At 53.2% G+C, this 1,069,774-nt stretch overlaps 349 protein-coding genes across 349 annotated transcripts in view; 168 read left to right on the plus strand and 181 right to left on the minus strand.

Moving 5' to 3' along the window:
* Window positions 1-8,006: 8,006 nt before the first annotated feature.
* On the minus strand, window positions 8,007-8,396 carry CTAM01_01269 (uncharacterized protein; the record flags this gene model as incomplete). Its single annotated transcript, XM_060517311.1, has 1 exon — window positions 8,007-8,396. A coding segment is annotated over one exon (390 nt), but the record flags the coding sequence as incomplete, so codon positions are not given.
* A 2,482-nt stretch (window positions 8,397-10,878) lies between these two features.
* On the minus strand, window positions 10,879-11,103 carry CTAM01_01270 (uncharacterized protein; the record flags this gene model as incomplete). Its single annotated transcript, XM_060517312.1, has 1 exon — window positions 10,879-11,103. One exon carries the CDS (start codon window positions 11,101-11,103, stop codon window positions 10,879-10,881), a length of 225 nt encoding a protein of 74 aa, XP_060387773.1.
* Window positions 11,104-11,383: 280 nt separating this feature from the next.
* Window positions 11,384-12,853, plus strand: CTAM01_01271 (uncharacterized protein; the record flags this gene model as incomplete). Its single annotated transcript, XM_060517313.1, has 1 exon — window positions 11,384-12,853. The coding sequence occupies one exon, from the start codon at window positions 11,384-11,386 to the stop codon at window positions 12,851-12,853; it is 1,470 nt and encodes a 489-aa protein (XP_060387774.1).
* A 2,042-nt stretch (window positions 12,854-14,895) lies between these two features.
* Window positions 14,896-15,174, plus strand: CTAM01_01272 (uncharacterized protein; the record flags this gene model as incomplete). Its single annotated transcript, XM_060517314.1, has 1 exon — window positions 14,896-15,174. The coding sequence occupies one exon, from the start codon at window positions 14,896-14,898 to the stop codon at window positions 15,172-15,174; it is 279 nt and encodes a 92-aa protein (XP_060387775.1).
* A 669-nt stretch (window positions 15,175-15,843) lies between these two features.
* CTAM01_01273 (amidase) lies at window positions 15,844-17,953 on the plus strand (the record flags this gene model as incomplete). The annotated part of the gene is made up of 5 exons (XM_060517315.1): window positions 15,844-15,974; window positions 16,030-16,132; window positions 16,224-16,740; window positions 16,801-16,817; window positions 16,895-17,953. 5 exons carry the CDS (start codon window positions 15,844-15,846, stop codon window positions 17,951-17,953), a joined length of 1,827 nt encoding a protein of 608 aa, XP_060387776.1.
* Window positions 17,954-18,204: 251 nt separating this feature from the next.
* CTAM01_01274 (uncharacterized protein) lies at window positions 18,205-19,559 on the minus strand (the record flags this gene model as incomplete). Its single annotated transcript, XM_060517316.1, has 4 exons — window positions 18,205-18,363; window positions 18,537-18,718; window positions 18,907-19,101; window positions 19,478-19,559. The coding sequence occupies 4 exons, from the start codon at window positions 19,557-19,559 to the stop codon at window positions 18,205-18,207; spliced, it is 618 nt and encodes a 205-aa protein (XP_060387777.1).
* Window positions 19,560-21,229: 1,670 nt separating this feature from the next.
* Window positions 21,230-22,690, minus strand: CTAM01_01275 (GATA zinc finger; the record flags this gene model as incomplete). The annotated part of the gene is made up of 2 exons (XM_060517317.1): window positions 21,230-21,390; window positions 21,478-22,690. The coding sequence occupies 2 exons, from the start codon at window positions 22,688-22,690 to the stop codon at window positions 21,230-21,232; spliced, it is 1,374 nt and encodes a 457-aa protein (XP_060387778.1).
* A 1,646-nt stretch (window positions 22,691-24,336) lies between these two features.
* CTAM01_01276 (uncharacterized protein) lies at window positions 24,337-25,493 on the plus strand (the record flags this gene model as incomplete). The annotated part of the gene is made up of 3 exons (XM_060517318.1): window positions 24,337-24,386; window positions 24,624-25,026; window positions 25,119-25,493. 3 exons carry the CDS (start codon window positions 24,337-24,339, stop codon window positions 25,491-25,493), a joined length of 828 nt encoding a protein of 275 aa, XP_060387779.1.
* A 1,520-nt stretch (window positions 25,494-27,013) lies between these two features.
* CTAM01_01277 (uncharacterized protein) lies at window positions 27,014-30,990 on the plus strand (the record flags this gene model as incomplete). Its single annotated transcript, XM_060517319.1, has 2 exons — window positions 27,014-27,217; window positions 27,271-30,990. The coding sequence occupies 2 exons, from the start codon at window positions 27,014-27,016 to the stop codon at window positions 30,988-30,990; spliced, it is 3,924 nt and encodes a 1,307-aa protein (XP_060387780.1).
* A 439-nt stretch (window positions 30,991-31,429) lies between these two features.
* On the minus strand, window positions 31,430-33,283 carry CTAM01_01278 (uncharacterized protein; the record flags this gene model as incomplete). Its single annotated transcript, XM_060517320.1, has 3 exons — window positions 31,430-32,995; window positions 33,109-33,157; window positions 33,222-33,283. 3 exons carry the CDS (start codon window positions 33,281-33,283, stop codon window positions 31,430-31,432), a joined length of 1,677 nt encoding a protein of 558 aa, XP_060387781.1.
* An 815-nt stretch (window positions 33,284-34,098) lies between these two features.
* CTAM01_01279 (ribosomal recycling factor) lies at window positions 34,099-35,033 on the plus strand (the record flags this gene model as incomplete). The annotated part of the gene is made up of 2 exons (XM_060517321.1): window positions 34,099-34,166; window positions 34,217-35,033. The coding sequence occupies 2 exons, from the start codon at window positions 34,099-34,101 to the stop codon at window positions 35,031-35,033; spliced, it is 885 nt and encodes a 294-aa protein (XP_060387782.1).
* Window positions 35,034-35,373: 340 nt separating this feature from the next.
* Window positions 35,374-36,729, minus strand: CTAM01_01280 (uncharacterized protein; the record flags this gene model as incomplete). Its single annotated transcript, XM_060517322.1, has 1 exon — window positions 35,374-36,729. One exon carries the CDS (start codon window positions 36,727-36,729, stop codon window positions 35,374-35,376), a length of 1,356 nt encoding a protein of 451 aa, XP_060387783.1.
* Window positions 36,730-37,481: 752 nt separating this feature from the next.
* Window positions 37,482-42,124, minus strand: CTAM01_01281 (hsp90-like protein; the record flags this gene model as incomplete). Its single annotated transcript, XM_060517323.1, has 2 exons — window positions 37,482-37,592; window positions 37,646-42,124. The coding sequence occupies 2 exons, from the start codon at window positions 42,122-42,124 to the stop codon at window positions 37,482-37,484; spliced, it is 4,590 nt and encodes a 1,529-aa protein (XP_060387784.1).
* Window positions 42,125-43,053: 929 nt separating this feature from the next.
* CTAM01_01282 (uncharacterized protein) lies at window positions 43,054-43,206 on the minus strand (the record flags this gene model as incomplete). The annotated part of the gene is made up of 1 exon (XM_060517324.1): window positions 43,054-43,206. The coding sequence occupies one exon, from the start codon at window positions 43,204-43,206 to the stop codon at window positions 43,054-43,056; it is 153 nt and encodes a 50-aa protein (XP_060387785.1).
* A 242-nt stretch (window positions 43,207-43,448) lies between these two features.
* Window positions 43,449-44,097, minus strand: CTAM01_01283 (uncharacterized protein; the record flags this gene model as incomplete). Its single annotated transcript, XM_060517325.1, has 2 exons — window positions 43,449-43,761; window positions 44,081-44,097. The coding sequence occupies 2 exons, from the start codon at window positions 44,095-44,097 to the stop codon at window positions 43,449-43,451; spliced, it is 330 nt and encodes a 109-aa protein (XP_060387786.1).
* Window positions 44,098-44,113: 16 nt separating this feature from the next.
* CTAM01_01284 (uncharacterized protein) lies at window positions 44,114-44,440 on the minus strand (the record flags this gene model as incomplete). Its single annotated transcript, XM_060517326.1, has 1 exon — window positions 44,114-44,440. One exon carries the CDS (start codon window positions 44,438-44,440, stop codon window positions 44,114-44,116), a length of 327 nt encoding a protein of 108 aa, XP_060387787.1.
* Window positions 44,441-44,660: 220 nt separating this feature from the next.
* Window positions 44,661-45,023, minus strand: CTAM01_01285 (uncharacterized protein; the record flags this gene model as incomplete). Its single annotated transcript, XM_060517327.1, has 1 exon — window positions 44,661-45,023. One exon carries the CDS (start codon window positions 45,021-45,023, stop codon window positions 44,661-44,663), a length of 363 nt encoding a protein of 120 aa, XP_060387788.1.
* A 5,343-nt stretch (window positions 45,024-50,366) lies between these two features.
* CTAM01_01286 (uncharacterized protein) lies at window positions 50,367-51,257 on the plus strand (the record flags this gene model as incomplete). The annotated part of the gene is made up of 2 exons (XM_060517328.1): window positions 50,367-50,611; window positions 50,684-51,257. 2 exons carry the CDS (start codon window positions 50,367-50,369, stop codon window positions 51,255-51,257), a joined length of 819 nt encoding a protein of 272 aa, XP_060387789.1.
* A 731-nt stretch (window positions 51,258-51,988) lies between these two features.
* CTAM01_01287 (DEAD/DEAH box helicase) lies at window positions 51,989-54,127 on the minus strand (the record flags this gene model as incomplete). The annotated part of the gene is made up of 1 exon (XM_060517329.1): window positions 51,989-54,127. One exon carries the CDS (start codon window positions 54,125-54,127, stop codon window positions 51,989-51,991), a length of 2,139 nt encoding a protein of 712 aa, XP_060387790.1.
* A 1,600-nt stretch (window positions 54,128-55,727) lies between these two features.
* On the plus strand, window positions 55,728-56,115 carry CTAM01_01288 (uncharacterized protein; the record flags this gene model as incomplete). Its single annotated transcript, XM_060517330.1, has 2 exons — window positions 55,728-55,966; window positions 56,088-56,115. 2 exons carry the CDS (start codon window positions 55,728-55,730, stop codon window positions 56,113-56,115), a joined length of 267 nt encoding a protein of 88 aa, XP_060387791.1.
* A 3,060-nt stretch (window positions 56,116-59,175) lies between these two features.
* CTAM01_01289 (immunogenic protein) lies at window positions 59,176-60,998 on the minus strand (the record flags this gene model as incomplete). Its single annotated transcript, XM_060517331.1, has 3 exons — window positions 59,176-60,411; window positions 60,468-60,657; window positions 60,715-60,998. 3 exons carry the CDS (start codon window positions 60,996-60,998, stop codon window positions 59,176-59,178), a joined length of 1,710 nt encoding a protein of 569 aa, XP_060387792.1.
* A 1,073-nt stretch (window positions 60,999-62,071) lies between these two features.
* On the plus strand, window positions 62,072-62,371 carry CTAM01_01290 (uncharacterized protein; the record flags this gene model as incomplete). Its single annotated transcript, XM_060517332.1, has 1 exon — window positions 62,072-62,371. One exon carries the CDS (start codon window positions 62,072-62,074, stop codon window positions 62,369-62,371), a length of 300 nt encoding a protein of 99 aa, XP_060387793.1.
* A 1,823-nt stretch (window positions 62,372-64,194) lies between these two features.
* On the minus strand, window positions 64,195-64,668 carry CTAM01_01291 (uncharacterized protein; the record flags this gene model as incomplete). The annotated part of the gene is made up of 1 exon (XM_060517333.1): window positions 64,195-64,668. One exon carries the CDS (start codon window positions 64,666-64,668, stop codon window positions 64,195-64,197), a length of 474 nt encoding a protein of 157 aa, XP_060387794.1.
* Window positions 64,669-67,747: 3,079 nt separating this feature from the next.
* CTAM01_01292 (uncharacterized protein) lies at window positions 67,748-68,193 on the minus strand (the record flags this gene model as incomplete). Its single annotated transcript, XM_060517334.1, has 2 exons — window positions 67,748-67,831; window positions 67,897-68,193. The coding sequence occupies 2 exons, from the start codon at window positions 68,191-68,193 to the stop codon at window positions 67,748-67,750; spliced, it is 381 nt and encodes a 126-aa protein (XP_060387795.1).
* A 5,276-nt stretch (window positions 68,194-73,469) lies between these two features.
* Window positions 73,470-75,724, plus strand: CTAM01_01293 (uncharacterized protein; the record flags this gene model as incomplete). The annotated part of the gene is made up of 3 exons (XM_060517335.1): window positions 73,470-73,919; window positions 73,972-74,395; window positions 74,448-75,724. 3 exons carry the CDS (start codon window positions 73,470-73,472, stop codon window positions 75,722-75,724), a joined length of 2,151 nt encoding a protein of 716 aa, XP_060387796.1.
* A 913-nt stretch (window positions 75,725-76,637) lies between these two features.
* Window positions 76,638-79,057, minus strand: CTAM01_01294 (lysyl-tRNA synthetase; the record flags this gene model as incomplete). Its single annotated transcript, XM_060517336.1, has 4 exons — window positions 76,638-77,950; window positions 78,042-78,218; window positions 78,332-78,710; window positions 78,941-79,057. Coding segments are annotated over 4 exons (1,986 nt in total), but the record flags the coding sequence as incomplete, so codon positions are not given.
* Window positions 79,058-79,310: 253 nt separating this feature from the next.
* On the plus strand, window positions 79,311-79,848 carry CTAM01_01295 (Tim10/DDP family zinc finger; the record flags this gene model as incomplete). Its single annotated transcript, XM_060517337.1, has 2 exons — window positions 79,311-79,507; window positions 79,662-79,848. Coding segments are annotated over 2 exons (384 nt in total), but the record flags the coding sequence as incomplete, so codon positions are not given.
* A 3,468-nt stretch (window positions 79,849-83,316) lies between these two features.
* Window positions 83,317-83,757, minus strand: CTAM01_01296 (uncharacterized protein; the record flags this gene model as incomplete). Its single annotated transcript, XM_060517338.1, has 2 exons — window positions 83,317-83,637; window positions 83,713-83,757. Coding segments are annotated over 2 exons (366 nt in total), but the record flags the coding sequence as incomplete, so codon positions are not given.
* A 4,225-nt stretch (window positions 83,758-87,982) lies between these two features.
* On the plus strand, window positions 87,983-89,361 carry CTAM01_01297 (uncharacterized protein; the record flags this gene model as incomplete). Its single annotated transcript, XM_060517339.1, has 3 exons — window positions 87,983-88,281; window positions 88,338-88,812; window positions 88,870-89,361. Coding segments are annotated over 3 exons (1,266 nt in total), but the record flags the coding sequence as incomplete, so codon positions are not given.
* A 1,018-nt stretch (window positions 89,362-90,379) lies between these two features.
* On the minus strand, window positions 90,380-91,736 carry CTAM01_01298 (uncharacterized protein; the record flags this gene model as incomplete). Its single annotated transcript, XM_060517340.1, has 3 exons — window positions 90,380-91,342; window positions 91,406-91,533; window positions 91,601-91,736. The coding sequence occupies 3 exons, from the start codon at window positions 91,734-91,736 to the stop codon at window positions 90,380-90,382; spliced, it is 1,227 nt and encodes a 408-aa protein (XP_060387801.1).
* Window positions 91,737-92,249: 513 nt separating this feature from the next.
* On the plus strand, window positions 92,250-95,440 carry CTAM01_01299 (uncharacterized protein; the record flags this gene model as incomplete). Its single annotated transcript, XM_060517341.1, has 3 exons — window positions 92,250-92,412; window positions 92,638-92,926; window positions 92,983-95,440. 3 exons carry the CDS (start codon window positions 92,250-92,252, stop codon window positions 95,438-95,440), a joined length of 2,910 nt encoding a protein of 969 aa, XP_060387802.1.
* Window positions 95,441-97,463: 2,023 nt separating this feature from the next.
* On the minus strand, window positions 97,464-101,155 carry CTAM01_01300 (WD domain-containing protein; the record flags this gene model as incomplete). The annotated part of the gene is made up of 2 exons (XM_060517342.1): window positions 97,464-101,021; window positions 101,138-101,155. The coding sequence occupies 2 exons, from the start codon at window positions 101,153-101,155 to the stop codon at window positions 97,464-97,466; spliced, it is 3,576 nt and encodes a 1,191-aa protein (XP_060387803.1).
* Window positions 101,156-101,993: 838 nt separating this feature from the next.
* CTAM01_01301 (SUR7 protein) lies at window positions 101,994-103,022 on the minus strand (the record flags this gene model as incomplete). Its single annotated transcript, XM_060517343.1, has 1 exon — window positions 101,994-103,022. The coding sequence occupies one exon, from the start codon at window positions 103,020-103,022 to the stop codon at window positions 101,994-101,996; it is 1,029 nt and encodes a 342-aa protein (XP_060387804.1).
* A 1,012-nt stretch (window positions 103,023-104,034) lies between these two features.
* Window positions 104,035-104,628, plus strand: CTAM01_01302 (uncharacterized protein; the record flags this gene model as incomplete). Its single annotated transcript, XM_060517344.1, has 2 exons — window positions 104,035-104,287; window positions 104,366-104,628. The coding sequence occupies 2 exons, from the start codon at window positions 104,035-104,037 to the stop codon at window positions 104,626-104,628; spliced, it is 516 nt and encodes a 171-aa protein (XP_060387805.1).
* Window positions 104,629-109,315: 4,687 nt separating this feature from the next.
* Window positions 109,316-109,714, plus strand: CTAM01_01303 (uncharacterized protein; the record flags this gene model as incomplete). The annotated part of the gene is made up of 1 exon (XM_060517345.1): window positions 109,316-109,714. The coding sequence occupies one exon, from the start codon at window positions 109,316-109,318 to the stop codon at window positions 109,712-109,714; it is 399 nt and encodes a 132-aa protein (XP_060387806.1).
* Window positions 109,715-111,440: 1,726 nt separating this feature from the next.
* Window positions 111,441-113,139, plus strand: CTAM01_01304 (calcineurin-like phosphoesterase; the record flags this gene model as incomplete). The annotated part of the gene is made up of 3 exons (XM_060517346.1): window positions 111,441-112,844; window positions 112,896-113,048; window positions 113,110-113,139. 3 exons carry the CDS (start codon window positions 111,441-111,443, stop codon window positions 113,137-113,139), a joined length of 1,587 nt encoding a protein of 528 aa, XP_060387807.1.
* Window positions 113,140-114,386: 1,247 nt separating this feature from the next.
* CTAM01_01305 (dihydrouridine synthase) lies at window positions 114,387-116,832 on the plus strand (the record flags this gene model as incomplete). The annotated part of the gene is made up of 3 exons (XM_060517347.1): window positions 114,387-114,697; window positions 114,751-116,664; window positions 116,751-116,832. The coding sequence occupies 3 exons, from the start codon at window positions 114,387-114,389 to the stop codon at window positions 116,830-116,832; spliced, it is 2,307 nt and encodes a 768-aa protein (XP_060387808.1).
* A 703-nt stretch (window positions 116,833-117,535) lies between these two features.
* CTAM01_01306 (uncharacterized protein) lies at window positions 117,536-118,083 on the minus strand (the record flags this gene model as incomplete). Its single annotated transcript, XM_060517348.1, has 2 exons — window positions 117,536-117,902; window positions 118,019-118,083. 2 exons carry the CDS (start codon window positions 118,081-118,083, stop codon window positions 117,536-117,538), a joined length of 432 nt encoding a protein of 143 aa, XP_060387809.1.
* Window positions 118,084-119,836: 1,753 nt separating this feature from the next.
* On the plus strand, window positions 119,837-120,302 carry CTAM01_01307 (uncharacterized protein; the record flags this gene model as incomplete). The annotated part of the gene is made up of 2 exons (XM_060517349.1): window positions 119,837-119,930; window positions 119,995-120,302. The coding sequence occupies 2 exons, from the start codon at window positions 119,837-119,839 to the stop codon at window positions 120,300-120,302; spliced, it is 402 nt and encodes a 133-aa protein (XP_060387810.1).
* A 375-nt stretch (window positions 120,303-120,677) lies between these two features.
* CTAM01_01308 (uncharacterized protein) lies at window positions 120,678-121,161 on the minus strand (the record flags this gene model as incomplete). Its single annotated transcript, XM_060517350.1, has 3 exons — window positions 120,678-120,800; window positions 120,901-121,036; window positions 121,121-121,161. 3 exons carry the CDS (start codon window positions 121,159-121,161, stop codon window positions 120,678-120,680), a joined length of 300 nt encoding a protein of 99 aa, XP_060387811.1.
* Window positions 121,162-122,560: 1,399 nt separating this feature from the next.
* On the plus strand, window positions 122,561-123,058 carry CTAM01_01309 (uncharacterized protein; the record flags this gene model as incomplete). The annotated part of the gene is made up of 3 exons (XM_060517351.1): window positions 122,561-122,765; window positions 122,860-122,925; window positions 122,982-123,058. 3 exons carry the CDS (start codon window positions 122,561-122,563, stop codon window positions 123,056-123,058), a joined length of 348 nt encoding a protein of 115 aa, XP_060387812.1.
* Window positions 123,059-123,936: 878 nt separating this feature from the next.
* On the minus strand, window positions 123,937-124,880 carry CTAM01_01310 (uncharacterized protein; the record flags this gene model as incomplete). Its single annotated transcript, XM_060517352.1, has 4 exons — window positions 123,937-124,312; window positions 124,428-124,577; window positions 124,666-124,751; window positions 124,860-124,880. 4 exons carry the CDS (start codon window positions 124,878-124,880, stop codon window positions 123,937-123,939), a joined length of 633 nt encoding a protein of 210 aa, XP_060387813.1.
* A 1,301-nt stretch (window positions 124,881-126,181) lies between these two features.
* CTAM01_01311 (Pex13 protein) lies at window positions 126,182-129,813 on the minus strand (the record flags this gene model as incomplete). The annotated part of the gene is made up of 8 exons (XM_060517353.1): window positions 126,182-126,918; window positions 126,970-127,470; window positions 127,540-127,635; window positions 127,810-128,109; window positions 128,274-128,314; window positions 128,675-129,257; window positions 129,353-129,542; window positions 129,637-129,813. The coding sequence occupies 8 exons, from the start codon at window positions 129,811-129,813 to the stop codon at window positions 126,182-126,184; spliced, it is 2,625 nt and encodes an 874-aa protein (XP_060387814.1).
* Window positions 129,814-131,926: 2,113 nt separating this feature from the next.
* On the minus strand, window positions 131,927-133,499 carry CTAM01_01312 (uncharacterized protein; the record flags this gene model as incomplete). The annotated part of the gene is made up of 4 exons (XM_060517354.1): window positions 131,927-132,390; window positions 132,444-132,616; window positions 132,677-133,194; window positions 133,260-133,499. The coding sequence occupies 4 exons, from the start codon at window positions 133,497-133,499 to the stop codon at window positions 131,927-131,929; spliced, it is 1,395 nt and encodes a 464-aa protein (XP_060387815.1).
* A 4,057-nt stretch (window positions 133,500-137,556) lies between these two features.
* On the minus strand, window positions 137,557-141,381 carry CTAM01_01313 (DNA excision repair protein; the record flags this gene model as incomplete). The annotated part of the gene is made up of 1 exon (XM_060517355.1): window positions 137,557-141,381. The coding sequence occupies one exon, from the start codon at window positions 141,379-141,381 to the stop codon at window positions 137,557-137,559; it is 3,825 nt and encodes a 1,274-aa protein (XP_060387816.1).
* A 476-nt stretch (window positions 141,382-141,857) lies between these two features.
* On the plus strand, window positions 141,858-142,293 carry CTAM01_01314 (LSM domain-containing protein; the record flags this gene model as incomplete). Its single annotated transcript, XM_060517356.1, has 2 exons — window positions 141,858-141,968; window positions 142,063-142,293. 2 exons carry the CDS (start codon window positions 141,858-141,860, stop codon window positions 142,291-142,293), a joined length of 342 nt encoding a protein of 113 aa, XP_060387817.1.
* Window positions 142,294-142,677: 384 nt separating this feature from the next.
* On the minus strand, window positions 142,678-144,018 carry CTAM01_01315 (sphingolipid long chain base-responsive protein LSP1; the record flags this gene model as incomplete). The annotated part of the gene is made up of 5 exons (XM_060517357.1): window positions 142,678-143,312; window positions 143,373-143,556; window positions 143,614-143,747; window positions 143,844-143,901; window positions 143,962-144,018. 5 exons carry the CDS (start codon window positions 144,016-144,018, stop codon window positions 142,678-142,680), a joined length of 1,068 nt encoding a protein of 355 aa, XP_060387818.1.
* A 495-nt stretch (window positions 144,019-144,513) lies between these two features.
* Window positions 144,514-144,642, minus strand: CTAM01_01316 (uncharacterized protein; the record flags this gene model as incomplete). The annotated part of the gene is made up of 1 exon (XM_060517358.1): window positions 144,514-144,642. The coding sequence occupies one exon, from the start codon at window positions 144,640-144,642 to the stop codon at window positions 144,514-144,516; it is 129 nt and encodes a 42-aa protein (XP_060387819.1).
* Window positions 144,643-147,396: 2,754 nt separating this feature from the next.
* CTAM01_01317 (SET domain-containing protein) lies at window positions 147,397-151,396 on the plus strand (the record flags this gene model as incomplete). Its single annotated transcript, XM_060517359.1, has 2 exons — window positions 147,397-148,185; window positions 148,265-151,396. 2 exons carry the CDS (start codon window positions 147,397-147,399, stop codon window positions 151,394-151,396), a joined length of 3,921 nt encoding a protein of 1,306 aa, XP_060387820.1.
* Window positions 151,397-153,377: 1,981 nt separating this feature from the next.
* CTAM01_01318 (NCS1 nucleoside transporter) lies at window positions 153,378-155,048 on the minus strand (the record flags this gene model as incomplete). Its single annotated transcript, XM_060517360.1, has 3 exons — window positions 153,378-154,474; window positions 154,526-154,742; window positions 154,803-155,048. 3 exons carry the CDS (start codon window positions 155,046-155,048, stop codon window positions 153,378-153,380), a joined length of 1,560 nt encoding a protein of 519 aa, XP_060387821.1.
* Window positions 155,049-157,071: 2,023 nt separating this feature from the next.
* Window positions 157,072-157,869, minus strand: CTAM01_01319 (uncharacterized protein; the record flags this gene model as incomplete). Its single annotated transcript, XM_060517361.1, has 1 exon — window positions 157,072-157,869. One exon carries the CDS (start codon window positions 157,867-157,869, stop codon window positions 157,072-157,074), a length of 798 nt encoding a protein of 265 aa, XP_060387822.1.
* A 1,528-nt stretch (window positions 157,870-159,397) lies between these two features.
* CTAM01_01320 (uncharacterized protein) lies at window positions 159,398-159,662 on the plus strand (the record flags this gene model as incomplete). The annotated part of the gene is made up of 2 exons (XM_060517362.1): window positions 159,398-159,484; window positions 159,567-159,662. The coding sequence occupies 2 exons, from the start codon at window positions 159,398-159,400 to the stop codon at window positions 159,660-159,662; spliced, it is 183 nt and encodes a 60-aa protein (XP_060387823.1).
* A 1,324-nt stretch (window positions 159,663-160,986) lies between these two features.
* Window positions 160,987-162,247, minus strand: CTAM01_01321 (isochorismatase; the record flags this gene model as incomplete). The annotated part of the gene is made up of 3 exons (XM_060517363.1): window positions 160,987-161,043; window positions 161,184-161,723; window positions 161,963-162,247. The coding sequence occupies 3 exons, from the start codon at window positions 162,245-162,247 to the stop codon at window positions 160,987-160,989; spliced, it is 882 nt and encodes a 293-aa protein (XP_060387824.1).
* Window positions 162,248-163,834: 1,587 nt separating this feature from the next.
* On the plus strand, window positions 163,835-165,032 carry CTAM01_01322 (alcohol dehydrogenase GroES-like domain-containing protein; the record flags this gene model as incomplete). Its single annotated transcript, XM_060517364.1, has 2 exons — window positions 163,835-164,031; window positions 164,102-165,032. The coding sequence occupies 2 exons, from the start codon at window positions 163,835-163,837 to the stop codon at window positions 165,030-165,032; spliced, it is 1,128 nt and encodes a 375-aa protein (XP_060387825.1).
* Window positions 165,033-165,952: 920 nt separating this feature from the next.
* CTAM01_01323 (uncharacterized protein) lies at window positions 165,953-166,744 on the plus strand (the record flags this gene model as incomplete). Its single annotated transcript, XM_060517365.1, has 3 exons — window positions 165,953-166,217; window positions 166,321-166,405; window positions 166,468-166,744. 3 exons carry the CDS (start codon window positions 165,953-165,955, stop codon window positions 166,742-166,744), a joined length of 627 nt encoding a protein of 208 aa, XP_060387826.1.
* A 283-nt stretch (window positions 166,745-167,027) lies between these two features.
* Window positions 167,028-167,264, plus strand: CTAM01_01324 (uncharacterized protein; the record flags this gene model as incomplete). The annotated part of the gene is made up of 1 exon (XM_060517366.1): window positions 167,028-167,264. One exon carries the CDS (start codon window positions 167,028-167,030, stop codon window positions 167,262-167,264), a length of 237 nt encoding a protein of 78 aa, XP_060387827.1.
* Window positions 167,265-173,998: 6,734 nt separating this feature from the next.
* On the minus strand, window positions 173,999-175,145 carry CTAM01_01325 (methyltransferase domain-containing protein; the record flags this gene model as incomplete). The annotated part of the gene is made up of 5 exons (XM_060517367.1): window positions 173,999-174,560; window positions 174,619-174,690; window positions 174,758-174,897; window positions 174,958-175,051; window positions 175,132-175,145. 5 exons carry the CDS (start codon window positions 175,143-175,145, stop codon window positions 173,999-174,001), a joined length of 882 nt encoding a protein of 293 aa, XP_060387828.1.
* Window positions 175,146-191,453: 16,308 nt separating this feature from the next.
* CTAM01_01326 (transcription factor IIA) lies at window positions 191,454-192,584 on the minus strand (the record flags this gene model as incomplete). The annotated part of the gene is made up of 1 exon (XM_060517368.1): window positions 191,454-192,584. The coding sequence occupies one exon, from the start codon at window positions 192,582-192,584 to the stop codon at window positions 191,454-191,456; it is 1,131 nt and encodes a 376-aa protein (XP_060387829.1).
* A 1,147-nt stretch (window positions 192,585-193,731) lies between these two features.
* On the minus strand, window positions 193,732-195,593 carry CTAM01_01327 (WD repeat domain-containing protein; the record flags this gene model as incomplete). The annotated part of the gene is made up of 2 exons (XM_060517369.1): window positions 193,732-193,853; window positions 193,910-195,593. 2 exons carry the CDS (start codon window positions 195,591-195,593, stop codon window positions 193,732-193,734), a joined length of 1,806 nt encoding a protein of 601 aa, XP_060387830.1.
* A 1,030-nt stretch (window positions 195,594-196,623) lies between these two features.
* Window positions 196,624-199,024, plus strand: CTAM01_01328 (kelch domain-containing protein; the record flags this gene model as incomplete). Its single annotated transcript, XM_060517370.1, has 3 exons — window positions 196,624-197,056; window positions 197,117-198,050; window positions 198,106-199,024. The coding sequence occupies 3 exons, from the start codon at window positions 196,624-196,626 to the stop codon at window positions 199,022-199,024; spliced, it is 2,286 nt and encodes a 761-aa protein (XP_060387831.1).
* A 1,261-nt stretch (window positions 199,025-200,285) lies between these two features.
* CTAM01_01329 (uncharacterized protein) lies at window positions 200,286-202,622 on the minus strand (the record flags this gene model as incomplete). The annotated part of the gene is made up of 4 exons (XM_060517371.1): window positions 200,286-200,423; window positions 200,482-200,662; window positions 200,724-201,803; window positions 201,934-202,622. 4 exons carry the CDS (start codon window positions 202,620-202,622, stop codon window positions 200,286-200,288), a joined length of 2,088 nt encoding a protein of 695 aa, XP_060387832.1.
* Window positions 202,623-203,585: 963 nt separating this feature from the next.
* On the minus strand, window positions 203,586-203,861 carry CTAM01_01330 (uncharacterized protein; the record flags this gene model as incomplete). Its single annotated transcript, XM_060517372.1, has 1 exon — window positions 203,586-203,861. The coding sequence occupies one exon, from the start codon at window positions 203,859-203,861 to the stop codon at window positions 203,586-203,588; it is 276 nt and encodes a 91-aa protein (XP_060387833.1).
* A 3,762-nt stretch (window positions 203,862-207,623) lies between these two features.
* CTAM01_01331 (uncharacterized protein) lies at window positions 207,624-208,524 on the plus strand (the record flags this gene model as incomplete). The annotated part of the gene is made up of 2 exons (XM_060517373.1): window positions 207,624-207,795; window positions 207,884-208,524. The coding sequence occupies 2 exons, from the start codon at window positions 207,624-207,626 to the stop codon at window positions 208,522-208,524; spliced, it is 813 nt and encodes a 270-aa protein (XP_060387834.1).
* A 4,055-nt stretch (window positions 208,525-212,579) lies between these two features.
* CTAM01_01332 (uncharacterized protein) lies at window positions 212,580-213,371 on the plus strand (the record flags this gene model as incomplete). The annotated part of the gene is made up of 2 exons (XM_060517374.1): window positions 212,580-213,216; window positions 213,313-213,371. The coding sequence occupies 2 exons, from the start codon at window positions 212,580-212,582 to the stop codon at window positions 213,369-213,371; spliced, it is 696 nt and encodes a 231-aa protein (XP_060387835.1).
* Window positions 213,372-214,245: 874 nt separating this feature from the next.
* Window positions 214,246-214,452, plus strand: CTAM01_01333 (uncharacterized protein; the record flags this gene model as incomplete). The annotated part of the gene is made up of 1 exon (XM_060517375.1): window positions 214,246-214,452. The coding sequence occupies one exon, from the start codon at window positions 214,246-214,248 to the stop codon at window positions 214,450-214,452; it is 207 nt and encodes a 68-aa protein (XP_060387836.1).
* Window positions 214,453-214,911: 459 nt separating this feature from the next.
* On the minus strand, window positions 214,912-216,546 carry CTAM01_01334 (kelch domain-containing protein; the record flags this gene model as incomplete). Its single annotated transcript, XM_060517376.1, has 1 exon — window positions 214,912-216,546. One exon carries the CDS (start codon window positions 216,544-216,546, stop codon window positions 214,912-214,914), a length of 1,635 nt encoding a protein of 544 aa, XP_060387837.1.
* A 5,374-nt stretch (window positions 216,547-221,920) lies between these two features.
* Window positions 221,921-227,890, minus strand: CTAM01_01335 (uncharacterized protein; the record flags this gene model as incomplete). The annotated part of the gene is made up of 3 exons (XM_060517377.1): window positions 221,921-223,289; window positions 223,340-224,155; window positions 227,172-227,890. The coding sequence occupies 3 exons, from the start codon at window positions 227,888-227,890 to the stop codon at window positions 221,921-221,923; spliced, it is 2,904 nt and encodes a 967-aa protein (XP_060387838.1).
* Window positions 227,891-227,986: 96 nt separating this feature from the next.
* Window positions 227,987-228,478, minus strand: CTAM01_01336 (uncharacterized protein; the record flags this gene model as incomplete). Its single annotated transcript, XM_060517378.1, has 1 exon — window positions 227,987-228,478. The coding sequence occupies one exon, from the start codon at window positions 228,476-228,478 to the stop codon at window positions 227,987-227,989; it is 492 nt and encodes a 163-aa protein (XP_060387839.1).
* A 1,445-nt stretch (window positions 228,479-229,923) lies between these two features.
* On the minus strand, window positions 229,924-231,513 carry CTAM01_01337 (uncharacterized protein; the record flags this gene model as incomplete). Its single annotated transcript, XM_060517379.1, has 1 exon — window positions 229,924-231,513. The coding sequence occupies one exon, from the start codon at window positions 231,511-231,513 to the stop codon at window positions 229,924-229,926; it is 1,590 nt and encodes a 529-aa protein (XP_060387840.1).
* A 550-nt stretch (window positions 231,514-232,063) lies between these two features.
* CTAM01_01338 (uncharacterized protein) lies at window positions 232,064-233,121 on the minus strand (the record flags this gene model as incomplete). Its single annotated transcript, XM_060517380.1, has 3 exons — window positions 232,064-232,610; window positions 232,797-232,929; window positions 233,007-233,121. 3 exons carry the CDS (start codon window positions 233,119-233,121, stop codon window positions 232,064-232,066), a joined length of 795 nt encoding a protein of 264 aa, XP_060387841.1.
* Window positions 233,122-233,951: 830 nt separating this feature from the next.
* On the plus strand, window positions 233,952-234,439 carry CTAM01_01339 (uncharacterized protein; the record flags this gene model as incomplete). The annotated part of the gene is made up of 4 exons (XM_060517381.1): window positions 233,952-233,960; window positions 234,071-234,142; window positions 234,210-234,280; window positions 234,367-234,439. The coding sequence occupies 4 exons, from the start codon at window positions 233,952-233,954 to the stop codon at window positions 234,437-234,439; spliced, it is 225 nt and encodes a 74-aa protein (XP_060387842.1).
* A 430-nt stretch (window positions 234,440-234,869) lies between these two features.
* Window positions 234,870-236,134, minus strand: CTAM01_01340 (2OG-Fe(II)oxygenase superfamily protein; the record flags this gene model as incomplete). Its single annotated transcript, XM_060517382.1, has 2 exons — window positions 234,870-235,854; window positions 235,935-236,134. The coding sequence occupies 2 exons, from the start codon at window positions 236,132-236,134 to the stop codon at window positions 234,870-234,872; spliced, it is 1,185 nt and encodes a 394-aa protein (XP_060387843.1).
* Window positions 236,135-237,199: 1,065 nt separating this feature from the next.
* On the minus strand, window positions 237,200-240,186 carry CTAM01_01341 (WD domain-containing protein; the record flags this gene model as incomplete). Its single annotated transcript, XM_060517383.1, has 3 exons — window positions 237,200-238,962; window positions 239,019-239,788; window positions 239,852-240,186. The coding sequence occupies 3 exons, from the start codon at window positions 240,184-240,186 to the stop codon at window positions 237,200-237,202; spliced, it is 2,868 nt and encodes a 955-aa protein (XP_060387844.1).
* A 364-nt stretch (window positions 240,187-240,550) lies between these two features.
* CTAM01_01342 (RNA polymerase N/8 kDa subunit) lies at window positions 240,551-241,134 on the plus strand (the record flags this gene model as incomplete). The annotated part of the gene is made up of 3 exons (XM_060517384.1): window positions 240,551-240,873; window positions 240,936-241,022; window positions 241,086-241,134. Coding segments are annotated over 3 exons (459 nt in total), but the record flags the coding sequence as incomplete, so codon positions are not given.
* Window positions 241,135-247,308: 6,174 nt separating this feature from the next.
* CTAM01_01343 (uncharacterized protein) lies at window positions 247,309-249,885 on the plus strand (the record flags this gene model as incomplete). Its single annotated transcript, XM_060517385.1, has 7 exons — window positions 247,309-247,529; window positions 247,588-247,804; window positions 247,859-247,957; window positions 248,013-248,114; window positions 248,169-248,325; window positions 248,379-248,781; window positions 248,847-249,885. Coding segments are annotated over 7 exons (2,238 nt in total), but the record flags the coding sequence as incomplete, so codon positions are not given.
* Window positions 249,886-250,597: 712 nt separating this feature from the next.
* On the minus strand, window positions 250,598-252,287 carry CTAM01_01344 (uncharacterized protein; the record flags this gene model as incomplete). Its single annotated transcript, XM_060517386.1, has 3 exons — window positions 250,598-251,858; window positions 251,918-251,989; window positions 252,109-252,287. 3 exons carry the CDS (start codon window positions 252,285-252,287, stop codon window positions 250,598-250,600), a joined length of 1,512 nt encoding a protein of 503 aa, XP_060387847.1.
* A 553-nt stretch (window positions 252,288-252,840) lies between these two features.
* Window positions 252,841-253,990, minus strand: CTAM01_01345 (uncharacterized protein; the record flags this gene model as incomplete). Its single annotated transcript, XM_060517387.1, has 3 exons — window positions 252,841-253,137; window positions 253,189-253,640; window positions 253,702-253,990. The coding sequence occupies 3 exons, from the start codon at window positions 253,988-253,990 to the stop codon at window positions 252,841-252,843; spliced, it is 1,038 nt and encodes a 345-aa protein (XP_060387848.1).
* Window positions 253,991-255,176: 1,186 nt separating this feature from the next.
* On the minus strand, window positions 255,177-256,091 carry CTAM01_01346 (uncharacterized protein; the record flags this gene model as incomplete). Its single annotated transcript, XM_060517388.1, has 1 exon — window positions 255,177-256,091. The coding sequence occupies one exon, from the start codon at window positions 256,089-256,091 to the stop codon at window positions 255,177-255,179; it is 915 nt and encodes a 304-aa protein (XP_060387849.1).
* A 2,906-nt stretch (window positions 256,092-258,997) lies between these two features.
* CTAM01_01347 (uncharacterized protein) lies at window positions 258,998-261,403 on the minus strand (the record flags this gene model as incomplete). Its single annotated transcript, XM_060517389.1, has 3 exons — window positions 258,998-260,663; window positions 260,720-260,994; window positions 261,227-261,403. The coding sequence occupies 3 exons, from the start codon at window positions 261,401-261,403 to the stop codon at window positions 258,998-259,000; spliced, it is 2,118 nt and encodes a 705-aa protein (XP_060387850.1).
* Window positions 261,404-268,071: 6,668 nt separating this feature from the next.
* Window positions 268,072-268,337, plus strand: CTAM01_01348 (uncharacterized protein; the record flags this gene model as incomplete). Its single annotated transcript, XM_060517390.1, has 2 exons — window positions 268,072-268,106; window positions 268,169-268,337. The coding sequence occupies 2 exons, from the start codon at window positions 268,072-268,074 to the stop codon at window positions 268,335-268,337; spliced, it is 204 nt and encodes a 67-aa protein (XP_060387851.1).
* Window positions 268,338-274,735: 6,398 nt separating this feature from the next.
* On the minus strand, window positions 274,736-275,483 carry CTAM01_01349 (dynein light chain; the record flags this gene model as incomplete). The annotated part of the gene is made up of 7 exons (XM_060517391.1): window positions 274,736-274,800; window positions 274,904-274,973; window positions 275,041-275,067; window positions 275,134-275,168; window positions 275,237-275,270; window positions 275,326-275,348; window positions 275,435-275,483. The coding sequence occupies 7 exons, from the start codon at window positions 275,481-275,483 to the stop codon at window positions 274,736-274,738; spliced, it is 303 nt and encodes a 100-aa protein (XP_060387852.1).
* A 673-nt stretch (window positions 275,484-276,156) lies between these two features.
* On the plus strand, window positions 276,157-278,986 carry CTAM01_01350 (RNA recognition domain-containing protein; the record flags this gene model as incomplete). Its single annotated transcript, XM_060517392.1, has 3 exons — window positions 276,157-276,417; window positions 276,480-277,271; window positions 277,484-278,986. 3 exons carry the CDS (start codon window positions 276,157-276,159, stop codon window positions 278,984-278,986), a joined length of 2,556 nt encoding a protein of 851 aa, XP_060387853.1.
* A 2,856-nt stretch (window positions 278,987-281,842) lies between these two features.
* CTAM01_01351 (uncharacterized protein) lies at window positions 281,843-284,748 on the plus strand (the record flags this gene model as incomplete). The annotated part of the gene is made up of 3 exons (XM_060517393.1): window positions 281,843-282,278; window positions 282,332-282,535; window positions 282,587-284,748. 3 exons carry the CDS (start codon window positions 281,843-281,845, stop codon window positions 284,746-284,748), a joined length of 2,802 nt encoding a protein of 933 aa, XP_060387854.1.
* A 4,644-nt stretch (window positions 284,749-289,392) lies between these two features.
* Window positions 289,393-290,658, plus strand: CTAM01_01352 (uncharacterized protein; the record flags this gene model as incomplete). The annotated part of the gene is made up of 1 exon (XM_060517394.1): window positions 289,393-290,658. The coding sequence occupies one exon, from the start codon at window positions 289,393-289,395 to the stop codon at window positions 290,656-290,658; it is 1,266 nt and encodes a 421-aa protein (XP_060387855.1).
* A 2,597-nt stretch (window positions 290,659-293,255) lies between these two features.
* Window positions 293,256-294,941, minus strand: CTAM01_01353 (cyclophilin type peptidyl-prolyl cis-trans isomerase/CLD; the record flags this gene model as incomplete). The annotated part of the gene is made up of 5 exons (XM_060517395.1): window positions 293,256-293,456; window positions 293,555-293,692; window positions 293,818-293,963; window positions 294,118-294,182; window positions 294,904-294,941. The coding sequence occupies 5 exons, from the start codon at window positions 294,939-294,941 to the stop codon at window positions 293,256-293,258; spliced, it is 588 nt and encodes a 195-aa protein (XP_060387856.1).
* A 3,715-nt stretch (window positions 294,942-298,656) lies between these two features.
* On the plus strand, window positions 298,657-299,485 carry CTAM01_01354 (uncharacterized protein; the record flags this gene model as incomplete). The annotated part of the gene is made up of 2 exons (XM_060517396.1): window positions 298,657-298,962; window positions 299,360-299,485. The coding sequence occupies 2 exons, from the start codon at window positions 298,657-298,659 to the stop codon at window positions 299,483-299,485; spliced, it is 432 nt and encodes a 143-aa protein (XP_060387857.1).
* Window positions 299,486-300,489: 1,004 nt separating this feature from the next.
* Window positions 300,490-300,708, minus strand: CTAM01_01355 (uncharacterized protein; the record flags this gene model as incomplete). Its single annotated transcript, XM_060517397.1, has 1 exon — window positions 300,490-300,708. The coding sequence occupies one exon, from the start codon at window positions 300,706-300,708 to the stop codon at window positions 300,490-300,492; it is 219 nt and encodes a 72-aa protein (XP_060387858.1).
* Window positions 300,709-301,694: 986 nt separating this feature from the next.
* CTAM01_01356 (uncharacterized protein) lies at window positions 301,695-302,376 on the plus strand (the record flags this gene model as incomplete). The annotated part of the gene is made up of 2 exons (XM_060517398.1): window positions 301,695-301,871; window positions 302,212-302,376. 2 exons carry the CDS (start codon window positions 301,695-301,697, stop codon window positions 302,374-302,376), a joined length of 342 nt encoding a protein of 113 aa, XP_060387859.1.
* Window positions 302,377-304,514: 2,138 nt separating this feature from the next.
* On the plus strand, window positions 304,515-306,000 carry CTAM01_01357 (uncharacterized protein; the record flags this gene model as incomplete). Its single annotated transcript, XM_060517399.1, has 2 exons — window positions 304,515-304,798; window positions 304,857-306,000. 2 exons carry the CDS (start codon window positions 304,515-304,517, stop codon window positions 305,998-306,000), a joined length of 1,428 nt encoding a protein of 475 aa, XP_060387860.1.
* Window positions 306,001-306,641: 641 nt separating this feature from the next.
* CTAM01_01358 (uncharacterized protein) lies at window positions 306,642-307,721 on the minus strand (the record flags this gene model as incomplete). Its single annotated transcript, XM_060517400.1, has 1 exon — window positions 306,642-307,721. The coding sequence occupies one exon, from the start codon at window positions 307,719-307,721 to the stop codon at window positions 306,642-306,644; it is 1,080 nt and encodes a 359-aa protein (XP_060387861.1).
* Window positions 307,722-308,344: 623 nt separating this feature from the next.
* CTAM01_01359 (vacuolar assembly/sorting protein VPS8) lies at window positions 308,345-313,270 on the plus strand (the record flags this gene model as incomplete). Its single annotated transcript, XM_060517401.1, has 1 exon — window positions 308,345-313,270. The coding sequence occupies one exon, from the start codon at window positions 308,345-308,347 to the stop codon at window positions 313,268-313,270; it is 4,926 nt and encodes a 1,641-aa protein (XP_060387862.1).
* A 2,603-nt stretch (window positions 313,271-315,873) lies between these two features.
* Window positions 315,874-317,935, plus strand: CTAM01_01360 (rhamnogalacturonan lyase; the record flags this gene model as incomplete). The annotated part of the gene is made up of 8 exons (XM_060517402.1): window positions 315,874-316,087; window positions 316,147-316,214; window positions 316,295-316,435; window positions 316,495-316,598; window positions 316,651-316,661; window positions 316,715-316,992; window positions 317,053-317,365; window positions 317,430-317,935. The coding sequence occupies 8 exons, from the start codon at window positions 315,874-315,876 to the stop codon at window positions 317,933-317,935; spliced, it is 1,635 nt and encodes a 544-aa protein (XP_060387863.1).
* A 1,654-nt stretch (window positions 317,936-319,589) lies between these two features.
* On the minus strand, window positions 319,590-320,757 carry CTAM01_01361 (uracil-DNA glycosylase; the record flags this gene model as incomplete). Its single annotated transcript, XM_060517403.1, has 2 exons — window positions 319,590-320,316; window positions 320,393-320,757. 2 exons carry the CDS (start codon window positions 320,755-320,757, stop codon window positions 319,590-319,592), a joined length of 1,092 nt encoding a protein of 363 aa, XP_060387864.1.
* A 914-nt stretch (window positions 320,758-321,671) lies between these two features.
* Window positions 321,672-323,117, minus strand: CTAM01_01362 (uncharacterized protein; the record flags this gene model as incomplete). The annotated part of the gene is made up of 2 exons (XM_060517404.1): window positions 321,672-322,816; window positions 322,877-323,117. The coding sequence occupies 2 exons, from the start codon at window positions 323,115-323,117 to the stop codon at window positions 321,672-321,674; spliced, it is 1,386 nt and encodes a 461-aa protein (XP_060387865.1).
* Window positions 323,118-323,780: 663 nt separating this feature from the next.
* CTAM01_01363 (F-box domain-containing protein) lies at window positions 323,781-325,387 on the plus strand (the record flags this gene model as incomplete). Its single annotated transcript, XM_060517405.1, has 2 exons — window positions 323,781-324,173; window positions 324,239-325,387. 2 exons carry the CDS (start codon window positions 323,781-323,783, stop codon window positions 325,385-325,387), a joined length of 1,542 nt encoding a protein of 513 aa, XP_060387866.1.
* Window positions 325,388-325,513: 126 nt separating this feature from the next.
* CTAM01_01364 (uncharacterized protein) lies at window positions 325,514-326,737 on the minus strand (the record flags this gene model as incomplete). The annotated part of the gene is made up of 3 exons (XM_060517406.1): window positions 325,514-325,923; window positions 326,105-326,291; window positions 326,525-326,737. The coding sequence occupies 3 exons, from the start codon at window positions 326,735-326,737 to the stop codon at window positions 325,514-325,516; spliced, it is 810 nt and encodes a 269-aa protein (XP_060387867.1).
* Window positions 326,738-327,675: 938 nt separating this feature from the next.
* On the minus strand, window positions 327,676-330,039 carry CTAM01_01365 (uncharacterized protein; the record flags this gene model as incomplete). The annotated part of the gene is made up of 2 exons (XM_060517407.1): window positions 327,676-328,974; window positions 329,026-330,039. 2 exons carry the CDS (start codon window positions 330,037-330,039, stop codon window positions 327,676-327,678), a joined length of 2,313 nt encoding a protein of 770 aa, XP_060387868.1.
* A 2,762-nt stretch (window positions 330,040-332,801) lies between these two features.
* CTAM01_01366 (uncharacterized protein) lies at window positions 332,802-333,029 on the plus strand (the record flags this gene model as incomplete). The annotated part of the gene is made up of 1 exon (XM_060517408.1): window positions 332,802-333,029. The coding sequence occupies one exon, from the start codon at window positions 332,802-332,804 to the stop codon at window positions 333,027-333,029; it is 228 nt and encodes a 75-aa protein (XP_060387869.1).
* Window positions 333,030-337,399: 4,370 nt separating this feature from the next.
* Window positions 337,400-338,468, plus strand: CTAM01_01367 (uncharacterized protein; the record flags this gene model as incomplete). Its single annotated transcript, XM_060517409.1, has 3 exons — window positions 337,400-337,507; window positions 337,670-337,771; window positions 337,851-338,468. 3 exons carry the CDS (start codon window positions 337,400-337,402, stop codon window positions 338,466-338,468), a joined length of 828 nt encoding a protein of 275 aa, XP_060387870.1.
* A 406-nt stretch (window positions 338,469-338,874) lies between these two features.
* On the minus strand, window positions 338,875-340,997 carry CTAM01_01368 (MBOAT family protein; the record flags this gene model as incomplete). Its single annotated transcript, XM_060517410.1, has 4 exons — window positions 338,875-338,981; window positions 339,041-340,535; window positions 340,606-340,673; window positions 340,739-340,997. 4 exons carry the CDS (start codon window positions 340,995-340,997, stop codon window positions 338,875-338,877), a joined length of 1,929 nt encoding a protein of 642 aa, XP_060387871.1.
* Window positions 340,998-342,094: 1,097 nt separating this feature from the next.
* On the minus strand, window positions 342,095-344,493 carry CTAM01_01369 (asparagine synthase; the record flags this gene model as incomplete). The annotated part of the gene is made up of 5 exons (XM_060517411.1): window positions 342,095-343,221; window positions 343,281-343,421; window positions 343,475-343,592; window positions 343,656-344,221; window positions 344,283-344,493. The coding sequence occupies 5 exons, from the start codon at window positions 344,491-344,493 to the stop codon at window positions 342,095-342,097; spliced, it is 2,163 nt and encodes a 720-aa protein (XP_060387872.1).
* Window positions 344,494-348,656: 4,163 nt separating this feature from the next.
* On the minus strand, window positions 348,657-348,839 carry CTAM01_01370 (uncharacterized protein; the record flags this gene model as incomplete). The annotated part of the gene is made up of 1 exon (XM_060517412.1): window positions 348,657-348,839. The coding sequence occupies one exon, from the start codon at window positions 348,837-348,839 to the stop codon at window positions 348,657-348,659; it is 183 nt and encodes a 60-aa protein (XP_060387873.1).
* A 3,937-nt stretch (window positions 348,840-352,776) lies between these two features.
* Window positions 352,777-356,205, plus strand: CTAM01_01371 (uncharacterized protein; the record flags this gene model as incomplete). Its single annotated transcript, XM_060517413.1, has 6 exons — window positions 352,777-352,966; window positions 353,062-353,207; window positions 353,260-353,353; window positions 353,426-353,654; window positions 353,701-356,033; window positions 356,090-356,205. 6 exons carry the CDS (start codon window positions 352,777-352,779, stop codon window positions 356,203-356,205), a joined length of 3,108 nt encoding a protein of 1,035 aa, XP_060387874.1.
* A 543-nt stretch (window positions 356,206-356,748) lies between these two features.
* On the minus strand, window positions 356,749-357,027 carry CTAM01_01372 (uncharacterized protein; the record flags this gene model as incomplete). Its single annotated transcript, XM_060517414.1, has 1 exon — window positions 356,749-357,027. One exon carries the CDS (start codon window positions 357,025-357,027, stop codon window positions 356,749-356,751), a length of 279 nt encoding a protein of 92 aa, XP_060387875.1.
* A 1,108-nt stretch (window positions 357,028-358,135) lies between these two features.
* Window positions 358,136-359,777, plus strand: CTAM01_01373 (uncharacterized protein; the record flags this gene model as incomplete). Its single annotated transcript, XM_060517415.1, has 9 exons — window positions 358,136-358,204; window positions 358,302-358,334; window positions 358,406-358,496; window positions 358,569-358,610; window positions 358,673-358,827; window positions 358,911-358,948; window positions 359,017-359,154; window positions 359,233-359,652; window positions 359,717-359,777. 9 exons carry the CDS (start codon window positions 358,136-358,138, stop codon window positions 359,775-359,777), a joined length of 1,047 nt encoding a protein of 348 aa, XP_060387876.1.
* Window positions 359,778-360,578: 801 nt separating this feature from the next.
* CTAM01_01374 (flavocytochrome c) lies at window positions 360,579-362,704 on the minus strand (the record flags this gene model as incomplete). Its single annotated transcript, XM_060517416.1, has 4 exons — window positions 360,579-362,118; window positions 362,178-362,415; window positions 362,486-362,554; window positions 362,671-362,704. 4 exons carry the CDS (start codon window positions 362,702-362,704, stop codon window positions 360,579-360,581), a joined length of 1,881 nt encoding a protein of 626 aa, XP_060387877.1.
* A 3,246-nt stretch (window positions 362,705-365,950) lies between these two features.
* On the plus strand, window positions 365,951-366,801 carry CTAM01_01375 (uncharacterized protein; the record flags this gene model as incomplete). Its single annotated transcript, XM_060517417.1, has 3 exons — window positions 365,951-366,547; window positions 366,634-366,693; window positions 366,769-366,801. The coding sequence occupies 3 exons, from the start codon at window positions 365,951-365,953 to the stop codon at window positions 366,799-366,801; spliced, it is 690 nt and encodes a 229-aa protein (XP_060387878.1).
* A 1,286-nt stretch (window positions 366,802-368,087) lies between these two features.
* Window positions 368,088-373,174, plus strand: CTAM01_01376 (histone deacetylase interacting; the record flags this gene model as incomplete). Its single annotated transcript, XM_060517418.1, has 6 exons — window positions 368,088-368,726; window positions 369,127-369,227; window positions 369,274-369,889; window positions 369,967-370,818; window positions 370,870-372,570; window positions 372,629-373,174. The coding sequence occupies 6 exons, from the start codon at window positions 368,088-368,090 to the stop codon at window positions 373,172-373,174; spliced, it is 4,455 nt and encodes a 1,484-aa protein (XP_060387879.1).
* Window positions 373,175-374,486: 1,312 nt separating this feature from the next.
* Window positions 374,487-375,893, minus strand: CTAM01_01377 (acetyl-CoA acetyltransferase; the record flags this gene model as incomplete). The annotated part of the gene is made up of 4 exons (XM_060517419.1): window positions 374,487-375,498; window positions 375,569-375,644; window positions 375,707-375,756; window positions 375,829-375,893. 4 exons carry the CDS (start codon window positions 375,891-375,893, stop codon window positions 374,487-374,489), a joined length of 1,203 nt encoding a protein of 400 aa, XP_060387880.1.
* A 512-nt stretch (window positions 375,894-376,405) lies between these two features.
* Window positions 376,406-379,933, plus strand: CTAM01_01378 (elongation factor Tu GTP binding domain-containing protein; the record flags this gene model as incomplete). Its single annotated transcript, XM_060517420.1, has 5 exons — window positions 376,406-376,425; window positions 376,487-376,596; window positions 376,674-378,817; window positions 378,884-378,971; window positions 379,371-379,933. 5 exons carry the CDS (start codon window positions 376,406-376,408, stop codon window positions 379,931-379,933), a joined length of 2,925 nt encoding a protein of 974 aa, XP_060387881.1.
* A 6,005-nt stretch (window positions 379,934-385,938) lies between these two features.
* CTAM01_01379 (uncharacterized protein) lies at window positions 385,939-386,133 on the plus strand (the record flags this gene model as incomplete). Its single annotated transcript, XM_060517421.1, has 1 exon — window positions 385,939-386,133. One exon carries the CDS (start codon window positions 385,939-385,941, stop codon window positions 386,131-386,133), a length of 195 nt encoding a protein of 64 aa, XP_060387882.1.
* A 3,108-nt stretch (window positions 386,134-389,241) lies between these two features.
* On the minus strand, window positions 389,242-390,246 carry CTAM01_01380 (uncharacterized protein; the record flags this gene model as incomplete). Its single annotated transcript, XM_060517422.1, has 2 exons — window positions 389,242-389,618; window positions 390,009-390,246. The coding sequence occupies 2 exons, from the start codon at window positions 390,244-390,246 to the stop codon at window positions 389,242-389,244; spliced, it is 615 nt and encodes a 204-aa protein (XP_060387883.1).
* Window positions 390,247-396,209: 5,963 nt separating this feature from the next.
* CTAM01_01381 (uncharacterized protein) lies at window positions 396,210-396,725 on the minus strand (the record flags this gene model as incomplete). Its single annotated transcript, XM_060517423.1, has 2 exons — window positions 396,210-396,240; window positions 396,409-396,725. The coding sequence occupies 2 exons, from the start codon at window positions 396,723-396,725 to the stop codon at window positions 396,210-396,212; spliced, it is 348 nt and encodes a 115-aa protein (XP_060387884.1).
* Window positions 396,726-399,840: 3,115 nt separating this feature from the next.
* Window positions 399,841-399,981, plus strand: CTAM01_01382 (uncharacterized protein; the record flags this gene model as incomplete). Its single annotated transcript, XM_060517424.1, has 1 exon — window positions 399,841-399,981. The coding sequence occupies one exon, from the start codon at window positions 399,841-399,843 to the stop codon at window positions 399,979-399,981; it is 141 nt and encodes a 46-aa protein (XP_060387885.1).
* Window positions 399,982-400,826: 845 nt separating this feature from the next.
* On the plus strand, window positions 400,827-401,078 carry CTAM01_01383 (uncharacterized protein; the record flags this gene model as incomplete). Its single annotated transcript, XM_060517425.1, has 1 exon — window positions 400,827-401,078. The coding sequence occupies one exon, from the start codon at window positions 400,827-400,829 to the stop codon at window positions 401,076-401,078; it is 252 nt and encodes an 83-aa protein (XP_060387886.1).
* A 1,218-nt stretch (window positions 401,079-402,296) lies between these two features.
* On the plus strand, window positions 402,297-405,400 carry CTAM01_01384 (uncharacterized protein; the record flags this gene model as incomplete). Its single annotated transcript, XM_060517426.1, has 8 exons — window positions 402,297-402,438; window positions 402,483-402,527; window positions 402,593-403,141; window positions 403,198-403,542; window positions 403,593-403,874; window positions 403,927-404,486; window positions 404,543-405,030; window positions 405,091-405,400. The coding sequence occupies 8 exons, from the start codon at window positions 402,297-402,299 to the stop codon at window positions 405,398-405,400; spliced, it is 2,721 nt and encodes a 906-aa protein (XP_060387887.1).
* Window positions 405,401-407,724: 2,324 nt separating this feature from the next.
* Window positions 407,725-408,647, minus strand: CTAM01_01385 (uncharacterized protein; the record flags this gene model as incomplete). The annotated part of the gene is made up of 3 exons (XM_060517427.1): window positions 407,725-407,946; window positions 408,293-408,461; window positions 408,583-408,647. 3 exons carry the CDS (start codon window positions 408,645-408,647, stop codon window positions 407,725-407,727), a joined length of 456 nt encoding a protein of 151 aa, XP_060387888.1.
* Window positions 408,648-410,096: 1,449 nt separating this feature from the next.
* Window positions 410,097-411,222, minus strand: CTAM01_01386 (uncharacterized protein; the record flags this gene model as incomplete). The annotated part of the gene is made up of 3 exons (XM_060517428.1): window positions 410,097-410,569; window positions 410,743-410,904; window positions 410,973-411,222. The coding sequence occupies 3 exons, from the start codon at window positions 411,220-411,222 to the stop codon at window positions 410,097-410,099; spliced, it is 885 nt and encodes a 294-aa protein (XP_060387889.1).
* Window positions 411,223-411,691: 469 nt separating this feature from the next.
* CTAM01_01387 (uncharacterized protein) lies at window positions 411,692-412,348 on the minus strand (the record flags this gene model as incomplete). The annotated part of the gene is made up of 1 exon (XM_060517429.1): window positions 411,692-412,348. The coding sequence occupies one exon, from the start codon at window positions 412,346-412,348 to the stop codon at window positions 411,692-411,694; it is 657 nt and encodes a 218-aa protein (XP_060387890.1).
* A 763-nt stretch (window positions 412,349-413,111) lies between these two features.
* CTAM01_01388 (uncharacterized protein) lies at window positions 413,112-414,433 on the minus strand (the record flags this gene model as incomplete). The annotated part of the gene is made up of 5 exons (XM_060517430.1): window positions 413,112-413,535; window positions 413,588-413,611; window positions 413,662-414,109; window positions 414,161-414,313; window positions 414,382-414,433. The coding sequence occupies 5 exons, from the start codon at window positions 414,431-414,433 to the stop codon at window positions 413,112-413,114; spliced, it is 1,101 nt and encodes a 366-aa protein (XP_060387891.1).
* Window positions 414,434-414,786: 353 nt separating this feature from the next.
* Window positions 414,787-415,663, plus strand: CTAM01_01389 (uncharacterized protein; the record flags this gene model as incomplete). Its single annotated transcript, XM_060517431.1, has 2 exons — window positions 414,787-415,175; window positions 415,231-415,663. The coding sequence occupies 2 exons, from the start codon at window positions 414,787-414,789 to the stop codon at window positions 415,661-415,663; spliced, it is 822 nt and encodes a 273-aa protein (XP_060387892.1).
* Window positions 415,664-415,807: 144 nt separating this feature from the next.
* Window positions 415,808-416,980, minus strand: CTAM01_01390 (WD domain-containing protein; the record flags this gene model as incomplete). Its single annotated transcript, XM_060517432.1, has 4 exons — window positions 415,808-416,000; window positions 416,060-416,464; window positions 416,533-416,632; window positions 416,686-416,980. The coding sequence occupies 4 exons, from the start codon at window positions 416,978-416,980 to the stop codon at window positions 415,808-415,810; spliced, it is 993 nt and encodes a 330-aa protein (XP_060387893.1).
* A 584-nt stretch (window positions 416,981-417,564) lies between these two features.
* CTAM01_01391 (uncharacterized protein) lies at window positions 417,565-420,261 on the plus strand (the record flags this gene model as incomplete). The annotated part of the gene is made up of 4 exons (XM_060517433.1): window positions 417,565-417,592; window positions 417,649-417,798; window positions 417,859-419,829; window positions 419,885-420,261. The coding sequence occupies 4 exons, from the start codon at window positions 417,565-417,567 to the stop codon at window positions 420,259-420,261; spliced, it is 2,526 nt and encodes an 841-aa protein (XP_060387894.1).
* Window positions 420,262-427,838: 7,577 nt separating this feature from the next.
* On the plus strand, window positions 427,839-429,787 carry CTAM01_01392 (glucose transporter rco-3; the record flags this gene model as incomplete). The annotated part of the gene is made up of 3 exons (XM_060517434.1): window positions 427,839-427,954; window positions 428,123-428,392; window positions 428,455-429,787. 3 exons carry the CDS (start codon window positions 427,839-427,841, stop codon window positions 429,785-429,787), a joined length of 1,719 nt encoding a protein of 572 aa, XP_060387895.1.
* Window positions 429,788-431,048: 1,261 nt separating this feature from the next.
* CTAM01_01393 (IBR domain-containing protein) lies at window positions 431,049-431,634 on the plus strand (the record flags this gene model as incomplete). Its single annotated transcript, XM_060517435.1, has 2 exons — window positions 431,049-431,322; window positions 431,387-431,634. The coding sequence occupies 2 exons, from the start codon at window positions 431,049-431,051 to the stop codon at window positions 431,632-431,634; spliced, it is 522 nt and encodes a 173-aa protein (XP_060387896.1).
* A 988-nt stretch (window positions 431,635-432,622) lies between these two features.
* Window positions 432,623-433,297, plus strand: CTAM01_01394 (uncharacterized protein; the record flags this gene model as incomplete). The annotated part of the gene is made up of 3 exons (XM_060517436.1): window positions 432,623-432,703; window positions 432,792-433,194; window positions 433,266-433,297. 3 exons carry the CDS (start codon window positions 432,623-432,625, stop codon window positions 433,295-433,297), a joined length of 516 nt encoding a protein of 171 aa, XP_060387897.1.
* Window positions 433,298-433,936: 639 nt separating this feature from the next.
* CTAM01_01395 (uncharacterized protein) lies at window positions 433,937-434,686 on the plus strand (the record flags this gene model as incomplete). Its single annotated transcript, XM_060517437.1, has 1 exon — window positions 433,937-434,686. The coding sequence occupies one exon, from the start codon at window positions 433,937-433,939 to the stop codon at window positions 434,684-434,686; it is 750 nt and encodes a 249-aa protein (XP_060387898.1).
* Window positions 434,687-435,117: 431 nt separating this feature from the next.
* CTAM01_01396 (actin-like protein 4) lies at window positions 435,118-436,603 on the plus strand (the record flags this gene model as incomplete). Its single annotated transcript, XM_060517438.1, has 2 exons — window positions 435,118-435,172; window positions 435,231-436,603. The coding sequence occupies 2 exons, from the start codon at window positions 435,118-435,120 to the stop codon at window positions 436,601-436,603; spliced, it is 1,428 nt and encodes a 475-aa protein (XP_060387899.1).
* A 1,620-nt stretch (window positions 436,604-438,223) lies between these two features.
* Window positions 438,224-441,946, plus strand: CTAM01_01397 (transcription initiation factor TFIID subunit 1; the record flags this gene model as incomplete). Its single annotated transcript, XM_060517439.1, has 1 exon — window positions 438,224-441,946. The coding sequence occupies one exon, from the start codon at window positions 438,224-438,226 to the stop codon at window positions 441,944-441,946; it is 3,723 nt and encodes a 1,240-aa protein (XP_060387900.1).
* Window positions 441,947-445,738: 3,792 nt separating this feature from the next.
* Window positions 445,739-446,230, minus strand: CTAM01_01398 (uncharacterized protein; the record flags this gene model as incomplete). The annotated part of the gene is made up of 1 exon (XM_060517440.1): window positions 445,739-446,230. One exon carries the CDS (start codon window positions 446,228-446,230, stop codon window positions 445,739-445,741), a length of 492 nt encoding a protein of 163 aa, XP_060387901.1.
* A 4,413-nt stretch (window positions 446,231-450,643) lies between these two features.
* Window positions 450,644-452,759, plus strand: CTAM01_01399 (MADS-box MEF2 type transcription factor; the record flags this gene model as incomplete). Its single annotated transcript, XM_060517441.1, has 3 exons — window positions 450,644-450,699; window positions 450,769-450,925; window positions 450,981-452,759. 3 exons carry the CDS (start codon window positions 450,644-450,646, stop codon window positions 452,757-452,759), a joined length of 1,992 nt encoding a protein of 663 aa, XP_060387902.1.
* Window positions 452,760-453,757: 998 nt separating this feature from the next.
* Window positions 453,758-454,838, plus strand: CTAM01_01400 (DNA repair protein Dds20/Mei5; the record flags this gene model as incomplete). The annotated part of the gene is made up of 2 exons (XM_060517442.1): window positions 453,758-454,678; window positions 454,746-454,838. The coding sequence occupies 2 exons, from the start codon at window positions 453,758-453,760 to the stop codon at window positions 454,836-454,838; spliced, it is 1,014 nt and encodes a 337-aa protein (XP_060387903.1).
* A 1,812-nt stretch (window positions 454,839-456,650) lies between these two features.
* CTAM01_01401 (uncharacterized protein) lies at window positions 456,651-457,544 on the plus strand (the record flags this gene model as incomplete). The annotated part of the gene is made up of 1 exon (XM_060517443.1): window positions 456,651-457,544. A coding segment is annotated over one exon (894 nt), but the record flags the coding sequence as incomplete, so codon positions are not given.
* A 172-nt stretch (window positions 457,545-457,716) lies between these two features.
* Window positions 457,717-458,322, plus strand: CTAM01_01402 (uncharacterized protein; the record flags this gene model as incomplete). The annotated part of the gene is made up of 2 exons (XM_060517444.1): window positions 457,717-457,824; window positions 457,891-458,322. 2 exons carry the CDS (start codon window positions 457,717-457,719, stop codon window positions 458,320-458,322), a joined length of 540 nt encoding a protein of 179 aa, XP_060387905.1.
* A 457-nt stretch (window positions 458,323-458,779) lies between these two features.
* Window positions 458,780-459,607, minus strand: CTAM01_01403 (uncharacterized protein; the record flags this gene model as incomplete). The annotated part of the gene is made up of 2 exons (XM_060517445.1): window positions 458,780-459,372; window positions 459,448-459,607. The coding sequence occupies 2 exons, from the start codon at window positions 459,605-459,607 to the stop codon at window positions 458,780-458,782; spliced, it is 753 nt and encodes a 250-aa protein (XP_060387906.1).
* Window positions 459,608-460,030: 423 nt separating this feature from the next.
* On the plus strand, window positions 460,031-464,008 carry CTAM01_01404 (tRNA synthetase class II; the record flags this gene model as incomplete). Its single annotated transcript, XM_060517446.1, has 5 exons — window positions 460,031-460,039; window positions 460,488-460,759; window positions 460,905-461,020; window positions 461,164-463,778; window positions 463,832-464,008. The coding sequence occupies 5 exons, from the start codon at window positions 460,031-460,033 to the stop codon at window positions 464,006-464,008; spliced, it is 3,189 nt and encodes a 1,062-aa protein (XP_060387907.1).
* A 228-nt stretch (window positions 464,009-464,236) lies between these two features.
* On the minus strand, window positions 464,237-465,974 carry CTAM01_01405 (uncharacterized protein; the record flags this gene model as incomplete). The annotated part of the gene is made up of 3 exons (XM_060517447.1): window positions 464,237-464,271; window positions 464,332-464,521; window positions 464,583-465,974. 3 exons carry the CDS (start codon window positions 465,972-465,974, stop codon window positions 464,237-464,239), a joined length of 1,617 nt encoding a protein of 538 aa, XP_060387908.1.
* A 531-nt stretch (window positions 465,975-466,505) lies between these two features.
* CTAM01_01406 (pyridoxal-phosphate dependent enzyme) lies at window positions 466,506-467,897 on the plus strand (the record flags this gene model as incomplete). The annotated part of the gene is made up of 1 exon (XM_060517448.1): window positions 466,506-467,897. One exon carries the CDS (start codon window positions 466,506-466,508, stop codon window positions 467,895-467,897), a length of 1,392 nt encoding a protein of 463 aa, XP_060387909.1.
* Window positions 467,898-468,562: 665 nt separating this feature from the next.
* On the minus strand, window positions 468,563-469,636 carry CTAM01_01407 (transcription elongation factor S-II; the record flags this gene model as incomplete). The annotated part of the gene is made up of 3 exons (XM_060517449.1): window positions 468,563-468,571; window positions 468,625-469,377; window positions 469,490-469,636. The coding sequence occupies 3 exons, from the start codon at window positions 469,634-469,636 to the stop codon at window positions 468,563-468,565; spliced, it is 909 nt and encodes a 302-aa protein (XP_060387910.1).
* A 928-nt stretch (window positions 469,637-470,564) lies between these two features.
* Window positions 470,565-472,334, plus strand: CTAM01_01408 (uncharacterized protein; the record flags this gene model as incomplete). The annotated part of the gene is made up of 1 exon (XM_060517450.1): window positions 470,565-472,334. One exon carries the CDS (start codon window positions 470,565-470,567, stop codon window positions 472,332-472,334), a length of 1,770 nt encoding a protein of 589 aa, XP_060387911.1.
* An 857-nt stretch (window positions 472,335-473,191) lies between these two features.
* CTAM01_01409 (uncharacterized protein) lies at window positions 473,192-475,539 on the minus strand (the record flags this gene model as incomplete). Its single annotated transcript, XM_060517451.1, has 5 exons — window positions 473,192-473,232; window positions 473,285-474,971; window positions 475,028-475,106; window positions 475,366-475,388; window positions 475,516-475,539. The coding sequence occupies 5 exons, from the start codon at window positions 475,537-475,539 to the stop codon at window positions 473,192-473,194; spliced, it is 1,854 nt and encodes a 617-aa protein (XP_060387912.1).
* A 3,589-nt stretch (window positions 475,540-479,128) lies between these two features.
* CTAM01_01410 (uncharacterized protein) lies at window positions 479,129-480,036 on the plus strand (the record flags this gene model as incomplete). The annotated part of the gene is made up of 2 exons (XM_060517452.1): window positions 479,129-479,422; window positions 479,869-480,036. The coding sequence occupies 2 exons, from the start codon at window positions 479,129-479,131 to the stop codon at window positions 480,034-480,036; spliced, it is 462 nt and encodes a 153-aa protein (XP_060387913.1).
* Window positions 480,037-480,868: 832 nt separating this feature from the next.
* CTAM01_01411 (glycosyl hydrolase family 45) lies at window positions 480,869-481,881 on the minus strand (the record flags this gene model as incomplete). Its single annotated transcript, XM_060517453.1, has 2 exons — window positions 480,869-481,117; window positions 481,423-481,881. 2 exons carry the CDS (start codon window positions 481,879-481,881, stop codon window positions 480,869-480,871), a joined length of 708 nt encoding a protein of 235 aa, XP_060387914.1.
* Window positions 481,882-483,203: 1,322 nt separating this feature from the next.
* On the minus strand, window positions 483,204-486,289 carry CTAM01_01412 (heterokaryon incompatibility protein Het-C; the record flags this gene model as incomplete). The annotated part of the gene is made up of 5 exons (XM_060517454.1): window positions 483,204-484,646; window positions 484,698-485,242; window positions 485,292-485,471; window positions 485,537-486,094; window positions 486,166-486,289. 5 exons carry the CDS (start codon window positions 486,287-486,289, stop codon window positions 483,204-483,206), a joined length of 2,850 nt encoding a protein of 949 aa, XP_060387915.1.
* A 3,409-nt stretch (window positions 486,290-489,698) lies between these two features.
* Window positions 489,699-491,541, minus strand: CTAM01_01413 (uncharacterized protein; the record flags this gene model as incomplete). The annotated part of the gene is made up of 3 exons (XM_060517455.1): window positions 489,699-490,623; window positions 490,783-491,049; window positions 491,339-491,541. 3 exons carry the CDS (start codon window positions 491,539-491,541, stop codon window positions 489,699-489,701), a joined length of 1,395 nt encoding a protein of 464 aa, XP_060387916.1.
* A 2,033-nt stretch (window positions 491,542-493,574) lies between these two features.
* Window positions 493,575-495,117, plus strand: CTAM01_01414 (HMG box protein; the record flags this gene model as incomplete). The annotated part of the gene is made up of 2 exons (XM_060517456.1): window positions 493,575-493,721; window positions 494,266-495,117. The coding sequence occupies 2 exons, from the start codon at window positions 493,575-493,577 to the stop codon at window positions 495,115-495,117; spliced, it is 999 nt and encodes a 332-aa protein (XP_060387917.1).
* Window positions 495,118-496,493: 1,376 nt separating this feature from the next.
* On the minus strand, window positions 496,494-499,337 carry CTAM01_01415 (urease; the record flags this gene model as incomplete). The annotated part of the gene is made up of 5 exons (XM_060517457.1): window positions 496,494-496,814; window positions 496,907-497,798; window positions 497,862-499,048; window positions 499,121-499,207; window positions 499,317-499,337. 5 exons carry the CDS (start codon window positions 499,335-499,337, stop codon window positions 496,494-496,496), a joined length of 2,508 nt encoding a protein of 835 aa, XP_060387918.1.
* Window positions 499,338-499,990: 653 nt separating this feature from the next.
* CTAM01_01416 (uncharacterized protein) lies at window positions 499,991-500,437 on the minus strand (the record flags this gene model as incomplete). Its single annotated transcript, XM_060517458.1, has 2 exons — window positions 499,991-500,029; window positions 500,093-500,437. 2 exons carry the CDS (start codon window positions 500,435-500,437, stop codon window positions 499,991-499,993), a joined length of 384 nt encoding a protein of 127 aa, XP_060387919.1.
* A 574-nt stretch (window positions 500,438-501,011) lies between these two features.
* On the minus strand, window positions 501,012-503,411 carry CTAM01_01417 (histone acetyltransferase subunit 3; the record flags this gene model as incomplete). Its single annotated transcript, XM_060517459.1, has 2 exons — window positions 501,012-502,516; window positions 502,685-503,411. Coding segments are annotated over 2 exons (2,232 nt in total), but the record flags the coding sequence as incomplete, so codon positions are not given.
* A 2,812-nt stretch (window positions 503,412-506,223) lies between these two features.
* CTAM01_01418 (uncharacterized protein) lies at window positions 506,224-508,855 on the plus strand (the record flags this gene model as incomplete). Its single annotated transcript, XM_060517460.1, has 3 exons — window positions 506,224-506,604; window positions 506,661-506,978; window positions 507,035-508,855. 3 exons carry the CDS (start codon window positions 506,224-506,226, stop codon window positions 508,853-508,855), a joined length of 2,520 nt encoding a protein of 839 aa, XP_060387921.1.
* An 800-nt stretch (window positions 508,856-509,655) lies between these two features.
* Window positions 509,656-510,319, minus strand: CTAM01_01419 (CybS protein; the record flags this gene model as incomplete). Its single annotated transcript, XM_060517461.1, has 3 exons — window positions 509,656-510,008; window positions 510,079-510,096; window positions 510,163-510,319. 3 exons carry the CDS (start codon window positions 510,317-510,319, stop codon window positions 509,656-509,658), a joined length of 528 nt encoding a protein of 175 aa, XP_060387922.1.
* Window positions 510,320-510,821: 502 nt separating this feature from the next.
* Window positions 510,822-512,862, plus strand: CTAM01_01420 (tRNA synthetase class I; the record flags this gene model as incomplete). The annotated part of the gene is made up of 3 exons (XM_060517462.1): window positions 510,822-511,063; window positions 511,132-511,572; window positions 511,638-512,862. 3 exons carry the CDS (start codon window positions 510,822-510,824, stop codon window positions 512,860-512,862), a joined length of 1,908 nt encoding a protein of 635 aa, XP_060387923.1.
* A 156-nt stretch (window positions 512,863-513,018) lies between these two features.
* Window positions 513,019-514,511, minus strand: CTAM01_01421 (nitrogen permease regulator 2; the record flags this gene model as incomplete). The annotated part of the gene is made up of 3 exons (XM_060517463.1): window positions 513,019-513,788; window positions 513,878-514,351; window positions 514,469-514,511. The coding sequence occupies 3 exons, from the start codon at window positions 514,509-514,511 to the stop codon at window positions 513,019-513,021; spliced, it is 1,287 nt and encodes a 428-aa protein (XP_060387924.1).
* A 566-nt stretch (window positions 514,512-515,077) lies between these two features.
* On the minus strand, window positions 515,078-516,509 carry CTAM01_01422 (ubiquitin family protein; the record flags this gene model as incomplete). Its single annotated transcript, XM_060517464.1, has 2 exons — window positions 515,078-516,013; window positions 516,075-516,509. 2 exons carry the CDS (start codon window positions 516,507-516,509, stop codon window positions 515,078-515,080), a joined length of 1,371 nt encoding a protein of 456 aa, XP_060387925.1.
* Window positions 516,510-518,367: 1,858 nt separating this feature from the next.
* CTAM01_01423 (zinc-binding dehydrogenase) lies at window positions 518,368-519,520 on the plus strand (the record flags this gene model as incomplete). Its single annotated transcript, XM_060517465.1, has 3 exons — window positions 518,368-518,400; window positions 518,466-518,604; window positions 518,685-519,520. The coding sequence occupies 3 exons, from the start codon at window positions 518,368-518,370 to the stop codon at window positions 519,518-519,520; spliced, it is 1,008 nt and encodes a 335-aa protein (XP_060387926.1).
* A 326-nt stretch (window positions 519,521-519,846) lies between these two features.
* On the minus strand, window positions 519,847-523,031 carry CTAM01_01424 (importin-beta domain-containing protein; the record flags this gene model as incomplete). The annotated part of the gene is made up of 2 exons (XM_060517466.1): window positions 519,847-522,804; window positions 522,867-523,031. 2 exons carry the CDS (start codon window positions 523,029-523,031, stop codon window positions 519,847-519,849), a joined length of 3,123 nt encoding a protein of 1,040 aa, XP_060387927.1.
* Window positions 523,032-523,730: 699 nt separating this feature from the next.
* On the minus strand, window positions 523,731-525,642 carry CTAM01_01425 (uncharacterized protein; the record flags this gene model as incomplete). The annotated part of the gene is made up of 3 exons (XM_060517467.1): window positions 523,731-524,316; window positions 524,375-524,658; window positions 524,707-525,642. 3 exons carry the CDS (start codon window positions 525,640-525,642, stop codon window positions 523,731-523,733), a joined length of 1,806 nt encoding a protein of 601 aa, XP_060387928.1.
* A 2,088-nt stretch (window positions 525,643-527,730) lies between these two features.
* CTAM01_01426 (Pex2/Pex12 amino terminal region) lies at window positions 527,731-529,146 on the plus strand (the record flags this gene model as incomplete). The annotated part of the gene is made up of 1 exon (XM_060517468.1): window positions 527,731-529,146. One exon carries the CDS (start codon window positions 527,731-527,733, stop codon window positions 529,144-529,146), a length of 1,416 nt encoding a protein of 471 aa, XP_060387929.1.
* A 981-nt stretch (window positions 529,147-530,127) lies between these two features.
* On the plus strand, window positions 530,128-532,178 carry CTAM01_01427 (uncharacterized protein; the record flags this gene model as incomplete). Its single annotated transcript, XM_060517469.1, has 4 exons — window positions 530,128-530,517; window positions 530,603-530,826; window positions 530,889-531,542; window positions 531,602-532,178. 4 exons carry the CDS (start codon window positions 530,128-530,130, stop codon window positions 532,176-532,178), a joined length of 1,845 nt encoding a protein of 614 aa, XP_060387930.1.
* A 2,129-nt stretch (window positions 532,179-534,307) lies between these two features.
* CTAM01_01428 (uncharacterized protein) lies at window positions 534,308-534,822 on the minus strand (the record flags this gene model as incomplete). The annotated part of the gene is made up of 2 exons (XM_060517470.1): window positions 534,308-534,358; window positions 534,415-534,822. 2 exons carry the CDS (start codon window positions 534,820-534,822, stop codon window positions 534,308-534,310), a joined length of 459 nt encoding a protein of 152 aa, XP_060387931.1.
* Window positions 534,823-538,388: 3,566 nt separating this feature from the next.
* On the plus strand, window positions 538,389-539,137 carry CTAM01_01429 (adenine phosphoribosyltransferase; the record flags this gene model as incomplete). Its single annotated transcript, XM_060517471.1, has 2 exons — window positions 538,389-538,914; window positions 538,992-539,137. The coding sequence occupies 2 exons, from the start codon at window positions 538,389-538,391 to the stop codon at window positions 539,135-539,137; spliced, it is 672 nt and encodes a 223-aa protein (XP_060387932.1).
* A 1,709-nt stretch (window positions 539,138-540,846) lies between these two features.
* Window positions 540,847-542,051, plus strand: CTAM01_01430 (uncharacterized protein; the record flags this gene model as incomplete). Its single annotated transcript, XM_060517472.1, has 3 exons — window positions 540,847-541,036; window positions 541,147-541,271; window positions 541,347-542,051. Coding segments are annotated over 3 exons (1,020 nt in total), but the record flags the coding sequence as incomplete, so codon positions are not given.
* A 151-nt stretch (window positions 542,052-542,202) lies between these two features.
* On the minus strand, window positions 542,203-545,264 carry CTAM01_01431 (raffinose synthase Sip1; the record flags this gene model as incomplete). Its single annotated transcript, XM_060517473.1, has 6 exons — window positions 542,203-542,435; window positions 542,504-543,637; window positions 543,688-543,960; window positions 544,030-544,243; window positions 544,297-544,495; window positions 544,606-545,264. 6 exons carry the CDS (start codon window positions 545,262-545,264, stop codon window positions 542,203-542,205), a joined length of 2,712 nt encoding a protein of 903 aa, XP_060387934.1.
* A 242-nt stretch (window positions 545,265-545,506) lies between these two features.
* Window positions 545,507-547,710, plus strand: CTAM01_01432 (mitochondrial-processing peptidase subunit beta; the record flags this gene model as incomplete). Its single annotated transcript, XM_060517474.1, has 6 exons — window positions 545,507-545,681; window positions 545,984-546,183; window positions 546,272-546,397; window positions 546,455-546,532; window positions 546,588-547,273; window positions 547,323-547,710. Coding segments are annotated over 6 exons (1,653 nt in total), but the record flags the coding sequence as incomplete, so codon positions are not given.
* A 1,105-nt stretch (window positions 547,711-548,815) lies between these two features.
* CTAM01_01433 (histidine biosynthesis trifunctional protein) lies at window positions 548,816-551,473 on the minus strand (the record flags this gene model as incomplete). The annotated part of the gene is made up of 2 exons (XM_060517475.1): window positions 548,816-549,009; window positions 549,067-551,473. The coding sequence occupies 2 exons, from the start codon at window positions 551,471-551,473 to the stop codon at window positions 548,816-548,818; spliced, it is 2,601 nt and encodes an 866-aa protein (XP_060387936.1).
* An 896-nt stretch (window positions 551,474-552,369) lies between these two features.
* On the plus strand, window positions 552,370-553,299 carry CTAM01_01434 (transcription initiation factor TFIID subunit 9; the record flags this gene model as incomplete). Its single annotated transcript, XM_060517476.1, has 1 exon — window positions 552,370-553,299. The coding sequence occupies one exon, from the start codon at window positions 552,370-552,372 to the stop codon at window positions 553,297-553,299; it is 930 nt and encodes a 309-aa protein (XP_060387937.1).
* Window positions 553,300-553,997: 698 nt separating this feature from the next.
* CTAM01_01435 (uncharacterized protein) lies at window positions 553,998-556,384 on the minus strand (the record flags this gene model as incomplete). Its single annotated transcript, XM_060517477.1, has 2 exons — window positions 553,998-555,859; window positions 555,925-556,384. The coding sequence occupies 2 exons, from the start codon at window positions 556,382-556,384 to the stop codon at window positions 553,998-554,000; spliced, it is 2,322 nt and encodes a 773-aa protein (XP_060387938.1).
* Window positions 556,385-559,494: 3,110 nt separating this feature from the next.
* On the minus strand, window positions 559,495-561,069 carry CTAM01_01436 (UTP-glucose-1-phosphate uridylyltransferase; the record flags this gene model as incomplete). The annotated part of the gene is made up of 2 exons (XM_060517478.1): window positions 559,495-559,563; window positions 559,621-561,069. The coding sequence occupies 2 exons, from the start codon at window positions 561,067-561,069 to the stop codon at window positions 559,495-559,497; spliced, it is 1,518 nt and encodes a 505-aa protein (XP_060387939.1).
* A 1,496-nt stretch (window positions 561,070-562,565) lies between these two features.
* CTAM01_01437 (fibronectin type III domain-containing protein) lies at window positions 562,566-566,680 on the plus strand (the record flags this gene model as incomplete). Its single annotated transcript, XM_060517479.1, has 3 exons — window positions 562,566-563,320; window positions 563,431-563,624; window positions 563,685-566,680. 3 exons carry the CDS (start codon window positions 562,566-562,568, stop codon window positions 566,678-566,680), a joined length of 3,945 nt encoding a protein of 1,314 aa, XP_060387940.1.
* A 265-nt stretch (window positions 566,681-566,945) lies between these two features.
* Window positions 566,946-567,143, plus strand: CTAM01_01438 (uncharacterized protein; the record flags this gene model as incomplete). The annotated part of the gene is made up of 1 exon (XM_060517480.1): window positions 566,946-567,143. A coding segment is annotated over one exon (198 nt), but the record flags the coding sequence as incomplete, so codon positions are not given.
* A 274-nt stretch (window positions 567,144-567,417) lies between these two features.
* On the plus strand, window positions 567,418-568,114 carry CTAM01_01439 (uncharacterized protein; the record flags this gene model as incomplete). The annotated part of the gene is made up of 2 exons (XM_060517481.1): window positions 567,418-567,565; window positions 567,774-568,114. The coding sequence occupies 2 exons, from the start codon at window positions 567,418-567,420 to the stop codon at window positions 568,112-568,114; spliced, it is 489 nt and encodes a 162-aa protein (XP_060387942.1).
* A 446-nt stretch (window positions 568,115-568,560) lies between these two features.
* On the minus strand, window positions 568,561-570,248 carry CTAM01_01440 (alanine dehydrogenase/PNT domain-containing protein; the record flags this gene model as incomplete). The annotated part of the gene is made up of 9 exons (XM_060517482.1): window positions 568,561-568,704; window positions 568,763-568,884; window positions 568,945-569,037; window positions 569,189-569,202; window positions 569,262-569,341; window positions 569,393-569,764; window positions 569,822-569,989; window positions 570,056-570,142; window positions 570,210-570,248. The coding sequence occupies 9 exons, from the start codon at window positions 570,246-570,248 to the stop codon at window positions 568,561-568,563; spliced, it is 1,119 nt and encodes a 372-aa protein (XP_060387943.1).
* Window positions 570,249-570,894: 646 nt separating this feature from the next.
* On the minus strand, window positions 570,895-572,060 carry CTAM01_01441 (uncharacterized protein; the record flags this gene model as incomplete). Its single annotated transcript, XM_060517483.1, has 3 exons — window positions 570,895-571,316; window positions 571,375-571,982; window positions 572,038-572,060. The coding sequence occupies 3 exons, from the start codon at window positions 572,058-572,060 to the stop codon at window positions 570,895-570,897; spliced, it is 1,053 nt and encodes a 350-aa protein (XP_060387944.1).
* Window positions 572,061-573,474: 1,414 nt separating this feature from the next.
* Window positions 573,475-575,349, plus strand: CTAM01_01442 (uncharacterized protein; the record flags this gene model as incomplete). Its single annotated transcript, XM_060517484.1, has 1 exon — window positions 573,475-575,349. The coding sequence occupies one exon, from the start codon at window positions 573,475-573,477 to the stop codon at window positions 575,347-575,349; it is 1,875 nt and encodes a 624-aa protein (XP_060387945.1).
* Window positions 575,350-575,761: 412 nt separating this feature from the next.
* On the minus strand, window positions 575,762-576,666 carry CTAM01_01443 (uncharacterized protein; the record flags this gene model as incomplete). The annotated part of the gene is made up of 2 exons (XM_060517485.1): window positions 575,762-576,496; window positions 576,571-576,666. 2 exons carry the CDS (start codon window positions 576,664-576,666, stop codon window positions 575,762-575,764), a joined length of 831 nt encoding a protein of 276 aa, XP_060387946.1.
* Window positions 576,667-577,858: 1,192 nt separating this feature from the next.
* Window positions 577,859-579,637, plus strand: CTAM01_01444 (glycosyl hydrolase family 47; the record flags this gene model as incomplete). Its single annotated transcript, XM_060517486.1, has 1 exon — window positions 577,859-579,637. One exon carries the CDS (start codon window positions 577,859-577,861, stop codon window positions 579,635-579,637), a length of 1,779 nt encoding a protein of 592 aa, XP_060387947.1.
* Window positions 579,638-581,615: 1,978 nt separating this feature from the next.
* Window positions 581,616-582,458, minus strand: CTAM01_01445 (uncharacterized protein; the record flags this gene model as incomplete). Its single annotated transcript, XM_060517487.1, has 1 exon — window positions 581,616-582,458. The coding sequence occupies one exon, from the start codon at window positions 582,456-582,458 to the stop codon at window positions 581,616-581,618; it is 843 nt and encodes a 280-aa protein (XP_060387948.1).
* An 818-nt stretch (window positions 582,459-583,276) lies between these two features.
* Window positions 583,277-583,828, plus strand: CTAM01_01446 (helix-loop-helix DNA-binding domain-containing protein; the record flags this gene model as incomplete). The annotated part of the gene is made up of 3 exons (XM_060517488.1): window positions 583,277-583,388; window positions 583,527-583,725; window positions 583,780-583,828. 3 exons carry the CDS (start codon window positions 583,277-583,279, stop codon window positions 583,826-583,828), a joined length of 360 nt encoding a protein of 119 aa, XP_060387949.1.
* A 282-nt stretch (window positions 583,829-584,110) lies between these two features.
* Window positions 584,111-585,724, minus strand: CTAM01_01447 (threonyl-tRNA synthetase; the record flags this gene model as incomplete). Its single annotated transcript, XM_060517489.1, has 1 exon — window positions 584,111-585,724. The coding sequence occupies one exon, from the start codon at window positions 585,722-585,724 to the stop codon at window positions 584,111-584,113; it is 1,614 nt and encodes a 537-aa protein (XP_060387950.1).
* A 1,202-nt stretch (window positions 585,725-586,926) lies between these two features.
* On the minus strand, window positions 586,927-588,433 carry CTAM01_01448 (aldehyde dehydrogenase; the record flags this gene model as incomplete). Its single annotated transcript, XM_060517490.1, has 2 exons — window positions 586,927-587,905; window positions 587,958-588,433. 2 exons carry the CDS (start codon window positions 588,431-588,433, stop codon window positions 586,927-586,929), a joined length of 1,455 nt encoding a protein of 484 aa, XP_060387951.1.
* A 1,178-nt stretch (window positions 588,434-589,611) lies between these two features.
* CTAM01_01449 (uncharacterized protein) lies at window positions 589,612-589,916 on the minus strand (the record flags this gene model as incomplete). The annotated part of the gene is made up of 2 exons (XM_060517491.1): window positions 589,612-589,697; window positions 589,763-589,916. The coding sequence occupies 2 exons, from the start codon at window positions 589,914-589,916 to the stop codon at window positions 589,612-589,614; spliced, it is 240 nt and encodes a 79-aa protein (XP_060387952.1).
* Window positions 589,917-590,839: 923 nt separating this feature from the next.
* Window positions 590,840-593,523, plus strand: CTAM01_01450 (uncharacterized protein; the record flags this gene model as incomplete). The annotated part of the gene is made up of 3 exons (XM_060517492.1): window positions 590,840-591,379; window positions 591,448-593,119; window positions 593,225-593,523. Coding segments are annotated over 3 exons (2,511 nt in total), but the record flags the coding sequence as incomplete, so codon positions are not given.
* Window positions 593,524-594,786: 1,263 nt separating this feature from the next.
* On the plus strand, window positions 594,787-595,223 carry CTAM01_01451 (uncharacterized protein; the record flags this gene model as incomplete). Its single annotated transcript, XM_060517493.1, has 2 exons — window positions 594,787-594,911; window positions 595,007-595,223. 2 exons carry the CDS (start codon window positions 594,787-594,789, stop codon window positions 595,221-595,223), a joined length of 342 nt encoding a protein of 113 aa, XP_060387954.1.
* Window positions 595,224-597,076: 1,853 nt separating this feature from the next.
* Window positions 597,077-597,682, minus strand: CTAM01_01452 (uncharacterized protein; the record flags this gene model as incomplete). The annotated part of the gene is made up of 1 exon (XM_060517494.1): window positions 597,077-597,682. A coding segment is annotated over one exon (606 nt), but the record flags the coding sequence as incomplete, so codon positions are not given.
* An 864-nt stretch (window positions 597,683-598,546) lies between these two features.
* CTAM01_01453 (uncharacterized protein) lies at window positions 598,547-599,485 on the minus strand (the record flags this gene model as incomplete). The annotated part of the gene is made up of 3 exons (XM_060517495.1): window positions 598,547-598,885; window positions 599,068-599,092; window positions 599,364-599,485. Coding segments are annotated over 3 exons (486 nt in total), but the record flags the coding sequence as incomplete, so codon positions are not given.
* A 4,564-nt stretch (window positions 599,486-604,049) lies between these two features.
* On the plus strand, window positions 604,050-604,394 carry CTAM01_01454 (uncharacterized protein; the record flags this gene model as incomplete). Its single annotated transcript, XM_060517496.1, has 1 exon — window positions 604,050-604,394. One exon carries the CDS (start codon window positions 604,050-604,052, stop codon window positions 604,392-604,394), a length of 345 nt encoding a protein of 114 aa, XP_060387957.1.
* A 110-nt stretch (window positions 604,395-604,504) lies between these two features.
* CTAM01_01455 (uncharacterized protein) lies at window positions 604,505-605,207 on the plus strand (the record flags this gene model as incomplete). The annotated part of the gene is made up of 2 exons (XM_060517497.1): window positions 604,505-604,784; window positions 604,825-605,207. Coding segments are annotated over 2 exons (663 nt in total), but the record flags the coding sequence as incomplete, so codon positions are not given.
* Window positions 605,208-605,379: 172 nt separating this feature from the next.
* On the plus strand, window positions 605,380-607,178 carry CTAM01_01456 (uncharacterized protein; the record flags this gene model as incomplete). Its single annotated transcript, XM_060517498.1, has 3 exons — window positions 605,380-605,514; window positions 605,571-606,563; window positions 606,624-607,178. The coding sequence occupies 3 exons, from the start codon at window positions 605,380-605,382 to the stop codon at window positions 607,176-607,178; spliced, it is 1,683 nt and encodes a 560-aa protein (XP_060387959.1).
* A 1,088-nt stretch (window positions 607,179-608,266) lies between these two features.
* On the plus strand, window positions 608,267-608,695 carry CTAM01_01457 (uncharacterized protein; the record flags this gene model as incomplete). Its single annotated transcript, XM_060517499.1, has 2 exons — window positions 608,267-608,356; window positions 608,390-608,695. 2 exons carry the CDS (start codon window positions 608,267-608,269, stop codon window positions 608,693-608,695), a joined length of 396 nt encoding a protein of 131 aa, XP_060387960.1.
* A 2,742-nt stretch (window positions 608,696-611,437) lies between these two features.
* CTAM01_01458 (uncharacterized protein) lies at window positions 611,438-611,572 on the plus strand (the record flags this gene model as incomplete). The annotated part of the gene is made up of 1 exon (XM_060517500.1): window positions 611,438-611,572. The coding sequence occupies one exon, from the start codon at window positions 611,438-611,440 to the stop codon at window positions 611,570-611,572; it is 135 nt and encodes a 44-aa protein (XP_060387961.1).
* A 2,787-nt stretch (window positions 611,573-614,359) lies between these two features.
* Window positions 614,360-617,616, plus strand: CTAM01_01459 (glycosyl hydrolase family 47; the record flags this gene model as incomplete). Its single annotated transcript, XM_060517501.1, has 2 exons — window positions 614,360-614,521; window positions 614,578-617,616. The coding sequence occupies 2 exons, from the start codon at window positions 614,360-614,362 to the stop codon at window positions 617,614-617,616; spliced, it is 3,201 nt and encodes a 1,066-aa protein (XP_060387962.1).
* A 1,173-nt stretch (window positions 617,617-618,789) lies between these two features.
* On the plus strand, window positions 618,790-619,881 carry CTAM01_01460 (mismatch-specific thymine-DNA glycosylate; the record flags this gene model as incomplete). Its single annotated transcript, XM_060517502.1, has 1 exon — window positions 618,790-619,881. One exon carries the CDS (start codon window positions 618,790-618,792, stop codon window positions 619,879-619,881), a length of 1,092 nt encoding a protein of 363 aa, XP_060387963.1.
* A 395-nt stretch (window positions 619,882-620,276) lies between these two features.
* CTAM01_01461 (uncharacterized protein) lies at window positions 620,277-621,281 on the minus strand (the record flags this gene model as incomplete). The annotated part of the gene is made up of 1 exon (XM_060517503.1): window positions 620,277-621,281. One exon carries the CDS (start codon window positions 621,279-621,281, stop codon window positions 620,277-620,279), a length of 1,005 nt encoding a protein of 334 aa, XP_060387964.1.
* Window positions 621,282-623,527: 2,246 nt separating this feature from the next.
* CTAM01_01462 (uncharacterized protein) lies at window positions 623,528-624,896 on the plus strand (the record flags this gene model as incomplete). The annotated part of the gene is made up of 2 exons (XM_060517504.1): window positions 623,528-623,613; window positions 623,681-624,896. 2 exons carry the CDS (start codon window positions 623,528-623,530, stop codon window positions 624,894-624,896), a joined length of 1,302 nt encoding a protein of 433 aa, XP_060387965.1.
* A 230-nt stretch (window positions 624,897-625,126) lies between these two features.
* CTAM01_01463 (LMBR1 domain containing 1) lies at window positions 625,127-626,908 on the minus strand (the record flags this gene model as incomplete). Its single annotated transcript, XM_060517505.1, has 1 exon — window positions 625,127-626,908. The coding sequence occupies one exon, from the start codon at window positions 626,906-626,908 to the stop codon at window positions 625,127-625,129; it is 1,782 nt and encodes a 593-aa protein (XP_060387966.1).
* A 681-nt stretch (window positions 626,909-627,589) lies between these two features.
* CTAM01_01464 (CPSF A subunit region) lies at window positions 627,590-632,137 on the plus strand (the record flags this gene model as incomplete). The annotated part of the gene is made up of 5 exons (XM_060517506.1): window positions 627,590-629,684; window positions 629,741-630,057; window positions 630,110-630,283; window positions 630,341-631,586; window positions 631,650-632,137. 5 exons carry the CDS (start codon window positions 627,590-627,592, stop codon window positions 632,135-632,137), a joined length of 4,320 nt encoding a protein of 1,439 aa, XP_060387967.1.
* Window positions 632,138-632,821: 684 nt separating this feature from the next.
* Window positions 632,822-633,638, minus strand: CTAM01_01465 (uncharacterized protein; the record flags this gene model as incomplete). Its single annotated transcript, XM_060517507.1, has 2 exons — window positions 632,822-633,166; window positions 633,225-633,638. The coding sequence occupies 2 exons, from the start codon at window positions 633,636-633,638 to the stop codon at window positions 632,822-632,824; spliced, it is 759 nt and encodes a 252-aa protein (XP_060387968.1).
* Window positions 633,639-635,160: 1,522 nt separating this feature from the next.
* Window positions 635,161-635,820, minus strand: CTAM01_01466 (uncharacterized protein; the record flags this gene model as incomplete). Its single annotated transcript, XM_060517508.1, has 1 exon — window positions 635,161-635,820. A coding segment is annotated over one exon (660 nt), but the record flags the coding sequence as incomplete, so codon positions are not given.
* A 1,857-nt stretch (window positions 635,821-637,677) lies between these two features.
* Window positions 637,678-638,760, plus strand: CTAM01_01467 (uncharacterized protein; the record flags this gene model as incomplete). Its single annotated transcript, XM_060517509.1, has 2 exons — window positions 637,678-638,020; window positions 638,093-638,760. The coding sequence occupies 2 exons, from the start codon at window positions 637,678-637,680 to the stop codon at window positions 638,758-638,760; spliced, it is 1,011 nt and encodes a 336-aa protein (XP_060387970.1).
* A 241-nt stretch (window positions 638,761-639,001) lies between these two features.
* On the minus strand, window positions 639,002-640,883 carry CTAM01_01468 (endoplasmic oxidoreductin-1; the record flags this gene model as incomplete). The annotated part of the gene is made up of 2 exons (XM_060517510.1): window positions 639,002-639,110; window positions 639,178-640,883. The coding sequence occupies 2 exons, from the start codon at window positions 640,881-640,883 to the stop codon at window positions 639,002-639,004; spliced, it is 1,815 nt and encodes a 604-aa protein (XP_060387971.1).
* Window positions 640,884-643,107: 2,224 nt separating this feature from the next.
* On the minus strand, window positions 643,108-643,647 carry CTAM01_01469 (cyclin-dependent kinase regulatory subunit; the record flags this gene model as incomplete). Its single annotated transcript, XM_060517511.1, has 3 exons — window positions 643,108-643,254; window positions 643,322-643,466; window positions 643,544-643,647. 3 exons carry the CDS (start codon window positions 643,645-643,647, stop codon window positions 643,108-643,110), a joined length of 396 nt encoding a protein of 131 aa, XP_060387972.1.
* Window positions 643,648-645,253: 1,606 nt separating this feature from the next.
* Window positions 645,254-649,125, plus strand: CTAM01_01470 (uncharacterized protein; the record flags this gene model as incomplete). Its single annotated transcript, XM_060517512.1, has 7 exons — window positions 645,254-645,337; window positions 645,628-645,719; window positions 645,865-646,578; window positions 646,631-646,892; window positions 646,942-647,479; window positions 647,534-647,919; window positions 647,962-649,125. 7 exons carry the CDS (start codon window positions 645,254-645,256, stop codon window positions 649,123-649,125), a joined length of 3,240 nt encoding a protein of 1,079 aa, XP_060387973.1.
* A 1,349-nt stretch (window positions 649,126-650,474) lies between these two features.
* On the plus strand, window positions 650,475-650,675 carry CTAM01_01471 (uncharacterized protein; the record flags this gene model as incomplete). The annotated part of the gene is made up of 1 exon (XM_060517513.1): window positions 650,475-650,675. The coding sequence occupies one exon, from the start codon at window positions 650,475-650,477 to the stop codon at window positions 650,673-650,675; it is 201 nt and encodes a 66-aa protein (XP_060387974.1).
* Window positions 650,676-651,234: 559 nt separating this feature from the next.
* Window positions 651,235-653,111, plus strand: CTAM01_01472 (homocitrate synthase; the record flags this gene model as incomplete). The annotated part of the gene is made up of 8 exons (XM_060517514.1): window positions 651,235-651,334; window positions 651,400-651,425; window positions 651,501-651,573; window positions 651,631-651,839; window positions 651,895-652,245; window positions 652,304-652,370; window positions 652,427-652,684; window positions 652,738-653,111. 8 exons carry the CDS (start codon window positions 651,235-651,237, stop codon window positions 653,109-653,111), a joined length of 1,458 nt encoding a protein of 485 aa, XP_060387975.1.
* A 749-nt stretch (window positions 653,112-653,860) lies between these two features.
* On the plus strand, window positions 653,861-654,523 carry CTAM01_01473 (uncharacterized protein; the record flags this gene model as incomplete). The annotated part of the gene is made up of 1 exon (XM_060517515.1): window positions 653,861-654,523. One exon carries the CDS (start codon window positions 653,861-653,863, stop codon window positions 654,521-654,523), a length of 663 nt encoding a protein of 220 aa, XP_060387976.1.
* A 585-nt stretch (window positions 654,524-655,108) lies between these two features.
* Window positions 655,109-656,363, minus strand: CTAM01_01474 (tRNAHis guanylyltransferase; the record flags this gene model as incomplete). The annotated part of the gene is made up of 7 exons (XM_060517516.1): window positions 655,109-655,327; window positions 655,405-655,509; window positions 655,567-655,655; window positions 655,712-655,884; window positions 655,964-656,140; window positions 656,200-656,289; window positions 656,350-656,363. The coding sequence occupies 7 exons, from the start codon at window positions 656,361-656,363 to the stop codon at window positions 655,109-655,111; spliced, it is 867 nt and encodes a 288-aa protein (XP_060387977.1).
* Window positions 656,364-657,147: 784 nt separating this feature from the next.
* Window positions 657,148-658,632, plus strand: CTAM01_01475 (WD domain-containing protein; the record flags this gene model as incomplete). The annotated part of the gene is made up of 2 exons (XM_060517517.1): window positions 657,148-657,524; window positions 657,579-658,632. The coding sequence occupies 2 exons, from the start codon at window positions 657,148-657,150 to the stop codon at window positions 658,630-658,632; spliced, it is 1,431 nt and encodes a 476-aa protein (XP_060387978.1).
* A 1,111-nt stretch (window positions 658,633-659,743) lies between these two features.
* On the plus strand, window positions 659,744-665,116 carry CTAM01_01476 (DNA-directed RNA polymerase II subunit RPB1; the record flags this gene model as incomplete). The annotated part of the gene is made up of 3 exons (XM_060517518.1): window positions 659,744-660,100; window positions 660,164-665,011; window positions 665,066-665,116. The coding sequence occupies 3 exons, from the start codon at window positions 659,744-659,746 to the stop codon at window positions 665,114-665,116; spliced, it is 5,256 nt and encodes a 1,751-aa protein (XP_060387979.1).
* Window positions 665,117-673,493: 8,377 nt separating this feature from the next.
* On the minus strand, window positions 673,494-673,649 carry CTAM01_01477 (uncharacterized protein; the record flags this gene model as incomplete). The annotated part of the gene is made up of 1 exon (XM_060517519.1): window positions 673,494-673,649. The coding sequence occupies one exon, from the start codon at window positions 673,647-673,649 to the stop codon at window positions 673,494-673,496; it is 156 nt and encodes a 51-aa protein (XP_060387980.1).
* Window positions 673,650-677,598: 3,949 nt separating this feature from the next.
* CTAM01_01478 (uncharacterized protein) lies at window positions 677,599-679,028 on the plus strand (the record flags this gene model as incomplete). Its single annotated transcript, XM_060517520.1, has 5 exons — window positions 677,599-677,745; window positions 677,890-677,964; window positions 678,099-678,194; window positions 678,566-678,676; window positions 678,810-679,028. 5 exons carry the CDS (start codon window positions 677,599-677,601, stop codon window positions 679,026-679,028), a joined length of 648 nt encoding a protein of 215 aa, XP_060387981.1.
* Window positions 679,029-680,433: 1,405 nt separating this feature from the next.
* CTAM01_01479 (uncharacterized protein) lies at window positions 680,434-681,195 on the plus strand (the record flags this gene model as incomplete). Its single annotated transcript, XM_060517521.1, has 2 exons — window positions 680,434-680,688; window positions 680,779-681,195. 2 exons carry the CDS (start codon window positions 680,434-680,436, stop codon window positions 681,193-681,195), a joined length of 672 nt encoding a protein of 223 aa, XP_060387982.1.
* Window positions 681,196-684,542: 3,347 nt separating this feature from the next.
* CTAM01_01480 (uncharacterized protein) lies at window positions 684,543-684,800 on the plus strand (the record flags this gene model as incomplete). The annotated part of the gene is made up of 1 exon (XM_060517522.1): window positions 684,543-684,800. One exon carries the CDS (start codon window positions 684,543-684,545, stop codon window positions 684,798-684,800), a length of 258 nt encoding a protein of 85 aa, XP_060387983.1.
* Window positions 684,801-687,215: 2,415 nt separating this feature from the next.
* CTAM01_01481 (uncharacterized protein) lies at window positions 687,216-687,509 on the plus strand (the record flags this gene model as incomplete). Its single annotated transcript, XM_060517523.1, has 1 exon — window positions 687,216-687,509. One exon carries the CDS (start codon window positions 687,216-687,218, stop codon window positions 687,507-687,509), a length of 294 nt encoding a protein of 97 aa, XP_060387984.1.
* A 1,054-nt stretch (window positions 687,510-688,563) lies between these two features.
* On the plus strand, window positions 688,564-688,812 carry CTAM01_01482 (uncharacterized protein; the record flags this gene model as incomplete). The annotated part of the gene is made up of 1 exon (XM_060517524.1): window positions 688,564-688,812. The coding sequence occupies one exon, from the start codon at window positions 688,564-688,566 to the stop codon at window positions 688,810-688,812; it is 249 nt and encodes an 82-aa protein (XP_060387985.1).
* Window positions 688,813-690,442: 1,630 nt separating this feature from the next.
* On the minus strand, window positions 690,443-691,192 carry CTAM01_01483 (uncharacterized protein; the record flags this gene model as incomplete). Its single annotated transcript, XM_060517525.1, has 1 exon — window positions 690,443-691,192. The coding sequence occupies one exon, from the start codon at window positions 691,190-691,192 to the stop codon at window positions 690,443-690,445; it is 750 nt and encodes a 249-aa protein (XP_060387986.1).
* Window positions 691,193-694,104: 2,912 nt separating this feature from the next.
* CTAM01_01484 (hsp70-like protein) lies at window positions 694,105-696,744 on the minus strand (the record flags this gene model as incomplete). Its single annotated transcript, XM_060517526.1, has 6 exons — window positions 694,105-694,373; window positions 694,426-694,711; window positions 694,970-695,854; window positions 695,946-696,111; window positions 696,278-696,455; window positions 696,702-696,744. The coding sequence occupies 6 exons, from the start codon at window positions 696,742-696,744 to the stop codon at window positions 694,105-694,107; spliced, it is 1,827 nt and encodes a 608-aa protein (XP_060387987.1).
* Window positions 696,745-697,916: 1,172 nt separating this feature from the next.
* CTAM01_01485 (uncharacterized protein) lies at window positions 697,917-698,240 on the plus strand (the record flags this gene model as incomplete). Its single annotated transcript, XM_060517527.1, has 1 exon — window positions 697,917-698,240. One exon carries the CDS (start codon window positions 697,917-697,919, stop codon window positions 698,238-698,240), a length of 324 nt encoding a protein of 107 aa, XP_060387988.1.
* Window positions 698,241-698,763: 523 nt separating this feature from the next.
* CTAM01_01486 (uncharacterized protein) lies at window positions 698,764-700,207 on the minus strand (the record flags this gene model as incomplete). The annotated part of the gene is made up of 2 exons (XM_060517528.1): window positions 698,764-699,584; window positions 699,658-700,207. The coding sequence occupies 2 exons, from the start codon at window positions 700,205-700,207 to the stop codon at window positions 698,764-698,766; spliced, it is 1,371 nt and encodes a 456-aa protein (XP_060387989.1).
* A 129-nt stretch (window positions 700,208-700,336) lies between these two features.
* CTAM01_01487 (uncharacterized protein) lies at window positions 700,337-700,597 on the plus strand (the record flags this gene model as incomplete). The annotated part of the gene is made up of 1 exon (XM_060517529.1): window positions 700,337-700,597. One exon carries the CDS (start codon window positions 700,337-700,339, stop codon window positions 700,595-700,597), a length of 261 nt encoding a protein of 86 aa, XP_060387990.1.
* Window positions 700,598-702,671: 2,074 nt separating this feature from the next.
* On the plus strand, window positions 702,672-703,554 carry CTAM01_01488 (eukaryotic initiation factor 4E; the record flags this gene model as incomplete). The annotated part of the gene is made up of 3 exons (XM_060517530.1): window positions 702,672-702,884; window positions 702,938-703,009; window positions 703,066-703,554. 3 exons carry the CDS (start codon window positions 702,672-702,674, stop codon window positions 703,552-703,554), a joined length of 774 nt encoding a protein of 257 aa, XP_060387991.1.
* A 677-nt stretch (window positions 703,555-704,231) lies between these two features.
* On the minus strand, window positions 704,232-706,883 carry CTAM01_01489 (AMP-binding enzyme; the record flags this gene model as incomplete). The annotated part of the gene is made up of 4 exons (XM_060517531.1): window positions 704,232-705,485; window positions 705,551-705,846; window positions 705,945-706,283; window positions 706,835-706,883. 4 exons carry the CDS (start codon window positions 706,881-706,883, stop codon window positions 704,232-704,234), a joined length of 1,938 nt encoding a protein of 645 aa, XP_060387992.1.
* A 2,257-nt stretch (window positions 706,884-709,140) lies between these two features.
* Window positions 709,141-709,676, plus strand: CTAM01_01490 (BolA-like protein; the record flags this gene model as incomplete). Its single annotated transcript, XM_060517532.1, has 3 exons — window positions 709,141-709,236; window positions 709,305-709,411; window positions 709,478-709,676. The coding sequence occupies 3 exons, from the start codon at window positions 709,141-709,143 to the stop codon at window positions 709,674-709,676; spliced, it is 402 nt and encodes a 133-aa protein (XP_060387993.1).
* Window positions 709,677-710,485: 809 nt separating this feature from the next.
* On the minus strand, window positions 710,486-713,560 carry CTAM01_01491 (uncharacterized protein; the record flags this gene model as incomplete). Its single annotated transcript, XM_060517533.1, has 1 exon — window positions 710,486-713,560. The coding sequence occupies one exon, from the start codon at window positions 713,558-713,560 to the stop codon at window positions 710,486-710,488; it is 3,075 nt and encodes a 1,024-aa protein (XP_060387994.1).
* A 1,504-nt stretch (window positions 713,561-715,064) lies between these two features.
* On the plus strand, window positions 715,065-722,690 carry CTAM01_01492 (phosphatidylinositol-4-phosphate 5-Kinase; the record flags this gene model as incomplete). Its single annotated transcript, XM_060517534.1, has 3 exons — window positions 715,065-721,847; window positions 721,910-722,272; window positions 722,322-722,690. 3 exons carry the CDS (start codon window positions 715,065-715,067, stop codon window positions 722,688-722,690), a joined length of 7,515 nt encoding a protein of 2,504 aa, XP_060387995.1.
* A 684-nt stretch (window positions 722,691-723,374) lies between these two features.
* Window positions 723,375-724,649, plus strand: CTAM01_01493 (uncharacterized protein; the record flags this gene model as incomplete). Its single annotated transcript, XM_060517535.1, has 1 exon — window positions 723,375-724,649. The coding sequence occupies one exon, from the start codon at window positions 723,375-723,377 to the stop codon at window positions 724,647-724,649; it is 1,275 nt and encodes a 424-aa protein (XP_060387996.1).
* Window positions 724,650-724,871: 222 nt separating this feature from the next.
* CTAM01_01494 (VPS28 protein) lies at window positions 724,872-725,756 on the minus strand (the record flags this gene model as incomplete). The annotated part of the gene is made up of 3 exons (XM_060517536.1): window positions 724,872-725,261; window positions 725,335-725,558; window positions 725,669-725,756. The coding sequence occupies 3 exons, from the start codon at window positions 725,754-725,756 to the stop codon at window positions 724,872-724,874; spliced, it is 702 nt and encodes a 233-aa protein (XP_060387997.1).
* A 382-nt stretch (window positions 725,757-726,138) lies between these two features.
* Window positions 726,139-728,529, plus strand: CTAM01_01495 (Noc2p family protein; the record flags this gene model as incomplete). Its single annotated transcript, XM_060517537.1, has 1 exon — window positions 726,139-728,529. One exon carries the CDS (start codon window positions 726,139-726,141, stop codon window positions 728,527-728,529), a length of 2,391 nt encoding a protein of 796 aa, XP_060387998.1.
* A 689-nt stretch (window positions 728,530-729,218) lies between these two features.
* CTAM01_01496 (YSIRK family gram-positive signal peptide) lies at window positions 729,219-731,840 on the plus strand (the record flags this gene model as incomplete). Its single annotated transcript, XM_060517538.1, has 1 exon — window positions 729,219-731,840. The coding sequence occupies one exon, from the start codon at window positions 729,219-729,221 to the stop codon at window positions 731,838-731,840; it is 2,622 nt and encodes an 873-aa protein (XP_060387999.1).
* A 252-nt stretch (window positions 731,841-732,092) lies between these two features.
* On the minus strand, window positions 732,093-732,455 carry CTAM01_01497 (uncharacterized protein; the record flags this gene model as incomplete). The annotated part of the gene is made up of 1 exon (XM_060517539.1): window positions 732,093-732,455. One exon carries the CDS (start codon window positions 732,453-732,455, stop codon window positions 732,093-732,095), a length of 363 nt encoding a protein of 120 aa, XP_060388000.1.
* Window positions 732,456-734,626: 2,171 nt separating this feature from the next.
* Window positions 734,627-735,378, minus strand: CTAM01_01498 (uncharacterized protein; the record flags this gene model as incomplete). The annotated part of the gene is made up of 2 exons (XM_060517540.1): window positions 734,627-734,858; window positions 734,918-735,378. 2 exons carry the CDS (start codon window positions 735,376-735,378, stop codon window positions 734,627-734,629), a joined length of 693 nt encoding a protein of 230 aa, XP_060388001.1.
* Window positions 735,379-737,017: 1,639 nt separating this feature from the next.
* On the plus strand, window positions 737,018-738,037 carry CTAM01_01499 (uncharacterized protein; the record flags this gene model as incomplete). Its single annotated transcript, XM_060517541.1, has 1 exon — window positions 737,018-738,037. The coding sequence occupies one exon, from the start codon at window positions 737,018-737,020 to the stop codon at window positions 738,035-738,037; it is 1,020 nt and encodes a 339-aa protein (XP_060388002.1).
* Window positions 738,038-739,163: 1,126 nt separating this feature from the next.
* Window positions 739,164-740,611, minus strand: CTAM01_01500 (uncharacterized protein; the record flags this gene model as incomplete). The annotated part of the gene is made up of 3 exons (XM_060517542.1): window positions 739,164-740,210; window positions 740,325-740,446; window positions 740,509-740,611. 3 exons carry the CDS (start codon window positions 740,609-740,611, stop codon window positions 739,164-739,166), a joined length of 1,272 nt encoding a protein of 423 aa, XP_060388003.1.
* Window positions 740,612-740,927: 316 nt separating this feature from the next.
* CTAM01_01501 (repair protein Rad1/Rec1/Rad17) lies at window positions 740,928-742,432 on the plus strand (the record flags this gene model as incomplete). The annotated part of the gene is made up of 5 exons (XM_060517543.1): window positions 740,928-741,066; window positions 741,123-741,177; window positions 741,234-741,261; window positions 741,437-741,524; window positions 741,642-742,432. The coding sequence occupies 5 exons, from the start codon at window positions 740,928-740,930 to the stop codon at window positions 742,430-742,432; spliced, it is 1,101 nt and encodes a 366-aa protein (XP_060388004.1).
* Window positions 742,433-742,538: 106 nt separating this feature from the next.
* CTAM01_01502 (uncharacterized protein) lies at window positions 742,539-743,099 on the minus strand (the record flags this gene model as incomplete). Its single annotated transcript, XM_060517544.1, has 1 exon — window positions 742,539-743,099. One exon carries the CDS (start codon window positions 743,097-743,099, stop codon window positions 742,539-742,541), a length of 561 nt encoding a protein of 186 aa, XP_060388005.1.
* Window positions 743,100-743,664: 565 nt separating this feature from the next.
* On the plus strand, window positions 743,665-744,030 carry CTAM01_01503 (uncharacterized protein; the record flags this gene model as incomplete). Its single annotated transcript, XM_060517545.1, has 1 exon — window positions 743,665-744,030. One exon carries the CDS (start codon window positions 743,665-743,667, stop codon window positions 744,028-744,030), a length of 366 nt encoding a protein of 121 aa, XP_060388006.1.
* A 2,965-nt stretch (window positions 744,031-746,995) lies between these two features.
* On the minus strand, window positions 746,996-748,105 carry CTAM01_01504 (uncharacterized protein; the record flags this gene model as incomplete). Its single annotated transcript, XM_060517546.1, has 1 exon — window positions 746,996-748,105. One exon carries the CDS (start codon window positions 748,103-748,105, stop codon window positions 746,996-746,998), a length of 1,110 nt encoding a protein of 369 aa, XP_060388007.1.
* A 963-nt stretch (window positions 748,106-749,068) lies between these two features.
* Window positions 749,069-750,676, plus strand: CTAM01_01505 (uncharacterized protein; the record flags this gene model as incomplete). Its single annotated transcript, XM_060517547.1, has 1 exon — window positions 749,069-750,676. One exon carries the CDS (start codon window positions 749,069-749,071, stop codon window positions 750,674-750,676), a length of 1,608 nt encoding a protein of 535 aa, XP_060388008.1.
* A 1,479-nt stretch (window positions 750,677-752,155) lies between these two features.
* Window positions 752,156-752,599, minus strand: CTAM01_01506 (uncharacterized protein; the record flags this gene model as incomplete). Its single annotated transcript, XM_060517548.1, has 1 exon — window positions 752,156-752,599. One exon carries the CDS (start codon window positions 752,597-752,599, stop codon window positions 752,156-752,158), a length of 444 nt encoding a protein of 147 aa, XP_060388009.1.
* A 668-nt stretch (window positions 752,600-753,267) lies between these two features.
* CTAM01_01507 (uncharacterized protein) lies at window positions 753,268-755,071 on the minus strand (the record flags this gene model as incomplete). Its single annotated transcript, XM_060517549.1, has 3 exons — window positions 753,268-753,369; window positions 753,424-754,323; window positions 754,376-755,071. The coding sequence occupies 3 exons, from the start codon at window positions 755,069-755,071 to the stop codon at window positions 753,268-753,270; spliced, it is 1,698 nt and encodes a 565-aa protein (XP_060388010.1).
* A 4,544-nt stretch (window positions 755,072-759,615) lies between these two features.
* CTAM01_01508 (major facilitator superfamily transporter) lies at window positions 759,616-761,378 on the plus strand (the record flags this gene model as incomplete). The annotated part of the gene is made up of 2 exons (XM_060517550.1): window positions 759,616-760,570; window positions 760,642-761,378. The coding sequence occupies 2 exons, from the start codon at window positions 759,616-759,618 to the stop codon at window positions 761,376-761,378; spliced, it is 1,692 nt and encodes a 563-aa protein (XP_060388011.1).
* Window positions 761,379-762,296: 918 nt separating this feature from the next.
* Window positions 762,297-763,505, plus strand: CTAM01_01509 (uncharacterized protein; the record flags this gene model as incomplete). The annotated part of the gene is made up of 1 exon (XM_060517551.1): window positions 762,297-763,505. The coding sequence occupies one exon, from the start codon at window positions 762,297-762,299 to the stop codon at window positions 763,503-763,505; it is 1,209 nt and encodes a 402-aa protein (XP_060388012.1).
* A 377-nt stretch (window positions 763,506-763,882) lies between these two features.
* CTAM01_01510 (uncharacterized protein) lies at window positions 763,883-766,647 on the minus strand (the record flags this gene model as incomplete). The annotated part of the gene is made up of 4 exons (XM_060517552.1): window positions 763,883-765,498; window positions 765,557-765,644; window positions 765,730-765,949; window positions 766,562-766,647. The coding sequence occupies 4 exons, from the start codon at window positions 766,645-766,647 to the stop codon at window positions 763,883-763,885; spliced, it is 2,010 nt and encodes a 669-aa protein (XP_060388013.1).
* Window positions 766,648-768,075: 1,428 nt separating this feature from the next.
* Window positions 768,076-768,387, minus strand: CTAM01_01511 (uncharacterized protein; the record flags this gene model as incomplete). Its single annotated transcript, XM_060517553.1, has 1 exon — window positions 768,076-768,387. One exon carries the CDS (start codon window positions 768,385-768,387, stop codon window positions 768,076-768,078), a length of 312 nt encoding a protein of 103 aa, XP_060388014.1.
* A 321-nt stretch (window positions 768,388-768,708) lies between these two features.
* On the minus strand, window positions 768,709-769,295 carry CTAM01_01512 (uncharacterized protein; the record flags this gene model as incomplete). Its single annotated transcript, XM_060517554.1, has 2 exons — window positions 768,709-769,127; window positions 769,226-769,295. 2 exons carry the CDS (start codon window positions 769,293-769,295, stop codon window positions 768,709-768,711), a joined length of 489 nt encoding a protein of 162 aa, XP_060388015.1.
* A 651-nt stretch (window positions 769,296-769,946) lies between these two features.
* CTAM01_01513 (acetyltransferase) lies at window positions 769,947-770,702 on the minus strand (the record flags this gene model as incomplete). Its single annotated transcript, XM_060517555.1, has 1 exon — window positions 769,947-770,702. One exon carries the CDS (start codon window positions 770,700-770,702, stop codon window positions 769,947-769,949), a length of 756 nt encoding a protein of 251 aa, XP_060388016.1.
* Window positions 770,703-772,017: 1,315 nt separating this feature from the next.
* On the plus strand, window positions 772,018-774,817 carry CTAM01_01514 (fungal specific transcription factor domain-containing protein; the record flags this gene model as incomplete). The annotated part of the gene is made up of 2 exons (XM_060517556.1): window positions 772,018-773,115; window positions 773,174-774,817. The coding sequence occupies 2 exons, from the start codon at window positions 772,018-772,020 to the stop codon at window positions 774,815-774,817; spliced, it is 2,742 nt and encodes a 913-aa protein (XP_060388017.1).
* Window positions 774,818-775,770: 953 nt separating this feature from the next.
* On the minus strand, window positions 775,771-776,349 carry CTAM01_01515 (60S ribosomal protein L20; the record flags this gene model as incomplete). Its single annotated transcript, XM_060517557.1, has 3 exons — window positions 775,771-775,929; window positions 775,997-776,173; window positions 776,239-776,349. 3 exons carry the CDS (start codon window positions 776,347-776,349, stop codon window positions 775,771-775,773), a joined length of 447 nt encoding a protein of 148 aa, XP_060388018.1.
* Window positions 776,350-777,514: 1,165 nt separating this feature from the next.
* On the plus strand, window positions 777,515-779,305 carry CTAM01_01516 (PCI domain-containing protein; the record flags this gene model as incomplete). Its single annotated transcript, XM_060517558.1, has 6 exons — window positions 777,515-777,820; window positions 777,886-778,175; window positions 778,224-778,449; window positions 778,503-778,564; window positions 778,622-779,033; window positions 779,222-779,305. 6 exons carry the CDS (start codon window positions 777,515-777,517, stop codon window positions 779,303-779,305), a joined length of 1,380 nt encoding a protein of 459 aa, XP_060388019.1.
* Window positions 779,306-781,865: 2,560 nt separating this feature from the next.
* On the minus strand, window positions 781,866-783,034 carry CTAM01_01517 (uncharacterized protein; the record flags this gene model as incomplete). Its single annotated transcript, XM_060517559.1, has 4 exons — window positions 781,866-781,902; window positions 781,963-782,191; window positions 782,262-782,731; window positions 782,838-783,034. The coding sequence occupies 4 exons, from the start codon at window positions 783,032-783,034 to the stop codon at window positions 781,866-781,868; spliced, it is 933 nt and encodes a 310-aa protein (XP_060388020.1).
* Window positions 783,035-784,656: 1,622 nt separating this feature from the next.
* On the minus strand, window positions 784,657-785,938 carry CTAM01_01518 (uncharacterized protein; the record flags this gene model as incomplete). Its single annotated transcript, XM_060517560.1, has 2 exons — window positions 784,657-785,357; window positions 785,455-785,938. The coding sequence occupies 2 exons, from the start codon at window positions 785,936-785,938 to the stop codon at window positions 784,657-784,659; spliced, it is 1,185 nt and encodes a 394-aa protein (XP_060388021.1).
* Window positions 785,939-787,657: 1,719 nt separating this feature from the next.
* Window positions 787,658-788,981, plus strand: CTAM01_01519 (protein phosphatase 1 regulatory subunit SDS22; the record flags this gene model as incomplete). The annotated part of the gene is made up of 3 exons (XM_060517561.1): window positions 787,658-787,826; window positions 788,020-788,898; window positions 788,962-788,981. 3 exons carry the CDS (start codon window positions 787,658-787,660, stop codon window positions 788,979-788,981), a joined length of 1,068 nt encoding a protein of 355 aa, XP_060388022.1.
* A 526-nt stretch (window positions 788,982-789,507) lies between these two features.
* On the minus strand, window positions 789,508-791,118 carry CTAM01_01520 (aldo/keto reductase; the record flags this gene model as incomplete). The annotated part of the gene is made up of 3 exons (XM_060517562.1): window positions 789,508-789,543; window positions 789,605-790,395; window positions 790,974-791,118. 3 exons carry the CDS (start codon window positions 791,116-791,118, stop codon window positions 789,508-789,510), a joined length of 972 nt encoding a protein of 323 aa, XP_060388023.1.
* A 2,378-nt stretch (window positions 791,119-793,496) lies between these two features.
* On the plus strand, window positions 793,497-796,564 carry CTAM01_01521 (uncharacterized protein; the record flags this gene model as incomplete). Its single annotated transcript, XM_060517563.1, has 9 exons — window positions 793,497-794,007; window positions 794,064-794,069; window positions 794,159-794,368; window positions 794,432-794,590; window positions 794,643-794,692; window positions 794,745-794,806; window positions 794,872-794,926; window positions 794,986-795,129; window positions 795,191-796,564. 9 exons carry the CDS (start codon window positions 793,497-793,499, stop codon window positions 796,562-796,564), a joined length of 2,571 nt encoding a protein of 856 aa, XP_060388024.1.
* A 2,269-nt stretch (window positions 796,565-798,833) lies between these two features.
* On the minus strand, window positions 798,834-800,100 carry CTAM01_01522 (tat pathway signal sequence; the record flags this gene model as incomplete). Its single annotated transcript, XM_060517564.1, has 2 exons — window positions 798,834-799,506; window positions 799,562-800,100. 2 exons carry the CDS (start codon window positions 800,098-800,100, stop codon window positions 798,834-798,836), a joined length of 1,212 nt encoding a protein of 403 aa, XP_060388025.1.
* A 1,943-nt stretch (window positions 800,101-802,043) lies between these two features.
* On the minus strand, window positions 802,044-804,698 carry CTAM01_01523 (ABC transporter transmembrane region 2; the record flags this gene model as incomplete). Its single annotated transcript, XM_060517565.1, has 4 exons — window positions 802,044-802,393; window positions 802,444-802,897; window positions 802,951-804,006; window positions 804,069-804,698. The coding sequence occupies 4 exons, from the start codon at window positions 804,696-804,698 to the stop codon at window positions 802,044-802,046; spliced, it is 2,490 nt and encodes an 829-aa protein (XP_060388026.1).
* Window positions 804,699-806,040: 1,342 nt separating this feature from the next.
* Window positions 806,041-807,325, plus strand: CTAM01_01524 (uncharacterized protein; the record flags this gene model as incomplete). Its single annotated transcript, XM_060517566.1, has 3 exons — window positions 806,041-806,261; window positions 806,359-807,075; window positions 807,133-807,325. 3 exons carry the CDS (start codon window positions 806,041-806,043, stop codon window positions 807,323-807,325), a joined length of 1,131 nt encoding a protein of 376 aa, XP_060388027.1.
* Window positions 807,326-813,914: 6,589 nt separating this feature from the next.
* CTAM01_01525 (NLI interacting factor-like phosphatase) lies at window positions 813,915-815,703 on the plus strand (the record flags this gene model as incomplete). Its single annotated transcript, XM_060517567.1, has 4 exons — window positions 813,915-813,989; window positions 814,058-815,128; window positions 815,187-815,336; window positions 815,392-815,703. The coding sequence occupies 4 exons, from the start codon at window positions 813,915-813,917 to the stop codon at window positions 815,701-815,703; spliced, it is 1,608 nt and encodes a 535-aa protein (XP_060388028.1).
* A 1,325-nt stretch (window positions 815,704-817,028) lies between these two features.
* Window positions 817,029-817,831, plus strand: CTAM01_01526 (protein transporter SEC61 subunit beta; the record flags this gene model as incomplete). The annotated part of the gene is made up of 4 exons (XM_060517568.1): window positions 817,029-817,031; window positions 817,277-817,487; window positions 817,635-817,730; window positions 817,797-817,831. 4 exons carry the CDS (start codon window positions 817,029-817,031, stop codon window positions 817,829-817,831), a joined length of 345 nt encoding a protein of 114 aa, XP_060388029.1.
* Window positions 817,832-819,253: 1,422 nt separating this feature from the next.
* CTAM01_01527 (uncharacterized protein) lies at window positions 819,254-819,424 on the minus strand (the record flags this gene model as incomplete). The annotated part of the gene is made up of 1 exon (XM_060517569.1): window positions 819,254-819,424. The coding sequence occupies one exon, from the start codon at window positions 819,422-819,424 to the stop codon at window positions 819,254-819,256; it is 171 nt and encodes a 56-aa protein (XP_060388030.1).
* Window positions 819,425-820,763: 1,339 nt separating this feature from the next.
* CTAM01_01528 (glycosyltransferase family 28 domain-containing protein) lies at window positions 820,764-824,924 on the plus strand (the record flags this gene model as incomplete). Its single annotated transcript, XM_060517570.1, has 4 exons — window positions 820,764-821,007; window positions 821,072-822,746; window positions 822,804-823,678; window positions 823,753-824,924. The coding sequence occupies 4 exons, from the start codon at window positions 820,764-820,766 to the stop codon at window positions 824,922-824,924; spliced, it is 3,966 nt and encodes a 1,321-aa protein (XP_060388031.1).
* Window positions 824,925-825,526: 602 nt separating this feature from the next.
* CTAM01_01529 (uncharacterized protein) lies at window positions 825,527-828,728 on the minus strand (the record flags this gene model as incomplete). The annotated part of the gene is made up of 2 exons (XM_060517571.1): window positions 825,527-828,532; window positions 828,633-828,728. 2 exons carry the CDS (start codon window positions 828,726-828,728, stop codon window positions 825,527-825,529), a joined length of 3,102 nt encoding a protein of 1,033 aa, XP_060388032.1.
* A 3,375-nt stretch (window positions 828,729-832,103) lies between these two features.
* CTAM01_01530 (platelet-activating factor acetylhydrolase) lies at window positions 832,104-833,984 on the minus strand (the record flags this gene model as incomplete). Its single annotated transcript, XM_060517572.1, has 1 exon — window positions 832,104-833,984. One exon carries the CDS (start codon window positions 833,982-833,984, stop codon window positions 832,104-832,106), a length of 1,881 nt encoding a protein of 626 aa, XP_060388033.1.
* Window positions 833,985-835,424: 1,440 nt separating this feature from the next.
* CTAM01_01531 (fungal specific transcription factor) lies at window positions 835,425-838,427 on the minus strand (the record flags this gene model as incomplete). Its single annotated transcript, XM_060517573.1, has 7 exons — window positions 835,425-836,025; window positions 836,082-836,800; window positions 836,860-837,128; window positions 837,229-837,417; window positions 837,495-837,823; window positions 838,004-838,143; window positions 838,311-838,427. 7 exons carry the CDS (start codon window positions 838,425-838,427, stop codon window positions 835,425-835,427), a joined length of 2,364 nt encoding a protein of 787 aa, XP_060388034.1.
* A 5,418-nt stretch (window positions 838,428-843,845) lies between these two features.
* Window positions 843,846-844,406, plus strand: CTAM01_01532 (uncharacterized protein; the record flags this gene model as incomplete). Its single annotated transcript, XM_060517574.1, has 2 exons — window positions 843,846-844,058; window positions 844,191-844,406. 2 exons carry the CDS (start codon window positions 843,846-843,848, stop codon window positions 844,404-844,406), a joined length of 429 nt encoding a protein of 142 aa, XP_060388035.1.
* A 733-nt stretch (window positions 844,407-845,139) lies between these two features.
* CTAM01_01533 (fumonisin esterase) lies at window positions 845,140-846,795 on the plus strand (the record flags this gene model as incomplete). Its single annotated transcript, XM_060517575.1, has 1 exon — window positions 845,140-846,795. One exon carries the CDS (start codon window positions 845,140-845,142, stop codon window positions 846,793-846,795), a length of 1,656 nt encoding a protein of 551 aa, XP_060388036.1.
* Window positions 846,796-847,127: 332 nt separating this feature from the next.
* On the minus strand, window positions 847,128-849,092 carry CTAM01_01534 (major facilitator superfamily transporter; the record flags this gene model as incomplete). The annotated part of the gene is made up of 2 exons (XM_060517576.1): window positions 847,128-848,262; window positions 848,320-849,092. 2 exons carry the CDS (start codon window positions 849,090-849,092, stop codon window positions 847,128-847,130), a joined length of 1,908 nt encoding a protein of 635 aa, XP_060388037.1.
* A 1,565-nt stretch (window positions 849,093-850,657) lies between these two features.
* On the plus strand, window positions 850,658-851,143 carry CTAM01_01535 (uncharacterized protein; the record flags this gene model as incomplete). The annotated part of the gene is made up of 1 exon (XM_060517577.1): window positions 850,658-851,143. The coding sequence occupies one exon, from the start codon at window positions 850,658-850,660 to the stop codon at window positions 851,141-851,143; it is 486 nt and encodes a 161-aa protein (XP_060388038.1).
* Window positions 851,144-852,322: 1,179 nt separating this feature from the next.
* Window positions 852,323-853,561, minus strand: CTAM01_01536 (uncharacterized protein; the record flags this gene model as incomplete). The annotated part of the gene is made up of 1 exon (XM_060517578.1): window positions 852,323-853,561. The coding sequence occupies one exon, from the start codon at window positions 853,559-853,561 to the stop codon at window positions 852,323-852,325; it is 1,239 nt and encodes a 412-aa protein (XP_060388039.1).
* A 1,282-nt stretch (window positions 853,562-854,843) lies between these two features.
* On the minus strand, window positions 854,844-855,242 carry CTAM01_01537 (uncharacterized protein; the record flags this gene model as incomplete). Its single annotated transcript, XM_060517579.1, has 1 exon — window positions 854,844-855,242. The coding sequence occupies one exon, from the start codon at window positions 855,240-855,242 to the stop codon at window positions 854,844-854,846; it is 399 nt and encodes a 132-aa protein (XP_060388040.1).
* Window positions 855,243-855,341: 99 nt separating this feature from the next.
* CTAM01_01538 (uncharacterized protein) lies at window positions 855,342-855,646 on the minus strand (the record flags this gene model as incomplete). Its single annotated transcript, XM_060517580.1, has 2 exons — window positions 855,342-855,454; window positions 855,508-855,646. Coding segments are annotated over 2 exons (252 nt in total), but the record flags the coding sequence as incomplete, so codon positions are not given.
* Window positions 855,647-856,325: 679 nt separating this feature from the next.
* CTAM01_01539 (3-hydroxymethyl-3-methylglutaryl-CoA lyase) lies at window positions 856,326-861,106 on the minus strand (the record flags this gene model as incomplete). Its single annotated transcript, XM_060517581.1, has 7 exons — window positions 856,326-856,661; window positions 856,726-857,642; window positions 857,692-858,029; window positions 858,115-858,285; window positions 858,342-858,418; window positions 859,235-860,585; window positions 860,670-861,106. 7 exons carry the CDS (start codon window positions 861,104-861,106, stop codon window positions 856,326-856,328), a joined length of 3,627 nt encoding a protein of 1,208 aa, XP_060388042.1.
* Window positions 861,107-861,667: 561 nt separating this feature from the next.
* CTAM01_01540 (carboxyl transferase) lies at window positions 861,668-863,677 on the minus strand (the record flags this gene model as incomplete). Its single annotated transcript, XM_060517582.1, has 8 exons — window positions 861,668-862,178; window positions 862,231-862,324; window positions 862,391-862,647; window positions 862,703-863,013; window positions 863,062-863,132; window positions 863,186-863,253; window positions 863,306-863,432; window positions 863,497-863,677. 8 exons carry the CDS (start codon window positions 863,675-863,677, stop codon window positions 861,668-861,670), a joined length of 1,620 nt encoding a protein of 539 aa, XP_060388043.1.
* Window positions 863,678-864,001: 324 nt separating this feature from the next.
* Window positions 864,002-865,944, plus strand: CTAM01_01541 (4-coumarate-CoA ligase; the record flags this gene model as incomplete). The annotated part of the gene is made up of 5 exons (XM_060517583.1): window positions 864,002-864,365; window positions 864,429-864,698; window positions 864,748-864,787; window positions 864,843-865,552; window positions 865,601-865,944. 5 exons carry the CDS (start codon window positions 864,002-864,004, stop codon window positions 865,942-865,944), a joined length of 1,728 nt encoding a protein of 575 aa, XP_060388044.1.
* Window positions 865,945-866,681: 737 nt separating this feature from the next.
* Window positions 866,682-869,167, plus strand: CTAM01_01542 (carbamoyl-phosphate synthase subunit L; the record flags this gene model as incomplete). Its single annotated transcript, XM_060517584.1, has 2 exons — window positions 866,682-866,884; window positions 866,959-869,167. The coding sequence occupies 2 exons, from the start codon at window positions 866,682-866,684 to the stop codon at window positions 869,165-869,167; spliced, it is 2,412 nt and encodes an 803-aa protein (XP_060388045.1).
* A 262-nt stretch (window positions 869,168-869,429) lies between these two features.
* CTAM01_01543 (uncharacterized protein) lies at window positions 869,430-869,918 on the minus strand (the record flags this gene model as incomplete). The annotated part of the gene is made up of 1 exon (XM_060517585.1): window positions 869,430-869,918. The coding sequence occupies one exon, from the start codon at window positions 869,916-869,918 to the stop codon at window positions 869,430-869,432; it is 489 nt and encodes a 162-aa protein (XP_060388046.1).
* Window positions 869,919-870,508: 590 nt separating this feature from the next.
* CTAM01_01544 (short-chain dehydrogenase) lies at window positions 870,509-874,248 on the plus strand (the record flags this gene model as incomplete). Its single annotated transcript, XM_060517586.1, has 6 exons — window positions 870,509-870,550; window positions 870,601-870,756; window positions 870,806-870,912; window positions 870,995-871,311; window positions 871,369-871,477; window positions 872,172-874,248. The coding sequence occupies 6 exons, from the start codon at window positions 870,509-870,511 to the stop codon at window positions 874,246-874,248; spliced, it is 2,808 nt and encodes a 935-aa protein (XP_060388047.1).
* Window positions 874,249-874,613: 365 nt separating this feature from the next.
* CTAM01_01545 (VerA protein) lies at window positions 874,614-876,488 on the minus strand (the record flags this gene model as incomplete). Its single annotated transcript, XM_060517587.1, has 5 exons — window positions 874,614-874,728; window positions 874,802-875,076; window positions 875,173-875,698; window positions 875,756-876,285; window positions 876,339-876,488. 5 exons carry the CDS (start codon window positions 876,486-876,488, stop codon window positions 874,614-874,616), a joined length of 1,596 nt encoding a protein of 531 aa, XP_060388048.1.
* An 845-nt stretch (window positions 876,489-877,333) lies between these two features.
* On the minus strand, window positions 877,334-878,837 carry CTAM01_01546 (uncharacterized protein; the record flags this gene model as incomplete). Its single annotated transcript, XM_060517588.1, has 3 exons — window positions 877,334-878,080; window positions 878,135-878,278; window positions 878,328-878,837. 3 exons carry the CDS (start codon window positions 878,835-878,837, stop codon window positions 877,334-877,336), a joined length of 1,401 nt encoding a protein of 466 aa, XP_060388049.1.
* A 773-nt stretch (window positions 878,838-879,610) lies between these two features.
* CTAM01_01547 (methyltransferase domain-containing protein) lies at window positions 879,611-880,576 on the plus strand (the record flags this gene model as incomplete). The annotated part of the gene is made up of 1 exon (XM_060517589.1): window positions 879,611-880,576. The coding sequence occupies one exon, from the start codon at window positions 879,611-879,613 to the stop codon at window positions 880,574-880,576; it is 966 nt and encodes a 321-aa protein (XP_060388050.1).
* A 558-nt stretch (window positions 880,577-881,134) lies between these two features.
* Window positions 881,135-882,249, plus strand: CTAM01_01548 (uncharacterized protein; the record flags this gene model as incomplete). Its single annotated transcript, XM_060517590.1, has 2 exons — window positions 881,135-881,408; window positions 881,462-882,249. 2 exons carry the CDS (start codon window positions 881,135-881,137, stop codon window positions 882,247-882,249), a joined length of 1,062 nt encoding a protein of 353 aa, XP_060388051.1.
* Window positions 882,250-882,599: 350 nt separating this feature from the next.
* CTAM01_01549 (cytochrome P450) lies at window positions 882,600-884,506 on the minus strand (the record flags this gene model as incomplete). Its single annotated transcript, XM_060517591.1, has 5 exons — window positions 882,600-882,762; window positions 882,818-882,984; window positions 883,089-883,403; window positions 883,459-884,367; window positions 884,456-884,506. The coding sequence occupies 5 exons, from the start codon at window positions 884,504-884,506 to the stop codon at window positions 882,600-882,602; spliced, it is 1,605 nt and encodes a 534-aa protein (XP_060388052.1).
* Window positions 884,507-886,034: 1,528 nt separating this feature from the next.
* Window positions 886,035-887,630, minus strand: CTAM01_01550 (uncharacterized protein; the record flags this gene model as incomplete). The annotated part of the gene is made up of 1 exon (XM_060517592.1): window positions 886,035-887,630. One exon carries the CDS (start codon window positions 887,628-887,630, stop codon window positions 886,035-886,037), a length of 1,596 nt encoding a protein of 531 aa, XP_060388053.1.
* A 969-nt stretch (window positions 887,631-888,599) lies between these two features.
* Window positions 888,600-890,776, minus strand: CTAM01_01551 (calcineurin-like phosphoesterase; the record flags this gene model as incomplete). The annotated part of the gene is made up of 2 exons (XM_060517593.1): window positions 888,600-890,345; window positions 890,402-890,776. The coding sequence occupies 2 exons, from the start codon at window positions 890,774-890,776 to the stop codon at window positions 888,600-888,602; spliced, it is 2,121 nt and encodes a 706-aa protein (XP_060388054.1).
* Window positions 890,777-893,341: 2,565 nt separating this feature from the next.
* Window positions 893,342-896,300, minus strand: CTAM01_01552 (glycosyl hydrolase family 3 N terminal domain-containing protein; the record flags this gene model as incomplete). The annotated part of the gene is made up of 7 exons (XM_060517594.1): window positions 893,342-893,390; window positions 893,443-893,933; window positions 893,983-895,285; window positions 895,344-895,563; window positions 895,613-895,871; window positions 895,923-896,048; window positions 896,103-896,300. The coding sequence occupies 7 exons, from the start codon at window positions 896,298-896,300 to the stop codon at window positions 893,342-893,344; spliced, it is 2,646 nt and encodes an 881-aa protein (XP_060388055.1).
* A 4,337-nt stretch (window positions 896,301-900,637) lies between these two features.
* CTAM01_01553 (uncharacterized protein) lies at window positions 900,638-902,045 on the plus strand (the record flags this gene model as incomplete). The annotated part of the gene is made up of 3 exons (XM_060517595.1): window positions 900,638-900,917; window positions 901,631-901,905; window positions 901,983-902,045. 3 exons carry the CDS (start codon window positions 900,638-900,640, stop codon window positions 902,043-902,045), a joined length of 618 nt encoding a protein of 205 aa, XP_060388056.1.
* A 1,210-nt stretch (window positions 902,046-903,255) lies between these two features.
* Window positions 903,256-903,675, plus strand: CTAM01_01554 (uncharacterized protein; the record flags this gene model as incomplete). Its single annotated transcript, XM_060517596.1, has 2 exons — window positions 903,256-903,382; window positions 903,452-903,675. 2 exons carry the CDS (start codon window positions 903,256-903,258, stop codon window positions 903,673-903,675), a joined length of 351 nt encoding a protein of 116 aa, XP_060388057.1.
* Window positions 903,676-904,903: 1,228 nt separating this feature from the next.
* CTAM01_01555 (uncharacterized protein) lies at window positions 904,904-905,475 on the minus strand (the record flags this gene model as incomplete). The annotated part of the gene is made up of 2 exons (XM_060517597.1): window positions 904,904-904,956; window positions 905,055-905,475. The coding sequence occupies 2 exons, from the start codon at window positions 905,473-905,475 to the stop codon at window positions 904,904-904,906; spliced, it is 474 nt and encodes a 157-aa protein (XP_060388058.1).
* Window positions 905,476-905,915: 440 nt separating this feature from the next.
* On the plus strand, window positions 905,916-906,341 carry CTAM01_01556 (uncharacterized protein; the record flags this gene model as incomplete). Its single annotated transcript, XM_060517598.1, has 3 exons — window positions 905,916-906,041; window positions 906,090-906,225; window positions 906,289-906,341. Coding segments are annotated over 3 exons (315 nt in total), but the record flags the coding sequence as incomplete, so codon positions are not given.
* Window positions 906,342-908,883: 2,542 nt separating this feature from the next.
* On the plus strand, window positions 908,884-910,740 carry CTAM01_01557 (cation diffusion facilitator; the record flags this gene model as incomplete). The annotated part of the gene is made up of 3 exons (XM_060517599.1): window positions 908,884-909,009; window positions 909,070-909,153; window positions 909,211-910,740. The coding sequence occupies 3 exons, from the start codon at window positions 908,884-908,886 to the stop codon at window positions 910,738-910,740; spliced, it is 1,740 nt and encodes a 579-aa protein (XP_060388060.1).
* A 588-nt stretch (window positions 910,741-911,328) lies between these two features.
* Window positions 911,329-911,592, minus strand: CTAM01_01558 (uncharacterized protein; the record flags this gene model as incomplete). The annotated part of the gene is made up of 1 exon (XM_060517600.1): window positions 911,329-911,592. The coding sequence occupies one exon, from the start codon at window positions 911,590-911,592 to the stop codon at window positions 911,329-911,331; it is 264 nt and encodes an 87-aa protein (XP_060388061.1).
* A 583-nt stretch (window positions 911,593-912,175) lies between these two features.
* On the minus strand, window positions 912,176-916,910 carry CTAM01_01559 (uncharacterized protein; the record flags this gene model as incomplete). The annotated part of the gene is made up of 2 exons (XM_060517601.1): window positions 912,176-913,150; window positions 913,209-916,910. 2 exons carry the CDS (start codon window positions 916,908-916,910, stop codon window positions 912,176-912,178), a joined length of 4,677 nt encoding a protein of 1,558 aa, XP_060388062.1.
* Window positions 916,911-917,862: 952 nt separating this feature from the next.
* CTAM01_01560 (uncharacterized protein) lies at window positions 917,863-919,691 on the minus strand (the record flags this gene model as incomplete). Its single annotated transcript, XM_060517602.1, has 2 exons — window positions 917,863-918,893; window positions 918,983-919,691. 2 exons carry the CDS (start codon window positions 919,689-919,691, stop codon window positions 917,863-917,865), a joined length of 1,740 nt encoding a protein of 579 aa, XP_060388063.1.
* Window positions 919,692-921,628: 1,937 nt separating this feature from the next.
* CTAM01_01561 (uncharacterized protein) lies at window positions 921,629-922,372 on the plus strand (the record flags this gene model as incomplete). Its single annotated transcript, XM_060517603.1, has 1 exon — window positions 921,629-922,372. One exon carries the CDS (start codon window positions 921,629-921,631, stop codon window positions 922,370-922,372), a length of 744 nt encoding a protein of 247 aa, XP_060388064.1.
* Window positions 922,373-924,805: 2,433 nt separating this feature from the next.
* CTAM01_01562 (CDP-alcohol phosphatidyltransferase) lies at window positions 924,806-926,465 on the minus strand (the record flags this gene model as incomplete). The annotated part of the gene is made up of 4 exons (XM_060517604.1): window positions 924,806-925,849; window positions 925,927-926,052; window positions 926,164-926,273; window positions 926,444-926,465. The coding sequence occupies 4 exons, from the start codon at window positions 926,463-926,465 to the stop codon at window positions 924,806-924,808; spliced, it is 1,302 nt and encodes a 433-aa protein (XP_060388065.1).
* Window positions 926,466-929,171: 2,706 nt separating this feature from the next.
* Window positions 929,172-929,928, minus strand: CTAM01_01563 (uncharacterized protein; the record flags this gene model as incomplete). Its single annotated transcript, XM_060517605.1, has 3 exons — window positions 929,172-929,573; window positions 929,647-929,735; window positions 929,823-929,928. The coding sequence occupies 3 exons, from the start codon at window positions 929,926-929,928 to the stop codon at window positions 929,172-929,174; spliced, it is 597 nt and encodes a 198-aa protein (XP_060388066.1).
* Window positions 929,929-930,842: 914 nt separating this feature from the next.
* On the minus strand, window positions 930,843-931,196 carry CTAM01_01564 (uncharacterized protein; the record flags this gene model as incomplete). Its single annotated transcript, XM_060517606.1, has 1 exon — window positions 930,843-931,196. One exon carries the CDS (start codon window positions 931,194-931,196, stop codon window positions 930,843-930,845), a length of 354 nt encoding a protein of 117 aa, XP_060388067.1.
* Window positions 931,197-933,202: 2,006 nt separating this feature from the next.
* On the minus strand, window positions 933,203-933,427 carry CTAM01_01565 (uncharacterized protein; the record flags this gene model as incomplete). The annotated part of the gene is made up of 1 exon (XM_060517607.1): window positions 933,203-933,427. The coding sequence occupies one exon, from the start codon at window positions 933,425-933,427 to the stop codon at window positions 933,203-933,205; it is 225 nt and encodes a 74-aa protein (XP_060388068.1).
* Window positions 933,428-935,122: 1,695 nt separating this feature from the next.
* Window positions 935,123-935,975, plus strand: CTAM01_01566 (PX domain-containing protein; the record flags this gene model as incomplete). Its single annotated transcript, XM_060517608.1, has 3 exons — window positions 935,123-935,587; window positions 935,674-935,852; window positions 935,912-935,975. The coding sequence occupies 3 exons, from the start codon at window positions 935,123-935,125 to the stop codon at window positions 935,973-935,975; spliced, it is 708 nt and encodes a 235-aa protein (XP_060388069.1).
* A 1,808-nt stretch (window positions 935,976-937,783) lies between these two features.
* CTAM01_01567 (IQ calmodulin-binding domain-containing protein) lies at window positions 937,784-940,090 on the plus strand (the record flags this gene model as incomplete). The annotated part of the gene is made up of 1 exon (XM_060517609.1): window positions 937,784-940,090. The coding sequence occupies one exon, from the start codon at window positions 937,784-937,786 to the stop codon at window positions 940,088-940,090; it is 2,307 nt and encodes a 768-aa protein (XP_060388070.1).
* A 1,802-nt stretch (window positions 940,091-941,892) lies between these two features.
* CTAM01_01568 (uncharacterized protein) lies at window positions 941,893-942,993 on the plus strand (the record flags this gene model as incomplete). The annotated part of the gene is made up of 1 exon (XM_060517610.1): window positions 941,893-942,993. The coding sequence occupies one exon, from the start codon at window positions 941,893-941,895 to the stop codon at window positions 942,991-942,993; it is 1,101 nt and encodes a 366-aa protein (XP_060388071.1).
* Window positions 942,994-943,105: 112 nt separating this feature from the next.
* On the minus strand, window positions 943,106-945,264 carry CTAM01_01569 (benzaldehyde lyase; the record flags this gene model as incomplete). Its single annotated transcript, XM_060517611.1, has 5 exons — window positions 943,106-943,267; window positions 943,328-943,746; window positions 943,798-944,155; window positions 944,229-945,100; window positions 945,159-945,264. 5 exons carry the CDS (start codon window positions 945,262-945,264, stop codon window positions 943,106-943,108), a joined length of 1,917 nt encoding a protein of 638 aa, XP_060388072.1.
* An 847-nt stretch (window positions 945,265-946,111) lies between these two features.
* On the minus strand, window positions 946,112-950,732 carry CTAM01_01570 (ABC-2 type transporter; the record flags this gene model as incomplete). Its single annotated transcript, XM_060517612.1, has 3 exons — window positions 946,112-948,475; window positions 948,532-948,691; window positions 948,739-950,732. 3 exons carry the CDS (start codon window positions 950,730-950,732, stop codon window positions 946,112-946,114), a joined length of 4,518 nt encoding a protein of 1,505 aa, XP_060388073.1.
* A 1,332-nt stretch (window positions 950,733-952,064) lies between these two features.
* CTAM01_01571 (uncharacterized protein) lies at window positions 952,065-952,199 on the plus strand (the record flags this gene model as incomplete). The annotated part of the gene is made up of 1 exon (XM_060517613.1): window positions 952,065-952,199. The coding sequence occupies one exon, from the start codon at window positions 952,065-952,067 to the stop codon at window positions 952,197-952,199; it is 135 nt and encodes a 44-aa protein (XP_060388074.1).
* A 4,699-nt stretch (window positions 952,200-956,898) lies between these two features.
* CTAM01_01572 (uncharacterized protein) lies at window positions 956,899-957,057 on the minus strand (the record flags this gene model as incomplete). Its single annotated transcript, XM_060517614.1, has 1 exon — window positions 956,899-957,057. A coding segment is annotated over one exon (159 nt), but the record flags the coding sequence as incomplete, so codon positions are not given.
* A 3,000-nt stretch (window positions 957,058-960,057) lies between these two features.
* On the minus strand, window positions 960,058-961,449 carry CTAM01_01573 (uncharacterized protein; the record flags this gene model as incomplete). Its single annotated transcript, XM_060517615.1, has 2 exons — window positions 960,058-960,078; window positions 961,372-961,449. 2 exons carry the CDS (start codon window positions 961,447-961,449, stop codon window positions 960,058-960,060), a joined length of 99 nt encoding a protein of 32 aa, XP_060388076.1.
* A 2,096-nt stretch (window positions 961,450-963,545) lies between these two features.
* Window positions 963,546-964,531, minus strand: CTAM01_01574 (necrosis inducing protein; the record flags this gene model as incomplete). Its single annotated transcript, XM_060517616.1, has 2 exons — window positions 963,546-964,200; window positions 964,269-964,531. 2 exons carry the CDS (start codon window positions 964,529-964,531, stop codon window positions 963,546-963,548), a joined length of 918 nt encoding a protein of 305 aa, XP_060388077.1.
* Window positions 964,532-965,238: 707 nt separating this feature from the next.
* Window positions 965,239-965,760, plus strand: CTAM01_01575 (uncharacterized protein; the record flags this gene model as incomplete). The annotated part of the gene is made up of 1 exon (XM_060517617.1): window positions 965,239-965,760. One exon carries the CDS (start codon window positions 965,239-965,241, stop codon window positions 965,758-965,760), a length of 522 nt encoding a protein of 173 aa, XP_060388078.1.
* Window positions 965,761-966,665: 905 nt separating this feature from the next.
* Window positions 966,666-966,965, minus strand: CTAM01_01576 (uncharacterized protein; the record flags this gene model as incomplete). Its single annotated transcript, XM_060517618.1, has 1 exon — window positions 966,666-966,965. The coding sequence occupies one exon, from the start codon at window positions 966,963-966,965 to the stop codon at window positions 966,666-966,668; it is 300 nt and encodes a 99-aa protein (XP_060388079.1).
* A 197-nt stretch (window positions 966,966-967,162) lies between these two features.
* CTAM01_01577 (uncharacterized protein) lies at window positions 967,163-967,516 on the minus strand (the record flags this gene model as incomplete). The annotated part of the gene is made up of 1 exon (XM_060517619.1): window positions 967,163-967,516. One exon carries the CDS (start codon window positions 967,514-967,516, stop codon window positions 967,163-967,165), a length of 354 nt encoding a protein of 117 aa, XP_060388080.1.
* Window positions 967,517-968,286: 770 nt separating this feature from the next.
* Window positions 968,287-968,970, minus strand: CTAM01_01578 (uncharacterized protein; the record flags this gene model as incomplete). The annotated part of the gene is made up of 1 exon (XM_060517620.1): window positions 968,287-968,970. One exon carries the CDS (start codon window positions 968,968-968,970, stop codon window positions 968,287-968,289), a length of 684 nt encoding a protein of 227 aa, XP_060388081.1.
* A 1,021-nt stretch (window positions 968,971-969,991) lies between these two features.
* CTAM01_01579 (uncharacterized protein) lies at window positions 969,992-970,505 on the plus strand (the record flags this gene model as incomplete). Its single annotated transcript, XM_060517621.1, has 2 exons — window positions 969,992-970,115; window positions 970,174-970,505. The coding sequence occupies 2 exons, from the start codon at window positions 969,992-969,994 to the stop codon at window positions 970,503-970,505; spliced, it is 456 nt and encodes a 151-aa protein (XP_060388082.1).
* A 681-nt stretch (window positions 970,506-971,186) lies between these two features.
* CTAM01_01580 (short chain dehydrogenase) lies at window positions 971,187-972,035 on the minus strand (the record flags this gene model as incomplete). The annotated part of the gene is made up of 1 exon (XM_060517622.1): window positions 971,187-972,035. One exon carries the CDS (start codon window positions 972,033-972,035, stop codon window positions 971,187-971,189), a length of 849 nt encoding a protein of 282 aa, XP_060388083.1.
* A 1,034-nt stretch (window positions 972,036-973,069) lies between these two features.
* Window positions 973,070-974,282, plus strand: CTAM01_01581 (peptidase family M28; the record flags this gene model as incomplete). The annotated part of the gene is made up of 2 exons (XM_060517623.1): window positions 973,070-973,713; window positions 973,766-974,282. The coding sequence occupies 2 exons, from the start codon at window positions 973,070-973,072 to the stop codon at window positions 974,280-974,282; spliced, it is 1,161 nt and encodes a 386-aa protein (XP_060388084.1).
* A 493-nt stretch (window positions 974,283-974,775) lies between these two features.
* Window positions 974,776-975,908, plus strand: CTAM01_01582 (uncharacterized protein; the record flags this gene model as incomplete). The annotated part of the gene is made up of 4 exons (XM_060517624.1): window positions 974,776-974,909; window positions 975,016-975,214; window positions 975,284-975,571; window positions 975,669-975,908. The coding sequence occupies 4 exons, from the start codon at window positions 974,776-974,778 to the stop codon at window positions 975,906-975,908; spliced, it is 861 nt and encodes a 286-aa protein (XP_060388085.1).
* Window positions 975,909-976,308: 400 nt separating this feature from the next.
* On the minus strand, window positions 976,309-976,896 carry CTAM01_01583 (uncharacterized protein; the record flags this gene model as incomplete). The annotated part of the gene is made up of 1 exon (XM_060517625.1): window positions 976,309-976,896. One exon carries the CDS (start codon window positions 976,894-976,896, stop codon window positions 976,309-976,311), a length of 588 nt encoding a protein of 195 aa, XP_060388086.1.
* Window positions 976,897-978,043: 1,147 nt separating this feature from the next.
* CTAM01_01584 (glycosyl hydrolase) lies at window positions 978,044-980,048 on the minus strand (the record flags this gene model as incomplete). Its single annotated transcript, XM_060517626.1, has 2 exons — window positions 978,044-979,483; window positions 979,545-980,048. 2 exons carry the CDS (start codon window positions 980,046-980,048, stop codon window positions 978,044-978,046), a joined length of 1,944 nt encoding a protein of 647 aa, XP_060388087.1.
* Window positions 980,049-980,260: 212 nt separating this feature from the next.
* On the plus strand, window positions 980,261-980,725 carry CTAM01_01585 (uncharacterized protein; the record flags this gene model as incomplete). Its single annotated transcript, XM_060517627.1, has 1 exon — window positions 980,261-980,725. A coding segment is annotated over one exon (465 nt), but the record flags the coding sequence as incomplete, so codon positions are not given.
* A 1,638-nt stretch (window positions 980,726-982,363) lies between these two features.
* CTAM01_01586 (uncharacterized protein) lies at window positions 982,364-985,729 on the plus strand (the record flags this gene model as incomplete). Its single annotated transcript, XM_060517628.1, has 2 exons — window positions 982,364-983,591; window positions 983,640-985,729. 2 exons carry the CDS (start codon window positions 982,364-982,366, stop codon window positions 985,727-985,729), a joined length of 3,318 nt encoding a protein of 1,105 aa, XP_060388089.1.
* Window positions 985,730-986,507: 778 nt separating this feature from the next.
* On the plus strand, window positions 986,508-987,428 carry CTAM01_01587 (uncharacterized protein; the record flags this gene model as incomplete). The annotated part of the gene is made up of 1 exon (XM_060517629.1): window positions 986,508-987,428. One exon carries the CDS (start codon window positions 986,508-986,510, stop codon window positions 987,426-987,428), a length of 921 nt encoding a protein of 306 aa, XP_060388090.1.
* A 67-nt stretch (window positions 987,429-987,495) lies between these two features.
* CTAM01_01588 (uncharacterized protein) lies at window positions 987,496-988,674 on the minus strand (the record flags this gene model as incomplete). The annotated part of the gene is made up of 1 exon (XM_060517630.1): window positions 987,496-988,674. The coding sequence occupies one exon, from the start codon at window positions 988,672-988,674 to the stop codon at window positions 987,496-987,498; it is 1,179 nt and encodes a 392-aa protein (XP_060388091.1).
* Window positions 988,675-988,888: 214 nt separating this feature from the next.
* Window positions 988,889-989,283, minus strand: CTAM01_01589 (uncharacterized protein; the record flags this gene model as incomplete). The annotated part of the gene is made up of 2 exons (XM_060517631.1): window positions 988,889-989,079; window positions 989,148-989,283. The coding sequence occupies 2 exons, from the start codon at window positions 989,281-989,283 to the stop codon at window positions 988,889-988,891; spliced, it is 327 nt and encodes a 108-aa protein (XP_060388092.1).
* A 2,242-nt stretch (window positions 989,284-991,525) lies between these two features.
* CTAM01_01590 (uncharacterized protein) lies at window positions 991,526-992,000 on the minus strand (the record flags this gene model as incomplete). Its single annotated transcript, XM_060517632.1, has 2 exons — window positions 991,526-991,624; window positions 991,755-992,000. The coding sequence occupies 2 exons, from the start codon at window positions 991,998-992,000 to the stop codon at window positions 991,526-991,528; spliced, it is 345 nt and encodes a 114-aa protein (XP_060388093.1).
* A 260-nt stretch (window positions 992,001-992,260) lies between these two features.
* On the plus strand, window positions 992,261-994,311 carry CTAM01_01591 (uncharacterized protein; the record flags this gene model as incomplete). The annotated part of the gene is made up of 3 exons (XM_060517633.1): window positions 992,261-993,304; window positions 993,357-994,187; window positions 994,246-994,311. 3 exons carry the CDS (start codon window positions 992,261-992,263, stop codon window positions 994,309-994,311), a joined length of 1,941 nt encoding a protein of 646 aa, XP_060388094.1.
* A 2,300-nt stretch (window positions 994,312-996,611) lies between these two features.
* CTAM01_01592 (uncharacterized protein) lies at window positions 996,612-996,839 on the minus strand (the record flags this gene model as incomplete). The annotated part of the gene is made up of 1 exon (XM_060517634.1): window positions 996,612-996,839. One exon carries the CDS (start codon window positions 996,837-996,839, stop codon window positions 996,612-996,614), a length of 228 nt encoding a protein of 75 aa, XP_060388095.1.
* Window positions 996,840-997,057: 218 nt separating this feature from the next.
* Window positions 997,058-997,725, plus strand: CTAM01_01593 (RNA recognition domain-containing protein; the record flags this gene model as incomplete). The annotated part of the gene is made up of 2 exons (XM_060517635.1): window positions 997,058-997,330; window positions 997,465-997,725. The coding sequence occupies 2 exons, from the start codon at window positions 997,058-997,060 to the stop codon at window positions 997,723-997,725; spliced, it is 534 nt and encodes a 177-aa protein (XP_060388096.1).
* A 945-nt stretch (window positions 997,726-998,670) lies between these two features.
* On the minus strand, window positions 998,671-1,004,179 carry CTAM01_01594 (uncharacterized protein; the record flags this gene model as incomplete). The annotated part of the gene is made up of 3 exons (XM_060517636.1): window positions 998,671-1,000,387; window positions 1,000,439-1,001,861; window positions 1,001,917-1,004,179. The coding sequence occupies 3 exons, from the start codon at window positions 1,004,177-1,004,179 to the stop codon at window positions 998,671-998,673; spliced, it is 5,403 nt and encodes a 1,800-aa protein (XP_060388097.1).
* Window positions 1,004,180-1,006,579: 2,400 nt separating this feature from the next.
* Window positions 1,006,580-1,009,107, minus strand: CTAM01_01595 (subtilase; the record flags this gene model as incomplete). Its single annotated transcript, XM_060517637.1, has 3 exons — window positions 1,006,580-1,007,282; window positions 1,007,340-1,007,914; window positions 1,007,971-1,009,107. The coding sequence occupies 3 exons, from the start codon at window positions 1,009,105-1,009,107 to the stop codon at window positions 1,006,580-1,006,582; spliced, it is 2,415 nt and encodes an 804-aa protein (XP_060388098.1).
* A 2,785-nt stretch (window positions 1,009,108-1,011,892) lies between these two features.
* Window positions 1,011,893-1,013,418, minus strand: CTAM01_01596 (PX domain-containing protein; the record flags this gene model as incomplete). The annotated part of the gene is made up of 2 exons (XM_060517638.1): window positions 1,011,893-1,013,074; window positions 1,013,158-1,013,418. 2 exons carry the CDS (start codon window positions 1,013,416-1,013,418, stop codon window positions 1,011,893-1,011,895), a joined length of 1,443 nt encoding a protein of 480 aa, XP_060388099.1.
* Window positions 1,013,419-1,014,257: 839 nt separating this feature from the next.
* CTAM01_01597 (uncharacterized protein) lies at window positions 1,014,258-1,016,001 on the minus strand (the record flags this gene model as incomplete). Its single annotated transcript, XM_060517639.1, has 2 exons — window positions 1,014,258-1,015,831; window positions 1,015,941-1,016,001. The coding sequence occupies 2 exons, from the start codon at window positions 1,015,999-1,016,001 to the stop codon at window positions 1,014,258-1,014,260; spliced, it is 1,635 nt and encodes a 544-aa protein (XP_060388100.1).
* A 2,304-nt stretch (window positions 1,016,002-1,018,305) lies between these two features.
* On the plus strand, window positions 1,018,306-1,019,195 carry CTAM01_01598 (adenylate kinase; the record flags this gene model as incomplete). Its single annotated transcript, XM_060517640.1, has 2 exons — window positions 1,018,306-1,018,462; window positions 1,018,543-1,019,195. 2 exons carry the CDS (start codon window positions 1,018,306-1,018,308, stop codon window positions 1,019,193-1,019,195), a joined length of 810 nt encoding a protein of 269 aa, XP_060388101.1.
* Window positions 1,019,196-1,020,496: 1,301 nt separating this feature from the next.
* Window positions 1,020,497-1,021,573, plus strand: CTAM01_01599 (uncharacterized protein; the record flags this gene model as incomplete). Its single annotated transcript, XM_060517641.1, has 1 exon — window positions 1,020,497-1,021,573. One exon carries the CDS (start codon window positions 1,020,497-1,020,499, stop codon window positions 1,021,571-1,021,573), a length of 1,077 nt encoding a protein of 358 aa, XP_060388102.1.
* Window positions 1,021,574-1,025,166: 3,593 nt separating this feature from the next.
* CTAM01_01600 (uncharacterized protein) lies at window positions 1,025,167-1,026,452 on the plus strand (the record flags this gene model as incomplete). The annotated part of the gene is made up of 2 exons (XM_060517642.1): window positions 1,025,167-1,025,720; window positions 1,025,867-1,026,452. 2 exons carry the CDS (start codon window positions 1,025,167-1,025,169, stop codon window positions 1,026,450-1,026,452), a joined length of 1,140 nt encoding a protein of 379 aa, XP_060388103.1.
* An 884-nt stretch (window positions 1,026,453-1,027,336) lies between these two features.
* On the minus strand, window positions 1,027,337-1,028,470 carry CTAM01_01601 (ER lumen protein retaining receptor; the record flags this gene model as incomplete). Its single annotated transcript, XM_060517643.1, has 3 exons — window positions 1,027,337-1,028,005; window positions 1,028,074-1,028,342; window positions 1,028,398-1,028,470. 3 exons carry the CDS (start codon window positions 1,028,468-1,028,470, stop codon window positions 1,027,337-1,027,339), a joined length of 1,011 nt encoding a protein of 336 aa, XP_060388104.1.
* Window positions 1,028,471-1,029,275: 805 nt separating this feature from the next.
* Window positions 1,029,276-1,029,827, minus strand: CTAM01_01602 (NUDIX domain-containing protein; the record flags this gene model as incomplete). Its single annotated transcript, XM_060517644.1, has 1 exon — window positions 1,029,276-1,029,827. One exon carries the CDS (start codon window positions 1,029,825-1,029,827, stop codon window positions 1,029,276-1,029,278), a length of 552 nt encoding a protein of 183 aa, XP_060388105.1.
* Window positions 1,029,828-1,032,338: 2,511 nt separating this feature from the next.
* CTAM01_01603 (uncharacterized protein) lies at window positions 1,032,339-1,033,414 on the plus strand (the record flags this gene model as incomplete). The annotated part of the gene is made up of 3 exons (XM_060517645.1): window positions 1,032,339-1,032,490; window positions 1,032,701-1,033,309; window positions 1,033,363-1,033,414. 3 exons carry the CDS (start codon window positions 1,032,339-1,032,341, stop codon window positions 1,033,412-1,033,414), a joined length of 813 nt encoding a protein of 270 aa, XP_060388106.1.
* A 232-nt stretch (window positions 1,033,415-1,033,646) lies between these two features.
* On the minus strand, window positions 1,033,647-1,035,061 carry CTAM01_01604 (uncharacterized protein; the record flags this gene model as incomplete). Its single annotated transcript, XM_060517646.1, has 4 exons — window positions 1,033,647-1,033,771; window positions 1,033,807-1,034,199; window positions 1,034,332-1,034,551; window positions 1,034,621-1,035,061. The coding sequence occupies 4 exons, from the start codon at window positions 1,035,059-1,035,061 to the stop codon at window positions 1,033,647-1,033,649; spliced, it is 1,179 nt and encodes a 392-aa protein (XP_060388107.1).
* A 656-nt stretch (window positions 1,035,062-1,035,717) lies between these two features.
* CTAM01_01605 (uncharacterized protein) lies at window positions 1,035,718-1,036,877 on the minus strand (the record flags this gene model as incomplete). The annotated part of the gene is made up of 2 exons (XM_060517647.1): window positions 1,035,718-1,036,262; window positions 1,036,316-1,036,877. The coding sequence occupies 2 exons, from the start codon at window positions 1,036,875-1,036,877 to the stop codon at window positions 1,035,718-1,035,720; spliced, it is 1,107 nt and encodes a 368-aa protein (XP_060388108.1).
* Window positions 1,036,878-1,038,160: 1,283 nt separating this feature from the next.
* CTAM01_01606 (AT hook domain-containing protein) lies at window positions 1,038,161-1,040,359 on the plus strand (the record flags this gene model as incomplete). Its single annotated transcript, XM_060517648.1, has 5 exons — window positions 1,038,161-1,038,167; window positions 1,038,218-1,038,257; window positions 1,038,310-1,039,780; window positions 1,039,848-1,040,018; window positions 1,040,120-1,040,359. The coding sequence occupies 5 exons, from the start codon at window positions 1,038,161-1,038,163 to the stop codon at window positions 1,040,357-1,040,359; spliced, it is 1,929 nt and encodes a 642-aa protein (XP_060388109.1).
* Window positions 1,040,360-1,042,232: 1,873 nt separating this feature from the next.
* Window positions 1,042,233-1,042,470, plus strand: CTAM01_01607 (uncharacterized protein; the record flags this gene model as incomplete). The annotated part of the gene is made up of 2 exons (XM_060517649.1): window positions 1,042,233-1,042,310; window positions 1,042,372-1,042,470. The coding sequence occupies 2 exons, from the start codon at window positions 1,042,233-1,042,235 to the stop codon at window positions 1,042,468-1,042,470; spliced, it is 177 nt and encodes a 58-aa protein (XP_060388110.1).
* Window positions 1,042,471-1,044,029: 1,559 nt separating this feature from the next.
* On the minus strand, window positions 1,044,030-1,045,419 carry CTAM01_01608 (uncharacterized protein; the record flags this gene model as incomplete). The annotated part of the gene is made up of 3 exons (XM_060517650.1): window positions 1,044,030-1,044,467; window positions 1,044,556-1,045,253; window positions 1,045,413-1,045,419. 3 exons carry the CDS (start codon window positions 1,045,417-1,045,419, stop codon window positions 1,044,030-1,044,032), a joined length of 1,143 nt encoding a protein of 380 aa, XP_060388111.1.
* A 510-nt stretch (window positions 1,045,420-1,045,929) lies between these two features.
* CTAM01_01609 (ribosomal protein S17) lies at window positions 1,045,930-1,046,755 on the minus strand (the record flags this gene model as incomplete). The annotated part of the gene is made up of 3 exons (XM_060517651.1): window positions 1,045,930-1,045,998; window positions 1,046,090-1,046,328; window positions 1,046,578-1,046,755. 3 exons carry the CDS (start codon window positions 1,046,753-1,046,755, stop codon window positions 1,045,930-1,045,932), a joined length of 486 nt encoding a protein of 161 aa, XP_060388112.1.
* Window positions 1,046,756-1,047,356: 601 nt separating this feature from the next.
* Window positions 1,047,357-1,051,975, plus strand: CTAM01_01610 (Spc7 kinetochore protein; the record flags this gene model as incomplete). The annotated part of the gene is made up of 2 exons (XM_060517652.1): window positions 1,047,357-1,047,569; window positions 1,047,626-1,051,975. 2 exons carry the CDS (start codon window positions 1,047,357-1,047,359, stop codon window positions 1,051,973-1,051,975), a joined length of 4,563 nt encoding a protein of 1,520 aa, XP_060388113.1.
* A 1,016-nt stretch (window positions 1,051,976-1,052,991) lies between these two features.
* CTAM01_01611 (uncharacterized protein) lies at window positions 1,052,992-1,057,310 on the plus strand (the record flags this gene model as incomplete). Its single annotated transcript, XM_060517653.1, has 2 exons — window positions 1,052,992-1,053,440; window positions 1,053,548-1,057,310. The coding sequence occupies 2 exons, from the start codon at window positions 1,052,992-1,052,994 to the stop codon at window positions 1,057,308-1,057,310; spliced, it is 4,212 nt and encodes a 1,403-aa protein (XP_060388114.1).
* Window positions 1,057,311-1,057,677: 367 nt separating this feature from the next.
* CTAM01_01612 (uncharacterized protein) lies at window positions 1,057,678-1,059,136 on the minus strand (the record flags this gene model as incomplete). Its single annotated transcript, XM_060517654.1, has 2 exons — window positions 1,057,678-1,058,495; window positions 1,058,548-1,059,136. The coding sequence occupies 2 exons, from the start codon at window positions 1,059,134-1,059,136 to the stop codon at window positions 1,057,678-1,057,680; spliced, it is 1,407 nt and encodes a 468-aa protein (XP_060388115.1).
* A 742-nt stretch (window positions 1,059,137-1,059,878) lies between these two features.
* Window positions 1,059,879-1,060,416, plus strand: CTAM01_01613 (uncharacterized protein; the record flags this gene model as incomplete). Its single annotated transcript, XM_060517655.1, has 3 exons — window positions 1,059,879-1,060,118; window positions 1,060,176-1,060,299; window positions 1,060,361-1,060,416. 3 exons carry the CDS (start codon window positions 1,059,879-1,059,881, stop codon window positions 1,060,414-1,060,416), a joined length of 420 nt encoding a protein of 139 aa, XP_060388116.1.
* Window positions 1,060,417-1,060,841: 425 nt separating this feature from the next.
* Window positions 1,060,842-1,061,383, plus strand: CTAM01_01614 (uncharacterized protein; the record flags this gene model as incomplete). Its single annotated transcript, XM_060517656.1, has 2 exons — window positions 1,060,842-1,060,874; window positions 1,060,925-1,061,383. The coding sequence occupies 2 exons, from the start codon at window positions 1,060,842-1,060,844 to the stop codon at window positions 1,061,381-1,061,383; spliced, it is 492 nt and encodes a 163-aa protein (XP_060388117.1).
* A 1,685-nt stretch (window positions 1,061,384-1,063,068) lies between these two features.
* Window positions 1,063,069-1,064,540, plus strand: CTAM01_01615 (casein kinase II subunit alpha; the record flags this gene model as incomplete). The annotated part of the gene is made up of 6 exons (XM_060517657.1): window positions 1,063,069-1,063,141; window positions 1,063,284-1,063,325; window positions 1,063,452-1,063,630; window positions 1,063,695-1,063,889; window positions 1,063,945-1,064,364; window positions 1,064,424-1,064,540. 6 exons carry the CDS (start codon window positions 1,063,069-1,063,071, stop codon window positions 1,064,538-1,064,540), a joined length of 1,026 nt encoding a protein of 341 aa, XP_060388118.1.
* A 723-nt stretch (window positions 1,064,541-1,065,263) lies between these two features.
* Window positions 1,065,264-1,068,794, minus strand: CTAM01_01616 (uncharacterized protein; the record flags this gene model as incomplete). The annotated part of the gene is made up of 1 exon (XM_060517658.1): window positions 1,065,264-1,068,794. One exon carries the CDS (start codon window positions 1,068,792-1,068,794, stop codon window positions 1,065,264-1,065,266), a length of 3,531 nt encoding a protein of 1,176 aa, XP_060388119.1.
* Window positions 1,068,795-1,069,432: 638 nt separating this feature from the next.
* Window positions 1,069,433-1,069,774, plus strand: part of CTAM01_01617 (autophagy protein Apg6) — a gene marked incomplete at both ends in the record, with an annotated part of 1,543 nt that continues 1,201 nt past the window's right edge. The window contains 2 exons of the mRNA XM_060517659.1: window positions 1,069,433-1,069,517; window positions 1,069,576-1,069,774. The exon at window positions 1,069,576-1,069,774 is cut by the window's right edge and continues 1,201 nt beyond it. Coding sequence (XP_060388120.1) covers window positions 1,069,433-1,069,517; window positions 1,069,576-1,069,774 — 284 coding nt within the window. The remainder of the gene's footprint in view (window positions 1,069,518-1,069,575) is intronic.

Consider the following 1,069,774-nt stretch of genomic DNA (forward strand, 5'->3'; position numbering starts at 1 on the left):
CCTTGTAACTTGCTGGCACTCTTCCCCCCTCGCACTTAATAATCGATCTAGAGATGGCCGAGAACACGGATCCTTTAATCTTCCTGGAATGTAGTGGTGGCCGCGACCTTCCTGTCGACCAAGAGAAGCCGTCCTTGGGTCAGCTTCTCATTCATCTTCACGTCTAACAGTATCTTCTCAGCAACTACTGTCTCATCTCGTCATCTTTGCACAGCCTTCCTGAGCCGCCGTGGCTTATGTGATTCTCTCTAACCGTTTCTCCGTCATCGTACATCAGGCCCCAGTCGCTTGGGTGCCGCAAAGGACACTCACGGTATGACCCTCATGGAAGGCTACCTAGACAGGCTTCAATTCCATATCCGGATGATCCATACACCCACGCGACCTGTGATGGATCCAGGCCCTGATGACAGCGCATGGTGGTATGGGTGGAATCGTGCGGGAAGCGCGTCCCGGGGAAGCAGGCAAGCACTTTCCGGAGGAGTCGATCTTGGATGATGCGCATCCAACCTCCCAGTTTCATGCAAACCCGTTGCTGTTTTGTCTGGATAAAATCCTATTGCAGCTCCAACCGTGCCTGGCGAGCCACACAGACGACGTATGGGCATGCATCCGCCAAGGAAGACTACTCTTCTGAGCGAGTTCCCCCATTCTATCTCCGCTCTGTCATGATAAATTCAACGATTTGCTGCGCCAGACGCACAGCGTGCATGTATGGCAGCGTAATGAGTTGTCCAATTTCTGACGCATGTCTCACAGGTTGCAAGGCCCCGGAGTTGATGCGACATCGTCAATTTGGCAGTACCCGTACTGAAGATGAGCTATCGTCTTTTCCATCCTGGACAGTTTCCAACGGCTTCTGGACACTCTCTACCTCTGGAAAGAATCAAGACAAGGTTAGAGGAATACAGAGTTCGCTCGCATAGGAAAAGTCAGTAGTGTAACACACACGACGCCTCCCATGGTGTTGTACATGCAGCCGCACGGCGGCAACCAGGGCCAAACCCTCGCACAACTCTACGAGGTTCTGCTAGTTGTGTAATTAATCAGCACAACGGCAGCAGAGAAGTCTTTGGCTGGTTCCTGGAACCCTTGGACTTCGAGTCACACGAGGGAGCATGCATAGTGACCTACGTGCCAACATGCGACATGGCTATTGAGGACAACCGCCCATAGGGCTGTGATCTCTTTCAACCCTCTTTTCTTGTGTTGAATATTTCGATATACCCTGAGATACTCGTGATGGTAAGCCACTGAGTCTCGTTGTTACGCCAGGGAGAGAGTTCTTTTCCAGACTAGTAATGATAGGAGCTGCATGAAAGGGCCCAACCATCGACTCGGACGTGTCCAGGGGCTCGCCCCTTTTGCCCCAGGTCAGTCGAGCCTCCACATTGAGGCTCTCTTTCGTCGGGAACGAGTGACTCAACATGGCTCGGGGACTTTCTTCCAGGCTGTCTTCAGCCCATCCTCTACGGTCCTGGAGGCCGACTGTCATGGGATCTATGCGATTCGTTTCCTGGAGGCACGGTAGGGCGGTCCAGCCGCTGGTAGGCTCGTTCAGGACTTGGGGATGCTTGTCAAGTGACTCTGGCGTCCTGCTCTTTCCTAACTCGACTCTTCACGCTATCTCAAGCCCTGTCCGCCTCCTGAGGTGTACTCAGGATCACCGCCAACCTTTTCCACTCTCGCCACTTGCCCCGCAGCGCAGAGTCGTTCTCACGATGATTACTGGCGAGGTCCTCGGACCATCGACCCCGATTCCTCGAAGTGCTTACCGGATTCGTCTTGTTACACAGGCAGATATGTCCTGGATTCGAGCATGAAGGATCCGGATCTGCAAGAGTAGCAGCGAAGACGGCTTCGAAGGCTACAACAGACTACCTCGGGGTACATCTCTCACCCTGGAGCTCATCCAAACCCCGACTCTCACGCGAGTAGCCCGAGTACTAAGACATGGTTGTACACTCTGTCTACACGGGGTGTCTTTGCAAGTGCGTCCTGATGCCAGACTGGGGTCCAGGGGACCACCTGTGCCCAGGGTAGGTTGTCGGTTATTAGGGTCCGAGAAAACCCCTCGTACGATGAATTTCGACTTGGTGAAGAGGCTGTTTACTTCGAGTGGCAGATAACGACGCCCCGAGCCTACACGTGGGTCCAGTGAGAATCGTTGTAAGTATGTCTTTCGAGTGAAGGTGGGCCTCGTGTGAAACGGCTTTGGCGCCCTCGCCGAGGGTCCTTGGAAGGCGAGCCATGAGGGGAAGCAATATCCCGCTTCAGTTATGGCAAATACGGGCTGTCCTTCGTCAAAGGGGATTCCACTGTGAGCACGACGTAGGATGTGTTGCTGGCGTCTGCCGAGGATGCAATACATACGTGCCCGAGATATGACAAACTTCGACAAATCGCGACGCTTGTTTGCTGCTGACGAGCTCATTTCGAAGGCAATGCAGAAGCACGAGAGATAAAATGCGGGACCTTTCATGTCGTCGACCAGCTTGGTAGACTGGCATTCCAAGGTTGCTATGCGCCTGTCGGATAGGAGGTGGCGAGGACAACAAGAAGGGCTGCGCAGAGGAGCGGCGCTCGATACTGTGAGTCGGATAGACAGACGGCAAGCTTCCTGCTTGCTTGCCTCCGGTGAGCAGAACAGCGAGTCGGTTTGAGGAGGCGTTGCCTATCTGCGGCTACTGGTGGTCAGGACGGTCGTCGGCGACGTATTGGGCGGGAGGAGAAGCGGCTCGGGGTCGGTCGGCTACGCCGTGTGCGGCTCATCGTGTACGTGATTCGGAAGGGGATTGGCGGTGTTGATGAGTATCCGGTGTGGTTATCCGTTCCCGCTGCGGAGCTTCCACACGGACCTCAGTTCAAAATGGCTCCGTAATGCTCTAGACTTCATCTGTGACCGGCCGGCTTGCAGGTTCGTGTATCCCGTTTCGAGGTGACGTCCTCCAAGATCCCGACTCTTCTGATATCCCCGCCGTGAAACTGTTCCCTGTACCGTCCGGACATCTATCACGAGACATATCGAAAAGGTATACGCGAATCGGGCGTGCTACCATAGGAAACGGCGGACATGCCAGCGAGGCACACGTCTCGGGGTCAGACTTTCGGGCATGGAGGAGATCAAAAGAGAAACACAAAAGCTGGACCATGAACGTAAAGCCGGGCACACCATAGTATTTAGAGAGAAACTCTGTCATCATTCATATATAACAAATCCGCATCCCACTCGGTCAGACGACACCGCATCCCCTTATCAAAAGCCAGCTCACCGGGATGGGGGAGGGGGAAGGGGGGCTCCCGGGGGGGCAAAAAGCTGGCTCTCACTCCATCCATCCCCCAGCGTGTAGGTACCCTTTTTTTTTTCTTGACCGGTATGCTGGAATAGGCAACATCGGTGAGGCTGTATGCCGTTGAAAACGAATGGTGCCATGACGGAAGGACGGAAAGGAGGGGAGGGGGAAAAGACAGGCGGGCAGGCAAAAGCGAGCCGCAAGCAAGCGTGGGGCTGGCTGCTCTCTCGGGCTGTCATTCTCACTCACTGCACTCTCTGGCTCTGCTTAGCCGAGCGAAACGAACAGCCCACCCACCACCCCCGCGTTATCCAACCCCTACTCACCGATGTAAGCAGCCCCCTTGAGCATCTCCCCCCCTCCATCGGTTATGGTGAGGAAAAAAACACATGACGGTTTTTGTGGTCGTCATTCCATCAGCGATGGGCTCTCACCGGTGTGGATATCGCTTGCGTTGAGGGGGGATGGAGATGGAGGAGGACGTTGTGGAGGATGAGATATGTCATTTGACGGGCTGGGAGTTGATGTGGTTATTACCAATTTGAACGCAGTGGAAGGCTTGTTTGGGTGGTTTGTGAGAAGGGAAAGTTATATCTAAGAGGTATGTCTCTGCGCCTGCGGTTGTGCCTCTTGAGGACTGGATACTCCATCTCGCCTGTTGATATGCAAACAAAGGCAGCATCTTTGAGTTTACGATACACTCGTTCTGAATGAAATTTGCCGAATGCTACATCCACAAGTCTCCCAAAATACATGAACTACACCTCCGAGTTTTGTGGCCTCTCCCCGTCTTCTAGATCAAGTGCGAGGAGTACAAAAACAGCCTGTCTCTCTGACTTGCAACGGCTCAAGAATAGGAGGTGGTAAAGAGAGCAGATCAATGTGGACCATTTGTACAAACCTATGAAGTTCATCTTCTCACTTCATATGATAGACAAGTAAAGCTGGTACCTCACGACATTCTACATGATCCTGGGGGTGTAATATCTAAGCTCATGCGTCCACAGCTAGTCAACGTGAGGCGATTGGATGCCCATGGTCAACTTTGATAAGTCTGCAGTGTAAAGCTTCGTTCAGCAATGTGGCTTTTATGAAAGAAGTAGAAGAACGGAACGAAACTTCGTGAATCGCCGGACTGTATGTTTCTCATGAATTTGAGGAAGACAACTCACATGCAGAAACAGAGACTCGGGAGATGAATTGCCCAAAGATGAATGGAGGCCCAGAGTGACGGTCTCTAGTACGGCTTCATCCGAGAGCAACGCAAACTAGATGAGATGCTGATTGAGTTTAGGAACGTACATTCATAGTCCCTCGTCACGTGTAGTACGCAAGCAGTGTTTTCGTCTGGACGGGAAAGTCAGGCGACATTCATTGGAAGAAACCTCGTGGACCTACATACGTGCTCGGGTTATTACTCTCGAAGGTTCAGACTGGGCTGGTGAATCATCTCATCTCATCTCATCTGTCACGGCCTACTTAAGAAAGGAGCACATCCAGCTGCAGTAGAAGGAGCGAGGCACGAAAACCGAAGCGAACTATCTCCCCTACTCAGTGAATCATCATCCCGCGTCATCGTGTATTCCCCCAGCCCTCACTACAATACACCACAACCGCAACCAACAAGCCCATGTATACCCCCTCAAGTCCATTCCCGTCACCAGCCAGCAGGCGCCCCTCTAGGTCGGGGGGTCAGGTCAAACTGGCTGGGTGGGGGAGTGGTTCATGGTCAACAATCAACACGCCCGCCCCTATGCCTACTCGACGACAGGCTTACCGAGTTTCCGAGTTCGAATTCCAGTATGAGCACCAAGAGATGTAGCCACACCGGTGGCGAACTCTTTTTTGTTTTTATTATTATAATTATTATTATTATTATTATTGACTTTTTTGTCGGGATTTTGATATTGTGAAAGGAAAGTGGCAATCTCTGTTCGGGTTCGCGCAGCATCTTCTGTCTCGCTGGACCAGTCCGTGAATGTCACCAGTGCCCGTCGCTGGAGAAACACATGAGATATCACAAGATGCTGTCTTCCCTAGCCAGCTTCTTTGAAACTAGGTTTGTGATACCTATGGTCACAGATACTTTCATGCTATACATCATGGCAAGACTCAATCTCAATCGCATCTGTAGGAACGCTAAAAGCACCGACGGATACTCATCGATTTTGACTCAGAGACGATCTCAAGATCTTCGATCACGAAGAGAGAGAGAGAGAGCTCTGGGCATTTGGTCTCGCAAGCCATCTTCTGCATGAAGCTACTGTTACTCTAGAACTGGACAAGAGTCCTCGCAGAATAATTGAAAGTAGACTCAAATGACACAGGCCCAATTCGTCACAAGAAAACTCCAGACCATCAAGTCGTCGTGGAAAACAAATGCCGACTTGTTACCAACGAACCACCAAACACGATACTTCAAGCATGACAACCATTGCATAAGAATGCCGTGCCATGCCATCAAAGGAACCAGACACATTCGGATGAAGCCACCGCACACCAGGGTCACTGAGCTCGCGCGAGTTCATCATGGCCTATGCGTTGCAGCTCATTCAACGTTTTAAAAATGTCGTCTAACAGTAAGTATCAAAAGCTTTGCATAAGGTACCAAAAACCCATTACTATACTGTCTTTTGGTTCGCCCTAAATTCTTCAAAGCATAAGAGTTTCTCCTGACATGTAAGTTAATAAAGGCATATGAATAAAACGGAAATGCCAACGTGTTTCAACGCAAAAAAAACGGTCAGAGAGCCATGAGTGATCTCTAAGAGGACTGTGTAAGGTTGACACGAGGCTAACAGCGCATGGCACAAATCCTGTTCCCCCGCAAATGATCTCTCGTCTAGCCAAAGTCTTTTACGCATAATAGGGATTTGTAAACTTTCCCTCCATCATCAGATCACCAGCTGAGCCCGTCCGTCGCCATAAAACCCTACGGCAATTTTGACAGACAGAAGATGATGCCTATCACTCACTGACTGGCGAAAAACTTAAGAAAAGACGGCAACTTATGCGAGGCAAACATGAGCTTTTCTTAGGACGATCTTATTGCCAAGGCGGCTTGAGACGTATAGTCTTGTCTCGTTCCGGCCCCGGGGAAACTGATCACCAGGGACCACAAGCCTAGCGGCGGCGGCAGCAGCACTAGGAAGCGATGTCGATCGTAACACCAAAACAGAAGAGCGAGGAACATCCCGTTGGGCCGAAAGGACCGATCTAGCCGAGACCGACGTCTTTCTTGGTCTCAAGAATAGCAGCATAACCAAATTAAAGAGAAAAGTATCTTCAATCTCTGACTTGTAAGTTCAATCTACCATCCGGGTAGGTGCTCGCGGGGTCAGCTGGAAATAGACACACGGCTGCTCCATTGGTCCAAGTGCCGACTTCTTCATGCCTCCCTTGGATAGACCATTCCGATGAACCGCTTTACGGACCTCGAGGCATTGGGAGAATAAAGCCGAAACAAACATATTTTAGACTGAATTCTTGCTATAGATACACACATCTAAAAAGAAAAAAAGGAAAAAGAAGGGCCAACAACGTTGCGAGAAGCTGGGAACCAACAACGCCGCCGGACGTTGAGACTCCGTCGGAACAGGAGACTTTGAGAGCGGGTGAGCAGTTGGGGCTATTTTGAGGTATACGCTCATGCTGACGTGCTGCGGGCTTGCAAATAGTCCCCGTACGTACATACGCCCGACATGCGTCGATATCAGCCACATATTGTTCATCAAGAAGAGGGGGAGAGTATCGGGGAGTCTGTAAGCAAGCCAAGAGGCTTCAATAGACAAAGAGGTCGCGCAGAAACCAAAGTCTTTACTGTTATGTCCTGCCTTGTCGGTTTGCTTGCAGCTTACAATTATTGGCTGAGGAAGCCTTGCGGGTCGTTTGTTTCTTCACACTCACTCCAACATACTCGTCTGTCCCCCTGCAGTATCATATTCACACTAGGTGCCAGAAACGTAGAATTCCGATGAAAAAAAGAGGCTGGTCGAGGCCAGGTGTCACGGTCAGAGTCTTTGACCACTCAGGATCCGGGGTTTACTTTCGAGTCCGAGCGAGGTTGGTCGCAACAATCTGTGCAGTGGTCGAAACATGGTTGGAGATGCAACTCAAGATTGAGTTCAGATGGGCATTGTCGGGGAGAGGGGCCGGGTCGGAGGAGAGTGGGGCAAGCCCAGCGCCGTATAGCCATCAAAATCGTGAGAGTTTTGCGGATTTGGCCCGCGGGTATCGCCCGCCTCGCTATTCGATTGGGCTTTATTTTCATCACTTAATTGATGCTGTTAGACACCCCGGGGCTTCATGTTTGCGCCCACGGGCGCATCTGTGGCTACCTATGCCAGCCCGAAAGAGCCACGCCAATATCGGTGACGACGTTGGATGAGAGTCCCAGAAGAATTCCAGTTTCCAAAGTCATTCTGGCAATGGTCAAGCGACTATGCACAAAGACGGGGCGGGTCTGTTTTTGGAATTCCAGGAGGATTCGACATTTATCTGCAAGACTTCTTGGTGGCGGGGTAAACATGCCACAGAGTCCGAGCAAGAAGGGTTGTGGTTGGTAGTGGTCCTGCAGTCGCTTCACCTTGCTGAGCTGGCCGAGCAACTTGATTCGTGCAACTACAGGTTGGCATTGTGCGGGGAGCAGCCTGTCAGAGAACAGAGCTGGAAGCCAGCAAAGCAGGAATTTCGTTGACGCTGGCGTTGGTGTTGCTAGAAGTAGTGGTGGTAGTGGTGGTTGCGGCGGTACCGTAGTGGCAGCACCAATGGCCCAGCCCACATATCGAGGAAAACACTACGTACGAAGGCTGCCGCATCGTCGATGTTGTTAACCGAGTCGGCTTTCTCTCTGGGTGTATCATGTCCGAACCCTAGTCCTGGGCGAAATCGTATGCTGCTGGCGATGCTGCTGCCACGAAGCGGCCCGAGGCTCGTCATCGTCATCGGATGTCTCTTGAAGTTTTGCCATGTCGAGGAAGTGCCTTTGACAATGAACAAGGCATGGCGTGCTAGATTAAATCCAAACTCGAGAAGGGAAATACTTCTGAACTTTTGACTTTGGCCTGGGCGACCTTTGACGTTGACAGCAGATATAATAAGCACACGAGAGGCATGCTTTGTCCTGCAACACACTGAGCACAATGCTCCAGACCTGTGGTGAGGCACTTGGCGATGGTGATTGGGGGAAAGCAAGCGTCATCTCTAAAGGATGCAGGATTGTGGGGGTGGTTAGGTGAGCCTAGCATTCGGGCCGGAGATTCATGTTGATTCATGAGAGTCTGGCGTTTGCAACTGGCCACTGGTGGGTGATGGAAAGTGACGGTCAAGATGATTTGCCGGAGAGAGCACTTTGCCCCGTTCCTTCTCGTCACCCATGTTCGCATGTGGAGGACATCCCGTGAAGCGCGAACCTGGCTAGGAATGGGCTGCAGACGGTGAGTGGACAAGCGCATGAGGATTATTGAGGGAGGGCCCGGAAGGGGGGCTGGGGATGGGTGCCGGGACGTGGGATTTGGAGCGTTTTCATTCGCAGAGTGTAGCCTTTTAGCTTGATGCAGCTCTGTTTCAATTCGAGAACGATGGGGTCGACTTTGTGTCCCAGACGGCCTGTGTCTCGCGGCATCTCTCTTTGAAAGGATCTTGTTTTCTGTTCGTCTTGTTCTCTCTGCGGCTGGGGCTGGCCGCTGCTGTGACTTGCACCATCCGCAAACAGATGTTCCTGGAAGCTTTCTTGTTGTTCTGGTTTCGCCACGCGCGAAAGATTTTTTATTTGGAAATTGCAGTCGGCGAATTGTGTGTTTAGATGAGACTGATCCGACGCACGACAAGGTGAGGGTGACCTGCCAACCGCCGTGTGTCTCTCACACACACTTTGCTTGGGGGTTGCTGGTGTAAGGTTGTGCCAGTCAGTGTGTCCTGTGTGCGAGAAGCCGTTTGTTGGTACCGTTACTACAGAGCAAGGCCGTCGACGGGGAGACTGGCACCTGGGACTTTCTCTCATCTTTCGCCCACGTCGTCCATCCCATCTCATCCCATCAATCTCTGACCGTTATTTGGTCCACTGTTCCATTCCTGCTTCGGCCTTGGCTGGGCGTAAGGTAACGTGGGATCGCTAGACGCAGTACTTGCGTTTGCGCGCGTGCTTGTGTGCGGCGGTGCGCCCGGAAACCGTGGGGATAGTCCTGTTCGTGTATGTAGGTCACGTTCTCTTTGCACTGCGCTCGGCGTTGAGGTGAGCAGAAAGAAGCTCAGCAGAGGCAGCCAATGTCACTACCATGACTACTGCCACTGCCTCTCTGCCAACGCGGGAGAGAAACACCACCAGCGCCAATGCCGTCCTCTCCACAATAGTCCTCGGCGCAGTGGCCGTAGATTCGCAGGCCCCCTCCACACCATCGCTTGCACGGCTTCGCTTTGCCCTGCTTCTTTGCCATCGCCGACGTCAAATCCCCGTCTGTTCCCACCCGGTCGACCCCGGGACCAGACCCAGATAATATTCATTAGTTCTGATTCTCCAGTCTCCATTCTCACTTCTCCAGGCCCTCTCATTCGATCACCTGAGGCCCACGAGCCCGCCTTTTCTCTCACCTCACCGGTAACGCCTTGTTCGGGGACAGACCCTGGGAAAAAGCCGCAACATCAACAAAACATATCCGCTTCCTTGTAAACAAACCCAACCCAGTCAGTCAGCCAGAGATATAGCGAAAAGAAACGCAAGTCGACCGCGCTCCCTGGGGCAAGACACTCCGGAAGCAACCTCTGGAACGCTGAGCCGTCTGGGCCTGTCCTGAGAGCCCGTAACCTTAAAAACCCGGCGTGCTAAAGGTTCCAAACGACGCCACACCACTGCTTCCGCTTTAGAAAGGTAACCCCTCCTTCTTCCATGTCAAAGTCTCGCGCTCCAGCTCGGTGCACTCGATCCTTCTCCGGGCGCATTTCTTGGTCTCCCCCACGTGCTCCATGCCAGTTGGGAAAGGAATGAGGCTGATTCAGGCGTAGCCAAGCGGGTTGCGGATGCTCGGCGCACTTTTTGGCGGTGGCCTGGGCTCGCTGTTTCCTGGTGCCGATGCGGACGGTCGGTGTTGGCCCTTGTGCAACTTGAACTTGCTTGGGGTGTCTTGTCACTCTTGTGTCTCGTTTCCCCATTCTCGTTTTCCCTCCCCTCATCTTGTTTCTCCGCTGGAGTAGGTAGACCGTGTAGCTGTCGTCCACTGCTATTTGCAGCAAGCACTACGGCGACGACGACGTAGCAGCAGCAACAGCAGGTGAAGAGGAGCAACGATAACGAGGACGACAACGGCTAGGTCGACGGCAACGGCAACGACAGTCGTTCTTGGCCTACTCGCACTCGGGTTGAGCCGACGAGCTCTTGGCCTTGCAGTCGCTGAATCAGTTCTGCGTGGGCAGTGTCTGCTGAAAACGACAAGGTGAGGCAGGCCGAGACGACCGCCACACACTCTTCTCCATCGCTCATCCTATCCCGTCCCATCCCATCCCATCCGCCTGGGGACTCCGCCCATTCCGCTGCGTCAGCCTGTCGCTCCCACCTTTCATCTCGCCCATTAGATAACCCCCCCGGCGCCGCTCATCTCGCTCCCCCTCCCATCTGGGTCCAAGTCTCACCGTATGTTGGATGACATGACCGCCGCTTCTTCGTCTCGGTGGATTTAAATTTGCTCACAGTCACTACCAGACACATCGCGTCGTCTTTGGCATCGAACCATAGCAGCCGTTGTCGCCGCTGCCGTCGCCTTTCGTCACCATTGCGTGTCTCCCATTGCCCGATCCATGCATCGCGTCCGGTGATCATAGTCGCTTTAAAGAGAGTCGTCTCTGAGAGACTGGGGTGCGGTCTGCGGCCCCGGTCTGCATGGTGTAGGACTCGTCCCGGTCTGGCAGTCTGGCCATCGCCATCACCAACTGGTCGAGAGAAAAGCTTGATCCGTCAAGCAAGCTGCCGCCACCGCGATCGACGTCGGCGGCACCAGCACGCGACGCTGTCACCAGTAGAGCGTAGGAAAGCACTGGGACCGAAGCTGGAAACGGTTGCAAGAGGTGCAATCTGCCTGTAAACAACAAGGTCAGCAACGATGACTTCGTACACGGATGTAACGGGCGCTGCGGTGCCGGGCAAATTGTCCAAGTCGCGAAGCAAACCAGTGGTGAAGCCGATACTGAAGAAGCTGTCGCACTCGGAAAAGAACTCGTTGGATTTGGACCGTGGTTGGGATGAGCAGCAGACGATGTTTGGAAACTATGGGAGCAGTTTGGGTGGTGGCAGCCTGGGACGAGAGAGGGAAGGATCTTTTGGGGGAAGGGACGTCAGCTTCAGCATCTCGGCCACCGAACTTCACCATAGCGGCAGCATCAACAACGGAAGGAGCAAATTCTCCCACGCCCGTTCGACCAGCGGCACCTCCCACGTCAGTGTTGCTACAAGTGGCAGTGGCCAGCGAAACGGCAGCTTCGTCCATCCTTTCCAACAAACACCGCGTACCTCAACACCACCTCTCTCGTACGCCAATTCTCTCGCCAGCATCGAACACGCCAATAGCAATAGCAACACCAATATTTCTGCCGGCATTCCTGCTCCCCGCGACTACTCCCCGACAATAACAGAAGACGACGACGATCTGCTCGATCAACATTATTTACATCATCGCAGCAATTATCACCCGCCATTACCCTCATCTTCTGCAATCCCCATCACCAGCAATCCTTCCTCCTCTTCTTACCCCAGGCGACCCTCACTGGCAAGCCGCACTTCCTCTCTATCTGATATCAACAACCATACTGGTCCTCCGTCGTTGCGCATCAACACCAGTCGTACAAATTCAAACACTACCTCATCACGACTAGTCCACGTATCTAGTCACTCGGATATCAACATCTCAGCAGGCAGGCTTTCAGAGTCAGCCGCCCCCAGTAGTACAGCACCTGTACTTTCACCTTTATCCTCAGCTTCACCCTCAACCTCCGTCACTGCCATGTCGCCTCTTCGCACCTCTATCGACGGCTTCCGTCTTCGCTCTCGTTCTGAGCTTGACTCCAATTACCACCAGGAGCGTATCCGCCAGGAGCGCCGGCGCTGGGAGGAGAAGGAGCGTCAGAAGAGTGAGAAGAAAGATAAGAAGGACATGCGCGACCGAGAGCGTGCCGATTTCAAAGAGGCACAGCGCTACGAGCGTGAGCAGCACCAGATGATGAAGAGAGAGGCAAAGGAGGCTGCCCGAAAGCAGAGCTTCTCCCACAGCACCCGCAACAGCTCCAGCGACATTATCCGCCCTTCCATCAGTCGCAAGAAGACTCCCTCGGATGCCAAGAAGGCCACTACCGATGCTGAGAAGCTGGCCATGGGTGCCCAGGGCGACGTTGGATTTGCCAGCCGCAACTACGCCAGCACCAACCAGGGTCAAGAGCCTGTTGCTGATGAGCTCATGTTCGAAGGTCCCCGTCGCTCCCAGACTGCCAAGCGCAAGACGCAGGGTGCCTGGACGAGCTTCGTTCTTTGGTTCCGGACTAGAATTCTGCGCCTCCAGACCAACATGGCCAAGAAATAAAGAGCTGTTCAGAAGAAAGCACTCTCTCGGCCAACGCCTGCCATCTTCGCCCCTTGTTCACCTCAGCGTCATCTTGGGGCTCACCGCCCAGTCCGCATTCTCCCGTCACATCGCACAACATGGTACACAACAACTCCGAGCATGAATGAGACAGATCCTTTCATCATGACAACGGGCGGGCAAGGCAGCCCTTGTCCCACTGCATTTTACCTTTCATCATATACCCTAAGCCCCAAGACAACCCATCAACAAAACCACCCTACCTCTTTTCACGACACCACCAGATGCCCTTGCAGAGGCCAGGGCTTCTTTGAACATTTTTACGCTCTCAACAACACCCACGATTATGACCAGCATTCAGACGAATTTCCGGACATGGGCTGATGAGCAAGAAGGAAAAGAAAAAAGGATTTTCACTTCCTTCGTTTTTTACGGAACTCGGATTGGCATGGCGTTTGGGATTTTTCAGTTCTTTGTATCTCATCATTTTCCCCCTCTCTTTTTCTCTCTCTGGTATGACACCCCTCAGGAAACATGGGAGAATCACTCGTTTGGCTGCCGTGGGAAACGGCATGGACATAGGGATTGGGAAGAAACCTTGGGCCCTCGTGGGCTTCTTGGAGGAAACTTCCAATCAGGGGAACGGCGTCTTGGTTCCGAGCGAGCGAGCGAGCGAAATGGGCATCTGGCCAGAAAACAGCTTATTCCTACGGGAACAGCGCGGCCGTATGTAGAAGTACAGAGTCAAAAATGGGAATGGCTCCTTTCCTCGTCACTGAGTGCTCCATGAAGTGTGAAATTATGTGACAAATGCTCTCAAAAATCTGCAATATCGTGACCAAAGCTTAGTGGAATCCGAACGAACTCGAATTGGGATGTGGAGAAAGACGCATGCACCTGCATGAGAGCCTAGTCTATGCCTCGCCAATTCGGAAATGCATGTGAAGTTCACTTTTCTGGAAACAATTCCTCGACGGCAGTCTACGGAAACTAGCTCATAGCGGGATGGCGGGGTAAGGAAGAAGAAAAAAAAAGAGTGCCAAAACAAGATGGCTTGCTGCTCCCTTCCCTCTAGCGCCCTCCCGAGGCAGTGGCGATCGTGCCATCGTGGGAATGTGCAAATCATGGGATCCCGGGGTAAAGTTTCGCGGGAGTCAGGACAGAATTGCGATGGCGCGGTTTCGATCACGTCGTATCTTTAGTTTGAGGCGTTTCCTAGACAGTCTATATGATGTGCAAATATATCTTGAACAGGACCCTACATGCAGACTGAAAAAAAGTAAGGTAGGGTACCTTACCCAACTGGCTTTTCTTTTTTTTCGTAAGTGAGAAGAGAAAAACAAGAAAAAAAAAATACTCCGCGGATGTATCCGTAGTCGGGACTCGGAAGGCGCCAAAGACCTTTTTTTTTGCGCCTTCTTCAGGTCGCGTGCGCCTCGAGGTGTCTTGACCGACGGGAGATCGGCTTGTGTGTGGGGTTGGGAAGGTGGCCCCAACGCGACTGCAACGCTGCACGCACCGAGGTTCCTTATCTCTCTGTCATATCGATAAGATAAGGCGATCCGGGATGGGATGTTGATCCCCTTCCATAGCGATAAGGCGAGGAACCCCGTACGCGGGCCCCCAGACCGCTCCTTTGCGCATCTCACACTGGCAGAAACAACAACTTTGACAGAGAAGTAACCCCCAAAATTCGGACCCTTTCTAGTGCTCGCTTTGCTTCTTCCAGACCCTTGCGAGTCGAGGAAACTTGTCTGACTTTCGATATCTATTCGATGTCTATTCGCAGAGAATCCAGCTGGATGGGCACAAGCCTTCCTTACCTTACGCAGTACGTCTTACGTAATGTGCATTCGGATTCTGGCGGGGGTCTTTGGCTGGTCTAGCGAATAAAACGAGTCAATTGGGACCTGCCCGCACATCAACTGCGCGGCCAATAGCAACACGGGCGCTCGAAGGGAATGTCATCAAAGCACGAGATAGGCAGCGCCGCCGTTCCTCTCCCCAGTCCCCACACCTTTGGCACCAGAACTCGACTAGAGATGCCGAGGCATATGAAGCTGCTCGTGACGTCTGCGAGTGTCAAACGTACCTTGCTCTTAAGTCTTAACACTGGGCAGGGAAGATCGGTCGACCGGCGATACCTTGGCAAGTTATTAGCCCCAGGAACTCTTGGGAAAATGGGGCTTTCAGCTGCTGGGAACCACCTTTACTTTGTAGAGAAGAGAGCTTGCAGGGTGCGCTGCATCGCGCTGATCCGAGCTCCCGCGCGGGTCCCGAAACCTGAAAGGCTTTCTCGCTCTAAGGAATACCTATGCTGAACAGGTTTCTACCCTCAGTACTCAGCAGCAGCATCACCACCGCAGACATCTGAGGTAAGGTAAGACGAGCTAACGCAAGGGAGCCCTCCACACCTCCCCTCCTTACCTTAGTCCGACGTGATTACGGAGTGATGGAAGGGAAGGAAAGACAGTAGTCCGAACAAAGAGTACTTCCCATTTGCTCCGCTTCGCTTATCCGTTTCGTTTCAACTTTTGCTCGCCCTCAACCTCCAAAATCGTCCGAGTGTCCGCTCCTCAGAAGCTACAGATACCTTACTCTATCCGTACTCCGTAGTCTCCAAGGCCAAAGCTCCCAGCCTAGGTAGGGTCCCTCTCTGTTGCTTCTTCACGCAACAACAACCCCCCTGAAACTCTAAATTCACTCAGCCGAGCTTGACCTTCCCCCAAAAGGGTCCCTCAACGTCCCTTTCCAACGGCTTCTGATCCTGCTATCCAGGTTTTGAGACTTTTCTTTCATCTACTTTAGCTCTGCTTCGACGTTTTCGTATAGCTCCAACTCCTCTTCCTTCATAACACGTCGGCTGGTCCAAAAGACACTCATCCTTGACCAACTGCCTCGGCGTCCGTGTCAATTGCTGTCCACGACGTCAAGACACCAAATCAGCTCCAAAAATCGGGGAGCAACTTCACAGTCCGACGAAATACACAATGGCTCCGAACCGCAAATATGCCAATTACCCCGGTGCCCGCGAGGCGCCGACGCAAGTAAAGACAGAGACCCAAAAGGAGGATCAGAACCCCGTCCTCCGCGGCTGGCCTCTTGTGGCGGGTGCAACAGCGTACGTATTGAGCCTCACTCACATGCTAGCTCATGAGCTGATCCATTCTACATAGACTCGCCAACTCCGGCGTCATCCAGCGCTTCTTCTGGCGCAACGCCAAGTTTGGCTCCATCAGAGACCTTCCCGGCCTCGTCGATTACAGATACCGCTTTCAGGTCCGTCTAGTTCTTCCCAACCTCCTGCTCACTGCTGAGCTTCAAACGACACCTGCATTCTAACCTCCACGCCGCTAACACTCATTGCCAGCCCGATGTACTCGTCCTCTCCGAGACAGGATCCCACCCGGAACCCCTTGCGCTCACCAAGGACCTGACAACCCCGGCACCGCAAGACCAACCAGGCCGCTATCTATCCAGCGCAGATTACCAAGCCCTCTACGCCTCAGGAGCCGTCACCCCGCTGGACGTGGTCCAGTCACTGTTGCCCCTGATCCGGCGCGCAGAGGGTCACCCCCCACCCGAGACGGGACCCTACGCAAACGCCTGGGTGGCGTCCCACGGCCGCGAGGACCTCGCCATCGACGCAGCCCGCGCCTCCACGGAGCGGTGGAAGCAAGGCAAAACCTTGGGACCCCTCGACGGCGTCCCCATCGGTGTCAAGGATGACTGCGACGTCAAGGGCTACGTCAGCCACAATGGAATGCAATACCGCCCCGACCTGCCGTGGTTCAAGGCCGCCGACAAGACGATATGGCCTGTACAGCAGCTTGAGGCCGCTGGCGCCATCGTCTTGGGCAAGAACGCCATGCATGAGCTGGGAGGAGGTTCGTATTGCCGCTCCCTATCAAAACTTGCAAGAACAAAGCTGACATGAGACCCTGCAGATACCAACGGTTGCAACGTGAGTAGAAGATACGGCGTTTCACGAGACGGAATCTTCGTAAACACTTGGTTCAACAGCTGACTTAATGAAAACAGCCCCGTTGGGGAACCCCCACAAACTGGCACAACAAATCGTACTACCCCGGCGGTTCCTCCTCCGGAGCCGGCTCCGCCCTCGGCGCCGGCATAGTCCCCATCGCAATCGGCACCGACGCCGGCGGCTCCATCCGCATCCCGAGTTCCTTCAACTCCGTCTACGGCCTGAAGCCCTCCCACCACCGCACAATGGCAATGAACTCGTCGGTCTGCGTAGTCGGACCCCTCGCCGCCACCGTCGCCGACCTCACAATCACCTACCGCCTCATGTCCCGCCCCAACCCAGACGACCCCATCCAAGGGCTCTACACCCCCTCCCCGGCACTCTCTCCCTTCTCCCCGAAACTCATCGGCATCGATGAGGCGTGGTGGTCCCGCGCAGACCCGTCCGTCGCCAAAGTCTGCCGCCGCGCCGTGGACCACTTCAAATCACAGGGATACACCGTCGTTCCCATCAAGATCCCCTACCTCCGCGAGATCCAGCTCATGCACTCGGCCACCTGCGTCACCGAGATGCAGGACCTCGCCCGCCACCGCCACCCGGACCCGGAACAGTGGCAGTCCATAATCAACCACGCCAACAAGATCACAATGTCCGTCGGCACGCAGACGCCCGCGGGCGACTACATGAAGTACGCCCAGCTCCGCGACCTGCTGATGAAGCACGTCGCCTGGCTCTACGAGCAGAACCCGGGCATGCTCATCGTCACGCCAACCACCCCTCTGCCCGGCTGGCCCCGCCAGCCCGGCGACGACGCGTACGGCGTCTCTGATGCCAACACCACCATTGCAAATATGAGCTACGTCTACGTCGCCAACGTGAGCGGGTGTCCCGCTGTCACGGCGCCTGTGGGCTACGTCGATCCCGTACAGGGCGACGGCAAGGTTCCCATTGGGCTCATGGCTATGGCGGAGTGGGGTTGCGAGGAGCAGCTTCTCGGCTGGGCGAAGGAGGCCGAGTCGTATTTGATCGCGGAGGGGCGGCAGAGGCCCGAGGGGTGGGTGGATGTTGTCGAGGTTGCCAAGAATGGCGGCCTCGAGGCGAAGAAGAACATCTAAGAGGGCCAAAGGAAGCGAATCCGAGAGAAAAGGATGCAGCAGATCGTCTGTTGGCTTGATGAGTATCAGAAAACCAATGTAATCGTATCTCAGTACCTCTAGCCTGCAAGAAATCTAATCATGATGATGAATCAAGCACGGAAATAATTCTAGAGGGTCTTGATATAATTCATTTCATTTTCATTGTCATGCCCTTTGTGGGTTTCCCCGTGCTTTATCCGCACCTAATCCCTAAATCATGGACAGGCACTTTATTTCATAAACTTGGACGCCAGGCCCATGATACCGCCCTGCTGCTGTCCTTGACTCTTGAAATACATCTTGAGCGCCATCTCCCCCGCCTGCTGGATGGCGGACTCCTTGCTCGTGCCGTCGGCGACTTTACCCTGGGACTGGCGCTGGTCAAAGAGCTATTGGAGAGAGTAGCGGGGGTTAGTTACATTGTACTTGTTCTACTCCTCCACCCCGACAGGAGGACGGTTTGGTCAGGGGACTTAAAGTAGACGCGTAGACGGATATGTAGGTGTAGACAAAGGTGTAGGTGTAAGTGTAGGCGTAGAGGGAAAAGGGGAGAGAAACTCACCCGACTGGCCTCGGCCATGGCGAGACCGGCGAACCCGCCCTGGGACTGCTTCTGTCCGCCCGTCTGCCCGCTCGAGAACATCTTGAGCGCCTGCATCGCGGCCGCGGCGCCGAGACCCTTGTCGTCTGCCTTTTCGTCGTCGTCGTCGTCGCCAAAGTATTTCTTGTGCTTGTTGACGGCCTCTGTTGGTACTCTAGATCAGTACTGGTATCATGGTGTAGATGAGCATTTTTTTTTCTCTCTTTCTCTCTCTCTCTCTTTAATTTTCACTCTCTCCTGTTTTCGGCACCATGGTGCTATTGCCAGTAGAAAAGAAGTGTAAAAGGGGATATAGGGTAGTGACATCCAAAAAAGACAGAAACCAACGCACCATCCTCATCAATATCCTCGTTCCTCAACTGTCCCTTCTTCTGCGTCAAGGCGCCAAGCACACTCGAAAACAGATCCGTATCGCCGTGCGATCCCGCGTGACGCGAGGCCTCGTTGGCGGCGTGGCGGTAATCGTCCTCGTCCTCGTCGTCGGCGAAGGCTCCGGCGCCGGCGGGGTAGTTGCCTCCGTGGGACTCTGTTTTTGCACATGGGGTGATTAGCTAGCTGGCTCTTGAACTCTCAATTTCTCTCTCTGCCAGTCAATCACACGCAGCTAAGCAAATCAAGCAATTTGACTGACACCCCCCAAATGTAACGGGAACTCGCTCCGATTGGAAAAATGAGATGAAAAGATTTCAGCAAGGAGAAGAAAACTAACTGTCGCCGCCGGGAAGGGGTTGACCTAGATTTCCAGCATCATGATCAGTCAAAAGCTTCTTTCCCAGTCTCTTTAACCTTTGGTGATATTCAGGGGCAGGGGCGGGGTTAAGATCCGGGACAGCGGGGTACCAAGGTATCCCAATGGAGGGGCACCAGAGCTTGTAAAGGGCGGCGAGAACGAGCACACATACCGTAGCCCTGTTGCTGGTGCTGCTTGGGCTTATCGTCGTCCTTGGCAAGGTACTCTTGCGCGGCGTTCATGAGCTTGTCCATTGTGAAGAAGCTTGTCGTAGCTTGATGATGATGATGGGTAATGATGTAATAGTGTGGGGGTTCTTGGGGTAGAGAACGCTTAGTCTTGCAAGAAGTGAAGAAAAGAGAGAAGAGATGAAGGAGAGAGGAGAGATGACGCGAACGAGAAGAATTAAAAGCGTAAGTAAGGCAGTCCCAGGTTTTGATAGCTCTTTGTAAATAGCACAGGCGAGCCACGTCTCCGCATCACCAAGCGGGCGATCAACTGTCTCAGGAGCCCTGAGCTGGCCATGCATCATTGCATGCCCCCTCCAAATCCAGAAGCAACGTCGAATCAGAATCGAACGGCATCCAATGAATCTGTGGCAGACTGTTGATTTGGTCTGATAGGCCTCCCGGTTCACAGCCACAATCACCAACCTGAGCAGCACAGGCGGTAGAATGGAACCACTGAGAACACATCCTGTAAGGTATGGAGCAAGCTAGCTGTACATGGGGAGAGGACCACAAGCCCCCGGGCCGTCCATAGACTACTCATGTCGGTAGTGCAACTCAAATGACGCAGCTCGATGCTTGCACACGCCGGAGCAGGCGATACAATGTGTGCAGTCGTTGAGAACCGGGTCAGATGTTTTCGTGAGGTGAGGTATTTGGGCTCCATGGGCGGTGCCTTGGTAAGTGCTCCTCAGTTGGACCCTGAAGTAGCCCCTCACAAGGTAGGTACCCCTCCACAGCTGATCCGCCCCGACAGCGGGGTCCTTTCTGCGAGAGGCCCCCCGCCTGGATGATCAACGGAACCTAGCACCTTTGGTTATTGCTTAGGTACCTTAGCTGCCTATGTCCCACCCACAGCAGCAAGCTCTACACACCCTGGCAAAGCAGTCGCGCAGCGTAAGGTAGTGGCTGCAATTTATTCGCGCGGGGATGACCTGAGTCGCCTCTATGCAAGGACGAAGCCTGCCCAGCTGTGTGTAGAGCCCCAGGGCGAACGACCTGTTTCAAGAAACCCCCGGGCTTTCATGTGTCAACCCCAGTCGATAGTATGGCCATGGACGCGTGAACGAGGCGAATTCGGATCTGGAACGGATGTAGTACTCTGCAATCAACTCAGATCCCGAGCGTGGCAGCCTGACATCGACGGTACGCCTCTGCCGCGGGAAGAACCTGGAGAGGCAAGCTGTGGCTGAGGTAGCCAGTCAATGCCAAATGCTGATCCGCTTCGGAACACCAGGAACGACGCGATGCCTGCCGCCCGCCGATAGCCAGGCTACACCTCCTAGCCGGTACTGGGGTCGAATCTTGACCGCCGGCCGAACTGCGATAAACAGGACCGCACGTCCGGGTAGGTCCCGCCCGAGCCGCTGCGGACATCAACTGCGTCTGACTCGCCTGACCGGATGATCACCCCGTCGGTTGAAGCAACATGGCTTGAAATAGATTCTGCTGTTGGAAACTGCTCTTGCCAAAATTACGACCTTCCTCCTTCCCATGACCTAATTGTCTTCAGGTATCTTGATTGCTGTGAAATAACAAAGCTGGAAACATGGCAAACAGCTGCATGTCCGTCAAAGTTGATATCCTGCGCCATGCCGTCTTCCAGACGCCAACTCCGGTGCATGTGGAATGACCACGCCCAGGGCAGTCCTCGTGGGCACTTGCCGACCAATGCGCCAGTGGTGACTCATTAAAACTTAACCTCCGCCATGCTCGACTTGCAACGATCCTGAGTGATGAGCGTTGTTGTTACCGTGTCGATTCTTCTTTTCCTTCTTGGCCCATCTAAGGCCACACGCGTTGCATAATGTTTTCGGTCCACTAGGGCCTTTGCGCCATTCCGGAGAATCCAGGGTACCTATTCAGATCATCATCGTTAGCCGGTGTGCTGCGTGCATCCTGCCATACCAAGCAGCCTGCAAGCCGCACCCAAGTTGGAGCTTACCACAATCCGTGCAGACATATTCCTCCGAAGTCTTGAGCTTCTTCTTCTTGTCACCTGTCCGAGGGTCCCGGTCCTGTGGAATCGCAATGCCCGCGTCTCCCTTGATCAAGGTCGGACTCGCGTTTCCTGTTGTGATGCCGCGGCTCCTCTCGCCCTCGATGTATCTCAGTCCGGTCAACATCTCAATGGTATCAGTGTGTGAGTTCCCTTCATATCTGGCCATCTTGTCCTTTAGTGAATCCGGGCGGCTCCCCGCAACACCCTCCAGTGCTTCGCGTGTAAGCGCAACGTTGAGGGCTGATGACCTGTCGCCCCCGTCACCGGCCCGAGATATGGCGCTCGGGGCGGATGTCATCGTGGTTTCCGATGGTGTTACGTCCGACCTGCCTTCCTGGCTCTGGAGCCACTGCCTCTGTGATTCTTCATTCTCCATGTCTTCCTCCTTGCGCAGCTCAGCAATGCGCCTCCTCAAACGTTCGTTCTCAATCTTGTGTTCCAGGAATGAGTCCAGTAAGCCGGCATTTTTTGTTGGATACGGACGTGACATCATGAATACGGCTTGGCAAAACGGCGTTTGATTGTGCGGGTTCGGCGCAAACTTAGACGCGGCGATGTGGGCGTGACCGACCGACTCGAAAATGGCGTATTTACCATCCTTCTTCTTTAGCCTGAAAAACAAGCGTAGCGGGTTTCCTGATGCTATAGACTCGTTTAGCTCGGCGACGTAGACGCCCTGGTCGTCAGGGTGGACGAGTTCCTTGAGGAACGTGTCGAGGATTTCGTCGGCGGTATAACCCGTAAGATTTAGAATGCTCGGGGAGACGAAACGTATGCGACCATTGGCGTCGAGTATCTGGAGAAAGTCTTTAAGCTCTTCGACGACCTTTGCTGGCCAGTTGCGCCTCTTTGTGAATTCGGTGAGGGTGCTGCCGGCCTGCTGCAAAGCCTGCGAATTGAAGCCGCTCGAAGGCATGGGGCCCCCACCAACAACGCTGGAGGTATCGTCGCCATTGTTGGAGTAATTGTTATTCATGGAAGGGGTATCGTCGGGGAGGCCGTCAGGCATTGGTGTATTGCCGACAAAGTTGAAGGTAGACATGGCGTTCTCGTCGTTGGGGTTGTCGACGCTCATGGACATGGCGTCAAAGCTTCCGTAGACTGTCGAGTCCAGGAGAGACGACATGATGTTGGGGTCGGCTTCCGCCATCTGCATTGCGTCAGCGCGTTGTTGGGAGCGGTCTGTAGCGAATTATAGTAATGGGGGTGGTTTCTCAAAACAATGCGCCGGGGGGTCTGGCGGGTCGGAGGTCGGGAAGGGTGACAGAGAGGAGAGGTAAGCGAGGCGGTCGAGGGGAAGAAAGTGAGTTATCAGATCAGGAGGAGGAGCATGGTTAGGAAAGCGGGCGGAACGAACAGCTTCAAAGGCGGAATAGGCATCTTGGGGCCCAAAGCCAAGAAAATTGGTTGGAGGCTGAGGTGGTCCGTGAGACATGGTTGCGGTACTGTTCCGATACTGGCCCTGACGGCTTCTAACAAAGGCATTTGCGATTTGAGGGGGCTGACTTGATCCCGATGCACGGGAAGTGTGCCCGGGGGGAGCAGAATGCGGTCCCGTTCACCTGGCGGCCAATATAAGGCGGTAGGCACTGCAAATCGGCTGGGTCTATTCGCAAGGTATGTACCGTCTCGTGCGTCTGTTGGCAGCTCAAACTGCGATAAGATGGTTGCTTGCGCCTGTGGCTGGAGCGAGGACCAGGTTCGAACTGGGGCCAATGCCAGGTACAACCAGCAGCAGCTTACTGGGTGTGCAACAACGGTGAGCTGTGAAAGCGCGAGAGAGTGAGCTCGTTGGTCTAAGTCGCGAGGACCGTCGTATGGGTATGAGCAGGTGCGGGGAGTAGGAACTGGTGATCCGGAGAGGCCTAGAACCTAAATAGATCAAGATAGAATGTAGGGTGCGAGCTGGTACGGGGCTTTGTGCATCGAGTAGTGGGCTTAGCCTTGCATGTCTATTTGGTCAGAACGTCTATTTTGTATTTTTTGTCGAAAAGGGTGCCAAAGAATGGGATTCGAAGACGACGTCAGAGTGCGTCCGGCGAAGGCAACAGAACGAGGGAATAGAGAGGGAGAGAGAGAGAAGAAAGCGGAGGACACCCAGATAAGGTCGACGGGGATGGTGGTGGTGGTGGTGGTATGTTTCTCTGTGAAATGTTTCCAAGCGACGGGGTCTCGTATCAATTAATAAAAAGGGCCAGATGGGTTTGCGGCTGCGAATGAGTATCGGTACAGAGGCTGACTATGCCTGTCTGGTTCGCAGAGGTGCAAAAGGAAGCGAGGGTTCGGTAGCGGCAGCAGTACCTAGTAGTACACGGGGCCAGTTGTCGAGGGAGTGAGTGAGTGAGCTGAGTGCGTGGATGAATGAGACGGGCTTTTGAGTCGAGGGCCAAGATGGAAGGCCAGATCAAGTGAGTGCAGCGGTGGGTGAGATGGACAGTACGTAGTAGAGAGAGCCCGTGGCTGCGGTCCTTGTCTTGGCTGCTGTGAGACGCTTTGCGAGGGCTGGATTGGGTTCCGTCAGGTTGGCACGCGGGTCATAAAATGAGGTCGAGTCGAGGCGCGGCCTGGCCTGGCCAGCGATGCAGGGTCGCGAGGGAAGATCAGAAGCTGCGTCGGAACGGTGGGGGAGTGAAATGGGATGAGAGGGAATGGATGAGGAGACGACGAGAATGGGGGGGGAAAAGATGAAAGGGAAAAAAAAGGTTGAGACGTGAAGGTGCGAGGCACACGAAAGTGCAGTGCAGGAAAGGAGAGAGAAAATAAGGTCAAGTCGTCACCATCCAAAAATTTGGCAGGGACAGAATGGCTACCTTGAGCTGGGATGCAGAAGGTGCAGAGCTGCGAGCCCGCACGTAAGATATTGAGCTCCGTAAAGTAAGGTAAGGTAAGGTACGGATACGGATGGAAAAAAAAAAAAAGGGAAGCGGAAGCGGCAGCGGTAGGTAAGGTAGCGGAAGCAGCAGGTGCAAGAAGCAATGGAAGAAGCAGGGACCTGAGATGAGGTGGGAAAAAAAGGATGGGAAACTGCAAAATGGAAACGGAGCACATGGCAATTCTGGCTATGGACTTTTCCCCCCCTTCACCTCAAGCATCCCGTCCTTAACTGCACCGCTGATGGTCCGCTGCACCCCTCCACCGTCGCCGGCACAGCACAGGCAAGTACTCCGTACCTACCTCGAGGAAGGCAGGTACTTCGTCATCGCACCCGACCCTGCCTTCCTTGCATTGGGTTGGGTCACTTGGCCATTCACATTGGGCGCCGGGCCTCTGTTCACTGAGACTGAGGTACTTCCCAGATTCTCTCCGCCCAATGAGTTGTCTCCAACTTCCCCCTCTTCCCCTCCACTCTGGCACATTACCTCACTCTATAGCCGTACTCCGCACCTAAGGTACCTACTGAGTGTACACTACCATAGACTCCCCCTCCCAATTCCAGACCTCTATCCTTTGAACCCCGCCGAAAACTCTCCCATGTCCCATCTGATACCTAAGGTACCTACCTACCTACTTAAGTACTAGGTAGGTATGTACGGGAGTATCTCATGGAAAGCCGCACCTCACCTTGCTCGCTAGCCAGACCTTAGTATGAAGCAGCACATGGCGGGCATGAAAAGAATGGCATCATCTACCTTACCTTGGCTCACCTTGCCTTACTGTATGCCTTGGGCACCGTAGGTCATGCGCCCGGCATGCACGGCCCATACCCAGTAGCCGGCTCCATCAAAAGTTGTTCCAAGGCTGATGCCCTGAGAACTCAGCACAGCGATAATCCCCTCACTGCTCCTAGCCCAACCCGACGGGTCGACCAGCTTGTCAACTGGGATAGCGCTGTCCGGAGCAAATGCCCCGACCTAGAGCCATTTGTGACCCCATCTTGCACTGCACTGCAATTTGAGCGGTCAAAGACTTGTCCCGACCACTCAGTGGGGCTGACTTGGAGTTGGACAGTACCTAACTAGGACTGGACGTCGTGGGCTCGTGGCTTGTTTGGTATCGAACCATAAAGTATCCGCTATCTGTCACGTCTTGCGCCTCACGCCTCGCGAGTGAACTGTGGCTGGCACTTGGCGGTTGTCTCTTGAGTAAAGCATCAGCCCAAGTCAAATGGTACCGGAAACACTATCCGTAGAGAACCTGTAAACTACAGCATGTCAGTACCTAGTCGTCATTCACCCTCCGTCCCGTTAACCAGACGAAAATCAGGACTGCTGAGGACCAAAGTCAGAGCGTCACGCCCGGAATGCTTGCCCAATACGCACAAACTTCTTCTAAACTCTTCTTCTGAAGACTTCTTGTTGAGCGGGCATGCTGCGCTTACTCCAACTTGCTGCTTGTTCGATCGCTCTAGGCCTTGACTCGAGTAATGTTCCCTGCAACCCACCAGAAAGGACTATGGATATGGCGTATTCGCATTGTAACATTACAAAACTCCATCAGATATTCGACGGAATCTGCTGAACTACCTTAGAACTGAACCCTGCTTGATAGTACCTGTCCTTTTGATGCAGGGTATTCAGTGATGTAATGGAGCAACAGCATCAGTTGCGCAAAATGCCTCGGAATCATGCCGTTTCACAAGCAGTTGAAGGAGAAACTCTTCTAATATGCCTACCAAACATGTGTCTCCATACGGATATTGCGAGCATTCATGGCTAGTACGAACATCTTCTGACAAAGGAATAAGCCCAAGTTGTCTCGATGACGTTGTGCATGCACCGTCTCTACCTGGCACCTAGGTAAGTTAGGAGCTCTCCCAAAGTAGTCCGATCTTATTAATTAGCGCCCCAGCCGAAAAAGTGCCTAAGGTAGCTCGAGCTGTGTGAAGACTCTCGGAAACCCACCCCACTTCGAATTGCTCTCCCTAGGTATCTTACCAGGGCGTGCACACACAAGAGATGGAATATTCACAAGATGGGTTTCATCTCAACTCTGAATATGCTGTATCTAGTGTTCCCGTAATATTCGGGGCGTTTCCAGGTACCCAAATCACTGTACCTATATCGAACCTCGCATATTATAGGCAGGGTACCTTATCTGAGGAGACCGACGGTGCTGAGGATCAGTCAGTAACGATATTGCCGTCGGATACCTAGAGCATTCTGTAGCGTTTATTGTTTGACTGAGTACCTTACCTCAAGTCAACAGCGGCTTACATAAACATGTATGCGAGGTCACGCTTTTTCGCACCTCCATCAACGCGTGCCTGGCTGCCGGGAAGGCGCGTCCTCCTTGGTGCACGTCCCCTACATCCTGCATCCCACTCAAGGCACCTATCCGCCTCTGTGCCGACCTCATTGGAGCCTGGACGGCGACGACGAGCCACCCCAAGGAGCAACCTCCCATACGAGAAGACAAAAAGGCCTGCCTTTCTTGCGAAATTCTCCTATTGGGCCCAACCTTCGTGTCAACGTCTTCTTGAACCGCGCCTCATTGATCAGCTCAATCCCACCTCATCGCATGGCATTGGCCCCAAGTCACCATGTCTAAAATTGACAAGCTATCCATCCAGGGCATTCGCTCTTTTGGTGGCAGCAGGGAGACGATTTCCTTCTACACTCCCTTGACCCTCATCGTCGGTTACAACGGCTCGGGTAAGACGACTATTATCGAGTGTCTCAAATATGCGACCACCGGCGAGCAACCTCCGAACAGCAAAGGCGGTGCTTTCGTCCATGACCCCAAGGTTTGTGCCTTATACTTTCGCCCAATTCACCTAGTGAGGCTAACATGTTGCAGCTCTGCGGAGAGAAGGAAGTCTTGGCCCAAGTCAAGCTTGCGTTCACATCGACTAGCAGCCACAAATGCGTTGCGACACGAAGCCTTCAGTTAACCGTCAAGAAAACCACTCGATCGCTCAAGACTCTCGAGGGATCACTAGTGTACAACAACCATGGCGAACGTACCGTCATTTCATCCCGGGTCGCCCAGATGGATGAATTTATCCCGAGAGAATTGGGCGTTTCCAGAGCAATCCTCGACTACGTCATCTTCTGCCATCAGGACGAATCTCTCTGGCCCATGAGTGAGCCTTCGGCCCTGAAGAAGCAGTTCGACCAGATCTTCGAAGCGATGCGATACACCAAAGCCATTGACAACCTAAAGGTTCTCAGAAAGAAGCAGGGCGAAGAACTTGCCAAGCTCAAAATCTTTGAGGAACAAGACCGAATCAACAAGGAGAAGGGCGACCGTGCCGAGAAGCGATCTATGGCATTGCAGAACGATATCGAGAGCTCCAGGGACAAGTGCAATGCCCTCACAGAGGAGATGGAGGAGCTTCAGGAGCAAATCCGCGAGAAGCACGAGCAGGCCAACAGCTATTTGAGCATCGTCAATGACCTCAAGTTCAAGAGAGATCAACTGAGCTACCGCGAAGGATCCATCGCGGATATCAAGATGACCCTTGAAGAGCTTCCCGAGACCGACGAATACCTGGAGAATGCACTTGCGCAGTACGAAGAGCGCATGTCTCGGTACCAAGAAGAATCAGAGCAGAACAAGGCCCAGTATTCGGAGCTGCAAAAGGATCTCTCACAGTCTCGTCGGGAACATTCAGCGAAGCTCGCCGAGCAGGGAAAACACCAATCTGACAAGGACAAGTATGAACGGCAACTTCAGTCCCGTATGCAATTGGTCCGAGATGCAGCAGAACTTCACGGTTTCCGCGGCTACGATGGCGACTTGAAGGACAGTCAGATCAAGGCGTTCAACGAGCGCATCCAGAAGCTACTAGCTGAGAAGAAGCGGGATCTCGAACGTCTACAAAAGGAGAACGCGCGTGAGCTAGACGAGGCGACCAAGGTCATTACGGAGCTGGAGGGCCGGAAGGCAACCACGACGCAAAACCGTGTCTTCGCCAAGCAACGAATGGGTGCCATTGAGAAGCGGATCAATGTCTTGCAAATGGACATTAATCGTCTGGACATCGACGAGGGCGCCAAGGCCATTTTAGACAGCCAATTCGAGGATGTCGAAGGCAGGTTGAAGAAGGCTCAGGAGTCCTTGAGTAGTGCCGACTACGATACTCAGCTCAAGTCGGAAAACGAGAAGCTGTGGCAACTCGAGAGCGAGACGGAAAAACTTGGACGCGAATTGATTGAGTGCACAAGACTTGCCTCGGAGCGGGCACAGCTGGATTTGAGAAAGAAAGAGCTGGCAGATCGCAAGCGAAAACTGGAGACCCTAGCCACCACATGGAAGCCCAAGCTAGACACGCATATCGGCACTACTTGGCAGACCGACACTCTCGAGGCCCAGTTCCACGATGCCGTGAAGCGCCAGAACAAGGTTGTTTCTGAAGCTCGTCAGAAACGGGATACTGCGCGGGACAAGCAACAGAAGGTCGACTTCAGACTCAAGAGCGCTAAAGACATTGGTTCCAAAAAGACTGATGAAGCACAACGTTGTCGGGCTGCGGTCGTTGGCGCTTTGCAGGCAGTTCGAGACGGTGCAACAATTGAGGACTATGAAGAAGAAGTCAAGATGCATGAGGAAGACGTGGAGACGTACACCACCGATATCAGTCTTCTTGATGCTTTGGCAGATTACTACCGCGGCTGCCAAAAGACCCTGCAAGACAAGAACAAATGCCGGCTTTGCGACCGCAACTTTGATGACAAGTCTAACGTCTCCAAGTCTCGCTTCTCAGACAAGTTGATCAAGTTTCTTGATCCCAACAAGAAGGAAAAGGCAGAGGAAGATCTCGCCAACTCTAACGCCCTCCTTGGCTCGCTGCGGAAGGTGAAGACGCAGTACGAAACGTACCAGAGGCTGATGTCGGAGCTGCCTCCTCTAAAAGAAGAGGTTGCTTCTTTCGAAGCGGAGTGTGAAACTTTGGGCCGGCAGCTCGAGGAGCATGACGCCGCTGTCAGCACCGAGGAAGGCAAACTGAACGACATTGAGTCTCTCAACAAGACTGTCATCAACATCACACAAGTTTTGAAGGATATCAAGGACTCCGAAGCGCAGGTTGACAGAATCATGTCTCAGCAATCATCTGGCAACGTCAGCAGGAGCGCTGATGAAATACACGAGCTTCAGGCTTCATGCAACGAACAGATTCGAACGATAAAGGGGAAGATCTCAAAGACGACAACGGATTGGCAGCGGATGAGGGACCAGGTGAACTCTCTCGAGCTGGAGAAGAGCGAGCTCCGGAATAAGTTGAGCAAGGCCTTGAACCAGCTTGAACGCAAAAAGGACTTCCTGAACCAGATCCAGACTTTAAAGGAGGATCAGGCCCACCAACGAGACTTGATCAGCACCGCCGACCAGGAGCTAGAATCTATCGAGCCGGAGATCGCCGAGGCCAGATCAGTCCGGGACGAAACTTTGCAACGCGGCCGTGGCAAGGAACAGTCTGTTGCCGAGGAGCGCGACAAGGTTGCCGACTCCGTTACTGAGTTCAAGATGGTCGAGAGTGATATTCAGGAGTACATTGACCGGGGCGGCCCTTCCAACCTGGCAGCAAACCAGCGTGCTATCGCTAGTCTCGAGAAGTCGATTGCTGGCCTGGAGAAGGAGATTTCAGACTTGACCGTGCGGACGAACAAGTTGAAGCAGGACATTGATAACGGTGATCGCAAGAAGCAAAATATCAGCAATAACCTGAAGTACCGCCAGAACCTGCAGCAACTCGACATCCTCCGCCGAGACATTGCAGAGCTGGAGTCTCGTGACGCTGACGAGGATTACAAGTCGCTGATTTCCGAAGCAAAGCACCTGGAGAACCGCCACAACCGACTGGTCGCCGACCGTGGCTCTATCATGGGGCAGATGAAGACAAAAGACGAGGAACTTGAGCGACTCCTGGAAGAGTGGCAACAAGAGTACAAGAACTCTTCCAGAAAGTATCGTGAGTCGCACATCAAGGTTGAGACAACCAAAGCTGCCATTGAGGACTTGGGCCGTTACATTTCGGCGCTGGACACGGCTATCATGCGGTACCACAGCCTCAAGATGGAGGAGATCAACCGCATCGCCGGCGAGTTGTGGCAGAGCACGTACCAGGGTACCGATATTGACACCATACTCATCCGTTCCGACAACGAGAATGCGACGACGGGCCGCCGCTCGTACAACTATCGCGTCTGCATGGTCAAGCAGGACACTGAGATGGACATGCGCGGTCGCTGTTCAGCGGGTCAAAAGGTTCTCGCCAGCATCATTATCCGCCTCGCCCTTGCTGAGAGTTTCGGCGTCAACTGCGGCCTCATCGCCCTCGACGAGCCGACGACCAATCTCGATAAGGACAACATCAAGAGTCTCGCCGAGAGCCTCCACGCCATCATCAAGGCACGCCAGGCGCAGAGCAACTTCCAGCTCATCGTCATCACGCACGACGAGGAGTTTTTGCGACACATGCGCTGCAGCGACTTCTGCGACAGCTTCTTCCGGGTCCGGCGAGACGACAAGCAGAACAGTGTCATTACGAAGGAGAGTATCACTAGAGTCTTGTAATGAAATATGTCTGTTCATAAGGCGTTTATACGGGAAAGGTATGGGATTCCGGGGCTGCTTCATTATGGACCATGAAATAGCGCATGGCGTTTGGGAGGTTTACGGTTGTCTACTACTTTGTTCTCTTCGCCCATGTAGTCAGAGAGCTACACGAATCCTACCTTGCCACTTGAGTCGGCAACGATATGGTTGAGAGTATTGTCTCACTCACTCCTGCTTTTCGTGATGTCACATCTCCTGTCTTTCTCGCCCAATTGTTCATGTCTGAGTCGATACTAACGCGCCAGGTCGACGCCAAACTCATGACGATGCTTCAAATCTCAAATCTCACGAACGATAAACGACAATGTAGGCTTTTGGTGAAGACGGTTTCTTGGTATCATATAATCATCCGCAACACAACTCACTCATTGGGCGAGAGACCCCATTCCGTCCCCTCCTAAGCGCCTCCTGCTTTGGCAGCCATCTCGGCGTCTTTCGCTTTCGCTGCCGCTGCCGCTGCTGCCTCTGCAGCAGTAGCCTCGTCCGCCGCGTCATCCTTCTTGGCCTCAGTCTCTTCATCTTTGCCCTCCCCAGCCTTAGGCTCGGCCTCCTTCACATCCTCCTCCTTGGTGTCGTCTTCCTTGGGCGAGGTAGGGATTGTAGCATCCGTTGCTTCGCCCGCAATGTCGCCTTCGTGCTCCTTGACCTTCTTGCTCGCCAGACCATCGAGCTCCTCGTCCGCATCACGCTTAGGATGCGACGTGATACTCGTGTCGGATGCCGCGTCATCGACAACCGCATCCGCCGTCGTCTCATCTTCCGTCGCGGCATCACCCTCCTTGACGTCCTCGGGAGGAGGCGTGGCGGCTTTCCTGCCCACCGCAGCCTCAACGTCAATGCCCTGCATGTCAAGACCGGGCCCACCGCCCACAAAGCTCGTCGTCTCGCTCTGCGGGCCGAGATCGCCAACACCAATCTCCTCGGGACCGCGAGCGTGCGGCGCCTCGTTCTCGTCTTCAGCAGCGGCAGCAGCACCGGCAGCGTCCTGCTGCTCATCATCCTGCTGCTGCTTCTCGGGGCTACTGGCTCTGCCGCCGTCCCCGCTTCGCAGGGCGGCGGCGTGTTGTGCTTCTTCTGCTTGTCGCACGAGTTGGTTGACTGGAACGACGCCCTGCTCCTGCTCTTGTCGCAGTAACTCACCTTGTGTTATCGCGCGGCTGCTGCTGGCGCCCATAGACGGTATGCCGTTGACACTGACGCTGACGGTCTCGATACTTCCGACGCCGTTAGGGCCATCAATGGTCTCCGTTGACTCGGTACGAATCTCGGCCGGTCCACCACCATTTGAAGAGGCTGGCGAGGATGAGCCGGGGCTTGGTCGGCGTGTGAGCCACGGGATCGGGGTTAGTAGAGCGCCGCCGAGGGCTTCGTCTGTGCCGACGGTTGAGGCGACTGAGTTGGTCGAGTTGCTCCAGGCGACCGAAGCCGCTGGGTTGTTGATCTCCTGGCCGTTTGTGCTGCCATTGGAGAGCAGTGTCATGGTAGACATGTCGGGTATGGCTGGCGGAAGAGGGTAGGTGTTTGCGCCGCTGGTTACATGAACGACGCGGTCGACGGCATGGAGGTACGATGCCAGATGGCGGTAATGGCGCCGCGGCTCGAGGACGAGCTCGGCAAGGCGCTGGATCGTGTGCGGCGGGTATTTCGGGAAGCTGGCCAAGACAGTGTTGATCTCGTTCAGCATTGCTTCAATCTGTGCGGGGAGCGATCCCGAGGCGGTGGACGGGGGTGCGTCGGCGACAGCTGCGTCGGTATCAGTAGCGCTTTCGACCGTAGCCTTGGATGGCGAGGCATCTTTAGGCTGGCTGTTCTCCTTGTCGGCGTCCTGTGATGACGGCTGGCTGCTGGCGGGATCGATGGAGGACGAGGGGAGCGGCGAGAGTAGTCGTGGTTGTTGGCCTGGCGCGTTAATGGGTTGAGGAGGGGTGGGTAGGTTCGGAATAGGGAATGCATTGTGGGCGATCTAGACATTCGCGATGCGAACTGGTGAGCGCGCCCTACCGAGGAGATTTCGTCTTTCATAGATGTACGATGGTGGGATTTTCCGGTCGAAGCCAGACCTGGGGGCGGACGTACCTTATCTAGCCTCGAGATGATTCCTTGCGACAGGGCGGGCCATAGACCGCTGATACGCCATGCAATTAGCAGCTAAGCAGGAGATGGGTAGAGTTGACAACAAGTTTACTTACTAGTCCATTTCGCCGCCTGTCGCGACCGTCCGTAAGAGATCTTCGTCGACCTCGATCTCCATTTTGGCGGGTATGGGGTGTTTGGGTGAAGTAAGTGGTGGTTGAAAGGTTGAGCCTCCCACTGACGTCGCGTGCTTGTGAAAAAGCGCGACTCTAGCTACCTACCTCAGAGGACTTTGGGGGGTCTTGGGGTATGTAACAGTGGGTGGCACAATCTACCTACCGTTAACACTTCAGCTTCTCACAATTATTTTCATCACCATCGACGCTGTCACAATTGCTTCTACCACTGTAACTACCGCTGTAACTACTATTGCCGTTACTTTCCCCGGCTACTCGTATCTCTCTCGCCATATTCTGTGTGGAATACAATTGGACCCATAGCAGTTCATTGGTAGAGGTAATGTGCGTGTATGTTGTACCTTCCTGCACAAGGTTAAGCTTCAAAGCTAGGTACCTCAAGTAAGAAGAAAGGAAAAAAGGGACGGAAGGCGCGCCTCCCTTCCTTCCTTGACCGTTGCTCCTGCCTGCGAAAGGGATTTTGCAACACCAAAACTCAACACCACGCCTAGGTATTCAGACTGGGCAAAATGCAAAAGATAAGATTCGTGATCGATGCAGGGATCGAACCTGCGATCCTCTGCGATATAGATCGTTCAGAATTGATAGATCTTGTAAAGCAGATGCCTTAACCACTGGGCCAATCGACCGTCGTTTTTTGTTAAATTTTCTGAGCAGTTTGGCGCATACATACCCCTACCAGCGGTGCTGAGCCCACCACAGTAAGCTCCGTACGTCACATCCAGCGCCTCAAAATTGCCAGAGCTTCCAACTGCCAGTCAGTAACACAACACACTCATCAACCCACAAAGACACCATGCGAGGACTCAGAGCTCCCAATACGCTCCTCAGAGGCGCCAATGGCATCCTACCAGCTTCTCAAAGGTGATCTCCCTTACCATCTCGACCAGGCGACTTCAATTGACCCGAAACAGCAGCGCAATCCAGGCACCGCTCGCAGCTCGCCTGATGGTATCCTCAACTCTCCGCCCGCAAAACACCACCACCGCCGCGACGATTCGTCCCTTCTCCCACTCAACAACCCTCCAAAAGAAGAAGAAGAGCGAGCCCAAATACCCAACAGCCGACTCCCCCGCCGTCGTCTCCCGCACCTCCCACACCGCAGACGAAGCCGACACAGACGACCTCCCGGGCTCAAAGCACCCGAAACCAGACCCGACCGACCCCCTCAACTTCGCCGACGTCGCCTCCCGCTTCGCCTCCCTCTCCTCCCACCACACCGAGATCCTCAAAAAACTCCAATCCGGCGACCGCTTCTCGCCCGACGCCATCGGCGCCCTCGCCATCCAGCCCGACCGCAAGGACCCGACGACCTACCCCCTCCGCGAGCTCGCCGAGATCGTGCCCCGCCCCGGGGGGCGCACCGTCAGCCTCCTGCTGCACGACAAGGACTACGTCAAGCCCGTCATGGCCGCCGTCCAGGCCTCCCCCGACTTCAACCAGCAGCCGCAGCGCGACCCGGACAACGAGCTCGAGCTCGTGCTCAAGGTCGAGGCGACGAACAAGGAGGTCGTTGTGCGGCGGGCAAAGGACGCCGCCCAGGCGTGGCGGGACAAGATGCGCGTCGCGACGGAGAAGAGGAAGAAGCTGCACGCAAAGTGGGAGAAGGAGAAGAGCATCGTGCCGGATCTCAAGAGGCGGGCGGACAAGGAGCTGCAAAAGGTGCAGGATAAGGAGATGAAGGTTGTCGATGCTGCTGAGCAGCAGGCTGTCAGGAAGTTGCAAGCTTAAGTTCTGGGAACAGATGGAACACTTTTCCAAGTTATTGAGCTCAAAAGTCTTCGACGGGTCACATTACAATAGGAGATGTTGCTTTCCCCATGTATAACGAGGTAGTTGCTACCATGAAAAGTCTCGGGAGAAAAGATTCAATCCGTAGTGTACAGTAGAAGAGACTTTCGGATCTAGTTGTACAATATGTATTTTTTTTTTTTTTGGCTGTACCAAACCTCCCCATCTCTATAATCATACAACGAATCGCCCATCTGCATTTTCGTCTTCACTCTTCTTCCCGTACTTGTTACCATCCTTGTTGATATTACATTCTCTTGAAAGACCCAGGCCTTCCAAATCAAGCCCTCGCAGCCTTGCCCCCCTTGGCGGCACCAGCAGCACCCTTCTTAGCAACAAGAGCCGCAATCTTGTCGTCAAACTTCTTCATATCCCCCGCCACGTACGTCTCGTTGTGCAGATGCGACTCTTTAGCCATGTTGACCGGATCCCGGCTGCCGCCCGGCACGAACTTGGGACCGACGTGCTGGCCCTTGACGGCCCGCTGAAGGATATACTCCCTCACGGCCTTGCTCGCGCCCTCCTCGAGCTTCAGATCCCGCACGGCGTGGACGTGGACATCGTCGTCGACGACACCCGCAATAGCGTCAGGCTTCTCCTCCGCCGCCGCCTTCTCGCCCGTCCTCTCCTCGCGCGCCTCGACAAACGCCTTCTTCTCCGCGCCGTCGACGAAGAAGTACACGCCCCGGTCCCGGGTATTAGCCAGCGTCTCGGCCGTGTGCCGCACGTCGCCCCACCGCTCGGGCGTGTAATCCGCCGCGCCGGCAACCTCCCGCAGCGAGCTCAGCACCGTCGCCGCCTGCACGACGGGCTGCGCCGCCGACGAGAGGGGCATGGCGGGCCTGAAGCCCAGCAGGTCGCCGACGCTGAGACTAGGCGTAAACTGCTCGGGCGCACCGTTGCGTTTCGAAATGTACGCGCGCTCCTCGGCCGTCTCGGGACGCCAGAACATCTCGATCTGGGACTTCCAACCCTCGGGGCCCTGCCCAGTAGGCTTGGGGCGGTTCTCGCCGTCTTCTTCGCCCTTGCGTCCGCCCCGGCCTCCGCCGCGACCTCCACGGCCTCCGCGACCACCGCGGCCGGTACCGCCTCGACCGGCACCACGACCCCTGAAGCCGCCGCCTCCGCGTCCTCTGAAACCACCGCCTCCCTCGCCTCCTCCACGGCCGGCGAACCCTCCACGGCCAGCGAAATCTCCACGTCCTCCACGAGCGCCGAAGCCCGCGCCGGGACCACCACGACCACGTCCGAATCCGACAGGCGCCTTGACAAATTTGACCGCACCGCCAGCTCCAGAAGGTCCATCGAGACCACCAAGCCTAGGCTTCTCATCAAGGCCCCGAGGCTGAGCAGCACCGCCGGAAGAAGCAGCAGCATTATTCACCGGCCCGCCACGCAGAAGCTGTCCAATCTCGCTAGCCGCGGCGCGGGAGCGCTCTCGTCCGGTAAGTTGAGGCCTGTTGTAGGCTCGCGAGGAGGAAGATTTGTCACCATTGTCGTTTCTGTTCGAGTTCGATGAAGAAGATTCGTCCGCCAGGCGCAATTGCGTCGTAGAAAAGGTCCGGATGCAGGTCTTGATTGCGACCACGTCAGGTTTTATGCGGCTGCTCGCCGATCGCAGCGCCGATTGATGCATTTTCGGGGGAGGCGCGAATTGTGTCGGGCTTCGCGATCAATGTCTATTGAAAGTGGTGAGCCTCGTCCCTGACCTCGAGGTTGATCTTGCCAGGAGCTCGCTCTCGCAGAAAAATCTTCGTTACGTAAGCATTTTAGGCATGGTCCGTGCTTGAACTGGTAGTGCAAGGGTCAATCACGGGCAAGTCGATGACCGTACCTGAGGTGAGTTCACGACGAACTTAAGAGAACTGCATACTAAAACTTCGCACACGCGTGGAGAATGATTTTTAACCATGTTAATATGGGTATCTTTGCATTACAATACTCCGAGTCAGGAATATCAAAAAAGATACGCTGAAGATATTCGTCAGTAGGATCTGTTGCCCACTTAGATTCCATATGCCCCGTGACTCGTCCTCGCATCATGTGCGTTCCCGCCTCAATACTCCAAGTCTCGTGCTTCCAAATGCCTTGCTCCTCTCAAATGCAAGTCTTATGCACACTGAAACAAACCAATACCTTCTCCCAAGTCTTTTTGGTCAGTTGCCCCTCCTTGAACGCCCCCGGCCTATTCTCTAGTACTACCGCACCTCTCTGGTGCAATAGCGAGTCTTGGCGGAAAAAGGAGAAAAATGAAAAATGCAAGGACCCAATTCGAAAAATGAATAAAACAGTGGTCCAACTCCAGCGGCCTCTTGCCGTCGCTTCGGACAGGACCGCATGCGGTTCAAAGGCTTTATGCGAACGCAGCCTCTATGGGCGTGTTCCTACTCAAGCCAGGGGCGTGGCCTCGGTAGTAGGTGGTGCATTGTACATCGTAACCAATTCCTTCACCTTGGGCAGCAAGTCCGGTATTCTAAAAGGCTTCGAAATCACGTCGTCCTGTGTCATCATGTTAGTGAAGTTCGATATGTGCAGTTTGGAGGTCCACTCACGATACCGGCGGCTTTCGCGCTCTCGATCTGCTCTGGCCGCGCGTATGCCGTGACAGCAATGATTGGTATGTGCCTAGTCAAAGTGCCTTCCCTCTCCAATTCACGGATACGTTTCGTACACGTGATTCCATCCATGACCGGCATCTCCAGGTCCATAAGAATGACGCTGAGATCAAAGCCCTCAGCCTCGTTGCCAGCCCAGAAACGGGACTTCTTGAGCTGTTCGAGGGCCTCGCCTCCGTGGTTAGCGACGTATGTAGTGTTGCCGCAGCTTGTGAGTTGCTTCCGCAGAACCCTCTGATTAACAATGTTGTCCTCCACAATCAAAACATCGTACAGCGGCGTCGCAGGGGCCACCGGCTTCTTGATAGAAGCCCTTCTAGGCAGGGTTGTGAGCGGAGGCGTCGATGGTGCGGAAGTTGGCTCGCTTTTGACTGGTTGCGCCAAGTTGAGCGCCGAGAGAGACGGCGACTCCAGACTAGGTGATTCCGTCTTGCGACACTTGACGTAGAATGCGAAAGTGCTGCCGATTCCCTTCTCGGAGACAACACCAATCTGGCCGCCCTGTAATTCGGCAAGCATGCGAGAGATGAAGAGACCGAGTCCCGAGCCACCATACTGCACGTGGGTGCGCGGTGATGCCTGGGAGAACCGCTGGAAGAGTAGCTTTTTCTCATCTTCGCGGAGACCAGGGCCTGTGTCTTGGACTGAGAAATGGAGGTTGATTTCCTCTCCTGTTCCCCAATCCTTCTCCTGGGTCAAAGCCCGAACGTCCTCCTTCTCTTTACGGGTCGGGAAAAATGACACTCCTTTTTGGGTAACCTCGATGATATTCTTGGATGCGCTCATCTTCATGGTGATTTCGCGTTTCTCACGGCCTTGGGTGAATTTGATGGCGTTGGTCATGAGGTTAATCAGAACCTGCCTCAGCCTAGATGGATCCAACTTGACCCAGTCGACAGCGTGAGTGCTGTAGGCTTTGTCTACCGAGAAGTCTAGCTTGATCTCATGTGTGTTTAACTCCGACTCGAACATCTTGATGACGTGTTTGACAATCGTGACCGGATGCGAGTCGACGGGTGTCACAAGCAGAAGTTGCGAGTCGAGCTTCGAAAGGGTAAGCACATCATCGACAATACGTTTCTGATGGCTGGCGCATAGGTTGATGGTGCTGGCGGCTTCGGTGCAGCTTTCCAACAGGGTGTCGAGTTGTGTCGGATCCTGCGGTTGAGCGCGGTACTCTGTGATACTGTTGACGATTTCATCAGCACACTGGAGGACCGCACTCAATGGATTCCGCATTTCGTGACTCGTGATGTCGATGAAGTTCTCTTGTTGGCGTTTGAGCTCGACTGCCTCTTCTCTGCGTTGCTTCTGGAAATCCTCGGCCCATTTTTGAGGCGAAATATCGGTGATGCAACCAAAGATACTCTTCAGGTCGCCCTCTTGAGTCTGCTCTGGGAAAGCACTCATGAGGACCCAGGTATCGATGGTGTTCATCCCGTTCTGGCGGCTGCATTTGAACCTAAACTCAATGGTGATGGCTTCCTTGTCTTCAATGAGCTTCCTCCAAGCAAGTTCGACGCCCGATCGATCTTCATCCCTCACACTTTGCATCCATGTGTTGACACTGTCTTCTGTTCTGGGATGCCTGGAAATTTGCCACCACATATCGTTGGCAAAGTTGATGAGGCCCTTGTCGTTGGCAATGAACATGCCGACCGGTGCGAATTCTGCCATTCGCGAGAACTTGTACTCGCTCTCGACTGCCTCTTGTGTTCTCAAATAGAGTTCCATTTGCAATTCTTGACGATCCATCGCGGCCAAGCGAGCAGCCCTCTGTCCTCTTCTGATCTCCTCTTCGAAAAGTACGACCGATGCCATGGACGTCGCAAGTTGTCTCGACAAGAGATGGATAAAAAGCTGATAGTCTTCGTCATAGGGTCGACGGGGGTTGGTGCCCAAGACGATGAAGCCAACGACCGACTCACCGGCTGTGGTAGGGTGGACAGGCAAGATAACGATAGTCCTACTTGGGTCACCGAAGCCTCGCCACTCCAAGCCTTCAAGTAACTTTGCTGGCAGGTTGCCAGCTTCCGACGAGAGAATGATGGGTGCACCTTGCATCGTCATAGACTGGCGCATATAGGGAGCGAAGCCATCGTCTGATGACTTTAGGTCGAGCTGGGGTAGCCCAGCTGGGTGTCCCTCTGGAACGCCCAAGCTGCCCTCGAGGTGTAATAATGGTGGGTGTGCTATGCTTCCAGAGTGCATAGAAGATACTTCACTCTCGCTATTGTCTTCCTTCACGGAGTAAATGAGGGCAAACGGTACGTCCAAGTCGTTGAACTCCAATCCATCCTTGACCCGCGGCCAGAAGCTTCTGACGTCCTTAGCAGCAGCTGTCTTCTCGCCCACCTCTCGCAAAGTCAACATCCGGCGTTCGTTGACCTTGCGGCGGGTATTTTCGAAAGCCGGGTTGTAGAGTCCGACCACCTGGCCATCAGAACCCAGTAATGGGATGATTGACCATGAAAAAAACGTCTCCTCGAGGAATCCGTGTCGAAGGATGAATAGCTGGTTGTCGTTCTTCATGATTGACTGCCCATTTGTCCAAGCATTATTGAACAAAGGCTCGATATCCGACCAGATCTCTTTCCATGCGTCCTGATACCGCATGCCCATGAGTTGAGGGTGCTTTTGTCCGGCAAGCTCAATGTAGGCCTCATTGTAGATGGCGACATTGTCCCGTCCCCAGTACATGGCCGCAGGGTGGGGACTACCCATAACCATGTTGGCCATGGCCCTCAATTCTGAACTCCAGTGCTCCAACGGACCCAATGATGTGGAGGCCCAATCGGTGTTGCGACAGAATAGGATATGTTCACTCAAATCCGGGGTTGTTTGAATGCGGGTCCAGTCAAACGATGGCCTCATCATCGCTGCTTGGAAGACCTGTTGGGTGAACTCGTCAGTGTGGTACTTCTCACCACTGTCTATCATCACACAATCGTCAACGACAATTGGTGTATCATCCAGCTCATGCGGCTCCCCTTCCACATCACCAAAGTAATCGGGTTCGTCATCCATGGGTACAATTGATGGCTGATTTGGTGTCGGCCCTCTACTCCGCTGTTCCAGCACCGCTGATTCATTGGCTAACGGAGGCGAGTCTGCTGGTGCTGATACGGCGCTAGCGTTGCCGCTCACGAAGCGAAATCGTTTGCGCAAGGTTGAGCATGTCCATGTGATGCCACCATAGCTGTGAGAAGGAAGGCAGACGTCAAGGGATTCATGGTTCAAGACGAAGCTCGTGGCCCACGTTTTGAAGTTGATATAGTCGGGGTTCTTCATGACATCGTCACCCTCCACAGAAAGCAATTCCAAGACACCCACGGAAGCCCTGAGCGCCGCATTGGCGTATAGCAAATGCAGTCCCGTTTTTTGCGCGTTGACGGGATTTGCGAGATCGATGATGAAGGTTGGACGCTCATCCTGTTCCAAAAGTTCGATCACGCCAACTACTCTCAAAATTTGCAGTCCTTGAGGAAGATGCTGGCTATTTGGGCTCTTTGAAGAGGTTAGGGTGGCGTCTGCAGAAGATAGACTACTGCTCCCCGGCGTACTCCCAGATCTTGCTGATGTTTGTGCATGAACGGTTCCGCGGGGTAGGCGAACAGTGTGAACGCGGTCTTGGTCCTCCCTCAGACGAGCTAGCAGGACGGCTGCAGCGTCGGAGGGAGGGAGAGCAGCTGGTCGAGGCGGCATCTGTCGTTTGTTGTTTGAGGAGAAGAACAGAGGGGAGACGACCCCTTGGTTGTGCCTAGCCAGAATGACTGACGCAGTTGGTTGTTTTGGCAGCTTAATGTGCCCTGGTGGCCCCAGTCGAGTTCGCGCCTTCTTCAGAGGTGACGGGTTTGGTCGTTCGTGTGCGTTTTCGTCGTCGGACAGGCGCTTCCCGTTGGACGTTGAAGGTCTCGACAGATGGGTAGATTCTGTAAACGACCTGATAGTCGGAGAGGTCGGGTCCGACCTGGGGGTCAGGAGCGTCTTAGACGCGGCGTCGAATGAGGGATCGCAAGTAGTGTCGCTATACGTCAAACCATACCGACTAATGTCGGGAGTTGTCCATGACCCTCCGGGGCTCAATGTCGTCGAGGTGGGCGAGGCGGGATGGTAACGTGGGTTACTTGACTGCGGCTGTGAACCCGATCGCTTGTGGTTGACGTTCGTGTTGGAAGAAGAAGAAGATACGGCGGCTGTAGAAGCCTCGGGTTTCGCGGCGGCGGTGGTGGAAACGGTAGCGAACGGGTCCGCCGTCGTCGGTCTGGCCGTCGTCGTCCTCGTCGTCGGGTTCGTTGCCGTGGTCGGAGTTGTGGTGATGTTTCCGGGGGCGTGGTAGGGTCGGTGTGTCGAGGGCAAAGGGGGAGCGAGGAGTCGTATTGTGGATTGGGGGAAGCGATCGTCACCCTGCGGCATGAATGCGCGGGGGGAGGGAGTGAAGATGAGGTGCGGCCGAGAGAGTCGGTCCGTTCTAGAAATTTTCGTCTCGGGCCTCCTTCTCTATGGATGTCTTCCCCTGCCGAAACTAAAATGATTCCTTTTTAGCGACGGCGGAGACGGGAGTGAAGCAAGTGCAGAAGGAAAGGCGCACGGCAAGCACAGACACAGTGGACGATGACACGGGGGGAAGCGGGAGCAGCAGTTTGCAGGACACGGGTGAGCGAGCGAGTGAGGGTAACCTAAGCCCAGGTGCCGCGGGAAGGGAAAGGCTTAGGCGGGCAACGCTACCTTAGTCAGGTAAGGTAGGTAGGTATCCGTAGGTAAGTGAAATTCGGGTATTCCCATATAAGAGAGGAGGAGGGGGGCAGTGAGCTAGCGGTAAGAAAAAGAGAAGAAAAGAAAACACCGACAGGGAGATGCCAGGCCAGACGGGCGCTGTGTGCTTTGCTACCCTAGCTGACCTTGCAACCGGGGTACAGGTGGTTGGCGAGCGAGTCGGGTATTGGGGGATCGAGATAGAGCGAGGGTTTGACGGGCCCGGGCCATGAACAGGAAGGGGAAAGGCCTGCAGCAAAAAGAGTCTGGAAGGGACGGACGCCTGGGTTGGGATTCAGGGAAGGGGAGTGACTGGGAACATGCGGGCTTGATCGGGGCGCGCCTGAATAGGGTAGGCAAGGTGAGTTAGGGTAAGGTGGGATTGAGCCTTGAGCCTGGAGGTGCAAGTACGACGGATACAGCCAGCGACTGGGGTGATGGGTGATGGGGATTTTGGGGGTTGGAGACGAAGGTTCCATAGGTAAGGTAGGGACTGACTGTACGGAGTCCTGTCAACTGGATAGGTAGGCAAGGTTTGGCCCGACGCGGTCGATACAAGATAAAAGCAAAGTAGGCAGATGGCAGCAGGGCTATACGAATAAAGGAGACAATAATGACTTGTCGGACTTGGACGGCGACAATGGGACTGCCACTATCGCAGCCACAGAGACGAGACGGCCGGAGTAGGTAGTAGCCCAAAGTTGTGGGATGGTCAACCGGAAAACACTCCGAAAGCGTGTCATCGTCAATCTGGCAGTCCGAACTTTGGGAGGGTGCCACCACTACGGCAGCCGCCGTTGAGTGTCATAAGGCATAAGGGACGGCAGAAGCAAACGATCAAGTGCCGTGACTAGAAGGGAGTAGAAGGAAAGAGATGAATTACCAGGATGAGGTCGAATGCGATCCAGGGTGTACCTGCAATCTACACCACACACGAGGTGCGGTGTGTGAGATGATGGCACGGGCGAATGTGATGGTTCTGAAGCTACTGGAACTTAAGCACAGCGAAGGGGACCTGGTGCTGCTGCTGCTGCTGCTGCTGCTGCTGCTGCAAGGCGTGGCTACGAAGGTAAACGTGCTTCGTGCAGTTCTGGTCAGATTGCGGCAAGCCGCGAGACGAGAAAGCAAGGTCAAGCCCGTAGAGGTCGGAGCGGTAAAGGTAGGCAGGCGGCCCGTTGAAGACGACTTGAGGTGTGAGTGAGGCGTAAGGCGAGCGAGCGGCTGACGATGCGATGGCTCCGAGGTGTGCTCTGCTGGTCTGGTCTGGTGGCCTGCTGCTAGGTGCTGACTGGACTGCTCTGCGATGCTGCGTTAAGGTGATTGATTGTGTTTCCGATGGTTGGAGCGGTGGATAGGTAAGAAGATGTACGTGGAGATCGAGGACGTAGGATGGAATCGAGAGATGGTACAGAAAGGCGGAATGGGAATCTCGATGTCGAAAGAGGAGTCAGTGCGAGGGCACGCCGTGTATTGGTTAATGTTTGGGGAACCGTCTGTCCTTCTTCTCTCGTGCTTTGGTCCGGTTTAGGACCTTTGGGACTTGGGCCGGATTGGAATGGTCCCGCGAAAAAAAAGCTGAGATATGGCGCCGGGGGGTGGACTACTAGTAACTATTACTGTAGGTGGGCGGGCATGATTATGCGAATGGATCTAACGTGTGAGGTGGGAGAGTCTAGAAGTCCAACAAACTGCAGAAGACCTTGCAGAAGGACGAATGTATGTACGTCGGCTCCTTTCTTGGCAGCTGGCAGTGACAGAAATGGGGATGATGTGCAACTGGGGGTCTGGTCTGGTCAGGCTGTGAGTATCCGTCAGGTAACAAACTAAGGTAATTCGAAGGCCGAGGCGGTATGGCAGATTGGGGGCTCGGGGTCTGTGGAAGGGACCAGAAAAAGAAAAGAGAGAAAAAAAGACGTGGGAGTTTGGGACGGAAGCGAATTGGACAAGAATTGGAAATGCATGACGAGAGGTGACCATGAAGTGGAATTATCAAACAAATGGGAACTGTACCCTTGATACCTGCTGCATACTTCGAGCCTTCCTTCCAACGGGGCTATCCCGCTGCGGAACTCCTTCCTTCCCGTTCATTCTTGCCAACTCGAGGTCGTCCTCTCCCGTCCTTCCTTCCCTTTGCTATCTCTCTTGATGTAGGCACGGTAGGTAGGTACGATCGGCATCGCGTATTTCCGTACCTTAGCTACATTACTACCACAAGCCACCAGAATTGATGTATCCGATAATGCCATTTGCTTCGTCTCACTACTTTACCTTTCCACTCACTTCCTTCCATCGCTCTTGACACTGGCAAATACATATATGCACACACACGCATACTCCATGTCCATCTATGCATCTCATCTTGTCTTCTTTCCTGAGTAAGTGAGTAAGGTAGCCCAGTCGTCAACAGCACTGACGGAAGCATCAGTTGACGTGAAGAATGAAGGCTCCTCGATCCCAATGGACTAGCGGGCCACCCAGCGATGACAAGACACAAGCTGTGTGCCGGTGTATATACAAGCTCGCCCGTTGCGCTCACACAGGCAGCCCTCTCTCTGCACATGTGAGGAACAACCTAAAATGGGTGTGAGGAATCAAAAAGAAAGGGCGGATGGGATGAAGGCTCTGGCGGAGACTAGGACTGGGGGCGGAGCTGTCGGCTGGTATCCGCACTCCATAGGTAGCCCGTGGACCGCACTGCAGGCACGCCGCACAGCTGGGGCCTGGGGGTGGTGGTGGTGGTGGCATTGTGGATGGACGGCAGCGTGGTATTTTGGACTCGGTCTAGAATCTCTGGACTTCTTGGGTTCTGCGCCTTGGCCAAGACATTGCTCCCACTCCAACCTTGGCTTTGCTACTTCCAGACATGGACACTCCCAGTTCCACACCAGGCATCAGACGACCTAGCCAACTTCATCTGCTTTACCTCATGCCAATCGCCAACCCAGCCGTAACTCGGTGACCTTTTCTTACTATTGGAACTTCACAACTAGGTATCACCGGCAGTGTCCGATTTTCTTCCAAGACAGGTACAAGTCAAATCGTGAGTAATCTGCTGTCTTCGTATCTCCACGGCCCTAATAAAGCCTACGCAGTTAGGTAAGGTTTCGTTGTCCACCAAAAGGCCCAAGCTTGGCCCACCTCAGTTGGTCATTCCGCGTATGGAGAATTGGAGATTTACAACACCTTTACAGATACACAAGATGTTAAAATCTTGTGCAGATCTCCAATGGCTCGGCATACACAGTAAACATGTTGCCAATGCAACTTGGAGACAAGTTGCGCCGGCCAAATGATCTTCTTCATCTCTCCACAAGGCCGGGCAACGGCTCGCGTATCTCGCTCTTTTCACCCACTCCACCTCATAGGAATGCATCCTAGCAGACAGGCGCAGCTTCTTTTGAGTCATCTGGAAACGAAACAGGAAGCGATGACAAGAAAGAAACCAACACGGCGCACATTTCAAGAGCAAACAGACCCAAAGATCCGTCCGCTTCTGTCCTCGCGGCTTCTCGCTTCGCCCCGTGGTTCTGCGGGCTGCCTGCATATCCCGCGCAACTGCCATGCTATGCCGTTATTCCCTGTCATTACCCGTCCATTACTGGATGACGAGAAAGAATGAAAGCTGAAGACGGCGACTAGCGCTTGTATCAAGATAGCTTCTCAAGCGGCAAGCCAGGTACCCGCCGAACTTTCCGTGACGCCCGGCACTTGGCAGAGGGCATACGTCAGTCCGAGTCAATCTGGTGCATGCCCAAGATAAACCGTGTGTGTGCTCAAGGTAGGATGTCTCTCGCATTCAATCAAAGAAGAGGGTTTTGAACATTCCACAAGCCTAGCCGAAAGGTTGCGCCGTCGTCAGCAACGGCGTAGATGCAGCAAAGCGAACCCGACGGATGGCTTCGAAATGTCTGGATGGGAAAGAGCCAACAACGAGCCAAGCATTGGGATTGGATCAATGGATCAATGGATCCGAGAGGGAGCTCCACTCCACACGTCGGAGGGCAGGGCAGGGTTCCGCTTAGTACTTGGGTACCTGACCATGTAATGGATCCGTACCAGAAGGGAAAGAGCCCTGGACATCCGCTCTCCCCTGTCGGTCTCGAACTGGCGCGGTCCAGACCGTGGTCGCCCCCACTCCGAGCTCGCCGATCGATGATCGTCACCTGCCATTCTCATTGGCCCCAATCCGGAAGGAAGCTCCTGTCAGTTCTGTCAGTCTCTTGTCAGGAAGCAGTCACAGCTCACTCACGAGTGTCAACTTCCACGTCGTTGGCTTGCAGACGTAGATGCAGAAGCAGGCTCCTCCACTCGTTAAGTCTTCATTTCCTTTTTGAATGCTGCGGCTCCGTGACCCCCAGCCTGACCGCCGCAACATCCCAAAAGTGTGAATCTCACATTTTGACATGTCAACATCCAACTACGGATGCCTACCTTCGAATAGGTACCAACCTATTGCCCTCTCCAACGCCAGCCCGCAGATCAACGTTTAGCAGCTTTGCGACATGGATCTTTCAATCTGTCTCAGTTGCTGTTCGCATCCGGGCGCTACTTTCGAATGTTGATATCCCTACCCCAGAGACGAGGCACCACCTGGCAAAAGAACAAGCAAAAGAACACAGCCTGGAATACTGTATCAATCTATGCGCCAACTGCCTTCGACCAAGACACCTTCCTCGTCCTCAAGCGATTCGGGAGAAAAAGGACGAGATAGTAGCGCCTCTATCCGTATTCTCCTCATGCAGATACCTCGCGCCTAGTGCATCTCCTGCGTCCATAGCAGTGACGCCGCTGTTACCCCAAAGCAGTCATCATACGATGACGCCGGCCTACTGTTGTCTGTTCCGGGCTCCGTGCGGAAGACTAGGCTGGCTGGGCTATACATTTAGCAACTGTCCCGGCACTTGGCTTCGCATTCCGTCATCGCGAAATACTTTCTCGAACCAGACAAGCAGAGATGTGGCTTACATACTCGCGACTGAACCACTGAACCCATAGTGTTGATCGCCTTGCAGGGTGGTTCAAGGGCTTTGCTATCTCCTTGGCGCCAAGAAGATCAAAAACCGTGAGGCCGTGGACCGTGATACTGTCGCACATTGTTCCCCGTACGAGGCAACGTTGGATTTCAGACTCTCCAAGTCTCACCTCGGATCCGGGCACCGCCCCGAGTCGCGACTGTCGGTGAAGGGATACAAGACTACATTCCCAGCCAGGGAGAATGCACTATGCTTTCGAACCTGCGCGGGACCCCTTCCCGTTCAATAGCTCTCGCGACCTTGTCTCGGTCAAGATGTATGGTGACAGAGGGTGTCTTTCCTCCATCCATCTCATACGCCTTATTCCCGACCTGTATCCCTGCCCCGTAAAATGTTACTGCTCTCGGTCGGCCCTCCCATTGGATGTTCCGCCAGGAAGGAATGCTTATAAACCCCCCGGACGATTTATCCCGTTATACGGTCCGCGATACTCGCTCAATGACCAACCAATCGCTCACATCCCTAAGTCACTCGCAAAACTACTAGACAGCGAGGTTCATGTCTAGTCTTTGGATTTGCGTTGTTCAAAAATAGTCGAACATCGGACTTATCGTTGTCTCCTGATCCTCAACAACGCATGCCACGAATCCAGCGGAACTTTGTGCAACCTCAGCAGGCCAGTCATTTTCGACACCGTATTTGATAGTCGCGGGTTGCAAATACCTGATCATTTGTATCATCGAACGGTTTGGTTCCGTTGGTCATGACGCAAGGAGAAATGGTCTCCCGGTCTCAATTACCTTTCAATGCCAGTCGGAGTTGCGGGGATCACAATCCCGATGTGAAATATGCAGCATTCCTCGCATCAAGAGAAGGAGATGTGCTCTGGTCCATCGCGAGGAACATTGTCTCGTTTCCAACCTCCCTCTGTACGCATGGGACTCTCATTTCCGATCCAGCGACAAGGCGCCATCGGCTCCGGCCGAATTAGTTTCACGGATAATCCGATCATCTACCTATCAGTGACGCAGCTATCCGTTAGTAGACACAATACTTGTCTTTCAGCGGTCCGACTTTGTTGCCAGGCAGCCAGATATACGGATCGCCGCAGTTCACGTTGCAAAGACCTGGCATTTGTGGCTGTTGGCGAGCGTAGTTGAGCGGGTCGCATGGTTCGTCCGACTGATCTGCGTGCACGCTTGTCAAGTCTAGTTTGACAGCTCAAACTCTACGAGAGACTCGGGTTTAAGTCAAACGACACGATCGATGTTGATAGACAGTGGCAATACACGTTCGCGGCCAAGGCTAAGGATTGAAGAACATGGCGGTCCCGAAATCGCATTTTGGTTCTCGTGGTACTTTCCCATCCCTCTCTGCCCCTCTATTAATATCTCTTTGGCAACCGCATCCTTTCACTGCCGGCAGATCAGATGGTCGCTCACATAAGCTCAAAAAAGCCCGCAAGCGTGGGATGCACCCACTTGTACGACTGCACTCCAGCCTTGTCTTACACTCCTCCGATCACCACCAGAGCCAGAATAGAGGCTTATTTTCGGTCGACCAGCACACCGGCTGAACAAGCGAATGCATGTAGTATGTAGTGCATACTGCCTGCTCGGTGTTTCGCCACACTTGCTGGCTGACATACATTGTGGATGATCATCAGAATGCGGCCTGCTCGGGTTAATGGTTAATCCAGCCGATTGCCTCCTTATGTATTTGGTCGTCAGTCGATCCTTACCTGAGCTGGGGTATTAAGGCACTCCTCAACGTGCCAGTACGGTGCCGGCTTCTCGGATCCGGGTATCGTGGGAAGATGTGCCCAACGGGCGCTTATCATCATGGACCCCATGCGCGGTTCCAGCATCATCACAATCACGTTGTTGGTTTCAACCTCCGGGATATGAAGCATCCATCGTCGTGTGTCTTCTGCAGAAAGAAGGACAAGTTTGCTGACTTTTCTTGCTGGTATCCTGCCGCATCTGCTGTTGCATCGCACCAGCATGGCACGAACAAGCTGATCTCACCTTGCTCACCCACCTACTCCGTAGTCCGTACTGCAGTAATTATGTGCAATCCAACATGGCCAACCAACCTCCCATTCACCGGCCAATCCTATTGGCATTCAATACTGCAACAGCAGTGACCCCCGAAGCCCCCCCTGCTCTCATCGAGGCGGGTATTGTGCGCAACGTCGCATCTTGCCGCCCCCATTGGCTCATCCGCACGGGGGCCGACCAATTGAACGGCCCCTCTCGAACTCGGCGCTTAGCATCCCTCATCACCTCCGCTCCTCATTGGACCTCCCCGTTGTGACGGCGCACCGTCGGTCAACCACGGCACATGCAGCTCAGCGGCCCTTTCAACCCCCATTGCCCTGAGCTTACCCGGCCACCCGCCCGCCTGGTCCCCCTCTTTGGATAGGTGAATGGCGATGAATGAATGGAGCAAATGGGCGGCGGCGAATGGTTTGACCTGCAGAAGGGAGGGAGATATGGCCCTTAAACTGTCACCCTGCCCCCATCCGACCCATTGAGAGGCTCATTCTTTACTCTTGGTCCCCTTTTCTCACTCTTCACTCTTATTGAAGATTCTACCTCTTGTCGAAACGACGAAGACGACAGCAAAGCTCGAATCCCGCAAGTCGGATCGCGAGCTTCTTCTCATTGCGTTCGAGTGCTGGGTACTTGGCCAATGTGAAACCCCATTGTTTGCTTTGGCGAACAACCGCGCCTAGGAATACAAGGAACTCACTTTAAACCCCCAAAAGTCTTGGCAAAGAGAGGCACAGAGAGGGGAGAGAGTTACAACCCAACGACTTCATTAAGAGGACAAAACCCCCCCTCAGGCGACACGGGCATTGACACACCTCTCATCAAACACGCATACACGATAAGAAACGGAGGAGAGCAGAAGGAGAGGAAGGAAAGATGACGTACAAGATCTTGCACAGGAAATGGCTGCTGCGGAAATGGATGTGGACGCTCATGCCGCTGGAGCTGGCCGGCCTCGTCCCGCTCCTCGTTCTCTTCGGCATCGCGCAGCCGGACCTCTACCGGACCAAGCTCTGGGAGGTCGGGCACGCCTACGGCTTCAACTCGAACCCAAAGATGATTCTCTACGCCTACGCGAACTATGAGCCGTACCCCAAGGTCCCCTTTGTATGGACACGAACGTGAGTCCTCGCCATTACTCTGTTGCCTCTTCTATCAAAAGACCACTACAACTAAAACTTTTGGAATCACAGACTCACAGACTTCAACGTCGCCATCTCGGTAATCACCCTCTTCCTCCTCCTCACCAAACTCGTCGCCTTCATCATGAAGTTCTGGTTCCCCCTCCTCGCCGCCGGCATCAACGTCGCCATGGTCGCCCTCTACACCGTCTCCGTCTACGGCCAAATGGGACCCGACCACGCCGACCCGCGCTACCCGTCCTCGATCGCCTGGTACATCGCAAAGTCGTGCGACTACGCCCGCCCCTTTAGCGCCTACAAGAGCTGCCAGCTCGCAAAGGGCACCTTTGCCGTCACGGTCTACATGCTCGCGCTCTACCTCGCCAACTTGGGCATCGCGCTGTACGTGCTGTGGCCGAACGCGGGCGATAAAGTCGACGGCGACGAGGACGATGATGGCAGGGGAAGCAGCGACGGCAGCTCGCCGGTGGATTATGCGAAGGAGGGGAGGGAGTGGGAGATGAGGGATTGGCATGCCAAAGGCGGGCCGGCGAGTCCGCGGGTCGGGGTCGTGCCGTACACGCCCAGGACGCAGGCTTTCCATACGCTTGATAGGAAGTTGCCGTTGAGGCAGCAGTATGGTTAAAGCCGGATGGTGCGTTGGTGGAGGGGGGAAGGAGAAGATTATGTGGAAAGACGGAGAGCTTTTAAATGTTTGGATGATGGATGATGGTGGCTGTGAAGAACATCGCTTCTTCTACATTCTCTACAGTCTTAGGAGGCGCCGGCGTGGCTTTAACTCTATTATTTCATTGTCTATTTAATTTCCATTTTAATGTTGATATACCACCCATCGGATGAAGTCATACATTCGAGAGTAAGAAGGAAAACCCAACTCTTGACTTCGAGATTACAAGACTATGGGCTAATCAGGTCAATTCCATCAAAAGCAGAAAGAGTCTGTGTCAACTTCTCATGCATTCTGTTCAATCGACGAGAAGTGTTTGTTTCCTCCTCACTTCACGTACTCTCCCAAGCAAACCAACCGCTTTTCGGAAGTGTGTGTATATTCACGGGATAGCAAAAGAACGACCTGACGCATTTCTCACGTTCACCTGAAAACGGACCGCAAGGTCTTCAACTGATGACCTCCTAGCTTGCCTTCAAACGACACTTTCGCGGCCTCACGCCTCGATTCAGATTTGTTCCACGTCAAGCGGCTGGGATCATTCTGAGATGAGATGGCCTACATAGAGCCATCCAGCTGCCAGTCCACATCAACGGCAATACACAGCAGTACGAACCAGTCGCTATCCAAATGCAAGAAGAAAAACGCTTTTATTTTCAGCGCCTTCTTGAAGACGGAAACCTCCTCCCTCAATCATCGATACCGGCCCATTCGGCGCCAGCCTCGTCATCACCCACCCTCCTTGCATTCTTAATCCGAATCTTATTCGCGGCCGTAGCCCCCTCCCTATTCGCATCCTTGCGCCTCTCCCACTTACTCTTTGACGAAATCATGGCCGCCCCGTGGCTCCGCCTCGCCTCGACGCCCTTTTCCCGAATCTTCTTCTTGTCCTCCTTGCTCACGTTCGGCAGCGCGTCGAGCAGCCACTTTTGCACGTTCGCCTCCTCGCCCTTCTTGCCCGCCTGCCTCTCGCTCGCGGCGATGACGTTGGCGACCGTCTTGACAAAGGGAATATCGTCCGTCGTGTAAAACGTAACGGCGACGCCGCCCTCGCGGCCCGCGCGGCCGGTTCGTCCCGCGCGGTGGACGTACGCGGCGCTCGAGCCGGGCACGTCGTAGTTTACGACGCCGTTGACGCCAGCAAAGTCCACGCCGCGCGCGAGCACGTCCGTCGTGATGAGGATCCAGATCTCGCCGGCGCGGAAGCGACGCATGATGTTCGCGCGAGCCTTGTCGGCGAGGCCGCTGTGCAGGGCGGCGATTCTGGTGGGACCGCCGGCGGCGAGGGGGATGTCGTATTTGAGCTCCTCTTCCAGGGCCGTGGCGCGCTCAATGGTCTGGGTGAAGACCAGGAACGGAGGCCGGAGAGGTGGCCCCGAGTCGTCTCCTGCTGTGGGGTGAAGGAGCTGGCGGAGACCCAATAGCTTTCCCTTCTCAGTTGCGGTGTAGATCAACTTGTGTGTAACGTTGGGGACGGCCGTGTCCTTCAGACCGACTACCAAACGAACCAACGGTTTGGATGCTGGTCTCGCCAACTGTGCCTCAGTCACCAGAGTCTCAATGTTTGACCCGAAAGTCGCAGACCAGAACGTAGTTCTCAGCTCCGGGTTATGACAAGCAGACCAGATCGCCATGGTCTGTTCGCGGAATAGGGGGTCCAACAACACATCCGCCTCGTCAAGAATCAATGATGTTACAGTCGGAACTTTGCGATCCTTCTTTGACGACGCCGTAAGGAAGTTGTAGAATAGTGCGGGTGTTGTGACGAGGATGTCAGCCTTTACGACAGACTTGGACTTGACCTGCTCGGTCTCGCTGTCCTCGTCCTCATCCTCATCATCTTCTGACTTCCCGCTCTCTTCCTCTTCCTCGTCCTTGTCCTCGTCCTCGTCCTCGCTCTCGGCCTTATCTTCTTCCGCAACTGCAAAGCGCATGCCCTTCTTCATGCCGGCGATCTTGATGCCAGAGTTCAAGGCCAGCTTGCGTCCCTCGTTCACAATCTGGAAAACTAGCTCCCTTGTCGGCGCAATGATGATCGCAGACAGATCATGCTTATCCTTGTCCTCGCTGGACTCTCTCTTATGCATGATGGAGTTGATCGCGGGGATCAGGAAGCTGATCGTCTTTCCACTGCCTGTCGGCGCAACGGCGAGGAAATCCACACCCTTTGAGACATCTCCAAGCTCCTCATTATTCGGCACTTCTTTCAGTGCCAGTTCTGGCTTCAGCAGCAGAGGCAAGGCGCCCAGCTGCACCTCGGTCGGCACCTTGAATCCCTGATGCGTGAGGTTGTCCGCCAGCAGCGGCGCAATGTTGTAGTTCGTCCGAAGCTCGCGGAAAGAGGTCAAGGGCTGCGGGTGCAGCTGATTCGTCTCCTTCTCAACCTCGACAGCGACCTTCTTCTTCTTGCTCTTGGTGACCTTGGAGGCCTTCTTGTGGCGCTCGGAGAGGAGCGTAAGCTTCAGTCGGTGGGAGCGAAGGATCTGTCGGCACTCGTCCTCGGGGAGCAGAGTCGCCTTTACAGAAGACGCCTTGTCGGCCTTTTTGGCTTTCGCAGCGGGCTGTTTGGCATTTTCGGATTCTTTGGGGGTTTCGGACTTGGGGGGCGCGAAGAAATCGACCTCGGGCAGTTGTTCCTCTTCCTTTTCTTCGACCTCTTCTTTGCCTCGCTTCCTCTTATTGCCCCGCGCTGAAGACACCTCGTCGTGGAAAAGTTGGGGGTTCGTTCGGTTGCCGGCGGATGGCAGGTTGGCCGCTCCTTTGTTCGCGTTCTTGGCACCCTTAGCAGGCTGTTTTATGCCGCGCGACAACACTTTGAGGATATCCATGGTTGATTTTGCAGTTTCCAAATGGAAGAGATCCCAAACTTTGTCTGCCGGCTTTCTTACAGTTGCGCCTGGCATGGAAATTTTAAAGTGGGGATGCGGACCGTTCCCGCACAGTTTTTACACTGTGCGAAAGCATCGACTTTCGGGTTGGTCAACTTCACCTCATGGACGCCTACTTTAACAGCGACTGTGGTCAGCCGTTCGTGAAGTTACATTGGAACCACTTTAGCAGTGATTCTATAGAGCGCTGTGTGCTATTGTTCTAAGATGTCTTGGTTGCTCTTGCTGCTTCTCTCGACCTTTTCTTACTTCTTTGAAATATCTCAACATAATAAAGTGAGTTAACCTTCATTTGGTATTTGTCACCACGTGATCGAGCCGCGACCCTTAGATGCAATATCAAATGAGATATGAGATTGAGTGAATGACAATGTTCTTGAATCTAACAGCCTCTTCTATGTGCCTTGAATCCTCTTGTCTTTTATGGTAGTCTTTAGTAGGCTCTAGATCATACAGCTTGACATGAGACCATGAAGGCTGCTCTAGCTTTGCTGCTGTTTCGCTGGAACATGGATCGATCGGAAGCTATGACCATTCAAGTTCCATCGCGGCTTCAAGGCTCACAAATAGAGAAGAGTGTTGCTGGATATTACTTGTTACGAAAGCCACAGAGATACAATCCCAATCAGCTTCTGGTTCGAGCAGTAAAGCCAAGTTCAGGGGGGTAAGAGGATAAATTGAGTACCAACAAGCACTTTTATAAGCCACCAGCTCTTCATTGAAATCGATTGTCACTCAAGTTCTGAGGTTCTTCAACGAGTTGAGCTCCTTGACTAAGTAAATGCCTGTTAAGAGAATCCTGCCTGTCTTGGCCAGTGAACTCATTTGAAGACGACTACGAGCGCTCTCGATTGTCCAAGGGACTCCCTCGAAGCCAGGGGCTCCAAACCCAATTGACGAGAGCGCAGAATTCAAGTTATCCTCTTCCAATCATTTATACTGCGTCGAGTGCTTCAGAAACATGCATGCCGCCCTCCGAGGATTTATCTAACTTCAAATGAAGCGAAGACTAAGGATTGGACATAAGGAAGCGCTTGATATGATAGACCATCTGACTTCCCGCTTTTCCAGTAATTTCGTATGTACGCACTTGCTTCTTGATCATTCGAGAGCCCCAGGACACAAGTACCGTCAAAGTCCATTCATTGCCTCTTTTAGCTTTATTCCTCAGAGCTACAGCTCTAAGATTGCCTTACGTATATATTTGAGCCAAGAGTCCCTTATAACAGCCTCATAGCATCTGAATTCGCAATGTTCTTCTCATAAAAGTGAAGGTTTCTATTGTATCTGGTCAAGCTTTTCTTCATGGGCTCATGTTGAACCGTAACTTACAGGAATTTCGTCTCATCTTGAACATCATTCTTTCCCCAGATTAATACAAAGGATTCAGTATTTAAGTTGTCTCAAACGGTCACAGATGTCCCTATAGCAGTAATCATCTTTGCGGCGTCGTTTCTTCTGCAGTATTCATTAGATCGGTCTATCCAACATTGTGCATGAGTCCTTCTGCGGTGCTTATTTCCTGTTGCTCTTTGTATTCATGTTCCCAAGTGAAGGTAGCCTACGGCCAGCCTCTTCGCCACCTTCGACGTATTCGTACAAGCTTAGAGACAGGCTACGACCAGTGCTGAACGAGGCGAAAGTCTCTAGTCGCCCGTCATTACCTGGTATTGTCTTATATCTTCAAGATCGAGAATTCCGGCTGTCCTTGACCAGGACTACACCAGCACCGTCTCATGCAGCACTAATGACTTGCCTGAGCTGTGGGAGGTCAGACCTATGGGCAGGCTATGAGCATCAGCAGACACGTGACACGTTTTCCATGCTGAGGCAAATAATCAGAGGATCAACTTGAGGTGCTCTCCTCCAGCTTAGGAGAGGGCCAAGATTTTACTTACAGACGGATAGGTACGTCCAAAGGAAGTTGAAACTGGAGTGAAGCAATAAGCGCCTTCTTCACCGAACACACGCAGGAAATACATCGGTGGTTCTAGAGGAAATCCCAACATCCCTTGCGAAGTTCTTAGGTGTTTAGATACAATTCTAAAATTGTTCGCTCCTGTCGTTGGCTGAGGGGAAAGTGGCGAGCCAGAATGGTCGACAGCCCTCGTTCCTGACCATGCTTAGCTTCGCTAAAGTATCGAAGGTTCCAGCATGCCTCTGCCTTGTTGCCATTTGCTGCAATTTCTGCGGCGTTGTTTCCCCTTTACACCTAATTATCGGCCTCACAGCATGGCCTAAGGCGAGTGCGCGCTTCCGAGCTCCCATGACGAGAGCAGAATAGTGCTATTCCTTTCCTAACGTTACGGATACTTGCTGTCACTTTGCTCACACTGTATATCGACCATGATCTTGATGCTTCCATTCTCAAGATCTCTCAAACACCTCAAAATCGGACCTGCTTCCGTTGTCTCCTCTGAATACATCATCACCTTCTCCACCACAGGAAAACACTTACTCGCATTATCCACACCCACAAGCAGGATTAAAGGTTCAAGATAAAGTGGGAAAGAAAACAAGCCCACAGCTCCTTCTCCACCACTATCAAGTCTTGAATAGAGTCTAGACCTGTATGTGCGGATATCGACCCACCCTAGCAATGTGGATAACAGAGATTCGCGCCGACTTTACATCCAACTTCAACCCTCGGCATCCCGGCCCGTCGTAACATTTCCTTAATCTAAGTATGCAAGTCATTATCTCACGATCCACGAGATCATTCCCAGATTTCGAAAGAGAATTCTTTAGACTGACGTTGATTGGTCAAGGCATTTGAGCCTGTCCAACATCATCCCAAGAGACAGACAGACTAGGCAGACAGGGGAAGAAAACTCGTTCTTTTGTTTAGGAAGCTTTGATAACATCTTTACTTTGGACCATGCTCATTACCGTACATACCGTACCGTTTTAGAACCCCCAAAAACGGTCTCCTGGGCTCTGGTCATAGCAAATGGCTCAAGTTAAAACATTTACGTAAACCCGTCTCGGAAAGACAAATATCGAGATGAACTTGATCACAGCACTTTCTCTCTTCTGTGAGAACTCGCAAGACACACACGATGACCATGGAGCGGCAACCAAGCCCACCGTTCATCCGCCCTATCAGGTCTCCGAGCTCGTCAATAGCCAGCCCGATATCAAAGCTCTTCCGCGCTCCCCCAAAATATCTCGTCTCGACTCCAAGGGGTTGTCCTCATACACGAGAGGAAGCAGTTCTAGGACCTCAATCTCATGAATGGACACGACGCCATGGACTCTCAACTCAGCCACCTCCAGGTACAAATCTCCGAGACCTCTCACACGGAACATTGCAAGATCCTGAGGACTAGAACGCTGTACCGAAGAAGCTTAAATCGTCCAAGCCCATAAAGTACTGATGGCCCTACGCCTTTTCCCTGTCGCAACGCTGGGTGCGCATCAGTCAAACACGTACTCCACCCGTGACCTTACACATCCACCCTCACATGAACATCACCTTCCAAAACGACAGCCCCGGTACCCCTCCTTTCGCATATACGAAGAGCGGCCAAAGTGACATACAGACCTCACCTAAACACACGCGCACACACGGAAGAGGCGAGACGAACCTGAGGCACATGCGGCTACTGCGAAAGAGATCCATCCGTCCGTCCATCCGTTCGCTTCCCCCTCAAAGGAGGAGACCTATGTTCGTGCTTCGAACACGAGGCCATACGAAGACGAAGAGAGGCACACACTTCGCCTTTGCCGTCACTTTCCGCACTGACATGAAGTTCTTCCTCCTCCTTTGCATCCGATCGCATCTCACCCCTTCCTTGCCTGGGTCTGCGTCCTGACTCCTGCGGTCTTCAAGAGCGGATGTAACCCAGCCCAAATGTGATGCCAAGCGACAGACAAACGCAAGGCACCTCTCGATTCAATCTCAATCTCAATCTGACAATCTGCCTTACCATTTCAGCTTCATCTGACGCAAATCAGAAACCTGGGGTACATGGACGACGAGTCGGCCATGAAATCGCGTAGCGTTGCATCCGTTTCACGCTTGTTGACTGACCCTTTCTGGAACACGAAGTCGACAGTCTCTCGATCCGGACGGAGCTCGCGTGGTGAAAAAGGATGGGGTACGGAGTTGAAGTAAGTGAGCTTGGACCTGTCATGCTTAGACACAATAACTGACTGACCGTTATCGAAACTAGACTTATACGTCAAAACGTCGAGGACGCGGACGGGCCTGACTGACATGACTTACGTGTACACGGCAGAGCGAACAAGACCGAGCCACAGGAAATTGACTCACATGTCACAAGTGTCACATGGCGCAAGAGATCAAGGGGGAACGCACACACGATTCTAGACAACACGCAACGAGCTTCTATTAAGTATTAAGTGAATGCGAACAAGCTGACACCGGCCCTAGTGGCCAGCACAGACGGTTCCATGCAGTCTTTTTCCACCAACAGCATCTCCAAACTCAAATCTGACGATTCCTGACCCTAGCCCGATATGAACCAACACACACAAGAGGTCCGTCCATCTTGTCGGACCAAGGCGCTTCGAATTTTTTGTCGTGGGTATTTTCTTCTCGTGTTCTTGTCTGGAGTGACGGGTATAACTGGGTATCAAAGCATCAAAGCAGGATACTTGTGGAAAACAAAATCAAAACAAGAAAACAAGGAGCAGAAATGACTTCGAAACGACTGAAAGTGGAACGGAATCACCTCCCGCCAGTTTTCGCCTTCCGATGCGTGTGCTGTGTAAAGAGGGAAATAGGAAAGGGTATCAGGTAGAACCAGTCTTGACGGGGTATCTTGAAATGCAGGTCCGATTCCAGACAAACCCATCCAAGTGAAATGAGTTGTCACGTGATGTTGCTCTTCCTCCGAATCTCGATCCGATGCTATTGCACTTTTTTTGTGGCGTTTTGTTATACGTTTTTTGCTTCATTCAGTTGATCATGACGACCGACGCTGGCTCTTGCGACGAAGAGACAGCGAACCCCATCTCGCATTCTATGCGGCGGCGGTGACGGGGGCGGGAGTGGAAGAAGCGACGTTCTCGGGCTTGTTCTCGGGCTCCTCAGTGGCCTTGGAGGTCTCGGCAGCAGGAGTCTCGGTGGCGACAGCAGGGGTCTCCTCGGGCTTCTCCTCAGTCTTCTCGAGCTTGTCGGCAGGCTTCTCAGTCTTGCCACGGCCCTTGATGGTAGCACGGAGCTTGGAGAAGGCGCTGGTCTTCTCCTGCTTCTCAGCCTCCTCATTGTCGGAGTGGGCAGGGGACTTGGCAGGGGACTTGTCACGCTTGCCGAAGCCGAAGGGAAGGGAAGACTTGCGCTTCTCCTTGAGGTCAGGGCGGGGCTCGCCGTTGGTGGCGGGGGTGACCTCCTTGTTCTCGACGGGAATGGTGCCAGGGTTGGCAACGTCAACAGCGAGGGGAGTGGTGGCCTCAACGGGAGGAATGACGGGGGCGGACTCAGCAGCGGGAGTGACCTCGGTCTCCTTGGCCGGGGCGGGAGTCTCAGCCTCAACAGCGGCGGCAGCCTTCTTCTCCTTCTTGCCGAAGACACCGAAGATGCTGTTGCGCTTGGTGGGAAGGGGCTTCTTCTCCTCCTTGGCGGCCTCGACGGGCTTGTCCTCAGCAGCGGTCTCAGTGGCAGCGGCGACAGGAGTCTCAGTAGCGGGGGTGACGGGGGCCTCGACAGCGGGGACCTCAGCGACGGGGGTCTCGGTGGCAGCAGGGACAGCGGGGGTCTCCTCCTTGGGAGTCTCGGCGACAGCGGGGACAACAGGAGTCTCCTCCTTCTCCTCCTTCTTAGACTCCTCCTTCTTGCCGAGCAGGCTGCCGAAGATGGAGGCACGCTTGCGGCTGGCAGAGCGACGCTTAGGCTCCTCCTTCTTGACCTCCTCCTCCTTGGGGGTCTCAGCAACGGCCTCCTCAGTGGCGGGGACAGCGGCGGTCTCAGCAGCAGGGGTCTCGGTGGCGGTGACGGCCTCAGTAGCGGGGGCCTCGACAGCCTTCTCCTCCTTCTTCTCCTCCTTCTTGGCGGGCTTGAAAGCCTCCAGTGCAGTCTTGTAGGCCTCAGTCTCGGTAACGGTGGAAGCGAGCTCCTTGGCCTCGGCGACCTTGAGCTTCAGCTGGGAGATCCAGTTGTCGCGGTCCTCGGCGTTGGCAGCCTTGAAGGTGTGCTTGTGGCCCTTGGCGGTGAAATGGAACTTGTTAGCGCCATCGGCAGCAGGCTCAGAGGCATCGGCCTAGAGAAAAATCGTTAGCATGATATCATTGGTGCAAGTCATAGTGTGAAACATACCAAGTTGATGACACCCTGGGGAGCGGTCTTGTCACCGAAGAAGAGGAGACCCTTGCCGGTGTGGGAAGCCCAGGCGGCGTTGTGGTGGGCAGTCTCGGTAGACTTCTCGCTCTTCAGGTAAGAGGAGAGGTTCTTGGACTCGACAGCATCGGATCCGAACCAGAAGAACTCCTTGGAGTAGATGAAGTTCCTGGGGAATAGCCGTTAGCACATGCGACTCAATGATCTTGAAGCGCGCTGTACTTACTTGGGGAAGTTAATGCCCTTGTGCTCGAGGGTGCCCTCCTCGACGGGGACAACCTCCTTCTTGGCCTCCTCAACGGGGGCAGCAGCCTCAGTGGCAGCGGCCTCAGCAGGTGTCTCGGTGGCGGTGGTGGTAGCCGGGGTCTCGGTGGCAGTCTCGGCGGCGACAGGGGCGGCGGCGGGAGTCTCCGTCTCAACGGGCTTCGTCTCGGCGGCGGGGGCCTCGGCCGTGGTGGTGGCAGGGACAGTCTCCTTGGGGACCTCGACGGGCTTCTGTTCTTCGGCCATTGTGTATGATGTGTGGTGTTGGAAAGGGGAATTGGGTATCAAAAAGCCAGGCGGTAGACTTGGGTATCACAATGAAAAGGTCTTTTAGAAAAGCACTACTAAAAGTACTGTATTGGTCGTGTCGAGGGGGTGGTGTAAGGTCTTGGGTATAAAAGAGTTCAAGAATAGAACCTCTTCTGGGGAATAATGGCAAGAAAAAAAGAAGACCTGTAAATGGTGGCAGAGGAAAGACGGGAAAGGGAGAGAAGGAAATGGGAGGTAGAGCGGGTTGCTGGGGGTACTTATTTGCGAGAGGGTGACGAGAAGAGGCTTTGCCCTTGCCAGGAGGCCCGGTTGATGGAGGCTCACACGGTCCAGTCAGTCCCTTGCGAAGGAGGAAAAAAGAGGCGTGGGCCCGTCGTGAGTGGCTACCCCCGGGTAGGATAGAGGTGAGGTACCTTGGAGTGTGTGTGTAGGTACTTTGAGGAAGGAAGGAGGGAGGCGTGGGTAGCTGGGCAGACAGACAGAGAACGACCGATGAGTGGAAGTGTGTCAGTCAGTGTCAGTCTAGGTAGACGGCGGCACTGGCGTGGGAGGTTGATGAGCGGTAGATGGCTTGGACGAGAACGGTGGGAATGCGATACGGTGTAAGACTGTGAGGTAGGTAGACCGTATGGCGGGTACGAAGTACTGTACGATCAGACCGTATGTAAAGCGATGGGGGAGAGACTCGAGAGAGGGAGAAGGGGTCGCAAAGGGCCAGTCAGAGTGGTCGTCTGAGCTTGATGAGAGAGCGCAGGCAAGTGCGACGAGGATGGGAGGTCTGCTGGTCTGCTGGAGAGCTTGGGCGCAAAGGAAAGTGAGGAGGACGAGAGAGGTCCAAGGTGTGTGAGTGGTGAGTCGCGAGTGTGGTGTGTGTGAGGTTCAACAAGCATGCGATGAAGGACAGGGGTCCGGGAAAGAAGCCGTTCCAAACGGATACTTTTTAGTGGGGGTACTTTCCCTCGCTGTCGCGGCCCTGTCACCAATGTACCTACCTTACTGGATGTACTCACATACCTGAGGCTGCTGCACCTAGCATTCAATACTGCGTGATGTGTATGGCATGGCATCACTTACCTTTCTTTTTCCGGTCTGCTTATTTCTATCTCTTCTGTTCCGTACCTTGGGTCAATCTCTGCCTCTCTCTCGACTCATTATACGCGGCTTACCTGATCTCCATGTTGAGGTGTTACTCCGTACTGGTGGTTGCGATGCGCATCTCGGGAAATGGAAATGGGATACAATCAAGCCTCCAGTTGAGGTACGAGATGCCCTGGTCTAGCAAGAAGATAAGATACTTTAGTTTCCCCTACTTTCAGCAGCACGAGCGAGTGCCTCAATGCTTGCGATGAGGTACACGTACTTGTACCTTAAAATGGGAGGTGGGGCATGGCATTTAGTAACTCATCCCCTGTCGCTATGATTTTTTGGCGTGTTTCCCGCTCTCAGTTGCGTTGCCAGAGAGTCAGAGGAGAACGAACTGAACGTCGCGTGCTGGCCCGTGCTGCGCGCAAGCGAGTGGGACGAAATTGCCAGACCCGTACGGAATACCTCAGGTACCCTGCCCTACCTTTAGCTGCATGTGCTTGGGATCGAACTGCGTGTTGCGTTCTTCTTCTGCTGCTTCGTGTCGTATCGTGTGTGCAAGGCGAGAGAGAGAGACTGGAAGAGTGAGAGAACCGTATTGGTAGTGTAAAGAGCCAAAGTAGCCAGAGACTCACATGTAGCAGTACGTGACCCAGTCGCCGCGCCTAGATACGTACTGCGGTATACAAGATACTTATTACATGGGGGCCCAGAAAGACAAGAGAGTGCAGGACGAGCAATATGCAAAAGACGGACAGGGGGTACAAGGACGAGCCTTTCCACACCTTGGACAGCGTCAGGGGTGCGGTACAGAGGTACATGAACATCCATGCCCATGCCTCGCCATTCCCTGCCTGGACCCTGCTGCTTTGCCGGGAACATGCCATGGATGACCCACTTCCGCCGCCATTCCCAGACGTTAGTGGCTGTCCTAATTCATTTGTTAATCTTTTTTTCTGAATGAATCTTTTTTTCTTTGCTTCTTCTCTCTAATACGCAGCAGAGCAACGCGCCCAGAAAGGTAGTATGTAGAGAGAAGGAGAGAAAAGTCGTTCGCCGGTTGCCCCTCCGATGCGACGACGCTATTATCCGTATAGGATAAGGTATCCGTACCTTCAACCACAGGCTCCGTTGTATCTTTTGTTGTTGGAAAGAATGGGAACAACGAGAACAAGAGAACCAAACCAACCGGTGTTGAAACATCGTAGCCGCCGCAGACTCCCGCTCCCTTCTTTACGCCGCCGCACCCCGACGGCCCAGCAACCGTTTTAGTCGTTTTTTCTTTCTAGACCTTTTCTCGTTCTGTCGTACGCGACCAACAAATTATCAAAATTCACAGTGGACCATAACGAGATGGCTGGGTGATTTCGATACGCGCTGAACCCGGGCCTGGAACCTAGCACCCGGCCGGGTCCCTTTCACAGAATCCAACAGACTGTCTCCATCCAGCCAGATAAGGTATGGATTAGAAAGGGAAACGAAGAAAAAAGGGGTGCCCGCGACGGCGGCCAGACAAGTTCGCAGACTCGCAAAGCAGACGTCGCAGTTTCGCTACTAGGAATATTATTAGTTGAACCAGCTGGCGCTGACTGCCTGACTCTGGGAGGCTTTGCTCAGCCTCCTGTCACCGGCGGGATGTGTGTGTAATAAAGTTCCCTTCTTGGTGACTCATGTCGCACTGTAATCTTCAGTCCAGGCCTCTTCTCCTGATACCGCTACTTTCTCCCTGGACCGTTTCTGGTTCACCGTCCGTATCCCTCTCTGAGAGTGCTAAAAGTATTGCAAGTATCCAAGGAGTATTGGGTACCGTTACATTCGATGGCCAGACCTCGAGGCCGTGACGATCGAAAAGTGGATGAGGGGATGTTGAAGGCTGGCATGAACGAATGAAAAGGATACGATGCTCTCGCGCCACAGGCTCGCAGTACCAAACTTCCATGGTTCCTCACCACTTCCCACACACACTGCTTAGAAACAAAACAACAAAAATGGGGTGAAAAATAGAAACGAGAGGCTTCTCAGGAAAGTAGGAAGAAAGAAAAGCAGTCCCTACGCGTATGTGGCATATCGATTCCAAAACAGATTCACTTCAAAATGGCTTCTCATCCAGCCAGAAAACTCGCGTGATGTCCTGCAGCAAGCCCATGACGGACGTCATATTGCGGCCGCCCACCCTTTCGAGGGTGATGCCGTTGAATGCGCTCCATTCTCGTGCATTGCATAGGCAAGCTTTTTGCAGGGCAAATCGCGACACCACCAAAAGTAGAGGTGTGCCCACCCTGCAACCACAACGCACCTCCCACGACCACCTCAGAGAATGAATGGATGGGTAGCAATGAGAACCAGACGAGAGCTTCAGGACTGGTTGGTTGGCTCCCCGATACTCGCCTGGTACAGTACCTAAAAGGCACAAATACTCGCCGTAGGCACATGAATCCGATCGATCGTTCTCACGCTCCGTAATCCGTCTTCCAGATGTGTTCTCGTTCGCCGTATGGGCCGGCTCCCTCTGCCCTACACGAACACATGGGAAACGTTGGAACGAGCGGCTAAGTGCCGGCATGGCTGGGCAACCTGTAGCGGTTGCCTTCCATACCGTCGCCTTTCATATTCCGCCCTCCGTTCTGAAGGGAATCTCCCGTCTTCTCAAACTGTACTGTTCATTCCCACCGTTTCCGCGCCCTCAGCCCAGCCCAGTGCCGTTCCTTTAACCTCGTCCACTAGTCCCTTCCATAGCACATCGCTAGAAACCCCCGAATGATTTGCGTGTGTCGTTGGAACTTGGCAATTTTGAGGGACCACCACGCTCGCCTACTACGGCTGCAAAACGGGACTCGAACTTCGGAGAGAGGGTCTACGCTAAATTCCTCACTATTTTGCGACACGCGCCTTTGTCCTGTTAGGTCATTTTTTCAAAGGGGAGCGAGACATGGCCGGTCCCTCGTTAAAGCAGAAAACCCTTGGGGCCAAAGATCCACATGGCCAACGAGTGTGTGGGCTTGCAGGCAAGGGGAGAAGCCTGAGAGGGGACAGGAAGAGGAAAGAATAGGAGTCAAGGTGGTCCCCTATTAAAACGACGACCACGCCATAGGGCCACGATGGAGAAAATGGGGGGCCAGTACGCTACCTCACGCTTCCTCATCCAGATGTGCCGCTAGTCCTGCTAGCTGCATCCTCTTTAAAACCATGTGACTCAGGCAAGATACCGTCTTAGCAAGATTTATCCAGAGCGGGAGTGTCGATCAGTCTGCGCACCTTATCCCAAGGCTTCATTGGACTCGTCGCACGACAACTGACTGCGCTGATGGAGGGGCATAACGGTGTGGGTGTGAGAGGTACTGCGTGTGAGTGTGTCGCGTCTTCAATGGACTCGATGGCGCACTCTCATTCAGAGTTCGCCCAGCATTCGTCAAGTTGTGAGCCGAGTGAGGTCGGGCAATGATATGCGGCGGCCAGCCTGAGGGCCTTTGCGCCTGCGCCCTGCGAGACTGTGCAGAGGCGGCGCCATGTATTTCCATGAGTGTCCGTGGATAGGCGTACTGTAACCTGCCAGTCCTGCCAGTCACCGTTAGGTTATCTCCTTTTATCCTAGGCGTGCTTCTTGTGCTTCATGGACATGACAATGCAGGGCAAGCAGCCAAATGTTTCGGACTCTGCCTCCCTCCCGTAGCGCGGTCTTGGTGTTCACTCGTCGGTTGCGCCAATCTGTATCTCGTAGTTGACTTATGTCCATGGGTATTGTATCTTGACTCTCAAGGCGTGGCGTCACTCAGTAACCGTACGGATACAGGATTCTCCTTTCTGGGGGGCGCGCCGCGTTACTGTCGTCGTAACGGTAGCAGACCTGAAAAGGAGAAGTCGTTCAAAGAAGACTCGACTGAGGCCGGCACGATGGATCCACTGTAGGAGACGACAAGAGACCATTCTCATGACAATCAGAAACAACAGCCGCCCGACACTGTGCAACTGCCAATCAATCGGAGATCCACAGGCCCTTGACTTGGACCCATTCCGCATATTTGATCCAAACAATCCTAGCTGCCGCCAGGCCCAGTCTTGGTCAACAGACAGGGACTGACGGGGATGTAGGGGGCCGTTCCCCTGCCTCTCATGATCAGAGGCCACTTACGGGAATTTTTCTTTCCTCTCGAGATTCTCAGGACCACAGCGTAAGAACAGGATACATTAAATCCCCTCCACCGTCCGGTCCTGACTGTTGGCCTGGAAATAGGCACACATTGCTGACCCGACGGCTTCCCCAATCAAGTCTTTCGGAAGTTCAGAATCCAGAGTCCAGACGCCAAACGCCAAACGACACTCCATCAACAGCTCCGTTTGGGCGCGTGTCCATCAAGACTCTAGACCTGCCAAGAGGACTTGCGGCTGACTCTAGCCCGCCGGATTCCCAGACCAGACCCCTCGAACGCAGCACAGCATGTCCCCAACGAAGCGAGGTTTGTATTCGCACAAAGTACCCGCCATCGTTTGGACATTGCTTGCTGCTTGGGTGACCATCCGTGACGGGGACCAGATGCAGATGCGCAGGGACGGCAAATTACGGCCACTGCCGAGCTAAAAATTGCTGACGGACACGGCCTTCATTTCAACAAAGAGCCTTGGGCCGTCCGAGTCGGCCACTATTGGCTCCGTGGGGTTCCAGCGCGGCGCTACCATCGCGATCCCATTTAACCACTTGGCCATTCTCGCCTGAAGCGTACCTAGCTTGTAAATTAGGTGATGAATGATTGCGCCCCAATATCTGTACCTGACATTGAGCAAGCCATGACAGACGTTCCGAGCTGGTTGACGGGCGACAGCGGACAGTCAGTCCGTCACGGACAACGAGACCGAAATCAGAAAGGCTAATATTCGGAGAGTCATGCTTGGCCACTATGCGGTGCCCCTGAACGGCGCGATCTTGTCCTAATATCTAGCTGATCGACATGCCTGATGTCGTTGGAAGGCCATCGGGAGGTCAACCGAATTCGTCTGCTCGAGGTGGCCGACCGCTCTTTTGATCGGTTTGGAATTCCATGGGATGGGTTGGCTTGGGATGAAGGGGCCACCCGTGGAATGCGATTCGATATCCAGGATGCCCATGAAGTGAAAGCCGAATGAATGTCGACTTATGCCGTCAGATGCCACCACCAAGCCCTGTCAAATGCGGGCTGCGCGTACCTCAGTCAGAACTGTCCTTCACAACCCTGTTAGCTAATCCCTGGTCTATCTCTGCTTTGATTTTACTTCCTAGGTTGGGAAGTCGCATTTGCAGCGGATTTTCATGTGGACCCACATTGCGACCAGTCATGCTGGCGGTGGCTCCAGGGAGAGGCCCGGCAGCCGGAGAACAGCTCATTGCTGTGGGACGGAGACTCGGAGCCGGGCGTTCGTTGCCCCTCGAATTCAAGATCCGCGATGGTATCGCTTCTTGTCGCCTAAGTGGGGTTTTGGGCGATGATGAGGATAGCGAGCAAGGTTCACGCGGATCCCATAACACTTCAAATTACCATTTCTAGGCTTTGTCTTGACTGAGGTAAAATAGAGTTGGCAGTTGGAATCTTCGGCAGACAGCGAATGCGTTCATCAGACCACGTAGGTACTTCGTACGGGTAGACGAATGCAGCCCTGCTTGGCTAAAAGACTTAGATGGCGAAATCGTCATCTCCCCGATCTCGCTGCAGAGCGCAGGCCACCTCGCCATCATCTCCCTGATCTGTCTCGACGAACTGCAGCATCGAGCAGCCGAACGCCCTGGTTTAAAACGGGGCCGTGGTTGCAGTCTCAGATACACATGACCGGAGGCGGAGGGGCACGGAAGGTGAAAGGTTCTGGTGGCCTGGCTGGGAACGGTGTCAATGATGACTGGTATCGTATCGGATCGCCTGGCGTGAATCCTAGCACCAGGAATCTCGCGGGTGGGTGCAGCCGAATCAGATTGCTCCGGGTCGGTAGTTTGGGAACGTATTGATGTATCTGTGCCTGTATGCTGAAGGCCCGAGACGGCAGATCTGGTTGGGTCTTTTGAGTTGTCAATTATGTTGTAGTGTCTGGTCGGTTCTCGGCCAAGAATCAGGATCGTGACTGACATCCATCTTCGCTGGCAAGAACGTTACGTAAGACAGAAGAAGTCTTGGAAAGAAAAAACATAAGGTACCTTACCTTAGGTGGTGTAGGTAAGGTACATCGAATATCGAATAGAACGGGAAGTCAGCAAGCAGGAACATCATCCCACCCTCGTTCCTTCCAGTTCCATGTTTGTAACTTCAGGCCAAGGCAAGCACCAAGCACCTCAGGTTAGGTAGATGGCGCCTTCCAAGTTCACGCTGACGGAACAGAGCAGGTTTTCCCTGGTTCCAACGTACCTACTTACCTCAGGCAAGGCTCTCAGAGATAAGTAGGTACCTTGCTTTGCAACCTTCGCTACCTAGGTAGGTAGGTAATCGATACCAACTCCGTACTGACCGAATGTTGAAGTATCACCACCATAGTAGTCGCCTACATGCCTCGAACCTGTCCAAGGCAAATCTGCCCAGCGCCACCCAACATCGTCACAGCATTCCTATTCTTGGTCTTCTTGTCATGTACCATACTCGGGGCTGCGTTGGCAGTGGCTGAGAGACCTATCAACGGCAACCGATAGATCACCCCCCCCCCCCCCCCCCCCCACCCCCCCCCCGCCTTTCCTTTTTTTTTTTTTTTTTCTTTCCCCACTCGGGGGGGGGGTGGGGGGGGGGGGGGAGCCCTCCACCGGCACCCCAAAAACCCCCCCCCCCCCCCCCCCCCGGGGCCTGTTTTGCGTATGCGCATGATCGTACTTTATTCCCTTTCCAAGCAGTGGAGATCCATTGACCGTTCGATATGCCATCCCCGGTCCGTCCATTTTACGTCATCTGCTATCTTGCAACCTGTCGTTACTGCTGCAGCCAGGTAGCACGATACAATCCGTTGTGTCTATCAGTTCGTCAAATGTACAAAGAAGGCTATGGCCATACGGACATAATGACTAGAACTAGGCATCCTCACGAGCACACGCACATGATATCTTGTACCTAGATGACATACCTATCCCGCTGGTTCGATGAGCCGCCCATGCCGTCGTCTCCCATCTGAGACAGACAGCCTGGGGGCGTCTAGCTCATAACGGCTTTGTGGAGTGAAACATTGACACAGCACGGAAAACTGCAACCACCGCGACACGGCTCCCACGGCTCGCATTCCCTGAATCTACAATAATCTCACCGTCGGTATAACGATGTAGCAGAGTACGCCAATGATTTGGACACACTTCGCCGGCTCGCCCGGCTTGCTTGCTTCGCCTTCATTGATCTTGCATTTCGCCCGTTTGGGACAAAGAATCTCGATAACCATATACATCCCCGCGATTCAACTCGTGTGACGTTGATCACCCGAGTATTAGATACAGCTTTGACAGCGCTGTCCCGGACTGCGGACCCACGGGGCCTTGCAAACGGGACCGGCCGGAGTACATCAACTCCCCTCTCGTCTCAGCCCACGCATCCCGTCGCCACGATTGCACAGTTCGTCGGAGCTCGATCAGATGGGCCAGTACTGGAGCTGTGGTGTGCGCGGTGTTACTGAGCACACCAGTTTAAACGCAAATAACCCGGCCACTCAAGCGCATTATCGGTCACCCATCAGTAGCTCAGCTGGTGCTTGCTGATCCACGAAGCCCGTAGGTGAAACAAACCCGTCTCTCGTTTGATGCAGGTGGGGGCTAGATTGAGACACACGAAGAAGTGCAGGCATTTCACCGTAGTAAAGCGATGAGGCCGCCAAGTTTAACCAGAGGAGGCATTTGAGATGAGTCCGCGCCTTTTGCTGACAAGGTAACCCAGGTCAAGCAAAGCAGCTATGTCCGAATCTCTTCGTTTCCCCAACCTGAGATGGCTTGCCGTCAGTCAGAGTTCCGGCCACAGTTGAGCGCAGCAACATCGAATAAAGGGTAATAATCCGATGTTTGCGAGACCTGAATGTTTACCATGTCAGCGATAAATGAGGCGGTAAAAAGGGAGTATCAATGCCCAGACTTTCCGCATTTCTGAGTTTGTCCCGCTGACCGACTGAGTTTACCGTTGGCCGCTTCGAGCTTGATTCTCGGCCTCCTCGCCCAGAACGAATTTGCGGTGACGGTCTCCGATACAGCTCCGCCTCGGGGTCGTGTGGCTCGTACACCACCATTCATGTGTTGATCCCTCGTTGTCTTCACACCATGGGCTGGCAAGGCCCGGCACACAAAATAAAACGTTCATGCAAGCCCCGCCGTTGGTATGCACATGATGCATTTGGCTTCTCGGCTTGTCTCCCCTCACCACGTTCTAGATCCCCGCGTACCATTGCCAATGTCTCGCACCACGACGAGTCAAGTGGCCCGCCATCAAGCAAATCGGAGGGGGGGTTGCGCAGGTCGCATTGCTCAACTTTCTCGACGTCAGCCGTACCACATTTTTTTTTTCCTCCAGTCGATGTCTCGTTTGCCGTTGTCACCGCCGGTGCCGCGAATCCCTTAGACGCCATCCATCCAACCGTGCCATCCGGCCTAGTGGCCATTTTTGGCGTCATCTATGAGATGTACTGGCTCGTTGGTTCATGCGGTACTTCCAATAAGGGATGCAGCTCTTATCACACCGCATATGAAGGAAGTGTGAAGTGTCAAGCCACTTTTTCGAGGCAGACTTGCCAAGTAAGATACTTTTGTGGCTTTTGAGGGCCCTCGTCCTGGGAGGTTTTATGTTTGCATGCTGTAGGCTTTGTGTCGGCCGAGTTTGACTTTCAAGGGAAGTTCTGCGGATTTCCTTGCAGCTCTCCCATGCTTCAAGTCTCACATCGCTTTTCAAAGTACCTAGGAAGGCCTGGGGTCTCGACCCGGCTGAAAATTGTGTTTGTTGTTGCGTCTCTTCTCAAACTTGAGTCTCGAGTTGAGACTTGATAATGCTCATTGCTCACCAATATCCCGTTTGGTCAAAGAGGCCGGGCACGTGATCGTAGTCAACGACATCTGATGCAGCTCACTGTCAATCCTCCTGCATGCCCATGAGAACGACAACCTTGTGCCTGCGTAAAGTCAGTCAGAGTTCCTCAGCGTGCCTCTTGATACAATCTGGCCCTTCCTTCGTGATGAAGTAATGAATTACAACCTGTCTGCAGATTGACAACGATGGGGATCTTGGGTGTCAGACGTTGTAGGCATGTGTCCTCTTATGCCTCTCTGCACATATGGTGTTATGGCTATACTCGAGGAGTTGATCATGCCATTGGCAACCACTGGGAAGCACTTCTCTATGCATCTATCCAGTTTGAGTTCCCATTCAAATGGACAGGGACGCAAAGAGACACCTGAAGATATCCAGCCAGTGGGATAGCAGTCGTTGATCTTGTCGGCCTCAGCCCGATATCCAGCTTGATATGCTACCTGGCGTATAACGGTGAGATCATCTCACAAAGAGTACCGGCCTCAGACCTCTTAGTATGTGGAAGTCAGTGCCTACTTTGATTTTCGGTCGTTCTTCTAGCAGCTATTGTTCACGGCGTCGGTGTCCATGGTCGTTCTTACTGCCAGTCGATTTCTCAAGGTCGCAAACTGAGGAAACACGCGCGAGTGATTCGAGCAGCCGGCTTGGGTGAAGGCCTGGGGTACCAAGCAGATGAGACACAGCTGATATGTGATGGTGTTCCTCAATCGCAGCCATGTGTGGAGCTGGAAGTCCTGGTCCTTCGGAGGCGTGTGCTCGAATGAGGCCATCGCCTGTTCTGGGGAGGGGAGTTGCTGAATGGTTCCATAAGGCTTAGATGAGACTACGGTCTTCCGTCGTAGACTGCGTTGTTTCGCTGGAACGCTATCCTCGTCAAGTCGTCAGTTGCTTGCGTGTTCGCGGGCTCGCTGTACATCACGGTAGAGCCTCAAACTATTTGGTCGAGTGTCTCTCGAGGCATCCGTTTTTACGAAGCACAGCCGCCGTACTCACTCCGGGATAGCTGCAAAGATGAAAAGGAGTAGGCAAGATACCTAGGCTCTGGGCATGATGAGGCAATCTGTATCAAACTTCGCTATATCAAACGTTGTGGCTGAAGCTGGTCTCCAGGCGAAGCCGGGTGGCTGAGTGATCTTTCTCTCGTGACAAACAAGCTCGAGAGGTACATGCATGGTGTCTTCTAATTATAGATGGAAGAGAGGCCTACTCTCTTGAGGCCTATGGGATTCGTAAAGCTTACAGACACAAAAACCGTGGATGTCAAGCCCCAAGGTTACAGAGCCATGAAAGCTGACGTAGATTCACATGGAGCTGGCTGACCGGGAAAGGGGGATGGGTAGTCCCTTCCCAGACTATTGCTATCCTGTCTCCTATACCAGACACAAACTGAACCATCGCACAAGCAGATCTCAAGTCATCTACCGTATCATATACCATCATGGCTGTCACCGTCGAGAGCAACAAATCTGACCAGGACAGCAGAGCCAGATCTATGGCATATCTAACTGTTGTACCCATAGCCTCGTCCTTCCTCCATATGACGCCTCAGCTCCTTCCTACAGGGCAAGTGATGTTGTTCTCAGCTCTCCAATCCGATAACGAGCTTGAGGAACACAGTTGAACAAAAATGGCAGACCAATAGAGCTCACAAATGACAATATTAGTCTTTGCGACTCATATCCCGCTCTAGACTCAACTAGATGGCCTCTTTGTACTTCGGAAAGCCATAACCTCTGCCACCTGCCTGCAATTTACGTACCATCTGCCATCCTCAAGGTGAATGATCTCTTATCCCATCTCCCCAGCAACTCCCACAACTTCTCCCCGATCACCTGACCGTACGACTGAAAATCAACACAGTAAGCCTGAAAGGGGTCATATTTGGGAAAGGAAGGAGCCCACTCGAGTTTCCTTTCCTGGGCTGTGCAGTCTTTGGTCTTGGTATTTTCACCTTGCAGTTCCTTTCTGGGCCACTTCCACTCACACTTCCACTTCCACTTGGATCAACTACACCTTTTGGTCACAAGCTACCTCTGTCACCCTCAACTTTACACAACCTTTCAGTCCTCAATTTTCTTCTATGAGAACACCTAGTACCACTCCCTTCTCGACTACTTCACCCCCCAACCTCTTTCTTCTTCTGCCCGACACACAGTCGAAGACAAAAGCAACTTGGACTTTGCTTCACTAGCATTGTCCCAATTGCCACTCCTCCCTACAACCCCTAAGTTATTGGTAATTGGTTTTCTTGCCCTTCAGTACTATCATTCCTCTGCTCTCGCCTTTTACGATCATTAGAGCCAACAAAGGCATACACTACTACTCAAGTATATCCTTCCTTCGGTAGCCAGAGACCGGTACCAAGCACGACAAGATGACCCTTCGCCGGCTTCCCCGTACCTACAAGATGGAGCTCACCGTTCCCGCCGACGGCAAACTTCATGAAGTCGTCGGCCGGACTTTGGAGGAGCAAACAACGCACCAACTCAAGCTCGTCACAAAGCTCCTGGTCGGCCCCAATGGTTCTTTGCCTGACTTGCCTGCTGATTCACCCCCAAACATTGCATTCTGGGACAATCTTCGACAGAAATTCGTGACTGCTGGGGTCCGTCAGGATGACTCTGGCAACTCGAATTCCAGAGCAGATTCCAGCAAGGTCAAGAACCTCAAGGCGAACCAGACCAACGTTACTCTGGAAACGCTGTTGAAGGTGGTGCCTGTTGGGCACGAGATCATCGCCCACTTGTGGCTCATCGACACTGCAGCCGTTGGTAAGTTGGCATCAGCTTCGATGGGCTGCTACGAAGCCGTTGCGATTCATGTGGTAAGTCACCATTCCAAAAGTTTATGTTAAACTGAAGCTAACACTGTCATAGTCCAAATTCGACCTCCCTGCGGGCGAGTATCGGGACTGCGACTGGCTTCCGGAGCAATTGGCTCGCATGGATGATGACTGGCGCGCCAACATTGACATCCGTGGCATCGGCCGTAATCTCTTCGTTCGCGGCAGAGCCCTCGATACTAACCCGTATGCTAAGTATCACATCAAGGATGCTCCCGCCTTTTGGTCTAGCCCCCAGAACCGCGATCACTTGCGAGCTATTTCGGAAACACTCTGTGAGGACAATTCCAGCCTCATCGAGGACTTTGCTCGCTTTCACCGCGATGAGCAAAAGCTCACTGAGATTGAGACTGCTTGGAGGCGTGGTCATGAGAAGATGGGCTTGGCTCCTATCGCCGAGGATGCGGACAAGCGCGGCAACATCTACTTGGCTGAGATGAGCTACAACATTCCCATGCGTAAGTCCTCCGAAGAATTGACATGGTATACACATAGCTAACAAAACAATAGTACGGTCTCTGTCCCAGTACGGAGGAGCACTCACCTCTCTGCAGCTGCATGAAGTCCCCATGATGGACCTCCGCATTCTTGAGCTGATCCTTTCGGCTTGCCCTGCGCTCGAGATTCTGGGAATCGACAAGTGCGAGCTTCTTCATGTCGCGGACATCAATCCAATCCTCGACATCGCCTTCCGACGCGCCAAGAAGACTGGTAAGAAGCTGAGAAAGCTTCAGTTCTACCCTCGTTCTTACACCGAGCCGGCCCACAACCGCACTGGCACCCACGTTCTCTCATGGAACCCATTGAAGACCAACGTCGAGACAAGCCTCCTCATTACAGTCTTCTGGGCCATTCTGAAGGCCGTTCCCATGGGCATTGACCTCGTGTCCAAAGGACAGCCTTTCCGCCAGTTCCTCGATCTCGTGCCGATGAGGCCCGGTCAAGTCGCGGTATTCCTTCACCACGTGTTCAAGTGGCTCGAGGCCGTGGAGACTCCTGGCGCCTATGACTGGCTCACCGAGACGCAGAGTCCCGAGGGTCAATTCCGCAACCCTGGCCTTCTTATGCTCGAGGATCAAGTTCTCCTCAGTATGCTCCAGGGAACGAAGGGGTGCAAGACGATGCTGAAGCATAAGCGAGCATCTTATTACAACGAGCAGTACGAATGCTGCCAATGTGGTTGCGAGATGCTCGCGATTCTCTTCCGTGAGGAGATGAAGTCTCGCGCAGCCGATCATCGTGTCTGCCGCATCTGCGACCTTCGGGGTGAGCTCAATGGAGAGAGCCACCATCGCCTTCATGACAAGAGAACAATGCTCAACCGATTTCTCTACTCGCCCAACGATATTGAGGACAAGACAGATCTCAGTGACGATGAGATGCAGAGCGTATCGGCCCCTCCTCGACGCAATCCCTTCATCAAAGGAGAGACGATCAATGGAACTCATCGTGAAGAGGCCGTTCTCCAGCACCGAAGCCTGCCCAAGGTTCAAGTTCTTATCGGCGAACGCAGAAACTTTGATATTCTCAATGCTGCGGGACAGGCTGCGATGTACGATGCCGAGGAGGCGGGCTGGTGGAAGGCTGGGATCTTCAATGATCACCCAACCATGACCAAACAGACTCCGTATACGGAGATGAGAGTCGCCAACCAGGGCATGCTTCGCAAGCAGTCCTGGGAATACGTCATGTGGAAGAACTACTACAGGGATTCCGGCTTGGCCGAGCAGCAGGCGGCGGCAATGACAGCTGGCCACGAACCTCCCAAGCCAGCCGGCTTTTGGTGAGAGAGAGCCCTCGAGAGCTCGACACGACAATCCTTGAGGCACCCGTAGAGTCGAGGTAGCCCTTGGATGCATACATCAACAGCATTACTATCAGATATCACATTATTGGCAGAGCTGGCACGATCAGCCTCAGCCCATCAAGAGCAACAGATGACGTTCCGACAAACCTCTTCTATCCGAAACCCTTCGACCTCTCCTCCCACTCCGGAACATGACGAGACGATATTGGATTTGGAAAGTGGAAGATACTGCACTGTGCAAGATGGATTGGAAAGAAACAAGCTTTTACGTTTCCTCGTCATACACTATTAGACGGCATTGAGCGCTGCCCATTGAAAACACAACAAGATGGACAGAGAAGAAGCTGGCGGTTTCGCATTGCTTTACGATACTGCATCAGACGGCGATGGCCGCTGTCTGTCGCAAAGTCAGGCCCATACACCTCCAGGGTAGAGGTAAAAGAACAGACGACCCTCTCCATACGCACGATTATGGCAAATGAGAGAAAGGGATAATTGTATGATAATTGGCTGGCTTGATTCTTCTCATTTGGCTCGATTGGTTTTGCTCTTTCAGATTTCCCTCATTCGGCATTGCAGCCAGATCCCATAATAAGATTCTCAAGGAATAGGCAGGGCTAGCATAATAGTCCATAGAAGCTATAGCCATTCTCACTCTGGTGTCTCTGTGGTATGCTCTGTTGCCTCTCACGTGAATAAAGCACTCGGTTCTCTGTATGATGCCGCACCAGATCTTGTTCTACAATGTGATACATCTCTGAGTCTCTGATGTTGTACAAAATGATTACACGCTGCCCATGCGTCCCAACTCCATCTAACATTACAAGGCCAATGCAAACAACGGCTTTGGCTGGGGAAAAAAAGGGGGTTCAAGATGAGATGGGGAATACCGCTCAGGAAGGAGACTCCCCCGACTGGTTAGATGTAGACTCCTCAGCCTGGGTAGAAGAACCCGCCTCAGACTGATTCTGCGGCCCCTCAGTCGACAACCCAACCACGTTCCTCAACGTGCCAAAACTCAAACAATCGCTGATCCGGCTGGCGCCAGAGAACAACATGACAAGCCTCTCCACACCACACCCCCAGCCACCCGTCGGCGGCAACCCAGCCTCGAGCGCCCGGATATAGCTCTTGTCGAGCGGCGCGTCCCTGAGCGGGTGCGGGTCGTCCGCCTCGAGCGGCGCGGCGTCCTTGCCGGTGCCGAAGAAGCGGTGCTCGGCGAGCTTGCGCGCCTGCGCGGCCGGGTCGTTCTCCTCCTCGTACATGTTGGCCAGCTCGCGGCCGTTGACGAAGAGCTCCGTCCGCGCCGACACGAGCTGCAGCGTCTTGGGGCAGACGAAGCTCTTTGCGAGCGGGGACATGCAGGTCGGGTGGTGCGTGATGAAGAGGGGGCCCTCGAAGGATTTGGGCTCGAGGTAGATGGCCGCCAGGCGGTCGAGGAGCTTGGGCATGGTGGGCGGGACGCCGCCGGGCACCTCGATCTTGCTGAGGGCCAGCACGGCGACGAGCTCCGAGTAGGCGTCTTTACCGGTCAGTTTTGGGAAGCGGAAGCCGAGGGCCTCCTCGAGGGCCGGGATGAACTCGAGCTGGCGGAAGGGGCGGGCAAACTTGGAGAGGTCGACGGGCTGGAGGGAGGTAAGTTTGGTATCGATGAGCTCCTGGCAATGTGTGGCCAGGCCGGAGAGAAGCTCCTCGGTGCGGTCGATGAGCTCGGGGAGGTTGGTGTAGGCGCTGTAGAACTCGCACATTGTGAACTCTGGGTTGTGCGTGCCGTCGATGCCTTCGTTGCGGAAGGCCGGGCCGATCTCAAAGACCTTGTGGACGCCGCCGACGACGAGGCGTTTGAGCCAGAGCTCCGGGGCGATGCGCAGGGAAAGCTCCTTGGAAGGGAACTCTGTGGCCTGGGTGGTGAAGGAGCGGGCGACGGCGCCGCCAGCGTTCTCGGCGAGGATGGGCGTCTGGAACTCGAGGAAGGATTTGTCGTGAAAGTAATCGCGCATGTACTTTGTGATGTGGGAGCGCATGCGCAAGACGTCGGCGACTTCGGGGTTGACCATCATGTCGACATGACGCTTCGCGGCCTTGGTCGCTGGGTCCGTCAGGGTCTGGGGGATCTGCTCCATCGCGGGGGACAGCAGCTCCGGAAGCACAACGGCTTGAAGCGTGAGCTCGCCGGTGCTTGTGCGCGTGGGCCGGCCGGTGATGGCTGAGGGGGTTGTAGTCTTAGCATCATGTCACCCAACTCAAAGAGAGCAGCCAGGAGCAGCAGCAGCAGCAGCAGTAAATGATGGGCTTACAGATGTGGTCGCCCTTCTCGATCAGCCGGGCAAAGAGCTTAAAGGTATCAATGTTCATGTCAGGCGAGTGGGCGCCGAGATTACGATAATTGATCATGCCCTGGATCTTCTCGAACTCATTGACAATAGTGACGAAGACGAGCTTGTTCCCGTGGAGACGAACGGATTGGACGCGGCCTGTGGCCTGTCAGCGAAGGGCCGATGGTGGTTAGGGACGCCGCCGGCCACAAGCTGCTGCGGCGACTGCTGCTGCTCTTGTGGAACGACGACTTGTATTTCATTCTGCGTACCATACAGGGTGACGACCTCGGCGTTGCCAGGGTCACTCAGCTCCTTCTTCTCCCAAACCTTCCTAAAGGCCGGGACCGACATGGGCTTCTTGCGATGGACCAGTCGCGGATGCGTCTCCTTAATCACGCCCTTTTCGCGCACTTCCTCCAGCGCCTGGAGGCGCATCTTTTTGAACTCTGATATCCTAACCGCTTCACTCTGTGCTGGCGTGTCCTGCTGACCCTGCTGCTCCGTCCCCTTTGCTACCCTATCCTTCTTCTGCCTCTTCCCTCCGGGCCCATCCTGGACGCTGGCGCCACTTGGTCGACCGACGTGGAAGGACTGGGCTAGTCTGGCAACTTGTGGTGTGCGTGTTGCCGGCCGCAAAAGCCGTAGACTCTGAATTAAAGTCATCGCGTCTGATTACTTCCTGTTAGCTTCGTGGTTCTTACAAGACCAATGGACTGCTAATAAGGTTGGAAACAGTGAAGGATGTCAGATAATAGGCGGTTTAAATCAACCACAACAAAAGAGCTGTGTAAGTCGCAGCGGTTCTGAATTGCTTGCAATCATCATATTAAAGGTAGGATAGAGGGAGAGAAAATGGAAGAGCGGAGCTCAAGACTTACCACCATAGTCGCCCAAGAAGATTCTGGCTCTTCTTGGTGTGGCCAAAAGATAGTTTTAGGATCACCTTTGGTACAGAAATTTTGCGACAGCGCGTTTTTATCGTGGCCAGAAACGGGTCTTTGACGTTATCGATAAAGCCGTACGGAATAAGCCGGCCCGGGAAGAGGGTTCCCAACCCAGCAGCGGCGATTGGACAAGGGAGCTTCAAAGCGGGGGCCGACTCTTGCGTACCTCACGCAGCAGACAGGACAAGCTGAATTGCCCCAGGCGCGCATCTGGGTAGGTAGCTGACGGACGATAAGATAAGGCAAAGGAGCTTCGTAAAATCTCGACTCTGCGACGTCAAGCAACCAAAGCTGTCCGCAAGTCAATAATCGCTTCAGTCGCATCCCACGAACCTCGCTACTGATTCATCATCACTTCGCTCTTCCCAATTTATTAGAAACTCCAGAACCACAAACCGCAAATATGTCTTTCTTCGGAATGGGCCGCCCCAAGCTGTCTTCGGACGAGAAGATCGCCATGGCTGAGCAGGAGATGCGTCTGCTGGCTGATATGCACAACCGGTACGTCGCCATCGACAACACCCTTTCCTAGGGAACTCCCTCTCGAAGCATTCAAGCCTTTTAAAACCTCGAAGCGAAGCGGATGCATAGAGGATAAAACGTGGGAGGAAGAAGGATCTCGTCGAAACAACTGTGGCTAACATGCGCGTCATAGCCTGACCAAGATCTGCCAAACCAAGTGCCTCCCCGACTACCGCGAGGGCGACCTCAACAAGGGCGAGTCCGTCTGCCTCGACCGCTGCGCCGCAAAGTTCTTTGAGGCGCACATGAAGGCCTCCGAGGTGATGCAGAACGAGAGCCAGAAGAGAGGCGGCGGCGGTATGGGTGGTGGCATGTTCTAAGTTTCTGTCAAAACGAAATGGAGTGTACACGAATGAGCGCCAGTCATGATGGGTCCTGCGACTGAAGAATCACGATAGAGGAGAGACAGAGAGAAAGAGCATCGACAGAGCAAGGGCGGCCTCGCGGAGGCTGCCTTTTTGCTCTTTGTAGCATATGCCATGACGCAACAACATCTCAGGATGAGATGGGGACGGGGACGTGGAGTGGGAACATCGCGTCACAAGCTTGGGCAAAGCTTGGGAAGACGTGACCTATTCGGATGTACTTTTGAAGCAACACCTCGCAACCGGGGGCTTCGTGTATAATACAAAGGGGGACTGGAAACAAGTCCTGTCAATGAGAAGAACTACCCTCACAACTTTCAGGCTTTATCTATGTACCCTGACAAGTGGATGATAAAATTCCCGGTTCACGTCATCGAGTGATACAGAAGCCATATGATAATGGGCTTTCTGTCCGGGTAGCTATTTAAGAGTTAGCTATCTAGTAAACTCAACACTTATTGCTCACGTCCTGTAGGCGGCATCTCGTTATCTAATCGTTAGTTAGCGTGACGCATGCTCTCCACGGTGAAGTTCTTGGTAGGCAAATTCGATGCAGCTGAGGAATTGGAGGTTATAAGAAGATTGTCATACGGATTAGGGTGTTGTGTACTCATGACCTTCAACTTGAGATCTGAGGCCGCTGCCACAACCATCAGGAAGGCATGTCTCTGATTCATAGTCCACCCAGGATCTTGTCTTTAATGACCAAAAGTCCGCAAAGTAGTAGAGATCTCTGTGTCCATCTGTTTTGAAATACTTCAGTCCGATCCAGACGTCGTTCTGTATGAGATCATTTGAGTACGAATGCAACCCAAGTTGAGTTGACAAACATAGTGTATCAACTTTGGTTCATTGCACTGGACGAAGCTGCGATCTAGCAACAAGGCTCTTGACATGATTCTCAGTTCCGGGACGTCCAGCATGTAATGGTGTTAACTTTTCACAGAGCGACATCTAGTGTAAGATACCATTGCGAAGTTATAAGAACTCGATGGCAAGAGTACCCGCACCTGGCGTCAATACTTTCATATTCTTCAAGTAACTGATGCCTGTACATCAAACTGCGCAAAGGCAAGCTATGCAGATGGCCGACCTATATTTTCATGATAAAAGATATCAGCTCACTCTCAAGTGACCAAACTTCAAAACAGTCTCCCAAATCACGAAGCCTCAAAATCAAGTGCTCTGATAGGCCAGCAACGGCAAATATGGCAAAAGAAGCCAATGCACCAGAGGACAATCAAACAAAAAGACCCGCGGGCCCCGTCCTCCCTTTTAGGCGAATCGCAGTAACATGTCACCAGGTGGTTGGGAACTCGGGAGCCCATTCTTGGAGCCATCTTAGTCAAACCTTCCCTAGCCATAACGGAGCGACAACAAATTCCCTTTTTAGTCAGGGAGCTTTCCAGAAAACGTCCAAAAACGCGTGGCCGTCGTCGTCGTCGTCGTCACCGGCAATTCGGAGCCGAATTACCATCGGGATTCGGTCTTGGCCTTCAAGGTACCCGTAGAAACCTCAACTACTCAACCTCAAGTCGATTCTCAAAAATCTGCCTTGCCTTACTAAAGCATGTGGATTCGCGACGACGGTTTTCTGAGGGAGCTCGGCGCCGAGGAGCCAAGCGTCGGTACATGCTCGGCTCTTAAGGTTCAACCTCCGAGGGCCATACGGCGTAAGGTAAACCCGGTAAGTTTCAGAATATCTTGCGTGAAGTGCTAGAGCGGTTCACTGGTATTATCCGTACGGAGTAGTTTCTGCGCGGACTATCTTTTCGCACGTGGACCGGGAGTGGATTTGGGGAAGGAAAAGAGCCCGCCAGATCTGGGATTGCCCGCCGGTTCCCACGTGATGTCGCGATGGTTCTTCGTGGACGACGGCCCAGGGTTCTGATGACGAGGGGTGGGGAACAGGATGGCCATCCGGACAGCCTCATTTGGAGGAAAATGGACAAGAGCTAGAGCCAAGAGGCAGCCGGCACGAGTCGTTGTCGGTTTGCCTCGAATAAGCCGGGAATATGTAGCTACGTGCTCTGTGTCTGTGGTTCGTCGAGCCCCAATTGATAGACTTCAATTAATCAGCGTTAGACAGATAGAGTAATATCGGTCAACTTGGTCGGCAACGATGACCTCGAGAAAGCTAAACAAATCATCCGAAGAATTTAAGAAAATTGGTGTACTTCGTACAGAGTACCCATAGAGGGCAATCGTGCTCAACCAGGGCCACGTGCTTCGCTGCAGCGAAGCAAGAGCCTTTCTCTGATACCACAGACGCCGCGGTAGCTCAGTCGTGGTTTTGTGCATTCGTACATGACTCTCTGCCACCAGGGTATCACAATGAATTTTAAGCAGTGGGCGATGGATTGCTGTGAAATGCGTGGACGTGTTGAGTTGTCGACCGCCTTTCCATGTTACCCCAGAAACCAGAGGGTGTTGAACATAACAAAATGAAGGACTCCTTTCGTAATGTATACGAAAACCGAAGAAACGGGGCTCTTTCCGGGATGTGTTAAACATAGAATCGAGAAATTGAACGAGACTCCCCCGTCCCGTAAAGGTTGGTCGGAGGAATCCAATAGGCGAGATTGTCAACTGGGCCTTTCTCGCCCCCAAGCCAATCATCAAATTCGTTCGAAAAGTCGGTCAGGTCTAGACTTTTGAAGTCTGGTTGGCACCTTGCAGAAGAAAGACGCAGAAAATAGAATGTCATTATTGGGATGCAAAGTGCTCTCCATGAGGAAGACCGCGGCTGCGTTAACGATGGTGGCCGGGGAAGCAATGCCGGTTGATCTACCGCGAGCACCACCACCAGCTGGCATGGAGGGTGATGTAAATCCTCACTCTGTCGAGTAACTCATACCCGAGAGCTTGGGGCTCTGTTGACTCGTTTAGATCTGCGACAGGGTGAGTTGACGAACAGGCGATGAACGGGCTCCGGCGGGAATGACCAAGCCAAGCATTGGCCGTGCTATGCCGCCCTTGAAAAAGTTGAGCAAACTCAGGGTTTTGAAGGGAAAGGAGGAGAGGGATGCTGTTTCAACAATTCGGACGAAGACGAGAGAGTTGGCAGGCCTGGCAGTATGTGTGTGCTGCGCGGCTCAGCCAGCATGGAGCTTGTTTCGTACGCATTGACGGGAGGACGTCAGCAAAGATAAGAGGTGCATGAGGGGTCGTAAGGCAAGGAAGGGTTGAGCGGACGAGACGTTGACAGAATTCCCGTTCTCAGTTGAGTCTGGAGAAAGTTTGTGCGTATCAGTCTAAGTGTGAGAGAATGTCTTCGCGATGGTGGTTCAGTTTGACTGAGCCTCAAACCGTGGTGTCGCGATGAAGTTGCCGGTGTGGCTTAGCGGCTTTTCTTGTGTGTCAGCCGAACCTGTCGTCACTGCATTATTATCCGTAATACTGCACAAGGCCGATCGTCATCCTCTACCTATGCGAGGGTGCGTAGGTAATCATGGCACATATCTCGGGGCGGCGCTCGCGGACGGGTTCCAGTGGGGTTCTGGGATCGGAGGCCGTGGGTCCAGAGATGAGGGCGTGGGCGTGGGCATGGGCGGCATTGAGGAGGGTGGGAGGGATGTAGCGAGTGCGGGAGTGCAACGGTGGCATGGTGGACGGGTCGTGGAGATGACGGTCTTTGAATTGGGTCGAACTGACGTAGCACGTCTTGAAGACTTGGCGGCGCCGGGAATGGGGGCAGCTGGTACGGAGTACAGGTATGGATAGAAGCGAGCCTATCCGGTCCTTCTTGGAAAGGCCTCGTTCCAATCCAAAGAGACGATTATCCGCATAGAGATTGCATGTCCATGTTGGTATGCGTATCTGTGAATAGAAAGGTAGGTACGGATACCGGTGAACTGTATTGGCATCTGTAGCGAAAGCCAAAGAGACGCGTACTCTGTCTTCGCTTATTTAGTGCTTTGCAGAGAATTATTGCTTTTTGAAACTTCGTAACGGGGAATCTATAGCGGAAGATGCCGTAAGCTTGGATGGTTGGTTCGGGATACCTACGGCCTACGGGCCAGGAATCGGAGTGAGATGAAAGCAAAGCAAAACAAAACAAAACAACGTGATGGAGGCAGCAAAATAGAAAGCCAAATCAGCCATATGCACGATCGACATGTGTGATGTTATTTTGGTCGCAAAGCTGGCATGAGCCGTCAGCCGCTTTCCCTTCAGCCCTTTGACAACGGAACGCCGGGAAATCAGCACCTACCTTGAGCTTAGAAGGTTGAGACTAAAGCAGGTAGGTGCTACCTAAGCAGGAAAGAAGCGCGCCTGGCGTCTGGGATGGTTCGCAGATGAGCCTATCACCCGCCTGAGGAAGTCACGGCGTGGTCCGGCTGGGCAGTCTCGAGGCCGGGAATGATCTAGGACGGTAGGACCAGTGGTGATCAGTCTTGCGTCTTGCGTCAAGGACTAGAAGTAGAACAAGGGGAAGAAGAAAAAAAGGTTGGCAAGAATGTGGCTGTGAGCCAGGCCTCATCTCATATTTTCGATCGGATATCCAACCAACACTGTCTCCATCATGACGACCACAGATCACACACTCCGAATCAATGTCAACAATAGTGCGTGCTACTGCTACTCAGAAGTTTTCCGGGTCCATAATTACTACGCACTCCATACTGCCCTGATAGCAGTTGTAAATGAACGGTAAGGTAGCGGAGTACGGCTATTCCGCACCCACACGAAGGCTATTCCGCACCCATACTAGGCCTACTCAAGCAAATAGTGGGCTGCACGTGACTGCACCGCCGCAGCAGCCACATTTGACCCGGAATTTCTATTATTCCGGCAGTTTCGAGAGGATTGGAAGGCGCACCTTCCACTGCTGCTCCTTCCACTGCCTGCTGCACCTTCCACTTTGCCCTCTTTTACAATGCCGCCTATGCGCGCTTTTCGGAGTTAGAACCACGACTTCAGAAGCCAGTCTTTGCTCAGGGGAAATACTTCTCTAGAGCTCATATTTTGGTGCTCAAAAAGGTACCTATCCTGCTTCAAGAGTAACTAAAAAAGGAGGTATTAGATAGAAAAGACGCGTCAAAACAGGAACAACAGGAAGGCGCGCCCTGGCCTAACGTGTGACTGCTTTTCGGCGGTGCAGTCACGTGCAGTCACGTGCAGCCCACTACTTGCTTAAATAGGCCTAGTATGGGTGCGGGATAGCCTTCATGTGGGTGCGGAATAGCCGTACTCAAGGTAGCGTGGCCGTTGCTGGCTGTCAATAAAGTCGTGCATGTTCAGGGGAGAACGGGGAAGAAGCAGCGGGGTCGCGTGTTTTTCGAGAGCGGGTTGACTTGCAGGTTTGCAGCAAGCGGCCCACCAGAGCAAAGTATCTCACGGTCCTCGCATGTTAGCACGGCCATGAGCAAGAGGCAGCCACCCGGCCCGTCATCCAATGTTGTGTGCAGTGCATCCTCGGCTGTGCACTAACAGAAGTGGACGGTCCACGATACGGTCGATACCCACTCCAAGGGCCGCTGGGCGCACCATCTCCACGAGCAGGTCCTATTCCTGGCGCAGCCCGCTGCAACCTGGAGCCCGGGTTCTCTGCACAGCCCTACTGTCCCTGGAAAGAGCCAGCCTCTCTCCTTGGTCGAGGTGGCATTGGATCGGGGGAGAGCCTGGCACCTACTGAGGTGTGGACGGGTATCCGTAGTGTGAGGTAGTGGACGGAGTACTGCGTACCTAGGTACGGTTACGGTTACTAGCAGAAAAGTCTGGAGAGATTGAATTGAGGGCACTGGCTTTCTGGCTGTGCTATGCCGGCGCTAACGCAATCCAAAGATACGGGGGCCGACACAATGGATAAATCGATAGAAGAAATGCACCGACCTGGGGTCCTGTAGGTACCTATGAAGATTGAGGCCTCTTGCTGTTATCATATTCCTCCTACCTTACTTTATGAATCCTTCACTTGCTCCCGTCGTCCTTGGTCCTCGGTTTGGATCTTCTTCTTCTTCATCTTCTACTCTTGATCGCCAAACGCTTAAAGGCCAATCGCTGAGCGACTTGGAGAAATACTGTCGACCGTTCGACCGTTCGACCGTCAGAAAGCACTAATACGAGAAAAGGAAACGGCCCAGTCCTGCAACCACGCAACATAGTACAAACTCCGTAATACCAAGGAAATCTTCCCAGGCAAACCACTCAATCCGTGTCTGATCGATCCATTATCGGCCAGACCAGACCGCAACGGCGACCCACCATCCACCCGCCTTACTTGCAGCCTGCGTACGCTGCACGCCTCTCAATTCAAGACAACACCTCACGCTCACCTTTCTCGAGTCTCACCTCACCACCTCATCATCACTGCTGCTGAAGGAGCCAGAGTTGAATCCATCCACCCATTCATTCGACCACCCTCAATCCATCAACCAGCAGTTGATCGCCCAGTCGGACGAATCGAATCCCACACAGACTTCTTGGAAAGCCCCCGACCCGGCCCTCCTACGCTAAAGGAAGAACCGTCTTACCTCACCGCGCATCTACGCTACAACGCACGCAGTAATTGGAACAGACACCCGACATCTGACTTTCGAAAAAGAGCCGCCATAGCAATCTTGGCCCCTCATTCTTCCTAGGTTTGGTGGTAGTAACACCACTTATACCAACATCCTTACCCACATCTGCAGACTACTACAACAACAACAATAACCTCCGTCAATCCACGCCTTATAACGTCGCTCTTTTGCCCTATTCACTCATTGTCAAAACTCACTCGAACCATTGACTACGCAGTACGGACACACTCTTGCGCCTTTCCCGAAAAACTTGCCAAGGTTGTCATCGCTTCCCGTCCGCCGTCGTCCACCGCCCACGACCTTCCCTGCTCAGGACCTTCCTCTCTACATACCCCCGTGGTTCCCCCCCTCCCCTTCCCTTCTGGTCCTTTTGGGTCCTTGGTCCTTGGTCCTTGCTCCACTGCTGCTTAGCGTCTCTTGGACTCCACCCCCCCTCCTCCTCCTTCCCAGCGGACCCAGCCAGCCAGCTCACGCTCCAGTGGCTCCTGCACCTGCACCTGCACCTTTCTTTTCACCTGGCACACCCCGGTTCACACAACCACTGCCCCCCCGAAAGCCCCAAGCCCCGAGCCCGTGGTGTTCCGTCCTAGGTACCTTACCTCTCACCTCATCTTAATCGAATAGGTACCTAGGCGCTGGGCTTTCTCTTGCTGCGCACAAGGTACCGTTGCCTGCTGCCTTCGCCCCCCCCCCCCCCCCCCCACCCCCCCACCCCCCCCCCCCCCGCCCCGGGTGGGTTCCCTCCCAGGTACCTTACCTCTCACCTCATCTTAATCGAATAGGTACCTAGGCGCTGGGCTTTCTCTTGCTGCGCACAAGGTACCGTTGCCTGCTGCCTTCCCCCCCCCCCCCCCCTCCCGCCAGGTCCCTACCGACTCCGTACGTTACTACGTATTCTTGCGCCTGTCAAACCCGGAGACAGCGAAGAAGGAGGAGAAGGGGAAAAAAAGACAAGAGCCCTGTCCGTCTTTGAACAGATCAAACTCCTCATCCCGTTTCAGCTTCGCACCAACAACATCTTCGCATTCTCTCCTTCTCCAACAGCTTTGCCCCTTGCTGTCAACCAAAACCCAAAAACCCAAAAAACACCCCTACTACGTACCCGTCAGGTCCTTCAGGGAAATCCAAAACTTAATCCCGTCACTTTCCTCTCCCTTTCTTTTACTTTCCTCCTTTGATCATTCGCGCCTGATTCCCTCTCGAATTTCCCGCCGACGGGGTCCTCCCTCGCTCTCCACTCGCTTTCCACACTACCGTTATCCCTTGACCACACGATTGAGACGAGACCACATTGAATCTCTTACTCCGGTTCCTCCAAAAAGAAGGACTTTCATTCGATCCGACTGTCCCTCTTACCGCCGCTGACGCCCGCCTTTGTGTGCCATCTTGCACACCATCGCCCAACCCGACACACGACGTCCAGTACCTTCCGGCACGCAAACACGCACGCACCCAGCCTCCCTTCTCATCCGACGCTTTCCCACCACTACCACTTTTAAGCATCATCTCATCTCGACTCCTTCCGGGGAGTCGCCAATACCGTCGATCTGGCTACAAGGCTAGACTCCCGCCGTTCTTTGCTCGGCGGTGACCCGAACTTTGCCGGCTTCGACCAAGAACTCGCCGCCCGCCAGTACGCTCAACAGTATCAGCAACAATACCAGCAGCAATACAACCCCCCGCAAACTTCAAACAACCAAGGCTACGCTTTTCGCGAAGGTCTCGCTCCATCCACAATGAACGGATCGCGCCCAAGCAGTGGTGCCAGTGGTCCCCTCGGCTTCGGCTTCATGGGTGCCAAATGGCCCAGAATCTTTTTCCTCATCACCCTCGTCCAGGCTCTGCTTTGCCTGGGCTTTGAGTGGTAAGCCGACAACCCTCCGTCGCATTAGGACTCGATTGGTGCTAACAGCGACGCAGTTATGTCTTCTGGAAATTCCAGACTGGTTTGACCGACCAGGACCCTCACCAAAATACAGATACTACGGATGCCACCGACTCGCCGAGAAGGACGATCCCGACGTTCCTGACGCTCTTCATCTTTGGATTCTTGTACGAATTGGTTATCGTCTGGGATGCGCTACGGGCAAAGAACACCATTCAGGTTATCGGAGTGTGCATCGCCAATCTCGCTTTACTCGTCTACACTGCCATCCAGGTCGAACAGATTGAGGAGGCTGTGCAACAGCTGAAGGACAACAATGCCCTGAGGGACCCGACCGACGACATGTGGGCCGACGTCAAGCCTTACCTGGTTGCAAGCCCCTGCGTCTTGGCTTTTGGAACCATCACCATGGCCTTGACCGCCTGGAAGCTTTACCAAGTTTTTGCTTGGGACATTCTGAAGACTATAGGAGCCGACTACAGAATGAAGAAGCGTTTCCTCCACTACCAGGTACGTCACCAGAATCACTTACCTTAGCTCCAACATGGCTAACATGACGACATCTAGATTTATATCGCACTCCTGAAGTTCGATTTCTTTTTCTTCCTCGGTTTCACGGTTCAGTTCTTGGTTATTGTTAACGCCCGCACCGACGCCGAATTTGGATTGACCATTGCTGCGATTCCGATTACCATCGCCATTTTGCTTTTGGCTGCATGGTTTACCAGAATCGAGAATAAGGTTGGCATGGCCACTGTTCTCGTCCTCTACTTTGGCGGCTTGAGCTACTTCATCTTCAAGCTCGTCCGTATCTACCAACCACACACAGCCGAGCAGTACATGCCAGTGCGCAAGTCACTCACTGCCTTCACCGTCATCACCATTCTCCTCATTATTTGCACCATTGCCAACTGCGTGGTCTGCATGCGCAACTTCGGAGCCGGCTTGAAGACCCACCTGCGGAAGCCGTCACGCGATCTCGAGAAGAGCCAGGACCTCAACTCGATCAACCTCCAGGATGTCAAGCCGCAAATTGCGAGCAGAATGACGATTGATTAAAGAAGGGGTGGAGCTGGCTTGACCCGACGAGGCAATGCACGATCAAAGAGATACCGCTCGATTGTACAAAGAAATGACTTAACGAAACAACGCCACCTTTCTTATCCCAACAAAAAACCCCTCTACGGGATCGTAGGCGGACGGAACGGTGGACACGCGGGGCCGGGCGCGTGTTGGACTGATTGAGATTCCCCAACATCGGCTGTTACTTTTTTCTTGACTTTTTTCTTGACTTTCTTGTGTGATACACACTGTATGGCGTTGACGATGCTTGATCTCTCCACCTAGCGAGGATGAAGAAGACTGGCCCTACATGGCGGAGTTATGGATCTGTTTCTACGTAAAGAGTCGCACTGGCGGCGAGATCCCGTCTGGGATATCACGATGGTTCCGGGAGCAGCCGGAAAGGCTTTGACTTCCTATACGTATCTACGTCGCCTTGGGGCCCGAGATGCAATAAAATACCTTTCCTTAGTGTTGTAACTTAGCGTTAGCATGAGGTAATTCAAATACCATGATGAAAGCCATTGTTCCACCCAAGAAGGATTGCTCGATTTCCGCTGTCCGTAAGGGCTACGTGCTCTGGATGGGGACTTGCCATGAGATGTTCGCTGCCATCCCAGATGACCCGGTATTCGTCGAGTTGTGCGAACCAAAATCAATATCACCAGAACTGATCACATGTTGACATGCGTTTGCATTTACGCTCGCTCTATCCTACTTGCTCAAAAAAGTAGCCCGAATCGCTGTACCAAACAAGATTGCATCCGAAACCTAACGCCACCCAAAATAAAAGAATGAAGTGACCTGCCCCGCCGTGATTGAGGGAAGCTGTACCCGTCGAAACGTCAACCCACAACGCCTGTCGTCCTGGTACCAGACCTACTCATCTCGCCTAACAAGCAAGTGGCAATGTAGGCCATTGCGTCTTGCACGTCTTCCGCCATGGAAAGACCAGTGCGTTGATGAGATGTTTGTAATGTTCACATCTATCCTCCAACTCGAAGCCCAATTCGTCCTACAACTTAATCTCCCGAGCATCTTTGATGTGGCCCTCGTTGGGGCAGTATGGACACTTGAAGCGGGAGCCCTTAGTCAGGCGCTGAAGTGACTCTTTGCAGATGACGTGGCCGCAGGGCAGCATCATTGGCGGGTTCTGCTCTGTTGTTTGCTCTTTGCTCACGGGGCATACGAAAATGGGGTGGTAGATCATGCTGCGAGGTAGCGGCGTTTCGAATGCGAGTTCGCTTTCCGTCGTCCATTCAGTTCGCTTGGCTTTTACGTATGTTGTGTACTTTATGAGCTGGGGCAGGGCGATGGCGCCGGCGGTGGCAGCGACGTAGAGTGGCGATTCGGCGGAGAGGCCAAGAAGAGAACAGAACTCGCGCGTGAAGGATAGGGCAACGTCGTCAAAAGCGGCAGATGTCTCGAAGATGTTGGCGTATGGCGACTGGCCGATGTTGGATGCGTAGACCATGGCGCAAGACAGCTGCTGGATCTCCTTGATATGGCGAGCCTGGAAACGGCCAAAGTGTATTTGTGCATAGGCAAGGGCACCTATCCGGCCGTTGTGCTCGTCATCCGGAAGTCCGTTGACTTCGGGACCCTTGAAGAGCCAGACGAACTGAAGCTTGCTGAGTTCGAACTCAAGGTTGGAACCGCGGGCTTCGAGCTCATCGCTATTGAGACGCGCCCAATTTATAGCTGGAACGAGGTTCCGGTTCTTGAGCTCGTTGAGGATCTTGTACATGCTCGCAAACTTATCCTGCAGCTCCTGAGACTGAAGAGAGTGTATGTCCGCATCGAGAGCTGGATTGTTGGCGGAAAGTGGCGGAGGCCGCTCGTGGGCTTCGCGGAGGAAAGTCGACGCCACGCTGAATTGGCCCTCGCGGAGCATGTGCATCGCTACGGCGCGGTTGATTAAGGAGGGATACGCAGCCATAGCATCGTAATCTGTTGAGAGCGGTCGGAGGGGGAATGACTATAGAAACGGGCGTAAGTCGAGGCTCGTTTTGTAACGAGAGATAGTTCCTTGGACGCATACCTTATCAAGGGCCTTGCCATACGTCTTCTGGGCTTTTGAGACCTCTTTCAAGTCGTTGTTGATTGCATCAAACCCCGCAGTAACGGGGTTCTGTAGCTTGGCCATCGTCAAGCCTGCCCGGTGCGGATCTGGGGTGCGGTATCACTGTAAGCACACGACCTGTGGCGGCAGCATGGAGCGGGGCAAGTGACATACCATTGGCGACTTGCTCCCTCGCCTGAATGAGGAGTTCGAGAAGCTTGTCGGTATCTTTGACGGCTGAGTTAAGTGTCGCTCTGCGGAAGCGCGAGAGCTCCGCCTGAAGGGTGACCATGGGGTTTTGTTCTGCCATGGTGGTGGCTGGATGCGGGAGGAGAGGAGGGTATATCCGTATGTCGTGATAAGTGAGCGAATGTATGGTATGTTTGCTTGCGTGTAGCTCGAGATTCGGGAGATTATGACGGGAAGATCATGGCTACAGGCTCCCCACAAAAGCTCGGCTTGGTGGTGGGAGGACTGCTTTTACTGTTTGTCGGGAGGGGGTTCACGGCGCAGGTTTGGTGGTCCGATGGTCCTGCTTTGGAGGTTGAAGGGTGAGGTTGAGGTAGGCACAGACCGACTTGGCCGTCACCGATAATGGAAGCTAAGGTTCCTCGGCTGGCGGGTTCACTGATAAAGCGTCAGGCGGGCACCCGCACCTATCTTGCGCCTTGGGGTATCTAGGAACCTCCATTCCAGTACGCTGTGCCTGCTGCAGCCGCTGTCAGTGTAACAGTGTCCCGGTCTTGTAGCACTGGATCGACCTGCCGGCGAAACAGCGGCCCGGGAATTTAAGCGATGGTTTAGCGAGGGGAGGCCTGAAAGCATGGGGAGGCAGGGGGGGTTAGCTCGGCAGATCTGGGTCATTACAGACGTGGGGACGGGGAATGTTAGCGCCTGCTGCTCGATAGGTTTCGTGCTACCCTTCTTCCAGTACTGGTCGTACAGCTCCCGGCCCAATCAACCAACGCCAAACCACGACAGCGACGGTAGGACATTGCGTCACATGCCGACCAGCCCTCCGAACATAAAGAAAGACACAACCTATCGATCGAAGCGGGAGAACATTCGAAGCACCAACGAAGCAACCCGACGAACACGCCCCCCCCCTTCCAGTCACATGCAGAGCACCCGCTGGATATTTCTTTGATTGCGCAGAAACCCCCTTTAGGCGAGCGATTACGACGACTATGACTTCTTCGTCTTGGAGATAGTCGCAGGCGCCTCCAAAAGTCTCGTCGATGCACCGAGTTTCACCGCCGCACTCCTGCAAATGGAGATGTCATTCCGCTTTCCCTTTCCCGTCAACGACCCGCGAATGCATCGCGAGGAGGAACTAACGCTGGCGAGAGTCGCTTCTCAGCGAGGCGCCAATGGGCCTTCTCCCCTGGGCACGCCCTTGCCATTTGAGGCGCGAAAGGAGGCCTCTACCGAACCCGCGACACCGTCCCCCTTGCCGACGACGAAGAGGAAATGGGTTTTCGCCGACCCTGTAGCCTTTAGGTGAGCTCTCCTATCCCCCGACTTTGAGACAAGCCCGCGTGCTGATAGTCTCCAAGATACCTAGAAAGCGATCCGGCGGTTACGGTCCTCGAGCGACGAGGAATCTTACAGGGATACGAGTTATACTTGGTCGAACAATGGGCATGTTCGCGGAAATCGCCAACGCTGGTTATTGTCACGTACACGGGTGACCCGAAGCATCAGGTCGTTGTTGGGGTGCTGGCCGTCCCTGCGGACGAGAGCGTATGGTCCGACCGCTTGCGATTCTACTTCAAGGCCATCCATCAGTACCATGCTCGGCCGAAGGAAACGCCGTTGGGCGACGTGATGGTCACGAATCTCAGCAGCTTCCCCTCAGCTCTGACAGTTATCCCCGTACCCGAGGGCGATATACGCACCCATCGGCAGGCCTTCATCGTCAACGAGAACCTCAAGCGACTAGGATGCTCTGGCCGATCTGGCATGAATCTTTCAGACCCCACACCTGCAACCCAGGCCAAATTTTACCAGCTCTACAGGACAAGCGAGAAGGTTCCCTTTACCCAGTCGGCAGTGGAGCTCGTCAAATTGTGCCAAGTCTCTCTATTCATGTTTGGGAAACTGGACATGGAATACATTGACGGTTTACTCTGCGACAAGACTGAAGAGTCTATCGGAAATTGGTGGACAGAGATTGGAGCCGAGTGTTACAATGTTGAGCCCACAGACGGTATCTTGGGTCCAACGACAACGGCAGCCCTGCTTGGACTACTGATGGGCGCCAGGAACCGACTGCACTACTATGGCGCACCTGTGTCCAAGGACGTTTTTGACATTGAAAGCACAAAAAGGGGCATTGGGTACTTCCAGAAGGCGTACAAGCTTGAGCGGACGAGACGTCTGGATCGTCCGACAATACTCAAGCTTCATTCTGTTACGGCAAAAGCTGCTGCCGGTGAGGGCTGGGGCGTGCAGAAGGCAGTCAAGTCCACCGTCGCCGAAATCGGCGGGAAAAGGGGCGAGCTCGTCATCGGCATGGTCGGCGGGAAAGACAAGGCTGGCATAGCTGATATCGAGACGGTAGACATTGACAAGTTCATTGCCCTTGCGTACGGCGAGCGCGCAAAATGGCTCTGGTACGGAAAGCCCAGGAGAGCAGTGCCGGAACTACAAGAGAAGCCGACAGACGTGGCGCAGCCACTTTTCGGAAAGGATGAGGTTGCACCGCCGTCTAGCAAACGAACACAATCATTGCCGCTGGAAGAAGAGCTTCAGAGACAAAAGGAAGAATCGCCTGGTGTTTACTCAACCCCGGCGCCTGCCTCAGCTGTTAGTGTGGTTGAAGGATCGGGAGAGAAAGACGCGCTTAGAAAGACAGTCTTTAAATCGGTTGCTGGCAGAGTCAGTGATGCCAAATCTGGTCTCGGGCGCATAAAAGACGTTGTTGGTACCGGCCTGAGAGGTCACGCGAGTCGGCCTAGTAGAGACGACTTTGGTGAGAATGGCTACAACAGCGCTCCCGGCATCTCAGCTTTGGCGCAGTCTTCGGCAACGTTGTCGTCTCCGGTCATGGTTGGTAGGGCCTTCACGTGGAAAAACAAGCCGGAGGAGTACCTGAATGCCTTTAAGAAAGAGGCAGAAGCTGCTCAGGATTTGAGGGAATCGTCACAGGAGCTTGAGAAGGTTCCCATGATTGCCAAGCCTACGCGCGAGGGGTCAGACCCAAGCTCGACACATGTCGAGGCGGAGAAATTCTCAACACCTCCTAATGGTCCAGTCAAAGACGAGCCTGATCGGATACAAACATCGGTGGCTGGATCTGTGGTTGATGAGGCCGATCTCCAAGGTCCTTTTGAAGCAGAACGAACCAGCAACACGGCCGTCAGCTTCCTCCAGCGGCGACATAGTGTCGCCGTCTCCAGACTCAGGTATAAGCATCCCTTGAACGAAGCCCGCTGGCCTCGACGGCTGTCATTTGGAGACGCCGAAGAAGCGGTTCTCAGATGGGAGGAGATCACCGAGCTCTATGACGACAAGCACTTCTCTACCGCCGATGCGCTGCAGCAGCAGGCCAGCCTGGCCGAGTTCGCTCGAAGCCTGTACGATTCCATCGCCACCATCAAGCGCGAGGTCAACCCCTGGGTCGAGTCAAAGGTCAAGGCCGTAGACGCCCTCGACGAGCACTACGGCCGCGAGCAAGAGGACTTGCAAGCCCTCTACTACCAGCTCAGCGAAGCCTACCACCGCGTCAAGCAGAGCTCGACGGAGCTCATTGCCGAAGAGCGCGCACATATCACCGAGGCCATTAAGGAGGTCGAGGTCCTCGTGGCACGACTCGAGTATGAAATCAACGGGCTCGTGAGCAAGGTGGACGACGTTGAGGATGGCGTCAGGCTATTTGAGAGACAGGTCGAGGACGTGGAGAAGCGCGCCGAGGAGCTCAAGGCGACGCTTGAGACGGAGAGCTGGGCGCACTGGTTCGTCCGAACGCTGACGGGTATCGGTACGGGGCCGAATATTACGAGGGGCTCGTAAGGTGAACGACTAGATCTTTGGCAAGAGCAAGAAGAAGAGAAAGAAAGAGAAGAGACAGAGATATGGTGGTCTTTGGGCTGCATAGCGTGGTTCGTTTTTCATTTTGGTTCGCATCGGGGAAAATACCCAGCAAGGACTTTTTTTCTGGCATCTTTATATTGCGGGATATCTATCAGATGCTGTATACTTAGGCGCAGGATGACATATAATCGCCGGTTCGAGGTTTACTGTGCTACTAGGGAAATATCAATAATGTGTCTGTCACGTGCCTTTTGTGAGGCTTGGTGTGCCTTCCTCTGGGGGGATTAAAATCGCAGTGAAAAAGGCACATGAACTTCTCCGCACAGCCAATGGAGGAGACAATCCAAAGCTAGGGTGAATTCTAGAAGGGATGATTAGTATAGCAATTCTAAGGCTACTTCTCTTGCCCATAGACAAGACTTTGGACCGGATGGCCGTCTCCTCCATCTGAACCCCGGTGCAGTAAGATGGCGTCTGCATCACTGCCTTGCTTCCGTGTCAGATAGCCTTTGAGGACGTTGAGCACCAGAGCTCATGCCTATCAGATGATCGAGCACGATGCCCATCTGATTCCTCAGCTGATGTAAGTGTCAACATACGAGGGTATGCCCAAGAGCGTTGAGACTGAAAGCCATGTGGAAATGGACCTGCGTTCGTTAGCCGCACCTATGAAGCCCGCAATAGTGAGGAAATGGGGGCAGGAGACGGAATCTCCAAGCGCTCTCCTAAAGTTTGGCTACCGAGGACACCTCTCGTGCCTTGTTAGACTCGGCCCTCTTGTCGGCAATCTGTGTGGTACTTCTGTGATCTGTGGGGTCTTTCCGTCGAGATCTTGTTGCTCTCACGCAAATTTTTGCGCTTTCTGATATCTAGTTGCCTGAAGCAACCAGACAGTCCCAATCATGGAGGTTTCCTCCTGCCACTTTTCCCGCATCATTTGACTTCATTGATGCTGACATCGTAAAGAAACACGAGGTCCGCAGATGGGAGGCGGGCCATGATGGCGTTGTGGATGTCAAGAACACAGATCTCATGCAACTAGGGATTATGGCAACTTACCAAGATAGGCTCAAAGATGAAAGAATCTATGACTATCAAAAATTGAAGATGTGAGAGATGCCCCTGAATTGAACCAAGGCCTGGTGAGGGGGTGTGGTTGTGGATATTACGGAGGCCATCCATCATGTCGAGAATGAACACCATCACTTCCAGAGCGACAAAGAGAAGAACACGTCGTCCACTTCGTCGTTCTCTTCGTCTTCTCTGACAACCCAGAGTTAATGTGCTGCAGCTCGTCATAATACTGTGTGATAATACAACCTGGCGGACATACCAGTTGCGGCTGGAATTGGCATCATGAAACGGCACTACACGACAGTAATCTTCGTCATGCACCCAAATGTGTTTGTACGAATATTCAGGATCTAGAACGAAGCAGAATAAGACAGTAAGGCATGGAAATGGGTGCCCAACCCTTGAAAGGCTTCGTGGTAACTCTGCTCGCTCAGTACGCCACAGGGGCTCTCTTTATCACACGTGCGAAACACCTCAATGACTCACTTCAGAGATGGTTTGCCACGAAATTCAAATAATTACTAACACACAGGTAGTCCTATTAGCCATCGACTGACGGCTGGCCCCGAGCCTAGGTAGAAGAGCATGTAAGCTGAGTGTGCCCGTATCTTGGATGCTCGGCGAAAGGAGGGGAAGGGAAGCTGTCGTCGTCATCGAATAGACTGAACTGGACTGGGGACGCAGGGTTTGTAGGATAAACTCTTTGCCTACTACCTTACTCAATGATAGCTGTGGCCTCTATTGTCGTCCTTGACAATATGAGTCTGTGGTGACGCAGTCAAGACTCAATACATAAGCCCCTGCGGTGAAAAAAGGCTTCAGTATAGCTTCATTATATCAGTCCCATCATCTACTTCATCTCTATTTTTTCTAGCCATGTAATGTCCCCTCGCTCAAGCCCCTCTTTTTGTTTCCATTTTCAGACCCCTCAAGACCTCCAATCCCAAACCTCCAGCCCAACACCGCCGACAGCAACCTTACCATCCCCAATAATCTCAACGTCGCCGGCGTCCGCGACGCCGCTATACTCGTCCGCCAGCAACGTGACCTCCTCCACCCCCTCGCGCCACCCGAGCCGCCACATCTTGACCCGCTGGTCATTACTGGCCGTCACAAAGTCCACCTGGCCTCCTCGTCCCCCGAGGACCATGAGACCGTTGATGGCCGCCGCGTGCGCTTTCCTAACCCCGGCTCTCGTCACGGGCTCGAAACCGCCGTCATTCTCGTTATCAGCGTCGCTGCTGCTTCGCGAAACGAGCGTGACGATGCCCAACGCGTTGTCGTCGCCGCCGGTGAGGACCACAGCCCTGTCACCGGACGTGTAATGGACATCGAGGGCCTTGATGCTACTCTGGTGAATCCGCTCCGTGTGCCGCAGGATGTACTCGGACCCCTGAGACCGCCAGACAGCAAGACACCCGTCCGTCGCGGCCGTAATGACATCAAACACGCCGTCCCGGACCCGGAGGTGCCGCGCTTGCGTCAGGCAGGCACCGGTGTACTGGCCCTTGAAGAGTAACTCGAAGCCTTGGCCGCGTGTATACCGGTACGTCTTGACAAACGAGTTGGAAAAGGCCATGGTGACGGCGACGCTGCCTTTCTCTTCCTTGTCCAGCGCCACGACGTCGAAGCTTGTGATCCGAAGGTCCCCGTCCTCGCTCTTATCCGCAAACACGGCCTCGCGCATCAACCCCAACCCCCTATCGCCGAGATCGCACGCCCGCCAGGCCATGAACTCCTCGTTTCCGCTGCAGCTGAAGAGCAGGTCCTCGCCGAGCCACTTGAGGGACTGTAACCCAGCGGTATGAACCTTGACGATCTTGACGCAGCGCAGCTCCCGTCTTTCATCAGGCGAAGCACCGCCGGCGGTGGTGTACTCCCAGATGCGAATCGAAGTGTCCTCAGAGCCGGTGGCGATGTAGCGACGAGGTCCAGAGTTGCTAGAGTGCCCCGAGTACGCGATGGCGCGGACCTCGCGGCCGTGGGACCCGCGCTTGAGGGTGCGGTGGTGGGTTGCGGCGACGGAGGGGCTGTGCTGGGTGTAGACTCCCAGGGTGGCGGCTTTGTTGAAGACGAAGCGCATGCCGTGGTCTCGGTCTCCGTCCCTGTTGCTGTTTTGGTGGCCTTGCCGGGTGTAGGCAAAGGCGCGGTGCGCGCCGCCGCAATCAACGCGGAGAATCTCCTCGTGCCGCGTCTCGTTCCACACGATGAAGTTCTTACTGCGGAAACCGCAGAGGATCAGGTCGCCGCTGTCAGACAGCCATGCGTCTTCGAGGTTCGGCACCGCTGCGGGCGCGGTCTCGTGGCGCAGATGGATGCCGGAAGCGGAGGTCTCGTAGACGCGATAGTTTCCGTCGCGGCTCGTCGTGATGATGTGAGATGCCGCCGCCGCTGCAGAGGTAGTAGATGAGGTGGGGAAGACGTTGATGGATGTGATTGCGTCGCCGGAGCGGCGATCCGGTGCCGGGAATGGGATGAGCTGCTGCTCACCCTCCGCGCGGCGAAACACGGACACGTAGCCGTGGCGCGAGCCGAGGACGAGGAGGTCGTTGACCTGGCAGGCGGCCGTGACGACGAACCTGCTGTCGAGCTCGGGGACGGGCACCATGGAAGTTACGGTCGAGGCGTCGAGGTCGAGCGTGAGGATCTGCATGGCGTCCCCGCTGCCCAGCATGGTGACGAGGAACTCGAGCTTCTTGTCCGATGCCCCCGCATCCTCTGCCGAAGATTTCAGCAGGGGGAATATATCTGCTACTTTACCGGGCACCGTGCCGACTTGCTGGATAGTCGAGTCGCGGTAGAGTAGAATCTTCTTGTTGGCCGTGCCTACCAGCGCCAGGCCCGGGGCCGGGCTCTTCAAGCTCGTGCAGGCGTTTAGGGCGCGCATCATCTCCCCATCGGTCCCGATCTGTGTCCACGTGAGTTCCGGTCCAAAGGAGCCGACGAGGAGACGGCCGGTGGTGCTCGTCGCGACGATGGTGTCCTCGTGGACGAACGCGAAACGTTGAAAGGCCTCTTTTGTTTCCAAGGGGATCGCGTGGTCGGGGTTTCGCGGGGCCAGCTTGCTGACCACGTCCCGCATCACCAAAGTCTGCAGCTCGCTCGGGAGTTCTCGCAGCTTAGATGCCGTTGTGTTGCTGCTGCTTCTGCCGCTTTCGCTGCCGCCAGCAACGCAGGAACGTTCCGAGAAGAGATTAATCTTACTGTCCGCGCCGCCCGTAGCGACCAGAACCTGCCCGTTAGCCTTCTCCGTGATGGCGGTAACCCAGATGTGTTTCCCGTCGTGGCGGGCATACGTCTCCTTATACGTGATGCTCGCAGCCACGACGGGCGCCTCGCCACCTTTGACCGCGGCGGCCGACTTTGCTCTCCGCCGCCAGGCCTCGAGGTCGACGTCCAGAGACCAGGCTTGCAGCGTAGAGTCCTCGCCAAAAGAGTACACCGTCGCGGGACGCCCCTTCGCCAGCTCGTCGAGGCCTCCCAGAGGGAACCTGACGTGCCAGATGCGCGAGATGTGGCCCATGACCATGGCCAGTGGCGCGCTGGAGGCAACTTGTGTTGTTGTGAGATCTGTGGCAGCGGCAGCAGTAGCAGGGGCGGCAGACGAAGAACCTCCGAAGCCAGTCTCCCTAGCCTCGCCAAAGGCGTCATACCGCAAACGCGGCGAGCCCGGTCTCTCCGTGATATCCCAGATGCGAATCGTCCGGTCATCACTGCAACTCGCGAGCAGCCTCGCCGTGCACCCTCCGCCGAGGTCGATCTCACGCGAGATATCGACGCCAAAGATGGAGCCCTCGTGGCCCGTGAAGACGAAGAGGACCTCGCACCAAGACTTGCTCCCGTCCTCTTCAGCGCCAGTTGCGGCTCCATCGCTGGAGAAGTGGCACTTCCAGACAATAATCTCGCCAAAGACCGTGCCGCCGGCCACGAGTACAGAGGTCTCTGACAGCCACGTCAGGTTCGCCGAGTACAGGATCGGCCGGGACGGCGACACGATGCGACCGAACGAGACCGTTTTCCCATCACTCCCCACGGAGAACTCGAGGACTTCGTTGTGCGCCGTGATGAGCACGCCGCGGTCCGGGTCCTCAGGGCAAATGACGCCGTCGTAGATCCAGTCCGGCGCCTTGGCCTCGATAATCTCTACCGGTGTCGTCGCCACCACGGCCTCACCCTCACCACCGCCACCGAGGATGAGCTCTTCGATGACGGCAGCAGAAACGACGGTGACGGCTTGGTTCCCCCAAAGCAGCACATGCCGCCGCTCACCATGCCCTGCAGCGGCAGCAGCAACATGAATACCGTGAATGGGCTGGGCGTGGAAAATCCCCAACTGGCACCGCAACCGGCCCTCGCCATCGTACACCTTCAGCTCCGTGTCCTCGCCGGCGAGCAGGTACGTCTCGCCATCCCTGGCGTTGAAGAAGCTGAGGCCGGTGACGGGGGTGAAGTAGTGATCCCTCTGCAGGGGTCCGGCTACGAATTGCTGTTTCCCATTTCGTTAGCTCAAGGTACATATTTCTCACTCCCCATCTTCCTGTATGAGAAAGAGGCAATATGTGAATGCTATTTTAAGAGGCTAGGAGGGCATGGATTACTAACTGCATGGCGACGGTTCATGAGGAGAAAGAGCGGGCAGCCGTTCGAAGACTGGCCTGCCCAAGTCGGGTAATATCTGACTCTCTGTGCGTCTTCACTTGGCTAAGGAGAAAAAAAAAAAGTCTCACTAGAGGGGTTGTCCTAGCGTTTAGAAAAAGCGAGAGGTTTGAATCCTGATGCAGTGCGTTTCTTGTGAATGGTGGTTGCCTAAGGTCTCAGGAGCATGATGCCAGTCTTTTGCGGCTGAGCTTAGCTGAGCTGGTTGCATTAAAGGTCCTTCCTCCGGTAAGCACTTGATGGTGGTTAGGATGTAATGTGGTGGATCGAGTCATCGTCCACCCCTCTGCTGATTTTGGTGGAGTTTTTTCACTTTGGTGGTTTTTTTCTGTGAGAAATGTCGAGGTGTTTCTTTAACAGTGTCAATACACCCCGAATTGCACGTTGTTTGGGATTTGCCCACCATCTCAGATGCAAGTCACGATTCAATCGTAGAATATGCTCTCTCATATGAAACCTACACATTTCACTTTGCCAGGGACAGAAAATTTTGTAAAACTCTAGTCTGTTTTTTGTAATTGCTCTTTAAGCATGTTGGAATTCTATAAACAATAAAGCCTGGATGGGGGTATCTCCAATCCCGAGCAGTCCACTAAAGCAATCAACTGTCGTCATCCCCCCTGACGATCATCTTCGTCCCAGAGCTACTAAACATTCATATCCACCTCCGTGCGTGTCCATCGTTCTCATGATAGTGAGCCGTTACCCAACGCCAACAATGCTGAAAATCAAAAGTGCTGCCAAATCAAACGGCTTCCCTCGTACAAAAGATTACCACACCGCGAACTCTCAAATGCTAAACTTAAGAGCGGTGGGAGTAAGGCTCGTAAGCAGTGTCACCACGGGCACCGCTGGCGTAGCGGGGAGCACCGTACTGGGTAGCCTGCTGCTGCTTGTAGTAGCCGTTCTCCTCGTGAATGGGCTGGTAGCTGCTGGACTGGGGAAGAAGCTTCTCGCCATCACTGTTGCGCTTGCGGTCCTTGCGGGTGTGGCTGGGAGCGCAGCAGCAGATGGTGAACATCCAGAAGAAGCCGGCGCCAAGAGCGAGAGCGGCAGAGATCCAGATGAGGGCGAGGAAGCTGTTGTTGAAGCCGGCAGAGACACCGTAGTACTTGGCAGTACCCTCAACAGCGCCAACGACAATGACAGACATGGCGGTGGAGAGGGCGGCGGAAGCGCAAACGGCGACGGAAGCGAGAGATGCGACAAGGAAGGTGATGCAGGACATGACACGAGTGCAGTTGGCGAAGATGCCGAAGACGATCTCGAGACCCAGGGCGATGAAGGCGATGATGTAGGCAACCTGAGTCCACTTGGTAGCGGTCTTGAAGGCGGAGAGGGCAGTGGTAACCTCATCAGGAAGCTCGATCTTGCGGCCGGCAGCAGTGCCAATGGTCTCGAGGGTGGAGGTGTTCAGGTAAGATGAAGCCCAGTCGAACTTGGCCTTGGTGCAGGTCTTGTCGCCGTTGGTGTCGGTGGTGCAGTAACCCCAGAGAGCGATGTCGTAGAGGTTGTCGAGGCCAAGGTCGGCAGCGGTGATGTTACTGGTCTGAGTGGTGGAGGAGTCGGTGGCAGCCTTGGTGATGGCGTTGTCACCATCGCCGGTGAGAAGAGCGCGGTCGTGGTACTTTCCAAAGTTGACTGCCTTGACGTCCCTTGAGACTATACTTGATACGGAAGCAGGGTTGATCTCGAGATCGGTGAGGTTGACGCGGAACATGTAAAGGTCCTTGTTGGAAACACCGCCGAGAGCAGCAACCAGCAGGAAGATCATGGAACCAACGCTGAGGATGAATGGCAGAGCCACGCAGATAACACGGCCGACACCCATTTTTTCTGTGTTATTGAAGATTGTTGTATAAGAGTTTAGAGTTGTAGTTATTTGCAGTAGGCCGACTTCGGTAAGTGGGTCGTCGGCTTGTCGTCAACGAGTGTAACTAGGAAAGCAACGATCGTTGGTAGGTGAGTGGTGTGTGTGTATGTAAAGAGGGAGAGGGGAAGGAAAGGGAAGATGGGAAGCCCTTTTTGAGAGTAGTGTGTATGCGAGAGAGAGGCAAGCGGATGTGAGTGTGATGAGTGTTAGAAGTAGGAGGCTGACACAGACGGACGAGCGTTGATGTTTATAAAACCGTAGGAAGAGGGAGCAGGAGCGCAGGTGCAGGCTTGGAAGTGCCGTTACGTATTTTTGCGTAAGGCACAGTACGGCAAGGAAGGCGCAGGGCGGGCAGGTTGGGGCACTTGCACTTTGCTTTGCTTTGCTTTGCTTTGCTTAGCTTTGCTTGGGGGTGTGGGCAGGCCGCAGTGGGTGGGCGGTGGGCAGTGGGCACCGTGGGAAGCGGAACATGGACAGGGACGCGGACGTGGCGCAGTACCGCGAAGTCGCGAACAGTGAACACGGCACCAGCTTTTTTTGGTGGAGATGGGACGGCTACCACCACTGTGCTCCGTACAATAGGGCAGTATGTGATTAGGTAAGGCAGCTATTCACTTTTCTTCAAGCCTCCGCAGTAGGTATTGGCACACACAGCAGCAGTAAGGCAAAGATTGCGTTGCTGACGGGCTACACAGTAGCGGGCCACGACTCAGCCCCCGGCTTTACTAGGAACACCCATGACCCTGGAGAATCCCTCGACCGAGCAACGGCGTCGACAGGACAGCCAGACCCCAGGCTGCCAGATAGCAGACGGGAGCCGAACCGTAAACCAACGAGGTGCGGGAGCGCTGCTATGCTGTGCTGTGCTAAGTATTCTGTGGCTCTCCTCTCCTCCACTCTTTTCTCCGAGCCTCTTTCTTGACGTGTGGTGGTCCTGGTGGTGGTGTTTTTTTCGTCCTCTTCCTCCCACATGCCGTGCAAAAACACTGTATCGAACGCGACTCTCGAATCATCACCCATGTCCGCACATGTCCGCAAGGCATTCACGCATGCAAACTTGCCGTCTTGGCCTTTGACGATGGAAATGACCGATGCAGCACCTTCCAAACACTGCTATGTGTCCGCTCCAGAAGCTCTGCTACTACTCTATTCTTTCTGTCAGGACACAGACATTGAAGCCAGCCGGGGAACAAGATGGGGAAGGCCTGGAATTAGGAATAAAGGTACGGATAGATGCTGACAGCCTGACAGGGATGTCCATCCGTAGGGCAGCGTGAGCAGGTACCATGGTGACGCCACAGGCAAGTACCTCTCTGGCTATGCTGCCTGCGCACGGGTACCTTCTGACACTGGCGTCAAACCTTGCTCACCTTCACCTGTCGAGCCCGGGATTCTGTTCCCTCGAGATCCTGCTGCCTCAGCTTCACCAGATTGCTTCAACAGATTCACCTTCAAAATGATCAATGACTTCTCCAAGAGATATGCGGACTTGAGATGTTTCGAACCATATGCATGCCAATCGTCATCATTGAAAGGACGGGATGCGATGCCGGCCAGTCTATGAGTTGGGCTTGGGACGACTTCCATTCGGACTAGGAAGTAACAAGTCCAATCTCACTGTACAGCAAAAGCCGCCGCAGATTGATTGAACGTAGAGCCGGGCCAAGAGCCAGGCCAAGAAACCATGGAGCTGAGCTTAGAATATGCTATTGTAGAGATACCCACCTAGGCCGAAAGAAGATAAACTACCTCAAAGACTCAAGTGAGGACGGCGTGATAAAGCCGACATATGTGTGACTGATTGTTATTCCCGAACAGCGAAAGGTCTTCGGGAAGTTGGAACGTTTCCACTTTGTGTGCTTTGCTTCTCTCATCCCGTCGTACGCGTCCATGGCCTCGTACCTCTCATTCGTCCTTGGCTTTTTGTGGCCGGTCGGACTCGTGGAAGGTCGGAAAAAGATGAGATGGAACGGCGCACCAAGCATCATCATCGCACACTGTGATCACTGTATACTGTCGTGTACAGAGCTTCACACAGAGTTTGGAGAAACATGAACCCCCGGCCAGGCCAACCTCCCAAATCCCATGGAGAAACATGGGAATGAGTGGTCCTTGTCTGATATCACCATCCTTGGGGAACAGCCGATCGCTGGTGTGTTGCTTGAAGGATAAGTAAACTAGAGGCGACTAGAGCAAGAAACAAAACAGGTCCAACAGGTTCAATGTGCTCATCAGAGTCGCATCTACATCAACGATTTGCCTTGATCGGCAGCCCGTCTCGTTGTCTGACACGTCCCAAGCTTGCTAGTTTGGGCTCCATCCGTCCACGCAATTAAAGTGGTCCGGGGGTTCGTCATCCTGCGGAGGCTCAGCTCTGTTTTCTTTTGCTCTTCCTTCTCACAAGTTCACAAGTGCGGGAGAGAGAGAATTACGGCAGCACAAAAGTGGCCTAGTGTGTTTTTGTAACACTTTGCACTGCAGCACTTGGCACCGGATTATTCAATGCCCACGTCCCGAATTCTTCTTTTTGCCATACCTAGGTCTATTCTGTACCTTACTGCGCATTTACGAATACCGCCAGCCCAGCATCATCCACATTTCGACGGCCCCCTGTACGGATATTCGTAGTCAGCTCAGCCCCACGGGACGTGCTTGGTAACAACCGGCTATCGAGTTCGAGCTAGGCTGGCTGGCTGGGCTGGGTGAGGTGGTATTAATGATGGTGGCTGGTCATCTTTTCGGGCTTCGCCAGATCGCCCACTTAGAAGTTGAGACCCGCTTCCCATTCCCCCCAATTCCCACTAGCACCAGCCGATGAGGCGGAATGGAACCCTCTTTTTCTGTGTGTGTGTCTCTCCCAGCTAATTTTAGAAACATCCTCCCGTCTCTTGTCTTCTTCCCTCCCACAATTCGTCCAACACCGCCCAACTGCCAACCAAACGGGCCACCAACGCCCGGGTCCAACAACCACATTCCGGTCGTCGGCGCCGAATCACGCATCGCGAGGCTCAGTTCCAATACGGGGCCCTCCCGAGGGCCTTGTGGCTCCATGCTCTCTCAATTTTTTAAGGTTGCCGAGCTTTTTCTCGAACAGCCTATTGAATCCATCGTCATTGGCTGGTCACGACCTCTCGACCCGTGACGAAGCCATCACCGCCACCATTGTCCAGCGCAAACTCCAGGAACAGGGCCCGAACCCATAGATTAGCTCCCGTGCCGTCCTCGCCTACCTCGGCGAGAAAGCAAAGAAACATGAATCCACTCGACCACCTTATCAATATACACTATCAACCTCTGATGCATGCTGCGCGGCGGTGACATCTAGCCTGCTTCCTAAAGAGGGGCCGCCGTTGATGGCTCTTGAACAAAACCCAATTCCCTGGCCCCGCCAGCGATGTCGAGTCTCTTTACCAGTTGTGGGCTCGCAGCACCTCTCAGCCTTTTGCTGATTTGACAGCTCCCGCAAAGTACGCAGTACGTACGACTCGACCGCGAACACCATCGTGGCTCGGCTACACCAAGCTCTACCTTTGCATCTCGGCGTGGAGCTTCTGCTCGCTAGAGGCTAGAGCTCGAATTTTGGCTCATGGGGCTTGTGGAGAGACGAACTCTGGCCGCTGCAGCTTTGCGTTGGTTCGTCGCATTATCTGAATCTCGTCATCGTTGTTACTGCACTGCTGCACTTGGCAAAGAGATATGCCCAACAGACCCATTCCTGCCCCATGTCGTGTAAGTTGTTCTTTTCTGCCATGCTTCTTTGGTGTTTTGTTTGCTTCCTTATTTGGCAGTACTTGGACTATTATTCGCATCTCAGGCCTTGGCTGCAACGCTGCCCGTCGAGGAGCTAATACCCAGATGCCCATTGCCATGCTGCACCGCGTACGGAGTACATCCCGGGAAACAGAAGTGCGATCAAACCTCGAATTTTTCTCCGTCCCCCACTCACCTCACGCCGCGACTGCAAGAGCCTCGAACGACGTTTTCGAAAAAGTTCAACTCGAGTCGAGATCCGTTCAGCGGCGAGAGCGAGATTTCGAGAGACCCTGAATCCCAGGCGGGGACAAGTCTGGCAGGGGAGGGGCCTGCAATAGCGGTCCCCCAGATATAGGACCACCAACCACGCAACCTTCTTTTGGCCGACTTCCGAGTCCATCCTGATAAATAAGACAGCCACCGAGAATCAGAGCTGGTTTGACGGTTCGGGGGTCCATGTCCGGCGGGGCCAGACACCAATGCCCCTCCCTCCCGAAGGCGGCGATGCCGGCTTGACGCGTGGTGCACGGCGGCGGCATTACAAGACATCTCACCATCCGCATGAACTCGCTCTCGCGCGGCCGGCTTGGTGGCGTATTCATACCTCGGAATGCCGACTTGGACGAACCCTACCGACTGACCGAGTTTTGCGCGCGGTTATGCCCACCTGCGGTTCGGTGAGGACTCGTGTGTCTCTGCGTCTTCGGAGGGTCAAGAAGTCACCTGGTATTTCAATTTATCCCGTCTGGCTGCATGTGTGCGCTCTGGAAACGATACTCCCGATTTCGTGAATCACACTACGTTCCTCAAACTTCTATGAGACCTACGGCGCCAACCTGCAGCTGCATAACCTATCATGGGCCACACACACAACGCGGCTTGCCGTCTCAGCTGCCTTTCCCAGATTCCTGTTTGCTGGATTTTCTGGCAACGTGGGAGCCAGAAAACCGCTTCCCCCCGCCATTTTTTGAGGCCCTCCTCAACCACCTTGGTCGCACGGCAGCCAGGTGCAGCACGTGCTCGCATGGACGCGGGGACAACGCACCGAAGGAATGTATCACACCTATTTTCTAGAATGGAATCTCAGCGTCGGGATCCTCATTTCATCCAACCTTTTCTCGATTCGCTCGTCCTTGTCCTTTTGGGCCGTTGGTCGTGTGGGGAGGAGGATGATCAGTCAGTGTCTATTACACCGCTGCACTGGAGCCGGAAGATCGGAGGTTTGAGAGACAGTTATTACTTTCCTGGATTCGAGAGCGACTGCAAGTGGTGATGCGACTCATCAAACAGACATGCACGCGGGCGTGTGGATGAATGTGAACCATCAACGAATCCTCGGCTCATGATCAAACGCAGAAACGATGTTTGAAAGCACTCGAACCGTTGAAAGGTAAAAATGGTACCATGCGGAGCACAAGTATTGACAATGTGACCCAAAAGGCTACCTAGGTAATGATCGCACGATGGTCACTTCTCAACATCTTCCCGTGTCTTCCACCCCCTTCACACGTATCTTCCCCTTCGGCTTTCCTCCCCTCTCCTCCCCTCCCCTCTCGTCTCATCTCATCTTTGTCTTGTTCCTTCCTCCCTCCCCTCTCCGCCGGACTGCCACACCCAAACTCGAACGCGCATACGTATAGCTGGGAAGTACCTAGCATTTGCTCTAAAGACGATAATGCAACACCAGAAAGTGAACACGCGTCGGATACCAGCAGCGCAAGAGAAGCGGGTAGTTTTACACGGAGTAATTGGTAGCAGAAAAGGCCTGCTAAGATACGTTGACACGTTGGACAGGAACCACTCAAGTGTCGTCACTGGGGAAAGGCGGTCGAAATCTGACCGAGCGGGAGCGGGACGGTGGAGGAGAGGGGAGGGGGAGAATGGGTGGCAAGAAACAAGAGGTAAGTATCCGTAGCTTCTCCTCATTCCTCCAGTCCAGTAGGAGAGAATATAAGCCGTTGTTGGTGCCATGATGATAGTGGTGGTGGTGGTGGTGCGGCGGAGGAGGTCCAGGCCCCCGGGCTATCTGCTGGCGGAGAACTTATTCCTCCTTGGGTGATGGTCTCATTGGCACCAAACCTTGTCCCTTTTTCTCCTCTTGCGAGCAGGACGAGCTGCAGCAGTCACCACTGCGCTTGCACGTTGGAATGGGTCATGGATAGATAGATGGTGATCCAATTCTGGGGCCTGACCACTCGGCTTGTCTTGCGCTGAGCCTCAACGCACTGTGGTCTGACTGGCTGCCAAGCTTGAAATGGGGAATAACGAGCAGCAATAAAGAGAGAGCAATGAGGGGCTCTACTCTGTACAAGGTAGGCATACCTAGGTGCCGATAGAGTGACTGCATCGTGCACAAAGTCAATGTGTGTAAATGTGGTGCGATTTCTCCTCTTCATTCTGTGCAGTGTAGGATGAAACTTGGCTCCAGTCTTGGGAATACCCCTTCTGCGTGAACGTGTGCTTACTGATCTGTCTGCCAACTTGAATGTATTCTTGCCATGTACCTAATGAAGTGTCGTGCCGGGACTCTCTCTTTTCTTCGTCTCAACCTTTTCTCTGCAACATCGACACAGGGGTTGGAGCTCGAAAAAAGGATCAATTACCCAAGCGCTTTTACACTTTGTGTGTGGCTACGGATACTTTCATCCCAGCATAAATCATCTGGCTCATCTGGCTCATCTGGCTGGGCCATGTTGGATTTTTCAACTCAATTCCGCCTGCAGAAGGCAAACCAAGGTCCGGTTTCCATCTCTCGTGAGGGTCAATCAAGGTTATCAGAGATAAGCACCCAACACACCACACCTATTGCCCAATATGTCCCACACATTTGCCCTCCTCCCTTGTCTACCCTAGATCAATTCCATTGCCCAAAAGCAGGGCAGCATAAGGGAAGCTGAACAAGCGTGACAAGGGCAGAGCAAGGTAACAGATATATTTACGAGCTGTGCAGCAGAGAGTGTCACAGACAAGCTGAAGGTCAGGCCAGCCCAGCCCAGTTTAGCCCGTGGGTTTCAGACACCAACGACAGGGAAAATAGTACAAGAAGAAAAAAAAAACGGTGACCCAACTCCATCTCTGGATCCTTGGCAGCGCATCATAGCACCACAGCACCCGGCCACTAACCAAGAACTTGGGACCTTGATCTTGGGACTCTTGGGTGCCACTGGTGCTTGGGGGCAACGAGCGACCAGGCACACAGCTGGAATTCCTGGAACTCGGTTGAACCGGGGACTGGACTGGACTTGGACTGGACTCGTCCTCTTTTTGAGTAGAGTCTGATGGATGGTACTAACTTTCTCACCACCACCCACCTCACCTAACCGGGCTCACTTCAGTTCACCATTCAAACCACCTTCACGCCACACACAAACAAGTACATCAAAGTCCATCTTCCCAGAACACCAGACCACTTACCCCTTCTTGCACAATACACCGGCTGCTGTCCCGACAACTTTGTGCATTGCGTGCGCCTCGAACAACCTTGGCCCACCCAGTAGTTGCCAATTGCTCTGTACGGATATCCTTCCAAGGTTCTCCAATTTATCTGTCCACCTGTCTTACCTGAGCAACAACAACACGCGCACGCTGCTGCACGTACACAAAGGAACCCCCCTCGCCATCTTTGCCGCTGCCAACTGCTGTTCTTCCGCCTCTTTCTATCTTCCATTGCCAATTAATTACTCAACCTTACCGACCACCCACCACTGCTGTTCTACCTTGCTCGTGCAGACTACCACTACTAGAATACTACTACTACCACTACCACTTTACGACTTTACCACCACCGCTTGGTACACACATCAACTTGCTGGCTACATCCGTCATAGCCCCCCCGCATTCCATTGAGCCTGCGACTACTTTAGCACACCTCAGGTATCTGTAGCCTTTCCACAGAAGGTGCCTCTTAGTCCCTCTGTCCATCGAGGTACAGAGCCCAATTCTAATACCCACCCGCTCTGCCCCCATGCCTGTCGCCTAAGGTAAAGCAATCCCGCCCGTCCTGCATTCATCCGTCCCTCCTTGTACCTTCTCCTCCCGTACATACTCACCAACAACACCTCGGATTCTTTCGCCTTATCTCCAGACTCCAGCCCACACGATCTGAACAAGGCTGACCAAAAACCCCTCCCACGCAGTCGTCGACAAATGCCTCCATAGCTCCAATCCATCCGCGCCTGCCGACTTCATTCGAGTCTTCTTGTCGTTTCTTTGACCCGACATAACCGCCGCCCGCGAGCCACGTATACGTCACTCGCCGCCCGTTTCCTCGCTTACATACGACCCTCCTCCTCTTCTTCCTCCTGCCCATCTCCAGCGATCGATCAAAGGCAATCGCCTTAACGCGCCCAAAACGGACAACTCAAGTGGACGCCGCTCTCCCTCCCGCATCCGCTTCCTGTCCATCCTCGATCGTCTATTCCATCCTCCCTAGGACCCCCTACTGCGACACAACATTACATTTTCCCATCTCGAGTCCCTGCCAGATTCGGGCTGTTGCGGCGAGACGTGTAGGCCAGCCATACATCAGACGAAGACGAGGCCAGCCCACGCGCACAACCCGACATACGACACCTACAACAATAGTTGTCGTTGTTCCTTCTGCATCGGCATAAGAGCTACATCATGGGAAACCAACCATCCAAGGAGGGTGGCCACGCTTCCACCAAAGGCCCTGGTGGCGACGGCACCGCTGAACCTCTCAAGTCCTACCCTTCCTTTGGCAGATCCGACACCAAGGACTCTTCCCGCTCCTTCAAGGCCCTGAGGTCCAAGATCCCCGGCTCGAGCAAGACGGACAGCCCAAGGAACTCAGTCATCACCTCCCCTACCGAAGAAAAATCCGACGCTGCTTCGGTCAAATCGGGGAAAAGCGCAAAGTCCGGTGTCCCCCGAAGCCGCAATGACTCCGCCACGTCGCCGACGTCCCCCTCGACTGACATTGAATCCCCGCTCGATGACTCTCAGCCGCCGCCATCCCCGACCCAGTCCAGTACGATCAAGAGCGGTGTTCACGACGTGAGCGCAGCGCAAGCATCAGGAGAGGTCGACCACGTCTCCGACCAACCCCCTTGTGCCGGAGGCAGTCTCAATACCCACATGCAGCAGCCGGGCAAGTCCATCCTGGCCACCAAGAACGCAGATGGCGCTGCAACCCCGGTCGCCAAAACCTCGTCGACAAACTCGGGGGATAGACATGAGGGAGGTGTTGCCATGAGCGAGATCAAGGACATCGACCTCGACGACTTCATCAAGCGTCTTCTGGACGCGGGCTACGCTGGAAAGGTCACAAAGAGCGTGTGCTTGAAGAACGCCGAAATTGTCGCAATCTGCCAACGGGCTCGCGAAGTGTTCCTCTCCCAACCCGCTCTTCTGGAGCTTGACGCCCCGGTCAAGATTGTCGGTGACGTACACGGCCAATACACGGACCTGCTTCGCATGTTCGAGATGTGTGGCTTCCCGCCCTCATCCAACTACCTCTGCCTGGGCGACTACGTCGACCGTGGCAAGCAGTCTCTCGAGACGATCCTGCTGCTTCTGTGCTACAAGCTCAAGTTCCCCGAAAATTTCTTCTTGCTGAGAGGAAACCATGAGTGCGCCAATGTTACGAGAGTATACGGTTTTTACGACGAGTGCAAGCGCCGCTGCAATGTCAAGATCTGGAAGACCTTCATTGACTGCTTCAACACCCTCCCGATTGCTGCCATCGTCGCTGGCAAAATTTTCTGTGTGCACGGAGGTCTCTCCCCCGCCCTCAGCCACATGGACGACATTCGCAACATTGCTCGACCTACCGATGTTCCCGACTACGGCCTGCTGAACGACCTGTTGTGGTCTGATCCGGCTGACATGGAGCAAGACTGGGAGGCCAACGAGAGAGGCGTGAGCTATTGTTTCGGCAAAAGAGTGATATTGGATTTCCTTGCGACCCACGACTTTGACTTGATTTGTCGAGCGCACATGGTGGTTGAGGACGGCTACGAGTTCTTCAACGATAGAGTCCTTGTAACGGTCTTCAGCGCCCCCAACGTAAGTCTCTACCAATTGTTCTGGACGAGCTCTGCTAACATGTGGTCATAGTACTGTGGCGAGTTCGACAACTGGGGTGCGGTCATGTCCGTTTCGAATGAATTGCTTTGCAGCTTCGAGCTGCTTAAGCCGCTAGACTCGAGTGCGCTGAAGAGCCACATTAAGAAGGGCAGGAACAAGAGACAGAGCATGCTCAACAGTCCGGTGAGTAGACATGAGAGAAACTTGGAACGCAAAGACTACGCAGTCACTAACATTGGCGCAGCCTGCACATGTCGAGCCGCGAAGCGTTTGATGAGGAGGTACGCCGGGGAGACGTGGGACAGCAGAGAATCTCCATTCATTGATGGATTATTATGAGTTACAATCAGTCGGGCAACCGGGCAGAACATTTCAGATCAGAACACAACAGGCGAAGCATGCGGTTCCGGCGGCATCACCAATACCCTCGGCAGGTGGAATTCCCCGAAGGACATGAGCGCCTACTCGAGACCGGTCATAACACGGACGATGCCTGCGAAAGGCGTAATAGCCGAGTCGAGTGATGGCCAGGTTGGGATACTTGGCAGGGTCAAACTCTAGCAGGTGGCCGTTCGTTATTCGATCTCTAGACACGGCTCGGGCAAGAGCAGGAAGCAGCTGGGAATCTTGCGGGTTTCCTCGATACGATAGGACGAGAGGGCATGCATCGGTTGCGGCCCTTGGGAACTGGTGGATGATGGTTGATGAGAGCTCTCGATTGCCAGCCTGTTTCGGACAGTTGCACCGCGAGCTAGAGATACAGCGTACATCCAGTCCATTTCCGAATGTTCATCGATGAAGGCATCGACTAGCGGGGTCTATCATGGTTATACAGTAAGGTAGTAAGGGTGTGGGAACCAGGATTCGATTTTGTATGCTTGGTCCTTTGATTGCTTGATGAATTCTTGCCGTGACAATCTTCTTCCAATAATGTAACGAACTATTGATGTATGCAGTATGAATAAATGAGCTTCAGCTGAACAGCGTGCGGCGAGCTGACGTTGAATGCAAGGCATCTGAGTGTAACGGAGTGCCGCGCTTGCATCGCGCGAACTGTGCCCCTCCATGAGGTTGCCCCACTTAACGTTCTGAGCTCAGCCTGTGACATCAACTTTTTCCCTTCAAGCCGTAACCTCGAGAAGGACGAACTGCAATACAGACGAACATTCTCCATTGCCAATTGCTCAGCGGAGCGATTTGAATCAGTCAGAAGCGAATCTCGCATACTGAATTGACCCTCCCGCCTCCTACTGTGGCTAGTTACGACTTCTCCAGCTCAAGTCGAAAGCGGAAAAGTAGGTAGAAAAATCTACCTCTACTGCCCTTTTTCATCCTCTCTCTCACTCTCTCTTTCTCTCACAACCTCAGTAGGGACTTCTTGACCTTTAACTGACCCACACCTTCTCCTTCCCAGCCACATCCTTGGCTCGTCCTCTATCTGACTTTCTCTTTCAGGAAGAGCCAATTCGACGCCTTCTCCATCTGTATAGCACCCAAGGAAAAGAAACTTAAGGGGCAAAAATGGAGAACCAAGCGCCCCAGATCGACGAGTCTGAGCAACGCGCAGCGAAGCGTCTTAAGGTGGACGATTCCACGCCGCAGCAGACTGAGCAGGTTGCGAAGCCTGCTGAGGCTCAGGCTGCTGAGGAACGCGTTGCTGTCGATGAGGCTACGAAGCGCGTGGAGCCTGTCCCTGCCACTGGCAACGGTGAGAAGGCTGATGTCCCGATGAGTGAGGCACCTGCTGTCGAAAAGCCGGACGAGGGGGAGTCTGCAAAGCCGAAGCAAGATGCCAGAGACGTGAGAAAGGGCCAGGCGCCAATCAAGGCTGAGTGGGTATCCCTCGGAATGTTCTACAGACTCACGAGATTGACATGTGAAATAGGTTTCTCATTCACAGGGAGGGTCAAGTGAAGGAGCAAGATGAGGTCGTCGACGATGATGCTGCCGAGGGTCGTGACCAGGGCGATGCTCGCGATAGCCGCGATGCCCGTGACAGTCGTGACGGCCGTGACAAGCGCGACAAGAAGAAGCGGGAAAAGGGCCAGAACAAGGAGCGCACCTTTGGTCACTTTGACGACAATCTCCGCCTCTGCAACACCCGCGCCTACGCCCCCGAGTTCTCCCCGCGCGAATGCAAGTTTGGAGAGCGATGCAACATGCTTCATGACCTGCGCAAGTATCTCAGGGAGGGCCGCCGCGAGGACCTCGAGACCTTTGAGGGCAAGTGCCCCGTTTACGAGCAGTTCGGAGTCTGCTCGTCCGGCTGGAAGTGTCGCTTCGTCAAGAGCCACATGAAGGAGGTTGACCACGAGGACGGCCGCAAGGAGCTTGTTCTCGTCGAGGAGCCCAAGGAGGCCACGAAGACGAGCGGCGAAGCGCCCGCCGAGACCGGTCGCGAAGATCTCCGTCCCGGCGTCTACAACAACACCGAGAACCAGCTGAAGATCGACCTCAGCCGCAAGCGCATCGACTTCACGGAGACCGATAAGTACATCTCCTGGATGAACAAGGAGGCGAAGCTGGGCGATGCGTTCCACCAGCGCCGCAAAGACCAAGTGATTAGCACCCAGGAGGACCTTCGCGCGCAGTTTGTCGACCCGCCCCTGAAGCCGTCCGAGAAGCGCAAGCTGTACTTTGGTAAGGAGACGCCCGCCCTGGCGCCCCTGACCACCCAGGGCAACCTGCCCTTCCGCCGCCTCTGCGTCGAGCTTGGCGCGCAACTCACTTACTCCGAGATGGCCCTGGGTATGCCCTTGGTTCAAGGTGTCAAGAATGACTGGGCGCTGATGAAGGCCCACGAGTCCGAGATCAGCCCGCCCCGTGTCAACCCGGACAGCAACATCGTCCAGGGCTACGATAACGCGCGCGATCTCAAGTTTGGAGCTCAGATCTCCGGCAGCCAGGCATGGCACTGTGTAAAGTCGGCCGATCTTCTTAACCGCTACGTGCCCCACCTGCGCCTCATCGACCTCAACTGCGGCTGCCCCATCGACATGGTCTTCAAGTCGGGCGGCGGCTCCGCGCTGCTCGAGGCCCACGGCAAGCTGGAGCGCATGGTCCGCGGCATGAACACCGTGTCCGGCGAGATCCCCATCACCGTCAAGCTCCGCACCGGCGTCAGGCAGAACCGTCCGACGGCGACGACCATCCTCGGCAAGCTTGCCTTTGGCTCCCGCGAGAACCGCGACCGCCTCGGCGCCCCCGGCTGCGCGGCCATCACCCTCCACGGCCGCAGCAGGGAGCAGCGGTACACCAAGAAGGCCGACTGGGGCTACATTGCCGAGTGCGCCGCCATGATCAAGGCCTACAACGAGCAAAAGGACGACATCACCGACACGGCCCGCGAGGCGGACGAGTCCACCCTCCCCAACGCCAAGGACGGCCGCATGTTCTTCCTCGGCAACGGCGACTGCTACTCCCACGTCGAGTACTTTGAGCACGTCGAAAAGGCCAAGGTCGACACCCTCATGATTGGCCGCGGCGCCCTCGTCAAGCCCTGGCTCTTTGAGGAGATTGAAAAGGGCCAGTACCTCGACAAGTCGGCGACGGAGCGCCTGGCGTACGTGGAGAAGTTTTGCCGCTACGGCATGGAGGCCTGGGGCACCGACGAGCTGGGCATCGGCTTCACGCGCCGCTTCCTGCTCGAGTGGCTCAGCTTCTCGCACCGCTACGTGCCCCTCGGCCTGCTGGAGCACCTGCCGCCCGATCTGAACGATCGCCCGCCGGCGTACCGCGGTCGCGACGACCTGGAGACGCTGCTTGCTAGTAAGAACTACAAGGATTGGATCAAGATTAGGTACGTGTTGGTTGAATTTTCTTTGCACTTTTCTGCCTGGGTGAATGCCATGTGTTCAAGAATGATTTTGCTAACTCGTATTGCAGCGAGATGTTCCTCGGTCCCGCTCACCCCAACTTTACGTTCCAGCCCAAGCACAAGTCTCACGCCTACGAGGCCGAGGGCTAGATGCTGGTCATATGGACAACATGAAAGAAGCATTAGAGTTATATCTGGACCTGGAATGAGAAGCCCGCGGGGAAAAAAATCAGAGGTGGAGGGATACCTTTCTTTCTATCTTGAGCTTCGTTCAGCGCGGAGATGCCGCGTTCAGATGTAGTTACATCCTCGACGTAACTCAAACTTTGAGGAAACATGAGATATAGGTGGAAGTGGAACAGAGAAGAAGAAGAATCAAAAGTTTTTGTTGCAATCACTTGAGAGGAAGAAATATCGTTCAGGATTCTGGTATTCGATGGCATTGTGAACCTAGTGACGTCTCTGAATCCTTGCCGTTGGATCCATTCAAACGAAGCGCGAAGCATCACCAGGAACTCAGTATCCCTTGGGTTCCCTTACAACAGCAAGTTGCCTCTTTGTTCTAATGTCCACCACAGTGAGCGCAACAGCAAGACCAGAATGCCTCTCATTCCCCCTTATTCCTGTCCTCCCGTGATCTCATTGACCAAAACTCATTGTCCTCTCCGCACCGGTATGATCCTCCGCCGTGCTACGAACTCTCCCAAAGCAAACAAACGATATGACGAAGCCCACTGCATCACCACCTCACCCGAAAGACCTCCCTGCATGCCCACCTCCTTCAAATCTGTACGATACCCCGGAAGTGGCCTCGGTCGATAGGATGGCTGGCCAGGTGTTGCCGAAAGACATTCTAAACGGAAGTAGCATTACCCTCAACGACGACCAAGGCCTGGGAGCTGTGAGTAGTAAAGATGAGCGTGGTGTTGTCATCGGCGTACGGCGTGGTGGTAGCCTTGGTGGTGACCTCGGGAAGGACGTGACCCTTCTCCTCGTCTTCGTGGGGGACCTTCTTCACAGAAGTAGGGACATGGACAGTGGCAGCGGTGACGGCGATTATAGCAGCTGTGGTAGAGTCACCGCCGGTGGTGATGGTCGAGTTGATGGCTTGGACTTCGTTGTTCACCTTGGGAGTGTGGGCGAGTGCGACCATGACGAGGGCGCCGAAGACGGCGAGGGTGGCGCACATGAGACTTAGGGTGAAGGTTTTGAAGCGGCCACTGTTTGGATTTCGTGAGTCAAAGGTTAGCTATTGTTTCTTCCCTGTTTATTGGGTCTGTAGATGTTCTTTTTTTCTGCGACGTAGTGTGATGTGATGTGATGTGATGTGACGTACGGGTGGTGAAGGCGGATGCGGCGAGGTCTGGTCTCTCTGGTCTCGGGTGCTTGGGTTTGCTCCATTGTGTGGTGTATGTAGTTGGCTTTGGAGGGGGGGAGAAGTTGTTGGTTTTGTGTAAGTTGGGATCTCTTTCTTCTCGATGTTTGGGTGCTCGGTGAAGGAAAGGTTGAGCTGGGCTTTGAAAATCGAAGGAGGCGGCTGTGTGGGCACCGGATGATTTCTTAATCCTTCGTGTGTAGTGTTTTTTCTGAAAAGGTATGGGGGTGATGAGAAGGATGAGATAAGTTAGGAAGTCGGTGGTCGAGGGTCAGGTGTAATTTTACCAGCTTGGAAGGAGACAATATCACCGTGCTCCTCCTTCTCATTACGTATCGCACCTTCCGGCGGACGACTTTTTGATCCTGCTTTCCTAGTCCGAGGGATTCAGTACTCATGGTGTCTCTACCACGAGTGCCTGCTTCGTTATTATATAAGTCCTTGCCTTTGCTACAAGGCTTCGTGGGCATATTCTACCGTGAATACATGACGATGGACTCATGCTTCAAAGGGCAATAGTGGGAGCGGCAGCCATAGAACTGATTCAAAGCTGGATAGCTGAACTACATCACTTCGACTCCAACACTTTGATTTTCCTCTTCACATTGACTGTCTGCCTACACAGATGTAGAAAGCTAAATCTATGCTGCGCCTTCTGCTTCAATGCGGGAAGACTTTCCGGACAACTTTTCTAGTTCGCAGACATCTATAAGTAAGTTGCTCCGCCTACTAACGCAGACATCTGCCGCTTCGACGCTGCGTCCAATTTCCAAGATGGCAAACGACGCGCCTCCTGGGTTACCCTGCCCCCTATGTTTAGTTCTAGGCCACTTGCAACGCCTCTTTCGAGCCACAAATATCCCCGTTGTTATCGAAGAGGCCGAAGAGAACTTACATGATGATACATACCAAGGCAGTAAGTCTCTGACAATTGAAGATGACGGCGACCCTATCCCTGATCACCTTATAGGTAGCGTCACTACCGATGAGGGGGATTTCCTGGATCCAGGAAATGGTTTAGATGAAGAAGAGACCGTTTGCAACCTTACTGGAGTGCCGGATAACCCAAAGAACTCATCTTGGCGGCTGGGTGATGCCAACACGCGCCCTTTGATTTCAGCTACATCTCGCAATCCAACTGCAAGAGATATATTGCACTCAAACAACACATCGGGTCCTTTCTGCAGATCTTGCGCAGAAAACAGGGATCACTCTAGCCAGAAGTACAGAGCGGCAGTTTCACCGTTACCTTGTTCAGGCTGCCGTCGGGACCATCCATCATCCCTCTTCTCAGTAAAGCAACGGCAAGAGGAGCCCGATACACGGATCTGCATCGGTCGAGAGGGACATCTCAGGCTCCGTGAGCACAGAACATTTGACTGGGACGAGTTCGTGCACACTTCTTCGACCACCAATGCGGACACGAGCATTACATGCAACCATCCAGATCACTTAGGAGCTTCAAAAAAGCCAGTCGGCCTCCGCGCGCGGCTTGGGATGTCACCGCACACAGCTGTGACAGGGACACCCAGTGAAGTCAAGGCAACATTCGAGCATACGAATGGCTACGCTTCCTGGGCCAGTGAAATTGGTCTCGACAAGAGGGCCCATGTAAAGATTCTCGCATACAAGCTCAGAGCACAACCGGGATCAATGTTACTTGCCAGCGATCTCTGACAACGCCTAGAGACGCAGCGGAGGCAGTCGCCCTGTCTATGGTTTCCAGAGGAGGACCCTCTTCAAATCGATGCTATGGCGTGCTTCAAGCCATTTCGTTGCATGTGCATAGTCGACGGGAACGAGAGAGAGAGAATCCAGCTGGAGGGCATCGCTGGCTCGTTCAGCTGGAATCCATCTGCAAACGAGTGTCCCCGTAAGTTTCCCCCAAAAGATTCGAGACAGAGACTTGACTGCAAGTACGAGTACTAATCGCACAGAGGCAGATTATCACAGAGAGGATCGGTGGTCTGGAGACGGCACGGCATATATACATACTGAATTCTCGCGCTGTAGTAAACACGATGGCTGCGTCATATTGTCTCACAGGCGCTCGATACGGCGGCGCATGTCTACTACCCAGGCGCTGGAGCCTTGCGACTCGCAATGGTACCAGGCTTTGGACCCTTCGTCTCACGATCTAGCCGACGACATCGAGTTCAAGAACGTGACGTGGTGCGAGGACGCGAGGTGTCGGAATTTCTACAGGTTCCGGGAGCATACCAACGTGGGCACCTCGACAAGTTGAAGGGACTTGGTCCATAGATGTTCAGGAGTATGTATGGGGTGTTCAAGTTAGTCCAACTACTGAGGAATAGTGTAGGATAAGCTCTTCTACTCGTTCCGTTAAGTTTATATAGATAGCAAAGGCAAAGTCAAAGCTGTTCCTCTCTTTAGCACTTGTCGTGTTGCCTACCCAGCAATATGATTTGGATACAAGATACGGTAAGACCGTCACTCGTTCACTCTTCTCATCGTATGAGCAAAATATCTTGATCATTGTTTAGAACTGTCTTCCTCTTAATCCATATGACAACCCTCGATCCGCGAAGAAATCCCCCCAGAGGATCAAACGTCCCCTAATCCGTCTATCACCTGAGACTAGGCACATGACACGACGGAATCAGGCCGGGCACCCGGCACCGTTGTAAGCAGTGCAAACAGCCCTGAACCTCTCGTTCGGCTGGTTAATGCCCTGGAACGTGTCCCTGCACTGCTGCTCGGTCCACTGGCTTGACGTCTTACACTGCCCATCGTAGACTGTGGTTAGCATTACATTTTCCTGACAGCCAGATATGGCAAGAGCAATGTGTATGGGAGAAAGATGGCAGACAGGCTTCACTTACGACATTGTAGTTCCCGGCGGAATTATGGCAGATGGTTCCGCCCACGGCGTCACAGAGTCTGATTGCGGCAATGACTGCGTTGCCATTGTTGAGGATTTGGCAGTGGCAGGAGAATTGGCTTGCTGCGAGCGGCACCCTGGTGGTTTTCCATTGTTAGCTTTCATCATTGTATTGTTTTGCTGTGCGGAAAGATTCTTTCCAGAGGCGGGGATGTTAATACCAAGCTGCAAGGGAAATGAGGCTGACGACGTTGAACTTCATGTTGGCTGTGAGGAAAAGTTGGATTTTAGATGATTCAAGTTAGATGCCTGATAGAAACGAGATTAACTGAGGAAGTGAGGATGATGTCTATGAGATGACTATTCTTCCAGGAACCGGGCATCGTCAGTCATCTTATACAAGTCATCAACTATCGCATCTCTTCACCACGTTCTCCTCTTTGCATCAACTTCCCACCCCTCATTCAGGCATGTTGGACCACAAACCTTCCAAGACTCCAAGATGCATGACTTCGTTGACCAAGTTCCTTGGCCTCGTAACTCCGTCCGTCCGTCAACCCAGGGCCGCAAAATGGAGCGGCCGCTTCAAGCCCTTCAACACCAGCAACATGATTCACGATACTTTTACGCGCCAAGCCGCATCCCACGCGAGCCCGAAATATACTATCCACGCAAATTCTTATCTTTCCCTACACTAGGCTCTAGAGATTGATAAAGCCAGAAGCGGACACCAGCTTTTCCCAAAATTCCCAGTATCCCCATTGATCTGCATAGACTGGGGTCCTATAAGAGGCCATGATCAACCGTGGCGCAATCAAAGTCAGCAAAAGTTACCTGTGAGCTTTCTTCTTGTTTAATTAATTATAGTATCAGACTAGTTGACAACTCCCCCCCGAAGTCTTTCTTTCGCATTTAACCGCAACTCATAACCTTAACCAGACCCAAGTTGTCAACCGTTTCTTGTGGATGGCAACTCGGCCGAGACCCCCATCGCCAAGAGCGTACCAAGGAACAACCGAACGACAACTCCAGAGTTGGACCAGGAACCTGTGTCAGTCACAGTCGACAAACAACCAATATGGAGTCGGGCTCTACGGAAAGTTTATGACCAGTCAAATGTTTCTCTAGATTGGACTACACGAGTGATTGTCGAATGAGGAAAGTTCCAGCCTCCCACGGATCTCTATAGCACGGGTTAAAGCAATATACCCGGAGTGTTTCAACTTCTTTCACCGCCGTACCGCCGTGAGAAGAGCCCATGGTGGATGTTATTTGCCAAGCAACCTGGAAAGCCTCACCTCTTCATGCTTCATCTCTTCATGCTTCCAACTCTCCCACTGGTAGCCGGCCGTCCGAACACGAGTTCGTGAGCCTGTTCGTCGGATCGCCGCCAAATTGCCAAGCCCTCATTATTGAAGTTACGCATATGATGTTCATCGGTAAAGCAGTTGAAGGAATTCAGATTTCGAACAGAAATGTAACATACCTCTGACTTTCAAGATGTATTAATACAAGAGATGTTCATCACCATATTACACAACTCTTCACCAAGATACCTCCCATCATCCAGTCCACTTCTCCAAACAAGTCCCAAGCCATCCACCCACTGCTCTACTCCTCCTTCTCTTCTTAGAAATTTCAAGAAATCTTCAATCTACACAATGCAGTTCAACATCAACACCGTGGCCCTCCTCGCCGCCCTCCTCCCCCTCGCATCCGCCGTCCCCTCGGACGCCAGCGCCGTCGAGGCCACCCTGGCAAAGAGGCAGAGGCAGTACCAGTGCGAGACCTCGAACAACCTCGGCGCCTGCAACAACGCCATTGCCAAACTGAGAGGTCACGAGGCCAGAGGCTGCGATGTCTGGTGTAAGTCTCCCTTTTCCATTCTTCCTCCCTCCACGGATACACAGACACACACCTTTAGGAAATATGACGTGGCTGACAAAAAGGGGTGGGATAGCATGCATCGGTGCCTTTGCGGCCCTGATCCCGGCTTGCGGAGCTGCTGTCGATGAGTTCTTCTTGAGTAAGTCGCTCATGTGCGGAAGTAGCGCATGGGGATTACGGCTGACTTTGATGTAGACCCCTTCGCTGATGTCGCTTGCATCGGAGCCGTGGCCAACTTCCAAGGCCCTTGCAAGGGCTGTGAGCCTTTCTAGATGGAATGAGGTTTCCAGACAGCCAAGCCTTTGAGCACGAGATACATTTTTCCCACGGTTCTTTCCCAGGGAGGGAATACGACCTCCCGGGCAGCAATAGCAAAGAGGGGCCGTCATGACTGAGATGGCGGGACTTATATAAGGACGTAGAAGAGATGCGTCATACATGCCTTTGGGTCATAGACGCATGGCTGCGAGGGTATCGAGGAACACGGGATGCGTTTGTCCCTGTTGTGAGCACGTTGTTAGTGGCCCAAATGACCAATAGCATTACTTCTTTTTTCCCATTCTGGGTGCATTTTGATGATCCGTCCAATATTACCATCCTGTAGCTTCCCGTGGCAACTGTCGTTGATACTCCTGTGAATAAATTCAGGATGACAACGGTTACGCAGTACGAGAGAGTGCTTTGGCTAATTGGGACGTGTTAGAGCAGTAAAATCGACAGATGATATCGATGCGTTAATCCTTTTTGTAGGTCTTCTTCCTGATCGGTGCATGCCTCCGAAATCGAAGTGCCAGCTGCTTGAAGCTCCGTAGAACATGGAGGGCGGGTGGCATTTTATATATCATCCAGGTCCAACAGCTGGGACAATACTGTCTTTCTGCTCGGTCAACATGACGAGGCGCCTCGGAGCAGCATCTACTTTGAGAGCATAAGTATGGAGTGGATTGTGTCAAAAGGAGAATCTTTATTAAAGCTAGAGCTTAACGCCATCCAGGCTTCCTACGTACGCCTCTATACCAGTGAAACGGGCCAATGACCCGGAGCTATTCTGTCGCTCACCCACTACCCCCTTTTATGCCGCACTCAGGCGGCGCTTTCGTTCATGTAAGAACAGTTCATTGAATCGAATATCCGTATCCATTGTGCTAAATTACTGCGCCTTCTTGTCACCCTTGGGCTGGGTGGAGGCGTACTGGTCAGAGAGCTCGTCGTAGCTCTTGTGCAGACCGGCGCTCTGCTTCTTGAGGGTCTCGAGGTCGCGGTTCTTCTCCTCAAGCTGCTTGCGGAGCTTGGCGATCTCACCGGCATCACCGGCAACGGCAAGCTTCTCGCTCTCCTTGGTGTTGCCCTTGGTGCCTTCGTAGCCGCGGACCTTGTCCTCCAGACGCATCACCTCAAGGATCATAACGTAGGTGCGGTTGAGGATGAGGGAGAGGAAGAGGGTGAAGCCGCAAAGGTACATGTTGCGCTGGGAGTAGAACTTGCGGGCTTGCACCTCAAGGCGCTCGTGACCCATGACCGCGGCGCTGTACAACATCTTTGTTAGCGTTGTGTACATCAGGGAGTTTGTAGAGTTTGATTGTAGTGCTCAATCAAGGGAGCGTCTCAGGAACGCCGGAAAGAGGGGCATAGGAGACGTACCCGCTGTTCTGGTTCTCAGTCGCAATCGCCAACTCGACTTGGACGCGGTAAACGCGGTTGACGCTGTCAATGAACAGAATCAGGATGAAGACGAATGTGATCTTCATCCAATACTGCACTTTTGCCACGATTGGACTCTCGGAGATGAAGCTGCAAAGAAGTGTACGTCAGTAATCGGTTCGGGATGATTGGTATGGGCTCGGCAGTGGAGAAGCGGTCGACGGGGGGAGGAACGTACGTGAACAACTTCCGCTTGACGGCGAAGGGAAGGGGCACCAGAAGGAGCATGAAAAGCCCCATCTCCGCCATGAGGAGCATGAACACCTGTGACGCACAAAGTCAGCACATGTAGTCAACGGCTCGGCAAGCTAGTCATTCGACCAATGGCAAAGAGGATAGATAGCAGCTTGAAGCCGGGTGCTGTAGACGTACGAGAGTGTAGTAGAGAGTCATCTTGACTGGTGCGGGGAAAGCTTCAGCTCTCGGGACAGCTAGTTAGAAAAAGGGATTGTGGTCGTGTGCTCTCCGTGGATACAGGGAGAGATGTGTCGTGCGAAGGAATACACTCGGAAGCCCAAACTGACTTCTTCGGTTGTGTTCTTGTTGGGTATCGTTCTTGGCGAGGGGAAATTTTGGTGTCTGGAGCTGTGATTTGTAGGAGTACAGTTGACGGGCTGGGCGGAGCTGGCCTTTTGTAGGATGGGCGTGAGGGTGACGATGGGGTCCGGTAATTCTGGCAAGTAAAGGTGGCAGGTACGTGAATACAAGTACCCTCTTTGACGACTGCCTGAGCACCTGAAGGTAAGGTACTGCGTAAGGTATGGAACTCAATGAGAGGAACCCTTACGTAGCCGGGACGGGAGAGGGACCTTGGCGGGAGAACAGGGCTGGGAGCAGCTAGCAAGTGCAGCTAGCAGTGTGCCAGAGCAGCCGTAAAAAAGACGTAAGTCAACAACGTCATCGGTGGCTCGTGCACACTCCCTCCCAGGGTTTGCGGAGGGAGCCACTGGGGGAGCTCAGGCACGCAGCTTTTCTATGGTCTTCTTCAGTGGTGTGCTGCGGCTTGCGGTCTTTCAGCTGAGCCCGTCGAGTGGCCTTTGTGTCCGCAAAGGTGTTCAGTGACGGCAGTGTCGTCAGCTGTCACCAGATGGGAGCACACCGGCAACTAATACCTATGAGTCTGGAGTACGACTGGCTTCTGACGCTTGTCATCCCATGTGACGTCAATCGTGGAATCGTCCAGACATGGAATGATAGCAGTGCAAAAGCGGATAGGTATTCTGACGAACTAACCCGGCCCAGAACCCGCTCATGGTCTCGCAGGTAGTATACTTTAGAGCCGTAAAGATGCCAGTTTAGTCACAAGTCTCGTCTCGTCGCGTTCACAATTCGCATTTCTTCTCTCAACGTATGCACAGCAACAGAGATGATTTGATAATTGATAGTTGATGGTCAAGAATCCTGTCGCTTACACTACCGCTACTCATGGCTTTGAACTGCGTAATCACACATCAAATTGAGGCCAAGATAACCAAGCGGCAACTCCATCCGCTCCCACTACCAAGGGACGCGATCATGAACCTGAACGCCCAGCTTTTGAGTCCTAACCGGACTTACAAACATCCCAGCCGGAACTGAATCGTACAAAACCTACAAAGAAAAATTCGTCTCTCCACTCGCCGCATCACTCGTCACACCGCTTTATCGTTCCTGCCAGATAGGTCGCCCTTCGTGACGGGTTGTTTATATATAGTTTAGTTGTAGAACACGCTCTTCTGGAAGCTCTCGGGCGAAACGTCTCCGATCTTCGTCTTGATCTCCGGTCCCTTTTCGGGAGCGGCGCCAGTGAGCGAGTTGCTTCGACTGCTGTCGCTGGGCGCACCCTTGATGGCAGCGAGAGGCTGACCAGGTCGCTTAATCACCTCGAGGTAGGTCGAGGGGAGGTAGCCGGTACGGCCATCACGCGCGCGGCACCTCCACCACTCGCTAGGGTTACCGATAGGATCGCTCTTGGAGAGAACAGCGACAAGGTCGCCCTTGCGCACTTCCATGTCAACGTCCTTGACGGCGTTGCCAGGCTGAGGAGCGTAGTCGTACAGGAGACGGCAGTAATCAAGCTTGGACGGGTCCAAGGGCTGCTGCGCGCCGGCCAGAGCCATACGGCGACGTTCCTCTTCTTCCGCAGATGCAGCCATGGTGTTGATCATTTTGCGCATCAGGTACGGGAGACCGAAGGCGGCAAGGAGGAAGAAGAAGAGCGGCTTGCGGGAAGCCTTGGGGGGTCCCAGGGGAGCACCGTCGGGGCCGATGGGCGATCGGCCTTCGAATTTGGCAAAGGCTGCTGGCGTGAGCGCGGTCGCGTCGGCTGGAGGCGGGCGGCCGGTGATCTTGGCGATGAGGGTTCGGATCCAACGCATCAAGGTGAAGATACCGAGTATCGAGCCCAAGGTATCCCTAAGGTTGCTGAATTGCTCTGCTACTGACACCATTGCTGTGATATCTGTTAGTCATACTTCGCTTTCATGTGACGCAGTTGACATACCAAAGAAGCTTGAGTGTGTGGCCATGTATGTGCTCTCCAACATCTGGGCAAAGCCTCCAAAGGCACCAACGATGCCTTCCAACATTTGGAATGTCGCCTGCGTGCTGTTGTTGAATCTGTTGGTAAGGCTGTTCGGGTCGTTGGGCCCTCCCATGCCTCCCATACCGCCCATGCCCATACCGCCGCCGTACATGCCTCCTCCATACATACCACCGCCGTAGCCACCGCCATACATGCCACCACCGTACATACCACCGCCGTAGCCGCCGTAGGAACCCATCCTTGAGTATGGGCTGCTGTAGGGAGAAGAGTAGGCACCGCCGCCGTATGAGCCGTAGGGACTGGCGGCCGCACCTAAGCCTGCTCTGCTATAAGCGGCAGCGTTTTGGTCAACCGTGGAGGCGAGAGAGGCAGGTCGTTCGGGAACGGCGGGCGGGGTACCACCGGAGAGGGATGTGGCCGGTGTCGGGGTCGCGATAGATGCGGCAGACATGGGTGTGACTAGAGTGGTCGTTAGCAAAATGTGTGAAATTGGCGACGGTCAAGGACCGTTTGTGGTGTTCAACGCACTTGAGGCAGCTGTTGTTGGAGCACCGGCCCGTTCCCAGGGCTTTGGAGGGGAAGCCATAATTACTTTTCCCGCGAGGAAGAAGTTTTCCTTGGATACTGTGTGGTGGTGGTGGTCGCTGGCTCGGCGTTATCTCGCAATCCGCCTATCGGGAGCGCAGCCGGTGGCGATTTTCTCGAGTCGTGTTGGTTTGCCGGTTGCTGCACGCTGGGGCTGCGGATATGCGCGACGGAGGCTGGCGTTAACCGGCCAAGTCGTCGGGTTGAACTGACAATCAACCTCAATGGGAGATGCAGTGAAAATGAGGATTCGAACGACGTTTTGCGACGTGTTGGAGAGAGGAGAGGGAAAGATAGGGTCGGGGATGGGCCACGGGTAAAAGAAAGCTGGAGGGTCGCTGGGATGGCGGAACGAGTTGGGCTCGCAGCGCAATGCACCTGAGTAATAATGGGGGGCCGCGGCGGACGGGGACTCAGTCACAGTGCTGGGCAAGTGACCCCGGAGGCTCGTGCTTGGCGATTGGCAGTGAAGTGAGGTGGATGAGGTGAGGAGAGGAAACTGGAGACTTTGGCCTTTGGGGGAGGCTCGGGAGAGTCAGCGGTTGGAGGCGCAGAATATCAAAAAGATGGGGTCGGGGATGGGCGGGTCCCGCTCCTCGTTTCTGCGTCCAGTGGCTTCCATTCTTGCCTCGGTATCTTTCACGTTAGTTCCGACGTGGGCGGCCCAAGCCTCGCACCCGCGCCGCAGTCACGTCCTTCTGCCGAGGCATCTTGCACCCTGGGGAAATTTGTTGTCCCTCCCGTCGCCATTTCGCATTAGCTTTACCGTTTCCAAGACTCTTGAATCTGGGGTTTCCCCGGTTGTTTGGGGACTCGACGCTTTGCTGGATTTGCTGATCGACGATTCGTGCTGCAGAGTCGTTGCATTACTTTACTAGCACTAGCATGCTATCTCGCCGCGAACCAAGTTGATCCGCCCTTCAATTATTTCACCAACATAAAATGTTCGATACTCAATCCTACTTTCAAACATAGAAGCAATCCAAAAACAAAAACCATTAACATGATTTCATCCATCAATTATTTTTTACTTATTGCAAGCTAACAAGCCGATCTAGCATAGTAGACCAGGACCTACGACAGTCCAGAAAAGGCCTTGGCATTCTTCACATGCTCCTCCCACGTCGTCAACTTATCCTCAACAATCGCGTGCGACTCGTCCAGCTTCTCCCCACCATAGTACCCAAACTCGTCGAGCAGCCTCATGTTCTGCAACATCTCCTCAGCCACGAAATCCGGCATCCCCTGGCCCTTGAGCGCGCCCTTGAACTGCTCGTGTGTGAGCTCGTTGAACCGCGCCGTCTTGCCCGCCTCCGGGTACACCTTCTTGAACGTCTCGACCGCCTCGCCCGCCGTCACGTAGCTCGTCGCCGCGTATACCCGCTTGCCGAGCACCTTTTCGCGGTGCAGCACGATGCCCTTTACAAACTTGCCCGTGTCGGTCGCTGCGTCAAACAAGGGGATGGGCGCGCTGGCCGGCACGGGGAGGCTGAGGCCCCAGGCGTTATCGGGGGGCGTCTGGCGGAACATGCCCCCGGGGAGGTTGGCCATGTAGAAGCCCGGGAGGAAGAAGGTTGCGGGGAGGGAGGTCGTACGGATGTACTCTTCGACGGCGGCCTTGCTGTCAAAGTGGTACACGTCGGGGAGGGCGCCCTTGGATACTATTGTTGCGTGACATGTTAGCGTTCCCGGATCCTCATTCGCAAACGTGACAGATGCATGTATATTCTTGGGAGTGGGCAGGCAGGTTACGTACGCTTGTTGACGTCGAGGAGGGAGCTGAAGATGAAATGCTCGACGCCAGCCTCCAGAGCCGCGTCGGCAATGTTCTTGCCCTGCTGGATCTCCAGCTCCTTGTCCATCTTGTCCCAGTAGTTGGTCACGGCGAAGACGGCCGAAGCGCCCTTGACAGCGGCAGCCAGCGAAGCCTTGTCACCGAGGTCGGCCTGTGTTTTGAAGTCGCAGCACTCGTCAGCATGCCAATTCCAAGATCATTAAACCAAAGCTATGAAGTCGCTCGAAAGCGGATTAATGACTTACAGCGACAACCTCGACGCCCTTGGCCGCGAGAGCCTTGGACGAGTCCTTGGTGGCATCGCGGGTGACGCCGCGGACCTGCCAATCCTTGCTGAGCTTGGCATCGTTGAGGAAGATGTTGACGACGCTGCCGCCCTGAGCGCCCGTGGCGCCGAACACGGTGATGATCTTCTTGGACATTTTCGTGTGTAGTGTGTGAGGTTTCTGTTGTGATGGTGATCTGTTTTACACAAGCGTCAGTTAAGTAGTGTTCGTCTTGCTGCTTCACACTCCAATGTTGGGGAGGTGTTGAACATTAAATACCTTGATCGTGCGACTGAATTGGAGTAGTAAGAGTTGAAGTGCTTTTGGAATGGGAGCTTGATGATCTTCTCCAAGAATCAACGTCAATGAAGCCAAGCGATCGTCCGGTCTTTATACACAATGGCGCTCATGAACCTCTCTGCCCACCCCTCCCCCAAGACGCATATGTCTCAGGACGTGGACGAAGTACATAGTGCTAGACACACCTCGACATAAGCTACCAGATTAGGTAAAGCTAGGGCGCGCGGGAGAACCCCTCATCATCATGCACCTTCGTCTCACCCACAGGGTCGTCTGGTAGGTATACTGAAGAGTGGTAATCTCGCAAGGCTGGGGACCTCGCGCCCGCGCGCATACCTGTTCGCGCTGAACCGTTAGGAGGATTCCTTTCCCCTCTCCACCTTACCTCACCATACTATCATGAGTATGTAAGCGGCGACTTGGTATGTACCTCATACTGTCGATTTACAATCTACAAAAGTCTATCGTACTGAAGCCCCGCGCGAAATCTGGCCTACCCAGATGGGGAAAAGCCGTATAAGCTACCTACCTTTTGGTTGGACAACTACAAATCAAAAAGCTGTACGTGTTCCCGCAAGCCGTGCATGCTTACCATGTATTGACTTTCCTACCACAGACTAAGCGTAGCTCTAATCGATCTTCTACAGGCTACAGAGTTATGTGTTCTGTACGCGTATGGACCATGGGAACTCTGTAGATGGTTGCTATGCTGGCTCTGTATCCGAAGCAAAGTAGAGAGAGACATGGTGGGGAAAAGACCCCGGACCTCTCGCGCGGGAGCTTACAAAGCCTCGCGGTTCGCCGCGCCTATGAGAATTTCACCCCATCAAGGATCCGCGAGCTTCCACCCCGTACTTGTCATCCCTCCCCCCAAACCGCGAAAGCGAAGTCGCGAGATGGGCCACATGGCATAGCGTGCGCCTACAATATTCCCAAGTTTATCATTGTAATACAAGATTTATCAGTCTGACGAGAACAAACTAGACATTTTAGAAATCCACAATCGCCAAGAACAAGTTGAAAATGGACAGCGCGAGTAGTCGCGCGGCATAGGGCAACACTCTTTCATGTACATTTGTCAGGCGCACGGAGGGTTAGCCGGTTCGGATGTCCGTTCGCTCGCCGCCCCGGGTTCCGGAGTTTCCTGCAACGACCGGGACCACACCCACGCATTTACCACTATAGGTATTCGACAACGACTCTTCGTCTTGTTCAGAACTTCAGATGTGTTTGCCTTCCCCGATCTCGCGCCACAAAGACAAGTCAGTGACATGTTCAGACACACAAACGTCCACGTCTGTTCTTGCGACTGTCATCTGCCCTGCAACGGACAACTTTGTGGCTTGTGGCGCAAGTGAGCTGTCTTCAGCGGAAAACGCCACAGAGCTCGGACTTCTTCACAAGGCGCAGCTACCTGGAACTAAAGATGTGACATGTGACTTCCTTCAAGCAAGCCTCCGTGTTCTTTTGTGTGAAGCGGCAGGTCTAGTCATCAAGGAGTATATCACGAGTCACAACGAGCATGAGCATAGGTAGTCAAGCCACGCTTGTTTGTTTGAAAAATTTGGTATCAATTGGTATCTCCTCCCTTTTGGAGAAGAAGACTCTCTGACTAAACTGTCTTGCAAGAGAAAAAACCAATCATCCTGCCTCCTTTCCATAAAATCGTAAAGAAAAAAAAAGGGCGCACTTTTCCGGGGCCGGTGGGTATCTTCGTCTTAGACGCCGTCTAATGTCGTTTCGCAATCCCCTTGCCCCCAAAGGCGAAGGTAACAGGTACCCTCGCATGTCGAAGAAAAAAAGTCTCAAGTCATTGGATGCCGAAGATCCAATGCAGAAAGAAAAGGTCTTGCTTGGGCTCAATCCAGCGAGAAGAAGAGAAAGTAATCGTCAAACCCCCAATCCCATATATGCAAATCGTGTACTTGTTGGAATACCATCCAAGTAGAAATCAAAACCGCGGAAACACTCAAGACGACAAAGCGAACAAGGAGACCCGGTTGCTCTTGCCGCCGGTGCTTGCGGTCGAGACGGAGTCGGCAGAGAGCCAGCCCTCCACCTGGGAGCGGGTGATGCCAGAGCTCAAGTTGACGCTAGAGTCCAACATCTTGACTGAGACCTGGCCAGAGTCACCATCTAGGACAACAGCGACCTTGGCGGGGGCGCCAGTAGGTCGGTCGAAGTAGTCGGATGAGCCGCCGGGGACGTTGGAGTGGATGGTTGACTTGCACTTGGTATCGCCAGTGGCGAGGACCTCGAGAACGTCGAGCTCACCACAAGCAGGCCAGCAGGAGCAAGAGCTATACTGAGCAACGCGGGGGATGCGAGCGTTAAGGAACCAAAGAGCGGACATGTCGGCGTTGAAACCAGTGGTTCCGTCGAGAGGCATGCTCAGCTCAAAGAGCCAGACTGAGTCCTCACCCTTGAAGCCGTCTAAGATGTGTAAGCAGACAGGAAGGCAGAGCAAGATTCTATGAATTACTTACGGTATGCAACGGAGCCAGGGCGAGAGTATCCACAGCCACCATCGTCGCATGACTTGTCGCTGGCGATCAGGAACTCCTGGTTGGACTTGAGGGTGATCGGCTTCAAGACCTCGGGTGAAGCGGCACCGCCAGTACCCGCGGCATTCAGGTAGGACAAAGAGTTGCCAAAGACGCTGATCCCAGTCAATACACTGTGACTCATGTATAAAGAATCATCTCAAAGTGACACTTACTTGTCGAACTTGCCAGAGAGCTGGCCACCGTAGTTGCCAAGGAACACGATGCCATCAGCAACACCCTGATCAGCGTTGTAGTAGCCGACACGCTCGTAGTCACCACTAACAGAGCCAGAGCCAGAGCTTGAAGCAGCCTTGGAGCTAGCAGGCTGAGGAACAGCAGCAGCGACGGGGGGCTGAGAAGGAGTGGGAGTAGGGCTGGGCGCAACAACAGGAGCGACAGCAGGGGTCGCAGCAGCAGCAGGAGGTGCCGCGGGGGTAGGGCCAAAGTAGTTGTTGATCCAGGATACGACCTTGCCGTCGATTTCCGCAACGACCCAGTCTTCGCCACGCTTCTCCTCCTTGGGCTCCTCTTTAGGAGACTCGACCGACTTCTTGTGGAGGTGCTGGTGACCGTGATGGCCATGGCGGCGGGCGTGGACGTGAGAAGCGGCAGGGGAGCGCTTGGCCTTGGAAGACAGGCTGTAGATAGCAACCTGCTTCAGCTGCATGGGACCACGGAAGGCGGGCATAAGCTAGGATTTTGTGAGTACTTTTGCGAACATGTAAGTGAATGATGCTGAGAGAAAACAAAGCTTACCTCCTCGTTGAAAGGGGCCAGGGGGCCTGAGAAAGCAACGTCCTCAAAGGTGCAAGAACCATCGTCACCCATGTGGTTGACAGCCTTGTAAGTGCCAGGGTGACCGACATTGGAATACAAGATCTGATCAACAGCACCGCAAAACCAGTTACCACCCTCTTCCTTGGCCGTGCCGGAGCACTGTTGAATGGCCTGGGTAACAGCGGCCGAAGCCAGCATGAGAACCGTGTAAGACTTCATGTTTGTTCTAGTGTCGTTCTCGAAAAGAATGATTGGAATGAATGTCCAGAAATTGAGCTTTGCTGGGAAATTGGAGTGAGTTCCTCTGGATATTTGACCGGCCTCGAAGAGAATTGCAAGTGGCTGGTAAAAGTAATGTAGGAATGTCCCAGTGGTGTATGGATAGGGCCTAGGTTGTTCTTTGACTCGACTTGCGAGATGTGACTGGGTTTGTTAGGAATGTTGGCGTACTCAGTGAACCCTGTTCAACGGTGTGGCGTGTCTTGTCTCTGAATCAAGGACCAAGTGAGACCAAGGATTGAGTGCGTGAATAAGGAATGACTTGAGACGAGGAGTCTCTTGGAAGGAGAGGCGATGCTATTCGATAGCCGGCAGGTCGAAGTTGTGCTTTAACACTGGATCGTGGGAGAAAAAGAGAAGAAGAGGAGATCTGGGATAAGGTGAGTGTGGGAGGGCTGAGTTAATAAATCGACCTAAGCAAACGAGGAAGTTGCAAGAAGGCACATCTTGGGGAACAAGGTTAATGGGTGGATGGAGAAGGGTAGGATCCAATCTGAGGTGGGTGGACTTTGGCCCCGGTGGATAGGTATGGAGTACGGATGTTGGTGGGCAGACGGGCAGCGCCAGCAGGTCACAGCAGACGGGCAGGCACGAACTGCAGAAAGGCAGGAGCGGACCTGCTTCTGGGCAGGAACCAACCTACAGGGGGGGTCCAGTCGCTCCTTCCCTTGGATTTTGAAGGTGAATTGGATATTTACACGCCTCACCGCGGCAAGTGCCTCCTCCCATCCTTCCTTTCCTCCTTCCTTCTCTGCAGACTGCAAGTGAGGAAGGAGGAGTCCAGGAACAGAAAAAGCCGTTGAATCATTGGACAAAAGAGGGAAACAGAACAGAATGGACCAATCCGGGCTTGATTTTTATGAAACACTGGCTTGGCTCTCCATGGGGTCGTACCTTGCAGCCATTGGCAGGGGAGAACCGAGCTAACCTCGATCTCACCTCAGGCCCAGCAACGATACTTTTCTCCCTCCGCTTCGCCCGCGGCTCCCTTCGTACCTCTGTTGGTCAACTTGCTGGTGCCGTGTTGCATTCTGACCACGACCAGCGGCTGCAGAAGCTGAGCAGACTGTTGTCCTGCGCTTACACAGTACCTTACTGTGATTCCATCCATACGCCGTCCGGAAGATGGTGATGTGGGAGCCACCGTAAACGCCAAGGGCCAAGCCAGGCCGTTTCGCTCTTCTCAATGAGGCTTGGAGAGAGACAACCAACCACCGTCCGGCACGCCCAGCTAGACTTCCTCGGCGTTCTGGGCTCTAATTTTGAGGACGAGGCAAATGCAACATTCGAGGACAACAATGCCGCCAGCTTGTGCCCGACAGGGCAACGAGACGGACGATATCAAACCAGCAAGCAATAGGGCCAGACCGGTCGCGATAGATCAGCAGAGCAATACGAAGAATACTTCATGCCCCCGGGTTTGCCACGCCTCGAGAACACTTGGATCAGGTGACGGCCTCGGCATTGCTGCTCAAGGCTGGGGGATCATTTCGGCTCCCCAGAAACCCGCCGTGCCCGCTCTGCCGTTCTTCAGAAGTTCAGGTCCGCACAAAGACGATGTTCAGAACATCTGCAGCTACTATTCACAAACAACGAGCCTACGGAGTACTTCAGGCTTGTTACTGAGCACTATCCTCGCTGGTCAGCAATTGCAACACACCAGAAGAAGCGCTTCAAAGATAGCCTGAGAGGTGCTATTGTAGCGCCGTCGAGCCCGCCTCAATTTGACTTCAGTCAGTTAATCGTCAGGGGTTGTCGCCCCCGCCAAATTTCGGGGCATTTGGGGGTGGCAGTGACAGCGCCGGCGTTGCTGCGTCTGTGTGCGCTGACCTTGACAAGGTGACAAGCAAGATCAAGCGCGATTCAAGCTTACCGTGGTGTGCGCCCGATGTCCTCCAAGGTGTGTCCCCATTTCAAGTCCGACGGGGACCCCTCGCTCGACATGGGTTCATCCCAACGGCAGTGACATCTGGAATCCTCATATCGCCCCAATCAACACGCCCGTCCGATATCACTCAATCCACAGAGCGGTCCATCTCATCCGATGTTTAATCGCGCAGACAACTCTCAACAACAGGCACCATCCCGACACCACCGTGCCGTCCAACCCATGCCGCGACACCGCGGAAGGACGGGTTGGGCCTCGCCTCCGGTGGTTCTTAGTCTTACTTTTGCGCTTCAACCCGTCCCAACCTTTGGCACCACGAGGATGAAGGCGACGATCCCTCTGCTCCTTCTCATTAAGACTGAGTGCTACCTGGCTTTGTTGATCCATTCTAGATCCGCTCTGTGACGGATGGCCTTGCTTGCTCGAGTTGCCTGACACCCTGAGTCGCAACCCTAGTCGCGATGGCCGTCCAGAAAAGCAAAAATCCTTGGACAAAACATACCGCGGGACGAAAGGAAAATTTCCGAGGCAGCAAAAAACAAAAAAGCCTAAACCTGGGAAAACCGCTCATCTGCCTACTCCACCGACCGTCCCTTGCGACCCGTCGTGCCACATGGCGGTCTCGCGACATTGGTTCTTTCCATCACCACGTTGACGTCGTTGATCCGCTGGTCCAGCCGTGGGACTCGGTGCAATCTGCTGTGACAAGGCAAAAAGAGGGACAGCCTGACCAGGCCCCTTGTGTCGGTGACGATGCGAGCGAGCTTATCAGAGGAAGAATATTGATGGCCAGGCAGATTGGCAGTAAACAACAAAGCAATCCGAAGCGAAGGCGTCTTTCATAAGCCGGAAGCCGTTGATGACTGAAAGTCAAAATCATCGCCAACCGTCCACGACTTTGGCGTTCGCTGTTCCTGCATTAGCGGAAACGCCTACCCGAACCGTTTCCATTGGCTGCCCTGGACTTTTTATCTGCATTTGCGCACTCTATTCTCGCCGTGCCGAATGCTTATTCGACGACAGCGTTGCGTAGTCACTGTTGCTGACCATCCTCTGCGCTGCTGTGCAGTCCAGGCGGCAGGCCGGGTCAGGGCGCACCACGTTGAGTATGCCGGCACATCACCAAGGTTCCATCGCTCTTCGGACGTCAACGAGTAAATTTCTTCGGACCTACAGCAGAAGCCAGAGCTCTCATCTTGCATGCGTCCACGTCTCACGAGGTTCCTGACTGGCGCCAGAGTTTGAGCCTTTGCAGTGGACCACCGGGTTCTCGAGTAGGTAGTATCCGGACCATCGCCCAGCTCCACGCACACGGCATTTCTGCGGTGTATCCGTACACCCAACCAGCACGTGAGAAACAGCAAAGTTCGTCGTCTCGAGAGATCTTCGCCTCCCGAACGTCTCAACCGTGCCTCGCCACGTGGAAACGCAAAAAAGATTCTGCCTTACCCCTCCGTTCGATTGGCATTCGGAGAACTAGTTCTTCCCACTTTTAACTCATGATATTCCACCCCAGATCTGGTCTCGGCACGTGCGTAAGAGCGAGTTAAACTACTACATCGTACCTGAAAATCACTTCTCGAAAAGCGGATTCGGGAATGGAATCCCATTCAGCCTTAAGGAAAGGTTTGGCGCTTACTCAGTAGACCCTCCTAATACATACCCGCAGAGACGTGGGAGAAGAGTATTTAAATCCAATAGTAGACTTTATCATCTTGAGCCTCATTGGACCAAGTCGCCAACGGGTCTTTTCTTCCTTCGGGCATTTGCTACTTGTGACTCACATATCCGATGCAGGTCTGTGAATTCTACCACTTGTGTCCGAAGCTGAGAGATTTTGTGCTTTACTGCGCGATTTCAATCACCAGCCTATCGCCACAGCGGAGTTGTGGCAGCGAGAGGAGGGGTGGATTTCGAGAGCCAAGGCATACCTTTTTTTTTTTTTTTTTTTGGCTCAAAGACTTTTTTTCGTCAAGAACCCTGGTGATACAACGTCTCGTTCTCTCTACTTACGGGCCATCACCTTGGTGCCTCGTTCCGTAATACTACAAGCAAGTGACGCAAAAAATGGACGGAAGTCAAGTTTGTGGTTTCTATCAACCCGAATGACTATGCAGATGCCTTGGCCTTCTTTCCGCGTCGGGCTCTACCGCTTCGACCATCCTGCCCATTCTCCTCCTCATCATCGACAAACTCATCCTCATCCTCAGCAGCCGCCGTCCTAGCCCTAGCTTTTCTCTTCCCCGTAGTTCTAGTCGGCGCCGCCGTGCCAGCAGCAGCAGAAGCTCCGCCCTCCTGCTCCACATCTCCCGGTTGCTCGCCATTGGCATTAGCCCTTAACCGACTCACGGCGTTAGCCATCCTCTTGCTCGTCGTGCCCTTCTGCCTCGGCGCAAACGCATCCCTCGCGCCCACGCCGACAGCACCCTCAAAGTACCTCGTGATGTTCGTCTGCGTGCCCTCAATGTCGCGCTTATTCATGTCCCGAATCACAGGCACCAGCACCTCGTCGGTGCGCTCCTTGCTCCACCCAATCGTCGCCATCAAGAACTGCCGCAGACCCTCGAGGTCTGGAACGCCCCACTGGAAGTGCTCCGGGCTGTCGTCGACCTCTGGCCGGATGTAGGCGTCCGTTACGGCCGGGTTGGGGAACCCCGCTGGCAGGAAAAGCTTGGTGCCCTGGGACTTGCGGAACTTGCGACGGAAAGGCGACCCCGCGTCGGCCTCCTTGGGCCGGTTGTTCAGCTGCACGTCCGCCCACCACTCCTTGAACTGGGCGAGACCGTCCTTGCCGGGGAACTCGGAGAGGATCTCCACGGCCGTGACGGGACCGACGCCAGGTAAGCCCTCGGTGTAATCGGAGCCCAAAAGCTGAGCAATGGCGATGAGCTGGTCGCGTGAGAGCGAAAGCTCCTTTTCGAGATCCGAGCCGAGGTAGCACTCAACAAATTTGTTGCTGTTGAACATGTTCTTGTAGATACGCGTGCCGCCAAAGAGGAAGCAATCCGAGTCGTCGGTGACAATGCCATCCACCAGGCCCAGACGCACCAGCTCCGCACACTGCGCTTCCGCCTCCATAGGAGCGGTGATGTAGGGGATACCAAAGAGGCGAAGGAGTGCCTGACACTCGGTGACCATGACCTGCGTGACCTCGTCGGCGTCGCGGCGGTCCTTCTTCTGCTGCGTGCGCAGCGCCTTGAGTTCCTTTTCGTATGCCTCTTTGTTCTCTTGCTCCGACTTGTTGTTCAGCTCGCTGGCAAAGCGGGCATGCTCTTCGGCTTCCTGCGCCAGGTTGGCAAAGAGCTCCTCGTCTTCCGGGTCACTGAACTCGTCGTCGCTTTCGGCAAAGACGGCTGCTTCGGCGTCTTGCACTGGATCGCCAGCGGTGTTTGGATCATCAAGCGTGGGCCCGTCCATGAGTTCTTCAAACGTAAGCTCGTGCTCTTCTTCTTCGACGGGCTTCGGCTCTTCTGCGGTGATGGTGACATCTTCCATGATTGGGTCTGGAGGGGAGTCAGGACCCTGTGGCTCGGTGACATCTTCCATCTCTGGCTCGGGGGAGTCAGGGACTGCTGTAATAGTGACCTCCATGTCGTCGTCGACTTCTTCAGGCTGAATGTCTTCAAATTCGACTTCGGGAGACTGGGATGATTCGCGTAACACATCTGCCTTTTCTGACAATGCAGCCGTCTCGTCTTCTCCTTTCTCGGGCTCGACCTCTGCGTTTGTGGCATCGTCGGCGGCATTGGTTTCGTCTAGGAAAGTAATATCTTCTTGGGAAGCAGCATGCTTCGGAGGTGGAGGCGCGTCAAGAATTTCAACGTCGTCGTCTTCGTCATCAGAGGACTGAATCTCGATGAGCTGGTTTTGTCGTTGACGCTCAAACCTCCGCTCCTCTTCCTGCGCAGCCTCTCTATCTTCCGTGTTGATTTCACTCTCCACTTGCCGCTGTTGTTTAATCGACTCTCGGATATCTGTATTGTCCACCATCCAGGGAGGTAGAGGCTTGGGACGGTCTTCTTCTGGCCCTCGTTCAAAGCCGCCTTCGTCGTCTTCGTCGCCAGCAGGCTGCTCTTCAGCACCATCAGCCAAGAAACCACCACCAAATTCGTCATCACCATCTTTACGCGCCGGTTTTTGCAAACTTTGCGCTGGCTTCTTTGGGGCTGCCACTTCAGGCTTCTTTGATTGAGCCTTCATGGAGAAGAGAGAGGGGCCCCATGCGAGTTTGGGGAACGGCAGTGGTCCATCGAAAGGGTTCTTGACGTTGGGCACTACAGGCTTGGGCAATACTCGTTTCTTCTGTCGAGAGGCTTTCAGAGCCGCCTGCAGGTCCATCTCTCCGTCACTACTGCTGGCACTGTTGGCGCGTTTCTTTGGCACTGCGGCATTAGACCTGTTGTTTACGATGTGGGCGACCATGCGACCGCTCCTCGCGGCGATCGGCTTGGGTGCCTCCACAGCCTTCTGCTTCCATTCAGGTGCCTCCAACTCCACGTCTTCAAACTGCTCATCCTCCTCAGGTTTTCGAGCAGCTTCTCCGTGCTGGTTTTGCAGTGACATGGCAATGGCCCGGTTGATGTCATCTTCTTCTTCTGGGTGCATTGGCTCATCGCCTCGTTGCCTAGCAACATTTCGGACATGGGCTTCCGGCAAATCACCATCGACAAAAAGACTTTCCTCCTCCTCTTCGAACAAGTCGTTCACTTCGCTGCTTCCCCGGTTTCCATAAAATTGTTGCCTCTGGATAGCTGCTTGCCGGGATGCTTGTGCGGCTGCGCTAGAGGACATCTTGGGCAGCCGGTTCAGACCCTCGACCGGAACATCTTCAAAGTCGTCTTCCTCTTCAGATGCCTCAGCCTTTTCTTTGGGCTGGAACTGAAAGTCCAATGCATCGACATCAATGGGCTTGTGGGCTTCGCCAAGGTCTTTCTCCTTGCTCACGACTCCTAGGGCCCAACCACCTTCTGCGCCATCGTTCTTGACCAGGATGTACTCTCTGTCCTTTTCACCGGCGATTCTGCCGCCACCGTTCAGAGTGAGATCGAGACCAGTCATGCCGGCTTCCTTCATGAGGCGCTGTGTCAAGTTGTTTCTTTCGCGGACTCTTTCAATCTGGAATCTTGAAAAATCCATGCGATTCGGGAACATCTCGTCAAGCTGCTCCTTGCTCAAGCCCATCCTCAAACGACTACGCAGTCTTGCCGCATTCAGAATGTTGTATCTATCAGCTGCTGGTAAGCTTCGAAAGAACTCGCCATCAAAGTCGATCTTGCTGAAGTCGTAGAGATTGATGTCTTCGCCGTTATGGAACTGTCGGGCATATTCCTCCAATTCTTCAATGCTCATAATTCTGGGATCATCCGCCTTGGCCATGGATGCAATATCGCCATCCATCTCGGGCAAGTGATATGCATCCTGCTTGAAAAACTTTCTTGTCTTTTGACGCTCTTGCTGCGACATGCCGACCTCGTCAACGTAAACAATCTGTTCCATATCAGGTATAGCCTCCTGAGGTTCCTCTCGCTCTCGCTGGATGCCTCGGTCCGCATCGCGCTTCCTCTTGTCCTCCTCCTCCTCGGCAATCCGCTGCATCTGCACAGCCAGCAGCTTCCCAGCCGTGCGGACGGCATCCTCCCTCCGACCCTCACGCCGCTGCTTACGACCCTGGATTGTCTGGCGCTTGAGCACGGGAGCCCCGCCATCAAAGACGAAGACGGGCTTGATGCCGAACCACAGCAGCTTGCAGATGCGGCGGAAGAAGCCGACGACGTGCGAATTGCGCAGGGCATTGCCCTCCTTGTCTCGCACCGCCTTGAGGAATTGGTATATCCAGATGGAAGCATCAACTGCGAGGCGCTTTCGATTGAGAGTCGCGAGGTTCGTCGGGCGCGCGCAGGGCTGCACGACGGTCCAAAGGCCGTTCACACCCATGGCGTCGGCGGGAGCGCAGAGCCGACACCTTTGATTCGGGGTTCACGGAGGGGTCGGCTTCGGAGGGTGTCTGATGCTGCGAGAAGCGCTCTCCTCATCTACCGAGTGTATATAGCATTGTAGAAGGTGGGCGCTAGGTCCTGATACAGTCAAAGTAGCACAGATGTAAGTGTAGCGGTTGTGAAAAGTGAATGAGATTACGAGTTCGTGAAGAATGAACACGCCCGCAGCTGCCTGTAAGCCATTTGACATGGGGGCTCGAGGTCATGACGCGCTTGCCTCCACTAGGGGCGTCTTTATCTGTGCTTATCGATTGGGTGCAGATGTAAGCGGCGGGGCAGAAACCTCATCCGCTTGCAATCACCGCCAAGGGGAACTGTTCGCAACTGCGCCGTCTATGCGCCATTCCATCCTTGACCTTCACTCTCCTCGACGCCTGGAAAAGCAATGTCCAACATTGCCGTCAACCAGTCGCCATGGACAAACAGGAGGCAAGAGATTTCCTGACTTCGCTTCTCAACAAGAACCTACGCGTCCTGGCTACTGATGGCCGTATGTTTCTTGGTCAATTCAAGTGCACCGATCCGGTAAATTACTACCCCTCCAATCCTAACCTCCTCCCCTTATGGGTTCCCTTCGTCAAGATCGTTTCGCTAATCAATGCCAACCTCAAATCTATAGGATCGCAATGTAGTACTAGCTCATACCTACGAATATCGACAGCCATCAGCGCAGCAGCGGGCTGAAGCCGCAAAGAAGGCTACAGAAGGGATCACCTCGGTCACGATGGACATGACATCCCGGTACCTGGGCTTGGTCGTGGTGCCTGGGCAGTACATTGTGAAGATTGAAGTAGAAGAATTCACGAGTCAGATCGGGAGCCGGAATCCATACGCCGACGTTGTCGTATAGGTCTCGAAGGTGACTGATCATTTGCGCGACTGTATATGGAACGAATTGTGAAGCGCTCAAGATTACTGGCGCGGAAGCATCTGAACTCCACGAAGCATTACGCGGCATAAATGGATGTAGTGTATCGTTTGGGTATGGAATACTGAGGATTAAGAGCTGAAAAAAGGCACTATTTTAAACCATAAAATTCCATCCTGTTTCACCGTAGCAAGTCGACCTCGACTAGATTACCGAGGCACCGATTCCCAAACACCTGCACCAAACGCTTTCCTTGGCTTTTGCCAAAATCCCAACATTACTGCCATTACGAGCTATGTGCTCAATGCCGTCCGTTGTCAACAGCAGGATGGGTTGACTCAGGTCCAGAGACATGCGGTCGTTGTCTTATGCGACGACGCTCTCGTGCTGACGGCCTCTCGTCTCGCCGCTCAGACCATCGTCGGTACCAACGGCAGAGTGGTGGATGTCTTCCTCCTCCTCGTCCTCGTCGCTGTACTCAGTCTCCTTGTTGTGGGCCCGCGTCCACGACGAGTCGTCGTTCAACGGAACATCTTGCCCCGAAAGGTCGTGACCTCCCTCGGCACGTGCTCTAATGTTATTTCTGCGGCGCGTTGACAAGGTGCGTGCACGAGTTGACAGCTTGGAAGACACAGCAGCTTGGGATGTGACCCAGTTGGTCAAAGCATCCTCGCAATCCTGGATGATGGCCTTGCTAGCCTCATATCCGTCATAAGCTGCACGAGTCTCTCCGGGAGTGACAGGGGTGTCGTCAATCAACTCGAGCAGGTGCTTTCCGTAACCGGCGACAATGGCAACCTTCTCGCAGTGCTCTCTCAGGGCATCAAATTGGTAGGTGTAGGCAGCCTTGATCTTCTCGCGCGTAATGTTGGACAACTGAGCCTCTGCGACCAAAGATTCAGCCTCAGCACGCACCAGCTCCTGCTCAAGGACGACAATCTTGGGGGAGTTGGGCTCCTTGTACTTGAGCTGAGCGATCTGGTCGGTGATCTTTTGCTTGCCTAAAGTTCATGTTAGTTAGGCAACGATACCGCATGTGTCGAGCATAGGGTAGAGCTCACGGTCTCGGCTGGGTTGGACAGAGGCTTCAATGTTACGAATGCTCTTGATCGTAACACGGTATTGGTCATAACGGTCGACGTATTGGTCCTCGAGTTCGCCGATTTCGTAGAGTAAAACTCCGAGCTTGTCGGTTACATCAGATACATCCTCGTCGCAAGCCTCGCCCCAAATGGAAAGTTGTTGCTAGGGGATCAAGTCAGCAGATGTATGACGGGACGATGGTATCTTCAGACGACCTACAGCAACCTCCATACGCTCTCTCGCTACCTGCTCGAGACTGCGCATGACATTCTTCTCCATCTTCACCAGCTGAGACAGCTTCTTTGCGAGGTCTGGGCCGAAGGCACCGGCTGACTTGTGGCGGAGAGCATGGCCTGGATTGACTTGTTAGCCCATCGTGCTTCCCAAGTTCAAAAGATGGGAAATGGCACGGCGCAAAGGTGGCAATCGATGGAGAAAAGACTACTTACCAAATCCTCCCTTGAACAGGCGACCAGACTTGGTGGAAGAAGGCGGCGGAGGCGGGTTCTACGAACATGATAAGTATCGTACCATACATCGAAGATTGTCATGAAGTTAGGCGCATACCTGGATCTGCGAGGCGGTGGGCGCCCTCGATTGGCGCATGGAGTATGTGCGATGCATGATGTTGGAAGTGACGTTGACTGACTGTAGTGGTGGGAGTGGGACGGCGTCGGCGGTATGAAGTCGTTGTAGACAATGGATCTGTGTATCTAGGAAAATGAAGCTTCAATGCAGTGATGCGCTGGGAAGCAGGGTATCGCGGGGTGTGACAAGGGGTATGAGTGGGAAGAGATCAAATGGAGGTCGGGTCAAAAGGCCCCTGAGGATGAAGCGAGGCCGGCTGTTTATATGTAGGCGCCGGAAAGGGTCCAGTGGTGTGGTCTACTGGGTAAGGCAAGGGGAGGTTAGGTAGTTGCGGAGGTGACGGGACTTTGAGGTGACGGGACGGACAACACAAGGTGCGCGTACTTCGTACCTACGCAGTAAAAGGTAGGTCCCCAGTGGGGGAGAGTGTGTGTGCCGTCCCCCCTTGAATGCTCCTCCCCCTCGGTGCCTCTTTCGCGCTGACGACGTCATCTGTGTCTTTAGCTCGACTTTTTGGCGTTGTTCGCAGCGTCACCCAGCTAACCTGGTGCCTGCAGGCCTACACGGGTACAAGACAAGTGCCCCACACCAAAGGTATTGACGGGGTGCTTTTCCAGCTGCAATCGGCTTGTCATCGTCGTCAAAGGCTACAATCTCCATAGCTCTGTTCAAAGTCACTCCCCTTTGCGGTCTAGCCCGGCCTACGTTAGCTGAAAAGTGCAGACGAAGACCTGCTAAGTGATCTGACACCGAGCAATCCATGCGTGCGGCCTGCCGTGGTTGGGAGAAAGAAGGACAGGCAGGGCCAAACATATTCCCCATTCGAATTACAAAAAACACAGCCATGATGATCGCCCTCCGGGATGGCGCCGTCTCTACGAACCCTTCGCCCAATGTGGGTTCATGAAACGGACGGCCGGGCTCTAGGGGACCGACTTGGGAAGTTGGGATGAGGAAGACAGCAAGCTTTCGACACAAGCTGCAAGAGAGGACCCATCAACCCATGCCTATCTGTTCCCATTACCAGGCCATCTGCAGGTCCCGACGGGGGTTGAACTATTGAACTGAGCAGCACGCAGGTGGGCTGGGATGGATTATGGGTTGGTCCGTCTTAGCTCTTTAACCTTTTGACTGCCATCTGGGCATTCGTGCGGTTAAGGTATGAGGGACCACCAACTCTCAATTCCCATCACTGCCCAAAGTCTTGCTCCAATGCCCAAGTAAGTACGCAAGTTCGCATTTGCCCACCCTCATGGCCGTCGAACTCAAGGACAAAAACTGCCTTACATCATAAGCAAAGACATTCCTCAAGATAGGACCAAGTCGCCCTCAAAACTCTCCATCTTGCCAGTGGACACATCAAATCAAATTATCGTCCAAGGTTTATGATGCTAGCGCCGCATGCCGTCCGCTTCGGCACGGCCTGCTCCAGGTATTTGGAGGCTAGGCCGACTGTGCTTGGCCATGTAATGTGCGATGATTTCATCGATTCCTCTTTGACTGCGCGAACCATTCCTTAGCGCCGCCCTCTCCCGTTGGTCCGTTCTTTCAATCTCCAAACACACCTAATCTGCTTTAGCAGCATCATGGCCGGATTAATCCTATCCGGTTGCCAGGGGTTTTTACACTACGATACCTCCATTAGGTATGGATAAGGCACTTCAGTTTTGTCCATGATTGCTGGTAGCATGACTCAGCATCAGTTGTCTCCCGTACCTTCCTCCATTGCTAAATACTATCTTATCTAAAGTAGCAAGCACGAGATCGCAATTCACTACCGACGAGATACCTATCGACATTGCACTTACCAAAAAAAAAAATTCAAAGGCTGCGTTCTTGCGTCGTCATGAAAGTAACAACCTCATTGGGTTCAGTCATGGAGCCAAAATCCCGTACTTGATCCAATAACAGCATACCATGATGTGGTTAACTTATCACAATCAGCCGTCGTGAGCTTCAACAACGGAGAGTTGCCCAATGGTACGCATAAGAAAAGAAATAGATCCATCAATTGGCGATTTCTTCATCCAAGGTTCTTATTGATTTCGCTCTTCGAATGTCAAGTTCTCCTATTTTCTTATGAGGAAGTCGAGACGACTTGAAAATTGTTATTCGAACTGTACAGTGTACTTAACCATAGATATGAATGAAGAGTTGCGTGAAGAGAAGATATCAAATTTGTCTGTCAATCGCGTGCTTGCCAGGGTTGACGTCTTTGAGTGTTGAACTCCGCAATGCAAGTCCGGGCTACTTACCCTATCAAGGTCTCAACTATGCAACTTGCACTCTCGCAATGTTTGCACTAGTTGTCTTGAATTGATTGAGTCGACCTGCGACAATTACAGGAATTAGTCTTTGTGTGCTTACTTATGTGTGAAATAAGCTGGTCAAGTGCATTGCCTTCGGTACCTCGTAGAGACATGGCTGTTGTAGAAGTGTACTTATTATCTGCGCGGTAATAACGTTTTGCCTCTCTCTACAAGACAAGGCGGAAACTGACACGCAGACGTTAGAGTCCTATGCACGGCTCCCCTCTGTGTTGAACCCGAAACTCAACAAGTTGGCTCAAGGAGTAAAGATATAACAGTTGGAACAGGTAACTGACGTACCCGATTAGTATCGTGGTAGGTAGTGTGATTAGGCAAGTTGCCGAGGTACTCAAGTATCTTTGACGGTTGAAGACTACCTATAGTCCCTTAGTTATCCAGCTTGGTAAGTACCTACCTGCCTGAGACGTGGTAACAAACATAGCATGTTCTACCGCAACGCATTAAATAGGAACTGAAACTTAGTGAGTCTCTTAGAAAAAGATTGGGGGAAAAGACAATCTCCATTGGCATCTCTTACTCGACAGTCAAAGTCTTTAGAGATTGTTGCGACAGGTCGCAACGCACGGAAAAAGAAGGAGCCAGACAATATCTGAGCCGGGATTGCGAACAGCTCGAGGCGCAATCCCTGCTCCCCGCCCCAGTTTCGGCCTAGTGCCTTGCAATCTCTCCCTCCAACTCTTTCCTTTCATGAACGCGCTTAGCCTCGCAGTTCACCAACGCGTCTCACAATATCTCATCTTCTCTCATCATCAACCTCATCTCACAAAGTCCACTTTCGTGATCTTCGTGGACCGCCACTCCCTTTTTTCATCGCCACCAACCCTCAACTTTTTTAATTTGACTTAACTTCACCAGCGGCTCACTATTGTGGCGGCCTAGCATGGTATTTCCATAGTCAATGTTTACAGGCTTTGCTTACGCTGACAACCGGGAAAGAGGGCATGGTGAGCGACCGTGTCTTTGTCTGTGTTCGCGCACGCAAGTGAGGAGGACGTAGCAGAGGCCATCAGAGACGGGGAAAGAAGGCGCCGCCACCGTCGCTTTCTTTGCGCCCCTGCCTTACTCACTTGAAGTATCCTTCGACATGTCCCCCTTCCGCGCTGGGTCCGACCGGGACCATCCTTCGCGAAAAGGTCCCTACATCGACTACGCCAGATTTCTCCCACTCAACACCGATCCCGCCTCCACCCACTACATGAACCGCGCTCAGGCTGAGCCACCGTTTCGCGATCAAGAAGAATCCCGGAAAAAGATCGATATCATCGATCTAACCCTCAACTCAAGTCCCGTATCACGATCCTCCATTCATCACCAATTGGATGCCGATCGTGCGCCACCCCTCAGAACCAAGGTTGAGAGTCAAGGCCCTCCGGGTTTTTCTCTGGGCCTTGCGCATAGCCTTTCGGACCCGAGCGGCGGCTCAACCGCCGCTTCCAGCAATGCCGCCTCAGTTCTGGATCCTTCGCCACCGCCAGTATCCGTTCAACCTTCGGTCTCGTCAATCGACCTGGAGGACGGCCTAAACGGCGAGATGCCTCGACCGCCGCGACTTGAGGCGTCGTTGAAAACGCCTCAACAGGTGACGCCGCCGTCATCTACGCGACCCTCAAGCCATCAGTCTCCCAAGCAAGCCGCCATCTCCAAGAAGCAGACCCCGAAAAAGGACATTTCTGATGTCCGGCAAATCATTACCTCGCTGCGGGGTTACTCAGCCGATATCAGCAATGTACATTCGCAACTGTGCCTCTACGCTCTCAGGTCTACTAAACCTGTCGAGACGCGCGTCAAGACCGGCATAGATTACTTTGCTGATGTCAAACTGGCCCCGGCTGATGCTGAGAAAACGGGCACCACCATGACAATCCGGGCCAAAGTGAGTCAAAATTGTTGTTTTTGGGCATCCTGAAGACTTCACTGCTTTCAAAACATGCACGTGACTAACCTCTCTAAAGCAACATTTCCGTGGGAGAAAGGTGGACACTCTTAGAGCTACGCACTACCTCCCAGTGTGCGTCAAGTCCGACAAACCTGCCGTGCCCAGGTATCGTTTCCATCATACGGAAATCATCAAGAATGTTTTGTCCCCCAATTCGATGCTAAAGTTCGTGCCCGTCATTCGAGACCTCGACCCTGACGAGGAGCGAGATTACAATCTCTGGCTTGGTGAGCTGGAGAGAATGGACAAAAGCTGTGGATTCGAGACTCTCGGCAGCCGTGACCAGCGGGTCGCCCGGACGATCAAAAAGGAAAGGACTGCGACGCTATCACTATTCTTGGACTCCTGGCTCAGAAAGATCGCTATCGACAACTGTAATCGAACTACCCTGATTCGCCACATGGCAAGTTCAAATTCCGATGATGCAATCACGCCACAGCAAAAGACGAGTCTGGTCAACCTGCACAGCGACGACAATATGGCTGCAACTACGCCCAGGGCTTTGAAAGCTGCGAGGGTGTTCACGGAGGCATTTGATCAAGTCTTTTACCATGACGCTCCTAAAGGAAAGGAAATCCTCCTTCGTGACGTTCTGAAGCTTGACAAGTCCGTCGATGAGATTGTCGAATCGAAGAAGACAGCAAAGGGTGGGCAAGATGACAGCGAAAAGGTAGACTCTTTGGAGCAATGGATCGAAACCCACACGGTTATGGGCTGTCTCATATGCTACAGCAATTCATGCGAGCATGGAGACTACAGCATTGAGAACCACAAGCGCAATTTTTCTATGGATTGCATCGGCATGTACGGGCGAATGTTCTCAGCAAATCGCACGGTATCCTCTAGTGATCCGGTAGAGCCGCTGGAGCCTCCCCCGCCGTGCGAAAGACAGTGCTTCCAGATCTATGGTACCGGCAGCGCTGAAGCGCAGGGGAAGCCATGGACCAAAGATGAGACTCTGTTACTACGCAGCTTGTTCACGATCTTGGATCATAACAAGGTCCGAGTCAAGGCTCAATGCGCAACTGCTGAGATTCTCAATAGGGATTGCCGGGACGTACATCGCCATCTGCAATCTTTGGACATCAGGCTTCCGCCCATTGAAACGATTGATCAGCCGAGGGTCAAAAGCTTTCCTTGGTACGATGGCAAGAGAAAGATGCTCTTGGGCGACTGGCAGGCAGAGACCAACTCTCATGATACCAAGGTCCGGCCATCCAACGATCCATGCCATCACGAAGGCCCTTGCTCGAAAGAAAACGACTGCCCATGTGCGCTGAACGACATTTTGTGTGAGCGCTTTTGTCGTTGCACGGAGGAGTGTTGCGCTTGGAAATTTACAGGTTGCGGCTGCCATGGCAGCGGCAAAACGTGTTTGCAAAAACAGAAGGAGGGCCGTCCTTGTATTTGCGTACAGTTAAATCGCGAGTGTGATCCCGACCTTTGCGGAAGCTGCGGTGCTGTTGAGCGAGCCGATCCTGAAAACCGGCACGACGATGCGCTCTTCCAGACCGGTTGCCAGAATACCGCCATCCAACGAGGTGTCAGCAAAGCAGTCGTCCTTGGCAAGAGTCAGTTGGAAGGCTGTGGCTACGGTCTCTTCACTGCAGAAGACATCGCACAGGACGAATTCGTGATTGAGTACACGGGCGAGCTCATCGTGGCAGATGAAGGAGTCAGAAGAGAGGCACGCCGCGGCGAGGCTTTCTCTGTAGAGAAGAGCACATCATATGTGTTCAGTCTCTTAGATTACGAAGGCATCTGGGTCGACGCTGCTATCTACGGCAATCTCAGTCGCTACATCAACCATGCCGTAGAAAATGCTAACGTCCAGCCCGGCATTCTCTACGTAAATGGCGAATACCGTATCCGATTTTCGGCAACTCGCAACATCAAGGCTGGAGAGGAGCTTTTCTTCAACTACGGCGAAAACTTCCCTAATCTTACTAAGAAGATGATCAAGGAGAAGGCTGACATTGAAGGAGACGCAGAGTCCGGACCAGAAGAAGGAGTAATACCGGTCAAACGTGGTCGAGGCGGACGCCGAAAGACAGTCAATGGCACGCAGAAATCAGCTGCCCAGAAACTCGCCACGGCGAAAATCGCGAAGAGCGTTCGTACAGGAGCTCGGAAAGAGGCGCCACAGGTGACGATAGACGATTACGAAGCTTTAGCCGACGTTGACACGGCACCGAGTGCAAGCCGGAAGCGCAAGCGCGTCGCGAAGAGCGATGATGAGGATGAGGACTTTCATCCGTCCTTAGAATCAGAAGAGAATGCTGAAGGGCGAGCCAAGGGGAAGCGGCCAGCCGTATCTCGTCGCCGAAGCGGAATACAACGCGTCAGATCAATGGGTTCTATCATACCCTCAGACTCGGAAGCAGATGGTTCCCAGCGAGCAACCCCTCGTAAGCGTGGACGGGCACGTCCCAATAGTTCTCACGGTGTTAGCAATTCTCAAACAACTGCAAAGACTTCGGCAAACCCCGAGAAATCAGCAGTTGATACGCCGCCTCCGAAAAAGAGGCGCGGACGCCCGCCGAAGAATCCTCGTCCGCCGAGCCCAGCCGTGGAAAAGCCACAAGAGGTGGAGCACGTTGAAAATGAGATTCGCGCCAGTCCGCTTCTCACCCGGAACCCTGAGGCAGAGGGTGGCACGATCTCGGTTGACTTGAGCCAGCCTTCGAGGTCTGCACGGGGCCGCAAGTTTACAACGTCTGCTCTCAGTCAGTCTGTTGAGGATCCTATGGACGTGGACGAAGCTGAGGCGGAGATCGACGCGACTCCTTCGCGGTCTAGAGGTCGAAGGAGGGCTGAGGGCAATTCGATCACAGCTCGTGGGGCATCTCGGGGTGGCCGCACATCTGTGTCAAGAGCGCGTCGCTTGCCTACCGAATCGGATGCTATCGTGGACTCGGATGAAGAACCCCTCACTCTCACTCCATCATCCCGGAGGAAGCGGATGCAAAAAAGGGTCTTTGGACCTTTGGAGGTGAACGACAGCGAGTCCAGCTTTAAGATGCCTGGCGTTGGTTCAGACTCCGATGATGATGACGACGACGACGATGACGACATTGTTGGTCTCAAACGCACTTCTAGGCAAAGGAAACTTCCAGCTCGATTCCGTTCATCCGACGAAGAGTCTTGACAATCAAAGGAAGCATGACCCATCGATTGGGGTGACTGCAGCGCGGACGAACATCAACTGAGCGCTACTCTGCGGTCACAAAGCATGCTATGATGGACGAGTTAGGATGGTGTGGAGGTAATTGAGGTCGCATTTTGCATTCAGAGAAGGCATGTAGTTGAAGGGCTCTTCAAGTCATATGGAGCTTGGTTTTGGGCGATGGCGGCATCTTCCCGGGTCTACATTTTTTCAGGCGTATTCAGGAGTAAAAAGCATACATATCTCATGCCGCGGACGGGATACATAACAACGTCTTGCTAGGGCAGATGCATTATCCACCGAATATACGTACTTGCATAGATTATTGGTCTTCTAAAGTGCTGTGCTACAATGTGCCTGAACCACGAACACATGGCGTGGAGCCAGCTTGACCTGATACCTAAAGTACTTACTTATAGATCAGAGGCTCGCTTATCTAGAGTTCTTACTGTTCACCGCCTCGTGGCTGTTAGACTTGACGTTCGGTTCTAAATCCTTCGACCTATTGCTAAAACACCAGGAGCCATCAGAGGCTTGCCCAACATTCCCAAATCGTCCCCTCTTCGGGCCAAGTGAGCATTGGATCCTACTGCCATCAATAAATGCCAATGACTTTGATTTTAACGATTTCTCAGCAAAAAGCATACAACCTCAACTTATTCCGAGCCAGCTGAGAGTATCCAAGGGACGGCTCGAACTGTGTTGATAGCTGGGCCGAAACGGATCTCGACTTTGACGCATGGTACTGGAGCTGAACGAACATTGTCAACCGGGCTGCGGCGACAAGAATGTGTCCCCCTCTCCAATCTTCGTATAGAATAACGAGCGGAATGAGCCTCAAATCCAAATTCCATGGCACTATGCCGAAGAGACGGTGCCATGGTTACACGACTCCGTCCGGCTACATGGCAGATACTCAACCTTTCGTCCTTCAAGGGCTCAACACCATCAAGGTTCATATCCAAAGCCAGTGCAATCCATGCTCAGGTCCCCACTCGGACCACACAACTCTCTGATTCTCTTAAACTTGGGGGCCTTGTGTGCAACTACATCAGCTAATCTGTATCAGTACAGCTGGCTGACTGGTTGCGCGCGAAGCTTCCCCGGAGTCATCCGCGCCTCTGGTGTCTTGGTGAGGACGAAGGGGCGGATGATATATTTTTTCTCTTTTTCTTTCCGCTTTCTTCTCTTAAATATGTTGGAAAGATGGATAACTTGAGAAATTTTCGCTCTTGCCTCTTACATGTAGCAATCTGTCCGCTCTGCGCAAGGTAGGACGAGAGAGATAGATATTCGATAAATTACCACTATCTGATATCTTCTTGTCTCTTCTAGGCTGCGAAGAAGAAGTTCGCCCAGCTGGGCTTGGGAGCCTAAAGTCTCACAACTCGGACTTCGAAGTGAGGGATCTAAACGAGCAAACCGGCCGACTGGCTTGAGAACCCATCCAGAAGAACACGGCATAGTAGCGGTACTGATGGCTATGACACGACCTGCATCCCCCTCACTCTAATTCGGTTAGTAGATACCATACTCGAGTGCGCAGTGAGAAAAATCTGATTTCTGATCAATCCAACCAACACTAGTACATGCTCGTCCAAAGTTCGGTCTCGCGTGGGTTTGCAGATGAAGTTGATCCACAATTATGTAGCTAAACTTAGAGTTCCGGGAACTAGATGAAGCAATTGCTTGGCATGCTATCCTCTTCAACGACACTTTTATTAACGTGTTTGTAGGTGGATTTATTCAAATTTGATTGCAAGCTTTTTCACTTTCAAAGACCAACAATCAAGTTGCCCTTGCAACTCCCAGGTAAAATGGGGCTATTCTTCAAACAAAATCGCAACTCAAAGTCCTTCGGACGCCTCCCAGCACCATATACGCCTACACTTCAAGTATATACAACCCACAGCTCGATATCATACACTCATTCACTCAGCCAGCTCGCTGTGCGCTCAGCTGACTATCTCTTGAAAAACTTCTTCTCGACTGTACGCAGCACCACATAGGAGACTGCTGCAAAAGAGAAGGCTAATTCAAAGCCAATATCACCGCCAAAGCTTCCGCCGGCAAGCTTGCCAATGGGACCGGTGAACCAGCTTTGTGACATGCCGAGCACGGCACCCATGACGCCCATCAAGAAAGCCACGATGGCGGCGAATCCAGGGGGTAGGCGCGAAGGCGTGTCCCAGTCGCTGATGTCGTACCCTCTGATGCCGCGACGGAAAACGACGTGATCAGTGAGACTGACGCCCTCGTAGATGGCGAGCCAGTAAGCGATGATGAGCATGAAGTTCTCGAGCCATGATTCGAAGTGATCGTAGCCCGGAATGCTGATGGCAATGTAAATGCCAGTGCCAACAAAGACCCAGATGAATCGGGGAATACGCTCGGTCTTTCTGGACAGGACCTGCAGAGAGAGCGAGACCGAGTAGATATTGGGGCAGTTGTTGGCGATGATCGAAAGGGCGAGGATGACGAGGCAGAACTGGCCAAAGCCACCCAGCTTGGTGACCAGAACGGCTGCCAAAAGACCTCCGATTCCAGAGTTGGCGTAGGCGTCGGAAAACGTGGGGTCAGTAACGCTGGCAGTCATGACGGCGGCTCCCAGCAACTCGGTGAAGCACAGGGTGAAGAAGAGGCCGCAGAAGGTGACGAGGAAGACCTTCATTCTGGAAGTGGACGCCGGGTAGTAGCACGTGTAATCGGCCGCGTAGGATGTCCAGCCCGTCGCGAAGCCGTAAACGCTGGCAGAGAAGGAAAGGACAGAGCCCGCTTCTGACGGGCCGGTGCTCATGGGCAACATGCTGTTGAACTTGCCCGAGTGCGCAAAGACGCCGAGAACGATGAGGAAGATGATGGCGCAGGGGATCCAAGAGAATCGCTCGTAAGTGTGGACAATTCGGTAACCAAAGGTGCAAATCATCAGAGTCGAGATGGCAATAACGAGGATACCAGCCCACCCAGGCATGTTGTTGTTGACCGCATGGAAGAGTTGAGCACCGACGATGGTGTTCACTGCCGACCAACCTAGACAGGCAAGGATATTGAAGACCGCAACTAGTTCAACCAGTCAGTAAGGCCAAGGCGATTTGGCAGATAGTCACATACTCAGCTTGACAGCGTAGAAGCCAAACCAGTAACGGGACAAGACCATTTGTCGCAAACCGAATGTGGGGCCGAAAGTCGAGAAGAAGCAGACCGGTAAGACTCCCAGAAAGTTGATAAAGACAATGGTCAAAGCCGTATCAACAAATCCGAGACTGAAGACTGGAATAGCCAAAACACCAATGGCAAAGGATGAGACTACCATATTGGCAGAGCACCACTGTAGAAGGGTCAGGATGGTTTCCTGGCGGAATGAGCGCAGCCATCAAGCTTGACTTACCAACGTTCCGACGTTGGCGACGGCATCGTTGATTCGTTCGTCTTCGGGGACCCTCTCGATACCTCTCTGCTCGACACCAAGCTTGCCCGCCAGCCTTTGCAGTCTTGCGTATGTGCTGGTTCCGGTTGCGAAGTCGGCCTGGTGAACGGCATGATCATCCCCCAAGAAGCCTCGCTCGACATCGGTTGCCGACTTCTTTTCCCCGCCAGTCGACGAAATGTCGCTCTTGGTCTCGAATATAGCCATCTTTGGACAGTGGTGATTCCCGTGAGGTTGGTGATGATATTGGATCTAGTTCACCAACAGCTCATTGCTTTCCCCGAAGATGGACTGAGAATGGTGGACGGGGGAAAGGTTCGTGGGCGGGAAACCGGCAGAGACGAGCAGATGCTCAAAGCACTGGTGAATTATGAGGGGATGAGACTGAGAGATCCACGAAGCAGCCAGAACATGTAGTGGCGAGCCGAGTAGTAATATTCATTGCGGAAAGTGGAGGAACCCTTATCAGGGCGCGACAGACGGCGGACCGCGGAATACCCAGATTTCTGGAGTCTAGATACAGCCTCAGTCGTGGGCTTTTGCAGAGCACACACCAAGTCCTGACGCGAAACTGGTGTAGGTGGGGGACATGGAGCGATCAAGATAAGAACCGCGGCATTGAAGAGCCTTTGATGGCCCACCGACGCGTCCTTGATGGCGGGACTGGTGTGGTCCGGAAGTAGGCCGGCACTTGACAGCCGTTTGGGATAGGTTCGGCAAGGGGAACTGGAGCTTTCGAAGTAAGCTAGAAGAAGAACTGGGAGGCAAAGTTCGGGTGTTCCGGGCTGATCTGCCCAATGGCGAATTTCGAAGGGCAATGATTCTGGATACTTGTTGGTCACTATGGAGGCAGTCAGGCGATACTTGCGGAGGCCATAGCCCGTAGGTCAGGGCTTGACGTGCTTCTCCAAGACAACTCTGAATTTTTGTCTTTTTTTCCCTCTGATTCTTTGGCAGAGGGTATCACCCCACGATGCAAAAAAGGAGGCATACTTCTTTGAGTGGACGCATTGCAAAGTACCATCCGTGCTTAGGCAAGCAGGGATTGGCCACCCAGGTATGCGACCCAGGTTTCTGTTAGTCCGTGAACCTGCAACATGGGAGGCAAAATAGGAGAGGCCCGGTGAGTAAATTCGAAGAGTCGAGGGTTGCTGAAGATGGCTTATCTTGGCCGACGAATCTGAACGATAAGATAGACCAGGATTGAGGGGATTAGAAAGACTGCAATTGGTTGTTGGAGACCAGTGTGTCCGCTATGGGGCCGAGTCTAGCTGCCGTAGAGCCGAAAGCATGAGAAGACGAGAGATTGATGATGATCTTGAATGGCTTCCATGCGGGCTAGAGTCTAGCGCAACAGATGAAGTTTGGGGTCTCCAGATGGGGGAGACACAAGTGACAGAGTTGACGAGCGCCCGGGTCCGAAGTCTGGAGATAGGAGGTGCCCGTCAGATCTTATCGTACTTGCTTTCGATCGACACTTGAGGGCAGCAGGAAGTATCCGTAGGAAGAGACCGAAACATCAATAGCCGGCATGATAGTTACCCATGCATAGTACTCCGTATGGCGTAGCGAGTCGTGACCACTGGCAGTGACAGCAAGTTATGACTTGTGAGCGGTGACTGGTGAGATGCATCGCGAAAAAGGGAAGGGCCGCCCACAACTTCCCGGCCCAGGGTTCGTGCCCACAAAGCTTGTCTTTTTGCAAAGGGAAGGCGTGGCTTGGCAATGTGACACTAGCCACATATCTTGTGGCGGTGCACAGCCAGCATCGGTCCTTCCAGAATCCAAGATGAATAACATCCCTTCCAACAACATAACATTTATGTTCTCAGTCTCAACTCCCTCATGTTCAACATTCCGACATAATGAGCCATTCGGTCCGCTTACCTCACCCGAAGAACGATGATTGCGTTCGCAGCAAAGCAGGTGCTGGCAGAGCCGTGGCCCGGCCCGTATTCATAGACATGAGAGAACGCCCGTCTGTCAACTGATCTCTTTACATTCCACCAGACCCCAGGTTTTGAACGGGCTGCTTCAGCGCCATGCTTGAGAGGCTTTGGGAATCTCGCAACATCTTGATCATTCCCCGCTCAGATTGTCTCGATGCCGGCCATGGCGTAGATTGTACCTCGATGGTCTCCAGCCCCTTTCGAGCTTGCATTGGTGCGATTACGCCGCCTTCTGGATAAGGCATTTGACGAATTCTCTACGCAACTATTCCGTATCCTGACTACCAACACGAGAATAGCTGACGCTCGGCACGCGTTTCGGCCCCAGGACAATAAACAATCGACAGCGCGAGGATTTGGGTCATGTAGCGTCGGATGAACCACTGGCACCTTGTATTCAAGTCGTTACCCCGTTGAACACATCGGTCTCGAATGTTACGCAGTACACACAACTCCCATCCTGCAAACGGTACGACGTGGGGTGACACCAACCAAGCAACCCAACCACAGACGGACATGTCTGGCTCTGGTTGGTATTCGTGCGGATACATGGAACACGGCGTGGTCACCGACCATTGACACTGGTGCAGCGGATCCCGACAGCCGTCAAGGCTCCTTGCTGGCAGCAGAAGCAACACTTCTGCGCACACAAGTTTGGAAAAGATCAAGTCGAGGCTACAGATGCCTACTACGACGGGCTGTCCTACAATTTCGTCGTCCTGAAACCATGGGGATGCAGGGGAGTGAGACTTCACTCTATCGTCCGATAACACCATTCGGGCGCTCCCTTTAGACCTCTTGTGGGATTCAGACTTTTCCAACAACGTCGTCCAAGCTTCTGCCGCTAAACCTCTTCTCACCGACACGGATAACTGCCAAGGAAAGCTGTTGGGGGCATCTTTCGTCGTCCTGACGCTCACAGCGCTGGGCCCCCACTGTTTGCGGTCGGGTCGTTCGTTGCATGGACTCGAGAATCGAACGCACGCCAAAAATCTCGACAACAACGTTTGACAAAGAAGATTCAGCGGCCTCCCGTCAGCCACTGCGTGATTTAAACGGCGGTTGGACCAAGATTGCATCGTGAACACGAGGGAGAGCCACGCTGCGTTGCTGCCCACCAAACCCCACGATCCCGCTCAGAGTTTGAATTACCAGAATGCAATCTCATCAGAGGTCTCAGCAGCAAGCCATGGCGAACCTTGTTTATCATCGTCTAATGTCCGACGCGATCAACACACCAGGAAAAAGCATGGACGACATTTTTTCAAACATTTGCTTTTTGGCTGCAGTAAGGCTGGGCACCTTCGACGGTAACGGCCGTTTGTTTGCACTCTACAATCGTACCATATGCTTGAGTCGGTCATCAACCTTTACTTGCGTCTTGGTGCCTCTCAGCCACAGTTTCTATTCTTGTCCCACATGTCGCCTCCCCGAGCTCGCCGGCTGTAACTCCCGCGCCTCAGTTTCTTCGTCAGAATCTTCGTATGCCTCAGCTCCCCACCACAACAGCGCCAAACCTCCCCTGTCCTAGTCCCGCGCCCTCAGCTCGAGCTAATGGCACAGACAATGTTTCCCAGATTCCCAGCATTCTCGGTCCCTGCCGACCACTAGCCACTTTGTAGAACTCGTTCGTGACAACATTGCCAGTAGCGTTTGCTTCCCTTCACAAGGTCTCGGCCAAAGCGATTGAATGTCGCCGGTCCAGTAGACCATCATCCGCAAGGTACAACCCCTCCTCTTTCTGTTCGCGCCCTACGTCCCCCGGCAATAGCCCTGGCCTAGTAGATCTTGATCCATCAGACTCGATTTCGTTTGTACACTTGGCAGTTCACCCCCGGTCAATTTCTCCTCTGTAGAACGGAACACCTGCCATCTCCTCCTCCGCCAGAATGAAAGGCAAAGGTTACCACGGCTGCTACAAGACCGATGACACGAGGCATCGTGTATACGACTGTCAAATTTCAAGCTGCCGTGTCTTAGTGATGCACATGAATCGCCCAGATGATGGATCGTGATTCGAGGGGAATTGCCAGGCACGTGTCGTCTGTATCTCTCCCTTCCATCTATCATTGCTTTCCAGAATCGGCCGGCCCCCGTAAAGCACCCCCCCAAAGCACCCCTGGGCTTCCAGATGACTGCGACGGGCGGGAGATGGGCATTGACTAACGGCCGGAGCAAGAAGCTGCAAGGCGTGGCGCGGACTAACGCCGTCACCCTTGGGCTTCTGATGGGAGCAGAATGCTCGTGTGCGAAAGTACGTCTTGTTTTGTTTGTCCATATTAAATAGCATTCCTCCCGCCCTGTCATCACCCAGGACTCGACCCCACTGCATTCCGTGAGATACCTGGTTTGTAACTGAGCTTCATAAAGAAGTCTCTTGGCCTCTTTTCAGCTTTCCCGCCCTCTTTACTCGTTCCTCACTTGTTTCCTCCCTGTGTCCCCTTTGCTACCTTTTCAACCTCTATCGCTGCCTTCAACAAAGCGACGATCTGGGTTCCCAATTTCATCAGATATCTTGGTCAAAGTCAAAGTCACTGACAAAACATCCACAACAAACAAACACCAACTCGGACAGCTCTTCCTGTCTATTACATTCGAACGGAAAAAATGCAGTTTCCCGCGGTATTCTCCATGGTTCTCGCCATCGCCTCTCTCGGCGCCTTCGTCCAGGCTCGCCCGTCTCCCTGTCCCGATGTTCGTCGTCTCCATCCTCCATCCAACCCCTCCGGTGCCCACCGCAATATCACTAAGAGATTCTGACTTTTTTCATATATAGTGGAAGCGAGATGACATCCTCAACGGCAAGGCCAGCCCTGAGATTTGCTGCTCATACGGCGTCTGCAAGGGCGACGTCGTCGTCATGAGCGGTTGAAGGAGCAGAGAAGAATCATTTCCCATCAGAAAGCTCGGGTGCAAAACCCAAGCTCACGCAATAACGACTACTCCGCAACACACAATAGGCGCGCCCGAAAAAAAACATCGTCAAAGCGTTCATTCAACGTTAACACGACGACGATGAAAAGGCCCTGCCTGCTCCCCCCACCACCACCCAACACAACACCCCTACCTATCATACAAAGCCAGACAGTCGACTAGAAAAAGGACGACATGCACATATCGGCATTTACATATGGGCCCCCATCCTCCCAAACAACAAGTCAGATAGATACGCGGCGTTTTTACGGGCGCAACCTAGGGTTTCCCACAAATTGGAGCCCTTGCTTTTTTTGTAGGAACCAGGGATTAGCAGACTTCCTATTCGGGATTGGACGACGGACACCGACCGCAGAAGATGCAGATGCACGCAGCACATCCACCACACTTTCCGTGTGGCCATGCCGCATCTTTCGTCGGGTATCTTGACGTGCTTGAGGATATTCCTCTTCCTCTCTTTTGGACGAATGGGAAGGGTCGGTCGGAGTTCCGCTGCCCCCTCCTCACCCTCACCCTCTCGGCTTTCGAGAAGATGTTTCTTGGGTGGTCGGGCAGCGGAGTGAGACGGCTGCACCGGGCTTACACTAGACACGACTTGATGATTCTTCTGCTAGTTATGAGGTCATCTTATCGAGAGTGAGCTGTCAAGACATGAGAAAGTCAAAGATCGACCTCGCGGGAAAAGGAAGCCCCACTTAGAGAGTATCCCAGAAATTAAAATAAAGCCTACTATGAAATCATACAGAAATTGTCATGGTCTTGATAGATCACACCATCATCAATCACATGCTCAAAGCCAAAAGTAAAGACACTATGAAATTCAGACTTATTTTCAGAAACGGGATACGGGTCCACGAGATGCAAGAAAACGCATGTTTGGTGCTGACTGGGGCGCCTCTCGGAGACATTCCCTCTTCTCTCTCTTCGCTCACGCTTCGCTCACTTTCCCCCCTCCACGTTGCGCGTCCATTGGCCACTGTCTCGTATCGCGAACATCGGTCCATCGGGTAGCTTAGCTTTCGTTTGCAAGATAAGCGTCCCGCATATTCGGTACGAGAAAAGGCCGTCTAGCGGGTGTTCCAACCTCAACCTCACGAGACAGACCGCATTCGTCGATTTTCCACGAGTTCGTTTGCCAACCTTGAAGGTTGAGCCCCATCGTACGTTTCTTTTTGCTTGACTCAGTGATCTTGATCTCACACTCAACCACATAACCTCACCTTGACATCACCAGACGTGCATGGTGAGCTGATGCCAATGCTTCAAGAGGCCGTTCCGGCGAGAAATGTCTCTGTCGAGACGACGAACCCGTATGAGCCCTACGGCAAGGCTTAGTGAGCTGTTCATTCACTTTCCGTCCCAGCCGTGCCCGCAATCACAAAGAAATCCACGACCATGACCAAAGTGGGGGAACGAGAGGGTGTAGACCAGAGAAGAAGAGGGCAGAACGAAAACTCACAGAAATATTGTAAAGGCACACCTCGGGAGCCCCAGGCGTCCCGGTCCCGCAACAGTCCTCAATCAAGATGCAATCCCACCCGGCATTATACGCATCCGTCAGCGTGCCGAGAACACACTGGTCGGTGTTGACCCCGGCGAAGAGCAGCGTTCGTATCCCTCCTGCTCCCCTTCCATCACCGGTCCCGGAGGCAGCCTCCTCACCATTTTCATCATCCTTCCGAGTCCGCTCTAGATACTTCTGAAGCGGCTGCTCCGGGCTCCACATCCCCGACATCCTATTCTTGTCGCACCGCACGTCCTCCTGCGGGCGGAGGCTGCTCCGCTTCAGCGGCTCGTAAATGTCGGCGTTCCACTCGCCAGCGACGAGGCAGCGGCCCCTGCCGCCGCCGAGATCTGCACCGAGGCCGAGGCGGGCGACGGTGCCCTTGTCGTTGGTCGCCTCCTCGCCCAGGATGAGCGATCGCGAGAAGCCACGTTGGACGCTGGCGGGCATTCGCGCCAGGTCGTCGTCGGTCAGGCCCCAATTTAGCCAAATTACCTGCAATGGCAAAAAAGTGAGCTACGATACGTCGCCTGTTTAACCGCCACCACCCTGGCAAAAGTTCCCGTCCCCCAATCCCCTTCCAGGCATCTAACCCCCGCGTGCCCCTCATCTCTTTAATGTCTAGCGACTTCTGCTCCTGTCCCTCCGGTAAGACGGGCGGTAACGTCTGCCGGATGCCCCGAACGTCCGAACAGGGCGGGGGAGAGTAGTACAGAATGGGTTCAAGGCCGTACCTGAATACCTAATTCGCGGCATTTCTCAACAGCCCTCTTGGTCTGCTCCACCGCAGCAAGCCCGGCCGGGTGGTCTCGACAGCTGGGGTGCAAGAAATAGTTTTGCATATCGACAACCACGAGCGCCGTGCTGTGGGGGTTCACCGAAACCGACGTCCCCGCTGGTCCTTGGCTGGTGCCGACCTTCCAAGCCGGCGACCGGCCCCGGGTGAGATCATAGGTTCGCGACGGTCTATCGTAGTGCCACTCGTCGCCCGGCGGGCCAAAGTTCAAGTCTGGGCGCATGACAAAGGCGCGAAAAGGGTCCGAACTTTTTCCTCGGATATTCTAGTCCCGACGGCGGCGGGTATAGCTCACTTCTTGCCCCGATTGCGGGTAATGTATGGCCTGGAGCGATTGGATGGATGCAAAAGTCACTGAGTGTGTGTGTAGGTTGAAGAAGAAAAGGTCGGATTGCTCTCATGCAGTACCAAGAAGTCGGTAGATAAGAAATCCCGCAGAGCGCGCACAAAGCAGCAATGCACTGCAGCGCTTCTATCGGATGGAGGTTTCAACAAGCCTGGTCTGTCTATCAATTCTTCGGGAAGATGTGCGTCGGCGCGGCTATCGTCCGACCCCGCGGCCAACAAGAGTTGCCCGGCCTACTGCAGGACGAGAAACAGACACAGTCTCACATGTCAACATCATGAGGTTCTGACTGCATCAGTATGCAAGGCAGCAAATTTCCAAATATCTAATTAGCTTTCGGGACCGTGTCTGGGCGTGATGAGACGATGAAACTTCGAAAGACTTCCCCATGAAGGCGCATCTCGAAAAGGGAGGTATAGGACCGAGGCACGATGCTCACTGCTACCTAAGGCGTCTGCCGCATGAGACTCCCCGGTAATTAAGGCGAAGTTCGAATGGGGGTAATTCGGGGCCGACCTCCAAAATGTTTGGAGACTAGATGAGATAGGAAAGGGAGGGGAGGGGGTTCAAGTTTCCGTGGAGCTAATAAAGGATCTTGCGTCGGCCACAGTCGCGATTCGTGGAGCGTCATGGTCCTCAGCAAGCGACAATACGACGGCAAGGGAAAGGCGATGGTCAAACATAAACCGTAAAGATGCGGAAACCCAACGAAGTCCCCTGGTTCGGATACCACGTGAACGCAAAAGAAAAAATCCCCGTGGCGCGTGTGTTGAGATGGTTGCCCCTCCCGGCGTGCCTGGACCTGGAAAAACGCGAGGCGTGCCGCTTCGTTGTATCCGTAGTGAGACTACATGAGAGAAAGCGTAGTTTGCCAGTGAGCTTGTCGCGGGGAATGGTATATGTCGGGTACGGATCGTCATTGTGATTGGAGCGGAAAGTCGCAAAGAGGGTGAATCGGTCTTACAGCGACCGAACGATTCCCACAACGCGGCAGCGCCCCACCCCTGCCAACAAGCTTCGACCCTGCGTGACGTTTCGACGTGGGGAACTGGGGTCAAACTATTCGCCTTGGGCGACGAGGGGTGATGAGGGGCTGGATTCGAATAATTGTTGACCAAAGGGCCGACGAAGCTGCTGGATTGTTGGCCGACCCAGAAAAATAAAAACAAAAAATCCACGAGTAGCTCCAAGGTATATATCCAGCCGGGCGACTGTCCGGTCGTGTGTCGTTCTGCTCCAAGCTGCTCTACTCTTCCTCCTCTCTGTCCGCTTCGTCTGTTCTGTTCGTCCATACGCTCGACTCAGGTTCTCGCCGTTGCTGTCGCTGTCAGTCGTCTCGTCAATCTTGCACCCACGTTTCATACCCCGCCGACAGATCACATTATTACCTGGCAAGAGAGACACTCTCCTGGACCATTCTTTCATACCACTCTTCGCACACCCAGAGACAACCCAGCTTTCACAATGTCCCCTTCAGCTGTTGATCCTCCCGCCTCGGTCGGCTCCGTTAAGGTGTCCAAGGCCAACATTGGTGTCTACACCAACCCCGCACACGACCTGTGGATCAACGAGGCCGAGCCCAAGTTGGAGGCCGTTCAGGCCGGCGAGGGGCTGCAGCATGGCGAAGTCACGGTAGCCATCAGAAGCACCGGCATTTGCGGGTAAGGATTTTCGTGCCAGACAAAAGTGCCCCCCTTAAGGTACAAGGACGAGACTAACGGAAAGATACAGATCCGACGTTCACTTCTGGAAGCACGGATGCATCGGACCCATGATTGTCGATGGCGACCACATTCTCGGCCACGAGTCCGCCGGTGAGATTCTCGCCGTCCACCCCAGCGTCACCCACCTCAAGGTTGGTGACAGAGTCGCCGTCGAGCCGAATGTCATCTGCAACTCCTGCGAGCCTTGTTTGACCGGTCGTTACAACGGTTGCGAGAAGGTCCAGTTCCTGTCCACCCCGCCGGTGCCTGGTCTGCTGCGACGATACGTGAACCACCCTGCCGTCTGGTGCCACAAGATCGGTAACATGTCATATGAGAACGGTGCCATGCTGGAGCCCCTAAGTGTCGCTCTTGCCGGTATGCAGCGTGCCGGTGTGCGCCTTGGCGACCCGGTCCTCGTCTGCGGTGCAGGTCCCATTGGTCTCATCACCCTTCTCTGCGCCAAGGCTGCTGGTGCCTGCCCGCTGGTTGTTACGGATATTGACGATGGACGTCTGGCTTTCGCCAAGGAGCTGGTGCCCACAGCCATCACCCATAAGGTCGGTCGTGGAACCGCCGAGGAGGAGGCCAAGCGCATCGTTGAGTCCTTTGGAGGTGTTGAGCCGGCCGTTGTCATGGAGTGCACTGGTGTGGAGAGCAGCATTGCTTCGGCTGTTTGGGCCTGCAAGTTTGGTGGAAAGGTTTTCATCATTGGTGTTGGACGCAACGAGATCAGCTTCCCTTTCATGCGCGCTAGCGTTCGCGAGGTCGACATCCAGCTGCAGTACCGCTACTGCAACACCTGGCCCAGAGCCATCCGTTTGGTGGAGAGTGGTGTTGTTGACCTCAGCAAGTTGGTGACACACAAGTTCAAGCTCGAAGATGCCCTCGGCGCCTTCGAGGCGGCTAAGGACCCCAAGTCAGGCGCTATTAAGGTCATGATCCAGAGCTTGGACTAAACCAAGCCTGATGGTTAGACGACACGATTGATTTTTTGGGCATAATATGGCGGTGCTGGCGATTTGGTGTCATGGATGGTTTTTTGACTATACTTTAGAGATATGTTCCCAATGAATTCGTATGACAATATGAAGCTTCCATTAGATTGACGATGCTTGTTTGTAGGCAGAGATGTGGACTGTTGGTGGGGGTTTTGGTGTTAGTGTTAAAAGTGAGGCGATGGGGATGACAGGATTTGAGCATTGTAAGGCAGTGACAAACTGTTGCCATACAAGGTAACTTAACCTCGATATGGGGCAGATAAGAATGCAAGAGGTATCCATAGGTTCATGGCAAGAACCCATTCTGCCCCAGCACCTGCCGGTGAACCTTTTCTCACTCAATGGATCTCACCAGTGAACTGTGCCTGCCTGCACCTGTGAACTGCCCTGCCACGCCTGCCCGCACTGAAAAGAGCCCCCACTTCCCTTCAAGAGATCAATTCTGTGATTGGTTAGATCTCAAAGCGGCATAGTCCGCTGGGCCGACGGGTGCCAGTGCCTCTTTCCCCTGGGAGCAAGGGAAAAAAGGTACCTATTCCTTGTACCTGACCTTAGCAATTGACATTTTTCATAAGCAGGAAAAGAAAAGAGCGCACGGGCCATCGCTCCTCCGGCTCGCAACAACAGCACAAGCGAAATCTTCCGAGAGGTCGGGCAGACTCTGGCAAGAGAGACAGAGAGAGCTCTTTTTTTCACTTTACGCAAAAAACATCACTCACCACCACCCCCTTCCCATCAATTGGCAGCCAACGAAGCTCCTTCTTCGACCCCGGAGCCGCCCACATCGACGCACCCCGATCCGAGATCCAGATACCCCGATTTTCAATCCGTCGACCTCCTCTCTCTCTTCCACAACCGCCCAACCCCCCCGGTCCAAGATGTCTTCCGCCCTCGCCCGCCCGCTCATGCGGACCACCGCTCGCACCCTCCCTTCCCGCGTCGCCGCTCGCTTCGAGTCAACCACCACCAAGAAGGCCACCGAGTCCGCAAAGGATGCTGCCGGCAAGGCCAGCGAGTACTCGGCCAAGGCTGCCCAGGGCCTGAGCCGCGCCGCCAGCGCCGCCGGCCCCGCTCTGTCTGGTGCTGTCAACGCCCTCGGCAAGGTCGGCGGTCGCACCGGCAAGGTCATCAACTTCATTGAGAGTACGTTTCAATCCGGTCACGAGAGGATCTCTATGAGCAGAGGCGCAATTGAGCGCGCACCCTTGACTTCAAGGGCCAATTGCTGACGGATGTCCGACTACAGAGCAGGTTCCCTGGGTTGTCTACTACTCCCGCGTCACTCTTGAGCTGTCCAAGATTGTCTTCCACGGCCAGAAGATGGCTCCTCCGTAAGTTTACAGCACCAGAGCGAAGCGTCTTGTCCGCCCAGCTTCTGACGAAAGAAATACAGCCCCGTCAGCACCTTCCAGTCCTACTTCCAGCGGGCCCTCGGCGCCGTAAAGAACCCCAACGCCCTCCTGAGCTCCGCCTCCTCAGCCGCCAGCTCCGCTGCCAACACCGCCGCCGCTGCGAAGCCCGCCACCATCGCCTCCCGCATTAACACCGCGACCGTGGCCACCGGTGCCGTTGTCGCTGCTGAGTGCCTCGGTTTCTTCACTGTCGGCGAGATGCTCGGCCGCTTCAAGCTCGTTGGATACCACGGCGAGACCCACGCCGCTGCCCACTAAACGGAGAAAGAACCTTTTTGAACTTTGCTCCCCACCGCCTCGTACCGATTCGAAACGACGACGTGAAGGAGTAGAAGTTTGTTTCCCGGGTTATTAATTCAAACTGCATCTAAAGAAAAAGAGCGCAAATGGTGGCTTCCGGTTATAGAAACTGGTAGGAAAGGGGGTGTTTTTATTTTGGAACCAAATGACATGAATGCTCGATGCCCGTGGTAGAGATTCATGTTATCCAGTGGCACAGCTCCCTACCGGTCGAGATTCCCTTGATCGTTCACGGGAGCTGATGTATTGGAAGAGCAGCAAAGAGAGAATCAGTCTCGGGGGCCTTGGATCCGGCCACCGCGTACGCGTTTTCTCAACAGGCCACCTTATTATTTCCTTATGTAGACTCTGTACATCACACACGTCAACCGCAGCCCACCCATGCTGCGAAACCTGCCTCCTGCAGGTAAATAACAGGAAACCTTTTGAACCACATGGCGCTCGGTGGAATCACGTTCGTAAGAGTGTATCAGATTGAAAGCAGAGGGTGGATCTGATACTTTGCATTGGCAGGAGCCTTGACCTTGAGACGTGACCAGCACTCTGACTGCTTTGATGAGAATGAGATTATCCCTTTGCCTGTCCTTTCTCCCTCTCTGCTGTAACTCTCTTCAGTTCGAGAGATCATATTCGACGATGAAGGTTGTTCCTTACTGGGAACGGACTGGCAAGTTCAATGTTACAGCGGACCCTGCCATCTTCTCATTCAGCCCTTTTGATGTTACTATAGATAGGCAGCCGAAGCTGTGACGTATTGAGATCAGGTATACATTTTTATGCTCAACGACCCTCGATGACAGCCCGGAGCTGCGTCACAACGTCACTATTAACCGAGCTGCTCGCCCTAGCCAAATTCAGGAGAGTTTAGCCGTTCTACTTCCCGCGTATTTGTCCTGACGGCCCGGATTTTCCATCCATCACTCCAAAAGCGTGCAAGGCTATGACGCTCGAATACTGGCGGGGGTTATGTAGCTAGGAGTGATGAGATTGTGGTCTTCATCTTCGATCAATATTCACCCTGACTAAGATTAATAACATAGAGCTCTTCCCTCCCTGTCGTCTGTTATTATTCTCTTCGTTACCGGCTCCGGTAGGACGTTGCGGTGATTCATCTCACTTCTCAGTGAAGAGGAGATGAATTCCTCTCGACATGGAAGGCACCTGCCTCCTCTCCTTCCCTAAACCGACGTACCTACCTACTTAAGGGGTCTATTCACCGTTGCCGTCACCAGCACAGCAGCGCCCGTCTAGGTCTGCGAGGTCAAGTCAAGCTGTGTGCGAGGTGGTCGACTTGGTTGACATAAAAACAAATACTCCAGTGAAGTCAGAGTCCGGGTTGACCGAGGGGCGCGCTGTTCGAATCTGGGCAGGGGCGTGAATTATAAGGTCAGTATCCCCCCTCCTTCCTTTCCTATCGTTTTTTGCCCTTACACTATGAACTTTTGCCTACATAAGGTTGTATCCCTCCTTTTGTCTTATGAATTAAGTACAGTTCACTCTGACATGGAGTTATCAAAAGTAGAAATATGGATTACGCGGCAGCCATCTACTGCGAATCCAAGCAATTATGCGATTGGAGAGATTTAATACTTAACAGGCAGATGGGCGAATCTCGTACTTCAAGAGATGTCCTCATTCTGCCTGGTAGTGATTGGCAAGGTAGATTCCCCCAGAGAAAAGCTTTCTTCCCACTATCTCATGCTACTTCCACTATTCTTAATCACTAGCAATGAGCATCCGACAGGCAGCTGAGTATCAGAGGTGTGACTTCAGGTCATGTCGTTGAACAGACACAGATAGCTCTATCAAATGCTTCGCTCATGGAAATACAGCCAGTCGTCCCAGCAGTCAAGAATCGGATCCGTCAACAGCGAGAGACCGTCAAATCATCGTCGCCGAACCTGATGCATACTATCAAAAAGTCTCACGTTACACAACCCGAAAGCCAACTTCTCTTCCATTTCCCTTACCAGTCTGCCCGAGAATCCGGTCACCGGACAAAACGCAAAGACCTTACCTCCTTCCCCAACCACCAATCATCTCGTACTCATGCTGTCTTGGCGGGGAAGGCCTTCTCGTTGCCCCTTGGCCTCTCAGACAGGTAGTCAGGTAGAATGGGGAGATCTCCTTCTCCCTTCATCGAACCCAGCCCCCTCTGCTTAGGATTGATCAGATTTCTGTCTACGATACCTGAGATGTATGGGCAGTGATTCAACATCACTTCATGCAAACTGTACGCCGCACACTTACCGAAACCCCCGTTCGAGGGCCGTACCGTTTGCCACATGATCCCGTATTCGCACTCACAAACAGACCCCGGATCCCTCTCATCGAATACATACCGCTACCACTGTTTAAACGCCTCAATCTTGCATAGTGGCGTATATTGTCATTCTTTCTGGACCGACACCCCCTTTGTGCACTCCCCCTCCCTCCCCCTATCTACTACACACTTGACACTTGGCGGCCGCGGCGGCGTAGCATAGAAGGATCAAGGTGCCAACCAACAACTATCCGGGCAAAAAGGTTCCCCAGGGTATATATTTTTACCAGGAAGAGAATCCCACGAGTTAGCCTTACGGAACCCAAATGTTTGGGGACTTTGGCCCCCCCCCCCCCATGTTTGGGCCCCTTTTACCATTCCCTCGGGTCGGGGTGGAAGAAAGGAACGAACAGACCGTTTTCATGACCCCTGAACATTGCCGAAAAAGGTGAATGGTCCTCTCTCTGGGGGAGGTGTTGATGGTGGTCAGCGAATATCTGAGAGAACCGAAGCCGGTAAGGTTTATAACATTCTTTGGGGCCTAGGAATTTCGCAAACGAATATCTGGTTTGCCAAGTCTTCCTGGCCGGTCTTCTTTCTGTTGATTGATGACCTATACATTTTTTTGTTTGGAGAGGGTCATGACAGTAGCAGGGGTTCTCGCCGGTACTTAGACCTGATGGATTATCCCGTAGTAATAGTGTGGCCTTGGTATCCGTGATGTATATGCTCTTTTTCGTAGGAATGATGTTGGATCATCATCTCTCCTCATCTTTTATATGGCCTAGTCAACTTCGCTTTTATGTAAAGATGGAGGGGAAGCTTGGAAAGAGAGAATATCAATATTGAAATTGTATCTATGCCTTCGGAACTCGTTGCAAGGATCCTCGAGTGACGACCGTACATATCTGTAGTCAACCAAGTTCTCGGTAACGAATCTCGCAAATAACAGGTCACCCTATAGCCTCATCACGATGACAGAATACCCGATATGGCCCAACTAAGTCCCGAAAACGAGAAACCAGAGGCGGCAAGCTCAAGAGTAGTCGTCTTGGTTTTACTAGTCCTCGCCGAGAGAGTCGGTCTTCACTGCAGCAAATTTCATCGAGAGTGATTCTAATCTCGCGACAGAGTCTCGGAACAAGAAACATAAAAGGTTCTATCCCGAGTGAAAATACCTTAGCTGAAGGAGCCAAGACTGAAAATTTCCAGACAAGATTCCAATACCAAAATTTCCCTAGATCCAACGCGACGGATATCCCCTATCCCTCGCAGGCGGTAAAGAACGAAGGACCAGGAACAGGAACCCAACAAAAGACACACCGCCGTATCATGCACGACCACATCATCCGAGATTATTCGGTTCCCCTCATCCTCAAAGAAACACGTATGACAGTCCCCCGGTACCGCTTCCGCCGTCTCCGAACTCAAACCACTCCCGTTGGAACCTCCCTGGCAGTCGGCCAACGCCCGCCCGCTCGATGCATAATACTCCCTCCCTCTCTATATGCACGTTGGCAGCATGGGAGATTTCGCGTCCCAGGTAATCGCATCCGCGATCCTACGAAAGGAATACCCGAGACAATAGAACCATAACACACCATAGCCTGTAGTGCCTCATCCTCTCCACCGTCACCTTTCACCTACCTCTATGATCCTGCAGAGCCAGTTGTTCCCGCATGAGACGAGAATGGTAGATCGAAGGCTCTGGGCTCCAGCGTGGCAGGGCCTCGCTGTAGGCGGCCCCTTATCACTCATCACCAACCCCCCCGGCCCGAGGCCGAGGCCGAGAATCGAGACCTAGACCGGCCTCGAGTTTGATTGGGCAATGGTGCAGCTTCTTGTAGGGAGGCAAATAGAAAACCAAAAAGAAACACAAAGGGCGGTGATGGACTGGTAGGAGTGGGAAGCTTGATACATGTTTCCACAATCTTGTAGCCTACATGTGTCTTTTTTCTCCCTCTTGTTCCTCTTCTTTACGCACCTCTTGATGTGTAGGATTGGGCAGAAAAAAACTAGCTCAATGCCCTTTTGCCTTTTCTACCCGAACCACTCATCGCGAGATCCGTGTTCCCGGGTCCGGGCATCGGGCGTTCGATGGGTGCCCAGATACATCAGAAGAGGGGGGGGGGGGGGGGAAGGGCCCAAAAAGGGGGGGGGCGGGTGGGAAAAGTGGGAAGAGGGGGGGGGGGGGGCGGGAAAAAGGGGGGGGGGGGGGGTGGGGGGGGGGGGGGGGGGGGGGGGGGGGGGGGGGGGGCAAGGTCCCAAAAAGGGAGGGGCAGTAGTGATAAGTATGAAGAAGTGTGAGTGTGTGCTCGCATGCATATGAAATATAAGTGTGTGTGTGTGTGTGGAGAGCGAGGAGGGGGCAGAGAGAGGTTTGAGGAGGGGGCGCAAGGCTGGGTGTAGAGTACATCGTACTTCGTAGCGTATCATAAGGAGATCCGCCAATCCAGCCAACATGTGGACTGCAGGCTCGGGGCGGCGGGATTTCTCTCCGTCATGCAAGTCGTACGTCGAGGGTACATGTAGTTTGCTGGCTTGATGCGGGTCGGGGCGTTGGTTGGCAGCCTTAACGGAGAGGGAACGTTTGCCCAGCTTCACCTCGGGGAAAGAGCGTGTGCTGTCTCCCGGTGCAAGCGAGATCATCCAGAAAAAAGAGCCAAGCCGGAGACAAGCAAACTAAAAAGAATCAACGATCTTGAGCTACTGTAAACGGCCCATGCAGGACATAGGATACTATCAGCAAGGGATCCGTACCTCATAAACGTATCAACGTGGTCGATCACCAGGAAGATGAAGGCACGGCTCTTAGTGCCTCGACTGCAACGTGTCGCCATGGGACAACAGCATTAGGCAGCCGAAAAGAAGGTTGGCTCGCAGCATGAGACCCATCGCACGACGCTCAGGTTCCCCATCTCATTGACCATCGGTGTGCCGTCTCCTACATACGTTGCCTTGAGAAGGGTTCATTGCTTTGCTGTTCGAATGCTGGCAGACACAGCGAAGTTCCTATCCTGGCCTTCGCACGATGCAGCTGTTGCCCAACCTGGCAGGGCTCAACGAAGGATTGTAACGTTGTCAGTGCAATATCCCATTGGCGGGACGGGGAAGCGGGAGCAAGAGCAACCAACAAACCAACAATAGATGGGGGCAATATGGGTAACCGAATGATGTGGATGGGCATGCGGGAGCCATGTAAACCAGCATGATGATGTGGAGATGGGTAAGGGAACAATATCTAGCTGTCGACCAATCTTGGCTCTATTATCGTGTCTGGTGCATTTGATTTTGTCGAGCTCTAAAGGAATGTAGAAGGGAAATGACAAACCCTCCTGGCCACATAATGTTTGCTAACGACCGTTGGCACCTTCCACTTCCACTCAATCTGTGATTCGCGACATAGACGATTCGTTCGTGGTAGGACCGGAAGCGTGACTCGACTTTTTCTTGAGTCGCCATCGAAGCTGGCCGGGTCGCCTCACCTGTAGCTGAACTCCGAAAGGGCTGCTCTTGTGGTTCTTGATTTGGTTATCATCCATCATGACCAGAATCTATTTATATATATTTACCATAGCAAGGTAGGTAGAGGGGAAAAAAATAGCGGCCGCACATATCAGCCCCTGCGCTGCGGACGTGACAGCCATCCCGATTAACATTGGTCATGCCTAAAGACATGACGTGCAATACTCCGCTGGCCGACATGCCCGTACTGGCCACCCTTCTCATCGCGCCCTCTTGCAATCCCGAGGAGCGTGCATAATAAATTTCAACGCCCCAAGCCTGAGTCTGCTTCATGCCGAAAGAGAGCAGAGTACGCACTATGCAAAAAAACACGGCCCAACTGCAATGCTGCCAAGCCCGCGCCGCCATCAACTTTTGGTTAAACCCGGCCCATTTTCTTCCCCGCCGATGAATCCGTACACAAAAAGGATACGATGTAGTGACAAGAGAGGCGTAGCGACTGTGACTATGTGCTGGTTGGCAACAATATTGTTTGCGCTCGTGTGCTACCTTGGACTTGACTTTGTAGCTCAGAGATAGAGCGTATGCTAGGGAAGGCCAAGGGGGGGTAAAAAATAAGGGGCCACTCCGCGGAGTATCGATCTCGGTCTCTGACTGCCGAGCCTGCGAAACATAAAGAAAGATAGAAGGAGACAACGCGGCAAAAAATGTCCAAGGAGACCAAAATAGCGTAAAGAGAAAAGCAGAACTTGATTGCCTGTTTTGATGCATTCTTCGTCGTGTCGATATACGCCTGGCCAGAACAAAGCGGGAGAGCTTGCCGAATCGAGTGGCAGGCGGTACTCTACAAGGGCGTCCAAAACTTCGAGCAGAGCAAGACGATGAAGCCCGTAAGACGAATTGAAGTAGCTGGCGGTCTAAAGCTCCTGATCTTGCCACGATCGATCCGCGCTTGGCCGGGCGAGGACTGGAAGCCTATCTTGGTAAGGGAGAAGAAGGAGGGAAAGCAAACATGCGGCACTCCCACCACGTACAGTAGAAAAGGACAATGGAGAAGCTATTCAACTAAACGTCGCATGAGTAGCAGCAACGACGCTTGCTTGTTGACAGGACGGCACCAGAGCGACTGAGTCGCACGTCTGACGTTCAAGTAGACGAAGAGTGATGGTACAGGAGACAAATCGCCCCGACGTTCCGCTTGAGCTGTCTTGCTTGGCGATAGGGTGTCAAATGTTACTAGCTTGCCTCGTCCCGTTCTGGATATGAGTATGCGACGGGAGGGTGACGGCAGGAAACTCGCCAGCAGTCTGTCCCCGTCCTGTAAGACGTGACGTAACCCTCGGCAGTCTGAGTGACCACTTTTGAATCATTGGGTTTGCGTTGGAATTGGCCTCCTTGCCGTCCAAACAAACCTACGTCCGGCAATCAGTACTCTGCATCTCAAAAAGCTGGGAGCTACCAGACGGTAGTCTGCAGGCGGTAACTTACATTCTGCAGTAGGCATGAACATTGAGTCGACAGATTTCCTTCTTGAGATCATCCACCAGTCTGTCCACTTCATGTTTTGGCCAGCGTTCCACCTGAATAAAGGGCGCAAGTGTGAGGCCTTCCAAGCAGTGCGTAAGGCCGAGGTTGAACCATCTACCCAGCTCTTCTTCCATCGGGTTCTGGCTCCACGGGTTCGTTGGTAGCCTAATCATCTTCTCGGTAATGTCTGTGAAGCCTGCAGCATGGAGCTCCTTTTTTGTGTCGATTATATCGATGGATTGCCCGTACCTGTGCATCGCACGCCGCAAGTTCTCACCCCAAAAGACGAGAGGCGAATTAGACTCAAGAGTGTTGTCGTCGCTACGAGGAATCCATTCGATTTCCACCTGTTCAATGTAACCTCCGGGCTTGATGTGCCTGAATGACTTCCTGTACAGGTCTGGCCAATCTCTTATGGAACCAAGCAGCATCTGAATATGAACCAGATCGAAGGTTTGTTCCGGAGCTGGCAGTGGCGCCTCCACGTCGGCTCGCTCGAACCTTACACACGTAGGGATCCTACAAAACGATGAGCTTTCGCTACGAAGAGCGGTAGAAAAGGAGATGCACAACATACAGCTTGGGCTGGATGAGAGAAAGATCGAGCCCCAAGACCTGAGCCTTTTGATCTTCGTTTCTATATAGCTTACTATGGTGTGATAGTGTCAGCAAGTCTAGGTTCTAGCAGTCGGCGCACGGAGGGTGGATAATCTTACTCGCCCACGTCGATCGCCCAAATGCCAGTGCCCGTCCCGAGGTCAAGGACATGGGATTTGGCGGGCAGAGGCACTTCCCAAAGGCCTCCTCTTGCCTTGGTTATCAGATGGTGGAAGATGTCTAGCCTGTCTTTCTCGAGCTTCGCAATGAGTTAGCATGGGGAAAGATTCATCGCGGCGAGGAATCATAGGTAATCTACCTCGTCCACAGGAAAAAGATACCGCCCGCGTCCAAATGAGCCATACTGGCGGCCATGCTCAGTGTAGTCAGGGTACTCGGTACCAACAGTCCCACTGTAGATGGCACGTTAGCGCTGTATCCTGATAGTGTCCAGAGCAGCAATGGGACCGTCGTGTTTGGCATCATGACATACCCGTTTTGTGACATTGTTACCATGCGAAAGGCAACCTGAAACGAAATTATTTGCCGACGGTGGTTGATTTCTAGTTTCTCTCCGGGACTTGCATCAACAGGTGACGGGCGATGCGCGTAAAAGCAGCAAGTAGACCTATCACCAACATCCAAAAACCAAGAGAGTGCTGCTATCTTTGAGCTTCTTGCAATACTGCCGGCGTTTCGTCTCGTCGCGGTACAGTGATGAGGTTGGCTTTTGCAAGTTAGTAAGTTTACGATGAAGCTCGCGTCCGCGTGAAGAAGAGATGGATCATGGGCTGATAGGCAAGGTGGGAAGTGAAGCTGGTGACTTTGAAACATGAAAAGGGGATTGGACCTGGAGAAGTGGAATCGAGCAGCGGGCAATTTAAAGTGTGCGTGCAGTAGTAAGTCTTGAATGGGAAACGAAACGAAATGATGGTCGCAGTGCAGGCGGCTGCAAGTCGATGGGAGCACACACTGATGGCATCCAGGGAATAACACAGTCAGTACGACTGCCTTTTATGGAGAAATGTGACCTGAGCAGAAGCCCCGTCTCATGTCATGAGGGTTGGTACCGGGAATGAGGGAAACGACAGACGGCCAAATGTAACAGACGCCAGTCGGAAAAGGGGGTAAAGGCAATGAAGGAGGCTGTGATCAAGCCAGAGTCTTCTTCCTGCATCTGAGCTGGGCGACTCCTACCAGCTTCTTGTATTTTCAAGAGAATTGCGTCGATACGTAGGTAGCCAGGCGCCTCTCTTGCTCAAGACCGACGCCATCACACACACACACGGCGTTGTTCACCACAACAATAACGCATATGAGACACTCTCTTCGACCAGGCCACGCTTGCACTTGCACTTGCGTCGACCAACAAAAACCCGCGAGCGCGCGCCTACATCGGATCGAACGCAGCCTTCTGCATTTGGGTGATTATGGTCCCTTCGGTGTACAATAACCTTGCTGGCGCGACACTCCAACTTAATGCCCAGCCAACACCACGACTGGCGATGATGGGACCAAAGAAAGAGTGGGAGAGAGAGGAAGAGCTGCGGAACAGCTTTTGCCCTCCATAGCGGTATGGATGGTGAAAATGACATGGGTCGAGGTGCAGTAGGTTAGGGCAGAGGAGAGGGCCGAATGCTGGGCCTTGACAGCGTACCAGTACATGTACCTGCATGTAAACGGTCGCAGCATCAGCCTGCTCGAAGCTGGGGGTGTAAGGGAATTGTGCAGAATGCATGTCTGCAACTGTGTCTGTTTGTGGAGAGGTAGGCTCATCTTGTCCACGTACCCAGTCCTAGGTTTCTTCTTGATATGCTGCGGAAGGGGAGGGCTAGATAGGGAATGAGGCAGAGGCATCTTCAACGACTGAAATGTCATTGAAGTCCATGACGTGGATACAAAAAAAGGCCTCCGTCACCGCGGCGGTTATCCAAAGGCAGGCAGGCAAGTTGAACAGGTGACATGTGGTCGGGTTGGGCCAGAGAACAGGTGTGACGACGAAAGGAAAGCAGACAGCGATTGACGTACATGTTTGGGACGGGGAGCGAGGCTTCTTCCACGACCGCTTAGGACGTCGAGCGAGTCAATTGATGTCGCACAACGAGTTGGAGAGGTTGTACAGACCGGGTCCAGTGCTGCGGTATTCGGCGTCTTTCTCGTCGTGTGCAGATTGGCCAGGAAATCGATAGGTTGCGAAACGACGAGAGGCGTCGCAGAAGGCGAGAAGCCGTTGGTTGGGTCGGGCTGGGTTGGGGTTGGAGTTTCAGAGCGACCTCGACTTTCTGCGTCGATATCTTGGCGATGAGATGGGCCGACCTGGAAATTATAAGGTAAACGACGTGATAAACCTAGCCAAAATGAGAAGAGGTCGAGGCGATGGCTGAAGCTGTCCAGCCAACTTGAGATGCAAGGACACTGATAATAGGGCGGTAAAATTGGCCAAGATTCGCGGTCAAGGCGCAGATCGAAGGCCGAGGGCTGAGGTTTCGAAGTGTGGTTCTGGTTGTGGTCGTGGGCGAGGACGCTACAGGGTGACGAGATGTGATGCAAGTCGACACGGGCGAGACGAGCTTCAAGCCTCTGTTGGGCAGATTGGGTCAGGTCGGGTTCGTTTTGGCGTCGGGCGGGAGCGGGAGCAGCAGCAGCGATCTGATGGGATGGGATGTATGGAGTAAAAGAAAGGGAATATGTAATCCAGCAGAAAGGCAAGGGAGGTAGGGATGCTCGCTCTTCTCTGTAGTTGTATAGAGGGCAGAACCGCTGGAGCAAGCAAGGAACTCCTGACTAGGTGACCTGACGACGAGGAAAGGTGGTAAACCACGGTGGGTGAGGTACAAATAGCCGGTCGTGTGGGCTACAATCGTACTGCGGCAGATGTGCCTTTACGTCTCTCCACGACGTTGTGAGGGGGACCCTGGACTGGACTAGATCAAGTGAACAAGCGAGAACGGAGTGATGCAGATGGAGAGAAAGACAGCTTCTCTGTTAGTGTCTCCTAGTTATGGCTAGCTGGCTCGCTGGAAGTCCCGGGTGTTGGTGCTTGTCTTTCTGTGCTTTGGCCCTAGAACATTTCTAGAGAACAAGTGGTGGCGTGTGTGTATGCGTGTGTACGTGCACCGGCAAGTGTGAGGTGTAATTGTAGTATCCGTATGCAAGGTCAACGCGGGTATCTGAAGGCTTTGAAAGTCAACGTCGACAAGTACTTGTTGGTGGGGGAGTCGCGTCAAGCAAGTCTAGCTTTAGAGTGGGTGGACCGGCGGACAAACGGTGGCGGCGCCTACGACGCTTTCTTTGAGGTCTGTGGGTGGGAGAGGTGTGAATTGCAGACAGAGCAGGGACTTTCGGATTGAAGGCTAGGCTGCCGGATGCTATTGAATATCGGCTCTTGAGAAGAGGAATGTCGCAAGGTAATCGTGGACTAGAGTTTGCTCTCCGCTTCCCGTAGCTCGGGGGATCGTCCGCTGTTAAGTAGAATTAGTGGGTTTCTTCATCGTCATCTTCTTCTTCTGTTTCTGCCTTTTCCACAGACACCTCTCTCCTTGTCCTCGCGCAAGTGTGTTCTGCCCCTCCCTGTTCCTGGCGCTGGTGCTGGCGCATGCAGTTCCCATGGTTGCTGTGGGATTTTGGGTTGATGCCACCCCTGCCTGGAAACTTGAGGACGCCCGATGTGATGGAGCTGGAGCTGGAGCTGGGACGGGACCTATAACTGGAGATGATGACTTGTAACGTGAAGGCGGGAAAACGCTGACGGACAGCGGGCTGGTGTAATTGCGCTTCCAGGGTCAGTTTCTTCTGCGGACTTCCAGAGCCTTGCCCGTGTCATTGTCGTTGGTCTGTTCGTGGTTCGTCGCCCATCGAAAGGCCTAGCTTTCCACTCGTCCCACTCCATCTGTCTCCATTTCACCATGTCACTTTTTCCCTTGAGAAAAGCACCCCAGGCTCTTCCAATCCCAGCCCGCCATGGATCATGACACTTGGATAAAAGCACGGAAAATGCGGAAAGGGGGCTTGTCTCCTACCTTGAAAGCAATCTTAACCCTGAGCAGGGCCTCCGCGTAATATAGTAGATGAAGAAGATATCGAGAAGCCAGTTCGGACCAGCTCGAAGATGGGCAAGGTATCCGTACTCCGTAGGTCAGGTGTGCGAGGAATGCAAACCGAGTCCGTGTTCCTCAGCTAGCCGGGGTGTTGCACAGATATTCAGCGCCGTGATAGGTGACTAGAGGGAGCAAAATCAAGCTGGCAGAAGACGACTTGCAGCGGGAGATGGGAATGCAAGACAAAGCGCCTGATGGACCGCAACTTTTCAGAAACGGCAAGTTCGATGTGAGGTAGTCTGTCTGTACCACGCGGTATGCAGGCTCAATTGGTTGAGAAAGCGAGGTGAGGTAAGGCGGAGGATTATGAGATGGATGTCAGGTAAGGAGGTTAGGTGAACGAAGACAAGTCAAGGAAGGCGAGGCGTTGGGGTCTGTGCTCCAACGAAGGCGATGGAAAATAAAGGGGAAAGAGGTGGCGGGTGATGGAGGAAGGTAGCACACACGATGTGGAAGCACGGAAGGTGCGAGAGGAAAACTTGGAACCCTCCTTCTGGATCATCCCGTCCTAAAGTATCTTCCATACCTTGTACTCAGCTCCAATGTTTAAGTCTCTCTTTCCTCTAAATCTTCTTGTTCACTCCGCCTCTTCATCTTGCCTAAGGTACCTAAGGTAAGGTACGGATTCCCAACCTTACAGACTTTGACTGACTAAGGTACTGACGACTGACGACTGTCAACTACCTAGTCTCTTTGTGTCCTGTCGACTTTTCTACCTCTTCTACTGCGGTCAATAACTACCAAGTTGTCAACAACCCTCGGGGTTTCATGGCTTAGTTCACTTTCAAGCGTTGCCTTGAGTTGTGTGTCTCACTGCCTCTACCCTTCTTTCGTGCTCTTCACCGACTCTGTTCTTTCTTCTGCTCTCACTCCCGGTCTCTCCTCTTCCCATCCCACGTTGCCATTACCCATCTTTCCTTCCGTTCCGTAACATGCCCCTCAAGTTTCCTGCCCTACCTATACTTAGCTTTTCGCAACCCTAGTCCAACACAAAGAAACAGTACGTATCTCAAAGTACATGTTCAATATCTGTACATGGGTGGGCAGATTCAACTTGGACCAAGTCGGCATAGCCTGCGATAGACCTGCCTTGCCAAAATGGCTCTAGCGTACGGCAATCAGCGTCACTGGAAGAGCGTCTTCAACTGCACTCTGACTCTGCGCCACACACCACTGCTTGCTGAGGTGAGTACCTACAAGTGAGAGATGCGGCGGTGGCTACTCCGCATGACCAAACGCTGTTCCAACTCTTTTCTTTTCAACATTTATTTTTGTCTTCTCTCGCTCATCTTCATTCCCGGGCTCAATGCTCCCGTGACAAAGAGCATAAGGTCGAGTCTTCGACTGATTCGACCTGAGACCAAGCCCAACTACCCCAGCCGCGTCCATTCCCCAACCCGATGCCTCGACTCTCAACCAGGCGTCTGTTTCGCCCGTCCAGCCTCCCTCTTTGTGTTTTACTACCTGGACTGCGGCGCTACTGTACGTCTACCAGTAGGGCAGGTTTGGTGGAGAGAGTCAGGGGGTCAGTATCCGCCCGCCCATTTCAGATTCCCACCCTCATGTTCCTTCACCCATTACCCATTACCCACAACGTACTCCATACACTAGTGCTGGACCTATCCGTACTGGGTATCTGTATGGGTAGCCAGGCAGACAGGATCATCAAGGCAAGCAAGCATCGTGTGCGACCTGGCAATCTGGTTTTCGATTTGCATCAAAGGCCAGACTCCATGTGTCGAAAACCTCCCCCAGTTCGGGGTACGTATCTAAAGACGGATATCTTAGGTACTTCAAGGTAGGGTCCATACCTGAGATGCTCGACCACCTCATTCCAAGCTGGTCGGGGCTTCGTCCAGTCAACCGAGATCACGTATTGGCACTTTTCCACTCGTACAGACCCAAATACCTCCTGTTCCTAAGGTACTCCGTAATGAGCAGCTCAGAGACGTAAAGTCATATCATCCTGCTCTTCTCCCCAGTGGCGTCCAACAGCGTTCCCAAGGCTTGCGGCCTCGACGACAAGCCACGGGCTGCCAGCAACAGCTTTGCACGGCGCTTGGTCTTAGTGCCCGTCCACTGTGTCTTGGTGATCCCTTGCAAAAGCCAGGTTGTGCTGGCCGGGGTTCCACGGTGTAGAAACAGTTGGGAGCCATGGAGGAAGCCTTGTTCCCGCTTCACCCCGGCCACATTTTGGAAATATACCCTGCAAGCCATCTTGAGGGGGGAAGCCCCCTTGGCCCTTGGCCCCCCACCTACGGGCCCCTTGTGTCTCTTCCCGCGCCCCCATTTTCATCGCGCCTTCCTCCGCTCGATCCTGATTCGGTGAAACAAAATGGATTCGGTTCAACGAGTTGAGCATTCTGTCATGGTCGCATGGGTCGCATGGGTCTCATGGGTCTCATGGGCAATGAATGTGCAGTAAAGCAGATGCACTCTGTGCGAAGCTATAAGCGGGCCGGCGCTGGGCACAGGACTGTTTCTGTAAGTATAGGCTCGCACCTAGGTATTGGATCCGTACTTCCACGCCTGTCAGTGTCAGTGTCAAGCGTGTCAAGCAACTTGGCGTACCTTACCGACTCTTTCGGATAAACGCTGGAAAATGGGATGGACAACCTCAAAGTCTCCTCTTTTCCAATCTGCTGCTTACTAGGGCCATCTTTATCATGTCTTCACCTGGTTCACTGTGGTTTCCCTTCTAAGAAAGCACAAGCATTGCTCGGAGCGGGCGGTCATGAACTGGGACGTTACCTGGGGTAGTAGTACTTGCCCCGTTTCTACGTGGACGTCCTCTGAGTGCCTGCTTCCTCTCCGTCATTCTTTCCTTTCTCGACCTCTACCGTTGCTGCCAATGGTAATTCGGCTTGGATACGTACTTGCTCATTTAGCAATGCTTGCATCTCTTTGCATCAGATACCTTTATCACCAAGAATTTCCCCTTTGGTTTTCATGCTTGACTTCAATTTTTGTATTCCCATGAACAACATCCCCTGGGTGACGATGCGTCTAGCATATCCATCATTCAGTCGACCAGCTCTGCCCCATTACCCGCACCCAACCCAACTTCTCACTCTGCATGCCTAGCCGCAAGAGACTCTACTGCCAACAATCCGCGGATCTAACAGCCCATTTATCAACTGATCCAGGGTACAAGGCTGTGTTGCATCCACTCTACTTGTCTTAAGGTTCGAGACATGCTCGCTGAATACTCCTTCTCGAGTTCTCCGACACAAGACGGAATGCTTCCGGAGATGCATGGTAAAAGGGTACGTATTACAGCAATATCTCGCGATGCTATATGTTTACACAGTGGCCTTGATTGATTGTCTTGGGCTGTCACCTCCATGTTCAACATCGCAGACTCTCACAGTAGGTATTTCTCCAAGAAAGTTAATGGAAGGGTGGCACAATCGTGTCCAGGTCACCTGCCCAGATCGAGCCCAAAAAATGACGCTGCGGCAAGTCAACAACCAGACCATACGCCGTCCATTCTGAGACCACGATATCCTCACGAATACCGAGCCAATAAATGACACAAGGATCCACCAGATCTCCTCTCGACAGCCACCGCCTAAATATGTTCAGAAGCCCATATGCTTAGCTCTTCGCGGAGTCCGCTCAGACATATGCTTGAGTACAGGTCGAACACCTTAAGACAAAAGACGGCGACCAGGAAATGGGCCGTACTTTTGCACAGCTTGTCGCAGGAAGCAGCCAGGAATGTCAACAACCCGGGCAAAGTCCACCTCTACCATGAGGTCTCCAACTATAGCGTCAGTATTGGCGGTGGGGAATTATTACGATAATTCTTCCCACACGGTGCGTACTGCCATCCGGAATGCGGTCCCCTTAACAAGCACGACAAGTAAGTGTCCTGAGAAACCTCAATTGCGCACACGGTGGCCAGCCTGCTTGGTACCCAGCATTACACAAGTCCCATTCGTCCTGGCTAGGGATGGCGTCCCTGACATGGTACAGATTACTGTAACGGCCCTGTCCACGGAGCTTTTAATGATATCTACCAAATCCTTACAATGTCCACGTTCCACACCGTCGTGTGCATACCGTTTCCTGGATTTGCAGGGATGACGTCGTGGCACCCAGCTTCTCGGAACTTCCACCCCCTTACCTCGCCCAAGCTGGCAACAACTTTTCCGGAACGCGGACGAATCCTGCAAGGAGTCTTACACCACCTTGTTCGCAACCTCGCATTACGTACCGCAGTAAATGGGAGGAGAACTATCTTGCGCCTTTACCGCGAAAGCATTACTTGATCCATCATGACAGCACATGCCTGGAGGCAGAACTTGACCAAAACACGACCTTCTCAAGACAGCTTCCAGTGGTCCAATTCGTCATGAGCTGTCAGAGACACACCAGCCGCAGTAATGGTTCTCTCTTGAAGATAGTTCCGGGATTCGAGCACGTATCCGAATAACTAGCTTTGGCCTGCAGCAAAGCGGTGTAAAGTGGTAGGCTGCTGATGTTAGCCAATTGAATACTAGGCTGACGACCAGTGCAGACCGGGGCACGATGCCTGCTTGTATCCCAGCCTGCAATGAGCACATGGCTTTCGGAACCAAAGGACTGGATCTTATCTGCGGCCCCCTCACTCATCGTCCACCCTTTTGTTTCACTCTGGAACGAGAGCTCCCGTCGTGCGTACCACGAGAAACGAGAGTTCTCAGACGGTTTCTACATACATGGGAAAGGGATCCGTTGACTCGAGAGACTAAGAATATGTGTATCGCCGTGGCTCTCAATGAATAGAACGACACCGCCGGACCAACGAGGCCTTGCATCAAAGGTGCCACTGGCAGCATACCACTCCTTCACGGCCACGGCCATATCACGGCCATGTATTCGCGTGGCGCTAATTGCCCTTTACCTCACAGATACGGATGCAAATCCCTGGGCATTAGAGACACCTCTTGTGCCCAACACGTCCAAGATGTGGTCCCAGGAGCCTGGGCACACCTGTACGGTACCAAGCAGCCATTAAACCCCGCCTACAGCGGCAAACGGGTCTTGATCCATTTTCAGCGCATGTTACCAACCTCCTTGAAACGGCACCACAAGAATCGTTGACAGGGGCCTTGGAATGGCCTTACTATGTAGTCTTCCTAGGCTAATCAGACGGAGTCGAGTGCGAATAAACGAATCACAGTGCACTTTTGCAGCGGCCGACGCGATCCCTGGGTGTCGAGGTCCCATGTCCAAGGGGTACGAATCATCCGAAGCCACGGTTCCAATAGCCTGGGACCGATCGGCACCAGCGGTGTTATTTCCAGGAGATGGGGGCGGTCGAGGAGCTACCCTGGCCACCTTTGTCTGTTCGCCTTTAGCACAAGTACTCTCCAGAAGGGTTCCCTGCAATCTTTGTCCCGCGAGGTCCCAGCCCGGAAAAGCGTGGAGGCGTTCGAGCCGCCTACCTGGGCTCACACCGAATGGTTACAGTCACTGGTCAATGAGAGAATCAGTGGCACGCCTGCCCAAGTCCTTAGCAGTCGAAATTGGACTCGCGATTCTTTCCAGCATGGTCGTGTTGGACCGAGACGATGGATGGGCTGTGTCTTGGTCCTAGCTGGGTGATTGGTCGTTGCTGGCTCGGTTCCACGACTTTCCCGCTTCTGTTCGGGGCTGCATACCAAAACATCCCGGGGTCCGTGGTAATGTCTGAGGCTGATGTCGGGGTTAGATGAGCTGGCAGCGGTGATGACGCTTCTCGACCCTTGACCCCTGGGACTAACGACCCGACACTCTGGTTCTGCATTTGCCCGCTACTCACCCCGGCGTCAGCCACGACTGCGGAAGCCTGTCAACTGAGTCACAACCTCACAGTCTGGGCGGGAAGAACAACGAAAGGAAGACGAGTGGGCCTGTGTGCGAAGCCGAGCCTCCGCGGACGACACGCTGCGAGAATTCCAAGCATCTCCTATCTTGTCGTGTTCCAATTTGCCGGGTTGGCGAATCCTTGCCCTGAGCCAGAGCAGGGTGCATTTGCTCACACACCATACACACACACGCGCGCGCATCACAGTAAATCTCGCTCAACCGGAACATGACGAAGACCAGCCGGTACCAGAGCAATGGAATGATCAATGTAAGAAAGCACCCTCTGCCTGGTGACTGAGGTATCAACTAGTCTCTAGACCTCAGGTGGTATGGACGGCGCCAAACCTTAATCGAACATGATCGGTGATATGGAGGGACTTTTGCAACCAACTTCTGGTCGCCTGGAGGGCCTAGCGTCTAGACACGACGGTCAAAATTTAACTCGCTCGAGCTCGAGTCACCCGAGTCTTCCCCGCACGCGGAATTCATCTGAAGTTACTCGTAGTTGTCAGCCAGAGGCCAGAGCTTGATCATGGCTCGACAATGAGGCGAATAGTTCAAAGCCAAAGGCGGTATAACGATCGCCTGGAGCTCAGGACGATAGTGCACTGTAGTGCCATGAGGCGGCCGCCATTTCTCTGCGAACAAGTTATCTGCACCGACGTCTCTGTCAAGCAAACGGGGCGAATGCTTCTGGCGGTCCTACAGAGTACCATTTGCCATGGAGGGATGCAAACAGTTGGAGTCGGAGCTACCGCATATCCGCGCTGTTGTTCTACTGTATTCGGAAAGCATTCGGATATCGTCCAGCCATACTCCGTACAGATAGACGTTGGTTACATCGTTTGACGAGCCAGGCAGGCATCGGTGTTGACGCGCAGCAGTCGAGCATCCAACGGGGTTCGGCGGGCATCCCAGTCTTTGCTAGGTCGCTGCATAACGGCAACAAGGGGTTGCTTATTGGCAATTTTTTGACCCATCCAGACAAGCAAATGGATTGATTGCCTATTTCTATGTATGTACTCAACCCCTGCCACACTACCTAGACTAACGGGCCTCGGGGACTGGTCACCCAACGCACCTGAATCTTTCCATCTTTCCCTATAGGATGGCGCAAGTCAATGTACTCCAAATCAACTTGGCATGGTTCAACCCTGATGGGCAGTCTGGGTCAGGTTTTCGGCAGTTGATGCGCCAAAAGAGAATGGTTTGTCCAGATTACCTGCGCAATCCGGCGTGCTTCAGTCTTCAACCAAGCCAGGTTTGACGTAGGTTGTCATCAACGGATAGCCGGATCTTGTCATACAAGTGGCGTGCAGGCAGCAGGGCAACATTCCTGAGGTTCTAGTGGCGACCACCGCTGCACATCTTGGAGACAGAGGACTGAAAACCAGGGTGCTGTTCACCGGAGCTTCTAGGACAGGTTCAGCGAGGTTACATCAAGTTGGCTCCCTTTCACTTGATCCCATGCTATCACAGCAGCGGTCAGGACTCGCAGGGCGGCTATGGCTGGGTACCGCCGTTGAATCTTGCCTGCCGATCACAATGCGTCAAGAGGATAGGCGATCTGCTGCGCCGCCAACGTCGGCGCAAAGGCGCAAACATCGAATTTCTGTTGGAGAACAGGCTGAGCTGATCGCCTCACAATGTGCATCCTAGATCCTTGCCTGGTCGATACTCCGTCCTCAATGCGGTGAACCACCCGTCACTTAACGACACCCAAATGGCACGTGAACACAGGTAAACTGACCTGTGGGGGGGGGGGGGGGGGTGTTAGCTGACCACCCCACATTTTCACGTGAGTGTGGCCCGTGCCACTCCGTAGGTGATCTAAAAGTAATTCAGAATCGATTCGAAATCGATTCTAAATTAGTTTTATATTAAATTAATATAATATAAGTAATTTTTAATATTAAAATTTTATTTTTAATTAAATTAGTTATAGATATATATTTTAATATTTTTAAAAAAAAAGTACTATTATAAAAACTAAAATTAAAATATAAAATTACTATTAAATATTAAAATTAATAAAAAATCATTTTAGAATTAATTCTAAACTAATTCTAAATAACTTCTAAACTAGTTCTAAATAAACTTTAAACTTATTTTAAATATATTTTTAAAAAATTAAAAACTTAAATTCGTATATTTAAATAAATTATTAAATATTTTAATTAGTATAATATATTTAAAAAAATATTTTTTTATATTAAAATAAGTATATTTTGTTATATTTAAGTTATAATTTAGAAGTAGTTCTAAATTAATTCTGAATTAGTTCTAAATTACTTTGAGATTACTTTAGAATTAGGTCAGCTGGACCCACTTATTTTCCACGGGCCAATCAGAAGAGCGCTCAGGTCACGTCCCTTTTCCTTGGTCAGGTCAGGTAACCGGGGGGGCCACAGGTCAGTTTACCTGTGTTCACAATGGCACCGAATACGATTGCAATCTGCGGCATGATGATCACGCAGACAGCGCAAGTGTGACCTGGCAAGACAATCAACAGGACCGCAGCACAGTCCAGCGGCAATCTATCACAGCCCGGCTATGGGCCGGAGTCACAGCCGCTCCCTCCAATCATACTCCTTCTCTTTCTAGTAGCAAACCGAAGCTGGTGCGAGAAACAACGAACAACAAAATTCCCGAGCGAAGCTGGCCGGCAGGGAATGCGATCCCAGACGCCATCCTGCAATAGCGGTTCCGAGCTCTCGGGTCCAGGTTCTGCGCCAGCACGCCCTGTCCTCTAGTCTTTCGAGAATAACTAGCACAAGGTGCGTTTCTCAATTGGTCGTTGACGTGACTTTGTTTGTTCACCAGTCAGCATTGTTACATCATCTCATCTCATCTCAAAAGACGTTTCCATACTCGGTGACGGTTGAGGACAATGCTTGCCAAGAGGGCTACAACGTATTTGGCAGCAGACTGTGGAAGCCTTTGATGGGGTGATATTGTATATATTGACAACGACTACCTTACGAATGTTTACTTCGGAAGGTATATCGGCCTATTGGTGGAAGCGCTGTGAAATTAATTTCGGCGTCCACGTTAACGATGCGGCTCTACACTGTTCTGCAATTAGCTAACCAACTCAACCAAACAGATCACCGACTAGTAAGCCATATCGAGACAGGATGGAGTAGCGACTGACTGGTGTGAAGCTCAATACCTGGCCAAAATTCAAAAAGCCCTCTACCGGCTCCTTTGAGGCTGGCCGAGAATCATTCGTCACGGATCCCAAAGCTGTCCAACGATGACGAGCTGTGGTATAGCTGTGGTATCAGACCACCAACCATTCGACGCGTCGGTAGGCGTCTCAAAATAGCTATGGCTATTCCCTGGTTGATGGAAGAAGGATGAGCAACAATAATCCAAAGCGAATTTTAAGCGCCCTTGGTACAACTTGGTTTCCACTTCTATAATAATCAAGCACGAAGGAATACATCACAAACAAACCAGGCGTGTCGCCCATTTGTCGAAAGTGGAACCATGCCTGTCGTGACATGTCGGAGTACGGATGCCCTGGCCGGTCTTGGTGCGCTGTATGCGCATCGAGGACCCTCAACGGGCCGTACCACGGCGTGTGTACACGTGTTTGAGGCTCGCATGCGAAGTGCACTCACCGATAGTGGCCTATACGTATCACCTAGAGCCTTCTTCATACGGAGTACATAGTCTGTCGATGCATGCTACACATTTCCGATTGAGTAATTGGGAACGGCGGGGCTCAAGAGGCCGGACGTGAAAATCGCCAGTGGACCTCGACGAGAAGAACTCGACGATCGGTGGCTCCATGGGCCATTCCACTATCCACACCTCTCCAAGGGATTTCCGTTGATGAAGCGAACCTCAAACGGTCATGCAATCTAAACGAAACCCCGCTGCACAAGATCACGGGGGTTTGCACGAATATCCATCGCAGCTTCGTTAAAGGAGGACAGCAGTGACGAGCATTTCCTCCTGTAACACAGGGCAGAGCGCTTGAGTAAACACGCGGCTACGGTGAGGGTCACATACAGGTGGATGCCTTTTGAAGGGCTGCTTGCTGACGATCCCATCAGATTATGCTCGCCGCTGCTCCATTGGCCCCATCAACCCATAGGCCGGGTTTTGGAGAGGTCATCACCTTCAAGGGTCCCATGATGGGCTCTCCGGTGATTGCTCGGTGCTCAAGCCCGAGGAGCCGTTCGTTGACGATTGACGGGCCCTAAGGTATGCGGTCTTTGCTATATTCTATCCGCAGGTGCCCGGAACTACGGATGGATACACTGCAAAGTCACAGCTCTACGGACTTGCCATTCGAGTTTTTTTCAGTCTTACGGTTTTGCCAGTACCTTTTTTTTTTTTTGGCAGAATGCAACGTCGGTACTTGGTCGGTATCCACCGAGTCGGAATAAAGCCGAGATGGGTAGACGCGATTTGCTCCCGGATTACCCCTATCCCTCTTTTGGCGCAACGTACATTGCGAGGTTGTACTGTTCGTGGTGAAGAACCAAACTTTTCCCTTTCATCGGAAAGCGGAATACCGGCCACCTTGAGCCATGGTTCACTTCACTCTCTATCCCTCGGGTTAATCTGGCCCAGGCTCTACGGATACGTAGGTTTTCCAATGTCCTGTGGCCGATGAGATCGATTGTCTGCCCATGGCAATCTGGCTGCCCCATGGGCCCCTGGGCTCGACTCCCTTGGATAGCCGAGCCGAGGGACGCGAGCTGGAGGTTTTGTGAGGTCATCACTCCCGAGGACGAACCATATCGCCATGGAGCATTGTAGGTACGAATCGAGTCGATCGTGCTCCTGTCGGGAGCGCGGCGGAAGCCGACTCCCGGGTCCCGGGGGCCCGCCTATTAAGGATAACTTGTGTGGCGTTTGCGTTTGCTATGAACCGCTGTCCCTCTGCTGGTAGTCTGTAGAGTGGGGTGTTCATGGAACGAACCGGTGGTTCGGTGTTTCGGTGTGCTTTCAACGCGGAAGGGAGGCACTTTATCTGGGTTCGATGCTTGAATCGGAGGATTCAAGCTTGGGGCTAAAAGAGATCTACTTGGGATCAGTCATCTAGACGAGAGAACACCTTCAATATCACCCCTGTAAAACACTCTACGTACCCTTTCAGATACTCAAGCACCACATCTTGGGGTCTGTTCCTTGGGTCTTTGGCTCAGATACTGTGAGCCTCAGTTTTCAGCCCTGCTCGCACCGTTAATCCATGTCTCCTACTTAATGAACAGGCACCTGGAGGCGAATGGCTCGAAGCACCCCCTCCTCCTCCTATCTTCTTTTGCTTTGAAGTCTATAATATCTAGCCATGCTGAGTTGATGTTGGTGACCAACCACACACGCATCGATGATGTGCGGCAAATCTGCCATCTGGAGACACCTCTGGATAATTTGTGCCGGAGGAGGAGGCCACCGAAGATTTCAGGCTGTGTGAAAATGAGACTGAGACCGAGGGACATGTCCAGCAGAGGATAGACCTGACCGCCCCCATCCGCAAGTGCGAGATAGAGCACGCAAGAGGCTTTAACTCCCCGCCACAAGGAATGTGAACCTCGCTCCACGGGACGGATCGAGCGGGCTAGACCGGCATCACAGACATCACCTAAAATGGCTGGCTTGCTGGCTGGCTTGCTGGCTGGCTAGCTTGGTACCCCGCCGACGTGGCTGACACCGGGGGCAGTATCGATCACACGTTTGCACTTCGATCACCTCTGTGCCTCTCTCCTGTCTCACTCACCCATGGCATCTTGTCAAAACGCCATCACAGGAGGAGGGAGTTGTTTTGGAAAGGAAGAAGCCGCCGCAAGGGCAAGTTAGAGTTTGAAACAGAGACATCAAGGCGAGTACGGAGTAGAGAGAGAGAGAAACAAATTTCATCAGGTCTGGTTTGATTTGATTCCAAAGACGGCACGGCACACTGCCGAAGTTTTTACATGCTTGTATAGATGTCACTCATGTGAGAGGGCACGAGGTGTAAGGGGTGAGTGTAGGGTGAGGGTGAATGGGGTTGAGGCCGTGGGTAATATAGTCATGGGAGTACATCGTCAGGTTAAGACAAGACGGCAAGGTACGTTTCACAAAGGATCAAGTCGACTGATATTGGGACATTTCACTTTGAACACATTAAGACCGAGTAGCGGGCCGATAGATATTTAGGGAACGAGCATATTCCGTGGTAGCAGATTCTATTCTAAAGAAATCAGAAACGACTTCATGATTGCTTGCTGTTGTACACGTTTTTTTCTTTTCTTTTTTGGGGGGTTTGAATTTCATTTTGTTGATTGTCTTTTGTCGTGCAATGAAAGAAAGGGGTCTGCTGCATTCCCACCGAGACCGACGGCGTAGAGGAGAAAACCCAATTTGCTCTGATCCGTCTTCTCTATTTGCTTGACTGGAGCGAGTCTTCCTGCTGACCTTTTCCTCCTGTAGAAACCCATCCTCGGTCAAACTTCCCCAAGCTCTCGGTCCCGTAGGCCTCCGGGAACATAGCATGGCCATCGTTTTCCAGAGCATGCCTTCGCACTTCGAGACGCATGTGCCTTTGAGACGCGATGGGCTGCAGTGTGTATGGGCAACAGGTCTGGCTCCCTGATGGTAGTGGGAGACAGAGACCATACTGCGAAGCCAATCTCATTGCATCGCAAACGGTTTCCGAGGCATTGCACTAGGAATTGAGCGTCGACAGTCATCCCGAAAGATAGAAAAAATCAAATTGAACGATGCTGAATTTCTGGGCGTGTGGCTGATCTTTAGCCTCTGCCTTCTGCTAGTCTACAAGATCGAAATTGGGTAGGCAATGAAGTGGTAGTGATAGAATTGGAAAAACTCCAATCCTCACAGGACTGAAAAGCGTCGATTCGTCGTGCAAAGCGCGTCGGGTTCTTTACCACTCGTACTCGCCAGTGGCCTTGTGGAAGACGTACTCCTTGCCGTTGACGGTGAGAACACCATCCTTGAGGACGCACTTCCACTTGTTCTTGACGCGCTGGACCTTGTCGTACATGCAGAGCATGATATGCCCAAGACCCTCATCGTCGACCTCGTCGTCATCCTTGTCTTCATCAGGGTCGTCAAGATCTGAGTTGATTGCGTCTTCGTCAACTTCGTCATCATCATAACCATCGTAACCGGCAATTCCACCATGTTCCTTGCCCTTGGATCGCGCCGTGGCAGCCGACGAATGCCTCGTGGCTTCCTTAAGAGGCAGCATCAAGCCGCCGCCCTCCATGCTCTTGGCATTGGCAGCAATCCGCGCGTGGATCATGCGATCAATATCAACACGTCCAATCTCGCGTTGAGACCCATCAGGGTTGCGTTGGAGCAGAACACCTTCAAAGTCGAAGTCGTCACCAGCACCGTCGGTCTGCGAGGGATTCACACCTGGCTGACCATTGCTAGGTGGACGCTGCTGAGGCTGACCCTGTTGAGGAACTCCTGGGCGATACTGCTGTTGCTGCTGCTGCTGAGGCTGGCCGGGCATCTGGGGCAGAGGCGGTTGGTTGGCAGGCCTGTTGGTCGCCGAGGCTTGTATGGCGTTCATGGAGGCGGCGCCTTTCTCGCCAAACTGACCGCGCACATGTTGAGCGGCTCGGTAAGCTGCAAGTCCAGCGCTATCTTGTTGAGATGGCGGCATCGGCACATTCTGCATGCCAGGCTCCGGCTTGATGTAAGGCTCCTCCTTTACAGGCATGTTACTGGCCTGTTGAGCCGGGTTTCCGCCAGGCAGAGGTAGACCAGGTACTGGGAGTTGCGGACTGAGCTGGGCCTGAGAGTATGGAGCCGCAGGCGGGGGTGCGGCCGTAGTCGGAGGTGGTGCAGGAGGAGCTGGAGCTTCCTTAACGGGGTCCCATGGAAACGCCGCGACCTCGAGTTGAGTGAGTTTTTCCTGCCATCCCTTCTTCAACTCTTCGAGCACGCTCTCATCAACACCACCCTCCTCGAAATCGACCCGAGAAGAATTTATCACCTCATCGATGATCTGTGAGTAGACGTTACCCACCGCGTTGTTAGACATGGTGGCGTTTGTTGGTCGTCGTTGTTGTCGTCAACTATGTGTTTGTCGAAGAAAGTAGTGTCAAGCTTCGGTACCGGCGAGACGGATGTGCGAATCTTGTGGTCGCGCCTTCTCCAACCTGGTCCCTCCTTCCTGACTGTTAGACTTAGTTGAGAAACGAAGTCGCAGAAATGGTCGAGAGTATCCAATCGAAGTCCGCCTTCACAAGGTAGCTCTTGGGTTGTCGATGGGGAACCGCCTGCTTAGTCCGCCACTTCTCGCTGCCCAAAATGGCATGCGCCTGTGTAAAATCGGTAACGGCAAATATGCAATCGATTGCTGAAGAGGTCTCGCTGGTTGCTATCGGGGAATTTAGATGTAGGCAGGGTGTCTGGCTGGGCCCTGTTTTTCGCTTGGTAATGTGTACGGGTCAAGATTGCCTTTGTTCGGTGGGTTTCGTTTTGAGGCTCGAAGCAGGCGCTCGCCTATTAGTAAGCTTAGGCGGCAGCCGCACGGAGGGAAGGCTGAACTCAGGCACCTGCCAACTGCAAACTGCCCGCAAACTGCCCGCGCGATGATCGCTGAAGGATCCACACTTCCCGCAGGAACTGATAAGGCCTTAATTAACCCGATAAGCCACCTGAGAAGTGGATTGAAGTCGGAATGCGGGGTGTAAGCCGCACCTCAGGTCTTCGACAAGCAACTCTGGTCAAAGAAACTTAACTTGCTGCACACCTCAGGAACAATGGAATATTGAGCAAATATGGTCGTCAACAGACGGAATCAAAGTATTGACACGAGAAGAAGTTAAAAACCAGGTTTTCTTCATTGCAAGAGCGGTCCTTGTCACTTAACCACGGCCGTCTTCTTTAATACTACAGCACGTCCCTGACGATGCATTCCTTCGCAAAAACAAGCATTACAAATCTGTCCCATGCTAAACAGCAATGAATGATATCTTCTGTCGTTACTCATGACCAAGCAATTTCGTTTCCCGTGGAGAAGCCCTTTCGTGCCACGTAGAGTCGGATGCAATAAAACCAAACTCCTCGCTGAAGATGACCCCAACCGCCAGGAATCCATGACCGACAAATGCCAGAGGAGATATACCTACATTTATTGACGTCGTTTGACCGACATTCGCCAGGCTTGGTCGATGGTGGACCGTTTACCGGATGGTCATCTGCTTGACCATGTCTGCCTTGGCCGAAGATGTGCTGCTGCCAACACCGGCACTGGCACCGGCCTTCTTCTCGAAGACCTTCCAGAACTTCAGACTCTCATCGGCAGCTAAGCGATAGTAGTTAGCAGTTGTCATTGTTAAGTTTCATAATTCCAGGACTCACCTGCGGTAGCAAGCATCTGACCGTCAGGGCTGAGGCAGCTGTGCAAGACTCTGCTCTCGTGTGCAGGGATCTCGACGTTGCGAACCAACGTGGGGTAGCTCCAGATGCTCAGGGAGTTGTCGGGGAAGCCGCTAGAGCTGACGATCTCACGGTAGTGAGGACTCCATCGCAGGCTGGTGACCTGGGAGCCAGTGTCGATGCTGTTGACGCGAGCACCAGAAGTGGAGTTCCAGAAGTGGATGTGGCGATCATAAGAGCCACCACCCGTAGCCAGAAGGTTCATGTTCCAGGGGCACCACGCAAGGGCCTTGACAGCAGCCTTGTGATTGGTCTTTGTAAACTTGGGCACAGAGAGCGAGCGGGCGTCCCAGATAGAGACGAGGTTGTCGTTGCCTCCAGTGGCCAGTTGTGCGCCATCCGAGCGCCACTCCAGACCGCAGACTTCTGAAGTATGAGAGACCAGCTCTGCAACCTTGTGCTCCGCAATGCGGACATCGTGGTTGAAGACCAGTCCGCTGCGAGCTCCAGTGGACAGAAGGTGCTTGTTCCAGCCCATAACACCGACCCGGGTATCGTGACCGAACATGCTACGGACCTTCTGGGCCTCGGCTACGTCCCAGATCTGAACCTCACCGGTGCCAAGACCAACGCCGACGTACGCACCGTCGCCAGACCACTTAACACTGCTGACGTACGTGTCGGGGCTTGTCTCGAGGAGACAGCTGACGCTTCCCTCGTCAGCGGACCAGACGTAGACGTTGCGTTCAAGGCCGATGGCAACCTGGTTACCGGAGCTCCAGTCGAGAAGGTTGAGGTAATAGTCGTCAATCAGACCAGGAGCATCGAGAACACGCTCAGGGGCAGTGGCAACGCGACGGCGGAATTGGGCTGATGTGGCGCTCGCAGGCTTGAGAGGGCGGTTGTACTGCTGGCGGAGGTCGATAGGCTTGGAAGATTCGGGGGGCGCAGGCTTGAATTGCAGGATGCGAGTGTTGAGGCTGACTCCGCAAGCGCTTGCGAGAGAATCTTGGTACGCAACGGTGTTGGGAGAAGGACGAGAGTACGTGGATGGCTCCTCGTCCTCAATGTTGAGACCCTCGAGGGCAGCAATGGCATCCTCTGTTGCGGATGAAAGCACGTTGGATGCTTCGCTCACGCTGGCCTTTGAGCGCTTGTCGGGTCGGTCGAGCTTGCTGCTGCCGGCATTGGAAATAGCAGAGCTTGCGCTACGGTTGGGGATGAAGCGGTCACCACCATAGTTGACAGTCGTCTTGCTGGTCTTTTGCCTGTGAGAGGTCTTCTTGGACTTGGCGCTGGAAGGTGTCTTGGAAGTTCCCGAGCTGGTCAAAGTGAAATCGGACAGGCCAAGCTCGAGAGCTCTGCGAGGAGTTGAAACGCCCCTGGCAATGTTGGACTTGGGAGAGTCGCGGTGAGACGACTTGGTGGTGGTGGATCTAGCCAAGTGGGCAGTGAGGTTGCCACCATAGGTTGACTTGCCTGATGCGCGGTAGGCGTCGCTGCCAGACTGCTTCTCAGGGGTGAAGGGGGAAGAGTTCAGGTTCACCGAGACGGAGGTGGAATGCTGACGGGGCGAAGGTGTGAGAGGCATGCGACCGCCGGCGGTGCGGGAAGAAAAGAGACCCTTGTGGGACTTGATGGGAGTGGATACTGATGCAGTGGCCATTTTGAGTAGTGTATGTGGGGTATCGTGATGAAACGAATTGTAAATTTCCAACGGGTGCAACCTGGCGCACCGAGGGAAGAGGTGATGAGAGCTCCAAGAGACTCTATCAAAAGATTCCTGGATGTTTGGTGTGTTCTGTTAGTATTCTGTCGTTGTGCTCGATATTCGAAGTAGTGCCGCCACAAGAAAGGCTCGAAGTCGGGTGGGCGACCAAATGGCTGTGGACAGCGATGAGATCTAGAGGACTTGATTTTTCTTGTGAAAAGGCTTTGGTTGAGAGGCTTGACCCAGCTCGAAAGCGCAGGAGAGCAGATACAAGGTAGTAGAGGATAGCGGGAGTGAAGAGGTTTGGTATAGAGAGAAGAAAGCTTGAAGCTGGACAGGAGCTCTCATCATCTTTTATTTACTTTGTGCCCCACCATCATCGCGGCCGGGCAACGACGCTTGGACCAGCGTTGCGGCGTTGCCAGATTGACATGGGTGGGGCTTTCTGACGTTGCACCGTCGAACTTCTCTGCCATGGAAACTGCCTACCTTACTTAGGTAACCGGTCACTGTTCATTGCTCGCTTGCTGACGTAAGGTAGAGGAGCGATTAGAGTCACGTGGTTTCCGTTGCGAGTCGGGCGCAACCGCCGAAAATCGGGCAAGCCAATGAACGAAGCGCAGCCTCCCGGTCCCCTGCACACAGCCCGTCTGCAGTTGCCACGACAGAGACGCAGGCTGGAGACAGGAGGGTGGCCCGTGATTCCCTAATTAAGAGGCCTGGGTTGTCAACCTATGCAGGAACATTGCGAATCTCCACCTCCAGTCTTCGGTGTGCGACGACATCCCATCCCATCCCATCTCACTGTCGCTTGCCGTCCCTCTGTTTGAACTTGCACTCGATAGAAAAGTATCGCCCGCTCCTGCCGCAACTCCTTCGTCCCCACGCTGTTCAGCCAACTACACGCCGTAGCCAGCACCATTTTCGCGACCTTGCATACGATTGAGATGATTTGTTAGCATTCACCCTACCTTCGCTGCCCATCATGGCCCAGCCTCAGCCATCACCAGCAACTCCTGGGGCCTTGGCCCAATCCCTCTTCGGTGGGCCGGCAGCTCAGGCCCTATCGACACCCAACCAGCCCTCGAACACATCCACGCAACCTTCACCTTCTCCGATGGACCAAATTCCGGGTTCAGCAGCGTCAAGCAACAACACCTACATCATGCCCAACTCTCCTATCAAGAGTAGAGGTACCCTCGATGGCTATCGTCCAAGGGTAACAAGGACCTTGGGCCAGCGACCAGCTTGCCTTGTCAACGCCTCGGTCACATATTGTGGCAACAACCATATCTACGCTTTCGGAGGCTTCGATCAGTACACCGACGAAGTCTACAACCATGTCCTCAAGCTGGATTTGGTCAGTCACCAGTGGAGTTTGGTTGACAACTACGGCGATATTCCCGGCGTAAGAATGGGTAAGTCGTCTTGATCACGGAGCGCGGCTTCATTCACCGCCATGATCTAACAAAATCAAGGTCATACTGCCACTCTATACCAAGGTGACAAACTTCTGGTCTTTGGCGGCGAAAACGAGCACCGGACCTATCTCTCCGACTTGATCATTTTTGATCTGAAAACCGCGCACTGGACACAACCTTCAGTAACTGGTCCTGTGCCTAAGGGTCGAGCAAGACACGCAGCGGTGCTGCACGAAGATAAACTTTTCATCGTTGGAGGCATAACTGGTCACGACAACTACGTGCTTGACGATATCTGCTATCTCGATCTCAAGACCTTCACTTGGTCCCGCTCCTGGCGTTTCGTAGGTCGATTCGATCACTCTGCCTACATTTATGGAGACAGAGTATGGGTTTTTGGCGGATTGTCTGAGGACATGGACAAGATTGGCGACCTCTGGTGGCTCGATCTCAAGGGTAGTCCGGCTTTTGATTCTGCACCTCACGTCGGGATTTACGATCGTCAAACTGGCACCAGCCGTGCTGTTGGATCGCCAAGACAACCTTATTCTATGGCACATCCACCACCTGCAGTAGGCTCTTCAGGGTATGCCGCCAACTCGCGGACTCAACAAGTCAACCCACCTTCTTTTCAGCTCAAGACCTTTTCACCCATGGCCCCAGGAACAATCTCTTCTCTGAAGTTCATTTCCGGACCCAACATACCCTCGCAGGGGTCTGGCATACACTTCCACGTGTACTCATCGGGCACGCTACTTGACTTTGTTACACCGGCCGCAACTATCACTTCCAAGGAGTGTTCCTTATCAGCACTGGACTTGGGAACCTTGCGATGGCAAAAGCTAGCTGAAGGTCGCGAAATTTTCAAATCGGGCTACCGATGGCACTACTGTACCATGAACGAAGACGGAACTAAGGCATGGCTGCTCGGATGTCCTACTGACCCTGTCGCTTCGGACTTGGGCCCCAACGGGTTCGAGGAATACCTGAGGTGAGTAATCCCAACTAACCATTAAACAAGGACATTTCTGACTCGTCACTCGTAGCGACATAATGGAGATCGATCTTCGTAGATACGGCTTCTTAGGAAACAACTTTTCGCCTGAGCCACGTATAGAATCAAGGCCGACAACGCGAGTAGTCGACCAACCCTCAAAAGGGCTCGGGGCTGACTTGGCAAAACTCTTTGATCATCCTCCAGAGAGCGGCAGCGGCACTGACTTCATCGTCACGGCCTTGGAAGGCGACTACGAAGACGACGACATGATGTCTCGTGTCACAGACGCGTCTGCAGGCCAAAATTGGCTCGCACCTGACGCCCCTACATCCCAACCAATCCACGTCCACAAGCTCATTCTTCAGGCTCGTTGGCCACACTTCGCCCGGTTATACAACTCCCAGATGGCGGAATTCCACACAAAGAAGATGCATATCCCTGAGCCATACTCCGTGGTCAAGGCTTTTCTTTATTACCTGTACACGGACAGCATACATGGAACGTCTGTCAACGAGAGTGGTGCCACTACTGATTTGTCTGACGTAGCTGGGCTTCTCGTCATGTCCAACATTTACGGCATTCCGCATCTGAGGCTTTTGTGCGTGAACCGACTCTCCAAAGAACTCGACGTTGACCATGCCTGCGTCATATGGCACTGTGCTGGACTTGCGAACGAAGAGTGGCTCCGCAAGCGGGCTGCACAGTTCTGTCTCACACACTGGGGTCGTATCGTACGGACCCAAGGGTTCCTTCGTCTGCCAAGGTCGGCGCTTGTTGAACTCTCTCAGGAAATCGACATGGAGGGCCGCGTCGTCGGCGGCGATGAACTGGAATATGTCGGCGGGTTGGCAGGTTCCCGGTTTGGAGATGGATGTTCTGTCGTCAGTCGAAAGGAGAGCGTGAGCAGCAACCACACGCAACTACTTGACAGTGAAGCCGACGACGAAGACGGCATGGAGATGAGCTGAATGTGTTCTTGTCATTCATCCAGGCGCGGCTTGATACACCACCTCGATTTGCTGAGGCGAATCATGTTTAGGAAGGGACTAGCAAGATGTCCTCAATAACGTGAACATGGTTATGGTGCAAACTGGCTGGCTTGCACAATCTCACCTCACCTTTTATGGTTTTCGCAAGTAACGAAGAAATGTCTTATGTGGTGGCCAATGGTTTTCGGCATGGTACGGTGTTGGTCATAGAGCGACTTGGCTCTGGTTTTTTTCGTTTCTTTACTCAAATCGTGCTGGAGTTGCTGTCTGGTAGACATTGATATCCCACAAACACAATCACACAAAGCTTCTTGTTACTTTTCTGCTCGCGAGATTTTTAGGCAAATTGTTCGGTCAATACATTCGTTCAGTCTATATTTTGGGAGATTGTCCAAGAAGCAGGCAAGAAAAATGAATAAAAATAAAAATCATGAGTAAACTTTTCCCAACCGTGCCCTACTACAACGCCTACACTCTGTAAATCAAGCGTAAATCCCTCGCATGTGGCGAGAGAAGATTCTTTTGAAAAGAGACTCGAGAAAGCGAAAAAATAAAAAGGTGACAAGAGACTATTCAATAGCCCTAAAGTCAATCCAGCCCTCACTCGTCTGCTTTTCTTCTTCCAACTCATTGCCTCCAAGCTCATACAAAGACTTTTCCAGACCATCATTGCCGCATTCCCTCTCCATCCCCCCCTAAGCATCCTAATTTCCTCTCCGGAAGTCCCGCGATCCGTGGAAAGGATTGGACCCATCCCGTGACGTGAAACCAGCTTCACCACGCTCCTGCTCCCAAAGCAGTGAAAACGAATGGTAAAGCAAACCTGAACAGGCGGCCGAGTACCAACAAAGAAAACTAAACAAGCGGAGAAACCAAAAGAAACCAAACATAGCCGGCCTGCTCTGATGGCCTCAAAGCCGTCTAACCTCGACCGAAGCTGCCGAGGCTTGTATTAATCTAGAAAGGAGTTGTATCGTGGTCGAAGAATCGCAAGCGTTACTTGTAAGTCTATGAGGGTATAAAATGGGGACCAGACTCGATCGACCTGACAATCGACCTGAAAACCGCCCGCAAAAGCATTCAAACGCCGCTCCGTATGCCGCAAACCAACCGCATAGCCGAGATATTTAGTCGTGATTCCGAGGCCGAGGTCAGGGTGCTGTACGGTTCCCAGTGACCTCAGCGATGCCTCGAAGTCATTTGAATGGGGTGTGGTGAAATCGTCGGACGGATTGACCCCTTACATCATCTGGTCTTCGCCGATTCCAGGCAGGTTGGTCATCGAATTCTCCATAAGACCCGGCAGGCTAGCGAGATTGTTGAGCCCTGCGGCTAAGAACTTGAAATCGGGATTGCAAGGTGCGGAGTGTCCCTTGTGCTGTTCATTTTGTCAGTCACCGCATTCCGTTTACTGCTAACATCAAGTATAGACTCACGTATTTGAGACCGTTGAGGTTCTTGTAGCGCTTTCCGCAGACGTCGCAGGAGAAAGGCTTCTCCTTTTCCATACCCAAAGTACCGGGGTAAGGAGTGCTAGTTTCAGGATTGACGATAGAGAAAGTGCCATCACCGTTCTCGTGTAGCTGTTGCGTCTGGTGCCCGTGTGTCTTGTGGTACCTAATTTGGACCCTGATTAGCCACCTGTCATACACACACCAGCCGGGATGTGGACACTTACTTGAGACCGTTCTGGTTCTTGTACGCCTTTTCGCAGCCGATGACGGGGCATTTGAAAGGCTTGTGTTCCTCCGGAATCATCATTGCGCCAAACTTTTGGATCAAAGCCTTGTTCGCCGCACTGTTGGGCTGGCTAGGATCGAAACCCATTCCAATGAGATGTGCCTGAATGGCCCGTTGCTGGTTGGTGAGAGCACCTCCAGGGCTGAACAGGTGTTTGCCAGGATCATTGATGCAGAACTCGGAAGCAGAGTTTCCAAAGCTCACGTCCCCAAAGTTGGATCCGTTAAGATCCATGTTGCCACCCATAGGCATGCCTGGTAAGTCGTCGTCCATATCGTCCATATCGTCCATGGGCTGCATCGGGGAGTTCTGGAAACCATTGTTGGGGCGCTGTTGCTGTGGCGTTTGCTGGGTAGTAAGCGTCGGGGTGTTCACAGATGATACTGTGGGGTTGTGCTGCAGCCCAAAGCTGGCAGCTGCAGGCGTTGGTGGCTGGGATGTCCGCAGTCCTTGAGTGAGACCCGAGGCGTTGACGTGCAACTGAGGTCGCTGTTGCTGGCCGAACATTTGCCGAGTCTGTGACATGGTTCTCTGGCTATCGTCCATCTCCATGGTTCCCAAAGCATCATCCATCTCCATGTCACCGACAGCATCCATCTCGTCGAACTGCGACATTTGTGCATGCTGCTGTCCTGCCATGTTTTGCTGACCAAGCTGCATCCCCAAACCTCCCATGCCTCCGCCAAGGTTGGAACCTGGACGGCTTGGTTGACCAAGCTGTGACATTGAAGTGGTGTTTTGTTGCTGAGTCTGTGGTCTTGCGCTGCTGGCCCTGGATGAGGGCTGTGTGGGTATCGCGGCGAATTGGGAAGAAAAGGGCGCATTGCGCGCAGTGTTTGGACTGGGTTGGGTGTGCGACTCTTCATAATGCTGTAACAAATCGTGAAGGTTCGGCAAGTTCAAACCGCAACAAGTGAAGTCCTTCATGAAACTCGCCTCAAGCTTGGGCAAATAGGAACCGGAGTGGAAGGATGGCGAGGCTTGGTGTGCGAACGGTGACGTGCCTGCCATGGCGATGCTAGTAGAACCGGTTAGCGGTAATTCTCGCACGAGCATTGCTGCGACTGATGACATGCCAATGGTCGCCACCGAAGCATGGATGTAACGCAAATAACTGTAGGAGGCTAGGAAGGAAGGCGGGAACATACTCATCGCGAATAAAGCTGCCGAATGACATTCCTCCCCAGCTCGCGCCAGCACCCATGAGGCTGCCAGCGAGACTCTCTCGTCTCTGGCGGTTGACATGGTCGCGGTTGGGGTTGGCCATAGAAATTGGCTTAGGACCAGCGCTGACAAAGGAGTCCTGGCGACTCCGACCCATGGCCGAATCCATGGCTGGGCCAGTGGTCATATCGATACTCTTGGTTGGGATGGGAGCAAAGTCGAGGAGCTCGTCGGGGAGAGCAAAGGGGTTTCTGTCGAAGCTGGACTTTGCGGGGCCTGAGGGGGAGGTGGATGAAGGGTCCCTCGTGCTTGTGGGTGTAGCAATGGTAATTGGCTTGGTGGACCAGAGGCCTGCGCGGGAATCACGAACGTCAAAGGGGTCGGTGGGTGTGAGGGGCTGCGATGAGGGAGAGTTTGGAGTGCGGGATGACGAGTTGGAAGAGCCTGGTGAAGGAGAGGCGAAGATGTTGTCGGAGGCAGAAGGTGGTGGTGTTGTAGTGGTGAAAGAGGAAGCCGACGCACGATAACTAATATTATCGGCGCTGGCGCAGTCACTTCTGCTGGGCGTGCGCCTGGGTTCGCTGTTGTGGGCGGCGGCGGCGGTGGACCGGGTCGACGGGTCCCTTGGGTCCTCGGTACTTGTTGGGTTGAACCAGCGAAGGGCGCTCCTCATGTCAGCTGGAAGTAGACGTTGTATTGGGGTTAGGCAGGGGATCCGTGGCTCCCAGAACGTTTCTCGACCCTTTTTGTGGGTACTTATTTAATCGGGCCACTGAATGCAGCCGGCGGATGCGCCCCGAAAAAGGAGATCGAGTCCGCGTCTCGACTAGCAGCGCTGCCGCTGTAATGTGTCAAGAGAAAAAAGAGGGGGGAGGGGTGTGAGGGAATGCGTGCGTATATGTGCTGCCTTTGTGTGCTGCACTTCTTTTCCCCCTGTTTCTCTTGATTTTGTCTCTGGTTTGGATTCTCTGCCAATTCTGGGGAATCGACAGAGGAATATGAGGGGATGGGGCGGACTCGGTGCAAAAGGTAGGTATTGGGTGTCTCGAATACGATTTGCTGGGGGTACTGCGGCGGTGGCAGGTCGAAGCTTAAAAAGTGATGGTCCAAGTACCTTTTCCCGGAAAGTACCTTGGGCAACGAAAGGTTGGGAGGTACCTGACGGAACAGTTCGTGGTGGCCGTAGTTTTGGTGTACCGCCTAGGGAGGCGAATAAAGGTGGGCTGGGGACCGACCGAGGATGGTGGATTGGTAGGTATTCCGGCGACGGCGACAGCGCGTGGTATTGGTAATGACCTCTAGAAGGTGCGTTCAAAGGTCGGAGGCGAAAATCGAGTGCGCAAGTCTTCCGCGTCTTAGTGGTTTCTACTGTCCAAAGATCGGAAACGAGCTAGTTCCGGAAGGCTGTGGAAGTAGTGGTGACGGCTGGATGATGTTATCTCCGAAAAGTTGTGACCGATCTATGTCCGCAGAGGCGTAATAGCGACGCTGGGTGAGGCTCTGGGCTGAAGATGAAGATGAGTGTTGATCATCGAAGAAGATAGTCAACTGTCGAGACGAATCAACGGGTATTGTACTTTGTGAACGGTTGCTTGGGTGTTGTCGATGCTGTTTATTATGATTATAAGAAATCGTCTTATAGTCTCGACAAGGGGTTGTTAGAGTGGGTATTGGTATCGATTGTTGTGTGTTGTTCTTCCGTCGGCAATGCAAGACTGTAAATGGACGGGGCCTTGAGAGCTCGAGGTGAAGAGGAGGTAAAAGGCAGTATAAATGGATGACTGATAGATTGGGGGAAGCAGATCTGGGACGAAGTCAAGAGTAGAAGCACAACAGATGTCGGGGACGAAAGCCAGGAAGGGCACGGGGTTATGAATAAGAAGACAAGCGGTATGATGGAAGAGATGGGCATGCGTTGACTCGACACAAGCACAAATCCGGGTTGTCCTGGCGCAAGAGTCAAGGTACTTGACCTGGTCAGTCCAGGCTCTAGGTTGATCGGTCCAAGGGCACCTTGGGAAGTAGGTTGGGACTTGGGGAGAAGGCGGAGGAGAAGGAGGAGGGTATCTGTAGGATAAGGTAAGGCAGAGCACGGAACTTGGAAGGCGCTTGGAAAGCGGTCCCCTCGACGAAAGCTCGGCCGATATTTGGGGGTGGGAAATGTGGGAAAGTTTTGGGGGTGTCAATGACGACGACGGGGGTTCCAGTCCATGTTAGTAGCACCTTACTGTCCGTCTGTCTGTCTTTCTGTCCCATGAAGGGGCTGTCATCTACATACATAGTGCCAACTGCTCGAACGTAAAGTACGGTCTCTGCGCAGTAGGTGAAGCAAGCTGGAGGTATGCAGGAGATGGCGAGAAAGGCAAAGCAAGAAAGCGAGAGGGGACCCAATCGTCTTGTCTCGGACTGGCAGGCACACCGATGTTGACCTACACCTTAGACTTTCAGCACTCCCAGATCCAGATGGGGAGTTTGCTGCAATAGCACACACACTCACACACCACCAACATGCTGGTTACCTGCGTGCCCGTTGTACTTTCCCATCGGGGCCGTAGATATTGGGTCTGAGCCCAAGCTCAGGCGCGGGCGAGGCAGAGAAGAACGGGGGAACACGGGCGAATGGCACCACACAGACACACACCCTAACGGCCGATGACTGTTAGTGTGACTCCTCGACGACAAACGGTGCTCTCTACAACGACCAAATCAAAAGGCAAATAAGCCCCAAGTGTCTGATCTGGTTCGATGTACCGCTCATTGATGTTTCCTGGGGTAGAGTAAGACAGACAATTGCGCCGTTTGTTAGGGGATTTGTGTGGGATAGCCTTGGCCTCGATAGATATTTCGGGGGTAGTTAGGTACCTTTACTGTGTAGGTAAGACAGAGATGTAAAGTACAAGATACTTGGTACCTGCCTCCAAAGGTAGCGTTCCTCAGCTAAATGTAAGGTACTTAACTCGGCTTACCACACTCTTCCTTCCCGTCGTTGATGATGTTAAGTTTCCAAGTGCTCCGTACCTCATCTTCCATGGCAGAACTTCCAACAAGCTGATACATAAGGTAAGGAAGGTATGAACAGGTAGGTACGCATCTCAGTGCGGTAAGCGCTCCTGCTCGACGCTCCGCATGAACGACGGAGGCGGCGACGACAGGAAGGAGGCAGGAGATGACACCGGGCAGGCAAGTACGTCCTGGGTCAGACGATCTTCTCGACGAATAACAGGTCCGGAAAAGGTAAGGTAAAGGCAAGGCAACGGTCATAGCAAGGGACTTTTCTTGAGGCAGGCGTGGCACGATCCACCGAGGAAGGAACAACAGACGAGGAAAAAGCAACAAGCCGACCAGCTGGCGCCCCAGGGGACCTGCGATCCCACTCTTTCACGACTCCATTCTTACTCTCGAGTCTCGAAGGAGGGCAAGGGAGGCACCGACGTCGAAGAAGAAGCAATAATGAACAGGCGAAGACGAGGGCTTGCCTGCAGGCCTGCCTGTAGCCCTGTAATGAATTTTAGCGCTTGCCTCGAGGCGGATACCATACGGCAAGGTACGTAATGGCGGATATCCTCTTCTCTTACCTGCGAATATTCGTACAAAGTACTCCGTAAAGTCTGGAATAACACACCTCGTTTGTGGCTGCAAATCTCTCCCCGCCGCCCGGCATTCTGGCATTAGCAGCAGTCATCATTGATCGATCAATCGAAATAAGAGACGAGTTTCGTTACATGGCTCTGTACAGACCACTCTTGGACGCGTTTCTGCCATGCTGGATACCTTCTCGCCAAAACCGCACACACCCATCACACAGCATCGAACCGTTCCTAGACCAGCTTGTTGCCACACGGCCAGCGGCGTCCGTCGACATGTGCCGGCACCATCCCGGCCGGCCCCCAATTATGTTCCATTGGTCCCTTAGCCTCCCCTTTCGACGCTACCTCCCAGGCAAAGTCTTGTCTACGTCTGTCACAGGCTATCCTAGCGCAACGACTTACACGATCCATGATCAAACGCTTCTTATCCACCGTCTATTTTCCGCTGTTCCCACCTGCGATAGCCCATCTTTGCTCTCCAAGGAAGGAAGGGAAAAGACACAAAGGGCAGGTTCCACGGGGATGAATATGAATCCCGTGTCAGAGATGAAGGCCTCAAGCACAGGGGACGGAGCAGGATCCAAACCGTTACGTGATCGACCCAGTCTCTTGGGGACGCTCTAGGAATCGAACAAGGTCATGGTCACTGTGTTAAATGGAGCCGTCGAGCCTGTCTGCCCACCATATCCACGCCAGGCCACATGAAATGCCTACCTTCGACGGATACGTACTTGGATCGATGGAACTATTTCATCACCTCTCATCTCCTATACCGACAAGTCACGCACAGGCACGATTCAGGTTGCCAAACATGGACCAGTGAGCCTGTCTACTTCGAGTAACCCGGAGCGCTGGGTCGGAGTCCTGCGAGACACGAAAGGCTGGTCAAGCTGGCTGCTGGTGCGAATATACTCTACGAATACAGGACAGGCACCATCGGCTCCAGCTGAGAGAGGCTGGTTGGCGGGTGAGTTGCGCCGGCCCTGCGCCTGATCGTCAACCTGCCTTGCCGACAAGAACGTCACCAGCCGCAGGCCAATCGCAGGCGTCATTTATGCGACCATCGATGATGCCTCCGAGCAAACGTACAGTACTCAGACATATTGGAGGCTGCTACTCCAACTCGCCCCCTCCCCCCAGGGCTTGTCCGCAGATGCGAGCCGCGAGCGATGTGCCAAAAGACCCAATATTGATTTTCGTGGAAGTTTCTCATACAAGTTGAGCTCCGCAAGAAGCACCGGCTGGCAACAACGTCAAATCAGAAAATCAACGTCAGCGAGCCACGAATTGCCCAGAATTATTCTGTAGCGGTGGATCCTACGGTACCGACGGATGGAGATGCCACGAGATGACTGGACAGGGCTGCCGCACACCCGCCTCTAAGCTGCCATGCTTGACTCATAGCCAGACATTTAGTGTCGGGGACAGGCCTGCTTGGCCACTCCATGCTCCATGTCAAGTCTATGTACTGCACTCATCGGCCGCTACCCGTCCTCGGTGATTGACCGTCTACAACAACAAAGACGAGATACAAAATTGTTGCTGAGGGAAAGGTGCACTAGGCTGAGAAGACGACCAAGAAGAAAAGCGAGGCAGAATGCTGCATGGCTTTCCGAAGCGGCCGAGTCAACAGCATATCCCAAATTTCAGACAGAAGGAAGGTAGGAGGCTACGGAAGGGGTTCCGAACTCTTGGTGTGCCAACCATCACCACTCCAGCAAACCCCTCTAGTAACTAGAATCTAGATACGATTCCTGTCTGTCACTGCACAGTGCACACAGCAGGATAGAGATGGAGGGAGAGGAGATGCGCCTCGGACGATGCCTGCTTCCTGCTTCGCTTTCTACGCATATGACGACGGTCAAGCACTCAGGGAACTCAAAGCGAGCTCAAGGTGACATCCATGGAAATTCCTAAGAAGTTTGTGGGAACGTCGGAAAAGAAAGTGGCAGAAACAGGGTCTCTCAGCTCTGTAACCTCTGGGCCCGCAGCAAGGAAGGCGGTCAGGTCCTACAATACTTGCATGTCTGCTTTCGGGGTCCTGGGCTGGGTGCCTTACCCACGACGTTTACCTCATGGTGGAGGCAATGGCACGCTGGCACGGCTGGGAATGGGAACACGGTGCAGCGAATACATGCAGAAGCGGAACAGAAGCAACACCCCACCGATGCCGGTCCACTCCGGATCCGACGAATGACAGTTTCGACAATGGCACCCCCAAGGCCAAAGACGCAGCCAAGTCCAGCGTCGGGGCGCCAGGTCTGTGTCTCGCTACGATACCCTTGCTAGCCGCAACAACTAAAACGAGCCTAACGTTCGCCGTGCACACCCTGCTGCCTTTTCCCAGAATTCGCTCCCGCTCCGGATGAATTCACCGTCGCATGGGTGGGCTGCGCGAGGCACTTGACACTTTGCTACTCAGGGACATGGCTCCTATGTATCCTTGGCTGGCTGGCGGAAGCAGAGGCTGGCAAATCCCAAAGCTGCCTACGAACACCGCTCTTTAGCGCCGCATACCTGGATCCCAATTTCGCCGACATTTCTGACCTGTCTCAGAGGGGAGGACCGTTTGTAACGAGCAACCCATCGTCACTACGGACACCTCGTTCTTGGGAGGAAAGGCGGTGTGGGACGTTTCTCACGGACACTTTACCTACCACGGCAGACGACCGCCCACGATCTACAGCAATTCCGAACAGATACACATACTCCCTGGCTCATCAAGCACAGAACATGGGCGCGTTTGAGAAGACCGAGGCTTTTCATTTCGCCTGCAGACTGATGAACGAGTTGCAGGTAGAGGAAGCCACGGACAACTTACAAGTTGGAAAAGATCGACTTTGTCCGCAGCCGCGGATAGCGAAGAACAGCAAACGCATACTCCGTACACCGAATGATATCCCAAAATCTCAACACCAAAGTACCGCCGCAAACGGCGCCCCTCAATACTCGATGCATCATTTCCTCGTCCCAAAAACTTTGGAATAACCTTTCCCCCTTGCTGGGGCTCGCCGCAACCTTCATCTCAGTGAGATACAGCTTGGATTGGCAATGCGCTGTACCAACTTTTCTGCCATGCTTTCACCCCCAGACTGTGATTTGACAGGCAACGTGGTCCAGGGCAGTGGACCAAAAGAGCCGTAGATCTCCAGGGGATTGACTCGCTTGTCATCTCTCTCCCACCAGATGAGGTGCACATGGGCTTCGAAGCGTGGCCGCAAGCTACCGGATCTCTGTGCGATCTTGGGTTTACACCTCGATCTCGAACCCATCCACTTCACTCCTACCTAGGCTGCACCCTCGATGGTATGACCCGCTGTTGACCTACGTGCTGCATGTGATGGCCGTGGCCAGAAGCATCATATTGTACGATTTCCCTCGCCGATCTTGCTCATCAAAACCGGCTTGCCACAATTGTCTCCCCGCCGACCCGGCCAACTGTTGAAGGAGCAATCCAAGATCCTGCGTGCGCTTGGCCGACGAACCACCAACACTGACACCACCACCCACACTTCACCCCGCAGGCACGGAGTCCCGAACACTCCTCATGTTACACGACCCGGCCGAGATCGCGGAGACGGCTACGGTAACGTCAGCGTTTGTCCACCGTTCGGCCGTCCACCCAGATGGCGATGTGTTAATGCCAGGAACCGTAGCGGGGTAACGCCTGAAATGCCGCAATCTCGATACTGCATGGTCGGCTGTCCATCACTCTTCACCGGCCCACCTGTGGATACACATGGTTCTGCACACGAGCCGATATTTTGTCCCTCGGGTAGGAGATTATTACAGGTTCCGTGCCTTATTGCTATTGAGCCTTGTGGCTCCTTAACTCTCTGGCTGCATATCCGTAGTCCCTCAATCATCACAAACCACAAATGTTATTTGGGAAGCCCTAGATTCTAGCGGAACGCTCCATAACCCAACAGCAATATCGGCCACCCATGAACTCCCCAATTGCGAAGGGCCTAGCATACCCTCACAGGAGCTACTCGCAGAGCCTGCTTTCGAATGCCCGAGAAGGCATCTGGCTTCAACGCTTATTACCAATCACTCTTGGTTGTTCTCGACATACAGGTATAGCGGGATGGGAAGATGCCTTGCTAAGCAACTCCAGGGCTTATACGCACTACTTGGTGCTAAAGCCGAATTATTCTGGACGGGTACGTAATGTCTTCAATGCCGTGTTCGCTTCGAGCGAATGACTCGGCGCCAGCCGATCTGAGAGCTTCGGACCGGACTCGCCCAGGATGAAGCCTAGACGCGGTGTTAGGTAGAGAGGACATTGCCGAAGTAGGCCCAATACCACAAGGGGTTGCCCTCAAACAGCCTCCGCACAACGACAGTCCATGATGCACGCATGAGGCATGATTCAGACTAAAGGAGGCCCAGAGCCAGCAGTTCGGACGACCTTACGAATGAAGTAACGCTGTGGATGAGGGACAACATTGGAAATGTAGGTGCTAAAGGGGCGCACGAAACGAATACCTACACCAACGAAGATAACCTTCAACAAGGAAGAAGCAGCCACTTGAGACCTAGTGATGATTTAGACTTAGGTCAGCTACCGTGGCTTCGAGCTTTCAAGATCCATCCTCCGTACGCCCAAAAGCTACAAGTCGCTCGGTGACTCGGGCTTTGTCGGGGGCTGAGGGCAAACGTGGCAGGCGGGAGCGCACAGAGGACCCTGACCCTAGCAAGGATCGTGGAAGGTTTCTAGAAGACGGTTCGGGCTGAAGAATGAGGCGCACGGGAATCGCCCCCGTCCCTCTCATCAATACCTAGTGAGGACTGGCCTTCACTAATTTACTACGTAGGAGACCTTGACCTGGTCTGTGATTTTGTTTGCCATCATGACACACGAATCCGTAGACTGTGTATTACGACGGAGTAATCCATCACCCAACCAGCGGTGAGAATTACGGGGCGCATCTGTACTCTGTATGCAACGCATAACAGCGAGGACCCTGAATCGGGGCGGAAGCTCTGTTGCATGTGGATATTGGTGGACTGCATGACTTGGACCCTGAGTATCTCTCGAAGCTTTGAAACAGAAGAGCACCCGAAACTCGACGAGAGTTAAGCTACGGAAATTTGGCCTCCTATATTCTCGCGCCAATGCACCAACGGCACCACCACTACCACGCTGGAAAGGATTTGGGTTTTGCCGGTTTGACGCAGTCATGAGATGAGTTTCTACTCACCGCCTCTGAATGCTCGTCCACACACCGCCAAGATGTGTTGTTGGACACTTTCTGCGCTGAACATTTACTTCAGGCCAGTCTTGCGAATCTGTGAAGCTTGCTCAGAAACATCACGCACTTTTCCCAGGCATCTCCAAGCGCCGCGCTTTGCGGGGAAGACGCCCAACACGGCGCGGGAATGGACTGACAAACCTATAGATGCGATTCCTTTTGCTGCCTAGCACCAGTATGAAGCAAGAGGCAATGCATGGCCTTGGTAGCCAGCTGACATCTTGCTAGAAGCCATTCTAGTTGTTCCGAAGCGTCGTTCAACATGGCTTGACCCTGAGCCCCCACTTGCGAGAGGAGAACAACTCATAGCCATGGCAGGGCGGTCAAGGGCTGGGAAGAAACAACAACAACCACGACAAATTATTTCTAGGGCGACCTCGGAACAACCCTTCATGCGCACTCTGGTACTACAATTACAGGATCGCCTTTGCCGCATGCGCCTGGCTAGCGCACAAATCAAATAAAGGAGAATGGCAAAATGGTATAGGCGAGTGAGAGTGGTGTCAGAAATGCAGATTACCAACATCAGGCCACTCCCATCCTTACAGAGAGCATCTGGCGAGTATTCGTACCTTGCTTATTCGTGTCCAACGGCATGTGCGTACACGGATATTATGGGGCGCCGGGCTGAGCGTTCGGGCGCGGCCGGTGAGTGAAAGGGGCCGTTCTACGGGGAGACTTCGCTGTCAAAAGGGGTCGCCCTCGGCAGGTCGGATTCGATGGACTTGGAAGGCAGCATTTCTTGCCGGGCGCTCAGGCCCGACCAACGCGGAGAGAGAGTTGACCCAACCCGAGAGCGGCGTCCCCGTCATCAGGAAAGCGGTGGACATAAGTCGGCGATCTCCAGGTCCGCAGCTGAATGATCCCCGATACGCGAGTATTTCCACTGCAGCAGTCTGCCTGAAGCCTCGGGGGGGACAAGGCGTTCGGCGTTTGAAATCCCATAATTTACTGGAGCCTCGAGCAAACGGCGAAAATAGGGAACTCTCTGGCAAAGTGGTCAGACTGACGACCGATGGGAATGTGCGGCGCCTCGTCCGGTTTTTTTGTGTCTCTGAGGAATGTGACAGCCAATCAGAAGAGATGAAATTGTTCCCTCACGGCTTACTCAGCCAGTGCGGAAATTTCTCGGTGTTTGCAGAGGTGAGTGATTCCGCGGAGGGCTCTAGACTGAGAGACAGCCCGGCCGCTGAACAGCCGCTTTGTGGTGCCGCGAGGCGTTACTGAGAGCAGGGCCAGCACTTGCGGGCCGGCAAAGACCGGACAACAAGGGTCCATTACATCATGCCGTAGCGACGACCTCATGGCACGATTCTGGGTCCCATGAGAGCTTTTTTCGCCCACGCGGCGTCCCGTCCACCAGGTTTTCAATCGCCGTCTGCATCTGTCATCAACTTTGACAATTCCATTCATTGGATATAAGGCCATTGACACCTTCTTCAGCCTCACTATTCTCAGCTGCACAGAAACATCCATCAAAAATTTCAAGACCGCGATTCACTGAGACCATTGACCTTAGCGAAAACGAGCAAAGGTAGCTTCGAATCCCGATCCGTCATCCATCCGTCACCAACCACCACGTAATTACGACACTACTATCCCCACGACCACCACCGCCGGCTCAGATCCCGACAACACCAAAACCTACAAGGCTGCGCACCTAAACAACTCTTTTTGCAGCTTCAGTTCTTTTTCCCCCATTGAGGAACAAATACCTGTTCCTCCCTCTGCGATCCGAAAGGTCCACACCATTTAACACACCACAACCACCCCGCATAAACCGCAATCATGAAGGTCCTCAGCAAAGAAGAGGAGGCAGAGCACTACAGCGTCGTTGTCAAGGCCGGCCTCATCGGCGGCACGGCCGGTCTGGCTGTCGGACTCGGCGGCGTCCTCTTCGCAAGCAAGCGCTACCCTGCCTTCCGTCAGCTCACCCTCCCCTTCCGCTCCTTCCTCGTCACCTCGTCCGCGACCTTTGGCGCCATCGTCCACGCCGACCGCGAGTCCATCCGCTTCGGCAAGGAAAAGGACCCCATGTACGGCTACAAGGACGCGACGGCGCGCGCCATCGCCGAGGCCAAGGCCAACGAGACGGAGATGCAGAAGCTCAAGGAGTGGGGCCGCGAGAACCGGTACTCCATCGTCTTTGCGTCGTGGCTCGCGTCCATGGGCGTCGCGCTCGCCATCGTCGGCAAGGACAAGTACCTCACGGGCGCGCAGAAGCTCGTTCAGGCTCGTGTCTACGCGCAGGCCCTCGCCGTCGTCATGCTTGTCGTGACCGCCGCCTTTGAGATGCAGGACGCCAAGACGGGCGCCGGCCGCTGGGAGACGGTTATGATTATCGACCCCGAGGACCCGGAGCACAAGCACCTCATTGAGAAGAAGATTCACAAGGAGGAGTACGAGGGCCAGGACCTATGGAAGGGTACGTTAACATTCCCCAGGCTTATCTCCCCGAGCGGGTGATCAGCCGATCCCCACTGTTGTTACCGGAGCTCATTACTGACATTCTATCAAACAGATATGGTTGCTGCCGAGGAGCGCCGCATCGCTGCCCGCAAGGCTTCCGAGCAGAAGTAAACATTTCTAGAGGCATCACTCGACTTATCACCCATCCATCCACCTGTTCCATGAACCCATACAGGGTTCAATGTACGAATTATTTCCTATGTCTTTCGCAGAGCAAAGTTCCCCACGGAGCAGAGAGATCAGCTTGGCGGATGATTTTCATTTTGCATTGCCGGCGTTATATTTATATAGGGAGAAAAGCGTTGATGACCGGGCCACGGCCTCGTCGTTCAACACCCATTGATGATTGTTCGAATGTCACTATGAGAGAGAGCGACATTGGCAAGCGAGAAACTAGATGTCTGATATATCAGTCCGGCGGTGTAGCAAGTCTTTGCTGAATACAATTTCTACTTAATTCACCTTCTGGTCACAGCTGCCAATGCAGTTCCCGCGTGAGTAATTGCAGAGAGGCAAGCGATAGCCCTTCTCTGCACACGTATAATCAGACCACTCAGGTGGCGTGATACGACCATACACCAGATCCATATATGCCCGCTACTTCCCCCAGCAATAATGAATCCGAAGCCACCATTCTTCTATTTTCGATGACCGTTATCGGTTTCGTTGCCATTTACCTAGAGGAATCGCAGGGGAACGGAAACACTAGCTACTTACCCAGAACACGCTAGGCTATGGTATTCGTACAGCGGAACATCGAGACGAGAGAGAGGGGGGGGCCAAGCTCCCGTGATCCTTGGCGGAGCGCAACCCACCCCTCCTTTTCCTCCTCCTTGCCTTCCTTGCCCTCCGTCTCCTCCGTCCTGGGACCTCCGACGGTAACTTTTTTCTTTGTTACTCCAAGTCCAAGAATACCTACTCCAACTCCCTCTACGTACTTGCCTCGACTCACTCAAAAAATAAAAATAAAAATAAACGACTCCAAATGATCATCGAGAACAACTCCCTTGCTGGAATGACGTACCTCCCCGCATCAAAAACCCCATCCATCCATCCATTCATCCATTCATCCATCCGCCCCCTACTCGCGCAGCAAGCGGTACGGGCCAGACCAGACACCGAAAGATTCGCGAGTCAGTCCAAAAAAAAGTACGAGTTGCGTTTGTCGATCCGGCATCCCACGATTGGGTGATGTACGGATACAAACAAGGGCAACCACCACCCGATGTTACATACTAAGTATATCCGTAGTTGAGAGAGATCTCACAATTACGGATTCGTCACGTCACGTCACACAATGATAGATAAGCGAAGAGCACAAGAGAGCAGATCCCAACACTCAGCGTCTCTATCCCTCTGAAGTGAAAGGGCCAGATATGTTCAACAGGTATATAAGATAGGTAAATAAAAACAAAAGATAACGCATGCCTGCCTGCCCACCTGCCTATCCATCGCCCACCTAGGATTTTAATAAAGCCGTTCCGTCATCAAGCATAGGTAGATAACTGTAGATAAGAGGCATTGCTGCCTTGGAAAACGACGCACGAAATTTGGGGTGAGGAGAAACAGATTAACCAAGATTACGGTATATGGCAAAGATGCTGTTGAAAAAGCAAGAACAACGGCAGGCTCCCAGCTTCTTCCTTGAATCTTAGACCTCAATAGTGAAGTGGCTAATCTGGGAATAATACGCGTGCACAGCCAGTTCCAACATCCAGACATCGCTAAACACTTCGCTGCCGTCAAATCCACCAATGATGAACAGACGGCTATCGTACAGAACGGTGCCGTGATATCCACGGCCACTAGGCGGCAATCCATAGACGCGCCGACGATCCCACGTCATGGTAACGAGGTTAAGTAGCAGGACATCGTTGGAATACTCGTTGCCATCGTGTCCACCAACAATGAATAGATAGGAGCCGACGAGGGTGGCCGTATGTGATAGGCGGCGGTAGGTCTGCGGGATGGACACGGCTTTCCAGATATGGGCGTCGACGTCGTAGACCCACACGTCGTTGAAGCACTCGCCGCCATCGGAGCCGCCAAAGATGATCAGCTTGCTTCCCACCATGTTGGCGGTGTGGTAGCCGCGGGGCTTCGGGCGAGTCTCCCGGACGCCCGGGGGCGGGGCCCGCTCCGGCCCGGAGACAAGCTTCCATGACATCTTGTTCATATCGCTAACGTCGAGGCGCCAGACATCGTTGAGAGCGCGAACCCCATCACCGCCTCCAAAGATGTAGATGCCGTTCTTGTAGAGGCAGGCTGTGTGCGCGCGACGTTTGGAGGGGACACGGTCGCCTATAATCTTTGGCCGGTGCCACCTGAAATTTGTCGTGTCTAGAACGTATATATCATTGTAATAGGCGGGCCCATCGCCACCGCCAAAAATCACCAGCTTTTTGCCGACAGCTGTGCAGGTCATTGCGCGCAGTGGCACAGGGATCTCGCCGGTAACGTGCGGTACGGACCAGTAGAAGGCATCTGCATCAAAGACGTAGAGCTCGTTGAAACAGGCGCGGGAGTCGCAGCCTCCAAACACAAATATGTTGGATCCGACAAGCGTGGTCGTGTGAGCGCGAAGTGACGTATGGGGAGCCCCTGAGACGGGCGCTCGCGACCAGTACATGCCTGATGATGGGGCCGGAGGTACATCTGGCGCAGTCTTTGGGTCCTGGAGGGGCGGAAAGGGGATATGTTGACCTTTGGGAGCGGATCTTGAGGATACTGTCGTCGAGAGCTGGCGTGTTGAGGATGACGAGAGAGGGAGCGAAGAAGGCTTTGCGGCTATGGCAGATGTGGAGCGCATGGCGATAGGGCGGCGGCCGTCACGGTCGGAGCCGTGGCCACCGGTAGACTCGGAGCCATCGTTGCTGTTCAGCGTCGTGGCATCGCTGGCAGTATTGCTCGGCCGGAAGGACGGTGGCGGAGGCCTAGGGGTATTCGCGCTCGTGGGTGTCGTACGAGACTGTTGTGAGGCCTGGGCCTGGGACGCCGACTGGGAGCGCTGGCGAATGGAGAGTTCGGAAGGTTTGCGGCGACGGTCTTGACTCTTGGAGGCAAGGTGACCGGGAGTATGGGAACGCGAGATTATGGGTCCTCCCGGAGCGGAGGGAACACGGCGGTGCTGCTCGATGTCGCGGTCGCTGAAGTCCTCGAGATCGTCGGGAACGCCTGGTGGTGGGGGCCGGGAATCGTTGGGCGGAGAGATCTTCTGAGAGCGTACAACCTTGGACTTGAGGGGGGACCGGGGGTTCTTGTCCGAGGACCTGGCCGAATCAGCCATGGTTCGGCGGGGGAATAGTCATTGCCCCCCTCTCGCGAGGATGTGGATGATTGTCCGGGGGGTCGGTCTTTGGGACAAGGCGATTGCGGTTCGAGGGAGGGAGGTGGTGTGGGAAGAGAGGGCAGAGAGAAGGTAGTATATCGGGCCAATTGGCGAGGCAAGGTCGTCGGGAGAGCGGTGATTCGGGAGCAGGCTAACGGACGTGCGTCGAGGGGGCTTCGGGGCTTGAGTCGAGGGACAAATTTGTTTACTTGGGTTGCTGAGGGTTGTGTTGCAGTTGCTGTGTCGTTGGATGACTCGGGGCTTGTGTGGTCTGCTGTGAGGTATGGTACGTGTAGTTTGGTTGCAGAACGCCAGGTAGCCGTAGTAGGGTAGAGGAGAGAATTGGAGCCTAGCCGCAGAAAAGAGATCCACTTTCGTCTTGTTCGCAAGGTCGGGTCCCAAGGAAGGCTCTAGTGCTTGTAGTAGGCGCTGGTAGTGGTATCTATGTTGCAGGAAGTAGGTCGGTACAGTTGCTGGCGCTGGCCCTGACAAGAAGGCAGAGGGGAGGGCGGGCGGACGTGGGCTGGCACTGGCAGGGGAAGGTGCGTCGCACGACCTCGGTGACGGGGCCTTGTTAGTGCGATCACTGCTAGGCCTCGGGTAGGTTAACAATAAGGTACAGACAGGCAGGTGTGCCCCCCATGTCAGCTACGGGATACTAGGTATGCCTTAAGCCTTGAGATGAGGTAATGAAAGGTACTTTGCTGGAGCAGCATCCATCGGCTCCGTCCCTTCCCTGGGCTGAGATTGGCGGGATCCGAGGGCTAGAAGGCCCAGAAGGGCTGGAAGGGCTAGCCTCTGGTCCCTGAGCAATTCCGCCCACGTATCACAACTCTCGTTAAGGCATCCCCCTCGCCAAAGCCAAGCACAGACCACTGTCGGCCCCTGCATTGGCCTGCTGTGCTCCTCGAGCCTGCCCGCTACCTGCCGCTGTCTTGCTGTCACGGTGTCACCTCAGGGCATGGTAAGGCAGTTCGCCCAGGGTGGGTGTGATTGGTCGCGTGAGGTCACAGGTGATCCTCTCCAGCTGGCAACTACCAATTACTTCACACGTGTTCTAGATGCTCAGCGACATGTCCGATCATGTGTGAAATTCCAAGTCATTGTGAAAGTCTAATACTTTGAGACAGTGTCTCTCCTCGGATTCATTCTCACAAATTCGGGTGAGCCCTGGGCTTGGCTCTGCGCATGAAAGTAGCCAGCATGTAATCATGGGGGAAAACAAGATCGCACACAGTAACACCCCGCAGTCAGGATCTTGGACATATTTCTTATAAGGATACAATGTGACATGAAAGTAATTTACGGACGCCGGGCGACCAAGATGTCTCCGGAGAAGCGAAAATATGATATGTTCAGTGAAATCGAACTCAAATTGAGAAATCACCAGGTCACAATGACCATTTTCCAAGGAAATATCATCACCCACAGGGTACATCTCACTCGTGAAGTGTCCCGTTATCCGACGTTACAGGTACTATATATATCTTCAAGTCCTACCCAGCAAATCTTGAAGGGAATATCCTAATTTCAAAACATGCCTCGCGGGATTGCACCCCGACCCTACTCATGGCACTCACTGTCTTTGAGCACCATTTCGCAGCTAATGGGCTCATCATAGATGGTGGGGAGCATCAACTCATGTTGACAATGGATCCATTCATAGTTAGCTAGTTGAACTTACTGAAGAATGCGCAATTTAACAATGACAGCCCAAGGTTGCTCGGTCTGATAGAACCGAAGAAGCGACTAATTTCGAAAGGGCCCCTAGGAAGCCATGGGATGTTCAGCTGCAGCTTCTCATCTACTGCCGGCCGGGGTTTGAACTCAGATTTGGACTAAGAGCCAAAGTGAGACCTGATGTTTTCCATGTTTTCTCTTACCTTAGTTTAGCGAAAGCTCTGACATGTCTCGGTATTCACCAGGCTCTTTTCCCAATTTAGCTCTCGAGATTTCGACTTCACGGCATAACCGAGCTAGCACCTAATTCTTCGTGCCGACGAGGAGAAGTTCTGCCCAAGTTTTGCCCGCCGCCATCACCCACTTGCTCGGGCTTTGAAGTGATAACAAATCGGGATTCCTATCGGGATATACCCATCTTTTGCCGAAATAGCATGCTTTGTATGAGTAAGTGAACCTTCACTTTAGCCGACAACAGCATTTCGGGAGTCTGGAGAAAGGTTGGCAGGCAAGCTGCGAGTGAGACTCCGCAACCAACTCCTTTGGCCGGCGGCGCGGGGCCGCGTCCATTATCCACAACGTCATCTCATAGTTGACGGGTTACACAACAAACCTTAACCATTTCGAAGCCTTTCCCAATCGGAACGGGCAGGCAAGTCGTGCCGCTCTCTTGGGTGTGAGCTTTGAGACTCCCACCAGGAGTCCGGGGGAACTAGGCAAAAAGTAAGATAAGAAGCGACTCTGCCTTATTGAGATTACAGTGACGCAATTCCCATCTGGGGGGTTTAATCAAGGAAGTTGCTACATTGTGCGTTTTTTTGGCGATTCAAGAGAGGGGTGTGAGTAGGCATGCTTGCGTGACCTGCTCACAACCGTCCAGAGACCGTCTCGACTCTTCATACGAAAACGGTGAGCATACGAGGTCAGGAGACCCGAGAAGAGCTGTGTTGCCAGCCGCTCGGATAGGACCCCTTGCCACCCAAGACAGTCCATTCCCGGGGGGGTGCTGGGAACATCGGTTTCCTGGGATGGACTTGAAGCGAAAAGGCGATGAGGAGTTCGTGAGGGGTTTAGCGGAGTTTGGAGTCAGTCCGGCAAGGGAAAGCTGGAAATTTGGAGTTCCATATCCCGTGGCTTTTGAGCTGCAATCCATATTCGTAGTCTTGTCCGATGCACGATACACGATTCAAGTCCCGGATCTTTTTCCTGCCTGCCACCCTGCCAAGACCGGGGGTTGAGGGAGAGTGAGAGAGGAAGTTCTGGCCTCCGGGCCATACACGTGTGCGGAGCGGCCTGCGTGTTGTTGAGGAGGAAATCCCCACGATATCCCAGCCCCGAAATCTGTTTGATGGGCATTTGGAGCCCCCGTTCTGATGTGATATCTGATTTGCGTCATTACATCGCCAGCTCTGACGAGTATGACGAATCGAACGACGAGAACCGGGGGCCATGTTGCACTTCCGACGAACAATTCGGATCTCTTCCTGGAAGATTATCTCCTAATCTCCTTTTCACGACTCAGGATTCACAATCGCATCAAGCTATTCCTGCGCAAGGCGTCCCACTGATATTCCTGTCTCACATACGAGAGAACGGACAATCGCAAGTTCAAGAAGATCAGATTAGGCAAGAGGAGACGGTACCCGAGCAGACAGCCAAGACCAAGATGTATCGAGTACATCGACGTGTCGCCATGCAAGATGTACCGTCTACTTCTGAGGCTATAAACGAGGCCCCCGAACGTGCCCAGGGGGTCTACCCCCGGCAGAACATCTTCCCAAGAGTCGATGAACTACAAAAGGATCGATCAACGTCATCTTTACCCACACCCTCCTCGAAACATTGGCACTACAGTACCATGCCAGGTGGGCGACACCTTCGGTTGCCGCTCTATAGGTACCCTCCCTAGCGCTTATCCTATCACTCCTATTATTCCTGTTGACCTTGTTCCTCTCCCTCTTGTTCCTGTTCCTATTCTCCCTGTTCCCATTCTTATTGTCCCTATTCCTATTCCTGTTATCACTGTTCCTCTTCTTTTCTCAAATAATTCTTAAAAGATAAAGGAACAGTAGAACTAACAGGAATAAAAAGAATAAAAACATTGTGGACAATAAGCAGGTAAGTAAGTAAGCATGGTAATCTTTTGTTGGCCATTATCCCATTTTGTCACTTGCATGCCCACCATCCCACTCCCGGTTCTCCGGGGGTTTAATGCCGGTGGGTAGCGTGGTGGCAGATCACGGTAATGGGTGGTCGTGGTGTCCGTGGTTGGTGAGAAGGGAGGGGTCACTGGTTAGATTGAGATCCCCAACACCAGGGTAATGTCTGCCCGTGGACCTGGGTGCCTGCCATTCAGTCGAGCTACTTTTTAGACCGGTGCGGCAGGCAAGAAAGACGGACTAGTCCATGGAACTAGGTGCGTTAGACGAGATTTCAAAAGCCAGAGAATCCCAAGACTGCAACGCCAAACAAATGACCGCCCAGAAAACGCGAATTCATTGGGGGCTGAGACGAACTGGTCGGGTTTCTGACATGGGATGCGAGCCGTGCCATGACTCGCTCGAGGTCGTATCTCGGAAGACGTTCGGTCGGTAGACACGCCGATGTTCGGGGGTTGTGGCCGGTGCTGTGGGTCCGCTGGGCGCTAAGCCCGCGTGGATGACGGGCTACAGGTGGAGGCCCGCAAGTGGAGAGCTGCTTGGATGAGTTTCTGTCAAGGATTTCCATGAACATCCGATATGGTGTAGTGGCCAACATGATGCCCTCTCATCTCAATATGAGAGGTTAGGCATAGCCCCGAGTTCGATTCTCGGTTTCGGAACTTTTGCCGGTTGAAGGCATTCCAGCACCCCTTTTTGACATATTCGTCTCCGGCCAGAGCAGACATTTGACGTAGTCTGATGAATACAGCCAACAAATTCTTTTGACTGTGTTCGCGACTCAATCTCAAGATCCTCTTTTTGCCCCTGACATGAAACCACTATCACCAGCCTCTAGTGACAGCTCCAACATGAGCACCCTCACCACCAAGACATAACACATGCGACCACACCCACTGGAGAACTCGGGATCCCGTCCGCTCTCCCATCGATAAACCGGTGAGGGCCGGAGTAGTAGTCGGGTCGGAGACGACCGGCGAATGCCCGGTGTTGCATGTATATACTTCTAACTCTTCTTTTTGTTTTGTAGCCTTGGTGGACGGTGAGGGATCGTGTTGCGTAGTTCCGAAGGGAATGGCGAGTTCTTCCTTGTTAACTAAGAAGGAAGTGGGTGTCCCGTCCTGTCGTCAACTGCTCAGATACCGATGATAGTTGCGGCTCGGTGCCAGGGAAAGCTAAGTCGGCTGCTGTCTGCCTTATGATATAAGACCACGGGCAAGCCTTGTCACTCTCAGGACATGCGAGAAGGTCTGGCGATACTGTGAGTATGTGCTCTCCGTCTCTGAGGATGATCTCCCTCGGCTGTATACGGTCCATGTCATCATGTAAAGAGTTCTCGGGAAGCTTTGATACATGGATTATGATTGGAAAGTAGCATAGAGTCTTGAAAGAAACGTGACTATCATAACTCCACCTTACGCCAGCCTGGATGATAACTACACGAGATATTAACCAGCTCAATTCCCACGCAATAGCACAAGTTCCCCTCAAGATCATAAGCAGTAACGCTCCAGACACTCTCGGACCTCCAAGCTCAGCTCCGACCACTTGCTCTTCCTCGTTACGCGTTCTCCCAACGAGGCATCGTACGGAACAAAATACCCACCGATTACAATATTGACAGATTCTATTGGAACCAGCTTGGACTGTCTCCGCGTTGTCTTCCCTTTGTTAGGAGGAAGGAACTTGCCTCTGAGCTCTTCTGTCATGCTTGATAGACGTGCCCAGTATTGCCGAGAAGACTCATGTGGCTGTCTCTCCCATCGTCCTGATATGATCATCTCGGCTTTCTGGGTCCCACTCCATGGCTTGTAGCCTATCGATAGGGAGGTCGACTCATGGCAAAATTGGTCGAGCTTCTTTTGGTCTGTGAACCGATCAACAAGCAACCAGCGAAGGACACGCGGCGAGGTAGCTGCGAGCTCCACTGCAGACCGAAAGTCATTGTGGCCTTGGAAGGAGATGCTCGCTCCATGGCGAACGAGATAGATGACGGATTCCAAATTTCCTGCGCTGGAAGCCGCCATCAGTGCGGAGCCTTCCGGACAGCCTTCGAAGTCTATCGGGATTCCCAGAGACAGTATATTTTTCATGACTTGAATTTGCCCTCTAGATGCAGCAAAAGACAGGGGGTTCCAAAACCCGCCAGCCTCTAGGTTCAGAAGTGTGCGGAGCTTCTCCGTCGACAGCTTTCGACGGTACATTCGAAAGGCTGTTGTCAAGCATGCTGCAGCTTCGTTGGTAGCATCTCTACCCAGAAACATAGTCGACCATGGAATAGGCCTTTCGTCCTGAATCTGGAGGTCTCCATTTAGCAAGAGGGCCACCATGGATTTGTGAAAAATACTCAGATGAAGGGCAGAGCAGCCGAATATGTCAAGTTTGTGTGGGTTGACGCCCATTCGAGTTAGTTTAATGAATAGTGCAGGCCTGGCGACGTTCGTTTCATCAGTCTCGTCGCGTGTGAAGAGACGGTGTAATACATTGCACTTTCCATAATCTTCGACAAGTACATCCGGGCCCCTATCCATCAGAGCTGAAATGACACGAGGGTTTCCCTGTGTACATGCTTCAGCTATCGGCGTAACGCCGTTGTTATCGCGATACTTTAGATCGCTTCCAGACTCGAGTAGAGCTCGGACAACAGCTGAAAGGTCAAATGTAGCTGGCGCCTTGATAGAAACGAGGAGGGGGGTCCAACCCTTGTCGTCTGTGGCCTCAAGATCGGCACCACTGTCGATTAGCAACTGAACGGTCGACACATTTTTCATAGATGCCGCCCAATGCAAGGGTGTCCTGCCCTGCCATCTTCTATTGACGGCTAATGCCAAAGCTGCCGACGAGCCTACACCAGCTTCCTTTCTGTGTAGATGTGAGCGAGCAGACTTTGCCAACCTTGGAGACTAACTTACGCGTAAAGCTTTCTATTTGCTTTAAGATGATCCAGAAGTATTCTCAACCCTCCTTCATTATTTGCCCTCACAGCTGTGGCTACTAGACATCCTGGCTCGTTCAGAACGCTACCACCGGTTGCAGTATACCTCTTGAGCATCGCTTGTAATCCTGTATTCAAGCGAGGTTGACTCATCATCAATTGAATGATAGAACCATCGTTCCCGTAGGGATAATCCGCATTCGCACCTTGTTCTAGAAGCCAAGTTATGATCTCCAACCTCCCAAAGCATACAGCGACTCCAAGAGCTGTGCACACTCCAGATGTGTGCCCAGGTAAATCGATATCGACCGTTGACAGTGGCGCAAGGAGCTGCTGACAAGAAGAAAGGTTTCCAACTTGTATAGCTTTAAACACTGTTTGAGCAAGAGCTGCAGAACGTATACCGTCTGGAACTACGTCGCACTGGCCCTTGTCGTGGTCTCTGAGGCAGTTGATGATCCTTTGGTCCTCGCGTTGATATGCCAGTAGCAGCGGCGTCATTCCATGATAGTCGGATGTCATTTCACTGCCCAGTTCTAAAAGCTTTTCGACTGCCGCAAGATTGCCTCCATCAACAGCAAGATGCAAGGCTAGTTGACCATCAACTGACCTCGCGTTGATGTTTGCACCTCGAGCGTGGACAAGCTCAATCGCACTGGTTTCCCCGCCCAAGACTGCAAAGTGAACAACAGTGTACCCATTTTCTGCCGTGGCTTCCAGGCTGATAGAAGCCACCTCCTCGAGGACGAAATGGAGACAATCAACAGATGAGATGGCCGCGTAATGCAGCGGTCTGATGCCTTTGTAAGTTTGATTCCCATGGGAAAAAACACTTTGACCTTCCCAGTCAATATTCCAACTGGGATTCCTGTGCTCAAGAAGTTCGGACAAGAACGACACGCTACCACATGCAGTTGCCGCGTGAGCCGCTGTCCACCCAGATCGGCATGGGACTGTGGGATCCGCTCCATGAAGGAGGAGAACAGCTGCCAGGTCAGAACGTTTGCCAGACAAGTGGTAAGCTAACGCTGAAGAGTATGGGTGGGTGTTGATCCGAAGATCTGCGTCAGAACCGCACATTAGAAGCATCTCAACTATTTCTCGCCTGAACCGTGGCACATCATCCTCGTTCGAGAGATGAATCAACCCCAAGCCGGACTTTGGATTTGTTTGATTCAAATACTTCGGATCTGCATGATCAAGAAGTTGCCGTACTCTGGAAGTGTCGTCTTCGTGGGTCGCTGGCAACGCACAAACATGTTCCACTGCGGAAAACCCTCCGTAACGTCGGTGGACACCAATGCCTCGGACCAAAAGCTGATCTACTGCCATGGTGTGGTTGAGAGTCGCAGACACTTTGAGAAGTTCAACAGTGTATGGTGACTTCTGGAGGCTGTTCCAGTATGTTGTAGTCTTCAGTAAGAAACACAACGTTTCGTCTGTGAGGGGGAAGTATCTGATGTGAAGCTTGTCCAACCACTTATTCGAACAGGCTTCAGCGATCGGTAGAAGCGCAGATTTCGAATGGTCTTTCTCGTAAGCGACGAAGATGCCAACTCTTGTCAGGCATCTGGCTGTTTCGTCTATATACTTGGATGCAAGGTGTAGGCCCTGAAAAGTTCTTGCGGCGTAGTGCTTCCACACTTTTGACGCCTCGGAAGGATCTAAGTGAGTCGCGAGCGGCTGAATTAGATACTCCAGCACCTCCACAGCTGGCGAGATGAAGAAAGATGGCGTTTGGAAAGGGTACTCTGGGTCTAGGGCTAATATGTTATCCATGTAAGATTCCCAAGGCAACTTTGCACAGCTTCGACTTTGCCTTGCGTCTGGGATCAGTGACTCCAATTCTTTTACCATAGCCAAAGTCGCATAGGAATTCAAACAATGTAGCGGGTTTTTCTGTTCATAGTCGGCCGGGTGAACTTCCAGACCCATACTTCGAAGTAGGGGTAAGATCCCTTCAGAGCCTGATTCAGCAACCAAAAACAGTATTGCAGTCTGGCATTCCCAGGCCGTCGGTTCATTTTCGCACCTCTTTAGGATGACTCTGGCGAAATCGATCTCTCTCTTCTCGATTGCAAGCGTCAATGGTGTATGACCATCACTGTTACGCTTGGATAGGCTGCAGCCGACGCTCAGTAGCAAGTCTAATACTTCTTCGGCCTTGACGATCCACGTGTCATCCATTCCGTCTCCCTCATAATCATGTTCTGACCGGACTAGTAAATGCAGCAACCCGTCTTCATGGTCAGGGCTCAAGATGGATGAAACATCAACTCGCTGATCATCAACCACTTCCTGCAACATACTAATATCGTAGGTCCGACAGGCCGCCAATGCCATCGTCTCGAGGCTATGTGCATCATCAGTAACTTTGGAACTGATATTATAGCCTTTAAGATCATTGGGATTCGGACTCAATTGCACGCAATATTCCCACGCCGACTGACAAAACCCAAGATGCAAGGGCGAAGTATCAATTCCAGAGCTAAGCGCTTCGCAGAACTTGCACAGTGATGGCAGACGTCTTTTGTTCCACAATTGTACGTCATTAGCAATCGTAGCGTCCATGGCCCTTTTGAAATGGTCTAAATCGCTTTGAGTGGGAATAAGACCTTTGTCGACGAGTAGCCGAGCGACCGAAAGGTTGCATGTTTTGATCCCATCACTGAGAGAAGCACGTAAAAGACCCTCTGGTGCTTGGAGACTCATACTCAAAAACAATCCAACGGTTTCAATGGTATAAGCAAATTCAAGACTGTCCGTTCCCATGTAGCGCCGAAACCACGCCGGTCTGGGCATAAAATCATCAGAATCGACTACGGGGTGCCCGAGAACCCCGTAAAGACACTTTACGGCACACTCGATTGGAGTTCCAAGTATGCATTTGGTCTCGTGCTGATCCGAAGTCTGTAGTAGGAATGAACTGATCTCTGGTAGTGACATAGTCGCCGCGAGGTGCAGTGGTCGGAAGCTGTCGTGAATGATTTCCGCTATCGAATCAACTGTCTTCATGTTGATGTTTACCGTATCGGTATGCCAAACAAGAGCTTCAGACCAGATATTCCTTACTAAAGTCACTGCCCATGACGTGAAGTGCGAGGATTTTTGCTGGTCGAATAGCCGTTTCGCCTTGGCTAGCAACTCAGGATGTGTCCATTCTTCTCTAGCGAAACATAACCAATAGTTCGCAGCATATTCGTATAGACGATATTTCTCATGCCTCTGTTCCATATAGGCGAGTTCCTCACTTGTTGCCGTCGGCAGATGATTGAAGTTGTCGAGCTGAAGATATTCCAAGCATCGCACTGCTAGGAGTTTGTTGCAATGAGATCGAGTAATGTGAAACATCCCTAAATCGGATGACTGTAAAATGTCACTCGTCAAAAATTCTTGAACCGAAGAATGAGCGAATTCAAAGTAGTTTCCTTCATTTGACTTTCGAATCAGACTACTGCAATACCTGGCTATTGCGTCATCCCTTATGATACCAGATGGGCTTAGATGCTGGCTAGTTGATGGTATTGAAAGAACCTCTCTCAATTTCTCAATGTCAAGTTTTGGTTCAGCGTAAGCGATGAAGTGCAGTGTCATCTGAACCTGTGTTTGTTTTGCTGGAGAAACTCTCCTCAAGATGCGCATGTAAGTCTCCGGGAGGTCGGGTGGGAGACTGCGCAGGGCTTCTCGACATTGCTCGTCAGAATCGCAGCCTCCAAGGTGATCCAATTGACAGGCAACCCAGCGAAACCTAGCCAAATTCGAGTCAGCCAAATCTCCATGTTATAAATTTCAAGTTTATTCGTGCTTACATTCCATGTGCACCGGCCACAAGGCTTTCTAGAATCTCTGCTTTTAGAGAGTGATCTTCGAATACCAGCTTTCTGCTGCGAATACGTCGTTCAATTTCCGACGTGAGAAACTCAGTGATGTCGTCCGTATGAGCTGCAATCTGTATATTGAGAAACTTCTTCTCGGAATCTCGGAGGTGTCGTTGGATGTTGTCCTCGTCACGACTAAGCAGCGCCATCGATAATTCGTCGGAGTTTTCTGCAATATCGCAAAGCGCCTCCACAACCTCCTCTGCGTGATCTCCGCATTCATCCAGGCCATCAACCACTATGTAGGTATGTTCAAAGACTTGACACATCCTCAAGATGGTTCGTCCTAGGTCTTCTGTGTTGGGAGAGCGAGGGAGTCCCTTGTCTGGATGAAGCTCAAAGTAATACTCTTCGAGCATCGAATACGCTTTCTCGCTCTGTATCGCCAATTGATACGCCAAGCCCCCAAGAATATTGACAGGGCTCTGCGTCGTCTCGTTCTTGTAGTCGCAGAAGAAAAAGCCTACAGCAACGGTATCTGAGCTTCTCGCAAGAGCATGGCCAATAATTGAGCCTGCGAGTACCGTTTTTCCGGCGCCGGGAATGCCGCTCAACCAGAGTCGGGACCCTTGGGTGCGAAGCCATTGCTGGAAAGACGAATGACGTTCAAGCCACATGCCAGTCCTCGGGTGTCGTAGCTTTACACTCATCTCGTAATTTGATTGCGGATTGTATCTCAGGAAGAAGTCTAGGATTCGCCGTCTTCTGGTATCCTCTTGAATCCGTACTGCAATCTCTTTGGTTTTTTAAACATCGGCTAGTATTGCAGTCGCGGTTCGTTCTCTTTCTTCCTCTTTAGCGAGACAACGCAGTAATGCCTCCAATGAAGTAGCTGATAACGCAAGATTCATGTTTTCCTTGTGTCGCGATAGGTCTGCGAGCATTTCCTTGGTCTTCGAAGAAGTGTAAGGCCAAAAGAGTTTCTTGAGTCCTCCTCCTGATTTGTCTTCGTACTTCTTCGTCTTGTTGACAATCTCGGATAGGATCGCTGCACAACCGTCAACGTGGTGCATTCGGAAGCCCTGAATGGGAGACTCGTCCTCCGCCTCCAGGGAGGTTGCCAATCGCGACAACATATTGACAGTGCCCCCAACCAAATTAACTTCTTTGCATAGATCGCTGATCTCTTTCTCGGCATTCTTGACTGACTTGATATACTTGGACAAGCGCAGAAAGACGATGTCCGCAAGAGACAGAAGCCCCGCAATGCTTGCGGCGATGCTCAAGGGGTCGGCCATAGCAGAACAGCCAAATGATTGAAATGGTTGTCCGAAAACTGCTTGTGATCCTCAAGCCGACATTGGGCACGTTGTCGAGGACGGGTTCCGAGCGGACACTCGACGTTCGACGGACGATGGGAATACTAAAAAGATTCTGTTCGGGTTCATTTCTCCTCCCCAGGCACCCATGCAAAGATATCGGGGGGCCTCGGACTTAGAAGTGCCACAAAAAGCGCAACCGCCCTCGTAAAGCTCGACATGTTGAGGCGTCTGGTCCGCCATCATGCAGGCAGGCTGTGTGTTGGTTGCTGTAGGCTGTCACACAGTTTTGATAATCATTGACAGATTTTTCGACTTCCCTACATTAGAAAACAGCCATGAAGTGTTGCTACTACGTGGCTGCATCTTCGTTGCTGCAGGCTGCATCTTCGTTGCGGCAGGCTCTACAACGCAAGGCGGTTTTGGAAGACAACCCATCCAATGAGACATCCAGCGCTGAGTGATCGTAACCCCGCCGCAACCTTAGCACATGCAGTGACGACAGGTTTGGGCGAATCTGCCTCTCGCTGAGGACGCTGGCCACGTATCCGCAGCCCATGATATGAGCGAGGCAGACTTGTCGTGGGAAGCGTTGCAAAAGTGCATATCCGACTAAGAAACCTGGTTGGTTAATAGAGTAAGGCATTCTGAACGTAAGATCCGCGATGTTTGCATATGTTTTCTGTAGTCTCACATAGCGACTGATATCGAGGTCTTCCCTGCCATGAGACGCAGGGAAGTGGCAGCGCAACGTACGGCGTGTTGTTGATTGGCCAAAAGGATGATAAGATACCCGGCCACTGCATGCTCCCTAAATGTTCACGATGTTGATGTACAGCCAGAACGGACTCTCGAGGAGAGAGCTTGGTTGTATGAAGAACATCCACCCGTTATTGTCAGGACTCAACGTGGCAGCAGGGTACCCGAAGCTCAATGGACGTCTCGCCGACTACTGGTCTACTTGAAGATGCCGTAAAGCTTATATTCGGATCTAATAATGGTCATCAAGCGATCAGTACACATAGACTTGGACTCTTCTATTGAAAGCACCTACTTTTCCTTGGAGTGAATGGAACGCCAGATAGTGCCATTTCATCAGTCAGAGTAGGGACGAGGTGTCTTTCTGAGGCCTTTAAATAGAGACGTCATGGCGGAGTCTTACAGCAGTTATGGCTCCTTTCCCGGGGTTGGTGATTTTCTGCAAAAGCGTGGCCGACAGGATCAAGGCCACCGTGAAATGGAGGCGGCACCTGGATAATACATGAGATTCGTTGTCTCAGACGCCATCTTGACAATCTAAACTATTATACTGCCAACTCTCTTTTCCCAACCCTTTTTCTTTACCGAAGTCGCTTCCCATATGCACCCAGGAATCGACCCAAACGCCATGCAAAACCCCACGCTCCATTTCTCAACAAAAATGCTCAAACCATATCATAGCTCTCTGGAAACAGAATCGCATTCGCCATCCCAACCAGCGCCTTCTCCGTCGGACTCCTGCTCTCCTGATCCTCCCAAGGCAGCAAACCCATAGCCCTCAACCCGTCCTCCCCACCCGCGTCGCTAACCTCCTGCGTGCCAGGCCGGCCCGTGTGCGTCGTCTCCCCCTTGCCGCCCCCAAAGTCGGGGCTCGGCTGGCCGAGGAGAAACGCTTTCCGCTGGCGGGCGAGGTACAGCGCGTTGGTCTGCGTCAGGGGGCAGGCCGGGATGTACATGATGGTCGCGGGCGCGGACGACGTCGGCACCCTGTCGACGCCGTATACCATGTCCGGGTGCCACACGACGTAGTCGCCCGGCCGCACGGGCGGGATGCGTACGAGGGATTTGTCTAGCTGGAGATGGGGGTGGAGCGCCGAGTTAAGCTCTTGTGTGTAGGAAGGGACGGCGCCCTGGATGATGCTCGTCTGGGCAAAGTCCAGCGCCCAATTCTCGCGTGCGAGGAAGTTGGGAGACGTTGGCGAGGGGTTGCGCGGTGAGAAGAAGGGGCGTAGGAGGAAGTAGGCAGTGGCGAGCTGGAGCATGGGGCAAAGCAGGAGGGTCCCGTCGGCCGGGTTGATGTCGGACATGGAAAGCCAGCCTTGGAACATGCGGAACATACTACATGAGCCCGCGCCGTTGTAGAGGTCTGAAGTGACTCTGAGCCGCGTACTGCTATCCCAGGGATCGTAGTCCTCCCATTTGCCGTCCCATATGCGCTGGTACGTCCCAGCGTTCCCGTAACCATCACTCTCCCACCGCTCGACACTGCCGCCGTCCACATGAGCATTCAGATGCCAGGCTTCGTCGCCTGGGGTTCGGATTCGTAATCGATCAGCGTATGCCACTGGCAGGTCAGCCACCACAGGAGCACTGGGGTCCCGAGAGCGCCAAAGCCGCATTAGAAATCGTTGAGCGGCCAAGACGTTGGGATGGGCCCGGCCCTTGATCTGTGACGGGGACCAGTAGATGCCGAACAAGTGAGGGTCGCGCGTCGGCCAGCCCTTGGTGTGCGGGTTCTCCGACAGGTAGGTCTCCGTCTCTTCGCGCCAAGCATGAGCCTCGGAGGCCGGTACGACGTTGCGGATGATGGCACCACCTCGGCGCCGGAGCTTGGCGGTGAACTCGGACACGCGGGCATGGTTCTGGAGCTCCGAGAAGTCGATGGTCGGGATGATGTCTGATTTCCTGACGCCAATGACGGCGATCTCGGCTCGAAGAGCTACTAATAAGCGTTCCCATGATTGCACTATGGCGTGCTCCTTGCCGGCGACCAGGCTCCGCTTGATCTGAGCAAATCTCGGTGGCAGCGGGATCGGTCCGCCATTCTCGGTGAAAATTTCGTCGGCGCGCATGAAGCCTCGTGGGTGATTGTCCAGAGCTATGGGAAAAGACTGTGACCAAAGCAGACTGGGGGTATCAAAGGGTGAGAGGAACTGAGAAAGTAGGTCGTCTGAGATGGATGAGAAATCCAGGTCCGGCAGTGGCGACGTGTCATCGCCTTGCCCATATTCATTTTGGAACATGTCGTCCTCCATGTTGCAGCGTGAATAGCTGCAACGTACCGGGTGGTACTTGCAGAAGCTCCGTGTTGTATTTGTTCGTGAAATGGACGAGTTGGAGCATGTTCCTAGAGCGATGGCATCGGGCCCCGCCGCCGACAAGGTTCCGGGGTCAGGATCACGCGGGGCCGGGAAAAGGTCGGGTCGCCGCGGCTCAACGGTGGGGGAAACTCCTAGTCGCTGACAACGCTACAACCGGGCCGCTGTGCCGCCACAAACCTCATTGAACCTCGTTCCTGGATACAAGACCAATGGGAGAGTTGACTGACAAGTGAAAAGTAGCCGCATGGTAAGGGTTCTAGTTCCCATTTTCCAGACCAGTCTCCGACTCTCCATTCAGCCCAGTCCCGGGACACATGATGCAACGTTTACCACACCTTCAGGCTGTGGACGCATGCATCAAGTGCCAACCTCAAGCAGATCCATCGCTGCGGATTGGACCATATCATCCGGGTTGTCGTTCCCAGCTGCCGTGTTTCGAACGGGTCCGATGTTCACCATCCGAACGCTGACCACATTAAGCTTCTTACGCAGCCTTCCCGCGTTTCGATCTTCTGACTGGCATCTTGTCCTCGACTACATCTTCGGGGCTCTTCTTTCTTTTTTCGGGTGCTGCCGCTTTTGTCTGCGGAGCGGCCGTCTTTGCAGCCTTTGAAAGACTGCGTTTGAGCGCCAGCTTGGGATCAACTCCTTCCTGGTGAAAAATGACGTAGGCTACTTTCTCCACGTCTAGGGCAGACACGTTGAGTCTTTTCGTGAGCTTTTCTACTTGGATGTTGAGAGACTCGTACTCCTTCATGTTGTACTTGAGTGATGTCTTTTGGTTATTGTTGCACATCCAGTAGTACCCCTCGTCGGAGAAGAACATGACTTTCTCAGAAAAGTGTACCGCGAGAAGAAGCGAAGCTGTCGCGGGACCGATGCCCTTCAACTTGGTTAGGATACCCAAAGCCGCTGAAAGGTCCGATGTACTTTGATAGCTCGCAATGGCGTCCTGGATAGTCTTCGCAACAGTCGAAGAATCGTTGGATGACACAAATTTCATGAGCGTTGGACGGAATGTCCCATGACGGCTGCAGCAAAAAAAATCAGATCACTCGATTCTTCCAACCATTACAGCAATTGGGGCGCACATGACTCAACAAATGCACACACTTATACGAAAATATAGAAAACGGGGACCTGCAGCGACAGCCCCGTCTGAAGCTCCGCATAGACATGTCGTCGGGGAACGCGCGACCAAAAAGGCTTGCACTTACAGCTTCCATTCCACTAGGAGTTTGACGTCGTCATGGTCCATCACACGCTTCGGCTCATACTCAGAAAACTGTGTCGGGGCCTCAACAAATCGGAAATGATCCAATTCTTTCAGGGTCTTTTGGCCAGGCTTGGCTGTGTAGAGAAGTCAGGAATCTGCTGGCAAGCTCAACGATTCTGCGGGGAAGAGCCGCGATCCAGGGCCGACATACCGCCTTTGGTGGATGAAATGGACTCGATGAGAGGTTCGTATTCCGAGAGCAAATGTTTGAACTCCTTAGCAGATAGCTTGTCCGGTGACATAACTTTGGGAGTCCAGGTCGCCATAATGCGCGACGTTCCTTAACGACGTCTGGGATCGCGAGCAACTGGGTTCTCGGAGCAAAGAGACGCTCAAGGAGTACGGCAAGGGTGTGAGTAGGGTGTAAATGAAGCTCCCAGAACACAAAGATTGACGCGCTGCTGAAAGCAGCAGAGATTTGGATCAGATCGCGAGGATAGTAACTTCTTTCGACGTTAGGTGAGCCAGACACCACACTGAGTGTGGTGCCAAAGTGCTCCGTATAAAAGATGATTAGGTAAGGCCTGGGTACAATCCCACTCGTCTGAGGCTCGTCGTTGAGGTAGGAGGTAGGGTCAGAAAGCCACAGAGGAGCTGAGTGGAAGCTGTAACTCTATTGGGAAAAATGGGTCCTTTCAAACGAAACGAACGACAAATAGAATTCGGATAATGCCAGTTATTCGGGCATGTGAAAGGATGGAAGACCAGACTAGATGAAACGGCTTCTGTAGCGACATTCCCGGACCGCTACAAACAATTTCCGGCCCGAACTCTTTCCTCAGCAAAAACAACCCCCTCATAGTGTGCCGTCGGTGAAGACCCCAGGTGGAGAGTGCGACTGGTACGCTACTGGCCCGGAAGGACCGTGCGGCGTGCCCAAAGACGGTCTGGAATGCCGATCCATGCAGAAGCGCTACGGGGTCGTCCGAGGGGCAGGTGGAAAAAAAAAAAGAAGGCCAGTCGGTCTGCGCCCGCCTGAGCCTCTTTTCCTTCCTCACTTCCCGAATTCTCACGAACTGTTCACGACTGCTATTGACTTCCTACACTCGACTTCGCTCCACCGACAGTACTTCAACCTCCGACCAATATCATCAAAATGGGTAACGTATGTACACCCAACGGACCCTTTCCCCTCACCCCACCGCTGATCAGGGTTCGGTGGAAACCATGAAAATGAGGGGCAAAGATTTGATGCTGACATTCTGGGGGAACCAGGGCGCAAAGGCTCAGCAGAAGCGTGATCGCAACGCCAAGGACGCGAAGCCCAAGGGCTCTCAGCTCAAGGTGGTACGTAACACTCATCCGCAATCAATACTCTTCCTAGATTCCAGCGACTGACACTTTTTGCGACTAGAACGCCGCCGCCAAGGATATCCAGTGCCAGATCTGCAAGTCCACCTTCTTGAAGACCACCAAGGCTCCCGCGTAAGTTAAAACCCTCGCGCCCCTCCTCTCCAATGTAGTTTTGGATGTCTGCGAACCAGCGTACTGACATCGTGTTCTTGCAACAGTCTCACCGAGCACGCCGAGAACAAGCACAGCAAGGGCCTCGCCGACTGCTTCCCCGCCTTCGTTGCCGCATAGTTAGAAAGAGAGAAGAGACACGGAGGGTACGAGGAGTCACGAACAGAACGGAGTTGTGAGGAGTTTTCCGGGACGAGCATGGCGGCACGGCCTGATGTTGAAGAAATGGTGGGCGGATTCGGTCAAGATCTGGCCCGGGGCATGCAGCGAAAAGGCGTAATTTGAAATCTTGCCCTCTTTATTTTCGGAAAATCAAGAAAAAAAACACGATTAAACGAGTACAAACATACGCTTTCACAACTTGGGGCACTCATCACGGTCGAGCTTATTTGCTCTCATGACCTGTGTGAAATTGCTGACTTCATAGTGCGAGCTGGATTCTCGGCGGGTACAACCGACGAGTTCATCCAGATATGGGTCTGTTGAGTTACTACTACCGCGAGGAGAGAGGATCCTCATGAAGCTTACATATCGCTCTCACTGCGAGTTCTCAATGCGCTGGAACAGGAACCGACGAAACCTCCGGAACACCCTTGACATCCTTCTCTCCGCCACCACCGCCAGCAGCTCTAGCCTGCTCCTCGCGAATAGCAGCCAGGATGTCCGGATACCACCTCTCTCCTACATCTGGATGACTCTTGACCCGATTCCTCAACGTCGCCTCCCCAAGCGTCTTGGCCACCCCGCCCTTCCGGAACGTAAACTCGACATCATCAAGCCTCGTCCCGCCGTTCTTCTCCAGCACAAGTCGCCTCTGCTCCCGGATATCCTCCGGCACCCGCCCGACGCCGACGGTCTCGAGGTCCTCAAAATCGGCGTCCCCTCTCACTCCCTGGAAAAACGGGATTGAGAACCGCGCGCCCTCGCCGGCAGGCGGGCTGAGCACGCGGTGCGTCGTCGACACGCAGACGCCCCGCGTCAACGCCTCTAATCCCTGCCCGATGGCCACAACCAGCGTCCCCTCGACGGGCGGCGCGTCGATCCATTCCCCGCGGACGTTCTGCACCTGCAGCCCGCGGTGGTGGCTCGCTTGCAAGAGGTAACTGCTCAGCATACTATCCTTGTGCGGACCGACTCCCTGCCCCTGGATCTTGGGATCCGTGATGCCGAGTTCTTGGAGGTCTGGGTATTTGACGATTTTGAGCTTGTGCTGCTGGTTGGCGTCAAAGTACTTGTTGAAGGCGTCGGCGGGCAGCTTGATGGCCTCGGCGATGAGGGAGGTGAAGGCGATGGAGATTTGGCCCATGCGGTCCATGTACTCTGTGAAGGTGGCGCGGAAGCCCGGGAGCGCGGACTCAGAGGGCCACTGGTTTGGGGCGAGGAGGTTGTAGTAGAGCGGGTCGTTTGGTCCCGGCAGCGGGTGTTCTGTCGAGAGGTCGATTTGTTCGCGGTGGTCTATCTTGCCTGCTGTGATTTCTGCTGAGAGCTGGGAGTAGCCGAGGAAGGATTTGGCGTTCTTCATCTCGATTTTTAGTCTAATCAAGAATGTTAGCACACTTACAAACCGATTTACACTCTGGAGCATCATCGTCTGAATCAAAGGAGGTCACTGTACTTTTCCTCAGTGGGTATATCGAAGAAGCCCTTGCCTTCTTTAATCACCCTCTTGAACAGTTCGTCGGGAATACCAACGTTCTTGAGGTACAGGAACCCGACCTCCATGAGTGCATGGCGCAGATCAATAAGAAACTGTGGTTTCGTCTCGGGATCTTGCGCTAAGGCGAGGTCGAGGATCGGAATGGATGTGAAAGACATGGCTGTGTGTCTCACTGCTGCTGTCTCATACTCTACAGGAATTCAAAACCGGTCGAGAGATCAAAAGACAAAAGGCAGGCCTAGGCTGAACTAGGAAGAACTTAGGGAAGGCAATTTAGATAGGTAGATCGTTTATTGAATCGATATCCGTGTTGAGTAATTACCCAGACATCAGTGGTATGATCCGGATAAGATGAATGCGAAGTCGCAGCATTTGGCGCGCCGCTGTTCAAGTAAGCCGTCGTTTGAGCAATTGGGCAACGGGATGGCGTAATGCGGGCGGCGGGGCACCTCGCCGATCGGCTTGCCCCGCATTTCGGCACGGCAGGGTCACCGAATAACCGGCGCATATTCACATTCCATCTGACCACTGCCCAACTCTCACAGGCGCCGATTAACGCGAAAACGCGAAAACGGTACAACATCTTCCTTGACTGGAAGTTATAGAGCCACGACCCTGAACACCACCTTGAACAACTCATTCTTCTTCCTATTTATATTCATGCGCCATGGTGACCAAGTGACTCCAATATCTACCAGTCCAAAATCACCTAGACACCAAAAAAAGAGTTCACCACCGGTGTGGCTACATCTCTTGGTGCTCATGCTGGGATTCGAACTCGGGTACTCGCTAAGCCTGTCGTCGAGTAAGGCTGGTTGGCGTTAGAAATTTTGATCGTTGACCATAAACCACTCCACCACCCAGCCAGTTTGACCTGACCCGTCGACCTAGACGGGCGCCTGCTGGCTGGTGACAGGAATGGGATTGAGGGGGTCTATATACCCTTCTGGTGACATGTATAGGAAGGTGCGATGAGCCAGGCGGTCCGGTCGTACGTGCCTGCCCTGCCTTACAGTCTATAAAGGTGTACAGACACAACGCATCCGTGATGAGGAGCACGCCAGTAGTGCGCGAAGAGCCTTGAACTAAAGGGAGTTGCCTAGTACTCGGGCCAAGTCAATCGAACATTTCCACAAGAAACCCTTGAAGATCCAAATGCTTTTACTACATTCTTCTATTATCGGGTATAATGCACATATTTTGACAACTTTTGTTTAGCCGTTTCATGATCCCAGAGGCTTCGTCGCCAATAAACCCGTAACCTTGTAGAACATGTCCTCAACCGAGGGCATGGCAAAAGCCGGCGCCGCATCAAACAGCTCGGCAAGTTTCTGCCTGTTGATGACGGCCGGTTGGGCGTCGTCATCATCCAAATCCATCTCTTCTCCGTTCGCAGCCTCCGTCTCCTGCTCATTGTCGCTGGCCATCTCCTCGTCCTCGATGGCGTCGTCGAGAACCACGTCTGCGGCAACCGGCTCACCATCCAGCTGCATGTCCTCCAACGGCCTTGAGAGCGCGACGGCTGCGGGGTCCGAGGCCTCGGCGACTGACCAGAGTTGCGCCGCGTCATCGACTGCGACGAAGCCTGATGAGCTTCCGGTGGAGACAAGACTGGTGATACGGTGGGGGATGCGCCTCACGCACAGCAGCGCAGGCTCTTCCGGCTTGAAGACTGCGAGCTGCGAAGCTTGGCCGCCAGGTACGACGACGGCGAACGTCCGTGATTTACGGTCAACAGCCAAGTGACTGAATTCCTTCACTGCCGTGGCGTTGCGGCCGCTCGGCAGCTGGAGGCCGTACTGCAGCTCGTCGGCGACCACATCAAACACTCTCAGGTCATCCGAGAGGGTGATGATGTACGGGGAGAGAACCTGAAGGCGGCGAATGTGACCCTTCCACATGTTTTCCAGTGTCGACCTAATCTCACCAGTCTTGGTATCGATCACATAGATGCCGCCGTCGTTTGAGTGGCCAAAGGCAACAAAAAGCGTCGAGCCGTCCTCGGAAAAGCACAGGCTGCCGCTACGCTCTCCCGTCGTCTCTCCAGTGGTGGTCAGCGCATCAGCTCCCACGTTGCCTCCGAGACCCACGGCCACAGTGCATGACCACGAGTGCAAGACCTCGCCGGCGTTGTCTTTGGATGCGATACCATCTTGCTGCCTTGTTTTTGACTGCCATATCCGCGCCGTACCATCGTCTCCGAGGGTGGCGAATCTGTTCGTTGTGTGATCTGCTGCGAGCGCCAGGACCGTCTCTGGCCGACTTGTGACGTGCGGGCTGTTGATTCTGGAAGACAGGGCAAAGTGCTCTTCGCCAGCAGTCGCAGACCAGAATTTGAGATAGATCTCGCGCCTCTCTCTTACAAACTGCTCGCGCGCTTCTGGTGCCACCTTCTCCAAATCACGCTTAGGAGGTTGCCAGTCATCAACGGTCGCCAACCACCTGCCGTCTTGCGAGAATGAGACATGGGTTATACGAGGCTCTGAGATGGGGTTACCCTTTGACGTGATATTAACATCTGTCGGCTGGGTTCTTGCCAGAGCTTGCTTTGAGACACTCCGGAACGATTCCATATCGAATGATTGCAACAAAGGTGCTGACTGGATCTCGCCAGCCAACATCGACTGCTGGCCAGTTCCTGTGCAGACATACAGTCTTGATGGCTCGGCAGGATTCAGTGCCGCAGGAACTGGATGCCGCACCTCGTCGGAAACAGACCAGACACGCTTAACGAGCAAGTCTTTTGGCGTCGAGGTAAACCGGGCGGCGGACTGAATACCAGAGATGTACGTCGATGGCTTCATCTCAGCCGTGGACAAGACGATGGCAGAGTTGTCATCCAAGTGGATTGCGTAAGATGCTCCAGTGGGGGACACAACGATGTTCTCGATACTTCCCGACAAGTGAGGGAGGAAATCCTTCTTGCCGGTATCCATCTGCCAGAGCACGAGGACATTTTCCGAACCACCGGAAATCATGTATTGACCTACAGCGCATGTTAGTGTTTGCAGATGATAGTCATTGGCGACTGAAAGTCCTCACCATCCTTTGACCACTTCACGCTGTGGACAGCCCTCCTGTGCCAGTGGAACTTGCGGCTCGTGAGAGCCTCTCTCTTAGATTTTGGCCCGTTGAGGTTCTGCAGTTTTCTGAGGATGTCGTCGTAAAAGTAGATAGCACCTCGGGCACCACCCGCAATCAGGTCGAGGACGAGGGAGTTGTCCTTGCTGTGTGTAACCCGGATGTCGAGGGCGCAGATAATATCGGTCGTATCGAACGTGAAGAACTCCCACTCGGACTCCGGCGTCAGTGTTCCAACGACGAGACCGTCCTTGGTAGCTCCGACAATGGTCTTACCATTGGGACTAGAGCGCAGTAAGTGAATCGCCTGATCGACCTGCTTCGTAGCAAAAAGGACCTCGGCGGTGGGCTGCTTGAAATCGGGGCCCGAGTATGCGACAACCTCGCCCTTGGCGTGCTTCTTCCCCTCCGAGACGTACAGGACCTCCGTTGTCTTCTTCTGTCCCTCGATTGATGCCACGGACAGGTCCAGCGCCGTTTGCGACTGGGTCCGGAACTCGTCATAGACACCGGTTCCCTTCTTCCAGTTCACCCGCCAGACCCTGCCGTCAGAACAGGCCACCCAGAGGAAATCGGGCTTGAGCTGCGACTGGCGCGTGGCCACGATCGTGGGTGCAGACGACTTCTCCGCGTATGTGTTTTGGACCACCGGGAGGGCGATTCTTCGGATCAGTAGTGACTCGGCCACTGAGTAGATTTGCAAGGATGTGTTGTAAGTGACGATCAGGTACCTGGTTCCCCTCATGTTAGACACCAGAAGTCGACCAAGAAACGCCTGCTGAGTTGGCACCTACTTCTCGTTCTCGGCAAAGATGGGATCGATGTCAGCCATTCGGCCGCCCATTGGCAGGGAAACCTGCCATCCCGCCTCCTGAGACTCCGTGTCGCCGAGCTTAACTAGCTCGGTCTCAATTTGATCGTCGGTAAGGTTCTTCTGGAGCTGCGAAAGTACATTCAAGGCGCCGTCGCGGAGGTCGTCGGCGTCGGTGTTTCCGTTCTTTTGGCCATTTGCTTTGCCCGCCGTCTTTGTCTTTTGCCGAAGGCGCTTCGCCTGTCCGTCCCTCTCATTCTGCTCTCTCTTACGCTTCTTTTGGTCCTCCCGACTTCTCGGGGTCGAAGGGCCAGCCATTGTGTAGGTATGAATTTGCGCGAAAGCCGAGAACGATTTTCAAGTACGGGCAATTGGAAGTCGCAAATATCTCGAGGCGAGGAGACAAGGAAGGAAAGCGGCGGCCTGGAGACTATTCTTCGTTCGGTAGTCTCTGGCTTTCAATCCTGCTCTGTTTCGCACACACGACCCTTCTTTCGTTCCTACTAAGAAAAAAAAAAAGTTCGAGAGTTCCCAAAGAAATTTTGGTCCCGCCCAGTCGCCCGGCCATGCAATTGGTGGAGCTCCCCCACAATCAACACCGATAAGATAAGCAGCGGAGGAAATCACGGACCGACAAATTTTCTGTTCTCCCGCCTGGTCGCGCGCCTTCCACTGCGACAGGAAAGTCCCGGAAGTTTTCTTTGACGACGGCGACGACGATTTCGGAAGGCAACAGTCCCAGGACCTCAAACCACGCAACACCTCGAGAAGCGACGTACCGGAACCGTTACAGTCTCTCAGTGAACAAACGTCAAACTGCCACAGCTCCATTTCCGACTTTCTCAGGCACAATGATTATCCCCGTTCGCTGCTTCTCTTGCGGCAAGGTTCGTCTGCACAGATGATTGCATGCGATGGACGCCTGGTATCTAACTTCTGTTGTCAGGTCACCGGAGACCTGTGGGAGCGCTACCTCAAGCTCATCGACGACGGCATTACGGATGGGTGAGTCACCACGATCGCGATGCTGGATTGCGACACACGATAATTAACATTCACGTCAACAGTGACGCGATGGACCAGCTTGGCCTGAAGCGTTACTGCTGCCGCCGCATGGTCATGACCCACGTCGACCTTATTGAGAAGCTTCTCAAGTATGTGTACCCTCGAGCAGCATGCGCCGAATCGTTTTCTCGAAAGCTTACAAACCCCTACAGGTACACACCGGACGGTCGCAACGAGAAGAAGATGTCCTTGAACCCGTAAAGTGCTCGGGATGGATTTCACGAATTGGAGTTTTTGGAAAACATTGGCATTGCAAGGCGTTAGGGATTCTCGAGGAAGGCAGAGCCGCTGCGCGAATAGGAGAAAAGCTGTGCTCGAGCCGTGACGGAGCGTCAGCGAACATGTCCTTCAGTACAGATGGAAAGCCCCCGTCTCCGACTCCTACAGGCAGCGAGAACCAGCCACCTCAAAGCAAGCTCAGCAAGTGGTGGCAAGAGGCGTATCGATTGGCATCGAGACAATCACAGGCCCGGATGCAACCCCGCCACATGGAAATTGACCGTGGCTGCAATTGTACGCAGGAATGCTATCTCGGAAGGTCTCAATTCTCTCAGATGACTCTACTAGTCTCCACGTCGCTCGTCATGTAATTAGACAGCATGTTGGGTCCTAGTCAATGGGCTCAGCGCCTGGTCGGTAGTACCAATTTGTTTGCTGGACGACCATCTGGTTTCCCACAGTGACAGCTCTTCGAGAGATCCCTCCAACAAAGAACGCAGCTATATCAGGCGACCTATGAAACAGGCATTCACATGTGTAGCAGTGTCACACCCCAACAATGTTTCAATGCTCTAGCAGAATGACTGGTTCTCTCCGAGTCTGAAAGCAGCGCATCACTTTGATCTAGCGGTCAAGGCAGAGGTAGCAGCCAGTAGGCAAAAGTAGCTTTCATGTCAGTCCGCCTAGCTGCTGATCGCTGACCACATGCGCCTTGCTGCAACGGCATATGGTGGGTGGTGAGACGGGGCTATATGGACGAAGAATATCAGTTCTAGCACAGCATGTACCGGCCAAAGAGCCTCCAGCATCTTTCCGGTCAGTGACGTTGTACAGCAGGCTGACCTTGGGGGCCAGAATTATACGCAAGGCGGAGTTCACCGATTGAACCTCCGCGATTGTCCTGGGCTCTGCAGAGAAACAGGCAGTCCGGGTACACGACCCGGGAGAGCCCAAGCCAATCTGCCGATTTCTGCCTGGTGCTTGTTTCGATTGTTGAATCCTGGTAGATGGTGACCCATTCTTCCTCGTTTTTTTTCCTTTTCGCGTGATGCTCCAAGCACCAACGGGGACATGGGTTCAGCAAGGCAGCGGGTGCAAAGTGCTGTGCTGGCCGTGTAGCAGTGGCTAACATGAAGACCCGAGGGTCTGGGAATGGCGCAGTGGTGGTTTTTGCCGCGAGATGCACCAACCAGATTTCCTGAATGGGGCCATATCCGCCGAAGCTTTCATTTCGCGGATGGTGGTGATTTGTCACAGGACACAGGGTAGCTCCAACAAGCCTTGGTTTGCTGCACAGCGTTCAGAGTCTGGAGATACGTCCGCCTGGCCGAACTAGACTGACGCATATGCGGAACCGGAAGACCGCTCACAGATAAGCAAAACTTAGTGACAAAGACCCACAGCTCCATGGCATCGAGTTGTATTCGCATGAGTACAAATTTACTTCGGAATCCTGAGCTCGAGGGACTGGCGCAACCGCGAAAGGATTCGACTTTAGCGCGCAACTGCTACCGCGACTGGCTCTCCGGTGTCCAAAATACAGCATAAGTCCAGCTTGCTACATGTCGTACAGAGCAAAGCCATACCGGATGGGGAGTCCTGAGCCGTAGAGAGTCCGCAGAGCTGCTTGTTGGCGCCTACGCGCGTTGAACTGCATGCGTGATGCGGTCGTGGCGTCAGGGATACCACGAAGCAAGCAGAGACCCCGGCTAGTCGCAGGCCAGCGTTCGGGAGGTGAGGGTTCACGGAGAATGGAGAGGGAAAAGATATCATACCATCCTTGGCTAGTAGTTGGTTCCCTTTCGTTCTTGATATCTGGAAAATGAGTTTGCCGCAGGCGTCGGCGATATTGACATCGTATCTGATCCTTCGAAGCGTGGAGGGGTGGTGGGTGAATAGTCCGGCCCCTCCATCGACGATCAGCAAACTGGTGCCCGGCCACGGATTCCTGGGTCCTGGAGGCTGGAGCTGCACACCCCACCGGGTCGCTGGGGTCGAGGTGGTTTGCTTTTACCAATTGTCGTGCTAGCGCTGTGATCAGTCGAAGGCACCTACATGATAGCCAGGGCTATCACTGTACTAAAACGATGGCTGGGATGCAATTCTTCAAGAAAATGACGGCCTCAATGGACGATGAAAAGTTCGTGTTGAGGACCAGCAATGTTACGCCTTCCAGGTTCTGGGCAGTTTGCGAAGCCTACCAAGCGTACTTACAACGCCGATGAATTTACGAAGCGAGCTGTTGTCAGGTGATGAGTCTGTCTGCGAGACATCAACGGGTCGCCGGGGACCCTGACAGGGGCGGGGTTTCCTTGAGCAACATAATTGTTGGGATGCTTGGCCGGATCTTGTTACCCGTTTCTATGTAGCGATTGCCCAGGATAACTGACTTGGGTTTGGCTTTTGAGATGTGTGTAGCTTACTCTGTACGCCAATCTCAAGGAAAAGTTCTCCAAGGCATGTCCGAATATGATTTGTTGTAAGCGTACCATTATTCTATGTATGCTACTTCATACAGGAACGACCATCGAGTTGCAAGAACTGAGTCACAAGTTTGGATGTCAGGCATCTCCTACTCTGTCTTCCACAAGGAAACCGACCAAATTCTCATTGCAACCATTGGATAGGCTGCTGAACAGCTGCCTGGGCAGGTGACAGAGTCTGGCTAGCAAGATTTTCGAAGAAAGACTCGAACCAACAGCCAACGCAAAACCAACGGTGAAGGAGGGATATGTACCCGCCAGTAGGATTTGAAGCCGCAACGGGCCCGGGCTTCCATCCAATCCCTACCACGGACGGTTTAAACAAACGGTAGGCTTGGGTGTGGCCTGTCACACCTGGTAGCGTGTGAATGAAGGTCGATCAGGGCCCACTCTGTGTCGAACGGTGCACCTCACTGCAGCATGGTGCCGCTACAAATCCCCCCCCCCCCCCCTTCAATATCCGTAAGGTACTGAGGAAACGCCGTTCCAGATTATCGGAATCCGTGTTGCCATGAATAGAAAAGAGAAGCGGGGATTTGAGTACAGAGTACGAATTACATCAATGTCGAAACGCGGAAGTCTGATGCGTGGCAGACACGTTGGGCTCGCGAAGAACTTGTTCTTATACCCTCCTACAACGATTAGCACTCTGTTGGTAGTACACACGATAGTGAAGTAAAGACTGGTGTATGAATAAGAGTACATCACCAACCACCTCTCTCTCGGGGTCTTACCTGATGAATGGTTAAAACCTGGCCCAATGTCTACTGACGGGGTCAGGCCGATTGTCGCGGAGCAAACAGCCCCAGTCACACGGCTCAAGTCGGTTCTGACCATATGGCAGAGGTGTGGCTTTGTTTATTTGGGCGGCCGAGCGACTGCCACCACGCTTTTCCAAATTCTCGTCAAAAGTCGAAGGTACAGGTCGAGGAAGTGTTCGATTTCGTTGCTGGAGCCGGCAAATGAGTTTGTGGCCCACCGCAGCCTGCGCTGTTGAAAGTTGAAGTGAAGAGGTGTTAGGCGTCTGCTCCCAAATCCCAACGGAGCTCCCCCACCTCGCACACATACACACACACACACACACACACACACACATTCCCACCAGGGCGGCAAACAGGGACCGAGACTGGTAACGAAGACGTCCACGACAACGGACGGGCAGAGCCGTTCACAATGGTGCACGCGCATGTCACGGCCCCCAAATGCACAGTACATAAGCAACTCCAGGTAGCGTGACTGTGTTTCCCGCGTCTTCAATGACACGGCATCGTCAGATTGGCCCGCGAATCTCTCTGATGGGGGACAAGAGGGCGTTAGAGGAGGTTGCGAGAGATATCCGCCCATCCATCTCCGATATGCGAGCAGGCACACTGCACGCAATCAGAAGAGGGACAAAAGTCCCAATTCAGACATGCAGGCCGCGGTTGATACCGTTGGGCCCAGCATACCGGCTCGGTCTAAACAACTTGTCGCCGCCGGCCTCAGTTTCGGTCAATCATGGAGGAAAGGGTCTTCTCTGTCTTGGACTCCAGATGACTCTGATACGATGGGTAGAAATTGGAATTGACGGGGAGGAATTCTCGTGAAAGTTGTCCCACGTCAGAGTCGAATTGAGGTATAAGAAAGCAAATCTTCGGTGAGGTACCTTGGCAGACAATACCTCAATGCCACCACATTCACTTCCATTTCGCCAGGTTAATTGGCAGTCTCGCTGCTCCGTACTACCCATGATCAAATACGTTCCTTCCATATATTCCTTCGTACCTACCTTACCTTACCTACTATACACCTGACGTTTAATTCCGCAAACAGCCATTGCCTGCCTCCAGGCCTGGAAGGGACGGCGGGGCGGTTGAGAACCAGCTGAGGAAGTTTCTCTCTTCCCTGCTATTTCCTTTGGAGCAGTGGTGGCTCTGGATCTTTCCTTCCCTCTTGGCCGGGCGCCCCTTGCCTTTCCATCACCCCTCCAAGGTGTAAGGCAAGCCCCTCCGTCCTAAGTGGGGCCGTCAAGTGCAGGGGTCGGTTGTGGTTCACGGGCACGACTGGACGGAAGCGAGACCCACCTTTTGCTAAGCGCCGACGCCTGTCTGCTTCATGCAGCCTACAGCTCGACGTCGCTCTTCTCATCCACCGACACCACCTTGTGCCCAACTCTGACTGGTTGAACCCGTCAGGAGGTGCGCTGCTATGCCCATGGGAGAAGACGCGCAGCTGCATCTCTGACTGGTTCATCCATCGCCTTCTATGTACATGCTGCCCGGTGCCTGCCTTAACTAAGGTTGGCTCAAGTTCGTGGAGAATGGTGTATCCTAGTATTCCTGGGAACGAAGAAGGCGCAAAAGATGGTGGTGGTACCGCGGTGGTTGTCTCCGACTGAGGTGCGGCCGACCCAGCTCGCGGATTGGATCCCACCCCGCGGACCTCTCTTCTTTCTGGCCACCTCGGCCCTCTCTACTTCAACGATTTGACTTCTTAGCCTTCTTTCCCTTCGTCCTGTCGGATCACTCTCCTCTGCTCAACTGCCAGCGAACGCTACGACGATCCATTTCTGGTCTCCCCCTTCTGATTCATTCCCATGTGAGGTGCCTGTCCATAGGGCGGATCGGAACTAGGTCAACCATTCAGACAACACACAAATTTCTACATTTCTGACTTGACTCTCCTCCACAACTCAAATCCAGCTTGTCTTGCTCCTTGAGAAGCACCGAGAACACCCATTCTTATTACTGCTGGTGGTCATCTTTCCCTGCAAATCATAACAATTTCTCGCCGTTCCGTTGGAGAGCTGGCTTCTTTCTTTACCCGTACCACCGAACCGCCCGCCTCCGTGCCACCTGCCGGGTGTCTGTACGGTGGACGTTGGACATCCACATCAACCGCGCCGTCTCGAATCAGCTGTCGCCTGCTCTTCTTCTGTCTGTCTATCCGCTTTTTCCATTGTGTCAACTTTCGCTTCTCTTGCCCAGCTGCCCGAGACCGCATAGACGACGAAGCCGTCAGTGGAGCCGTGCTAGTCACCCGTTTGGTCGAATCTTAGCCGCAGCTCTCTCTCAACCGCCCTTCCCAAGAGACGGGCATACTGCAGCATACCTACCTAAGCTTGGGTCGCAGAGACAGACGTACAGCTCTCAGCCTGATCTGGCCCTCTGAAATTCCCCAATTCTCTCCCAGCAAGGCCGTGGTCGCGTTGCCCCCAGGTCGAGCCAACTTGCCTTCCCCATATATTGTCCCTTCAATCGTCAGGATCGCTATTTGGGTACCCCTGCTGTCACAGTAGACCCGCCGCGACGCAGCGAAACCAAACCTGGCCCTGTCGATATTTCGCGTGAGCGAGGCACAGACACGGTCAGCTAGGGTCGGCCTGGAGCCACCCCGGTCTCCGTACCGTTACTCTTCCCAGCACTGAGGTAGCAGTAGGCACAGCTCCTCTTAAACTGCCCTCCCCACCCTCTCGCTCTCGAGCTTCTTCACTCTCGAGCCTCTATCGCTAGTCTGGAAGCTTGATGATCTCCGGGCCGTCGTCTACGAGACCTTCCAGCACAGCTTTATTCCTTCGCCTCGACGGCCTCTAGGATCACGACCAACACCATTTAACCAGTGCGGCCCAGGACTAGACCCAACCGACCAGAAAGCAAACTGCGTGGGGCTCCCGAGGCATTCTCGACTTTGAAAGCCGCCGAATACCAGTCTGCTGGACAGCCCGGCCGACTTCCATCACTACCTGCGTCGGTGCCGGAAGGTTATCGCATACGAACGAGTCGAGAGACTGACGATGGCACTCGAAGCCCCCCTCCGGTCGTCTATCGGAAGTCAAATATCTGCTTATTCCCATCACAACGATATGTCTGTCTCATCTCCCGACAACGGTTCTTTTCAATCCCCTTTCGCCAGCATGTAAGCAATTATGGTCGTACGGTGTCGTTGTAGTTCCCAAGCTTATATGTGGGTATAGGTCTTCGAACGCCTCAGATCACTCCGGCCGCAATTCTCTGCGCCCCAACTCCATTCAGAGAGTTCCGTCGACAAATTTGAACTTGATGAGCCCGAGCGATATTGTTGGACCTTCACCAGTCACTTCAACAGGTACTGAAACAACAGAAATCGAGGACGAAGAGGCGGAGGAGGTTCAGGCCCGGCCTAATGTTACCAATCCGGCACCACATCCTCAGGTTAGTCTTCTGGATGCCATTCCCAAGGCAGGCAGCGTGACTGACCCATCGTAGCTCATGATGCTCTCGACCAACATTCCCGATCATTTGCGGCAGAGTAGCAGTGAAGAAGCCGTATCAGTCATACATGCGCCGGAAAGCTTCCATAGCTGGGTAAGTATCTCATGGAAACTCTTTCCCAAACAGGCAGAGAGTAACCTTGGGACAGGCCTCTACGGAGCCGACAGTAAAGCCGGATCAAAGCAGCACGAGATCATCACCCAAGACCGATACAATGAGTCTTCCATCCGTCACCGATCATGCAATTAAGGTACGGCTGCCTAAAAGCTCCACCTGAAGCCATTCAAGTACTGAGCTAGAACAGTCGAGATCCCCTGGACTGCCTACACCACCTCCTCTCTCCACAGATATCCGGCCCGTTCGGTACAGTCTAGACAGCGCCACACCACGCGCGCAAGACCTCCACGACATGCTTAATGAGTCGTCCCGGCTAAGGTCTAGCAGCACAAGCAGCCTTGAAAGTTTGTATATTCCACACACTCATCCTATGACTGAATGGGCTAACGCGAAACAGAAATCGACGAGGCTAGAGAAGTAGAGACCGATACCGAAAATTACGACGAAGAGCCCTTCGCTACCCCTGCCTTGCCTCAGGAGGATTCGGAAATCAGGGCTCTACGAACCGCTCTCCAAGAGTGCTGGACATTGTGTAACACGTTAGCGAACTTGAGCTCGATTCATCGAACACGGATGTTCAATAGCTCAGGTACTCCCGATGCTCACGAAAAAGCTTGGATGGCGTGCTGGAGGCTTTGCCAGCGCCTGTATGACAACCGCGACGAAGACCACTATGATCACCACGTCCGAGAGAATCTCGATCATTGCCGAGACTTTTGCCAGTCCCTTTTCGACGTCCGGCAGAGGAAGGATGAAGTTGCTGATTCTGTTTTGAGAGTCAGTTTTGAACTGAACAACCAGTGAGTCCATTCCAGAGATCCACAAGGGTTGGACAAATCAGCTAACCATGATCCAGTCTCTATAGCGCTCAGGACATCCAGAACCTCCCAGAACCCTTCCGGGAGCGTACTTTAGATTTCTATATTACGCTTTGCCATCGATTGATGAAACAGCGAAGCGAATTGGCCGATGAGACGGACTCTTTGCTAAAGGCGTGTTGGTCACTTGCCGAGATGCTGTTCAGTCTGAGACAGAATAAGCGTGACGGAAGAGCTCCTGACGAGGAGCTCTTGTGTTCCGCGGTACAGGCATGCTGGGAGCTTTGCGACCTCTTCAGAGACGGGTGGACTCAAGTGCGGCCAGACCGAAACACCCCACGACCGAGCCAGACGAGCTTCTTCGGCCATCAGCAGCAGTATGATCAACCTGCTCGAGGTGAGAGCAGAGCGTCGAACCGATCATCGTACTCAAAGAGGGAAAGTCACAAAAGCCTGACCGAGGAACGGCCACGGAAGCCGCCACCAGTTCCTGAAACTCCCGTGACCGAATTTGAAGACACGCCGATCTCTCCAGAGAGCTCCTCACCCCGAGTGCCAAATATTCTTGTTCTAGGCACAACATCTGACAGCGGACGTGGGGGACGGTGGTCAAGCAGCGCTTCGCAATTGTCGAGCTACTCGCAAAGCAGCAACAAGACATCAAGCACGGCAACAACGACTACGGCAGGCGAGGACAGCAACAGCAACCGCATCAAAGCCCTCGTCATTAAGGCTGCCATGAACGTTGGCTTTACTCGAGACCCGACTCTTGACAGTAAAGCCGAGAAGTCAGCTCTCCAAGCCTTTGTCAAGCATATGCCCACGGGCTCCTTCGGGTCCTTGCCTGCGCACTCGACACTTTTACAGCACTACAAGAACCTTGTGCATGCCGATTCGGCTTTCAGGGGATCCTCGCTGCTTCCGGCCCATGGCAAACGTATCTCGGCGCATGACCTGGCCAAAAGCGTTCACTACATGAGCCAAAGATCTAGCCAGTATATATTCTTGCGCGACCTGTACAGGCTCGTGTTTGGCTTCCCACCAGAGGAGGGCGAGTCGAGGAAATCAACAACTATCGTGGTCTGAACGCCTACTTTCCCTCAAATCTTGTCCTATTTCTCTTGTTTTGATTTTTTTTTCCCAACTGCATTGTTCTTCGGGGTTTCCCCACGAAAACCACTATTACAGCCTATTTCACCATCCTCACAAGGCCGAGCAAAGCGGGTAGGTCGATTGCGAAGAAAAATCTGCTTGGAGAGGCCAGAGTTTCAAGCAGACGCACACATACACACAAACAACATGCAAAACAATACACAACATACCTGGGGGAGAGCGCCCGTCTGTTCGTTTCTACTGCACTAGATACCCATCGTGGACGGATTTTGGCGCTGGGAGCTTGGACAATGGGAGGCTAGAAAATCGTGCGTCTTTTTCAATGTCGTTATGAGAACAAGGCAGGCTGGGAGCGTCGTTCGTTACATTACATGTCACAATGGATATTGTGGCCAATCTGGGAGGAAATCATCTTATAGTCTATGTCGCAATGACCACCAACTACCTATCTATTTATTCGCAAGCTACCGTGCCTGCGTACCGAAGGTCCAAATATGGTGAGTTCATTGTCGAAGAGGAGTTTGTCGAAAAGGAGGAATCTGCTGAAAAGGGGAAGAAAGGGGGTATCGTATTCGAAAGTAGGCAAGGTGTTATGTGATGCTTCGTTGCGTTCTAGGCGACAAAAATTGTATGTGAACTGTAACTGAGAGATCGTATGCAAGAAGGAAAAATGCGGATCGTAGCTCTACTCGAGAGGACCAAAGAACTGCTGAGAATAGTCGGCATGGCCCTGTGGCTCTGCACTGTACATGAACAGTTCTTCCCACTCGGCATTGCTCACGTTGTTCCAGTCGACGCTGATGTCGCCAGAGAAGCTAGCGACGTTCTGGCCTTCGATTTGTTGCTGCGCAGAAATTAAGGCTCCAGAATCTTGGTATGTTCCGCTGCCGCTGGCCATCAACTCAGCATATGCATAAGGTGCAGAAGTTTGGGTATACTGTGGAACGAGCAGATCTAAGTTGAATCCCGGTGCGGTATCATAACCAGTCACGCCCTGCCAGGTGCCTGATTGAGTACCCCAGAAGTTCCTCTCTTCCTCGTTGTAGGGTGCTTCCCATGGCGCAAATTGCGTGGACTGGGAGAAGTTGAGGCTGGGGCTCGCAGATAACATCGTTGGGTCTGCCCCTGTCCACGTGGGAGCAGCTGATGGATCTGGTTCTTGGAACATAGTATTCTCGAAGTTGACGGTGCTATAGCTAGATGGGTCCATCGGGCGGTCGAGCTGTGCGAAAAACGAGCTGTCAGTTGTTGGTCCTTGAGGATACTCATTGTCGATGCTATTGAGAAGCTTTGTCAGGGGTGACAAACTGGGGTCTGCATGCACATGATCTGTGCCCATTCTCAGATTCTCGGGGGTTACAGGGACTTCGGGAAGATTGACATTGAGTAGGTTCAACGCTTCATCATCGTGTCCGGTCGTCTGGGGTGCGTTGTTGTTTGGCATCGGGGATAAATACTGAGCAGGGAGCTCCTGGGAGTATGTCTCCTGCGGCTGGGTCTTCAAACGCTTCGGGATGCTCTCTTGAGGTCCTTCAAGCACTGGAGGAGATAAGCCTGCATCCGGGGCTGTGATCGATCCATCACCCGCTTCCTCAAGCTCATCCCGCTTTCGCTTCTGCACTGTAGAAGGGAAGAGCATTTGCTCGTAGTGCTGCTGAACAGGCTGTACACCATACGGGCGGTCGGGATCCTCCTCGAACATCTGCAGAATCTTTTCGTGTGCGGCAGCATACTCCTCTGCGTCGATGCGCGCCTGCTCATCCTGCTGTACCTCGTCGGAGGACAAAGCCAGCTTCCCGGGAGCCTCTGAGGGAGAATTGTATACATAGCTTGCCAGGACCTGCAGCATGTGGTCCTCAGAGACTGAATCATCCTCATTCGTAGAAGATGTGAAGGATTGATCGTTTTGATCGTTTTCGCACTGGATGGGTGCAACCATTGCTTCCCTAAGTTGATTAGAATTAGTAACTTGGGTCACGTCTCCCGAGAAGCTGAACCGACTTACTGCCATGGAGATGGAACCGCAGTCTTTCTATTACCGCCATTGTCCGGGACCTGTCCATTGATCATTGCCGTGCTGCCAAAAAATTATCAGAAAGTGGCACTCTTCACGTTTTCCAAGCAAAGAAGGAGAGAGTAAGGGAGGCGTAGGCCAAAAGGTAGTAGTGAAAGGGCCCATCGAGGGAGGAAACTTACCCGAATTCAGGATCATGGCCATATTTGGCTCTGACGTATTTCAATTGAGCCATGGTGAGAGTCTTGCTGAATCGCTGTTCGTACTCGCGCAAGGTGTCCTTATGATCCTTGTCCTTGACGAGGCTGTGATGGAGAATGAAGATAATTTCTTCCTCAGTATAGGTGATTTGACCAACCATCCTTAAGGTTAGTCGTTTGTTTGCTGTATTTGCAGGTGTCTCAGGTGCATACCGAGAGGCCGTGTATCGTGGATAGGATAGCTTGGGTTGGATTGTTTGGGACAGTGTGTGAGAAGAGGAAGAAGATTTGTGTGAAGTTTAGAAGTTTGGAAGTAAGGAAGTTCAGAAGTGAAAAACTTCGGAAGTAAGGAAGCGACCAGAAAGAACCGTAGGAGAGTGATCCACGAGTTTTCTCAGAGGGAGGGACGAGTGATTTTTGAAGAGGCAGTGATTCAGGGCCACAGATATACATAGAAGATGGAAGGAGGTTCTCCTGGGGGAAGGAGCCTCCCGTGAGCTGGACACGCGGCACGGCAACGGGTTGGGACGGACGGTAAAGTTGGTTGCACCTGATTATTGTATGTCAAGGCATCAGAGTCATCTATCATTGAATTCTGTTTTGTCTAGATCTAATTCTAAAATGCGAGGGCTGGCCTATGCCATTATCCATCGTCTAATCTATGTCTTGAGTCGTCTTCAAACTCGATCATTTCGCCGATTGCGCCTCTAGTATTCATATTTGCTGCTTGCGTGCAAAGATTCCCCACCAACAAGTCACGTCGGTGCCCTCCTTGTCTTCACCCCAGTCATCCTGGCCATCGAGTGTTCCTTCCTCAATGCATAGTAGAGGGTTTTCCTGGCTTCCCATAGCATCTCGGAAAGCCTTGAGAAGCTTCTTGGTGGTTTCGTCTCGTAGCGGGACCATTACAACTGCGCGAGCATCGTCTGCAATTGATAGCTGCTCAGAAAAAGCACCTGCCAGAAGCCCTGGATGACAGTCGTCGTAAAGGGGGTCAGCAACGAGGACAACCTATGGGCTAGATTAGCAGTCTCTCCGTAGCAATCTTCAATAGTCACGTACCTTGAACTGGTTTCGTTTGCCAAAGAGATCCTGATCAATTTCCTCATCCCCTGAGCCACCCCAAGTAAGTGCACCAGCGTTCAATGAACCTCCCAGCTTCTCCACCGTGGCACGGTTGGCCTCGACGTTATGGCAAAGATTCGACATGATATCTGGCAAGTCGCTGAGAATTACATGAGCCTTCCACAAAGCTGCCGCCGCAAGTCCAAGTAGGCCTGTGCCAGAACCTAATTCCAAGATAGATGGTCGCGGCTCGCCCAGAGATTCGTCAAAGAGCCGGAAGAGAGCTGTCGAACCAATAGATGGCAAGTGCTTGGCGAGAACGTAAGAAGACCCCCAGGTCTTGAGACCAAGTGAGTCGCCGGTCAGGGGCGGCTCCCGGATTATGAGCTCAAAGGTCGGCGTGAGGTCCTCTTCTCTAAAGGGCCATCGCCGAGTAATCTCGCCCATGGCTACGTGCGGCATTAGAGGCTGCGCAGTTCAGGAAAGGCAGCAGTCATTGTCAACACGTACCGGTTCTTCCACATCGTTCCGTCATCCTGCGGCTAGCCTCTGACCATACTTCCTCCTTCTTGTCATCGTCCTCAATCCAGGAGAGGCCGCTCTTGATGATGGACGATAGGTACATCGTCACTTCGCGCCGGAAATACGCCGTGGCCTCTTGTTCATGAATGATATCAGATCGCCTGCGCTTGTGACTCCATACCGGAGGGCTAAGTTCCAGTTGCTTCAGCGTGCTGAGTAAGTCATCACTTGACGGCTTTTGCCACATCTGCGGGAAGTCCTTCGGTTCGAGTATCATGGTTGCGGATTAAGAATCTATGTGCAGTCGTATACTATGAACACCTGAATCCGGTAGAATCCGCATCAAAAGAGAAGAAAATTAAGCAATAACGTTGACCAGAAGAAAAGGTGCGTCGTCGATGAGAAAGTGAGAAGGGGGACATGTGTCTCAGCGTCACGGAAATTTTGTGCAGCGGTCTGGACCTGACCAAAGACCCCATCGCCAATACAAAACCAAAGGGACCTCACGCAGGAACCACAGCGGCAGGGCGATAAGGATCCTTATCGCTAAGCTTCGGGACCCACCTCATAAAACGTGGATCCAGATCTGGCAGGTGGGGGATTGCTTCGAGGGGTCTTTCCTTCCGAAGGTACCTGCCAGTCCAGCTCACTGATTGGTTAGCCTCATTTGCAAGGCTGCCGCCAAAGACCCTTGCAACCCCACGTCACAAAAAATTCATATATAAAGCGCCAATTTCCGCGCAGAGTCTGACTCCTCTTCTTTTTTCCCTTCTTCAAGCACCGTCCTCTTCAACGCTGCGTTTCTATGCTACAAACGGAGAGATGTACGCGCAAGCGGAAGTCTCTCATTCTACCAAACTGGCATATGAGAAATTCGGAGTAACTTCTTCACACCACTCACCCAATGTCGCCTGCCTAGTGCGGGATGACGGGTCTGCCCGCGAGGGTCTGGCGTGACTTCACGTCTGCAATTGGCATCAGAAAAGCAGGGCCCGGGCCGTTCTCATGTATACCCTGATTCCCTCTGGGGAGAGGGGGAAGATGAGCTCTGGACTCGGTGTCCCTATGGGAGAGCCGTTGCGAAAAGATTGTGCAGAGCACTTGAGTGCGATACGCAGCGTCTGGATCCTGGCTGGCTTCGGCTGGCCAGGGACTTGACAATTCAATTCCGATCATTCTGTTGAGGACGGTGCTTCACCTTTTTTTTCTTCTCAGGTAAGATACATATTTTTATGCGGTTGCGGCTTTATGAACCAAGGATACTACTGACGAACAAATATGCCCTCCTAACAATTATTCTATGTCTCCCTTACTTCACCTCAAACTCCAACCTTGACCGACACGTTTACCGCAGACGCCAATCGCCAACTTCCACGTCAGCCAGTACAGTACAATTCCAGCAAGAAGCGATCGACGACGCATTAGAATTTGACCATTGCCTACCGCATCACTCACGACGGGCTCTAAGATCCCGACTGTTGCCCTTCGCTACTGGCGGCCCAATATGGATCTTTGGACTTTGTGCTTCCCATGCTTCTAGCCGGCAATTTAGATAGTACGGCTCTCCAGACGTTAGAATTGGTATCGGCCAGACTCCGAGCTCTATCGAGGCGCTCCACCAGATCTTCGCAAACGAGATTCTCCTCTGGGGCCTTTGCGGCCAGATCGACGATATCCCTGACAGCGTCAACGACCACCTTGAATTGGCCCTCGGCGTCTGGTGATTTGTCGTCAAAGCCTGAAGCTGGCGGCCAGTTCTTCATCTGAGCGCCTTCAAGTGACTGCAAACACGTCTCCACCTGCGCCATTACTGCATCGAAGTTGAGCGGCGGCGGCGATCTTTCCATGTCCGCCTCCTTCTTGCCTTTCTCTGCATCCTTCGATATCATGTCGACCCATATCTGATTCTTTGTCGCTGGGCTGGACTCCTTGATTTTCTCCACCTGCCCCAGGAACTTTTGGAACGCTGCGTCGTAGACCTCGTGTGCAATTTCAAGCTGGTCATGTACTTGAACTAGCAACAGCCTGATTTGAATGAGGCGATACTGGCGGGACCGGACAGCGGCTTCACGGTCTTGTGGAGCCTGCTGAACGAGCGAGAGGCTTGCCACGGCTTTCTGAACGCGCTCAGTTTCGTCTTCGCTGCTTTCGCCTCGACGGCGACCGCGTTCCCTGGCTCCGGAATTGTCATCTCGGTGTCGACCACTCGATAAGGGGCTCATGATCGGTGAGGATGCCCGTTCGTGCGGCGGCCGCACGTAATAATACGGCGCGAGATATGCCTCAATCTCAAGCGGCGAGGGCGGCGGCGGGTATCGCGCTGGGTAGGGCCTTCGTGGGCTGTAGTGGAAAGGAGGATCGTACAGGTTACGAGACATTGCACGTTGTGGCAAACTTGTTGGTGACGTTGGTTCGCAACAGAAGCTTGAGATTGCTTCCTTTCGAAGTCCAAGAGTCTCCGGCTGGGAGCGGTGATATGGGGGGAGCTATCTGACATATTTGAATGGCTGGAAATACCCTGCCATCCTGCGAACGATCCTATTTCTTTCTTCTCAGGCTAGATGACTACAACTTGGAATTCCATCATGTGAAAGAAGTCTTTAGCTGTCGAGGAACGGGAGTCCGTACGTCGATTTTCTGCAGCTTGGCATTGTATTGGACACAAAGACAAACCGCTCTCTGCGCCTTTCTTTCATCTTGCAAGTTTCCACTCGTCTTTGTTTAGGCAATGCTGCATATTTGCTCTTCTTGTTGATAAGGCTCAGGTAACGGACCATTATCTGTCTATTTGCATTTCCACACTCGGAGTTCCTCAACTCAAGATAAGTGAGAAGACCCGCAAACTAGTTTTTCGGACATAAATCTAAAGGGGATCTGTACATCTTTCTCTTGTCAATACTTGAAAGTCAGCTTAGTCTTCAATACAAATCACATAGAATCTGAGACCTTCTTTCACAATGGACAAACCCCATCTCGCTGCAAGCTTGCAAGAGAATACGGGGCAGTCTCTCTCAACTCTTCCATATTTGCATCCTTCATGATTTTCTCTCTCGCCCTTTCAATGGACCACCCCATCTCAAACAAACCTGCCTTTTTCGCTTTTGAGCATTGCATATCAGTAGCGGCATAGCCGACCAAGGATGACGTGGGATCTCCCAAGTAAAGTTTTCGTGACATTGCAACATCAGACACCGGTAGCAATCGCCACACCTCCAAACAAAGCAAAACAGACAACCCCCGACCCCGGGAAAGGCTAAATAAAAAACCAACGGCGGGCGGGCCGGGAGCCGGCGGCGTACGTGTGGGGGGTTCTGGAGGCTGGGGCATGGTCGGTTTAGCTTGGCAAACCCGGGACTCCTCCTCCACCTCCCACGCCTTCCGGTCCCCCCGCTATTACGGAGTACACTAAGTAGAAATGTGACTTGTAGGTACGGAAAGGAAAGGTAAGTTTGTGACTTCATACCCGTCAGCCTACCAACACATAGAAGGATCGTAGAGGAACAAGCCCGCCCATTCAAGCTTTTTCTGTCTCTTCGCTGAACAAAAACCTCGGATAAAGCGTTTCATAGGGAAAGGGTCACTGATGCCTTTGGTGGCGTACATTCCGATGTTGGTTTGCTTTTTTTTCCCCCCAAAACCTTTTCACTTTCTTCATTGGGATCCTACCTGCTGCAGGACAGGATCGCAGGATGCGGGTGGGCAAAGCAAGCCACCAAGTTTGCACATAAGGTGCCTTAGAGATAATTCATTTTCTGCTAAACTCTTTATGGGGCAAAACCCAATCTGTCATCTGGCTTTGCTTGTTTGCCTGCAGGGAAGACTAGATCTGGATAGCGGGAAAGAAGAAAGAAAGAGAAGGAACAAATGACAAGATCGAGAGACATGCGTAGGTATGCGTGAGGTTCTTGGATCCCCATCTCCAACAAGATCTGGATCAAAAATTGAGGCATTGAGACTTGAGAGCCTCGCACGCAGCTAATTGAGATGCTCTCCTCCACGAAAGAAACATTCAAGTGTCCCCGTGGTTTGAAGCGACGAGGAACGAAAATGCTCACGTAAGGAAGGTCTCTACCATGTAGGAAAGCAAAGTACCAAAAGCCGGGATCCCCCCCTCCCCCAAAGCACTCATCTTCCTGTAACCCCGATTTCTAAGAACAAAAAGAAAACGAGCAAAAATACTAGAACAATCCATTTCCGCTGACACATCTTCTTCTTTTCTTGCTTTGCCCACCCAAACCCCGAGAGCAAATCTCCCAATACCCATTTTAATGAATTGCGGGGAGCTCTGGTGGAGTCGTAACCTCCCTCCTAAGCGGAAACTACCGCTGGTCCTGCGGAACAACGGGTGAGAATTTTGGGAAGCCACCTCCATGTCACGATGCAAGCAAAGGCAGGTCAGGTCAGATCAGATCAGAAAACCTCGCAAATCATCACATCGGTCATTTTCTTCCTCCACAAATGTAAGTATCTCAATCATGAAAAGCACCAGCCTGGCAATCGTCGCGTGCCAAAAAAGAAAAGAAAAAGTATCTGTACGGATATCCGGCCCCGTATTATCCAGAAAATGGAGGAGAGATGAAGGAGTAGGCGCACGGCCGTTTTCGACAGGACAAACAGCCAAGGATTTGCAGGTCTGCAGCCAGGGGGCGAGGGTCCCGTCATGACGTTGACACCCTGTATGAACAAACGCCGCCTCGTTTCTCAGCATTCGTAAGGATACACCGCATCATCACTGCTATCGACTCAAGCTGCGGGTATCACCAGGACTAGTAGTCTCAATTCAAATCAACCAGTCATAGTCAGGCAATATAATCGTTCAAATGACTTTCATTTGGATACTGTTCTGTTTTGTGTAGCTGACTACCACCTGGTATCGATCAAAATGAAGAAGACAAGAAAGTGAGTATCTCCAAAAGGGAAATATTCCTGGCCCGCATCCACGGTTTACCAGTTGGCTGGTTTTTTTTCCAGAGTCCATGCAATCCTATATGCTGGTCGCCAATGCCCGTTCCGTCCCCTGTGATGCAATCCCAGCCCAAGTGAAAAGAAAAGGAAAAAGGTGAGAAAATCATTTCGCTGTTGCTGATGCTTTCAAGTGGCCGTCCAGTCGAGGACTCTCTTGAGATGTCCCGAAAAATTATCGCTTTTTCCAAAGAAATCCCAAAACACGTTTCTGCGCCTTCGCCTTTTTGGCTGGGGCTTCTTTCGCCGTCTTCTTCGTCGATACGTTGCTCTTAGAAAGCGGCCGTTCAATCAGTTTGCAATTGTCCTTCTTGGTCCCTCCCTAAGCGACCGCGATGGGGGCGCTGCTGGGGACGCTGTTTGGAGGCGGGCATTCCTTGTAAATCTCAATCTTGAGAGTTTTCAGCCGCTGGCGCATGTCGAGGAGATCCGCCATCTTGTCCTCGGGTGGGTTGCGCATGTCTGCAATCTCCCAGTGCAGAGCCTCATACTTTTCATAGAACACCTTGAAACGCGCGGCTTTGCTGACCAGGTCGGGGCTGAGCCCGCGCTGACGCTTAGGGGCTTGCTTGGTCCGGGCGCTCTCGTTGGAGTCGGAAGATTCCATAGCCTTGCGCTTCTTGGGTGGTGCTGAGTGTTCAAGATCCGATGCGTTCGTTGGCGGTGACGAAGCCAAAGGCGATGACTTGGCCGGTGATGTATTTTTGCTCTTGAGAGAGACGCCAGATGAGTTGCGGGATGATGCATGTGAGGGTTCTGCGGGCCGTTGCTTGAGGCTGACGGGCGCCTTGATGGGCGCCTTGGGCTTAGCACGCTTGGCCAAGGGGGCGCCAGAACTTGAGCTGCTGTCGTCTGCCTCCTCTTCCCTCTGTCGCTTGGGAGGCTGTGGTTTGGCCGCCTTGGCAGTCTCTCGTGGAGGCTGAGGCGACTTTTCCTTGGGCCTCTCAATTGATCTTTCCACAGTCCGCTCTACAGGCTTCTCAACTGGTCTGGCTTTTGCCTTGGGCACAGCAATCTTCGGCTTTGGTGGGAGTGCATGTTCGATCCTTCTCTTGGGGGCAGGTGCAGCTGCAGGCGCTGGCCTGGGCTTGGAAGCCACAATGCTCGCCATCGGCTTGTCCTCTGAAGACTCTGAATCCGAGTCTGAGTTGGTCACAAACTCTGCAGAGAGAATCCGGCCGTTCTTGCCAGCTGGGGCTGCTTTCTCCTTTGCCTTCGTCGGCGCGGCCTTGGGCGTCGCGGGCTTCTTGTTCGTAGACAAGAGACGCTTAACCTGAGAGTCGGCAGCCTTCTTCGGTTTCGGCGGCAACGGATTCGATGATGATCGTGACATTGTCTCGCCGCCTTTCATCTTGAGAACGTCTTCGTCGCCATTATCGCTTGTCGCATCGCTGACTTTGATCTTGGGAGGTGGTGCGGCGGAAGCCTTGGCGATATTTGCCTGCAACTTGCTGAGGATCTTGCCCTTTCCTCGCTCTTCCCGGGGCAAAAGCTTCTGCCACTCGGTTTCCGTTGTTGCCAGCCGCATCTTATCGAATTGACGGATTGCGTTGTCGATCGCTTTCTGTCGGGTATCTTGGGTATCATATTCGTACTTCCACACGTCCAACTCTCTCCAGTAGTTCTTTCTCAATGCCCACATCTGCGTATCCGGCTCGAACTGGGCCACCTTCTCCAGGGCAGGCTTGAAGTCTTCGTCTTTGCCTTCCCATAGGCTCTCCAGGTAGTCGGCCGGCCGCTCCTGCACCGCTAGTTCATGTACAATCATAGATCTTTGCTCCTTGGACTTCTCGACGATTTGTTGCGAAGAAGCGTAGACAGGATTTATCGACGGTGAGCTGACGGCTACCAGAGCCGGTGACCCTGAGGGCGATGACTTGCCGCCACCATTGCCGTATGACGCCATGCTCGACAGCAACTTGGACTTGGCCCCCTTTGCCGTGGGCTTCTTGTTGGTGCCCGGCAGCGGCCTATCCATGACCTTTGATCTATTACCCTTGTTAGTTGTGTCATGGCCACCATGACCCAGCCACTGTCAACATACTGCTTCTTCGATGCCGTCGCCGCTGCGATGGAGTTCTGCAGATTCTCTATATCTGAGTCCATCCCGGACGACGAGGTTGAAGGTGCACCCTTGGCCTTGGCCTGCTCGCCCTTCTTGGGAGCCTCGGAGCCGGGCAGCTTCTTCCATAGTGAGGAGGTTTGTGGTAGTCGTGTAGCTCGTTTCGTCGATTCGAATGGTTTCGTGAGGAAGAGGTCGTGTGAAAATGTCGCGGAGATGGGAGAGAGGGTGTGGGAACTGGACCCGTAGAGCAATGTCTTGGTAGCGAGGCAGCATTAGTATCTGTCAACGAACAGCGCTTCCGCTAGCGGGCGGGACTCGTTTGTGTTGGCATCGGACGGCAGCAGATGTCCCAGATGAGCAGCGGTGCACTGCTTTCTTCGCCTTGCATACAGGTACAAGTGCCAGCTCTTCCCGTCGGGAGGACAAATGAATTGTTCGAAGGGGGTTCAAGGAAATGGGCAAAGAATAGCGTTGCGTGGGACTTACCGGGCTGCTCCCCAAGGACAATTGGAGGTCCTCACCACCCTGTACACACTTGATCATGTCCTCGAGTACATGGTCAGAAAGATTGATGCAGAAAGCCTGTGGTGGTACAGGGTTTCCCGAGGCGGCCGAGCTCTCAAGAATGAGGCCGGATTCCGGAACCTTGAGTGAAGAAGGCATCTTGGTTCTCTCTCTCTCTCTCGCTCTCTCGGATCACGCGAATCAGCTGTATTGACGGTCGGTTGCACCTCGCATGCTCCGGCTCAGCTTTCGCCTTGCGAGCAATATTTCGAGTAGAACTAAGAGTTGGACAAGTGTAGAGTCGAATGTCGAGTCGGGGTATCGGTGGACAAAAGGAGGTTGTTGTTGGGTTTTGGTGGTTGAGTTGCGTCTATTATTCTCGCAGGCGGATTATGGGGCGGGTCGGCAGGACGTCACATTGCCATGGCGAGGTTGAATGTGGATTCTTCCGGCTTCGCAAGAAGTGAATGGACGAGGACGGGGCGTTGGGGTTTGAGGCTCGAGGTTTGCCCTTTTCGTCTGGAGAATGGATATAAAGAATGATTCACCGCAGTAGGTAAACAAGCGAGAGAGAAGCCTTGTAGACAACAGGGTGAGGAGGAGGTGAAGATGAGAGTGAAGGGAAGGAAGTCGAGATCGGGGACAAGAGGAGAGTAGCGGAAAGGAAGCACAGGCTGCACAGCCAGTCAGCCCAGCCCAGGTCCCCAGCCAAAAGACAAATGGGCCGTGGGCGTGGGACTTGGAGTGAGCAGAGGGACTGAGGAGTGGGAGAGAGAGCCCAGGCAGGCCGGACCGCAGCAGGGCCACCCACCGGTAGTAATTAGTGCGGGTACAAGAAGCGGTACTTTCGAAACGATGGTGGGCTGAACTGGAAGCTCGCTGGAGAGACCACTAGAGACCGCTGGAGCCATCGGGGTTTACTGTAGCGACCGCTGTGGTTTTCCGCGGCGATATGTACCTGACTGTGTACCCACCCCCATGCGAGACAGGGTGTCACGCCTGGCCAATAACGGGTACTTGGTGTGTACTTTGCTGAGTTCATCGGCTCAGTCTCCAGAGCGAAGGAGGGAGGGGACGGGGGAGGGAGTGACTGAGCAGAAGAGGAAGAAGGGGACCCACAATGGGTACGATCTCAAGGGCAAGCGGATGCTCTGACTGGCTGGACCAACGACCGTGGCCGGGGGTCTGGTCACTCTGGCGGACGCCTGGTGCCTGTACTTCTTGTACCTCTGACCTTTTTGGCCGAAGCGACAGGGGTGGTGGGGGTGTGCGAAATCAACCAAGGGGACCGTCGGTGTTGCTGTACCTTGAGCCTTGAGGTCTACGCAGTATCCGTACAGAAAGTCAGAAAACCAAGGCGACCACTCCAGTCCAGTCAGTACGCATGCTGTATCGGTGCCATGATGACTGAAGACCACCATCTTAGGAAAGCAACGTATACGTAGACGTAGAGTGAGCCAGATAAGATGAAGAAAAGTACAAAGTGACGAGGTCAAGGTAAAAGACGTAACCCCAAATCATTGAGTCTGTGCTGCCCTGCTTTGTACCGTTCAGTTTCTGTTCTGTTCTGCGCATTTGCCGCCAAAGACATGGACGCTTGATGTCGGCCCAGCCCACCTCAGCCAGCTTTGGAGGGGGAAACCAGAGGGGAAACCTAGAATGGAAGACCGAGGTGAGGCCTGATGGAGTAAGACAGTCGACTGGGTAAGACGGTGCTTGGCGTTCTGCTTCGTATGAGATGTGATTGTACGTAGTACTCCGTAAGTTGGCACTGGATCAGTCAGGGCCAGTCATAGTCACGCAGCCGTGGTGCCACATGGGGGCAGAAGGAAGCCAAAGGGCGAAGACATTCGAACGGTGGCCGCAAGACAACACAGAGGTAGAAGCACCACTTGCGCGCGATAGTGCGAGGAGTCAAGACGAGGTGGGCAATGTGTAATAACCTATGGAGAATTTCGAAAAGCATTGGGCATGGGCGAGGTTTACACGACAACTTCCGGCCGGGGGCCCAGCCCGGCATAGCATCCGATAGCGGGCGGTCCCTCACCTCGTTCCATAATCCATTTAACCTTCACCGTATCCCTCTGAGCCTCTTTTTCACCTGCCTCCTCCCTCTTTACGAATAGTCTATTGTCTATCCGTATCCCTAATCATTCAATTACTAAGGTATGCTTGTTCTCCGAGTCACGGGGTCCAGGCCCACCCACTTCCACTTTGACAGGATGACATTGACGACTTGAGCAAAGGACATGAGGAAACCGTAATAGATGAAAAGAAACTGTAAAACATAATCCAATCAGCCCAAATGGTGAGACGAACGACCAGAAAACCCGCTGCGCAGCAGGCTACCGGACCATCCTCTCGTCCGCATCGTGCCGGAAAAGGATGACTTGAATTTTGTCAGTGCTGTCACCGAGTAGGGAGGTGGTATCTCTATGGATATTTTTGGCCTTGACTTTTCCCTTTCGAATCCCATAGTTCGTTCCCCTGTCATTCGGTGATTGGGCCCGCCGACTCACTCACCTCCTCGTCTTGTTCCCACTCCTACGAAAAGTCCCATATTCCCAGTCGCTACCCCTTGTTCTTCCTGTTCCTCTGTCTCCATGACTCCATCGCTTTCATTTTGCTGTTATGATAAGATTGATGAGAAGAAAACCAAGGGGCACTCGCTGGTGGCTGCTCAACAGGAAACGGAAACGGGAGCAGGCAGCATGTGGCAAACCTCGTCTGTGGTGGCCTGCCTTTGTCCCATCGTTTCCAGCAGCCCATGCCGTTCTTGTCTTGCTCGTCGATATCTTTGCTTCATGTTTCTCTTCTGGAGGGAAAAGAAACAGTGATGCAGCCGTCCGCCTGTTCGGGCCCGGAGGTGGGTACCATATCTTCCGTCGAGTTATTCTCTGCAATCATAACAGCCCGACGTATTGCTTCGGCTTCCAGTTGTTTGAACGAAGGGCAATCCGTCCAAACTTGACACACGGCCGCGAACCTTAACAAGGACTGGATTGGCGGGCAATCAAGGGCAAAACCGCTTTGTCCGGTCCAGCCCAGTCCCAGTTCAACCGTAGCTAGTGGATCTGCCACCCGAACGTAGCTCTCGCCGTCTCAACTGTAACATTGTTACATGTTCAATACCTCAACTTTCGGTCCGCCGCCATCCATCGCCCTTGCGCTGTTGCATTTGTCTGCAAGACATCTCATCCCGTTTGGAGAAGTACGGATATACCTGCGCCCGCGAACGGGTCATGCTGGATATTGCGACGAAGAGGTCCTTACCATTATGCTCATACATCACCAGCGGTGACTGGGAAATCAGAACGACGAACCTGGTGCTTTTGGTAGAGTGACTTGCTCCCACGGTTAGCAATACCGTAAATTGTTTTTGTAGGGACGAAACCGGTCCACTCCAGTGCTACCATTCGGCGCTATCCTTGGGTGAAAGATGGTCTCCTGTCTCGTCCTGTTGTGGTGGTGCTGCCCTGCAGTTCCTCCTCGGTGGGCTTAGTACCAAGCCTGTACCTCGACTGCAGAACGCGGCCTGTCCTTACTTGATGGATACACAGGTTCCATGTTGCGACAATGGTGATGGTGAGCGCACTGGGCTAGCAGCGGCTAGTGCACCCCCCTGTCGGACCTTGAGTAGAGGCCAATGTCGCTCGCTTGATGAATTCCATTGGCAACGGATACTGGTCTCGACACCCGGGGAAGAAGCCGTCGGATGGGTTTGAAGTTTTGAGTACAGAATATGCCTTTTGAGTAGTTGCCTTGCTGTTCCATGGCGGCCAGAAGTAAGAATCAACGACAGGAAATAGGCGAGTCGGGAAGACGACGCCAGACTGGCATGACTGGGTATCCAGAAGGCTTCTCTGCATCTTGTTCTGCTTCGCTGGCATGGCATAGTAAGGTAAGGCGGGCTGAAACCCCGTCCGCCAATGGTGGTGCCGCTGGCTGGCGTCGCCGGGGCGGTATTCTTCTTTACTCGACCTCTTGCGGCTGGAACGTGGCCGGCAGCTGGTGACCGATAGAATTCGTTGCACGCAACGTCGACCGCACTGCAACTGGTGCGTGTGCCTGAGTGGGAACACCCTTCCTTCTAGATGGAATGTGAAGAGGGCCATACCAGTGGCAACACCCACACCATGCCCGCATCCGTCCAAATTGGCCGGCGCGATCGCTGCTGGCTGAACGGTTCTTGAGGGTTCAACGACTGGGAGTAAGGCAGAGAAGTAAGGGTTTTCCGACCAAGCCGACCTATTCGACTTCAGCCATGTTCATCCAGATTGACCTGGGCCGTCTTCGGTGTCATGGCGGAATGCGGTTGTGTACGTAGCAGTCATTGAGATGCAGCGGCTAGGTGTGATGAGGGGAAGCCCATGTGCTGTGCAGACGTTCTACTGTGGTAGGTCGCCTCGCCATCCTTCAAATGGAGTCACGGACGGACGGCCGTACCTGACCTTCTATGCTGCAGCTGGTGCGGGTCTCATGAGGATCCCAATGGGTCAAGTAGCTTGCGCTGTCACTTGACTGTTTGCTGCAGTGTCCCATCGTCGAGGAGTGTGACTGTGACCATTGATCAGTCTACCGCTAGTCTACTTGGTGCTTCCACACATAAAGTCACCGCCGGTGTTTGTATCTCTATGCCAGGCTCTTCAAAGACTCTGACATCATTCGGACAAATTCGAGGGCGCAGAAGAGGCATCCGCATAGGTAGGCGACCGGGTGGTTAATTGGCAGACAGCATCCAAGTTCCAGTAAGTTGAGAGTTGGGTTGGCTGAAGGGAGACCAGAACGCACATCCCGGCTGGATTACTCTAGTGTTGAAGGAAACCAATGAGAGCGAAGACGCGCGTGGGAGAGGACAGAAGGTGAGGGAGGATTGGTAGAATTATTCCGCAAGGTACGGATTGATTTGAGGCGGACGACAGGATCAATGGAAGAGACGGGATAAACGGAAGGAGGTCATCGAATTGTTGGTTCCTGCCCTCACTTCAGTCTCGGCGGTACACCTCCGTCTACCACCTGCACCTGCCATTGAAGCACCAGTGAAGCAGCAGTGCCCAAGTGGATGGATTGGCACATTGGGTGATGATGCGCGAGTGTGCTGGGTTGCTGGGGGCGCGGGAGAATCATACCTAACTTTTGGTTGCAGCCACGAGGTCATGTACCGCTGCAGTATCTGTACCTACCTGTGAGTACCTCGGAGTGGATCCCGTCTAGAAATGTATGTTGTTGCAAGTGCAAGTACGGAGGCGTCGGGAAGGTACCTCGGGAACCCCAGTCGATCCTTCCACTCTTTTGATGCGGTCTTCGTACCTTCCTCTCGTACGAACACCAGTAGGTACGAATATCGGTACGTACCTCAATTGCCAATGTCTCTTTCCTCGACAACGCCTCCGAAGCCTCCAAAGCCTTGAGACCCAGCTGGTGTTTCCCCGGAATGAAGAAAAAGAAAGAAGACCCCCAAATCGTCGACGGTGAACGATGCTACAGACGACTTTTCACAGAGATCGAGAAAGAAAAGAACAAGTCAGAAAAACAAATACTATCCCGCCGTGCCCGCCCAAGACCCCTGTCGTCCATTCACCACGAGCTGCCCGCCATCGACTCTTGACGTCGTTTACAATTGCAATTTCTGCCATCGTTTCTTCATATTCCGTACCACTCACAGAGAGACACACGCAGCGAACATCGGACACGACTTTGTGGCTACCCGGGTTCCCGCGGGAAGGGAAGTCACTTTAATCGGATTCATCATCGGGCCCAGACTAACGCCGAAATAGTGTTTCCCCTAACCGCCAGAATGAGCACTCAAACGGCGTGGGATGGTTGGTGCGGGATGATGGATCATGCTTGTGTCCTCGGATCCGCTGGCTTTTCCCGTCACGTCACTTCCCAGTTTCCACTTCTTCAAGGGCAGGCAGGCCACAGTCGTCGACTTTCGCAATATGTGCCCATGTTGGCGGGCCGGCATGCAAAGCTTCGCCAACTTGCAAGCTATCGCGGGCCTTCATACGGGCGCTCGTCCGAGGTGACGCAGTACCTACTTACAGCCATCACGATCACGGGTCAGGCCAGGAGCCAACAGCGCCACGGCCTGGGTACGAGCCCGAGCCCCCAATGACACTCACCATCGTATGGCCTCCCCAAGCAAGGCTCCAGACTGGCTTGGTTGCTTTCGTGGTCAGCTTTGTCGTACCTACACTACCAAGAGCATGGCGTAAGGCGAACGAAGCTCGCGATTGGCAGGGCCGATCGCTACGCAGCAGTGTACGTACCGTATATGGGCAACTCTCTAGCTGACAGGCTTGCTACACATGCAGGTTGATTTGGATTTGATTTGCATTTTGTACTCCACGTCAGGGGAGGCGGCAGATGGCAGCTGGAGATTCGGCTTGAGCCTGAATCTCAACTGCAAGTCTCGCTTGCCTGCCAGATAGAGCCGTTCTTTGCTTGTCTCGGTCGGTGCGTCTCATTGTCTCAACCTCGACTGAAACATGTCTTTGCCGTTTTCCCTGGCGACGGACGTCAAGGTAGGGATACTTCAGCAATAGTAGGTAGCGCATCTGGGTGCATTTCGGTCTACCTGCGCGACATTTCACCTTGACTCGACAATGGCGAACGCACAGCAGGTAGGTACATAGCCAGTACGGCATGCAGCGTGGCAGCCAGCAGCCTACCGACTCCCACCCATCTCGACTGTACTGTAGTGTTTGGAGGGAGGCTAGACGGATCGGTGTCGTTTGGTGTAGCGAACATGTTGCGCTAATATTCACTCCTTTGGGTTGCGGAAGAACACAAGGCCACAGCACCTGCCACGCTTTTGTGTGACCATGGAAGACGGGCACCCAAACTGGCTTCATGCCAGGTACGGATACCTTATGCATTTGTTTCGGCGCCATCAACGAGGACCTGTACGTTCTATACCAGTGAGTACGATACTGGCGCTGGTATACAGCAATTCTCCCACCGGAACATTACTCAGTCCAAGATCGCGTCCGAGAAAGTCGGCCTGCCATCACCACGTATTGTCCCATCTACCAACTATTTGACCTCGAACGACTTTTGCAGAAAGCAGGGACCCTCTCCCGGCTTGTGAGCGAAGTATGATGCAGACGCCAGACAACTGCGACAAACTGCGATGGCCCAGTACTCGTGGCTTCAAACAGCACGGACTACTGGGCTTCGGCCGGACAATGCCATACCTGAGCATAATTCGCTGTGTGCAGCACAATCTAGCACAGAACGACGGCAACATCGACGATTGCTGGTTACACAGAATATAGAGTAAGATCTCGCCAATCACCCTGTCCCCGACGTTCGTGCCCCTGGTAGCTCATCCATAGATCCCTTCAACACGCGGAATACCGATTCCAAAGACTGCCTGACTGTATCTACTAGGTATCGGATCGTTTGCGAGAAGTTGGCACTGCAGGAAATCATCAACATCACAAGGCTGTTTACACCAAATCGACAGCCACCACAAGCAAAGTCAACCACACTATTATTATTGTGGGGCTATCCGTAGAGTCTTCTCCGTGTGACTCGGCGCCTGCTTTCGAAAACCGACCACAAAGCCCAAGGGCCATCGCAGACAACAACCCCACCTCTAAAAGCATGGGGCACCGTCAAAGTTCGGACGTTGATGGAGAACGTAAGGGAGCATCCTGAAAACAGCATAAACGTCTAATTTCTGCCTCTGTCTAGTGCTTCATCATTGGATACCGACATTGCCTCTAGCAACGCTTTAATCTATCTGCAGGTAATGCGTTTGAAGCTTTGAGTGTCAAAATCACCCTGAGCACTGATGCCGTGACCATCCATGTCCTGTAACGAGAAAACAGAAACGTGCCGAGGCCGTTGGCCACTAACGGGCTCTTGTTGCTGAAAACATGGGTCAGCGTCTTCTTCATACAAACTCAACCGCGCCGGAAAAGAGCAGGAAACCCGCTACCGGCGGCAGAGAAACGGTAGCAAGTTACACAGGGGATCAGTGAATGAGCACGCATATCAATCGAATCCGACTACGCACAGGAAAGCCTCGAATTGGGCCACTCGTGGTCAATGAGAGCCATATGTGTTTCCCCCGAAACAAGGACAGGATCAGACGCTGCCCAAGCAATCCCTCCCGGCAACGACTACGAAAGCAACATTTCTGTTGATTTTTTGCCAGGAACTGCCTGACCGTCGACAATACAACACCATGACAGCCAAGTTCAATATAAAAATGCAACGAGACGTCAGCTTACTGGATGACATAAGATACCTGTGACCGCGCAAAAGCAGGTGCCGTCCGTCTTTACCTTCAGCGGCACTTGTGTATTCTCTTACCCATCTGCCCGATCTGAGTGTCTGACACCTGGCGGATCATCTCAGCTCACATGTGGAGAGCAAGCTCCAAACCCTGCAACGGAGCTCGGATGCCCAGGCCTACCAGCCAGTACATTTGCATCAACCTCACAGTCCACAGTTGCTATATCACTGCCAACTATCACAGGCGGACTGCTGATATCGGGGGCCATCATCGTACTAGTGGCGAAGACCTCATGGGTCGACCTGCTTCATAGTATTTTCTCATCACCTTGTACCCCAGTGCTTCCAACCTGCTGGGCCCGATGCCGCGCCTGAGCTTCCTCCTCTCCTTCTTCAAGTGTGGGCCAGCCTTCTAGCTGCATCCCATTCTAAGGGCCGGACTGGCCCGGTGTACGGATACTCATCGAGACGTTGCCGAGTCGAGATGGCGGATGGCGATTAAGCCGAATGGGTGTAGGTACACACGCGATACATGCATCGTTCCCCGCCCCGTTGCCCAACTTGGGCCTTAGATGCCGTAGCTAAGTCGATAGACCCGTGCGTTGCAGGCCGATTCCAGCCCTCGATCCCTCTTCCTTTTCGTCGACGAGTTAGAGGAAACTCCCGGAACAATGGCTACAATCGATGTGGCGAAGCTGAAGGAGAGTACTACAGGCATGCTAAACGACGCAAATATTTGATCCCTCATAGAGTGAGTCCCATTCCAGCTGTTCGGGAGTTTGGAGTCCAGCCAGCCGGAGCAAGAAAAAAGTGTGAGACATGCTACACGCATGGGTAACACAAAACCACCAAAAACGGTTACTCCATCCGAAGATGATGAGAAGCCTACCGGGCCTATCTACCTACAGGACGGCTACACACAGGAACCGCTCAGGACATCGACCAACATTGTTAGATATGGTGTGTGCTGGAAGGCTGACAGACACCAATGCAGCCGAGAAACCTTCCAGCCGGTCCAGCCAGACAGATGGGTTTCTATGGTTCGGACAAAGTAGGACCGGGTGCTGTCCTGTGCGTCGCAAACCCAAGTATCCGTGACTACACAGTACAGAGGTGTTTTGTGAGGTGGGGAGGAGGAGGAGAGGCGGATGATGGACCAGCCAGCACTCCGGCCTGCTTCCGTAGCTGCTCCGTTGATCAGGGCCACTCACCCGAGAAACGACAAGAAAGAGATGCTCAGCTCTACGCCTCAAACAGGATACCTGGGGCTCTTGACGAAGACCTGTGGAACCTACATTCCTTCCGATACGAGAGGGACTCGCCTTTTGCCGACAAGCAATGCGGACTGCAAAGAAGACGATTGCCATGTCGTCACGGAGAAGGGTTGATACTTTTCGCTCGAAATACCCTTTTGACCAGGGCCCTGATCGTCCAGCAGATTGTCCCCTGCCACCAGGACCCTGAATAGGATGGTGGTGGTCTGGCTGACACCCTGGGTCTCGCCTCTCGTCTATAGTGCCTACTTGAATGGTCGTTCCGTTCCCGCCAACCATGTCGTCGCGCAACGTCCGAAACCAGTTACCGGTTGCCGGAAATCTATCACCCAGCCCCCCAAAGAATCTGCAACGACACCAAAAGGTTTGGGCGAAAAGATGAATTGCTCAAGTTTCCGCCGATGGCTTCATTCACATTGGTCTTTACCCCGCTTCTTCATCAAAGCACTTCAATGGCTTTCGGCTCATGTGCATCATGTATAGGCAACGCCAGGGCCATTCGAACGTGCGTATGGCAGGGGGAGGGAGCAGCGCGGTGAATCGCAGTACGATTCTCTTTTTCCTATCCCTCCCCCCACCATGGCAACTGCTCTCGGATCACATTGCCCACGCACTGGCGGTTCGCGCTTTGCATATCGGGAGAGCATGGTGCGGGCGCCCATATATCAGAAAATTTCCGGAAGGTGATATGATCTGTCAAGGAAGCACCCCAGCAGACTTTGTTATGTTGATTCATTTCGTTGCGGGAGAGCTCAACGGCATCGTCTATCTGTGTGGGATATTTGCCAAGTGGGAGCTGAGTCGTGTGTCGTCCCAGCGTGCTTCGTCTTCCGGTCCCATTCCCCCTTGGTTCAAATGTTTGCAGATTCAGCTCACCTCTGAATAGGTACAGATAGATTCGCAGCAGCGACGCCCATGGTCCTCTTACACGAAAGGGGACGGAAACGCACCTTTGCAGATCATTCTTTCCAGAAAAACGTGGTCTGTCGCTCTCTGTCTTTCTCTCCCCACTGCACGCGTTCAACGAAACCCCGTTGCATTTCGTCTGCCCATCCCGCAGCCCGCTCATCAATGTCGATCCGGCAGCAGCCAGCCACCGGCCGCCGAGAAATAAAGCGGGCTATCGCCCTCCGCTCTTGCCCCTCCCTTGCCCTCACCTGCGAGTCCCTCTTCTTCTTCTTCCCCTCCAAGCGCAAGACTGCGCAGTAGTGTAGTATACGTACGGAGTATCCATCCGTAGAACAACAAGTCGTTAGTTAGGTCGACGTTAGCGTGTGATCTCTTGGGCTCTAGCGCATGTCTGTGTCTTGGCTCGGCGCGGGTGCCGCAGAGCGGAGGGGACTCCTTGGGAGGAGGGACGGGACTCTGTAGGTACCTACCACAGTACCTACACACCTTGGCATCTTGGGGTGGTGGAGGAGGAGGGCCAGCCGCTTCGGGTGTCAGGTGAGAGGGCCCGCTTCCTTGGGTTACGCCTGTTGATGGTTAGATACGTACGGATACTAATTCTTTTGCTGGTTACCTATCCATAAAAGGTACGCAAGGTTGGAGGAAGGTACCAGCCAGGAACCTGGACATGAACAGAAACCCCAACCTGCTATTGCTGGGTGCCTGGCAGCGCCTCGCGAGGGAAGTGCCACTTTGAGTGTTACCCCAAGTTCCCAACTCGCCCGTTGTGGATAACTGACGGAACGAAAAAGTGCCCATGGGCCGGGGGCTGCACTGCACGTATTGTTGGAGTTCGGAAGAACGAATGACAGACACCGCCTCATTGAGAATGACTCCCGTACGAGCTGCGATTTTCCGAATTGGTCTTCCTGAAAGGAAAAAAAGGTTCGGTTGGAGATTGGTGTCTTATTGCGGTTGTTGATAATTCAGAATCAATTCAAGTCTTAACTCTGCCCAGAGACTGGTTCGTATGGCATGTAGACTTCTCGCTCGGATAACACGAGTGAGTGGATGAAAGGTGGGCACGGGAAGCCGACGTCGATCCCATCCCATAACAAAACCCCCTTACTGACATTCTGTAACAAGAGAGCGAGAGAGAGTGAGAGCAACTTCAGCAAAGTGGTTTCCCCTTTCCCCGTGAGCGTGTGTGTGTGTGTGTGTGTGTGTGTGTGTGTGTGTGTGTCGGCCGAGGAAGGGAAAAGGTCACCCACCCGGCATGCTGGGTCATACTGTTACAAGAAAAACAACCCTTTTTCAATGGAGAAAGTCTCTTTTTTTTTATTTGGTTGCGTCGATCCGTACTTAATTTATTCCACGGCAACGACGTCGAGGCTAAGGAAAACTTGAGACGAAAATGAGCATGGGCCCCGGTTTCGTTTTATGTCCCGAGACGGAGACATTTGGGTTGAACAAGATTGACATGCGCCGTGGTACCCAGCCCAGTAGCAATTCCCTTGTTTTTGTAGAATTGATTCGTAGAATGGAGGAGAGGCAGAAGCCTGTGCCTGAGCCGTTTAATTATGTCGGGAGGTGTTGCTTCCTTACTATTGTGGTGCATCCTAGATTCCGGTCTCGACTTTGGATCTCAGAGACTTGAAGGCAAAGTGGCAAGACGGATGAGGATGAGATGGCCACTCTAAACGGATTGAACATACCAATGTCCCATGAATCATCCCCACAAGATGTCGTCCTGTCGGCTTCAGATCCGGAGAGAGTTGAGGAGAGAAGGGTGGGGGAGACAGACAGCCGTCGGACGGATGAGAAATCCCCCATGGACAACGGCCTTGGAGGTGCTGATTCGCCAGAGAAAGGGGTCGTCTGAAACGAGGCTCTCGACCGCGGTTCCCTTCCTTTGCCTCTTGATCGAGAGAGAGTCTGGACCCGCGATGCTGCTCGGGCCTGACGTGCCGAAGGGAGGTAGTTAAACGGATGGTTATCTCTCCTGATGATATCTCGATGGGTACACACTTGCGGACGTGTATCGTAATGTGGTGGACGGATGCTCTGGACATTTATCAAAGAAGTTACAGTTATTCGTAGTGGCGATTATTCTAAGGCAATTATTTCCGGAGTTATTGTAACCTCTGTTCGATATTGAATTGGCTAGCAATTGGAATATTGTGAGAGTAGAGAAGTACACGCGCGTCTATCTTTTGAATAGAGGCCCATATAGATGGAATATTACACCTCTGTACTTCTCTCATTATACCATTCTCGAAGAAGGTCGTGGGCATGTTCTAGACATTCACATCTCAATGCGTTACGTCCAGTCAAGGTCCGGGAAGAGCATTATATTGGGTAACATTTGAGAGAACTGACAATTTCTCTTCCTATTGCTAAATCCAGCACATGATCACTGTCACTTTGCTCACCGTGGCCTTGGGCACAATTTTGTGAGCACGGCGCATGCCATCTTGTGTTCCGTCAATCAGTATTTCATCATACCATCCATCGCAAGGTACGGCAGAGGTCAAATTGAAGCACCTGTAGTGAATCGAGACTCTGTCCTTAAAAAGAGCCTTGCGCCCTGGGAATACGCCGATCGTAAACAGCCTCCCAGGAACCACGAAGTTCTCTATAATCGTACACTCCGCATTTCAACAGGGCTTTGGGAGGCGCCAAATGCCTGGCTGGCGCAAGGAAGCCTACAAAGCCCTGCTAACAGCAATTGTTACGAGCCATGACGTTTGAAGCATATTTGATTGACGAATGGGCTCCAGCGCCGCCTAGCAGAAGATCACGGTAAAAATCTACTCGCCCAACGCTGCATTTTGAACCCCTCGTTTTGGTTGACAGTCATCTCTCCCCCTCCAAGAAAGAAGCAGTTCCCGCACACGCCTTTTTCCACAAGTTCATATTCCCATTATCCCATATGAGGCCGGTCTAGTCGCGGGCCCTCTCCCTATTTGAAGGTATGTCCTGTACATCGTATCTGGGACGCGTCGTCCCTGGGCGGGGTCCCAAGTCTTTGGACAGTAATTTGTCGGTTAATTTTCGTTCTTCGGCTTGGTCGTTCGGCCGTCTATTGGGTCTTGAAGAGAAGGATCGCGCAGTGGCCGAGGTAGAAGTAGATGAAATGCTTAGTTTCTGTATACCGGGTTAGATATGATTAGGGTATGTCCAGTTTGATGCCCCGTATTCTCCTCCTGTTATGGCTGGAAGTCGGACGTTGGGCTGTTGGTAGACGTACCGTGGGTCACGAAGCTGCCAAAGTTGCGGCCAACAATGCAGTGCCATGTAGGTCCCTTGCGCTCATCGAACTGAAATCGCCGCAAGTATTAGCAACTGTATGCAGTCAGGCGATAAAAGGAATTACGGTAGGCTCACGGTTCGCTTGATGTGCTGGGCAATGTCCTGGAGATCATGTTTGTCAGTAAACGATGTCGTACGCTATGTTCTCTGTGAAATGGGGACGCGTACCTTCTCAATAGTGAACTTGGCCATGGCTTCCTGAGCTGTGGAGGGGTCGTCAGAACACAGCGGGGTCCTACGGAGGGGCTTTCCGAGGAATGACGTTACATACCGACTTCAATGGATTCCTGCTGCATGTCCTCGGTCTATACACTGTCAGTATCGTGGGTCGCAGTTGGGCGGTCCGTCGGCGCTCCTCACCATGTCGGCGCTCTTGACCTGGGCTGTTTTGCGGTTGCGTCAGCCTCGTCTTCAACCTTATCCTCGTCCAGTTCCTGCACAGATGACCCAGTCTATTGTCGCAACGTACCTTCCAGCTTCTCGCGCGGAGCGGGCGAAGTGCTCTTAGCGTCGGCCATTGTATAATTTCGTGGTGCTGCAAAAGAATCTGAGTCTTACGATCTCGTCGTCAGCCTCGGTTCAAATGATTCGTTCGGTTTACGCGGCACAACTCGCAAGCCCCTTTTCCAACTCATCGTCCACTGCTGCGCCTTCGTCTAGTTCGGAGAGACTCACTTATGGGGATCGAGGTTCTGACGAGAGTGTCAATTATTTGCTGCACATCGCGGAGGGTTCGACTTACATCAAAATCCTTAGACCGAGGAATTGGCTTGGTCTACGAGTTTCTTTCAAGAATGGTTGTCGCGTGTTTGGAGCAAGCCTGACAAAGTGCCCGCGACAGGGAAGGGTCCATTCGATCGAGTTGGGTTGTCATGGGCGCACGGACCATAATCTTCCTTCCGGGGTGGAAACGGCTACGGCTGTAACCTGCGCTAGCGTTGACAAGGCGGGGCGGAAGGTCACATGGTGATAGCGATAACGACGGGGCGGAAGAAAAAAAAACTTCAAGGCAAGTCCCGTTTCCGTCGTGAATATCACCAAGGCCTTCTCCCGTTTTCCTCTGTCCACTACACGACAGCATGTCTCTGCCTTTATAGCCACCACAACCCCCCGAGCAATTGAGCTCATAATATTTTCTTCTTACTACTGTTGGAGCCTTTTATTTTGTTTTCTGAGATACCCCTTCACATAATGGCTGCCACCGCCGCCGAAGCTACTCCATTGGAGACCTCTCGCATCTTCGTGAGAGGTCTTCCGCCCAAAATCACAGACGCAGACTTCCGACAGCACTTCTCAGCTGGAGGTCGTGAAGTCACAGACGTAAAAATTATTCCTCAACGGAGAATCGGCTATGTCGGTTTCAAAACTCCCGAGGTTGCTGCTAAGGCAGTCAAGTATTTCAACAGATCATACATCCGTATGTCAAGGATCAACGTTGAGCTTGCAAGACCGGTATGTTGACATCGTCACCTTGTAAACAAACGAATGTCCATATACTCATATTGTCTACCCAGATTGCAGATCTTGCCCCTGCAAAAGCAAAGGGCACTAGCGGCCAGATGTCTGTGGCAACGCCGTCAGCATCCGTTGCCCCTCTCCCTGCCAGTGACGAGAAGGATGCGAAGAAGAAGCGAAAGCGAGAGGATCTGGATGAATCGGATCCCAAGCTGCGCGAGTTCTTGCAGGTCATGGGCACTGGCCAAAGCTCTGCAAACGAAATGTCAGATGTCATGGCCTCTGCCGCTGTTAAAGAGCAGAAGAAGTTGCTTCAAGACGACGAGAGTGACGATGAGTATGAGGCCATCCCGTCTCGGCCTGAGAAACGGCAGATGAGGGAGGCACCACAGGGAGATGGTCGTACAGAGCCTTTGCCGGAAAAGGACGAGGCGATGCCTGACGCTGACCCCGTCTCTGAGCCGACGGAAGTCATGCCTCAGGACGAGACTACGCCTGCCCCAACCAATGCTGCTGCCACTGACGATGATTGGCTTCGTTCGAGGACAAATCGACTACTCGATCTAGTTGAAGATGGCGAAGTGCCCCGACCTCCAGTCCAGCAAGACAGTGGAGAGACAGTCGGAAGTGCTCCCGTGGAACAGCAAAAGCAGCCGGCGGCCGAGAAGCCAAAGGCCGAGACTGACGGTGGAGCTGCAATTCAAGACGCCCCGGTTTCCCAGGAGGTCGAGGAAGATGCCACCCTCGCCACCATCAAGCGAAACTCTAGACTCTTCGTTCGAAACCTACCGTTTAGTGCCAAAGATGAGGACTTGCGGGCACACTTTGAACAGTTTGGGGAGCTGCAAGAGGTAAGCAGAGAGCTTTTCATATCAATCTTACGCCACTCCGTGCCATACAATCATGTGATGAATCCAGATAGGGACAGCTTACATCAAATGATGGTTGATGCGAACCTTGGATCGGTATTTTAGTAGATGCTTCGACTTTCTGAAAAATGATTGCCTTCTCAGCTCTTCATATGAACATCAAGGATGTGCTCAGATTGCTAATTTCCCACCAGGTACATCTGCCAGTCACTGCTGGAGGCGCAAGCAAGGGCTTTGCAATGGTCCAATTCACGAGTGCCGAGTCAGCTGTTGCTGCATTCCAGTCGACGGATGGTCAGACTTTTCAAGGGCGTCTTTTGCACGTCTTGCCCGCTGAGGGAAAGCGCGATGCTGGGCTGGACGAGTTCGCAATCTCAAAGCTGCCCTTGAAAAAGCAGAACCTGATCCGAAAGAAAGCCGATGCCGCCTCTAGCACGTTCAACTGGAATTCTCTGTACATGAGCCAGGATGCAGTCAATGCTTCCGTGGCAAGCCGGCTGGGCGTGTCCAAATCAGAGCTGCTAGATCCCACTTCGGCAGATGCCGGTGTCAAGCAGGCCATCGCCGAGACGTCGATCATCCAAGAGACCAAGTCGTACTTTGTGTCGAACGGCGTGGATCTCGATGCCCTCAAGTCACAAAAGCGGGGCGACACGACCATTTTGGTCAAGAACTTCCCGTTCGGGACTACGATGGAGGAGCTGAGAACTATGTTTGAGGAGCACGGCACAGTCCTGAGGGTGCTGATGCCACCTAGTGGTACCATTGCCATCGTCGAATTCGCGCAGCCAACACATGCAAAGGCTGCCTTCGCCAAGCTGGCGTACAGGCGTATTAAGGACACTGTGCTGTTTCTGGAGAAGGGCCCGAAGAACCTGTTCAAGAATGATGCCTCAGTAAACATGACGCAGGGCAAGGAGGATCGGCCCACCGGTGTTCAGAAGTTGAGCGTTACAGAGCTTTTGGGACGGGACGACCAAAGCGAGGCCAGCGTTGAAACAACCTCACTGTTTGTCCGGAACCTCAACTTCTCCACCACGACGGATAAGTTGGCAGAAACGTTTAAACCGTTGGACGGCTTCGCCTCCGCCAGAGTGAAGACAAAGATGGACCCCAAGAAGCCTGGACAAGTGCTCAGTATGGGTTTCGGCTTTGTCGTCTTCAAGACAAAGGAACAAGCGCAGGCAGCCCTCAAGTCCATGGACGGGTTTGTGCTGGAAGGGCACACCCTTGCGGTCAAGGCTTCCCACAAGGGCCAAGACGCAGCAGAGGAGCGTCGCCGGGAGGACAAGGCCCGCAAGGCAGCGGGGCAGCGGACCAAAGTCGTCATCAAGAACTTGCCCTTCGAAGCGACCAAGAAGGACATCCGCACCCTGTTCAGCACCTATGGCCAGCTCAGGGCGGTGCGCCTGCCGAAGAAGTTTGGCAACTCGACCAGGGGTTTTGCCTTTGCCGAGTTTGTCACACCCCGAGAGGCGGAAAACGCTCTCAACGCATTGCGAGACACCCACTTGCTGGGCCGCAAGTTGGTTCTCGACTACGCCGAGGCCGAGGCGGTCGACGCGGAGGAGGAGATTGCCAAGATGCAGCGCAAGATCGGGGGCCAAGTCAACAAGGTCGCTCTCTCGCAGCTCATGGGCCAGAACAGGAAAAGGGTCACCATCGGAGACGACAATGCCGACGAGATGGATATGTGAGCGGTTGGAGGAACATCAACATCAACGCTCCCAAGAGGGAAAAGATAGAAGCGAATCTAAATTTTTGTCGGTGTTATGTCACCATCGTCTCACAACATTTCCCTGACCAACTGCACTATCGTCGCGTCATTCTCGTCTTCCCCCTCAAAGTGACAATCGATACTACCAACTCAGAAACAGAGAAGTTTGGTCCAGGTATCTCTACATGGTATCGCCCTTTGGTAGTTACTTTCTTTAACTTCAGTGGTAGTCCACATCTGTAATTCTGTATGCAAATCTGTCTCACTCATCCCTGGCCCCGCGATTTGGGCCCCTGCTCACCCCCTTGTCACCCTTCCGATCAATTTTTCTCCGAACAGAACACCTCCTGCAAAAAATAAACCGTCCCGCTATTGGGGCACCTTTCCCCATGTCAAGCCCACGACGGGAACCAAAGGAGTTTGTTTTGTCAAACGGTGGGGTTCTGGAGAGGGCGGAAACTGCAAGTCAACTACGGACTAATACTGTCTGTGCTATTTGGGACCTTGCCCCGTGCACCAGAACATCGAATGGCAATAGCTTCAATACGCGAGAGAACCATCTTCGTTGCAGATGGGAAGGGATGAGGGTGAGGAGGAGAGTGGGAGGAGAGTGGGAGGAGGAACCACGCGGGGAAAGGCAGAGGAAAGCGAACATCATCCTCTCACACCAAAAACCTTTCTCTCATCTGTCATTTCGCCTCCTTCTGCCTGTCCTGCCTCGAGCTGCGTACTTGTGTGTCCCTCTTCGCCTCCTTGACCCGCACAGCAGGAATGCATCTCTCTCCCCTTCACTCGGTGTTTTTGTCTCTTTCTAATCTGGCTACATGCCAGCTTCACTGTGCACTATGCCCTTTCTTCGCCTGTGTTTCTAACTCTATCCTTTTGTTTTGTCTTTCTTACTCGTTGTTATTTTGCCTCTCGTGTTGCGAAGGATGTTCTAACTTTTGACAAGAGAGCGGAACGGCGGGTAGGCCCTAAATTAGCATCCATGCCGAAATCGAAGAAAAAGTTGTCTGTCCGTCCCATCTTCTTCCAGACTTGCCTCTAGAAAGAGTAAGAGAACTCTCGATTGGACGGGTCTGAATGAGTGACGGTGGTGGTGGTGGTGGTGCTGTATGGTTTGGTGCGCGTGGTACGTGCAGATCCAGAGCCGTGGTCTCTACCTAGTTCGTCCCAAGTTGGCCCCCCCGTGAAGGCCAACGTTCCTTGGACCAACCCCCTTGCATGCCAGCGCCCTCAATGTGTCCACCACTCCAGCTTCGTTAGTTTCCCATGATTTGCCATGTGGAGATGGCCCTTGTCGAATTGACAGACGATCATATGCACACGCACATCCGCTTGGTACTGTACCGTAGTCGTAGGGCGACAGGGAAAACCTCAACGGGCCCCATATCGACAAGACTGGCTCCCCGATGTTTCCTAGCTCAGCTACGACTAAGCTCGCGATCCTCCGAGCTGTCAAGTCATGTTAGTCAAATTCGGGTCATACAACGTCGCTGGACTTGCCAATAGAATCACCCTCCTCCCTTATCCTCCTCTGACAGGCACGGCTCCAGCCCTGTGCTTCCTACTATACTGTTCACTAACGTCCTGCCTTCTCTTTCGCTCTGCTTCCCTCACCCTGGCTAGTTTCTCTCGGAGCCCTGATACGACTTAGTCTGCCGGAGCTTCCTGTCTGCACCTCTCCATATCCCCTCTGAAGCTCGTGCTCAGATTAACTTCCCTCTCTCTCTCACTGCCCCGCCATCCCTTCCTTCACCCAGACCACATTCCCGCTTCAGCAGTGCTGACCAGCGCCGTCCAAAAAGGGATCTTCCCTTCACCCCGCTCAGAGGGTCCAGTACGCAGGAGTCGGGATAATCTGGAGCCTCGAGCGGGGCTCACAGGCACATGTTCTGTATCTACTGTCCCAAGGAGGACAGGGCCCTTAGACTAGGAGGAGTCCACAGGCATACCCGGGGAATGGATGAGGAGGACGATGAAGCAGAGGGCTAAGAAGGGGGGCGTGTGTTGGCCCTCGATCTGGAACCTGGGGTGCCAAACGAAAATTCGAAAGCTCTCTCTTGCTCTGTCAGTCCCGTCTATCGCCGTCTCCTTCGCCCGGTAGACTACGGTGTTGAGGGTGTGTCTGTCGAACGATATTGAACCTTCCCTCGCCTCCTCTCTTTTCAGACTTTGGAGCGGGTGTACCTGGCTTCAGGAACTTATATTGACGTACGTCCCATGCCAGTGTCATTCCTTTCAACTTCCCCAAGCCTTCTCTCCATCTTCCAACATCCTTACTTTTCTCTTGCTTGATCCAAACACTCAAGCATAGGAAAGGCACGTGTGGCTCGCCCGCCTTTCTCAAACCAGTTTCTCGAGCTGCGGAATTCAGACACACGCTCATTTTACTTTGCTGTTTGTTTCCTAATCGGAAAACACCATCTTTTACACTCACTTCGCCATCATTCCTCTCCCGCTCTCTCAGCCCTTCTCCCGAGGACATACCACGAGGAATCTTGACCCCGGAGCATATCACACGGAGAACAAGCGCCCTTTTGCACTCCTTCACTTAGCAACAAAACCCATGCCCGCCCCGTCACGGAATTCCTGAAGAGTCATTCCTTTCACCTACGTCTTTTGCCTCTCAGCTATCTTCCATTCTTTCACTCAGGGGTTCCGTGCTTGTCAAGGAATCCTTTTACAATCCAGTTGAAGTCTCTACTCTCCTCGTGGGGTAGAGAGAAAGAACGGACCAAGGTCGACGCATCAACCAGTCCCATACCAGTCCTCCGCAAGGACTATCTCCAGAAACACAAAGGAAAGAAGATTGCTTCCAGAGGAAGCAGACCTGATGATGATGGAGCACCCGCGCCCTGTGCTTCCCTCTCAACGCTACTCCCCTTCCCCAGTCTACAGCTACGATAGCAGACGATGCACACCGACTGGGCGGCAGCCGTTGAGGGAGTCGACGGGCAATGTCCAGTCCGCCGGCTCTCACTTGGGAAGCCTCGCATCGTCGTGCCGTAATAGCCCACTTGGGCTCTTCTCACCGAGCCTGACGAGCATACCCACTCCACCTATCGTACCATCCCAGGCTGGCTCTACCTACAGGAGCAGCAATAGCCTGAGAAGGCCTGATGCTCTCCACATGGCCAGAAGGGCACGACATGACATCAACCCCATCTACTATGCCCCTGAGTTCCGGCCTTACCGGGACAAGCAAGACCAAAAGGATCCCAACGAGAAGCAGATCTGGCCTCGTGTATTGGAAGATGCCTTCCTTGACTGTAAGTCACATTCACTTGAGCAGCTTGAAGTCCCTTCTGACATGGCATCTTAGCACTGCTCATCATCCCGCATATGGGTAGAAAGAAGTACAGCATGCAGGGCAAGCAGTTTGGGCGTAACATGCTCATCAGCGAGTACCTGTGGATCGCGTACTGCTGCAGCTTGCAGCCAGGACAAAAGGCAGAGGAAAGAAAGAGAAAGCAAGTCTCCAGCCACATTCAAGTGGTTAAGAAGATGTTTGAGAAGCACCGATGCTGTAAGTTCGGGTTGTCCGTCTGCTTTAGAGACTTGAGCTAACACATTTCAGACCACTTCTTTTTCGTCAAGGACCCTGACAAAAGCGAGGCCCGTCTCAAGGACAACATGGAGATTGCCTCCTTCAAGGACAACCCAGTTCTGGTCGCCCTCGCCGAGGGTCGTCTTCCAGACGTGCGCCCCAATTACGAGTATTTTGCCCAGATTCTTGCCATGGACTCCCTTGTCGTCATGAGGCCCAAGACTGCTTGGATCTTCGTCGCTTCCTCCAACGTCAGGATGGAAGAAAACGGAGACGCCTACGACCAACACGGCAAGCCTCTCGACCCTGACTACTACCCCCACTTAGAGAAGAACATGCACAAGGAAGACGGTCTTTCCAGAGGCCTCAACGGCAGCGTTCTCCTGCACGAGTACAACCGCGAATTGGCACAGAAGGAATCCGCAGCTGTCACTGAGATGTCTCAGGAATGGGAGGCCAAGTTCCCTCCCTTGCACAAGTCACTCGAGCACGCCATCCAGGACAACAAGTGGCTTGACATCTTGGAGATGACCGTCACGCTCGAAATCCATCCCCGCAGCAACTTCCCCGCCGGATCTGAGCTCAACGGCTTCGTTGAGCTGAGCATTTCCCAGCCCGCACTCCAGAACCATCGCTGGAAGTGCGTCACCAAGCTGGCGCGGCCCGAGGAGCTCCGCCGAGCCGAGAACGAGCCCTGCATCATTGAGCAAACGAGCGAGGTCGGCGTGCAGTACACGCACCGTCCCGGATGCCAGGAGAGCAAGTTCGAGTGCGACTGCCGCAGCCGTCCCAGACAGGACGTCCGCGTGCCCTTCCCCGCGGCCGAGTGGGCTAGCATCCTGAGCACGTGCGCCGGCTACCTCGAGCCCGTCGACAACAAGAACAAAATCGAGGACGATGAAGAGAGAGCCAAGGCCGCGGAAGACGCCGCCCTCGAGGCCGAGCGTACCACGGCAGAGCTGATCCAGCAGGTCGGCATGTTCCAGGAGCTGTGGTCTGCCCCGCCCGACAACTCTGACCGCCGCAACTGGGTGCGCCGCGGTATCATTCTCTGGAAGTTCCGCACGATCCATGCCTTTGACGACAAGTGGAACCCCATCTTTGAGAAGCCTGCGCCGCAGAAGGGCAGGAAGCCCGCCGAGGAGGACGGCGAAGACCAGAGCTCATCATCCCGACGGGGAAGCCGCTCAAAGCGCGTCTTCAACCCTCCCGGCACGACCTGGCTCTTCCTCACGGCTCTGGACCCCGTCTCCTCGGCGCATCAGCAGAATGTCTGCGTCAACCCGGCATCTGGCCCGGGCCGGGAGATGCTCATGGCACCGACACCCCCCTACTCTCACCACCTCGCTGCCGTCATGAACGACAACATGAACAATGCTTGGGAGTCCGTCACCATGCCTGGCCAGCTGCCAAGCCTGGCATCCACCGGAACACTTGGGCTCATGGAACCCTACTCACATGGACTCGCAACGCCTCCACCAAGTGCCTCTCTCAACTCGTCGTACGCAAGTAGCTACGATGGCAGTCATGAGCTGGCCGGCGGGCCGCACCACCATCACCACCAGCTTGACCTCTTTACCGCCGCGGCCTGCACTAGCTCCATGGACAACCAGGCCATCGTCGCCGATATGTCATCTGCTGCTCCCGACCCGTACCTCTCGGCGACTGCAGGCATTCAAGTTTCAAGCGGTGTACCTGTCGGCGTCTACGACGAGGGCGAGGTCGAGGGCATCCACGACTGGGACACGACGACTTCGTCCTTCCATGGCCTCCACCAGTGGAACGGCTGGAGCGAGGCGGCGTCGGACCCAAAGACGCAGCAGTGGCAGAACGAGAACCACCGCAGCGCGGCCGCCAACTCCAACCTCTGGGCCGAGAGCAAGGACCACCATACATGGAACCAGCAGCCCTGGGCCCAGGCCGTCTCGGCAGTCGCTGCCGTGGCCGGCACAGACGGCAGATCCGGATGGTCACCAGTCGACCAACAGCGCAGCAGCGGACTGCCCTCGCTGGATCAACTCACCCCGCTCAAGTCGTTGACGGGCAGCAGGAAGAGGGCGCGCTCCAACAGCCTCGACATGGAGAACAGGGAGAACTACCCCGCATCATCGATCCAGAAGCTGGTGCACCATCGAGCGCCGGCAGCTGTGATGGACGAGGCTGGTGGTCACGGACACCGGAACTGGGAGTGAAACTTCACACTCGGCCGAGCTGTACAGACGGGAAAGGGAAAGGGGAATACAGCATGTTTCCGGGAGATGTGTGCCCTGCTTGCTTGCGCGTATGTTGCAAAACTGGAGAGGCGTAATCTCGCATGCAGCGGCATCTGAGCAGAGGCGAAAAAAAGGGATAGTGTACTTTTGCGCGGGAGTTTATGTTCTTGACTTTAGGGTGGGATGGAATGATTGACGGCCGACTCATGTGTGAAACGCCTATAAAGGCTCCTCTTGAATGGATTAGGGGCAGAGAAAAAAACATGTTGCAATGTGCTAGAAAGAAACAGCAACTTTTGATACCAATAATCACGTCTTGTTATTACCAGAGTTTTTAGTAAGGAGAAAGAAACGGAACTTGTTACTCTCACTTGGTCCCCTCGGCAGAATATGAAAACAGAAATTGCTTCGGTTCCCACATCACGGTTACATTGGTCCGACAAGAGACGTATTGTTTCTCCTGTCATCCTTCATGCCCGCCAAACGTTGGTGTTGGGACGAGCGAGTGGTTCAGAGAGCTTCGCTGGAGTGATGAGATGAAACGCTCAAGAAAAGTGGCAAGCCTGCCTGCTTGCTTGCCTGCCTGGTGTTCGTCGAGGGGGGGGGGGGGGGTCACCTGTGGTGGGTATTCTCTTCCTCTTCTTTTTTTTTTCTTTTTTCATCAGCGTTTGAGGTGATGGAAGCTTAAAAGATCAGATGATCCTCTGTTGCCAAGACTTATGTTTTGTGAGACGCTGCCAAATTGTGGTTCCTCCGTTTCTTCGGTTTGCCTTTTGTCGCAAACTCGACGGAGCTCTCGGTGCGGGTTCGTAGTCGTAGTCGTCGTCAACATCGTCCCTGTCCTCGTCACCAGTGCCGCCCGGACGTTACGGTAATAATAATAACTCCCCCTTCCCCGGCCTCGCCAGGAGGATTCAGTAGCGCGAGTAGAACGTGGGAGTTTGATGTTTCATTCCAAGCAAGAGAACGAGATTGCGGAGCAGGAGAAGCGAGTGGAGGTGTGCACGTGGAGACCTACCCATCGCATCGTGCGAAAAATGTGAGTGCTCAGAACCAGGAGATGGAGCGAGAGAGAGAGAGAGAGGATGAGGGCGATCAGTGAGAAAAAAGAGCGGAGGATGTTCGCAGGGGTTCTTCTTTTCTTAGGATGGGACGGACGAGGGTTTGCGGGTGCATGGTCTGAACAACGTGGACAGCAGGCGCAGGTGAAACGCTGCATGTCTGAACGTTGGTGACCGAGGTGTGTGATATCGCGAACAGTGGCAAAAGACGGGAAATAGGGGGTTGGTAAGTCTGGTGAGTTTTCAAGATAATCGCCCGTTCGAGCTGCCGTCTTGAGGAAGAGTTGAAGTCGAAAAATTCATCAATTGCGTGACAAGAATCTCGGCGGTTGAGCAAGCGCTGTCAAGTTGAGCCTCAGCATACTCAGCCACGATTGGACTGGACTGAAGCCGTTCGCCGAGATCTCGCGCCCGCCGCCCGCGGCGGGCTGCTAGCGGTGGAGCAGAAAAAGAAAGGACCGGGATGCGCACAGACGATGAGACAAGACGATTTCTGAATTCCCACCAGCGAGGAGGATCCAATTGTTGATATGCCGGGGTTTGGCTTGCAAATTGACGGCTCCGGGGCATTGAGCTCGGAGGCGTAGGTGACAATCTCTCGACAATTGAGATGGGGGTGGTCTAAGCGGATGAGAAAGCAGGACTGGGAATACCATGAACAACTCTTACTTTCCAACTTCTGTGCGGTCGCCGACTCTTGCTTGCTGTTAGTCTTCGTCTACTCTGACGGTTAACCCGAACACCGATTGCCAGAGCAAAGAAGAGACGTGGCAAACCGAGCCACGAACAGAGAAAACGGAGCAAAAGACTGGAAACGAAGGCCCAGTCAGGTATTCGTTGTTCATCGCGTGCTGCGTGCTGTGTACTCCGTAGGGGCCACTGGTCCGTGTTTCGAGTCTCGTTGCATTTTGCTCTTCTAGACGCCGTCCAGACGTCCAAGCTTATGCTTCCCTGACATCCGTAGACGGCGGTCCATTGCGCTTGCCTAGACTTCGGTCCGTCTGGAATGAAAGGTGGTGACCCGGGTCGTGGTGTCCGATGCCCATAACTGTTGGCTATTGCCACCGGTCATTAAGATCCCTGATGTGGGATTTTGGAGTAGGTCGGTGCTCCAAGGTGGGTTGGAATCTTGTATATTCGCGACTCCGTCCGCGGCAAAAGAGACCAGGGTGCTTGGCGCAAGGAGTACATTTTGCGAAGCATTTGCATTTCTGATTTGGCATCAAGTAAGCTGCCATGGAACACTGGTCAGTTTAGTTGCGTGGACAGACGGCAGTGGGAACTTGGCTTTTTTTGTTCACTTCCTTGCCTGTTCCATTCCTGGATCCATCTTCGTCGACCGTCTGGCGGCAGTCTGCGCCAACGGTGGCCAATCGAGTAGATTACCAGGCCCTTGTGTCCGGCGGCGGCGCGGCAAGGCCAAACAGGAAAGGAGAAAAGAGGCTGAGCCAATCTTACGGTGGCCAGCCATGTATTCGTGGACGACACGCGAAATAAGCAAGGAAAAAAGAGAAAATGGTCGACGGGAATGGCCTCGGCGCGTTGAAGGTGGAACAAGCAGAGAGAAGCAAGTGGTGGTCTGGGTGCCAATTTTGGTAGGCGCCGTAAGTTGCAGAGCGGCAGAGGTGCTAGCTGCCAGTCAAAGTGGTGGTGGACCCTTGCGTCTGGAGCTCGCTTACTTCGGGCAGGGGTCGCATGGGCCTGGTTGACTGGATGAGGTGCATCGCGACTCGCAGGACGGTCAGGACCTTCTGGACTCTCTGCAAGAAGAGTGCGAGCCCCTTGTTCCAGATTTTGCTGTGAAGCATGGGGTCCAAAGTCTCTCGGCCATACGTTTTGGCCTGCAGAGATACATGTTTCGTCGTTCGCTCCCCATCCCTGGCTACATGGACCGTGGCGCCTAAACCAAGATCGGTGCAACCCCACGAGCGTCGGTACCTTACAGCGGGAGAGCAGCGACGACTGGTACTTATTGCCCCAAACTTCCAAAGGTACCTGCCCGTAGGTACCTAGAGAGCCCCGCTCGCGTGCAGGTTAGTGCAGACCATCTCCCGTTAAGTGCCCACCGCCCGACCCGACGTCTCCCCGACCTTGATGCGGATGTCATACACACTACATGCCTTGTCGTGACTACCGTGACTACCTTGCCTTGCCTTCAACCTTGAGACCTGTGCGCCAAGAAGTCCACTTCAACCTCCGCCGTTCCTTGTCAAACATCAACCTTGGCTACTTTGGCGCATCGTGCTTGACTGGCGCCCAGTACCTCGCATCAGAAACATGCGCTCTTCTTCGTCCCATACCAGGCCCCATCCGACCCTATGGCCGGCCCCGGCACACGACCGGTATCGTTCGCTCTTTGGCCAGATGCCCAGAATCCCCCTGTCCGAGTGCCCATCCCGTCCTCCACCGTTATCGTTTTAGATCGCGACTCCCACGATGCGCCGCATGGGTGTTTGCCTGTCATTCGGGTACCCATCCTGCGTCGATCACGACCCTCGTCCACGGGTTGAGCAGCCAGAAGGGAAAGCATGAGTCTAGATGCGTGTAGGGATATCCAGGCCATGGAAGGCGGCAGACATGGCCCATGGGTGACAGACAGACGTGATATTAAACCAGCCCGGCCTCTCATCCCGAAATGGCCTTGTGGTCTTCACCTCACCTCACCTCCTCATCCACCAAACGCCCTTCCTCCTCGGGATTCGCAAAAGAACGTGGAAACAATCGCATTGTTTCCCTTCTTCCCTTGAGGCCCATTCTCAGACCACCCTAATTTCCGTGGATTTCATTGTACGCGCTTGAGGCAGGCAGGCACCTTCCTTTATTCGTTTTATTGTTCCTTCCTCCCGGACCGAGTCGACTGTTCGATCCTTCCTCGCCTTTTCAACAACCTCACAGCTTACAACGCCGCCCCACTTTACCCGAGATTCAATCTTTGACCTCGACCATCGCCGCATGTAGCACGACAAGGCCTTGTTATTCTTCTTTTTCTTTCGCCTTCTATTCTTGACTCAGCTGGTATCTGACTGCGCCGGACGTCTTTAATTGTGAATACAAATTTACGTGTGTAAACAAACAAACTTCTTGGTCTCGTTCAGTCCTGCCACGCCAGTCAACAACCTGATTCACCGAGAATCCAAGAATCCGCGTACATAAAAACAACCTCGAGGCGACCCAGTCATCGATCTCAAACTTTCACATCAGTCATAACATTACTACAACTTCGACTCTTCTGGAAGACTCGAAAACTCTGCGCTCCTTCCTGCCAAACGATATCTCAGCCCGCCCCACCTGGTTTGTTCTCCTCCCGTCCTTCTTCCAGCTCATACATACGCAAACCCTAACTGATCTTTTTCATCCAGACACACACTCGATCCTTCTTTGATTTCGTCAAATTCCTCACCACTATTCACTTTCCTCACTTTCCCTTTGGATTCGCTCACGAGTCCATCCAATTCTTCCCTACTTTTGCGCTCCGCGAGTATCAAAAGCTTCATCACTTGAGTATCCCATTCACAAGAATATTCACTCCTTCCTCTTCGCAATCATATCCCAAGAATTCACCATGGTTCGCGTCAACTCCTTCGCCATGGCTGTCGCCGCCATCATCGGTGTCCCTATGGTCGAGTCTCACACCTGGGTCGAGCAGCTCAACCGCGTCGCTGCCAACGGTACTCTCGTTGGTCCTGATGGCTTTTCCAATGGCTGGGCTGGTCGTCTCAACGGCTTTGACGACGAGCGGTACACAATGCGCATTCCCGGAAAGGGCTTCAATCTCTGCGAGAAGTCCATGCCCGGTAGCCAGCCTGCAGAGTTCCCGTCCTTGACTGCTGCTCCTGGCGACTTCGTTTCTCTTCGCTACCAGGAGAACGGCCATGTCACTAAGCCGACCACCCCCGAGAACAAGCCCCTCAACCGCGGTACTGTCTTCATCTACGGCACCGCCCAGCCCAAGTCTAACCCTAGCGTCTTCGACATTCACCGCCAGTGGACTGCTGACGGCAAGGGTGGCGATGGCACTGGTCGCCTCCTGGCAACTCGCAACTACGACGATGGCCAGTGTTACCAGGTCAACGATTCGCCCATCTCACAGGAGCGTCAGGGTGCCGCTGTGCATGAAGCTCTTCAACCCATGGGCGTCAACATTTGGTGCCAGACGGCCTTCCAGCTCCCTGAGGATCTGGCCCAGAACTCAGAGTACTCCATCTACTGGGTCTGGACTTGGCCTACTCTCAAGCCGGGTGTCGTCGCTGAGTCCACGAACGGCCAGTTTGCCGACTTCCCTGTCGGCTTTACGGACGACAAGCGCGCTGCTACCTCTGAGGATATCGAGACGCCTGAGCTCTATTCTAGCTGCTCTGTTATCAAGGTTCAGGGTGAGAAGCTTGTGCCCGGTGCCAAGGCTTCCTCGAACTCCAACAAGGCTACCAACGCTCTGTCTGCCTTCACGTTCCTCGAGGAGACGGATTACAACTTCAACGCTATCAAGGACCAGCTTGCCAACCCCTTCCAGGTCAGCGTCGACGGCCAGGCTGCCCCTGTCAACTCAGCCCCCAGCAATGGTACTCACAGCAGCACTCCGGCCGCTACTCGCACTCCGACTCCCACCGTTCCTTCTGGAGTCGCCCAGGGCACCAACAAGGCTCGAGTTCTCACTGTCTCTGCTCCTGCTATGACTCTGTACTCGTTCCTTACTGTCACTCTCAATGCCCAGACTCCCGCTCCGACTCCCACCAGCGGTCAACAGTCTGCTGAGGCCAGCGTCACCCCCTTCCTCCACGGCCGTCATGTCAGAGGTAGAGACTCTTGGAACTTCGGCCAGGGCAACTGAGCTGTTGGGGACCCACGTCGCGCAAGCATTCTGAGGGACACACATCGTCTACTGTGCCATGCGCAACATGATTCGACTTTTTCTAGTTCGACAATTTCTTTCTTTCTTTTCTTTCAGTGCTATTCTTCAACAATACCCAGCATTACCATACCACTCTCTTGGAGTTTGGGCTCTCTTTTCGGTATCGCCAAAGTCATACAGTAAATACATTCGGTTACAGGCATCACGTTCTCTTCAACTTTCCGGCATCAACGGCAACGGGGATTGGACAAAGGGTCATGAACAGGAGTATCACGGTCGACATTTCGAATTTCTGAGCATTACCCCAGGTGGACAGGACGGGGCAGGGTCTTTTTCTTTCTTTCTTTCTTGATGACCCAGGCATATAACCGGAACGGCATTTCCGGTCGGCGTTGGAGGATAAAGGATGATACCAACTTCTTTCTTCTTTCAGTTGCCTCAATATTCTGAGGCCATTTCTTTGTCATCAGGGAGGGTTTGTCTCCCAAGAGTTTTCAAGTCTCCCCCATGGGTATATGGGAGGAAAGGCTTCCAAACTGGTTCGCAATTTTCTCAAGGCCTCGCTTACACCTTTTCTACCCATTTCGATGTTCGGACTTCACGTCTCCCCTTCTGGTTGGGCGGCTCGATGCTGCACTTAAGAGACATGATACGGATTGGCGGAATGGGGAAGGGAGGCAAGCACACGAAAAACAAGCAGTCATGGAACGCAGAGGCTATAGTGCTCGCCTGGAGGGTGGTAGTACTATGGAAGCCAGTTCACACACTTTTTCGTTGCACTTCTCGGTGACTCGCATGTGACATGATTTCAAGGTTCGACACAGCCACCATGTGGACTTGTATGACCGACCTCTTTGACCAACCTTGATGCTGTTCAGCTCACTCACCGACGCCGTTCAGTCCACCCACCCACTCCATATAGACCAGTCGCCTTCATCGGTTGGGGCCATGTTCAAGACTAGTCATCTTTGTCAGCACATAGTATCCTCAGCTTGATATGTCCTCAACTGCTAGATATCTCTTGAATTGAACAGGAAGACTGTAGTGCCAAACATGTGTTCGATGTAAGCGTTCTGTGTCATGGGCAGCGTTCTTGCGTGGAAAGGGGCTTGATACACCCAGAATCTTCCAAGTAGCCAAGCATACCTAGACTAGTTGATATCGTAGTCATGGCTCCCATCAGAGCAAAAGCCATCATGCACAGTCTGAATCCGCTCTGGCAGTGACTGAGCTGTCCACGAGGCTGAAGTATAGGTAAGGCTGCCCAAAACCCTCACCGGCTCCCCAGGCAGCCGCCACCCACATCGCACCTTCCTGTCCACGTCCAACCACAACAACAACAAACCTTCATCCCATACCTTGACGGGACGGACACCCACTATTCTCTCTCCCTCAATCCGCCTACCAACCCACCAAGGGTCTATAGGGCACCTCAATTCCATTCTCGTCACCAGCACAGCAGGCGCCCCCCTAGGTCGGGGGGTCAGGTCAAACTGTGGCGTGGGTGGTGGAATGGTTAATGGTCACCAAATTATTCACGCCAACCAGCCTACTCGACGACAGGCTCAGCGCATACCCGAGTTCGAATCCCGGCATGAGCACTAAGAGATGTAGCCCCCAGTTCAGCACCGGGGGGGTGAACTCTTTTGACTTTTTGGATGACTTGAGTATTGGGGTATGATGAAGGATGACGGTAGGCCTGAAAGTTGATATAGGAGGCTTCTTTCAATATAGGAGCTGTCCGTCTTCATTATACACAGAAGCGTCAACGTTTCTTATAGAAACCCCAAGAGGGTCGGGCGTGAAGGGTTGTGGGAGTAAGCCACTCATATCTAAGTGCCTCATGACTTATTGCCAAAGTTCTGCGAGAATGAAATGGTGTTTATCATTCCTTGCGGTAACACGCAAGTTTAGGAAATGGTTGTCTGTAATTAGTTCGATCGACCACGCTTGTCAGCATCCCGCCCAGCCTCCAACCGCCCACTCGTCCTTCCGAGCGCGCTGGCTGGGCGCTCAAGCTTATGATGAGGTTTGCCACAACTTTTTGAGCATTCAGATACCCAGCGAGACGTCAACCAAACATAAACTCCATCAAGTGCCGACGAAGGGTCAAGAAAAAGTCGTGTTCAACTACTCCTAAGCGGCGTCACAGATGAGACAGAGCCATGGGCAGTTGTTGTCTTCTCACTCCTCGTGTTCTCCATATCAGGAGAGAGAAGATAAGGTAATGTCCAGCGTGAACCAGGAACAAGTTGAAAACGAGGAGCAGGCATGATTTCAAGTATTCATGACACGAGGCGTCTCTCATTGGCTACGGGGGTTTTGGGCCTGGACCAGATCAAGTCAACTTGCTAGGTGAACATGTGGACCCAGCGAGCGAGTCGGATATCATCCTATCCCTCTTTCGTCTCACATACGGGAGCTTCCTCGCTCCAGGCTCCATGTATCACGAGCCAGAACGTGGGTTCTGATGCTACAGCCTCATAAGGCGGGCAGTAAGACCACCCAAACTATATGTCTTCATTCACCCCACCTCGTAGCTCATCGCCTCAGGATCTTATCAACCAAAACCATCCTCACATCTCACCGCACTGCGCGATGACAACGTCCTGGTTCGGCTGGTCCTTTCCGCGGTACCCCGTCTTGGTGGCCTCCATCATCTTGACAATGTCCATACCGTCGACTACCTTGCCAAAGACGACGTGCTTGTTGTCCAGGAAGGGCGTCGGGACGGTGGTGATGAAGAACTGGGAGCCGTTTGTGTTAGGTCCGGCGTTCTGTTAAGATGGCATTGTTAGTCTAAGTATCATAATCGCCAATTTCGTCACGTTGCAGTGAGTTGGCGTCAAATTCGGAAAGCAGGTTCTTGACGTACAGCCATGGAGAGCAGACCGGGCTGGTCGTGCTTCAGGTTGAAGTTCTCATCGGCGAACTTGGAGGTGCCGTAGATGCATACCGAGCCGGTACCGTCGCCGTTCAGGAAGTCGCCGCCCTGGCACATGAAGCCTTGAATCTGTAAGACATTGTCCGTCAGCCGTTGCACCGTTGTCAACTATCTTCACATGACCTTCCCCCTTCAGTGTCCGGTCCGGAGATTGAGTAAGATGGCTGGTAGTGTTACGTAGAAAGATAACTCACGATACGATGGAACTTAGAGGCCTTGTAGCCCTGCGGACGACCCCGAGCATCCTTGGACTCGCCGGTGCAGAACTGACGAAAGTTCTCGGCTGTCTTGGGGACTACATCCTTGAAGAGCTCGAACGTGATGCGGCCGAGTGGTTCACCTAGAGACAATACCGAAGAAGCGTTAGAGAGAAATGGTGCAAGTCAAAGGATAGATAGTAAAGACATGTTCCCAGACTTTGGGGCTTTGGAAATGACGGCCGGGCAGATTCGTAGACCGAGAGATCAGGGCCACCCCGAAGAGCCGAAGCACACCAGCAGCTCGGAGCCCCGGAGCCGGGATTTCCTGAGCCGCGATGTTCAACCGCCGGTGGTAGCGTCTTTGTGGCCAAGAGGGGACAAGTTTCCAAGTCCAAGACCCTAGACTCATCTGGACAACGACAACCTAGCTCGTTCGTGGACAAGAGTGCCCAGCATGTAAGGCAGAACCTTGCGGGGATCCGTCTCTCTCGGCATATGCACACGTGCACAATGCCTGCGAATAGCTTCGTGGCCCCAAGACTTCAAGAGGCCAAGGACGACAGAACAGTCCATGAGACTCGTCCCCCAAGCACCCCGGCCAAGACATGAGGAAAAATTGAGCCCCCCCGACGGCGAATGATTTGATACATACCACCAAGTGTGATGTCGAAAAAGACCCTATTGACGCAGGCTTCTGTATTAGCTCACTTCCTTGTACAATTCAAATCAAAAAAGGGTGAAGATTAAATCACTCTCGGGGTAGTGGACTGCCACCGGCTCCCGTGTACTTGTTCACATATCAGCGCAATAGGTGCTGGCTTTCCCACCTCTACCATTGAAGCTCGAGAGGCTGTTGAGGAGGGTGTGGACACCGAGAGCTCAGCCACCGCCACCGCTTCGAGATGACTGCAGCCCCTCCCCTCTCAGAATCTCTAGGCTAGGTGTTGGTGAGAAGCGGTGAAAGGCACAGCGAGGCGTGAGTGGGATGAGAGATGGAAAGGCGGATTTGGATATCCACCGAGAATGCCGCGCGCGGTAAGGGGTTCTTGAGAGAAGAAAGAGGAATAAACTTAGACTTACAGCGGGTTGCCGGATTCCGGGAGCTTCGTGGGAGGCATGGCTGGGGGTGGTTTTGGGGGTGGTAATCTAGCCGTAGGTCGGTCGTGTGGGAACGGGGATAAGGAAACAAACGAAAGGGAAAAAAAAGTAGACTCGGCCCCAGCTGCAGCTGTTTCTCTTCCGTGGACGCCGGCGGGGTAGTGGGCTAAGGTATGTTGAAAGGCGGGGGGGAGTTGTTGAGACTTGGAAGCCAGGCGGTGGATGAATTCGATATCCAAGAACTAACGGTATGGATTACGGGAAACTTCTGTCAATCCACGCCGAGGATTCGTAGGCCCGCACCTGTCCTGCACCTATGTGGGGCCGCCCAGCCCGTCCAAAGTGCGGAGGGCAACGCACGCACCTGAGCCGAGTTGTCGGAACCCGGGCAGAATAAACCTTCCATCGGTTCTTTTGGAAGAGAACTTCGCCAACGACGACGACGACGACGACGCTACACTACCTTAGGTACTCCGTACTCCTCCAAATCTTGGCACCTCAGCTTTCCTGCCCAGCTCTCCCGGGCGACTGGATGGGGATTGTCAGCGACATGCAGACCCCAGCCCGCTGGTGCGGAGGCACCTACCCAAACGGGCCAAAAACGAGGCTTTACTTGTCCTCCGGGGTATCGGGTTGCTGGCAAAATGCCTCAAATGCAGCGAACATGCAAGCCACACTGAATCCGAACTCCGCATCAGAGGAACGTTCTTTACACGTATCGTTCGGTTCATTGTTGTGTTTGGAGATGCAGTGATCAGCTCGCAACGGCTTCCGAGTACCGTCTTGCTGGAACCTCCGAGGGTAGTGGCCGTGCCTCGACCGACTTGCAGGACAAGCTGACCGTCATATTATCAACATTGGTGCTCTACGGACGTACTCTCCTGTTGCTCTCATCCAATAGAAACAAACCGCTGGACTGTCACAAAGGTATCATCTTCCATTGACTCTGCCGATTCTATAACGATCCTGCCGCACGGGCAGTGGATAAGGTTTTATACACCGGCTTCGATGTGTAAATCACCCCAACAATCCACTGTATGAGGACCCTTCATGCGTCACAGATTTGCCCAGACCAGCAAGCCAAGGGGCTCTCCATGCAAGATCGATTTCCAGGGAAGCACAGGGACTACTGGCGATCGATGATCTTGGCTAGAGAAGGAATGACCAAGTTGGAGGCCGGGTACCTCGAGAGCCCCAAAGATGTTTTTCCCTCTGTCCCTATAGGCTAAGAAATAATTCGGGATGGTCAGAATGAGCGCTCGCGCCTTATCAACAACAGCGGTTTGACTTTGAAAGACAACATCAGATCCACTCCAGATGCCGGTGACCTTTCATCACACTGAGTTCGCAACGTTCAAAAGACAGGCTTCTGTAAAGAAGCCTAAACCATCTCTGAAAAGACCGGGAGCGATTGCTCACGGAGCAACCTATCCCCCCGTCGCGCGAGGGACTTCATCCGCCTCATGTAAGCTGCCACATCGTAAGTATTGTCCAGATCTCGAGCCGAACCCCAAAAATCAAGACAACGATCACGAAGACTAATCGTCAAGTCATGGGCAACAATGCTGAATGTATGGTCATACGAGACACCGCGAGAAAAAGGAAAATAGCACAGAGTTCCCTCGTTCGCTGCATCACGCCATAAACAGGAAACATGATGGGGGGATCATCAACCCACCCGCCCGTAGCTGTAGTACATCCTGAAAACTTTAGCTTCAACCATGGGACGAGCTGACCGCTTGGTGCATCGCAGGCTGACTTGGCTAGGTAAGTACCAGTTTGAAATAGCGAAGAAGTTCAAGCTCGATGCCTGGGTACATTTGGAACCATTCGTGTTAGTTCTCATGTAGGGAGACGTAGAAAGCAATGCAGAGCCATCACGGCAAGATGATTAGCCCACTCGTCAAGCAGACATCAAGCCTCCTTAAAATCGAGGCGTGCTTGACCAAACCTCCCCAGGACAGAGAAGCGGATATCCTCCTACATCCGAATCGCAGCCTATGCCAGTGTAAGCTCCATGTGCGCCTCATCGCCAGCAATCTTCACAACCCTCGCCATCACGCTCGACTTAGAACGTCGGCTTCATTCAGCTAGAAAAACCGAGTAACGAAATCCGGTAGGGTTCACCACCACCACCGTCGAGATTCGTCCTCCAGCCCAAAGTAACCTGTACGTCTAAAGAAACGCCGTTACTCCATGCAGCAGACTTGACGGCGGGGTCCATTGCGCCGAGGGAACGCGGCGAGATGAGCCGAGATTCTCTCTCTTCCCCTTCACCGATGCCCAGCAGAAACGAAAAGGGAGGGTTTTGGAGAGTATGCCAAACCTCACGGTTGCTTTTTCAAACCGGCCACACACACAAACACATACACCCCGGACCCGTAAAGTTCTCGGATGAGCCGTCTCCCGATCGGCCGTCGTCCGTGCCGAGGCCGGGGGTCGCCGAAGATATAGTAGCCTTCCCCGGGGTGGGCTGTCTGCTGACGGCTGTCAAAGTGTGTCAATCTGACAAGGGAAACACAATATTGGAAAAAGGAAAAGAGGGAAAAAAAGACCCGTGCAGCCCCAAATTCATGGGCGACAGGGACCCCCGGGAGGGAACTTGACTCAGGACCGCCGTGGATGAATCCGTACCTGGCAAGGGCACGCGAGACAAGACCGGTTCGGCATACAAAAATCCTCGTGAGGTCGTGCGCTAATATTGGAAAGCATATTCCGTACGCAGTAGAGGGAGAACAAGAACAGCAATATATTAAGCTTCTTCAACTAAAAAGAAATATAGGGAGAGAAAGCTTGATGTTGTCGCACTTGAAACAATAGATCAGCCACAATGGGCTACCTGGGCGCTCAGCCTTCATGCTTCCTCTGGTAATTAGAATTCCAACGGTCAGGGGGGTAGATAGAAGTTCGCGAACCAGCAAGTGGTCTACCGAAACCAGACTGTTCGACCGCTCGAGCAGCTGTTCTGATGAATCCTCAATTCGTGGATGGGCACCGCAGCTCCACGCAAACCGTCCATATGTCATTGGTCGCGTGGTTTTCTCCTTGCTCTGCTGCCCTTACCTCGCATCTTACATAACCCACCGCGGCCAGAGGTCCTCTCGAATCGGAGCGAACATCGCGCAGAGAACCCCGCGTCTTTTGGCTGCACTACAGCTGCAGCTCCAGCTGAAGCCCGGGGTTGAAAGTGAGGAGAAGCCCCCCGTACCCGTACTCCAAGGGTACCAAATGCAGAAGGCCGCGTCACGGAATTCGGGTTTAACAGAAGATAGTCTACTTTTGCCAAATGCCCAGCCTCTCTTGGCTGAGGCTTGGGGGCTACGAGAGTGGATGAGGACACCAAACTCGACGATATTGGAGAGAATCGTTGCCCCTCTCCAAGTTTCCCGCGGCGCCAGCCTTCGCGCACATATGCCGCATCGCGACGACCGCGTGGAAAGTCTGGAATGCTCGGAACGCTACCAGGCACTTGGGTTTTCGCCGTGGACGATTTGGGGGAGATTTGAATTGCTCGCCGGAAATCGAACTGATCGACGGGAGCGAACTGAAGCGTCTGACAGGCTGGCGTTAGCAACAAGCCCCATCAAGGACGGCTTTCCTCTTTGCCTTGCTGCCGTGGTGCGTCTGCCGCATCGCCGTTATCGCGAGCCAACCAACTCGTAGGCGAAAAAAGTCCAGACTCCCCCCGGATGGCGCGGCGTTGAAGATCGACAGCACCAGAGCAGGGTGGAGCGGATGAAGAGGGGGCCGGGCTCGGGCGACAAAGCAGCCTGTCGTTCCATAGAAAATGATCTCATGGAATGCTGGCGATCCAATAGTAGGCTCAGGTCTCGTTGTGATTCGCGAAAACAGGACTTTTCGACCTTCACACTCCCGAGGGCCTCACACATTAGGGGCCTGTATATTTTGTTTCGGGCGCGGTTCGTTACCACTCGATCCACGCATGGCCCGCTGACAGGTCACCCACGATACGAGTCTATCAATACGGAACCAAATCGCGTTGCTAACAAGCAGAGGACCGCAGTTGTAGCTTGTAGCCAGGTACGTCGTAGACACACCGCACATGATCACCAAATATTTTGAATGCCGATGTTCAGTAGTGGCTGGGGGGCGACTGGGAGATATTGGAGGCGTGGAATGCGATCTGGGATCGGCAAGCCTTCTTTCAACGTTCAATGGCGTGTCTGCACAGCCCTGCGCCAGCTGTTTTCCGGGGATTGAAAGTCAAATCGATGATGACCTTGATGACAAAAGAATATCCTCATTCCTGCGCGGCGAAGATAAGCATCTGGCCCCCGCGAAAATTGTGGCCTTACAATACGACCACCGAGTTACGAGACAACTCGTGCCGCCCACTCGCAACGAAAGCGGGCAGGCGAATTAGTTAGTGTTCTCGTTGGCGCCATAAAGCGCGGGAAGGAAAGGAAAACTAAGTCAGATGGCCCCCAAAGACAGACCTAGATGTGCGGCTCGGAAGGCTCCGGGGTTGAACGTCGAAATCCGCAAGACCCGGAAGCAAAAGGTTATGGCGTGGTTGTTGCCGGCGGCCAGGGCAATCCGATGAATTTCATTCCGACGGCGAGGGGCATCTACTGATCCGTCTGCAACACCCCGGGTCCGATAGAAGTTGATCGACATTATTCTGCCGCGGATGCTTTGATGGCATGATCCCAGTTGCACACACAGGCTCTGTTAACAGCCGCCCCGCGTACCAGCCTCCCAACTTTCGAGCCTCTCGAGGGTATGATAGAATTTCCCTCATAGACGTGGAGAGTAGGCTGTGAGATCTTTCTAGTGAACCATAGAAACTTGGCTTACAGCGGGCGTTCTGTTGTAATTTGGGGCGCAGACGTGTTCGAAGCGACCGCAACCATACTGCATCGTAGGCTTGAGTTTTCGATGGAAGCTTGAAAGCCCAGAATATTCGGTATACAAACACGCTGCAGACGAAGACCGGGAATGTTCTGGTTTGGCCGGGAGCCAAGCCGTTTTCGTCGCCGTCATCAATGGCGGGGATAAGTTGGTGTGTCCGGATTTGACGGCACTCACCTTCGGTCAGCGTCATTAGTCGAAGCAGCCCCCCATTGGAGCGGGCCAGTATCCCCAGACGCACTGTGAAAAGACTATTTCCTCGTACTGTTGTCCTGTTAGTCACGGATCAATCGGCTTGTCTTTGCGCGTGTTTCCCCAGTCGAGACAGCTTGATACAATTCCGAAGAAGCGAAGTTGTAGTTTGGTCGTGGTACTGATAGTAGGATTTAATCACTGATAACGCTAGGGAGCTCATTTTCACGATTTGGCGGTTCAATGGCAGTCATGTAAGGTACTAAGGGAAGCCTTCATGACATCGATTTCGTCGTCCCCAGGAACAGCAGTGGTCCCAAGGAGATCAAGCTTTCCTAGGTGCGCCTGAGCGTTTTCCAGGGGCTTTGGTTCTTGAGACGGAGCAAGACACAGCAGCGTCTAAGAGAGCCGTTCACTGACCAAAGAATCGTAAGGTTGTTCGTGTCGTGGCATCTGATAATAAGATGTGTGAGACATACATGTGTCGTGTTGCCTGAGCAGTACTCAGTTCAGATATCCTGGTAGTAGTGCTCTTGCGCTTTCGTGTCTGACATCTTGACCTGGCACCCTGGGGAATACCGACTGCCAAAGCAGCGGTCTGGTGCTCGGACTGGCTGAGGTGGCACTGACAACGATTAGACGTGGCCGAGTGAGTGCATCTTCTCGAAATGCTGGCGGTAGGGTCCGAGGAGTCAATTCGACTGTGTAAGGAGGGCGACACATTGACAAACGCTTGAATCAAGCAAGCCCACACTGCCGATAGAGTCGTCGTGGCGAAAAAGCGTCGTCTTTGTCCGTGATGCTGAAACATTGAGAAGATGGGGTGAAATCAATTGCCTGTCGGCCCTAGCGTTCCGAAGCTGGCCATCTGGTTTTTCGAGTGGTTGCAGCGTGCAGCGGTAGGCAGCCAGCATGTCGTTACTCGCCATGAACAATAGTTCGTGGCTATTATTAATTGTTCTCGCGACCTTCAGACCGTCCATTTCGTCGGAGCGCTGCGCTGAGATGCAGGTTCTATTAATGATCATGTCTGAGATGTTGAGACGTATTCCAGACGAGGGACAGTAAGGACGTCGTATTCCGTGCCAGGAGATTGAGTTATTGCTTTTCGTCGTATTGGACGGATACGTGCGTGTTGTGCTTCTTTTTTCTCTCGCTCTCTCTTTCTTCCTCGCATGTCCCTATGCGGGATGTGCCAGGGGTTAGTCGCCAATGTTGGTGTTGAAGATTTGAAGGCTTGCTTGGTAGGTATGTTGCTTCTCCCGGGCCGGGGTAGCCGTACCTCGAATTGGTGCCGCGTTCCCTACACACCAATACACAGTAGAACGTCAGAAACGAGATACACACGGATTAGTGATGGCGTGCTCGGTTGCTCCCATCTGCAAGGCACAACCCAGCGCTCAACTCCGACTTTGTACAATCCGATGGCTCGTCTGACACTGGCTTGACTCGGTGATATGGATCCATGTGCGCCATGTCCGGGGCTGGGAAAACCAAAGCACTCTAAGTTGGAAGAACCCTGTTCGTGAGGACAAGGATGAAGCAACAGAATAATGCGCAATGGCTGCAAAAAGAAAGCATAGAAAATTCAACAGGTAGACGTTGGTTGCTCCGGCCATGTTCCGTACAAGCGGCTGATAATCGTAGGTTGCAATGGCTATTGGGGATGCCCATCTAGGTACCTGCTGGTCGTATGCCTTTCCGTTTCAATGTCAGGCGTGAGCGAATATGCTGGCAGTTCAGTTCCAGGAGGTATGATCGTGAAAGAGACATCAAACCCTCAGACACGCGGCTCCAGACAGCTGGACTCGGGCGATCGTTTGGCGAGAGACGAAACAACCGAGCAGTCATATCCTACTCTGACCCTTGTCGACTTTGCTTCTGGCGTAAGCCGCTAGGTGCTTGCTTCTGCTGCTGCAATTCTCCGTTGGGTTATCGCCGCATGGTGCCGCGGTCTTTCCCTTCCACCGTCCGGCGCCGCATCCCCACAGCATCCCCTGCTTTCTTTTCGAGGCATCGCCAGAGCATCGGCCTGGGCCGCCGGAGGGCGGATGGCGTTGACGATGCGCACCGCGGGCTAAAGCTGACCGGTAGCCTAATACCCGGCCGTAGCGGTGCGGGATTTGGCTTGGTTGCAAAGACAAAGGGGAACAAAGAAGACGACATTTTGCATGGTCGGCTGTTCATTACCCATGCCTGTCGAGAACCGAGAAATGATTTGCCGAGGCTTTGGAGGAAGTTGATGTTGGAACTCAAATCATGAACGGGCAAGTGGGCGAAATGGAAGCTGAGGGCACGGATGATTTATCCGACGTGATATCAGCAAGGGAAAGAAACCCCTTCTTCTTTAGAAGCAGTGTCAGCAGGCCCGAATGGTATTGGTGTTCGTGACTTGAGGTGGTGTTGCGGTGCAGGTTGTGCGGGCGCGACAGGCAGACTCTTTGGAATTTCAGGCGCCTTGATGGCAGGTACGCACTACCTTGAGCTAAGGCAACATCAGGCAGTTCGGCAGTGGTATACGGTACCTTGCGTGTCAGATCAGCATCATGCTGGGCCCCTTGATTCGATGCGAGATTTCTCTACCTAGGATAGGGGTAGACGGAATCCGATAGGGTGCGATTTGCAGTATCAGCCTCATGACGGCAGCGGGAACAACGACAAAGAACCAACGGGTTGGCCGAGATGAAGAGGAGAATCGGATTGTCCATCACGGGAAGCGGCGCTTGAGCTTTGATTTTGTGTAAAGTACCTTAAATGCTCCGTTAGTAGGGGGTTGAAGACAAGCGACGCTAAAGCCAACCTAAGCACCATGGCGGTAGCCCAGAGTCAGACTCAAGTCACTGTATCCGTCAAAAGCAGCGGGAAGAGACAATCTACGGTAAGGTAAGTCCCCGGCCAACCTTAGTTGTAGACGCCTGCTTTTGCATTTCTTATCTTGAGAACAATACGCTTGCCTTTGAATTGTTCAAGATTTTAGAAGGCCATTTTCTCAGTTTCCCCGCCGGTTCATTGCCGGTTCCCCAGTCAAGAACGAGTTCAACCATGACATTTCAAGAGAGCAACCCACTTGCTATGTGAGCACTTGAGCGAGATATGACACTAGTCCTAAAGGAGTATAGTCGTCTGTCCGAGGGTCGAGTTCCATCACTCACATTGTCTCTGGCGTGGCGCTTTGTTTCCCAAAACAGACTAGACCGGGGCGTCCTACGAGCTGGGTGAAGGTGCAAACGAGGTGACTTGCAACAATTGACGGCCCTCAGACCCGTGAGCGTCCATCTCAGTCACCTACGAGACGCATGCCTTGGATTTCTACATACGTACATACGCAGTCTAATCCTTTCAAATGGCAGCGCTTTCATCCATGGTGGATTGTCTGTGCTGTCTCGGTATCTACGAAGCAGTCGGTACTGGGCACTATCCGTCCTCAGGTATGCTCAGTTTGGTCGCCCGTCTCCATGACACCCTTTCGTGCCCCTACCTGGCTTGAAGGTGTGTGCACCAGCACAGATTGGAAAATGCTAATCTGAGGCTTCGCAGTGGCACAGTGTGAGGGCAGCCAACATCCATTTCATCCAGGCCGGCGTGCAGCGTGCCAGGTTACCAACACCACCTCACAAAGAAGACCCGGTTTCTCAGCAACTCCACCTCCTTGCATACAACCCTGGCGCGGGCTAACTCATACCCTGCCCAATCCCATCTTGCAGGCCGCTTCTCCGTTCCATCGCTCTTCCCCAGTCTTTCCTTTCGCTCTGTGCCTCAGTGCCTCTTTCCTTCGTGTGCCGTGGTGCCTTCTTGCACCTTTTCAACTGGCCTACCTATTACTCCGTACACTGGAAGGTAAGGTAGGGATACTTGGGTACGTCTCTGCCACACTTTGCTCGGTTTGGTTTGGCGGCCCTTGGGGTGTCTGATGTGTCTTGTCTGGGCTGGGTGGTCCTTCCTCCACTCCTCTTCTTCCTTCCCCTTCGCACTTACCCGCCCATCGCCTTGTGGTTCCCACTTTTTCGCTGCGACCGGGCTGTGTTACGCTCTTACTGTCCGTCAGAGTTCCATGTCCTGTTCCATACTTATCCCACTCCACCTGCACTCTCCCTCCCTCCGCACTCTCTTGCCTGCTTTTGTCAACCTTCCCCAACCACCATCCGACATCGTGTCGTGATTCTCTTCTTGTTTCAATTCACTCTACTCACCACGCCTCCCACGGCTTGAGAGTAGATTGGAACCAAGACTCGTATACAGAAGGGAATAATATCTCTACGAGACGCAATTTCCTTCGTTACTCGATCGGATTGTATCGATTGCACGCCGCATGCGAACGGGGGTTCAGGTCGACCATTTCCGTCCGTAGTTGCTGTTTTCGGCTTTCCGGTTTCAAATCAAGGCAGTCACTCAACCTAGCCACACCCATCTCTCAACTCCATGAACTCGACTCTCTCCCGACCGTGAGTTTTCTTTCGGCATCACCTCCCAACGGTGTTCGACTTTTCAACTGCCAGGACGTGGATTTCGACTGCTAGATCGCCGTCAAAATGCCTGCCATTGATCAGGTCTTCGTCGAGGTCTCCCACCTCGTGGTGCGGCAGCTCTCTTCGACCTCGGGGGCCTTGTCCGCTACGCCATCTGCACCATTCAGCGCCGACCCTACGTCGACTCTCAACGATGCCACGAGTGTAATCCAAACGACCACCGACAACCCGACGCCTACCAGTAACTCGGGCAATGGAGGAGGAGGGGGCGGCAATGGTGGCTCCACGAGCTCCCCTCTGCTCTTCTTCGTCGCCCTGGGCTTTGGAGTAGTTTTTACGAACTTATGGTTAGCCTGCTTAAGACTTGACTATACCCGCTCAATAACCATCTAACACCGTCTCTAGGATCATCGTTGGCGTCAAGTACTGCTTCCGGTACAATGCTCGTAATCGTGCTATGCGTCTCAACGAGGATGGCGAGCCCATCAACCTTGAGAACATGCCTCGCCCGCACCGCAGGCGCCGCGAGAAGAAGTTAATGACGATGGATGAGGTCAACGACAAATTCCCTATGACAAAGTACAAGACATGGGTATCTGAGCGTGCACGAGAGGGCCTGCCTACCGCCGGCGGTGTTTCTGCGCCTCCCAGTCGGGCGAACAGTCTCCGATCTGTCGATGGAATTGTACCTGAGCTGCCCTCGAAAGAGCGCGAGTCGATTGAAGATCGCCCCGCTACCGCCGCCGGGAACAAAGCCATCGCCGAGAAACCTACCGAAGATGCTGCGAAGAAGGACGGAGACACCTCGACTACGACTGCCAATGCCGATGCTACTCAGACCACCCCGACTTCTGCCACTCATCTCCAGCGTGTTCACAGTGAGGAGGAGGACGAAGACGATGAACACATCAATGCCGCCGTTCCGCCTGAACTGATGGCTACCAGCGGTGATACTTGTGCCATTTGCATTGACACGCTTGAGGACGATGATGATATTCGCGGACTAACATGTGGCCACGCTTTCCACGCTGTCTGCGTTGATCCTTGGCTCACCAGCAGAAGGGCCTGCTGTCCTCTGTGCAAGGCCGACTACTACACCCCCAAACCCCGACCAACCCCTGGCGAAGGAGATCCCAACGCCACAGGCGACATGGCTCGCACGGCATCGCGTACCAACATGCCTAACGCCCCTCCAGCTGCGTGGTACAACTTGAGCGGTTCACGATTTGGTCTGGGGGGACGAAACAACGGCAACCGTCGTGGCAACAACCGACCGGACCGTCGTCCTCGTACTCGTCAACAGGCTCCGCCTGCCTCAAACCACAACACCTCGCAAGCCTCGCCGACTACTGCAGAGAACCAGGAATCTCGTGGTCTTCTCTCCAACATTAGGCTGCCTGCCTTCCGCAACCCCCTCCGACGCGGTGGCGATCAGCAAACTCCATCTCCGACGGCAAATGGTGCTAACGTCACACCGTCCCAACTGGAGGCTGGTACGCAGACTGCACCAAACGCAGGCACCACCACGGCCATGACTGAGGCACGGTGACTGCCTTTTTGATGACTGTATCACCTACCAAGGCGAACGCGATTTTGTTTTTTATTGTTGTGCTACTCATGTACATCATACCCCCGAGACCAATTTGCAGATCTCAGCATAGACCTGCGATGTTTATTGCATTATATATGCAACACGACGCCGCTTTTCATACCCATACTTTACATACAGACGGAGTGGGATTAGGCCACATGGGCCAACGGAGGAGGAGGGTGGTGGACCAGGCCGCGCTGCGGCAGAGGCAGGTTTGCATCGCAGGCACACGGGACCTGTTTTGGTTTGGTTTCTCTGGAATTACAAGGGGAGCGGCGGAGTTGCGGCGATTAAGGCATCACTCGTCACGGAATAATGACAATCAAAGTTAACGTACCAACTTACTTGCAGACCACTTGATTGAGAATTGTGATTATGAATGTATGTGATTTTATGATTCAAGCCCGCAGCGTATAATGGCACAATATTGAAACCATCAAGGACGACGTGGATTCTTTGATAGTGACACATGCTTCGCCCCGAAAAGGGTATTTGAGCAACGTTATGGTATTAAAGCCCCCCCTTTTGCCTGGCCAAGTAGTAAACCAGGAACTCTTGTATGGATTTTTCTGCGATTGGTGCATGCTGAAAGATCACAACTAAAGATACGATCCCTTCTGAAACCGGCCACCAAAGTCTTTTGCTTTGTTGAGCAACTCTCTCCTCTGCGCTGTCCCAATCTTGCCTCCCAGGGACATGTCCTTCTCCTTGTCGAAAGCCCTTTTGCTGGGGTCATCTTCCTCCTCCTCGTCCCTCCCAGGCTTCGCGCCGTGCTTCTTGTTTGCCTGGTGCTCCTCGTACATGCTTTTGCCCCGCGCGCTCGCAATGTTCTCGCTGATGCGTCTCTCCCGCTCCACTTCCTCCTTGGTCCGGCGCGGCTGCTGGTTTCTTTCGTTGCCCGCGGCCGTCGGATCGCCGCGGCCGAGGACCGCGTCCTCGAGGCGTTTGCGCTTCTGTTCCGGAGTCTCGGTCCATATGCTGCTGATGCCTCCTCCGCCTCCTCCCGCGGCGGCGGAGGATTTCCCGCTGGCGAATTTGCGGTTCTTGAGTTTTGTTGGGTCGCGTTCCTGGTAACCTGACTGCGTGGGCGGCGCGAGCATCCAGTCGTCGCGCTGCGGTGCCGCGGGGCCTTGGGATGCCGTCGCTGCTGCTGCTGCGTCGGCGGCTTGGGCTCGTTGAACGGCTGTTGTTGAGGAAGGGAGGGCCGGGCCGTAGTCGTCATCCGAGTCCGAGTCCGAGTCTGTGGCGGAGGGGCGGTGGTCTGGTGGTGGCATGGCGGGACCTATGGCTTGTTTCGGAGGAGGTGTTGGGCCTATTGAGGGTTTTGTCTTGAGGGCTTCTTGGGCTGGTGCCGATGCGCGAGGTGCTGTTGGGCCATAGCCGTCTTCAGAGTCTGAGTCGTCGAGGGGGATTTCGCTCGAGTTTGTTGGGTTTGATGGTGGAAGAGTTGGCCCGATGGAGGGCTTCGATGATGGGGTGGGATTCTTGGGTGCTGCTACGGCTGTTGCGCTCGGCGCGGTCGGTCCGAATGCATCGTCGTCGGAGTCGTCGGAGTCAAGGTCGATTTCGTCAGTGTTGTTGCGCGTATGCTTTGGTGGTGGTGAGTCTGCGCCTGGGTCATCCGGAGTGCGCTTTCTCTTTGTGAGATGGGGTGGCATTTGTGGACCAATTGAAGACATGATGAAGGATTTGTGTCTTCACGCTGGAAGGGCGGGAAGTGTTGAAGCTTGCGGCTTGCGACTCTTCTTTCGGATGGGTTGTGTTGATAGTAAACAAGTCGTCGCAAGGGGAGTCTGGGGAAGTGGATGCAAGGAGCAGAGCGAACTCGCGCTGTGATGTAACTTTGAAGATCCACCACGGCACGGCGAGCATGAGGTACCTCAGGTAACTACCTACTACTTACCTAGGTACCTGATAGCATAGTTTGCGGCCCGCCGGAGAAACCCCGGTCCGTATTGGAGCTCTGAGTTAGTAGGCGGCAGGAACCTAGAACCTGGAACTGTAAGGTGCCCGGTCAGTGTGGGCTGTGGTGTCCAAGCTGCGTAATGCGCCTCTTTCAGAAGACAACTAGACAACCATTGACCAACAGCTCATCTTCGTCTGATAGGAGCAGGCATAGTGGGATCGTATCGTCAGAGAACACAATTTCATTCATAAGGTTCTATCATCTTCAGTTCATAGCTTGATTGAGCCGGCTTCTTCTACGAATCCTCCCTTCCCCTAAGCACTTATCAAGCTTCCGAATCCAAAACGAACTCTCCAACCTGCGACCGCCAGCAATGCGCCTGATGAACCGCCATTGATGACCCCACCATCGAAGGAGAGAGATGATGGACCTGGAGACACAATGGCAGACCAAGACGACCGGTCCTCCGAGGACATACAAGCTTCCAGTGATGAAGAGACCGTAAAGGCCGAGAGGGAGGAAGACGGCATCGTCGGCCTTTTGGATGATGAAACCCAGACGTCCAGCAGCACACCACCGGTGACCGAGAGCGGCGCACTTCCGAATCGATACAGGGAGATTTTGCGCGAGCAAGCCGACAATGTATCCGACGAAGGCTCCGTGGATGCCGTTCCCAAGCGAGTTGGGAGCCCGATTGATTCTCTGATGTCGGTTCCTGATGATTCCCCTTCGGTTCAGGCAAGTACAGCTTCGCAGTATCCCAATGCGCTCCAACTAACCTTGTGTGTTCAGGGCTCCGTGATCTCGTCTCCGAGCAGTAGCGTCCTCCCCTCTGTGGCCTCCCGACCCGGCCTCAGCAGTCCCACCCCCTCATTCCGACCCTTCGACCGTCGCTTCCAGTCCCGCATCTCATCCGCAAGCTTCATTCACAGCCCGCGATCCTCCTCCCCCGGCTTTCTCACCGGTCACAGCCGCTCCGCTTCCCTCAGTTCAAACTTGCTAGACCGCGACGATACCGACACCCCATCTCCACCTTGGGAAGTTGTACGATGGACGAGGTTGAAGAAACTCAACGGCCAGGCCTTCTCCGAGGCTGGCAAGCGCAACTTTGGCGCCCCTACATGCATTGCTGTTTCAGCTTCGATCGTGCTGGGGACTACGAAGGGTATAATATTAATGTTTGATTACAATCAGGTCTTGAAGACCATCATCGGCCCCGGGACCAAGGCGGTAGAGTCTGGCGCCATCACCGCCATCGCAGTTTCGGCAGACCATACTACGATTGCCGGAGGCCATGCGAACGGAAACATATTCACCTGGGAGGCGAACCGAGCATCCAGGCCGTTCCTTTCCATACCACACCTTGAACAGCCGCAGCTGCAAAACCGGACTGTTGATGGACACCTACCAGGGGTTGCCGTGACCCATCTCGGCTTCCTCGGAACGAGGCACACTGCGCTCGTGTCGGCGGACGACCGCGGAATGGCTTTCTCACACCTGGCAACGAGAGGTACGGGATCCCTCGGCCGGACCGTGAAGACGACGAGGATACTAGGAAGGTATCCGAACGCTGCCCCTCCAGCCGGCAAGCCTCTCAAGCCCAGCACGGTCCTGGCATTCAGTCCTTTGCCCCTTGGCAACACGGAGCGTGCAACAGACACCATGGGCCTGACTGCAATGCTTACGCCTTATCTACTGGTCATCGTGTCCACGACACCCGTCGCGCAAACCCAGCACAAATCGGCAAGGCCGAAGGACGTTGCTCACCATAGCGCCATGACTGGCTGCCTGGCGTGGTTCCCTGCCGTGAAGCTTAAGGTTCCAGATCCTGTCACAGGAAGCGATATTTCCAAAGTCAAATTGGTGTACTGCTGGTCCAACGTCTTGACTGTCCTAGACGTTGACGAGATACCGGCCGAGAACAAGGACAAACCACCGACGCTCAAGTTCAAGGCACGGAGCAGGTGGAAGTGCGAAGAAGCCATCGTTGCAGTGCAGTGGCTTAGTCGCTCGGTACTCACTGTCCTGACGATATCACAGCGCTTGATTGTGCTCGAAGACCGAACAATGCGGCAGACAGAGGGTTTCGACTTGATCAACAAGTTTATATATCATGCCGATCTCTTCTCGAAACAACTACACACCCTAGTGGAGCAATTGGACGAGGACGATACGTCTATGCATGGTGTTGTAGCTGACGCATTTTACATGAGTTTGAAGACGTACAAGGGCAAAATCTTCTTGCTTGGGTTCAACGATGTGTCTATTGGGTCGCTATCAAACTGGGCTGATCGAATCATTGCTCTTATGGAGAACGGTGACTACGTCGGCGCGATACAGCTTGGTACATCGTACTACACCGGTGATGCAGACAAGCTCACAATTGGTTTGCCTGAAGACACCTCGCTGCGACACTCAATGGTCCGCGACAAGCTCATGGAGATCATGAAAGCGTCGCTCAAATATGCCTTCACCCAGCGGCAAAAGGACAAGTCAGCAGCCGATGACAATCATGTGCGGGAGCTTTGCGAGACATGCTTCACTGCCTGTCACAATGTGGGCGACGTTGATTTCCTCTTCGAAGAGATGTACGAGTGGTACGAGGACGCTGGTGTGGAGGGCATCTTCTTCGAAACCATGGAACCCTATATTCTCGACAAAAATATTACCATCGTACCGCCTGCTGTTGTCAAGGCTGTAGTGACATACTACGTCACCAATGGATGGGAGAGTCGACTCGAGGAGATCATCGTTCACATGGACACTATGACGCTGGACCTGGACCAGATCACACTGCTGTGCAAGCAGCACAGCCTCTACGATGCGCTGATATACGTCTGGAACCAGGCATTGAACGATTATATCACACCGCTGATCGACCTACTAACGTTGCTGGTGCCTCTCATGAGCAATGGTGACTACATGTCTTCCGGAAACATGGAGGATGAGATATACGGCGTGAACGCGTTGAAGATGTTCCCCTATCTCTCCTACACATTGACTGGCAGAGTATATCCTACCGGCGAGATTATGGACGATGCCACTGCCTCGAAAGCTAAGGCTGAGATTTACTGGTTTCTATTCTCAGGGAACAGTGTCACATGGCCCAAAGGCAGCGACCGACGCTTCCTTACACGGCCAGACCAGCATACAGAGCCGTCATTTCCCTATCTCAGACTGATACTGAAGTTTGATGCCCCGAGTTTCTTGAGTGCGGTGAACGAGGCCTTTGAGGATTCGTTTTTGAACGATTCGCCGGACAAGCAAGTTAACGGTGGCATCAGGGGCGACGTGCCTGAAGAGCAGATCTTTGGCCGTACGGTCGACCGTCAATACATCGTATCCATACTTCTGGAGATTATGAATCCGGCAGACTTCGCAGCCGAGGACACGATCTATCTCGATATGTTCATCGCTCGGAACCTGCCAAAGTTCCCTCAATACTTGCTCTTCCCGGGTTCTACACTTACGAAGGTTCTAACCGGACTGTGCAACTACCCCGGATCAGATCTTGCCGAAGATGCACAGCTCAGCGCCGAGTACCTCCTATCGATTTATCAACCGCCCGACGCGAACACGCTCATACCGATGTTCAAGAAGGCCGGTTTCTACCGGATTTTGAAGAGGCAATACAAGGTTGATAAACAGTATGGCAAGCTTGTCCAGACTTATTTCGAAGACCCCGCTGACCGGGACGCCGTCTTTGAATGTATCGGGGATTGTCTACGACCACAGAGTAGCCTGAACCGCCGCCAGGTTCAAGAAGTCCTTGACGCAATCAGGAACAACGCCAGGGCGCTTATCGAGACCAATCCTGTCGAAGCGGCGAAATCTCTATCAGGGCAGCCCGCAGACATCCACCAGCATGTTTTGGATTCTGCCGAAGATTCGTTGGGGCTGCAATTCTTCTACCTCAGAACGTTGCTCGAACCAGAAAAGCGCGACGGGGAATCCCCAGCAAACCCAGACCGAGCTCTGATTGAACGCTACGTGCAACTCATGTGCAGATTTGACCCAGCTCATGTGTCTGACTATATTGGCTTGGTTCAATCTGTTAACCTCCGACTTGATGCCCTGCTTCCAACTATGGAAGAGACTGGTGTCATCGACGCTGCCGTTGTGCTAATGGCTCGAGAGGGGCAGATCAAGGATGCTATGGACAGACTTGTCAAGCACCTTGGTACGCTCGAGTCTGCCTTGCAAGGTGTCCTGACAGGCGCTCAAAACAACGACAAAGCTGGAAACTTGCAGTCAGGGGCCGAAGAAATATTGCGGGCACTGCAGAAGTATGTACATGTGGGCATCTGGCTTTGTCAAGGTCAGACCAAGTCTTCGAGAAAGGCGAATGGCGTTCAAAAGAAGACGAAGTCATCAACTTCAGAGGTCTTATCACCTGATGAAGAGCTTTGGCTCAACCTGATCGACGCAGCTGTGCAGACAACCCGGCAGGTATCGTCCACCATTGAGACTACAGGAACCACTGAGAATGGCACTCTTTCTGATGACGCTCACGATGGATTTGATGATCTTGATAAGGATAAGCTTTTGGCTCTTTTGCGATCCCTCGTCCAACACACCTTTACGGCTCTCCTGACAACAACTTCTAGCCCAGCAGGAGGTCAAGGTGGGGGGAGACTTCTTACAAATGCCGGGAGCAATTTGTCATTCCTCCGCATCCTACGAGCTTTCCTCACTCGAGCCGCGGCCTCGTCGCCAAACCTCGCAGATTTGCGCTCTGTCCTGGCATCGATCTTCTCAGCCTATGCCTACGAAGAATCAATACTTCGGCTTTCCAACCGACTTCTTGAGCGAAGCCTGTTTGTAAATGTTAAGCAAGCTGTAGAACTTCGTCAACGAGGCTGGCGACCTAGGGGCTCGACTTGCGAAGCTTGTGGTCGCCGGATCTGGGGCCCTGGTGTTTCGGGAAATGTCTTTGAGGCTTGGGAGGAGAAGCAAGCGCGGGAAGAAGAGTGGAAAGCAGAAAAGAAAGCCTTGATTGTTGCTGGAGACAAGGGGAAGACGGGAAGTGGCAGCGACGTATCGCAGGCCGTATCAGACTCTAAAGGGAAGGGTAAGGCCGCGCCTGTGGCATCAGACTCCCATGTAGAGGTGGACGAGGCGGCGCCTGAAGAAGGCGCAGAGTTACAGAGCGAAGTTGTGGCGAAACCGAGAGAGCAGCCGCTGGGACCGTTGGTCGTTCTGGCTTGCAGGCATATTTATCACCAGAGCTGCCTAGACGCCTACCAGTCCCGGCCGGAGGTTGAGGGGAAAACGCGGGCGGAGACTCATGCGAGGGAGTACAGGTGTCCGATTGATGGATAGACTTGGGGTGTATCATTTGTGCACTAGGCATGTACAAATTTCATGAATGAATGAGACTTTCGATGGGTGAACTATACCGAGGCCTGGGTAATACTACCAACGCGTGGCCTTTATCGGTCTGACAAGACCGCAAGTGTATGGTTTCGAAAAGCTGGCGAGCTCTGCATTGTACATCGTGACGACAAGGCAGTGCCGAGACTGGTTCCAAGGTATGAGCGCTTCAAGGCCCTACATCGCTTATCAGACCTCCCGGTAGCAGCGCACCCTCGACTATGTTTCAGGCTCCCAGGAGGGGATGCCTGTCTTTCTTAACAATGTTAGTCAAGTCGTCGTTGGTAATAGTCTTTCGCGCACAGGCCAAGCCGACTGCGGTATTCCGGAAGATATTGTTGGCGGAGGTGCGGGGCCGGTGGGATCGGTACTAAAGGCGGCGGGCGGGCTTCCGGGACTGGTCGGGGCGGAAAGAGGGGCGCCGGTGCTTGAGCGAATGTCCGGGCCCTTGGCTCTCCCGTCACCTTGCTCCCATTTACTACATGCTCACTTTGCGAGTCTTCTGATTTGGAGACACTGCAGTCCACGACTTTATCTGAATAAATGTAGGGACCTAGATTGCTTGATTCCGCGCTCGCGGAGCGGGCGCTCCAGAGCGACTTTGGGGGCCGGGGGTTTGCTTTTGAAACACGGGCCTTGCCTATTCCAGCAGGTTGTGTATCGTGGTATAATTATGAGGGGTTGTCTATTGATTGGCAAGGGCAAGACTGTTATGGCGCAATTGGTTTTTCTGTGGAAGTTCATCTTCTTGGGAATTTGTGCATGACTTCGTCTTATCATTTGGTATGTTGATATCAGCATCTTGAAAATTGGAGGGACTGATTTGCATTGAGTACGTAACCCCAGACATACCAGAACAAAAGCCGTCTTCTAAATGTACCTTAGTTTGTCAAGGGCACGTCAATAGTGAGCGTACTGTTATACCGAGTTTAAAGACTGGGTAAAACGGATCTAGCGAAACCCCATATAATAGCCATGGAGGTTTTGTGGGCAGCATACAAGAATTGCCGCAATGACCTGCCCATCTCTTGGTTCTCCTTTCGGGACTTGGAAGCAGGATAGCGGAGCGGGCGCCATTTACCATGTCACCATGTGTTCCTCGTGAGTCGTTGGAGGCCCACCGAGATCCTTGCGCCGATCCGGACTTTCCTCTTACAGTATCGTACACGGAACCCTCTCGTTTTCGGTGCTCTCTTAAAGGTATTTTCTGACTTTGCATTTCTCTGACGGGCAGCTCCGGCTCTCCCAAGCAGTGTCAACTGCTTATTGATCAGACGGGTACGATATTTGGTAACCAGGTCGTCCTTTCCTTGTATTTGGTAGGGGATAGGAGCTGATGGGTTGTGGCAGCACTTCAGCAAGAGGTTGAATGCAGTATTGCGAAGCAAGCGCGTATGGCTTCCCTGTCAACCAGGTTGCTGACTGCCAATGCGATCAACAGCGTATGCCGCGAGAGGGCGCCTGTCAGCGAGGGCATGAAAGCCGGCAGCTCCATGTCAAGCCTTTGGGATCGGCATGTGAATGCAACATGCAGCCCGATGCAGTCAATGGCATGTTCCAGCTCCCATGTATGTTGTGCCCATGAGCCAACGACTATCGTAAGGCGGTGCAAAAAAGTGCGAAGCCAAAGAAGATTGCGGTGCGGGCTATGGAAAAGGCCATGCCAATAAGGCAATATCGCGAATGTCACCCGAGTCAACAAGGGTCCTGAGAGGACCGACTATTCCGAAGGCGGGGGGTTTTCTCAGCGGTACTTTCACGCGCATTTCCACCAGTGGCACCAGCCCGTGGGTCGTGGGAACTGCCCAGTGGAATCCCCCGGCCGATATTGTTCCACGATTCAGCCCCTTCGAACGAACTACCAAATTGTCAGCCCGGTGATGCAAAAAGGGCAGACGATGAGGAAGCACGCCGCACGTGGGAGGGGACTTACGTGGACGGTGGGCAGAAAAGAAGAACCTTTTTCTCTTTCCCAAGTTCCCAACCGGAGGATTCCTGTCCGGCCGGGGGGTTCAATGCCCGGATATAAGGAGTGGGACCCAAGGATCACGGACGAAGCGCCCGGTAGGGCCATGAGCGCCGAGGGGCCCATGGTCTTGGATGGATGGCATGGGAGAGGACCAGCTTGAGCACGCGCCCTCCTCCGCTTACATCGCAACCCTCAATCTATTCCCACCATAGAGGTTCCTTCAAGTGATTAAGCTTGCTGCTTGAGAGGGGGTTTAGGTTTGTCAAGGACTCAAGGGCATTTCCGCAGCACGTCTTGTCGGCCGGGACGGGAACGTCTAAGTTCCTTTTGGGCTGGTTTACCATGTGGGCTTTGGTTCTTGGGAGCGGAGCGGAAAGAAAGGAGAAGGATGGCAGGCAGGGCGGGCTTGAGGTTTGCCAATATAATATGATGAGTTCCCAGATTTTCCGCCCTCTCAGGGAAGAGGAAAGGAAGCTACGCATCTGCCGTCCTCTTCGTTTCCCTCTGTCGCTCCTTTTTTTTACTGCCAAGACTCGCACTGCTGCTGCGAGTTTTTCGTAACACCGGGTGATCAACAGCAACCATGTTGTTCCTTTCACTCCTGTGCTCGCTGTTCTTCCTGCCAGCGGTCGTCTTGGCGGCCTTTGGCTGGACGGACAATGGCTCCGAGTATGTCATTGACAGCGGATCTGACCTCGTCATCAAGGTGACCAAGTGCTGCGGTGATATCTCCTCGCTCAACTACAAGGGCGTCGAGTACAATGGCTGGGGCGGCAAGAACACCCATGTCGAATCAGGTAGGTTTGCGAAATTCGCCTTGTTCTACAGGAATTGACCAAGACTAACATGAGAGAAGGCCTCGGTACCAGCACGGTCAGCATCACGAGCTACAGTAACGTCATCAAGGTCTCGGTCGTCCACGGCGTACGTCTTCCCTCCTCATATCCCTTTCGGGCCCTTCCCACTATAACCTCGAAGCGTCATATTCTGACAAACATCTACAGACTCTCAAGCACTGGATCTTTGTCCGCTACGGAAACAACAATGTCTACCTCTTCACGAACAAGGCAGACGACTCTGTCTCGGCCATGCGCTACATTGTTCGCATCCCGGGTGGAATCTTCTCCCATGACTCTACAGAGAGCGTATGTGCTTTCCAATCGATCGATCTCTCATGATAGCCAGCTGACAAACTACGAAAAAGGACTTCTATGATGCCAGCAGCACCATCATCGAGGCCCAGGATATCAATGTCAACAGCGCCGGCTTGACCAAGAGCAAGCACTACCAAGGCTCCAACTACGGCCGGTACGTTACAAGAACATCCTTCTTCGCAAAGAACTTGACTAACAACCAGCAGAGTTATGGACTGTATGCGTCCTTCCCCTATTCGACTTCTGTGGAATAATACTGACCCCAAGTAGTCGACTACGTCGGCCGCAAGAAGACCGGCGTCGGTCTGTTCATGATCAGAAGCAACCACGAAAAGGCGAGCGGCGGTCCCTTTTTCCGTTCTCTCGTCCGTCGCGCGGACCCGACTGGCGAGGACTTGTACGACATCTACTACTATAACATGGGCCACACCGACCCCATGCGCACTGGTCTCCAAGGCCCCTCCGTCCTGGCTTTCACCGCAGGCGAGGACCCCAACAGCAACCTCTTCGCCCGCAAGGCCGACTGGTCCTGGTTCGATGACCTCGGCGTAAGCAGCAACCCCCCCATCCAACAACCGCGTAGCATACTCGATCTAACTCAAATCTAGCTCGATGGCTGGGTGCCTGCCTCCGGTCGCGGCTACGCTTCCGGTGTCGGCCTCTCCAACATGAAGTCCGGTAAGACATACGTCGTCGGGCTGTCCAACTCCGCCGCCCAGTATTGGGGCACCGCCGGCTCCGGTGGCGCCTGGTCCATCACCAAGATCATCCCCGGAACCTACACCCTGACCGTTTACAAGGACGAGCTTGAGGTCGCCACCTCCTCCGTCACCATCAAGGCTGGCGCCGGCACTGCCGTCAACACCATCACCTGTGTTGATCCTCAGGATGATGCTGTCATTTGGCGCATCGGCGAGTGGGGTTAGTAGATATCCTGTACAATCTTTGAGGACATGAAGAACACAAAAGCTGACTTGTGGCATAGATGGAACCCCCAAGGGCTTTTTGAACTTCGAGGACACCCCCATGAAGCCCACTTACATGCACCCCTCCGACACCCGCATCTCCACCTGGAACGCCGGCAACTTCATCGTCGGCACCCACAGCGCCAACCGCTTCCCCGGTTACATGTGGAAGGAGGTTAACAGCGGTTACCTCATTTACTTCAAGCTCACCACCGCCCAGCTCGCCGCCGGCCACACCGTCCGCATCGGCATCACGGAGGGCTACATCGGCGGCCGCCCAGCCATCAATGTCAATTCGTGGGCCTCGGCCCTGCCCGCGGCCACCAACCAGGCCAGCACCCGCTCGCTGACCGTCGGCACGTACCGCGGCAACAACGTCAAGCTCACTTTCGCCGTGCCGCAGTCCGCTTGGATCCAGAGCACGAGCGAGTGGCAGATCCTCACCATCAACATCATCAGCGGCAGCTCTGGCGAGAAGTACCTCAGCCCTGGTGTCAGCTTCGACGCTGTCGAGCTTCTGGCTTGAGGGGGTAGGACGGCCAATCTTTGGAGTTCGAACCCTGACGGCTGGGAGAGACCATCTAAGGCTTGACGACGCTTGGGGCTTTGGGCCACCACAGAGCTCGGTGCTTTGCTGTCACTCCTGGTCTTCTAGGACATTTTCTCTTGAACATATCTTTTTGCAATTCACTGTACATATGAATATCGTATATAAGCCACAACAAAGAGAGCCTTTGAGCTTGGATCTGAATCAGTTTCGAGTGTTCGAGTGACCTTCTTTCAGTGATGAAGAACCCGCCATTAACTGTGAATTGGTCCAAAAGGGCCATGTGCAGCATATACTTATGTCGTAGTGCTTCACTACTCGGTTTGATTTTCATTCAAGAAAAAGCTGAGAGGGATTGAGTAGTTTGTGAAGACGGAACTTGGCGGTATCAAATCAACCTTTTGACTGTTCCGCAATTGATCGTGCGGTCAAGGGTGCGTAATTTGCACCTTTTGCGTTGCTAGTATGTTTTCTTGTTGCCTTGTCGTCTTTGGACGTTTCCATGTTTCCTTGGCTGTTTTCTTGCGTGTTTCTATGTTTTCAAGGATGCTTTTCTGCTTTACTGCATGTTTTCTTCCCATGAGTCATGTTTCCGTACGAAAACACGGTTTTTGAAGTATGTTTTCATGTTTTGTTGGCTGTTTCCTTGGGTGTTTCGATATTTTTCAACATGTTCTTATGTTTTGTTGCATGTTCTCATGTTTCTTTGCTATGTTTTGGATTCTTCGAGGCATGTTTCCTCGCTGTGTTCTCACGTTTCTGTACGAAAACACATGTTTTCTTGGCGTGTTGTCATGTTTTCGTACCGAAACTCGTTTTCTTTACTTCTTTCTTGAGTATGAAAATCTTCTCTAGGGTATTCTCATGATTTCTAGCATGTTTTCATACTTTGCTCTGTGTTTCGTTGTACATTTTTGTGCTTGACTACATGTTTTCCTGACAAGTTTTCATGTTTTCGTACGAGAACATGTTTCCGTACGGAAACACGTCCTCTTGTTTTCTTGTACAGCTTCGAGGCGTCAGGCCAAACGAACCTAGATAGCTTAATGCCGGTCGTACATCTATCGTGTTCCACGTTGGACTGGAACGGGAGCAAAGTCCACATTACTTCCATGCTCGAGCTTCGGGCTACGAAAGCCTTCAATTCCAAGAGACCCAGGTCAGCACGTGGTGCCAGTAATCACATGGATTCTGGCGAAAGCTCGTCGGCAGCGTGAGAGCCTCCGAGATTCCAATTGATTTCAACGGATGCCTTTCCAAGGGACCGCTCATGTTCTCACAGCTCTAAAAGAACCGCATGCACGCTTGAGAAGGGGCTCAGATATTTTCCATCGTCTGCATTAATATCTGTTGCAGTAAGAAATCCCGAGTAGCTAATTCCATCATCTGACCCAGCATGTTCGTATCTAAAGTGTGGGTCCTTCATGTACCTGTATCAGGCTGTATCATCTAGTGCCCTGGTGTACAAAGTGTCGTCAAATCGTTCAAACCCTTTTCCTAGAAGACAGGCTCGAAAGGCAAGCGGCGCTTTTCTTGTTTTCGTCCCAAACCGCGAATTTACCAAACGCCCGCCTTGCCCGTAACGTAGCCCGTCATCCCCGTGCCGTTTCTTTTTCATCGTAATTTCTTAACATTACTCCTCTTCTTCGGTATCATCCTTGGGCGAATCCTTGGCCTTCTCATTCTCCTTCTCAGCCTCAGCCGCAGCCGCAGCCATGGCCATCTCGGCCTCTTCGTCCTCGTCAACGTCGATCGTCTTGGTGACTTTGGTCTCCGGCGGGGCAACAACCTTGGCCTCGACCTTCTTCGTCGTCCCGCTCAGGTCCCAATCAATCTCGGCGCCAGCGCCGTACCGGGTAACGAGCCACTCGTTTGCCTTTTTAAAGTGCCCGCAGTCGAAAAATCCCCTCGACGCGCTGAGCGGGCTCGGGTGCACGCTCTTGAGGACGAGGTGCTTCTGGGCGTCGACCTTGACGACGCGCTTGCCCGCGGGCGTGCCCCACGCCATGAAGACGACGCCGCGCGAGCGCTTGGCGGCGACGAGGTCGATGACCTTTTGCGTGAAGCGCTCCCAGCCGCGGTTAGCGTGGGAATTCGCCTCGTGGGCCCGCACCGTCAGGCACGTGTTGAGGAGGAGGACGCCGCGGTCAGCCCAGGGGGTCAGGAGGCCGCCCTTGTTGGGGGGCGGGGAGAAGGAAGGGTAGTCCTTCTTCAGGGCGATGTACATGTTCTTGAGTGATGGCGGGGCCGGAGTGGGCGGGCGGACGGAGAAGGCGAGGCCGTGGGCCTGGTTTACGTTGTGGTAGGGGTCTTGGCCGAGGATAACGACCTTGACTGTGTTGAAAGGGGTGTGACGGGACCTGGTAGAAGCTTACGGTCAGAAAAGGATGACTTTTGCTGAGGGTTCACGATGCTTGGATCAGAGTTGGGACATACCAAGAGTACACGTCCTCCTTTGGGGGGAACCACTTCTTCCCGGCATCCGACTCCCTGTTGAGGAAGCGCTTGAGGTCCAGAAACTCCTTGCTGGTGACCTCGTCCTTGAGAAGGGCGAGCCAGCTCTCGTGCAGCGAGCTGATTTCGAGCTGCAGCAGCTCCTTCTGCTCGGCCGTCAGTCCGGCAACCCACTTGGCCTTGTCAAACTTGACCGCAGGCGCCTCGGGAGCGGCCGCAGCACCGGCCCCCTTGTTGCCGGCCGCCGGCTTCGGGGCCCCAAAGAAGGACATGATGCTCCCATCTTGCTTGGGCTTCTTGCTGTCGGAGGCGGACAGCGTGCCGGCCTTACGCTTGAGTGTGGACATGTTGGCGTGTGGAGAGGGAAGGCTGTACGAGAGGGAGACGATGACGTGGGCAGGCCGTTGACCTGGCCGCGGACGTAGGACGGCGTAGGTTGCTAACCTGGAGAGGCGTAGAGGACTAATTGTAATGGAGAGTTGGACCTGACAAGAATTCTCAATTCGTCATTAAGCTGGTACAGAATTCAGATTTGGGTCGGTCTTGTTCACGTTAAAGAGATGTAATACAATGGGCTAAGAAAGAGGTTTGGAGTGGGGGAAGAAGAGAGACGGAGTATGGAGTGTAGTCAAGAATGAGATTTCCCTTAGCCCTCCATTGGCCTTAAAGCTCGAACACTCAGTTTGCGGAACGTCGCGTGGTGACGCGCTACCAACTGGAAAAAGTCATTAACGCGAGTTGATCGACCCGCTGTTCTGGCGCGTCCTGAAGGCTTTTAGTGGCTGGTAGGGGGCGGGGAGCTGCCTGGGAGCTGCAGCCCTGCAGCGGCCCCGGCTGCTTAGCGGTTCCAATTGCCCCTGAGAGCTCCCGTCGACTATTTGGGACGAAGTGGTGACTTCATCAAGATATCTGTCTGGCTTAGGTACCTTAAGTACCTTCCTTACCTTACCTTATCTCACCTCAGGGTTAACACTGGTCCATTATTGGGCAATGCATCCCTTCCGCACAATGGAAGGCTGGGATCAGCCATGACTGAAGTATGACATGAAGTAAAACCACTTTGTGGACGAGGTATCATTACACTTCAACTAGAATTACACGATTTTTTGCTTTCCCCAATGTCTAAACCAACCGCGACGTATGCCGCTCGGCATGCAAACTCCAGGCCTGGGGTTTTTTTCCTTCCCGTCGTCAATAGATAGCACCCCGCTGAACGCCCAATAATGCTAGGAATGGAATGAGTAGTGATGATGCTCCAATATTAGTCTGCGTCCCTCCTAGACTTCTCGTTGACGCCCCTGAAGACCCGCTTTCCGACTTCGTAACTGCTGATCATGATGGCGCACGCCGGAGCCACCTTGAGCGTTCTGGGGATCCATCCTTTCCACAGACCGCCGATACCCTCCGTCGTGAAGATATGCCAGAGCAAACGCACCATGGAGCCCTGTTCAGCCGCAGCGGCCTTGGCCGCGTTGGCTTCGCCCGCTTGACGGGGCGCTTCGCGATACACTTGCGTCCTTGTCTTGCCCACGTCGAAAGGCATGGTGACTATCGATGCGAACCCGCCCGAGACGGCACCGGCAATGAAGCTGTCCGTCATGGTTTCCGTGTGGTTTTCGTGGCTCTGAGACCTGCGCCGCGACTGAGTTCGTGATCCTCTAGTATCCAAAGTCCGGCCGCGGCGGGTCTCTCGGAAATCTGTCAATCTACCCCGGATCGTCTCGTATCCCCACCAGTACAGACCTGAGAAGGGCACATCCCTCCACAGTGTCAAGGTCAGGCCCCTCCATAGCGAAGTATATCCGCTGCTGTGGACCATATCCTTGATGTCGCGGAACGTGTTTGCGAGATGGCCGGTCGTAGAGTTGCCTGTCGAGGCTTGCATTCTTGTACGGAAGAGCTCGATCGGGCTGACGGCAGCTGCGGCCAGAACGCGAGCTGCGGAACCGGCAACCAACGGAGCGGTATCGTCGTTGAGCCTTTGCGCGATTGGGCTCTTTCTATTGTATCTCATCCAGTCGTAGCCAGTAAAGTAGATGATGTTGCCCGGGATCGTCATCAGCAATGTCGGAGACAAACCCCTCCATAGGCTGGTGAATCCTTCATTTCGCGCAATCTTCTTCAGACCGTCCATGGTAGAGCTGATTGTCTTGCGCTCAACCTCCTCGACAGAGCATGCAGCAGCAGCAGAAGCTCCCGCGCCTTCTGCCGCTCTCGGCATCGCGAGACATAGTTCGGAGTTGTTGTTCATGAAGAATACCTCACGGCAGCAAGCTGTGACTCCGAGGTTCGATGTGTTGAAAGTCTTGAGGGTGTCGGTGGTCATAGCCAGCCGTGAAAAGTCTACTGTCGGCGGGGTGACATTTTGCGACTGCCATCGGATTCGGACAACGTCGAGGGGCGTCACTGCAGATGCGTGTCAGCGTATGGAAGCTCAAATCCAGTTTCGCGCTTCAGCTAGCTTACCGAGAAGCGATGTCAAAAGACTACCCGACATGGCCGAGATCATCTTTTGCGGCGCTGTAATATCATCGTCGCTGCCTCCGCTGCCGTTGGTCGGGGGCTGAGCTATTCGCGCCATTGGAAAAGAGTCATCGGGATCAAATCTGTCGTGGTCCTGGCCTCGGGTGGCCTGGTGGATGGTGGTCATTGCGGACCAGCTTGCATCGTCGGGGAAGTCGGAGCTTGGGAGAGATGCTGCGGTCATCCGTTCGGCAGAAATGTGGTGCAGTAAGAGGTTGGCCAAAGTGGAAAATGACGGGCGGTTTGACGGATGAGGGGGTGAGGAAAAGGTACAAGCTTTCACGATGTGGGAAGAAGAGGCAGGGTGAGAATTAATTAGCCTTACCCCGTTCGCTAGACCGGGAGAGTCGCCTCGTCATGACTGCGAAATCGGGTGCGCGCTCCGACTCTGGTCCCTTCCATTTCTTCCCCCAAAAATTTGCCGGAGATAATGAAATGGGTGGCGCCGGGGCACCTTGCTGGCCGAGCCGAGCCCAAACCGTTTAAGGTGATGTCACGGACCGACCCTCTGACCCAATTGGCTGGAACTCTGGTGGATACATCGGTGCGCCACAAAATGTCACCGATAAGCACCAGGCACGGTGGACCTCATGTGGCACCGCACACGCCGTCTGACTCCAGTTCGGCGTGCTTTCCGTGCCTGCTTACAGCATCATTGTCGATGATGAGTGGTCGACTTTAACTACATCTCATGTCGCAGCTTCGGTTCTTGAAGATATACAGAATTTCAAACCCGCCAAACAACGCCATCACCCAGCTCGACTTTTAAAGAAATAATCAATGTCACCGTCATAGCACTTCCCCAGCTTCATCGGCTCGTAACTTTTGAGCATCATAGCTATCAGTCATGGCAGACCAACCTCCACAGCTCGATTCTGAGCTGGAGTCTTTCCGGCAACAATGGCAGACTGAGCTGAAGCACAAAAAGGTAGTCCCAGAAGCCCGGGCGCCTCACTCGAAAAAGGAGTCATCCTCGTCATCCAAGCATTCGGTACCTGCAGAGATTCCCAAAAGCATAGTTGCCAAGAGGTCTCAAATAGAAGAGGATGAGGAATACGCACAATCTCTCGTTTTCGATGAACCAGCACCGCCCGCGTCCGGTCCGACACTGGATGGTCAGTCTGATCCCAATAAGGCCAGAGAACTGGTATCCGCTCTGGATCACTTTGAAGAAGCTGTCGAAAAGGAGGCAATCGGTAGCTTAGGGGACAGTCTCAAATTGTACCGGAAAGCATTCAGGGTGAGCAGCCAGTGCTTTGCTAATACACCTCTTCCACCTTCATCATACTGAAGCTTTCACTGCAGATGGATAATAGAGTCGACCTGGCATACCGGAAGAAGCACTTCCCCGCCGGTGCCGCGAAAGCGCCACAACCCTCAGCATCAGGTCCTGCGACCGCCGCCACAAGCGCAGCAAAAAAGCCCGTAGAGACGCAGACAATGAGCGAGCTGATTGCCAGCTTCTCAGGTCTCGCCGTATCAGCAGCGCCCCCGCCGGTAGAAGGCGACCCGGCGCCGCCCTGCCCCATTGCCGCCGTGCCTGAAGAGATCCTCGTCCACATCTTCAAAGACGTGGCCGTCCTCGACGTCGGCGACTTTGTGCGGCTGTCCCTCATATGCAAACGCTTCGCCTACGTCATCGCCACGGAGCAGCAGATCTGGCGTCGCGTCGCTCTCGGCCCGGAATTCGGCTTCGCGGGCATGCACTACCACTGGCAACGCGGCGTCTCTTGGGAACCGCTGGAGGAAGAGGAAGACAACAGCGGCGACCTCGACTACGTGACCATGGAGGAGCTCGCGCGGCGCCGCAGGGAAGAGGGCGAGGCTACAACCCTCACCCTCCTCCCGGAACTCTACGACTCGTCCTGGCGGAAAATGTTCCGGCACAGGCCGCGGATCCGCTTCAACGGGTGCTACATCAGCACCGTGAACTACATCCGACCGGGCCAGGCCAACGCCAACCAAATCACCTGGAACAGCCCCGTCCACATCGTGACCTACTACCGCTACCTCCGCTTCTTCCGCGACGGCACCGCCATCAGCCTGCTCACCACCGACGAACCCGCCCACGTCGTGCACTACATGACAAAGGACCTGCTTGAGCTCCATCGGCGCAGTAGCGGCGGCGGCACGGCGCACCTGCCGTCCGTCGTCATGCAGCACGGCCTTCGCGGGCGGTGGCGGCTATCCTCGGCGCTCGATCACCCGGACAGGCCGCTCGGGGAGGTCGAGGGCGACGTGGCCGTCGAGACGGAGGGGGTCGGGGCGAAGTACACGTACAGGATGTATCTAGAGATGCGCAACGCCGGCAAGGGCGGCGCGCGCAACACCAAGCTCGTGTGGAAGGGCTTCTACAGCTACAACAAGCTGACGGACGACCTGGGCGAGTTTGCGTTGAAGAACGATAAGCCCTTCTTCTTTAGTAGAGTAAAGAGCTACGGCGTCGGGGAGTGACAACTGTATTTTCCCGGGGCTTGAATAGACAAGAGGAATAGAAGCCTGCAGGCTGAATCTTGGTCATCTCCTTACTTTTCGTGTGTTTTCCAAACTCTTTCTAAAAGGAGACTGCTAGTGAAACATTCACAGATCCGTACTCCTCGCAACATCCTCCCAAGCCCTCAACCCCTCCAAAACACCCACACATTTAGCCCGAATCCTCTCCCACCCATCGCTCCCCAGTGCGACCCTGAACGGCACCTCCCTACCGCCACCACCGTCCCCGTCTCCGCCCCCGTCCTTCGCCATCCCGTCGCCCCGAACCAGCTCCGCGGTCCTCGCTACAGCCTTCTCAGGGTCCCCCAGCTCCGTCCCCGGAAGCGCCTCGGCGCCCGCCCTGATCGCGGCGTTGAACTCTGCAAACTCGGGAATACGGGCTGGAACGTTGGATATCTTGTTAAAGACTTTGGTGCGGAAGAAGCCCGGCTCGATGATGATGACTTTTATGTTTGGAGCGAGGACGGATAGTTCTTTGGAGAGTGTCTCGACGGCGCCTTTGGGAGGGTTCAAAGTTGCAGGGTTATCCTTTTTCTTCCTCTTCTTCTTTCTTGTTCAGGGATGAGGGTGGATGAGAGGAGACCGTAAAAGATACCAAGCTCAAGAAAACAAGACTGATGTTCAAGGTGTGCAAGGTGGAAGCGATGGAGTTGGCAAAAAGAAACACAAAACACAAACCCTCGAACGCGAATTTAGCCGCGCTATACGCCCCAGCACCGACTTCAACATGCCACGCCGCCTGCGAACTGATATACACCAGCGTTCCCGTCCCCCTCTCCCTCATCATCGGCAGAAACGCGCGCGTAATGCTCAGCGGACCGTGAAAGTTCGTCTTGAAGCTCGCTTCCATCTCCTCTTGTCTTTCCTTGTTTCGTCCATGTCAGTAGATACTCCGGAGGGGAAGAAAAAAAAGGGTTGGGGGGGGGGGGGGACGCGGGAAAGAGGACACAAAAAGGGGACATGGAAAAGGGAGGCCCCGAAGAGAACTCACGTCAACTCCTCGACAAGTCCAGATACGATATACCCAGCATTATTCACAACAACATCAACCCCGCCCTCAAAGTACCCCCCCCCCCCCTCAGCCACCTGGGTCCGTACCTCCGCCTCAGACGCCGCTCCGACGTCAAGCTCCATGATCCGAAACCGCGCCGCTGTCGTCGAGTCTCGCAGGTGCGCAAGCCTGGCCTCCGCCCCGCCACGCCCCGTGGCAATGACATTATCCCCCTCCGCCAGCAGCTTCCGCACGAGGGCCTCGCCGAAACCGCTCGTGCAGCCCGTGATGAACCACGTCCTGTGCGCTGAGGTTGTCATGGCGGGTGGGAGATCTGCTGAACTCTTCCTCTTCTCCGTTGCTTGTAGAGGTATAAAGCGGGGAAGAGGGTGATGAATATTGTGGAAAGGTGAAATAGTAATTCAAGAGACATATAAAAAATCAGAGTTAGCATCCCCTCAAGTCTGACAGGACCTCGCGGTGGCTTCTTATATTATTCGATACAAATTATGAAGCGGATACCGACTGGTCTTGGCTGTACAGAAAACCGGCGTACAGAGTTAACGAAAACGAGCAGTCTAGGATCTGCGGATTGATCGGAGCTCTCTACACGGCAAATCGACCTAGAAAGCACTTGGCCAATCGTACAGGGATATTAGCCTTACAGCGTAGGGCGTACACAAGGGCGTAGACCGCAGCAATCGTAGGCATCACATATGTTCACTACATTGCGGGGTGATGCTTTCATTTAGAGTTGGGTTGAGGTTTGGCCCGCTATTTCGTCTTGGATCCTCGTAGAATCATATATTACTGCCCTCCATCGGGTGTATATGTATAAGATTGGCTTGTAAATGCACCAAAAAAACGGCAAGTCGCTACATTAATGACTAAAACGCCTTGACGCCTGGCAGGGCACTAATGCTGATTTTCTTCCTTCGCAAGCTTGCGAGTATCTGTTCCAAATAACATAAAATAACGAGTAGATGGTTATGTGCTCGCGGAAACCCCGTAAGCCAAAATGTACATCGCGAAGCATGTTCAACGGTTTTTGTTGAGTGGCATGATTACAGTGATGTAATATCAAGAAATGATCGTCCGAGGGGTATCAATATCGCACTTCTTCTGTCCAATACCGGGCGCAAGTCGCAAAATGGCGAATTCGAAGAGTGGTCCATACTCGGCATGATTCCCAGTTTTACAGACGACGAGCCACATGTGGGGGTTACGGCCCATGACAACCTGCTGTGACACGGCCGACTTATTGTTGTCGATAGACGCTGCCTCCTTGGCGATAGACGCTGTCTGCCGTCCGTGGCGGCGCCACCCTTTTGCCGTCTAAGAACTTGGGGCTTCTGCCGTCGTAATACATATTGGGCGTTTGCTGCTGCCTTCGTGCTTCGTATGCTCGTTGTTCCTCTTCGTCAAGCGAGAATGCCTTCTTCAGCCAGCCAAAAGCGCTGCGTTTCTTCTTCAGTCGCTTTTCTCCGCTCGCTGTCATCTGCGAGTCGTATGTCATGGTCGTGACGTTGCTCAACATGCTTGCGCCTCCTAGACGGGATGGTGCGTTCCTCTGATGAGTGGGATAGTACCCAGACTGGTGACCATAAGGAGATCTGGGCTGCGCACCAGCAGTGAGCGGCCTTTGCTGTAGTGGAGAGTGTGGACTCGCTTGCACCGGGCGGTAATATTGGTGTTCCGACCTCGGAGACGGTAGCACCGGCGGCTGCTGTACAGGTGGAGAGAGCTCGTTCGCTGCATGATAACGCTGCCGCTGGTCATAGTCAGAACCGTAGGCGGAATCTAGAGCCTGACGCTCCCGAGGAGACTCTCGCGCAGTGTGATGAAGGTCTGATGACGGGGGTGGAATTTGGATTGACTCTGGAGGGGTCGTCTTCAAAGAAACTCTCTGGCGAAGCGATGTCTTCTTCGTTGGGAGAGGCGCCTCGCGCTGGGGCTGGTATTTGCTTGATGATTCGGTCGGGGCGGGTGAAGGCATGCGTTCCTCTGGTGGCTGTGGGGTGTAGGTCCGTGGTTGGAGTATGTATAGCGGTCCGTCGTCCAGTGTCACCTCCACCTCCTCCTCAGCGCTGACTGGCTCAGTTATTGGGCCGTCGGGAGTCTCCAGAGTGAGCTTGGGCGCGATAGGCTGCGCGCTCTGGTTGGTGCGAGTAGTATGGCTTGTGCGAGCCGTCTCGTGGGAGTGGTTGGTGTTGTGAGAGTGTGTGGTTGTATGAGATTTAGTGGTCGTTTGTGAATGAATTGTGTTGTGAGAGTGAGAGGTGTGGAAAGATTGCATGGTGTTGTTTGAGTGCGATGTTCTATGGGTTTTGACCGATCGCTGATCAGGGGAAGCTACTGGCGATGGTATCTGCATTGGGATGTCAAAGTAGGCCAAATTGGAACTTGACCTTCCCCCAGTAGAGACAGAGCCGCTCATACTATTCGCGCGCAGCGTAGAGCGCCTCGGGTCTCTGGGAGGTGAAACTGGTGGTGAATTTGACGGTGCGTCATCGACTCGGGCGCCTTGTAGCGGTAAGCTGAACGGCGGAATGCTGGCCTACAGAGCGGTTAGTTCTGGGTAGACCACAGGGCGATTGGCCCGACTTACCCAAGTTCTTCGACTCACTTCGCCGGCCTTCTTGCTCATTTCAGCCACCATCTTCCCCAGCTTAACGACCAAGGTATTCAACTCCTTGCCTTGAGCTTGCAACTCTACAAATGCGTTATACCACCCCTCAGTATTGCCCTTCATTGCGGCATAGATGTCAACCACGTCTGGACGATCTTGACGCCAACTGCCTGCATTCTGGTGAGCCAGATAAACAGCAAACTCCTTTGTTGCGGCGAGGCCATGCTGCACATCTTTGTCGTACTGTTCAAGCTGGATGTTGGTGCGAGCTACGATATGCTCAATCTTTTCGTTGCCCTGAACAATCTCGAGGCGGAAATTGCGGTCCTCTAGCAGTTTCTCAAAGACTTCGAGGTTCTCCATGGGCAAGCGAAGGTAGTCGATCCTCTCCTTCAAATCGTTGGTCGCCTGCTCAAAGTCCTCCATGACCACCTCGAGAAACTCGTCCACCTCGTCGATGTGACCCTGCAGGATACTGACGACCTGGGCGGCGCTGTTGGCCATGCCGTGAAGTAGCAAGTAAACGCCAAATGATATCTGCGCCATGAGCTTCTGGAGCTCGTGCTGCTGCTGGCCGGGGCGAAATCGCCAGAGCATATCGGGTAGGTCATCTTCGCGTTCCTGGCTAATGAGCTCCTCGCGACGAATCTTTGCATCAGCAGTTTTGAGTTTCGGTTTCTGAGTAGGATTGCCATCGGCGACTTCGAGAAATGACTCGGCGAAAGCGGCCTGCATTGAGGGGATGGGATGGCGAGGGACCTTGGGGCTACCCAGTGTCGGTGACTCGTTATTTGTTCGGCGTGTGCTGCGGTCTGGATTCTGGGGCACGGTAGCCGTGGTCGGTGTTCGCTGAGCATCCTCATCGTCACTCTCATAAATGGGAGAAGGCAGGTCGTCTGACGGGGGGAAGAGAACGATTGGCAGGTCCAAGCTCAAGTCGAGGTTGTTGTTGGCCCCGAAGGACATGCGTGGGAAGCCCGTTGATGTAGCCATGGCGTACAGAAGAAGCTGTGTCTGGCGAGGCTATAGACGAGCGGCAGAGACCGTTGGCGTGCGACAACTGCCACAGCCGCTTGACAGTACGGGTCTGGTGGTTCGGTCGGAGTCGTGCGATGCGGAAGGTCGAATAGCAGAGTCGGAGATATAACGTACGACGTTGTGCGACACGGGCGCTGTGTGGGAGATCACAACTGTCACTGCTGGTCTCACAAGTGTTGGTGGTGGTTGTTGTACGGAGTGTTGGGTGTGCGAATGGCTGGCTCTGGTTGGATGAGATTGGCAAAGAGTCGAGATGTTGCAACAAGCAGCCGCGTCGAAGGGGAGAAAAAGGACGTGTTCAGCAGTCGCAGATTGACATGACAGGCAGGACAGCCCCTGGAAGGTGAGAGAGGGGGGTTGAGAAAGAGAGGAGCGAGCAAGAATAGATCCGGGGTTGTCGCAATGGTGAAAAAGGGCGAGCGGGCGAGCAAGGAGGGATGTCGGAGGCAAGGTAAGGCCAGACAGGGTAAGGTATAGATTATAGTGTGAAGTGGGATAATATTAGGATTATGAGTAAAAGGGTTAGGCTCAGGACAATGAGAAGCGAAAAAGAAGAACCGGGAAGGCCAAGCGATGACGGCGGGATCGGGACCGGGAAAAAGGCTCAAGAGTCAAGGCTCCCGTCGTACGCTCAGTCGTGTATCCGTACAAGAATGGCGAGAGGGGCAGAGGATAGCATTCCAGGGCGGAGATGGACGAGGCGAGGGCTGAGTTTGAAGTCTGAAGAGGAGGGACTGGACAGTTGAGGCGGGCCAAAGTGTACGGAGCAAGGTAGGTAGGTAGTGAGTGGTACAGACAGATAGAGAGTTGGATCTCAATTCTACCTCGTGGCCTTGGAAAAGAGTGACAAGATGGAGCGACAAGTCGAGAGGAGGGAAAAGGGCAAAGAAGCTCTGTTGGTAGCAAGGTACGTAAGGCGCCTCTCGCTGGGATGGTAAAGAAAGCCCGGAAATGCAGTTCGCGAGTGAGAGAGCGTGGTGTGTGGTATGTGTGTGTGTGTGTGAGAGGGAGTGACTTGCGCGGCGATGGACCATGAGATGGGATGGTGTGGGATGGGATGGGATGAGATGGGGGCCCGAACCTGGACCTGGACCCGGACCTGGACAGACGTACATCCATCCACCCACCCTCCACTAAATTGAATTGATTGAACGAAGGTGGAGGGATGAGTGGCTCGAATGCCGGCGACTACGCTAACGCAAGGAAAGGCAAGACCAAGCAGGCGGGCAAGGTGGGTGGTGGTCGCCCTGCTCCTTTTTTTCACCACCACTTTACACACAGTAGACACCTCTTACTTCGTACCTGAGGTACATCTGCTGCTACTTTGCGATCCATGGCCATAAGTGAGTGAGTGGTGCAAGCAAGGTAAGGTACGCGGCGCGGAGCGTGAGGTGCAGATGCAAAATGGTGCCAGTGCCTTTTTGGGTACTGAGGGAAAGGGTTGAGCCCGAGGTCTATCATCTTAAGGTAGGTAAAGCAAGTATCTCCAAGTAAGGTAGCCTCCTGGCTGTACCTCCCTAGTCGAGATTGTATTCCAGATACATGCTCCGCGGGGATGCCTGTGAGGTATTCGTACCATACAGTACGGAGTAAGGTAGGAAAAAATACTTCGGAATCCCGACCGTAAGGCTATGTACCTCGCCCAGAAACAAAATGCAGCTTGGGGCGAGTGCGAGTGCGTCTGTCTACCGCAGTATGTACATACGTGTTGTTTCTGGCAGGGCTCCAGATTGAGTGAGAAAAGAAAGCAGATACTGCTGCTGTTGGTTGAACAGCACTGACACATTGACCTTGACGCCCAGTGACAGTCACTTGACATTGACAAGGACGTGGAATCGGGCAGGCTCAACTGACACCTGCGACCGCCGCTGCCATGGGACCATTACGGAGTACCTGAACCATGGGGGCAGAGCTTCAAGAGAAGATACTTCGATCCAAGTATGTTCCTTGCCCCAAGGTAAAGTACTCTCACATGTATATTCGTATACACTCTCTCCCTTTACCTCTCTCGTTCGAGTCTCGTGTCTACAAGCGGCGGTGTTTCTTCGCCCTTGCAGTTATGACACTCGCCTTTGGTTCTTATGGAATGCCACTTTTGCTTCCTTCTCCTTTGATGAAATCTCTTCCATTACCTACTTACCTTAGGTGCTTAGGCACTCTCCGAAAAGGTCTTCGAGTACCTAGCTGGAGGCCCTCGTTCGATTCTTCATCGCCTCTTCCGAGATTCATTGTATTACTTAGTTATTCCAGGCAATCAATTGAATCGCTCTATTGCTTTGCGCCCCCCCCCCCCCTCTCCGCAGCCATCACATTGCTCCAGGTCATTAAGAGAGAAAAAAGAAGGAAAAAAAAGGGACGCCTCATGTTGGCCCCAGCAGAAGGAAGAAAGGAAGGACCCAGCACCACCCGCCCGTCCCTCCTTCCTCCCCCTTGTGAGTTGAATCGTTTCCCATGGACCCCTGCCGCCCTTGCTCTTTTCTGCCTTAGCGCTGCTTCTTTCCTCGAACCCCTGAGCAAAACGGGGAAGAACATGGCGAGCTGCAAAAGGGAAAGGGCCCAGAACCACCCGACGCTCCTCCCAAGACAGGGACTCACTTGCAGGGTCCCCTACGGAGTACGAACCCGTGGACTCCCTAAGGTAGTACTCCGTACCTTACCTTCTTACCTTACTTACTACGTGCCTACCTTACGGAACACACATCAGCCCAAACCTCGCCATGGAAGATTTCACCATCCTCACCACCTCACCATCTCAAATGCACCATGATCAGTACAAAGTACTCACCAAGACCTCGCCCTGGATCCAGGCCCAGAATCAGCACCACTTTCTCCCCCAGAGCTCGCTGCTTGAATTCGAAATCGTCTTTGCGCTGCCCGCACGGGCTCAGGGGACAGAACAGCCCCCAATCACCCCGGACCCTGTCTTCAACCTACGCAGCACCTAACCTTTCTCTCTCCACCCCTCAATCCTCCAATACTTCCAACTGCCACCCCTCTCGTCCGGCGAAAAGCGGTCTCCGGCTCTCGACCTCTGGCCCTCCAAACTCCAGTTTAACTACGGATACTCTGTACGGATGGTGATGCGCATCTGCATGATACTGAAAACCCTAGGTGTGGCCCTCGATGATGAAAAGGGAAGCGCAGTCTATCTGCTCTTCTTCCTTGTGCAGAGAGCAGGTCCATCTTGCTTGGCACCACTGGACTTACTGACTGGGTTGCCAGACTACGGGAGCTGTGACTGACTCCGTCGCTTAGACATTATTCGATGGTGTCCACCTACGCGTTGATTGTGTTAATAGGTGCCCTCCTACCGAGCACATGTCTTCACCCACTTCCCTTTCCGCCCCCTACCTTGACGTGTGGTCTAGGACCGGGACGCACTCGACACACTGATGCTAATGCTGCAGCCGATGCCGATAACATGCCCGTCGAAAGCATCTTCTGCTTGCTTCTGCAGCATCAGAGTCAAATCATCCCCTCCAGGCTGCTGACAAGATGGGCCGTCCCAGCTTTCAACCCACCGAAAGAAACAAATCAGCCGCCATCCACCGACGCAGTCATTGCGGCTAGTATATGCACGCCAAGGCAAACGGGCAGATGTTTCGTCAGCCACCAAACACGGCAGAAAGTACCAGCCAAACTTCTGCTGTCTGCGGCCTGCGGCCTGCGCTGACTGGCACCTCGCACTACCTAGTACCTACAGTACACGATGCTTTTCCAAACTATCAATCAATTCCAACTCACACCTTTCTGCCGACAACCAACGGGAGATAAGGTGCCTTGTCCTAGGGCTACGAGACTATTTTCACGATGCAGGACCGAGTCTCGATTGGGATCCAACCCCCTGCTCTTGACAGCCAGTCTGGGACGTCGTCTTACCACAGTATTGTTCAACCGCTGACACAACTTCCTTTCATGGCCGAATACGGATGCTTTGGGGAAGTTGGTCGTCGTCACCTGTAATCCAGCCCATTCCAGATGTCATCCTCCGGCCCGCCATTAATAACTCGCATTCACACGATGAAATTGATCCATAGGAGAGGGGTACCCGTACACTTTGAAGGCACAGCCTGCGAAGGCCGCACTCCCACTTTGCCCAAGTGCCGTTGCATGTTCCATTTGACGCGCCATTGAGGGCCCACATTCAATGGTTATGGCACTTCGTACTGCAACCTTGCCATCCAAAGGTGCCTCTTGGGTCTTTTGTCAACGACGACAGGGCCTGAAGAAGTCCTGGCGATGCGATTATTTGCTTCGCCTGTTTTTGGCCCAGCCCAGGCCATACCCGCCGGGCAAATACCAAACACAGCTCGACAAGTACAGTCTACTGTGGTATAGACGCCAGGAGCGCCCGCTCACATCGGCATGAGATGTGCCGTTGTGTGGAGGTTGAGATTGACTATATTCGCGGCGTAAATGACAAAAATCACTTAATTCGCATCTCATGATATATCACAGGTCTACACCCGAGAAGCATTCCAAATTCGGTGTCTAGTTATGTCCGTCAATGGGGGCACGATTCGAAAAATGGTGTGTGCAATGCCGATGCCCCAGATACTTATGGTACACTCTGCTCTCACACTCTTTATTCCTCTAACGCCTGTCGCGGGCATCATGTCCTAGTTGGTCTTTGATCGCACGGCCTTCGATGTTTGAAGCGGCGGAAGCTAGACCTGAGTCTCAAACCGCCGACCGTGTCGACAATTGACACCCACCATCTCGTGGCTTTTGCTCGAGACGAGTTTGTGTTAACGGCTCGCCTCTCCGGCCTCATTTCCATCTGTGGACATAGGCTCACTGAGCCGATCGATCGGCCTCGTCTCCCGACCATGGAGCCCGCTTATAGCCCTTGACTCTTCCCGGTAACATCTTTATCGATCGAGTGGAATATTTGACCTGATTTGCAGCGTTCATTTGGGTCCTTAACTTGAATTTCCCCAGTTGTTGACCGCCGTTCAAGATTAGTTGCGACACCCTTGACATGGCTGGAACAGGGGAAGGCGAGAAGAGACGAGAGCCAAGAAAAGACGAGATGAACCGAGGAGCCTCATCGGGTTCGGTCCAAAAGCCCCTGACGCTGACTATAGAGCTAGTCTGTGCGAGCAACCACCGCGCTTTTGATGGAATGACGACGGAGCTTGCTGGGCAGTTCATGGGGGTTTACTAGGCCGAAAGCCTCGGTCCAAAGAAGCGCGACGCTCAATGTTAATGTTGACTATCGATCCTACTCCAGCGCGTCTTGGGCCGGTTATTTTACAGACACAACCCAACGGCCGATGCCATGCGGCCCGTTGTGACCTCCTCAACTCCAATAAAAGCCCGAAACGGTCCGCTGACGATTTCTCCTGACCCAATGATACGGGACGAACCAGATTACCACATCTCGCTCGGTGGCTCATACAACTGCAATTGGTAACGGTTCAAGTCGGTTTGGCGAAGTATTGGTTTTGGCGGACATTGCCAACCCACCTCTACCTTAGCAATGGGAATACGACCGTGTGGCCATCTTGAGGGTCTACAGGGCAGACGACGGAGAGTTCGATAGATGACGGGCATGACGATGTGATGAGCCACAACCTTCCGGGGGGCTCATGTGGGACTTTGACAAGTTTCTTCCCGTATTACCGTCGCCAAGGGGTCGCTCACGTCACGATAGCCATTGTGGCTCCTGTGGGATTGGGCCATCGATCTCCTCTACATTTCGACCCCTCGCGGTGAAATTTCACCGTGGACAAATATTGGCTTCGCAGTGGCTCCGTCAAGGGTCGGAAAGTGGCGGCCGTATTTGTATCGCGCTTCTCCTTCGCAACGCAAGCGCGGAAATGACGGGCATCCACGATTCAGCGCATCTTGCACAACAAGCGCGGCTGCAAGGCATGTCCTGGTTTCGATCCCGTCATACCGCCGTTCGTGCGGTGCCACTTGTGCCACCTTCGGCCTGGAAGTCTGGGACACCTGTCGATCGACGGTCGGTTCATCTGGAGATCGATCTACAATCTGCTTACCAAAGTTGAGAATCATCTACTTCTTCTCTGCAGGAGCCTCGCCCCGCAGCATGCACCTGTGCCAGGGGAACGGCAATACAGCAACGGCGTGATGGACTACGGATACGTGGTGGCCAGAAACCAAAAGCAGTCGCGCCAGCCGAGCCACAATGGCTATGGGTTCTCTCAGCTGATTATTCGAGGATACCTTCTCACTGATTCAGCGGGAGGAGGAGTTTGCGCCCGTTCGGATATATCCTCACTATCGAAGGCTCCTGCTATCATCAATTATGGCTGACGACGAGGAGCCACTTCTCAGTCGAGCACCATCATATTGGATCAGCTAACTTGGCGTCAGCCACACAACATAGCCCAAAACACACGGTGGCATTCTTTACCTGTCTGCTCAGCAAATCCGGTTCAGCTATTCTCGGCTGACCGTCTTACTCGCTACAGTCGAACCCCAAGTTTGGGGAGGGAGACGCTTGTGAGAAGAGATGGACATGTCGCGGGCGAGATCTTCTTTTCTGACGCTCTCGGCCGAACTCGAGAAATTCAAGAAAACCCACGGTTTCCCCCCTTATGCTCCCGTTGACATCGTACCTGAACCCCCCACATCATCTCCGGCTAACTGCAGCAACGGTCAAGACCCTCTTTGGTGACCAGGTTCCTCGGCCACAAAAGCGGATAGAAGAACCAAAAAAAGAGGTGTCGGCATCGGCCATACCTATCGTGGAGCCGTCGGTACCTGTGTATAGCCTTGGTAGACCTTTATGGTCGCATTCCGCGGCCCAGCTTACACATTGGGCCTCGCGACGTTGCTTACGACTGCTGCACAGTCCATGGTTGTCGAATCAGTTCATTCTTCAATGGGGTCGCAAGCTGGCATCGACAGGAAGAGAAATAACAACAACAACAATAACAGAAGATACAGTAGATAGCACCCAACTGTTCACAGTCGCGAACATCATCAACGATCATTACTCTGTATCAATAATCGTACGGTCTCCCGCATCAACATCCGGCACGCGACATCCCGTGAGACTCGGCGCGCCCTGCCACCAAGGTCCAGGTTCCCCCAGCAGCAGAAAGTAATTGCGATTTCTCAGCCAGCGCCGAGCGGAGACCATCCCTGCGAACCAATGACCCGCGCCGAAAGCCAAGGCCCACGTTCAAAATCCTCTTGGGTCCTCGAGCAATTGCCCCGTCCTTCTAGCTCAACTCCAAAACTTCATCATCGTGAAGGAAAATTGAGAGGGTAAAGGGCTTCACCACTCCCCCTTTCCCCCCCTCAATCCTAGCCGGCATCAACCACCCCCCGGCAGATCACGATGTTCGCTGCATTCCGCTTCGGGAGGGATCTTTGGGATCCTTCTCACCGCTTCGAGACCTCATGGCTGCTTTCTCCCTATCTGTTGGCCGCGTGTCGAGCGCTAATTGTGAGTCTTGGCTTCCCCTACTCTTCTCTGTCACGCTTGAGGACCCTTCGTGCATTGTGGTGTCTAGCAATGTCGTCACCATCCTCTCAGCGCGCAAATGCCCCTTTAACCACCACCAAACAGTGAATTGCTTGTGGGAACTAACACGTCTTTTTCTCGCAGAGTCTGTACATCTTTGTCGTCCGCTTCTTCGTCATCGGTTGGACCTGTACTCACGCCGAAGATGGCGGGTGCAAGGTCGTCGGCCAGAGCTTTTCCTACTTCGTAAGTAAACCTCGAATATCATTGTGTGCCAACATGGTGAACAGGGCGCAAGACTGACTTGAGGGACCCCCCTCCGTAGACTGTTCTGACCTACTGGGGACTCGCGTTTTACTTCCTCATCTCGGCCATCCACACCTTCACGTACGCGCACTCTGGGACCCCGCTGCTCGACCGCTTCCCGCGACCCCTCCAGGCCCTGCACGCCTTCTACTATAGCACCATCGTCACCTACCCCTTCATCGTGACCATCGTCTACTGGGCCATCATCTACTCGGCCCCCTGGTACACCGAGCAATTCGAGGCCTTTAGCAACATCTCCCAGCACGGCCTCAACTCGGCTTTTGCCCTCTTTGAGATCGTCATCCCGCGCACCAGCGCCGCCCAGCTCGAGTGGGTGCACATGCTCTGGCTCATCATCGTCCTCGCCCTGTACCTCGCGCTCGCCTACGTCACCTACTACACACAGGGCTTCTACACCTACGACTTCCTCAACATCGACAAGAACGGCAGCGGCAAGGTGGCGGCGTACATTATCGGCATCGCGGTGGCCGGTATCGTCTTTTATCTCATTGCAAAGGGCCTCATCTGGTTGAGGGAGTGGATCACGGAGAAGAAGCTGGGCATGGACGGCAAGTTTGCCCAGCAGCGCTTCCGCAACTACGACACGGAGCTGGGCACCATCACCTCCAAGCACTGAGACCGGATATAAAGTCAGAAAGAGGGAGCGAAAAGGAGGAGGGTAAAAGGAGCCTAAGCGCACGCCCATTTCAATCGACAGAACACGCAAACGTGTTGACTTATATGTATATGTATATGTATAAAGAGGGAGAGACAAGGAGAAGGAGTCTGGACACGGATTTGGGAGCAGGCACTGCATTGTTATTATACCCCGGAGGGACCTCAACTTATTTTTGTCCCCTCCTTGCCATGAGTAGCATCACAACGTTGAGAGGCGCAAAAGGGGAAGAGGGAGCGAGTTGCATCAAAGTAATAGTACAGCATAATAACTGTCTAGTATCATAATACCAAACATCTAAGAATCGCTATTCAAACAGGTAATTTTGCTACAAACGTTTTGGGTGACAAATGACGGTGAACAACCGTCAACACTTTAGTGAAATGCCTCTTCGCATCTCGGCCTCTCTGATTTCAAACATGACCTGGACACCCATGTACAAAGAGGCAAAAGCACTCATAAAGAACAGCGCACCTAGAGAGATCAGGATTAGTCCATGCACTTTCAGGGGTAAGAAGGGAAGATGAACTTACCTGACCAGTCGTGCAGAATCCCAGAGAGAATGCTCTGCAAGCCGTCGAGTCCGACAGCGAAACCGACAAGGTTGGCGATCATCATCATGAGCACATTCGCAACAGCTCCCACGGCGCAGATCCGCCGGTACGTATCCGGTCTGCCCTCCCACTTGCGCGCGGGGAACAGGAGCTGCGCGAGGACCTCGGGGAGCAGGAAGAGCACAATGAGCCAGCCCCAGATGAGCAGGCGCAGACGGATATCGTGCCAGAGGGCGACGAACGTAAAGACCAGCAGGTACGTGGCGATGGAGCGGACGGTGGTGGCCCAGGAGCGGAAATTTGCGCCGCCGAGGGGGATGTAGATGTACCGGATGAGCCAGCGGTTGTAGGAGCGGTGCCAGGCCTTCCAAAAGGATTTCGGGGACCAGTTGTTGGAGACGCAGCGGAGCATGTTCTCGGGGGCGTCGACGCCGTCGATGAGGGCCCAGAGGCGGAAGAGGCGCCAGGGCAGGAGGAGCTTGAGCCAGATGATGTGGAGGTTGAAGAAGGAGAGAAGGGAGAGCTGGGCGGGCGTGTAGGTGGACCAGTCGGGCCCAGCGTGGGAGATTGCGCAGACGTAGTCGTAGTGCAGGACAACTTCCATGGCGAGGAGGCCGAGGAGAAAGCGGACGGCGTAGCGGATCGTGCGCGGGGTCTCGATCGAGGCCGGGCGGTGGCGGAGCTGGGAGATGAAGTCGTTGTAGCACATGATGGGGCCGACGAGGTAGAGGGGCGCGTAGATTGCGTAGGCGACGTAGTTGCGGAAGGAGTAGTCCTTGGGCGCGGCGGAGATGGCGAGGCGGTCTCGTTCGGAGAGGTTGGAGGGGTCGAGTTGCTTCTTCTTGGGGACGTCAGCGATGTCGAGGGGGTTGGTATGACAGAGCTTTGATCTTACCTCTAGGGGACTTCCGTTGCGTTGATCGAGGCTGAAGTAGTAGTCCAAGTTGAAGCTGATGAGCCGTAGGACGGTGATGTTGAAGAGAATCTCCCAGCGGCTCATGAGGCCGCCATGACGGTCCATCCATGTACCCCACCTCACGAGAAAGGGGTCTTCATCGAGCAAGTTCTTCGTCGCGGGCGGCGGAGTGATGTGTCGCGCAATGGCGGCGAAGCGGTACCCCTCGCAGAGCTCGTTCGCAAAAAGCATGCAGATGTTGAACGTCCACGTCGCGGCAGGGACGTAGCGGCGCGGGAGCCGGGTCGCCAGCTGGTAGTTGATGTGGAGGATCGCGAGCACCTTGAGGGCGGAGAAGCCGTGCAGGGCGACGAGGAAGACGAGGGCGAAGCGGTAGTCGAAGGAGGCGCGCTGCTCGAGGCGGGCGTCGCCCTGTTCGGAGACAGACTTTTTGTGCAGGTCCGAGGGGATCGGAAAGACTGTGTTCCAGAGCTTGCGGAGGAGGGGGTGGAAGGCCAGGAGGAGGGCCATGAACGGGAGGTTCTCGCGGAACGTGTGGTATTGTGAATCGGATACGTCCTAGAAAGAGAAGTCGGGGGTGAGCTGGAGTTTACAGATTGGGTAGGTTTGCGCATTGTGTGGAGCTTACGATCTTGCGACCCGGTATCCAGCCATCACGGAGGAAGCGTTCGTAGTTGTGGTATCGAGGGTCGGAAGCTAGAGGACGGAAGCATTGAGCATCAGCGGAAGGTTCATCTTCAGAGGAAGAGGGCCAGACGTACGCCTTGATACATCATACGCGATCCAAAACATGTATGGCACGATGAATGAAAGCAGAAAGATGTAGAGGAGGTATTCCGGTGTCCCCCATTTCGACGGTTGGGAGCGGCTTTGGACCTTGTTGGGCGGCTCCTTGCTCTGCGCGGGATCGGTTCGGGCCTCGACGATGGTCTTGTAGGGAACGGAAGAGGAGCTCGTGAAGCGGGTGTCGAGGTTATCGAGGTCGTAGATGCTCCTCAAGAACTTGAGGATGGCAGCCATGGCGGGCTGGCTCGTGGATGCAAAGCTCCTCGAGGAACTTTGCGCACGTGTACGTGTAGAAGAAGCCGAAGAGGCGGAAAGGGAGAGAGAGTTTCAGGTTTGAGAGTTTCTAAAACATCTCGTCAATGTGTGTGTAGAGAAGGAAAAGCTCTCAAGAGCTGTGCCGGGTTGTGAGTTTCGACACTTCGGTGTGTTGATTCCAGCAAACGGGAAAGGTTGGAGGTTGTGGGAAATTGGAGATGAAGTCTCGTGGTCGCAACTTCCGTCCCATGTGTCCAGACAAGACCGGGGACCTTTAGCTTGGGGGTTATTTTTGTGACGCAAAACCGCCTTTTGGAGGGATTGGAACCTGGAAGGGCTAAGCTTCAGACAGGCGGCGGCACGCGTTCCCTGCGGTGGATGCACAGGTACCTCTTTACCCCCCGCCGCGTGTAAAAAAAAGGCTAGCTGACACTGCCCGCAAAGCCGGGGCTTCGGGGCACTTTTGGACCCAACGGAGCTTCAGCTTGCGTACCCAATTGGCCGGGGAGCCGATCGACAGAACCCCTATTGTGGCACCTGGGGGGGAAGGGATGGGTGCCTCGGTTCCTTGTCAGCTTTGCTTCAGACCAGTCTGGCCAATGGTACCAGACTGTTGCAAATCTGACACCGACGACACGATGACCCAGCTCGGTTATACGCGTAGCACTCGTCAATTGCTGAAAATGCTTGTGACCTATGGATTGGGTGTAGCAAGGCGTTGAAGGAGGCCAATATTGCTGTTGGGGGCAATATTTCACGGCACCACCTAAGGGACATGGTTACTTGTCGGGTTCGGCTCCGATGCGGGGCCGCCCAACGGTCCGGATGTCCCCATATCAGAAGCCAGACAGGGACCCCAACGAAGCAAGTCTAAAGTGTACACATGCAGCCAAGATTTTCCAATGCATCAATACATTGTCCCGGATTGTTTGTCCAAAGCCGATCGTTTTCTTCAATACCTGTTGTGCATTCCTAATCCAAACTCATTCCTAGTGTACCCGGTACGGAATAAGGTCCCTGAGAGCATCTCGTACCGTAGAATTCTAAAAGTCCCAAACTCCTAAGTGAGCATCCAATCACGCACTCGCTGACCACTGTTCCACGGCCGCCTTCTTCACCCCAAACCGTTGACTAAGAACAACCCAGGAGGCGGTACAGATCAGCTTTCGGAATGCTCTGGGGCTCGCATCCTCGCCAAAGCCCTCCTCAAGCCACCTCTTTGCGTTATCCCACTCCATGAAGCCTAGATTCTCAATATTCTCCTGCGTAATCAGCCCCGCAATCATCTTATACACGGGTCCGCCGCGCGGCCACTTGACCGGCGCCGAGTACGGGTGCTTCCTCCGCTCGTAGAGCTCCTGTGTAATAAACGGCTTCCCGGCCTCCTTGAGAATCCACTTCTCGCTCAGTTTCTGACGTGCCGGGCTGAGGTCCTTCCACCACAGACTAGCTCCGGTGCCGATCGTTCCAGTCCCGGCGGCTGCCCCGGCAGCTTCTTGATATGCGACCTTGACGCTCGGCGGCAGGTTGTTAACGTACTCGACGAGGTGGTGGTCCAAGAAGGGAGGGCGAGCCTCGATGCTGTGCGCCATTTCCGTGCGGTCACCCAGGCACGTGAGGATCATGTTGGCGAGCGGGCCCTTGGTGTAGACGTAGAGGCTCGTGTGCAGCGAGTGCCACTTCTCAATCATCTTCTCGAGGACTTCTGGCGCGAGCGTCGACTCGGCCGAGCCGGGCATCTTGTACGTCTCCCGCACCCACGGCGAGAAGGCGTTCCATTCGGGCTCGAGACGCATCGAGTTGCTCGTCGGGGCGGCGCCGCCCGAGGAGGATTCATCCTCGAACATGCCGATGCGGTCAAACATGGCCTTGAGGTCGTCCGTCATCTCCTGATACATGGGGATGCGGACGCCGTCCGTCATGTCGGACTGGGGCCACGCGAGGTCGGGTTCCATGAGAAAGGCTGGCAGCACGAAAGGGTAGCCTGCAAAGTGCTCGTCGGCGCCCTCGCCGGTAAGAACGACGGGCACGCCGTGCTGTTGAGGTAGTGATGACAAGCAGAACTTTCCTACACTGTTCAGGTCAAAGTTGTGGTGCTCAGTATGGAAGACTGCGTCGGCAAAGTTGTCGGCGAGCTCTGTCTCGTTCATATCCTTCTTGAGGATCTGCACGCCGAGGAAATCGGCTGAGCGCTCAGCAATATCTTTTGTCGGGCGTCAGTATGGTATCCCTATCGTGATCCATAGGGGGCTATGCACTCACCAGCTTCGTTGAACCCCGATGACTCTGGGAACTGGATGGTGAAACACTTAATGCGCTTCGTTGCGTCTTGATTGCCCAGCTCAATGCCCTGATCCTTTACCAGCTTCGTCACAATTCCTGCAATGACTGATGAATCGATACCTGTGGCAAGGTCAGTCTTGTGCTTCGATCTTTTTGATCTGACGACTCCGTACCTCCAGACAGGTAGATTCCCACGGGAACATCGGCGCGCAGTCGAAGCTTCACCGCCTCTATCAGACGCTCCCTTACACCCTCAATCATCTCCTCCGCGCTTCGTGTCTCCACCTCACGCTGCCATAAGTTAGCAAAACTGCACCTCCCAGCAGAAGCTATCATGACCGCGGCTTCACATACCTTGTCCTTAAACTCGGGATCCCAGTACTGGCGATGCTTGATCTCGCCATCTCTAATCTCCATCCAGTTTCCGGGCTCCAGCTTGCGAACGTCCTTGAACACGGTGCAGTCGGCTTGCATCGAAGATCCACTGAGCAACCCGTAGACATTCCACTCCGGCTCCCAGCCAAAGGCTCGGAATCCCTTCATCTCCGAGGCCAAGAGCATCCGCTTACTGGTACCGTTGCCCTGGTCCTGTACAGTCCAAAACATCGGCTTGATACCGAAACGGTCCCTAGCCACGATGACCCGGTCCTTGTTCTCGTCGTAGATGACAAAGGAGAACTCGCCGCGGAGGTGCTTGAAGAAGCCGGGGGCGCCGTAGATCTTGTACAGGGCGACCAGGACCTCGCTATCGCAGTGGCCCTTGAAGCGGTAGTTGTGCTCTTTGATACATCTCTCTCTGATGGCATCGTGGTCGTAGATTTCTCCGTTCACCACGGCGTGGATCTTGCCATCGTCACTGTGTAATGGCTGCTCTCCGTCCGGAGAGAGGTCGTTGATTGCTAAGCGGCAGTGGCCAAGACCTGATACCACATGATCAGTTGGACTGTTTCCGAAATATGCCTACCAAGGGGAATTTTATACCGACTGTAGCATCATCACTGATCCAGACACCAGAGGCATCCGGGCCGCGGTGAGCGATGGCCTCAAGACTCTGTTGAAACTGTTGACGCAGGGTGCCGTGCTCCGAAATTTTATCTGCTTTGCTCTTGACTCCGTTCGTTCCATTGATGTCACCGTTCCTGCGGGCGGAATCGCTCCGCTGGAGTGTGATAGCCGCCGTAATTCCGCACATGTTTCTTTCCTCACAAGAACAAAATACTGATATGGGTATAGTAAGAGTAATTCAAAACAAGACAAGGAATTTAGTGTCCTTGGCCCTTCCCTGAATGCCAAAAGGGTCAGCTATATAGAGTTGCAGAACTAGACAAGCAAATCACAACCACTGCCACCCATCGACCTGGTCCAGATTCACGGACGACAAGACCCCGGCGCAAACGCCCTCACAAGCTTTCTCAGCCCTAAGTAGCGTTTATGGAAACGGACAAGACCGAATCGTGCAGGTTGAAAGGTTGAAGCTCACATAGTCTACGTCAGGGAGAACACACTGTACACTACGTACACGTACAAGACATACTCTGAAGAGGTGACGAAGCAGACACGGAAAGTTGAGCGTACAAGCCACACACATGGTGGAGGCTCCAACGGTAGAGGCGAACTTTCGACCACGGTGGAAACATGAGCCTTGGCCCGGTCGCAAGAGCTTCAGCCCCAGACGCGTTGCCGTTTCCCCCGGGCTTGGTCTGCGTCCTTGGCGATCGTGAGCTTTGGGTGAACGTAAGGTAGTCTGTGAGTGGGCTGACTACTTGCGCTATCCCGTCGCTTTCGGCAGGCTCATGTTGCCCTACTCCGCAATGGGATTCATGGGACTGGTAGGAACTCATGGACCTCGTCCCAAACGCCAAGCAGAGAGGGCTTTTTATTCTTGCCTGTTCGTTCCCTCTCTTAGCAGAGTTTGAGGAAACAAATCTTGCAGCTGCTGCATGTTTTGAAGATGGCAGATGCGGAGGTGGCTGAGTTGCTGGTTTCGCGGACAAAGCGCTCACGTTGGCGTGGTTTGATTGCTCCGGCGCATGGCCTGTCTTGCATTCGATGTATCCGGAGTGGCGGAATCGTACGTCCAGGTACTCGGAGACGACATGAAAGAATGAAATGTGTTACTCATGTGGTCTCATTCACTCGTATAAAATCAAGGGACTAAGTCCAAATGACTTGTACTGGTGGTTGATGCTCTTCACGATCTTATCCCGTTCGGTTTTGTAAGTTGCTACGATTACACCATAAGACCACAACGCAACGACTCAGATTCTCTCTTCTCTCTTTTTCTTATAGATGAATGATTCACACATGGAACCTGAGCTCTTATCATTGCTTCTAGCTGACTGTCTTCCAATGGGAGTTTCAGCTGCGGCTCCTTCACTGGCATACGCACGCATGCACACCTCCTCCTCCTGCGGACTCATGATACTTTTGATCCTATGAAATTCCCGCGCACGTCATCCCTTCACTTATGATGGCTTTTCAATTCTTCAGACGGAATTACCAAAAGTTATTATACATACATGTTTGCGCCTAAATATGGGTGTGCATGACGGGCTCGATCCTCCCCGGCTAGGTTCCCAGTCGGCCCCGAGCTTGGGCCGAACCGAAGAGAGAGTTCAAAGCCATCGGACTATGGGGAATACTTTGACCCCGAAGTTCTCGTGACTTTTAAACGGTTGATTTATGTACTCTAGTTTTTCAGTTGTCCTTGGTGGGCAATATTCGTGGACAGTAGTATCTTGAGACTTGACTTGAAAGAAGGCTATAGTTGTGGACATACCCTTGAAAGTTATCAAGAAAATCATTCACAAGATGGAGCTGTGAGAAGAGTCTGAATGTGACATGTGTTGTGAAAGGCATAACATGCATTGACGTTGTGAGATGGAAGGTGGTAGGAACTAGATATCTTGTTGGATATTGGAGACCTATGGACATCTGACAATGTTTCCAAGTTGTCACACTAGGGCAATAACATGAAGTTCTTTTCCTGTGCTGACACACGAACACCGTCTTTCCTTATCCTTTAATGTCCTTCTATACTATACCTCACCAAACTGCTGACTTCAAATCATACATGTAGACAACCTCAAAGCGTCCCAACAAAAGCAGCAGCGAACCGCAGCCCCTGCTTCTCTTGGCACCTCGACTTTGCCGCCGAGATGTCTCGAACCGACTTAAGTCCAAGGGTCAAAGTGGGAAGCTGTCAGATGACCTGCAGATTGGCGAGGGGACTTTTCACGTGGGACCTGTTCTGTGAGCGGCAGTGATCCACCAGTGGGCTTGCACTGGTATGTGACCTTGTGTAAGGTAGGTTTAATCGACTTGCTCTCGCTTACGGCAATCCGAGTACTTCGAGACTATGTGCGGCGTCTGTTGTTTTTGTGTGCAATTATCTCTCATCACCCCATGTTCGCCTTATAACCTTCACTGCAGTCTCTACGTCGTGCCCACCAGCTTCCGAAGCTTTCCTCCTTTTCAGGCCATCCACCTCCGAGACGAGTATCGGAATATTTACCACCAAACCCATCATGAGATCTGTCTGACCAGAGTTCTAGGATGGCTTTTCTAGGCGAGCCCCAAACACCTCACTCGGTATATGACAGCAGCTTGTGATGGGTGATAGATCTTGGTTGGAAAGACGTCCTCAGACGGCAGAATGAGTGACCAAGAATTACGCGGGTAGGTACGTCCTTACGCATACTTTCTGTGCCGCTGAATAGAGGCACATAGTCTCGAAAGGTCTATCTAGTCCATGGCCTCGTAAACACAAACTTAACACCCGTTTGAAGCTCCCTAAGAGAGGCTCAAATTCGCCCCGTGACTGGGAAACACTAATCGCCTTGAAGGTCAAGTCTCCAATATACGTCACTCACACAACTTTGGACTCGAATCTCACTACGAATCCCTTGTGCAGATAACACGCCAGAGCTTCATCGAAAAAGATGCAATAAACGTATATTCACGCCAGAAGAATGGCCGCCTTCTTGCCAAAACGTCTTGAGTTGATCCAAACACCAGGTTAAGAGAACACAGGGGGCGAATATGCCCCCTTTCAGCTACCCTACCCCGGCGCTATACGCACGAACGATGATGACGCGAGAGCAAGAACAAGTACATGCCGCCAACGCTATTGAGAACAGTATTTACGCACCGACAGATGTGGACTTTGATACTGGGTGGTGACCACTGTTGTAAGTCACCTAGATGATAATCATGCATGGCATTCTCGAATACTAGCACTCTGTTGAGGTCTTCGAGCCTAGAAGGAATGCATTTCGAAACAACCTTCTCATGTCCCGCGTCAAGTTTTCCGTAAGACGAGGTGCCTGTATCTGTCTCCTGCCTCCTGTGAGTCTAGCAGCTGTTACACGCGACTCCCCGTTGTAGGTGCAAGGCAACGGCGAGCTTGACTACGAGGCGATGCGGTCGATATCGCAAAAAACCGAACGACCGGACACTGCTTGGTGCTAAAGTAGTGAAGCAGATCTCACATTCCGGGGTGATCAAAGCGCCAAACTCTGGAATGCGGCACCCTCACGCCATCAGCGGCCCAGGCCCGAAGGCCGGGTCCCACTTCGAGGTCCTGTCGCCACCCCGAAGCCGGCCCCGGTAATGTCTCGGATTACGGTACTGACTTAAGAGCTTGCAGAGCTCAGGTGGACGATACGAGTTAAAGCGAACGGAAGCGCGGCGGAAGAATGGAATGCCGCAATTAGCACAAGCTGGCGTGAGACAACGTACACGGCTGAGCAGAGTAAGACGGCGAGCTGAACCTTTTTGCTACAGTTTCTCGAAACTGGTATAGGGCCCTCGCGGCCAAACGTTTGAGATGTACCATATTTTCCCTACCACAATGCATTCTGAACCGCGTTCCGCCGCGGCGCAATCTATGGTCACATGTTTTTTCCCCCTCAGATAGAAGTGGCTTATGTCATCGCGAGGAATTCAAGGTCCTCCCGATGTTGGAGTAAGATTAGGGTCGGCGCAGCCGCGTCGTGCTACCGGAGCTGTATGCCGGCAGATGAAAGGGAGACTTTGCGAAGCAGTAGGTATTTGATATATTTGAGTCAGCAGCTTTCACCGCATGTGAGAAATGGTGTCACCAAAAGAATCTCAAAAATGCCATCTTGGCTCCTGGCGGATCCCATCTCAATGGATGGTGGCCGCAGTTATTAACGTTTGTCAATGACGGCGTCCCTCCCTTTAATGCCCTTCAGCCTAGAGACATCGTCCGATAATTGAGTTGGCCATATTGGTGGGGTTCGAACAGACATTTCTGACGTTGATCGATCGGCAACGCACCCAATATTCATCCAGGTAGGCCCAGAGGAGAGTTTCGCATCTCAACCTGGCCACTCAGAGCCCACGGAGCAAACGTGAGGAGGCAAGCAGGTCCTTGAGCCCCTTGAAGGTGTGTTCATGCGCAGGTACCAGGCTGGCCAGGACAAATCCCCAAGGGGATGGAATGGGAAGGACGCAGTTGGAGGCTCGAGCGTCGCCGCACTCGCCGACGGGTGGTTTGAGGGAGCCCATCATCATGCCAATGAACGTAACGTGCCATGCTGGCCCGCTTCCGCTTCCGCGTGGTATTATCACAATCGTGTCATAGTGATCTGTCAAGAGCGACTGTGTCCGTACTCTGTATCCATTTCGAGGCTACTTGGCCAAACATCCGAATATGCGGCCATGGGAAGAGAATACGAATATTTGGTAGCGAGTGCCATCTGCACAGCATTTGCTGAGGTCGGAGAGATCGGTGACGCACACGATGCCCAATGCAAGTGATGAGGAGGTTGCTGTTCGTCAGGCTTTGACAGCACCCCTAGACGGATGCCAGCACACGACGATCAAGCGCACGGGTCACAGCCAATGACTTGTTCTGGCGGGGTGCTCGGCACAGTGGATGTGTGCAAGACCCGGTTCTGTATGGAGGAGGTGACGACGAGGATGTGCTGGCACCGGCCAACTCATGCGCGACCAAGTGACCAAACGTAGGATCATCCTCGACCTATTATTGGCATTGACGGCGAGCTGAGGAAAGAAGGGAGAAGCAGATTGGGCGGCCCGGAGATAGATTACTCTGAGCTGTGGGCTTTTCTGGACCACCACGGATGGTGTGGCGTCCCTTGCGGACCTTTGTGAGCGGTCGGCCGTGGGCTTTTGAGCCGGCGTGGCGGCGGGGCGGGTTTCTTGTTTGTGAATTTCTTTCTCGAATGTCAGTCGCGATTCTGTTTCTTCTGCGTCAATTGAATTCCATCAACTGAGGCACAATGGTTCCGCATCGTGTCTGGCCGGGGATCTGTGGTGGGGCGGACGGGCGGGCGCCGGAACATCAACCAAGCGAGCGGCGGGTTCGAGACGCGTCTCGCCGTCTAAGTATCTGTAGTCATACCTAGTTGCTTTCCAAGGTACCGTGAGACACGAAATGAGGAGTGCGACACATAGCCGTTGGAGAGATGAGCCGTGGCGGTGGTACCGATGCTAGGAGGCGTGGATACGGGCTGAAATCTGCCTTATGTTAGGTATGCCTCGAATGACACCAACGCTTCAACGGTTGATTGAGTGTGCTGGCGGGCACGCGGGGTACATTGGCATCGTGGATGTATATCAAGGGATGAGGTAGAAGATGCAGATGTGCTTGTGGATTTGTTTGGGCTAGGGGATGTCGGCGAAGACAAGCAATGGATGGCAGACAGAGAAGAGATGAAAACTGTATCCGTATCCGTACCTAGCTGCCTCGACGGATACAGCTTTGCAGAGGTGAAGCCTGAAGGATCTACCCGCAGCAGGCGAGGCAGATGGAAGTCGCTCCGAAACGAGACAGGGTCCCACCCCCACTGGGTTGCGGCGCCATGTGGAAGGAGCGAGGTAAACCGTAAAGCGGCCCCGGGAAAGGGAGGAGCGATGGCAGAAACCACCTCATCAAAGGGTACCTACCTCTCTACCTACCTGAAGGTGTTGAACATTGCTCGAGGCTCTTTCAATTGTGTCTTTTGCATCTCATCTCATCTTTCCCTCCCCTTCTTTCCTTTTCTTTCCACAGCAAGGTGAAGTGCTCTGTACAAGTAACACCATTGGCATGTATCCCGAAAGCCTCAATATCACCAGCAACCACTACAGTTCAAGCTAAGAATCAATCAATTAAGTACCCTGGTAAGCCTGGCTGCCAAGCTGCTTGAGAGCCAAGCAGTGAGGAAGACACAAAAAAGGTGCGTAGGGCGAACGGAGCTAATGGGTGCTAGGGGGGCTCAATTAAGGTGCGGACGACTGACGGGGTTCCCACGCTTGCCCGGACCAAGCAACAAGCAGCAAAGACAACTTGTCTCACCTCATTCATGGACTCAACCAGGCATGGCCGGTAATATCTCACGAGAAAGGGTGTATACGAGCAAGGAGGCCTTGGGTACCGACTACACATATTAGGTAGACGACTTGGATCATTGAGATCAACCCTTTGTCTGCTTGACGGGAAAAGCCTTCCGTGACACCAAAGAAGCACACTTTTGACAAGGCACGCTTCCCTTCCCTCCCTCGACTTGTTTCGTCCGGTCTATCGATGAAGAAGCCGATACCGACGCCGGATTTGCTACATTGTCTTTGGCCATCTGAGGTTTTCTTACCCTGAGCACCAGCAGCGGCAACAGGCATTGCATACTCTGCATTAGCTCTAAAAGCACTGAACCTAGTATCACACATTGCGCGTCGTCTCTGGTTTTGGTCGTCCAGTGTTCCAACTTCCGCGCATCGTCTTGCCTTCTATCCTCGTCGCCGAAGCCTTTCCATCTCCTCCACCCCAACTTATCATGGCCGGTTCTCTCGGTGCCTCTGAAAGTTGTCCGGGCGCCGCAACGCTTCTACCGTTTGCTCCGAGTGATGCTATTATCGTCGCCTGAGATCTTAGTCCTCAGCCACCAACAGCCTCTCCCCCACCGCGGTGATACGTCTGCCCCGTGGTCACCCATCTACGGTACAGACTGATTCAGGACTCGGTCGAATTGACAGGGCCTCGGCCACAGTGCCTGAGGCGAGCCCGGCGAGAGAAAGGTCGACGGCGTTGACTGTCTCCGTAGGCTTTACTACGTAGAGACTCGATTCTGCTGCTAACATCTTGTTGGTCTGTCTCATTGGCGCCGACTGTGTCCATTGGCGCTAGGACCAGGATCCTCGTTCCAGCGATTTAATTTCATTTCAGGGCCTGTCGTGCCCCTCCCGCCTCTCCCACTCTCCCAACCTAGTCCCATCGGTAAGGCAGGGGAAGAGGGAAAGCTGTGTTGCAGCGGTACGGCGGGCGGCGTGCCTGATTCTGAGGTGCCGCTAGCATCACCCAAAAGACCGCCCACGGTCGACAAATCGAGACTCAAACAACGGGCCAGCGACCTTGCGAACCTACCAGACGCCGCCAAAAGCCATCAAGGACTCTTGGGAGCCATAGAGCCTGCACAGAGTCCCACGGACTGAGGAAGAGCTACACCCCTAACGCGCTGCATGAAGAGCTATCCCCCTTTGGGTTGCCACTTCAGGGTCGTAGTCAGGTACCCGCCTGCGGTGATCGTCACACAAAAGGTACTTGTGCCCACCTTGAAATAACAAGACAGGGGGTCTGGGGGCTACAGATCAAAAACAGAAGAGCAGAAAAAAAAAGAAAGCAAGGCAAGAATAGGGCACTTGTAGAGTGTGGTGTAAAAAAAAAAAAAAAATCATCCAAAAGACAAGCACCGGCAGACAGGCCAAGGCTCCAGGGGACCCCCCAAATAATACCATTTCTCTCCTTCTCCAATTAATAGCCCGCCGATTGTTCATTCGCCCCTGAATTCTAGGAAAAAGCCAAAGAGAAAGAAGTAAGGTGAGAACGGGACCTGCCTTTAACCTGAGTGCCGGCCGGGAGACACACAGGTCACACTCACCAGAGCTGCTGCCTCTTCTCTTTTCGGTTTCCCTCGTGCCCAAAGCAAAGCTGCAACATCATCACTTATTCTCCTTTCCCGTCCATCCCTTCTTTTCTCCTAACACCATTCTTTCCCTTGCTGGAGATTTCCCTTCGTTTCGTTGAACCCCGCCGTCTTTGTTTCCCGATACCCTCGCCCTCAGCAGTTGGTTTCCCCCGCTATCGCAATTTCCTAGTGGAATCTCTTCGCGTGGTGGACCGTTCCAACGACGTATTATTGACATTGGACCAAGAGCAAACGCGCGCGCACCTCTCTCTTTCGACGACACACTCACACTTCCCGCCCCCTATCGCGGCCCTCTCGCGACTACCTACCTTACCCCCCCGGCCAATTCCTTAACCGACCGAGTCCACCCAACATCGATTTCTTGACTTTCCCTGTCTCACTTCCGATTACACGACTTGTAACCTGCCCCTCGTCAAAGAAGGCGCGCCTGCCCATTCATCCAACCGTCGCAACCTCGAATGCATCGCGCCTTTCCCCGCTCCAAACACCAATCGCCTTGATTGAGGCGAGAGTCCACCGACAAGATGCCTAGCCTCTTCTCCCGATTGAAGAGCAAGGACGGCTCCAAAAAGGCAAAAAAGGGCGCCAACTTTGACAATGCCGATCAGCTGCCCGCGAAGCCAAAATGGGACGACGCTTTCACGAGGAAGACGGTCGAGCCCGAAGAGATCCAGGACTTGATCAGGCGTTGCACTGACGAGCTGAAAGCAAGAGGTATGTCGTTTGCATCTGCCTCTGAGCTCCCGGCGTCGCCTTTCTCTGAACTTCGGCCAATTGCGCCAACGGTGTACTGACATGTCACAACCTAGCCCTCGACCACCCCTTTTTGCTGCTGCCGTTTAGACCTACTTCGGACCCTAGTGCGGTCCGGACCTTCATCCGCCACTTTTTCGATGGAAGCCAACCTTTGCGCGGCGAATTCTTGTCGCAAGAGCTTCGCATGACTGAGCCAATGGTTTGTGAATCTTGAACACAGATTTACCACTGATATACTTACATGTCACTAGGTCATTGCTGGCGTAGTTAAATGGTGCTGGAGTCGCCTTGCAGGCGGTGTTGTAGGCTGGGATGCGTACGAGCTGTTCAAAGTCGGCGAGCAAGGTATGTTGCACAAACGGACTCGGCACTTCACATGAGTATTTCATGGGCACCATGGGCTGACCCGCGCATTAGACTCAAATATGGCGAGGGACTCGTTCAAAACATTCATCCCTCTGAGTGTGGATAATGGAGCTCGTTCGTGTATCATTTTCGATTTCTTCGACTTGATGTCTGCAATTGCCGCCCACAGCAAGATGAACGGATTGGGCGGACGGAAATTGTCTCGGACGGCTGCCTGGTGGGCGTTCGAACACAAGGACACGGGCAGTGGCTTCGAAGGTGGTTACAAGGCATGGGCAAGGTGAGTAAAATTACCACGAGGGTCGAGCAACACTAACATTTTTCAGCGCCGCTGATGCTACGAGCCATCTGTTCTTCGCCTACCTGCGATCTTTGGCCCCGCAGAAGCAGACGCAGGGCTCCATCTCGCTGCTGCCAATGTCTCTTCAAAAATTGCTTCAGGAAACCGAGTATCCTCCCCAGAAGCCATCATTGATGCAGTCCTCTACATACAGGGTCGTTATGATCGTGGACACCGTTTCGCCGGGCCCCTTTGCGCTACTCCGTCGAGCCAATCACTTCCAGTACCGTGATGAGGACCAAGCTCTGCGCGAGTTTTCCGAGTACGAGGATCCTGTAAAGGCACTGACGGAAGAATGCCGTCGCGTCTTGAAATCGATCTCCTCCGCCAATCAGTCTCAAGTTTCCAGCTCAAAACACTCGACGAGTTTGCGCGACGCATCCTGGTCACGCTTCGAAGACATTGGCTTCACCAGCGCTCTCGAGGACAACGACGACGACGATGACCAAGAAGCGGCAGCTGCGGCTCGCAAACCCCAGGGCTTGAGAACCACACCTGCGGCTGGCAACATGGGCTTGGGACGGCCGACTACACCTTCCTGGGCCGATTTCCTCTCGTCTGGCTTTGTGGATGACAACCCAAATAACCCGAACATGCTACTGCCGCCCGATAAGCAGTTGCCGCCCATCGAGACAGCTCAACGCCAACGGAGCTCCCAATCTCACAACCCACGCCTGGAGTCGGATCGTCTCGAGCCTGGCGAGCTAGCAAGCATTGCCCGCTTTGACCTCGACGAGAGCTTCTGGTGGGTTTGGATGAGCAGTCTTGCACCCGAAGAGACTCCCGAGAGAAAATCTGCGTTTGGCCGCTGCGCCGTGATTGAGACGACCATTAAACGTGGTCGATGGCTCGTCATGGAGGAGATGGTTGCTGGTGCCGCCCCCGAGCCTCAGGAGGGAGCCTACATTGCCGAAAAGAAGGGATTCTTCAGCTGGACAAGGCGCAATAAGGGCGTCAACCGCCGTAAATCAACCGGCAAGCATACTCTTGAGAAGGGCAATAAAAAGACAGATCCCAATGTCAGTAAATCAAGCATCGGTCCCGATCAACAGGCTCGGATTCAAGCTGCTGCTCAACAGCTTCAGGCCCGTCAGCAGCAGGAGAAGCAACAGCAAATTTTGCAGGCTCGCCGAGGCCGGAATGATGAGTCGGCGAGAGAGAAGACCACCAGTGTATTCACCCTCCAGCCAGAAATCATGCGTCAGGCGTCTCCAGCGATGAAATGGGCAAACAAGTACGATAAGGAAGCGATTCGGGAGGCCTACCTGGCGAACAACACTGCTGGGCGCGGTATCGGTGTTTCCACCATGCAAAGGAAGGACAGTCAAGGCCATAACGAATACTCAAACGGCAACACCAACGGAGCGGAGCTTCGCCCGGAAGTCCCGGCCAAGTCGCCCTCGCTGCAACCACAGCCCTCGCCATTGACCCAGAGCTCACCAGGTTTCCCTCGTTCGCCATCCCCGCTTCCCCCCGGCGCGCAAGACGACGAACCTCGCATTCCATCCGAGAAGGAATCAGAGGCCCCGAGTGGTCTGCACCCGACCGACCGACTCGAGGAGGGCCGCAGTTCTCCGATGCCCCCGCCGAAGGACTCATATGACCAGGCACGGGAGAACATGTTCACCCCTGAACCGGACACCAGCCCGAAGGACAAAAAGTCCAAGAAGCTCCACAAGGAGAAGACCGGTGGAGGTGGACTTCGCAAGCTTTTTGGCCGTAACAAGAACCGGAACTCGAAACTGCCTGAGAATGCCGCCGCAGATTTGAACGGTATGCTCCAGCGCGAGACAGCAACTCCCGAGCCGCCAAAGCTTGCTCCTTCTCCTGTCCCCCAACCCGCTGCTTCAGAGTCCAATCTCCCCACACCAACACCTGCAGAGGCTTACATCACACCAATGGAGACTCCTCAACCCGCCCCAGTTGAGACCCAAGCTCACGAGCCGCAGTACGAGCCGTCCGTTGATGAATCCCTTTCTCGCGTCGATACCGACGATGCCAACGAGGCTCGGCACGAATTCTCGCGGTTTGACCAGGGCCCTCTGCAAGAGCAGCCCGCATTCGTCCCCGACGACGACTCCGAGGATGCTGTTCCGCCCCCTATCGCAAGACGTGCGAAGACCCCCGAACCTCCTGCGGACAACTCGTCCGCTCCGGTGTCTCCCGAGGATGGCCCTAGATCGCCGCCCGCAGTCGACCGATGGGCTCAGATCCGCAAGAACGCTGCGGATCGCGCAGCTCAACGCCAGAGCGAAGAACAGAGCCGGGGCGGATACAGCAAGACTACCGACGATGGCGACGACACAAGTGGGGAAGAGAGTAAGCCTTACCATGAAACTAGAAACCTTTGGCGCCCAAGATCTGACCATGTATAGCGATCGAATCCCGCGTAGCGCGTATTAAAGCGCGTGTTGCTGAACTGACTGGCAACATGGAGAACTCCCAAGGTCCTCCTTTGACGGGTGCCCGAACCCCTCCCGTCCGCCGTTAAAGATTGATGGACGACATTTGAACCTCCCGATTTGAAATTCGGATTCTCTGCGTATGTTTTGAATGACTGCAGCATCCAGCATCATTACGACTAAAAAAGCGCCACCTTTTTTTCCGGTCTCTAATTCTTCGAGATACAAACGTCTCCGATTTTCAGATCCCTGGCCGGATCTAAACCCCCCTTTTCTGTCATTAGTCCCTAATACCTTTCTGCCGTCCCTTTTCGTTGCGGGTTGTTACAGAATAAGATGATACCACTAGAATAGCAAGCCGATTACGCACAATATCAATGGCAGATTTGATCCTTGAGTTAAAGAACTGATGTGAACTTTAGAACCCAGTGAGAAAAGAAAGGAGTACCACCTTGTTTGTCATTGTTCTAAAGCCCAGCCAACGTTTATCTAGTTGCCTCCATATTTTCTAGAGCCTAGCACTCGAAACCCACATACGTGTTGTAGCCATCACTCGCCGTCATCTCTCTCTCTCTGTCTCTCCCCAAATCCGGGGACTACCATCCAACCGCCGTCGGTCATGATTCGACATGTTAGTCGCTCATCTCATCATCAGCATCAAACTGTTCATCCATCTCAGCCTCGTCATCCGTAAAGTCGAACGAGCCGCACTTCGTCCAGCGGGCCGCCACCGCGTCGATTGTGAGCCCTTCGCAGCCTTGAAAGGGCGTCCAGACGAAGGTGTCTTTCATCTCGATGAGGACGTGCGAATAGGGGATGTGGCCGGCATCAAGGACTGGTTTGCAGTAGGTGAGGGAGACTACTTTGGGGCGGTCGCATAGGTTGCAGATGAATTGTTGGATGTTGCACATTCCTGATGGGCGGAGGTGGTGTAGTTGTTGGGGTTCTCTCGGCGCTTTTCGTTTTAGTCTGAGTTCTTTTGAAGCTGTGTGTTGGGTGTAGTGAGATATTGAAGGTTAAGGTTGGTAGTGGGTGATATCTTGTCTTCGATCCAGTGACAGGAATGAAATGGCTTGCGCATTATATATGCTAGAGACTTTGATACCAGCTTTGTAACTATGGTGATATTGGTCATGAAGGGTCCGAATCACGCCTAACGACTATATTAACTTCTAGATATGACCGTTGTTGTCGGTGACAAGTTGCGAGACTACAGATTAGTCAACGACAAAGGGGTATGTTGAAGGCCAATGTTTCGATTTAAACTGTCTAGGGAAAATGAAAGCTGTAAGGATGGACTTCGAGACATGGCGTGTATGACTTCTTGCGACAGTCGGCCTCTTCTTCTTGTTGTCAATGGATTTCCGGCTTTGGCACTTGTACGGTGTTCCCCCTGTGTACGTCTCTGTTTTTTTTTTTTGTTTTTTTTTTTGTAGAAAAAGGTTGAGCGAGCTTTGATTGATCGATTTTCGGTTCTAGTAGAGATTCAATGTCTCTGGAGCACTTCCACAGGCGAAAGTAACTCCCAAATAGCATGAACATCGAGCAAAATTTTCAGTACGCCTGTCTATTCGAATGCAAGCCCACGCCAGTGATAAGTAGGTTCCCTTGACCCATTTCACAGAAGGAGCCAATCATCGACTATCCCGGTTGAGGATGTCTACAACTGCTACTTTACCACGCGTACCTCGGAGATGGGCTGCGTTCTGGTTTCCTAATGCGCTCGCAGACCCATGCGGTTGGAAGCACAAACATTCTCCACCAGCAGCACCTTGCCACCAACGTGCATAATTGTCTCCCAACCGAGGAAGAGAGGGGCAAACAACTTATCATCTTTCGTTTTTTCGTCTGAAAGAGACAGAGGAGGGGAAGACGAGGAGGGGTGATAAACGGGGACCGCTGCCACTCTCTCGGGTTCGTCAGCCCCTTCGTCCTTTGACGTTGTTTTCCCCCCATCGGACTCATTCAAAGAGTTGAGAGAGAGATATTCGCCAATTTTGTATTCAACCAGTCGCAGCCATGTCTACTACCGATCAAGAGCAGCAACCTGCTGCCAACAATGGCCCTGTCATTATCGCTGATGATTTTGTGAGTTGATCGCATATAGCCGGGTTCTTATTTCCGCTCTGCTTTCGTCACTCACCTCTCATGAAACCGCAAATATCCTGATAATGTGTTATTCTAGAGCGCTGATGACAGCTCATCGGACCGGGCTACTGTAAGTATCCCCGCGTAACGCGACAACGCCATAGATTCTGAATGTCTTATACTGAATCATCGGCTTCTCAGAGCGTTGCATCTTCAAGCACTAGCTTGGCAAGCTCAATCCTCAACCACCGCATCGAGAACGGCAGAACATACCACCGATACAAAGACGGTCGTGAGTATCTGATCCACCGCATGACCCGGAGGTCACTTCCTTGCGTTGACTTCGTCCGCTAACGCGGCATAGAATACAGCTACCCGAACGATGAGAAGGAAGCCGACAGGCTGGGTAAGTCGTGATAGGAAATACATCTCAACGTACTCCTGACATGGGTAACTAATGAATCACAGATCTGCAGCACAACGTCTTCCTCCTGACCCTCGACTATAGGCTCGGCCTCGCACCCATCGCCCAGCCCGAGGCCAAGGTAGGCCGCGTGCTTGACGTGGGCACTGGCACCGGACTCTGGTGCGTCGAATTCGGTGACGAACATCCCGACGCCGAGGTACATTTCCGCTCTTGCTACTTTGACTCAGTCTCTGGCTGTAAGAACGTCCGTGAGGTTTGCTGATTTGCTGCTTTGTTTAGGTTGTTGGTATCGATCTGTCTCCTGCACAAACTCAATTGTAGGAACTGTCTTTACTTTTCTTCTCAAATAGGCGGTAGTCAGTTGTACTCATGTTCTCTCTTATAGCGTCCCGCCCAACGTCAAGTTCGAGGTTGATGACCTCGAGGAACCCTGGACATACCACACCAAATTCGACTACATCCACACCCGCGCAATGACCTCGAGCATCTCCGACTGGAAAAGATTCTTCAAACAATCATACGAGTAAAGCAGCATCTCATAGTTCCCCCTTAGTTAACCCCCCGACCACGAAAAACTAATCAAAATACCCCGCCCCGACAGCTTCCTCGAACCAGGCGGCTACCTCGAGCTCCAAGAAGGCCACATGCGCCCCGAATGCGACGACGGCACCCTCAAGCCCGACAGCCCCCTCATCGAATGGGTCAACCGTCTCGAGGAGGCCTGCAACATCTTTGGCCGCCCCTTTGTCGACTGCCCCAGTCTCAAGCCCCTCCTCGAAGAAGTCGGCTTCGAGGACGTCGTCGTCACAAAGTACAAGTGGCCGCTCAACGCGTGGCCCAAGGACCCGCACTACCGCGAGCTGGGTATCTGGACGCTCGAGAATATGCTCGAGGGGCTCGAGGCGTGGAGCATGGCGCCGTTTACGCGGGCGCTCGAGTGGACAAAGGAGGAGGTGAATGTGTTTTTGATTGGGGTGAGGAATGAGTTGAAGAACAAGAACGTGCATGGATACATTCCCGTGTAAGTCCACTCTCCAAGTCCGACTTCTTGGCTTTTCTTTGAAGTGCTAATAGAAACTTGACAGGTACATCATTCACGCGAGAAAGCCGCTCAAGGAGACTGAGGAGAAAGAAGAAGCATCTTGAGAGTGATGGGGGCGGTCTGGTTCCAAAGTAGTCTTGAAGGGGGCTCTGGGGTAGGGGTTTGTTCATCTTATAGTAGTTAACTGGCGATAATCATGTTGGATGCTATAATGAGACACGAGTTCCACGTAGCACGTGAAGTAAACCCGCACCCGATGACTTTACCCCGAGGCTTGTTAGTGTAATGATCCCGGCGAGTCAAGCTGGAAGTTGCAACCTCCTTCTAAGCCCCGTCCAGCGTTCAGTCGTTGCTTTCAGAGGACGGAGGGAGGAGGAGGAATTTTCAGCCCTAGATATGGGTAGAAAGCGATGTGGCATGTGGAGAATTTCAGGAAACGTAGACAATAGCTGCGGTATGTTCTCGATTCGATGCCATGCGAAGAGGAGAGAAACAATAATAGGCGGACTATGAAAAGAGCATTCCCACTGGCTACTTCGAAACTTGCAACAATCAATGGCACCTTTGCAGCCCTTCGTCTTGTGTGGACATGTATGGACGGCTTTGAACTGATTACCGGCACTACAGCGGAAGTCATTCGGAACATACACAGCCGCCCAGACGGCGTCAAGTCAATTATGGTCATATATGTCACATGGAGAAAAGACAATCAAGTGAACAGAGAGTTTGGAGTTCCATTGAATCCAAGAGACTACAACATGTATCTATGAATACATTCCCTAGATGTGAGAAAAATGCCCAAATTCAAAAAAGCGCGCCAATGCGCACCCGTTACTCCGGTTATCACTGTTTTACCCAAAGCCAAGATTCCGTCGTGCGCTCGTCGTAGATGATCGTCTCAAAATTTACAGCTCCAAACTCGGCGTCTGGCCCTTGACGCGGCCAATCACCTGCTGTGGTGCGTACTTGGGGATAACCTCGTCGTCGTGCAGCATCTCAAACTCCTCGGTGGCGTCGCGGCCCATGAAGTTCATGATAGCCTGGGGTCCACCGGGGTGCTCCTCGAGCCAGTTTGAGAGATCCATCACAACACCCTTGACGACGACCCACAGGTCCTCCTTGGTGTTGTGCTTCGCAACCTCCTCCATGGAGAACTCCTTCTCGGGAACGGAGAACTCCTTGGGGTTGTTGGGCTTGGAAGCCTTCTGGCCGTCCGCCTTCTCGGGCGTGGGGCCGGCGGCAGATGTGGTCTGCTGGGCAGGGATACCCTGGCCGCCAGAGCCACCACCGTTGTTCCAGTCGATCGTGACGCGACCAGGCTGGGCGGGGTCCAGGTGCAGTGAGATCTGGCCGAGACGGGAGGTGGCACCTCCTACGCCGTTAAGGGCCTGCTGGAAGAGGTAGTTGCTAGCGGTGTCACCGGCAACACGGCCGTAGACGACACAGCCAAGTAGGGAAGAACCACCGAGACGGTTGGCACCGTGAACACCACCAGCAAGCTCACCGCAGGCGAACAGACCGTCGAAGGGCTTCTGCTCGCTGTTCAAGACCTGGGCCTTGTCGTTGATCTCGATACCACCCATGGTGAAGTGAAGAACAGGCTCCATCAGCGCGACGTGGAAGTCATCGTTGATGTCGACGGGCAGGTTGTGGAAGAACTTCTTGCCCCAAGGGTCCTTCTGCTTGCCGTCGGCAATGGCGTTGTAGGTGGTGAAGGTCTTCTGGAGGTGGTCGGGGGAGCAGCCAATCTCTTTGGCCAGCTCGGCACCGGTCATCTTCTTCATCAGACCACGGCCAGAGTAGTGGCGAGTGTGGAAGTCAAGGACCTTGGAGGCCTTGGAGTTGAGAATGAGTCTGATGGGGAACTTGTTCTTGTCCTTCTCCTTCCACATCATGCCGGAGACATAGTCACGGTGACCAAGCTCGTCGCAGAAACGGTCACCGTCGGCGTTGAGAAGGAGACCACCCTCACCACGAAGGGCCTCAGCAGCCAAGAACTTCCACTTGGAGCCGGGGTCCTTGGGGTCAACCAGACCGGTAGGGTGGACCTGGACCTTGTCCATGTCAATACCGTTACCGCCGATGGCCATGACCATCTTCTGACCGTCACCAGTGGCGTGGGTGCCGTTGGTGGTGGCGAGGCCGAAGGTATCGGGACGGTGCTTCTTGAGAAGGGAGGTCTCGCCAAAGTCGGCAGCGTAACCACCGGTGGCAAGAATGACGGGTCCATCAACCTTTTGCTCCTCGCCGTTGAACTCGTATGAAACACCAGTGATGGTGTTGCCGTCCTTGTTCAGGCCGGTAACGCGGGCCTTCTTGATGATCTCGACACGCTCGGGCTCGGTCTCGGCGAGCTCCTCGAGTCTCTGCATGAGGGCATATGTGATGGCCATACCAGGGAACTTGGCATCGTGACCACGGTGGGTACGGGGCTGGGAGTGACCTCTGTAGGATAGGTTAGGACCTGAGGAAATTTTGATATTGGGCCTCTGCGATTGACTTACCCTAACCGCGAAACGAGAGTAAGGTCCAGGTTGAAGACATCCTGGAGCCATTCGACGGCAGCAGCGGACTTGTAGGTAAGGACCTTGATGAGGTCGGGGCGGGCCTTGTCACGAGCAGACTTGAGGGTATCATCATAGAACTGCTTGACGCTGTCGGCAATTCCTGTGTCGACCTGTGTCCGCGTCAAGGCACCGTTGATGCCAGAGGTGGCCTTTGTGGAGTTGCCTCCGAAGAAGCCTACGTAGTAGGAGCGTAAGCTTTGCGACAATCACAAGCAGCGTAATAGTAATGGGTTTATTAGACTTACCCTGCTTGTCGAGAACGACAACGTTGCCTCCCGCGAGGTAGATGGTATGCGCGGCACTCAAGCCAGACACTGGCACGGATTAGCATGTGAGTGGGTAAGACGAGGCCGAGATTGGCCGCGGCAGAGAGAGTGGTAAGACTGAGAGGCGGAGGTGGGAGCAGGAAGAAGGGGTTGAGGTAACTTACGACCACCGCCAACGACGATAACTCTGGGTGCCATTTTGATTGATGTGATGGTATTGATGCGCTCCAGAGGACAGGATGGAGAACAAACAAAGAAGATGGGGAAGAGGAAAGATGGTGGGGGAGGAAGAGAGTTTGGATGGAGAGGTTTAAGAAGAAAACGAGAAGAGGAGCGGTGCCTTTCGTCTTGTTGCTACGCCGAGGGAAGATGGGGACAAAGGCACAAGGACGACGCGGGTCTGGGGCCGAAGGCAGGTGCAGGTGGTAGTGGTATCCGCTCCGCAAGGGACCTGGGGGGGGGGGGGGGGAAAGGGAGGGGGGGGGGGGGGGGGGCGGTGGGGGGGGGGGGGGGGGGGGGGGGGCGGGGGGGGGGGGGGGGGGGGGGGGGGTGGGGGGGGGGGGGGGGGGGGGGGGGGGGGGGGGTATACTTCGTACCGTATGGTACGGTGCAGTGGGACAGTGGTACATGCCTTACGGAGACGACTTGTTCTGGTTGCGTGAGGTGGTGCGCGCAGATGGGAGGGAGTGGCAGAAAGGTCGCTGACACGGCGATTCGTGAGCCGAGGTCGAAGCGCCGGTGGGAAAAGCAGAAACCAGGGGGGGCAACTTCGCACTGGGGACTTCCATGGCACACGAGTCCACGACTGGGCTTGCCCGCGGTGCTAGTCAGTTTTGGGCCGAGTTTGGGTCAGAGACTCAGAGTTGGGGGTCGGGGAAAGGGACGGTCTGGGGCCCTGGGGGAGGAGAATTGGCGTCACTAAACGGGGGGAGGCAGATGAACGTACCAGTAAGAATGAGCCTTTTGGTCAAGTGGTGGCAGTGGTCCGAGGAACAATGGGACACCTTTTTTTTCTTAGGTACAGGTGTGGGGAAGCCGAGAGCGACGAGAGAGATGGAATCTCAATTGAGTCTTGTCTTCCATGTGCAGTTTATTTCCCCAATTGCGCATCGTGAGAAAAGTTTCCTCCATGTTGTGTCTATCAACTACGAACAGGCAATTGCGTCCGGTCTGCGGAGGGCATTGCAACTGAACTGCTCCTCTAGCATGAAGAGACCCCAGACACTCGTTGGCTTCTCGCAGTAATTCTGGCCGAGACTGGGCCCGCGTTCGCTTTCCTCGGTGGTGGACCGCGACCTGCAAAACTGGGGGAAACTGTGGGGGATGTTCTAAAAGTCTCGAATTCCCCGTCTGGCTACTAAAGGTTCCCCGTCTATTACTGAGGTACCTCTGCGCTCCGTTTACCGAACTGACCAACGGAAGAGAGGGCATTACACAGTACCTAGACATGTTGAAGACGTTTGACCCAAAAACCTCAAAAGATGCAATTGAGGCTCTCTCGAGAAGGGATGGCAGACCGGTTCACCTGCCACGCCTGCGCCAGCCTTAGCTCCAACTGTGTAGGTAAGTACACTTTCACGAGTCAAATTGTTGGAGTAAGCTGCCGCAGAAAAGGCCATGAAGAATTTTGTGACAGTTTCAGGACTTTTCGAGCCGTCCATCGTTCGCCTCTGACATGTGAAGGCCACTCATTTACCACTTCCACCCAAGGTGCATCCAAGGTCACGGGCTTACCCTCGTGCTCGAGCTCATGCAGCTGACTGAACCTCGAACCGCCTGTCTTCCCGTCTGAGAGGCTACCAAACCTAAACGTCTGCCGTCGAATCTCTAACCAGCAATTGGCGTCCCGTCGCCTTCCCGCTCTCCCCACAACCTTGGGTGCGTACCACATGCCTCGTGTCAACAAGGTGAACGGGTAATCGACATCTTTCACGGGCATAAACCCGCCGCCTGCGATGCCCCATGCCATGGGACACGTTCCAAAACCCTTCTCCAGCCCCTTCTGCCCCTCAAGACTGTGCGGCTGCATTGAGGCTGCGGCTGGTCGAGCGCAATTCTCAAGGCGCCGTCGAATCTTCACGAGTGTAGCTACGTGCAAGAGAGGCATAGCCACCACGTACTGTGTAGGACTGTAGATACCGTTGTCTCACTAGGCCCCCTCCCACCTAATCCCCCACACAAGAGGTGCAGGTCAGATGATTGACCGGTCCGGAACTTTTAGCACCTGACCGAGGATCTACTCGCATTGCCGTCCCCTCTTTTCCCTTGCCGCTGCTGGGCGACCACTTTCGGCCTGCATTCCAGTCCAGCTTGTTCCTCCGCACTCGTACGAAGATAGTCGAATACACAGTAGTACAGTACAAATCCCCTTCCTCTCACGGGCCATTTCCGGCTCCAAGGACTTCTTTCTTGGAGTCGTGCTTGGGGGCTGGTACTGGGCTGACTGGGCTGGTCTGGGGAACCCAGGCCGTACATCTTTTTTTTTTCGCATGTGAAAGGGGGCATTCTTGGGGGAAAGCGGCAGGACGGAGCAAAAGCCTAGATGTGTCAGGTGCTCAAGCTTCGTTGACCGTAAAACCCCCCCATACAGAAACTTGCCACCTATCCCATCGACTTGGTTTCCAATTCAGCCTCTCATGATTCATGAGAAGCTTTATTGATTCCTGAGGATAATAAAAAACAAACTATTGATACAATTGGTAGTGGTGGCATTGCATCGTTTTTTGTCGCTGATTGCTGAGGCATAGGCTTCTCCCAGCCAGTCATTCTCGTTCAAATGCAGCAATAATTCCCGACTGCCCCGACTGCCGTTTCGCGCATCCTCACCTCAACTCACCTGTGGCAGAAGGAAACCCGCGGATTGAGAAAAGTGTGGGGAACGGCTGCCCGTCTCCGCAATCGCTCCCTTCTGTGAGACAAAATAGTAGAGAATACCTGGGGTTATTGGGCTGCCGTCTTCGGTGTATCTCGGCGAGTGCGCTCATCCGTCGGCAACGCAGGAACGAAAGATAGAACTCGCTTCCGCATCGTGAAGGCATCTTCGGAAAGTAAGCGTTTTGCGACTTGCCTCGTTGATCGAGCATCACGTGGTGTGAGGCGGTTGCGCTTTTGCTGCTGGTTTGGTGTGCCTTACAGCGAGCAAGGTACCTTACCACAAACGAGTCGCAGATGTTCCTGCTGGCGGAGAGCACCGCCCTGCGCAGCATCGGAGCACGGGTGATGTCATCCTATCATGCAGCCAATCGTCGCCCTTAGATTTCCAAAAATCTGGTCCCGTGGGGAAAATCCAAGGCCGCGAAGCCGCATCCGACGTGAAAGTGACGCGCGCCATCAGTGTAGTACTTTCCAAGGCAAGTGCAACTGCATTGCTGCATTCCTGAACTGCGACGACGGGAATCTTAATTCGATACACAAATTCCCCATTCCCAAAGAACAAGAAGCATAATGAGACGGCCCACCGCCATAATACTTCTCTTGACCTGCACCGTAGTGACGGCCCAGCTCAGATCCCTCCCCGTCGAACGCTCCGGCCTCAACGGATACGCACCCCGCTTCTTCCGCCAGAAACCCATCGTAGAATCCGTAGACCCCGCCCCCGGTCCAGCCATGCCACCACCGCTGCCCTCAGACCCCCCCTCCTCTTCCGGCCCGGGCCAAGACGGAGGAGGAGGAGGCGGCGTGAGGCTCTCCGACGTAATGGGCCGTGACCGGAGTATCAACGTCTTCGCCGGCTTCACGCGCGACATCGAATCCGCCTCGCGCCGCCTCGACGACCAAGGGCGCAACACCACCGTGCTGGCGCCCCTCAACTCGGCCGTCGAGAAGCTGCCGCGGAAACCGTGGGAGGATCCCCGCGACTACCAGCAGCTCGGCGCCGACGCCTACGAGGGCGACGACGGCAGGGATAAGGCGCAGAGGAACATTCAGCGGTTTGTTGAGGCGCACATGGTTGGCGTGAGCCCGTGGCCTGAGAATACAAAGGCCAAGACGATTGGTGATGATAGGGATGTGTGGTGGGAGACCAAAGACGGTGTTAAGTTCGTAAGTCGATACCATGCTGTCCCTTTCTTTCCTTTTCTGTTTTGTTATCAATTATGTCCATATTGGGAAACTGACGAATAGTTTAGATCCAGCCTGGTAATATTGAGGTAGTAAGTGTGGCGAGTACTGTTGCCAATGGCGAAGTGGTATGTGATCCCAATGCTTTCTTTAACATCCCGTACGGTTTACCTCGTCGGACTGTGAGTAACCATCGCACATAGTGGATTATCAAGGAGGTATGGAACTATGCCTAAGGTACCGTAGTCAGACTTCCCTATGAGCTATGAGCCATGAGCGAGAGTCCGCTGGAACGGCCACCCCAATACCCTCTATAGGATACAAATTTGTTTATTATCGTCACCAAGGCCCGTGGTGTGGCGGGGAATGTTAGCTCGTTCTGAATTGCCTCGCTCCCACGGGTCACGGGTTCGAGTCCCGTTTTCTACTTGTAAAAATCCTTGCATCGTTACACTTGAGGCTGGTAAGAGTCTCCTCGGATCTTTCGTAAGCTCCCTATAGGGGGCTGAGCTTTTGCTGAGTTGTTAGCTTTTGCTTTTGTTTGATGAATCGGCAATTAAAGCGTGGATGAATAGGTAGATGAATGATCAGCGAAGAATAGTAAACGAATATCCAAACGACACGATAGAATACAAGACATACAATAATGTTTATTACTTCTTCAAGGCACCCACCTACACAGTTCAGGCAAACAATCGGAATCGATTGGAAGTCATGCTACGCAGAAGAGAAAGTTCAAGATTAAAATACATCAAGAATTCACAAGGGAGCTATTTTGAAAGACCAGTCATTGTGCGAACCAAACTCAACACCCTTCTGCCTGTCCACACAGTGACCCGAAATCGTAAAGCTCGAGGTTTTAGTTAATCCATCCAGGTGAAAGCATCGTTTCATCTTATTCAAAGAAAATAAAACAATAACGTTGCCAAGAAGACATTCAACCTTACAAAACAGGAACGACCAAATCGGACTGTAAGTGACAGCAGAGGCGCGAGGAAACTCCTCACATTGTCAAGTTTGCAGCTTTAATACTAAGCTGTCGGCACAATTTGAGAGGAAGAAAGACTGCTTTTGCCATTCGGACATAAAAGTGGACCGAGCATGATAAGATCGTTATCTGCACGTGATGTGCGGAAGAAGCCGCACTTGGGGGCTTCATTCCAATCAGCCGCGAAGGGGTTTGAGCAGCAGCTTCCAAGCTTGGAGACCACTACGAATTTTCCCTACCTACGTGACGTCCTCGTAGATCTACGATACTGTAATCTGAGATAAGACGTTGGATCCCCATGTAGACATCATACCATTGGTAGCATCAGTCTGTAAGTGTCTTCAGTCTCGACACAATCCTCGGTCGCAGAGGACTGGCGGGCGAAGCAAAGCTTGCGCGGTTGCAGAGTCCAGCCACCCCCCTCAGACTCTTCGGGCGCAACTGAGGACAACCCCTCTCTACCCTACCTTCTCTCTACTCTATATGCCAACGCGTCGCTAACGTCCGGAGTGGAAGAGGACGATCGATCTCAGGATGATGAGCGGGAAATCCGCTGACGAGGTGGACGCCTACGAGCGCGAGGCCGAAAATCGTCGCCGCCTCCAAGAAGCTGAAGAAATGGAACGACGCGAACAAGAACAAGCCGAGAGACGCCGCCGAGACGGCTACCCCCCCGGCCCACCCCATCACAGCAATGCTGGCTCTATCCCCATACACCAGCCCGTCGCATCTCGCGCGATGGGCGCAATCCACAGCCCCGGCGGCCTGCTCGCAAACCACGGCTCAGGCTCATCCGGACCGCCCATGCCTCTCGGCGCCCCCTCGGGGCCTGGCGCAAACTTCGGCGGTCCCCTTCAACCCGATAACAGTAGACCTCCGCCGCACGGGGGTCCGAACAACCCCAATATCCAGCACCAGATGTTCGCGCCGATCCCGCACACGACCGTCCCCCCCAGTAACTCCCTAGGCGCTGCCAGCGGTGGTCCACCTGTTTTTGGAGGGCCGCTACAGCAGCGCGAGGGCCAACCTCCGATGCAACAAGGACCTCCTTTCGGTGGCAGTGGTGGAAATACTGGAGGCGCTGCTCCCGGTGCTGCTGGCGGTCAAAGTCAAGGGCCGCCAGGTCAGCAAGGCCAAGGCGGCATTGCCCAAGGCCAACAACCCATCTTGAATGTAAGTTGAAATAAGTCATTTGTAAACTTGCCAGATGAAGAAGGAGGCAGCCGCGAACCCTTTGCCGATGCTCTTGCCTGTGGCTGGACGCATCCAAAGTGGAAACCGATGTGGGCTGGTGCGCCGATACGGCGCATGTTGCCCAGGCAGGATGCAGTGCCGCCCCGCGTGCATATTCCGTCCTTCCATCTCGCTACGTCCATTTGCGCATCGCCTTGTCTTCATCATCTTCCCATCCACCCAGTTCCCCCCCAGAACCATGCGCATCAAATTCTCCTCTCTGTAGCCTGCAAACCCAATGCAACCGCGGTCATGGATACGCCCATCATGGTCAAAGTAAAGCTTGGTCTCGGGTTAAATATTTTGTTTGTCATCGGTCAGAGCTAACTATGAATGGTAGGATGCCTTGACGTATCTTGACCAGGTCAAGGTACAGTTCCACGACCAGCCAGACGTGTACAATCGGTTCCTCGACATTATGAAAGACTTCAAAAGCCAGGCGTATGTGATTAATCCGTTGTTCAGGTGACACAACTGACCAAAGCAGCATTGACACTCCTGGGGTCATCAATCGCGTCTCGGAGCTATTCGCTGGTCATCCGAACCTAATCCAGGGCTTCAATACCTTCCTGCCACCAGGATACCGGATTGAATGCGGCGCTGGCAACGACCCTAACACCATCAGGGTCACCACCCCTATGGGCACAACTGTTCAGTCCATTGCTGGCCGAGGAACGCAGGTTGAAGGTCATCCACACCCTAACGGAGCTTCTCAGCCGCTCTTTCCTCAGCGTGGAAACAATTGGCAACAGCAGCAGCAACAGCCTCAGCAGCAGCAACAGCAACAACAACCGCCGCCCCAGCAGCCGCAACACAGCATCGAGAGCCCTGAAGCGAACTTTAGTACGCCTGCGTTTATGAACCAGGGTCACGTCGCGCCTTTCGAGGGTCCTGGTGGAAGTCAGCAGCGTGGTCCTCCGGCGCAAGGCGCTGCCCACGCGAACAACGTGCAGCAGCCTCCTCGCAATGCGCAGACCCCTACTCCGGTAACGGGACCCGCAAATCTGAACGGCGCGACCAACCAGCAACAACATCAGGCAAACCTGGAGCGCCGTGGGCCGGTAGAGTTCAACCATGCCATCAGCTACGTGAACAAAATCAAGGTCAGTCTAACTGGACTTTTTTCTTGCTATCAATATCCCGCTTCAGTCTGAGGCCTCGCGCACTAACCACGCCGCAGAACCGCTTTCAGGATAAGCCTGAGATTTACAAACAATTCCTTGAAATTCTCCAGACTTATCAGCGCGAACAAAAGCCGATCCAGGACGTGTACGCCCAAGTCACGACTTTGTTCCACACTGCACCTGACCTACTCGAAGATTTCAAGCAGTTCTTGCCCGAATCTGCTGGACAAGGAGGAAAGGGAACACCCGGACGGCCTGGCGATGAGCTTCCGCCTGGCCCTGGCCCTAACCAAACACCTCAGCCGACTATGAGCGGCCAGAAGATGCCTCCCTTGGGAAGCTTTGCTCCCCCAAGTGCCTCCAAGGAGAACAACAAGAAGCGACCTAGAACTGACAAGCAGACGCCCGTTCCTGCGCCGCCCATCGTGGAGGCTGCTGTCTCAGCCAACCGAGCTGTTACTGGCGCTCCTCCCCCTGCGGCCGTCAACAACAAGCGAACCAAGATGTCTCACAACAAGGCGCTGGCTTCCGATGCCCCCGCGGTTGAGCCGACACTGACGCCGATATTGCCAGAGCCTTTGGGACCTCCCGCGTCGACCACCTCGAACTCTGATGAGATCGCCTTCTTCGAAAAGGTTAAGAAGTACCTCAGCAACAAGACGTCTTTCAACGAGTTTCTCAAAGTCTGCAACTTGTTCAGTCAATCCATCATCGACCGCAACACAGTGTTTCACAAGGGCAGCGTCTTCTTTGCCGCAAATCCCGAGCTGTTAGGTTTCTGGAAGGCGTTCCTCAAGTACGAGCCGCATGACGAAATCGTCGATAACAGACCCGCGCCTCCGAGCGGCAAAGTGTCATTGAGCAACTGCCGAGGCTATGGGCCTAGTTATCGTCTTCTTCCCAAAAGGGTATGTCAGCCAGACTCGTTGTCTTGTTTGCACTCGCTAACCATTAATCAGGAGCGTCTCAAGCCTTGCAGCGGCCGCGATGAACTCTGCAATTCCGTGTTGAACGACGACTGGGCGTCGCACCCAACCTGGGCCTCCGAAGATTCCGGATTCGTCGCGCATCGTAAGAACGGCTTCGAAGAGGGTTTGCATCGCATCGAGGAAGAACGCCACGACTACGACTTCAATATCGAGGCAAACCTCAAGTGCATCCAACTCTTGGAGCCTGTCGCCCAGCAAATCAGCGTCATGTCGCCTGCGGAGAGAGAGCACTTCCAGATGCCGCAGGCCTTGGCTGGACACAGTACCTCGGTCTTCAAGCGTGTCTGCAAGAAGATTTATGGTGAAAAGGGTCCCGAAGTCGTCAACGACTTGTTCAGCAACCCGCTGAATGTAGTCCCGATTGTGTTGACCAGAATGAAGCAAAAGGATGAGGAATGGCGCTTCTCACAGCGTGAATGGGAGAAGGTGTGGCATGCTCAAGTTGAGCACATGCACCTCAAGAGTCTCGACCATATGGGCATCCTCGTCAAGCAGACCGACAAGAGGAACCTCTCAGCTAAACACCTTGTCGACGTCATCAAGACGAAGGCCGAGGAGCAGAGGCGCCAGCGCAGCTTGAAGGGCAAAGCCCCGCGTCATCAGTTGGTTTGGGACTTCAACGACAAGAAGGTTGTCGTTGAGCTGCTTCGTCTGATGATGCTCTACACTGTCAGCAGTGGTCAGCATAGCGTGCCAGAGAAGGAGCGCATTGCCGACTTCTTCGAGACATTCATCCCTGCATTCTTCGATATTCCCGAGGAAGAATTGGAAGGTCGTCTACCGAGGCTGCAAGATGTATCGGAAGAGGATGAGACTGAAGAGGCCGTCCCTACCGAACTGACTAACGGCCGCAGCCGCCGTGCCGGTAGAAGGGGTGATTTACTCCGTGGCGTGCTCGATCCTGGCCGCAACGGCTCTAAGCCGCGTGCGCAAAAGGAGGGAAGCGCGGCGTCTGGCAGCAAAGAGACGACACCCGAAGTTGGGTCAGCGAACGAGGAAGAAATGCCCGATGCTCCCGAGGATGGTACTGGCCCCGACGTGTCTAACGACCGCTGGATGCCGATTGTCCCGCAGCCTATAGTCACGACTGGGGACGATGCTCTCCTCACCGCTGATGGTGAACTGAAGGCTGATGGCTTCTTCTCGCGGCCTTGGCACAACTTCTTCTGCAACCAAACCATATTCGTCTTCTTCAACGTGTTCCAGACGATTTATACCCGTCTCAGAGATGTTAAGGAGAGCAAAGAGAGCGTCGTCGAAGAGGTTAACCGCGTCAACCGACCTCGTCCCGCCAAGGATATTGGCTTGGCCGACAACACCCTCAACTACTTCGGCCCTCATGACGACCCTGAGAGCTTCTGGCCGAAGACCCTTGAGCTTGTTGAGGAATACATCACCGGCGATATCGACGAGGTCCGTTACCAGGATGTTTTACGCCACTACTACCTTAAGAGCGGTTGGAAGCTGTACACCATTCAGGACCTCCTCAAGACTCTGTGCCGTCTCGCTCTCACCTGCAGCAGCACTGATGCGAAGGAGAAGACTCCGGACCTCATTCAGCAGTACCTCCACAGCCGAGAGAAGGAGGAGACAAACTATCAGTCAGAGATCGCTGCCCGCAAGTACGCAGAGAAGTGCGTCAAGGACGGCGAGATGTTTGTCATCTGTTGGGTAAGTCCAGTTGAACACCACTTTACTCTCTCTGTCTTGTTTCTAACACATTTCACAGTTCCCGCTCAAATCGGAAGCCTCTGTCCGTTGGCTGCAGCGTGAAGACACCACCTTCTACATGGATGAGATGAAGGCCAAGGATCGCTGGCAATACTACATCTCGTCCTTCATCCAAGTCGAGCCGACAGAAGGTGTGCCACGGCACAAGCTCCAAAAGACAGTGTTGGCCCGCAATCTTCCTTCTAGCGACGAGAAGTTTGAGGACAGCCACATTCCCAAGCCCATCTCGTTCGATGAAGATCTTTCCATCAGTATCTGTCTGAACTCGAGCAAGATGGTGTGGAAGGCTGGTACATCTGAGTACTTTGTCTACGACAACGTTCCCAAGGACAAGGAGGGCCAGGAGCGACACCTCGAGAGGCTCAAGAATGCGAGTAACAAGCGCGACACGAAGCTTCGCGAGAAGTTTGTCTTCAACAGCCCCTGGATGAAGGGCATGAGCCAGTCCGACGTGCAAAAGTCCAACGAGGGATGGTCAAAGTGGCTCAAGGATGGGATCGCACCCGCCACGGACGCAGGGGACGCAATGGACACCGCAGAGTAGTGAAGTGGTGATCCAGCGGAACCGGCGTTTTTAGGTGGCGCGGGCAAAGAAGACGGCAACATGTGTGAGATCGGAGACAAGATGGGCGAAGGCTGAAAGTTCACAATTACGAAGATACCAGGCGGCATAGCGGTGCAGAGCGGCATGGCTGCCATGTTACCCCAACTTTACATGGATTTGGTCTTCTCTTGATGCCCTGACCACGATCGTTGAATCGTTGGAACGGGTTGGCACGGGAATGGCGTGGGAAAGGTTCGGCGTTACATGACTCCTTTTTTTCCTAATTTTCGACCTGATTGCAGAGAGAAGAGTAGAGTGGGGAGGCTTTGGCAGACGATTCTCTCTTTTTTCACGGACATTCATCATGAGAGAGAGCGAGTTGCGCCTCCTTTTGCGACTCATTCCTTTTCAGTCTTCTCTTTCCTGCAAATGTACAATAATTGTAGTTGCGCAAAATAAAAAGGTCTTGCAAGCATGAAATCTCGATTCGAAGAACTTTGTACCTGTTTGTCACTTCAAAAGTCCCAGGTACCTTACATGGCATCGGGTAGCGAAGTAAGTCCCACACCTTCGGGGCCGATGTCGCGGCGTCGACGCTTCGGCCACCGCGTTAATTATGCACGAAGCCGCAAAAGTCTCTTCTTCACAACGCAATAAGTAGGTAGTGCAGGAAATGGGGAATTGACACAGCCACAGTTCCATTTTGTCTACTTGTAAATTCTTCTTTAGGAGGGGCCGAAGATGTAACACGGGTGGATCTTATCAGATCATCTAATCAGTCATATCTCCCAGGATCTATCCGAGAACGGTGCATGAGGAAGCGCAGAAAAACGCAAGAAAAAGACGCAAACCACGGCAGCCAAGTGGGCACTTGTGGTCTTAGTCTCTAGGTAAGGTGTGGTAAGGAAGAAGTTTTTGCGGTCGTCGGATTCGTGATATTAGGTAAAAAGATCTGCAATGGCCGCCCATTGCGCTATATCTAAAACTTGGTATACTTTTGTCTTTTTTTGTCCTTTTGAGGTTTTTAAATTTTCCTTCAGTAGTCTTGGAGCCCACCCATCGGCTCATGTACCATGAGGCGAGACCAAAAAACAAAAAGTGGTGTGCTTCAAGTCTTCTGCAGTCTGCACAACCACCAGCGTCACATGCGGCAAAGCCGCTGACTCTGCGCGTGTGTACGTGGGTGCTCGACGGGGTCACGGCCCCACGTTCCTGCCAATTACTTGATTTGGACCGTACGAACTCGGAGCTCCGAGACTTATACTTTTGGGAGAGGGGGAATCTTGAAATTCTGCTGTAATTGAGTGTCCGTCTATTGCAGGCTCTCAATGACAATGGCGGAGGCACCACCGCCACCATTGCAGATACCGGCAACACCAATCTTGGCCTTCTTCTCGCGAAGGACGGTCGAAAGGGTGGTGACGATGCGAGCGCCGGAGCAGCCGAGGGGGTGTCCGATGGCGACGGAGCCACCAAAGACGTTGACGGTCTCGGGGTCGAGGTTCAAGAGCTTAATGTTGGCGAGGGCAACGACGGAGAAGGCCTCGTTGATCTCGTAGAAGTCGACGTCCTTCTCAGTAAGGCCGGCGTGCTTGATGGCCTTGGGGATGGCCAGCGCGGGGGCAATGGTGAAGCGCTCGGGCTCGCGGGCGGCATCGGCCCAGCCGCGGATCTTTGCGATAGGGGTGACGCCGAGCTCCTTCACCTTGGCCTCGGACATGAGGACAACAGCGGCAGCGCCGTCGTTGAGGGGAGCGGCGTTGGGGGCGGTGACAGTGCCGCCGTTGGGAATGAAAGCCGGGCGCATGGCCTTGAGCTTGTCAATGTTGAGGTTCTTGACCTCGTCGTCGCGGTCAACCTTGATAGCGGGCTTGCCACGGCCGCCAGAGACCTCGACAGGGGCAATCTCCTTGGAGAAGACACCGGCCTCGGTGGCAGCCTGAGCCTTCTGGTAGGTCTTGATGGCGTACTCGTCTTGCTGCTCACGGGTGAACTCGTGCTCCTTGGCGCAGAGCTCGGCGGACATGCCCATGTGCTCCTTCTTGCCGTAGGCGTCGGTGAGACCGTCCTTGAGGACACCGTCAACGAGGGTCTGGTCGCCATACTTGGCGCCGTTGCGGAGGACGGGGAGGTAGTGAGGAGTGTTGGACATGGACTCGGTGCCACCGGCGACAACGATGTCGGCGCTGCCAGTGAGGATAGTCTGGGCACCGAGGATGATGGCCTTCATTCCCGAGGCGCACACCTTGTTGACGGTCGTGGCGGCGACGCCCTGCGAGAGGCCAGCTCCGAGAGCGCATTGGCGGGCGGGGGCCTGGCCGAGGCTGGTTTTCGGTCAGAATACGTAAATATTGTATGGGTAATTATAACCCTTCATATGTGCGTGAGACGTACTTGGCGGACAGGACGTTGCCGTAGTAGACTTCCTCGACATCCTCGGGCTTGATCTGGGGGACTCGCTCGACAGCAGCTGTGGAGGGGTAAATGTTAGCTTGCCCCGCGTCTCGGACCGTTGATAAGACATTTACATACCCTTAATGGCGTGAGCACCCAGCTGCGTGGCGCTCAGGCTAGACAAAGAACTGAGAGAAGATAGTACGTTAGCTTCTCGGTCAAGCGGTCAAGATAATATTGTCGAGTGAGCTTATTCATACCCCAAGAAAGAACCAACGGGGGTTCTGGCAGCAGAGACGATGTAGACGGGGGGAAGGTTGGCCATTTTGAAGGTGGATATGTTGGATGTTTGGGTTTGGATGAAAGAAGGAGAGTTTCTTCAAGGATGAGCCGGGAACCGTTCCTACTTAACTGTGAAGAGAGAAGGAAGTAAACAGTTTTTTGTTGGGCAAGTGTCACTAATCAGAAAGAGCTGCTTCCAATCACCCCTCGCCGCCTTTTTGGATGTTTGGTGGGGTTGCTCCGACCCTGCACCGCTCCGGTGGCTTTGTCCACAGCTGGGACCTTGTGGCGCAGTAGGTAAGGTAGCTCTCTGTCGGAGGTCCCCTGTCCCAAGCTCCACTGTACCTGCTTGACTAGCGTTGGCCGTGCGGCCAATTGACATAGCTTCAGCCACTCAGCCTTGCAGCCACACTTCTAATTTAGCCACAATGTAGCCTTGCCAGAAACTTTGCGCCGCCGTCATGCTGGGAACGCGACTGCGCGTGGACTAGAATTTCAGCAGGCTTCTAGCAACCCACGACAAAAAGTTCATCTCCTGCACCCCTAGACGCCAAGATGGATGATTTATACGACGAGTAAGTAAACATATCATTATTTTGGCCGAGAATATAGTTCGACTGACAATTGTTATCATAGGTTCGGTAACTTCATCGGCGAGGATGTCGGCTCTGAAGAGGCGTCTGAACGAGGGGCGGAGGGCGATTACGTCTACGGCGATGATGCTAGCGAGGCGCCCGCACCCACTGGTCAAGAATTGATGGAAATTGACGGCATGTATACTTTGCTGTTGCGCCGATGGAAGTCAACTAACCTGGGGGAACAGATGACGGCCCATCAAATGCGATCATCCTGCACGAGGACAAACAATACTACCCGACGGCACAGCAAGTATACGGAGATGAAGTCGAAGTTCTTGTACGAGAGGAAGATGAGCAGTTGCTCTCGCAGCCGATCATAGCGCCCGTCGAGCAGAAGAAGTTCAACATCGAAGAGGCCGACCTACCACCCGTATTCTTTGAGCGCAGCTTCATGACAGACCTCATGAACTTCCCCGATCAAATACGGAATGTTGCGTTGGCAGGACACCTCCATCACGGAAAGACGGCATTTATGGATATGCTGGTGTTGGAAACCCATGATATCACAGACAGGCTCGAGCGCCGGGTCGGCAAGAAGAGAGACGAGCAGCTGAGATACACCGACGTCCACGTTGTGGAACGGGAAAGAGGCGTATCGATCAAGGCTTCGCCCATGAGCTTGGTTCTTCCGAGTTCCAAAGGAAAATCCCATCTGATTAACATTCTGGATACCCCCGGCCACGTCAACTTTGTTGATGAGGTCGCAGCCAGTCTGAGATTAGCCGACGGAGTCTGTCTGGTTGTCGACGTTGTGGAGGGTGTTCAGGTCAACACGGAGCAAATCATCAAGCATGCTGTTCTGGAGGATATCCCGCTGACGCTCATTGTCAACAAGATGGACCGCCTGATCTTGGAGCTGAAGCTGCCGCCCAAGGATGCCTACTTCAAGCTTAAGCACGTTATCGAGGAGGTCAACACGGTAATCGAAAACACTATCCCGGGCAAGGGCGAGGAAAGACGGATAAGCCCCGAGAAGGGCAATGTTCTTTTTGCTTGCACGGACATGGGGTGGTGCTTCACCCTGCAGTCATTCGCGAAGATGTACGCAGACACGTACGGCGGCATCAACACCGAGGATTTCGCGAAGAGATTATGGGGCGATATCTACTTCAACCCCGAGAAACGAAACTTCACCCGCAAGCCGCTAGAGCCACGATCGAGCCGATCCTTTGTCAACTTCGTTCTGGAGCCTATCTACAAGATCTTTACGCACACAATCAGCGACAGCCCAGAGGAATTGAAGGTTGTCTTGGGCAGCCTCGGCATCACCTTGAAGCCTTCTCAGTACAAGGCTGACGCTAAGGTGCTGTTAAAACTGGTCTGCGAGCAGTTCTTCGGTCCCTCAACAGGATTCGTCGACATGATCGTAGGCCACATCCCCTCACCTGACCAGTCTGCGGAGAAGTACTTGGAAAAGTACTACACTGGCCCTCTGGATACGAAGTTGGCTCAGTCCATGAAGGCTTGCAACCAAGACGGTCCGCTGGTAATTCACGTAACAAAACTTTTCAGCACCGCAGACGCCAAGAGCTTTTACTCGTTTGGTCGCGTGCTAAGTGGCACTGCTCATCCTGGCTCGCAAGTCCGAGTTCTTGGAGAGGGATACTCGATAGATGACGACGAAGACATGGCTATGGCAACGATTTCTGACGTCTTCATCGCAGAGTCGAGGTATAACATTCCGACGGACGGCGTGCCGGCGGGCAATTTCGTACTGCTCGGTGGAGTCGACAACTCCATCGTCAAAACGGCAACACTCATCCCGCCGAAGCTTGAAGATGATGAGGATCCTTACATCTTTAAGCCTGTCACACATTTCACCGAGTCTGTACTCAAGGTAGCCGTCGAGCCCATCAACCCGTCAGAATTACCCAAGATGCTTGACGGCCTGCGGAAAATCCAAAAGAGCTATCCGCTCATTACTACGAAGGTTGAGGAATCGGGAGAACACATCGTCTTGGGCACTGGCGAATTGTACATGGACTGTGTTCTCCATGACCTTAGACGCCTCTACGCCGATATGGAGATTAAGATTTCGGATCCAGTAACTCGCTTCTGCGAGACAGTCGTTGAGCAGTCAGCGACCAAATGCTACGCCATCACGCCGAACAAGAAGAACAAGATTACGATGGTTGCCGAGCAGCTAGATAAGGGCATCTCGGAAGACATTGAGTCAGGCAAGGTCAAGATCAAGGACCCTATTCGCAAGACAGCCAAATACTTCGAAGACACCTATGGATGGGACAAGCTGGCAGCGAGAAGCATCTGGGCATTTGGTCCCGATGAGATGGGCCCTAACATTCTGCAGGACGACACGTTGCCCTCAGAGGTAATGTCTCCTCCCTCCGCTTTCAGACCTTTCAGACAAATAGGCAATGGGCTAACAAAACTCCAGGTCGACAAGAAGCTCTTGACGACGGTCAAGGAAACCATTCGCCAAGGCTTCAGCTGGGCAACTAGAGAAGGGCCCCTGTGCGAAGAACGTGAGTCCTTATTTCCCTTACCCCTTGTTAGCATCCGCCTCCTGTCTATTGTCTTGTCCTTGGAACCTTCCTGGTATCCTGCCATTGGTCCCCAAGCAGGCGGGACTAGCTCCCGGGAGGGTCCTACACACATGGGACCGGGGTTGGGGTTGGGTTTTTGGGCATGGCTTGCATTCGCAGCGAGACTATGGTCCCCTCATCTTACCCCGACCTGTCAAAAACAAAACCTGCTTCTGCGCACGAGACCTCATTCAACAACCATGCCTTTTAGGAGGGGGCTGTGGTCGACCGGGGATGGGGGCACGGCCCTTAGCAGATATCTAGTCCCCACATCAGGCCATTCCCCAACCTTTACTCTCTCACCGGTAACCAACCGCTAACGATACCTACTCGCTACAGCCATTCGAAATACAAAGTTCAGGATCACGGATGTGTCGTTGGCGTCGGAAGCTATCTTCCGGGGAGGCGGTCAGATCATCCCCACTTCCAGGCGGGCCTGCTACTCTTCGTTCCTGATGGCCTCCCCTCGACTGATGGAGCCTCTGTACTCCGTCTCTGTGACTGGCCCTGAGGACTCCGCAACAGAGGTCTATACAACGTTGGCTAGACGTCGTGGTCACGTCCTTCAGGATGGACCTGTGGCCGGCACGCCTCTCTATCGCGTCAACGGTCTGATTCCTGTCATCGACTCCTTTGGCTTCGAGACGGACCTGCGCATCAAGACCAAGGGCATGGCCATGGTCAGCTTGACGTTTGACAGTTGGAGCATTGTGCCAGGTGATCCTCTCGACAAGGAGGTTATCCTGCGGCCGCTGCAGCCGGCAAGTGCACAAGCCACGGCCAGAGACTTTGTGCTGAAGACGAGAAGGAGAAAGGGTCTCAGCGAGGACGTGAGCGTGGCAACATTCCTGGAGCCTGAGTTCTACCAAAGCCTCATGGAGAGTGGCGCTCTTGGCGACTAAAGGGTTATTCAGTAGCGTGTGGTGGGAGAGCAGCAGTATGCAGGAATGTAGCAAGGTCAGCGGTTCTAACGATGCGGCTGTTGAGACAATACGGTCAGGCGCTTGCTTGTGGGCCAGTAGCCATGCAAGTCGCCAAACAAGGGCTCAAGAGAATGGAGAGCGAATGGGCTCACGTGTGATGAGGCAGCGAGGTTTGTGGGCATCTGCGAATAGATGAGCCACCTATGAGACAACTCGGGCCGTTGTGTATACCAAAAACTACTGAGAAAAAATAGGGGAACGAGCGTCTTTCACCTTTCTAACTTAAGAAAAGATGGTGTCTGGTTTCGTAGACTTATTATTCCCCGCTCCAGTGCCCATGCTTGAAGACGCGGGTCTAGACCAGCCAGGCGAATGAGGGCGTAATGGTGTGCGCAAAGGGGGGCGTGTTTCAATTCCCCCAATCTATGTACTCAGTATCCCTCCTTCGAGAGAGAAGGGGGTAAAGAAAGGGGGGGAGGATTTGGCGGAATCGTGTCTCAAGTTCTTCCTTATGCCATCCTGGAAGGTGGTCTGCCTTCGGGGACCTTGCGGGCACCGGTGGCCGAAGACGAGGGGGCTCGGATCGGCGTCCGGCGCCGGGCGAGCCCGCATTAGAAGAATACGTGTGCGGCTTTGCCGTGTTCATCTACTTGCTGTATGTCTCGTCGAAGCACTCGCTCATGCCCGGGTGCTCGGGATAGCTTTCCCCCACACTCGATTGAATTATTACATGTAAATCATAGACGTTCCCGAGAAAGGTTTTTTATGTTCAGCGGGCTTGCATGCAGTCAGTCAGTCGCTTCTACCTTGGCCATGCATGCATGTTCTCCAAAGTTCGTTCTGTCGAGTGAGTTTCCCAACCCCACGCGTTTGAGCAAGACAGCATAGCCATCGACTCCGGATGATCCAAAGAGAGAAAAAGTTACGGTGATGATACTCTTTACTTGCAGAAACAAATTTTGCAAAACAACAAAAGCGAAATTGCCCAGAGGCGGATTCGAACCGCCGTCAACACGGATCGCTGTATAGAAGAACCACAACGTATCATCCTAACCAACTAGACGATCTGGGCCAATTTTCGGGACACGGAGAAACCGGATCCTTGCTGGCAATTCTCGGGCCGGAAGGGACCCATCTAGCGAGCTCGCAGAGCCGGAAAGTTCGCGCGTTGGATTCTGTATCAAAATCGAAAGGAATCTAAGAGAGCAAATTGCAGGTGCAGAGGTCTTACGTTTCCAATGGATTATTGGTGACGTGAGCAGTGAGAGGTTAGGTTCTACACACGGTGAGGCATTTTTGCGTAGGCAATTTCACATCGAATTTATATCAATTTCGCTCTCGTCAATTTTCATTCACCTGATTCAACGTAGATGACGGGATAGACCTACGGGTTAGTCAAGCAGAAATCCATCGTCTAGTGCAAATGAGGACTCTGCCTCTCCATCCCGACAGTATCAACCTAGGGTGTGCCCTCTTGATGTCCTTGCTGCCTGGCGAATGACAAGTTTCCGATGGCCCTACCTTGAGGTTTGTCTTGCATCGACTTCGTATGAGAAACAAGGCAATGAATGGTACGATATTTAATTTCCAGACTCTCGGCGTCTTGAATCCACACAGAGAAGCTTTCTTGGCAAACCATGAAGCTTGCAGATATTGCAAAGCCACGGCGGCCATACGTCCATGTTACACTCGTAACTATGAGGCCGTGTATAGCCTGCGCGCTTTAGATCCGTCTCCGGTCGAGACAGGTCCAAGAACGCGAGATGCAGAATCATTTTGCCCATGACGATCGTTCGACATCGGCTCTTGGATGTGGGAAATTCCCATGGGCGGCTTGGCTCTGAGCTGACTGCAATGATAGACTTGTGAAGCAGCGCGGTGAGCCCTTTTACTCTGATTGATAGTTTTGACCTGTGATGCCATTAGTGACTGAGAACGTTGATGGCCAGCACTTAAGTCAAACCCTCAAGGTATCGTCCTCCGCTCCAGCGTGTTCTGAGGTATGATATTTTCCTGTTCATTCTGAGTACCGTCTTAGACGTGTCATTGACTTGGCATGAGATATGATTACCTCACGAAGAGGCATATGTAAACGTAGGAACTCCGCAATAATCCTGCGCCTTCAGCCACATGACCGCCCTTCAGATACTCCAGTTGAACCGTTCCTTAACATGGTCCATACTCCATAGACATGAGATGACAAGAGTTGACAGCACGGAGATGTTCACATCCGTAACATATCTCGAGAGCGGGGGTGAATATGCCCTTGGCAGATCCAACTGTCGTGAAACAAGCTCCATACCAACACTGCAGAACCAAACAACACCCCCCCGACAAGAACCCCATAAATAAAACGAAACCTATGTGACAATCCCAGAGTCACCCCCTCCAATCGTTCTGATACTTTGGATCAGCGGTATCCCGCAGCTTCTTTGCCCAGTTTACTAGGTCTCCCCTCTAAAAAAGGGCCGATGGCATTTCTTCGATTTCGATATGGGAAAGTATCGGCGCGGGCTAGACCTTTTCAAACGGAGTCCAGGGAAAGGCAGCATCTACTCTGTCATGGTAGTCAAACTACAGATGCAAGGAAGACAGCACTGCCCCAATGTCGTTGAACCAAATGTCCAAGTTACATTGAGAATACAAGTTTCGAGCGGGAGAAGATCTCACGCCTCGGATACGTGCCACATTACAACGTCCAATAGAAATATACAGCGGAAAACCATCCGTGACACTGAAGAACAAAAGCCGTAAAACCTGGAATCCCCGATCCGACTTCCCCGACAAGCGAGTCCTCAAATCCCGCGTCTCCCCCAAATCCCAATCGTCATGGCCGGCCATACGGAACGCCGATCGAACCGGGGGTCGTCGAACGGCGGTGCAGTTGGACAGAAAATCCCTCCACTGAAAAGCTTACTGCGAACCAACCCGGAACCCGGAAGGGGGAGGGAGGAGCTTCGAACTCCTTGAGAGCTACCTCGCCATCCCTCGGCCGGCCCATCGCAGCCAGCCTCCCCGCCGTTGCATTCCAAGTGCCTATCTGTAGTACCTACAACGGATACCACAGTAACTAAGTTGAGTGCGGAGTTTCCTTCTTCCCCCTCTTGCCATACCTAGAGTATCATTGTATTCGTACATCGCCCCATCTTGCCCACCGTCTCATCCCTCTCTCTTCACGTCTCCCGGTCCTTCAGGTTGTATCTGTATCCATAGTAGCTCATTCTTGCAAGCTTCCCAGCCATCTCACCTTGGAGTGGATCAGACCCCGGCACCAACAAGCAGCAGTACACACCGACCATATCCCGGACTTTCAGAAAATACACCGAGGCTTCTCTGGAGAGGGGGGCAGACACACATACAGCACCACCTGCATACTTAGGCCCGAATGCGAGCCTGTCGTTGATGACCCCTTGAACGGGGCAAAGATTGACACAGATTGGCATCCCAATGATCAACATGTCAACAACCGAAGGACGCCCGTTGGAGCGGCTGTAGCCGACGGGGATCAGCTCTAAAACTAACAGAACAACAAGCTGCTGGAACACTGTTTCGTTGTCAAACTTGTCACCGCCAGACGTACCTCTCCTCCCCGTGACCGTTTTGTAGCTAAAGCCCTACTTTTTTTCCAAGCTACGGATGCCACCAATCCACCACTACTACATACGGTAGTACTGTACCAACCAATCAAGCAAGACACCAAGGAAAGGCATGCAGAAGATGGGAGCCTCCTCCCTCTTCCTCACCCCCACATCCCAATCTAATTTATTCGACAACACACAAGGGAAAATCCCGGATGAACCTTCAGAATCCCTTTGGATCAGAACAGGTCTCCGTTTGAAAAGACCCCACTGAGGTCGCATAGCAGCATTGCGGAACACCACGGCACCCACTGCGCTACTGGCAAAATCTCGGCCGGTATTTGGTCGTCTTAGTGTGTTGCCATTAGAACCGGGAAACTTGCAAAGTGTGGAGGTGGTGGTGGCCCAATTGCCGCTGGGTACCATACGGGATACGGTAGTAAAGTTCCATTGGCGGCGGCGGCGGTCGTCGCGAACGGCTCGGCGGTTCCCCCCCTGGGTAAAGTTTCGATCACCCAACTCTAAGCCACGCGAGCGAACGCAAGGAGAAAGGGTGAACAAGTAATTTAGCGCACGGATAGTGGAAGTTTTGCTGATGAATTCTGACGAAGCGGATCCCTTTTGATGATGCCTTGACACGGTGACATCTCGAGCCATGTGGGGGAAAGGGGGACCCTTCAACTACACAGCATTCGGCGACCTGAATCTAGTTTGACTTCCACATGGCTGCGCGCGCGTGCGGGTAAAGAATATCCGTACGCGGATATAGTTACTTACTTACTTACTCCCTTGCTTTCTTTGCCGTGAGATCAGACACGATGGACCAGCTCAACATCGCCGCTCTCATCTTTTCCATCTTGTTCCTCGTCAAGGTGACGACGCCATTGGGGGCCAAACTCTATCGTAAAGCCCATCATGCCAACTTTTGGAACTTCCCCCTTCTTGCGCGTCATACTCTATAGCCTCATGCGTGGACTTGTGTCAAGACAGAAAACTGGGTAAGACGTACACGTGATACACAATCAAGAGGCTCATGCGACGGCGGCTATTGCGTGATGCGATGCGTCTTGTTTGACTCGCCGAACCTTTTTCCTGCTTCGCCACAACAACATCGGTAGTTCCGTAGGTGATGTATGTGTGTTCAACGCCAAGTCGATCTGACAAAGGGGCCATGTGTGGGTGGTGTCTACAGAGTACTGTGGTCTGCGAGCGTCTGCGGTAGAACAAACGCATAGAACATTCTTTTTTTTGGGACAAGAAGGGAACGACCTGGCCCGTGTGTAGGTACTGCATCCGTACGTACGAGGAAGTGCTTGGTGTGTATGTGTGTGTGTGTGGTGTCGTGCCGCCAGCCTGCGCCTGTATCCTCACGGGCCTCTCCCTCTCCTGCATGGCCAGGAAAAGGTGCAAACGTTGAAAAATCCCATTCCGCGGGTGGTGAAAGGGGGGCGGGAAAGGAAAGGACGCCCCAAACCTTATGGTTGCTCAACCCTGTTGAACCCCTCCAAGGACCAAACCTACAGGAAAAACCGGACGGTGTTTTAGTTCCATCACAAACCTCTCAGTCCCTCTTTTATTTTTTGCTAAAACTGCCGTAACCTGGAGATCGGAGTTAACATTAAGAACCCGCACCGGCGCGTTTCTCTCTATTGCCGATACCTAGTGTGCTTTTTAGACTCTGTTTGAAGACAGAGCTAATACCCTTAGTTGAGGCTTGGTCAGGATAAGTGATAGAGGGAGAGAGAGATAGAGACTCTCAAGGACGTGACAAGTGGACTTTGGGCTGGATCCAGGATTAGAAAGGGGATCGGCGGGCTCCGGCCGGCCGATGCCATGCTTTTGCTGCCCTCATTCTACTTCGTACGCCTTGGCGACTCCCTCACCGAGTCGCAAGATCAGAGGAACACACAGAGAGAGCGACGATATCATGGATGATAGTGTGTATCTGACTAAGGTAGTGATGAAGCACTGAGAGCAATTTGCAATGAGTCGTCTTTCCACATTCCCCCAGTCTACACGCCAAAGGCCTAGTGGCCAAGGGGCTGGAAAGGAAAATGTATGTCGTTGTCCCTGTTATGTAAAGATAGGAGCCAATGCGTGTCTCGAACCTTGCGAAAAAGGCAATTGGTCAACAAACACGACGAGGGGGAAAACCACACATCCATCATCAACCCGTCACCGCCTTGCCGCCACACCTCGCAAAATGAAGCTGCTTCGCAATATGCAAGGAGACACACACCTACTGGTACTCACTGGTAGTCACATACACGCACATGCGCACACACCTCGTTCTACAACCCCATTGCTGCAAGTCACGCTCATCAGCCGACGTACATACATATCTTGACACCCAAAGCACACTTTCCTTCTAGTGTACCAAAGATCTAGAGGGAAGTTCTCCTTGCTATGGTTGTTCTTGCCAACCACCACTACCACCATGTTTCCTCCTCCTGCTTTTCCCTTGCCCCCCTTCCCCCCTTCTCCAACGTAACCCTCCCACTACTCCGTACCCTTGCCGCCAAACCCCAGCCTGACCCAACCACCAGCAGTACCGTATCACCTGCCGGAAACTGGGGAAAAAGAAGGCAACAGTGTGGGTGAGGGTGAGTGTGTGGGCTCTGTGAATAGAAGCAGCTAGCTGGTCTGAGGGTACTCACCCTACCTGCCCAGTTTGAAGCGCCTGCTGTGACGAACCTTTCGGCACATGCTTCGAAACCCACCCTGCCTACCCTCTTTACCTTGGACCTGCACTGCAACTACATACCATAGTACGCAGCAGAATCTCACCCATCCATCAACCAACCCCCTGCCTCCCCCATGAACCCCCAAATTTCTCAACAATTTTCTTGGTAACTTCCTTTCTCGAGTAGTCGAAGGGGCCTCTTCCTCAAGAATTCCCCAGCTTCTGGAATAGGGAGCTGGGGAAGGGAAGCTCTTGTCTTGGCATTCTATGCTGTCGAGTACACATGTCGGAAAGTTGCGTCACAATGCCTCACGCTGTCACAATCACAAGATGGTAAATCATGCAGAAGATTGCTGTCAACGTAGATGATGAGGCCGGCCGTTGGTACGACTAGTGACATGTGCAAGATATCCCGCGCTGCCGCTTCCCATTGCGACCTTCGCGCCTCGAAGCTCTCGATCTCATCAGAGACGTTCGTCATAGCGTGACGCGTGACATCAGACCTCTCTAGACTTACACGCATCTTTCAACGGAACCACAGCTCTCCTGCCATTTTTGGTAATTCAAAGATATCGACCACTTGGTCGTTCACACAATGCCATGTAACACAACGCCCAAAGGAAATAAGCGCCAAGAGGAAGCTCTCGTCTTTGCCTTTTTGCCGTTGGAATCGATGAAGTCTACGAGGTTCGCCAAGACCAAACGTTGTCAATGTCATCACCACCGACATCGACAACGAAAACGACAAGAGACATGGACATGGGGTGTCGGGCACAGGACCATTTGCGCGAAGATCGTGCCACCACAACACGTGTGTTTCCGTGATTCCGCAGATAGACATTCAGAGAAAAAGAAAAAAGGAACGGGTAGGCAAGACAGTGCGTGATCCAGAGAGCTTGGGCCACGGAAGGCTCGGGCAGATCTTGACGACGGGGGGGGGGGGGGGGAAGGCGAGTGTGTGAAATTCTTCCTACGATGTTTGGGTGTGAGATACCTTGTTCCCTTCCCGGAGGAAGAAGATCTTCACCAACGGCCGTAGGAGATGCTGTGGTCTTCCTGCCGCATCTACACTACGCCCCAGCGGCCCAATAACCGAACCCCTTAGGTTGACGACCACCCCTCCTAGCTCCCGCGGCGCCGGCACCGGATAAATTGAACGATTTTGTATCTCGTATGCTGTGTCTTGTCCGACCGAGACACCGAATCGAACCCAGGTCTCCATGCCATGCCGTGCCATGTAAGACCATGCCTTGCTCGCCGGGGGCGAGCTTTCGATTCCGTTAACCAGGTCCTGTCATTCGTTCCTAGTACTCCGTATATTCTGTGGGATCGGTAAAGTTCAGGTGGCAGGATGGAAGGGAAGAAAGGCAAGAGCTTCAGGCTGCACAGTAAGCAGCTTGCTCATGTTCTGCTCATCTTTAGAGTTTCGCGCGAAGTGGGAAAAAGAATCAACTTTTTGATTAGGTAGCAGGATGCCCCCCTCTCAAAAACCGTGAGACCGGTACGCGGAATTTCCCGCTGAGCTTTACATACGACACTCTCGTTCAACAAGCTGCCCCCAGTTCTGCCAGTGCCGGATAAGAATAACTTCAAGGTCCCTTTTCACCGTCCTGCCCCTTCCTGTTGAGGGAAGGGAGCGGCAGGGAAGGGGAAACGTTCAAATGCTGTCAGGTCGGGCGCCGCAATGTAACGCCATAGCAAGTTTCTCGTCCACCTCGCCGCTTCAGGGGAGACGGATGCAATCATACAAATCAAAAAAACTTGGTTGAGATATGGGTTTATCAATTAATCGAAAGTCCTCTCTTCAGAGACATTTTCTCTTGGCCCGAGGACTACCTAGCAAGTTGCAGAGAAAAAAAGCCACAAAATCAATATTTGCAGATCCTCATACGTCAGAACCATCCATCCGATGGTTCCTGACCTTTAATCGACCACACCAACACCTACAAGGCTACGTACCGGTCACGACCAGCTCAGGTAGACCTCTCGCTCGGTAAAAGCTCTGCTGAACTTTCCCCTCCATCGGTGGCGCGGTCCTGGACCCTTCAGATTGGTAAGCAACGTCGGCTGTCGCGGTAAGCGGCGTCAGGGATGTGCTCGGTATCTTGATCGGCTATCCGTACGGATACCTCGCGTGTGTTTATCAACGGTCTATATATGCTCTCTGATATAGCGTTGCATCCATGCGCAACGTTGAACGGGGTTCAGATTGTGAGGTGACGAAGCCACCTGAAAGCCTTTTGAGAGGAAGAGAAGAACATACATCCCTGGCAAATCAAGGTCGTAGGGGCAAAAAAAAAACTGGTTGTTCCATTCACTCATTGCGTTTGGTCCTTTGCTACTAGCTAGTACCATGCAGACGAGCTGTTCGGATAATCCGAATCGTCAGAGCTTGCTGGCTTTTTGCCTGCGCTTAAGAGTCAGATGAAAGAGAAGGGAACCAGCTGCCACATACGAGCCAACACACACAGGCCAAGCTATGCCAATATGTGTGAACAATTCCGCCGCCCGCACAGCCCTACCTCGGAGTCTTGCCGCGGGTTGAAAGAGTCATGAACTGCCAGTCGATCCCGCTGGGACCCTGTTTTCCGACTTTCCCAAGGGCCCTAGAGTGGAGGGTGTGAGGCGAGGTAACGTTTCTTTGACCGGCTACAATATCCGCGCTTAGGCGCAAATGGAGATCGTTTCCCACTGTGTACCTGTCGATCAATTTCCCTCGAGAGAAGCTGCCAAAACGCCGGGGTTAGAGGTCATCTTTCCATGGCAGATATCCGATAAATTCTCCAGCCAAAGTGGCAAACGCCCTGGTAAAAAAACGGTGCAGAATGTCGATCGTCTATTTTTAAGGGCTGAATTCCATGACTTGGGCCCCCATCGGACGGATTAGTCTGGCGAGCCGGTGGGCGGACCATTTTGTCCCAAGGCATTGCCATATTCGGCGTCACGCTTTTTGGTATGACAAGACGCCGAGATTCGCATCAAACGGGTATGATCCCGGCCTGTATATCCGAGATTTGATTCGCTACTCAGACGCAGGTTTCGAGCATCTTGTCCAGAACCCCCTTCAGGGTATCATTCTCTAGCGCGGCAGCAACTCGCTCCTTGTCACTGAGCTGCTTGTTCACTTGATCGTCTTGCGCGTGCGCGTTTTCCTTGACCCTCACATCCACCCGCCAATTGGGAGGAAGTGCCTTCTCGAGGCGCACGCGAACTCCCAGACCAAGCACTGTGGCGAGAGAACAGTGGGAAACGGTTGGCGTCAACTCGACCAACACTTGGACCAACTTGTTGGGGTCCATGGCCATGTGTGGAGGAGGGCTAATGTGAATATCAGGCAAGTTGACAACAGCAAGTTGTCCTAGGGAGAGGGGGTGCTCTGGGTCTGAGATGGATGATATCAAGTCTATGAAACGTCAGTCGCGTGATCCTCTCCAGGAACTTAGTATAGCCGGAAAACGCGTAGGAGGAGTTCACCCGGAAAGGATGGCATTCCAAGCGTGAAGTCTGAAGCCAAGGCATGAAGGATAAGCATCTTTGGGCATCACTCATCAAGGAGCAAAGACACCGCGCAACTGCAACATCCACTTGGTGAAGTACACAGCATGATGAGTGGGTGGTCTGCATCAGGTGGCGCTTGCCTGACTACGCAGGACCGTGCTTGAGACACTCCAGGAACAGGACCAGGCAGAATTGGAGCTCATAACATCCAACCCCCAATACTTGGTAAGGTGAACCACTGCATGCAAGAAAAGGGGGGGGGGGGCGGCAACAGTATGAAAGAAGGGTTCCTCACCGTAGATTTCTTGTTCATCAATGGGCTCTTCTGTCCACTGAGAGTGATCGGCCTCCGGCTCAGACCACAGTGAATCATCATCACAGAACGGTTCCGAGAGGTACCAGGGTTTAGCGAAGATGACATCGTCGAACTTGTGGAATGGGCCCGACTTGGGTGCTTCACGCTTGCTCTGACGCGTCGGCATCTGGGCCGCGCTCAGGATGGTCGGATTCGCATTGTCAAGATCTTTGTCCATGGTGTCAAGATATCCGTGCTTGTCGCTTGTCCAGGATGAAAGTCCAAGTCCGCTAGTTTGATTTAGTTGCTGCCCCGGCAAAGTTGCAAATAGTGTGGCCCCCAACCTGGTTCTCTTTCTTCGATCTCGGTTCTCTCTTTCTCTTGCTCTCTCTCTCTCTCTCTCTCTCTCGCTTTCTTGTCGACGAAATCTCTCAGTACCACCAAAATCTCGGGATACAGGCAGGGTAGCAGCTATGTGTGGTGGGGGGGAAAAGGAGATAGCCTTGTCCAAAAGTGAGGTTCTCCTTCGTTTCTTGCCTCGGCCCCTGCTTGTTCGGTAGCGGCGGAATGAGACGGTGAGATGATGTTGGTCAATGGCTTCTATCTTGCAGATGCGCAATACGATGGTTTTTTTTCTTCTGTCTTCCCTGTCAACGGTTGGAGTGGATTGCGAACTTGGTTGGCGATGGACGTTGCTGTGGATGGGAAAGAAATGACCTAGCATGAGGGAATCAATATTTTTGGCCATATGCCCCCGGCTCGACCCCGCTTCAGTGGACGAGGATTAGATAAGCGACCGCATCAGCAGTCAAGTGCAGTGGGCGCTGCAATGGACGCATGAATCACTAATCTTAGGGTGATGGAAAGCACTCTCGAAATATTGCCCCTCACTTGCCGAATCGGTCCACAGATTGCGGGGCCGTCCCATCTTCAGAGCCGTGTCGTCAGCGATCCACTGAAAAAAGGTTGTCGATGATCTTCCAATAAATCTAAAATAACCTCTTTGACATGGTGGGAAAAAAATGAAAGTCGAAAGATGCGTGGATGCCCATTTCCTTCCCGCCCCCTTTACCCCTCAAAAGGACCCCAAAAACGACCCCCATCAACCGTCAAAGATGGAGGACGTGGCCTGCGGGCTACCTGTGCCTGTGCCTGTGCCTGGCGGCCCTGCATGCGGCGTGCGTGCGCCATACCACCCATGATCCATCCTTCCCGCTGATGGATACGAAATTGAGAGGACGGAACAAAACCCAAAAAAAGCATCCATGAAGATTGTCTCTTATGGTTCTCTCTCTCTGTCTCTCCTTGCTGCACCACCAAGATTCGTTCGGCCCCCATGTTACCACACCCATCGGGCGAATACACTCTCTTGGAACTAGCAGGCTAAGATGATCTCAGGTGCCTTGCCGGCTTGTGGTACGGAGTACGTAGCAACGGCGTAAGGCTGATAGGACCCTTGAGAAATAGGAGAACTGGCCTGCAGGGAGAATTATCCAGAGTTTGATTACTAGTATATCCTCACACCGAATTGATAGAAGCTACGAAGCCGTAATCATTGCTTCATTCCCTTTCCATGCTCGCCCAAACCACGTTCTGCGGACAGTTTTAAAATGAGCATCCTCTATGTAATGACGAAGGCCACCTTGGACCGTTCAATATCTAAGACAAGCCGTCGTGCCGGACAAGACCCCACGTTCTTTTGTCCCGACTCCGTCGTCTGAACCATCTACGGATATTGACAGGCAAGGGCCTCAAGGCGGACTCGATGAGGGGCTAGGGAAAATTGGCTTTCTGGGTGCCCGGACACGGATATCGCACATTCCTTCTCCCGCTTCTTCTCGAAACTCGGCGGAACTTGGAAGCATAATGGAAGCAATAGAACAAGATGAGGGCTGATTTCACCGCGCCGCAATCCTTGTCTAGGAGCCTCGCGGAAGCCAACTTGAAGGTTCCGCTCCAAACGTTTCAACCACGCACGCCTCCATCCTGTCTGCCGCAGACTGGCACCTGTCATGGGGAGCTGCCCACAATCTGCAAGCCGCGCGCTGCGAGACTGTTCCCCGAGGTTTCCGCCGTTGAGGCTGCTTCGTTTCTCACTGTGCCCCGGGCATGTCACCTTTCAGAGTCGTCGACACGTACCGGTGTCCCTGTCCAGACCGCGTCGGATGCTCTATCCCGTAACGGTATAGGTGGTGTAGTTGTTCGGCACTGCTGCTATGTCTTGGTTTGCTGCCCATTCTTTAGAGGTTCCCCGGAGCGGGCGGACGGGACAGACCCTGCCCGATGGGTAGCTCCCCTGGCACTCGGCCGAGTCGTCTGTTCCTCCACCACGCCACCATCATGCCGGATATTGTGACGCTTCCTCACAAAGTGTAACTTTGTGAACATTCGTTGTGATATTTGCCTTCTTCTTGGCGGTTGACCGTCGTTCTCGTCGGCTTTTCCTGCATGGTCGGATCGCCTAGCAAATGTACCGTATGCGAGTCACGGAATGTCCAACACAATCTGACCGACATGGATCAGGAGCAAAGTGGACATCCAGCACAGCGACTGGATCCCCATTCGGACCGTTCTGGCTCTGGACACACCCCTCGTGCATCCAAAGGCAATCCCATCCCGTACTTGGCTTTCCCCCTTGTCCATCCAGCCACGCTCGACAGCGTGCCCGAGATCTTGGGGGCGAAGGCAGGAGCCCCCCCTGAACGAACGATTCCAGGAACCAGTTGCGCGAAAGGGAACAACCGAGCGTGACAGATGCTAGCTCCTAGCGCTAGGCGCGTGGTTCGCTGGCACGAGTTCGGATCCGAGGCAGACACAGCCCCAGGATGCAGGGCGAGCCATGCGGCCTGAAACCACCAGTGCGCCAGTTGTACGGATAAACGTCCCCCTTCGATACTCAAAGAAAATGAAGGTTGGTAGAAAGTCCAATAACTAACTCTCTGGAGCTCTTAGCCAGCAACAGCCCCTTTCATGTCAAGCTTGAGATTTTGGTTTGGGTGGATAGGCTGTATTCCTTTGAGGGTTGCAAAAGGCTGGACGGCATGTTGGGGACAGGCCTGACAGGATCGAATAGGGTAAGGCAAGACTTGGCGTGGGTGACGGCTTCCTCGGTAGGTTCCTGTTCTAAGGCCTGCGATATTATCGAGCCAGGTGGCCACCGCTAGTTTTTTAGCATGTGAATGATGACACTACTGGCTTGCTCACCCCATTTTATGACCAGCTCCCCTGCTCACCGTGGACTTATGACACTGCCCATTTCGGTTGGCTGGTAAAAGGTGGTTCTGCTTGCATTCCATTTGCTGGGAGACTGCCGATGCCAGCATCTCCAGGACGAGAGTGGAGGATGGCACGCCGTGAGGGATGCCGAGGGAAACAGCAAGCTAATTCCCACCAACGGCTTGAAGATGGGGGAAAGTTGGGTCTCCCCTTCCAGACCGGTGTGCAACTTCCATAAGACTACCAATCCTTGTCCGCAAAGCTATACGGCGTCGACCTGTTGGCCTTTGGTTGGACATAGAGTCGTTGGCGAGTCCTTTGAAATGGACTTTGCTAATAGGAGCACGTTCCAGGCTCATTCGCGAGACCGTGAGGATATGGGTGAATTACCCAGAGTGAAAAAAGGGCGCAGGTTATGGTCGCCATCAGACCCCGCGATCTCCACAAAGCTATCGAGTCCTATGAAGACATCGGCTCCTCATCATCCCATCTTTTCTCGCCCACAAGGACAGGCTGCAGGCCATTCGGTTGATTCCTTCTTATTAGCTGCGGCGCGGGCTATGTATATTAACTTGGCTGTTGGACAGGGCCAAGGCGTCTGTCAAACGACACCGGTCCGCCACCGGCCTATTCAATTTCTGGAGGTTTTGATCAACCTAGAATGAGGACGTGTCCCCTCAATTTCGCCCAAGGATTACCCCGAAATCGAAGGCTTGCTCGAAGTGGTGCTCACTGATTGGGCCAGTGCCAGTGTGTGTAAGTCGCTCCACGGTCGTGGTCTTGATCTTTGACAGGCCATTCCGGTCCAGGTGGCTAGGTACGCTTCTTGGTCCAGGAGCTCGAAATTCCCCGCGAGAAATGCGGCATAGCGTACCTAGCTTCAGCATGCGCTGCCATTCTTCTGGATGTGTACAGCAGTATCATGCTAGGTCTGCGCAAGCTGGCGCACCAGGTGCAGACAATGAAACCGACGTGGCGGCATGGATGATATATCCGACATTAGATGTTGTAGTTCTTGGTACGAGGACTTGTCCTCGTCTTAGTGGCGTGATGGCACAATTTTCAGTGCCTCCAGGCACGAAGATACAAGTTGGTCGGACATCTAACATCGGAAATCCGCAGCGCAACGAATGCCATACTGTCCGGGCTGCGGGTTCTTGGACCTTCACAATCCGGTGAGGCCGTTGGAACAACAGCGTGGTCTGACGATGTGGCCAACAAGCTCGCCGCATGAGACGGTTGGTCTGCAGAGTAGACACAGAAACACGACGAACAGTATCCGTCAGACGCTTCGTGTGGCACTGTGAGCCTAAAAGGGCATGATGACGAGGCGCCCGGTGAGACGAGTAGCAGGATGAGTAGTGTGAGGAGCAGCTTGGCCGAGTGTCATCTGGATTAGCGCCGTCAGTGCGTCAGGGCGCTGATGAGGCCAGAACCTTCGTCGAAGGCCCGAAGAAGGGTTCGATTGGGTGGCATGGCGGGATGGTTGGATAATACTGGATCAGGAAGTGATTTCGAGGTCCCAGCTTCCAAGTGTTCAGCGCCGAAATTACATCAAAGCCCGGGGTTCGTCGACGGCGGTGCGTAAAGTAGGTGCTAGGACGTGCCTACGCAGCCCGTTGGCAGGTTTCGATGTTTGATGAGATTCAGATATTGATTGATCAATGAGAGTCCGCCGGCTAAGTTGGAGTGTTTTATTCAGTGTGGGTGACACCGTGACAATGGTAAACGCCGCGACGTCGTTGCTTTTCGATGCTTCTCATGAGCGGCACTTCAAGTTGAGTGCCATACGGCGGCAGGGCCTGGAACTCAAGGAATTGGCTCAAGAAGCATTCTAGGATGGCCGTTCCACGACGAACCTTGTTTTGGGATTCCAGAACCGAACCCCAGCAAGCAGAGCATGGTGGTGCAGCTCCAATTCCCATGCGAGCGGCACCAAGTCAATCCTGGCCAAGGGGAGGCCCCTGGCAGTCTAGAGGCTAGAAGCTAGAGGCTGGAGGCTGGAGCTGCTGGGACTCGAGAGGCGAGGGGAAGACAGTGTGGATTCGGCTACGGGGGCTCGTCGGCAGGGTATTGAAGCCAGTCGAGTGTTGGGGATACTGGTGTCTTTGCGTCTTGCAAGCTGGGTGAGGCCGGCGCGAATAGGTATCCGTACTTGATGCCAGGTGGTGGTGGCTTGGTGATGGAAGTCGAATACTCCGTACGGAGTAATAGAGGGACCTAGCAACTGCTTTGATCAGTTGGTTCGTGGGTGAGGGGAGCGGCACTGGGGGGTGGGAAGAGTTGAGGTGTGGTGAGGTGCGTTATCACATCTGAGATGCAGTGCAGAGTACGTACCTTGCTGTACGGCGTGTGCCGTCCCCCTCCTCTCTGCAGTCCCTCGACTTCAAGTCACTGCAGGCCCAGGCAGCGAGTACATTCGAATACCTTGCGAAGATGTCCGAACACTGCCTTAGCTTACTCGAGTCGAGGTATAGATAAGTGACGGCCATGGCTGCAGCAGTATAGTGAAAAGGTACCTATACTAGCAGCAAGTAGCCACTGACAGGCACCGTAGACATTTTATGTATCCGTGTATTCCATTGCAATCACCGAGAAATGCTTGCAGAACGAAATGGAGAAGGGAAATGAATAGTAGACATACAGAAACAATGAAATAGATGGCGACGGCAAAACTCAGGCCGGTCAGAACAGTGGCAGGTTGAGATTCTTAGCTTGACGCTAGAGGCAAGCAAGATATCTTGGGTGTGTAATCGACAAAAAGGCAGGTACGGAGTACGTAACCTTACCTATGACCAGGTAAGTATGGGCACCTAAGTAACGGTTCACTGTACTATGTAGATAAAGTGCCTACACAGCAGGGAGGCACCTTCCCACACTTTTCCTAACGAAGGAAATGCGGCACACATGGCAAGAATACTTGGTGCAGACGGTGTCATCGGATGGAGGGAAGTGCAAGGTACGAAGGTACGAACCCAATGATGATTACCCAAGCATCAGGATCACCTCGAAGGACCTAATATCCAGTGCGGCCTAGCTCCAAGTATCAGCCCCTGCAAGCTCTGGTGGACTGTGGACAAGCACGCACTAACGTACCCAGCCGGTGGAGGCAGTGGGCTAGGGTAAGTACGAGCCGGCCTGTAATGATAAGGTAAGCTGGCAGTGGAGATGCCAGGGATCGCACCTGGCTGTAACCCACAACCAAAACTTCCTTTCGCGACTGCAACTGCGGTACCTTACCGCGGTACAAAGCGGCAGATACCGTGTCTCCGTTCCAATGGATCTTGACCATCTCCCATCTCCAACTCCCATTCCGACCACTCCCCATGCACCTGTCGTTGGCGTTGGCGTTGCTGTGCATCCCACGCCGTACCCATGCAAAACCAAAGGGCCTTTCGATGGATCATTGACCATGGCATGGCATAGCGCTGCAAATCCGTAGGAGCTTCCAAGATACACACCCATGGGCCATCCATGGCCCACGACTGGCTCTCTGCACATTTCTCGGGCTATCTCGTCCTACAACCTTCCGCCGCCGCTCGACGTCAGCACTCTGGTTCGGTCCGCTTCTCGGCTTCCTGGACACCATTCGAATCGGCTCGACATTGCAGCCAGGCGTGCGTCGTGCCAGGCTGCCAGGGCCTCTCCAACCCCGGAGATGGCTTGCTGTCGATCAAAGTTGAAGACTAAGGCAGGAGAGATTCGAGCCGGTGCAAGTGCCTCACCACGCCATCCAAGCTCAACAAGACAGCGCTCGGCTCAGCTCAAGTCTTCCGACTAGAAGCCTTCAGAGAATCTTCAGCCATTCCACCGGCCACCTGTCATTGCCATTTTGGCAAAGGTGCGACGACCGTCTTTTGCTTCGCCTCCGCCGGCTTTCGACGGTGCTGCTGTCTCATCCCGTTAGCACGACGGCAGACGGGACAACGTCTGCCGAAAAGATAGCTTTGAATGCTTGGTCCTCGGTGTGCCAGCCTAGTCTCTCGCCTAAGGTTTGATGATTAGGTATGCCAGCTACTCTGCGGCACCCAGCATCATTGACGACGATCCAATATCTAATTAATCCAAGCCAAGAGAGAAGAAGAGCCGAAAACCGCGTGCATGGTGTTCCGCGCCTGGCAAATTCCACCAACACCGTGGACGATTATATGTGTTACTATCCTTCTGCGGAATCCTACCCAGCTCACACAACTTCAAAGTTCAAACACTCTGTGGTGTGCGTCTGCCTTTTGCCCAGACCAGGGCGGTCTGGGGCCGACAGAGCGGGCTCCCGAGCAGAGCTTCTGCTTTAAGACCCTCGCAGCTCTCCACCTTCCACGTCCCCCGTTGTGGCCGAACGGGGTCGGTGGACAGTTGAGGTCGACTCCTTCGAGAACAAGACTGGATGATGCACTTGACCCATCAAGGCAGGATAAGACGGGGTCAAGCCTCAGGTACCGTCTCCGTACCCGTCCTCAATCTTATGTGTCTCCCAGCAGCCCCCTTGCCCCCCCAGGACGGTCAGGAGTATGAGGGTCCCTTTGGGCCTTGGGCGAGACTGGGACCGCCAACCCCACGAGAGATGCCAGGCTGAATGGCGCTGTGGATGAAGAAATTGGTGGACTTGCCCTACTGGGCAGGGCAACAAGGCGGGTAAGGTACGGCTACAGCCTACGGACGGGTACGGGTACAGATACCTTGCCTGCCAATGCTAATCCGCCTGCCTGGTTTGCTCTCTCGACGCTAAAGACTCCTTACAAGGTGGTTATTACGGAGTACCACCTGGCTCGACTCCTCAAGATGCGGATCATCTGGTCATTGTCGTCGTGTGTGCTTACTGCGGCAACAGGATGGATACCTACGCGATCCATTGGCTTAGCTGAGCTCCCAGCCTGTCAGCGGAGACATCGAGGCATCCGGCACATGGATGTTGGCACTAAAAAGGGCGTGAAGTACCATGACACCCGAGTGGGAGGGAGACTGGGAGTGCGAGGAATCTCCGCCAGGGCTGGAGCCAGGAGCAAAAGGAAGCGCGATGCAGAAGTCGTACCTCAGGCAACTTGCCTCATTTGGTTGCACCTCGGTATCTTGGGAGTTGGAACTTGATATCAATATCGAATGAGCATGGCCACTTATTATGATGACATGGGGCATTGACGATTTTGTGCCCTTTTCGCTGTCTGGGTGCTTAATTCCATGGGCAACCCTACCACGCTCGCGCTATTCCCTACCGCCATTTCGAACATCTCCCCCGGCCGTCCCCCCGTTGCCTTTCCGCTAACAAATCCCCTCTTTGCTGCTGGCACGCTTGCTTTTTTTTTTTTTTTTTTTTTTTTTTTTTTTTTTTTTTTTTTTTTTTTTTTTTTTTTTTTTTTTTTTTTTTTTTTTTTTTTTTTTTTTTTTTTTTACATTGTGGCTGGGCCAGCCTATTGAGAAGTCTCTGAGTTTCTTGGGACGACGTTGGACGCAAAATACGGTCAGGCTAGCCTCCCAGCTGTACAGGTAGAGGCACATAGGCCAGAGGATACTTTGGCAGCTGGGGGACGGCGGCGTATTTCTCCATGCTCAGTTTTTGCGAATGCACATTCACAGTATACTTCCAGTGTGGAGCAATACTGTATTCGTGACACTGCCCTGCGTGACGATGACGACGAGGCGAAGGCCCATCAAGTTGCGCGCCCTTGGGCAGGCAGCTGGGCTCAAGTCGAGATCTTATACAGTGCATTCAACAGTGGCTACGTGCGAATACATGGTCATCGACGGTCTCCTTTCCCTGCGCTGAGTACGGATACAAGTCGTCCAAGGAGTCGACTCGGATTGGAAAATGGGCGCGCACATAGACAGGGCATCTCGGAATTCCCCTTCCACTGATGGGAGCTGGGACTTGGCCTCAAGGCTCGAAGGGCGAGGGGGGCATTGACGGAGGACTCGCGAGAGTCGACGAGGGCTTTCGGGCAGCGCATTGGTCGCATACACACCCGTCCACGGAACCCAATGCCTTTTGCCTTACGGGTACCTCTCACCTTTACTTCCGACAAGAGGTCATGTACCTTACATGCCTCGTGCTGGTCCCTTGCACAGATGCACTCAATCACTCACAGCAGCTCGCCGCATTCTGACTCGGTTTTTGCCTGTCAATGGATGGTCCTGGCGATTGAGAGTTGAGACTGAAGTCACCGACGACACATCGGCTACCGCCGCCGCTCTGATGTATGTTCCATCTCATCGACGATGAAGTACGGATAGACCGAACTGCTTCGACTCTCTTTTGCTCCTTGAAGACGGACATTGGCACAGATCATGCTTATGTTGCGGACTTTGGGCGGACGTGGACCCCTATCATCCCTGGGGGGGGGGGGGGGGCCAACCCTCTTCTTCTGAAGCATTTGGTGCCTTGATACACTACGGCGTCCATCCTCGCTCTTGTGTCTGATGTGCCCAGAACGTCTGGTCTTGGCCCTGCCCTATACCAGTCGATTGATTGTCTCTAGCTCGAACACGCTCGCACTGCCCTACGACGTCAAGGAGAGGAGGCGTGCTTGACACACATAGCACGGTACACTACTGAGTGGTGAGTACGAGAGGAGGTTGTTTTGGAAATGGTGGTTCATTCTATCAGCACTTCCTTGTCTGTGTCATGCCTCGAACCTCGCCCCCCGCCTTCCCCGTCCGACCCAAGAAAAGAAACAGGAGACATTCTATCCGTCTCTTGTTCTTCTGCCCGTTATTTGCTGTCTGTGTGTCAGCCCAGTCTCCTCATTTTTATTTATTTTTTTGACCTCGGTCACCCCTTTTGGCCACAGTCGTCGTCGGCGTCTTCCAAGTATCCGTACGAAGTACAGACCAAGATGAAAGAAAGACGGACTAATAATACTACGGAGTACTTCTTCTTGTAGAAAGTACGGATACGGACGGAGTACCTCGGATTTAGAGAGACAGAGAAGGAGGGGGAAACGACTGTGCAGTGCGCACTAAGGCGGTGTTAATCCATGCCGGGTGGGAAGTATACTACCACGATTCTTTGGCTTGCATAGAGAACCAATTCTTCTTCTTTGTCGACGCCATTTCCCGGGGCCCGGTAAGCCTGGGTCCAATTTCACACGGCCAGCATCAAAGAAGCCCTCAAACTTCAACCTGGCAAATGAGAATAGAAGGCAACAGCCGTCAGTCAAGTATCCGTGGACCGTAGGTATTTCGTACCTGCGTATGTATTCGTACCTATGTGCTGGCCATGAGTCCCGAGTCCCGTCGAGAGTTGAAAGTTCGCATCCCCTGGCCAATCCTTCATCTCACTACCAGATTCGGCCTGCGACAGGGCATTTTACCTCTGGACTTGCAACGCTGCCCTGCACGCTGGCCCCCCCGCCAGCTCTGCGTCTCGGCCTGCCTTGTCTGGCCCCAAGGTACGGATATTCGTTCAGAAAGCAGAGCGCTATACGGATACTGCGTAGGCATTGGTATGGATACCTTCTCTGTGAGATGAGGTACGAATACCGCATCCAACCATCTCTCAAAGCCGCAATGTACCGGGATCGCAATGGACATGATGCTGCACTGTGAGAGGCGAGCTTGCCAGAGGGGCAAAGAGGAGCCCATCTTCTTCTACCTTACACTAGTAAGTTGATGGGGACTCTGGGAGAGAGAGCAAGAAAGATGAGATCCGTCAGGGAGGCAAGAAGGCAAAGGCGGAGGAAGAGGGTAGAGAGACGGATGAGGTACTTGTTCCTTGTGCTACCGATGGCATGTCATCCTTGTACCTTTCATGTCTCCTCGGTCTCGATGGCGCTGGTGCTATTGCTTGCGCAGCTAGGGACGTACCTTATTACTGAGATGGCGCTGATGCGTCCTGCCCTGCCCTGTTCACTACCTGCCTGACCTTAGGTGAGGAACGGAGTACTGTTGTAAGGAAAGGTACTTGGTCAAGCTGGCGGAGAAGGAGGAGGAGAAAGTAAAGTGACCCCAGGCCTCAATGCTGAGCTCTTCCTGTCCGTCTGCTGCTGCCGCTCACGCCGTCGCCGCAATGCGCAACTTCGACATCCCACCCTTGGCTCACGCCCTCCTCCACATCCGCATAGGAACACATTTACACACCCACACACCTCTCACACACACTCTCTCTCCTTCTCTCTGTCTCTCATACTCACGCTCTCTCTCTTCCCATTATCCACTCCACAATCCACACCCAAGGTCCCAAATTCCCAAGTCAAGTCTTCCCTCTCTCCAACACCCTTCGACGACGCTACCTCACAACCACACTCACACTGCAACTACGGAGTACGGATACCTTACCTTCACGCAACCCTGTCCGCCTCCTGCAACCCTGGACACACACACTCACACGCATACGCACACACACACACCTCTTCTCTTGCTCTCCTTCGTTGCCGCTCCTCTTCTCCTCATCCTCACCTCCTCACAGCACTGTCCACCTCTGTCTAGCCTACCCTGCCATCCTAGGCCGTCCTGGGTCCTGGCCCCCCTCCCCCCATCGACTCCTGGTCGCATCCATCATCGAACATCGGTTTCCTCTGGGCCCCAGCAGCTCAGTGATATGACCCTGCCTGTGTGTACCCAGCCCAGATCTTGTTCCTTACCCCGGTCGCCTCCCCGTCTAGGTCTACCCACGTCAACCCTTCACGCCTCACGCCGGGACCTGTCGTCCATTCATAATAAGGCTTGACCTTCTCCCGCGTACCCCCCTCACCATCACCCACCAATCCGGACAATTCCTAGCCCAGCGCGCTCCCAGAGAGAGAAATTCGAGACACAACTCCCCTCTGGTACTTTCTTTTCCTACAACTTCCTCTTTTCCAACAAGTCTTTTGCACAAGACACGTCTGTCTAGTCGCCGACATCTCCAGCACTGAAGGACTCACTCAGAGTGAGAGTGAGAGCGAGCGAGCGAGCGCGAGTGAGAGAGAGCAAGAGCCGCCGAGTGCGCGGCCAGGTCGGGACGGTCGTCGCCAGCTACGCATACCCAGAACTCAAGCAACCGGCTTGAATGTAACCGCTTCTTTGACTCCGCTCTCCGTTCGAGGCTACTTCCACGACCTCACCGCTACCAACAAATCGACTCGTCACGCCCAAATCACAATGTCAAACGATCCCTCCGTGAGGCGCATCTTGCCTCAGAGCTCCCAGATGGGCAGCTTCTCTTTTGCGCCGCAGCAGTTCCCTCAACGGGAAACCCAAAAGAGTGCGCCATCCACCTCCACCTCTACCGCCCTCCGCTCCGGTTTGCCCACAACGTCTTGTCTAACCAAATGTGCCTTTCTGTAGATTATGTCTTCGTGGATGAACACAATCGCCATAAGCGATTGAAGGGTATGCTCACTTTCCCTTGGACAAATGATTTATGCGTGCAGTCTAGCTAAACTGATGAAATCAAGTGATGAGAGCTTGTGAAGGATGCAGAAGAAGAAAGATCAAGTGCGATGCGGCCACAACGAACACCTGGCCCTGCTCGGCGTGTATCAGACTCAAGCTCCATTGTGTGCGCCCCAATGGCCAGTACGATGGCACCTCGACCGACGCCTATGAGCCCGTCGGGGATGAGTTCGCTGCCGCCTCATCGCAACTGCAGAACAGCTTCCGCCAGCAAGTTCCTATGCAGCAACAGTCCATGATGGCAGGGGCCCAGAAGCCCAACCCTTCGATGTATGCTGCACAGGGCGCATATTCAGATCCCAACGTCTTTCCACCCGTCCACTACTCCGACCAGCAGGTCCACCAACATAACATGCACTACACCACGGTTTCTCCTTCTTCCTCTATGATGGAGCAGCCTTACACCGGTCACAACGTATTTCCAACGCCGCCTCTCCAGCAGAGTCAACGCCCAGATTCCCCTCCCGACACCTACTCCAATGACGGTTCCTACCAGCAATCAGATCTTGCTGATCTTCTGGGCTCCCTGAAGGTCAACGAAGCTGGAACAGGTAGGCCCTCTCTCGCAGCTTTCCGTACGTAGTAGAGTTACTGACGCGTAATACAGCGCCGTACTTGAGGAACAAGGCCTCTTTTCTGCATGATGAGGAGCCCGCCGTTGAGGATGAGGAGTACAAGACTCCTCTTCCGCCAATTATCACCGGACCAGGCCTCAAGATTCGCATCCCACCTGAACTAATGCCGGATGACGAGACGGTCATGCACTACTTTGATCTCTTCTTCAGCCACGTGCATCCCTACGTGCCTGTTCTCAGCAAAAGTGTCTTCTATCACCAGTGGAATACGAACAGAGAATCCGTATCGCCTCTCATTCTCGAAGCTCTTTTCGCCATGGGTGGAAGACTAGCCGACGACCCTGCCCAAGGGCAGCAGTGGCTCGCTTTGGCAACAAGTATGAAAACACTCGTCAGCTGGATAGGCAAAGGCTAACAACCATGACAGAGCACGCCGACTCTTTCATGGACGTACCGAGGCTGAGCACTTTGCAAGCCCTGCTCCTCATCCTGAAAGCTCGGGAGGCAGCACCAAAGCGCGGTTACTACTACCGCTCGTGGATGACGATTGTCCAGTGCGTTCAGATGGGTAAGGATCTTGGTCTGGACGAGCACTACACGGATCATCAAGCGGGAAGGCCGTGTGGCTCTTCTCCCTTGGATTGTCAGATGAAGAGTCGAATCTGGCAGTCTATCTTTGTGTGCGAAACCATGATTGGTTCTCCCCAAGGTTGGCACTTGGTCTTTCTCGACGTTTTGTGAGAATTTGCTAATTCCCTTAGGCCGTACTGATCTCGCCGTGGAGCTGGATTCCATCGATTTCAGCGTCCCACGCCCAATCCCTGGAGGCGACGACTCTGAGTACCACATCACCCGTAACTTCACCTATTTCGCACGAATTGTCCGCAACGTCAGCCGCATGAACACGGCCTATGGCCATCTCAAGAAGAAGAAGACGAAGGATTGGGGCGTCGACCCCGAGTTTGTGCAGCTCAACCCGGCCTTGAATGCCTGGTTGAATGATCTTCCAGCGGATTTGTCGGTTACTTTCCCGCCCGACGGCTCGCCGCCATGGCTTTCGTCACCTTACATCGGCAACCTGCATTCCTACTACTATCTAACCCTGATTCTGCTTCATCGACCGCAGCTGAATTTCCTGGACCCGAACGCGCAAGATGGACAATGGAAACAGCACATGATGATCTGCTACTCTTCTGCTAAGGCTCTATGCCGGCTCCAGGAGGCTGTTTTGAATTCATTCGGATTCCCTGGACTGCAGTGTATGCTTCGTGGGTTCAGCTTCACCGTCTACTGTGGACTGTGTTGCATTGTACTCCATCTGGTGGGTTATGATCTGCGATTCCCCGTTACTGGCTCTCTAACTTTTATGGTACACAGGTGGCCGTCGTCTCCCCAGACCCTGATCTGAACACTGATGCGAGAGAGTTCTTCACGAGACACATGCGAGTGCTCGAAAGGGTCATGTCGGTTTGGCCGATGGCCGACCTGCAGAAGCAAGTCGACGCGGTGCGCGAAGCGTTTTCTGCTGATGTCAGGAAACCCTTTGTCCTCAAGCCCAGCTTCCCTTACGGCAGCCCCCAATCATCCAACCATTCCAGTCCTCCAAGGGGTTACAGGCCGGGTATGGCACGCACTGCTTCCTTGGACCACCAGTTGGACACGCAGAACCTTCAACACTCCCAAGTCAGTTATACCAGCCACCCCATCACACCTCCTATTTCTGCCGGACCTGTGGATACCAAGAGTGACTCGCCTGCTATACAGTCACTCGTCATGATGGCAAGTCAAGGTTCCCAAGCGCCGGGAATGCAGCAAACCATGTCGTTGTCGGATGCGCCAGCGTGGAATCCCGCACGTATTTTTGAGTAAGTTGTTGTCGACAATCACATACTTCAACGAAGGCACCCGCTAATACATGTCTACAGACAATGGAACACGTCTTTCGGTACGCCTCAGGTCCAACCACAGCCTTCGACGCTGCCTCCCCAGTCCAATTCGCTTAGTGTTTCTCCGTCTTCAGGTGCACCCGAAGCCCCGTCTCTCCAAGACATTCAGGCTGTCAATGCTACTCTCCCAGTGGCCTCTCAACAGTTGGCGCAACAATACTCTGCAGCCCCCGTGCAGACTTTTGTCTCGCCGGCGATGTGGCAGGAGTCCGTGGCCAGTGTCTACGAAGGCGGTCTCAAGCGGGCCTGGGATTACGATGGCAGTGGTCCTATGATGAAACGGCGATGAGCCATTTCCAAATTGATTTTTGCAAAGCTACCTAACCTTCTTGTCGGCAACATCTACGGGATGTTTTACACCTTTGGTATAGCGACGACGATTTACCGGTTCATAACAACACTTGCCAGCCTATGGGGTGCCTCCGCGAACCGCCTCTGGACCGACGAATAGGTGCCCCTTTCAGCTACAGCGATTCACGTACATATCTTGGAATTTTCGCTTTCTACGGTCCTCGTTCGCCTTATACACGGTTTATTCTCGCGACGAAATACATGTACACGATTACGATGAAAATGAGGAGGAGGGGAACACAACGGAAGATCCATGTCGGGCGCCGGCGTCACTCATGCCCCTTCGGAAGCATGGCCCCCAGCCGGGAATGGGGCTCCCAAGAGGCTTTTGTTTTTTCGGGACGGTGCGAAGAAAGAGAGAGAGGGAAGGTTGGCGAAGCGGTGTCCTGGTCTGTATTTCTGGACTGTATTACTATATTTGGCATGTTGCCTCATGACGGAGCCAACGACGCGGCCCAATTCGGTTCGGCGTACGGACGGCGCTCACCCTGGCAACGCGAACGAGGAGTCCTGTTTGCTTACTATCACAATCATGGAAAGGCCCAAAAAAGTAACTGTAAGAGGAGAGAGAGAAGAGTTTCGTTGCTTCCATTGACTTGGACCGATCAATACGGACATGATACCACCTTGCGCGCGCATACAAATTCAAACCATCTAGCAGCAATGTGAAGTGAATAAGACACGGGCAAAACGAGAGGCAACCCGCAGAAACGGGCATTCGCTGTATCGTTTGCTTGGCAAGCAAGGAGTAAGACGTTTGAAAGGGGGGTGAGACGGGAAGTCGACAATGGGTAGATCTGGGTGTGGTGTATGTACGTGAGGTGCCCGAGGCGAGAGAGCTCCTACCGGGAAGTCCCCAAAGCGGTCGCAAAGTCTCGCGATTGAACGAGTTGATTGGCCACGGCATCTGATGTTGACTTGTTCACAGGGTTCATTCAGCCGCACGTTGAGCAAGACGTCCACCCCCAAATACACTTTGCATAAGCAAATGGTCTCAACTTCCTTTCCAGAAAAAAAAACAAGACCTTTTTCCCCTATACGCGGGTACGCAACACTCATACACCCACACACCACACACACCCTTAGGCTATCAGAGGGCGAGTAAAAAGGGAACCTCCACTGGAAACAACGTTGAGCCTTGACGGGGCAAACGGGCTGACCGACAGGTTTTAAGGTGAAGCCAAGGTACGGAGTGTATATTGTCTCGGCGGTCGGCAAAAGCGTTTCTTTTGTCTTTTTTTGAGGCTACACAGCGGGGTGGTAGGTATACCTACTTACGTGATACGTCTGACCTCGCTTATACAGCAACAGCTACCTAGTACTTACGACTGCCCGTTTTATCCCACACGAAAAAAGTATTTACAATGTCGTCCTCGGCTATTCCGTTGGCCTCCCCCGTACCCCGTAGAGCACGCCGCACCGCAGACGGAGCCTGGAGATGAAGAAGAAGAGCGACGCAACGGCGCGGAAGCCGGGAGTCGGATGTCGGGGCATATATTCGGAAAGCTCTGGGTATGTAGTTTCGAGCCTCTTTTGATCGGCGAGAGAAAGTGTGGGGAGCAGTGACATTCAATGGGGGACCCTTGAGCCAGGAGCCAGGACCCAGGGCCCAAAAGAGGAAGAGCATCGCTTGGAAACTTCAATGTGGTGAGACGGTTGAGTCGCAAGCTTACATCACCGCTGACGAAAACCGCATAATTTAGCTTCTTCTCGTCGTCTTCCCCTTCTGCTTCTGCTTCGCTTCGCAATGACGACGATTGCCGCTGTGGTTTGCCGTTGGTAGCAATGAGCGATTGCCGGTAAGGTAAGGCAGTGTAGGGTTTGGCGACGGGTCCGGGGGGTGTGTTCCTTTACGGAGTACACGCAGGAGGAAAGGTTAAATTTAACACGCAAAAAGTGATGGGCAGGGTCGAGAACAGTCCATGTTCGTCACTCATTCGAATGACGGGGGACAGGGAACGAGGACGGTGAGTTCAAAAATTTGAAGAGTCCTTGGAGAGAGACATCGCGTGGGTACGTGTACCAGATCGGCCAAGGAGTTGGGTTCACCGCAGTCTGCACCGCGCTGGCATTGCATGGGTGGGTAGGTACTGAGTAGGGGCATGTAGTTATCTGTGCCTCGCGTTTCGCAGCCAGGACCGGGTTCGTTCGGGTCGGGTTCGATGAACTCTCCCAAAGTGATGGATGGGATGGATGGGAGCAAGCGGCGGGAAGCAAAAGAGATGTTTGGAGCTGTTGGAGATTTGCCCTTGCCATACCTACCTACATCAAGTATGCAGTACGGAGTGTGGGAGCGAGTATCGTTGCAACCCCTTTGCCTAGGCCACGGGTGACGTTGTTTCGAGATAAGGTCGCTATTAGAGTTTGGCATTGGCACGTCTTTTCTAACATTTGCAACGATGGTCGCCTACGAGTACCTAGTGTACCAAACCCCGTAAGGTAGTCTCTTTCTTTTGGCCGCGCAACGGCGGCCAGACCGGGTTCCTGTATCGCCGATGTAAGGTGTGAAATGCGCGGGAAAGTTGACGCAAGAACATGCGTGGCGTGCAGCGGTGAGGGGGGTTTGAATCCCTCTGAGAAGAGGGGTGTGCAAACTGCAAAGGGCTGGATGAAGAGAAGGGGGGGAAGGACATTCCAAGGATGTGTGGATGTCCATCTCACATGCATACCATCTGTGATCTGGGACATGCAGGTCCAATAGACTCGAATCTTGCTTCCATTTTTCATCGCATCTTTTTTTCCTGTAAGGTAGGTAGACTGGGGAGGATCCTCATAGTCCACGGGTTTCCCCGCTTTTGTCTTTTCCGTCTCATGTTTTTTGACTGCGTACTCTCATACTTTCTTGTTGGGATTGAGGTTTCTCGGCGTGGCCGACGGTCAAGCTTGGTGATGTCGTTTTGGAATGCGTACTTGCATCCTTTGACTTGCGTCTTGTTGTTTCGGACTTTAAACATTGAAAGCGATGTTGCCCCCCCTCCCCTCCTTCCCTCCCTCGTGGGCTTTGCAAAACATGACACAAGCATAATGGCAAGTCACTCGAAGGTACGGTAGAGTTCCAAGACACAATTTCATCTCTACTATTGAGTCCCGATTTGCTTTACGGGTAGATTAGTGACTTACCCGGGCGTTGACAGCCCGGTCTCCGAGTGCACACGTACTTGCATCGGGATGATAGGGTTGATCATTATGCGCTCTTCCTCATTCGCCTTTTGAATTTCAACATATTTTTGCAGTATGGTACCAGATGCGACTGCCGGATGCCGAGTTTTAAGAGTGAAGGAAAGGTTGCTCTTTCTCACAGGTAAAGTACACGGTGAGGCAGCGATAATGAGGCATCGGCAATTCCAGAGATATGGGTAACTTGTTGGTTCCCGGGGGGCGGTCGACGTATGTACTGGCTACCTACCTTCCATCCCACTGGCACCAACATAGAAGAGGGGGAGGGTGTGTGAGATTGTGTACGACGGAATGACTTCGGAGTTTAGTGATAGGTATATTTCGGGTTTTTACTCGGCGCCCGGATACAAATGGGTGTGGTGAGGTAACAGGTGCGGAGGCCGTCTTCCGGCGGCGGATGACGGCGACGGCGACGGACGGACGGACGGACGGAGGTGGCCGAAGAGGGAGGGCAGAGAGGAGCAAAGCCAACCAGCGTATTGTAGAGATGGTGGTGTGCCAACGGATTCCTCGCCGTGAGTTTCCCAGTGGTGGTGGTGGTGACGGCTGGAAATGGGGCTTTGGGGCTGAACTGTGGCCCCGGCAGACGCAGAGTCAGCTCGTTTTCGTTATTAGCCTCGGTTTGTGAGTGTGTTGGTTCTAGACCCTTTCACAGCATGGTTATGGTTACATCTCTCCCCTCATGTTTCCTGACAACCAACAAGCCAACATTTTCACACTCTACACGAGAAAAACCCCTGGTTTGGGACCCAGTTGGAGGGGCAAGTGGGAAGAGTATTGGACGAGGAAGGCAACTTGGACATCCCGAGGTTGTCAGCGTCGAAAAACGTGCGATGGCGATTGCCTCCCGGAACATGGTTCAACCTAGGTAGAGCACTCTCTTTTTTTCGCCTCTTATATGGGCAAAGTACGAATACCCTCCACCACATTATGGAACATGCTACGATGATTCGATCCTACCGTTACCGTTAGACGGGGTCCAAAATAGCTCTCCTATTGCGACTTAAGTCCTTGACTCGATCAGCAGCTTTTAGACTGTGGCGAAATCGAATGACTAGTGGCAGTGCGTCTGCGCCAGGGAAGGGGTGAGGCATCACCTGTAACTTTTTTTGTTGTTGTTTGATAGTATACAAATCGATGTTGTTTGTCTCCCGGCATCAATATCGAACGTGATGTTTTGCCACTCGTGATGAATACCGGAATCCCCGCGTGGGCTTCCGATCATCCACGCCTCCACCCTCAGGGGCACACCCTCTTCTAGATAGATAATCTGACAACGCAGAGAGCGCCGTACACGACTAGCAGAACGTGCGTATGTACACTTTCGCCCCCTCTCGGTCTTGCTTGAATCGTACAATGCTACCGTCACCCTGACCGGCACTTCTCTCTCCTTGACTCGAGAGTCTCGAATACATGGTGGGACGCGCTTGGCAAACTGGCCAACCCTTTCGCCCTACTCACTTGCGCTTACCCAGCGACTCGCGCACGATATTCCACACCCACCCATCATTAACGCCATGACTAGCGCCCTTGCCGCCGCCACTGCTACCACTGCTGCTCGTCTTCCCGCCCGCCTCAACGCTATTGATACCAAACTGGCCGACGGGGCGGTAGTGATACCACCTCCGCTTCGCCATCAGCGCCGAGACGTCCTTGGTGTGTGTGACGATGCCGAGGCGCGTGGCCAAGGGCCCGCTGTCCGCGGCCACGGGGCGGAGCTCGGCGGCCGTGACGGCCGTGAGACGGGGACGGGTGGCGAGGCCCATTGTGCCGATCTCGAGTTGAGCTGTGGGCGGGAGGGTGCGGACGTAGCGTTCTAGGAGGGCGCGGGATTGGCGCGCGTAGGGGGGTAGGCGGAGGTAGATGTAGGTTACGAAGGGGGCCGAGGTGTAGGCTACGAAGAGGAAGGGGATGATGCCGCAGGCGGCCACTGGATCGGGTGTTAGTATGTGTGCGATGGTTTATGGGATGTGAGAATGGTTTGGAAACATCAGATGCTGTGAGGTTTGTGTAGCAAAGGGGGAGGTTATGAGGAGGAGAATAGGGAATGATGGGATGGGAATGCAGTCAACGTGTGAGTGAGATATGGGGTGAGAAGCTTACATCCCGCTGCCTCAGTAAGCGTCTTATCTTCGGCGCGGACGTAGCTGGGAGCAGCTACGAAGCAGAAGAAGACGCATGAGAAGACGGTGGTGATTTTCCAAAAGGCCAGAAAGGCCGTCCGACCGGTGCCGGCGTGGTAGATGAGTAGTCGCTCAGGCAGTTCTAGTAGGTCACCGTTAGCTTTGTGTGCAGAGACAGTGAGATGAAGTATGAATGGGTCTACTACTCACGTGGGTTCCCGGCCCGGGGACCGGCAGAGCCTCCGGCGCCGGCTAAGTTCGGCTTCGGTGGTGTGGTGACGGTCCGGGGGGCCGTGGTCGGCGGCGGTGGTGCGGAGGCAAAGGGCCGTCTCAGGCTACATTGCTGGTTCTGAAGAAGAGATTTCCGGAGGGTAGGACGGAGAGCGCATTGGCGTATCGTGGGGAGGGTTCGTATCGTTTGTGGGGGTTGCCGTATGAAGGCGAGCCGCAGTAGGGACATTGTGAGGTTGTCCAAAGGGAAAAGGGGAAGAGTGAGTGAGTGAGTGAAATGGGTTGATTAGGGAGAGTGAGAGGTTGATGGTGAGATGAGAATGCTGAGGTCGGATGAGGTCACTGCACGCATCTACCTTCCCTGGTACTAATTAATTTTTCCCCACGCGACGCGACTTGACTTAATCGGTATCCAGCGCCCGGATGGTGTACGACATTTCAACATCGCCGAAATTCATGAGGATAACAATTAATCGTCACGAGCTGCAACTGGCATGAATTATTGTTTCTTCTTATTTGATTGACTCTCGGACACAAGTTGGCTATGCTAGGTTAAATGATTGACGTGACTGAAGACCGCTACTATGAGAATCCAACCTGGAAACCCTGCCAGATTCCCTACTAGCTAACAGAGCACCAAACAGCACCTCATCGTCTCAAAGCCGGTGATCCCGCGCCGAACCCCGCCGCCCTTCAAGTCAGACAATGTTCTTCTGAAGCCACTCCTTCCACTGGTCAAGCGTCCAGCCGGAGCTGATCTCGTTGTTCGGGTACCCGTCAAACAGCACCGTGGGGCTGACGTGCACGCCCGTCAACCGCGCGAGCTTGATGAGCACCTTGAAGTCGTTGGTCACGCCGTTGCCGACGTTGAGCGCGCCCTCGGCGTCGGGCTTGTCCGAGACGACGAGCAGGTCCAGCACCGCCTTCTCGTCGACGCCCACGGAGCCCGCGAGCTTGGCGAGGCGCTTGTACGTCTCGTTGCGCGGCTCGTTGACGACGTTGGCGTCAAAGTAGTCCTTTTGCGCCTTGAAGAGGGCGTCGCTGTACGCCCAGAACTTGGCGGGCGCGGTCTTGACGACGGCCACGGCGGACTCGTGAACCAAGGTGCTCGAGGGGTGCCAGGGCTGGACCTGCTGACGGAAGATAACCTCGAGGTTGGCGGCCCAGGCCGGGTTCGCGCGGATGGCGGGCACGACGGCGTTGTAAAATGTGTTGAATTGCTTAGCGGAGTAGGGGCAGACGTAGTCGAGGTAGAGCTCGATGGTGTGCGGCTGCGCGGGGACGCCGTCGGCCGAGGGCTTGGGTTCCGCTCCGAAGGTCAGCTTGTGAGCTGCGAATTTGGGCGGTACGGCCATTGCTGGTGATGTGTAGCGGAAACGGGATGTGGCGGTGGTGCTTATGTTGCGTTGGAGGCGGGCAGTGTTTCTACTGGTGAGTGGTATCGTCGAACTCGAGGATGTGATGAGTGGGAATAGAGACGACGCAAAGATTGGGCGTCGAGTCAGGTTTAATAACACGTTCGAGGGGAGCTTCATGGAGCTTTGTCTGGGGGATATGAGATACCTACAGGTGACCCAGCAGCAGCAATACGGATACCTTACCTGACAGAAGTGGTGACGAAAGGCCCCCATTGGAGCAGGCGGCGGGGGCGGGGTAGCTTCCGGGTGTTGATAGAGCTCCTTGTCCACAGAGTAGCTGCCAATAGGTGAGGTTTTGCAATCATGATGCAAGCGCACGAAAGCTTTGCTGACTGAGCAACCTCGAAACTCACCATTAGCATCACGCAATTCTAGAGAATTCATGCGCTATCGTTCTGCGCCTCTTGGGCCTCGGCTTGGCTAGTCCTCTAAGTCTATCATTTGGAATATACAGCTACGGCTCCGAGCTGCCTTTCGGAGTATAGACTGGCCCCTTCAACACCAAGTACCGAGCTCCGGGACTACCGGCCGGGCCCCTGCTGTCGGGTACCCCACCGTGTGGCCCCGAACAATCTTGACAAATCCAACATCGGGGTCGGCTACACTCGACTACTAGTCACATACACCGGAGCAATCAACAAGCCGACTGTGACCTTTGACATGCTTCGTTTACACTCTCATCAGCGGAACGATGACACTCTTATGTTACAGTGTTCTTGGCCACGATGCCCCGCGCAAACTCGCCAAACGTTATGTGTTGCTCATTGTCCACCTCCTCGCCAAGGTTTGGCTGGGTGAAGACGGCCAACGTGTTACGCGCGACGCGTCCGTCGCTCACAGCTGCCCTGACTCCCCTTACGAAGTGCGGTACTGCCTTGAACTTGCCGCCCGTGATGCGCTCTAGAGCTTCGCCGGTCTGAAAAGCGATGCAGTCCCGCGGTATCTTGACCTGTACCGTCTCTCCGCCCCGCGATTCGATATACAGCCCTGCTGACGGATCGGGAGACGCGGCCAGCTCCGACAAAGGTGGTAGGCTTGCTATCGTATTGTTCGTGGCTTCAGGTACCACGGTAGAAGTCTCCTTCTCGTCGATGAACATGGCAGATGTCAGACCAGTCAGGCATCTACCGAGGGTGTTAGTACCAGCAGCATCGTTGCTAGAAGGGGCCGACTAACCCATGATCTTTATGTCTCGAGCACCTTGTATCTATTAGTGGATTTCTGAAGGCGGTCACAATCCAGTGGCTCACCAGTCATCGTCGGCTGCACCAATCTTGGAAAGGGCCTCCTTCGTCTGCGGATAGTAGTGCAGAAGGCGCGCTTTGGTCGTGTTCGATGTACTGACAACGTGTTCAAGGTACCCTTTGGTATATCCTGGGATCTCAGACTCGGCAAATCTGTCGCATGCTCGGGCTACCAAAACGGCCGCATCAATGATGACTCGGCAAAGACTCTCCACACTCGGCTTGAACCCCGGAAGGACGTCTTGTGAAGGCCAGATATTTGGCGAGAGGTACTCGGGAAAGTTATTCTGGTTAAACTCGGCCGTCGGCTTAGCACAGTCGAGAGTTGCATCAACGTAGAATGCGCAGTTGGCATAGTATGAACCCTTGAATGTGTCAACTTGGCCATTCTTGAGTGTTTCTTTACCCAGGGACCAGCCCGTCAGGTATTTGGCCTTTTCATTCTCAAGCTTGACTGCTCATGTGTAAGCAGTGGTGGGCAGACGGGTAGCAATTTGCATCGTACCCAGCTCTTCCTCAGGGAGATTGCCCAAGTAAGATGCGTAAGATAAGGTCTGGTGCCTTAAATGAGTAAACTCTGGCGGCACATCCTTGACCACCAGGATACCTAGAGATTCGGGCCCAAAGGCCTCTTTCAGAGTCTCGAAGGGGATGTTGCCTATGATGTGAATTTCACATGTAAGCTGTTGTCCGTTCCATCCTACGATCCTGCTCGACGGTACTCACCCTCCTTAAGGTCGTTGAGAGACACAACCACCGGTTGTGCGATCTGAACCATGGTGTTTGTCTGAGTTGTAGAAGTTTAAAGGTAGCAACGAATGAAACAAGAAGGAATCCAGCCAGATCGTAGGCTCATCGACAAGCTTCCGCGATACCACCTGCCGGGTCAGTACCTAAAAGGTGGGGGAGGGGCACAGATAGCCCCTTATGTAATCACAACGTTCAAACGTCCCTCGAACTCTACTCATCACCATTCCCAGACTTCGAAAGGTCAAGCACGCACCCAAGATTGGCCAAAAAGAAAGCCTACCGGTTATCGCCGAAAACCGCATCAAGATAACGCAACTTTCACCTTCCTCATCGAGTCCTGCGAGCGGAGGGGGAGACACGAAACACGAGCGATACAACGCGATGGTCAAGCCCCTGTCTTTCAAGGGCGACAAGAAGCCCAAGAAGAGAAAGCGCGCGGAAGCCGAGGCCCAGGACCGCGACGCGCAGGGCGGGGAGGTTGCCCGAACCGGCGGAGCTTCCGCCTCGACGACGAACGCGGACGATGACGACGATAGCTGGGTGTCTGCCGATGCCGTGACGGATGTTGTCGGACCCGTCATGTTCGTCTTGCCGACGGAGCCCCCTACTGCTTTGGCGTGCGATGCCGTAGGCAAGATATTTACGCTTGGGATCGAGAATATCGTCGATGGCAACCCGTCTACGGCTGAGCCGCACGACGTGCGGCAGGTGTGGGTTGCGAACAGGATCACAGGGACGGAGCAGTTCAGGTTCAAGGGCCATCACGGACAGTAAGAATAATTTGCAGAAGGTTGTCGACGGGAGCCATGTATTAACGAGCCACAGATATCTGGGATGCGACAAGAACGGCGTGCTGTCAGCGACATCGGCGGCCGTCTCACCATTAGAGTCTTTCAACATCATTGCAACGGCGGATACCCCTGGCACATTCCAAGTCCAGACATTACGCGATACCTTCCTCTCCGTCAAGCCGCCGAAACCCAATGTTACCACCTCGGACGTCAGAGGCGACGAAGAGTCCATCACATTCAACACCACGTGGCGTATCAGGATGCAAGCGAGATTCAAGCCGCGGCTCAAAGCGAACAAGGAAGAAAAGGCAAAGGAAAAGATTAGTCGCAAGGAGCTTGAACAAGCGGTTGGGCGCAGACTCGAGGACGACGAAGTCAGGAAGTTGAAGAGGGCGAGAAGGGAGGGCGATTACCATGAGCAGTTATTAATGTTGAAGGTCAAGGGAAAGCACGACAAGTATGGCTAACTCGGGGGATGAATTTCTTTGGCAACACGAAAAGGGGGGAAACCATGATACCCAAACGCAATGAGCAGCATAGCCGTAAAACAATTCACTTTCGTTCTCAAGTTCTATTTTTTTTTTTACTTTTGCTTTCTTCGATTCTCTAACCTACGTGGGCCTCCAAGCCTTGATGTTACCGTCTTCTCCAGCAGTGAAGACAACCTGTTCGTCATCGTAGAAGCAGAACGAGCGAACGATCTCCTCGCCGTGGCCCCCCGGCAGACCGACGCTGTTCGCCCTATCGAAGCCCCAGCTACCTTCGGCGGTACGGGACAGGTGTACCAACTCAAAGACTTGGCGGCTGGTTCACTTATTAGTTACGCTGCCAAACATTGGGAACAATTCGTCAACAAGACTTACTCTTGTGAGCCCGCACCGACGATAGCACCGCTTCCGTCAACCTTTGTCGTCATGTTGGCAATGTACTGGCAGCCCAGTGTCTCTCTTGCGTCGCCAAAGTCTACTAGAGCCGCGCCAGAGCCGCAATCCTCCGCGACGCTGTACACGGCCAGCTTCTCGTCGTGAGTCAGCACATAGACCTCGGTGTTGCTGAGGAAGGAGGCGTGGTGGACAGAGCCCTGGTTCAACGTCTGGACAACGACCTCATCTTCGTCCGAAATTCGTGTGTCATAGACGTTGACGAGGCCATCGGTCGATCCCGAGAGGAGGATATGAGATTCCGAAGGGTGGAAGCGGAGTTCTGTGACGTCGTCACTGTGGACTTCGTCGTACTGGAGCCTCTGCTTCGGGCCGGCTCTGATATCCCTATGGATGTGTCAGGAGTTCTGTGTAATCGGGCGGGGGTGGGTAGTCGTGATCCAAGGAAGGCTTACCAGAGTAGCACGGATGCGGTGTGGTTCTGGAACTCTGTGCCTAGTGCTATTGTGTTGCTCCTAGGGTCGCAAGCCATAGACAAGATGGGCGACTGAGTAGCTGAACGTTGTGTTAGTGAGATTCGTTAGATATTTCAGAGCGAGAAAACATACCCGCAAAATGAGCGACCTGCGGCTTTGACGCTTCCCTCATATCCCAGACTGAGACTTCCCCATTTTCTCCCGCCGTGCAAACGATAGAGTTTTGCCAGTCAAAAGTCCTAAGGCATGTCAAGTTGCCATGGTTGGTCTGGTATGACTTGATCGGACCCTGTCCCACTCGTGCGGGATCGAAGAGACTGAGTTTCTGATCTGATGAGATGGCGGACAGACCAGCGTTGAGGCGCTGAATGTCGAGAACATAGACATCGCCAAATCTATGGCCGTCAACGCAAGATAGGTTGTACATTTTCACGGCACCTTGACCTTTGGTGCACGGCTTATATGAGCATGGACCCTTGACCAAAAACTGAGATTTGCAACTACTTACTGAGCGTCGATGGTACACAGTTTAGACAGCTCAAAATTTGACCTCTCCTCTATGGTCTTGACAAGTTTGAAGATTTCCGCCCGCCTTATCACTTCCACCCGGCTGAGATCGAAATTTTGCAGATTATGAAATTCGTAGAAACTTGAGCAAGAATCACCAGTGAGCGTATTGGAGGACTGGTCAATGGAGAAGCGTTTTTATGCAAACCCCCGCGTTATACAAGTACGCAGCATTCAGAACTAGTGCCCGCTTACAGCGGTATTGCGTACCTGGCGTCCGGCTAAGTTAGCGACCAATCAAGTCTCGTTTAGTGGACTATCCCTGTTCATTTGGAGCTCCCAATTCCATCTACGTGGACCTAAAGCCAGGACAGCTGTTCTGAAAGCATCGAGCTGCGTAATTGCTAGGAATACCAACAAACCCTCTCCCGACACCGCATATCTGTGAGATATAACATGTCGCGGAACTTTGCGCTCGAATTTGGCACATAATTACCGTTCGAGATGAGGCGTTCTTTGCTCTGGCTAGGCCGTAAGTTAAAAGTCACTGAATCCAAACGGCTGAACGTAAGCTGACATATCATCAAGTGCTGTTGCAGGCAGCAACTGTATTCTGTGTCGACGAGCAAAAGGTCTTGAACGACTACGAAAAGAATCACGACAGCAGCGAAGGAAAGCATGCGAAAGTACAAACGGATGTTATCCCGGAACACCACACCCCACCTCCGAGGCAGCCCGGTATGTACACTATTCGCGATGGTGGGGGGAATGTCGGTTAACAGAGCTGATTTCCCATAGGAGCGGACTTAGTCGAACTCGCAATCGAACAACTGATCAAGCTACCACCCCGAACCTACCCCAGACGTGAACGCCGCTATACTGTCGTCTATACCGTGCTCCGATATGCCCTCAAAGTCGTGCCCAGCCTGAAGGCTGCACCTGTTCCTGGTAGCCACCAGACACAGGAGACCAAGGTCACAGGTCCGTTGTTGGAGGCTGTGAAGCTGTTGGAACAGTCTGCTTTGAAAAACAACACGGACGCGCTGTACCTTCTCGCGGAGATGAACTTCTATGGCAACTACACCTACCCGAGAGACCTCAAGGTTGCTTTCGATCATTACCACACCCTCGCGACGGTCCACGGAAATCGCACGGCACAGTACATGATTGGTCTTTACTATGCAACTGGCATTGGCCATGTTGTTGCTCCCGATCAGGCAAAGGCGCTCCTCTACTACACTTTTGCAGCGATGCAGGGCGACACACGCGCGGAAATGGCCATTGGCTACCGCCATCACAGCGGCATTGCGACGCCGAAGAATTGCGAGGCTGCAAGCAAGTACTACAAGAGAGTTGCGGACAAGGCAATGGACTGGTACCGTTCGGGCCCACCCGGCGGCATGGCTTGGGTGGTTGAGTCGTATCGTATCGCTGATGAGCTTGGCGGTGTCTACGGCGAGGGTGCTAGCGCTTCGAGTGCCGGTATGAACGCCATCAAAGTGAGCCCCAACTCCGACGCCAATGCCGCCATTGATGATGTGATTGAGTACCTCGATCTCATGTCGCAAAAGGGCGACGCCAAGGCATCTTACAACCTTGGAAGGATCTACTACGAGGGGCAGAGGGGTCTCGACCGGGATCTGGACCTTGCTCGCAAGTACTTCTTCACTGTAGCGAAACGGTACTGGCGTAAGGACGGCCGTATCATCGAAAACCATAAGCAGGGTATCGAGAAGACGGCGAGTAAGGCGGCTGGCTTCATTGGCCGCATGTACTTGCGTGGTGATGGTGTCGACCAGAGCTTTGATCAAGCAAAGAGATGGTTTGAGCGAGGCATCTCTCACGGAGATGCCCAATCCCAGCATGGACTCGGTCTCATGATGCTTTACGGGTACGGGACGCCAAAGAATGTTGCCATGGCCACCGACCTCTTTAAGGCGGCAGCGGAACAGGACTACGCGCCATCCCAGATCGAATTGGGCGTGCTCTACCTGGACCAGGGCGGCGCAGAGGACGTCCGCATTGCAAATAACTACTTCGAGCTTGCCGCCAGATATGGCCAGATCGAGGCTCACTACTACCTTGCTGAGATGGTATACAACGGCGTGGGCCGCGACAAGACGTGCGCGATGGCTTTGGGCTACTACAAAAACGTTGCCGAAAAGGCCGAGCCGCTTGTTTCCTCGTGGGCCGAGGCGAACCAAGCCTACTACTACGGTGACGAGGAGCTCGCTTTCTTGGAATACGTCATGGCAGCAGAGCAAGGATATGAGCGCGCGCAGAACAACGTCGCTTTCATTCTTGATCCTGTCCAGTCACGACTCCAAATACCCGACTGGCTGCCGCTTCCCGAGTGGTTCGGTCTTCAGCAGCATACCCGCCCCAACCTACTCAACAACCCTAGACTCGCCCTCATGTACTGGACGAGGTCATCCAGGCAGTCGAACGTGGACTCTCAGGTCAAGATGGGCGACTACTACTTCCACGGAATTGGTTCCGAGCCGGACGTCAACAAGGCCGTTCAGTGTTACACGGGCGCCTCGGACTACTCGCAGAGTGCCCAGGCCCTTTGGAACCTTGGTTGGATGCACGAAAATGGCATTGGCCTGACCCAAGACTTCCACTTGGCCAAGAGATACTACGACCAAGCGCTCGAGGTCAATGAGGAGGCTTATCTTCCTGTCACCTTGAGTCTACTGAAGCTCCGCCTCCGAAGCGCATGGAACACGTTCACCCACGGCCCGATTCACTCAATCCAAGACGATCCTAGTAAGTCAACACGGCGCATTCACCGAGATACACATCGGCTAACCACACACATTAGAACCAAAGAAGGACTGGTCACTCAGCGAGTGGATTGCCAACTTCCTTCAAGACGACCAACTGTTCTATGACGACCCGTACTATGAAGACATCTTTGATGATACTATCGGCGGTACGGGCCCAGACGGCGTGCCGCTGGAGGACGACGGCATCGCCGAGAGCCTCATCATCGTCTTCCTCGCCCTGTCCCTGGTGCTTCTTCTCTACTACAGGCAGCAGAGGCAGCAGCAGCATCGAAGGGAGGAGGAGGCGCAGAGACTTCAACAGCAGGGGCAGCAGGGTCAACCTGCCGCAGCGCAACAGCAAGATCAGGGCCTTTTCCCTCCACCTGGCAACCCGGAATGGAACAACTGGGTCGCTGGCGGTATTGGACATTGAAGCGTTTGTATGAATACGGATAAAAAGAAGTAGCTGTTGGAGATGGTGTGTCAGATGGGTGTTGCAAGGATTAGTTGGGGAGGACGATTAAAGCATATTCAGCGCCGGCGTTTGGGAATGTCCAGGGAATAGGACTTGTTTCCTCGAGACTCGTTGCAATTCAAGAAGTTTTTTGCTATAGTCTTTTTGCTAATTGGGTACGGTGACTTGCTCCTTTGCCAACACCGCTTAAGATGACGAACGAAAGGATACTGAAGCGCCCACTCCTGCAACCACTTGCCTATTCCTTACTACCGTGGGGTTTCCAACTTTCCTGGGTCGTATCAACGTATGAAATTGACATTTCTTCGAGAGCAATGAATTTCTAAGGCGAATGTTGATGCTAGGTTCTCACCTTCAGAGCATATGATTTGTCTTCCGGCTATCGTTTCTCCAGTTTCGTTTGCTGGGCCTACAGCAGTTGGCGTTTTGAAGATGCCTTAGGGGGCTTTGGCGTAGGACACACATCACCAACAGGAAGCTAAACCCTTTGTCGATGAAGCCATCGCTACGCTGAACTTGCCCATCACGTAGCACGAAACCATCATTCTCTCGGAATGCGCGCGGGGAAGTGCGGGTATGCCTCGCGTAGTATGGGTAGATAAATTGGGTGACGCGGAGTCTACGAAGATTCTTGATCAACGACATCCAGCTCCGCAAGATCCCTCCCCATTGTGAAAGACTTATATCGCGTCTCGGGTCTACAGGGCTCAAAGACATTGTGTACGGTTGGATGTATGCGTTGGTCGGAAGGGGAGTCTGGACTTTCGATGCAGTTTCGTAACCATCTTCTCCACTCCCTATCTCAGGCCTTTTCCTTAAGGAAGGTTGAGATTCACCCATGTTTAGAGTTTATCATCAACTTCCAGTTTTCCATGAAGAGAGAATGGAGACTAGATACTGATAGGCTTCTATCGAAGGCCTTTATATGGAGCATGGAGGTCTGCTCAAGCTAAATGTGCTCCAACTTACGTCCTCTTACCATATAAACATCATCGAAATTCCCTGTACGTAGCTTAGGTCAAGTCCGTTATGAGGCGCTCCTTCTTGGACGCCTTCAGGAAGGCCCCAAAGGTATGGCAGAGTGGACCCACGTAGAGACCAGAGGAAATTGGGGAATTTTGACGATACGTTGCGAGAGCGCCCGAGTTGAATCATGCGTTTGTCTACGAAATCCTTCTATCATGATTTGACGGCACAAACGGTCAGCTAGGTCATCATCATGGGCGTTATTTAAACCAACGAAGGCCATATAGAGTTCTCCGGGTACGGGGGGTTGTATCATGAACAAGGCAATTTGGACCAGGTTCAGGGCGACCTCGATGATACTACCACGGAAACATTTCTCACTTCACAACGACACGGTGCATTGTGTTACGTGGATGTTGGTAATCGTAGACCAAACCCCGGCTTGGTATGAAGCCCATTGTTGTGGAGATAATAAAGAAAAAGATCCAAAAAGGCCAAACAGCTCCCGACTCGCCTGTTGCTGCTGCTGTTGGTGTTGTGTAAAGTTTTTCCTCGCCGGACGGGGGTGCTCGACTTGGGGGCGCTGCACTGCCGTCGATCGTTGCAGGCGGATCCGGAGGATCAGATCATCATCGAAGCCACACTTCAGCGCGCGTTGGTGGGAATCAATTGTCAAATCACACATATATAAGATGCACACCCGCCGTGTTCCCCACTGTATGTATACAATACAGGGCGTGGCAGGATTGCCCGTTTCCAACTACGAGTGGGCACTTTCCTTGGAGTGCTTGTGTTTTGCTCTCGTATTGGACGTTGCTGTATCTTGGGCACTTTCGAGTATCATTCATGACGGATGGTATCCCGCTCGAGTAAAGGTTCCTATTTGCTTTTATGCTCCATTGTTATCCACTGATAGCTTGCCCACTGGCCTTGTAGCAAACCACCAAAGTTGCATGCAGTAGGAAACATTACCCCCCTTGTTGCCAAACTACAGGCGCATGTTGCACAGTCGAGGCTCCTTCCCGTCCCTGCGAACTTGTGGGATGAGGCTGACGCTGACGGTGAGCCGAGTATTTGCAATCTTTGGGGGCTTAGACGATACATTTCTAGAGCCGTCATGTCACCGGCAGATGTTCTGAATATCCGATGTACCCATGTCAGACACAGCCTGCTGTCCTGCCCATGTAACTGGAGGCAATTGCCAAACGGATTTCTTGGTACCATCGGCTGTGGGAACGTTGAGGATTTAGCTATCCATGTAATGGAACTCCAGGAAGGAAGTAGGGGTAAGTGTTGAAGGCTCAAATGGCCATGTTCAATGTACTACAAGAGCTCGTCAGAGATTGCAACATGAAGTGAACGAGTAGGCTATCGGAGCAAAACCTGAACTTGGGCAGGGTTTGCTTGACTGCAAATCACCAAAAGATTCCAGACTAACGCCGTGGCGTCTAGCGATATATAAGTGGCTTTGCCCACACATTGGGGAATGGCCTGCTATGAGACTTACCATGCCAGGGCTGTCAACTTACAGTAAGAGGCCAGCATGAGATGAGGCCAAATAAAAGCACCAGCCAGGGAAAACCAGGCCCTCTGACGTCCTCTTTGTTGTCCAGGTGTGACTACATATGTCAATGCCCGGGCAAACGTTCCAGAAGGTCGAGTCCGGACCGTTTTCCATCCTTCTCCTTCTCCCTCCTGTCAGTGCGCTGCTCGAGTAATATCTAGTAGGGCGAAAGTGTGTTGGTTCCACGAGACTGTGCGGGCCTTTACCTTCGTGCGTGTAGGCTGGCCCAGAGCTGATTCGCAATGCATCTGCATGTCAGATTACTTGGAATGTGGTGCTCGTGGCTTGCCGGTGCAGATGAGACAGCATCCCTCGTGTCTCGGAAGTCTCGCCTGGCTGTTTCATTTTCACTAGAAAAAAAAGTCGACTTTGATTGCTGCTTTGAATGGGTAGACCTTCCTGCCATCGGAAGCTGAAGCTAGCGAGCTGCCTTATCAGCCCTAGAGAAAATATGGGCTGGAGGAAGAGCTGTGCCGCCTCGGGTCTCCGTATAAACACGGGATTTGTGGTAGATGCCCACGGGGCTCCATTCTCGTAGTCCTATGGGAGCTGACGGCTGGGGGTGTTGTCTGTCGCAAGCCTCCTCTCACAAAACGCCTACTACTTACTAGTCTTGGGAACTGTGGTTAGAGCTTGGGCGAAAACACAGCATCAACTGTCAATGAGTCTTTCACCCGTCTACGATTTGGGATGGTATGCAACTGCCACAGCTGGCAGGGCCGGCAAAGAATACAGTTGCTGGTGAAGTGCATAACCGACCTCGAGGCGAGAGGCACATAAGCAGCATGACTTGGAAAACATGAGAAAAACCAGGACAAATCGACGGGTGAGCATCGAGGTCGGAAAAAGTGATGGAGGTGCGGAAACAGCTGTGCCGCACGCCAGCATGGTCATGGGGTGAGGTGAGGTTGCGAGGGCGTCGTCGTCGTCGGCGTCGGCGTCGGCGTCTGGGGAGGGCGGGTCTTCTCTGAGTGGACAGAGTCTAAAGACTGGAGCCGGGGCCGCGGCTGGAAGCAGCGAACATTCAAGTCTGGGGTTGCACCTCAGTAAGGTAAGGTTGATTGTTGGAGCAAGCTTGCGAGGAATTCAGAAGTTGGCAAGCGAAGCTGACTAGCTATTCGGGGGGTCGCTTGGCTGGTCTTGGTTTACTGTAAGTTGAACTCAAGAATGTATGACGAGGAATCGCGGTAAACGTGTAGTAGGTATTGCTTCGTAGTGTAAGTGAAAGTTGACTAGCGCCAGTGCCGCCCATTCTCATTGGTGTCCATACCAGAACTTCCCTTCGCCTACGGTCCTGCGGATACCTACCTTACCTAAGGTATTCCGAAGTACCTGGCAAGAAAGAAGTCCGCTGGCCGGTACGAACTACGAGCCAAAAGAGGGGCAGCTGAGAATTAGCGATAAGGTACGGAGTACGGATAGGTACGTCCCCAATTCTGTCAGGGCTGGCGGAGTTTCCCCGCAATTTGTCTGCGCGAACTGAGGTGATCTTTTGTTCCTTGTCCGCCACCCCTGCCCGGCTTTTGTCGGATGGCTTGTGGAGAGATCACACTGTGTCATTATCAGTAATCCCGCTGTCTTGAGCTGGTGGTCTGATGGGAAAGCAGGCAAGCTTCACAGTGTGTTGGCCTGAAAGATGAGTTGGCTCCTCGATGGTGAGATGAACCCCGGATTAAGCTAACACTGTGTGCCGACACCAACGGTCTCTGCATTCCGCACACACACACGCACTCTCTCACTCTCTCGCTCACACACCACGCATCTCTTGAATCGTAGACACGCGATACCAGTCGAGGACAAGGCTCGGAATCATGAAATAAGCGACCGCCGCCGCCGCCGCCAGCGGATACAGACTTCTCTGTATTGCGCTCTGAGCATGACAGCGCCATCGTTGTCGTCATCTATACAAACGTCTCCTCATCACGGCAATACAACACCTAAGGGTACGACGGATACTCAAGCATCGTCCCTGAATATCATCCGCCTTGTCAGACTCAGCTGGGGGTAAGACGGGTCACGAACGGCTGCGCGGCATCGAATGGGGACCCTTTCCCACGGCTTGCACGGGGTACAAGGTAAGGTGGTGAGGTAGCAAGCAGCAGGCACTCGTGGCACCGTCACATAGCTGAGAAGCCAGGGCAGGCCGCTGCTAATGACTGCTTATCAAAATTAGACCTGCCATGAGAGTGGTGGGCTGCCGGGCTGTTGTCAAGTGGTCAGTCAGTCATATCTCACTGTTGTCCGCAACCCGAGTGGGAAAATGGTACGACGTACGATGCCCAAACCCAGCAGCATAAGGTACTTGTTGCAGTAGAACAACAGCCCTCCAGCCAAGCACCAAGATAGCGTCCAAGATGCAGGAGACGCTGAGTCAAGGCAATGTAGGCTGAATGCATGTGCGGCCTGCACGATACAGCACAGCACCGGCGCGAAGCTCAAGCAGGAAGCCACGATGCTAATTAGAGAATACTACCAAATTACCAATGGAAGGTACTCTTGTCGCTGTCAGTATCCGTACTCCGCAATCACTCACAAGAGACAATGGACGGATAGCACAGTGCGTGCGAGAAGCCGACAGGTCCAGTCAAGTCAAAGTCCGTCAGCCCGTCGCCTGCAGCGTGTTTGCCTGGCTGGGCTAGTGTCGTGGCCGCTAATGCAGAGTCGCCTTTGTTTGCCATTGAGAGACATGAACCAAGACCCCAGATCCCAAGGACGAGGAAGGGAAAGTACCTCGAGGGTAGTCAAGGGAGGGAAGCAGGCGCCTGCGTGCTACACCTCATCAGCACCGCATTTATACATGTCTGTAAGGTATCATTAGGGTAGACAGGACAGCTCTCAAGACATAGTTTTTGCGGTGTTCCCCTCGCTCGGGACACCCATGGAAACTACAGTCACATCAGACCAAGACAACTAAACCTCCACTGACACTGACTGCTGCATGGTCAAACTGTAGTGTACACGCAGCCCTAGAGATGCTTCAACGTCTGTGTGTCGTCCTGTCTGTCGTCCCTGAACTTTTTGGAAGTTGAGTTTCTCCAGACCCCGACAACCCGATTTCCAGGGAAGCCAGGGGTAATGGTCAGACATCCGACAAGAGATTCCATTGGACATACGGGCGGAGGTTGTTGGCTTGGCTTTGCTTTTCTAACAGGTTTCCAGATGTTTGTGTATGAATGCGTATACGCAAGCGGCCGTGCCGAGAATGAAGTTCATCCTTCCGCCCCAGGATTGACTTCAGTTTCTCATGATCCAAATTCCTCCAGACTTCAGCGTCCCCCGCAAATAAGGGGAAACCTAGCGTCAAACCATGGAATAATCCAGCAAGTTACGTGGGTGATTGACTACATTTTGGTGAGAGAGATGCATCAGTGCAGTCGCGTGTGTAACACTTCAGTTCCCTCATCCACTCAGCCTCCTAGGTACCTCGTCTATACCCCGTACAACAGCTTTCGCTCCAAGCAAACTCAAGAGGCTCGACTATGGAGACCCGACAAGTTAAGAGAATAGCGTCTATTCAAATCCCTAGGTATCACAGAATAAGATGACCAGCAAGCTGGGAAGCTGGCGAATCTCATCGAGGTACGAATACTGATTCGTACGGTCCAGGCATGTCCACTACATAGCACTTTACGGGTACAATGCCCCGTTCAAGTCCATATTTCCATCCCGCCTTTCATTTTCTGGCGCCAAGGGGGAACAGAAGCAAAAGACGCCATCGCCAGATGCGGAATAGTCTTGGGAAAGGGGTATGTGACTGGCGAGGTGAGCACGGCCGGATGCACCACTCTTGCTCAAAGGAGCCAATTAGAGCCGCAGCCACTGGGCTGGGGCCTTCGCAAAAGCAGCAAAACCCAAGCACAAGACCTAGCAGAAGGTTCAAGAATCGAGGTCCCCAAGAGAGAGGAGCAAGACGAGGGGGACAAGACAGGCGCAGTCACTCGTTCCCAAGAATCGCTAGTCGCCCATACTGTGGGAGACGAGGGGGGGAGAGCCCCTCAAAAAACTGTGCTGATCCACGGTGCCACGGGTCCTTCGTCCTTCCCCTTCCCCCCTCGTCCCTTCAGCAGATGGGTGGGCGAAGATGGATGTGGCAGAAGTCAATCTTGTTGGTTGCGTCGAGGCTTCACAGTGTTTGACTCTGAGTCTGTCCACGGGGCAGCTTGATTGTGCCTTTTTTCTGCCCATACCTCGCAACTTGAATTAAGTATATCACTGCGTCTCGTATGGGCCCTGTCACCTTTTCGCTACGTACTGTGGTACTGCTGGTGCTTTTTCTGCTTTGCTTTTTTCCGCGCTGATGCTGTGTGCTGTGTGCTGATGGCGGGGGTGAGACTCGACAGAGAGCGCTGACCTGAGCGTGCTGAGGTAAGGCGAGAACTGGAAGAGGGAAAGCCTTGCTGCTTTTCTTGCCCGCCCTCCATCTCCATATTTCCCCTTGCCCTCCATCTTTCTGACTGGTTCATCTTCCGTCTTGGGTTCCACACACCCCAGACTCGCGCTGTTCACAGTGTTCTCTGTGCCCCAGGCCCCCATCCTCTGAGGTGCCTCGCCGCCCCCGTTCTCTCAGTCCCAGGACTCCCAGACTCTCAGACTCCCACTGTGCCACTGTGGTGGGCGTATGGACGCAGTAGGTGGGCGGTGGTGGCTTTTTTGGTGGCTCCTTCTTCCGAACTGGACTGGACTGACTGACTACCTTAGTCGTAGAGTACCCGGGACCCGACTGCCCGACCTTTCGTGCTTCTTACCTTCGCCTGTCTCCCTGCTTCCTTCTCCACACCCCATCTGCCTGTCCTGTCCCATTCCATCCTATCCATCCATCGTTACCCACACTTCGTCGATTCACCACTCTTCACTCGCCCGCCGTCCCCGTCTCCGTCGCCCGTCACTTCACTCAAATGGTCGCCGGCCCATTTCCACCTCGATTCTCGACGACCCTCGAGAGTTTCGCCCTCTCATAGTACAACGCTTCCATTCTGGATTGCTCGAGCCGAAACCCCCCTTCACCATGGCGATAGCCATGGGCTGGCAGAAGCCCGACAATGTCGCCGGCTCGTCGGCCCCGGCCATCATGGTCGGTCTGTTCGTCGCCTCAGGCGGATTGCTCTTTGGCTACGACACTGGGTAAGCACACGCAAACCCCTATGCGCAACGCGGCAATACGATCGAGCACCACCGTCAACGACAAACGAACGAGACGAGGAAAAGAACGCGATGGCGCTGGTGCTCATATTCGTGTGTTCGTGGGGGGATTCTTCCGAGACCTGGACGCTGATTCGTGACGGACTGTAGAACGATTAACGGTATCCTTTCCATGACGGCCTTCCGACGAGACTTTTCCACCGGTTATACCGAAAACCTGAAGCCTGCTATTTCGCCCGCCGAATCCTCCATCATCGTCGCAATTCTAAGTGCCGGGACAGTCCTCGGTGCTCTCCTCGCCGCACCCATCGGCGATAGTTGGGGCCGTCGCATTTCGCTCATCTTATCCGCCGGCGTCTTCAGCTTTGGCGGTATTTTCCAAGTCTGCGCGCATGACATCCCAATGCTCTTGGTCGGAAGGTATGCTTAAAGGATTGGTTGTGTCGGCTCATCGCACAACGCGTCGCTGACCAAACGCACAGGTTTTTTGCTGGTGTCGGCGTCGGATCTATCTCAGTTCTCGTCCCAGTCTATCAGTCAGAAATGGCCCCGAAGTGGATTCGTGGTACACTCGTCTGCGCCTACCAACTATCCATCACGATTGGGTTATTGTCTGCGTCCTTTGTCAACATCTTGACCGAAAGGCTGGACTCGGGCGCCGCCTACCGCATCCCGCTTGGCCTTCAACTCGTGTGGGCCGTCGTCTTAACCCTCGGTCTCCTCGTCCTTCCCGAAACACCACGCTTTCTTGTCAAGAAGGGCAAGCCAGAAGCCGCGGGTTTATCACTCAGTCGCCTCCGTCGCCTCGATATTACCCATCCCGCCCTACTCGACGAGCTCCAGGAAATCGTGGCAAACCACGAGTATGAACTCACACTTGGCCCAGACTCATACAAGGAAATCTTTTATGGGTCGCCCCATCTTGGTCGAAGAACTCTCACTGGATGTTGCCTTCAAATGCTGCAACAACTTACGGGTATCAACTTCATCATGTACTACAGCACGTCCTTCTTCGATGGCGCCAGGGTTGAGAACCCTTACGTGAAGGCTCTCATCATCAACATCATCAATGTTGTTGGAACAGTCCCGGGACTCCTTGTCATCGAATCCTGGGGCCGTCGCAAGCTGCTCATGGTCGGTGCCATCGGCATGGCAGTCTGTCAACTCCTCATCGCCTCCTTCTCTACAGCTGCCGGAGAGAACCTACAGCAGGCTGCGCAAACCATTTTGATCGTCTTCTGCGCCATCAACATATTCTTCTTCGCAGCATCGTGGGGCCCCGTGTGCTGGGTCATTACGTCCGAGATATACCCCTTGAAGATCCGTGCAAAGGCTGCTTCTATTTCGACCGCTTCCAACTGGCTCTTGAACTTTGGCATCGCATACGGTACTCCATTCATGGTTGGTCAGGGACCCGGCTATGCAGATATTGGTCCCAAGATCTTCTTCCTCTGGGGTGCCTTCTGCATTCTGGCCGTTCTATTTGTGTGGTGCATGGTCTTCGAGACCAGCAAGATCAGTCTTGAGCAGATTGATGAAATGTACGAACGTGTCGACTACGCCTGGAACAGCACCAGGTTCGAACCCAGCTGGAGCTTCCAACAGATTCTAGACGAAGGGTGGTCGCCTAGTGGTCAACCCCCACCGGAACACGAACTGCAACAAACACAGACAAATTCCACTTCACAAACGACGCAAACCTCACAAACAAACTCAAATTCAGCAACATCAACAAACACCGGCGCGACTGCGAGCTCGACGGAAGCGGAAGCAAAGATGTTATCCCAGATGGGTAATGTGGACTTCAGTTATTGATCATTTATACCCATCTTCTACTTTATATCTGATGTTACTATTACCACTCTTTTCTTTCTTTGTCATTTCAAATCATATCCCGGATAGCAGCGTCGGAGTTTACAATGTTTGGAGTTTATGGGGGGGTTCATTGGCCATAGCCACCGATGGGCGGTTGGTTCTGGGGGTTCATTCTGGCGGAAACAGGTCTTGCCACTATATTGCAGCGCAGCGGTCGTTTGGACAAAGCAAGTAAAGATATCACGGTCAATGTCGACGAGAATATCCCATTATGGTTTGACGAAGGAGTCAGCTTTTATGGCGTAAGGGAGTCGATGATATATCAAATCCACCTCTTTGGGCATAACACCTTAGTATGACGGAGCGGTGGGAACAAGGCCGGTTTCATCCGGTCTAGAAGATAGGCAGGGGCAAGGCAGCTCTTTTGTCATCTATCAATTTGAGTCAAGTCAGTCCGTCACTGTTCAATGACACTTTGCTGTTTTCCATGACACCTGTGACCTGTGACTGGGTACGATTTCTCGACACCACGGTACACGTGCCTAAGAAAGTAGCTTTGGGTCCGAAGTAGAAAGTGGGAAATCCTGTCCCGGTACTTTGGCCGTATCTATCACATGCCCCACGACGAAAAATCAATATCTTGTTACTGATTTAGTTGATTTGTGCCTTTCTCATGGATTCATATGCAAAGTTGAGTCTCGGATAGTAGCTCCGCAAGCAGATACATTTTACCTGCCCAGCAGAGTTGAGGCCGATTTGAATATGCAAAACATGGCCTAGGAAGAAGAATCTACTGCAGCACGTATTCCAGCATCGACCTCCATATTTATTTTCGAAAGAAGCATGGTTCGAGAGCTCCCCCTCCTCCCTCCCCCTTGTGGCTTCACTATGAATCCATGAAGTGCTACTTATCCTATGTGTCGTGCATATAATGTAACTACGGGTTCTTATTCTTCGGATTGAAGGGAGTCTGTACGGTGCTTATTGAGAGTGACTGGGGCCGTATAGTGATGGATAAACACATTCACTGGATTGTCAGTACGCCTCGTGACGCTGAATGAAGGAAAACTCCATATCCATTTTGAGTACTTCTTCACCGCTGACAGCCTGTGACTCCGAGGGGTCGGCAATGTGCTACTAGCCCGTTAGAGAGAGAGAAAGAGAGACATCCAGCATCGATACTCCTCCAGACGATAGCCAACACTCATAGAGCAACACCTTGCCCCATGGAACGCAAAGGAACTAGACCAAACCTACAAAGATGGACCTCTTTCAACGCCTCGACGAAGATATTACAAACATCATCATTGAACATGGTTTCCTCAACCTCGACACGTTGCGCTTTGCGACGGAACGGGAGGTCGAGCGTGCTGCCGTTAGGGCGCTCGAGATGGCTACCCCGGATCAGCAGCTCGCTATTGCCATGAGACAGAGTGTCATGGGAATAGAGGGCGACGACGCCATTATTCACGAAAATGAGAACGAGGCCAACGATAACGATGCCAACGATAACGCCGGTAACGTTGTCATGGAGGGTACAGGAGGTTATATCGGCTGGGAAGAACGCAATCGCCTTCTGACTGATACTCGAAACAACAGCGCAGAAACCTCAGACGCTGAAGACGACAATGACATCAACAACGACGACAGAACGGAATGCGTCGTCTGCTTCACGGCACGACAACCCCTCCACCGCCTCCCCTGCGGCTGCCGAATGTGCCCCCGCTGCCTCCGGCGCTGTCTCCGCGCGGGATTACGCCCAGGAGGCTGGCCGCCGCGGTGCTGTCAGCCCCTACAACCAGAAAACGTCGAGCAGGCCGCCGGCGAGGGACGGCCGCGGCTGGTGAGGCTGTATAGACAGGTTCGGGTTGAGGAGGAGACGCCGGGCGGGGAGAGGGTGTATTGTGCTAGGCCGGAGTGTGCTGCGTTTATACCGGCTGCTGGTGGTGCTACTTGTCTTGCATGTGGGCAGGGGACGTGTCGGCAGTGTCGGAGACCGCTCCATCCGGGACAGCTGTGTGGCACCGAGGCTGAGGATGCGGCGTTGATGGATGTCATGGACGAGCTTGATTTTTCGCCTTGTCCTAGTTGTCGGAGGATTATCGAGCGTGCGGGCGGGTGTACGCACATGACGTGAGTTTTTGTGCCTCCCCCTTGTTTTCCCTTTCTCTCCTCCTATCCTGGAAAGCAAAGTGAAGTAAAGAAGTTTCGAGAGTAGAACTGATTAGAGGACGTGTAGGTGCGTATGCGGCGAAGAGTTCTGCTTCTCGTGCGGCGGGATATGGAGGAGAGGCTGTGTGCAAAATTGCAGAGGTTGGGGCCGTGTGAATATGAGGGATCGGAGGACGACATATCGGCAGGGTCAACTTGGGGAAGATGGTCGACTAGTTGTTCCCACGCCGGTACTTCAGCACCCTCCTTTCCCTCCTCCTCCGCCGCCGCCTCAGCTGCCTCAGGTTCAACCGGAAGTCCAACCGCAAGCTCAACCCTTTTCGCAAGCAAATCTTGATGGTTTGTGGGTACCGTTTCCTGCAGGTAAGTGACTCCTCTGTCACGCCCAGTCATCGGATGAGGAACATGTGACATTCATAAAAGGGGGCACGCGCAACTTCAATTTGGGTTCAGCCTATGGTTGTGCCATTTCCTCCTCCGCCAGTACAGTCCTCGATCGACGCCAGCCGTATCAATTCTCTCTGACTGCCGCTTTCACACCTGTGGCTATCAACAAGATTTGGGGGGACTAACTTGTCGTTTGTAGGAATTCCCCAGCCGCAAGTGCAAGGTCTCCAACCCGTGGGGGAAATACAATTCATAGATCAGCGCAACGTATACGACATGGACCGGGAAGCTCGTATTCGACAGGGCCGGGGACGGTTCAGCATCATCATGTTCTACCCAGACGGCAGAAACACCGAGGTATGCTGAGAACACCACTTTCCTTTCCCTATCTTCCTCTACCTGGTACTGAACCATCCATTGACAAGGACTAACTCCCATAATCTAGCCGGAAACCCGAGAGTGGCGCCCTGAACCCCGCGCCAACAGACGCCGACCACCTCCCCTCGCGCATCCGGGCGAGAGGGCGGGAGCACCGCGGGCCTGGCCCGTATTCGCGATCCACGCCGAGGACCCCCTGTGCAGCCATCACCTGCCGACGTCGTGGGAGGTGGAGGACATGAACAACCGCGTCCAGCCGCCCGCGTGCACGTTTTGCCGGTCGAGGGCGTACGCCGTGTACTTGCGGTGCCGGACTTGCGGGATCGTGGCGTGTAGTATGCATAATAGCGTCCGGTTCGGGTTGACGTGGGCGCAGGCGGTGAGGGTGAGGAACGGGTTGAGGAATCGGGTCTGGATTGAGCCGGCGGGGACGAGGAGAGGTGAGAACAGGAGAGACGAGAATCGGAGAGGTGAGTGTAACCGTTTCCTGACCAGTTTGACGTTGGTGTTTGCCGGAGTTTTTTTCTGACCTTGTGAATAGGTTGGTTTCGACAGGCGTTTGGGAGAAGATGATGCGGATGGGTGTGTCCGTGGCACGGGTGGAATAGTTTGCTTCTCGATGTGTCTGGAGAGAGAGGAAAGAGACAGAGGCTGGTCAGAATCGGTATAGATCAAAAGGCAAAGACCGGGGAAATAGTTGATCGGTCAAGTCTTGATTCAAAGCAACTAGACTTTATTGAAGCAAGGCGCATTGAAGTTAAACACTGTGTAAGTGATCTGGGCTGCCCACTGCTATAGTCACCTTCTTGGTCTCTAAGCCATATTGATTCCTACGAGAACCTGCAAAATATGTTGGCATAAATTACTCCAACTGTTTACTTATCGAAGAAGAATTTTTATAGACTAATACGAGTTTCGTAACCTGATGGATTTACAGAAGATGACACCAAGGGTCTGGTGAACGGGAAGAAAGGAAGTTCAAAAAGTTACCTAATCGGCGCCGACCTTGAGGAGAAAGCGGCCCCACTACTCCGTGCATGAGAGGTACCTACCTAAGGTACCTAGGTAGACAGGGGCAGGACGGACAGGGCCAATTCTAGGTTTCCACTGGAGCCAACCTGGGGAAATGGCGATTCTGCCTCCTGCAACACCACAACTCCACTGTCGCAACACTGATAGCAGAGGCCGGGCTAATCGGGCTTCTCGCCCAAGATGTCTCTATCCTCAGACGAAGAAGAAGAGCTCCTCTTCGACGACCAATCCTTCGCCTCCGAGTCCAGCGACGACGACGAAGAGCTACCGGCCCCGCGACCCCTGCATCACAACTTAAACTACTTTGCGCCCCCCTTCTACGGTCGCCCGCCAACCCCTCTACCTCCTTCGCCGTCACTGACGTCGCTCCTCCGCCCATCGCGACCGACGACCCCCGATGCCTCGGACGACGACTTTGAGCCCGTGCCGCGCGCGTCGCCGCAGGTGCCGACCTACGAATACTACGGCTTCGTCCTGTACCTATTCTCGACGCTGACCTTCCTCGTCTACCTGCTCTGGTCCTACCTGCCCTCGCCATTCCTCCACGCGCTGGGCATTTACTACTATCCGAACCGCTGGTGGTCGCTCGCGATCCCGGCTTTCCTCACGATGCTGGGGGTCTATATTTACATCGCGCTCGCGGCGTACAATACGGAGATTCTGACGCTGCCGCTGAGCTCCATCGAGACGGTGGTGGATGATGCCTCTAAGATTGGGACCATTGACAGCAAGGGGCGGCTGAGAGACGACCCGAAGAAGAGGTCTAGGAATAAGAGAGATCATAGGCTGCCCGGGGGAGGATACGACTGGAAGAATATATGGAACGAGGGGACGGATGCTGTTATGGACATACCGTTGGCCGGCGCGTGTGAAGTTCTCTACGGAGAAGGCCGAGATTTCGAGTCAGAGGACGAATATATTGTGACATGAAGCCTGAAATCAGCAACTAATTGAAAACGAATACAATCAAAACGAAAATGAGATACCCATTGCGCGCGAGATTCGTAGTCCAATCATATTTCAAAATGCCAAAGTGACTGGCATAGCCTTTCTATTGAGGCTCCGCTCTTTAGACCCAATGCTCAAGTGCTGTATGGTGGGATGTGACGATTTTGTAATTTAATGGTAGACATCCCTGCTCGGTCAGTAGCTCTCACCGAGAGCTCGTACAGTGTGTCGCGCTATGACACAGTGGGGTGTGGCTGGAATCTCTCAGCCTTGCACCTTCCTCCAACCACCGCGCCAAATTTTGACCAGACGCGACCTTCAATCGACCGAAGCATCGCAACAACCCACCCCACCGCCCTCGAACCATCTCAATTACTTCGGTGGATTGTCGCTTCACACGTCGAATTGCAATCATGTCCCAACAACCGCTGTCCTCGGCCGTCCAGCCGACCGACATCTACGGAGGAGGTAAGTGCCCACCGCCAGCTGTACTCTACGCGTGACCCAATCTTACCATCGCGAACAGATGAGGTCTCCGCCCTGGTCCTCGACCCAGGCTACTGCAGCACCCGCGCCGGATTCGCTGGCGAAGATGTCCCCAAGTCCGTCTTCCCGTCCTTCTACGGCCGCGTTGGCTCCTCCGATACCCCGACGACCGTCTTCGGCGACGAGTGCCTGATCCCCCGGGCCGACCTTGAGGTCCGCAACTACATGACGCGCGACAGTGTTGTCGAGGACTGGGATGTCGCCAACAAGCTTTGGGAGCACATGCTCATCACACGCCTCCAGCCCGGACGCCCGACTCACCCGTCCAAGAACGGCCTGAATGATGACCCCAAGGAGGAAGTCGAGGGAGGTGAGGCCAACGGCGACGTCGACGTGGCCATGGAGGACGTGGAGTCGCAAGAGAAGGCCCTGCAAGAGAACCCGCTCCTGATGACAGAGGCGCCGTGGAACTCTGCAAAGTCTAGAGAGAAGGCCATTGAAATTATCATGGAGAACTGGGGCTGCCCTGCGTTTTGGCTCAGCAGAACGCCCGTTCTGGCTGCTTTTGCCGCTGGCAAGGCGAGCGCCCTGGTCATTGACGTCGGCGGCTCCAACACTTCGGTTACAGCTATTCACGACGGCATGGTCCTGAAGCGATCCATCCAGAAGTCTCCCGTTGGTGGCCTGTGGCTGTCGTCCCAGATTCGCAGCCTGTGGGAGACCTCAGAGCCCAAGATCGAGCCCGTTCCTACATACATGGTCGAGAGTAAGACTCCCGTCGATGCAGGCGCTCCTGCTCAGTTCAAGGAACGCAAGTTCGACTTCTCCATCACCGACTCATTCCGCGCCTACGAGGACGACCGTCTCCTTACGGAATTCAAGGAGTCAGTGGTCGAGACCTGGCGCGGACCCGGCAAGTACGCCGTGCCGCAAAACGAGGAGTTCGCTAAGACGCAGCCCGGCCGCGTGTTTGAGTTCCCCAACGGCGCGAATCAGATGTGGCGCGAGCAGCGGTACAAGGTCTCCGAGGGCATGTGGGACGAGACCGCGGCGTTCCCGACCACCAACGAGGAGTTCCGCCTGAACAAGTCGCAGACGATCCCCGAGCTCATCCGCGCCGCCCTGAACGCTGTCGACGTCGACCTGCGTCCCAACCTCCTCGGCAACATTGTTGTCACTGGCAGCACCAGCTTGCTCAACGGCTTCAACGACCGTCTGAACAATGAGCTTACGGCCATGTACCCCGGCCTCAAGATCAAGATCCATGCTGCCGGTCTCTCCAGCGAGCGTCGCTTCGGCGCCTGGATCGGCGGCAGCATCCTGGCTAGCTTGGGTACCTTCCACCAGATGTGGATCTCGCGCAAGGAGTACGAGGAGAACGGTGTCAGCATCGTGGAGAAGCGTTGCAAGTGATTGCCGTCATTCAAGGGCCCGTTGGGGATCAAAGTTAGGATAGGGGTAGCAGGAGTATGGCGGGAGGGTCATTGTTACTCGTTACTAAGAAAAGGGCGTATGGAGTTTGCACAAAAGGCTTTTTTCTGACTATCAGAGGGAAGAGGCAGACGGTGGGCGTCAAAAGACTACCTCGCATTAAAACCGTCTTGGAAGGATGCTATCTGTACGCGTATGCAATCTGTTCCTTCATCGGAGATACATAGATTGTGAAAAATACAAAAACGTATCAAACGAACGTTCACTGCTGCGTATCTTCGCGTGGCATTTCTACTCTGCAGCGATTTGGAAATATATGTATTCGAATGTCGGGATGGAGTCGACTAGCTTACGGTTCTTCGCGTGTAGATTGCGGAGTTGCGAATGTTATAGCAGATCTTGTCTTGCATTGCGTGAGATGATCGGAGCGGGTCGATCCTCAGCCAGCCACTCGCAATCAAGGTTGGAGTCGACAATGGACAAGTAGGTAGATTAAACGTGGCTTTTTGTCCTGTTCATTGGTGAAGCATATTTGGCTTGACGCTATGCCGCATTAGTGAAAGAACGAGTCTGGGGAAATGCGATTCAGAAAAGCGATTGATGTGGAGATGGATGTCTTGAAAGGACAGAAGGGTGGCAGCTTGTCAAAAGTTTCCTTGTCTGCCATGGATCTGGATACTCTGAACAAGGACAAGTTACGATGCCTTGATTGGTATCTCAGGCATAGGAGATTACTACAACTCGAAGATGAAGTAGGCATGTCAGCATGGCTAGGTATAAGGTATGTAGTTCAGAAATCTGGACCTACCTTGAGGAAGGTAGACCTCAAGAGACGGTTTTTGCTCTTTCCTCCCGTGTAAGTGAACACGACCCACTCTTCCTCTCCTGTCTAAGTAGGTACCTTACCTTGTAGGACCTTCCCGTCCATCAACGACCTCGGGCTGTCTGTCTCTCTCAGCTAGGCACCTCAGTACCTACTTGTGCAAACCTTTTCCTTTCCGCTTCCAACTTCTACAAAGTTGACTTACCGCGGTGACCAGCTTCTTACCATCTCACACAACTTATCTCCACATCCACCATCATCAAATGCCATTACGAACACAGAAAGCACGCTTGGCCATATTGTCACCCACAAGCAGACTTTTTTGACTTCACTTTACCGATATATCGATATTTTCTTTGGTTCAACTTCGCGTTGGGAAAGCAAAACCACCATCCTCCACCGTCGATTTTAGGTATGCCATGACAGAAACAAAAACCCCATTGCCGATGACCACCTGGGGTAGAACGGGCAGGCACGGGCCACTGGCCATTGCTGCCTTCTTCGAAGCAAAGTAATTGGCTGACAACTGACGCCTCAGGCACCCCTGCAGAAATCGCACCTGAGTCACCCAAATTTCTGCGGCTCTACGTGAACTTTCCCTCCTGCTTCCCCAGAGCCGACCGACGCGTCGCCCCATCGACTTCACGAGCTCTGAACGAACGAACGCTGACCCCGACGCATCGGAAGACACCACGCGAGGCATGGTATAGATCAGACACAGGTCGGCGCACAATATCGGAGGTGTCAGAGGGTGGATATCTGTGCAAAGCATCGACAACATGGGCGCCGACACTCCCAAATCCCCTCCTCGGAGTGAGGAAGCGCAGAAGGCGCAGGATGCTCAGGACGAAGAGCAAATCGAGCGGACTCTCGCGACACTCCAGAATGGCGGAGAGCTGGGCATCACTATTGATGATACCCCTTTCGACCAGTCTGGAAAGGCCGACGATGCCCAAGACTTCGAGGATATTAGCGACGACGATCTTCCGGACGAGGAGGAAGGCGAAGGCAACGTTGCCACTTCCATGTCCGTTCCAGGTCTGACAGATGACGGAGGTACAAGCAACGACACCGACGACTTGTTTGGCGATGGACCGTCTTCTCCGATCGAAGTCCCTGGTCCGCCGTCACCAGCCCCTCACGTTCACGATCCCGACGACGCCGATCCATCACAATACCGCGACATTAACTTCGATCCTGAACCTGGCTACGAAGCTGCCAACCAAGATCCCGAGATTCCTGCTCCAGCTGAGACTGCTGAAGATTTGGTCAAGCAGGCCTGGCCGACCTGGGAGAAGGGTGTTATTCTGAAATGGAACGAACTCTTGCCTCCCAAGAAGGCCCGGTGGATCGAGAAGAAGCCCACCAAGAAGCCAAAGACCCTTATCTTCTCCAAGCTCACCCTGGATCTTGCCGCCGACCAAGAGAAGCTTTTCCGCATCCCCGGACCCGCGACTGTGACTCGTAAGCAGAGACGCATCGACGACGAGTCTAGAGGACTCATGTCTTGCGCTCCGCAAGAGTCTTCAGACGAAGCTGAAGCTGAAGAATTTAATCTCGAGCAAGAATCCGATTCGGAAGCAGTGGCGGGTTTTACGCTCCAAGACATTGAGATGGTGTGCGATGACTGGTCCATCCGTATTGAGCAGGCTGAGCAAGACTTCCGCGATCAACAAGCAAAAGAGGCTGCAGCCGAGGCAGCCGCCGCGGCTTCCGTCAAGCGTGCCCATGATGACGCTTTTGATTTCGACTGGGAGGCTGAGTTCATGGAAGATGAAGAGCCAAAGCCGCCACCTAAGAAGAAGACGCGTCCGCCACCGCCAAAGGGCTTGCCAGAAATTCCTCGATTCACCGCACCATCATTCGACTCCTTTGAGGATGTGACCAAGCGCGCCTCCAAGCGTGTCATTCTCGATTTGAACGACCCGTATCTTCTCCTAGAAGAAGCCGAATCGCAGCGTGGCCCCAAGCGTCAACGTGTGGAGCAGAAGATGACGCGCATGGCGAACGGTCACCTGAGACCTGATTTATCTTCTCGTTTCAACATGTCCAACGACGATGCGTATGAGGCGCTCAAGGAGAACCATCAACACAAGGTCAGAGCAACTCTGGGGAATCTTGCCGTCGAGCACAGTATGCCCGCGCTTAAACTGGCATGGCCGTTCTACAAGGTCAAGCTGGACATTCGACGAGATGGATTCCACCGGCCTCATTTCAAGTTTGGCAAGCATGAGCGTCAGACGATCAGGTTCAGCAAATTGGGCTTCCATAAGCGCAAGACTATGAAGGGAAAGGCTCATGAGGTCTTCAAAACCACCAAGGACTTGGGCATAACGGACAACTCGACGGCTGTACTCTTTGAGTACTGTGAGAGAACGCCACCCGTTCTTTCCAACTTTGGCATGGGAAACCGTGTCATTAACTACTACCGCAAAAAGAAGGTCGATGACGAAGAGACGCCACCAAAGATGGAGATTGGTGAGTCTCACGTCCTCTTGCCCGAAGACAGATCCCCTTTCGCCATCTTTGGCGAGGTCGAAGTGGGACAAACCATGCCTACTTTGCACAACCAAATGTACCGGGCGCCCATCTTCAAGCATAAGCCGCGGTCTACAGACTTCCTCTGTGTTCGCAGCTCAACAGGCGTCGACGGAGCCAACTGGTACCTGCACAAGATTGATCATCTTTACGTGGTTGGCCAGACTTTTCCTAGTGTTGAGGTCCCCGGCCCTCATTCTCGAAAAGTCACGAATGCTTCGAAGAACAGAATCAAGATGATTTCGTACCGCATGATGAGGAGGAACGAGCACCATTTGGTAAACCTATCAGAGGTGACGAAACATATTGCCGAGTCTACGGACGCTCAAAACCGGCAAAAGCTCAAGGAGTTCCTATCCTACGCCAAGGTTGAGAAAGGACTCTGGGGCCTTAGGAACGGCGAGACTCTCATGGATGAGAACTCAATACGAGCGATGATCAAGCCTGAAGACGTCTGCCTGATTGATGGTATGCAGTTGGGTATGCAGATGCTGGAAGACGCTGGTTTCGACCCTAACAACGTCAACCTGGAGGACGAAGGCGAAGAGGTTGCCGAGGATGAGGACGACGATCGCACGGGTGCAGGCACTGCCAAGGGTAGTAAGAAGGCTGCCGAGAAGAACGAAGAAAAATTAGCAGACAAGATGGCGCCGTGGAAAACCAGCAAGGCTTTCATCGACGCATGTGCTGGCAAGGCTATGCTCAAGCTTCACGGACAAGGAGACCCGACTGGTCATGGCCTTGGATTCAGTTTCATCAGAACTTCCATGAAGGGCGGCTACATCGAGACTGTCCAGAAAGGTGGATCCCATACCACTGCAGCTGACGCCATGGCAGCACACCCTGACGCACAGCGGAAGGCGAACAACGGCCACGCTTACAACGTCAAGGAGCAAGAAGCCATGTACAGAAAAGGCATTCGTGAAATTTGGGACAAGCAAAAAGACAGTCTGGAGGATAGCACACAAAAGGACGATGACCTCGTGGTGCCTCTGCCACCAGACGAAGATGACCGGTTCAACCCCCAGCGAGCCCAGACTCCTGCCCATGCCGACGAAGGGATGAGTCAAATTACCGGCCTGACGACATCGACTAGCCGGAATCAGCGAAAGAAACTCAAGATTACCCGAGAAGTTCTCAATGATCAAGGTGCTGTCGAGCAAAAGGTCATCATTCTCGAAGACCCTGTGATTATAGACCGTTATATCAAGAGAAAGAAGGAGTTGGAGTTGGAGGATTTCAAGTACGAACTCCCACCGCGTTACCCCCCTCCCGATCCTATTTCAGGTCTATTATTCAACCTTCATGCGCTCCCCGCTCACATAATCTCGTGTTTAGTATCTACGAAGGACGACCGACTGGTGTCGCTGATGACGACCGCCGTCGTCTGGTTGAGTAGGCATTATCCTTCCGTAGATGCTGAACACTTGATTGACCACCTAGCAGGATTGATAAGGAGCTTGAACGGCTCAACCGAAACAAGCAGCGACGCATCGGACGAGAGCAACAAAAGGGACTCCACCGTTCCAAGAGTGGACTCGACGCAGGGTCCCCGGAAGCAGACCGCGCTGCCACCGGTACAACCCGAAAGTGTGCCAATTGTGGACAAGTCGGACACATCAAGACAAACAAGAAGTATTGCTCCCTTTGCTTTTCCTCTACCTCCCCGTCCCAGTTCAGATCTCCGGAGCATGTTCAGACGTGGGGGAAACAATCGCTGGGTTCTCAAGCGGGAGCTCCTGTTGAGGGCACGCCAGCGAACACCAGCCCCGCCAAAGCAAAAAAGCGGCGGGATTCAAAAGCACAGGATACGCGACCGCTCAAATGAAAAGGCCAATAGGCGGGCATCGTCCAAGGGACAGCCAAAACAGCCCCAAAAGCCAAAGGCAAAGAAGTTCAAGTACAACAAGTACACATCCAAGCCCTACTGGCACAACAGCAGTATGAGCACTAGGGTCATATAAGCATATGCTCCCTTGGCCATCATCACTACCTGTTGCTTGCTTTCCACAGTCTTCTCTCATTACCTACCCAACATGCTTTCTCTTTCTCTCCACTTCCCCCATGACTTCTGTTCCATATGCACGCATACTAACCCTTGCAAAGGCTTTGTCCTATGCTTAACGGCACGATGAAGACCGACAACGGCATCGCAGAACATGGCGGTTTCGGTACCTACAATGCCCCAGCTGCTGGAGCCGGTTCTCCCGGGCAATGAACGACTCGAGACGACGTTGAGTTCGGACGGCGGAACCTAGCAGCTGTCGGAGGCTCCAACGGACCAGACGTTGCAGCGCAGGACACTAAAATACGGTTGAGACGACAGACTCCGAACAACCGGACGGCCGGTAGCTGTTCCCGGCGCTTACCAAATAATCAACAGCAAAGGCTGCAGCTGGTCGCTTAACTACCGACGAACGTTCCAGAACGGGGGAAGAACCCCACCCGCAACCACCCGGTTGCTAACAATAGGGCTATGCCAAGCGATTTCACGCAAGGGGTCAAGGGGTTCAGGCACAATGAACAGACTGGGAAAGTTCATGTTGAAGAAAGGTTGGGGTAGTTGCGAGCGTTTGGACCAGAGAAATCTCATACAAGAGGTCGGACCGAACAATCCAAAATTGGAACCCATCATGCAATTCGACAATCAAGGGGGGAAAAGGTGTGTGTACGATGACAAAAAGGAAAACAATCTGAGGGGTGAGCCCTTGGAGCTTGGGGGATTTGGAAAGGCTTGATCAACATTGTCAAAACTGGACGGGGCAGACTTAATGGACTGCTCTCACGTCACGACGAGCAAGGGGAGAAAAAAAACGATGCCGAATGGTGGGAAGGAGGGGGGGTTTTGGCAAAGCGGTTAAGCAAAGCATGTAATGATGCATCGGCACGGCGTCTGGTGTTGTTAAGTTTAGCCACAGCCGCGTAAAGCGTGGGTAGTAGCCATCTCATCACACGCGTGGGAAATTCATTTCAACAAAGTGACTAACTAACTACTACTGCTTCTTCTCCGTTGTGGTGATGTGTGTGTCGTTACTCTGCAGTGATGGACGCGTTGGTCCAGCTTACCTTGGTTTCCGAGGTTGGAGGATCCCCCCCCCCCCCGGTTAGATATTGCATGCCATTCTCGGGGTAGCTAGCTAACTAGCTAGTGTGGGCGGTTGGGTGAATGGGGAAGGACAGTAAGGGGAGGCTCTTGGAAGAGGCTAGCATGGGCCGATGATTACATGGAGGTGAAGAGGAGGTAGTGCAGGTTGCCGGGAGAACTAGATGCGGTAGAAGATGAACATGGATTGGAGAGACGGGAAGATCAGAGACAGGTAAGGGTAGTGTAGATACCTAGACACAAACATGGGTGGGGGAGAGGTCCGAGGAAGGAGGGGGGGGAGAGAAAGAACCCGGGATTTGTGTATGTATCAACGTGAACTCTCGCGGCGCCATCATCTTCTTTCCCAGATTGGCGAATCGGGTAAATAACGACGGACGATGGCCGGGCTAATTTAGGGAAAGAAACAAGGACGAGCTTCGAGAGATGGTGAGATGGGGGGGGGGGGGGAGGACGTCAAAGAGGGATTGGATGAGGGGAACAATGAGTGATACGTCCCCAACAAGGGCATTCTAGACGCGCCGAAACGATCAAGACTTTTTTGTTTGGAAAGGGAAGAAAGGTGGCCTAGGGATTGTTTCCATTTGGACCATTTGGAGGTGGGGTTTGGTGTCCCGCTTGTCAGATCGAGGTTGCTTTGGCTGGGACCTCTTTTGACGTAGTCTAGGTGTGGAAACCCATCCGTGCAAGGTTTAGGGAACTCTGAACCAGTTTGTGGTTGATTAGGGAGAAAGGGGAAGGGGGTGGGGGGAGGGAAGTCAAAGTCAGATGAGAAGAAAACAAAAAGCGTGGATTGGATGGGATGGGATGGGACGCGGTGGGATGCGCGGGTTGCAATGAACATGTGGTTGGTGATTGCTGCTGCTGCTGCTGCTGCTGCTGCTGCTGATGATGATGATGATGATGATGATGGTAGGTTTGGTGGTTGGGGTTATACAAGGGCCTGCTCCTCAGAGAGAATATCAAGTCTTCTGCCAAGCCAGGTGTGTGAGAGCATGGTTTCTCCAAAACCCCCCAGCCTGGTTTTGCGGCGCCAGGAAACATTGACTAGACATAGCAGAGGTGGAGCAGATGTGTTTTACCCACCGACAGCCTACAGCCTACAGACTACGTAGATGTACTGTGTAAGTCGGAAAAGACGTGTAATCAATCGACAAAAGGCAAGGGGGGATAATTGGCTCCCGAGATGCAGTGGTGCGTGCGTGTGTGGTTCAAAAGGCCTTTCGGTTTGGCTTTATGGGAGGGAGAGAAACGGTCGCCAGGTCGCGTGGCTGCGGAGCAAGAGGTGAGCATATGCACGCCAAGTTGTGTTGTGCTAAAAATAAACCTATTTTTAGAACCGCAGGGCATGGGTTGGACAACCTCGCAGGGGGGCATGGAGAGGGGGAGAAGCACGTCTGCACCACCAACCTGCATAGGGCTTCTTGGATCGTAGGGTGCGTTTGGCCAATCGGCTTGGGATTTGCACCCAGGAACACCTTCGGTCTCTTTGCTAGCCTCGAAGAAACATGCATGTCGAGCTCACACCGTCACAACCCAGAAAGAGGGAAACCTGGGAAAGTGATGCGTGTGTGGATGGATGGGGATACAAGAGGCTCTTTTGCGCTTCAGACACGGCAAGTTTTTTGATAACCTGACCGGGGTGGGTACGCCGTGCCGGAGGAGGAAGATGTGAAGTCAAGCATTTTCGTTCGTTCTGCCCAACCCCCATACCCAAACCCGGCTCCGAAATGTTGGACTAGCGTCATGCTCGTTGGGAATGGGCCGGCGCTTAACTTAATGATATGGTTAAATTTCGATTTAGAAATGAAAAAAGGTGGGATGGCGTGTTGCCGGTTGATGATGGGACGGAGACATAATTGTGAATTCTTGCGACGACAGCGGTTATCGGCTCGACCTTGCTTTAGTTTGAATCTTTCCCCGGACGAATTAGATGACTGCTGCTCTGTAGAAAGACGAACCCTCTTGTGACGAGACGGGATATTTGACATGGGTTTACCGGACCTGTTGATGTCGCCGTACGGCGTACGCAAGAAGAAGTTGCTAATTCGGGATATCTCGATCACATTCTTTGGCGAAAGGGCCGCATTGTAGGCGCGTATGAGGAGATCGAGAAGGAAGGGGGGGTTTCCGAGTGGTTACTTGGCCTCTTTCTTGGGTCGTCTTCTTCGCTCGCAGTCATACAATATCGGTAGCAGACTTGTCTGAACGAGGAGACTGCGTACCATAGATTCCAGTAATGATGTTGTTTCCTGGAGAAACAGAGCTTGGCAAAGGGCTATTCTAGACTGTTATCAGTGATTCCAAAGCAAAGGCCCCCGTCGCCGCGAAGCTTGTCAGCCAAAGACAATGATTCAAGCTGGAGATGCCCAGCAGAAGTAGAGGAATTGGTGTTTTTCGAATGTCCAACCATCTCTGGGCGTTCTGGGGGGGAAAAGGGCCCTGACATGACCCAGGCACGCCAGGGCAACCGGTGGGAAGATTGTCATCATGGACGCGGGGTATCGTTGAGGGTGGAGACCTGATCTAATTCGAGATGATGGGCGACTGGGTTCATCAAACAGGCGCGGGATGTATGTAGGCGAGGGAGGGGGGCCTAGATGCATGTGAAGCGAGATCTACAGCTGAGAGCCGTGGGAGCGGACGGACGTCGTCAAAATGGCCCTGACAGTAACCGGTTTGGCAGCTGTACGTGCAGACAGGCACCTTCGGCGGGAATGCCGCATTGCTGGGATGATACGTAGGGTCTCTTTGAAGACTGGTCCTGTCTGTGGAATAGTCCGCCGAGGGGATGGTTCTGATGTATTAGTTCCCCTCCCGGTCCACCTCTTGTGCACGCTTGAGATGCGGGAGCATGGTCATGGTCGACCCGTGACCCCAGGGAAGGGGTTAGACGGCTAGGTACCTTGCATGGTTGGGGTGGTGATTGGGACCTTGAAAAGTGTCCGTTTGGTTTGGCGATGGCCTCGCTCTGTCGTGGGCCAGGGGAGGGAGAGGGGGACTCAGACTCTGACAAAGGGTGAGATGTACACAAGAAAAGGGGCAGATAGACGACAGGAGCGTGGAAATGCAGGAGCCGTTGACGCCAAGGCTGGACCTCGAACTCAATTGTCCAACCTGAAGTAGGGTACTGAATGCCGGACATGATATCGGGAGGGCTGAGTCGGTTTCGACACAATGGAGACTTGAGAATGGATGACAGATTCCCGTGCTTGTGGTCCCTGGGAGTCTTAGTATGGTCCATTGAAGATGGGCCGCGGTCTGTGCTGAGCATCACGATTCACAGAGCCAGTGCCTGTGTAGCAGTAGCAGACTGAGAGTTTCCTTCTGTTCTGTGCGTGTCCGCCGCGTCCCACCGGTTGTTCCTGGCCCTGAATGCAAGTGATGGTTCCTGCGTTCCTGCGCCGGCGGCGATGGCGGCGCGGTCGGATGTTGTGGTGGGAAGGAGAGGCTCAATATGCGGCCCGGGCACGTTGTTTGCTTGGGTTTTGGTGTAGCTGATGACGGCCTACATCCCTACCTCATGGCCTTACGGCGTTATGCTTCTGCTTAGGATGTGCAGAGTAAGCAGTTAGGTGATCGGGCGGACGGGGACTTGTGCGCGAGTGTGGGTGGTACCGGCTGGGCGAGCGAGGGATGGACGGCGATGCTTGGTGAGTGATGATTGTACAGTAAGGTATCTAGGTACGGTGTATCGTGTATGGGTGGACGGGTTGTAACTTGTAACCTGTGGGATATTAGCAAGGTCCAGGGAGGAGGAGCCCGGTTCTGAGTTCCGGCGCATGTCGAGTCCACTTGAAGTTGACCAGGTCGAGGCTTGCGGAACGTCAATGCTCTCGGCTAGTGTAGAGAGATGGCCTTGAGGGTCTCGATCTTCAGACTTTCTGGGTCTTACTTGGTCTATAGGGGTAAGTTTAATCCCCTGGCTCGGTACCGATCCACAGACAAGGGTCAACGCACTAGTTAAATCATTAGCACTAAATAGCTAATATAATCAATAATTATTAGATCTTAATTAATTTCTATAGCTAAATTAGTATTTAATATATATTCCGTTAGTATTAATTATTACTTAGTAACGCGCGGGTATTATATTTAATAATAAGTATAAGAAGTCCTCTAAAAGGGTATCCTAAGCCTCTTTAACTTATTATTATAATATATTATATAAGGGGTTTTTTTATATACTTATAAGCTCCTATATATAATCCTTTATTTAATTCTAATACGTTTTAATAAGGTTAAAGTTAAGTAAAAAAAGCGGCTAGAATATTAAATAAACGCTACAGTTATTAAGCTCTTACTAAGTTAACTCTGCGTTATATACTAAAATACTATCTTATATTAAAATAAAATTATTATTATATATTTATTAATAAAAGCAAATCTAACTATTAATAATTAATATAATATATTCTTAATAAGTATTAGTACGTATATTACTCTAATCTTTTTTTTAAAAAATACCTAGTCCCTTCTAATTTTTAAAAAAATATTCTTAGAATATCTAACCCCGCTTATATTAATACCTTTTAATAATATATATTAAGTCCTATTCTTTATTATAATAGTAAGTAATATAAAGCTTATAATAATAACTACTTATAACTTATATCTTATCTATTTATAAGACCTTTTACTAATTTTTAATAATTTAGTAAAAGTGCTCTTAAGCTTAAGCGAGATACTTAATTTAATTAGCCTCGGATATAAGGGGCTTATAGCGAGTAATATAATAATAAAACCCGAGCTAATATAAGGCTACTCGTATTACGTAAATACTAAATTAAAAAAAAAATATAATTAAAAATAATAAAAAAGAGGCCTAGCGGCTATTTTTAAAAAAAGTAATATACTTAATAAAGGCCTCCTCCTATTATAAAGTTATAACCTATAAGTAGCTAAAACGTAGCGCAATTATTATTAATAAGGCCCTTATAACTATACGGACCTAGTCTTTTATAAATCTAATTAATTTAATTATTTAAGCTTATATAAATTTTATATTAATATATAGCGTACGAATCTATTAGTAATTAGCCTTAGTAAGGTACTTCGTTATACTATTTATTAACTATATTATATTTATAATAATTCGTTAAAAATAAGGTAAGTAAGTAAGTAGGTAGTATATAGGAAGAAGAATTTATAATTAGTAAAAAAGTTAGGCTAGGCCAATTAGTAGGCCTATACTAAAATGGTAGCTTCTGATTAGTCGAATTGCCCATAGAAGGCAGGCACGGGCCATCCCCACCGGTACCTAACAAGGGGGTTAAACTTTGGCCTGATACCGTAGTAGTATATTCGGACAGTAGTCTATGGTCTGCTCGCGGTATTAGTTTCCTTGACGCAATAAGAGAGAAAAGAGGTGAATTGCAAGGCAAGGCAAGGTTTGGTAAGGTACGCAGCCAGGTCAGGAAGGAGCAGTGTCGCCGGAATCATCCTCGCAGTTTCCGCAAGTTGTACGTAGTAAAGCCGCAAACCGCACGCGCCTCATGTCGGCTAGACGTCAAATGTCTCGACGACACCTGCCACATGTATCCTGTCTGCAGTGTCTCACTAGCGGCAGCGCCGTCGAAGCCGGGGCCGGTACCTTGGCTGGGTGGGGTGGGTACAAGTGGCACCCACTAGACCCTGAGACAGTGCGCAGGATGGCGGTGGAGATTGCGTTTCAACACTGTCCTCGTAAACCAGAACAAGCAGGCGCCACACAGTGTTCGCGACCAGTCTCAGCTCTTGACCTCATTCCCTGCCTCTTCACAATGTTGTTTCACGAGCGTCCGCAACGGCCACCAGGACCCCCCGTCATAAGAACGCACGCACCAAGAGTCCTCGCGACCTTGCCTTGTCTGTGGTAGTGAGGCCCAAGGTGAAGTGCTACGGCGCAAGTAAGGTGAGAGCAGGACCGGCCTAGCATTAGCATCTAGCATCTAACATCTAGGCATAATGTCAGGAGTGAGTGAGCCCAAGTGAGATGACGGGTGCCGACTAGACTGGTCCACTCACATCCAACTGCGAATTGGCAGGGCCTGGAGACATTGGATACTTTACACGATAACACAATAAGATACCTACCGAGGTACTTCGTACGGAGTAGACATGGAAGAAGATGAGGCCTTCTGCTTCTGGACGCGGCAGACGAGAGTAATCAGCGACCTTTCCTCACTCAGATTTGCTCACAAGTACCTACCTACATAGTGAGACGAGACTGGCCACTGAACAGTGAATACCTAGTCAAATAGCGAATGATCAGAGACCAACCTGAAGTGAGAGGAGCAGGGGTTCATTGGAGTAGGTAGGTACACCGGACCCCCGCCCCGTTTTCCTCCTTTTCCACTCTTTTTTTTTTTCTCTCTCCCGTTCCAGTCCCTTTTTTATTTCTTCCGTCACCCAGTTCATTCGCTCCCCGAAAACCCCCCCAGTCCCGTTCTCGGCCTAGGATTCGTTCATTCATCGACCCCCATTCCCTGTCACTTACCCCCCGGTCGTCGCTCTTTTCCTTCCCTTCCCGCCGTCTCCAAACTGCTGGCTTGCTGCTAGGTACTAACGCTGCTGCACCTGCTGATTGATGCTTGCGCTGCCCGCCGCACTGCTCTCTGCTGTTCCCGCTCCCCGATTTCCACCTATTCTATCTCTTTGCCGCAACCTCACTGGCCGGAGGTTCTCACTCACTCATCTTCGGTACCTACTCCGTCTGCTACACACCCGACTCTTAGGTCGCTGATGTGGGCTTGCCTTGCCTTGCCCCCATTACCTACTCCTCCTGCTGCTACCATTACCACCTTACCTTACACCTGAGGTACTGTACCGGGCTGGCTGGCTGCACCTAATACTGTTGCTTCCCCCTCCACCATCCATTCCCATTCTTTTTTTCCCCCTTCCCTCCTTCAACTGTCCTGCCTTCCCGCACCCAAAAAGTGAACACGATCGCGTCTATTATTAGAATCATCCACGCCAGATTCAGCCCCATCGACCTGCACCTCACATCGCCTGTCCATCCCAGAACCTGTCGCATCTGCACTTGTAATGGGATCAATGTACGTTCTTGATGCGTCGTCTTGTCAACTCTCTCCCCCTGCTCTGACAGCCTTTTGCTCCCACCGCCTGTCATATACCGTTGCTCCCGGGATGCGCTGCCTTGTCCCATGCAACCACTGACTGACGCATCGCCAGTTCGGAACCACTGCCCACGACCCAGCCCATTTAGATAAAAGCGATCAGCCCTCCCCGGCCTAGCTCTTGTTTCCACCTCACTTTCCCGACCAGCCAAGCTAGTCGCTGCGATCAGATATATCCAGCTCGCGTCCCTCCTCCTCCTCCGAGCTCCAACCAGTCTCTCGCTTCCTCGAGACCCTCACCCTCATCCTCACCCACAACCAGTCGACCCTACATCGCGACTGCAACGGCTGAGACCTCGCCGACGACGCCGCCGCCGCCGCCGCCGCGATATCGCTGATCGGTCTCGAAGTCGCTCGCCTCGACAACGTCTTCGCCCCCGTACAACGCGTTTCGCTGCCTCATACCCGTCAGCAGCCCCTTCCAGAGCATCTAATTCAAGATGGGACGCAGAAAGATTGAGATCAAGGCCATCAAGGATGACAGAAACCGCTCTGTGTAAGCTCGCGCCCTGACTATCCCTCGCCATACCCAGAAACCTTTGGCTAACAGTCGCGTCGCATATAGTACTTTTCTCAAGAGAAAAGGCGGTTTGTTCAAGAAGGCGCATGAGCTTTCCGTGCTGTGCTCCGTCGACGTCGCTGTCTTTATATTCGGCAGCAACAAGAAGTTGTATGAGTATTCTTCCACGGATATGCGGGAGATGATCACTAGATACACATACGTGAGTTCCTCCAGTCTTTCTGGGTCGCGAATGCATAACGCTGACCCTGAGATAGCATGGCGGCCCGAATGAACACAAGGGCCCTTCAGACTTCAACGGAGGCAACGACGAGGACGAAGATGAGGATCCTGAAGGTACCCCGCCGCAAGAGTCTCACATGATTCCGCCTCAGTTCCAAGGACAAGCGCCATTCCCTCATATGCGACACCACACTCCCTCAGCTTCACCTCCGATTCCTAATGGCGTGCCTTTCCCGCAACATCATGGCCTTCCCGTCCAACGCGGCCACACCCCGCAGCCGGGTATGGGATCACGGCCTGGTTCTCGACAAGACATCCGCCGGATGGGACCAAACATGGGCCCTCAACCCGTCGGCCCTCCCGGATCTCAGCAGCCTCCCGTCAACGGATTTGCCTACATGCCCAACCCCGCCATCTACAACCCCCAGAACCAGCCCAATATGCCACCAAATATGCCTCACGGACTCCCCCAGCAGTACCAGCAACATGGCCCTCAATACTCCTCATACGCGCCCAATCATCATCCCCCGCACATGCAACAGCATATGGAGGACCAGCGCCGTTCCATGCCGCCAAACTACCCGCAACAGCAGGGTCCGCAAGGGCCTGGGCCTCAAGTTTCTCGGATCTCGCCGTCTCCGCCACAGCCTCCTACTCAGCAATTGCCGCCGCAACCACCTCAGATCTCACCCCCGCCGCCACAGCCACAGCAACTTGAGCCTCAACAGCAGCAACAGCAGCAACCGCATCCGTCGCCTCAACCCCAGCAACAGCAACAGCCGCAGCCACCTCAGTCTCAACAACAACAGCAGCCACAACAGCATCAGCCTTCGCCGCCGCAGTCTGAAGAGATGCCAGCGCCGTCAGAGCCACGATCTGAGCTGCCCCAAAGGCCCCAGCCGCCCCTGCTCAACACGGATAGCGCGATCAAGAAGCTTCCGCAGCGTAAGCAGCACAGCATCTTCACTCCCATTGACGAGAACCGCTCCATCCTGTCTCAGCACTTGGCTTCATTCGCCTCTGAGCAGAGCATAAAGGCAGAGCCTAATCGGCCCCCATTCCCTGACCAGAGCAACATCAAGGTTGAAGGTAACCGCTCTCAATCAGTTGATGTTGGCGCAGTATCCCGGACCAATGGTTCCACTACTTCTCCGCCCATGCCTCCGCGCGCCAGCACTCAATCTCTGAACAAAAGCCGCAACATCTCCGTATCGTCAATCCCAGAGACAACGTTTACTCCGCCATCTCGCACCAATAGCATGAAGCTTGGTGGTGGTGCGCGTCCCCGTTTGAGGGTGGAGATTCCCGACGAACCTTCGGATGGCGGTAGCGCAACTGCCGAGTCAAACTCTCCTCGCAACTCGACAGATACCACATCCCAGACGACTCGGCGCCATGCATCCGACTCGCACTCTTCCGGCATGGTTCTGCCGCCGCCATCCCCGTCAGCCCAAACGCTTCTCTCAGCTGGCGCCACGGGCCCGCCAAACCCGTTTGCTCGCCCACCCCCGCAACAAAATAGCAATATGAACATTGACACTCCGGTTTCCGCCCTTCCGTCCCGATTCTTAAATAACGAATTTCTGCCCAGTCCGAGCAGCTTTTATCCGGAATGGTATGCTCGTGGCGGCAGCGATAGCAACACACTACCCAGTCCATTGAACTTTGCGACTCCAGTCGTTGGTTCCGGTCCTAGCTTCTTGCGAGATGACAATCCGGCTACGAAGCGCAAGAGTCCTGAGATCAGTGCCAATGGTCCGCATGACGGTCCTGAGGCCGGAAACGAACCCAAGAGGATTCGGGTAGATTCTTGATTTCAAATTTCTCTTCTTCATTCGACGCTTTCTTCGATGCCTTATCTGTACCATTCATCTGCATTCTGGCCTCCTTCAGACCATGTATGGAGTGCATTTGGTTCTATGATACCTCTTTCTTTTCACTTTACGGCATTAGCGTCACGTAAGATGTTTAGTTTACCTTCTCTTCTATGTCTCTGTGTACGCGGAGGATTATGCTGCATTGCTAGGCGCAACATTGGCCACGGACAGGGTTTCTGTTTTTTTTTTTTTTTTTTTTTTTTTTTTTTTTTTTTTTTTTTTTTTTTTTTTTTTTTTTTTTTTTTTTTTTTTTTTTTTTTTTTCTATTTTTCGTTCTTCATCCGGACTGATAAGTATTACTACTCTTCGTGTCCGAGACGGCTTTGGAGGGAATGATGTGCACACGGACATGTGAGATGACTGGAAGCATGGAAAACTGGCCTGCAGCAGAAGATGGATGATCTCGGGGCGTTTGGTGTGATTTCTGTAGATTACGGAAGGACAATGGCTGAATAGTTGGAATGAACTGTTGATGTACAATTTTGCATGTTCATACAGACCGTGATGTGTGTGTAGAGATTAGCCAAGATCTTGGCACTAGTGACTTCGATACCGTCTCGCGGCGCGGCCCGTAGAAGCGCGAGCTGGATGTGCCCTTTTTACATGTCATGTTGACATAATCTTTCCATGGCGAACATGACATTAGATTTACCCTGAATCCCGAAAGTCGGAAAAGTGGCGCGTGGGTGCGTTTTCCTGCAGGTCCGCACAGGCAGTCGCGGTCGACCGCAAAAAGCCTCCAATAACACCTTACCTCACCTTGACTTGACTTTGACTTACCAAAAAGCGACAGCGGCCCCGTCAAATGCGGCCCGCCTTCTTACACGCACTTTCGCAGAGCACAGGCGACACGCGCAGTTTGTAAACTCATCGATCGTCACTTTGAAAAGGAAGGAACAGAAAAAAAGAGCGTACGAATCAAAGAAGGGGTGCAAATGTTTACCCCGGCGGCGAAACGCCGACGAGTCGAGGCGGCAAACGAGACGCTTCGGAAACCGTTCAGGTCGCCCTTGGTGCAGCGGGACCGAGGCCGAGACCAAGATCCAGGCCCGGAGCGGACCCGGGAGGTCAGCACCGCGGACGCTGCTGCTGCGGCGGCGGCGGCGGAGGATCCTGCGGCTGAAGAGGGTGACGATTGTGATTCGGCGGCACCGGCGACCACAGACCCGGCAGCAGCGTCATCGCCATCTGCGAGGGGGGCTACGACGACGACACCACGGCACGCTACGGGGAAGTTTGCGACGCCTGGGAAAGGGGGGGTGAGCGGCACGTTCACGTCTACATCTACGGCCACGGCTACGCCTACACGCCGGCCGTTTGGCGTTCCGCGCGCGCGTGGGATGCAGCTGACGGGTGCCTCACCTTCGCCGTTGCGGACGACGGCGGCGACAGGTTCTTACGGTGCTGGTGGTGCTGGAAAGACGGGTCCCGGGCTTGGGTTTGTTGGTGGAGGGAGCAAGAGTGAGAGGGAGGCGGAGGGGAGGGAGGAGGTTCTACGGCAGGCTGAGCGGATTCGCGGCGGTGGCATCGCTGTGAGAGAAGGGGAGACGGACGAGGAGCTTGTCGAGTTGATTGGCAAGTGGAGGGCCGCGAGCCGGATTGCGGCGGAGGAGGTGTTTGAGGGATCTAAGGAGAGGGTTGAGGGGATGGGAGGGTTGAAGGCTTGGAGGAGGGCGAGGAGGGAGGATGAGGTTAGGTTTATGGCGATGGTGGAGGGGGAAGAAAGTGCTGGAAGGGCTAGGAAGGGTGGTTGTGAGGAGTGGGAGGGGAGTGACGAAGGGTATCGCGGTGAAGGAGGAGAGGGAGATGATGGTGAGGGTGAGGAAGAGGAAGAGGAAGAGGAAGAAGTGGATGAGGTGAGTTTCTTGCATATTGGGGGAGCAGGGACGGGGAGGTTGAGGGTTTTGCTGACTTTGAGGACAGGAGTTCACGATGGGGACGATGCTCCGGAGTATGAATATCGATTTTGAGATCATCGGCTACGATGAGGATACCGGTTGGTGGAGGGACGGGTGATGCGAAGCGGACACACGGCTTTCGCGCTTCTTCTTTACTGCCGTCGTCGACGAGACGGGACGAGATGAGGCGGACGTATCCGTGATACATGACGACGACGGACACACGGGGTCTCGGACGAGGTGACGTCTACAGAATAGGCTCGAGAGCCTTTGGCTTTTCTTTGACCAACATGGCCATTCTCGGATCAACACGGGCTGCGAGACGAAGAGTAGGAACCACGGCGACAGGCGTCGGCTGGCGTAATTCAATTCTTCCGCAGATGATGGCTACAAAGGAAAATGCTGCTCGCTTTCCTCACTTATTCCCATTCTTGGTATGAACCAACCTTAGGCACTCTGCATCCCCGTTTGAGGATTGTTGATGGAGTCTCTCTGTCTGAGATGGAGAGAGGTGGTCAGTGAGGCTCCCGGCTCGAGATCCGAACCGCCGGCCGAGTGAAAGTCGTATTCAAGCTCTCTCTCGGTCGGGGAGAAGAGCGATGGATGGTTGGGCAGGCTGCGAGACTGTTTTGTCATACAGCCAGCCCTATATTTCCCGATATGAGTAAATTCGGTCTGGACGTTGGGTGGGAACCCCGAAAGATGCCTGATAATAAGGGACAGAGCAATAAGAGAGTGCCTGTGCTTTTCTTTTCGGCGGTGGTTGCCGGACGAGCTGGACGTGGGATGATGTTCCCACAAGGATGTACCCTCGACTGGAATTCATGTTTGCATTAGGTGTTGTGTGCCTCGTAAATCAAGCTTCATCTTTACGCTTGTTCCCTTTTTTTTGCTGCTAAGCCTTACTGAGGGCCCGTGTCGGGTTTGTGTCAATGTGTGCCTTGCCGTCTTACTTCTCTTACCATGTGTGTGATGACGATGTATGTAAGTGAGCCGGCATCCGCCCTCCCCCCTCCTCCCATCCACCCATCACTGAACAAGCTCATACACCCACCTAGTTCGTTCTCGCCTTACTGAACCATGATCGGCTGACGAGAGTTGTGGCTGACGCATGCCGATTGATCCGATGTTTCTGTTGGAGGAAGGGGGTTTGTTGTTGTAGTAGTAGACGCAGTAGAGTTTCTATCGAGGTTTGGATAGTAACGGTCAGATATTGCTTTGTGGTCGCTTACATGGTAAGTTTTGACTGCCTTACGTACGCCATTCGTTTCGTTACTCGCCTTGGGTTCTCACAAGTGGCACTAGGTTGACTGCGAGAGTATGGTAGATTGATATCTGAGTTTTTTTTTTGGTGGTTTACGAACATGGCGGGCACTGGAGTGAGAGTAAAGAGAGGAACTCGTAAACGAAAGCAATTGCATGATGCTTATAACCGAGAACGAAGTCGTGTGCTCTCCGCGGGGCGTTTACGCGCGAGACGGGTTCCGACGAACTCAACTTCGTCACGTTCGGCCGGTGGGATACGGGAGAAGCAGTCACAGCAGTACGGGACAAGTAGTCTTGACTCTCAAGCCATCAGCAGCGCTGTCGCTTGTTTGGTATGGCCAGGTGATACTGAGGTAAGGTAGCACAGTGAGCTGAGCGAGAGCGAGGACGGGGGGTCTCGGACGGTGGTGAGTGCAGTGAATGACTGAGTGAGTTGGTTTGAAGCATACAAATTCGCCGCTTTTTCCCTTATGTGAAGCCTATGTGAAGAGCTTATACCAGGCCATTTATTGCAAGAGCTTATACCACGCCATTGATTGCCCTCGGGTCTGTCCTGATTACCTCAACTTGAGGTGGTATCGATAGCGGATTCGACTCAGAGGCTGAGGATTCCGGGGGGGGGGGGGCGCTTTGAAGTGTCTCGCCTTGTGTTCGCAATGTGTGTTATGGTTTTGTTGTTGTCCTTTCCCGGGGCTTCGCAGTAGAGATATCCCGTACAGCGGATTTTGTCAGAAGGGGACCTCTGAGCCTCGAGGTCTCCCAAATCGTCAACAGACCATTGGGTAAGGTACAAATCCATACGTGTCGTAAGTGGTTCGCCGTTCGGGACCCGAGGTGGATGAAACGGCTCTGGTGCTTCAGCGCTGCCGCAGAATTGCACGAGCCGCACCTCAATCCCCATCTCCACTCAGCTAGCTGCTGCGCTCCCCGAGAACAGCAACACCCGTCGCTTGCCTTGCTCCGTACCTCACCTCAGTGTCCACTACCTCGAGGTACCCGTGGACGCGCGTGTGGGTCACCTGTTGGAAGCGACAGCAACTCAGCCAATTGGCCCAGTTTCCACCCTTTCCAACCTCCCAAACCTCGCTCTCTTCCCCCCCTGGCACACCAGCCATGCGCCGTGGAGAACAGAGTAAACGATGCAGCAGCAGCCCAGCAGGCCGCCGACCGACACCCACGCCCCCATGTCCGAGCAAATGGCAACAGACTGAACAGAACAGGAAAGACGGCAGACAGAGAGAGAGAGAGAGGGGACCGGACGATCCAAGCCGGGGGGTATCATTTCTTGTATCAGTGTATCAGTGACTGGGGGGGCTGGAGCAGCAGGCCTCCCCTTCCCGTATTGTTTAATTCCAAGTTTCCTTCCGACTCTTATTTTGTTCTGGTTCTTGTGTTCAAATATATCATCTACCCGTTGCACTTCAAAAGTCTTGGCAAAAGAGCCAAGTTTCCTACACAACTCACACCACACTTTCTCTCTTGTCTGGTTCTAGCTATCCTTGCACCGGTCGTTTCTGCCAATTATCAGCAGCAGGGTGTCCTCTTTTGGCGTAGTTGATCTGCAGCCTTTCCATCAACAATACGTACACCATCACCGTTCATCAAAGGCTTGGGCCAAGCTTCGACATTCACCAAGATTGTGAGAGAGGGGAACTTGACCGGAAGGGAAAAAGGGGGGAAATCGTAAGAAGGGGCGAATCCGACTTCCTGCAAATCACAAACTTCACAAGATGGACGCCGCATACCTGAGCGCTCGCCAGACGGTGGTCAACTCGAACGACCTCCCTCCCGGCTGGGTTATACAGAATGGACGGGCGATTCCATGGTGGTACAGTCGGGTAAGTTCTCATCCACAACTCTTGCTTGCCATCTGTGCCTCTCGTATCTAACACCCACCGAAACAGACGGGCGTCATCGTAAAGTGGTCCGTCTTCCTCGGCCTGACGACCCTCTTCGCAGCCTTCCTCATCATAGGCTACGCCCACGGCAAGCGCCGCCTGAGAAAGGGCCTCCTGCCCCTGGGCTACCACCGCTGGCTCTTCAGCCGCGCCCAGCTCGCCCGCGTCGACAGCCGCTACGCCTGGCCCGCCGCCACCTACAACACCTACCGCCCCGAGTACTACAACACCCACCCGCAGGCACAGGGCGGCGGTTACTACGGCATGCAGGGGATGCCGCCCCCGACCTACGACCCCAACTCGGCCCGGCCCCCAATGTACGCGCCCCCCGACGGCGGCAGCAAGGTCGACCCGTCCCAGGAGTACGGCGTCACGCCGCCGCAGCCCTCTGTTGCGGCGAACCACACTGGTCAGCCGTACCCGTATAGGGCACAGTGAGGCCGAAGGGTGAAGCCTGAGGCGGGAGCGGAGGGGAGGTGGCATGTTGATTTGATGTTGTTGTTGCAATGGCGATCTTTTCGAAGCGGGGGATGAATTTGCATTATTGGCCAGAGATGAAACAAAGACGAGATGAGGCTGGAAATCATCAAGACGGGAGTACGCAGCTGAAGATGGGAATTCACCAGGAAGTGACTTCTCCAACAAGAAGCTGCAAGATCTCACACATCGAGGCTGCATGTCTAAAGAGATGGCGGCTGGATGCTTTTTACAAATAACCATTGTCAATTGTACAAAGTAGTTACTTCTACCAACACGAATCGAAATGATACCAATGAAAAACGCCTCGCTGACCTGGCTAAAGATGCCGGGGGTCTCGCAATAACACGTGCCCATTCGTGACGGCGTAGGGTATCGTCATAAAATACACAATCATTACTTGCCTTGGAGGGTCCCCTTAGTCCATATCCATGGCGTCGGGATCGTAGTCTACAGGTGCCGACATCTCGGTTGGGGTTGGGGGGTCCGGAATGATGGCGTCTACAGGTTGCTGAGAGACGAAGGGCGGAGGCATCTGCACTGGGGCGCCTCTGCCTTCGCGCTCGAGACGCTGCCTCTCGCGCATGCGGGCGCGCGACTCGACGATGGCCTTGCGGACACTGTCCTGCTCACGAGGTACCGTCAAGGACGCGGGCTCGTTGTAGAGGACCACCTGCATGCCAGCCAGCTGGCCTTCGTCGTTGGCGAAAATGGAGGGAGGAATGCGCGTCTGACGGAGGTGCTTCTCAATGTCCGGAAGGAAGACGAGCTTGCCCTCGTCGGGTTCGCTCTCGGAGGAGGACAGCTCATCGTCAATGTTGTAAATGTAGACCTTGTGCTTGGAGTCGTCGAGCTGCATCACTTCTTCATCGGCGGACGGTTTGCGATCACGACGTCGACGACGGGTGGTGGGAGGAGATGTGGGTGCTGACGACGAGTCTGCGGGGATTGGAATGCTTGAAGACGGAGTCGGCTCCTCCACAGGCACGTAGAGCTTCTGGCCATTCTTCTCTGCATGGTGCGTTAGTATGAAAGCGGAAAGAAAGTTTCCATTGTCGTGAGCTCGTGTTGTGGCAGTTGACTTACCTAAATTCAGAAGACTGAGCCTTTTGGATAAACGTTCGTTGTCTTGGGACTCAGCTTTTCGTTTGCGCCTTAGCTGCCTCGCCTGCGGATGCTGGTGCTGGTGCTGGTGCTGATCCGCCTCCAGGGCGTGGGAGGGAGATTGGGTCCCGTGCAGTAGCATATTTCGGCGACTTTTGCTGGAACTTTCCCTCTTTCCTCTCTGCCTTTTGTCCAACCGCTTCTTCTGGTGTACCACCCCTATTAGCACTACCAGCTCCCGGGTTCGCAGAGCTGCTGACCGACGACAACGACGATAATATTCGGAAACAAGTGCGATGACCAATTGTTCAAAGTCCCGAAGCGGCCACTAGAATCGCAGCAAAGAGAGACACGACAGGCGCAGCTGAGCAGCGGGCGTAACAGAGGTGCTGCCAATCGGGTCCGAGATTCTCTCAAAAGTGAGCTTTGAGAGAGAAGAAAAAGAGAGAGAGAGAGGTACGGTACGGTACGGTGCGGCTGATATTGAATCGCCGTTTCCGGAAGGGTAGGGAATATCCCGTCGTGAAGTGAAGAACGCGGGCCCAAAGTCAATCCAAAGTCTCGAATGTCCTTGGTGAGCTAAGGTCTTTGGACGGCGAGAAGCGGAGAACAACTTTTGCCAGTTTTGGTTGTCTTTTACGTTTGGTTGGTAAGAGAAGAGAGAGAGAGAGAGAGAGTTGCGGCTTGAATCAGCAAAAAAGAAGGGGAAAAGAAGAGGAAAGGAGGAGATCCGTGGACGGTCTTAGTACCGATAGAGCTTGCTCGCTGGCTTGCTGCTCTCTCCTGCGCAGATCCAATTCGTCGATATATATTCTAAGGGGTGAGGGGGAACTTGGAAGGAAGCGGAGAGGAAGGATGACCTTCGCTACTGCTAATGCTGCTGTGCTCGTACGAGGGGCGCGGGCGCAAGCGCGTTCTTCTCTGGCTTTCAGCTGTGGCGGACGAAGTAGCCTTGAGCATCGGCTGCGACTGCCGGGGAGCTCTGGCGCTTTTGTACTGGCTTTGACTCATTCTTGTAGAAGTTTCCACGACAGGAGCACCACCGGACCACCAGCTCCAGCTCCAGCAACAGCAACAGCAACGGACCTGGGCCACCACCACCACCACCACCACCCCTCGCCGCACCCGCATCTGCATCTGCACCACCACCCGCAACCAGGCCCGCCGTCGCTATCGCCCCAGCTATCTCTACCTCTGCCTCTGCCACTGGCACGGACGCCGCTGCCCCTCCTACCCCGAAGCAATGCAGCTGCCGCGCTAGCAAGCAGCTCATCCCGCCAAAAGAGTCACAGCTGTGCCGACCCTGATAAAACATCATCCCTCCCCTCATCACCATCAACAATCCCTTTTTCCAAGAGGACTCGAGCGTCGGTTGGATCCACGACAGATACCCACTCACCGTCTGGACTCATCGCATCGAGTGCTACTTTTCCCTACAGGCGCTTTCACTCTACTTCGACATTGCCCACCGCTGTCATGGCTGAGCCAAAGTGGCCCGGCGCCGTTGTGCGCAAGACTTTCCTCGAGTTCTTCGAGAAGAGGGGCCACACGATCGGTATGTTGTCACCGACTTTCCACTTTCCCCCAGCAACACGGCGTGATAGAGGAAATTGCCTCTGCTATTCTTCATCTAGACATTGCGCTTCTAACTTTTGCTTCAAATGTGCCAATTGGCTAACCATCTCTGCTTTATCTCAGTGCCGTCTTCCTCCGTCGTCCCTCACAATGACCCCACCTTGCTCTTCACCAATGCGGGCATGAACCAATTTAAGCCCATCTTCCTCGGAACGATCTCAAAGTCGGATCCCATGTACCCTCTCAAGCGTGCGACCGACTCCCAGAAGTGCATTCGCGCTGGTGGCAAGCACAACGATCTCGACGATGTCGGCAAGGACAGCTACCACCACACATTCTTCGAGATGCTGGGCAACTGGTCCTTTGGAGATTACTTCAAGAAGGAGGCCATTGAGATGTCATGGGAGCTCTTGACCAAGGTCTATGGTCTGGACCCTGCCCGCCTGTACGTCTCCTACTTTGAGGGTAACCCTGAGATGGGTCTCGAGCCCGATCTAGAGGCCAAGAGCTTGTGGCAATCCGTTGGTGTCCCCGACGACCACATCTTGCCTGGCAACATGAAGGACAACTTCTGGGAGATGGGTGACCAAGGCCCTTGCGGTCCTTGCAGTGAGGTTCACTACGACAAGGTCGGCGGCGGTCGCAACGCCGCTCACTTGGTGAACGAGGATGACCCGATGGTCGTGGAGATCTGGAACAACGTTTTCATCCAATACGATCGCCAGGCTGATAAGTCACTTAAGTCTCTCCCCGCCAAGCACGTCGATACTGGCATGGGTTTCGAGCGTCTCGTCTCTGCGCTCCAGGATACTGTTTCCAACTACGCCACCGATATCTTCACACCCCTCTTCAAGAGAATTGAGGAAGTTACTGGCGCCAGGCCCTACACTGATAAGTATGGAGCCGATGACGCCGACGGAATCGACACTGCCTACCGTGTCATTGCCGACCACATTCGTCTTTTGACCTTCTCCATGTCCGATGGCGCTGTCCCCAACAATGACGGCCGCGGATATGTCCTCCGCAGAGTGCTCCGCCGCGGTGTTCGCTACGCGCGCAAGTACTTCAACGCCGAGATTGGATCCTTCTTCTCCAAGATTCTCCCTGCTCTTGTCGACCAAATGGGTGAACAGTTCCCCGAGATTGTCAAGAAGCAGCAGGATATCGTTGAGATCCTTGACGAGGAAGAAGCGGCCTTTGCCCGTACACTTGACCGTGGCGAGGCTCAATTCGAGAAGTTCGCCAACGCTGCCATCAAGAAGGGCGAGAAGAAGCTCACTGGTGCCGAGGTTTGGAGACTTTACGACACCTTCGGATTCCCCGTCGATCTCACAAAGCTGATGGCTGAGGAGCGCAAGCTCGATATCGACGACGAGGAGGTCAAGGTTGCCCAGGAGAAGGCCCGCGAGGCTAGCAAGGTCGTCAAGAACGCTGCCCAGACTTTTGCGAAGCTGAATGTCCATCAAATCGCTGAGCTTGAGCAGCAGCTCAACATCGCGAGAACGGACGATGAGGCTAAGTTCGTCAAGGGTGACTCAAAGGCCAAGGTGCAGCTGATCTACGACGGCAAGGGTTTCATCAAGTCAACTGAGGGTATCGCCGAGAACACTCCCTTGGGTCTGTTGCTGGACAAGACCAACTTCTATGCTGAGTCTGGTGGTCAGGTCGCCGATTCTGGTCGCATCGTCATTGATGGTGTCGCCGAGTTTAAGGTTCTCGATGTTCAGAACTTTGGTGGCTACATTGTTCACAGTGGTTATCTTGAGGACGGCAACTTGTCCTCTGGCAACGAAGTCATCTGCGAGTACGATGAGCTGAGAAGATCGCCCATCCGCAACAACCACACTGGCACCCACATCCTCAACCACTCCCTCCGGGAAGTTCTCGGCGACGACATCAACCAGAAGGGCTCTCTGGTCGATAACGAGAAGCTGCGTTTCGACTTCTCTCACAAGACGGGTGTGACTATTCCCGAGCTCAAGAAGATTGAGGACTTCTCTAACGCCTACATCCGCCAAAATGGCAAGATTTACTCAAAGGAGGTAGACCTCGATCTTGCCAAGGGAATTGAGGGTGTTCGTGCCGTCTTTGGCGAGACATACCCCAACCCTGTTCGTGTTGTGTCTGTCGGCGTTGATGTTGACACCCTCCTCGCAAACCCCAAGAACGCAGAGTGGCGCAAGGTCAGCGTGGAGTTCTGCGGAGGTACTCACGTTGAGCAGACCGGCCTCATCAAGGACCTTGTCATCGTTGAGGAGAGCGGTATTGCCAAGGGTATCCGTCGCATCATCGCCTACACTGGCGATGCTGCTCACCAGGTGCAACGCGAGGCTGCCGAGTTCTCTAAGCGTCTCGATGCACTTGAGGCACTTGCCTTTGGCCCCGAGAAGGAGCAGGAGATCAAGTCGACCCAGCATGCTCTCAACCAATTGACCATCTCGACTCTCACCAAGGAGGACATCAAGAAGCGCTTCGACAAGATTGTCAAGTCCGTCACCGATGAGCAGAAGAAGCGCCAAAAGGCCGAGTCCAAGACTGCGCTCGACACCGTTGCTGCGCATTTCGAGAAGAACAAGGACTCCAAGTGGTTTGTTGGTCAGCTCCCGATCTCCGCCAACGCCAAGGCTATTGGCGAAGTTGTCAAGCACTTCCAGTCCAAGGACAAGGAGCGCTCCGTCTACCTGTTTGGTGGAAGCAAGAACGAGGGTGCCGTTGCCCACGGCGTTTACGTTGGCACTGTAAGTTGACCTCCTCGTACGAGTATGGAAGTACAAGCTAACATGCAATGCAGCACCTGTCCTCACAAGGCGTTACTGCCGAGCAGTGGGCTTCTCAGGTCAGTGGAGTCATCGGAGGCAAGTCTGGCGGCAAGGAGCCTACCCGCCAAGGACAGGGTACCAACGCCGAGAAGTTGGACGAGGCTGTTGCCGAGGCAGAGAAGTGGCTGAAGGAGAAGCTCAACATTTGAGCGACAGAGATATCCCGCTGATGTGCTGCAACATGTCTGGCAACCAATTTACTTTTCACGGGGTCTAGATGGATGGGAGCATGGGCGAAAACAGGATATGCTGCGATTTCGAGCATGTCCAAAGTAGGAAAAGGAGTCGATCACTGGCATGATGGGCCTGTAGTTCCTCTCGATGTGTTCCAACAAAATTAAGGAAGACAACCTGAACAAAGTTAAGAAACAGCAGAATTACGTGCTGCCTGTGTTGCGGAACTTTCCGTAGTCTAAAAGGGGTATATGTTCTTTCTCTTTTCTACATTTGTTTTATACAGTTACCAGCACACTTGCGTTCTGGTAGTAGCTCAGCAGAGGGTTTTCCCCGCTGCGCGTTTGGGTGTCTTCGAGGAACGCCCACCGCTGCATAAAGTCACCATGCGACATGAGCCTCGTAAGCTTGCCCGTGATGGCCTGGTACATGGCCTCCATGGTTTGGAAGTCTGTGGGGAACATGATGTCAAAGTAGCCTTGGTGGACCTGTTGCGACCTTTATGTTAGCAACGGCATTCATCATGTGCGTTGTGGTTGTTGAACGTACCAAAGGCGTCGTCACGGGCACCGTCGTACGCTCGTATCGGGTCTGGACGACGGGGGCGTTGAGGCCCGGAATGGCGTCGGGCAGCGAGTGGAAGTCGCTCGTGACGAGGCGGTGGCCGGGGAAGTACTTTTCGAGCACGTCGAAGAACTGCATGAGGCGGGTTGGGATGTACTCGGGCTCCGAGAGGTTCGGCATGAGCGGCATGCGCGACTTGAGGTGGCGGAGGACGCGGTTGGCCGGGTAGGGGAGGGGGTAGCGGCCACCCGTGGCGGCGTGGCGGACGCGGAGGAAGCGGGCGAGGACGGGGTCGAGGTCGGGTGAGTAGAACTCGTAGAGGTCGTTGTCCGCGTCGACGAGGACGGAGCCCTGGAGGGGTTCTTCCGTGGCGAGGTCGTAGCGGACGACGTCGTGGGAGAAGTTGTCAAATACCTCCATGGCGAGGAAGAAGCAAGGTGAGGGGACGCGTTCGGACCAGGAGAAGATGGACTGGTTGATGATTTCGACCTTGGAGGCGTGGCCGCGGGAGTCGGCGGTGGAGAGGAGGTGGTGGCGCTGGAGGGAGGCGAGGGCGGGTGAGATCTCGATGATGCGGTACTGGGTGCGGGCGTAGACCTGGGGGTCGAGGTCGCGGATGTAGTCGAGGATGTTGAGCATGAGGGTGCCGCGGCCGGCGCCCATCTCGTAGATGATGAGGTCGTGGTAGGGGTACGTCGTGAGGCGGTAGTTTGAGACGAGGTAGCGGGCAATGGCCTCGCCGTAGTAGGGGCGGAATAGCTCCGTGGGCGTGTGCCAGAGCGGGCGGGCGTCGTTGACGCCCTCTTTGTCGTCGAGGTCGTCCTCGAACTCGGTGTAGCGCCGGCCGAGCTCGCGGTAAAAGTGCGGCTCGTCGCGGAAGGAGGGGAAGTCGAAGGGCTGGCCGGGGGAGAAGATGACGGCCTGGGTGGAGAAGTAGCCGTAGGCCGGGTTGTAGAGGCTGTCCTCGATGAAGTCGCGGGTGAGCATCTTGGCCTTGCGCGGGCGGGTCGAGCGGGCGGCCAGGTCGCGGGCGTTGAGGGTCGGGTAGGTGTCGAACTCGTCGGCGCGGTCGCTCGGGAAGAGGGAGGTCCGCTGCTGCCATTTTGACTCGTTTGTCCTTTCCTGTCTCTCGGTTGTGGTCTTGACGGCGTAGTGTCGCCGTTGCTGAGGTACTGCAGAGGCATTGGCCGCTCTTGAGGAGGAGGTGGATGATGCTGGAGCTGCTACGCCGCCGCTGTGGTTATGTTGGACATGAGGCCGGCGGTGGTGATGGCTTAGAGCCGGGATGCCGGCGGCAGTCGTGCATTGTCGCCGTGATTGGCACGCGGGCCGGCGGAAGAGCTCGCGGAAGAGACGGGTGACGGCGGGGGAATCCATCCCGAGAGTAGTTTGCGATGGTCGAGCGGGACGAACACTCGGCAGGGCGAAATGGGGGTCGGTTTGGGAAAGTCAACAAAATGGTTGCAAATCGCGGATCTTCGGTTTGGCAGAGAGGTTCGAACATGGCCCGAGCTCCCTTCTACCACGGGGCAGCTGTTAATCCGCCATAGCGCACATGCCCGTTCTCGTTCGGCTCCACCGCCGTGGTCCCCTGCCAAGGGATGCCCCCGGCGGAAGTCTTAACGCCTGAGGAACCTGGAGGCAGAGCGCCGTGGACGAGGATGGGCACAGAGGCACCGTTGAGGCTGAAAGGCAGGGGTCTGGAAGAGATAAAATGACATCACCTGCAGTTTAGCGGGCAAATCCCCTGTAGAATAAGATGGTTGAAATTCATGCGCTGAGCACCTATCAGTATTTTTGTTTTCCGATACCGCAACCAAATCTCGTCAAGAGATTCACGACGACAACAATAAGAGCTCGCGGGAAAAGCAAAGCGGACGATGGAGCACGACACATGACACAGACAACATGTCTCTAAGTAATCATCCCAAAGCCTATGGTTCGGCGGCCCTAGCGCTTGCCTTCACGGCCGGCATCCTCGTCACTTTGGGCTTCAAAGACTTTTATCCGGACCTCGAACGCCGGTACCAGCGCCGTCGCAACCGCCGCGCGCGCAACAACACCTCCACCGTGGACCCCTCGCGGCGTAGCAGCCTCTTCTGGGGCCCGCCCGTGCAACTCGAAGACCACGAGACTGCATCCGAAGCCGATGAAGCGGCGGCGGCCGCTCTCCTCACTACCCTCGGCGGTTCCGCCTGGAACCCGCCATTGATCGCGGACGGCGTGGCGGGCGCCATCGGCAACACGCCCCTCATCAAGATCCGTTCGCTCAGCGAGGCCACAGGGCGCGTCATCCTCGCAAAAGCAGAGTTCCTGAACGCTGCCGGCAACACGCCCAAGGACCGCGTCGCGCTGTCCATGATCGAGGGCGCCGAGGCCGCGGGCCAGCTCGTCCCCGGCCGCGGCGACACCATCTACGAGGGCACCGTCGGCAGCACGGGCATCTCCCTGGCGACGCTCGCCCGCGCGAGGGGTTACCGCGCGCACATTTGCATGCCCAACGACATGGCCATGGAAAAGGTCGACCTACTCCGTCACCTGGGCGCCACCGTCGAGCGCGTGGACCCGGCGCCGATCGCATCGCCGGAGCACTTTGTCAACCTCGCTCGCCGCCGCGCGCTAGAGCACGCCGCCAAGGCCGGCGACGGCAGCGTCGGCTACTTTGCGGACCAGTTTGAGAACCCGGCCAACTTTGCGGCGCACCTGCACACCACGGGCCCGGAGATCGTGTACCAGACCGGCGGGAAGCTGGACGCCTTTGTCGCCGGCGCGGGGACGGGCGGTACCATCGCGGGCGTGGCCAAGTACCTCAAGGAGGAGGCCAACGTGCCGGGCCTGCAGGTCGTGCTGGCGGACCCCCAGGGCAGCGGGCTGTACAACAAGATCCGGCACGGCGTCATGTACTCGAGCACCGAGAAGGAGGGCACGCGGCGGCGGACGCAGGTCGACACCATCGTAGAGGGCATCGGCATCAACCGCGTCACGGAGAACTTTGAGGCCGGCAGGGAGCTCATTGACGACGCGATCAAGGTCACGGACGAGCAGGCGTGCCGCATGGCGAGGTGGCTGGTGGAGAACGACGGCATTTTCGCCGGCAGCAGCAGCGCGGTCAACTGCGTTGCGGCGGTCGTGGCGGCCTCGAGGCTTCCCGAGGGGAGCCAGGTCGTCACTATTCTGTGCGACTCTGGCACGAGGCATCTCAGCAAGTTTTGGAAGCATGTGGCGGCGATGGGCCTGGAGGAGGACGATCACTCAGCTGATCTGTTCTCAGTGCTCAAGATCGACCCGGCGAAGAAGTAATGATACAGACTACTAATAGATCACTTCTCTCTCCATACTGCTTTGCTATTCCCCGCACGGGTCCCCAATGGCTGCAGATCTTTCACCATGCATACGAGATGAACACTCAGTTGTTGCAATGCCCACTGCAGAAAGTCTTCTTCTGAAACCCCCCTTCCCCCCCAATGTATCCCTCAGCAGCGGCGACAAGGGAATATTGCATGGGAAAGCACACGATGTGGCGCCACGATGTCATGAGATAGAGTGTGCTCCAAGTGAATGCGGTAAGGAGCCGGGGCGATGTAATAAGGTAGGTAGTGAGCCAATGCCAATTAGGCACTTTGCAAGATCTCGATTGCTCCCGAGCCTCAACTCAATACAGGCTACATGGCTATGGACTCATCAAGCCCCCCATCTAAAGTGTAATTCGCTCTCTGTGAAACCGATCATCGATAGCCACACATGCATCTGATGCCCGAAGCTTTTTATGTTCAAGGGCAGAGCAAAAAGAATCAATAAAGGAGAAAATACGGAGGACCATTCCTCTTCCCCAACTCCATACCAACCAAGCCCGCACTCCCGAGTGCCAAATGCAGGACCATAATCCCGTGCTTCAATAACGGGGTATAAGTGAAAATCACGCCGTCAGTTGAAAAAATCGAAACCTCCTCTCCAGAATCGTACGCTCAAGAGAACTGAAGCTTAGTTAGCATAGTTGGTAAAGAGAATGAAACAATGGCCAACAAACCTTCCAGCGGTTACCGCATACGGTGCACTCGCAGAATGTCGTCATCGGTTCATCAGCACTGCGAGTCTGCGCCTGGCTGTAGCTGACTTTCTTCTGGCCACACTTGCCGCACTTGAGAGCATCGCTGATACTCTTCTCGGCCATGGGAACCTGGGCCTTCTTCATGTTCTCCTGCTGCAGAGCATCCTCCTTCTTCCTCTGCTCTTCCGACTTGAGCTCCTCGTGGGTCATGACCACGAACCGAGCAGGAGTGATCTTGCCTTCCATAACATTGACACCAAGCTGGCGGTTGCTCTTGACTTTAAGGTTGCTGAACAGGGAGCGCAGCTTCTCACGGTACTCCTTGGTGACACCCTTGAAATGGTTGTGGGCAGCCAACTCAACCTCGATGGCCTTGTTAAGAACATCGTTGACGGAAGCGGTGGATCGGTATGCGAGGCCATTGTAGAGGAGTTCGATGCAGGAATCGCGAACAGCATCATTAGTGCGCTTCACGTCAGCGCCATCGGCCTTAGCGCGGCGAGTCTCGGTGTTGCCCTTGAAGGGTTGGTTCAGCGCAGATGACGAAGACGGTTTCGGGGCCGGGGCCTGGGTCGGCGACGGAGCAGCCGGAGACGATCCCTTCTTGATCTTGCCCTGCTTCTCGGCTTCGACCAGCTTCTTCCACTTATGGACCAGCTCTGTAGCGGCGCGAGCAATTTCCTTGTTCGAGTTCTGGCGAAGCTTGCCGACGAAGACACCGGCTCTACTAGACTGGTCGAGTACAAACGAGGTCAGCTACGATTCGTCTTAATAGCAAACAAGGTGAGCAGGAACATATGCCAAGACCACGCATGTCGATGTAACAGTGCAATCCGCGACGTACCCGAAGCATCTCTTCCGTGGGGGCAGCCTCCTTCTTGAGTCGTTCAAGGAGAGCAAGAGCGGTTGCAGGAGGCTCGTTGGCCTGTACAACCTTATTGAGCTGCTTGATGCAGGACTCAAGCTCGCGTTGATCCATGCCAGTCGACATCGTGGGCAATTTGTGCGCAAGTGAATTGCGATGAGTGATTTTCCGGCGCGCGCAACGCGATTCTCGATTTGTAGATGTTAAGGAGTTGTACGGGCGTTGAAAGAAGGCGAGGCTAGGTAGAGGTAATGGCCATTTTCCTCAAGTGGGTGGTGGAATCGCGCCGGAGCCAAGTGGGGCAAAGCCTTAGTATCCACCTCACTGTCGTGTGTGCAGCCCGGTCCCGTCCCTTCCACCCGTCATAAGGTACCTTCCCCCGGATCAGCGGTATTATGTTTCACCGGGATCCGTTCTGGCAAGAGAGGCGTGGGGTGTTACCGTGCTGCACCCCTTCCCGCACGTCTTATCGTTGGACGTCCATGTGACGACAAGGGGAAGCGAAGCTTATCAAATGTCGAGTCACGCTGCCACATGGTCCCTGCTGCTGCCATTTCAGCGGATTCAGCGGAGAAGCTACCCACCTGAAGCTGTCCCCCACGACAGCTGCTGCGCATGCAAGGGGCAGATGCTGGAGCCTATGACGCCAGATGTTGATGTGTTTAGGACGTCTGTAAACCTTCTCTAAACATCAACAAGCCTTGACCGTCCTTTGTCTCTGCCTATTCTTGGCCACCAACCGTTGCACCCGTTTCTGTTACTAGCTCCCGTCGAATGAGTCACTAGTACGGACATAATATCCGGAATCATAAACATTGTGCCTTATATCAAGGCAGCTACGACCTCCCGACCCTTGCGGTCAACTTCGCCACTCTACGCGCTCGGCGCGTCGCGAGATCAACTATACTCCAAAATCCAATAGTAAATAATTGACTTGCCCATGGATGGAACACCATCTCTTGACACGCCACAGTACTCTTGCTCGTCTGGTTGAGACTCAGAAAACGACCTTCTCAGCCACAGCCTCGAGGCTTCACCAATATCATTAGGCACGATGCCTGCACATCGTCAACAAGACCTACCCGTCGAGAGTTCTTGGCGCTTGGTGGAAGGCGGCGAGAATGACAGCTTCGATACGTCCATTCTTAACGATATGGAGGAGGATGATAGCTTCCTGACGGAGCCGTCGCAAATGCCGTCACAGTCATTCAGCATCGGCGGCTCTCAAGAGTCGCACCACAGCGTTCAAGATTTCATGAACAAAGCAGACGATGAGCGAGTCATCCTTCGCTCGCCATTTCAACCCACCGTACGACGAGATCCAAACCGCTCTCCCGAACCGGAATTTATCATGCCATCCATGCGTTTCAGTTCTACTTCAGGGACGGGAACCAGCCCCCAACACAGTAGCGGTCACTCCTCGCGGACCATCCGCCCCAGCGACGTCTCTTATCAGCAGCAGGACGTGCGACGTCGTGCGATACGTCAAGCCAGCAATGGAAGCCCTACATCTGCCAGACGTGGCGATCCCAGAAGAGTGAGGGGTTACTACGATGAACCGGCTGAGCCCCAGACCGTTACGGAGCGCCTGTCAGAGTCTCTTCCAAGTGCGGCCTTCAACATCCTAGCATGGGTATTCAACGTCATCGGCATGGCCCTTGGCTATATCCAAAAGCCACTAGCGCTATGTCTGGCAGTCTGGCTCTTCTTTGGCGCCTCCATAATGCTTCAAAATATGGTCACCAAGTCAATCACAACATCGCTCTCGCCGCTCTGCCGCATCCCGGGCGCAGCATACTTAGATCTCCCGTTTTGCCCCTCGTTCACTACTTCACCAGGCGGAGGCAAAGAGTCAGGGTCTGAGTCTGCCAACGTTGAGTTTGACGACCTCATGAACGTTCAGTCACAATTCGAGCAAGTCCTCGAACGCAGTGCCGATGGCGTATCACTACCAATGGAGATGAAGCGTTCCGAGTCTTCGATACGCGATCTACGCACCATGGTTCGATACTCGGAATTGCCACAGAGAGACGAGCTGGTGTACGAGTTCAACGAGTACATCGATACCGCCCGCTTGACGGCCTCTGACTTGCAAAAGTTCAACGTTCATGTGGGATCTGCCGTCGACTCTGTTATCTCGATCAACCGTTGGACATCTCGCTATCTTGATACCCTCTCTGCATCAGAGACAACAGATGTAGGACTGGTTTCCCAGTGGTCCAGCTGGCTCTTCTACCCCTTTACTCCAACAGTGACACCCTTCTCCGAACGGACCCTTCTCGACAAATACATCGAGCATACCGCCCTCGTCTCTGACCGGATCTCCTCTCTCATAGTAGAAGCGCAAGGAGTTCTGCTTCTACTCACGAAGGCGGAGGAGAACCTGAACCAGATTTACGAAATCGTCACTCGCTCGTCGAACTCGGTCAAATCCCGTCGCGACGAGGTTCTCTGGACGTTGTGGACTCTTGTCGGTGCGAATAACAAACGCCTGCATAACCTCAATGCCCAGCTCTCCCTCCTGCGCCAGGTGGATAGGCAGCGCGTCACGGCTGTTGCGCAGATATCGGCCCTTATTGTGGACCTTGAAAAGATCCAGGCCGGGCTGGGCGACCTCCGCGACCGCGTTGCCGCTCCCGAACTCGTGCGTGATTCGACCATAGCAATCCCGTTGACAGTTCACATTGAGACTATCGATCGTGGAGTCGAACGACTTGAGGATGCTCGTCAGCGGATCCGCGCCGCCGAAAATGACCGTATCCGCGAAGCACTGGCTAGAGGAGGCACAAAAGAGGACGACAAGCTCATTGAGGGACGTTCATAATGACAGAGGGCAGAGAATGTAGGAGGAAACACGGTAACAGATGGAACTGCCAAGACATGACGAGTGGATGAAAGTTAAGATTTCGGTGTTTATAATGCATAACTGAACGTGCTTAAGACGATCAGTTGGCCCGGCTTGGCGAAACAAATCAGATGAAAGCTGGCATATACAATGATTCGGATGAAACGACAATAGCGAAAATACCACGTGTGGAGAAGTCTTGTTTTTTTTATAAGACATACTGAATAGCAATGAGTCCGATTTGTATACCTCTTGTTAGACTCAGTGTATTATGTATGGTTTTGTCCTGGCTTTACACACGCAAAAGACTGGCCTGAACGGGATCTGGCTTTGAAGGGAAATCACAGGGTATATAATTCAGCAAATTTATCTTTTTAGACCGTGAGGGGTCTCAAGTTTTGATTTCATTGCCCGCTGTCTGGCCGACACAAGACTGCCTAGTCTGAGCAGTGCACAGCTGCCGTCACTGATTTCTACGTAACTTTTTCAATTCATACCCTCCTCCAAATCGCCGTTGATGCTTAACCGAGCCGATGGGGTATATCCAGTCCAAAAGCTTGGGCTCTTTACAGCAGCCCAAGAGTAACGTTCCGTGCTAAAATGTAGCAATCCGAGGGCCAATCTGAGCCCACCGAGTCTATCGTCGTGATTGTGAAATAAAAGTCTCCTCACCACCCCCCTCGGAGGTAGGTACCAGGGAGTGTCGTAGATATGCATCGTGATATTCCCTTGCTTGCCTCTCAAAAGTTCCAAAAGGCAGTCCTACTGCCTGATCCTAAACGCCATTGCACCATGCAACTCCGAATTTGATGACATGCTTCCAGTGCATGCAACTGTCATGAAAATCCTGGGAAAACCTTGACGACATAACGTTTCCCTGCAACCGAGGTCAGAACATATGCTTGATGTCGCAAGGACTTTGTACTTACACGCTGGATTGCGACCATCTGGGTCGTCAAAGGGTGTACCAGCAAGCGCTCTCATTCGCGCTCTTGCCAACTGAGACGGGCTCTTGCGTCCTTCAGGACGTGGATGGTTCTGATGTGACTCTGATCCAGGCATATGGAGCCGCAATCCACCTGCTTTCCGACGTTTATTCTGATGAGTAGCCGGAGCTGCAGCGGCTTGTCTGGGCGGCTGAGGTTGCGGATGTGGCGGGTCTTGAGCTTCGGATTGACTTGAGGGTTGGTCCGAATCTTCTTGCTCCTCTTGGGTCGGTTCGAGGGCACGTTGTGTAGTGGACAGGGGTGCAGCTTCGAGATCCACCGACGTATCGACATTTGCTGACTCCTGCACTGTTTTCGGGGACTTGGATGTCAGAACGGGTGTCAAGGGCGTTTCTGTCGGGGATGATGCCGCTTTGTCCGTGCCGAATAGCCGCTTGCCCCAACGCTTGCTTTTCACCTCCCCCTCTTCGTCGTCTGACTCGTCAAAAACTACCCGTTCCCTCAATCGTCGAATGGCCCTCTCACGGCGTACCATGCCATTGGTAATCTTGGGACAGTAGTTCGGTGGGAGCATATTCCTCTTACAGATTGGGCATAGTGAGCTGTTCAGACTGAGAAACTCGTCTATACACTCGGGGTGAAAGATGTGGCCGCAAGGCAGTTCGCGGATGACGGAGTCCCGATCGACGTAATTCTCCAAGCAAATGTGGCACTGCGGCTGATAGTTCGTGGCAACTGTGCTTTTTGAGCTGTTGACGCTTGCTCTTCGGGCCCTTGATCTTGGAACGGCGGATTCGGATATTGTTCGCTGGTCAGTCCGCATGCTTCGCGGTGACCTCACGGATTTGGGTGGCCTTGTAGTAGAAGGTGTGCTGATCATTTCCGGCTGAAAACTGTAGGTGAAAAGTGGAAAGCCCTTGACGTGATCCACGGGCACGGTTACTCGTTTGATTCCCATCGCTTCCAGATCAACCTCGCCGCTCAGCACCCTTCTTCGTAGTGAAATTCTTCGTCTTCTTTGTACTAGGTGCATCGTGAGTGATAGACACGCGATGATAAATATCACAACGCCAACCACAGTGAGAATCCATGTCCACATGGCAGGAACACTGTCACGGTCCTTGATGGTTAGCTCTGTCCATATGCGGACGTAATCATTATCGTGGGGGTCGTAGATCTCCTGGATTTCCTCCCCGTATGGGATCTCGGAGATGTTCCCAGAATACAGGCTAAGCTGCTTCATGAATTTGGTGCCCTCGGCGCCTGGCACGGCGAAAATCGGAAAACGGTTTTGGGTTCGCCATGCATCACCATCTTCAAGATCCCATATCGGGGAATCAGCGCCCTGTGGTTCGTTCGTCGAATTATTGGGCCGGTAAAAGATGAAGGCGCGTATGGGGTCGAGGCGTGCGGATGCAAGATAGGCCTTGGTGCAGGTCGCATTAAACCATGGCGCAATGGCAATTAGGTTATAGTTGGTAGGAGGAAGCTCTGCCTGTGTAGTGGCATTTCGTGGGATTATGTCGTACTGCTGCTCGAAACACGGGTTTGTGACGCTGAGATCGGGGACGTATAGCAGACCTCGGATGATGCCATCCTGCGTTTCGGTGTTTGTCGTGCTCAGCGTGGTGAGGTTTGCTGTGATGGTGTCCTGGTAGGCTACCTTGCTCTGTGCACTTGGTTTAGATCAAGACTTAGGATAAGTTTGATGGCGACGAGACATACCGACAGAGAGGTGATGTTCTTGATGAGAGTCGAGGGGACGGTGTTTGCGCCCGACCAAACAGGGTTACTGAACAGCAGACTGTGTAAAGGTCAGCTGGTGGTTAAAGATACGCAAGTGGTTGGGGAATTGCGGGTGGTGAGGCATTCGCGCCAAGGTCTGCCCACAGAGGTGCTGCGAGGCACAGTGACGCGGGCCAAGGCAGCAGCAACGTGATGCGACGAGATGGTAAAGGAGTCAACGGGAAAGCAGCAGAGAAGCGTGCGCAGCAATGAGGAATACGGGGACGATAGCATCGAAAGCAGCGGGCATCTGAAAGGAGTTTTGCTGAGACATACACGACATTTCGAATCTGTTCGAGAGCTGTGAGACGTCAGTGAGTTGTGCCAAGACCGGGGGATTTTGGCACCTCTTGGCCGCCGCAAAAGAGAGAGAGAGAGAGAGAGAGAGAGAGAGAGAGAGAGAGCACGGCAGGCGTTCACCTGCTTACTACGGGCAAGATGACCAGAGGCATGATTTTCTGATTTATGTATTGTACAGAAAATGAGAAGGGCATATAATGACTTACACATGCTTCCCTCACATGTTCAACGAACGGGTTGAGGGCATTGAAACCATCAACCTGGTGTGAATAAATCGTGGGTGGCTGCTCGGGAAGTGGAACGAACACCAGCTTTCAGGTGGGATAACCAACAAACGAGCGAGGCGGAAATGCCCGGGAAATCGGTGTCGTCGGAAATTTGGTTAAGAGATTCAAGGCTGACTCGGTCTGAAGACGACGAACTGGAAGTAATAGTGCGTAGTGAGTCGATTCAAGGCGGAGGCTACAATGTGAATGCTCGAGGACAAGGTCGAGTCGCGATGCGAGGCGAAAGGGATGAGATTGGTGAAATGGCAAGCAGAAGGTGACCAAAAGGCGAGCTGAGAGAGAAGCGATTGAATGGGAGGTCAGCGAGCTGGGGCAGGCGCGATTTTCAATGCCAAGCGGGGTTCAGGTCAGGTCGTTCCCAGTGCGCTTGCTGCAGGTGCGCTCTGTATTCGTACACACTGATCAGGTCAAAGGGAAAGCAAGGTCAGGTCCAGGTCCAGGTCCAGGTTCGGGTTCCAGGTCGGGGGGTGAGAGAGTTGGGTGTGGGAATCGGGTGTGTACTGTGAAGAGAGAGTGTGTGTGGTGGTGGTGTTGGGGGAGTTTTGGGAGAGAGAGAGAAGGGTGGTGGCCGGGTGGCATGTTGGATGACTTTGAACGACCGGGCAGACAGACTGAGGACCAAATGGCTGGAGCATGGGGCAGGAGAGGTCCGAAGTACTCCATACAAGAATGACGAGGACGGGAGAAGTATCCATAGCCAAATTGGAGGTATCGGATCACCAGAAGAGTGCAGTGTCGGGCACCAAGAAGCAAGTCCCAAGGTACTTTGCGCATACCTAATCTGGCCGGGCATTGTATGTAAAGTAGGGGCGAGGGAACTGATGCACAGCCTCCCTGCCCTGTCCTCGCACTTGCACTTGCACTTGCACTTGCACTTGCACTTGCACTTGCACTTGCACTTGCACTTGTCTCCGTCCTCGTCCTCGTCCTCGTCCTCGTTGTCGCTACCCGCCTGTCCCAGAGAAGGAAGAGCAGGTACTCTCGATGTACCTTTCGTTGGCTGTTAAGCTGCTTCGTCTTCCATTGCCTGTGGCCACCACACACCGTTAGTGAGTTACCTGCCTAGTCGTTACCGCTGGCGTTCCGGCTGGCGTCTACGGTGTGCATCCTTCAATACGCGGGCTGTCTTCTGCTCTGTTAATTCTAACGATAAATGGACGTTACATGATGCACTTGACAACGACCTGTGAGGAGTGGATTCGAGTGCCAATCAGTAACATGAACAGCAGATTGTGGACATCAGTCGACTGGAGGAGCGTTCCAGGTTGAATGCGGTGCAAGTGCGGTAACAGATTCAAGACAGTCGGGGGACTCTCATGATGCGCGGATGGAATTGGACGCAAAGATGCAGCCAGTTGGTTCGCAAGTACGGCACCGTACGGATAGGCTGGCAGAGATGGTGGAGTGGATCGCGACGGAGACTGTTGAAAGTTCCCCCGGTAGCCAGTCAGGACTCAGGAGGCCGTCAACCACACCTCACAACTCACGCTCCAGAGCGAGCACAACTGTAGGGTACAACATCCCCAGCTGGACGAGGCAAGAGAAACACGGCGGACCACTCGGAAGCAAGGGAAACGGGAGAGAAGACATGTACCGGCGAGTACCTGCCGATGTACATCCACTACCTACCTCTCACACACACACCTTACCTAAGAAATGGATGAAAGGCACTACCACAGTTCCAATTGCTGCTGTGTGCTCCTTCCCTTCTGACTCTGACTCTCACTCTGTCTATGTCTCCAGACGGAACCCAAGGACCCTTTCGTCTACCCTACCATCAGCAAAGCACCTGGATTTGGACATTCACAGATCATTCCTAGCTTCCCGTTCCTGTGACTGCTCACGGGAGCTGCTTACCTCAGCCAAACGCCCCGCACAACATGGATTTAATCCATTGCGCGTGAAGTGTATCGAGGCCCGGCATGCACCAACTCCAACTGCATCATCCCAGCGCATTCGAGGAGCCGAAGAACCGAGCTCTTATCACGACACAACCACCAGTGACCACAAACTCCCACACAACTATTACGGGATGCCGGCGGGCAGATAAAACCAACAACATTTTCAACCACCAAAGCGGCTATTGTCTATACTATAATTGGCCCCAAATGACCCCAAAGACCCTGTACCTGCAGCCCTGCATTTGCTCGCGCGACTACACTAGCACTCGAAAGTCGACGTTGATACACATACAGAAAGAAAATGGACAAACCACAGCCGTTTCCATCTGCAAATCAATCATTTTGGTGCCGCTCTTGCCGTTGGTGTCGGTCACCGCATGCCACAAACAATCAAAGGAAAAAGTAAAACAGTCTCATTACATGTCCCCCGCCGTGCCGTCTTAGCCTGCACATCACACGCCCACGGATACACGGCATCCACAGCCCAATCCCTCGCCCGACGCCCATCGCATCGCATGTCATCATGGCTAAGCTTTTTCGTTGCCTCGATTCCCTCGAAAGCTTGTCTGATCTTCCAACGACCTACCCAGTTCCCCCGTGCCGGCTCCCGCTTCCCACCCTCGCCAGATCGGCCCAAATCACTATGGCACCCGCTTGCCTTCTGCCTTTCTCTCACTAGCTATGAAACCTCATAGGCTGACATGATGGGCCCGTTCCACATTGATAGCCTCAGGAGAATGGTCTTCCTAGTCTTTCTCATCCGGGGAACGAGTCGTGGCCTCCTTCTGATTCCCTCCCGCTAAAATAGCAGGCTACTACCGTCCACGTACCGCATGTCTTAGCGTGGAAGAGAGAGATGGAAAATCAAAAGGGTCACCAACTGCTCTGGGCCTTGCCGCTGCCGCCTTCGGATACGGACGCCAGCATCTCTCCGTGCAGGCTGACCAACAGAGTTGTCGAGTCTTCTCTGGTCCATCGTCCGTAACGACGGTACCCGTGACACGATGCCCGATCTGATTACGACCAGTCCTCGACGGTCGAGATTTTCCTCTTAGCTTCGTCGCATCGAAGTCTCTCACACCTCCCCTTTTCCACTTGGGATTTTGAGTTTCTCCCACCACACGGGCCCGGTCTACAGTCATGGGCAAGTTGTGCCGACAGTTCCAGACGTTTTGCACCAGCCGATGTGCGTGACAGCTCGACCACGCCCGCCCGGTCGTTCTCGGCATTCACTCTCTCGGGTCTCCCGGTCTGACGGCACCTTTCGCGTGGCTGTCTACTATACGATCGACGGTCGTTATACATGTATAGCGCTTCACTCAATATCAACAATGCGCAATTGGCGTCTCGGGAAATATTCTTCTCAGCGCCACGGAGTTAACAGGGTTTTTGCTTCTAGAGGAAAAAACATGGGCGGCTTCGCATCATTGCTCCAAGGCACAGCGTAAGATCGTACCATTTGGGCGCGTAGTACGACGCCAACCAAATTGGTGGTCTGCGGCTCAAGTCGACGCCTTTACCAAACAGCACCGCTGCAAGACGCTCGACTGCATATGGCCGCCATTAGCCTGGACGTGTACTCTCAGACCGCCCACTTGGCGCTCGACCATGGGAAGCGCACATTGCGTGGCCTGCGTGCTGCTGTCCTCCACAAGGGCCAGTGCCTTTCGCTGTACCAAATCGGGATGGTACTGGCCGGCACCAACAACAGCACTCGGGATCCTACGATGTCTCTCCCGCTGCAAGTCAATCAGCGGGAAAAGCTTCTAGCCACCGGACCCTTCCCTTCTAGTCCCGATGACTCGACCTCCGCCCGTTCTTGGCATCCCGACTTCATACCTTATCAGGTTCGCTATCCCTTCAGATGGCAACGAGCCTCTCAGAGACACCATGTCTGCATTCAACACCCCTGATCAATTCGGAATCACCCAGCATACCATTTGGTTTTCTGGCTTTCCCACTACTCTTTGCGATGCTACTCTGCAAACTTCCTCCGGCGTCCGGACTTAGGCTCCCTGAAGCAAAGGTACATGAAGAGTACCAATGCTAGGTTCCCCTCACAAACGCGGGTGCCCAGACAGACGTCATTGAAACATTGGCTGCTCCCTGGGTCAGATCCACCGGGGACAGGGGCCATCTCCCACACCTACGGTTGGCAATTTTACTGCTCTACCCTTGCCAGTAGAGAACACATTTTCCGGCGAAACTGGTCTGGTCTCGTCCGGAATGTTGCGTGCTTCACCAATCTGAATAATTAGTTCTTCAACAATCACCCTGACTCCTTCCATGCCAGCCGAAGATGCCGGACAGCCGCTCTTGGTTCCCCAACGCCGCTCTCGGCAATCTGGAGGCTCCCGGCCGCGGCGGTCTGGCGCCGTTCTGTTGTCTCAACCGGCAAAAGAAGCCGATTGACCCTCTACGTCACGTACTAGTCCGTCGTGTGATTCGTCAAAGCATCTAGGCTGGCTGCGACATTGATACGCCCGAGAACAATGGCAACGCCAGAGGAATCTTTTGACGGGCTGCCACTGAACCCTACTTTTGACCGCGCGTCTTTTGCACAACGTTGGCGGATTCCACGATATGGCAGGTGTTCGCCTTTTTGTGGCTGTGTCAAGATTGCTGAGGATTCTTGGGCAAGATTTAATCCTCAGGTGAACATCTTGGCTCTGGCTTGGCTTCTTGTAATCCGCAATGCCATGGCCTCAAAAAAATCAGGCAGGACGGTGCCTGTTACCTGCCCAGCACACAGCCACGGAGCACAGCCAACCTTGACAGCGCTCATTTCAGGAGGCAATAAAATGGTTATAGGAAGTATGTTTCAATTGTGTTGCGAGATCCATACGTCTGTTTGGCCGCGCTACGAAAGATCAACGGCGGAAGGGGCCAATCTACTCGCTTGTGTTCATGCGTCGCCACCACCAATGTGAGATGGGCGTCTTAGATGGGCTAATTTCACCCCTTTCGTGGACTCATTTGATGACTCTGTAAGCTCGCTACGAAGGCTCTCTCAGTCAACATTGGCACCAAATCCTGCGTGCGAGGCTACGAGGTAAGAAGGCTTGCCGATGTGTTCGAGCCCCAGGTCGCCCAGGAACATCTCTTGGCCTTTAATTCCAGATGGCATATTTGACTTGCAGCTACGGACGTAGAGTAACTATACGTGCTCCAGCCTCGACGGTCGATTCAGTGTGGCCTCCGAACTCGCGGAGCAGATCGGAGTCAACATCAGCGCTGGAACTTGAACATGAACATTTCCAAGTCCCGGGCAGCGAATTACTTTCCCCGGTCCATCACTGGCGCCTACAGCCGCTCTTATTGGTAATCTCCGCCGGACAAGTCACCTGGCGGAAGGAGACGCTCGGGTTATCGGCGCCCTTGAACCAATCGAAGCGCCAGTAGCACCCGGCCTTGAGCTTCGCGGGGAACCCGTCGCACTCGGCGCGGGAGCTGACGCCGCCGTACCGCTGGCCCCACCCGTTGGCCGGCGCTCCGTACTGGTCCGTGCAGGCGTTGAATTGGCCCACGCCGCCGCCGGGGATCTGTTGAAGCAATAACGTCAGTATACTTCTCGTCTTTGTACAGCACTCTGTGCTTCGGGGACAGGCAGTTCTTGTATCCCTGTATCGTATGAAGGGGCTCGTCCTCAACATGTTGTGTCCCTCCTGTAAGTTGGTTTTCGTGATGTAAATAGCCACCCAGCAAGGAAGCATCAACAACATCCTCTTGTCTCCTCTTGCATCTCCGACAGTTTCCGGCATATCTTGTAGTCTCCGAGATGCAACAGGCCGAAGGCTGGGTAACAAAAGAAAAGTTCAAAACGGAGAAAGAATAAACGAAAACTCACCGCGATATCAAAATGATTCTGCCCCAAATCCCCCCCCGTATTCGTAGCCTGCACAACCATCCTCTTCCCCGCCACCGCGCCGCTCGTGAAGGTCAGCTCGTAGCACGCGCAGCACCACTGCGCCTCCGTCCCGCCCGAGATGCGCACGGCGGCGAAGCCGTAGGCCAGGTCGTCCGAGACGGCCCAGGGGGACTGGGCGCTGCACATGTAGGCTCCGCCGCCCGAGTCGCACCCGCTGCGCGTGGCGCCGCCGTCCGAGAGGGGGTTGTCGTTGCGGTCGCAGGTCGTCGCGGGGCCGGCGGCGAGGGAGGAGGCGGGGATCTTGCCGGGCCAGGCGCAGGAGGGTTTGCAGCAGTCCCAGTAGCGGGTTGTTGAGCCTGTGGATGTGGATTGGGCGTTTGTCTGGGGGGAGAGGAGGATGGGGAGGAGGAGGAGGGTCAGGGGGTGTGTGAGGTGCATCTTTGGAGAGATGGGTTTACGGCTTGAGTTCGGATATTGGTGATTCAAGGGACGTAGATAGTTTCTCCGTGGTACAAGGTGAGACGTGTGAGGAGCCCGAGTTCTGTTGGACTCTCGTGGGCGTGACGGCGAGTATTATATACGGGTTGAACGCGATACTCTTGAAGAAACTCGAGGAACAGTAATGAGTTTGTGTATCATATATTGTACATCGTATAATACAAAATAGCTACGATCCTATGGCTAATGACGGGGAAATGAGCAGGAACAATATATACAACACCAAAAAAAGGAGAGCTCGCCGCCGCTCCGTTCGTCACCTTGTCAAAGATCCCAATCCTTCTCTTTTTTCCCCTCCGCTTTTTCCTCTCTCGTTCAGATGGTACCTTATTATCAGGTGTCAAAGTAAAAGAAAAGAGCGGGATTCAAGGTAAAAACGAACATTTACCCAAATTTAACCGTACCAAAAGAACAACGATGATCCCCCATCGTTTACCCTCTCTAATGTTGCATACAGTTGACCAGGCGGGTTAAAACAGGTCTGGATCAATTTACCAGAAACGAAAAAAAAAACCAGGCCAAGACGTGGAATAAAACTCTCACTAGGATCTTACTGTTTTTTTTTTTGTGTATCGTCAAATCACCTTCATCAAATCCATAATCTAGATTCTCCCATTCTCACCACCTACTCGGTAAGCAACTTGGCGAGAAAAAAAGAATTCAACCGTACCGAATGCTTCAGCATCGCGGCCACACGTCCCGGCTCTAGACCAGGTTGACTACGACTCTTCCCCGCAAAACCCGTTCGCTGGCGATGGCTGCCGTGCCCTCCATCTGGACACTAGGCAGGGGGGGTTAGAACGAAACAGAGTCACATTCGGAACGTCTCTGCCATGTCCTCCCTTCTCCATGTGGTAAGGGATCAATCAGTTCGGCTCAACTGTCCCGTTTCTTAGTTGGCGCGTGGGAGTAAAGTCACGGCACTTGATAGCCGTGATCAATGGTTGACTTCCAAACCGACCATCATCCGAGCTGTCAACGATAGTAGAAGAGTGATGCCCGGAACCAGCAATTCGTTTACGTGTTTAAATGTCACCAACACATTGTGATCCTCACCCTGTACCCCTCAAATCACATGACACGCACAAAACATCGGGACTCACAGTTAGAAGCAAGACTTTTTGTTATTGTTCTTCGTTATGCCTGTATCCGTAGCTTAAACCCCAAAGCTACCCCTGTTCATGAGCCAGTCGTCATCATCTGCCAGAATACAACCGGGCAGCAATCTTTGCCAAGAATCAAGAGAAACAGCCGCAGCGGTCCTACCATCTGCGGTTATTGTTGTTGTTGTCGCCAAACTGCTCAGCGACCTTGCCGATGAAGTCGCCGAAGCCGCCGCCGCCGCCCTCGCGGCGCTCATCGTCATCGTCACGGCGACGACCGTGGTGCTCCTCCTGGCGTCCATAGCCGCCACCCTCGTTATCGTCGCGTCTACCGCCGCCGTAGCCGCCCTCGTCTTCGCGGCGGCCACCTCCGTAACCACCACCGCCGCCACCATATCCGCCCTCGTCGTGACGACGTCCACCGCCATAGCTCTCCTCTTGGCGTCCACCGCCATAACCACCCCCGAAGCCTCCCTCATCTTCGCGGCGGCCACCTCCGTAACCACCACCGCCACCACCATAGCCGCCCTCGTCATGACGACGTCCACCACCACCATAGCTCTCCTCTTGGCGACCGTAGCTGCTCTCCTCGTGGCGACGGCCACCGCCGTAGCCGCCCTCGTTATCATCACGTCTACCGCCGCCATAGCCGCCGCCACCACCGTAGTTGCTCTCCTCTTGACGACGGCCGCCATAGCCGTCGTTCTCGTCACGTCGGCCACCACTGAAGCCAGACTGGGTGTTACCCTCGTAACGATGAGTCTCGGTGCGCTGCTCATAGCCACCACCGTGAGAGGGACGGGTCTCCGTGGTTTCCTCGTACTCGCGGCCGCTGGTTCGGCGTCCGCCAGAGCTGTCTTCCTGCTCATACTTGCGGTACTCGGTACGGCTGCCGCCACCGGGGTACTGGGTCTCGCTGTACTCGGCCTGACCATACTTGTTTCCGTGGCGGCCGTACTCGGTCGTAGTCTGGGTGTAGCCACCATCGTCGTCACGGCGGCTGCTGTGCTGTGTCTCCGTTTCGTCCTTCTTGAAGACACCTCCGAGAATGGATCCAATAAGACCACCAGCGCCACCGCCGCCACCACCGCTCTCCTCCTCCTCTTGCTGATGCTTGTACTTGGGGACCTTAACCCCAGTCTGCTGACCAACAAGGTTTGCGATGGCACCGGAAGCACCTTCGAGAATGGCACCGGCAGCTTGGTCGGCAACCTTGTCTTCCCAGTTCTTGGGCTCGCCGAACTGCTTGCGCATGTGGAGCTTTCCGCTGCAGCCGTGGCCGTGTCCAGTGTCGTGGACACCCTCTTTGTGGTTCTCACCGCGCTGAACACCCTCGCGACTCAGCTTGCGGCGGTAGTCATCCTGCTGGCTTCTGTCCATGTTGTTCCACCACTCCTCGAAGAACTGGAAGATTTGCTGACGGCCCTCACGAGCGCCATCGTCTCCCATGTCACGCTGTGCAGGGTGGTGCAGAACACCAAAGATAATGCGGTTCAAGGTGCGGTTAACATCGACGCTGTCGTTATCGATGGCCTCCATGAGCTGGGGCACAACCCAGTGGAGAGTCTTGGCAGCACAGCGGCCAGCAACCTCGTTCAATATCTATCAACATGTTAGCCACCGATTTCGCCTACTGAATGACGTTTTCCTTACGTTGGTGAAGTGGTCCTTGGACAACATGGAATGGGTAGGGTCAGTGCTACGGTCATCGTCAAAGACGACGTGCTGCTCCTTCTCACTGCTCTCAATAATCTCAGCGGAACCAGTGCGCAGCTCGTTGCGGATCTGGCTGATGACGGGAATAATGAAGGGGGCGATGACCGAGAAGACAAACTTGGACAGCTGCTCCTCAAGCTGCTCAAGAATCTTGGGCAGAACGGGAATCTTCTCAATGGCCTCAGAGATACCCTGCAAGATCTCGTCGTGGAACTCGATGGCAGGCATGATCTGCTTGAAGACATCCTGGATGTACCGGGTGTACTCCTCAGGCTCCCTGGGAGAGACCTGCATGTTCTGGAGCTGCGAAGAGGTCGCGTTGCTCTGAAGCTCGTCCACCCGGTTGCTCTGGTGCTTACCGCCAAAGATACCATCGGGAATCATGTCCAGAAGGTTACGCAGAATGCTGGTATCGTTGTTCTTGCTCTCCTGAAGAGTACCCTCGAGCTCCTCAATCTCGTTCTGGGTCAGCTTGTCGGAGACTGGTCTTGTTAGCTGCGATCTTGTGTTGAGCATTTCAAGAATATGTACCTTCGCCAGTGACGGAGTGAAGGAAGTCAACACCTCCAAAGGTGCCGGTGACAATGGGGTAAACATCGCCTCTAGCTCCGTTCAGCTGGATCCGAGTGTCACGGCCGACGTGGGGGAAGACATCGCGCTCGCCAAGCTCAATCAGGGCAAGCTCGCAGTAGTTGCTGTGGGCGAAGAAATCTGTACCACGCTTCGTTAGCGATATTCTCTCATGGTTTCATGTATCATGTGATCGAGCAACCTACCCTCCAAGCAGTGAAGACCAGTACCCATGAGGCGCATGGCCTCGTAGAGATCAGCCTCATTCTTATTGCGGGAGTATCCGCGGGCCAGCTCGATGCAGCGGGAAAACAAGTTGCGAACGTGGGCGGCAGAAGTCATGATTCCAGCCTGCTCGTTCGCAATGTAGTTCTTCATGCCGGACTCGCGGTCAATGCCAAGCTCGACGTTCTCATCGACGGGGCCTCTCAGACGGCGGTCGTACTGGCGGGCATCCACGTTGTCGGCATAGTTCTTGGGGTTGTCGATGTGGTCTTCGGGGCGGTAGCAGCCAAGACGGTCGGCCGTGACCTCGAACTCCTTGGATCCGTAGCCAAAGGTCAAGAAGCCCAGGACACAGAGAAGGAGACGAATGGCCTCGGCGGAGACGGACTTGACGGTTCCGACATCGATGGCCTGGGAGTAATCTCTGAGCCAGTTGCCAAAGTAGACACGGGAAACCATCATCTTGCTGAACTTCTTGCCGCCGATGGCACGGGCCATAGCAAGGGTAAGGAGGGCATCTTCAATATCGCCGTGGCGCCCTGTGTGACAGAAGAGTTAGCGGATCTGCTCTCCCCATCAGACAATGGCGGGTGGGAGGGAAGGAGCTCACAGTTCTGGCCCTCGATCTTGGAAATGCTGGCAATGTTACCAGCTCCGAAGGCGTAGGTTGGCTGGGCAAGGCAGACCAGCACAAGCAGGCCGACCAGCAGCGGGTAGGACCTGGCGTCGAGCATGTTGATTGACTTGTACCTCTCGTGCTGCTCTTCTCTCTCCTCTTCTGATACTTAGTAGTGTTTATCTGTTGTAAGTCTGTAGAGACTGTTTAGTGACTTGGTCAAGGTGAAGTGGGGTTTGCGCAGAAGCAAAACAAAGTTATGATGACGGGAGGGAGGGGGAGGTCATTGAAATAAGGAGGAGAGATATGACACAAGCAAGGGGCAGTAAAGAAAAGGAGGGGCCTTTGATGAGGGCTGGAGGCGGTGGAGGGGCAACACGACGGCGTAACTGCGTTCTTCCAAGCTTCGGGAGCATGGGGGAGGGGGACTGGAACAGGAACTTGATGGAGCTATCAGAAGCCAGGAACAGGAGGCGGCTCGAGTGAAGAGGAGGGCGCCGACAGACAATCTTGGAATCGAGACCAAGCACCATACTCCGTACACACGTCTGTGAACGCTGTGTGACGGTCTCGCCATCCAATCTTGACCAGCCCAGCCCAATCCGCCGCCATCTGAGGCTTCCAACTTGTCACTGCCCCTCCTTCACGCGCACACACGTTCCTCCCACCTTGGTTCCCGTCCTCTGTTCGCAGCGTGTTTTGCGGTGGTTTGTGGTCCAAGCCCCCAGGTGCCATGGCATCATACTACTGCGCGATAGCTGCTGCCAAGAGCTTCCCCCACCAATGCCAGTGGGCGGTGATGGAGGGGCTTGCGGATGCCGATTGGGAGCTCGAATCAGAGACAGGGGGACGGTTGCCAGTAGCGCCATGGGTTGGGAGTTGGGAAGATGGTTTGAGGTACTTGGAGACTGGGTAGCGAACACGTACAAGAGTGAAGTATCGGTAACGGGAGAAAGCCAGGTCGGATGGGGCAGGGGTCTGCATCAAGCTCAACGCAGCTGTGTGGATTCGATTCGGCAAGGTAAGGTAGTTGGGTAGCTTGATCGCCGGTCCTTTCGGGAGGCCTGGTTCACGGTGGTGCTAACTGTCCGACGTGCGGGTGCGGGTGTGGGCGCGCGTCAGGCAAGACCTTGGCCAGCTGAAAATAAACCTGCGGCGACGATGGAGGACGTGGTTGCCTTTTTGGCTGGTGATATGGACTATCCGATGTTTCTGTCAATGTTGGGTTTGGTCGAGTATCCGAATTGGAAGGAAAAAGAGTAAAAGGTCGGACGTCTGCAACAAAAGTGCAATGAATCATGACGCAGCCTTCACCGACAAGAAGTTTGCTTCCTGAGGTACCCGGTATTGAGGGCAGTCGTTGCTTGGGCAGGTGCAGATAACGATGAATGAAGTGGGAATTGGAAGCTGCGGCCTTGTCCAGATCCTTGGCAGCGATGTGAGAGGGGATCTATACGTACGAATATGAGTACGAATACACATCACTTTCTACGGAAAGTTCCCAACTCTTCATTGCTAACGTGAATACGAATGCTTAACATTGCAAGATCACACTCACACTGGCATACCCTAATCAGATGGGGCGCCGGGTAGGCAATCAGGCTGACACCTCTGGCCGGCGCTCAGAAGGCAAGGAACCAAGCAAGAAACTCATGCGAACTCGATGCACTGAGAATATTCGCAGGCATCTCAAGACTTGAGAACTGCTGGAATGCTTCACTGCTCCGCTACACTCTCCTCCACTATTCCACGTCGCCTTTTGGCACCTGGGTGGAGGCTCCTCACCGGGGCCGATCCGCTGCCAATGGAAATCGGCGACTGGGCTGGGCTGCCTCCGGCCGCGACTTTCTTCCTCTGTCAGACCTTAGACGCCAGTCGTCACCTCAAGTTTCGATGGGGAGGCCGGGAGGGGGGAGACCCTCGTTTCAAAACGGGATGAGACGGTTGGCGGTCAGGCCGGTTTCTGGCGGCGGGGTCGGGGGCCATGAGGGATGAGAGAACTATTGGGAACTCTTCCATGTGTCACGGAGAGGAGACTTGGAGAGGAGAGGGGGGGCATCTTTTTTGGTGCGGGGCTGAGCTCAGCTTTCCAGTGTGGAACGGCCGCTCAGCTTTCTGGGCCTTTCTATTGGAGACAGCTCTACGGTACCCTGGGTACCAGAAGCTTACTGATCTCATCTCATTCTCATCTACCTACCTACGATGGGCGCGTAGGACGAGGTATCATGTCGCGGAACACTGCTGCAACTGTTCATCGCCGATTTCCTGGGGACATGCTGTCAATGGTGCATCCTCTACTGATCTTGCTCCTGTTATAACTCACTGAACTGATACCAAAAGTACCCAGTGATGATGCCGAGGATTTACTGCTGCTCTCTCTCAAGTTTTGATAGCTCCAAAAAAAAAAAAAAAACAGTTTCGAAGCGGGACCTGAGCTACCCCGTCATAGCTATCCTAGGAGCAATAGCTATCGATGAGTTGAACAAACTCACCAATTTGTAAATCTAGCCACCTACTGTGTAGACAACATGAGACATACTGCAAACCTCCTTCCAGAGACACCTAATGGATTTAGTTCCCACGGTCTGTGATTGCACAGGTTGGGATGAGACAGGCCGTTACAGAACGTTTACAAAGTCGCGTCTGAGTTGTTATGATTAGGCGAGAAACACGCGTTGGTAGCCGTTGATCAACGCCTCGCAGGGGTGCGACTCACCACAGCAAAATCAACTGGATTACCTATGGATGGGCAGTCCCGCATTGCCTGCTTCTGATCACTGGTCAGACCTGCCATCTAGTAAAACGTAGATTCACATTGTCTCTCGTGCGCCGTGAAATGATTGTGTACATTGCTCATCCCACCTGGAAACCGAAGCTTTATATGCCAAACAATCACGAGCTGCAGTGTCAGAATTCCGTTGCTCATTCTCATGGATCAGCATCTCCTGTGAATTTACGTGAGATCAAGACTCTAGTGTCTTTCCCTGACACAAAGATTGAGTTGGATCAATTCCATACTTGATCTAGTGAATAGAGTTCCACGTCCCGTGCCTTGATACTTATTCACTCTCGAGCCTCATGAACGGCACATGTGTGCTCGTTATGAGGCCCGTCGGAGTCTTCGGTCTGGGCTCGGTGTGCCGTTTACAATGGGTGCTCTGCAACAACACCATGCCGAAGGCGATTCTGTGGCCACGAGTGTGTAGGAGGCCCTATTGACTTGACTTGATGTACGTGGTGCAGATGGGCATGTCTTTCATCAACACATTTGGGTATTGTGTACTCTTCGTATGCTGATATGCTTGTCAAGACAAGCCCGTCACGCTGTCTTCAACATAGGAACGGGTGAGCTCTGCAAATCGATAAGGTATCGTGCGAGAGCTTCTCGTGCCTCTAGGGTAAACCATCGCAAGCTGGACACCAGTGGTGGACGAGTACCGTGTGGTCGTCCAGTCGGAGCTACACCTCCCGAGAAAGACCAGAGGATGGGAGTCTAGATGGATGTCCGACACCTCATTCTAAGGGCCTCAGAGAAATGGTGGCCGCCTGAGCTCCGTAGAACACGGGCAGTTGTCAAAGAATAGAACAGCATCATGCCCGAAGTCCCAGGCGTCCGTACAAGTGTTTGCTTCTAGTGCGTCAATGTAAATGCTTGCTGGATGACGGTGAGCCTTTGAATGACTTCTGTGGGAGATGCTTCTTAATAGCCAAGGCCACATTGCTTGTGAAAACTCTCTAGGTGCCCAGTGAGTCTTGACGAGAGCATCTGGCTTCAAGCAGGGCTTTTCTGCTTTCCAGTAGTTGCCAGCGCATGAAGACCTCTCAGGCCAGGAGACAGTTGGTTCAGGGTCATTTACAACACCACCGGTGATGATGGTGCCCCAGGCTGGTGAAGAGCTAGAGCCGTTGCCCACCAAGCAGGTTTCTGGAACTACCTTAGGTACAAACGGCGTTGACGGAGTATTACAGGGAAGCACCGAGGGATAGGTCCAGTCTCTTGTGGACGAGAGAGCACACTGGGTAAGGTGACCTTGGACTGTTCGGACATGAAAACAAGTCGCGGGTGTACCAGCTGAAGCGACGGCGGGGAAAAGGCGGCCACTCCAATAGTGCTGGGAAAATAGCCTCATGAGAACTGAGACTGCCCGAGAACCAGAATGGATTGCTGGGCGGCCGGTTAGAGAGCGCTCGCTGTCATCGCTGGAGCCGGAAACACGTAAACCGAGATGCTCGGTGCTGAGTGCGAGTGAGCGGGGAACCCTCCGTGCTGGACTTCTTGGGGGTCCAGCGAACACCGCCGACGAGACTACGTCCACGGTCTCATTCTTTCTGAGGCCTAATGGCTGCTGAACGACCGACACGATAACCAAGTGTGAGAAGCGCGGCAGTGGTGGGCGAGAACTCAGCACGTCAGTGCCGGGCAGGACCACCTCACTGATGATGACTGGGTTCCTGGTATTTGGCCGAAGGTACCCGTGATTTGGGAAGGGAAACACGAGGGGGGCCTCGGCTGGAGCAGGCTTTCAGCGTCCTCGGTGTCGACTCTGAAGTCAGGTTCTGAGCAGACGGGAGAATGAGATGGGTGGGCAGCCTAGAGTCCAGAGTCCATACTGGCGGCCCAGGCCAGCAGAAACGGAGTCGGACAGAGCCAGCTGCGATAACGGGGGCAGAAGCTCTGAAGTTGGCGACAATGAGGGATCTTCAGGCGAAGCAGTGGGGAAAGGCCTGAGAAGATGGCCGCTGTCGGGGGAGGCAGACAGACGAGGAGAAGAACGAGAAGTTCCCGGGGACCAGAGCGAGTTGAGAACGGCGGGGGGTGCGGAAGAGTACGGTGATGGATGGGGTGCCGCCGCTGCTGCTGCACCTGGGAGTCCAGGACTTGAGGTGATCTGTACGTGCCCAGTCAGTTTCAGGCAGACATAGGCGGGGATAGGCACCCGAGTCCCCAGAAGCCTTGCTGCTTTTACAGCCTGGAGGGCACAGCACTGTGAACCTGTCAAGCCGGCGACGGAGGACAGTCCGACTGACAGAGGGAGAGGAGTGAGGGATCACAATCAGTGAGTAACGGGAGGTGGATGAGGGGAGTCAGAGATTGTCGGTCGGGGATGGGGGCAGTGCAATCACCGACGGGTTCTAAGGTACGGTACGGAGTAAGGTACCTACCTACCTGAGGAATCCCATCCCCCCGGTCATTGTTTTCCCCCCCTTGTGCACAGAATGCAGGCACGCTGTGGGCGTTGTGCTCTTTTCCTCACGAGGCCCACGGGTAGCTTGGGAAAACGGGCGGGACCCGACGCTCGCTCGCTGGCACTGGGCAGAGAGGCGAGTGGGCGCCCCCGATTGCAGGGCCCTCATTGGGCGACAGGGCATTACCGCTAAATGATGGGGAGGCGAGGTGTGTGTGTGTGTGTGTCATGGACGGTGCACGCCGCAGGTTCACACACAAGAAAAATGTGGGCGCCCGCCGCCGAAAATCAGCGATCGAGGGAGGAAGAAAAGGGTGCAAAACTCCAAGGCATGCCGTCACCATCCAATACCACGTCGCTAAAAGTACAGTGAGAGTACCGCCAGAGCATCACAGCGACAAGCAGCGCACCAGATAGCGCGATTGGGGCACTACAGTGTCCGCAACGACCACGAATAAGCCATGCAGATGCTCAGAACAGGTCGGGGATCAATATAGTAGCAAGAAAAGCATAGCCTTGCTCCCAAGAAAGAGGATTACTCGACGACCAGTTAATTGACTGACAATAGCAAAGTACAGCAAAGAGACAATCCACGAGGCTCGATATATACTCAGGTCGAGTCCAGTTGTGCTGGGCGGCAATCAACACGAGCGCCGATGCCGAGGGGGGGGAGCTGATGGCCAGCGGTACCTTTTGTAGGTACCTTTTTCGGTGAGGTAAGGTAACTAACCTACCGTAGGTAAGGGAACGAGGAGAGGAATGGCGGGACGCAGAGAAAAAGCTTGTAGACCGTAAGGTACCTACCTACCTTACTTATCCTAAGGTAAGGATGGTATGGATGACATGTGGCCTCTCTGGTGTTCAAATTGTCACTCTCTTCTGATGCCTCTTTCGTGTTTTGGCGGCCGGTGCTGAGTGGGCTGGCGCTGTATCATCTCTTTGCGTGAAAGTGTTCGTTTATTTTGCTTCATGGCTCTGGTAGAGTGGATTAAAGTGTCCCATCGGCCGTCATTGACAGTGGAAAACGCTGGAAGCCCTGGGCTGCCCTGGGAGTTTACAAGGTCTGGTAGAGGCAATGTGCTTACCACATTTGTGCACAAAAAGATGATGCTGAGAATGGCATAACCTCTCCAGCAGCCAGCTGGCTTGGCCAGGCGCGCTGAGGTGGGCGAGACTGATCGGGCCAGGCTGGAGAGGAGCCTTTTCGTTTTCCATTACTGATTAGCAGCGCTGCGGTGGATGCATCCCCTTGAGTGTTGCAGGGGTGTCGGGCAACTTTTTTTTTTTTTTTTTTCACGCGTCGCATGATGTGATTGAGGGAAGGTGCCAAAGGTACATGAGCTGCTAAGGTAGGTAGGTACCTTGCCTCAAGGCTCAGAGGCTCAGAGGGTATTTAATATTGGCGCAGAGGGAGTGTGGGAATATGGGAACCAAGGTTTGCATTAGGTGGCACCAGTGTAGACAACCTACCTAAGGTAAAGTATGCAGTGAGAGACGGTAGACGTGGAGACTTTGTACTTCCCGCCCGAAAGGGACGGGAGAGGGCAGTCGTGGTTTAACGGTTTAACCGTCTGGCGGCACGGGCGACAACTGGAGCGACATCACCGCGGATTCGCCAGCAAGGTGGAAGACCGGGAAAGAGGGGGAACAAACGTACAAGCTGTGGGCTGGATCGCCTGCTGCTGCTGCTGTTGCTGCTGCTGGAGCCTTGGGGGAGAAAAAGGACAGGGCAAGAGAATGGGAATATTTTAGGTGAAAGAGAGGGGGGACAGAGCAGGCCCCCCAAAACTCGTCCAGTTCGCTTTTTTTTGGGCCGGGCAAGAGCGAAGTGCCTGAATTTTTTTTTCTCTATTCCCCTCTTCCCCTTCCCACTTGGCCCCCCCGGAAAGGTGCCAAATCACTCCCAAACCCCTCCCACCCCGTCTGCACTACATATTCGGCTCAGGCCCTCCCCCAAACCTCCCATCCCCTTCCCTCTTTTTCCCCCATTTCTTCACTTTCCCAGGCACCAAACCCCCCAAATCTCAACCGCCCTTTCCTCCCAACCTTGCGCCACTTTGTGAGTGCCAGAAAAAAACAACAACTCCACCAAACACCAGCACACCCTTTTTTTGCTTCTCGCCATCGTCGCGTCAAAGCACCACTTGATTTACAGCGCCCATCGGCCCTAAATCCTCTCTACCTCACCACAACCACCAAAAAAACACAACCATCACAATGCCTCGCCCCTCAAAGAAGGCCCTCGCCGCCACCCCCAGCGCACCCGTTGCTGCCGTTCCCGTCGCGCCTGCTCAGCCCGTGCAGCCCCTCCAGATCCCCCAAAGACACATTGATGTCGAGGGTTTCATTCGCGTCCGCGACTCGGTAAGATACACCCTTTCCACCATTCCCTCAAAACCTCAATTCTCCGCCGTCATGTTTCCCAAGCTTCACTCTCCGTTCCACCACGGCCCAGCTGGCTATCCTGGAGTCGATATCGCGCCAGTTTCTTCACTGGCTTCTACTGCCATGAGAATTACAAGCATCTGATTGTCTTGCTATTTCTTCGACGCATTTCTCGGCGTGAACTGTCAGCCGCGCGTGCTTGTGTGCTTGCTATCTATTCAGATTCAAAGCTGGCACCGCGAAAGACGAAACGGGCACATTTTGCATTTGATAAGCCAAATGTGCTCCGAGAAAATGGCAGGGGGGAAAACACGCTGCGTCAGAACGCTCGTTTTTGTTTACATGGACCAATGTGACCCCGCGTCTGCCGCGGGAGCTGTGACCCACAGAAGCTCTTCAAGCTCAGCTCAGCTAAGCTTGGCTGCCCATATCCCACTACACCTTTCCTGCTACACACTTTACGCATCTTACCACTCTTTGCTCAAGCGTATCTGATCAGACAGAATGCTAACACCACTGCCAGGTTCACCAGCGCCTCATCACCATCTTGGAGTTGATCAAGAACTTCTCCGAGGACTACTACCGCCAGACCAGCCTGCTTCTTGGCGAGTCTGCACACGAGGCTATCCCGGGCATTGACCACCCTCTGAACACCTTGGAGCATGCTGCCCAGAGCATCGCTCCCCTGGCCCTTGGTCTCCAGCCTGGTGTTGCCTACCACCCTGCCCCTGTTGAGGAGAAGAAGGAGCGCAAGAAGCGCACCCACGACCCCAATGCTCCCAAGCGCCCCCTGACCCCCTACTTCCTGTACATGCAGACCGCCCGTCCCATAATTGCGAATGACCTTGGTGATGCCGCTCCCAAGGGTGCTGTTCAGGAGGAGGGCCAGCGCCGCTGGAAGGCCATGAACCTTCAGGAGAAGGCCGGCTGGAACAACGCGTACCAGTACAACCTCCGCCTCTACCAGGCTCGCGTCCACTCCTACAAGCAGGGTGGCAACCTTGAGGCCAGAAACATGGACGATGATAGCGCTCTCAAGTACGCCGAGGAGCACAACATCCAGATCAACCCTGTTGATGTTGTCCCCGATGTTGAGGATGCCATCGCCGAGCAGCTCAACCAGGCCAACACCGTCGATGCTCCTGGTGAAGAGGAAGAGGAGGAGGAAGTCCCTGCCCCCGTCAAGACCCCCAAGAAGCCCGCTTCTACCCGCAAGCGCAAGACTGCCACTCCCGCTGCCGAGCCCGAGGCCAAGGCTGCTGCCACTCCCGCAAGCCCTGACAAGAAGCGCCGCCGCACATCCACCAAGGCCGCTGACGCCACTGAGTCAGCGGAGCCTGCCAAGAAGAGCAGAGCGAAGAAGGGCAAGAACTAAGCATTCTGCTTCATTCGACCCCCCTCCTTCTACTCATTTCTTCTTGTTTCTAGGTTTCTGGGTTTTTTGCAAAGATGATACCTCGTTGCGCGGCGGCTTGTCGCTGATCCTTACCCCCTTCACTGTCCCTATGTTGGCGCAGATATACACGGGGGTGTGAGGTTCTGAACTGGAGGGGGAAAAAAGGAAGGACCACATCTACTTCGGTCCTCTGTCGTTGCGTGTGCCTGCTGCGCGCGAACGCGGTGTGTATGATTTCACAAGGCGTGTGGTTTCGGGACGGTTTTTCCAACGGACACAATACGCGTGAGAGAAAGAAAGGAATACAAAACTCCCGACTTGAGTGTGGGCGGTTTATGGATCCAATGGGCTTTCGGTTTGGGCTGGCTCTGCTTGTTTTCCAGTTAGTCCTGTATGTATAATGACGGACATGAGAGAATCAAACAATATTGATCTTCATATTGACAGTGCTTGCCTCCGATGAAGAATGTGACATGTATCGTGACGAGGTCTAGTGTGTATCTTCTTGCCCTGAGAAGATAGCCTCATGGACCAGTGTATGCGGAAGGAGTCTGAAGCAGAGACACTTCTGCCCAGGTCTATTGTACGGCAAAGTCAAGAATTCAACACGTCCAACTGTCACATTGATGTATTCAATGTTCAATCAAACTCTAGACGCCCAAGTACGCAGAAACGCTCACCCTGTTGACAATATCTTTGTACGTAAATTACGTTTTTGTTGCAGTATAAAGTAGTAGATACGTTTCCGTTCGAGTTACCAAAAGAAGTTGATACATCTCACCTATCGAAGTTCGCTGCTCGACAAGTCTGAAAACAATCAGACGCCCAAGCACGATTCTACGTACGTCCCTTGCACACATAGTCCATGCATGGACGCGTACATGCGACGCGCGGATCGTCGAATCTGTCCGTCGACCCTGGAGGCTTTTGGGGGAAACGAGAGAGGGTGTTGGCATTACTCTATCAGAACGACAGCCAAGACTTTTTCTTAAGCGCCCCCCCCCCCCCCCTCATAACACTCTGACACTGTACTGCATGCTTCTGATGTTCTGGTTTTTTAGTCATGAAATAGAAAATGCTGTTGCTTTTGCTTTTTTGGAAACCTTTCATAACCTAGCCAAGGTAAGGTGGCTTCTCTCATATGTCATTAATAATAAGCACCGCCCGATATCCCGTCCCAACTACCCGCCCGTATGCCGCTATGCTTTGAAATGTTTCTTCCCTTCCCCCTCACTACGACGTGCCCTCTCATCGTACTTTCATCTTCTCATCAACGCCAAACCTCTCAAATACTCTGTTGGTGTCCATCCCATCAACACCAGAAAAGTCCGCCGTCGTCGTCATCATCATCACGCTCAGTAGACGTAGAACGCCTGCGTCAAGGGAAGCGTATCAGACGGCTCGGCGGTACACACCTCGCCGTCCGCCTCGACGGTGTAGCTCTCCGGGTCGACCCTCATCCTTGGCATGCTGTCGTTGAATCGCATGTCCTTCTTGCCGACCGTGCGGCACCCCTTGACGGCCTCGACGCGCTTCCGGAGGCCGTACGACGCGATGGCGCCCGAGGCGATGGAGGCGGCCGAGACGAAGAGCACCGACGAGGCCGGCACGAGGGGCGCGAACATGGGGCGCGCGATGATGGGTTGGACTGTCGGGATGGAGGCGTTGGGGTCGCCCTGTGAGGGATTGGTTAGTTGATCCTTTTTTTTCTCTCTTCTTTTTTTTTTCGATGAAATACATGAGAGATCAGAGGGGGAGGGAAACTTACCATCTGCGCGGACGCGATGAGACCGCTCTTGATGACCAGGTTGGGCTTCGTGCCGAACCACGCCGGGTCCCAGACAACCAGGTCCGCAAGCTTGCCGACCTCGATACTACCCACCAGATGACCGAAGCCCTGCGCGACAGCCGGGTTGATGGTGTACTTGCTCACGTAGCGCTTGACGCGGAAGTTGTCGGCGCCCGTACCCTCGTCTTCGGGCAGGAACCCGCGTTGGACCTTGTTCTTGTGCGCCGTGTTCCAGGTGCGGAGGACGACCTCGCCGCAGCGGCCCATGGCCTGCGAGTCGGACGACATCATGCTAATTGCGCCGAGGTCGTGGAGCACGTCCTCGGCCGCGATGGTCTCGGCGCGGATGCGCGACTCGGCAAAGGCGACGTCCTCGGGGATGTTCTTGGAAAGGTGGTGGCAGACCATAAGCATGTCGAGGTGCTCGTCCAGGGTGTTGCGGGTGTAGGGCCGGGTCGGGTTCGTCGACGACGGCAGGACGTTGGGGTGCTCGACGACGGAGATAATGTCGGGGGCGTGACCACCACCGGCGCCCTCCGTGTGGTAGGTGTGGATGGTGCGCCCGGCAAAGGCGTTGATGGTGGACTCGACGAAGCCCGACTCGTTGAGCGTGTCGGTGTGGATGAGACACTGCACGTCAAGCTCGTCGCAGACACTGAGGCACGTATCGATGGCCGCGGGCGTGGTGCCCCAGTCCTCGTGGAGCTTGAGGCCGCAGGCGCCGGCGATGACCTGGTCGCGCAGGGCCTCGGGCGCCGAGTCGTTGCCCTTGCCCGTGATGCCAATGTTCAGGGGCAACGTGTCGCAGGCCTGAAGCATCTCGCGCATGTAGTTTTTGCCGGGCGTACAGGTTGTGGCGCTCGTGCCGGCACTATAGGAGGTTGGTCAGTCGACGGAACAAGCTGACTTGCTCTTCAGGGGAACGCTCTCTCACCTTGGTCCCGTACCACCTCCGAGCATGGTGGTGATTCCTGACGCGACGGCCTCGTTTGCCTGTTGTGGGCAGATGAAGTGGATGTGAGTGTCAATGCCGCCGGCGGTGATAATCTTGCCCTCGCCAGCGACGACATCTGTACAGCTACCGACAATCATGTTCGGGGTCACGCCGTCCATGACATCCGGATTACCCGCCTTCCCGATACCCACAATCATACCGTCTTTCACACCAATGTCAGCCTTGTAGATGCCCGTCCAGTCAACAATGAGCGCGTTGGTGACGACCATATCCAGAGACTCCGAATCCGGCCGGCCCGTTGCCTGACCCATGCCTTCTCTCAACGTCTTGCCGCCGCCAAACTTACACTCGTCGCCGTATACGGTGAAGTCCTTCTCCACCTTGATCCAGAGATCGGTGGTGCCGAGCCGGACCAGGTCGTCCACGGTGGGACCGAACATTGTCGCGTACGCCGCCCTCTCCATCTGGTAGACCTCGGCAAAGTTCATGACAGCCTCGGGCTCCGGCGCATGGGCGAAACCGGCCAGCTGAAGCTTCTCCACAATCTCCTTTGCGCGCCAGAGCTCGACGCCGCCTGAGGCGAGCTTGTTGCCACCGCGGATGACCTTGTGGCCTCCAATCTCGACGAGCGTCACCGTCTTCACGTCACCGGGTTCAAAACGCACTGAGGTTCCGGCGGGGATGTCCAACCGGTAGCCGTACGACTTCTCACGGTCAAACTCGAGCTGCGGATTTGTCTCGATGAAGTGGTAGTGCGAGCCGACCTGGATAGGGCGGTCCCCCTTGCTCTTCACACTGAGCCTGATGCGGTTGCGCTTCTCATTGAGCGCGACCTTGCGCACCGCGGTGACAACGGCGCCGGGTGCCTTCTTGGGCTCGTACGCCGCGACTTCGGGCATCGAGAAGAGGTCGTTGCTGGGCACGGGGAGAAAGCTGCCGTATAAGGCGCGCGCCAGGTCACCATCGTCCGTTGCGATGGGGTTGTGAACAGTCACAAGATAGGTCCCTGAGGGAAAGGTGCCCTCGACCTGAATCTCATGAAGGGTACTGCAGACTGTGGGGAGCACATGCCTCCTCCCCAGCATGGTGGCACCCAAGCTCATGAGATCGGCCACGGTGTGGTTACCATCGCGGATGAGCTCTTGCAAGTTGCTGGCGATGAGTGCCTGCGGTTGAGTCGTGTTAGTGCATACAAACTCTCAGTGCGGTGATAGCACCGCAAAAGAAGGTATTCGTACCGTTGCTTCAGAGTGGTTCAACTTGACGCCCCGGGCAAGCCGCCGTTGAGCCAGGGAGCCTAATTGAGAGATGACGAGCTTATCGAGCTACAATCACGACGTGCCGCGTTAACACTACCGTCTCTACCAAATTCTGCCAAGGCGACAGGGATGTGTAAGAGGGAAACTTTGGGCACAATGGGCAAAAAGTACATACCTCCTTAGGAACGAGATGCATCCTGACAAGATTGTTGGTGACTCTCGGCCAGATCAACTCGTCTTCATGAACAGTTGTAGATGTTGGTGAAAGAAAAATCACAGATTACGGGTTTAGAAGGACTCGCTGGCGCCAAAAGGGTAGTTAGACATTACAGGTAGGTGGCCGTCTTCGATAGTGAGGAAGCGGCCGTTTGCGCAGCCCACGGGCCTGGACCGGCGGCCACCTGCGAAAAAGGTGGGATGATGATAAGGCCCGGCCGCTTGGGATACGTCCCCCCCAAATGGAGGCTTGATTGGCCCTCCACTACCCCGCACAAGGAAGGTCCCTGAGGAAGTGACTGCCAAACCGCCCGCGGACCAATACAAGGCTCTCGTTTGTCTAATAGGCATTACGTCCAATTTTAGGCGATAAGCTAACCAAGAAGACTTCCATATGAACCACCTGCAGAATTGTATGTAAACTCCCCTGCCGTTCCACCGAGCCGCTGCAAATGCCGGTACAACATCGTGGGGATGTCTGTAGTCTGTATGCCTCATCACGAGAAGTCGGTCTCGTGACTCCAGTCATGATCAGAAACTGACCTCTCAAAATTGAGGTTCCTCATGAATCCTACATTGTCTGGTGAAGAAAAAACTGGAACTGAATGCAACGACTCAGTACGCAGACGCACGTCACCACTCATCTGTAGGGACGGTTTCCAATATACGGTACTATGGCAAGTCGGCAACTGTTTAGATCCTCGTAAACTCCCACACTACCTTAGCTAGACATACCATATGTACCCAAATTTTCGCAGCTTGAAGAAAGATGAAACTCGCAAAAATTGCCGCCTCAGCAAGCTCGTTCCTCCTCCCCAGCAGCCTACAGACCAACGCATAGGACAGAGCCCACACAAAGAATTGCGCCCATCTTACGAACATGGAGCTCTCGACGCGGCGCGTGTGAGAAGGTGCCCATTGCGAGAAGAATCTGAGGTGGGGCGGGATGCCGAGGAAGTTGGTTTGCATATCATAGCCTCGCTCTGCAACGGCGTCGTGGACAGAGGCGCTCTCGAGACCGGTGAGGAGGGCACCGTAGCTCAGGTAGTCTATATCGAGAGACCTTGCAAGAACATTCATTGTGTGACTTTTAGCAGTAGCGGTATAGATGTGAGGAAGCTCGAAAAGCGCCGGATGCCTACGCTCGAACCATCAAGCGCAATTTGCTGGAGATCAGATATCACCTCTTGGTTGATGAGAATCAAGTCCATCTAGTCTGCCTCTGACGTTTCGGAGAAAGCGAGGACGCGGTCGGCTCGACACGGCTCGCTATAGGGTAAAGTTGTCTGCTAACTTGTTGGATTTCAAGAAAGGCACCGAGGTACCCGGAGATACCCGTTTCCTATGATTCAGTTGATGGAGATTATGGCCGTGTAAGACCAGGGAAAATATTGGTATCTCAGTCTTTTCATTCACACAACCAAGTATTGATCTGGCTACAGGCTAGCCTCATCAACTCCAGGGCGAGGCCTCGTCACATCCAGTCCTCTATGCTGTTCCTAACGCCGTCCACCGAGTCCAGTCCAATGGTCGACTGCCACTCCAAAGTTTTACCTCCCAAAACCGAGAACCCAGGATACCAAAACATGTACCAGTGCTAGTCGTGACATATTGACAATCATCCCATTTTCCTCAGCCGGGTGAGCTGAATACCTTATTCCTCCTCGACCTCTTCGTCCCACTGCGACTTCTCTCTCTTCATCAGATCAGCCATGACGGGAGCCTTGAAGATGGAGGATTCGGGGTCTGAGCCACGCGGCACCTTGCCAAGGCTCTCGTCGTCGAATACAGATCCAATGGTATCGATCCAGCGCTTCCGGCGCTCCATCAGGGTCTTCGTCATGTCGCCGATGCCTGGTCTTGCCATACCAGCCGCACCACCAACCGCGTGGCTACCGCCTCCAGCGCCGCCAGGTCGCTTATTCTTCTTGCTCTTGCCCATTGTACGGGTTCGCTTAAGATAGGCAGCCTGCACTTGCGTGTCGAGATCCTCCAGAATTGTTTGGTATTCTTGGTGCGCCATGCGCTCCTTGACGAGCTCCGTGAGTCGAGACTTGCGAGCGCCGTTGATGAGCATTTGCTCTCGAAGGCGGCCTTGCAGCAAGCGCAATCGTGCTGCCACCTCATCATCGAATGCGCCATCGTATTCCGTCTCGAAATTACCTTCCTGGGGAAGGAAGCCAATGTGCTTCAGTTCCTGCTTGATTCGTTCATCGACCTGGGTGTACTCCAACTTTGGATGCGAAGCCTTCTTCCATGCCTCGGAGTTCGATTCGGGCATGAAAGATGCAGGCGGCACAGTCGGCGGGGCCTTATCATCGACGAAGCTCTGCTGCGTATCTCCATTTTCTCCGTTGACGTTGCCGCCATTCATGACAGTATCTCCGTTGGTGATGCCGTTAGGTGCTTTCTCTTCGTCTGCCTGGGGTCGGTTCTCGGGTCGCATCGCTTGCATCAATCGCGACAATAAGGGGCCGACAGAGAGTTTATCGGTCTCGGCAACCTCGTCGTCCATGTTGTCAATCGCGCCACGAGCCTGGTTGGGTGCCAACTGTTCGCGCGCACCTTGAGGTTTGTCGAGTGCCATGGCGCCATCCTCCTCTTGCCAAATCTCAATGTAGTGCTTCTTGCCTCTCTTAGGCATGTGAAAAGGTGTGACGCGATCGCCGCGTTCTCGAAGGAAGCCAAGGTCTTCCTCAGCGAAAGGCCGGAAGTAGGGTTCCATGTACGTTGAGAAGGTCGAAAAGCTGATCTGGTTCGTGGGCTTGGCACTACTAAAGTCCTTGTCAGGAGGATCACCAGCAATGAGATCCGCCAGATCAGTCTTTGGAAAGACGGCGACAGAGAATATCTCCTTCAATTCGTCCTCTGGCATGCCTGAGTGTGTCGGGCGAATTTCGTAGACGGTCGGGTCGGGGAAGGTGGAGGGATCGTCGCCGAAGGTGTGCGCAGCGGGTTGGGCCTTTTTGGGCGGCGCGCCCTCGTCTTCCGAACTCTCCTCTTCCTCCTCCTCCTCTTCGGCCTCTTCTTTTTTCTTCTTCTTCTCGTCGACTTCCATTGCTGATGGTGTTGCAGGCGCGACGGGTGACAGGGAAGAACTGGCCGAGTCGCGCGAAAGCTTTCGTGGTTTAGTGGATTCCCTAAGCGGGGATGATCGCTCTGTGGTAGCAGGCGAGGTCAGTACTCAGATTTAAATACGAGGAATCCAGGTTAGTCGTGCGGTGACGAGGTGAGCATTCGGTGAGCATCCTATGCCCCACGAACAAACCAAGAAAAAGCGTGAAAGAGCACTAGACCGCACAGGGCCAAAGAAGGGTAGTGACCTACCGACTCCCCCTTCCTGGGGTGGTGCCAGGGTATCGGCCGCCTTTCTCTTCTTCTTGTTGGTCTTGCCCGTCTTCTTGCCGTCCCCCTCGGCCTTTGCGGCGGGTTCAGCAGGCTCGTCGACGTCGACGTATTGCTTGCGCGTGCTGGCTAATATGCGCATACCCCTATCGCAGAAATTGCTTCGTCTGTCGATGGTTTCCTGCAGGCGCTGCAGGCGGGCAATCATGCCATCGAGACTCTTGGAGTCGGGCATGACGGCATTGGAGGCGCCTTGGTCTACGAGGTCATCGTAGTTGAGGTTACGGAACTGCTCGACACGTAGCTCGAGATATTCGGTATCGACAGCTTCGATAGGAGGCAAGCTGGCGGAGGGCACGACGGAGCTCGGGGTCGTGTTGCGGCTGCGCTGTCGCATAGCACCGGGCCCGGCTTTCTTGCCGGTGCCCTTTTGGCTCGCAGCAGGCGGCATCGCGGGCAGCCTGTGATGAGCGCTCGCAGGTTTGGTGTGGCTTTTGATGAGGTTGGATCTTGCGCGTCGTCCTTGTCGAGGGTTGAGATGGATCTGATATGTCGAAGTGAAGGTTGGGCCTTCGATGTCAAGCGTCGACTGAATGGCACTCGAGATCGCGCCGCCCTGTATCGGTAAGGTACGCCTAACCTGCTTACTGGATTGGTCACCGGTCGCGGAAGTATGGGTCGAATCGCCCGAGCTCGCCTGTTGCACGCACCCTGGGGTTACCCGCGGAAGTCTGGGGGAAGGTACATGTGGAAAGTGCTCCGCCAACGCCAAAATGGGAAGTGTCTCTGTGAACCGGGTACCTTACCTAAGGAAAGCACAAGGACCAGGCAAGCTTCAGTGCCTTGGCTCCATCAACTGCCATCTCACGAAACCGGCATCTTGCATCCCATCCAAAGGATCAAGATCTAAGTACCCCCTTTCTTAGATCAGTAAAGTATTGGTCTATGGCCATGACGTGACTTCTCGCCTTGCCATCTTTGCGAGCCAGGTTGATTCTCTCTTGGTAATATTACCTTAGTCACCGCTACTCCCAGCGCTTGTAGTGAAATGCTATGCTCTCTCATAACACCGGAGCACAAAAGCAAATGATCACGGGTAGGCAACAGTGCTGATATCATACTATGCCGCCATCGACCAGCAATATCACAGAAACTGGCTAGAGCGGTGATTCGATTACGATGGAATATGAGATAATCTTGAGAAAAGCGTGAATATGAGGGCATACACGGCCAGGTTTACAGGAAAGAAGACTCCTGCACACTGATATGGTTCCCCATCTAAGAAGTTTGACGATCTCGATGGGTGGGCAAGATCAACCGAAAGTGAGAACTGTGTTGACTTGTATATGGCTCATTGATCAATCAGGACTACTCAATTTACCTCAAGGCGAGTTGGTCAATGAAGGTACGCTGTTCGAGTAGAAGGCGTCTCTCAGGTCTTTCTTTCTCTAATAATGCAGCCCGTGGACGAACCTACCTGAAGAAGTCCAATTTTGCCGGGAAGACCCTTCTCATTCGTCCCTCAAATGACTTCCCATAGAAGTAGAATTGAATCTCAATTCGTTCTCGTTCTATGTTGCGAGCCCTGCTTACGATGCTCCTGGGCCTTGCGAGCAGATTACCCCAACAGGCACTACTTCAAGGTGTAATAAAACCCATTCACCAAAGTACGGTAGGTACATCTAGCTACACGTATGTCATGAAGTCTCTCAAGCCAGTAAATCTATATTTGAATCTTTTGGTCGCCGAATTAACCCGTCCGTGACCTTCTGTACGTGTTCTAATGCTGCTAGATCAGATCTTATTGCTCCCAAGAAGCGAAAGTGCATTGAGTATACTATGCGATGCAGATCTATCTAGCGATTTAGACAATAGAGAAAAGTAAAAGAGCCGCCCCAACTTCGCAGCTCTCTCTCACTTCCAAGCGCAAATTTGCTAATTGCTGATTCTTATTCAATCTTTTTGTCAAGAAAAACCATCAAAGCTTCTCCTCACACTTTTGGATTATTTGGTCGCGGATAGCAACATTGGAAGTACTGCCACAGGCGGTGATATTTCGGCCAGAGACCTCCCCATAGGCTGACAAAGACGCGGGTTAAGAGCGACGGAGCAGACGAAACTGGAGCCTATGGCAGGGTTGCCACACATCGATATGAGGAACATCAAGCGCTTTTTGCGAGTGCAAAAATAAGTCAACAATGGCCGGCGTGGCTACGCGTTCGCAGATGGCTTCAGGAAAACCGGCTATCACGTCTGGTTGAGTCGGTAGTGCCCAAGAGCGGAACTTAAAACCCCTCTCTCAATACTCTTTGATGATCATCAAGGTAGCATGAAGCTCCACAAGAGATTAGGGATTCTCGCGGGATGAGGATGTCTATGAGCTCCTGAGTGGCGGTCGATGGAGCCATGTGCTCTGGGGCGCTTCTCTCATTGGCATCGTATGGTACTCACCCAACCCCAGACAATCTGTGGTCTGCACATACCGAAACACTACGTTCCGATTTATGCATGGCAACAAGTAGTTTCCTAGTTCGGTTCGAACGAACGATCTGTCGTCCATCGATTAAGTGACTTTAAAGACAATTTGGAAAACTAGCATTCATTCGCAGAAGCCTTGCCCACTGAAATCATCCAGATTGTGAGATGGTACTCACAGAGTAGTCACTCGCTTGACTCTACTCCATAAATTCGTCATGAAAATCAACTTGCTCGAACTTTGAACAGGGTCTAAATCACTGCTAATTAGCTGAAATCTCAAGCAGTTGGCTTCTAGGTGATATATTCGCTGATAAGAACACTGAAGCCTTCGTCACAGGCAATGCATGGGAGTGCAAGGTAAAGGCGATGTCATTGTCCCCACGCATTGAAGACCCAACACCCCATGAGAGCGGAAGCAGAAGGACTGATATGTCTCGCAACCTCCCGTGCCAGTAAACTAACAGAGGATTGGCGCAGGCGTGTTGGCTCTGGCGAATTCCATTCTACGAGCACCAGAGGCTGATGCCCAGATGGTTTGCCCATGTGCTCTGGCCATTGGTCGACACGACTTGGTCCACAGGCGCTGGCATGGACAAGCCGTGTTTTACCTCACCCACGCGGCCGCACTAGGAGCTCGACAACGAGCTGGCGGGGTTGGCTCAATTGAGAAGCTCATGGTGGGGTTCTCCCTCTTTCAGGGTCCTAGGCCTCAACCACGATCTTCTCCTGAACACTGCGGTTATGGTACCAGCGTTTCGTTGCACGCTTCCAGAGCGACTCACGTAGATACTACTTCACCCTCCGCTGTATTGTTCAACGCTATCCAATGTACACCATACAACATGTTCGGTCGAGTGACCATCGAAATACAACGCAGCCGTTTTGTGTAGAAGTCTATATAGCGCTGCTGTCCTTTTGCGATTTGTTAGATGCTGCTTTTTGCTTCTTCAACGTATACGCTTTCTTTAAAAATTCAACTTGCCAAGAGTCTCGAAACCGCTTCAACGCAATCTTCTCTTAGCCTCGAGCAATGAGAGAATACCATGGCTTCTCTTGGTGGTAACATTTTGCCCCTCGACCTTGATCTCAAGACTACCTTTGCTGGATTAAGTGCAGTAGCCCTCAGCGGCCTGCTCTTTTCTAAGCTTCTTTCAAAGAATGACGCGGAAAGCCTTGAGGTGCCCGGACTCTTCAAGTCTTTCCTGCTCTTCTTTTACGCCTGCTTCATCAAGCCGCACAATGGCGACAAGAAGGGCAACCAGCAGGATGCCCTAGAAAGCTTCTACAAGAAGCAAGCCGGCGCGTATGATGCTACCAGGAAAGTCCTCCTGCAAGGCAGAGAGGACATGCTTGCGCTCGTCGCAGCACAGCTGAAGGCCAAAGGTCCCAAAAAGGGCAACAAGGCCAAGCGAGTCTGGGTTGATGTAAGTCATCCTAGCAGTCACATTATGTTTGTCGAACCTCGACTGACAATGCTTAGGTTGGTGGAGGAACGGGATGGAACATTGAAGCTATGTCTAGCTTTGTCAATGTGCCTGAGTTCTTCACAAGCGTCTACCTCGTGGACTTCTCCCCGTCTCTATGCGAGGTCGCCCGACAGCGCTTCGAACGCCTTGGCTGGAACAATGTTAAGGTTGTTTGTGAGGACGCGAGGAAGTTCCGACTGGAAGATTATGAAAATGGTCTCCCAAGTAATCGCGTTCCTCCTCGCTCACCTGTACTGAGCTACTTCTCTCAGAAGCGTGCCGAGCACGGCGGCGCGGATCTCATCACCATGTCTTACAGCTTGTCCATGATCGTGAGTCACCTAAAGACGTACTCTCTGAAATGACTGCAACTGAATGTGTTCAACAGCCCGACTACTACTCCGTTGTCGAGTCCCTTACATCACTTCTATCTCCAGATGGCATCATGGGAGTTGTTGACTTCTACGTGCAGTCTAAGACCGACTTCTCCTTCCGCAACTTCACTGGTGGACTGGTTGGGCGTCACGTCAACTGGTTCTTGAGGACCTTTTGGCGCGCCTGGTTCGACCTCGACCGTGTTGGTCTCGAGGCTAGCCGCCGCGACTATCTCGAGTATAAGTTTGGCAGTGTCCTGAACATCAACACCCGTAACTACAGCCTCGGTCACATTCCCTACTACATCTGGGTCGGATGCCACAAGAAGCCCTTCTCAGCTACCAGTCTGCCGCATGAGATCATTGAGAAGATCGATGCCCTTGCTACAGAATCGCCGTACCTGTTGCCTGCTAACGCGGGCGATGCTCTCACCCGCGCCATTGATCGATCGGCCCCCGAGATCCGTTCCAAGGCTTTCATGGCAGCCATCCAAAACTTGTCCGCAAGCCTCCCACTGCCCTCTTTCTTCTACCAGAACCACCACTGGCGCATATACTACGATGATCAGCTTCAGAAACACACTCAGTTCAACGATGAGTACATCTACGCGTTTACATGGGAAGACTCGAGAGTGGACGAGCACCTTCTGAAGCTCGGCTCTGACGACGTGGTCCTGGCAATCACCAGCGCTGGCGACAACATCCTCTCCTACGCAATGCAGAGCCCTGCCAGAATCCACGCTGTCGACTTGAACCCTACCCAGAACCATCTCCTCGAGCTCAAGGTTGCGTCTTACACTTCTCTCCCCTACGAGGATTTCTGGAAGCTGTTTGGAGAGGGAAAGCACCCTGACTTCCGCTCTCTGCTCCTGAACAAGCTCTCCCCCCACCTCTCCAGCCGTGCATTCCAGTACTGGCTCTACAATGTCCACGTCTTCACCAACACCAAGGGCTACGGTCTCTACGACACTGGCGGCTCCCGCCATGCCATTCGCGTCTTCCGCTGGATCTCACGTGTCTTTGGCTGCCGCACCGCCGTCAAGGAACTCCTGTCCACAAAGACCCTCAACGAGCAGCGCGAGGTCTGGCGCACCAAGATCCGCCCCGCCCTGCTGTCCAAGCTCGTCTGCAAGCTCGTCGTCAGCCAGGAGAGCTTCCTTTGGGCGGCCCTCGGCGTCCCCAAGAACCAGCTGGCCATGATCGATAACGACCACGCCGAGAGCGAGGCCGTCAGGGGACCCTCCCCGACCGCCCGCAAGGTCCGCTCCCACGCCATCTGGCGCTACATGGTCGACACCCTGGACCCCGTGGCCGAGCAGACGCACATCGCCGCCAATAACCCGTACTATCACGTCTGCATGACGGGCGACTTCACGCGGCGGTGCCATCCAGACTACCTCTCGGAAAAGGCCCACGCCAAGCTCTCGCGCGCCAACGCCTTTGATGGCCTGCGCATCCACACGGACGAGATTGACGAGGTTATCAATCGCATCACCCCCGGAACGCTGACCGTCGCCGTCATCATGGACAGCATGGACTGGTTCGACCCCGGCGCGCCGGCCGCGGCGGCGCAGATCACCAAGCTCAACCGTGCCCTCAAGATGGGCGGGCGGGTGCTGCTTCGCTCGTCGGCGCTGAGCCCTTGGTACGTCAAGGTCTTTGAGGCCCACGGCTTCTCGCCCAAGAGGGTCGGAGCTCGTACGGACGGAGCCTGCATTGACCGTGTCAACATGTATGCGTCGTGCTGGATCAACACCAAGGTTGAGAACCTTCCACCTCCGACCCCTGAGATGGACCATATGGGAGGTTCTGAGATCACCAGTTTCTCCCTCTAAGTGTAGAAGAAGTGCATCATGGGAAAGAAGTGCGAGCGAGATAAAAGTGATGATTGATGAGTAGGCTGGTAGGAGTAAGTACGGCCGTGTACTATGCAGCTGGTGGTTGGAAAGTACTAGTTCGAGATATGTGACCCGAACATGAATTAGCGTACAGTCATTTTCTTAACAATGATACTTATTGGAATGTTTCAATGTTGACCGAGCGCGTTTTTGGTCCGAGGTTGGTGATTTCAGCATTAAATTTGCTTCTCAGAGACTTTTTGCGAAGAAATGTGAAAGCTGCACCTCAATACGGGATTAGACTCTCGAAGGCTTCGCTGACACCCGCAAAATCTGCACAAGAGACCAAGATCTCTAGCAAGTTGCCATTGCGGTTACTTGTTCAGTCGATTTTCTCCTCCGTTGATTGCTTCCGACCTTACACACCGCATTGCGGTGATTAGATCTGCCTAACATCGAACACCTCATCCATCTCGGATAAACATTTAAGCTGTCATCCTAAAGCCGACTCACATTGAATTTCACTTGCAGAAATGTCGCACCAGGTTCATTGACAAAGAATCCAATTTTGCCTAGACTGGTGATTATACACTGGCCGTCCCAATTCTAAACCCTGGCGCCCCCTGAATCACATACAGTAAGCCGACTTCAGCGCCATTTCTCTGGTACTGGTATCCTAGCACGACGTCTCCGCCTCCTCTGTCGCATCCTCAATCGGATATTATTCCCAGGTGACCAGCCTTTTATTTGCTGTCAAATAGGACAAAACGACACCTCTCTCCCATCTCTCCCCCGAGTTAAGCCTTCCACAGACGCGCGACAGCCTCAGTAACACCGACGTCGCTGGTCTCGAACTCGTACAGGCCGAGGCCAACCAGTGCGGTGACGACATTGAGACCCCACATCGTCGCCTTGCGCGACTTGGGGTAGTGCTTGGTGGGGACGTAATCGATGATGATGTTCTGGAAGCCGGTGTGGGAGTGGATGAGGATCATGGCGCAGAGGACGGCGTCGGTTGTCGGGTTCAGGGAGCCGGCGGCGAAGGGGGCGATGGTGATGGGGACAAGGCCGGCAGCGAGAATGCGGTCGAAGCTCCAATGGTAGGAGCCATGGGCGGGACTCGGGGGAGGGACGGGGGCAGGGTCGTTCACTAGAGGTTATCACGGGTTAGGATGTCTTGCGTTTTTTCCAAGTTTTGACTTTCACATGGGTTTTCGTACCTCCACCCTGAATGACCTCTGCAGTGAATAGGTTAGCAATGATTCGATTATAAATGTATAGCATGCAAGGTGACTGCGACGTACGAGGACCGACGGGCAACAGATCCCTCTTGGCGGTTGTGTGGAAGGCGGCGACTCTTGACGAGTTCTTGACGAAGGCGGAACGGCTCGGGGTGGCCTGGGCCATGCGGGCCGCCGTGGCTGTTTGCCGGAGAAGAGCAGGGCGCACAATCGAAGCCATGGTGATCGCTGGTATTTCACGGGCGGTTCAATTGGTATTCGCGGGTGGAGGGAGGCGGGATGTCGTTGTTTGGAGGCTTGGAAGTTGAGAAGGAGAGCTAGGTTTAGAGTGCCGGAATCGATGATGTCCACTTAGCCGAGGGTAGGCACAGGTTCCGGATCGCGAAGACGGGCGTCTGACATTGGAAGGGCTGTGATTGGCTAATAGCACCCCCATGGCTCCACGTGATTTCGGTCGACGAAGAAAGTCGGCATGGGCCGGCCATCGGGCCAACGTACATGCGTGACAAGTCTTATCGACATTGCGATAAGGGAAATTTTTGGAGCTTGGAGTGGGATCAGTTGCGCGACAGCTCTGAGTGACCTGTGTCAGCCATTCTGGTTGCTGGCAGGGTTGGTTTTCACATCCTCAGACTCCTATCCAGTGCTGAGCTTTTCTTTGCCGCTCTTTCTTCAATGCATTCAAAACTACAGATCTTCTAATTGCCAACACACACCCCATTATGTCGTCGACATTGGTGGCCCGCCTTCCCGAATTACGGCGGAACATTTGCGTTCGATGCGCTGCGCTCCCAGTAGCCCATTTCAGACAAAACCAAGCGAGATGGGTATCACAAAAGGTCGTGGAGAAGCGCAAGACAGGAGAGGAGGAGTGGGCAAGACGCGCCACAGCAATTGAGCAGGGTGAAATTCAGAATATCTGGGATGTATTTGAGGAGCGAGGTTACGTCAAGGACGTCGCAGGGTGAGTCGAGGCGCCCCCCTTCGCTGTCGCTACTCGAGATAATGTTTGCTGACCTGACCGAACTCAAGGCGTACACCACAGGTCAAAGAACTCTTGCGGACCAAACGAATAGGCGCATACGTCGGCGTCGATCCCACGGCGGCGTCCCTCCACGTCGGCCACCTTCTCCCCTTTATGCCCCTCTTCTGGATGTACCTCAACGGGTACACGGCCGTGTCGCTGGTCGGAGGCGCGACGGGCAGGATAGGTGACCCGACGGACCGACTGAAGACGCGCGAGGTCATGGCGAATAGCGAGGTCTCAATGAACATCACAAAGATCCACTACCAGCTGAAGAAGATTTGGGCAAACGTGGAAGCCCTGGGGCGAAAGTACGGCCACGAGGCGGACTGGGCGGCCAAGAGGCATCTCGTGAACAACAACATGTGGTGGCAAAGCTTGCCATTGTACGATGTCATGAAGAGACTGGGCCGCTTCATGCGGATAGGGCCCATGCTCGGCCGCGATACGTGAGTTCTCATATAGGAGAAGTCCACCTACCCCTTTTCGACAGAGTTGCTGACCCCCTGTCTAGAGTCAAGAACAAGATGGAAAAGGGCGACGGCATGTCCCTCGCAGAATTCACCTACCCCTTAATGCAAGGATGGGACTTTTGGCACCTGTACTCCAAGCTCGGCGTCCAGATGCAAATCGGAGGCTCAGATCAGTTCGGAAACATCGTGACGGGCATCGAGGCCGTCAAGACGATCCGCGCGTCCGAGGAGAACCCCAACATGCGCATGCCCGAGACCTGGAGAGACGACCCAATCGGCTTCACGGTGCCCCTCCTGACGGACAGCGCGGGCGCAAAGTTTGGCAAGAGCGCTGGCAACGCCGTTTGGCTCGACCCCTTTATGACGAGCGCCTTTGACCTCTACGGCTATTTCGCCCGGCGGTCCGACACCGAGGTTGAGCGGCTCCTCAAGCTCTTCACCTTCCTGCCCACCGCCAACATTGAGAAGCTCATGGTCGACCACGCAAAGAACCCGCCCGCGCGCGTCGCGCAGCACACCCTCGCCTTCGAGGTGCTCTCTCTCGTCCACGGCGCCGACGTTGCCATCAGGGAGCAGCAGCAGCATCAGTTCATGTACAGCAAGGGATCCGGCACCCAATTCGCCGGCGCCTCGCCCGAGAAAGCGGGACAGGACAACACCGTGGCCCCCTACAAGGCCGTGGAAGGCCACCCGACGACCCTCAACAACGCGCCCAAGATGGACATGCAGCTCCCCGAAAACCTCATCTACAACCAAGGCATCGCCCGCATCCTCTACGCCGCAGGTCTCGCCACCTCCGTCAGCGAGGGCCACCGCATCGCCCGCGCCCAGGGCGCCTACGTCGCCGCCGCGCCCGGCAAGGACATGCGCGGCCTCGTGCCCGGAAACCTCGACTGGACGCCCGTCAAGCTCTGGTACCCGCAGGACGTGCCCAAGTTCCTTATTGACGGCCGCGTGCTCATCATCCGCAAGGGCAAGCACAACGTCCGCATCATCGAGGTCGTCAGCGACAAGGAGTGGCAGGACAGCGGCAAGGCCTACCCGGGCGAGCCCTTCAAGGGCAAGACGCGCGTGCTGATGCAGCAGCTCAAGGAGCTCGCCGCGGCCGAGGGCCGCAAGCTGTCGCGCCGCGAGCTGGAGCAGATGGTCAAGGAGAAGCTGGCCGCCGAGGAGGAGGAGGTTACCGTTGCGAATAACCCGGATATCAAGTTCCCCAAGAAGAGCGAGCGCCAGCAAGCGTTCGAGGAGGGCAAGTCGCGGGAGTAAACGAGAGACTGCCGCAGTCCTTCTCGTCTTTCGAAATATTTTGATGTATCACATCCGATACCATGTGCAAATATCTGTACAATGACCTGTACACTACCAAAAACTTAGAACAATGTAAAACCACCATGCTCATGACAACATTTTATAAAGACACCCTCAACGATAAAACACAGTCAGATCCCCGCTCGGCACCGGCAAAGCCTTGAGCTTCTCCATAATCTCCCCATCCGTGAGATTCTTCTCCGTAATAATCTGGTCAAACGAGTGACACCCGTCCGTATACACCTGCAGCGCGTCACCTCCTCCCCCGCCACCAGCCCTGGGCCGCGCCTGGCCCGTCGCTAGTCCCGCGAGGTACTGCTTGGACACGACGTACTTGTGCACGCGGTACAAGCACCCCTTGATGACGCCAAACTGCACCAGCCGCCTGACGTCCACGTACCTCAGCACGTCGAACCCGGCCTCCTGGTGCGTGCGCAGCCACTCCATCACGCTCTTGCCCACACAGAAGCTCGTCATGAGCTTGATGAGCATAAAGTTGCTGACGCGCTGCCGGGCGTGGATGCACACGTACGCCGCGCACTCGTCCACGATCCCGTCCCGGTCCGCGACGAAGTCGTGTATCCCGGGGCGGGGCGCGTAGCAGCTGCCAAAGAAGAACATGTCGAGCAGCAGGACGGTGTCGTAGTACAGCAGGTGGCGGAGGGCCAGCGTGGCGAGGTCGAGCGAGACGTCGGCGAGCCAGGCGATGCGGCGGACGTCGTTCACACCGTCAATGTGCGCGACGACTTTCTGCATCGTCAGGTCCCAGGTCTGGTCGACGATTTCGGCGAATTTCATCTTGGCGACGGGGACGTGCCAGCCGCGGACCTGGGGCGGGCTGGCGTGGTGCGGGAAGAGCTTCATGTTGATGGTGTTTGCGTCGTCTTTTGGGGCCCTCTGTGGTCAGCGATATCTCGAGATATTGGCGATGCGCGGAACCGGAGAGCAAAAAGGGGGAGAGTGTGTAACTTACCAACAGGAATCATGCACTCGCCATAGTTGTTCAAATCCTCCTTGACAATCTCCAACAAACTCTCAATCGGCCTCCTCTCCCTCATCCCAGCCGCTCCTGACCCTCCACCGCTGCCCTCCTGGCTCAAATACTCATTCTGCTTCTCCATCTCCTTAAACGTGACCGCCAACCGCCGCACAACGGGCTCATACTGCGCCAAATCCGCGTCGGCGTCCAGCACCAGCCCAAAGTTGAAGATGAACTCGTTGCGTTGGTACTTTTGGTGCGGGATCAGCACGGGGAACCCCAGCACCGCGTACTTGCCCTCGGGGTCCTGCACCGTCATGTACCGGTTGAAAAAGGCCTTGCGCGGCACAATGTACTCCTGCATCACCTCCCAGTCGATGAGCGGCGGCTTCATCGCGGCCGTCGCCCCAGAGCCGGGGGGCGGCGTGGTGATGCAGCCCGGCGGCGACTGGGCCACGATGTGCGGGCCTACATCGTGGAGGTTAGTTTGAGGTGCGTCGTTGAGTAATGACCTTCTGCGAAGTTTAAAAGAGCGAGCGCGTTGCAGCCTCTTTCAAAAGGAAAAAATAAATAAATAATACATACCCTCCTTGGGAAAGAACCTAGCATAGAAGATTCCTTGAATCATTTTCGCTACATCTTATCCGAACACGTTGTTGTGGAGGAAGGCTGATAGACTCAAGCCGCCATGAACCATGGTTTGTGGTTGGTGGTGAGTTGAGTTCCTTAGCCTGCAGACGCTACGGCGCCGATTTCTGGGCCGGCACACCTCAATCACCCGGGGCCGATCTAAGCCGGATCGCGCCGGAGCTTGGGAACGACCATTCAATCAAACCACCACGTTTAAATCAAGCGCGATACAAGACGTTTGCTTGATCGGGATTAATAACAAACGCTCTCCGTATTTCTACTTCCGTCAATAACAAGGCTTCACGTGGTCTCCTTAGTCACGAGAGGATCCAAGATATTGGGTTGTGAACTTTCATAAACATCATGCCTGGATAATTTCCATATCGCCTCGGAAACTGCCAGAACCAAAGCGCGTGACAACTAGGTATGGTATGTACTTCCCTCCGTATCCTATTCACAGGGCATTAAGTCATGCGTCCTCGTGAGACGCTTCCTGCTACTACTCTGCTCTCTCTCTCTCTCTTTCTCTCTCTCTACCCCCCGGTCATGTATTTCAAAACATAATCAGCCACTCAGAAGATGCTCAATCGCGCCTTGCACGCTGCCACCGCTACGACGCAGAGCGGCTACGTTCCTATCAAAGTCGAAAAAGCCCATATCGTTGAGCTGGCGCAGTTGCTCGGCATAACGCTCCTCGGGGGGACGGTTGTCTGGGGGAGCCGGAGAGCCTCCACCAGCACCGCCGCCTGCACCGAGACCCCACATGCTCATCATCTGCTGCATCATCTCTGGGTTGATCTGACCAAAGGGCGAGGCGCCAAAGGGGTTTGCGGGTGCCTGGCCTTGGCCCTGACCCTGAGCTGCGTAAGGAGGAGGGGCGAACAGAGCAGCAAAAGGGTTGGCCGGAGGTGGACTCGTTGTAGAGTTTGCGCCCTGTCCACCCGCTGCCGTGCCTGTCGTCCCAGTAGCTCCGGCACCAGCTGTAGTCTGGGCACTATCGCCAGTCGCCGCTCCCGCACCGGGAGCTGCACCTTGAGCACCGGGTTGCTGAGGCGCAAACGGACTACCAGGGCCAAAGAGCGCACTGAGATCACCGAGTCCCTCCATGCCCATTCCACCAGCGCCGCCACCAAAGCCTGGGAAACCTGCGGGGAAGCCGAACGGGTTGGGAGCCTGACCCGTGTTGCCGCCGGCAGCCGCAGCTTCGGCAGGAGTAGTGTCGGTGGCGCCAGGCGCAGGGAAGGCAGCGTTGCCGCCTCCGCCGGCCATGTTGCGCTGCATTCTCATGACATTACGAAGCATGTCTGGGTTGGTCATCATCTGGCGCATGAATGGCGACTGGATGATCTCTCGTGCGTTGGGGACATTGCGCAGGTGTGGGTTGCTCTGGATCATGTAGTTGATGAAGTCGGGGTTGTCGAGGGCGGCGTTCATGGTCTGGAGCATGGAGGGATCGGAGAGCATCTGGGCCAACTGGTCGTCGGATGGCGGGGCACCCATCTGGAAACGTAAGATTAGTTTATGCCACGCAAGACTCGCCGCGGCACTGAAAGAAACTTACTCCTCCGTCAGCTCCAAATGTCTCGCGACTGGGCAGGTTGATGTGTCCGGCGTATCTGGCTCCGGTGAGGCCAGCGAGAATGTTGTTGGCAGTGCCAGCGGCCATGTTGGAGGGCACGGCGGGTGCGGCAGGCGTGGAGGCTGAAGTTGCGGGCTGAGGAGCTGGGTTGCTGGCTGCGCTCTTGACCATGTGGATGGTGTTGTTGGGCTTGATCTTGTAGGTGGCGAGTGTGTCGTCGTTCTTCATTACGCGACCAGAGTAGATAAGACGCTGGCGCTCGACGGGAACGTTCTCGAAATCTTCGCCGGCCAATTTGGTCTTGAGGTCGAGTACGGAGGCAGATTCAGACATGGTGATGGTATGGTTGCTATCCTGGCCCGTCTTCACCTTGAAGGTGACCTGGGCATCGGCGGTGCCCTCTGCGTTGTCGGCCATGACCTTGTGTGTTGCGGGTGCGTGGGCGCGATCGGTGGAGGTGCTTGGTGGTCAGGCAATGTCTGAATGTGTACCTAGTATATGACGACGACTTGGTCTCTGGAAGGCCTGAGAATGGCTCGGAGGGGTGGAAGAGAGGCAAAGGCGTGAGATGTTGGAGGGAAAGAGAGAAGTTGTTGGGAGTATGTGGACAAGACGACCGAATGCGAGGTCAAGCTGGGGCAAGGTGCAAGTCAGTTAGGCAGGTGAAATATGGTAGGTGGCCGGAGGGGAGTTGCGCAGGATTGGGTGTTTGTGTCGTTGGTGACGGTTGGTGGGCTCCAATGATGGCGTCGGGGAGGGGCAGCAGCCAGCAGCGAGCAGCAGCACTGGAGGCAATGAGGTGCCCAGAAGCAAGCATGGGCCAGTTCTACGAGGTGCGGCGGAACGGATCCAATACCTTACGCAATGGAGCGGGAGAGTGAGATAACTACGGTTAGCGCTGGGTCGTGCCCACTGAGGGTGCTGTCGCTGTGCGGCGTCGGGTACTTTGGGTGGTGACTCGTGGTCCTGGCAGCCTGGACTCAAGGATGGTAGTCCATAGGTAGGTAGGTAGGTAACATCAATAGCAGGTGCCTCACGAACGGAACAGGTCGAATTAGGCACCTTTTGCCGCAGCGCGCTAACGCTGGTGGGAGCGGAAGGTAAGGTATAGGTAAGAACAGGGGGGTTCTCAGCTAAGGTCACTTTTGACAGCGCTGTCAAAATCGACGTCTCTGCTGGCGGCGCACTCCCTCCCATTTGATGCAAGACAATCCGCAGGAACTACATTGGCACTCTATTATCTCTGACATCAAGGGCAGAGAAATGATTCTATTGGGGAAGAAATCAATGCTCGCCCGCGATGATCGACCAAGCCGCATTGTCAGGATTAGGTGTAGGTATCGAATTCCACGTCCCTCAATTCCCATGCGCCAAACGACCGCCCCCCCTGGACGACCCCAACTTAAAAGTAGCCTCAGGTCATGTCCACAGTCATCTCTTCCATTGTCATCCATCGACTTCTACCTCTAATTCACGATGGCGATACAACTCGGCAACAAATAGCGCGAGCAATCCGGCATCCATCCACAAGGGCTTGGAGCTGCAATACCTAATCTCTTGAAGGGAAAGTTTGTGGCCAATTTTGGAAGTGTGCCTACCCTCGAGTAACGGAGCAGCATCATTCAATCAAACATTCACAACATGTGTGAAGTCGTCGATGACAATTCAGGTAGTCCGTAGGTACGGAGTATTGATAGCGCAGATACAAATACGACCTCAATCAGATGCACAGAGCATAAGCAACTACCTATTGCAACCAATTCATCTACTAGGGCCATTCACACGCCACATCTGTAGCCAAAATGACGACAACAGCTGATGCCGGTGGGCTGGATCCCTCTGATTATCTACCTGCCAAAGAACCTCCAATCTGCATCTAGATCTTGTACTCTAAGGCAGGCGCTTGGGCCATGTCTCTCTCTGCTGCTCACCGAGCCTCCTCCACATCCCCGGAATTCGCACACCGAAAAGGCCCCAAATCTAGCCAACGAGGGGCCACAGACGTTGCCTCGGCTCCCCCCCTCCTCGGCGTCTCCAAGACCCCCGGTCCGGGGTAACAACGTGTAGAGAAGCTCGAGACTAACGACAGCTCATATCCTCAATCTTAGGTTCATACAAACTCACAATATTCATCTTCCATCTCATCCGGCTCTTACGGTAGTTTCCTACGTATAACTTCGGCCAGCTTTACCTCACATCTGGCCTTCAATCTATCTCAAATCAAGTCCCTTACCTACGAAGAGTACCAGACATCACAGTAGAATCCATCTTCACAATGCGCGGCATTCAGATTAAGGAATATGTCAAGGTGAGCTTCATCACCATTGAGGAACGATTCTCCCTAAATGAGCACTCGATCTAACGATTCAAAAGTCTCCCAAGGAGCTCCGCGTGACGGATCTCCCAGACCCCGTCCCCAAGAAGGATGACGAGTACCTCATCCAAGTCCACGCCACGGCCGCCAACTTTTTTGACATTCTCCAAATCCAAGGGAAATACCAGACTCAACCTCGTACGGTCCCCCCCTTCCTGTCCTTCAGAGACTTAGCACACATACATCTCAGTGTACCATACTAAATCGAAATACCCTAGCCTTCCCCTGGACATCGGGCTGCGAATTCGCAGGCATCGTCCTCAAAGCCCCCTCGTCAAACGCAAAATACCCCGTCGGCGCCCGCGTCTTCGGCGCAACCCAAGGCGCCTTCGCCTCCCAGTGCGTCGCCCGCGAAAAGGAACTCCTCCCCATCCCAGACGGCTGGTCCTACACCGAGGCCGCCGGCCTCTTCATCACCGCGCCCACCTCCTACGGCGCCCTCGTCGTTCGCGCCGGCGTGAAGCCCGGCGACATCGTCCTCGTCCACGCCGCGGCCGGCGGCGTCGGCCTCGCCGCCGTGCAAGTCGCAAAGGCCTTCGGCGCCACCGTCATCGCCACGGCCTCGACGCCGCGCAAGCTCGACGTCGCCAAAGCCTTTGGCGCGGACCACGTCGTCGACTACCGCGAGGCCGACTGGCCCGCCAAAGTGAAAGCCCTCACGCCCGGCGGGCGCGGCGTCGACATCGTCTACGACCCCGTCGGCATGGTCGACGCCAGCACCAAATGCACGGCCTGGAACGGCCGCATCCTCATCATTGGCTTCGCGGCCGGCAAGATTGAAAAGGTGGCCATGAACAAGGTGCTCCTCAAGAACATCAGCCTCGTCGGCATCTTTTGGGGCCAGTACGCCGTCAAGGAGAAGGAGACCGTCGTCGAGGTGTGGAAGGGCATCATGAAGCTCGTCGCCGAGGGGAAGCTACGCGGCACCGAGTTCACCGACGAGGAGTTTGTCGGGCTCGAGCGCATCCCGGACGCGCTTATTGCTCTGGGCAGCCGCGGGACCTGGGGTAAGGTCGTTGTCAAGATCCCCCAGGATGGTCAGAGCAAGTTGTAGAACCATGTTACTGCGAGAGTGTCGTTTTCTTGGCGATTAGAGCGAGGCATATCTAGATCGACTTTTGAATCAGTCACTTATGCCACCAATGTAAGTCTTCAATAAACATTAGTTCTCTTTGGACGGGTGCTTCCGCCATTAGGCGTCAAATCGTTCTTGTATTCACATTTGCCATTGCCAGGAGATACGCCATGAGCACCTCTCTTTCTCTATCTGACAGCCTCGTCATGAAATCATAATCATTCCCATGTTTTCCCGTCTATTACAGCTCAATCCCGACGAACAGCTCACGCAAACGCTGCTGCTGCTGCTGCTGCACTGGCTCCCTAAGCGCCCGTGATCTGCGTCAACGACCAAAACTTCTGCAAAACGTCCTTGTCCACATTGGCAGCCCACTCCTGCTCAAACTGCTGTTCTCCACCGGAGCGCTGGACGATATCCTGCAGCCTCTCCTTGACGAATCTCATGGCGTTGATCGTGTGGACGGGATCCTTGGCGCCAAACTCCGTCTCCTTGATGCTCTTGGGTGTATCGTAATCCGTGGGCTCGAGTTCGCCCCAGATGAGCGAGTCAGTGCCGTCCGTCGTACCGTCCTGGAGCTCGGCAATGGTGCCAACCCACAGCGTGAAATAGTCTTGCAACTTGCTCAGTGTGAGGTTCTGCATGGGCTGCGGGAGCTCCATAAGGCGCGCCAGGGCCAGGAGGGACAGCTTCTGCCTAGGAAGATGATCCAGCCCGTCAAGGTGAGAGAACCACTCGCCGCTGAGCCAGGCCCAAACCTGTTCTAGAGGCCCGAAAGATGTGAGCATGGTGACGAAGAGTGTCGGGTCGGCGATAAGGAGTCGTGAGAGAATTGCAAAGTAGTCGCGTTCTGTTATCGTGTTGAGCTTGCTAACCTTCCTGTTCGGTCCGGTCGTCTGGTGTGCCTCCCAAGCATCGTGGAGAGCCTCCATAATCTTCTTCAAGAAACCAAGTTCGAGAAGATCCTGCATAATCACCTGGGTTCCGCCGAGCTCAGAGGCGGCCCGAATCAGATATTCAATGCACACGGTGCCGAGTCTGACCTGCTCTCGGCTTCTAGAGTCGAGAACGCCTGACAGAGCGACCAAGAATGGACGCCGCAGTCTATCTTCCATGACAGCTTGTGTGCCAAGGAGAATGTAGGACTCAACCACGGACAACGCCTGCGCAGCGGTCTCTGTTTGATACTCCAGCAGGGGAAGTGATAATTCCGCGATGCTCATAATATCTGCGGATAAGGGCGGGTTGCTCTGCATGAGAACAGAGTTCCATAGCTCCAATGCCTCGTCGATCAGGTACGTGTGCAGGTCGGAGCCCGGTTTGGCTGCTTCTGAGAGCAACGGGACCATCAGGTGATGATACCTCTGAGAGTCGCTGCCCATGGACATAACCAGCGCGGCAAAGATGGCGATGATGGCCTGTTTAATCATGTACTCCTCCGTTCCAGAGTTTTCCCAAATGCTCGGTAGGCTTGACATGATAAAGTCTGCGAACTGAGAGACGTAATTCTCTAGTCTCGTGACCAAGATACGCATGGACTCCAGCACGGCGAGCTTGGTCTCGTCCACGTCAACATTTTGAATGAGCTGAAGTAGCTCATTAAGCACATCGGCTGCGTAGGGGAGGAAAGCCTCTGCGCTGAAGGCAAGCTCGTCTACGATCCACCGCAGCTGACGCGCGGCTGTGATTCTGACGACAATGTCGTTGTTCGGGTCCGCGGGGTTGAGAAAGTGACGGAACATTTCGTAGATGAGTGGTCTACTGTTGTCGGCAATCTTGACCGTAACCCATTGGCTGACCATGATTGCGATGCGTCTGCGGAGAACCTTATACAAGGGCCCTTGTTGCTGCGCATCTTGAAGAACAGTCGAGACCAGGAGACTATCGAAATCGAACGCGTTCATGACGTTAGGTGCAGCCAAACCCATAGCCGTATACACTGCTTCCTTTGTAGCGATATCTGACTGTGAGTTTGACGCGGTTTGGAAGTAAGAAAGCAGAGGTGGTATCATGAGATCCTTGAAGTTGACAAGCAAATCAAGGAAGAGCTTCTCAGCGCAAGGGCGGACTTCCCATTCGTAGGCGTTACCCTCACTCTGTTCCTGTTGTTCCCACTCCTCGGGGTCTTCCTCCCATGCATCGAGATCTGCCTTCCGGAAGACGAAGAGATGTGTGATGATGATATTCGCCATCTGGACCACGAAATCATCCTTGAGAAGCTCTTGTTTGACGAGCGCAACAGCATCATTCTCGTCCTTCTTAGCTTCTGCACTCCGGAATTTGAACGTCTGCTTGGGATAAAATGCAATTCTCAAGCATGCTCTCATCAGCAGCAGGCCCCTCAGGGCCAGTCTTTCCAGCAAGGGTCCCTCGACTTTTGACTTTGATTCTGATGGGCCCGAATCACCGGAAGACTGCCGGATGCCACCTGACTTTTCGAAAACTTCGGCAAACTTCGCGACGAGATCCCAGTAGGCGTGGACCAAGGGTAAAGAATTTGGTAAAACGGCGAAACTGGCGGGATGCGCCTCGGACATGTCGATATGCAGCTTTGTGAACTGCAGGAGGTGCTTTCCTACAGTATCTTGATAGGGTGCCGGGACTGGCGAGTCGTGGCTCACAAAGCCAAGAAATTGGCCAAAGTGATTTTGAGACACGGTCCAAAACTGTTCGACCGTCTTGTCGTTATGAGGAGCCTCATAGCCTACCACGAGCAACCGTCGAATGGTTTTAAGAGAGATGAGACTGTTGAGCATAGCCGCATCGGCCGTATCCTCCTCGCCACGACCACTCGTGAGATAATCAACCCAGACTGCTGACTTTTCGGTGTAAATCTCTCCCAGCAAGTACACCATTTCGGGGGTGACAGACTGGAGGGCGGTTTGGGATCTTCTGAGGCGAGCGGTGCCCAGCTCCTTCACAACGCGAAGGAGGATCTGGAGAGAACCATAAAGATGCTGCTGGTTGCCGTTCTTTGAGGACCTGACCAAGCCGATAATTTGCGAGAGTGCTTCCGGCCAGTGCTGCGGGTAGTCAATCCTAATGACTTTGGCGGTGACGAGGGAGTTGTGCAGCGACAGTCCTGTCTCCTCCTCTTCGAGCGTGCCCTGGAACAAGCGTTGCCGGACGACATTCTTCTCTTCCGGGTCCAGACCACCTTTGACGTGGGGGAGCAGGCGCCAGTATTTGTCGATGCCGTTCTTAAGCTGAATGACGGCAAGGAATCGAAGCTCGTGAGGAAGGGATTTATCGAGAAAAACGGTCTAGGGATAGGGCGTCGGTGAGTTACTTGATCATATCGTACACAAAGGGTGGATTTACATACCTGAAGGGAAGAGAAGTATCCCTTCTCCGTTTCCCATGATGTCAGCTGTTGCCCAGCGGCCTGTCTGCGCGCATAGTCGGCCGAAGTCGCGGATTCGAGAACGCGGCAGAGCTCCTGCAGGCTGAGGGGGTTGGCATCGCCGGGCACCTCGATCGCGAAGCTCATGTTGTGGTCTTCCTGGTGAGCGACCAAGGTGTCGATGCCACAGTCGTTTCGGTCCCAAGGAGTTTCGGGTTGGTGTTGACGAGAGGTTGAAGTCTCGTATTCGAGAAGGCGGCGTGAAGTACGAAGAAGCGGTTGGAAATTTAGACCCAGGCCCTCTTATCGCTGTGGCGGGGCACTGTTGTAGAGGGCGGTCCATCGCGGGGTAGTGGGGCGTTTGAGGAGCATGGGCGCTGTTCGCTGTTGGAAAGCGCAGGATGTCACTCCAAGCGCCCTGAGAAACTCTCCCGTCCTGACGACACACCTTACAAGGTGAAATAAGGTTACCTGTACAATGGCATTCCACAGGGCCAAGAGAAGAAGCATGTGCTTCCAGCAATGCAGCAGCATTCATACAACGAACGTTTGCCTTCAATGTGTGCCACAAACTTTGCTTCGACTGTCACGTCAGTTAAAAATTTCCTCTGTCTATGGTCAGGCGAAATTGATTCTTAGGCGGAGACAAAGATGAGAAACCATATCATTGACGCAGGGATATCTAAGCGCTGTAGAAACCAAACAGGAAAATCAAGCCTTCCTCGAATCATCCGATGACTACCAATCATTTTTGATCCTCTTCCTAATGCATAGCTGGGCCTCTGGAGAGAACATTCTAAAGAGACAACCATGCGCCGAGCTCATCATCCCACTGCTATCATCATCTCACAATCCCATGTTCATGATTCCGGTGCTCCAGTTGAACATCTCCTCCACTGTTCTTGGCTCAGGAAATGAAAACATGCCAGAATCTGGGGCCACCGCAGGCGTTGACATGTCAGTGATGAAAGCATCCATGCATGAGTTTAGCTGAGTGACGCTGTCACGATTGTTGGTCACATTAAGCTCTCTCAACACTTCGCTGACTTCATTGCCAATGCTTCTTGCGACGGGCCACATCTCACCGGCAACCTTGAGTACGCCGAGCAGGAGATCAAGCTTCTCACGCAGAGCCGGTGAATCTGATCCGCCATACATTCTCGCATCGAGTAGTGCGAGAGCGGCCCTTCGCAACCCGATGATGCATGCAGGGCTGTATCGGGCCGGTGGAAGCGAGAAGTTGAAGAGACCGATTGTCGACAGGCCTGCTTGTAGGGCGGTTGAGCATTCGAGCCATGGATAAGTCGAGCTGGAGCATCGCGGCATCCGAGGTAAGGTCATGTGGCGCGCTTTGAAGAGCGGGCCAAGCGTGAGCAGGTCCCGAATCCCAAATCCCGACGCTTCCATGGGTAGTTGCATCTTGATCCTCAGGCTATCTTTCGATTAGTATTATGGAGCCTTAGACTACTTTATGGATGAAGCATACTCACCTATACGCGTAGGCCATCGCGTGAAACAGAACCATGTCAACTGCACCCCCCGAGTCCACCAACTGTTGTTTCCATTTAGGTAGGTTGATGAGCCAACTGACCAATCTGGAGTCGGCTCTATCGATGGTATTAGACAATAGTCCTGGTGGCAGTGTTGGCATAGGGAGTATCAACTCCGTGCTCAACCGGCACAGATCAATGAGATACGTCCACGACGAATGGCTCGTTTCATCCATAGGATCTCTTGCGTTGTACTCCTTAAGGGACAACGGTTGTGGAATCTCCTGGTTTTTGTTAGTACCAACATCAGATTGGCGGTAATAGTGACTTACCCCTGACTGATATTCCCATTCTTCACATGGAAGTTCAGTCGTTGCGATAACGCCGGACAACACGAAAGCGGGCGAGTCCTCGCGCATCGCTCGCATGTTGCCTTGCCAGTAAAGCGCCCAGTAGGTCCTTCGTGAGCTCTCTGCAACGAAAGGATCACCTGCAGCATCTGCAAACGACTTGTCTTGCATGCCGAGATCGAGAGCCATCTGAGTTGCAGCGTCCATCCACCCCGCACTCAAGTCCAATCGTCCCTCGCCAAAAGCAGCAACACTGAGAACGAGGAGACCCTGTACAGTCCAGCAAGTCATAGGCAAGCTGCCACTTGCGAGACTGAATGCTTTCTCTCGAAGTTCCTCTGATGAGACAGCATTTGAGAAGAGTGATCCCACGTACGTGATACAGCTTGTGAGGAAATGGAAAGGCTGGGGGTTCGACCGAATACGACTGAGGAGCTGGTTCCTGGGCAGGAGCCACGGATGGGTATCGTGAAAGTTGGTGAAGTAAAGGTCGAAGAGAAGCGAAGTCGGTGATGCGGTGTTCAAGTCAGGGAGATGAGAGCTCCTGGCCAGAGACCATCCACAGGGTAGCTTGTCGACTACGTGAATGGGAATATCGAAGCTCGCCACCTCGGGAGATGGGAAAGAGACTGGCGTGTCCGGCGAGGCTGAAGGAGGTGCGATAGGATCGTTGATGAGACTGCGTTTCTTGGCATCTCGAATACCTCGGCGAGACTTTGCGTAGTAGCAGGTCTTCTCCTCCAAGCGGCATCTTAGGCAGGTTGGTAAGGCCGAGTCACACTTGACGTGCTTTGATCGACAGGGCACACAGGCGAGAGATGCTCTAATGGTGGCTTTTGATTTGGCGGCCCCAGCACGTTGCTGCGTATCTCCCGGGCTATTGGCTTCCCTTGGGCTGGTGTTTGGCGTGAGCTCCATCGTGAACTACAGTGAGCTTAGTTTGACGTCGTGATTGGTTGTGAAGGGGAATCTGATCTAGTACATATGCCAGATTGCTTCTCTGTGTTCGGATCGTCCAAGGCCAAAGGAGATGCTGCTGGTGTTTATGTAAATCTTTGCCTTGACAACTGACGATTGACGAACTCTTAACCGTCTCTGCCCCTGTCGGTAGACTGGATGCCTCAATGTCACGTTCACATCTTGACCAGCCCAATTTGGACATGCAAGACATCGACCGGGGAAGGAAATGGGTGAAGAGAGATGACATAACAGAAAAGCGTTCCGTAGTTCTCAATACGCGCTTGTTGTTCGGGCCGCCCGCCACTTTGCTATGCTCCGAGCCTCTTCGGACACTGTTTCTGGAGCTGGAAACACAAAAAAGCGCGGTGAGTGAGTGACTCTGAAGCGATAAGTGAAAATAGAAGCATCTTGGTAAGCACCACTGTGAGAAGCTAGGTATGGGCCGGGTTGCGTCGAAGCCGTGTTGAGCCACGCCTGCGTCCCGGTCGATTGGGCAGAGGATGCTTAGGGTGTACACTTTTTCCGAATTAGGAATGCCTTCATGCAGGTATACGGTTCCTAGCAAGCCCGCTGCACGATGTCTAGTCTGAGCCTCCCGCTCTACCCGTTTGTCGAACCAAGAACCAGTGTTTTCAGTTGTCTCGATATTGAATCCGGCCAGAGATAGACTCTCATTGGATCTCCAGCAGGTTTGAGTAGGCAGCGAGATTTGATGGAAGGTTCTAGCGCAAGGCACGAAGTTGGTGTTCTACTCCTTACTCTTCCGGCCTACAATGCTAACAGAAAGATAGACCTCGTCACAATAGGCGAGCTCCTCATTGCCTGTAGCCCTTGATCAACGAGTTTTGAAAGATTGTGTAGTACGATCAAGTCAAACCCGGGGCGCTGTGTATACTGAGGTTGAACGGGCTTTTAGTTACTGGGTAACGTTACCATCGACGATGTGATGTGATGAAGGCTTCATACACGTCCAAATCACGATGTGCGTCATTGGCCTCGCTCAACTCCGGCGGTCAGATTAGCTCCGTGTGAGAAAGATGGGCTTGAAGATGTCAATTCAGCGTAATCGCAAAACGCTTGAGACAACAGGGCAAGAATTTGACAAGCGAAGAATGCCCTGAGAATGCCTTGCAAGCCTCTCAGACTCGTGAGGCCGATAAGATGGGTTGTTGGCGCTAGTCGACATAAGCTTGACCTGATGCTGCAGCTGTGGTGGCCGGACGTTGGCGAATCGAATGCAAGATTTCCTTCTTCTCTCCTTCTTGTCACACCCCAAAGCTGCGAAGATGTCTGCGGGTAAGGCAAGGGTCACCTCCCCGTCTCAGCACAGTGCTATAGAATGGCGCATGGTGTGTCGGGTATGTCCGTTCGTGTTCATGTCGACAACCTTCAGTGATGGCAGAGATGCGGAGAGGAAGACTATCTGCGGTAGTATTCCGTCCCTATGGCGGCAAGGGTTGGTGATTGAGGCACGTTCATCTCAAGCACTCAACCTCCTCCCGCTCTGCGGTTGTACAGGGGTCCAGGTTGGTGACACACCGTCTGATGTAAGCCTGTCTTCTGCATCGCATCTGCAGAGCAATCAGTAAACAGCATGACAGAGATGTATATTGGTTTGTAAGACCACAGCCAACTTGCTCAAAGTAGAGTTGCTTTGGTAAGGTAATGAATAAAAGTCGGAGGCTCAGGAAGCTGTGGTCGTACAAGAAGGACAGGGGACATGACCTCCACTAGAATGGCACGGGCGCCCCGGGACGTCAGACTCCAGCCTCCGGCCGATTCTCGGCTCAGGCCACTCCCGCCCAGGTCATGGCTCAGGTAATAATCCACCATCCGCGGCAGGCAGGGGCCTCGGGGACTTGAGCAGCGCAACGGGTTTGGTGGCAGCCGATGCAGGTGAGCAGAGCGGACCTCGGCTTTTCCTCCACTTACCACTCTTGAGGTGCCAGAACTACCGTCACCTTATCATCAGCCACTTGATGGAAGAGGTGTGATGCATCGCAATTTGCACCTCACCACCACCTTTCACCACCCAATGCTGCCCAGATGACATCGACCAATTTTGCGCAAGCGCAGCAGCGGCTGGCAGCACGACGACAAGCCCGCGAAGCCGATAACGCAGCACGACTCGCCGCCCAGCGTGATTCCTCACGCGCCCGCGCCCAGATTGATCGTTTGCCCTTCCCTTTCAGTCGCCTCGGCTCAGCATGGGACTCGATTTCAACGCAAGACGGCACTCGCCCCGCCTTCAGGGTCGGGCAAGTCGACGCAGAATTACTCGATGACGAACTATTGGAGTTACTTCGCGGCCAGGTTGGCGATGCACTCAAGTACTTCGCTGGCGGCCACCTGAAAGACGACTGGTCTGCTGAGATCCTTCTTGCACTTCGCGCCATCCTATTCAAGTTGACAGTCTGGGATAACGACGCGACATATGGAGCAGCTCTACAGAACCTGAAATACACGGATGCGCGCAAAGATGGATCCGTCCTCGTTGCGCCATCTAGGTGGCAGAAGTCACTATACGGATTAGCCACCGTATTTGGGAAATACGGCTGGGAGAAGTGGGAGAACTGGTTGCTCGAGAACGACGATGGTTACAGCGATGAGCCCAACCCTCGACTCCAAAGATTGTCGCGGCTGACGTCTCGGATAACGACGCTCCACGCTGGAGCAGCCTTCGTTTCGTTTCTCGTCTTTCTACTGCAGGGAAGATATCGCACCCTTCTCGATAGAGTCTTACGAATGCGCCTGGCTCCACCAACCAGTCAGGTGAGCCGAGAGGTCTCTTTTGAGTACCTCAACCGACAACTTGTTTGGCACGCTTTCACGGAGTTTCTTCTATTCATATTGCCGCTTGTTGGCATCAACCGGTGGAGGAGGTGGATTTCAAGGACATGGCGCAAGACGAAAGAGATCATCACCACAAAGGGAGACGAAGATAAGTCGGCTAATGGTGAACTGGGCTTTTTGCCCGAACGCACATGCGCCATATGCTACCAGGATCAGAACGCCCTTGCGAGCACAGAGACCGAGATCATGGCAGCAGCCGCATCAAGTGGTGTTATCGGCTCTTCCCAAACCGATATCACCAATCCTTACGAGACCATCCCTTGCGGCTGCATATATTGCTTTGTCTGCATCGCAACGCGACTAGAGCGCGAAGAAGGTGAAGGCTGGACGTGTCTCAAGTGTGGCGAGCTCGTCAAAGAGTGCAAGCCATGGAGCGGCGACGTTTTAGAGCCACCAAAGAAGTCGCCAACTGCCAAAGTTGTGGCCTTTCTAGATGACGCCAGGGATTCTCAGAGTGAAATTGGCACGGAGGGCAACGCTGATAGCGAAGAGGGCGAGGGCATGAATAGCACCGAGTTTATTGATGTTTCTCAGGATAAAGACTATTCTGACGATACGGATACTGGCGACTCAGAAGGGTTCGAGGAGACAATGGACCAGGACGAGTAAAAAGGCTACAAACAACCACATTGTACACTATTGCACGACTTAGCACCGGCATCATGAGGTCTTCGTCTTTTTAGGCAGCGTCTTCATCTGAAGATAGCCCAAGCAAGCGATCATTAATACGCATACGCAAGGAGTTGCTCAGTCCTTAGAGACATGGATGGATATGCGGTAGTAGCCCAACTTCTAGGAAGTCACGAATGCAAGGCTTTATCGTCTTATCATCTTGACATCGCATTACAAGCTCATTTCCCCTGTTCCGTTTGGTATGCGAATGATTGATGCATCCGTCTTCTTACGCCATCAGTCCGGGGCCGGGGACACATCGGGGGGCAGAACGTGGTCGAAGCCCCCCCCCCCCCCCCCCCCCCCCCCCCCCCCCCCCCCCCCCCCCCCCCCCCCGCCCCCCCCCCCCCGAAGACCGGCCTCCCCCCCCCCCCCCACCCCCCCACCCCCCCCACCCCCCCCCCGCCCCCCCCCCACCCCCCCCCCCCCCCCCCACTGCCAACGCACTCCATGCTCCGCCCAATACGCGCTAGCGCCCGCTGTACAAGGACGTTGGATCCGCCATGCCCACCGAGATTCCAGGGACCGTCCCAGGCACATGGCGGCCTTAGCGTCATAAGCGCACTCAAATCCCAATATACACAGGACTGTTGTCCGGGATTCCTTCACCTCACACCACGAGCTTCCGACGCCCACACGACGAATTCGAGATCCGCCCTTGCGCATTTGTGTAATTCAGCGCAGCGTCTCGAGACAACAACGTGTTAGACGAGTTTACAACTGCTTTTCTCCAAAGAACATAGAAATCGCATCGAAACAAAGTTGGAAATCAGAGAAGGAAAAGGCACATGACGAGACTTTTCCCCAAACCGAAGAAACAAAACAACAACAACAACAACAACAACAACAACAACAACAAGACACCCCAAATGTCGCAAAGATAGAAGACCTACCCACCGAACCTCACAAATCCAAGCGATGCCGAGCTTCTTCCAATTCACCCAAGGCAACGAGTCCCGCGCCCGCCTCACGAGCGACGCCTCCCCTCTGCTGGGCCGATTCCGCGCCGTACCCCCGCGATCCGACGTCCCCGGCCGCCGTCGCCGCTCCAGCACCCTCGGCTTGTTCACGTCTAATAACCGTGGAAGCGTATACGTCGGCTACGGCGCGCTTCTATCCGCCTCGGGGCTCGAGAACCACGATAATGATGCCGTAAGGGGCGGCGACTGGGAGGAGTTGGGCGCGTGGGCGCGCACCTGGCGCAAGATCTCCAACGTCTGGGTCGAACCGAAGCAGAGTGCCGTCAAGGGCGTTGTCGACGTGTGGTGGAGTCGGTATGGAGTCTTGGTGCTGATGCCTGCTGTTCTGGTATGTTTGGCAATTCCTTTGACAATAGGACGGACGGATCGAAGAGTTGGCGAGTGATTGGGACTAACACGGGAGGGAAACCTAGGCTATTGCATGGTGTGCGATACCGTTCCCAAAGTACTCCTTTCCCGGTGAGGATGACGATGATCGGAGTGATCCCCTGCCAGGGTCTGGGCGTAAGATACCCGGCCACGGAGAAGCAAGAGTACAGATCAACTTTTGGTTCTTCCTCTTTGTGTACTACGGTTTCTATAACGTTACGGCTCTGATATGGATCACCAAGGTCTTCAACTTGTACAGCTTGAATTGGTACGTCAGAACCCCTTTCACGCTCCTCAGAAGCACCTAGATATGCTTATACTCAAATGTAGGTGGCCGCAATCCTTTGGATTTCCAGTTACGATGTCCATCATCGCCCTCATCTCGATAGCAGTCCCAATCCCCATCTACCTGGTCCCAGAGACGCGCTTCCTCACCGCCCACAACACGGCCTGGATTTCCTGGACCTTCATCGTCATGGCCATGCCAGTTGCCATTGCCTTTTGCATCCTCCTGACCTCCCAGCGTCACCTGAAGCTGCGCCAGTCGCTCTCCGAGACCCAACGCATCTTCACCACGTCCTGGTGGACAGGCGAGGCCGAAGGGAGCATCCCCCGTCGCGATAACCGCCGGCGGCCGAATCTTAGCAGCGATGCCTTTGACCCGGACGCGACGCTCCAGGTCGCCGCTGAGCAGTCTCGCAATATGGGCGGCGTCAGGATGCGCCGTAGGTGGCTGCCCGCCAGCTTCGTCCGCTTCATCTGGTTCTGCTTGGCCCTTTTTGTCGGGCTCATGGCGTACGTCATAGGAGAGGCCTACGCCGAGATATACCTGCGCACGCTGCCTCATAACAACTTGGAGACCATCGTGTACGTCTACAGCTGGATCATCACGGTGCACCTACTTGATGCCCTCACGGGCTGGCTTCTGGGTATCCGCGAGGGCGAGCGAGTGGGAAGCTACCCCCTGAGCTGGGTCTTCAAACTGTGAGTACTCCTTGTCTAGGCAAGAGTGATTCAACATCAAATTGACACCAACCATCCAGATACTTCATGCTCACCTACCAAACCTACGTCCGCGCTCTATACGCGCGTCTCCGCTCCCCGGAGCAATTCATCTACCTCCAGATCCTCTCCAGCAGCACCCTCATCATCCTCACCCCGCTCACAATGTCCCGCCTCTACCACCGCATCACCGTCGCCCTCAACTTCACGGACCAGTCCTACGCCTCGTACCAGAAAGTGTGTACCCGCAACGTCTTCATCCGCTTCCTCGCCGAGAACGTCTCCATGGCCGCCTTCCTCGGCAGCGTGCTGGTGCTGCACTTTGGGCCCAACAAGGACGTCTATCCGTACTTTGCCTTTGACGGGAAAGTGACGGGCGACGACTACGACTACGATTTCCGGCTCACCTTTTGGGCCTCGTCCGTCACCTGGGCCTGCGAGCTCGTCGCCTCCGTCATCGTACGCGGGCTCATCAGCTGGTTCTTCGGTGTCGATGTCGGTATGGAGGGCAAGCTCGACCTCGCCGTGTGGCCGGAGCTGCTCCCGACCAGCGTGGCTGTCATGTTCCACGTCCTGCAGAACATGTTCTTCTCCATTATCCGGCTACAATTCCACTGATGGAAAGGAAGCGCAACAATCAGACGCAAACGCCCTCAACCCCAAGCTCGGCTGGTTCCCGCTGGCTCTCTCTTCGGCTCCTACATGCCGATATCGCCCTTTCTTATCACCATTACATCCAACCATCAAACTGTTTCCCCCATTGCAGAGGCGTTATCCGAACTCATTGAGCGCTTTCATTTCTTTCGGCAAGAGATTGCACTCTGTCCAGGGTGTGTAACACGGCATCCTGGGTTACTTTTTTCTTCTCTCTCAGCATCGAGCGATACCAACAATAGCCGGCGTACCACCTTTTCTTTCTTTCTTGGATGGATAACGAACAACTTTCTTTCTCTTTCGCATACCTTGGGCGTACATGTTGTTCTTTATTCTGTTCTCTTGCCGCGTCTGCTTTTTTGGCTATCGGTGCGGAAAGAACTAAGAAAGATACCCCCCTTCCTCGTCTCGTTTCCTCCCTCTATTTTCATACCCCATGCTCGCTCACGTTATTCCAAGTTTCATTAGATTAGAGATACCACACTCATCAATTCCCTTCCTTGGCATGATGGTTACGAAAGATCGGATATTAGTTTTCTTTTCTGGGGGTAGAAAGAGAGATTCAATGTTAATACGTAGAGATTAATGATCATCATGTTAGACGACTCAGCAATCATTGTTGGTAGCTTTATATGACGGCCTCCTTGGTAGATACATACGACCTGCAGGAAGACAAGAGGCGAACTAATAAGAGTGACAGTGACAGTCTGCTTATAGAGTAAACTAGATCCAGTGCAGAGTTGGAAAAAGAGAAAACGTGATACTGCCAAAGCCCTTGAGTAGCGCAGTCTGCTTCTTGTCTCCAAAGATCCTCATTTAATCGGCCATCTGGCAATCTCATTGGTGCCGTCAAAATCGAAATCGGCTACCTGCATGATGCCGTCCTACCACCACACTCCTCCGTCTTGGAGCCATGACACACGCGGTCGACACCCTCTTCACCCAGAGCATCGCGACTCGGTCAAGCTTTGGTGCGGCTCGCTCTGGCCACTCGTGGAAACTGAAGCCGCTCAACGGTCTCTGCAGAATCCCGACATTTTCCATGGAACCAGCGAGCTTCATTCTGGTTTTGGGTAGGGTCGGCCACAGCGGTAACTGTGGTTGCGTCTGCGAGACGACGACAATACCTGACAGGCAGAGAGAGAAGTAAGCAAAGAAACACCATCAGCGCGCAGAATTGATCCACGGATAGCCGCTTTCCCCGGACGAGTTGGAATGGGGGCTGATTGCAGCCGACCAACAGCCATCAGAGATACCAATGCCACCTGGCACGAATAGGACATCGACCCGGATAGTCTCTGACTGCATCTTCCCTACAAAGATTTGAGCGACGTCAGCAAATAGTTACCCACAGTTGCATATTTTTCTCTTAGGCCTTTCCCTTCTTTCTTCAGATCACGGAGCCAATGATACCAGAGTCGGACAGTAGCGGTGAGGGATAGGTCGCTCGATGGTCGGCCATGAAAGACTGACTCATTTGCATCGACTACCCGCTAGCGGCGCCGGAGCTACGGCATCATCAAGCTTCTCAAGGCCAAACGGAAAGGGTAGGGGCCGTCAGTAAGGCATCCGGTTGTGAAAACCTGCTGCCGTGAGGTTGCGTCAACGGGTCCGTTTCCACCTGTGCCGGAGCGTTTTGGACGCCGCTAATGCACCCAATTTTGGTCGCCGCTGGCCCCGGGCATGTGAACCTTCCCGTCTCAAGTTGCGGCTACGATAATCCCCGGCTCGTATGGAAGGAAGTGCTTCCACAGTTTGTTCCGGAGTCATAGTGTTGGGCTGTTGCAGGAAATTCCTGATGACTACCGGATGACCGAGAGAGCCTGTTATGTTTCGTTGGGAAAGGCAATTGTCCTTAGCATTCTACAGAGGCATATTAGTTCCAAAGAACCCGAGAAGAGACCGTTTGCCCGGCAAGGACACCACGGTACAGCGGCTGGCATCTCTGTCCGAGCCGCCCGATGAAATCGAGTTCCACTGTCCGTGGGGAGGCCGCGTCTCGTCCTTGGCTTGAACGGGGCCCGATGGCAAATCGATGACAAAAAAATATGTTGGTTTCGGCCACTCAGCAGAAGGGCCAGGGTAGGCACTGTTTAAAAGCGTTTGGCGGAATGGCTTCCGACCTGGGATGGGACGCTACATGTCTGTGCATGTACTATGATTATAGACAGTGATTCTCGTGTGTTATAAGGTAGTTTACCACTTGGTATCTATATCGGAATCGCATGGCTGTAGGACGTGTAGTGATGCGGTGGAGACACCGGCAGCAGCGGTCGCGATCCAGACTCAATCGACCAGGTACATCGTTCACCAGCTTTCCCAAGCTCCAGGCGAAATACGGACGAAGATCTTCGAAAGTTGACGGGAAACAGGATCGAAGCTCAGGTTCCAGACTGGGCCATCGGTGACATGCTAGGAATCGGAAAGGAAGGTTCCAGGATAACGGACGGCTGGGCGGAAATGATCGGATAAGATGGTCTCGAAACATTCGGACAAAATCTGATGGGGTTGCCAAGAAGATGGACCCGTCCATGCCAGGGCTGAGTCCTTCGTATGTCCTGGTAGAGGCAGATGTAGGTATGCGGATACTAAGGTTGGTACTATGCATTGGTTCACTGAGGTGCCGAGTCTCGTTTGGCAGGATTCGCGGGTGGTCAACATTGTGGTGTGGTAGTGGGATGAGTCGGCGGCTGCTTGGATCGCGGTATGCATTGGCGCGTGAGATCAACGGGATGTCCTAAGTGATACGGCTCGTTTCCTGTCGAGAGCGCGGGGGCACATGTCGTTCACAGGGGATCTTTGAAGTGTGATTCGACGGCGACCCTGGCCGCGGCCGTGACTCAATGCGAAGTGATAGCAGGATGTTGCGGCGGCGGTTTGTCTGTCTCTCGGAACGTTTTGGCTCAATGGGAACAGTGAACGGGCGAGACCCTGCGACGTAGTGGGTGGGGTGAAAGCTGATAATTGACGGAATGGCACAGCGGTAGGACCCCATCGTTGCTGGTGGCCGAAGCTCATACATACGCAGTAAGGTGAGAGGACGCGGAACCATGTTGCCTGTCAGACAGGTACCGGACAAGTGGGCTGTGATATATAAGCCCTCAACAGAATCAAGTACGTTAAGTAAGTACAAGTACAAGCTGTGGGTGCAGATACAGCACTAAGGAGTACTCCTGAACATCTGCCGTAACAATTTGATCGTTCCGGTTTGGCTCAGGTTTGAGCATTGTTGGGCCTGAGCAAAGTGTTCTATCGAGGCCATGCCGTGAAGTGTCTCGATATGTGGAGGTTTTGTGATGGCTGCCGTACGTAGTACACTCCCTTGGCTGGAGAGGACGAAGCTAGGTTAGCAGTCCAAGGACGTGCTCTGTATGTACAGCCAAGACACTGGGCCGACATTGTAGTGTCTGTACGCTATGATTGGCTTTGCAGAGAAGAGGAATAATGCATGGGCTGAATGCATCTAGAAGCAAAATAGGAGCGGGAATGGTATGTTCTACCTTAGAAATGGGTGGAGTGGAGGGACAGCTGCCCGTAAGCCGCAGTTCGCCTCAAACGGCCCGTTTAATTTGAGCTGGGGGCCGTTTGAAGGAGCAAGTTCGAAGAGTCTTGTACATAGGCAAGAGTACCACCCATACCGACCTTACCTTTAGCAAAGGCTCCTCAGCAGTAACTACTTGCCTCGAGACCAAATGGAGCAGGAAAGAGCCCATGAGCCTCGAGGTACCTTAGTTACTTGGGTGGTTCCTGCTTGTCATGGATGAGGATAATCTTCCAGGTTGTCAGGCACGTCCCTACCTACCTACCTTACCTTAGATGCCTCGGGCGGAACATACCTAGGTAAGAACGTTCCTATGCAAGTCAACACTCCAGTATTGTTACCAAATATGTACTCTGCATTCCCTCTATTTCCCCTACCAAAGTACTTGCTTCATAATCACTTGGTACCTCTTCCACTGTGTGCTCGAGCGAGCTTCTCGACCTCCTCTGCCACATCGACAGCTCATCTGCTCCACATCACCACATTCGTGCCTCTCCTATCATCCACCCTTGACCTATTCACCCAAAGCACAATAATTTGGACGTTTGAAACGAGCTGAGATGTTTCCGGTATCATCGGGTCTTCAGGGCCCTAGTGCCTACCTACTTCAAGCTTCAGTCACTAACCTGGAAGGTAGCATGATCCACAGAAATCGGCACCAATGCTATTCTCGCTGACGGTATTGAGAACCACCGTCGCCGCAACTTCACCATGGCGCCTGTATGTGCAACCAAGCCGTTGACAGCCCTCCGGGTTGTTCAAAGTTCGAACAGCCTGCCGCGCCTGCTTTGCCTCGTGCTATCCGTACGGGCCTGTACGGGTATTGTGGTGATGAAATAGCATGGCATGTTGGTACCACCTACACGCGCATGCAGGACTCTGCACCACATTCGCCATTCATCGCTGCGCTCCTCCTCATCGGTGTTGGGCAGGGAAAAAAGACAAGGGCCCTGGTCCAAGGCTAAATGTCTTCCGGTTCTGGTACTTCGTCTCTTCAGAGCAAACCATATTCACAACCAAAGTTCATGTCGTCGACCTGCAGACTACCTAGACAGTCTTCTCTGCAGCGCTTGACGAAGCTACTCACCGAAAACTAGCTCACACCCTTCAGGGCCGTGACATGATATCTAGGTATGTGCATGACCGTTCTTGATGAGGGAAAGGGCTACGACAAGAAGGAGAAGACAAGGGATGCTGCTATCATTGATTCACGGCTCGGATGATGACGTGCCATGCAACATCCAGAGGCTTCCTGACGTTTGTGCTGGGCTGCCTGGCGAGGGTGAGACAGAGACAGCTTGTGTCATGGTCCCTTTCTCGGAGGTGGTGGCATAGTGGGGAACTGCTTCTTGCGCTCGTCCGTTCGTCCACGGCCCAAGGTCCCCTGCCTTGGGATATGGAGGGGTCGTTGCTGCTACGATGGAGGGGCAATCAATTCTGGCTGAAAGACATCCCACCTCCCACCTGCGCCGTTGCCGGCTTACCATTTGCTATTACAGCCAGATACGATATCGCGCGACCTGAGGGACGAGAAACAGCCCAGAAAGGAATCAAGTGTTTCCCAGCATCTGTTGGCCGCTCATCTGCGGAAACCACAGCACCTCTCTGAGGTATTCCCGAGTCAACATGAACTTGCTTGAGCAATATGTTTCAACACAATGGGCTTCCCAAGTTGGGCGGCAATGAAGAGACAGAGAAGGCATCAAAAGGCAGCGCTCGGAAGTCAGGAGAGACAAAGGAAAAGTAAAGATAATGAATGCTCGCCATCCTATCTAAGGCATATCCCGAAGCGCCTTAAATGAGCTTTTCCTATCAAGCCTTGGACTAGCTTGGCCATGTACCCTCATCGCTGTCATTTTCGTCGCGGACCACTCTTGGGCAAGTTGGAATCGACCTGCCCACTTCGCACCACACGTAGTGACACCCTACCCGTATCACAACTCTCCACTTCCTAATCGATGGCGCGTTCACACTCACACTCACTCTTACCACTCTCCGGAATCTACGCTACCCAGTCGCTCTAGTAGATTTTTTCTTCCTTATTTTTCTCTTCTCGCCTCTGCTACCTCCATGACCCCTGGCCATACACAGTTGATACTCTGTACCTAAGGTATCTTATCACCTTCCTGCACGCCGTCTGCCAGCCTGCTTTCGTGATTTCATGCCTTGTCTTACTCTCCACCCCCGGCGAGCCGAGCTGGACTAGCCTGCCATTCTCTTTCCCACACTCTTTTCTCACACACCTCAGTTCAGTCCCGATGGGTACGAAGTATCTTACACACGCTGGCACACACGCACACCTCCTCACCCCTCCACGACCCCTCGGTCAAAATAAGGAACCGGTACCTAGTAACTCCGTTGTCTTAGCAGCTCCAATACAATCTCCACGTACCCTCAGCACCTTGTCTACCTTTGCGTGCTAGCCAACCTAACCTTACCGTTGTTTTTTACCACCTGCCACTTGTTCGTGTCCCACACCCCTCCTCTCTCGCTCACACTCAGTCTACTCTCCGGGATCCGACCCCAAAATTTTCTTCTGCCAACCTAGATACAGACAGACTCATATCATTGCTTTCCAACCCGCCCAGAAGACCTTCTTAACCCGCCTGTTCCTCCCCTCTCCTCTCTTCACAATGTCCTCCGAACAACTCCCCCTCTCAAACGACGCCTCTGCGGCTACAATCAACCCTTTGGCCGCCCACCCCATCCACCCTCAAGATGCCCAGGGACGACAGCCCGCCGCCGCCTCCGCCGCCTCCCCCGAACTCGCCAGTGGGAAGGTGAAGCTCACGGGCGCTCTGCGTCACTTTGCTGATTTCCCTATCAAGGGAATCGACTTTGTCGACATCATGCCCCTCTTCCTCGACCCCACCGTTCACCAGACTCTCGGCGATGCCCTTGAGTTGCAGGTCAAGGAGGCTTTCCCGACTCTTCCCGACGTCATTGTCGGTCTCGACGCCCGTGGTTTCCTTTTTGGCCCCGGCATGGCCCTCCGTCTCGGCACCGGCTTCGCCCCGGTGCGCAAGCAGGGCAAGCTGCCCGGCCCGTGCGTTACCGCCGAGTACCAGAAGGAGTACGGCTCCGACTTCTTCCAGATGCAGCAGGATGCCATCAAGCCTGGCCAGAAGGTTCTGGTCGTCGATGACATTATTGCTACTGGTAAGCTACATACTCTGTGCTGAAATGCGCAACATTCCCCCGAGGCTAGATCGTACAGGTCCACTAACACGAAATAGGTGGTTCCGCAAAGGCTGCGGCCGACCTCATCAAGCAGCTCGGTGGCGAGATTGTCGGCTATCTCTTCATCCTAGAAATTCCCGGTCTGAACGGCCGTGAGAAGCTCGGCGACACCAAGACCGTCATCCTCCTCGAAGACGCATAAAGGACACTATGGGAGTGGACCGTATGGGCCTTTCATAGAAGCCCGATGATCAGCACATATCTTCGATGGGCGGGCTGTTGTCTCCGATTCAACTTGGCACGGCCTGAGCTCTCGAAAGTACATAGATACCTGTCGTGGGATGACAGGCTTTGATACCAACCAAAAGAGGTGTCAAGATCAACGAAAAGTGGTCTCTTTCCTTGGAATCTGATCTATTTCGATTTCCTTACACAAGGACACGCGCGAAGAGTGACATCGCGTCGGCGTTTTGGTTTACAAAAAGTTGGATGGCAAACTGATTGGAGAGATGACAACACATAGACGATATGAGATGAAAAGACTCGGGTTTGAACCCGTAGTCGAATGGGCGCGTTCGCGTTCTTAACAACGCGAACGCCCTCAAATATAATGACGAGCAAACACCAGCATAAAACTTTCGCCAATGTGCCCATACCCAATGTCTGTGGTTTGAAGTCGCCGGTAGGTACTCTTGAAGGCTCACTCTCATCTAAATGCTTGATATGCATGTCTGAGACAAGCTCGCGGGGTCGTATAAGTCGTGTAAGTTGAGGTTGATTCGTCCGGATCAGGAGGCACGGTGAGTTTGTGCAGAAACACCTGCAAGCTAGGCTGAGAAGATGGGAGCAGCATCCATAGATACTTTGTGAGTCACATTAATATTACGCGAAATGCTTGAGATTCCGGGAATGACCTCAGTTCATTACCAGTACCTGAACTACCTTATATACTGAGCCGGCGACTTACTTAAGAAGCTCTTTAGGGCAAGTGACACCCGATTTCACTACAAGATCCTATATCTCTTTGGTAGGATTCACATTGACTTCCAGGCTGACGAAGTCTCCTTTTGAGACAGCGAGTCCCTTTGGCGATGCCCGTATGCGGGCAGCAAGAGAAGCGGGGGCCCGATGAACCAGACCATTCCACGGATCGTCGACCCGGATCTACCAGCACAATATAACACAACCACTACGACATTGACAAGCTCCAACCAGCTCGCAGTTTAAGCAGCAAACAAAGAGGCGGGACGAAGGCGCCATCAGAGAGGGAAAAAAGGCGTGCTGATCCATGATGTCACAACCTGTCGACCGCAACCCCTCAATTGCTTCTAGGTACAGTCGTTCGGGATGACCCCACTGCATTTTTACACGCGAGAACGGCAGCTAGGCGGGCAAGAGCGGGTAGTCTCCCAAGTTTCTAGACATCCATGTTGAGATCGTACTTGATTGTCACCGAATTGGGATAGCTGTCTTGTTGGGGGAGCCACGGCGTGCGTTGCACGGAACGTGGTTGCTAAGCGGTTTCCGCGTGGAATTAATAAGCTGTCTTGAACTCTCGGAGGAACGACGTCCAACGGAGGCGGGGTTGCTTGGAGTTTATAAGCTACGAGACGGGCAAACTTCTTCATGTTTGTAGACTCTTTTTTTTTTTTTGGCATCGTCTTACTGCCTTTCGACGTATTGAATCCTTTTCATCAGACACAGATATTGCTAAATTGACGAACCATCTAACATGACTGTCAAAATCTTTCTGTAAGCATGCCCATAGTGTCCATGCTCTCTCAAAAAATCCCATAGCTAATGTATAAATCAGGACGGGCGTCACAGGTGCGAAGTGACCTTTATTCCCGACATGCAAATGTCCGAGGCCAACGATTTATTTGATCCTCTTGCTAACACAAATGGTCAGGCTACATTGGCGGCGACGCCTTTTACGCCCTTTACGAGAAACACCCGGAATACGAGTACGCACTCCTCGTGCGCAATGAAGAGCGTGCCGCTCCCGTGAAGGAGGCGTATCCCAAGGTTCGCATAGTACTCGGCGGTTTGGAAGACGCGAGCGTAATCGAAAAGGAGGCGGCTGCTGCTGATGTAGTAATTCGTATGTTGCCGTCCGTTTCATGCTTCTCCCTTGAACATATTTCAAGAAAAATGTCGTTGACTGAGGAGCGAAAATGCGATGGGATGAGAGGCTAACAACGAGGGACTAAGACACCGCTGGGTCTGCTGATGATGAGCCATCCGCAAAAGCCATCGCAAAGGGGCTGGCAGAGGGACACACGCCTGAGAAGCCGGGCTTCTGGCTTCACATCTCGGGTACCGGTATCCTGCAATGGGTGAGACACACACAGAGAGAGATATTCTTCTTTTTCCAATACCTAAGCAAATGGCCACTAACACCCCAACCACAGTACGACATGAGGAACAAACGCTACGGCGAGGCCCCCCTCCCAGACCAAGACTACCACGACATCCGCGACATTGACCGCATCCTCTCCCTGCCCGACGACGCCATCCACCGCGACATTGACAAGATTGTCCTCGGCAGCAACTCCCCCAGCGTCCGCACCGCCATCGTCGGCCCGCCCACAATCTACGGCCGCGGCCGCGGCCCGACGAACCAGCGCTCGATCCAGGTGCCCTCCCTCGCGCAGGCCACGCTGGAAAAGGGCTTCGCGCCCATCGTGGCGCCGGGCAAGGCCGAGTGGGACAACGTCCACGTGCACGATCTCTCACGGCTGTTTGTAAAGCTCGCGGAGGCGACGCAGGACGCGTCCAAGAACGCCGACCCGGAGATTCTGGGCCCGCGGGCGTATTACTTTGTCGAGAGCGGGACGCACGCGTGGCGCGAGGTTGCCGGGTGGGTTGCGGAGGAGGCGTTCAAGCAGGGTTTTCTGCCGGCGGCGTTGACCAAGGAGGCTACGATGAAGGAGGTGCTGCAGAGCGATGGCAAGGCGAACGCGACGTGGGGGTTCAATTCCAAGAGCAAGGCGGAGAGGGCGCGCAAGTATTTTGGGTGGGAGGCGGAGAGCAGGAGTTTGAGGGAGGATATTGCTGATACGGTTGCTTTTGAGGCCAAGAAGTTGGGCATTCAGCCCAAGGAGAAGAAGCAGTGAAGTTGAGCGTGCTTGTTAGTTTTGATACGACATTGTGTGGGGATACTTATTGGAAAGAATGCCCTTGGACCCGATGGAAAGTTTATTTCTTCTCGATGATTTTTATGGCCAGGGGTAAGCTCACACATCGAATGGACTGAAGATGGGGCATCTACACTTCCTGGGCTTCCTCGTGATCAATGGCAAATACAACCGTCATCTCAACCTCGTTGCCCCAGCCGGGATGGAGACCCATCTCCTGCCACGCCTTCTCAATGTCGATTTCCAGGACGCAATCGTGGTCCTTGCTGTGGGACACCGTGTGGACCGGGATCACGGAGTTCTGGATGGTGACGAGGAAGTCATCCTCGATTGTCAACTCTGGTAGCTTCGAGATGTACAGACCTGTTGTTTGGGTCTCGTCAGGATTTGCTCTTATACCTTTCAGGAAAACATCACCACCAAGTACTTACCAAAAACGCCGAGCGCCTTGAGACGAGTCTTGAGCTCAACCTTGCCGTCGTGCCGCAGCATAAAGTCGCTATTGAGTATGGCGGCCGCGCCAGTCATCTTGCCCACCAGACCCAGGTTGGCGGTCCACACCTTGCCCTTGGTCTCGCTGTCGAACCCGGAGAGCGGGTAGGCGGTGAAGATGTCGTATCCGCGCACGTCCAGCGACACCGTCAGCGAAGATGCGGCCGAGCCGGAGGACACGGGCTTGCTGACCTTGCCTGACGAGTGCGCCCGGACGACGTAGCGCATGGAGGGGAGAACGCCGGAGAAGGCGGCAGCGAGCGGGATGATCTCCGTTAGGGCGCGCGCGGAGATGTTGAAGACGCCGAGAATCGGGGTGCCCGTGACGGCGGCGCCGTGGTAGCTGCCAATCTTGAGCAGGCCGTCGTCGTCGTAGCCCGTGTAGGGGTCAATGGTCTTGCCGACGACGCTGGGCCGGAAGATGACGGTCTTGCCGCGGATCGTGGGGCCCGTCATCTGCTTGATGAGGTCCAGATCGTACTGCCCGGGGACGTCGGTGACGTAGATAGGCCCCCCGCTGACGCAGCGTGCGGCGGCGTGGAAGCCCGAGTAGTCGTGGACGGTCTGGAACATGTCCCAGTCGGGCAGGATGTTGAGATGCTGCGTGAAGAGACTGTTGTGGGCGTTTGTCCAGACGTGCCAGGGGTGGGAGGCTGGGATTTCGGGGAAGAAGTCGTCCGAGTTGCGGCAGAGGATCGCCGGCCTGTGCCGGGGCATCTGATTATAGAACATGATCTGCGGCGTCTGCGACATGCAGGAGATGGCCTTGATGCTGAAGTGCCGGAGGGAGGATATGGTCCAAGCATCTAGGTAAGCGTCGATGAGCTCGCGGCGTGCGCTGGCCGAGACCCAGGTGTCAGTCATGAACTGGGCGTCCGTCTTCACGCCGTCGATGCCACAGTCAACAAGGAACTTGTAAAAGTCGTTATAAAACCTGTCGACATCGTCTTTGTCGACTACGGTCATCTTGCCTCCGAGTGGTAGGTTGCGTCGCTCGGCATCCTCCCGGATCACTTCTATCGTCTTGTACTCTTGAGCAATCTTTCCGTCCGGTGAAATGCCCGCCCAATATCCTGATACAGTCAGCATCTACTGTGCTTTGAAATGCAACAAGACGACTGACCTAGAAGAGCGTGCCAGACGGCAATGTGCTGGATATGCGGATGTTTCTGGCGAATGTGCGCCACGGTGGCCTTCAAGCCCTGAGGGAAAGCTTTCGGTTCAGCTTCGAACTCACACCAACCATGCTGAAACTGGCCATGCCCTCTGTAGTCGATTGTCTGCCAGTTGTCGTCAATGATGAGGCTGGAGACTTTGATATCATTCTCGGCTAGCTTGTCGACAGCGTCAAAGACCTTTTCGTCCGTGAGGCGTTGCCCAAGAGCATTCCAGGTGCCTATGAAACGCGTTAGACATTAATCAGGGGATTAGGGAGAGTTGATGGTGTGAAATGTCACAAACTTACAGTATCCGAGTCCATCATACCAGTTCTCCATCCACTCTGGTTTAACCCCTTCCTCAATAGCCTTCATTTCGGCCAACAGCTCATCACTGGCCTTCTTCTCTTGAAGAATGTACTGTCTGGCTTGATACATCACACAGGCATTTGCGCTCTCGAAGTTGTCTCCTGTTCCAACCAAGACAGTAGCAGGTTCTGGCTTCGTACTATCGTTACGGGCCTGTGACCGGTAAGCTTTATACTCACCGAGCAGGATGGGGTCCAGCGACGAACGTGAACAGACAATTGCCCAGACTCGCCATGGCGGAAAACGGGCAGAACATGGTTGCCTCCGCTTACTGCGAGGAAAACAAGATGCTTGCCCTCGGAATTCAAGAATGAGCATAGGACGCCGTCTTTGTCGAGATGAAATGAGTCTTTTCCATGGCGAGGGGCCAGCCATGGCGTCCAAATACGGATAAGAGCAAACCACCTATTCTTGTCAGCATCCCACTCCGCTAGATGAATTTGGAACGGAGGGAAGCGAGTCCTCAAGACGATTCTGATCCTGATAGCGGGCGGGCTTCTAAAAATCAGACATACCTCAGAAACCCTCCCCAGGGCACGCCTAACGAGATGTCGGCAAACTTCGACTCATCTCCTTCAACGGCATCTATAGTAGCTTCAAGTGACCAAAGCCGAGTTCCGGGGCACTGGCTCATCATCGGCTTCACTTTCCATGCAGGATTCAGATCAGACACGACGTCATCAATGCTTTCGGAAACAGTCTCAAGAATGGGCCTCGAGTTGAGCACCACAGTGCCATCACCAACGCCTAGCTCATCGCGAGTCCATCTCCATGGCTCGTCTGACGAGTGTCGGAACTTGAGTGTGAACTGGAACGATGATTTGAAAGGAACAGGAGCGGAATAAAACAACCGTCGTACATCATCTGGGACAGCTTGCAAGGTCGTCGGAGCGTCTTCGTCGGCGATGCGAGCAAGAGCAGTTTCGCTCCAGTCGGCTCCATCAATCGAGTGCCACACCGCAACCTCCCAGGATTCGCCCGCACGTGAAGCAGGTATCTCTAGGACTGCGGTGATAGGGAGACCACCATGGGAAATCTGCGTATATTGCCCAAGAGGTGGGTAGCTCTGGATGACGGCCTTCATGGTATCGGCGATGGTTTCTGGGGCTGGTTTTTGCTTTGAGACGAAGAGAGACTGAAAGACTTCGGCAAAGTTGTAATTGTCTGATGGCATCTTAATATCATAAGGGTACGAACTACAAGGAAAGCGTGTAAGTGACGAGGCAATAGTTGATGAATGTCTTATTGATGGCAACTGAAGTGAGGAAAGGTAAGAGGCTTTTTCTCAGTTGCTCAAGTTGAAGTGCTGTAGCATGCTTTCATCCTATGTAGGAGTCTGTGAGACTGGCATATGCAGTGAAGTCAAAAAGGCAGTCCTGTGACCGACCTGCTGCACTAACAGCTCATCCTAAAGGTCTCAGCTGCACGACTAGGAACTTGACGCAAGAGCGGCTGTCGCCTGGCACAGGACAGGATCCGCTTAATTGGCCAATTGGCATTTGCGGACAAAAGGGAAAGGAGGATGATTCATCGATTGAAAAGGGACAACTTTGCGCCATGAAGCGTAAACTCAAACAAGACAAGAATCGAGGTGTGAAATGCCACGAAGGCAGGCTCAATCAAGTTCTCTAAGCTAGTGTAAGCTGGTTTCTCACAATTGTTCTTTAGCTGCTTCCGGGTAAAATAAGTCAATGACAAAATAAAAGATAGATTGAACACACGGTGGATCTGGTGGTGCCAGGATACTGGGGCCTCAGATTAGTTACGTACCTCCTCTGATTGGCTCCAGTTGCTGGGCCGGGGCATTCCGGAAGCCGATTTCGCGCCTCGATTCCAAGGCACACACAGCCTTTCGAAAGGCGAAAGCTTTCTGAGCCGAAACCTCATCGAAAGATTTCATCAAACACCTCATATCACTCCCCATCCTCCACAACTCCGCCATGGCGTCCCGGAGACTAGCTTTGAACCTCTCGCAGGGGCTGCGAAGCCGGGCTGCTCTTTCCAGAGCGAGCCCAATTACCCGGGGCTTCGCTACGCCTTCCAACACCCCCTTCGGCAAGACTCAGACGACAACATTGAAGAATGGACTGACGGTATGCAATCCCAATCCACCCATCCGCTCTATGGCTCAATTGGCCTCGAAAACCGCGCCGCGAATTCCATCTGACAATTGAGATTTAGGTCGCCACCGACTACTCGCCCTTCGCCCAGACCTCGACCGTCGGCGTGTGGATTGACGCCGGCTCAAGGGCTGAGACCGACGAGACCAATGGCACCGCACACTTCCTCGAGCACCTTGCCTTCAAGGTAGGCCAAACAGTGACGACAATGCGATGAGATACACCTGCTGACGCGAATATACAGGGCACCACAAACCGGACGCAGCAGCAGCTCGAGCTCGAGATCGAGAACATGGGTGGTCACTTGAACGCCTACACCTCGGTTCGTTCCCGTCGACCGAAATCATCAAAATTTCCTCCCATTGACATTGAAACAGCGCGAAAACACCGTCTACTTCGCCAAGGCCTTCAACTCCGACGTTCCCCAGACCGTCGACATTCTTGCCGACATTCTCCAGAACTCCAAGCTCGAGGAGTCCGCCATCGAGCGTGAGCGCGATGTCATTCTCCGCGAGTCCGAGGAGGTCGAGAAGCAGATGGAGGAGGTCGTCTTTGACCACCTTCACGCCACCGCCTTCCAGCACCAGCCCCTTGGCCGCACCATCCTTGGTCCCCGCGAGAACATCCGTGACATCACCCGCACCGAGCTCACCAACTACATCAAGAACAACTACACTGCCGACCGCATGGTTCTTGTTGGCGCTGGTGGTATCCCCCACGAGAAGCTCGTTGAGCTCGCCGAGAAGAACTTCAGCGGCCTCCCGACTTCCGGCCCCCAGACCTCGGCCTACCTCCTGTCCAAGCAGAAGGCCGACTTCATCGGATCTGATGTCCGTGTCCGTGACGACAACATCCCCACCGCCAACATCGCCATTGCCGTTGAAGGTGTCAGCTGGAACGACGACGACTACTACACCGCCCTCGTCGCCCAGGCCATTGTCGGCAACTACGACAAGGCTATCGGCAACGCCGCTCACCAGGGCAGCAAGCTCAGCGGTTTCGTTCACAAGCACGATATTGCCAACAGCTTCATGAGCTTCTCCACCAGCTACAGCGACACTGGGTAAGTAGCGTCCACGCAGTAAGGAGAAGGAATTGCTAACACATCCTAGTCTCTGGGGTATCTACCTCGTCACCGACAAGCACGACCGCATCGACGATCTCGTCTACTTCGCCCAGCGCGAGTGGATGCGCCTTGCCCGCAACGTCAGTGAGGCCGAGACCGAGCGCGCCAAGGCTCAGCTCAAGGCCTCCATTCTCCTCTCCCTCGACGGCACCACCGCCATTGCTGAGGACATTGGTCGTCAGCTCGTCACCACCGGCCGCCGCGCCAGCCCCGCCGAGATTGAGCGCACCATTGATGCCATCACCGAGAAGGACGTTATGGACTTTGCTAGCAGGAAGCTTTGGGATCAGGACATTGCCATCTCCGCCGTCGGAAGCATCGAGGGTCTCTTTGACTACTCCAGACTCAGGGCCACGATGAAGCCCAAGTACTAAATGTGTGGTTTTTGGCGATTTCCGGGGAGATTAGGGTATAGAGTGTATGAGATACCGTTACAGGCAGGCTAGTGTATCATAAAGACTTCCCTTGTTCATATGTATGTGACAACCGCAAGCATAGCACCTTGACGACCTAATTTTACTATGTACTTTTGTAAGCATCCAACACTTTCGGTTTAAACCTGGACTCGATGAGACTTGCAGAGCATAACGTGACGAGGCCTGACCCTAATTGCACCCCTGCTTTCTACTCTGAGGAGACCCCTTGGCAACATTGCCGCTTCCGTCTCAGCATTAAATATTTGCGTTGAGATGAGTAGTAGAAGACGGGGCCCAGCGGACGTTGTAGTTGGTCCTGACGGTCTTGACTGGGTTCATCAAAATGAACTCCAAGTGACAGAAACCCTGATTCGTCACTAAATGGCTAAGGCAAGGGAGGATGACCGCCCCGGGGGAAGCCGAAAGAGAAGATTAAGCCACGTTTGAGTATCCCGACATCGCTATCTTCTCCAGCCGCGGTTCAAAGCTCCAGCTAGAAGTAAACTCATCTTTTCCTCGTCCCCAGATTAAGCTCGTAAGTCGACAGGGTGAGGTCGGACCGAGATGGGAAAGCTGTTTCCCCCCGAAATACTGTCATCCGCTTAGTTGTGCTATTGTAGAGGCAGTGTTCATGCCTAGGGGGCTCACACTTAGCAAGACCTTGATGCAATGCTTGCAAATAGACGGGTGTCAGGTCTTTCTACAGGTACGTAGCTCCGGAGTCATATCCTGCTACATCATGACCGTCTTTTAACAAGTCTTCGACATGTACGTTGAAATGGGATGGGTGCAAAAGAATGTTGATGGCTAAGCGGACTGAGAGTGAATGATATGACAAAGGACGGCGTCACTGCGCGGTCTGAAATACTTGTCACCATCTCAGAGACAAAATAGGTCACGGATATGCTCAGCATTGGATTCCAATATAAGAAGGTTTTTCTTTTTCTCTACATGTCCAATGACATTTTTGGTATAACTACATAAAATCATAAAACCCCCCTTGCCATTCATCCAATAATCTTGACTTTTCTTTTTGATGGTCAACGTCAAAAATCTACTGCACTTATTTACGGTTCATGTGGTCGATGCGGATCTCGACGGCTCTGCGGTGAGCCTCGAGAGCCTCCGTCTTGGCGAGCTGCATGACGGACTCGCCGACGTTGCGCAGGCCCTCGGCCGTCAGGTTGGAGCTGGTGATGTGCTTCACAAAGGAGGCGAGGTTGACGCCAGAGTACTGCTTGGCGTATCCGTAGGTCGCTGGAATCATCGGTCAGTCATGGAATATCTTTCATCATTGATGTGGGTAGGACTTACGCAGAGAGTGGTTGACGCCAGCAGAGTAGTCGCCGACACTCTCGGGGGTCCACTCGCCGATGAAGACGGAGCCGGCGTTCATGACCTTCTTCGTCACCTTTTCGGCATCATTGATTTGGAGAATCAAGTGCTCGGGCGCGTAGTCGTTACTGATGCGCATGGCCTCGTCCACGGTCTTGACCTGGATGGTGACCGAGTGGGCAATGGCGCCGCGAACAATGTCGACACGAGGCAGGGCCATGGCCTGGTTGTGCAGCTCATCCTCGATGGCCTGGAGCTGCTGCTCGTTCAGGTCAATGGCAATGAGAATGACTTGACTGTCAACGCCGTGCTCGGCCTGTGACAGCAGATCGGACGCGACAAAGGCGGGGTTAGAGTCCTTGTCAGCGATGACGAGAACCTCAGAGGGGCCGGCCGGCATGTCGATGCTGACACCGGCATTGGTGTCGTTGCTGACGTACATCTTGGCCGCTGTGACAAACTGGTTTCCGGGTCCGAGGATCTTATCGACCTTTGTCACGCTCTCGGTGCCGTACGCCATGGCGGCGACGGCCTGGGCGCCTCCAGCGAGGACGATGCTCTCGGCGCCCACCTTGTGAGCGACGTAGACAATTTCAGGGGTTAGGCTACCGTCGGCGCGGGGAGGCGAGGCGAAGACGATCTTTTGGCAGCCGGCGACCATGGCGGGGACACCGAGCATGAGAGCAGTAGAAGGGAGAACGGCAGTACCACCAGGGACGTAGAGACCAACCCTCTCGATGGGACGAGAGAAGCGGCTGCAAACCACGCCGGGCATGGTCTCGACCTTTAGGGGCTTGTCCTCCTTCTGAGCGGCATGGAACTTGCGAATGTTCTCAAAGGAAATGTCAATGGCCTTGGTTGATTCGGGAGAGAGCTGCATGGCCTCCTTGGGGAAGGGAGCCTTAAGCACAGGGGAGGTGAGTGATGTCGCCTTCTCGAACTTGTGGGTGTAGGACAGAACAGCCTTGTCGCCTCCGTTGCGAACCTCGTCAATGATGGGCCTGACAATGTTCAGGATGGCGTCGGGTGACTTCTGTGAGGGGCGCTTCAGCACCTCGTCAATCTCAGCGGCGGAAGAGCTGGACAGGTCGAAGCGGCGCATCGATATTCTCTCAGACTTCTCAGCCTTTGCTGTCGGTGCCGGTGCCGGCGCCGCTGCAGGGGCGGGTGCTGTGGTAGTCTTGATGCCCTCCTTCTCAGCCCACTTGCCCTTGGCATCTCCCGTCCTCCTCTTGACCTTGAATGCCTTGGCATCCAAATTTCTCTCAATGTCAGCGAGGCTAACGCCGGCGCTGACAGCCTTTGTGAGAGCAAAGTAAATCAAGTCGGCAGCCTCAAAGGCAACCTCTTGGGGAGTCTTTGCGTCACAGAGCTCCTCGGCCTCCTCCATAATCTTGGCTCGCAGAAGCTTCTCGTCAGAGAACAAGCGAGCAGTGTAAGAGCCCGCGGGCGCGGACTTCTTGCGAGACTGCAACGTCTGTTCGAGTCTAGGGATACCGTTCAGGTCACCGAAGCAGCCGTGCTGATCCAGGTGGCAGAAACCGCCAGTCTGCTTGACGACGAACTTTAACGTGTCATTATCGCAGTCCAGGGCGATGCGGATGAGCTCCTGGGTGTCACCGGACGTGGCACCCTTCACCCAGAGACCACGCTTGCGGCTCTGGTAGACGCCAGCCCTGGTCCGCAGGGCCTCTCCGACGCTCTCTGCGCTGCTGTAGGCGAGGCCCATCGCGGTGCCAGACTCGTCGCACACGACGGTGGGGATCAGGCCATCCGGCCGGTCCGACTTCCAGAATGAAGCAATGAGCTTGGAAAGGGAAAGCTTCTTGGGCTCTTCCTTGCTGGCCGTCAGGCCGTCAGACGGCAGAACCGGGATGGCGTTGCATTGCTTGGCGATATCGACAAAGTGCTCGAGGTTGCTCTCGGGCACGGGCTTGATGAACAGGTTCGGGAGCTTCTCCACCTTGCAGTGCTCGATGAAGGAGCCCAGGTTACAGAGGGTAGGATCAAAGTCTTTGACGAGAACGGCGTGCTTGGAGGCGGGCTTCGTCGTGACATCGTCGGTGGTGAGAATGGAGCCCACACGGGATCCGAACTCCTCGTACTGAGCGAGGTTCTCGGGAGAGACGAAGACCATGCGGGCGCCGGCATCGAGCAGGGAGACTACATCGTCCTTTGCTGTGATACCCGTGACGTCAAAGTAGCCGCGGAATTCTGCGTTGTGCTGCTTCAGAAAGCTGTGAAACTTGTCCAGGGTCTGGTCGTTGGCCTCGAAGAAGGGGGCTCCGAGGATCGAGACTTGCTCACGGTCGAGGCCATCTAGCTTGGCCAGGCCGGGCGGAACGGCCACACTGATAAGGAAAGGGAAGGGTAGTGTTGTTTCCATGGCCGTTCTTATTGTGTGTATGTTGTTGGATATGGATGTGTAACGTATGAGGGGGAGGGGTAATCTTGTAGGTATGCTCTCTCTTATCTCTCTCTCACTCGCATGAAAGTCGAAAAAGCCTAGTAGGAGGGTAACGTTGAGAAATGAGGCAACAATAGGAAATGAAGTTGCCAAAAGGATCAATTGAGGAAAGTGGAATGTCACTTGTTTATCGAGATACGGTAGACAATCCACTGTGACTCAATTCATTCAGGGAAAGGGAACCGCCACTAAAAAGTAAAAAAATCCTCAGAGTGTGACACCACCACTCTAGCCATGTCCTGCATCGGCGGGTGTGGTGGTGGGGCAGAACAATTACCACGCAGCAGAATTGCCCCTCCATGCAAGTTTTTGGAGGTCATCCAATCCACGCCCTGCCGATTTGCCCGTCAGACACCCCGGTCCATGTGGGATTAAGCTGTGGTCAGTGCGCTGGGATTCTGTCGATGGAACGGATCAACAAAAGTCCCGTCAAGAATTCGGAGCTGAGGTGAGGTGCAGATGGGCAACTCAGGTCCTCACGCTCGACGCGCCAGGCAGGTAGCTCTTTCCGCGATCTAACCAGCCGACTACCTCCCCTAACCTTGATACCCCCGACTTTCCGGCCCCGCCTTCCCATTCGAACCCTCGCGAGCCTTATAAACGATCTTACGAGCTACATCAATTCGTCTGGGTGACTTTCCAACCCCACGCACCATCTGCACAAAACCGACAGCTACTATTTAGTCGCGTTGACGATCGTTAATCCTCGAACGGTGTCCCAAACGGGGATATGCCATCCCGCCATCAAACCACCATTGATACTTCATAGCGAGATAATACCATAGCTGCCACGAACGCGACACAACACCGCAATCATGGCTTCACAATCCGCCGACCCGCAAACCAACGGCGTGCCCCCCTCCTCAGGCGCCTCAGCCTCGCAAACCGCACCGAACACCCAAGCAACAGCAACGACATCAACAGCAGGCTCTCAACCCCCATCCCAAACCCAACCGACCCAGTCCTCATCCACCCAACAAACCTCACAGCCATCACAACAAAATGCGCAACAGGGCGGCCAACAACAACAGCAGCAGCAGCAACAATCATCAAACCCTCTGGCCCCCAATGCCTCGGCCCCGCGACCCCGCGACTCCCGCATGATAGAACTCCTCCTCACCTCCCAGGGCGTCACATCGTACGAGTCCCGCGTGCCCCTCCTCCTTCTCGACTTCGCCTACCGCCACACCTCGAGCATCCTCTCCGACGCAATCTACCTCTCAGCGGACCCCTACACCTCCCAAGCCGGCAGTAAAGCATCAGGCGGCGGCGGCGGCGCGGGCTCGATCCCCGGCGCGGCAGGCGACGCCGCCGTCACGGCCAACGCCGTCAAGCTCGCCATCGCCGCCAGGCTGGGCTACCAGTTCCGCGGGGGCGGCGGCGCCGGCGGCGTCAGCAAGGACTGGCTGCAGGAGCTCGCGCGCGAGCGCAACAAGACGGCGCTGCCCAAGGTCGCGCAGAACGAGTGGGGTCTCAGGTTGCCGAGCGAACGTTTTGTTCTGAGCGGCGTCAGCTGGGGTCTCAAGGAAGCGTGGGAGGAAGCCGGGATGGAAGAGGACGAAGACGAAGACGACGAGGACGGTGCCGCTGCTGCACCGGGCGGTGACGGGGCGATGGAGGGCGTCGAGGCGACGAATGCGACGGCGGAAGAGGATATCGGCGGCGATGGCGTCGAGGGCGGCACGATGGAGGACGTGTTTGGCAAGGACGTGGACGAGGATGCGGAGATGGAGGGCACTTCTTAGGACTCGGGCCACTCGGTGAAATCGGAGGACTCGGAGTCCACAATGGACGTACTTCACGGACAGGTGCCTCAATGGCAGGGTGAATGAGGGACCTTGGCAGTAACGGCGACTAAAACTACCATGGTTTGAGGGCTTTTTATGGTACAGGGAGAAAGCATCAGGATTTAAAGCCTAGGCCGCCATGGATACATATTTTGGTTCGTGGTCGATTAGACGCGCAATGATATAATTTCTTGCCTTCAACGTCCGGCGGAGGAACAAGAGGCTCTCTGGGCGTCATATCCGCCTCTCCGGAGACGAGCCCAAGAGGATGCCGCCGCCCAGAACCTGGGTTTGCTGGGAAAATTCGATGCATGGCTAGTCTGCAATAGGGATGAAAATCAAGACAATCACAAGTATCCCACAAGTATCATGAACCAGAATAACCGCAGAGTTGAGTGATGTAGCGTCTTTTGCAAGATCACTATCGAGTGAGATATCAAAGTCCAAACGCCTCCCGCTATGCAAACGCAGCACTTCCCTTCCTGGAAACCTAAACCCCCCAAACCCGTCCCGTCAACCATGCTCGTAACCACCAAGCCATCTTCTGAAAACTCCCGGGTCTTGTACAAGAAAAGCGCATCGACACGGAGATATTATTTCGCACCTGCTTTAACATTAGGATTGTAAACCGAAGCCTGTTCCTCCTTTTTAGCACACTATTTCTGCACGCCTTTTTCAAGGGTGAGATGATTTACCCCAGTGATCAACTCGGCGCCAATGTCTTCCACAAGCATCGTTGGTGCCGGTGTGGAAGACTTGGCTTCCTTGCCGCTGGGCTGAGGCGTTCGCTCGCGTTGCTTCCGCACTTCGAGCTCAGCCATTTCGTCTTCTTCGTCGTCCTCCTCCTCTTCGGCGTCCTCGTCATCGGCGTCATCATCCTCCAGGATGGAGGCGGCCAGCTGGTCGTCGCCATCGATGCTTCCACTAAGGATGCTCTCGCGTTCATCGCCGTAATCGTCGACCGAGTCTCGGGAAATGTAGCTCTGTCCCATCTCATCACCAATCTCCTCGTCATCGTCAACATCTTCTTCCAGATCAGCTTGCTCATTATCGTCATCTGTATCGCTCGCAGAGAATTCATCCAAATCCAATGGGGTATCTCTCCAATATGAAAAGTCCGTATACTCTTCTCCTCCACCCTTGACCAGAGTGCTAACGGGAGGGAAGAAGTGGTCGACGACCTCATTGATGTTGATGTAACTCAGCTTGAGTTTGTTCAACGTGAGCAAGTCGAGGGAAACCTCAGCGTTGGAGTTGATGGTAAAGATACGTTTCTTGGGAACATCCACCGTCCTGTACGAAATCTGGTCCGTGAGACGGTTTCCAAATCCAGCAAAAAATGGTGTCCGATCAGGGCCGTACAAATTGCGGATATCCCGAAGAGTGGCCATCTTGAAAACTTCGGGTTTCCTGAGGTAGACCTCGCGGCGGAGTGCGGCCATGGTCCGATCTGGGGACAAGATGGTAGGCCCCCGCGGCACCCGGTATTCTCCCTGTTGAATACCGGCGAGATACGCCCTAGTCGTATCGGATTGACCCACTGATCGACTGGTCAGGTACATGATGTTGTATCCGTTTGCGACAATGTCACTGTAGAGTTTGGCTACTCCAGCGTGCGTCCAGTCACGGCCAATCATGTTGAGAACGTGGCCCAGAGCGTCCGACTTGGTAATCGTGCCATCAATGTCCGAGATGACAACGGGCGTCTCATGCCTCCACAAGTACATGTTGGCCTGGCACGTCGCTCTATTGACGGTGAAGCTCATAGTATTCTCTCCAGGCTTCAGACACAGGTCTTTCAGCTGATCACTAGTCAACCTCAACGTCTTTGCGTAATTCAAGTTCGGGTCTCCAGCCGTCGATTGAGGAGGTGTCGTAGGAGGAGTGTGTAGGCCAGATGCACCGGCGTCTGACTCGGTCCTTCGGTGGTTTGGAGGAGGCACGGTGGTAGTCACATCGCTACCGTCGCTCTGGTATCCCGGGTCGGACGCAGCATCCGCCGCGATCACGGAATGGAGGCGGTAGCCAGCTTCCATGGTCTTCTTCTTCGCAGCCTCTTTGGCCTCTTCACTGCTGTAGATCCAGATGTTTCCATGCTCGTCCATGCCGAAAAGCGAACCAATATCGTACGGGCCCTCGAGCTCCTCGGAGAGGATCTTTCGCGCAAGAATCTCGGCGCGGAACACATCTTCTTCGTTGCTCTTGAACCCAGTCATGTCAAGCATGAGGTCACCGCTCTCAGTCACATGGCTAGGAATGTTGTTGGCCGATAGCTCCTTGGAAAGCATAAGAGCGCGTTCCAGCGCTTCTTTGGGTGCCAACGGAGGAGGGCTTTGTGATCGCTCGGACATGGCGAAGTCGGTCAGGCCTTCGCCGAATACTCGGTCGCTCGTACGAGCTGATTTGCGCAAGACGTCATCGCTGTAAGGGCGCTGGGCGGCTGAGGAATCCCAGTCTTCCGATCGCAGTCGTGCGTGGGATGAAAGGTCAGGGGACGTTGACAGAGGTGTGTTTAGCCCTATAGCAGTTAGCATTTTCTGCCTTACAGAAGATCAATAAGGGTAGGGCAAGTGAGGGACAAACCATGGGGTCCGGGTCCGAATGTTGCTGCGTGCAGGACAGATGGAGGCGGTCGTCGAGGCTTTGAAGCCTCCGAATCCAGATCCAGAAGTTCTGGCTCCCCGAGTCCAGGCGAAGAGGGATTCTCCGGGTTCAAGGGAGGACTTGACGCTGGGGAGACTAAAGGCGAAGTCTGCAGATCCCTCGGGATAGTATCGCTTGTTTCGAAGACGAAGAAGGCCTCCCCCTCCTCGCCGAGCTTCATGGAATAAGGTTGTTTGACGCCGTTGACCTTGAATTCGACTTTCTTCTCGTAGGGCCTCAGCAGCGAGAACTTTCCGAAGCGCACGTGGAAAGGCGAACAGTTGAGAGAGCCGTCCTCCCGCTCGATGACGATGACATCGATGGCACCACTAAGGGTTGCCGGGTTTATAGAGTTCCATGTCGAAGAGACGGAGGCGCTGAGATTCCGTACGTACTGCATGGCGACTGAGGAGTTGTGTCGCCGTTTGCAACAGGTTGGAGGGCGGGTATCTTGAAGCAGGTGAGCCGGAACGTAGGGACAGAGACGACAGTGGTTTGACTTTCTTGGCCGAGATGTTGTGGTCTCTCGAACCTAGTCAAGGCCGGTAGTCGGGTAGCTGGGTTGAGCTGTGCCGCGAGGTGTGCGGAGGCGAAAGCGTAATTGTTGGGGAAGCTCGTGGATAGTTATTATTGGGATGCAGGGGACGAGGGTGGGAAGGGATATGGGAGGGGCGAAAGAGAGAGCGACAGTGATGTGTGAGTATCCGTAAGTCGATAGAGGCTGACTGAGTTCAAGAGATGCGCGCGCACACAGCTAGGGAGTGGAAGGGGGCTAAGAGTGGTTGTTCGTTCGTTCGTTCGTTCGCTCGCGAGGGATGGGTCGGGCTGAGAGAATCACAGGTAGAAAGGACGCCTGTTTAAGTCGAAGAGAATAGGTACAGTGAACAGTGAATCACGATTAGAGTTTGGGGTTTCGCGGGGTCGGAGGCGAAGGGGAGAAGGGCAAGAAAAGGGCTTAGAAGAGAGGAATTCAAGCAGCCTTTCCTCAGTACATATGTATCCGTATGTGCCCACGCTCAGCAGTTCGGTTCGGAGAGGATGGGATGGGATGGTGCAAAGATGACGAAGCTGATTCCTTTGGGGATGGACGACTATTCGTAGACCGGCAGCTGCTACAGCAGTAAGGTACCTTAGTAGCAGCAGCATAGGCCGGGGAGCTAAAAGGAAAGGCGGCGGCGAGCGGCGCTCGCGGGCGATCCTGAGGAGCGACCTGGACGGGAGTGTGAGGGTGAGGTACGGGGGGAGCAGGACCTGGCGCGGACAGGGGCGGGGGGAAGCAGCAGCCCAGCAGCCAACCCCTGCTCGTTGGTCGCCGGGCCCAACAAGCTACGGCAGGCCAAGGCTGCCCTTTTTTTTTTTTTTCCTTCTTTACTTTGCCCGCCTTACCTAACACTGGCTGCCGCGGATCATGTGAATGTGGACATTAGAATGCATCTGCCCAGCAAAAGGGGAGACCGCCTACGACCATGACCAGAAAAAAAAAGATTTCAACCCCCCAAAGGACAACCCCCGGACCACTTTCACCGTTTGGGGAGGAGCGCCACGGCCAAACCACCCCAATGGAAAAAAACAACCCCTGGTCGGCCCAGCTCCTGCTCAGGACTACGGTCCACCGCGGCGCGCCGCACTCACCTCACAAATCTCACTGGCATGGACCGCATTTGACCGGGCTCAGGTTCGAAAAAGGGACCATGGACGCTAACATGGCCGCCATTGCCGGCATTGAGAGAATCGGGCGAGAACGATGAGTTGGCCTGGCATTCCGTGGCACGAGGAAAAAGGGCCCGGTACATTCAGCCGAGGCCCTTCTTCACTCAAGTGGCATGCCTAGGTAATTACCTACTAATAGTTATCCGTACCTTCCAGGTTACTTGGAGGAATCCATTTCTGCAAGTCCACGTTCAATTTGATGGCAACACGATTGAACTATGAAGTGCTTTCTTGAGGTGCCATTCCTCCCTCTGTCCGTGCCTAGTCGTTCCGTTCCTGACTTGAGTACTTCCTCAAAGGTTTCACATGCAGACCGGAACACAATATCAATATCAATATCTTCAGCACCAACTTCTCCCATTTAATTGCCTGCCTACAGATACCTCACCTCACGGAAATACAGAGCAAGCACCCTCGTACTCTACACAGATCGAATACGACACTCCACACTTCTGTTCCCCTAGACTGGGCCAGCCGCCTGACTCGGCGGTGTAACTAAAAGTACTCGTGACACATTTTTTTTTCTTTCTTATTTGCTGGGGACTGAGTTCGTCGCTCTTCTTCCCCCCCTTCGTCAAATGACAGAAAGAAACCACTGGAGCGAAAACAGTCCAGTCAGATTCTCTGTTTGTCTGCTGATGTCATAACCCAAAAATTTACCCCTCCATCCTCCTAGAAGTCTCTGACCGATTCTCCTTCACCCGACAACACGGAGAGCCAGACGAAACGCCTTCCTTCCCTCCCCACCAGTTCTGTCACTGTAACTCAAAAACAGCCAGGCAACTAAATCTACTACGGTCTGCTCTCTGCCGTTCTTGTCTCCAAAAAGTTTGGGCTTGATCCCCTCCTGCCGTCATATCTCCATCACCCGGGCACTTTTCTCCGTTCGTTACCAGTCAAGATGGATCTATCCACCTACTGTGTATTCGTACTTCCCAGGCTTTCCCTCCCCCAGGTCTAGGTACCTGGCTACACCCGCCGAGGAGCCGAGGTCACCTGTGCAAAAAGTTGAAGTGGGCGCATGAATCAATGCCCATGCTCTCCTTTTCCTCTTCCCCTTTGTCCACGGAGTATTCATCTTTTTTCTACTATTCGTTCTTCATAAAAATAAAAAGAAGAAGAAGAGAGAAGAGGCTTCTCGGGTAACTATCCGTAGTTCAGAAGGAGAAACCTCAGTCAAGGGCCCTTCCATGTTGCCTCTCTTTTTTTGGTGTGTGTGCGTTCATCCAATCCCGATTTACACAGATGAAATTTCCCACGCAGCCAAAAGTCCTATTCTCTGGAACTCGGGCACAGTGTGCAAGTCTCTGCATGCCACCCAATGTCAGGCCTTGGCAGGCATACCCAAACCTTGAGGTGAGTCTAAGGAATTTCCAGATGCCCCTAAGATCTGGATTCGGAATGCTTGGCAACGGTGCAAGGTAAGGTAATCTTCCCGCCCTGCATTCTTTCCCTTTTTTATTACGCCTCCCATCTGCATTTCATTCGATTGGCTGCCCTGGAGATGTATTCCCTGGTAATAGCAAGCAGAACCTAAGAATCATCAATGTAAGGGGAATGGAACCAGCAACCATGCGTGCTACGATGGTATGAGAAGAATAGTTGGTTGCTGAGGCACAAGAACAGTCTTCACTCATTCCAGTTCTAGCTTGGCAACGAATCAATACTTTTATATATGCTCCAGAATTCGAAGCAGCACAGTTCATTGTGCAGCCTTTGGCCTATCAACCCGGATAGTTTATCAAAACCCGCGGTTCGGTCGTAAACGCCTATCATCCCATGTCATTACGCTCTACATATTCACTCCATCTCCAACACGGCAGGGGCCTTGACTTCCTTGCCGTTGAGCTTCTCCAGACCCTCGCCGCCCTATGAACCGTGAATATTAGTTTTTGCATACACCATGTCAAGAAAGTGACGACTTACGTAGCTGAAGAGAGGGGATATCTCGACGCCATCCTCCTCGCTCGCGCCGGTCACAACAGCACCGGCAGCCTCGAGCCAGCGCTTGCCCTGAAGCATGATGTCGCGCTTGCTGGTATCGGGGTCATCCTCTCCCGTGCCGCGGGCATTCTTCAGCGGCGAGAACTCGTCCTCGCGCTTCACCTCCATGGAGGCGAACTTGTTGAGGTCCAGCATGGGGAAGACGTCAAAGACGAACTGCTCCAGCTTGATACCGTTGGGCTTCTCGGGCTTGACAGTCTCGCCGGACTTGAGGTCGGCGTAGGGAATCTTCTTGCGCGCAATGTGGTGGGGAAGCTTGTGCGCCCACTGAGGGATGCTCTCCAGGAAGCGGAAAGAGTAGTAGTGGTTGACAATGTTGGCAGCGCGGAACTTGAGGACTCCGGGCTGCTTAGTATCCTGGGCTTCGGCCGTCTCCTTGTCAATCTCGGAGTATTCGACAACGTCGGGCTTGCCATTCTTGAGCAGAATCAAACCAACAGACTCGGTGGCATTGCGCTTACGCACCACCTTGGTGGTGATGTCGACATCCTTGGATGCCGAGAAACCAATGAAGACGGGGTCGGCGACCTTTACCAGGCAGTTATCGACACAGTAGGCGTGGATGTGCTCAATACCCCTCTTGCGCATATCGCCCATGACGTCTGACACAACCAGCGCCTGGTAGATACCTCCGTTGCCATCAGGGGCAACGGCAACCTTCCCCTTAGACTCGAGCAAAATCTTGCCCTCGTTCGAGATGCAAGGCAAGACACCCTGCTCAAAGATGAAGACGTTGGCCTTGTCAAGGCCAAAGTAATTGTTCTCCTGGAAGTACTTCTCCGTGGGGCCGCGAGTGGGGCCGGAGGTCATGACGTACCACGGCACGACGGCGCTGCTGGTGCCGGCCTTTTTGGCGGCAAGCTCCTGGACCTTACGAATACGCTCTGCCTGGATCTGGAAGAGTGACTTTTGGCTGGGAAGGCCAATATCGTAGCAGCCCTTGGGTGCTGAGCTGCCCAGTCTGGTGCCCTGACCGCCTGCCATCAGCACAACGGCCACCTTGTTCTGTCCAATCAGTTCGAGACCCGACTGATACCACTTCTCAATGTCTTCGGTCTTAGAATCGAGGATACTGGCGGTGGCAGACTCGGGCAACGGCTCGAGGCCGGATTGGGCGGATGCATCTTCTTCGGTCTTGGGAGGGTTCAGAGCGCGGTCGGTGATCTTGTTGATGTGCTCGGGGTCGAAGCCAGACAACTGCTCGAAAAGAGTTGCCTTCTCAGAGGTAGGAAGGTCATCGTAAAAGGTGAAGACGTGGTCTTGTCCAGCTTTGGTGTACTTCTCCTTGAGCTGGGTAAGCTGCTCGGCAGAGGGCTCGGTAGCGGCAGGCTTGCTGGAGCCAATGTTGAGAGCGGACTTGATGGCTTCCATGATGGGCCAGGAGGATATCGCGATGGAAGAGGTTTCGAGCACGGCGATTAGAGCTAGAGAATGGTCAGAGGACGAGCTGATTTGATAAAAGCTACGATTTCAACGTGGAAATAAACAGGAGAAGCAAAAGGCGGAGTGGAAGTAAACAAGTCAGGTCGCCAGGAGGATAGCTCACCTTACTTGTAGTCCCCGCCGAGGACCCCTCAATGGTCCAAATATAGTGCTGGAGGGAGTGGGAGCTGCTTGCTGGGATGACAAGGTACCCGCCAAATGCCCGGTGCGATGGATTGGACAAGTCGGGTTGCTTTCAGACTTGGTGGGATGGGACCCCCTCATTCCAAGGCCGCAAGACGTCTTCAGGGCATGATAGGTCGCTTTCGTCTGGTTGCCCCTCACTCCAACTCGTTTGCAGGGGACACTCAACAACCAGCCACATCAGCACATGGCCTTGGAGGCGTCTTCAAGTGCAACATCCTGCGGGCGGGAGAGGCAGAGTTAGTGGTGTGGGAGGGTCTCGGATACGAGCAAAAGCTTTTCGGGTTGTTGTTGTTGATGATGATGATGAAGCTGATACTCGGCTCACGTAAGAAACTTGACGATGGGCGCTACGTCGGGTGTGGGAATCGGGGCTGTGCGACGTGGCGTTCATCCTCGGGTTCTAGTGAATCTAATTCATTAGCGAGGACTTAGGAGCACCAGGAACCAGAAACCAGAAAACGCCCCAGTTCTGTAGGCAAATCTTGGCATTTTGGCCATGTCATGAAGTAGTAAGATAAGTCAACCAGAGTTACTAAGGTAGACACTTGAAGTTGTCGATTAGGGAGAATGAGACGCGTTGTGGTCGGGCGGACAGGGGAATGGAAGGCGCCGTGCCATGTGTAACGGAAGACACGACGCCTCAGGTTAAAGATGAAGGATCTGAGGCTCAAGGTAAGGTACGTCGAGACGCTTGCAACGGTAACTACTTTGGGCACGTCAACACCACAGTCTCATCGTTGACCCTCATCACCAGCATTGAATGAGACGGAGACATCGCAGCCTGTCATATGGATATTGTGCTTCATTGCAGTGCTCGGAGGCACGTTGCACTCTCCTAGCTACTCCTTTCGAACGGGTGCATGGAGGGCTGAAAACGAGGCAGCTTCCCCATACTTTAAAGGAAAAACGAACAAGCACCTTGCAAGATATAGGCAATTAACCTTTGATTTCCGTTCGAATGCCACGAGGTTAAAACCATAATTGTAAATAGATATATGCCGTGGATTAGAGATATAAATCAACAAGATCCCGTCACTTCTTCATCGACCTTGTGTTTCCCGTCTTCTCCCTCCCTGCCACTCTCTCCTCCAGACACATTTACTAACAATGCACGTCACTTAGGTACATCGTACACACACAACAATAGAGCACACTCTTTCTCTCTCTGTCCGTCATCGCTCCTCACGGGGAAAAGACTCTCGTGCCTCCCTTCTGCACCCCTGCCGGTGTCCAATGCAATGCGGCAATGCCCCTCCCCATCCCGATCTTTTCGAGGCGGCCGGCACTACTTGCCTTACCGCCCCTCCATCTCCCCCAGCGTCAGCGTCGAGCAGTACCAGCTTCCCCCTAGCTGGCCGCTGCCATGCCGCCAGGGCTCCGTGTCAGTGTCAGGTAACCCCCCAATTGCCCCCATCCACACAGTATCAGCCGCTAGCCGCGATACACGGTACAGGGGACTGGTGGACAGTGCCACTGTGAACCGAACAGCAGCGCCAGAGTCTGACGAGTCTGCAATACTGCTAGTACGACTTGTGCCTGGGCTTGTCAACATCGCCGCCGCTGAGAACACAACTGCCGAGATTTTCATCCCTCCTTCTTATTCCCTTCTTGACCGACATATCCTTCCTCCCAACCGACCGCGCCAGAGAGGACTAGCGAAAGGTTTCCTCCTTCGCTTTTCTTCCACTCTTCCGCAACTTCCACTTTCTTTTCTTTCCCGTTTGCCAGCGGCGATGTTATGGACCCTGTTCATGAAATTCCTCCTCGTAAGCTCCCTCATCGCCTGGTGGCTCAAGCGACCGAATAGCCGTTTCCAAAAGTTCGTTCTGGCTGCCGCCAGCCTTGCAACATTCTGGGTTATCGCTCCCATTTACGCACAACTTTGTCTCGCTTGGTCCGTACATTACACCCGTGAGGGTATTCGTTATTGGAGTCTGGATGAGTTGCTTGTGCGGCATGCCAGTATGCTGGTGACTCTCGCCGCGGTCATTTGGTCAGTTTCACCCACGCGCCTCTTTCCCTTCCCCGCCTTGTCCTGCTGTTCGCTAGCGGTCATCTCGACACGTGCGACTCTTCTGGCAACATTTTGCTGACATTGTGAAGGCTGCTCCATCGCGCCTGGCAGACTCTTTGGAAACCGACAACCGATCTCATCAGCATCCTTGGAGTGGACGTTCCCGAGGCCCCCGATGTATCCTTGGCCGGAATTCGACCCGACGCGGCGACTCTCAACTGGACGCGACCGACACACAACCGACCTGTACAGAAATTCCTGATCCAGGTCAATGGCGTAAATGGTTGGTCTTTGTTCGACGCCTTAGGTGGTTGTGGAGTACGAAACTGACATATCTTCACAGTGGGCGAATCGAGGCAGGAGGAGACGGCTATTACTGTTACGGGTCTGAGGCCCAATCACTGCTATAATATACGAGTTATTGCCGTTGGACCGAATAACTTCCAGGCAGGTAGCCAGGTCATAAGACTGCGTACCTATCGATCCGACGGACGGCCAGAACTGGGCAATTCGAGACTACCCGACAGTTTCCAAGATCAAGACCCACGACCAGGACAAACTCCGTGCGTCGAAGACAATGGCAGTCGTAGCCAGGTGCCCACCATCGAAGCGGCGCCGTCTCTCGAAGGCGGATCCGCCGCTGCGCGAGACAACACTTCCGGCCAGAGGCGCAACACTGTCAATCGCAGGCACTCCCCGTCCATAGCAAGTCAGGAGCAACCATCAATCAAGGATTTTTCCAGCGACCACCCTGAGGCGTCGCTCAAGGAACTTGCCGACACCTTGGAACGGTCGAGGAAGGAGTTTGTGGAGACAGCATCCTTACATGCAACCGAAGAAAGCGAGTTTAGACAGCTCGAAGAGCGGTTGAAAAAGGAAAAGGAGGAGAAAAAGAAGATTCAGAAAGAGAAGGACGATAACACCGCGCAGTTGAGGCAAAAGGTCAAGTCTACCGGCGAACAGATGAGACAGGCCACCAAGGAGAAGGCGCGGAAGGAGAACCTGTTGAAGGAGAAGCAAGAAAAGCGCAAGAAGGCGATGGACAACATCGAGAAATGTGTTGCTGAAACCAAATCTATGCGCAAAACTCGCGACGGGTTTGCGTCGGAAAAGGAAAGTCTTGCGCAGAGCCGTGATCTCAAGATCAAGCACCTGGATGAGGAGAACTCTGCTCTGCAAGATGAATATTCCCAACTCGAGACCGAATACAAGGAAAAGAAGGAACAACTCAAGGAGCTTGAGGATGCACGCAGAAAGCTGCCTGGTGGCGAGGAAGACGACACTTGGCGAGAGGATGACCGGAAAATGAAGAGAGATTTCGAGATGAAGCGCCGAGAACTTCAGAGTCAACTCATCATGGAGAACAGGAAGGCTCAACAATTTGAGGGTCACATCCACGTCCTACATGCCCAGGTCTACGCCCAGAACCAACAGAGCATGCAGTTCTACAATCAGGCGAATTCTTCCGGCGTCGAATTTGATCCGAACGCCTCGGCACAAATTAAGCGTCGAAGTCGCACCGGCAATGCTCTTCCCAACACCGTCGCATCGCCCACGGGCCCTTTCTCAGCCTCGGATTCTTCCTTCGACCCTCCGATCGGGTTCACCAGTCGAGCCCCGTTCTCGCACTTCTTGGATATGTCCGGAGGCGAGGCCTTTGTGAGCGACCAATTCTCTGATGCTGATATTAGGGCTCTCACGGGGAACGCACCGCTCAGCCCTACGGCGGCTGCCCTGCTACCTTCTGGCATCTTGGGTGACGACGAACCTAGCAGCCCTGACTCTCTCTCGCGCAGAAGCCCGTTTGTTCCGGGGTACGAAGATGACGCTCAGTCGCCAGGATCGTCCAGACGCTCAAATAGTGTTCCTTCTAGCCCCCCTGGATCTTCGCATGTCACCGCTTTCCCACCCTTTGCACCTGACAACGGTGATCCCTCGTCTCTCAAAGACATCACGTCCTCGCCCGGGGGACAGCCATCGCCAGCTGCAAGTGGACACCGGTTCACGGAGCTGATTCATTGGCACAGAACTAAAGGCTCTAAAGCTGCTGATGGTGGTGGCCCCATGCTGGGTAGCCTAAAGCATGGCCAGAGTCAGTCCTTCCCTCGGCAGACCGATGAACTGGATGGAACCAATCGACGCCGAACCAGCTTCTCATCCTACACCCAGAACCGGAACTCTGCTGGACCTGACACTCTTGAGGCGGCGAGTACATCGAACCTGGGACGCAGCATGTTTTCATCGGCTCGCAGGTTGATACCATGGAATTCGTACGGGGAGCGAGATCCAAGCAGCCCTAGACCGGCTTCCATGGCCTCGGCGGACTTGCCACGACCGTCCACCGACAGCGGATCCATTTGGAATCATCCAGCTGATCGAGGAAACCGATTTTGGGAACCAGCTGACGGGCGTTGGGCGTCACGAACTCCATCTAGACGACCCTCCCTCCACGGCTCGCCAGCGGCTCTCAAAACGACACTGGCTTCAGCCGAAGACGAGATCCTGGATCATGAAGCTTTGAATGATCCTCAAGTCTCGCCCAGTCAGGTTGGCGTCATTGGCAGTCGACCACCAGCCAGTAAACAGAACTCAGACAACAAATCCTTGTTGAGCAAGAGCTTAAACCCAGCAGCGCCGACCTTCTCTATTGGGGGACTATTCCGCAGTAAGGATAAGGAAAGTGACTCAGGCAAAGAGAAGGACAAGTCAAAGTCCAAGGACAAAACTAAGGACAAAGCCAAAGACAAGGACGCAAAGGAAAAAGGCAAGACGAGGGATGTTTCTACGCCCAGCCTAGACCTGCCGCAAGGCTACGATGCGTCTCCAACAGAGTCCAGAAAGTCCCGCGATGCCTTCTCCGTCCACACACAGGCATCGGTCACCGAATCTCGGGAGTCTTTGACCCTTGATAGGGCAGTCTCCAATACACTTTCTGACTCCAATATCAAGGACCAGGAGAACGCCTACAGGAAGCTCTTCAGGAAAGGCAGCTCCAGCAAGTTCAGTCTTTCGTCTCGTCTAAGCAAGGACTCGAGTCTCTTTAAGAAAGGGCCTGGGAGCACTACGAACTCGGACAAGAACTTGTCTGCGGATCGATCCAGCTTTGGTGACATTGACGACTTTGGCGAGGAGGGGTTGCTTGGACGAAGCTATGAAAGCGTCACCAGCAGCCCGTCCGCAGGCCCTGCCAAATCCAGAGACGCCAAGGAAAGCAGAATTTCTGGCTGGAGCAGTAAGTTTTCTATGAAGAAGAAAGGCAAGGATAACCGAGAAAGCCTTGAGTTCCACCAGGTTACCCCCGAGGGCGAGGTCGAGGGAGAAGACAAGAAAGACGAGTGAATCCAGCGGATCTGTCGGGGTCAGACAGTCGAAGCGATGTAGTGTTTTGCAAAAATCAGTAAAAATAAAAGATTAGGCGTTCCAAAAGCAACATTGTCTCAGACACAAATAATCGAGTGAAAATGACCAGATACCCATCTAATCTACTATTTCCGGTAACACTTGGATAGAGTAATACGGAGCACTGTGAAACCTCAATGTGCTTACGACAAATGCTGTTCAGGCGGCTGCTATCTTAGTGTCTAGGTATTGCGTTGACGTTTGCTCACTAACATTGGCACCAAGTAAGGTAGGCGGTGAGCCCAACAGTCGGCGGCAGAAAGTCTCAATTGGCAAGCTCCGTCCGAAAGCACGGGTCACATTTCGCGAGAGGAACGAACTGGTAGCTGTAGACTTACCCACCCAGATCGAACCACCCGCGCAAACCCGCCGCCCTCTGGGAATCTGCCGACGGAACCATTGAACGAAATTCAAGTGACACGATTTGTCGTCGTACATGCAACGAGGACGCACAATCGAGTTCAAAGCCTCGTTGCCATTTTGACGAATCCGTAAAACAATCTCTCTACGAACTGTCATCGGAAGAAACAAACCGGGCCGCCCGACCCTCCGAAAACGCCGGCCGTCCACCTTCGAACTCTTTCTTCCCCGATCCCTCGACCGACCAGACGGCCGACCCGAGCAAGCGGACACTCCTTCACTTCCCATAATCTTTCTTCCGCCAATTGATGGCCGCGATGGCGGCTCAGAACCCGACCGGCGGCGCCCCCGCGGACCTGCCGATGCCCTCGCGCAACCCGCTCCCCCTCTCGGCCTCCCAAGAGGCGCAGATCAGAGACATTTACCACGCGCGCGTGCGAAACGCCTGCGCACCCGAGATCAAGGGTTCGTTCTTCCCCTGAAGTCACATCATACCGTTGTCCTCTCTTCTCTCTCTGTAGCTCTCTCCGGAGATAACGCCCTTCTTCGAGTCCCCATTCCCCCGAAGCCTATCATAGCCCGTCCCTTACAAATCCTCCACGTCAAGAAGCTTCCTTGCAAAGAAAGAAAACGCCGGAAAAATATAGATACTAACAAACCAAAAAACCAACAGCCTTTGCAGACTGCGCCCTAAACCGCACCTTCACCGTCTCCTTCGTCTGCCGCACCCAGCTCCGCGCAATGAACGGTTGCATGAAGGCCCACGCCACCCCGGAGGAGCACGACGCCGCGCGCGAGGAATGGTTCGCCAAGCGCATGGAGCGGCAAAAGGAGCGCGAGCGCAAGGCCGTGAAAAAGGCGCAGCAGGAGGACTTTATCCGCGAGTGGTGGGGCCTGCCCGAGAAGGACGCCGAGACGAGGAGGAAGGAGGAGGAGAAGATGAGGCTGGGCGAGCGCGTGGGCGGGTACGCTGCGAGGGATCGGAAGAGTGTTGCGGCCGAGGAGAGGCGGTGATGGCTGGAGGACTGACTGATATGGGGGAGGAGATCGTTCGGGGAGGGGGCGCGGATTTTGCCCGTGTCAAGGAAGAAAAGGGGGAGGGAGATGCATATGTTGGGCGTTCTGGATTTATGGTTTGGGACACCCTGCTCTATGGCGCGGCCATTCGGCTTGTACAAATACACACACAAACACAACATTTCACATCATGTAGACTATATCAATCCAAAAAGGGGGGCCGAAGCCTAGAGATGGCGGTCATTGTCACGGGTACCACAATGGCCTCAAGTTTTCAGCTCTAGCTGGGTGTATCATTCCTCGAGTCTGTTCGCTCATGATCTAAGCGTTTTGATCTATTTGGCAACCCGGCTTGGGTATGCCTGTTTTCTTCATAAGATCCTCCACCCCTGAAAACGCCGAATTCCATTCTAGAAACAAAAGTACGACCGGATAGGGGTCCACTAGGCCTCTCTCTTCTGAAGCTCGGCAGGGAGCAGGGCGACCTTGTCCTGGAAGAGCTTCTCGGCGCGGGCCCAGACGGAATCGTTGCGCCAGTCCTTGAGGTTCAGGAGGGTAGGCAGCAGGTCGTTGCTGAAGGCCTCGCTCTGTCATTTATGTCAGCTTCACTTCCCGCGAATGCAATTCCAGCGTTGTCAAACTTACAGACTCCCTCGGCAACAAAGACGGAAGGTGGTCGATGGAGATGACGCTCAGGGGAGGGTTCTCCAGTCCCTCGACGGGGACGGTGGGCTTGTCGAAGGTGGTAGCCACGGTGTAGACGGGGACTATGAGTAAATGCATTGTCAGCATTGTCTGATTGATAGAGCCGTCTAAAGGTGACTTACTCGGGTTGTGGGGGTTGGTGGTGTCAGCAGAAACATCGCAAATCACGCTGAGGTTTCTACCGGGGACCTGCAGAGACTCGCGGTTGAGGAAAGCTAGAAAAGTATTGTCAGCTTACGGCCCCGCCAATCGTACGCTGTGTCAACCAATTCATGATCATGACTCCACGAGTTGATCATGTTACTCCTTTTTCAAGAGAGCATGCCAACAGATGCTTGACACCGGATTGAAAGGGTAGTAACATACGGGGAATAGGTTGGCTATGGGAAACATGTGTTAGTACAAGCTCAGAATTGGGGTTATTCCCAAAGAGACGTACCTGAGGTAGATGCAGTTGACGAAAATGTCGGCATCCGTGATCTCCTTGTAAGGGCCGGGGTTCTTGGTCTCCTCCATATCCTGCAGCTCATGTTAGTGCGTGTTGCAATGACCAAACTGGGAATGACTTACCCAGCGGACGATATCCTCAACACCGGCTCTCTTGGCCATCTCAACGGCACCGGAACCGCAACGTCCAAGAGCACCAATCACAATGACTCTGGGCTTGCGACCAGCCTTGGCAATACCCTCGTCCAAGGCCTTCTTGACATCGACGATGAGAGCATCCTCATTGGGGTACGCCTCGACGGCAGGGAAGGGCTCGCCAGGGTGGGTGAGCTGCCAGGCCCAGTTCTCGAGAGCAAGAGCAGCGCCAGAGAAACCAGCGTGGAAACCGAAGGCTGCGACTCTGCGACCGGACTCGTTGGCCAAGAACTCGAGGTCGAGAAGAGTGCCGCCGCCACGGGGGAAACGGCCGAGTGTCTTCTCCCAGCCACCTTGGTTCTATAGCTTGGTTAGCGAGCTCTCTGGTGGTATCCAGCTCAATTGGGGCTTGTATACCTTGTAGACGTGGAGGAATGTGACGTGGACGTGCTTGAGAGGGAACTCCTTCTCCTCAAGCTCCTTGAGACCGACGATGATCACGTCCGATGGGGCTGACTCCCAGGAGTATTCGGGCACAAGGGTTGCGCCAGCGGCTTCGAACTCGGCATCGTCAAAGATGCGAACCTGGGGATCGTCGGGTCAATAATTCGTCCCTCGCGAAAGACAGATAGTACATCGGCGAGAACGTACGGGGCTCCTTTCAACTCTGACTTCGTAGCCGGCCTCGACCAGCTTGCGAGTAGTGGTGGGGGTGAGGGCGCTCCTGTGTTCCAAGGGCTGACGTCAAAAGTTAGCTATCTCTGAATACCCAAAGTCAATGTTGGTTTGCAGAATCATTGCACACCTTGGTTTCGGATCGGAGATGAAGAATAGTGTGGGCCATGTTTGCGACTTGGATTGAACTGTTTGCGACTACAATTGATTGCTGTTGCTGGAGAGGAAACTACGAAAGTTCGAGGCGGGAAGGTTGAGGATGATGAAAGTTGAGTGTGGGGCAATGACTCCAAAACATCCCACCTTGTGTGTGACTCTTCTGTCCTGTATCCGTAGGGGACTGATTATTTCACCGCTTATCGGAGCGCGGGGTAGGCCTGGTACCTATGGGATGGCAGTTGCCAGTGAGGTGAACCCAATTTCTTCCCTTCTTTGTTTGGCCATCCAGGCGAATAGAATCTCTGTCTCCGACGGATGAGATTTTTTATTTTCTCTTTTTTTTTTTTGCGACATTCTGCCAAGCATGAACTTCCACCACTCACGCAGCAGCGGGTGACGCCATGCAGGTACCGGCCGAAGCTGCACCGTCGTCTCCAACGCTCTCTCGCTTTCGGGCAGGTCACCAATGGGCCAATCAGACGGACTCGCCGATATCGCTTGACCTTGATATTTCCATGCTTTCCATGGCACTTGATGACCATGCATAGGTATTGTACATTGAGAAAACATTGATCGAGGTTTCCTGAATCAACGTCGTCTAGATTTAGTATGCAGTCTCTACACCGATGGTCTAAGGTAGCATGGTGCATTCGTATCTAAAGCCGCGGCATGAATTTTGAGTCTCCCAATAATTCAAGTACACCCTCAGCTACACCCCAGGACATCTCGAACCCCCTGCCCCCCAGACCATAAGCATGGATTATGGTGCGCTTCTCTCCCACCTCTTCTCTTTCCAGCCTCATGCCGCCCTTTCGAGTCGGCCGTCGGCCTACGACATCTTTGAGGACGCGAAACTCACCATCGTCCCCAAGGATCTTAGGATATGTAGCAGCGAAGTGTTTGAGGAGCTTTTCCCGCACTTCTGGCGACGGTTCAGTGTCCCAATTGTCAGGTTCCTTTGTGCCACCCACGATCGTGCCGCCATCGAAATTTCGAGGCACGCAGAAAGTCCAAGATCCATCAGCATTCTGTCTTGTCACGGTTGCTGGGCTGAAGTTGGCGACAGCACACGTTTGACCTGAAGAACCTCATTAGCAAAGTCGCCAAAGTAAGTTGGATGTGAGTGGCCGATATACCTCTCGTGATGAATGAGTTTGGGTCACCAAATCCGAAACCAGAGCAGTTGACTACATGTCTCACGTTCGGCAACTCTTTCAGTGAGAAAGCCTCACGGGGATCCCTGAGTTCTCTGCGGAAGATTTGGCCGCCATTCCAGGAGAACTTGCGAAGGAGGAAGGAGCAGTAGACCATGGGGTTCACACACCATGTCTTGTACTCGCATCCCCACTTCACCTTGTCATCTGGGTATTCGGTTGGGTTCAGGAGCCGGAAGTCTACCAGTCCCAAGCTCTGGGCCTTTTCCTCGCTGAGAGCTTGGTATTGTGGCGGAGGATCATCGAGGTATTCAATACCAGGCATGAAAGTAATACCGGCTTCAGGATTGCTCTTCACCTGGGACTCCATGTGCCGGAACGTTCTGAGGGCCATCGCATGATCGCGCTGTTCCATCTCGTTGGCCGGTATGACCCAACGGTTGTGAGCGCCGCCCCATTGTGAGGTGTAGTTGATTGAAGCTTTGCTGTCAACGGTCTCAAACGGACTCGGGAAATCCTTGGCCACTATTGCTACTTTATGGCCCTCTTGTTGAAGCCTTACAGCAGTGCTCAACCCGATCACACCGGCTCTGTCTTATGTTAGCGGCCACTCAGATCTGAAGAGGAGGAAGGGTGCTTTGGTACCCAATCACCACGATTTGTGCCATCTCGCAAAAGTATAAACCTGCTGAATACTGTGGGGGAAGCGTACGTCAACCGTGTCAAAAAATGGTCGATGACAAAAGTTGTGAGTAGTACCATGAAAACTAAGTCGGCTTCTTACACGGAGCAAAATCAACCTACTCGGATGGCGGGTCCACCAACAATAGAATATAGTGCGCCGACCATCGGAGACAGTATCGGCGACGCCCGGCCCCAGAAGCATCGCCCGAGCCCGGGGACTCCGGTCAAGAAACCGACAGAATCTCTAGTTAGCCAACCGATCACGGCCGGTCTTTTTCCCGATCGCCTTCACCTTCCTCCCACCCATTGGTGCTTCACGGCAACCTTCGAGCTAGGCGCTGAACCACAGTACCCCAAGACACCTCCACCCTTGGAAATGTTGCTTGCTTACGACCGTCTCATCAATCCACAAGACGCAAGACCGAAACCTACAAGTTGTCTCACGGGCAGACCCATGACTTCCTGGACCGAAAAGTTGACCTTCGTAAAAACAGAGATGGGTCGATGATTTTTTCTTTCGAAGCCATGTGGAACGTGGACACGCACTTTGAGCACTTCCCACACGATCGGCGGATGCAATGTGCCTCAACGGCCCCGGCTGGGACAGGGTAGTCTCCCGCGTTACATTCTCGCTTCGATGCCCGAAGACCTTGCACCGTCGGCATTCTCGCAAATCCCCAGAAACCCCATGCCCAAAGGAAACATCAAGGGCGGTCAGAGTTCAACAAGATCAATAGAGTGACCAGCCAATTTGGGGAGCTTAGCCAATGGCACGAAGTCTCCCGCCGAACCAACCCCGCGCGCCTGTCTCTCACCACCCTGGTCTCGGCGCCTAGAATGCAGTGTGATTGTCTGGCTGATTGGCCCAGCCTGCAACCTTTCACAATCTATTTTCGTCTACCCATTTCGACCACCACCATCCTTTCCCCCCTTCCGGCCGCCCCTCCATCCTCTCTTTGGCTTCACGGTTCACCCACTCACCGCGGCCCGTCTGTCGAGAAGCCCAGCGCTTACACTGGCCTTTCCGTGGGTGACCTGCCGCCCTGTACCACGCGCAATAGTGCCGCTGTTTCAAAGGGGGGAGGAGAGTAAGGTAATTCGTATATACACTCTCTTGGTATCTTTGGTAGTCGTATGTTTACACGGCTTTTCTCTTCCTTTCATCTGTGCTGTCTACCTAGTACTGCAATAATAAACTTGTTTGTTGTTTGCTTGGTGCCCACTGGGTTGGATATCATGCATCGGTAGCAGCTGGACTACCTGTTCTTCATTCCTTTCAGGCCACTCCCCCCTACCCCCATATTTCGTGACCAGACTTGAATATCATTAACACGCCGGGGGAGAAAAAAATCAACGACAACATTCGATTCGAGATAATCCGCCCCAGCATAGCCCAGTATGTCGTCGTCGACACAGCCACCCTCTGGAGGGTACTCACTCTTCCCGAACCCCAACTCCAAGCCCCCAACAATAAGGAGGCCGGCATCTCGAACTCGAAGATCAGAATCGCGTGAGCGGCCCCGGGCTGTGTCTCCTGAGAGCGTTCACCACGTCGATCAAGCGTCTCCACCGCGTCACGGAAGACAGACGCCGCAACAGACAGTCCAAACACCGGTTGAGCGATCGCAAACTCCACAAAGCATCCGCCAGGCCCCATCAGGTGAACAGCAGCAATATCAACATCCCTCGCCGCGGAGTCGCGAGCTGCCGGCCCTGCCCCCGCCGTCGGCCACGGAGGCTTCGCCCATCCAAAGGCCCCCTCCCGTCGCCGATATCCCGCCCCGGTCAGATACCGCCTTCTCACAAGCACATACGCTTGTACGGAACAATAGCACGCGGTCCAGAAGCTCGATAGCAAAGCTTCCGTTCCCCGAGGAACCCTCGTCGTCTTCACAAGAACAGCCTGCTCTCCGATCCATCTTCCCTCAGTATAACCCGGAAAGGCCTCTCAACCAACAAGACTACTTCCCAACGCAAACAAGCCCAACTCATATCCCACGGGCTGTGATCAACCGGACAACATGGTATCCGAATCCCCAGGAAGCGGAAGGTCAAAATGATCAGCACAGGAGTCCACCCATGAGGAGTCCCCTGAGCGGGGGCTCAGCGCAAAGATGGCCAAGGAGACAAATCGAGCCTCCCATCATCCCAAGTGTCTCATCAAATGAGCACATGAAGAGCCTGTGGAAGGTCTCCAACGGATGGAAAGCACCTCCTTCAGAAGGCAGAGTGTACTGCATGAAGCTGTCCCAGGAGAAGGACGCACCCGTGTACACACTCTCCTCGACATCACAGCCCTTTTACAACATCCGCCTCGATCCCACGTCTGCATCAGCATACGTCACTCTCAGCCGTCACGACCCGGCCAAGGTCTACAAGGCCCCGAACCCCATGGCAAGCTCGTCAGCGAGCAGCATCCTCTCCGGCGTCGTCGGCCACAAGGACAGCAGCAACAACGGTAAAGGCGCCGAGAGCAAGCACTGGCAGGAAGTCCTCACCACCACACTGGAAGAGGAATCCCGCAAGCACCCGCCCAACGACGGCCTCGTCGCCCTCCTCTACCCGCTGGCGGCCGCCAAGATGGCCCTTGACAAGCCGGGCGACATGAACGCCATCATGACGGCCGAGACGGAGTGCGCCCGCCTCGTCTGGGACGAGGACTCCCGCTCGCACTTCCTCGTCCACCCGGCCCTCGCCACCCCCTTCTGCGTCACCATTGAGCGCTCACCCGCCTGGAGCCGGGTCGAGTACACGCTCGAGCACCACGAGTCGCCGCAGCACCTCGCCAAGCTGACGCGTGACGGCACGGGCGGCGGCTACCTCGAGGTCGACACGGCCATCGCCGCAAAGATTGACAGCTTCTTCATCGTCGACGTCGCCGTCGCGGCGCTCATGCTCGTCGCGGCGGCGGACGAGAAGAACACCAAGGTCGAGACCTTTGAGCCGCCCCCGGCGCCGCACGATCCTGTCGGTGGCAGCGGCCGCGACAGCCGGTTGAGCAAGAGGGAGGAGAAGAAGAGGGCCGCGGCGGCCACGCGCAGGGGCAAGATGGAGGAGTTTGAGATCGACGTCGAGAGCCAAGACAGCAGCTTTGCGAAGCTGGAGCAGGTCGGCAAGGAGACGCGCGACAGGCTGCCCTGGCCTTTAAGAGCGCTGTTCAAGGTTGTGGCTGGGCTGTTCAAGTGCCTCGTCTGGCTTCTGACGATTGGCTTCAAAGCCCTCGCTGCCATTGTCAAGGGGCTTGCTAGGTGCGTTGGTGTCAAGTCCAAGTGACTTCCGAGCAAAAGAGCAAAATGATGAACACGGGAATGATGAGGAAGGAAATGAGATACCACTTTTGAGCTGATGCATTGTTCTCGTACTGGTTTCGTCTCGCAGGGTTTAAGGGGTTGATGGAATAATGGGAATTTTCCTTATGAGACCCCTATCCAGGAATAGGATAGGGAGCGATGATATTCCTTCTTTGTACATGTAGATCTATACTCCTGGGTGTCCTTGGGTATCGCATGACGACTTCTCTGAGCAAGGGTAGGAGGAGGTCCATCCTTCTCCGTAGCCGCCGCTCAGAATGTTAGGATTTGAAATGAAGACGCGATAAAAAAACAACCAAAAACACCAATTTTCAACCATGCTTTTTGTGTTCGCCAACCATTCTTTTAAAGACGCTGAATTTGGAAGAAACCTTTCACCTCTTGCGTGCCCGGACCATAATCTTCTTGCCCTTTCTCGTCGTGCCGCCCGAGGTTGCACTTTTGGCCATCTTTGCCCGCTGTATCTCAAGACCCTGCTCCGCCTTGGTCAAGACTTTGAGCTTCTTCTTGGCGTTTTGGAGTTGCAGCCGTAACCGCGCCAGCTGCTTTTCCCTGCTCTCTGCGGCATCTTCGTCGCCATCGTCATCCTCGGCGTCATCGAACCCGTCAAACTCGTCCTCGTCCTCGTCGTCCAGGTCCATCGCTGCCTTCTCGGCGCACTTTGCCTTGGCTTCCGCCTCAGCAGCATCCAGAAAGACAATCTTTCTCGGTCCGGTAGGTTTCCTGGCACTTTCTTTGGCATCGCTGTCGGATTCCAAGTCGTCATCGTCGTCGTCGCCGTTGTGGTTCGCCGCATCGATGCCGCCAATTAGGACAATCTGTTCCTCCAGACGTCTCACCTCCCTCGAGATGACGTTGCGCGTGGTGCGTATGTAGCCGACGTCTTGTGTCTTGAGAAGCCGCACCGTGTCCATGTCCATTGCCTTGTTGCCGCGGTCACCAGCGACGGTACCGGACCACTTCCTGCCGTCCTTGAGGCGCGAACCCATGGAGTTGCGGCTGAGCATGCCAAAGTAGAATTCATCTTCGTTTCGGTCAGCGGCCTTTTCGCGCAGAGACTTGATCGTAGCCTTCTTCTTGTTGTAATCCTTGGCACGGAGGGAGTAATCCTGTAGGCGTAGAATGAGTAGTTAGTAAGACTATCTCGACAAGCAGTTGTTGTAGAGCGTCTTAGACGACGAACCTTGTGCTTCTCGAGGAGGCCAAAACGTTGGCGCTCCAGAGGCTGAGCGCGCTCCCTGTGGGAGCGACGCTGAACGGCATTACGCATAGAAGACATGATTGTTTGGCGTTGAGGTTGTGCAAACAACAGAATCTCTTTTCGCGAAAAAAGCTGCTCGGCCGTTCCCTGGAGGCGACGAAAGTGCACCGACGATCCTGGGCCGCCTGGGCAAGGTGGGATGCGGCAGAAATTTGAAAAATTTAGGCGGTCAAGCAAGGTAGTGCAGGTAAAGCTCCAGCCACAGGCTTGCCAGAGTGTGGCTGACGGCTACGGGCCCCCGAATTTGCTTCCGTCAAAAAGTGGAAAAGACCGAAAAAGCTCGGCCCGGTGGGGTATGCCAACTGTCTCAGATTCGGGACCGCCGTTTTCAGCCACTCTCCCCCACAAGTCGCCTTTTCTTCCCACTTCCCATTCTCCACTCCGTATGCGCCTTCGGCCGACATCAACTCAGTTAAGTCAGTTTCCTCCCAAAGCCCACGTTCCTTGAAACATGTCAGGTGCCTTGAAACGACGCGCTCTTGTTGGCTTAAGCCATCACCTCCACCTACCTGCCTAGTCAGAATGCGACGGCTCGTGGTGAGCATTCTATCTAGGTTTAAGGCAGTTGGAATGGCACATTTTGCCGGCCTCTAAGAAGTAGTCAACGATTCATAATGACATGGGTGGTCCTCCCTTTGGATTCTGCTTTGGATTCTTCCCTAAACAGTTGTCTCTTCCGGAAGCATTTTGTGCAACGCTTTAGGGAGCCATGTTGCATGTCATTCGCGGAGTTGACTAGAGCTATCTGCCTTAGCCTCGATCTTAGCCAAACGTCATTCCAGTTCGAACCAAGTCTACTCAGCCTCCCAAAGGGAAAGAGGTCCAATCGCGTGTTAATTCATCGCATCACACACGGATTGAATCCTTAACAGTCCGAGTGATCTACTCCCCCTCCATCCGTACAGGAGTACCCCCCCTTAATCCCTTTGCACAGACAATCCAAGGACGCAGTCAAGCACAAAATCATGGGTCACCCCTCGTGTTTCATGGAAAGGGACGCATCAGAGTGACAGCCAAGCTTCGAGACGTCAAGCGCCGCAAGAAGCAACAGGAGCTCCAAATTCCCCAAAGGTCCTCTCTCACGGTCGATATCCGAGTGACGACAGTCAGCTCCTACTACATAATGTCTGCCACGCCTTTTTTCCCCTCCCGCCGCCCGTGGTCCTCCGTATGTCACTCCTGCCTCGATTTTGTCCATTCTTCGTCCAATATGGTCGCCAAATTTCAGTTGCGAAACCACTCCCCGCCGACCTACCGGGTACTCGCGCTGCTCGTCGTCTTTGTAGTGCTCTCGGTATTACTTTTACGGGATGATACTCCGGTGCAGGTTGAGGAAGTTCTTAGCAGCAACGAAGATATCGCCAAACCTACGATCAGGAAAAGCTATGACTGGTCTACACATCCACAGAGGCATCCAGTCCCTCTGGCTGAGATGACGAGGCTCCCCAACGGCCAACCTCTCTCACTTCCGAAGATACAATATGAGTTCGCCGCAGACCGTTCAGACAGTCTGAAGAAGAGAGACATCGGCCTCGACATCGGCCTCATGGCCTCTCGTCGCAATGAAGTACGGAACGCCTTCAAGAAGAGCTGGCAATCATACACCAGGCACGCTTGGGGTTACGACGAATTGCAACCCCTCTCATTGAGGGGAAAGAATCGCTATAACGGATGGGGTGCCACCCTGGTTGACTCTCTCGACACTCTTTGGCTGATGGGCATGTATGACGACTTCAATGACGCCGTCCAATACATCAGCACGATTGACTGGAACAACGCAACGGAGACGAGATGCAACATTTTCGAGACTAACGTCCGGTACCTCGGTGGACTTCTATCCGCATACGATCTCAGCGAGGAGCAAGTCCTCCTCGACAAGGCCGTTGAGCTCGCCAACATGCTCTATGCGGCATTCGACACGCCGAACCGCTTCCCTCCTTACAGCTTCAGCTTCGAGGAGCTCCGCGCTGGAAAAGTCCTGCCGGACCCCTACCAGAGCGCAGCCTCCATCGGCAGCATGTCTCTCGAGTTCACCAGACTTGCGCAGTTGACCGGCGACTTCAAGTTCTACGACGCCATCGAGCGCATCAAGAAGGCCTTTGACCGAATTCAGGACGAGACGCTACTACCCGGCATGTGGCCCAATTTCATCAACGTTCGCGACGACTTCCAGACGACCAACAACGTCTTCAAGCTCGGCGGAGACGGCGATTCGCTCTACGAGTACCTCCCCAAGATGCACGTCCTCCTCGGCGGCCTGGACACGGCGTACGAGAAGATGTACAGGGGCGCGGCGAAAGCAGCAAAGGGACACCTCCTCTACCGGCCCATGACGCCGAAAAAGGACGACATCCTGCTCCTCGGCACCGCCATCGTCAACGAGAAGCTCCGCAAGATCGACCAAATCTCGGAGCTCGAGCACCTGTCCTGCTTCGCCGGCGGCATGTTCGCCATGGCGGGCAAGCTCTTTGACATACCCGACGACGTCGAGCTCGGCGACAAGCTCGCGCGGGGCTGCGCGTGGGCGTATAAGTCCTTCAAGAGCGGTCTCATGCCCGAAAAATCCCAGGTCGTGAAGTGCGACACCGTCGAGGTGTGCGAGTGGGACGAGCAGAAGTGGGTGGCGCAGAGCAGCCAGCACGCGCCCAGGGGTTTCTGGCGCATCGACGATGCTCACTACAACCTGCGTCCCGAGGCCATTGAGAGCCTCTTTGTGCTGTACCGGGTCACCGGCAAGGCGGACCTGCTGGATATGGCGTGGGACATGTTTGAGGCCGTCCAAAAAGCTACGCAGACCGACGACGCCCACGCTGTCGTCGTCGATGTGACGTACAGCCAGTCGCGGCAGGAGGATACCATGGAGAGCTTCTTCTTTGCTGAGACGTTAAAGTACTTTTACCTCATCTTCTCCGATCCGGAGCTTATGAACTTGGATGAATGGGTTTTCAACACGGAGGCTCATCCCCTCAAACGGCCGACAAAGTCTTGAAGCGAGGAAGACTTTCACGATGACGCAGAGATGTGACAGATCAGTTAGTAATATTAATAGGCGATCCCTTGGGAAAGATACCAAGAGGCATGTTACAGGCACACGCAATACCCGATGGTGGCATCTCCTTCACAACGGATGATGTCGCAGATATCTTGGAGTCATCAATACCTCCAGTGCACGTGTTTGGGGACGTTAAATGTTACCTAGGAGTCAGGGAGTTTTCTTTACATGAATAAACACTATACACAATATGGTCAGAGCTTTGAGGTCTACTTAGGAGCATTCCAGAAGACGACGTCGCGATTGAACACGAATAGCCCTCGGATCCAAAGTCAAGGAAGAATAAGTTACTGACTGCAGCCGAATACCAACCGTACCTCCCTTTGGCAAGGAAATTCTACACATTTACAGTCAAATTACCCCCCTCAATGGCTTATTATTTCGTCCTCATAGGATGGTTACACAAGAATATTCCCATTCCATGCCAAGCCCATCGCGTCAGTTTAACGCCCTGTATATGTTACACAACCACACAAGCACCTGGTAATGTTTCTGAATCATCTGAGATACACTTAGTGCAGACGCCATCATTGTCTCTCTTCACCGTTGCCCGCCAGACGACCCCTTACATATCGGCCCGGGTCAGCTACCAAGGCTACCTACGGGACCCCCTCCCCCCCTTGCCAAGCGCGTGATACCCGTTCCCGCAGAAAGTATTTTTCGGGGCTCGTGGCTTTTCAGCCCCCGAGACTCTTGTGCTATGCTTGGCGTCTGGAACTACCTAGGAGGTACAGCTCCTTCTTGTCAGACTCCGACCGTGTGGCTCCGTGAATAAGATCCGCCCAGCCATTATTTCTCTAGACAGTATATTCATGAAAGCCGACATTCAGCATATCGCTGATAATTTGGTGGAGTATGGATGCACAAAACGACCAGCTATTCCGGATCAAAACAATAGCAGCCTTAGAAGAAGTACTCAGATGAGAAGCGAAGGCCATTGTAAGGATGCGCAACCAATTTCAGAGAGTCGTTTCGGACCGAAGTCTTACATCAGCAGACGACGGGCCTAGAAAGATGCCGGCCAGCTCTCCCTAAAGTCACAGTCTCCCTGAGGTTCCACGCCCACATTGCTGTCAGAGACGGTGACTAGCAGCTCGAGTAAGATGGGGACAGTAGCCTCGGTACGTTGTCCTTTCATCTGGGCTAATTTACCCTCTGTACCTTATATGGACCGTGCAGATGAGGGTTGATGCAAGCTGATTTGATGCTGGTTGGCTGCTTGAAAGTTCTTGTGTGAGCGACGCCAAATTCTGAATTCTCATTAATAGCCAACTAGTACTGTGACAAAAGCACAGAAGCAGGAAACATTTAGGCATCAAAGGATGGACTTTAGAATCTTCAGCCACGAAGAAGTACCACCCAGCTATCAAGGAGGCAGAAAGGAAGGGCTTATCTTACTCAGTTTTCCAAACCAAGGTTGAGTAGCACGTCTATTTGGATTTAGATACGTTATTTTGCACGAAGAGATAATCGATAGTAAGGTTCTGTTGTTGACGTTTGCCAGTAGACTTACTGACTCGGCGAAGAAAATGCGAAAAGGTACCTAGTCGATGATAGAAGACTACCTTACGTTACCATTGGTGACAGAAAGCCACTGTACAGAGGTTGATGTCGTTCAGCATTTTCAATGACGTGACTACTCATTGGCAGTGTGTGTAATCTGTGCTTGGGATTGGCGAGTGAGCCCGCGTCAATTGTTTTTCACTCATGAGCTATTGTTATGCAGTATGTCCGGCTTTTAGCTGTATGTCAAGATGAAGCTCATTTCATCATCTAACTTGAAGGCCATAAACTAGGGCATCTCGTCAACTTCGGCGCCCTCTCTAAACGTGTTTCCTCCTCGTATTAAGGAGGCGGCCGGGGGTATGTAGCAGGTCTTCCTATTCCATCTCTGTTTTCTTTTTGGGCAAACCTCTCACATCAGGTCCTCTTCTTCGTCCTCTGCGACCTCCTCCTCATCCTGCTTGAAGATGGCCTTCTCCGCCAGCGCCAGCGTCTGCCGCACCGGCAAGCCAACCACGTTATCGAAGCTGCCCTCAATCTTCTCGACGAGCAACATGCCGCCCATGCCCTGCACGGCGTACCCGCCCGCCTTATCCGCGCCCTCCCTCGTCTTGACGTACGCCTCGATGACGTCGTCCGGCAGGCCGTTGGCCTCCTGCGCAAAGTAAACCTTGGTCTCTTCCGTGTGTTGGCAGATCTCGTAGCCCGGCGACCTGGCGTCCTCCCTCGGCGCGACGACGCACACGGCCGTCAGGACCCTGTGCACGCGGGTATCCCGCAGGTGGCGCAGCATCTTGATGTGCTCGGCCTCGCTCCTCGGCTTCTCGAGGACGCGGCCGTCGCGGGTGACGATGACGGTGTCGGCGGCGATGACGAGGTCCGGGTCCGGGATGGAGGCGAGGTGCGTCTGCAGGGCCGTCTCGTAGACGTTGAGGCACTTTTGGCGGGCCGTGGCCGAGACGTACTCGTAAGGGCCGTAGGCTGACTTGTCGAGGTCCTCGGGCTTCGTAGAGGGTGTGATCTCGAGGTCCTTGAGGCCGATCTGGGCAAGGAGGGCGCGCCGCCGCGGAGAGGCGGAGGCGAGGATCACACGCTTGGTTTTGAGGTAGGAGAGGACGGGGAGGTTGAGGGGCAGCGGCCCTCGTGGGCCGCCGGGACCGCCGGCAGCGGCGGAGGGTGCTCGTGGCCGGGTGAGGTGCTCGGTGGCCTTTGTGTAGTCGGGTGGGGGGTCGGAGGAGGTCTTTACGTCGGCCATGGCGGTGTTGGTGGTGGGCGTCTAGGTGTGTGTTTTGTGTGGAGAGTGAAGCGCTTGATCTGTGCGGAAGTTGGAGACGTTTCGGTGTCAATTGGGTGTTCTGAAGGAATCTTGGATTTGTTCCTCTTGAGAGTATGTACTCGTAAGGCTAAAGTGCAGCTATCGGAAAGAAAGGAGGTCGACTGCGTACGGATAGCGGATTGTGGGCCGGCAAGCTACAGAATTTCTGGATGAGCAATCAATCCCGATCCAATGCCAATGAGGTCACACAGCCTTGAAAGCTTGGGACGTGCCGACCCCGCCAGATCCACGCAGTTGGTGATTTCTTGGGCTTATCTTATCTGTCTTTACTGTGTGCCTTCTGCGCTAGGTACCTAAGGTACTATACCTTAAGGTATGAAAAGATAAGGCATAGCATGTATGTATTTCCCCAAGGAGCGTTGGGCGACAGGTTCAGCTCCTGTTCCCGGTGGCAGCTATCCGTAGCCCTGCGGGCGGAAACAAACGTGCTGCAGGAACCTTACTGGACAGGGGTGGTGGTGGCTTTCTGCGAATCCCGCAAATCGCAATGCGGAGGAAAGTCTGGAGGGGGATCTGATCTCAGAGCTTTGGTGCGAAACGGCATGTGATCGTGCGAAACGCACACAAACTCCTTCACTCATACACACACTCACATATACCCCAATCTCCTTTCTTTTCGACGTCAACTCCCGAGTAGAGGCACCGACAGCTTTGTTATACATGGAGCACTTCCACTAACAATACCCCCCTGGTTTGTTGCATCCGCGCGCCTATAGAAACTGAGTGTGCCCGCCGCAATGTCTTCCCCAAATAAGTCCAATTCCCCTTCAGCGGCCGCGGATGCCGAGCAGCCAGAAGAGAAGCCGCGCCTGACCGAGGCTGAGAAGAAGCAGAACCACATCGCATCCGGTACGTCTTTACGATCTCCCCTTTTACAGTAACTGCAAAGCTTTCATACACGTTGCGCGCACACACGCCTTTACAGTCCCCTTCACGCCCTTTCAGCGCATTCGACGAAATCCGCTAACACGCACTGCTCGCTGGCAGAGCAAAAGCGACGCCAGGCCATCCGCGAGGGTTTCGACCGCCTGACGGAGCTGGTCCCCGGCCTCGAAGGTCAGGGCCGCTCTGAGGGTCTCGTTTTGAAAAAAACTGTGGAGTTTATGAAGGAGCAGCTCAGGCAGCGTCAGGAATTGGTCGAGCGCATTGAGAGTTCTGGAGGCGAGGTTGACGAGAAGTACAAGCGGTGAGTGAGCCCCGATAATGCGATGATCCTTTCACGTACTAAAGTCTGTTGTAGACCACTGTTCCATCAGCAGGCGAACAGCACTTCCAATAGGACTAGGTGATGGAACGGGAGGGCGGTGTGTGTGCTGCGTTGTTGACTTTTTGTTCTTTCAATGGGATTGTTTCATGGAGTTGAGGATGACCGGTGAGGATATACCTTGGGAACGGAAGTGTGAATGGAGGTGGTCCGTCGTCGTAAGACGACTAATAAAGGCTGGAGGAGGCTTGGCCTGCGTTCATCATGACTATAATACAAAACCCGCTAAGCCGGCGTTTGTTGTAGTGGTAGTGTACATTTCTACGTCTGTTATACATGGGCGGACGCGCGCACGAACAACCATCATCTACTGATACGTCGCCACCTTTTCCTGCATCTTCTCCAGCAAAGCCAGGGGATCCATCTGCTGCCGAGCTCCCTTCGAGACGCCCGCACCCGAGCCTTCTGAAGGGCCGTCCGTCGCCTCGACAGTCACCTGCTTGGCCGCAACGTCGCCCTTACCCACCACTAAAATGAACCCGGGCTGCTTCTCCCTCGCCTCCTTGAGCTTCTTGGCTAGCGACCGCGCGCTGACGTCGATCTCGACCGCGAAGCCCGTCGGGCGCGGCTGCCGCGGGTTCGCCGGGTCCCGCACGCGGTCGTGGCCCGTCAGGATATCCTTGACCTCGGACGCCCAGCTCATGACGGGTTCCGTGTCGTTGATGGTCAGGATCACGCACTGCCGCGGGTTCAGCCAGAACGGCCAATGGCCCTTGTACTCCTCGATCAGCAGCGCCATCAGGCGCTCGACGGACCCCAGGATGGCCCGGTGGATCATGACGGGCGGCACCGGTCCGTACGTCTCCAGGTCCGCCGCCGACACGTCGGCGCCGTCCAGCGGCAGGCCCTGCGCCTCCAGCGCGGGAGCGGGCGCCTGGTACTCGAGGTTGAAGCGCTGCGGCAGCTGGAAGTCGAGCTGGATCGTGCCGGCCTGGTGCGACTTGCCGTGCGAGTCGTGCAGCATCACGTCAATCTTGGGGCCGTAAAAGGCGCCGTCGCCTTCCTTGACGGTGTACTTCAACCCGGCCTGCTCCAGCGCCTGGCGCAGCTGCGACTCGGCCCGCGCCCACTCGGCGTCGGTGCCAATGTAGTGGTCCGCGGGCCTGGTCGAGAGGGCAAAGTCGAACTGCTCGAGCCCGAGCGCGCCGTAGACCGTCTTCATGAAGTCGAGCGTCTTGAAGACTTCTTCTTGGATCTGGATCGGGCGGCAAAAGACGTGGCCGTCGTCCTGGTGGAAGCGGCGCACGCGCGTCAGGCCGCTGAGGGCGCCCGAGATCTCGTTGCGGTGCAGCGGGCTGAAGTCGGCGTAGCGGATGGGCAGATCGCGGTAGCTGCGGTTCTTTGAGGCGAAGATGAGGCAGTGGCCCGGGCAGTTCATGGGCTTGAGGCCGTAGTCATCGTCCTCGCCCTCGGCTTGCCTGGTGGCCTGCTCGCCGCTGGCTCCCTCGCGAGGCTGGTCTCCGTGAGCACCGCTGCAGCAGCTCGTCTTCTCCTCGGGGGCGCGCGCGCGGCTTGTGACGGTGTACATGTCGTCGGCATAGTTTTGTAAATGGCCCGACACCTCCCACAGCGACTTTTTGTAGATATTTGGCGTGATAACCTCGTCGAAGCCGTAGTGGACGTACTGCCGTCGTAGGAAATCGACCAGTCGGTTGAAGATTCGCGTGCCGTTCGGGAGGAATATCGGGGAACCGGGGCTGTAGATGGAAGAGGTGAAGAGCTCCTGCTGAACACCCAGCTTGCGGTGGTCGGGGAGGTCATCTTCGGCGACGGCGGCCGGTGATGGTGGTGGTGGTGGTGCGGCTTTCTTGTCGGCGTACCATCGTCTCTGGAGGCATTGTGGTCTCGGTGCCGCTGCCGGGCTACGGAAGAAGATCGGTACCGCACGGAAGGCTGGTCGGAGAGACCGTGCGGGAAGCATTGTGCGGGATTGCTGACAATCGGGAGTGGGAATGTCAGTCGGCCTTGAAGATTCTCGAGATGCGACTCGAATTTGTGATGCAAGGGTCCAGAGAGCTTGCCTACCAAATAGGTTTAGCGTCAATTCTACCGGGATCTTGACAGGGTCCGCACGGACGACTGCTGTTCAGCCCAATCGTCTTATCGCTTTTGACCTTTCTATTAGGTATGTCTTCATTGCTCCCATTTACACACTTGGGTATCAGACTGCCGGCGCATCTCAACACAAAGCCCACGAGAAGAGACTCGGCCCACATTCCCAGCTTCACTTTTTGCGTTGGAAACGTGCGCTTTCTCTGAATATCACATGGGTATTAGGGGAGTTAGGGGATATAGGGTCCTACTCCATCTGACCACATTTATTCAGGTGCACACACCTCACCCGGGGAGTTAAGAATCAAGGTGCGCAGTCGTCGTATTCATTGTGACATGTCGCGAACTTTTCGGCAGGACAAAATTTCCGTTTCTAAACCCACGGCAACGAAGCCGCAAGCAATTCCCCTCGAACTCTGACTCCAGAATTGCAATTGCGGGGAGGAGGCGTACTGGCGATGGCAGACCAATGATTGAAGTGTTGCTGTCAGCAATATGCCGCCCGTCTTTATGCAGCATGCTAGAATTCAGTTTCCGCCAGTGGCTGAAAGTCAATTGGGGCATTGAAAGCTATGTCCATGTTGACCTACCTGCGCCAAGCGAAACTTCGCGTATGTGTTGTCGCGGCTCTAGTCGTTGCCGACGTGGCTTCCCACCTATGATCGACCGCGGAATTGAACTGCCCAATATTCTGGAGGGGTGGAGGGGCAAAATATGAGTGCGCCGATCGTGTAACGCAACGAGGTAGCCAAAGTCGAACTATGCACTCACGTGGCACTGCTTCCCCATGATCGTCATTGGCTGATAACGATCAACACCACTCTATTGACACCTCATCGATTTTTGGGATAGTGAGAATTACGGAGTAGTGTCTGGTCTATGAGATACGTGGGTTCTATTCGTAACAGTGTTGTCATACAATCGTGCCGTAAGATGCGAGGAAAACCAATAAGTCATTGATGGATACACAGCATTTGCATCGGAACCAGATAGAGCCGTGAAATAAGCCCCTTCTTTCCATTCAGACAGGGTCAAGGTATCTAGACGCTATGAAAAGCACACCACCAAACTTCAGTTCCGGAAGGTAATCGTCTTGGTCCTCACCCACTCGTCCAGACCAGAGGAGCCGAACCTGCCAAACCCGCTCGACTTGACTCCGCCGTGGGGCAGGCCAGGCTCGTCGTGGACCGTCATGTTGTTGATGTGGACGGCGCCCGACTCAATTTCCTTTGCGAAGCGGAGACCTGTCCGCAGATCCTCTGTGAAGACGGCAGATGTCAGGCCGTACTCTGTGTCGTTGGCGAGCTTGATCGCCTCCTCCTCGGTCTCTACCTCAAAGAGCGCTACGGAAGGGCCGAAAGACTCCGTCTTGTAGATGTCCATGTCGGTTGTGACGTTCTTGATGACGATGGGCCGCAGTCTTGTCTTTGACGTCTGCTCAGCATCAACGTCGCCGGCAACGAGCGCAGCGCCCTTGCTGACGGCATCCTTGACAAGCTTCTTGTTCTTCTCAACAGCCACCGCGTTGATGAGCACAGGCGCATCGGATTGCGACGGGAAGATCTTCTCGATCGAGGCCGACAGCTTCGACTGGAACTGCTCGCTAATCTTCTTGTGGACAATGATGCGCTCAGTGCTCATGCAGATTTGCCCTCCGTGAAGGAAAGAGCCAACTGCGCACTGATCTGCGGCCAGCTCGAGGTTGGCGTCATCCCATACGATGGCCGGGGCCTTGCCTCCCAGCTCCAACAGTACTGGCTTCAGGTTCTCACCTGCCAGCTTTGCGATGATGCGGCCGACGCCTGTGCTGCCGGTGAAGTTGATCTTCTTGACCTCAGGGTGGGCGATGAGCGATGATGTAATTGCAGCAGCGTTGGCCGGCTCGTGAACAATGACGTTCAAAACACCCTTGGGCAAGCCGGCTTCGTGGAAGCAAGAGACCATCTCAACCAGGGTTCGAGGGGAGAATTCTGAGGCCTTGAGAATGGCAGTGTTGCCAGCGGCGATGGGGAATGCTATTGACCTTGCTCCCAAGATGTACGGGGCGTTCCTGATTGGGTGTTAGCTGTTTAATCCCTTACAAGTATAGCTGATATACTGACCAAGGGGCAATAGCGAGGACGACCCCGTAGGGTTCCTTGAGGACCATTGCGCTCACGTTCGGGTCATTGGTTGTTGGGAGAGAGCCCTGGATGGTGAGGAGGCGTCCGCCGACGTCTTTGAGGCAGCCGATGCCTAGACCCAAGATGAACTCTGACCAGCCTGCAGCAGCACCCGTCTCTTCAGACATGACGCGGGCCAGTTCCTCTTTCCGAGACTCCATGATAGCAGCAGCCTTGAGGAAGATCTCCTGACGTTGGCCGAGCGTAGTCTTCTTCCAGCTTTTGAAGGCTTTGGCTGCGGAATCAACTGCGGCCAAGGCATCTTCCTCAGTTGCGCTGCCACACTTGTGAATGACCTTTCCGGTAGCGGGTGATACAACGTCAAAGGTCTTTTTTGCGATGACCTTTTCTCCATCCAGGAAGAAGGGAACAGTGTAGTCCCCAGCTGGGGTGTCACCGTTTGTTTGCGTCGACATGGCTTGAAAAGAGTATGAGAATCGAGCCGAGATTCTTGATAAGGGGTATCGGAACTGAGGTAAGGTAGGTGGAGGCAATGGGAGAACGCAGGTAGGTTCAAGGGCAGGCAAATTTGAACCAAACTCAGCTGAGCATTGGATTCTTATACTGTTGTGAAAGGTAGCCACCCGACCTACGTGGAACACTTTGTTAATTCCAAACCCATGCCCTTTTCGACATGCCGATGGTCAACGCCACGCTCTCTAGTGCCCGGAACCCCGCACGCGGAAAGTGGACGCGGGGAGAAACTCTGAGACGACCTGACTAGGGAAATGCTCACCCTCGATCCTTCGAAACCAATTCTACCAATTGCTTTGAAATCTGCGTATAAAGCTGGCTTATGTCCCCCGTTTCACCCCAGCTGGAGTGGGCATGGTGGGTCGGTTCCGGGCAGGGACCCGGAGGGTGGATACTACACTTCTCGCCCAGTCGAGCAGCATCCCCGGCCGATAGCCCGCATTGTGCTGACGGTGTTCGCGGGAAGTGCTTGAGAATTGGGACTTTGGAAGTTGGGACTTTGTTCAGATGTGAGACTTTAGCGTCCTGTGTGCAGTCGCGAATCCTTTCGTGCTCAAAACAGTGACGGCGATGCAGCAAATCCAATCCTAATTATCCGTCGCTGGATGAATTCCAAATTTGGGATGAAAGTTGTGACGGAACCTCTGTGTGATAATATCGATCTGACCGGACGTGGGACTGTTGCAACTCCAAATCCGAGGACTTGGCCCCACGTGAATTCCGACGTTCATCAGTCTTCCTTGAAGAGTGGATCATGGCCAAGCAGGTCTCAAGCCGAACGGTCCTAAGACCAGACACCGGATCGGATCCCAGAGTGGTCGAGATTGAGCCGCGGGGAGGAATTCTGGGGTTTTGAGATGCCGGCCACAGTTACCGGAGCGCACGCGTGCCCATATTTCCCCAACTTTATTTGCTAGAGCGCCTCGAGTTTGACAGATGGCGGCGGGCAGAGGCACCTGCTTTGTTACCGGGCCTAAAAAGGTTCCGGAACAGCCACCTAGCGCTCGGATCCGGGATGAAGCATCTCTGCCAAGACAGTGATGGACAGTCGCAATCCCGAAAGTGCATACGATAAGATCGGGGTTGAGTTTCTATAGTACTACTTGAGGCGACGTAGATATCAAGACCTGTCGCTCCATTTTTGAAAGACAGCCGGGTCAATGAAGGGTTGCGATGTAGCCGTTGAGTCTACTTGGAGAACATCGACTGCAAGAATGATCAGTTGCGATCTGGTTGCCTCGATGGGCATCGAGAAACAAAGCCTCGCTCACCTTGCTTAGGCCGTGATCCCGGCATCACAAATTGGACGTCCCGGACCCCTTTCGAGCTTTCAGTGTAAGAGCCGTGTCCCTGGTATACGGCGGGTAGTGCAAGTTCGACTTTCAGAGGCGGTTTGGCCGCTTTCTTGGCTTCGGATTCGGGCATTGCTACAACTTGTAGGTGGTGATGTGATATGGGCGATATTGAAGATGAGCACTAACGAAAGGGAACGACGACTGAGAAGGAAAGCAACTTTTATTTTCTGGAAATCCGCGAGTCAGTCTCTCCACGTAATTGCTCAGGTACGAGTGTTCGTCTGATCATGAGCTTCTAAGATTCTTCGGCAGGTTAATCTTGAGTTCTGCCACGGCCACGGCAGGGAGGAAGGGCCAAACGTGTGTGCAGCAGCAACTGCACACTGCACCTACCCATCCCATGGCCACCATATATGATTAGTCACAGTCCCACGCCTTTTGACCTCAGAGCAGCCACTTAGGCTGGTGCTCACCTGCTTGGTGACCCAATTTTCACCTAGAATTTCCACTTTTGGGTTTTCTGTCTTGTCATCAATGGAGACTTCCTCTTGGCTACTCTATTAATGCAGTGGACAACGTGGGAACAGGTACCCAGATGCAGGGCGAGTGAGGGTGGATAAAGGCAGAGAAAGAGGACGATATCGGACCAGCAGCTATCGTCAATATCGACTCTGGCTATCTCTGTCAATTCAGATTGCTATCTCCTGGGTCGGAGGCTTGGAAGTTGGGGTGCCGGGGAGTATCCCGCCTGTCTGTGCACTATTCTGACAGCAGCCCGGGCACGGTCTGGGCAGATTGGAAGAGCAAGAACAAACAAGAACCGGTACAAGTCGGGTCCGAGTTCCCGATGCGCCTTTCCCGGTTGGGAAGTTGTCATGTGTAAACTGGCAGAATTGCTCAGTACTCTCACAGACTCTGTCACCCACCCCGCCCGCTGCAGAAGCACAGAAGGTGAAGGGCGGGGAAACTGCAGATCGAGCCAGCCAATGGGATGACACCTCCCAGCCATTCACCCCCGTTGGTCCCCCTCCAAAAGTCTAACGGCTGGGCAGGCGCAACGAGGTCCCCTTCCACCTTCCCACTGCAAATCTTGCCTCGCTCCTCAGGTCAAAAATCAACCTTCTTCCCCGCCCTCCGCATTCGGCCGCGCCAGCTCCCACCTCACATCAACAATTCCAACACGCACCTCGCGACACCGGACCGCCGCCCCAGCGAGTCTCGCTCACCGTCCAGGACATCTCCGATTGCCGAGTTCTTCCTGCGAGCTCCGTTCGCACCTCACGCCACGCCCGGCCCGGGAGGGGTCACCCGCGCCCGCCTGTGCCGTGTCTTGTCTTGTCTCACCGCGACTGTCCGTCCCCCGTGCCCTGCATGGACGTCGTCTCTGCCGGCGGGGCGACGCCCGTCTCGCCCACAAGTCCCATGAGCGTCCGTCATGCGCCCAATGGGCCTCCCAAGAGGAAGCACAGCAGCATGGCCCTCGATAGCAGTCCGGGCAGCAATGCCGGTCACGACGATGACAATGGCGAGCCTGATTCCAAAAAGCGCCAGCCCGGCGTCAAGCGCGCATGTAACGAGTGTCGACAACAGAAAGTGAGTCAACCCCCCGGCCAGAATCATGACATGAGTCACCCCCACTAACCATGCTTCCTCTGGAATAGTTGCGATGCGATGTTGTTCAAGACCCTTTCCAGAGCTGTTCACGGTGTAACCGCCTCAAGCTTTCCTGTAAGATTGAGTCCAACTTCAAGCGCATAGGCAAGCGGTCGAAGCACGCCGAGATGGAGAAGGAAATCGACAGGTTGCGACGCAACATTGCACGCGCCCAAAATCAGGGTTACACCGTCGACGAGGACGAACAAGACCTTCAGTCCCCGGTTGCGACAAGCGTGTACACACACACTAGAAACCCTTCCCTAATGGGCTCCGACGAGGCTGTATCCTCGCTGTTGCACCTCAAGAGAGGAGGGTCGTACAGCCTACCACGCTACACTCACGAGCTGGAGAATGTACGCCTGACCGAGGAGTCAGTCAATCAGCTCTTCAGCCAATTCTTCGCATACTACCACCCTTTCTTGCCTTTCCTCAACCCGCAACAGACGCCTGATCAGTACTTCCAACAACACGCCCTTTTGTTTTGGTCCATCATTTCGGTCGCTGCTCGCCGGTATAGCGCAGATACTACGTTGTTGACCTCGATATCTGGACCTCTGACCAGATTGCTGTGGTCAACCATTGGAGATGTTCCCAGCAGCTACTTTGTCGTCAAAGCTCTGTGTCTGCTATGCACTTGGCCTCTACCAACAAGCACGACAAGTGCCGATCCTACGCACATTCTTTGTGGTGTTATGATGAAGGTTGCGACGGGCATTGGCCTACATAGACCAAACCATAGTCAAGACTTCTCCAGAGTATCGGTCGACCTCAACAAAGAGCAGCTGCATGACCGTGTGTCAACATGGGCTGTCTGCAATATTGTGGCTCAGACCATTGGTACTGGCTACGGCCAGCCGGCATCGACCCTGTACGACTGGACTTTGGCTGTTCGACGAGGCGAAGATGGTCCCTTCCGATTGACGCCGGAATTGGAGGCTAGACTCCAAGTCGAAAGATTCTGCGACAAAGTGTCCAAGGAAATGTACAGCAATGCTAGTGATCCTCGCGGGGTTGCCGGTGACGAACATCGAGCCATGTTGATGAGAGTCTACAGAAAGGACTTTAACGAACTTCAGGCGTCGGTCCTTTCGCAGCATCTGGGGCCAATCGTCAACTTACATATGCGAGCCGCAGCACTCCATTTGCGTCTAGCTGGCTTCTTTGACTCGAGTACCACACCTGGCTACATCGATGATCTGATGGGTCTTTGGAGGGCTACCACAAGCTTCTTGGATAACATTCTTGAGGTCGACAAGGTCACATCACCCGGACAGAACTCCCCAGGAACAATTCTGCTTTATGCGACGAATTACATCCAGCAGATGTTGATCGCGGCGGGTTTTGCCCTACTCAAGCTCATGCGGTCGTTCTTTGCCAAAACGATTGATTTCGATCGTGGCCGCAATCTTTTCCACCAGACCATCAATGCCATTCGTGCTACGAGCGTCGTAAACAACGACCTGCAGTGGCGTCTAGCAGAGCTAATGGTGCAAATGTGGAACGGAGCTCGACTCGATAACAACAGCACGGCTTCCTACGACAACGACGATTCACCACTTCTCATTGACGACACCTTACAGCTCAAGGTGCGCTGCCGCCATAGCATGAGTCTTGTATTCGACTCTGTCTGGCGATGGAGGGAAGAATACCAAGCACAAGGAAGAGGTTCAATTGATGGTAATTATAAAGCTCTATCCCCTCCCCACCCAGTGCTCGAGCCATTGCATCCACGTCTCTCTTCGGTGTGACTGTGATGACTGACCTACGTGCCACCCGAAATAGCCATGAAACAACCTACTAATCCAGACTCAGCGAACGAGTCCTCAGCGTCATCGACCCATTTGGACAGCACTCTCATGCCGGCAACTCAAGGACTGCAAGCGAACAGCCTGCTCGCTGCCAATGGAGCCCTTACTCCTGGCAACTCTGGCGGGATCGGAAGTCAACCACCTAGCAACAGCATGCTGAGCGGCATGAGCTACGGCGAGACCAATTACGATTTCTTTGACCCACAGCATTGGATGCTAGACGGCCTCTTGGACTTCAACTATAATTTTGTGCAACCACTTGAGGGTGCATAGAAGTCGACAGAGATACGATATGGGAGAGCCACTGCGTTATAACATCCCCACAGGAGTGCGAATGAAGGCAGAGCATATACGTTGGGGCGAGTTTCAAGATCTGCAGATAAGCAGCGGACAGCTCGATCACAGCTTGCCAGAAAGGAGTGAGTGAATGCCCCTTCGGCAGACGTTTGTTAGGCCCCTCCGTTGGGGTCCGGGGATGAGTGACTAGGTTTGCAGCTCTCAGCGATCCTTCCATGCTCCGAGATGCGCAGCATTACTGCTTTGCGACTGCATTGCAACCGGATATATTTGGACCAGCGAAAGACGGAACTCTTTCTATTACGTTATACACCTGCTTTTGCCATTGGTATCCCAGAATGGAAGCTCTCGACCAACAAGCGATTCTCGTTGGTACACTACACTTATTTGCCTCATTTTTTATTTTTTTTTTACATCTCGGGTTTCCTAGCACAGTCTGTTGATGACGGTATAATTACGCGTATATTCGACAATGAGCTCCACGACATGATCAGGCGATATCGGGTTGCGGCTTCGGCTTCGGCGGTCGTTTTGTACGTTTTCATTTCTTTCCTCGGAGGCTCTAGTGTCTGGTTTCTTTTCTCCTTTCTGGGATCATCAAAGCATTGGCAATAGCGGGTGAAGGTGTAGGTTTCTTTTCCATGGGCACACACTTGCGCAAAAGAACGCTGTGATTAGCTGTAGCTTTGTTTGAAATTCCGAAATAAACAAGATTAATTCAAGCAATTCTCTGCCGTAACACCTGTCGATGCCTGTGTCTGAGAAGACTGAAAACACCCCACGCATACGATGACAACCCCCTCCAATCCTTGGATGTGTCGTCAAACAATGGGGATGTATGAGTGAGGTGTCTGACATGTGTCCAGCGGTGAGTCAGTATTCAGATGATGGCCCCCCCTGAGTCTACTTCGGACTACGTATAATCATGACCTCACTGACACCGAGACTGTAGACAATGCGTAGGAACACATGATCATGTCCTTCCTAATTGGACCTTCACATGGGAATTCATCAGCCCCAAGTGCTGTCAAGCGTAACAAGCATCAGCGGGCGTCAGCAGGCGAACAGCTCAACGTCAACGGCCCCATCCATTCCCCTCTGTCAGGAACGCAGTTTGGGGGTGATAATGTCCCTCAGTTCCGCCTTACGATTACGAAGTGGACGAACGATGGGCACGTTCGCGTGAATGATAGGCTCCTAGACCTGAGAGCATTCGATTGCCAATCATCACATGGAGCAATGAGAGTCACATTGGAGCGGGTATCGAGAGAAAGTCCGAGGACTCTCTTCCCCTCTAGGCCCCTTCTTCTCCTCTGCCTCGTAAAGGGCTCCATTGACCAAGGGAGATTGAAGGCTTTTTCAAAGTAGCTCGGAGGTAGCTCCTATTCGCTAGAGAGCCGCGGGTCGCTTATGTGACGGCCCAACAGGCCAGGCTGATGATGTATGATCAATGGTATAGGCACACTAGCCAGGTTTCCCTCTACATTCATGTTTTGTTCGACGGCGGCAACGTGGCTGTAATGGCGCGGCGGTGGGGAGAAGGAAAGGACAAGCAAGTATCTGACGATTGTGACAGTCTCCGCCCTGCCTGTTGTACTGGAAGGGGGGTATCGCCGAGGAGTCAAAGAGTCAAGGAGGGGTTCTGGGCTTTGCATCTTGTATCGGTACAAGCTTGACAAGTATCTTTCTTTCTCGAGGGCGTTGGAAATATCACCATCGTCGCTTGTTTCATCGTTTAGAAAGAAAATGGTAGGGCTGGCGAGAGGGGCGGCGAGATGATGGGATCATGGGGTAAAGGGGAAGGGGAGGGGGGCCATGGTTCGCTTGGACGAGAGCGAGGGCGTTCATCCGGTATCTCCATCATAGCAGGGACTAAAGATGCCTTCTTTTCACTCCCCGTCGAATAGGAAGGCAAGAATGGACAGGTTTCACCGGTCTAGACACACACCTTTCGTCTACTTTGTCAACTTTCTACTCATGGAATAAGGGGGGCCAAGAGGTGACGAGAGAATCGAACCAGGGCGAAGGCGTGAGGGATGATGGTCTAGCTGCTCTGATTCGCCGTGTTCTCAATTTTCGTTCGCTCGGCCCTGCGCCCTGTGACTGAGTCCGTTTCGTTCTGGCGAAGGGATCGATATGAGGCACGATATCAGGCAAACGAGTCATCATGGAAAGGGGACGAATCATTGCACGTTCCTCGAGGGTGATGGTATCCTAGCCTGGCGAACAAAGAACCAGTCATGATGGGCTTTACCAACAGCCTGCGGTAAACGCTCCGTAGACGTCTCTGTCTCTCTCGTGGTTCTGCGCCGCCCGTGGCAACGGGAGTGGCGGCCGGGATTAACCTTAGATGATGGCGGGCTGTGTCTTGTCTGGCTACTATTCTCGACCGCGTGGAGGAAGAAGGGGGGAAGGGGGCTGTCGAGTGGATGCGGAAACGATGGCTTCGAGTGTGTGTAACGTATTGATGGGAAGTTCTGCGCTTGTTTGATGCTTGTGGATACGAAAGGAGATGATGACGGGTTTCCTGGTGCGCTTCCGTCGTCTATCGTTGGTCGGAGCACGAAAGGGTTGTTCTGTCTTCTGCTTTGGGCGTGGTCGGAAGTCGTTGGGGGCTGTTTGGGTGTTGGTGTTGTTGGCAAATGGTGTTTCTCTCCCACACAAAAGGGCTTCACAGCCTCACCCGTGGGGCTCGACGCTCCGCCACTTGGCACGCTTTTTTACCACAAGATAGGAATAGGACAGAGTAGACAGAATACGAAATAGAAACAAGTTCGACGGGAGGTTGACATGACGTTTCGAATGCCTTGTTCCTGCAGACAAGCTGAAGAGAGTGCCCGTTTGACCGCTGAAGCGGCGCAGCTGCAGCTCCGGGAATGCTGTAGTTGCGGAAGAGGGGGATTGCAAAAAGTAGCAAAGGATTCTGCACCCCGACATCAGCTCCAATACTGCGGCCGAAATATTGGGGTGCAGAGAGAGACCTCAAAGGCCTCAACACGTGTGTGCTGGAGGGGCTGCTGGCGATGACCACTCGGGCACTCTAATACGCCCTCGCGATAGCTTCTGAAGTTGACCGCGAAAACTGTACACTTTTGGATTGCCCATGAAAAATTTCTTCTTGGCAGCGAGTTCTCCTTCGCCGATACCCGGAGTCGCCGGGGCAGCAAGGAGGGGGCTTTGCAGGCACTTGGCCGCCTTTTCGGGCCTCTGTTGTGGCCTCGTGGATTGACGACCAGTCAAAACAACGTGATCAATGAGCTATAAGGTAGAAGGCCAAATCGAAAGAGAATGCCTTGCGAGGCGTTATTCTCTACCAAGAACAACATCGCTCAAAATCCGTCACCAAACTGTGCCGACGTAACCATATTCGTTCAACGAGGGGTAGTATCCGTAGTGATGACCAGTTCAGTGCTGGGAGTGGACCAGACTGGGAATTGACTCAACACTGCCCTACCCACAACTCGAGATCGGATGAGAGAGCTTCCCCGGTAATGTACTCTCGAGCTTCTTGTACAGATTAGAGTGCTGATTATCCCCACAGAGGCGTAGCGAGAGCGCGCACACCAGCAGCGGCTTTTGACACGGCCGGAGCAATCGTTACGGCCATTGGTTGTAGCCTCGCAGTCAACGGCTCGGGTAGAGACATGATACCGGACAGAGATGAGCAGCATTGGGGGCTGAAATTAATTGCCGAAGGATTCGAGATGGGTTTCTCCCCCTCTTCGTATGCCCATCCTGCAGATGGGTGAGGTCGTGGTAGTGGTAGTGGCGGCTGCGCCTTTTGCGAATCTTTCAGACCATTGTCTGGTTCGACATTCTCACGCAACCACAAAGCTTGACCCTGGAAAGGGGGGCAGAAGGGATTCCTTTCTTTCCTCGGGGACCGTTTTGCCGCTGTTCCAGATGCGACATGGAGAAAGATGTTCTTACAGGCGCAACCGGCGGAGGGCCTAACGCCCACCTTTGTCCACACTGGACCACTCCTGGCAGCTCTTCCACAGAACCACCGCGGCTTCCAGTATGTCCACCCCCTCTCCTGAACGGCGAAGTCCCGGAGAATGTCAATCCATGACAACTGCAGAATCTCGTCACGCCGCGGACCGGTTGTGCCGTCCTTGATTCGCGGGAGCCGGGGAAGATGGCAACAGCAGGTTACCGTGTAATTACCGTGTAAAGAGGACCACCATCACTGAAGATAGGTGGTTTGCCTCGTTTCTCCAATGGTTGACGAGCAGGCAGACACCACAAATACAAGGCGCCGCCCCCCAGGAAGTATTTGTGTGTATGGAAACCTCGCGTGGGTGTAGCAGGGCTTGCCTATGGGGATTTCAGATCAGCGTCCGACGGGGGGGGGGGGGGGGGGGGGCCGTCCGGCTACCCAGTTTTCAGCTACCATCGCTGCGCCTTTTTCCAGAATGAGTAACTGTGATTGCATTCATTGAGCAGTTCTTCAGTGAGAATGAAGCTGCCCAAGGTCTAGGATCATGTACGGATTTCCATGATACACGCTTCTAGCCGCAAAGAGCTCATGCCCTGGAAGCCGAATGGACGCCCAAAAACCCAGCGTGGAGCGTACCCTATTCCGCATGTGGCCGGGAGAGACCTTGAAAGAGTGAAAGAAATCTCCTGGTGTATCTCCTTGTACCCTCGGGCTTTTCTCACGGTGCCCTAGGAATGACCAGCAAATCCTCGTCCAGGGGGGGTGTTAGACTTCGTTGATTGCAATGGATGGTGGAGTCTCGGGGCTGCACGGTGCAGCGATGGCAAGCGTCATCGAACCACTGCCCACTGGAAATCTCGGACGGAAAGCTCACATGGCGAGCGGCAAGATCGCTGTCAGTCTGAGCGTACTTCGGTGCCTCGGACGGACACCTCTGGTCAGGGTTCTCGAATCCATAGCATGGCTTGGCATGAAGATGGAGGTTGCCACGTCCAGACAGTTTGTCACCCCGTCCAACCAAAGGAAATCTCGTTTACTCTCGGCTGGTTTGATACTGTTTTACCGCCAGAATGTGTTGACTTGCTTGAAGACAGACCGAGACAATTTGCAGTACCAAAACCCTAGCAGACGATGCTTTGCGGTGGATACCTGTTTCCTGGCATATCCAGTAGGACGCTTGCCGGAGACCAGCTGCCTTCGCGACCCGAGAGACCGGAAGCGCTCAAAGTGCATGACAATGCGCAATGCAACGCAAACCAGAAATTCAGGCGAAGAAGAGGCAGTGATGGCTTGATTTGGACCTAGGTTGTGAATATGGACGACCACAACCGCGTCAGGGACAGTTACAGACGCGACCAACGGCGTGATGAGGCAGTGACGACCAATGGGGGCGACGAACTATGCGATCTGGGCGCTAAGAGCGTAAAATTCCAGGGAATGGGGATACGGCCAGTTCCTCATTAGGCTGTTTGCGGCCGGTAAGGTTTTCCTTTGGAAAAGTCGACGACCCGAGAAGCGACCATGAGCAGGGAGAGTTGACCTCGGGCTTGCAGCCATGTCGCCTGCTTCTGATGTCGCACCTCGGGACTCATCAAGCGGTCGTTCCTACAACCGAATGGGAGATATCATGGTAACGACATGTCGAAGAGAGTGGGACTGAGAGGCTAAGGCGGCACAGCGGTCTCCTCGAACCTCAACGTGGCACGGGCTGGGGGGCTTAGAAAGGCCAAAGGATCAGACTGCACCTCAGCCTTCTGTTTCGGCATCTATCCATAGAACGGCGATCTGCAAGGTACCATCGGTCTGAGGAACGTGAGGAAGGGCCGGCACGCGAAGGCAGACGGCCTCAATCGTCTCTCCTCGAGGCAGAACGTACAGGTTCAGCTTGACTTGGCTCATCAAGGATGCGTCATGGCTTCCGGTACAGTACCCGCATCTGGAACCATGGGATCGAGGAAGGGAGCGGCCAGGAGCAACAAAGTTGGGGCACGTTTCTGCAGCAAGGCGCAGGTGGTGTGGAAGAATGCGTGTGATAGCAGGTAGCTACGAGGCAGCGGCGTGTGAAGTCTGGAAGAATGTGGGTGGGTGTGTGATATCGCGGTTAAAAAGTTGACAAAGTTGCGTTCTGTTGACCTTGCGCTGTTGGGGATGAAGCCTGGCCGCTTGTTGGAAGTGAAAATGGTTTATCTGGGAGTCACTAGCGACACCATGAGTGGTTGGATGTGCTTAAGCTTCAATTCGAAAGAACAGACGCGCGCTAAGTCCGAAGAAAGGGATCGGCTTCTGACCAGTGAGGTGTGCTCGTGGAAGTGGAGAAGGCACGGTAGGGGTAGGGTGAACCAAAAGGGAATCGACGGTAGGTACGGAGTACGTACCCAAAGTGGGAGGGGAAGATATGGGGGGAGGGGTGTGATGGGTAGTATAATTGTGGCCTCAGGCTTCAGACTTATCCCGATGGCCCTGACGAAATGCCTCCGAGGCGAGCCAATGATAGCCTCTAATGAGGGTGGGCTCTATCTAGTTCTGACGCTAAAGTAGCGCGAACCAGTCTGTCGGGTCCGCGCTAGTACTGTGTAAGGATATCCCTGACGACCAAAGAGATGAGAACTGAGCGTATTGGCTCAGCGTCCGTTTTCCCCCTCCCTCTCTGCAGCAAAGTCGCGTTCCTCTCCTCTTGTTTCGCACCGGCGGCCATACGTGGCTATTGTTCTTTCCTGCTCAATCAAAAGGCATGGTCGAGGGTCTCAAAGTTGCATGCACCGTAGTCAATATCAGCCCATTCTTCCCTTGCCTTGTGGCAACTCACCCTTTTTTCGAACGAGCTTCAAGCCAGGCAGGGGGGAGGGCATGAACGCCGGCTGTGTGGGGGCAGGCATGGCATCAACCGGTTCTTCAGAAGTTCAGAGTCGAGTCTGTGATCGGGACCCCCCTCAATTCGGCTTCCATCCCCATAGTAAGACATCAACTGTACGAAGGTACGGGCGGGATACTCCGAGTATTCACAAAAGAAACCAGTGTCTGTGCCGGTCAGCCAGATTATGCGGCAACCCTCTCGTGGCACGAAATGGATCTCAGATCGTGGCGGGCGGCAGCTTATGCCTATGGACCCTCCAGATCGAACGGTTCCCGCCTCTTCCCGCTCGTGTGTCCAATCCTCTGTCGCCTTTATTGTGAAGTTGCTGGTCCCGTGTCCATCAAGCTTGTGGGGACTGCCCAGTTCAAAGCAGAGTACTCCGTATGCCATCACTGCCTTCACTATGCTAGCTTGGATAGGTGCGTATACCAGGGTGCATGGCCTGGCATTGTACGAAGCATGGATGCTTGCCTTGATCGACAGTGGCTTGATCGCATAATAATCGCCGTGGCCAAGGAATGGGAATAACATGGAGACTCAATGCCATGGTGGGAGGCGAGAGTCGAGACAATGTGAAAGCTTTGTTCCACTGGCGCGTGTTTACCGATGCTGCAACAAGTTCTGCACGGGCAAGGGAAGCCCCCCTGACTCTTTTCTTTTTTCTAACGAGCCATGGCCTGACATGAGCATGTCTCTCTGGACGCTGGGAAGAGAAGAGCAAGGTAGTCCAGAAAGAAGGCAATTTCAACGACGAGTACCTAGTTCTCGGATAACAGTTTAAGCAATTCCATCCTGAAGGGCCCAGGTTCTTCCAGTGACTCCAGCCCACTCCAGTGCGGTCCAGTTCGGTGCCCACTCGAGCAATGTCCAAGACTCTAAGTTGACGGGACGCGTCCCGGTCACACCCAGCGACGGGGAGTAAAGGTCGACAAGCGAGTCCTACGAAAACTGAGCCCCCGCTTTGTCCGAGGAATTGCAGCCTCAAAACCCACACGCCCAAACATCAGAGGTCTATCTTAGGGATACCCCCCCGCCACCCCTGTCTCTCGAAGATTCCCACCTGGTGGTGCTGGGGGCAGCTGGGCACTGGCCGTTCTGTTCCGCGACTCTTGGCGTAGGGCGGGCCTGAGGTGACCAGACCTTAGGGCAATGCAGATTTCGGCAACGGTACCCTTAGCTATCGTAAGGGTCCCGCCCACGAAACTGATAGCAAGTAGGCAAATGTGACAGACATGAGAGAGAGGAGAGTCACAGTGTAATGTACCTTGGGAAGTGTCGCCGGAAGAGATTCTAAGTTTCTGACCTATCATTGAGTCAAGGTTTTCACAAGTGGAAAAGGATTTGGTGGTAAAGACACATGTCAGCTCTTAGACTCATTGACCGTGTGATGATTAAAATCAAGGCAACAATGCGCCGGTTAGGAAGAGTCAGTTATCTGAATGCTGAACTCCAGGAAACTGGACCTGCCTGGACTGGAGAAGGTGAAGGAGCGGACCCGGCTCAAGGATGGCACAGTTGACGCACGCAGACAGACGGGTAAGGTAGGTAGGCAGGTACCTACTTACTTGGGTACGTATAGGTGCGGTACGTCGCATGTGTCGAATGGAAGGCAGGCACGCCGCACAGCAGGAAGTCAAGAAGGCAGAAAGGCCGCAGGGAGTCGGGACGGAAGGAAAGACTCACTCAGGACCTAGACGAGAATGGGAATAAGAAGCAGAATGAGAATTAGAATGAGAATGAGGCAGGCACACGCACGATACGTACCGCAAGATGAACGTCCCCACTTGCCTTTTCCTACCCCCGGCTTTCCCAGGTTGCCGACCCCGTTGCGGCCGCTCATGGAGCCAATCACACGGTTCATGCAATGACACCCGTGGACTCGGCCGTTGTCCTCTGTTGAGTCTCTTTGGCTCGACCCCCGAAGTACAGACAGAGTCCATGCTCACCTCACTCACTCACACATCCTTTGCCTTCCCTCTCTTCCTCTTTCTCTCTTCACCAACCCCCGTTTTGAAGTCGACCCGGACCCGAAACGCCGACCAGGGACAGCTCCCGACATCGATTGTAGCACATCCTCACGACTTCCTTATTTTTCTTCGTTGATTATTTTACTGTGCCTTTTTTCGCGAGTTTGATTACCGGGTCATTCCAGCTACCGTAAGCGGATGGTCATTGCATTACCTGAGCCCCGGAATTATGCTCCGACATTTTCAACCTCCACACTTGTTAAATAATTGAACTCTACATAATACGCCATCGCCTCTCTTTGACACATATCACTACACCTTACCGACTGGCACTCGCATTGCCATGCCTGCCATCGCCGGGAAATGGCTAACATTTCAAAGACTTCCTCAATGCTATACTCTGTCCGCATCTCTCTCCAATCGGATCGAGATGCACTAAGAGCAGGGAGTTCACCCACTAATATAGCGTCAAGATCGATTTGATTCCTCTTTTCTCGTCTATCAACTAATCCACCACGGGAGCAAACCCGTATCAGTCCCGTCCCGGGGCAACCCCGTTGTAATGGTCCACGTCAATCTTGGCATATCTGGGTCCTTTACGTGCGTAACTACGTGCGTAATGTGCAACTCGGACGCAGATTGATAGCTCCCAGACGTCACAATGTCACCCGTTCTACTACAGTCACCCACACTTCAATCCAAGTCTGTATTTCTCCCACACCAAACACAATACCCTTCCAGCATTTAGACTTGATAACATTGCTTTTCGAAAACACAACTCCGGTAAGTCCATCTCGATTCTGCACTTTCCAAAGTACAGCGAGAGCCCTACCATCCACTGTAACCTCCGGCTGGCGGGGTTGTCCCAAGTAACTGGTCCTCGTACTGTGTATGGGGGAAGAAAGAGCCGAGTGATCCCACAACCCCAGCAGGAGTTAGCCTGTGCCCGTGTCGTTTCTTCTGCTACAGCTTCCGTGCTACACTACTTCCTTGATGCCGCCTTGTTGCCCAAGTCTGTCATCTCGGATACTGACTACCAGTACACAATGCTATCAAGGATCATGGCCTAGGTAGACAATGCTTTCCGCCCCCATCCGAGTACATTCATCATGGCTCAAGGGAATCAGAGCAGCGGAATCGAGGGGTTTTTTTTCTGTCACGCTGAACTAGACCCCATTGCCGATCCTAATCCCTGACATGCTCTGCCTTACAGCTAGAGAGAGAGAGAGAGAGAGGGAGAGAGAGGGAGAGAGAGACAGAGAGGAAAAGAGAGAGAGAGAAAAGCTGTGTACCGTGCACCCGTACGATCTAAGATCCATCAGAGAAAGCAGCACATCTGGCGCAGGTCAACGCTCATCCCCCCCCCCCCCCCCTTTGGGATTCTTCGCCCGCGAACGAGGAGCATCACATATCGAGCGTCTCCATCGCCAATGGACGTTTAATATATTCTAGACCCCATCTACCTACCTGTCCGCGCCATTCACGTAAGTACAAATCAGCCCAATAACTTTGCTCCTTCTACTTTACGAAGTCCAGGCAGCTGAGTGAGAGGAAGATGCTGGTAGGCCTGGATGTCGAAGCACACAGGCTCCAGAAAACAAAGACGTATCAATGTCGGACGAGCCAGGCCATAGAAACAAGCGGTTGTCCTCTTCACTCTGTACTGCGGCCGACTTATACCCTTCGCCACTCTCATTGGTACCTTCAAATCATCGAGAAGTGCAAGACTGGGTAGGTATGTATGCTCAGAGGCTCGGACTCACTATCAAGCTCTACTATGCTGAGCCTTGCTCTATCAGTCGTTCTCTTCCCCACCCGTCCCACACCTGTCACCCATTTAGGCGCTGTAAGGCGGCCGCACGGAAAGAGACAGAGGCGAGACAGAGCAAACCACTCTACTGCGTACGGAGTACATTGGACGAGTTTCTGGGAGACTGGTAGACGTCCTGCTCCGGTGAGCTGTAACATCGCTACGGATACAGCCTACTGGGCTGGACTGGGCTGCATCTGCGAGTGTGACTGTCATGTCATTGGGACTGCTGCTGCTGCTCTGCTACTACTCCATCGTGTATGTAGGTATGTGTGAGGTGTGGTTCTTGCTGGCAATGGTAGCCTCTCAGAATCTTTCGCTCTATCCCCTGCACTTTCTCTTTTACCCCCATCCATGGAGTTGTGGATACACACGCCCCATGCCCTTTTTTCTCTCTTTCCCTCGCTCTATCTGGTCTTTCCAGACACACGCCCCCCCCCCCCCCAAAGCCCCAAGACAAGACCCCAAAGCTGCTCGGCCGACTGAATCGACCCGCATCTACAGAGTTGCACTACTGCGTACCCGTACATACCAGCCCCGGGCGGCTATCGTCTGCGAGGAACCACCCACACCCATGCCCCCGCATGCAAGTCTGTCTCTGTCTCTGGTTCTGCCTCTATCGTTGTCGCCGTCTCTTCTGTCTGCTGTACTGTGCTTGTCCTGCCTGTCCTGCCTAACCCCTCCTCCTGCTCTTCCTCGTCTCCTGCTCTATTGGTCTGTGTGCCGGCCCTACCTACACCTACCTTACCTTCCAGACTACAACGGCCTCATGTACCTCGTGTACACTATCCTTCCCCCTGTCCCTTTTCTCGAACCCTGGCGATGGTCCCCGCTGCTTTCTATCCTGGAGAGTGGCACTCGTTCAAATCGTCTCGACTGGCAGGCTCCCCTTGCGAAAAAATACAAACCTTTGGATCGGCACCATCGCTGTCCACTTTGCTCGTCATTAATAGGCCGCGGCCATCTCGTCCTCGCGAGGCTCTCTTCTCATCCATCCCACTTGACAAGTCCAATTACGGAGAGGCAGACTTCAGTGACTCTTTGAATTCTTTATTACTGTCCATCTCCCCCCTTCTTATCCTCCTATAAGACAAGACAAGCTTCACACAACCACAAACTATCAGAGCTCTTGCCCACATCCAAGTCTTTGGAATATCCCCATTGCCACTTACACACCGCCCTCTACAACCCCAATACTTTCACTTTCACATTCCACACCTACCTCGATTGTCCACAACTCCTCCTGGTCATCCACTCGATCATGACGAGCCAGAACTACGTCGAACAAACCACTATGCATTCAGACGGAATATCAGACCCCATGCCCAGCAGGCGCACCTCAGTGGCACAGCCTCCTACCACAATCTACCCAGATCTCAGAAGCCCTCCATTTGCTGTAAGTCGACATATATATCCTTGAGTGGCTCCTCAGGCTTGTCTGACAGATACAAGGTCACAACTTTCAACCATCAGCCGCAACTCGGTGAATCCCACATGTTGACTCCAGTATCTGGTGGCGGCTCGCCCTGCATGCAACAAACAACAACTCTTCCCCAGTACCCATCAGCGATGGCTCCTATGCAGCCCCAGTCCAGTCCTTCCGGATCCTCCAGGATGGCTTGGCATAACACTGTTGCCATGAGTGCTCCTCAGAGCCAGGTTGGCTCTCCGATGGCCATGAACCCTCCCACAACCGAGAGTCATTTCGAGATGAACTACATCCAAGCAGAGCCTGAGCACGAACGCGAACCTCCTGAAGACTACTACTTTGGTAACTACACAGTTTCCGCGCAACCTCAATCGGACCAGGGCTCCATGTCCCCTCAGATGCCACCCCACGGCTACTACATGTCTCAACCTCAGCAGCAAATGATGCAGCCGCAGCCCATCATGGGCGAGCTGTCCATGGGACAAATTCCGCATCCTTCGCAAGCCCAGGCACAGTACTATGCCCAGCCGCCGACTCACACTTGGGTAGAGGACTCCGATATCACATCCTTCAAGTCTGAAGCCACCAGAAGACGTTACATGGGATACGCCCTTCCAAGCACACAGATACAACGCCCCGAGGTCGTTCGAGGACCTACCCGAGCCCGTCAAAACAACCAACAAGCAGCGGGCCGGTGCCAAAGATCTCCTCGCGTTAGAGGTCGAGGGGAACAGTCCGAGGCAGAATCATCTGAAGAGCCGACCGCCGATGACGAGATGGCGCATATTGACTCGCTCCCTGATGAATTCGTCGTCAAGCCGGAATGCCCTGAAGACGTCGCCTTCCTCTTCCATCGTCAAAGGGACATGATTCTCTCAGGTAACAAGGGCACCGGAATGTGGGAAGTCATTGCGGGTGAGCACAGAGAGAGGTTCGGGATGACAAGCTCTGCTGCACGTTTGCAAATGCAGGTGACCAGAGGAAGATCCAACTTTCTGGAGTGGTCACTCAGAGATGTAAGTCATCTTCATGGTGTTGGGATATTTTTGTGAGCAATATAACTAACAAGATACCAGAGACATAAACTCAAAATGGCGTTCGATCACGTCGATGCTTACTATTTCAAGATGGTCCATCGCAAGTTTAAGGAGCTCGGTGGCGGACAAACAACTGCGTGGGGCGCAAGCGACGTTGAGTACCTGGCAGTCGAGCGTGGCATGGTAGATTCTGGCTACACAGCCGAGCCTACTACTCAGCCGGGGAAGTCGCGGAGAACAAAGAAGCAGAAAACCCGCCTGAGAAACCTCGCCACGAGCAGCGCTGTCCTGCTTGACGACACAGTCGACTTACAGCAGAACCCAGAGCAGCGACAACAGATACTTGATGAAATATATGAGTACCGCGGCGAGGATCCCGAAGACGGTGTCGACGAAGAACCCATATTCAAGACGGTGGCCAGAGCTCGCCCACGCGGCCGCCAAGTAGAGATCAAGATGGAGGAGGAGAGCCCCGAGGAAGAGACGGCATCCTCGTCCAGCAAGTCCAAGGGCAAGCAGCCTGCCAAGAAAAGAGCACCAGCAAAGCCTAGGGCCGTCAGAGCACGCATGGCACCCAAGCCCAAGTTGGCCTGAAGAATCCCCGAGGTTCGGACAAAATCTACAACGCACACATCAACACCACCTGTGATGGTGGCCTTCACTTCTTCCGACGGTAGCCTCCTACGAGGTTGGCCCTAGCATGCTATTCCCAAGCCCAAGCGGCTGTGACGACGTATAGATTGTTCCTTGTCATTTTGCATTCTGTTTCCTTTTGTTTTGGTCTTGGATTTCTTGTTTTGGCTGAAAAGATACCACTCATTTCGTAAAATTTCTCATCCTGGGAGGGAAAGGAGGACGACAGGCGGCAAGGGCTCTTCTGCGTTCCGCATATCATTATCTCGCGTACCTTTAAATTTCACTGTTTATATTCATGTATGCCATTTGCAACAATTATTTAAAAACATACACTCATCAGATATCACCTTACATTGAACCCCGTGCACACAAGGCCAACTACATCAGTCGCGAGCTTCCTTCGCCATCGTCGCGAATCTTCCATGTCGATGTCCTCAGCCATTACGAATAGGCTGCCTTGATACCTACCGATGCTATTGCCCGACGACGCCGTCCAATCCGCCTGCCTGTCATGACACTGTGGGATGGGCCAAAACTCGCAACTCATCTATCTCCAGGCAGGATTTCCGAGTTCTCGGGACCAAGGCAGCATTCGCACTCGCCGACGCGCCCAATGTAACGAGACTACGCTCGGAGTCGTCTCATGACCATGGACTGGGGGAAGACAGCTCATCTACCCGTACTTTGGCCCATTCATGCCATCGTCATCAGGATACGCCAAGAGAAATAAAGCGACTTGTTCTCCTCTTCTACTGCTACACCACTGTCGAACAGCAATTACGACGACGTTGAGAGACGAGTTAGCACGCCTTGTTCGTCACATCAAAAACCCATGTTCATGCTTCATGTCGGGCTGGAGGGAGGGTCCCGCCGGGGGGGGGGGGGCTAGCCCTCTTCAACGGGCGCCCCGTCCGTGCCCTCTCTTCCTCCTGCCCCCCTACTGCCCAGGAACGGGCGAAGGCGAGGGTGATTGGGCTGTGGGAAGGGTATGAACGACCCGGAGACCAGGAAAGGCAGACCAGATGGCATGGAGGGAGAGAAGAAAGATGTGCCCTGCGCTGCGGTTGCGGGTGTGGCTTTTCCTCAACGGCGGCGCGGGTGGTGGTGGATACCCACACCGGCAAGAAAAGTACGCTATAAGAGCACCCGCTTCGAGTTCTCATACGATGAGCAGAGCGACTACCATCCACAGCCAGGCCGTGTCTGCGGCCCTTCTGGCCCGGATGCGACATGCTGCTTTTCCGCAGCCTGAGAAGTCGAAACTTTTACCCTTTTCAGACGGGATAGTGGATCTCGGGTCCGTTCAGGGTCAAGGGGGGAAGGGGAGGGGACGGGGGGAGGGATGGATCGTAGCAAGAAAGTGTTTAAAAGAGGCCATCACTGGGGGGGGGGGGGGCTGGGGAGACGGGGGGGGAGGGGGGGGGGAAGGGGGGGGGGGGGGGGGGGAGAGGGGGTGGGGGGGTAGTGGGTGTTGAGGGAGGGGGGGGGGGGGGGGGGGGGGGGGCTTGAGAGACTGAGAGTGAGAGAGGGGAGAAGGAAAGAGGATCACAGAGGGAGGTTCAACTGTCAGAGTCCCATAGCTTTTTTGCAGTAACCGCAAAGAGGCATTGCAAGGTTATGGGGGGATTTTAGTCGCACTGTCGCAGAGGGGGGGCATACCTAGCGCGGTGCCTTTGTGACAAGGGGACAAGCATGGCGGCGGCGGCGCGCGCCAGGCAAAAGAAGGGTGGCACGGGTGGGGGAAGATGGGAGACGAGAAGGAAATGAGAACCTCACTGAAGTATCCGTACCCTCTTTGATGTTTCCCCGGGGCATCATCCCCGTAGGCTACGGAGTAGGTACACTTTTCTGCCTGCCAGACTCCCAGCGCCTGCCTACCTGCCTGCGCGCGGCCTTGGTGATGGTCCGCTTTGGACCCTGTTGTGTACCGAGTACGTACGAATAGAGGGGGAGGAGGAGACGGGGGCGGAGAGACGTCAGGACGACGATACTCTCTCCGTCTCTCTCCCTACGGAGTACACAACAAGTAAGGTAGACTCAGAGAGGCAGAATGTGAAAGAGACGGCGAGTGGTGGGTACCCCAGCCGGCGGCCCCGCAGAGCGGCTTCCGCGCACTTTGTGATTGTCGCCCTTTGCCGCCAAGACCTGGCATTTTCGGCTTCCCGGAGTAAGGTTTCTTGTCCATTGTGTTGCCCATCTTGCCCATTTCCTGTTCCAAAAATCTCGCGAGCTGCTTTTGCGGACGCTCAGCTCACGTGAAGTGGGAAAGCTGTGAGAGATTCCGAATTTCCGGGGGCCTGTCCTGTCCTGTCCTGTCCTGGCTGCTTGGGTGAAGTTGCCGGGAGTTCAAATGTGGCAGGTAAAGTAAGGTAAGGTAGGTAATAAGATCCTGTAAGTCATCGATCGTCTGACTCCCCTATCAACCCGTCTCTCTATATCTCCCCCCCAAAAAGTCAAAGCAAGTAATCAAGTCACGTAGTACAGAAAAACTTTAGGTAGTATAGCACAGAAGAATAAGAAAGACAAAAAAAGTTGTATTAGAGGGCAAGCAGCTGTTCCGTGTAATTCGGCAGTGGCGCGGCAGGCTGGCAGCAAACCAAGCTCTCGGCCGTTGACGGGATAGGTTCGATCCGAGGCAAAGATGACGACGGGTGAAGAGAGTACCCTCCCAGATCAATGGGGCATTGAGCATTGGGCATCGGGTAGGATAGCGTGGATAGGCGAATGTGAATAAGAAAAAAGTGAACGCTAGACGGGCCGGAATTATGCAATCAAGTCCGGACGTGACTACGTCCAGTCTAGTGGAGCATCTCTTCGTCCTTTTTTTCCCTCTCTCTTTCGCAGCCGGCTCGACGCGGGGACGGACGTCAACCCGCTTCGGTTTAATGCTGTCTCACAATTCCTGGTGTCCATGAATGGTTTAATCATCATCGTCGTCGTCGTCGTCTTTGCGTCGTAGTCGAGTGCGGGCCCGAAGATTGTGCGCGCAATCTCACAATCTCAATCGCATTCATGGAGCGCATTCATGATCCATCGTCTCATCTGATCGAGCGGGGGGATCCCTTGAATGAATGTTGCAAAAAAAAAAAAAAAAAAAGGAAACGGCTGACGGGTCGGAGGGAATCTCCTCTTCCCCCCATCCTTTCCCCCTCCCTCTTTTGCTCTCATGGGATGCTCATCCTGACCTAGAATGCTGACCGGTGCGGGTGTGTGACGGGAACGCGATTGCGGACCCGTGATTGATCCTCTGCTTTCCAGAATCCGGGAAGAGAGAAAGCCCTCGGCGAGAGGAGAGGGAACCACCGCGGCCAGGGGCCTGGAAGGGGTGACGAAGCGACGAACCTCCCTGCTTTGCTTGAAGCACCACAAAAGCGCACGCTCACAAGACAGACAGACACCAGCCCTCGCCGGGGGAGGGGGTGTGCCTTGAAAGCCCATCCCATGGTGCGAATCACGGGTAATGGTGCGTGCGTATTCCGTACTCCGTACCCTGCCCTCTTTCGTCTCCGTACGGCAACGGGTGCTAGGCTTGCATGGACCACTAGGCGTTCCGCAGTCGCAACGTTCCCTTGCTCGCGCGCCTTGGGTGTGGAGCCTTCAACCTCTCTTCCTCTTCCAGCCCCCACCCTCTCGAGTCCACGTCCGGTCTGGTCTGCAGAGACACTTCATCAACCGTCCCAGGAATTCGGTAAATTGGATGGAGACAGCGCGATAAAAACGCAAACTCTCATCTTGTCCAGACTATGTTTGCGGCCTGCCTACGCCGGGTATCTTTGAGAGGCGACGAGGGGTGGGTGGACTCAAGAGAAAGAGGGCCGCTGGTGCCTGTTCCCTTGTCCTTCAACGGGTCCCCCGCGGAGTCGAGCTCAACGCTAGAGATTTCACTTGATTTGTTCTCTCGTAATTGCCATTGTTCGGCTGCCGTCCGTGGTCTTCCGTTTCGCTGCTTCGTCTAGAGACACCGCAGCCCCAATGATCCCCAATGATCAGAGAGGGGGAACTGGGGACGAGAGCAAACCCCCCCCCCCCCCCCTCTTGCTTGGCTCACGGGCCACTGTCAGCCATGGGGTTCCCGATAGTGTTGATCAACTTGGGGGTGCTTGACTGGGCTGAGCTGCCATCCTCGAAGCGATGTAGCCCTCTGTTGCAACTTGCCGTGCCTAGACAGGCTAACCTTGCCCAATACACACGTCAAGGTCGTCCACTTCGTTTTTCCGATGATCTTTCCAGGACAAGATCCTTTGTTATCTCACGCCATTGTCGGCGGCCGCCTCCATGGGGTGGTATCATGGGGTCGTAGGTGTGCGCAACCCATTGTTCAACCCATGATTCTGGTCGCAGTAGCCCAGTAAGTTATGGTGTGACATCGAGTCACACTTGGAGAGTGTCAACCCCGGATTCTGGTCTTCGCAGGCGTCCAAAACCCGTATTGCGCCTGTTCCAGCCGGTCTTCTTGATCCAACGGCGAAGCTGCGAAGCGCGAAGCGCGTGTGCCAGGCCGAAGAGACGATCATGCCATCCATCACATCTGCTATGCACTATATCCGGAATGAGCCTGCTAGATCACCGCCAAACGGGCGAAGGAGTGGTCGGTAATTCTCATCTGCAGCGGCTAAGCCACTACTTCTGCGAAACCTAGCCAGTCAAATGGCTATCCGTCTTCTCGGGACGAATCAGAAGTGCAGAATAGAACCGCCTGCCGGGTATAACCTTTCCCTTGCAGAGGAGTCGCAGCATCCGTACAAGCAGAACAGCAAGCAAGCCAATCGCGCCATCCAGCAGCGTCATGGAGACAATCGCTCACCCTGCTCTCCGCTTTTCCACCAGTAGACGCTCTGTTTCCGTCGTACTGCCAATGGAATGACTACAAACAGGCACTGTGGTCCAGAGTTTCTGCAGCTTCTGCTTCGTTTTTCTTTCTTTGCAGGCCTCGTTCCAGAGCATCGGGTCCAAAGTCGGTGAAGACAATATTGCTCTTGTTCCGGGAAGGAATCCAAATCGATGTGCTCCTGCCTCATTTGGAGGTTCGAAACAGACCCGGTGCCGAGTTGAATGGCTCGCCATCTGGCAATCGACATGGCGTCGAACGTTTCCCAGGAAGTGGGAACGGGGGTGGAAGATTGCGCCCGCTTTCCAGGTTTCCAGACTTCCAATGACTGCTTTGCGACATCCACCGCGAGATCCGCTTTCGTGATCTAGAGCTCTCTGAAAATTCCTCTGATTTGGAATCGGGGGAAGACAAGAACTACGCCGCAGACTGTCAAAGGAGATCTGCAGCTCGAGGGCTGAGCACCTTGACTGACAGGGTGCACATAGCAAGAGGCTCATGCTTGCTGTACCACCGAGACATGAAGATGTGGGATGTACCTTTATGAAGCGAGATGTAATCCTGGCCGACGGGCGTTGTAGTAAAGTCATGATGGTAGACCGTAGCGGGCTACTCTCGCAGTAACTTTGGTGTCCAGGCGGCGTCGCCTCAGCCGCGTATCAGTGTATGTCAAGCCGCATACCCCGCGCGCTCAAAGAGGAACTTCACCTACTCGAGACACGTTCACTACCCTGGAAGACACGACTGGTATGCGGAACATCGTGCGCGAAGTATCGAGGCTGGAGTATAGCTGGTGAACGACCATGATGAGTGGCTGATGTTCGACTGCTCAGCCTGCGAGATGGGCGCGGAAGGCTGAAGCCATGGTCTGCCGAATTGGCCTGGCGGTGTGCGCGGCCCGTTTGGCGGCCAGCTGCGGTTCCATCACAAATACCCAGGGGTGATGACCGGCTGTACGAGAAGTTCAAGTGGGCCGAACAGACGTCACAGCTTGTCGGTAACTCTGTCCCAATATGGCCCTCGCCGACAAAGTCGATGCTGAAGCTCGCTTCCCCTCAATGCTGCCTGAAACTGGGGCACGGTTCTGATCGGAATGGCTTGACGTTGTGGGGGCAGCACCGGTGATGGACCGCTGCGCTCCGACATTGACTATCATCGGTCCTGGGCGTGAGGCAAGTGTGCATCGTGTCGAAGTCTTCATGAAATAGCTTCGAAATTGTGGGTTGGAACTTGGTCATGTAGAAGAAGAGGTTTCGCGCTTAGGCGGGGCGCCTGTCGCCCAACAATAGAAGCGCTTCGAGAAAGCATCCTTCGATGAGGTTGACTTTGGAGGATTTTGGCGTTGTGGGGTTGTTGGAAGAAAGAAAGCTTCCCGTCAGTTAGCGCGAACGGTGGTGAGTGCACTGGCCACACCTTGTTCTCAGTGATGAGGTAAGATTTTGCGATAAGCAAGATAAGAGGGGCAGGTACAACCTTTCGACGTAAGGTAGGACTACCTAAAGCGGGAAATGCGGTTCTTCCTCCTCGACCTGATCAAGATAAAGCTTCTCTTACGAAGCTTACCTATGCCTTCTATCCATTTAACTCACCACCTTGATAGGAGTTCCAAAGGTCAGCTGATCTCGCAACGTTTCCCAGCAAGTACAATCATTCTTTTCAGTTCCATACCTTACCGCATAAACCCCAGTTCGTGTTGCTCTTCATTTTCCGAGCTGCTCTACGTTCTCGGGGAATCATCGGGTATTCTATCTCTGCTGATCGAGCATATCCAAAGATGCGAAATGATTGTGTGCCTCATGCAAACGGCAAGTGAGAGCAAGACTTTATTGCCGTTGGCCGAAAATCTAGAAGGGAGAGAATAACATCACGACTTTATCGGCACCTTCTAGAAGCCTGATCGACAACTAACTCAAGATACGTTCGTCCAATCTGACTATACGCTACAGCAAGTGCCAGAAGTTGAGGTGCAGCACTACAGCAGCAACGCACCGACTATAGGCATGCTGAGTCAGCAGATCCACCAATGGGAGGAAGATGACAGACATCGCATCCCACTTTGATGTTCGACGTCAGACACGAGACCTATCAAGGGCGGGCTACGTTTCTCAGTTCAACATTGTCCCTTATTTTCTCTGCGAATATTGTCTTTTTTCGGTGATACCCATGTTATTTTTCAAAGAACAACTTGCTTGATGGCCCAAATTCCATGAAGAACCTCGACTTCAGTCCCGCATAAATCGAGAGGCATCTGCCGCTGGCAGCCGGCTGATTGATGGGAGCCCTGCCCAGCGCCACAAGAGATAGCATCACCATGTTATCGCGATCATCCATCCTGGGCTACCTGTGTCTTTCATGGCCGACAGTTGTGTTTGCACTCAGTCACGCTCACCTTGCCGAACTTCGTAATGCAACTACCCAAGTCTTCCACCATGGCTGGGACAACTACATGCGCGTTGCATTCCCAGAGGACGAGGTACGCAAACACCTAGCACCCGCGAGGCATTGGAAACAGACTGACTTTGCATCTAGCTACGCCCGATATCCTGCACACCGCTAACGCGCGACCCGGCGAACCCCGGAAACTACGATTTGAACGATGTCCTTGGCAACTACTCCCTCACCCTCATCGACAGCCTCTCGACCCTGGCTATCCTCGCAGGGACACCCTCCGATGAACATACTGCTGTCTGGGCTCTGCAGGAGTTCCAGCAGAGCGTCGCGGCTTTCGTCGAATACTATGGCGACGGAAGACGCGGGCCGTCTGGGGAAGGGCGAAGGGCGCGAGGCTTTGATCTTGACAGCAAAGTTCAAGTCTTCGAGACAGTCATCAGAGGAGTCGGCGGCTTGCTGAGCGCGCACTTGTTTGCTATCGGAGAGTTGCCTATACCTGGCTATAACCCGGGCCAAACTTTCAATGAAGATGAGGATTCCGATCCGCTGGAGTTGCACCCCATAGCATGGCCAAACAACTTCAAGTACGATGGGCAGCTTCTCAGACTGGCTTTGGACCTTGCAGAGCGGCTCTTGCCCGCTTTCTATACGAACACAGGGCTGCCGTATCCGAGAGTCAACCTGCGACATGGCATACCTTTCTACGTCAACTCTCCACTGCACAAAGTGTCTCGCGATGACCCAGATTCGACTCGAGCGACGAACGAAAAGACGGATACGTGTAGCGCCGGCGCCGGAAGCCTTGTCCTAGAATTCACTGTTCTTAGTAGGCTCACAGGCGACTCAAGGTTCGAACAATTGGCGAAGCGAGCGTTTTGGGCAGTGTGGAAGGCCAAGAGCGACATTGGTCTTGTTGGTAATGCAATTGACCCTGAAAAGGGCGAGTGGGTCAGCTTTGACTCGGGGATTGGCGCTGGCGTTGACAGCTTCTTTGAATATGCACTGAAAAGCCATATTCTATTGTCTGGACATGAGCTGCCGAACGTTACCGCCTCAGAGCCACCCACTGATCGGCAGTGGCTCGATCCCAATACATTACACGACACACCTTTAACGCCTGAGGAGAACTCTGCTGGGGCGTTCCTGGAGGCCTGGCACCATGCACACGCAGCTATCAAGCGCCACCTATACAATGACGCGCATCACCCATATTACATGACTGGTCACCGAACTCGCGGGTACGCTTTCACAAGCTGGATTGACAGCTTAGCAGCCTTCTATCCTGGCTTGCTTGCGATGGCTGGTGAGATTGAGGAGGCCGAGGAAGCCAATCTACTATATACAGCTTTATGGACGCGTTACGGGGCGTTGCCCGAGAGATGGTCTGTACGTGAGAGACAAGTCGACTCAGGTATTGGTTGGTGGCCTGGCCGCCCTGAATTCATCGAGTCCAACTATTACCTGTATCGCGCTACGAACGACCCCTGGTATGTGCACGTCGGAGAGATGGTCCTCAGTGACATCAAGAGACTGTGTTACACAAAATGCGGTTGGTCCGGCCTCCAGAATGTCGACACTGGGGAGAAGGCCGACCGTATGCAGAGCTTTTTTCTTGGCGAGACCACCAAGTATCTATATCTGCTCTTCGACCCAGACCACCCTTTGAACAAGCTCGATGCCGCTTATGTCTTCACCACGGAGGCGCATCCTTTGATCATCCCTCGGAGAAGAACGAGGCCAACAAAGAAGCAGGAACGCCGCAAACAACACAGCAGCGTCGAGGTCTACTACGACGAGAATTTTACGAATACCTGCCCTGTCCCAAAGCAAGTTCCTCTTACGGGTTCTGTTCTGGCTGCGCGTCCCGATGTCTTTCACGCAGCGAGTTTCGTCAACCTGCACACCATTTCTAACCCACGTAGTGGAGTTGAGTTGGTTCCCGCCGGCAAAGGCAGCAATGGCTCGATATCGAGATACAAGGCAAACCATACTTTTTTCCCCTGGACACTTCCACGCACGCTCATCCCAGACAACGGCACCTGTGCCGCCCTGCCTTTCAAGCCTACACTAGTCATTGAGTTTCCGGCCAATATTCAACAGGGCAGCGTTGGGAGCGCCTTCAATAGCCTGTTTGCCAACACTGCCGCCTTCAAGACACCTGTAGGCGTCAGGATCTCTGCTCTGAGTGGATTGAAAGTCCACTTTGTTCAGGAAGATTCGTTTGATTCAGCATACGATCATACATGGAGGGTCACCCAAGTCAATCATATGCCGCTGGGACGAGATGAGCCAGTTCACATTGACGCGGACCTCCTGAAAGGCATCTCCGATCCTCTATTCAATCGTGTTCGGTACAATGGCTTTGTCGAGCTCATCATGATGCACGGGGAGCCGGAAGAGCGTAACGCCAGTGCACCTGCCCCCGCCGAGGGGCTGGAGGTTGAGATTAGTGACCTTGACGATCAAGTTCAGCTCACTGAAGAGGCGCAATCTGAGCTCGTAGAAGATCAGACTTCCGGCAAAAGTATGAACACTGCCTACAGGTCCATGCTTAAATCCATGATCCGCGCCGTCACCTCTGTCTTTGATCCCACCAATACCCCGGCGCCGCTCCCCGCTGGTGCCAAGGCAAACTTCCATGTTGAGAGCTACATGGGTGCTTTGGCAGTGGGCAAAGGGGCCGTTCCGCTTCCTGATGTTACTGATGCTTCTATCCCGAGTGACGACACCCCTCCGAACCTTTCTTGGCAGACAGTCTATCGAGCAGGCTTCGGGTGTGACGGTCGCCTGCCTGACGAAGCACCTCGCAATCACCAAGTTATTGTCCTGCGCCGTGGGGGCTGCTCATTCAGTGAAAAGATTGCCAACATTCCCTCCTACACACCCTCGCCGCGATCTCTACAGCTTGTCATCATTGTCGACGAGGAGGAGCTCGAGACCAACTATGTGTTCAGCGCTCCTGACTTGTGGGAATATGAGATGATTAAGCCTCACCTGGACGTTGAGCAGGTTACACCGTCGGGGCTGCGGCGGCCGCACCCCATTGCTATGGTGATGATTCGCGGTGGTGGACCAGAGGCTTATGAGAAATTTGGCAATGCCCTCGGTGTGGGGGTTCGGAGAAAGTACTTCATTGAGACCCAAGGGCGGAGGGTGGATAACATCATTGTCCTATAAACTGGGTAACGATACCGTCAGAGTAGAAAAGGAGAGGGTGCTACCCGTCGAATGGAGGTTCATGGTCTTTTGGAGCATAGCGATGCATTGTATATACGGGTCTGGAGGTGCATGATAGATACCATATGTGGAGGAGTTTACGTTTTGCTTGATCAATTGAAGTTGAATTGCAGTTTCGATTTTTAGCCGTTAGAGCAAGTCCGGGTTTTTATGTTGGTGATGTGAAAAAACAAAAATAAGCCTGAGCATTTGATTTCCTTTGGAGAGCATCTGCCTGGCGGACTTTGATCAAGCTTTCTCCACCGATGCATGCGTTTATCTCTTTTCTTTCATTCTGCGACTTTATTGCATGTTGTACACTTGAATTGTCTGGGCGGGATGGTGTGATTTTACATGTTGATTGGCCTAAACATTAAATCTCCGATGAAACATCCGCCACTCTATGATGATAGTTTTCCGCTGACTTATGAAGATGCTGACGAGAACTACTTTAGTCTTTATGGATTTGTTACTGTATGAAAGTCAAGCTAAAGCTCCTGCCTTTGAACAACAGTAGAGGTTTTGTGGGCCCAGAAGCACGGATGACGCCAAAGGAAGGCAGGACCCCTAAATCAAATTACCTTACGCAACTTCGTCCTAATATAGTGGCGAGGTTCTAACCAGGAGCTGTCATGCAACGTTTAGTTCAACTTGCCTCAAACTCAAAATCGAACTACCTCTCCCCAAACCCCATCCCATTAACGGTGTGTCGTGTTTATCGTCTTGCTTCAAGGACACCCTCATTAGCCCGAGTCATACTTTGCTTGACACTGCCGAGCACATCAAGGGATAGGACCGTGGGATAGGACCGTTGTGCTGCAAGTGAGCACATCTGGAGGCGCATTCTCGATATCAAAATACCTATTACCCAAACTCTTTCGTCTTGAACCTCGCATTGCACAGCACGTCAACGCATTTCTAAGGCTGCGTGATTCGTTCCTCCCTCATCGACCAGATTTAACACTTCAAGTCTCGTACAGAAATGTACAATAGTGGCTGCGACAAACATCACACCTAGGCCCTTGTTGTTGATGAGACGGCCGGCTCGGTTGAGACCTGACAGGGTAGCCCAGCCCGCCATACGGACTGGAATCTGAAGTCATTTCTACAAAGTTCAACAATCAAATCTCAGGCATGGAGTCGCCCTTCTTTGATGCGGAGCCTCAACCCAAGGCCGCGAGCTTCAAGGGCCGACTTCAGATGCACGACTTCATGTTCACCCCGACCGGCGAACCGCCCAGCACCAGTAACGCCAGTACTATTACTGCCAACAACGTTTCTACATCTCCCAGCAATTCCCCGCGGCGGCCCCTCCGTCGTAGTCCACGAAAGCAGACTCCACTCGGCCCCGTCCCGTCCCCGAACCGAGTCACCAAGCAGACGGCCGGCGGCCGCACCAAATCGCCAGCCCTCGAGTCCGCTTCAACATCCATCTCTCTCAAAGTCGAAGAAGCTGAAGAAGACTTACAAGACATCTCCAACGAACCAAGCCCAAAGCCAGAGCCAACCGCAAAACCAAAACCAAAACCAAAACGCAAACGCAAGGCCGCCGGAGGCTACGCGCCACCCTCAACATACGCCTACCTCCCCCATCTAACCGACATTCTCGCACCAGACCTCCTCGTCCTCTTCGTCGGCCTCAATCCGGGCCTCCGCACCGCGGCCATCGGCCACGTCTACGCCCACCCCTCCAACCTCTTTTGGAAACTCCTCTTCTCCTCGGGCATCACCCCGCGCCTCTGCGCCCCGACAGAGGACCGCGACCTGCCGGCGCTGTACGGGCTGGGTAACACCAACATTGTTGCCCGCCCGAGCCGCAACGGCGCCGAGCTCTCCAAGGCGGAGATGGACGAGGGCGTCGGAGCCCTCGAGGAGAAGGTTCGGGGCTGCAGGCCCGAGGTTGTCTGTATCGTGGGCAAGTCGATCTGGGAGAGCATCTGGCGGGTGAGGCACGGGAGGGGTATCAAGAAGGAGGAGTTTCGGTACGGATGGCAGGACGAGAACGAGAACATGGGTGTCGTTGTGAAGGGGGAGCAGGATGAGGGAATCGAAGGAGATGGTGTAGAGGCATTTGAAGCGTGGGCTGGCGCCAAGGTCTTTGTTGCTACCAGCACGAGTGGTCTTGCTGCATCGCTCCGCCCGGCTGAGAAGGAGAGGATTTGGAGAGAGTTGGGTGTTTGGTGTGAGCGAAGACGGGCTGAAAGAGAGGCCAAAGCCGATGCTTGAGGGCAGCGATCAACAGCGGTGTCGACTGCCTGGGGCAGTAACAGCGATTTCACAAAGTAGTAGGGGGTTGATGTTTGTCAACGCCGACGTCGGCTTATTTTAAAGTGGCATTTCGGCAGCTTTTGGCGCAGATTCACTCAGCATAGTTTCGGCCACCTAGCACATCATACTTGATTTGATTCGTTCATCAATGACTAATGGTTCATTTTGCCGACCCCAGCGATGGAACCCGTCCCCATGATCATGGGACTCTTCCAGCGTCGTTTGTAGGGTATCTTGTTCCATAATAAAACTCCAAGAAACCCAAAAAACCAATACAGCCGACCCCTATGCATGTAACCCCATCCATCATTAGTATACAAAGGTGCGGTTATACATCCAACATCGGTTGCGCATTATGCCGCGAAGACGGTAGCGAGAACAACCACAACAACGGGCCAGAAGCCGAGTGTCTCCACAGCGGTGCGGAAGGCAGCGGAGCCGACCTCGTCGGAACCGCCGGCAGCGGTTGTGCCGTTGGGCAGGGAGCCGTTGATGAGGATTGTCTCGTTGCCGTTGTACTCGCCAATGTTGACCACGGACTTGTTCAGCGCGGCATAGCTGCCGTTGCCGAGGAGCGAGTTCATGTACTCGGTGCTGTTGTTCTCGTCGCAACCGCAGGGCTGATACTCTTGGCAACCGCACAGCACCGGCTTCGTCTGGTTCTGGCGGGCTGTCTCGTTGTAGTACCGGTACGGGTGGCTGTAGGGATACATGTGCGCGCCGAGCCAAAGACCAGGCCAGAAGGCCAGGGCACCACCAACGAGCAGGAATGGCACCATGTTGCCCCTCCTTGCGCCGGCCGAATAGGGCACCGTCGCGCCGCCGCCATAGTATCTGCCACCGCCATATGCTGGGACCGGTCCACTTCCCGTCCTTGTCGATCCCCCGGAGCTATCGCGAGAACCGCCTCTCGATGTGCTTGATTTCGTGTTAGTCTGCTGTCTGCTGCTTCTGCTTCTGCCCGAGAACGGCCACCTCCACCGTCCGGTTGACGAAGAAGGGGAAGAAGACGGGGGTCTGTACCTGGAACCACCACTGCTGCTACCACCACTTTTTGAGCCACCTGATGAACCGCCTTTTGATGAGCTTGATCCTGAAGAACCAGAACCGGATTTGGAGCCGCCGGAGCGACTGCCACCTCCCGACCGGGACCCACCTGAAGAAGAGCCTCCGCCGCGACCGCCGCCGCCGCCACCACCGCCCTTGCGCTTCCACAGCTTCTCGTCCTGCTGGGTGTCGTCGCGCTCGGATTTGGGGGCGAGAAATGCGACGTCGGAGCCGTGGAGACCGGGTTCCACGGCGGCGGCCCACGCGGGCGCGAGCAGCGTCAGCGCGACGACTGCGAGATCTAATCTCATTTCCGCTTTCGGTGGGATGTGTTTTGCTAGGCCCGACTATTCGGTAGGAAGGTAGGTAGGTGTGTATGCGATGCTGATCGAAATGCGACGCTGCAAAAATGCCAATCTACAGTAAGCGATGAGGCCGTGCAAGTCTCGTGTGCGACTCGAAAGTGATCAGGCCAAAGGTTGAAATTGGTATGAGCAAGATGCAAGATTGAAGAAGGTTGCAGGAATTGGCGGAAGTGGGAGCGAGTGGAATTTTGTCTCTTTCCCGTTTCAAGAGTGATGGATGGGCAGGGCGTGTCAGAGTGCCAAGAGATTCGAAGTGACGGTCTATCCACACTGGCAGGGATGCTCGGACTGGTCCAATATGCCGTCAGACGATGGGCTATGTGATGTGTAATGGACTGTGTGGTCTGGTTGCCACCACACTACCAAGTATGACGGAGGGCCGGAAGAATTGGTACGCCCTGAAAGTTGTGTGGTTGCTTTCCTTGTCCTCCTTCCGCTCTGAACAGCTTGGCTGTGTTCGGTAGGATTTGGGTAAAGACCGAGTTCGGTTTACCGGTAAGGTAAGGAAGGTACTTTGGGATCGGCGCAGTAAGAGTTTCCTGGGTGTATGCGGCGGTTGGAATGCGCGATGAAGTCAGGCCGTTGAAAGAAGGATTGGGGTCGGTGCGTGTCTTTCTTGGGATGTAGGGGTGCCGCAGTCTATGATGCAAGCAGGGGCGTTGCCTGTCGCTTGGTAAAGTTGGTAAAGTAAGAAGGCTCTTTGGTTCTTTTGGTGAGAGGGTGTTCTCGAAGGTCTTGAAAGGAACGATGACGAGGGGGAAGGCGGGAAGCCTTGGATATCTTTATAACTCCAGCCAGTGGAGGCAGCATCAGCATGCTGCTTGCCTTTTTCAACTTAAATCATGATAGGCAGGCAATAAGCATTTGGTAAAGCCAAAAGGTCGCGGCACAGCCGTTTGATCCTTCCTATGGATCCGCTCCCATCGTAAACCTCACCGTAGGCTGTTTCTCTTTAGAAAATCCATGGCTGGCGCCCCCTGAGCCCTGACATAAGCTTCGGAGACGGCGTTTTCTCATGCACCACCAAGGCACCGAGCATCGATTGCGATGGTACACGATCCACAGTTTACAAGATATCAAAAAACATACCGACAAACGCAGTTGCTCACCGCACACCGCCGCCCGTTTGCAGTCACCAAGGTTGTTTCCAGCAGGGTATCTACATAAAGAGTGAGCCCTCTGTGCCTCCCTTGAAAGTAAAGTGGAAAGAAGCTACGCCACGAACCGCGATGGATGATCGCCTGTCTAGTTCAATAGATCATCCCTTGCGCCGTTTGGTTCTTATTACCGCCTTGCCGCCTCTCTACGGAATCGACAAAATCGAATAAGTAATTAGAAATCTAGTGAGCGAGAATCTCCAGCAGAGCAAAGTCGGGCGATGCTAAAAGGACTAGCTTGGGGACTTGGAGCAAGCTTGAAAGGTACCTTGGCACACAGCCATCCGCCCGCCACTACACAAGTTTCTGCCTAATAAGAGCCCTGGGATGACAATGTTCCCACCCATCTCGCTTATTCAAGCTTATTCGATGCTATGGTTGTCACGTTCAGCAATGACTCCAATAGGCTGATTGAGGCTGTGCATGCAGTGCATCACATTCCGCCCGCCCCAGTTGGCGGAGCGGACAGCTCGCACTTGCTCGCCTCTCATCTCAATTTCGTCACTCACTGGTCAACGTGCCTGCTATCGGAACGAGGTCTCATCACGGGCAATCGTACCCTCTCACTCTAACTCCCATGATCTAACTTGCTCACCGGCCTTGTTGCATCACGGTCATACTGGTCATACTGGTACTAGCAGTACAATCAATGTAGCCTATCAGTGCCAGACCTTCATACCCCAGAGACAACACTGAGGTGAAACTTTTGGCCCCATATTCTTCAGCATTGCTTCTCTCGTCCCTGGATGCCTCGCGAGTTGCCTTGCGCCACTTTTCCGAACCTTTCGGACCTCGTGCTTCCTGCATAGTATTGTTGCCTCCACAATCGGGCGGACACCTCAAACCCCCTCGCATCAATACAGGCTCATTCGATTCAACTCATCACACCGATGTGCGGGTCTCGTCTACTCTGATTCAATTTGTCTGACCAAAGTCTTCTTTCTTATTACCCTTATACCCGCGTCCTACCTACCCCTTCGGTCTCGGTCAGACTGGAAACCAAAGGTTCAAAGGAAACCAGAAAAGGCCTTGAACATGAGCGGCCCCGACAAGAGTCTGCTAGACCGCTTGAGCGCGCTGAAAGGCGGCAGTCCCGGAGTGTCATTGGACAGGTCATCAAAGTAAATAAGAAGAAAAGACCACCGGCATCTTCGGGACCACCAATTTGCTAAGGTTTTCTATCACAAGTGCCCTGAATGTCTCCCTCACGGGCATCGAGCCAGCAAAGCCGCCCTCGAGGGAGGATGCACTGGCCGCTCGGTTGAGGTCTCTGAGAAACACACCCGAGCGCGAGGAACCGCCCCAGCAGTCCGCAAAGGTCACCACACCAGCGAGCTCTCGTCTCGGTCAGCAGTCTCCGGCGTCCCCATCTCGGGCATGGTCCCACACGGGCGGACCACAAGCAGCAGCACCGCCCCAGTCCCAGCCGCAGCAGCAGCATCAGTCCTCGAGATCGCCCGCGCCGTCGTCCACCACCGCTCCGGCTCCGGCGGCTCCGACGGCAGAAGCGGGGGATGATGACGTCGATCCCCTCCTTCAAACAGATGACCAGACACTCGAGGCTCTGCTCAGCGATGAGGACCTTAGTGGTGGTGCGCCGCAGCAGTGGCAATCCGACCACAAAAATGAGCCCGCCAGGGTCAACGCCCTTCTAGAAGAACTCTCGAAGACTTCGGTGGACCCGTCCCGGGGCAATGGGCAGGACAACTCCGATGATGATGATGACTCGGATGGCGGGGAAATGGGCCGCGAGGTGAATGACCTGCTCTCACAGGCTCTAGAGGAGGCGAAGTACAACTCTCGGCTTGAGCCCATTCCACCAACGCCGGGCGATGGGGGCCAAGGTACCTCGCAGGAAGAAGATCATCAAGGTGTAGGTGATGGTGACACGGAGCTGTCCCTCCCCTCGGTTCCTTCGACTATCGCAGCTCCCAAAGCAGACAACGAAGCCCAAGGCGGCGGGGGCAGCGGCCTCCTCGACCTAGGACTTCCCTCCGTCCCATCCAGCGCTCCCAAGCACGCCGCCGCATCAGACTTTGACAACGACATCGCGGCCCGCATGGCCGCGCTCAGCGGTCTCGGGGGACCCTCGTCAGACGGCGGCGGCGGCGGCATGGGTCTACCCTCCGTACCGACCTTCCAGCCCGCAGACCGCTCTGTGAAGCAGAAGCGGCTGACTTCCAAGACCGGCTACACCGACGAGGATGCCGCGACGTGGTGCACGGTCTGCCTGGAGGACGGCACGCTGCAGTGCCTGGGCTGCGAGGACGTCTACTGCACCAGATGCTGGCACGAGATGCACGTCGGCCCGGCGGCGGCCTTTGATGACCGGACGCACAAGGCTGTTCGGTTTGTCAAGCCGGGTAAGGATAGCGAAAGACGGGTTATGCTGGGAGCGTCATGAGGAGAACCTGTAAACAATGTTTGTGCATTCTGTGTCGCTTAAAGGAAAAATACAAGACTACCGACCCAGCCAGTTCCCTTCCTGTCATCGTGTGTGCCTTGACCCATGTTTCAATACAAAATTCCACGCTTCCCATACCGTCAATGATATGCAATGTGCTTGTTTTACAACCCTTTCCCGTATATGCTCGGCACGATACTTCTGGTATCAAGGGTATTCCTACGACTCAACTAGGCCTCAGAGGATCCGGCACCGTTGTTTCCTTCCTGCGTACCGTAGCTAGTCTTCTTCGTGCGTCCCGTGATATCCTGCCAAGTTGCTCCGAACCTGCGACCGGTGCTTGCCAGCAATCCCTCCTCTTCGTCTTCCTCGGCGTCCTCGTCAACCTCGGACACGTTGAGCTTGGGGGCGCGGAAGAGTCCAGTAACGAAAATAATGAGGAAGATACCGAGGAAGACAAATTGGGCCCAAAAGTCTACTAGGCCAAAGAAGGGCCACGTGATTGCGATGCGGTTGAGAAACTCGGCCATGATGGAAGGCGTGCAGACCTTGAGGGCCTCGGGATCCAGCGCTTCAGAGCACTGTACCAAATAATCCGGTCTGTCCTTGCAATCGGGGGTCTCGCCAGCGTGGTGAGGAGCTGTGCAGTATGTCTGAGTGCCGTACATGGAGTACTGGGGAGCAACCATGTTCGCGATAGTGTAGTTGATGGCAAGAATAATAAGGGCTAGCATGACTGTCGCAATGAGGAGGGCTTGCGGCGCAGTACGTCCCTTGCGGATCTGAAAGATGCGAACCCACAAGAATCGGATGCCGATGGTGGCGATGCCCGTAATTGAACTGCTGAAGAAGAAGAGGACAAGGAGGGCCATCAAGACGTAGTCAATCGGGAAGGCCTTGGCGGACTGAATGAAGATCCAGTTGATGGGCTGGAAAATGTTGATGTGACCCAGGATATATCCGCACTTGCCCTTGCAGAAGGAGTTCTTCGCCTTGTCGATACCCGTGATCAACATGGAAACCCAGATCAGGACGGAAAGCAAGAGCAGTAGGATACCACCGAGAAGCTTGATGGGTCGGAAGACGGCGCAGACCTTGAGCCAAAATCTGTAAATGGTGCTGCGACCTTCTCCGGAGGCCTCGGCTGCTAGCCTCTCGCGACGCGTCAAAGTGCGCTCCTCGCGAACCAGTGCCTCAAGTTCACGCCTGTCCTTGGACGACATACCCTCAGGACGACCGGCATTGCGCATTTCAAGCTGGCGCTGGCGCTCACGGTTTTGTTCCAAAGCGGTTGCGGTGCTCTCAGTAAGTTGGGGCGCAGAAATTGACGGCGCAGACTTGATGAAGGACATGGGAAGCAAGGCGAGTCCAGCTGCTGTGTAGATGACATACAGCAGAATTCCGAGGGTAACGAGGAGTCCAAGAGCAAAGGCAAGCGCCTTTTGGCCGTTATTCTGGACCAAGATGCGCTTGAAGTAATCCAGGTCCCAGTGAGCACCGTTGTGATCACCAGCTGCCGGTACGAAGAAGCCGACCAAGAAGAGGGTCAGGACCAAAACAACGAAGACGAGTGTGTACTTCAGCGCGCTGATGAGGCGGCTGCCGAATGAGCGGCCTTCCTCGACTTCGATCTCATCGTATTCCTCATGCCAGAAGTAGGCGAACGGGATGATCAAGAGACACAGCAGAGCATCGAAGCTATAAAGGGAATAGTAGACGATGCGCAGTGTCTGAAGGATGTCGTGAACTCGCGCCTCGGTAGCCCAGTCCTTCTTCACGCCAAGCGATGCGTGTGTTGTGGACGAGATGAGAGCGATGTCGACAGGCAGCAGAAGAACGGTTGCCAGGAGGGCAGTCAGACTGACAATAGCGACGATGCTGACTATAGCGGATCGCTCCCGGGGTGTCTGCCAGGTGAAGGTGGTAATGATGGCAGCCAGGAGGCAGAAGACGACTGCGGCGGCGTAGGCCACCCAGATGAGACTGGTCTGGAGCAGGCCTGCGTTGGCCATGATGAATCGTGGTTTGGCCGTATGGCTGTAGCGTTCGATGGCGATTCTTTGGACCGTAGACCTTTGTTGATGTTTTCTGAAGAATCAATAAAGCTGGCGCAGAGCTGTGGGCATCGTCATTGTTTCACTGCTTAATTCCTCGGTGCTTGGGGAGCTCTAGCTTAGCATGCCTCAGTAGAGGTTGCGCCGGGTGACGTAACACGGGCAGCAGAGTTGCCTGAGCTGCTAGCTCCTGCCGTGGCGACAGGTTTAGCGAGGCCCCAGCTGCCAGTCAATCTCTAAGGTAGGCAGGAAGGTAGCTTGCCTGCCTTAGTGTGCTGCACCTGAGCGTCACAATGCTGATAGGGGGCACGGGGAGCTGCTGAGTGCTGCAAGTGCTGAAGTCTAGATCGCTGTGGGCCTATGTACGGCAGCACCTGCACAAGCAACTTTGGACGCCCCGGAGCTTCGGCTCTTTCTTTGATCCGCCTGCCCAAATCTCACCAATCAGAATGAGTGACACGCTCTCATGGGCTTTTGCGCGACCAGAGCTCTTGGAAGGACGGGAGCTATCTTATTGTTCGATTGATTTGCGACAGACAACCTCCAGCCTTGCGCTTCTGCAAGTCCACGATCCTATACACCGCCCCTATACACTAATGACAGTAAGGATACCAGAGGCAATTGACTGAGACTGTCAAGATGCAGTGCTATACAGAGCTCACGCCACCCACTGGTGTGCAGTACAGTCTCAGCTTGCCCTTCATCTCGGCGCAAAGCAACAATCTGGTCGTCGCAAGGGGCTCTTTACTACAGATCTTCTCGACAAAGACCATTTCTTCCGAAGTCGACACATCACAGACCCGAGAGCAGCAGGCTTCCAGAGCCGAAGAGCCTTACGACCGCCGATTGAACGACGATGACGGCCTCGAGTCCTCCTTCCTGGGCGGCGACGACATGCTGGTTCGCGCCGACCGATCAAACAACACCAAGCTCGTGCTTGTCGCCGAATTCCCAATATTTGGCATTGTGACGGGACTGGCAAGAATAAAATTGCAACACTCCAAGTCAGGGGGTGAAGCTCTCTTGATTGCTACAAGAGTTGCCAGGCTGAGCTTGGTCCAGTGGGATCCCGAGAAACACGCACTCGAGGATATCTCCATTCACTACTACGAGAAAGAAGAACTAGAGGGCTCGCCATTCGATGGTCCATTGAACAATTACCGCACATATCTTGCTGCCGATCCAGGTTCGCGATGCGCCGCCCTCAGGTTTGGCCCCAGATACATCGCCTTTCTACCCTTCAAGCAAGTCGATGAGGACATAGATATGGATGACTGGGATGAAGATGTGGATGGACCTCGGCCGGCAAAAGAGCCGTCAGCTGCAGCGGCCACAAATGGAACTAGCAACATAGCAGATGTACCATACTCAACATCATACGTCCTCCCTCTACCGCAGCTTGATCCCAGTCTCCTTCATCCTGTGCACCTCGCCTTCTTGCATGAGTACAGAGAGCCCACCTTTGGCATCATATCCTCGACACAGCGCCGCTCCCACACCTTACCTCGCAAGGACCACTTCTCTTACAAGGTCTTCACGCTCGACTTGCAGCAGAGGGCCTCGACCGCGATTCTCTCCGTCAACAACCTACCCCAGGATCTCTTCAAAGTCATCGCCCTGCCAGGTCCCGTCGGTGGCGCTCTACTCGTCGGCACAAACGAGTTGATCCATATAGATCAGTCTGGAAAGCCGAACGGTGTGGCCGTCAATGCCTTCACCAAGGAAACCACAAACTTTCCTCTTGCAGATCAGTCTGATCTGGATTTGCGGCTCGAGAATTGCTACATTGAACTCATGTCTGCAGAGAATGGGGAGTTGCTCATGGTCCTGAGCGACGGGCGACTGGCCATCATCACTTTCAAGATCGATGGACGCACAGTCTCAGGAGTCAGCGTTAAGCTCGTCCCAGCCGAAGTTGGCGGCAATGTTGTTCAATGCAGTGTTTCCTCCATCTCGAAGCTCAGCAAGAATGTTTTCTTCCTAGGTACTACGGGAAGTGACTCGCTTGTTCTCGGCTGGACACGAAAGCAGGCGCAGAATGCACGCAAAAAAACACGGTTGGTCGACGATTCATTCGAGTACGACCTGGACGATGAGGATATGGATGATGACGACGACGACGATCTGTACGGTGAAACGACGACAACAACGATTCAACACGGTGCGACTGCCAATGGGGTTTCCAAAGGAGGAGACTTGAGTTTCCGCATCCATGATTCCTTGCTGAGCATAGCGCCTATCAAGGATATGGTGTCAGGCAAGCAAGCGTTCGTCCCAGATAGTGAGGAGGAGAAGAACTCAATCGGTGTCGTATCTGACCTGCAGCTCGCCTGTGCGGTGGGTAAGGGCAACGCTGGCGCTGTTGCTATCATGAATCAAAACATCCAGCCGAAGGTCATCGGCAAATTCGAGTTTCCAGAGGCTAGAGGATTCTGGACCATGTGCGTCCAGAAACCCATTCCGAAATCCTTGCAAGGCGATAAGGGGGCCAATGCCGCAGTTGGCAGCGAGTTTGACGCTTCATCTATATACGACAAGTTCATGATTGTTTCTAAAGTCGATCTAGATGGATACGAGACGTCAGATGTTTATGCTCTGACTGGTGCAGGCTTTGAGGCGTTGTCAGGGACCGAATTTGATCCCGCAGCTGGCTTCACCGTGGAGGCGGGTACTATGGGAAAACATCTGAGGATCATTCAGGTTCTCAAATCGGAAGTACGGTGCTACGATGGAGGTAAGTTGTGTTGCACTCTGTCTGAAGTTTCGCCATCGTCGCTAAACGTTAATCAGATCTCGGGTTGAGTCAAATTCTTCCGATGCTCGATGAGGATACCGGTGCTGAGCCACGGGTGATCAGCGCCAGCATCGTTGACCCTTACCTTCTTCTCATCCGGGACGACTCGAGCATTATGGTGGCTCAGATAGACAGCAATTGTGAGTTGGAGGAGATGGAAAGAGAAGACGACACATTTCTCTCTACGAAGTGGCTTGCCGGATGCCTGTATAAAGACACCCACGACCTCTTTGGCCAAAAGACAAAAAATGAGGCCACGACAGAAGACCGCAACATTTTCATGTTCTTGCTGAGCGCGGCAGGGGCTCTCTATGTGAGTATCAAACATCATCCGGCTGGGGCACATTTTGCTAACCTATTGACAGATATACGCTCTCCCTGACCTTTCCAAGCCAGTCTACGTTGCTGCTGGCTTGACCTACGTCCCCCCATTCCTCTCTGCAGACTATGCTGTCCGAAGAGGCACCGTACAAGAGACGCTGACTGAAATCTTGATGGCCGACCTGGGGGACGCTACCGCAACTTCACCACACCTCATCGTAAGTCTTCTCGCATTGAAGGAGATGGTAGCTTCCGCTAATCTTTTGTAACAAAAGCTTCGTCATGCAAATGACGATCTCACTATTTACGAACCGATTCGTCTCACAAAACAGGACGAATCCGTTGGTCTGGCCAAAACTCTTCATTTCCGCAAAGTCAACAATCCTTCTCTTGCTAAGAGTCCTGTCGAAGTTGCCGATGACGATGCCAACGAGCAACCGCGGTTTGTTCCACTTCGGGCCTGCAGTGACATCAACGGTTACAGCACCGTCTTCTTGCCTGGCGCCTCGCCGTCCTTCATCATCAAATCCGCCAAGAGCAGTCCGAAGGTTGTCGGCTTGCAGGGTATTGGTGTGCGCGGCATGAGCTCATTCCATACAGAAGGCTGCGAGCGTGGCTTCATTTACGCTGATTCCGAGGGCCAAACGCGAGTTACACAGCTTCCTACGGACGCGAACTTTGCCGAACTGGGCGTTTCTGTGCGCAAAATTCCCGTGGGAGATGCGGTTGGCCTGATTGCGTATCATCCACCAATGGAAACCTACGCCGTTGCGTGCAGTGTCTCTGAGGCCTTTGAGCTGCCGAAGGACGACGACTACCACAAGGAGTGGGCTAAGGAAACCACAATTATATACCCCCGGACCGAACGCGGCATCATCAAGCTCATGAGTCCTACCACCTGGTCCGTCATCGACACGGTAGAGCTTGAGCAGCACGAGGTAGCGATGTGCATGAAGACGCTTCACTTAGAAGTCTCCGAAGAGACTAAGGAGCGCCGTATGCTCATCACCATCGGGACCGCTATTAACCGCGGCGAGGACCTGCCCATCCGCGGCCGTATCCTCGTCTACGATGTCGTTCCCGTCGTCCCGCAACCTGGCCGCCCGGAGACGAACAAGAAGCTCAAGCTCGTTGCTAAGGAGGAGATTCCCCGCGGTGCCGTCACCGCCATCTGCGAGGTGGGCTCCCAAGGACTCATGCTCGTCGCCCAGGGACAGAAGTGCATGGTGCGCGGTCTTAAGGAGGACGGCACGCTATTGCCTGTCGCCTTCATGGACATGAATTGCTACGTGACGGCGGTCCGCGAGGTCCGCGGCACGGGTTACTGTCTCATGACGGACGCTTTCAAGGGTGTCTGGTTCGTTGGGTACGCCGAGGAGCCGTACAAGATGATGCTCTTTGGCAAGAGCGCGGGCAAGTTCGAGGTGTCGACGGCCGACTTTGTTGTTGCCGGCGATGAGCTGCATATTGTTGTATGCGACAAGGATGGCGTGATCCACGTGATGCAATTCGATCCAGAGCGTAAGTCTAACTCTTGAGCACTATCCAGCCGTCCACAATCTTAGAAACTAATACTTTTCAAAGATCCTAAATCACTCCAGGGTCATCTCCTCTTGAACCGTGCTTCCTTCTCTGCGGCACCAAACCACCCAACAGCAACCCTCTCCCTCCCCCGAACCTCAGCATCCCCGTCACCCGCCAACGCCTCCAAGAATCCGCCCACGACCCTCCTCCTGGCCTCCCCGACAGGCGCCCTCGCCTCCCTGAATCCCCTCGGGGAGCAAGCCTACCGCCGCCTGACGTCCCTCGCCAACAGCATCGCCGGCGCCGTGCCCCAGGCCGCGGCGACGAACCCCAAAGCCCACCGCTTACAGCCCCTCGACGCGCGCACGCCTGGCGTCGACACCAGCGCGGGCCGCAGCATCGTCGACGGCGCGCTCCTCGCCCGCTGGAACGGGCTCGGCGCCGGGCGCCGGTTCGAAGTCGCCGGCAAGGGCGGCTACGGCGACGTCCTCGAGGTCAGGGGCGAGTTGGAAGGTGTCTTGGGATGGAGCGGCATGGCCTACTTTTAAAGAAGCAGAAACTTTTCAGCCATTCTTTTAGATAGATCGAAAAATGAGCTGAGAATTTGGAATTTAGGCGAAAGTTTGAGAGAACAGAATGGGGGGTCGAGAACGAAAAGCAAGACAAGGAGCTAGCTGCTGATGGGTTTTCTGGTCTTTTGGCAGCGCTCTCTTACTAGGGTTAAGCAAACATCCGAGATAGAGCAAAGCGTAGCGCTTGTGTAGTATCCTCCATTCCAAAGCGTCATTTTTGCGATCGACAAAGACTTTGTGAAATAATGTTATCACAGCGAGTACATTAGGATGTGGGACGATTATTGACGCACATGGTGTAGAAGATGTAGAAAATGTTCATACTGATGGGTATACTATTTACTTAAACTAAGAAAATTTCCGCTTCTTTTGATGATGCGGTATGTCATTTGCAAGCTCTTGCTGTTTGGCAGAATGTTGATGCCAACTCGGCCCCATCAACGTCTTTGCTCATTGACAGTCAAATGCATACTGCGCACTCTGTCTCACTCTAGCAATTTTCCCGCCATGAGGCATCCTCGTTCGGGTACGAAACCTCTAAATCGTACACGTGCCGCAATAGGCGACACTAACTGAAATGCTAGTGAAAGTCGGCGTTTGTTAAATCATTAAGTCTTAACGCCATGTAGAAAACAATCGAATCGTCTTTGCGAAAGACATCTACGCCGCAGCGTGGTTCTTGCGACGGATGCTGCCGAAACGACGCTTCAGGCTGTCGCCGAAATGCTTGCCGGTGCTGTTGTGGCGATGGACGTCGGCGCTGTTGGAATGTCCCTTAGGCAACTCGGAGGGGCCGGGTCTTCCGTCTGCAGCATTGCTGACACTGCGCTGACGTACCATTGCCCCGTTGTCCTTACGTGACTGAGCGTTGATGCCGGAGCGCATCTCGTATTCTGCGGGGCTGTTGCCGAGAGAAGCCTTACGCATGCGCTTCTTCTCCTTAAGGTCTCTCTCGTAGGTGTAAGAAGGCTCTCCCTTTCCCTTCAAATCATCAGGATGATATTGCTGTCTATCGTTAGTCTCAAACTCACGTTGCAAATTTTCAGGGCCGGTGTCGACTTACGATTCCATCCCATCTCTTGTAAGCGCCGCCTTGGTTATTGGGCTCACGCATGAGATCGGCTCCTTCCTCATAGTTCATAACATTGCCGCTCATGTCAGTGCCACCGGCGGGAATAAGACCGGTACCTTGCAAAGGCACATGCTTGTCCAGGGAATCCTGAATGTATTCGCGAGGCGTAGCCCTCAAGGCCTCCATGTTGGACTCCCTCACAGCCTCAACAGGCGCATACTTCTTGTTGCGGTTGCGGGATGCCAAAGTGGCATCATAGGGACCGCCGTGATGGTAGACGCCGCCGATACTGTCGAGCGAGTCAATGGTGTCCGTCACGGGGCCATATTTGCGCGTTCTAAGGTGAGGCGCGCGGTCCGCGGCGCGCTGCTCGCGCTTGATCATGTCTAGAGGTCGATGAGACATATCGCCGGGGAATCTCTGGTTGATGGAACTGGAACGTCTGAGACCGCTGGAGCCTTGGTGTGAGTTCACGCTCTTGCTGCGCTGAACTGAAGAATCGGCTTGGGTTCCGTTTGCCTCAGCGATAGAGCGAGTGCGTGCGCTGATGCTTCGAGTGACACTTGTGCTTGGTGGAAAGCGATTGCTTGGCGAAGACGGGCTTCGGAGACCGTTGCTTCGAACACTGGTACTGCGGCCTAGGGGATGGCCTGGCGAAGACGGTGATGTTGGGGAAGCAGGTCCTCTAGACAGGGACACCGAATCGCGCTGATAAGTCGGTGAAAATGGATTGGATGAATGAAAGCTGGATCGCGTTGGGCTTGCGGATGCAGGCGGAGTGGGATACGATGAGGTACGACTGTGAGCTTTGTGGCTGGTCTGGCTCTTGTCGCTATTCTGAACTGGTTCTTTGCCTTTCTTCTTCTGCGAGAAAGTTCGAAGCAGTGGATCAGGGTTTATGAAAGAGCTTCCGGGACCTGTTTCTTGGCTTGGTTCGGGAGCAGTAAGAGGGTCGAGCAAGTATGCTTTAGCCTGCAAGAGGTGAGTTATTTGATGAGTTGGATTTGGAATGGTAGAACAAATGTGAGTCAAGTTCAAATAATATGAGGAGATAGGAAGTATAAGAGCAACCAGAGGCCGCGCATGCTTGTGTGGAGGGACCCGTATTATTTACGTCGTCAAGGGCTTAGCTGCAGTACGAATGATGTGAGGCAGAGTTCGGAGCTGTTCTTGGAAATCCGGCAGATTGGATGGGCAGTGACGCAAGAAGGGACTCCAAAGCAGCGTGGTCGGGGTGGCTTGAGCCGTGCATTGCAGGGGACCCGTCCGTACCTTAGCGACCAGCACATCTAAGTTGGCAGGGGTAGCTTGGACGGAGAGGGTGGCTTTGAAGAACAAGTTCGGGCGCAAGCAGCTGGGGCCGTCGGGTGCCCTGACAGGATAGAAAGGATGGGCGAGACGGGACGATCGGCTTCGACCAAGGCTGACGACACTTGAACAAGCTGACTGGTTGGGCCGAGACTTGCTTGGGTGCCCGGGAGTGACGGAATTTGGAACGTTGGGAGACGGGCTAGAAGGGCAATGATAAGGCCGCAGATGCGACGGTGACGGATCGGAAATGTGGAGAAAAGCGAGAGCAGAAAAAGAACCGTGGGCGATGACGATGTTGGCAGTAGCGCGCAGTCGGGAAATGAGCAGAAAGATCATTTTGACAACAGCAGCAACTGGCAGTTGTAATAGTGCGCGCTGCGCTGGGGTAGATGGAAGTGAATTGGAGTTTGTCCAGGCTATTGACTTACCCACTGCTTGTCGGATCCGTCCATGGCTACTGACGTCGATGCGACGATATCGGTGAATGGGTGTGTATCCTTACGGTCAGGTAATCGGGTTACCCGGTGCACAGGCGAAGTCGCGAAGACGGAGTCAAGGTAGGGATAGAGATGAGCAAGTGGTCTAGCGGGCGCCTCGAAATAGGTCGGCAGCTCGTTTACTGGAGATTGCGATGTTTATTTCGAATGATCCGAAAGCGAGTCCGTCCTTTGCCAAGACAATGAAGTGATCTCGGTGTGGACAGTGTATGCGACACACCGAAGGTGAGAATGCTGATGGTAGTGGGACGGTTGAGGTGTTGTGTCAAAAAAGAAGCATGCGAGATGCAAAGCGAAGCAATGCAATGCAGACAAGAGACGAGAGTTGAGAGAACGTGGAATCCCAGGTCGCACCAAAGTAGGCGCGGGTGCCTTTTTGATAGTTTCCAGCGTTGTCCGTCGTTCCGTTTAGTGGGAAAGAAGTAAGGTGCTTGCCAGGCGAGGGGCAATAGAGTCATGAGCATGAGGGTGGGCGAGATGCCGACGACAGGCACAGCCAGTCTAGGCCCGTTCTTACCTTGGACCTGTAGACCCCGTCCTTGTAAGGCAGGTCGGCTGCATGTGAGTGAGACTACAAGCATTCGTACCTTAAGATGTACATAGCAAGGTAAAGTAAGGGTAGGTGAATGTGAGTAAGTGAGTGTGTTCAGTGTGCGAATGCAGCAAGCGCAGAGAATTCTGCGCTTGTTGCTTGGACTTCCGGGAAGATGCCAGCATGGGAAGTGACCATCATGGGACCTGCGCTGACTGGGGCAGCCGAGCTTTCCATTGGTGACCTGTTCACCTACTACATGCCTTACTGCATAAAGTAGCAACCTCGTTTGTGGTGTTTTTTGTGATTTGTGGCTGCAGTGACAAGGACCCGGACTTGGGAACTTTCATGTCTGGTGGGAAGGAGGGGAGGGGATGGAGGGGACAGAAAGGGACTGGACCGAGACCGCATGACTGAATGGTGTGGGCAAGTACGCGAGACGGCGGGGAACCTGCTACCTACCTTACCTTTACTGTCCGAGGGTGCCTTCCATTTGCAGTGTTGGACAATTTTCTCAAAGGACGGGAAGTCGCTTTCCAGGATAATAGTACCAATTGATTGGAGGCTCTCCCTCGTACGATACCTGCTGCCGTACCTTGCATTATCTTGCCTTCCTTCCTGAACAGGTTGAAGAAAGAATATCAGCACCCATCGCCACTTTCTCCTCGACATGTTCGCTGATCAAGAACTTCGCATTGTCCCTTGCTCCAGCATCACGAGATCGGCGCCGAACCACTTCTACGTACTGCCCCCCAGTCTCTCCGACATATCTCACGTGCGGTTCCATCTTCTCCTCTTCCCCTCAGCGGCTCCGCTCAGACTGTCACGATCCCTGCAGGGTCTTGCAACGGCATCCTCGAGGGACCGCGAATAGGTAGGGCAAGACACGAGAGTAAACGAAACATTTGCCCGCTAAATTGACTTAGCTCAGCCACAGGCACCCGATAACGGGACACGCGGACCCTTGAACAACGTCTGCTGCACAGTACTCGGACATCGCATTGGTTACTGAGCCCTACGTCATGCCATTGGCAAAGTAAAAAAGTCCTCTAGCCAGGGGATCGGCAACCGCAACATCCCACTTCACCTTTCCACCAATACACCTAGCTTCTACGGAGTACTCTGTACGGAGTACACTATGTACCCTTTAGCTTCCTGGTATCCCGCTAATGTCGCAGGGCTGATGTGGCAGCCGCAAAATCATGAAAACTATTCAGACTTAGTCTTGGTAGTGCTGCGCAAAAATAGAGTCGGACTGCGCGGACATTTGGACGTAAACGGGACCGACACCGGCACCCACTATGAACAAAGGGACGGTGATGCAACGGAGCCTCCGTGGCCGAAGCGTCCACGTACGCTCCATCCGCCTCCGATGCTTCCACTCTGTAAGCACTCAACACGCAAGGGACTCGCGGCATATTCAGACCGCCCAACGGGGGCATACGGGAAGGGTCCGGTCCACGTCCCATCGCCCCTCTTGTCAGGGCAATGCTTGCTCGCGATACCTGGAGGGAACACGTCGCCCAACCGGGCACGGCCTTCACCGCCAGCAACTAAGAGCAATGAGCTTAAAATTACGGTCATCGGCATTTCCTTACAGGCCAAAAGAAAAATCGAGAAATGGGGCTCTCATTTGCGCAACCTTATGCCGAACTCATAGCAGAGAGAGACTCGCGATCAAAGTATTGCCAGATAATGTGCTAGAGGAACCTCCCAAATTCGTGAACACGTTGTAAGGCAAGAAAAGCCTTTCTGTAGCCTGGATGCCTGGCACCAGTGGGTGCAAAGGCGTTGCTCTGCGTTGCGTGCTAAGGCGCACCTCGATCGAGATCTTGCAACAAAGCTTCGGCCGTGTTGTGCTTCTCAACACAGGCAGCCCGCTGCAGCCGGTGCCCGCTTCACCCTCTTCCACATACGGGCACCAAATGCCTTCGTCCTGTATTGCCACCCTTCCCAATCACCATTAGACGCTTTCAGGCGACGAGGTGTTGGATCAAGACTTGCTCAATGCCTATTGGCTCGATTACCTTGTCACTGACGCAGAAACACGCATCACAAGGATCTTCTCTCCGGCCTTCTTCTTGTCGGTCCCTGGCACCCGGTAATGGCTCTGGTGGACTACTCGTCTTCTGACTCAGCTTCAGAGGCCGGGTCACCTCCGGCCAAGCGGCGCAAAGAGGATACTGATGGCTCCGTGCTAGCCGGCTCTGCATCTGGCGCCGGCGCCGGCGGTCAAAAAGGAACGCGGCACAGCCCCCCGGCCTCCTCGACTACGAAGGAGACAATTGGCGGCACATTGACGCTTCCGCCCCTCCCAGCCGAGTTCCACGACCTGTACGCTTCTACGGTCCGAAATGCCACTGCCGACAACCCAGCCCTGCACCAGGGCCGAAAGAGGACCGTCCCCCATATTGTCGGCAACTGGCCTTCTCATGTATACGTTGAGTGTGCGTCTCGACTGTTTCATTCTCCCATTGCCACACCCACCTGAAATCATCACAACTAATCTCTGCGTGTAGGGCATCCCTCTGCGGACCAGCATTCTCTCCTCACTTCTCTGCTGGGTGAAATCGCGCCTCTGCTTGGCACGCGGGAGCTGACCTCGCTCTTAACTTCGGACCTCAACGCCCCTCTGCCACTCCACATCTCGCTCTCGCGGCCTCTGTCCCTGACCACGGCTCAAAAGGACGCTTTCCTCTCCGCCTTGACGTCTTCATTGTCCTCCGCCACCGGCGAGTTCAGTCTATCGCCCCGTGGCCTGGGCTTCTTCAAGTCGCCAGACTCGGACCGGGCCTTTCTCGTACTCCGCGTAGCATGCCCAGCCGCCTCCTCGCAAGGTGACACCAGCACCACCGGCAGCAACCCGCAGCTCCGTACGCTTCTCAACAAATGTAACGATGTCGCCGTCCGTTTCGGCCATCCGCCCTTGTACCAAGCCCACGCGACGGAGCTGGTCGACGACGCGTTCCACGTGAGCATCGGCTGGGCGTTTGGGCTTCCCGAAGAAGAAGAGTGTCTGCGCACCTATGGCCTGCTGAAGACGCCGCAGTTCCGTGGTATTCGAAAGTGGCAGATTGATGTCTCGGGTGTCAAGGCCAAAATTGGCAACGTTGTCACTCACATCCCTTTGAATAACTCGTCCAAGAAGAGAAGGAACAGTATCGCCGAAGACGGCGTGTACAAGTAAAGCATTCATAGACATTTGCATGATACCAAGAAACGGAAGCCGAATTTTGAGGTGCTGGCATCGATTTGTATGTACAAACTGGTCACGATACTAGTCTAAGGAGCATTCTAGCTCCGTGAAAACAAGAATAGCAAAACGCCATTTGCCCGCGCCCGGCCATGCAAAGTATAATGATATGCCATGGTAAGATGTTCAATAACGAAAACTAAACAATGGAATAACCGACCAATCTACAACTCATCTACAATTCGTCTACGTCCGGCCGCTCAAAGTGCCAAGTTCTAGGTGTGAGGGGCAGGCCGACAAAGTACTGGTAGAATCGCAGTATCTCGAAAATAACAACATTGAAGCTGTTTGCCGGTTGTCAGTCTTCTGTTCCCCGCCGTTTTTACTCTGTGGTGATGTTTTAAAACTTACATAGTCTTGGGAGCCTGAACCCATCGGCGGACAACAAACTTCAAGGCCTTGTAAATGCGGCCAAACTCTTCGTCAAACATGTCCGCCAGGCTGTCTTCCTCGAGAGGCTCGTCCTCGCCGTACTCGTCCTCGGGATCGACCTTCTTGGGCTCCGCGTCCGGTGAGGTCACCACGTTGTGCGGCTTCTTGGCCCGGTCGGGGATCGGGCTGGACGCCTTGGCTGCCGCAGCAGCGGCGAGGGCCTCCTCGGAATCAACCATCGCGCGGAATTTGTTAATGGCCGCGAGGGAGCTGCTGATCCGGGCATACGTGTTGAACAACGCCACCAGCTCGGTGCGCTTCAGGACGGGAATATCCTCGCTGGCATTGTCGAACTCGAACAGAACCTTGAGCGCGGTTCCGTAGCCATTGGTCTGCAGCTTGCCCCAGAGACGGCACTTATCGCAGCCAACGCAGTCCATGACGCGACTGACATTACGGAAGCGGTTGCGGAAGTCCTCCTTTAGCGACGGACCCTCACCGTTCTTAAACATGAGGCTCTCGTCAAAGATCTGAGGCACGCTCGCCGCTCCTTCGGTGACCTCGAGGACCTTGGACCGCGTCGCGGCATCCTGGTCGATATCGCCCGAGCAGAAGGTGTAGTCGCGACCCTGGAGGTAGGGACCGAGCTTGGCGACAGCGCGGGTGACGAGGGCGTAGTTGAAGTAGAGGTTGCTAATTCGCTCGGGATGGGTGTGCAGGCGGCCGCGGTAGCATGCCACGTTGGGCTGCCATTCACCGGTGGTCTGGTTGAGGAAATCCCAGCAGAGGTGGGTGCTGATACTCGCGTGCATGCCAGAGATGACACGATAGAAGACACGCTTCTCCAAGCACTCGTCACCGGCCTCTAGGCCAGTCTGGGCTGCAAACGGAGCATTAGGCTGCGTCTCGCGCATCTGATCCAGGGCCTGCTGGCGCCCGACTGCCTCGAGAACCTGACGGAAGTCCTGTGCCGCGGGACCCTTGTGGGGGACCTGCGACTGTCCTAGGGATGCCGAGTGCGGGAAAGAACTCTTCTGGAAACAGTTCTCGCGGTAGATGGCGTCCCAGACTTGAGCGGCGCCCATGCCAGCGTATCCAGTGAATCGTTCGGGGTTGCGGAGGAGGCTTACGTAGTCGCCCTTGGAGCTCGCGCTCTCGTCTTCGGGGACGCAGTAGTCTCGCTCGTCGCACTCGTCGTCGTATTCCACCACACAGCTCTCGCCGACCTCCAGGCCTAGTTTTCCTTGTAGCGGCCGCTCGGGGCGCTCGTGTTGCACTTTTCGAGGAGGGTGTTTCGCCAGCGGTCCTTCCAGCTTTCCGAGCTCACTCGCCCTCCAGACTTCGGGAATGTCCTCCTCATTGTCGAGCGTCTCTACGGCGCAGGCAATGTTGCCGCACATGCCATTTTCATCGTTCCAGAAAGGGCACTTCTTGTGGAAAAGGTTCAGTCGGTAGTGTGAGAAGAAGTCGGTCGATCTCGTCAGGTCGTCGACTAGGGGTTTGACCTTGGTGTTTAATTTATCGAGGGTAGAGTACGAGGCGCATGCGTCGGAAACAATGGCCTTTGGGGAGATCTGGTACGACGAGTTAGAGAGAGAAATTCGGTACTCAGACACTGCAGCGGTGACGTAGGCCCTCGAGAGGAAGAGAAGGAGAAAATAAACGGCGGCATACCGCACAATCATCTTGGGCGCTCTCGCATTGAACTGGAGAACCCCAGAGTGCAAACACAGAGAGGAAGAACAATCTGCTGGCAGACTTCATGGTGATCAAAACGAAGGTCCCAGCTTCGCGGAACGGGTGGCTGATCGGAGGGTTTAATATGCAGCTGCAAAGCAAGAACAGGCGGTTGCCAGCTTGTGAATTGCTCGCGCAACTCTAACGGAGATCGTTGGTGAAGTTGACAAGTTTCCAAAGGTTCGGCTGAAACGTTGCGAGTGTCCGGGCTCCTGCAGCGCAGATCCGAGCCTTGGGTAGGCTGCGATGGAAATGCTGCAGCGCTTAAGCAGGGTCAAGTTAGGTTCGGTGAGGTTCGTTTCGGAGAAACGGCCGAGGACGTTGGAGGTTAATTGAAAGGTAAAATGGGGGGGCGATCCAGTTTCTTGTCTCAAGTCTTAGACCAGAGATGCAAGTGGCAGAAGTGGCGTCGTCTTTGTCTCCCTATCAATGTCATGAGCTGGGGCCTCGAGCGTTTCTCTTCTCCTGGCTCGACGGGAGCAACTGAAAGGAAGGAATTAAAGAAGGTGATGTAAGCAGGGCAGAGAGGACAGAGTTAGTGTAAAGTGGGATGTTCTGGAAGAACGGGACTGTCGGGCCTTTTTAGACGCTTCCTGTCAAAGGACGCTGGCAGGCTACAGAGTCATGCGAATCTGTCCTCAACTGTATACGAATATGGCAGGAAGGCAAACGTGGAAGTAGCAATGGCACCCCCGAGCTGATTAATATGCAGCTGAGGGGTCCCTCAAAGTATCCGTATCTCGAGGTAATTATCGTGTTACTTTATCTGGCGAGGATTGGCTGATCCTGAAATGCGACCACTGGGACCTGCTACTAATATCAAAGTACCCTGATATGTCTGGGCCTTGCACTCCAGCTTCCCGTACCTTAAACCTCACTCCAAAGTGTCTAATGCCGGCATGCTGTCTTAACTCTTACGGGGTACCAAACGCTAATTTGAGAAAGCGAGGGTGGTCCGGTATTCACTGGTGTCGGGTACCTCCAGCCGCCATGGAATGGTTGAAAGGTGTCCTTCTTTGGGGTGGAAAATCAGCAGATGTAGGAGCCAATTGGGACCACTCTGGCGCCAAAATAAGTTGCCGCCGTTCCAGCTCGACTCTCGGATGCCGCCGCCGCCATTCAGCTCGTTCCGGCTTGGTGCATCCCGCCGACTTGCCGATTGCAGACCACGGAGCTTCTGTCATACGCCTGGCCTCCGCTCATTCCCTGCAACTTTGCACGTGTCGACCGACTGATAGCACTCCCATTCAGATGTCTGAAAAGCACTAAAATGCTTCCGTTCTTCGGACTCCCGCATTGACAAAGTGACGTCCAACAGCACTCTGCTGCACTACCGGTAGCACTCGTAAATCCGAAAGCCTCGTGCAGCACTGCTCAAGATCTAGAAGGTCTAAAATGTCGACTAATCATCGTAGTGCAGTGGTGCCATCATTTCGTAGTTATGACCCGTAGATTGTTCACCCAAGCCCATGCGCGTGCCTCGCTTACACTACATCTTGTTATGTCTCAATACAGGTGGTCGAAGCTCATATTGTGTGCATGCCTGTGAGATTACCACCCACAGGTACCATGCTCTTTGGAGACTATTTGCATCTTGTAACACTGCATTAGCTTCAAGTATCTATCTCCTGGTTCCCGAGCTCTGTTCATTACTGTCGTTGGTCCAGCTATGCAGGTGCTAGCCAACAGCGACCATCTACACAACCGACACGCCGCCCCTTCTTTTTCCAGACGAAGCATTCACTCGTCCATGATGACCTTCGTCTCAACGATTGGCGAGACCGAGTGTCCGCTACAACAGCGACAGCGTGGCATAGACGATGGCCGTGATGCAGGACAACAGACCTCTCATCAGACGAGACCATTTCTCAACTTCCAGACATGCAGCAAACAACCCAACACCAACAGATCCCCAATGACTCAAACCACCTAAAAGAAAATGCAACAACCATAGTGGTATGCGCCGTCTTTATACCGTGTGCCGTGGTCTGCAAGGACGAGGTATCATTATCTCTCAACCTCTTCTCCTGAATATCTAAAGAGAAAAGTTCCATCATCATTGGCCGTCATTCGTGTCGTTAAGAGCATCGCCCAAGCAGAAGTCTGCTGGGCGGGGAGCGGGAATTTGTACTGCGATTGCAGGGTAACGAGACGTTTCTCGCTATGCCGTTCTCACTGGGGAGGCTGGTAGTTGAGTGGGCGCCTATTTTGATCGGTGTGAGTAATACGCACAACTGATCGGATTGAGGGGTATACCAACTTGAAGAGTAGAATGTGCGGCTCAGGCTCGTGGACCTCGTAGTGTTCCCAACCCAAACTCTATGTTCCTAACATTAGCCTTCTATTGTGCGTTGCAGAGGGGCCTCATGGGGGCCGCGAGGCATACCTGAGTGATGCCGAGCGCTCGCCATTCCTCTTCCCAGAGCAGCTTCAGTGTTCCGTGGGAAGAGTCGTGGTAATCTTTAGGGATGGCCTTGAGCATGGCTTTGGGCAGCTGCACATGCCGGTACTCGTACTCGCTGTCAGAGTATCTAGAAGGGAAAAGACAAGCAAGTTAGTCCACGGTCAATGGAATTGCGGTAGGATGAGAAACAGTACGACAACCTACCGTGCAGAGTAGTGGATGGAGTCGATGAACTCGTCCAAACGGGCCCTCTCTGAGTCGGACAAAGCCCGCGGGACCTTGTTACGACGGCTCATGTCGATATCCATGGCGGAAGCGGTTCGTCTGTCTTGTGATGGGGGTGTGCGTCTGTGGGATCGAGAGTGGCGTCGAGTCTCGGCACGTAACCGCGGACGCGATCGGCGGGGTAGCTCGTTTGCGAGGGACGAAGGGGTCAAGCGACGGGCGAAGCTGTCGGAGACTGGCGATATGCTCTCGGGTGCAGAAGAGGAGTCTGAGGGCGCGAAAGATCCAGTTCTTCCGGCAGGTCAGGCGACCACACACACCAAGCCAAGTCGGAGGGGAAGAGGAAGGGGAGGAAGAGAGAAAAAAAAAAAGGTAAACAACGATGCAGGCGGGGTAGGCAGGAATTGGCACTGAAACAACGGTTCAGCTGCACCACTGACTCGAAGGAGGAGATGGGAAGTAACGAGGGAGCTCGAGGTCAGAAATATGATGTTCGAGGGAGGCTGGCGCGCGCAGCATCGAGGGGTTATTATTCAAAGAGTGGGCAAAGATACGGAGCAGTAAACAAAAGTCGGATTGGATTTCACTGAGGTACTTTGAACCCCAGCGCTGCCATCATCTGCTGGCCCCCAGGGTCCGAGGCGTTTTTGCCGGCAACTTCCGCCCCAGGCCCGGTTTGGCCTGGCCTGGAAGAAGTACTCAAGTGCTGTGGTGCTGCATTCTTACATGCCTTAAATAACCTGGAAAACATCTAAATCTACTTTGTACTCGGGATGCTGTGCTGCTGTGCATGCAGTCCAGCTTCAGCTGATTTCACTGCAATTTTGAAAGTTCCCCTCCACTGACCAGATACCTACTTCCATTTGAGAATGAGCACAGTCCATGCCATGGGCGAAACTTTTTGCAGCCTACCTTACCCTTTTGCAGTTCTCAACGGCGTAGACGGGACCCATTCTATTCCTGCCACCTGGCAGCACTACTACCAGCCCGTCAATTCAGTTTGGCCAGAGTTGGAAATCCGCCTTGAGAAAAAGGCACCCACGCACCTTGTAATGGGTTCCTGAGGCATAAGGTGGCAGGAAGTCGCCGAGAGAGATACCTCATCCTCGTACCTTCTCCTTCTGGGTGCTCCTGCTGTTCAGTGGCCAGCGCAAAAGGTCAATACCACCGTCCCGAAATTCCCAGAGGAAATCCCCCTAGCATCCCCAACCTTGAAAGACTTACCTACTCACCACCTGCCACCTGCACCTTCGCGCGAAAGCTCATCGCGCCAGAAAAAAAATAATCCCACTTGAGTGCCTGGGCTTTTTTGGTATCTCAGATCTCGAGCTACCCCCATCTCAACCCGAGAAAAAAAAAGTGGGGAGGGCTGCATCACTTCCGGGGACCTGCCTACCTAGGTACCTTCCATACTTCGGTCTGCGCTACGTACCTTACCTTACGAGGTTCCGTCTACAGCCCTGTCTGCCAACAACCTTGCCCCGAACCTGCCTTCCTTACCCGCTCCGTCTCCATCTCCAACCCGACGCGTCTCTGCAATCCAGTCGCAATTGCAGCATCACCACCACCTCACCCACACAAAGGCTGCCACCTGCCGTCACCCATTGCAGGCACAATACAGTAAACAGCTCTTTCTTACTTTCTCAGCAAAAAGCGCATGCGTCCGCGACCATTGTCCTCACCTTTTTGATGGACAACAAGCGGAGATCATCCGCCGTCAATGGCGCGAATGAAGCTGACGAACGCGCTGCAAAACGCCAGAGACTGACTGAGGTGAGCTCCCATTGTCCTTTACACCCCCAAATGCACCCCTCACCTGTCGACGGAAGCTTTTCCTGCTTGTGTCGTCCTTCACAGGGCTTCACGAGGAACCTGACTTGCGATCCATTGGTACCGCAATAAGTGACATTGGCCTGGGCATCCTTTGGCTTGCACTTCCCTCCATCATGCCCATTTTCGGCCGTTTCCCGAATTTTCTAGACTCTCTCAGCGCACTCTCTTCTCTGACTCCTAGACACTGCGGTTCTTAAACAAAACAGCTAACATTTCTTCCTCCCTCGCAGAAGTATGACCTCAGCAAGGGGGAGACGGTCGAGTCAACCACCGAACATGGCCTATTCTTCCTCGAGCAGATCCGCCGGACTCAAGACAAGAAGTGAGTCTACCTACCTACTCATCTTAGCTATGGCATAGCTCAAGTCGATTTCCACATCGACTTGATGTGTCTTGGACTTTTGATTGCAGTGGTGTCATCTGCAAATCAGACATAGCGGCGTGTGCTAATCTTCCAACTCTTCTAGTGGTCGCAAGGTCGCAGTGTATTTCGAGAAGCTGATGCCGAGAGAGGGCAACGCCGAATACTACAAGAAAACGAGGATGCCGATTTCGCTCTCGATAATCGAAAGAAAGCTCAAGAATGGCGATTTCTCGACTCTCACCGAACTCGAGAGCTATTTCAAGCGCATGGTGTCCAACGCGAAGGACTACTACTCGAGGAGCACTCCCCAGTTTGACGACGCTGAGAGAGTTCGCAAAGCTCTGAGCAACTTCATGACCAAGACCAACCCGGCTTATGCTAGAGGCGGCTATACTGCGGTCCCGACCGTTCTGCCCGCCCACCGCGTGGACGAAGCCGAAGACGACGACATTGAGAAGCCACAGGGTGCCGCAAAATCCCCTGAGGAACAGGAAGATGCTGAGGAAGATGATGAGGAAGAGGGAGAAGAAGCTGAAGCAGAAGAAGAGGACGGAGATGAAGAGGAAGATGACGATGCGGAGGGCGAGGAGGACGATGACGAGGGAAGCCAGAACTCCAAGCCGACTATTCTTATCCGCCGCAGAGGACCGGGTAGATCGTCATCGTCCAGGGCTGTGACATCTCGCAAATCGCATGCTCGAAATGCCACGCCTAGTCGCCCTGACTATGAATACGAGGGCGTCTCGTACAAGGGCCTCAACTTCCAGGCAGCTCAAGAAAAGATTGTGGAGGAAATGATTCGCAAGAAAGAAGCTGAGTAAGTGAACCCTTCTCTTCATCGCTATGGATCATGCTAACACGCCGCCTAGCGAGGACGAGGCTTACTTTGAACCCTTCATCAACCTTCCTCCACGAGCCTTGAAAGACTATTACAGAGTCGTCAAGGATCCCATGTCCCTCAGAAAGCTTCAGAAGGCCACGAAGGGCATTCATGGACGCAACGAGGCCACCGGGATTAGCGACTTGAAGAGCTGGGCGGCATTCGAAGAAGCAGCCAGCTTGCTGTGGGATAACGCCAAGTACTACAACGAAGAAGGAAGCGAAATCTATGAACTGGCGCGAGAACTTCAGGTATGCCTCACCTTAACGACTACGAGATCAACTTCTGACAAGGGTGTAGGAATTCTTCGCTATTGAAATCAAGAAGGCCAAGGCAGCTGTTTCAGAGCCTTCGCAGCCCAAGATCAAGCTTAAGGTCCAGCAGTCGGCCACTGAGCAGCCGTCCACATCTAAGAAGATCACCATCCATGTTGGGGGCAAGAGTGATTCCGCGGACTCGCCGGCCCCCACAGTTCCCCAGGCAGCCGGAGCCGCCGTCAGTGATCAGGCGCCACTTGGCAATGGTACCGCTCGCCAGAGTGGACTACCAGCTGCTTCCGCTGCGATGGACAGACTCCGAAGCACATCGGTCGCATCCCCGAGCCCCTCTGTCACGAACAACATCAAGCGCGAGGACGCAGCACGACCTTCGCCTGCAGTGACTCCCGGTCAACCCAGCACGCCTTCCGCTTTCCCGCCGCCCGCGGGACAGACAGCAAACCTATCCAGCGCGACGTTCCAACCCATTGGAATTGTGCAGCCTCAACCGCAGGCGAATGCCATCCCACAGCCGCCTCCGAAACCTCTGTGGGATCAGCAGTTCCGTGCGCCTGGCAAGAGTACGTATAGTGCGAGAGAGATGAAAATGACTATATCACTAATCAAGCTCCCAGGCGCTGCCGATGCACTCATCACCAATCTGACTATCCAGGCTCATCCAATGATCACTCACGGAAGTCGCTTCAACATGAGCTTAAAACCCCTCGAAAGAGAGTGCAAGCAGTCTGTGACTGTTCATGTCCCCGCCACCCAGCTGAGACTTCAGGTCATTGCGACTTTGCCGCTATTCCTTGAGAAGGAAGGACGTCAGTGGCGATTGTGGGTGCAGGTAAACCGGTCTACTGTACAGCAATCTCATCCCATTCAGGGTCAGGTGCTCCCCGTCAACGCTAGAGTCTTTGACGTTCAGCTCCAGGCTGGGATGGTCAATGAAATCGACGTCTCCGTCGCGGCTGCTCTGCCTAAGGGACAAAAGCTGCCGAATGGAGCCGATTTCGAGGTGGAGACAATGACACTGCTTGCCAACGTGCCCCGGAACTAGAAGTCTTCCAATACCACTAGTCAAGCTGTTCCGTCTGACGACTATTCGGGCGTCCAAAACATCCACGGAAACGAGGCGGACGTTCAGCCTATCGACCAAGTGCGTTCTGAGAACCGTCAGGCGCATGAGGGTATTTCCGCTCTTACTCTACTGCCTCCAATCACCTTGCAAGACGTCTGGGATCAAGCTGAATTTAGGGACGCGACAGCTGCTTCCGCGGCGAACCCACTCGGGTTTCGGGAGTACATCACGAATGAAGGATTGACCACCTTCTATCCGCCCATCCCGAGTTGGCCTGAAGACGATGATGTGTCGCCGCAAGTGCCTGCAGCTCAACAGCCCGCAGCGATAGCTCCGGTGACAACTCCGGCGACGACTCCTAACCATGGAAACAACGATCATCCAGCTGCTTCGCCTCAGGATGGATCTCGTGTATTTTCCCGCTTACAGAGGCTGATGTATGAAGAGGCAGAGCATCTGCCCCTTCTGAGTGACTCGGGGCAGCCCCGGTCTTCCAGAGCTCTTCAGCCCCTGGGTCAAGCCGCCTCCCAGGCATACATGGCGTCAACACCGACTAGAGAGGCTCATGCTGCAGAGACTCGTCACAATAATCAGCCAAACGCGGGCTTTAGCCAGCCTCCACACGCCACACAACAGGTCCCGGGTGCGCAAGCTGCCGATGGATTCTATGGTCATTTACCGCAGCAACTTCGCATTGTCAACTCCGGACTGCCAGGCGAAAACATGCGACTGCAACTTCAGCAGGAGCAGATTGCCCGGGAGAATGACCGCCGGGCTCGAGAGCATTTCCAGTCTCAAGTGCATCTTCAGTACCAGCAGTCCCCGCATCGTTCTCAGCAGCGCTCCGAGATGAAAGTCAAACAGGAGGGTACTCAGATGCCTAGTCAGGATGCTCAGAACGCGGCCATCAGCAACCAGGTGGGCAAGGTCATCAAGCAAGGGGCCCAGACGCTGCAAGATCTTGAGAGCCAGCATTATGGAAGAAAGTACGTGGCAGTGACCCGAGAGGACTACGGTTACATGGGCTACTACTCGACCACTGAGATGATGGCCATTAGGCAGCGCGAGAGAATCGCTGGTCCTCAGCCCAAGAGACCGGCGCTGGAGGGCGACCCTGATGGTGAGTACGTCTGGTCTGTTTGATGGCCAAGCCATGCCTTCTTGCGGGGCCACATCCATTCTGCCTCAAGCGGCGACATGTTCTTGGTGGATATCTAAGCACTTGCTGGGGTGATAGGGGTTTTCTGGTTCTCGTGGGCTTCACTTTCTGGGATGGACTTGTGCGCTTTCGCGCCTCGTACCCGTCTGGGTACTCTTTCTCGGTTCTGGGCTTGGGATGGCTTTGTAGCCGCCATAGTATCGCCATGGAACCTCCATTGTAGAGTAAATCGCTATCATTAGATAGGAAATGAACTTATATACACACCAAGTTGTATGTCCAAATCCAGTAAAACCGAGGCATGAAGTGCTGGTTTCTTCATTGTCACTGAGTTGCCTTCATATATCTCGACTCGTTGAGACGGGACGCAATGAGGAATTGATTCATGTTGAGGATAATCACGGAAACACCAGACAGGTAGGTTTCTCCGGCTTATGAGATCTAGTCAAGGTGTGGCTGCAAACCCGTAGTGACTCACTGTAAATACTGTTGTTCTTTCGCAGGTATAGTGCAGCAGATGCGGAGACAGTAGATCAAATAATTTGAAATACCTACAATACCTATCCAATCCGTAGGAATATTGGAAGGACTCTAGGAGTCATACTTGCATGACGTCGTCTGGGGATCCGTTATTGAAGGGTGGAGCCTCGTGGGAAAACTGGAGCAGCGTCTACCCCAGCACCCAGCAACCGGCAGCCAGATGATGTCTGTGAGTATGTCGGTAATGCGGACGGGGGGCTCGTCGGAGGATCCGACAAAGCGACCTAACCATAATATGGCGTCGCGGTGCATAGGGTTCGACGACGACCTCGAGTGCCCAGCCAATCCTCTCGTTTTCCACTGCTTGTTCGATTTGATCAACGAGCATGAAGATAGACAGCTCCTCGTATCATCGTTGTTTTCTGAAGAGATATCCGACTGGGGCCCGGATTAAGCACGGCAAGTTGCATCACTAGTATAGGTCGGGCTGGCGGCAATTGGTCTGATGTTTAATACATGGTAGCTGGTTGGCGCGAGGCACGCTCGGCTCATGAGCGTGCTGCTCGTGAACCCACGAGGAGGACCGCGCAGGCGGGCCAACTCTGTCAAACTTCGTCCCAGTTGTCGTCTTTGATGCTGAGCGCCATTCAAATTCGTGGGGGAACAGTTGATTGAAGCTTCCAAGGGCAGCTCGGTCAGGTCATGACTTCCGACGGCACCATTGCGACAACGCAAGTCTCTTTGCATTGCGGCAAGAGGTCGGCGCTCCGCCCAGGTAGCTGACCTTGCAGCTCTCAGGAACCTTGTCAATGGGTAGGCCAGACCCCTCTCGCCGCTCACAAATCAGCCAACAATGGCTGCAGAGACATCATGTTGGGGGGCGGGATCCGACGAGGAGGACGAAAGGCGGTGTCTTTTCACGCAGGGCCATCACTGCTGCAGGACCATGATCCATCAGCAGGTGGCAGGACTGCGCGGGAGGATGGCACAGAAACGGACACGGACCATGGACCCAGGCAAGCTGCAGCATGTGGAATTACCGCGTGAGGTTTAGCGTGGACCTCCAAGTGGGAGATCGATCTTCCGATAACGGGGGGCTGATTGGCCTACGAGCTGTGTGGAGAGGCCTTTCTCCAATGAGAGAGGTCGAATGCAGCCCACTTCAGGTGGCATCTAGCGGGGTACAGACAGGACAGACGTAACGACCGGCCCTTGGAAAATGTTGATTAAGAGTCAATGGCACAGTGATGCAGCGCGGTCGGGGATGTGCCATGAGCGGGGCTAAAGAGTGGAAAAAATTCTTTTTTTCCGCTCATTGACTGGCTGACCTTGGGAACAGCGAACGCCGTCCTCGGTCATCACTGGCCATCCCGCCCAATCCACACCTTGTTGCGTACCGCCTCGCCTCGCCCGGTGCTTTTTTTTTTTTTTTACTTCCAGTTTTTCCTTACATATACTCTTGGCCTACCGTCCATCTTCCCAGTCCGTCTTTGAACTGTGACTCAACTTGCTCAAACCTCCGTCTATAAATCCCACCATTATCCCGAGCTTTGAGCAATTCACCCTCGAACAATCCACCTTAGTATACGACATACGGTGCATGAACATACAAAATGTGCCCTACTCCTGATGTCCCGGCCTCCAATGGCCACGCAAATGGCACCAATGGCCATACGAACGGCAATGGTGCTGCCAACGGCACCAACAAGGCTGGTGAGTTTCGCAGCTTCTTGCGCGTTACACCGACGTCAATTGATGACTGACTTTGTTGCGTCTAGACCACCCCGGCTACACTGCCATTCCTGTAAGAACCATCAATCGCCTCCGAAAACCGCTTTCGCGGTTCCGATGACGAACTGTTCTGACCTCGACGATATAGACCAAGCAGAAGCACAGCAACCCGTACCAGCCGGTCGGCGACTTCCTCAGCAACGTTGACCGATACAAGATTAGTGTGTTCTGCCGAACGGTCTTCTTTTGAGTGACCCCCACTGACGTGTGACGTATAGTCGAGTCCACCCTGAGAGAGGGCGAGCAGTTCGCCAACGCCTTCTTCGACACCGAGACCAAGATCAAGATTGCCAAGGCCCTCGACGACTTTGGTGTCGACTACATTGAGCTTACCTCGCCCGCTGCCTCTGAGCAGTCCCGCAAGGATTGCGAGGCCATCTGCAAGCTCGGCCTCAAGTCCAAGATCCTGACTCACGTCCGCTGCCACGTAAGAGCTCTCCGCATCCGCACGCCTAAACAATGCAAAGGCTAACATTGCACAGATGGATGATGCTCGCCTCGCTGTCGAGACCGGTGTTGACGGTGTCGATGTCGTCATTGGCACCTCTTCATACCTTCGCGAGCACTCCCACGGCAAGGACATGACCTACATCATCAACACCGCCATCGAGGTTATTCAGTTCGTCAAGTCCAAGGGCCTCGAGATCCGTTTCTCTTCCGAGGACTCCTTCCGTTCCGACCTCGTCGACCTTCTTTCCGTCTACAGCGCCGTCGACAAGGTTGGCGTTCACAGAGTTGGTATTGCCGACACCGTTGGCTGCGCCAGCCCCAGACAAGTCTACGACCTTGTCCGCACCCTGAGAGGTGTTGTCAGCTGCGACATCGAGACTCACGTAAGTCATCTTTGGACCGAGCGAGCACGGCGCATACCTAATGCTTACATCTGAACAGTTCCACAACGACACGGGATGCGCCATTGCCAACGCCTACTGCGCGCTCGAGGCCGGTGCCACCCACAGTGAGTTCAATGCTCGACGGCCATGTACTTCTCACACACTGACATCTTGCTTCCAGTCGACACCTCCGTCATCGGTATCGGTGAGCGCAACGGTATCACCCCTCTCGGTGGTCTGATGGCTCGCATGATCGTCGCCGCCCCCGACTACACCAAGTCCAAGTACAAGCTGCACAAGCTCAAGGAGCTTGAGGATCTCGTTGCCGAGGCCGTCGAGATCAACATTCCCTTCAACAACTACATCACCGGTTTCTGTGCCTTCACCCACAAGGCCGGTATCCACGCCAAGGCCATCCTTAACAACCCTAGCACATACGGTATGTTCATTGGGACTGTTTCGTAACGGGGGACATGGCTAACTCATGTGCAGAAATCATCAACCCCGCCGATTTCGGTATGAGCAGATACGTCCACTTCGCATCAAGATTGACTGGCTGGAACGCCATCAAGTCGCGTGTGGAGCAGCTTGGTCTCACCATGACCGATGCTCAGGTCAAGGTTGTCACTCAGAAGATCAAGGCCCTGGCGGACGTCAGGCCGATTGCCATTGACGATGCCGATTCCATCATCCGTACTTTCCACTTGAACATTACGGAAGGTGAGGAGAAGCCGCTGTTGCCCAACTTGACCGCTGAGGAGCAGGCCAAGTTCGAGAAGGCGGAGAGAGAGCTTGCTGGCGAGCCTGAGAAGCGTGCTTTGGATGAGGCTGCCGCGGAGCCCGCGGCCAAGAAGATTAAGGCGTAAATTTTTTTTACATTTCCGGGATGCATATGGGACACCAAAAAATGGGGCATCTGCTTGTACAATCATAGAGGGGAGAGCTACAAAAGTGTTTAGTTCAGATACCTCATCAACGAAGAAACGTTCAAAGTCGAAACGGTATTACACAATTGGATCGCTTAGCTCTCAAGCGCCAGTGTTTTTGGATCTGTCGACCACCGACAGTTTCTACATGTTTAGAGGGAGCCACCAAGGCGTGATACGTGGATCAGTACTCGGTCACATCAAGGGATCGATAATTGTAACATGAATCAGTTGCTCCTTAGGAAAAGAGTTCCACGCTTCCCATCATCGAGGCAATGATATGAAATGCTCAGCTGTCGGCTGGGTCGACCATTGATGTTGGTGGGGCTGGGTTCCGCGGCCGGCGTGAGGCTAAGATAGGATAAGATAAGATAAGATAAGAGCGGCAGAACAGAAAAATTCCAGTTCACCGACCACTTTTTGGCAGAGTACTTGGTCGCAATCCTCCCTCTAGTTGCAGCCGCCCAACGAAGACAAATCTAATGAAATCCTCAGCCATGAAAACGTCCCCCCTGCGCTCATGACACCTTCGAGCCTACCGACGTATACCGTCCTGACTACTTTTCTCTCTATCCGGTCACGAATCTAAGAAAACGGAATCGAAACCTCCCATCGAAAACGATCAAAAGACAGAGCCCCTCCAAACTCCCACAACCGTCAAGAGAAAGAAAAGAGAAAGGAAAAGAAAGATGGACGCGCGCGCCCTCCTCCAATCGCAGGGATGGCGCGGAAGCGGCCACTCCCTCCACGCGACAGACGACCGCATCGGCCTCGCGAAGCCGCTCCTCCTGAACCGCAAAGACAACACTAAAGGTCTGGGCACGAAAGCGCACTTTACGAGCGACACGTGGTGGATGAACGCCTTTGACGAGCAGCTGCAGGGTCTGGACACATCGAAACCGGGACAGGTGACGCAGACGGTGACGGCGGGCCGGCTGAACCAGATTGAGAAAGTGTCGGGTGGCAAGTGGATGCTGTATGCGAGTTTTGTCAAGGGCGGGTTCTTGGAGGGGACGATTGAGGGGTTGGAGAGGATGAAGCAGGAGGGGGAGGTGGAGGAGAGGGTGAGGGAGGTCACTGGGGCTGTGGCGCCTCAGAGTTTCAGTACGAGTATTGCGAACATGACGACGACGACAAAGGTGAACGGGAAGAGGAAAGAGGGAGAGACAAAGGAGGAGAGGAGGGCGAGGAAGGCTGCCAAGGCGGCGAGGAAGACGGCGAGGGAAGCGAGGAGGGTTGATCGGGCTGCGAAGAAGGTGTTGAAGGAGGAGAGGAGGGCGCGTAGAAAGGCAAAGGAGGCGAAGAGGGAAGCGAGGAAAGCGGAGAAGGCGAAGAAGGTGGTGTCTGGTTGATGTTGTGGGCTGAGATGAGGATGGGTTTCTGGACCGAAAAGGGGTGACAAACGTGGACATGTTCCGCCACGCATTACCAACCCGAAAACGAGACCCCGTCGCCGTGGCTACTTCGCCGAAGAGCGAGAGGCTGTGCGGCGCCGACGTCGATGAACATCAACCGCTGGCTTCGCGGCTTCATGGGAGGGCTGGGGTTGTGGAAAGGCGATTTTGTCAATAACAGGGTGACTATGTTATCATATGGCGCAAAGGTATATCCAAAAAGCATTGATTGATAGAAGATAGAGGCCACGCCGTCCTGCGCGGACGTCAGAGCAAACGGGCTCTGTGGCAGTTACAGGCTGCTATTTCGACGATAGTAGATTAAATATCGGATGGCTAGATCATCGACCAGAATTCATGATGTTCTTGTTCTCTGCAGTGTGGCCTCAGCCTTCTAAAGTGATGTATAACTCATCTCTAAGCAGTCTGCCGTCTATGCGGACTCAGACCTATCTATGTCCCTCTTACGGCGCGTAGACTAGGGGGGCTCCTAGACCAGCCGATAGCAGAGTCGAGATTTCTCATCCGAGAGATTCAAGGCATTCAAGTCTCCTTGGGGGTCTTCCCTGGCTTGTTGGAGAGCAGCCACGGCCTCCTATCCCAAAAGTCGTCCTTGATAATGTCGAGGTGCTCGATAACGACGCGGGCCTTGGTGCGCTTTTTCTTGTCCTTCTCCGCTTGCGTCTTGCTCTGTTGGACAGGCTCCGCGAGCGCATCTGCCGCCTGCGCGGCGTTGTGCGTACCTGGATCGACGAGCTCGTACTGTAAAATGATATCTTGGTCAGGGAAATTTCTGCGTCTCACGCATCCTGTCAATGAGACAGCTTGGCATGACTCACATCTCGGAAGACTACACTGCCTTTCTTGTTGATCTCGGGTTCGTTGTTGTAGTTGATCTTGAATTTTGAGAAAAGGATCTCGTTCTTGTCTCCGGATAGGGTGCCCTTGTGATATAGTTAGATCATTTTTGCATGAGTATGCCTTGGTCAAGGAAATCTCACTGCCAGGAGCTTCTCTGCCTCTCTGTTGTCTAGACCACCTAATTGGATTAGAGCCCAGAATGTTGTGTTGTAGAGATTGTTGATATGGCCTTTTACTAGGTTAGTTTCCTCAGAGCACGAAGAACAATGTTGATAGAGCACTCACAATCGACTTGGCGCCAGCTCATGTAGTCTCTCAAGTTCGACACGGTAGGATAGCACACTGCCCTCCCGTCAAAGCTCGGCAGAGGCGAGGTGAGCGGGGTATCTGGGAAGTACTGCGACCATAAGTGCACGTAATTGGCAGTGAACGTGGACACGACTGTGCTCGAGATCTTGCTAAAGAAATTTAGCAAATGCAGCTTGGAATATTGGGAGCAAACCCAGTGAGGAGTTTCCGAGAGGGCGACTCGCTTACCTGGCTCTTCTCTCGAAGAGGGTACATGATTTGTGAAACACGAAGCTGTACTCATCGCTGACACCGTAGGCGATGGTGATATCGGGGAGCTCGGTGACGACGACCCTCGCGGCGGCGTTCATGAGGTCGATGGCCCTCTTGTCGTTGGGCTTTTCAAAGCCATACTTTGCACATAATCTACGTGGTGTAAGGCAACTTCGATAAAGGCAGATTTCCCCTCGACCCTCCTGACTTACTTGGTGAAACCTCGCCCGTCTATGCGGACGACGATCCAAGTGTTTGGCAAGAGAAAGTCGGGCTGCTCGAAGCTCTTGACGTATTCAAATCTGGAGAGGCGGTCAGATCAAAATTCAATAGGGCGGTGTAAACTGGCCATGGACTCTTACTTGGAGTTCGCCATTGTGAAGATGAGGAAGAACTAACCGTCTGAGGTCTACTGCAAGGCAGTGTTGTTGGAGACGAACTTCAGACAGCCCAGCAGACGGGATGGCGGGGGAGGGGTTGTTCTGCCGCTGCTTCAGGGGGGTCTAAATCTGAGCTGAAATGTGTGCAAGGATCAGGGATGTGGAAAGGCAGCAGTCCCCTTTCATGCTTCCCATCATGTATCCCACCATAGACAAGCTGTATTATTCGTTTTTCTACTTGAAATTTTCTGCGAATTATAAAAGTATACAAATGGAGAAGTTACTCCCACTGTTCTTACATAAAGGAAGTAGAACGAATATACAGGAGAGACGACTCCGTCCTCTAGTCCTCTCCTGGTTGTGCTTACTGTAAGTTAATTGCGACGCGCAATCAGCGTCTGCGAGCGATATTCGGTCACCAAGTATCATCGATCTTCAGCGGCAAGTCGCTCTTTATAGAACCTGAATCGTTGTACTATACCTACACCTCTTTTTTCTGAGATCCTCTTTCAAATTTACATATGCGAAGGCTCGGAAAGGTGCTAAAGGTATATCTGAGTTACTCCGGTGGCAGGCAGCGTTGTGGGGCCCGATCCCTGGAGCGCTTCAGCCTTGTAGGCGCAAGAAAGGCAGTCGCATGCGCACGGCTGCACTCCAACAATTACCTATTCTGCGAATCCACCCCAAGTTTGCGACCTACACCATCACACCCCTCAATCCAACGCACGCAAAGCTTGGCTAGTTTGCCCGCTTGCGGAAGCAGCTGAGCCTCCCGTGACTATGAACTTCCTTCTCAGTAATGAAGAGAATGAGGCCATCGCCGCGGTCGAAGCTATCAACGCGATCAACAACACGAACACAATCCGATCTGGACATTCGACATGCCTACGATTCAACCGATCGGGCGACCTCTTGGCCTCTGGGAGGGTGGACGGCACAGTGGTCATCTGGGATATCGAAACAATGGGCGTAGCGAGGAAGATGCGCGGCCACCACAGAAGCATCACTTCGCTGAGTTGGTCTAGATGCGGCCGGTATCTACTGTCAGCGTGCCAAGGATGGAAGGCTGTCTTATGGGATTTGAAAGATGGCAAACGGTATCGTGAGGTCCGTTTCCGGGCTCCGGCATACATCGCGGAGCTCAATCCCTTCAACCAGTGAGTTGGATAGCCCCAATATCCGTGAAGTTGAGAGTTTGCTGACTTGGCAAGTCACCAATTTGTGGCCTCGATTTTTGAGGATCAGCCGATCCTCGTCGATGTGTCAGACGTGACCGATGTCAAATCCCCCCTCAGCTCGGCACCGAAACGCCCCGACATCGACGGCGAACCTACCGAGAAACAGTTGAAAGACGACGCCAAACAGATGACCACCGTCACGATATTCACCTCTACGGGAGAGCATATCCTTGCGGGAACCAACAAGGGATGGATCAACGTCATCGATGCCAAGACTCGGAAGACGATTTACTCAGAAAAGCCATGCAGCGGTGTTATTACAACATTGCGCCTGAACAACTCGGGGAGGGTTCTCCTGATCAACGCCCAAGACCGCATTGTCAGAACCTTCCATATTCCAAATCTCGCGGCCGAGGACCTCGACCTCGATACCATACACTTCACAGAAGAACACAAGTTCTCAGACCAAGTTAACAGGCTGTCATGGAACCACGTCACGTTCAGTTCCGCGTCCGAGTACGTCGCGGCATCAACGTACAACAACCACGAGATTTATGTCTGGGACAGAGGCATGGGCAGTACAGGGCTGATTAGAATACTGGACGGCCCCAAGGAAGAGCAAGGCGTTGTGGAATGGCACCCGGATCGACCCTTCATCGCAACGTGCGGCCTCGAGACGGGGAGAATATACATCTGGTCCGTCATACCCGAGCAGAAGTGGTCCAGACTTGCGCCCGACTTTGCGCAGGTTGAGGAGAACCAGGAGTACGAGGAACTGGAGGACGAATTCGACATATATGGCCAGGAGGAGCTGCAAAAGAGACGCTTAGACGCGGAGGATGAGGAAGTGGATGTCGTTACTTCCACGGTTATCAATGGGCACATTAGCGATGCTGGAGCCTTCCGAATGCCGATACTCTTCGACCTCGGAGAGAGCGATAGCGAGGAAGAGTTCGTTGCGGTATCTACCGGTACCATGCGGAGAAGGAGTCCGGGTGCGGACGGTGAGATACCGGACAGCGAAGTCGTGGAGGATAAGATGACCTCTCGAAAGGGTAGGATTGGTGGCAAAGGTCGGAGAAGATGAAGAAAATAATACCCCGAGGCGTTGATGGTTTCTGCGTTGACAGGCAGGCTTCTAAATGAACTAAAGTTGAAGCGTGAACACCAAAAACGCGTGACATGGCGTTGGATCGCGTCGCCATGGGACGAGCTTCGTTGGTGTGCGGACCCTTGCTCGGACTTAGCGCGATGGGGCTTGTAGTGATGTAAACCAGAATGATTCAGGACTCTAAGAGCCCTCGAAGCTGGGTGGCTGCTTAATAATGACGAGACTTCGACAGCCATTGGGGGAAATGCTAGACAAAGCGAGGGAGTCGAGTCTCAAAAATCCTCAGCCATCAAGTCTTGTCAACGCCAATCTCATCTTTACCGCTACAAAGGTTCCCCCAGGAATTCTTGACTCATCGGCGTGATGCAGGCTTGCAGCTGAAGTTCCTCAGGACTTTTTCTTCTCGCACAGTGAGCGATTCACTATGGGAAATGTACATAGCAGAACGGAGAGTATTGAGTACCCAGTACTTAAGTCCGTCGGCGATTGCTCCTGGTGTTTCATGACTTTTGTGGGTACCCTCGACCTCGGGCACGCGTATCCAGCCTGAGGAAGGTAAAGGAGGATATTTGCCAAATCCGGCTAGCGTGCTTTTGCCGGCTGCGCCAGCCGCCTGGAGGCAAGATTTGTTTCTGACCTCGCTCCTCATTCTCGCCTCCACGGTCTTGACTTCTACAACTCCGCCAATCCACGCATCGACAATCACCACGCGCGTCGGAAATCGCGCCCCTGGACCGCACATTCATTTCCGACACGATACACGACTTGATACGATCGCGATATTTTTTCGATTCTTCGACACACTTACGGTCGCGGCGATTGGGAGGATCAGTGGAACCTTCTCCTGGGCCGCTGGCCGGGGACTGGTGTAGTCAAGAGCGCCATCGATAGACGACCTTGTCCGATTTTTTCATCTCGAAAAGCGTTTCGCGCGATAGATTGTCGCTTTCCGATTTTATTGCGCCTCGTTTGCGACATTTCCGGGTCGCGTAACGACTATCGGCGACTCCTGTCTGTTTTCCGACACCTCACCCCGTGATCTCCCGTCGACACATTCTTTCCCAACGACATCGAAAACACCATCAAAATGGCGAACCTTTACTTCACGCACTCGAGTGCGCCGATCAAAACGGTCGAGGAGATTCAGTTCGGCCTCATGGCTCCTGAGGAGATCAAGAACATGAGTGTCTGTCACTGTGTCTACCCCGAGACCATGGACGAGACGCGGACAAAGCCCCGCGACGGCGGTCTGAATGATCCTCTCCTCGGTTCCATCGATCGTCAATTCAAGTGCAAGACCTGCAACCAGGCGATGGGTGAATGTCCTGGACATTTCGGCCACATCGAGCTGGCGAAGCCCGTCTACCATCCTGGCTTTATCAAGAAAGTCAAGAAGGTTTTGGAGATTGTCTGCCATAACTGCAGCAAGGTCTTGGCCGACAGAGTTAGTCTACTCTACGATGTCTGACAGCCGCCTTGACTTGATTTTGCTAACCTGGCTTCTCAGAGCGACCCTGAATTTCTCCAAGCTGTGAACACGAGAGACCCCAAGGTTCGCTTCAACCGCATCTGGAACATTTGCAAGAAGAAGACTCGTTGCGAAAACGAGGTCAAGGAGCAGAAGCCCGATGATGGAGAGTACGGCCTGAACATGAAGCAGGCTCCCGTCAACCACGGCGGCTGTGGAAACATTCAGCCTAGGGTACGGCACAAGGCTCTGCAGCTCATTGCAAAGTACGAGGCTCAAGGTGAAGATGGCGTCAAGAAGAAGGAGGAGCCTCCAATCACCCCAGAGATGGCCCACAACATCCTGCGTCGCATCAGTGACGACGATCTGAGAGATATGGGCCTCAACCTCGAGTACGCTCGCCCAGAGTGGATGATCGTGACCGTTCTTCCCGTTCCGCCCCCGCCTGTCCGTCCCAGTATTTCTATGGACGGAACCGGTCAGGGACTCAGAAACGAAGACGATTTGACCTACAAACTCGGTGATATCATTCGCGCCAACAGCAACGTCAAGCAGGCCATTCGCGAAGGCTCACCTGCTCATATTGCGCAAGATTTCGAGCAGCTCTTGCAGTACCATGTGGCTACGTACATGGACAACGACATCGCCGGCCAACCTCGTGCGCTGCAAAAGAGTGGTCGTCCCGTCAAGGCTATTCGTGCACGTCTTAAGGGCAAGGAGGGTCGTCTTCGTGGCAATTTGATGGGAAAGCGTGTCGACTTTTCGGCACGTACTGTCATCACTGGTGATGCCAACTTGTCTCTTGACGAGGTTGGTGTTCCTCGCAGTATCGCAAGAACTCTCACCTACCCCGAGACCGTTACTCCGTACAACATCGGCAGGCTGCACGAGCTTGTTCAAAACGGGCCCAACGAGCATCCGGGAGCCAAGTACGTCATTCGCTCCGACGGTACAAGAATTGATTTGCGCCACCACCGCAGAGCTGGACAAATTTCTTTGGAGTACGGCTGGAAGGTCGAGCGTCATCTGATCACGGGCGATTATATCATTTTCAACCGTCAGCCATCTCTGCACAAGGAGTCTATGATGGGTCACAGAGTCCGCGTCATGCCCTACTCAACTTTCCGTCTAAACTTGTCCGTCACCTCCCCCTACAACGCCGATTTCGACGGTGACGAGATGAACCTACACGTTCCCCAAAGTGAGGAGACGAGGGCTGAAGTCAAGGAGCTGTGCTTGGTCCCCATCAACATCGTTTCCCCGCAAAGAAACGGTCCTCTGATGGGTATCGTGCAGGACACTCTTGCTGGTGCCTACAAGCTGTGTCGTCGTGATGTGTTCCTCACCAAGGAGCAGGTCATGAACATCATGCTATGGGTTCCCAACTGGGATGGCAACATTCCCCAACCCGCCATCATTCGGCCCCGACCAAGGTGGACTGGTAAGCAGATCATGAGCATGGCAGTTCCCAACATTGTCAGCTTGCACAGCGCCCCTGATTCGAAGGAGGAGAACCCCCTGAAGGATGAGGGTCTCCTGATTCAGTCAGGACAGATCATGTACGGTCTGCTTTCCAAGAAGAACATTGGTGCTGCCAGTGGTGGTATCGTCCATATTGTCTACAATGAGCATGGACCTCAAGCGGCCATGAAGTTCTTGGTTGGTGTCCAGCAAACAGTTAACTACTGGCTGCTACACAACGGCTTCAGTATCGGTATCGGCGACACGATTCCCGACAAGATTACCATTGAGAAGGTCCAGATCCACATTGACGAGCACAAGGCCGAGGTCGAGGAGTTCACAAGACAAGCTACTGCTAACGAGCTGGAGCCTCTGCCCGGTATGAACATTCGTGAGACTTTCGAGAGCAAGGTTTCGAAGGCCCTGAACACTGCTCGTGATAAGGCCGGTACAACTACGCAGAAGAGTTTGAAGGATTTGAACAATGCCGTCACCATGGCATCGTCCGGTTCCAAGGGTTCATCCATCAACATTTCCCAGATGACTGCCCTGGTCGGACAGCAAATCGTCGAAGGAAAGCGCATTCCTTTCGGCTTCAAGTACCGCACCTTGCCGCATTTCACAAAGGACGACTACTCGCCCGAGGCTCGTGGTTTCGTCGAGAACTCGTATCTCCGTGGTCTCACGCCTAGTGAATTCTTCTTCCACGCCATGGCTGGTAGAGAAGGTTTGATCGATACCGCTGTCAAGACCGCCGAGACCGGTTACATCCAGCGTCGTCTTGTCAAGGCGCTCGAGGACGTGAGTGCCAAGTACGATGGTACCGTCAGAAACTCTCTGGGTGATATCCTACAGTTTCTGTACGGTGAGGATGGTCTCGATGCCATCTACATCGAGAAGCAGCGTATGGACCACCTCAACATGTCCCACAAGAAGTTCGCCGACCGATTCCGTCTGGATATCATGGACGAGAACAGGCCGGAAGAGCTTGAGTGGCTCGAGTACGGCAACGAGATGGCAGGCGACCCGGCCGTTCAGCAGCTTCTTGATGAAGAGTTCGAAGCTTTGCTCTCTGATCGCAAGCAGGTTCGCGAGATCAATTTCAAGAGGAAGGATGATGAGTCGATGCAGTTGCCCTTGAACTTGATCCGTCTTATGGAGACTGCCAAGAAGCTCTTTGCTGTTGAAGATTTCCAGCGAAGCGACTTGCGACCTCAAGATGTCATCCCCAAAGTACAGGAGATGCTCAAGAGAATGACCATCGTCCGTGGCAAGGATGACATCTCCAAGGAGGCTGATTACAGTGCCACGATTCTCTTCAAGGCGCAGATCCGCTCTCGACTCGCGTTCAAGCGTATTGCTTGCCAGCAACGCCTAAATAAGATGGCTTTCGAGCATGTCTTGGGAGAGCTTGAAGCCCGCTGGGACCGAGCCTTTGTCAGTCCTGGTGAGATGGTTGGTGTCATCGCGGCCCAGTCTATTGGTGAGCCTGCCACTCAGATGACACTGAACACCTTCCATTTCGCTGGTGTCTCTTCCAAGAACGTCACTCTCGGTGTCCCTCGTCTCAAGGAAATTCTCAACTTGGCCCAGAACATCAAGACTCCTTCCATGGTTGTTTATCTGAGTGGTGAGGACAACGCCAGTCAAGAAGCTGCCAAGCAACTTCGAAGCACAGTCGAACACACGACGCTGCGCTCCGTCACGGCTGTCACCGAGATCTACTACGACCCTGAGATCACTTCGACCAACATTCCCGATGATCTGGATATGGTTGAGTCTTACTACCTTATCCCCGACGAGTCGCACGACAAGACGGAAGACCAATCCAGATGGCTGCTTCGTCTCACTCTGGACCGCCAGAAGCTTCTTGACAAGGAGCTGACTGTTGAGGACGTTGCTAGGCGCATCAAGGAGGAGTACCCCAACGATCTTGCTGTCATCTTCAGTGATAACAACGCTGAAGAGCAAATCATTCGTATTCGTCCCATGCATGCAGGCAATGACAAGGACGAAGATGGTGAGAAGAAGATTGAGGACGACGTCATGCTGAAGAGACTTGAAACTCATTTGCTCGACACTCTCTCTCTTCGTGGTGTCAAGGGCATCGAAAGAGCCTTCTTGAACAAGGAGGTTAAGCTCATCGAGACCGAGGATGGAGCTCTGTTGGCTGCGAAGGCTGACGAGCGCTGCTCAGAGTGGTACCTGGATACCTCTGGAACAGCTCTGCGCCAGGTCTTGGCAGTCGACGGCGTCGATTCCAACCGCACGTACACCAACCACTTGTGGCAGGTTGTCGAAGTCTTTGGTATTGAGGGTGCCAGAGCGGCTCTTATCCGTGAGTTGACTCAGGTGCTTGCCTTCGACGGTTCCTACGTCAACCACAGACATCTTGCTCTTCTCTGTGACGTGATGACATACAGAGGTACCATCTCTGCCGTCACCCGTCACGGTATCAACAGAGCCGACACGGGTGCTCTGATGCGTTGTTCTTTCGAGGAGACTGTGGAAATTCTCCTCGAGGCTGCAGCTGTTGGTGAGTTGGACGACTGCCGTGGAATCTCCGAGAACGTCATGCTTGGCCAGATGGCTCCCATGGGAACTGGTCACTTTGACGTTCTCCTTGACCCCAAGATGCTAGAGACTGTCATCAGCGACAACTCGCGCATGGGTCTCATGCCTGGCATGCCGGTCAAGGGCGGCGAGGCTGGCGGTGCTGCCACCCCGTACGACTCTGGGTCTCCCATGGCGGATTCGGGTTACATGTCTCTCAGCTCGCCTGCCGCCGGCAACTTCTCCCCCATTGTCGGTGCTGGCTCCGATTCTCCCACCGGTTTCAATACCGACTACAATGGTGGTGGATTTAGCATTGGTTCTGTCAACCCCTATTCAAGCGCCAGTCCTGGGCGGCCGACGAGCCCATTCAGTACATCCCCGACGTCGCCATTCAGCAGTGGTTATGGCGGATACTCGCCGTCGTCTCCCAATGCCGGCTACTCACCCACATCGCCGCTCATCGACGGTGCTGCTGGGCGTTACGGGGCTACCTCGCCGCAGTTCAGTCCTTCGTCACCCTCTTTCTCGCCAACATCGCCCATGCTCCGGCCCACCAGCCCTGCAAGCCCCAACTACAGCCCGACATCGCCAAGTTACTCACCGGCATCGCCCTCTTCACCTAGGCACTACTCCCCGACATCGCCCGCGCAGTATGCTTCACCCACTTCCCCGAGCTACTCGCCAGCCAGTCCCAACTACAGCCCTGCATCCCCCAACCTCCATGGGGCTGGTCCCACGTCACCGTCGTACTCACCTGCGTCGCCGACGTGGTCTCCTACTTCACCGGCTCAGTATTCGCCTACAAGCCCGAGTTTCCAACAGACTCCAGGAGCCCAGCAGTCTCCGACCAGCCCCAGCTATTCGCCGACTGTAAGCTACTCTTCTGTTGACTGATGTTTTTGAGCAAGTTCTAACATAATCTAGTCTCCTTCTTGGTCTCCCCGGACACCTGGACCCGGCGGCTCCGGCAACTAATAGTGCGCCGAGTTACGAAGAAGCATCCAATCGCGTCCTCGGTTCGCCACTATCCTTCACTTTCCTAATATGCCGACTAATGATTCTACGGCTTAACTGGTTCTAGTCGATTGGAATATCGCATCTCATTACAGACGCAGGCTGTCACTGAGATTTTGCCTCTTTCATTTTCTCTTCTCGCGTGAAGAATAAGGAATATTGCATTTATAGAAGTGCTCTCAGAGACAAGCAACATCACACAAAGCAAGATTGCTGCACGCAAAGACGATAGAGGGGCCAGACTTGGGGAGAAGCAAGGACAGCAACCATACCCTCATACACAAAAACAACATCCACCAAAAAAAATCACTCAAAAGAAGCAAAAAAGGCTTGCGGTGAATTATGTAAAAAGCTGATTTTTGTACAATAAGGCGATCGAGGGGGTGTAAGAGCAAGGGGGGCGGTTGGGGACTGGCACGATGAGAAACCAAGGAAATGGGGTTGGCTCCTGGTGGCTTGATGTGTGGAAGAGGGAAGAGAGCGAAGAAGCAATGCAATACCTGGGAACCCCTTTTCTTGAGAGGATGAGGCACACACACACACACACACACACACACACAAAACACAGATTGGAATTATCTCGCGATGAGAGGGGGGATGATTAGTCCCTTGTTTCCTATTCTACCTTGCCGCAGATTGAACCACCTCATGAAATTGGACCAGACTGATAACACAAGAGGATGACCGCCCCCTCGGGGCTTGGTTTGTGACTTGTTGGTGCACAACGTACATTGCAGTCACGAGATTGTGAGACACTTTTGTCGTCAGCTCGATGCTTGCGAATCGTGATGATGTTGTCTGCCATTGCCTGTTTCGACTTGTTGTACGTTCGTGATGTGCTGCTGTTGCCTGTGCCTGCCTAGTTCTGCCTGCTTTCCGACTCCGGTGCCGCAGCGCCGCAGCCCTTTCCCACTCACGGATGCTCCAAGTTCCGACCGACCCCATGACCCGGAGATGCTGCGCACTTACACCCATCGCAGGAGTTGTCATAGCTGAGTAAAAGAAAAGCAGGTGTGTGGATTCCCCCCGAAAGAGCACGGATGGGGAAGATTGGCATATGCCCAGGGCAAGACAGGCAGCAAAAAGGATAAGAGAAGACAGAAAAGAGAGGGTGTGAGGCTAATAGGAGAGCCAACCCGGCCGGGTCTGGATCTGCACCTTGTCATCATTTCACTACCTAATTGTTCCCTTTGGGCCTTTGGAGAGGGGACCGGGATCGTCACGTAGGATGTTGGTCGGTCGGTCGACCCTGCACTGACTGCCTCTGTTTAATTTCAGACTGTCTCGATACGTTTCCAGGCATGCGCACAAGGAAGCAGACAGATGGGGGTTTGAAGGCGTGCAACAAAAAGTTACACGTCACATCACGAGACACTGGGCACCAAGACGCAATGGGAAAAGCTCGCTCGACATGATAACTCGTAGCCCGGTGGGCGGCGCGGGCGACAGCGGCGCCACCCGCACCCAAGGCGTTCATCCAAACATTTCACGCCTTCCTTGTTCCAAAATTCTTGTTGTTCCTTCCCCCTCGTGATGCGGATAGGCAAGGCAGGATAAGTGGACGAGGGGCCCAGTATGTAAGAGGAGCAATGATGCAAAGAACGGAGACGGGCTTTGCCTCTTCCTCTAAAGAACAGGGAAAGGGTGGGAGAATCTCCAGGATGGATCATGGCCCATGATGATACTCATGGGTATCGTGGATACCATGGGTACGTCCGAGACGCGTCTTCTTCGAATCCTCTTCCGGACGGGGCCCCTTCCTCTTCTCCATCTCGCCTCTCGAATCCCGGTCTCATCACATCGACGGATACAACGACTCAAGCCCCACGAGTCATCAGCCATAGCTCTGTAGGTAATCTACGAATCAGTTCGGGCGCATGGGGTGAAAGGAATTCTCATAGCTAGCAGCGACGACGATAATGACGGCGGCGCTTGGATGGGTGTATGGACGCTCGCTTACAAGGCCACACCAACAAGCGGTTGACAAACTCGTTTGTGATTCGCGGTTTTGTTCACGTTCTGCGTGTGAAGACGCCAAGCCGCGTCTCTTTAGCTTGTCTGGATCCAACATACGCACACGCATAACGTGTGGCACACCCATTCTCCGATTCCTCCACGCCGTACTCCAGAGACAAACGAAATGAAGGAAAAGTGCCTTATGGGGTCGCAGGTAACGAAGGGTGTGCCGCTACCCCCGAGGCCCGAGAAACGCCGGGGTGCAGCTACCAGGTAGATGGAGCGTTGGATGTAGTTGCGAAAGGGGAAAGAAGAAAAAAAAGTCCCGCCGAACAGGCCGCTTGGACCGGCGGGCTCCAAGTGTCCAACCATGGCCGCGTTCAACGTCGACCGACGAGCACAGCCAGTTCTACGCCTTTGGCTTCTCATTCGTCCGCTGACGAAGGACTGTTTCCCAACAGGCGCCTTTGCCGAGCATTGTATGCTGCAGCGTGGAATCCCGGATCTCAAGAACAGATAGAAGAAAAAAGGGGTGAGGGTCCAATGGATTTCTCATCGTGCTTGTTGGTCTCGGGTCGTACTCGAACCCGGTCAACGGGCCAAGGGAGCCGGAGCCGGTGAGCAAGGGCCCCAACAAGAAGAGCCTTGAGCCGGGAATGCGGAAAGGAAAGAATTGTTTGTTGTGGCCTGAATACTGATGACTGGAACGAAATGAGTTGAAATAGAGAGAAAACAGAGCATCAGACTCGGGTTACATCATGAGGCGGTTCTTGCGCGTTGTCAAACCAACATTGTCTCTAGGCTCCCCTCTGGTCTTGACCAAAGCTCACGGGCAGTATCAATCGATCAGTCGCAAGGATGGAACCTCAAGCTGATGCGGGACACGGGCACAGCGCTAAACTTCGAACCGTGGGACTCAAAGATCGATCAAGACAGGGACTGCCCTGCCCCTAGCATGTTATGGAGGCATTGGGTGGAGGCTTGAGATTTCCAGATGGGGGCGAAGGATTGCCGCGAGCTGAGTTGCTGCTGAGAGCTCGAGCAGGTCTCTTCATTCACACTATTCCTCATCCTCCGGCCATCTAGGCATGGATGGGTCCATGCAGGGATGGAAGGAAACGGAAGAGGGGATTAAGCGGCCAACCGTGCCACCCTCGTTATTCGTTCAACCGCTAGCAGCCGGCTTGCGGACTGGATTCCGCTTCCCGTCGCTGATTGTGGCTCGGACTGGCGAGCAAAGACTCATGTGCCGTTCACTGGCTCCATAGATTCTCGAGAAGGGCATAAAATATCGTGAATTGATAGAGACACGGTAGTGTAGTGAGCGTCGCAGGTATACTTGACGCAGGTGGACGGCGCGGCTGGTATTGTTCGACGAGCGGAAGATGAAGTCCAAAGTGCAGCACTGTGGCACAATCAATGAGGTTTGTGAACTTTTTAAATGTCAATGATTGGTGTTATGCAGGATTGAAGCGATGTGCATAGCCGCCGAAGACCATGCGGGCGGGCGCGATGGGCCTGTCAGCAATGCTAGTTCATTCTGCGCCCCCAAGGCACATGGGGGAATTGAGGAGGGAGGGGTGCCCCAGTGCTGGCCGATGATCCGCAACAAGCGGAAAAGTACTGGCTGGCCAAGTGAAGATGAGCAATGACCCCCGGTCACCTCGTCTGTATGTAGCCGTGGTTGGTGTCACTGCTCAACCTTGACATGAAGGGGACGGCAAGGGAGTCTTTACTTGTGTTATGCTTCTTGCGCACAGCGACTTGCGCTTGCGGGCCGAAGTTATGGGCAATGGTATTTTTTTTTTGGGGGGGGGGGGGGGGGGGGGGGGGGAGAAGGTTTTTTGTTGTGTTTGGGTGTGCTGCGTGGGGGGTTGTGGGGGGGGGGGGGGGGGTGGGGGTGGTGTGTTTTTTGGGGGGGGGGGGGGGGGGGGGCGAGGAGAGAGAAAACAGACGTGACAAACTTTTCGGCTATTGTCCTCGTGGTGGACTATCCGTACCTTGAAATGGTTGGACAAACTGAATCTTTGCTCTTGTCTAAGCCCTCTGCCAAACATGATCAGCTTTGATATATCAGGGTTGTTGTTTAAAACAAAAACGGACCGTCTGCTTTGCCTTATGCCTCGACCACGAGCTGGCCAGTGCGAAAGGGACGGGCTCCCGTCGCGTACAAGTGCCCTTGTCGCAAATCCAGGGACAGCTCTATGTACTCTGTATGGTGGTTATTGCTAACAGTCTTGTGCCGACTCCACTTTCCGGTGGAAATATCTGTCGAATTGACGAAGGAAGGCAGATTGGGAAACCCATTCGCATCGCCAGTCAGCCATATTGCTTTGCCAACTTGACCCCCTTGGAAGGCCAGCTTACCGAGCTGGTTTGGGGTCCCTGGCCAAAAGCGAGATGGCAGTGAATGACGGCGGTGGGCGTACGAGGGAAATCGCCGCTTGGCAAGAACCAGGAACCAACGCCGTCTGCGTCGCGATGCTGCGTTTCTATGACGCGGGAATGAGACCACATCAGCCCCCTTCTTTGGGGGTCGGCCAGGTTGTACAAGGTTGCATACAGTAGCAAGACGGAGTCTCACTGCCATGCCGCGTGTCAAGCCGGGCATTGTAGCAGATGGAGGTTGAGGGGGTTGTGAGAGGATAAAAACGTGTCCGTTGAGGAGAGAGCGCATGCCTATGTCCGTCCGATGTCGTACGGCGCATGTCAAGCAAGGAATGTGGTGCGGTACGATGAAGTAGGTCGCTTTGTGATGCCGGCAGAACACAAGCATAAAGTAGAGTTGGTGCATCCGTGACCTTGTATACTTGAGATATTTGCCCTCGCCCCATAATTCGGTTTGTCTATCCTCTGGCTGGACTATCACACCAAATTGTGACTGGCGAGTTTAAGGCAAGGTACGTATCCGTTCGTACGGGATTATTCATAGTTGCTGTTCCACATGTTAGTTCCTGGGACCTGAAGCGGAAGCAGCAGCAGAAGTAAGGTAGCGTCAGTTTCTACCTTGGGTTGGGCCTACTGATTCTAATTCCTGGTTCTCGTTCTAGTCTCCGAGAAACGACATACTGGGTCAGATACGAGGGCGAGGGTCTCTCGGGGTGGAAACTAGGAAAGCATGTCTGGCAAACTAGTTGCAATGGTCCTTCCACAGACCTGTTCTCTGGGCCCTCGACGCCAGGTAGCTGGAGCGAAGCTGGCAGGGGCGAGAGGAAGGGGGGCGCATTCAATGAGACGTGCTGCCTTTCTGTCCCCGGTCGTCGGTCTTGGTGACTTCATCCGCAGCTTGAATTGCTCCAGTGATGCTGTGTGAATGCCCTGCCAAGATGAAGGAACAAGGCCAGGGCTACCTAGATGCAGGTAAGGCAGGGCAGGGCAAAGTTTTGGAGAGGAAGGTCGCAGTGTACGCATGTTCCCTGCCATGTTGAGCATGGGAGAGGAGGAAGGGGAAGGGGGATGAGATTTGCATGAGCAAGCATGGCGGAGTAGAAGTGAACTGTGTGTAAGAGAAAGAGAGAGAAGAGGAGACATTCAGACAGACAATCTATGCAAGTGCAATCATCTTTGGTGGCCCTGGGTTCCATTGGATTCGGATGAGGTGAAGTGCAGCACACAGGCAGGAGGCAAGGAAGGTACCGTTGTATCTTACCTTAGGTACCTTAGGTAGGTACCTTACTACGTAGGTAGGTACTCCGTACCGGGGTAAGGTATGGAGGCAGGAGCTAGGGAGGCAGGAAGGAGCTAGGAAGTCGGAAAGAGGTGTCAATCTCCCGACCCACTTGCGGACACGGATGACAGGGGGAAGGTACGCACGTACCTTAGCTTAGTACCTGGCAGGAGTGCTAGTCTGCTGGAGGCTCCTACCCTGGTCCTGTCTTCATGCAGCTCCCTCTCTCCTCGTCTCCATCCTCATCTCATCTTTTTGTTTCTGTGCCGCCGTCTCCTCAACTTTCTCTTCTTCATCCATGATCCTCCTCCCTTCCCCTTCTCGCCTTGTCCTGCCTTTTGCCCACCTCACCTCGCTTCTCCTTGCCTTGTCTCGAGAGGCTCTCCATCTCGTCGATATACGACGCAATTCGCTCGCTCTGCTTTGAGACACGCCGCACGCCGCGCGCATTGAATGGGAGGAAGGGCGGGTTGCATCCGGCGAGAGCGTCCTATCTCGTCCTATCCTGCGGTGTCTTGCCTTGGCTCAGTCCAGGATCACGGGGTGTATCCATACGGAATACTGTGTGCGGGTACATCATACTCACTTCCAGGCACAGGAGAGCGCCGAAATATCCCTTCTTCGCTGAATTTCAATTTCCCTGTCGAGCATTTATCGCGGTCGTTGTCTCGGCTGCTCACAGCATCTTGGTACCCGGGACGCCTGACCGGGCCGGTGTGTGTTTCCGCTGGCTTCGTCATACACATCTATGGATATCCTCCATTACTGACATGACCATGAACAAGGGTTAGGCACCCTACCTTGAGAAGAGGCCATCCCATCTGCGAACTTGCGAAGCACGGTACCTTCCAGACCTCTCCTCAATGGAAGGTTAGGTTGACGTTAGTCTCCGCCGTTACGCTAACGCAGCGTGGCGTAGTATTGGTCCAAGCTTGATGGCATGGTGTCTCGTTTTCTCCATGTCTGTCTGCACTCTGCCCTACCGCTCGCTGGCTTGCGAGTTGGGCTTATATTGTCAATCCAGCGTCACTCTCTTTCCCTCCTCTTTGCTTCTATGGCCTTTTTTCTCTTTCTCTCCCTCTCTCTTCTTCCTTAGCCTAGGCCCCCTTGTTTTTTATTCGACTTCCCTCTCATTTTTTTCTTCTCTCTCGTGATAGATATCGCTAATCTGCTTTCTTTAGTTTCTCACCCCTGTCCCCTTCCCTCCCCCATTCCTTTTCCTGACTCGATAGATCCGGACTTTCATCAAGCACTATACGCATCTGTTACGGCGGATTTTGGTTTTTTTCCTCGAAAAAACCGAAATGAAGAAAAGGTGGTATACAGTATTTGACTCTGTTCCGAGGCAAATAAACACCTTGTCGCTTGTCGCGCGTATGCTTCGCGTCAATGATTTCGCGTCCAAACTTGAACTACTCGCTTGCCATCACATGACGCAATGCTCATGCTGGGTCGTGGGAATCCTACCCGCTACGCGCCGTAACTACAGCCATCTATTTCCAGCCTCATGCTGGCTTGGGGCGTCTTTTGTGGCTTGCCTAGGGGGTTCGCCCTCCCTTCTCGAACAACCTTATGAATGCCGTTGGAGGATAATCAAGCGCTTGCCGGGCGCAGTGTCTGAGGGTGAAAAATTGTTTGTCTTGCTAGCCACAAATTCGTGTATGTGTGTGTGTGTGTATGCGCGTGTGCAAGTGAATCAATCGCCTCTTCCGGGAACCGACAGGGGCCGACATGTCTTGTGAGGCCAAAACATCCACCCAACCGAATGCTGCTGCCCGTCGGACGAGGCAACGTGCTGTCGCAGGCGGACCGCTCCCGTGTGTTCACTGCCGTGCCACATTGTCCATTTTTTTTTTCTTCTTTTGACAGGTTTGGTAGTCAAGTGTCCAGTAGGCCAAACTTTCGGTCGCATGCTGATGTTCTCTCTTGCCGCCCCAGCCCCATTTTGAAACCATCTCTCGGGGTCCAAGAGGCATTGTTAGAACAGAAGAACAAAACGGGACAGAAGAATAAAACGGGACAGAAGAATAAAACGGGATGCTTGAGTGCGGCCCGACATCAAATGCAAGTGTCCCGCGAATGTGGCTTGACTATGACAGGGGACACAAGAAAAATTCTGAGCCTGCCCTGCCAATTTGCTTTCTCAAGCTGTCTGGCAGTGAAAATTCTTTTTCCCGTATCTTGCATAACATGGACAGTCAAATCACCGACATTGGTTTTGCATATCTAAGGCAGGTAGCGACTTGCAAAGCACGCGGATTAGAGTTTAAATGATTGAATTGATATCTCCACAATGAGGAGCTATTGACAGGGAGAGTGTTCGTGAGAGTCGAGATGCCCGACCTTGCGAACTGGGTTGCTGCTTTACGCAGTCTAGAAAAATCCGCATGCGATACTCCATCATCGTTGGTTGCTAAGAAGGAAATAAAAAAAAAAAGGTTGATGAATAAACCAGCGTACTGATGAACGGAATAATAGAAACAGATCATGGTGTCTCTCAAAGCTCTATTCTGCTGGAGTCGTTGGCAATGATAATGCCACAGAAGAGAAGCGGAACGGCAGGCGTGAGCCTCAAAATATGGTCGAGTCCGGTAGAAAGAAGCTCTTCATAGTCTTCTTTCCCTCGGCTTTATGTCTACTTTTAGGCCGTCGTCGAATCTAATGCCCAAGAGACCGTTAGTTGGCATCTCACCGAGTGATGAGTCTGTAACGGACCTACGATTTCCCTTGCTTCTGGCAGTTGAAGCAAGTGCCATCTTGGCTTTGCGGCTTGTCTACGACACCTCCGCAATGGCCGTGAGAGCTGCACGCATATACAGGCCGTGTCTCGGTGCAGCCACAACCCCATGTGATGATAACTCTGGAGCACATTTTGGCTAGAGAAGGAATCTTCTCCGTGAAAAAAAGAGGAGGAGGGAGAAGAAAGAGAAGAAGAGTCGAAGCTGTTGTGAGAAGGTCTCTTAGGCCGCGAGCGGTGGGCTTCTAAGTGAGGCTTTGATTTTTCTGCGTGTAAAGCTCGATAGTGACGGGCGAAGACTCGTCTTGCAATAAAAAAGCTAGACGAAAGACTGGTTTCTTAGAGGTGACTGGTAAGAGGGATGGTCTCGTATGTTGTATAGTTGTTGTTCTGGCTGGATGAAGAGTGTATTGTTTGGAAGCTCGAGTCAGGATATGTCGTCTGTCTTATATATCGTCGTGACACAAGCTCAAGACTGGCTATTGGCTTGAAATCGACTGTCGGGAGTGGGCTGACTTGTTTGCCATCGTCAAATCTGCCAGTCAAGCGAAGGAGGACCAACAGGTAGCTATCACACCGGTGATGCCAAATGTAAGTAGACGCAGCTTGGCTGTTGGTTGCTCGCCAACGCGTCAAAGTTTCTCTGTTCTGGTGTTGGAAGATGCCAGTCGGGAGATAGTGGTGCGTCAAGCGTCTGTCTGGCAAGTCTTCAAGTTGACGCAAGGGAGGGCTGTAACTTGGTGGAGGGAAGTAATGTGGAAGATGCAACGGGTCGTGAAAATGGCTTGTACCTTGCAAGTCGATGTACCTGGGAGAGATGCTGGCTGCGGGTGCGGACCGGGCAGATGGGTTGTTTGATCCGCCCCTTTGCAGGAGGTGGTCGACAAGCTGCCTGGTTGTGGAGATGCTTTGGCGGCCGTGGAGAAACCAGCCTAATCCGACTCAGCTCAGGCCGTTGGCTCTCCCGCACAGGGCTAACAAGCACCCGTGTACTTCCAACGCACAACGGTGCAATGGTTGGTCGACTGGGTGAAAGATTCTGGCCTGTCTTTTTGCCCTTTTGATAAGTCGTACGCTAGTTCGAAATGAGACGTGATAGCCGGGTACTGTCCCGCCTTGTTGTGTTGGTAAGACCAGGATATCACGCAGGCGGCCTTTCTGGAAGACAATGGGTGTTGTTGGACGTGATATCCACTTAGAACGAAAGAGCCCCCAATATGCACCTCAGAGGCGCAGCCCAGCCAAAGTTGGGTCTGTTGACGCAATGTCTCGTTTTTCTGGTGTTCCGTCTCGAGTGCTGTATGGGCAACGCGTGACCCAAGATGTTGGTTTCGACGACTACGTTACTGAGCCGGCTCAACGTCTGGCAGGTGGTTCTTCAAGAGTCTTTTGTGGTGGGCTGCCAAGGCATGACAATGTCATCCAAATGTAGTTTCTGGAGAGGTTGGAAGAGGAAGAAAGAGGAAGCGAGAAAGTGTGTGTAGGAGAGAGAGAGACAGAGAAAGAGAAAGATGGAAGACGCATGTCCTCAGCCGCCCCGCCCGGTTCAATGACTGACTGGTGACGGGTATTCGGGGCAGGGTAGGGCAGGTAGGTGCACCTCTCGTGTGTTCCCATTGTCGCATGGCACCCACTGGCCGCACTTTCTATTGGGGATCGTGGGAACACAGAACATCGGCCACTTGGACCAGGGATAGCTTGGCGTGGCAGCATCAGCAGTAGCAGCAGCAACCAGCACTGAGCTCTGTGCAGGGCCTACTGGCGCCGTGCCGTATGGTCACTCCCCTCAGCGTGAGGTAGGGCAAGCATAAGTGCCTACGAAGAATGGGTGACCCATGTCCCTGTCTTGAGTTGTGATTGTCCTCGACCTGATGGTGTCGGGAGACCCCTCGTGGACAGTTAGTTCCTAGTGCGTCCCAAGCCGACTTCACTGTCAAGCGTAGAGATGAGCCGCTGTGTTGAGTGGATCGTTCAGACGATGTCGCACATGAGCGATCCGCGTCAAGCCCTGTTTATTAGTCTAGTTTGGGCAAGACCGTTCCGTTGATGGCGCCCTTTGTGTCCGCCAAAGCTAAGGTATTTCCCATCTATCCATAATGCGCTGCCGATTCTCTAGGCACCTTGTCCTGATCATAAGGGCGAACAGGTACCGTTAGATCGCTCGCGGATTTAACTCTCCCTGCCGGAGTTACTCCAACCCACAGGGGGCAATGCTACCGCAAGGAAGACGTTAGATTGAACATCAGCTTGTCCAGACACGAGCATCCAATTCAATGATGGAACCGCACCACAGGCAGGCGTAGAGGCACTGAGATGCTCCTCCGCTCCGAGTTGGAACGGCGGAGAGTGCAAGTTGGGGGTCAAAGCAAGCATGCTACTGGGACAGACAGCCATACGACAGCGGCATGAGGAAGTTACAGTAGAACAGCGGCCGCTTTCAAACGAAGTACTTGATTATGACCCCGTCTGGCTACATTTCAATTTGGATCAAAGAAGCAGAGACAAAAGGTGTCAGTAGAATGGTCGATCGAGCTGCCGGTCGACGTATTCATCGATATCCGCATCAATGTCCCTGACCAGATTGCCAACCCTGCTCCAGCCGAGTCCATGTTCAGGCCTGGGTCCAGGTCCAATTCCGCGTCCAAGTTTAGGTCCCGGGATAGGCATAGGGTTCCTGAGGCGAAACTGAGTCCACGTGGAGTAATAAAGGTAGTTCGGCGGCGGGACGCCTTTCCACCTAGACGTATCCGTCGTCTCGTACTAAACCCTAGACGGTCCATCATGTTCGTGACGAATTGAAGACAGCAGAATTGTGAAAACAGGACAGTTCCCTAGATGAGAACGGGCGCTGGGACAGGTCATAGTGACAGTAGTAGAGCGAATGCCACGATTGACCAGGGGTTCACATAAAAGAGTGGAGTCGACATCTGAGGCGTGGCTCTTGCAAGAAGAAGATGCCAAGAGGAAAGGTCGTCACGTCCCTCATCGGTCCATGTTCTTGTTGTTCCTTGCGGAGGACAGAATGCGCCACATAGATCTATGGCCAAGACCAGGACAGCCTAATGAGGTTCAAATATGGGCCGGCTGAGGCTAAGAGCGGGCGAAACTCGGCTCGGTTGGGGTCGCCAGACTTGTCCGTTGGGGTGCTCACGGTGTGATGTGAGAGTGCAGGGGCGAAGGATGTGAAGTGCCCGTCTGAAGGTGTCGGGAGGTTTCCTTGTAGCCAAGGACGGCGAGGGCGAGGCGAGTGCAAACCCGAAGCGCGATGCTTTCAAAAAGGAGAAACCTTGACCTTGCGCAGATGAGATGCAGAGAGGGAGGGCATGCCCGCCGTCAGGGCCCGAGGAAGCTAAGCCGGCCATAAACGTGGCCAGCGACAGTGTCCGAAAGAGCCCGATGGCTTGATCGGGGGGCACATGGCGTTTCCTGGGCTGTGGCTGGCAAGGAATGAGAAACCACTGACCGGGTTGAGTTGATGAACTAGGTAGCGGTGGGTTGGGTTGGGATGTGTGGTGTTGCCGTTAGTGTGGGAGAGAGAGAGAGAATGGAGGAGTATCCGTAGACGGGAGCAGAACGGAGTAAAGCAGGCGAAATGAAGTTGCCAATTCGGGACAGGCTACGCACTGTAAGATATGCTGTAAAGTACGGTGAGAGGACAGTGCGAAAACTGCATGAGCCGTTGGTTCGGTGTTGGTGGGAACTGACCGAGTGGACAAGGAAGCAAGTGACAGATCTGGGCAACTGCATTTGTGAAATGACCTCGATGTGATTTTGTTGAATTTTTTCTCCCTCTTTTCTTCCTTGAGCACTCTTTTGCTGCTCTGCTCTGCTCTGCTTCTTCCTTCCCTGCATCTCCCGAATGTTGCTGCTCGTCCCTGTCATCTCGCCTGCCACTTCCTTTCTCATCACCAACCACAGTGATTTCGTTGGCCGTCTTTTTCAAACTGCCATCAAACATCCCATCTTGCCATTTGGAATGGTTCGTACAAGTTCCCAACGGCAAAGTATTCCACTTCGAATATTGGCACGGAAGCAAACCAGTCTCCGCCTTTTCCATTGTTGCCGTCAGACGATGCCAACACAATGTGCTCCACGTCTATGCTTTGCGTCCCTATGTCGCCCTCGTTTCCCCCTTACCTCTCTATCCCTTTACTCACTCATGTTCAATTCCCCCTTCATCTCCAGCTTCTACTCGACGGCTTGTCGTTGAATTTGGCGAAAAGAAAAAAGGTACGTATACTGTCCTTTTCTCTTTGTGTTTGAGGCGGTTGAGAAATGTGTAGGTTTCTTGCGTTAGAGAATGCAAGCCACCATCGAATGAGGAGGACTAGGTAGCAACTTAGCCTTTTTGAGATGAATGACTATACCATATAGTTGAGGTCATCGCGCCAACGTCTCCAGCTAGTCGGATTAGCTACGCACTATTTTAGTGCACCTCGACATACGTCCGTATGCTAGATTAACCAACTCCCTCTCCCTAGGCTAAGCTGCCTCGACTTATCCTTCAGTGTTCTTCCGGTCTGAATCTCTTTAAAGACCCTGCCGAATTGGAGCTAGCCACTATAATACGGCCGTTGGTACAGTGTCGACTGCCCGCTCAGCCTGTTGATGGCAAGCCTACTGTAGAGCTGGACGGCTATTCGAGCAGTCTTCACTCCGTCTCCGATGCCAACGGCCCCGTATGCCAAACGGGGCTTGTCAGAATCATACACACCATCATACCTCGTCACTCTCCCGTCTTCTGCGCCTTTCGGAAAATGTCAAGGGATCTTCATCGGCGTGGCGTGCTGATGCAACAGCACCTCATCGTCAACGGCGTCGCAACCTAAGGCACAATGCGAAATAGTCGCAACGGTGGCGCCTCTCAACTCCAAGTCCGAGCTGGCAAAGTACCTCGAGCCTGCAAGCCACACCCTCTTTCTCGTAAATCGAACCATTAATGCCTGCTCCTGCGTCCCGGGCAAACCGAGGTGAGGGGGCGCGCTCGTCCACTTAGTCTCCTCCATGGTCGTCTGGAGGCGAACATCATGGCAAACCACCGTTGATGAAGAGTAACCCCGACCCCGTGGCTACCATGTATCTGGAGCACTGGCTCTGTCATCTATGTCCGAGTCCTGAGAAGAAGCTGCTTCACCGCAAGACCCTCTGGCCCACAGTCAAGGTGATGTATTGGTTCAATTGCTGGGGTTCCCAGCTTGCTAGGACCTTACCACTGTACCATACGGGACTCCAACACACCACAGTGTCTTCATGCGGCCTTGCGCGCGGCCTATCATTACCGACAGTTTGACTAGGCAAGCATCTTTGAACACCCCAACACTCCTTGTGCCTGCAGCATACCTCACATGGCCATCTGGCCTGCCAATCATTCCGAACAATGGGGTACCGCACCCCTTGGTCCCGGTCGCCTCACTTCCATCGATGTTCGATGGACTGCCGTCCTCCTCTTGAGCCAAGAAAACTTCCCCCTTGGGCACGTCACTTGTGGGAAGCCAAGTGGTCAGTCCAGCTAGGTACACCGATTTCATGGCGGTGAAACAGACCTCGTTCCCCCTTTCCATACCCGCCTAGAAATACGACATCTTGGGCCAGGAGATCTCTTCAATTCCAAAAGCCCATCGCAGCCCAACGGGCTCATATTCGGACCAGACCCTGTCCAGTCAGCCCCTGTAGGTAGACTTGTTTGTTATGTAATCTAGATGACGGGCTTGAGGTCTGCTTAGCTACGGGGCATTCTAAAGGTGAATTGACATCTCAATGAAGGAATTTCTGCATCAACTCAAATACTCCCTGCTTGCGCTCTCTTGGACAAGGGGGCATACATTTGTCATGACCAGGCAACGAGACGGACATCGGGACGACCTGACAACCGAGTGCCATCGACACGCATATCTTTCACGTTCTTGACCACATCAGGAAAGGGCAAGACGTTATCCCATCACTTCACAGTCGAGCTCCGCAACTTCTTCTCTAGGACTTGGAGAGCAGATACAGGGGTGTTTTTGCGAATTATTACACATCTGCATATCCTTTTTGCAGGGCTTCACTCACGACTGGTATTGAGTTGAGTATCGACAAGATGTACCAACATCCCTGTCCGAGTGAGCATGCAGGTGGCGGCTGGGCAGAGCTCGTTTATGATTACGGGTGCCGCCATTCACAACCAACTGGAACACTGTCGCGGCATGAAATCAAGACGGGACCATCAGGCGCCATTGTCGACCGTTCCAACAGGTTCATCGCGGGAAAATAAGCAGAATGCCCCGCGAAGTCGAGCATGGCGCAGATGTTGTTGTTGGACTGTCCGTCGACGAAGCGGGCGAGGTGTGATTGAGTCGCATGCCAGCCAATCACCAATACGAACCCCCCTGTTATAAGCGCCTCGTGGGACTCGCGGCTTGGCCCGACTTGACTGACGACCACTCATTCTTCCGGTAGCCGCCCATGACGGCGGCTCAAATTCAATAGCGTTCGTCCAGACTTACACGCTTTTTGCCGCAAGAATCGACCGTTCTTCAACTTCTTGCCAATATTGCCAGCGAATCTCACGTGGAAAGCGTAACTGCTGCAGATGGTCAAGTTGCAACGCAATACTTCGGAAGCGGTCACTCGACAGGGGTGCTTGGGTGTTAGTCCCCTCGACAGGACAATATGGAGGGGAGATCAGGAAAGGTCAAGGAATCCGTAGGTCTTGACCGGGCATGCGGGCATGGTCCAGATGACATCTGCACCTTGTCGGTGCCCGTCACCAACCGGGAGTCATCAGCTCCTAGCGTTGATGAAGCATATGCGGAAGGACGTATCCGTAGGAGACGGACTGCGGATGTTCTAGCGGTCAAACTCGCTCTATGGGCCGTTGATCCCGATGTAAGTTACCTCGATTGTCCTGCCCCCTATCCGTACCAAGACCACATCAACATGGTACTAACCCTGATCAAGGGTGGATATCATTCATCACAGCCCGCGGATGGATGTGCCTCTCCCCCTGACGAAGGTTTCCACACACCTTCTAGGAACGGAAAGGAAGCTGGACTGCCATTACGCATCCCTGGAACGATTCTCGCGAAGTCCCTTTCTTCGTACAGTACTTTGGCCATCCAAACGCAACTTTCCCATCATGTGTCCACTAATGCAAGTTGGAATCACCCAAACTGCGGCGCATTTGTGACGAAGATTTGAGGGGAAGAGTTGCAGCAGCAGCAGAAGCAGCAGGCAGGCAGTGAGGTGCCTTCTCGTGTTGGTGGCAACACTTCGTCTTCTCATGCAACGTCTCGATGCTTTCCCCCCATCACCGCTTCTTTCACACGCCATACACGCCATGCACACCACCACAGCCCATGTCGTGTTACCTCACGCACCGCAATCACCTCTCTCTCCATGCCAGGGTTCACGATGGATTCTGCGGGCGGCCCGCCGGTCGCATGCGAGGCAGGCTTGGAAACCCTTCTTCGCCAACTGCCTTCGATAGCTTGGCTTGAAGCTCGATCGAGAAGCGGAGTCGTATCGGTTGACTTCAAGGAACCCTGGCTCTCTTTCTCTGGTACGACGACCTCCGTTGGAATACCCCCTCCGAGATTACAGAAAGATATCGAGCAACGGATTGGGCCCCTTGGGGAAATGATTTGCCTTTTGGAGCTGCGGTCGAGGAGGGAAAGAACACGTTTGCGGAAGAGGGGATGAGAGTCCCTTCGGCCCGGATGAGAGATGAGAGACGAGGAGAAGGGGGGAACGGTGGAACGAGGCAAAGGTTTGCCTAAGGAATGCTCGCTAGAGTCTGGTCCCAAAGTCAGCATATTCTTTGTCTCCAAAACCCGGGCTGTGTTTGAAGGCAGCAGAAAACAAGGCACTGTCCAGAGAAGTCTTGTTTGAAATACGTCAGGGTTTGTCCTCCTTGTTGTCGAAAGAAAGTCTGGCAAACATGACGAGCGAATGGGTCAAACGGGGCGGTGTCTGTTCCTTGATGGCAAGGAGTAAAAGGTACGAAAACCTCTCAGCTCGTTTCTCTTCACCATCCAGAAGACAGGATGCCATGGTATCTCCCTTCTCCTCCGGCGTTTGCCTCATTCTCCCTTTCGCTTTGTTCTTTGCTCTTCCTTTGCCTTCTGCATTGAAAGGCCTCTGTCTGCCCAGGCGGGATTAGAACACCATCAGGGCTAACACAAGAAGAAACGTTTGAAGTCAAACGTTGATCGCGGGGAAAACACAAAATCATGAGCAAGACACTCACTCGTTGGACTGCACCCCGCGGAAGGATCAAAATGCTATTGCTAGAGAATATGCAAGCAATGGCGATCTCAGGATTTTGCCTTCTTCCCTCCCGAAACGCTCGTTAAATCCTACGAACTACACACACCACATGGCACATGGCTGAAGGAGCAAAGACAAAGCCAGAAGGATCTGAACCCGCCCGCGCCCGCGCTCTCGCGCCGCGCCGCGCCGTGCCACAGCGTGTGTGTGTGCTCTCCCGCCGGGACACAGCAGGAACCAACGGGCGGGTTCTAGCCAGCGGCACGGTGGTGATGACGGGCCGGCTAGTCTCGGGGTGTTGTGTTCACTTTGCCGCAGACTGTGCCCGGCCGAGTGCGAGCCAGGCAGAGTATGATACCTACGCTTGGATACCTTGTACCGAGGCCCAAGAGGAAAACGAGGTATCCAATTCTTGTTGCCAACCATGTGCGGGGGAGAGTGACAGAGTGAGAGAGAGAGAGAGAGAGAGGGTGTTGCCGAAGGTTCTCGGATGCGGAAGGATGAGGAAAGTCACGGCGTTGAACGTCCCCGGCGTCCCCCGCGAATTTCCCCCACCTCGGCGTCACATCCGAAAGGATCCATGCAGTGACGTTGGCTCCTTTTCCCCGGATCATGAGATGGGCAATTTGTGGTCGGGTTGTCTTGCGATAGAGGTAGGGAAGGAGGGAAGGCCCCAGCGCCGGTTCTCGTGGTCCCTTCCGAGAAATCCTCTTGCGGCCTCCGACGCGGCCAATGAGGAGCCACCCGCTCCCCGGGACCCGGGGCAAGAACCTTGGCCCCCTTCGGCTTCCTCTTTTACTTTCCCATTCCATTTTCGAACGACGTTGGAGAATTGGGAAAGAGCCTCAATTGGGGCCGACCGAGGCTTTCTCCACTTTCCCCGGATATTCCAATTGTTCTCGATATCAGATCTGGTGATGGCGAGGGCATTCACAACACAACCAGAAACTTGGTCATCTTGAGCAGGTTGCGGCAAGCCTTCGCGCCTCCCATGTTCCCCACGCTCACTCGCGACTTTGGAGTACCCACACTCTGCACCAACCCCCTGCGCCTTTCTTTACTTATTTTTATTTTATTCGCAGCGAGTTTGCTTTTTTCGCGGCGGCCGCGGCGGCGGGTGTCTCGCTTTGTTTTTTTTCTTTCTCTCGCTTTCAAGCGCACCAACCCCACGTCAGCTGCGGATAAGGCAAGAGAGACCTCACAAACTTCTCCAGCGCTGCTGTCGCGACATGGAGCTCAGCCAATTACAAGTCCACGTGCAACAACGTTCCCGCTCTGGAAGCTTCAGGATGTCTCTAGCTTCTGGGTCTGGATGCAAGTTTCTAGAAAAAGCCACCAAAATAATTATTAAAACCCCCTCCCCAACAAGGGCCGATTTGATACTTGGTTGATAAGGGTTTCAGAAGCGACCGCAGCAGAAAGCCTGTGGAGGCCCGTATTTCCTATTATTTTTGTCTCATTTGGTTCCTCCTTGTCTCTGGACCTGGACTATCTCGAGGACTCTAATCCGAAAATTTCATGCTTCTTGGCGGGTTTAGGAAACTTCTCTGGATCTAAATGCGTGAAGCAAAGTCACAATACGCCCCCCCATGGCCGCCCCGAGGAGTGACTGAGAGTTGAGACGCTCGGATGCCCAACCCCCATCCATCTGTTGCAGAACACCTCAATTCAAGCACGATAAGGTCGAAAGCGGAGCCATTCGCATAGAAACACACCTTGCGGAGTAGGAAATCAAAATTTAGATCTCTTGGCTGGACGAGCTTTTTGTTTGAGAAGATCAAAATACAACACCATCCCGGTCTACCCACGGCGCGCGCAAGAGTCTTCGGTCTAATTAATTGATTCGTACCCTTTATGGCACCTTACTAGCTTGTTCTACTACCCACCGCAAAGAGTCTCAGGCAACTCTCTACGACGACGGGTACGGAGTATGGACATAACAATAGCACATCATTTTTGCCCGTGCATGTGTCATGGCTTTCGAGGAACGCCAGATCCCGGCATTTCCTATTTTGTGCAACGCCTGCTCGTTCTGGACCTGTGACTATCGTATTGCCCGCCGCAATCACGCCCTCCTCTGACTTCTTACCATGGCGTTACCGTAACATGATGTCTCTGGTCTGTGTGTCTCTGTACCGCCTGCTGCGTCGTCCAAACACAGTCGCCCTCTGCCCACACGGCCGATCCGGGAGATGCACCTTTGCTGCGTACGACGCGCGCCATACACAATTTCTCATTTCTTGACAAGAGTAGTGCACGATAGGCAGCGTGCGATACGATACGATGCGGTGACCTTGCCCCTCCCCCTCCCTCCCTCCATGTCCATCGTCCGTTCCCCCCCTTCCCTGTCCCCCTTCTCCATCTGCGACCGAGGACCCCCAGTATCAACCTTTTTCTGTTTTTGTGAGCAAACCCGGCTTGAGACGGCATCCACCGTGTGACCCGGCAAGTCACCCGTCACCTTACCTCTGAAGTCTTGCCCGTGGGCCGGGTGGAAGGGGTGGTGGTCTGCGACCAGGTCAGCCAGGCTCACACCTCCCGTGTCCTCCGGTGCAATCCAAACTTATAAAGTTGGACGGCCCTCCCCTCCCATCCCTTACCTTTCTTCCCATCTGTATCCCAACGCTCTCATCCTTCCTCGACTCTACTCGCCAAAACTCTCAGTGTCTTTTAAAAGCAGTTGATCTGTTCTCCCACACGCCGATTGCCAACTCTCGCAACCAACCCGAACCCGCACCAAAAGAAAACAACAACCCAAAAAAAAACAACATATACAAAAAATGTCTTCTCCCGTCGACAACTCCGTCTTCCTCTCCCTCGCCCCCACCACCTCGTCCTCCTACCCCTTCAGACAGCAGCAGCAGGCCGCCGCTGCCGTCACCGCCACCACCACCGAGCCGGCGCCCCTCAAACGCCGCACCTCGAGCATGAGCAGCGACGGCAGCAACGGCCTCCGGTTCCTCAAGCTCGGTCCCGTTCACTACGGCGAGCACCCCGACGAGCACAAGTCTGACTGGCACCCTGCTCTTCTCGGCTAGGACGCTCATTTCAACGATGATGATTCTTCTTCCTTGAATTGTTTTTTTTTTCCCCCACATCATTAAAGCAAGCCATATTCAGGATTTTTCCAAATCCTATCAAGCCATCAAAGTCTGGATACCAAAGGTGCAGGAAACCAACAAGGCAGTTTGTGCCCAAAAACAAGCGATTAGACGAGCTAAGGGGAGCTCTGGGAGGATGAGCAATAGGCGCTGGATCATTTTTTTCATTTTCTCGTTTTTTACATCGTTGAGTACAACACCTGAAGAAAGTAGGGCAGATTGTCTCTTGGGCCGGGAGGAACAACTTCACAACCCCCCATAGGATTATAGAGTCTTGGGGAAAACGGGACGGAACACGGGACCAATTCACACAGAAGAAGAAGAAAAGAATACTAAATTGGAGTTTTTGACGGAAACAGATCATTACGTGATGATTCGCTATGCCCGCATGTGCTGAAAGTCCTATTATGTGAGCCTGGTACGATTGCCAAAAGCCACTGAACTGGACCGGTCCGGTCTCTTCTCTTACAACATACAGTCGGCAACAAGCGGATGAAGAAAAAAACTTCGTCATGCAGCCCAGGCTACAGAAATTTGAGGGGACGACTGGTGGCGTGGTGGGCACATCGCCTCAGTCTGTCTTTGGCCGTGCCGCATTCTCGGGAAGCCTACGAGTAGGTACATTACACATTGCCGGGCTACGCGGATCAAGGGAAGGGAAGGAGGAAGGACTTTGAGGAGCGAGGGCGACATGGGGTGGGAAGAGAGGGCCAGGAGGCTTGGAGCTGTCAAAGTCGGGGGACACCAACTCGCCGAGACTTCCCCTGCTCCCTTGAGGTTGCTTGGAAATACAGTCATTGTAACATGACTATCTCTGCGCGCACTTACAAGTTCCAGACAGAGAAGAGAGTGAGAAAGAATGGGAATGCGCAATAGAGAGGGGAGGGAAAGGGAGCAAAGACCAAGCTTCTGTGATGTGGGCCACTCTTCATGCAATGATCTGACATGCTAAACCGACCACCCCCCGCTGACCAAGGTGGGATAAGTGGAAACCAGTAGAACGCGTCGTGTTTTGTTAATCCGGGCTGGCGGATTGGGGAAATGATTGCTGATTGTGCAAAGACAGAAAGTCTGGGGAGAGACAGCTCATCGGCACACACTTTGATTTGCGAGACCTCTCAAAGGGTGTGGGGTGATGGTTTCGATTGGAGTAAGCCGGCACGGTTTTTGCCTTGATTTGCGCAACGTTTGCGTTTTTCGTTCGTTCGCTGGTCATTCCACGCACGCAAACGTTGTTGCTATCAAGTCTCTGCCCTGTTTGATTACTTGGACTCGTTGCCACGACGAGAGTGCGCGGGTGGAATGGAGGGGGAGGGGGCACCGAGGGTCGATTTCCTGGGAGGCGGGGGAGACAGAGAGACAGACATCTGCTTTCGACGAGACGCACGTGGGGTAGAGACTGGGTATCACGACCGGGGTGTCACGGTGCGTTGATTTCCTGGTCTATGCCGAGGCTGAGCGGGTTCGATAGTTTCACAGACTAGTTTTCTCCCCCTTCTCTTTGATTCCTTGGTGATTCTTCTCAATTTTCACAATGTGCCATAAAGGTGGTGTTGTTGTAGGTGGTAATCATGACGTGCAAACTTGGCGTGGGTAGAGAAGGGTTGTATCAAAGTCTAGTCTACCTTAGAGTTTCTCTATGAAAGGGGGAGGTTGCTAGCACCTGGAGTTTAATCGCAGTCGCGCAAGAGACTCGGACTTGGTTCGCGAAATTCCCGAGGGGAGGGTCCTGCTGCTGAAGAGTGCCAGAAGATAACTGAGAGAGTTTCGGAGACGACTCTGGCACTTATGCGGACGTCATATCTAGTTCGCCTGTCTGCGAGTCAAGCTCTTATCTTGCGTGACCGACTTGGGGTTTACCTTGCTTCCTGTCTAGTCTGGCAATTTTGGCTAGATTGTTTGGGATGCGCGCCCAATCTGCCCTTTTGCACACACACACGTATTTCACTGGCATGTTTTGTTTGTCGGCTTCTGCTCAATCTCCGACACGCTGGTCACCTGTCACCGTCGTCAGGTAAATGAAGAAAGCGAAAAGGTTTAGGTGGGACGAGAAGGAAGATCGACGGGGCTTTGCATCTGGCATGTGACCGCCCTTGGCAGGCCTGCCGAGCCCTTCAACCCTGCTTCGCAATTACCGCTTCTGGAAAGTCCTTGGGCTTCAGGTTTGATACAACCCGCGACTGAGTCGAGTTGAGAGGGTTAGCACCCGAGGCCACCATAGGCGAGAAAGGGATGAGCGAGAAGCTCTACGGATTGTCCGTGGATGATACAATCTGAGCCTCTGTTGACGTCACAAACGACGATGAGACGAGTTGTAAGCCTGCCTGCCTGCCTGCCTGCTTGTCCAAACATATGCTGGTACTCGTTGGCATATGGCATCTTATCTGGGACTTGACGACTGTACCTATCAAGGTGCCCCTTGAACGGCGCACAGAGAGGGTGAAAGAAAGCATACAGTTTGCAACTCGAGAATGGGGGGTTTTCGCAGTGTACCTGACCAGTCGGGGGGTAAGCCAGCGTGGGAGGCAAACTCGAGCGGCGGGCGGGCCGGGCCCGGCCCTCCGACACGCGCCAAGATTAGACGGGACGAAAGATGTGCAATGCCGGCCGCTTGTCGTCCCAAGTCTACCGTGCCTCCTTGTCTGATGATTTATCGAAATAGTAGCAAGCGTTTACAGCGAGGTGCACGATAGTCCGTCCGTACGGTAATAGCCGACCAGAGAACCTAAGATGAAGCGCGATGGCCAGGCAAAAATGCGCTATAACCACTGGAAGGCCCCCCGGGACAGCAGCCGATTCGTGAGGTTTCACGCCAAGCTGACTTATTGTTCGAGCGACAATGGCAATTGGGGGTCCCCAGACACTGAGACTCGAGAAAGCCAGGGCGTGGGGGGGGGGCCTTTTTCTTGGGGTGGGATGTATTGCTGATCCACAAGGTTTTGAAGCAATCTATCTTCTTGGCGGTTTGGATGCGCTGGCCTCTGCGAAACGGTCCTTGCGGCGCAACAAAGGGGGGTGGACTTGATGACTACCTAGGGAGGGAGCATTGGGGGAGATCTTTGTTTCTATGTAAAGATCCTCCCGTCTTGGGGAGGAGATAGCGTAGCATTCGGACACGGCGTGAGGCTCGTTCCCTCGTTTCGGGGGCCATTCTTAGACCTGAGGCAACGGGATTGTGGATTTGGGGTCGGGGGGTTTCTGGTGTTTTTGGAGACGGGGGAAGGGGAAGAATTGGTCCGTGGCTAATTCTATGGACAAAACACGCCGCTCCGGAAATATCACGGCCCCACTCGGGGTCATGCCGGGGTCGGGGCCCGGGCCAGAGCCATCGGTGAACTCGCTTGGAGCATGCGTAAGCCGTCTCTCTAGACCACATGTGTCTAGGACAGCGAATTCAGTCTGGCTACGCTCGACTTGAACTGATCAACGCTGCCAGGGCCGGAAAGATGAAGCAGGGATGGTTTTAGGCAGAGTATGGGTAGCAAAGATTACTCGTGGCTAGCCTACCGCGGCGCCTACATTCAAGACTCAAGGTAGTAAATCCAAAAGGCGTTCTGCTTTCCCAAATAGCAGCCTGGGATCCACTGAAGTTGATGTACCAATTTTACCGTCTGGGTTACCAATGTACAGAGAAGGGTTTGGATTGTCAAATTCTTGTGTGTAGTGCCCCATCGAGGTACTTTATGGCAACAACAGTTGTATGTGCCACCTCAGCGTGGTCAACAGTCTTATGCTTCTCCTTAGCATATCATACCTTTCCTTGGTGAACTGCACGCAGCAGGAGACCAGCAACACACCGCCGCTCGGCTTCTCGAAAACGAGGGTGCTCTCAGGAGAATGTTTTGTGTCGCTAGTAGGGGACTTGGCCCTAACTATACTACACCCAGACCAATCGACACGGCGAATGGGTTATACAGTCAGTCTTCAATCGTCATCCTCATGTGCTTGATCCGGTGCGAATAAACCTCGGCAACGGGCGGTTCTCAGAGAGGCGAAGGGCAAGGTGTCTGTCCTTGATGGTATAGAATCAGTAGCGGAAGTCTCCCGAATCCCCTGGCGAGTGAGTTTCTCCGATGGGGAAGAACCAGCGTTCTTCCACCAGGCGACATTCCTCCGGCCGCAGACGTGGCTGCCTTCCGTGTGGCGTCAATAGATTCCCGGATCAAAGTTTAAGAGAATAAATACTAGGTCAAACCGTATGCGAGAGCTTGCTTAAGAACTTGATTGTGCTTCATTATAGAGCTCATTCATCACCTCGTTCGAATTGATAATTCAACATAGGTTCCAGAGCTTCGTCATCTGGATTCCCGTCACGCTGAGGGCCATTACTATAGCCCGTAAGGCGCTACTTCCGTTTGTCAAGCAGCTGTAGGTAAGCCTTGGGGGCTGCAACGTTGTCAGATGAGATTTGAATCCTGCATGTGAACGATTGCAATGGGATAGAAACATCCGTCTACTAACTCAACGACACAAAGATCGCAAAGCAAACTGGAGAATAAGATTACCTCATCTCATGGCGTTCTACCTTTGCAATATTGGTATCCCAACAGCATGGTGCAGTCAACCATCTTAATGTCAAAAAACCAGCGTCGAGGTCTTTTTCACAAACTTGAGCTTAGTGAATGACAGTCATGGATATCAATAAGATACACATCTTTCCCCCATTTCCTTGTTTAGATCCTTCGACAGCAATTGTTATGGCCATGGGGAGGTTATTTGCAAGCATTTGCTGAGTGGAAGTATCCTCAACAGAGTTTCGAATTCTCGGTAGCCAAAGCACTCGTCTTCAGTGCTCAAAACTAGCAAGAGATGGAAAGAGGGCTCTGCAGACTATTGGGATGTGGTGAGAAAACAGACGTCGTCACGTGGAGGACCCAATTTTACACCGGTCTAGATAGGAAACTCACCATGGTGCCTGCCTGCCTGCCTCGAGAGTATATACCCCGGTCCCTTTCCTATTCTTTTTTTTGTCCTCCCTCAATCTCAATATTCGAAGCCGTAGTCATTAGAGGCAACGTATTCCCTTGCCATTCTAATAATAAATATCGGGCCTAGTGACCGAGTGGTGAAAGCCGTGAAGTGCTGACTAGTGCGTGATGCTCCGTACTCTTCAGGACTCCTGCGTTCAATTTTCAGTCGGCTCCTGTTTTTTTTTTTTGCCTTTTCTTTGATTACTGCCTGAAGGTAGTCTTGCATTTCGTTGGTGTACTTTAGGCCCTGGATACGTGTGCTCAGCCGCATCTCCATACTCGAAGGCAGAACCTCCGTCGAATCGAGGTCTCGAGGACGGTTTGCTATGACTTATCACGCAAGCTCTAGCAAGCACAACCCCTGGACTTTACCCAGGGACTAGAAGCAAGATGGCTTCAAGCTATTGTTGTCGCACTGCATTCTATTGAAGGAAGTTGGCGCCTAATCATGTAGGCGTCGATGGACGAGTTTTATCCTTGTTGACAACTCTGAAGAGCAAATTGATACAACTCACGCCTTGCAGCGTGATACCGATGCAGCCGAATGACTAAAAACAATCCCAGCCGTCTTACCCTTGAAGACAGGGTTCCCAAAATGCCACTGAGCAATCAAACAACCACCCGAACGATGCTGAGCTCGTGATCCTGACCGTAACTAGCGGCGAGCCTTCTCCAGTCAATCGGAATGAGCTGCCACGGCCCCTTCCGCTGCCCCTTACAGCACGCCACGCCTTCGTGGAATTCACACCAGAAGTCGCGATGAATAGGGTCAACGTAGAGATCAGCCGTCTCCAAGTCCGGATCAGCCAGCAGCCGCAACAGAGCCTGAAACGGCCTGGAGTGGGCAAAAGCGTCGTCACGCCGCGTAATGGCGGCCCTCCGCGACTGCGCGTCGGCGGCACTCTGATTGAAGACAATCTTGTCGGCGCTCGTGGGATACAGCACGAGCCTGAGGTGCCGCAGGGAGCCGTTCAGGATCATATCGGCCACGGCCGGGGAGACGTGGGTCTGGAAGACGTTGCCCAGGCGGCCCGGCGAGAGCTCGAGGTGCTTTACGCGGCGGCGGGCCTGGGGATTACCAAGAAGCCAGGGGCTGCCGTCTTCGCAGATGGCGCGCTCGACGGCGGCGCGGGGCCCCGTTTGGAGGTTGAGGACGAAGCGGTTCTGTTCGTAGAAGAGGGCGGAGCCGGCGGCGTAGAGGAGCGGGTGGGCGAGGAGCAGGTCGTGCGGGAAGGGGATCTCGGAGAATTCTGTGGGACCTATCTGGATTGGATTTGGGAGTACGCAGAGGTAGGATATGATTTGGTCCCGGATCTCGACGGGAAGGTCAAAGAACTGGTCGAAGGTGCGGCAGGCCATCTTGGCGGGTTCCCGACATGGTCGGTGGCAAGGTAAGATCAACGGGTGATGCCCTGTAGCCTCATGAAAGACTTCTAGAAGAAAAGCCTTCTATCAGATTAGATCGGCAAGACACTAGGTATTCCTGATGCTGATGTCGTATGGATGAGGAATGAGGGTAGGTAGTAGTGACACTGGGACTGGCAGAAGGTGGGGTTATCGATTACGTGATTGGCTGCGAGGTCAGTCAGCCCCACTGTGGCGATCGAACTCCATGCCATCGTGCCTCTGCCCTGGTCAGTTCTATTTCGACTTCACACCATCCTATGTGGCATGTCTTTGATGGAGCTCAGATACGTCGAGAGTCTACGGGAGGCAATGACAATAGATAAAATCTCCTCATTTGCTGGCTTCTTAAGGTGGAAGAGCACTATATTCCGGATGAGCGGGGAATACTTGAGCAACACATTGTGGTATAAGACGGCGTCGATGCAACAAACATTTGGGACGAGGTGTAAGAAACATTTACTTGGAACATAGCGCCTTCTTCTGTTGACAATCGATTCAAGCAGATATTGCATTGTTAGATCTATCTGTGCTGTCTATTTTCGCCATTTAAGGTACAACCACTCCGAGATGCGTTTCGCACCTTCCCTTTGTGAAAGAAGTTAAAAGAAAAAAAAGTTTGGTTGACCACATGATGAATCAAAACACCACCGCCTAAAAGCCTCGGAAGCATCACCGAGGCAGTCACCCGATCAAGCATCTCGACTCGTGGTCGGTGACAGAGGAAGCATTGCTGGTCCCTATGGACCTTCCTCTGTCGCCTGAGGCATGGAGTGGTGTTACTGGGAATTGTATAGGTAGCATCAAGCACATTATCCCTGATCTAGGCTAACAGCGATTTCCCGAGGGATTCGAACTCTCGACTTACGATTCCCAGGAAACAGCCCTTAAATTTGGAATGGCTCAGCTATTTTCCACGTCCGTTTTCATTCCCGACCTCCCAGCCTGTGAGTTCCCGTGAACAGCCTCGTTGGATATCGTACGTGGGAACTTCTGAGGCGAGATGAATCACGACGAGTTCACTACTGCAGAGGAGGCTATGAAGGAAAGCTGGATATTCGCCAAGACTGTCAGGTTTCGCTGCAAGTGCGAGCATCTTCAATCGCGTGAGAGGCCCCGTTTATGGCATGATGTTATTCGGATGTCAAATCAAAAGCTCCGCGTCCGCGTCGCCGCCAGAGTCATCTGGGCCTAAAATTTCAAGCTCCTCGTCATTGTAGACCAGCAGTTCGCTGCCCACGTCGACAACTTGTCTACCTACACACCACCACTTCCCTCCATTAGTCTTAACCAATCGGTAAGCAAGTCCTGCATCCGCTACAAATGCCCGAACGCGATTTCTGATCCGCCACATTTGGGCATCTTTGAATTCTGTCTGCGCGTGTATGGCTTGACTTGCGGGACGCTCGAAAACCGGCATGTCCATCCCAGAGAAGGGAGATGTCCTGCCCAGCCCACATTCATTCTTGGTCGTACTTGAAGGTATTTGTGGCGGATTTTGTGATAAAGAGTATCCGTCTAGGCGTGTAATATGATTCGTCGCCCGGGGTCAGCGAATTCGCAAGGCAAAATTTGAATTGATCATAGTTCTGGGATATATCCTTTGATGGAAAGGTCGACGGAAAGGCACTGGGGCTGCTCTGTATGGACCTTGCATCGCGGCTTCTCACCAGAAACGAATGCATTCACAGCGCATCTCCTCTGAAGGGAACGTAGTCCAGGCAAACCTAACACCCACAAGCGGGAGACGATATCAAAACGAACAGGTCAAACAACATGATTTTCTGAGCAATCCGATGCACCAGGCAATCGTCTCTGATGAAAGTCCACAGCTAAAACATTCAACCTCAATATGAAGCTTCCCGGACCCCTTATTACCAGCTTGTCCGTCATCAGGCTCAATCGCCAGAGCGCTTTGCTCAATCGCAAAGTATAGAGAACCGACCCCGCGTTAGACGAGACCACACTGAAGCCTATAACTTTCCATAACGTGCACAACGGACTACACTAGCCGCTGGTTTGCTTCACGGACGCCTATCGACGTGCTTCGACCTAAGCAACACCTGCTAATATAAAGAGTGGCCGTACAAGAACCACCGCGGAAAGAAGGACTAGAAAACATACCGGTTCATCGCCGATATACATGTATCACCGCGTGCTACTACCTTGATATCCCTCCGTCATCCACTACCGTATTCAAGGGCCATTCTTTGACACTACCTTACCTTAGAAGGCATTTCGGACGAGTGTCCCCATCTTGCTGAATGTTCACTAATGAATAAACCATCGGCAATGTTGGAAGTTGGTAATAACGTCAATGAGAACGCCAATGAGGAAACCATTAGGAACACCATTGAGGACACTAGTGATGACGAGGATAATGAAGGGAATGGCGATGAGAATGTCTCGACTAGTAAATCTCAGACGCAAATTGGTTGGCAACAATCATGTCACGTCGCATCACGTCGTTGCATCATTCATAGTGTCGGACCAAATTGAAGTAAGACGTAATTTCATTTCATGTCGCCCTGATCCTTTCTACAGTTCTATGAAAGCCGTAGAAGACGGCACCTGGTAGGCATTCATACTCGCCCGAGAGTCATGCCAGTGTCGTGTCGTGTGTGTGTGTGAAGGGGTTGTGGAGGTATATGGGGAGGAAGGCGGCGGGAAGAAAGGAGGAACTTTTAAGTGCCTTTTGATATCACCTGACCCAAATTATTCGCATCCTGCCTGGCCGTAATCTGCTCGGCCACCCAAACGCAAGAAAGTTGAACCAGATACACCGCATTGAAGCGGCCTCATCAAAGCCGTAAACATCCTCCGCGCGAACAAAACACTAGAGATCTTTCTCACATGTTTTGAAGCATTTATCGGGAGGACATAGCCTTGGTCACGAGACGCTTGAGAGCGAGCTCCTGCTTCTTGAGCTCGTCGGCACCGCTGTCGGTGATCTCGAGGGCAGCCATGGCCTCGGAGACCTGCTGCTCGATCTTGTCCTTCTGGCCACGCTTGAGCTTGAGGGACAGCGTAGGGTCGGAGATGATCTCCTCAACACGGCCAATGTAGGACTCAAGCTGCTGCTTGGCCTCGAAGCGCTTGCTGAAAGCCTCATCGTTGGTCTTGAACTTCTCGGCGTCTAGGGAGGAATTAATATGTGCATCATGCAGTGGTTGTCGACAAGAACGTACCGTTGATCATGTTCTCAATCTCGGAGGAAGAGAGCTTGCCAACAGAGTTGGAGATGGTGATGTTGGCGCTGCGGCCGGAGGTCTTCTCGGTGGCGGTGACCTTGAGGATACCGTTGACATCGACCTCGAAGACGACCTCGAGGACGGCCTCACCGGCTCTCATGGGAGGAATGGGAGCAAGAGTGAATTCACCCAGGGAGGTGTTGTCCTCGCAGTTGACACGCTCACCCTGGTAGACGGGGAACTGAACGGTCTGCTGGTTGTCGGCAACGGTGGTGAAGGTTCTCTGAAGGGGGATGTTAGTTTTTGATCTTTACAGCGGGTCAAGAGAACAAGAAGGGACAAGTGCTCTCCACCTGCCACGGAAGTGACGGATGGAAGGAAGGCGCTGCCACGGATGAGGAAGGCGTTAGCGCCAACAGAGCGCCCATCACCATAATAGTCGCAGACAGGCGAAAACACCAAGAAAAAATCGAGAAAAATCAACGAAGTCAAAAAACGGGAAAGGAAAATGAGGGTTCCTGACTTTTTTGAGGCATGGAACATTTTGCCCACGAGTGACGACGGGAGCGAAGATGTTACCCTCCATGGCGACACCGAGGGACAGGGGGCAGACGTCGAGCAGGAGAAGGTCGGCGGTCTCGGCGGAGGTGGCCTTTCCGGAGAGGATACCGGCCTGGACGGCGGCACCGTAGGCGACGGCCTCATCGGGGTTGATGCTCTTCTCGAGCTTCTTGCCGTCGAAGAACTCGGACAGAAGCTTCTGAATGCGGGGGATACGGGTGGAGCCACCAACGAGGACGATCTCGTCAACGCCGGACTTCTCCATGGAGGCATCCTTGAGAACCTGGGCAACGGGCTCGAGAGTACCGTTGAAAGCCTTGGCGTTCAGGTCCTCGAAACGAGCACGGGTGATCTGGGTGGTGTAGTCCTCGCCATCGAAGAGAGAGTCGATCTCAATGGTGGTCTGGGCACCGCTGGAAAGGGTACGCTTGGCACGCTCGCAAGCAGTGCGGAGACGACGGAGGGCACGGGGGTCGCCAGAGAGGTCCTTCTTGGTCTTGCGCTGGAAGTCCTTCTTGCAGTGGTCAAGAAGGTTGGTGTCGAAGTCCTGACCACCCAAGTGGGTGTCACCAGCGGTGGCCTTGACGGTGAAGACACCGCCCTGGATGTTAAGGAGGGAGACATCGAAAGTACCACCACCCAAGTCGTAGATGAGGACGTTGCGCTCCTTGCCAGACTTTCCGGCACCAAGACCGTAGGCAATGGCGGCAGCGGTGGGCTCGTTGATGATACGGAGAACGTTAAGACCGGCGATGGCACCGGCGTCCTTGGTGGCCTGACGCTGGTTGTCGTTGAAGTAGGCAGGGACGGTGATGACGGCCTTCTCGACCTTCTTGCCAAGCTTGACCTCGGCAATCTCCTTCATCTGTTGAGGGGGTTAGCAAACTGCGTATTTTCATAAGTTGTGTGACGCCGGCTTTTCATTTCCGGTCTCATCACCAGAGAGCAAAACGCACCTTGAGGAGGACCATGGAGGAAACCTCCTGGGCGGAGAAGGTCTTGGTCTCGTTGAGGTACTCGACCTGGACCTTGGGGTTGCCACCCTCGTCGACGACCTTGAAGGGCCAGGACTCGATGTCCTTCTTGACGGTGGGGTCATCGAAGCGGCGACCGATGAGACGCCTGTGAGAGAATGCTGGTCAGCGATTTGTAGTTGTGTAATTTTTTTTTCCTGCTCTCTGCCATTGCTCCGGATTACCCCTCCTTGGGCGGGGAAAATTCTCACCCACCCCGGCTAAAGTAGGAATCTAGAGCAACAGCAGACGGAGAAAACGGCGAGGCTACTCACTTGACATCGAAGACGGTGTTGACGGGGTTCATGGCAGCCTGGTTCTTGGCGGCCTCACCGATCAGACGCTCCTTGTCGGTGAAGGAAACGAAAGAGGGCGTGGTGAACGAACCCTGCTCGTTGGCAATGATTTCGACATTGGTACCCTCGTACGTGGCAACGCAAGAGTAGGTAGTTCCTGTGATGAGAGGACTCGGTCAGCCTGACACGTTCTTTCGGTGGTTGTAAAACTCCTCCTCGAGTCTCTCCTTCCGTGATAGTTGATTGATGTTTGACGATATTTTGCAGCGTTGGCGGAAGTGACATTGTTCGTGATGCCTGAAGTGACCGAACCCCTCAAAGTTGAGCGGCGACCGACATCGCCACAAAATAACGCCCCTCTCAAAAAAGCATCGTCCATCAGCAACAGGAAAATAAAACTCACCCAAGTCAATGCCAATGGCACCATCGTAGACCTCGTCCGCCATTTTGAGAGATTTGATATGCACAAAGACAAAAAAACGGCCTGTGTGAATGGGGGAGGGGGAGGATTGAAGGTTGGGAGGTTTGCGCGGAGGAGAAAGATATGTGAAGGAGGGCGGGCGGGCGACGTGGGGTCCTTTCAAGAAGAATTTCTCTCGCTCCAGTCGCTCAACACAGGATTTTTGTGAAGGCCGAAAAAAAAAATCAATTTCGACTTTTTTTTCTGGGTCCCCCTAGCCCCACCAACCACCCACGACCACCCTCGACTACCCCCTCCAGCGCTGAGACCATGCTACTAGCGCGCGGGCCATGCCACAAAAATTCGAGAGATTCGAGGGCGGCGAAGCAATTTTTTTTGCCATTTCATCCCGCTGTGGCCCTTGCTGGTGGGCTGTCTCTTATCTTATCGCACCCCGGCCCGCCATTTTCTCGCTTACTGCCACTCTCTGTCACTGTGAGTTGAGCAAGGTACCTAGCCGAAGTCGAGTTAACTGCTGGTTGCAACCACCTGCTCTGCACCCGACTCGGGAGACTGTTTGAGAGCCTCTTGATGGTGTCTGGCTGTATTTCGGTACTTTGCAAAAGCAACAAAAGCTGTTGACATTGTCTTCTTTGGCTTCAAGTAATAGTTTGCTAACCCGGACAAAGAACGTCGTCATTGATACTGAAATACTTACCCATCCTAACTTTCAACAGCCTGCAACTTTCCCCCTCGTCTCTCTCGTCCACATGCCTTGTTGAGCTTACCTTACTACTCCTCGTCCTCCCTCGTGCAGGTACCGGCGCTTAGCAGCTTTTGAAAGTACTTGGTCCATCATCCATGACATTGCTTTTCTCACCGCCTGACTCGACTTGGACAAGCAACCCAGATGCCTACCAGTGGACTCCCGGCTTTCTGTGGCAATCCCACGGGAGACCCCTTCCTTCCAGCGGCAAATCAGTCTCAAGTTGCCGTGGTTGGGGTTACCTACTCAACTGTTCTCAGTCTCCGCGACTGCTCGGTCAAAGAGGGACCTTCATGCAGATATGTCGGGCTTCCCGAAGTCGGTCAGTTGCCCAGCCAGAAAAAAGCGTATCCCTCTTTTTGGCCGTGATACCGTCCCCAACTCAGGTCCCCCTGCACGTGTATTTCGTTGCCCCTCAGAGAGTTCCTGGAGGGGTCCTTCCCAACTTGCCAATGCCTGCCAAACGATTGGCTCTCGCTTGCCCATTCAGACGAACGGCCGACGTCTTTCACGCAGAGAAACAACCCGACAATATCCCGAACATGTCGGCCGAGATTGAATCTAAGCATCTCTCTTGCGCAAATTACTCTAACCGCGGCAATCTGTCCTCGTCGGACAATTTTTCGACGCCTTTGGAGTCCCAGAGACGGGTGGAGCCGCCGCCGCTTGCAACTGTTAGTCGCCCTGGGAACCGCAACTCGCGAGCCCACAGAAACCCTCATGCACGAACCCTCGCTCCCCACACACAATGGCCATCTCTACCCCTCAGGATATAGTCACCTTCTCGCAGCCAGATTTCCAACCAGCTCGTCCGGCTTCGATTTCCGGATATCTGATCATCTGCGTCGATGGTTTAGTGGTAAAATTCTCCGTTGCCATCAAGCAGCGTCGGGGAGCCGGGGGTTCGATTCCCCCTCGACGCATTTCTTTTGCCAAATCTGCCTCATAGCCAGTCTGGACGTCCAGTTTTTGTTTCTTGGATGAAGTGCTGGCTGAGTGAGGCGACTAGAGTGTCCCTGAGACCATCTCTAATCTTTCTTGTTCATGGTCATTAAGAGAGCTGGTCATTACAAGTTTACAGTGATCCTCTTCATCAAACCTTGCCCTAAATCAACAACACCAGCTCACATGCCTGTCTGCCCCCTTGAGTGATATCTGGAAAGGAGTTTCACATTGTGTTGCTCGCTCAGATGTCAACTCAAACAAAGGTCCGCCTGATCCTCATGTACAAGCCACGCCATCAACGCCGAAAATTCACCACTCCAGGCCCAGTTAAAGCTAGCTGGTAAAACCAGATTCCTAAACACCCTCATAGGTCCCAGCACGACCGGACGACGGATCGTATGCAGAGTCCGCCCCACCCTCATGGTTTCGCCTGTTGTACTCATCCCGCAGTTGATAGACGTATCTCAGGAGTTGAATGAGCAAAATGTACATGAGAAGCTGCCAGAACAATGGACGGATGATCGCAGAGAAGTATGTCGGTCTAGGTTGCCTCATCTCACATGCGTGGTCGACAAGCGAGCGTGGCGATGAATCAACCTCATCCGTGTGGCGCCAGAGGGTATAGTAGGCCGTCCGAGACTCCAACAACCTTCTCCTCTGGCTACCAATGGGCTCTTCTCCATTGGCACCCTCGACGAGCGAGACTCTCTGAACGACGGGGACAAAGGAAATCAGCACTCTCGACAACGGTGGCTCTATCGGCGGCTCTCTGAATCGACTTGTCGAAACGATAAACCCAGTAGACGTCGGGCTCAATAAGGCGTTGGATGGTCTTGGCAGCACTCCTGGATCGGGGATCTCAAAGTCACCCGGCACATAGAGTTCGTCGGGCTCGCGCCATTCAAAGTGAAGAACCTCGGGAGACAGACGAATGTTGACGGAAAGCCAAGCTGCGTAAGCCACGTCGTGGTGAATCATCTGGAAAATTGACCGGATAGAAGGGTTCGGGCCGTTCTCAGGCCAGGTCATTCTCACCCAGGTCAGGATTGGCCTTATGAGCAAGAAGGTCTTCATAGTATAATAGTCGACTTGCTTCCAAAACAGAGGTGGCAGGCCGTGATTCTCTTCTAGTAGCATATTCACCGTTTTTGCTCTCAACTCCGATCGTCTGAAACCTAGTAGACAGTTAGTTGCTGTGTCTTGTTCGGGGTTGCGTGGATGAGGGTGGAGGGGAGGGGGGGAACCAACCTTCGTGCTTCATGAACTGCTTGTCCTGATGGAGCAGTGAAAGTCGCTGCTGGTTGTCTGCGCCAAATAGCTGAAGTGAAAATATCTGTTCCTCGAAAAGCTTCAAGAAGAAGGCCCTCATGACTACTATCCGTTTGTAGTCGCAGGCAATCAGATCATCCCAAGGGCTCTTGTCTCGCGGATCTGGCCGGGCAACTTTCTCGATAGTACGTTCCATTTCCGAACTCTGGTCGCCAGTTACCACGGACCATACGGGTCCTGGAGGCGGAACATCGCCAACTTCGAAAATCTGCTTGGCGTGGAGATTGATATTTGATATGATGGCGGCATAGTGACGCGTAAAGAAGTCGTCTGTAAGCGAAGAACGTGGAAGGCCCCATTGTAGGACGAGTCGTTCGGGGCAAAATCCTTTCAATTCTTTGAGGTCTTTGGACGCAAATGCTCTGGTTGCTGATGGATTTGCTTTCGTGTTCTTCCTGTTCTGTTGCGCCGTCGGACTGCAAGCCTCGCTACAATTCGGGCCATGTGAACCTGGGTACGTTGGTGTCATCTGGAGTGCTTTGAGGATCGATTCAAACGTAGTGTAATGCTCGAGAGGTTCGATGGGTGTTCATAGATCGGTCGACGAAATTCTAGATGGTTGAAAACCGTCAATTTAGGATAGCTTGCTCAAGAAACGATGTCGCTCTTGGTAACCAGCTATCTGTACATCGCGACCGCGTCTCACGCAGCGCCGCCTCGGTTTTATGAGTATCACGCTGCTTGCTCAACTGCGTTATCATACGAGCATGCTCTGCAATCTAAACGGGCCGTTGTGCTCCATACTCCCGGTCGCTGTCCTTGTGAGAATCCGAGGGATGACGCGGGACAAAGAACACTCAACCATTATCATCGATGTCATTGTTGTTTGTCTCCAACAGGTCGGCATCTGGTCGCGTAGACCTATTATAGAACTTCCCAACGAGATACAGGCGATGCATACAGCCGCCTAGCAGCTACGTAGCGGAACAAAGAAAACGTATCCGTCTTCCACCCTGCGTTCCCCTCCTAGCTCTTGGCCGACGGTGTAATGGAAAAGTATGAGAGTAAGTAGAGCAAGTGTCCTGTTTCTTTCATTCAAGTCCAGGAGCACAATGCAGCTCTCCTAAAATGACCGTCCCTCTATTCATTGAGACGACGTCAATAGAGCCTCGACGCATGTGGGGCACAGTGTCCAATGACTGAAACAAGAGACCGACCTGGCCGAAACGAACCCTAGAGCCATCACCGCTTCAAGCCGAGCTCGACTCGCCTGAGTTTTCGATTGCAGAAGAGGGTGGTAGGGGATGACGGGAAAGATTGCCTAGCTTGCGTGTTGCTTGACTCAAGATGAAGGAATTTTGCTCAGGCCACCTAATTCGCAGGTCACCTGAGCTGAGCGGGATGGGAGCTTCATAAGAAATGATAACATTTCAAGTCATTGAATGTGATTGGCAACGGAAGGATTTAGGGAAAGCTTCTGGAAAGGTCCCCCGCAGGTTGAAGCCAAAAATATGATGGCAGTGCTTCGAGGCCAGATAAAAGCGTGATGTCGAAACAAGGATGTGTCTTTTGGCGTAGGAAGGGGCAAGGAGAAGGGGTCAGGAGGCGGCGCTCGGTTCAGGCCGAGTATGGAGAGGACCGTCACGACTGCGAAAGGCTGCAAACAGCTGGTAGATGGGTGAGCTATAGAAACAGGAAATAAAAGGAACAGTCCGGATGACAGGAGCAGAAAAGTAGCAAGCACAACCCTAGGAGTCGGAAGCTTCGTCTGAGCTGTTGGACGTGGTCGAATCTGAAGGCAGGAAAGAAAAGTTATCTGACTTATCAGCCTTGAGCAATGACAGGCAACGTAAGCTAAAAGTCAACATGAACAGTTTAATACTTCTATTAGACCGCTAGTCTTGAAAAGACAGGAGGGAGGGAAGGCAACTCAACACTGGCGAAACGGATTGCATGGCGATGTAGACAGACATTCAACAAGCCTCACAACACGACACGGAGTTACAAGGTGTGTAGGCTGACAAGTGCTACTATTGGAGCAATTGACATCCACTGGGCTGCTTAAACTTCCGCAAACCTGGTATTGAATGGGACCAGACTGACCTTGCCCTGGATTTTTCGTCTCCTTCGCTTCTTGAATAACCTGAGGTAATGGGACCGTACCCATCAGGCTAGGCTCACCTCGCCTCCGCTCTCACCTTGAGCAACGTGCCCCGGGCTCACCTAGAATCCCACTCATGTCGGGGGCTTTCCTTCGCCCTAACTAGCACCCCGGGACCGCACCTCACTGAGTGGGTGGGCATCTCTGCCTTACGTGCTTGGTGTGGCAGTTGTGCTAGGTCGTAATTGTGAGGTGCCCTGCGCAAAAAATAAAAAAAACCTAGGCCTCGCCCACCAAGAAGGTACTGAGGTACACCTTGATATACCCCACTTTTACGACGCCTTGCTCCCCTCCCGTTGGCCAAGCCCGCTTGGGCATTTTTTTGCGACTGGAAAGGCTCTCGCTCGCAGACTCAGACTTCTGTTTGCTGCGCGCAATCCCTCGCAAAGTGCAAAACCCATCGCAACTTCCCATTTCTCGACCTCGTCGTCTCCCCACGAAAAAAACAGAACGTCACCGCCCGTTCTAATCTTTCCTCTAATCCGCCCTTTCCGATCCTTGCTGACTTGCCTGGCGCAACGTCGGAATCTCCCCCACATCCGAATACCTGGAAGGAAGCAATCGCCCTCCAGTACTTTCCCAATAGTGAAGCGAGCAACCGTCGTCACCACCACCTTCAGCCACTCTCGTGCGGAACCCTCCCACTTTCCAACTCTTCCACCTTACAACCGCGACCAGCGACCTCTTTTCCCTTTGGCTTCTTCAACCTCCGAGATAGCCTAACTCGCCTTTTCCTTCAGAGATTGCTTCCCAGCGCCTCTGACGACCTATTCTACCCCTCATCGGTCCGATCCGTAATCAGCCCGAAAACACTACAACAAATCCATTCACGATGGCGACTTCTGTGCAAACACCCACGAACCCCGACCAGCAGGTCGACCTCTCCACCATTCCCATCTCCCCCGAGGGTGGTGAGAAGAGCGAGACCAAGGAGAACGACTCGGAGAAGCCCGTTACCGTTTTCCACGACAAGGAGAACTTCAACGTCAAGCACCCTCTGCAGAACAAGTGGACTCTCTGGTTCACCAAGCCACCCAGCGGAAAGGTTCGTCTATCCCGATTGGGAACGGCACGTGGCCAGATATTAACGTGGAGTAGGGCGACAACTGGAATGATCTTCTGAAGGAGGTCATCACCTTCAACTCAGTCGAGGAGTTTTGGGGTGTCTATGTACGTGCACCTTCCTTCCCCGCGGCCCCTCTTATCGCTCGCTAACTATTGACCAGAACAACATCGCCCCTGTCTCCGAGCTTGCCCTCAAGTCCGACTACCATCTCTTCAAGGCCGGCGTCCGCCCCGAGTGGGAGGATGCTCAGAACAAGCACGGCGGCAAGTGGTCCTACCAGTTCAAGGAGAAGCGCAGCATCCCCATCGACGATCTCTGGCTTCACGTCATGTTGGCCGCTATTGGCGAGACCCTCGAGGCTGAAGACGACGGAGAGGTCATGGGTGTTGTCGTCAACGTCCGCAAGGCTTTCTTCCGTATTGGTGTCTGGACCCGTACCATTGGCAAGAGCATTCCTGGCCGTGGTGACGGAGACGTGGCTGGTGGCAAGGGACGTTCGCAGGATAAGGGCCGTGACATCCTCCTGAACATTGGCAAGCGCTTCAAGGACATCCTGAACCTCCCCGCCAACGAGGTTGTCGAGTTCTCCGGCCACACGGACAGCGCACACAGCGGAAGCAGCCGTGCAAAGGCCAAGCACACTGTCTAAAGCGATGGACACAGCCTCTGAAAAGAACCACAGAAACGAATTACACAAGCTCGCACCACATGCTCACTAACGCATTTTATTGGAACCGATGGGCTCCACTACCTATCGAGAAGGCCGACTTCCGTCTGCGCGATATCACTTCTCGTTGCACTTTCTCAGCCGACTTCTTTTTTTTTATTTTTTGCCTGATGCCAGTGGGGGGGAATACGGGGCAATGCTACGCTATGCATCGATGATAACGCATCTCTGGGGCGGAAAAAGTTCTCTCTTATGACAGTCCTTGGAGCTCGACGAAGGCGTTTGCTGAGAACGAAAAAAGAGATCCATGGGTTTTATGGAACTTCTAGACGGCCATGATCGATAGTACATAGGCGGATGCGAAATATCCGGAATAGATACCTAGGTTTAGGCCAGAATGCCCTGGTGCACGCACCCTTATGAAATGAAGGTTGTTAATTATGCTTCTCCTTCATAACAAAACATTGCCTGGTGAGTTCTATCTCATCACTACAATCTTACTTCGTAAAGGTTGCGCAGTGAGGGTCAAATGCTCAACAAGGTATTATTTTGTCTAAATTCTATGCAACATTCCTCCATGTCCTAGTCAAACAAGCATATGTGCATCTCACATTGTGAGGTGAGTGGAGCAGTATCCGCGCACCAGTAGCTACTTATTCTTACAATTCATCATCGCTAAACTGGTCCTCAAAGACGGCCTGGACTAGTTGCTTCTTGTTGATCTTGCCCATGGCGTTGCGCGGGATGTGGTCGACGACCTTGAGCACCTGGGGAATCTTGTAGTTGACGAGCCGATCCCGGAGGGCCCTCCGCATGGCCATCGGGGACCAGTGTGGGACGACGTCCGTGTTGAGGATGACAACGGCGCCGACCTTGGAGCCCCACTTCCCCGAGGGGACGGAGACGACGGCGGCCTCGGCCACCTCGGGGAGGGAGAGCAGCTCGCGCTCGACCTCGAGGGCGCTGACCTTTTCGCCGCCCGTCTTGATGATGTCGGCGCTCTTGCGGCCCTGGATAAAGTACATGTCGCCCTTGGCCCAGGACGCCTGCGCGGCGTTGAGCCCCGCGTTCGGCACCGGTCTCCGGACGGCGACGTCGCCCGTCTTGAACCATTTCCCCTTGCCGTCCTCGCCTTCGACGAACTCCTTGGCTGTCGCCTCGGGGTTGCGCCAGTACTCTTTGAAGATTGTGGGACCTCGGAGCTGGATTTCGCCGGAGCGCTCGCGGCCCGATTTGGGGTCGACGTCTTCGCCGGGAGGGATGACGGAGCCGGTGTCCATGTCGACGAGGCGGGCTTCGACGCCGGGCAAGGGCCAGCCGACGCTGCCGTCGACGCGGTCGGCGAAATCGAGACCGCAGGAGAGGGCCATGCCGACCTCCGTCATGCCGTAACGTTCGAGGAGGACGTTGCCCTTGGACAGAGTCTTCCAGGCCTCCTTGATGGGCGTCGGGAGAGCGGCTGAGCCGGAGATGGCGAGGCGCATGTTGCGCGGGGAGACGGCTTCTCGTGTGGGCTCCGCAGGGTCGAGAGGGAGGAGTTTGTGGGTTGCGAGGAGGCGAGAGTAGACTGTTGGCACGACGGTGAAGAAGGTGATCTTCTCCTTTGCGATGTTCTTGTGTGTCCCGTTTGTGCTGTTGGTCCCGTTGACCCCGTTGGTACCGTTGGTACCGTTTGTACCGTTGGAGGTAATGTAGGGCGCGGCGAGGCGCTTCCAGACTGCGTCGGCGTTGAAGGGGAACATGAACTCGATCGTGGAGCCTGACAGGAGCGGCGTGAGGACAGCATTGACCGTGCCGTGGATGTGGTGTAGGGGGAGGACATGGAGGAGGTGGTCCGCGGGGGTGTAGTTCCATGCTTCGATTAGGGATTTGGATTGTGCCGTGAGGACGGATTGGGGGAGAAGGACACCTTTCTAATGTAGAGAATCAGCGATCATGCTCGGAGCTGCCACTTAAGTTCAGAAAGGGGGCAACGAACTGGTCGGTTGGTGGTGCCTGAAGTGTACAGCATCATGCCTGCGCCGTCGGCATCGGAATTATCTAGTTCAACTTGCTCATGCACGCTGCCACCGAGGTGCTTCTGTAGTTCGACTTGCGTCGGGCTTGAGAGGAGCTCTGTAGCAAGAACCTCCTTTGCTTTTGTGGCGAACTTGGCCGAAGACACGAGCAGCGACGCTTCGCTCTGGTTTAGAATATACTGGAGCTCGGCGGCGGGGAAGGCTGGAGAAAGAGGTACGGCGATTGACCGCGCGGCAAAGGCAGCGAGGAGGGTCACTAGAAATCAAGCAAGTGTGAGAATTGAGGCGCGTTGTTTGGGCCACAGCCAAAGGAGTCTAAGAGCTGTTGTGTAAGGGGTAGGCGACATGGCTTACCTACATAGTCGTAACTGTTCTCTACCAAGAATGCGATGCGCTCGCCATTAAGATCTGACTTGCCCGCTGAGTCTAAGAGCTTGTTCCGCGTGCGGCGCACGTCACCCAGGAGCTCTCCGTACTTGAAGCGGCGGCCAGATAAGGAGTGAATTACAGCCGTGGACTCGGGGTCATGCCGGGAAATGGCCTCGAAGAGAGGGATCCTTGGGAGGGATGTCGTTGTTGAAGCCATTCTTGCGGATTGCGAAGCGCGCGCGGCAACAAAGGATCGGGATACGGGACGGGAGAGGTTGAAGCTTGCGGTAGCTGTAGTACCGGCGACGGCGGCGGCGGCGAAGGCTGAGAAAGGAGATATTCGGCAGCAGCAGCAGCAGCCGGGCCGTCGAGCTACATTCCGCAAACCGGAGGCCAACATGGGGGTGGGGGGAGGAGGGGAATAGATATGCGTCGTTATCAATTGCGTTATGATTAAAGGAGGATCGGGAACACGGCGCTGTGACGGAGTGGGTATTGGGGGGAAGGGGGGAACGGACCCCGGGAGTTGCGAATGGTTGCCCTCGGATCTGGTCGCGGCAGCTGTTGGCGTGGGATTGCAGGTTGGGTGCGTGAGTGCGTGTGTGTGTGGTCTGAAGTGGTAATATTTTTTTGGCTTCTGTCAGGTCCCGGATCGGACTTCTCCCTGCAGGACCGCCGGCAGGATCTGCCGAAGACCGGACGGAAAACTTGGGTGGTTGAGTGTGGCTTGCCCGGACATCCTAGCAGCTCCCTTCTCTCTAGTTGAGGCTTGACTCTTTTATGGAGCTCCGGAGTTGAAGGTGTGAAGACCAGATACACGGAGAGGAAACCCGTCAGATGGTGTGTGCGCCTGCGTGGATATTGGACTGTGGCACCGTGGGTTGTTGGTGCGCTTTCACGGCCCAGCGCCTTGGGATCAGGCATTGGTATTTAGATGCCGTGATGCGTCGATTCACGTCCAAGGTATCCGTTCCTGGCCCTAGGATGTCTAGCGGTGGGGGAACCGTTCGAAGCGGCCGACGTTTCCCAAGCGGCACCTACATCTGCCTACCTATCCGTCCCTCCATTGTATAGCGTGTGGGTAAACCTCCGAGGTTGACAGCAATGACAGGTATTCAAGCGTGCCAAGGTAAAGATACTTGCGGTCCTCTCGACTTTTCTGCTCCCTCGCTAGGCTGTTGTGGTGGTGGTCACTGGTTGTGGTCACTGGTGGTGGTGAGGGTGGTGAGTCTGCTGCATCTCTGCCCGCTGCCGACCGACAATGTTACCGTACCACACGTCACTACCTTCGATATCCATGCAAGGTGCCTGGAAGCTCTCCCCAAAGAGTCCTCTTGGTTTCCCCGCCCGCATGCATTGGCGACGTTGTGAGCGAACAGCTGGTATTCTGGAACCGAGAGATCTAGATGATCAGGTGCCCAATGATGAATGGGTGCCCTGCCACTTGCTGCGTGGCTCGAGGCTCCATCACTCCAAGTCTATCCGTACTTATCGAGTAAGAAGAGGGACCGCCTCTGGCCTTTTGTGATGCGTGGTGACGAGGGTTGGGGGTTGGAATTTGGGGGGTCGGGTATGGATACGGATGGCAAGCCGCAAAAGGCGTCTGTGGCATCGTTCAGGAAACACGCGGTGAGCAGAATGGAGCCAACAGGCAGGGCACGAGGGCTGAGGAGTCATCCAAGGACCTGGCTGGAGGTGTGTCGGGTGCCCATGTGCTGTTGTTGCTTGCTCTGTGTTCCGCCGTTCCCCAGTTGTTCTAGGTGTTCTTGTTGGTCCACCCAATCTCAACGCGCGTTAGCGTCTTCGGACCACTCAGAAACATGGGACGGTAAAGCCTCCCGGGGTCTGGTAAGCTAGGTGTACGGAGTATGCAGCGTGGGTGGTTCTGGGAAGCGAAAAACAAAAAAAGGGCGGTGGGCATAACAGAGAGAGACAGAGTCACTGACACGCACTTACTGCAAAAGCAAAGCTAACTCGGTCGACCACCTCACACACTAACACGAGGTCGGCGGGGAAAATCTGCGAGGAACTTGGAAGTCAGTCATGTCTCCAAGACATGAGAGGCCAAAAATACAACCCAACCGGGAAGATGAGTGGCAACGGCTGACTCTTTTTTTTTCTTTCTCCTTTCCCTCTTCATCTTACTTACTTGTATTGTGCGCGTGTCCGCGGAGGAAAGTGCTGAAAATACGAGGAAGGAGGCGTCCGCAGGGTAAGCAAGGTTTGCCTACCTTAACACATGGACTACCGCAGACCAAAAGGAAAAGGAAAGGGAAAAAAAAAGAATGTACAGATACTGCACAGTGGGATGAGAAGGAACTTCCATGGGACATGCTGGCAGTCTCATCGCACCGCTGTCTGGTGCAGTGGTGCAGTGGTGCTGGAAGGAAGTTTGGAAGTGCCTCCCCGGTGCGGGTCCTCCGGTTACCAACCGGAAGGACAGAGGCAAGGCCCCCGGTCTGCTGATTGGCCGGGACGCATGTGCCATGTTGCCTGCCAAGCCCATCCCGCATGTCCGCTCTTTTCTCACCGATACACCGAATCTTCTCTACCTTCTTTTTTTTCCACGACGTACCTTACCTGGGCCGGGGTCTGCTTCCATTGTCGCTTTGGGCTCTTCTCCATCATCCACTCATCCTCCTTCTCGTCGTTCCTCTCTCTCTCGGTCTCTCCTCTCCTCTGCTTCGCTTCCTCTGTCAAGCGTCAAACCCACCAGCGCCACCCCCATCTCCCATCATCCATGCTTCGGCTCCCAGTCCCAAGTTCCAGGGTCACACTTTTTGCACACCGTACCTTTTGCACACGCAGCAGCGCAGCGGCTCCATTCCTCTGCTTCCCGCTCTCGTCGCTCTCTACCTAAACCGAAAAAAGCTGTTGGGCTAGCAAATCACAGCAAACCACAACCCACACCGCACACCGGCATCCGTACACTACACACCAGCGCAAGGGCAGCTTTCTTATTCTCCCCTGTCCAGTTTCTATACCTCCTTACCGCTTCTCGGTCGACGCACGCTGCCGCACGCCGCAGACCGTCGCATCCTACTTTTTTTTTTACTTGAAAACCTCCTTCCCTCTTCTCTTCTTTCCTCCTCCCCTTCTACTCCCCATGAACACATTCCGCCCCATTGTCGGCAGGATTGGGAGTAGCTTGATCGGAGGAACTACACACCTACACACACCAATGTTGCGAAGATACGCCCTCGGCTTCTCGGGCGCTGCCAGACCCCACGGAACCATGGCTTCCACCAACCCCGTTGAGGACGCTATTCGGTCCAAGGTACGATATCCTGCCCTTGAGACAATCTTCTTGTCTGTGAGCCAACGTTGCTGACCGAACCACTCCAGGTGACCGCCGCCTTCTCCCCCACCACCCTCGAAATCTACAACGACTCCCACCTCCATAGCCACCACAAGGCCATGGCTGGTAGCACCTCCAAGGAAACACACTTCAGGTACGGCAAATCAGACTCTGCTATTCCTCAGTACGAGACCTCTTTTGACTAACAGTCGTCACGCAGACTTGTTATTACCTCCGAGTCTTTCAAGTCCAAGATGCAGTCCGCCCGCCACCGCATGGTCTACGCCCTCCTGCGCGAGGAGATGGCCCGCGAGGGTGGCATCCACGCCCTTCAGCTCAAGACCCTCACCCCCGAAGAGGAAGAGAGACAAAAGGCCAAGAAGGCCGCCGAGGCCCAAGCTTCCGAGGACTCGACCTGAGCAAATTACAGATACTATAAAACCATATACCCACAACACAACATCACTCTGGGGGCGACCTTGGGGGGGTGTAATGACACGAGAGATACGACCTTTGACACATGACGGAATATTGGGAAATCACAGCGCAACAACTATGGAGGAACACTGGAGAGAGAGGGTGTTTTTTTTCTTCTTGTGAACACCACCTATACGGAGTCGGCTCACGGAATTTTGCTGCGACACGGAAACCCAAATAACCTACCCCCACCTTCAAGCCACCTACCCACCACCCTCAACTCATTTGCAAACAGGATACGACGGGAAGCATCTTGGGGTTTGGCGAAATGTTTTTTTCATAGGGAACATAGAACACATTCAAGACTCTCCAGAGAGCCGGGCACGAAAAAGCACAACTAGATCCAGTCTAGACAGATCAGATTGATTGCAAGAGCAATTTAGAACCTTGGCCTTGTTATTTTGGAGAGTAGCATCAGCTTTGCCACTTGTGGCCTCATCGCACCTGTGGTGTAATACAATTGATACCTTCTACCAATTCGCTACAAAAGGGGTATTATACTCAAATCAAGTCTTGCTCTTTCCGCCCAATGTGTGTCGTTATGCTTCATCTCCATTTCCATGTTGCAGGCCAATAGACAGTGCTGACCGATACGAAATGAACCTCGACCGTCAGCTACTACAGAACCGCATCGTTCGACCCCTTTTACTCAACACAAGATCAACTTTTGATGCCCATATCCTCGCCCATTCTCAAACAACGGCTCAAGTGAAGACTGTAAATGAACGACGTCGGCCTCTGGCTCAAGACCTCAAGACCTGGGAGGCATCGTGCTAGACGGGGGCTTATACCGTCCTTCCTTCGACATCCTCTCCATCTTGGCCAAGGCCGCTTGTCTCCTTTCCTTCTCCGTCATGGCCGTCTTTTGCTTGGGTTTCTTCACGCGGCTCTCCTGGAAAAAGGAACCCAACGCGGTTCTTGGCGTACCGCTTTGCACAGGGCTCGCGGCCGGGCTCGTCGTCACTGGTACTGAGGCCTTGATCGGCATCGACGCAGGAGGCGGTCGGCCGTCGGAGAAAGAGGCCGGCAGGCTACGACGTATCGCTGGGTGCTGGGTAGTCCGCTTGGGCGGACCGGCTGTCTTGCGCGGCGGGGTCTCTGCGATGATGGCGTCCTTGGTGGGCTTCGAGAATAAAGGGACCCTCTGCTCAGATAGTAGGGGGTTGGGAACTGCCTTCTGCGGCAACGGCGTGGTGGTGATGGCGGTGGCGGTGGTGCCGTTATCGCTGCTTTCCGTCTTGATAGTTTCCTCCAAAGGGTTTGCGGTACGGGGGCGCGGGGTACTGGATATGAATGTGACGTCCTCGTCGTTCTGCAGAGCGTTTGTGTGTCGTTGAATGGCCGGGGCAGATGCCGGAGGGTTCCGAGGGCTTGATGCCGCGTTGTTTGTCACTCGCTGTTTGGCCTTCTCCCCATTGGCAGGGGGGATGTCAGATGCAGGAGGCAAGGCATTGTGAGTATGAGGTTCATTAGCAGACTGCTCGCCAACACAGCCACTGCCGTTCGTTTTCGATGCAATCGGCTGTTCCGTGAGTGAAGCACGCACGGGGGAGAAAGCAGGCTTGCTAGGCGTGCCGTCCGATGTGCGTGTCTCGATATGAGGCCTCGGGGTGGGGTTGCTCTGCTGCGCAACTGGCGTATTAGGACCCACGCTCAGGTTCAAGGCCGCTGATTGCTCAGAGAGACGCCTCTGTGCGACTTCTGGAAACGGGGTTCCGCTCTCCAACACAGACTCCCTTGCCGACTTGAATTCGCTGTGGTAGATCTTGAAAACCAGATACAGATTCTCGCGTGTCACGACACCGCCCTGATATGCTGGCCGGTCCACGTACTCGACATACCACTGATATGCCGAGAGCGGCTCCTCGTCATCGTCCAAGGTTTGGATGTAAGGGACGAACCCGTCCACGAAGGCGCGGATGAAGTCGTCGTAGAGCCATTTGGGAAGCAGTCGTTTCCGACGCAGGTCTTTGATCGTGAAACAAGCCTTCACAAAGTCACCTACGCTGCCCGAGAAGGATGGGTATACGTGGCGGAAAGCTTCCAGCGGATCCTGTGCAAAAGGGGGCCTCTTGACCGAGTCCTGTGCTGAATGATGGACATTGAAGGTTTGGTATCGGCTATCTTGAAGCACTTGTGGAATAGCAGTCGGCTGCATACCTTGCATGGCGCTGGGTGATGGTGGAGGTGAAGAATTGATAGGTGTCACTTGAGACACTGTCCGGTGACGGCTTGCAGGCCTCGATGAGCTTCCGACAGGTGCTGCTCTTGCTTCACCCGAGGCTGGTCCTCGGGTCTTCGCCGCTTTCGACTTCTCTGCCTCGAAGAAATAGAGTGATGCCTCGGCGACTTCTTCGGAGAAGATCAGTTTTCCGTCTGCAACATTCAAAGCCGCTTTATAAAGCGGGCCATCAGGCTTCGACCACAGCCTTGCGAGTTGTATACCGTCCTTTGATGCCTGATGGGTGATGGCGACCAGAACACCAAGGCTGTGAGCTGTCAGAGTTGGCTGGAGATGCTGGAAAGCGGTCGGAATCCAATCAAGACCATTCCGTTTCCACGTTTCGTCGAGATATGATATTGCTTTCTGCCGCTGGACCTCTTCCATCGAGGATTTCAGGCTATCGCCCTCAGACAATCCTCCACGTGTGGCCAATGAAACATTGTTTTTTGCCTTACCCCCACTCTCCAGAGTTGGTTGGATGTGTGCTCTGGAGGTCGTAATATCTGGACGAGATGTTTCACCTGCCTTGTGACCAACGCTGGCAGTTCCAGAAAGACTGGGGGCATCTTTGACGACCTTGGGTGTTCCCAGTTTCGGTTGCTCGTCGGTAACAAGAGCCGCTGACGCAAGTGCAGAGCTTGAGGCTGTGTGTAGAGCCCCTTGATGAGTCTGAGGAAGTGGTGCCACAGATTTTGGATCAACTCTTGCCGAAGGGCGCTCTTCTTCAACTTCTTGGGAGCTCAATTCGACTGCCTTCATCCTTCTTTTCTTGTGAACTGGTTCTTCCATCTTGTCGGAGCTCTTAATGTCTTTGTAAGTGGACGGAACCATGCTTCCTTGACCGCAGGGAGGGCTGGTCACAGCCTGAGATGCAGTAGTCAAACGCGCGGCTCCTCTGTTGATAGGGGGTGTCGCTTCGCAAAGAGCCCCTGGGATGGCGGTTTCCAGCTCGTCTTCCACACCGGCGCTGCTGGACGGAAACACTTCAGCTGGGCGGCGACGTTTGGCGCCTGTAGGAGGTGAGAACTGTCGCTTGGTGGCTGGGATCATCGGTGGTGAGGACCGAATTTGTGGGCTGCTTCGCGTTCGCGGTGGTGGGGACTGGGAGATAATTCGTTCTACACCAGACTGGGCCTGGGTCATGATGACTTGTGACCTGATAGAAAACGCTGGAGAGGGGGTTTCTTGTAGCTCTCTTCCACGGGGTGGTCGTGGGGGAGATTCCGGCCAGGAGCTGACGGGCACCTCTGGCTCAGAGTCTGATTCATCATCTTGCTGATGGATGGGCGTATTCTCAGAGACCGCGACTGATGCAGTTGGTCCACTGGAAACAGCCGCGTTTGGCCTCTGGGCAGGTGGCGGTAGTGTCCGAGAGGTATGAAAATACTTAATTTGTTCAAGGACCTTTGGCGGGACTCTGGCGGCATTCTGTTGTGGGTTATTCTTGAGAGCTGAGATCCACGGTTGTCTTCCACTGTCTGAAAAGATTGCTTGTTGATCCTTGGGAATCTTCACGAGTTTCCGAGGCACTTGAGCTCCATTGCGAAGACCAAAGGGTGCAGACGTGATGGACTGTTCCGAACTACTCGATGAACTAGTCATGGTGGTGGTGAGGATCGCAGCCTTGAGCTGGGATGATGAATTTCCGCATTCGCAACTGGGTTGCTAGCTGGTGTAACAAGAAGTATTCGGTGTTAAAACGAGGTGTTTGTTGTGATGGCGACTGACAAGGTGGCAGACAATGCCTTCAAGGGAAGATTGAAAATCTTGGAATGAATGGTGATGAATCAATAAGACTTTTGTCGACGGTTGTAATCAATGGCAGGAACAGGGCTGCTGTGAATGGTGAACACCAGAAGATGTCAATTGATTAACGCGCCAAAGATACCAAGGTACTTTGGAGAAAACGCGTTTTTCGGCGTGTCCCTGGCTCCCTGTTGAATTCCCATGCTGGGTGTCCAAGGTAAAGTGGCAGCAACTGCGGGGTTCCTGGGTGGTGCTGGAAAAGACAGGATAGTGGTCCGAGCTTCGTAACCCGAAGTCCCCAAGTCCCCAAATACCCAGGACCCAGGCGCTTTGAGTGTGGGTGGGCCAGCTAAGGTGTCTATCTTCCTTTTGGTGGTGGGTTAAGGTACCTATAGGCATTGCTGATGCCGGGGGAAGGGAACGGGTACTGGGTACATCCACATTTGCCGCAATAGAGAAAGTAAGATCAAGTACAGGTACCTTGAGCCTGGTAGGTAGGTGCTCCGTACCGCCTTTTGCCTTGCCCAGCTTGCATTCCTGCAACGGGCTCTCATATGGACTGCTCAAAGGGCGTCTCAAAGTCAGCCATTCCCCAGGTATCGTAGACAACACTAACGCCTACGTTTCTGCAAAACGTTGGAGTAGGTACCTGCTGCGTTGTGCAGTACCTACGGCAGCCCCCCCAGGATTTGCCAACTGCGCAGTGCCAGCTCAACCCAACCCCAACTTCGTTGCGTCGCTGCGTCATCCCACCCACGTTTGACGATTGTGCCGACTTGGTCATCGCAGGGCCACGCGGGCCTAGACCTTGAAGGGATAGCGCTGCCTGGCTCGCAGTAGTCTACGGATAGTCCGCCCTCTAAAACCCATCAGCGCCGTCTCCAAGACTGCTTGTTTCTGCAGCACTGCAGACAACCTTACGCGGGGACCTACGACGACATCCCACACCCAATCTTTCTTCGCCCGAACATACACATACACCCAGAGCCTGACCTTCGCCACGTCGATTCTGCTCGTCACCTGTGCTCTTCTCAGACACTGTATCTTGCCCGCGTTCTTTCCGAGACTACAACGATATACACCACGCTCTACTCCCCAAGTAGACATCGACAAAGAAACCCCTACCGACGGTAGCGAACCCCTCGCTTCTACGAACCACGAATACATAAGCTAGACTTGGTCCGATTAGGTCGAGATTGACTACGGGGAGAAGCTTTCGATTTCTCAAGACACCCCGCGAATAAACTACATCCAGCGATCGTCCATCATGTCAACCTGACATGAAAAGATGCTAGCGCTACACACGTTATAGACAACCACGAGCTCAGTCCTCCACTCGTCGCATTCGTGCCCGCGCAAGATGGCGAGCAACAACACATCGAAGCCAAACTCTCCGGCAGTTCTATCTACGCCTCCAGGCTTCAGGAGCCGCCATGATTCTATAAACTCCATATCCACCGCTTCGCAGGCCGATAAGGACCAGCTAGCCCATACTCTGAACAGAATCCATACATCGGCGAGCCAGTCTGACTCTTTGACGACATTCAACGACTTTGCTCCTCCTCCCTCATCTCTTCCGGCAACAGAAACAAAGGTTCTGGCAGGAGAGCTGGTTCAAAATGGCCTCAGTGGACTCTACAGTCGGCTTAAAGAGGCGGTAGGCGCTGGCGGGGCGAGACAGCAAGACGTCGACGATGGCGACAGCTTCGATGCTGCATCGAAACGCAGCACCAGCACCACGGCTACAACCCCGAAAATACCCATCGCTTCCCTCACCCGCGTTGAAACCGCCGCTACGAGCTCTTCATTCAACTCGGGAACAACGCACGACGGTCCCATGACAGGTACTTCCTCGTCAGGAATGAACACTGTCATGTCTGACAGCCAGTCAAACCCCCCTCAGTCATCGAAAGCGACATCCATTTCCGCGATGACGGCGTCCAAATCGAGCGCTGCCAGCCGGCAAAGCTTGCCCAGCGTGGCCAAAGCCTCAGCAGTCACGGCCATAAATCCTGAGGTCGCACCAGCTACAGCAACAAGAAGCGTAGCTCGCATGGAGGATGGCCCAGTTCGAACGTCCGGGAGGCGGAGTATCAGCAAACACCCTGATCCGCGGCTGTTTGGAATCGGGCATGATCACAAATTCGATGTCCTAGAGCCTAAACCCAGCGCAATCCTCCCCGAGCGAACCCATGGAATTATTCCCCGGCCCAGACGCGAAGACACAGCTGTCGACGGTCCTTCGGATAAGCCCCTGAGCCCAATCAAGACCAGCGCACCACAGCTCCCTAAGTTGCAGACCGCGGATCCCCGGTCTCCTACATTATCGACGTCGTCGATGATGCTAGTTCCGAAACGACCAGCAGTCATTGATCGCATCAGTCGCTCTCGGTCACCTGGCTATGCCCCCTCAAGATCTTCATCGATGGAACATGTCACCGCAGAACCCAGCCCCATCAGTACGACTGCCCACGACTCTGTATACCATGACTCCTTCGCCCACGCTGCTCAGCCCATACATGGAAGAACGGGGGCTTTGCGCATTCCTGGCACAACGACCAACGAAGGTGCCCCTGAACAAGTCAATGCCAGGCTTGATAGGATGCGGCGTCAGGTTCTGAGCAAAGAATTTTGGATGGCCGATGAAACTTGCAAAGAATGTTTCATATGCGGCCAGCCGTTCTCAGCTTTTAGAAGAAAGCACCATTGTCGAACCTGCGGGTGCATCTTTGATTCAAAATGCACTTCCATCATCCCAGCCTCAAAATTTGGAATGACAGGGACCCTCAGAGTTTGCAAAACTTGCCTAAAAGTCATCAACCAGCGACTGTATGAAGGGAGCGGCTCTGACGACTCTGGGGACGAGTCATTCTTGCCAGCTCTTTTTCGTCAAACCAAGGCAACTCCCAAGGCGACGCAAGCAGAGGCTGAGGTTGAAGAACCGAGTTTCGCTGATCGAATGGAGGACCTGGGTGACGCGAGATCTGTCCAGACACCTATGATGGCAATTCCTGCGACCAGAAGGATCAATGACTCTAACCGAAATTCTGCTATTCTAGAAATAGATGCACCGCAGCTCAGCCGCCCGAGCTCCTCACGTTCTCTGAGGTCTTTAACATCCGCGAATCGGCCGCAATCGTCAGGTCACAGACGACACCATTCGAAGCATCACAACAACTTCATGTCAAGGTTCAAGCCAATGCCAGACGATAGAGCCCCGTTCCGCAAGGGAATCACTGAAGAGATGGCCAAGAAGCCGAAATATCCGGCTTTCCACGACGACAATATCATCGACCCGGAACTGGCTGCCTACATGTCAGACGAGTCCAGCGGTGACGAACAGATGAGCATATTTGCCACCATGTCAAACGCTGATCTGCAACCATCAAGCTACGACCATGAGAAGTCAAGCTTCGGACCGTTTTTGAGCACGGGAAGGAGACACCGACTTGGACGAGGGGAGAAGAGTGTTAGCGGGTTGAGCTTCACAAGTCGCGGAATAGATGATAATGCCGGCTCGGGAAGTCTTATCGGTCATGGCCGCCCTGCGAGAAGACGCAATCTCAGTAATGTGAGCCATCAGATGAGGTCCCCGCGCCCCAAATCTGGCATCTTCAAGGGTCCGTCCGCGTCCAACGAGAACGTCTTCACTATTGAGAATCCTGCTATCGAAGCCACGAAATTGACTAGAAGCGATTCGATGCAAGCGGACAAGCAGCCACAGGTGGAGCTCAACCCATCTAGTATGTTGCATGTCAAGAGACTCCTGCATCAGTTGCTCGAAGACTCCGGCATACCCAATGTGCCAGCATGGGAAAAGGCTCTAGTTCCCATCTTGCTACAGTGCACCGACGACGTTACACCCGACATTAGAGTGGGAGATGACATGGACATACGACATTACGTCAAGCTAAAGAAAATACCAGGCGGAAAACCCGGGGACACTAGCTACGTCTCAGGTGTCATATTCACAAAGAACCTTGCTCTCAAGAGCATGCCACGCCGCATCCTCAATCCCCGTATCGTCATCGTCTCTTTCCCGATAGAGTACCAGCGGCACCAGCAACACTTTATGAGTCTTCAACCTGTCATCGAGCAGGAGAAGGAGTTCTTACGAATTGTCGTCAATCGCATCATCAACTTGCGCCCACAATTACTTCTCTGTGAAAAATCTGTGTCTGGTGTTGCATTGCAGTACCTCTCCGAGGCAGGCATAGCTGTCGCCTACAATGTCAAGCCATCGGTCATCGAAGCCGTGTCGAGATGCGCGGAAACAGACATCATCTCCTCTCTCGACATGCTGGCCTTGCAAGTCCAGGTCGGAAGATCTGGCGGCTTCGAAGTCAAGACATACGTCAACAAGAACTATCCCGGAAAGAAAAAGACTTACATCTTCCTTTCCGGGTGCTCTGAGAAGCTTGGCTGTACGATCGCTCTCCGCGGCGACTCAACTGAGGTTTTGTCAAGGATGAAGAAGATCACAGAGTTCATGGTCTATGTCGTGTACAACTTGAAGCTGGAGACGTGCTTGATGAGAGACGAGTACATTCAGCTGCCTGCAGAGCCTGAGGAATCGTCCTCTCTGTCATCTTCTCTCCGCCAAAACCCCGAGGATGGTCCTAGATCTCTCAGCGCGTCAACTGAACTCGCAGAAACGGGACCGCAAATATTGAAGACCTCGCCCACGGATTCTGAACTCCCTACACAAACCAGTGATGGCACGTCTTTGGTCACTGCAGAGGGTACAGTATCGTCAGATCAGACTGAAGAGCATGTTGCAGAAGAACGCCCTCCACTCGTATCTCTTCATGCCTCTCACGTTCCGCCTACGTCTCCTGAGTCCCAAGTACCAGAAGATGTGCCGATGCCAACATACTATAGCGATATGGTTGCGAGATACGAGACCAAGATCCTCTCAGCTTCTCCGTTCGTCAAGTTTGCTCAGCCTTACTTGCTCATGAAGGCGCGAGAGCAAGAACGGAGATTGGTTTACTTGAAACGGCTGAGGGATCAAGATGTTGTTGAGGAACAGATTGACGCCGAGAAGTCAAAGTCACAAAAGTTCCAGCTCATTAAGCCTGAAATGGTCCACGCTATCGGGCAGAAGGCGCCTCGCCAAGTTATGGAAATTTTGCACGCCGTGCATGATGCCGAATATGACAAGGCGCTTTACAACTACCAGGTCCAGACCCGGCAATGGGAAAACTACATCCAGGGCAATCTCGACCTTTTCGATCCCTATTCTCACCAGAATATTGTCGTTCTGTACTCAGTCATCTGTACAGAGACCAAAATTCCGTGCTCAGAGCCCGGGCTGATTGCAATTGCGTTTTACGATGAGCATGTCGACGAGAGCGGAAGCATGGATCCGGATTGCACTCTCGGTCAGTACATTGAAGACCTATGCATCAGTAAGGACTCGATATGCACAGCCAATGGCTGTGACCGGAAGATGACGGCGCATCATCGCACCTACGTCCATGATGAGTCACGAGTCACTATTTTCGTTGAGCCGGCGGCCAAAAGACGCAACTTGGACGGTATCACTATGTGGAGCTACTGCAAAACATGCAAGAAGGATTCTCCTGAGATGGGAATGTCTGACAGCACATGGAAATATTCTTTTGGCAAGTACCTTGAGCTTCTCTTTTGGAGCAGGGGCCTGCGGCTTCACGAATTCTCTGGGTGCCCGCACGACCATCACCGCGACCATATCCGGTACTTCCATTACCGTGACACCTGGGTAAGGATCCATTACGATCCCATCGATCTTCTCGAAATTGTCGTCCCCCGAGCTCGGATTACGTGGAAGGTCGAAAATGACCTCAAGCTCAAGAATGAGATCTTCAACAAGATTGAGGAACGATGGGTCCGCTTCATCAACTCTGTCAAGTTCAGGATCAAAAGCATCCGCATCGACAGCGTTCTGCCTGAAAAAGCCGATGCGTGTAAGACCGAAGTCGACCGACTTGCCAAAAAAGCCCAGGATGACCAAGTCGCATTGACCCGCAGACTTCAGGAAACTTACGTCAATTCCAAGTATTACGAAGTCATTCCGTTCAATGCCATTGTCAGAGAGATGCTGGAAAAGGCTGGCGATTGGGATGCTTCTTTCACTAAATTCGAGACCGATTTTCTGCCGGACAAAGATTTGCGCCAGTTGACGATGCTTCAGCTCAAGAAGATCTTCTCGGACAACGAATCGAGAGAGTCTCTTCCCTCCACCGACGGTAACTCCACCGTGGACTCCGGGGAACCTCCATCTCAAACTTTCTCAGATGATGCTGATGAGAAGTCTTCGACTCAACCAACCGACCCAACTGAACCTAGCGAGGAAGGTGCCTCGGAGACGACCAAGAACGAAGGCGATCCAGAGAATGAGCCTGAAGAGCTCAAAGAAAAGGAGCCAATTCCAGAACCGGAGCCATCCCAAGAGCAAGAATCTGGACCCGGTTTGAAGGACAAGCCTGCTACCGGAGACGAGAATCCTGAGTCCTCAGAGACGAGCAAAATTAGTACACCGGCTGAATCCGTACTGGAAAGAGTCGAGCCTCTGGATCTGGCTACTCCAAGCTCGCCAAAAGGGAAGAATCCTTTCTCTTTTGCTGCCATTGATGAAGCTGGAGAGACCTCGAGTGATTCGGGTGCTATCGAGCCAACTTCACCAACTACCAGACCTCCACTCACTACGACCTCCACAGGGATTTCTCTTTCAGAAAAAGTCGAGCAGCTTCGACGTGAGCAACAGGTCATGGGTAACGAAACGCCCTTGGCCAACGAGCCCGCTGAGGCACCGAAAGCAAATCCGGAGCGTACTTTGGCTCGCAGGGCTCCGATGATTAGAACTCTATCTCAGCCCGCCCAAACGTTACCAAGATCGCAGTCAAGCTTTGCCAAGTCAATCTTGCCAAAGGATGGCGCAGGGCCCAGCGAAAATTCCAGCGAGGCATCCTTCAAAGTGGAAAAGAAACCGTTTGATCGGCTGGCGTTGGGGATGAAGAGCCATAGAAAGGCCGGCCCCTCCTCAATCCCTCGGCTAATCACGAAGAAGAAGGATACGCACGTGTCGTCTCAGGTATCTAGGATTGCCAAGCACTTTGAACAACTGAGTCGCGAATTCGAGAAGGAAAGGCAAAGGGAAGATCGCAGAAAGCGCCTAGCGAAACATCAACCTCGTGCCGGTCTGCCACGCTCAGCAACTAAGGCCATTGTGGAGGTCTATCACAACATTGACAATGCCGTCCAGGAGGCCGGGCCGTCAAACACTGAACAAAATAATGAGATCAAGATTCTCGAGCCAAAGACTGCACCCGTAACCCCAGCACCTCCAGGTGTTGTGCATACGGAACCCGACACAATGCCGCCTACGGGAGAGTCACAGCCTGTAACAGAAGCTCCGGCCGCATCTGAAGAGCACCACGTTGGCGGAGAGACTGACGACACTGCGACGGTTACTGCCAGCCACGGTGGATCGGACGACGAAGGGCAAAGCGACAACGAAGAATCCATACTAGGCGACTTGCTGCCCGATGTGAAGGAGCTTGCAGACTCACTTGAGCCCAGCACCGAGATTCCGTTGGAACTACCCAAGCATCAAAAGACTAGCTTGATGAAGATGCTTACAAACTTCTGGGCCGAGCGATCTGCGAGTGGCTGGCCTCAGTTGGATTACCCGGTCAATGCCAGCGATCATATTTTCCTCGACTCGGACGTGATTGTACGAGAGGACGAGCCTTCCTCCGTTATTGCCTTTGCGCTAAGCTCTGATGACTATCGCACGAAGCTGGCTGATATCCGCCGTCAAGAGCGGATGGCCATACAAAAGGACTATGAGACATCAAATCTCGAGGGCAAGTCTTCTGGTATGTCTGACACTGGTGGTGAGTTCATGATGGAAGAGGGCGACCTAGAGAAGAGTCTGCTCAGAGCCACGGGTACCCATCTCAAGTATCAATTCAAGGAAGGTTCTGCGACAATGCTCTGCAAGATCTTCTATGCCGAGCAATTCGATGCGCTTCGCCGGAAGTGCGGTGTTGCAGATCGCATTGTCGAGTCTCTTTCCCGCTGCCTGAAGTGGGACTCGAAGGGCGGGAAAACGAAGTCGGTCTTTCTCAAGACTCTGGATGATCGACTGGTACTCAAGGTAAGACGGTGCTCCATTCGCTGTGTTCCCGTGCTCCAGATCATGAGTTAACGTACATGCAGGGCTTGTCGCCGATTGAGACGTCGGCTTTCCTTCGATTCGCTCCAGCCTACTTCGGCATCATGGCAGAGGCTCTGTTCCATGATTTGCCTTCTGTCATTGCCAAGATGCTAGGTTTCTTCCAACTGATTATCAAAAATCCAGTCACTGGCGTTGAGATCAAGCTAGACCTTCTTTTGATGGAGAATCTCTTCTACGATCGTGGCCCGACCCGTCTTTTCGACTTGAAGGGATCAATGCGCAATCGCAAAATCCAGTCCACAGGCGAGCAGAACGAGGTGCTTCTTGACGAGAACATGGTTGAATTTATCTACGAATCTCCTTTGTTCGCGCGCGAGCATTCCAAGAAGCTTCTGAGAGCATCCGTAAGTTCCCGAACAAGGCATTAGAAGCCGCATACTAACACAAGGGCAGGTCTGGAACGACACCCTGTTCCTCGCAAGGCAGAACGTGATGGACTACTCATTGATGATCGCCGTGGACGAAGCTAAGAAGGAGTTGGTTGTTGGTATCATTGACTGTATCCGGACGTACACATGGGACAAGAAACTCGAGAGTTGGATCAAAGATCGAGGATTTGCTGGCGGTGGCAGAAATCGCCCGACAGTGACCAGTCCCAAGGAATACAAGTCTCGTTTCCGGGAGGCGATGGCCAGGTATGTTCTTGACAGATATCTTCGACAGGCTTCTCCCGGTCATCGGCTAATACGCTATGCAGATATATACTCCAAGCACCAAATTGCTGGCATCAGTTCGGCGTGCCTCAACTCAACAACACCATGAGGCCACGGTTCGAATCAGATGCAAAGGCCGATTGAACCTCCGGCCAACCATGAACATTACCTGCCAATGGTTACTCGACTGTAATTAATTGAACTTTTGTAGCACCGAGAGAGAGAGAAGAGAGCATTGCATTGCCGGCGTTTTCCTTCAACAAGGATGAATGGATTGATGATTATGGAGGTATTCTAGTCTTAGGGAATGGGCGGAAGTATTAGAGTCCGCAAAAAGAAATGACCTAAAGTAGCATTATGGCGTCGATGAATTACGGCCTTCACAATACGAATACCCTCTAATGGCACATAAACGAATGATGAAGCCCCCCACGATAATTAGGCAGACGTGGTGGGAGATCTATCAGGTAGTAAAGCCATGAGCATTGCCTCATGTTATCCACGGGTTCAAGTACACCTGTGGAAACGAGCAACTCGGTCCACTAGAAAGCCAATTTAGCGCAACATGCTGCCGTTACCACCCCACCAAGCCCGTGCCTTGCCACCTGGAGGTCACTGAGCCCCAGCACTAGGTAGACAATGGCTTTAGAGAATCTACAGTGGAGGGTAAGGTATCCATCATCGACCCTGTGTGCACACTGCCTTGCGCACCTCACCTGAGTTCACTACCTCGTTTGATCAACAACTCAGTCCTCACTTATCTTTCCTCTTGTCACACAAGACCACAGCTCTAATGTCAATAGACCTCAACTGGGAGACGCTCACGACGGGCCCCGACGGAGAGGCTCTCGCCCTCCGCATCCGCGACTTCATTCACACCAAATTCCAGGCTGTGCCGTTGCCGCGCTTCATCAAGTCCGTCAAAGTACACGACTTTGAGTTCGGCACCATCGCCCCCGAACTAGAACTTAAGGACATCACCGACCCGTTACCAGAATTCTACGAGGAAAACTCCGACATTGAGGATGACGAGGAAGAGGAGCAGGCCATCCTCGAGGAGCAGGCACAGCAGCAGCAGCATGGGCCCAGGAGTCAGCTGAGCGCCGGCGAGAGGAGGAGGCAGAGGGAGGAGGCGTCGATGCCGCCGAGGCTGAGCACGCACGCGCTCCGTGGCCAGTCTGGGGACTTCCCCAGCCCGTTTCTGGGTGTATCGACGCCGGGGATTCTCGGCGGGACGTCGAACCTGCATTATTTCCAGTCGCACCTGGGCACCGGCTGGTCGGGCACGCAGACGCCCCTCGCCGCGGTGGCGGGCGCGCACATGGGCAACAGGCTGGACACCTCGGCCGTGCTTTCGCCTGTCGGCTCGCCGCCACCGAACGGGTTTTCCTCGCCGAGCCACAGCCGGAACCCGTCGCAGAGTTCCATCTCCGTAAGCGACTTCAACCCGGCGCTGGCGCAGCTGAGAGAAAAGTCGAGTGTGTCGACGCTGGCGCCCACGTCGGCGGGTGCGTCGAGGCCGCCGACGCGGGACACACACCTCGCGGGGTCGGCGATCCAGGAGGAGGACGAGGAGGTGCTGCCGGAAGACGAAGACGACAGCAACAACAACGCGCCGCGGTTCCGGGAGCCGAGGCCCGAGGACCTGCAGGCCGTGTTCCGCATACGGTACGCCGGCGACGTGAGGCTGCGCCTGACGGCGGAGATTTTGCTCGACTACCCGATGCCGAGCTTCGTAGGGATCCCCGTGCAGCTCAGCGTCACGGGCCTCACGTTTGACGGCGTCGGCGTGATGGCGCATATCCGGAAGAGGGTGCAATTTTGCTTCCTGAGCCCCGAGGACGCGGCCACGGCCGTGGGCGCGGACGACGCGGGCCCCAGCGAGCCGGGCAAGAGGTTCGGCGGCTTGCTGCAGGAGATCCAGGTCGAGAGCGAGATTGGCCTCCGGGACGGGGGCAAGCAAAGCTTGAAGAATGTGGGCAAGGTAGAGAGGTTCGTGCTGGAGCAGGTGAGGCGGATATTCGAGAATGAGTTTGTGTATCCCAGCTTCTGGACATTCTTGGTTTAGGAAGATGAATGGGTTTGGATGGGGCGGGGTGGTTGATCGACCTGGCGTTCTTCACGAGGTATGACATGCATTCTTCATAGGCACAAGGGAAAAAAGTAAAACGGCTGGTTAAAAATCAAGAGCTGGTGGGATTCGCTCTGCATTGGTATCTATCAACAAGGAAGAACAGGATATTCCTCTCAACATACACTTCTCCTCTTTCGAAACCTTCCACCTTTTTGTTTACGTGAGAGTACTCTTGAACCCCTGGTAAGCCTGCTGAATGTCCATCTCAAGCTCGCGAGCCTGCTGCTCGCTCAGCTCGTCCGTGGCCTTCATCTGATTCAGCGTGATGAGCCACTGCACAATCTTGCCCCTGCTGTCAAAGTCGCGGTCGGTGACCTTGTTGACGGACTGGATGACGTCGGAGAGCAAGGGGTGCAGCTGATCCTTGGAGAGCAGGCCCAGCTTGACGGCGTCGAGGAAGGTGATGAACTCCTGCGTCGCTTCCAGAATGAGCGTGCCGCTCGTATTACCGGCGGCCGTGGGAGCCGGAGCAGCGCTTGATGAGGCTGTCACGGTTGTCGAGGGCATGCCGACGCGGATGCGCTCTGTTGCGCGAGGGACTTCGAGCTGTTGTAGGAAGTGGGCGACATGGTCAGCAACGTGTGCGATACTGGCTGGTATAGAGAAGTGGTAGACGAACATCCCATTCTGCCTTGAATTCCTCCAAGCCCACAAAGGCTTTTGCCACGGTCTCGTCTGCTAAAATGGACTTGTACTGCTTCAGGGAGCGCTCGCAGATCTCGGTGTAATCGGCCTCAAGGATCGCATCTTTCAGGAAAGCCTTCTCGAGCTCGTCGAGAGTGACAATAATGCTAAAGATCTCGGCGAGCGAGTCTTGCAGGTCGCGCTCGGCGCGTGTGTCGGCTAGCTTCACCTCCTGTTGTGACGCATCGTCATGTTAGCTGGATGTTTGCCTGCGGGGGCGGGGCAGTTATTGGAGGGGATGACGGTGACGGTGATTGGGCTTAATTAACTTGCCTCATCGAGATTGATGGTTGCCGATAGTGTGGTATTGGGAATATAGCTATGCGGTGTCGGCGCATAGGGTTGCCGGGGGATCATCTTCGCAGCTGTGCTTGGATCGTGGTCGGCTTCATGGTCGTTAGACAGCTTTTGAGCTGTCGTTGGAGCTCTCAGGTAGCAAGTGGTGGTGCAAACAGGTGTGTCGCAGAGCCACAGTCAAGGACGTAAGACACGGGTGTGCAGGTTCCCAGGCCCAAGGTAGAACGTGGGGCAACCTTTGAGGAACCAGTACCAAAGGTGGCTTAGCGCGATTTTCTGATAAGATAAGCGTTCAGAAAAATTTTGGACGGACGCCATGCAGTTGCTGCCATTGAGAAAGTCTCGAGGTTCCCGCGTCCACTTCCCAGAGTCCCTGCAGCCAAAACTTCACTTTTACCCCCCCAAACCACAGGACCGAATAACCCCGGCTCCATAATCCATCATGGGTTCCCAGAAGAAGAACCTCAAGGCGACCAAGAAGTTTGAAAAGAACAAGCTTAAGGGTGTCTTGGACAAGAGGAAGGAGACGGCGAAGATCAAGCAGCGCCACCAGGTCAAGGCCAAGAAGGCGACCAAGAAGACCAAGGATTCCGAATTTTTCAAGAATGACGAGGCCGCTGCCAAGGCAAAGGCCAATGGCCACAAGAAGGACACCAAGGTCAGCGCCATGAGTGTCGACGACTTCTTCCAGGGCGGCTTCGAGGAAATCATCGATAAGAAGGACAAGAATGCGACAAAGAAGCTCGGCAAGAGGAAGCGCGATGGGCCCGCCAAGCAGTCAGGAGAAGAGGACTCTGAGGAGGAGGGCAGCGGCTCGGAATTCTCCGTCGAGGAGGAGCCCATTGGAAGCGACAGCGAAGACGGCGAGGGCGATGAGGACGACGAGAACCTTGGCATGACCAAGGAAGCCATGGACAAGCTCGCCCAGAACGACCCCGAATTCTACAAGTTCCTTAAGGAAAACGACCCGGAGGCCCTCGACTTTGACGAGAACGCAGACCTTGCTGAAGTAGACGAGCTCAGCGCCGGCAGCGATCAGTCCGACGATGACGAGGAGGAACAACCGAAGAAGAAGCGCAAGAAGGCTTCCAAAAAGGCCGAGATCGAGGAGGTCGTCGCTGCGGACAATGAGCTGACGCGCGAGATGGTGGGCAAGTGGAAGAAGCTCCTCGCTGAGAAGCAGAGCTTGCGTGCTGCCCGTCAGGTTGTCCTGGCTTTCCGCTGCGCCGCCCATCTCAACGAGGACGACGCCGACGACTCGACCCCACAGAGATACACCATCTCCAGCCCCGAGGTCTTCCACGACATCTTGATCGTTGCCTTGAAGCAAATACCCGAGATTATCTCGCACCACTTGCCCATCAAGGAGTCTGCGTCTGGCAAGATCTACGTGCCTACCGATTCGAAAAAGTTCCACACCCTGTCCATCATGATCAAGACCTTCACTGCGTCCATTATTCACCTTCTCGGCACGCTGTCCGACGATGCTACTCTCAAGCTCACCATTGGCTCATTAGAGCCCCTCGTCCCCTACCTCATGTCCTTCCGCAAGCTTCTTAAGGCTCTCATCAAGACTGTTGTCAACTACTGGGCCAGACCCGCCAGTTCAGAAACGACAAAGATCACTTCCTTCCTGGTCCTGCGGAAACTCGTCGTTATCGGCGACAAGGGCCTTCGCGAGACTGTTCTCAAGACGGTGTACCAGGGACTCGTCTCCGGTTGCAGGACAACAAACGCCAACACCATCCAGGGCATCAACCTGTTGAAGAACTCCGCTGCTGAGCTTTGGGGCATTGACCAAAACGTCGGTTACACCACGGCCTTCACCTTTATCCGCCAACTCGCCATTCACCTCAGAAATAGCATCGTCAAGAAGGAGAAGGACGCCCATAAGATCATCTACAACTGGCAATACACCCACTCGCTCGACTTCTGGTCATGCGTGCTTGCAGAACACTGCAGCCCCCTGAAGGAGGCGGAGACTGGCAAGGAGGGACAGCTCAAGCTCCTGATCTATCCCCTTGTGCAAGTGACTCTGGGAGCGATGCGCCTTATCCCCTCGCCGACTTTCTTCCCCCTGCGGTTCCACCTCATCCGCTCCATCCTTCGTCTTTCCCGCGCTACCAACACCTACATTCCTCTCGCTTCAGCTCTGATTGAGGTTCTCGAGTCTGCCGACATGAGAAGGTTCCCCAAGGCCTCGTCCATCAAGCCCCTCGACTTCCACGTTGCCTACAAGGCACCCAAGTCATACCTCCGTACGCGTGTTTACCAGGACGGTGTCGCCGAGCAGGTCGTTGAGCTCTTAAGCGAATACTTCACCATCTGGTGCAAGAACATTGCCTTCCCCGAGTTCACCCTTCCCGTTCTCATTCAGCTGAAGCGCTGGCTCAAGGGCGCGCGCAAGATTAAGACGGGCAACAAGAACAACAAGGTCATTTCGCAGATTGTGCTGCTGGTGCAGAAGCTCGAGACCAACGCCAAGTTCATCGAGGAGAAGCGTGCGAAGGTGGAGTTCGCGCCTAAGGATCGCGCGCAGGTGGATGCCTTCCTTCGCGACTTTGAGTGGGAGAAGACGCCCCTCGGCGCATACGTTGTCGTGCAGCGCAAGATTAGAGAGCAGAAGGCCAAGGCGCTCGAGGACGCGAGGAAAGAGGACGAGAAGAAGCGTAAGCAGGAGGAGAAGGATGCGGTTGCGGAGAACGCCGCAGACGACGACTCTGAGGAGGAATACGCCGACGAGTTGATGGACGACGAGGCCGAGGATGACGATGAGATCGAGGAGGATGAGGAGGAGGAGGATGAAGATGATGATATGGAAGACGACGAGTAGGTTGCGGATTTTGAGGAAGATCTGAGATGCAAAAGTGTTTTTAGGGCGTAATCCAAGTACGCTGGTGTTAGGTTATATCATGGAGGCATTTGCGAATAATCCGGAGGCTTGTAGCCCTCAAATCTAGCGTCCTCGTTGCACCACTCTGCGTCTCCTATATTGAATACCTGCTGTCTACTATGAAAATCATGTCTCATACACTTGGCCATCGCTGGTCTAGACTGAAAGAGAATCGGCCTGCTTGCAAGCCGTTTGCAGATGAAATATACCCTGGGAACATTTACACATGGATGATGCAAGGATGGAGACTGGAAATTAGCACGGACCGGACACTGAGACCGCCTTTTGCTGGGGAAGGATTTGGGGGCTTACATCAACACCTAAACTCCCGTAAGATGTGCAACTGTAGGGAATCTCTGTGCGGCGGCACAGGCAGCTGAGAGACCCTGTTGATCTTTCCGATAGACGTCTGCCTAACTTCAGATCAACCCGACACCTAATGCACATTCTCCTTACCTCAGGTGACTCGACTACATCTCTTCTCACGTGTCCTTGGTTTTACATCTTACCCGCCTCTTACCTCGACTTGTTATTCCTCAAGATTGTTGTTTGATACCGAAGCGCACCTCTCTTATCCGGTCACCTCCCCATCAATAAGTCTCATCGGATGCGGTGAGCCCATCGCAATCATGGCTCCCCTGGCCGCAGACCCCCGCCAGCTCGTGGTGGTCCTTAACCCGGCTCGCCGCAAAGCGTTCTATACCCTCCTCTTCGATATCACGGGCTACATGCGCTCGCAGCTCGAGCTCAAAGACGGCGGCGACCAAGCAGCAGATTCCAGCGGCAATCCGGCATCGCCGTCACTCCAGGACAGGAACGCCCCGCTCTTCGTCCCGGACCGCGGCGACGGACGCAGCAGCAGCCCCAGCCACCCGGACCGCGGCGGTTCCGGCGTGCACAGCGCTCAGCTGCGGGCCCTGAGGAGGGCGGCGCTCAAGCACTTTGACGGGTGGCGGAAGGAGGTCCTCGAGAAGGTCAAGGAAATTGTCTCGGTTAAGGACGATGACAAGATCCTCGAGGCCAGGAAGAAGCGCTTAGATGAGCAGGAGAAGCTGAACGCAGAGTCTCCCGGCGTCGGAGAGGATTTGATCAACTTTGGAGATGCTTCTCAGACTGCTTCTTCTTCTCCGGCGGCGAACAAGATCGACGAGGAGGTGACCGCACTGCAGGAGCATTACCATCCCATTCCGAGCCGGTTCACCACGATCCCGGCGAATGATAGGAAAGAGGTGCTAAGCTGCCTCTTGGTCCTTATCTTGTCTACCGGTTGCTACTCAGCACACTCCAGAGTCTTGGCCCTTTATCTCACGTCCGCCTTCGGTCTGCCTCTCTCGGCCCTCATCGCCGAGGAGACGGAAATCGCAAAGTCTCTGGTTGAATCTGCGACCTCTTCCGAAGGTCAAAAGGCCACCATGTCCGCCGAGGCCGAGGCCGCGAAGCGACGACAAGAGAACCAAAAGAGCCGTTTCTGGAAAGTTGGCCTGGCCTCCGTGGCAGGCGCCGCCGTCATTGGCATCACGGGTGGTCTCGCGGCCCCTGTGGTCGCCGGCGCCATCGGCGGCATCATGGGCAGCGTCGGCCTGGGAGGCGTCGCGAGCTTCCTCGGCATCTTTTGGATGAACGGCGCGCTGGTCGGGACCCTTTTTGGCGCGTTCGGAGCCAAGATGACGGGCGAGATGATGGATACCTACGCCAAGGAGGTGGAAGACTTCCGCTTCCTCCCGCTCAAGGACGAATGGGGCCAGGACTATAAACGCGCTGACCCGGACGGCAAGCAGGGTGCCCGCCTCCGCGTGACGATTGGCATCAACGGCTGGCTGAATGACGAGGGCGACGTGACGAAGCCGTGGCGCAGCTTGGGTGATGAGTCCGAAGTCTTTGCCTTGCGCTACGAGATGAAGTCACTTCTCGCCCTCGGTGCTGAGCTCGAGGGTCTCGTCTCGTCGTACGCGTGGAACTATGTAAAGATTGAGATCCTCAAGCGCACTGTCCTTGCTTCGCTCTGGGCTGCTCTGTGGCCCGCCTACCTCATCAGCGCCGCTTCAAAGGTTGACAACCCCTTCAACCTGGCCCGCAACCGTTCAGACAAGGCCGGTCGCGTTCTCGCTGATGCTCTCATCGCCAAGGTCCAGGGAGAAAGACCCGTGACTCTGGTCGGATATTCGCTCGGCGCTCGCGTCATCTACTCTTGTCTGCGATCACTCGCTGAACGTCAGGCTTTCGGACTAGTCGACACCGTGGTGCTCATCGGTGCCCCCGTGCCGTCCAACCGGGAGCACTGGCAGGTCCTGCGGTCCGTGGTGTCGGGCCGCATCGTCAACGTGTACTCGGAAACGGACTACATTCTCGGGTTCTTATACCGTACCACCTCTCTCCAGCTAGGCATCGCAGGTCTCCAGGAAGTCAAGGACATTGAAAGAGTCGAGAACCTGAACCTCAGCGCAGAAGTCAGCGGGCACCTCCGCTACCCGAGCTTGATCGCCAAGATCCTGACACGATGCGGATTCCCGAATGTCAAGGGCGGCGAGGGCGTTATAGAAAAGGACGAAGACCTAGATATCAAGATTACGGATGAGGAGGCGGGTTCGCAGATGGGCGAGCTTATCCAGCTCGAGGCGCAACCTGATCCCGAGTCGGAGCCGCAGCCGATCAGATCCAAGCAGACCGCCAGGTTCCCGAACGAGCTGCGTCACCCGTTACATCCTGACCCACCTGAACAGAAGAAGAAAAAGAACCCGAACCGGAACAAGGTCTCTAGATCTGGTGGTGCAACCGTTTCGGGGTCTCTCGATCCTTTGGGAGGCGGTGGCGGCAACCCCTTGAACCTGAGAAGTCTTGGCCAGGCAAAGCAGGGACCGCGGTCGCCTCACCACGAGGAGCTCCGTAGTCTAGGCTCTCCACCTCCTGAGAAACAAGAGGCGAGAAGCGCTCAGCCTGCCGATCCCCTGAATCTCAGGGCTCTGGGGGCAAAGAACGAAAACCCAGTTCCTCCTGCTGTCGAGAATGATCCAAGTCAGCCGGGCAAGGAACCAGAGCTTCCTCCCAGGCCTTCTGCCATCCACTCGTTCCAGAGCGATGGTGCTATAGACTTGCACCGCCGTCCGGAACTGCCAATCAGGCCCAAGACCTTCCCTGTTCCTGTTCAAGAGGAAGAGGATGATGATAGCGATGACGAGAGCTTCAAGGGAATTCAGCTGGTTGACAATGAAGACATGACGAGTTACTCGGAGCCCTTGAGGGCGGACGACTAGACCAGATGCAGAACAGAGATAATGCGCCAAGTTGGCCGTTCAATAGGAATACAGTACTTCTTAAGCAAGGACATTCTAATTCCACGTCAAACCCCTCCAATTTCAATCAATACGGCTAAACTTATACTTATTTGGGGTATTCATGTCTCATGGGTATCTATAAAGTTTTATAAGAACGGTTATCCTATGAGCTGTAAAACAACTTGGCTATGGAAATTGGTTAATCCTCTTAGACAACTGAGCGTTGCCTATTTAAGTTCGCTCCCCACGCAGAGACTTGTACCTCCTCTTCAGCAGACTCAAGCTCGTTGAGATATCCGACAACTGTGTGGGTTCGAAATTCACAGACCGACAGTCGATCCCTCTGTTGGATGGCTCAAGATGACTTGCAGTATCACCATCCCATCGACCCCGCCGCCAGAATCTTTCGCCAAGGGAAATTCCGAGGAGACATCGTTCGTTTCTGACCGCTATCACCTGTGTATTCAGTAATGAAGCATCCACAAAAGACGCCCGACAGTCTCCGGCCAGCTCTGGAGAACACACCGCCTTCGACGTGAAAAGGAAGATCAACAAAACCGCGGAAGTCTTCAACATATGATTCCTCCCTTCCATACTCCAATCTCACCCTGCCTCTAACCTCCAGGAGAATCCTGACAGGTCACTTTGCCTTGGCTGGGAGAAGAGACTAGAGTTTAGAAATCGGTCTTTCGCTATTTTTATAGTGCCCTCCCTCTTGGACTGGGAGCTCAGCGCCAGAGTGACAACAATGTGGTCAGGTTCATTCGTCATATCCAGTATAAGTTTGATGTTTTATCTATGAGAACGAACAGTGTAATCACGTCAAACTCTCATGATCCACGTTATTTTCCAACCTTTGATCATCTATAGTGCGGGTTTTGTTTGCTGTAAGAACATCACTCAGAAAACGTTACTGAGACTAGAGGTGCTCACTAACTGACTTTCCCATTCGTTCTTAGCTCCTATTCCCCTGCTCCTATCGAGGGTGTCTTACCTTCACCTCGAACACCTATTGAGTACGATCCTACTGTTCTCTTGAACGTGCCGGTACCACATAGAACCGTTATCAGAGCAAGGCATGGGGTTCTGAGCTCCGGCCCCTTCCAACATGAGTCAGCTAGACATCGTCAGCTTCGAGACTTACAACGTATATACTTCTTCAGGTTCATATGATTATTGCTAGATATACAGTCTCAATACCAACCGTATACTGTGGGTCGGAACACGTTGTTTCTTACCCACTTGTCAAGTCATCCTTCGCAGCAAACAAGCTGGCAAGAAGCCACTCGGGCTGCTTCAACCGAAACCTGTCACCAATCGATGCTTTGATGGCAGACTGCATGCTTCCCTCAAGAAATAGACGTAAAAATTATGTTCTCACTTCGTGGGAAGTGAATCAAACAAGACGAGAGAAAGACTGGCAAGCCTTCCTTCATCGCTTGCTCATTTGTATTCGTGGATATGTACGTTTCAACGGCAGTAGCCATATCATAGGATGCATTGTACTATAGTCACACAAAAGCATCTCAATCTACTCGTTTACTCAGGTCATGAACGATATGCACAGCAACGTTATTGCTCCATCGTCTTGGCGTGTATGTGGTCCAAGCTAGTAGAACCATGACTTAGATAGGAAATTCGATACTAAGCCAACTGCTTGCAGCATGTCAAGGGGGACGCCGTCACCATGAGCACCTACACATCAAGAGAGAACTTGTCTTATATGACACCGCCATTGCTACGTGAGACTGGGCTAAGCTGACAAGTCAGCCAGCCACAGCCATGGTTACCTTACGCAGACACATATTCAGAGCTGAGCCATGAACAGGGCGCCATATTCACAAGCCAGTGGAAGCCATGGGTGCAAGCCCTGTCGCGTCTGATGCGAAACTTACATGGACAAGCTTACGGTTGGCGGCCGACAAAGTTAAGATGGAGAGAGACCGGCACTCTGGCGATCACGAGGTTTCCTCGCCACTCCATTGGGTTCTACTTTCCAGGTGTCGTCTGCTGTCTCCCCCGCTCAGAGTTCCGATGAAGCTGCCTTTCGCAACAAAAGATGTGTGGGGCAGAATTGGAAGCATTCCACAACCAAGAGATCTGCCAAATGCCACGGCAGTATCGATGTGGGTGTGCGGAGTAGTGGTTGTAGGTTTGCAGGTTTTTGCTTGAACTAAACTTTGGGCCACTTGAGACTAATAGGACAGAAGCAGCGTGTGAAGACGCTCCCGATGCTGAGATTTGGGATTCCTCTGGGTCTTTAATCAGTCTAATATTGTGGAAAGTCAAGTCTCGCTGACGAGGCTTAGACGGACCCGAAAAGAATTATTTGCGACGAAAAGCTCCGCCAAAAAGCGGCAACCCGTTCGGAGATGTAGCGTCATGCATCCTTCGGGAGTGACATGCAGCCGAACGGGATCCGCTCGACGATACGGTTTTTGACGGAGATAATATGATGCAGATTCTCAGCAACTCCAGAATGCAGCTGTGCTTTTTTCTCGCCTTCTGCACCGAGCAGATTGAGGTCCAAGCCTTGAGGGTCGTTGAAGAAGAAGAATGGAACCAGTGAGATTGCGGATGGCAGTGAATGGGGCGAAGGAGAAGATTTTGGCGTGAATGCATGAAGCGGAGGCAGGGAAGGGCGGGATGACCGCAGGGATGGGAGGTTTGGAAAGGTGATTGGCTGCGATGAAAAGGACCCCTGTTCCTGAGACGGTAGGGGACGGGCTTGTAAGGCGGCTGTTGGGTCTGTGTAGTCGAGGCGGTCAGTCGAGGTCAGATGAGCCCATGGCCGGAGGGGTTTGCGGCCATAGGGCAAGCGGTATTACAAGGAGGCTGATGGCAAGCTCAAAGTGCGCAGGCCGTCGCGGAGTGGAAGAGTGTGTGTTTGCGAGGGACAGCCGAAGAAGCGCGCCGTTGGCTCGGGTTCCTCCTGTGTCAGGTCCGGCAGGTCTTGGTCGAGGCCTGAATCTGACCTTTGGTGGCCTCAATCCCTGCAGGATGTGGTGATGCAGCGAGGGGTTTTTGTGAGAGGGGAGGTGATGAAGCCTGTGCACCTCAGGAAGCAGATGAGCAACCTTTTGTCAGTCGGTCTAGTATAGAGCATGGGAGGCACCCGTGATGTCTGGGTTCGCCATTTCGGTCCGTCATGTTGCGGTTTCCCGGGTTGAGCGACGAGTTGGCTCGATGCGGATGTCATAGGCCAAGGATCGTCGCTCCAGCGTGTGATGGAAAATGACTCGGGTTGCCCCTGTCCGACAGCTGCTGGTTTTTGACAGGCCCAGAGAGGCAGAGGGGCCGATTTGCCTTGTTTTAACTCCTCAAATCCAAAGTCCGCCATCTCTACCGGTAGTGTAGGTAGAAAAAGCGACAGTATGAAACTTGAGAGACGCAAGACCGGTTGCGAGAAAACGAGGCGCCCACCATCCCATCGGCGGAATCGAGGTTGACGATCGCGTGTTCCAGGCCCTGCACGACCAACGGACTCTTGAAAAGTGTAGAACGAATCAGTGACCATTGTTGTGTTGTAGTAGTCGCGTACGGAGTAGTGTACTAGGTATTGCAGTGTACTAGTAGTCTGCTCCGGCATGTTCAGTCCGAAGAAGGAAATATACCTTTGCTTACCCGTGGTTGGATGGAGGTACCTCGAGCGAAGCGGCGGGAGGAAAGATACCTTAGGGGTCCAAGTACCGGGCACAGCAGTGACAGACCTGAGAGAATGGAAGTGCGGGGCTATTTTATCTCAAGGCTCAAAGTCCGCGATTTGGCCCGACATATTGACATTTAGGATTTGGGACGGGGGCCTTGCAAGACTGCCCGTGAACCTCCAGAATCCAACGTCTGAGGGTATCCCTAATGTGATCTCAAGAAAGTCAATCATAGGAAGCTGCCAGCCATATAAGGTACGTGCGTGCAGACAATTCCTCCGCTGAGCTACCATTTCGGGCCATGTACGTGAGAATAAGGCAAGGTGCATTGCGGTAGGCACGGTGAGAAGGCGCTACAGACCATGAGGCGTAGCATATGAAGCAGGCACCAAAATCTTAGCACGGTCCAGTAATATCAAGAGATGGGAACTCTCGACTCGAGATACCTACCTAAAGGTACCATGGAAGGTGCTGGTCATTTATCAGATAGGTTGTTTTTCCTGAAGGATGGGAAGGGGATGATGATGGGTGGTGCCTCCTGTTTTATTTTTGTCAGCCAAGGCATTCCCCATTCACCACAGTCCAGTCCTCCAGTCCCAATCCCAGCTCTCCAGTGCCAGTCTTAGTTTTTGTTTCCGTTTTTTTTTCCCCTTCCCTCCTTTGACACTCCAACCGCAGTCGCCGCAGTCGCCGCTGCACACACCTCACACACCTTACCTAGCAGACGTACCCGGGGAAAGGGTACCATCTCAGTCACTATTTATTATTTACCTCAAGGTTGGGGTACTCTGTCAGTACTTCGTCTTCGTACCTTCTTTTGAAGGAGCCCGCGCCTGAATCCCCGTCCCACGTCCACGTCCCACTCGACAGGCCCCACGATCAAATATCCACACCCTGCACCTGGATTCCCCATTACACCTCACCAACGCTCACGCAACACACCCTCGCCTCGCCTGCCTCGCCCTCCCACCCTACCCGCCTCTCGCCGCTGAGTTCCGACTTCTTCCCGTTCACACTCTTCCATATTCACGATTTCTTCCCTTTTTCGACTGCCCTTCGTTGGAAAAGAAATTTGGCCTCAACATCCTTCACGCCAATACGACAACAACAACAACAACAATAACCTACGTTCAAGCGCAGACCGCTTCACCGTTCGAAGTCCCTTCTTCAGACGACACAGCGACAGCCCGGCCCCTAGCTCCTTCCCGAACCCCCCTCTTTCTCTGGCCGTGACGTACGATTCAAGAAACCGGTCGACGGCAAATTTTACGACTTCCCCTCCATCGGCCTTGACGAAGACGCCTCGACTTCTTCCACGGCCGCATATCAGTTCCCACCTTTCACAGGCAATTTGTGAGCGGACCAACAGCACAGTACAGAGGCGGCGTTACCAACGCTTGTCTTATCTGTTGCGAGCTGCTACGAATATACCACCCGATTGCACACCTATTGCACACCTATTGCGCCAAACTCAGCTGCAAATTCCACTCTTCTCAGCCGATCCCGAAAATGAAGGGCCGTCCCATTGACCAGCTCGTTTATGAGCACATGTTTCCCAAGCCTCGCGCGAGCGACCCTCAAAATTTCCATGCTCTCTTGCAGCGCAGCCTGATTTTGGAGGTTCGTCAAGAGGTTCACTCCTTCTACGGCCATCTCGATACTCAAGAAGCCAAGTACCCGGGCTTGGATTACTGCAACCCCATCCACCGTATCCGTCTGAGTCGTTGGACCTGGCACCGCCGCTTGTTCCGAGCGTTTGATAACCTCCATCTGACCCCTAACGAGATTGCGGGTTTGACCAAATGGGAGGGCACAAGATGGGCTAAGGAGCGCTACGAGAAGGAGCAAGGCATCTCCATTAGAGATACTGCCGGCGATGGATTCCCTGACTGGATCGAGCCGGAGGATCGTCCAGCGGCCCCGGTTCGAAACCCTCGATCAAGGTCTGTGGATACAGATGATGCTACCGACCCTGGAGACGAGGACATGGACGGTGAAGAGAGTGACGAGGAACTCGAGAGTGTCGGTGTTGCTCTGAACCAGCGATTGAGAGAGAGGGCAGCACGACGAGAGGCAGGAGACATGTCTACGGTCTTGGACGAGGAATGGGAGCAGTGGCTAAAGAACGTTATTGAGAGTGGCGAGCTGCCATATCTCTCCAACGACGACATCTCACCATCGAGAGCTGATCCGGCAGCCGTTGCAGTTGTGCCGCAAGCACTCTTCCCCCCTCGCATGCTGAGCGCTGCTCGCGCTGGTCAGTGGCAAGACATACCCGACTTCCTCCACGACATTATTCGCCGTACGCTTGAGAACCAGAACTCGAGCAGTGGCGAGGAGACTGCAGCACCTCCTCGCTTGCCCTCTATTTCAAGTCGCAATGCGGCACGGGAACGCAGAGGCACTGACGAACATCACATTGGCGGAATCTCGAACTGGAGACGTACATATTCGGATTTGCGACTCCCTGTCGGCGACAGCGCAGCCAGCCCGAATTTGCAGAGGACGGCACAGGCACCCGGGGCCTAGGAAGTTTCGGCGCCTGACGTTCCCTCCCGTGGGCATGAAACATTCGTTGACCAAATGAACGTGATAAGCGGGGAAGAGCTATCTCGAACTGTGCATGAGATTATGTTGCCCACCAGACGTCAACCAACAATAGATCGACCGATCATAAACCCGCTGACCGGCGAGTTTGATGTCGACGCTTACCATGCTTTATGGGCCAGCCCTTACCCTTCAACTTTCGTATACTCCGACCCAAGCACTTGGAGCCAGATATGGAACTGGGCCCCGTTGTCGACCGGAGAAGACCCGAGACTTCCGTGATCACGGCAGCGGGTATACCGCTGGATTTCTTCGAACGCCTCGACCCGCATCTCCAGTCGAAGAGGCGATTTCTTTAGTCTGATTCAAAATTTTCAATACTAGAGTTCCTTGAGTTTTTGGGCAAAGAGAGGATCGCCCCAACAAGGCGACTACGCACTACACATCACTCGGTTATTCCCCCATACGGCGTTGGAAGGATTGCTCTTATGCTTCTGTGGGATTGCAAGGGATTGGATGAGCGAGCACAAGAAATTATGAGGAAACGAGAACTCTCTGCATTTTGAGGCCCGCTTCCAGGGAGGCCGTTTGTATCTAACTAAGAGACCTTAGTTATAAAAGTGCTAATTTTGGTGACAACCCTGCTCGATTACCTACCTACGTGTACAACATGCCATGTCAGTAAAAGTCTCATGCTCGTGGAGATGATTCAGATGCGATTGAGGGATGCGGCTTTTTGGTAAAACATTTCAATTCAGTCGTTGGCTTGACATAGCAGCCTCGCGGCCTTTCCCGAACGCCACGACCCGACCTGACTAGAAGCACACTGCTGGTAATCTTCCGGAAAGCTCTATCTGATAGTCCCTTATCGAGTAGAGAAAAGTACAGTCGCCACCCAACGCCAACTCCTTGAAGCTTCAAACCCGCCCCAATCCGATATTTTTCTTTTCGTTGCACTTACTTCGTGACCAACCAAGCCCTACGACACACGACGCACCCTATGCGACCGCCGCCTCAACCCCCCCGAAGGATTTTCGGTAACCTTTGGGGTTTCTTGCTGCGGCGTCACATGCCTTGGATCGCCCTTCCCGGGTCTCATCGAGCCCTTCTACGGCTCGAGGTGAGACCATTCGGGTATGGCCTTGATCTGCTGCCACATGTACTTCTCCAGCTTGTTGGCGCTCTTCGCATACGGCGTAGACTCGTTATTGTACTTGCGACAGTTATCGAAGACGAGCTTGGCATCCCTGATAAAGTCCTCCGGCGTTGCGTACTGATCTGCTTCGAGTTTGGTCTCCATCGTACTAAGATCCATGGGTTCCTTGATAACTTCGTAGTAATCGGCGACGTCGTCCTTGTTGACGGGCACGAGGAAGGGCCAGGCAGACTGGTGGTTCTGCAGGTCGTTGAGGAGGTGGAGAAGCTGGTTGTAGTTGGGACCGTGGCGGGGCTGGCGGGCGAGCTCGTCCATATCGGGCGACCAGCCTGATGCGCGAATGGCGCTGATGGTGAGCGGGTCGATTGGCTTGGCGCCAGACTTCCATTCTTTTGGCGGAGCGTGGACGATGTGCGATTTCGAATAGGCGCGGATTTTGGCCTGGACGCACTCCTTTTGCTTCAAGAGCATGCGGCCCATTTCGAGATATCGGATGCGGGGCAGCATTGAACACTGCATGATCGTACCGCCCTCATAATCCTTGATGTAACCCATCCATACGCTCTTATCCAGCGTGATCTCTTTGGTGAAACCTTGCTTTTTGAAGTATCCGATGGCGTAGTTGTCAGCATACGTGAGGAAGTGCATCACGTCGCTGGTCGCCTTGACATAGTCCTTCAAGTGGGACATGAGATGCGCGCCGTATCCCTTAACCTGCTGATCAGAACTAATGGCGCAGAAGACGATTTCGGCGAACTGGCGACCTTTGAAGGGGCGGTAGGTGATGCCGCCGACGACCTCGAGGGGCTTCTTGACGATCGCGATGGACAAGTGGGTCCGGTCGTAGACGAGTCGCGCGATGTAGTCTTTCGGCATCTTGGGGAGCTGCTTTTGGAAGATGCATTTGAGGCCGGTGAGGATGATGAGGGATTCGCGCTCGTTGTCGTTGTTGACTACCCGGAACTCGATCTCGCCGGTGCGCTCTTCGATGACGGCGGGCTGTCGCAAATCATGGTCAGCTTCGGCGGGTCTAGGTGGAGGACGCGCATGGAGAGCGCGTAGCGGGCATCAACTGTGCGATGGTCGCGACGCAGTTTGAGGAGTAGAGCTCACCTTTTCGGGGAAGGGGATGGGCTTCATTGCCGGCTTCTTTTCTGGTTCGGCCGACTCATTGTGCTTGACCCGTTTATTCGCGATCGGGGAGGACGGCTCCTCCTCAGCCTTGCGCTTCGTGGCTGTGACGCGATATTAGCGCGTGCCTAAGGTCATATGTTGAACCAGCGACCATGCGACTTACTCTCTTCCTTCATTTTGACCTCGATCGCGAGCCTTCGCAGGCCTATTTCGATGAACCTTGTCGATGGATGATGTCGAGGTGGTTCCTGGGTGGTTGATGACATGCCGCGCTAGGCTCTGCCGTTTCTCCGTTGCCGGATGGCGCCAAGTGGGTCGATGCACAAGGGGAAAGTGGGATTGAGCTAAGCCCTTTTTGGTTCAGGCCACAATTCACGGTGGGACCCTTTGGAGCTCAGAACACGTTTGGGGGAAGCTACAACCCGCGCTTCATGATCTCCCATTGACAGCACTCTCCGGATACATCTGGACATTCACGACTCTGTGCAAGCCTTGTTCAACGGTCCGGACCACCTTCTGCGACATCGACGCAAACGACTCAGACACGAAAGAACAATCAATTGTCTTCTTCCCGATCAGCAGATGGACTCCTCGTTGCTTGAGGTCTGGCAAGCTGCTGCTAGCACGCCGTTCCAACCCGCCGTCGCCAAGGATTCCCAATTCTTCATTGCGTTCCTTCTTCTCCTCATTGGTGTTGCTATCACTGGTTTCTTCGCTCTGAGTAAGCTTTGTTCGAACACCTTCGTTCGAAATTCATCGCCTAATATCGTAATGCAGACCGTTCCTTCATCAACATCCCAGCGCTTGGCGTGCCTGCCTCAGCTGCAATTGCGTAAGCCAGACGGCCTTCATTTCCCAGTCGAGGTCCTGTACTAATATCGTACTTAGATTCGGCACGGTATACATGTTCTGCGCGGTCGGAGTCTACGTCTAAGATACCCCAAGAAGCTTTTCGAGTCGGCGGCCACCTTGTACTTTAGAAAACAACCAAGAACTTCCATTTCACCAATCTCTCCATATCGGGTGACTTTCCAAATACACAGTTCTGCAGCGCCAGTAGAAGTCATGTCGGCTGCTCTTCCCCAACCCAGTGCGGTACCGCAGCCGCTGTTCCGCGCTGTGGCCAGCTCGACGAGACCGCTCTACCAGTTGCTGAGGACCATCAGCTTCTCCAACAAGGTCCATGTTCAACTCCAGGAAGATGGAATCAGGTTTGCTGCCGATCTGTCTAGGGTTATGCAAGGCAAGTTTGGCGACCGGTATTTGTAGTGGACAAAATGACTGACCATCGTCTAGGTACTGCCTTCCTCGACAAGAAACTATTTACGTCGTACTCTCTGAATCTTGCGGAGGACGAGCCATTGCCCAACTTTCAAATCACACTCCCAGCACTTCTCGAGACGCTTCAGATTTTCGGCGCCGTGGACATTGCGACGCGCACACAAAAGGCCGAGCAGGACCCGTACCGCAGTAATCTCCGCAATTACCGACCAGATGCGTTTAGTAACCAGACTCTGGGAATTGGCGGAACTTGTAGCCTGGTATATACCGAAGAGGGCGGCCAATTCAACATTATCATCGAGGAAAGCGGGGTCAAGACTACCGCTAGCCTCACAACCTATCTGCCGGAAATCCCAGAGGAGATACCCTTTGACCGGGAAAACCTGTCTTTCAAAATCATTATGCAGGCACGCTACCTTCTTGACGCCTTGGCCGAGCTTGCACCCACCGGCCCCAGCCGCCTAACCATATCAGCCTCGAAGAATCAACCCTACCTTTCCCTTTCCGGTGCTGGCGACCTGGGGTCGTCCAGCGTGGACTTCGCCAAAGGCCGCGAGCTACTGGAGACCTTTTCAATCCAGGATCGATGGACCCAGACCTACAAATTCGATCTGATCAAGTCTTCGAGCGAGGCGATGCGGATTGCTAGCAAAATTAGCTTCCGCGGCGATGCCCAAGGCGTTCTGAGTTTGCAATTCATGGTTGAGGTGGAGGGCGGCGGGGTCAGCTTCTTGGACTTTCGATTTGTGCCATTCATCACGCACGAGGACGATGAGGATGAAGAGGGACAGGATGAGGATGAGTGATTCAAGGCAACATTGGGCCCTGCCCCACCTGCCCTAGCACATAGATGAATGGTAATGGAATTTTCCCAGGGTTACCGGTATCGCAACGGGTTCGAGTTTTTCGTTGCTATCTCTGGCTTTTCGCATACCTTCCGCTTGCGTCAACTTTGACAATAGGCCGTGCTGCATTCCCGAAGCTAGGGCGAACAATGTGTAGCGCTAGCCTTTCCTTGAAGAATTTGGCTCCCAGTCCGCATATACGCCATGTGCGCCTCCCTTGAGAATGACAGCTCGGCTGTTGACCCACGGTCTTCACGCCGGTCTGCTGCCAACAGCATCGATCGCGGAAGCCTTGTGGCTTTTGCCTTTGGTAGAGGCAGCAGGTGGCCTGTCCTGCGGGATGTGATGGCTGTTGAGAGAACATGACGCGCTTGGTGTCTAGTGAACGTCCATTCCTCTCGCAGCGTTCCAGCCATCGGCCAAGCCACCGTGGAGCCGGACAGCGAGAACTGGCAAGCCTGTTCCCAGCAGGCCGGGGCTTACACAATGGGCCGGCCGAGGCAGAAATGTGGTCGTGAGGAATTTGTTCGCAAACAGCAAGGGCGTTGACGGGGCGTTGCGACGGACTTGTTGATGTCTCAGTCGGGCTGAGGTATGCGCAGAGGCTGCGCGGACTGCGCGGGGGCATGCGTGGGCATGTTGGCTGGAATCTTTGTCGTTCCTGATCCCATCATGGGCATTGTCAGTCAGCGTGTGTGTGTGTTGACAGTGGCCACATTTTTTGCCCATGTCGCCCTCCCCGCTCTCTCTCTTCCCACCCGGTAGATATATCTCTCGTCCGCTTGCGGAAGCATCCTGCTCCGCCTCTGCCTTTTGCGGACGTACCATCGTGAACCGGTCCTGAACTAAATATCCTATCCTTCGACTTGTGGTGGTTATAGCTCCATCTTATTTTTCCCTACTGCGCCTTTCTCAACTTTCCTTTGAACGCCTCTCGAAAATCCCACAATCCTTTCGGCTTCGATCTATCCCGTCCATCTGACAATTCGATCCTCCCGCGTGGCTGCTCTTTTGTTCGCCATCACCAATCTCAGACTCATCTCTTTGCTCTCGTGTCTTTAAAACATCGTGGTCCAACCCGCCCATCCATCTCGATTTCCGTTCTCAGCAGCACAACGCTCTCAACGCCTTTTCCAACAATCAAAAACTCAAACAATAGTCCTTGTTGACTACATTCTCCCAGACTCCCTTCAATGAACACCCCTGGATCCTTCGGAATCGTCGATTACTCGTTCCCAATGTGGTCCAAGAAGCACGTCGGCTCCTGGCTCGATGCCTTCAAGCCCGGTCGCCGCTCCTCCACCTCTTCTTCCTCTACTGCCTCTTCATCGGCTCCGTCTTCGCCTCGGTCTGCCACCTTCTCCCTGTCCTCGCGCTTGGGCTCCAACAGCCGGAGCGGCTCCTTGGCCTCTTTGACGTCGATGGGCACCATGGAGGAGCAGGAGTCCCTCATGGGTGACCAGCCGAAGCAGGCCGCTTACGTGCCCCGCCACGCGGCCAAGTCGTTCATGAAGACGACTACCTCCAAGGAGATCCGCAAGCAAAGCGAGATTATGTGAAGAATCACCGATCTCGGATGACCGATCATACAAACAACAAAAACTCCAAAAATACAACATTCGATACCCGGAAAGTTACCATTCTTGGACTCGGCCTCCTCCAGGAGGCCCCATGTCGTCAGACTACGACGTTCCAAAGAGTCCATCAAGATGGTAGACTATACCAGCTCACTACCATATTCTTCCCTTGAGTCAAATAACATTATTTACTCGATCATTCCTATTTCGAATGATTATCGACGCACTCGTATGCAGTCATTATCAACGCCGCTTGCTCGCCTTTTGCCACTTGGCAAGGGTAGAAAGTTTGGGCGGTTGGAAGACGTCCAGGAATAGGCCACGAATTGAGCCTATATTCTCTTTTGTAGAAGGAATCATCATCTACCAGACAAAAAAGGCCAACACAAGGGCCGTAGAGTCGGGATGAGGTTAGAAGGATGAGATGCTAGCGACGCGACATCGCGCACCTAATAGCAAGATTTGGACTCGGCAGCCCGAGCCAATCAGATTAATACCCAACACCTTTTACATCAAAACCCTTCCAACGTGACTGTCTTTTCCCGTGCTGACATACCGCCCGTATATGCTCGTAACAACTCAACTGAAGAGCCAGATTTGGCAGCGGCTCGCGAATCCGACGCTGACCGGCCGAAAGAGGTGAGGGTCTGGTTGCAATCGTACCTTAAATTGGCATTTGGCAAGGCAGGCAGGCCCTCTCTCTGCCGCCACTGACGGACCTCATCGTGCCTTTGCGCGCGTCGATCTGTAATACTGTACGTCCGTATGCAGTCTCCACCCTTAAGAATCATTATATTACTTCCATTGCGGACCTTTTCTCGGCAGGATCGGATCTAGGAGGTAAACCCAAAGACTAGAGAGTGTCCTGAGCTGCTGAGGAGAATCGAATGATGCCATGTTGGGGCTTTGTGCGTGTTTACGTCCGTACGGACTCCACGGGCCACACGCACTGAACAGCAGGAGCACCAAGGGAAATCCATGGAAAATACGGACGGGACGGCAGACGATAGATATGGGGTTTACCAGCCAGGGTGGAGGACATGGGGCCAGAAATCACCGAGGCCGACAGCTTTTCTACATGAAATAGAAAAAGACTCGAAAGGAAAAAGCAAGCCTGCCTCAGGGAAGCTGGAGAGGACGAACCTAAGTACCTTGTTATTGAAGAAAGTTAATTCTTTCTGAGTCACAAGTACAAGAATACAGTTTTAATAAAACAGTATAGTGCCCACCCAGCACTTGAATTGAGATGCTTTTTCAAGCTCGCCATGAGAGAAAGAGGACGAACCACGATGTCTCAGCTCCCACTGTAAGTGTAATGCGAACCGCCAACCTCGAGGGGCATTCAATGTAACGCGGGCGGGCGGATGGCAGGGGGTTTAGAAGGACAGGGGGATTTTTTTCTGGTAGCAGGAGGGCAGAAGCTGCCGGCTCAAGGTGCCATTCGTGAGGTCGGAAATAGAACGGCTAGCCTTCTAAGGCTGTCTCGTCTTGGCCTTGGCCTGGTAGAGTTTAGGTGTATTACTCGCTTCCTCACTCTCAACGGTTTTTAGGCAAGGTCAACCAAAGCCAGTCTTCCCAGAAGAGAAGTCAAAAATGAAGAATCGAGCAGAGTTGTTGGAAGGTTGAAGTTGTGCGGCAACCGCGCCTGGGGCGAAACAGCAGAGATCAAGTGAGACAAGGTTGGTTCAGTGGTCTTGAAAAATGCAGAAGGAAAGAGCAAACGTTTTCTTTGTTTGAATGCGGTGGTGCTGGTTGGCAGACGAGAGTGGAAATGGGCAGTTGGCTCGCCTGATTCTTCTCTGAACAGCCAGGTTTTCAAACGACAGCTTTAAGGATCCAAGACCAACGGCAGCCCTCCACAGCCGCCGCGGCCCCCAGACTGAATGGCTAGTTCAGGGCACAAATATGAGATCTTGCAAGGGCCAGGAAGGTTAATGGTGTCTCTGGTGTTTGTGTTGCGCGTGGGTGTTTACCAGCATGTCAGGGACCAGAAAAAGAGAGAGAGAGAGGGAGCAGGGCGCCCTGGCAAGTTCAACTCAGTTTAGATGTCAGCTGGCGGGCAACTGTGGGGGCAATCTACCTTATGAGCGGCCGCTAAAAGCCCATGCCCAACTTATCCGCAACGCATCTGAACCTTGATTAGGTGGTTGGCAACCGCACAACTTAGCCACCACAAATCAGCTGGACTGGCTACTGGACGGTAACGAACACGAACCCTTTGCTTCTTCATCACCGCCTTGGCCGACGAGCCAGCCAACCAACATCGGCATGCCATGTACGATGGACGTCACCGGTTGATATTCTGCTTGCCCGTTTACGGCCGCCGGGAGAGAGGATGGGGAAAGACTAAGAGAAGCAGTCTTCAGCCCCCCCCCCCCCCCTCGTCAGCTTGGCCACGCCCGCTTGGCCTGTCTGACTAACAAACGGTGGATGAGAAGACTCTGCAGACTCGGGGACATCCACAAAGCCCATTTCAGCCTGTGATGGGTGAAGATTCTCTTCCTGTCCTCGAACGCATGCTGTTTCCTGAAACAACCCACCCCTCAATACTCATCCATTCCCACATCGCGTCAGCGGGAATACGCAGGAGAACGTGGCCTGGAGGCCAACGTCTCCATCTTCCAAGTTCCGCGTCGTATCCCCCGGCAGTATCGATTCGCGTCCTACCCCTCGTTCGGTACTAGAGGCTCTGCATCTTCTCGGCGTGCGTCCGGTGGACGCGGATAATGCCGAATGATTGACACTGGCGAGCCTGGGGATTGCCTTGCCCCGTCAGTTCCCTACCTGGAATCTGGATTGTTCGGGTTCAGGGCCCCTCGATGAGGGACTGATTTCCTGCAGCTTGTCCTAGAGGGTTGCGCTGCCCACACCAACCTGGAAGATACGGGAATAGTCACTCGTTGGAAGCAGCGAGTCGCTGCTGTCTCAACTGCGGCCAAGCAAGTGCTTACCGGTCGCCGGTCGGTGAGAGTGAGGTGAGACTAGGCACTTGAGGGCATCCATCTGGAAGATCGTCATCGGTCAGCAGTTCGCTGGCAACCACCGACTTTTCATTCTTGAGATTGCGGCATGGCCGGTCAATCCTAGCTACCACAGGCGAGCAGGGCACGGTCCGGTTCCATGGCTTTCCTGGGAGCGAGCTGTCACCGTTTCGACGTTTTCCGCTGGCAATATGTTGTGCTCTCTGGGCACCAGCCGTCGATTTCCTTGTCAGGACGTTGAACAGCTTGCTATTTCTCCTGCTTTCGTTACTTTCAAGCTTTCGCAAAACCCTCGGTCGTGGCTGGCAAGTAGGTGCCAGGGTTACGGGCCGGATTACATCCAACTGGTTGCTCCTCTCTGCACGTCGCCGCCCGCGTCGTCGTACGGCGAGGACTTCTATCGAGTTGCATCTCGCTCTAGAATGCAGCTGACCGATGGTTTGTCGTTTAGTACGACGACCAGCGCCAATAGTAAGATGGAGCGAATCCTGCTGAATCCCGCGCTCTGTGCCGGCCACGATGTTCCATATTGTCTCGATGGCTTCGCTGTCAATCACTTCATAAGGCTGACTGCACGATGCTCGATGGGACTGGGGAGGAAAACATGGAAGACGAGATTGAAGAGGGCGACAAGGTGTTCCAAACATAACAGCAAAGCAATATGGATTCATTTGTTCGCAACAATCACATATCTCACGCTGGAAAGGCCGGCGATGAACAGATGCGATGCCACCCTCCTTCTGGGGCCGCCTACCACCCCAAGATCCCTCCGGAGAAGTCTCCCGCCCCCCCTCGAGAAGAATTGTACTTTTGAAAGTCACAAAAGCCAGTAATAGCAACCCACAGACATAACCAATGGCTGAATACCAAAATAACGGGAGCCGGGCAGCGAGCAACCCCCGGCCGGACTGACAAGACACGACTCTGCAGCCTCCGCTCTCACGCAGTTTGCCTGCACGACCAGACAGGGGCCAGGTTGGCTTTTTGCACCGCCGCAACATGCATACACAGCACCGCACCGCACCACACACACACACGACCACTTCCATTACCACCCTCCACCTGTCATTGTCCATGGGTAAGTAGATCTGCCCATCCCAAGCTGATAGTCTCCCTGACTAACACCCCCAATCCGACCATGATAGGTACTGTATTGGGTACGGGCACAATCATCAGCTGGTCCAAGATGGCCCCGACTCGCTTGCTTTTGTTTGTCCTACGCGCAGATCCAGAACAACATACATACAAGCCAGTCCTCGGTCTCTGCCCATGTCTCCAGATGGCATCTATTATTCCTTCCCCCTTTGTCCTTGGGCTCATTCCCCCGGTCATGGATCTCCTTCCCAGTCACGTCACTCGTTAAGGACTGCAAGATATTCCCTCCCCTCCCCTTTCGTATTATCATATATGGCATGTACTAGACGTGGTGAACCCATACTGTTCTTGAACTGCTGCATGAATTCCCTTTGTACGCCCAAGTATTCGACAGGATGTCTCGGTCGAGCTTTAGCATACGGAGGCTTATCTCACCTCGCCGGTCTCAGACGATAGATGAGCGCCGTCATTCCGGAGACTCTGTTGGAAGCGAGGATATTTCACTGTTCAAGTCTCGAAGGAAACAACAAAAATCAAAGTCTTGGGCGCCAGTCAGGCGTCCATCCAACCCCAAGCCCAGAAGACCATCGAGGGAGGAGACGCTCGTACGAAGAACACAAAGCATCAAGAGGATACCGACAGAGGGGCCATCTTGCCCACAGGGATCACCACATTCGTCGTCGAGTTCTTTGTGCAGTTGCGAGTGTTATACAGACACATCCTCGACCAACACCAGCTATGGCACTCTTTGTTCCCCTCGACTCCAAGAGAGGCCCTCTCGATCAACGGCCCCGAAACGTCTCGCCGAACGTCGACACCTCTGCATCTCCCCTCTATCACCACCTCCAAGCAGAAAGCCCAGACCACTGTCGACAGAAGCGGTCATCAAGGCTCAAGAGGCTGGCGACATAGATCTATCAGAACATCCCGCGTTCAGAGAGACCATGACCCCTCCACCTACCCCAGAAGACGACGACTTGGACCGCTGGTCCCTCAATGTCCAGCAACTCATCAGAGAAACCGATGAAGCCTTCAAGGCCGTAGGAACAGCAATCGAAGAAGCGAAGATGGCCGTTTCAACTTTCCCGTCACATATCGAGACGGGCTCCGGGTCGACATCACCAACCCCTCCTAACATGGCGAAGCCTGACTCACCAAGCCTTCCACTGCTGGGTCTACAGTCTCGAAACAGCACCCCAGCGCTGCCTCCTCCATCGCTGAGCACCTCGGTATCATCTGCCTCGAAGCCGAGGAGACAAAAGTCAAAAAAATCAAAACGGGTCAAGATGAGATCGAAGAAGTCTGCCCGGTGGCAGCTGGGAGAAGATGTAGCCGACATCCTCACCGGACAATTCTTCCGTAAAGTAGAAGTTGATGAACTTCTTACACCGGATCGTCTTCATGCACTACGAGTGGAGAGGGAGTCTCAAGGACAGCCACGCCGATCGAGCGATACTCTGAGGACTGTAAGCACCGATGGAAGCGAGACGCCCGTTGAGCCCTTTCACCTACAAGACCTCCTTTCCCGCATTGGAGCAGCTGGGGCAAAGACCTCCATCACGCCTTCTGAGGCTATGACTCCACCCGACCTTCTCGACCCAAGTGTACTACGAGACTTGTCTTTCAAAGAAAAGTCGCCGCGGAGGAAGAAGCCTGTGTCCAAGGATGAATACGAAGCTGAGGATCTGATGCAGGCTGCTCCTCCTCCACCAGCAAAGAACCCGGCGAGATTTCTTCCTAGGCCGCAGGTGCCGCTGTTACCGACGATTCCCGAAGTAGTCGTCACCACGCCCGACGTGGGAGCCCAATCAGCAAAACATAGCAACAGGCATGCACGAACATTCGCACCCGTTGACGAAGACGACTTTGTATTTTTCCCATCAACACCATTCACATTCAATCATTCAGCCTTCAAACACGGCAACATACGTTTTCCCAAGTCAGAAGTCGTCAAGGGGCTGAAAATCGACCCCGATGATACGCTCGACTGGACGGCCTTCCAGATGGCTATCCTCGGCGGCGCGGGCGACCTCTTCTCAGACCCCGCAGATTTTTTGCAGAGAACAGAGGCCGAAGAGATTGCCGACCTTACAGCGTGGTTCGACGGCTTCGGCTTCGATAGCCACGGTCGCCTGCTCACCAGCGACGCCGATGAGCCGACGAGGCGGTTGCAACAAAGGTCCCGCGCGTCCACCGTGGACTGCTCGCCAAAGTCCTTTGGCAGAGTCTCGCGGGACAGCGACCTGCCCATTCCTGTGAAGGCTGAGCACCCTACTGGGTTCTGGAACGAGGGCAACGTCAACGTGTCCAAGTTCCTGACGCAAGGATGCAACATTCGGCGGTGGACGATGGAGGGCCAGCAACAGCACCCCAAACGGCAGAACCGGGAGAGTATCGGGAGCCTGCCGCCTAGTCCGATGATGGACCTGGTCATGATGAGAGGTTCTGATGGGGAGCCCGAGGTTGTGCCTATGGGATACAATTTGGGACACGACCTCGGGGATTTCTTGCGATGGGAGGCGGAGAATGTCTATGCTACGGGCATTTACTGAGCGACATCTGCCGGCACGGAATCATGATTAGAGTAAAATTGAATACCTAGGTATCTAACGTAGTATTGTAATGTTACAACCAACTTACCTTGTATGGCGTTGTGAATCCCTCTCCCATCCTCTGTCGGTATCCCATGGATACTGACGTCTCCTTTACCTAAGAAGATCACCAAAGTGAACTTCTGTCAAACAGGCACCAACGATTCAACATCGCAACGTCGCAACGAGATGCATATTTCGAATCCCCTAGGGCTGACTTGCATACAGTTACAGTACCGCCCTCCTCCCACCTACACAGGGGCCTAGGCGTCATCCAACGCCGCCGAGCCCCCCCGCTTGAGCCGGAACAGTGGGCCCAGCTCACTGCAGCCAACGCCGGCCCCTATGAAAAGGCACCCACGCATCCCCCCACCACCACCACGGCTCGCCCCGGCTTGAGCCTTGACCCACCCGAACCATTCATGGATGTTTTTTTAACGCGCGCCGTCGCCTGTCCCGCCAGGGTCGCGCTGAACTTTAACAAAAGAGGAAACCCAAAATCTCAACGACTCGACTTGCATATCAGCTCCACGACATTTTCTCAGCTACATAGAGAGAAGCTAACGCACCACCCCCACGAACCGATTCACCGAGTTTACGTACTTCCGTGCCTTGCATACCATCGCATCACATCCCGTTGCAGATTTCCGCCCCCGTCGTCGTCTTCAGCTGCACCCCCGTGCCGCGAACTCACTTGGCACTTTGACGGACTCATCCGACGACGCTCACTCATCACTTCTCACACACACCACGACTCTAGGCTACCTTATCAATCATCGCCTCTGGACGAACTCTCATTCCTCCCGGATACAACGCTCCCGAATTCTCAGCTCCGGGACGTCAGTCTACTACCCTTCATCCCGCAGAACGGATCGAGCCAGGCACCCCCTCTTCTCTTCCCGCCCGGCTACAGCTCCATCATCCGCCGGCCTCACATCACTCATCACATCTCATCACATACACACGGCACCCTGAACCACCTCCCGCCCCCACAATCCCGCGCTCACTTCAAACGGGTGCCTGTCACTCACTCACTCACTCGCGCATTCCTTCACCCACTGAATCGCCTCTTTGAAACCCCCCGCCTCATCGCACATCTCCGGTCAAAAAAAGGCCACGCAGAAGAGAAAACACCAGCCCCATCTCACAAGTCATGCTCCGCCGCCCCGCAACAACCCTCGCCATAACGGCAGAGGACATCGCCTCCTACGAAGACCGCCGCGCCCGCGAGGCCATCGTCCGAGAAAGGCAGGTCCTCGTCCAGGCCCAGCAGCAGCAGCAACAGCACCAAGCCGCCCTCGCCGCCCAACAGCAGCAGCTTCAGCAGCAGCGGATCCTCCAGCAGCAACAGGCACAGCACCAGCAGCATCCCTTCTCGTCACCCGTACCGCAGCAGCAGCAATCTTCGCCGCAGCATCCCCAGCAAAGGTACACGCAAGCTCAGATCCACCAGATGCAGCAGATGCAACGCCTCCAGCAACAACAGCAGCAGCAGCAGCAGCAACAGAGTCTAGACGACGATAGCATGCTCACGGCGGACGTCGACGTCGACGACAGCTTGGAGTACGACGAGGTGCAGCAGCGGGAGCTGCTCAGGAGGCAGCAGGAGATGATGAGGGCGCAGAGGGGCCAGAGCGGGCGCGGCGGCGGCGGGGTGCAGACTACGCCTACGCCGGGGGATGGGGGCCGTGGGGGACGGACGAGGGAGGAGAGGATCGGTGTTGGGCGGCGTGGGAGGTGAGTGAGTGTTGCTCGAGAGTTGTGGTAAAGATATCGTTGGGAGAGGCTGGTGATGTATCGGTTCACAGTTGTTGGATGACAGAATGTTTGGCGTTTTGGGAATGCTAATTTCCCCACGGATACGCCTTGTATGTGGCTGGTCATGTCGGTTTACCTTGTCTCCTTTTGAAGCTAGATCGAGGTAGGACCTGGAACGTCACGCGTGGGATACGTCTTGGACATAGTATGTCATCTGTAAAATTCTGAGGGATCTCAGTCTCCTGGACAGGCAACAAAAGTTTGCCCTTACATCAAACTCATCCTAATCGTCGTGAAGTCGTGCTTAGCCATCTAAGCCTATCGCTTTCCTACCCTACTTAACCCGCCCAAACCCAATAAAATAAGAAGAAATACAATGAGACCAAATCCTACGCTACGCTCCCCGCTTACATTGAACGAAATTGGAATCAACGAGGCATGAAACGAGCGCTTGATGATGTGAAAGAAACCCGCATGGACCCGAAAGACGTAGAAAACCAACAAAAAACATCTGTCTTTAGAAAATCAACACCGCGCGGGAAGCGGAGCCTCCAGAGGCCGCCTCTCGAATGATGTACACCGCACCAACTGCAACTTTGGCCGTAACAATCATAGCAATGTGAGGGAAATCCTTTTACAGTTTTCAAAATTCAAGGAATGTAAGAGTCGCTGACGCTGGCACTGTAAAAATATGTGATTTGTATGAAGGATGTGGAAAGTTGAAACAATCGCTGGTCTCGTCTCGCTGTAGGAAGAAATGACCGTTTCATCTCGTCTGTACGTGTTGTGTGATATCAAAAGGGCATGCTTAGCAAGGCGTCCGCCCCAGAAGATGAATGGACGCCAGATCTGCGGTCTCGCTCGATTTCTCGTGATGGAGAAGAGATGTCGTGCATCTGGCATGCTCATTAGAAAATTGCAGGGCTCCCGGGGTAGCTTTCACTACTTACGTTGTAGAAAACATTGGCCTGCCTGATTCCGGCGACCTCTGCCAAATATTTGAGACGACCCCTCAGGAAGCGTCTCTGTCTGGGAGTCGCAAAGTCGCTGCTGCAAGCCGTGACCATGGGCCACAAGACCATCAGTCCAGCAGCACCCTTCAAAGGGTCGTCTGGCTTGGTGTTGCCGCAGGGGAACTGAGCTACGACCACGCCGTAGCCATTCCATTTGCAGAAGAAAGGAGTTGAAGCGATGGTATCCTCAATACGCAGAATGGCCGAGCGTTTCAGCTCTTCATACTCCTCTCCCATCCGGTAGTCGTCGGGGGACACAAGCCAGGCCATGCACCGCAGGATTGTTGTGGTGAGCATCAGATGGCAGCACCATGTGGCCACATGCAAGATTGCGAGAGGCAAGTTGAAGAACCCGTAAACAGGCCCTGGGAACGTTGGGGTCGTATCGAGCTCGTCGTCGGATCGCTCCAGTATCCACTCCACCGTATCGACTTTCCACTGCGGGCTGGGATCATTGTTGAGTTTGCGGAATTTAGCCTCCAACGCTTGTGCACGCTTAAGGGCATCGAGCACCTTCTGGATCGTCTCTGGCTTGCGATCCCCCGCTCCGAGAACCCGATCAACGTCTTGTCGAATTTGACTGCTCTGGATATCCATGCTAGCGATGGCGTGCTGCATACGACCACGGCATTCATGATGCAGAAGCCATGTGAATTCGGATACTTCGGGAGAGTTTGGAAGACAGTGAATGGAGAGGCACTGGTTCCGGGTGATTGCGAACATCTCTTCGCCTTCTGGTGTCTCGAGACCCTTTTGGCCCCTTAGTTTGACGATGATTGCCGCACCCTTCATGTGGTCGGTGTACTCGGCGATAGAGTCTCGAGAAGATGTCAAAATCTTCCGCTTGTTAGCGTGAAGTCTTGTAAAATGTTCACACTAACAGACTCACCTCATAGAAAGCCAGCATAAGCACGGCCCCAAGAGTCTGGTCGTTTAACACCTCTCCTGGGTCCATTATAGCTTTGTTGACGGCCCGGACTGCCCTTAGATAGTGACCCTGAGCATGGAACAGAGCGGCACTGGCATTTACCGTACGGCGGCTGGCCAGCGCAGCCAGAGAGACAGCTTTGTAAGCTTGGGAAAGACATTTGGAGACGTTCGTTCCGCTCAGGAATCGAGGGAGAAACCGGTAGTATCCTCGGGCCGTGGGAGTAAACGGGACAATGATGAATTCCGAGAGGAAGTAGCAAGAGGCCTGCTCATCCAGCGAATTGAACATGGACGCCGGAATGTCTTCGTCTTCTTCGGTCGAATCGTCGTCATTGTGATAAGGAAAAGCGCCGGGATTCGAGTAATCGAACGTTTTGTATTTCGGACCAGCAACCGTCTTCAAGCACTGCTTGTTGCAAACGGGCGCGATATCCTTGCCTTCTTCGTCAGAACTCTCTTCACCTCTAGACTTCTTGAATCTCTTGATAGTCGCCTGCGTTTCGTCGCGAATGTTGGCCTCGAACGGATCTCGGTAACCTGGACATTGCCGCCGCGACTTCTTGCATCTCATGCAGAATGGCTTCCCCTCATCACATTTGATCCTCCTAGCTCTGCACAACTTGCAGCCGCCGGAGGGCTTTCCCGTATTCACCATATTCGTATTGGGCAGTGTTGGTACTGCAAAGGAAATCTGTAGAACAGTGTGCAGGAGGCTGCTCCGAAGGTGAGCTGGGAGGGGTCAAGCTCTTTTTCACGAGATTTCGGAACAAAAGCATAAAGTCCCGAGGCCAACTGTCGAGTCACAACAAGAGAAGACAACAGAGACAGGTAGCGGGATGGAGGGGTAGAAGCTCCTATGTCATAGCGATGAACCACATATCCTTCATTGGAATACGGACTTCTAAGGCTGAGTTAACATGCTGTATGCCTGCTCGGAGAAAGAACAGCGGAGGGGCTGGATCACCGATGGGACGCTCTACGAAACTCTGTGGTAGCAACTTGACGCGTTGGCAAATAGCAAGAGCTCAAAATGCTCAATCAGTACCGCGCCGTTGGTGGAGGGCGATCTCGGTGGTCTTAGCATTGGACAGCTTGTAGCCTATGCTGTCTGGTCTTTCGGAAGGTTTGTTTCATGCACCGCTAAGCCCTGACGATTCGTCGATGTTGGTGATCAAGGGTGGTCCCATCCGCTCGTGCGCACATGGTTTGAGACGGCAAATGAAATGTACCGTGAGAGGTGGTCAACGGCTGGGGTTCTTGTGTCGATCATGTAGGGAAGAACCCGGCTCTTCGGCAAGCCGGTCGATGGATGGCACCTCAGACAGGTGTCAGCGACTGTGTGTGCGTATGTGCTCTGCATCGTGGTAGTGGCCTTGTAGGGCACTTTCACCGACTGCCGTGCAAAAGGTTCGCGTGACGGACCACTAGAAAGCCGTTGAGAGTACTGTCAATCTAAACAATCAAACGCAAATGGTTCATACCAAGAATTTGGCGAAGTCTGATCGCGATGACGCGCCGCCGTTGGTACTGGTTATCACTGATTCTGATGCAAGGGTTCTTGCTCTGGCATCGTACACTCGGCTCCGACTCCGGCTCCAGAATGGAAGCAAGCCAATTAACGACAGATAGGCTGTCAGCATTGGATATGGCGAATCTTCGAATTCCGCGGGGCTGAGCACGTCAACCTGCAAGCGGTTCTACACTCTGCGGGCCGCTGGCGGGCTAATTAGTCCCTCGATATCACGAAGCAGGTTCCTACGGTCGACAGGGTTTCATTGCTGCTGACGAGTCGAATGGCAGACGTAGATCAGTGTTTGCTGAATCTTCAGTTCCGATGGCCTGGTTGTCGGGTGGCTGTCCACACACACGCGACACTTGACGGCGCGAAGCAGATTTAGCCATTCGTCATCGTGGCTGATGGGATCGTTTCATCCGATCATGGGCATCCTAATGAGGAAATTCTGTCGTGGTTGTCGGGATTCACGACGTAGAGTCAAAAGCCCTGTTGACTCCAGTGATGGAAACAGACTCGAATCGAAATCGTGAAGTCCGTGGAAAGACACAGAAACCCGCTCGGCATCTTGTGGGGTGATGGTCGTCCAGTCTGAGTAGCGCCGTGATATAACGCCGACGCGTCTCGATCCACACGAGTACGTCCACTTGATATGTCGAAAACGATCACGGCGATGCCCGAAAGAGATTAATCCCGGGCTATCAAATTCCATGAGAGATTTGACACTCGTGTCGTCGTTGTTGTTGTTTTCTTTTCTTTTCTTCTTGGATGTCTTGGGCAAGTAAGGATGTATGTTGATGGGAGGTGTATGTATGTACATGGTACCAGCTTGCTTATATAAACTGCACTAATGGAAGCGAGGATCATCCATTTGCTGCTTGCTAGTCTTCAGTGGATCCCTACGATGATCTTAGGATCTACCAGTTCTCCACTTCCAACGTCGGAGAGGCGGCGAGCTTATTTCTGACTTCAATAAACTGTCACCTTTCGTCCATCTCAATCGTCAGCGTGGGTCGCTGACCTACTTTGACGGCATCCTGGGATGGCCGTACAGATTGACATGCATCAGAATACGCACCGATGCAGCAACGCTCTCAATCCCGTATCCCGTATCCCCCCGCTGTCAACTTGCCTATGCCGTTTGACATCTGTCACTATGAGTTTCTAATTCGAGGGTCCGAGGGCGGGTCTCCAGCGCGCGACTTCTTTCATCAACCAGGTACAGCGAGAAGTCGTTGCTAATTTGATCCAATTGAAGGGCAAACTATCGAAGCGCTGAGTGAGATGGGCTCGATGTGCGCGAAAACACGATAGAAATTGTCTAGCTGCGTTGCAACACGACATGAGTCTCGAATGAGTGCGATTAAGATCCTCGAGTCCAGACAGCTGCGGTCTGAGTGTTCACACATCAACGGTACCCCGACGCCAAGGCAACTATCAAATTCGTTCCGAAGAACTCGCACATGAACGACCCGCCGGCGGGGTTCAAGGTCCTGGGGCCCCCAAATCCTTCTTTCGGCTGTCATTGTCAATCTGTCAGGGTCGTGGAGGCTTGCGAGGATGCGCAAGGTTACTAGGACTGCCTAAGCTTATGGACCCATGGCGGCCTTCTCCGGCTTCCCATGTTACGGCATCCTGTTAAACGAGGTTTTTGGCGCATGTTCTCAATCAGGAAATTGTGTTGATGGAAGAAAACCGAGCATATCGGTTCAGAACTGCAAACTTTCGTCGCCTAGTCAAGGTTCGTCATAGGGGGCGCAGAGTCAGCTCTGAGCGAGAATTGCTGCTCCTGGAAGCCGATATATGGGAGGGTGGGCAGACCTTTCTCTAGTCAAACTTCAGGACTTGCCGGAACGCCGCCGGGATGCGCGGAGAATTTCTCGTCCACAGGTCAACCTCTCCTCTGACAAGTTTGACACTTAGTTTTGCCCACCGATGCCTCTGTGGCTCTTGGCAAATTTGGCTTTGATTATCCTTTTCATAAATCGGACGATCCTGCTAGAATCTCACCAACAAGGCGTCCAAACACAAGATCTGAGGAAATATGCCAGTTCGTTGAGAAGTCAATTTGCGGCAATGGGGCTAGCGAAATGTTATCTCTTTCGAATTAAACAGCATTCGCCTGCTTAATACCATGAAAATATACGACCGCTCTCGTCATTACCCTGCTTACATTCGAGGAGCGTTACTCGTCAGGTAGCAAGGCTTTCAAAAACGTCCTGCCACTTAGGCCAGGCCGTTTGGACGTTGGGCAAAATTCACAGCGGGCGTTCACCTTCCCGGCCCTTCGGCTAAGCGGCTGTCTGGATATCTAAATGCCAGGGCGATCCCATTGACTTTCCGGATAAGCGAGCCTTGACGTCGCTCCGAAAGCGACTTTTTGAAAACTCCTGCCATTTCTGAAGCGTTGAGAACTGCTGTCACGATATGACTTGAGCAAGAGTAGCCTCTGTCATTCAGTCACTCCATCAGACAACCTGAGAAGACGACACATTATATCTGGTGAATGATTCAAGTCCCCACTCGGTGAATTTCCCCTGTCCCCGAAAAGCCCGAGCTGGACGCCTTGATGCAAATGCCCATTTCTGATCTGACAGACCAATCACCTTTGGTTATTGTATCGCCTCGGAGATAGCCGGTCACAAGCCGGGCGTGTACTTGCTTGAAAGTCACCTGGGCGTAGAAGATCAGGAGATACGTCAGCACCGGCTGAGCTCTCCTTCGCCCAAAACCCCGACGTGACCAAATTTCAAGATGCTGAGGGTAAGAGTCGGGTGAATCCGGATACCTGAACGATAAAGCAAGCCTGACTTACCAGAGTGAGGACCCGGCAGTGTATTGTCCCAGATGCTGCTCAGGGTGTTTAGAGGAGTGGAATGCCATCACCCACGATGGCGCGAGCCGCTAATTGTTTGCAGATCTTGTCCTGTCCGCAAAGGGTTCCAACTTCTACCTCCTGACCATCAACTGGAATTTTCTCTCCTTTTCGCAATCGTTTACTAAGGTATGCGTAGGGGGAAATAACCGCATCACGACTTTAAGGTGCTGGCCAGTGCATCGGATCCTTCAGCCGGGTTAGGCCCCACAACACCCGAACGTTATGCCGGTCAGCCTCCCGCTCCCTTCGGCATAATATTTCGGCCGACTCACCTGCTGTAGCACGTACGAACCAACGAAACTTGCGCTAACAACACCACACCCGTTCCTAAGCCGGTGCTTAATCCGGTCGTACAGACCCAGCCGGACTACTCTCATGCCTTGCACTTTTGCGGACTTGGCTCCTCGGCGGCGGAGAGATGATGACTTGCTCGGACTTTGCGTGGATGGTGAATCAGTACAGACGTAATGATAGGTCGGCCGGCTCGCACTCGGTCGTTCATGATGCCATTCACGGCGCCCTACCAACGTGGCCTCGACGGTGGTTGAGCCGCACCGGCGTAAGGCTTCCCAACGGAGCGGGCCTGTTGGGCGAAATTTCATTTATGACCAATCTAGCCTTGGCTTGGACACATTGAATGTCATATAAGGCTATGGAAAAGGCCCTTGACTGATTCACAATATCGTTTCAAGAGAACTCATCTTGTTATCGCAGTTCAATAAGAATACATACCGCTGGCTAGAGACGAGTCAGATCCGGTGGTGACCCCTTTTTACCTCGGATTTCGAACACAATCACATTTCTACCAATGTCTGCAACACAAACAGAAACACCAGCAGTGGTGCTGGAAAAACAAACCACCCAAATCGACCAAAATGGCAAGGTCGTCTTCAACCCCTCGCGGGAGTTCCTCCTCGCCTTCAGCGCCCTCTGCGCCATCGCCTTAGCCGTCGCCTTTGACGCAACAACCCTCTCCGTCGCCCTCCCGACAATGAGCGTCGCCCTCGGCGGAACCGCCCTCGAGGCCTTTTGGTCCGGCACGAGCTTCCTCCTCGCGAGCACGGTGCTACAGCCCACCGTTGCCGGGCTCAGTAACATCTTCGGGCGCAAGGCCCTCGTGTACGTCTCAGCCCTGCTCTTCGCCGTGGGCTCCGTCGTCGGCGCTCTCGCCAATAACTTCCACGTCGTCATCGCGGGGCGGACCATTCAGGGCGTGGGCGGCGGGGGGATCCTCGCCCTCACGGAGGTTATCATCACGGATCTCGTCCCGCTCGCGGTGCGGGGCCAATGGTTTTCGCTCCTGTCGGCCGTTTGGTCTGTCGGTACGGTCACGGGGCCCCTGATCGGCGCCGGATTCGCGCAGAATATCTCATGGAGATGGATATTTTGGATCAATCTTCCCATCATCGCCATCGGCGCGGTTATGATCTTCTTCTTCCTCAAGCAGGCCAAGGTGCCCGGCCACATTGGGACCAAGCTCAAGAAGTTTGACTGGCTCGGGAGCTTCTTGTTCACGGCGGGCTCGACGAGTTTCCTGTTTGGCATCTCGACGGGCGGTGTAATGTATGAGTGGGCCTCCTTCAGGTGTCTGCTGCCGATGATTCTGGGCGTTTTCATTCTTGTGACCTTTGGGTTCTGGGAGCTGAAGTTTGCGCCAGTGCCCATGATCGACAAGGGCATCTTCAACAACTGGACCATGGTCGCCAACTACATCATGACCGTTTTCCATGGCATGATTCTCTGGTCGATTCTCTACTTCCTTGGTAAGCAACCCCCCTTCCCCTATCTCTACCCGTTTTCATAGGATGTCCCCAAGCTTACTCCTCTCTCCCAGTCCTCTACTACCAAGCCGTCAAGGACTACTCCGTCGTCGTCTCCGCCGTCGCCGCCCTCCCAGAGAGTCTCACAGTCGCACCCTCCGCCATGGCCGTCGGCCTCATCGCCGGCGTCACGGGCCGGTACCGCTGGTCCCTCTGGGCCGGCTGGGTCATGATCACCTTTGGCGCCGGCCTCATGTGCCTCATGCGCCCCGACACCTCCGTCCCCGCCTGGATCTGGCTCAACATTCCCATCGGCCTCGGCACGGGCATGCTCTTCCCGGCCATGGCGCTCTCGATCCAGGCCGCCTGCGAGCCCGCCCTCAACGGGCAAGCCGCCGCATTTTATTCTTTCTTGCGCACGTTTGGACAATCCGTCGGCGTCGCCGTCTCGGGCGTTATTTTCCAGAATGCGTTCCGCAACAGGCTGCTTGATATCCCCTCGCTGGCGGACGTTGCGGAGGAGTACTCGCGCGACGCGACGATTGTGGTCGAGGTGATAAAGAGGATGCCAAAGGGCGATGCGATGAGAGCGGACTTGGTGGAGGCGTATTGCGATGCGCTGCGGGCAATTTGGATTAGCTTGATTGCGTTTGGCGGGTTCTGCATGCTCATCAGCGTTACGGTCAAGAAGTACAGCTTGGAACAGGAGCACGTCACAGACCAGAGATTGGTTACGAGCGACGATACGAGTAAGGAGGACGAGGAGAGCCACGGAGGGGATCTGGAAAGGGGGCAGAAGGTGAGATCCTAAATGAGTTGATTCTCGAGCTGCAAGAGGTGCGAGATATTCCCTAGACGGGTTCTATCAGTTTCAGAGCTGGACGTCGCCTCTCCTTTCACTTCCATATCCGTCATGAGGATTAAACATTAAACGTCATAAGGGGCTGGATCTTGAAAATCGGAATTCTAGGGATTTGGTTATGGCTTTGGTGTCTCTAGAGAGGACATATTTCAGATTTTTTATAGTTCCCTTACTTAATAACTAATGATAGAGTTAGCAGAAGCATTCTGCCTCAAATTCGTCCCAAGATACTACCTTCCAAGTCTTTGAGCGCTGCCTTGAACACAATGGGCCCGCGTCCCTCGATGGTGAGAAGCCTCTCAGGCGCAAAAGGAGGGCCAATATTCAATCTTGCGCCTTATTCCTCCTTCCACCAGTTGTACCTCTCAAATTTCTTCTCTTTTTAGTCTGGCCTTTGACCGCTCTCTTTTTCACCTTCAAAAAAGGCGAGTGGTGATCCAAGCCCCAGCCTAAAGGTGAACCAGTTGCTTCGAGGGTAAATCGACAAAGTGTGATTCACTGCCGCCATTCTTTCACCTTATTCTTGGTCAGCCAGTCTTTTCCGAATCCAAGGTCAGTCGTTTCCAGGTGTGGAAAGAAGTATTATTTCCAAAAAGGGAAGTAGCTCACAACTACTAGGTTTTGCCAGCATTCACCTCGGCCTTTGCTCACGATACCTTCACCTTGTTTACCTTATCCACTTTGTTCACTTCAGCAAAAAACGAAACACTTTGCCTCCCCACGAAACGTTCTGTAAAAAACGATACAGGATCAGCATACGAAACCAGGCAGTCAAAGTCAAGGGCAAAAAAGTTGTTTTGATTTACCAAATAGTACCCCTCGCCCTTTGACAAAATTACTGCAGTATACGAATACCAATAGCCCAAGATGTGTCGCCGCGTCTACAAATACTACACAGCCTGCGGCTGTGTCCTCAACGCCCTGTTCTACCACAAGTGCGCCCAAGGCTCGGCCTCACCCCTCTGCCAGGAGGAAGACGGAATCGTCACCCGCGACGGCGAGAAGTGCCCCTACCACGCCCGCGTCGCCCGCCGCCAAGCCCGCAGTCGCAGCCGAACCAACGGAGGAGGAGGAGGAGGAGGACCTCAAGACTCGGAGAAGAAAATCCGCACGTCCATCGAAAATCCCTTGATCTTCACCGGCGCAGGCAAGGAGATCGCCCCCGCGAGGCTCGAGGACCGGCACAAGCTGGGAGACTTTCAAGTCTTCATCAAGGACATCGACACATTCCTGAAGAAGCTTGCGGAGCATGAAAATGGTACTCATACCAAGACTCATACCAAGACTCAGACCGAGACCCAGACTGAGTCCCAGTCTCAGCTTGCGCAAAAGTCGAAGAAGCAAGAGGGAAAGAACAGCCAGCAGCTCAAAGACAGAAAAGTGAGCCGCGAGCTCTCCCCCCTCGCCGGCTGCTCAGACTGGACCGACGACGACGAGAACGACAACGCCATCGCCCGGCGCAAGAGACGCAACCGCCTTAAGAAGGAGTTCCGCGCCCTTGTCCGCGAAAACGAGAAGAACAAGCAGCTCTTTGACGCGAGCGACGTCTTCATGAGCTCCGACGGTGGCGATGACGACGACGTCTCCGACAGCAGCAGTGAGTCGGGCCCCGGCGATGCGTATCCTTCGCCGATGAGCATGAGCCCGCACCCTGGCAATTATGGCGACGTCTCCGAGGGCGACGAGTCGTCGGATGCGGGTCATGTTCATCCTTCGTCATCGAGCCTGAGCACCGACCATGGACATGTCAGCGACGTCTCCGAGAGCAGCAACGATTCAACCCATGGTAACATGCAGTCCTCGATTCCAGGCCCGGTTCATCGCAGTGAACCCCTTTCGGCGTTTCTCTCGTGGGACATGCCTCCCGAGAACTCTGATAACATGGAGGAGGATGGAGAGACTGAGCTTGAGGAGGCTGAAGATGAGCCTGACTACGACAGTCACGACTCGGATATGCCCGACGCCGATAAGGACGATGGAGACTACGTTTCGGAGCCTACCTGGCCTCCCACTGGTGTTGAGTGGACCTCCAAGCTCAAGTACATGACTGGAATCCCCCGTCGCAACTATCAATGATTGGAACGGAAAGGTATCTGATTCAAAGGGCTTTTATTGACGGAAGGAACTGAATTTGCTTGGAGATGAAGGGGGTGATGATGAAGTGATGGCATTGGGAAGGCAGTGGAAATAACGCCAGAATGGCATAGGCGTCTTGTATGTGTACCTAAGCTGTCACCTATGTTGATCAACCAGAATAATGTTACAAATCGCGAGCCGATGTAGTGATATCATGTCTCATTGCCCTGTGTGCACTCTTTCGGTAGAGGAGCCAGGTGTACGTACATACGTGGAAGTGGAAATGCCGTTATGCCAACTGAATTACCCATCCGAAATTCAAAACTTATCAAATCGCTCAAAACAACCCGCTAAACCCAGTGCGCCTCATGATGGAATTAGTTCCGCATCGGCGGAGCTGGGTATTGTCGCCCCCCAACGCCAGAGATGACCGGGCTTCCCCCGCGCTCTCTCCATCGCTTTCTATCTCTATCATCTCTCAGTTCCCGATCGCGAGGATCCCGAGGATCCCATGGAGGCTCAGGCCTTCCTCGCATGCGGTCCACATCCGCATGGCTACTCGTTCGGCGTGTCGCTTCAGGCCGCACGACCGGCCGTTCCCTTCGCTTACGAGCCTCCATATCTTCTTCTCTCTCCCAGTTCACGACGCGGTCACGGTCACGCTCGCGTTCTGGGTCTCTGTCACGGTCTCTTTCTCTTTCTCTTTCGCGTCTACGGTCTCGCTCTCGACCGCGATCTCTCTCTCTAGCTCTCTCCCTTTCCCGTTGCTCTCTTTCTTCCAGTTCCCTACGTTCTCGGGCTTTGAATCGGCGGCGGCGCTCTTCTTCCGAGTCTGAAGCTTCCGAGTCCTCCGATGCAATATCGGGCCAACTGCGGTTGAGCCTAGATGAAGGCAAGTGCTCTCGGCTTCGGCGAGATGGTGGATCGCTTCGACGACCGGAGGTGCTTCGATGTCTTTCTGGTGATCGTCCAGTGGGAAGAATGGACGCCACTTTCTCGCTGATTTTTTCCCTGATGCCATCTACGACTGGAATACTACGACGCCTTGCATCCTCTGGTCTTAATTCCGCACGATGTACACGAGTGACAGGTGGCGGCTGGGGTATCGAGGGAGCGCCCATACGACGGAAACCGGGTGGTGGCGGCTCGTTTGAATGATGTGTATGAGGGCGACGTTTAGATCGCGGACTCGCCGCGTCCTCGGAATCAGACGTTGAGGACGAAGAATAGTGTCGAGGCTGGCTGTGTCGGCGGGGTTGCATGGGCGGTCGATTGGGATGCAAGTGCTCAGGGTTGGCGTGCGGATCCTGTGGAGGAGACGGGTAGTCGGAAAAGCTACGGCGTCGACGGTCGTCAGGAGAGTTCTGTCCTCGGAATCGATCTTGGTCTGGGGTCCTCTGGGGAATATTGAGGCGAGATGGGGGGTACCGATTCGCGGCGTGACCCCCAGGAACATGGCTGTAAGCAACTGGTGGTCGGCCTGGCGGAACGAAGTAGTCTGCCTGAGGACCACGAGGCGGAGGTGAGGGCTTCGGTGATCCCTTGGGCGGGTAGGGATTTCGGACGTGCACGTATGCTGCCTTCACTCTCGGCTCGTCTCTTTCTGCTGGGCGAGCAGGGGCAGTCTTTGGTGATGCCGGCTCCTCGTCTGGCACTGCTGCCTTCCTCAGTTTTTCAGCGCATTTCTTGTGCCATTTCTCGATTCCGGCGTCTGGCTCGCTGGGCAGTGCATCTGCGGGTAGATCTGGGGGGAAGGGTTCGCCCGTCTCGGGATGCTTCAGGTTCCAGCTCTTGACGGCCTGCTGGATGAAAGGTACGTGTTCCTCGGGGCTCAGCAGTATCTCGATCGACTCCCATCGAACGAAGCCACGAAGGGTCAAGGCTGGGACGGAAGGGGCGTCGAAGTCGTTGTCGGAGGGCTGCATGGAGTGCTGGCAGCCGGTGACCTGCCAAATGTAGGATATGGCGGGAAATGGCATATCGACAAATAGGGCTATGGCGACGAGCCGTCAGCATGGAGTGCCTTGCACAGGTTGAGCATTCAGGCTTACAGTCATAGTTACCACCAACGGCCTTATAGAAGGCTGCCAGCTTTTGGGGGGTCAAGGCTTGAACATGTCTATCGCCAATATCGCGAATCTATAGAAAGGCGGGGTTCAGTTAGTATTTGGCCATGGGTGGGTGGAAGCGAGGTGGAGGAAGCCAGGGTTTGTCGCAGACGTACAATATGTTGGGCGATAGCGCGAAGGAGAGCATCGAGAATCGGTGTTGGAGCCTTGTCTGGGCCGAAGAGATAACCATAAGGGGAGGATGGCTTTGGATCGGGGTTCTGAGCCTGTGTCTGGGCCTGCGGTTGAGGTTGCGGCTGAGGTTGAGGATGAGGATGAGCAGAGGACTCTTTGGAGTCGGCCTCTGCAGTCGCCGTCGCCATTCGGGGCCGAAGTCTACATCAACGGTGCGTTTTTGTGGGCAGGAATGTCCGGGACAAAAGTGTGGAGATTGGACGGGATGGAGAAATATAACGGTTTTGGTGGCGTGTGCTGCTGACAAGCAAAGGGCTTTGGCTTCGCAGGCAGTGACTGGAGCGAGCTGGCGTTTGGATTATGAACGACTTGGAGCGCAAGTTATCGTCCAGTTCGGTTGATATTGAAAGGCTCGAGAAGAGTTCAGGCTGCTAGCGTAAGACTGCGAGCGCGGGCAAGGTTGAGTTGAGGGTTCAACGGCTACTAATAACTCAAGGTACTTTGGGTGCGGGCCGCCGCCACAGCATCGTCATACGAGAGAGTGTGAAAGAGAGAGATGCGAGGCAGAAGTAGGCTGAAGCCAAGCCGTGAGTCAAAGCCGGATGGATACGTGCGGATGCAAGTCGAGGCTGGTAGGCGCAGGATGAGGACTCGGTCAATATGCGCGCCAGAGGAGCGAGAGGGTGCGCGCGAGTGCAGCCGGTGGCAGGAGAGAAATATCCGGGTCGAGGACTAGTGGGTGTGAAGCGTGGATGAAGGGGATGAATGTGTGTAAGAAACACAATCCAAGGTCGAGCGAGAGTCGAAAGCGACGACGGGAGAGTGCGGTGCAGCTGGTTGATGGACGATCGGGCGGGCAGTGAGCTGATGATGTAACTAAAGTACTCGGACTGCAACATGAGGTGGGCAGGGTACTTGGGCCTTGTTGTTGCTGGGAGGGGGGGGGGGGGGTGGGAGGGGTCAAAGACGCACGCACGATGGGACGGATGGGCATTTTTTGGGGGGTTCAAGGTCGCCGCCGCTCTGGGGCTCTAGGTACATTGTTTTTGTGGTGAGATGGACGGGGGACCAGGGGGAAGGAAGGAAGGGACTCGAGGGAGGAAGTACATACCTTACCAACTTACCTTGCCTACCCTTGGACATGGACTTTCCATCCCGTCAGGCAGAACCGAGCTGCGGGAAGCAATGGATCCGCCTGGTTGTTCTTACCTTACGTAGCCGGGCTCTTTCACAGCTTCCGCTCAATAACTAAGTCTGCGCCGTACTGCGGTACATGCAGCAGCGCTGCGCAAGACCGGGAAGGACAAGGCAGGCAAGGCAGTGGCAGGTAAGAATAGCGATCAAACAGGGAAAACGTTTGGCTGTTGGGCTGACACGTGCACCCTGGCGCAGCTTCCCTTGCGGGGACAAATTTGGGCCGGACCGTCGGCTGCCTTTCGAAAAGTACATGTCTTACCTACGTGGTTGAGCTGTGTCTGCAAGTACCTTTCCCCTCCCACCTGGCTTCCGCGCATCTCTAACCGTCGGGTACGTACCGCCTTAGGGTGCCTTCTTCCTGTAACTTCCATTTCTCACGATGTACCTTTTTTCCCCATGATAATCTCACCTCTTCACGACCGCTAGTTGGGAACATCACCGCTCCACCCCCTCTGACTTGCATAGGCACACATTCCTGACCAGCTACCTTACCTCTCACACACACACACACATTCTCTCTTACCAGTCACCACCACCATCCCACGGCATCTCGATGCATCCATACTCTGTCGTCGTTTTGGGTTCAACTCCCGAGGTTACGCCTAATATCTCGACCATCGCGTCCCCGACTCCCCACCAGCTGATCAACATGATTTGGCATCCATACTCCTGACTTTACCTTCCAGGCTCCAGAAGATAAGGCAAAGTGAGGCTGGGCAGCAAAACGGACCCAACTATCCAGATGATCCAGATGACCAAAGAGGCCCGTCGAAAGCGATGGATGCCGATGCCCAGTTCCCTCGGCCCCCAGGATGCAGCCTGAAAGTCTGCCCAGGTGAGCCGTCTGCTGGACATGCCCAGCTGCGATGTGCCTTGTTGCGGAGGCTGGTGCCCGCTCAGCCGCCAGCCGGCCCTAGCCACGCAACCCTCTATTCCAGAGGCAACCCGACAGGCTGTCCCGTCTGTTCTTGAACTCTTCATACGGAAATCAAGAGAGTTAAAGGCCAAAGGGAACCAGCAGACGCTGAAGAGGAACTGCCCAGCCACACGCCATTAAGCTGGTCGAATTCTGCTCCATCTCATCTCTTTCCCCGGCCCTCCACCACACGACTTCTGAGAAGCTACTTTTCCTAGACTCTAGACTCACTAACCTCCAAGACAGCGTCACCATGTCCACCTACGCCGCGACCAATTTGCTTCCCCGACAGGCTGGAACCCGGCGAGCGCATTTGCAAAACACCAGAGATGCGGTTCGACAATCCACCCAATCTTTTCGTTACCCTCGCCCTATCTTCCAGACTTCCAGAAACGCTGCTAGCAACCGGAAAGTGATCCGCGGCCGTGCATTGTACATCCTTACGAATACATGGCATAGTGTCTTTACCCTGGCTTACCGTGGTGACTCTGCGTGTCCATCTAATTCTAATTGTTGCAGCAGCCATGTATGATGCAGTTGCAGCCAAGGTTTTGGGACAGTGATCTGGCGGTGAGCACAAGGCGAAAGATTACGAACAAGGCTTGCAGGGACCGGCTGTTGTACATTGCGTCGACCAAGTGCCATTTCTACCACTTCCTGACACTGCAGCAACCAACGGGAATGGGATGACCACCTGTTGTTGCACTGGCTGCCTACCATCTGCCTGGTCGGCACACCTCGAGCACTATCTTTATCTTACATGAATCTGTCGCCGTTCCGTCGCCTCGGTTCCCTGTCTATACAGAAACGATTGATACGTCTTGGATAGAATCAAACCCTTTCACGCTCATTGGAAAGCAGTATACCACAGACCGATAGCGGCGCCCGCAAGGGAAATGATGCTTCTTACGGCGTTGAGTGCCTGCCACCTCTTCAACAAATCTGTGGTCTCGGACAGACCCAGCGTTGCGATGCCCCGTGCACCGGCCATGAGCGCATTGTTCGTTGACGACATGAAGATAATGGTATAGGGCACGATGGCGAGACTCAAAGCTCCAGCGGCAACAAACGGCTTCCACGCAACACCCTGGTCGTAGCGATCGTATGCAGAGTAGGCCAGCGAGAGCGTAACGGCGAGCGCTACTTTTGGGCCGGTCGACGCGCCGTTCAAAAATATGTGTTGCCACAGCTTCAGTGCATGACCTGGCTCGGCGCTGGTTTGGAGAATGGCGGGGATGCTGAACATGGATAATGATGCCGCCGCGCCTAGACTAAAAGTCAGCAATTGACGTCGTTCACGCTGATGATGGCACGGAGAGAAAGAGTGGGAGCCCGCGGGTGAAGGGGGAAGAGAAGTTGCTAACCTGCCCACCATGCGCACCCGAGGACGCCAGTAGCAGTGGCAATGGTGTTGGCCATTCCGAGTTGCGACATGGTGGTTTCGGTGGTCTTTTCTTGGGTAGTAGTTGTTGGTGTGGTAGGGATGACGACAGTGACTGTGTTGCGACGGCAATACTTGAGATCGGGTCGGCACGAATGAGGCAATGTGTGATTTCGTCTGTAGCGTCTCTCTATATGATTCTATTGTATGATGAGATGCATTTAACTTTTTGGCGTCATCTGTACCAATATATACCGGAGAAGGAGTCCGGGAAACATCGGCGGTGCTAGCCCCGATGAGATCGGAGGAATCACGGACGACACAAATTGTCCGAAGCTGTGTTCTCCACCCCGAGTCTCGCGTGTCCGATGCCGTCCTCGTTGCGACCTCCGCGCCGTACTGGCTGGCCCCATCATTACGGCGCTCTCAATTCCATTCGAGAGCTAGAAAACCCGGGCATGCCCCATGTTGAGGTGGTGCCGAGCCTCCCAAAAAAAAAATCTTGGCCAACTTAAATAAGGTAGACCAACAAGGTTTTGCGGCAACGCACCCATCTGGAGCTGAACGCCGCAAAGAGCCCAGGGATGGGTGGGCGGTTTAATCGAACGACGCATGGTCAGTGGTGAATTTCCTTGCTCTCCCACATTTTCCTCTTTCATCTTCAGTGTTCCGTTCCGATTATCGTATTGCGGTTGGGGTTTTTCCTATTTCGGCGCCTCGATGCCATAGCCGACAAGCGTCGTCGTCTCCTGCGTCTTTTCATCGCGTTCCGTCCAGACCTTGAGCTTTTGGAAGCCCGTCTTGTCCAAGACTTTCTGGCTGGGCAAGTTGTCCAGCTCCGTCACGGCGGTGAGAATCTCCCCCACCGCCACCACGGCCGCCCCGTTCACCTCGGACAGGGACTCGGACCCGGGCTGCTCCTGGGACGGCCGGGTCTCCTCCCCGACGACGCTCTTCTCAACCCGGAGCGCAGGCGCAGCGGAGCGGGGCAGGGACCACCACGCGTCGACGAAGCCCCGCAGGAACTCGGTGGCGTACCCTTTGCCCCAGGCCTCTTTGCAGAAGAGGTATCCGATCTCGGGCCAGCCCAGCTCGCTGCCGGGCAGGCCGGGACTGCTGGGGCCGATGCGCTTGACGCCGCCGAGGCCGACGAATTCACCCGTCGAGCGGAGGCAGATGGTGAAGTTGTAGTTGTGCGCGTCGTTGGGCGGGAGGTTGTGGTCCAGCCAGGCCTGCGTCTCGTCGAGGTCCGCGTCGGGGCGGCCGGCGACGGCCCACCTCATGACCTCAGGCTGGGAGCGCATAGCGTGCAGGGCGGGCAGGTCGTCTTGGCTGACGGGCTTGAGGATGAGACGCTCGGTGAGGACGGGCTTGCGCGTGGCGAGAAGGGGGAGGGGGAGGGTTGGGAGGGTGGTATTCACCGTGATGAAGTCTAGGTGTTCATTATCCATTTCGGGCATGTTTTCTTTTTGTTTCCCTTGTTTCCTTTCGTTGAATGTTTCTTCAATCTTTGGTACCGGGCTTAACAAAGAGCCAAGTTTGTATGTGTTTTGTTATCTCTTTGCATGACTTCATTTTCTATTTCTTCGTCTGTAACATTTTCACGGAAAATTTCTGGGTTTGAGTCATCTCAACGGGCCCTCAGTTGGGTGACTGTTTATCCTAAGAGTGAGGGACCCCCAGAGTATAGTAAGCAAGCGCGCTATTACTCTTTCAGCATTGCCGTTTTGGCGTACGAATATCTCTGATCGAAAATACGACTAAATACGACGAGGCCTGGCCGGGGGACGGATAGTTCCGCAAATTTATCAGGCTCGCAATCGGCGGTCTTCCGAGCGCCGCGCCGCGCCGATTTTGACGGTCCAGGTCTTTGTTCGTCTCCTGAATAGACTTGGCGCTCCCATCGGGCAGAATGCAAGAAACCCAAACTGTAATCACGATCCGCGATATCCAGGTGGTCTGTCAAATTCTCTCCTAATCGCGGCAAGATACCGGGCGGGAAACTTTATCTTAACCAAAGGTAGCCAGACCTCCATCTCTAGCGAGACCGAGCAAATCACGACTACTCATGTATGTGTGATCCTACGAGTACAGACGTGCTGACATATCAGTCATTTCTACGTAAATCTACCCGTTCAAGTGGTCGGCAGCTATTAGTCTTGTTTTTTAAGGTTTTTTCTTACGCCTGCTGCAGCGGGGTGGTAAGGTGGTTTCGGGCAACCCCTGGGAAATTTTGCATCTGAACGCAGATCGGGGGAACAGTGCAGTGGGGAACCACACAGGCTACAGCCCAAATCCTCATAGGTATATCCCCCCCCGGCGCTTCTACCTATCTCGTCTCACCCACAGCTCATCCTGTTTTGCTCACAGCGCAGAACGACATCATCAAGCGAAAACCCCAGAATCCCGGAAACCGATTCGCGGAATAGTTTTTCTTATCAATTATTACCTCTTCTTTACACCTTTCCCCCGCCTTTTTAATCTGGATGAAAACCTAACTATCTACTCCGTAGACGGCGGACGAACGTCAGCCCGGGCTTAGGAGTTACAAGCACGTTGATCGCCCGTTCGCTCTTAACTTACAAGGAATGCAAGCGCGAGAGGCCTAGCGGGGAAACCCTCAAAATCGTCAACGTCAGCAAAGACCATCCACACACCTCTCACACACCCTGAGCTTCACTTGAGCTTCACTCACGTCAGGGTCGCTCACACACCCGTCACTCATACTCACCCACACCACCTTCCACTCATACTAAAAAAATCCCCTACTAGACAATGACACCGCCGGCATCATCGGCGACCGCAGCCCGACAACAATCCGACCAGAACACCGCCGCTCCTGGCAACAGCGGCACCAGCAAACAACAGCTCAGCTGCGCAAACTGCCGCCATCGCAAGATCAAATGCGATAAGCTACAGCCTCGGTGCAAGCAGTGCGAGCGCTCCGACCTCGACTGCGTCTTCCCCTCCCGGAAGCGGAACCGCAAGCCGCGCCAGGGGAGGCAGAACGAGCTGCTGAATCGCATCACCCGTCTGGAGAGCATCGTCAGCAAAGTTGACTCTGGTAACGTGGATGGAGTCGTCAGGGGCGGCGGTAGCGGGACCCCAACCGGCTCGGCGGGAGGAGCGGTGCCCCCTGCGGCCTTGCTCACGGCTGCCGTCTCATCGACGCCGCATTCCATATCGGCGGCGACGGGCCGAAGGGGTCTTGGTGGCGACTCGGTCTCGGGCATGAATGACGCGGAGCCGTCGCCGCCCGGAGCGGGGTGGGACTCCCAGCCTGCCCCGCCGACCAACTACATGAGCGCCGAGTTCTGGGAGAATCTGTGCCAAGAGGTCGAGGGCATGAGACAGGCCTTGGACCAGCCCTCCGACAGCGAAGGGTCCGACGATGAGGAGCCAGGAGGTCAGGGCCAGCAGCATCAGCACAGCACGACGAGCCCCGAGTCATCCACCGCCAATAAGGGCCAGACGCCTCCCGCGCTGTCTGGGCTCATCTCCAGCTTCGTCACGGGCGGGGACGAGCCGCTGAGGCACCCGCCGCGGGATCACATCATGTACATGTGCGGCATCTTCTTCTCCAACGTCGATCCGGCGTTCAAGGTCATTCACCGGCCGACGGTCTCTGTCGAGCTGGAAGGGTTCGCGAACGCTGTGAATAAGCACATCGATGATGCGACGGAGGCCTTATTCTTTTCCATGTACTATGGTGCCGTCACCAGCTTGACAAACGAGGCTTGTCTGAGGAACTTGGGGGAGGAGAGGAGCGTGCTCGCGCAGAGGTACCGGGAGGGCGTTGAGAGGGCGCTTCACAAGGCGGATTATCTCAACAGCACTGAGATTCGGACCCTTCAAGCGCTGACTTACTACGTGGTAAGTCTCTTCAGTCACGTTCATATCAAATCCGGTTCAAGATCTAACCATCTCACAGTGCTTCCTCCGCTCACACAACGCCAGCCGTGCCTCATGGGCCCTCATCCCCCTCGTCGTCCGCCTCGCCCAGGCCCTCCACCTTCACCGCGACGGCGTCAACCCCCCTCTCCCGCCCTTCGAGGCCGAGATGCGCCGCCGGCTGTGGTGGATGATTGTCGTCCTCGACATCCGCGCCGCCGAGGACCGCGGCACCGACGCCGCCATCCCGCGGCAGTCCTACAACACCCGCCTGCCTTTCAACCTCGACGACGACGACTTCGGCCCCGGGACGACGGATCCGCTCGAGGACAGGACGGGCCCGACCGAGATGACGTTTTGCCTGTGCACGAGCATGTCGTCGGGCATCTTTGGCAACCTGCGGCCGCGGCACCCGCAGCTTGCGCTCGACAACGACGGCACGCCGGAGCCGACGACGTCAGAGGATGAGATTATGGCGCACGCGCAGCGTCTCGAAGCGCTCTTTGGCACCGCGCCGGCCAAAACACCTGCATCGGACGGCGATGGCTCTGGTGGCGGTGGCGGCGGCGGCGACGACGAAGACCAGGACACCCGGCACCTACCCGCCAACCACGCCGCCGTGACGGTGCGCATCATCATTCTCAAAATGTGGTTATCTGCACAATATCCCTTCACACCGCGCGCCTCCACGGCGACGGCGAAGCCCCGCGTCGCGCGGGAGACGATGCTCCGCACGGCGGTGAACACGATCGAGCTGGTCGAGTATAGCTCCGCGACCTACCGCGAGCGGTTCGGGTGGTGGATCGACAGCTACGTGCAGTGGCACCCGCTCGCCGTCGCGCTGGCGGAGCTGTGCGTGCAGACGCGCGGGGAGCTGGTGGAGAGGGCGTGGCGCGTGGTGGATCGGAACTTCCACGGGATGAGGGAGCGGATCGCGGATACGAGGCGGGGCACGCTGTGGAGGCCGCTGAAGAAGCTTTTGAGACGGGCGAGGGCTGCGAGAGCGGAGGCTATGATGGGGGCGTTGAAGTTGGGTGATGGTGGGAGGGGGGCGCCTGTGACTGCTGCGGCGGCGGCGGCGGCGACGGAGCAGAAGGGGGCTGCGAGGAGGACGGTGGAGGTGCCGCAGCATGAGGAAGAGGAGGAGGAGGAGGATGATGACGATGAGGATGGTGATGATGATGGCTATGGAGACGTGGATGTCATGGGTGTTCAGGAGCCATCATTTGCCGCCGCGGCGGCGGTGGGAGGCCACGGTGTGAGTATGGGAACATTACACCCAGCTTTCAGGACAGACCGTATCGGCGGTAACACCGCTGCCGCTGCTGCTTGGCAAGGAGGCGGCTCCATACTGCCTCCCACGAGTATGCCTTTCGCGACGACAAACACAGTCGGTTTGGGTGGTCCCACGCCGATGGCGGTTGACCCGTCGATAGCGGCGGCGGCCGGGATGCCCGCGACATCACTGCCTCCGTCAACGTCGGCGCCCATGAACCCGCCGTTCGGGCTGACGCCGGAGGACATGGCCATGTTTGGAGGAACGCCGCTGTTTAGTAACCCGCAGGACCTGATTGCGCATTTCGGGATCCAGATGGATGCTGGAGACTTTGGGTGGGATCCGAGTTCGTGGGACGAGTTTGTCGTTGATGCGAATATGGAGAGGTCACCTGGGGACGACGGGTGATTTCAGTTTGAGTGACTAAGGTAATCACAAGAGGAGGACGAGGAGGTGTATGGGATACCCAAATGAACTGACGCGCAAGTGTGGTGTATAATAAGGAAAAAGGAAAGGAAGAAATGAAATGGTGATGCTGTACGATAGGGATGACGAATCACGCCCATCAATACTGGAGAATGGAAGAGGAATCTAGACTCTCAAATGAAATTCATTGTACTTGGGCTTGATTAAATGAGTGAATGATTCTCGACAACTTGATGACTCCTGTTCCAGACAAGCGGGCAGAGCTTCAAGATAAGGTATGTCGACTTCGAAGTAAGCATATAATGTAAGTGAACGGGGCTTGTTGCCGGGCCTTCACATCATGAGAGTGATATGTCACTGGACACTAGAACGTGAACAACTAATCACCACGATATTATAGAGGTTACGTCATGCTCAGGTGGGTTGCATGTGCTTTCGCATTTGGGAGCAGCTGGGAAAGAAAAAGGTAGATGCCAAGTGAGAGCACTCTACGTTACGAACAGTTGAAGACATGCAGGCATCACATCACTGGCAATCAGAAAATTTTGACAACCGACGCAGGGTGAGTTGGCATTTGTCTACGTAGACGAAACCGGACGTCTTGACATCCCTCTTCTGGCCGAGCAGATCTAAAGGTAAACCGCATCGTCTCATCAAGAAGTCGTAATTCACAGCTTCGTACTCAGGTATCATTCGTCCATCTATCAAAAGGGCGGTTTGAGTAAGGTTTCCCCTCCCTCCCCTGCTGCTTTTTTGGCCATGCTCGCGAAAAGATGATGTTTTGAATTGATTTCATTTCTTTTGGTGGCCCCCGCCTTCAGAGAGCAAATGCACGTGATAGTTCCATAGACCTAGTGAACACCTGCCAAGTAGTAGTAGCCCACCCCTCCATTTGTCGAAAACCAGAGAAACAACGCCGCACAACAGCCAACACTTTATGCGAAGGTGGTGGGACGCTTCGCGCTGAAGATCTTCTGGTTGTTGAGCTTGGAGACGCGGTGGGGGAGGGGGAAGCTGAGGCCCTTGGTGATGAGCTGCTTGATGTAAGGGCGCTTGACATCGTCGCCCTTCTCGAGCTCGACGACCTTGAGGATCTGTTGGAGACTTTGTTAGTGGGGGTTTCGGCTTTCCGGGCGAGATATTCGACGTGAGGGCACATACGTGGATGGACCTGAAGCGGGCACGGTGGCGGGCGGCCATGTCGGAGTAGAGAGCCTCGACGGCGTCGGTGCGGGACATCTCGCGGTACTCCTTGTACATGTTGTGGGTGCCGGAGCGGGAGTCGTAGCGGAGCCAGACACCGAAGTTCTTGACCTTGAGGGGGTGCTTCTCCTGGATCTGTAGCGTACAGAGTCAGTCTCTGCCTGCAGTGCTTCTGGGAAATCGAGTCTTCTCTGACGTACCTCCTTGACGCTGACGATCTCACCGGTGGCCTTCTTGACCTTCTTCAGGCCACGCAAGAAGTACCAGTAACGGGACTTCGCAACCGTGACATTGGGAGCGAAGATGGTCATGCGGTACAACGCGGGAGTCGGGTTGGACTCGGTGGGCAAGTGGCGCCCAATGACCTCGTATTCCGAAAGACGACCTATAGCAAAATAATCAGTTATGCGTCGTCCTGGGGCCACACAATCTCTGGATTCAAGGATGCGAATAGCTGTGTCATTTCGAGCTGCTGCGAATTTTCCGGTCGGTCGGGTTCGGACGGGAGGGCAGAATCGCGTTGCGTCGTGAGGTCATGCCAGGTCTTGCGCTCATTCCCCTCTTTCCTGTTCCTCCCAAACCAAGCCCTGACCCATTCGTCGTTTGGTAGTGTGCTATAGTCTCGCTTGATATGCGAGCTGATGGCAGTCGGTGTTGATGAATCCATGAAGCAGGCGTGCTATTGCTGTCGTGCCATACTGCGACATCTTCGTGATGTCTCAAGTAACCTTGGAAAAGTTTGTTCGTCGCGGTCGGGGTTCGAAAAATTCGCAGCAAGCATTCGCATCCAAGATCCAGATCCAAGCGAGGAGAGAGGAATTGTGCTTACCCATCTTGAATAATTTGTTAGAAACTGAAGATCCCCCGCGAACTTGAGTAATTGGTGACTTACTTTGAAGAGCTGGCCGATGGTCGTCGATTATCCGATATCGTGGTGGTTGCTGCTGGGTCTGAAGCCGAATGGGAAAACAAAAAAGTTGGGTAAATGCAAAAAAGGGCGAGAACCCTATGTGTCAGCGCCACACTTTCCTAAGCGACCGGACCCCACCCTGTTGCGGCTGGTGGGGGTCCACCTCAGATCGCCCAGTTTTTCGAGAAGGTCTGTCAATGCATTCCTGCCTTGATTGTCAGGCGCAAAACAGTCGATGTCCACCAGAAAGGTCAGAGGGAGGAGCTGCCTTTGGCGAATCCCAAAGTCACTGGATTTTGACCAATCACAGCGCAGACCGCCCCCGGTTGAGCAACAGCATCACAAAGACAACTACATTTGCTGGCTGATGTTAGACGGGGATCGCTTTCATCATAAGTCTGGCAGGCAGATTGCCTTTGAATCCATTTTAGCAGGCTTTATCTGGCTGAATTTGCGTCAAGTTCCAGCAAGAGTCTTCAGAGCCTTCGCTCTTCAGCCCTTCGGCTCTTCCACCACTTAACTCACTCACCCGCCCTTCAACCTCGACCAGGGCTCAAATAGACAGAATGGAGCCTCTGTTTGAAGAGTTCCGCAATGCCTACAAGACTCGGTCTGGGTACTCTCTTGCGCAGACACTTCAGCCATTCAGTCCAGTCAACAAGCCGGACAAGCTACAGTCCATCTATCTGAGCACCAACGTCCAAGAAGCCAAGAGTGACATCAAGTACATGCTCCTCGGTCGGGGCTCGGGATCTAAGAAATTCAAGCTCGACCATGAGGAGACTACGGGCTGGGTAGAAGTTTACACAGCGTACTGGAAAGCCATTGGCGAGATCCTCAAAGTAGAGGGCGACTCCGCTGCTGGAGGTAGGGTGAGCTCTCGCGCAATACGCTTCCCATCCCCTTTCTTCAGTTTCACCACTAACACCAGCAACAGTCTTCATCATGGACCAAGGTGTATGAGTCTTGGAAGGAATTCACCACCGCTCTCATCCGAGGCTACACTAATTATGGCTTCGAGGCGTGGACAATTCCGTGCCTCTACCTTGCTGGCAAGCATTTGCGACTCTTCGCCATCAGCTCAGACGAAGAGCGGAGCACCACCGATGCCACTGCTGACGCAATGGAGCTTGCTGACGACTACGATCCGGACTTGGAGAAGCAAAAGCAGCTGCGCGACTGCGAGCAGCAGCTCAAGCGTATATTCACTCTGTGTCTGAGCGATAGGTATGTCGACAAACCCAAATGCTCTTGGCTAGGCCTAACTGTGTACAGAGCACCTCTCGAAGAATCAAGAAAGTGGGCTATTTACTACATCATCAACTTGCTCTTCAAGACTTACTTCAAACTCAACTCGGCAAGTCTGAGTCGGACAATCCTGAAGGCGTTGTCCACGAACCGTGGAGACATGCCGCCCCTGGAAGCATTCCCCAAGTCACAGCGGGTGACATTCAAGTATTACGAGGGCGTGCTCTTCTTCTTGGAGGAGAACTATGTTGAGGTACGATTACTGAGAGAAGTCCAGTTCTCAATTACGAATCTAACGAAATCCAGGCCGAAAAGCACCTCACAGAGGCATGGTCCCTGTGTCATAAAGATGCGAAGAGCAACCAAGAGTAAGTACTCTCGACACATCCCAAGTCATCATCCCCAACCACTAACAACCATCACAGGAGAATTCTCACCTATCTAATCCCATGCCATCTCCTCACCACACATACCCTACCCAGCAGCAAACTCCTTGAGCCCTACCCGCGGCTGCAAAAACTCTTTCTCCCACTGTCGCAGTGCATCCGCAAGGGCGACTTGCGCAACTTTGACCTAGCTCTACAAAAAGGCGAAGAGGAGTTCGTCCGCCGCAGAATCTACCTTACGTTGGAGCGCGGTCGCGATATTGCCCTGCGCAACCTATTACGCAAAGTCTTTGTCGCCGGTGGCTTCGAAGAGGCGAAGGAAGCCGGCACCGCTCCCGTTCGTCGGACTAGAGTCCCAGTCGCCGAGTTTACAGCTGCTATCAGCCTTGGTAGCCAGGAAACTGTTGACCCAGACGAGGTTGAGTGCCTGCTGGCAAACATGATTTACAAGGTACGTGGCAGCTTTTCTTTTGTCGTGCGTTTGGGGTTGCCTAGTAGGCAACATCATCACGGGACCGACCTTGCGTGCTCAAGGGAATCCGGTGTCGTGGCGGCTGCCACAAAAGCTCGCTACTCAGGCAAAATTCCATAGTAACCCCTCATTCACAAGTACATGACTAATCATCCAATTATCTGCAGAACCTCATGAAGGGCTACATCGCCCGCGAGCGCGGCATCGTCGTCCTCTCCAAGAACGGGGCGTTCCCCGGAACAGGGGTTTAGACGAGGATGGTGGGGTGGGGACTCCGACCGCATGAGACTTTCGACCGGCCCAAAGATGACTTGAGATAATACAGCCTTGGTACCACACCATCGTGCGCACAAAAGCACCGAGAAGATATTTGACCCAATAGGCATCGGCGACACGGGGTCGCTGAACTTAACGGCCTCGTATAAGGTGCGAGGAAACCTAGCAGCATGCATTGGTGCGAGGAAGATGGATGCATGAGTATCTTAGTGATACCGGGCAATTAAAAAAGCAAAGTCTATCTCGACGCCGTCTGTTGGGATCAATCAGTAGACCCAAATCAATACATTGACACTCAGAAGATTGCTTCTATTGTTCCAATGCTTGGTTACATAATCATAGTAAAAGATCGAAAACCACAAAAGAGTTCACCCCCCCGGTGCTGGACTGGGGGCTACATCTCTTGGTGCTCATGCTGGGGAATTTTATGGTGCTCATTCCGGGATTCGAACTCGGGTAACTCGTATGCGCTGAGCCTATCGTCGAGTAGGCTGGTTGGCGTATATGATTGATGTCGACCATTAACCAATTCCACCACCCACGCCACAGTTTGACCTGACCCCCCGACCTAGGGGGGCGCCTGCTGTGCTGGTGACGAGAATGGAGTTGATGGGGTCTATATGGACTTCTTTTCTGTGTGTAGTCCACTCGGGACCCGGATGGATGGGAATGATAAGTTATCAGATGAAGGTTTGGGACTGGGAAGGTAAGGTAGGCAGGTGCGATGGGGATGGACTTGCGGCTTCCCACCTCAAGCAAGCATGCTTGGCCTAGTGGCCGTTTGGAGACGATACCTACCTAAGTAAGGTACTATGAGACTGGTCTTCAATGAATGAAATAAAGGAAATTCCATCCTTCGCACTTTGAAAACAACATCCACTGTTTGATGCATATGGAAAGGTTTTCCGATTTCACCGGCCATCTATCTGTCTCATACCTACCTTATGTACGTGTGACACCACGTTGAGCTTGTAATTCAGCGAAAGTCTATCACGCATGGGCGCATAGAAGTATTTACAAAATTGCAATCACACCAGTTACCTGCGGCCACGGACCAACAGTCAAACAACATCACTCAGTATGTAGAAAACAACTACCAGATGGAGCATCTGCCGTACCACATTTCAGAATGCAGCTCCACGCACACCTCTGGCTCACATCCATCTCCACCTCCAGTCCTCCCTTTGGAGAAAAGTACCCTCATATGGCGACTCAAGCACGACACGGGCAGGAAAGACGGAACAATGACTAACGTCTCACAAGCACACCCACCAGTACGAGCAGCCTATCAAAGTAAGCAAAGAGGGGGTCCCTGGTGGTTGACTTTAGTTTAAGTGCTTGCATAAGTAGCGTGATAAGGTAATTCAGGAGAAGCAAAAAAGACAAAAGCTGGGGTCTGAAAGTATGTGTGTTGTGTTCCCGGCGAGGGGTGGGGTTGAGTTGGGCTGTTGTGTCGTGCGTGAATCGGTGATAGTGTTGCTAAGAGTCAGCCTCGGTGACACTACCAATATGACTCACAGCTCGAAGAGGGGCAAAGTATCCGAAAACACGGCCGCTACGCTAGGCGAGCCTGGTCGCCGCGGCGGGCGGACCAGGAACCGGGACACTCTACCGGGGGGCGGTGGATGGGGTTGACATAGGCAGGGATAGTTCGCCCCGGATCGGGGCCTGTGAATTCGGGTGCCTTGAGCATTCACGAGTATTCACGTAGGACTTTTGCTCATGGTCGAAAACTTCGGTAGGTCGTGTTGGTTATGTTTCAGAACCCAGGAGGAAGTTGGAGATATCAGAAGATGGCCATCAAATCACTCGTTGGATTTTGTGAATATCGCAACGACGGGATATCTTCATTTCCATTGGGAAAAAGGCTCGAGATTCACAGCATCAACTCCTGTAGATTTGCAGAAACTAGAAAGCGAGTGTGAAGAATGATAATTTTACAGTTAATGATGTCGATCTCTTTCGCAGAAGACGCAATCTGTCCCAAATTTCTCCCGTCTCTCATCTCGTTCTTTTCGCTCTGTTGCACCCAGAGCATCCGGGTCTCGTATTCCTCAGTCGCCTCTATACGGAAGACGAACAAGAGACAGGTTTTCCTGCCTCGAAAGAAACCGTCTCTCGAGATTGTCCGCCTCTCATGGGGTTCTCGTCTCGCCAAAAGTAAGAGATAAATGTACAAGGGTTTCTCGTGAGAAGTCAAGAAGTCGAGCAAGAGATGCCAGGAAAATTTGCAGAAATAATACAAAATGTTGTACCCAAACGCCGTGACCATCCCTATCCAGTGGGATGGGTTTTCAAACGCCCTGATGTTTATGGTATTTTGCGGGTTTTGCGAGTCCAGCAGGCTTCAAATCGCCCGTTTCAGCGACAATCAACGGTGAAACAAAGTAAAAAGTAGACGAGAAAAGAAATGGAAGGCAAGATTGCGTGAGAACGTAAAGTCATTAGTTATGATGAGCCGGGTATTCATTCGTCCTTGGCTGAGATGAGAAGATTCAAGGTGTAGGAAATGGGAAAAGAGTGAGGCTGTGCCCCTTAAAAACGGCCACCACGGGGTGTGCGAGGAGAGTTTCTGAATATCGATTAGCAACGGATTCGTTATTTGTCACTTCACTTTCGAGGGCCTACTTACACGGTCGAGATGTCGTCGACGTGGTTGCAAAGCGCGACAAAGAGGTCAAAGAAGAGCGGGGTGCCGCCGTTGTACATCTCCAGCTGCATCGTGCCGCTCCGCTTAAAGGTGCTTCGGCTGCGGATGATGAGCGCGAGGTAGTGCGCCCGCAGCTTCGAGTCGCTGTCGGGCGTGTTGGCATAGGCGTATCGGGCCGACGCCAGGATGGTGCTGCACTGGATGCCGGATTCTTAAAGGCCATCTGTTAGCAGAGTGTTGCATAGTAATGGAGGTAGAATATTACTGAGAAATGAACTTACGAAGACCCTGCTTCCTCAGCGAAACCCTCTTGAGCTCCTCGAGACCGTACTTCTCCGCAGCGCAGTAAATCACCGTGTCCTTGAGCAAATCGCCGTCGACGCCGTGGTGGTATACGGTCGACTCGACGCCGCCGCGGCCGTTTTCTCCGTTGCTGCTGAGGGCCTCAATCTCCCACGAGTTACGGCGCTTGTTGTGCACCAAGCGCGGGTAGTAGTCGCCCTTGTAGAGGTACTCCAGCACGGACGAGAAGATCTCGGGCTCCTCGTCGGGGAGGGCGATGCGCTTGGTCGGGGCGGACGAGGAGGAGGCTACGGAGGCCGGGGAGCCGACGACGTCGGCGGGGCTGCCGTATAGGTTGGCGCGGAGGGCGTTTTGGAAAAAGGGCGATGCGCAGAGGACATCTTCGTGGGCGGCGAAGAGGCGCTGTTCCGTGCCGACGACGAGGGTTACGATTGCGGAGGTGAGGTTGCTGGTTTTAGGGAGGGTTCTGTTAGTGTCTGGTTCACGTTTCTCTCAAGCGACATGCATGGGTTTCGATGGAGACTGCAGAGTAAATGAATGTGTTGAAGACTCACTTGCTCATGGAAGTATCCTCGGTAGCAGTACTCGTGGTCGTAGTGGCAGTTAATGGCCTTCGGCTGTGGCGGGATTCATGGCGATGTTTCGAAACGCCGCTGGATTTGCTGAATGATGAGCTGGATTTAGATGCCTTGTGGCTCTTTGAGAAGCTCTTGTTCACAGTCTGTGATGGTTCGTAGCGTCTGCTGAACATTTTGGCTGATGGTTTCCGGAATGGCTGGGATGGTGTTTACCGATTAAAAGAAACGGAATTCGAACCGAAGATATCACAGCTCGGATGCCTAAGGAACGTCGTCGGAGAGAAAATTTCAAGTGATGGAAAGAGTAGGTGATGGATGGAATAATTGATTATCGATGACTATGAGATGGACCGAAAGATTGATTCTCATGGGAAAATGGGTTTGACCTACCTAAGGCGCCGTTTCCGAGATGCGTGAATACAGAAGAGAGAGAGAACTCGAGAGAAACTCATGGTGGATGGGCGATGGGATTCTAATATATACAGCCTGATTTCCTGGCACGGTCCCCCAAGATCCCTCCCCTACTTGAAGTACGTTGCAGTGATTGCCTTACACCGGCTGCTTTTGAACAGGATGGCACCGAGACTCTGTGCTTGGGGGAGAGGGGGGCGGACTGAAAAAAAAAAAGTGGTGAGAACGTCCTCATTGGACGCGTCAGGGGGATCAAGGGGAACGCGTCGGTGGGTCTGAGGGACACACGCCTCGGATGCGATATCACGTGCACGCCAGCAGGGTACTTCGCTGATGGGAAAGTGGGTGGTGCGCCGGGGTTTTGCTTGGCTGCCTCTGTGGTGGCACTGTTGGGAAAGCTGGCGGACACTGGCAGGCACTGGATACCAGGCCGAACCCGGTTCTAAAACCGCGCCATGTCCAAGCCATCCGCAGGGGGAACAACTTAAGCAGCCAGTGCCAAAAAAAAAAAAAGGAGAGTGTGTGTGCAAGCTTGCGTTGGCTTTGGTGCATTTGGTTCGGTGCCACTGTGCTCAAGTCAAGGGGGCTGGATGATTCCCTCGCTCCTGTCGACAGGTCACTCCGCGGTGACTCAATGGCCCAAAGAGTACCTCTGTCCGGGAGTTTGCGGGCTGCCGAGCACACATCTGTGGTGCGCCGACGATTCACACTTCACACGAAAGCTGCCTAGGTGCCTGGAACAGTGGGAAACAGCCTGAAATGATCCACGTTGAGACGGCGTGGCCGCGTCCAAGCTTCTGTACCCATCACTTGGCCAGAATAAGAAATGTTAGGGGCAGACAATTCATCTGGATTCATTGCCGTCGCACAGGGGGCGAATACTCTCAGTCAAGTTCTAGGAATAGTTGAGGGGCCAAAGGAATTCTCTGATGATACGAAGTATCAATTTGGAGACGATTTGAGCTCACAGGGATCCAACGTATTGTTCTGTTCTATCTCGAAAGCCCGATGCTCAGAGAGAGGCTTTCGGGATGGCGTAAATGATGTTGGACCGCAAGGGATGGTACCATGGACCAGGCTCGGTTTCCTGCGAAGAGAGGCAAGGCAATTTAACCCCTGAACATCAATCGCCTCTATAAACCTTGCACCGGTTTGCCGGGGCCCGGGGAGCGGTTCCTAGCTTCCCAATCCGAAATCCAAACTGAACTCGAACGCCGAGGGTTCCCTCGGCAGTGCCATGTACTCATTCAATTCGCCAATCAGGTTTGCCCACTTCAGGATGACCAACGTTTACAGCTCTGAAGTGTCACCGTGACAGCTTCGTGCGAACTCACTGCTTAGCTATCCGTAGACAGACCTCACTTGATGTCATTATTAGTGTCCATCAGATTTTAGCAACAACCTGCTCAATGCAGTCGACGACGGCTCTGCGTCCCTCTAGCCTGATGACGGCATCGTTGTGGAAGGCGCCCTGCACCGTCTTCTTCTCTACCTCGAGCCCGACCTCCTCGCAGCGCCGGACCAGCTTCGCGCCAAGCTCGGCCGGCACTAGCTCGTCTCTGCCAGCTTCCACGATCGTAATGCGAGGCCTCTCATAGATCCTCGACCCGGACCAGTTCCCGGCGATCGTGGCTAGGTTCGTCCAGCTGTCTAGGTGATTCCGGAGAAACGGCCAGAGATGACGGTACGGCACCCATTTCTGGGGATACAGTGTCGCTAGCATGTCCTTGACGGACGTGAAAGGTGTCTCGAGGATGAGCGACCGTAGCCGCAACGTGGGCGGGAACGCCTCCCACGCGGCGAGGTTCGTGGCGACCCCAGCGCCGATGCTCTGACCCCAGAGTATCACCTCCGGCGTGGGCTGGTGCCCGTGGACGTCGTGCTCGCTGTGCACCCGCCCAATCCAGTGCAGAGCCGCCCGCGCATCCAGGTTGATGCCCTTCTCGGAGGGACGACCCCTCGACGTCCAGTACCCGCGGTAGCTTAAACACACAAATGTGTATCGCGCGGGCCGTTTGCTCTGCTGCAGCGACTGTAGGACCCACGATAGGTCGGGCAACCGTGGGGGAATGGACGAGGCGTTTCCTATTTTTCCCCAATGCATGAGCCTTTGATCGTTTGGAGAGGCAAAAGGGGAAAAGCTATGCGCCAGCCAGGGTATTGGAACGGGGACGAGGCGGACCCTGAAAGTAGAGGATGTAGATGGACGGCACCGATAGAGTATCGTCGAGCGACGTGGTCTTCCTCCCACCAGTCGATGTCGCCGAGGCCACGCAGAGGGCTAGATCCGTCCCATCGGCGGCTCGGATCCTCTTCTCCTCCCACTGTACGCCCCAGCACTGCTTCGCGTAGTCTTGGATGCGCTCTCTGCGTGCATTGGGTGGCAGGCCTGGCATGTAAATGATCTTGTTCTGGAAGATGATCATTGCGAGACACTTTTGCGTCCACAGAGTGAGCAGAAGGCCGGTGAAGACGAGCGGTGGTAGATAGAGCGCCTCAGCTCTGAAGTGCCGCTTGTGAGTGAGGCCAATGTGCGGCGTCACAAGCAGTTTCGGCATCGACTGCCGCTGAGACGTGGCTCGCCATGGTGGCGTGACGGGAAGTGCTTGCAGACGGCGAGGACCATGTAGAAGCTGCCCAATGGAGGATGTGCGTATAGCATGCATCACGGTTGCTCGCGAGACATGGAGGCGCGTATCAGGCGCGGGTGGATGATGTGGTGTTAGGTTGAAGGTTACGGAACTAGACCCTGAAATGCGGATTACCTCAAACAGAAGCGTTACGTACCCTGAAAAGAGGGGCGGTTCCTGACGGCGGCGGCTGCTGCTGCTGCTGCTTGCGCAAAAATCAAAGATGGAGAACGTTGGTTGGGAGTAGGTATCGCGGACTACTGTATAGAGTGACGGGCCATGACATGGTGCGCATGTGGTCGTGTTCGAACGCGACTGGGTTCAATATGGCCGGCATGCAGGCGGTCCTATTCCGTTCAGAGAGCTTCGGAGGCAACGTTCGAATTCGGCGTTGGCGGCAAACGAAGACGGACTTGTTGAATAAGCACCACGATTGCAGGTCGGGGTCCAAGGATTCCAGCCCAATGGTCGACGATCTGCATTCGTCCATCAATTGCAACAGTGATTCTTATCCGTCTCGAGGGCTCTTTGGGTCTCGTACCATACTAGGTATACCTAGGCACTCAAAGAGGAACGGACCATGGGCAGGGTTCCGCCATTGACACAATCTGGTGTGTAGATGGAAATGGAAGATGTGGTAGAGACATTGCTCTGTCTGAGACAAGGCCGCTCTGTGACACGGGCAGGCCAGACAAATCTCAGCTTGACAGCCAAACAGCCTGCAACAATGGCTTTCTAGAGGCGAGTGTCGACCCATGTGGTAAGATAGTCATTAAGCTGCTCTATCTGCTGCTTCACTATCCGTTCGCTTCAAGAGCATCATCATCATCTCATTCCACGGCGTGATTCTCGCCCTCTCGGTCCATTTAGCTTGGTACGGAGTACATTACCTACAGTGACAGACCCAGTGCCCCCGCCTCCACTGCTACTCGGGTAAGGTAGGTACTTTCTAGCAACATTGAGACGTCATAAGGTACTCTAGAGCCAAACGGCCCTCGATGGATTGCTGGAACCAGCCTGCCAATCCTGCACTCGTGAATAAGGTCAGGTATCCAGCAGCGGGACGAATGGAAAAGGCAGGAGAGGGGATGAACCGTGAGGTACCTTACGTAGTGTAAAGTAGACGACAGGCCCAGCCATCTCGTCACTTCTCAACTTCAGAGAGCTTACCTCATGGCAGGTGTTCCCAAACCCCCAGGGGCAGGGCATGTGCTGTGCTGTGCTGTTCCCCTCCCCCGCCCAGAACCGGCACCAATACGGGGACCAGGCGGTCGGGGAAGGCACCTTATCCACATGTGCGGTGTGTGAGTGTGAGTGTGAGAGCAAGCGGGCGTAACTAATAAATAAAGAATCAGCCGCCCTCGAAATTGGACGTTGCCTTGATTTACGCCGCAAAATCGCACAACCCTTCCTCCCCATACCGTACTACCTTATACCTTGGCATGTGCAACACTGGATCTTGATTACCTATCGGTCCATCAGTGAACAATCCCTCTATTTCTGTCCTGGTGCCCATTTCCTCCCTCCAGGTCCTCCAAACCATCCCACTTTCTTGATCAGATCTTCCCACCCCGCCCCGCCGAGAATTCACCGCCGACTTCAACAACCGCCTTTTTTCCTCGTTTGCTCATTCCCACCCCGCCACTCTTGAAATCTCCAACATCACTCGGACGGAACCACGACCGAGCCAAGAAACCTTATCTTGTTACAGCAACCACCGCGACAACCCCGAACCGATATCGAATCCCGCCCACCATGCCCGGCTCTGTAGATCCCACCACCCCGACAGAACCCTCATCGCCGAGGCACTCCCCGCGCATCGAGCTCCCAGAAGAAGACGCCAGCGCCTCCCCGCGGACAGACGGCCAGACCAGCCCAGGCCTCAGGAACAGCAAAGGATGGGACGGCAAGCTCAGGGTTCAGCGTACCGCCGTCCTCGCCAACCCAGAGGTCCTCTCCGATCCGGAATCCGATGACGAGAACGTCCTTCCGGGCGAAGAACTACCCGCTGACGAAGGCAAGTCTTCCTTACCTGGCGCGCTCTTCCTGCGCTGGGCTACAAGCGCGAGGCGAGGCGTGTTGCATGGGAAACTAACACGCCCAACCCCATCCCACAGATCTACTCGACGGCGAAGACCCAGAAACAGACGAACTCATCGTCTCTCACGCCCGCGTCTCCTCCATACCCGCCCTCCGCCTCGAACGCTTCCAAAAGGTGGTACGCCTCTGCCTCCGCCAGAACTCGATCCAGTCCATCGACGGCCTCGCCGCCCTCGCGCCCACCCTCGAGGACCTCGACTTTTACGACAACCTCATCTCCCACATCCGCGGCCTCGACGACCTCGTCAACCTCACCTCCCTCGACCTGAGCTTCAACAAGATCAAGCACATCAAGCGCGTCAACCACCTGACCAAGCTCAAGGAGCTATTCCTCGTCGCCAACAAGATCTCCACAATCGAAAACCTCGAAGGGCTCGATGACCTCACCTCGCTCGAGCTCGGCTCCAACCGCATCCGCGTCCTTCAGAACCTCGACTCCCTGAAGAAACTCGAGGAGTTCTGGGTCGCCAAGAACAAAATCACCGAGCTCACGGGGCTAGGCGGACTCTCTAACCTGCGCCTCCTCAGCATCCAATCCAACCGCATTCGCGACCTGGCGCCCTTGGCTGAGGTGCCCGGCCTTGAGGAACTCTACATCTCTCACAACGCCCTCACCTCCCTCGCCGGTATCGAAAAGAGCGAGAAGCTGCGCGTACTCGACATCTCCAACAACGCCGTTGCGAGCGTTAAGGGCCTCGCGCCACTCAAGAACCTCGAGGAGCTCTGGGCCAGCTATAATCAGATTGGCGACTTCAACGAGGTCGAGAAGGAGCTCAAGGACAAGGAACACCTCACGACGGTCTACTTTGAGGGCAACCCGCTACAACTTAGAGGACCCGCGGTGTATCGCAACAAAGTCCGTCTGGCGTTGCCCCAACTATCCCAGATCGACGCAAGTGAGTACATCAGAAGAAAAACCCCATTACTGTGAAAGACTACTTGCTGACAAATCGCTCCAGCCTTTGTCAAAACATCATGATTTTCAGGCACAGCGTTCTAGCATGAGACTTACGAGGCTGGCGTGGCGTTACAAAGGCGTTTGATTAGAAGATCTGGGTGCGAGGGCAGACATCAATGGACATATAAGGGCCTTTCTTCACCACACCAGATATTTCTCGGCACACACATGCACGGTCACACATACTCAGCTACGCTGTTTGGCGAGCATGAGGACATGTTGACAGGTATGATGCATTCTTCAATGGGCGGGCGGCTTTTTCTGACTTTGGGCGTGTAAACGCTGCATGTCACGGGCGAGCGGGATTTCCAATCTGGCTTGGTCATGGCTTTCGTTGTATTTTAGCGGCAGATCATAGTCTTGCCAGGGGAGAGGGTATCTAGATACAATCGACGTACGTCGTACGTGGTTTGACACATGTCGGACAGATTTCCCACGCACACCGCCAGTTGCAGGCTACCAAAAGGCCGCTCTCTGAGGAGTGGTATGGGTAGTTATGAAGTGCGATAAATCAGGCAAAATGGATGGGATGTAAAATTCAATCCACTTAACCAAAGATCCAAAGCTTCTCAGTGGGGAAGTACTATCATGTCTTGTTAGCTGACAATCATAATGAGAGGGTCAACAGATGAGGGTAAACTCACGTTTGCGGGCTGGTTGAAGCGAGTCTTCCTGTCAAGGGAGCTGATCTTGTCGATCTCGGACTGCTCGAGGTCGAAGTCGGTGACAGACAGGTTCTGGGCAAGGACGTGCTTGCGGCTGGTCTTGGGGATGACAGCAAGACCACGCTGGGTAGCCCAGCGGAGAAGGACCTGGGAAGGCTCCTTGTTGTGCTTCTTGGCAATGGCCGTGACGGTTGGCTCCTCAAAGAGAGGGACAAAGTCGGTAGCGTGCTCCATGTTGAACTCCTTGAAGGAAGCAGGGCCGAAGGAAGAGTAGGCGGTGACGGCGATGCCCTCGTTGGCAGCCAGCTTGATCAGGTCAGGCTGGACCAGGTAGGGGTGGTGCTCGATCTGCAGGGTAGCAGGAGGGATCTTGGCGTAGCGGAGGAGGTCGTAGAGGAGCTGGCCCTGGAAGTTGGACACACCGATGCTCTTGGAGAGCTTGTTCTCAACGAGGCTCTCCATGGCAGTCCAGGTCTCCTGGATGGAGGCCTTGGAGGGGCGGATCTCGGACTTGCCATCGTAGTGCCAGCCGGGAGGGTATCTGACGGAGGGGTCGACGTACTCGAGGGCGACGGGGAAGTGGATGAGGTAGAGGTCGAAGTAGTCGACGCCCCAGTCGGCGAGCTGCTTCTTGACGATGGGCTCTACGCGCTCGCCATCGTGGAAGGTGTTCCAGAGCTTGGAGACGATGAAGAGCTCCTCACGCTTGACGAGACCCTCCTTGATGGCGCGGGCAACACCCTGGCCACACTCAACTTCATTGCCGTAATCTAGACAATTGACAACGTTAGTTACGTGTTATCCCCATAGCACAGTTGAACGTCATGGCGAATCAAAGTGTGTCTGATTTGAGTTGTCCATGTGTGATGGATTCGGGGAATGCGGGAGCGTAGCCCCGAGTGTAAGTGGATGGCATTGGTGAGGGTAGTGAGGGGAGTGACAAGTGGCAGGGCAGGTCGGGGGGAGGGGTGCGAATCCCGGGTGAAGTGCAGGGGTGGCTGCGGAGAGCTTTCCGGGTGAAGTTGTAGCGCATGGGGAAAATCCCCATCGGTGCTCTGCAGAAATTCGCACCGATGATCCATGGTGGGGTTTAGGAGGGGTAATAGTTGGCTTCTCAGGAAGAAATTATGGAGGGGGGAGAAACGCAGCAGACCACCAACACCAGCATCAATGGCAGCGCGCAACGCGTTTTTCTGCAAGAGAAACCTGTCCAATTGCTTCCTGGTTGCCACGCAGTTGCCGCCTGTCACTGAAGCTGGGTTCATTGCGCCGCAGAATGCTTCCTCTTGCTCTCGCTCTCACCACACCATTGACAGTGTACGCTCGTGCTTGTGGGCTGTTCACTTACCGCAGGCGCCGTCAAACAGACGGTATCCGGCCTTGATGGCCTCGTAGACGGTGTCGGCGGCAATGTCGTTGTCAACCTTCCACAGACCGAAGCCCACTTGGGGCATGTCAAAGCCGCTGTTCAGCTTGATGTTGGGGACGGCCATGATGAATGGTAGCTGTCGTTGTTCTGGGAAGTAGGTTCGAGAGTATAAGATCAACGAAGCGTGGCAGAACTTGAGAGAGAGAAGAGGAGAGGGAGAGAAGGAAAACACAGACAGCACTCAGGGTCGGGAAGAGGGACGATGTATGTATTTATAACCATGGCACCAACGTCAGGTGCTCTAATACGCGGTTGCCAGGCAATGTAGAGTATTCGTCTGGCCCGGAAGGCAAGCTTGCTGAGTCCTAGGGCAAGTAGACCAATTGCAACTTCCTGGCTTTCCCATTGCCCGCGTCGATAACCTCCACCTGTCCCCGGCCGGCTGCATGCTTCCAGACACCCCATGGTGCCGTCACCATACATATTTGCGGCGATATCTAGGGCTCAAGAGGCTGGCGGGGTGAAAAGGGACCGATAGGATAAAAAGTGACACACAGATCGCCTTCCCCAAAACCAACCAAACCAGCCAGGGGGTCCCCGCCGGAGGATAGAAAGCTAGCTGGTCGTTCCGAGCCCGTGACACGTCGACATTGGACGATGTGAAATATCCATAAGTGTAGTGGCCGGGTAATGTTACGGGCAGGAAGAGGCACCTCAGACGGAGAGGCGCGCGTGGATAAGCCGGCCGGGCTTCATGTGGAGATGGGGGGGGGTGGGTGGTTGCTGGCTCACTGCTACAGAATGACACGCGCCCATTTGTGCGTTTAAATCAGCCTGTGAGGACTTGAGCTACGGTCGACCCAGGAGACTTCCATTGGGGTAAATTGGAGTTCAAGCTTCCCGCTGCTGGCTGTCAAGGTCAGGGTCCCAGTTTGCAAAGTTTCGCGGGATGGAAGCCAATATGCATGGGAATTGTGATTTTGGCAGCCCTTCCTTTGGGTTGGTTGGTCCCAGGGCGGCTTTCCTGCCCTGCCACTGGTTCCCTTTGACTCTACCTACTAAGAAACCGCGGCCAGCTGACGCTGTGCCTCCCTGTCACTCATGTTGGTACAGGAATGCCGTATTGTGACAGATTTCCCGCAAGTGTCACTGCCCCCTCAGGTGTGCCTGTACTCTGAACGAAAGGAGTTGCTTATTCTTCTCCTCGGTTACCGTTTTCTCTTTCCATCGCAAGCGTAAGTATCCGCCTGTTCCTGGCCTGGACCTTCTCAACGAGCATCGCTCTTTACCTACCTCAAGGGCCCGCACGAGGTGCTATTGTGGAGAATCGATTTCGCCGAGACCCGTTTTATTTTGCATTTAGCCTGAATGCTGTTCGGCGCGGCTAATTGGTTTCTCTTCTTCCATCGTCAACAGCTTGCTGGACTTCTATCCGCAGAACTTCACCAGCAGACCTTCACCCGCTGAGCCCGGCAGAGAAAACGTCTCTGTGCTCCCGAGTTCCGATTGATCAACGCTACTGAATACTACACAGCGCCTTGTACAAGCCGTCGTTTCCTCAATTGCTAACCACACCAATTACACATCTTCTTGGACGCCACTCAGATGCCAGATCTCTGGGTTGCACGGTGGCTGGAGTCAGATAACACTAGGTACTTTACTACCTACCTACTTCACACCAGCATCGATCCGAATCTTCACGCGGAATGTCGCACATCCCGTCACCTCATTCAGTGCATCCTCGGCCCATTTGCCGGAGCGCCTCGTATCCACGTGGGTGGGCGCGTGGGGTCATTCCGGACCTGAGACCCTCTCTGCACCTCACTTCATCCGGGTGGATCCCACCATGAGATGAATCTGAGCCTCATCCCGCTGCTTTCTTATTGACAAAACTGCATTTGCACCCGAAGTGACCGGACTGAAAGCCTCACAATTACTTGCCCTCGGCTTCAACTGTGTTTCTCCTGAAAATTTGTTGATATTATGACGAGAATAAACCAGGACCTTTATAGTGGCCTTTGTCTCGTGGCCTCGATCGAGTGCCTGCGTTGAAATTGTTCGCTGACTTGAGAAGACTGATAAAGCGGTATTGTTCGTTCTGCTAATGAAACGCTTTTACGCCAGCGAAGACACAATTAACTCAGAGCTTTCAAATACTTTCATTCAAGTGGCAGGGCATGTAAAGGCATTGACTGCTACAAAGAATGGCGCACTCTCAAAGCCATCGCAAGTATGCGGTACCAATTGTTCTCGAAGACAACCACTGGATTACTTTGTTTCTTGCTTGCATACCAGTCCTCTATTGAACGAATGATGAAGAAACATTCGAAGGAAAACACATACATATAATATAATTGACTGTCACTGGCATTTGAATTAGAAAAAAAACAGAGACATACTCATCAAACACATCAGCATCATCACTCACACTTCCAATTTCACAACATCGAAGCAAGCGGGCAGGTACCATCGCGCAACTATATCCAATCAAGTATCATCAGCATGTCACAGAATCCTACTCATCAGGTCCAGGTAGCCATGAACAATAACGGCCCTGACCTGGCCGCGCAGCAGGCTCTGAATCAAGCGTGGGTAGAGAAGCAAAGGAGAATAAAGTTGGTGAACAGGATCACAGCGAGAATGGGTGCCGAGAGGGGTGAGCAATATCTGCAGTACGACATGAACGGCAACGTCCGTCCTTATCGTTACGGTTTCCCGACCCCACCCCCTTCCGACCCAAGGATCCATGGACCCAGTGTGAGGTACGCTTCCCGTTACTTCGACTCGACCCATCTAGATGAGGCCCAAGCCAAGTACGGGGGTCAAAAGCATCCCAAGGGTTACAATATCCGTCTAAAACGTATTTTGGGAGCAGGGGGCTACGGATTCGCAGCTCACATCGTACACAAGGACCCCAGAACGGGCTTCAATACTGACTGCGTGATCAAGATTGAAAAGTCTCGTCACCACAACAAGTCGGCGCTGAAACGAGAGGAGAAGGCTCTCTGGGTGAGTACTCCGCCGCTCTGGATCGTGTAGTCTTTTGAGTATCTTCCTGACGTGTTACAGAAATTCGTAGGCGCACAACATATCCTGCAGATATCGGACATCACTCGAGAAATCCAAGCAAAAAGGGCTGCTGACCTGACTGCGCACCAGAATAGCCACCCCCCCTCCCCCAGCTGGGGCCAAGTTGCCCGACCCAGAGATCCAAGACAAGAATTGGACTCTCAGGGACTTTGAAAAACAACCCATTCGCAACTTTGTCATTCTCGAGAACGCCAATCTCGGTGACCTAGGCTTGTGGATCAGCAAGTCTAGCCGTCTTGGAAAGCGTTGGCCTCAGAGAGCCATCTGGATGCTCTTCCAAAATCGTAAGTCTATGAAATATCCTGCCCGATGACCTTTAGATAGTGTTACTGATTTCGCCTTGACAGTCGCCCTCGGTCTGGTTGGTATGGGTTACCCTCTGAGGGAACATTACGAAGCTTCGCACCCAGATTGGGAGTATCAGAAGCCAATTGACGAGGAATTCCCCGATGACCCAAAAGTCGAACTCCAGGAAACCGTGCACTTCGATCTTGACCCCAGAAATGGTAAGTCTATTGAGAACTCTGACTTTCGGGAACAAGGTACTAACTTGCGCAGTTCTTTTGGCGAATAGATCCATGTTTCACGGCAACTTCCCGACTTTCAAGGTATATATAACCTCTCACTCATTTTCAAGAAGGTCGTACTAACAGTTTTCAGATTGCCGACTTCGGATTGACCGAGTTTTTCAGCGAGTATGAGAATGACCCCGAACACTTCAAGTAAGTTAATGCTCAAAGGACTGCTATGAGCTTTACGTAACTAACTTTTCTTCTTCTACCAACAGTAAGGAGTTTTTCTTGCACTGTCGTTGCAGAGGAAAGCCCGTTTACTACGCACCCGTAAGTCACCGGTCACGTTGCGTGAATTACAATCGCTTCTACTAATATACACTGTCTAGGAACAATTTACCAGAGAGTGGGAGCAGGTGAATGACATCATCGACGACGATGGCATCAACCACTTCGTGGCTGACGATGGAACGAAGCCGCCAGTTGCTGGCAATTACGGGATGCATACAAACATCTTCCAGGTGGGCATCATTGTATGTTGGCCATTCTGACCTCCATTTCACCGTGTTATCTGAGACTAACAAGCTTGAACAGATCTGGTGCGCCATTACTCTCTGCTCATTCCAACAGGCTGCCATTCGTGTCCATTACAAAGACGCTTGGGGACGAGACATCACCACCTACGGAGGCGCCCTGCAGAGTGCACAGTTCAACGACATTGATCCTGCACTCAAAGACCTGGTACAGAGATGCATGGCCCATAACCCCTCTGATCGCCCAAATCTGAGAGAGCTGGTTGCCACGATCAACAACCGTCTCGCCAGGAATGACCTGGAGTCGGAAGATGCTCTGGCCGCGTGGTCCCGTGACTTCTTCACAACCCCTCGTGTTCCCGGTGACGAACCCCCTCGGGTCAAGCGTGAACGCGAGGACGAAGGGGATGACGCGCAAGGCGATGCTGGAAGGGGCGCATCCCGGCGTGCCGTCGACGATGGCAATGGCCACCCCGTTGCACTGGAAGTTCAGAGGGTGCAAGCCAGGCAACAGGGAGTCGCTGATGAGCCGCTGCTCCTCGACGTCTTCCAGCCTCCGGTACAGCCTCAGCCTGTACAGGGAAATAATCTTCTCGGGCAATCATCTAACAACGGCCCCGTCGTCGCCCCTGGCTATCCAGCCCTATCTCCAATGCCCATGATCAGGGAGGAAGGTGCAGCGGCCGCACCTGTATTCGTCGGCCTCAACAACCAGTACAACCAACCTGCCGCCGTCAACCCACCCGGCGGCTTCGACGTGAGAGCTCAGGCGGCACCGCAGGCGCAGTGGCAACCGCAGATGCCAGTCATGCGGCAGCCCAACAATATGAACAATAACTACATGTTCAACTACGCCGTGCCGAATCCCATGGTACAAAATCCCGATTTGGGAGCTCAAGCAGGTCTAGCGGCATACCGTCAGGCCCAGGCAATTCGGGGCGCGGGACAGATTCCGTGGAACGCGTATGCCCCGCCAGGTGAGCCCTTTCTTCATCAGCCAGTGCCAAATGTTCAACCCCCTCCGCCTGAAGCTATACAGCATCAGGTCGCGCCGCCTGATGATCCTAACCCATACGCCCAAGTCTGGCGATTCAACTCTGTCCACCAAGGGCCTGCCGATCCTGAACCATATGCTCAAGTTGGGCGACTGGGTCTCACGCGGCAAGAGCAGCAGGCGCGGCAAGAGTGGCAGCAACAGTGGCGACAGCGGCAGCAACAGCAAGAGCGACAGTGGCAGCTAGAGGAACAGCAACGGCAGCAGAGACAACAGCAGAGACAACAGCAGAATCAGTACATGCAGGACCCTGGCCCTTCTAGGCAGCCTCAAATGCAGATGCAGGCTCTTCTCCAGGATGCTCAGCAACACGATATCGGAGGTAACGAGATGGATATCTTTGAAGAGTTTATCAATGACCCCGATGCCATGGAGCAGTGAGCTTGTGGGTCAAAGTCATTTAGCTTTGTCATTTCTCCCGCCTTTTGTAAAGAACTGTAACGGATCTAGCATAGCGAATGGCGCGTGGTTTGAATGAAGATAGAGACGGCCGGTGCCGTCTTTGGTCTATAGATAGGTACATGCATTTTTTAAAGAAGATTCGGGATTGAACAATGGTATATAAAGAATGTTCGCGAGGTGAACCGTTGGCTTGTATGTTGTTAGATTCACACTTGCTTTTGGGGCTCTTGGCTTTGCTTGAAGCAGGCGTCTGGTGTTAGATAATTTACATGAACAAGACGATAGAAATGCGTATGCTCTACTAAAAAGCAAGAGAGTTATTGCAACAAGATTACATCTCGTGTGTCCTCGGGATTATCTCATAATAAGGCTCTGTGGGTGTTTGATGACCCGAGCCATCGCCATCACCATGAAACTATGCAGACCCTAACTTTATACTAAGCTCTATATACTTTGGCTGGTTCATAGCAACGGGTGAGAGGACAACTTGCTCGGCGATCTTCTGGCACTTCAACCACCGGCAGTCACCTCTCGGGATCTCTTATATCTTCTCCCACTTGTCGCCTTTCTTCGCGCACTAGATATACCGATTACCTCCAGTCAGGGTGTAGCGACAGTCCAACAAAGGGAGCTCATCATCCAGGAATCGACTGGCCTCTCTGTCGTTACACCCAGTCCGAATGCAATATATATGAGGGAACTGAGCAGAGAAGTCGAGGATCTCAGGACCAGGGATAAAGGGGGTTTCTGGGAGTTCTGGGGGTCATCGGCAGGGTCTCCCTCAGAGCTCGAAACAGAATCGTCGGAGTTTCGAAGAGGTTGACCTAGTTGAGCTGTCGGAAGGGGTCGCGTCGACAGGGTCACTAATCGCGATTGGCTAGCAATTCTCCTCGGCACAAATGGTCACTTAAGTTCAGCTATCCGCTTCTTTTAATAACGCTGTGTAGTTGACGTATTCATCAACGGATACGGGGTTCGTGAAAGGAGCTGACGAATAGGGAGGTGAAAATTTAGAGATAAACGACGTGATGTCGAACGCTACCGTTATAGTCAGATGGGACAGGTATTGACAAGGCTCTCTTGCTCCCTCGGAGTACTACTGGGCGGACAGTCTTCGGCTTGTGGGAAGAGACTACTGTCTGGCTGCGATCCTGCACTCGTATTAAATAGGTTCCAATAACCCCTTCGGAGACATTTCTTTGCCGGAGCGCGAGCGCTCAAGACAGGAAGGGACTGAGGTCGATGCACGTAGTATATAAATCGAGCTATCGGGCGACTCATTGTCCCAACGCATCGAGCTGTATTGTAGCAAGTGCAGCCGGGCCAGTTCTTCGATGGTCTTCGACGAGACTACCCCTGCTGGTGGAATTCAGGCTTGCTGATGGAAGCTTCCTTTAAGCCAATGTGCTCGATTGTCTTCTGTACTCGTCTTATAAAAGGGAACTTGAATACCGCATTCCGTGGCCTCGCTTGGTCCGTCACGTATTCGTGATGGGCGAAGCAGCCGACGAGCAGAGGCTAAGAATAAGGTGGTGAAGAGACTCTATGCGGACGTAAACGGTGGATGGATAGAAAACGCACACCCACGGGCTGCTTACACGCATAGTTTGATTAGTGAATTGTCATGGATGAATATGCCACAAACAGCTATCAGAATAACGTAGCAGAGGTCATGCTCCGGGTCAAGCTTTGGCGGCCTCTTTAGGCATAAATACGTTGATGAACTTTATACTAAACGTCTTTGGCTCAGTGCCTAGCCACACATCAAAGGACTCGCTAGACCAGATAACAAGGCCATGCCGGGGGGGGGGGGGGTTTGCCCCCTGGCTCAGGCTTTGACAACTTATCAAGGATTCAATACTCACGAGCTCGAGCTTTACCGAAAGCTTTCCCCATAGCCAGATGAAGGTACTTACGATTTTGGTATCATGACATCTCAGGGTTCGTCCTGCGCATCAGGCTTTGGCAACATCTTCAGTTCCAATACATCGACGGGCTCAGGGTGTGTTGTAGCATCAAGGCCAGTAGGCATGAATAAGACGAAAGTATGCGCGGTCTTTATATCACGGGACGATGAAAGAAGTTTTTACACAAAAGAGATATATCTTCCAATATAGGGTATCTTTTCAAAAGTCTAGTCGTGATGCCTATGCCATCCAAAACTCCTCCTGCTATGTACACCGCACCATCTCCAAAACCCAAACGCCGAAGCCCATATAACCCTCAATGCAAAAAGTACCGACATTTCTTATGCCTGCCAATCTCTCCTCGTCTTCTGCTGCGAAGTCAAGTCGTAGTTGGCATATCTGCACTTACACTGCTCCCTCCCCGCCGCAATGGTGACAGCGTTGCCAGCTTTATCCTGGCACTCCGGACCCCCTTTCTTGACCTGCACGATCTCTACCTGGCCGGGCCACGGTCCCCACTTGACGTTTCCGTCAGTGCTAGTCGCGTTGACCCCAGACGCAACAGTCCCGAGCGGCGTAGTCGTGTTGCGTCTCGTCCAGAGAGTTGCGCGGAAGGCCGTATCGGAGAAAGTGCAGGTCGCGGCGCGTCCGTCTTCGGTGATTGCCTCGGACGGAACCACGGTCTTGGGAAGGGAAAAGTTGAAGACGAGACGCTCGTTGAGTGTGTTTCCTTCGAGCAGTACCATTGTCTGGTTTGTGAACTGCGGGGCAAACGGGTTGGAGGAGGATGAGACCTGGTAGGTGTAAGAGTTCTTCGGGGAGATTGTCCAGAAGAAGGATGCGAGAGAGTCGTTTGCGGATTGTGAGTAGTTTTGGTATGGGTAGCAGCGCCACGTCGATGGGTTGGCGGTGCATCCAGTGTTGGACTCTAACAGAGCCGTATTGAAGGCGAATGAGCCAGATGGAAATAGGGTGGTTGAGTTGGTGGTGGTATCTGGCGTTGTTGAAGGGGATCTTGAGAAGTGTTAGTGGTGATGTAAGTGAGTTAGAGAGGAGGGAGGTTGCATACGAGCTGCGCATTCCAACAGTCAGACCGACCGACAGACCGACAATCAGACCAATTCCAAGGATAAGGGCAACTATCATGCGGTATCTGTTGCCGCGGCGAGCGATCCAGGGCCCCGTCTTGGCCTTCTCCGCAGCCGACGATGGCCCTACAGGCGTAGTGATGGGAAGGAGCTGAGACTTGTCCTTGAGAGAATTCCTGGGAGAAAGCCTGGGTGTGGATGTGCCCGAGCTCGGACGGCTGCCATAGCTGCCTGCGCTGAGTAGGCTGCGCGTGCTCAGAGTGCTTAGAGTACTGTCGCGAGACGAGCTGCGAGAGTAGGCCGGGGGAGGATAGGACGGATGTGAGTTGATAGCTCGTGGTACTGGCGAGCGGCCGTAGTATTTCGGTTTCGTGCTGCGGCATGGCGGTGGTGGAGGGAGGGCAGCCATGTTTGGGTGTGTGACGGCGGGAAGTGAGTCGTCTTCGGCAATGACAGGCATGCGGCCAACGGATGAGAATGCGGTACGGCTTGAGCCCGGCGAGAAGGGTGACTTGGGCATCTTGTCGTTGGGTCTAGATTACACAGCGGTGGTGTAGTTGGTTTCGATGTGCGACAGCCTGTCTGCTGTTATACAAGACAGACAATCGACGTAAGATTACTCCCAAGTCGCTGAAATGGGTGTACAGCAACGAAATTGCTGTAATGTCGTCACTCTTGGTCTCTACTGCCTTGGCGTTGTTGGGTGCAGATGGTGTCAAATCTCCAGTACGTAAAGCGGGCGTAAAGAACGATATGAGTCGTGATTCTTGAGACAGAATGGGAGTACAAGAACTTAAGACTACCCAATTACAAGGAACCGAACTGATAGAATGTAGAGACGGATGCGGCTCACTGAACCAAGGATCTGGGTTTGTTACGCAGTGATGTCGAGATCTAGAGTGCTGGTGCCCGTTTAACGATCTCAGACATGCGGCTTCATATAAGACTCCAGCATGCCGGAAAAGTCGGCTATCGAGAATATCGCGTGGCAGCAGTTCTCGTTTGTTTTTCTCTGGCTGGCGATTCAGCTAACGTCTGAGGAACAAAGAATGTCGGACGGTTTACGGGGTGATGGTCAACGACCATGAACCGAGTCCCGGCAGACAAAGAACTGGTGCGGAGAGGGGACCAAGAGCAAAGGATGCTACGTTTGAGATTTTGTGCCTTGAAAAGCTCGAGTTAACAAGAGATGGAAACCCACCCGTTTGCCGCAGTGTAAGCCACTCCTTGGCTCCGGACGATGAACGACTTCGTCTAGATTCCCCCGAGAGGGGTCCTGTCTCGTCGCATGGCACACCCTAAGGGCTGAGCACACAACATGTGGGATCAAGGTGCGTGAAGCATGGCAAACCCATGTACTTGCATTTCAGCTGGGTTCTGGCACTTGCCCGTCTGGAAGCGTTTGCAGTCCGACGTGCTGCTCTGTGATCGACAACAGGAACGGCTTCTTTCCGAGCAGGGATCGCGGGCGCGATGTCACAGGGGTTCTCGATCTGGCAGGCTTTGGCGGAACAGCCAGGCATGTCGATTTTCTCATCGACAATTCGACGCTAGGCAGTAGCGAACAAAACGGGGTGGTCGGGAAGATACAGACCTGCCGCCATGCTTTCACGGTTGATGGAACGGCTGCAGAGAACAATGGGGTGGAGAGGAGTCGTCGACGTCGAGAATATCCTTCAGAAGTCCAGCTCGCGGCGGCCCAGCAAATAGTCTTGACGATAGCGCCAGTCTGGTCGAGCCATCATTGGTGGTTGGCACCAGACTAAGATACCGCTAACCACTTCGAGCCACAAAAGACAAGGAAACTCATGAGAAGTTGTCAGGAACCACTCGACGGCGTCAAGCCACCAAAACTTGAGCCCGGGTGCCAGATGGGGATGGGCAAACAGCGCCAGAGCACCTCTGACCAGGGCTAAATTTTGCGGGACCTTGATCTGTCAGCGTGGGGTTGAACGAGGAGGGATCTGAAAACTCTTTGGCATTCATTACCTTCAACTTCGAGCTTGGGTACTCAGGGCGGCGGGTGTGAAGCAGTACATGCGCTGAAGGCGGAACTTTTCGTCGGCGTTTAATTCTGAACAGGGTAAGGGACCAGTTGGCGAACGATCTGACCCATCTATCTGCAATACACGATAGGTTGAAGTGAGGGAGTAGGAAATGCCGTGGGGGGCGGATGAAGAGGCTCAAAATGATAGTAACCGAAATGGAGATCTGCGTCGTGTGCAGATGTGCAGATTGCACAGTGACCAGAAACACCGTCGAATGAGGGGCTCATGTAGGAAAATCAGGTCGGTGTTAAAGACACTAGTATCGAAGTTTCTATGAACAGGTAATGGATACTGGTATGATGGCTCTTACTCTTGTTCAACAATGACGCAAATCAACCTTCCTCCCACATGTCCAGGTACTCCGTATATCCTATAGTCGTATCCGTACAAGGCAGTGCAGATCAACCTTCCCATCTCAAGCATCACCCAAAATCTCTTGCGTTGAAGACAGCGACGCCGTCTCCTTGCCCTTTCCCTTGGAGGAGTCGCTCTCACTCTCGGCATAGGAAGGAGGGTCTAGCTCGTCTCCGCCCGCCACCCACACCTTGGAAAGCTCTTCCTCGATTTCCTGGCGTCTTGCCTTCCAGTTCTCGACCTGTTCAAGGCGTTCACGAAGGTCCTGGAGCTCCTTCTCGACCTGCATCTTCTCATGTTCTGTTCCGATTCTTTCAAACTCCCACTCATCGCCACGTTCTCCGCCTCCGAGAATGAGGTTGTACGTGTGATACTTCTTGAGTGAGGCGCGTGTAGAAATGGTGATGAGAGCTGTGTCATGTCAGAAAACCTGTAGGGCATGGAATGACTCTTCAACTTACTGATTCCTTTCTCCTTGCACACTTCGTAGAGCAGGCCCTCGACGTCTTGAGACACGGCGCTAGTACCCTCGTCAAGAATGGCGAATTGAGGCTCGTGGTACAATACGCGGGCGAAACCCATACGCTGTTTCTCTCCACCGCTAAGAACATCTTTCCACTCTTTACGGGTGTCCCAACCACCTTCACGGTCGGGAAGGTAGCCAAGACGGGCATCTTCCAAAATGCGCTTCAAATCGTCTTCAGACTTCCTCTTCTCGCGCATATCGTGATGCCCGTCAGGGTAGATGACCTGGTCGCGCAACGTACCGATGCTGAGATAGGGACGTTGCGGCAAGAACATGATGCCATCCTGACCAATATCCTTTGGACGACTGACGAGTCCTCTGTAGACTGGCCAAAGGCCAGCAAGAATACGGGCAATAGACGTCTTACCGACACCGTTGGGGCCAGAGATCTAAGAGCGTCAGTACACTGTCATTTCCCGTCCTTAGATAACTAATGACTCACTAGAAGATGCTCTCCTCTCCTGACAACCATTGAGAGGGAATCCATTAGCTCCTCACCACCGTTGGGCCATAACGATGGGGCAACAACAGGCACGTTCTCAAACCGTACGCCATCGAAACCCTTCTGGATGGTCCCTTGAACATCCGAGAGGGAGTAAAGTTCGTTCTGTTGCCCTCGCAAGAAATAAGCATCGGCGTGAACGCGATGCAGTGTTGAAATCAAGGTGTAGACTCGGCTAGTATAGCCGGCAAGCTCGGAGAGATCCTTGATAGAGTACATCATCCTTCCGCCAGCATCCGCAAGTGAGAGCATAAGACGCTTGTTCGTAATGAACTCCTTCATACGCCCGCGCTCCCTGCTTCCCTTTGCAGCATTTTCGGCCAGCTCAGCAGCGCCGCCCAGACCTCCCCATGCTGGAAGGAATACTGGTAATGAGGATAGAAGGTAACCGTAAGCACTCCAACTGTACTTGAGTATGAAATCCTCAAGCATGTTGTACCGAATCTTGAGCATGTAGATGCCCTCCATCCAGTTCTTCAAAGACTTGAACTCCTTGTTGAGGAAAGTCTTCTCCATGTCGGCACCTCCGTAAAAGGCGATCTCCTCGGCATTGGCGATTAGTCGTGCATGCAGCCCCCTAAAGTCTCCCTCCTTGCGGCCCTCAACTGCCTTAAGTTTGCCAAAAGGAGGCGAGAGCCGGCGCAGAATGCTCGCTGTTAGGAAATAGTTGCTCAATAAACCAGTTAGAGCCAATGGGCCCAAAGAGCGGAATAGCTGGTAGTTAAAGACGCAAAGGTCTACAAAGGGTTTGCCGAGTGATGAGTAGAGGTTCGCAGCGGCAGCACAGAATAGTGTCAAATCTTGCGTGATAAACTGATCCGCGCCCTGGCCGACGCCACCATCCAGATTGGAGAGCTTATAGTAGTTGAGGTTGTTGTTCAGGTATAGATCGTGGATGTACCGAGTAAGGCGGGTTCTGAAGGCAATGGACACCTTGGATTCGAGGAATTTGATCATCGCATTCGTGTATGACGCAAAACCGCCGAGACCACACCACTTTGAGATTCGTTAGCATTGGTTGAGCTCGTGATGACTGGAGGTTTTGGAGCACCACTCACCTTGACTAGTCCCCAGAGGAATGCCTTCCCTTGTCCTGCAACCAGATCCCGCACAATCTCGCCGTCAAGTCGAGCGACCACGAGGGAAAGGTAGGTGCGAAGCATCAAGAAAACGCTGTGACTCAAAAGCAGCCCAGCTTCTTTACTTGACCATCTCGGGATCATGATACTCATGAGACTAAGGAACTGATGTAGGAATGCCAGGTTCAAGCCCGGCTTCGTCTGCGCTGAGGGAACGGTTCCGTCGCCGAGGCCAGATACCCGCGGAGGGTTGAGGAAGAGCCGGCGATGCGCCTCAAATGTCAGCGGCTTTGTGGTCTGAATAACAACCTTGGAGGTTCCATCCTTGTATGGGACGTAAATCGTACGTGATCCATCCTTGTTGTGCAGCCACGAATTCGTACGGACAAGTTTACGACCCTGCTCCTTTTCCTCACGCCTTTGCCTCCACCAGCGTCTGCCTCCAGCGGCGCTGAGGACTATGGATGCGGCGAGGGCAAGTGTTCCGAGCAGTCGGGTCGTGCGGGAAGTACTTCGGAGGCGATTGCGAATCAGTGTCGTATACTTCTCGAAGAAGGCGGCGAGAGCCTCCTCCGCGGCCGACTGGCGGAGTGTCGATTGTTCTGCCATGGCAATGGCAGTAGAAAGTGAAGATCGTCTTTCAAGACTTGCGACGTCGTCGTGAGGTCGAGTCGCGCAGGCTCGCCACGGTTAAGGTGCTACTACAGATGCGCAGCCATCACAGGGCGGGAACGAATAAGAGGAGCGAGCTGAGAGGTGCTAGGCTAGAGAACGCGATTGATGCTCTGTCTCGGGATCGCTATTGAACCGTTCTGGCTTTGCGCGTATGATGATAGTGAGGTGGTGAGGTAGTTTGAAATGGCTCAAGAAAAGCACGTGGTCGCATTAGCAGGCTGAGTCGTTTGTTGTTGGAGAAGCGGCGAGTTTGGGGAGCAGGCGCTGGCTCGTGATCGCATTACGACATGTGAATGCCGGCGGGCAGTGGAGTTCCGAGGCACCCAGCACCCGAAGCGGTGGATAACTTGGGGAAAGCTGCGGGTGGACAGGTTCACGCTTCTCGGGGCTCTCCAGAGTCTCCACCAAGAATGGGGATCGTGCCGCTGAGAGCCCGAGACAACTTGGCCTGTGAGTGGCTGATTCCGGCGGGAATGACACTAACCTTACAGGACCTGGAGGGACGAAGCCAATAACATGCCAGGCGGTAAACCCCAGCTTCTACCCAGTCACATGATGCACCTTTTGAACTCGATTTTGAGGGGTCTGGGGTAAGGTAGGTACCGTTGTACCTTAGCAACTTGGGTGCCTTGGTTTTGTTCGGTTTGATGGTTGAAGAACTCGAGTCGCAACGCGGCATTCTTCCGTACGATGGACAGCTGCGTCATAGCTGAAAAAATTCAAGATTGTGGACTGGACCACCAGTTCTAGCGATTACGGCAATTTCTACCTGTCGTGGTGACCCAATTTACCTTTATACAGACGTGACGAGTTTCTGGGAAGGGAACCGTGATCTGGGAAAGTAAGCCTGCATTGTTTCCTTTCTTGCTCTGTTTACGGGGCGCTGAAAGTAGCATCACTTCCTGCCTCTCATCCAACCTGCCGTCTGGCAGGCATGCCCTCTTTGTATACACTCCTGACTTAGCAATGAGCAATGAAGGGACAGACGGTTGCCTCGAGGGGCTCGATAATTGAATCCAGCCCCTACCTTCCTGAAGCAACGACCAAAGGATCTGGTTTTAGTAGAACAAAGCGTGTTATTGCCGTGACCCAGTTCGACCAACGTTACCCTGTAGAACAACATTCCATCACGCAAGATATCTCCCTCCAGTCATCGATTTCCACATACGAGCTTGATTATACCGGCTTGACCAAAGGCATCGTCGAAGCGAACAATATCAATCCTTGACACAAACAACTTAGGGAGCCCGCATATACGCACTACTTCTGCAACGACATGGAGAACCGACGTTTCCCAGAGAACTGTACATGTTTTCTGGAGCGCGACCTCGCCAACAAGATCTTGTCCAAAGCGGAGCAAACCGATGTCGTTCACACCATCCAGAGCTTGTATGATGCTGGAGCCCCCCTCTTCCGAAGAGAACACATCCTCTACCTTGAAGAAGCGATCCGGGGAAGACATGAACACGTGAACTTGTGCGGAATGGACGGAAGCGCGTCTGTTTCGGGGGCTGATTGGGATTCCTAGGAGGAACAGTAGGCCAGACCACAACATGTCTACAGTATCATGAGTAACTAACTGCACAAATGCCAGATACGAGCCAAGAATAGGCTTCCGTACCATCCAAAAGATGGTCAATGGAGTTCCTCCTGATGGCCGAATGCGCACCTGGGGAGCCTTCAGCGCCTATCGCATCGCCTGTTTCCCCAGACACACGGCACCATTTTCTCAAGACTCCTTGTCGAAAAGCCATCAACTGTGGGCATTGTACCAAGACCTATGGAAGCGAAGTCCAACCTGTTTAACGCTTATGTTACTATTGGATCGGCTGCCGCCGCAAATTCAAGTAACAAAAATTGTATGCTTTGGTCTCGGCGCGCTCTTGCCTAATGTCTGTCGGACGTGTCAGGACTGCCAGCGTAGTCCTGATTGCCAGGCACACAGGTCAATAAGGTCGAGGACTTTTACACAACATGCCGCTGCTGTCAGCATGATGCAAAAGTTGCGCCAGCAAACTCCTCACCTAGAATTCTACTCGCAGGAACCAGAATATTCTCCAGAATGCAGAGTTCTTTTGAACCAAATGGGCATCCGTGTTCTCGATGGACACAGAGGTTTCCTCGAAGTTGACGACAAGACACTTGTTTTTTCGATCAAACCGGCAGTTCCCGTCAAGCAAATCATCACCGAGTTGGCAAGGCCAGCGATGATAATCTGGGATGCTATGGGTGGTGACGAGAGAAACGATGATGAAAGGAACCCAGACAAGTGGCAGTTGTGGACTCAAAATAGTAAGCGATTGTGGCACAGGTAAGTTTGATCGACAACTGCGTTGAAGTTTCGAGAAAAGCTGATTGATTTTTTCAGTCCCTTTGGAGTCGACCCTGATTCATCACGGACGAGGAAAATATTGGGCGAGGAGTACCTCGCGTGTCCGTTTCTCGGAGACAGGTTGAACTTTGGACAGCTTGATATCCATATACGACGGTCAGCCAGAGCAATACTAGGTGGAAGTGCTCCCCAGACGCCCTCCTCTGAGGTTTCACCTGCTCTATATTGAGTGAACGACGCTCGTCGAAGCAGAAAGGAAGCACCACAGCGAATGCGGCTCACCGAGGGCGGCTTTGATAAGAGTAAACCTGTGCGGCTTTGATAAGAGTAAACACAGGAATAGGTCTCCTGTAAGAGCTCGAAGATGGTGAGAAGAGACGGAGCTGGCTCTTGTTAGATTAGAATGGTGGTTTGCGTCATTACAGCACAGTAACATTGTACACTTAGGTTTTTGATGGAGGACTGGTTGGTGGGCTGAGTAGCCAAGAACAAAAAATATCACCACCTTCCACTGTACTCTCCAACTTCATGCTGTTGTTCGTGAGCGTGAGGGCTGTGCGGTTGGTGGGACAAGTCAATGGAGTAGTATAATGCCGGCTGCATAGTCCTTGGGGGAAGTTGGGGATGTGCTCAAATCACCATTCCGCAACTGCTCATATGGTACCAGAGCTTTCGGTGCCATGCCATAGTGATGCTCGCATCTCTTGCTGAAAAGAAAACCGCCCAATAGCAGTGCAAATATTCCAAAGTGATACTCAAGCCGTCACCATCCATGGGCGTTTCCTCTGTGGTTCCCGGCGTGCGTGTCTTATGGAGACGAATGTCAACTTTGTCAGTCGAAACTTGGCTCAGCCGTTCCCTGCACAATGACCTAATAGAAGCGGGAGGCGTTGAACGAAGAAAAGAAAGTTGTCTCCCATGAGCAGATAGTCTACTTGGGATTGAAGTAAGGGACACACACACATACACACGCGACCAGTTATATGGGTTGTCATGTTTTATTCGAATGATTCAAGTCGAAGAGACAGCAGTGTAGGGCCCGTAGGTGCCTGACACCTTGCCGGGAATGGATGTAACAAGGTTAACATGCCATTCTGCAGACTGCCGGACCAGACACATACTGGGAGCCAACGGAAAGAGGCTCGTCCCCCGCACAATACCTTAGGCGCATCTTGCATTGAAGGGGAAGTTTACTCGTATAAACACACCGTCCCGATGCCGCCGGCGTCGGTGCACCACCCACATGAGCCTCCGCCACACGAGCCTCTTTTTTGTTCTGTTCAGCATTTTTATTTATTTGCTTCGGGGGGGGGGGGGGAGGCTTGCACTGTGTGTCTCGAAGTATGTATAGCTGGCTGTGGCGGTGGTGGTGCCCTGGGCTTTGAAGTGGGTGTCCTGGCCACTGCCTTTTGGGTTCTGGAACCTCTGACGCCTGTTTCCGTAGAATAGGGTCTGGGGGAAGGGAAGGAAGGGAAAGAGAAAGAAAGCTCAAGACTCTAAGCAGTCTGTCATCCCATGTTTACGCGCGGCGGGGAGATGCATGCCGAGACCGTTTCGGTCAATGCAGGCGGCACCGTGGATGTGTCTTGTTTCTTTTTTTTCACTCTCTTTTTTTCCTTGGGAAAATGCAACGCCTTGGGGAACGTTGTCTGGCGATTCTGATCTCTGATGGTTTGGCCAGCAGGGGAGGGGATATAGACTAGGGGAAGGTCAAGCTGCTCAACGGATGAACGGGGAGGGGGGGGGGAGGATCAGATACGGGAATACATATCTCTCGACTATGAGAACCTGGAAGAGATCTCAGAGAAAGAGAGAGAGGAAGACCAATTTGCGGAATTGCAACTTTTGCGGTGGACCCGACTGGCACAGAACCCGGCGCGAAGACATCCACGTTGGGAAAACGTTGCTTTGGGGACCTTTCGGGGGGTCATCCCGGTGTGATTTTCTTGTCAAAGGCCCCAGGTCGCAGCGGGTGCGGAATCGGGTAGCCTTTCCCCTGGCGGCGGTATTTCCCTCTTTTGCATGAGAACACCCCTGCTGCGCGGTGCGTGAGTGGTCCAAAGCCTGCGTCCTGCATGCCGCCGTCCTGCGTCCAGTGCCTTGGAAAGCTGGGACTCTTCTTTTTATTTGTTCAGTTCACTTTATGGCGACAATGTGGGATGGGGATCCATGAGAAAGGCAGCCGGGCCAAGGTTGGTGGTTCGGAGTACCTTAGTACACTGTTTAACTCTATCGTTTTGTATTACTAGAGGATTGCCATAGTATATATAAACGCTACCCTACCCTCGAATTCCGTACTATTTAACCTTAACCCTTTTTATAAATTACTTATTCTTTTTTTTATTTTACCCTCTCCTTTATTAAAAAATTACTAAAATCGTAATTTTAATAACTTATTAATAAATTAATATTATTATTTAAAAATAAATAACTTACTTTTGTATATAAATATTAAAAATCTTATTATTATAAAAATAGTAATAAATATATTAAAATATTTAAAAGAGCTTTTTAATAAATTTTTAATATTATTTAAAGCTATAATCCTCGAGTTATAAAAAAAAGCCGAGGTATTATATTAATATAACCCTATTTATTTTATTAATATTAATAATACTCTTTTTAATATATAATATATTAATAATACTTTATAGCTATATTATTATATTTTATAAATTATATTTAATAATAATAAAGATTTTAGTATTTTTTTTTAGGTTTTTTATTAAGGTTATTATTATAAAGTTAGTTTAGTTATTAGTATTTTAATAAATATTTTAATTTAGTATATTTAAAAGCTCTTATAGTTCTTAATAAGAAGCTTTTAAAAAACTTATAATTAGACTTTTTACTTATTATAAATAAAGTTATTATAATTAAAATTATAATAATTAAAACTATAGTACTACTTATAAACTTTAATAATAAGTAATTAGTAATATAATTTTTTTTATAATAAGTTTAAAAAAGTATTTTAATTTAAGTACTAAGTAAGTATTATATTATTTTATTAAAACTATATTTTTATACTTATAACTTAGAAAGAATTAACTTTCTTTAATAACAAGGTACTCAGGAGTACCTTGGTATCTGTACTGTATGCGAGTGCGTAAATTAGTGAGTGAGCACTGAGTGTGAGTGTGAGTATTGTGCCTGCCCAACCAGATCCGTCACTCAATCGGGCGGTAACATGGCCAATGAGGATAGAGCGGTCCAGGGATGAGTTTGTCTGGGATGTCTGGATCTTGCCCCCCCCATAAGCTTGTATGGATGCTGGTTGGTCGGCGACGTTCTTTGCGGCTGTGAATCGGGACGGGGTGATGGTTCTGGAATGTCTGGGATGCTTTTCGATGAGCGCTTGAGAGAGTGAAGCGATTGTCCAACCGTCATCGCGAGGCTTGCGAGGGGGGCGGGCTTTTGGGGGGAGGTTTGGTTACCTAGGACGAGTGAGTGAGAAGTGAGGTAGTGGTGTTTCTACCTAGCTTAGCTCCGTGAGGGTTCGGGAGACCCATCTCGCTGAGGAAAGGTATCCTCAATCTCATACGAGCACTCACTCTCACTCAGATGAAATTCTCATTTCTGTGTACAACAATAGCATGCGCGGGGAATATCAGACGGAAAGCGACATGGATGAGGCAAACTCCAACCGCCCGATATTCTTATGCGCTAAGCAAATGGCAGCTGGCATCCGCCCAGCATTGCTTCGAGCTTTCTGTCTCTGTACTTCGTACTCTTGGCTCTGGAGCCCGCAGTCTGGAAACCCCCGTCCACTCATCTTAGAAGAGCTCCCCGTCTGCTACCCGCATCAGAAAAGGTGGAGGGGGTGCTGGGGCCCTTGGGGGGCTAGCAGATGGATGGTGGTGTCGCGCATCGGGACGAGGACGCTGTTTTTTTTTTTTCGTCTTTGCCTTTTATTCCAATTGTCTTATTTGATGGGGGACCCGGGCGGCGCACGCATTAAAGGAGAACGGCCGCCCGGCTGAGTTTACCCTGCGCTGGCCCGGCGTTAGACCAGACTACTCCCCCCGAAGGCCCCAAGTAGGAGACGACGGCGGCGGCAGCACCCACTTTGCGCTTGGCACTTGCGCGCGGTGCTTACTCTGGAAGCTAATTCAAGCAAGGCAGGCGGCTTCTTGAGGCGTCAGGTGTGGTAATGTAATAAGCCAGGAGGCATCTGATGCGACGATGGGGGGGGGGCAAGACTCGTGGGTAATTGCTTCGTAGGCAACAGACTCAGGTTGTGTACAGTGAGACTCAGGCTCAGTCAGACAAAATCTCCTCAGAATGTCTTTCTCTGTGAAGGCGATGGATCGTGGAACGAGTTCGGATAGGCGTGCCAGGGATGTTGTTCTTCTCTTTAGCTCGCAAACCGGGTTGTGGGTTTTCTGATGTTTCTGTCGTTGTTGGAATTGTTCCTGGGCACTGGGGGCGTAATTTATGGGTCCCCTATCTTTGCTTGCAAGCTGCCTGTGCTATCTCGTTTGCGTGTCTGCTCTTGAAGAAAGAGTTAGTTGAACTGTGAGAAAACGAAATGACGGCACTGGGATGCCGAGTGATGGGCACAACAAAGACCCAAGGACACGAGGTAATCTCTCTGACAGACGCAGCTTCTTTGACGGTACCCGAGGGGATTTTCCAGGAACGGCTACCGCGCCAGTGCCAGTGCCAGTGCCAGCAGCTCCGAAGCTCTCTGCTCGGCTCGACTCGACTCGACGACTCGACACCCTGGATTCCACGATCCAGGTATGGCATGGCTGGTGGCAGTATCACCGAAGGTTGAAGACGAGATTTGTGCTGGTGCATCCAGCATTGGCTGAATAGCTTCCCAAAGCGAATGGGCGACCCATCGGTCGAGGTCCAAGAGGGTATCGCGGTCGCCCATCTCACTTTACGAATTGGACCAATTCAGGCTCTAGCTCCTTGCGAAGCGTGTGATGGGCCGGGATGGACTCTGCTTGTGTTCCCACCATGGAGATTTCTGTAATATGAGCTTGGCGGCACGGCAATGGGAGAGAAATGGGAGATGAGACATGGCGTCTGATGCGGCGCGATAGTCGTCTGGTGTAGGGCACAGTGCGGATCCACTCACGTGGTCAGTGCAAGTGGGAGGATCCAGTGGATCCACTCTCAATCTCGAGGCAGGAAAGACGTCACTCGGGCTCACCTGCTGCCATTATCATCCATGTCAATTTGCATTGATTACTGCGTATCCGTACTCCGTACATTACCTAAGATACCTTACGCAGTACCTTAAGGTATCCTCTGTACAAGCGTCAACAGTATCAATATGTCTTGTCAACTGTGATCTTTGGGAACCCCCTTATCGCTCCCCATCTCCCGAGCCCGGCCTCTTCTTAACCAGGACGGGACGGGCTAATCTCACCGGGAAATCCACCCACACACCCTTCCAGGCCTTTTGCTCTCTCTCTCGGTGGGTGTTCTCTGTTGTAATTGAATCCATTAGCTCGTTACTGTTCGTAGCACCCCTGGTCTCTCCCTCTTCCATGATCCATCCTCTCTCTCTCTTTCTCTTCGTCTCCCAGTTTCCGTTCCCTTGAAGCTGCGGCCCCCCAGCTTCATCTGCACCTGTAGACACGGGCCAGCCCCTGGCCCTCCCAGTAGACCCCATTCAAGTGTTGCTTCCAAAGGCAAATCATCTCGCTTGTGCCTTTCACGCTCTTTCAGCCTCTGATACGTCGTCCTCTTGAGTCTTGCCAGTCGTCCTCACTTCTCACCACCCCCCGGGCCCTTGGCTGCCATCTGCTCTCTTCCTCATCCTCTCGCCGCCGACGCCTTGTCTTTCTACTGGCCATTTGGGGTTGTTAGCTTTGCTTTTTGGCTCTGCTGTTGCTCTCTTGCTCTCGTTCTTGCTCTCGCTCTCTCGCTTACTTACCCTTCTCTCCCATCCTCTCTTCCACTAACCCCCCTCCCCCCAATTTCCAATCTCCTTGCACGCCTTGCCGTTGCTCCATTCTTCGTCCCTCGTCTTCTTTCACACATCATCAAACTTGCCAAACTCGTTGTTCCCGACCTCTTCGACCGGCCACGTCCCTCACAAAAAAAACATTCGAGCGATATTCGATATCTGCCTCTTTTTTCTCTTTCCAAAAAGGCCAACCCATTCACTTGTTACCAGCGAACCTTAATTTCTTCCGCGACGTACCTTGCTATTCCCTGCAACCGCTCGCTCGCTTTCTTCTCGCCCACTTTTTTCCCATCTGATTCGAGCACTACCACCGCCAACCATTACGACCTTGCCTTGGGACCGACTCCAACTGACACTGGCCGCCGTAAACCATTGCCCCCCCAGGCCCAGCCACTTTGCCTCGCCCTCCTAGTCATTCCATTGGCGCCGCTTCTTGCGCGACTGAGCCCAAACCATCTTCCATTCTCCGCGTTCGACCGACAACCTCACCGGGACGTCGCCTTTCCTCCTCTTCCATTCCATCCATCGCCCACCCGCGTCGATCTTTTACTTTCCGACAATTTTCCTTCACCTCGGACCGCGTAACGAGCTTTGCGAATCGGCCTTTTACGGCCGACAACAGCTCACTTAAGGGGTTGAGGATTCTGGGAAGGCTTGCCGGTCCCCAAGAAGAAAGGAGGTGAGTGACGACACTCCATGTTCACCTCTGCTTGAGCCCTCGACGCACCCTATCCGCCATCAATCTCGTGCTCGCGCGACACACCGCCTCACCGAGGGAAGAGGCATGCTCGCTCGTCTGTTGGTCCCGACCCACGTTCACGCGCACCGCTTGCTCCGTCTCGGATGGCCACCAGTCGACAAACACGACCTCGGTCATGTCTTAGACCTTGGAATGAGAGGCAGAGGCGGTAGTGTCATGATTGATCTGAATGAGCCTACTGGTGCTCGCCAGCCCCTCCTGGGCATCGTCGCTTGATTCATGCAGAACCGTTGGTCTTGCTTTGGACGTCTTGGCTAACCACCTCCCTGCTCTAGCTCGACAGCATCATGTCCGAGAGACCACAACCATCCAACCCAGACAAAATCACACCACAGATTCAGCAAAACGGCCAGTCGAGTCAAGAAATGTCCAAAGAAAAGGTGCTTCTGGCGCCAGAGGAGGGTGGAAATTCAAAGAAGGGTAGGGGCTTCCTGCATGTACCGTCTCGGTCTTCCTCGCAGCGCAATCAATCCTCCCCGACGTCGACAGGGCTGAGCGGAGCAACAGTCAGCGATTCGAGAAACAGCATCGGCGGACGTTCGAAGGAGTCCAAGGGTAGTTTTTTAGGACGCCATCGAAATGGCAGTGTCGGCAGCCACCGATCCGGCATCGAAACCGAACCTACCAACACCCCCGGCAACACGCAACCGAATTCTCCCGTGAACCCCCCTCAGAAGAAGAAGAAAGGAGGGCTTTTCGCCCTTCTTGGGTGCTGCGGTGTCCCCGACAACGCGAACGCGATTGAAAACGGCGACGACGCTGTCCACAAGCTCGACAAGCTGCCCGCGAGACCAACGACCGCCAAGTCTCGACAGCCCACCCCGCAGGACCAACAACCCGCTTCGAACAAGCCGCAAATCCAGGAGAAGCAGCCGCAGCCCGAGCAGCCAATGACGGCAACCGAAAACAAAGGCAAGCGTGTGTCTGGAGCAACCACTGCCGACGATTCTACTGTTGGCGGAGAAGCTGGCGAATCCAAGCAAAACGTCGTCAGCAACGCCGGAGCTAGTAGTGCTGCACCCGCGATCACGGTAGAGTCGACCACTGGAGAGAAGACCAAGGAAGCGCCAGTACTGGAAGCAGACAAGAAGGATGCCGAGGGAGACGAGGCGATGCCCGATGCGACTCCCGAGCCCGAAGAGAAGCACCAAATACCGCCCCCGGTAGAAGATGCGCCAACTAGCCAGCAGCTGCCGCCCCCTCCCCCGAACCCGCCGGTATCAGCTCCTATCGATGAGGCCATTCCAGAGCAAAAGTTCTTGCTGCCACCCATTGCACCCGAGTTCAAGGGCAAGAAATGTCTCGTGCTTGATCTGGACGAGACCTTGGTTCACAGTTCATTCAAGGTAAGCATTGAAGCTGATTTTTGGCCCTATTCCACAAAAAATGCTCACAAATCTGCAGATTCTCCACCAAGCCGATTTCACTATTCCCGTCGAAATCGAGGGCAATTATCATAATGTTTATGTGATCAAGAGACCAGGTGTGGATCAGTTTATGAAGCGCGTTGGCGAGCTTTATGAAGTGGTGGTCTTTACTGCGTCAGTCTCAAAGGTAAGACCGTCCTCCTCACCCAATCACTTGATTCTGTATGCTGACCCATCCAAAGTACGGCGACCCGCTGCTAGACCAGCTCGATATCCATAAGGTCGTTCACCACAGACTTTTCCGCGAGAGCTGCTACAATCACCAAGGAAACTATGTCAAGGATCTTTCCCAGGTGGGAAGAGACTTGAAGGACACCATCATCATCGACAACTCTCCCACGTCGTACATTTTCCATCCCCAGCACGCCGTTCCCATTAGCAGTTGGTTTTCAGACGCGCACGATAATGAGCTGCTGGACTTGATTCCCGTTCTAGAAGACCTCGCAAAGTCGGATGTCCAGGACGTCAGCCTGGTTCTCGACGTTACACTTTGAAGCTAAAGATACCAATTTCTTTTCTTCGTTCATCACCTCCGAAGAAATTTGCAGGACCGCGTGTCCCATCATAGCGGCAGGCGTTTGGGTTGAGATGGTTCGTTTCCAGCAGGTGTAGATGTATCACTGTCTAATCTTACCTTATAATGAGCATGGTGGAGGTACCAGACCACTGAGCCAGCTCACGGCGGCTTTCACGCAGCAAAGCTCGATGGCCGCATTTCAAAGGACCGCGAGGATGACAATTTCCATCAAAGAACCTCGGGATCGGAAAGGGAAAAAAAAGTCAGGGCACTTTGGAGCTTGGAATGGCCGAACCGGGGCAGCTGGGGCATTTCTGTCACCTGGTGCTTCTTCGTCGGCATTGTTCGAATAATGCGGTTGAGGAACCCAACGAAAGATACCTGTCTGTCAAAGACCAGTCATCATGAAGAACAAAAAGGCGGCTAGGAATACCATGGGTCCTCGTGTTGGAATCTGAAGGGGATGATGCCCTTTACGTGGCAGGATTTTGTTTTCCCTTTGTTCATTTTCTATGTCTGAATCGTACCCTCCACCACCACCACTAACACTACCCCCATACTACCACCATTCTCCGGGAGTCTGCAAGCAGACATTTCATCTTCCTGCGTTTATAGCCGGCAATTGTCGATAAGGAGAGCGCTGTTGCAGGAAAGCGTTGCGTTGTGTTGTGTTTCCCATGCGCTGCATAAGCTGGCGCCGTCAGATGGAAGCTTTCAGCTGCAGAACGCGGCTGCTTCCTAGATATACAGTACCCTCAAATTCAATTGAAAGCATTCACAAGATTCTCAGTGCACGGCTGTATTTTTCTAAGGGGCGGAGTGAAGGGGGGAAAAGCATGTGCTACGACGAATTACAGTATCTGCATCTCGCAATGACAGGATGACCATGTATGCCACAGGTAAACTCAGGTGGTGAACTTGACTGGTCTTGCCAGGATTAGGGGCCCAGTGGAGTTTCTGGGAGCCGCTAGCCCGCTACGCTGAGCAGCCACCCATTAAGGTATGTTCGCCGCCCCAGGGGGTCTGGAACGTCGGGTCGGAAAATCCCTGGGCGGCGCCCAGCTGGTCCCCTTTCCAAAACTGTGGCCTCAACTCTGCCACTTTTGAGCGCAGGTGCACCCCCGACCCTCTAGAGAGCTTGAAGTCCCATCATCACGCCCTCCCGACCGACCATCCACATCCCACACCATCCTTTCCGAACTTTGATTCTTCTTCCCGCGTCGACTTTTTCGAACGAATTCTCCTGGTTTCCGAGTATCCTGTAGCGATCTTGGATCTTGTCCCTCGTCACACTCCTTCACAATGGTTAGTTATTCTTCTTCCGACGGTAATGGCCAGGCTGGTCCCTCGGAGCTCCCCCTTGCCAAACTGCATGTCGTGGCTTCACTTTACCACGTCGCACGCGACTCTTTGGGGCATTGAGCACCAGCTGCCAACACTGGAGTCTGCGCCTGATTGCAAATGGACAATGCGCGCGCGCCGAGGCCGCAAGACCTACAAATGTGGTCGAATAGGAGCAAATCGCTAACATTGAAATTGTGGCATCGCAGTCTTCCCCTCGACCTTCCTCGCCCGTTAACGGAGCCGGCGCTGCCGCTTCTGGCGCCAGCGTCGCGCGTCCCTCCTCGCCCACTCCCCCCGGCGGTCCCAGAACCGCCATCCGTCGCCGCGCGGCTGCCGACCAGAAGGAGAAGATTGCGAATGCGCGGCCGAACAGCACGAGAGCTGCCGGTGCTGGCGGTAGCAGCAGCACCATGCTGAGTACGTTCCCATCCCAATGACGTGTCCTTCGATCTCTCAGAAATAGTGTGGTGGATGTTGGCGAAGTGGTTGGAACCGAGGAGAATTGGAGGCGAAGGAGCTCAATTGATCCTTAAGAAAATGAAGGCTAACCATTGGATCACACAGGACTCTACACCGATGAGTCTCCCGGTCTCAAGGTCGACCCCGTCGTTGTTCTCGTTCTTTCCCTTGTTTTCATTTTCAGCGTTGTCGCCCTTCACAGTAAGTTTGACCCATGGATTCATCACTTCCCAAATAGAGCAGCTAGCTAACCCAATGGCGCAACAGTCATTGCCAAGCTCACCCGCAAGTTCTCCTCTTAAGCGACTTGAGAGGACACCTATAGGAGATGCAAAAGCTAGCCTTGGATGGAGCTCATACAGCTTTGCGGGGAACCGCAAATGCCAGGGTGATTCTGCCATAACCCAGACCAAAGGGATGCCAATGCGACGACAAAGAAAGAGATACGTGTTTGTCAAGGCACAGACTGCTTTTGGGACATGCGAGGAGTGGAATCTGGCATCAAAAAAACAACACAAAAGCAACCTTTTGACGATAATGGACAGTGGAGTGCCTGCTTGTGCTCGAGAGGGGGAGTACTTTGGTTGAAGAGGCAGAGAGCATGACTGATGCGCGCCGCTGTATTATACCTCTTTTTACATTTTATTACGCTTCTAGTCTAGATAGTCCAACATGACTTCTGGAACCCAACATTGTGCTATTTCTGACTAAGGGCAGTGGCTACCCCTCCACGTAGCTGTAGTCTTCAAATCTTAGCCAGGCGGAGATATCAAAGTTCCAGTAAGTTAGACTACCAGCTGGTCCAGACTACCCTTGCGGCGACCCTGAGCTCAGTGGGAAGGAAGGTGACTGCTCAGGCGAGAAGCTCGATCCACCGTCCCACAATGGCGACCTGAGAGGTGGAGGCAAATGATTTGTGGTATGGAGTTGACGACTTGCTTTCGAAGATATTCAGGAGTCTTCCTAAAACACCAATTGTTCGGAGGAACTTTACACAGAAAATGAAGTCTTCCTGTGCCCCGAGTAAGCAAGAAATGAGCTTGGTTCAATAGCTGTTCAACTAGTGTCGCACGGGAACACGTGAGAGGAAGCCAGTATCCGAACTCATTTTGGGAGGTGACCAGAGAGGTTCCGCGTGCGCGTGCCTACGATAAGTTGCAATTGGAGGAAATGCCCGTCCCCACTAACCCGTATCTCCTTCCCCATATTCTCTTCGTAAGCCAATTACCAATTACCACTCTCCCGCAAATGACTCGGTTGGTCACTCTGTTATCCACTTGCGCACAAAATCACTGTGGACAGATACTTATTTGCAAACCTGCCAGAAGATTCCAACGATTCACCGAGAGCAGCTTAGCTGTCTTACTCCCCTTGGTGTAGTTGGTTCATCACGTTCGACTGTAATGGTTACATTGTCATCGAAAGGTCTCTAGTTCGATTCTGGAAGGGGAGAACCAAATCTTTTGCAGCTCGTCGTAATTATTTTCGGTGTTCTTGATTTACTGCTCATTCTCTTTTGTTCCTGCTTTTGTACTCATTATCTACCGATCACTTTTGTTGTTCATTCTCATCCTTACTTTTGTCGTATTCACCCAGGAATTTGTGAAGCTGTTGGTGGACTAGATTCTGCTGACGATGGATGAGAGGTAGGTTCTGTAAGTATAGCCTGTGGAGTTGAAGAGTTTATTGTTGCCTGATTGACTTTTGTGCTGCATTGCCGCACTCTACACCACTCGACTATCAACCGGGGACCTGTTGTTACCCGGAAAATAATCGCCGGCCAAACCTACTTGTGTAGGATGCCCGTGATGAACCATCACCTCGGACTGCTCCCGCCTACTATCAAAAAGCTCTTTCCAACTGCAAAGAGCCATGACTCTTAACAGCCTTCTCATGGGTATGAAATAGGCGGTCACCTTTCAATACCATCCAATCTCAGATGTCTCATATGATTGGTGCCTCGACGGAAGCAACCTCAGAGCTGCCCTGGGACCGGAGAATAGGATCATGACCGCACAGCCAACGCTCCACGCTTCCACGCTTCCACGCGTCCCTCAGACCGGGACCCAGACCCTGGTCCATCTTTATTTGGTCCCCTGAAAGTATCCTACCAAGACTATAACTGACCAGCGAACCGGAAGACATCTTATAGTCGCTGCCTAACGTTTAACCTAGGCCTGCGGCTCAGACGTCGAAGCATTCCTCAAAACCTCTACTGGATTATTCCATAGACATTATCTCGTGCCTGAGACGCGTGTTGAATGAGCGGGCCCTCCCTTGTCTTCCAAACCCATCATCTCTTGGTCTTGAGTCTTGTGGCTGTGCGGGGTTCCAGAACCAAGTCCAGCTGGCCCTCTTCGAAATCGTCCCATCAAAACATCCCGTCATTGGCCTACCCGATGCCATCTTTCTTGGAGGATCTTCAACGCCTCCTCTCCCCCACGTCCTCAAGCCATTGGACGAATGATGTTGCGGAAAGGGAGGTGGACGTCATAGCTCTGTCCCCCCCGTCCATGGAATTTCAAGCCGGGAGCGCCCCGTGCCAGTCGCCCCAGTCCAGCTCGCTTGAACTGAGGCGTTGAACCTGTTGATGCAGCTTTTCGGATGGTTGCGTAGGGCGGTGCTCATATGGGTTACCTCCCTCCTCCAGGTTGCCTATTTGCTTCACCTTACAAGGCAGTGGAGGCCACTGGGAATCTGGGAAGCCTGGCGGAGAAGTCGCTAGTGGCCCCCTTATCCGCACCCACCCCACCTCTAATCTGACCCTCGAACCCACTGAAGCTCCAGGGTCTTTCTCACGAGCTTGATCATCTCAGCTTTTGGCTCCGATGATGAAACGGGGCTGAATACTTATGCTGCCGGCCTTCGCTCCAGCACCTCGCTTGTCACTGCACCTGATCGTACCTTCTGACTATGCTCTATCTTCCCATAACTCAACTCAAGAACAATCCTGTTCAGCAAGATAATTGCCCATACGCATAACTGCCCATCGTGCCACGCTTGCTTGCCCCTCTTTTGTGTCACTTGTTGCGCTGGTGAGAAGGCGCCCTCATCAATTCAAAGCTCTCAAACGTCCACAATCACACTACAATAGCTACGAACATCGCCGCTTCTATCTGCGACCAGCCACCCCGTGATGACCTGAACTTTCGGAAACAATTTCATTACCCCTCGACATCGTCACTGGTCCTGCTCCCCCTCGGTTGACGAGTCGAAGAGTTGACCTTCCCCGCAATGACGGTCGTCAAGAACCCAGAAGCGGGCGCGAGCTCGTCTGCCCCTCCCCCGCCACCAAGATGGCCCAGCGATTTGAACCTCAACAGGACGGACAGCGCTGAGGTTCCCGACGCCCTCGTCTCTGACGGATTCAGCTTGCCTTCACTGGAGGCCGAGACCGAGGCTCCGCCGGCCTACGGAGACCTTCCTGATCAGCTGCAGTTCAACCAGGCGGGCTTCGAAGCCGGCGCCAATGTAACGGGTAACGTTCAACTCCTACCACCAACGCCGCTCACATCACGAGATTCGCTGACAAGTGCTACTAGGAGACGGCCGAGTCAACATTAACATCAACCAGAGCGGCAATCGCCTGGCCGAGATCCTCGCCCCGACGCTACGAAACCAGCTTCTCGCCGACAAGCGACCCCAGGCACCCCTGCCTCCAGCCTACATCCCCCCGAGCCTTGGAGGCCAGCCGGGCCAGACCCCTCCCCCGCAGCTCAACGTCGTTATACAGATTGTCGGCTCACGAGGCGACGTCCAGCCCTTTGTCGCCCTCGGCAAGGTGCTGAAAGATACCTACGGCCACCGCGTGCGAATAGCCACGCACGCGACGTTCCAAAAGTTTGTCGAGGAGAATGGGCTCGAGTTCTTCTGCATCGGTGGCGACCCCGCCGAGCTCATGGCCTTCATGGTCAAAAACCCCGGTCTGATGCCCGGCTTCGACACACTCAAGAGCGGAGAGGTTAGCAAGCGCCGCAGGGGAATCCAGGATATTCTGCTCGGGTGCTGGCGCTCGTGTATCGAGGCGGGCAACGGGTTGGGTCCGCCACCAAAACCGCATGCCAAGGATCAGCCGCTGGACGAGCACTATGGAATACCTGGGGACCCGACGCAGAAGCCCTTCGTAGCTGATGCCATTATTGCGAACCCGCCGAGTTTTGCGCATATTCACATAGCGGAGAAGATGGGTATTCCGTTGCACCTAATGTTCACTATGCCGTGGACGCCTACGCGCGCTTTTCCTCACCCGCTGGCCAATATTCAGTCGACAAACACCGACACGGTCATGACCAACTATGTTTCTTACGCGTTGGTTGAAATGATGACATGGCAGGGCCTCGGCGACGTCATCAATAGGTTCCGAGACAAAGCGCTGGATCTGGAGCCCATGTCACTGATTTGGGCCCCGGGTGTATTGACGAGATTAAGAATCCCCTATACGTATTGCTGGTCTCCGGCACTGATTCCCAAGCCGAACGACTGGGGTCGTGAGATCGATATTTCAGGATTCTACTTCTTGAACCTGGCCTCGGCGTTTACTCCAGAACCTGATCTAGCTGCGTTCTTGGCTGCAGGGCCCCCTCCCGTCTACATTGGATTTGGCTCTATCGTGGTTGATGACCCGAATGCCTTGACCAGGATGATCTTTGATGCTGTTCATCAGACAGGCGTACGCGCGCTGGTCTCCAAGGGCTGGGGCGGCCTAGGCGCGGAAGATGTTGGACTTCCAGAAGGGGTCTTCATGCTGGGCAATGTACCCCACGACTGGTTGTTCAAGCATGTGTCGGCAGTCTGCCATCATGGTGGCGCAGGTACTACTGCCGCAGGTATTCAGGCAGGCAAGCCCACCATCATTGTGCCGTTCTTTGGTGACCAGCCATTCTGGGGTGCCATGGTCTCGAGGGCGGGTGCTGGTCCAGATCCCATTCCTTACAAGGAGCTCACGGGAGATAAGCTCGCGGAGGCCATCAAGTTTGCCGTCAAGCCCGAAACTCAGGCTAGGGCCCAGGAGCTTGGTCACAAGATTCGCGAGGAGAAGGGTACTGATTTGGGTGGTAAGAGCTTCCACGACCATTTGGACACCGACGAACTCAGGTGCTCTATTGAGCCTAGTCGGGCGGCCGCTTGGCGTGTAAGGAGGACGAAGGTCCGTCTGAGCCCCATGGCTGCCGCGGTGTTGGTAGAAAGGGGCCTGATCAAGTATTCTGATCTCAAGCTGTGAGTCCTCGCGCCCCTTTAGTCACTCCACACAAAGTGATAACTAACATTTCACAGCTATCGGCCCAAGGAGTATATCACGGAGGGCCAGCCGTGGGATCCTATCTCCGCGGTCTCAACGTCGCTCGTCGCAGATATCAGCAGTATTGGTATGGCTGTGGCCGATTTTCCCAGAGAGCTGTTCAAGAGTCGTAGCAAAGGAGAAAAGACACCAGAGACTTCTACGCCTTCCCTCGCGGAAGCCTCCTCGAGCAAGCAGTCTCTTCATCAGAGCTCAAGCAAGCAATCTCTACATCAGATTGATAAGGCATCAATTGCGGCTCCAAGCACGCATGCATCGGAGTCTTCGACACAGCTAGGCCTCATGGAAATGGAGGGCTCTACCCCGACGCTGCCGCAATCTCCACAGCCAGACACACTGTCGTTAACCCAGTCGCAGACGGCTTCCACTGCTCCTTCCATGGTCTTCAGCCCTCCCGATGGTGCGTCGATTGCTCGTAGCGAAACTACTCCATCAGAACATGCATCAACGACTCAATCTGTAAGACCATCCAACAGTCCGGCGAAGAGGTCGTTCAAAGAATCGATGCCTGCAAACGTGGGTGTCGATGCTGCCGTAGCAGCTGGAACCAGCGTTAGTCGCATCGTTACTACCGGTGTGAAGACACCGATGAACGTGTGCCTCGGCTTGGCAAGAGGTTTCCGGAATGCCCCTCGATTGTACAACGATGACACTGTCCGGCCGCCCGAGAAGGTGACGGACTTGGCAAGCGGTATCAGAATAGCTGCTAAGGAATTCGGCTACGGCATGTTTGATGGCATCGGTGGACTCGTCACTCAGCCGCTCAAGGGTGCTGAGAAGGAAGGTGGGATAGGTCTCATCAAAGGCTTCGGCAAGGGCATCGGAGGTTTGATTCTCAAGCCCGCATCTGGTGAGTTGAATCCGTGCCATCCCCCGTGCTCAATTCCTTGCTATACTAGGAATTACTGTTGCTAATTGATACAGCTGTATGGTCCGTCCCTGCGTACACCATGCAAGGTGTTCATGCAACTCTACGGAACGCCTTTTCGAGCAGTGTACAGAACTACATCATTGCGTCTCGCATGAAGCAGGGACAAATGGACATGGAAAGCGCCGGCGCCGCGGAGCGCGAAGACGTCGTTATGCGTTGGAACAACGTCAAATTTGACCTCAAGAACTTCCAGGCCATGAAGTTGAAGGAACAGCGAGAGAAGCAGAGGGCCGAAGGAGAAGGACCCTACGGACAGCCCGAGAAGAGTCTCACGGCCCCGGTCACGGGCTGGGCCCACACGAGAAAACTGTCCTTTGAGGAAAGGAAACAGCTTCATGCTCGAAAGGAAGCGTGGAAGAAGGGTCATGTCGAGGCCGTTGTCCCTGCCTCGAGGTCGGATCTGTCGCTTTCAGAGCCTAGCTCAATGAGTGCCGCCGAGGACGAAGAATTTGAGCGCGCTATCCGCGTATCCGTCGCCGAAACGTCGCGCGGCAACGCTGAAGAAGACGCTGCGGTCGAGCAGGCTATCCGCGCAAGTGTCAATCACTTCCGCAGTTCCGGAGTTCCTGACATACGGGCCGAGAAGGCCGCGCCCCTCGACAGAGACGCCAAGAACCAGGACCAGGACCCGTTCACGAGCGCCGAGCTGGAGATCACGGACGAGGAGTACCAGCGGCTCATCGAGGAGGCCATCAACCAGAGCATGTCCCTCAAAGCCGCGGGAGTACAGCCGGGCGAGGGATCGCACGGCGACGACGAAGAGTTCGAGCGCGCCCTCGAGCAGTCCCGGATTGCCCAGCAGCAACCCCCCGCACACGGGGACGACGAGGAGCTGCAGCGGATCCTGGAGGAGTCTAAGAGGCAGCACGCGGAGGGAAACACAAACGAGGAGGAAGAGTTACGGAAAGCAATCGAAGCGTCAGAAGCCGCGCACCGAGAGCAGCAGAATAGGGACGCCGCGGCGCGGACGGAGGAGGATGTCGTGATGGAGTACGTTAAGAAGCAGAGCCTTGCCGAGGAGGAGTATCGACGGAATGCGTCAAAGGGTAAGGGACGCGATGTATCGGCGGATGCTGATGAGGAGGAGGATGAGGAGCTGAGGAGGGCGATGGAGGAGAGTTTGAAGATGAGTGGCCGGCCAGGAGGGTCGAGCTCTTACCAGTGATTCTTTGAGGTTTCCTGCTTCTCTATTTTCTTTTCCTTTGCAATAATGGGGTTTGAGGAGATAGATAGATGGCACAGCACATCCGAGATACCATTTTAGTTTTCCCGAGTCGCAATCCGATTCTCATGCTCTCTAATACTACGTATCCAACATGGAGAAGCGAAGCGGGGCGGTTCTCGAACCCGGGACATGGCCTAATCAGGAAACCGAGGTCCTCAACGATACGGCATGATTGGTTGTGTGAGTGACCGACAAGGCACGGCCATAATGAGATGAAGACAAGAGAACATCGGATCACATTCCCTGGATGTCACTTGGTTAAAAAAAAAAAAAAAGTATAACAACTAGTGGGTGTATTGGTTTCTCGAGTCAGTCTCCACCCATAGAGCTGGCTGATGATATGTAGTTTCCCTATGGTACAATTCTCTACACAAACTTGCTAGGCAAGTATGATTACTGTCCACTTCCTGTCGTCTACTTTCGTTCCTTATTTTTCTTCCGGCTCAGTAGGAGCTCAATCGCAAAAAGAGCAAGTGTATAGCCCGATCGTCGTATTATCCTTCTCAAATTTGCATTACTGCGTGTTCCTTTTGCCCTTAGTTTCAGTGCAATTTCTCCTTCAAATAGATCACTGCTGCATATCCTGCGCAACAGTTTGTCGTCATTCCGTGAGCGCACCATGGACACTTCACCGTCGTAGAGATGAGTCCGCTGACTCCCAGCTTCCGGTCCTCCACCATGCTATCGGGCTTTGCCATACATTCGTAGACTTTGCTCGGCATGTCGTGCAAGAACTTGCAACTGCAGCATTCCACAAGCATCTTGGCAACGGGCTCGGGGATGCCGTTGGGAGGTACAATGGATGCACGTGAGACGCGACTGGATCGCGGTGGCGGCATTGATTTGCGGGCTTCCTCGAGATAATGTGAGGGATTCGAAGGCCCCTTGGTGGACACAATCGACTTCCTGGAAGCTACATCCGCAGGGAATGAAGACTGCGAGGCTGCTTTGGCGTGTAAATTATTCACAGAGCCACGCTTTGATGAGCGGGGCGGTGGTGGCGGAACAAGAGACCGGGGCACGAGAGGTTGATGCTTGAGCTTCGGAAGGAAACTAGTGTCAAGTGCGAGGTCAGGACTCGAGCGGCTCTTAGTCAAGCTCGGGTGACGCTGGACGACGCTATGAAGTTCCTCTTGTACCGGTTCAATGTTGGTGCTGCTAATTTCCTGAACGTGCCCATTCTTCCCATAATCGTATGGGCTCGTCAAAGAAGCGGATGTCAGTGGGGTTGCCATCGCGGATGTCTTCGAACTGTCGGTGTGTATTGGAGTGGGATAGCTCTGCGACGAGTCGCTGTCCTCGGCATCAGCAACGCTAGCCTTCCTACCAAACTTCTCCGTCACCAAGGCTTCAAGCTCGTTGAGATGAGCCTCATGATTTTGGACCGGAATTTGAGGGGGCAGGCTGATCCGTTGATTCGTAGCAATTGGAGAGGCTGTCTGCATCGCTGCCTTGTGAGAAAGCCTGTATGACCGAGTGTCATTTGTAACAACCACTGTCTCGTTGTCGACCCGACCGAGTTCTCCGTCCAAAGGCGGCAACCCCTTTTCGGATTGCGGCCTTGAAGAATTAGGAGTGGTGGCGGGTGACGGAGAAGGCAAGGACTCGTCGCATGAAGACATCGAAGATCTGTGTGTCGGGCGTGCTGATGAGTCTCTCGAAGTCGACTCAGTAGACTCGGCAAACGGACGAGGCGGGGCTGTGAAAGGGGATGGCTCGTCGGTTGAGTACCTAGAGCTTGACGTTGAGTCGGGTGTCATGGTAGTGTCGCGCGCCGCTCTGGTAAAATAATTGGAGACAGGCGGCTTGGATGATCCCGGAGTCGACACTTTCTGGAATGCGGCTTTGGCTGCATCCTTGAAGCTTCTGATGGCTGCTCCGGGGGTAGCCGGATGCCTCTCACGCGATGCCGATCTTTCGGGAGGCAAAGGTATCTCTCTAGACATCATTCTAGACATGGGTGGTCCCTGAGACGTGGACCGGTCGAATGACTGCTGTCCCGGGCTGCCTGCTGGCGGTGTGTAAGGAAGTCGGAATGTGAGCGTGAAATCTTCAGCCGAGGCTGATTGGTCTTTGTAGCCGCCGAGGCTAGAGAGCGATCCGTTACGTGGAGGGAAGTTGGAGCCCATTGGGCTGCTCTCTGAAGAAGAGGAGTATGCTCGAGACTGTAGTGGGCGATTGGAGGCCGGAGGATAGTGAGATTTGGCAGAGACGCGAACTTCGTCTCTGTAGCCGTTCATAGATCTTTCTCTGCTTTGTTGGCGAGACTGGTGAACGTAACTCTCTCTTCTTCGTCCTCGCTCTTGCTCAACCACAACCTCGCTAAGTCCGTTATGAATCTCCAACTCATCGTCGTTGGCGGGCACTTGCGATTGCTTCGTGCCGTTCATCCATTGGTGAAAATTGCTCACATCAGGTACAGGCGGTGCTGTGGGCGAGACTAAAGGCTGAGACCAAGCAGAGGTGTTGATAGAAGCGGATCGTGGGGTCTTGGGCCCGTATGAGTCTTCGTCGTACTCGTCAGGTCGCTCTCCTTGCGGGTCGAATGAGAAAGAACGCGGCAACGCTGAAGGTGTCGTTGCTGGCGGGGTTACCCTAACTTCAGGTCCAAATGAGTGAGATCTCTGACCGGTCAGGAAAGAAGGCGGATTAGGTTTTCTGAAGGGAATGCCGGCGTCATTCTGTCTTTTCTGCTCCAGCTTCAAGCCGCCAATGAAGCCTTGGTCATCGTTGTTGTGAGACTGATTATGGGTCTTGTGGCCTGTCAAAGCAGCTTTTAGCTGCATGGCTACCGAGTCTGACCGTTGTCTGGCATGCTGAGGACGGATTGAAGGTGATGGCTCATAGAATGCCTGGGCGCTGGCTGACCGAAGATGCTCATTGACGAACACGGTTGGGCTAGAGATTGACCTCGATGCATTTGGAGGTCTTGGCGGGGAAGCTTTGGTGTTCGGTCCAGCTTTGCTGAGCTTAGCTGCCAACTTCTTCTTCACAGATTTGGCCTCCTTCTCGGCTTGCTTCTCGGCCTGTTCCTTTTCCTTCTTGCGCATCTTGGCTTCGATTCTCTTTTCCTTCTTCTTGTTCTGACCAAAAGATTCCCAGCTCGGTGAGTGGCAAATCGAGGAGGCGTCGTCGGCAGTCGGTTCGTCGACCATATCGACGTCGAGGAAGGTCACTGTCTTGTGCTTGTGCTCCACCGATTCCTTGCGCTCCGACCCGCGATCGATTTCAGACTTGACGTTCGAGGGCGGCGGAACGGAAATGGAAAGAGAAGGCAACGCTGTTGCTCGGCGGACTGCTTTCATAGCAGAAGGTGGTAGCTCCGGTTTCTGTGTGGGAAGTTGAGCTGATGACTCCCTCCGGCGAGACTGGAGAGGAGCTATAGGCTTCACAGGCGGAGCGGGATGAACTGTAGGAAAAGGTTTCAGTTTCGGAGGTGACTGGGCAGGTCGGCCATGATTAAGCTGTTGCTGAAGAACCTGCTGAAACGCCAGGTGAGAGGGATGGGTCGCCGCAGGCATGGACTGATGCCCCTGAAGACGCTCGAGCTACAAGTTGAAGCGTGTTAGTGGGTGGGAGCTAACATAGCCAAATTGGGTGTGGATGCGACGTGGTAGGAGGCGTCAGGTTAGGGTGGGATCGGCCTACCTTCCGAATGTGTTCCAGCTCCAACATCTTTTGAAGGCTGTCAGACCGGCCGCGTTGCGGTTTGGTCGACTCGCGGTGAGCCCCCGTTGCAGTCATTCTTGGGTATCTTGTCGTGCTTGTCTCGAGGCGTATTTGGAGGTGGATTATCGTAAGTGGAGCAGTGGCGTCGAAAGTGGGAGAGATTAGCCAGCTAGTTTGTGTGGCAGATGGTGAAGAGAAGATGAGGCGTTGCTAATGGAGGCGTTTCTGCGTTGTCATTTCTTCGTGATGCTGATATGGCGTTTGCTAATAGTGACAGACTAAAAGGTGATGCAATAAACAATTTGTCGAAGTGTAATTGCGGCCGAAAACCCCCAGGGCGTGGCGGTGAATTGACGTTGTAGAGACGTCGTCGCACAATTTGAGGTGTGGCCCAAAAAAAAGACGGTGAAAGGTGGGCGCGTATCCGTAAAAGTCGAGACGGAAGAATCAACAGACGGTCGAATTGGGTATGGGAGAGGCTAAGGCCAACGAGAGAAAGTGCCACAAAGTAACGTTGTCGTCGTGAATCCAAGGAAAGTCGGAAATTTCGAATTGTCTAGCGAGGGGCAGTTACAGTTACGAAAAGGGAATTCTGGAGGAAAGAGCAGGGTAGGGTTGATATTTGGGAAGGAGCCGGGGTTCGCTGAGACTAAGAGGGGTTCTCGAATGCGGGATGCTGGTCCTGATGCTGATGCTGGTAAGAGACGGGAAAAAGGAATACCTAGAAGGAACTGCAGATCGGGATGAGCTGGATCCTAGTCATCGGAGGCACCTTATGCAGACTGCAGACCTGGAGCTTGTTTACAACACCGCAAGCACCTTGACCTATCTTAGAGGGCAAGGCCAACAAGATGGCAACGACACCACAGACGTTTAGCAACCACCTTGGACCCTTGAGTGAAGTCAAATCATGGTCAGATTCTATCAGGTCTTGCCTGCACAACAACCGGGAAGAGCCATGGCCATTGAGCGGGACACGGACAGGCGTAATGAGATGGCTACCATGGGGATGCCTTCTCAATGGGCAATTGGTGTGAGCGCGAGGTAGCCAACGCGCATATTAGCTAAGGTAAGCCTCTCTCATCCGACATCGTGCAGACTACACCAGGCGGCTTACCCCATAGAGGTCAGGGCAACGCGAGATGGGATGGTGATCAGCCCTTTACCGTCCCAGAGCACGTCTGAGTTGAGGTTCGGGAGCGAGAACAGGTGCAGCAGGGCAGAGGTCCCGGCACACATTCAGCTGGATAGTGCCTAGAGAAGCTGCATGATGTAGGCAAAAACCAGTACTCATGAAAAAGATTAAGGTAGGTAAGCAAGTAAGGTACCCAAGAGACATGATGCGCCAATAACTTGGCAACTAGGTATCGGCAGGACCTGCTCAGCGCACATTGTTGCTTGAGGACGGGAACGGAACCTGTAGCAGGCCCTGTAGCAGGCCCTTCAGCAGCAGGCAGCTAGAACAATTTACCTTGCCGTGTCATGTTATGATGGTCATATTGCTTGTTACAAAGGAGAGCCATCGGGGTGTTGCATGTCATCTATCCGTTGGCGGGTGGTGTTACACAGCGGAGCAGTGGTTGTGGCGGCGAGAGTAAGAGACTTATCCAATAGCGAGCCGGAGAAGGTGTCTTCGATTGCCCCTTCACCGCAGCAACATGGTTGAATGGCTGGTTATCATGCCGCTTGCCATGTGAGGCCTTGTTGAGAGGTGGTGTTCGGGAGGGTTCCCTTTCCTCTACTCCGTAGACACATGGGAATTTTGAGTTGCGACACTCGATACGAGCTTTTGAGGTGCGTTGGACGGTTGGAGGAGCTCCAGCTGGACCGGGGACCGCTGCAGACGCCAGTGACGCCACCCCTTGGTATCCACTGTTAGCGAACACCGGCGATTTTATCCTGGCGATCAGCACCGGGACATGGCTAGCTTAACACCCACCGGCTATTTTGAGAAGGAGCAAGCGGGGGGCTCTGCTCTTCCCCCTGGCTGTTGAACTTCGTTTGCAGTAAGAAAGAAGCAAGCAGGAACGCTGGTGTTCATTGTTTCCCCCACACATTACCTTAGTGATCACACAATCGTGTGAGCGTTTTCCCTCCGTGCCTTCCATTCCTGAGAAACAAGGCAGTCAGGGCATCCCCGGCCGTTGGCGTAGCGTCCTTTGTGGCTTCTGCCCGCAACCCACCTCGTCCCGTCGCCAAAAGCCTGACCTTATTCCCATTCCCTCGCCTCACCTGAACTTGAAGCTGTGGATGACCATGTATGTGGACCCAACCAGACCGACGACATCTTGGCGATTGTTCTGCCCGTTAAACTTCAATCACAGACCTTTTCGAACATCAGTCCCTCGTCCGACCTATCTCTGGTCATCAAAGTTTATGATTTCTGCTATAGACCCAAGACCAGCTCGTCGGCACAAACCATCACGCACAATTCAGTGGTCACTGACGGCACAACTCGTATTTTGCACCATCCCTTCAACTGACGCCTGCATATTGCCCACTCATAAACACTCCCACACCACCACCACCACCACCACCGCTGACCCCGACCTGCATGCCTTGATCGATGGGCTCCCTGTCTTCCATTCTTGGCTCGCCTCAAAGCCCTCACACAGCGAATTCGTCCGAAAAGAAGGTGCCGGCACGCAAGCGAGAAACGAACCAAAAGAGACAAAAATAGTCGAGGAGACGTTGTGGCATACGCCCACGCCAGAATGACACACAAGGCTAGCCTGCCCTCAACTGCCTGCGTCTACACTACCGTCCACGTTATCCATAGCCGGACGCGGTGGTCAAACAACAATTCAATCTTGTGGATTTCATAATCCTGGTCCCCCTCGTCGCGGCACCATCGCTCTCCACACGTCACCGTACCGGGCAACCCCTGGCTCAATCGATCAAAATTGCTGTTCATCGGCGTCCCTGGAGCTAGTCCACTTCGGCAAGGGAGTCCGAGCCTCGCCTTATACCTCAAACCAAAGCTACCCTCTTCTCACGACAAAGCGCAGAGCGCACAGGCTTTGATTATGAGCAAGGTCCAGGACCTTCTTGCTGAAGCCGAAAGGCACCCTACCAGCCCGTCTTTGGATCGACAATGGCTTGGCCGTCCGACCGCCCGGATAGCCTGCAGAGCTGTTGCCCAGTAATTGCTGATTTTGGAATCACGTTTCTGAATTGAGCGACCATACGCAACTTCTCCACGCAAATATGCAAGCGACTTGCAACAAGAAATCGCTTGTATCTTGATTAGCAGAGGCCCGCAGGCTGTGTCCTGTCTGGCGAACCTACTACCCTACTTATACAGTGACACCGCAAGTGCTCAAAGCATCCCAACACCATGGATGCGGTTACGCCTCGTAAACGCCAATGTCCAAAATCGCTACCCAAATAAACCAACCCATGAAGAACATGCAGGTCTACAAAGCACATCGCGATGCTAATCGAGCCTACCTACGCTGCATTCCGGCTCGTCGTCCGCTCGTTCCGTTGCATTTGCTCCTCCACGGACTCAGGGTCCGGGCTCACGTGCATCCAAACCTCATTGCCCTTCTCCCAGCTGATCAGTCCCGAAGGCATGCCCGATCCATCGCCTTTCCCCATCAAGACCCGGTTCTTGTGCCGAAACCATCTCTTGATCCGCAGAGTTGCTTCGTTGTCCACCTTGAGGCGAACTGCGATCCATTGGTCGTCCGGTCGGTGATCGTGCGTCACCACAGCAAGTGGTTCTGTTGGTGGCTCTGTTGTTTTCAAAATTTCCTCGTCTACCCAGGTGTTGTACTTTGTCTGCTCCGGAGGTAGCGTGATTTTCAAAAACTCGAGCGACGGTGATATCGTCAGGTAGATGGCTCGCAGAGGATTCACCAACGTCTTCATGAACAGATCTGTCCAAGTCGAGTACAGAACTGCAAAGTCTGTCTGGGAGAGATGGGTTGACCCCCGGATCGTCATCATCCAGGTGAGCGCGTTCTCGCCCCTGGCCTCGTTGCAGACGTCGACAAGTCTGTCAAAGTTTTCTTGCCAGTGCATAAAGGCTTCCGATCCGATCGACAACAACGGTTTCTTAACCCGGTGACTGGGGTTCTCTCCTGCGCGTGGCGTCGCCGGGCCCCAAGCGTCAAGAATGATGCCTTGACCAACCCAGCTAAGCGACTCGGTCCGCAAAGCTTCGACCGTCGTTGCTCCGCCAAACGAGTGACCCATTATCGTCACATTGTCGAGAAACATCCTATCTTGCCAGTCATCCCATACGATGCCTGTAAGCCCTTTGGAGCTCGACGCCACATTGCCCTTCTTTCTCAGGTTCATGGCTGCAACTTCGTGCCCGCGACCACTGTCGATATATCCAAGGATGCGGAACGCCTCCTCGATTTCCGTCATTCTCATTTCAATCTGCGCAGCGCGTAGCTGCATATCAACGCCCTGTTCGTTGTTCGGTGCCGTGTCCTGCTCGTTATTCTTGGGGAAAAGATAGTCCACGCAGTAGTGCTGCCCAGAGTCTTTTCCGTTCTTCTTGTTCTTGATTTTTTTGGCATTGACCGTCTCCAAGGAAGATTCGCTATCGGACACCTCCCGATGTTCCGGGAGGTTCACATAGGTCCTCGCACCGCTCCCATCCCTATGCTCGATTGCCACAACAATGAAGCCGTAACTCGCCAACTCTCCACATATGGAGCTGTAGCTCATCCTCGAGCCGCCCAGGCCGTGGCTGAAGATGATGACTGGGAACTTTGGCTTCTTGCGCGAGCTCGACTCCTCGTTCCTCGCCGTCTGACCCGTCGGACCTTCGTCGCCCAGCATCTCTTCCGGCCAATGCTCTGCGAGCTTCGCGTTCCTCAGCGCGGGGAGTTTGGTGAACATGGAGGTGGCGGCGATGTAGGCCGTTACGGGCAGATGCGGGATGCTGAACTCCTTGGCGTAGCCCTTGCAGGTGAGGACCCGCGGACGCGGGAGCCATCCGACCCGTGAGAGCTTCGGCTTCTTGGTACCGCCGGCCTTTTCCCCATTCTTCTTGCCGTGATGATAATGCTGCTGCTGGTCATGGTGATGATCGGGGGCGGCGTGGTCGTCCGTCTGGGTCTTTACGCTGCACGGGTAGTAGACGGCGAAGAGGACGGTATCGAGCCTCAACAGCGGGACGTTGTGGCGCCTGAGCTCCGAAAAGGTGCGCGGTTGACGGACCGGTGCTTCGATTTCGAGGAATCCCACGCCGTAGGGTCCCGTGTAATAGGGGAGGGAGTGCAGGAAGCGTTCTCTGAGTGTTTTGGGCGGGTTCGTGTCGGATCGCCGTTTTCTGTCCTCGGTTGAGGCCTTCTTCTTGGTTTCTGAACCCATTGTTGGAGAGAGAGAGAGAAAGTCCTCAACCTGCCAGGATCGGGAAGGATGCTCAGCAGGTCTCAAAGAGGTGAGAGTTGAGTGAGGTGCAGGGGATATCCTATGCCCGTTGACGGGGAAGTCGAACGAGAGGACGTGGGTTGCTGTGGAATTTAGATGTCATGGCGGTACGGGTAAGCGTAGAGACACAGCTAGGAGGGAGGTCCCGGGTTTAAGGTAAGTAAGTAGGTGGGAGGGATCGGAATTGGGGGCTAAGATGGGCTTTGCATTCCCAATGGCGCGTGTCTACAAAGTATGCAGGAACCCTAAAGGGAAAAACAATGAGACGGTAAAGGGGCCCAGGACAAATCGCGCGCCGCACGCTTGACTTTTCCTGTTCGCTTGGTGGTCAAAGGGGGCTGTGAGATTAAAACATGAAACCGAAGAGTCCGGAAAGGACGCCTGACGTCATTGGGAGAAAACTGCCATTGACAATTAAAACCCCGGATTCTTTGAGAAGGATACGGATACGCGCGCACATCACTTGTGGGAACTTGGAGGAGTGGGCAGGGGGCGGTCGTTACCGACAAGGGTTAAACTCCCAGAATCCAGTCTAGAATCACAGACACAGTCGCAATCGCATGGCATCCGTTTCCCATCTCAATTGGGGTCTCCAATTGGAGATAATCGTATTCGCAACGTGGGTGCTTTGATTCCCGTTCGTAGGGCGACGTAGGTTTCACTCAGCGAGACATGTGTTTTTTGATCCGTGTGCTGGGCATGCGCTTCTCAACTAACACACAGGAATGCCCAGAAGAAAGGGATTCAGCGTTAAGAAAAAAAATCCAAAAATGTCAATTCCAATTGGCTGTACTCTGTAGGGTTGAGACAATTGCTGGATGCCTCGGCGCTCGGGTATTGCATCCATCTGTCTCTCTCTACCACTCCACGTCCTCCCACATGCTTCTTTCTCGCTCGACGGCCTTAGGGCTACGGTGAGGCGCACCGCCCATCCGGCCATCGTCCGGACATCTCGAGCTCAATCCTTCGTCGCGACGCGAGCCCGGATGGCATCGTCTGGCCTCTTTTTTTGTTTTCCTCCTCTTCGTTCTGTCCTGGCCTCTCAAGTTCCTCTCCTCTCGGCACGCGACCTCGGCGAAATCTGTCATTGAAGCCGTGGATGAGTGATTCCAAATGGAAGTTTTAGGTAAAAGCTCGCGTGCCTGACGATCGTGGCTAGCCCTGATTCGCCTCTGATGGCGGCGCTAGAGTGCGCGATATCGGGTAGTTTCTTTCGGCGATGCAACCGGAGAAGGTGGGCCCAAAATGCGACGGCCTGCGGACTTATCGCCGGTTACCGCCGGATGGCCGGAAGTGATCCGCCGCCGCCGTCATGAGAGTGGACCCGATGACGCCAAGACTTATTCCTCTGCAAATGCTTAGATCCGGTCCGACTACGACTTAATTTTGGTTGTTGGGAAACCGATTGTCTAGGAGATTGTCGTATTGCCACAGCTCTGGCTGATAATCCATCGGTAGTCTCCAGTCGGCCATATCCATAAATCCGGGGAAGAGCTGACCGTCATTGGGCGACGCTAATCCTGTTGACAAGTCCATGAATGGTGACGTTTGTTGTTGTTGCTGCTGCTGGTCCGCCATGGAAAGACTTGTCATGGAACCGAGGACATCGGGGGTGCTTCCGTTTATACTACCGCTACGGGCCGTTCCTGGTCCGGACATCTGGGGAGAGAAGACTCCCTGCATCGCACCCGCGGAGCCGGGCATCATCGGCATACTCGGGGCCGGGAGTGGGACTTGCTGAACGGGAAGCATGTGTGGAGGCAAGGTCGGGGTGTTTGCCAGGACCGTAGCCGCAACATCGGCGATGACCTTGATGATTTGATACGAGATGACACTCTGGTGGTACGGGTCGTACTTTTCAAAGAAGGAAATGACAGTGCGAATTAGGTCGAGATCACGGCGAGCTCGGGGGTTGTTTTTGTTCTGGAGAATATTGACGAACAAAATGTCAACGCTCCAAGCGATTTGATAGAGCAGGTAGCTGGGAGCGAGTGTGAGCTGCATCATTCATTACATGGTTGAGATGAGGACACTTACGGCGTGTATGGGTGCTCGATCTGATGGTAGTTCAGCAGAGATATGGCAGCACGCGATGCGCTCACGCAAAGCGCCAGACTGGGGCCTATATCACCGGCTTCTACTCCCTCTTGATCCTCCAGCGTGGGTAGCCGGAAGGCCGCAGAATGGATCGCGACAACGAGTTGGAAGTAGGTGAAGTGCAACGTCGTCAGACACACCAGCCTAGAGTAGTCGCCGTCAAGCAGGGCATCGACGTTGTCGGCGCGGATCATCGGAGGGATGCTCTGACGCCATTCTGTCAGCTTGTTATCGAGACGGCGGATCTCGGCCTCAAGCTCGGCCGCAGGAAGGCCGCTGCGAGAGTACAACGTTGTGGAAATGCGCCCCTGAATCTGGGCAAGGCGGACCTGCTCGAGGAAGAAGTTGAGCGTCACGTCGTTGGGGTAGTAGTACATGCTGTACCCATCGGATGGGTGCTCTTCGGGGAGGTCCAGGAGGAAGTCATCGCTAATGAGGGCAGGCTTTCCGATCCGCAGCATAAGATCGTGGTCGATCACGTATGCGTGCCAGAAGAGACGACGGCGGTGGAGGTGTTCTGTAGGGATGAGCTGTTGAGGGCGCGCAAAAGTCACGTCCGGCTCTGGCCGATGATAGCCTGCCATCAAGAGGAGCTGGACCGTGAGACCCATGAGGGTGAGCGCAATATGGTTCTCAGATGTGAAGCTGAAGTAAAGAACCTGCGCAAGGGGTCAGTTCTTGTAACCTTGGGGAACATGAGCAGCGTAGGGGAACCAACTGTTGACAGTAATGCCCCAATCGCCAGAGGCGATGGTGTGCGCAAGATGATATTGGGTACCATTCCCAGCGCATTGTGGATGTATTTTTGATACTCTTCCCTATTCCGCATGCCATTCCTCTTGCGTAAGGTGTGGGCAATAATAACGTTGACCGCCATGCGCCAACCTGGATCCGCCGGCGGCTGGCCCTGGAAGTAAGACTTGAGAGCTGCTCGTACCTCGTGCTCCTGGAACAGTCGTATGCCAGTGTTCATGGTCACGAAATAATCTAGGTTAGATCGAATCAGTGACTGCACCGTTTTGATACTGAGACCCACTTGAACCCGGGTAGACGGTCAAAATCGCTCGAACCACCTGGCTAAACTTACCGTTGACACATTCCATAATGACATGGTTTGGAGGTAGAGGATGATTCGTGTCGGCAGGTTCAAGATACGGCTGAACATTGCCATACACGACCTTTGGTTGCATAGCTTTCAAGGCATTGCTGAACCTCGAATCGCCAATGAGAAGCTCGATTTGACCCAGACCTTGCGGCGAGAGTAGGGAGCAAGCACCTGGCATATGAACACTGTCAACAACCACGATCTGGAAGGACCAATGGCATGAGCAAGAAGAATCCATCATTACGTACCTGCTGCGATTATCGTACTTTCGTCAGGAGCCCCAATGTAATACGGTCTTGCTCCGGTCGAGGCTGACGAAGTAGCTGATGGCGGCGATGGATAGTTGTCAGGGTTTCCGGAAGACGGGCTTGCACTACTAGCCTTACGCCTGGACAGGGGCGATGGGTTGTTTGACGATGTCGTCGCCAGGGGTGAGGCATTTGAGGCACTTGCCTTTGCCGCCTCACTGGCGGTCGGAACATATTGCTGTGGAGGTGTCGGTCCCTGGTCCGGCTTCTGGAGCTCCTCCACCAGCCTCTCCATTTGAGCCAGTCTCGAAACTACATCTTCATAGAGTCTGTTGGAGGCAACACCATAGTGAATGTGTCAGCCATCCATGAGCCAGCAGAATAGATCGGAGATAAGGGTCACATCGACCCCTCCCCCCCCTTTTCCCCTCGACAGCAACTAGTGAGTTGAGGGCTAGGATGAGGGCAGCGAGTGATTCGCTGGGAAGGAGATGAGGAGGTTCACTCACGGTCTTTGGCGACGTCCCGACGACCGTCGTCCTTCGGGCCAGGCACATTCCAAGCCATACCTGACACAGTTTGAACAAATTGGCGTCTTGTGGTCACATCTAATCTGCAGTTGCAACGACGAGCCGTCCCGACGGTTAGCCTAAGATGAACCCCACGCGCTTAGTTGCTCGGTCTCGCTCTCTCTCTCTCTCATGAATGCTGGGGTTGAATGATTCGCGCCGATAGGCGTGAAGATCAACGGCATCCAGCATCCTTCCAAAGAGCGAGGGCGAACCAGCCCACCGGGACAGGAAATTGGACCCTTACCTTGCGGCGCCGGCATGGAGTGCAAGCCAACGGACGCGGTCTCGGAAGTGCGTCGGACCCGCGGTTGGCCGCTTGTCCGTCTGGCGGTGACTGATGGTCTTCGGGGCTCTGCTCCATAACTTTGATGCTTGGCGTCTAAAGGAGACGGACTGATACAAGTGCGGTAGGGTAGAGAAGAAAAATAGAATAATAGAGCTCCGTGTCCCGTATGGAAGGACAACTTTCTTTCAGTCTTCCTTGGATCAAACGTGGGAACCAAGAACGATGAACCGGATTGTTGGGACCAATTGACTCGTAGGAGGATGGGAAAAAATGCCAGCAGAGCGGTTTTTTCTTCTCTCCTGCGAGGGTCTCCGAGCGAGAATGGTGGTGCTCCGGTGCGTGTTTGGGCTTGAGCTCTCCTCTCAGGGGAGGGGGGGACAGGGAGTGGTTAGGTAGGTTTGGGGGCTGGAATGGGTTGTGTCCGCGAACGTGGTGGGTTGAGGCTGTGGTTTGTGTGTGTGAGAGAAAGACGCATGTGCAAATGTGTCATGGATGTGCGGCGTGCCGCAGAGGCCCCTCCCAAAGAGTCTCTCCTTCCAACTTGCCTGGCGTCTCTTTCTCTTTGTCGGCCCTGTGTGCCTGGCTTTTTCTTGCAGCTGTTTCCTACACCCTAACGTTACGCCCTCTTCTCTTCTCTTTCCCGCACCTGGGCAAGTAGCCCGCCCTCGGTACACGGGTGGTTCCTGCGCCTCTGGTCTCGATCCTCTTTTCTTTTGTCTGTTGGATCCTCTCACTCTCTTTTCTTTCCCCTCTATGCCGTCGTGTAAGTCTCGGAGCAGGTGTCGCGATGATGCAAAATACGAGTATTGAGAGTGAGTAGTGTATGAGTGTGATGAGCGTCTGGTACCAGGCGGCTGGCGCGGAAATAATCGTAGTCCGTCGGAGTGCGCGGATTTCAAGGGGTGTCTCCGTGGTTTTAATGAGTGATTGTCTGCCTGTGGCCGCGACGCATCCTGGTGCTTGTCTGGTGTTTTAGGGGCGAAGCTTAATCGCCCAACTCTAATCTCTGGCCCTTCTTCATTTTTGGGTCGTCCTTCCGCGGGTGGGGGATGTATTGGGATGCGTCACCGAAGATCGGACCGCGATTTTCAACGAAATGATGCTTTCACCGGGGCTGGGCAGCAGTAATTATAATACGAAGATGTGACTTTTAAAGGTATCTCTCTACAAAACTGCAACAGCCAATATATAACCCTATCTAGCCCTGCATCCATAGTCACGGTCCTGCGTCTGATCTTTCATCATCCCAGACTCTCCCAAATGACAACGGGCAAACCTTCACGTTGGAAAATTCAAACAGCCGCGACTTTATCAATCTAGCCATCTCCACCATCAATCTCCTCCACGAGTCATGTTGCCTTTCCACTAACCGCCTAGCTTACAAATGGTTGTCACTTTGCGGACGAATACCGTAATCTCATCACTGCATTACGCCGCCAGCAGTGAGCACGCCAGCAGCGCTCGAGTCCCAACGGTCACCGGCTTTGGCCGTGATACTGATCGGCACCGACTATCCCGAGTGAAGCACTACCATGGTGCCTCGATGTAAGATGCCTTTCGCCCGTAGGATTACTCATCTTGCCAGCACATTCTCAAGTCCAAATACCTTGCTACATAATTACTCCGACGCGCCGTCGTCCATGACTGCTACGTCCGCGCCAGTAGGTGTAATGTCAGTTGGTTATACAGCGGTGATCCATGCGGCACCGCCCTAGGCATATTACTCTCCAGGACATAGGGTACGGTTCCAGCAAAGACAAACTAATGAAATCTTAAGGCGGAACCCCCGTCATCACCAAAATGAATCGGCGATCCAAAATTAAATTGATGAAAGCACAGCCTTTCAGTATGTATTCGGGGTATATGAAGAACCATCAACTGATCCTTATTACGGAGAGTTGAACGGCAAACATGAAAAGACTTACGCACAGATGTTCTCCAACAACGCCCTGCCGAGGCCCAAGGGCATCAAATCCCAAACGACAGCATAACATATAGTACTCTCCATCATCCGCGCAGAAACTCCGACGGGAGTTTCAGGCAGCGTAATGAAGAGTCTCTACGAAGTGCGATTCTGCGGGGCGCACCAATTGGGGCCAATTGCTTTACAACTTGATCTAAGAGAGTTTCGACTAGTCGTTCTATTACTTATCCCCTTATGCTTGTCTGTGACACTCTGTTCCACTTATCAGACTCTGAAAAGGCGCGGGCAAGCCGCATCGGAAGAGCCTGCCGATGAGCCCATTCTGAGCCAAGCGGTACAGAGCGGACAGACCTAGCCTTTTACGAAGAAGATCCCCTCAAATGCACTTCGACTAACATGCCCCTTTCTAGTATCCCGTATCTTTAGATTTAAATTTACGACCCGAGGGTCGAAAGCCGAACAGCACGTCCCAGCCTCATTTAGCGCGATTGGCGTCCGTTCTGAGGCAATGTAAGACAATAACCGTAAATCGGATCTAAGGAATCTGGAGTATTCTGCGCGTGGGCTTTGTGAGACTTTCAAGAAGCGCCAAAAATTACCAAATACAGTCCTAGTCCCCATTCTCCATTACCTACCCCACGCATTGTAGTGCTCTTTTCAAGTCTTGGCTCTGAGCTTCACAGCCTCATCTAAGGGAATTTCCATACTTCTTATTTTCTAAGTATTCCAAATGCAATCATCCAACAAATCAAAGCGTGATACACCCAATGGTATTCTCAATACCTCACATGACTTTTGAGAGCGTCGAATCAACTCTTCGTTCGTACCAGAAACCCAACTTGACTTTGAATAAGTGGCCAAGTCCCAGGACGTAGATGCTACCTCGTTTTATCTAGTCTTCTGGCCTCACCGATAAATTTGACTTCTAGCCTCATCAAGGAAAATGCGGCAAGCTCCGAAGTTGTGCAGACGGTAGGGCAACAAAGATAAGGCTGCTTTTGGCTCTTGGCACTCGACAAGCCCCAACTATCAAGTCGCCTGGGCAGCAGCCGAGGAACAACTCCTCCAACTCCATGGCATCCTCGGAACGCCTTTCTTACTCCACGAGCGCATCAGGCCGCTTGTTTTTTTCTCCCTCGCAGGCTTAATGTTGTAACAGGCGACTCTATGGCAAACACCGCGGGATTTGGCTAGCTTGAACCGTCAAACGTGAGAGTTCTCGGTTCCGGCGGGACCTGCTGCGCGGGTCACAGGGGGCGCTTCGCGGCGGCCTATGCATCTCTCGGCCGGAGTCATCGGGTAGATCATGAGGAACTCGACAGCATCCAGACCCGAGAATTTTGCCACAATCACGAACGAAACACCTCTGCGATTATCGGCGCATGATCATGAGAAGGTTACCTGTCTCTGATACTTCACGATGACCGCGCCATCCGGCTCTTGAAAACAGCGTGATCCAGACTTCGGTGTCATTGACAATCATCTAGCGAGGAAGCCCCGGATTACTAGCCCGGGAGTCGGGGGGCGATTCCGACGAGTAAGCTTTCGGCAGCTTCGGCGAAGACGGCGGGATGCGCCGGAATTGAAGAGAAAGAGGCATTCACAGAAGATGAAGGGATCGAATGTCAATGCAGATTGATGACATTGCCACGATAGCGATACCAAAGGATAGGTCGGGATTGGAGATGGTTTGGTGGACCTGATTCTGAAAGCTCGCAGCTCCTCCATACATCCATGATCCGCCTGACCCATCATCCAGGCAACAGGATGATGATTCGGATTTCCCCCACGGATCCCACAAATTAGACTCTTTGCCATTGATGGCTCGAGTCTAGAATTGCTGTCAAACCCGGCTCCAAAAGGCTCCTCGAGATTGGCATGTACTTATGAAGATGAAGCAAGAAGCTTTATTGTGGTTGGTCATGTAAGTCCGGCCAAAATCCGTCGCCGTCAGCAAGACTTACCTCCAGGAAGAAAGCATGGAATTCAACCGAACAGGGCCTCGTTGTTTCTGAAAGAGTAAGAGTGGTCAGGTGAGTAGATCATTGAACACAAGACACATCATATGACGTGTCTTACCCGACAACTTGTCGCCGGTGGTGGCCGCAAGACATTTGTGTGCTAGACCCAGTATTCCTAGACGGACAGCTGAGGTAGGCATAAATACATAAAAGGAAGCAGAGACTCTCAACGAGGTTCAAGGATAATCTGAGTGTTCTATCATCTTCTCATGTATGATATCGGGTTCGAGTTACTGATGGACTGATATTGAGACATCTTGTTTATGAGTACGGAACATGGCTAATTCAAGAAACTTCCATTCCCACCTTATAATGCAACATTTACCACGGACAGTCCCATTTTACCTCTATACATGGATAGAGCTGCTTAAGATCGACGCATACAAGCACCTGGTGCTGTTCGTCATACCTCACGATGTAGCGACTCTACTCGCGCCGAAAGGAAAGATGCGTCCAACGAAAGTCTGCATGCAATTCATTTCAGATCATGCTTGCTGCTACCACGTATTATTGTGAAAAGGTATTGTGAGTAAGGCAGACACTCAAATTGACTTGGAATTCCAAAGCTGGGCAAGTATTATTGGACCGTAAGGGACCTCCACTAAGCTGGTCAATACCCGGCGCATTCCTACGATATTGTCTCATTGTACTATTGCTCACAGCCGAGGGGTTGCCGAAACACGTTCCCTAAATCACCGTAGGTAACATGGTCATCTCAGTGAAGGCCTATACTATTTTCTCACCGGTAAATGTCAAAGTCATTGCATAGGCTATCAAACATGGCCTATCAAATCGACTCACTTCTCCATTTCGTCTGACCGGTCATGTGAGACAGGGCCTAGACTGACGCCTCGATACCCAATCAAGAACATGAATAGCTGAAATTCAGTTTGGAAAGACTGAAAATAGTGGCTTACCAACAGTACCAGCATAATGGCAACTTTGGTCCGCATCATGATGTATTACTTGACAAGTTGTCACCCGAATGTGAGAATAACTGTGTCTCAGCTCTCACAATATGGCAAAGTCTGACCAAGGTATAGTCACTTAATAGGTGCTAGACCAGTAATACGACCAAACAAGATGTATGCGTGTGGACAATCGTTCCCGTTGTACGCAATAGGCTATTGTCCTGTCATACAACGTTTCTGTGCCGCTTCAAGATTAAGAAAGGTATTGGTCTTCCCATCCATCAGGGCTTACTGTTGCATGCGTGCGTTTGATTTATACAACCAAACATGGGAAGCGGGCAAAGACAGACATCGTGAGATGTGGCTTACACCGCCACGATGTTGGCTGGAACGTTGTAGCTCATGCGTTGAAATGCGTAACTAAACCTAGTGAGCGAGGTCGTGACACAGTGAAACTTCCAACTGAGATCAGGATGACGTTGGAAGGAACAGAGTCTTTGCAGCAAATTCATAGTCACGGCTGGAGTCAATAGGCTGGTTTTGTTATATAAAGAAGACCGAAACCGCTGTTTGCAAACCTCTTGGAGCAAGCTCAACAGCCACCACAAAGCCCTCATCCCAATCAAAGCCTCTCAAAATGCTTCTCGCCAATATTGTAGTTCTCCTGGCCGCAAACCTTGCCACTGGCGCTGCTGTCGCCGTAGGCACCTCGTCAGACGTAATCAACCTCGACGCTACGGACCTCCAGCGCCGCGCCGCTTGTGCCGCAGCCGGCGTCGTCAACGGCCAGTGCGGCCGGTACTACCGCGGTACCGGCTGTAGCGACCAAATTGGAGCAATCGGGCCCGGCGTAAGTCTCATCTTTTTGAATCCCTCCTCCCTAGCCCCCGTACCACCTTCCAAACTCCCTCGTCACAACTTAACATAACGAAAGAAGCCCTGAAAGACACGAGACTGACTTGGACCTCGACTACCCCAACAGAGATGCAGCGGACAATGCTACTCCTCCTCCGACGCCATCGCCAGCCTTAGGGCCGTCGGCGACGGGACCTATGGGACTAACTGTCACCTGTACTATGACAGCAACTGCCAGAACCAGATTGGCGAGACTGGAAACGCTATTGTTGGTGGCGGGAAGTGTTACACGCCTCCGAGCGGGCAGACTGGGCATAGCTTCTTGTGCTGGTATAGGTGCTAGACTGCTAATCGCAGTACGGTCGAACTGGGACCGAGCTAGAATGACGGCATCAGCAAACTGATTCAAATTACGCCTCGCAGCTGAATTATTGTAGTGGTTCAGTAGGTTACTGATAGGAAGCTTGCGATGAACAATGGAAATCTCTTGATGGTGAACTTAGACTGAAATGCCAGGAGGTTCCAGCATAGCCTTAACGATCATGCGACATAACCTTGTAGTAAGCTTGTGTTGATTACCCTAAAAGGGGAAAGCTACGTGACGAGGACTTTGAAATATTCGATAGATCTGAGTTCCGATAAATTGTGATGAGACCGCGAGATTGTCGATTTCTTTTGACGACTAATTGGGTCAAGCGATTATCGTTACACCTCATTATTTGCGACTCTGACGATAGTCAACTTCAAACATCACAGACATCTGCTAGAGAAGAAAAGTTAGAGAGAAGATCAGACATGATTATTTGACTCGCCCCTTATTTCACCTCAAGGCTAAGTGCTTATAGCCAAGCTTGAATTCGTCATATCACCCGCTAACAGTTGCCCGGTTTTCCTCTCAAAGGATTGCTGACCACATGCGCGTCGCATTACTACCTTCTAGAATGAGATCAAGATCACCAAAGCCGGGCGAGGTGGGGCAACCAACACCAAGTGTAGATAAGAAGCTAGAATTGATCCATATCTACTTGAGATCCAAATGCTTCGTTTCAGACGGATTGAAAGCTCTCGGTAGCAATATGCCCAATCTCAAGATGAAGCTCGCCATCTTATCCCTCCTCGCCTCGGTCGCGAGCGTCCGCGCAGCAGCCAGCAACACCAACTCTTCACACCCCAACAACCCTCTCACCGTGAGAACTTCAACCGGCACATTCACAGGAATAATCGAACCAGACGCCCCAAACACCCTCCAATGGCGCTCCATCCCCTTCGCCGAACCCCCCGTCGCATCCCGCCGCTGGCTCCCTCCCGCAAAGCTCCGACGCAACAACACCACCAGACCCCAATACGCCACAAAATTCCCGCCATCATGCCCTCAATTCGTATCTTCCGTAGAATCCATGTGGAATCTGCCCCTCACAAAGGGGAACCTCATCTACAACGGCGCCCAAAACGACACCTCGGGCCTGGAGGGCGAAGCAACCTCCGAAGACTGCCTCTACCTCGCAATCTGGAAGCCCACAACCCCGCCGCCCACGAAAGCCGGCTTTCCCGTCCTCTTCTTCATGACGGGCGGCGGCTTCATCATGGGCGGCATCGACCTCCCCTGGCAAATCCCGACATCGTGGGTCGAGCGCTCCCAGTCGGCCATCATCGTGACGATCAACTACCGCGTCAACATTTTTGGCTTCCCCAACGCGCGCGGGCTAGCCACGGAGGGCATATCACAGAATCTAGGCATACTGGACCAACGCGCAGCTTTGGAATGGGTACAGGAGAATATCGCGGCCTTTGGCGGCGACCCGGCCCGCATTATGCAGTGGGGCCGGTCCGCAGGGTCAGTCAGCGCGGATATCCACGCCTACGCGTACTACGACGACCCGATCGCCCAGTCATATTACATGGAATCCGGCGTCGTGCAGTCCGGAATCGAAGCGGATCTGACCTTCTCTAATTTTACCTTCGTCGCGCGGAACGTAGGCTGCGGATCCCCCTGCGGCGCCGACTGCGAAGACGAGGACGGCACGGCGGAGCTGGACTGCATGCGCCGGGTATCACCCACGCAAATCAGCAACTTCATCGGCCAATACACCGACCGGGGCGAAGCGCCAGCAATATTCTTCTCCCTGGTCCAGGACGAACGCATCATCTTCCGCGACTACGAAGCCCGCGCAGCAGAGGGCAAACTAGCCCGCCGTCCGGTCCTCATCTCCCTAACAGCCAACGAATTCTCCTCGCTGGTCCCCTGGCCGAAGGAGAACCTGACAGATGGGCCCTGGCAGACGCTGGTCACGGAGGCCGACGTCGTGTGGGTGTGCGCGGCGTACGCCGCCACCGTCGCGCGGAACCAGCTGAGCACCACCGAGGCCCCTGTGTTCCGGTTCCAATATGCAGCCGAGTTCCCTAATTTGAATGTGTATGATTGGCTGGGCGCGTATCACAATAGCGAGACACCTTTAGTGTTTGGTACGTATGGGCTGTTGAATCATATTGCGCCGACGACGGAGTTCGAGGTTGAGGTGAGCCACGCGATGCAGGATCGCATCATGGCGTTTGCTGAGGATCCATATCATGGTCCGCAGAAGAAGTTCGGATGGGAACCACGGGTTGTGAGTGAGGCGACCGGGGGAGACGTCCTTCGGTTCGGAGCGGGTGGGAAAGTGGTGGAGCGGATTGATGGCGTTGAGATGGATGGTGTATGTACAGGGTTAGGCGAGTATAATCCATTCCCGTAGATGGTTGTGACGATAGAGAACTGGTATGATGCTATCAGCATCAGTAGTTTCGCGTCAAGGATTTACGAATGATTACCATCCTCGGAGATGCGCTGCTCTGACTGATAATCCGCACCGTGTGAAGACTTCGGCCTTACAGAAGTATTGACAGGGTGAGTAATGAGCCCACGCCTGATGACATGTGGACCATAGAGTGATTATTGCATTATTCGTGATTTACTTTATTATGACTATGTCTAGCTAGTAGATCAGACAAGGTTTAGGGTATCAAGGATCGTGAAATCAACTTTTGGAGCTCAGGTAAGGCCCGGGGGCCCCATATGGAGTAGACATTACTTTGCGACCTGGCGCCTGGTACCAACATAACTGTTACGTCTGCTCGCAGAGGGAGTGCCTCGGGGAGTGCCGCGGGGCGTAACACGGTTCTCGCCAAAGAAGCGCGAATTTTGGCTGTAAGAACGTCCGTACGCCGGACGATCAGGGCGCTCAGCACCAGAAGCGCCGGAGGCAACACTCGCGCGCCTGTCCGCACCTCCAACATGGCTGACGCGACGACCGCCCGCATCATCTCTGGCGCCAGCCAGCTTCTGAGCGAACGGCGAGCGTGCGCGCAAGGTAGGACCCTTCCAGTAGATGACATAGACAGCGACGACGAGAATGAACGAGATGCAGAACAGGATCGTGCAAGCATACTCAAGGTTCTTTCCGGTACCTGCGCCAATGTTGGTGAAGAAGGGCGTGGCAGGGACGGTAAGGACACCTGCAAGGAAGTCACGGGCCCAACCGTTGCCGCCAGTTGCTGACGCGGAGTATGGTCCGTAGGCACAGATCATGTAGTCAATGGTGGCCATGTAGATGGCGTAATTGGCGATACCAACAATGGCTGCGAAGACCATAGAGCCGATCCAGTGGATGGGAGGTCCCTGAATAGTCCAGGCAAAGCCAATCAAGCCAATAGGCAAGCAAGGCGCGGTGTACAAAAGGAACCAAAGACGAGACTCGTACTGTGCTCTATCATCATTCGGTTTGGCCGCACGCTCCTTGATGTTGCGCTTGATGGCAGGGATGAAAAGGAGCCATGCGAGAACATAGCCGATACCAATGGGAATGAAGGCCAACCCAACCTGAACGGTGGTGAAGTTCCACTGTCCATAGACGAGAACGAACGACTGGATGAACATGAAAATGAGTGCGTCAGAGAAACCGGAGAGAAGTGACAACACCAGAACGATAGGCTCGGTGAGGAACATCTTGAAGGGACGAATCCAGGTCGTGATGACCTCCTTGGCCGAGAAGCGGTCCTTGAAGGGGACGAGCTCGTCGGGACCCCAGATGTTGGGGTTGCCCTCCTTTCTGCGCCTCTTGGCGATGCGGTTCATCATGATAGTTGTGCGTGTCTCAGGAACGGTAAGAGCGTGGACAGCCTGGACCGCAACTCCAAAAATGAGCTGGACCCAGATGGACCATCTAAGCACATACATTAGTTGTCATCAATCAATATTGTATTAGTCAAATGCCACATACCTCCAGTGCAAGTATTCCTCGGTGAAGCCACCCACGATGGGACCAAGAACGGATCCTCCGACTGAGGAGAAGACGACATATGCGACAGCGTACTGCTGCTTGTCGGACTCGAACAAATCGGCAATCATACCGAGTGTGACGGAGCCACCAGCGGACGACAAACCGCCCAAGGCGCGACCAACCATGATGGTCGCAAAGTTGGGCGCCAGAGCCACGGGAATCTGCCAAATATTGACGAGGAATAGCGAGAGCTGGAGAACCGGCCAGCGGCCAAATTCCTCTGACCACGGGGCCCAAAGTTCGCAGCCAAAGGCGTAAAACACGAGGAAGATCATGGCACCGCAGCGACCGGCCTGGGCGCTGACGTTGAACTCCTCCGAGATGCCGCCGATGGCATTGGAGTAAAGCGAGGTGTTGAAGTTCATCGATACCTGGACCCAGAAGATGACGGTGAGGATGTACCACTTTTTCCACTTAGGGAAGCAGAAGCCCAGCTCTTCGTAGCAGTCGTCCTCGGTAATTTCGTACTTGTCATAGGTGCCTAGCTTCTCCAACTTGGCGCCGTTACCGTTGCCATTGAGGGCGACGTTGCCGTTCAGGTGCTCCGAGTGATCAATGGTTGGGTCGTGCTCTTTTGAAGCTGCTGTATCGCTAGCGCTGGTACCGTCACTGACGTTGCGCTCGTCGCGGGACTCGAGCTTCTCGTTGGCGACTTCGAGGTCAGCCTGGTTGATGACCTGAGGCGGTTCCTCAGCAAATCGTGTGCCAGCCATGTTGAGCTGTTGTCATGCAGATGTAAGGTGCAGGACGGTCAACAGAAGGTCAGGGTATCGCTTCCTCCTGTTTTTCGGGAGGCCAGCCGACAACGAAGGAGGATAAGAGAGATGATTAGGCGTAAGGACAACCTCTATAGTCCAAAAGTCTGGATGATTCGGGAGAACCAAGGGATCAGCCAAACCTGCCTGCTCGGGCGAGGCTTCGAGATATATCAATGGGGCGGTCAACTTCGGACGGAAGCCGAGGGACGCAGACCCTGCCGCCATGACCCAACGCGCCTGTTGCTGTCGACGTAGAGCCATGCCCAGTCGGCTTCCCAAACGTGCAGTCGCCCACCCGTGACATCACCGTCCATTGTTGGTGGCGCGAAACAGGCAACCTCTAGCGCAGCACGTCCCACTTAAAGCAGACGTAGCGTTGGAGGGGCGTGGGTGTGTGGGATACGGGGGCGGGCGAGTTGAAAGGAAGACAGAAGGGTACCGTAGCAGGGCAACGTAGTAAGCAAACTGAGCACCAAAGGTAGCGTCAACCGTTCGATGGGAGCTGTAGTCGCGAGCGGTCACAGGACAATTCTGGTGAAAAATCGGGGACGGGTGCGGATCGTTGACAATGTGGATTCGCCGGAGGGAGTCTGGAGGAGGGTCGAAATGTAGTGGTTTGCGAGGAGCCCACAAGGAACGAACGTAGCGTGCCAGTCTAGCCAATATGTGGAGTAATTGAGTTTGACGCTGCCCTTGGAAACGTTTTCTTCTAGTGAGATTTTGATGGCTGAACTCGTCGACACCGTTCCTGTGCTGTCAAATTCCAGTCACGCTGCCCATCCGGACGCAGGTTTTGGTGATGTGTGGAAGTTTGCGCTTCGGCTCCTACCAGAGAAGCGTCAGAGGTGGGAGGTACGTACTTGAGGCTGGTGCCAAGTTGCGGTAGAGCGGCAGCAGACTTGGCGAAGGGCGGCTTCCAAAGCTTGTTTGCCCATGGAAAATACCTACCACACACGCACCGTTCCGTACTGACGAACGTACCTTGTCCTGCGCGGCTCTAGTGGCGTCGCAGTTCACGACGGGAGTGGCAGGCAGCCCTCAGCTGTACCTGGCAAAGTCAAGGAACACCATGATTGGCACACCAGAAGGAACAGAGATCCGCAAGGATTTAGCAATGACGATCATGGTCGTAAACTTTTTTTTACTTCTCCCCGATTTCTTATTCCCATTTCCCGCTAACCTTGCCATGCTTAGCTGCTCTGGGAAGACTATCTCCATTTCTCTGTTTAAGCTCCCCAATGACACCAAAAGGCAGTCACCTTTCCGGGCTGCCAAACTGGGCAAAGCGGGATGCATAGCACCAACGGACATCATTTATGACGTCGCTGGGCCGGTGGGCCCGAACCTCGCCCTCGCAGAACTGGATGTAGTGTGCGGCGCCGTCTCCAGCCGTTCTGGGTCCAGTCTTTTCTCTCCAGCTTCTCTCCAGCCTTCGTTTCTTTCTCTCCATGGGATGCTCCCACGCACATGTCCATCCCATCTCCAGTTATCCAGCCACTCCCCGCAACACTATCTGTTTGATGTCCGATTACCACTTCGAGGCAGGTAGCGATGAAGCAATAATGGCACTAGGCAAGAGAGGGATAAAACAGAGTTTTTGGATGAGCCATGCCAGCTTAAGCCCTTGCTTTGTTCGTATTTCAACGACATCATATGCGCAGCCAAACTCTTACTCAGCCAGCTACCTAGTCAAAGTGAAAGCAAAGAGGATTAGACGATCAGCCACTCCCGCAGCCTCAACCGGCGCCTGGACGCTGCCAAGATTCGGATGCCTCCTGACGGCCCGAAAGTTGATGAAACGCAGTCAACCGAAGCATTCCCAGCCCTCTATCAGCCAACCATTGAATCAACCCCTTCATTTCTCTCTATTGACCAAGGTTATTGCAGCCGCCATTCAGGTTCATTGCATGTGGATGCCTCGTACGACATCGCCTCACGACTCACGTACGCCTGTAGTCAACGTTACCTTTCCCCTCCTCAATCTGCCAACCGCTCCAGTATCATGATAGTTCAGTAACTCAGATCCAAATAATCCTGCAAGATTAGCCAATGAAGCATCCCGTCTCGTAGGGAGTGTCCGTGAACTCTCCGGTTGAGCCCGGCTTTTTGGGTGAGGGATTATGTAACATATTTTTCCAACTTCATATCCTCCACCTTTCCCTCCATTTTCCTCCACCTCGCGATATATCTGGGTCTGGAGACTCCACGAGTCCACGTGAATGCAAAATACGATTCTCCCTTCCCAATCCCTTGCAGCGGCCAATCACACGAGATTACCCACCAAAAGTCCCGTTGTTGGATGCATAGAGCCTGAACAGGTAACCCGTCGCGAAGGAGGAAAAACAATCTCGCCCGACCGCCGCGAAAAACAACCGCAAGTGTGCAATTGCGGTGAACATTTTGATCACTCGGTGTGGACTTCGAGACAAGAAGGTAGAGACTCGAGCGAAGAATCCTTTTGAAAGGCTTGCCCGCCCCGTCAGCCCTCCGGACTTACGGACCGGGTCGGCAGACTTTCGACGGACTGGTCACGAAGTGGATCGCCACCACGGTGCCCCCGTTTCGCCAAGCGAACGATTTTTAATGTTCCGGAGCTTGACCTCCTTGGCCGACGGACGATCACCGATGCCAATACGATCCGTCCGGCATTGGCGACAGGGGTAAACATGATTCCATATCCGAATTTCAACCCCTACTTCGATTCATCTATTGGTCATCTGCCGCTACCTATCCTACATAGCGATAAGTCGAGCAAATGGGATGTTTGTATTCTTCAAATCCTGGTTACATGTTCCTCAGTTGAAACTGTCGAATTGGAAGTCCAATTCGACCTCGAGGCCGCGGGCCCGCACAGGGGCCATTTGCAGACCATACTTACGATAATCGTGGCCTGCCCAACCTGCGGTTGGAACCTCCATTTTCCACCTCACGCAGAAGATCATATAGTTCAACTAACCTCTTCGTCTACCCACGGTTCAAACCAACTACCCTGGGATAGGGATACCAACAGAAACACAAAAATGATGATTGAATACTTGGGCATCTACCAACCAAAGCCTACTGCCTAAAGTCTACCAGGACTTACTGACGGAAAGAAATCTACCTTAATCCATGGAAGCAACAATAAATGACAAGATCCCCCCGATGAAACTCTCTCTCTGTCCACCCAAGAAGCCAATGAGAGATCAAACACCCTCCATCTCTCGGATAAACCTCCAATGTTCCCTGGCACTCGAGATCGCATCTAGATGAACTCTCCCTTTCACCGCGGCACCATCAAAGACATCCCGCGCAAACGCGGCCAAATCTTCACCCGACCAGAACATCGGCTGGCGACGACATAGACCCCAAATACGCAGCATCTCCACGTGGAGAAGCCTCATCCCGCCAATCATCCACTCCGCCTCCTCGACCGTCATCCCGTTCACACTATAAGCACGGCCCGGCTTGATCCGGACGTAGGCGATGCGGGCGACGGGACTACAGACAATCTGGAACTGACTGACCCACGACCGCTCCAGACCCGGACCAGGGTCGATGGGCGCCGGGAGAAAGTTGAGAAATTGGAAGGTTAGAAAGGGCACCGGGACGCCCCATGGTACCGTCTCGTGCTGCTCTTCAAATCGGCGTAGGGATGGGTTACTAGCCCACAGGCTGTTGGCCCGCGCAGCGACGACTTGTCTTGTGATGGGACCGATGCTGCGCAGGCGGCGGTAGCTGTACATCGTGAGTTGCTGGTAGAGGTCCCGGTGGAACATACCTAGCTCATAGCGGATGTTGAAAGGTTTACCAGTAACTGCGCTCCCCTTGTCGAACTCGGCGCGTAGATAGGCGAGCATTGAATCATCTCGCGGAGAGGGAAGGGCGATGTCGTGAGGCGGCTGTGTGAGCCACTTACCTTGCTCGATGTGCTGATCGACGCCGGGAATGGGCATCGAATTAGAGTGTACGGATTCAGAGTTCACGTTGATTGAAAACCCGTCCTCGCTTTGAATTTCTGCACCGAGCGCGTGAGTACTGCCTGGTCTGAAGCTTAGAGATGCCCAATACATACCGAAACGCGGCCTGATGGCCTCCATAACCCGCCAGGGGAAGTATACCCAGTGAGAAGGATCAACATCTTGTTCCTCGTCTCCATTTCTGATTGACTGGTGCCTGATCATCACGCATGCGAGGAAGAGCTGAACCAAAGCCTCTTCATCAGAGAGAAGTGAGTAGTCGAAGATGAGGAAGGAAAACTCGTCGCCCCAGTTGAGTGAAGACTCGTGGTCGGACATGTTGGACTCTTCGTCGTCTGCGATACACGGTATGATTCTCCAGAGATTGTGCCAAATGCCAGTTATTAGCCATATGGCTATGATCTTCAACAACTGGTGAAGCGCGGTGCAGAGAAAGACCACGTGGACTAGTGTAATCAATCCCATGGCAGTGATCTGAGTGGTATGTCGGTCGAAGTCAGGAGTGAGGACCTTGTTTTGATGCTTCTTGAACAGGTGACATATGTATATCTATACATTGCAATTGCCAATCTGTGGGAAACTTTCAGCTCGTCAGGTTTTCCGCGAAGTTCTATTCTCATGCCACGATGCGTTTGGTTTGGGTCGTCGAGTACGGCTTGGAGGCGGCCCAATCTTTTACACATGAAACCTCTTTCGCCTTGGAGAGAAAGAGAAGGGAATGACCTAGTTTCATATCGACGTGACGCATTTTACTTGAAAATAAGATGAGGCACCATTGAGCTACTTTATTCACGTTACGGTCTATGTTTGGAGCCTGAAACGGGCCTTCTCCTCCAAGGTGAGTGCGAGGGGACTGGTAATAAGGCAAGTAGCAGTCGTCAGTGAAGCGCGGTAAGGTAGCTTAGGCCTCGATCATGTAAGCACGTCAAAAGATCCAAAGCACCAAAAAGCAAAAGAGTTCACCCCCCCGGTGCTGGACTGGGGGCTACATCTCTTGGTGCTCATACTGGGACTCGAACTCGGGTACTCGCTAAGCCTGTCGTCGAGTAGGCTGGTTGGCGTATAATCGTTGGACCATTAACCTCTCCACCACCCAGCCAGTTTGACCTGACCCCCCGACCTAGGGGGGCGCCTGCTGGCTGGTGACAGGAATGGACTTGACGGAGTATATGAGGGCTTCTCGTGGCGTTTGCGGAAGGTGCGCCTCAGGCTTCCTGCCCTCCTGGTGACGGGAGGGAAGGAAGTGGAACCTCAACGTCTTGAGCATTGCCAGGGATGGGAGGTAGTGCGTCTCGCCCGTTTACCTTACCGAACCTGCATTAGTTAGCGATCACGATACGCACCCAATAACATGGGGGAGCCTTCCACTGGGTTGCTCGTGGATGTGGCAGGTTTGCCCTTGGAGCCGGACTACTATCGCTTAGCTTAAGATTTAAGTATGTCATGAAGAAGAAGCCAACACTTCCGGAACAACATTTCATTCTGGAAAGATATTCATTAAGCTCTACCTGGTTTCCCCCCGAGAAAAGTCTCCCATTCTGCTGCGTTTTAGTGATCGTCAAGACCGAGCAGTATCCCCATCCTGAAACTGCAGTGACCGTCTCGCTCAAGATTCCCCAAGATCCTATGTCTAATCAGTGTCTCGAGTCTCATCTCACTCAATGACCTCTGCCTTCCTCTCTCCAAAACCAGTTCGCTAGGCTTACGAAGCCCTTCACTAGCCTGATTGGCTTATCATCCTGATGCACTACCACAGCTCCTTCAAGATGATCAATCTATCAACGGCGTTATTCGGTTTCGACCAGTGGCGATTTCCTGACCAGCTTTGAAAGAAGTCTTGAATGCTCGTAACGCCGCCTCTTGCCATCATTTGGTTAGCCCAGCGAAGCATAGTTGTGTAATGGAAGTATGCTAAGCTGAGTAAGTCTCCATCTCTCAGCCGGCATTTATTAGAATGAAGACGAATTACGTTCGAGCCAACCTCATGTTTGATGACAAATCCTTCTTCGAGATCGAGAATATGCGGCAAACCTAGTTCGCTTGATGAAGCCCCATTGACGGGGAGAGACACCGCCCAGTCAAGCCGATGGCCCTGAAAGCTTTCGAATTCTAGGAGATAGGGGCTGCTGATCCACGCCTCAGTCATTGTCAGGTTCCAGGCGACATTTTGGAATGCGCGGTCTTCCAAATATTCCAGAACCCAGAATATCTGATTTTGGTCATTCTCGTAATCACTTCGTTCGTACTAGTCAACTTGTTCGCTGTAGATGTCAAAGAGTTCCATCCAGTTCACCCAAGGCTCCTTAGTCTCGGAGGGAGAACCGTGAAGCCAATCGTAATTGCTCTTGCTGCTATTTTCTCCAAGATCCAGGCCCAACTTTCAGGTTAGAAAATGAAACGCAGAGAACATCGTAGCCGCTTGCCTGTCTGATACAGAGAGGATCGCATGAGGTGCCATAGCAGGTGATTCCACGACCGAGGACGAGACAAGGTGTTGAGAGGTAAGCGCTCTCCCTTCAAGAACTCCACGATGAAGTTGTCGTACCTATGTCACTTTGCCTGCGATAAGTGAATCGGTGTCTTCATCGTGCAAATCCCAGTAGAAGAACAAGAACGCATCCTTCCAATTGATCTTGTTGGCGTCCATGTTGGCGATTTGGTGTGCTGTGATGGAAGGAAGAAAAGTCTTCCCAGGGTGGGGGGGGGATTAATTAGACGGAGTAAAGGTATCGCCTGCTTGTGAATCCTTTTTGACCTCGATCAAAGATGTGGCACTGTGTGTGTGACAAAGAGGAAAGAGCGGAGTGAAAGGGACGAACAAAAGTCAGTTGTGGAAGCAACCCTGCCTAAAGTACTGCATAGTACTAGGTACCTTCAATGCTCGTCAAGAAAGATGTACATGAGGTAGACACCTTGGGTGGATACCTAAGACAGTCGAATGTCATCTTTCCATTGCTCTTTCCTCCCGTTGACGTCAACTTCCTCACTACCCATGGAACCAAATTGCCCTAACTAAGGTAGGTACGCTCCTGCGTTAGTGCTCGCTTGCTACTATATCTAACATGATGATTCCTTCAACAGTACCTAGTAGCTTAAGGCCACTTCTAGAAAGCCACACTATGAATGTGTGTATCCGTTTAACATGACAATCCCCTTGTCGACCACAACCAGCGAGATATTCGTTTGCAAAAATAGGTAGGATGAGCCGCTGCATTGAGTTGAGGCTATGCTACCCTCCGCCAGAAGCAAGCTCAAGAAGATACTTGATGTTAGGAGTATCAAAGTTCATCAGGTTGTCGTCGATCTGTGATATTTGTTGTACATCAAGTCCCAAATCCAGCATCTGTTCACTTTCTAGTTCGAGGTCTGGAAAGCTCGGAGAATCCGAAGGCGCTGGTATTTTCGGACTTGGGATAGATAAATTTGTTTCGCGGCACATCTCCCCGTAATCGACCATCGACCAGAGGGATCTTTCCCATCCTGGATCCATGACTGATTTCAGCTGCGAGTCAAGGAGTGAATCGAAAAGATAAGCGTTCGCATTGAAAGTCAGCAGCCGATGGTGCTATACTAATGTTAGCCCATACATGGTTGAAATACACCAACTCATCGAGCAATTGAAAACTTACAATCTTGGACGCATGATCCCAAAACTTTGCCATTCCTTCAAGTATTGATATGCTGTCTTGGGTTGCACTCAGTAGTTCCAAGTAACGCTGGCTCTCGGTATCCTTCTCGGTGTGCATGTGAAGCGAGAGAATGCTGCCAGCTAGGCACGCTGAATATGCGTAGAATGAAGCACCTAGATGGCACCCTACTGCTTCTGCATCGTGCAACAAATTGACCAGATCTCGAGCATGTTCATAGCTCTTCTGTGAGACGAGGCGCATGAAACTTGATGGAACTTGACACTTGACTCTCCGAACTTGCTCTCGCACAAGGAACGGATGGTACAGAAGGCAGTAGCAGACATGGAATACTGTACGTGCAAAGATGACATGGCCCATTGCGGGGTGATCTATGACACCATCATCAAGCCTGTAAGTATCGACAACATTCCTAATGGGATGTTGATCGACTTGGAGGCGGGACTCGACGAGGAGAAGGAGCGATGTGATTGATGCAAACTCCGATTTCGAGTCCCAAGGGGGAGTCTCATCGGTATTGCGGTCGTGAAGAAGCCTTCGTGTGCAGCGAGCGAGTACGGATGATGCCAAGATGGCAACTGGGAATCCACTCTCAACGCCAACATCGGTGCTCCAATCAAGAAGCCGACGGAGCGTCACATTCTGGCCCCATCCGCCAGAACGAAATGTCAGCTCGTCGCAAGGTAGTCGCACATGGCAGTCCTCGTCCAAGATGGCGAAATGTCTGTGTTTGCCGAGGGAGACCAGTTTGTCGAGAAGGTAGATTGACCAGAAGGATCTCCGCCTTTCTTCCTGCTCTACCAGAGGAAGAGTTTCACTGGGCTCCTTCATCAGTTGGAGATCCTGAGCTATCCGAATCGCCATCCCAATCTTGAGCCACGCGGAGCTGGTTCGGCCGGCTGACAAAGGCGTTAGTACCAAGGAAGCCCCGGTTGTCGAAATACTCACCGGTAAAGTCAATGATGGCCAGGATATTGGTGGCTTGGGCGACCTCAAGGTTGCAAGAATCTTCCACCGTCATATGATCGCCCAGAACGGATAACCATGCTTCTCTTGCATATGCTTCAATGGCATTGGATCTGTTGTCTCGATAGTATTCGTGTTCTGAGAACCTCAAGGAAGATGCTAAAACAGCCAGAAGCACGCATTTCGAAAGCTGGCCATCCGCTAGTTTCTGCCGGAAGCTTCCCTCGTGAAAATAAGAGTATGGCTGGTTGTGACACCATTGAAAGAAAGTGTCGACCAGCGACTGTGTTACCGAATCAGGCGGGAATGTACTGAATATTCTGAAGCGTCATGTTAGCCTTTTTTTTTTCTTTTTCTTTTTTGTCCTTCGTGCTTGAGCTACCAAAGGCGCCGAAGAAGACTTACTGGGACTGTGAGCTCCCTGAACGCCAGGTGGTTGACATGTTGGGTGATGATTGGTTGACCAAATCAGGAACGCCTAAAACATCTTCGTGTTCATTTGATTGGAATTGAGGCTGCTCTTCCACAGTATTGTGGTCTTCCATAGGCATATTGGCCTCGTTGAAAGCGGCGGAACTGAGCTGTATTAGCACGACAATCCTGGGTTATAAAATCTGATGATGGACACATACCTGAATTCTTGAGATTCGCGGTCGCTCAGCTGAGCTAATTTGCTTTCAATCATAGAAATTCTCTGTAGAAGGTCCGTCTAGACAGGGTCACGTCGTCAGTCTGCTGATCTTCTAGGGCCAAACACTTATAACAGTGATTACATCTTTAGTCAAGCCAAGAAGCAATGCAGTCGAGTTCCCAGAAAGGGAGGCCGAGACTGCCGAGTAGGGTTCGTATTGGCAACGCTGCATCACCCGTCGACAATTGATACATCTTGGTCGATCCCCGGAACATTTGATCTTCTTCTGCCTAAGACAGATGCCGCCATATCAGCTTCTCTGCGACTTCCACGCGACTTGGCCTTTGACAGGGCCTCCGCCAAAGAAGGGATGAAGGGCTTGGAACTCTACCGGCAACTGGTACAGGCCTGGCGGATGCGTTTGATGCCTGCGGTGGCTGGTGGTGACCTCGACTCCGGACTTCTCTCTGGCCTCGTTATGGATGATTCCGCGGGCTCCGCCATGTTGATGTTGTCTACAGTTTTCGGGCAGGGCGAAATGATGTAATGAATATAGTTGCTGAAGTCCCAGACGCGCTCGTCCGCCCCAGAGTGAAATGACCGATGAGCATTGATACGGGGTAATGCTGAGCCGTAATGCGGGGTAACCGGGGTTTATGTATGTCTGCGTGGGGGCATTAACGGCCCGCAGCAGCGCAGTGGGTTCACTTCCATCGCTTTCCCCATTCTTTTCACCCGGATGAGCCAACCTGGTTGTGGGTATTGCAGCTGGGTTTAAGTTGCAGCTTGTCGTTGCGGTCGACATGTCACTGTCATTGTGTCTACTCAAAGCAATTGAACTAAGCATCTAAGTACTGTACTAGATATTTCATGCTAGATCTTTGCCCGCGGAACCTGATTTAGGGAATCCCAGTCGACCTTACGCTTCTGCTGGAATTCTGCTATCCCATGGACGGCATCAGAGTCAGGCTCCATCATGGTCTTGAAAAGCCTGGAAATCCCGTCCCGCTGCTCTGGCATTCCCGCGTGTCTCCAACTTAACTTGACTAATTCTTTCGACATGCTTGAACCCCCGGGCGACGAGTGTCGAAGTTGCGTGAGGAGGGTTTTCGTTATGATGTCCAGTTCCGAAGGCGTCTCAGCAACCATCGAGATGGCGCCAGCAGACTTCAACTCGGAAGCTGTCAGAGACCGTGCTGTGAGCATGGCCTCCCTCGAGAGTCCAAATCCCCATTCCCTGATGACGTATCTCGAAATTACGGCAGGACACATGCCAAGTTTGGCCTCAGACAATGTGAAGCTTGCCGAGCTGATGGAAATCCTGATGTCGCAAGAAAATGCTAATCCAATGCCACCGCCGAAAGCCGGCCCTTGTATGCAGGCGACCGTGACCTTTGGAGAGTTGTCGATGAGCTCGAATAAGTCTGTCAATGCCTGGAACAGCTTCGAACTTGCGTCACCGCCCCGGCCGACTGCCTGTGCGGCCTGGCTCAGGTCCATCCCAGTGCAGAAGAATTTGCCATTTGCGCTAATAAGAACACGAGATATTGAGGCGTCGCTCTCAAATGACTTGAATGCCTGGATGATCTCGGATATCATCGGAAAAGTGAGGGTATTCCCGTTTCGAGGCTTGTTGAGAACGATATTACCGTTCGCTCCAGCCCGCCGAACGACAACGTTGTCAGACTGTTCCAAGATTGACCACTCCAACGCCTCCTTTGGCCGATCGGTGATCTTCGATGATTTTGTTGATGAGATCTTCGATTTGCTGGCGAGAGCCGCTCCAGCCCGGCTGTCGTTGGGTTTCGCTAGGGCCTGGGAGATCCAAACCCCGATGTCAACTACTTGCTGGAGGTCTACACCGGTATCAACCCCAGCTTGCTGAAACAAATACACAACATCTTCCGTAGCCACATTACCCTTAGCACCTGGTGCGAAAGGGCAACCGCCTAGGCCGCCAACGCTGCTATCAAAGGTTCGTAGACCGCATTCGTACGCCGTCCACACATTGGCTAGAGCTTGCCCGTAGGTATCGTGGAAGTGGCCAGCTAATCTCTCGGTATGGATGTTCTGAGCCTTGAGATATTCAAGTAGCCGTCGAACGTCTGGTGGTGTTCCGACACCCAAAGTATCTCCAAGGCTGACTTCGTAGCAGCCCATATCGAGTAAGCGTCGCACAGCGCGGGAGACTGCAGGTAAAGGAGTAGGACCGTCGAAAGGGTCGGCAAAGATGCAAGAGACGTATCTGCCATAAGAGAAACGAAGTTAGATGACTGTATATAGAGGCTGAAACACCAACAAACATTCCAGGAAAGAAAAACGAACTCACCCCCTCACAAGCACCCCGGCTGCACTGGCCACCGAGGCCACCTGCTTGGCACGCTCCAAGCTCTCATCGACAGTGCAGTTGATGTTTGCTCGACTGAAGCCTTCTGTCGCACTGACGAAGACAGCCACCTCCCTAACACCATGTTCGAGGGCGATGCGTAAGCCTTTGGTGTTCGGAACCAAAATTGGCATACGCAGTGTACCATTGGTTTGTTGCCACCTCTTCACAACAGGGGCGGAAAGTATTTTGCGGCAATCTGCAAGTTGCGGTATGGCCTTTGGTGAAACGACAGACGTGATTTCGACATTCTGGAGTCCTGCATCCTGTAATCTTTGGATGAGTTCCAGCTTCGTCGACGTATCCACCACCGTCTTGATATTTTGAAGGCCGTCACGAGGCCCAACCTCGACGATTCTCACAGTCTTGGAGCCCGCCATATTGGATCGAGGTTTAGCAGTAGAAGAGAATGCCAAAGATCGCTGTAAGTGGCCTGCAGGAGCCCTTGTGTGCATCCATCCCATCCAAGAATGCTCCCGTCGGCTTTGCCCTCCAGGTCGGTCCCGGACCGGGTGGGCCCTGGTACGTACCTAACAGCCACCTCGGCTGGAAATCTGGGGTACGCCGGGATTCCGGACCGCCCGGCTAAGGTTGGATAGGTACCTGACTTCCACCCCAAGTACCCAATTGAATGACTCAAGATTGTCATCTTCCAATTGTTCTAATCCCCTCTCCTTAGGATCCACACCCTCGTGGTTAAGGTTCATGACTCCGAGCTTACACCTCATACTGTACCACGTGCATGGTCGCATTTGAACGGGCTTAGAACACGAGGATCGCAGTCCATTATATTTGAGCATGAGGGTGAAGGTCTAATCTGGTCAAAGTGATGCTGCTACCCTTAATGCTGGAGTAAGGGAGACTTTACCAAATTAAATGCGCAGATTGAGAGGACTCGGAAAATGGTTCATATAATTATACAGAGCATAACCTAAATACGATCAAATTCTTGCTAGGAAACGATGTGATTCAGCACTCTTTTGGCCAGACAACCCCACAATCTCCAAGCACATTCCAAGAACATCACGAGTGTCCCTCGGGTCAATGATACCATCATCGATAAGCATCGAGCTGGTTGCATAGCTCGTCGAATCTCTGTACGCATCCTCCCGTAACTGCGCTGCCTGGGCTTTGATCTGCTCTGGGGAGAGCTTGCTACCGCCATTTGACTTGGTTCTGATGGTTTCTACAACACCTGCAAGCTGATCTGGGCCCATGACACTGCATCGCCCCGTCGGCCACGTGAAGAGGAATCTTGGGCGGTATGATCGGCCGCACATGGCGTAGTTGCCGGCTCCGTAAGATGCTCCAAGGATGATGCTAATATGAGGGACCGTTGAGCAGCTTACCGCGGACACAAGTTGTGCGCCTGCTTTGATGATTCCAGAATGCTCTGCTTTAGTACCTACCATGAAGCCAGTGACATTGTGGAGGAAAATGATTGGCGTATTTCTAAAGCTGGGTCAGCTAGAACGAGGAAAAGCTCTGAGCTTGAGAGACTTACTCCTGGTTGCAAAGCCGAATAAACTGCGCGACTTTGAGAGCCTCGTGTGGATGGATCACAGGAGTCTGGTTCGCCACAATGCCAGCACGAAACCCTTCATTGTATATGTATCAGTGAACCTTGCTTGTGAAAGGTGATTGGGTGATGAACAGCTCCTTACCGAGGATGTCCGCCCAAGCCGTCAGCATATTCGTTCCGTAGCTCGGCTTGAAGATAGCCATTCTGGAGTCATCAACAAGTCGGAGCAACACCTCGCGCATGTCGAATGGTTTACGAATGTCGGTGTTCACCAGATAGAGGAGATCATCGATAGAATACCGAGGAGGTACAGGGTCTGACGTATTAGGGAGTAGGCGACTGGGCTCCGAGGTGCGAAGTGTTGCAACCCATTCGCGAGCTTTCTGAATAGCATCAAACCTGTCATAATGGTGTCAGTTAGACGAAGACCGAAGCAAGATCGAGAGTCCCATACTCGTCCATCGCGATCTGATCAGCCAGTCCGGTTGTTGATGCATGAATCTTGGCCCCGCCCAGCTCTTCGGCAGTGACCACCTCGGAAGTGGCCATCTTCACTAGTGGAGGTCCTCCCAGAAACACTTGAGCCTGATTCTCCACGAAAATGGTGTAATCAGAAAGCGCAGGATGATAGGCGCCTCCAGCAGTTGAGGAGCCAAAGACAATGGCACACGAAGGTTTGCCTTGCTGAGATCGTATCGCTAGATCACGAAAGAGTTGGCCACCTTTATGGAAGACTCGAAACTGTTGAGGTAAGAAAACACCGGCCTTTGATAGTCAGAATATTTTCATTCCGCTTGGTGATGGTAATCCTACCGACTGAACCAGTGAGATTAGAGGCAGATCGTTCTCGAATCCTATTTCAAGTATACGGTTGACCTTGAGGACTGCCCTTATGTTAGGAGTCTGGCCTCGAGAGAAATGGAGAATAAGCCCTCACCTGTCATCTCGTTCCAAGCTCCTCCACTCTGCGTTGGGATATGCGACATAAGAAGGCATGGCCGTTGACTCGTTCTCTGTTAGAAATGGATCGATAACCAGTGCTCCCAAGGGAACTCACCTAACAAGGCCGATACCTGCAATGATATTTGCGCAGGAGTTAGACCCGGAGATCCTGAACCCCGCGAAGCATCCTAACTCAAGAAACGGCGAGTCTGCATCGAGCAGTAACGCAATCCTGTCTCGTGCTTCATTGGACCGTGCTAGTCAGCTCAATTGTCTCAGTATGTTAATTACCAAAAAGCGACTTACGCAGCAGTTGGTGTCTCGTTTGGTGTCTCAATGTGGAAGCCTCATCCCCTTCCGAGGACACATCTTTCAGATAACTGTCAAATTCTTGCAAAACCGGCTCCCATGCTTGACGATTCGCTTGGAAGTTGGATGCAGTGAGGTCAACGGTTGACTTCTCAACGGGAAAAAGCTGCTCAATCATGTTGATCAAATTGAGGGAAGAAGTAAAGCTGTGGGTATCGAGCAGAGTCAGTTGCGTCTTGGTCGCGTGTGACTCGGTAGAAGTACTGGGTTTCTGAGTATGGGTCGGGGCATTGGCGCTCTGCCGGACCGATCCCCGCGTGCCCCTCGGGCCCCGGTTGGCCCACCTCGATGTCGGCTATCAGACATCCGGGGAACAGTATTTATGACTTATGGTATGTAGATTAGTTTTCATAGACGAAATCTCGCATCTGGCTCATATTACTGATTGTCTTTTCTACCCATCGTTCTCATCGTCAAGTACCTTACCTCACCTTCCGCAATCATGACGCCTTCGGTGGATGCATCGCTCTCTCTGGTTCAGGGGCCTGCCTCGCCGCCTCTTATCCTTAAGCCGCTTGGTTCAATCATTGAAGAACAGTCGAAAAAGTATGGGGACCGCCCTGCCGTCATTGTCCCGTGGCAGTCTACACGGCTCACTTATCGGGAGCTCGCAGACCGCAGCAAAGTTATAGCTAAAGCAATCCTTGAGGTTGGACTCCATCACGGAGACCGTGTGGGAATCATTGCGGGGAATTGCTATCAGTACATTGAGCTTTTTCTTGGGGCTGCTCGCATTGGATGCCCCTACGTAGTTTTCAACAATACGTACTCGCCCGACGAGTTGAAAAATGCCGTGTTAGCCAGTGGTAAGCAAACCATGGTGATTATCTCAAAACTGGTTCCTCTACTAATTCTTCACAATGCCAAAGGCTGCAAACTCCTTTTGATGTCGCCTCAAATAGGGACAAAGTCGCTGTCGCCGCACCTAGAAAGTCTCTTGAGTCTTGACAAAGGACAGTCTCCGCTCAAACAAATTGTCTACTTGCAAAAGTTCGAACAAGCTCCTCAGGGTAGCATGCTTGAATCTTACAGTTTCTTCTTCAACCGCGGACAGTCAATTTTCATGAACGACTCCGTCTTGAGACGAGCAGCACGCAAGGTTCGCCCTTCGGATGTACTGAACCTCCAGTTTACTTCCGGTGAGTTTAGCTACCATCTAGATTCCATCCCGTGCTCAACATCCTCTAGGAACCACGGGTCGCCCGAAGGCCGCTACTCTAACTCATATGTAAGATACCGCGCCAAGCCCTGAGTGAGAAATACCAAGCTAATGAACTGTCTAGCAACTTGATGAATGATGCTCAATTTGTGGGGGACGCCATGCGACTGACCGAGGCAGACGTTGTGTGCTGCCCCCCACCTCTGTTCCACTGCTTCGGGCTCATCATGGGGTTCCTTGCTTCATTCTGCCACGGCAGTTCCATCGTGTTTCCCTCTGATAATTTCAATGCAGAGGCAACACTATCCGCTGTGTTGAACGAGAAGGCGACGGCCCTTCTTGGAGTTCCAAGCATGTTTCTTGCCGAGTTGGAGGCGCTCCAGCAGTCAGGCTCTGCAATCAACACCCTGCGGACAGGTCTCATCGCAGGCTCTCCTGTGCCAGCCGCATTGATGACCGATATTCGCGAGAGGATGCACGTCGAGGGCATTCTGATCGCTTATGGGATGACAGAGACCAGCCCAGTTACATTTATCACGTCCCTTGAGGATGCTCATGAGAAGAGAAATGCGTCCGTGGGCAAGGCCCTTCCACATACTGCGGCCAAAGTGGTAGATGCTCAAGGAGCCATTGTGCCACATGGAACTCGAGGAGAACTATGCACCAGTGGTTTCGCATTGCAGAAGGGTTACTGGAAAGATCGAGAAAAGACGAAAGAAGTGATGAAGGTCGACGACAATGGAGTGGTTTGGATGCACACAGGCGACGAGGGCTTGATCGACGCTGATGGCTATGCTCACATCACAGGACGCATCAAGGACTTGATTATTCGTGGTAAGTTTCAAATTTGAGTTCCGAAGACTTCAACTAAACATCTGGCAGGTGGCGAGAACATCTCTCCGACTGAGATCGAGAATCGATTGCTCAGCCACCCCGCTATTTCAGAGGCTTGTGTCGTTGGCCTCCAGGACAAAAGATATGGCGAGGTGGTCGCGAGCTTTCTGCAGACGGCGAACGGCACTGTGAAGCTGACTGATTCGGAAGTCAAGGCTTGGGTTACGGAGAAGTTGGGACGGCACAAGGCCCCTGAGCATGTGTTTTGGATTGGTCACCCTGATGTTGGAACCAGTCTGCCTAAGACTGGGAGTGGAAAGTATCAGAAGCATCTCATACGAGATTTGGGAGACGCGCTGCTCAACAAGTCAGCAAGGAAGGCAAAGTTGTAGAATTAGCTTCTTTTACCGTTGTTTCATTTCGCTTCAGACTTGCAAAATACTGCACACTACTTGCTGCATTTTGGGTGTCCACAAACGAGCGAACCTGGTGTGTATGTTTGATTTAATCTCAATGAATGCAATCACGCCCCTTGCTGTTTTAGTAAAGAAACATCGCTCAATTGACCAAGTTGTCATTGCATCATCAATGTAGAATCAAGCATGGCGCTCACTGTTTCATTCACAGTATCATTCCAAGTCGGCGATTGCACACGCTAGAGCAATGCAACACAGTGAGACATAAACTGCCTGCTCATGTTTCTATTGACTGGAACGCTTAGTCTGCCAGAGTTACAGTATCAAATCGTCTCGAAAACCCAGAGGACTTTGCTGTGGTAAGTTCTGCCGCTTTGCCACCTTCAACAGGTTGAAGTTCCGAGGAGCCGGGTGCCAGGGCCCACACAGTGTACTGTTGTCCGGACCGCTTCCCGGCGCTAATATTGCAGCTTTCCCGAGCATACCCGTCGGCAAGGGCATCTATGCCGTGTCACAGACACTATCCGGAGCGCGGTTCACTGTTCCCGAGATCCGAAAGCTCTATGAGGTTGGCCAATCCCATTATCAAAAATGGACTTTGAAGCTCCTAGAATAGCTTAATCAACCAAAGTCACTGTTACATGTATTAAGTCTCGAGGAACGGGCTTGAGGGAGTCTTCCTATTTCCAAAATCCTACATCATCCCCGTCACAATGGCAGCTATCCAGCAAACTGATGGTTTAACGGGAGCACGAACTTCCAGCAAAGAGCTTTTTGTGGCCGATGTTCCGCTCGGCGAAGACGGACACCCTCGAATTCGAAAACTGTTGATCGCGAACAGGGGCGAGATTGCCTGTCGAATAATTGCTACTTGCAAGAAAGTCAATGTAGCATCAGTAGCGGTTTATACTCAAGAGTAAGTTCCAACCAAATTACAACACGAGAAAATTAGAGTTATCTTGATGCACGGTTTGTTGACTTTCCTTGCAGAGATGCTGTTTCACGGCATGTTCAGGATGCGGACGAGTCCATCTGCATTGGTTCTATGGAGAAGAACGAGAGAAATCCGTTTCTCGACATTGATCTCCTGGTAAAAACTGCAAAAAATGTACACGCCGACGCAATTCATCCAGGATATGGCTACTTGAGCGAGAACGCAAACTTTGCTGACAGTGTACGCCACGCTGGACTCATTTTCGTCGGCCCTCCAGCCAAAGCCATGTCCACACTAGGCGACAAGCGCTCTTCCAAAGACTATCTCCGGCAGAATGCTCCCGATGTTCCATTGATCCCAGGATTTACTGGCACCAGTCTTGAAGCTGAAGACCTGCAAAGAGCAGCTGTCGACATCGGTTTTCCCGTGATGCTGAAAGCTTCCGCAGGCGGCGGAGGCAAGGGTATGAGAGTTGTGCACGAACCATCGCAGCTGATGACGGAGCTGAGTAGAGCACAGTCAGAAGCTCAACGCTCATTTGGTTCAGGAGACTGCATTCTGGAAAAGTTCATTGAGAACAGTAAGCACATTGAGATCCAAGTGGTTGGTGACCAGTATGGTCAAGTAGTGTCGTTCTTTGAGCGAGATTGCTCGATCCAGCGTCGCAACCAGAAGGTGATCGAAGAAACACCGTGCCCTTTTCTCGATGACGACACCAGGCAGAAAATGAGCGAGACAGCCGTCCGAATCGTCAAGTTGATAGGCTACGAAGGAGCCGGGACCGTGGAGTTCGTCTTCGACACATCGACGAGAAAGTTCTATTTTCTTGAGGTTAACACGCGACTGCAAGTCGAACATCCAATTACGGAGGAAGTCGTCGGAGTTGATCTTGTCGCTTTGCAACTGTTTGTTGCGGCCAAAGGTCGTCTCTCAGAGCTCCCTCAGCTGTCAAATCTTACACAGACCGGGCATGCAATTGAGTGTCGGCTTTGTGCAGAGGACCCCCAGCGAGACTTCCTTCCCAGCCATGACAAGATCTTGTTATGGAAGCCTGCATCTCCAGGAAGAAGCCCGGGCTCGGTTATTCGTTATGAGACAGCGATTCAAAGTGGAACATCAGTTTCGATCTACTTTGACTCGATGATCTGCAAGATTGTTGTCTGGGCACCGACAAGATCTGCGGCGATCAACATACTTGCCAGAGAGCTGGCAAACACTCCGTGCATTGGAATTAGGACAAACCAGTTATTCCTTCAAAGCTGTTTGTTGCACCCAGCCTTCCAGGACTTTGGCTACAAGACATCATTCATTCCAAACAATATCGACGACTTGCTTCGAAGTCCATACACGCCGGCCTTGCCAGCCCATATTTCACTGATTCCTAGTATCTTTCTGCAACATTTGCAGAAGGACGAACCCCGGGAAGTTGGTGGTCGTCGTCACTTCCGGACAGTCCGCCGTCAGTTCCACAACCAAAAGTTTGACCCGTTCCACCAAAGCTGCGAGATCATCTCCCTTAGAGACTCAAAATCCGCCTCTGGAGGTATTACTAGGTGCGAGGCCTGTCTTCCCAAACCTAGCTCCAGCAACGCCGACAACGAGTGGGATGTCTGTCTCTACCCTGTGACACACCACAGCCTTGATGAGAAGGATTCTTCATCCAAAGAGGGGGTAGAACTACCACCGGCGTCGAATTTGACTGCCACTTACACTGCCACAAGTCAAGCCATTCGGACAGGGGAGGCATGGTCGGGGCCTATTTTCAACATCAGAAACGTCGAGCTGAAGCCATTATCTGGCGAGCGGTCGCTAGTCTCGAAGACGAGCTCTTTGTCATCACCAACATCCATGAGTATGTCGGTGAATGGCCACCAGATTCGCGCATACCTTGCCATCCCAAATATTGGTGAAGGTCGTCAAAGTCTGCCACTCAATGAAACTGTCAGGGTATTCTGTCATTTACAGCAGCTTGGGGAGTGGAAGGAGTTCCGCAAAGATACTTTGCTCTCGTTCTATACCAATTTGAGAAAGGAAGCGCTTTCCAACAGTGACCAGCAAAGCGAGGTCAAAGCCCCAATGCCTTGCAAAGTGCTGTCGATTGCCAAGTCCGTTGGCGGGGAGGTCAATAAGGGTGAATGTGTCATGGTGATCGAAAGCATGAAAATGGAGATCAACATCATCGTAGGTGTTTCTGGAATATTTCATACAAAGTGGAGGAGTGGTGATGCGGTGGATGAAGGCGTTGTACTTTGTTCAGTTGAGTAGTCTTGCTTGCCATAATTTCATTAGTTCAACCATCAATTTTTAGTTTACTTTTAATGCTTTGCCAAAGTATGGTTTCAATTAAGGTCTACATCCGAAGTCGTTTGATGCCTGTATGTCTGCATCATGCCAGAAATGACAACTTGAAGCAGAGCACATGCTTCTCCGAGAGCTTCATTCTTATTACACAGTATGGTTCATCTCAGATACTCCATCGTCATCCGGTTATCAACTGCTTCGTTCTCCGAAACAGAGTGAACAACCCTCAAAATAGCGCCAAAGGATTTGTAGCATTAGGCGGCATCGCCGTTGCAACATCCCAGTGCTCAACAATGCAGCTTCCTTGGAACCTGAAAATATCCACCACCGCAGTCAGCGGCAAGCCGGGAATCTCCATTTTGGTATGAACCCATCCAATGTTGTTGCTAAACGAGTGCCGCAGGATTGTGAAGTTCGCAGCGTCGAAGATTGGGCCAACATAGTCGATGGCGTTTTGGCGTCCGCTGAGAGCGTTGGGGTTGTGCTGGGTGTAGTTTACGGACATGTTGGCTAAAATTGCCGCCTTTGCATCTTTTTGGACGAAGAATCTCTGGATGAACGTCTCGAAAATCTGCTGCTGCCGCCAACTGGGTGTCGCTTGGCTCGCTGATGTGGAGCAGCTGATAGCTTCGGGGTTCTCATGATGAGGTAATGAAGAAGAAGTACTAAGCGAAGCCACAGTTCCTGCAAGAAGAACCAGGTTATTCAAGATCATGGTTTAAAGATAGCTGCGGAACCTGAGCAATGGTGAAAAGCGAAAGTTACTGTGCTAGTTGCAAGCTAGCAAAGTAGAGTTGAACAGTTGGAATGTTTCAGTGCAATTTATGGCATTCGATTTTCTCTGTCTGTTAGGTATGTTAGAAATTACTCTTGAGACTAGGTTTTGTTTCGATTACTTTCGGAGTCATGCTCTTTCCTTATAAACCACGTCAAATTAGTTAAGGCTGAAACCCCAATCCTCCGCCTCCGTTCGATTACTAAAACGTTTTCCAGGCGTGGTGGTTCTGACCAAAATCCCTATTTCCCATGCTTGTTAATCAAGCCAGTGTTCAGGAAGTGCAACAATCCGGCCGAGTATCGCGGACGAAGTTTAGTAATCGAAGTTGCTCCTACGGCAGAACTCAACCCCGTTCCATAGCTTTCTAAGCCGACTAGAATTCTCTATATATCACGGTGCTCAAAAGTTTATTAATACAGACACTCTCACTGCTACTTCGACTGAGACGTTTTGGTCGCTTATGATTTACGCTAAATCTTTCTACGCGGAAAGAACTGTGAGCACGGACACACTTCAACACGATCCTCATGTCTTCATACTTGGTAACCGGAGCCTCCAGAGGGCTTGGAGTAAGTCCATTGCATTCAACGTCGCCAAATAGAATGCTGATTTGGACAAGTTTGAATTTCTTCGGCAACTGTCTGCCGATGCAAACAACATCGTCATTGGGGTTGTCCGAAATGCCGAGGCTACTAAGCAGAAGGTGGACGCCGAGCTGCAGCGTAAGAACATCCACGTCCTACAAGCTGACCTTGATGACTTCGATGCGATAAAGGTAAGCACCTAGCATAAAATTGAGGATCTTCACTAAGACCAAATCTCAGACAGCCGTGAATGCTGCATCGGAAATCACGGGTGGAAGCATCGACTATGTCATTGCAAATGCGGCTTTCATCTCAACCTGGTCATCTTACGATGGCATTAGCGTTCTGTGAGTCTATTAAACTCCACGGAATCTCATAGAAGGCATTGTCGACACATCCATACCAAGGGGCTGACAAAGTAAATAAAAGGGGAGAGAAACCGAAGCGGCTAGAACAGGACTTATTCGACTCGTTCCGTACGAACGTCGTCGGCAATGTTCATCTCTTCAATCTCGCCCTACCACTCATCCAGAGAGGTCTTGCAAAGAAGGTGATCACAGTCTCATCCGGTATGGCTGACTTGGACTTCATATCCAAGTCCGGCATCGAGGTCGGAGCCCCTTACTCGATCAGCAAAGCAGCACTGAATACAGCTGTGGCCAAATTCAGTGCGGAACACTCCCATCAAGGCATTCTATTCTTCAGCATTTCGCCCGGAGTGATCGATACGGGGCTGTATGACAACGGTAAGAACTACAATCTGTCCTCGTTCTAATTGCGTCTAAGTTCTAACATCTTGCCAGCTACAGAGGAAGAAAAGCAGAAGGGAATGGCCATGCTTGGCAAGATGGCGAAGTACGCACCACATTTCGCCGGCCCGACTACCACAGAGTCTTCGGTGAAGGACATGCTGTCAGTCATATACAAAGCCAGCATTGAGACTGGATTTGGAGGGTCGTTCGTATCCCACCACGGAAATAAAGAATGGATTTGATGAAGACATGGCAACCGTACCTCGGCGAGGCCGATCAGACGGATATCTGCGGGTTTTCGTGTTGAATCGGTGAGCTATCACTTTGCAGTCGCCTCTCAGAAACGACACGGATGACTGCTTTGCCCGACTACTCCTAGGCGCCCTCTCACTCACGGTCGAGTTCGGTGAGCAATCCGAAGAATGACTAACGTGCGGTATTTAACAAATACAAAAAGACCATAGTCTTGTCTGAAAAAGCTCAAGACAGCTCATGTGGTACCATTGCGTGTGTATGTCTCATATGACCGTGCTTCGTTGCTCAAGTGTGACAGATTGCCACGGCACAGCCTCACGAGGCACCTTTTGAACTCAGCAAATGGCTCAAGCATGGGCCACTCGGGTATTTGCATTGAGGCCAATGTGGATGATTTATTGGAAACGATCCTATGCTCGTCTCTGAGGTCAGCAAAAACGTAGATTTTGAGCCTCACTCTCGTCGTACTAGCAGCCTGGCTTCATCGGTCTGATTCACAACTGGTGTGACGCAAGTTAATGAACAGTGCCAAGTCAACCATGATATAAATTCAAGGTCATCTTCTCAAGTAGTTGAGCCATAATCTAATTCTCATACAGCTTCTTCAACTACCAAATATACGTCGGTGAGAACGTGTCGATGGCGACATCTGCAAGCGACAATCGCGACTTGAACAAACAAGTCTCCACATCAACTAGACTCGAGCAATGGACTACAGCCAGCGACGGACTTACCGAGACCCATCACCATGCGCTCCGCTTAGCCCTCAAAGGCCGGGCCTATCTAAGCAACGATTCCAGGATGAAGATATTTGCGAGGCCCAACAAGACAGCCAAAACACGTAGATCCGTACTTTTCCTATGGATTTGGGAGATTCTATCTCTCGTTCTTGCCACATGTCTCTTGGCCGTGACAATCACGGTTATCCTCGGCCAAGATGATCACCCCCTGAGAGACTGGCCCTTGGACCGGATCATAACTCTGAATTCTCTTGTCAACTTACTCTCCACCATATTTCGAGGGATCTTAGTATCTATTGCAACCGAGCTCATCGCACAGGCGAAGTGGACGTGGTTCTGGTGCGACAAATTTTCTCAACGCCGAATGGGAAACCTGCAGCATTTCGATGATGGTACTCGTGGCGTCTGGGGGGCGCTGAAGTTGATGAGAATTGTCACTTGGCGCAGCCCATCGATTCTCGTCGCTGTGGTTGTCCTCGTATCGTCCTTTGCTGTTGGGCCCTTCGTTCAGCAATCTATCGGGCACGTCGACAAGAACGAAACTCTTGGCCCTGGCACTGGAATGATCCCGGTGACGCGACATGTTGACGGCCTGAACATCAGAACACTTATCGGTGACAACGAAGGCATGGCTTTGAGGTCAGACATCAAGGGTGCAATTCAGACTCTCGCCTTGAGCCGCAACGGTTCTGATTCGGTTGTTGTGCCGACCTGTCCAACAGGAAACTGCACTTTCATCGGTCTTGGCTCAAACACCTCCGTCAAAGCTGGGTTGAACGTTACTCATGCTTCCGCCGGCATTTGCAATATCTGCACTGATATTAGAGAAATGATCGATCATCGGGGCTTGATCGACAATCTTCAGGCCATTAATCACAGCTTGGCAAACGGAATTTCAATCATCAACACGGATAGAGAAGGAGGGATGAGGGTTATATCAGGCGATCTATCGTGGACCAATGGTACCATACCGCTAGAGGCGCTCGAACGGGCTTCGGTCTCATTTGCGAATGTCACTGTCTTGACAAGCACGGCCCTTGACGGCAACATCAACGTACACAAACCCAAACACGCCATAGCCATCACTTGCTCGCTTTACCCTTGTATTCGGACATACTCGGCAATCATTAGTCGAGGAGTCCTATCCGAGACTCCCATTACGGAGACCCCAATGAGTTACGATATTCGCGATAAGAAGTCTACAGGGCCCAAACAAGCTTGGGATCTATCTGCAGTACAGCTGCCTTGCCTCATCAAAGGGAAGGTATATACCGAAGGAAACCTCTCACAAGGCGCAGACCCCTCCATGGTACGACACGTAAACGCGGGGAAAACTTCAGAGATTGGCTCTGCGTTTCAGGCTCCCGAAGAGTGTATCTACCGCATTGACAACAATTTCAAGCTTCTGATGTCACAGTTTTTCTCAGAAGAATTCTTCAATGGCACTTGCAGTTGGGTCTCCACACAGCCCAACTCGATCAACTGTGGGAGTGCCATCTGGCTTTCAAGGCTCTGGTCCCATGGAGAATCAACACCTGCCAGCCTAAAGCAACTCTTCACGGACTTTGCGACTGCCTTGACCAACCAAATGAGATTAGGTATGGGAAGAGAAGACAACACCACATCGGTAGTCAACGGCGAATCACTTCAACTCGTCACTTTTATAGCCGTCAAACCATATTGGCTCATCTTCCCTGCGATACTACTCATCATAGAAATAATGGCCCTTTCATGGATGATAAGTCTGACAGTTGTCTACCGAGACGAATTGGCTGTATGGAAGGGCAGTATACTACCTCTTCTGTTCTATAGAGACTCCTTTTGGGGAAATGCCGATCGAGATAGCGCCTCGAAGAGGCTCTTAACAACAGAGGAGATGGAGGAACAGGCGGATCAGATCAGAGCCAACTTCTCGCGGAATATTTGGAAGAAGTGATATTCTCGACATTCACTACTATGCTTCTTCGACGCGAACCTAAAGTCAATGAGCAATTGATAACGATGACGAGCAATATGGAGCATGTGCGTTCGAATTTTGATCTTCTGTTCATAATTCTAATCAACCAAGCGTAGAACAATACAATTTGAATGTTTGTGTATACCATGCTAAGTCACCATCTATGAACGATTGACATCAATGGTCTTGAGTTGATTTCAGTCACCTTCTATGGAGTGTGTGCGGTCACACTGTACTTTCGTGCACCTGATGATATCGTAACCTAGATAACCCAAGATGAATGATAAATGTGGACTTTATGAGAGAGATCCCAATACGGACATCTCAAAGGTCAGGCACATGTTTCATTTCTGTCGAAGGCGCACGCGAACTGGCATGCCTTCTTTGGGATGCCCGATGCCGTCTCCAGCCACATATAGCCTTTGTCCCCGGACCATATCTTTCTTGGCTTTAGGCCCTCTGCGCAACATAAAATAATTAGCACAGTATGGCGATGAGGAGATTATTGTGGCTAGTATATAGCCAAACTTACTGGAGAGCATCCCACTCATCCCAGGCCTCTTCAACATCGTACTTCCTCATGATCAAGGCTGCGACCAGCTTGATCTCAACCAGAGCAATCTCTTGACCGATGCAATCCCGAGGACCGCGGGCAAATGCCCTCCAGGCATCCTTCACGGGATGAAGCGGGTCTTCGGCAGGAACAAGCCTGCGGTCCGGAATGAACTGATCAACGTGCGGCCATAGGGACGGGTCATGCTGCATACCCGGGCCGCCATCCCACACAAGAAACCCTTCGGTGGGATACTGCAGACCAGTAGTAGCATCACTGAGCTAAAATCCCGGCTCTCCTCCTCGCATGGTGGAGGCAAGTTGATACAGGCGGAGAGTCTCCTTGATCACGGCGTGTGTATACCGAAGGGAGCCGAGGAGCTGAGGTGACTTGCTCAGAATGTCAGCAGCTTGGTCGGGACCCAGACCCAGTACCTCGTCGTGTTCGGTGCGGACCTTGGCCATGCAGTCTGGGTTGTCCTGGAGAACCTTGAACATGAAGCACAGTGCACTGGCAGTTGTCTCATGGCCCGCAACAAGGAAGGTCTTCAGATTGCCCAAGATGGTGTCCATCATAAGTGGATCGGTAGTTGGGTAAATCGGGCGCCCACCTGCCTCTTCTGCTAAATGCATCAAAGCGAGATTGAGCACCGTCTTCTTCTTGGATGGTTTGAGACCGGCCTCCAGAGATCGTACAATATTGGGTTGAAGCTGGTGTTGGACAATGCGATTGTTACGATCCACGGCTTTGTTCTGCCATGGGAACAAGTAGCCGAAACTGAAGGCCTGTCTTATGCCCATGAGCCTCAACTGGTCAGCAAGTGCCACTCTGAGAGGGCCAGCAGTCGTATTTGTCTGCTCGTGGAGACGCTCATCCCTGGTAAGTATCCATCAGTCCTGACGATCCTCAAACAAGACGAATTAGCTCACTTACAAGACTGCACGGACAATGATGTCAAAAGTGAGAGCCGTCGTCATGTTGCGGAGCTGAAACATGCGACCCCACGATCCATTAGAGCCGGCTTTTTGTTGCAAGTTATCCGCAAAGTCCTTAATCTCTTCGATAAGATCAGGAACCATTGACGAAACATTTCTCGAGCTGAAGCCGGGGTTGAACCAGCCTCGCCATTTCTTCCACTCATCGCCTTGGAGGGTAGCGATGTCTAAACCCTTGGTCAGCGGGTTCATGAAGTCGAGGGAGATTTGATGCTTGTCAAGGTTCTTCGTCTGGGTGAACTGTGCCGCAACGGTGTTTTTGTACGCAGCCACGATGGGTGCCTTCAACACAGGCCAGAGATCCAGATAAATGACTGGAGGGCAGTGGTCTATTTCCGGAATGTATCTCTGGTAGTTATTGATGATCCATGGGTGGAAGTTACCAATATTGATGTCTCCTGGATACTCTTTGCGAAACTCAAACATGATGGGAAGATGGCCCATGATCCAAGAGTGAGGCAGCATTGGCTATGTGCGACGGTCAGCTTGATTGATTGGATCCGTAAATGTGGTGCACGTACGATCCCCAACGCTTTCACTTCTTTGAACTTTTTTCTGATAGTATGAGCCTTCCAGCCAATTTTCATAAGTCCAATCGCTGATAAAACGAGGGCAAGCTTGAAGAGCAGCGACAAGAGCGCCGCCGACGACCATATCGTCGTGAATCCCATCTTTGATTTGAGTCGAAATGAACAAAGTGCTTTGTAGAAAGGCTTAAGTGGGTAGTTTAGTTCATCTGACAATGATCAGTAATAGTCTATCCCCCCTTCGTGCAGAACCTGAGCGTGGAGTATATATATATGCCTTCTTTCTTGGTACTTAATACCGAGCGCCTCCTGCCTCACGGGGCGTCCCAAAAGGGCAACATGTTTATATGCCCATTTGGGATCACGCCGTAAATCCAGGCGTTTGGAGATTGGTTCGTTCGATGGAGGTATCGAGTCAGGTTCTCCCTGTGCCGTTCTTTATAGTTTTTGCCCATGCTTCGAAGCCGCCAATTGTGGGGAGTATAGCTGGAGATCAACAGTCAGTGCTTGCAGATTATCTTCTTCGACGTTCCGAATCAGATATCGAACAAACGGCATCTTCTGTTCTAAATTATCATGTAACCATGGTAACGAAAATACAATTGGCCTGGCGAGCTAGGTTCTATGCCTTCCGGCGCTGACTGATATGTTGGCTTACCTCATCGTCCGCAACATCAACTGTCAGTATGATACGATGTTTCGTTCATCGATAAAGCTTCTGCAATCATGAACCTTATACCCTGCGGCAGTCTAGTTGCCGCACTTGAATCCTCAGACTTCTTTCAATGAGCTTTCAAAATGGTATACTGCATCATGTCCAAAATTCTTAGAATTGATCAACCTGATGACTCAATGTTGGAAGTTGCAACTTTGAACCATGAATAGGGCCATCATTTTAATTACATCTACCATCCAACATATTATTCATAGAATGAAAGGCAAACCTGTCTATCGCTGTGCGAAAGTGGGTGTCTCCAAAACCAGCATTTTCAGCCCATCGTGTTTGCCAGAACAGCAGCTTGCTTTATGCCCATCGACTTTCTGATACCTACTAGTTGCTCGACTGCCCAAGATCGTACATTTGGTACATTTAGTTCTTCTTGAGAGACGATGTGCAACGGCCAGATCATGGAAGGTGCTCCTAGGATATTCGTTAGCTTCATTTCCATAATGCAGGGATTTTCGATATGATGTTGGTACTGACGTGGGGTACCAGATAGACTAGGTGTAGATATACATATATCGGCAGAAAGACTTTGGATAACCGAGATGCTGTGGAACCGCATCATCTCTTTGAGTTCGTTGTTCTCGAAGCTCTGTTTGTCGACATGGTTGAGAATAATACGGTTTGTCACTATCGTCAACGACCGCCAGTTGTTCCAGACTTGTGCTCCCCAAACACTGTTATACACATGTTCTCTCCCGTTGAAGTTAGATTCTTTCTTGGATGCATCTGCTTCAATCTCGTGAAACTTCCGATCAGATTGCGAGGATTTTGACGCCCAGGCGTTGAGATCACTGTCAATGTCCACCGCTATCCGGTAGATTGCGTTGGCGTCTGTTATTTGTTGTGTGTTCATGGCTGCGGAAAGGTTGACGAGCCTAAAGCCTAGTACTGCTAAGGACCCTGGACGTAGACTATTGTACTGTGTTCCTCGGCGGCTGGCTTCGAATTGCATGGTTATCTCCACAAGGGCAGGGGGTACGGGAACACCTCGATGCATACAGGCTTGGAGCTGCGGGGAACCGGCTCAGTAGGGTCCGCTCAATGACTTTACGTTTGGACTTACAATTTGCTGTCTGAATTGTATGTAGAGCTGTATTCCAAGCTCTCTTGTGAATTGGCCCTTGCCGCGAAGGTGCAATAGGGCTGTTGCGCCCTCAATATGCGCCGTCCACGCATGGCTATCATTCCAGCTTTCGAACACTATCGTCTGCTCAAGTTAGTCGTGGCTATTGAAGGAGAAGGGGTTACAACCGTACAACAAATAGCCCAAGGAGAAGAATTGCCATGAGAGTTGTATCTGCTGTGGCTTGATCAGGGTCATACAGAGCTACATTAGTAGCTTTTAGTGCTTGTCCATACCGCTCCTTGGCCCGCAGCACTATTTTGGGGGCATTAGAGATATTTGAGATAGCAGCCATGCCGACTGCTTGGATGCTATGTCGGACTAGGTTGCCAGGAGATTCTTCGTGATATGTCTTGGCAAGCCATGATTGGTACGAGTCACAGAACGGTGGTCCAGTAGTGGTGTAGTGGGTGAAGAAAAAGGTGGCCGCCCTATCTTCAATGTTGAGGCACAACGCGTAGTTGATTGGCAGATTCCTCGGCTTTGACGAGCTGCCAGCTTCATTTCCAATCTTCTTCCTGATTCGTTGGCGCTCGTCCCGAAAGACAAGGTCTGTCAAGTTCCGATAGCCGGGACAAGGCTTCTGTCCTTTCTCGCACTTGAGACATCCCGGTTTGCGTTGATCGCACTTTTTCCAAAGCATGTTAGAAGTAGAACTTACAAGCACAGGGAGGAGGTCATCGGGTTTCAAAAACACGTGCCTTGACTTTGCGTTGACGGCATCGCTGGCAACCCTTACTCAGCGCGCCATAGTAAACCATGCTGCGGTGAAGGACTTCGGCTCAAGAAGACAACTCCGGGTCCGGCTCCCGAGTCTAAGGTAAGGTAAGATGAGAGGGCCTCCAGGCATGCAAACACCCTTGTGTCAGCTTCGTCAACTACCAACGAAAAGAGCGTTCCAGCCGAGGGGGTTGACTGAACTAAATGTCAGAAATTCCGCCGACGGTTGCTGTCAGGCTCGATTTTCAAGGGGATCGGACACGGACACGGGATTCTGAAGGATTCGAGACGGCTTACAAGCCACCAAAAGGTCATCGACCGGCAGCGGGTCGGCGGGGACAGCATCAGCTTCGCAGTCGTCGCCCTGATCGGGATTAGTGTAAGGTCTTTTGGGGTCGTTGATTGGCTCTGCTGTACTTGGTTATCCCTCTTTGGAAAGATGTTGGTGGGCCGTTCTCGGTAGCCTTTCGCCAATCATGGCAGACTTTGGTGCTCGTTCGTCAAACGCCCTCCTCAGATGTTGAGTTCGGCTTGAGCGCATGTGAGTTATAAAGATCAGGCTGGCCACATCAAATTTCCGCTGTTTATTTTGTGGAAAACACTGTCATATTATGTAGAAGCATATATAAACGTCTGATTCTATCCCTTTATAATTAATACCAGCTTTGGAGAATTCGCCACCAAAATTTAGAGACAATGGCCGACGTCGCAACCGTCCCAACTCCAGCCCCGGTTGAGAAAACCTTCCGTGCCTACACAAAGGAGCAAGGCGCTACTTACGCCAAAGGCAGGCTGGGCTACGACCAAAGGATCTACAACTACATTTACGACCACCACGTCTCAACAGGCGGCCAAACAGACTCCCTTCTCGACATCGGCTGCGGCCCCGGCACCGTTGCCCGTGAGCTCAGCCCGCGCTTTACACGGACCATCGCCCTGGACCCGAGCGTGGGCATGATCGACGCTGCCCGAGCCCTGGGCGGGGTCACATCGGCCCCGGAGCCGATCCGCTTCGAGGTCTCCACCGCGGAGGAGCTCGGGTCCAACCTCTCCCCGCCCGTCGCCGACGCCAGCGTCGACCTCATCACAGCCGCTACCGCGGCGCACTGGTTCGATATGCCCGGCTTCTGGGCTGCCGCTGCCCGCGTGCTCAAGCCGGGCGGTTCCGTGGCCATCTGGACGAGCAGCTCAAAGTACATTCACCCATCCATGCCCAACGCCGCGAGCATGCAGCAGATCCTACAAGATTTCCGTGACGAGTATATCCAGCCGTACATGACTCCGGGTAACCTCATAGCGGAGAAGATGTACGAGACGCTACCGATGCCATGGGACCTCGAAACGCCGGTGGCGGAATTCGAAGAGAGCGCTTTCCTGCGCAAAGACTGGAATAAGGACGGCACAGTCGGACCGGACGGGGAGTTCTTCTTGGGTCAGCAGAAGCTGGGTCTAGATCACGTCGAAAGATTCCTAGAGACGGTCAGCCCGGTGACGCGGTGGCGTGAGGCGCACCCCGATGATGTCGGAACGGATCGTGATGTAGTCAAGATGGCCGTTGGGAAAATCGCGAGTTTGCTCCACGAAGCGGGGATGGAGCCAGGGAAGGAAATCATCACCACTGGCGTTGCAGGGGCTCTAATTATGGTCAAAAAGAAGGAATAAAGCGGATTTGAGGAGGCGCGTAGAGGGTCCAGTCTCATCCAAGTCCGAGGTTCTGGGCCCGTCTGCGGGGCATGTGAATCATTGGTCAAATCGCGATGCGGCAAGCAGGCCATTCAGCGTTTACGCGGTTTACCTAAACCCCTGGATCGGTGGAGCAAACGGGCTTGTTTTCTCAAATGGGGGGGGGGCCAAACGTTTGGATGACATTTGGTGATGCCAAGTGTTTGCTTGATTGTTTGTTTGCCGAATGATAGACAGCCGGCTCTTTGTTAATTGGCTGATTTGGGACTTGTGCGAGAGTGGATCTCTTTGGCTGCCCGATTTGGACGCTTTCGTGTTGGTTCCAACAAGCAGCATTCCTTCGGACGCTGAACCCGCTTGTACCGCTTCTAGAACTATTTAATCCTTCGACAATCATCCCGGACTTAGTCGGCGAAAGAGGAGTACTTATGCCCCTCCCATCAGGCTGGCGCGCCTCGCAAAAAAACAACAAAAATGTTCTCCAACTTCCTTCCTGCACAAGCGCGCACTTCTCGATCTCAAACTCCACTAGCAATCATGACCCAAAAGCCGAATGTGGGCTCCACCACATCCGCCGCCCGAAGAAGCGTCATGGCGATGGACACTGGCCGGATTGATTGGAAGGAGGCTTTTCTGTTCTTCTACTGGGATGCGAAGAAACTCCGCACTCGCCCCAAGGAGGGCCACATTATCGATAGGTTGATTGTCGAGTTCTTCCAGCAAACGAGGCCGTCCATGGCGGATGAGGGCCCTGTTCTCAATTGGGATATGACCCTATTCAGACTTATGAATGCGCTACGCAGACAGCTCGGTAGGCAGAATTCGGTGTTATTTTCGACATGTACTCCTGCTGACATACGGTAGGTTTTGACACAACATCCGAGGTCACTCCTTCAACATACCTTTTTCTCGGCCAAATCGATCCTCGGGACGCTTGGAACCGACCGCCGTTTGTAGACTGGGTGCGCCTGGAAACTGAAACCCAACTTCTTTTCACCTACGCGAACAACACCATTACCCGCTTCCTCGATCACCTAGTCGTTGAAGCGTACGGGCGACAACACGCGCCATGGACGTTGTACAACCCGTATCTCAAAACTTTTCAAGAGGCCCATGACATTGAAAATTGGAGCGTTCCATTACCATTCGGATATGCTGCTGAGATGCTCTCGCACATCTCATGGCCAGAGGGTCCCCAGATCGCGGAAAGCGCTGGGTTAGTGCATTCCCAGAGCCACGAGATCCGTTTCGGCATCTCCGTCGGACCGACCCACCGCTCAGCCATACTTGCCTTCCCCACTGAAGAGCTAACGAACACACGGATAATGAATTTGACAAAGCGCTACTATACGGCTATGCTCCTCTGGGTGGGTGAGATGATCACGGGAGGGGCTATTGAATCACTCCCCGGCCTGCTGAACGACCAGTTCAAGGGCTGGTTGAAGGCGAATGACGACGAAGACAACGATGAGTCTCTGGCTGTGTCCAAGAGCCTTTGGGAAGCATACAGAAAGGTCGGCTTGCAACCATTGCATGGCGATGTGATCAGTGCCTCTAGCGGTTCATCGGGCCGCCCGTGGACTGATAGAACCTCTGAAAGTTTTGTCGAGGCGAAGAAGCCGGCTAGGAGTAGTTACTTTCAAGCTAATTAGCTGGGACGGTCCGTAATGTACATAATGCAGGTTCTTGTATATAGCTTCAAGCGGTGGCATGAAGAAAGCTCACAGAGGAAGTTGAGAGAAGGCAAGCACTGGAAACAACTACAAAGTAAGCCCTAAAGGACGCCCGTAATTACTCTTAAGAAAATTATTGAATTTTATGCAGATGTCATCGAATTGTGAGTCTCGTTCTCTGCTGTGATTGAATTGAAGCGCAGAACATAGTCTAGTTGGTGTTACCGAGGTTATTTGTACAGATCAATCGATTAGTCGAGACTTGAAAGGAGGTAGTGCGTCATCCAAGATCTCAATATTCTGAGCTAGGGAGTCTCTGCTCCCAGATTTCAGTCACGTATGACAGATTTCAAGTAAACATTCAATGGCCCCTTTTCCCACAGAGTATAAATCTTTTGAGTCTCCATCCAAGCCTTGCTCTCCTCCGCCAGAACAATGTCAAAGTTCCAAAGCAATCTCGCTAGCATGATCCGCATCTCTACGTACGCGAGGCTATAATGTCATATTAGCAGGTAGACAAAGTTGAGGAAAGTCAGGAGGCACTCACTTTCGTCCCAAGCAATTTCGAGGTCCAATGTGGAACGGCTGTAACGCCTCCCTGCGATCAGAAGCATACTCCGGATCACCTAGGAACCTCTCCGGGTGGAAGAGAAATGGGTTCTTGAAGTTGGCCTCGTTATGGTACATGGCCCACTGATGGACAGCAACAGTCGTCTACGAAGGTGAGGGATCTCGCATTAGCTGGGATGCTCCGACAAGAGAACGGAACGAACCCCCGGCCCCCTTCGGCAGAGGACAGCATATAACGAAAAACTCACCTTCTCTGGAAGAAACTCCCCGCGAATCATAGCTCCGCCTTCGGGCACCGTCCTAGGAAGACCAGTCGGCACAGGCGGATACAACCGCAGCGCTTCATCCAGGCACGCGAGCATGTACGTCAGTTTATTCACAGACGTGAGATCGACGTCCAACTCCCTGTCAAACGTCGTTCTGACTTCGTTCACTAGCTTCTGCATCTTTTCGGGGTTCTTCAAGAGGAGATACGTCACCCCAGAAAGCAGCGTCGCCGTAGTCTCGGAGCCCGCAATGATAATGATGCTCGCGTTGCCCTCGAGCTGTTGCAACGAAAGGTCCTGCGTCCATGTTATCATCTGATACAAAATATGATGGGAAAGGAACTAGACTCACCCACTCCTCCCTCTTCTTCAACAGCCCCTCCATCAAGTCCGCCCTCGGCCCTTCCCTCTTCGCTAACGCAATCCTCCTCTTCAACTTATCCATCGTCATAGCCTGATGCTCAAGCCGCCTGTTCCTCATTGCCTTGGTCGACATCACCGCCGTGATGAACCGGCTCAGTACCGAAAAGTGGTTCGCCGTCTGCAGTGCGACGCCCAGCCGGATCATTTGGAAGATCGTCCTCACCCAGGGATGTAGGTCCCCTCCCTCTAAACACCCAAACGGTTCCCCAAAGGCCAGGTCTCCGATGATGTCAAAGGTGCAGTAGTTGTACCAGAGCGTCAGGTTCACCGGCTCCCGGAGATCTGCCGTTCCCTTTTCACCAAGGTCCATCGCGGAAGAATCCCCGTCGCCCTCTTCATCTCGGTACGCCTTCTGAACCGGAACATCTGCTAACTCTCGCAGCTTAGCGATAAAGATGTCAACATACTTCATGATCACTGGCTGCTGATCCCTCAAACTCCGATCGCTGAACCCGTGACTCAAAGTCCTCCTTAGCATAGCGTGTTCCGGGCCTATTGCCGTGATGATATCCCTCGGCAGGTCCGCAATCGGCCTGTAAAACGTCTCCGACTTCTCAAACTCGAGCGGCGCCTGGCCGCCGCTCGCAACGCTCCCGGCACGGTGACCCATGATCTCCTTCCACGCTGCGGGGTCCGCGTACGCTAGCTCATCCGGGGCGATACGCACCACGTCGCCATACTTTCTGTGGAGGTCAAGCATGTCGAAAGAGAGAGTGCCGCACCAGAGTCGGTAGCAAAATGTTGCGCGGGTTGCGCGCATGAGGATTGGGCCGGGAAAGCGGCAGAGGGGGTGGAAGAAGAGGTTGTAGATGATGTACGAGACGATGTAAAATATGGTCTGTCCAGCGTCAGGAAAAGGAACTTGGAGAAAGCTCTTATTCTCGATAGAGTTACAAAGCTTGTCAATAAAAGAGCACAATACTTACGAAGGCGAAGCCAAGGCACGAAGCCTGGATCATGATGTTGATGATGGCCATGCTCCTAAAGCGGCACTTCAAATCAAGTCGGTTCAGGGCGGAAGATAGACACTTAAATTGAGAGCAAATGATCCGGATACTTACGAGACAACCTCAGATATTAAAGCTTCTGGACGAGCAAAACTTCATGTAGACTTTCTCATTCGCAGCGCACCACCCATCCATGAACCCAACCAGCTCAGCCTGGATAAGTTCGTCATGCCGAGTACGAGTCCCTGAACCGAAGCCATCGTGCAACGTTTCAATGGCCGAGAAAATCTTGGTCATAGCTTGAGAAATTATCAGCTTGAGAAATTATCGTGGTCCTGAAGAGCAAATCAGACGAAAAAAGGGGGCACGAACCTTGCCGCAGTCAACGTCGTGAGGGGTTCGGCAAGCGACCACACCTTTGGGACCGGGCAGAGCTGTCTATTCCTGCCGGTTTGTTTCAGACGGTAATCCCGGGTTGACGTTGCCATCGGCTTGTCTCTCCAGTCCGAGATACGAGGGCTGGCGAATCGGTTGCCGTGCCGAACGAATGCGAACACGCAGAGAATCATGTATGTCGTTGACGATGGCCGTTCAGATGCCAAGTACGCTCTCCGCGTCGCCAGCTTCTAGAGCCCAGTCACTTTGCAGTTACGGCGAAAATCATATAAGCGGGACTCACAATCATGGTGGAAGATGAAGGTTAAAGGACTATGGGATAGACCTGAATGGGCCAAAGCCGTTGTGGCGAGGCAGATCACGCAACCTGGAAGGCTCTATGGTCTGCCTTTCCCTCAAATACGTTTGTAATGGGGTACACATATCCCAATAATTCAGCAGATTTTATCTTCGGACAGGCAATCAAGAGAAGCTATGTGACCTGCTCCAAGACCGGCGTACTTTTTGAAAGTCTTTCCAAAGGCTCTGGGTTCGATTCGCATATTTTCCCCCTCTTCATGTTTCTCCCACCTATCAGCAAAAGCAAACCTCCTACGTCCTTGAGCCCCTAGCTCCTTTAACTCTTCTCCATCACATGAACTCATTTAAGTAAGCGGTTTGTTCTTGAATATATGGATGCTCCTTATCTCCCTGATTCTCTTCACCTCGAGCCTTATTGAACCCAAGGTGTCGTTTTAACGAGACCGATGTGCTACGTGGAACGTCTTTAGAGTCTCTCTCAAGCACTCTGATCTGATGTAATTTCCCATCTCAAGATCACGATTGCAATTCACAGCCTATTTTGGAACATGCAGAACCTTTCGCCTATGGCAGTCTGGGGAAATTAACGACATGGCTGGTGGACGGCACAAAAGCGTGCAAGTGATCGAGAATGCAATCATCAAAACTCCATGAAGAAAAGCGCAACAAGTACGATATCCTCTAGCTAAGTCACAAGCATAAAGCAACTGATGGCTAGGTCGGTAATCCTCAAGCGAACTCTGGCGCAATTCATCGCCTGCTCATTCTCACAATGAGCAACTTCCCTCCATGAGCTAGAACATAATACAATGAGGAGACAACATGTCAAAGCGACCGACCGCAAGTGACGACGGTCCAAACGTTAATCGATGGCTTCTTGCTTGATGTTGACGATCGTGGGGCTGGTGAAGACCGGTTTTGCTGGCAAAGCTGGAAGAGACTTCTGAACAATGGTGCAGTTTGCCCCTGTTGCAAAGCGGCTGCCATCTCCTTGAACCAGTGTCGTTTTGGTATGATCTCGCTTGACTTGATCCCGCTTAGCTTGCTTCTTCATCTTCCTCGAAAAAGCTGCCGGGTTTGGGGCATTTGGTAAAAGATTGATGCCCAACCTCTGCATCTTGGCCCTGACCGCGTTGTAGCCCTGACCTATGGAAATGCCTTGCGTCCCTGGGAACAGACCAGATGGTCTTCCGTATTCATACTCGGTACTTGGATCCCGAAGTAAGGCGACATTGGTCGAGTCTCGCGGCGACAAAGGTGCGGAGTAGTCATAAGTTCGCCAGTCTGGGTAACCTGGGATCAGCCCGTGGCCAATCATCCGGGCGAACTCCTTCGTATGAGGTAGCTGTATTCTGGGGCAGCCTTGTGCGGCCCAAACAGCTATCCAGCAAGTGTTCGCTAGAATGGGGGCCCTGTTCTGTCGACGCTGAACGAGATATAAGAATTGCAGGGCTCTCTTGGCATTCTTCTTCGTCTCAAGCAGTTTGCTACAACTGGAAAAGATGTGGTCGCGTACATTGCATATTGGGCAAGCGGCTATGAAACCGTCAACATCCACCGGTCCGATACAGTCCTTAGCCTCGTGGCCTCCTCTGCAACAATTTGCGCACATCAAGCGTGGGGAGCTTGGATCAGAAATACCATCGTGCTGAATTGCTGGGCTCTTGTCTGCCTGCTGAGTGTACAAGCTTGGTACTTGAAGCATTCCTTGTTCTGCAGTGGCAGTCGTTTGGCCAGAGATAACACGAAAGGTCGAGTCGTCCACGCCGCATCTCAATTTCTTCTCCTCCTGTTCGGCTTTTCGAAATCCTGGAGCATCATGGAGATCTATGAAGCTCGTCTTGACGGTATGACTGGTGCCGGAAGTACTGTTCTGGATGGAGTGTGGAAGCTCTTTTGTGGGCAAGCTGGATGGCCTTGCAGGAGCGAATGTCATCGAGGCCCAGGCAGAGCTAGCCCTTTGAAGGCCACCGCCGTATGATAGATGGGATTCGAGTAGGCGGCATCCATAAACGTAGTTGGTTGCGACACTGGGAGGCTGCGTTTGCCCGAAACCACCAGAAATGGTGAGGTCAGCAACGGTGACCAAATTGCCAGCAATGGTGCCGATCGAGCAGCACGTGGGGAGTTGTCCATCGACAACACATACGATGTCATCGTATACTGTGTCAATGGAGATGTTGCCTTCAAACCAACCTTCGAAAGGAAGCCCGAGTCCTTTGACGAGATTACCAAAAATACGGTTGCTTTCCCAGTAACTGCATAGCGAAGCGTCGATGAGATAGACGTTTCCCATGACAAACTCTACGGTGAGACTCGAGGTTGATCGGTCGGCCTTCTTTGCATCGAAGTCATACACAACGAAGATGTTCGCTGCGGCGTTGGTAATCTTCAAGTTTCCATTGTGTGCGAAGGTGTCGCCGGCAGCTGGAGTCGGGAGATTGACGGGCGGAGGCATGATTTGACAGCTTCTAGGCAACGACGCAGCAGTAGACTCTGAATCTTGTCAGCAAGTGAAGAATCAGAGATGAAGAGGTTGGATGACGTACCTAGGAGAATACCAGACGTTGAATTAGAGGTCGGGATGATTGGAATTTGGGTGACTTGATGTCAGGTGCGAAGATTGCGTGCAGCGCTCGAACAGTTCGGTCGAGGAGGAGGGAGAAGGGAAAGAAATCAGTCGACTGGTTTGGAAGGCTTGGTGAATTGTGGAAAGGGTAAGAAGGGCCCTGAACCATGTGCTACCTCCTTCCTTATGCCGACATCGTGCCTTCCGCCCCTGACCGACACAGAAGCACCGGAGGCACACAGGCGCTGGGTTGCTTGAGTGGTGTTTTGAGTGAGGATCGAAACCCAACCGATTCGATGGCAGTTCTGTGATCTTCGCCGGGCCTTCGTATTTCCCAGTCTGGCGCCACCTCCCGTAATCATCAGCAAATATGTTGTAGTCGAGAAGCAAAGAGGCTCGATAGAGTAAAGCTTTTCACAGCCAGCCTAGCCATGCCCGCTCCAAGTTTGCTGGGAAAACCAAGACGGAGGAGGAGTCAGCCTACTATGGGATCAAGACTTGTATAGCCCCAGCAACTAGAATGTCAGAGACACAGAATCGAAGACGCAGGAATTGAAGCGACCGGCACAAGGCATTGAGCATCTGATTCCTTAAAGCCTATTCATTTCAAAAATACCCATCAAAAGCTGGATCATCAATACAGTACTCTATGGCCCGTCGTCCCGGGCTATGATACACAAATGAACAAAGACGACGGACCTTCTTTTAATGTAACCAAAAGAACTCTCCAGCATCCTCCAGTCAAATAGCTAAAACAATGCAAACCCGCTGAATGCTGATGGGATCCCTTCTGTTCGAATGCCGTCCCATGTTCCGATAATTGTACACGCTTAAGAGGCGGAGCACACCGCAGCCCTTCTACCCCTTATATGCAAGATAGGCCCAAAACAAGACAACCATCCACACAACCCTCCATGTCGAGGCACCGATCTCGCGAGCGACACGCCCGATTGTCGTCCTCGACCGCTGAGACGCCGCTTTCCACGTCAAACGCGGCATGCCAGTTCCATACTCATCTGCAAAAATTTCGATCCGCGGGGCCCGGTGTGGCGCTCCCCATTGCTTCTTCAACTTGGTTCTTGGCGGCGGCGCTGGAGTAGCCCCGTTGGAGCGGATGGATCCGCTCCTAGTTCGGGATGACTGGCCGGTAAGGAATCGAGATCCGGAAGAGGCTGATGTCGAGTGCATGCTGTAAGTGCCATCATCTTCGACCTTGTCCTTGATGGTCGGCAATATGGCGCCCTGCGGCTGTTCGTCATGCAAAGCAAAGGGTGTCAAGTTCAGGACCGGCACGAGGAACGATCTTATGCTAATCGCAACGATGGTGACAAAGGCAAGCCCGGCATACTTCGCGTATGTCGCCAGCTGGTTCGGAAGCAGGCAAAGGTGTGTTTGCAACGTCTTTTTGGGTGCGCCAGGAAGGGGTTTGCCGTTGGCGTCAATCGGGTTGTACAAACTGACCATGAGGAAGCCAGGTGTAGGCACTCCCATGGCCATACTCATACTCTTAACGGTGATTTCGCGAACGTTGTCCTTTTCTGCCGAGTGGACAACTTCGCAGTAGTCGTGGTCATCGCCGGAGAACACTCCAACGATGTTGCCAACGCTCTTCACGAGCTTGACAGACTCGTCCTCGTTCAGCACGTTTTGGTATTGGTAACCGCCCGAGACAGAAATTGCATTTCGGTGGTCCATCATAGGCGCTTGCTCCCCCTTTGGAGGTTTCGTAGGAGGCCAGTGCTCTCGCAGCGGTCCGCAAGGCGTGCCCGGGTCTCGGTATAGAGGAACGTGGGTGAGAAGAATCGTAGGAAAATCGGGTCCTTCTTCTCCCGGCGCAATAGTCGGCACCTTGGCGTCTGCTGTTTCCAGCTCCTCCACGATATGATCTAGGGGCTCAACTTCCACTTCGCCCCTCCAGAAGCGCAACTCTCGCTCCACGGCCTTTCTCTTGGTAAACTTGACGTCCTTCAGGAATACATCCGCAGGTGTATGGATCGCCTTCAAATCGACCTCGGCTTGCTTTGATGAAACGGCGCTCAGCGACAAGCTATCGACAGAGACGATGGAGTGGTTGCCAATGACATCGACACGATTCACGTCCCCAAAGTACGTGTTGAAGCGATCTCTCACAGAGCCCTTCACCTGGTCTCCAAAGCCAAGATCGTGGTTCCCTGGCAAGCTCGCCACCAACTTGCGTCCCCTTTGCCAGTCGCCGGCCCTGGAGCCGCCTAGCCCCCAGCTCCCAAAAAAGATGTCGCCAAAGCGCTCATATTCCTTCAACCAGTATTTCTGGCCATAATTATCGTTCCATCCCTTAACGTGATCTTTCTCGTTCTTCGGTCGTCGGTTGACAGCCCATTGAGGGTCCTTGAAGTCGCTGTGCGCAGTCTTCCACTCTCGCCCACCGTCGAAGAGGTCGCCCAGAAAGAAGAGGGAGTCAGGTCGTAGCTGCGATTGGAGCTGCCTGTAGCCTCTGCGGATGTAGTTGTCGGTGATGAGGACCGTCAGGTCTTCCAAGGGCCACGGACGGCCGGGGTAGGATTTCGGATCGGTGATTTGGGGGTCAGCAACGAAGACGAGGTGGTGTGGGCTCGATCCGGCCGGCTATCAAAGAATCAGCATTGTCGGTTCACAGCGACAGCGCGCAGCAATTGACCTACCCAGTTCTCCCAGTTGCTCCATTTGCATTCTGCGACTCGGCTCTTAAAGACCCAGCCCTCGCCCCAAAGGAGCACGATGCCCCAGAGGCACACCAGCAGGTGCGGGAAGCTCAGGAGGCGGCGCGCAGTGAGGTTCTGTCTCAACCGCCTGCCAGCCTGCCACATGATGCCGGTCGCCAATCGTCGGCCGCGGGTTTGCCAAAAGGCCCAAAGTGTTCTCAGTAGTCGTTGTAGGGCCGCGAGCAACGGTCTCAAACGGGCGCGGAAGCTGTCGTCATTGTAGTAATGTTGGAACGGGAGAGATGCAGACGCGGATGCAGGCTTCTTGGACCCCTTGTAGGCGTAGCCATTGCCGTTGCTGTAAGGCGGAGCCATGCTGCTGGTGCTTGGCTAGCCCGGGCTGCTGCCATTCCCCTGCAGCCCCGTGTCTGTATCCCTTACCTGATTTCCCACTTCCCCTGGGGCCCCCTCTGGAACGGATCAGTGCCGCAATTCCGACCAAACGTGCAAAGGTGGGCGAGCTTGCGTATGCCAGTGTCTGGTATGTGGGCGTGTGAGTGGCTCTTCGGGAGCTCGCGCGCGATCGTCGTCGGTAGCTTCGTTTGGAGATGGATTAATAGGTTATAATAGAGCCTCGCCTATGTATTCGTACGGAAATACACCGTTAGAGACGAGATGGTATTGCAGAACCCTTCAAAAGAAGAACCCGAATTAAGATAATTAGAAAGAAAGCCGATGGTCTACCAGTGCACACAAGCTATTAGACGCCTGCAACGAAATGCCACGAAACGAAATAGTGATGTCTTGTCGCAACTGGGAAAAGGAGAAAGTCGACGCGTGGCGACAATCGAATCAATTCACGAATCGCGACGGGATTCATACAGGATGGCCCCGGCAATCCCCCCAGAAAGGAAGAAAAGCACCCCGCTAGACTGCTATTCGTAGAAGCCCCGAAGACCTTGATGCACTGGAAACGTCGCTGAACACGGCCCCACTTTGACAGCTTGAGGAAGCCCCACCCCCTTTTCCATAGGTACATAGGTACTCCATACTGCGTGCTGGCCAGCTTAACGTCCTTTGTCTTGTCCCGACTTAGTCAGCCGAGGAAACTTGCCCACACGAACAAAGCCTGGGCGGGCCGCTTCTTGGAGGGGCACGAGGGGTTCCCTGCCGTAGGAAAGAAACATCAGTCCAAGACGGAAAGCTTCTCGAACAGAGGATTCCTTGAGGCTGCCTTTCCCTCTGCACTTCCATTGACACCAAGCTTCGACGACGGATCGCATTGCCGCAGCGCCCCGGAATGCAGTGCCGACAACCTTGAAAATTGAGACATCTCGAGTGAGATCGTCAAGCAGGTTCTCAACACCACCAGTTCTGAATGCTTCACATCAGTCCAGTCATCTCCCATCAACTAATCCTCGTCTAATCGTACAAGGATTCTGCTACTGTTCGGCAATATGAGGAAGTCGACGTTCCCCTTCAAGATAGTTCCAGTCTTCGATCAGGAAGTGCAGCCAGGCGTGTAAACGAAGCCATCACCACCACCCATCACGCACTTGCACCAGTCTCACCCCCTACACCCATCCATACAGCTCCCGATGGCGGATAATCAATCCCAAAGCACACCAAAGCCACATACCGTGTCCCGACCATAACTTAGCCGGACCGAGACATCACCCGTCTCTCCCTTGCAAGTCTCCGAACCCTCCACCTTTCTTCCACGCCCCCGGAGACAAGCGAGGAGGGGGTGGGCACCTACTACAATACCATCCCCCATGACCACCTAGAACGTCAACGGCTTATTCATCCGGTTATCGAAGCGTTACCTACTGTTACGACGCCATCACCGGCTACATAGTGACCCGCTCCCAAAGTCATCCTGCGCTCCAAGTCAGGTTCCTGAACACGACCTTACCATCAAGAAGAGATCCATGGTTACGACGCATCACACGCAACCACATGCAATCATTGACATACACCGCCAGTTCGTAATAAAGGGAGACGAATGGGTGTGACAGCAAAAAGACACCCCCAACTTCTCTGGCACTAACCTCTTTCCCTAATGCTCAAGGTCCTGATGACTTCTCGGTCGACAGGCTCGTATCTTTCCACCAATGCTCCAGCTCAAAGACGATGGAGTTCTTTATGTGTGGTGTCGACATACACGTGGTAGTATCTAGGACGGTCTCCAGAGCTGGAAAGGCGGCAGTCACGCGTGGGCATGACACAGAAGGGTGTATCTGATGACGACTTCTGCGAGCGATATGGTATGGCATCACGCATACGTGGGGGGAAGAACGATATTAGTAGAGCATGCGAGGCGGGTGGAATCAAGGTTCTCCCATTTCCCCGCCTGGCGATGCAAGATAAGGTGAGGCAGAGGCTCGGAGAGTCCGCGCCCACGAAGCCATTCTAGGAAATATGGAAGAAGCCTCCCGAGATTCTGGACTCCACCGTCTAACAATAGCCCATATTTAACGGTGCCGTGAGAGTGGTGTACCGTCCATTGGGAAATGTCCTTCAGCCGACTGGTTTGGCGACAACCTCCTTGGCGTCTCTTTGACAAAACAGCCGAGGTCACGGGTAGACAGAAGTACGGCCTTATATTGCACCCAAGGCTCAGCAGCCACTTTCCGCGCAGCTGGCGAAAGCTTGCAGTCAATTCTCGTGCTAGCTCTCCCGAAGCTATCTCGATGTCTACAAGCCGTTCTTTGTGTCAACCAGCTTTTAGCCTCTCTTACTTGAGGTGGGCGAGCCAGTAATGTGAAGATAGATTCGTTGAGAATAGGTCTTATCCGTATGCTTCGATGGATTGGCATGGCTCCTATCTACATAAATTTCTCCAGCAGATCACGAAGAAACATTGATATCAAGCAGATGGACAGGAAAAAAATGGATGATATGGTGTAATGAGTATCAAATAGCACCAGAAAGCACAGACTAAAAGACCCAGTTGAATGAGTCCTTGACTTCGAACTGAACGGAGTGTCTTGAAAACCGGGTTAGTCTGTTTTCATCATGCTTAATCTTGGACGACTCACTTGATATCAGCAGATGATGCGCCGATAAGGACCTTGAAGGTGCCCTCCTCGGCGACCCAGCCCGGGACCGAGGTGTCATAGTAGCCCACGGCATACTTGTCGAGGTGAATGGTGAGGTGCTTCGTTTCCCCAGCTTCTAGGAACACCTTCTCAAAGGCGACAAGCTCTTTCTCCGGGCGGGGTAGCCTGGACTTGTCATCCCGCACATAGATCTGCACAGCCTCGGAACCAGGTACCGAGCCAACATTGCTAATTGTAAAAATGACCTCGATTGTGCCCCGAGATGTGAGGGTCTTTGTGCTGATTGATGGACGGCCGTACTCGAAAGTGGTGTAGGAAAGACCGTGACCAAAGGGGAACAGCGGCTCGATTCTTGCTCGCTCGTAGTGGCGGTACCCAATGTATAGGCCTTCGCCGTAGTTGACCTTCAGGTTCTCGCCAGGCCAATTATTGTAAGCCGGGGTGTCCTGAATGCGCTTAGGGAAGGTTGACTCCCACGATTGTCAGCACATATGCATATATGAGGAGCAAATGACTTACCGGAAGCTTTCCACTCGGGGATTTAATGCCGAACAAGACGTCGGCCAAGGCATTGCCGGCCTCTTGTCCCTGGTACCATCCCTGAATAATGGCCGGAACCTGGTCGACCCAAGGCATAGTCACAGGTGTACCGGACTGGTTGACGACAACAGTACGAGGGTTCGCTTTGACCACTGCTTCGATGAGCCGATCCTGACTACCGTCGGAAGGTAGATCCATAGTCTGCCTGTCGTAGCCCTCGGACTCCCACTCTGCATCCAAACCAACAATGACAACTGCTACGTCAGCCCCCTTAGCCGCATCCACGGCCTCCTGGAGGAAATCAACTTGGTCTTCTTCCTTGAAACCAATACGACACCCTCCATACTTGTGCGTTATGCCAAACTGTTTCTGCTTCGCCACCGGGCGAAGCTCGTTGGTCATCTCGACTTTCAGCTCCACAGGCTTACCAGCCTCCATGTCGACGTCGACGAGGTAGTCCACAGACCCATCAAACATGGCTTCCCCTTCCTCGGTCCAGTCCCAGAGATCCAGAGCAAGCTTTCCGTCCACATACAACTTGCCAGGACCAACGCTCATGAAGCTGACTGTATGCTTTCCAGTACTTTTTGGCGTAAGGTAAGTCGTCGCGACTGCTGACCACTCGGGACCAATCTCTGCTAGGGGTGCGGAATCCCATAGAAACAAATCCGTATTCACTCGTCGCTGCACAACAACCACTTCGCCTTTAAACTTGTCCCCAGAGTACCAATCGATGTTGACGCCGGGCTTGCCTGACTTTTCGGTACAGTACGGCGACGCTACTGGGAGCCATTTGTAAATGTGGCAGCCTTGAGCGAAAGTAACCTCTTGCTCAGAAGTTGCGCGGATACTGTCCAGTGGAAGTGTTCTGTAGTAAGGATTCAAGCTTGCACTTCCTCCTCCACCGGCAATAGCTCGGTTTGCGTTTGGCCCTATAACGGCAACTTTGGTTGTCTTGCGGTTCAAGGGAAGGACTGCGCCATCGTTTTTGAGAAGCGTCAGGCCCTCAGCCCCAGCAGTGCGGATCAGACAGCGCGTCGACTCGCGATTGTCTTCTCTCTCTGGCAGTTCTGCTGACATGTCATCGCCTTTAAGTCGCTCGACAAGCGTGAGGACGTTCTCCGCGGCGCGGTTGATGTCTTCTAGGGTCACTTTACCCTCATTCAAGGCCTCAATCACCTTGTCAAAACGCCAGTTTGGGGAGTAGGGGAACTCGACATCGCACCCTGCGATAATGGACTCTGCGGTCGAGTTTGTGCCGCCCCAGTCAGACACGACGGTTCTTAAAGAAAGTCAGCAAGCAGGAAGCATAAGGAAGGGAATGATCGAGTTTCTCTTACCCATCGTAACCCCACTCGCCTCTGAGAATATCCCTCAGTACGAGGTTGTGCATGTCTGCATGTACGCCGTTGACGAGATTGTATGAGGACATAAGAGCCCATGGATTCGCCTCTCGTACAGCAATCTCAAATGGTCGTAGATAAATCTCGCGCAAGGGACGTTCTTGGATTATAGAATCTATCGTCAGTCTGTGCGTCTCTTGCTCATTGCCAACGAAGTCTGTTAGATGTTAGAAAGATTGATTTCCTTAGGAATCCAATGCACAAACGCTTGATGGTTGCGGCCACGCCCTTATCCTGCAAGCCACGAACATACTGGGCAGCCAATTTGCCAGTCAGAAGAGGGTCCTCCGAGAAAGACTCGAAGTTACGCCCGCCCAAGGGATGCCGATGCATACAGACTGTCGGTGCCAGCAGAATGTTCGCAGATCTTGCTTTCGCCTCATCGGCAAGGTGTTGGCCAACCTCGTAGAGTAGGTCCTTGTTCCAGGTTGCCGCTAGGGAGACTCCGCAGGGGAAAAGAGCAGCCTACCAGAATTAGCTACTCAGTTGAGGACATGGTTGATAAGTGCGACAAACCTTGGTACCGCCGACAAAGATACCACCACGGGCACCGTTTGGCCCATCTGATGTCTTCACTGACGGTATGCTCTTGGATGGTATAGCCTTTGTCCTCCAGAAATCTGCGGCGGTAAGCAGCGAGACCTATGTACTGTTAGTGGAAGCACTCTGTTCCAAGGATGACTGTTTTGGCCATACCTTCTCTTCCAGGGTCAGCTGATCTAACTTCTTTCTTGCTGCAACTCTTGTGTCTCTCAAAAGTTGCTGGATCTTCTGTGGGGGACTGTATGGCGGAGAAAACACCGTGTTCGGCGTCGAGTTGCTCGTCTCGGTTTCGGGCGAAGAGATGGGTGCCTCAACATCGCGCCCCGCTTGACTGTCTGTCACGGTGCTCATCTTGATGAACGTCCCCAGCGCAATAGCTATGTGATTCTTTCTTGCCGGAGTCACTCTCTAGCAGAGGCTAGTCTTTGAAGGGTATGGTAGAACAGGCGGCTGTGGGATAGAGCATACGCCAAATAGAAAAAAGTGATGGACGTATGTAAGACTTATATGAGACCCGAAGTGCAGGCGAACCTCAAGCACGAAAGCTCACATGAGCCCGACATTTATCCGTCTTAATGAAAGATGGTCAATGAAGATGAGGCAATATGGGTCTAGTTGCAGAAGGAAGTAGAGAAACGGGACTGATAACGAGAGCCACGGAAGGGGTGAGAAACGAAGTACAACCTAGCAGGATCCCGAAAGGTTGGGCAGACGTATGGGGACTAGTACATTCAAACGGAGGGGGACTTTTCCACGTACGTCTTTTAAACGGAAGCTTCAATGGCAACTTGTCAGCTGCTTGTGGACAATCCTCCGCCCAGCATCGATAGGAAACGGAGAGCCCGGTGGTGCATGGCAACATTGGCTGCCGGGATGGGGAGATTTCTCACCACCCAGGACAAGCGGGTTGGTGTCCAAATGTCTGCAAGTAAGGGTTACCACAACGCCGCCGATAACAAGCAAGGCCAATGTAGGATTTGAGCGCTTCAAGTCGAGTCACTTGACTTTATGACCAGCAGATGCTTTTCAATTCCCTGTCGAGCTGCTGTGCCATGCCAAACCATGCGCAAGCATTGCTGGTGAAAGGCAACGCCGTACTTTCTTTTCGCTGCCTTTTCTGGGCGATATGGGCTCTTTCGGTAAGAACGGACCGTTCGAGCGGTGGACGCAAGGCAGGTCGACGGGGAAGCAGTTGGAGTTCATGAGGGAGTGCGTTAAGTTAGCGGACAAATGACCGCAAGCAAATGACCAAGTGGGGTTACGCTACGGATACCTATTCTGCTTCACGTCAGCTTCCCCAAGGGGTGTGAGAATAGGGGCCTTGTTTTGGTAAGGTCCCCTGGTCAAGGACTCAAGACCGTTTCTTCCGAACCATTGTCCAGGCTACCATGCCTGCAATATCGCGAAGTATCCGCGAGAAAGTTGAGCCAAATGAGGCAAAGCGGTAGCCGGCAAATAGAACATTGATTAATCAACAGGCACCCGAGTCTTGTAGTGCCATCGTGCTATCGATCTCGTTAGCATTCGGTGCATCGCTGCTGAGAGCTGCGTTCCGCCTGGTTGCATACGCAGGTCAAGGTTGTCTGTCAATCACAAATCCATGGCATGGAACGCAAGATTCAAGGAGGAACCAGGAGCTGCGCAACGTTTGGAACCCAAGATTGCAGTTTTTGATCTCAGCCAGTATCGAATCCATCTCGCATAGAGCTGCACATGGGCGCTAAAAGAGTCTCCCGGCAGGCCGGAAGATGTCGCCGCGTGGTCAAGGAATCCAGGGACGACGGACAGACTGGCCTTCGTTGCACTTGTCCGGGGAACCTGCGACCCAACGTCCCATGGCACTTGAAAGAAACCCGCCGTGGTGCAGACGGAGTATCGGAACCAACAGCGTTCCCAATTGGCCATTCCGTGCACCCGTTAGACGAAACCCCAACTGTCCGATTGGGAGCACGGGGCTAGGCTGACGGCCCCTGCTTCGCCGGAGAAGCACGAGGGGCTTACCATCATCGGTTGTGGATGATGGGCAAGTTCAATGCCCAGTGAACTTGTCCATACCGTAAAGGATCGGCGACTTGAACGCGTTGACGGTAAGAAATATAAAAGGTCGCATGTGTCCGCGTCAAATTTTTCCCAGTGGCAATAACGTTCGGGGAAGGGGCGTCCAGTAGGATAGGGCGGACGTGAGCCTGAATAGCTGACAATAAGTTATCGAGATCCAGGGCGACCTGAGGCTAGGGATCATGATGAAGGAACCGAACGACGGCTCGGCGGCCCGTCCTACCCTTTAGTGAGCCGGATTGGCTGGCCGGAAGGACAAACTTGCATGGCGAGACTGGGGGAGGTGGGGTCCGGATTCCGAGTCCCAACAGGACGGCGTCTGGGTCGCTGCTGTTCCACTGACAGATCCCTGATCGCCGAGTTGCTTGCGGCTACTCTTGAGAAGCTTCCCCATCCGAATTAGGTAACTCGTCCTTTTCATAGAGAGGTAGGTTCCGACAGGCTCGGAGTCAAACGGATTCACGCTAACATACGATCTCTTCGTCGTTGATGCGAGATGGGGATAGTCCAACGAAGTCAATCCCAAGGTGAAGGCTGCAATGATACCTCGCAAGGTGTAGACTATTACCACAAGCCAGGATTCTGTCGTTGCCTCCCGATATCCTAGCTATCGATGCGGATCGTTATTCCCAGGGAAGGCGGGGAATCATCTTTCCATGAACCGGATATCGAGCCAGATGGTTTTGTCTTTTGGTCTGAAGATCCCGGCTCGTAAGACGCCCGTCGAACTTTTCGATAATCGGGGAGGGTTGCGTCGGTGTAAGAACTGCAGTATAGTCGGATGCAGACCAGCCGTGCCTTGCCGACAACCATGGCGTTCCTGGACCAGCCGTATTAAAGCCATGGGATGCCCTGTTCCTGATGTGTAGTACTGACCCTGGCGCTAGATCGGGAATGGCTTCAATCGAGGGCCCCAGCAAAGGGCTATTCGGACACTGCTTGCGTGTGGTGCATGACTGCGTTGCATCCGCACCTTGCAGAGGCCCGCCGTTAAGCAGCCTGTCACCTTAAGTAGGTAAAACAACAACGACCCGAAGAATCAGGCCATGAAGTTTGCGCAGTGTCCTTTCATTCCAGTACTTGATCGGCTGTCCATCTCAAAAAGGTCGTCGTTCGTCTCATGTGGTGCGACTCTGGACGGAAAGCGATGTACCCTGTCAAGACTCCATTCTCATTGGGACTTCACATGCGAATGGAAAGTGCCTGACTGTTGCGGAAGTCTCTCCGGGAAACTTTGCAGTTGCATATCGAGTGAGAGTCCCGCGGTGGTGCTGTAAACTATTTTGGTTTGTCTTGGCCAAGGTAGGGAAGCGGCGATGATTCTCGACAGGACGGTGTTGAACGAACGAGCAGTTTCGTCGACCTCAACCGTGATACGTCATGCTTTCCCATGTTAATTCGCAGCCATTTTATATGAAGCGGGTTGCGAAAGGCACGTCAGCTCGGGTACCTTACCTGATGGTTTTGGCACGGGAGTCACGGAGAAAATGCACCTGCATGGAGAGATGCGACCCTGAGTTCGGTTCGGAAGCACATGTGATCCGTGGAGTAGACGTACCGCCGACGTGAGCAGAAAGTGCAGGAACACCCGTCGGAGGTTTTCTTATTGCGGCCGTACCTGAGCCTCGTCCCGTCCTCAACTTCCTTGGTACGTCCCGTTCCATCACAAGACCTTAGGTCACCTCAACCCAAACAACAACCGTCAAACCCGCCGTAGCGGAACCGCCTGCCTCCACCGTCTTGGTTAACCATTTCTGTGTGGATGCTCCTGCCACTAGGTTGCAGATCTAGAAGTTGGAGAACAGTGGAGTGCGGGGAGGAGCTGCATTGTCTCCATCTCACTCCCTTGCTCAGTTCTACGCTAGGTACGATGACCTTTCCAGAACATCCAAGGACAACGGCGAAATCTACGCGGGGCACATCTTTCAACTTCCTGTTCTCCGGAGGAATCAAGTAGACCGAGATGGTAGCAAGTTCCCGCACGGCAGATAGTGCCGGTCGTTGGCTTCTACACACTGATTCAAGCATATTCTGGCTCAAACATCGAATCGTCTACCAAGCCACCGACCACTTAGCCATCCCTGTCTATCTAGTGGATCATTCGTTTTCATCGGCGACCATTTGCCCTATCTCTGTCGGCAAGTCAACGTCTGCGCCAATCCTCGTCCCTATCGCCGGCAGCCGCATTTAGTCGATATGTCGAGGGAGTTTGCCGCTCCCGACTGCCGTCTGCCCGGTGTCATCGCCGAGCTCAAACTGCCGGCCAGTTGAGCGTCAGGATGGGCACATTCATCTCTTGGCTCCTCCATGATGTTTGACAATTGTTCGTTATCTTTCGCGTCGATGATGACACCACAGGCCTCTTCTCATGGTACCTGAATTTGTTCGATCGCCTGCAATCCAACACATCCCACGACGACACTAGACAATACTTACACAACAAGGCTGCAACATAACCGGAGACTTATCAACGTTGAACCCACGCAGCCAAGTCGGTGTTCCTGCATCTATTCAATAGTCTTCTTGTTGCTGCTCCGTTGGTCTTGGCAAGGTCTGGGCCGTTTTCAGCATCTGGTAGGACGAATACGTGACGCAAACCGCCGCCTCGTTTCGAGCAGGAGACATACACCATGCCGTCACAGGAGCCTCGCTCATCGGAGAACATCTCCGCTATCACATCGCAAGGGCCAACACGATATCACGAGAGGCGAAATGACGATGAACCAAACCAACATCGGCTAGAGACAGCTCTGAATGCTACTGGAAAAGACAAGGGCAGCACCGAGGCTTCAAGTGCGGAATCATCGGTCCAGAACCCGCCGTCCTCTAGCAAAGAATGTGTCATTAAGCGGTTTTGGAGCAAACAAGTCAGCGTAGTAGTGGAGTTTGAGACTTGCCGCGACCACCTAGGTACGTTCTTTGCGTGTCCAGCTGCTCTTTACGCACGGTTTCGCATTAGGAGCACTTCAAGATTGAGTTCGGAAAACCCCTTCCGCATCTTCATAGCTCTGCTACTCCGTCCCGATCATACGGGAAGATGGTGGGATGTTACTGTTCCAAATCTTTTTGCACCGAATGATCAGTCAAGCAGCAGTCTGCACGGTTTAGTGACCCCTGACACCTCTCTACTATGCGTCCAGAATTCCCTTGAGATTGTCGTTCCTGATCGTCCCATTCATCCCGAAAGTTTCTTTCCTCGATACCAGAACAGCAGACCCTGATCCTTGATACCTATCTCGCGGCCGTGGTCATCTACCTTCCTCCGTTCCCTGCATGGCAATCTTTGCGTGGCCAGAAATTGCATATAGGCATCATCGTGTCCAAAAAATTGTACAATGTCACATCCCCCCTCATCAACACTAAAACGGGTGTCTTCTCCCTGGGGTACAGACAAGGTCGCATTCCATATATGATGCTGCGCTTGATGGGCCACTGATCATTTCGGATGGACCTACGGCAGCCAGTGTTACGCGAACTCTTACAGTCTCGTAATGTCGTGAACCAGACAGCCGTCTGGGCCGGAAGCTGTCCCGTCATCCCTATTTCACCAGTCTTACCTCCGTATTCGTTGGTCATAATCAATGGATTGCCAATAGCTAACAGAAATATCACCTGTCTCAAAGCGATCGAGCGAACGTTTCTAGGATACCTTCGCACATCACTAGCTACGGCTGTCCTAGGGACTGTAGTAGCGCAGCTCTTCGCCTTGCAGGCGTCAGATACAGGCTTCGGATATACGGCCGTGGGGAAACCCCTCGCTACCTTGTGCTACAGCTTCTCGATCTGTATCGTTTTGCTGGGAGCGTTCCGAGCCTGGAGGCTCCAGCACGCCATGTTTGCTGGTAAGGCGTTAGCCGGAGGGTTCGAACTAACAACGCTCGCGTTGGGGTTCTTGATTGTATGTTACTCTGATACTATCACGCAATGTTTGCAATCTGCTAGTTTAAGTTCACCACTTTGCTAACGCTATCATAGCTGTCGTTAGTCTTCTTTGGCTTTCTAATTGCTCTCGATGCAGTCAAAGAGTCTTCGAGCTAGATGACGCCTCGGGATTACCTGCGAGCGTCAGGAAGTTGCAGTTATAGAAAACGACTGAGCGGAAATGGAGCTCATGCCAGTCGAGTTTTCGTAGAGTTTTCAATAGGAAGGATACTTCCACAGCCGGACGATGTAATGTTCCTTTTAGTACATTCAAGCTGGACGAGTATCCAGAGGCACCCATCCTCGATTCTCACGGCTTACTATCAAGTCGCTAATCGTCGTAGATGCAGGAACTAGCGAGACCAGCAGGTCCTCTTTGACCGTTTAGATATACATGGCTTCTCTTCTAAGTGACTTAGTGGCAGGTGTGCCAAAGTTTGATGGTTCGAAGCGTAAAGGAAGGACAGGCAAGTCGACATTGGCCGCCGTGCCGTGTCTTGGCGAGGATCAAGTGCCGTTCGTCATAGATGATCCACCAATTGAAGCCTCACTATTGCCCTTAGATAACGAAAGGATCAATTCGTTGAGAGGCTATGTTTTATACTTGAAGCATACAATCCATGGCCATTGATCAGTAATCGAGGTTGAACCAAACGCGCAGATGCATGTTGATCTGGAGGAGAAGGACACAATTCCTGAGAGCCCAAGGTACCTAGGTCACTGGTGTATAGCAACTCGTGGAAGCTACCTTACTCTTGAAAAAGCATGACCTAATTACTATGGGTGCAAAGCCCACAGCCGGGAGAGACTCCCTGAAGCCAGGACGTGTCGGCCCCTCGGGTGGGTCACCGCCGACGTCTCCCGGGACCGAGTCGGACTTAAGTGGATACCACACCGTTGGTACCTAGCCCGAGCTGCCGCGATCCAGGCAGAAGCTCACGTGCCGATCAAGCGACCTCAAACTTTCCCGACTTTAAGTGACTACACTCTTCATCCTACCTTGCCTGCATATTAATGAAGATCTTTCATCCGGAAATTTCAAAGCCCCCTCCCTCGTCCGCCGTCCAGCTTCGATTCACGCAGCATCCAGAACTTTGTTTTCTTGGACACCCGAAGAAATCTGTCCTTCGGTTCGGCCTCTCGACGCCACTTTCTGGGATTGTTTCTGCAACAGTGGGTAGCTACTATATACGTACTTAGGCTCAATGATAGAACTGCCCCATCTTGCAGAGGCTAATATCGGAATCTTCAGTATCTCGTCGTTATTCAGCTCAGTCGAGATCGACTGTAACACCGCACCAGTCCACCCATCCAATCTCATCTAACCATGAACCCCGCTCGTTCAAGCGGAGTCTTGATTGCAGGTGATCAAGCACCACTCACCCCTCCAGTCCACGAACACGCGGGCTCCACTCCGACGCCTCAGACTTCCGAGAGGCGTCAGGCAACAGAAAGTATGTGGATTTGAAACTCTAATTCATCCACAATGCATAATGAGAGTGTATTTGTCTGCTCGTGTGCAGTGGCTGATGGCAAGGGCTCCCCACTTCTAGGTTCCATTGACGTCGAACGCCAGTGCGGCGTCCCGCTGCCCGAGGGCCGTCGATGTGGTGGCTCTCTGGCGTGTAAGAGGCATTCTATGAGCTCGAAACGCGCGGTGGCGGGGAGGTCTGCGCCGTATGATCAGTTGCTTGTTACTTTCACGGAAAGGAGGAGAGCTGAGAGGGCTTTGGAAGAGGCGGTTTGAGGCCTTTGAGTGATGGTCTACTGTCAGTACGAGATGTCAGTTATGCGGGTGGTAGAGTGAGGTCTCTTCGAGCCGGTAGCAGATGAACATAGGGTTGATAAGTAAGGGAGTCTTACAGTTTTGTCGCTGCTCCTTGGGAGGTGGTAGGTTTCCCGACCAAAGGAGCAACGTCCGCCTTACCTTCCGGGCCGAACGCTGTTCTCAAAGTTTCGAGATGGCAGCTAAATAAAGACCATGGCTGATGATGGCGCCAGGACTGCATGCGAGGCTTGCCTGAACATTATCTATACACTTTGGGAAACCATCGTGCAGCAAGACGGGGCACGTGAGGGGTTCCATGGTGGCGGTGTGCCACAATTTCGTACCAGAATGTTGAACTGCTGCAAAATCGGCTAGCTATATTCACACCCAGTATACACGTTGAGGAGGTAGCCAGAGTAGGCATCGCACCGGCAGATGTCGAGAAGCTTAAGAAGGTTACGAGACGCCACTTCCACATTGTGTGCGACGCTACCAGGCAGGGAGGGCGGCATGGCTCGTGATCCACCGTGTTCGCGCGTGAGTATGTATCGGGACCCAGACTACGATATCGACCATAGCTGCTCTTATTCCGCGGAAACTGGCGTTTGGAGGATCCAGGAAGCGGATGGATGAGAACGTAGATCTTAGGAGGATGTCGAGCAGACCGAACCGCGAACATCATTCATCGCTTTGCCTGCAGAAAGAGCAAGTCGAAGGTTTAGATCTATGCCGTTTGGAGTGAGTTCACAGTCTTCGGAATTGAGAAGTCGTATGGCATTGGAAAAACGATAGTAGGGGCAAGGTCATTACAGAAGGAAGGAGTCAGGCGAGTAACTCAATGACCAAGAACGCATTAGCTAGACGGCCACTCCTAAAAGGGTACAGATACAGTTCACAAACTTCGCCCGCTACGCCAGAACGTCATGCTTCAAAGGACTTTTCACACAGCCAGCCTGCGCTGCCAATTCCTAACCCCCTTTCCTCGAGGCCCTCAACGAAGGTATGCGAAACCTGAGGGCCCACCTTCTGCGTTTACTCGTCGCTGTGTGTGCGTCTTGGGTTGGCGCAGTCATTGGCGACGTGCTTCCATTCAATTGGGCAACAACCTGTAGTTGTTGATGCCTCTGCAGAATCTCCTCCCATACCCTGCGTCTCCCAAATTCTGTCCTTCTAGCAGTTTCTTGGTCGCCAGGGTCTAGCGCATCAATTAGGTTGTCCACTTCGTCGCGATGATGCAGCTCTGCAAGTACTCGCTGGCGGCTAAAAGCATCCGCAGAGGTCACTACGAGAGCGATTTGTAAGTAAACGATCATATCAACGTGCTAGAATATGAGCGATGGAGGGCTACTTGAACTCACGATCGATGTTGGCCAGGTCTTCATGCGGCGGCAACTCAGCTGGACAATTCCCCTTGAGGCTTATGAGCAATAGCTCTGAATAGTCTTCGCTATAAGAAAGCTTGGACAGGAACTCTGATTCCGTGGAAAAAACGTCTAATCCAAACAAGAAGTCGTTGGGAAGCACAACATTCGTACACAAGTCTTCAAGAACGTAGAAGTCGCATTTCACGCTTTGTCGTGATGCAGCAAATGTCCAGTCTACCCCGCGGACTAGGCCACATGTGAAGGCTTCAGAACCATCAGCAAGCTCAAGATCAAGAAATTTCTGAAGATTCCTGTCGATGTTGAAGCCGCGGGAAATAGCATATGCTTTGGACATAACCATGACGCCTGATCCTTTATCAGGAAGGGCCGACAGGCTGTCCATCAATGAGACCATGGAGGCACCGCCTCTCATTCCCAACAGGCGCAGGCCGAGCCGTTTGCCACCTTGACGAACAGCAGCGGTGATCCTGCTTTTATACTTCTTTAACGTCTCCGCTGCACGAAGGAAGGCGCCTGAGAGGACCAGATCATGAGAGATGTGCGGGAGAATGAAGCATGCCAGATTCGTCACTTTCTATTCCCCTCTGAAACTGAAGGGAACCTCTAGGCAGCCTGGAGACAAGACATCACCCCCGGTTGGCAACTGGATTAGTCGTTCTGTATGAGGTTTGGGCTCAAGACGCAATTTTTGAGCCAAGTGGGCTGAGATAATGTTGAACTGGGCCCCTGTATCGGGCAAGGCTTCTATGAACTCTGTCTCAGCCTTTGCTGCAATGCTGTATGTGCATCTGCCAGAAGACTTGGGAAGGTTGAGTGAGGAACTGGCTCGAGCAGCCATTGCCAGTGCTTGGTGGAAGTTCAAGACACTTCTTGGAAGACGAGACGGATTTAGTTTCCCTGAAAGTGCCAGCAGAGGCCGACTTTCTCTCGAAACGGCTCCGAGCCTGTTGGCCGGGACAGGTAATGTGTTCTCCAGCATCTCATTTAAGTCATTCTGACACTGTCAAGGATGAACTGTCCCGCGATGGGCTCCATCGAATCCGTCGCTATAACGAAAAGTCAATCACAGTGGCAGTCGGCCTGATCTGTATTGCACTCGCTGCAACTCTGCTCATCGGAACCATCGTCGGCTTTTCGTACGTGTCTAGCTGGTCAGCGAAAGTGGGCATGATATGTGCCTTTACCATCGCCTTTGCTTTGTGTGTAGGTCTGACAACGAATGCAAAACGAGGGGAGATTTTCGCGGGAACTGCAGCGTAAGAGACGCTCGTAACCTTCTAGCTTATGAACATCTTATTGACAATCGTACTTAGATACGCCGCTGTGCTGGTCGTTTTTGTTAGTAGCGGAGATCTATCAGGGAACAAGTGCTGTCAACCGCAGTGAGCCATGCCGCTGTCCGCGGTCTTTCATGCTCTCGTGTTCACAGCAGCGGTGTTTTCGGAGGATAGGTGAGAAGGTCTTCCGCGTTCCGATACAAATCGTGGAAAGACAGCACCGCTGACGAAAAACAAAAGTGTCTAAGCCCCAGAGAGAGTCGCGAAAAGGTTTAGTCGACGGGAACGAGCGGTAGAGTCCACAACGGCTCCCGGCTTGGCCGACCGGACGCGATGGGGGGATATCGCAGCCGGGGGTGACAAGGATGGGAAGCAGATGCTTGGGAGACTCGCAGGGCGAACAGGGTCGGCAACGAGAACGACTGACAGCTTCAGTCGTGGGGGCGAGATGTCGATTTTCTTGGGAATGGCGCCGAAATCGGGGCTGGCTGGGGTCATTGAGAAGATGCGTCAGTGATTCCCGAAAAGGAGTGATCAACGCATGACGAATTGACCTCAGACCCTGGGGATTGAGTCACTGGCAGACTGGGTGTTGGGGAATGGTCGGGTGTAACAGTGGTAAAGTGCCAGCCGATGATAAAAAAGCTCCGAGCCGATATTTCCCACCGTAACGGTACGGTGGTGCCCCGAACCGAATGGCGAGCTGGGCTGCGGTTGCACTTGAACGTCTCTGAAGAGCTGTAGGCGGTGGTGGTGGTGGTGTTGCAGAAAATTGTCGGGACTCGGAAGGGAAGGCAAGACAAGTGCTGGAACAGGCTGGCTGGTGGCTGGCTGGCTGGTGAGAAGGAGCAAAAGGGAAGAGATACGTATTGTTCGCACTTGCCTCCGTTTAGCAGGACCTTTACATCGTCCGGGTACTTGGATACATCATACCTTACGAAGAAGCTGCGATGTGGGCAGGTGTGGTGGGGGAGTTCTTGACCTCATTAGGCCAATGAGAGGCTGATCGCAAGCCGCCCCCGTCAGCCCATCGCCCAAGAATGCGTGTAGAGAGACGGGACGTTTCTACTGTTGGATAGAAAACCGGAAGCTTTGATAGTGCTGCATCATCACGGTCTAATCTGCAGCGTGGCTTTTCACTCTGCAAGCTTTCACAGATTTGGAGTATCGTTCCTATCCCTCGTCTAATCTCAGGCTGATCTCAGGCTGTAAGGCTTACGGGCATATGTGTGCATGTCCGAAGCTCGGTCTTTTTGTCACTGAGTTACGGTGGCGGTAGCGGCGATGGGGCCGGTGCTGAAGCGGAGGACCGATGCATTTCCGATGCACTCGGGGCTTCTTAGCCTGGCCTTGAATCAGAACTTGTCGCCCAGCTCGGGTACCTTGCGTTTGATGCTTCTGGTGCAGTCTACCTCACTACATTAAGGCAGTCGCGAGCATGGAAAGCACCCTTCTCTTTGCTTCCATCACTCCTAAAATTTCTAGACCTCCCTGGGAAATGCCCCTTTTACCTTACTAAGGCAGAGCTGATGTTTCTGTCTGAGTTGACGGTGCCCTGAGATGCCATTTGCCCCCCCTTGCCCCATGCTCTTTGAGTCTTTCCCCTTCCCGTTCAGTTGGAGTCGCCCCCTGGTCCCTTTGCATCCATCTCATTTGTTTGGGTTTTGCGTGCTGGGAGCAGCCAACAGCAAGCACGTGTTATTCGTCTGTTGGGGAGAGAAATGGGTTCCATCCAAATTCGTATTGATACTTCGTACACCACCTAATAAGGCGAGGTAGAGAGAGACAATCTACAACGAGTGGGTGGAAAAAAGGAAGGAAATCCCCATTCCGTCATGATACCCACCTACCTGACTTAGGAATACATCAATACCTAACTACCTCTACAAACCGTTCGCTGTTGGATTGCGCATTGTGCCATCGCCGCGTCCGACCGCGTCCCGGCTTTTTTCTCTATCTTTAACCCCCCTCCGACTATGACCCATCCCAATTAATTATCGGCATCCCGTACATCATCTGGAAAAGAAGAAACAAGACAGAGAGTGGCAGCAGTAGCTAGAGCAGTGGGCACTGAGCACCGACAAGCAAAGCAGCAAAGGAAGGAAGCAAGCAGGCAATTAATCAATGCAGAGCGAGATCGATATTATTCCCACCCCGTCAGGTCAAGATACAGCGTAGCGCCAAACTCAACTCGCGTCCTCACTCTGCCACTCTCCACTACTACACCCTCCCCAAAAACTCAATCTTTTTTAACCCTCCCACTTCTGCGCAGCAGCACTCAAATATCATTCCGGCAACGCCCCTCCACCTTCACTCTCTTCCTTCTTTTCCCCCTCCCCCCTTGTCCCCCGATCCGCCCATCTTCAACCAACAACGGGCAACGGCGACAAAAAGCGACCACAGCGACAACGACGTAACCTTCTATCACAACCTGCCCACTGGGCCAACCCGATACAGTCCGGGGCTCACAGAGCTCTTTTCTTCCTCTCCCTTCATCCTCCGCGACCAAACGACATTTGCCCATCATGGCGTGGTCCAAGTCGACGCGGATCAGCATCATGCTGGCCATCGATGTCGTCTTCTTTCTCGTCGAGTTGATTGTTGGCTTGGTCGTCAAGTCGCTGGCCCTGACTGCCGATGCCTTCCACATGGTGCGTTTGCTCCGATACTACCCTGCCGCGCCGCGTGCGACACATCGCTAATTCAAGTAGCTCAACGACATCATTTCTCTCTGTGTCGGACTCTGGGCCGTCGCCGTCGCAAGAAAGGCTACTACCGACAAGTACTCCTACGGTGTATGTCATCCCCCTCCCACTGATTGAAGACAACGTGGAGCTGACTTGAGTGTGCAGTGGTTGCGAGCCGAGATTCTCGGCGCCTTCTTCAATGCCGTCTTCCTCATCGCTCTCTGCGTCTCTATTATTCTCGAGGCCATTACCCGATTCTTTGACCCTCCCGAAATCGAAAACCCCGTTCTTATTCTCGTTGTTGGTGCATTCGGCCTTGCCTCCAACCTCGTCGGCTTCTTTGTCCTCGGCGGCCATGGCCACTCCCACGGCGGCGGCCACGATCACGATCACGGCGACGGCGAGCACGACCACGGACACGATCACCCCCACTCTGCAGAACATGCTGCCGAGGAAGGCCGCGCCCACGTCTCGCACGCTACGGACAACGATGGTGGCAACGTTGGCGATGTTCTTCCTGAAGCCATCGTCGCTAGAGCCTCCGCCGGTGCCAACCCTGAGACGCCCCGTCGCATTCGCTTCGATGGGGAGTCCGACCCGTCGGGCCGAGCCCAAAGCCGCACATCGGCCACCTCCAAGAGCCAGAACCGAAGAAACAGCTCGCGAAACCACTCGCGTCTCACTAGCATTGAAGACATTAGCATCTATCCTTCGAGCTTCCGCCAGGAAATTATTGACGCCAGCCGTTCTCAGCGTGACGGACAGGAATCGACCACGAGCGAGAGCGAGGTCGAGGAGACCGTCATCGAGGATGGCGAGCCTGATGAGCAGTCGCCTCTGCTCAAGTCTAAGGGCAACGACCACTCCTACATGATCGAGAACTCCCGTGGCCGATCCTCCCACAAGCATTCGAGACGCGAGTCCAGCCTTCACATCGACCACAACCACAACAAGGAGCGCAAGAAGGCCTCTGGCGGCCACGGCCACGACCACGGCGATATGGGAATGAACGCCATGGTTCTTCATGTCATTGGTGATGCTCTTGGTAACGTCGGTGTGATTGTCACCGCTCTTATTATCTGGCTGACCGATTGGCCTGGCCGTTTCTATGCCGATCCCGCTGTCTCTCTGTTCATTACTCTCATTATCCTCAAGTCCGCCATCCCCCTCACGAAGGCGACCTCCAAGGTCCTTCTCCAGGCTACCCCCGACAACATCGACCTTCAAGAGATCCGCGAGGACATTGAGAAGTTGGAAGGTGTCATCAGCTGCCACCACGTTCACGTCTGGCAACTCTCCGATACCAAGATTGTTGCCTCTCTTCACGTCCATGTCAACTTCCCAATCTCCGCCGAGAACGGCGAGAAGTACATGAAGCTTGCAAAGTCGGCCCGCAGATGTCTCCACGGCTTCGGCATTCACGCGGCCACCATCCAACCCGAATTTTGCGGTGATGACGAGCACCACAATGTCACTGAGCCTGAGCGCATTACTCAATACGATGGCACTGCCATTGCTGGCTCGCCAAAGCAGACTTGTCTGTTACAGTGCGTAGACAACTGCGAAGCAGGTGGCTGTTGTACCGAGTCTACAGCTGCTGGAAGTGTGCGCAGCCAGTCTACCCATAGCCATGACGGTCACGACCATGACCACGGCAACGGTCACAGCCACGACGACCATGGACACTCTCATTAATTCGGTTCGCGGCACAGCTCTCTCTAATACCACCTTTTCTCAATAGAGCGCGGCACATCTTGAATAGGGTCCATGGGGGTTTTCATTTTTCTTCATCGCAAGGGCGAGGCTTTTTGCTTTCTTATCCTGCTACTTGGAACTACCAAAAAGACTGGCGTTTATGGGACTGGGGCAAGACAGAGGTAAGGGTGAAAGTACTATCACGCACGTGAACCTAAGAAGGAAGGGGACAGCGACTCCCAATCCTGTTTTGGCAGAAGCAACTTGGTTACGGCTTACATCGGTGGGCCGCCCACGTTGCCTCCCCTTTCCATCCTTCGTTTCCTTTTTCAGTTATTTTCGGAGCGGTTGTGTCTTCCTTTTGTAGAATATCCCATTAGCTCTAATATCATCAAAGACGGCGCGATCCAGTCAGGATGTAGGGCGTGTACAACCAGCGAAGTCAAACAAGAAATACAAATTTCACAGCAAACCTTTTTACCCAGTTTGCATTCATAAAGTACGGGAACTAAACTCGTGTGGATTCGTTGTGAGCGTTTGGTCGATAATGCACCGGTTTTGCCGGGTGGCTTTCTACTTACCCACCTGCTAAAAAACCTTTGCAGGGCTTTCCGCGTCGGGAGACTCTCGGTATCCTCCCTTAGATATCACAGTATGACGGCGACATTCTGACGATATACGACTGTCAGAATTTGGCTCTGATTTATGCTCTGTCGCTAGGATACCTACAATTTCAACTGGCCATCTCGGAACTAGCCCACCACTCGCGGCGCAACCCCCACTATGCCCGTTTTCTGTCATGATTGCAGACGTTGAAACATCCTGCATTGTCGCATGCGTCGTCTTCAGCATGCGGGGGAAGTATGACGAGCGGGAAGAGAATACCATGCCTAGCGGAGCGGTTCATCCGCTCAGAAATTGTCCGCAGTCATACATGCAGTCTCGAGCATAAATACGTCAAGAGGACCGATGGGCAAATGAAGAGGCATACTAGACTGAGGGAGGTATCATTACGACTTTGAGGTTGGCTATTTCCTCCTCCTCGTCCCTCTCTCTTCCCTTCCGAAAGTGTTTCTTGTTTTACTAATACACAAAAAGCACGGCACGCTGGGGACGCTCGTCGCGATCCTTTTCTCGTGCCCCTATTCTTTTTTTAACCCCTCGCTGTGGTTTGCCACGTTTCACTTCCCCTAAAACCTAGTTGTAATGATAATGTATAATCCCGCCTAACCTCCGCTGTCTCAAGCCCTGGAAGAACGCCTAAAATGTAATGTGAATTCACGCAACCCCATTTCGGAAGCATGATAAGATGACTGTGAGGATGGGAGAAAGGAGGTGATTTGTGAGTTGAGGGCATGATAAGAGACGCATTGGCATTTCCTGCCGGCGACTCATATCTCTGGCTTCATCCCATGAGCAAGCGGCTTAAGACCGTTTATTTGGGCAGCGAACTGGAAGGCTTCTTGATGACAAGCTTTACCTTCTTTGGGGCAGGCTGACCTTCAACGGGAGGTGGTGATGCTTGCGGCGGAGGCTTCGGCGGTAGGGATGCCGGAACTGGTGGAGGAGGACTGGCCGCGGACGGTGCGCCAGGGAGAGGTTTGCGAGCCGGCTTCGCATTGATGCTCTCAGATGGGGGAGGGGCTGGTGATCCGGCGGGAGAAGCACGAACACTCAACGGTGTGCCAGGTCTGCGAATCTTTGACGGATCTCTGTAGGGCATCTGGTTTTTGACACCAAGTTTCTTCAGGATCTTCCTGAGGTTGGGATGCCGGAACTTGAACATCCTGCGCTTCTTAACCACAGTGCCGTCAGGTCGGACAGTAAGCTTCGCCTTCTTGAGAGCTGGCGATGCCTCATCAACCCCCGGGATCTTGTCGGGCCGAGGCCGCTTCTGCGATTTGCTGCTGCCGGGCTCGGGTGTTGGTTGAGGAGTAGAACGGCCATTTTGCTGCATGGACGACGACGATGACGCCGAAGACACCACAGATTTGGCGATGCCTGCCTTGACGATACCTGGCTTCACACTCGGCGGCCTTGACCCGGGGAGCTTTGAGAATGACGGCTTTGGGGTAGATGCCTTGGCATTCGAGTGCGCGACAATGGAGTCTGCCTCCCGAGGGATAGGGGACGGTGCGGCGCTTGGAACGGGAGACTGTGCAGCAGAGACCGGCGATGGGCGAGAGGCCGTGGGAGCGGGGCGTGGAAGGGAGACCGTAGGCTTGCTGGGTTTGGCAACACCACTCTTCATATTGACGATGAGTCGTTTGGGTTCGGGCGGCCGAGATGGTACAACTACAGGAGCAGGCGCAGGTGCAGATACCGGTGCTGGTACTGGCGCCGGTGGTTCGGGCTCTTTGATCTTTTGCGGTATGCCCGTCTTGAAGAACGCCTTGAAGTTGATGATGTTCTGCGCGTTTGTTAGCAAAATAAACGACGAAATAGCCAACTCCAAATGGAAAACTGACTCTGCCAGGTTGACGCTGGACAGGACGATTAACTCTCCATCGTTTAGGATACTTCAAAGTAATCGTCCATCGGTCAGCAGCATCCACAATGGTGCCGCAAAGCTCCAGCAGCGTGATCTTCTCGGAACGCCCGATCAGGTTAGAATTGATAGCCTTCCAGAAAGCTCGCTCCAGTGCCGCTTCTTGCTCTGAAAACTGTTCTTCCATCTCTGTCCTCAAAGCCTCGAGTGCGACGTTGATATCCTGCTTTCGAGCAAATTCTTTTCGCCTCTTCTGCGTCTCTGCTTCTGTATTATCCACAATCATGAGCCCGCCATCAGGAACAGCAGGTGCCACCTTGGCCTTCGACTGCTCTCCAAAGGCGAGGCTAGCCAGACCTGTACAGAAGATCTTGACGAGTTTATCCCGCACGAATGGAGACCGATCAGTGCTCATGACGGAAAGAATCAGGCGGAAGATAGGCAGATCCATCAAATAACCCAGATCCACCAGAGCCTCGAAAGCCTTGAGTCGAACCAAGTCGCACGTGTCATCCTGCAAGTACTGGACAAAGGCCACAGCACTTTTGGGAATCACTCCGGCTTTCATGAGTTTGCGTCTGCATTCGAGCGCGGTGGTCGTCCAGATGTTCTGGTAAGAGTTGGCCCATTCGTCCATCCTACGGAAGCGATCAATCTCGACGATAGCCTCCTTAAGGAAACCTCTCTCTTCGGCTGACATGTCCACCTCCATGGCATCGTCTGACTCCCGTCGCTTCTCTGGAATCAAGCTATGGGCGAGAGCCTCCAAAAGCTTGGCAACGTAGAAATGGTCCGAGTATGGGTTATTGGCATTGTTGTTGAACTGAACCTGATTCAGAAGGAACCGTCGTGCGGCTTCGGGACATCTACCGTTGGCATCGCGAATCTTTGCAATGGCCATAGGCAGTGCGCTCTGCACGGTGTACTGCTTCTTGTCGGAAAAGTCGTTTGGCCGAGGCATGGAGGTATCGGCATAGCAAAACATCTCGGTGAAGGCTTTCAGTAGATGGGTCATACCAGCCATTGAGACCTTATCCGCGGCGTGGTGATATAGCATCTCCGCAGCCATTGTCCTAATACCGTGGAAGTATCGCCGGTCGACAAGGGTTCTGGTAAGAAACGTCGAAACCAGTGGATGAGGCGGACTCTTCTTGAGATAAAGCATCGAATCCTGCTGCGCCACGACATCCCTATCTTGCTGGAGCTGGGACACGTACATGTAGCTCTGGAGATTTGTCTTCATCTCGCAAGCCCATTCAAAGTCAGCGTCCATCCGAATCCACTCGTAAGACTCTTGGTCCATGGCCTTTTCGATCTCGGGCTCCCATTCGGAAAAATCCCACTTCCTCATATCTTCGGGGTTGGTCAGAACGTCGCCCAGGCAATATAAGAGTGCGTCTTCGTTATTGTCAGGGTCGGCAGCAGACTGTGCGCTGAGCTTTTCCGTTGCTCTCCTCTTCCTCTTCAATCGCTTGTACTTGGTGTTGTAAGGAATCTCGAACTTAGCGGCCTTAGCAGCATCCTCGCGAATCTCCACTATGTGCTCGTAAGGCGTTCCATCAGCTTCGTGAATTCTGATGGTCATGGGACCTGTAAAAAGACCGGCCTTTTCGTCCGTCTTGACACCATGCGCCTTTTCCTTGATGGCGCGAAGAAATTCTGATTTCTTCAGGAGCTCAGCTTCAGTCAGGGCTTTGTCCTGAACTTGTCTTATAGTCATCTCGACGCAGAGTCGCTTTTTGTTGAAACGTTGAAAAACGTCGAACCTGGGGCAGCCCGAGCCGTAAACCCATTGGTTCCAGAACGCCTCCAGTTTGTTCCTGGCATTCTTTTCGCAAACCCGCTGAAACGACTCCGTGTTGATAATCCATTCGCTCTGTCTGTCTCCGATGTTGGCCTTGTAAAGAATTCGGGAAATGATGCGTGTGAGGTTGGTTTGAGCAGGTGCCTTCATCAACCGCTTGTCGAGAATGAAGAGCACCAAGGGCGCCTTGAGTGCCATGAATTCCATCTCGAAATCTCCAATGTGCAGGAAATGGCCAAGTTCGTGCAGTGATGGTCGCTTGATATCAACTGTCACCAGCTTGTCTGACATTGTCTTCATCCGGAACCTGTAGTCGTTGTTGCCGCATAGTTTCTTCAGGAAAAGATCGGTCATGTAATAGGCGATGCCGATGACGACCCAAAGGTCTCTGCGAGTATTGGGGAAAAGGTTGATCCCACTCCACTGCGAGGCCAGGCTGTACACCAATTGCCTTGTGACGTCTACCTCTAGGTCGATGATGTCCTCGGGGAACAGTAGGCGGGTGCTAACGAAGGAGAGTGATTGGAGGGCTACCGTATCCTCCACCATGTCATCGAGAAAGCACATCTTGTAGTTGTCGAATGGATATCGAGCAAACGTGAGGGTGAAGAAGTCAGCAGCCGCGGCGAGCGCTGCACACGTGTTCTGGACCTCTGCAGCTCTTCCCGGGAGGCAGTAGCCGTGAATCTTGAGCGCGCTAGCTCCGAGTTTCTCGTCGTTCTCTTCCGTGCGAAAATCTGAGAATAAGTCGACGTGCTCGAACGGACCGACCGCGAAGCCGATTTTCTGCACGGCAACTCGCTTCTCCATCTCGAAAGTCATAATCTTCTTCTGCTCGTCTTCAGGGTCGACGATCTCGTCTGACAAAATGCCAGAGCAAACGACTGTCATCTCTAGAAGCTTGTCTTCCTCGGTAAGGGCGAAGTCTCTGTCAGCCTTGGACTGGTTTGCCCCGCGATCGCGGTTGCCATTGGCATTACCATTCCTGTGTTGGGTAGCCAGTGGTTGCCAAAGTGCATCGCCCAGCGTCCTCGGACATTTGACGGCCATCGTCCACGTCGGAAGCGTGCCGGGATCGTCGATGCAGGGGAAGATACAAGAGGCAGTGCCTGGCTCGATGGAATGTCGAGTATAGGCATGCGGATATCGAAGATCTCCAGCATCAACGCCAACAAACTGAACGCCATCCCGCACGAGCTTGGTCTTGAAAGGTATCGTGACACGGTACTCCCTTGAACTAGTCAGTTCGCTCTCGGGGAGCTCCGCAGAATTTGGCGTCACGCTCGAAACGCGAATTTTGAGCGTCGGCCGTTTGGCAATTCCCGCTCCAGGTACCGGTTCCTCCTTAGCAGCTCCCTTGGTCTTCTTAAGATCCCTCAAACTGACTCGCAAGGCACCATCAGCGGGCGTACAGCCTACCAGCTCTCTATTCTCGGCAGGCACGTCGCTCCTTCGGGTGTGCATAAGGGGTCGCATCCGGATCTTCCTAAGGTCGTGATGCGAGGCGTTCCAGTCATAGTATTTCGGATAATCCAGTAACTTATACGGATCCGTGTACGTCGCTGACACCTTTTTAGGTGGCCCCAGGGGGTTCTGGTCCTTGAGGGCGGTGACCGTAATATTCTTAACGTCGATCTCGGACTGTCGCGCATCGATGGCGAACTCGTCAAGCTGGGCATTTCCGACCATGCCAAACGTGATGTGGGATTTTCCTTCGATTCGCTTCGCCCGAAAGTTGATCTCGAGCTCGACATCTTGTTTCAGGACGAAATACGGATAGGGTGGCTCGTCTTTCATAGGAGGGAGATCGTCTTCGGAATCGCTGCCGATGACCTCGTCAACGGCGGGGGCGGCCGCAGTGGCCTCGATGGCGCTCATGGTGGGCTCAGTTTACGCTCGAGAGTATGACGTCGCAGTTTGGCATCAAGCAAAAAGCTCGAGTCGCTCGGTTGAACGCCCAGTCGTTTGTTTGATGAATTTGAGGTCCGGCGGATACGATCCAAAGAAGGTGCGCCGGCGCGAGATTCTCAGGTGCAGGATTGAACGAGGGCCACGATCATCCTGTCGCTGCGGTCGGCGTCGCAAAGGTAGGAAATCGGTCGTTAGAGGTCGTCGGAGGAAATTAAATGGAATAGGCGAAGGGCCGGCGGCAGCTGAGAATATTAACAATGCCGTTCTCCAACGGTACGACGGTACGACCAGCTGAGAGGTAAGAGGTTGAGAGAGGTTCTGCTGCGACCAAACACAAAATCTGAGGTCGGCAGCAGCTGGTGCAGTTCAGGCCTTCCAAGGTCAGCGCGTCCCACGGTTCGCCGCGACTGAGATGGAGCTGCCGGAGCCACCTTGGCTCCTGCGCCTGAGGTGCCTGCCCGTTGGGCGGGTCACGACTCCCGTCTACCTCGAGCTCGGTTATGTAAGCAGACCACTCCCCGAGGTGCCGCTCCACCTGTTGCTTGAGCCACCAAGCTCCTTCCCGAATCCGACCAGGTCCTTGAAAACAGAGCCGCCATATCATCGCCATTTCTTCCCTCTTTCTGGAAGGAACCCACAACTTATTGCGCGACTCATAAGCGCCTACTTCCTGAGGCTAACTACCTTAAGTAGCTGATGGAGGCATCTCACAATGACAAAGGGAGGGTGATATTGTTCATTTCGGCATCGACAATATGGGACAATTCGAACGCTTATTCTCGAGCCATGCTAACCCAACAGTCTACATATGATAATGTTACAACTAGACATCGCGCTACCCCGATGCAAGACAAGAAGCAGCCACGGCACACCAGGTATCGCACAGTCACAGCCCAACCCTGCAGCCGACTACCTCTCGTCAGGTTCGGCCACGGCGATCACGACGTCTTTTCCTCGCATGTACCCTCAGTGTCTCCTCATCACGCAACTCTTCAGGGAGATCGAAGTCGATCTCGGGTATCTCTGGTAACGGATGTCCCCATGCCACCACCTTACGGCCCGCACGCCTGTGCCGGTGCAAAGCGCTCTCACGCTCGTATCTCTTCTTGAAGAAGGATTTGAATTCCCTTGGGGGTTCAGGCTTTGGAGGGGGCCGTGGCTGTGGTGTCGCACGTGGACGTTTCTTGCTATTCTTCGATCCTCTTGACCTTTCTGTGGCCTCTTCACGAATCTGTTTGGTCACAGAATCATTATCATCATCAGAACCTGGGGGGTCACCGTCGCTGATATCGCCAGTCTCGTCATCCCCTTCGACATCGTCCTCACTGCTTTCGGAGTCTGCGGATGAATCCTCGTCCCCGCTTGATGACTCTTCTGCTTCAGCTTTCTCGGCGAGAGCGCGGTCCTTCTCCGCCTTGCGGCGCTTCTCTTCTAAGCTCCACTGGCGGAACTTGTCGAGGATGGCTTGGCAGCCCTTGACAAAGTGCTGCCGTGCTGGCTCGAATTGCTTTTTTCGCGTCTCTGTTATACCACTAACACCCATGACTCGGAGCCAGTCGTGACCCTGGAGACCGTCTAGGAGGCGCGCAATCTGGTCTTTCTCATGCTGAGCTCGTCCCCGTTCGGTATTGCGAATGGACTTTTCCAGCCTTTCCGCTCTCTTGTGGGAAGATATAAAGGATGCATCAGGAAGAGGATCTTCTACAGGTTCTCGCTTTTGCGAGATGCCCAAGAAATCAAAGTCTATCCGCTGGGCATCGACAAGCTCGTCAAATAGAGCATCGCCGTATCCACGCACAGGAACATTGTGCCCAGCAGTCGAGTTTGCTAAGCCATCAAGTCCTGCACTGGGGTCTGGCGTCGCGCCTAGATTTCGGTGCCACAGGACTGGATGAGGGCGTGTGGGGTACGAGTCAAAAATGACTATCGGGGTATCGAAGGTGAAAAGCTCTGAAGGGGAAATCGTCAGTAAGTGTACAAGGATGTGTTTGCTCGGTCTCTGAGAGCAGAAGACAGCTTCTAGGGAACTGGGGGCGTACGCTGTTCTTTAGGTTCATTGCCGATAACCTCGTCATACTCGGGGAAATACGCAGACAGCTCGCTCTTGAAGCGAGTGGCTTCTTGAGAGCGCAGTTTGCGGCCCCCCTCCTTTGTGTGGGTATCGACCTCGCGGGGCTGCAGGCGATCCAGCTCGTGTTTAATCCCATTAATGACCTTTTCCTGATGCTTGGTCAACTGGGCAGCATTTTTGTTCGCAGCAGCAGCGGCTGGATTCGGAGGATGCACCGTCGCGACGTGTTGCGGTGCGGGTTTCGGCGTGGGTTTTGCTAGGGGTGCGACCACCTGAGGCTTCGTGGCCGCGGTCGTGGTCGTGGTCGGATGCGGAGTCGGGGTGACGTTTGCCGTGGGCGTCGCGTTGGCGACAGCAGGCTTGCTCGATAACAAAGCAGGGCGAATGAGGATTTCGATGCTCGTTCGTGGTCGCTTGGGTTTCTGGTGTTCAAAATCGACGATATGATCGGTCTGGTCGAGCTGTCGCTTGGTGCGACCGGACAGCGTGTGCTGGTAGCTGGAGATGTTTTGGGGGGTGGCAGCGGCGCGCGTCACAGTGTTCGTGTTGGCAGCGGCGAAGGCCTGGACGGGATGGTGAAGGGGATGGGGGTGAAGCTGCTGCTGGACGAGGCCTTCAGTATTGGTCCTCCGGGTGGAGCGCGTAACGGAGGCCATTGGCGACGATTGAATAGCCATTCATTGTTCTCTGGTTGATTCTTCGCGATGGCGATTGATGGTGACGATTGATGAATTTTTTTTCCTCCCGCTTGGTCTCCCTCGGTCGCAGAGTCACGGTCGGGTGTCGTCGTCGTCGATTGCGATGCGGGAAGGGCAGGCAGGCAGCGAGTGGTCTTCTGGCCCAGATTTGGGGGGTGTGGCACGGGTGGTTTGCTCCAAAGGTGCTTTCCTCGGGCTGTCTGGTCGCCTCCTTCTGCACTGTCTTTTACTGGGCGTACCTATCTCACGCTGGCAAGTGCCTGCCCAGTGTTTGCGTCCACCACGGGAATGCCTGCCTCTGCTGAATGCAGCGGGCAACCGCTGAGGCCGCTGTGGGTGGGTTCCCTATCGGCGGTTCCGAAGGAGGGGGAGAAGGGAGTCTTTGGTCGAGGTACATCTCATTTCTGCTGAACCTTGGGCGAAACCTATGTACCGTCACTTGCCCTCCCTCCCGCTTTTAGAGGTGACAGAAATCCTGACATCAGCAAGCTCCTTGACTCTTTTCCCACTTTCCTGCCAGAAGTCACCCCTGATTCCCCTTGCCATACTCCGTAAGCAGATGTCAGTGCATTGGGTTGAACGAAAACCAATAATTAGAAAGCCAGGTGCCACTAGTCTATCTGCCAGAACATCGGCAGCAGCATGTTGTTCAGTGTACGGATACACATTGCTCCTTGTGGTTTAAGCAAACGCGTCGCAATTACATCATAGTGCAGAGTCACGTTCTTTGCCGTTCGTAAACAGAAAATACATTAAAACGATTTCTGGCACCGATACAATTTGTAGCAGCCCATATTGCTATTCCGCAAAAAGAAGATTACGAACCTACAACTGCGGTAGACACTCCGGTCCCCTGTTGTCAAAATATAGGAAATGTTGTAGAGTAAACAGACGGCAAATATAGGACGTGAAAGGGGTTTAAACCTAACATAGGATTTATCCATTCATCAATAGCTTCGGTTGAGTCTCTTTGCCTGTTTACTCACCATGAGGTGTCTGCATGCATTCCAGCGAGTAGACTTGTCAGGGAAGACTGTCGTCTAAACGAACCAGTTGACAGAAAGGCTTCATCTCGCGAAGGTCGTGTAATACGTCAATATCAGTGCTACATGTGAACACATTCTCGTCTGAAACGTCGACAGGTGGGAATATATGGCCTCGCCAACACCATTCTCTGAAGCCTTTTGCAAAACTCGGCAAGATACTAAGAAGATGACATTGTGCCACAAAGGTAAGTGTCCCGTCCGCCATACTGACCAAAACTATGTAATCATTCGACCATGGCGCAGCAAACGATCGTGATATAACAGCGCCGTGTACTGGCCAATCAGGACTATCGCTCCTCTTACCATAGCCCATCTTCTTGTTGTGAGCCAGTTTGCGGTAGAATAATAGCGTTCCTCTGCTGGTGAAAAGGGGCAAAGTTGCAAACTACTCAACATTCTCTTGATCCCATTCTTTACACACGTTCCATAACATGAATGCATGAGAGACGTCCCCAGGATCTTGTTCAGCTCCTACAAATAGCGCTCATTCTTTGGTCCTGTTGTCGCACGTACCGTTGGGCCGGCCTTGTACATCATCATGTTCTGATATCATGCTTTTGTGCCACAAATGTTCACAAAAGTTAGACAACACCGAGTATCTCAGCTAACTGATGTAGGGAGATGCAAGACCCGGATGGCCAAATCGATCAGCTAAGTGATCTGGGAGCAACCTTATTTGCTATTTCAAGCAAGAGCCCAAGAAATTTCCTTCTGTTCACTGAGTGAATTCCGCTTCGTACAACTCCCTGCCGCAAACAGCTCTCTCTGGGCCCTTGACAGCAACAAAACTTGTCCGTCGGCTCCCTCTTGTCAATTTCAACATCCCAGCACTCAACAACCCAGCCTCACTTTGAGCAACCTAGCTAGAAAATGAAGCTTCGTTCGAAAATCACATACTCGTTTGAATATGTCAACAATCACCTTCGCTGGGCAATCTTGCCTACAGAGATTCGACTGATGATCCTCGAGCAAGTTGAAATCGGATATAAAGGACACGATTTGTCGGACTGGGCAAGCGTCTCAAGGGAATGGCAAGCCTTCTTCGAAGCGCGGATTTTCCAACGCCTGAGGCTTCGGTATCCTGGTTCCGACATCGATAATCTAAGCTCTTTTGTTCACGGTTATCGAAGAGATCTAGTCAAGGAGATATCACTCCACGTCAGCCTTGACGAATACGATAACGTGAACAAGTTCGACGAACCAGAGACCCGAGACACGATCAGAACGAACAACAAGCTCTTCAGTCAAGCGCTAAGAAAGTTATTCATCTCTCTTTCAACATGGTCTACGCCGAAATGTGGCGTCAAATTAAGGTTGAGCGCCAGCTCTCCGAGTGATTCAGGCCACCCCTGGGACCATCGCGCCGAGGCGAGTCAACATGATCGCAGACGTATATACTCCTCAAAGTCGAAACAGCGTCTCCTCGGCAACTTATTGAACACCAGTTCCGGCACTCTCAAGCTTGCTCAGGTCCCCATCGTCAGAAAGCTTTTCGTAAACCAATATTGCTACAGAAGTATGTCGGAGGCATTGCTTGCGAAAGTTCTTGGTAGTCTTTGCCGTCTCAGGACTGTCAGCTACGAGCCATGGCACGCGATAGCTCAATACGAATAATTCCCCCGCGATGAGGCAATGATCATGCTACTCGACCGTGCGGCCAAAATTTCCACCATAAGTTCAGTACATGTTTGGGAAGCGCAGTCTAAACTCAATGGAAGCCCTCGTTTTCTTCGGATGCGCAATGACGACCTTGTATCTTCAGCGGTCAACGCAAGCTATCGGCTCCGGTTTCTTACTCTATGTCACGCTGTTGATGCTACAGACTTCTTCCGGCATTCGTCAAGGGATATACCGGAGAATACCACTGAGCTATCAGATAGTCTTCGAGCCTGGCCAGCCCTTACAAATTTAGCCCTAACGACATGTATTGGAGACCTAGTAACCAGCCCGTCGGCTCTAGATCGTCTGCTTCTTCAGGCAAGCAGGGCTGCTCTGCGCATGCCCTTACTCACGAAAATGGAAATTTGGGCCCCAGGCGCCCGTGAGGGATTTATTCTGAGATACCACATTTGGAGAGGCTCGCCATTTCTTACCGTTATAGCGACATGGCAGCTCAAGTTGAGTAAGGAGGCTTTGAGATCATGGGAACAAGTGGCAGCTAGCTGTACAGAACGCGGACTGACCTGCAATGTGAGGCTGGTGAAAACGGAAACTACAATGTCCAACTCACCATATGCGCTTTGTCACGTGTTGGCATTATTTCCGCAACTGAGAGAATGGAAACTACTTTCAAGGTTGTAGACATAGATGTACAAGAGTTTCACCGGTTTGATGATACATTAATTGAGGCATGTATTTTGAGTTCTCGTGTTCTGGAAAATCGCGTTCAACGCAGTCTATCGTGAATTGACTGACCATTGAGATGTCTTGGGAAGCATAGGAAAGTGATAACAACAGGAATGTAAAGAATGAGTGCACGGGATCACTTGAGATCTATAATTAGGCATTGGAGAGTATCGCGGTATTTGCAAGCTGGTACTGGCATTCAACGGCCGAACAGAGCGAGCATACTGCGGAATTGCGACCATACCCAGTGACTTGTTGTGGTCTCTCTGCTGGCTTTTCTCGAGCTTGTTCGATCTTGCTTCAAAGAAATCTCAGGGGTAAAAAATGGCATTAACGCCTTCCGCACACCTGCATCTCAAGGTCAGCAGGACTAACACCTGCCTTCGTCGTGCCAGATAGTGAGGGTAATTTGCAGCTACGACAGAACTTCCTGAGCAATGTGATAATGAGCTTTCGGGGGAAGCCGCCCATTCCGGGTTGTTGCTCGCTTGAAGTAGTCATGAAGACATTCACCTCCTTCATGCCCTAGACTATTAAATGCATCCTAAGTGCCGGAAAGATGTCCGCATCGACACATTGTTGCGGTGAAAGCGAATGCCTACTAGACTTCAACAGTGAAAAGCAGCCGGCAGGCTGTAGTGAAGGTAAGGTCGTAACCATCGCGACCTATTGCCGTCTCACTCACTCTAGCAGTCCCGTGATCACTCTAAAGCAATAATGACAAAGAAGAATTGACATCTATTAACGGGCCTCATCGTTCGTCGTAAGCTGTGGCGGACGTATTCGCAGTTTCATACGGCACTACTACAAAAGCGCGAACGCTATGAGAGCCGTTGTTGATTTACACCGATTTGCACTCGAAAGATTGCACTTATCGAGAGCATGTCTCTCGAGCCAATCTCCCAAACGTCTCGCATTAGCATGATCCGTGATCCGCCCTGCAGGTCCACACAATCGATCGAACCGAAAAAGGCAAGTCCTTGTAACAAAGAACAAGTCTTTTAGAGCTGCATGTAGTGTGATTCAATGTACCTAAGCAGGCAGGGCTGTGGCCAATAGAGTACTCTTTGTTTCTTGGACCTAGCTTCCTTGACCAAGTCGTCTTAGTTAACTTTTAATCGTGAGACTACAATTTCTGTCAAGGTCATACCAGTGATAATCCGCCCACGACATCTACCTGACCACAAGATACGGCTGTGAGTCGTCTCAGACATGCACATCTTAGAGTTACACATCACAGGGAGGTTTCGAATGTTCAGAATCACTTTTAGACATGACCCGTTGAAGAGCCAACCAATACGTAATGATGAAATCGAGATTGAAGTTGAAGTTGAAGTTGAAATTGATATTATGCAACGGACTGCTTAAGTCCTCGTACTAGAAAAGTGCCTATAACTCAATCGAGCCAAGCCGATTTCCATGGCTTTGCTCACCCAAAAAGCGCCAGTAATAAGTGCATGCCATGTTGAAAGTGGATCAGCCTCCAGCAACGCCGACATCCATGCAAAAAAAGCGCGACTTTCCATCAAAGCCGCATTCAGGCTTGCTGTAATTCATTTACTCGAAATCCGTCATTTCACTCCATCTCAACATCGACCCTAACCCTCGCCTCTCACCTCTGGCATCTTTGCTCATTGTCGTAGTGAAAACCTTTGACCAGCTAAACGACCCGCAAAGTTGAGCTGCTGAAAGAACCCTGGCTTAATCCTTCTTCATGCCGTTCATCAGACCATTGGTCAGAGGCGGTGCCTTGGCGGCAGCAATAGCTTGCTTGTTCGCGAGCTGCTTCTCCTTCGGAATAGTCAGAGCGTTGATGCCGAGGAAGTTGCAAATACTCGTGATGACCAGGTATGCCCAGCGGAAGTAGACGACGGCCGAGAAGACGAAGTAGCCGTACAGATAGTACAGCTCAGTCTGGGCACTGATGCCCGGAAGGCCCAGACGTGGAAGGTTGGCAAGCGCAGCACCACCAACAAGGGGCACAAGCATGACGGTCCAGTAAGGGAAAGGCTGCTTCGTGAGGTGAGCGAGAATCATCTTCGTAGTCAAGCGGCCGAATACGAAGGCCATGGTGACGCAGAAGAGAACAAGATGGTTATCGCTACGAATGGCCGAGTACGGCGAGTAGACCCAGGCGCCAATAGCAAGGGTGTACACTGTCATGGGCGTCCACTCGAGGAAGACAGGGGCTACGGGCTCACCGCGCGAGCGGCGGGCCTGAATAACGTGGAGAACGCAGAAGGGGATGTGGGTTGCGAAGAGCGAGAAGACGATCATGGCAATCCAGATGTCCCGAATCGAGTAGTCTCCCAGCAGGTAGTGGAAGCCATAGAGATGCTGTTCGGCCTTGTCGCCAAGGATGTTGATGATGGGCTCGGTCCAGATGCCAGGGCCGTAGATTCCAGAGACAACCATGACGCTGCAGGCGATCAGAATACCTTCGGTTGGACCGTTGATCCTGCCCAGGTAGAGAGTGTGGGTGTGGTATGTCTCCCAAGTCGAGAAGAACATGGGCAGGCACGGGACAAGGGCCGTAAAAACTCCAGACTTGGAAGTGCCGAGGCCCATGGCAGCAGTCTCGAGAAGACTGGCCAGAGTGCAGTTTAGGGAGTCAATCCCGTGGTCGAAGAGCTCGCCGAGTCCGCTCGAGGTTCCGGTGCGTCGCGCCTGCTTGCCATCGAGGTTGTCCATCGTCTGGTACATGAAGAGACCGAAAGCGAAGCTGTAGTATAGCCATGAAGGGCCCTGTCGACACGTACATTAGCCGAATTGTCCAGACCTGCGCACGCCTGGCTTTGGCGGGGAACACGAGCTTGGCTTACCGGTCCAACCAAGTCAGGCATAAAAATGACCAAGAGGCCAATGTTTCCGAGGATCATGAAGAAGCCCAGCAGAGTGACCATGTTTGGTGCCAGCCATAGCGGCAGAAGCTCAACGGCAGCATTCCACTATGAGGCTTGGTTAGCGATATGTTGGAGAAATGCTGAAGTCGAGGCTGCTCGGACGGCGCGGGGCAGCGGCGGGTAGGAGGGGAAAAGATGGTCGGAGAGGCTACGCACGTAGGGTCGGAGGATGTAGTTGGAGATGGGCGACTTGTCGACGGCCGAGTATTTGTAGGACTTGAGGTGGATGAGGGCATCGTCCGAGATGCATTCGGCGGCAGCCGTTCCTGTAGGATGAATTGTTAGCTGTCGTCCACGTTTGAGGTTCCACCATAGCTCCCAGACAAGCTCTCTCGCCTTCAATTGTATGCGCGCACTTTGAAGGTGACGCCGAGGCCATCCAGGTACCCTGGCGCATGGCGAGGTCTGTCTTTGGGGGAAGAGGGTTTGTGCTTACTGTCTGAAGTTGCGGCGCCCATGGCTGTGAAGAATTGCGTCAGAGACACAAAATCGATGTAGAATCTCAGACTGCGGCGGGGGAAGGAGATGGAGGGGGAAGGTTGAGGAAGAGTGCCAGAGGCAGGAGAGTGGGATGTAACAACGGCCGTGGGGAAAGGAGGGGATGGAGGAGGTATTAAGCAGAGGGCCAAAGGTAAAAGGACGGGAGGCACAAGAGGATTGCTCGGCTTCCACCGCAAGTTGATGTGCAGTGCAGACTTGGGACCGAAGGTGCGTAAGTAGGCAAGGTAAGTAAGGAAGTACCTTATTGAGTTCGCATCATAAGGCAGGCCGTGCCGTTGGCTCCCGTCTAGGTGTCTGTCTGTCTGTCTCTCTCTTTTTTCTAATTCTTTTTTTTTATTAGGGGTGAAAAAATGGCCGGGGTCAGGCAGATGAAGTGGATTTGCGGTTGCGACCAGCAGCAAATGGCACGCACCGCAGGCACAAGCTTCTCTTTCGGGAACAAATCAGACGCACCTCAACTTTGTCCAGAGGCCTGGGGCGGCCGGGGCGAGGGGCGGAAGAAGGGAGGCTCAGTTTGCCGTAGGTACGCGGCCGTCGACGTGCGTCAATCCAGCGGCTCCAGCCCACCGCCGCAGCAAGAAGAAGCACGTCGGCGGATACGTACCCCAAGTCCCAGTCCCAGTCCCAAGTACTCCGTACCTACCAAGGTTGAAGTCCACCGGGAAAGGAAGCTCGTGATTTCCCTCCTCATTCTCGTACCTCAAGACGCATTCAACTTCACCTCTAACATCATCATTCATCACCGCTTTCAATGCCAACTACATCACTTTGACACTTACATCATCAAATCCACAACCACATTATTAACAGAAACCATAGCACACCCAATTGCGAGACATCCACGTCCTCTCGCAATATTTCCCCTGCAGGAAATCACATGGGTCCATCTGATCCTCGACACGCACAAATCGGAGGTCTGACGGACTGCGAACGACCGAACCACTGCGGCCGATTTACGCTCATACGGCCCCGCACATCTCGGCGTTCAACAAAAATCTCAAAAGGGACCCTATTAAAACACACCAGCTCCCAAACGCCCCAAGCTCCTCACCCGTTTCTTCGCTCCTCAAGGCCCCGAGACAGAAACATCCAATCAACGCCGGCTCACGCAGGGATTCTCCTCGCGTTTACCGCCTTTTTACCGCGCCTTCCTTGCACACCATTGGATCGATATCATTGATTTCACCATCCGGGGGCTCCTCCGACGGCCCTAAATCCGCCTCCAAATCTCGAACCGATGCAGACTTGACTGTTCCACCGCTGGACTTTGGAACCCAAGGACTCGATGCTACCCACTCTACCTACCTTAGTCTCTACATCATACGCGCATTGACCGGCAATTAGCATGTGAGAGCCAACCTTCGTTCCGTCTGGACTCTGGATTCTGGAGCTGCCCCAGCAAGTGTTACGGTGCACATCGGCGAGGTAGCACCGGGCCCTGCTCACTAACACACCGAGCCCGCCTGCCTGCCTCCACATAAGTCTTTCCCGCCAGGACATGAGCTTGCACCGGCCGATGTTCACTGAGTTTGGTGCCAGATCGTCTGGTTGTCGGCCCCCAAAGAATCTCACTGGGCAGTTGGTTTGCTACGTAGTTGTGCAAAAGCCTGGTCGACACTCCTGCACGATGACATGCGAGCAACCCTGCCTCGTCTTCCCCTCGACCAGCCTTAGGCACACCGTAGCTCAGCCCCAGATCGAAGCCGTCGAGATCGGGGCCGGCCTGGCTCGCGCTGACCTTACCGAATGCTGGTCCCCGTGACCCCCGCTCCGATATGTATGGCGGCATCAGACTTGCATGTGGCACAGGCCGGCTGGAGTCCTGGACGGCGCCTTACTGGTCACCTATTTGACTTGTCTGGCTTGTCGATAATCCCACCTGCCCGCTCATAGGTCTTCGGAACGTGTGTGTTGAAGTTTGTCTGGCTCTCATTGGTGCCCGCGATGCAGTTACGCCAGCATATTCCGACGTTGCCTTCATGACGGCTCTCGCACATCGCAGTTCTCCATCCCGAGCCTCTTGCTAGCGATGGTAGTCTATGCAGGCTAATCTGATGTTACTTGCAATCTAGGACAATCTACATCACGGGAACGATCCTTAGACGGGATGAACGGGACGGATGGTCTCGTGCTCAGCCATCAGATAAGACCGGATGTATCCATCGGCGGTTCACCGATACACCGGAGACGCCAGGCAACACTAGCTAGTAAGGATGTTGGGATGACAGTCAAGATATCAAGACGCACGAGGGGGCCTGCTTTCAGGTTCATGAAGCTCAACTGCGCTTCTTATTCCATTCTTTTTTCTTTCAATCTTTCTTCTGCTACTGCTCTGCCCCCCGCGAAAGATGACGCACAACGTTCAAGATAGATTTGCCCAACCTCTAGATCATCCCCGCTCCATTGCTTGTGTGTGTTCTGTCCGAAAGTATTAAAAAGACATTATTTGTTTGGTTGATCCAGAGGCCCATGATTCAAAACACCTCGCCCATAAACGCCGAGCATGTGATAAAAACTTTGTGCAAGAGGGTATTCAAAAGAGCGGACGTGACAGAACACACGGCAATAAACGACGTTTCTTCCTCCACCATTCTTCCTGCTTCCATCTCTTTTCTCTTCTTTGTTTTCTTTCATCCCCCACCGCAGTTCGGTAGCGTGCTGACTTAGAGCAGGAGAGCAGCGCCGCCGATCAAGCTACCGACGAGGACAGCCAGGCCAGCGCTGCGACCCATTTCCAGAGCCGCGGCGCCGCTGCCGGACGACGAGCCGGAGGAAGAGGAGCCGGAGTCGCCGAGGCCGGTGTAGATGGCGCCGCTCGTCTCGGAGGCCGTCGCAGAGGCGGTGGCCGTGCCGGCGGTGGAGGTCGAGTTCTGGCGGGTAGGGTTCTGGGCGCCGCAGGGGTTGTTCTGGCGGCAGTTTGACGCGCACTGGTTGGCGCCGAGGCCGCAGGCCTTGACGCACTGGTTGCCGAACTCCTGGCAGACGTGGTAGGGGAGGGTGAGGGAGTACTCGGTCATGTTGGGCTGGTTCTTGTCGCCGCAGATGCAGCCGTAGGTGAGGGTTTCCTGTGTGATGGGAAAAGATGTCTGTCAGCTTGGCTCCTCCACGTTTTTGCTGCTGACAGCGTTGGCTACTTACAGGGTCGCAGTCGTTCACCAGGGTCGTCCGGGGCTCGACCTGCTGGCAGATGATGGGGCATGTGTTCTTCTCGTCGGCGCACCAAGCCTCTGCAGGTTTCCTGTTAGCATACTGGCCAAATCACCAACCACCGGGTAAGTGTTCCCGGAGGGGACAGAGGAGGAACAAATTCGTACTTCTTGTGGCCAGAGGAACGGATGAGGGCTCGACGTAGTAATCAGCCTGGGCCGTGGCGACAAAGGCCGCGGCAACGGCGAAGACGGTGCTCTTGAACGAAGGCATTGTGATTTGTGGGGATGTGTATATGCTGAACCGGTGTCGAAAAGGATTCCTTTTGGGTATATGTACGGGCAAGTTGTTGTTGTTGTCGTTGAAGGGGAGAAAGATTCTCAAGAAAAGTTGACAAGATTCAAATATTAATATCGACTGTAGTGCGTTTCCTGGTCAGCAACCCGCCTTGTGTATGTTTATAGACATCATCTTTTCGTCCCTATGCGGTCCTTTTGCTGCATTCCTAAAGTCTCCCCAAGCCAGGCCAAGGTCTGGAGGGGGTGATATGTCCAACGCCTATTCGGGCCAACAACACATGGCTTTTTGGCCCAATTTAGGGTGATTAGGGCGGGCAGGCGGGCCAAGGAGGCCAGAGCTATGAACGAGGCGTTGAGGAATGGGCGGTTTTGACTTACGCACTAATAATAAAATGGAGCCCTTTCGTTGCTGACGAAAGTGGACTGGTCTGGCCGAGAAGGTACTAGTAGCGATAGTGAGGCTGGAAAATCGGTTTGTTTTGTGCCGTGTATAATGTTGGCAACTGGCGATGCTGGAGCGACTGAGATGTGAAGAGTCTGGGGGGGAGAGGATGAAGAGGTTCGGGTGAAATATATGTGCAGACACGTTCTTCAACTGTGTAACGACAGACCGAGACAAGACGATATACACACACGCGGAGGGATTCAGGAGGGAGGTGAAGGGTGGAAAAGGGAGAGGAGAGAGGAGAAGAGAAGCGGAATGGGAATCGTCAGAGAAGTTGACGGTTCATATTCAAAAAAGCCCCGGGGCACAGAGCCGTGGGGAGGAAGGTGAGAAGCAGCAGACAAGCCGGACGCACGACTTTTGCCAAGCGGGCACTAAGGTTGACTAGCACATATTCGAGGTGGTAGTCTGCTCGTTCGGACCAGGGCCTTGTCGGGAAGCTTCTATTCGCAAATCCACATTGAAGTATCCGTGGTATTCCGTACGGCACAAAATAAAGGAGGCCCGGGGTCCCAGGTACAACACCATGGGACCTCTCTTGCGATAATCCACAGGCAGGCATTTGCATGGGAGTCTATAGAGAGGAGCCGATTGACTGTCGAAGAGGACCGAGGAGAAAAACAGGCAGAATTGGGTTTAGCACGTTCTCCACGCCAGCCACCCGGCGTATTTCCTGCTGGTGATGGTGTGGTGCTCCGTACTCCGTACGTATGTACAGATACCGTTTCTCGAGAAAAGATCCCAGGGTCGAGAAAAGGAGCTAAGAATTGGCCAGGGTTTGTTTGGGGTCTGTTCATCGGCATCCCATCACCCCCCACCCCCCTGATGCCCAATCACAGGATGAACCCGTCCCCTGCTCTTGGGGATCGGATGGAGAATCATTGACTTTTTTACTTTCTCTCACCTCTCAATGTCTTTTCCCACCATGCACCTGTAATGCATCTGTACACTATGGTACGAGGCGTTCGACGTCGAGGGCAGCGCGCCTCTCCACAGGCCACCATCTCCAGAACGAAGAGTCGCCACTTTTGTCTGACCGAAAATCACAGGTTGCTGATGGGCGGATATTGATAACGTGAGGGGAACCCAGCCTGAGCTGTGGCCCGCAACCTGTCTGGCATGCCTGTCTCTTGCCGCCCTTTGCCATTGACCCGCTTGAATGGTAGGGAGGCATGGTTGTTTGTGGTTGTGTCTCTGGAGCCCTAGGGTGCCTCTTCCTCAAAATTAGGCAAGTCAGAGAAGCCCTCTATCTGCACTCCGTAGACTCTTGATATTGGGCAAAACAGGATTGGCAGGCCATGGCAAGGTCGGGTTGGTGTGTGAATGCTTCTTCGAGGGTGACTCTCGTAGCGGCTCTCTCTCCCGTGGTCTGTCTTGGTCTTGTGTTTCTATTCGGTGGATATTGAGGCTTAGCAGAGGAAGGGTTCAGTGGGAGCATGCCGCTCTCTGCAGGGATCCATGGATTCATTCCATGGCCTGGGGCAATTGGCTTTTTGCGTCGCCGGCGCTGCAACTCTGCAGTCTGCACTTTGTCTGCAGCACCGATGGCACTAAAACGATTGTTAGCGTCTCCTTACTTGTGCCGCTAACGAGATCGGGTGTCCATTGTTGCCCGGAGATGAATCTCCTCTCCACAAACTGCAACTTTGCACCGCGCGAGCCCACTGAAAACCCATACAGACTTCAAACTCCAGAGCCCTTCTCTCGTCGTTGCCGCAAGAAACGAGCGATCTGATTATTCCATCCGATACTCTGTATTCTCTGTGCCTCTGTACCCGCAGCATATCCTCAAATGCCGGTCTTAAGAGTCAGCAGACATGGCAGAGAATAGTCAAGGTGTCAAGAGGCAGGCCTTTGCAGCATTGCCGAGGTTGCGGTGACGGCTTCTATCGACTTTTGGCTCGTTAATTTGCAGCCCCGGACCCGTTTGAGATTGGAAGGCCCGGCCTGTCCGTCCTTCGCCATTCGCCATATCTTTGCTGATCCCACGGCAATCCTCCTCTGAGGCTTGCCCGGCTCAATTCCAGCCCCGACCTCTGCTGGCCTTGTGGAAGCTGCCCATGCTTAGGTAGACATTTCATCCAGTCAGCGGCGTCAGCTAGACATTCCTGTGTTCGTTCGTATCCCCACGATATGACAGACACACTGACGACGACGACAAACCCGTGTCTATTCTGCCTGTCGGCTATTCCTTCGAAGCTGTGGCGCCAATTCGTAGATACGGACACACGGAGTAATCGAGAATCGAGACTCGAGACCGTATCCCTCCGTATTCGAGAACGAACCAGTCGAATTCCCACTTGAGTGCGACTTTGCAGGTCGGATGACCAGACCCATTGTTGATTACGAGGTTGCAAAACACTGGAACTGTCTCGACGCTCTCCATAAAATGCGGCGTGAAAGTTATGGAGCCAAGACCACCTTGTTGTGCAGTAAACTTCGCCGCCAAACAGAGCCAGCCCCTCTTAATCCTCCCCTTGGCTCCCTGTTAGCACAACTTTAGGAGGCCACCATCTGCAACATGCACTTTCTGCGTAGCGAGACAAGACTCAGGAGTAAAAAAGTGTTGCCTATCGGCCTGACGGGAAGCGTCTGGGTGAGTCTGTGGGTTTCTCCCAACCGCCAGCATTCTTTTTCTTTCTTTCGTGCGGGTCTTGACACCGCTTGCTGAGTTCCATGATGTGTAGGGAGTATCCGTAAGAAGCACAGCTATCGCTGTTCCCGGCGTCCCACTGGCTGATCGCCACTCGTATTCTGCAGTCTTGTCCCCAACCAAGGCCGCTGTGCAGGACAACCGATGCAGCTAGTATGTATGATTGTGCCGTCTAGAGCAGCTCGGTGGACGTCGACTGTTTGAAAGTTCATCTTTGTCCACGAAACAGTGAGATCGGGAGGGCTGGCAATGACTCGCTGACTCCAGAGGTTCAACTTGCATATTGAGGTGGTTGGCTCCGCCCGGATCTTGTCTGTTGCCTCCGAGACCCCTTCCTCCGGGGCGACGATCCCAAGCCCCCCAACGTCTCCGCATCGATGCCTCCCTCTGTTATTTGTAGACAGGTCGTAGAAGAGCGCTGACACCACACCGTTGACGGCAAAATTTGCCCTTCGAAGTTTGAGTTGCCATTGGGCTGCCCATGATAGATGTCAAGAATGGCAAAATGACCGCCACAACTGAACCTGTCAACTTGGCAGGGCTTTGGCGGTTACGAGCCTTTGCGGATGTTACTTGTACGTCGAGTTGGGTTTTCAAAACCAGAGGTCTTGGGTCTGACCGTGATGTCGTTATAATGCACTTTGCAAGTACCGAGAAGCCTACCAGCTGCCAACAGGGACGTACTGGGGTAGACGACGTAGAATCGAAATGGAAGCCGAAGACTTAACCCCCTGCTCGACAAGATGCGCTAGTCGAGAAGGTGTCGTGGGTGTCAACCCTCCAACTCCACCGCGGCTTGGTTTCTGCTGCCACCTGCTTCGTATCCGCACCGATGTGTTGGGATTCGGGAGTGTGCTGCGCGTAACCGTAGTGTACGTATTGATAGCGCGGGAAGGGCCTATTATTGTCGCACCAGACAGGATCATGACCAATGTCTTCTGTGCCCGATACTGTGTACACGTAGATCTCGTCCTAAGCGCCGCAGCCGGTCTTCTTTCTGGCGTGGTAGCTTATAAGATATCAACATGACCTTGTTAAGATCCTTGGGCAAATGTTGTCAAAGTCCGAGAGTCAGTCGTCGGTGTGGGGGGGGGGGGGGGGCAAACATCAAGAACGTGTAGGATGTATGAGCTTTCAAGAAGTTGCAAAACAGCTGTGCAAGGTGCAGCAGTCTCCCGCGTAGAGGATGACAGTTTTGCAATCGTCTCGTACTTTGCCCAGGGTTGGCGAAGAAACAATGCGGATAGTGGTACGAATGATGTGGTCAATTCTCATCTAATGGCAGTGACACTTTATTACCATTCGAGTTTCGTTGTATCCGGACCTTCCTCTGTTCCCGATTTCCCTGGGAAGATTTAGGGAAGGAAGCTACCATTGTTCATCAGCCAAACAGAAGTCACTGTCTCAGAGGGGTCCTTCCTTTCTTGCACGAACCAGCAGAAGCGAGGGGAAGAACGAGCCGCAGGGAGGTAGGTACGAATACTAAGGTAAGGTTGGTGGTAGGAGCTTTTCTTATCGTCATGCTTTATCCGCATGGATCTCACCCGGGAAGCTGAGGTAGGCAATTATTTGGTAAACAATCACTCTGTCTCGTCTAAAGAGCACTCTCAACCGTCCTGGGATCGAATCGATTTCTTCTAGCGACGAAGCTGTGCTAACTAGCGCATTGTTTGCTCCTTACTGTGCGCTTCTTTGCCAAACTCACCCCTCAGATGTCATTCGCAGACCCGTTACATCTCACGGGCCGACTAATTGCCGCCCCAAGGTAGCATCACCGGCAACAAACCACACAGTCAACATTCCATCTTCTGCCCGCCTGCTAGCCAAAGTGGCCGCCATTCCACTCTTGGTCGATCTGCACAGCCACGCGGCACCACCCTAAGAGAACGGCGTCCAGCAAGCGCCCCGAGACAGGTCTTTCGTCAAGCTACCTACCTAAGACTCTTGATATCGTCATACGGCCAATACGTCACAATCACATTGCGCTTTCGCTGCCCTCGAGCAAATCCCATCTTCAACACAACATAACATCACGGCTGTCCATGAGGTACCATCCTCACACATGGATTCATGGACTCGGCGATAGAATCCCAGTTCCGACCGAACGGCGGACTCAACGGCGGCACAAATGGCCATATTAGACCTTCACACAAGGTCGCTACGGACGGAGCCATTCGAGGGTTACTTTCGCGTCAGAACAACAATGACACACGAGGCGGATTGTTTGGAGACGAGGAGGATGAAGAGGAAGAGACAGAGTCGCCAACCGAGTCGTCCGTGACAAGTCCATCGTCAGTGACGTCGCCACCGTATTGGCTCGGCCATCACCAGCGCTCGGTTTCCAATATCTCGGTCGAATCAGTACTACCCGCCGGCGCGATCACAATGCACGATAACGAAGCGAGCGATGTCAATGGTCGAAATCGAGCCTGCTGGGCAAAGAGCGTCGAGATTACCGACTACGTCGTGGTGAACGGCAGCGCAACCAACATTGGGGCGTTTGTTGTTTGGAACATAAGAGTCGAGACATTGCAAGTCAGTGATATCCCTAGTTCGAAGAATAAAGGCCCAAAGGGCACAATTCGAGATCACGAGCGCAGTCGCTGACAAGACGCGTGCAGGGAAGCTATATGAACATCCGAAAGCGATATTCCGAGTTCGACGACCTTCGCGAAAAGTTGGTCAAGACGTTCCCCAATTTTGAAGCAGCAGTACCACCTCTACCACCCAAGAGTGTGATATCCAAATTCCGGCCCCGTTTCCTCGACAAGAGGAGGGCAGGGCTACAATATTTTCTCAAGTGCGTCTGCAAATGCATGTGCAGTAGATGCCTTTCTGATGGTTGCTAACGATTCATAGTTGTATAATGTTAAATCCCGAGTTTTCTGGGTCGCCAGTACTCAAGGAGTTTCTCTTCTCGTAATGATAGTGTCTGAATACCAAAACCAACTTACTTCACCTTCTTGTACATCTTTTTGGGGATACATCGGCAGAGCTGGACGCGGCCAGGTATGTTGGGCGTCTTTCTCACACATGCGTCGAACGGGCAAAAGAACGGTGGCCATCTGCACGTATATAGCGGTTTCAAACCGGCTGGACCATGCAAAAACATCAATAATGATAATGTTTTGCACGATGAACCATCTTCCCGGGACGGCTGTTGTCGAAATATTTACCCATACCGAGAGATCAGTGACAGTGATGACGATAGATCATCAGATGGGTGGCCGCCAAGCCCGTTGCCGGAAAAGTCTCGGCGGCCGCGGCCGCGTGGGGTACAGTGGAGATGCCAGAAAAGGGCAGGACGTAAAGATGCACCGCCGGACATGGTCCGTGGCGATGTGCTGTTCCCGCCGGCGTGAGTCGGGCCACGCTGGTTGGGCTTTTGAGGTGGCTCCCCACAGATTGACGCGTAATGTTCAGCAGGATGTACAGGGCTGGGGAGCGTCACTGCTGACTGGCAGTTGAAAACGTGAGAATGGTCAAGGGTCTTTTGGGGTCCAAAGATCTTTCCTTGCAAATTGAACAAGATCGAGACACCAGAAAGCCTAACTCAGCCCCGTTTCTCTTCGTAAAGACAGCGGTAGGAACAAAACTAAGCCTAGCGTCTTGTCGTCTATAACACATGGGACTTTGGATAGATTTGCTTTTTTGCGGATGGTCGTTACGATATCCGCTCGTTCCAGGTCCCTCAAGATTGCAGTTGGTAATACGCTGCTGGAGGTCACCACCTATTCGGGAGGTTCTGCGGACTGCGAAGGGCACCGGTGATACGCGCATAGACAGACGGCCGCGTGCCGACGGCCCCCATCCGCGATTCCGAGCAAAACAGTCCATCGTGCGTCACAGCCCGCGGTGTGGTATACACGCCAGCGGTAGTCGGCTGAGCAAAATTGATCACTGAGTTTTCTGCTTTTATGCTGTCCAGAAACAGTTGACAACTTGGCACTGCCGTCGCCCCTAAGCCTTACTCTTCCACCCCACCGGCAAGGGTGTCCCCCGTGGTACCTCATGATGCAAGGCGGGCAAGTGTTTTTTTTTTTTTTTTGCGTAGTGTTTTTTCCTCCTTCCAGTAGACTCTGTTCATTGTCTTGTCATTAAGGCGTCGCCGAGATTTAATCCCATGCCACCGGCGAGGATCTGAGAGCGCCCCACGAATGCAATATATTTCTCGATCGGTCACTCCTCCTGGGCGCATTCTTCACACTGCTTTTTGCTTTCCCTCCTTCTCCTTCTCTTCCAATTTGAGACCGCACAATTTCCCGTTCTGCTTTACCTTACTCAAGTACCTTGACATCCATGTTCTTACAGCCGTACGGATAGTAATCATTATATGCTTACTTCAACCCCATCTCCGCTCCATCTTATGGCTCCTGCGCTTTATTACACGCTCAAGCTGCTGACTCCGTTCCACCCTCAACCTTGCGAGTGACTACCTCAAACAGCTGTCAAGGAAAGTGACGTCGCTGTTGCTGTCTCCGAAGAAACACCAACCTTGGAACCAACACAAGCTCCAAACCCAGCTAGCAGCAAGAAAGTCATAGTTCGAAACGAAACAGACCACCGAACGCAACTCACCTAATCCACACACACACTTGCACACACACGCACACATACATAAACCGACACATAGAAATAGGCCTGATGCCTGCGCCAACCGGCTCTCGGATCAGATCTCTATCCCTACTCTTTCGTCACGACCGGGCGGACCCCGCCATTCCACCAACCGCCATGACGAAACCCGCCCACGAGCTCGACTCTATACCGGTTCCAGCCCAGCAACTTGCTTCTGGTGGCGGTGCCGTGTCTCCGAGCGACGCCTCTGCCTCGTCTGCGCCTACGTCTGCGTCTGCACCACCACCACCCCAAAAGACCCCTCTTCTTCACCAAAAGGATGCTCCTTTTAACGGTGTCGCCGCCGCCGTTATTACCCCGCCGGCCAGTCCCCCCGTGCCAAGACCTGTCGACGAAGAAGACGAATCCCACTCCATATTTTCCCCTGCTGCTACTGCGACTACCACTACAGATACAACCGCCACCACGGCAGCCACCACTCACACGGCTGATTCTGCAACGGCCCCCCCTAGTGACGACACATGCTCATTGGCGCAGTCGCAGACGAGCACAAACTACAGTTCTCGCCAGGAGTACATGGACAGTTTGGTCCCGCCGTCCCAAGATCAATTTGAAAAGATTGCAGAGGTACAGCGCACGCGCGAGGAGGAGCTAAAGAGGAATAAGTCGAAGCGCCAGACACAACACCTCCACGACCACTTCCACAACGTCCGGCGCTCACAGGACGGACAAGGTGACGCTGCCGGGGACATTTTCGACGAAGCGCAAATAATGTCGCAAGATCCACCGCCAGCTTCAGCCAAAGAGGGTGATCAGGGCGACAGCGAGGCGATCAACAGAGCCGCGGCGCTGATCCAGCGCAACTACCGGGGTTATCGCGTGCGGAGGGAGATGCAGGGCATGGGGCTGAACGCATCGACGAGATGGGTCTCGGCCATTGACGAGCTGCAGTTCCGCGAGCTGAACCGGCCGCGCGCAAAGAGCTCTGTCGGCGCTGCTGCTTTGTCTCCCACCGGCGACAGACACAGCGTGCTTTCGAGAGACGAGGAGGGCGGCATGAGTCGTCCGTCAACAGCTCGTGAGAACTGGAGGAAGGCGGCGACGATTGCGCGGCGCGCGGGGCACGATGATGTCGAGTCCGACTCAGACTCCTCTGCGTCCTCGTCTGAATCAGATACGCCTGAGAAGAGGGCCGAGAAAAAGAAGAAGCGCGAGGAGGCCGTAGCGAGGAGGAAGAAGGATTCCAAGATGATGGGGTTGCAGTATTTCCTAGAGATGGTTGACCTCAAGCACCGCTACGGGAGTAACTTGCGCGTGTACCATGAGGAATGGAAAAAGTCCGACACAACGGAGAACTTTTTCTACTGGCTCGATTACGGCGGCGGAAAGAATGTCGAGATGGAGGCGTGTCCCCGCGACCGTCTCGAGAGGGAACAGGTGCGCTATCTGTCCCGCGAGGAGAGGCAATTCTACCTGGTGCAAGTCGACGACGAGGGACGGCTATGCTGGGCCAAGAACGGCGCGCGCATCGACACGACCGAGGCATTCAAGGACAGCATCCACGGCATCGTGCCCGCAGACGACCCGACGCCGGCGTGGTCGCAGAACAACACACCGCAAACGTCACCCGGAGCCGAAGCCCCCGACGATAGCCGCTCCGAATCCTCGGTAGAGTCAGCACTGGAAGCAGATCGCGCGGCAAAGTACGCCACGCCCGAGGTCGACGGCGCAACGGGCATGAAGAAGGTATCGCACATCTCAGCAGCGACAATCTTCAACAAGATGCTGCGCAAGTCGGTCAAAAAGAACACGTGGATCTTTGTCGCGGACACGAGCTTCCGCCTGTACGTGGGCATCAAGGCGTCGGGCGCCTTCCAGCACTCGAGCTTCCTGCAGGGCAGCCGCATCTCCTCGGCGGGCCTCATCAAGATCAAGGACGGGCGGCTGTCGAGCCTGTCGCCGCTCAGCGGGCACTACCGCCCTCCGGCGTCCAACTTCCGCGCCTTCGTCAAGAACCTCAAGGAGGCGAAAGTCGACACGTCCCACGTTTCGATATCGAAATCTTACGCCGTGCTCGTCGGGCTCGAGGTCTACGTCAAGTCGCGGCAAAAGGGCAAGAAGGCGATCGAGAAGATGACGCACAAGAAGGAGAAGATTATGGAGCCGGAAGAGTTCCGGAAGCGCGAGGAAGAGGCCAAGGATAAGAGCGAGAGCGCGGCTAAGGAGCGGAAAGTGCTTGAGAAGGAGGCCGAGGAGAGGGAGGAGAACAAGGCTGCGGTCAAGTTGCTGCGGAAGCTGAATCTGGCGCCGCAGGTGCCGGCGGGCCAGAGGAGTGGCGAGGGTGAGGAGGAGGGGAGGGAGGAGCCTGTGATGGAGACGTTGGCGGAGGAGAGGACGAGGGAGGACACGGCTGCAGCTTCTTCTGCTGCTACTCATCCCACTTCTTCATCTGCAAGGGCCTAGGTCGCCTCGACTTGTCTCTGGATTCGGCGTGGTGGGTAAGAGAGAATGGGCTTTAGATCCATGGAGATGACGGGCTGATTGGATTCTGGATTGGGTGAAGTCGTGGTTTTTTGCTTCAAGAGTTCTTTATACCCCCCTTGCACGGCCTTGCTTTGGAAGCCAGTATTCTGAGCGTTTAGAACGAGAGGTAGATGACAATGTCTAATGAGTAGTCTATGATTGACGAAGCAATTCTTCCCTCAAACCATTCGCCTAAATCCTTCCATGGTCAATACCATGTTCCCCGAACCACTGAGCCGAACGTCTATATAGATCATACCTCAGGTACGTGACGAAAGCTCTCCAGCCGCAATGTGTTCCAAGCAACAATGCCATTCCGGGCTTTGAAGGTACTGGTGCCTCATCTTATTTTGCGAATCTCAGAGATCTTGCTGCCCCGGTCGTGGAGGCATGTACCCCTTTGCGTTTCCCTAGAGCCTTTTAATAGTCTCAAGAGTAATTACTACCACGTCGGCTTATTAATAGTTCGCCTCGTGAACGTATTCGTTGACGGATACGTTTAGTCTGAACGAGAGTACGGGACTACCGTGCTTCTCCCTTAACTTCTTACCTCGTGGGTATATCCACTAATAGATACGCCCAGTATGAGTAAGGGTATAGAGGCTATAATAATTCTTTATTAGTTTCCTGCCTCGTGAGTTTATTTGTTAATGAATATAATATGCCTAGTACGAACTAGGATGTAGAATTTCATACCTTTTCTTCTTTTCTTATCTTACCTTATATAAAACCATCTACCTTATTAATCACTAGAGTTAGTATTGAAGAGGGCTGGAGATCTGCCTTGTTTGTTTTGTTTTTGCTTTGCCCCTTGGGCGTCTCTGCTATCAAGTCTGTCGTTCTTTTGACACGGACACAGAGCGAACTCTAAGAACTTTGCTTCTTAAAAGGGGAGCTTTGAAGAAAGAGATGTGTTACAAAAAGGGTTGCAACCCACTTGAGGTGCGGCCCGATAGTAAAGCCCATTCCTGAGGATCATGATGGGATCGTTTCCTAGTCTCCACGATCCAACAGTGGTGCTATCCAGACAAGTTTCGTCCTCCTCTCGTATCCTTCCATAGTCTTGGTGGCTTTGAGCGAAAAAAAAATTTCTTTAGTGATTGTATGCATCATGACCAGCAGGTAACAAACACGCATTTTATGTTGTTGCCTCTCACTTATCGGTTGATGTAAGGATTTGTTTATTCTTTTCAAGATCATCCTTCGAGCGCATTATGAGGCTGACTGTATGGCTCTTCAGAGCTCAAGATGGTTTCACCAGAAGAGTCTGCGACTTACATAGCTCCTGAGCTGTCAGACCGGGCATCTGCCCTCGTTGAGAGATGGCATGTTCCAACAGGTGGCGTAGGCCGCCGTTGGAAAATGCTACCGTATTCAGCATTCTGATGGTCTTTTGAGTTTAGCCGAAAGCTCAGAAGGTGTAGTCGTATGCAAAGATGTGTATGTCCCTTGATGTCCGATACCATTATCGAGGTAACGAGGCTGAAGACTATTGATCGGCTGATCCACCCCATTGCATTTGAGCAAAAGCCCTGCCAAGTTTCAACAGTCTTTTGAGCGTTCGTGCATATATCAATGACACGACTGAACCTAAAAAGGGTTTACGTTGAGCGCGATTTTCCCCAAGACTATTAATATCTTCCAGTTACTCTTAGTCTTAGCATGCCGCACTTTCAACTTGGGTCCGACGTCCAGCCTCAGTATGACAACTTACACCTTCCTGTCATTTTGAACCAGCTAGGATGGCCGACGAGCCTTCCACTCGGCCTCGAAACCCCTTGTGGAAACGAGCTATTGCCTTCGAAAGCCGTTGCGTCAACAAGCTAATGGGACCAAAACAACAATCCACAAAAGCCTACCTTCTCAGAATTTCGATTGAATTACTGGAAGAGATCATTAGCTATCTCGATCTTCTGAGCCAGTTCATGCTTTCGCGGACCTGTCGCGCCGGTCGGATCCTCACACAAAAAGACTGGAAGGATGCCTCGCTAGCCCTACCCGCATCTGAACAAATATCATTCTGGGCCGCGGTGGCCTACAAGCTGCCGAATCACTGGGTCTGCGCGCGCTGTTGCGCACTCCACGCAACAGACCGTTCGGACACGCCTCGTAGCCAACAATCGCCGCCATGCCAGCAGGGAGAAACCCTCGATACCCTCGGCCGATCCTACAAGCTCCGGCACACCCACATCGAACTCGCGCTCAAGTTCAGGCGCATGGGCACCAACACTGCCTACTTCTCGGAGCTCCTGGAACCTTGCGAATACAGGACGTACCGAGGAGCTGAATCTTGGAAGTCGGGCTCGCCAAATGTGACTATCCACATACCGAGAATCGTCGAGGGCAGATTTTGTCTCCAAGTCATCAAGGAATTTCATGGGTACGAAGCTCTCCACGAGATTCGATCCTTTAGAATTTGTCGACACCAGCTGTTCCCGTGGTGGTACTGGGGCATCAAGGACTGGGGCGTGTTTGAGAAGAATATGGAGGCGGCGTGGCATCATCCGGGAAACGTGTACGATGGCCACTGCCAATGTTGCCCGGTCGACTACTCGATTCTGCGCGACGACGACGTGCTACGCGTGACGTTGTGGTATGACTTTGGCACGGGCAAATCCCCGAGAGACTTGGAGTGGATGGTACATCTCGGCGACGAGACGGATATCTACAGCAACGGTCTTTACGTCAACGTCAAAGACCATGAGCCTGGAAGCATCCGGAAGTCGTTTCAACAGAGCTCGTTCAATCACATGTTGCGAGATTTGCTACGCGGTATGACACTCAATTCACGAAAGTTATGCAGGACGGCACGAGAGGTTATGATGGAACAAAAGCTGGTATAAGCTCGATGAAGTTTCGTTCGTCACAGGACTAGAGCTCATTCTGCACTATTCTCGCCGAAGCCATCGTGTACACTAGTTTACCAATACCTTAAGTCAATACTTGCTAGGCTTCTTACTGAATTGTACCGTGGCCTTCGACGAAGCTCTCCTCTTTCGACACCGATGTTGCATTCGCAGACGCAGCCACACCATTCCCAGACTGCTTATAGTACGGTCTGGGAAGATTGTCGTAATACGGTACAACAATGATGTTGGGATCACTACTTCCTCCGACCTAGACGCCGTATGAGCTTCATATCCATCAATTCAAGGGAGAAGACAGGACAAAACTCACCATAGCCTTTGTGGTATTTTGATACGGCACATCAGAAACCTTCAAATTGAGCAGCGAAGGCTGCCTCGCGCTCGTCAAGGTCTTCACCGCAACCTTGACGGACTCCAACGTCTTGGGCCCATTGCTGGCGCCATTCTCCTTGACTACGTCCACCACCGCCCCCTCGCACCCGAACCCTTGCGCGACGACTTCGTACTTGACTTTGGGGTTCATCGCCACGCACGGCCGCTGCGGCGTCTTCTCCCCGTAAATCATGTTCTGTCCGGCCTGCGACATGCCCCAGACGCTGTTGTTCACCACGACCGTGAGGATGTTGAGGCCGAACTTGGCGTAGGTGTCGAGCTCGCCAATGTGGAAGCCTGCGCTGCCGTCTCCGTGAAGGTTGACGACTAGCTTATCTGGCGCGGCGACGGCGGCACCTTTCTAAGAGTCAGCAATGGTGCTTCTACAGGTAGAAATGAGTCACAAACCAAGCGAGTATCCAAACCCGTTGCCCAGGAAGCCTAGATATCCGGTTGTCACCATTGACAGTCCCGCCCTCGCCTCGTTCAGAGATTGCAGAGCCCATCCGCCGCACTCGCCGCCGTCCACGCAAAGAATGCTGTCTTCGGGCAGGGATTGGAAGAAAGCCTTCACGCCATGGTAGGGGTGAATCCGGTCATTTTCCTCGATGATCACCGGGTCCTCTTCATTTCCGGCCGAGTGAACGTTCGGCTTCTTCAACGCCATGGCCTTTTCCACCCACTCACCTGTGGCCTTGACGGACGACTCGGATGCCGCAGCTGTGAGAGCCTGAGCTGCAAGCCCGACATCCGATACGATACCGACCTGTACTCATTCTAGTCAGCATGACCAGTCCTCTCCCCTGAACTCATGAACATTGACGGGGAAAGTATCTCACATCAATCTTTCTCGAGCGTCCAATCTCGCTCCCGTCCAGGTCAACCTGCACAACCTTGGCTTCACTCTCGTTCGGCACAATTGCACCGCTCCTACCGCCGATCAAGAAGCCAGTCCTGGCCCCCAGCAGAAGAACGAAATCCGGAGCCGGTCCCTGAGCGCGCAAGAACGGAAGCCGAGTCGCCACGCCACCGAAAAGAGGATGCGAGCGCTTGATGGTCGTAGAAAACTTGGGTGAGTGAAAAATCGGAGTATTCGTCGCTTCTGCGAGCTTCACTACGTCGTCCGCGGCCCTCGCTGCACCAGTCGAGACTAAGATCACGGGGCGCTTCGCCTCTCCCCAGAGTCTCATCGCCTGCTCGACCGCGCCGGCATCAGGGGCGGGAAGCGATACCGGCGGCGCGGTGATGGAACCCCAAGCCACGCTGTCAATCTCTACAGGCGTGAAGAGCACATCGATGGGAAAATCCACGAGTACCGGCCCAGGCGCCCCCGCCGTCGTCGCTCTCCAAGCCAAGCTCACGATGCGCGGGATCTCGCTGCCGTTGGTGACCCGGTGCGCAAACTTCGTTACGGGTTTCGCCAGGACGACCTGGTCGTGGAACCCTTGGAGGGTATTCGTCTCCGCATCGCGCAGCGGCGGCGAGCTCGTGATGCAGAATACTGGGGAGCGGTCCGCGAAGGCGGTGCTGAGGCCTGGTAGTCCGTTGCAGAAGCCAGAGTTGGCTGTGATGAAGCATACGCCGGGGGCGTCGTTGCCCTTGACCTTGGCCCAGCCTTCGGCGGCCTGGACGGCGACGGTCTCGTGCCGCACGTCTATGAGCTTGATGTCGGCTTCGACGGCGGCGATGAGGAAGCTGTCCAGGTGCCCCCCTATGGGTTAGGCATTAGCCTAGAGAAGCGAAACGGTTTATTGCATAGAGAAACTCACCATGTATACCGAACGCAGTTGTCGCGCCCAGATGAGCTAGGGACTGAGCGAGAAGGTCTCCGCCGAGAAGTTCTCGATTCTTGGGTTGTCTCACTTGGAAAGCCATCGCTTACATGAATGCTTGAGATACTTTTGAGCGAGTGACCACAAATGGTGAGATTGAGCTGTCGTTTGATGAAAATATGACGAGGTCAAGTCAAATGTTATCTCCCATCGCAACACTTTGCTCCAATGAACATCCGACCGAGCACTTATAAGCAATCGACCTCTAAATGCCGAGTGTCAAAGCAACGATGATGCGGGGGACCGCGGGAAGAGCGTGAGGGGGGATCATTGCTTGGCCCCGAGGTAATTTGTACGTACATGTATCAAATAATGGCAGTGGCAAATGGGAGGAGTTGTGGAAATGATTACCCGTCGTCTCAAGGTAAGCCTTGTATTTTGTAAATGTTTTGCGACATTGACTCTGATGGGTTGAGTCAATAATTGGGGTAGCGACTGACATCAGATGCTTGGAGGTCGGGCGAAGCAATCCTTGCATTGAGACGTGCTTACACGCACCCGGGGTATTAAAGGCTGCCTCTTCTCAGTCATCATTGCCAAAAGCCCACAGCGACCAACTGAATAGAAACCTGCATATGTGTTCATGATATTGTTTCTACAATTGTCTTCAGGCATGATGCGTTAAAATGGGTCTTCGGCCACAAGGAGACAAAGGCAAGGACAGCTTTAATTCATTTGACTGATTTGATTGGGACTATGGAAGTCTTGCGAGAGCTCTAATATGTAACCTCAACCTAAAACTAGAAAATTCTATGATGCCCATTACCCCTAAGGTACATGATGTCGATGTAAAATGTATCTGATTAATGAAAGAGACTGGCTATGCGGTAGAGTCATTTACTGTAAAGTGGCGGAATGATTGGCTTCTCCTGAAGCGCTTCTGTCGTGGCTTAGGCCTTCTTCTTGCCCTTGGGCATGCGGACCAGCCAGTAGAGACCCAAAGCAGCGACAATGTTGACGACAATGTACACCATGCCGATACCAAAATCGCGCCATCTGTTGTCGAAGTTGGAGCTGATACCCTTGAGGAAGACATTGGTGTCGGCGATAGAGCAGAATTGGCAGTCAGCCGTGGCAGATGGGTCCTTGATATAGCCTCCCATGGAACCAATGTACCCTTCCATGTAAGTCTCGCAAGTCTGGTTGTTTGGCGGGTCGAAGTGGATGTACTCGTTCGTCGAGCACGTCACCTTGGAGTTTGCCAGACCTGTTGAGAGAATTGATGACAAGAGGTAGGTGAACGGGGACACCCTGTACATGAAGATCCAGAAGCCGGGCATGGCGTCAGGGCTGGCCAAGACACCGCAGAACAGCAGACACATCATGAACAGGACGTTGGCGAGGTTACCACCCATCTCAGCAGTGTCCGTGATGGCGATGCAGGCATGGGCGAAAGTGCAGGTGAAGATCATGAACTGCCAGAACAGGAGCCACATGAGACCAGCGCGCTCACTCTTCTGGCTTGGGTCACCGTTCTCGTAGAGACCGACGGGGTAGTAGACGCAGATGAACATGAAGACGGACATGAGAGAGTTCCACGGGATCTCAGTAACAATTTGCGACATCATGAACACCTTCCAGCTGTAAGTCTTGGAAGGTCTTTCACGGACTTCGTAAAGAGATCGTTGGGTGACGAAGTGCGGCATCTGTTGTTGCACGAGCTGACCGAAGATGGAAAGAATGTTGAAGATAGCGAACATCTGGTTCTGCAAGCCCTGGATACTGAGAGGTGCGTTGAGGAATACCAGACCGATGAAGAGGGCAACGGAGCAGCAGAGAATGAACTTGGCGTACAGGTAAGAGGGAGTACGCCAGTACTGCTGGTAGACACGGCGAGTGACAATCAGGAATTGATCCCACAACGGTGCGGCGAATTCGCGGTGTGCCAACTTCTCTTCTTCGGCGGACAAGTGCTCTTGGGGCGGGCTTTGAGTCTTGAGGCGGCCAAGTTCCTCTTGAACAGCCTCATACTCGGGACTGGACTTCCATGCCTGGTGCCAATCGACATCGGTATGTGATCCGGGGGCAGCGCCAATAGCAGAAAGCATCCATTCGGCCGGGTTCTCGCCAGGAGGGCAGGCAGGGGCACCGTTCCTCTCGAAGTAGGATGTAAGGGTGTGGGAGTTCTCGCCGATGTCGCCAAAGTATACGGTTCTGCCACCCTTTGCCAGGAACAGCAGACGGTCGAAGCGTTGGAACAACATGGCAGACGGTTGGTGAATAGTGCAAAGAATAGACTGGCCGGCCTTTGAGAGCTTCTCAAGCAGATCCAGGATAGCCCATGACGTTTGCGAATCCAAACCAGAGGTAGGTTCATCGACGAAAAGAAGCAAGGGGGGTTTAGCAGCCAGTTCCACACCAATGGTAAGTCGCTTGCGCTGTTCGACGTTCAATCCCTCGCCGAGGACACCCACAACGGCGTCAGCGTAGTCCTGCATGTCCAAAAGCTTGATGACTTCGTCGACGTATGCCAGTTTCTCAGCGCGAGGGGTGGTGGCTGGCTGGCGCAAAAGAGCACTGAACTCCAATGCCTCACGAACAGTGCTGGTCTCGAGATGCAGGTCCTGTTGTTGAACGTAGCCAGTACGGCGTTGGAAGGACTGGTCCCGGATCTTTCCATCAACCAGCATCTCTCCGGTAATTACTCCCATGGAGACACGGTCTGCCAGGCAATCAAGCAAGGTAGTTTTGCCAGCTCCAGAGACACCCATCAAAGCCGTAAGAGTTCCAGGTTTGACCCAGCCATCCACATGGTCCAGAATCCTGCGGGTTTCGGTCTTGATCTTGACATCGTAGCACACGTTACCCCAGTGGAAAACACTGGTGGAGCCTTGGATCGCACCCTCGTTGGCGGAGGCACCTTGTCCGCCCTTCTCGACGATGGTAGCGGGTCCAGAGAGAGAGGATTCGGGGTCGTCCTTGCCCTTGACAGGGGCAGCAACACCACGACGGAAGACAAGAACCTCTCCCTTGGACTTCTTCGCGGCAATGTATTCGGTGGCAATGAAGTACAAGGCGTGGAGGGCGATAATGAAAGCGATGAGAATTCCGATGTTGCGCCACTTGTGAGAGTTGAAGTACTTGTACTGGGAGTTGATGTATCTGTCACCGTTGACGAACGGCTCGCCAGGAACGGCACCGACAGTGGAGCAGGCTCTGTTGGCGAGGGTAATGTTCTCGTAACCGGCAACTGCAGGGCTGGGGACGAAGGCGGCACACTCGAAGTTCCGGTTGTGGAACTCGTTGATCATGAGCTTCAAAGTATTCAGGTTAGTCGACGTTCACTAAAATAGCTGGGCTTTCAACTCACCGATTCGAATCCGTACGCGACAGGGTCCAGGTAGTTGATCCATCGGCACCAGCCAAGCATGTAATCAACGGGAATGACGAATCCAGTGAAGATGACCAAGGCGAGAATCAAGATCGACGCGGGAACCATGGCCTGCGACAATGTGCGGGACAAGGAGGCACTGATTGGCGTTAGAGTCACTCTTGGTACGGAGATAAAGTGACTTACATAGATCTGAAAAGGCCAGACATGGACAGCACCATGAGGAATGTGGTTAACAGGAAAAAGAAGAAGTTGCCGGGTTCTCTGTTCAGGTTCGTCATGAAGTAGATGATCAGGTCGTAGCAGATGGTATTCGTGATTTTGTAAGGCATGTCCACCAAAACTGAGGAGAAGGCTTCCGCCGAGGAGTGGTAGAATGCATAACGACGTTGCTTCTCAACGATGGGCCGTTGGGCGTACTGAGTGAGAATCTCGAGAGCACTGGAGAATGCATTGGCGAGAATGGCGACGAAGAGAACCGCGGATCGACTGTAGAAGGAGGACGTGTTTTCCGGGAGGTTGTAGAACAGGGAGGACATGATGAGAGCCGTGCACGAATTGGCAATCAGGGAGAACAGTGTCAGACTGGGGTCACCCTTAAGCAATTTGAAGCCACGCCAGAGGCAGAGTTTCACTTGCTGTCCGTACGAGAGGATGAAGGGAGACTTGAGACGTTGGTTCTTGGCTTGGACCGACTGCTTCTGGTTTCTGAAAACTTCGGCATCCGGGCCATCCAAAGGATGATCCGTCTTGTACTGCTCAATCTGCTGCTTGAGAGCCGCGCACTCGCGACTCTCCTTCCAGCACGCAGCGAACTCGTCAGGCGTCCGAGGTACGCGAGACTCCCAACCGGGACGGATTACACGCTCGGTAGGCGCCGTCATCGAAGTGAGGAAGTCAGGGGTAGTCTGACGGGCTGGGCACTCGAAGCCGAGGTTGATGAAGTACTGGCGGGCCTCGGTGGTGCGGCCGAAATAGATTTGACGTCCCTCGTAGAGAACAGCAACCTTATCGAACAGATCATAAGCACTCTGAGGCGCCTGGTAGATCGAGACGGCGCAGGTCTGGCCGAACAACTCGGACTGCAAACGAAGGGTCTTGCAGAATTCGACAGCGTTGGCGGAGTCGAGACCTCTGGTTGAGTTATCCCAGCACTGCAAAGGAGCATTGGACAACGTCGCTTCGGCAATCGTTACGCGCTTGCGCTCTCCACCAGAGACACCACGGACGTAGTTGTCGCCCACACGGGTATTGACGGTGTGGCTGATACCGTACATGGCCATGACGACGTCGCGGAGGTGGTCGCAGTACTGGTTGGCGGTGACACCAGGGGGCAGGGTTCGTGGGCAGCGGGCACGGGACGCGAAGGTGAGGGTATCGCCCACGGAAAGTTGAGGGTAGTGGACATCGACTTCGGCAGTGTAGATGGCGTCACCGGCGTGGTGCTTGTGGAGTTCCTTTGCCGAAAGACCCTGGTAGTTGAAGTAGGCACGCTCATCGGTGTAAATGCCATTCATCTCTCCAGCGATGGTCTTGAGGAAGGTAGAGCAGCCAGATCCTGGGGGTCCAAGAACGACGAGCATCTCGCCTGCCTCTACGATGCCGTTGAAATCACGGAGAATATCGATGCGGCGTTGGCCTCCGGTCTTCGAGGTGAGGTTGCGAACGAGACCAGGAATCTCGAGCCAAACGTTTCCGACATCCTTCTGGTAATCCGTCTCTTGGCCGAATCCGAAGACGTTCAAGTCCTGGTAAACAAAACCAGCAGTTCTATATCCTGACCCGTGCTCATTGGTGACATTGGCAAGAGTCTTTGCCCACTTGCGAGCGCTGAAGTTCTTTCCGTTCGGGTTGAGGGGCGAATTCGGATCCTCGCTGCCGAACAATGCCATGCTGTCTCCATCGATGTTGACCGCGGAGTGTCGCGTGTACTCCCGAGCTAGTTCTTGCACGATCGACTGGCGACGCTCTAGTTCCGTGTCGTTGCCGTCATCTTCTGATGTTGATGCAGCGGATCCATCGCCGGCTTTCTCGTACAGAGAGTTGTCCTTGGGCTTCGAGGTCGGGAGTGCTTCCGCGTTTTGAGTGAAAATTGCATCGTGATCGACTACTGTCTTCTGACTGCCGGCCGGGGAACGGGTCGGCAGACGAGACTTCTCGTCTGAGTTAAAGGCGGACATATTGTCGGTTGGTAAATTAAGGTATATGGATGTCCTGAGATGGCTGGCTGATGGAGCGGTTGCAAGTATATCTTGCTATCCTATTTTCACGAGAGGCTCTGTCAGTCAACAATATCTCAATCACATCACGTGTGCGGAAGCCTACCGGTCAGCATCAACCAGTTGTTCGCTCGGCTTGTTGTGATAGCCGCTGAGGGAACAGTCTCAGTCAGATGAAGAGAGGGAAAATATTATCGTAAGTTGTGGGTGTGTAAAAGGTAGGAAAGCCCATGTAATAGCTTTCGGTTGAAGACTAGAAACATATCATGAAAATAAGCCTAGATCTAGATTTATCAACATGTCAACGGAGTGTCTCGCTCCCCGTGTGTCCCCGGCCCATAATACGCAAGGGGTCCATCTCAGCATCCGAAGGCTCAAAAGTAGATCCAGAGCCCCGGGTCATCCGTGCACCAGATATGCCACAATCTCACAAGTTGACGTAGAGACACGTTGGTTGAGCACTGGAGCTTGATTAGGGTATCCAAATTCTTGCATCTTGTCATAGCCTGCAGCCCGCGTGTAAGTGAAAAGTGTGGGTCGATGGCGGCGGCTCCCTTGGCGGCGATCATCACGAAAAAGTCCGCAACGTTGTTAGGAAGTCGGAGGTGTGGGGCGGTCTCCATTATACGGGCTCTCGGAAAGTTGAAGCGACCCGAGCGGGCGCCGTCGACCCCGTATGCTTTTCCGAGAAGTCCAAATTCCCAACGTCTAAAGACAGCTTATGTCCAGACTGAAAAGACCATTCGTTCATTTAGTCTTCATTTTTTTGGAACTTGCCGCACCTTGTTTCCCCAGCTTCTCAGTCATCCAAGACCCCCTTTTTTGACTACATCAAGCACCAAGGTGTGCAACACTAAATTACAACGACATGGCTCGACCACCATGAGGCACAAGCACCGTCACATCACTCAAAACAGACATTAAAAACACTGCTACCTCTTGGAACGATGCGGGCTTCGATAAATCTTATAGATTCCTCCCCCATTCACCCTGTTCATCGTTACATCCACTTACACCGATTCTTCAGTCTACCCTCAAGGACCATCGAACGACAAAGTTGACAAGAACACACCAATCCGAAACGGGATGCACGTCATGTCTGATGACTTTCATGAAGCTGTGGTTGCCACGGCATTGGAATTTTGGTTGTGACGAAAAGAGCCAACATTGCCGCCAAGGCGGACATTTTGCTTGTTCGCAAGTGCTAGCTCAAGCTCTTCGGGGTCCGCTTGCAAGACCGCGGACAGCACCCTCCTTCATTTGTAAGCCGTGTTGCCGCTACGGACTGTGCATATGTGGAGTCTTCGGTGTTCTTGTTTGGGACACCCATCAGAATTGGCTGTTCACTCCAGGGGTCGTCCCGCACGATCAAAGCTATCAATCTTGCGGTATTGTGTACGTAGTATGGCTCATACTCAATCATATTAGGTTCGGGCCCTCCTTACGTCTCCATGGAAGTCTCTGCAACCAGGGTACAGGCTCAGGGAGCATTCGTCATTGCCACAAGCTAGCGAAGGAAGAAGCCCCTAATCCCGCGGCATCGAAAGAGCTTCATCTGCGGGCTAACGATGGCGGCAGGCGGCACAAATCACAGCCCAACGGACCAAACCCACCACTAGAAGGCTGTATCCAGGCTCCCACCTACCGGCGGCAGAGCGGGAATGGATGCTAGCAGGGCCGGAACCCTTCTATTGGTTATTCTTCATATCCGCAATTTCTAGAACCTGCCTTCTTGGTGTCTGTGACGCTAGCATCACAGTGGCTGCGCCCTGGAGTGTTATCAGAGAAACCGAGATTCAGGAGACTGCAGGACTCCGTTGCGCACCGCAGCCCTGTCGGCCGCTTCCTTGCACCCGAGCCAGCGATGGAGTACGGATAGACGGTTCACGAGCGAGGCGGCGGCATTGTACCGCGTAAGCGGGAGTCACATCGCCAATCTCCTGGACCGAACGGTGTCCGACGCGGCATGTAACGCCAAGCCGTACAAACACGCTCACGCCATATTCGTCAAAGATACGAGGACGCCTGCAAATTAGCCTCAGGTAAGGTTACACTCAATACCGTAAACAACCAACAACTTTGAGACAATACTTGATAAGCTCGGATTCGACATCGCACTTCTTGCCAGTGACACGGCCAGCTTCTTCGACTCATCTCCGGCCAATCAAGGTCCCTTGTTCTCCAGGCTGGCATGACGCCCACAAACGTATAGTGCAACGATTTCCCTTACGGATACTCGCTAATTATCACGGATACAGGCCACCAAAGGATTCATCTATGACAGCAGGCGCTTTGTCTGGAGGAGGGCAGCGTGAATCTAAGAGTACAATCAATACGAGTTATGCAAACCTCGAAAGCAAGCTAGGCTTGAGAGGAAGCCTGCTTCAGGTAGGTGGAGTCGAAACGATAGACCATTGATTTGCCTTGCAGCCAAATAACTCGAGAGATTATCGATTGGGTCCTTCAGAGAAGCGGATATCTCTCCACAAACACCAATGCCGAAGTCTGCCGTCTAATTGGTCAACTTGAGGTGGTTTTCAACCTCAGGCCAGGACTTCCAAGCGAAAGGGGGAGACGACAGTTGCTTGACGAGTGCAGAATATTGCTGAGAGACGAGAGAAGTAAGTTGCTACAATTGTGAAAGACTAAAGAGCAATTCTTGCGTAACTTTGGAACCTCCAAGATGCGCCACCATCGGTGGTCTACGGATGTTACCACATCATATTTTCTCCTTTTGTCAGCGCAACTTGAACTTTTGCTCCTTCCTGTCGCCTATTTGCCACTGAATCTTGCGCTATTCCATACATAAAGCCGTTGAAATAAGCATCTCTAACCTTGCGGTAACCCTCATCACTCCCTTCTTATTAATATCCCTATTATAGGGTAGTTAGTTCGAACCGTAGGTTAATAAAGAGATTAATTAAACTATATAAATTTTGATATAGTATATAAAAAAGAGGTTCTAATTATAAGTTAAATTAGTTACGATAATTATAAATAGGGCCCCTAATTAGCCCCTATATAGTTAACTATATACTATAATTAAATTAAATTTCTAATTTAATACTAACTTTCTCTTTTTTTTATTAATTTACTTATTATAATTAGAAATATAATTTAACCTCGGGCCCGTTTATTAAGTTATCTCCTTTTCCCCCTTTTTTTTTACTCTTTTTATATAACTTATCTTTTTATTTATATATTAACTTTTCTATTACTTATAAATTACTCTAACCCCTTATTAAGTACTACTTTTATAAAAGTATTAGCGAGATTATTATTATTATTAATTTAATAAATCTTAAGGATCTTATGCTTTTTATACGATTACCTAAAGGTTATAATATTAATTATAAACCTCTTTTTTTTTATTATTCTTAATTTAACGAAGTATTTATATAATAAATAAAAATCGGTATAAATAATTATTAAAATTAGTAAAAAGTTAAGTTTATTAATAATCCTCCTTAACGTTATTAAAATTGTATAAGTAAAGTTAATATTATTAACTATATTATAAACTTTTAATACTAATATACTTCTTATTATTTACTTATTTTTAATTAATAAATAATAAATTATATTACTATATATAATAAATTCGCTCTTATTTATACTCTAATTAACTAAAATAATAATATATCCTAATTACGAAATAAGGTCGTCGTTATTCGTAAATAACTTATTAATAAAAACGTAGAGCTTATTAATAGCGAGGTTAATTAGGTAATAAACGAGGCCTCGATCGAGATTCGTCTATTACTACTTAAGTTACTTATTAAGTATTTTAACGTCTTATTTATTTAAATTTATAGCTTATACTACTCTAATATAGTTAAAAATTATTTTAGGCTAATATATATTTATAATATATACCCCTTATATAAACTTAGCTTTATATTACTTTTTAATATTAATTATATTCGGGTTAATAAGGGTAATTTTCTTATTTTACCCCTTTTATTAAAAAAATAACGGTTTCCTTTTTAATTATAAAAATCTTATTATTAAACGCTAATAAGTTATTTATTATAAGGACCTTTTTTAGCTTAGTTACTAAGCCCGCTTTTTAAAGCTCTTTATCCTCTTTTTTTATAAAATTAATATTAAATAAGCCTAATATATCGTTAGTTTATATTTTAATAATTCTAAATTATTTACCTTCGTATTTAGAAATTAATAAGTACGGGTCGTACGTCAATATAACTATTAATAATTAGTTAGTATAAAAATTATAATAAGTAGCTTATTAATAAGTACCCGATTTTATAAATTTATATAATAGTTTAAGTACTTTAATAATCGTATTTTTAAGTACTTATTAACTATTTCTTTTAATAAGTAAGCTAGGATTTTCTTTATAAGCCCTATAGCTAATTAAGTATAAGCTTAAATAATATTATAGTTCTAAATCTTATATCCCTTTTTTAGTAGTAATATTATTAATACTATTATTAATTATTAATTATAGTATTATATTATAAGTAATTAAGTAAGTAGCGTCGCTTTTTTAATATTACTATACCCCTAAATTATATACTTAAATTTCTTATATAGTTAGGGTATTCCTTTTTTTTTTAATTTTATATACTATTTATAATTTAAATATATAGAGACTTTTATATTTCTCGGGGTTATAAAAGATAAATCGATAGACCCCTCGATCGTATAGAATATTTATTTTAATAAGATCTAATCCCTTATATAGCTTTTTAATAATTATAATAATACCTTCCTTACGTAATTTAATTACTAGCTCAAAATTAGCCTTCTTTTTTATTATATAAAAAGTATTAAATACCTCGTTATTAATAATAAATTACTATGTTAATACTTATTATTATAATCTTCCGTACTATCTCGCTAATAATATTAATACCCTTTTAATAATTTCCTCTCCCTCGTTATTTATTAATATTACTACGACGATTTTATTAAAAATAATTTCTTATACCTCTATTTTAAGTTATACTATTTCTTTTAGCTCTTTTTCTTTTTATAAATTAAAAATTATTTTAATAAGATCTATATAATATAATTTAATTATTATAATTAATACTTTAAATAGCTAATTACGATCTTTCGTAACTACGTAAAACCGCTCGTTAATAAAAATTAATTTATATAACCTAGCCTATTACTAAATAATTTCGTACTAAACTCGTATATTTAAATTTAAAAATATATTTAAATTAGCCCCTATATTAGGCCTATTATATATAATAATTACCTTATTAACTTATTTTTTTATACTTACCTCGCGTAGTACTTATATTACTTTTTTAACTACTTAGGCTCGTTAGCTTATATTTAGTAATAGTAATAAAGTTAAAATCGTTCTTAAATATATTTTAAATATTAATAATATTAATATAAGCCTATTAAACCTTATAATATTATTATAGTACTTAAGTACTATTTAAAAATATTCGTTATTAATAAAATCGGGATTTTCCTTTTTAATAATTCTAAATACCTTTTTTAGTTATTAATATACCTTTTTTACTTTTTTAATAATATAGTACGCTTTTATAAGTATAACTTTTAACTATATACTATAAACTGTCGTATTTTCTTTAAATTTTATTAATTTAAAACTCGTATTAATATCGGTTCTAATACTATTTAGCGGTCCTTAGTATATATCGATTTAATATTTTTATAAGGCTACTTATATTATTTTTATTTATAAATCCTAAAGAAATTACCCTACTTAAAATAATATAACCTTATTAATTATATATAAGACCGGTCGACTATTTAAATATAAAATATTAATAACGATTTCCTAATTAAAATTAAGCTTATTATATAATTTAAATTTAAATTTAAATTTACGTAAGCTCTATATATTTATTTAACATTAGTAACATACTTTTATTAATTACTCTAGTACCCCTATTTTAATATTATTATTATTTAATTATTTTAAAAAGCTATATAGCCTTATAATTAATAAGTACCCGAATTTTTAGTATAATTATCTAAGCTTATTTTTTATTAAGTAATTAATCGACTTCGTATTATTAATAAGCCTTATAAACGCATACCCTTATTATTGTTTAACTATTTTAAAATACTTATTACTAAAGATTCTATTCCTCGTATTATTAAAAATAATACTTAGTTAATTTATATTTTTTAAGTATAAGAAAAATAGGGTATTAATAGGTAAAATATAAAAAATTATTATTTTAAAGTACGTTTCTATTTTTACTATATTTAAAGTAACGATTTTCTTACCTAGGCCGAAACTAATTTTTATAATACCCGCTATTAATATATTAAGTATTATTAACGCGATTTTTTATAGTACTTAGAATTACCCCTTTCTTTTTATTAACTATTATAATACCTTAGTATTTAGGATAATACTATAGAAATTATTTAAGCCGTACTTTTTATTTATATAAAATACTTATATAAGCTTAGTACTCGAGTAATCTAAATAATATAAAAAGGACCCTTTTAACTACTTTTAGAATTACTTAGTACTATCTTTTTTTTTTAATATTAATAAAAATAGTATCTTTTCCTTAAGTATTAAAAAAATAGAATTCTATATTATTAAATTCGTCCTTTTATTTACCTCCGTATTTATTATTTAAAAAACCTTCCCTTATTATTTATAAATAAAAACCTATTTATTAAAAGTTTTTATTACTTTTTATTTATTTAGCTTTATATATCCTCTAAAAACTAACGGGGTAAAAAAAGAGTAGTTAATATTATTAATTTCGTTATAATCTAATTCGTTAGTATAGGGGGTAAAATCTTTTTTATTTTCTAAATTTCTTATAAGGGGCGAATACTCTAAGCTACTATTTTAATTACTATTACTAAGTTCCGTACCCCTAGATCTATTTTTATATATAATAAAGAATTAACTAAATTAATAAGGGCTAGTTTTACTATTTATTACCCTTAACTTTTTATACTATTTATATAATTTAGTACGCTCTTTTTTAGAATAATTACTTAACTAATATTTATCCTTTTTATAAATAAAATATTACTTTTTTTATTATTTTATTTATAAATTAAATTTTTACCTATTTAATAAGTCTAGGCCTCCTAATTAGTAATTATTATACCTAATCTCTTTTCTTTTTTTATTATATATCCGGTCGATTTAATATTATTAATAAGGGCCGTCGTACGCTTAAAAGTAGGTTTAGTATAGTATTTTTGCTTTAATATTAAAACTAAATCTTAGCTTTAAATAGAGCGTTTCGTAGTTTTTAAGTACTTAGTATGAGGTTATTTTTATTTTTAATATATACTAAATTATAATATAAAAATATTTAACTTTTCGCTCGTTAGTCCCCTTATTTAATTAGGTTTTTACTAACTTATTAATTTAATTAATAAGCTTTTTAAAAAGTTTTATTCGTAATTTACCCTCTATTATCCTAGTTATAAATATAAAAAAAATTATTTATAACTTAAATAAGAACTTTAAATTCTTATTATAAATTTTAAAATAACTTCGGATTATATTAATAATATTAAAAAAGTCGTTCTAATTAAGATTACGTACTGCTTTATAATAATAATTAGAGGCTTTACTTATAAGTATAATATTAATTACTAAATAATATTAATATTCTCTAATCCTAACTTTTTTATAATAATCGTAAAATATTGTTAAAGTTTTTTATAAAACCTCGTACTTCTTTTTAAAATATAATTTCTTTTTTAAAAAGATTTTTTTAAAATTTATAAATTACTTCGTATTTATTATTATATTTTTAATATTTATATACGATCCCTACGTTATTACGTAATATTAATAACTTCGGGTCGTTTACTTCTTTTTTTATTAACTAATTAATATTAAATTTCGTATTAATAGCGGCGACGAGTTATAAATCGAAATAAGTAAAATTATTAATTATTATACTTTTAATATTATATTTTACCTTTATATATCCTTTTATAATACTAGATTATTATTAATAATTATAAAAAAAAATCTAAATCGTTTACTTTTTTTTTAAATTTGTTAAAATAATTATACGCTCTATTAACCTATACTTAGTTCTATAATACGAATTCCTTTTTTATAATCGTTGCTACTAAAATTTTATATAGTTTTTATAATTATAATTATATTAATAATACTCCTCGCTTATAAAAGAATTTATTAATTATTTTTATAATTCCTAAGCTTACGCTTATAAACTATTTATTTAGTTAGTAACTAAGGTCGTTTACGATTTTATAAAATAAAGGTTACCCCTATAGCCCCTTTTTTTTATAAACCTTAGTTAAATAGATTAATACTACGTTAATTTACTTATTATTAAGCTAATTTATAATCCTATATATTTATATCCTTTAATAATCTAAGTTAATATTTACCTATTTATAAAGGATTAGGATTTTATTTAAGATCGGGTTTTTTTTTTTCTTTTTTACCCTAACTTATTAAAGGTCGTACTCTAGCTTATATTTATATTAATAATTACTAATATATTTAATTTTAATAAGGATATATTTAATTTGTATATTAGTTATAATAAATCCGTACTTTTACTACTTAACGAATTTATTAAAATCTAAATAATTCCTATTTCTTCTTATTATTTTGCTATTACTCTTATTTTTACTATTTTTAATAATTATTACTACCTTTTTAAATTACTAGCTATTATACTTATTAAAATCTTCTTTTTTATTTAATATAAAAAAATAAGTTTTAATAGTTCCTTTTTTAATAATAATAATAAACGTTTATATTATTATAAAAAAATATAATAATTAATTTTGGGATCTTTATTAATTATTGATTTTTATTATTCTATATATCTTTAACTTCCTAAGCCTCGTACTCTCTATAATTTCTAAATTATTTCTTTTCTTAACTTACTTTTTTTAAAATAGTATTTTAAAAAAATAGTTAAAAATAAATACTAAGTAGCTCGTAAAAAAGCTAGATAAGTAGTTAAGAACTAAATAAGTTATTAAATACGGTTAATAAAATTAGGCCCTCTTTTTTATAAAATCGAGGATTTAAAAAACTTATTAAAAATACTTATTATTTCGTTACTTATATTAAATAGGGCTAATTACTTTAAAAATCTTCTTTTAATTACTTCTTAGTACTTTATTTTATATTTTTTAAATAGTCTTTTTTATAACTTAATTATTATTAAGTAATTATTATTTATTAATAATTCTTTTTATTATTTAGTTAATTTCTTAAAATTAATAATTTCGTATTAAGAGCTAATATAAAAAAAAAACTCTTTAGTAACTCTCTAAAAATTCTTTTCTTTTCCCCTTAGATCCTCGTTTTCTTAGCCTTTTTTTAAATTAATAATAACTATAGTAAGAAGTTATAAAACTATTTTAAAATAGCTACTTTTTTTTTAAGTTAATTTCCGAGATCCGTAATATTCTTAACTTAATATTATTAAGACCTTTAAATCCCTTCCTCTTTTATAAAACTATCCCTTATATTATATTTTTAAATAATACCTAAAGGATAGTTAAAAGAGCTACGAGGAGGTTATTTAAATTACGGGCTTATAATTATATTTATAAGATCCTTATAATAATAAACTTTTCTATATATTATAAATCTCTTAATTTTATAACTCTTATAAAGTTACTTTTATTATTAAATAAAAATATTTACGTTTAGAGATCCTTTTTTTTAAGTACGTAATACTTTTTTATATTATATTATTAAGCTCGTTCGTTATATTAATTAGTTAAGTAAGTAGTTACTATATAAGTATTTTTTTTTACTAATTTAACTAATTAATTTCTAATTATAGGCCGGTTATAAAAAAGTTATTTAATAAAAAAGCTATTTAAAGTAATAATAAAAGACTAGTTACTTAAGTAGTTCCGTTAATTAATATAATTTAACATAGTAAATATTAACCTCTCGTAAATAATAAAGGGCTATAATTACTTAATTCCGTATAGTATTCGAAAATTACCTCTTTTTTTATTTATTTTTATAAAGTTAATTAATACGAATTTCTTATCCCGTACGGTATTAAAAAGTCGTCTTTTTTACGTAGCGAGATACCTTACTAATTTATAATAATAAAATTTAATTACTAATTAGTATTAATATTCTTATTATAAAATAGTTAGTTCGCCCCCTAACGGAGCAATCCGCCGGGGCCGTATTATATATTACGTATTAGGGAAAACTAGGTATATTACGCTCTATACCTAACTACTAATTAAAATAGTAGTTAACTAACTCGACTATTATCTCCTTTTTATTAATAGCTCCTAACCTTCTACCGCTTATTTATAGGGCAAGCTTTATTTACTTTAACGCGCATAGGACCTCTTAGTACTAGCCCGCATAAGTAGCTAGGTCTAGTATAATCTATTTTTTTATATAAGTATTATTGTTACCTAGGGGGTCCTATAGGAGCTATTTAAGGCGCTGGCTTATTACCCTAACCCTATATACCTCTAGCCCGTTTATCGTAGCTATTATAACTAAGCTAGCGTTAATATACTAGATCCTAGTATCCGTACTAACCTAGCTATCTATAGCGCTTATAATATTACCTAGCTAAATTCCGTACCCCCAGAAGGTACTTTGCCACTTCTTAGGCGTACCTACGTTAGCTACGATAGCTATAGTATCGAGCTGGCCGAAGAGGGCGCTTAGCCCGAGAGGGGTAGACTTGTTAACGGGCATCTTTAGAGTAGGTCCTCGTCGAGGTAGTATTTTAACTGGCTAACCTCTTAACTAGTTATTTAACTAGCTATCCAGGTAGTGGTTTATATATTAATGGGTTTGTTTGGTGGATTTGTTTAGTAGATTTATTTAGTAGATTTATTTAGTGGATTTGTTTAGTAGATTTATTTAGTTTAAATAGAGAGTAGCTTTGGGCGATATTAAAAGCGATAAGAATAAAAAGAATCTCTGCGAGCTCTAAAGAGTAGTAGATATTAGCCTATTTAGCCCTTTCTCTAGAAACCTCTACGTTATTATTAAAGTTTAGAACCTCTGTAGTTAAGGGCCGCCTCTGACTATTATAGCTAACTATTACGGCCGACTATTATAACTAACTATTATAGCTAACCTCTACTATTAACCTTTTTAGCTAGTGCTACTATATAAAAAGTAGCTTACTTATCCTAAATTAAATAGTAGTTTTCGTATCGAAATTACTATATTACGTTAAGCGCGTACTTAAAATATATTACGCGTATTATATAGTTAAAAAGTATACTATATTATATAATTTCCCTTAAAAGCGTAATCCCGTTAAGGTCGATTTTTTATACTTATAAAGCCGGAAAAAAAACTACTATATAAAATAGTTAGTTCGAACTATAAGTTAATAAAAAAATTAATTAAATTATATAAATTTCTATATAATATATAAAAAAGAGGTTCTAATTATAAGTTAGGCTAGTTATAATAATCGTAAATAGGGCCCCTAATTAGCCCCTGCGTAGTTAGCTATATGCCGTAGTTGGATTAGACTTCTAATCCGATACTTCTAGACAGATAATAATAGGGGTAGAGCAACCAAATAGCACAACGGCATCACCAACAGCCATGTAGCCTGAATCTATCCCGAGGGGACCCTCGCTTGTGACGTAGTAGCAACGTCCTCTTATATGGTCTCCAAAGTGTTATTGGATAAATTATCGTCGATTCTGTGGTCCGATCGTTGTTGTAGCGTCGACGTATTTCTTAAGTTCTTGGTCAAGAGGGAGCTTAGGCAGACGTTCACGCAGCAACGACGTAAAGACATGGTTGGAAGCCGTCGCCCACTCCTCGGGGCTTTTCACCTCTGGTAGTTTGAAAAGAGCACAGCCCTTATGAGGCCACCTTGAGGTGGCTTTAGTATATAGCATCTATTAAGATAAAGAATGAGAGATTGAGAGGCGGGCTTTTATGAAGGAAAAACCATTCAAATAGACTTTTCTAAGATATAACAGCATCTAAGTTTTCAATTTAAGTAATAAATGAGAACCATTTTCCTAATGAAGTTTAGAACATTTCTTCTAACTTCAAAAAGTCTTTAAGGGTTTTTAGTTTTACCGAGTCAACAAAAACGCTGTGTTTAGTAGGTCAAGAAATTTGTTGCTTCAAGGTGATTCGAACCGACCTTCGATTGATGAGCTGGTATCTCCAAAAACAAATAGTACAATAGCGTTAGATAATCTAGGAAGTGCACTGGGTGCAGCGCTCTTGGCCACGCGGGAACTGGGTTTTTGTAAGACTGTCCTACCAAAAGCTATGAAAAGGGTATATAGATTGCAATGTTCCTCTCATAGAGTTGATCGGTCTTCTACAGTCGGCCTGTGCTCGTCAGAAGGGGACAACATCAGTCATTGGTAGTAGGAGATACTGCCACAGGGAAGCAAACGCGAAGAGATTAGATAGACGAAGTAGACGTCTTGGAATAACGATATGGAGGCAGAGTATAAGTTTATTCATGACTAGTGAGAACTGGTGCTTGCTCAGGAGAAACCCGCAATATGACCTCTCTGTAACATCGTAGCCTGCCAACAGTGGGAACGATCACTAATGCAGGGCATGCCGAATAAAAGTGTGATCAAATTCACTGCATAGCCCACCAAAAGCACTTAGAAGCGGCACTGCGGCCATGTCTGCAGATTCAACTGATCAAGGCGACCCGCGCTGGTGTTATCATCCTGTCACCAAGGCTGTTTGTGAACCAAACTCCAACTGCAGTCTTTTGCGCTATGAACACTGGCTGATATTCTAGGCTATTGCTTGACTCTCGACTTCTATCTCAGATCAGCTGGCTCAGGTTAAGAGACCGGCTTCGCGGTAGATGAAGGTTCTGGTAATCCAAAGTCCGGATCGATATCAGCCTCCGTTGGGTCAGTCTCACATTCGCCACTCTCTACCGGCACGTTGGTGTATAGAGCGTCGCTGTACGCGGCATCAAGCGTGCCCTGGAAATTTGCATCGTTGAATGGGACCTGCGTGTGCTCGTATTGGATTCCGTTTAGCTGTTGCTGTGCAAGCTGAGGGAGACGATGCCAGTCGATAAGTGGGTTACTCAAAGCGCCCGCTGCGCCCTCTCGAGAGGGCACAAGAGGCACTCCGCTGTCATATGCTACGATAGGGTTGGTTGCTGAACCACCATCGTTCAACTTGACAAAGATGGTATCGCTGTCTTTGTGTGTGACATCAAAGCTGTTCTGGGGGTTCTTAGAGTATGCAACACCAAGAGACTTGAAGTTGTAGATCAGATCGGGGCATCCGTCGACGCGAAGCCATACGACGGCAGTGATCCAGTGGTGTTTATGCTGCTGCTCTTTACCCATAACCTTGGGCAAGTACCAGCTGTAGATCACACCCCATCTCCCGTGAGACTTTCCAACTCTGGCGTAAACTTGACCGCTCTGCCCAAAATCACGACAATCGCCGCCCGCCTTGCCAGTTGGTCTTAAGCCAGCACTAAAAAAAAAAGTAACTATATTAGCTTTGATACCGGGATCGACTTCTCGTCTAAAAGGTTCACGTACCCAGCGTTACCATTGGCGTCGACTGCAGGGTACGGGATGCATCCTGAGTACGAATGAAGCAGCGGTCTGAAGGTAGTCTCGATCTCTCCGGTAAGATCATAGCCAGGGATTTCCTCCAAGGCGACTATTTTGTTGTGGTCCAACCATTTATCTTCGACTGCCACATCACCACCGCGCCTCCAATGACTTGGCGGTGGTTGAGAGGGCGTTGCGTTGGCGATGCCGAGTAAGGATAGAACAAGGAAAGAAGTCAAAAGTGCCATGGCGGACCCGGGCTATGATGAGTTCTTTGGATAGACGGTGTTACTCCGATGAAGGTAGTCTCCAAGTGGAAATACTATGATATTTATTCAAGCCAGAAGAAGTGCATGACCTGAGGCTGGAAGTTCTATAGACGAACAAGCTCCAGAGGCATCGGACATGAGCGATACGAAAGTCCATATTAAGCAATCAAACTATACTATGGTCTGATGGGTAAGTTTAATTCCTGGCCGTGCATTTGCGGGCAGCAGTCTACCTGCCCGAGGGTTTGTGCAACAGTACTTTGACCTGGAAATGCCAAGCGTAAGAACAGCCGAATAAATCAGCTTTAGCAGGTTGAGTACACAGCGGCAATATCCGCACCTATATGTCAGAGACCCACAGAGGACTGGCAAGCAACTAACCCTATCTAATTGAGTTTGCTACAGGTGCGAGAACAAATCCGCAATCATGTATCCTTTCGTTCAGTCTTTCTCGTATCGCGCGAGGCTCACAAGCGTCTACAAAGAAGTCAGTGACATTCTAAGCTATTGGCATGGAGCCGGATGAAAATGATAAAAGGGGCATTGCAGCCTCCTGGCCTCTCGACTCCATCAGATAGTTTTACTCGTGTCCTGGGTTTTATGCACCCCGCTATCGGTCGCTTTTTTACCATATTTCTCGATTGGATATCCTTCTTTAGGTATACTTGCAATCGATCTAAGCTAAGATGAAGTTTCTACACATTCTTTCCTATTGCGTTATCGCGTCAGGCCTCGCCGTACCGAACACTGCGCCCGAAGCGGAGGTCTCCGTCCGCAATCCGGCTCAGACAGTCGCTACACGCACCGACACCTTCAGCTCAGCCGGCATTTTCTCTCGAGACCAAAGTAAAGCTTGGAGGGAAGCAGAGAAGCTCGTAGGGAGCCCACTTGAGCACGGCAAAGTGTATTATTTCATGTCCTGCAACCCGGCGTATCGCAATCATTATCACACGCGGGATGCCTACTTGAAGTATGTCATAGATCAAACCGACTGCGTTCACGTTGGGCTAGTCATTGGAAAGACCTCCAAGTGGTTCAAGAAGTTTGAAGCCGAGTACCTGCACGTGAGAGTCGATGAGGACAACAACCCGGACGAATGGTACCAATCTCGACATGACTGGGATGGCCCTATCATTGATCAACGGTTAAAGATGCTGGCAACCGCATGGACGCAGACTGGAATTGCCTGCAATATTACAGACATCTAGTCTCTCTTATTTGAGAGTAGATTTCTCATTGAATACATATGCAAGTCGAGAAAGCGGACAACGGCCGTTCTATAGCATTCAATGATGCAATGACACTTGTTCAGAGATCCAGGTCTATTAGTCCTAATTCTCCCAATCTTTCATCGCCTGCTCAAAACGCGGCAATCACTCTTCCCTGGCCCTCACAAAATTACTCTTCCCTTTCCTTTCCTTAGTCGAATATCCATTATCTCGATAAACATACCCTCCACGTCAGGGTATCGATTTCGGCGCCATTTATTTCCAGCAAATTGCCATCGGACACAATTCTGGCCCTCTGGCCTCAAGATGCCGTAAACTTCGGGCTGAGGTTCATGGGGCCGATAGCCTTTGTGCCGGGATTGTGTGAACAGTCAGGGACCCAGGAAGGAAGGCCAGCGTTTGCGTACAGTGGGTAAAGAATAGAGTCGCATATGGCATCCAAATATTCCGTTGTCGCTGCATAAGTTGACTTTACAGTCATGTTGTAATCGGCTCTGATGTCGTTTCGTAGCATTTCAGAGAGCAGTCCCAAAGTTCCAAAACCTTGATCCTTTGGATCAGTCGCCCCTTTGTTACTGCATGCTCTCATCACTTCCAACAAAGAGTACTCGCCAAAAATGAACCCAGTAAGGGGTCGACTCTTAAGAAGACTCGAAGGGCCATGGCTTGCTAGGATTGCCGCGTACATTAGGTGAAGTGATTCTATGAAAGACCTGTTTAGGTCTCTCATTGTTCAGTACCAGACAGTAGCGGTTCAAAACCTTCTTATTGCTTCGGAAAACACTGGCAGCGTCCGTATAAGTTTTCCATGGAAGAACAACGCAGCCGCAGTGAACCACAACCTCGCGCGCATTGAATACCTCTTGAACAACACACACTTTATTCTAATAATCCCTCTCAAAGAGAGAGATGGCAACGCGAACTTCAGCCTTCCTCTTGCCCGATGAATCAAGTGACGTGAAGTCTCTGACATCTGGTTTCCGAGCAACCTCTCTTGAAACCCTTGTGGCAGTGCCACTCTCATCTGCTTCAGGTCCCAGCCAGATGGCGACAGACTTGGCCGAGCTGTAGATTCTGGTCATGAGCTGAATTCTCTGCATCTTCTCTACAGAGTTTTGTTGGTCAATGCTGAGTACGTTCACCCATACGAGGACTGCGTCTTTCTGTTGTCGAAATGCCCTCATAGCGCCACGAAGGCTGAAGAAACACAAATTTCTTTGCCATCGAGTTCTAAACGTTTGGTGTCTCCCGGATCGCCCCCAGGCGTAAGATATAGTAACGAAGTTGGTGGGCTTGTTATGGATCCGTGCAATATTTCGAGCTTTATTGTGGAGGTCCTTGCCGGGAGAACTCTGATCAAACGAAACTTGTCTCTGCCGAGTTATCTATAATGATAGACTTTGTTGCCGAAGCCCCGACATGCGCTAGTAGAGCGCGGCTGCGTAACCAAGGGTTTGTTCGTTACAAGGCCAAATGCAACGTTGTTCCGATGCATAGGCCCCTTGTTCTGGAGAGAGCGTGCTTCTGCAAATGGGCTACTGTAGCCAGACTCCACAGCTGTGGAATGATGCTTCTGTCTTTGAGATCTCACTTGTATGACAGGTGACGACGGTTGGGGTGTGGTCCTTTTTTTCTGCCGTAGTTCGTTGTCGGAATGGTAGCCCCGGGCTGGGCGAGGAACTGAAAGATACCGGAAGTCATCTTCATAAGAACCTTTGATACTCCTGTCTGCCATGTTCGCAGGCTATTGCGATTGCTATTCTACGATGATAACGAGTTGCGCAAGAAGACAAGCTTTGGAAACAGGGAAAGAAACCCAACGTCGCAAAGGAGGGGATCCAAGTTGTGAGTGAAGCTGAGGATATGCAAAGGCCAAATGAAAGGAGTGGGTGAGAAGCAGGCTCAATGGATTTATTCGAGTTTGACATGCGGGCCACTTGGATCTCACTGTTGACACCACTTGCCCACAAAATGTCGGTACTAGTAGCATTTACCAACTTCCACAGTGTGTGACAATATTTCCGCTGGTATCCACCAAGCAAAACAGACGCCAAGCTTTGTAAACCTAGTCGTGGAATTATACGCAAGGCCGGATGTGACAAGAAGTCCAGGCGCCTGCTTTGTTGATTAGTAACGTGGAGTTTTCAATTCTAGCACACACTTCGAATCCAAGACTGAACATTCCATCAACCAGAGTTTGTGGTAGAGACATCTTACTCACGGTAAATAAATGGTACATAGAGAATCAATTGGAAATCTATCCACGTATCTTTAAGTTTCCCAACATCTTTCCGTAACATGAAATTAAGAGACTACTGATTGAGACAGATACCAATCCACGTTGATCCTCAGGAGCCGTAATCCAAACAATTAGGCCGTCCCCCATCTACTTTGGTCGGTGGCTTGAGCTGTTGTAGAGTAAAAAGGGTTTCATTAACAACTGACAACGTATGATTGATGGGGGACCTCGGCCATAAGTTCTTGGAAGTTCTTGTAGACTTTCATCTACAAGTCCTTGTAATCATCATCGTAAGAACCAAGGAACAGGTTGGTGGCCGCCTTGCCAGCAATTTGCTGGGTAGCCTTCTCGATGTCGAAGAGCTGGACATCCTCAAGCTTGAGGCTGAGACGAGAGTCGATTCCGTAGACAACATTGGCGAGGAAGTTGTAGATAACACCGGAAGCGGTCTTGTAAGTGAAGGAAACCTCAGCAGAGACGCGGTTGATGGTTGATTCGAAAAAGTTCTTCTTGAACTCGTAGCTGCGCATGGAAGCGGTGGAGCCAGGGGTACCGCCAACCAAGGGGTTGAGGTGGAACGTAGTGACTCGGTTGGTGCTATCGACAACGGCCTCGAGAATGAACTTGATGGCGCCGTTGAAGATGACGTTGCCGCCCTTTAGGGTGATCGTGAAGAGATTCTTGCGCTTGGAGGGAGGAAGCTGGCGAACGGCCAGCTCGGTGTTGGGAACAGCTTCCTCGTCCGAGTCGCTTCGCTCAAGGATCTCAATGGCAGTCTCATCGGAGGTGGCACGGCTGAGAAGCTCGTCAGAAGACGAGGGGCCGGAGAGATCACGCGTTTCGACAACGAAGTCACGCTCAGCCAAGTCGACGGTTTGGAGCTCGGTGGGAAGAGCCATGGCCATGGACGCCAAGGCCACGGCGGTGAGAATTGATGCAGAGAAGCGCATGTTGAAAGATTGTAAAATGGTCAGATTCAAATGATTGTGTGTTCAAGGAGTGAGAGACTGTGGTGATGAGGTTAGAGAAGATGACTCTTGGCAGGCGAAAGAGGCTCCCTTTTAAGGCCAGAATCCGCTCGGCGACAACTTCAAGAGAACTCGCTCAACTCACAATCATGAAGCTTCTCCTACGCGAAGCCGTGAGAAGTTCCAAACAGGCCGCGGCATTCTCACTCCGTCGGCGCCAATGGAATGAAGTTCGAAAGCATCCCGGTGTAAGTTCGCATTCATAAATCTAGGTTTGTTATTCATAGAGTTGGCCTTCCCTAAAACGTGCGAAGCATTTAGGCAATTCAGTGTGTCTCTAACTGTACAACTCGTATGCACAGGTCAACTTTCAGTCTTTGCCTTAGAAAAAACCCTACGTGGTGAGACGAAGGATTACCAACTACGCTAGATAGAGCTTAAACCAGCATCCCTCAAGGTTCGGCTGGGCCGAGATAACCAACACAAACAGTATAGCTCATTTTAGGATTCAATGAAGTTGAAAGTAGGCGGCAACTGCTCAACAGTCATACAAAAATATCCCGTCGGGGTTCAGATTCCCTTTTACCAGCCTAAAGGAGGAAGGCGGCCGAAATTGCATAGTGCATTGGAGTCAAAAGTCCCCTTCAACAACATTCACTTAGCCTGTTCGTGTTCATTTAATATGTTTTCATAATCGGTTGACTCTTGTACTTGAATTCTTGCTAATAAAGTCCTCAATGAAGTTTCCTTCGTCGTTCTCGTTTGTCAACCTGTTCCAGGGCCGATGCTATGCCAAAAGAGGATTGAACGAGGCAATCTAGAAGGCCGAGATGAGGCGAAAGAAACTTACAGAAGGACCGCTAAACCACGAACTAACCTGCGAGCTCAATTGTGCGTATTGCGCCATGATTAGTCTGCCTATTCTCTGGACAGCCTCGGTCCGACTTCGTCGAGAGCTTACAGAACTTGAGTATAAATCTCAAGATTACACCCTCAAAAGTGCATGTACACTCAGGTCTTCATTAGAACACTCCCAAACTATCACAGGACAACCTCAGTCAAACTACTGTCACTCTTTACAATCTTTGTCCTTTGCAACTTAGATATCACCACCCCAAATTCCAACAGTACGTACTAAGTATGCCTTGGCTACATCTTCAAACCACGAGTCTAACATCTTTTCAGTGCAGTTCAGCTCTCTCACATTCGCTGCCCTCCTCTGCGCAGCTTCAGGCGCTCTGGCCCAGAACCAGCCAAGGGACAAGTACAAGTGCTATGTGCCTTTCGATACCTGCGACAAGCCCATCCCCGCAGAGCTGAAGGCATCGATGGCCAAGGAATTCGGTACCCGCAGCCAATGCAGAACTACAGAAGTCGTCTACTACGGCGCCCCCGACGCCGCGATTGAGGGCGTCTACTGCGAGCCCGGCCCGGTTTGTGCCATGGGCGGAATGTTCAGCTACAGCGTCGGTCGCGTTTCTACCGCGTGCCACGCCAAGTGCGAGATCTGGGGCTAGACAGACATGAGCAACTATGATGTTCCAAAAATGAGGTTCACTCTGTGGTGGAGAGATAGCTAGCTAGATTAGCGGATATAGCCCGAATATGATGTTGGCCTCACTTTCCTTTCCAGGCTGTGTAGAAATCGTGAGGCACTTTACATAATGACTTCATACTTTGAATGTTCGTTGGCGACCGATCGTAGATCTCAAGTGATCTAATCAGTCCCTTCAGGCGAAATAGGACCATTTATAGCTCTACGTGAGTCATGAGATGCATGATGTTGATGATTTAAACGCGAATAAGCTTTGAATCAAGCATTTGCCAAGCAGCTCCTCAATGTCACCCGCCAGCCTTCCAACATACTTGCAGATCAGGTAGAAATGGGGATTTAATTCTCTTGAGGCTTCCAATGACTTCTTCGCAAAAAATCACACGTTTCACAAACGAAGGGGATGAAGGTGTCAGCTTTACGACTTTCGATGCAAAGATATCAATATTAGCAATTATCATGAGATTGTCTGGCTGAGGAGTCGTAAGGCCCACCTGAATTCATTCAATTAGGGTAGTTATAAAATAATCATAGTTTTATCAAATTCGTATGCTACAGTGACATCTCTTTGTTTCCCTCATTGTAGCCATCAAAATATCAAAATCAACTCACGAGCCTTGAAAAAGTCCGCCGAGTGACCTAGCCGCTAAAAGTCGGTCGAAGCGGAGATCGACTCCCACTCATCGAGAAGAGCCATGGTGCTCTGACACTTCTCTCGAACAACTGCAAGGCAGTCAGTGCCCAAGGCCAGCCTCTGAGGGATTTCACGACCCTCAGCAACCCCAGACTTGGTCAGAACATCCACGACCACACGCGCTCCCTTGATCGGGTCACCAGGCTGGTTGTTATCGACGGTTTCCAGCACCTTTCTGACTTGGCCCGCTGCGCTATCGGTGTACGCTTCAACAGACTGCTCAACCTTGTTGCGTGCACCTGGGTTCAGGAAACCGGTACGGAAGTAACCCGGCTCAAGGATGCAGACATCAATACCGAACGGCTTCAGCTCGTCGTGGAAGCCTTCGGTGAGCAGGCTAACGGCAGCTTTGGTGGAACAGTACATGGCAAAGGCCGGACCACTCTTCCAGCTACCGAGACTTCCAATGTTGACGACGGCACCGAAGCCCTGGGCGCGGAGGTGAGGGGCCACTGCGCGGGAGACCTTGAAAGTGCCGAGGACGTTGGTGTTGTATTGGTCAAAGACTTCCTTGGCGCTGGCCTCCTCGATGGTGCCTTCGAGGATGTAGCCGGCTGAGTTGATGACGTGGGTCACTTTGCCGTGGATGGCAAAGGCCTTGTTAACAGTCTTTGTGATGGTAGCTTCGTCGGCAGTGACGTCCAAAGGGAGTGTATCGGCGCCCGCGGAGGCCAGGTCAGAGATCTTGGCTGGGTTGCGGGCGGTCGCGATGACGCGGTGGCCACGCGAGAGAGCTTCTTTGGCAATGGCGAGGCCGAACCCTGAGGAGGCGCCAGTGATGAACCAGACCGGAGAATCCATGGTGAAGGTGCAGTATTTCGATTCAAGTAGTAAAGCGGAGGATTGATTAAGTATCGAAAGTCGAGAAGATTTATCTTATAGTCAAGATAATGTGAAGATATTGTTCTAATGTGTTGATGATAATGAAGGCCTTACCTCAATAGAAGCGGAACCATCCTGTCTCTTATAGCCCGACGGTCTGTATGCTTCGAGTCTAATTCAACTGTTCTATGATATAAGAGGGCAAGAATCCTGCTGCATGTCAGATCCATAGAATTCGTCTGTCGTTCAAGCCACTCGGCGATAGATTTCTGGTAGTGGCCTATCAATGGCTTGTAAGACACGGAGATTAGAATCAACAGGTGCATGCCAAGTGATGTCAAAGGTTCCTTGCCGCAAGGTCTTTTGTTCGTCAAGTTGAGGGGTTGGACTATGGCCAGTGATGAAGAAATGCTTCCGTGATGGCGTCGAGTGTAAGTGAAGGTGGCGTTAACGCCGAAGGATTTGTGGAGAAGATGCCGACCATCGGGGATAGGCGATGTGGTCTATCCGTTGGAGATTAGAGTGCATGCACTTGGACTAAGGTAGGACTAAGGTAAAGTTCCTCGATGATTGGACCTCGCCGCCAGCCAGTCTTTTGCGAGCTGACGTTGATCACATACCTCAGAAGAATTTTTGCGACGACGGCTTGGCCGTACATGCCGGTGCCAATTGTCGAGCGCGATGTTGACATCCCAACCCCAGAATTCCTCTAGCGTTTCCCAGGCGGCGTGCGGAGCGGTGGATCTGGCTCCGTGAGTGGAGCCTCCCTCGGCATATTTCCACCTCGACCACCAAATGCCCCGACCACTCGGCGGGGACCTCGTGGGACCTGAGTCGCATTGCATCTCAGGGTCCTTGACAGAACACATTTCTCTCCGCCCAACATGACGGCGGTCGCAACCTGAACACATTGCGCAAAGAGAAGCCGTCGGGCGCGTACCTATCGAACAACCCAGATCACAGTTCCAGAGCAGCATGAGCCTGCTGCGCCCGACCTGGCCGCCGTCACCATAATGGGTCTTCTAAGCTCCCTCCCGAAGCTACCCCTCGTCGGGTCGATCCTCATAGTCCTCTGCTCGCTCTTCACCCCCACGACCGCCTACACCGAACTCGGCGACGAGGCCCTCCGCGCGATCCCCTCGGGTGGCGATGGTTTCAACATTGACACCGGCTCGCTGCTGGCCCCCATCCTGATCCCCCGCGTCCCCGGCACCCCGGGCTCGCTCAAGGTGCAACAGCACTTTGTCGACTTCTTCCGCGCCAACCTGCCCGAGTGGATCATTGAGTGGCACAACTCGACATCCAAGACGCCCGCGACCGGAGATAAGGAGATACCCTTCACGAACCTCATCTTCCGCCGCGACCCGCCGTGGGCCAAGGGCGGAGATGTCGAGTATCTCACGCTCGTCGCGCACTATGACAGTCTGTACCACCCGGAAGGGTTCATTGGGGCGATTGACAGTGCGGCGCCTTGCGCGATGCTGCTCCACGCGGCAAGGAACATTGAGGAAGCTCTGGTGAAGAAGTGGAAGGCAATGGAGGCCTCAGGTGACGCTGGGAGCGGACTCGAAGAGGAGAAGGGCGTCCAGATCATTCTGCTTGATGGAGAGGAGGCATGGGTGTCGTGGACGGACACAGATTCGCTCTATGGAGCCAGGTATGTTTGGCGAACTTCAGCGTGACTGGTTTGTCTGTCTGACGTCTTCTAGGGCGCTCGCCAAGAGCTGGGAAGACTCTGTTCACCCTGATGGTCTATACAAGACACCTCTTTCGTCCATCAGCCTCTTCCTTCTTATCGATCTTCTGGGCGCCCCTAATCCCCGGATACCATCTTACTTCCCTTCTACGCACTGGGCGTATAAGAAGATGGCAAAGATCGAACATCGTATGCGTGAACTGGATATCCTTGAAACCAAACCGAAACATCCTTTTTTGACGGACAGGAACAAAGAGAAGGTCGGCTTCGGTGGTGGGTACGTCCTAGATGATCATGTACCGTTCTTGCAGCGAGGTGTCGAGATCCTGCACATCATCCCGACGCCGTTCCCCGACGTATGGCATAAGATTGAAGACGACGGTGTCCATCTGGACCTACCAACAGTACGGGATTGGGCGCGTATCCTCACGGTTTTCGCGGCAGAGTGGATGGAGTTGGATGAGCACCTACCCAAGCAGATAGAGGGTGAGGCTGCTAGCGATTCGAGCGACGTCAAAGATGAGCTATGATTTAGGCCGCTTGAAGTGATGCGTTTAGACCACATAGATAGCCCTCCGCTTCGCAATCTCACAGTAGCAAGTTCATCCATGTCCTAAAACAGGCTTCAAGGCATTATCCGTACAATTGTGTCTCTAAACTGAAGAATGCTTTACAGATATCGCCTTGCAAATTTTCAACATGAGCGAGTCTTCAATATTTCCGAATTTGAATTTCAAGACCTCAAGCCTGGTCCATGGATAATATCATCATTTTGGCCTTGTTTTACGTATGCAGACACAGAGCAAGGTGGCCAGGTGTTGAAGAGTGAGATGTCATTATCTGTACTGTACAAAACACGGTGTTAACAACAAAAGCACTGGTTGCAGGGTCCCGCTATACATGGACCGTGCACGGTCGGTAGTTCGTAATGGACACGAAAGCTGTCCATAAGTGAACGGCCTGTGATGTGAAGCTCCCAAGCACAAGCTAAAGCTGCCACAGACAAGCACCCTCAGCAGCACAATGCGATTCCTCAACTCCCTGACGCCAGCCCTCGCGCTGTTTGCGGCCGGTGCCGCGCAGGCCGCCTCATCATGGGGATTCGACAGTGCCACTGTCTCGATTACTGGCAAGGGCAAGGATGCCACCAAAGAGAAGTGAGTTGTTGCCAATTCCGCTTTCTGGAAGCTCTGGGGTGGGAAGGAGGAAGGAAGCCGCGATGTACGAGAACCTCCAATTGCTGACGAATTGACTGCCCAACAGGTTGAGCGCGACATCTCCTCTCAAGACTGCCCTCTCTCTGGGAGCCAAGGATACCCTCAAGGTCATCTTGACGGCCAAGGAGGGCGACAAGGCCAAGCGCCCGCATCAGGCCTTCTTGATCCTCAAGGAGACTGAGTCTGGCCTCGAGGCCCCCTTCCCCCTTGAGCTTAAGGACACTGGCCGAGGCGTTGTCGACATTGTACGTTCTCCATTCTTCTCCAACCCTCAATGGCAAGTAGGGAAGACTAATCCTCGTGAACTACAACAGGCCCAGAAGGACCTCCCCGTCCAGCTCCTCCTCGCCAACGAACCCCTCAAGGCCAGCATCGTCATCGGCTCCTTCGGTGCCGCCAAAGCCCTCGAAACCACCCTCTTCGACGTCTCCGTGAGCCGCGACGCCAGCGCCGCCGCCCCGACCTACGACGCTCCCCTCCGCTACGGCAAGCAGCCCGAGATCAGCCACATCTTCCGCGAGGACCCCCGCAGCCCTCCCAAGATTATCTCGCTGGCCTTTGTCATTGCCGTTCTGGCCACGATTCCCGTTCTCCTCATTGGCGTAAGTGTTTATCCCTCCATGTTTCCGCCTACAATTGGGAGAAACAATGTGTCCTGTAACATGAAAATGTAACATTGACTGACTTTCCATTCTGCAGTGGCTCTCTCTCGGCGCCAACGTCAACCACATCCAAAGGGCCCTCGGTGCCGCGCCTTTCTCCCACGTCGCCTTCTTTGGATCCATCGTAGCCATGGAGGGCGTCTTCTTCATGTACTACAGCGCCTGGACCCTCTTCCAGACCCTGCCCGCTGTCGCCATCGTCGCGACCTCCATCTTCCTGAGCGGCACCAAGGCCCTCGGCGAGGTCCAGAGCCGTCGTCTCTCCGGTCAGCGGTAAAATGCTGTTCTCGTAGGAGGACTGCACTTTCTCAGACAACAAAAGCATGACCTTCCACAGGAGTGTGGACGAAGGTGGCACGGCAATGGGGAAACAATTACGAGGTTTGCTTACCAGACCATGCCACGGGCGGTTCAGGTCTTGATACAAAAAGCTAAGGGGGGCTAAGACGGGGTGCGGAGGAAAGAGAAGCCCCAATTGTACATCAGCATACGTCACGACAGCATCCGAGCATCTGTGAATTAGACACAAGACCAAGAGTCAAATAAAAAGGGTGATTTCGAACCATGAAAAAGAATATTCAGACCATCTATCCCCAAAGAACCTGACGCCACGCTCGCTCTATTTATCATACAAAAGAAACCAGCAAGCAGTCATCACTAACATCCGATGACCACGTTCAAGCCTTCTCCGGACGCTCCTTCTCATCACCATTCCCCAAAACCTCGACGCTCCGACTCGCCTCAACGCCAACGTTCATAGACGAAGGTCCGGCAGCAGAATACGCAGGCGGCGGTACATCGTCGCCTGTAGAAGCCCGTCTCCTCTCCCCAACGCCCTCCTCCTGCCCAGACGACGGGCCGGCACGTGACATGTTGTTTCCGTTGTTGCTGCAATATCCCTGCTGCTGCTGATAAGGTCCAGCAACGCCCATGAACCCAGCAGTATCATACCCGTACCGTCCCCTCCTGCCCCCGCGCTGCTGCGCCCTCATGGCATAAATCACAGCTTTCCGCTCGTCGCGCGCGGCTCTGCGCTCGCGTTTGGCTTCGCGGCCTTTGCCGAAGGGGAGGGCGACTTTGCAGATGCCGCAGGGCTGACCGTCGGGTCCCGTGTGGTTGTGGCCTTCGTGGGGGCCGGCGACGGTACTGGGGCCAGTACTGCCGGGGGTTGTGACGGGGGACTGGTTGTTGTGGTTGTGGCTGTAGGGGTTCCGGCCGGCGGCGGCGTGGACTACGGTTGAGACGAGGCCGGTGATGAGACCCATTGTGTGAGTAAGTGTGGTGTTTTTGCTTCTGAGGTTGGAGGTTGGAGGCTGGAAAGCTTGGTGACGAGTCTTGATGGTGGATGTGGCTGGTTGAATGGACGAAGACTTGATGATAGATGCGCTACTATGCTTAAGATGATGGATATGTGTTGGTCTGGATGGGGAAAGATTTTCAAAGTGTGCTATTGGATATGTTTGATGCTTGGTGATGCTCGATGCTTCTGATGCTCTTCCAAATTCAAACTTGTAAATCATCAGGAATCTTCCAACCCTTTATATCTAGCTGCCTCCAAAGCACAATATCAACAAAGAGGGGGGAAGACCACCACCCATCATCCCCATCTCGATTCCCACAAGCCCATATCGGCGCCCTCCAAGCTTTCTTCCCCCATTGGGAAGTCGATTCGAAAGCGTTTCCCCAGAGCCCCAGAGGCGCACGGCGTTCTGGCGTAGCGGGCAGGACAACGACCCAGCAGCGAATCTCCTGCCAAGCCACGGCAGCCAAGTGGGTCCAGCCCGGCACCGTGCTGCCGGATCCGCCCAAGTTTAACCACTCGAAGCGGCCCTCGCGAACCCCGGGGGTGCCCCTCTTTCGATCAAAGGTGCGAGGTGTTGGTTAGCCTCCTGCACTCCTTCGAAGTTCTTGGACTTCCAGGGCCCCTAAATGGATGGCTGAGCAGCCACGCAATGGAGATTGGAGGCTACAGCGGGAATGGGGAAGGATGTCAGCATGTCAGCATCGTTCGCACTCGGCTAAGTGACCAATGATGGCTGGTTTGGTACGATTTTAGCGTGGTCAGGTACGGCGCAGCAGTCGTAGTCTTGATAGCGTTCCGCGGGTAAGACACCCTTGAAAGTAAGGTAGTGGGGCAGAGTGAATGGTGCCTCATTGAGTACGATGTCTCCGGTTCAGTCAACAAGCATTCTCGACCACCATAATTACTGAAGTGCGAATGCGGGAGAGGTAAAGAGAAAAAGGAGGAATGTCCAAACCGAAGGCCGGCGTAACCGGCCGGCGGCTATGCCATGCGTGCGTATATACGGGGAAGAACTTCTTCGTCTATACTCGTAGGCCCAAAAAGGCAAATAGCTAGATAGCCAAAATGACTTCATATCATGCATATCTTCATCGTCGTCTCATCTGCCGCTATGGTTCGTACGTACCATTTGACGCCGCTACGAGCTCCCACCAAGCCCGCATCAAAGCCATTCCGCCGTTCTGCGTCTCCGGGGTCCTACCCCGGCCGCGGTCGTTCGGATCACCAGTCGCTGCCGTTGACTTCACGTGCCGTTCAGATCCGACCTCGTCCACTTTATGAGATCCTTGTCTATCAGAACCACCAAGAACCTGCTGTCCAGAGTGTTCATCATCACCGACCAGGACGTAGCCCTTCTTCTCATTCTTGCGCGCCTCGCCATTTGGTGCCCATACCTCGTCAGGATTACCATGGGCCCAAACGCCGTCGTTCGGCAGCCCGTAGTTACGGTAATCAGTCACATTGGGTGCGTCGTGAGGAATACCGTCCGTCTGCATTGTCGGCGCACTTTTCAAGAAAATGCCTGCTCCCCACCACGTACCGAAACGGCCTTCCCTGTCCTTAGTCAACAAAGCCGCGTTAGCATTGTGCTCAACCCATTTCAGATAGGCCTGGCAGGCCGATGCGTGGGTCGTCTTGACTTGATTGTACGCTTTTGCGTTGACAGTCATGCCGCGTTCAACGATGGCGGCGTCCAGTGGCTGGCAAAAGGTTACAAAGTGATGGAAGAAAATGCCCTTGAAGGTTTGCCCGTCCTGGGAGCAAGTCGCGCTAGCATCGCAGGTTTCTTCCATGACACCTCCTCGGCCCAGGCCTCGCCAGGGGGGCAAGTAACCTGGAGGGAGCTTTGACAAGTCATCAACTGGCTTGTTGAGCGTCAAATCCCAGCCCGAGGCTTTGATAACGTTTTGGATCAGCCTGTGCCCATCTTCCAGGTAAGAAGCACTGCCTGTGGCGGCAAACAGGCCTCTTTGGCCAGTCAAGAGCACTCCCTGGTTATAGGTGAAGACAGCTTCACTACGCTGATCACATTTGGTGTTGCCCGGTTTGGACCTATCAACGTGATAGCCGTCAACATAGAGACCGGCATGATTGGTCATGTTGACGCCAGTGAGCCATCTGTAGCCTTCAATGGCAGCGGCGAGGTACTTGGGCTCTCGTGTGGCCTCCACACCACTGGCACGGTTGATCCACGGCGTGGTGTTGTTATCACCTGGAAACCAGAGGTACATTGAGATCGAAGCCGCAATCCAGAGTTCGTTCGTGATGGCGTTCTTGTAGGGCTCCAATCTCGGGTTCCAGTTCATACCGCCGTCGCAGAGTAGTGTGTCCCAACCCTTGGACCCAAGGTCCCAGAAGATTCTGGCCCGGTGAGCAAAAGAGGGTATCCAGTATTGCCCATGCCAGGGCCCGTTCGCCAAGGCATCTCCCAGGCCTGGCGTTGCGCTTTCGTTGAGGCCTTCCCGGGGATAGAAGAGCTTTGAGTGTATGTCAATAAACTTGATGGCGTCGATCCAACCAAGAACAACCCAAAGAATGTCGTCGAAAGCCTATGTACTGGTCAGCATGCGCTGCTTGGAAGTGATATTTATGGGGGGGTAAGAGACGCACCTGGTGGCGGATCGCAACGTCGTCCTGGCCGAAGTATGAGGCCACTAATTGAGTAAAGAAAGTATCAATGAGGTTTCTTTTGGCCCCCTTATCACCGCTTCCTCCAATATCGAGAACGGCCAATGCTTGCGAGAGCGAAGTCAATGAGCCTGACAGCATCGTTTCCATGACGGCCGCAGTCCAGTCGATGGCTTCGGGCCATGTTCCCTGATCCGATACGAAGAAGTCATGCTGCATGACAGTAAGAGCTTCAAAGGTGGCCTCGAGTGGCTCGTCTTTGGCCTTGGCCGTATAAGCAGTGGCATCTCTTTCAACCTGGGGGGTTTCTAGGAAGGACGTGGGCTGTCTCGGTTCGCAGTCGGTCGGAGGCTGGTTTTCGGCATAGAAAATGGGGCAATACGTCTCGAGCGCATTCGGAGGAGTCGCAACGAGGGCTGTTGCGCACGAAGAAAGCGCAAGCACCGAGAGGCAAGCCTCGGGCAATCGGGGGTTTGATCGACGCATGATGGAAGAATCGGTATCGAGATCAAAAGATAAGACAACTCAGTTAATGATGGCGAGCAATCAGCTCCAGAAAAGGCCGCTCATGTATGGAAGCGCTCTGCCATGTTCAGAAGGACTTCGCAGTCGCCGAAGCGGGAATTGTACAATGATAATATGCACGAGGAATTGGCAAAGTTGAAGAAAGAGGGCACGCGACGAGGGAAGATGCGGAGGAACTATGCGATGCAAGCAGCAATACGGGAAGCCAGTGGGAAAGCTGGGGAAGAGCAAGTCAAACGGCGGCCGGGCGAAATGCGGGAAGGAAGCGAGTGATGGCGCAGGGCTCTTTGGCGATGGACTGCCCAGAGTCGAAGACCAGGCCAAGCCCGTTTTCGCAGGAGAACCTTGGAGAAAAAAGATCCACCTGCACGAGGCAGATGGACCCCTCAAAGTCCCCTCAAGACTCTAGTGGTCACAGAATGGCGCACCGAGAGGTCACAGAACTGACAGAAGTGGATGGTGCAAGCGGTGCGTGGTGGTCACCTCCCACCACGCCCGCCCACCATCCACCATCCCTCGGAAAGGTGGCGGCGTCGGCCACTAGAACAAGTTCATGCGGGGCAGTTCTGGCGGCGCCAAGACCCTGCGCTTTGTCCTGTCAGTCTGTCACTGCCCTCGCTGCCCTGGGCCCTGGGTAAGAGAGAATCGGTTCATTTCCTTTGCCGATCGAGTACGAGGTTCGGCTATCCGCAGAAGAAGATTGTACACATTAGATCGCAGTAAACATGTTAATGGATCCTGCCTCTGCCACTATCATCGCCATATGTCGAACGAATATTCTGCGCACGAGGTGATCGGAAGGATGCTTGGTTTGGATCTACTACCAACGGCAAGGCAATACGTACCTTACACGAGACTACCTTAACCAGGTACCTTACGTTGTGCATGAACGGTTCCACGCTTTCCAGCCTCTTCGGCGGTGTAAGGAAAACCAACGCCCACGATGGCATGGCACCGCTCGCAGTCGGCGTGATCACCTGCTGATATCTGGCGACCAAGTTGGTGGACCTGGTGACCCGCGCCTTGTGCCCACGGACGGAACCAAGAGCAGTCATATCTCAAGCAAGTATAGACGGTTGTAGAGGCTCTCCAACCTCGAAGCAACGTCTCCCTGACTAATAGAATTATCTAGGTAAGATACGGATGAGATGTCTCGGGTCATGGGACTTGACCTTGAAGTAGGAATGGAAGTCGACGGCCGTTGAAAAGTGCCGTGGGTGCTTGAGCGAGTCGGGGAATGCATCACTAGGGTGAAACGGACCGAGTCGGTCTGTTAGAGATGCGTTGAGATGTGCTCGACCGTGCTAGAATCTGTCTCAACCACCTTGCGCCTACCTGCTAGATGACTTTTGGTGTGAGCGGTAAAAGTTGAGGAAGGTTCTTCCCGTTCCTGATGTTGGTGTCTTATTCATCTGCACGACTAGCGGAAACTCTAAGTGCTTACCACGTGTCTTGCCTCACCGAGTCTACAATAGGTCTCAAGTGAAGACAGCGACGACTGGCTCGGTGAGGAAGGCGGAAATGTCTCTTCACCTCGGCGAGAATGGATGGCTGACGTAATGACGGATGAAATAACCGAGTGCCCTGCTTAATTAAGTTAATTGAACTTGCCCGCCTTACTTAAAGTCCCAGTCATATTTAACATAACTTTTGGGACCTGTATTCGTATGCCAACTATAGTAATCGTATGTCTAAACACATACAGACATTAGATCAAAATGAGAAGCCTTTGCCAATTTGACTTGACGGTTTCCCGACCCTGTCTTGTGCGAACAAAAGGGCGCGTTTCTTTGTCCAGTGCAGACCAACCAGCACGCGTTTCCAGCTGCAGAGGGCTGGAGGCTGGCGACTTGTTAGTGATGATTCGTCCAGCAAGGGCACTGAGCTGGGCTGGGGGAGGCAGGGCTGCCCCACTAACATGCACTGACGCCCACGGCCAATCGCCAATTGTTTACGCCTGCGGCTCCGAAAGTAAACAAACCGACCCCTGCCCTTCCGCACTAGGACGCTTCTTCCTTCTCCATCATTTGCTTGGGTTGTGAACTTCATCATACACCACAGCTTCTTCTGTCTTTCGTCTAGCCATTGTGCGCGCTTCTATGCCTTGAGCACCTTTCTCTTGCTCGGTATTGCTTCGATTCAGTCTTACCATCTAATTGTCTGCGCGATATCAGCTATTCGACGCGTCGCTTCTACCCATTGCGGCGCCATCGTGAATCTACTTTTTCTTCTCGACTCCCATCCCGGAAACCGCGCCCGACGCGTCCCGGGCAGTCATGGAGGCCGACTCCGCACACAACCGCTACCGTTCTCGCATTCTGCGGGAAATGAACGCAAATCGCGACAACCCCTTCAACTCCCCGCCTTCTTCGACAGGCTCCCACGGCACCGTCAGCCCGACCATGTCCTCTGTTTTCTCAGAACCCGACGGAGAATCCACCCGCAGACTCAACGAAGATATTGCTCGGATTATTGGTCCTACTGGTGGCAAGATACAAGTAGACTTGGACGCTGCCCACCGCAAGTGGCCCGAATTCTACGGCAAGCCGAAGGCCAATGTCGAAGCAAGACACAACCACCCCGCTCCCAAGTCCACAGGCTCATTGCGTCACAAGGACACCGTCTCCCATAAGGCTATTGTCCAGAAATATCTCTCCAACATGGATGATGACTCCACGGACATGACTTGGCAGGGTTCTAAGCGGACGCGTGCTGAAATGCAGCCCCGCGTCGAAGACAACGAGTCCGATATGTCAGCGAACATGTCCAAGTCACCTTTCCGATTCGATATCAATGCCGACAGCTTCAAGTTCAACCCTCAACAGCAGATGAACCGTAGTCCCTTGTCAAGAGGACACGCTCGATCAGCATCTGGCAATCACAAGTCAGCACGGCGATCTTCCTACGCCGCCAACACGGACCGACGGAAGTCGGACTTCCTGGCTCCCCCAACACAAGCCACCCCGAAGCAGACCACAGCCGACAACGTCCATACAAATAAGTCTACGCCTGTCACATTCAACACGATCCGAAGCACGTTCCCTTCGCCGGCCACTACCGATAGCCCGGCACAAAATGGCGCCACGTCACGCTCTTTCTTCATGCCCGATATCTCTCACCTTAATGACTTCATCTCCGGCAACTTGCGCTTCAATGGCGCAGTGAAGAATGGCGTCCCAGTCTTCGTGAAGAACGGACAAGTGCGGGACCGCATTGATACCTTGCCGCCCAATGACCATGCCGAGGTGGACGGCCTTGCGATTCCCGAGGATGAAGAGAAGATATTCGTGTCTATGGATATGATCCGGAACGAGATTTGCAATCTTCAGGAGCACGATGATTTGGTTCAGCAGCATGCAGTAGAGCTCGAGAATCAGGTGGACCATCTTCAGACCGAATTGAAGCGCATCAAGGGCCGCAAGTCTATCGATAGTGCCCTCGGATCCCGGACAGGCTCGGAGCCGGAAACGGCTGGCGAGGAGCGCTATCAGACACAGAAGCTGAGTGAGTATCATGAGACTGCTCGTTGAAATTCCATCTAACCAGTGACAGAGTTGGAATCGCAGGTAACATCTTTGCAAGCACGCTTGGACCAGGCAAGCACCCGGCTCGGCATTAACGAGGTCGAAAATAACACCTTGTCTTTGGAGCGAGACCGGGCTTTAAAGAAGCTTTCAGACGCCTGTATGCAAATCGGCGATCTCATGGATCAACTCGAAATCAAGGGAAGAGAACTCCATGAGACCCAAGATAAGCTCAATGCCACTCTGGAGTTTACCAACCAGCAAGAGGTGTTCCGTCAGGACAAGCAAAGCCACGAGGTCCGGTCCGCCGATAACAAAGCTCTTCAGGAAGAGAACCAGACCATTCGCAAGGAACAGGAAACTCTACAACAGGAAATGGAGTCTCTGCGGACAGACAACAACTCTCTGAGGCGCGAACAAGAATCTCTCATCAACGAGAACAGGTCTTTGAGGGCTAATGCGCGATCGCTCATGTCCGAGAACGAGGAGCTTCGCCAGACCACGACCAATGCCAAGGAGGATCTCGAGGCAGCCCGCGATGAAGTCGAAGCCTTGCAGGTTGAGCTTCACACCATGGAGCAAGAGAAATCCACTCTCAAGGAGGACAACGATAGCCTCGTTCGCCACAACGAGAAATACTTCAACGAGAACAAGATCCTTCGCCGCGAAAACTCGGGTTTCGAGCGCAGCATTCACGACCTTCACGACGAGAATATGCAATTGAAGGAGGAGATTGAGTTCCTCAAGCAGCAGCTCGACCACTGCCGTCCTCTCGGAAAGACGGATGACTTTTCCGTGCGTCTGGATAAGGGAGTTGACGACGAGGAAACGGAGGAGAACATGACTTCGGCGTTCTTCATGCCGGACATTACGATTGACAGCACACAAAACTCGAGGGTTCTCGATTTCACTCCTGAGCCGAAGAAGATCCAGAGGCAAGCGACGCCAGGCAGGAAGGCTGCCGAGATTCAGGACACCACTGAGCAGACAGATCGTAGTGTTAATGAGCTCGACCACACTGTTCAGAGTCAACAGAGCTCCGTCGCAGCCGAGGGTCGTTCTAAGAGACGAGACTCCACCCACCGTGCGCAGGACTCGACCAGTCAGCAGAAGGTGTCCTTCTCTCTCCCCGAACGGTTGGCAGCGAGTTCCAAATCCAAGAGCGCGAGGGAAAAGAGCAGTAAGGCCTCCAACACTGCCAACAAGGGTAGCAAGAGGAGCATCTCTGCCCAATCCACTCCCAAGAGCTCTTTCAAGGGGGCTTCTCTCCCCGATCTCGACCCGTTCCAAGCCGATGACGAGGGCAACATGCAATCGCCCGAGCACACTCAGACGCAGACTCACTCCATGGTGATCGACATGAAGACGAAGAGCAAAAAGGAGTCTCGTACTGTCCACCAAGAAACAACGAACACCACCCGAAACTTGACTAGCCAGAGCCAGAAGTCATCAAAGTCCACGTCAAAGCCTTCCAAGGACAAGTCCATTACCGTCGATCTGATTACGCAGGGCGGGCTAGACCACACCTCGACTACTGATGTCAAGGGCAACTGTCCTGCTTTGACCTCCGACGCTCGACGTGTCCTGGATAGCTTGGCCGGACACAGCTGTAAGAACTGCATTGTGTGCACTCGGATCAAGGCTCATCGGGGAACGATCACTTCTGCCGACGTTGCTGAGGGAAAGAAGCGAGTGAAGATCTCTAGGCCCGTTGCTCCCTCGGATCAGTATAAGACGCTGGGCACTGCCGCGGACGACCTCACAATGCGTCCTTCTCAGCCTCCTGGACATGCTTTGGCGAAGGTCATCAAGGGTCTCGAGGATGAGCTGGAGCACATGAAGATGGAACACGCCAAGATGCAGGCTCGATACGATAACCACAACCCTGCTCTTGCGGAGACGAAGCGCAAGCAGCTCAAGACAAACATTGATGCCAATATGAACGCGCAGGAGGTCAAGAACGGCCAAATCTACGCACTCTATGATGTGCTCGAGGGACAGAAACAGGTTGGACAGGATATGTCGGATGAAGAGCTCGACTTCACTATCTTCAGTATTACCGGATTGAGTGTTAGGGACATCACTGACCAACTCACTTGGGAGGGCATTCAGGGTTAGGATCATGGCATGGCTTGACGCTTGCACTATGAGCGAGGCATTGCCCTTGTATGGCGTTTTGGGTTGTATTTTGCAGATATCAGGTTGCTGGACGGGAGTATGGCTCTGGTTCGAGTCACTCAGGAGAAGGAAATTGTCACAAGTTTTGTTTTTTTGGCTCTGCTTAATCATTCTGGTCCGCATTGTATATATACCAGACCTTCAAGGACAGCAGTTTGTTGGCGGAGAACAATCGGAAGGGATACCCCATGCCATTATCATACTCTGACTTCACTTTGCATATGATATTGAACCGCTCGCCCCTTTTCCTTGGAGTTTTCTACTGCGTCTCTTGAGAAGTTGAGATGCTTGGGGTTGACAGACGGAACCAGCTTAATCAGCGATTTTGACGCCAAGAGCAAGCTCGCTGTGAACTGCCCAATCGGGAAGTGATCTGTAGACTAACACGGGCTGTCAACACCAACGTCGGCTTCGATGTCTGCATTGATGCTTTGGCTGTGGCTTGACAATCACTCTGCTTATAAACGTGGAAGATTATGTCAGTCCTGAATACAGCAGACCCTCGTTAATGACGCCGGATGCTGATTGATGAAGATGCCTTGTTTGGAGACTCGACTACATAATGGTCAGATAGGGCGAGTATAAGAGGATGGTTTGAGCCATCTTCCAAAAGCCAAAAGATCTTGAGCATCAACAAACTCATAGCAGCTATACAATTGCCTTGCTCTATAAATCAACCGTCTGCTGTACCCATCTTCAACCATACCCACCATCCAGAATGCGTGTCGCCATCGCCGGTTCGGGTGCCGTAACCCGCTACTTCGCCGAAGAGCTCCCCGCAATGGGCATCGACCTCGTCATCCTAACTCGCTCTCTCAAACCCGAGCTCGAAAACATCCAGGGCGTCCGCCAGGTCGTGACGGATTACTCGGTTCCTTCGATCCTCGAGGGCATCGAGGGCTCCGTCGCCCTGGTGTCCAACATTCTGGACTACTCCCCGGCCTTTGTCGACGTTCACGCGCGCCTCATCGAGGCGGCGAAAGCCAGCAAGACGTGCAAGCGCTTCATCCCCGCGGAGTACGGTGGTAATCTGGAGGACTTCCCAGACCAGCCGGGCTTCTACGCCCGTCGGCAGGGAGTGGTTCGAAAGATGCTGGAGGAGCAGCAGACGGGGCTGGAGTGGACGCTGCTTTCGACCGGATGGTTCATCGACTATGTTGTGCCGCGCAAGAACCGCTACCTCAACGACGGCGGAGACGCCATCCCCGTCAACCTCGCGGGTGGAAGCATGCTGATTCCTGGGACCGGCAAGGAGCCTCTGGATATGACCGCCGTTCGGGACGTGGTTCGTGCTGTGGGCAAGCTCCTCTTTGCGCCGAGCTGGGAGCGGTATACGTACATCTCGGGAGGGAAGGCGACCTGGAATGAGATTGTCCCGTTGATTCGGGAGAAACACCCGCAGGTCAGTGTGAAGTATCGCAGTCTGGCTGAGTACGTTGAGGATATCGTTGCCCACCCGGACCCGAATGGCGAGGAGCGGATTATCGCAGAGTATGGGATCTTCTCTGCCAGTCACGCTGGGGATCTGCCTGTCGAGAAGGTTGCTGCTCATCGCGAGAAGTACTTTTCTGGCCTCAAGTTTAGGACTGTGAGGGAGTTGCTGGCCGAGGTTGAAAAGGATCCTGAGGTCATCGTTTAGGGGTAAGAGACTAGGTGTTTCTTAGAAACAGTAGTGGAAGGTCTAGATAGTCTTCACAGAACCTATCTCAATAGAGAATCACATCAAACTCTGGCATCCGTGAAAGTACACGCGTCCAAGGCTCCGGTGATACACCAGAGGCAGCCAGGTCGCGGCGTTTCCACACCTCTTCAACCGCGAGAAGCAGCGTATCCCAGGTAGCGATCCCGAGTGACTGTTTTCTAGAGAATAGCAATCTTGCCCTATTCCGTAGCTCCGGCGTCCTGGCCTCGAAGGCCACTGTGGCGTAGACCCACGCTTTGGGGCTGCTGTTCTTCTGCAGGGATTCGAGGTGCTCCATGTGGTCAAGACACCTAGCAACCAGATCTTGGACGTCCTCTTCGGGGCCTCGCCTCCCAGAGTTGCCCTTGAAGTAGAGTAAGCACGCGTGGTAGAATAGCGAACGGTGGTGGTGCACCATGGCCGACTCCACGTTGTTGGCGTCGTAATCTACCGAAGGCTCAGGCGTAGACAAGGCGAATTCGATCTCTAGTTGGTCGAGGTCCTCTCCTGCAAGGATTGAGGACTGCACAAGTTTTGCGTTGAAGGAACAGACCAGCTCGAGAGACCTGACCGGCATAATTTGGCTCTTCGATAGCTCGACATCTGGCAGATACGTCTTCATCGGGACGGGAGCGTCTAATCGTCCGAGGTACTGGGCAAGCACCGTGGCAAAGGTGGAGGAGCAGGACTCGTACGTCAAGGCGGCGGTAGTCGACTGTCTCCAGGTTTCCATGCTCGTATCGTCGAGGAGGTCACGGGTCACCTTTATGACCTCGCGCCAGGCGCCCGCGGTGCCGGTGATAAAGTGAGTGAGAATCCATAGGCAGAGAGTGGCCAGACTCGCCATCCGCTCGTCATGGTCTCTGCAGCTCATATTTTGCATAAGGTGGCGGAAGCTCAGCTGTTTATGGCGGAGCATCAGATCTGCGTAGCCGGCATGGGCGTCGTCGGTGCCTCTGAGGTTCGCCTGGTGGGCCGCGGAGATGGCGCAGACTGCGTGAAACAGAGCGACGGTTGATGTTGATCTCGTCTTGGCGAGGCGGCTTCCCTTGAGAGCCATGGGCGATACAGTCGTCAGAAATGGGTTCGCTGGGCTGCGAATGGGTATCATTTTGTGTGCGAGGTTCGTCGCCCAGTGGTTGATGAGTTCTCTTTCTCGAGCAGGAGCTGATGGTGCTTCTAGTGGCCATGCCGGATTACCCATGGGGGATAGATCCCAGTGGCTGGAGACGTCAAAAGAATTCCACTCAACGTCAAATCTACTATTCTGTAGCATTTCCAGTTCTTGATCATGCGATTGGACGTTTAGAGACGGTGGCTCCCTCCTCGCAGTGCTTCTACCAGCTTGCCAAGCATCTTCAACCCTGACGCGTGGTTCGCACGCCCGGAATCTGAGAAGCGGGCCGGTCCATTGATTATCAACAGCTGTAGATATCCCTTGATTCGGCGATTGTGAAGGGTTCTGCGATGAGGAGCTGGCCTTTGTCCTCGGCCGACGCCGGCCACCACTGCTTGATGTTCCTGTTCCCGTGGGCGAGAGCCAGGTCAGTCGCGTGCCATATCCTTGACATGTGAACTTGCCAGCAACGCAGCGCCGGCACGCTGGTCGCTGTTCGTCGCATTTCACATGGCGTTCGCGGCAAGTCCAGCAGCCTGTGAAACTTTTCTGTCGCTTACTTCTGGCGATCTTTTGTAATGGTCGATTTGGTGATTCATCAATTGCTGGACGCGGGGTCAGCTCGAGTAGCATCTCGCCATTGATTGCAGGCCGTAGCATCTCCAATTCGTTATTATCGTTGTCAAAGTTGGACATTTCTATCGTGATATATAGTGATACCGAATGTCCTAGATGACATGAGATTGCGGAACATGGCATTGCGTTGAGCATCTCGAAAGGTTGAATGCCAACTAGTTTCCCTCAACATGTTGATTAGTCAGTCGATTTCAGCCAGCGTGTAATACGAACGAAGAAACGCTGACAATGCCAATTATCGTACAACACTAAAAGTTCTGAGATTAGACATTTCTAGTCAAATAATACCCTGAGACTGAACTGTGACTGCTTCGCACAGCTACGCGTTGCAGCCTTAGTCTCATGTACCTCTCTGAGCAGCAACGGTGCACTCATCGACTTTTCCACCCCAGAGAAACTTCCTCTATTCGCTGTGGCATGCCCTCATCAACGAGTCACAGCAATCGATCACTTCTTCTGGAAGAGATTCATCGACACAAATATGCTAAGGGACGGCTGGCAACCTCCTAAAGTTGCGAATTAAAGGTTGCGAGCATCGGGCTGATCGATATCCCTCTCGCAGGCCTGTAAGGCTCACAAACTCCTCTGTCTGCATCCGGTAGGAACTGCCTTTCAGTTCATGCTTCGCGATGCTGCCGGGCTGCCATATCAGAGAATTGCTGTCTCTGGAGAACCTTGGCGATTTGGAGGCAAATAGGTACCATCGTCCCCAAGGTTCCTGCAACGTACCTCTCCATCCGATTTGTGGCCATTTACTTATAATACCTAACGGAAGGTCCATACGCCTTCGACTTTGAGAAGGAAGCTAAAGTTCCAGCACACGTCGGCAGGAACTTGGGTGAGGCAGTACTTGAATGACAAATATCATTCACCATAAATAGCATGGGCGTCAAGTTCAACTCAATAAGATGCGCCGTTCGAGCCAAATCCAGATGGATCATCTCGCAGCCCAGCCCTCCATCTGTTGCCCTGGTAGCAGTGCTCTTTCCTGTAAGACATTAACAAGCACCCCGACGGCTGCCTTTCAGGTTCCAATTGTATGGTCACGTGAGTAGAAGATTCAGGGACGTACTCCTCACTCCGTACCTTTCCGGCCAATGGAAAAACAGCGACCTGGTCTTGATTTTTCATTGGCTGTTAAATGATCGGATCCACCGAGTGATTGAGGCCAATGCGGCCCCACTCTGCTGCCCTCTGGACACCTATATAATCCCATCCAATCTCCCTCCTTTACTCTGTTTCCTCTTTTTCTTCTTCATACTTACCTTCATGGGCAGTCTGGGGATCAAGAAATCCGGACTGCAGAGAGGGATGCCTGCATTGCACATCGCGGAGTAGACCTCTCTCGATTGTCCTTCGGGGCCATCGCTGTGGCAATTTTTGATTTTCAACCACACTTTTCATTGTATTCATCGCCTTGCGCGATGGTATGAAGAAGAGTTCGGCTCGAGGTGGTCGTGTGCCTTTCCTCACTTTTGCTTGATCACCAGCTGGAGTCTACACGGAGCAGCTCACACGCAGCCCCACGCACCCAGGCGAACCTGAGAGTTTAGCCAAGAGAGTTTACTGCGTTTCTTGCTACCACGTCTAGAGATGGTGACCGAGCAGCGATCCACGCACACGCGCTGAATGCATGGGGATATTCGCGAGTGAGCGGCAGTAGCAGCCTGACTCGATAAGTTCTTCGCTGAACGCACACATCCTTTGAGCGATCTCATGCCACGCAATTCTAGGAAGGAGCTGCTCATCGAGACCTTCCTTGTAGTATCTACGCGCGAGACATGCGGATATGTAGCTTGCTAGAAGGGGAAGGCCGTATCTGTGCCCGTGCCTGCTTACCTTTCAAGAGGCGGAGGTGAACGGGGTGCCTCTTTCCCGTAGCCTTTAACATGTGGAAGTTGCCCTGGCTGTACCTACCTGCCACATATCTGTTCCCATGCTGAGCAAAAAGTTGGACAGCGGAAACGTCCCGCAGACACAGTTTCGTCCTCTCAGATATCACACTTCGTCAACTCGAGACGCAATTGACACAGTCCCTCACCAAGCCCTCTACCTACAGTCTTCGAGAACGAGAGGTGAGGAATGCATGTGAGTTAATCAACACTTCACTTCACCTCGCAAGGCAATGCCCATCAACAGACGCAGCCTAGGATGCACTGACACCTGGAGCCGGAGTAGAGACCGTAATGCCAACGAGGGACTCATCATTGCTCATCTTGATGTCTCAGGCCACCCTTCCACCAAGGCTCGACTCCACAAGTCATGCCATGCACATCAGCCTCCAGTCGAGTCATCAATTGGCCTATGTGAAGCCCCGTAAGATGACGACACCCTCACATTCAGCAGGCATCCTGCTCTCTTGATTCCTGACTTTGAGTCCCGTTTGGTATTCCAAAAGTGTCGATAAAGATGCAGCATACATTACCCCTTTCAAAGCTAGAAAGGCTTCTACAGCTGCAAGTTCGCGGTCAAGTGCGAACCAGATCCAGTCGTGTAGACAAACATGTCAGCAGGCGCTTCAGCTGGCTGACCTCAGCCGGACACTTGCGCAAGGCGGCCGGGAAGGGAGATCGTCCCCGGCAGTGCTCATTGGACGGCGGACGTAAGTTGGGAGTCAGCATCGAGTTGTACACACTTACCACTTCGTTTCCTACCTTCTGAATCGAGATATTGGATGACAGGTATGGGACCCCGCCGTTCTTGGGGGCGGTTTCGAGGATACACTTCAACGGCAAGCTGAACGGCAGCGCGTCTGTGTGCTTTCTTATTCGTGGCATATGCTGACGATTGAGACAAATTCCATTTGTTGTCTGCCTGGTGGCGGGATGACATGCTGCTACACGAGGCTCGAGATGCTGGCTTAATGCAGAAACTGCCTTGAACAGCCTCTATGTCTTGGCTGGCATGTGACTGCTGCTCGAGGCTCGCAGGCGGGCGTCAATGTAAGGTAATACAGCTGTATAAGAATAGCATGATACCTATCCGATGAAGATCCTGTCATGTCCGGAAGTCAATGATCTCTCGACTAACAGCAAACATGAAGCCTACGACTAAGAGCCAGGTCCGCCAATCGGCGGAAGACCTTTTCAAGTTCTTGTTCATTCAATTTTGGAAAATTGTCAACGTCTTCATCGCATGGCACAAATTGCCGGCTATCATTGGCGCCTTCAACCTCCTGGCGTTGCGATTCGAGCTCCGCCAGAAGAACCTTTACGACACATACCCCTCTCCTGAAGACCAAGGTACAACGGCGCAATGTCCCATGTCCGACACCAAGTTCATGGCTGTCAGAAACTCAGATGGTCTGTATAACGACCTCCAGGCGCCCAAGATGGGCTGCGCCGGGATGCGTTTTGGCCGCAACATCCCAAGAGAGCATGCCAAGATGCCCACTCACGAGGAGCTGTTCACGCCGAACCCGAGGCTTATCTCTGAGAAGATCCTTGCGAGACCGGAAGGTGGCTTTAAGCCCGCCACGATCGTCAACCTCCTCGCTGCGGCTTGGATTCAGTTCCAGGTCCACGACTGGGCGCAGCATGCCTCGAGCGACGAGACTTGGGACGTTCCGATGCCCAAGGGAGACACCTGGCCAGACAAGAAGATGAAGATCTTCAAGACCAAAGTTGACAGTACTCTCTCGAAGCTGGATGATGAATCGCCGGGCTACAAGAACGAAAACACGCACTGGTGGGATGGCTCACAGATCTATGGTTCGACTGAAGCTGAAACCGTGGAACTGCGATCCAATTGCCATGATGGACAGCTTGCGGTCGACCGCGTGAATGGTGAACAGTTCCTTCCTCGCGAGAACGGCATCCCCAAAACCGGCTTCCATCATAATTGGTGGGTTGGTCTTGAGATGCTACATACCCTCTTTGCCTTGGAGCATAACGCTATCGCTGGCCATCTCAAGCTGTCGAACCCATCGTGGACAAGTGATGAGATTTTTGACACGGCCAGGTTGATCAATTGTGCACTCATGGCCAAGATTCACACCATCGAGTGGACGCCTGCTATCTTGAAGCATCCGACATTGAAGATTGGTATGGAGGCGAACTGGTGGGGTTTGGTTGGAGACAAGGTAAGCCTCTTGTATAAGTCTATGCGTTGCAGTCGCTGATGGGGTTGAACAGTTGTGGCACGTCTTCGGCCGTATTTTCGACAACAAGTCCGAGGTCATCTCAGGAATACCGGGCTCGGGAACCGATCAAGACGGCGCCCCATACTCCCTGACCGAGGAATTTGTTTCCGTATATCGTCTGCACCCGCTTGTCCCCGACGATATTGCCTTCTTCAAAGTCAAGAGCGGCCAACACGCCGACACCCTTCCGATGAAGGAGGTCGCTTTCGAAAGGGCCCGCACACCATTAGACGATAAGACCTCGAACAGCAACGGCCTCGGTTTGAACTTTGCCGACGTCTTCTACTCCTTTGGCGTCAACTACCCCGGCGCCATTCGCGCGAAGAACATGCCAAACTTTCTCCGTGACCTGCACCTACCCGCAGACAAAGAGTTCCCTCAGGGTAGACATCTCGACATGGGCACTGTCGACATCCTCCGTGATCGTGAGCGCGGGGTGCCAAGGTACAACGCTTTCCGCCGCCTCTTCCATATGCCTGCCGTCCGTAGCTTCAAAGATCTGACCGGCCCCGGTCCTGAGGCCGCAAAGTTGGCGGCGGATCTGGAGGAGGTGTACAACGGCGACATCGAGGCCGTTGATCTCCTGGCTGGCACGCTCAGCGAGCCTCTTCCTGAGGGCTTCGGGTTCAGCGACACGGCCTTCCGCGTTTTCATCCTCATGGCGAGCCGCCGCATCAAGTCTGACCGATTCCTCGCCGGCGATGGGTGGTGTCCTGAGGTGTACACGCGGGAGGGTATGGACTGGGTGCAGAAGAACACGATGAAGGACGTGCTGTGCAGACATTTCCCTGAGCTCGCTGCGCCGTTGCGTAACGTTGATAACGTAAGTCCTGTTAGCCCTGTCCTTGGTTTCTCTACACAGCTGCTAACAAATTTCGTAGGCGTTTGCACCGTGGGAGAAGGTCGGTCGGACTGCCGAGTATACGGGGAAGGAGACTAATGCTTGAGCTTTATTCACCTGCTCATCCCAAGACCGTAATTTTTGTTTGTTTGGCGGTTTGGGTACATGTTTGGCTGTAACAACTACTTGGGGTCTACGTTGAACAAAGTAAAATGTGGAAGGAGATGGAAAATGTCAGTTTGTGCCCGGAGATTCTAGGGTCGAAAACGAAGCCATATCGGCTGGGTGATTTTGATGGAGACAAAGTTTACACGGCTTGACTAAAATATTTGAACCGTCTCTTTTCAACCTAGCAAATACGAACGTCAGAAATAAGGTCTAATTGAATTGGAGAATAGAGGTGAAGCACGCATCAACACGCAGAGGAGTACCAAGTGTGGCATGAGCTGTCAAGTCGAATAAGATATCCAGACTGAAAGCCCGGCGAAAGAGGTCAATCTATGAACAGCTGACGGGTGTTTGCTGGCCGATTCGTTTGAAGCTCCCACTTGTCACAGCCTCAACCTATGATTCAGGTTCAGCCCTACCGGACGGTGAAAAAATGGTGAGCAGGGCCCATTGAGGCTTTTGTAGCATACCAGTCATCTATTCGACTCAACCCCAGAATCATCCTGTCTCACAGCTAAGCCTCGTATATTTTCATAGCCAGCTGCATCCCATACCAGGTTCTTACAACCAAACCTTACCAAAAAGGAATAGAAGTGCCGCATGGCAAACAAGGGGGGAGGAGTCGCGAACCTGCTGCCTACGCAACTCTGCTCAGGGGTACGCAATGCCGCCGCGTCTTTAAAGTGCTTGGGAGATTAACCACATGTGCCTACCAGAGGTCCAATTTTGCTGGCGGTTCGGAATCCGGGAACACCAAAACCTACGTTGGGGACAACGCCGAATGGCCATGAAAGGTAACGGTTTTCTGCCATCTCGAGTCCAGCTGGGATAATGGCTGTTTCAAGTACTACAGTTTCACCAAGATAGCTTATAGATACGCCCACAAACCTCTTAATTGCAACCGTCCAAGCATCACGACCCGGACAGAGGATTCTGAACGAGAGAAACTTTCGATCAATGAGGAACGGAAAACAGGGCATCACGGGCCAATTGCCTATCCGTATCGGACACCGATCAGCATTGGCTCATGAATCCAGTTTTTTATTTGACCAACTTGGCGCTCTGGTTTGCTGCCTCGCCGTGTCACTTCCATGTAACGCTTTTGGTGATTCTTGTAGCAGTCGAGTGCGGGTATCCGCTTTCTTCGCGCGCGACGACACGACCCTCCACCCCTTGAGCCAACTTCGCCAAGACGAAACTTGGGGCCCCCCCTCTTTTAATCTGGCGGGTGCGTAGTTGTCCTGCAACGGGAGCATGTGGTGGTTGTCACTGGTGCTTGTGTATTGTGTACGAAGAGTGGTAAGCCGTCCGCGTATTCTGGGTCGACGAGGTTTAAAATTGTATGGATGGGAAGATCCTTGGCGGGGATGCTGCACAGCCCTCTTACTCTCTGGTTTTCCTGGGCACACAAGGAGATGAGACCGGTGCAACGAGATCGATGTGCTTGTTTGAGATATAATTGAGGAGGAGACACACGAATCCCGTCCCTCTCTCGTTTCGAATCGGAGTAATCTTCTTCACTGCAATTTTCGTGTCCTTTTTTTGTTCTTCTCTCTGCCGATTTGATTCCCAGTCACTCCTTTCATCCTAGGGAATCGAGCTTTCTCAACGCCAGGCAAGCAAGCTGCCAATAAGTCACACCACTCAAACCACCCAGACAAAAATCACTCAAGATGACGACCGATCAACCACAAAGACAGACCATGGATCCCAACATGGTGCAACCCAAGGAGGAGGACACCCAGAAAGAGGGCTGGTCTTGCGTAAGTCATTTTGAATATTCCATCGTATCTGAGCGTTGTCGATTACATTCCGCTGACGAGCGCCCCGAATACCTCACAGGCCCAGTGCTGTTCAAGCTGCATGGACTGCCTCATGATGTGCATGCGCTTCTAAGAAAGTGGCACATCTTCAAAATCTTTCCCAATTCTTTCTTTTCTTCTTCCATGACCAGATGGTCAACTTTTCAGTCTCATACTCAGAATGGCGCATCCACTTTGATGCCTTTTGACCAAGCGCTTGCCCATTGTAGGCCATGATGCGCTTTTAGGGGGCAGGTGGACGATGGAAATTTGGGTTAGGCGTTACAGGAGTTTTGGTCTCCAGAAACCAGAGGTGTCATTTCAGCGAGACGTTCCTTTCTGCCTCGCTCCCTTTTCTTCGCTCTTCAATTCTTCGATATCCTCATGTAAACGCCATGCCGTTTATTGTTTTCAATGCAAATCTCTAGCACTTTTGCTACATGTCCAAGCATCTCCTCCTTGTGTGATAATCCGTTGATTCATCGACATCGTCAACCCACTGTCCCATCGCGGTGCTCAGGGGACAACTGAGATTCGCGGCCACGCGAGGATCGTCAGGGAGCCCGTGCGCGAGCTCCCGCAATTCGCTACGTACCTCCACTGAGAAATCTCCATTCCAACGTCCCCTCCACTTTTTTTGCACCTTGCCTGTCCCGCCGTGCATCTTGGGGAGCAGTCAGGTTTACGGTCTGTCATTGTCCCTTCTCACGATCTTTCAGCCTCGCCAAAAGCTCACCACCGGCTGCCCCGCCCTCACCCAACCTCCACGGAAACACCCTCATCGTAAGCTCACAGCGGCGAACCTTCTCAAGGCATTGAAACCAGTAGGGCTAACTCTACCAGCTTCCTTCTCCGCCAACCCCACCGCCCTAGTCCTCGAAAATGGCTGACGTGGAAATGGAAATCGACAACCCCCCCTCCCCCTCCGCCGCCGAGGGAGGAGTCGGTGGCAGCGGCGCCGCCCCGGCGCGTAACGAATCCGAGATGCAGACCCACGGCCGCGCGACCGCCGTCCGCTCCATCGAGGGTTGGATCATCATGGTCACAAACGTCCACGAAGAGGCCGACGAGGAGTCCATACAGGACATGTTTGGCGAGTACGGCGAGATCAAGAACCTGCACCTCAACCTCGACCGGAGAAGCGGTTACGTCAAGGTGCGCCTCCCCCCCCCCCCCTTCCATTTGCCCTTGCCCTTCACGTCCCCCTGCCTCCTTCTCTTCACCTTCTCCACAGCCGTAGAGATGAAGCCCTCGGGAGGAAAACGCTGGGAAGCTGACATTGAAAACAGGGCTACGCCCTCATCGAATACGCAACCCTCGCCGAAGCCCGCGCCGCCATCGACGGCGCCCACGAGGCGAAACTCCTCGAGCAGACCGTCTACGTCGACTTTGCCTTTGTCCGGCCCCCGCTCGGCGGCAAGGGCGGCAACAACAACCAGAACAACATCCGCGGCGGCGCGAGAGCTCAGAACCGCGGTCGCGGACGCAGTCGCAGCCGCAGCGTCGAGAGGGAGGTCGTTGCTGCCAAGGACGGCGATGACATTGAATGATTTTTGTTTTCCCGAAACGCTAGAAGAAGCAACGAAAAGTAGGACGGCAACGGCAGCGCAAAGCACGAGGGGTGACGAGGTCTCGAGGTCTCGAGGTTCCGGTGCTAGCAGACAAGTGTGGGGGGGGGGGGGGGTCTGAGACGATATTTTACGCCACATATCGGAGTCTCCTAAGCAGAAAATAAAGAGGATGAGGGAGGATTAGAGAAGGAGAAATGAAGGCCTCGATAGCGTGTTGGCCTTTGCCGATGTGTCGCGACCAAGCTAAAGACAAGCCAGCTGGTTCGCGGGAAAAGCACATCGGCATGCGTGATTCAGTCTGAAAAGGTTGGTTTGCTTCTTCTTCCCTCTTCTATATTCCCCCCTTCTCGTCGTCCAATACTGACTGATTTGTAAAGGCTGCAACTAGAAATCAAAAGTTTGACATGATCACATTAATCCTGCAATACCGAGATTCAAGTGAGAGGACTTGTCATCTTAACGACGGTAGTCGAGCCCGACTTCGTTTGAGACCTGAGCGAAATAGTGTAACAGAAATCAGAATCGGCTGTCGGATCCATCGCCAGCGCCTTATTGGGCGAGTCAACTTCAAATCAAGGTGCTTGAGATTCTTCGAGTAGTCAGCCAAGTCCCATCTTTCTCCGAACGCATTTCATGTCTCACAAACATTGCATCTCGACAAAGCATAGGAGTCATAATCGTCATTACTAACGTAAAAGGCCGCCCGGCCTAGAGGTATCGAAGAAAGAGCTGATCCCCCAGCACATGAGAGGGAAGGCTAGCAATCCAAAAACTTTTTGATCCTCGTTTGCAATCCTACTCCGTCGCAATGCCCATATGTCATGCTTCGAACCAATAATGTGCCTAAAGAAAAAGGGAAAAAAGACGCCCCGCCCTCATTCATTCTCATCAACTCTCATTCCATCGTCGCGCGTTTCACTCCCTTCACCGACCCTGCCTCACACTCTGCATCTCATGTCTGGCCGGCGAGTCAAATCTTCCTGACGACCCATGAGTACGGGCCGAGTCATAACCTCCAGGCGACTCATACCTCGCGTTCTTGGGCGGCGCATCGTAGACAGGCTCCCGTCCGGCGGAAGGTGCTACTGAAGACTGCCTGGCGGACCCTTGCTTGAGTGAGCCCTGCCTGATGGACCCTTGTTTGACAGATCCCTCGAATTGCTCCTCTGATGCCGGCTCCTGAGGCTGCACGGCGCCAGCATCCTTCTTCTTCATGCTGAACATTCGCTTGAAACCAGACGGGGCAGGTGGCTGAACTGTAGCTGCCTCCTTGGCGTCGTCCCAGATGAGACGCGGCACGAGCAGTCGGTAAGGCACCGTAATACCAGTAGGATCTTTCTGGTTCACCTCCACATTGAGGCAAATATCCAAGCCGCCCTCAAGGTCAACTTCATATGCGTCCGCCTTCTTCTTCTGCTTGACTGACATCCCGGTCGGGGTGCGATGGAACGCCTTTGGCCGCGGTAGAATCTCTTGCGACCGAGGAACCTGGCGCTCGTCGCCCATAGTGTAAGCGCGAGGTGGCGGATGAGCAGTGAACTGAGACTCATCGCCGGGCGAGAACTCGTCTTCCGAGTCAGGTCCCCCCCTAATAGGTGCGCCCCTCATCCGTGCTGCGGGACGAGCCGTGAAGTACGAGTCGTCGCCGGACTGGTACTCATCATGTCCTCCTCCTCCTCCTCCTCCTCGAAGACCCATGCCCCTAGACCTAGGCGCACGTCGGCGGTCGTACTCATCATCATATCCATAGTATCCATCATCGACACTACCGTCGACACTATCCTCGTCTCCCCATTGCCCATTGATGCCACCATCATCGGGCTGAGACTTTTTGCTGCTTCGGCGACCCAGACTGAAGACGCGCGTCAACGACAGTGATCGCTTGGGCTTATCAACATTGGTTGGCCGACCTCCGTCAGTCGAGTTGCGGCGTGAGAGGCTTCGGAACAGACCACCAGCTTTGCCCTTGTTGTTGGAAATCGGAGGACGCGATCGAGACTCATCGCGCTGAACATCGGGTCGGTACGCGGGGCCACGATTTGAAGAAAATCGTCTTAAGAGGCCTCCACGGCTCGCCGGTGGGCTTGGGCTTCTATCATAAGCCGACAAAGGCGGGGTAGGAGGCGGTGTTGTGCCCGGAGTCCATTCTCGGATGGAGCACCAGTTGCGATGCGGCAGCAGGTGCTTGTTGTTCCTCGCTTTACCATCGACACCATGGTGGAAGAGCGGGATCATGTCTTCATCAGTCGATTCGTCAAAGTGATGAATCTTGTTACGCTTGTTCAGGATATCCGCCATCAGATCGGGAGGCGGCGTGTTGACGATGGCTGATGAGACGACATTGGGCATGTATCGGAAATCCTTGTGCTTGGGCAGGCCGAGCTTGGGGTTGGCATAGAATTGGCCCACAGCAGCGAGATGAACATCACCACTCAGGAAGGTGACTCTGACAGACTTGTCAGCCGCCAGGTCTTGCATGTCTTGAATTACGACTGTGCGCTCCTTCTTGTGGTTCTTGGCGGTCCAGTGGTCATTGAGGTCGTCGAGAACTTCGACGCCTCCATCAATGTGGTTGAGAGTGTTGCCGAGCATACCCAACTTGCCAAGTGCCTTCACGGGATCCATGGCTCTCGAAGTAAGACTGCAATTGTTAGCTTGTCTTGATGTTATCACAGAGTCAAGAGAGACTTACATGTTTTCCAGCCAGACCAATCTGGGGTAGGCAATTGGAACACCAAGCAAAACAAGCAAGTGCTTAGTTCTGCCTGTCCGCAGCTCTTCGTAGCAGCGGTCCATGATCTTCTGCCACGAGGGCTCGCTGACCACATCGAGCTCGGTCCTTTCTGTTCTGCCATCAACAGCGAGTAGAGAAATGTTGGATCCTAGCTCGACAAACAAGCTACGGCTCAACTCGCTGATGTACGGACCAGGTTTGCTGCCGAGCACCCAGCTAGGCTCAGTGGCGTCCGTCTCACTCGGAATGCTCTGGTGCTGGAAAAGCATATAGTACTTGTAGGCAACGTTGCCGAGGCCAGAGAACACTGGGGAGTTCATGTCGTGGTGGGCGTAGGAGCCGAAGCCATCAGAGATATCGTGATCGTCCCACATGTTGACCATGGGAATCTGCGAATTGGCCAGGCCAAAGAGACCTTGCGAGAACCACATGCAGTACCGTTCCAGGTAAGCCCGTTCAAGCTCGTCCTGCATTGTCAGGGTGAAGGGCGAGTTGTGCTTGTGCAGAGGATTCTTGATCGCCAGCCATTCGCGGAACTGCTTGCTCTGGTCCATCAGGCAATCATTGTAGATTTGATCGCCGCCGCCAATCATGACGTGAAAAGGCTGCGACTGGTGCGTGTTGAGGACGTCGCGCCACATGGGGTCCGGTCCGCTGAAGTCGTCGGGGTTGACACTAGCACTGAAGCCGTTGCAGCTGTGGAACATAATGTTCATGGACTGTCCCACTGCAGGAACCCAGAAGCCCATTGCAGGGCCCCGATTGATTCTGTAAGCAATCCGCTGCTGCTTCTCGCGAAGCTCGATCTCGATGTTGAAGCGCCAGAACGTGCATCCGCGCTCTGCGTGAAGTCGGAAACCGCGAACGTCCTTGTACTTAGAGACCTTTTCTCCGTCAATCTCTACACGCTTTCTACGGCTGGCGAAAGACCCAGGCAAATCCGGAGAGCCATTAGGCGGCGTGTAGTCTGGAGGACTTCTCGTCTTCTCAAAGAGGCCATTGTCTGTCTCGTCTCTGGACAAGTCCTTGGCCTCGTCGAGATGCTCCACAGGGCGGACATAAAGGGTCTCTCCCCGTCTACCCAGCTTCGGAATGCCCGCAATCGGATCCACGTATTCTGGCGGTAAACCTTGCTCCCCGGAGATCTCCTGAGGCGGGGGCGGTAGGAGCTCGATAGGCTGCACGAAAAGTCTCAATGTTGGCGCGATTTCGTACGAGGAGTCGCTGTCTTGCGTGACGATCATGACTGAGCCTCTCCATATTGTCTTCTCATTGACAGCGATGTTCCTGTTACGGGCGGGAACCTTCTCGTGCTTGAGTCCGCAGTATCTCAACAAAGGACCACACTTGAGAAACAGCGGCGGCTTAAATCGTGTAGGTGCTAGGGTGTCTGTAAGTCTCGTCACATAACTCAGCCCGACCTATAAGAAACTTACCATGTGTGTCGTCGTACTCGCCGTCGAATGCTTCAGCCTTGCGCGGCCGCGAAGTGCTTTCTCTGCGCTTACCGCCTTCTCTGCCACCCTCCCACCAAGGAGTGTCCTTATCAATGGAGGCGAGCCGCTCCTCGCTGAGGTCCAGCATGTTGCCGCAGAGGCTACCGACGGTCGCCTTCTTCCACTCATCGAGGTATACAGGCGGTTTGTAGATGCCCTCGCCAGGACGGAAAGTCTTCTTTGCGGGATACAAATCCCGAGAATCGTCACTAAATCCATCATCCTCAGAGTAGTACTCCCTGTCGGTGGGCCTACCACGCGCCGCAGCATGTCCGTGGGTTGCATGAGGATATCCATCGCCACGCCCACCAGATGCTACAGGCGCACGCCGAGGGTCTTCGTAACGAGGATCTTCACCGTCAGAGTCGGAGTCGTAGTGTTGTGCTGCCGGGGCAGTCGAGCGTCGCTGAACTCCTCCAAAGTCAATACCAATTAGCTTCGCAGCCTTACTGGGCATCCTGGCCTGTCTGGCTTCTTCAATTGTTGCGTCCGGGGGCAATGCCTGTTCGCGCGTTGCGTGCGACACGGATCTCTGCACCGGGGGACCGCCCTTTTCGGCCGCAGATTGGTCCATGGCGGCATTGCGGAACTCAATGTTTTCGTACTTCTTCTCTGCATCCTTCCGGATGCTGAACCAAGGATCACCTTTGGGCTGCTTCTTGAGCTTATTGCTCCCGCTCCTAGTCAGAGAGAAACTGGGTCTCCTAGAACCAGCTACTGGCGGGGTAGGCTCTGGGCTGTCGTCTGGATTTTGAGGATCGGCAGCTTGAGGCAACTTCATGTTGTCCTTCGCGGCCCGCTCCCGGAAGCTCAGATTGCGCTTCGGAATACCGGAGTTTGCAACGGCAGGTTCACTAGGCGGCTCGCGAAGGCTCACACTTCGCTGCGGAACACCAGAAGAGGGCGGAGGGTGTCTCACTTCCATGGCCTCCATTGCGGGGCCTCTCGACGGGTAAGGGCCAGACGCATGCCGCCTATGGCTTTCGGGCATGTGCTGCTGGTGTTGTCGCCGATCGTCGAGCGATTGGCGCGGCGCATATCTTGCTTCGTCTTCGGGGTAGTATTGCGCCGGGGGTCCACGTGAAGCAGCGACGTTGGCGTGCTGCTGCACATGCGGATTATCGTCATATCTTTCGTCGCGGAAGCGCACCTGCTGTACAGGCACTTGATGTACCTGTACTTGCTGGACTGGGGGCTCAGGCAGTGGTCGCTGAGGCTCTTGCTTGGGATGTTGTCGCGGCGCGCGTTGCGTAGCTTCAGGTGGTTGAAGTAGATCAGGGTTCTGGGCAGCCTTTGCCGCAGCCTTCTCCCTGGCGCGGCGCTCAGCGGCCTCCACACGAGCTCGCTTCTCCTCTTTTGTAATGGTATCGAGCTTCGACTCAAGCCTCTGTAGTGGAGAGCGGTCGTTGGCGAACTTTCTGCTGGAGTCTCCCATGGAAGCTTTCCTCCTCTGTGCATCTCTGCCTGATCCTCCGGCCGATCTCCTCCTCGACGAGCTCTGAGGTTCGCGGGGTTCGCGGGGTGGCCGCGTCTCGGTTGCCACATCCAGTGTGCGCTGGGAGCGGTCTAGGGGAGGGAGATCCTGCTGTTGCCTTTCGGGGACAGGATCCTTGTAGTACTCTTCAGGGTTCATCTCGTCTTCCGGGCCGACCAGCGGACTAGGCTGTCGCGGTGTTCGAGCTGGACTCGGAGCAGGGTGGGTGTATGGTAGACCACCATTGCCGTATGGATGTCTGAAGCTCACGGGAGGTGCCTTGGGCACATCGGGGGCAGCTGGAGGCGTGGGAGCGGAGAGAGAATCTTGATCAGGGTCCTCGTCCCTATCATCGCCGTTGCGCTCTCTGCGTCGTCGCTGGCGCCTCTCGGCTGGCTCCTCAGGATACTGAGACTCGCCGTAGGGAAAAGTCGGCGGGCGCGGGGCAAGCCCTTGGTCCGCGAAGCTGGATGCAGTGGGCGATGCGAAGGGGCTGAGCGTAGACTCGGTGTAGGCCTCGGTGTTTGTTGTCTGTAGGGAAGTGCGATTCGACTTTGGGGGATGAGGAGGAAGCGGTTTGTCTACTGCTGCTGCTGTTGTTGCTGCTGCGGTTGAGGGAACTGGCTCAGGTGACATGCGCTCTGGGAGACTAAAGTCTTCAGACTGGCGACGCTGGCGTCTGGCAGCTTTGGGGCCAGACAAGTCCCCCCAATACGGCGCAGGAGGCATGGCGACGAGGCTGGCTACCTTGGCCCTTGGGAAAGTCTACCGTCGTCGCTGGGATTTGCGAAGCGCTAATCGAGCTGCAAGACGGGAACAGACGTGGGCGCAAGCACCGGTGAGTCGTGCGTACCGCCGTCCGTGGGAAGCAAACTTGCAGAAATACCTACAAACTACTCGGTAAACTAAAGCAGAGTCTAAGTAGCGGTATAGTGAATATGGCCGGGCGTCAGAGACATATGCGGCTTGCCATAGCAGCCAATGCGATGCAGACACGCGGGCGCAAATGAGGTCGGCCGTATGCAAGAGCAAGGAAGTCGAGGGCGGTAGGTAGGTCACCGAGATCAGATGCCGAGAGGTGAGATATGGGATGATAGGCCGCAGGGAAAGGGAATTGGTGGCAGCGAAAGAAGATACGGACGAGAGTGAAAGAGAAAGATATGAGACGAGAGGTTAAGAAAAGAGCCTTCCGAGAATTCCCACTGGACAGAGAGAGCTTGAGCTTTTCCTGGCGACTCAAGCACACACCGGCAGGCCGCAGAAGCTAGAGAAAACCAAGAGCTGGGAAAATGGCGAGGTTGACTGGTTTGTGCTACGGTGTCATTCGCCCACCAAGTTGGGTTTAGCAAGATGGATGCTCGACCGGGGTTGGGGGCGGCTTGGGCGGAGAGAAAGCGCGAGAAACCCTGTCTCGTCGACCAGGGGTCTTGAGTCTGTTCCAGTTCCAGCTGTTCCAGTCTTGTCTTTTGGTGTCCTGTCACTCTGTTCCTACCCGCTAAGGTAGAGATACCTTAGACCCAGGCGTGTCATCGATTGGGCTGACAAGGCAAGAAAGACGCATCGAATGCCGCTGCCGCTGGGCACGAACAGCCGCGACAGGGGACGGGCTTAGTTGTCAACAAGGTAGGTACGAAGTACGGGCTACGGAGTAATACAACTGGGTCAACGGGTCTTGCTGTCAGGTCGGGAGTCAAAGAAGGAGGAGAAGGAGGAGCTCCGGGGTGGGAAAGTAGAAGATGGAAGAAGAAAAGAGGCGGTCGGAATGGAGCCACTGAATGGCCTCGCTTGCCATTGACCAGTGACCACGACTCCGATGGCTGCAGCTTACATGCAGCCAGGCCCAGAGAGCCCCTCGTCTCCATCGTGCCATCTACGAAGTACGCCGACGGGGGGCGCGGCAGCACGGGGTGAGGTGGGAAGGAGGCTCCAGCTTGCTTGCTACCACATGCCGCTTTCCTTCTTGTTCCCGCTAACCGCCAATGAGGCGGTACGGGAGGAAGAGGGCTACGGTGAGTCTTCGCTGCCATACGCATTGATGTATCCGTACAAGTACAAAGGCCCTGTCGAAAGACACAGCAAGCGATGTGAGATGTGAGATCGGGGAAAGGCGCGGGTGCAGGGTTTTGCAGGACAGGGTATCTTTAGAACAACGTGAAGACAATTGCATCCGTAGAGGGAAAGGAAAAAAAAAAGAAGGTGGCTGAAAGTCTCGTAATTGTTCACTCCTCGAATCGTCGAATCGAGTAAAAAAGCGAGGTCAAGGCAAGGCAAGGTAGCCCCAGGCAAAAGTAAAAAAAAAACAGGGTACGGAAGGGACAGATACGGCACCCGGTAATCAAGTTCCCTGCAATTCAAACAAAAGTCAATTCGTCGATCCGAACACAATCGAACGAAACTGGCGGTCGAATATTGAGGTGGTTGGCGCAAACAGAGACACCTACGCTACCTACCTGAACCTCACCGTTAGACTGACGGTGACCTCGACAGCTTCGATTACCCGCCAAGGCCTACAGGAAGGAAAAAGGAAGAAAAGCAACTGTTCCGGCACCTTTGATTGACTGGTCCGTTGTTCCAAGCCTAGGCAGACCGTTTACTGTCTGAGTCTCTGACATGGGCTGCTCAACATGAGGGACCGAGGTTTATATGTTTGAGGGAAAAAAGTCCAAACCGAAACAAAGTTGAAGGAGTGAAGACAACAATAAGTTGCACTCGAAGGTCGACATAATGCAGACCAAGACCAAACAGAAGACCCTTGAGAGCTTAATTCTCAAGCCGTCCAGGAGCCATGCAGTAGCTGGACTCTTCGGTGCGGGAGTGCCCGCCCCTCTCCAGAGCAGTACTTCAGACCAGGACTCCCTCTCTTTGACAGAGCTTGGACTGTAGTCTTCTCCAACGACTCCAACGAGTATCCTTAGTTTAAAACAAAGAGCACATGGGAAATCGCAACGGGGCTATCCAGTGTTTCCAATTTGATTGATTGGTTGCGCCTCTCAACACCAACAGCGCCGTCTAACGTCCATGAGAAAAAATACACTAACCACAATGCCCAAATGCTATAAAAGTGACAAGAAAGAGAAACCTCAAGGTATTTCTATGCAATGGACGCCCATACCTGCTCCGTCATACGCCTTATTTTTCAGTGAGCCTGTCAGTCTCTCTGTTGCCGCTACCCTCTCTCGACCGGTCCCGGTTGTCGTGGTATGCCCCAGTCTCATCATCGTCATCCTCGTCATCGCCGGCAAATGCATCGTAGAGCTCACGGCCCCGCGTACGCTTCTCGCCATTGAGGCCCTCCGTCTCGTCCTCGTTGAGCAGCTCGAACTCGTAGTTGTCACGAGGCGCGCTGTTGCGGCGCTTGCGGATGTAGAACCAGATACCCAAAGCAGAGCAGAACACAGCAATGAGTCCAATAGCGCCGTAGACCCAGACGCCAGCCTTTCCGAACGACGGGAGCCAAGACACCCAGTTGGACGGGCTGGTCGTTGCCGCAGGCGTCTCCTGCGTGTCTGTCGGCTTGCCAGTCTCCGTAGGTGTCGCGTCGGCTCCAGACTGGATCTTGGTAGGCCGCTCGGGGTGGTCGGAGGGCTTGACAACAGTTGCGGTGTTCTCGGCAGCGTGCGTCATGGTCGTGATAGCAGCTGGCAGAGTGGTGGTTGCAACAAGCGCGTGATCGTTATCGTCCTCCTCAGTCGGCATGGGGAGGAGAGTTGCCTTGCTAGCGTCAATCGACTCGCCCCAGAGCTTCAAATGCCAGTCGACAAAAGTGCCCTTGTGTTCGTTCTCGTTGGAATCCTTGACCACAACGGTCCACTTGCCAATACCGGATTCACCCCTAATTAGTTGTCAGCATTCCGATCCTAGTGTCTCGCCAATTTTCCGAGCAACTCACCAATGGGCAACACTCATGAAAGTCCAGTCAACGTAGCCAGACTTGGCCGAGTCCATCTTGCGGGTGACAGAGAGGTGACTGGTAACTCCTTCGGGGCTGATCAAGTCGGCACTCAAGTCACCTCTACGCGTGTGGTTCACGTTCATGGTGACGGTCACATGCTCCAGTCTCTCGAGGTTGGCCTGCTTCAGAGCATCCGCAGTGACATCAAAGCTGACCGCGATGCCGTCTTTGCCTTGAGGAATATCCTTGTTGACGTGGATCCAAGGAGAATAGTACCAAGCCTGGGGCTTGACGTTCTTCCAGGCCTTGGCTGCCTCAACCATCTTGAACGCATCAATCTTGCCGTATCCGTACGTGTGGCTGAACTTCTTTCCAATCTTGGTCGGCATCCACTCGCCGTTGGCCTCGTCGATGGGCACAGCGGTGTCCATGGCAAGCCATTGCATATCTCTCCAAGTAAGGTCAGGGCGAGCCTCGAGAACGAGTGCGTAGACACCAGCACCCAAAGGAGCAGCGGCGGAAGTACCACCGTGGCCGTTATAGCAGGCATTTTGGCCGACATCAGTGGTGTGCTGCGCAAACAAGTCAGTTCTGGTCCTATCAAGCTAGAAGAGTCTGGAAAACATACGATAGCATCTCCACTGCCACTGCTGTAGGTGACAACAAGCTGAGCCGAGCACTTCTCGGAGTAGTAAGGGTGCTGGCCCTTTCTGTCAATCGCGCCAACTGTGATGCTGTAAATGGAGTTTGTGTAGCCGTCAAAATTGCAGTTGTCATCGTTCGCGGCGCCGTTACCACTGGCAAAGACGTAGATGGATCCCTTTCCGCCACGGCCCTGCTGGATGCCCTTGAGCATAGCACGCTTAATAAGAATACCAGGCGCATCCATGGATCGACCGTCATCCGGAGGGCCCCAGGAGCAGGAGTAAATGTCGTTGTGCTGGTAGTCGTAGGTCATCGCGACAGCCTCGTCGGCATCCGAAATCAACTTGCTCAGAATACGGATACCCGCAATCTTGGAATCATAGGCCACTCCGACACCGCAGACGTTGTTCTTGGCCGCAGACACTTCACCAGCGCACCGGGTGCCGTGCTTGTCGTCGCTGAGCGTAGGCTTGGGCTCTTCGCGGTGGTCGTTGAAGTCGTAGGAACCGGCGGCGTAGTAGTTAGGCTTCAGGTCGTCGCTGTACATGTCGAGACCGTCGTCTACGATGGCAACAGTTGCATTCTTGCCCGTGATACCAGACTTCCACACGCCGGCGACGTTGATGTCGTGGCCTGGCTGGACAGTGTTGAGCAAATGCCACTGCTCGTTGAAGATGGGATCGGCGATGCCGAGGGTCTTCATGACTTCGTTCATCTGCTCAACCATCTTAGGGTCGGCCGCGTCCTGGCGAGCGTAATTGGCCGGCCCATGCGACCGCGGGGGGACTCTCTTCTCCCAAGGCTTCCGAAGCTGCTGTTTCTGTGAAAGACGGACGCCATCGAGGACGTCGGAGCCGCCAAGCGTGCGTTTCCGCAGCTTGCGCTCCTGCAAGGCTGACTTGACGATGTCGTGCTCGACCTTCCTAGCGGAGAAGATGTGATGGCCGTCGAGACTGCCGAGTGTACCCTCGTGCCTCAGACCCAAGCGGTCGGCAACCTGGCCGGGAGATGTAGACGAATCCAGCTCGAGAACATAGTAATCGTTCGTTTCGTAGTTTCGAGGGGAGGAAGTACCGCTCGCGAGGGCAGCAAGGCCGAGGAGAACCGCGGAAAGCTTCATGATGCGCTGCCGAAGACCCCTCGAGGGGATGTTGATAATGCGCAAAGAAAGGAGGGACTGCAGAGGAAGGGGAGTCGACAATTAGCTTCCGTGCCCGTATCAAAATCGAGTCAAACCATGAAAGGGAAAGGAAGGGGAAGAAGAAAGATGTGAATCTAGAAGAGGTTGATGGACACAACACGTACCTCTCTCGTCAATCAGGGGAACGAAGGGAATAAACGGGACTTGGCTCGTCTAGGCTTGGGGGGAACAGCGGAAGACGAGACGTGGTCGAGTCGCAAGTGGCAAGGGCGGCCCTTGAAGATGGCCAAAGCTTCTCGATTTCCCTTGCAGCGCGACTCTGCTTTCCGCTTTTTTCTTACGAATGCCTCGAATACACGGGACGCCTCTTATGTACTTTATTGGTACGCCGGTCTGGTACAGCGCAAATCACCTGGCAAAACCCGTTTGTATTGCTTGGCGACGCAAATTCGATGGAGATAGGCGTTGGTCGTTGGTTAAGTATTACTTGAAAGGCAGCAAAGGCCAGAGTTCATGCGTAATAAACAGCGGGGAGGCTCCGTCTCTCCCTCCGTCGTCGTGGACTTTAATATCGATATGACCGACGCCAATGGCCCAAACGAGAACGAGAAGTACCAATAGGTATACGTAGGTAGAGCTGCTGAGCACTCAGTAACGACGATACTGGGGATACAGGTGACAAAGTGAGGATAGAAATGCGACGAGTGAACGAGCGATGAGAAACTCAAGACTCAGAAGCAAATGGGAAGGAAATGGAAAATGCTGACGGAAGCAGTGAGGGTGACCTGGAACACAAGGCAGACGTATCCGTACTCTCTTGCCAGATGCACTCAATGCTCCCTCTCACTGCTGTTTCGTGGCCTTCTCGAAAACGGCAGGAACATAAGGATGCGGACAGGGCGTCCAATGCTACCTGCTACAGTCAGAGAAACGCCCCCGAAAGACCCCTTCCCTCCAGCCACGGCCGCATTAGATCCTGGTGCTCTCCAGCAGGTTGCAGCCCCAGGTACACGTAAACCTGGGGACGCTAGTCAAATGTAGCCGTACCCGTAGACTTAGGGGTCCTGCGGCCTGCGCGTGTCTGGTGATAACGACCCGATACCTACCTAGGTACTTGCACAGGTACTTAAGGTAGGTAAGTTTGCAGTACGGTACCTTATACCGAAAGGGAAGGCGGCGATTCAGGTGGGCTGGCAGCGGGCAGTCACTTCCATTGTCTCCAGTTAGGCCCCCAATAAGATGCTGTGGCTCACTGCCGCACCACCGCCCACTCTGCCGTTTCAACACTGGCGCAGCCCGTCACGGCCCCACCTCATTGGCCCGTTGTTGCGACGAGATCCCGTGTCTTCGTCAAGGTGTCCAGATCCTCTCCATTTTTGCCTCTCACCTTTCACTTCTTACGTGCTGCTGCTGCAGCTGGTTGCGCCTCCCGTCGCTGGAGACTCGTGCTTGGGAAAGTACGTACTCGGGTTCGTAAACATGCAAAATTGCGAGTGCCAGCCTATCTCCAATGTTGAACAGTCAGCAATCCCCCATTCGGATATAAGGTAAGGAGCACAGAAAGTCCAGTTCCTCCCATTTCCCGTCCCACCGTGACACCGGTCCCACGACCGCTTCGGATCTTTCCACCTGAATATAATCTATCGAAACTTTGGCAACGGTGTTCTCCCGCAAATTACGACACAACAGAAATTCTGCTTCCCGCGGTCTCGAGACAAGGGGTGGACACTGGACTCTGGAGAGTCAGGTCTGACTGTACCAGTGTACCTGTGGTATTGCACCCTGCAACTTGCACGTTTTCATAAAAGGGCCCAAACGTCGAATCAGAGACCACGCCTCACAGAGTCTTGGCTCGCGGCCGAGCTTCAGCATTCTCATAGTTTGCCTTGGCGCTTGACACAATCAACCGTTTCGGAATCTGGTCCCGTTCGTTCTTTTCTCTCGTGCGCCTGTGGCACCATCCTACGATGTTACGAAAGAGACAGACTCATGTATTATACCCTCCCCTTCGTCACAGCGTACAATACTATAATGAATGAATGTGATGTATAATAATAAGTGACATTGACTTCACTAGCATTTGCGTGTCTAGTCATGCTCCATGTGAAAAGAGACGTGCCTGCAATCCACATCCGCAAACAATGTTTCTCCTCTAAGGTAGTCTTATGTCCAAGTCGCTGGGTTTTGCGGCCTGATCCCAAGGCAAGCCACAACTCTGACAGATACCTCCCGAGACTCATGTCCTGCATACTAGTATAGCAAGAGGCGCCTTGATGGCAATTTCGTCTTGAGCCACATCAGACAACCCTGTTCCTGCATGAATGGACGGCATTCTCGAAAACGGTCACGAATCGGCTAGAGAATAATAATCCAGAGTATACTTCTTATACATCGGAACGACAAATAATCTTCCTACGTAGAGTCGGCCATGTTGGTTTCGTAACTGCCAGCACCCATTTTATCAGACTTCACAATCGTGAGAAGAAGAAAATGTATTGATTCATTAATCGCAATCCACACGCCCCCATCTTCATGATTATCTCCAGTTCTACCTGACTGGTATGTCCGATACTCCGATGGCATAACCCACTCTCCCGTCTGCTGAATCTGTCCGACGTAATGCTCCGGAGCCATTGGAAGCTAATCCTATACCAACACATAAACCCAATTAGGCGGGTTCGGCCCAATCTTCATCCAGTCCTCGAATCTTTTTACGCATGATGGCTCTCAACTCGCTGCCCACGTTCTCCCGGTCCTTCCAGCACTACTCCGCCAACCGGCGACCAGGAGGCTCAACACCGGTGCTACGGGTGCCCGAAACGCCTTGCTCCTCCATCGCTTTGACGTAGCTCTCCCAGATTTCCGTAACTTCGTCGTAGAATTCAATGTGGGAGTCGGCTAGGCCTCCGAGCTGCTTCTTGAACTCGACTCGCTTGATTCGCTCAAAGTCGGCGACCTCCTTGACCACCTCGTCGTCGAACATTTCGCTCGTCTTCTTGGCTCGCTCCGCCTCGGTAGTAAGCTTGTCAATGTTCATCTCCAGCTTCCTTTGGCGATCGCGACGGGCCTGCTCGTGATCGACTCCACGCACGTCTTCGAGCTTGCGCATCAGTCGGCCGCTGGCGCCGGACAGGCCTCCGGAGCCATGGCCGGACTGGAGCTGGTCCCTGTCGACAGTGTTCTTGTTAAGATACTCCGTGAGCTGCTCGTAGTCCACCTGCTTCTGCTCTCGCGCCTTCAACAGGCTCTTCAGTGCCGTGCTGTACGCTTGCATGTCCCGGAGACTGCCGAGGTAGTCTCCATCAGTGACATCCTTCAACTTTCGCAGGCCCATAGCAGTGTCCTCGATCGAGTTGGCGAAATGTCGGACTTCGCTCTCAACACCAGGCTCCAGAGTGATGAGCTTCTGGAATTGCTCTGCCAGATCCTTGAAGTCCAGTTCGAGATCGTTCTCCCGGCGCGCCACGCGCGCTACAACCTTCTCGATGTGGGCCAAATCCTCGTCAAGTTTGTCGCTTCTTTCCCGGACCTCCAAGAACCGCTTGTCGTGCTTGTGAGCCTTGGAAAAGGCATTGAGGAAGCTATCGGTAAGGTTGTCAAACACGCCGCTGCTTCCGGCATCGCTGCTCTGGGATCCTCTGAGGCTGCGACTGCGCATTGTGGCGTTCCAGTCCGGACTCTCGAGGAAAATGTGAAGGATATCAGCTCGACGGAGGACGGGGTGGAGGGAGAGGCGGTTCAAGAAGCGTTGCAGCGAATGCGCTCGGCGGTTGGTGAAGTCCGGCCCGAAGCGGTTGCCACTAACATATTCCATACGCTGTTTATCGGGGAGAGGAGGAACCGCGGCGGTAGGGTAGTCTCTACTCAGTGCCTTATACAAGAAGACAAAGTCTGTAAACCGTCGCCGGGCTGTGGTATGCGATCTCTGGAAGGAGGGGAATGTGGTCTGTAGAATCCGTGTCAGCGCGCGAAGAAGCCATAATCGCAGCTTTGTAGCCAAACTCTACAAAGCAGCTTGAGTCTTCTTACGTTGGTGGTGATGAGGTAGGAAACAAAGGTATCCTTGGAGCCTTCATTTTCCTTGAGCGGCTCAGAAACTGTGCAGTCCAGAACTTCCCGGTCGTCGTCATTGCCAGGTGCATCGCTTTCGTAGGCATGGTGTCCGTTTCTATCGGCATCCTCGTCGTACTCAGTAGCCGTCACTGAACTCGAGCTTTCGGCAGCAGTGTGCTCGTCCGTATTCCAGGAGACATTAGAGAAATCATCTTGGTGTTGATCCATGACCGCCATGGCGTCCTGCTAGGCGGACGTGGGGTTATGTGGTTGCTGTCGGGATCCGGAGTAGTCGCTTTTAGTATTGGAGAAGCTAGGAATGAGGATCGTGGGGTGGGCCAGAGGACGCAGCGACAGGAATTGGAATCGCGAAGTTTGTAAACAATCAGATCTAGGAGGCTTGATCTTGGATCGTCGCAACGGATGGAGTTGGCGGAAAGAACGTCTCGTTTGCCGGACAATGGGCTGGAAGTGTCGGCGGCAGTGGTGGGGAATGGGCAAGAGCTGCCTGTCGCTGAACCATGAGAGGTGACGCTGCGAGCTTAGTGTAGCTGACCTGATGCGGTTGGGCAGCGCGATAGCGGGGAGATGGCAGGTACCCACACTTGTCCCTGAAAGCGGTAAGCGATGAGGTAACTCGCTAGCAGCCGTGCAACACTATCAGACCTCCAGTTCCGGAGGGCTATGACGACGCCAGCCAAAGCAGACGCAACCTAGAAACAGACGACAGAAGAAGACCAGGGGGTTGCCTCGGATCGTCGAGCGTAACACTAGAAGCTCAGGCCAACTGCACTCTTCTTTCAGATGAGCGAAACGAACTACAGAGCTAAATGGCTTTTGGACAGATTTGTCTGAGAATTTTAGTCGTTATGGGGGAAAGTTTGCTAGCAACGCATACAACGGCCACCATTATACAGTAGTGAAATCTATTTGCTTCCTGAGATGGATCTTTCTAGTGCCCTGTGATGTTCCCTGGGGGTGTTGTGAACCCTCTTCTTTTAGTACACGCTACCCAGCCTTATGCCATACACGTCTAACAAAGAAAAAGATAATGCTTGTCTACAGCTGCGAGCGCTTTATTTGTCGCTCTTCTCCGCCTTCTCAACCTGCGCCTTTCCATCTCTGGCAATCAACATCTCCTGCTCGGCCTCCTTGGCTTCCTTGGCCTGGGTAGACGTAGCAGCTTGAGCATCCGCTGACTGGCTTTCTTCCTTCTCGTCAATGTTGTCAATATCGCGAGGGGTGGCAAATCCAGAGCTCGCGTTCTCCTCGTTCTGGCTGTTCTCCTCATCGATGAGCTCTTGCTGCTCCTTGAGAACCTCCAGGCGCTGCTTGTTGGTAGCGGCGCCCTCAGCGCTTGACACCTCGAGGGAGATCTCGTGGAACAGCTCGTCGGGGATAGACGAGAGAACACCGACGAGGGCCTCGATCTGGCTGTGTGCAGCCACCTGGCCGTACATGTAGGCGTTGCTCAGAACCAACAGAGTGGAGGGGACGCCGTCCTTCAGTCTGAGGTCAAGCCACTGCTGAAGGTACTCGCGCATTCTCGCGGGAGAGACGCTCGCTGTGCGGATACCGCGGCTGGCGCAAGCCATCTGCAGTTCACCGACGCTGAGACTGTCAACACCCTCGTAGCTAATCTGTCTGTCGTCACGCTTGATCTGGCGCATGCGGTGACGGACCTGGTACCGCAACATGTTGTCGGTACCGAAGGTGTTGAGGTTCATGTATCTGCACATGGAAACCAACTGGGGTCTGGAGAGGTTGTCCAGGGTCAAGTCATCCTTGAAGATCTTGCAGACCTTAATGATGTCCTCGCGGGTGGGCGACTCGCCGGAGGACCTAAGTTTCCGGAAGAATGTGGTAAATGCCTCACTCTGGGTTGTTGCCGGAGTCAACGGCAGACCAGTCTCTTTAAGACTGGACCGCAAGAACTGGCTGACTTCTTTGCGCGTCGTTCTGAGGATGGTCGCCTTGGCGTCTCTTGACTTTTGTCCCTCATACGTGCTTGGCAGCATGTTGGGGAACAGGCGGAGAGCCACTGGAAGCAGAAGCTCGGCGAAAGGGACAATGACGAAGACAGAGAAGGGTACAAGACGTCCAAGATCCTGGACAGTACGTTGCAACTGGCGGTTCTCTCTCCGACTAAGTTCGTAGCCAGCGGCCATCTTCAAGGCAAGTCGAGTGCTGATCTTGACTTCTGTGGCGAGCAACTTCGTTCCGTCCCAGTAATGGTGAGCCTCCTTCTTGACCTTTTGCCAAACTGTCAATTTCTCCTTGGCGGTCTTTTCGGCATCTGCAGAGGTTCCCTTCGCGGCCGCTAGTTCCGACAATGATGCGTCGGTCTCAGCCTTGTCTGCTGCCGCGGCATCCTTGGATGACTTGCTCTCACTCGCAGCCGCATCTTTGGATTCGGCGGCAGCCTTTGAGTCGGTCTTCGCCGCCGGGGTGCTTTCCTTGGGCAGGGGCTTCTTAGCCGCTTCGACATTGAAGCCCGGCGGCGGGCCGGAGGACTGGCCGTGGTTGTGGTGGTCGGTACCCAGATGACGGACAGGTACAAGGAGGGCGAGGGCGTTTACTCGTCGAGGAAGATGTCTTGCGTTCCGGCCGAGCACAGCTGACGAAACACCGAGGCTAGAGAGCGCACGCGCTGGAAGATGTTAGAGACGAATTGCAGGCGTGTCCAGTCCGTCACAAAAAAAAGACAGTCCATGGAGATGGGTGAGCGGGCAGGAAGCATACGCAGGGGATGGACTTACCGTTGCCCAGGAGAGGGTTGGCAATCGCCGCCCGACGAGCGACACTGGCGGAGGCGCTCATTCTGCAGCGGTTGACTGGCAATCAAGAGAGTTTGATGGAGTTGTTGTGGATAAAGAGCGGACTACCGAAGAGCAGCGATCATGGGCGACTATCTGGAGGTGGGCAGTATACTACAACTAAAGACAATGATGGAGAAGTGGAAGATGTACAATGATGCGAAACGAACTCAAGAATTCTGGAATGGAGGGCAACCGATCGCATCAAATGGAATGCTACCACGACTTGTCCCTGGCTTCCGAAACCACCCATGGCCGGGGGGGGCCAGAGACTACCAGAAACAGCACGTGCGAGATCACGGGGTTTTGCCTCCTTCGCTTCTCTCGGGGTTCGCTTGCAGACAATGAAAGGCGGGCTGGCCGCTGGCACTGCGGGAGGATGGAGATGCTGAGCAAGCACCACAGCACTGTAAGTATGTACCTTCAAACCTTAGAAAGACCTGTGGGGACCACCTCAGATCCCGGTTCACTTTGTCTGAAGATACGTACCTGGGCGTGCTGGGCCGAGCCCGTGCCACTTGTCAGTTCTGGGCTGGCACAGCTGGTTTGTGTGCTGCTGCTTTGGCTTCGACCACTGTTTGTATGGTTTTCCACCCGCTCATTCGTTCGTCTGGCACCATCGCCACAAGGATAAGCCAAAGACGACGGCCGTCTCCTGTAGATCGGTGGGTCATCCTGGCCTTAGCTACCAGAAGCTTGACTTTCTGGGCTTTCGGGCTGTGCAAATCGTTTCCTTAACCCGTGTCGGTGTTAGTAGACAGCAACCGGCAACTAGTTACCGGGCAGTGCGTTGTCGAGGAACTCTGTGGGCTGAACCTGGCCATTCGCCTTTTGTTGGAACTTGAACTTCTTACAAAGTTACGTGGGCTTCTCAGATGATGCCGTTTGGCAATGTGGAGGAGACAGATCGGCGGTATCGGGCAGTGCCGTCCGCAGTGGTCAATTTGCAGCAGCCTGGCACAGTTCCTGGGCTGTTGTTACTTGTGTAGCTGACAATTTGAACTGCTAGAATAGGAGTCAAGAAGCCATTGCAGTAGACATAGAAAACTTGGGGATATTGTCCCGTTATATCGCCAACGTCAAGCCTCCTCCATCGCTGTGCAACTGCTAGCTTTCTCTGACCAGGAGAGTTTGTGGCGCGAAACACTGAGCAAACAATTGGGCAAATCACTGATGACTGACGGGCAATCCAAGTGCGGCATCGGAATGTTGCCTACTGCGTATGTGCTGGCTGTGGCAGTAGTGTTGCTAATAGCAAACCGTAAAGCGCCCTCAACAATATCCGTAAGACTCCCTGAATTTTCTCCCGACTCCGCTCGACATTTTTTTGGTGGGAAATCACAAGCTCGTCATTCGACTACGCACTTTCCCTTGCCAGCTGGCACCAGACTACGACCTTCTCGAGGTACGTAGATGCTATCTTATCTCAACATCGTCACCAGCACCAGCACCAGCGGAAGAGTGACGAGACTCGGAGACACTGTGCCCTGGCTGCCTTAGCGTACCCCGGACTTTAGAGCTTGAGACCGGCCGACCAGACGAGTCGAGGCAAACTTGGAAGCAACCAACCAGCCCAAGGCTCAGGGTCCAGCACCAACTGCCAACTTGACGGGGGTGAAGTTGCGAATCCCGACCCACCCCGAGAAGCCAGCAATTCAGTCGAGCCAGTGACGGCGCACCGGTGGAGGAAGATTGACACCAGCAAGCACGCTGCCACGCTGCCAATCTCTACAGATAGAACCAGCGGAGGGTCTTTGGAGGAGAGAGAGAGACAGCGAGATCCGGCCGTCGGCCACATAGCCAGAGTCGACACACGTTCCTCGGGTCCCCTCAACACCCATCCGTCAAATCGACCGATTTCCAAGCATCCCCGTCCGAGGTGCGCACCAGCACCCCCGTCGCTGCACTCGCCTGCATCCCACCACCGCGGTTCTACGTCCGCTCGCTGTTCTCCACCCTCCTTTTCGGCATTCCTTCACAACCACCTCAACCTTTGCGCTTCCTCTCTCTTTTCTTCTTCCTTCTTCTTCCTCCCCTCCCTAGATTGTCGCTATATACCAACGTCCGTCGTCCTGTAAAGATCATGGCTTTCTCCTGAATACCCTCCGAACACGATCCCTTCTGGGTCTCGCGATTCCGACTCGTTCCTTTTCCCCCGCACAATTTGGGGCCAGCGCCATCTCATTCCCGCCAATTTCGAAGCTACCGATACGTAGTACCTGCGGATATACCTCGAACCAACCCCTCCTCCGTCACTCCCAATTCAACCACATTACCTGCGCCAAACGTTCATTGATTCGTGTATACTATGAGACTCCACAAAGCTGCCCGCGTTATTCTCGTCGGAGCCCCCGGTGTTGGAAAAGGAACGCAGTCCGAACGACTCCTTCAACGGTTTCCCCAGATTCAGTCTATTAGCACCGGAGACCTGCTTCGCAACAATGTCAAGCTCCGGACCCCCCTCGGTAAGTGTCACATGCTATTGCTGCCAGCCAGCGCTTGCTCTACACATCCTCCCACCCATGCTGACCTCTCCTTCTTGCAGGTATCAAGGTCGAGAACACCATGAAGTCCGGCGGACTCGTGGCTGATGATCTGATTATGCGCCTCATCTCCAACGAGATGTACAAAAACGGCTGGCTTCTCAACAGCCGCAGAAGGCCTCAGGTTATGACCTTGTCATCTTCCGCCGCCACAGTCGACTCGTTCTACGAAGAGCAGCTAGATGACTTTGTCACGGCTACCGGAGCTCTCGACAGCCATGGGCCCCCCGAGGCATCCGAAGACCCCGACGCCTCTTTCATCCTGGATGGTTTCCCACGGACTGCCACCCAGGCGGCGGTTTGCGACAAGTTGATTCCGATCAACCTGGTGGTGTCGCTCAAGACCCCGTTCAACGTCATCATGGAGCGTATCTCCGGCCGCTGGGTCCACGAGCCCTCGGGACGCGTGTACAACACATCCTTCAACGCCCCCATGATTCCCGGCAAAGACGATGTCACCGGAGAGCCCCTCACACAGCGCCCGGATGACACTGAGGCGGTGTACAAGGAGCGCTTCCGCAAGTTCCAGGAGACCAGCGAGCCTCTTCTGGAACACTACGATAAGAAGGGCGTTCTCTGGGAGGTCGAGGGCATGAGCAGCGACGAAATCAGTCCCCTGCTCTTCGACGAATTCGAGAAGCGCTTCGTTCATTGATTTGAATTCATCTTTTGTTATATCTACAGGAGTTATACGTGGTCAAGATACCTCGGGCTGGCCAGAAAGACCCATGGCTAAAAACGGGCAGGTCGGACGGACGGGAATAATCCCCCAGGGCGGATGCAGCGCAAACAATCTGCAGCTTGAAATGTCGATAGTTATCATGAGTATTTTTAACAATGTACAAATATGTCATCTCTTACACGCATCTCCTGGCTGCGCTCTGCACGGTTACTTGCCTCCTACATACATACGATTGGACAAGGTAAGTAGCGCGTAATGCTAACCCGCCAAACCTTTGTACGTAAGGTAAGTCTAAACGAGTTTGTTTGAGACTCCCCTCAAGTTCAAGCAACTAAAACAGCTCAGTCTTGCAACCATCTGAAAGTCGGATTTCCGAGTAAGGTCGATTTCGAAAGCGGAACCTCTTCGCATGAATGATGGGCAGAACAAGACCTCGGGTAGTATTCTAGTAGATGCTGTAACGTGTGCCGCGGGGTAAGATAGCCATCGGGCGGCAAGGGTGCCTTGCTGTCATCCAAACAAGCACTTCTCTCTGCCCAGGCCACTGCGACGCCGCGGTCAACGTGGTAGGTCGGCTCTTGGGTTACGCGGTTCACCCTTTGGTCCGAGACCCCTCTCATCTCTCTGGTTCGACGGACTACACACGTACACACATCTACGGGACATTGTAAGGTACTGTGAGGCTGTTGAGACACCTCCGGATACCTCCCCGCCGCCATCCGGCGCCGAGTGATTCCATATTCTTCGGCGGGGAGAAGGGGGTAGACTTGAGCTTGCCGTCCCGTGACTCCCGTGACGTACCGTGGCAGCCAAAGGTCCGGCCCGGATTTAATGCAGGGTCCACAGTCTCGGAGGAAAGCTGCGGGTTTCCGGGGCACACCGACCACCTTGCATGGTCAAGCCCTTTGTTCTGTCGGACGACGAGCCTAGTAGGCTTGCTAGTGGTGCCAAGGCAGCCTCGAAGTCTTGTAGGTTATTGAATAGGTTGACTGCTGCTGCTGCTTACTGGATGGCCGGACTTAAGGCGGAAGTTCTCACGGTCTACGGCTTGCGGCAACCTCCCTGAAAGTGTCGTCTGGCGTGGAAGAGATTGATAGATGAGTATATATGTATATATGTACGAAGATGGCTTGATGATGATTCCTGGGCTGATGAACTCTGTCTTAACGCGAGCTCGGCCTTCTAGTGTATTAATCTCCCCCAGAAAACGACGCGGTTCTGTCAAAACTCACACGCCCAAATTCCATTTCGATATCTAGCCTTCGACCTTAACCATGTCTCAAATCCCTCCTCCTCCTGGTAGCTACACCGAGCTGCATAAATACGAAAACCTCGCCGGACCAGGCGACGCCCGCCCAACGGCCCTCCAAATCGTACAAGACCAAGACCTCGTCGGCAAACTCCCGCATAAAGTCATCCTTGTCACCGGCGTTTCCTCGGGCCTGGGCATCGAGACGCTCAAAGCCCTCGCAGCAACCGGCGCAACCGTCTACGGCACGGCGCGAGACCTCTCCAAGGCGCGGGTCGCCTTAGACAACAACGAGGACGGAGAATGCGAGCCTTTCGCCTCGGCGCCAAATGTGCATCTCCTCGAAATGGACCTCGCCAGCCTTGATAGCGTACGGGCCGCGGCGGCGGAGTTCAAGAGGCGCAGTGACCGGTTGGACATCTTGATTAACAATGCCGGGGTGATGTACACACCCGAAGGAAGTCGAACGAGAGACGGCTTCGAGATGCAGTTTGGGGTGAACCACCTCGCGCACTTTCTCCTCTTCACGGAGCTACGAGACCTCATGGCCTCGTCATCGACGCCCGGGTCCGCGGCGCGGGTTGTGAATGCCACGTCCTCGGGCCACAGGTTGCAGGGGATGAACTGGTCCGACGTCAACTTTTCCCGGCCCGGCGCGTACGAGGGGTACAGAGCCTACGGGCAGTCCAAGACGGCCAACATACTCATGGCCAACGGCGTGGACCGTCGGTACAGGGCCAGAGCAGGAGCCAGGGGGATCCGCGGGTACAGCGTTCACCCGGGCACGGCGATGACGGGGTTGCAGGTCGAGGTGAAGGAACAGATGGAGGCGTTAAAGGGGGACAAAGCGGCGTGGAAGCCGGTGAAGAGTCCCGCGCAAGGGGCTGCTACGGCAGTGTTGGCTGCGTTGGGGAAGGAGTTTGAAGGGACAGGACCGTTTTATCTGGAGGACTGTGAGGTCAAGGGAGAGACAGGGGAGAATCTGGGATGGGCGGGCGAGGGGTATGCTTCGTGGGCTTGGGATAGGGGGGAAGAGGAGAGATTGTGGGCTTTGAGCTTGGAGATGGTTGGGTTGCCGGAGGAAGCAGGCGGCGACTGGTAAGAATATTGTCTTCGTATATGGTGATAGTTTTTGAGTGAGACGTTTGGAAATCACATTGACCAGTCTGTATGAGTGATCTCTTTGTTGAGTAAGGGACGCAAAGTCCTTTTGTTCTTGGGACGATGCAGACGTCTCGAGGTTCTTCTCAAATGTAAAACTTCCAACTCCTCATCATATTTTGGAAAGAATCTGAACTCGCCGCGGTGCTTAGGGACATGTTCTCAGCCTTCTTGTGGTGAAGAAAACGAGTTGTAGTACCCCTGCCTGGCTCACAAGTAATGTCAGCGTTGGGAGAAAGGAAAAGACACAGGAACGGCTTGGCCAATGGAATCCGGTTACCAAAAGGCATTTTAATCCTCACCTCTTTTTTAAATTGGTCTCTATAATTACATCTGGGAGCACCTGGCCATGTGTTGGTGGTCGAAATTAGTTAGCTTGATGCTTTGGAAAGTGACGTTCCTTCAAGTCTCCCAGTGGGTGACGAAATGAACTGCCGCCAACAAGTTCTCTCTCGCCTAAATTTCTAGCCGTATTACTTTTGATACCACAACTTTGATCACCTGTGTAATGTAGTTCACTTCTCACATCACACACCTCGAGAAGCATGGAAGGAAAGAAAACTTAAGCAATGAGCGGCACGCTAACTTGTCATACATTTTCGTCCTCAGCAGGAGCTTCCGAGTTTTGATGGCTGAATGAAGCGTCCAATCGAAACCAGATACCGCAGAGAGCACCCCTCCTGTAACACGAATACTACGATAGAGGTTGAACAAGATCCGAACATATCGCAAACATGAACTGAACATCAAGTGTAGTACTCTCTTATTCCTAACTATCGCTGCGGTGTCCCCCTGGTCCCGCACAGCAAATCCACCTGCAAAAAGCGTTTGTTAGTCTATTCACCAACATCAAATAACACGGCGAATTTAGTAAAGGCAGAAATGACTACAAATGTCGTCGACTTAACCTCATGCAAGCTCAATCCAGTTTCCGCTGGATGGTCGTGGACGCACCGTCCCATCTTGGCAGCTTTCCGCCCGCACGTGACCGTCATATCTTCGGAAATCATTTCGCGAGAAAATGGCGAGAGTTACGGGTACTAACCAAAATCATACCAGAATCCACAACAGCATCTTTTCCCCCCGCGAGTCGCAACCGGGGCAAGGGGGAAACTAGACAAAAAGAAAAGCTCTCGCGACCTCGTGGCGGGACAATCCGCTTTCTCCTCCTCCGCCCCGTCTGCCCCGTGGAGGAAAAAAAAACAGGTCGACCGTCGGCAGGTCGGTCGACTCGGCCCTACCCACGACGTTAAGGACCAAGCCCACAATGACCCCGAGATGACAGACCACTTTCCAGTTTGCATCCCGAGGGGTCGGCTGCTCCGGGCTTTGGCCGACGTTAAGTCCTGTTGACAATTTTTGGCGTTTTTTTCCTCTTTTCCCTACCTCTTTTGTTTTTCAACAATTTTTCGCCGGGCCCTTCTTGGCGCTTTGTGTTTGGGCATTTACTATGGGCGCCCTTTACTATTCGTCTTTGGCTTTCCTGACGAACAAGCTGTCTGTCTGTCTCATTTCGCATCTCATGCCCTAATGGAATCGATCAGCGTCTGCCGGATACCACGTCGTCAGCCCTAGATAGCAATCATAGCATGAAGACGAAGGGGGGTCTTTGCGGGCGCAGAAAAGCAGAAGTTCTCTCTCGACCATTGAGACGGAGACTTGACTGGTGATCGGTTGGTCGTTCCCTTCAGCTTTCATTTGATTCATGTTCAACAGCCCAAACCAAACAGAACTCAGAGAAGCAAGTGCAAACCCCCCACCCCTCAACAAGCGTCTTGCGTCGATGCGAAAGCGTATGAGCGTCAGCGGACCGAAAAGAGGTGCGTGGAGACTTTTTGGAGACAGGTCCTCCACATTTCCCCCGAGTGGGAGCCCGGACGAACTCCCCTTTTCACGCAAGGCGGGAGGATGATCGATTCCACCCAACGGGGGTCATCGCTATCGCAACCCCCTGCAGGACGAGAGAGACTCGTAGGCTCGCAGCGAAGCAGACTCGTGGCAGCGTATGTAATCGTCGTTCCATCGGTTCCAAATGCCGAAAGAAGGATTCCCAAGGAAGGGCTCGAAGGAGGGCTGGGCGTCAGCCTTTGGCTCTCTGCCAAGCAATGGTCTCCAAGTCTAGGCATCATTGTTGTCGTTGCTGCTGCTGCTGCTGCTCTTTCTTCTTCCACTTCTCGCTCTCTCTCTGTATCTCTCGCACGCTTTGCATATCGCTGTGTCGACTGTCTTTCCAAATGGTCCGAGGAGCAGCCGTGAAGCAGCGAAGCTTGTTGCGGGAATACGACGTAGGTCGAGTTTTCCCCAAGGGTTAAATTTGGATCTTTTTGCCGTCATGGCCCATGGGAAGCTTTTCAGTCCGACCTTTTCCCCGTTCCATGGTCACCCATGTCGTTGGGCCCACTACTGTATCGGCTACAGCCACATCTTAAAATCAGCTTTTTGCTGCAGGACTGCGGAAACACGCTGTCTGTCAATCAGTGTCATAGTGTGTTGGGCTCCGATCCCCCCCAGGCTCGGCTTGAGTGTAGCATTCTGGATGTATGCTATGTAGTAGCGTGCTCCATACACTAAGAAGTCTGAGTATCTGAGAAAGTGGGAGAGTTGCACTCCGTAGAAAGAGGCGTGAGACTCGAGGACAAGCGCCCGCTGCCCACCCGCCCCTGTCCGGGGAACGCCCGAGGCCTTCATCCCGGCTTTTTAACCAACTCCTTCCATATTATCCCCTCCACGTCCCCATCGCAGGAGCTGAGCTGCGCAGTGCCCGCTCTTTGGGACTTTCCTCAGTCGAAAGAAAGCACAGTCAAAAAAGCAGGAAGGAACCTTCATTGGCGCGTTTATATCCAAGAGCAAGCTTTGGGAACTTGGCAAGGACGACCTTTCTTCAAGACTCAACAACCCTGGCAAGAGAGACTGGACGAAGACGACCAACAACAGCACACCATCTCCAGACTCCACGTTACATCCCCTTTTTCTTACGGATTCATTGCTTCCAGGGAACCCGGCTGCCACTCTAACGCCTTCGAAGACGACCAGTCCTCCATTCCTTGGCCCCCCCACGTATCTTTGCTTGACGGACGGTTTTCCACTTCTGGGTTCTCCCATTTTCCCGCCGCCTCATCTGCCTTAATCCAGGCTTATCCTTTTTCAATTTCGTTTCTGCCTACCGACGGATACAGGCGACGGATACACCAAAGTGAGGGACCGCCGATCGAGAAACGACTGTCTATCTGCCCTACCGTAGCTCCCATACCCTACCTTTTTATCCCCTTCCCCAACGTCGCCTGGGAAGACGAAAGAAGGGCCTCAGGACCTGCAGAGACGGGACGTACCTCGAATCCTACGCGCGGGCCCCTGCATGCGCCAGCAGCTGTGAGGTGCTTCTTTTGGTCGGCCGGAAAGAAACACCACGAACATACGAACTACATCTAGAAGAAGCCAGGAACGTGCGGTACTGAGGGACGACTTTTGCGTTATTTTCCCAATCTTTCAAACAAATCCCCGCCGCCCGCCGCGCGGCGGGCCTGCAATGTCAAGATGGAGGAGGAGAAGCACAAGTTCATCATCCCGATCCACGAACGGCGTCAACCCGGGACCGTGACCATCGATCCGAATTCCCTACCGTCACAACCGCAACACCAACCAACAACACCACTACCAAATAATGAGGCTCAATCGCCCATAGATTCCTCCCCCAGGATACAGCAAATCGAGTCCTTCACTTCCTACCCGCCGGGCGCCCACCTCCGAGGGGACGACATACCCGACGCCTCGCCGCCCTACCCAGAGTCGAGAATCAGCTCCGAGGCGCCCGTTGTCACACCGGCGCCAGTGCCCGCACGAGGACAAAGCCACCACCACCGCGTCTCGGCGCCGGCTCTGGCGCCTGCCGACCCCGAACGGCAACAGGGCGGCACCTTGGCGGCATGGAGGCAGAGGTTTGATGGTATCGGCGGGAGGGGGCCACAGCAGCACCCGAGAAAGACAATCTTGGGCCTAACCGTGCTACGCTTCTGGGCCGCAGTCGCACTGGGAGTCATCATCGTCGGCGTCGCCATCGCCGTGGGTCTGGCGTTGGGTTTGGCTAACCGGTACGTCTGACGAACGAGCTTACTATCTACCTACCTTACCTTTCCACCCATTCCTCCTGTCAACTCTTTGTCTCTCCTCCTCCCCCGTCTTCGTCATGACAGCCTCGAAGGCTGACGGAAAGCGTCCTCCTTTTTGCGAAATTCAGCCCCTCCGACGAAAACGAGCCAAAAGCCGTAATCCAACAGCTCGGCGTCCCTTCGCCCGCCCCGATCAACCCGTACTGCCCGCTAGCTACTGCGGGCGTGAACACGACGGTAACCCCCTACGACGCCTCCGGTTCCCCCATTCGCTTCAACAACGACGAGGTCATGTCTTTCGACGTCCTCTGCAACACGTACTACCCGATGCGCCAGGGGATCAACCCGTACCTCCGCGACATCCTCGTCATGACCGTCCCGGATATGCTCACCTGCATGACGCTCTGCGCTCAGTACAACCAGGGCTACAGCGACGCCGTCGGCGACGACGTGTTCCTTGACGGCGGCGGCATCTGCGTCGGCGTCGCGCTCGTCAAGGGCACGGCGCAGTTCTGTCACTTACAGAACGCCACGGGGATCAACCAGACCACCGCGTCTGGCGGGTTCGATGTCGATAGCGCCGTGCTTTCGGGCCAGTGGGCCAGCCTGACGAGCGTGGAGCAGATTCGAACCTTTGGCGGGAATATTGACGATGTCATTGGCGCCAACGCGACTACGACTACGACTGCGGCCGCAACGGCCACGACCGGTTGATCCAACGACGAACCGACGTCCCGGTAGATTGTTGGAGCGATCTTCATGTCAATACTTCATTCCCGTGTAATGAAACGAGGGATTCTGTGTTTTTGGTTGAAGCGATTTGGAGTATTTATCGACCCTCCTCAACACCTGGAACCGTTCATCAGGAGTCAACGCTGTTCTCTCTTGGTCTGACTTTTGGTCCTGGTGCGAATTCACTCTTTGGGGAAGGAACATTTGTGATAATATACAGCGATGACATTGGCGAAGCTTTGTGTTGGATATATTCGAGCGAATTTGGAGCGAGTTTGGAGGCGCTTATGACGAGGGAGCTCCCAAGTTTGCGATGTTTTGATCTACGAGATGGGAGGCGCCCGGAAGGCACGGCGAGCCCCTGACTCGAGACTAGTGACAGCTTGCGAAGAAGGCGTGCCTGTCCACGAACGAGACATGGTTGTATAAGCTCATCAGTAGTGTCCAGTATTTTGGACGAATGTGTCTGGAATGCCGCAAATATACGCAAGAGGCACCAGGCGCAGACTATAGATGACGCTGCCAACACAAGGAACATGAATGGACACTGCATACATCATGGAAAGTCAACTGTGTATTGATTCTCTCGTAAAACGTACAACAATTTTATACCCTCAAAAGAGAACCATGTCCAAAAACTCCGCTTTGAAGACCGTCTCTGTGTGGCCCTCGTACGCTGTTCACTACAAATACTTCTGCTAGCACGACGCTTCCCGCTCCGGTGGCCTCGTGTCCACTTAGCGCTAGACAGCCTTCTCCGAGGCGTCAGTGTGTGAAGCCGAGCCCTTACGGGACGCGGTGAGTCGAGGAATGTAGATATTCAGGCCACCAGGTTCGAGCAACGGGACAGGTATGTGGCCCGAGGGCTAGTTGCGCCACTCAGAACCGTTGTCGATCCCGGCGGGTGTGCCATTGCTTCCGGACGCCTTGTTCGTATCGTCGTCATCATCATCGTCCAGCACACGGGCGAGCTCGTCGGGATCCTGCATCTTGGCATCGGGGTCAATGACACCCTCCTCGAGCTCTTCATCCCGGCGCTGGTTGTCCCGGTCGGTATCCAGAACACCCTCATCAGCGCTGACTGAGATGCCACGGGCACCCCACTTGGGCCGTCCACCACCGCGGCGGCCCTGGCCATCGTCGTCGCCGAGAGCAGGGGCGCTCTCCTCGTCGTCGGAGTGGGCATCAATGCGCTTTCCAAAGATTCTGTTGAGCAGCCAGCCTCTACGCAGGTCGTCGGCATCAACAATGCCACCGTTGCGGAGCTTGACGCGTTGGCGAGTGTAGTATACCCAGGCGAAGTCGACATACAGCGCCGTCTGGATAATGCCGAAGATGACGGAGACCGTGTTTGGCGCCTTGTCGTTGATGTCGAGCTCACGCGTGATCCATCCGATCAGGTATAATCCACGGTACGAGCCAAGAGTGACGAGGTAGAAGGAGTCGATGACGGTCGGAACGGTGGTCTGGCGAAGCAGAAGCAGCTGGGGCAGGACGCAGATGGATTCGAGGATCTGGCTGAAGTCCCAAAGCCACTGTTGGCATGACGTTAGCAGCTGTATGGCCAGCAATGACTAGCATTTCGTGCGAGGTCTTTACTTACGACGCGGAAGCTCCACCAGCTCTCAAAGATGAGCATGGCAAAGGGAGACAAGACGAGCGAGAGGCCGAAGACGCCGGCGCCGACCTTCCACGAGAGCTCACGTTCTCTGGTGCGGGGGAAGATCCACTGCATGGCCCCGATGATGTAGAAGGATGATGAAATGTAGAATATCTTGAAGATGAAGTTCCATGCTGATTGTTCGGAGAAGATGTCGAGGTAGCGCGTGCAGAAGACCAAGGCGTACAGACCCTGGGTGATGAGGGAGACACCTGCGCAGACACCATCAGTCAACAGGCATTCGTGGTATAAAATCGGGCAGCGTACCTTCAGCACTCCTGTTGCGATGTATCGCAATCATCAAGATGCATTTGGAGAGGAGATGGGAGATGTCTCCCATGAAACGAAATACCTGGCCAGCTAGTTAGCGGACTGCCTCGGGAATCACGTATCTAGGTCGACGCAGCACGTACGTTCCACGCAGTCATGGTGCCGGATGGGAAGTCGAGCTTCCAGCGTATTCCGATGTGTAGAGAAGTTGTGATGTGGTTGGTGTGAGGGACTCGGGGAATGCGATTGCGACACGCAAACAAGAACGGACGGGAAAAGGGAACGGCAGCTCCGTTTCACATCACACGAAGGCCGGCGAGCCGCCCACGGTGGAAGGGGGAGAATAGAATCGGATGAAGCTCCGATGGAGAGGCCGGATCCGTTTGAAACGAAGCTCGGCGATGGGAAGGGGTGAGATGGGTATAAGCAAGCCGAGGAATGAAGCTATTTCCAAGTTGAAAGTGCGGGAAGGTTACGAAGCTCGAGGTGCCCTCCTGCCAGTTTCCAGATTCAGCTCTTACGCCGCGCGGGCAGTCACGCAGTTGCGCCCCCCAGCTGCACCTGCACCAGCTGGCCTTATCAGCTCGAGCCTGCGCCTTATCCGTGCTGGGGGAAGGTGACGACAGCCCCAGGCCCCCAGCCACGTTGTCCTGCCAGGAAGAGATTCTATTGGCTCGTATTTGGCAGGGTCGCTTATGTAACCCCCACCTTGAGGGATAGCGCCAGTGAAGAAAGGGTGGATATTGCCCCGACATTACCTGCGCTGCTGCGCGTATTGCAAAGGCCATGCCCAATTAAGAAATGCATCTTCAGGCGGGGGGGGGGGGGGGCATGAGCAAGGTAGAAGAAGCTGCTTATTGACCGAACTTGGCTGCCTATGACACAAGGGTTGTTTGTTTGACGATTTGGATGGCCTTCCTCAGAACGTTTCGGTCGTCCTCAAAGGTCAGTCTCTGTACAGCTTCATCAAGACCAAAGAAGCTCGCACTAAACTGAGCCTCCCCACCCACCGCCTCTTCCGCAGTTCCCTCGTCAAGAGTCGCGACATACCACCAGATGAGTTTCACCCCAGATCCCCCATCAACGTCTCGCATCGTCAGCATAAACGGCTCCGTGAGTCCTCGACGCGCGGCTGCTTGATCTGGGACATTCGCATCGTCATCCGGTCCCGTCGCCCGCGTGGCCATATCAACAGGCAGAAGTCGGCAGCGGAAGCCCGTCTCCTCAAGCACCTCTCGTAAGGCTGCCTCATGCCTCGACTCGCCGCAATTGCGTCTGCCCTTGGCCAGGAGCCATTCGTCTGTGGATAGGTAATGAATCAGGCAGACCCTTGCCGGGTCTTTGGACAAGTCGAAGGGGATTGCGCCACAGCTCTCGACGAAAGCTTCAGAGGCGTACTGCCTGGTGACATAGTTGGAGGCTGCCATTTTGGGCCTGCCTTACCCGCTGGCTTGGGTCGGTCTATATTGGTAGCGCGAGCGGAGTCCTCTTCCCAGGTTCCCGCAGAGTCGATCTCATGGCCATCTAGCAGGATGGTGTTGTATTGCAGAGTCGTCAGTGCACAGGCTCGGCGCTGTTGTTTTTGGCGGGGACCCTTGTCTCGCTTGCTTCCGCGCCGGTCTACGGATATTCGTACAAAAGCTGGCCGGCCGTGCTTTCTTAGGCCGACCGGGTTGCGCAGCTGTTCATGGCGCTAGTCGTCGACGGACCGGCCGCGAAGGCCAAGATTTCCAACGAATTTGTCCAATTGTCAAATCAGAAGCCACTGTGCGATGATGAAGCTGGGTAAGGTGCTAAGAGACGAGAAGTCGACGATCGCATTCGCTCCACACTATGTGCTATGTACTCAGTGTGTCAGTACCGCAAATTCGGTAGGGCCCGAGGTGACTCTGAGCATGAACTTCGATATTACCATCTTTTGGACTCGGTGCAACCGATGGCCTTTTTTCTGATGTCGTCCCAGGCTATAACGTATCTCGGGGACTAGTGTGCCAGCTACCTCTGCTGACAAGCTTAATTCTCGGGATTTAGTCTTTTCTACCATCAACTCTACCCACGAGGATAGCTGCACTTGTATCTTCACTTCACGGGCAAGTCAGGATGTTGAGCACAGACAGAGGATAATGCTCTAGAATAGTAGGATCTCATTCTCGAGCCTTGACCGAAATTCATGAGTCGGATCGCCCATAGCACTACCGAGATCCCACATGCCACTTATCATGATGGAATGAAATGCAATGACCAATAACCAGGCCACGCATCTCACCGCGTTGAATGACACTCTGTAATCACAATCAAGCCAAACGGCTTCCGGCGACGATGAGACAACGAACGCGGCCACCCGAGCGCAAAACCACAAAGCTCCATCCCGTCCCATATGCAATTTCCAGCGTCCCCCAAATGAGCCAAATGGGGATAAAGATCGAAGCCGAAAAGCAATCGGAGCAGCATCCCCCTTGGGCCCGCTTGAGCCTCATTAAAATTCCACAGCATTGCGCCGCGCGCAGCAAAAGACAATTAAGAAAGACGTCGTAAGCACATTGTGAACGCTGCGTGGAGTCGCCCCCCCCCCCCCCCCCCTCGGGATGTGGGCGGCAGTCAGGTAGGCATCGCCCATAGCACCATAGCACCATAGGATATTCCCATTCCAAAAAAGCAACCCAACGTATGCAAGGGCCACCCAATGCCGGTCCGCCCGCGATATCTTTAGTGCGGGAAGAGGTGCGGGACACACGGCAGCGCCAAACGGCACCGTGGGAGAAATGGGGGGCACAATATGACGCGGCCCAGCCGAAAAGAAAAAAAAAAGCACCAACAGGGACACTGCTACGGACCTACACCGTCACGTCAAAGGAAACCCAACATCCCACACCCCATGCCTAGGCCCTGGGTGAGCATTTTCGGCTCTCTCTAAGGCGGTACAAGCTCACCCTGGGCCATCAATGGCGGGTAAGTCGGCCCACCAAACGCCCATCGCTGATGCTTCCGTATACTCTGCTCTGTTGTTGCCCGTAGGACACAGCCAGGGCTTGCTGTGTTGGTCCGGCCGTTTGTGCGGTTGTCGCAGTGCCGGCGCGTACGTAGGTACATGTGGGGGTGAGCTGGGATTGGAAGGGAACATGGGTTTTCGACAGAGTCTCTGCCGCAATACCGCCCGCGCGCCGTTTGGGGGCTTGCAACTTGCGTTCGAATTCGGAGGAGGCTAAGCTTGTTGATCACATCAGGTTTTTGGGGGGTCTTACGCATGCTTTTCCTCTTGCTAACCTGTTGCTTCGGCCCTTGGAACTGAACACACACCCCGGTCTGGCGCCTTCGCCGCCCCTCTCTCTCTCTCACCCCGTCCCGTCGATGGATGGGTAACCGGGAGCACGCATCGGGTTCTTCGGCGGATTGGGTCGTACGTACACCACGCAGTACATACACTACGGGATGATGGGGGGAAGATGGAAGGAATGCATATGCGTATGTCTATTGGGAATAGTTAGAGGTAGATAAAACCAGTGCGGCCCCCTCCCCTCCCGTCTCCTCTTGAGCTGTTCCTCTGGTGGAAAAAGTGATTGGTGTACCTGTCGAGCTTTGCTTTATCAAAGTTTTTCTTGGCTTGCATCTGGACGGACGTCCCTCGACTTTCGACAACCTCGCCGCAAAATCGGAATCTCTCATACTGCAGGGACTTGGGGGAAAGAAGGAACCAAGCGCTCTTGCTCCCTGTTCAAGCTTGCCTGCTTATCGCCGCACCGCACCGCACCTCTCGATGACGTTTTGCCCACCTCAGACGAACAGGAACTGAGAAGGAATTAAACGACCGCAACTTCCGGAGCTCTCCAATACTCATATTTCTCAAAAGAAATACCAAACAAGCCAAAGTCGCAACAAAGTTTGGAGCTTTCAAAAAAGTCGATATCAGCCAAAGTAAAACGGCGGAAAATCAAGCCAAAATGCAAATCGGACGCCTCCTCTCGACGATCGTCGTTGGTCTCACCATCACGCAAGCCACACCGATCCAAGACAAAACTTCAGCCTCAACCCCTAGTGTGGAAGAGCGGAAGGAATCGCGGGGTAAGGCACCCAAGTACTTTCAGGAATCAGAGTAAGTCATCAAATGCTTCTCACGCCAATTTTTGTGCCTTTTTCGATATCTTTGGGACGATGAGATTTGGGGGGTGGAGATGAGATGAAAGAAGCGACCAAGCGTCTTCCCGAAACTCTAATAAACCATCCCATGAAGATCACCAACACCAACACCTTCCTCACGACCTAATTACCTTATTCTCAACGGTATAACTAACACCCACATTAGCTTCTCAATCCACTACGACGCCCGCTTCGCCACAAAACCCCTCAACGCAACGGCCCAGCGCGAAGCAGTACAGGTCCTGATCCAGACCTACCTCGCCACCCTCCGCGACCTCGGCGTCCAGACCTGGCTCATGCACGGCTCCCTCCTCGGCTGGTGGTGGAACAAGCAGACGCTCCCCTGGGACTCGGACGCCGACGTCCAAGTCACCGAGAACGGCATCAACTTCCTCGCCGCCTACTACAACATGACCACCTGGTACTACAAGTATCCGACCATCCCGCAGGGCCGCTACTTCCAGCTCGAGGTCAACCCCAACTACGTCCACCGGGGACAGGACAGCTTTGACGAGGACAACGTCATTGACGCCCGCTGGATCGACATGGACAATGGGCTGTTCATCGATATCACTGCCGTTCGCTATGTCGAGGACCACCCCGAGGGCGAGGGTGTGCTGGCGACTAAGAATGGCCACGAGTTCCGCGATACGTTCCTGTATCCCTTGCTCGATACCACTTTTGAGGGTGTCAAGGCCAAGATTCCTTACAAGTACAAGGAGATGCTTATCTCTGAGTATGGAGAGAAGGCTTTGACAAATCAGGAATTCATGAAGTAAGTCTTCATAACCTCCAATGCACCCACTGGTTGCTAATGATATTCTCTAGCCATAAGTTCGTCGACAGCAAGATGCAATGGATTCCTACTGATGAACTCTGAATCAAGAGGCATAGGCGGCTGTACGACGTTCACGGATAGATGTATGGGCTCAGGCGTTTGTGTCAAACTTTCGGACAAGGTGTCCGCTTTTAAAACTGATCAGTCTTCATTTGTGGCGTTAGGGAATACCCAAAGCTCTGATTTCAATAAGAAAAATGCCAATCTTCGCTTCAACCCAAACCTGTTGCTGCATGCTCGCTGTCCATATCAAACTGCTCCTCATGTCTCAGACCTAGTCCTTGTCAATATCCTCGACCACCGCCTCCGCGATAGCACCGCCACCTTCCACCATGCTGGTTTTCCTGATTTCGGTCATGGTCACATTGTCGTGCTCCCCAGGTTTACCGAAGTGTTGCTCTGAGTACAATCATCCATGGTCCGCTTCAAATGACCTTGTAGAGCGCTGATGTGGACAATCAGGGGGCATTTGGAACCACCGCTACATGTATGCGGGATGCGGCTTGCCAAATTGTTGACGCGCTGAGAAATTGTCGAGAGAGTGGCATCGTCCGAGGTCCAAATAGTGGTGGGCCACAATGTCTGGAGCGCGAGGATCCTGAAGTACTCGCCGACTCGAGAATTTTTGGTACAGACATCATCGTACAGTGTTGCATTGAGACAAAGGTGGCATAATTTGGCGTTGGACGGGTGTCGCCGCCCATAGCTGAGACAGAGCCGTCTGGTGGTGATGTATCCTTCGCTCTGGGTGTCCAGGAGGCCCTCGAAAGACCAAATACGCGAGCAAGCTCGTACCAGTCGTTCGTTGACATCAAACTGGAGTCCATCTAGAGTTGAACCGTGTTAGCTTCATGCATTTGACACATACTAGCTTCTATCCAGTTGCCATGGCGCAGAAAATCGCGGAAACAGGGGAGAGATAACAGGGACCAGCGAAAGTGTAACTCCGTCACTCTTACCGAGAGATTTGCAATTTGCTAGAGTCAAGAGCGGCGGGATTCTTGCCCAGATTTCTCGGAAATGCATCGGAAGATTGTGCATAGCAAACTGCCTCAGCTTGACGAGTTCGTCTTTGGCCTCAAAGTTATCCGCTGACTTCAAAAGCATTCCAAGCTCTACAACAGATGGCTGTTCGCCATCGATAATGCTCTGGAGGGCTTTTGGGTACCAGATGCCGATCTACGGCGCGAGCGCGTCGTTACACTTCAAGAAAAGGCTCATTTCCGAGACTCGAAAAAGCTCTCCAACGTCGAGTTTCATGTACTCATCTTTTTTGGTGTGGTGCAAGACCGAGAGTATGCAGCGGAGGGCTTGCCCGTCGAGTCTCCATGATCCAGGTACAGGTAAGAGACGGACGAAGATGAACTTGCAGCCATCCTTTTCGCTCAACTGTGTATCGATCAACTTTGCAAATAGTGCCGAAGCCCGGCAGATCTGGGAAAATACGCGGAAGCCGGCGAGCATTGTGTTCCGAGAGTCGAGGAGAATTACGTGTAAGTCTCCATTGGGGAAAATGGTTTCGGACTGCCCGGTGAAGTGCTGCACTTGGACGTCCGAGAACTGACGAACGCCCCCCAAAGGCTTTTCCCCGTGGAGCTGCTGATGCTGCCCGGAGTTTGTCTGGGTTACCATCCCGGTTGATTGTGCGCTGTTGACCATCTTCTCAGATGGGTGGTTTTCGCCGTCCATAGGGATACGTGCAAGCAATAACGCGGCAGAAAAGGCCGTGGTGCTGGATTAATAAAGTAGCGCGGTTCAGTAGATGGGTATGGAATTGGCGAGATGAGGCAGAGAGAATAGAGAGATTCAAGAAGGAAGTGAAGATGAAAAGCTTGGATGTTATCTGCGAAGCTTCTAGAGCAGTAGGTGCTCTGTCTCGTGCTTTCCGTTGAGATGTCTATCCTGAAGGCAACTGCCACCACCATAGTATTTGAGCGGGGGTCAGACCCGCCTTGGCCAAGGAGCCACCACCTGAGTCCTGAATGAGATTGGGTAAGGTAGTATAGGTAGTTCGTTGAAACGCAAAATCATTTGACAGCCCGAATATGGCAGGAAGCTTCAAGAGCGTCCGTTGATTATTCTTATGCTAGTTTGCCTGCTTGTTCCAGCGCAAAAATGTCAAACGGTTCCATATACAATTCGAGCAGCATAGAAGGTCAGTGGAATAACATCGATACCAAAGGACTTGCTGAGTGAAATTCTATGACCGGTACTCCTTAAACTGATCTGGAAAAATGATCTGAAATCAAAATGCTCTTGTTGCCCAATTACCGCCGTGTCCTGAAAGCCAAAATCACCAACTAACCCACTTGCCTTTTGAAATTCGCCAAAACCACCTGACCGCTCTACTTTGATTCGCACGTCAACGACTTGCTGGGCTCGTCCACGCCGTCAGACTTGACAGCATCATCATCAGTGGTAGAAAGCTTCAGCTTCCAGCCTCGGATGCCATCAATCACCTCGACCACAGCTTCGTCTAGCTCGCCCAACCGCTTCTTCAGGGGGCACCTCTGGTCAAAGTCACACCGGTGGGTGTTCATTTCCCTAATCTTATTGAAACGGCGAGCGATGTCGGCAATGGTACTCTCACGCCATGCCTTTTCGTTCGGGTACAGCTGTTGCTTTAAGAACATGAGCGTGCACTCAGCTACTCTTGTCTCGGGAGAACAGACGACCGGAAAGTCACAGACTTCAGACTGTTGACCACTGGTAGGCGGGCAGTTGGGGCAACGGGTGTTCTGGGTTCTCTTGTAGGTGCGGAGACACTTGCTGCAGCGGGAAGTGTCCATCAGGCCTATCTCTGATTGATTCCGTCCAAGATCGATGATGGTTCCCTGCAAGAGAGCGTACAGACGTTGCTTGACTGACTTCGTCTTGCGAACGATGTTGCCTAAGAACTATTAGTCAAAGTGCCTCTCAACCTACTCATCTTAGCAAACTCACGAATGACGTTGTCCGGCAAGGCAGACACCATATCGTCTTCATACCAAGCATTGAAGTCAAAGTTCATTGGGAGATACAAGATAGCAGATCTTGTCATCTTTTGAAACTTTGCCGACTCGCCGAGGTACGCAGTCGCTGCCAAGAGGTAACCAACGTCCCCATGCTCCACCTGCCCAAAGTTAACGAGCCAGTGATTCACCCACAGTCTCAGGGACGCAGAACAGTCGTACTTGTCCAAGTGTATGGCCATGACTGCAATCATCTTGGCACTGAGGTTGTACCACTCGTCTTGGTGCTTGTAGTGTAGAATTGAAAGGATAATCTCCATGGCGTCGGGATTGTCATGGTGCAAGATGATATCGGGCTTCGAATCAGGTTGAGTCTTGGCGCCTTCCTCAAACTTGGAAGTAAGTAGGGAGTCGAAGGACTTGGATGCGACTCTCAGAATGTGAGAGGAGACGAGGAATTTCTTCTGGGTGTTGTTATGAGCCACAATGAGAGCAACATCCCACGAGGGGTGTAGCTCGACGATGGACTCATCTGCCATCTCAACGTCAGCCATTCTGGGAGAGTCTCGTTGAGAGATGGTGTTTCTCAAAGATTTAAATCGTGTAGATATGATTTAGACGATGGTGAAATGGAAATGACACCCCGCTTGATATTTTCGTAGTCTAGGCTGGAGATGTAATGTCGAAACTGACTGATTTTGTGTCTTGAAAATGATAGAGAAGATTGGTGAATGAAGTCATGGAAAGATCGAGGAAGAGTGAATCAGATGTATGGGAAGGTAGGCTCCCCCTCTCCCAGAGGGCAACGATCAACCGAAGGAAGCTGAGGAGTAAAGTTGCTGTTGACCGAGTCTGAATGGCGAAGGCTAGTCTTGTGTTGATAGGTTGAAGGCCAAGTTGAAAGTTGGAAGCTTTAGAAAGGATGCAAATATCCTGTTCTCTCATTAAATACCAAGAGTTTCCTGCAGTTGGATTGACGATCGAGAAGGAGCTGTTTGGCGGAATGTTGGTATCGGAGGAAGGTACGATGATATCTGTAAGAAGGCAAGATTGATATCTCAAGACTTGAAAGGCTGACTTGCAAAGAAGGGAAGGCAAGTGCAAGTAAGGAAAGTATTCAGGAAAGTCTGCCGACTTGTGACATGATCGAATCTTACTGAGATGACGTCGAGGTTTTCGAGTTAAGAGCTTTTACTTGACCTGGCTGGCAAGAGCTACGGGAAAAAGCAGATATCGGATTTGAGTATCCTGAATCCAAGTAACAAAGCTGCATTTAGTTTACACCTAAAATGTATCTCGAACCTTTGAGTGGAAAGAGGGGAGTATATGGGGGCACAGAGTTGACAATGCGAGCGAGGGAGCAAATGTGATGCATTCATCATCCCTCAACTTACTGGCCAAACAAGAAATGAACCTCTGTTTCTTGCCCAATTTAAGATATATCTCAGTAAAGTCAAAAGTACCACTTGATGAATGTTTTCTTGAATGCCTTTGAGGGCTAGTATTCCTTTTCATCCTCGAACAGTGACAAAGCAATGGCTCATGGAGAGGCATCGTGTGTGGAGTTCCAAGTCTGGGTGCTGCTTGTGCACGGGCCACAAAACGGACTGCAGGGGTGTCTTGTGTAAAGGGTCGTCGCGACACGCCTGGCCAGTACTTTAGTAGACGCGCCGCCCCTCAGTCTGCTGTGTAGAGATCGGCCTGAGCTCGTTCAAGTATGCGCTTCAAACCACAATAGTCACAAATTGATACTCGTTCTTCCTCAATGATATATCTCTTGCACACGAACAATCCGGGGGTTTCATTTGCACTTGCGAGCTCGTCATAGTCCGCAGTCATGACCAGTGAGTCCAATCGCAGAGCCCCACCAACGAGAGATGCTGACCTTCAACAGCACGAGGGGAGCGCATGCAACAGCGCATGCGAGGAGCTGGGTAGGCTATTCCGGCCCCTTTAATGCTTTCTGTCTGACCACAATACGTGAAGACATGGACAGATTGAGGATGTTTCGTTTCAATTGGACTTTGGCGACGACCTCACAACCGAAATCGAAGCGCAAACTAGCCCCGAGAGGCCGCCGCCCCGACCGACACCGACCCCGAATACATCTGCCAAGCGGCGCAGACTAGACAGCGAAACAGCGCGACCTGGTACCACCGAGGCGGACAATGTTAGCCAGACGCAGAAATCGCCAGGAAAGCCAGATGTCTACGAACTCCAAGAAGAAACCTCTACCGAATCCGCACAAGCCACAGTCACGCAGCCCGCAGCGAGGCCCGATGCCGTTGTCGAAGCCGGCGACCCCGACTCGGTCGAGTCTCTACCGCCACCGCGGCCCGCTCCGTCAGCTTCATTTGTTTCACCAGTATCGAGGCGGATGACAGCAGATAACACCGAGGTGGAGGAGAGTCCTGCGGATGCGCCGGGCAGTGGGAGACGGCGGAGGATCACAACAAGCAGTGCTGTCGCGTCGAGCGCGAGGTTACAAGAAGCCCTATCCCCGGGAGAAAACGCGACAGAGACTGTTCCGATATCGTCTCCTTTGGAGCGCAAAGTGCGGCGGAACACGACTAGCACTCGCAGGTCCACACTCAGCTCTCGTGGGAGTCGTAATTCGGCCGCATCTGCCAACGAGGACCTGGACGAGCTCTCTCCGGATCGGACAGCAAACTCTGTCTCTAGGACAAGGTCTCCCGAGCTTTCATATCGTGGTGAAGCAGAGCCAGAGGAAGCGGAACAAGAAGCATCAGAAGTACCTGCCGACGTATCAGAACGAGCAACAGCAAATAATTCCCAAACCGAATCGATACTGGGACCGGAGCTGGACGCTATCGTTGACGAAGTGCTACAGCAGGAACAGGATCACAATGAAAGCTTGGCCGAGGAAGTGGGCGCGAAGGAAGCAGCTCAACAACTGGGTCGGAAGCGACCGCGCACGAGTCCCCGGAAGTCATCCCCGGAACCAGATTCTACGATAGCTGAAGAGGAGCAACAAGAAGAGCCCGTGCCAAAGAGGCGACGGAAACAAGCTCCAAATAGCCCAGCGAAGCAGAAGCAAGGCAGACCGAAGGCGGTCTCCAAAGGCAAGGCGGCTTCTACAGCGAAGAACGCCTCACCCAAAGCTGCACCGAAGCGCAGGAAGAAGTCTGGATCAGATGGGGTCGATGAGGCTGTATCCATTCCCGTGCAGCGCTTCACAAAACGTGTGCAAGTGGCTGAAGGCGGCGACGACGAAGCAGACGTGCTCGCTATGGATATCCCTTTCGCCGGGCGCGGCGGTGTGAACACGGTCGACGTGTTGACCCATACGTGCGACGAGATTATCGAGACTAGCATAGAGACCCTGAAGGAGGGAGTGCGTAATGCTCAAGATGCATCCACCAAGAGGGAGCATCGCGTGCAGCAACGGGCCCTGGAAGCGTATCAGGACGAACTGAGGACGCGGCTCCTCCAACATGTGGGTAGATCCGCACCCCGAGGCTGGTGGTGGTTGCCACCGTACCGTGCTGACTCAAGAATTTCAGACCATTCTCCTCGACACGCTCCACAGCTTGCGCAAGCGAGTACGCAGTGTCCAGAAAGAGAGGATCACTCTTCGGGACGAAATCATGCGTATCCGAGCCGAGCGAGACCAGGTGGCGCTCCGGAAAGATGCCGTCAGGATTAAGCACGAGAGGGTGACGGAAGAAGCACTGGTAATGTCACACCCTCACCCTGCCCAAAAGGCGACACCACACACCTTAACTCAGCCTTATGAGCTCTTTCTAACCGGCCGTTGTGTTGTGTGTGCCCACAGAACCAATTGAGCTTATCTTCGCAGATGCATGACATTGACATGGCCGTGGAGCGCGGTCGCGCGGCCCCCGAGTTGAGCCCGGCCGAGAAGAAGACGGCAGAGTTGGCGAACCTCGAGATTTTGATATCCAGAATTACGGACCAAGCCTGTACGCGCAGTGACACGGGGGGCACGCTGAAGCAGGTGAAGGATTTCAACGCGTTCCTCGAACGAGCCGCAGTAGCTCTCGAGGGTCGATAGACAATAGACGAGACGCAACAGAGAGACCGGAAGAGAGGCAACAAATGGCCAGGGCGATGGTGATGTGGTGTGTTTGCCCACGTCATATCTGATCTTCACGACGAGTTTGGCGTTCATGTGCGATGCTTGGGGCAAGCAAAGCTTGGGCTTTGGGGGGAAGAGGCAAGGTAGGGAGGGGTTCGACGGGTGGCTTTTGCCGGGGATACCCAGGAGATTCGGCTTTCGGCTCCCCCCCCCCCCCCCCTCTCCCCAATTGATGACTATGATAATTCAGGCCAAGAAAGCCAAAAGAAGGAAAGCAGCTGGTTCAGCTTCCAGCCCTTCACGGGGGGTTTACCAATAGGCGGGCGTTTACTACCACGCCGTTCTGGTGCAAACTCTATTCCCCAATAACACGACAGCCCAAAGGGGGAAAAAGCTGTCTTACTTGGGTAGCTGTGTAGAGCGCCATTTACTTTTGAATTGGAGACGAAACTAGGCGCCAAAGCAAATCCAAACCTGGCCCAAAGGGAATCGAAGAGAGTCTGGACCGTTTCCCTGCCCTTTTTTCCAAATCCAAATCCAAGAAGAACTTTTTTTTTTGTTCTCTTTGGAAGTGACACTATTTTTGGTCTTGTTGGTCTCCGTTCCCCATTTTGACGTCACTAAGCCTTATTCGAGTATGACTATGCGCCCTCCCCCCATCCACGTCCCAAACCTAACTATCAGATCTCTTTTTCCGTACGCTACTCTTGTAAATTACCCTGCAATGCAAGAGCCAGTTGGGCCTAAGCCATCGTTGACATCCGTCATTCTACCCCATATAGTACCGTCGAATACCACCGTAACTGGTTGGGGATCCCTGGAAATCGGGGTGGCCGTGTTGTCACTTTTGGTAGGCGTCCCGGGTCCGTGTGTCTTTTTTTTTTTTGTGTTGTTCCCACTCTCCGCAATGTGGCGGTCGGCCACCCGGTAACTTCCACCCTGCTAAGAACGGAACCGTGAGGTAAACTGCGCAAGTGTGGTGGTAAGGTTGAGCTTCCCCGTGCTGCCCAGTGTGCCCGTGTCATGACATCCCATCACGGAAGTACGGCACTTTTCTTCCCTGTAATAGTGCCTGTCCCCAATTCGTTTCCTGCAAAGTTCCTACAATCTAATTCCCGGCCTGCCCTACGTGCATCACACGCCCCCCCCCCCCCCCTCTCTTCCACTTCTCTCCCCTTCGCTGTTACTCTGCCACTTCTGCCCCCCCCTCCAAGCCCCTGGACCCTGTGCTTCGCCCGACGACGAAGCCACAGAAGAGAGACGAAAAAACTGGGCTTCGGCTACGGCGAGTGGGTGAATGATTGGATGTTTTGATCATGGTTTGCCGCTTTTGCATCCGATGAGAGAGAGAGAGAGAGAGCTGCGCTTATTCGGGGGGCCCAGTGGAGGGAGTGCGAAAACCGGGAAAGGCCACCACAGGAGGGGGAGGGGTGTATGTGTGTGACACTGAGCCGAGCGAGTTGGTCTAGTTTGGACAGGATAGGATACCTAGGATAGGATAGGTCAGGATAGGTCACCCCGACGAGGTTTAGGGATCCTCGGCCACCGACCGCTTCAGCTGGGCTCATTGGGGGGGAGCGAGGGGGGAGGAGGGCGCCCAGTCTCCTGGTTGCTGAGGTGTGTGCTGCTTTTACTACTGCGTAGCTACGTAAGTAAGGCGAGGGAGGTAATGTTGGTGAGCGAGTACATAAGGCGGGAGGGGGAAGCTCTCCTTCTCCTCATTTCTTCTCGACCCAGTTGTTAATTCAAACCACCATCACCATCATCTTCACATAGACGTCTGTATAGACCCGTACATACAACCCGCCACCTCTCTCTTTCCACCACCAAAACAAACCACACCGTCAATATGCCCGCTCCCGAGGCTCCCCAGCAGCAGGCCCCCATGGAGGTCCCCGTTGAGAACGGCATCGTCACTCAGCAGCCCGTAAGCTTAACTTCCTCTTTCCTACATCACGAGTCCAACGGTGCTGACAGTGAGATGATAGTCCGCCGAGCCCCAGCCCGAGATGGGTCTCCGTGGTGGTGAGGAGGCTGGCTGCGAGCTCTGCTGCGGCCTCTGCGGCTGCGAGGAGTCTTGCTGCTAAGCAGTTCCTTTCCACGATTGACGGGAAGATGATAGTGGAGGAAATGAAACTTTTGGGAGGAACTTGAGGGTCACCCTTTTTCGGCGTTTAGGGGCGATTTACTACCATCACCTACCGATTCTAGGAGGAGACGGGAACGACTTGGAGATTTTTGGATGCTATTATATATATATCACCGATAAACAATCGAATATATTACACTTTCACATTAACTTCTATTGCACCCTTCAAATGTCTGAGCCAAGCAATGTCGTTGAAGAACAGAGGCTCAAAAAAGTCTTGGGGTGATGCGAGGCGGCGGTCCCTGGGCTGCCAAGCTTTCAAGTGCGCGGGTAGATCTCTTGGGGAGTCTTGGCACGCCTTAGCGAGGTGCTTGGGAGGGCTGAGTGGCAGCAGTGTGTGCGAAAGGGGTGTTCGGGTACGTCAGACCTCGCTGCAGAAGCCGCCCGCAAGCCGAGACCTTTTTTTTTTTTTGGCCAGCTGGTGCAGCTTTTGCTGGTTACTGCGCCATGCTGTCAACAACTTCACTTCATCCTTCCCCCGCCATTTCCTGCATCACCGCCTTTTCTGGGCTCATTGGATCTCCGCGGAAGGATCATCCGAGGCAGGTAGAAGTCATCGCACTCTTTCAGGGCCTCCCGGCGTCGTCATTCGTGCCCGATGACCGTGCAGCGAGGCACGTACTCGGGGGAAATGACGATGGACCTCCCGAGTCCCGTCTTCTTCCCGTCGGTTCCGCGAAGGATCACCACCCCCTTCCCCAATGGTCGATGCACCCTTGACGTGTTCACGAGCCCATTCCTGTCATGGTTTCAGACTTTGCAGGTTGCTGAGTGATTTTGTGCGATTTTCCCTATCACTTACCTTACTCTTTCCCGCCATTTGCTAGTCTGACTTCAGGTGAAACGCGAACTCTACCTTATTCCTCCATCCCCTATCCCCTGCCAACTTGACCTCCTCCCCAACTGCCGCGGACTGCGGACCGGAAGCTGGAACCCCTGGCCCTTTATCCTCCATTCTTTGAACACGAGATGGGATGAGAGTTTCGTGGCCGACGCTAACCCTTGTTGATGGAATTTAACGTGTACTGGGGTGAGGAGGCCTCGGTAGGTTGCAAGTTATTTGTCGTTGCTGAGGAAGTGCCGTGTCGTTTTTGGCGTCGGTGTGAGGTTGGCCAGGTTCACGTCACAATCGCAGAGCTGTCACCCTTGACTTCTCTTGATCGGGCTTTGTAGATCTTCCACTTCGTGATGGAATGAATCTCGAGAGATGATCTGAAGCAAGTTCAATGAGCGAAAGTATTGAAGAGAGAATTGAGCCAGTGCCAGGCCCTTTTTTCTTTACATTCGGGAATGCATGCGTAGAAGTACAGGGTAGTCTACAGTCGTTTTTACAGAGGCCGATATCGTGACCTACAAGACCCACGGCAACCCCAACCACGAGGCTTCAACGATCCAATGCTCCAACTTCCATCACCTCATGTGGCTTCTCTCACAGGTTACTCTTGTCATGTAGACCCTGAGGTAGCCGTCACTCCAAGTTCAGACCAGAGGCCTTTTTTACTTCCCACCGCCAAACGTCCCCGAAATACGATCCACAATCGTAGCCTTGCCCTCCGCCTTGCGCCTCTCCTTCTCCTTCTCCTGCTCGTCCCACAGCTTCTGCACGTTCTTGGCCACCTCGACGTTGGCCTGGAAGTCCGCCCGCAGCGCCGCCTCCTCGGCCGCCCTCTCCGACTCGGGCAGCTGCTCCAGCTTCTCCTTCCACGAGGTCTCCAGGTCCGGCCTCGGCGTGTGCGCCGCGGCCGCGGCCGGTGCGGCGACGGGTATCGTGAAATCGAACTTGGGCACTGGGAGGCCTTCCTTCTTGGCGGCCTCCGCGGCCTCTTCCTGCTCAATCATGCGCCCGTAGAGCTGGTCTGCGTGCATCTGGATGTCTTCTTCCACTTGGGCTGAGCGGCCGTTGATGGATTGGTAGCCGAGGGCCTTGAGGAATCTCTGTTTGGAGGGAGTGTCAGTATTATGTTCTCGAGACCTCCCCGGCTGAGGTGAATTGAAGATGGGTCAAGGGGGGGGGTATCCGCACCGTCTGCATGGTATAACACCTCTCAAACTTTTGCACTTGACGCCTGCACATTTGCATCCTGTCCTCCCAGTCGCCGCTCTTCATGCAGTTCACCCACTCCTCCTGCTGGATGGCGCAGTTCTCGAGCGCCGCCCGGCCAATGTTGTGCTTCCTCTGCTTGAACCCGTCCAGCACGTCCATGAGCTTCTCGTGGTCCGTCTTCGTCTCGGCTTCTACCTCGGCGTAGGGCCGGTACGTCTTCCACAGGTGCGCGTACCGACCGTCTTGGAAGAGGCTCTCTTTCGGCACGATTGGCCGTTCCGCGGCGGCATCTTGCGACTGTGATTGCGACTGGGCCCGTGCTTGTGCGGATGCTTCTGCCGCCAGCGCTGCTTGCGCGGCGACCCGTATGGCCTTTTTCTCGGCTTCTTGGACCTGCTGCTGCTGCTGCTGCTGCTGGATCTTGACGGGGGATTCGCGCTCGAGGTATTCGCGGAGCTTGGGGTCGAGGGACTTGAGAGGGTCGTCGGACGAGGCGCTGGGGCCGAACCAGCCGTCGAACCAACCCATTGCGACGGAGAGGCTCGAGGATGAACGGGGAATGTCTTTAGAAGAAACAAGAGCTTTCACCTGGACGAGTTTGGAAAGGATTGAGAAGCTTGGGGACTTTTCGGCTTGTCGCAAACTGGAAGCTCTGGGAGAATTTCGAGGTGGGTGGCCTTGGACCAATCAGATGGCTGAGAAGACAAGGAACAGCTGTGCATACTTTAAGCTACGCACTGTATCTGGCACTGTTACTTCGGGTCACTCCAATTATGCTGCTCTCGAATACGTTTGATGACCTTCAAGTCTGTACGTGCGTCTCCCTAGCTACGTACTTGGCATTAGTCCGTAAATCAAATGTGCTGGTGCCAGTTTGGATGTGAACTTGTTTTGCTATCATTCTCGACCTGAGGCTTCCATTTGCATAGCTACAGTATCTTGCCATCAAGGCAACTATTTGCCACGACAGCTCTCCACGTCTTGGTCCGAAAGACCGTCGTTATGCGGGATGTTGTGACAGAGTCGGATGGGGCGCAGGAACAGCATGTCACTGGATCACCGAGGAGTCTACAGTGGCACAGTCAACCCATCCTAATCATTCTTTTCGTTCATTTGACCCGAGGCGTATCGCAGTTTTCCGTTCCCGCAAAAATCACAAGCCCATCGTGTGCCCAAGACAGCCAGAGAAGAATCTCTAGATCACAACCACGTGGCTTGGCTGATCGAATTCATTTTGGTCTCTGATTCTGCATCTATAACACTCATGTGGATGCAGTTTCCCTGATGACCTCCCATCCGGTATGTAATGAAGAACCCACACCGCAGTCACGCCGTAAATGCCAATGAGCCGATTTAGAACTTGCTGAAGGACTTGACAGCCTTGCCGGTGCGGGGAAGGACGCGCAGGACGTTGAAGCGGACCTGGAGCCGGTTGTGTTAGCAAAACAGATTCTTGATAGAGAACGAGCCTCGGGATCAGGCGTCGATCGTGATTGTCGCGTCGCGAACGTACAGTCTTGCTGAGGGGTCTGCACTGGCCAACGGTGACCTGGTCACCCTCCTCGACACGGAAAGCGGGGGAAACGTGGGCGGCGAGGTTCTTGTGGCGCTTCTCGTAACGGGCGTACTTGGGGATGAAGTGAAGGTATTCTCTGCGGATGATGAGGGTGCGGTGCATCTTGGTGGAAACGACGGTGCCGGTAAGGATACGACCGCGGATAGAGACCTGGCCGGTGAAGGGGCACTTCTTGTCTGGAGGGGGTCCAACGTTAGCATGTCAGTCCCTTGAATTGGTTTGTGTTGTTTCCCAGCGCGCGTTGCAACAGTCCTCCGTCGTGTGTCGTAAGTTTCCTCCTCTTGTTCTCCAAAGTTCCAATCCTCTTCTGCCGTCGTTTACAGTCCTCCATTCGTGTCGCAAAGTTTCGTCGGAATAAAAATGTCGTGTCCGTCGCGCGCGCATGGGATTTCCAACACTTCAATCGATCTCGCTCGCAAACGTACCGATGTAGGAGCCCTCAATGGCAGTGGCGGGGGTACGGAAACCCAGACCAACGTCCTTGTACCATCTGCGGCCGCTCTTGCCGGGGCGAGCAGACTTCGCCTTGGTCTTCTGGTTAAGGAAGATACCCTTCTGCTTCTGGAAAGCCCTCTCGGACTGGACGGTCAACTCGGTAGCCATCTTGACGTCGTGGTGCGGTCGACTGGGCGGGGGTGGGTGCTGTTGAGGGTTAGGAAGTCGTTGATGCTGAGCCGCAACTTTTCACCAGAGTCTGCAAAATCGGGGGTGAGAGAACGTGAGGGTCGGGCCTGCCCTGAAATTGTCATTAGGGCTGTGGACATGAAAAAATTAGCGAGACGCCAGCCCCACCAGTGTTCAGCCACATTCAACACTGCAGCCACAGCTTGGACTCTCAGCCACTTTTGGATCATTCCAGCCACAGCTGACAAAGACTCACACATTCTGCACCCTGGCACGCCTGGTCGCAAACGTGGTCCATGCGGTGACAGCGGTTTTCGACGCTACCACAGCAACAAAATCGCGTCTATTGACATCACTCTCTGCAAGCCAATCAGAACCCTGGTAGGCAGTAAACAAGACCCATGACAGCCCACCACCCTGCTTTCGAGGGAACATACCTAGATCCTTTGGGCACATTCACGCCACTACCGATTCCAGTCGCGTAGCTCTCCCCAACTTTAAGAGGTGACATGTGCACGCTTCTTTCTTTGACCTGAAGCTTGATAGCAGCACATCGCCACCACCAGCACTGACTCTCAATATGGCTTCATTCGGCGATGCGACACTCCCCTCTACGCGCCGTACACGCAAGTCCATCGGCGCGACCACATCGTCGAGAAAGAATGGCGACAAGGAGAATGCGACAATCGACGTCGGAAGCACCCTTGCGGAGAGCAGGAAGAAGTCGCGTAGCAAGAGTATTGGCCCTGGAGGTCTGGACGCCCTGAAAAGTGCAAATGGAAACCGCAGAGCTGTAAGCAGTGTCGTCTTGATCATCGTCGTCTCACGCGACTAACATGCGTTCCTTAGTCTTTAGCTGTGCCTTCACGGCCTCCGCCACGTTCTATCTTGAAGCCCACAATGCCCTTACTACCCGAGATTCCACCACATCGAAAGCGCGCATCTGACCTCATCGATCTTGGTCCGCCGCGGTCAAGCACCCCAACGACTACAGGCAGTACCGACCCTACAGGCTCAGGCTCCAAGATTGCCTTGCGCACCGAGGAAGAGCAGCAACAAGCAGCTAAGGAGCGCGAGCGCAGAGACGCAAGACGTAAATCTCTCGCAAATCGCAGAGTATCTTTTGCCGCGGAGGCAACCCTTCACACTTTCCATGAAATCGATTTCATGCAAGACCCGAATACATCAACAAACAAGTCGCGCCGCAGATCCTCTACCTCAGCCCCGCAGAATGAAGAGCCGACGGAGCGGCCATCAACCCCGCCTGAGCAGGATGACGATATCGTACCGCAGTCACCCGACAACCAGAGAGAACTACATCAGAAGAAGCGCAGGAGGAGCTCCACCGCGCCGCTCATGGAGTTTTCCGATGAGGAGCAAGATACCATGGCCACAGGTTTCAGCTCCGACTCTGAGCCAGCGGATGCCGTCGAGGAAGTTGCAGATGACGATGAGGAGGAAGCGTCTGATTCGAATAGCGACTCCGACGATGATGATGGCACGATGATGACCGTCGACGACCATGAAGTTACCAGCGCCTCAGTCATGTCCAGCCGGACAACAGCATCGGATGACGATAATGACGGTTTGGATGAGGCACTCCGCACAGCTGCTCGGCAGGCTGGCACACAAAGGCTCGGTTTCGATGATAGTGATGACGAAGAAGTCATTCCCTCTTTTGGTTGGATCAAGAAGAGCAAGCCTGAAGATGAGGCATCGCAAGGTCAAGAGAACACTGCCCCTCCCCCGCCCGTCCACAATAGCCCGCCCCAGGATGAGGATGGAGATGATCTGGACATGGACATGGACATGGAAATGGATATGACTGCTGCCGTCGGAGGCATCCTCGGTAAACCAGCCAGCGACATCGAACCAGACGAAGAGATGTCCATGGATGTTACCAGAGTACTTGGCGGCATTCTCTCTCGAAATACCAAAACACCCGCTGGGAATGACGTGGAGGACCAGACCATGGAGTTCACCACAGCCGTCGGTGCCATTCGCGATTCCAACGCCGATGACGATCTTTTCGACGACACTGGGGTGGAAAACGAGGATATGTCTATGGAATTCACGAGTGCCATTGGTGGTCTTCTGCCATCACATCCCAAGAACGATGCCACCCAGAAGCGCCGTAGGACAATGACATCCCGCGAGAACCCAGAGGAGGCAACGATGGACATGGATATGACTGTCGGTGTTGGTCGCATACTGCAATTGGCGGACGCGACTATCCACGGAGGAGACGCGACGATGGGCATGGACATGACTCTCCCGGTCGGCCGTATCCTGTCTTCACAGGACGACACATTGAACGAACTGACGACGCCAATGGACATGACGCTCCCTGTTGGCCGTATTCTGCCCTCTTCCCAAGTGTCTGACCAAGATGAAGCAACTATGGGCATGGACATGACCATGGCAATCGGAGGCATCATTCAGCCATCACAACCTCCAGAGTCTCGCCTCGCCGCCAAGAAACTCATGGAAGCGGAAGTGGATAAGCCAGACACCCCTACCAAGTCCATGTCCGCAAAGCCTGCGTCACCTGCCAAGAAGCTGGCTGCCTCGGCCAAGAGACACTCAGTTGCAGGATCAGAAAATGCAAGCAGTCCTGGGTTTAACCCATTCCAAGGCAAAGGCCTTCGTCAGAGCATGCCGGGTACAGGCTCAATGTCAGAATCACCGGCTAGAACCAGAGCTAGAACCAGAACACCCAGCCCGCCAAAGTCTGTCGCTCCTTCATACGCCGCTGCTGGAACATCGCTCGACAGTTCTCCAGTCAAGACGCCCCAATCGGTAAAGAAGCCTGCTCGCTCGAAGTCAAAATCTCCAACTAGAAAGCCTGCAACTCCTTCTCCTGAGAAGACCGCTACTCGGTTGAATATCTTCCAGCAAGATCCAGCCACCGGCGCGAGGACGCCAACCTTTGTTTTGACACCGCAAACCCGAAGGCACTCTGGTATCGGCGCGGACAAGCCGGGCCTCGGGTCACCCCGTGTTGCTGCGCTCCTTGACCGAAGGGGATCTCTCGGTGAGACAGTGCAGGAGTTCGTTCCCGGTAAGGTCCGTGGTGTAGCCTTTGCTAAACCACAGATCATTGAGGATGAAATCGATAGGGCCCGCCAAGAAGAGGAAGACAAAGAGAACGGCAGAAAAATTCTTGAGCGTGAAGCGGATGGTGGCGAAAACGAAAAGGACGCGACCTTGAACTTGAGGGAGATGATTGAAAGCTTGAGCCCTCAGAAGAAGCGACTGCAAAGCCGAAAAAGTCTTCACGTCGGAAGTGCACGGGGACTACTTGGCAAGCGGCCTGCCGAGCTCGATGACGAGGAGGATAGTGAAGACCGCGACGGTATCAAGAGACTCAAAGGCCATCAGGGCAGCCCGGTGAAGAATGTCAAGCTGCAGCAGCCTCCCAGTAAGGCAGAGACTACCGGTCGCCGATTGACACGATCTGCCAGGAAAAGCATGGAGGAAAATGCTGCAGGGGAAGCGACGCCCACTCATTCTGAGTCGCCTCAGAAGTCCGCAAGCTCGGCAAAGTCACCAAAAGGGCACGCTCGATTCAGGGATGTCGAGGAAGACACTGTCCCGCACCCAATGAACCTTGAGGGCTCTCCTGCTCGAGACGAAGCTGAAATCATTGACGACGATGCTGAGGAGCGGATTCACCTGCAGGACTTCCTCAACATGACCTCAATTCGCTTCATGGAGCTCACAACCACCAAACGACGTCACACGCAAGCTCCTGATATGTTCAAGGACTTTGGTGGCAAGGAGGATTTATCACTGGAGAACTGCGTCGTCGCCGGTGCATGCACAGTACCTATGCTTGAGCTCTACCAGCATTCGTGCCGCGAACTCAAGAAGTACATCTCTGAGGGCCGTCGAATCGTTCGCGAGATTGAGTCCGAGACATTTGAGGAGAATCCGCCCTTGTTCCGAGAATACATGTCAGCATCGCCTGATTTCAAGAACATCCTGGACAATCAGTTCAAGAACGGAAAAACTCATGCTCGTCTCGAGAGCAAGGCGATGTGGTACGAGTGGCGAATGAAGCTCCAGGAGGGCCTGAGAGAGGGTCTTGTCAGGATCGCTGAAGGCATGGCCGTCGACGACAAGGTACTCCAGCAACAGCAAAAGTTGCTCTCTTCCGTCTTGCCTGCAATTGTGTCGCGTTTCGAGGTCCTTGAACAAGAGCACAAGAACCTGCGGGCTGTTGCAGAGGAGCTTGCCGATTGCGACCCGGAAGAGCTGGAGACTGCCAGATTCGACTTGGCCGCGCTTGACAACGATGTCCAAGAAAAGACTCGGCGGGTTGAGGAGCTCCGAAAGCAGCTGCAAGAGGCGGAACAAGACGTCGAGCAACTTGCGCAAGAGAAGCAACAATGCCACGAGGACATCAAGGAGGCTGAAAAGATCCGTGAGGAATGCCGAGGTTGGTCGATCAGCGAGATCAGTGCGCTCAAGGGTAAGTTCTTTTTGTTGTATACGAAGAAGTTTGACCCCACCAAGACTGACATGTCTGCAGCCCGAGTGGATTCTCTTGAGAAGCAGCACGGTTGGGCTGTGACTGGGGTTTCCGGAAGCACCGTCTCAATGACTTATCGCCGCGAGATTGAGCTGGTGTTCGACATGGCGTCCTTCCAGCGCGGCCAGAAGAACTCGCGCATTGACCTGTGGTACATTGCCGCAAACCGCGAGAATAACCCCCTGCCCTCAACGCCGGAAAAGGAATTTTTCCTGCAATGTATCCGGGACCACATCCGTGGCTTGCCGCAGAGCCGCACTAAAATTGCGGACCTCCTCCACATGGTTCATGTCGCGTGGGACAAGTCTAATTCCACTTCCAACCAAATTCGCCGGCTTAACGTCACCTTCCCCACGGTTGTCTCCCGGACTTCGGATTCATCCATCGCAGTCAGGTCTTCACTTCTTCTGCCGCCGATTGAGACCAAGGTAGTGATTGCCCTGGAGATCCACGGAGTGAGCAAGCCTGACGGGATCGACTTCACTCTGCAGCCCGATGCAAATGTTGTTTATGGAGAGCACTTCAATACTGGCAAGATGGCTGAGTTCTTGACCACCCACTTGGGCGAAGGGGCATTATCGCAAGAGGAGAGCGTGCCCTCGTGGATTGATGTTGTCGTTGACCTGCATGAGAGGCTCTTGGCGAGGGGAAGGAAGCAAGGCTGAGGAGCGTCGGTGACCGTATCTTGTTATGATTGACGATGGTTGAACATTGTTTTTTGGGAGGCAGTATTTGCGGTTTCGTGGCGCGTATGGCGGATACCCAGAGCTTGATGCAAAGCATTGCTTTTGCTTCCGTAATTATCTGCATAATTTAAACGCAATTGAGTTTCCAACTTAAACCTCGCGTTCCATACCCTATGCAATTTGTTCTACGTGATTTCCTCTGGCCGTCACAGTCGGACGAAGTATCGGTTACGGGATGAGAATGACCGCTCCTCCAGATGGAAGAAGATGCGCGAATTCTAGGGCAGAGATTCTGAATTTGAGCAGTTGGTATGTATGATCTCTGTCAGCATGAGATAAGTACTGAGCGAAACATGAGACACACATAAGGTAACGATCAACATCCAGGGCAAATAATCCCTACAACTGAAGCTTAACGGGATGAGGGTTGGGTCTCGGTGAACGACTGCTCACCAAGGTGCATCACAAAAGAGCAATATCAACACCACATCTACATAGCCGAATCGTCCAACTGATGTGCGAATATTTGTTTACAACGTGACAAGTGATGTCTCAAGAACGCTATCCCGACCAAACCACTACCCCTTCCACCCAGACCGGGCCACCATTATCCCGTCTAGACCCACCTTGATCCTGAATACGCACTCCCTTCTGGTATATTCACCTTACATTATCATGAACTTCACCTGAGCAGACAAGACGAAGGTGAATTATCCGAAAGCCCTGCCTCTCTTCACATCACGTGCCGAACGAACCAACCGCCCACCGCTGACCGCCAGCCGGCCCACCACCCACCCGTTGCCCATATCACTTTTTCTCGCGGCGAAGTTTTGAAAAAACTTCCTCCTCCTTTCCCTCTTTGTCGCGCTTCGATTACGAAATTCATCACCCATTATTTCTTCCCGGCTGCTGTTGCTTGCACGCGCCGCGGATTTGTTTTTCCAATTGACTCACGACTTCCTCACTTACTCCCTGCTACTCGACAAGACCTCACGATGGATCTCGCGTGGTTGACTGAGGCTGGAGAAGTTTCCGCTTCCATCTGGAGGTGGATCTTCTCCATCCTAATCACCACGTACAGCCTCATGTACGACTTCGTCGAACCCTTCACGGAATCCGCGTGGATGGGCGAGATCGTAGGAGCTTCCGGTTCCTTTTGGGACTGGATCTCCTATCTCCTCACCACCGGTGACCAAGCTTTCCGCGCCTTCTTCAACATGGAGTTGGCACCGTTTACCCCGCTCAATTGCGCACTCGTTCTTGCTGTTCGTCTACTCTGTATCGCCGCGACTAAACGCCTTGAGGTGTATAGTCTGAGATGGAAGGACGACGGCAAAGATGATCCCTTGTTTCTCCGCGTCGACGTGGATGATGTCTCGGGCGTCTACAAGATCGAGCGAAAGCCCAGGATTCCTGGTACCTGGCCAGAGGTGTCCTCTCCGACGTCGACCAAATAGTATTGGTCGCGCGAGAGTGATCCCTCTGTTATGTGAGCGATATCCTTCTTTTCTTCATTGAAATTATTTCACGATATGCTGACAACAGGAACAGACCCCCCTCGCCACCGAATCAGGCGGTGAGCGACCCCAAACCTGCTTCTCAGACCGATGTGGAAGCCCTAAAGGCCAAGCAAGAGGAAGAGAAATGCGAGATGTGGGCGATTTACATTGCGGCAATCGAGCAGAGAAAGGCAGAGAACTCTCGCCTGAAGGCACGTCTCGCCAAAGAGCGTCCCCGTCCCACATTCGTCATCGACAAGACCAAGAACCTGCCCGAAGTGATCCAGAAGAGACTTGGTGGCGTTGAAGGATTCGTCCACCACCCCCAGCCGGTCAGCAAGCAAAACTTTAGCCTCCGTGAGTCTATCGACGCTCGCCGCGAGATTGTTTCTAGCAACCAAGCGTTGGCAGCCAGCAACCACGCTTTGGCAGCCAGCAACGAGTCTCTCGCCTCAAGCAACCAGGTGTTGGCTTCGAAGATTGAAGCGTACGGCAAGGTTCAGCAGGACCTCGTCTCACAGCAATTCATGTCAAACTTCAACCTGATCCAGACCTACCGCGGAAAGAGCACGATGCGACCAGTTTCCGAGTTTTTCGATGTCGACAAGAGCACCAGCCAAGCAAGCGTCCCAAGCCAGACGTCGAACGCCCATCTTCATGTTGCAGATGTCGCCCAGACGTCGAGCAAGATGATTCAAGTCACAAAGTCAACACAGACTTCGGATCGCACCCGTCTCTCGTTCTCGCCCATCACTGTCTCGCCTATGTCGATGGCTCCGGTCATGCCCTCGCCGGCTAACTTCAAGACGGTCCAATTCATTGAGCCAACGCAGAACTTGAGTCCTGAGCATTTGTCTTTAGCATCGCTAGTCACCTCCTCGTCAACCCCACCGGTACCGACCTTGCGAGTCGAGCCGAAGAAGACCGACAGCGCCAAGGCCGAGCTTGACTTGACTGCTACGAAGGTGAATGCTCCGCCTGCAAGCCCAATGCCATCGCCAAGTACTCTTGCTGCCTTGGAGAAGATTGTTACCCTTCCCGACTCTCCGGTATTCTCGCACAGTACCCTTGACGAGAAGAACTCCTCAGTTCATGCCTCCCCGAATCTGAACTTGCCATCCAAGACGACTGAGAAGATGCCCTCGCTCGGCACATCTACCACAGAACTCAATGCAGCTGCTGTCATCGCTATTCAGCCCCAGCCTAAGATCGCTGAGAAGTTGCCCTCGCTCATTGGAGAGCTCTCTTCAGACAACATGTTCGTGGTTCAGGCCAAGCGACTCAAGAATGGAGATAAGACATCCTCGCCTGGTACCTCTCCTAGAGTTGGCAATATATTCGAGGCCCACATCAAGACCGCCATCGTCAAGCCCACGGTCGTTCTGCCGCTTTCAGAAGTTCCTGTTCTACCGGCGCCGATCCCCGATGAAGAACCTGCGCCGAGCACCCTGACTCCTCTGATTTCCCAGTCACCTCTTGCCGCTGTCTCTGTCAATGCCTCAGCCAAGACCAACGAAGTTCCCAAGACCGAGAAACTCCATGAGCCAGTTCCTGGAGCACAGTCAATCCTGGTGACTTCTCAAGCCCCGAAGGCAGCTACCGTGGCCGTGATTGCAACTCCTGTCGTTACACCTGGTCTGCCCGACAGCGAAATGGACTGGGAGATAGACGCTCAGCAGAAGTCCCAAATCGCCGAAACAGAGTCTGACGAGGAGAACGAAAAAATGGACGAGGATTCTCCTCTGAAGCTTTTCTCGCAATCCGACTTTGAAGATGGCTCTGTTTCGGGCTCTGACTCTGCACCTCCTACGCCCTCACCTGCTCCTCGTCCGAATGGGCCTCAGCCGCAGCAGGTACTGGACGAACCTATGTTCGATGCACCCCAGATCCGCCCTAACCGCGAGCTTGAGATGGAAGAAGTTGCCGTGCCTTTGGTAGACCGTCCCAACGCCCAGTTTCGACCTGCTCCTGAGGCTGAAATGATAGACGTCCCCGGCCCCGCAAGCTCTGAGTCCCAGTTAAGAGAAGTCCCAGAGAACAAGGAAAGGGAGTGGTCCTCGCCCCCGGTGTCCCCTTCTGTAACCCGGCTTGGTCCTCCTCCCGACTTCGTTGAGGTCGAAAAGGTCCCCGTCCCCGTCAGCGCTGAGCCGGGTTTGAAAAAGTCGCGGGAGAACGTCGAGGAAGAGAGATCTTCCTCTTCGGTATCTCTTCCAGCCCAGGCCACTTCTACTCCAGAGGTTGTGGAGGTCGACAAGGTCACCGTTGCCGCAGCTCCTGAGCCACAGGTGCCAAAGAAGCCCATCAGAATCAAGTTTGTCAAGAAGGCCGCGAATCCGCTGATGACCCCGGTTCGGCCGAAGAAAAAGACGGCAGCGATAGGGCCTGATGCTTCTCCCAGACCCGATGCAGACAGTCCTGACGCCTTGATTGTCCAGGCCCCTGACAACTGGAAGTCTACCGCAAAGGCGGACACTGGGTCGAAGCTCGTACTGCTACCAGTGAGCTCGCTCAAGTCAGTCTCCCAGCCAAGAACGGACCTTCCGCTGGATATTGCCGGATCTCGCAAGCCGAGCCCGCTGTCAAAGACAATCATCGAGCCTGACACAGACGTTACCGAAAAGCCTGAGGGTAGATCGCCGTCTCCCATCGTCACTCGTGCGCCTGAGCCCCCTGCGCAATCTCAAAAGGAGACAACGACACCCACGACAACCACCGAGCCAGAATCTAAAGTACCCGGAGAGCCCAAGGACAGTTCGCCCTCTCCCACAATCCTTCAGATGCCTGAACCGCCTGTGCCTGGAACTGGCCTCCTCGCAACGCCTTCGACGATTCCTGGTCTCTCATGGCCAGCGCCGCCCCCGCCAATGCCCTCGGCGACGCCACAGACCCTCGTCCTTCGAGACCTGCCTCCAGAGCCCGAGAAGGTGGAACCCGAGTCCGACGACGACTCAGACAGCGAGGTAGAGTTCCTAGGAATTGACGAGTACATCCCGCCGCGCAAGGTCATGCCACTGCGTCGCCGTCGTTTGGCATTGGCTCTGGGGCCGGCTCCTACTCCCGAGGCCTCAACCTCCGAGGCTCCTCCCTCCCGATCGCCAACGCCAGAGTCCGAGGTCTTATCGGAACTCCCTTCGGACTCGGACGACGACCAGGCAATGTCTGAGGACGAAGAACCTGCCCCTCGGAAAATCGCCCCGTTGCGTCGGCGTAGATTGGGAGACGAGGAAACGCAACGCGCTCAGGCACAAGAGCACGAGTTCCACAAGAAGAAGCTCCAGGAGGAACAAAAAGAGTTGGACGAGAAGGAAGCGAAGTCCCGGCTTCTGCCGCCACTTCCCATGGTGCCAGCCCCTTTCGTCGTTCGAACTACGCCTTTGAAGTTCAATCCCTTGCCTGCGCCCAATTCTTCGTCCGAGCCTAGTCCTGCGTCGAAGCTCAGTCCTGCGTTGCTTGCCGTCGCTCCTTCGCTTGCTGGACTCGTGGTAGTGATTGGATCCCCGGAGGTGGAGGACGAGCTGAAGAAATCTCTCGAACCGTTATGGGACCTCATCGATTCTGACCAGTTGAAGATGTACGGACCCAAAAGCCTCACGCAGCTGGCTATCAGAAGATGGGGCGAGCTCATGGAACACAAGCGGTACAACAGGGGACAGAGCATCTTCCGTAGTATGTTCGATGATCTCATTGACAAATGGGCCGAGTTGGTTGTGACGGAAACTTTCGTCGCTCACCTCATTGTACCTAATGATGACGAATCACAGGCTGAGATTATGGACCCATGGCTTCAGAAGATCAGAGAAGCCCGGAAGAAATGAACAATCTTGAGACGATATCAAGAAGTCAGCGAGATGTCGAGGACCGCAAGATTGAAGAAAAGGAACGAAAAGACCAAAAAAAAGTCCGAAAATCACAAAACCCGAAAAAAAAACCACCCACACGCACGCGTACGAGCTTACTTACGAAGTTTCTTGAGACGAGATCAAGAGAGCAGATAATGGAAGAGGAAGTCGATGAGAGAGAAAAAGAAAACACCAAAAAAAAGTCTCAAAATCACAAAACCCGAAAAAAACCACCCATCTACCTGTACCACGATCACATAGCACCAGAGAGACTGGAAGACGGAGAGCGACTGACGCGGTGTTTGATTACCGACGTACGAAGAGTTTGCTATGTTTGTTCGGATTACCTGTTTTTCACCTTTGTCCAGCCATTTGTACCACCACCACCGACAGCGCGATTCGCCTGACCTTCGCCTTCGTCGATAGCCCAAGCATCGTCCTCGAGAACCTCCCACTCCGGAACGGCAACCTCACTGATAAGCTTCTTCTTGAGCCTATCAGCAAGCTTCAGGGGGGTGGGAAGCTTGAAACCGCGAATGAATTCGGATCCCTCTGCGCTGCCAAGGAAAGCGTGAGCTGTGCCATGGGAATATCGTCCCATCCACGAGGGAGCTTTACCGAGCTCTTCTTGATCAAGCGCATCGTGCTTCGCCCCGGGAGATGAAGTTGCAGGTGGATAGAGGCGACCAGTCTGGGTGCTGTGAAGTTGTTGGCCAATGAGCAAGTTGTACAAGTTGCGGCCCATATGACACACATCCTCGAACGAGTTACGATCTCCTACAAAGACGCCCTGAGTACTGCAGGCCCAGGCAATATCGTACGCCAGCAATGTCACGCCCTCCAGGAACAAGGAATGAGCAGCAGGGTCTTCCTTGGCCAGTATGGGTAAAGTCTTATCGACGAAGAGTGGCCGCGGGCGAGGCATGTACTGCGGCTGGCTCTCGCGCTCTTCTGCAGAGAAGCTGGTAACGGGCGAGGTTCCAGGAAACGGCACTTCCCCATGCTGATACGACGAGGAAAGATTGAAGATGGTCGGGCGCGGATAGTCTCGATGCGGCAGTGTTATCTCTGCAGGGAGCCTAACCGAGAGGTAATGACTTGTCAAAGCTAGAATGTGGGCGATGTTGGCGAGAGAGGTGGACAAGAGTTCGGGCGAAATAACTGTCAAGGTCAGTTTAAGTGTCACTCGCCAAGTTTGGAGTGCGATACTAACCATTCATAGATGAGAGATCGACGATGTCGACACCCCCGATCTTGTACTCGTACCGAGCAGATGATCCCTTCTTGATGCGACGAAGTCCATACAGCTTGGCGGCCTCCATGCACAAGAAAGATCGAGTCGACGACATCTGGTCCGCACTTCGGGTCCATTTGTACTTGGCAACCGAGATGGAGCGTTCAGTCTCTTCCAGCTGTCTAGTTCTCCGAGCAGCTATGCCACTCGATGCAGATGCAAGGTCGGATTTGCGGCGAATGAGGGCGGCTCTGCGATCAGCAATCTCCTTTCTGGCAGCGGCAATTTCACCCTTGAGTTTCTCAGCTTGGGCGATGATCTGTTCAGTGCGATCTTCGGCCGATCTTTGAGAGGCACTCAGCGACTCGAGAACAACACTTCGACCAGGGCCATCATCTGCCTTGTCCTGAGCAAGCAGGTCGTTGATCTCCTTTTGAAGAGTCTCATTCTCCATCAGCGCCTGCAGATTCTTGATGCGACCCTCATAGCAGTGGTTGCGAGCATCGACGGCACAGAGAAAGGGAAGACGCTGAGCATTGTGAGGCCTACAGCATATGTCGCAATTCATTTTGGCGATTTTCTGGTCGACTCCAGGCAGGCGGCGACTCGAGATGTGATACGATGAGGCGCATGCACAGAGCGTTGTTCCCTCGGAATGACGTTTGGTATTTGAGTTTCCGGTAAGTGGATCTTGGAGAGAAACCCCCCAAGGCCCTGGAAGGAATCACCGACTTGATATATACGCCGACTCTCGGAAAGCAAGGTGCGTCGATCGGGGCGTTCAGACGACCTGTGAGTGGGAGGTCGCTTGGGTCGTCGGTCGAGTCACGGGAACGAGGTCGGGTGAGAGACAATGAATGGGCCAGAATGGGAAACACTCGACTGCCGTTGGTGTTGGCGCAAGCGGACTCCGACAGGCAGCAGGGGTGACCCCATGGGCCATGGCACCCTCCCCCATGTCCCTTTCCTGCGCCACACTTTCTTCCCTTGGCGCTTGCTTCCTTCTTAGCGCCACACTTTGAACTTCTGACAGTCAGATTGCTAACGTCCCTTTGGCAGGCAGGAAACACCAACGGTACCGCTACAGGAGCCATTTGTCGTATTACCTCCCTGGAAGCGGCAGTAACACCCTGAGTGCCTGCCTCTCTCTACACCCGAAAATCAACAGCACTTTCAAGGCGCACCAAAAAAAAGACTCCCATACACAACCAAAACCCAAAAAAGAACAACAACCTTCACCATCGAATTTCTCAGCTTATCTTCTTCGTCCCTCAACTTCCTTGCACAACTTTTCAGGCCCATCAGCAAACATGGCCGACGCGGGAAACAACCAGCAAAAGGCTAAGTCCCTCCAGACTACGAAGACACCTGAGCCTCGTTTGGACCAGCAACTCGCCAACGGTCAGGACAACGGCAACAACACCCCCAGCACTCCGGGTGTCTTTCCGGCTTTTGACTGGGACGATTTCGAAGCCAGGTACGAGAAGGCTCTCGCCGATGCAGACGAGAAGGAGCGCGAGCTCTTGCTCGAATTCGACGGTCTTGTCAAGGTATGTACGATGCCCGCTTTTTTCCAACTTACAGTCATGGTGACCATCATGCTACAGTACTTCAACGTCTGGGCATCCACTTCCAGCGCCCATGACAATGAGCGCGCAGTCAAGCGCCTTCATACCAGACAGAGATTTGTCAATCTGGAGGAACAGAACATGGCTCAGAAGCAGGAACACAGTAAGTTCTCCTTCATCATTGTCTCGCTACCAAGTGCATCCGACTAACAGCTCATTTACAGTGACTGAGGTTCTCCGGGCCTTCCAAAGCGCCCTCGCCCTCTTAAGCAAGTCTTAAGTGCCATCAAGGCTGGAGACAGGAGGAGCAATCACAATGTTTGATTATCTGTGCAAAATACTGCACAAAACACATGTTCGACTTCCCAAGCAGGAGCGCGCTGGTTCGCGTCCCCTTCCCACTTTCCCTGAGTGATGGTGGTGAAGCGGGCCCCACACGTGATCCAAGCTCCGGGCGCCCAACGCGCTGATCCCGCGGTCCTCCCATCCAAATATTCAACTTACCTACTTCCTTCTTACAACAATTTCCTTCTCTCAAATCTTCCTCCACCCAACTTCCTTCCTTCAACACCCATCTCCATCATATCTTCCCTCATTCAACCGCTTTTCCTACAAAACATCCACACCAGAAAAAAAAAAACAGTCAAGAAGCACCACATCAACCCACCAACCTCAAGCTTCCACCCAGGCTGGCTGGCCCAAATGATGCCATCGTTTGCTGCACCAAGCGTCAGCAATGTGAGTCCCTCATCGATACCTTCCAATTTTCATACTGACTCTCATCACAGAACGACTTGGTAGCATTCTTCGAGGCTCATTTCTCTGGTGCGGCAGTCCGCAATTTCCAAGCTGATTTTTTGAATCCAAATCATCAGCCGGACGCTGCAACCACCAATGCCTCAGTCGAAGAAGATGGCGACGTCTTCGAGGAAGAAGACGATCTCGGCTACTATTACGATGGCGTCAAACGAACACTCACTGACGACCAAATCGCCATGTTTCGCCATTCTGAGCTCGAAACCATCAAGCGAGAGCAAGAGCGACGTTCAACGGCAGTACGCCAGGCAGGTGAGACTGGCGAGGATGGCACCCTTCGGGCTGCCGAGCCATCTCGCCCGCCGGGCAAAACTGCTAAGAACAAGAAGAAGAAACGGGGGAAGGGCAAGGGCCAAGAGCCCAAGCCCGACCTCCGCAAACGCACATGGGATGTCGTCGAGTCGGGGCTTGACACCCTCGACTACGATTGACATTCCACCGCCATCAACGCCCGGGCTGGCTGCCTCTGGTCGGGGATCTGTATGCCATTGGTGTTCACTCCTAGACCTTCTGGTGCCGGAAAGAACCATGCGGTCATTGACCCATGGACCTTCTGGTACCAGAAAGAACTGGGGGTGTGCCACTTCTAGACCTTCTGGCGGCTGGAAAGAACCATTGGGTCAGTGACCCGTGGACCTTCCGGTCGTCGGAAAGAACTAGAGGTCGCCACTTTTTGTATACAGACACGATCATGCACTCCCAGCTTTTGCCACCACGCTGAGGATTTTCCCTACGCTCGCGCAACGTGCTGCAGTGCCTTGTGCACTCAGCACCGTTCTAACTGTCGCAGAAATTGGGGGCCTCACACACGCTCTCATATCTGCTTGACGACCTGAACGCTGACGTCGAGGCAAATGCCTCCGTCGGTTCGCGGGGCTTGATGTGCGGGAATCCACCAAAATCCACTGTCATTGAAGGTATGTTCATTTCTCTTTTCTCTTTACCCCAATACCCTGTATGCTATGATGAAAACCTTGTATCGTCATCCTTAGTCGGATCCATTGCCAGAGCTGACTACTGCCGGCCAATTCCGGCGCCTGAGTCGCACTGAGCTTGGACATGTCGAGCAATAATCTTCTCTCTGACAGCATTCTCTCGCACTTCTTGGTCTTTGCAATTACTCAAGTCGAGGGACATCTGCTAACATTGGTTCCCAGGTCAATCGAATCAGGCATGTATTGCCTCGTGGCGGTATGGAAGAGGTGTTGGATGCCGGATGGCGACATAGGAAGAGGCATAAGATGCCATACAGGAAGATGAGAAGAGGCATAAAATGCCCACATTGGGATGGCAGAAGTGGCCTTTTGAGTCGTGTGGGAACAGGAAGTTGCACATGAAGGACGTGAGGATGAGACGATGTCTCAATGGAACAGAAAGGAATGGACGTCTTGGTCTTGCGGAGGAATGATTGATATGATACCCTTGTTTGCTACTGTCGGTCTGAAACGTTTGATGATTACCTTTGGTCATGGGAAAAGGAAATACAGAATGTCTGGAATTGCCAAACACGTTTGTCTTTCGAACAGTACTGTTGCCCTGAATTTGCTAAATTGACAACGATCCAATGATATATGCAACCAACCGTCTGTTTGATGTTCGAGTGAGATGTTCCTGAACCATCTACGAGCCCCAGTGAAGGAGAAGGTGATCTACTCCAAAGCACTGCCTTCCTTCATGAACAGCGACTGTCTGGAACCCTACTATGCGACCTCCCGTTGAGCGCATGACTGACTTCTTACAATCACTGTAGCCATCGCGCCGAAGGGACTCTAGTCAAGGTTCGTGACACAGGTCGAGACAGTTGGACGGCAGGGGCGTGCACGGATCACTTGGTCTTATCGGGCGGCCAGGACGATAAGTGGGAAGGCGCCTTTTCGGTCGACGACCAATCACGGCTCCAGACCGCTAAGCCTGATTTTAGACATCCCACCTTGATTTACTCCCTGCCCCGTTCTCCCACCACCACCACCCGCTCCACGTCCAGCCAGGCTACCTCAGCCACGCCGAGACCCCTCCTCCTCGTCCTGCCTCCGCCGCAAAATCCAACCTCACGCAACATCACCACCCCGTCCCTGTCCAAACCTGCGTACGATCGTAGGCAAAAAAGTCGCCCAACATGGCGCGGGTCTACGCAGATGTCAACCAGAACATGCCCCGCAGCTACTGGGACTACGATTCAGTCAACATTAGTAGGTTTTCAACCTCGCGCTTCCTACCTTGTCTCTCTCGCCCAGAGATCGACTAGGTGTATGCGACCTGCATTCGCCATACCTACTCACCATACGTTGCCCAACTTTACGGATTCACAGTTACTAACCTTTCAATCAATAGGCTGGGGGGTTCTCGAGAACTACGAGGTCGTTAGGAAAATTGGTACGTTTTGTGCTTCCGCCGAGGGTGGCCCCCGCGCCGCGCGCATGCGCCATACCGCCGCATACTCTGCGCGCACGAGTCGAACCGAAGAAAGCATATTTGGCTGATACAGGTCTTCAACAACAGGTCGCGGAAAATACTCCGAGGTCTTTGAGGGCATCAATGTCGTTAACTACCAGAAGTGCGTCATCAAGGTCTTGAAGCCTGTTAAGAAGAAGAAGATCAAGCGTGAGATCAAGATCTTGCAAAACTTGGCGGGAGGACCCAATGTCGTGGCTCTTCTGGACGTGGTCAGGGACTCACAAGTAAGCGAATTCTGCCGTAAGATCATTCGCCAAGTCAGTGGGCTAATGATGCATTTTCGAGTAGAGCAAGACGCCATCCCTCATCTTCGAGCATGTCAATAACACCGACTTCCGAAGCCTCTACCCCAAATTCAACGATCTTGATGTTCGCTACTACATCAATGAGCTACTGAAGGCTCTTGACTTCTGTCACAGCAAGGGCATCATGCACCGCGACGTCAAACCTCACAACGTTATGATCGATCATGAGAACAGAAAGGTACGTATCGCGCTTGGTGGAATACATCATGGTCTTGAAACTAATACTATGCCAGTTGCGACTCATTGACTGGGGTTTGGCCGAGTTTTACCACCAGGGAACTGAGTACAACGTGCGCGTGGCTTCCAGATACTTCAAGGGTCCCGAGTTGTTGGTCGATTTCCAGGAGTACGACTACAGCTTGGACATGTGGAGTCTGGGTGCCATGTTTGCCTCCATGATCTTCCGCAAGGAGCCGTTCTTCCATGGCAACTCTAACTCAGACCAACTTGTCAAGATTGCGAAGGTGCTCGGTACGGACGACCTCTTCGACTACCTCGACAAGTACGAGATCGAGCTCGATGCGCAGTATGACGACATCCTCGGCCGTTTCCAGAAGAAGCCCTGGCACTCTTTCGTCACCGCGGAAAACCAGCGCTTCGTCAGCAATGAAGCGATTGATTTCCTGGACAAGCTTCTTCGATACGACCATCAAGTATGTTGACACCATGCGAGGCGAGACTAGGCGAGGACGATGTACTGACACGCAAGCAGGAACGTCTTACTGCTAAGGAAGCCCAGGCACACCCTTACTTCAACCCTGTTCGGGACCCCGAGGTTTTCAAGCAGCACTTGGCCAACCAGACCGCCTCAGGTGTGAGCAGCAACTGAGTCTAAGTCGTCGGCCAGCTTGGTTTCGCAACTACTCACACCCCACGCGACAATTTGGATCTTCCCTCTGCACATAGACTGTACGCAAGAGGCATAACACTGCAGGCGGCGCAGGCGGTCACTCCGGGACTAGACCCTGCAACCGCAAGCCGGCCCGGGTTCTAGACTAAAGTCCCTTCTTCCAGGAGTGAACATGGCTCGGATCAACGGGACAAAGAAGCATGAAGCGGACCTTCCACCTCCCTCAGTCTCAATACATGGAATGATTATTCGAAATGACTTTTCAAGATGGGTACCTGTTCACGGGCGACGACACGAAAGGTGGTCTACACACATATTTTAGGCGTACAAACGTCGACCAAAGCAAGGAGCAGCGAGGACGAATGGAGAAATGTGGTGGAAGACAGGAAATTTGGCTTGCGTAAGGATCTGGGTTTCACCACACCGGGGATAAGGCGTTTGCGAGGTCCATGCCCCTTCCGTTCCAACTGCCCCTCGACATCCATGACTTTGCATAACGTGGTTTTCATGATTTTCTTTACAGAAGCTCTCTGGTATTCATCTGATGTAGCGACTAATGAGGAAGCTACTTGGCTTCCATGACCTCACCTTAAGGCCACAAGTGCCCCGCTATCTGCTGTTTCTATCTGCGCGTCCGAGAGAGGTTCCTCTGTGCCCCCATGACAAGACCTCGCTCTCCAAGTATGCTTTGATTCCTTGACCCTACAGGCAAGTGAAGCAGAAGTCTCTGTCGCATCGAAATCCATCCTCACCACAGCGCCTCATATTCCCGCCGGGCGTTTGGACAAGTGAGCCTGACGGGCTGCCAAAGTGAACTCGCGTGGGCGTGGCAAACGCCCACGCCGCCTTACGCTTCTTGCCTCTGGCAGTCTCTGTGCCTGTAGTGGTCGCACCTGCTGCACCCGTATTCCCGCTCCCGCGAACGAGCGGGCTTCTCTGCTTCATGGGCGTCGTGATCTTGGTGTGCGGTCCGGCAAGGAGGTCCGAGGTGTAGGATGTGCGTCTACGTTCGGCCGATGAGCCGCCGCCCGAGGCCGCTGTGTGGGTTTTGAAGAGGTCTAGGGTGAGTTCGTCTTCGTCGTCGGAGAGGAGGGAGATGAAGGAGTTTCTGGAGGCCGAGTCGCGCGTGGTTCGGGGTTGGTGGTGTCTCGACGATGAGGATGGTGTGCTGGGGACGACCTTTTGGTTCTGTGTGAAATTTGGCGAGGGGTCAGAGAAGGGTGGGGGTGTAAGGGATTCCGACTTTGCGAGTGTTGATGATGCAGACTTGTGGCTTCTCGGCTTTGTTCGACGCTCTGAGCTGGCGGACGCGCGGGGCCTGGCGGCCTTTCTAGTCTTGGCTGACGATTTGCTAACGGAGTACTTCTTTAGAGGACTGCTGGATTGGAGACGCATGTGTTTGAAGGGCGATGTGGCTGTTTTGTCGACGGCTCCCGAGGACTTTGTCGGTGATGACGGACGACCTCTTCGAAGAGGCGGCCCGAGGAGGCTTCCTCTTGATTGTGGTGGGAGAATGGGAAGCTCAATCTCCATTGCTTCGGATTCGGGTTCGGCTTCGGGCGCGCTTGTTTCGTCGATGTCGTCGAGGCCGAGGGGGATTGTGAAGGGCTCGATGACTTCCTCGTCATCGTCTTGCTGTGTTTCTCCCATTTGTTGGAGTTCCTCGGGCTCACTTTGAGTGCCTTGCCGAGTCCCATCCTGAGCTTCCTCTTGGACCTGCTCCTGGACCTGTTCTTGGACTTGCTCATCGGTACCCTCCTGGATCTCCTCGTTGATGTTTTCCTGAATCTCTTTCTGGATCTCCTCCTGGATATCCTCCTGGATCTCTTCATGAAATTGTTTCTGGAAATCGTCATGAATCTGCTCCTGTATCTCCTGAGCCTCCTCCAAGATCATTTCTCCAAGCACATTATGGTTGGCGGGTGTATGGAGATTCTGCTTTAAGCTCTCCTGAATCTTAGGCTCCTGCGCCGCCAAGACCTCATTTTGCGACGGAGCCTCTGCACCAGCCGGATTCGTTGGTTCTGTGGAGGAATGTCCCTCTATCGGACTGATTTCAGGGAGAACTTCCGCTGATAAGATCGTGAAGTTCATGTCAGACCCAATGGGCCTCTCGCTAACTTCTTCGATTTGAAGACTTCCCTGTTCCTCGCTAAGTTCTGCGAGCGCATCGACCTGCTGCTCAGAGATTCCGATGTCGATGTCACTAGGTTCTATCGAAGCCATCTTGCTGGTCGTGAACGGTCCGTCATTGGACTCCACACGAGATGGCCGGTGGTCGTCTAATGTCGATAACTTCTCCAAAGGCCCGGACGTGGCCTCTATTGCATGGTCTGCCACTTCAACCGCACCCGAAATAGTATCCATCTCCTTTCCGCTGCGAAGCTTTCTAATGCGAGTTGTGGGAATACCTTCCTCGTCATCAGAGAAGTCGTATGAGGAGTCAATTCTATGCCTGACGAATGTTTCCTTCGGCGGCTCAGCGGGGTTCGCAGTTGGTGCTTTGACAGGCACAGCCGTCTCGACCGAGCCAGCCGCAGGATCGCCCACTGTCACAAGAGCTGTCGAAGTGGTTTCGGAGACGGTCAGGTTAGCAAGCTGGGGCGCCAGGGCCTCATGTTGGTGATCCGACTCAAAGATATCCATATCCTCGGGATCTTCGACTAATGTGATCTCCTCTGGGGAGGGAATCTTGGAGAACAACTCGATCACGAATCGGTGCTTTGGCCTGTCCTGCGACTCCTTTTCGGTCACAAAACTAGTCGAGTTCTGGTCACCCTCAACCTCAACTCCGGCTTCAGCTCCAGCTTCAACTCCAACTTCAGTTGGTAATCCTAACGATTGGTCTTGAGCTTCTTTTTCGGTTGGTTGACTCGGCTTGGTAGCTTCTGCCTCTTGAGAAACTCCTCCTGGTTTGATAACTTTGGCTGGGATGAGTTGTCTTCTCGGTCTTGGGCCTTCTTTCACAGAAGTTTTATTCTGATTGAGCCAGCCAATCTCTCTCGAGAGGGTTTTTGATATGGCGGGTTTCGAACTTGATGGTTTGGCTTCGGTAGGTGGTTCAAGCTCTCGTGCATCGTTTTTGACAGTGGTGCCTACTGCCTCCTCCAAGGTGGTATCCGTATTATCCGATGTCTTTTTCGCAGCCCTAAGCCCCTTATCTACAACGGCAACTCCAAGAAGATCGTCTTCGTTATCGTCGTCTTGGTCGGTGAATGCCTGTAATAACTTTGTTGACATTGGTCTCGCCATCCTAGGGACTTCGTTCCTCGCGCGGATGAGCTGCTTCATGTCGATCTGAGCAGGCTCAGGTAATGCTTTCTCCTCATCGGTATCGCGCCGCGAAGACCACACAGACTTGAATCCTCGACTGGTGGGGAAGCGGTATCTGGCACCATAAAGTTTTGTCATCAAGTCGTCGCCAAGTTTGGGCTTGCTGATCTCGGGGACCCTCCAAGTTGGATCGACAGGTTCTGGTTCATGTCCCCAAACATCTGAGGACGGATTCGAGGTGCTGGGTCCTGGCTGGCGCGGTTGAGCAAAGCTGGACAGTCGTTGATCAGATCCTGGTGTTGATACGCCTGGCGAGACACTCGGCCGGGTTGGGTGCTGCCGTAGTTCGCCCTTTTGCTTGCTTATGAGGGCCCCTGGGTGAGATGCTTCATCGTCTTCGTTGTCTGACGCATCTGGGCTCCCATCCTCGCCCCCATCATCTTCGCCTAAGCCACCATCCTCCTCATCGTCGTCAGATGCAAATGCTTCCTCCAAGAGTACACCCTCGTCCTCGTCTTCGTCATCGTCATCCTCTGGGATTCCGGTGTCTCTCTCATATCTCATGCCGGCCAAGTGACCATTATCTGTAATGATCTTGCCGGTCCTGAGGTCGATTTCATCACCGATACCTGTGAAGTCCTTTTCATACTTTTGAAAGATGTGCTCAAAGGTCGATTTCAGTTTGAAGGCGGCAAATGCACGGGATTGTTCGAAGCGAAAGCCGGGATCCCGCATCTGAGACACCTCCTCGGGCTCATAGTTGAGCTCGTCATCTTCGTCTTCTTTTGGCTTTTGATCGAGCCTTGGCCTCTTTGTGGGCGGTTCCATGTTGCCGGTCAGAAGCCTTAGAACCCCGAACTCATGCCGCTTGGAGAAGGCGGTGGCTTGGACATTAATGATTATGGAGAACGAAACGGCGATGATGAGATCCGAATAAGCGTCACTTGATGAACTCGGCATGGAAAGACGCGCTTCGACGCGGTGCACGGATGCATCGAATTCTCGCGTAAAGTGTAAAGCACGGGCCACGTGGGGTGCTGCCGTTGCCAGAGGCACCCGACAACTGCGCTGAGTGTGCGACGAATGATCCGTTCTACCACGAGGCAATTTACCAAGCTATCCGGCTTGAGCAGGTCGCAGGAAACTTTGACCTCATTCTTATTATAGCTTTTGGAGTATGGGCTCATGAATCAATGCTCTTTGTCTTCGTTGACCAATGTGATTTGGGCGCAAAACAATCAAGTTGAGGTTCACGAATGCCCAAGCGGACTACCTAATCTGTGCCACAGCTGCCTCAGTTGTTCTTTCAGTGGTCCAGAATATCATCGACTCATCACAATACATGATCGAAACAAGTAGAAACATAACGGAAAGCTCAGGTTGAATCGTTTTTAAGCTGAAAGTGAGCGCAAACTGGAAACGGAAGGGAAATCTCATCGAGTTGTCAGCAAGAGTGGTGGCACCCTAGGGGGTGAACTTAGCGTCTGCAGGACATCCGCAGGTACCTACCTCCACTGCCCTTTAGGTGACATCACAAGACCTCCCTCCTACCTTCAACCCTTTAATTTCAGAGCTTGCAACATGCGCGACACAGCAAAATGATTTGCCAAAAGTGTCGCACGCCGCTCAGACTAGACAGTTCCCTCGAGGAGTTGAATCCTGCGGCGTACGATCTTCTCGTCGGTCAGCACAAGCTTTCCCTCATCCGAAACGGCGCGCGCAAGGTAGCTAACCGAAACAGCTTCTTCCTCACAACAGTCACCCAAGAAGACGCCTTCATCACGGCCATACCATCCACAGGATGGCCAAAGAAAGGTGCTCTATGACAAGGTCTCGCAGAATGCGGCCTCTGCGACGTTCAAGCGCCATGGCAGTGGGCCATCGAGTTCGGCGCAACGAGATTCGACCATGTCCTTCATCTACCTTACCGAGTCACAAGT

Source organism: Colletotrichum tamarilloi (assembly GCF_030869305.1).
Source record: "Colletotrichum tamarilloi strain Tom-12 chromosome Unknown Scaffold_3.1, whole genome shotgun sequence".
Classification (NCBI taxonomy): Eukaryota; Fungi; Ascomycota; class Sordariomycetes; order Glomerellales; family Glomerellaceae; genus Colletotrichum; species Colletotrichum tamarilloi.